This window comes from Mus musculus, chromosome 1 (genome assembly GCF_000001635.26).
Source record: "Mus musculus strain C57BL/6J chromosome 1, GRCm38.p6 C57BL/6J".
Classification (NCBI taxonomy): domain Eukaryota; kingdom Metazoa; phylum Chordata; class Mammalia; order Rodentia; family Muridae; genus Mus; species Mus musculus.
Window position 1 is genome coordinate 46,065,315 of NC_000067.6, and position 1,153,433 is coordinate 47,218,747.

General features: G+C 39.7%; 3 protein-coding genes, 1 long non-coding RNA gene, 1 other non-coding gene and 1 pseudogene across 41 annotated transcripts; 4 read left to right on the plus strand and 2 right to left on the minus strand.

Moving 5' to 3' along the window:
* The first annotated feature begins 756 nt into the window (after nt 1-756).
* On the plus strand, nt 757-308,237 carry Dnah7b (dynein, axonemal, heavy chain 7B). Of its 30 annotated transcripts, none has more exons than XM_011238490.3 (66): nt 757-774; nt 1,482-1,690; nt 13,209-13,271; nt 16,121-16,183; nt 18,391-18,499; nt 20,241-20,388; nt 32,684-32,771; nt 34,104-34,284; nt 43,951-44,026; nt 50,855-50,980; nt 53,946-54,065; nt 58,303-58,486; nt 59,029-59,208; nt 61,348-61,620; nt 62,794-62,921; nt 65,992-66,070; nt 69,188-69,412; nt 72,098-72,244; nt 74,192-74,877; nt 76,664-76,850; nt 109,973-110,166; nt 111,916-112,114; nt 117,027-117,167; nt 121,841-122,053; nt 123,262-123,371; nt 126,337-126,505; nt 129,721-129,823; nt 129,935-130,062; nt 135,878-136,090; nt 138,904-139,002; nt 142,131-142,379; nt 145,935-146,084; nt 148,024-148,206; nt 148,984-149,160; nt 151,763-151,894; nt 154,007-154,231; nt 156,265-156,462; nt 157,758-157,913; nt 159,295-159,463; nt 160,452-160,578; nt 161,504-161,723; nt 168,165-169,037; nt 171,279-171,508; nt 175,467-175,797; nt 176,666-177,012; nt 177,941-178,121; nt 184,459-184,644; nt 188,056-188,219; nt 203,291-203,445; nt 211,647-211,837; nt 224,219-224,352; nt 225,241-225,576; nt 232,934-233,060; nt 234,500-234,694; nt 238,232-238,324; nt 256,936-257,112; nt 259,393-259,554; nt 260,394-260,594; nt 272,116-272,277; nt 274,804-274,989; nt 278,420-278,557; nt 287,501-287,731; nt 291,191-291,343; nt 292,815-292,992; nt 297,589-297,692; nt 307,919-308,237. In XM_011238490.3, exons 2-66 carry the CDS (start codon nt 1,676-1,678, stop codon nt 308,123-308,125), a joined length of 12,075 nt encoding a protein of 4,024 aa, XP_011236792.1. In that variant the 5' UTR covers nt 757-774; nt 1,482-1,675; the 3' UTR covers nt 308,126-308,237. The 30 variants fall into 30 exon arrangements, 27 of the variants coding, with proteins under 27 accessions (XP_011236792.1, XP_011236790.1, XP_006495992.1 ...); XM_011238488.3 differs by lacking the exon at nt 757-774 and adding an exon at nt 944-1,046; XM_011238487.3 differs by lacking the exon at nt 757-774 and adding an exon at nt 1,259-1,362.
* On the minus strand, nt 156,673-167,385 carry Gm31046. Of its 2 annotated transcripts, XR_373392.3 has the most exons (4): nt 167,206-167,385; nt 166,836-166,989; nt 157,581-157,702; nt 156,673-156,934 (listed from the first exon to the last, which is right to left on the minus strand). It is a non-coding gene; the product is annotated as a predicted gene, 31046 (long non-coding RNA). The 2 variants fall into 2 exon arrangements; XR_865413.2 differs by lacking the exon at nt 156,673-156,934 and having other exon boundaries at nt 157,294-157,702.
* Nucleotides 308,238-308,882: 645 nt separating the features above from the next.
* n-R5s211 lies at nt 308,883-309,001 on the plus strand. Its single transcript, XR_003949163.1, has one exon. It is a non-coding gene; the product is annotated as a 5S ribosomal RNA (ribosomal RNA).
* Nucleotides 349,104-351,709, plus strand: Gm8326 (predicted gene 8326; annotated as a pseudogene).
* Nucleotides 360,114-742,163, plus strand: Dnah7c (dynein, axonemal, heavy chain 7C). 3 transcript variants are annotated; one of them, XM_011238631.3, is made up of 66 exons: nt 360,114-360,313; nt 365,458-365,520; nt 375,159-375,221; nt 390,441-390,549; nt 391,893-392,040; nt 400,530-400,617; nt 401,937-402,117; nt 416,667-416,742; nt 429,286-429,411; nt 438,719-438,838; nt 449,239-449,422; nt 449,966-450,145; nt 453,775-454,047; nt 455,199-455,326; nt 458,732-458,810; nt 462,150-462,374; nt 465,185-465,331; nt 467,260-467,945; nt 469,744-469,930; nt 529,627-529,820; nt 531,577-531,775; nt 537,363-537,503; nt 542,099-542,311; nt 543,572-543,681; nt 544,025-544,096; nt 547,250-547,418; nt 549,741-549,843; nt 549,955-550,082; nt 560,621-560,833; nt 563,569-563,667; nt 566,786-567,034; nt 571,134-571,283; nt 573,251-573,433; nt 574,213-574,389; nt 581,680-581,811; nt 583,896-584,120; nt 588,672-588,869; nt 590,163-590,318; nt 591,763-591,931; nt 592,899-593,025; nt 594,009-594,228; nt 600,148-601,020; nt 602,846-603,075; nt 607,037-607,367; nt 615,144-615,490; nt 616,418-616,598; nt 620,090-620,275; nt 623,611-623,774; nt 659,712-659,866; nt 665,504-665,694; nt 674,229-674,362; nt 675,251-675,586; nt 683,236-683,362; nt 684,793-684,987; nt 694,951-695,043; nt 701,255-701,431; nt 703,710-703,871; nt 704,725-704,925; nt 709,792-709,953; nt 712,419-712,604; nt 715,342-715,479; nt 719,091-719,321; nt 726,452-726,604; nt 728,102-728,279; nt 732,879-732,982; nt 741,845-742,152. In XM_011238631.3, the coding sequence occupies exons 1-66, from the start codon at nt 360,299-360,301 to the stop codon at nt 742,049-742,051; spliced, it is 12,147 nt and encodes a 4,048-aa protein (XP_011236933.1). In that variant the 5' UTR covers nt 360,114-360,298; the 3' UTR covers nt 742,052-742,152. The 3 variants fall into 3 exon arrangements, with proteins under 3 accessions (XP_011236933.1, NP_001297264.1, XP_006496450.1); NM_001310335.1 differs by lacking the exon at nt 544,025-544,096 and having other exon boundaries at nt 360,204-360,313; nt 741,845-742,163; XM_006496387.4 differs by lacking the exons at nt 360,114-360,313; nt 365,458-365,520; nt 375,159-375,221; ... (25 more) ...; nt 560,621-560,833; nt 563,569-563,667 and adding an exon at nt 564,231-564,805.
* Nucleotides 742,164-742,229: 66 nt separating this feature from the next.
* Nucleotides 742,230-860,462, minus strand: Slc39a10 (solute carrier family 39 (zinc transporter), member 10). 5 transcript variants are annotated; one of them, NM_001356417.1, is made up of 11 exons: nt 860,388-860,462; nt 827,486-827,586; nt 769,813-770,837; nt 767,242-767,449; nt 762,029-762,198; nt 760,779-760,967; nt 755,209-755,329; nt 753,751-754,119; nt 752,749-752,829; nt 746,672-746,862; nt 742,230-744,797 (listed from the first exon to the last, which is right to left on the minus strand). In NM_001356417.1, exons 3-11 carry the CDS (start codon nt 770,824-770,826, stop codon nt 744,639-744,641), a joined length of 2,502 nt encoding a protein of 833 aa, NP_001343346.1. In that variant the 5' UTR covers nt 770,827-770,837; nt 827,486-827,586; nt 860,388-860,462; the 3' UTR covers nt 742,230-744,638. The 5 variants fall into 5 exon arrangements, with proteins under 5 accessions (NP_001343346.1, NP_001343345.1, XP_006495996.1 ...); NM_001356416.1 differs by lacking the exons at nt 827,486-827,586; nt 860,388-860,462 and adding exons at nt 776,434-776,567; nt 788,157-788,304; XM_006495933.4 differs by lacking the exons at nt 827,486-827,586; nt 860,388-860,462 and adding exons at nt 776,434-776,567; nt 776,969-781,097.
* Between the last annotated feature and the right edge of the window lie 292,971 nt (nt 860,463-1,153,433).

Sequence of the window (1,153,433 nt, forward strand, 5' to 3'; positions counted from 1 at the left end):
CTAACTCAACCCTATTCAAAGGCAAATCCTTTGTGCAACTAAACTATCTATCTATCTATCTATCTATCTATCTATCTATCTATCTATCTAACTAACTAAACTAACTAAACTATAACTATCAGACTAAAATGGCAATATGTGGAAAAAAACAATTCTTTACAAATGTTATACTGGATAAGAGATTTATACTCAGAATATTAACAAGTACTCGCAAGGATGCAGAAGAGCCAGACACCTTGCACTACAGGGCAGTGTAAACTGGTATCCCTACTAAGGAAAAACAGCCTAATGGTAACTCAGAAAACTAGAATCACCCCATGCCCCAAACATCAAATCCTTAAGCTCCAATTAAAAAGTTCACAAAGTATGTAAAACAAGAACAAATGGAAATCTGTTTTTAAAACAACCTAAATACTAAATACCAATAGCTTAAAAACTGAACAGAAGGGGGAACCCTAAAAAAGAGCTCAGAAAAAGTGAGGAGGTAAAAAGAAAATAGAATAATAAGACAACCGAGGCAAAAGGTGTTTTAAGGGATGTGATAAGTGATATCAAAGGCTTCTGAAAGAGAGTAAACTAATGATTTCAGGTCGTCAGGGGTGAGCATACCATGGAGCTTTGGAGTGGTGCATTGTGATACAGCAGCACTGGGAGGGGCCAGAAGAGAACCAATTGTAAGCATAATGTTATTGCGCACTGTGTAAAGATTATCCTTGGATTATTCAAATGTTGATCTCTCTGCCCCCATATCTGGTTGCAACTTGAACATGCCATGTAATGGTTATTCTATGTGCCTTCTGCCTGAATATTGTGTAAACATTGCTTCCCATGTAGTCTCTGATTTGCTAATAAAAGCTGATCAGCCAATCAGAAAAGAGAATAGGGCTGGACTTCTGATCTCAGACAGGGGACGGGGAGAGAGAGAAGCAAAGTGTCACCAGGAGAAGAGTGTGGAAAAGACACCATGGGAACCCACACTTGGAGCAGAAAGAGAAAGAGCTAAATCAATACCATACTGCAAGTATCTCAGGGATTTGGGCTAGGAGGTAGGCAGATAGTTTAAAGGAATAGAATCAATTAATAATGGCTCAGCTACTATGCTCTAAAGCAGCTTGATTAATAAATCTTATAGTCTGTTTCTCATTTATTTGAGAGCTAGCTAGGATAGAGAAGAATTATCACTTTTAAAATTGCACTAGCAACCAACAGTGAACAATATCCAGCAATATTCTGTAGAGGGAGCTATTGATTCCCTAACTGTTTCTTGATTGTGTTAATAAAGAGGGCAGAAGCTAACTGCTGGAGAAGAGGAAAAGATGGGATTTCCCGGTCCCATGAAGAAGAGAAGGGGCCAGGCCTTGGGTACAGGAGCACAGTTGCCACCCACCCTTAAGGAGGGTGAGGGCTGGGTTGGAAGCTACCTATGCCTCAGAGAGCCACTCTGCTCGACCTCTCAGAAAGTTCTGCTCCAAATCTCGCAGATGCAGATGACCGGAAGTGGATTCCGCCAGTTTGTTGCTTAGCAACGAATCGACCTTGGCGGTTAAAGCTCTCAGCTCAGAAGAGTGTTGAGACCAAGCAAGCAGTCCAGCGGCGAACAACTCTGGTCTTCTGTTTCTGACTCCCGCAGCAACGATCCCGGCCGATCCTGCCTGGCCCGCAAGTCCTTGCCGCCATGAGCAGCAAGAAGGTGAGAGCTGGGCCGCCAGGGTCGATCCCGGGGGCCAGGCACACAGGAGCAGTACCGCCCCGGCGTTGAGCGTTTCCCTCCAGTTTCCTTCCCAACCGCTGGACCTGGTTGTTATTGTAACAACGGGACACAAAACTGGCTCCACAGCGACCCCAGCTGCACACTGGGAGTGTTTGGGTGGGAGAAGGGTGGGCGGGACGTCTCTGTTGGCATGGACTCCCCTCCCCAACCAGGGGACAGAGACTTGCTATTTACCAAGCCTTCCCACCCCAAGCTGGCCTGGGGTCCAGTATTTAGGCCAGGCTGGCTTTAAACTCGCAACACCCTCTCTCGCCCCCGCCAGTGCTGAGATTACAGGTCACCCCGGTTCTCACTTAGTCCAGTGGTATGCAATAAAAGATGCAATCTACAATAGATACTGCCTAAAATTAAAAATCTCTATTTGTTGAACTTGAGTAACTATAGCATGAAACATGGTCAATGGTTTTGATGCCAGCTCAACCCAAATAAAATGAAGTTGATTCTGAATCTGAAAATTGTACTCAGCTTTTAAGAGTTTTCATCCCTCCATAGTGGTTTCTCTTATAAATTCAGTTTGTTGTGAAAATGGCTGCAAAAGATGATGTGGGGGTTGGGGAGATGGCTTAGTGCTTAAGAGCTTGATATGAAGACATGAAGACATAGACTCAAATCCCCAGCACCCACTTCAAGGCCCAGTGTGACTGAGGTTGCCTGTAACCCAGCACTGTGAGGGGCAGAGACAGGAGGATTGCTGCAACTTCCCATCCAACCCCTTAGTATCTGGTCCAGTGAGAGACCTTGTCTCAAAGTAGTAAGTCAGTGAGTGATTCACTGGCTTCTGTGCAGAGGCAGGGGCACCCTTACACAAAACATGGACCTATCACACACGCACGCACACGCATAGTCACCGGCAAATACACTTCCTCACAGGGGAGGGTAGTTTACAATCTTGTGCTATTTAGGTTTTGTGACAAAACAGAGCAAGGCAACTCAGAGAGAAAATTCTTATTTTGTCTCATTGCTTGAGAGGTCGCTGGGTTCTGGGTGTTTCTGGGCGCTGGACTGAAGTCTATATCAAAGCAGGGAGGAGGGCATGGCAGAGAGCACTGGGGAAGAGGCTAGAGAAAGAGCAACAGGTTGAAAGCACACCCCCAATAGCCTACATTCTTCAGCAGGGCTTTACTCTCAATGGCCCATTCCCACAAACTTACATTAATTTATGGGTGAAAGTAGCATTTTCATCACCAACTGGTGTCACCCCTGGACACAAGAGCTCCTTGGAAAGACATGTCATATCTATCCTATTACAGCTATAGTTATAGATTATATAGGTTATAGAGTACTAGCAAAGGATGGCAAGCCTGCTAACCAAGTAAGCAGTAGTTATCTAAATGCTGGAAAAAGTTTTCAGTTTTTTTTTTTTTTTTTTTTTTTTTTTTGCAATCCACATATTAATTGAGAACTAAGAGACAGGTGTCTTGTTTCATATATCTAAGTACAATTAACAATGACCAGTACACGAACAAATGAGGAAAGAATCTCCCCAAATTACAGATACATGTAACAGGAAAAAACACAACAAAAACCACCCAAGCAATCACTAGACCTCCCCGTGTGATTCTTAACAAAATCACAGCTCGTTACCATCTATACTCGAGTTGCTCATTTGCTTGATGGCCAAGTAAGTCTTTGGCCCAATCATGCAACCACAATCTATACTGTCAAAATCTAAAATACTTCTTTTATTAACTGTACAGTGGTTTTCCTGGAAAGGTATTTTTATTAATTCCTTTCACCTATCCAGCTCTAGCTAGGAAGCAGCCACCAAACCGTCATTGGAAGTCAAGCTTGCTTCACTTTATAAGATGATACTGGGACCCAACCCCCCTGGTCTCCCGACAACCCCCAGACAGGCCATGGTTTATAGAAGAAATCTTGGAATCACCAAGAATGCTCATTATGAAGCCACCGGGGAGTCTTGCTAATTCCCAGGCACTGCTTTAAGCAGCAGAGGGCTCTCTCCTACTGCTTTGGTTGATTTTGCAATTTTAAAACTCATCTTGATCCTTCTATGCTAATTTAAGAGTACAGTTTTCCTTTTGAAAAGATGAAAGTTCTATACTTTAATCTAAAACAAATAAAATGGATTAAATTTTCAGAAATTCCATTTTCACGTGACATTTACTTATGTCGTCACTCCATTTGAAGCAGTGAGCTGGTGGCAGAACCATATTTACTGAGGGGGGTTAACATAGTCCTCTCATTAGTGGAAGGTTGAGAGGGACATGGCATTTTTCAGAGATAGCTGTCTGGGTTTTTCCTCTTAAATTCGGTATTTAAAGAGAAATGTAAGTCTTTTCCAGTTGCTCGTTTCATTTTTAATGCTAGGAAAAAACTTCAGACACTTAAAAGATTCAGTTGAAGAAGTTTCCAGAATTCTAAAGTGTCACTACTCAGCGACTAGGAAGCTGCTCACAAACGCAGGGGAGGCAAAACTGCTGCAGCCTTGCTATGCTCAGCACTCGTTAACCATACAGAGCCAAATGACCATCGTTTGTCTGCCACATTCAACTGCTTATTCGCTTAAGAGGATGACGATGATGATGATGACGATGGCGATGATGATGTTTTTTGAGATTAGGTTCCTTTGTATAGTCCTGGCTGTCCTGGGACTTGCTCTGTAGACCAAGCTGGCCCTGACCTCATAGAGATCTGCTCGCTTCTGCCTCCTGAGTGCTGGTGTTAAATGTGTGTGCCACCACTGCTGGCCAAAAATAAAAATAATAATAATAAAAAAATTATAGCTGTATGAGAGTTTTGCATGTATGTGTGGGCACCAGGTGAGCAGTGCCCACAAATGCCAGAAGAAGGCATTAGAACCCCGGGGTTCAAATCATAGACTGCTGCGAGTGGCCATGTGGATGTTAGAGCCCAGGCCCTCTGCAAAGGCAACAGGCTCTCTTAACCACTGAGCCATCTCTCCATTGAATTGCCAGTCTGTCATTAAAAAGAAACGGGGAGAAAGTTTTCTGTGAGACCAGTACTGTAGTAACAACTTTATCAACCATAACTCAAACATGTGTCACTCATATTTGGACTAAGCTGTTACAATTTATTTTTGAAACAAGGACTTAATACAGAGTTGAGACTAACTTTGAACTCATATAATCCTCCTATCTCAGCTTCCCAAGTGCTGGAATGCAGGTGTATGACATCATCTCCAACAACACTATTAAATTGTGAGAGGTTATTGGAAATTTAGCAGAAAAAAAAAAGTCAATTCAACAGAAAGCTTTAAGCATGGCTCATGCTTAGGTTATGGAAGTAACAGGTTTCACAATATCCCTTCCAAGTGTTGAGCAGATAAAAACCAAGAAAGAAAAATCTGAAGGATTAGACTGTTCAGCAATTTATTGTGGAGCATAAATTTATACTAAGTTCCTACAGAGAACAGATGTATACTCTAAAAGGTAATTAAAGAATAGTTGGACAGAGAGCTTCTGCAGAGGTGCGGGGGTCAGGGGATCAGGGAGCACACAGGAGTGTGAGGCAGGCTTTATTTTAGAGCTAATGCAAAACGTGGCAGAGAGAATCAAATTTAGCATTAATGAGGAAACAGGCAGCACACTGCCGTGTCTGAGGGGCCAGTGAACCCCGTGAGAGTCAGAAACAGAACCCTTGTCCCAGGAGCCGCGGTCGGGGACTGTTTAGTCCCACAGATCCGCAGTACTTGCTCCTGGTGCTCAGTATGTTGCGACGGCTCTTATTGGTTAGTTCTGACAGGAAGTTTGGAGATTAGGTGCTTAGAAGTTGCCCTTGCCCTTACAAAGAATCTATCATCCTCATCACAGAGTAGGACAAAATAGAGACTCAGGCAGGGGCAAACAACATAGCTGTCACAGAAATTACTGAAAATAGAGGAAGCCTTCATAGGAAGAAACTATTATGAGCAGATGCACTTTTCTGTCCACAAATCATCTGGGAGCCAGTGCCCAGTATGCACGAATGCTCCAGAGTGAATAGCAATTTTTTCCTTTTTTTAAAATTAGGTATTTTCCTCATTTACATTTTCAACGCTATCCCAAAAGTTCCCCATACCCTGCCCCCTGCCTACACCCCTACCCACCCACTCCCACTTTTTGTCCCTGGCATTCCCCTGTACTGGGGCATATAAAGTTTACAAGTCCAATGGGCCTCTCTTTCCAGTGATGGCCAAATAGGCCATCTTTTGATACATATGCAGCTAGAGTCAAGAGCTCCGGGGTACTGGTTAGTTCATAATGTTGTTCCACCTATAGGGTTGCAGATCCCTTTAGCTCCTTGGGTATTTTCTCTAGCTCCTCCATTGGGTACCCTGTGATCCATCCAATAGCTGACTGTGAGCATCCACTTCTGTGTTTGCTAGGCCCCATCTAGTGTCACAAGAGACAGCTATATCTGGGTCCTTTCAGCAAAATCTTGCTAGTGTATGCAATGGTGTCAGTGTTTGGAGGCTGATTATGGGATGGATCCCCGGATATGGTAATCTCTAGATGGTCCATCCTTTTGTCTCAGCTCCAAATTTTGTCTCTGTAACTTCTTCCATGGGTGTTTTGTTCCCAATTCTAAGAAGGGGCAGTGTCCACACTTTGGTCTTCGTTCTTTTTCAGTTTCATGTGTTTTGCAAATTGTAACTTATATCTTGGGTATTCTAAGTTTCTGGGCTTATCAGTGAGTACATATCATTTGAGTTCTTTTGTGATTGGGTTACCTCACTCAGGATGATGCCCTCCAGGTCCAACCATTTGCCTAGTAATTTCATAAATTCATTCTTTTTAATAGCTGAGTAGTACTCCATTGTGTAAATGTACCACATTTTTTGTATCCATTCCTCTGTTGAGGGGCATCTGGGTTCTTTCCAGCTTCTGGCTATTATAAATAAGGCTGCTATGAACATGTGGAGCATGTTATTTTCCTACTAGTTGGAACATCTTCTGGATATATGCTCAGGAGAGGTATTGCAAGATCCTCCAGTAGTACCATGTCCAATTTTCTAAGAAATGGCCAGACTGATTTACAGAGTGGTTGTACAAGCTTGCAATCCCACCAACCTTAGAGGAGTGTTCCTCTTTCTCCACATCCTCGCCAGTATCTGCTGTCACCTGAATTTTTGATCTTAGCCATTCTGACTGGTGTGAGATGGAATCTCAGGGTTGTTTTGATTTGCATTTCCCTGATGATTAAGGATGCTGAACAGTTTTTCAGGTGTTTCTCAGCCATTCGGTATTCCTCAGGTGAGAATTCTTTGTTCAGTTCTGAGCCCCATTTTTTAATGGGGTTATTTGATTTTCTGGAGTCCACCTTCTTGAGTTCTTTATATATATTGGATATTAGTCCTCTATCTGATTTAGGATAGGTAAAGATCCTTTCCCAATCTGTTGGTGGCGTTTTTGTCTTATTGACGGTGTCTTTTGCCTTACAGAAGCTTTGCAGTTTCATGACGTCCCATTTGTCAATTCTTGATCTTATAGCACAAGCCATTGCTGTTCTATTCAGGAATTTTTCCCCTGTGCCAATATCTTCAATGCTTTTCCCCATTTTCTCTTCTATAAGTTTCAGTGTCTCTGGTTTTATGTGGAGCTCCTTGATCCACTTAGATTTTACCTTAGTACAAGGAGATAGGAATGGATCAATTTGCACTCTTCTACATGATAACCACCAGTTGTGTCAGCACCATTTGTTGAACAATCTGTCTTTTACCCACTGGATGGTTTTAGCTCCCTTGTCGAAGATCAAGTGACATAGGTTTGTGGGTTCATTTCTGGGTCTTCAATTCTATTCCATTGTTCTACTTGTCTGTCCCTGTATCAGTACCATGCTTTTGTCACAATTTGTAGTTCAGCTTTAGGTCAGGGATGAAGATTCCACCAGAGGTTCTTTTATCCTTGAGAAGAGTTTTTGCTATCCTAGGTTTTTGTTATTCCAGATGAATTTGCAGATTGCTCTTTCTAATTCATTGAAGAATTGAGTTGGAATTTTGATGGGGATTGCATTGAATCTGTAGATTGCTTTTGGCAAGATAGCCATTTTTACAATGTTGATCCTGCCAATCCATGAGCATGAGAGATCTTTCCATCTTCTGAGATCTTCTATAATTTCTTTCTTCAGAGACTTGAAGTTTTTTCACTTCCTTAGTTAGAGTCACGCCAAGGTATTTTATATTATTTGTGACTATTGAGAAGGGTGTTGTTTCCCTAATTTCTTTCTCAGCCTGTTTATTCTTTGTGTAGAGAAAGGCCATTGACTTGTTTGAGTTAATTTTATATCCAGCTACTTCACCGAAGCTGTTTATCATGTCTAGGAGTTCTCTGGTGGAATTTTTAGGGTCACTTATATATACTATCATATCATCTGCAAAAAGTGATATGTTGACTTCCTCTTTTCCATTTTGTATCCCCTTGATCTCCTTTTGTTGTCGAATTGCTCTGGCTAATACTTCAAGTACTATGTTGAAAAGGTAGGGAGAAAGTGGGCAGCCTTGTCTAGTCCCTGATTTTAGTGGGATTGCTTCCAGCTTCTCTCCATTTACTTTGATGTTGGCTACTGGTTTGCTGTAGATTGCTTTTATCATGTTTAGATATGGGCCTTGAATTCCTGATCTTTCCAAGACTTTTATCATGAACGGGTGTTGGATTTTGTCAAATGCTTTCTCCGCATCTAACGAGATGATCATGTGGTTTTTGTCTTTGAGTTTGTTTATATAATGGATTACATTGTTGGATTTCCGTATATTAAACTATCCCTGCATCCCTGGAATAAAACCTACTTCGTCAGGATGGATGATAGATTTAATGTGTTCTTGGATTTGGATAGTGAGAATTTTATTGTGTGTTTTTGCATTGATATTCATAAGGGAAATTGGTCTGAAGTTCTCTATCTTTGTTGGATATTTCTGTGGTTTAGGTATCAGAGTAATTGTGGCTTCATAGAATGAGTTGGGTAGAGTACCTTCTACTTCTATTTTGTGGAATAGTTTGTGCAGAACTGGAATTAGATCTTCTTTGAAGGTCCGATAGAACTCTGCACTAAACTAATCTGGTCCTGGGCTTTTTTTTGATTGGGACACTATTAATGACTGCTTCTATATCTTTAGGCAATATAGGGCTGTTAAGATCGTTAACTTGATCCTGATTTAACTTTGGTATCTGGTATCTGTCTAGAAATTTGTCCATTTCATCCAGGTTCTCCAGTTTTATTGATATAGCCTTTTGTAGAAGGATCTGATGCTGTTTTGGATTTCTTCAGGATCTGTTGTTATCTCTCCCTTTTCATTTTCGATTTTTTAATTAGGATGCTGTCCTTGTGCCCTCTAGTGAGTCTGGCTAAGGGTTTATCTGTCTTGTTGATTTTCTTAAAGTACCAGCTCCTTGTTTGGTTGATTCTTTGAATAGTTCTTCTTGTTTTCACTGGTTGATTTCGCTCCTGAGTTTGATTATTTCCTGCAGTCTACTCCTCTTGGGTGAATTTGCTTCTTTTTTTTCTAGAGCTTTTAGGTGTGTCGTCAAGCTGCTAGTGTGTGCTCTCTCTAGTTTTTTTTTTTTTTTTTTGGAGGCACTCAAAGCTATGATTTTCCCTCTTAGAAATGCTTTCATAGTGTCCCATAAGTTTGGGTATGTTGTGGTTTAATTTTCATTAAACTCTAAAAAGTCTTTAATTTCTTTCTTTATTCCTTCCTTGACCAAGATATCATTGAGAAGAGTGTTGTTCATTTTCCACGTGAATGTTGGCTTTCCATTATTTATGTTGTTATTGAAGATCAGCCTTAGTCCATGGTGGTCTGATAGGATGCATGGGACGATTTCAATATTTTTCTATCTGTTGAGGCCTGTTTTGTTACCAATTATTTGGTCAATTTCGGAGAAGGTACCATGAGGTGCTGAGAAGAAGGTATATCTTTTTGTTTTAGGATAAAATGTTCTGTAGATATCTGTTAAGTCCACTTGTTTCATCACTTCTGTTAGTTTCACTGTGTCCCTATTTAGTTTCTGTTTCCACCATCTGTCCATTGATGAAAGTGGTGTGTTGAAGTCTCCCACTATTATTGTGTGAGGTGCAATATGTGCTTTGAGCTTTACCAAAGTTTCTTTAATGAATGTTGCTGCCCTTGAATTTGGAGCATAGATATTCAGAATTGAGAGTTCCTCTTGGAGGATTTTTATCTTTGATGAGTATGAAGTGTCCCTCCTTGTCTTTTTTGATAACTTTGGGTTGGAAGTCGATTTTATTCGATATTAGAATGGCTACTCCAGCATGTTTCTTCAGACCATTTGCTTGGAAAATTGTGTTCCAGCCTTTCATTCTGAGGTAGTGTCTGTCTTTTTCCCTGAGATGGGTTTCCTGTAACCAGCAAAATGTTGGGTCTTGTTTGTGTAACCAGTCTGTTAGTCTATGTCTTTTTATTGGGGGAATTGAGTCCATTGATATTAAGAGATATTAAGGAAAAGTAATTGTTGCTTCCTATTATTTTTGTTTTTAGAGTTGGCATTCTGTTCTTTTGGCTGTCTTCTTTTTGGTTTGTTGAGGGATTACTTTCTTGTTTTTTCTAGGGCGTGGTTTCCGTCCTTTTTTTTGTTGTTGTTGTTGTTATTATCCTTTGAAGCACTGGATTAGTGGAAAGATAATGTATGAATTTGGTTTTGTCGTGGAATACTTTGGTTTCTCCATCTATGATAGTTGAGGGTTTTGCTGGGTATAGTAGCCTGGGCTGGCATTTGTGTTCTCTTGGGGTCTGTATAACATCTGTCCAGGATCTTCTGGATTTCATAGTCTCTGGTGAACAGTCTGGTGTAATTCTGATAGGCCTGCCTTTATATGTTACTTCACCTTTTTCCCTTATTGCTTTTAATATTATATCTTTATTTAATATAGACTAGTGCCAGACTAGAGTCAAGCTCAACAGGGTCTTCTTTCCCCGCTGATTCAGCTAAGCTCGTTCCCTTGGCTGTGGTTTTGCTGGATAGTAGGTAGGGACAGTGGGAATCTTGTTCATCCATTCATGCACGTCACTAATTAGATGACGAGGCATTTGGCTACCTTAAGAGAGTCATAGTTACTCCCGCCGTTTACCCGCGCTTCATTGAATTTCTTCACTTTGACATTCAGAGCACTGGGCAGAAATTTTAATATTCTATCTTTATTTAGTGCATTTGTTGTTCTGGTTATTATGTGTCGGGAGGAATTTCTTTTCTGGTCCAGTCTATTTGGATTTCTGTAGGCTTCTTGTATGTTCATGGGAATCTCTTTTTTTAGATTTGGGAAGTTTTCTTCAATAATTTTGTTGAAGATGTTTGCTGGCCCTTTAAGCTGAAAATCTTCATTCTCATCTACTCCTATTATCCGTAGGTTTTGTTTTCTCATTGTGTCCTGGATTTCCTGGATGTTTTGAGTTAGGATCTTTTTGCATTTTGTATTTTCTTTGATTGTTGTGCCGATGTTCTCTATGGAATCTTCTGCACCTGAGATTCTCTCTTCCATCTCTTGTATTCTGTTGCTGATGCTTGCATCTATGGTTCCAGATTTCTTTCCTAGGTTTTCTATCTCCAGTGTTGCCTCACTTTGGGTTTTATTTATTGTGTCTACTTCCCTTTTTAAGTCTTGGATGGTTTTTTTCAATTCCATCACCTGTTTGGTCATGTTTTCCTGCAATTCTTTAATGGATTTTTGTGATTCCTCTTTAAGGTCTTCTACCTGTTTAGCAGTGTTCTCCTGTATTTCTTTAAGTGAGTTATTAAAGTCCTTCTTGATGTCCTCTACCATCATCATGAGATATGCTTTTAAATCAGGGACTATCTTTTTGGGTGTGTTGGGGTGCCTAGGACTGGGTGGGGTGGGAGTGCTGCGTTCTGATCATGGTGATTGATCTTGGTTTCTGTTAATAAGATTCTTATGTTCGCCTTTCGCCATCTGGTCATCTCTGGAGTTAGTTGTTGTAATTGTCTCTGGTTAGATCTTGTTCCTCAGTTGTTTATGTTAACCTCTATCAGCAGACCTTGGAGACTAGTTCTCTCCTGAGTTTCAGTGTTCAGAGTACTCTCTGTAGGCAAGCTCTTCTCTTGCAAGGAAGGTGCCCAGATATATGGTGTTTGAACCTGCCTCCTGGCAATAGTTGTGATCCACTCACAGAGGTCTTAAGATCCCGTGGAGGGTCCTGTGTATACCTTGCAGGTGTCCACAGACTCCATGCCTAAGGTACCCTGGTGCTAGCGTGGATGGGAAGGGACATGTGCCCCTGATCAGGCCAGGTTTTCTGCTTCCCTAATTAATGCAGTCTCAGGTCCAGTGCGATTGGATTGGAGTAGCAGCTGTGTTCCACTAACGAGAGGTCTTAAGATCTGGTGGTGGGTCTTGTGGGTAGCTTGGGTGTGTCAACAGACTCTTCGCCCAAACTACCCAGGTGCTGGTGGGGACCGGAAGGGCCTGAATAGCATTTTTAATGCTATGGTATAGTTTAACTAAAACATCGAACATCTTTTACCCCCAAATTTATTCCTGAGTACAAAATTGGAGGGCAAAGGCTGTCTGTTCTTCCCTTCCATTGTGTGTTCCAGGCTATTGAACTCATGTGATCAGGCTTGGTGGCAAGTGCCTTAACTACAAGGCCATCTGTCCTGGTTAAGTGACTTATTTTATTTTAATTAATACCTAATTAATTAATTCTTTTAACAGGATACAAGTTAGACCTATCTGTAAAAAACAAAAAACAAAAATGGAACAACCTCAGTGGAGAAAGTATGCCTTTTCTTTTTTTTTTATTAGATATTTTCTTCATTTACATTTCAAATGCTATCCCCTTTCCTAGTTTCCTCTCCAAAAGTCCCCTTTACCCTCCCCCCAACCCTGCTCCCCAACCTACCTACGCCTTTTCTAATTGTGGCCTGCAGGCAAGTCTGTGGGGCATTTTCTCTGAGGACTGGTGTGGAAGAGCCCAGCTTTCTGAGGATGGTGCTGGACCTGGGCAAGTGGTCCTGAAGCATATAAAAAGGCAGGCTCAGCTTGCCAGTAAGCAGTGCTCCCCTGTGGTTTCAGTTTCAGTTCCTGTTTGGGGTTCCTGCCTTGGGTTCCCCTGATGTTGGAGTATAACCTGTAAATGTCCCGCAACCTAAGTGGCTTTGGTCATGGTGTTTTATCACAGCCATAGAGACCCTAACTGAGACACCATCTTACCAACTTTGAAATTGTTTCTTAATTTCAACTTTCAACTGCTTAGTACTAGTCTCTCCCTGCAGCCCCTACCCCTTCTCTGTGTGTGTATATGTGTGCTAATTTTGTATCTTGTAACCTCCTGAATGATCTAATTAGTTTCAATAATTCCTTGTTGTAGTATAAATTTTCCTGTATATAAGATTATCAGTAAAATTATGTTTTAGGATATTTTGGATGATATGCTTGTCTTTATAGCAAAAAATGTAAAACTTGGCTGAGTGAACTAAATTAAACTGGTTCTTTCCTCCCTACACAGGATAAGCTATCTACTAAAGGCACATCAAAGCCGCCAGCGAGATTCCTACCACAGTTGCCTATGGTAATTTGTTAATATATTATCATTCTTTATTCTATTATGCTTACTATTATCTGATTTCTAATTCTATTATGCTTACTATTATCTGATTTCTAATTCTGTGTTCTAGTTGAATCTATCCTGATGGGGAAATCCTGTCTGGTGCATATCTTAGAAAAACCACTACCTTGATAAACTCACCACATTAGTAATTCCTAGCATGGATGGATGGTTGGAGGAATCTGAGGCAAAGAAATCCCAGATGATCTCAAGGAGGGATGTCAGTGTTAGCATCAGGAAACAAGGGCTTGGTCATAGTGGTGTGTCTGGCACTGGGAACTTTGCCTGGGTCATTTATTTATCTGAACCTCCTTTGTGACATAAGAGGAGATGGCTCTTCTATTGTCAAAGGCTGTACTACAAAATATTTTGTAGACTTTGGCTTTTGTTTTCATTATTTCTCCATAAATTACCACTGTCTATGGAAAAGGCAGCTACTAGGCACTGTTAGTGGACAAAGCTTTGGAAAAGTTAGGTTCCACTGCAGTAAAACTTACAATCTACTAATTCTGTTGGATTTAATGATGTTGAATTACATCTTATTTCAAGCCAATAAGCCATATGGTTATTGAAAATGTGTTTTCTGCCCGACTGAAAACCTTACAATATGCTCATATTTGAGCACATCTTGTGGGTTTTCTTTTATATTCTTGAGCATTTGTGATTTAGGAGAAATCATACTTTTGGGACAGTTTAAAAGAATCTATTTCCTTGCTTGTATCTAAACATTAAGTTCATACTCGTGTGAAAGCACTCCAGCAGCCACAAGGCTAAGGGTGACTTTGCTCACGGGCACTCGGGCTTCTCTAAGTCTTAGAGGTCTGATCCAGCACAATTGCTCTATGCCTTCATGAACTGTGACGGGAGTGAGATAGCCCTCCTCAATCTTGTAGTCATGCCTCTGGGCACACGTGGCCTTTGTGCCTGTGGGTACAGGAATGAACGATGGAGGACACTTTTCCAGACCTTGACCATCTGCTACGTCTATGCAGTGCAGGCCACATGGCAACAAAAATTGAGGAGATAATTTGGAAGTGAGATGGTTTGGAGAGTAGGGATGAGACCTTTGAAAACCAAGATAAAGGTTTGTTTCTCATTTCCTGAGAGATAGTTTATGATTCTAAATAGAGCAGTCAGTAGGCTCCTAGGAAGGCTGAGGTAGGCTTGTCTTACAGCACTGCCTGTAAACCAAAACCCATATCTTCTGCTGCCTGCCTTATTTGAAACTACTGTCAGCCTAGTCCCACTACTGACCTTAGTCTCTTCATATGTACCATGTTTACTGTTTCTATAAACACGTATGGAATAACATTGGATATCTCTTTGTACAGTCAATAGGGTAACAGATTAATTTGTCATCCAAACAGACATACCATTGAAAGAGAAAGTGCTACCAACTGTGCTTGGAAAAGAGATGCAAACTGAAACGATGTTCTATAAATTGGGGTTAAAGCCACCATAAGAGGGACTGCAGTGACTTCTGATGCTAGCCAGAGCCCCAAACCCACATCTTCCATGATATAAGAGCGCCCGGCTATGCAGCCCTATCTCCTCTCCTCCTCACTGTTTTCAGGTTCTCACATAAACTTAATTTTGCAGAGTCACTTCTGATCCTGTCTCATCTAGCCTCTTCACTCTTTGATTTCCCCCTATATTATTGCTTCTTGATACTGTATGACACATCCATTCTGATACAGCTGTGTAGACTTCCACCTGATAGTATGCACCATGAGGGGAGGACCAGGTACTGTCCATAACTCTAGACTCACTGCCTTAAGTAAAACCAGCATATGACAGGGGCTCAGTAGTTCCTTGTTTAAAAGGAATGACTTGCCTTTGGACTGAGTTAACCTAAGTTCCCTGGCTGTTCACCCTAATATCTTCTCTCAACCTTGCTCCTGTCTTTTAGCCTCTAATTCCTGATGCCCTTACTGTCTTCAGTAAGTGCATTGATATCCTTCTGTATGGAGAACCAATTTGTATCAAGGTTTGGCTGCCATCAGTTTTTCTCTTGAAAATTTTAAAATGCTAAAAGAATTTTGGCTATTTTTTATATTCTGTCCTGGTTAGAAACACATCATAATATACATGTAAAACAGAAAACAGGACATTCCTTATCTGTATAAAAGGCATGACAGGGTTCCAACAGTATTTGTATCAAAAATTAATATTAAATTATAGTAAATATTATTTAAATAGTATTAAATATGCTACTTTATTTTAACTTTGTGGAAGATGCCAAATATGATGTATTCAATATAATCTATAATGTAATCAATTTGAAGAATTACATTACACCTTCTGTTTTGAATTATCTTCAAAATTCAGCACAAGTTTTACTTGTAATGCATTTCAGGTCAGAGCAGCCATACTTCAAGAGATTCAAAGCTACAGAGGACTATAGAGGTTACTTGGGCAGAATAGGTATGAAGAGCAGGCCAGACACTGGAACAACCACTCTCTGTAGATGTGAAGGAGAGTGCTCAAGATCCATTATTTCTCAGAAAGCTCAGCTTCAGACCTCAGTGGAGATTGTGTTGCTGAGGTGGTGCCATCTTTTGGGATACTGAAATCCTGAAAGGAAACCTGTCTCTCTAGCACTTGGCACTTGGTGACACTTGTGGAAAGCCACCATGGAACACCAGTTTAAGGTGCCAAAGGATCATCTCTGGTTAGCAACACAAAATGGGGGAGGGTGCGCCCCAGCCAGGTGCCAGATTGCTGGCTGCCTCATGAAGTGTGTATGAGAAAGTCCACTGCACAATATAAAATCTGTGTTAATACTTTTCTCTTCTTTCATGTATTTTATGCAGGATAAACTATCGAGCAGAGAAAAGGACAAGCTGCCAACAACAGTCCTACCACAGTTAACTTCGGTAATTTATCTATATAATTTCTAAAATGTTACCATTTGTAGGCTTAATTTTTTTAAAACCTACTTTTAATAAGGTTCTCAAATGCTTTGATTCTCCTTCCCGCCCACCGTCCAAAGGCATGGGAGAAAAGATGGTAAATAGGACAGGGGGATGTGGACCTGTTTAGACGTAGTTCTTTGGGGTTGTTCCAATCTCCATTTGTCAGGATACTGGCAGTCCAGTTCAGTAGTGACAGGGTACCAAACAGGAATCAGCAGCAATGGCATGATCCAAAGAAACTGCCAGATCTCTGTTGAATGGACACCAGTCAGCAGGATGACCAGAATCAGCCAGGAGGCCAGGAGAAGTTCTCAGCTGTGCCTCTCTCAATGAATGGAAGATCAATGAAGATGCAAGACCAAGGAAGTGGTGCAAAGCTAGCTATGCAAGCATCATTACCTGCCATTGAATCTAATTTATACTCTCTCCAAACATCACATGTCCTACCACAGGACTTGCCTCGCAAAACACCACATGAGTCTGTATCACCTGACATATCCAGAAATTTCCACTTCAGCAGTTTTCAAAGGTTTACTGGTTCCAAACTTAAAATAAAATACCAAATCTCTGGTTTTGTGATTTGACTGGATTCTTTTCTGATAGAGAAATTCATATATATATATCATTGTATCCATAATTTCTTATCATTTATAGAATATTTAATGGTAAACAAAGACATTTAGCAAGATGGATTAGCAGGAAGATCACTGTCAGGAAATAATGACTCAGAACAGAGTTCCATGATCTTTTGGAAGTCATTTCCTTCTCTGAGTCTCAGACTCTGAAAATGGGAGTATTGATTATCTCTGTGGTGATGAACCTTACAGTGCTAAAAGGCCATTCTACAAAGGATCTTGTGGGTCCTTGAATGATCAGTGTCCTATGGGAAAGACTGTGGGCATTTCAGTTACTGAAGCACTGGACTAGTTAATGTTGATTCTCTTTCATAGCTGTCCTGAATTCAAGACAATCAAATTACCTTCCTGTAGTTTCTGGGATTTAAATTAAACAGAGTTTCAGTAAAGACCAGTTTTTTTTAACATAAAGTTATGTGGAATATTTTTTTCTTGGCACGGTGAAACAGAACTGAAAAAAATCATAAGAAAATCTTAGCAAATTATACAAATCATTGTGACTAAACAAATGGCTTTTGAATTACAAATAAAGGAAAAGTTGAGAAGGAAATTTAAAAAGGAAATGAAATTGGGAAGATAATATTCCAGAATGTGCTGACTAAGTACTTGGAAAGGTCATAGAGCAGTCAATGACAAAGTAGAAAGAAGGCTGCGGTTAAACCCAACTGCATTTCAACAAGTAAGACCCCAAGGAGGCTAGGAAAGAAGAGAGAACAACCAAAGAACAACAACAAATGGTCACTGAAAAATCATCCCTGGTTGATCTGAGAAACAAACAAAAAAATCAACAAAAAAGAAACAAAACAACAACAACAAAACAAACCCCCAAAACAAAAGCAAAACTTAATAAAGCTAGGAAAAAGAAAAGATTCCAAATGAAAGAGGAGACGCCACAACGTAGCACCACAGGACTTAAAAGATGACTAGAGATCATCATGAATGACTGTGTGATGATGGGCTTGACAACTTAGAAGAAACAGATGAATTCCTGTTCCCTTTACTGAGGTTGCAGGGGATGGGGCACTAGGTTACAGCTGGGTAGGCGGAGGGATCCCAGCCTGCTCCTGTCAGTAGGGCAACCACAAAGAACAGGAATGCAATGCACATTTCAGAAAACTAGCAGAGATTTTAAAGCTTTCACCATAAACAAGACATTTTCAAGGAGATTTGTTTAGCCTAGATTAGATAATGCCAATGTATGCAAGTAGCCTATTGGTATGTATTGATACATGGAATGTCATGCTGCTATCCATCAGATAAAACAGGTTGAAAGAGATCTTGTAGACAGTGGCTGACATTGGAATGAGCAGCCAGTGTGGAATAGACTCTCCAGGTTTGGGTAATAGACACTCATAATCAAGTACCATCGGGGCTTTTGTGACGATTTCCTGATAATGTCCAGGCAAAGGAAGGTCTGCTGCTGATGGTTGTGTCTTCCCAGAGGTCCTAATGAGCCACCCTTATAAATACTCATGTAGTAAGTGGAGCATTTTCTATATTACTTACTAACATTACTTAAAATTTCTATTTTAGACAGGAGTCAAGCCCCAGTGGCAGCAGATAGCTCCATCATTCCATTTAAATATGAAACAGGAAAACCCAATTCTAGAACCCTATCCTGTTAAAAATGAGCAGTCGTTTGGTAAGAACTTTACTTATTTATTTATTTTTGCTAAAAACTTGGATAGTTAATAAAGCTATAAATTACAAAATCCAAGCAGGATACATCATATAGAAAATTTTCTTCTACCCAGATATAGCTGTCTCTTGTGAGACAATGCTGGGGCCTAGCAAACACAGAAGTGGATGCTCACAGTCAGCTATTGGATGGATCACAGGGTACCCAATGGAGGAGCTAGAGAAAGTACCCAAGGAGCTAAAGGGATCTGCAACCCTATAGGTGGAACAACATTATGAACTAACCAGTACCCCAGAGCTCTTGACTCTAGCTGCATATGTATCAAAAGATGGCCTATTTGGCCATCACTGGAAAGAGAGGCCCATTGGACTTGCAAACTTTATATGCCCCAGTACAGGGGAACGCCAGGGCCAAAAAGTGGGAGTGGGTGGGTAGGGGAATGTGTGTGTGGGATTGTATTGGGGACTTTTTGGATAGCATTGGAAATGTAAATGAGGAAAATACCTAATAAAAAAATTAATTCTAAAAAAAAAAAGAAAAAAAAAGAAAATTTTTTTCTATACGTTTCCTATCATTAAACAATTGTTTCCAGTTACTAGTTATTTGAGGCCAGTCAAGGCTTTTTATGAAAAAAAGCATTATGTTAACTCTAGTTTATTCTCTCATCATTTCACCTGTATGAGCACATACATAGACACACACACACATACAAATCACACACACACACACACACACACAAATTTCTTCTTCTTCTTCTTCTTCTTCTTCTTCTTCTTCTTCTTCTTCTTCTTCTTCTTCTTCTTCTTCTTCTTCTTCTTCTTCTTCTTCTTCTTCTCTTCCATTATCTTTTTGTTTCCCCTTCCCTCTCACAGGTCCCCAACCCCTTCCTCCTAGCAAGTTTCTTCTGCATTTATTTAGGGTTGCCTGCACAAACATGGGAAAGGTAACTTCTGGTGGCTACCACTGGGTGGGACCTTATGAGCCCACCCCTCTTCACAAAGTTGATGGACCTTCCCTTTTAAAACCTTTTTTTTCTAATAATGTCCTAAGTTGTGAATAATATTTCCAAATTAGTCATCTAAACAAGATCTTTATTCTTGGGCCTGAAAGGGTAATAACTCAGTCAGTAAACAAGAGGATATGGACCTGAGTTCCCTCTCCACATCCACAGAAGAGGCCAGCTGTGGTTGTGTGCCTTTACAGGCTCAGTGCTGAGATGAGATAGGGGGTTCCTGACGTTGGCTAGCTAGCCATCCAACCTGACCCAGGAGCTTCAGGTGACAGAGATCAGCTTCTGCACACGTGTGCACCCAGAGATGCATATGGACATCTTTAAACATTCTAACGTATAAGCCCTTATTAGATTGCTCACATTTAACATTTGCATGCCTTTGAATCCAGGGATCTTTTACATTTTTCTTGAATAGTGTAACTTTGTTTTTATCATAGTCTAAATTTTAATCCTTTTAAGAGACTCTAATGCAAATGTAACTGAAAATATTTATTATATTAATCAAAGCACCACACAGTGCAGCAATATTCTTAAAATAATTAGAGGATTCCATCAAGGTGACTTAAAGTTGGCATTTAATATTTTGTAGTAAAACAATATACATTAGGATTCTTTGAGATGTGAATGTAAAGTATGGAATATTTTTCTAGATGGTGCGGCAGCATCTTTCCTAAGGACGCACAAGCTTTAGCTTATCTTTTACACGAACAACTGTTGTTTTTTAAATTTAAGCTGACTACATGGAGTACTTCCAGCAAAAAGGCAAACAACTGTACCAAATCGATGATAAACGTTCTGGTCCATCAACTTCCAGATCAAAGGTCAAATCTCCACAAAAGGAGAGAGAGAATTTCAGAAGCACCCTCGTCAAACTCATTATGTGAGTGCTGCAAGCTAAACTGCATGTTACCTCAGTAACAACTGGGAAGTAATAACTGAAAATATAAGCACCCTGTACATCTCTAGGGCATGCCTCAAAGCCTTGTTTCGTGAACGTTAGTGTAAGAATAGAGAATGGGAGAGTTTGAGTCTACCCCGGTTAAGTATGTTTCACTTTTAAATAGTAAAAGGTGCCTGTGCTACTATGTGATGTCAGGCAAGTGAGCAGGGACTAGATGGGAGTGCTGGCTGTCATCATGGTGGCTTCGAGAGGATGTGGTTGCCTCCCACCCCCATGTTGTCTATTCAGGTGATATGATGACTTTTGTGATATTGAGGACCTCCTCATGTGGAAGGGTGAATATGCCTGGGTTTCAGAGCTCTCCATGGAGAGGAGTGGAGGCTCTGATGATCCCGTCTTTGCCCTGTTCTCACACAGGTTTGTGTAGGTTGTTTGGTGCCCCTCTCTTGCTTCATTCTGACTCTCAGGGTGCTAACAACTACCCATGGAACACATAGGATTTCATGACCCATTGTGGTAAGTGGCTCAGTCATAGAAGGCCACTTACTTCTTCCGTGGGCCATTTCTCTATCTGGACCTCTTGAGAGGAACCGTGGGTACTAAGAGCTTACAAAGAGCAAGTAGAGGTGTGTGTGTTCTCACAGGTGGATGTGAATGTGTTTTTTGTTTGCTTGTTTGTTTGTTTGTTTGATTGATTGACTGATTGATTTCATCCAGAATCTTACTATATAGTCCTGGATAGGGTCAAATTCACAGTCCTGCCTATGTCCCTCAAGTGCTGGAGGAAACACAGATGTGTGTGCCATTGCATCTAGTCTAGAGTGGTTTTGAGTTTGCTGTTGTCGATGCCATGAGAATATTAGCATCTTGGGGCACTTGCATCACTTTTGTTGTTTTCTTTGCATGAGCTCATTCAGATCAGCTGGTGTCAAATCAACAAATCAAGTACCAGATCCTTGGGAGAAAGAGCCCAGTGTTACACATTTGTGTAAGAAATGCTCCTCACCCCTATTTCTGGTCCAGGTTGAACCCAAGGCATCATGCTGTATTGCACTGTATTGTTGAAGCACGAACACAATCCTCTTTTACTTTTTATTTCAAGATAGTGTTTTATTATATAGCTTAGAACTTGGCATCATTTTTACATCAGCCTCAGTAATAGCTGGTACTGTCGACATGTGCCATAACACCTGGCAAGAAATAGGATCTTGTTTTGCTCCTTCCTACTCTTTGAGCCCTCCTCTTTCCTTCCTCTTTCTTCTTCCCCTTTACCTGGATGGATTACATATAACAATTTAAATGCATAAAAATGACAGCACTTAGTGAGTAGATGACTCAGTGTTATTGGCCAGCTTTTTGGAAAGTGATCCTCTTTGCTTATCTTGGATCCTCATGCCGTGCTGATTGGTCAGTCAGAAGGGCCCCAGTCAAACCCCACAGACACTGGAGCATGGGGCGACTTCCTTGATGCAACTTCTTTTAATTTCTAGGCCTCATTTAAAAAGGAAAGAAAGAAGAACGCATGTTGGGTTTCAGTTTGATATAGGGTCTTAGTCTGAGTTCCTCATTTCCTTCAGGCTTATAGAATTATCATCTTCCTCATTTGAGTGTGAAGACCTGAGGCCCCAGCCACTTAAGCACAGCTACAATCTCAGTATTTTTGCTAGCTCTGCCTTGACATATTTTCTTTTCAATTAAAAAAAATGCTAAATTTTCCCATTTATTAAAGGACAATTTGAAATTTATATTTATGTATAGAAAACTCAGTAGTGCACCTTTAACCTAGTTTGGTGGCAAGTTCCTTGGTCTGCTTTTTTCAGCTTGGCAGGGCAGGTCACACATTTGGACCATTGGTTCCCCACCATTTCTGTTGTAATTGGTTCCAGTAGCTTCCACCAGCCTATCCAGAGTTCTTTAGTCTTCCCAGTTAACAGGGGAAAGCAACAGTGTTCCTATATGTGTTCCTGAGGACCACCTGCCCTGCCTTTGATGTTGAAGTAGCCCCCTCCCCAGTAACATTGCAACACAGGTCAGGCAGGAAGGACAACAGCTGGCTAGGGCTACATTGTGTCCAACCAATACCAGCTGAGCCTTCCTATCCTCTTCCAAAGTCAGAGCAGTATTAATGCCTTCTTGAAGCACAGGTGATCTCTTCATGAGGATGGACTCTGCTTGTCTGCCTTTTTTATGGCTAAAGCAGTGGGGAACTACATACAGTCCGTGACTCAGGGAACTCGTTTATTCTCTGGTGATTACAGAACATACTGTCACTGCAGCAGGCAGATGCAGTTGGGATACGGAACAAAGTGAGGTGGGAGGGAGCATCATTTGCTCTGGACATCCTATCCAGCACCCTAGTTCCCAGGCCCTTGTTCATAGAGAGGATGTGTAACCCTTTGGGCGTTCAGCTTCTTCACAGCAGCAGGTCGCAGGCTCCGTCTTCCTCTCTTCTTCCTTTCCTTCTGGCATCTTGTTCTGCTGGAATAGAGAGAGATTTGCTGTTTTGTGATGATTTTTAAGCAAGGTGAAAAGTTTGGGCCTGCTGCATCATGTCTCTAGCTCTGTTATCCAGTCTCTACTAGCCTCATAAAATAAATTGGGACTGTGAGCTTTTTTTCTCTGTTTTCTGAAGACTTTTCTGTAGAGTTAATTGGATTTCTTCCCTGACTGAATCCATTAGTGAGGCTACCTGGACCTGAAATTTTCTCTCTTTGAAATTATTAGTTACTAATTTAATTAATTTGCTTGATATTGATCTAGTCATATTTTTATTTATTTATTTATTTATTTATTTATTTTTGATCCATGTTTGGAACATTTTTGCCTGTGGGGTGTGTGTCATTTCCTTTCAGCAGTCTAATTTTCTGTGTAATTAGCCATCAGGATAATCTCATTTTCTGCCGCCTTTGGTACCAGTTGACTCTGGGTGAGGGCCTTTCTGGAAGCACCAGGCCAGTTGCTTGCCATCCTCCTGTAACAGAGGGATAGAAGCATTTTAAGCTGTTGTCTGCCTTCTGTGACTGGTTTCTCAGTGGCTGAATTTTCTTCTTGTCTCCTCAGAATCATGGGAGGGGAGGGGAGGAGAAGGGAGAATGGGAGGGGAGAGAAGGGGAGCGGAGGGGAGAGGCGGGGCATGAGGCGCCAGGAGCGAGGGGCCGGGCGCGAGGCATGAGGCGGGGCGTGAGGTGCAAGGTGGGGGTCGAGGTGCGAGGGGTGGGGCACAAGGCGGGAGGCGCGAGGGGCCTGAGGCGGGAGGCGCGAGGCGGGAGGCGCGAGGGGCCTGAGGCGGGAGGCGCGAGGCGGGAGGCGCGAGGCGGGAGGCGCGAGGCGCGAGGCGGGAGGCGCGAGCGCGAGGCGGGAGGCGCGAGCGCGAGGCGGGAGGCGGGAGGCGCGAGGCGGGAGGCGCGAGGGGCCTGAGGCGGGAGGCGGGGGGCGGGGGGCGGGGGGCGGGGGGCGCGGGGCGCGGGGTGGGCTAGAGGCGAGGGGAGGGAGAGTTGAAGGCCTGGAGAAGCGAGGGGCGAGGGGCGGGAGAGGTGAGGGGTGAGGGGCGAGGAGGGAGGCAAGGCGAGTAGGGCTCTTTAGAAAGTGAACCCGCCTGCTTAGCTTAGATCCTCCCGCCATGGTTACTGGTCAGTCAGAAGGGCCCCAGTCAAACCCCACAGATAGCAGAGCATGGGGCGGCTGACAAGAGCTTCCTTGATGGAACTTCTTTTAATTTCTAGGCCTCATTTTAAAAGGAAAGAAAGAAGAACACATGTTGGGTTTCAGTTTGATGTAGGGTCTCAGTCTGAGTTCCTTATTTCATTCAGGCTTATAGAATTATCTTCTTCCTCACTTGAGTGTGAAGACCTGAGGCCCCAGCCACATAAGCACACATAGAGAGAGCAGGGTGGGAGAAGGGGAGAGAAGGAGAAAGGGGTCAGGGAGAGAGAGAGAGAGAGAGAGAGAGAGAGAGAGAGAGAGAGAGAGAGAGAGTCAGAGAGAGAGAGAGAGAGAGAGAGAGAGAGAGAGAGAGGCACAGAGCTACCCTATGTTTTTTTTTAACTAGGGAAAGCATCTCTTACTCTGAATGCTTTAGTTCTGAATGAATGCCATTCTTCTTGAAAGAGCATGGCTGCTCAGACTCACACAAGGATGCACAGATCCCTCTTTCCATATGTGATTAGCTGTGTGACCAAGGGGTGGGGTGGGGGTGGTGATGGCTATTTCTTCTCTCTGACATTTAATTTCTTCTTCTGTGAAGTGGGGATAATTATGACTTTCTTTTTTTTCCCATTTTTTATTAGGTATTTAGCTCATTTACATTTCCAATGCTATACCAAAAGTCCCCCATACCCACCCACCCCCAATCCCCTACCCACCCACTCCCCCTTTTTGGCCCTGGCGTTCCCCTGTACTGGGGCATATAAAGTTTGCAAGTCCAATGGGCCTCTCTTTCCAGTGATGGCCGACTAGGCCATCTTTTGATACATATGCAGCTAGAGTCAAGAGCTCTGGGGTACTGGTTAGTTCATAATGTTGTTCCGCCTATAGGGTTGCAGATCCCTTTAGCTCCTTGGCTACTTTCTCTAGCTCCTCCATTGGGAGCCCTGTGATCCATCCATTAGCTGACTGTGAGCATCTACTTCTGTGTTTGCTAGGCCCCGGCATAGTCTCACAAGAGACAGCTACATCTGGGTCCTTTCGATAAAACCTTGCTAGTGTATGCAATGGTGTCAGCGTTTGGATGCTGATTATGGGGTGGATCCCTGGATATGGAAGTCTCTACATGGTCCATCCTTTCATCTCAGCTCCAAACTTTGTCTCTGTAACTCCTTCCAAGGGTGTTTTGTTCCCACTTCTAAGGAGGGGCATAGTGTCCACACTTCAGTCTTCATTTTTCTTGAGTTTCATGTGTTTAGCAAATTGTATCTTATATCTTGGGTATCCTAGGTTTGGGGCTAATATCCACTTATCAGTGAATACATATTGTGTGAGTTTCTTTGTGAATGTGTTACCTCACTCAGGATGATGCCCTCCAGGTCCATCCATTTGGCTAGGAATTTCATAAATTCATTCTTTTTAATAGCTGAGTAGTACTCCATTGTGTAGATGTACCACATTTTCTGTATCCATTCCTCTGTTGAGGGGCATCTAGGTTCTTTCCAGCTTCTGGCTATTATAAATAAGGCTGCTATGAACATAGTGGAGCATGTGTCCTTCTTACCTGTTGGGGCATCTTCTGGATATATGCCCAGGAGAGGTATTGCTGGATCCTCCGGTAGTACTATGTCCAGTTTTCTGAGGAACCGCCAGACTGATTTCCAGAGTGGTTGTACAAGCCTGCACTCCCACCAACAATGGAGGAGTGTTCCTCTTTCTCCACATCCACGCCAGCATCTGCTGTCACCTGAATTTTTGATCTTAGCCATTCTGACTGGTGTGAGGTGGAATCTCAGTGTTGTTTTGATTTGCATTTCCCTGATGATTAAGGATGTTGAACATTTTTTCAAGTGCTTCTCTGCCATTCGGTATTCCTCAGGTGAGAATTCTTTGTTCAGTTCTGAGCCCCATTTTTTAATGGGGTTATTTGATTTTCTGAAGTCCACCTTCTTGAGTTCTTTATATATGTTGGATATTAGTCCCCTATCTGATTTAGGATAGGTAAAGATCCTTTCCCAATCTGTTGGTGGTCTTTTTGTCTTATTGACGGTGTCTTTTGCCTTGCAGAAACTTTGGAGTTTCATTAGGTCCCATTTGTCAATTCTCGATCTTACAGCACAAGCCATTGCTGTTCTGTTCAGGAATTTTTCCCCTGTGCCCATATCTTCAAGGCTTTTCCCCACTTTCTCCTCTATAAGTTTCAGTGTCTCTGGTTTTATGTGAAGTTCCTTGATCCACTTAGATTTGACCTTAGTACAAGGAGATAAGTATGGATCGATTCGCATTCTTCTACATGATAACAACCAGTTGTGCCAGCACCAATTGTTGAAAATGCTGTCTTTCTTCCACTGGATGGTTTTAGCTCCCTTGTCGAAGATCAAGTGACCATAGGTGTGTGGGTTCATTTCTGGGTCTTCAATTCTATTCCATTGGTCTACTGGTCTGTCTCTATACCAGTACCATGCAGTTTTTATCACAGTTGCTCTGTAGTAAAGCTTTAGGTCAGGCATGGTGATTCCACCAGAGGTTCTTTTATCCTTGAGAAGACTTTTTGCTATCCTAGGTTTTTTGTTATTCCAGATGAATTTGCAAATTTCTCCTTCTAACTCGTTGAAGAATTGAGTTGGAATTTTGATGGGGATTGCATTGAATCTGTAGATTGCTTTTGGCAAGATAGCCATTTTTACAATGTTGATCCTGCCAATCCATGAGCATGGGAGATCCTTCCATCTTCTGAGATCTTCTTTAATTTCTTTCTTCAGAGACTTGAAGTTTTTATCATACAGATCTTTCACTTCCTTACTTAGAGTCATGCCAAGATATTTTATATTATTTGTGACTATTGAGAAGGGTGTTATTTCCCTAATTTCTTTCTCAGCCTGTTTATTCTTTGTATAGAGAAAGGCCATTGACTTGTTTGAGTTTATTTTATATCCAGCTACTTCACCGAAGCTGTTTATCAGGTTTAGGAGTTCTCTGGTAGAATTTTTAGGGTCACTTATATATACTATCATATCATCTGCAAAAAGTGATATTTTGACTTCCTCTTTTCCAATTTGTATCCCCTTGATCTCCTTTTGTTGTCGAATTGCTCTGGCTAATACTTCAAGTACTATGTTGAAAAGGTAGGGAGAAAGTGGGCAGCCTTGTCTAGTCCCTGATTTTAGTGGGATTGCTTCCAGCTTCTCTCCATTTACTTTGATGTTGGCTACTGGTTTGCTGTAGATTGCTTTTATCATGTTTAGATATGGGCCTTGAATTCCTGATCTTTCCAAGACTTTTATCATGAACGGGTGTTGGATTTTGTCAAATGCTTTTTCTGCATCTAACGAGATGATCATGTGGTTTTTGTCTTTGAGTTTGTTTATATAATGGATTACATTGATGGATTTCCGTATATTAAACTATCCCCGCATCCCTGGAATAAAACCTACTTGGTTAGGATGGACGATTGCTTTAATGTGTTCTTGGATTCGGTTAGCGAGAATTTTATTGAGGATTTTTGCATCGATATTCATAAGAGAAATTGGTCTGAAGTTCTCTATCTTTGTTGTGTCTTTCTGTGGTTTAGGTATCAGAGTAATAGTGGCTTCATAAAATGAGTTGGGTAGAGTACCTTCTACTTCTAATTATGACTTTCAACAGTACATGTGAGACTTAGAAATAATGCTTGCAAAACCACTAAGGGCTTGACTGGTGGTGAATAGCTCTTATAGTTTCTGGTGAGCAGAGTGTAGACTTGTGGGTCCATAGAGCTGAGGGGATGGGATGTTGACACTCTCTCAGAGAGTCCATAGTGGTTTCTACAAGCCTAGTGGTCTTCTTCCCTTCCAGCCTTAGTGACTACACCTTTCTAGGCATTATTCACACACAGGATGAAAAGTGGATGCTGGTGATGTTGGAAGGCTGGCAGGATGGGGTTTCTGCACTAAAAACAACCACAAATGCCACTTACTGAAGTCATGCATTTAGAGTGGTGCAATGTGAACCCCGACTTGATGATCTGAAAACACAGTATTATTTTTATTAGTTCCTTTATGGGCAAGCAACAGCATAATGAGATTACATTTGTGGTTAGAATAATCAATTCTTGTCTTCTTATTTACTTAATATTTTGAGGATCCCCCACTACTTTTGTATTCATATTCTTCTGTTTGGTAAAGATTTATTGATTATCTCTTAAATTAAATGGACTTTTCTTTTTTTTTTTTTCCATTTTTTATTAGGTATTTAACTCATTTACATTTCCAATGCTATACCAAAAGTCCCCCATATCCACCCACCCCCACTCCCCTGCCCACCCACTCCCCCTTTTTGGCCCTGGTATTCCCCTGTACTGGGGCATATAAAGTTTGCAAGTCCAATGGGCCTCTCTTTCCAGTGATGGCCGACTGGGCCATCTTTTGATATATATGCAGCTAGAGTCAAGAGCTCCGGGGTACTGGTTAGCTCATAATGTTGTTCCACCTATAGGGTTGCAGATCCCTTTAGCTCCTTGGCTACTTTCTCTAGCTCCTCCATTGGGAGCCCTATGATCCATCCATTAGCTGACTGTGAGCATCCACTTCTGTGTTTGCTGGGCCCCGGCATAGTCTCACAAGAGACAGCTACATCTGCGTCCTTTCAATAAAATCTTGCTAGTGTATGCAATGGTGTCAGCGTTTGGATGCTGATTATGGGGTGGATCCCTGGCTATGGCAGTCTCTACATGGTCCATCCTTTCATCTCAGCTCCAAACTCCGTCTCTGTAACTCCTTCCATGGGTGTTTTGTTCCCAAATCTAAGGAGGGGCATAGTGTCCACACTTCAGTCTTCATTCTCTTTGAGTTTCATGTGTTTAGCAAATTATATCTTATATCTTGGGTATCCTAGGTTTGGGGCTAATATCCACTTATCAGTGAATACATATTGTGTGAGTTTCTTTGTGAATGTGTTACCTCACTCAGGATGATGCCCTCCAGGTCCATCCATTTGGCTAGGAATTTCATAAATTCATTCTTTTTAATAGCTGAGTAGTACTCCATTGTGTAGATGTACCACATTTTCTGTATCCATTCCTCTGTTGAGGGGCATCTAGGTTCTTTCCAGCTTCTGGCTATTATAAATAAGGCTGCTATGAACATAGTGGAGCATGTGTCCTTCTTACCTGTTGGGGCATCTTCTGGATATATGCCCAGGAGAGGTATTGCTGGATCCTCCGGTAGTACTATGTCCAGTTTTCTGAGGAACCGCCAGACTGATTTCCAGAGTGGTTGTACAAGCCTGCACTCCCACCAACAATGGAGGAGTGTTCCTCTTTCTCCACATCCACGCCAGCATCTGCTGTCACCTGAATTTTTGATCTTAGCCATTCTGACTGGTGTGAGGTGGAATCTCAGTGTTGTTTTGATTTGCATTTCCCTGATGATTAAGGATGTTGAACATTTTTTCAAGTGCTTCTCTGCCATTCGGTATTCCTCAGGTGAGAATTCTTTGTTCAGTTCTGAGCCCCATTTTTTAATGGGGTTATTTGATTTTCTGAAGTCCACCTTCTTGAGTTCTTTATATATGTTGGATATTAGTCCCCTATCTGATTTAGGATAGGTAAAGATCCTTTCCCAATCTGTTGGTGGTCTTTTTGTCTTATTGACGGTGTCTTTTGCCTTGCAGAAACTTTGGAGTTTCATTAGGTCCCATTTGTCAATTCTCGATCTTACAGCACAAGCCATTGCTGTTCTGTTCAGGAATTTTTCCCCTGTGCCCATATCTTCAAGGCTTTTCCCCACTTTCTCCTCTATAAGTTTCAGTGTCTCTGGTTTTATGTGAAGTTCCTTGATCCACTTAGATTTGACCTTAGTACAAGGAGATAAGTATGGATCGATTCGCATTCTTCTACATGATAACAACCAGTTGTGCCAGCACCAATTGTTGAAAATGCTGTCTTTCTTCCACTGGATGGTTTTAGCTCCCTTGTCGAAGATCAAGTGACCATAGGTGTGTGGGTTCATTTCTGGGTCTTCAATTCTATTCCATTGGTCTACTGGTCTGTCTCTATACCAGTACCATGCAGTTTTTATCACAGTTGCTCTGTAGTAAAGCTTTAGGTCAGGCATGGTGATTCCACCAGAGGTTCTTTTATCCTTGAGAAGACTTTTTGCTATCCTAGGTTTTTTGTTATTCCAGATGAATTTGCAAATTTCTCCTTCTAACTCGTTGAAGAATTGAGTTGGAATTTTGATGGGGATTGCATTGAATCTGTAGATTGCTTTTGGCAAGATAGCCATTTTTACAATGTTGATCCTGCCAATCCATGAGCATGGGAGATCCTTCCATCTTCTGAGATCTTCTTTAATTTCTTTCTTCAGAGACTTGAAGTTTTTATCATACAGATCTTTCACTTCCTTACTTAGAGTCATGCCAAGATATTTTATATTATTTGTGACTATTGAGAAGGGTGTTATTTCCCTAATTTCTTTCTCAGCCTGTTTATTCTTTGTATAGAGAAAGGCCATTGACTTGTTTGAGTTTATTTTATATCCAGCTACTTCACCGAAGCTGTTTATCAGGTTTAGGAGTTCTCTGGTAGAATTTTTAGGGTCACTTATATATACTATCATATCATCTGCAAAAAGTGATATTTTGACTTCCTCTTTTCCAATTTGTATCCCCTTGATCTCCTTTTGTTGTCGAATTGCTCTGGCTAATACTTCAAGTACTATGTTGAAAAGGTAGGGAGAAAGTGGGCAGCCTTGTCTAGTCCCTGATTTTAGTGGGATTGCTTCCAGCTTCTCTCCATTTACTTTGATGTTGGCTACTGGTTTGCTGTAGATTGCTTTTATCATGTTTAGGTATGGGCCTTGAATTCCTGATCTTTCCAAGACTTTTATCATGAACGGGTGTTGGATTTTGTCAAATGCTTTTTCTGCATCTAACGAGATGATCATGTGGTTTTTGTCTTTGAGTTTGTTTATATAATGGATTACATTGATGGATTTCCGTATATTAAACTATCCCCGCATCCCTGGAATAAAACCTACTTGGTTAGGATGGACGATTGCTTTAATGTGTTCTTGGATTCGGTTAGCGAGAATTTTATTGAGGATTTTTGCATCGATATTCATAAGAGAAATTGGTCTGAAGTTCTCTATCTTTGTTGTGTCTTTCTGTGGTTTAGGTATCAGAGTAATAGTGGCTTCATAAAATGAGTTGGGTAGAGTACCTTCTACTTCTAATTATGACTTTCAACAGTACATGTGAGACTTAGAAATAATGCTTGCAAAACCACTAAGGGCTTGACTGGTGGTGAATAGCTCTTATAGTTTCTGGTGAGCAGAGTGTAGACTTGTGGGTCCATAGAGCTGAGGGGATGGGATGTTGACACTCTCTCAGAGAGTCCATAGTGGTTTCTACAAGCCTAGTGGTCTTCTTCCCTTCCAGCCTTAGTGACTACACCTTTCTAGGCATTATTCACACACAGGATGAAAAGTGGATGCTGGTGATGTTGGAAGGCTGGCAGGATGGGGTTTCTGCACTAAAAACAACCACAAATGCCACTTACTGAAGTCATGCATTTAGAGTGGTGCAATGTGAACCCCGACTTGATGATCTGAAAACACAGTATTATTTTTATTAGTTCCTTTATGGGCAAGCAACAGCATAATGAGATTACATTTGTGGTTAGAATAATCAATTCTTGTCTTCTTATTTACTTAATATTTTGAGGATCCCCCACTACTTTTGTATTCATATTCTTCTGTTTGGTAAAGATTTATTGATTATCTCTTAAATTAAATGGACTTTTCTTGCTTACTTTAAAACCACAACATGATGTTCATTGAATATTGGATTCTTGGAATTAGAAGAGACAAGTTGAGAGATCTATCCTGGGTTCCTACTTTAGTATGGTTTTTTAGAAACATTTTCAATAAATCTTCAGCATCTGCTACTCAATCAGTAAGGGGAACAGGTGTTTTTTATTCAGTACCACTGATTTGTATCAGTAGATGACACTGGGTTCTGGACCACAATACAGAAGTGAGACCTGGCCCAGCACAACCTGTCATTTGTGCTGGAGCTGTAAACTATGCCTTTCTGCACAGTAGAGCCCCAGGAAATGTCATCATGGTTCATATCTGGGACAGCTTTTGAACCGAATTACATCAATCACAGGAGTTTTATGCACATAAACTTAAAAAAGGCAAAGGAACAAATGAGTTTCTTTGTTGCTTGGAGTCAACGTGTATGTCCCTAGAGATCTGAGACAAGGTCTTCAGAGAGCGTGACTGTGTTTTCTGCAAAACAGCCCTTGAATTTCCTATCGTCATTTTATTTTAATCAGATTAATAAACAGCATATTTTAGGGATAATACAAGAATATGCTTTGCAACTTCAAAGTAGAGAGAAGTCAGTTTTTTAGTAGTGAAAGCAAATGAGCAAAGGCCACTGCAGGGGATGCTTCCCATGAAGCAGGTCTCAGAGAGCACATCCAGTCATCTCTGCACACATGGAGAGAAAGGGGCACGAAGCAAATATGTCCAACCGTTTATTTTTCTGGTGATTTAGTAGAGAATAGTCCTGATGTTTTTACACCCATGTTTTGTGTTTGAACTGCCTTTGTACCTTTCTGACTCATCTTTGTTTATCACTGTCTTAGGCAACAAGATGGTGATTTAGAGTCCGATGTCATTGATGAGAGCGGTATTCCAAAAGCAACCACTACTGCAAGAGAGAAAGACATCTCGGTAACAACTCACTTCTGTCAGTAAAACTACAAATAGAAGGAAGACCTCAAAATACTGCGTGTCCTTGAGATTATTCTGTCCTTTCTTGTGTATCTTTGTGAGTGCAGGAATGAACAGAGAGTTGCATCAGATTATTCTATTAGACAAGCATTTTCTCTCTTGCCACCTAAGGTCCCAGTTAAGCAATTCCAAACCTGCCTGATCCCTTCCTAAAGTTTGTCTCAGTCATATACATCCTTACCCAACATTATTCTTTTATGATAATTTTTCAGAGTTATGATAATTGATATTCTAAAAAGCACATTAACTTATTTTAGAAGCAATAATTCTGGTGTTTCAAACGAATAAACATTTTTTTTAAATGTATGCATTAAGAATTATAACATCATAGGCTAGAGAGATGGTTTAGAGAACTGGCTGTTGTACTGGACCTGGGTTTAATCCGATGCCCTCACATGGCACTTTATAACCATCTCCAATCTCATGGAGTCTAACACCCTTTTTTGGATTCTGTGGACAACATGCATGCATGTTGTGAACAGTCATACATGCAGACAAAACACCTAAACACATACAAATAAATAAAAGCATTGTGAATTTGAAAACATTTTGAACTTTAATTTTTGTCCCAAGTACTGTGTAAATAATTATGAAGAATGGAGAATTATCATATTTTAAAGTGAGAATTAACATGTATAATATTTATAATACAATAAAGGATAGAAATGGGCTATCTTAATCAGTGTTTTACTTCTGGGCCTGACATGGTTTTTGAAACCTCAAAGACCACATTAGTGACATACTTCCTCCAACAAGGCCACATCTCTTAATCAGTCCTTCTGAACAGTTCACCAACTAGGGACTAAACACACAAATATATGAGCCTATGCCTTTCCTATTCAAACCAGCACAATTCAGTTCTGTTGTATGCTTCTAGAGTTAGTGTAAAAGAATACTGACTTGAATGCAGCTTTTATGATTGACCTCTGATCATCAAACATAAAAATGCAGACCTAATAATATGTTCCAAAAGTTTACAAACATCAACCTGCAATTGAGCATGTACTCTATTCCATACCTCATCTATTTGATGATGTAACTTTGACGCTTATGGTATAGATGTGAACTAAGAAAAATTGCTTTGGCTTCCAGGAAATAGCATTTAAAAAACTTAAGAGATCTTAAATAATGCTTATGTGACTTTCACAAAAGTGCTTTGTATTATTTATAAATACTTTGTTCTCCCCAGATGCATTTTCCCCTGTGGTTTTGTGTTCTGACCCCACTCTCCTTTACTGCAGTACTAAATCTCTGCCTCCTCACTTATCACAGAGGTATTACTACTACATTCGCCATGGACTTGATACTGATCACGTGGCCCCAATGGAAGACTCTTGGTTGGAGCACGTATTACAATTGGTTCCGCAGCATCTGAAAATCCTGAATAATAGCATCATGGTCTTGTCCGATGAGATAAGAGAAGATTATCTTCTTAGTGTAAAGAAATCCATAGGTAAGTTGCTGTGTTTTCTACTTTGAGTATGTGTTGCCTTAAAGGCAAGTTTTGAGTTGAAAGTTAACACCTAATTTTGACACATTCCCTTGGCTGATTTTGCTCTTTCCCACCTCATTGCTGCATTAAGACCTCACCAACATTCTTTAATTTACTTAAGACTTCAGCCAACTTTCTTTAATTAGGTATAAATTATTTTTTACATCAACTTTGCTGTTTTTAAAGATATTGTGTCTCATTAAAGGATAACACCAAGGAAAGTAATAAAACATTATCTTTAGCTCTTTGAAACTTCTATTGTGTTTTAGTCAAGAGAAAGCATTAGGCACTTAGGAAGCCATCTCTTCCTGCAAGATTGTCCTTTATTTAAAACTTCCTTGGTATAGGTGGGATAGACAAGACAAGCCCATGTGTGTGTTTTTATCTGTGTGCTTGTGCATTTTATATGTGTATGGTGCATGCATATGTGTGAGCATGTGCATACTGTGTGTGTGTGTGTAGGTGAATAATTACCAAACATTTTAACCATTACCAACTATCATTAACATTATTCATTTGAAATTCAAATATAGTTCATGACATTTTTGCTCTAGACAAAAAAGTGGCCACCTATGGCTCAGAAGCCAGTCCTGACCACTGCCTATTCTGCAATTGAGGTTTCAATAGCACACAGACATTCTAATATTTTTTTAACACATTGTGTATGGCTGCTTTTGAGTTATAACATCAGAGCTGAGCAGCTGAACAGAGACCTTGTGGCTCCCAAAGCGGAATTATTTACCATATGGTCTTTTGTGTAAGAGGTTTGTTGAACCATGGTATGGACTTAACAGGTTGATTTCTAAGTACGAGTAGGTAATAAGAATATTTATTTATTTACATCCCAAACACTGCTCTTCCCCCTGTTCCTTCCATCTCAGATTCCTGCTTCCATCCCCCCTTCTCGTCTGAGAAGGTGCTCCCCTCCCCATCCCCCCATGTACTCCTTCCACCCTGGCACATCTCTGTCTCTGCCAGATTAGGCACATTCTCTTCCACTGAGGTCATACAAGGCAGTTGTGGAGAATGAGCCTGAGCTTCATGTCTGCTACATATGTGCTGGGGGCCTCATTCCAAGCCTGTGTGTGCTCTGTGGTTGCTGGCTCAGTCGCTGAGAGCTCCTAGAGGTGCAGGTTAGTTGACTCTGTTGGTCTTCCTGTTGGGCTTCCTCCCCCTTTAGGGCCTCCACTCCTTCCCCTACTCTTCCACAAGTGTCCCTGACTTCTGTTCAGTGTTTCACTGTGGGTATCTGCATGTGTTTCAGTCTTCTTCTGTTGGGTCCTCTCAGAGGACAGTTATGCTAAGCTCCTGTCTACAAGCATAACAGAGTATCATCAATATCAGGGATTAGTGCTTGCCTATGGGATGGGTTTTGAGTTGGGCTTGTTTTTGGTTGGCTTTTCCTTCAGTCTCTGCTCCATCCCTGCATTGTTCTTAGACAGGACAAATTTTTGGGTTGAAAGTTTTGTGGGTGGGTTAGTGTCCTTATCCCTCCAATGGGGTCCTCCCAAGCTACAAGAGGTGGCCTCTTCAAGTTGCATGTCTACCACTGTTAGGCATCTTGGCTAAGGTCACCTGCATAGACTCCTGGGAGTCTACCCTACCCTAGGTCTCTGGGACTTCCTTCAGATTCTGGACTCCACCACCCAGCTGCAGATTTCCATTCATTGTCCTGGCACTCTGGGCCTCTTTCTTGTCTCTCCCCACACCTTATTCTGCCTCCCCATTTCCCTCCCCACCCCTGACCTGTTCCCTCCTTCCCTCTGCCTATGACTATTTCATTTCCCCTTCTAAGTGCAATTCAAGCGTCCTCACTTGTGCCTTCCTCCTTGTTTAACTTTTTTGGGTCTATGGTCTGTATCATGGGTATTCTGTACTTTATGGCTAATTTCCACTTATCAGGACATATGATGTATGTCCTTTTAGGTCTGGGTTGCCTTACTCAGGATGATATTTTCTAGTTCCATCCATTTGCCTGCAAAATTCATGATATCTTTGCTTTTAATTGCTGAATAGTATTCCATTGCGTAAATTTTACATTTTCTGTAATCACTCTTTGGTTGAGGGACATGTGGGTTGTTTTCAGTTTCTGGCTATTATGAATAAAGCTGCTATGAACATAGTGGAGCACATGTCCTTGGGGTTCAGTGTGGCATCTTTCGGATATATGCCTAGAAGTGATATATTTGGGTCTTCAGGTAGAACTATTTCCAATTTTCTGAGAAACCACCAGATTGATTTCCAGAGTGGCTGTACAAATCCCATTGATGAAATCCCACCATCAGTGGAGGAGTGTTCCTCCTCCTCCACAGCATGGGCTGCCCCTTGAGTTTTTGATCTTATCCATTTCGATTGGTGTAAGGTGTTATCTCAGAGTTGTTTTGATTTTCCATTTCGCTGATGACTATGGGTATTTAGCATTTCTTTAAGTGCTTCTTGGGCATTTGAGATTCCTCTGCTGAGAATTCTTTGTTTAGCTCTGTACCTCATTTCTTAATTGGGTTATTTGTTTTGTTAGAGTTTAACTTCTTGAGTTCTTTATATATTTGGTTATTAGCCCTCTATCAGATATAGGGTTAGTGAAGATCTTTTCCCTATCTGGAGGTTGCTGTTTTGTTCTATTAATAGTGTCCTTTGCCTTAAAGGAGCTTTTCAGTTTCATGAGGTCCCATTTATCAATTATTGATCTTAGAGCCTGAGCCATTATTGTTTTGTTCAAGAAATTCTCTCCTGTAGCTAAGTGTTCAAGACAATTTCCCACTTTCTCTTCTATTAGATTCAGTCTATCCTGTTTTATGTTGATGTCCTTGATCCGCTTGGACTTGAGTTTTGTGCAGTGTGATAAATATGAATGTATTTGCATTCCTCTACATGCAGACATCCAGGTCTTTGATTCTATTCTATTGATCAACCTGTCTGTTTCTGTACCAGTACCATGCCTTTAAAAAAATCATTATTGCTCTGTAGTAGAGCTTGAGGTTTGGAATAGTGATTCTTCCAGAAGTGCTTTTATTTTTCAGGATTGTTTTGGCTATCCTGTGTTTTCTGTTTTTCCATATGAAATTGAAAATTGCTCTGTCAAGGTCTGTAAAAAATTGTGCTGGAATTTGGTGGGGATTGCATTGAGAATTGCTCTTTGAATGTCTGTAAAAAATTGTGTTGGAATATTGATGTGGATTGCACTGAATCTGTAGATAGACATTTTCACTATGTTAATCCTACTGGATCCATGAGCATGGGGGATCTTTCTAACTTCTGATAACTTCTTCAATATCTTTCTTCAGAGACTTGAAGTTCTTGTCATAAAGATCTTTTCCTTACTTGGTTAGAGTTGCACCAAGGTATTTTATGTTATTTGAGGCTACTGTGAAGGGTTTTGTTTCCCCAATTGCTTTCTCTGCCCATTTATCATTTGTATAAAGAAGGGCAATTTGCTCAAGTTGTTTATCAGCTGTAGTTCTCTGGTAGAATTTTGGGGATTGCTTATGTATATATACTATTATCTAATCCAAGAATTGTGATACCTTCCTTCTTCCTTTTCAGTTTGTATGCCCTTGATATCCTTTTTTTGTCTTTTTGCTTTAGCTAGAACTTCAAGTGTACATTAAATAGATAGGAAGAGAATGGTCAGCCTTGTCTTTTTGTTTTTTCAAAAAAATTTTTTATTAGATATTTTCTTCATTTACATTTCAAGTGCTATACCGAAAGTCCCCTATACCCTCCCCCCAACCTTTGCTCCGCAACCCACCCACTCCTGCTTCCTTGCCCTGGCATTCTCCTGTACTGGGGCATATAATCTTCACAAAACCAAGGGCCTCTCCTCCCATTGATGGCTGACTAGGACATCCTTTGCTACAGAGGGCAGCCTAGGCTTGTTCCTGATTTTTAATGGGATTTCTTCAAGTTTCTCTCCATTTAATTTAATGTTTACTATTGGCTTGCTTTATATATTTAGGCATGAACCTTGAATTCCTGATCTCTCCAAGACTTTTAACATGAAGAGCTGTTGAATTTTATCAAAAGCTTTTTTAAATATCTAATGAAATGATGATGTGATCTTTCTTCTTTCAGTTTGTTTATGTAGTGGATTATATTCATGAATTTTCATAAACTGAACCATCCCTTTATCCCTGGAATGAAGTCTACTTGATTGTAGTGAAAAATTTTTTCAATGTGTTTGTGAGAGTTTTATTGAGTATTGAGTAGTTTTGCATCAATATTCATAGATGAAATTGGTCTGAAGTTCTCTTTCTTTGTTGAGTCTTTGTGTGGCTTAGGTATCAGGATATTTTTGGCTTCATAGAATGAATTAGGTAGTTTTCCTTCTGTTTCCTTTTTTGTGGAATAGTTTGAGGAGTATTGATATTAGCTCTTCTTTGAATGTCTGGTAGAATTCTGCACTAAAACCATCTGACTTGGGGTTTTTTGGTTGGAAAGTTCTTAATGACTGCATCCATTTCCTTAGGAGTTATGGGACTGTTTAAATGGTTTACCTGATCTTGATTTAACTTTGGTTTGTGGTATCTGTCTAGGAAACCATTCATTTCTTTAAGATTTTCCACTTTTGTTGAGTATAGGTTTGTGAAGTAATGATTTTGTGAATTTCCTCAGTTTCTGTTTTTATCTATATCTTTTCTGATTTTGTTAATTTGGATACCGTCTCTGTATCTTTTAGTTAGTTTAGCTAAGGGTTTATCTATTCTATTGATTTTTTCAAAATCCAGCTCTTAGTTTTGTTGATTCTTTATATTGTTCTCTTTGTTTCTAATTGGATTGATTTCAGCCCTGAGTTTGGCTATTTCCTGTCCTCTACTCTTGAGTGGCTTTGCTTCTTTTTGTCCTAGAGCGTTCTTGTGTGCTGTTAAGTTGCTTGTATGAGCTCTCTCCAACTTAGTGATATGGATTTTCCTCTTAGCAGTACTTTCATCATTTACTGGAAGTCTGGGTATGTTGTGCCGTCATTTTCATTGAATTATAGAAGGACTTCAATTTCCTTCTTTATTTCTTACCTGTCGAAGTGATCATTGAGTAAAGAATTGTTCAGTTTCCACGAGTATGTGTGCTTTCTGTTGTTTAAGTACATCACTAATCTGTGATTATCTGATAGAATACAGTGGGTTATTTCAATCTTCTTGTACCTTTTGAGGCTTGTGCCTGATTGTGTGGTCCATTTTGGAGAAGGTTCTGTGAGGTGCTGAGAAGAAGGTATATTATTTTACTCATTATGTGAAAGATTCTGTAGATATCTATTAAATTCATTTGGTTTACAACATGTTAGTTTCATTGTTCTATTGTTCAATTTCTGTTTTAATGACCTGTCTGTTGGTCAAAGTAGGGAGTTGAAGTCTGTCACCATTATTGTATGGGATTCTATGTGTGATTTGCACTTTAATAATGTTTCTTTTACGAATATGGGTGCCTTTGCATTTGGGGCATAGGTCTTCATAATGGAGATGTTATCTTGGTGGATTTATCCTTCGATGAGTATGAAATGACCTTCCCCTTCTCTTCTTAACTTTCGGTAAAAAGTCTATTTCATTAGGTACTAGAATGGCTACTCTAACTTGTTTGCTTGGAAAATCTTTTCCCAGCCTTTTACTCTGAGGTAGTGGCTATCTTTTTGTCGGGGTGTGTTTCTTGTATGCAACAAAATGATGGATCCTGCTTATGTATCCAGTCTGTTAGCCTGTGATATTTTTGGCGATTTGAGTCCATTGATATTGAGAGATATTAATGATCAATGATTGTTAGTTCCTTTTATTTTGTTATTAGAGGTATTACTGTGTGTCTGTGGTTCTCTTCTTTTGGTTTTACTTGAGATGATTAATTGCTTGTGTTTTCTTGGGTGTACTTCTCGCCTTGTTTTAGAGTTTTCCTTCTAGTATTCTGTGTAGTGCTGGATTAGTAGAAAGGTATTGCTTAACCATGATTTTGTCATGGAATATTTTAGTTTCTCAATTTATAGTGATCAAGTGATTTGCTGTTTATAGTAAGTAGTCTAGGTTGACATCTGTGGTCTCATAGGGTTTGCAAGACATCTGTCCAGGAACTTCTGGCTTTTAGAGTCTCTGTTGAGAAGTCAGGTGTAATTCTGATAGGTCTGCCTTTACATGTTACTTGACTTTTTCCCTTGTAGCTTTTAATATTCTTTCTTTGTTCCGTGCATTTAGTATTTTGAGTATTGTATGGTGGTAAGATTTCCCTTTTCAGTCCAATCTATATGGTGTTTTGTAAGTTTCTTGTATGTTTATAGCTATTTCTTTCTTTAGGTTTGGGAAGTTTTACTGTATGATTTTTGTTGAGGATGTTTTCTAGCCCTTTGAACTGGGACTCTTTATCATTTTCTATTCCTTTTATTCTTAGGTTTGGTCTTTTCATAGTGACCCAAATTTCGTGGATGCTTTTGAGTTAGGAACTTTTTACAGTTGGCATTTTCTTTGATTGATCTGTCCATTCCTTCTATGGTTTCTTCTACACCTGAAATTTTCTCTTCTATCTCTCTTTACTCTGTTAGTAATGTTTTTATCTCTATTGTTCCTGTTCTCTTTCCTAGGTTTTCCAACTCCAGGTTTGCCTCCGTTTGTGTTTTCTTCACTGCTTCTATTTCAATTTTTAGTTCTTGGACCACTTTATTCATTTCCTGTTTGTTTGATTGTTCCCCCCCACCACCCCTGTATTTCTTTAAGGGACTTATTTGTTCACTCTTTAAGGACTTCTACCTGTTTGATTGTGTTTTGCTGTATTACTTTAAGGGAATTATCTATATCCTTCTTAAAGACCTCTGTCATCTTCATGAGATGGGATTTAAGGTCACAGCCCTGCTGCTCTTCAGGTGTGTTAAGATATCCATGGCTTGCTGTAGTAGAAGAGCTGGGATTTCTGATGGTGCCATGCTGTATTGGCTTCTGTTGATTATATTTTTGTGCTTTCCTTCACCATCTGGTTGTTTCTGGTGCTGGCTGTCCTGGGTGTGCCAGGTTAAAGCAGATCTCCTAGGAGGTAGGCAGAGCTGTGGGGTGAGGCATGGTGTGCTGATTCACAACTGTTGCCAGTATATGTGCAGACCAGAAGCAATAATAATTTTTAAAATAGTCATTTCTGGCCCAATCTAGACTAAAGTCCCTGAAGCTACTTAGAATATGTATCCTCCTCCTCCTCCTCCTCTTCCTTCTTCTTCCTCCTCCTCCTCCTCCTCCTACTCCTCCTTCTCCTCCTCCTTCTCCTCTTCCTTTTTTTTTTTCCCCAGACAGGGTTTATCTGTATATCTCTGGTTGTCCTAGAACTCACTCTGTAGACCAGGCTGACCTCGAACTCAGAAATCTGCCTTCCTCTGCCTCCCAAATGCTGGGATTAAAGGCATGAGCCACCACTGCCTGGCTTAGAATATGTACTTTTAAGAAAGGGTTTCTAGTTGTTTGTGTTAGTTGTGTTAGAGCATTCATGATGAGTGCCCCACTAAAGGCTGGTGAAATCAGAATGCATTGAGTGATTTAGCCTTCCAGAGAACAGGCAGTTAAAGTATCAAAGAAAACACCAAATGCAGTGAAGAGGAGACCAAAGGAAGAGAAACTCATCTTGACTTAGGGTGCACTCTAGAACCTTCTTAACTAACTCTGCAGTTGTAGCATGGGAGGTGGGAGTGAAACAGGGTCTCCCTAAGTAGCCAAGACTGATCTTAACTTGCTATCTAGCTTAGTGTGGTTTTGAACTTGTGATCCTCTGGCCTCTGCCTACCTTAATCCTTTGAATCCAAGTGTATAACATTCCCAACTCCTGAATGGAGTCTTGGAACTTGAGAAATGTCTGCTAGCTAATATGTTTAGTCCAGGCAATGACACAAGCAACGGCAGACAAAGGCTGTTCTAGACTTGAGAGCCACTATGATGGCCAAAGCCTAAGGTGCATTTGGGGAAAGGGAAAGTATCTGAAAAGGGCTTGAGTGCCTCTTTTTAAAGCATTTGAATGTAACAGGAAAGTCTGAAGAATTTTAAGCAGGGGGCAGCAGCACATTTTTGCATTGTAGAAAGTGCATCTTGAAAGACAGGCAGGAAAATGGAGCTGCTTGTGATTGAAGACACAGCAGACAGGAGCAGAGGGAGCTTGCTCTGCTGATTTTATAATGCCTGTGTGACACTCTTCTGCAATTTCAAATGCAAAAAGGCAATGTGTGCTTTTCCAAGGGAAGAAATTCTCCTCTTTTTGCTGACCTATAATTCAACAAGAGTGCTTTATATTATAAAGCATATATTATATATATGACCTATAATTCAACAAGAGTGCAATATTATAAAGGAAATTATAATATTAAAGTCAGTTATCACTTCCAAATGAAGCAATAGGAACACATTGTTAAGAAAGAGAGAAATCTGGATATAGTACTACCGGAGGATCCAGCAATACCTCTCCTGGGCATATATCCAGAAGATGCCCCAACTGGTAAGAAGGACACATGCTCCACTATGTTCATAGCAGCCTTATTTATAATAGCCAGAAGCTGGAAGGAACCCAGATGCCCCTCAACAGAGGAATGGATACAGAAAATGTGGTACATCTACACAATGGAGTACTACTCAGCTATTAAAAAGAATGAATTTATGAAATTCCTAGCCAAATGGATGGACCTGGAGAGCATCATCCTGAGTGAGGTAACACATTCACAAAGGAACTCACACAATATATACTCACTGATAAGTGGATATTAGCCCAAAACCTAGGATATCTAAGATATAAGATACAATTTCCTAAACACATGAAACTCAAGAAAAATGAAGACTGAAGTGTGGACACTATGCCCCTCCTTAGAAGTGGGAACAAAACACCCTTGGAAGGAGGTACAGAGACAAAGTTTGGAGCTGAGATAAAAAGATGGACCATGTAGAGACTGCCATATCCGGGGATCCATCCCATAATCAGCTTCCAAATGCTGACACCATTGCATACACTAGCAAGATTATGCTGAAAGGACCCTGATATAGCTGTCTCTTGTCAGAGTATGCCTGGGCCTAGCAAACATAGAAGTGGATGCTCACAGTCGGCTATTGGATGGATCACATGGCCCCCAATGAAGGAGCTAGAGAAAGTACCCAAGAAGCTAAAGGGATCTGCAACCCTATAGGTGGAACAACATTATGAACTAACCAGTACCCCGGAGCTCTTGACTCTAGCTGCATATGTATCAAAAGATGGCCTAGGCGGCCATCACTGGAAAGAGAGGCCCATTGGACACGCAAACTTTATATGCCCCAGTACAGGGGAACACCAGGGCCAAAAAAGGGGAGTGGGTGGGTAGGGGAGTGGGGGTGGGTGGCTATGGGGGACTTTTGGTATAGCATTGGAAATGTAAATGAGCTAAATACCTAATAAAAAATGGAAAAAAAAGAGAAGTGAATGCTACTACAAAAAAAAAAAAAAAAAAAAAAAAAAAAAAAAAAAAAAGAAAGAGAACACAGACACGGACTTGACTGATTTTTTTTTTCCCTTACAAAATTTTCTCATAAATGTACAAATTTCTTTTAATTACAAAACTAACATAGTTTAAGTGATTAATTTTAATAGAATTATTTTTCTCAGAAATATGCTGTAATTAATTTAAGGTTATTTATCCCAACTTTTCAATTTTTTTCTTAGTTGACTTTGTTTTAAAAGATCCCAGAAAAAAAGACGATGATGGCAAGATAACTGAACTCCCACCTCACCGTGCTGAGTAAGTGAGCATGTGTACTAATGGCATTCACTCTTTATGACCAATGATATATAACTACTGCCAGATTTAAAAAAGATCCCCTCATGTTTGCATTTCCTCATATGTTCATGTATTTCTCATATATGTGTTTTGATTTATATATTTCTATATTACATATTTATAAATATATTACCTATATTTTTATTTATTTTATTTAAATATATATTTCCTCATAAATGCATAAATTGCTCTTTATTACAGAACTAACAGAGTTTAAGTGATTAATTTTGAAGGAATTACTTTTCTCATATATATATAAGTATATACACACACACTTACACATGGTATATATAGAGTTTTCTCATAAGTGAATCTGAGAGTCCCTGTCTCAAAACAAAACTATACCAACTAACCAAACAACCAAATTAAAAATCTTGTTTTGAGCCAGGCAGTGGTGGCATACACCTTTAGTCATGGGACTCAGGAGGCAGAGGCAGGCAGATCTCTGTGAGTTCAAGACTAGCTTGGTCTACAGAGCAAGTTCCAGGAAAGTTGGGGCTACACAGAGAAACCCTGTCTCAGGAAAACACCAAAAGTCAAACAAACAAAAACTTACTCAACAAATGCACAAGACGCAACTCTTGTGGAAATGATTTGCTATGGCCTTGTATCTCCTTAGCATGTAGATCAGGCTTCAGATAGTGAAATATGAACATTTGGTGACAGTTTGTAAAAAATAAATATTTCCGCAACATTGAAAAAGACCAAATATATCCATAGAATATTTCAATTTATTTATGGACTCAGAACATATGGTAAAACACAGCACTTATTGTACGTTTTCCTTAAAAAGTAGTATTTAGGAATACAGCACTTAAATATTTGAAAAGTAAAACATAGATTAAAATAATTTTAATTTCTTGACAATAGCACAGGCTTTATATGGTAAAATTCCTAGTTAAGCATGAGACGCTGTCATCATGCTGAGGCTGGGCTGCTTATGGAGTAGAGATGGAAGCAGGGAAAGCGATAGAAACATTTCCTTCTGTTTAACTGAGGTCTGCTGTTCTGAGAGCTGATACCATGGAAAGGGAAAAAACTTAGGATGGGCAAACTGTAACTGTCAATAGAGGAGGAAAGTGAAAAAAAAGTAATATATATATATATATATATATATATATATATATATATATATATATATATGTATGTGTGTGTGTGTATGTATTCTATACACACACAGACACACACACACACACACACACACACACACACACACACACGCACGCATGCAAGCACCCCCCACACACACACGCGCGCGCGTGTGTGTGTGTGTGTGTGTGTGTGTGTGTGTGTGTGTATCATGTCCTTCAATTTGGTGTGGAGGTGCATTAGGAAGAGAGTGAGAAAGCCAGAGTTCCTGAGGCAGCACATGGAAAAAGAGGCAGACCCTGGAAAATGTCAGGGCAGCTTTAGGGATTCTGCTAAGGTAAAAACTACGAGAAGGAAAATATACTACCTCATTGTCTTAGGGTTGCCTTTGCTGTGAAGAGACATCATGACCAAGACATACCTTATAAAGGCAACATTTAATTGGGGCTGGCTTATGGGTTCAGAGGTTCAGAGTCCATTATCATCATGGTGGAAGCATGGCAGTGCCCAGACAGGCATGGTGAAGGACAACCTGAGAGTTCTACATATCCATCCAAAGAAAACTAGGAGCAGACTGTTTCTAGGCGGCTAGGAAAAAAGGTCTCAACGTCCGTGTCCACAATGACACACTTACTCCAAAAGGGCTACACTTAGTCCAACAAGGCCATACTTCCCAATAGTGCCACTCCCTGGGCCAAGCATTTTCAAACCACCGTACTCACCAAAGGGCTAATTACTTTCCCCCCTTTTTAGTATGGTTTAAGGTGAGCCTGCCTTCCTAGAGGAAATTCCACTTTCTTGTGGAGTGGTTCTTTGGTGGAGTGATTGACTGTCCAATTGTGGCTCAGTCTGAACTCAATCACCCATAGTATGTTGTTGTCAGATTAAGGAAATAAACAAACACATTTCTCCTTAGTCTCATTTAATCAAGAGGGAGCCCAGATTTGAATTTTCTATTCTACTCTTCCTTTGTATTTTTTTCTGTTGTTGTTGTTCTGTCTTTCTACTATATGAGTGTGAACCTGTGTCTGTCTGAATATTGTCTTATGATTCTGAGTGTCCCTGTCTCTTTGTCTCTGTGTGTATCCCTGTGAGCTTGTCCCTAATAAAGGGCTTCCTGAATGTTGTCTTGTGAATCTCTCTCCCTCTCCATCCCCTCTCTCATTGCTGTGTGTGTCCCAAATAAAGGGCTTTTTCCCTTTTCTTTTATTAAACCATACAGAAACCATCTCATGGGGAAAGAATGAGGGATATTTACAGGAACCTTTGTAAGGCTACTTTTTCCTCCTATTTTTACTAAATTATCATCATAATGCAAATACAAGCATGTGCATTACTCCCAGAAGAGTATGTGATTTAAGATTACATCTATGTATTAATTTAGATTGTAAAAGTTAATTACATAAGAAATCTAAGGTTTGTTTTTACATTGTGTACTTAAAAGCATTTTAAACAAATAGATTGAGCACACAGTAGGATAGCAGTCTTAAATTTAAGTGACCTTAAGGTGCATTATTATTAAGGTGCATTATTATTTCTGACTGTGAGGCCCCGCAAATGTAAGAGTTTTTGTTTTGTTTTGTTGTTTTTTTTCTTAGTCAAAATGTGTTGCCACACAACTGAATTGACCCATTTATGCTTTTGTAACTTGGTTGTCAGCTTGGCATACTCACCCAGAGAAGTGACCCCACCTAACAGGCAGTACAGAGCCCTGTCAAGGCCACTGTACTATTCTCCCATTTGAATAGGTGGTCATAAACTCATTGAGGAACCAGATGAAGGATCACACACTGCCTCAAGTTTTTAGCATTTCTCACCTCTAACCATGGACTTTATTTATTTATTTATTTATTTATTTATTTATTCAATTTATTTATTTATTTAATTTATTTATTTATGTTTAAGGCCAAAGACTATAATAAAATCCAGTCATTAAACTGCCTGTCTCATTTCTGTCTCCTGTCCTCATCTTCTTTCTGCTCCAGAGGTAACACTAACTGCCAGTTAGGGAGCTGGACAATGGAATCTGATTTCTCTTTGTTACGTGGGGTCATCATGTGTGGCACTTGGGCTACCAGTGGGCCTATCTAGGAGACTTGGGTATTATATTAGTGGTTATATTTATGCAACAACCAGATGTAGGGGAAAGAGGAAGTCTTGACTGCCTAAATCAAGTGTTAAATAAAATTGATGATAAAATTATGGCCATAAAGTGAACATATTCAAGTATACAGAAGCTTGAAAATACTATAAATCAAACATGAATTTGATATATCTGACCATGGAGTACCACAGCTTAGTGGCACAGTGTGCTACAGATTAATTCATGGGTATCTTGCCAACTGCACAGTGGGCTACCCCACAGTGCACTGCCTAGCATCTTCAAAGCCAGCTCAGGATAAAATCAAAATCCAAATGTGTTGCTTTTCTAGGATCATAGAGCCAGAAATCTCAGAAGTCCTAATAAAGATATACCACAGAGGATATCTTACATATTTGAAAACATGTAAATATATTTGAAAATATGTTTTCAAATAAGAATGGTTTTGTGTGTTTGTGTGTGTGCACACGCTTGCACTGCGTGATTTGTAAATGATTTGGCTTTAACTGTCAATTTGAAAATTTAGAATCACCAAGATGAGAGTTCTAATAAAGAACTATCTATATAAGGTTGTATTATAAGTATATCAGTGGAGAATTGTCTTGGTTGTTCATGTATAGAAGAAAACTTAGCCCATTTTTGGTGACACCATTCTCTACATTGGGTTCTAAACTATTCAGCATGCATATATTAGCTCTTTGCTCTTGACTGTATATGATGAAATAGCTGTTCTGAGCTTTTTCCTTTGTGACTTTTCTTCTACAGTGGGCTACAATTTGGAATTATAAACTGAAAACTTCTCTTTCCCTTACATTGCCTTTTGTCAGAGTATTATATCAAAGCAACTGAAGTGAAGCTGTAGCCTCCATTTAGAAAAGCTAGCTTGCCATTGTTTGCAGTTTATCATTGTACATTATTTACACATTCAAAGGTATTTAGAGACAAGAATGCCTTGTTTTTAAATATGTTAAACGTCATGATTATTGTCAAGATTAAGTTAAGCTAACCACAGAGTATATATTGTAGAATATAATTACATATTTTGCAATTTCTACTACTTTTTTTCATTCATTAATTTATTAACTTTACATCCTGATCACAGCCCCACCCCCATATCCTCCCCTGAGGCACATCTCTGCAAGGCTAGGTGCATTCTCTCCCACTGAGGCCAGACAAAGCAAACCAGTTAGGGGAATGGGATCCATAGGCAGGCGACAGATTCAGAGACAGCCCCTGCTACAGTTGTTGGGGGACCTACATGAAGACCAAGCTGCATATCTGGTATATATGTGTAGGGGCATATTTTGTAATTTCATATATTTTTGGTTGTGAGCCTAGCCTTTAATGGTTGATCCATCTCTCCAGCCCTGTAATTTCTTGTCTTTTTTTTGAATTTTTATTAGGTATTTACTTCATTTACATTTCCAATGCTATCCCAAAAGTCTCGCATACCCTCCCTCCCACTCCCCTACCCACCCACTTCTTGGCCCTGGCGTTCCCCTGTACTGAGGCATATACAGTTTGCAAGACCAATGGGCCTCTCTTTCCAATGATGGCCAACTAGGCCATCCTCTGATACATATGCAGCTAGAGACATGAGCTCTGGGAGGTACTGGTTATTTCATATTGTTGTTCCACCTATAGGGTTGCAGACCCCTTTAGCTCCTTGTGTACTTTCTCTAGCTCCTCCTTTGGTGGCCCTACGATCCATCAATAGCTGGCTGTGAGCATCCACTTCAGTGTTTGTTAGGCCACGGCATAGTCTCACAAGAGACAGCCATACCTGGGTCCTTTCAGCAAAATCTTGGTAGTGTATGCAATGGTGTCAGTGTTTGGAGGCTGATTATGGGATGGATCCCTGGGTATGGCAGTCTCTTGATGGTCCATCTTTTTGTCTCAGCTCCAAACTTTGTCTCTGTAACTCCTTCCATGGGTGATTTGTTCCCAATTCTAAGAAGGGTCAAAGGGTCCACACTTTGGTCTTCGTTCTTCTTGAGTTTCATGTGTTTTGCAGATTATATCTTGTATCTTGAGTATCCTAAGTTTCTGGGCTAATATCCACTTATCAGTGAGTACATATCATGTGAGTTCTTTTGTGATTGAGTTGCCTGACTCAGAATGATGTCCTCCAGGTCCATCCATTTGCCTAGGAATTTTATAAATTCATTCTTTTTAATAGCTGAGTAGTACTCCATTGTGTAAATGTACCACATTTTCTGTATCCATTCCTCTGTTGAGGGACATCTGGGTTCTTTCCAGCTTCTGGCTATCATAAATAAGGCTGCTATGAACATAGTAGAGCATGTGTCCTTCTTACCAGTTGGAACATCTTCAGGATATATACCCAGGAGAGGTATTGAGGCATCCTCCGGTAGTACTATGTCCAATTTTCTGAGGAACTGCCAGACTGATTTCCAGAGTGGTTGTACAAACTTGCAATCCCACCAACAATGGAGGAGTGTTCCTCTTTCTCCACATCCTCGCCAGAATCTGTTGTCACCTGAGTTTTTGATCTTAGCCATTCTGACTGGTGTGAGGTGGAAACTCAGGGTTGTTTTGATTTGCATTTCCCTGATGATTAAGGATGCTAAACAATTTTTCAGGTGCTTCTCAGCCATTCGGTATTCTTCAGGTGAGAATTCTTTGTTTAGCTCTGAGCCCCATTTTTTAATGGGGTTAGTTGATTTTCTGGAGTACACCTTCTTAAGTTCTTTATATATATTAGATATTAGTCCCCTATCTGATTTAGGACAGGTAAAGATCCTTTCCCCATCTGTTGGTGGCCTTTTTGTCTTATTGACGGTGTCTTTTGCCTTACATGAGGTCCCATTTGTAGATTCTCGATCTTATGGCACAAGCCATTGCTGTTCTATTCAGGAATTTTCCCCCTGTGCCCATATCTTCGAGGCTTTTCCCCACTTTCTCCTCTATAAGTTTCACTGTCTCTGGTTTTATGTGGAATTCCTTGATCCACTTAGATTTGATCTTAGTACAAGGAGATAGGAATGGATCAATTCGCATTCTTCTACATGTTAACCGCCAGTTGAGCCAGCACCATTTGTTGAAAATGCTGTCTTTTTTTCACTGGATATTTTTAGCTCCCTTGTCAAAGATCAAGTGACCATAAATATGTGGGTTCATTTCTGGGTCTTCAATTCTATTCCATTGGTCTACTTGTCTGTATACCAGTACCATGCAGTTTTTATCACAATTGCTCTGTAGTACAGCTTTAGGTCGTCCAGCCCTGTAATTTCTAAGAGATGATATTAGAACAAAAATGATTATTACTTAAAATATATCTCTATTATAAAAAATACTTCTTGTAGGGCTTAGGACTAGACACAGGACCTTGGGTGATCTAGGCAAGTGCTCTACTACTGAGCCAAATGCCCAAACCAATGCTGCTTTTGATTTTTAGGGAAGATAACTCAGTTTTCCTTCTTTCTCTCTCTCTTTCTTTCTTTCTTTCTTTCTTTCTTTCTTTCTTTCTTTCTTTCTTTCTTTCTTTCTCTTTCTTTCTTCCTTCCTTTCTTTTCTTTTCTTTTCTTTTCTTTTCTTTTCTTTTCTTTTCTTTTCTTTTCTTTTCTTTTTTTTTTCAGAATGGAAGTCTTGCCAAAGCCATGGAGGAGGTCTTTTCTATCTGCATGCAGTTACATTAGGGATCACTTGAATGCAATGAACCCTATGATGCTGGCTGTGCTGGATCTGTGGCATAGCACTTTTAAGTGAGTATTTCTGGGCTTTTTGAAACTAAGAAAAGTTTATTTGTTTAATGTCTGTGAGTGCTTTGACTACAGGTATGTGTGTATACTATATGCTGGGTACCTGGGGAGGTCACTGGATTTCCCCAGGTCTGGAGTTAGGGTTGACTGTAAGCCTGCAGTGTTAGTTCTAGGAGATGACCTGGGTTTGTGCAATAATAGGTGCTTTTAACCAATAAGCCATCATCTATGCCCTCTTACTAAACTTCTTTTTAAAAAGGTATACTTTTGGTCATATCTGGTTTATTTCTTTTATTATTTTAATTATAAATTAAAAATATAATGCAAATATGAAAATGTGGTTTTAGTAAATAATATGTAACATATAGAATATTAAGTGAACACTGTCTTTTACATCTAACTCATCATACATGTCTTCTGTGTCTAATCACCGTGGGTGGTTTAAGGATACTCCTAGCTAGGGGACTTAGTGTCCATTCCTTGTTTTCAGTGACCCATAACATTAGCTGCTGCAGTGCTCAGAATAGTTCAAAAACATTATAAACATTGCTCAAATTAACTGCATGCACTGAAGTCCCCTGACAGCTGATGGAGAGTGTAGCCTGCCTCCCAGGAGTTTCTAGTGGGGCCTGAGCAGCTGTGGATGTGAAGGGCTTAGCAGAGGTGGATATAAAGGTTTCTTGGTGCACCTGGAAAAACAAGCTTTGCCCCTTCAGCAGAAGAGGAACTGCCATGTGTCCTGGGGACTCTAGCTTAACATGCTCTCTCTCAGAGGCCTGTTACAAACTCACAGAAGTACTCCTCTCCAGCAATATGCTGACATGGAGACATGGTTTAAACTTTACCGAAGTAATGCAAATTTAAATTTCTTAAAGACAACCTTCCTTTAGACGCCCTAAAACCTGGGGGCATCCCTGCACCTATGAGAACTGTGACGCCATCCTTTGTGTTTCCTCCTCACAAACCAAAGAAGTGACACACTGAACAGTTGCAGTGCTGAGGACATTTTCTACATTGTTCTGTGGTCATTTAATCATATGCCTGTGGATGCCCCCTGTGGTGGTTTGAATATGCTTGGCCCAGGGAGTGGCACTATCAGGAAGTGTGGCTTTGTTGAAGGAAGTGCATCACCATGGGGGTGGGGTTTGCAGCTCTGCTCAGTGCAGAAAATCCAGTCTTCTCCTAGCAGCCTTCAGATCAAGATGTAAAACTCTCAGCTCCCCCCACACCATGCCTGAGTACATGCTTCATTCCTCCTGCCTTGCTGATGATGGAGTAAATCTCTGAACCACTGAACCTGTAAGCCAGCCCCAATTAAATGTTGTCCTTTATAAGAGTTCTTGGTCATGGCATTTCTTCACAAAACCCAAACTAAGACACCCTCATATATACATCCATCCCACAGACACACTCTATAATGAGTGATTTGTTGCAACATCTTAAAGTGTAAATGTTTAACAAATGTTTTACATATAAATGAAGATATGTTGTATTATTTCCCCCAAAAGTATTTTACAAGCACCCCTGTGACTGATCTGGGATTCAGCAAGACCTGTGTCTTTAGAAATTCACACAGGTGTAGGATTTGGGGGTTCTGGGGCCTCCTTGGCAGAGACCTTCCCCTCCCCATGTGCCCTGCTCCTCAGGGCTTCCTTTTGAAGAAGTTTTATACTTGGTATTAGAAGCCAGCATATGCCAGCAAGATTTTGCTGACAGGACCCTGCTGTAGCTCTCTCTTGTGAGGTGACGCCAGTGCCTGGCGAATACAGAAGTGGATGCTCACAGTCATCTATTGGATGGAACACAGGACCCCCAATGGATGAGCTAGAGAAAGTACCCAAGGAGCTGAAGGGATCTGCAACCCTATAGGAGGAACAACAATATGAATTATCCAGTACCCCCAGAGCTGTGTCTCTAGTTGTATATGTAGCAGAAGATGGCCTAGTTGGCTATCATTGGGAGGAGTGGCCCTTGGTCTTTCAAAGATTATATGCCCCAGTACAGGGGAGTGCTAGGGCCACGAAGCAGGAGTGGGTGGGTTGGGGAGCAGGGTATGGGGAGGGTATAGGGGACTTTCAGGATAACATTTGAAATGTAAATGAAGAATATCTAATAAAAAAAAGAAGCCAGCTCTGAATGCATCAAGCTTTATCACCCTTTCGGTTCTAAGCCTTATGGTTTCTGTGAAAGTCCAGTTTAATTTCTCACCAAATTTCATTTACTATACTCTTCCACTTAGCAGTGATGGTCCACAAGATATATATGTCTTACTTTAAAATTTCAGTTACTGTTATGGTTTGAGTCTGGAAGGTCACCTTGAGACTCATATGTTTCAACTTCAGGCTTGTTCTCAGTTCCTCGGTATTCAGAGGTAAGGCTGTAGGGAGAGAGTGGATGGAGAGGGCTCTGGCCTCAGTAGATTAATCAGTTTGTGAGCTCACTATCCATAGGCCTGTTGGGAAAGGAAGGAAACTCAGGAACTAAGGAGGTGGGTCTTAGCTGAAGAGTGGGTCCTGGAGGCCTGCCCTCAGAGACTGTATCTTGTCCTCAGATCCTCACTTTCAAAAGCTCTTTGCCTTTCTCCCTTTTTCCCAGCTGCCTTGGCCTCCGTCCTCCCAGCTGCCACAAGCTGAACATTTCTGTGTCATCATTATCACTCCACCATGAAGCTCTGCTTCACCACAGACCCTGAAGCAAGAGAGCCAAGTAACAGACCACAAACTGAAACTTTGAAAATCAGGAACCAAAACAAAGCTTTCTGCCCTTGTCTTTGTCTGGCATTTTGTCACAGCAACAGAAAGCTGACCACCACAGAAAATCTCATGTTCTTGACAGTTGAGTTTTATAGAGTACAGATTTTGATGATAAATCTAGGAATATGGTATTTTTCAGAACAGATAATTTAGCAAAATCATAAATACCACAAAATCTTTATCTTAAATTGCTGTTTATTTTTTATCTCTTTCAGGAAATTACGTCTAGTTGACATAGAAGAATTTCACAACCGCCAGGATTCATTAGAGCTGTCAGAATTTCAGAACATTGTCATTAAACACATGGAATCTGCCAAGGAGATGCTACTTAAAACGTAATGTTTTGGACTATCAGTAGGAATGTTTAAGTTTAGAGATGTGATTGGTGAAGTGTTTCATTTTTAACAACTTCTAGAAAATCCACTTCAACAGTTTTTTTGTTTTGTTTTGTTTTGTTTTGTTTTGTTTTTTTGTTGGTTTTTTTAAACACATTTCTGTCTCAGAGTTAAATTTGTCCTTAATTATCTTGGTCTGTAACGTGTCCGGATGATGCAGACAGCAATGAGTAGAAAGAAGTTGAGATGCTTGTCACTAATAGTGGCCTTCTTATAAATGTGTTGCTATGGCCAGTGTACTGTGAGCTGATGGACACCAGGCAGAAATGATCATGGCCTAGTCACCACCAGGCTTTGTATGACATCTACATGCTAGGCACAGGCTGTGCTCTCTCATGGCTTTGGGTGAGGACCATAGAAACATTTAGAGGATGACCCAGAAGGGAATGAATATGGCTTAGAAAAAGTTTGTGACCTCAGTGTTATTAGATCTATTAAAAACAATTAAATATCTCCTTGGAATGGTCCTTCAGAATGGAGTAGACACATATGATAATTAATTACATAGGAGCCAGAAATTACTAGGGGCCACATAGGACAATTGTCTTTAGCTTGGTCATTAATTTATTAAATATAGGACATTAAAATTAGGTCAAATTAAAATTAACAAAAGACACAAAAGCTTTGACCACCTCATGATTTCTAAAAGTTAAGTAGAAATGTATGTTGATTATTTAAGATTAAATATATTTTTATCTTTTTCTCCAATAAATTAAAATAATAATACTTTTTAAAAGTTAACCTTTTAATTTGATTATATATTAAGTTATATACCGTTGACAGAAAAATAAAAGTAGAGAGCAGATAAAGAATGGAGCTGTATAACAGTGCAGAGCAGAGGATGACATCTTCAGGATAGGACATGGATGGATTACCTCAGCCTATAGCTCTGAGGACAAACCCCACCTCAAACTTGAATGAGATGGTGTCACAGAATAGAGTAGAGCTCAAAACTTCATTGACTTCTTTTCTGATAAGAATGTAGATTGGTTATCATTGTGTGTTCACACTCCTGGTGCATTCACACTGACTTGAAGCACTGTTTGGTGAGCCAGGATGTGTGCATTTCTAAACGGCAGAAACCAGCTCACATCAGACAAACTAGTGAAGTGAACTAGTGCCCTGCAGGTCCCCCTGGCCCTCAGCAGCTGCTGTGCTCTGTCCACTTTCTAGACCTGCATCTCTCTGCACCTCTGCTTTTCTAGCTCTTCATTCATACCTCTGCAGTTTTTCTGACTCTCTTCACCTCATTGTCTCCTAAAAGGGGGACTCCCAGAGGTTTTTTCATCTTTACATCTACATCAATTCCATCATTCCATTGGGCTGACCCACTGCAGCATCACATCTGTCCTCTGAGCTCTAGGCCCTTGCCAAGCATACAGAGCACATCCACCCATGTTCAAGTCACATCATAACAATTACGTGCTCTCTTCTAAGTCTGAGGTTCTTGGTCTGGACCATTGCCAGAGCACCCTAAAATTTGTGGCTTTTAAAAATCTCTATTGTTCATCTACAGTTTCTCATTCCCTCCACACTGATCATAGCAGAGTACTATTTTTTGAGATATTATTTACTTACCATGACATTCACTTTTGTCTAGGTGTAGAACTGTGGCTTATATAGCATTCATACAACTGGGCAGTCATCACCACTAAGTTCTAGAATGTTTTCTTTGCCCAAAAGCAACATTTTCTCTCTTGGCAGGCACTCCCCTTGTTCTCCATCCCACAAGCCCCTGCTGATCACTGATTCTAGTTTTGACTCTGTCAATTTTCTATTTGGGAAATTACATTTCAGCTGTATGTGGCCATTTCTTTTAGGTTTCCTATGGGAAGCATGTTTTTAAGCTTGTTTATGGTGTAGCACTGTGCTGGTTAGTTTTTGTCAACTTGATACAAACTAAAGACACCTGTGAAGAGGGAACCTCAAATGAGGACTTGCTTCCATCACATGACCATGGGCATGTTGACTTGTTATGTTCTTTATTTTGTTTCTACTGTTTCCTCCCTTCTTGTCTTGAGTTTAGTTTGCCCTTTTTTTTTTTTTTTTTGAAACATCTAGTGGAATTTGCTTGTATTTTAATATAGATGTTTAGAACTAAAAATCCCCACTCTTCATTGACGTTTGTTTATTTCTCAGTTTAATATATAATAATGTTATACTCACTCAAATTATTTTCTAATTGGTCTTGTGATTTTTATCTGTTTATGTCTGTGTATAGCTTATCTCCACACACTTGTGACTCTCCAGTCATCATGTTTTGATTTCTAATTTTGAAGCTCAATCTTTTTGTATCTATTAAGACCTATTTTCTGACTACCATTCATTGAGATGCCTTCTGTGTCCCTTTCATCTTAATTCCCATTGCTTCTGCCATGGGCAGACCCATTTTTACTGTGTGCATGCTTGCATACACATGCACATATGTACATTCAAGCAATCATATATGTTGAGATGCACACACATGTGCATGTGATGTTGTCCTTAGATGTCTCCAGCTTGTTTTTAGAGACAGGTTTTCTGATTGGCTGAGGTTTGTGGGTTTGACTTTACTGGCTCTCTGGAAAGCCCAGAGATCCTCTAGTCTTTGTCCAACCAACACTGGAGTCTGGAGTGCACTGCTTTATTGGTGTTTTAATGTGTGTTCTAGGGACTGAACTCAGGTCCTCATGCTTACACGGAAAGGACTTTACCAGCTGAGCTATCTTCCTAGCTGGCGGTTACCCAATATTTAGATAGCTCAGTGGTTCTCAACTTCCTCATGCTGTGACCCTTCAGGCTGCGGTGACCCCCTACCATAAAATTATTTTGTTTCTACTTCATAACTGTAATTTTGCTACTGTTATGAATAATAATAATATACATATGCATATGTGATATGCAGGATATCTGACATATGACCTCTGTGAAAGAGTCATTTGACTCTCAAAGGGGTCACAACCCACAGGTTGAGAATCATTGAGATAGACCCTTGCAAATTATAAATGACTTCTCCATTCCTGTGTTTCTGTAAATGTTCCCCTTCATTTTACTATCTCTCATTTGTTGACAAAATAACTAATATGGCTTCGTAATTTGTTTTGAAAACTTGCAACGTGACTCTTATCTCTCTTGTCCTCCCCTCTGAGCATCCTTTGACCTTGGGCTTATGGAAACATAGCATGAGTTCTTTTAGTTTTTACCCTATTTCTACCTCAGATGCTTCTGCTAGGACTTTGGCAGTTACTATTTTCATTGTAAAGCCCTTCTCCAAGATTTAAATGTAGTGTCTCTCTGTCTTTTGACTTCTAGCTATTTCCCATGATGCTCCCACTGCTTTCATCATTATGGGAGAAAAGATGATGTAATATCTTTTTATACCTTCTGAAACACAGTGCTTAGGGCATAAGTGGACTTGCAGTACACGTAGAGCAAAAGTTTATATTTAAAACTTAGATTTCTTCTGTTAGGACACTCTGGTCATTTCTATCAACTATTGTTTAAAAGTTCATTATCCCTTAATGTAGAAAGTATCAGTGTTCTTTAATCTTGCAGTACCAACAAGGATTTTATAAGCTGAAACGTCAGTGATTTTTTTCAGCATGAGGTACCTACATACGAAATTGCACCATTATTCTTTTATTACAAGGACACATGCACCTTTGAAACTTCATTTTAAATCAGTCATTCTTTCAGTATTTCACATTAAGGAAAATTGGGAAAATAAAATCCATGATGTTTTTGATTTGTGCCTTGTTTTTAAGCTATTGGGAAATGGTAGCATGGCATACCATGTGAGTTTAACTAGGTATAAGCTAGCTCTTTGATCAAATACTCACTCTATGACTTTAAACTAACAGATATTCCATGGGGACCATTTAAGAGCCTGGAGAGAAGTGTCCAGTAAGGTTATTGCTCATATTTCTTCAAAACCTGCAGGAACTATAATTGCAAAGGTAGATTTATGTCTTACAGCACCCCATTATTGAGTCATTTTCTATTAGTTATGATTTAAAATTTCTTTTCCTTAGAGAAGTGAAATACTCTAGCACTTAGGGCTCAGAGAGGGGATAATGTCACTTAGCAATATACCCATTTATGAAGACCTTTGGATGTCTAGAATTTACTGTTAATGCTTAATGTAAGTGGAATAATACACTGAGAGTATTGACTTCTAAATGTCTTTTGTTCTTTCAAGGTGGTTTCCAGAAGTGCAGAATATTTATTACAAAGGCAATAAAAAAAAGCAATTGCCAACTGGCAAGAGCAGTGCCAAATTGGACTCTTTTTTCAACTGCGCTGCTACACTCATGACCTTACAGCTGCAGGACCTCATTCTTGTCTCCATGCAAGACTTCACAGACCTCATCGCCCAACCTCCGGTAAGTCCAGCTCAGCTAGCAGGTGTGCCTTTGAAAGGCGTGCCCTTTCAGAAAGGAAACTGGCAAGGTAGCTTTTCTGATGAGATAGCAGGATGCAATAGAATCTTCAGATCTATTACACTTGCATGCTAAAAGGTCAACTTTCACAGTTTGGATAAGATTATCATCGCAATGGTGAGGATTTGGGTAAATCCTTGGAGAAAGATTGAGTTTTGAAGGCTTGGGTATAGCTTGCTTTGAGGAGTTCCTTTTATCTCAGGAAGGAGACTGTTTCCTACAGCATAAACAGTGCCTTGGGATCAATGTGCTTGACCCACTAGTTAATCCCTAGGTCAAGTAAGACAGTACCAAGCAGTACCAAGGATGTCAATCACTCCTGCAGTTTTTTCAGTAGGATCTACTCTTGTTTAGGTGTCTCAGGTAAAAGAGAAAGTCCGTTCTGTGTATTTAATTGGGGCTGGCGTAATTTTCATTCACAACAATTGATCTCCACATCTCTATATCTCTATGTATACCTATGGTTATTTTATTTAATCTTACAGGAATCAACTAGAGCTTTTGAACATCCAGGTTTCATTATGAGGTTGATTCTTGATAAAAAGACCATTAAGTTTGCACCTGACTTTAATGACTACATTGATATCCTTATCAATGTCTATGAAATCATGATTAAGATGGTCAGCTTTGTACCAAGAGTTGAGACAAAATTGTATTCCCAATGGGTAAGTAACAAGGATATTCTGATTTCTGCCCTGGAAGCAATCAGACCTGCTCCCATCTTGGCTCCATAGACTCCCCCCACCCCCTTTACTTTGATTCCTTCCCATACATTAGAAGAACCAAATTTAGTAATTTTCTTACATATTCATGTATTCTGTAATAGTTGTTTTCTGCTTATGGGTTCTTCATATCAACACATTTCAAAGTCTGTAAAAATTCACTGCTTCCTTTGCCTTTGCATAACTCCAACTCATTTATTGCATTTATTTCTAATATTTTATCTTTTTTCAAGAAAAAAAATGTCAAGGTAGCTTATGAAGCACACTGATATAGCAAGTTAATAAGACAAGAATTACCAAACTCTAAGTACTGATTATAATTATCCAAAATCCAAATGAACTCTATTGCTATGATTTTATGGTTAGAAAAGATGACTTTTATGACTTTCCAGTAGAGAGTGTATGCGATGAGTTTAAATTAGTATGAAAATACGTAACTTAGACTTTTGAGAAGAGAATATTTGTTTTGTGTCAGATTTTTAGAGCTAGGACTTGCATGGGGCATTGTATGTGGGGTGATAGTTTTGTCAGTCTTACTTGGTCACATTTTAAAAAATAAAAATTATGGAATTCTCTATGATCACTACCCCTAGATGTCTCTAGGTGATTTGAGGTTCAGCGAGATTTTGAAATAAATTATAAGAATAGTTTGAATAAAATAATTACACGGTGTCTCAGTGACCTTTGGCAGTAGATGCAGAAGCAGATTCATATTTCTGTTCATTAATATATTTGATAGGAATGGAAAATAGATTAAAATAAAACTTTTAAAACTTTTCTTTCCCTTGGAAGGCAATCTGGTAAGGGCTGAGGCACCATGAGTCTAAACTCACAACTGTCTCATGATCTAATATGATATTCTTTGAACACCTTGAGTTATCACATGAAATATCATTTTTCTTAACTCTCAATGGGCACTAATTAAATTTAATATTAGAAACTTTCTAAGGTGATTCTCAGTCTGAAAATCTAATTATGTCTAGAAAAATAGCCCTATTTTAGAAATTAGACAAGCTGCTAAAAATGTAAAAAACAGTCTAAGATGAGTATTAATGACCTTCACAGGAGAACCCATAAATCCACCTTATACACAGCCCATTGTGTGGGATGAAGTTCTCTAAACTGTATTGTAGAAGAGACAATACCAAGTGCATCCTGAGCCCAAGACTGAGGGACTGATCAAGGTGCTAACATCCAGGAGTGTTCCTATAAACAATGTAGCTTTCAGACAGCTGATCTTCTGAAGTGCCCAGTAGGAGGCATAGCAGGCAGGCACCCACTGGATACCTAAAGTGGTGAGATCACTTTCAGTGTCATAGAAAACCCACCATAGACTGATTTCTACTCATTACATATTTAAAAATGCCTTTTTCTAGATGGCACAACACAGATGTTTCTAGGAGTTACCATGTAGATTATAAACTACGCCAACACATGTATTGATCCTCTTATTTACAAGGGGAAGGAGTTGAATGTTGACATTCATGTGCTAATTTAAAATTGTCCTCTTGTGCATTCTTGCTCACCATTATTCCAACCATGGTTGCAGAATAGGAATTTGGCAACTAGGGATCAACTTCAAAGGCCACCTAGTGAGTTGCAATCTTTCTTTGGTTTGACCTCACTTGTCTGCTTCCTGAACACAGGTTCAGTGTTTGAGGAGGGTGGTGATGGGGCTCTGCATGAGCATCTTCTTTTTAAGAGTTCAGGCCAAAACCAGCCTTGGAAAGCTAGCACAGCAATGTTTGGGCTTTTCTGTTTTGCATCCTAGGTTTTATTTTTGCATATATTTTCAAATGACCACTTGCCCAACTGTACTGAAAAACAAAAACAAAACAAACAAAAATAAAACATCAGATAGCCCTTATGGAAAACAAAAATTTCACAAAACCTACAGTTTACAAAACTCCTCAGGTTGGATTAAAACATATTTCTATAGATTAGAGATTAGTAAATTACAACAGCCTTTTATTGTGTATAGAAAAGGCAATATAGTAAGATTGACACTTTCCAGGAGATAATATAGTAGGGTTAAGTTAGCTAAAGGTACGTGAAATAACATCATTTTCCTTCTCTGCTCAGGAAAGCAAATCTAAGCCAACAACTTTGAAGCCCATAATTCTGAATGAAATCATAGACACTCATAAGGAAAAGATTAGAGAGGTGGTGTTGCGAGAGAGCGTGGCACCAACCGAGCACCTCAAAATGTATGACAAGTATCAGTTCTTGATTACTGGAAAAGCTGAGCGTGATATTGATGAGTTCCTGTTTCAAAGTCAGAACTATGAGAGACTAATAGAGGAAATTCGCAAATACCAAAAGCTAGAAGAAGAAATACAGTACACATCTCGAAAGGTAATTGCCCGTTTCTCTCTGACTCTTGATGGAAGAGAATGGTCTGTCTCAGGTGTAGTAACATCTACTGTTAGAGCCCACAGTGATAAAACCAGGAGTGCTGTCAATAGGAGCATGTGCCCAGAAGTGGTGACACTTGCCTAGCATGGCGTGTGTCTCAGTGTGGGGCAGCTAGGGCACATACCGTCCTTGTGCTCACATGCATGAGATGCCAGTGTAAGGTGAAAAGGGATGTAAGAAACATGAATAGAAAGAAGCATAAGTATGGAATCTCCTCCCAGTTCCAAGAACCTGACTTTTAAATTTCATGTTGACAAATCTTTTGGAAATGACAGCAATGACACCACAATGTATATCCTTCAATTACTAAAGATACAAAGATTACTAAACATCCTCTCTTGGCCCCTTTATCAAAACCATTCTTCAGATTCCCTAATATGCTCAAGTATTACTTTTTAAATACGAAACAAATAAAATATGTGAAACTCACTGCTGGATGGGGTTGTAAACACCTGTAGTGCCAGCATTCAGGAAGCAGGCAGACCACAAGTTCATTGTCAACAGTCTGGACTATAAAGCAAGACAATGTCTAAAAGCAAACAAAACTAATCAAAATTAAAAAAAAATAAAGGAAGTTAATTTTCATTCAGTTACCAATAACCTAATTTCTTAAACTTTAAAAAGCCATTATGATGATGATGGTGATGGTGATGGTGGTGGTGATGGTGATGGTGTTGGTGTTGGTGATGATGATGATATTTACTCATAGATGGTTGTAAAATACAAAGTATTTGTTGCCGGAAGTGGGGGACAGGTGGGTGGGTGAGATATTAGAAACTCCCGCAGCCCCACATGTGAATTTGTTATTACCTTCTGTTTGTTTTTGATACAGGATCTTGGCCTTTAGCCCAGGTTGCCCTGGAACTCACTATGTAGTCAAGGCTGGCCTCAAACTTATCCATTCTTCCTGGTCTTGTTGTCCAAGTTCAGGAGTTATACACCTGAACCATTATGCCTGGTTCAACAATTTAAAACCAAAAACCAAGAACCCAAAATCTCAAAACCTGACCTTATTACATTGCACACACAAATTGGTAGCGAGAAGAATAGAAAAACAAAGAGAGCCTCTTACTTACTCCAATTCGTGCTTAGTAAATCTTTTTCACTCTGCAGGCTGTTCGTTTGGGAATGTTTGAAATGCACTGTGAGGAACTGATCAAATCATTGGTGAAGAGAGCAGATGTCATCTGTGGGAAACTGATAGCCAAGATGTTCCGTGATCACCAGGAAGTAAACACAATGTACGGGAGTACTGGGGTGGCTATGTTTGCATTCTAGGAGTGGTCTTTGAGTCACTTGGCAATGGAAGCAGGTTGAGCAGTGTCACAGGGATTTCAAAGAAAGGATTATGCTAAATGTGTTCTACAGGGAGTGACATTTCCTGATGCAGTTGTCAGTATGCTTTTTTCTGTTGTTGTTTTTACACATATGCCTTCCCAAACATCTAAATTAATTATTGTGCTTCCATTCTTTTGCACAAGTCAGGTGGACATTCACTTCATACTTTAAAATTTGTGTAATCCATACATAAATTAGTTTGCAGAATCGATCTGTATAGGAGCTGTGAGTGGACTCTAAGGAGTTGTGCTGTCAAATTCAAACTTTGTCATACTATCATTATTTAGTGAAAGGGCTTAGTCCAGGGGCTGGGTCCTCAATGAAGCAGCTTAGGGGAAGATCCTCCTTGGGGCAAGATTTGGTCTTGTGAGAGAGTAGAGTTAGTCTCTATAATTTCATATGCCTATCTTGAGTTCAAGTTACTGATTCTAGAAACTGCAGATCTGTTAACACTTGTTGCTAACAGCATGGAGATTGGGTAAAGGATTTATTGCTAGCATTTCCCTTCTCTGTACAGGAGGCCAGAGCCCTTCACTGGCCTGACTGGTTAACTCTTTGTTAGCCATAGAGGAAGGAAGAGAAAAAAATCAAAATGCTTTATACAGGCAAATATGCACAGACATATATACATTCATACATCCATACTTTGGTCAGGCCCAACCATCTGTCTAAATCAACTCCATAAGTATTCATGTATGCTTATATACATACACATTTACCTATACACATGCATACAGACAAAATATACATTTGGATATCTATCAGATAGATGGATGGGTGGGTGGGTACCAAGAGCTCCCCAAGACAAACCATTCAACCAACAACTTTATTTCTTTTCTCTGGCCTTTTTGTTTTAACATTCTTAGACAAAAGATTCTTTAGAAATTTCCTCATAGATAAAATGGGAGTTACAGAAAGATGTTGATAGTAAGTTCAAAGTGGGATTTCATTCTAACATGCTCGGTACAAGTTCAAAGTAACAGCTTTTACATGGCCTTGCCTTATCATAGTGCACACCTGTGGTTATCCTTAGACCTAAATGTTTTTCCCTGAACACAAATTTGTCCCAAGCCTATTTCACTTTTTTGTGTAATTATGAAAGCTCATTGTGTTTCTTACTATGCAGCCTTTACTTACTATATGAGGAGTGGGCACATTCTAGTCTTGATTCTAACTTTATTACATCTGTCTAGCAAAGTAACTAAAACCATTACTTAAAACCTTCTTCGTGAAATTATTTGAACCAAATCAGGAATTCTATAGAGTCATTAATTCATCTAAACAGCATTAATTCTTGAAAGTTTATCTTTATGGTGATCTGCAGGAAATCCGATCAATAGGGTGGGCTAATGCTCAGGTATCGTTATATTAATTTAATAAGGACAGGAAAGGCTTATTAGCTGCAAGAGGCAATCCTGAGCTGAAGTCTCTTTGGGTCCTTGCCGTTGAGCTCACTCATCACAGACCATGCAAAAGTGGTGGGCCACCCCCAGGAAGGTCACCTGTTAGCCTTAGCCTGTCCTAGATGCCTCCTGATACTTTAAGGCCTTGGCAAGTTGGTATTTTTATAAAGATTTTAAACTTATTTTAAAAGATGTACTTACTTATGTATATGAGTGCTCTATTTGCATGTATGCCTCCATATCAGAAGAGGGCATCAGATTCCCTTATAGATAATTGTGAGGCACTGTGTGGTTTCTGGGATTTGAGCTCAGGGCCTCTGGAAGAGCGGCCAAGTGCCCTTAACCACTGAGCTACATCTCTATCAACCAAGTTGTTCTCTTAACTGAAGAACTGTTGACTAAACAGGGTGTGGGGGTAGGATAGCTGGCTATTCTAAACTCAGAGAATACCAGTGAGTGCAGCTGAATGTCTACTTATCTAAGTCAAGAAGCACAATTAGTATAACTGGCCCTTCAACCTCTTTTCTAATGTTACAAGGTAGAAACACAGAAATAACTAGAATATTCCTTGTATAGTTTTTGAGGGCAGGGTCTCACTAAGTCCCAGGGCTATCTTGGAAAACATGATACTCCAAGTAGTCACCTCTCAATATCCTAGTACGATTACAGATGCGAATCACTACGCCTGCTCACAGAATGTTTCTATTCCAGGCCTTTGTACTGGGTGAAACATTTGCTATAATTTTATCACAGCCCCACCTCTTCTCACCACGCTCTGAGCTCCTGGCAGCTGGGCTTTCTTCCTCCATTGTTTTTAATTATGTCAGACTCACTGGCCTACAGAAGGTGCAGCAAAACTGTTGTAGGAGCTCTGGACAGGGATGGCCCAGTTGCTTTTTCCATGTCTCTACCTCACCAGGAAGCCTATAAAGCAGTGTTACCTATTCTCACTTTTATCTGCATGACAGCTCCACTCCATGGCCTCTTATCTGCATCCTTTATGGTACACCTACCCTTCTCTGTTGATTCTGCCACTGAGATTTGAAAACATGTTCAAAATGCATATCCATCTTCCAGCCCCACCTTCAGCTCAGCATGGTCCACGTGCTCTTTGCCAGACAATTTTTGTAAAGATTTCCCCCCCTTGAAGTCCCTTACCTCTGAACTTTCTTTCTTCCAACCCTAAGTTTGTTCATTATTTTTATTGTTTACAAGGCAGACCAGTAGGAAGTATTGGCATGTGCCAGACATTTCTGAGCTACAGACCTGTTTTTAATCTCTCCCTGCAAATAGAGTTAGTACCATCTTTTATACCATCTCTCGGGACTGGCACAGGAACTGCCCCTTGAAGGAACTGTGAACAGTCTCTGCCGTCTGACTGTGAGCTGCTCAGGGGTCATTTAATGCTGTAGCTTGGAGTATGACAGGTGATCATTAAGTTTATATTGGGTAAATAAATAAATTAAAACACATTTGTATTCATTAGATATCACATAGATGGATCATAATCATGCAATGGAACATTAAATAATAAATACTGTTTGTACTATTGGTTTTTCTGCTGTTTCAGGCTATGTGATGAGTTTGAGAAGATAGCTGAAAAGGCTCTGAGTATGCCTCTAAACACAGCCGAGCTCATGGAGATGAAGGTACTGTTGAAGAGCCATATCACAATAGGGATTGAACTGTCCCAAGAGTGCAGAGAAATAGACCACTCTGAAGGTTAAGGCAGAGGCTTCCAGTTATCAGTGTTTCAAATGTTTCATTCACAAGCCTGCAGTCTGGTGCTTCAGGCTTGCCTCTCCCCGGTGCTCCTTCAGGCCTCTGTGTGGTCACTTGACTAGATCACCTGTTATAATACACTGTTCGTTCAGCTTGTGCTCAGTGGAGTTGACAGGTGCAAATATTCTTTGGCAATTGACTCTGCTCCGTTTGTCTCCAAGCTCCAGCAGGCTCCTTGTGGAGGTTCCCCTAGCAGAGTAGATGCTTAAGTGTCCTATTGTATATGTGCTTTTCTGCTGGTGTCACATTAGCTAATATCTCACTGACCAAATCAGGTCAGAGTGAGAGGGCACAACAGGCCATGGACACTGGAAAGCATCAGAACAACAAATGTAGTCATCTAACCAGATGCTCTTGAGAACGGTGCTCACAATACTGACCGGCGAGCTAGCATATGTTGGCCAGAACAGGTCAGGGTACCTGAGATGTACATTTACTCCCCATTTTAATCAACAGATATTCAGTCCTTGAGCAGTGCTTTCTTCTGTGTCTGAAAAAGACTGTGTTATGCACTAACACCTTCTATGACAGTTGGCTGAAATGTTTCCCTCATCAAACCCTTCCATTTTCACATTGGTTATTTTTCTAGTTACTTCTATTATTTTTTTAACTCTATCTAAAAGCAGACAAAGTAATATAAAATAACTAATAGCAGTTTCATTTTATGCTCCTTTTGTTCCTATAACAGTATCTTTTATGGGATATGAGATTTTTTTAAAAATAGAATTCCTCAAATCTAAATTAGAAAAAACCCTTTACATTTAGTTTAAGATATTTAAGACATTTAAGATATTTAACTGAACCTGTAAACATGTAAGCTCATTCAAAATTCTGTATGTATGAAAATGATAAAAATGAATTTAAATGTTTACATGTACATTTTCTTCAAATTATTGCTTATACAAAATTTATTAAAATTACTGAAACTAATTTTACATTTATTTTTAATTTTACTTAGAGAGTCTTGCTTTAGTTAAAGTCTTTCTTTTCTTTGAAGTTGCCTGTGTTTGGGCTGGAGTTCTGAGTGTGTGATCAATTTTACATACTCATACAGACTTCAAGAAGCATATTTATATTTTAACTCTTATTGGCCATCAAGTAGTTCTGTGGCTGGTAATAGGTATAAATAATTGCTGTGCCTTCCTCTTTGTTAGAAAAGAACTCATGTGGAAAGAGGAGTTGTACACATTACCATCTGCTTATTTTCCTGGATGTTACTGGCTTAAACAATTTGGGGTTATTCAAACTGAGTTTCTATTGAATATAATAATCTTTAACAAAATTAGCAAATAAGATTTATTGTTTGTTGCTTAAAATATCTCTGTGTTTTAAAGTTTATTCCAATAAAGGTGAAGCAGATGGTCAATGTAGTCACTACAAAAATCACTCATTTATTATAGATAGGGAGAAACGTAAACCCAGTCTCTGGGCTCTATAGGAAACTGATTAGCTAAATTCAAAAATACATAGTTTGACTAGACATTTATTACTTATTACTTGTGAAGATTATAGTTTGTAAATCAATCCATTGCTTATGCATAGGGACATGATTGGTCGTGTATTTTTGTCTTATAGCCACACATTGTAGACTTATTCTGAATTCTCTGCTATACTTAATCAGTGTTTTCTCCCATGCAAGTGAGGTAGTTTGGTGACAAAGTTCGACCAGGTACAGTCTTTCTTCCTTCAGTTGATTTGGCCAGTTGACTAGAGCCCAGAAAGTACCAGTGGGATCCAGGTTCAATTTAAAACCATTCTTCTGGAATTAGGGAGATGGCTCAGCTCTTAAAAGGACCCAAGATGCTTGGGCTGCTGGCAACCCCTGGTGACTCCAACTCCAGAGGATCAGAGTCCCTTTTCTGGCCTCTATGGGCAGTTGAACTCATGTGACTTTAATCTTCCTCCAACACCATGCACATACTTAGAAATAAGAATACCTTTAAAAATGAGCATCCTCCATTAGCGCTCTGCTGCAGCCCTGGCATCTGTTCAGACCCTCACCTGTGTTCCTTCTGCCTGCCCCTTTCTACATGCCACACCTCATGTGTTTGTGGGAAGCTTCTGTTCATGTCTGGCTGCCTTGGAAGTCTGTGACATGCTGCAAGCAGCAGCAGCAGCAGGCCTCTTGGTACAGCGCTGTCCATGTCAAAAGTTTTCATTTGCAGTTATTTGACTAATGACCATCTCTGTAATTAGATGGCAAATGTCATGATGGTAAAAGCTGAGTCTGCCCCATGATCACTTTATTGACAGCACTTGGCAAATGTGCCAGGTACATCTGGTGGCCCAAAGCATAATACTTAAAAAAGTGAAGTCACTCAGGTGGTATCTGATTTTTTTAAAACATAGACTAGAGAAAATGCTGGAAAATGTTGCATTATTATTATTATTAAAAATTAATAAGACAGTTTATGGTACTAAGTTCAGGGTTTTTTCCCTTGTTTGCTTTGATTTTGGTTTATTTTGTATTTATTGTTCCAACATCAAGATCTCCTGCCGATATCACTCAGGTGGTATCTGCTTTTATCATCCAGGGATACACAGCATCCTCCTGGTCTTCCATTGCTGTGTGTGTATAAAAGATAGAGTATGAGTGCGTGTGAGGGTGTACATGTGTGTGCATGTGTGTGAGTGTGTACATGTGTGTGCATGTGTGTGTGTATGTATATGTGCATCTGCATGTGAGTATGCATGAGTGAATGTGTATGTGCACAATCGTGTGCATGTTTGTGTATGTGTGCATGTGTATGTGCATGTGTGTATGTGTGTGCATGTGTGTATTGTTAAGTATCTTTTCACTTTTTTCTTCCTCTTATTTTAGTGAAGTGGGTGGGGTAATTGAGAAGTAAATTGTGTGGAGGTCCCCAGTTCTGAGCCATACTTTTCTCATGTGTCTGTGTGTATTTATGCAGTGTATTACCACAGGGCATGTTTGGTAAGAGTTCCCTCTTACAATGCTGTCTGTAACCTTTGCTTTCCTTCAGGCTCACGTTCAGAAATTGGAGACAACTGACATGTTGGAGCTGAGACAGAGACTTGTGGATTCTAAAAACTGCCTGGCCTTCCTCATCGAGTGTGTCAACTTTTCTCCTGCAGACATCAGACTAAATAACAGTGTTTTCCAGTGGTATGGCAGAATGGGGGAGATTTTTGATGAGCACAGGAAAATCATTAAAGATAAAACAGAACAATATCAAGAAGCCCTTAAGGTTGGCATTATAGATTTTTCAAATTGTTCCTTTTTTGGGCAAATGTTTGGATTTTTAACTCTATGTATAGTTATACAGGCTTCTTTGTTACATGGGCCCTGCATTGTAGCTTTCTCCCCCTGTAATCTCAGAAGGTGTACACATGCTGGGTCTCTCCTAATGGAGGACTAAGGAGTGATTCAAGTGCCTTGATTGATGTGGCATCGTTTCTTGATTTTTTTTAAAAGGTAGAATAGAGAAAATGCTGGAAAACATTGCACACAAGTGGCCATTAATCAGACAGTTTGTGGTACTAAGTTCAGGGTTTTTTCCCTTGTTTGCTTTGATTTTGGTTTATTTTGTATTTATTGTTCCAACATCAAGATCTCCTGTTGACATGCTTTTTATGTCTCACGGTCACTCTGGCTTTTTTTTTTTTTTTTTTTTTTTTTTGGTTTTTCGAGACAGGGTTTCTCTGTATAGCCCTGGCTGTCCTGGAACTCACTCTGTAGACCAGGCTGTCCTTGAACTCAGAAATCCTCCTGCCTCTGCCTCCTGAGTGTTGGGATTAAAGGCGTGTACCACCACGCCCAGTACACTCTGGCTTTCTTGAACACAATGCATACCTACCTTTTTTTTTTTTTTTTCTGGTTGGTCTGCAGCTTACCTCTGCCTACCTTCTAGGCCAGTTTCCCACTTTTAGCGCACTCCTGACTTGTGAACTCCAAGCATTCTCTAGTTCTCTGCTCTGTGCATCTCTCACATCCACCTTGCATGTTGTCTCTGCACTTCGCAGCGCTCTGCCCTGACACATGCCAGTCACACTCAGTTGCTTTTTCCAAGATGCCCTCTATACTTCAGGTAGCTTCTCAATTGCTCAGATTAGACCCTTTAACACATCTCTACTATATTAAAGACCCAATCGCTACTATTACTGTCAGGTCTATCTGCCTCTAGATGGCCAGCTCCTGGGAGCTTTGTCTCTAGTTCTATCCCACTGGCTAGTGCAGTCACTGGCTCACAGTGTCTCAGCCCATTTTGTGCTGTTATAACACAAGACTTGTGGCTCGGTAGTTGATAAAGAGCATAAATTTGCTACTTACATTTCTGCAAGGTGAGAAGTCCAAATTCAAGAGACCGACATCGGCCGAAGGCCTCATTATATCATCTCTTGGCTGAAAACGGAAGGCAAGGGATTAGGAGGGCACATTTACAAGAAAGCGAATAACAGAGAGGAAAGGAGGGAGAGAAAGTGATCAAATCCACCTTTTCCCTATGAGCCCACTCCTGTTAATCTGCTTCCATGGCAACAGACTTACTGCATACATGAGACCAGCACCTTTAGACCCTGTCCACTCTTGGTGTTCCATTTCTTTCTATGTTTATTTCTGATGCATGACCATGGAACACATTCAAACATGTCTTTCAGAGAGCCGTCAGCACTCTATAGAACATAAAACACTTTAGTTGTGAATAAATCAACTAAAAATTTCAGTTTTATACTTTTCAGGATTATTTTATAGAGATACCTAAAATTCTTAAGATTGACTCAGGTTAGCCAAGTTAAGATATTCTTTGACCACAAGCCAACTGTTTTTCTACTACAACAAAGAAGATTCAGTTTATAAATTATGTTATTTGGAGACTAGTTCATAGCCTTAATATTGTTTTTTTTAAAACTATGGCTAATAGTTCTACTTTACAACCTATTTCCAATATTTTAAATAGGAAAAAACATGAACAATGAATATAAAATACTTAAACCATACAATAATTGACTCTTAGAAAATTCCTAACTGGTCTGTACTTCATTATACAGTATCCTACTTCAAAAATCTACACACAATATTGGTGCAGTTTTCCTTTTATTTTCCTTCACTCATCAAGTGGGAACAATGAATTTCCTGGGAAACAAGAGAAAAGAGGACAGAAACCAACCTAGGATTCATGACATAGAAAAAGATCCTATTTTTGAATAATCTAGATTTGATTTTTTAATATTTCATTAATAGATATTACTAGACTCATTTAATTTGGAATAGTTTACCAATGACAGTTTTATAATAAGTATTTTGCACCAAGCACACACATCTGTTTTATGTTAGAATATTAAAATTTTAATATTTCACACCTGGGTTTATTAGCTGTGTACATCTCATGTCATGCATGTTCGTGGAAGAATGACAAGAAATTTCACACATCTTGGTTCTGTGTTGCTAATCCAAGACCTGTTTGGGCAACAGATAAATAAAGCTGTTCAATTTTTCACAAATGCTATGAAAATAATGCAGCTAGATATCTAGCCCTTAAATGAATAGATGTTCCTTCTAACCCTATCCTAGTTATCATGAATTTTTCAAATGCTCAGTCATTTTTTGCAACAATTTTTCAAAATGCTAAAGAATATAATTTTAACACATTTTTAATTGATTGAGTCAGATTTTCTTACATTGTGTAGGGCCAACTTATTACCTAGGAAACTAGAGGAATTTTGAAGTGTGTTAATTTTAAATTTTAGGGTTTTTTTTTTCTTTTGTATTTTAGATCCAAGTAATTTTTTAGGTTATCTTCTTTTATATTTTGTCTTGAAAAAAAAAACATACTAATAATTTTGATGAGCCTTTCAAGTACTTAAATTTTTTTTCTTGGTAGCCAGAAAAATTCTTATTTTATAAGAATAATAAGCACATGTGTTCTATTGATTAGTTTCGATGTGAGCGGTTTGTGGAGGAATTGGAGAGTTATGCTAAACAAGTAGAAGAATTTCATACATTTGGAGACCTGTTGGATGTGCAGAGGTACTTGAAAAAGGCTCAGGTGCTGAATGGCAAGTTGGATGCAGCAGCAGACAAGGTACAATTAAAATCTTTAAAGAATGAAGTGATAAAATAAAAAAGACAATGTGTTTGTATTGAGTATTCACGTTTAAGAAATAGATTCATCCAGGCATGCTGGTACATGCTTGCTCCCATCACTTGAGTGGCTGAGGCCGCAGGATTTTAAGCTGAAGCCAGTCTAGGTAACATAGTAAGACTTTCTTTCTTTCTTTTTTTTTAAATGGATAAAACAGTTAAGTTGCATTAAGCAAGAGAAGAATAGAAGCAATTCACATTTCTAGTCATGCTACAAGGAGAAGCAGTAGTGTGGTTCTCTGTGGGTGGTAATATGTTTTTGTGGTCCTTGGCTTCTATTTTAAAGATGGAGATGTTATCTCTGCCAGGTTGTCACCCATTGCACCATTCAGTCATCTGCATCGTAGCTCTCCTGTAATCACTGAGAGAAGCACACACGTAATAGCATTTCATTGCTGTTTAGTTTAGTTTTTGTGTATTCATACATGAGCAGCTGTTTTAAAATTGGACCCATTATTGTCTCTCACTGAGCCACTGTGTTCCCACACTGCTGCGTCAGAGTCAGCTTGCTTATTAGAAAATCTGGAAAAGGAAAGCTATATCCTTTACCACATGTAATGCAATTTTCATTATAGCTTACGGTGTAAACAAACTGTATTTTCCTTACATTAAGAGTCCTGGTTTTTTGTTTGTTTGTTTGTTTTTTTCTTTTTTGGAGACAGGATTTCTCTGTATAGCCCTGGGAGTCCTGAATGTCCACTTAGATAATTAAATAGTTTATAAGTATCTCAAATTGGCCAAAACATAAAAATGGTAGAAATAAACTTTCATGTTGGCTTATAAGAGGGGCCACTGAATTCAAAGTCTCTTGATTAATTGATATATCTAGCTGCAACTTTTTAGTTGTATAGATTGTACAGACTACTTCTTCACTGAGTTTACAACGTAGAGAAAATGTTTCCTGTTCCTTCCCATTTATCCTGTGCTGTGGTCTGCTTGCTTCTTCTCTGTGACAGAGCTGTGACTGCTTTGCTTCAGTACACTTCTGAGGCACAGCACATATGTATGCATACATGACATTTCACGTGTTAGTATCTACTAGTATGCAGTATTACTCCTGTCTACTTTCAATTATTATTGAATGACTTCTCTTCGTATTCCACCTATTTAAGTCATCTTTGCTGAGCTGCATCAATAACTCTTAGGAATTGGACCCTTTTTTTCTGTTTTCCAAAGTATGTATCTATGCTTCTTATTCAAAGCACTTAAGTTCTTTCAATGAACGAAGCTAGATTTTTGATATGTCTTAGTGGGTAAAACTTCCTTCTATTTGCAAATTTATTTGACTAATGTTAAGCCAATGCAACAAAACATTGCCCAAAACATATATACACAAAAATAGGGAAATGCTATTTAGTCTTTAAAAATATAAATCATTTGTGACAACCTAGCTGAGTCCAGAGGGAATATGTTAAGTTAATAAACCAGATACAGCAAGGCTCACACTGCGTGATGGGATAGAGAAGAGTCAGGTCTGTAGGAGTATGCATCAAATAGTGGTTACTGGTGCGTAGGCATTGGGAGATGTTGATTAAAACATGAAATTCTTCAACTTCAGTTAAATAGGAGAAAAAGTTGAGTAGATTTACTACATAATATTGTGGTCATATTTGACTATGATCACAATTGAAAATTGTCAGGAGAGTAGCTTTTCAGGGTGAGGTAATACAATACTTATTAGCTGCTGTTAATCATTTCAGAATGTATACATATGAACACCATAAATACCCAAATCACATTAATTTGAAAGAGAAAATAAAGAGGAAATAGATTAATCCTAAGTCTTTACTCTTATTGAATTTACTGTTAAAGCTCAGGGAAAGCTGGTGTTTAACATTTTAAACATCAGTCACCTTCAGAATCACTTATTCAACACCCATCTTTTCAGATTGAGCAGTTCAATGCAGAAGAGGAGGCATATGGCTGGGTCCCATCAGTATATCCTCAACGTAAAAAGATCCAAGATGGTTTGAACCCTTATCTCCGTCTCTATGAAACTGCTGTGGAGTTTAGTACCAAACACAGAGGGTGGACTGAAGGACCATACCACAAGGTGAACCCAGATCAAGTAGAAGCAGATGTTGGGAATTACTGGAGAGGGCTGTATAAGCTAGAGAAGGTCTTCCATGATTCTCCAAATGCGCTGGCAATGACCAAGAAAGTGCAATCAATGGTGGAGGAGTTCAAGCAGTACATCCCTCTCATCCAAGTGATCTGTAATCCTGGTCTGCGCCCCAGGCACTGGGAGGCCATGTCCACCATCGTTGGCTTCCCTCTGCTGCCCTCGGATGACTCTACAGTCTTCTCTTTCATAGACATGAACCTGGAGCCGTTTTTAGACAGATTTGAAGGCATTAGTGAAGCAGCTAGCAAAGAATATTCTCTTGAAAAGGCCATGGATAAGATGATGACTGAATGGGACTCCATGGAGTTTGTCATTCTTCCCTACAGAGAAAGTGGGACATACATTTTGTCCTCAGTTGATGACATTCAGATGTTGCTGGATGACCACATTATCAAAACGCAAACTATGCGAGGATCTCCTTTCATCAAGCCTTATGAAAAGCAGATGAGGTAAAATAATATGTAATGTTTATACTTTTACCCAAGCCCCTTGCATTCAACTCAAAGTTCTTCTGGGGATTGACTGTGCATTTCACATTTACTATTTTCAAGTTTATTATTTCACTCCTCAATGTGTCATGTGTGTGCACCTGTGTATGTGTGTGTGTGTGTGCGTGTACATGTGTATGCATATGTCTAGGTACCTATAGAGACCAGAAGAGAGTGTACCATCCTGTCGAATTCATTATGAGGAATGGGTAGCCTTTATTAGTTTTGCAAAAGTATGGATCCCTTTGCTCTGTTTATGACAAAGGCATCAGACAACATTGAGGTGCTCATTTTGATTGTCATCAAACTGATCTTACTTTATTTTTTAACTTTAAGAAGTTTGTGACTAAACATAGTTTAAGAAGATTAAAGTATAAAGCTGCAAATATTAGTGCTATTCCCCAAGTTTGGAAACAAGGGTCAGAGACAACCCCTGGACATCTATTGTAGCTTCAATTCTATGCATACTAGCTGGCAAATGGGAGCAAATGATAAAAACAAACAAACTGATTTTAATCAAAACTTCTTAAAAGAAGGCTGCTAAATACATGCAACTCTCATTCTGTTCTTCACTGTTTTAGTTTTTCTTCTTTGGATTGTCTTTGTAGTGTGTATTAAACGGTTTATATTTCACCTTAAGAGGCAGACAACCAAATCTGACTTTCATCTTCAGTATGCATTTGACTGGCAAGGGAAACAACTTGGAGGTTTCTGTCTCTGGTCATCCTGCACCTAAGATGATCAGAGACTCTCAGATGGGTGAGATTCCTTCTCTGAGATTGGCTATTCTACTTCCAGGTCCCACAGAGAGTAAACTCATCTGAAAGTGGGATAGCTAGACTCTTGTGAAGGGCTGGGCACAATATCATTAGCTAGTAGGAAAAGTTCTGCATCATAAAGGGACTAGAGAAAAGGAAAAAAATGCCAGCAGAAATGCCAGTTGGAGGCATTCTTGACTCCATACAAAAAACAGCTACCCAATTCCCAGATAAATGCTGGGGAAAAATCATTTTGAAAGACATTTGAAATCATCTTTTAATTGTGAGAATTATTTATATGTCTTTGTTTTAAGAATTGAAAATTACAAATTATTTCTTATAAATGAGTAAGGCATTAATATATAACAAAGTTATCTCCTTCCAAATTTCATTGATTAATAAAGCATTCTTCCTTGTGTTATGGTTTCTTTGACAGTTATAGCCATGGGTTTAAGTCTCAGCTTGTCCTTGTTAGCTGGGAGAACTTGCACCTGCTACTTAACTTTGGTTGCCATAGCCTCATTTGTTAAGTAAATGTTGTGCACAGGGTTATTGCAAAGATGGATGAAATGCAGAGAGATTTTTAAATTGCAATTGAAAACTGCTAATTTTGGAGTAATTATGATGTTTAAACATAGAGGAACTTTCATTAGGTTTTCCATATTTAGAGATGAACCGATAACGTACTGTAATTCAAATATTGCCTCTTCTTCTTGTGTGTCACATTGTATTTAAGGGAATGTGAATTTTGTGAATACATGTTCTATCTTAGTTATTGGTTACAAGTCTAAATGTTGATGTAATTATTCTTAAAACAGGTTTTACTTAAGACAATTTTATTGATTTACCTTTGAGTGCAAGCAGAGAAGTAAAAATAGGAGTAGCAACATCACACGGGGTTGGCAGGCAGCTGTAGGTTGGGATGTTGCTGTCTGAGACACTGCCTGCTTTGCTGTCCTGAGAATGGATTCTCTGTGCTTGTCTCTCAGGGAATGGGAGGGCAAGCTGCTGCTGCTGCAGGAGATCCTGGATGAGTGGCTCAAGGTACAAGCCACCTGGCTCTATCTGGAGCCCATTTTCAGCTCTCCGGACATTATGTCTCAAATGCCAGAAGAAGGCAGACGATTCAAAGCTGTGGATAAAACCTGGAGGGATGTGATGAAAACAGTTGTACAAGTAGGTAAAAAATCTCTGGTAATGAATGTATAGGAGTGATAACAACTTTGCTTCTTAAACATCCATGTAAGCAGTTACTGTTTCTAGTAAGCCATCACTTCCCTGCAACATGCATTCCCCTTTTGGTTATTATTTTAGAATTCCAAGAGAAAAAATGTTAAAAAAAAGTGGACATTTTTGCCCTGATTCCCCCAAGGCTCACAGTGCATTAAGTTTACTCAGTGTGACTTTCGGTGGCTGGCATAATTTTTATCAGGGGCTCTGCTAGGAAGTCAGCTCCATCTCTGGACACTGTTTCTCTCATAGTGCTGTCTCTGTGTTGTGGCTGCACGGCTGCTGAAATTTGCTGTGACAGGCAACAGCCAGGAAGAATACACACTGAGGAATGTCTCTCCTAGGGAACTTACAAAAATAAAAAGTTCAAGAGAAATCTATCCTGTGAGTTCAAAAATTCTATCAAAATGAATGTAAATCATAAGATACTAGATCCTAGGGAGGAGAGTTCCAGCTAAGGAGGAATTTAATAAAGTCTGGTCCCACTAAAGGACAGCACACAAGTTCTTTTTATTATTATTATTCTTAGGTATTTATTTCATTTACATTTCCAATGCTATCCCAAAAGTCCCACACACCTTCCCACACCCATCCACTCCCACCTTGGCCCTGGCATTCCCGTGAACTGAGGCATATAAAGTCTGCACGACCAATGGCCCTCTCTTTCCACTGATGGCCGACTAGACCATCTTCTGATACATATGCAGCTAGAGATATGAGCTCGGCGGGGTACTGGTTAGTTCATATTGTTGTTCCACCTATAGGGTTGCAGATCCCTTTAGCTCCTTGGGTATTTTCTCTAGCTCCTCCATTGGGGGCCCTCTGATCCATCCAATAGCTGACTGTGAGCATCCACTTCTGTATTTGCCAGGCACTGGCATAGCCTCACAAGAGACAGCTATATCAGGGTCCTTCCAGCAAAATCATGCTAGTGTATGCAATGGTGTCAGCATTTGGAGGCTGATTATGGGATGGATCCCCAGATATGACAGTCTCTAGATGGTCCATCCTTTCATCTCAGCTCCAAACTTTGTGTCTGTAACTCCTTCCATGGGTGTTTTGTTCCCAATTCTAAGAAAGGGCAAAGTATCCACACTTTGGTCTTCATTCTTGAGTTTCATGTGTTTCACAAATTGTATCTTATATCTTGGATATTCTAAGTTTCTGGGCTAATATCCACTTATCAGTGAGTACATATCATTTCAGTTCTTTTGTGATTAAGTTACCTCACTCAGGATGATGCCCTCCAGGTCCATCCATTTGCCCAGGAATTTCATAAATTCATTCTTTTTAATAGCTGAGTAGTACTCCATTGTGTAAATGTACCACATTTTCTGTATCCATTCCTCTGTTGAGGGGCATCTGGGTTCTTTCCAGCTTCAGGCTATTATAAATAAGGCTGCTATGAACATATTGGAGCATGTGTCCTTCTTACCGGTTGGGACATCTTCTGGATATATGCCCAGGAGAGGTATTGCGGGATCCTCTGGTTAGTACTATGTCCAATTTTCTGAGGAACCACCAGACTGATTTCCAGAGTGGTTGTACAAGCTTGCAATTCCACCAACAATGGAGGAGTGTTCCTCTTTCTCCACATCCTCGCCAGAATCTGATGTCACCTGAATTTTTGATCTTAGCCATTCTGACTGGTATGAGGTGGAATCTCAGGGTTGTTTTGATTTGCATTTCCCTGATGATTAAGGATGTTGAACATTTTTTCAGGTGCTTGTCTGCCTTTCAGTATTCCTCAGGTGAGAATTCTTTGTTCATCTCTGAGCCCCATTTTTAATGGGGTTATTTGATTTTCTGGAGTCCACGTTCTTGATATATATTGGATATTAGTCCCCTATCTAATTTAGGATAGGTAAAGATCCTTTCCCAATCTGTTGGTGGCCTTTTTGTCTTATTGACGGTGTCTTTTGCCTCACAGGAGCTTTGCAATTTTATGAGGTGCCATTTGTTGATTCTCGATCTTACAGCACAAGCCATTGCTGTTCTATTCAGGAATTGTCCCCCAGTGCCCATATTCTAGAGGCTTTTCCCCACTTTCTCCTCTATAAGTTTCAGTATCTCTGGTTTTATGTGGGAACCTTGATCCACTTAGACTTGACCTTAGTACAAGGAGATAAGAATAGATCAATTCAAATTCCTTTACATGATAACTGACAGTTGTGCCAGCACCATTTGTTGAAAATGCTGTCTTTTTTCCACTGGATGGTTATAGCTCCCTTGTTGAAGATCAAGTGACCATAGGTGTGTGGGTTCATTTTTGGGTCTTCAATTCTATTCCATTCGTCTACTTGTCTGTTGCTATACCAGTACCATGCCATTTTTATCACAATTGCTCTGTAGTACAGCTTTAGGTCAGGCATGGTGATTCCACGAGAGGTTCTTTTATCCTTGAGAAGAATTTTTGCTATCCAAGGTTTTTTGTTTTTCCAGATGAATTTGCAGATTGCCCTTTCCAATTCGTTGAAGAATTGAGTTGGAATTTTGATGGGGATTGCTTTTGGTAAGATAGTGGTTTTTATTATATTAATCCTGCCAATCCATGAGCATGGGAGATTTTTCCATCTTCTGAGATCTTCTTTAATTTCTGTCTTTAGAAACTTGTAGTTCTTATCATACAGATATTTCACTTCCTTAGTTAGAGTCATGCCAATGTATTTTATATTATTTGTGACTATTGAGAAGGGTGTTGTTTCCCTAATTTCTTTCTCAACCTGTTTATCCTTTGTGTAGAGAAAGGCCATTGACTTTTTTTGGTTATTTTTATATCCAGGTACTTCACCAAAGGTTTTTATCAGGTTTAGGAGTTCTCTGGTGGATTTTTTAGGGTCACTTATATATACTATCATATCATCTGCAAAAAGTGATGTTTTGACTTCTTCCTTTCTAATTTGTATCCCCTTGATCTCCTTTTGTTGTCGAATTGCTCTGGCTAGGACTTCAAGTACTATGTTGAATAGGTAGGGAGAGAGTGGGCAACCTTGTCTAGTCCCTGATTTTAGTGGGATTGCTTCAAGCTTCTCACCATTTACTTTGATGTTGGCTACTGGTTTGCTGTAGATTGCTTTCATCATGTTTAGGTATGGGCCTTGAATTCCTGATCTTTCCAAGACTTTTATCATGAATGGATGTTGGATTTGGTCAAATGCTTTCTCAGCATCTAAGGAGATTATCATGTGGTTTTTGTCTTTGAGTTTGTTTATATAGTGGATTACGTTGATGGATTTCTGCATATTAAACCATCCCTGCATCCCTGGAATGAAACCTACTTGGTCAGGATTGATGATTGTTTTGAAGTGTTCTTGGATTCGGTAAGCGAGAGTTTTATTGTGCATTTTTGCATCGATATTCATAAGGGATATTGGTCTGAAGTTCTCTATCTTTGTTGGATCTTTCTGTGGTTTAGGTATCAGAGTAATTGTGGCTTCATAGAATGAGTTGAGTAGAGTACCTTCTGCTTCTATTAGTGGAATAGTTTGTGCAGAACCAGAGTTAGGTCTTCTTTGAAGGTCTGATAGAACTCTGCACTAAACCCATCTGGTCCTGGGCTTTTTTTGGTTGGGAGACTATTAATGACTGATTCTATTTCTTTAGGGGATATAGGACTGTTTAGATCATTAACCTGATCCTGATTTAACTTTGGTATCTGGTATCTGTCTAGAAATTTGTCCATTTCATCCAGGTTCTCCAGTTTTGTTGATATAGCCTTTTGTAGAAGGATCTGATGGTGTTTTGGATTTCTTCAGGATCTGTTGTTATGTCTCCATTTTTATTTCTGATTTTGTTAATTAGAATGCTTTCCCTGTGCCCTCTAGGAGTCTGGCTAAGGGTTTGTCTATCTTGTTGATTTTCTCAAAGAACCAGCTCCTCATTTGTTTGATTCTTTGAATAGTTCTTCTTGTTTTCACTTGGTTGATTTCGCCCCTGAGTTTGATTATTTCCTGCTGTCTACTCCTCTTGAGTGAATTTGCTTCCTTTTATTCTAGAGCTTTTAGGTGTGTTGTCAAGCTGCTAGTGTGTGCGGTGCTCTCTATAGTTTCTTTTTGGAGGCACTCAGAAGTATGAGTTTTCCTCTTAGAAATGCTTTCATTGTGTCCCATAAGTTTGGGTATGTTGTGGCTTCATTTTCATTAAACTCTAAAAAGTTCTTAATTTCTTTCTTTATTCCTTCCTTGACCAAGTTATCATTGAGAAGAGTGTTGTTCAGTTTCCATGTAAATATTGGCTTTCTATTATTTATGTTGTTATTGAAGATCAGCCTTAGTCCATGGTGATCTAGTAGGATGCATGGGACAATTTCAATATTTTTGTATCTGCTGAGGCCTGTTTTGTGACCAATTATATTGTCAATTTTTGAGAAGGTTCCATGAGGTGCTGAGAAGAAGGTATATCCTTTTGCTTTAGGATAAAATGTTCTGTATATATCTGTTAGATCTATTTGTTTCATTATGCTAGTTTCACTGTGTCCCTGTTTATTTTCTGTTTCCGTGATCTGTCCATTGGTGATAGTGGTGTGTTAAAGTCTCCCACTATTATTGTGTGAGGTGCAATGTGTGCTTTGAGCTTTACTAAAGTTTCTTTAATGAATGTGGCTGCCCTTGTATTTGGAGCATAGATATTCAGAATTGAGAGTTCCTCTTGGAAGATTTTACCTTTGATGAGTATGAAGTGCCCCTCCTTGTCTTTTTTGATAACTTTGGGTTGGAAGTCGATTTTATTAGATATTAGAATGGCTACTCCAGCTTGTTTCTTCAGACCATTTGCTTGCAAAATTGTTTTCCAGCCTTTCATTCTGAGGTAGTGTCTGTCTTTTTTCCTGAGATGGGTTTCCTGTTAGCATCAGAATGTTGGGTCCTGTTTGTGTAGCCAGTCTGTTAGTCTATGTCTTTTTATTGGGGAGTTGAGTCCATTGATATTAAGAGATATTAAGGAAAAGTAATTGTTGCTTCCTATTATTTTTGTTGTTAAAGTTGGCATTCTGTTCTTGTGGATGTCTTTTGTTACGTTTGCTGAAGGATTACTTTCTTGCCTTTTCCAGGACATGGTTTCTGTCCTTGTATTTTTTTTCTCTTTCTGTTATTATCCTTTGAAGGGCTGGATTCATGGAAAGATAATGTGTGAATTTGGTTTTGTTGTGGAATAGTTCGGTTTCTCCATCTAAGGTAATTGAAAGTTTGGCTGGGTATAGTAGCCTGGGCTGGCATTTGTGTTCTCTTAGTGTCTGTATAACATCTGTCCAGGCTCTTCTGGCTTTCACAGTCTCTGATGAAAAATCTGGTGTAATTCTGATAGGCCTTCCATTCTGTTTTACTTGACCTTTTTCCCTTACTGCTTTTAGTATTTTATCTTTATTTAGTGCATTTGTTGTTCTGATTATTATGTGTAGGGAGGCATTTCTTTTCTGGTCCAGTCTATTTGGAATTCTGTAGGCTTCTTGTATGTTCATGGGCATCTCTTTCTTTAGGTTAGGTAAGTTTTCTTTTATAATTTTGTTGAAGATATTTGCTGGCCCTTTAAGTTGAAAATCTTCATTCTCATCTGCTCCTATTATCCATAGTTTTGGTCTTCTCATTGTGTCTTGGATTTACTGGATGTTTTGATTTAGAATCTTTTTGCATTTTGCATTTTTTTTGATTGTTTTGCTGATGTTATCTATGGAATGTTTTGCACCTGAGATTCTCTCTTTCATCTCTTGCATTCTGTTGCTGATGCTTGAATCTATGGTTCCAGATATCTTTCCTAGGGTTTCTATCTCCAGTGTTGCCTCACTTTGGGTTTTCTTTATTGTGTCTACTTCCCTTTTTAGGTCTAGTATGGTTTTGTTCATTTCCCTCACCTGTTTGGATGTGTTTTCCTGTTTTTCTTTAAGGACTTGTAAGTCTTTAGCAGTGTTCTTCTGTATTTCTTTAAGTTAGTTATTAAAGTCCTTCTTTATGTCCTCTACCATTATCATGAGATATGTCTTTAAATATGGGTCTAGCTTTTTGGTGTGCTGGGGTACCCAGTACTGGCTGAGGTGGGAGTGCTGGGTTCTGATGATGGTGAATGGTCTTGGTTTCTGTTAGTAAGATTCTTACATCTGCCTTTCACCATCTGGTAATCTCTGGAGTCAGTTGTTATAGTTGTCTCTGGTTAGAGCTTGTTCCTTCCATGATTCTGTTAGCCTCTATCAGCAGACCTGGGAGACTAGCTCTCTCCTGATGTTCAGTGGTTAGAGCACTCTCTGCAGGCAAGCTCTCCTCTTGCAGAGAAGGTGAACAGATATCTGTTGTTTAAACTCGCCTCCTGGCAGAGGATGAAGGCCCTAAACAGGGCCTGTCTCAGAACCTGTTAGCTTCTGTTATCCACACTTTCACCTTTGCAGACTAGTCTTGGTAGCATCCAGGAACGAAGATGGCTCCTTCAAATGCTCCAGCAAAGGCCTCCCAGGCGGGGTGGACACCTCTCCTCTGGCAGGGAATGTGCCCGTATGTCTGGAGCCTGAAATGGGGTCTGCCACAGAAGCTCTGTGGCTCCTCCCTGTCCCAGAAGCTGTTAGCTTCTGTAGTCCACACTCTCACCTGTGTAGACTAGTTTTGGCAGGATCCTAGAACCAAGATGTCTCCAGCAGATGCTCCACACACAAGCTCTGAAAGTGCTGATCATGTTAGGACATGAACATAAGCTCTTCCATTGATATTTTAATCAAATACACTGTAAGCTAGAGGAATTGCATCTAAAAATGTCTTTTTTTTTTTTATTATTTTGTTCTTTCGAGACAGGGTTTCTCTGTGTAGTCATGACTGTCTTGGAACTCACTCTGTAGACTCGGCTGGACTCGAACTCAGAAATCTGACTGCCTCTGCCTCCCAAGTGCTGGGATTAAAGGCATGTGCCTCCACGCCTGGCTAAAATGTCTTAACTTGGTAACAATATACACATATTCATTACCTAAACAAAGCTGTGCCTATATTCCTCAATACTGATCATAGTTCATCAATGGCAACTATATTATTTGACAGTATAATACCAGAAAGATGGACATGGGTTTGTTCAGTTGGCTTACTTTGGTTTTGTAATAATATCATTAAATATGTACAAACCAAGCCATAAAATTAATCACATATAGTCAAGTACACACTTAGCAGAACTATTAGTGAGTTGCTGTTAACACTGAACCATTTCTAATGTAATTTGCGAATACAGGCTGCCATATAGTTTTGTTATTACAATGCCTTTACAATCCCTTATAATGTGTATTAATTTCATTAAGAAAGAGATCAAGAGCCAGGCAGTGGTTGGTGCATGCCTTTAATCCCAGAACTTTGGAGGCAGAAAGGAGGGGCAGAGGGGCAGAGGGGCAGAGGGGCAGAGGGGCAGAGGGGCAGAGGGGCAGAGGGGCAGAGGCAGGCATATCTCAGAGTTTGAGGCCAACTTGGTCTACAGAACGAGTTTCAGGACAGCCAGAGCTACACATGGAAACCCTATCTCAAAAAACCTGAAATAAATAAATAACAAAAGGTTTAAGCAGAGTTTTTGTTGTTTCTCTCAAAAGTAGATACAAAGGTAGATATATTATTCTTATTGATATATGTGCTATGTGTGTGAATATATTTTGTGTTCTATGTTCTATATTCTCTATATATTATATTATATATAATATAACACACATGCATATGTATAATTTTAGAATCTCACTTTGTAGTCATGGTTGACCTGGAACTCGCTGCCAGGCTAACCTCAGTGAACTCACCTGTCAGTTTGTCATTCGAATTAGCCATCATGCTTCTGCAGTGTTCTGTGAAGAGAACCTATGCTTTTCCCTTTCCCAATAAGGTAGCTGTTCAGGATAAAGCCATATGCCAATAAGTAGATCCTTTTCATCTTACCTAGATATGATTATGTCTGGTTTTAAGACACTATGAGGCATTTATTAAGTTCTTTCATCCAAATTTCAAAATTCTTAAAATAAAAGTATGATTTAATAATGTGCACGGGGATATATTTAATAATGTGCACAGGGATACAATTTCCCCCTTTCTTTGTTTTTTTTTAAGAAGAGTTTTTAAAGTTCCACAATACCCTGTCTTTGAGAATTATTAATTTTTTGACAAAACATCTCAAATACTTGATTGTTATAGTCAGTTTTAATATAACAATGGCAGTGACTAATTACACTTTCAATTGTTTCTCTTGAGCGGTTGTAACTAGAAAGCTTGAAAAGTTATTAATAGTCACATGTGCATAATTTATTTATTAACCAGAAATAATAGTATTCATTTGCAGCAATTGATTAAGTATAGGTCATCAAGAATTAACACCATTATGTGGAAACAGGTAGGAACTGAGGACACCAAGAGCAAATTTTTTACAATTTGAAATGCACATTCTCCAAAAATACAAAATATTATCTTAAACCATTACTGTTGTGAATATATAAAGAACGAGATTATATAGCCAATTTTTTAAAGTGCAATGAGCACGTTCAACTATTCCTTGTCCCATGGGGTTATAAGGAATTCCAGTTTGATGCCAAATTCTTTACAAAATGAAAAAAAAATTGCTAGAATAGGATGGCCCATTATCTGTCTTAATAAGTTTAGGCAATCCCATAGCATTAAAGGTTTGTAGGCAATGATGAATTACATTTTTAGAGGCAGAGAAGCAAAAGGAAATCTTGAACAAGTGTCAATACAAACATGTATATATTTTAATTTTCCAAATTCTGCATAATGAGTTACATCCATTTGCCAAATATGATTAGGCATAAGACCTCATGGATTAACTCCTAAATGTGGCACTGGAAATAATGTAATACATTTAGGACATTGTTTTACAATCATTCTTGCCTGCTCCTTAGTGATCTTATGTCGGAGCCTTAAGGTATGTCTATAGAGATGAAAATTTTCATGATCACGTTTGGCCAAAGCAACAGCATCTGTAATTAAGGCCTCTCCTATTAGAGCTTTGTCGATGTGAACATTGCCTGCTGCTAAAGGTTCAGGAAGATCAGAATGAGATCATATGTGGCCAATATACAATGGATGTTTTCGGGCAAGAACGATGTTTTGCAATTGTGAAAACAGGGATCCTGTTGGCATATTAAAGTTAAATGTACCACAAGTCTCCAATAAGGGTACCAATTGTGCAACATATAAACTATCAGTAAAAATATTAAAAGCATCATTCACAGACTGAAAGACATTCAGTACTGCTGTTAATTCTGGTAAGAGAATCCTGCTGTTAATTCAGCTATTGAGCTGAGAGGCCAGGAGTCTTTATGATTACCTGTTGATTATTTATAAGATATCCAGCTAGCCCTTTAGAGGAGCCATCAGTAAACACCAGAACAGCATTGTGTAAGGGTTGTAAAGAGGTCATATTAGGAAATATCACCTCATGTACATTTAAAATTTTTATCAACCTATATTGAGGGTAGTGGCTGTCTATAGTTCCTTTAAGCCCTATTTGAGCAAGCAACCAATCTGTACTGTGCTGTTTCAGCCAAGTGTCTTGACCTACTCTGTAAGGCTGAACAATAATATCTGGTTCTTTGCCAAAATAAGTTAGTGCTTGGTTCCTTCCAATGATAATCATCTGAGCTACTGCTTCATAATATGGCAAGATATTACATTTAGGAGAAATCCTCAAATATATCCACATTAGAGGAGACTTTTGCCGTAACAATCCTGTAGGCATCTGAATTGTACTAAAAATTGACAGATGTAAAGGCAAAGAGTAATCTATATAAGTGACAAATTGTTCTTCAATAGCTTTTTCCACTTATTGTAAGGCCAGCAATCCTTCTGAGGTTAAAGATCTGGGGGGTGGGGGGTAGGATCAGAACTCCCTTTAAGAATATCAAATAAAGGTTTCAGCTCCCCTCTAGTAAGCTTTAAATAGGGGCGAAGCCAATTAATCACCTAACAATTTTGAAAATCATTCAAAGTCCTTAAGTTGTCTTTGCGAATAACTATCTTCTGAGGAAAAACAGCTTGATTAATAAGTCTAAAATCCAAATAATTATAAGGATCCTGAGTTTGTATCTTTTCAGTAGCAATATGTAATCCTTTATCAGCTAAAGCTTTATGTAAATCTCTATAACACAAAAGCAAATCCTGGGAGTCTTTTCCAGACAACCCAGGACAATTCTTAGTTGTCCAAAAACATTCTTAAAGGAACAGCATTTTTTCTTATGAGTTGTATATGCATAAACAATTGCAAACTTGAGAATTTATAATATCTGAGGAATGAACAATTTTAAGCAATTGTAAGCTCTGAGATATATATTGATAAATATACAAATTAAAGCTTGATTATTCAACATTTTAAAACACCTTCAACAGCTCACAATTTAATTATCTGTGCTGAAGCAGGAAGAAACTCAAAAGAAAAATAAGCAAGTGATCCAATCACATATACTTTTCTCCCATAGAAGAGCTGTTTTTAAACACAGTAAATGGGATGCATGCATGCATGCATGAATTTATAGAAGGTACAAAAACATGCATAAAAACATTTTTTAACTTATCTTTAGGATAATGATTATCAATTTTATTTAAAATGATGGTATGCAATAGACCAAATATCAATATTCTGTAATAACCAAATAAATTGATGTTTGGAACAAGGAACAGACACTTAGTCAGGTTTTTAAGACACAATTTTTGTTATAGGTTTTCTAAAATATACAAATTTGTCTTACAATTCTTTATTAGCACCACAGCAGCCTTAATAGGATGTTAAAATTGTGCTTTGAGGTCAAAGTCTGGATCAGCCTGCTTCAAGGCTGGAGGAAGTTACATGCCTCTGTCATTCAAAGGCATTTGATCTAACATCAGGACAAGGACAAGGTGAAGGGACAGAGAGCAGAGAACCGTAGGGATTAAGAGGAGTGGGGTATGCAGAGAAAGAGCACCCCTGGGGTGGCTCACTGCCAAACTGACTGTTCCTTTTGCAGGTGGGTCATAAGACAAACAACCTTTTATCAAGGACGTTGAGGGATTTCCATCTCCTTAAGTACCCATTAATCCTTTATGGGGAAGCTTTCTAAGAGATTTCTTCTGACTATTTGAAGTATTACAGTTTATTATTATCATGTTACTACTGTTCAGTAGCACACTCCTGCCTTCCTGCAATGCACTATATATCAAACTTTCCTACACCTCCCTCCTCCTCTGGTTTACTCAGCTTCTGGTAGTCACCAGTCTAATGACTTCTATGAAGCCAACTGTTTTAAGATTCCATACATGCTGTGTTCCTGGGCCTGGTGTGTTGTCACAAACAACCAGGTCTTGGTTCAGCCATGTATGTGTCTGGTTGTTTGCCTTTCTTGGCTATGTAATGTGCGTTGGAGTGGAGATGTCTGTTCAACAGGCCGATTTCAGTGTTGGATGTGTACTTAGTGAGGTGGCTGAATCACATGTTTCTTCTATTTTGAACACTTCCCAGGGACCTCCTGACTGTTTTCCATAATGGGAGTATGAATTTACATTCTCAGTGTGCAAGAGACCTCTGGATTTTTCTCTGTGATTACTCTTACCTGTTACTTGTATACTTTCCTGCTTTCTCACTGTGTGTTACTGTATCTTCAAGTTTCCGGTAGGAAATGTCTAGTGAAGACCTATTTGTTTGTCTGGGGATGGCTTTATCCCTCCTTCTTTCTGAAGGGAGAGTTTCTCTTGGCAGTTCTTTGCTTTAGTGTTTGAGACTCTTACTCCACTCTCTCTTGACTGCCTGAATTTGCTGAGAAGCCAGCATCTGGGGAATCAGGCTCCTGATTTCCTCTCCTCCCCTGCCCCGAGAATGTGTTTTATTATTGCTTTTTCAGAGCTTGACCTGAGGTGTGGGGTACACTTAACTTCAACCAACCTGGTGTCTTCTTTATGTGTCTACTCTTAATAAACTTTGTATTCCACTGTAAATATCAAGTTTTCCTTTAAACCCCAGTAGCCCAAACATTTGCTCTTTTCACATAGGCCCACAGTTCTTGTAAATTTTCCTCATTCTTCTTCATTCTTTTTGCTTTCCCTCCTGCTGTAGTTTGAAATAACTTTCCTTCCCACTATCTAATGTTTTTCTAGGGAGGACTAGCTGCTCTTGATACCTTTTAACACATATTAAATTTGGCCAGTTCTATTTTTCAACTAGATTTTAGTTTGAGTTTTTTTTAATTAGATATTTTCTTCATTTACATTTAAAATGCTATCCTGAAAGTCCCCAATACCCTCCCACCTGTCTGCTCCCCAACCCACTCACTCCCACTTCCTGGCCCTGGCATTCCCCTGGTCTGGGGCATATAATCTTCACAAGACCAAGGGGCCTCTCCTCCCAGTGATGGCTGACTAGGCCATACTCTCCTACATATGCAACTAAAGACACAAACTCTGGGGGGGGGGGGGGTACTGGTTAGTTCATATTGTTCCTCCTTATGGCTGCAGACTCTCAGCTGCTTGGCTACTTTCTCTAGCTCCTTCATTGGGGGCCCTGTATTCCATCCAATAAATGACTGTGAGCATCCACTTCTGTATTTGCCAGGCACTGGCATAGCCTCACAAGAGACAGCTATATCATGGTCCTGTCAGCAAAATCTTGCTGGCATATACAACAGTGTCTGGGTTTGGTGGTTGTTTAAGGGATGGATTCCTGGGTGGGTCAGTCTCTGGATGGTCCTTTCTTCCATCTCAGCTCTGAACTTTGTCTCTGTAACTCCTTCCGTGGGTATTTTGTTCTACTTTCTAAGAAGGAACGAAGTAGCCAAACTTTGGTCTTCCTTCTTCTTGAGTTTCATGTGTTTTGCAAATTGTACCTTGGGTATTCTAAGTTTCTGGGCTAATATCCACTTATCAGAGAGTGAATATCATGTGAGTTATTTTGTGATTGGATTACCTCACTCAAGATGATATCCTCCAGATCCATCCATTTGCCTAAGAATTTCATAAATTCATTGTTCTTAATTGCTGAGTAGTCCTCCATTGTGTAAATGTACCATATTTTCTGTATCCATTCTGCTGTTGAGGGACATCTGGGTTCTTTCCAGCTTCTTGCTATTATAAATAAGGCTGCTATGAGTATAGCGGAACATGTGTACTTATTACAAGTTGGAACATCTTCTGGGTATTTGCCCAGGAGAGGTATTGCTGGATCTTCTGGTAGTACTATATCCAATTTTCTGAGAAACTGCCAGACTGATTTCCAGAGTTGTTGTACCAGCTTGCAATCCCACCAGCAATGGAGGCCTGTTCTTCTTTCTCCATATCCTTGCCAGCATCTTCTGTCACCTGAATTTTTGAACTTAGCCATTCTGACTGGTGTGAGTTGGAATCTTAGGTTTGTTTTGATTTGCAGTGCCATGATGATTAAGGATGTTGAACATTTTTTAGGCGCTTCTCAGCCACTTGGTATTCCTCAGTTGACAATTCTTTGTTTAGCTTTGTACCCCATTTTTAAATAGGGTTATTTGCATTTCTGGAGTCCAGCTTCTTGAGTTCTTTGTATATATTGGATATTAGTCCCCTATCTGAATTAGGATTGTTAAAGATCCTTTCCCAATCTCTTGGTGGCCTTTTTGTCTTATTAACAATGTCTTTTGCCTTACAGAAGCTTTGCTATTTTATGAGGTCCCATTTGTTGATTCTCCACCTTACAGCACCAGGCATTGGTGTTCTATTTAGGGATTTTTCCCCTTGGCCCATATCTTCAAGGCTTTTCCCCACTTTTTCCTCTATAAGTTTCAGTGTCTCTGGTTTTGTCTGGAGTTCCTTAATCCACTTAGATTTGACCTTAGTACAAGGAGATAGGAGTGGATCAATTTGCATTCTTCTACATGATAACTGCCAGTTGTGCCAGCACCATTTGTTGAAAATGCTGTTCCTTGACACACTTAGACTTGAGCTTTGTACAAGGCAATAAGGATGGATCAGTTTGCATTCTTCCACATGATAACCGCCAGTTGAGCCAGCACCTAGTTTGAGTCTTATAAATTGTGTTCATTTCTTTTTGAAGCTTCTTTATAATAGTCCTGAATTGCTCCTGTATTTTCCTGAATCTCATTGAGTTTTCTTAAAGCAGAATTTAAAAGCTCTCCATTAGCACACCAGTCAGCCACAGCAATGGTTGTCTGATCAGTGCCTGGCATCTCATGTTGACTGTTATGTGAGAATGCAATTTCCTGAAAGTGTTTGTACCTGTTGGTGTGTAATGTCACCTGGGCATTGGAGAAAAAGAGGTCTACTTCATCTTCCTGACCTGGCTTTGCATCTTTCATTCCACAACCTCTGAACTGACTGGCAGCTTCCCTGCTTCTGAGACATTATTCATATCTCTTGCTAGTGCTGAGTGACACCTGAGTCCAGATTGTTCAGACATCTGTTGCTGGTATGTAGTCACTGTCTGAGTACTGGAGAGTGATCCAAAGTTGGATGTGTATCAATTGTGTGTTGTTCTGATGAACTAGTTGAACAGGTAGTCTGTTCTTACAAGATCTATCCCAGTGGTATAAAACCTCAAGCCTACATTCTTATCTATGACCCAGTCTGTTATCAGAAACTCTAGACTGACTTCACACAGAATGACCATGGATGAACCAGCCTCAGGCTTCCATGTCACATCCATAGCCATCAATAATATCAAACTTGGTCACACACAGAACCAACATAGCCCTAGTTTAGGACCAAAGCCCAGAGTGCTATGGACTGCTTACTGCTAAGGTAGAATCATGAATGACTCTCAAGCTGTTCTGGAAACAAGTCCCTGAACAGCATCAGGAAGCAGGGGGGCTGGAACAACAGGTCATTTCAGTGATCCAGCATAACTCTTGTCAGACCTATACATTCTGCAATATATGACTCTCACAACCAAAATTTTAGTACTATTAAGATATTTGTATGGGTTGTGTGAAGTTCACAGAGCAGTTAAAGATGAAATTTTTGCTCCTCCTTTGAACAGGTGAAAGATAACCATCCTTTTTATGAATTAATTTGATCAATAACCAACTGTGATAAATCTTCATTCATGCCATATGAAGGGAGACATGAAGAATCTTAAGGAATCCATAACCAACAAGACTTATTGTCTAATTTTAGCTGAAGTTCTGCCTAGAGACATGTTTATGTTTATGCCAGTTACTGGGCTCTTCCTATGTGGAGGAATCAGCATATCAATTTACCTGTCCTGTTTGATTTTTCTCAAACTTTCTTTTCTATAACCAAGATCTTCAGGATCTTCCCTGTCATATCTGATCTATATTACTGTGAAAGTAGTCCAAAGCCTTCTCTTCTTTCCTATTAACATAAATGCAGAGCCTCTTTCCCAAAATACCATGTCCTTGGTCCAGTAACCTGAAATCATCAAAGGTATAGACTGATTCAATTTAGCAACCTCCTTTCTCTTCGGGCCTGCTCTATTTTGACCTCTTTCCCAGAGGATTTTTAATATCATAGCCACCAAACTTAAAACCACACACATTTTGATAATGAAAACAATTCAAAACCATCAAAGTAATCTAAACTATTGCTATTATCCATTGTGACAGTGTTCCTCCATTATCCCTCTCTTATTCTTATACGATTAATTTTTTAACAGTGAGAACAAGGCCTAAATTTATTTATTCATCTATGTATACTTAAAATCTCTCTTCTATGGAGATTAATATTAATATTATATTATATTAATATACACACATATACATATATATTCCCCTTTCTCTTTATATAACTTGAATTTACATCCTTTTCTGTGTATTTAAATTCAATTAAATTTGTTCCTATATCTCTTTATGAGCCTATTACCGGACATAACTTTCTATCCATAAAACAATATAGCATTCTCTAAATCCTATCATATTTAGGCCTATTCTCTTCAACTTGTCTTATCTCAGTAGGAGCTCTCAGCATCTGTGTCTTAAGCTCTTCACAGTAGCCCAGAACAAAATAGAGCATCTGGCTGAATGTTTAGCCCATTGCCCACATCCTTTGGTTGACCTGGGTGTGTCCTAGTCTCAAGCCACAAACTCCAGAATTATGTGTGGCAACTTAGCATGCCTTTTGTCCTAGCACCAAACCTATGTGGCTTGGGGAGGAGTCATGTGGTTCTGGCAATACCCAATTCTCCTCACCTCCTAATCTAGCATCATGGCATATTTGAGAATCTCTAATTAATTTTTAATAATGAGTTCAAGTCCCACTTTGGTCTCCATATGTTGCTGTAGTTGGTTAATCTGCCTTAATCTCTCCGATGGTGGTGGTGGTGATGGCAGTAGTGGCAGCGTTGGCAGCATGAGTTCCTTACCAAAAGACCCTGAGCCACCAACCAGGCAGCATACACCAGCTGATTTGAGGCCCCCAATACATACACAGCAGAGGACAGATTCAGTGAGAGAAAGTAAACCTCACCCCCAAGAGACTTGAGGCTCCAGAGAGTGCGGAGGTATGGTGGGATAGGAGTGGGGACATCCTCTTTGAGACAGGGTGTAGTGGTGGGGTGGGAGGAAGAGTAGGTATGGGATGATGAACAGTCAGAGGGACTGGGAGGAGGATAAAGACTGAACTATAAAGAATTAAAAAAGAAAAGACACACACACAGACAGAGACACTCAGACACACACACAGAGACACACACACAGACACACACACAGACACACACACACACACACACACACACACTCACTCAACCGTATACTTAATATGCCTTAAATATGCACAGTGGATGAACCACTCCCAAACTTCTACATTCCTAACACCTCCTCTCCAATATTCCTGAACTATTACTAAAATCTATATTCCATCTTTGTCACCCTAGACCCTGGGTCCACTCTTCTTTCCTGGCTCTTGCATGATTGTATTCTCTCTCTCTCTCTCTCTCTCTCTCTCTCTCTCTCCTGTAGCTTTCAAGCCTGATCCTTTTGCTTCCCTGACATGGTGGTACTAAATCCTACTTCTCTGGGTTGCCTTTCCTAGAATAGCTTAAGTCCTACCTCTCTCCTTGCCCAACCATTTGGCTGTCCACAACTTTATTTACCAATTAGAACCAACTGGGGACAGAGACCCACAATGTCTTACATATGGGATTCTCATGCAATTTGGGAGGGAACCCGTAATATAAACATTAAACCAAATCCACAACAGGAATGATTTTTTTAGGCACCAGAGATGTAATGAAATAGCATAACTTAATGTTTTAAATTCTCTGCTTTCGATGCTTTCAAGGACAAAGAACATCTGTAATTGCTTTTCTTAGAGATGAGGCTTGACATATCCCAAAATATAGAGTCAAATCCAGTGACTTGCTGACTTTGATTATAGTTATATGGTCTTGCTGGAATTGTTCTGGGAAATGCAGTTATTCATTGAGAAAAAGGGAGGGTGGTAAGAGATGAAAGTGGGGGATATTTGAGTGTGTTTGACTGACTCACGGTACTCAGCACCTCAAATTCTTCTGACTCTTTCTAGAAGTCTTGGCAGAACCCTGTAGAAAATATGGGTAACAATGTATTGCAATAATGCTTGTCTGAGGAGTAAAGACCCTCTTAGATATGGTCAAATGTGTTGATGTGAATGCAGTTATCAGAGACTTCAAGAGGTATGTGTGGTTCTGTTAACCAAACAACCACTATGTCTTATTTCAGTGAGATGAAACCAAAGTAAAATCTTTGATATGACCTAAGGGAAATTAGACCCCAATTTATGGACATTTAAGTAAAATATGCTGGTACCTTTCAGAAGTAGACATTTAATTGTAGCCTTCCAGAAGAGTAGGAAGGAGACCTTCCCAGTACACCCAGTTGAGCTAATTAGTGATTTACTTTAAAGCCTTATTTAGAAGACAGATGGTCCAAAAGCATGAGAGTGTGGTCTTGCATTGATCATTATAACGGGACTTTCTTGGACCTACCAGTTATATAAATAATGACTCAGAGGCTTTTAATACTTTAAAGCTTAGGCCTTTCAGCTAGGGAAGTCTCCCAGCTACTCTACCTACCAATCTTGGCACTGTGTCCTGCCACATGGCCAGATGTCCCTCTCGGCTCTGCTCTGGTCCATCTATTCTGTCTGCTAGATGAACCTCCCACCTCTCAGTTCTTCTCCCAGAGTCCCTATCTCTGCCTAGAAGTTCCACCTTCCACTTCCTGCCCACCTATTGCTCTTCAAGTCTTTATTAACGCCGAAGAGATACAATTCTAGATTGCCTTAGGTAGGTGAGGAAGGAACAAATATTTATAAAACATGAGACTGGTAATGGCCATAGCAATAACATTACCAAGATCTGGCTAGTATTTAGTTCTTTGCTGGTGCAAAATTAACAATTAAATATACAGAGACACCTCCACACAGTGTATCCCAAAAGATCATGGTCAGTAGCATACTTGTTTAGAAGAAAAAAGATTGAAAGGATTTATATCAAGGAACATTGATGAAGAGGTATCTAAGGGCTCATGGACCAGACTATGATTTGAGCATACTTACATTCTAAATGAACGCTTAGTAGAAGGCACAACTACAAAAGGATGTACATAATTATCCAGTTGACCAGTTGAAGTATTTTCAATTATCTAGTTGACCAGTTGACATATTTTCTGAATGCTAGCTAGCATAATCCAGTTTGTGCACAGTGAGGTATGAAATAAAGTGACTGTGTAATATATTATCCAGCCTGGAGAACCTTTGAAGGTCAAGGGAACTTATAATCAAGGCAAGATAAGCAAAATCTAAAACTCTTCTCATGGAGCATATATGTGGTTAATCCAGACAAAGAGCAAAGAAATCTCAGTGGCAGCATTAGGGACTGTGTAAAGAATTACCACTACGGAGCCCACTAGCCATCATGACTACCCCACTTTCCAATAGGAGATGTTAGCATAATGATTCAGAGAGACCACCCCACCTGTAGGAGCCATGCAGCCCTGAAGAAGGAGGTGAACATACTGACTTTTTTCAGCATGGAGAACAGTGATTGTCTGCAGCAGACAGCTCTTTCCTTTTTTGCATGCCAAGCATCTTGGAGCACTGTCACTCATTGACTTCCTGCCTGACTTATTTCTTTTTGCTGCTTCCACACAACATTGCTTCTCCCAAGGAACTCACATTACAAGGGAAATGAGGCAATTGACTGACACTCATGATATTTATAGGTCCAACTATGAGCATTGACCTCATAAAAAGCAGAATGGCTCACAGAAATAGAAACACTCATTTATTTGCTGTGCTGACGGAAGATGACAGTCTTTGTGTATGGATGTGTTTTGAGGATTATGGTTCTTATTAATGCCAAATATATGTTTGATGACACAGACAGTGTGAGTCTGGGGGTTGAGGCACTAAAACAGGGTATTTTACCAATTCATTCAATAAGGTACTCAGAACAAGTCAGCTTCTAAACCTTTGGCCTGTGTGGTTGAAATGTAGCACTGTCTTACTAGATTAGCTATCTTCAGTGTCAGAGAGAAACACAGTCTGCCTACAGACATGTCAGGGGTTCTTGCATTGAATTAGAAATCTGGATAGGCTGTGCCATCCCTTTTGGTAAGGTCAGAGAACCCCTACTTTGCCTGTTCTCTTCCAGCTTCATTGGCTCCCTCCCCCTCCTTTTTCCTCTCCTCCCCTCCCCTTCCTTTCCCTTTCTTTCCCTCCTCCCCCCTCTTCACCCTTCCTCCCCCCTTTTCCCTCCCCTTTTCTCTTGTGCCTCTCTTCTTCCTCATTCTCCCCTTTCTTCCCTCCTCCTCCCCTTTCCTCCTGTGCCTCTCTTTTCTTCACCACTCTCTTCTCCCTCTTCCCCTTCCTCTTTCTATCCCTCCTAGAATTCTTCCTTTGAGCTGTTAAGTTGGAAAAACTCTTTTCCTGAAACATTTTTTATAAATATCTCCAGCGAAACATCTTGCATCCTTGCAGTCAACTCACCTATCGCCTTCCTGAAGAGGCACATGAAGCACTTTATTTTAAATGGAATTGCCTTTTGGTTTTGATACCTCATGTTGCTTTTCTTCTTTTGTGGTGTCTGTCTTCTAACTTGCTTCATGCATGCCTCAGATATATCTTGGGCTCTGTTCTAGACTACTGCACACAAAAATTATGATAAGTCAGGCTACAAATATCAGAAGTTGTATTAGTATATATTAATTATATATAATGAATTTCATTATAAGATCACAATACATATGTTTAATGTGCTTTGGTTGTAATTTTCATTAACCTCTCATGCCCTTCCCATTTCTGTTGATGCCTTTTTGTCTTCTCAACAAGTCCCACTTATATTTTCGTGTTTTTGAGGGGACCATAACATTTTTAGCCTCCTAGTACAAGAAAGTCATGTGCCCGTCTGTGCTCTATTGGTGAGGCAGAACAGTCTGAAGAACAGAAGAGCAATGTTTGTCTTAGGGACATTACTAGGCACAATGGAATTTTACTCAAGTATGAAGAAAAATTAAATCATGACATTTTTCCGGAAAAAGTTGGGATAGAAACTGGAAATCATTGTGTTAAGCAAAATAAGCCATGTTCAGGAGGACAGTTACTTGTGCTTTGTCCTGTATGCGAAATGTGTATTTTGTGTGTGTGTACATGTGAGTGTGTGTGTGTGTGCATGCAGAGATTATGAGAGGAGAAGATAGGATAATAAAATATTTATGGCATGGGAGCAGGAGGGAGGACTATCTAAGGAAGAAAGAGACCAGGAAGAAGTGGTAGGAGGCATGGAAGAGGGTGGGGAATTAGAAAAAGAACAATGACTTATATGTATGAAAATGTCACAGTGAAACCTATTACTTTATAAACTAACTTAAAAGTTAATTTAAAGAGGACTACAAATTTAAAAAGAATGTGTTGCAATTCATGAAAAAGAAGAAGTTAAAAGAAAGGTATCAGGACAGAAATGTGTTAAAAACAAAAACAAATGAAACAAACAAAAAAAATTACTTTTGCTGCCACGCATGATAAAGACCTTCCTGGTCTCTCTTTTTTGCTGGTGAAGGCTCTCCACATTGATGGTACCTGCTGACCAGTGGCTAGGTGTCTGGTGTAGGCTGTGGTCCCTGAGGGAATTCTTTACAATGCAGCAGCAATGAAGGAGCAATTCACAAGAGATCCCTCTTCAGCATGTAGTACTGCTTGGCTTGGTGGCATGGCAGTTTGCTTTTTACCCACAGAAGAGTTTTTTAAATTGGAGTTAGTCATGTCAAATGTGCCACCGCTTCTCCTGCGAATCTTACGTAATAGTGGAAACACCCTGTCTTTGGTTAGTGGTTACAGCATCTTCACAGGGAGCAGGTTACCCCTCAGGAAGCTATGTTGTTGCTCACCCTAATATGTTAAAGCATCTGATGTCAAGCCATTGGTACCATCCTGCCACATCTTGAAGTTCTAAGTCTCTCACTATCCCTCCTGCATCTGCTACTACCCCATTCAAGTTTGCAAATCATTCAAAGTCATCCACCTGGGTTGGAAACATTTCTCTGAAGCACTTGATAATGTTCATGTTTTGATCTCTTCTTGTGAGTGACAAATGTCTTTTAGTGACACCTAGAATGGTAATTCCTTCCCAGGTTTCTGGTTTATTTGGCTCTGAGTTATCAGAGGAATCACCATCACCATCTCTGGTAGCTTTGTTTGCATGTTTATTTCTTTTAAATTGTTGTATATGTTCACATGTACACGAGTGCACATGTGTGCATGTGGATATGGAGGCCAAAGGTCAACTTTTCATGTCACTCTTTAAATATTTTAGTTTTTATGACACCATCTCCTGTTGTTGTAACCAAATACAATGGATTTGAATCTTGGTCCATGAGGAGCTAAAGTAAACACAGGAAAGACATGAGATAATAGAGATAGATTTATTACCTACAGCAGGTAAGGTGAATCATTTCTGGAATAGTGCTTTTCTCAATCAAACAAACATGGGGATTTTAATCAGGGCACTACATGTATTCATAGTCTTGGGCTGATTTCTTCCTAAGCATGCTCATTTTAGGGGTGCATTCCTGAGCATGCTGATCGCATTGTGAAGTTGCAGCTAAAAACAAAGGAAATGATGTTTTGAAGGTGGAATTAGTATAAGAATCTGTCCCTGAAGTTCCCTACTTTGCTTAGTTTTTAATGCTAGCTGGCCAGTGAATTCCAGGGATCCTCTTGTCTTTGCCACCCCAGGGTTGGAATAAAAGTGCTTGTCACTCATGCCTGTCATGTTACATGGGTTCTAGAGGCAGAACTCAGGGCTCCATGCTTACATGTTGAGTTGCTAGAAGCTTTACAGAATGTTTTGAAATAGTGACTTACCTGCCAAAATTGTATTTGGGATGCAATATGCATGCTATGCTAGGAGGCAGGAACACATTAATTTTATTGTACATTTCTTGAATGAACAGATGTATTGTCAAGGAAAATAAGATTTTGAAAGGAATCTTTTGTTTTTTCTTTCAAGCTGTTATTCTTATAAGTGGGCTTAAGTATTAAGTAACCCATGCTGTAAGAGTGCCATCACTGAGATATTGTTGTCCCATTCAGAGAGCACAGGCTAAAAAGTTTTAAAAGAAACCTCAGGGTCCTAAGGTTTTCTGGAACAGTAAATTGTAGAGGAATTTTAATCCTGCAGCATGGCTGCTCTGGCAAGGAATCAGATCCAAAGACCTTCTAGGTCTATGTGGTCTGACTGGAATGCAAACTCGCCATACACCTGTAAACACTTCGGCTAGAAAACAAACGTGCCCTTAGTACATAGATTTAATCCCAGACAATGACAGAAGGTTAGTTTATAGAAGGAAGCACCCATGTTCGAAAGTGATGTCTTGTTGAGGGGCAAACAAAATGATGAGTTAGAGAAAGATTTGACAGAATGAGTCAGAGTTAGGATATGTCTAATTCTCACAGGGACAGCACAGGTAGGAGAGGACTTAAGAGAGCAACATACACAGAGAGAGAAGGGGAGAGAGAGAGAGAGAGAGAGAGAGAGAGAGAGAGAGAGAGAGAGAGAGAGAGAGAGAGAGAACACAAATAGAAAACAGGAGGGATCAGGAGGAGTTTTATCGTCACAGTTTTACAAGCCAGACACAGGGGAAGCCAGAGAATGAGGAGCCAGAAGATTACAACAGATTATCAGAGTTGGTTTGATGTCAAGCAGAGCAATTCCATCAGAAACAGAGAAAAGCCAGTTTGAATCAGTCAGCTTGGAGAGGATTTTGTGCCAGAACAGCTGAGTCAAACCAGGTAGCCAGAGTTCAGAAATAGCTAGTAAGGGTGAGCTTATTCAGCAGCGAGCCTCTGAGACAACTACATCTGATGAATAAAAGCTACTTTTACAGTAAATAAGTACTAGTTTCAACTTAGAGTCAGTCTCTGACAGAGGAAGTCAGCCTGCTCTTTGTCAGTTAATCTTGGCACTGGGTTTTTCTTTATAGCTGTGAAAGTCTTAGAAGACAAAAGACTATTTTTCTTCTATTCAAAATTTGGCATTTCAGTGTGGCCACCTTCACCAGTTCCTCTACTATAGCTGTAACTTCTTCATAGCAGTGACTGTTCCAGTGTGTGCTTCAGATCCCAGTGTCTTTCCTTAAACATTGTAGCTCAACCTCTACAAGCTTAATTTTTTTTTTCTGCAGCTTCCTCAGTGCTCCTGTTTTAAAAGAAGTCTGTGGTCGTAGATATCTTTCTTTCCAGAGCATTGGAACATTCTCCATTTGAGTATAAAGCTGTTATATTCCTGTTTATGTGTCCACTGTGGTGGTATTTTTAATTTCCCTCCAGAACTTGCATTCACAGCATTATTAACTGTTTGTCACAGTAATCTTGGCTCTGAGCCTGTCCTGGCTTTCAGCAGACCTTCCTTGCATCCCTGGTTTTTGATTCAAAGTGGGAGACATTGACTTAATTTCTCTTAAACAGTTGGACACCATTGTAAGGTTATTAATTGGCCTTGTTTCAACACTGCTGTGTGTGAGGGGCAGGGGAGCCAGATTGATTAAATTTCAGTTTTATGTGGTGTGAGTCTTGCTGCTCACCACGTCAGGATAGTAACACCAGAGATCAATGATCTCAGATCTCCACAGAAGGGGTCATAATAAAGGCTTGACACATTGTGAGAACTACCAAAACATGACACCGGTTCCATAAGCGAGCTCATGCTACTGGAAAATGGCAGGGATGGAGCTGCTTGGCACAGGTCACCTCAGACCATTCATTCCCCGCATCTTCCAGTGTAAGAAGGATGTGAGAGAATGTGATGACTGTGTAGCTCATCAATCATTTCCTCTGTTATCTGTTTTGTGCTTCTTACTGTTCATGGAGTCTGGGATCTTTGTTATGTTCACTGCTGTTACCAAGCCCCAAGAACCAGCTGATACAGAGCTGGGCCTTTGAGAGATAGCTGTTGAATAATCAGGACTGATTCTGGAATTATTACTAGTTCTAAAGATTTCTGAGTTTATTCTGAAAAATCTCTGAAAATTCAATTTCAGGTAAATGGTGCCTGGGATCTATATTAATATTCTGGATCTTAAAGATTTCCAATTCCTGACAGAACCATTGTCTGAGTCAGGATAGCCTTATGGGTCTGTAGTCAGCCTGCCTTACTACTCTGAGTGCTAGAGGTTTAATGAGGTCCTTACCAGTTCTCTGCTGTCTGGGGATTTAAGATGAGGAAGGTAATTCCTCCAGAAGCTTACTCAATGGTTGGAGCTTAATTCCATTAAGCATATACATGTTATCTTTCCTCTAAATCTCCTGGCAGTGGGGTAAGAAATCTTTCTCCATTAGCCAAAATGAAAGCTTCAGGTTCTGTAGGTCATTTAGTCTGGACATGTCAATCAATTTTATCAGTCCTCTCTTGGGCTTCCCAGAGTAGTGATGGTTATGAACAACACACACACACACACACACACACACACACACACACACACACACACACACACTATAAAAGCATTTCCTTAATCAAAAATTATAATATACATAAAGGATCCCAGGAAACCACACTAAATTTTAAATTTCTAGTAGCGTCTATTAAAGCACCTTGCAATCATATCTAAGCTAATCATTGGCAGCCAGGCAGAGTGTAGAGGGTCCAATGTTCTTTCATTTCTGTCTTTACACCAACTTTGAGAAAGAGCTGTGTTCCCCATTTTAGAGAATAGAGATTAAACACATGATATATAATAGACGGGTACAAGGGAATAGAGGGCAGGATAGAAGTCAGCATGTCTCACCAGTGACCTTTGCTTTGTCAAAGCCATCCTTCACTGAGTCTGTCTCTGTGTGAGTTATCTTCCAGGCATGTAAGGATACCTTTCTGTGGTTTTAGTCCATATGCAAATGTGCGCAGACCATTTGGAAGTTTGTATTTGAATCAGAGCCATTGCACTAACCTGGCTAAGTAGAATTGACCTTAAAAACTTAAAACAGCTTTAGCATATCTAATTAAAAACATGCGATGCCTCAAATACTGAACCTTTTATTTTGGATTTTTGACTTTCAAATTTAAGATGTTTAACCAGTAAAGTGTTTACAAATATTTCACAACCCACACAGCTTTGAAATATAAAGCATATCTGTTCTAAGCATTTCAGATGGGAGATGGTCAACTTATTGGCTGTACCTAAATGGTTTTTTTGTTTTGTTTTGTTTTTTTGTTTTTGTTTTTGGAGGGGGAGCTTATTTTTTGTTAATCAGAGACTATATTTACTGAACAAAACCTAGTTATTCTAAAAATTGAACATCATAACTTTCTTTTTTTTTTAGGAACATTTCCTTTTTTATTAGATATTTTCTTTATATACATTTTGAATTTCAAATGCTACCCCGAAAGTTCCCTATACCCTATCCCCCCACCCCTGCTCCCCTACCCACCCACTCCTGCTTCTTGGCCCTGGCATTCCCCTGTACTGGGGCGTATAAAGTTTGCAATACCAAGGGGCCTCTCTTCCCAGTGATGGCCGACTAGGCCATCTTCTGCTACATACGCAGCTAGAGACACGAGCTCTGGGGGTACTGGTTAGTTCATATTGTTGTTCCACCTATAGGTTGCAGACCCCTTCAGCTCCTTGGATGCTTTCTCTAGCTTCTCCACTGGGGGCCCTGTGTTCCATCTTATAGATGACTGTAAGCATCTACTTCTGTATTTGCCAGACACTGGCATATACTCATATGAGACAGCTATACCAGGGTCCCTTCATCAAAATATTTCACATAAAAGTTCTTTCACATAAAAGTTATGTTAGGAACACCTCAAGCCACAGTGTTCCCAACTTCCCACTGTAACCAGGAATGTAATAGGACATTCTAGGAAGGTTATATGAAATTCAAGCAAGAAATGCCAATTTAAGAGTAAACACTGAATTTTAAGATTAACTAAAAACTTATTTTTTCAATTGTACTCAACCATGACTGAAAGTTATACCAAAATATCAGTTGAAAATTGTTTCACATGTGGATTTTATTCTAGGACTAGAGATAGGGCTGAATCACCCTTCAGCACATGCAGGGCCCTGGTTTCCATTGCCAGCTCCAGCACAAAGAAAATGCTTTCTTTGCTTTTCTCTTTTTCTAGTGGGGCTCAGAAAGTTAAATCTCTCTTTTTTATTTCAATCTTATCCCTTTTCCTGGTTTCCACTCTGGAAACCCTCTATCCCATTCTCTCCTTCCCTGCTCCTCATAGATGAGGGTGCACCCCCATTCACCCCACATACACACACTCCTATCTCCCCAACCTGGCATTCCCCTACACTCAGGCATCAAGCCTTCACAGGACCAAGGACCTCTCTCCTCTCCTTGATGTCCAACAAGGCCATCCTCTGCTACATATGCAGTTGGAGTTATAGGTCCCTGTCTATAAACTCTTTTGTTGGTTGACATTGTTCTTCCTATGTGGTTGTAAACCCCTTCAGCTCCTTCCGTCCTATCTCTAAATCCTCCATTGGGGATCCCGTGCTCAGTCCAATATTGACTGTTAGCATCCACCTCTGTATTTATCAAGATTTTGCAGAGCCGCTCAGAAGAAAATTATATTAGGCCCCTGCCAGCATGAACTTGGCATTTGCAAGGGTGTCTGGATTTGGTGTCTATATATAGGATGGGTGCCTAGGCAAGGCAGTCTCTGGATGGCCTTTCCTTCAGTCTCTGCTCTACACTTTGTCTCTGTATTTCCTCCTTGAGTATTTTGTTCCCTCTTCTAAGAAGGACTGAAGCACCCACACTTTGGTCTTCTTTCTTCTTGAGCTTCATGTAGCCTGTGAATTGTATCTTGGGTATTCTGAACTTTTGGGCTAATATCCACTTATCACTGACTGCATACCATATGGGTTCTTTTGAGACTAAGTTACCTCACTGAGGATGGTATTTTCTAATTCCATCCATTTGCCTACGAATTTCATGCAGTCATTGTTTTTTATAGCTGAGTGGTGCTCCATTGTATGAATATACCACATTTTCTGTATTCATTCCAGTGTTGAAAGACATTTGGGTTCTTTCAAGCTTCTGTCTATTATAAATAAGGCTGCTATGAATTTATTGGAGCATGTGTTTTTATTACATGTTGGAGCATCGTTTGGGTATATGCCCAGGAGTAGTATTGATGGGTTGTCAGGTAGAACTATGTCATTAATAGTCTCCCAACCAAAAAAAGCCCAGGACCAGATGGGTTTAGTGCAGAGTACTATCAGACATTCAAAGAAGACCTAATCCAAACTCAAACTATTCCACAAAATAGAAACAGAATGTACTCTACCCAATTCATTCTATGAAGCCAAAATTACTCTGATACCTACGCCACACAAAGATCCAACAAAGAAAGAGTACAGACCAATTTCCCTTATGAATTTCGATGCAAAAAATACTCAATAAAATCCTTGCAAACAGATTCCAAGAACACATCAAAATGATCATCCATCATGACCAAGTAGTCTTGATGGATGCAGGGATGCAGAAATGGTTTAATATACGGAAATCTATCAATGTAATACATTATATAAACAAACTCAAAGACAAAAATCACATGATCATTTCATTAGATGGTGGAAAAGCATTTGGCAATATCCAACACCCCTTCATGATAAAAGTCATGGAAAGATCAGGAATTCAAGACCCATACCTAAACATAATAAAAGCAATATACAGCTAACCAGTAGCCAACATCAAACTAAATGCAGAGAAACTGGAAGCATTTCCACTAAAATCGGGGACTAGAAAAGGCTGCCCACTTTCTCCCTTCCTATTCAATATAGTACTTGAAGTACTATCCAGAGCAATTCAACTAGAAAAGTATATCAAGGGGATACAAATTGGAAAGGAAGAAGTCAAAAATATCACTTTTTGCAGATGATATGATAGTATATATAACTGACCCTAAAAATTCCACCAGAGAACTCCTAAATCTGATAAACAACTTCAGTGCAGTAGCTGGATATAAAATTAACTCAAACAAATCAGTGGCCTTTCTCTACACAAAGGATAAACAAACAGGATGAAAAAGAAATTAGGGAAACAACAACCTTCACAATAGTTACAAGCAATATAAAATACCTTGGTGTGACTCTAACTAAGGAAGTGAAAGATCTGTATGATAAGAACTTCAAGTCTCTGAAGAAAGAAATCAAAGAAGATCTCAGAAGATGGAAAAATCTCCCATGCTCATGGATTGGCAGGATCAATATAGTGAAAATGGCTATCTTGCTGAAAGCAATCTGCAGATTCAATGTAATTCTCATCAAAATTCCAACTCAATTCTTCAACGAATTAGAAAGGGCAATCAGCAGATTCATCTGGAATAACAAAAAACCTGGGATAGCAAAAACTCTTCTCAAGGATAAAAGAACCTCTGGTGGAATCACCATGCCTGACCTAAAGCTGTACTACAGAGCAATTGTGATAAAAATTGCATGGTACTGGTATAGCGACAAACAAGTAGACCAATGGAACAGAATTGAAGACGCAGAGATGAACCCACACACCTATGGTCACTTGTTCTTAGACAAGGGAGCTAAAACCATCCAGTGGAAAAAAAGACAGCATTTTCAACAAATGGTGCTGGCATAACTGGCGGTTATCATGTAGAAGAATGCAAATTGATCCATTCCTATCTCCTTGTACTAAGGTCAAATCTAAGTGGATTAAGGAACTCCACATAAAACCAGAGACACTGAAACTTATAGAGGAGAAAGTAGGGAAAAGCCTGGAAGATATGGGTACAGGCTAAAAAATTCCTGAATAGAACAGCAATGGCTTGTGCTGTAAGATCGAGAATTGATAAATGGGAACTTGTTGTGCTTGTCCGGCAAGGAAAAACTCAATATGGTCGGATTCTTCTCAACAGCTTTATTGCAGGAACTCCTCCATGCTACGGGAACCCCAGGAACCCAGGGAGCACTGCTTATAGACACCCCAGCACTGGGGAGGGCTATATGTCCTCCTGGGATTGGTCAGTCTGCAGGTACTTTAATTTGCATGCACCCGCTCGGGAGGGGTTGGCGCCAGATTCGGGCTAGCGCCTGCGCAGTGGCAAAGGTGTACTGGAGACCAGCGCCATCTTTTAGGAGCCAGCTTCCTACAGGACCTCATAAAGTTGCAAAGCTTCTACAAGGCAAAAGACACTGTCAATAAGACAAAAAGGCCACCAACAGATTGGGAAAAGATCTTTACCTATCCTAAATCAGATAGGGGGACTAATATCCAATAAATAAATACATAAATAATAATAATAATAATAATAATAATAATAATAAAATAATAATAAATAAAATAAAATAAATAATAAATAAAGAACTCAAGAAGGTGGACTCCAGAAAAACAAATAACCCCATTAAAAAATGGGGCTCAGAGCTGAAGAAAGAATTCTCAACTGAGGAATACCAAATGGCAGACAAGCACCTGAAAAAAAGTTCAACATCCTTAATCATCAGGGAAATGCAAATCAAATTAACCCTGACATTCCACCTCATACCAGTCAGAATGGCTAAGATCAAAAATTCAGGTGACAGCAGATGCTGGCGAGGAGGTGGAGAAAGAGGAACACTCCTCCATTGTTGGTGGGATTGCAACTTGTACAACCACTCTGGAAATCAGTCTGGTGGTTCCTCAGAAAATTGGACATAGTACTACCGGAGGATCCAGCAATACCTCTCCTGGGCATATATCCAGAAGATGTCCCAACCAGTAAGAAGGACACATGCTCCACTATGTTCATAGCAGCCTTATTTATAATAGCCAGAAGCTGGAAAGAACCCAGATGCCTCTCAACAGAGAAATGGATACAGAAAATGTGGTACATTTACACAATGGAGTACTACTCAGCTATTAAAAAGAATGAATTTATGAAATTTCTGGGCAAATGGATGGACCTGGAGGGCATTGTCCTGAGTGAGGTAACCCAATCACAAAGGTACTCACACAATATGTACTCACCGATAAGTGGATATTAGCCCAGAAACTTAGGATACCCAAGATATAAGATACAATTTGCTAAACGCATGAAACTCAAGAAGAACAAAGCCCAAAGTGTGGACACTTTGCACCTTCTTAGAATTGGAAACAAAACAGCCATGGAAGGGGTTACAGATACAAAGTTTGGAGCTGAGATGAAAGGATGGACCATCTAGAGACTGCCATATCCAGGGATCCATCCCATAATCAGCTTCCAAATGCTGACATCATTGCATACACTAACAAGATTTTGCTGAAAGGACCCTGATATAGCTGTCTCTTGTGAGACTATGCCGGGGCCTAGCAAACACAGAAGTGGATGCTCACAGTCAGCTATTGGATGGATCACAGGGCCCCCAATGGAGGAGCTAGAGAAAGTACCCAATGAGCTAAAGGGATCTGCAACCCTATAGGTGGAACAACAATATGAACTAACCAGTACCCCAGAGCTCTTGACTCTAGCTGCGTATGTATCAAAAGATTGCCTAGTAGGCCATCAATGGAAAGAGAAGCCCATTCGACTGCAAACTTTATATGCCCCAGTACAGGGGAACGCCAGGGCCAAAAAGGGGGAGTGCGTGCGTAGGGGAGTGGGGGGAAGGGTATGGGGGACTTTTAGGATAGCATTGGAAATGTAAATGAGGAAAATACCTAATAAAAATATATAAAAAATGGGGTACAGAGCTAAAGAAAGAATTCTCAACTGAGGAATACCAAATGGTTAGGAGCACCTAAAAAATGTTCAACATCCATAATCATCAAGGAAATGCAAATCAAAACAACCCTGAGATTCCAACTCATACCAGTCAGAATGGCTAAGATAAAAAATTCAGGTGACAGTAGATGCTGGCGAGGATGTGGAGAAAGAGGAACACTCCTCCATTGTTGGTGGGATTGCAAGCTGGTACAACAACTCTGGAAATCAGTCTAGAGGTTCCTCAGAAAATTGGACATAGTACTACTGGAAGATCCAGCAATACCTCTCCTTGATATACCTAGAAGGTTTTCCAACTTGTAATAAGGACACATGCTCCACTATTTTCATAGCAGCCTTATTTATAATTGCCAGAAGCTAGAACTAACCCAGATTTCTCCCAACATAGGAATAGATACAGATAATGTGTTACATTTACACAATGGAGTACAACTCATCAGTTAATATCAATGAATTTATAGAATTCTTAGGGAAATGGATGAATCTGGAAGATTTCCTCCTGAGTGAGGTAACCCAATCACAAAAGAACACACAGGATATGCACTCACTGATAAGTGGATATTAACCCATAAACTTAGACTACCCAAGATACAATTTGCAAAACACATGAAACTCAAGAAAAAGGAAGGCCAAAATATGGATACTTCCTTCCTAGAATGGGGATTAAAATACACATGGAAGGAGTTATGGAGACAAAGTTTATTGCTGAGACAGAAGAAAGGACCATCCAGAGACTGCTCCACCTGGGAATCCGTCCCATAAACAAACAACAAACCCAGACAGTATTTCATATGCCAGCAAGATTTTGCTGACAGGACCTGATATAGCTATCTCTTGTGAGGCTATGCCAGTGCCTGGCAAATACAGAAGTGGATGCTCATAGTCATCTATTGGATATAACACAGGGCCCCTAAAGAAGGAGCTAGAGAAAGTACCCAAGGAGTTAAAGAGGTCAGCAACCCTATAGGAATATCAACAATATGAACTAACCAGTACCCCCTGAGCTCATATCTCTAGTTGCATATATAGCAGAGGATGGCCTAATTGGCCATCAGTGGGAGGAATGGCCCTTGGTCTTGGGAAAATCATATGCCCCAGTCCAGGGGAATGCCAAGGCCATGAAGTGGGAGTGGGTGGGTTGGGGAGCAGGAGTTCAGTGTATAGGGGACTTTGGGGATAGCATTTGAAATGTAAATGAAGAAAATATCTAATAAAAATGGAAAAAAAAAACCCTGCTTTCTGCTGTGTAGTGAAGCATGCCCATAATCCCAGCAGTAGGGAAGAAGAAGGAGGAGGACTGCTTCTAAGGTAGAAACCAACTTGGTCTACATAGTGAGTCCCAGGCCAACATAGAGAAACCCTTTCTAAAAAACCCATCAAAACCAAATAAAATCATAAAGATCTAATATAATGAACCTGTTCTCCACAATACCTGTTTCTTTCTAAATATTGAATGTCCTTCAAAAATATAAATAAAAATTAATAACTACTATTTTGAACTGCATGCTGAACTGGGTAGTTTTTTCTCAACTTTATACAAACTAAAGGCTCCTGGGAAGAGGGAACCTCCACTGAGCAATTGCCTTTATCAGACTGGCCTATGTGCATGATTGTGGGGTATTTTCTTGAGTAATGATTGATGTGGGAGGGTCCAGCCCACTGTGGGCAATCACACACACACACACACACACACACACACACACACACACACACACACACACAGTAACTTGGTCCTGAGTTGTATAAAATCCAGACTCTGCAAGCCTTGAGGAATAGCTCTCTTCCGTGGTCTCAGGTTCAGTTCCTGTGTTCAGGTTTCAGCTTGGGCTCCTTCCTTGGTTTCCTCAGTGATGGGCTGTGACCTGGAGACGTTAGATGAACAACACCCTTTCCTCCATGAATTGCTTTTGATCATAGTGTTTATCCCAGCGACAGAAATCAAACTGAGACAAGTGCTGTTTGCTTACTGTTTTTAGGATAAGCGAGTCCTGGCAGTCGTGACTATCGAGCGGATGCTGGAGAGGCTGAAAAAGTCCAACGAACTCTTGGAGCTCATTCTTAAAGGGTTGAATGAGTACTTGGAAAAGAAGCGCCTCTTCTTCCCCAGGTTCTTCTTCCTGTCCAACGATGAGCTCCTCGAGATCCTGTCTGAGACCAAGGATCCCACCCGGTGAGTGCGTCCATACCCAGATGCTCGGCTGCACTCATCTGGTCACATTTCATGTTTCGGAATAAGATAGAACATAAGTAATAATGGATAGCTAGCTACATTTATATGAACAAGAATATTCTAAGATTATTTGCAATTATAGGTTATCAGTTATTGAAAATATACATTGTGTTTCTGAATAATTATTTCGGGAGGGCATGGACCTTGGAGTGGAATTTTTATTTTACTGCATATTTTTTAAAGATTTTGAGGTCCACCTCTCCTCTTCACCATATTGATCTTTTCATCCGTATTCAAAGTACATCAATAAAAGCCAGGCATTGTGGTGCTTTATGGCTTCTATGGTCTCAGTGGTGGGCCATTCTCAAATATGTCACAAATAGGAATGAGGTTGACAGCTAGCCTGTTTAGGTGGGTGTTGTTTACTTCTTATTTTTATAACAAGCACATGCTGACAGTTGTAGCTTTTGAGAGAAAGCTGGAGAGCCTGAAGGTTGGCTTTAGTGGCCTTTTCACTCTGCTTTGCCCCACCTGCTTCCTTGCAGCTGGTCTGTAACTGGAGCTGCCTTCCCCTTCATGTTCCATGGGTCTCAGCTCAGTGCTTCTCAACCTGTGAGTCAGGACTCTTTTGGGGTATTTATATTTTTAAAGTTTTATATTTTTATCACTTAAGTACTTTAGAAATTATTTTGCAACATATTATATATTAATATAATAAAATAATTAGATATTTAGTTTATGATTCATAGTGTTAGCAAAGTAAGAATTATGAAGTAACAAAAGAAATAATTTTATGGTTGGAGTCACCACAGCACCAGGAACTGTATTAAGGGTAGCAGCATTAGGAAGCTTAAGAACCACTGGCTTTAGCACATCCCTTCAGCATCCACTAACCTGTTCATCTGTATCCTGGAGGTCCTGGAGCCGACATCTGCCACTCCAGGAGACCACTCACATCCACTCAACTGAAAATGGTATACTTCCGACAGCCAGCCTGCTCTGGCCACTTCTCCCTGAGGCTTTTCTCTGTCTTGTTTTCCTTCTTCATATTTGCTGTCACAGGCATGGGCTCTAATACGTGTGCTGACTGCTTCTCCTCCTCCTTAGTAGAACAAGCTCCCACAGGTGCAAAGGATTTCACTAGGTTTTGTTGTTGTTTTTAAATTGCACATTCCTCAATCCTTGGGAAGAGATCTGACCTAAAACAGGCAGTGAATGAATATTTTATTGAACAAATTAGTTTATTGTATATCTTGTACACACAGGAAAAGTCACAGAGTCCAGACAGATAAGTTCAGGCTCATATTTCCATGTGTTTTATTCACTACTTCTCTTTGCTCATTTAAAGATGGATGAAGCTGAAAATGTGCCCAAGTGAGGTGTTACTCACAGTCTGTGTTACAGTGGCCAGAAAGATGGAGGGTATGCCAGATCTGTTGACTCACTAAGCTGTAAAGTACTTAGATACTAAAGCCTAGCCTGTGAGTTTCAACACTGTTGAAGATCCCACTTGAAATGGCTATGCGCATTGGAAGACTGGCTCACAGTGCTGGAAGACCTGCTAGAGTGCTGTACCTAAAACTGCTTGGTTCTTTGTGCTCCTATTTAGCATCTCTCAGCTCATTGAATTGACAACAAAGATGCCTACTGCTTTGTACCCATTTAAATGTTAAAGGAAGATTAGTATACAAAGAACCCTGACATGTGAGGAACTGTATAACTTTGATTGTTTAATTTTTTTTCCAACAGAGTGCAGCCTCACCTCAAGAAATGCTTTGAAGGAATTGCAAAGGTCGAATTTACAGAAACTTTGGATATTACACATATGAAGAGTAGTGAGGGAGAAGTCGTGGAGCTTGTAGATACCATTTCAACAGCCAAAGCCAGGGGCCAGGTGGAGAAGTGGTTGGTTGAGTTAGAGAGGACTATGATTAAGTCCATTCACAAGGTAATTGGTTATATTTATTATTTTTAGGAAAAAATAATGCATTATTAATGTTGCTCCAAATATTGATAAGTAGACTAATAATTAGGTAGTGATTTATAAGACATAAATTACTATTCAAAGTCTAATTGGTAATTGATGTATTAGTTCCTTCTTGCTGTGACAAAATGTTTGACAAAGGCAGTTTAAAGGCTTTGTTTTGGGCTTGCAGTTGAAAGGGACACAGTCTGTCAAAACATGGGAGACAAAGAGGTGAGTGCTGGTACTCACCTTACTTTCTCATTTTTATTTATAATTTACTTATGATTACAATTTTGTGGGACAGTGCTGCCCACATTCAGGGTGGGTCTTCCCTCCTCAGTTAGACTTGTCTGGAAATACTGACAGACATGAGCAGAGAGGATTCTAAATTGAATCAAATTCATTTAGTTATTAGAAACAACCATTGCAGATAACTTAGAGGAAATGAGTGGTTTAATCTGAAATTGATATTTTGCAATGACTCATTTAAGGTGGAACAAAATGGCATCTCTCCCAGTGGCACTCAGGCTGTAGCAGCATGTGTCTGATTGTGTGCAGCTGCACGCGGATGCTTTCATTGTGATGAGACAAGCTGTTGCTCATGTAATTTTAGTCCCACCTTGGAAGCATCTTTGTGTAGTTCACATACTTGGTACATGTAAATCTTAATGCTGTGTGTGTATATGCAGTTCCCACCAGGACACCAGAAAATCACACATACTTTCTCCAGTCTATAACAACCTCACTTTTTCCACACCTCACAAAGCACTGTTATCACAATCATTGATAATTATTTTTTGTGTTATGCCAATAAGTAGAAAATGAGTACTTAAATTCATTTTACTATTGTATGGGCTTAGTAATCAAGTATTTTAGTATAACAATGAAAACTATTAATTATCAGAGAACATGCAGGGAATATAACTAGCTAATGTCAGCATTAACTTTTCATTTCCTCCTATACACTGTTGGGGAAGTTAACTCAAACCCAGCTGTTTCATGTCACTATGTGGTATAATGTTATAATCCTAAAAAAATCTTTTAGTAAATGTATGCAAGTTTGTTGCAGGATATAGGGTCACACTGTGAACCCTGAGATTGTGTTATTTACTGGAAAAAGCTGATTTTAGTTGTGTTGTAGCTCAGCCTTAGCACACACATTTAATCCAAGAGCTTTCTGCTTGAATATTGTAAATAGGCTTAAGTAAAGTCAACCATAGGTCAAGAGGCAGAGCAAGCAACCAGTTGACTGGAATTAAACATAAATTATTAAGAAAAAAAAAACAGAGTAAGAGAGAGCCGGAGAATAATAGAGAGATGCGCACAGCAAGTAGAAGAGAAGGACATTCAATTTGAAGGGTTGTTTTGTTTTCGAGATGGTTTTGGAGAGGAGCATTTGTGCTGTGACTCAGGAGCACTGTTGAGGAGAAAGGTCAGCTGGGTGCTTTCTCTGCCTCTCTAAGCTAACAGACTTTCACCTCAGCATCTGAATCCTGAGTCTTCATTGGTTAAACCAACAATTGATATTTTGTTTAAAAAGAACAAAGAAATCATTTAGACTTGGGCCAGTCCCCCTTCATCCTTTTTTCTGAGTTAAAATTCAGTGAATGTCCCTTTGGGTATGACTGGCTTCACTGATTGAGTCATTTATTTTTTTCTGATAAGTTTTTTTTTATTAGACATTTTCTTTATTTACATTTCAAATGTTATCCCCTTTTCTAGTTTCACCTCCAAAAGTCCCCTATTCCCTCCCTCCTCTCCCTGTTCACCAACCCACTCACTCCCATTTTGTGGAGCTGGCATTTTCTTATACTGGGGCATAGAAACTTTACAGGACCAAGGGCCTCTCCTCCCATTGATGATAGATTAGGCCATACTCATCTACATATGCAGCTAGAGCCATGAGTCCCACCATGTGTTTTCTTTGACTGGTGGTTTAGTCCTAGGGAGCTCTGGGTGTACTGCTTAGTTCATATTGCTGTTCCTCCTATGGGGCTGCACACCCCTTCAGCTCCTTGGGTACTTCATTGGGTCCCTGTGCTTTGTCCGATGGATGGCTGTGAGCATCTACTTCTGTATTTGTCAGGCACTGGCAGAGCCTCTCAGGGGACAGCTATCGCAGGCTCCTGTCAGCAAGTTCTTCTTGTTGGCATCCACAATAGTGTCTGGTTTGGGTGGTTGTTTATGGGATGGATCCCCAAGTGGGGCAGTCTCTGGATGGTTGTTCAGTCTCTGCTCTGAACTTTGTCTCTGTAACTCTTTCCATGGGAGTTTTGTTCTCTCTTCTAAGAAGGATAGACGTGTCAACACTACGTGTGACCACCAGGCCAGAGAGTATGAGTTTTACTTGGGAAGTATTGATTTTACACACACACACACACACACACACACACACACACACACACACACACACACACGACTTAAATAAGCATAGTAGAGCTTGAGTACTGTAGAAAATATATATAACTGTGTTTCTCTTCACCAAACTGTGCAGCATCTGTATAACTTAAATTTTTGTTTTATTCTTTCGGTCCCCACAGTGTCCTCTAGAACACAACCTAACTACCTCTACTGTGCTTTTCTAGCTTTGTTTCTTTCATTATTTTAAAAATTTTTTTTTAATTTTGAAGTTATAATTTTCCTTCCCCCCCTTTTTCCTCCAGGGTCTCTCATTTACCCCCTTATATACCTTGTTCTCTTCCAAACCTAATATGCTTAAAATTTTTTTTCAACTCTTTAATTTTTCTTAATTGCTGTGGTGGGTGTGTGCACACATGCCTAAATACATGAATAAAGTCTACTCAGTCTGTGTGATGTTTCTCATTCATTTGGCATTGGATAGCCAATTAATGTGCACTTTCCTCAGGAAGACTGCGGGTCCTGCTCTCAATTGTTCTTTGCTGCCTGTAGTCCTTTGTATAGTGTTGAGGCTTTTCTCCCTTACACATTAGCATCTCTGTTGGCTTCATTCTTGTTCGGGTTCTATTTAGGTAGCTGTACAGGTAGACTTCACGTTTGGGAAACAGCCTCACAGCAAACTTCCTGTTCTCCCGGCCTTACATTCATTCATTCTGCCACCGCTTCCACAGTAATCTCTGAGCTTTAAGTGCAGACGTTGGGCTACAGATGCATTAGCTGGGACTGGGCTCCACATCTCTGAATTTTGGTCATTGGTGGTTCTCTGCCCCCATTTATTGAGGGGTAAGAACTACACTTTATACTTATCCATAAGTACAAGGATAAACATTGAGAGTGTAGTTGTGGATTATGCTGGTTTAATAAAGTGGTAGTTTTAGATTCACCTCCTCTGTGATTAGGTTTACAGTACCAGGGATGGTTTCTTTCATGTTGAGAGGGTCTTATGTCAAATTAGAGAGCTGTTGGTTACTGCCAATGTGTATACGCCACTACTGCACCCTTAGGGATATTGCCATGTGTGGGAAGCCGCCCCCACATTCGCCGTCACAAGATGGCGCTGACATCCTGTGTTCTAAGTTGGTAAACAAATAATCTGCGCATGAGCCAAGGGTATTTACGACTACTTGTACTCTGTTTTTCCCGTGAACGTCAGCTCGGCCATGGGCTGCAGCCAATCAGGGAGTGATGCGTCCGAGGCAATTGTTGTTCTCTTTAAAGAGGAAAGGGGTTTCGTTTTTCTCTCTCTCTTGCTTTTCGCTCTCTCTTGCTTCTTACACTCTGGCCCCATAAGATGTAAGCAATAAAGCTTTGCCGTAGAAGATTCTGGGTGTTGTGTTCTTCCTGGCCGGTCGTGAGAACGCGTCGAATAACAGCCATGCTGGTCATTGTGATTTATTGGCCTAATGCTGGGTAGGGCTGCTGGTTGCTTCCCTCCTTTGGAAGCTTGCATGGCAATTTCTGGTCCTTGGGGGAGGAGGCTTTCAGGTTCGATTCGGCTTGGGTCCTCTGGGCTCCGAGTCTGAAGCGCCTGATGTCCTCATTGTTTCTTCCACTCTTTAGCCATTTGCTTTCTTTTCTAGTCTGTCCTGCCTGTGCTTTTTATGGTTTGTTTAAAATGTTACCATTGGCAGTTACCTCTTGGCATTGTCTTTGTCCTATGAGACTCTGGCTAAACCAGAAGTCTAGAAAGTTTTAACTGTTCTTATCTATTTCTCTGAAAACTCTAATTTTGACAGCCCCTTCTGAAATTTAAACTCTGAAATCAACATCACTTCTCAGAGGATGTTACTATTTTTAATTGGTATATAAGACAGACTAGAGTGTTTCCCATTGATATCTTGTAGAAAAAGTAGATATATCAGCCCACTGAAAATTTGTAACAAAGAACATAAGTTAGACTTGTGGATTTGTAGCCTTCACTTTACCATGAGAGGTCTGTCCATCTGTCCCATATGACCATCATTACTGTCTTGTGCATTGGATCTATGTCCAGAAAAGGGAGTAACACAGGTTGAGAAGTTCGGTAACATGGGTAGCAGTTAGAGAACTGTGTGTTCTGTCTGTGTGTACATGAGATTGTGTGGAGAGCTGATTTAACCAAACAAAAATCATATGCTACAAATTTGATAGCTGTCATTTTGAAATTACTTGAATTTATACTTTGCACTAAAATTGTGTACAGACTTATCTAACACAAATGTGTCTATGTTATCTTTGGCTAAAACTGGTCATATAATAATTTGATAAGTGAAGTTTATACAAATTGATAATGCTTGTCATAATATATGTAATATGTGTGATCATATGAATTAACTTGTATGTAAGGATTTTAATTATATTCTTTATGTGAATCTATCAGCTGGATAAGCATGTTTTAAAAGTTAAGTGGTATGAGTTGATTTAGTTTAATAGTTTAGCTCTCCAATGGTTTTCTTGTTCTAGAATGTTCATTTTTACCATTTTTTTTTAAAATTAGGTGATTGGAGATGCAATTGCTGCCTATACCAAAAATTCACGAATTAGTTGGGTAAGAGATTGGCCTGGACAGACTGTTCTCTGTGTATCTCAAACCTTTTGGACAGTAGAAGTCCAAACTGCTATACCTAAGGGGCATAGGGTAAGCTTTTATTACTTATGTTTTTCAGAACTTAGAAAATAGTTATATCAAGAACACACATGCCCTAACATATTAAATGAAGATTGTCCATCAAAAATATACCTTTTGCTACAGGCCAAGTTATAGGTTTTAAAAGTAAAATGCAGAGAAAAAGCTACATTATTATTCAAGATTTCCATCCGAACGATTTCTTAATTCACATCATGTCAGAACCAAGGGTGCCTGCTTCTCGGTCTTGTTGTTTGCACACTGTTATCCTTTACAAATAAAACCAAGAAAGTTATGATGTTCAGAAACACCAGGAGGATATGGGATAATGGAACCCCTTTCTGTGCCCTGAGTAAAACTACCCTGTGCAGAAAAAGCATCCATTCACTTATTTTGACTATTTTTATTTTTTAATGTACTGATTTTGAATAAATGAACACTTTGAGTTCTGCTTAATATCAAATATTCAAACGTTTTTGAGTATATGGGTTTAACAATATTATTTGGATGGCTGCTATTAATTAAAAAAAATCAAAATAGTACTTAATTACACCTTCTGAGTGACGCTCCGTTTTTGAGTGAAGGGATATTTAGCATTTCTTCATTCATCACAGATGCTCTGAGTGTCCACATCATCCAAGACTTTGTGTTGGACACTGACTCAACTAGGGGAGAGGTGGAATGCAACATTTTCAGTTCCCCCGAAAATTCTCTTTCTGAGCTTTCATTTGTCTTTGAGCCTTGGGAACTGTCAGAGAAACCTAAAGAAAGACACTGTGGCATGTTTTAGTCTGTAGACACTACTTGAGAATTTGACACATGCTGCAAGTGAGAATTCACATCTTTTGTTAGAACCTTTAATTTAAAGAGCCATGTTATCATTTATTTTTCCCCTACCAATAGTATAGTAATATATGTATTAGAGCTCCTTCTGATTCTTGTAAGTTAAGTGGTCAGACATTTTTTTTTTAACCTACCAAGTCCAGTTCATATCACCTGACTACTTCTGGGATTGAGGCTTGTCCTGGAGTGTGGTCGGCATACCAGTGTATTGAGGAAGGTGACTCTCCCTCTGCAAGCACTAGACAAATGGCAATACCTTCCCAGCTAGGGGACGACTCTGTGGCCACTTCCCTTTATCCATGCAGGGATTTTGTGTGCCCCCTCATCCATATAGATCCTTGAGCTATACGTGTGTGTGTGTGTGTGTGTGTGTGTGTGTGTGTGTGTGTGTGTGTGTGTTCTTGCGATCTAGCCCTCCCATTTAAGGTTGAACACTCTGTAGTCTCTTATTCTGTGCATGGTGAGCAGTTGTGGGCTCTGTGTCAACTGCTGACTACCACAAGAAGAAGCTACACTGATGTAGGCTGAGAAATGCACTGATCTATGGGTATAGCTATAAGTCATTAGAAATCATTTTAATTCTCTGTCCATTTAGCAGAATAATAGTAGTAGGTTTTTTGTAAAGGGCCTGTGATCTCCCTAGCCACAAGCCATGGCTTCATTAACAGTATAAGGACAGGCCTTAATCAATAAGACACTCTTTTTATACTTGAAGGAGTTCAAGTGAGTCAACTTGTAATTGACCAGTGAATCAACTGGAACCTAGTAGTTACTGATCCTTAGTTTAAAGTGAGTTTTAAATATATTTCTGATGAGGAATTTGACATGACTTTAATGTGCTGCTGAAAACTAAGTGTTGGAGTTTGAGAGGGCTTCTTGTTCTCTTAGGCAAGCAGATTCCAGTGGGGAAGGACTGAGTTGCACATGTGTAAGTCACTCCACCTCATCAATATGTCACTTAATTTTCTGCAGGAGGGAGAAAGTGGTAATAGGTCAAGAATTTTCAGGTAGCAGAATATCAGGGCATAGAGTTCCCATGACAGCGGTAAGCATGTGTGGTCCCTGGATGTCTCTACCCCACGCATTTAATATTCTCTGTGCTGATTATTCTCTTCTAACAAATGAGTGGTTTACATTGGAAAACTGATGATTTGGTTGAGTGACTGAAGACTCTGCAAGCACCTAGAGTTTCCTCAAGCTTAAAACCATGACTGTTTACTACACTAAAGCACTCAGAGAGCATGCTCACCTCAGAATCCGTGTTTTCATTTCCTTATTCTATAAGTGCTGGTTGTGAAATGAGACTGTGGGAGACATCACAGGGTCTATAAAATAAATGGAAGAAATGTCAGAATATTGAAAGTATGAATGTGATTTTGAGTTAGTTTATTGGGGCAGGAAGGTAGGAGGGTCTAGGCATGACAAGAATAATTAATTCCAGGTAACACACTGTGGTAGCTACCTTTAGCTTCACTGGCTCACAATAAGAATGTTGACAAGGTATAAAATGAGATGAAAACATTATCATATCTTTCTCAAATCTAGTTAATTAAATTCTCACTGATTCATATGAGATCATTCCAGAAGAGCTTAGTTTTTGATATTTTGGAGCCAAATTTCAGTTCTAACATTATTGTTCTATCACAGGAAAATGCAGTATTCTAGTGCAGATAAACGTCTAAGGGCATGTAGTTAGTATGTGCACCCAATATGTCCAAATGTTATTTTTTTATTTGTGTCATGATAGAATGTGAAGACCGGTGGGGATCCCGGAAGGTGCTGGACTGTCCTGGCGAGAGGACAAGGATGGACCTTATGTGACTCTAGGATCCCAAGCTGTCTTTACTAGGGTGGCTTCTAAATACACTGAAGTTCACTGATTGCTGCAAGGATTTAAACACTTATGGGGCTAAACATGGATGGAACAGAAGTTAATTTTTCATTACTTAAGAAGGAAATTAGTAGAAAATCATTCAAGTAAATAATAGCAATGAAATGATGTTTAAGCATCTAGGGGCCTAAATAAAGAACTTTCGAAAAAGTAAAAATTAAGGAGATAAAATCTTCAAGGAAGAAATGTCTTGTCCCAGCTTGGTTCTCTAAACTTCACATCCTTGGAAGCTGTTATGTCTTTACTCATTTATTTATCTTGGTTTTATTGCTGCTTCTTAACAGCAGGACTGAAATAAACTCCTTGGCATAAAGGACTTATTAAAATGTATGGGTGTGGAGAAACTGGCCACCAGTCTTAAACACAATACTTTTCATTGATTGTAATTTACTTTCATCTTAAATGCTCTTTCAGTTGTAAATTTTCTTATCTACTGGAAGACAGACTCCAGAGACCTTTCCTTAGAACTTGCCTTAGTTCAATATAAACCAAACAGCCTGGCATTATTTATTAGTATTACCATTATTATTATCACCTTGGTACTTTCTGTAGCTATAAGAAAATATGAGAAGGTAGATACTTCATACTGAGAACAGCTTTACTTGTTTTACATCTATAGGCTGCAAGTCCAAGATTTAGGTAGCCCTATCTGGTTTTGGACTCCAGTGAGGGCCTTCTGGTTATATCACTATATGGTGGATGATGCCAAGGCTAGATAGTGCACAAGACACATAGTATGAGAGAAACAACAGAAATTGACAAGAGGCTAGGCTCTCTTTAAATAAAAACCCAAGTTAACATTCCATCACTATAACAAAACTCCTGAGACAGCCAGCTTAGAGGAAGATAGAAGGATTTTGGCTTATGGGAAATAGGAAAGAAAGGAAGACAGACTGAAAGACAGAAAGAAAGGAAAAAACAGAGAGATGGGGAGAAGGGGAGAGAGAGAAAAAAACAGAGAGAGAAGAAGAAGAAAGAAAGAAGAAGGAGGAGGAGGAGGATGAGGAGGAGGCAAACAATGATTGGGTCCATCATGCCTTCATCCATTCCTTTCAGGAAGCCCCACATCTTCAAGTTTCCAGCACCTCCCAACAAATACCATCACCAACAATCAAGCCCTTTAGAGGACACTTCACAGCCAAAGCAGAGTATAATCCATTCTCCTGGGAATAGTCTAGCTCCATGAGACTCAATTAATGCCTGCCCTACACCTAAGGGTGATATTCACTACCTGATGATAGTTTACCAAGTCCTGTCCCTTACAGCTTCTACCAGTTCAATACTGCCACACTGGAGATCAAACCTCTGGCACATGAATTATCAAGGGACAGATGAAAATCATATTTAAACCTTAATGGTACTAGTATTTCAAACCTCATATAGTAGTCTTATGGAAAAAGTGCTTTGAGGACCCATGACAGCAAAGGGAGAAAGAAGTGGCCCAAGTGTCTCAGGGCTTGATCCCTTCCTCGCCAACTTTCCCTGCTGCCTCTCCTCTCTACAAGTCTTTGTTGAAAGGATAATATTTTCAGTAGCTCAGAGTCACAGACTCACAAACAACTAAGTCTAGGGAAAAACACTTGGTTGTGTCCTTGGAGAGAGCTATGGTTGACTCTGAATTGGTCTCTTCCCCTCCTTCATGTCCCATGAGATGGGGCAGTAAGATTGACAGCTATAAAATAACCACAGAGAATAGAAAGGGGTAGAAAAAGAAGAGGCTGACATAAACCATGTATGCCCACTGTGTCTGCAAGGTGGGTTTGTTTACTTAAAACTATGTAGTAGGCAAAATAGATGATTTTTAAATTACATAGAAACTATGCAGAGGATATCATTCATATATATATAATATATAATATGTAGTATATATTAATAAATATATACTAGTTCAAAATGTTTTTGTTCATAATGATACTGATCACATTGGGAAATTCTACCTTATTTTTCTCAGGCCCTTGAAGGCTACTTGGCAAAATGCAACCATCAAATTGATGATATTGTCACATTGGTTCGTGGCAAATTGTCCAAGCAGAACCGTGTTACTCTGGGAGCCCTTGTGGTACTGGATGTTCACGCTAGAGATGTGCTTGCCAGCCTTGTAGATAAAAAGATCAGTGATGACTCGGACTTCCAGTGGTTAAGTCAGCTTAGATACTACTGGCAAGTAAGTGGTCTCACACTGCAGTTTCTGCCCATAGCTTCTTAAGTCATACTCACTGGCTCAGCTGTGTAACAGGATTGGTAAAAGGGAACTTTTTGCTGATGAATTTTTATATATGATTTTCCAGATTGAAAATTAAGGGAGCCAATAATTATATGTATTATCATCAGTATCTATATTTATGTACCTATATTTGTATCAAATGTCTTATAATATATTAACATACACGTACGTGTGAAGGTACCAAAAGGAACAGAAATTAGCTACTTTTTAATGTATTACTATGTTTGTTATTTACAAAATATTGGTGTTAGTTAGCTTAAATTTTGATTTTTAGATCCCTGATGCAATTAAGTGAGGTATAAGTCACTTTTCTAGTCTGGTTTAGTCATTAAAGAAGCCAGACATGGTCCATAAGGAAAGAACTTTTCAGGCTGTCTGGGTGGATAATAATGCTTATCTCGGCTGGAAGGAATGGGGGCAGGGACAGTTACAGCAGCCTGCTGGGTGTGGGAGAGTTGGGGCTCAGCAGCTCTCAGGATTGCATCTAAGTCTTAGGAGATATGGGAAGGAGGAGACAGGTATGGACCAGAACCTTGTAGGCCTTTTCAGAGCCTTGCTATTTGGTGGTAGGAAGATGGGTATGGGATGCTTATTTCAGAAGCCATATCATTCTTTCTTAGACTATGGACAAGGTGCTCATCTCTGTAAGCAATGGGCTCCTCAGCTGTAAAACTGTGACAGTGCTTGCCTTGTTGGAGGACATGTGTCACTGGGGATGGGCTTTGAGGTCTCAGGTGCCAGGCCCAGGGTTGCTTCTTTTCCTGCTGCCTGTTGGTTCAGATATAGAACTCTCCACTATCACTCACTCCAGCACACGTCTACCTGTGTGCTTCCTGCCATGACTATAATGGGCTAAATCTGGGAACTGTAAGCCAGCCCCAGTTACATGTTTTCCTTTATAAGAGTCACTGTGGTCACATGGGCCCTCCACAGCAATAAAACCCTAACTAAGGCAGTGGCAGAAAGCCATTGCCTTCCATTATTCATTCAGAAAAGTAGCTATTGAATTCTTGTAGTCAGTGAACTGATGTCTGAGCGGACAGTCTAAACAGGTCTGCACTGTGCTTATTCCTTATTAAAGATCTTGTGATTTCCCATTGTTTGAAATTTTGCTTCCTAACCAACTGCATTTTTTTTATTGATCCTAGGAAAATAATTTAGAAACAAAGATGATCAATGCTGGTTTGCGATATGGCTATGAATATCTGGGAAATTCCCCTAGACTAGTCATAACCCCACTCACAGACCGCTGTTACAGGTAAACCCTGCCAAAGACATGGGAGCAGTAACTTACACACACACACACACACACACACACACACACACACACCCTAGGCCAGTGATTGAGTTACAGGTAAGTATTTTTACCTTACATTCTATAAATGGATCCTGTGTCCTTTCCCCAGTCCCTAAGCCTCCTCTCTGCTGCTTTCCTGTTTTCATCTCTGGGGATAAGGGTGTTCTTCGCCTTGGCAGTTGTTGGCACTTTCTGTCCCCCTCCCACCTTTTCCTTCTTTTTCCTTCCAACTCTGGCTTCATTTTGGATCATTTGAGTTATACTATTTTTTCTTCCGCTGAGGTGCTGAATTTGCTAGAGTTCTGTTTCTGTGTTCCATGATTTCCAGACTGTTTACTTCCAGGCTCTAACTACCCATGTTCAAAAGAACCATGTCTGCATCTCTCTCCTGTTCACAGTGCATGTGCCTGGTGGGTATCTCTTTTGAGAGATCATATTTACATTTTATTCCCAGTGGAAATTAACCACTTTCTGCATTAAGTTAGCTTTGCTTCCACGATTGTGCTTCTCAGAAGATTGAAATAAACATACATTATATTTTGATTATTATTATTCTCCGCATAAAGGAGACATTAAATAAAGTATGCCAAACTGCAGTTTTAAATTATACTCTTAGAGAATACTCAGAATTGTGAATGCTTTTGTTGAACATTATGACAAATCACGTTTGACTACAAATTACGATGACTTTCAGGTATAGTGTTAATATCTGTAGACACAAGCTATAAACTCTGGTAGCACAGAGCAAAGATGGAATATATAAGCCTTTTCTGTTTTATATCAAAATGAATATGACTAGGAAACAATATAACACACCATTTCATTATCTGGTAATAACCTTGGAAGAACATAGGCTAAATAAAAACATGCTCTTGTTTTCAGTTTTATAAAATAAAAGACACAGATTGTGTCTTGTCACTCACATGTTTTTCTGTCAGTTGGGAAAGCTAGATTAAAAAACAATTGTAATAGTGTGTACTGAGTGAGATACTAGAGGGAAGCATTAGGTGGCATAGGTGTGTAACCCAGATGGGAACTAAGTTTGCAGGAAAATCACTGAAGAAGCAGTGTGCTAAGGAGGGTCTGAATGGAGACAATGTATTAATTACATGGTAAATGGATTGGATCACAGGGTATGTCAAAGGCTCTCTGTACTTCAGTAGCAAATTTAATCCACTTACATTTAATGTCATTAGCAAAGTACTTGGGCCCATTAAGATAATTGTACTGTATTTTTATTTTCCCAGAGCCTTAGTTTTGATCTTAATTCACTTATTTTAATAGTATTCACTATGGTTAAACATTATTTGAATCATTCTCTTTATCTCTCTTATGTTCTTAAAGGATTTATCTCCTGGTTATTACTGTTCACTATAATGTTATTAGAAGTTACTTATTTATTTATGTTACTTGGGATTTTCTTCTGTTCATGTCTTTCTTCCATTCTGGAAAGTTCTCAGATTTTGCCATTTAAATTTTGGCTCTTCATAATTTTACCTTTCTTTATTTTTTGTCCTTTATCTTTTTAAATGTATATTTGATTTCCATCTCTCTAAGTAATTCCCTTAAATTTACCTCCTAACAAATAATCTTATTTCTTTATGTTTATTCTGATATTTAACCCTTTATTGAGTTTTCAAGAGTGTAAGTTTATTATAGAATTTCAAGTTGCCTCTTTTATAAAAATGGCCTCTTTCTCAGTCAGACACACACACACACACACACACACACACACACACACACATTGAGGGAGAGAGAGAGAGAGAGAGAGAGAGAGAGAGAGAGAGAGAGAGAGAGAGATATTGGTTGGTTGGTTGGTTGATTCTGACTGCTAGGAACCAAATATGGAAGACAGTATGCTGTGGATATAGTGACACTCACTGCTGCTGTACTATGTGTCTGACTCAATAGTGATCTTAATGTCCAGTTTTCACTGTGAGCATAATTTGGTAAGGATGGCTTCCCCATGCTGCCTTTACTGATTTCTGTTGTGGACACAGCCACAGTTTTAGACCAATCTTTAAAGAGGGCTTGAGAGTTTTCTTCAGTTCAGAAAACAAAACAAAACAAAACAAAAAAAAAAAAGGTTGTTTTTTTTTTTTTTCTGTGTTTTGGCTCATATGCAATGAGAAATGGAAATTTAACTCATCCTCTTCTTGAGGAGCAATGCAGGCTTGTTCCACAGACTGCCAAGAGTGGTGAGCTTGTGAGCTTCCTGTCCCTTCTCTGATTAACCTCCTTGACTCTCTGGTGTGTGCTGGAGGAAACGTGATGTCCATTAGAGACAAGGCAGCATTTCAAGCTTCCATAATAGGTCCAAAGAGGTAAATTTATCCCACTTCCCCTTCTTGCTCAATTCTAATGGTTTCATATCTGTGCTGCCAAAAGTATATTTGTGTTTATTTGTATTCAACCAAATAATGTATATCTCTGCAGATTTGCACATAACCATTCCTCAACCATTGAATCCCCCTATTGGTAGCATCTTGCATTCTTTAAATTATGGCTGTGGATTTCAAAATTATTTTCTTCTATGTAATATTCCTATAATCTTATAGTAAGGGTAGGTCTCCATAGAGTCAGCTGGATTCTCCACATTGACCAGAAGTCAGGATTGAATTCCAAAAGTTCTAAATTTGCCATGTATATAAATATGCACATGAATTCTATCTGCCTGCCTGACCATCCGTCTATGCGTTCATCTATGCATCTGCCTATCTACTCATCATCCATCCATCCATCATCCATATTCCATCTGTCTACTTTTAGAAGAAAAATTAATAAAAAATAAATGTGCTGTTAGAGATTTTCTGAGGTGAGCAGTGTGTGTGGGGACACATTATAAAAGTGGGGCTGAGAGTCAGGATTCAATTTACCTTTTCTTTGGCCTACATGTTAATTATTCTGTCCATTCCTTTTACTCTAGGACCTTATTTGGAGCACTTCACCTGCACCTTGGAGGAGCACCTGAGGGCCCAGCTGGCACTGGAAAGACAGAAACAACCAAGGATTTAGCAAAAGCAGTTGCCAAACAGTGTGTCGTTTTCAACTGCTCTGATGGGCTGGATTATTTGGCCTTAGGAAAATTCTTTAAGGTATGGATCAAATAACTCCTCATTTATTTGCATTAAGGTAGCTATCAATGGTGGAAGGGGGTTACAAAGAGAAACAATTGGATGCAAACAGAAGCTTTACTGTGCCTTGTATAGTCTCAACAAGTTCCAAGCACAAGTGAGCTCTGCCATGTTCCAGTCCCTGCTATGGAGGACACAGTATCTGACTACTCCTGATTAGGTCATAAACTTAGAAATATTAGGCTTTTGCCTCAGGATCAGTGGGAGCCATCTTGGTTCCAGGACTCTGCTGAAAGTAGTCTGCACAGGTGAGAGTGTGCACTACAGAAGCTAACAGCTTCTGTGACAGGCTAAAGCAACACAGCTTCTGGGAAAGGTTCTGTTTTGGGCCTTCATCTTCGGCCGGGAGGAGGTCCAAACGCCAGATATCTGTGCACCTTCCCTGTAAGAGGAGAGCTTGCCTGCAGAGAGTGCTCTGACCAGTGAAACTCAGAGGAGAGAGCTAGTCTCCCAGGTCTGCTGATAGAGGGTAACAGAATCACCAGAGGAACAATCTCTAAACAGAGACAACTATAACAACTAACTCCAGAGATTACCAGATGGCGAAAGGTAAACATAAGAATCTTACTAATAGAAACCAAGACCATTCACCATCATCAGAAACCAGCACTCCCACTTCGCCCAGTCCAGGGCACCCCAACACACCCAAAAAGCTAGATCCGGATTTAAAAGCATATCTCATGATAATGGTAGAAGACATCAAGAAGGACTTTAATAACTCACTTAAAGAAATACAGGAGAACACTGCTAAACAGGTAGAATACATTAAAGAGGAAGCACAAAAATCCCTTAAAGAATTGCAGGAAAACACAACCAAACAGGTGATGGAATTGAAAAAAAAAATCCAAGATCTAAAACAATAATAAAAAAAAGAACACAAAGAGAGACAGCTCTGGAGATAGAAACCCTAGGAAAGAAATCAGGAACCATAGATGCGAGCATCAGCAACAGAATACAAGAGATGGAAGAGAGAATCTCAGGTGCAGAAGATTCCATAGAGAACATCGGCACAACAAAGAAAATGGAAAATAAAAAAGATCCTAACTCAAAACATCCAGGAAATCCAGGACACAATGAGAAGACCAAACCTACAATTAATAGTAGATGAGCTTGAAGATTTTCAACTCAAAGGACCGGCAAATATCTTTAATAAAATTATAGAAGAAAGCTTCCCAACCTAAAGAAAGAGATGCCTATGAACATACAAGAAGCCTACAGAACTCCAAATAGACTGGACCAGAAAAGAAATTCCTCCCCACACATAATAATCAGAACAACAAATGCACTAAATAAAGATAGAATACTAAAAGCAGTAAGGGAAAAAGGTCAAGTAACATATAAAGGCAAGCCTATCAGAATTACACCAGATTTTTCACCAGAGACTATGAAAGCCAGAAGAGCCTGGACAGATGTTATACAGACACTAAGAGAACACAAATTCCAGCCCAGGCTACTATACCCAGCCAAACTCTCAATTACCATAGATGGAGAAACCAAAGTATTCCACGACAAAACCAAATTCACACATTATCTTTCCATGAATCCAGCCCTTCAAAGGATAATAACAGAAAAAAAAACCCAATACAAGCACGAAAACCACATCCTAGAAAAAGCAAGAAGGTAATCCCTCAACAAACCAAAAAGAAGACAGCCACAAGAACAGAATGCCAACTTTAACAACAAAAATAACAGGAAGCAACAATTACTTTTCCATAATATCTCTTAATATCAATGGTCTCAACTCCCCAATAAAAAGACATAGACTAACAGACTGGCTACACAAACAGGGCCCAACATTTTGCTGCTTACAGAAAACTCATCTCAGAGAAAAAGATAGAAACTACCTCAGAATGAAAGGCTGGAAAACAATTTTCCAAGCAAATGGTATGAAGAAACAAGCTGGAGTAGCCATTCTAATATCTAAAAAAATCGACATCCAACCCAAAGTCATCAAAAAAGACAAGGAGGGGCACTTCATACTCATCAAAGGTAAAATCCTCCAAGAGGAACTCTCAGTTCTGAATATCTACGCTCCAAATGCAAGGGCAGCCACATTCATTAAAGACACTTTAGTAAAGCTCAAAGCACACATTGCACCTCACACAATAATAGTGGGAGACTTCAACACACCACTTTCACCAATTAACAGATCATGGAAACAAAAACTAAACAGGGACACAGTGAAACTAACAGAAGTGATGGAAGAAATGGACCTGACAGATATCTACAGAATATTTTGTCCTAAAACAAAGGGATTTACCTTCTCAGCACCTCATGGTACCTTCTCCAAAATTGACCACATAATTTGTCACAAAACAAGCCTCAACATATACAAAAATATTGAAATTGTCCCATGCATCCTATCAGATCACCATGGACTAAGGCTGATCTTCAATAACAACATAAATAGTGGAAAGCCAACATTCACGTGTAAAATGAACAACACTCTTCTGAATGATACCTTGGTCAAGGAAGGAATAAAGAAAGAAATTAAAGACTTTTTAGAGTTTAATGAAAATGAAGCCACAACATACCCAAACCTATGGGACACAATGAAAGCATTCCTAAGAGGGAAACTCATAGCTCTGAGTGCCTCCAAGAAGAAACGGGAGAGAGCACATACTAGCAGCTTGACAACACATCTAAAAGCTCTAGAAAAAAAGGAAGAAAATTCACCCAAGAGGAGTAGACAGCAGGAAATAATCAAACTCAGGGGTGAAATCAACCAAGTGGAAACAAGAAGAACTATTCAAAGAATTAACCAAATGAGGAGTTGGTTCTTTGAGAAAATCAACAAGATAGATAAACAAAGCAGTATCTCTGACAAGGGAAGTCGTGTTGCATAGATGGTTATTACAATCCATTATTTTAAAAAATGAAATGAAGTCCACTATAAAGAGTAAGCGCTTGGAAATTGTAGATATACCCCTAGATACCTAAAGACATTCTCAGAGCAAAGGCAATAAATTGGGCAGTTTCCCAGTTGATCCAACTCTTTATTCACCTAGAATAATGAATTGGTTAAAAAAAAAAAAAGAGCTGTCTTTAAAGAAAAAGGTAAATAAGCAATTTCCTTGATGGGAATTAAATCCCTGAGAAGATCAGGTGAAATGCATCATTTCATTGTAATACTCAATCAGATAGAGTTGAAAATGTTTATTATTCTTTCCTCCCAGGGACTGTTATCCTGTGGAGCCTGGGCTTGCTTTGATGAGTTTAACAGAATTGATTTGGAAGTACTTTCTGTGGTTGCTCAACAAATCCTTACCATCCAGAGAGGTAATGAGCTTGTCTGTCTATGGAGCAAGTGAAAACAAAGGAGATGGGGGACAGGCAGCAAGTGGCACAAGCTGAAGCACAGCTAACTCATTGCACTTGTGGTTCCCACAGGTATTAATGCAGGTACAGAGCTCCTAGTGTTTGAAGGAACAGAACTAAAACTTGACCCCACATGTGCTGTCTTCATAACAATGAACCCTGGGTATGCTGGGCGGTCAGAGCTGCCAGACAATCTGAAGGTATGGAGGCTGTAATCATAACATGTTTCTTTTTCACCATTTATGAATGCAAAGGGAAAATGTGATCCCAGGATTGTACATTTAAAAATATGCTTTTAGGCACACCACTTTGGGAAATTATTCTAGAAGATCATGTTTAACGCTTCAAATAGTTCTACAAAATAATACAGGTACAACTCCAAAATTTTATAGTTTTACAATGGTAATGATTATCACAAATAAGAAAAGACAGAAAAATACCCAATATTATTATTGTATTCTGTGTTTTCAGTTTTATATGTAGTTTAAAGGGCTCAAATCTGACCATTGTATATGGGTGGTAGGCTTTTTTTTTTTTTAAGTTAATTCAAAGCCAGGGTGAACATTTTCCCATCTTTGTAAATATGATCTGGACTGTAAGTAGGATCACTGAGTTGTCTTTCTGATGGGAATTTAAGTTGCTTTTAGTTCCTCCATTATAATTAGCACCACTGAAGGCTATTGGTGCTGAAGGCCTTTCTCCATTGGAATAAGTCCCTTAGCTGAATTGCCTTCAACACAGAGTGAAGCCATTGACTTGTCATATAGAGTCTCTCAGTTCCTGTTAACACATGATACTTTTTCTTTTCATTTATAAGGGATAAAACACTGTCCTAGCTGAATAGAGTAAAACTTTCACTTTAAGGGGGTAGCATTTGATATGTAAATGAAGAAAGTATCTAATAAAAATTGAAAAAAAAGTAACTTTTCATAGATTAAATAAAAAGATTTTTTTCTCTGTATATTTGCCCTCTTTATTATATACTTTCAGGGTGGATTGCATGTTTATGGACTGTGTATAAGGAACAATATTCATTGGTGAATAGTACATTAAAAATTATAGATCCAAACTCAAGATTTGCCTTCTACTGGTCACATGTGTGTCACAACAGCAACTCAGGGTCATTCTAACTGCTACCCAATTGCTTTGTACTTCTAAACTTCCCCTTTATGTGCTTATGTGATGAAGCACTTTGCTTTAGCGAAGGAAGGGATGGTTTAAAAATGAGAAGTGAGGGATGAAGAGATTGTTCAGTGGGTAAATGTTCCTGCCTCTGAGCCCAAGCACCTGAGACCAGGACCTGCATGGGAGAAGAGAACTGACTCCCTCACATTGAACTCTGACCTTCACACTCTGACCTCTACATGTGGGCTGTAGCATGCATAACCCTCCCCAATAAGTAAATATAATACATTTTAAAAGAGGGAAGTGCTAAATTCTTTATCTAAAAGGCTCTTTGTGACATCTTGCAGCTTTGTTCTGGAAAGCTCTCTCTGCAGCTATTCCTTCTGTTCTACACTTAGACTAGTCTGCTATTCAGTGGGATCAACCTGAGTACAAAAGAGTCACAAAAGCAGAAGGCAAACCTGTGCGTAGCTGGTCATAAAAAGCTGGAAGACATGATTAGCTGAATCTGTTAATGCCTTGGGTAGACTGTCCTACACTGTGTGTGTGTGTGTGTGTGTGTGTGTGTGTTTGTGTGTGTGTGTGTTTGTGTGTGTGTGTGTGTGTGTGTGTGTGTGTGTGTGTGTGTGGTGTAGTAATAGACAGATATTTGCCCTGCAGCCCGTGGCATGCTGGGTGTTCTCTCTACATTAAGCTAAAAGCCCCTGTGAAGCTCCCCTGACTTTTCGGTTGCTACCATTCCCTCTTTGTGGCTGGAGTTGCTATAGAAACCTGCTTGCACATGAACATGGAAATTCCTAGCTGGGTGTGGTGGCCCCCAGCCTGTAGTCCAGTTTTTGGGAGGCAGTGACAGGAGGACCAAGAATTCAGGGTAATCCTTGGCTACAAACTAGCAGGAGCAAGAAACAAAAGAAATTCTAACAAAAGGAAATGAGCTTTGAATTCTGAAAAAGGAAAAGGAAAGGAGGGAGGGAGGGAGGGAAAGAGGGAGGGAGGGAGAGAGGGAGGGAGGGAGGGAGGGAGGGAGGGAGGGAGGAAGGAAGGAAGGAAGGAAGGAAGGAAGGAAGGAAGGAAGGAAGGAAGGAAGGAAGGAAGGCAGGAAGGCAAGCAAGCATTGGCCCCAGAAATGGTTATTATCCTCACTATTATCCCTGAACCCTCTCCACTCACGCCTAACCCTCCACCTTGACTGCTCTTTTGGTTTATGCTGACTCTGCACTATACCATTGGCATATCATCTTCCCAGACCTCTTCACTTTTGGCCGAGCTGTTGTGACAGCTCCCTTGGCACAGATGTTTCCTGCTCTGGATACTACTATTGCAATACTACCAATGTCCTCTATCAAAAGAAATCCTACTATGTAATTCCAGATGTAAAATCTACTGGGGAGCTGGAGAGGTGGCTTAGGGGTGAAGAAAGCATCCTGCTCTTGAAGAGGACTAGAGTTTGCTTCCTGACACTCTGACTGAGAGCTCATAAGCAATGTGCTATAGCTCCAGGAGACCCAGGACTTTCTTCTGGGGTCAGCAGGCACATGCATTCACATCTGCACTGACTCAGATACAGGCACACACTACATATAATTAAGGCATAAAACAAACCTTTAAGACTATTAAGGCTCTTATTTTTTTCCACAAAATAAAGTGTTAAGAGCTAATGCTTGTATAGTGTTGTTCCTTGTCTATCACAGAGGCCTATGTATCTGTCACAGTGATCTTTAAGCCTCTGCATGCCCCATGCCTTTCTACATGCTGTTTTCTCTCTCTGGAGTGCTCACCTTAGCAATGACTTTCCTCCCTGACAAATGAATCCAGCGTTTGAACAAAGAACCACTGAGCATACAAACAGTTCAGAAATGGACATAGGCTATGTCCTGGGCTGGGCATTTGTCTGAAGGTTCTGTGGAGACTCCCCTCCTGGGTCTCTCTTCTTCCTGGGTTGCTGGAGGCCAGCTTCACACCAACTTCTAAATTGGTGAGCTCTCAGTCTGCATGGAGTGGTGGACTGGCTGGCTGCTTCTTTTATCAGGTGCATTTACCACACCCTCTTTTCAGCAACCTCTGGGCACTGAGTCTGGGACCAGAGGCCACTTCTGTTTTCTCAAATGCAGAGAGCCCTCCCAACTGTTCATTGTACTTGGGGATAGTATGGAGAATTTAGGGATCATCTCTGACCAGCTGCTCCCATCGAAGAGAGTATCTGCACACATCCCCTCTTCCTAATTCCAAATACTTAATGATAAGAAGGTTTCAAGGTTATTACACTTCTTTTGTAAATTTGGCACACACTATAGCTTACATATATTGTGATAACTGATAAGCATTATTTTGTGTGGAAAGAATCCCCCTTTTAACATTTGGTCATGACTGGATAAAACCTGAAATTTCTTGAACACATCTCTACTTCAGAGGAGCTATATTTTAGATTGTAACCACTCCAAAGAATTGTTACGCAAGATTGTTTCAGAGTAGTTTTTAAAATGGGCATATTCCAGATCTATTGGCATTACAAAGGAATAGCTTGACACATACACAGCTTTCCACAGAGAGCGTAGTATGAAATTCTCTTGCAGCATCTGAGGAAGAAAGGAAAGTAGACTGTTAAACTCAACTAACATGAAGTTCATTCGTTGAATAAGACAACATGTTAATGGCATGTCTTTCCAGATCCTTGGAAATAGTAGAGAAAGAATACTGTTGAATGTGGGAACAGGAACAAGAATGGGGTGAGATGTGATGGAGTCACGTGAAGAATCCCAGGAATCAGACTCTGGGACCAGCATCAGGGTGCAGATCTGAGTTTATTGTGCAAAGCATAAGCTTTTCTACAGTGTTGTGTCAATCCCCAGCCCCTAAATCCTCCACCAATCCTTACTTGCCACAAAGTCACCATGCTCCAAATGAAAGCCCCTTCTGATGAGGTAACTCAGTAGAAGTAGGGGGAATATTGTAACCTCTTAGGACTTCTGTCAAGACAGGCAGTGGGGTGGGGGTGGGGTCTGGGGAGGGCTCAGCCACCACTCTGGTCTCGGTTTCCTTTTGCTGTCTCACTAGATCCTGGAGCCAATTTTAATTTAATGCCATGTATGGCAGATTAGGATTCTTTGAAGAGTCACAGAAGACTGTGGCACCCTCCTTTCCATCAACTTTTTCTGTCACAAGGTTGACTTGCACATCCCAAAACTTGAGGGTTTCCTTGTTTTCAGTTGCATCGATATGCAGGCCTTTGGATCAAACTGCAGAAGGTACAGTTCTTCTTCATGCAGCACCCTTCTACAAATGGAGTAGACCCTGTAGAAACTTATCTCATGTATTTCTGCTGAAATAAACACAGAGGATTGCACTCACATTCACAGTGACTACATATGGTAAAACACTCACACTGATGTTTACTGAGATCTTTGCCTCACCCCTGCCCTGTTTCTCTTTCTGGTACTGAAGAAGACCTGCTACCAGTTAAGTTAGAATCCAATTTACTTTTGTTTCAAAATCATTGAATTATCCTCAGACTTACTGCAATGCTCAGAAACATACTGGTACTCCAAAATCGTGTGTGTGTGTGCATGCGCTAGTATGGGTGCTGGAATACCACAGCATGTGTGTAGAAGTGAAAGAACAACTTCTTATAGTTAATTCTCTTCTTCTATTATGGGTTCTGGGATCCAAGTTCTGGTGATAGGCTTGTATAACATGAATCTTTACCTACTGAGAAATCTTATTGGCCCATGAAAAATACTTCATTTTGGACAATTTCAATGTCAACTTTTGTCTTTAGAAAAGGATTTCTAATAAGTGAAACACCACAGTGATATGGTTTGGTAAATCCTTTATGTGTTCTAACTGTTGGCCCTTCTGTATAAGTATGTTCACAGTGTTCCAGAGCCGAGTTATGACAAGTGAGAGATAGGGAGATAGGAATCTGGGAAGCACATGGAAGGTGAGAGTTCAGCCTGCCACATAAGGCATTGGAAATAAGCTACTACTACGTTGTACTGTTGTCGAACTAGACCACATAACTCACAACTAGACAGAAGCTTCTGATTAAATTGTAGATTCAGTCTCTCTGACTCTGTCTCTGTCTCTGTCTTTCTCTCCCCTTCTCTCTCATGAATTAAAAAAGTAGCAGAATTATATGTATGTTCATGTGTGCGCAAGGAGCAATGTTTTAATACAAAACATATTAAAGTGAACCCTGATGCACACTAATATTCTAAACATAAATATCATATTTATTCTTTAAAAATCTATTTAATATTATATTTGCTTACCATCACATTGCATTTCGTTGTTTTATAGCATTTATAATTTTATTATTATAAATGATCTTTATAGCTTGCTAAATTGTTGTTTAATAGTGACCATCTATGGTTTTTCAGTGTTCTTTCTGTTTGCAGACGGACTAGTCATGTTTCTACAGACTCAAAAGATTCTGAGAATCTCAAAATATTTCCTTTACTGAACACAGTCTTGTCACTGGGAGGGCAGATTCCCCCCAGGTTATAAGTTAATTGGATCCTGCAAGTGCCTGTCTAAAACCAGGCTCCCAAAAACAGGGTCTTTATCACTATCCTGGGTGAGAGGCCCAATTTGCTTGCATCCTAGCTGTCTGGTGTACACATGTTGCTTTCCACAAAGAGCTGTGCAAAACTGATTCTGGACATTTAGAAAGAACCTAAAGCTAGTGATATGTTTATTACATATGCTTAATGGAAAACCAAGTTTAATTCCTTTATCTATATGATGTGCATTTGTAACTAGTGTATATTAAATAGCAAACATTATGGTAGGTATGAGATTACTGTAGAAAAGCAATTAAAACCATAGTGCTTGATGAAACAAGAGCAAGATTGCCTTTCTACACCATTTAACTACCTCCTTTGTGCACTGCAGGCTCTGTTCCGGACAGTGGCCATGATGGTGCCTGACTACGCCATGATTGCCGAGATCGTGCTGTACTCTTGTGGCTTTGTCACTGCGAGGCCGCTGTCCATAAAGATTGTGGCGACATACCGCTTGTGCTCAGAGCAACTGTCCTCCCAGCATCACTATAACTATGGGATGCGAGCTGTGAAGTCTGTGCTCACAGCTGCTGGCAATCTGAAGGTAGAACTGAGAGCTGTGACTCACTTCATTTCTATTCTTAAATCTCAGGAGCAAGTGTGTTCATAAGAGTTCCAGCATCTGGTTGCATTCATCAACTAGCTGAAAAAAAATCCTTTGCTGACAATGAAAATAAAATGTTAAAATCTTTGTAAGACAGTATACAGGTAATGCTTATTGGTTGCATTTAAATATATGAAGTTAGGTAGAGCCGAAGAATACAGTCACATACATTCAATAAGTCTTTTGAAGGCTTTCTATTTATATAATATGCAGCATTTTGTGGGGAATAATGAAATTAATACATAGAAACCCCTGAACATCATCACTATGTCTTACAGAAACTTTTATTCTCCCTCTATTTGTCATCCCCGAGGCTCACTGCCTTAATCTGCTAACCTAGGCCTGGAAGCTTTAAGCCTCTGTACAGTCTTATCTAGGCCTAGTATGTTTTCTGCCTATGAGACTTACTGCTGAATAAGCTCACCCTTTCTTGTGTTTTCTGAACTCTTGCTGGCTGGTTCAACTCAGCAGTTCTGGTTCAAAACTCCTCTCCAAGCTGACTGATTCAACCTGACTCCTCTCAGTTTCTTACGAATTGCTCTGCTTAGTCTCATACTAATGTTGACAGTATGTTCTAGTCTCTGGCTCCTTCTCATTCTCTGGGTCATTCTGTCTTCACCTGTGTCTAGCTTGTTATCCCTTCAACCGGTCTCTGCAAAAACTCTCCTAGTAAAACTGCTTCCTCTCCCCAATTTTTTCTGCATTGCTCCCTCTTATAGCTTCCCTTCCCCCTCTCTTCTTATAAGAGTTGAGCATATCCTATTCTATCCTCTTATTTGTCTCTTTGTCTGCCACTCAGTAGGTAATACTTTCAAACATGGGTGCTGCCTTCTACACACTCTCTATCTTCATTGTTTGGGATTAAAAGTATGTGCTAAGGCTCTCCACACACACCACAACTAGAAACAGGTTTTTTATTTTTTATTTTCAGTAAACACAATCTCAGGGTTCACAATGCGATCAAATATCCTGCAACACTTATGTAATTGACAGTTGTGGTCATGTGTGGCCTAGTTATAATAGTGATCAGATGTTTGCATTTTAAAATCATAACTAAATACATGAAAACAATAGATAATTCAGGACATGGCTGAATTCTTTCCGGAAGTAGAACCATAAAATAGAGCTATATGTTAGTTATTTATGAAGGCAAGATAAGTTATTGCTAAAAGCAAGCTTCAGAAATGTGACCTTGGAGTTTATGAAATGCTCACATTGACAATTTGTAGAAGATATAGATTTTAAAATACATCTGATAAACAATGGTTTGCATTTTTATCCTCTATCATAACACTGTTAAGAACTCTGATATATGGTGGCTATATACTCTTTCATTTTAGCCTAACATAACTTCAACCCCCACCCCTCCTTTTTGCAATAAACACAAGTGCCTAGAAGCAACAATTTATTCTACCCTGGCATGTCAGGATTACTATGTGGCCAGATAATGGGAGAGATAATACATTGTCCTGGTGCAAATCAGAGCTGGAATCTTGACTGGCATTGAGCTATAAAAGTTAGGCTGCAAATGAATCCTGAAAATGAATTCTATCACTCTTTGTTACAAGCTAATTTAGATTGTTGAATTCTTTGGCTTGAATATTTTCAAGTTTGTTTTTGTTCTACCAAGAGACAATTTAAGCATTCGCTTACAAATAATAGACTCTCAAATAATAAACATAAATTTTGATACTTCAAAATTCATTTTATGTTACATTGATCAAAAACAAAGACTAGATGAGCAGGGCTAATTTTGACCTCTGGGAGCTCTGGAGAGTTAGAGATGTGCTGACAGCCTGTGGCTGCTTATTAAAGAAAAAGAATCTCTCCTCTCCTCTCCTCTCCTCTCCTCTCCTCTCCTCTCCTCTCCTCTCCTCTCCTCCCCTCCCCTCCCCTCCCCTCCCCTCCCCTCCCCTCCCCTCCCCCCTCCCCCCTCCCCCCTCTCCCCTCTCCCCTCTCCCCTCTCTCTTCCCCTTTTCCCTCACCACCCCTTCTCTCTCTCTCTCTCTCTCTCTCTCTCTCTCTCTCTCTCTCTCTCTCTCCTTTTTGGTAGATATGTTTTTGTAAGACAAGAGAAAATTCTAGGAAACAACCAAATAAACAAACCAAATGGTAAGGGAACTTTTGAATGACATATTGAGTAAGAAATTTGGGAGAAATAGTTCTAAGGTTAGATTTGGGAGGCACTAATGATGTGAATGTTGATATAGGCATAAGCAACAAGTTCTAAGTTCCATCAGATTTTTAGTAAATACTGGACATGCAACAGACATTTAGAGTTTAAGATTTCTTATGTACTGTTTCCTGGACTGAATTAACCCTCTCCACCTTCTCTCTGGAGCTTGATGATTACATGGCATGTGAACAGGCAGTCAGCAGGTAGCCAGCAGGCACCATGGTGCTCTGTGCATCCACTCCAATTCACAATATTCCTCACTCAGAGTTTTATAGAACTAACCCATCAGGGGTCTTGAGTAAGCAAGCACTACCCAATAAGCAGGCAGTGACAACTCTCAATGTACTGAATTCCTGGTCACTAATCCTGTATCAAAATATCCATGGAAATTTAGTCACTTCTGCCTGTGTTCATGTTATAAGGGATTCTCTGAGGTTAGACATCAGTTTCTATAATGAAATACAGTGAAAACATGAGCAATATTTTGTTTAGATTGTTAGGTGCTGTATATTTGTATAAGTATAGACCTAAAAAATGTGTCCATGACAGAAATCCTCATGACTGTATTTTCTTTTAGCTGAAATATCCAAATGAAAATGAAGAAATTTTGCTACTTAGATCTATTATTGATGTAAATCTGCCAAAGTTTTTATCCCATGATTTGCCACTCTTTGAGGTAAGAGCACTTATTCTTTCCATGTGTCAGCACTCCTACAGTAGTGCAGGAGGCAGCCATGTCTGCAGAGCTCTCTGTAGGAACTTGCACTGTGGAAAGCAGTGGCATGTTCAGAGGGATACAAGCCAGTCCTGCTTTTGTGTGAAATATGTTTTCTGGGATTGTTGCTTCTGAAACTTATCACAGCTTAATATTTTATGTGGTTTTACTGCATAATAATAATTAACAAAGTTATAAAATATTTTCTATAAATTCCATGAGAATGTAGACTCTGTGTTGAAAAGTAGTTAGGTTATCACACCATTGAATCTTTAGCATTTGATAAAATAAGAATTATATTTCTTTAAAAGAATGCAGTGACTTTAATGAAATTGTTTGTTCAGGATAATTTTATATAAGAACCAAATTTGAAATCTTGTTATATTTTAAAATTAGATTATGAATAGCTGGAGGAAGAAGGATTAGAATAATAGTTTCTATAATAAATCTCTTATTCTTCTCTTTGTCTACCATAAAAAGTCATAGGTCATTGACTCTTACTAAATGGTAGTGGTGTGGTTTTGGACCATAGCTGCCCTGGGAGGAAGATAAGAAATGCTTCCACGAGTGTCCTCCTATAGCAACCATCTTTCATCATTTTGAAAGGAATTCTTCCTGGATCTAGACTTGGCAGGGCACACATCTTCATGGAACAAACCAACAGGGAAAGATTTCAAGTGTTCTGCCTAAAGTTTTCCTTCCATACCCTTGGTGCTGAAACACAGAAAAAATTTTGCAGAAACAAAAGCTGCATTTCCTTCCAGAGGGTGGGAGTGTGTGTCAGTGGACATGTTCATGTGTAGTAGTGCTTCTGTGTTTAGTGATGTCTCTCTCAAGTGGAGTGTGCTTTACATTTCCAGTCAGGAAAATTTCCTGTGTAAGTCAACGTCATGTACTGCAGGTCACCTCCAACCCCAGTGAGATGTCTACACACAGCTCTCACAGCAGCAATCAGAAAGATGAGTATGTCTAGTCTTTACCTGACAGGAGAGTCAAGGAATATTCATTGGTCTTGGTTGAGAAGCACTGAATGACAAATTACCACATTGTCTTCTTCTTTCAGGACTATCTTCAAAGTACTTGAATGCTATTGTGTGAAAGGTACTTTTATTTAGAAACCATTACATTTCACTATGGATGGAATACTGTGAGTGTGTATAAGTGTGTCTGTCTGTGTGTGTACACTGGAGATCAAGTTATCAAGTAAGGGCCTTGCTTGTGTTAAGCACATACCTACACATATCTGTTATGTCCCCAGCTTGGATCAAATAATGTTGGCAGGAATATCTTGCCTGTGATGCCAGCCTGTGCCACATGGCAAACTACAGACCAACCTGATACATGCACAAAACCTTGCCTGCCTACATTTCATGTCCCCAATAGCAAAGGGGAGCAAGTGGCATCATCGTCTCCATTTTATGTCAGTGCAAGTGCAACAAAAAGATGACGAAAAGCTTGTATCTGTGGCATGTGCATGAGGGCAGGGATCTTGGCCAGCCAGGCTACAGTGCCCCAAGGGAGCTTACTGATTTAGTTGAGGGAGTGATTAAATTGGTAGCTCACATTTTTAAAATACAACTCAGGCATATGCATTCTCATTAACTACCTCTGAAATTTCACTTTTATCTTCAGAGTGAAAAAAATAGTAAACTCATATAAGTTGTAATGAAATTTATAAAATAGGCTTAACAATTTATAAAGATTGTTCTTTAGATCTTGGAATTAACTTTATGTTCATAAGCATTACAAGTAGAGGCTCAGCTTTTACAAATGTGCATTATATGATTGTGTTAGCGTCCTTGAGGCTGTCATGATGATGTCCTGCAAACTTGCAGTACAACATAACACTTACTCTCTTCTTGTTCTGAGTAAAGAAGTATTACGTGAGAGTGCCAGAGACCAAAACATAGGTTGTCAGTTAGGGTTGTACTGCTGTGAAGAGACACCATGACAGACCAAGGCAACTCTTCTAATGGAAAACATTTCATTGGAGCTGGTTTAGTCCATTATCATCATGGCAGGAAGCATGGTGGCATGCAGGTAGACTTAGTTCTGGAGAAGGAGCTGAGAGCTCTACACCTGGATCTTCAGGAAGCAGGAAAAGAGAGTGACACTGGACCTGGCTTGAGCATATCTGAGTCCTAAAAGTATACTCTCAATGGCACACTTCCTCTGACAAGGCCATTTCCCCTAACTGTGCCCTAGTAGGCTGTGGGGAACATTTTCTTTCAAACCACCACAGGCATTTTTAGGGAATTTTCTATCAGTTTCTTCCAAGTTCCTGGTAGCTCCCTGCAATCCTAGATGTTTTCTATCTTGTGGTTGTTTTATACTAATCTCATAGAAACATATTAATCTCTGTTGCCACATGGCCTTTTTCCCTGTATCCACATATCTACACACCCTCTCCTCTCTCTCTCTTAGGTAGATTGCATCATCCTTATCTAGTGTGACAACCTAACCTTCTCCATAGGGAAACCAAAGTTTTCATAAAAGTCTTGTTCTGATGTTCTGGGTTACCCCGAAATACTCAACCTACATAATACATGCTCATACTGAAATTACTTCTGAACTTGTTCTTGTCTATGTAAATGGCCAGAATCAAAGTCAACCATTAGGCATAGCTAGTTATTCTAGAACCATTTCTGTGTAAATCACTTTTCTTCACTAACTTGCCTTTAGTTTGTGTCTCTGACAATCTATTGCTGGGCCTGGCTTGAGCATTTGAAACCTCAAAACCCACCTGTAATGGCACACTTCTTTCAACAAGGCCATACCTGCTCCAGCATGTGAGTCGGTAAATTCCCAGCTTCCTTCTTGTGATGTATGTGTTACCTCACACCAATGCAACAGTTCATAATAGTTTATCAGCCACATCATATCCAACTTCCAATTTTTAAATTAGTTTGCCAGACTTTAGGGTATGAGTTTTTCTACCAGAAGAAAGACAAAGACTCAAACTGTTATAATAGCACTATTCTCATTTATATGAAATGCAATTTTATTTGATACATTGGCTAATAGAAAATTGTTTGCTTATGTCTTTTGGTTATAAATATAATCAATATAAAATCCGCACCTTTTATCAGGGAATTACCTCAGATTTGTTTCCTGGGGTGAAATTACCAAAGCCAGATTACAATGAACTGCTGGCCGCCATCAGAGAAAACTGCCACACCATGAATTTGCAAATGACCGACTTCTTCTCTGAGAAGATCCTTCAGATCTACGAGATGATGATTGTGCGTCATGGTTTCATGATTGTTGGAGAACCATTTGGAGGGAAGACCAGTGCATATCGTGTTCTAGCTGGAGCATTAAATGACATTTGTGAAAAGGTCTGTGTGCTATTAATACATTAGCTTGTTGATAATTAGCTTTGTATCAGAAAGGTTACAGGTGTTTCTGAATATTCTTTCCATGCAGAGTGTAAAATCATTAAAAACAAAATGAGTTATATATAATATAATTAGAATGGCAAAATCAAACAAGCAATGAGTCCAACACACATTGAATAGCCTACTAATTTGCCTTTCAGTCTTTAATTTCTTCTCTTTTAGTTAAAGGTAGTACATAGGTTTTTTGTTTGTTTGTTTGTTTTTTAAAAATAAATGAATATACAGAGGAAATTGAAGGTTTATTTTAATATTTTTAGGAGAGTGGTTTTTGTTGTTATTGTTGAGAAATTGTAATGTAAGTTTCTGTTAAGAGATGGCAGTGAATTTAGTTTTAAGACATGTGTGTGCATAAGTATGTATATATACTATACATATGTGGGTATATGACTACTATTCAAATTTCTTCAAGTTGTATTAATTATTTATGTGCATGCATGTGTTTATGTGTATGTATGTGTGTACATGTGCTTGTGTGTTTGTATGTGTTTGTGTGTGTGTGTGTGTGTGTATGTGTGTGTGTGTGTGTGCGCATGTGTGTGGGTACCCTTAGAGGTGAAAAGAGAGTGGCTGATTCCCTGGAGCTGGATTTAAAGGTAGATGTGAGCTACTAGACATAGGAACTGACCCCAGTGAGAATAGCAAGTGCTCCTAACTTCTGGCTCATGTCTAGAGCTCCCAGCTACTTAAAGTTCCTAGGCAAGACACACTGAGACCTAATTTGATGTGCTAAACCGATGAACTTCTGCAGCTGATACTGCTCTTCTGCTCACATCTCTTGTGCCTTGGATAGCTTTTCCCTCCTATTTCAGTGCCTGGGGCCTGTAATGGGGTCTCTGATCATTATATCTTCATTGTGAAGTTTCTCTTTCAATGAATACAAAAATATTCACCTGTTTTGTTTACCTTGGATCTGCTATGTTTTGTTTCACTAATAATATTCCTGTATTTCCTTGTGTATCTGTTTACCTTCAGGTATGGCTTCAAATCTATTCTTATTATCATTGTGACTTACCTTATTATAATAATAAACAATTTGAATTTTCATTTCTTCAGGTTGATGGTGTCTATATTAATTTTTATTTATAATTTTATACAATACATTTTGATCTTTTTCCCTCCTTCAATTCTTCCCCATTTCTTCCCATTTTCCTATCCATCCAACTTCATGTTCTTTATCTCTCAAAAGAAAAAGAAATCTGCAACCCTATAGGTGGATCAACATTATGAACTAACCAGTACCCCGGAGCTCTTGACTCTAGCTGCATATGTATCAAAAGATGGCCTAGTCGGCCATCACTGGAAAGAGAGGCCCATTGGACAGGCAAACTTTATATGCCCCAGTACAGGGGAACGCCAGGGCCAAAAAGGGGGAGTGGGCGGGTAGGGGAGTGGGGGTGGGTGGGTATGGGGGACTTTTGGTATAGCATTGGAAATGTAAATGAGCTAAATACCTAATAAAAAATGGAAAAAATATTAAAAAAAAAAGAAAAAAGAAAGAAAAGAAAATTAAAAACAAACAAGAACCCAGTGAGACAAAAAAAAAAAAAAAAAAAAAAAACCAAAGCCCAAACAGAACAAAATAAAACAAAACAAAAAAGCCCACAAAAGGACAACAACGACGAATTGGAAAAACAGTGTGGAGTTCATTTTGTGTTGGCCCACTACTCCTGCGCATGGGGCTGGCTCTAGAGTAGTTCATATGCCCAGTGACATGCCATTGTTAGGAACCAATTTTCCCTTTGCTTCTGGGTATCAATTACAAATAACGGTGTAGTCAGGGGTGGGAGCCGCTGTTCACCCATGTCCACATGTGGTCTTTCTATTTTATAGGGAAATTTATGAAGATTTATGTCTACTGTCATAAACTGACACACTACTTTTTCCACCTCTTTTCTTTTCATGCCATTGCCTCTCTTCCTTCTTTTTCCTTTCCCTCTTGTTCTTAACCCTCAGCTTGTCTTTTTATCTTCCTGTGTTTAATTTGTATGTATCTTTGACAGTGCTACTGTATCACTGTTATGACATAATTGATTATGCCACACACAAAAATAAAGTCTATAAAAGGAGAAGGCACCGCACTGCTGAGAGAGGGGCAGGAGTCAAGATGCGTGTTTTCTGATGTCCCTTAAAGCCCAACCGGCAAATGGTTTGTTCACTCTCTGGAAATTTTAAGAATAACATTGCTATTCCCTTAGCTATCATACTCTACCTACAGCTTCTTGCTGGTCTTTGGAATAAAAGCTGTCTTTAAGGGCAGCAACTTTATCCTGATTAAAAACAGGTACAGTTTCCCTATTCTTCTACACTGGGGAAGTTTCAAGGTAAAGCTCTTCCAGGCAAAGAGAAGAGAGCAAAGACTTTGAGCTTTGCCTTGTAACTTCAGAAAATTATTTACACATCTGCCCTCTGATTTGCTGGTTTGTGCTGCTTCAAAACTTGGGCAGAACTGGTAAGAACTGGACTTGCTATGCTGTTGCACATAAAATAAATGACTAAGGAAAGTTTGAGCACAGGGGCTTTTAAAGGAACTTGTTCTGCACAGTGCTATAGTGACTGCCACATATCATGGTGTATTTAGCAAACCCCACAGAGTGAAACACCGAGTCAACACTAATATAAGTTATGCACTATGCTCAGCCATAGTGCATCTCCACACAATCATCAGTAATGCCCTGTGCCTCCCAGTGTGTGTTAGTGCTGCTGTGGGGGAGGGGCGTTGTCAGGGAGGCAGGGGGAGGGCTCCAGAGGCTTTGCACTTTCTATTCAACTTTCCATAAATTTGAGTCTGCTCTAACAGTTAATTCTGTTGATTTAAAAGTAAGACTTATGTGCCCCAGGGGTGCCAACATGTCTCATAATAATGCCATAGAACCAGGGTTGTGGCCAAAATAGGCAATTTACTAATATTAAGTTTTTGACTCCATGGGAAGTCTCTATCATTACAACTCTTTATTTTCTCTCAGAGAACATTTTGTAGGAAGGGTCAGCAATTTACAGCCCATAGGCCAAATCTAGCCTAAGATTATTTTTGTAATGCCGATGAACTCAGAATGGTGTCAACAGTTTTTACAATGTTTTTGTTTGTTTGTTTGTTTGTTTGTTTGTTTTAACAGAAAGAGAACAAGAACACCAGATGCCTACATCTCTTGCTCTGTGGGCCTTCACCAAGCAGTTGTCAATTCTTTCTCTATGATTTCAGATTATGAGACTGAACACAATTTACTAATTTATTCCTATGTATTTAATTACTTTAAAATACTTTTATAAACAACATGTCAAAGCTTGACTCTCAGTTGTTCATTGGCATTACAGAGAGCATAGAAAGGACTTCTTTCCAAACCCTGTGCTTTGGAACCTTGTTAAACTCATTCCTTACTGCTGGCAGCTTCTTTGTAGGCTTCTTAAGATATTTTTATATGCACAATCATGTTTTCAATGAGGAAAGATAGTATCCTTCGAAATAAATAATGCTGTTTTTTTTTCTTTTTCATTAAGGGACTAATGGAAGAAAACAAGGTTCAAATAACTGTTTTAAATCCCAAGTCTGTCACCATGGGCCAGCTTTATGGGCAGTTTGACTTGGTTTCCCACGAGTGGTCTGATGGGATCCTGGCTGTCAGCTTTAGAGCGTTCGCAGCTTCCTCGGTAAGAGTCTGTCTTCTTACATGTAGATTTTAAAAGGGTTATGTGTCCTGTGACCAGTATCTGATTCTTTCCCAGTTATTTACGTCTTAAGATATTTACTGAAAGCATGTTACTGGAGGCTTTGGTGGTATTTCTTTAAGGAATGATGGCAGCCCATACAAGGACAGCACAGACCATGTCCCTGGGCACCTCTGTCCTGGGGGTCCTTCACAGAACTCTTGGAAGTCAGGAGAGTGGATGATTCCAGTGATGTGGCACACAGTCTCTTCTCTGACATCATTTCTGCCTGTAGTTTGAGCTGCTGCCCTTGTTGTATCCTTGTTAGAAATACTTCAGAACAAAAATGTCCAGTGTTCCAGAACTTTCCATGTAGTATGGTTGGAAGAGAAGAGGCTGGACTTGACAGTTATTGAGGGACTGGGATCTCTTCTGTGCCTTGTTCTGTGCAGGTGACTGTCACAGTCATAAGCAGGGTCCAAAGTGCATGTGCTCAGGCCAGAATAATGTAAAATGAAGCTTCTAGACATGTAAACAGGCACATCATTTACATAGAAAGAGCCATGGGGTACCTCTGTGCAATGTGTCCTTACATAGCTTACATTACACTGTGTAGAAAGCTATGCCCTATGTACACTAAATCTCAGTGAGGTGCAGTACTCAAAACCAGTAGAGCAGGGTGAAAAAAGAAGTCCTTCAGACGATGAAGCTCAAGGTCACAGCAATGTCCCCAGAATGACAGTTGACAGGCACTGGCAGTGGAGAGTTCAAGGGAGTCATGGTCTCAGTGATCACCCAGAGCATAATGTAATCAGTACTCTTCCGTGCTGTCCTCCTGAGTTCCAAGCACACAAGTACCAGTTTCGGTGTGAACATAGGGTGCTGACCCTGGGGCAGCTCACAGTCCTATGGAGTTAACCATGGGGTCTGAGACTGTGGTAAGAAGGACTTAGTTCCATCACCACTGGAACTCAAGTAAGGTGACAGTGAACCAAACATAATTTGCATACATGACCAGGTAGAATTATAGGAACCAGAAAGGTGGTTATTTTCTGGACAATATGTAAGTATTTTTATATTTCATAATATTTGTCAGGCCATTATACTGACTTTGTATTATCGATACATCACTAGTACATATTATTACTGGTGTACAGAACTTTATGTGAATGTTATATTGATTTTCGCATCCTGCACAAGTGGTTCTCAACCTGTGGGTCACAATGTGTTTGTGAAGAAAATGACTTTTTCATAAGGATTGCCTAAAGCCATTGAAAAACACAGATATCTACATTATAACTCAAAACAGTAGCAAAATGACAGTTATGAAGTAGCAATGAAAGTCATTTTATGTTTGGAGTCACCACAACATGAGAAGCTATATTGAAGGGTCACAGTATTAGCAAGGTTGAAAAACATTGTCCTACACTAGTGTGTGTGTGTGAATTTATTTTGTGGAAGAAAACCAAAGTTTTAGCATAGTGCATAGAAGCCATTAACCTTATAAAAAACGTTAGGTAGAATTCATAAGAGTGATCTATTAGAGAATACTAAGAACAGGCATATTTAAATGAACATTTTGTTTTCCCTATCAATAGTATTTTCAGTTCTAATATTTTAAAAGCAGTTTACATGTATTTAGCATTGGAAACATTGAAAAGATTGAATCAAGTGAGGTATTAGAGTTTTGTATTGTCCATGGCATATGTAGACTTCTTCATCTACGCTTATGTATTTGTGTGTATGAGTGTGTATGTGTGTATGAGTGTGTGTGTGTGCTAATGTGCCTGCATGGATGGATACATGCACCTGCCTGTTTATAGTTCATTTTAAAGAGTACTGTTTTATCTTTTCATGGTAAAATAAATTATATTTCTAAATTTTGAAATATTATTGATCTGTTTCCTCCACTGCATTTGCCCTTTATCCACTCTGCATGTAGACTCCAGACAGGAAGTGGTTAATCTTTGATGGGCCAGTTGATGCCGTGTGGATTGAGAACATGAACACTGTGCTGGATGACAACAAGAAGCTGTGTCTGATGAGTGGGGAGATTATTCAAATGTCACCACAAATGAACCTGATTTTTGAACCGATGGATCTGGAAGTCGCCTCTCCTGCCACTGTAAGGTCTCAAGTTTGGCGTCTACCTATGAATTGCACAATTTCTGCAAATGTTTATTTTTACTTGGGAGCTTTACTCTAAAATGAATGTACTTATACATTCCACTGTGAAAGCAATCTGTGGTCCTGAACGAGCAGGCACTATCTGCTCACATACCATGGCAGATTTAGTAATTTGTTTATTTTTCTTTTATTTTGGATCATTTTACAAAATCACACACATAAGCTAAGGTCAAGGAATGATATAAAATTAAGTTTTTGTCCCTATAGGGTTGTAAGAAACAGATGTCCCAACTCATCTTAATGCCCAGTAGGAAACCAGATCTTGTGCACAGGACTCCCTGCTTAACCCCACCTGATTCTGTCCCAGTGATTAACTGAAGTAGATTTTCTGTCATTATGGGAAATCTGATGGTCAACAGGAGGCTTCTTAGAGCTGCTCGATGTAGTCAGTCCCCTGTGCCAGGCACTGCATATGGCCAAACTGAATCAGTGGTGAGGCTAGCAAAGGACTTGGTGATCTTTGTTCTTGAGAGACATAAAACAGAAAAGCATCCATGACTAGGTGCCTGGGAACAGATATACATCACGTGACCTCCAACCTTCATCTGTTAGAAGGTATGTACCCATTTACAATCACACATCGTTTCTGGAAAATGTCCTTAAATCCACCTCAAGTGATGACTGCCCCCTTCCTGTCATGTGAGCAGACTGAGCCTGTGAAGCAATGGAACGTTTTGAGCAGTACTTGGATGCTAACCGACACGTGTCCTTCCAGGTTTCCCGGTGTGGCATGATCTACATGGAGCCTCACATGCTAGGCTGGAGACCACTGATGGTGTCCTGGATAAACACGTTACCACAGTCAGTCAGTATCATTCAGAAGGAATTTATAGAAGGCTTGTTTGATAGAATGGTCCCTCTCTCTGTTGAATTCATCAGAAGGCATACAAAGGTAAGACAAACTGGAACTTTAAGATTTAAAAAGTGGGAAACTTGAATTAAATGTATTAATCTCAACATGTTTTTTAAAGCTATTGGAAAACATACTTTTTGTTAGGTATGATTGGATTTTTTTTCCATTTTATTCTTTTTTATTTCTTTTCCTTGGTACAAATCTTCTCAGGCCTGGAGTCCAGGCTGGCCTGTACCTGGAGTCTGGCTGCCTCTGCCTACCAAGTGCTATGATTACAGGCATATGTCAGCACTGCCTGCTAGAACCTCAGCTCAGACCAAAATAAAAAGGCTTGAATTCATAATAACTATTATCCAAAAACAGGCAAAGTGTAGCATCTTAGAAATGGAGACAGTGTTATCAGTATAATTATTCTTTCTTAAAACTGAAGACACCTGAAAAGCCTGCCTAGCTTTGTGCATTACAATATCTAGATGTTATTGTTTTCTTTTTTAAATCTCTCCCTGAGTGTCACAGATGTAGGCCAGATTGGAGCAGATTAAAAGCAGGTAAAGGCAGGTTTATTAGGAGGCAGCTCTCAGGTGGGTCTACTAATCTCCAAGGTGGAGGTAAGTGAAGTCACACATCCAGGCTAAAGCGGGGGAGGGGGTAATAGAGCTTAGATGAGGAGAGGGTGTCAGCTAACACCTGGCATTGTATCCACACACAGTCAAAAGCTTAGCCCCTGGGCGGGCACTCTTGGGTGGGTTGCTAGAAACTTGGAGATGTATTGACATGTTAGCCTGGAGTTCTCTCCATGTGGATGGAGAAGATTTTTCTGTGTGGGCAGGTTTAGAGGAAGAAGAGCAGACTGGGTTTCCCAACTTGTGCATGGATGAGCAGAGGCTGCAGCCTAGCAGTTTTCTCTTATTTCAGGTGAGCAGTTGTATATTTTCATGTGCCTGTAGTGTTTATGTTTATGTATGTTTCAAATTTTCTAAAACAAATGCTTGATAGAAAGATAAGAAGGAAAATATGGGCTTCCAGGCAAATACATGTGAGGATAGAGACCTGCGTATCTGGGGCAGTGGCTGAGGAATGTGCAAGATGTTGATGAGAAAATGGGTATCATTGTTCTTTCAGTCATTGACTGGCACCTAAGTGTGTTATAAACAGGAAGTAACCATGCTCCGAACCATCTAAACATACATGCTCTGAGAGTCAGAAGAAAACAAGATATAGAATTCGTGTTTCTTCTTCCCTAGCACTGTCAGAGAATTTAAGTCCTACAAAGAAATGAACTGTCTATGTCATGGACATGTGCTTTGGATAGATGGCAAAACCAAACTTTTTTATGTACACTTTCTAACATAGTAGGACTTCTGTTCAGTCTTACAGAAGTTATGGATAGCCATTATAACCATAGGAGTCTGCCTAGGAGGAACCATTTCTATTGGCCCATCCCATCAGTTTCAGTCCCAAGTTAGCCAGAAGCTCAGTCCTAGTGTCTACAACTCTTATGAGGACACGATGGCTGACTAGGAATCCTACCACTTCTGGTCCTCAGAGATAACTTCACTGGGTGAATTTTCACATGATAACCACAAAGGACTGCACCCTTGAAGGCTGGGAGAGCCACTAGATGGGAAGATGGCAGGTGCACAGAGAGAACATGGCCCTGGGAAACATGTGTATTTCCTGGTTCACTTTATATAACTGTAACAGTGGAATGCCGAAAACATAAAGTGAATAATGTGTGTAACTACCGACATTGAGTGAACTCAGACATCTATCATGGAGTTGAGTTTACTGTATGGATTGTAAACAAATCTTTAAGTGGGTTTTATTCTTTTTGTTTGTTTATTTGTTTGTATTAAGTGCAAAGGTAAGCTAAAACAGAGTGTAACTCAAATGGAACATTGAGACTAATTCAGAAAGGAATATAAACGTACAGAAAGTAATTTTATCACACAGAAAAGTCTGAAAATACTAATTAAAAAGTGTGTGTGTGTTCCTGGGAATTGAACCCAGGACTTTGTGCATGCTAGGCAAAAGCTATTTCTTCAATAGATCCTAAACCTTTTGAAGGAATGTGTTGTGTTTATCTTAATCAAAATTTAATAAAGGATACAATCTATGCCTTAGATTAAGATAAACACATACCTTTTAACAGGAGAAGTTTTATAGAATATACATACCACCAGGTGCTGCGATGGCTCAGTGGATAAGAACATCTGCCAGGCAAACCAGAGTTCTACTTGCAGAACTCACAAAAAGCCAGGTGTGACAGGTGCCTCTGAAATGTCAATGTCAGGATGGGAAGAAGAGGCAAGACAATCACTCAGAATCTCACAGACCAGCTAGTTGTGGCAAGAAAGAAGTGCCCCTGCCTCAACATGGTGGAAAAAGACTTAGCCACTGAAAGACTTCCATGCAGGCCACACATACATATTATAAAAAGAGAACATGTTATTGATGCGTGGTAATCACTGTATAGAAGACATGAAAGTAGACCTCAGTTTTCCTTCATAAATGAGAATCACAAGAGTACCTTTTCATAGATTCTGTGCCTGATAGGATGAGACAGGCACCATACAGGAGATGTGGGAACATGGTTGCCTGGCATCCTTTGTTTGACAGACCCTTCCTTTTGATTTTCCAGGAGCTCTCTCCTACTTCAGATACAAACTTGGTCCAATCCTTAATGAATCTCATAGACTGTTTTATGGATGACTTTGCTGATGAAAACAAACAAAAGGAAAGAAATGACCGAGAAAGTTTCTCTTTGCTGGAGGTAAGGCCATACATTGTTTTCAGGGTCTTGCAGTAGAAAAACAAATATCTTTTGCTTTCACCAAAGCCTTCCAATCAATGAGACCCACTTTGCACCTGAAATGGGACTCAGGGATGAGGTATGCATTTTGGGGGTCCACCTGTGGTTCCGAGTTCTCTGTTTCCTCCCATTCAGGATGTCTAGATGCTTCTGCACACTGAGCTAGAAGGATGAAGGGCAGTTCTGGATGGGTGAGAGAAGGCCTTCTCTGAGGATCTTAGTGTTACAGCTCTTGCAGGCAAAGGCCTTCTCTGATGATCATCAATGAGACAGCTCTATGAGAAGATCTTAGCTTGCATGTGTATACTTTATTCTGAGAGAAACAGGGGCATATGTGGACTTTGGAGAGTGGGAAGAAGTTTCAGAGTAAATAAAAATTATTGGCTGGAGTTTAAAGTTCTATGAATGTCTCCTTTGCATGGAGAGGCTTTCCAGGAACCCAGGTACTTGCTGGTTGGTTCTTATCAGGAAAAGAGGAAGGGGAAAAGAGGAAGTTGAACAGGTAAAGAGAGGCTGCCCAGACAAGGTCAGAGAAAGGGAAACCCTGCTGGTAAAGGGAGTCTTCCTCCGTTTTGTCCAGTTCAGAGAGCCATCTGGACTATGGTAGACTTCGACCTTAATTAACAGGGTCCAACAAAGGGAAGTTGTAGGAGCCTAAAAGGGAGGAAGAGGCTGAGCCCCAAATGCAGAGTGCTGTTAGGAAAACTACACTGGAAGAGATAGGGGGATGTAAGCTTTTGAGCAGTGAATGACAGTGCAGATCAGTGAGGGTCCACCACTGAAACCAGGTCCTGACCAGCCTCAAAAGTAGTCTCTGTCACAAAGGTTTCCACCAAGCCATGATTTATTATTTTCTACTTTGACACTGTCCTTTTTGTATGAGAACAAGTTTATGTTTTGGGAGGATAGGTGTGTGCAAGTGTAGAAGTGCGTTTGAGATTGAAGAAAGTAGGAAAAATAGACAATCCACAAATAAATCAATAAATAAATGTTATTTATTTATGTAGTTATTAATTCATTTTTCAGTATTGGAAACTGACAGCTTCAGGACCTCAGGCATGCTAGGCTAGTGATTCCCCACTAACCTATATTGTAAGCTAACAGATTTGAAAAATAATAATATAGGGCTGGAGAGATGGTGCCATGGTTAAGAGAGCTTGCTGCTCTTGCATGGGACCAGAGTTCAGTTCATGGCACTCAATCCAGGTGACTCAAAGAAGCTATTTGCAGGGACATCTGTCAATACGTATGCTCATGTGCACATATCCCACACAGGCACACAATTTAAAAATAATATAAATTTGTAAAGAGCATTAATATCAATAGACCTTGATAGAAATTTTAGATAAAAATACTAATATACTGTTCATAGCATAATTTGGCCAATGTGTAATTCTTACAACTCATATTTTATGAAAAAAATAATTTAGCATTTAATTTAGGGACAACTATTTTTGAGAAAGTATTTACATAAACTGATGTTACACAAATAGGATTAAAAGGAAAAGCCTTTTTTCATTGTTGTGATTGTTTGTTTCAACATTTTAAAGAAGGCAGACTTTTGCCATCCAGTTAATTGGTGGGTCTAGTCTTCCATGCATTTGTTTTGGAAGAAGCAGGATGCTTTTGGAAAGGCCAATCTAGTTTGTATAGTTAATTCTGATATAGCATTTCAAATAAAAAAGTAGAGACTTGTTTTATTTAAATCCAGTGCACTTGCATCAATATTGAAATGAAATGTGTCTGAATTTTCTCCCCCCAAAGTTACTTCAATGCTCTTTCAGAGAACAAGCTCTAGCATGCATCTGAAACACACAATTTATTAGAATCATGGTTGCAAGGTTTGCCTTGACTTGAATTTATGCTGCATTGCATCACTTTAAAGATATTATGAGACATAATTTGGGGGTAAAGTAATCCTTATAGACTCCTTAGATTCTATAAGACCTGCTATTACACTGTAGCTCACCTATTACTACTCGGAGATATCAATCTGGCTGGTGACGTAAGTCATCAGGAGAGAGTGAAGCATCTGTTTTAATTGCACCCTATCTTCTCATCTCTCCAACGCAGGGCATTTTTATGTTTTCATTGGCCTGGTCTGTTGGTGCAACTTGTACAGATGATGATCGTCTGAAATTCGATAAGATCCTCCGAGAGCTAATGGAAGGTCCAATTTCAGACCTAACTCGAAATAAGTTTAAGTTACTGAGTGGTACTGAGCAAACATCCTCAAAGGTGTTTATAGTGCCATTTCCTGAGAAGGGAACAATCTACGAATATCAGTTTATCCCGGAGGTGAGTTCTGAAGCAGGATATGTAACTGCCCGCCTGGCAGAGTCCCTGGTGAGATGTGGTGGCATGTGGTAGCTCTGGGGTTGTTTGCCCCTCCTGGCTCACATGAGCAGATGGTATGAACTAGAGGAAGGCATGCCAGCTTTGCTGCCAGAGACCCTGAGTTTTAGTCCTGGAGAAGTTATTTTCTCCCTGCACAGTCGTGGATGGGATAATTTTCATAAATGTAGTTTTCCTCAGTGGTAAAGGGAACTAATAACCAATGGACCATAAAATTACATGTTATGATACCGAGCCAAGCACCGGGCACATGCTATTCAAGGCCATATCTTGGAGATTCATTTGTATGTATATCACAGGCACAGAGTCCAGTAGAAGTAAATCTATGTTCCTATGAACAGTGTTTTGATGGATTGGTCTACAAGTCTTGAATTCTGTTTGTTGGTTTTGTTATAACTTCCACAAAATTGAAGCATATATAAACATAGTAGAATTGAGATCATGCCATGTAATCAATAGGGAGTTTTTTTTCCCCTACTTAATAAAGAGAAAACTTTCCATATCACTAGTGTTTCTTCAGTAGAATTATTTCCAAGGGCCTCCCTAAATCTACCAGGACACTTTTCAAATCTTCAGTCTTTCACTTTTATAAATCCTTAGAAGACTAGTTATGGTATGATCATCGATTATTTCCTTAAGATAAAATGTTAGGATTTTCTAATTATTATAGCTCTAGAGCTGTACTACCAATTTCATCTGAAAAAGGACTTTTCCATCCTGTCCAACATATATTTGCTAATTTTATTTCAATTTATTCATACACTTGAAATTTCCAGAGAGAGGAAAGATAGAGAAGGTGAGATGTTCCCTATGGAGGGACCTGGGACGTGGAGCTCTTCAGTGGTTTCTCTAAGGTCACAGCCTTTAATTGACTGTACACTCCAGCTTACTGATTTTTAATGTCTCCTTTCCTACATGAGGTCAAAGATACATGTTTGAATAGATTATTAAGACCATGAAAAGAAGCTGCTTTTTCTCAACAGTTATAGAAAAATCTGCAAAATTGTTTTTAGACTGAATATAAATTCAGTGCCCTTATTAAACTTAGTGTCTACGCCAAATGTGTAGCTAGTTGCCAGAACACACAAAATGAATAAAATACAGCTGGGTTCAGTGAGTCCATATGTTTTTCAGAAGAGCATCATGCCATGGTCCAGGCCTAGGGAATGTGGTGCAAAGGCCAAGTGAAGGAGACATCTGTTGTCTAGGATAGCCACCAGTGAGAACTAGTTGTGGGTATTTGGCAATGCCAAGGAAAGATAGGTCTGCATCTGATGTGTTTTGAATCACTAGTTTATCTCTAAGTTGGTATTAAGGAAGAATAAGGCAATATTATTTTTCTAGAGTGGAATGATTTTGAAACTTTATCATAAAAAACAAACATATAATTTACAAACTAATTGGGTGCAAATAGGTAGAATATTTTCACAATAATCGCAAAGTAGAAATCTCACTACATTATAATTCATTGTGAATATAGTTAATATATTGTTACATTATTTGTATATATTAATTAGTGATTTTAAATTATATTAAATTTTCATAAAATGAATCTTGCCTGATATAAGCATTAAAGTCAAGTGCTGTACAGTTAACTTCTAGGGAAATTATTACATGTTTTTGCAACATATTAATTAAAATTCTTTACTCTTTAACGGTTGTCTCATCAAATTTTGTCAATGTGATTAAAGAATCCAATGTTGATGACAGAGCTGTCATAGCTATAGTTTCAGAATATCTGAGATGTCCAAGCACTACCAGTGTAGTTATAGTCACATGGGAGCGGAGTTTCTCCTCCATTTTCATAGAAAATTCAACTCTCAGACTGAGAGGATAATTAATTGTGCTAAAAGCACAAAACAAATGAATAAGCATCAGAATTTTATTTGTCTTGATGTCGTCTACAATTGCACAGAAGTACAGAGCTTTTGAACATATTTAACACCTTTGTCTGTTTGGTTGTTTACTGTAAACAGGGCTTAGGAAGATGGGATAAATGGATAAAGAAATTGGCAGATACTCCTCCAATTCCCAAAGATGTACAGTTTATTGAGATCATTGTGCCAACTCTCGACACAATCCGTTACTCTGCTCTAATGCATTTACTGACCACTCATCAAAAGCCTTCAATATTTGTAGGACCAACAGGAACTGGAAAGAGTGTTTATATCATTGTGAGTACTGTAGAAATGTAAATGAATTTGGTTAAAGCGTTCATGGGGTCTTAAGTATGATCATGTTTAAGGTTGGCTTAATTTACAAATATACTCAACTATTTTGTTGTTTAAATTGCAAGGAATTTGGGATCTATTGTCTTTTATTTTTAGAAAACTCTTTAAAGATGTACCTTTTAAAAAAGAGAAAGAAAGCTCTTAGCAGTTTTGTCTCTGGTGGGCTGCATATGTTAGGTGATAATGATGTTACTGAATCACTGTCCCACTCATTTTGATATAAGAATAATTTATTTAGGGTGAGGATTATGCCTCTTGAAAACTGTAGCCAGACTTGATGGTTACTTATCTGAATTACTTTCCAGCTGATGGTTACTTTGTAGTAAGAGGATGGACTTCCCACAGTGGGTCTGGAACCATCCAGCTGTTAGCTGTGTGGTGGCGGCCGCCATGACAGATATGGCCCACATCTCAGCTAGAGGAGGGGAAGGAAGGTGCTATTGCCAGACTGTCTTCCATCCAAAGTTTCCAATTATTCCACATTCCTCCAGTTTTTGACAGTTTGTTTCTGATTCTTCAGTTATCTTAATTTAATGGTTAAATTATTTAACCATTCTGAAAGGTATTTGGGTGTATGCTAGTTGTCTTAGAATCATTAATTTACTGAGGCAGAATCTGAGGAAAACACAACTTTTTGCCATTTATACCCAAGCAATAGGTCTCACTAGTATCAAAAATCAAATTCAAATTCAACCCAGCCCATAGATTGTACTGGTATTAAAATCATTACCTTTTGTGAAATTATATGTAGCTTATTATTTGTCCCTGTCACACATATTGATGAAGAGTCACACTGCTAACTAACACTTGCCTTCCACTGAATTCTGCTTGAAATGAAATGTTGTTACTTAAGTTTAGCTGACAGAATGATGATGGGGCTTGAAAGAACAAAGGCAGTAATGAGCACCTAAAAGAATTGTGTCTATTCAGAGACAAAAGCAGGCTAAATTCTTGTCCTTCCTCTAAGGCTGGAGGTAATTTTCCTAACCTCTCAGTCCTTGCTGGTTCCTGTTGAGTAATGTGTACTATTGTGAAGATCAGAGAAGATACATGCAAAACACCTGGGCAGATAGAGACAGGCTGTTGCCGTGGTAACTGTTGCTCATATTCATTCCTTCTTTGCATTGTTCTGATATGTCAAGTTCAACTCACGTTTATCAACAAGTGATGCTTCATGTTTATTCTGAAATGACAAAACAAGTTTCAACTGTGGCTCACTCTTATTTTCTGTTGTGTAGAATTTTCTTTTAAATCAACTCAATAAGGACATCTACAAACCTCTTATAGTAAACTTCTCAGCCCAAACTACAGCAGCCCAAACTCAGAATATCATCATGTCGAAACTGGACAAAAGAAGAAAAGGAGTTTTTGGCCCTCCTTTAGGCAAGAGAATGGTAAGGGTTTCTCCACACTGTTCTATCTCTAGTATAATCCTGGGCCCATTCATGTCCCCACTGCCACAATCAGAACAAGGAAACCTGGCAAGCTAAAGATTAGCATCTTTGGTTTATTTTTTTTTGTTTTAAATGTTTTGATGTTCGTGTGTGGGTGTGTGTGTGGCAAAAAGACAACTTTTGGAAACAATTCTCTCCCTCAACCATGTATTCTGGGATCAAACCCAGGCCATTAGTCCTGACAGTGGGCACACTTAGCCTCTGAGATATCTTTCTATCTCATTGGTCCTTTTCTTTTAAATGAACTCTTTTTCATTTTAAACTTCCCTAGGCTGGGAATGTAATATAACAAGTAGAGTATTTTGCTAGCTTGCACAGAGCCCTGGGTTTGATTACAGCAAACTGTGTAATAGCAAAAGCCTGTGAGGGCAGGTGTCAAGAGATGGAGAGAGAGCTTCCAGAAATTCAAGGTCATTCTTTGATACATATTGAGTTCAAGGCCAGCCTTGGATACATAAGACCTTGCTTCAAAACAGAAAAAAAAAAAAAAAAAAGAAAAAAAAAGAAAAAAAAGAAAAATACAAAAGAAAGAAAAGAAAAAAACTTTTCTTAAAACATGTCATATTTGTCTTTAAAAGGATCCTATAACTGGTCATATTTGTATGACTATGAACATCTTAATGTTATTTTTAAGTGCCAGCCCTTTGATACTTTTAGGCTGCTGCTTTATAAATAGAAAACAAAATATTGAAATGAAAACTTAAACTTTAATTCCTATACTAACACTCTTAGCATGTTCAATGCTGTCTTTTCTTTAAGAGCTCTCTCTACAAGATGACTTATTTATGCTTCTCTATGAGGAACTCCCTTCTCAACTGAGCCTTCACCACTTAAAGGCTCTACTCACCTAACAGTTGCACCTTTCTTTGTGAGCTAATAATTCAGAGTGCTTCACAAGGGAGAAAAGTACAGTGAGCCACAAATGGCCTAAGAGGATTTGTAAGCCTTGGACCACCAACCTATACATATTAGCAGTGAGGAGGGCTCCTTATTTCTGTAGGAACCTAAAGATGGCATTTTTGTTTTAAAAAGAAACAAAGTCACCTCTCAGGTATACATACTATAGCTGTAAGAATACAGACTAACACTTTGTCTGCATCACTTATGTAGTAGGGTTCTATGTCAAGTGCTAATATTTTCTATTCTATTCCTTTATTTTATGTTTTTCTTTTGGAGACAGTGTCTCACTAATGTAGCCCTAGGTAGGCTGGCCTCAAACTCAGAGATCTCCTGGCTCTGCCTCCCATGTGCAGGGATTAGAGGCATGTGCCACAACAAGAGGCTTGAATGTTAATATTCCCTAATCTCTTTTCTTTCTTAGATAGTCTTTGTAGATGATGTGAATATGCCTGCCCGAGAGGTCTATGGGGCTCAGCCTCCCATTGAATTACTTAGACAGTGGTTAGATCATTGGAATTGGTACGACCTCAAAGATTGCTCTGTGATTAAACTAGTGGACATCCAGATCATGTGCGCTATGGGTCCTCCAGGTAGGCATACATTCTGAGTTTGTGACTACTAAGAGAGAAAATCCCTTTGGTAGCATCTACAGAGATGACTGGAGAGCAGAATTTACATCCAGATAACAATCATTCCACACTATTGCATAGCCTGTCTTGCTAGTTCCTGCGTTAAAATTTGCTAAGAGTAATTAAAATAGTGAGAACCTAGAGGAATGGACTCTTCTGTTCCCTTTCCTTTTTCAAAGAGGAGTTTGTAAACTGAGCTAATCATGCCATGCCTAAAATGGCTCAATTCTGCTAACTGGAGACCTCTCACTATCTTCTTTCTGCCTTCAACCTGACATTCAACTGAAAAAAGACCTCTGAATATACTCCTTCAGAGACTATGTTTATGCACAGTAGGTGCTAACATTATTATATACTTTTAAAAATTACTTCTTTACCGAGAATATATGAGAAAATTTCTTTTTAAATTAACTGTTATTTGTCTGTGTGTTTTATTTGTTGAGCCTGGAGTGTGGCAAGCCTCTGTCCCTCCCCTGAGCTTTGTCCCCAGACCTATATACTTTAAATAGGATACAGTTTTAAATATCCTCTAAGTATGATGCAGTTCTGTGAAGTGGCATGTTAAATGTTGTCACTTACAAAACTCATGTGTTTGAAAATGTGCTCATTATTCTATGGAAGGTCAATATTTTTCAGGTCTTATAAGTACCCAGTGAAATGGATGTATGTACTTATAGATTAGTCTTACATGATATTGGTCAAGGTGTGGGGGAGGCGTAAGAATAGAATAACCAAATGGAATTTACTAAAATAATTTGATTAGAAAAACCTCATCTTGAGTGGAAATTAAATTGTGATATTAGTGTCCCAAACAGGTAATTACTTTTAAATCTTTTGGCATACCATGAATTGATCATCTTCTAGGTTACTTTAAACTGCCAAATACTGAAGAGAATACTTTGGCATTATTCTAGCAATATTATTAATAACCATGCTTTCTAATCTTTAGGTGGTGGCCGAAATCCAATAACTCCTCGTTACATGAGACATTTCAATATTGTAACCATCAATGAATTTAGTGACAAGTCTATGTTCACAATCTTCTCCAGAATCCTGGCCTGGCATCTAAGAACCTGGTAGGTAATTTAAGAGTGCTTATCTTTTCTTTCTCATTAAAGAATATAAAGTCTTATAGCAACATATCAAATAAGTAATAGTTATTACATGTTCCTATGAAAGCATCCCTAGACAGGGAAAGGTAACAGCTGACGTCACCCTCTCACAAATGGGCCACTGCACTCTGTTCTGCAGTAAGTCCATGTGTGGGTGCTTGCCTTGAGGTTTCATAACTGAGTACAATTAAGGCTGAAAAGAAGTATCCAGTTTATGTTATGAGTTTGATATCCTCTTGTAGAAACCTGCAGAGGTGTTTCCATGCCCAAATTTCAGAACATAGACTTGAGCCTCTTCCCTGGGGAAATGTTCCCCAGCTCTGGGGATTCAACTTTAACCCAGAAGATGAGTGGGTATCCTGGAGCCATTCTTACCTAGTTGTCAGCAATCTTGGCTCTCTGGTGCCTATTCTTGGGAAATTGTTATTTTGTTGCCAAGACCAATGAGCAGACTCTTGGCTTCTCCTTAACCAAGAGTTGAATGCAGCCAATCTTTCCAAATGATATATATATATAATTTTTATTTTCCCTTTCTTTCTTTGAAATGCCTATTTTTTATGGATCTTATAGATATAAAATTGGAAATACCAAAGAGTCAGAATTGGGAAGCACTTGGTTTGAGCATAGTGGCTTTTGTCTGGTTCTTATGCTTTTGTACACACTTGAAATCCGCTATACCTGTTGATCCTGCTGAATTCCAAAGGTTTCTTTGGACACCTCATAAATACTAAATGGAAAACATCTTGAAAATAAGTTAAAAATCGAGTATTATAATTAGAAGTGGGAATGTTATAAGCCAAATTAATTGAATCACAACCAAAAATGTTACATTAGTCACATGAAGTATTCCTCTGTTTGCTAACTTTTTTTCTTACATTTTCCCCCTAAGTTATAAGTTTCCAGATGATTTTCTAGACTTGACTACACAAATAGTGAATGGTACAATGGCCCTGTACAAAGATGCCATGAAGAATCTCTTACCTACTCCAGCTAAATCTCACTATTTGTTCAACCTTCGAGATTTCTCCCGAGTCATACAAGGTGTTTGTTTGTCAAGACCAGAAACAGCAGAAAACAAAGAGGCCATTAAACGCCTGTGGGTTCATGAGGTAAAATTCTGAATTATTCAAATGTGAGTACAGAAGAGCAAGGACTACTGTGGCAGTGACTGAGTCAAAGACTTAGGGATGCTTGCTGTGAAGCCCATTAGGTACTTGGCACTAATTAGGCCACTGTCAAAGTACATTTTAAAGTATTTAATACCATAAATTTTAAAGTACTTAATGTCTAATCTTGCCTTTTGGCATACAGAGTATCCTGAAGTATGAATCCATTTCAGCCCATTTCCTTTAAGCATTGTAGCCCTCCCTAGGTCCTTGTTAAACAGGTTTTGTTTGTTTATGGTAAGAAATGTTAAACAGGTAGTTTTATAAACAGTGACTGTATCAGTTAATTTTGTTATTTATTTGAAGATGGCCTAAAGAAAATAAAACTATGAAGCTAACCAGTGTTAGGATCCCTAGTTCGAGAACCCAAAAGATATCTCTAAGTTCTCTGGGGGATAAGGCAAGGATGTTCTTCTGTCTATGTGCATTTTCTTTTAAAGACTTGGTAGAAAGAGGGAGGGAGAGAAAACAAAAAAAGTGACACATAGAAAATAATAGTTTGTTATTTTAAATGACCACAGAGACTACAGAAAGGTGGAAACACCCAGCCCTATCCCATGTTCCATATGCGAATAATATAGTTGTTTTAATTTTTACTAACCTAGCAATTGGAATATGCTGCTACACTAAACCCATGTGCTACAGTCAGCAAAATTTAAAATATCCCAACAAATCATTTTCTCAAGGGACTTAGATACAATACTTGAATCCCTAAATCCTTACAAATGCAAATCTGAATTCTAGTGGCCATCTATACTTGGAAGTTGCAGCCTCAGCAAGGCAAATGTTACTCTTTGGAATGGATGACCTCCCTCTCATTCTTGAGTTAGCAGCTAACTGGCTGAGTATGGGTCATAGCTGGGGACAGGGACAGAGGCTCCATGTTTAGTGGGCAAATGAATCATAGAAATATCCTAGAAGTCAGAGAGAGGGCCAAGGATGAAGCATTAGGGTCATTGGTAGAGTGTGTCTCCTGTTATTATGTGGCCTGTCGATAAAAGACAGTGGTCACTTCTAAAAGTCCAGATCCCACACCATTAAGAGCATGCCTCCCTGCAGCTGGCTGTGGAGCAGAGTTAAGAAAAGTCTTGAAAGCTCTGTGTATGGGACCTAACTTTTCTATCCTCTTCATCACAAACACAGCAGTGCACTAAATCATGTGAAGTTAAAGTTCCCTCCAGTCCCTCAGACTTACAAATGTCTGATATTCTATCTGTTCCTGGGATTTGCTCAGGGAAGTGTTCTGAAGACTGCTCTCCAAGGAGACTCCTCTCTACCCCACCCACTACTAGTCTCTCCTCTCTTCTTCATGAAGTAACTCTCCAGGCTTTAAAGGGAAGAGCTTCCTTCTCCGTGAGGCCTCATTATGTCTACATTTACATTTATTGTATTGTTTCTGTCTAAGTCTGTTCCTCCCACCTAGAGGCCTGAGCACAGCCTTGAGTCCTTTTGTCCTACTAAACCAGATCTTCTAAAGTGAATTACCCACTGGCTCGATTCCCAACCAACTGCTATAGTTTTCATCATTACCTTAATATGACTACTATATTTAATACTTTCTTTAACCAAGAACCATTAGGTCAAGTGGCTTTAAATCAATAGCAGGAATTTTATCTCAAAAAGTTCTAGAGACCAAGTCGGGTAGTGGCAGTATGGGTATCTGTGGAGAGTGCTTGTTTGTCGACACAGCTTTCTCTCTGTGTTCACAAGATCAAGGATTCTGCAGTTTTGCTTATAAAACATTAATCTATTTATGAGTACTCTGCCCCATAACTTGATTACCTCCCCAAAGCTCCACCTATTAATACCATCATCTTGGAGGGTGGATGCAAACACATAAACTCTGGAATTACACAAAGATTTAGAACAAGGAAGCATTTCATCATGAGACAATCTTACTCTAGGAAACATCTAGAATTTTCCATCTAAGGAGCTTTGCCCTTGATCACTCTTCTGTCTGCAGTATTTTCTTCTCAGTATATGGAATATCTGTGGTCATTACTTAGAGATCCTTTTATTATAGTACAGTTGTACAAGCCACCCCAAACCATGTCATTGGCCATTACTTTGATGTATTCTTTGTAACATAGATTAGAACCTGGCACATTCTGAATTTTGTTTGCTTGTTTGCTTGCTGTCTCTGCTACTGTATCAGCCTTTGCTTGTGTTCCCCAGTGTGAAGTATGTAACAAGCACTCAGTAAATAGTGGTGCATGAGTACATGAAGGGAGGAGGCAGGCAACGTGGATATTACAAAATAGACTTCATCACTTGGGATTATAAATGCTGTTGCTTCTTTCTATCCTGTGAGTGGTTTATAAATGCCGTTGTGTATGTGTGACACACTCAGATTCTTTTGAACCCTTTGCAAATTCTATCAGATTATTTAACTTTAACTGGCTAATAGATCTTTGGATATTCAACAATATCCATAGCAAAATAACTTGTAATTTTTATGACTATTTTACATTCTCAGATATACGCATGCTGGCATATAAATACATTCAGAATTTTAATCCAGTGGTTCACAGACACTGGTTTGGGTACCTATGCCACTTCCCCTCAGGGTGTGTGGAAGGCTTATCTGCCTGATGTTGAGTATCTGAACCTAACCTCCTCCCTTCCTCACTGAGGTCTGCACTGACCATGCTGTTTAATACTACAGCCCACTCCCACCCAGCAGTTTTTCTCTTCTCCACTTTCCATAGTATATGACAACTCCTGCTTTGTTGGTGTTTATTTGTTAGGTATATTGTCCATCTCCTTTAGCATGTCACAAGGACAATTTCTTTTTTTTTTTTCCTTTCTATCTCTGATTTATCCTTCATTCCAAGAACAGCATTTGACATATTGTCTTTAATATTTCAAAAAATGTGAAGTATTGAACTCAATCTGTGGCTTATTTCCTGCTCACGTAAGAAAGCTTCCTCAGGGCTTGATATATGTAGAAGACTAAAATGGTGCCTTTTTTCCTTTCTAGCAGTATCTGCAAAGGACTTCATATCATTTCATAAAAGGCTTTTGAAGAAATCTGTTTTCCTCTCATCCCCTGTGGTTTCTACATGACGTCCAAATCTTAGCAAGCATATTACCTGGTTTACTTGTTAAATATGGGTATTCTATAAAAACAAGGTGTGATGGTTTGTATATTCTTGCATCAGGGAGTGGCACCATTTGGAGGTGTGACCTGGTTGGAGTGGGTATGTCACTGTGCGTGTGGGCTTAATACTTTCACCCTAGTTACCTGGAAGTCAGTCTTCCACTAGCTGCCTTTGGATGAAGATGTAGAACTCTCAGCTCTGCCTGTGCCATGCCTGCCTAGATACTGCAATGCTCCCAACTTCATGATAATGGACTGAACCACTGAACCTGCAAGCCAGCCCCAATTAAATGTTGTTTTTATAAGACTTCCTTTGGTCATAGTGTCTATTCACAGCAGTAAAACCCTAACTGAGACAGATGTTGGTACCAGGGACTGGGGTATTGTCAGTGATAGGCCTGACCAGGCTTTTATTTGAAAGAATGTTAATTTTGGAACTTTGGATTTGGAAAGCAGTGGAATGCTTTAAGTGGGGCTTAATGGATCATCCTAGTAGGAATATGGAAGATTTTGTTGCTGGGAGTGATTTGAACTGTGTTGACCTAGCCCAAGAGATTTCAAAGGAGAAGAATTTCAGAATGTGGCATAAAGACTGTGTTTGAGGTAATTTGGTGAAGAATGTGGCTACTTTTTGCCCTTGTCAGATGTATTTGTTTCAGTCAACAAAGATGAAAAAGGAGTGGAGATCTGAAGACTGCTTTGCCATTAGCCATGGAGATGCAGAGTTTGGAATTTGCCCAGCTGGTTTCATGTCTGTCTTTGGGGATTACAGTTAAGTGATTGGATGAATCTCAGAAGAGGCCTTGAACTTTGGATTTTTAACATTGTTGAGACTGCTATAGATTATGAGGACTTTGAAAGTTGGACTAAATGCATTTTGAATTATGCTATGTTTAAGTATGAGTAGACTCGTGTGTTTGAATAAGTCTATGGGGGCCAGGAAGTGGAATGTGATGGTTTGTATACTCTTGCACCAGGGAGTGGCACCATTTGGAGGTGTGACCTGGTTGGAGTGGGTGTGTCACTGTGCGTGTGGGCTTAATACTTTCACCCTAGTTACCTGGAAGTCAGTCTTCCACTAGCTGCCTTTGGATGAAGATGTAGAACTCTCAGCTCTGCCTGTGCCATGCCTACCTAGATACTGCAATGCTCCCAACTTCATGATAATGGACTGAACCACTGAACCTGCAAGCCAGCCCCAATTAAATGTTGTTTTTATAAGACTTCCTTTGGTCATGGTATCTGTTCACAGCAGTAAAATCCTAACTAAGACACAAGGCAAAACAACAACCCCAAGGAGAGAAAGAGATGGATGAATTTCACCAAAATTAAATTGTTTTCATGCTGGAAAGGAAACTAAGAAAGTGAAAAGACAATACGTAGGACAGAGACAGTGTTTGTAAACCACATATTAGATAAGTGTAAATTACCTGTCATACATCAGAAAAAATTACAACTAATCTCACATATTAAAACCAAATACTTGGCATGCTAATTTTCAAAAGCTTGTCCTCAGAATCAGTTAGAGAAAGAAAGGGTCAGGCAGGAAAGTAAGAGAGAGAGCATCCTCTTCCCATAAATATATCTCCCGTTTTGTCAGATTAGGGGCCATTTTGATATCATTTAGGTGTAATTGTCTCTTGAAGGCCCAGTCTCCAAATGCAGGGCTGTGTAATTCCATCCAAAATGAACTATAATCTCAGGACAGTAATAGTCAGCATGAAGCAGTACTCATTGAAGGCAGAAAACATGCTTACTTGTTGTGGCCCCGGAGAATATGCATATAATCAGATTTATTTTAAATATGCTTTCTCTGTAATAACTTATACCTGGACTACTACAGGCATCTACCATATATCTAAAACAACTGTTGCTTTATCTAAGACAATTGTCTAAAACATGTACTTAAAAACACAACAAATAACTTTTGTCAATAACCTTTAAAAAGTCCCTACCCTTGGAAAAGAAAGGAAACATCCTGGAAAGGGAGGTATTGATCCCTGGCTTCCAGTGACCACATCCTATGGCCTGGGTCTCGGTGATCAGCTCAGGTAGTCAGACACCTTCTCAGAGCCTCAGTTCCTTTGCATGTACACAGTCCATCAGATTCTGCAAGTTACATTAACATTTTACTTATTTATTTATTTTGAGATTATAATATAATTACAAACAACATTTCTCCCTTCTCTTTCTTCCCTCCAAACCCTCCACATGCCCTTTCCCTCTCTTCCTTCCTATCCAAGGCTTCTTCTTTTACTAGTTGTTATTGTATGCATATATGTATACATACATATTCCTAAATATAACAACCCATTCAGTACTTACACTCAGGTGTTCTCAGGGATAACTATTTGACACTGAACCAATTGTCTTGTCGTCCCCTGGGAAAGATCACCTCTCATACTCCCATCTTTTCTCAGTTGCCTATAGTTCTTTGTGTAAAGTTGCAGCCTTTGGGCTTTTCCTCATCCAGCTTGGCATGTTTATTAGTGTCATCCTCGTTCAGCTTGTATGTGGGCAGTTATGCTGGTGAGACTTTGTAGGTACAGTTTCCGATGTTACTAGGAGACATGATATCAGCAACCTTCCGGATCCTCTGGCTTTTATGATCTTTCTGCCCTGTCTTCCACATTGTTCCCTGAGACTTAGATGTGGGGATGTTTTAAAGATGTATCCATTAGGTCAGTGCTCCACAATTCTGCATTTTTATTGATTGTGGTTTTTTTTGTAGTGGTCTCCATCTGTTGCAAAGATAAGGTTCCTTCATGAGGGCTGAAGACTGAAGTTATCTTGAGAATAAGGATTAATGTTTTAGATTGCTGATACGGAGTAGGTTGGTTTAGTACAGTACTGGTTACAGGTTTCCCTGCAATAACCATGACTTTACCAGCATTTAATAGTTATCTACATTTCAAGTACCAGAAATAATTTCCCTCTTGAAGTAGTCTTAAGTCCAATTAGAGAGCTGTTGGTTACCAACAAGGTGTGTGTGCCATTACTGCACACTTAGGATTGTCATGCCACACTAGTCATAGGCATCATCCTGGATGCAAATTACTTTTCATGTATTGATCACTGAAGCAAACTATTGTATCAAACAGACATTGTTAAAGTTAATATTTAAACTTTATTATGAGATAATCTTAAGTATTAACGTATGCTTCTAATACAACTTATAGCTTATGATGGTATTTTGTACTACCTATTTTATGTTTTTATAATTTATACAAAATAAATGAGCAAATATAAAAAATATTCTTAATGCCACTTTTAAAATTATTCAGGTCCTCAGAGTATATTATGATCGCCTTGTGGATAATGCTGACAGAAGCTGGCTTATTCACTACATACAAGAAATTCTGAAAAATTACATGCAGGAAGATTTCCATGACCTATTTAAAAACTTGGATTTTAATCAGGATGGCACTGTTGAAGAAGACGATTTAAGAAGTTTAATGTTTTGTGATTTCCATGATCCTAAGAGGGAAGATTTTGGCTACAGAGAAATTGCAAATGTGGATGCTCTCAGGATGATTGTCGAAGGCCATCTAGATGAATATAACAACATGAGCAAAAAGCCCATGAATCTCGTCTTGTTCAGATTTGCCATAGAACACATAAGCAGAATTTCTCGAATCTTGAAGCAGCCACGGAGCCACGCCCTCCTGGTGGGGGTGGGCGGGAGCGGAAGGCAGTCAGTCACCAGACTTGCTGCACACATGGCTGATTATTCACTATTTCAGGTGGAAATCTCCAAGGGCTACGGTAGCCATGAGTGGCATGAAGATCTGAAAGTGATCTTAAGAAAATGTGCAGAGAATGACATGCAGGGGGTCTTCCTGTTCACAGATACACAAATAAAAAGAGAGTCATTTCTAGAAGATGTCAACAATCTCCTAAACGCCGGGGAGGTTCCAAACCTCTTTGCTTTAGATGAAAAGCAAGAAATATGTGAAAAGATGCGTCAGTTAGATCGCCAGCGGGATAAAACTAGACAGACAGATGGGAGCCCCATAGCTCTTTTCAACATGTTTATTGACCGCTGCCGCAACCAGCTGCATGTGGTCTTGGCCATGAGCCCCATCGGAGACGCATTTCGGATTCGTCTTCGGAAATTCCCTGCTCTTGTTAACTGCTGTACCATTGACTGGTTTCAGGTATTTCCGTGTAAAATTTACATAGAGTTCTCAAAATGTTGAATCTCCATCATCACCGTGAAATATTATATAGACTCCACCTCAAAATGATGTACACTAGCAAAATCTTTGATTTTTATCATAATGTATCATATGCAGTTATACCAGCATAAATCATTATAGGATATTATCCATTAATATCAATATATCCCAGAACAGAATTTTAGGATTATTCTGTCCTTATATCAGGATCCTAATAGGAAGCACCGTACTCGAAGTCCTAGCTGAGAAGAACTTGGGAGGGACTGGTCACAGAAGCACTGTGTGGGGAAGAGAGTCAAGAGGGCAGGATGGGATGACATGTAGAAGTCAGACAGACCCCCACCCTCTGGCTTATTCCACCCTCTTCCCTATTTACCAAACCCAACAAAAATTCAAGGAAAATCACTGTGGGAATTTTTGTAGTAGAGTTTTGTCTCAGGAAGCACAGGCTGAGACCAGAGAAGCTATGACAAAGATGGTGGGGTTGGGGGAGAGAAAAGCAGTAAATGTGTGAGAAGTTAGACTTCCCCAGGCTTTCTGTGGTACCACGGAGCAGCCTCCACACTTGCAGCGGGCCTGTGGCTATAGTAGAAATCCTGTATGTAGATCTGACACAACCACTTAAGATGCTGGAAATTTACATAGGCTCTATACCTCTATGGCCTCACAATTTACTTCAGGTGAGCATCCTTTGTTCTCTTCTTCCTTGCTTTGTACCTAAGAGGTAATATTGTATCAAGGAGAGATGAGGAGGTACATCTAGGGAGCCAAGGCTTTCTACAGACAGCCTTTAAAAGAAAAACAGAACAGAACAGAACAGAACAGAACAGAACAGAACAGAACAAACAGAACAAACTCACAAAACTGACCAGGACCAAGATCTTGGGAAAGATGTGAACTAGAGAGAATGGGGCTGGATGGAAGTGAAGGGATTGGGATACTGGGAGTAGAGGAACTCAGAGGGAGGTGGCATGGTTGAGATCAGAAAGAGAGGAAGGGCCAAATCAGATACAAATTTGCAAGTTGGTAGGGATCTTTTCAAATGCACACACACTGAGGACTTCCTGAGTTGTACTGGGAAGTGTGCTATGGGTGGTTTCTACTTTGTAAAGACATTTTGTGTCTTTCTGAAGAACAAAGGCAGCAAGGGTAACAGTGGAACTTATTGGCTAAAGCTAACAAACACGTGAGTGAGGATGGCTGTGGTGTGGAAAGAAGGGAGTTTGGACATGATGAGGAGAAGGGAGAGTTAGGCATGCAATGCTGTAGAACTTTCTCATGCAACACATAGAGGTCTGAGGAAGTGGAGCAGAGGAAGGATGACCCTGTGTTTTGACAACTTGGTGACTGATGGGGAAGTTTGCTGAGTTGAGGAAGAATACAGCTCTGATGGGGAAGGAGATATTGTGGTACAGGCTTGTTGACATTGAGGTGCCTGAGTTATCCAAGAGATAGGTTGTAGTCATTTATGTGATTCTGTCCTTTAACGGGAAGTTATAAAAGAAGAGAGGAGGATTAAATTAAATAATACATAGCATACACAGGGAAACACACATTGAGTTTAGATCCCTGTCTTAGTCAGGGTTTCTATTCCTGCACAAACATCATGACCAAGAAGCAAGTTGGGGAGGAAAGGGTTTATTCAGCTTACAATTCCATACTGCTGTTTATCACCAAGGAAGTCAGGACTAGAACTCAAACAGGTCAGGAAGCAGGAGCTGGTGCAGAGGTCATGAAGGGATGTTCTTTACTGGCTTGCTTCCCCTGACTTGCTCAGCCTGCTCTCTTACAGAACCAAGACTACCAGCCCAGAGATGGTCCTACCCACAAGGGGCCTTTCCCCCTTGATCAGTAATTGAGAAAATGCCTTACAGTTGTATCTTATGGAGGCATTTCCTCAACTGAAGCTCCTTTCTCTGTGATAACTCCATCTGTGTCAAGTTGACACAAAACTTGCCAGTACAACCCCCTTTCCCTTTCTTTGTCCTGTTAACACTTGTTAACTATGTCTGTAAACCCAGAGTAAACTGGAGAGAGTTGCTACCAGCCCTGGCCACCACTGTCTCAAGCAGGCAAGGGCAGGAAGAAGGCTCTTCATGAGCATGTCTATCCCAAACTATTCCTCTCTGTTTCCAGCCCACATATTGAAAAAGGCTGCAGCTGTGACAGTATCATATTACTGACCTTGATGAATTGCTAAAATATTCATTTTAAATTTAGTCATGGCCAGAAGATGCTCTGGAAGCAGTTGCTTCAAGGTTCCTGGAAGACATTGAGATGTCAGAGGAAATCCAAGAAGGCTGTATTGACATGTGTAAAAGGTTCCACACGTCTACTATCAACTTATCAACGTCCTTCCACAATGAACTTCAAAGATATAATTATGTGACTCCCACCTCCTACCTGGAATTGATCTCTACCTTCAAACTGTTGTTAGAAAAGAAAAGAAAGTAAGGATGAAATGTTCTGTCTTTAAGTAAGCAATGAAAGTTTTAAAATGTTTGTACAAAAAATGACATAGCAATGGTGCAAACAAATGTTATGAATATAATGTTTTACTAAAATGGGAGTCAGTGCTTGCAGAGTCATGGTAGGAAGCAGTCTATTCTTGGGTGTAATGATGTTGCCTCGTACACTATAAATTAATCATTGCGTTTACTGCAAGAATCAAGGTATCACTGGGGAGATGGCTGTATAATCATGAGGACCTTAATTGTAATCCCCAGGACCCCAGCAGGGAGCAGACGCTGGGTGGGCATGACAGCGTGTGTTTATAATCCCAGTGCTGGAAGATAGAGCCAGGCCAACCCCTGAGGCTTGCTGCCCAGCCAGCTTTATCAAAGTAGATGGTGTTGGAGGAATGAAACCCCAAGTTGACCACTGGCTGCAAAACACTAATACACATGTGCACCTTCAAGAACATGTTTCCCCCACACATAGAAGAATGAGGTGTTCCCTTAGGGCAGACGGTAAATGCCTAGGATTCCTTGACAATGATGTTGAATAAGGATCATTTAAGAGTGGTGGTTTTCCCCTTTTCTTAGGAATAAGCTGATGAATAAGCCTTCTCTTTAGGATCTCTACAGCCACAATCCCAGAGACCGCCATTCAGTTTTTAGAGCTGGCTTTTCTTCTCCACTAACCTTTCATTTGAAAAATGTCAGTACAGAGCACAAGAGGTGCTATAGCCGGTGTCAACATGAGTTTTTCAGAGAAACTGATCTCAAACTTCCTTTGGTTACACTCGAAGTGCATTTGAATTTAAAACTTACTAACATTAAGATCAGAAGCTAAAAGTTTAGAAAATGTTAGTAAACTACACCACAGCAAGTGTCAACTTGAGTTTTTAGAAAAGTTGACCCTAGACTTTGTTTCTGTCTAAAACTTAATAGTTGGAATGCATATTCTAAAAGCTAAAATTCATTAGTATTAAACTTGAAAGTTGAAAATTTAGAAAATTTTAGTGGTGTCCCCTAAGAAAACCTTCGGTTAGTACTCGGTCTCAAATACTCACTAAAATGAATTCTATATAGTATTTCTACATTTTTGCAAAGGGAAAACAAGTAAGACTTAGAAAGAGTTTAGAGAGGCACAGTAACATTCCCTGCAGCAGGGAGCCTGATAGCTTTGCATTTTTACACTTGAGGTATTTTTATCTTAGGTTTAACAAATCAAGTTTAGTTACTTAAATGATTTATGAATGTAGTTAATCAAACTTATCTGTACTGTGAACCATAAATTATACATTATAAAAGTCTAAAGATTTTTTTTAAAAACCTAAAACAGAGATCATAATCTATGGTTCAATTACATTATATTTACAATGGATTCAAGACTATTAACCTAACAGAACAAATTCTTTTAAATATTAAAAAATACTTAAAACAGATTCCTTAAAATGAACTATTTGTACCTATTTCCATAATTAAATTCACAACCTCCCAGTAGCCAGCTCAGGAGCATAAGTATTTTGAAGTCTTGTATCTCATATTGAACAAGATGGTACCAAGACATTTGTAGGACATTCCTTATGCTACCCTCTCCCAGCTGGGCTGTCCTGTTCCCTTTGAACCATACCGTAGTGAGTCTTACCATTAGTAAACTTTCCATCTGTCTAATGAAATCTGCAATTCCCACCCAAGGCTGCTACTTGAATTTGGCTCTCAAGATTCTTTACCTAAAGCGATCTTGCTTGTTCTTTTTGATTTGTCTATGAAGGAGGACCATAAGTTCTCAGAGATTAAATTTTGGATATCATTCATGAGCAAGACTCTTGCTTGTACACTCATGGTATTTGAGATTATCCCAATTGAAAGCAAGGTAAAGCTAACAAGACATGAACTGATGGTAAGGTTGAAGAGTCATGGCTTTCTGGGCATCTCAGATACTCTCATTACCCTTTCAAGTTTTTAATCCTTCAGTTTCCCTTCACAGTTTTCTGCAAATTAATTTTTAATATTTATTTTTACATTTTGATTAAAATATTATCTTTTCTCCTTTCCCATTTCTTCCTTCTTTCAATCCCTCCCACATCCCCTTCTCAAATTGATAGCCTCTTTTTCCTAAATTATTGTTTTATACACACACATATACACATGCAAACATACACACAGAGATATATAAGTACAACCTGCAGAGTCTATTTTTGTTGTTTGTATGTATGATTGCAGGGCTGACCACTTTGCGGTTGACAAACAGTCAGGAACTCATCCCTGGGAAAGACTAATTCTCCCTCTCTTGGCAGTCACTGGTTGCCTGTGTTCCTTGTCTCTGGTGGGACTTTGTGAGATTTCCCCATCCATGTTAACATTTCTATTCATGTTGCTTTTGTTCCAGTCTTGGTTTATGTACCCCTTTCTAAGAAAGATGACCTCAAAACAGACTTCCTCGTAACCTGGATGTTAGACTCTTTCTGCCCCCCTTTCTCTGATGTCCCTGAGCCATAGGTGCAGGGGCTGTATCACAGATGCATGTGTCCAGCAGGGATAAGCTCTCTCCAACACAGCGTTCTTTGCATCATGTCCAGTTGTGGGTCTCTGTAATCGGCTCGCTTTGCTGTACAGAGAAGCTTCTTTGATGAACAATTTCAAATGTTCTTGCGAATTAAAAATTTAAAGTTCTCTTTTAATTTCAACTAGAATTCTTACCTTGTGTTTGTGGTCATTTCAGTTGCTTAAAACCCAGATCTCTCAATAGCCAGTTATAACTGGAAAACCAAGTCATCGTGTCACCTGACCAAAAGTCAGTACTTAAAATGTCACCTGGATGAGTGCTGTTACTATCTCATGCTGACAGGAGCAAAACCTTTGTAGAGCTCCAAGCTTTGACAGAGACCAAACTCACACATAATACAGGATTAAACATATATCTGGTGCCTCTGTTCCTATTTTTGTCAAATATTTTACTTTGTCAGGAGGAATGCAACACACATGATAGAAATGTATGTTTCCGACTTTCTTTTCCTCCCCTGTCACAGCCTTTCCTGTGGTTGGTTTTGCTTTTCCTCATTTGGGTTACTTTGTATATAATAAGCTAGGTTTTTTTGGAATGTCTCAAGCTGGGCTCCTTTGTATACCTCAAGTTAGTGTCTTACTCCAGCTACTTCTTGACTTTTGAAATATAGCACCTTTGAATAAATGTAATATTTTAAAATGAATTGTTATAGATAAGGAGATTTTTCTTAGTAGAGAACATATATGAACAAGCATTTCAAAGAATATTTTAAAAATTTTAAATGACTAAAATTATTTCTAATCAGTTACCATTCCTTCAAAAATCACTTTGCATAGAAAGTGTTGAGTTTCACTATCTCCTTTTGTCTTAATAAAAAAAAAATTCTTATTTCAAGGTGTAATTTAAATACATTTTAAATACAGGTCTCACTGTGTACCCTAAGCTGATATAGCCCAGCCTGGATAGCCTCAACTTCCTAACAGGTGGGAAGATGTAATAACTTTTGAATACATTTTCATCTATGGCAATATTCAAAATAACCTATTTTGGGCATCTCATTGAAGTAAGTGACTATTGCAAGAACTATAGTATTGTTGGAAAGTGCTCACAGTGGAGACTAACGTTATAGGGAGCCTTCTTATTTTTGGTACAGGAGGCTTTTTGCCTTGTTACTAGTGGTTTTATTTATTCTTGGGAGCTTTTGTTATGTACCCAGAGGTACTGAAAACACAGAAAGGACTGAAAGTTATGACTGGTTGGTCATAACTGTGTACAATCCAGTATTGTTTTGTTCATAATTTTGTATTTTTTTCCACACCTAGTACCTGTGAAGGACTTTTAGACCACACCTTTAGTTACTTCAAAAGGGGTAAAAGACTCAAGAGCTTGCAGGATGTCCCTTGATGCGATAAACAGATCTGCGTATCTCACCTCATTTCATCTGTTTGCTTCCAGTGAAGTGATGAAAATGAAAAGGAGATACGAGGTGGGTTTAGATAAACTGGATTCAGCTTCGTCCCAGGTGGCAACCATGCAGAGTGAGCTGGAGGCACTGCATCCGCAGTTAAAAGTTGCCAGCAGAGAGGTTGACGAAATGATGATAATAATTGAGAGAGAGTCCATGGAGGTAGCCAAAACTGAGAAAATCGTGAAAGCTGATGAAACAGTAGCGAACGATCAAGCCATGGCAGCCAAAGCCATCAAAGATGAATGCGATGCCGACTTGGCTGAAGCCCTACCCATCCTGGAATCTGCACTGGCTGCCCTTGATACCCTGACCGCGCAGGTGAAAGCTGTGTCCTGGGTTGAGCTTTGCCACAGGGTGGGAGTGGGGGACCACAGTTTAGCTTCTCTCAAATTAGCATCCATATTTTGCAAACATTTTTTTTAATTGGCAAGAGAATCCCCTAGTTTACCTGAAAAGAAATGTGTTTTCACGACAAAGGCATTTTTGAAAAGGATCAAAGCTGCCAGTTGACACCACTACTACAACTTTTACCACCACCACCACCATCAACACAGGAGCAGCTGCCACTGCCCCCACGACCGCTCCCAGCACCCATGCTAGTTCTACCTCCTCTTCTTCCTGCTCAGCCTTTCTCTATCATGGTGGTTCCTTCAAGAGTCTTGTGCCACTCCCCACTGCCCCCACTGTAAGTTCCCACGACTATCCTTTTGTTGTTTTAAGATTCCCTCCCTCTAGATAGGCCATTGGTCTTACGAAAATCATATAACCCACAACAGGGGAATCCGAGATTCAGGAAGTGGGAATGGGTGGGTTTTTGATTAGGGTGTGGGGAGCGAATAGGTGACTTTTGTGATAGCATTTGAAATGTAAATGAAGACAATATAAAAAAAAAAAGAAAAGAAAAGAAAAGAAGGAAGGAAGACAGACAGACAGACAGACAGAAAGAAAGAAAGAAAGAAAGAAAGAAAGAAAGAAAGAAAGAGAAAAGAAAAGATTCCCTCCCAATTAACTTGTCAAAATTCTTGCCGTGATTCTACCATTGCTGCCATTTCTGCCCAACATAGAAAATGTCCATTCCTTAGGGTACCTTAAAACCTAGTTTGAAAGATTGGTCTCAGCAATATGACTTCAATGGGTGTACAAGCAGATATTTATTTCTATTAATAATAAAACCTTGCTTTTCAAGGATATCACAGTTGTGAAGTCCATGAAGAGTCCTCCTGCTGGCGTCAAGCTTGTCATGGAAGCTATCTGCATATTGAAAGGTATCAAAGCCGACAAAATCCCTGACCCAACAGGTTCAGGGAAGAAAATTGAGGATTTCTGGGGCCCTGCTAAGAGACTTCTTGGTGACATAAGGTTTCTGCAGTCACTTCATGAGTATGACAAGGACAATATTCCTCCTGCTTATATGAATATCATAAGGAAGAGTTATATCCCCAACCCAGACTTTGTTCCAGAGAAGATCCGGAATGCTTCAACAGCTGCTGAGGGTCTGTGCAAGTGGGTCATCGCAATGGACTCCTATGACAAGTGAGTGTGGAGAAGAAACCTGTCGGGTATGCTGGGTTTGCCCTCCCATTCCTATAGACAAGAGAAAGCTAGGAGCCCATGTGAGAAAAAGGGTGGTCAGAAAACACGCGTTTCAATTGCTGCTTTTAATTTTACTAGAGCCCAAACTGTAGCAGTTAAAAGTAATACGTAATTTAATGATCATTAAAGTTTTGGGAGTTAGGAATACTCTTTACTAAAATATTTCTAAAGTCTCCCCAAAGCTTTTATTTATTTACTATGTTGAAAAAATTAAATTGAAGAAGTACTAAACTTGTACTAAGTCACTTAAAAATTAACAAAATTATGGCATGGTAGTAAAGATTGACTTTTTTGTATCTTAAAAATGTAAATTTTATTTAAAATAGGGAAGATGTTGGGGTACAGCTGAGTGGTAGAGAACTTGCCTAGCATGTACGAGGACACAGATTCTATCACCAGCACTAGGACATAGGACTATTTGGGCTGGAGAGACAGCTCAGTCTGTAAAGTACTTGTCTTACTGCATAAGAACCCATGTTCAACCCACTGAACACATAAGAGAAGCCAATCATAGTAGCACTAACTTAGAATCTCAGCACTGGGTAGGCAGCAGTGCAATAGGTGTGGCCTTAGAACTTAAAATAGGTGTAGGCTATCTTAGCCTACCCTGCAAGTTCCAGGCCAGCTTGAGAGACTCTGAGGGGTGACAGGTCCTTACCTGCTCTCTTACCCCACAAGTCTTAACCATCAGTTTTCATACTTTGTATCAGATTTGACTCTTAGATGAAATATGGACTCTACAACTAGGTGTAAATTCTGCATAAAGAAGTGTCTTAAGTCCTTGCAAAGAATATTCAGAAGGTAAATTGACATTACAAAGCTCCATATGTTCAGGGGGATTTAATTTCCCAACTTGATTGTTTTGTAGAGTGGCAAAAATTGTAGCTCCCAAAAAGATAAAGCTGGCTGCAGCCGAAGGGAAGCTGAGGATTGCTATGGAAGGCCTTAGAAAGAAGCAGGCTGCCCTGTATGAGGTTCAGGACAAGTTGGCCAAACTCCAAGACACACTTGAGTTGAATAAGCAGAAGAAAGCAGACTTGGAAAACCAGGTAGGTGCTGACAATTGCAAATGTGAACTGGGATCACCTTGGAAATAAGAAAGACTTTGTGGCCAGCACAAAATTCACCAGTTCTGTTTTTTTCCTGGTCATGATTAGTGAGTTATGGTTCCAAGGCCAGACCTACCCAATACCTGGTTGTGCATGGCCCTGGAACTTGGAGGGGTTCTGGCATTGAAACATGACCACGTGACGTGACATGAAAGCCCCAACAGCCATGTAGTATAACACCAGTGTGGCCCCTTGGTCCATAAAACATCAGTCATTCACTTGTCATCCTTAGAAAATGAAAGCTGGGCTATTTCCATCTCTTCTCATTTCACAAGGAGGATTGAGAGAACTCACACAACAGCCCTGGGAGAGCTGTGATGAGCATTCTCAAAGCCATTACTAAAAACACTCTTACTACCAAAGTCATTGTCTTAATTTATATAGAGAGCCCATTCATACAAAGTAACTGCTAAGTCTGATTCTGTAACTGAAATATATAGCAATATTTTATAGCAGTCAACACTTATCAAGAGCTTGTTATGTATAAGATACCTTTATTTTTTAGGAAAAAAATTCAAATTTTTACTATGTGTTTATGATGTGTGTGCCTGTGTATATAGAAGATTGGTCTTTTGTTTATATTATTATGCTAAATACTGGCTCCCAAAGTATGATTGCCTCCAGGAATGAGAGAGTCTGCTTATACCTAAGTGACTTACCTAAGTGACATACCCAAGTGACACTTTGTAAACTTGTTCCAAGTTATCCCTGATTGGTGAATAAAGATGCCTACAGCCAGTAGCTGGGCAGAAGAAAAAGTAGGCAGGATTCTTGAGTCTGATGTCTGAGGAGAACCACAAGGAAGGATAAGGTGGAGAGATGAGGAAGCCACCATGGGGTAGATGAATCATGAAAGCATAGACATGAGGACTGGCCAATTGGAGTTAAGAGCTGCCCAGATGAAACATATCATATTATAACTAGGAATTATGGGTGGGAAAATAGATTCTAATAGCATAAAAGGTAGATAAATATCTTCCCAGCTTTAATACTGACTAAGGCTTATAATAAATATAAAGATTGTGTGTCTTTCATCTGGGAACTGAATGGTCAAAGGTAGGGTAGAAACTCCAGATTGAGATTAAATAATTTCGACAGCAGGTACACACACGTTTATGCCCATGCATGCATGCCACAGTACATGTGTGGAAGTCACAAGATAACTTTTGTGCAGTTGGTTCTCTCCTGCTACCTATATACCTAATATGCAGTCTAGGGATCAAACTCAGTGTTTCTTTGTGCAGCGGGCACTTTTATACGCAGAGCCACCTTGCTGGTCCTTGTTTTTTGTTTTTTTGGTTTTTTTTTGGTTTGTTTGTTTGTTTTATATTTTTGATCATTCTTTGACAAAGTAAAAATGATATTAACATTCCTCAGAGTTTGGAAGATTCCTTCTCCTCCCTTTCCTGCACTTCCCCCAAGGACAGACATATTAACAGAGGCACTCCTGGCTTGCTGGCCATAGACTTCTGAGATTACCAATTTTCTTTGGTTATTTTTAGGATGCCAAAACACAGAAAGGTTAAGCCATTTATTCATGGACGACCCAGCTTCTAGTCATTGTCTACGGCCTGATCCAGTAACACACTGCTTTTCCTCTAAGATCTGCCGTGTAATCTATATTTGAACATACATAGGGCATTGAGTCAGTCTTTAACCTGTTACTGGCCATGACTACATGTCTTAGTCAGGGTTTCTATTCCTGCACAAACATTATGACCAAGAAGCAAGTTGGGGAGGAAAGGGCTGTTCATCATGAGAGGACTGGAACTCAAGCAGGTCAGGAAGCAGGTGCTTGGAGGGATGTTACTTACTGGTTTGCTTTTCCTGGGTTGCTCAGTTTGCTTTCTTATAGAGCCCAAGACTACCAGCCCAGGGATGTTACCACCCACAAGGGGCCCTCCCCCTCGATCACTAGTTGAGAACTGCCTGAGAGCTGGATCTCATGGAAGCATTTCCTCACCTAAAGTTCCTTTCTCTGTGATAACTCCAGCATGTGTCAAGTTGACACAAAACCAGACAGTATACTACATTTAATTTTAACAATATAACCACTAGGTGAGTATATACATGCTCACTGGAAACATTTATGAACTTTGTTATGTATTTGAAATTTTCAAGTTTTTGTAAAAGAATGTTGGAAAATATAAAATCAACATATGCATATATTTATAGTAAAGGTCTTTTTTATTTTGATTAAAAAGGGTCACAAGAGTATTTTCTTTAGGGTTTTCCAGTGGCAGCATTGTTGTAGTCTGAGATCTGATCCACTTTCTTTTGAGCAATGTTGAAGGCAAAACAGATAAGGAAGCCTGGAAGGGAGAGACCCTTTAAGGTGGGAAAACTGAATAACAAAGGTTTAGTTTTGGAAACATCAAAATTATCACCCATTACAAACCTTGTGCTTGTTCAAGCCTATCTGTAGGTGAACTGGTATTTTACATCTTTTAGTTTAAAGGCATTTAGTTAAATGTGGGGCTGTAGGTATAGGTGAAGAGGGGGGAGGGAGAGAGAGCCAGCGTCCAGCTTGAGTTCTATGCTCTGGGCAGGCAGATGGGGGAGGACTGCCTAATGCTTTCCACTGGGCCCCGGGTGGACATCTATCTGTGTGAAATCACTGACCCCACTCAGCGGGGGGGGGGGGGGGGGGGGAGGGGTGGACAAGGGGCAGTCCCCATACCAGGTTCTCAGTCTCAGGCATCCCACGCTGGGTACAGCAGAGGAGATGAAAACAGAATAGGGGCCCCAGGGCGATACTCTCAGTCCCAGGGATACTGAAAGAGAGCAGAGGGAGAGAGATTCCCATGAAGGTGAGAGTCTTTAGTCTGCTGATGGAGCATAGGAAGGCCTTCTGAAGGGAGATTAGGCATGGCTCTTTAGGAGAAAGCCTATCCCATATTCCAAGCACAGAGGGCCTTGATGAACAGACAGTCTATGGTTTTAGAGCTTTATTGTAGAAAGGCAGGGGGGGAGAGAGAATGTAGGAGAGAGAGAGAGAGAGAGAGAGAGAGAGAGAGAGAGAGAGAGAGACCAGCCATGGCCAAGAGGAGAGAAGGGGGAAAGAGAAAGAAAGAGGAAAAGCTAGAGAGTAAGAGGTTAGAAAGAGGAAGAGATTAGAGAGTAAGGGAGAAAGAAAGGTTAGAGAGCAAGGAGAGAGAGTAAGAGTGAGGAGGGGTCAAGCAGGCCCTCTTATAGTGGGCTGTTATCTGGCTGTTGCTAGGTAACTGGGAGGAGTCTAGCCTGAAGGTCAGAAGCTTGGGACATTGTTTCCATGATTGTTAGCCACACGCTTCTCCTGTGGGGGCTGTGGGGGTGGTAACTTCGACAGGAGTCAGAGTTCAGGAGACATGAGCGAATTCCTTCTGTCCCATGTAGGTGGGAATTACCACCACCGGGATTCTATCTCACCTCGACTGGGGACCAGACTGTCTGTACATAGCCCTTTGCCGCACAAATCCTCCTTTTTATAAGGGGGGTGGGGTCACTGTGTGACTGTATCATTTGTGATGAAATTTAGGGTGAGTGGAAGTATCAGAAGAAATCATATAGCCTAGAGAAGTAGCACAACAAAGCCAGAGTAGTAAGGAGGGTTAAGGGTAAGCATTGGGAAGGCAAGAGATTGTACAGTCAATTAATTGTTCCATGGGTAGTACAATTTGAGGGTAATAACATCAATTTTGAACAGCAATTAATTAATCTAGATAGACATTATGTTTTCCTCACTATCATATAACTTCCCCAAGTTCAGCAGCCATTTGGCTTTGGCAAGAGAATTCATCTGTAGCTGGATGGTCCCAAGTCTGTCTTCTGTGGGGTTCAGTGCATGCCTCAGGAGTCTTCAGTCAGATGAGGTTTTTGGAGGAAGGCAGCTTTGTTTTTTCTGTAGGTCTCTGGAGATGTTTCTGCTTCAGGTGGAGCTGTGGCAGCAGGCACTATGTGGAGATAGACCTGTAGAGTAATTGTAACAAAGGAGCAAAACTCCAGCAAGGTATGTCTGTGTAGAGTAGATAGCAAACTTTATGCCTGTAGTGGTTTGCTTAGGAACACATCACAGTCTGCTTTGGATGGCTGAGGAAGAAAATATCATGTAAATTGTGTATCTGGGGTAGGCAGTAACAGTTTGTCTGTAAAGGGAAACTGGTTGTTAATTAAGGATTGGATGATTTTTGAACCTTAAAGGAAATCTTAAACAAGTTGAGAGATGTTTTGGACATATATCATGAATGGTAGAGAGAAAATAAGCATTTAAATAAAGAAAATTTTGGTTTGAAACTCTAAATTTAGGTGTTCCTGTACGGGAAAAAGCTTAAGAGAGTGAGGAGGGGCTAAGCAGCCCCTCTTATAGTGGGCTATGTTATATTGCTGTTGCTAGGTAACTTGGAGGAGTCTAGCCTGAAGGTCAGAAGCTTGGGACATTGTCTACATGACTGTTAGCCACATGCTTCTGCTGTGCGGGCTGTGGGGACAGTAACTTTGACAGGAGCCAGGGGTCCAGGAGACAAGAGAGAATGCCTTCCCATGTAGGTGGGAATTACACCACCAGGTTTCTACCTCAGCTCCACTGGAGACCAGACTGTCTGTGCATAGCCCATTACCCCACAGTTAAATAATGATTACTAGTATTGGGAAAATGCTCAAGACAAATTCTTACTCCGAAATAATGTAAATGTCTCTTTCTGATCTTGGAGTTCTGCATTATAAAACCTCACAGTTTGATCCCTAAATAAACTTTACTCAGCTTCTTTTATGAGTAAGGTTGTTGCCTTTCTGGGTCTGAGCTATGTTCAGTGTAATCTTTCCAGGTCCATCATTTACCTGAAAGTTTCTTAACTTCTCTTTTCTTTACATCTGAGTAGTATCCATTGTGAATATGTGCCACGTTTTCTTTATCAATTTACCCACTGAAAGACATTTAGGTTGTTCCCCTTTCCTGACTGTTGTGAGTGGAGCAGCAGTGAACATGACTGAGTGGGTGAGCCAGAATACCAGGGAGTCTGCTGTGAAACTGTCTCTCCTAGGAATGGCTGCATGAACAAGGCTGGAACATTGGCAGTATCAGTGGACATGCTAATGTGGAAGGGGTGATGAGGTTCCACTCTTAGACAGAGAACCACAGACAGAAAGGGGGGATTAGCCTCTCCCAGGAATGAGACCCCTTATTGGTTGTATAATGCAGAGTAGACAGCCTAGAAACTGTGTACACACCAACAAGAAGTATGGACTCAGCCATGTGTATTGTGCGTACACATATCTTAAAAGATAGATAGATAGATAGATAGATAGATAGATAGATAGATAGATAGATAGATAGATAGATAGTCAGAGATAGATAAATAGAAAGAGAGAAGAGTGCTATCAACGTTAGGGGATATAGGAGAAGCTAAGAGAAGAAAATGAGGGTGTGATACAATTCTACTACTATTAAAGTACTTTTTTAAAAAGCAAAATGAATGTTGATTTTATTTAAAAAATAGTGATGCTATCACTTAAAAATTAAATTGCAGTGACTCCATCTAAGTATCCTGTGGAACACTGATCTTACATAGGTTTGGGTGCCTTTCCCCAAGTCTGGCCACCTTGATAAACATCTGCCCCTTTCCCTTTCTATTGAATTGTTTAATGGTGTAAAATAAGCTTTGGACTGATTGTCCAATGCAGAAAGGAGGCTTTTAGCTAGTGACTGGTGGGTGTTCCCTGTGAAGCTTAATTGCAAGTGTCTGGGGGGACAGTGATGCCATTTAACAACTTAAAAGATTGTGTGCTGTAAATAAGTGTAAATTGCTAAAAGTTTTAACCTTTAAAAGCAACCTTAAATGCACTAAGTTAAGTGAGGAGACACACATAAAATTTTTAAAATATAGTGCAAATTCTGGAACCCGGGCCCTTGGCATGCTATGCAAATACTCTACTAACCTGCTTCATCCAGAGTACTCCCCCATTTTTGTTATATATTTTTAAAATCTGTATTTGCAGTAGAGTGCTGGTTACTAGATTAATCTCAGTCCCTTGTGTTGAAGGTCATTTCCTTAGAGTGGCCGCACTGTTAAATGTTAGCTGCTCTGTAGGAGTCCTTAGAAGCTTCTTGATGTCGCTTGTTTGTTATAGTCACAATGTCACCAACTTTCTGTATCTCAGCTAGATTCACCGTGCTTCTCTTTTTCAAAGTGCTTTTTAGAAACTGTCTAGTTTGTAATTGAGAAAGCTTATCTCTTGAGTTGGGAAATCTGCAGCCCATTTCATTTGTAGATATTGATAAAAGCTCACCTTTATTTTTGAGGTTGACTTGTGCAGCAAAAAGCTAGAACGCGCAGAGCAGCTGATCGGGGGCCTGGGAGGTGAGAAAACCCGATGGAGCAACTCCGCGCTGGAGCTTGGGCATCTGTACATCAACCTGACGGGAGATATCCTCATCTCCTCAGGGGTTGTCGCCTACCTGGGAGCCTTTACATCTAACTACAGACAGGTGAGGGATGCCTTTGGGGCTTTTCTTTGCTTCCCCCCATCATTGCAACATTAACCTCTGGTCTGTTTGTTGCTTCTGCTGGTGGTGGTGTTGGTGGGGAACTTGAGGGATTTTTTTTCCATCTGTGTTATTTTGATTTTGTGTTAATTTTTGGTTACTGCAAGGAAAAGCAGAATAGTTTTAAATTATTTGTGCTCAAAAATTTTAGACATCATGTAAATTGCTTGTTAGCCAAAAGATCTGTGTGAAATATTGTTTTAAAATCTAAATTTAAACTGACTGACTTTAAATGAATTTTTAATTTTCCTAACTAAGGGTAAAGGAATCAGGAGTATGTGTGTGTGAGTACGTGTGTGTGCGTGTGTGTGTGCCTGCCTGCCTGAACACACGCGTGTATGAGAGCTCCATGCCTTAACTACTCTACATGGATCTTAATAAGTCATTCTAAAGCCACATTAGAGGCTGAAACTTTAGCGGGTTGTCTTTAGAGACAAGACAACCTTCACTGACCTTAATCAAGGGCTTCTTGGTTTCCCTTAACATACTTGCATATTTTGTCCACCGAGCCTCACTGAGGACTTTTCTGTAAGCAGAACTGAGCCCTCCATTTCCATTAAGGTTTCTTTGACTATTGAGGTTTTAAAAACAAACTTTTAAAAATCCTCATATAGATGGAGCTTCTATTTTAGCCTTTTCACGTTGGAGGCCTCTGTTTACCTTGTTAAGGTCATAGAAGTGCAATGACTCCAATTTTCAGCTCTGCCTGTTCTTTTGAGTTTTGTTCAGTAGGGGTATTAACATCATATATCTAGCTCAGGAGGTTAACATTTAACTTATCTGGTTAGTGATGGGTTAGTTCAATTGACAACTTTAAACAAGGAAACTTACAAAGCTTGAGACAATTCCCCAGGCAGAGCCATCAAGCCAGTCAGAAAGAGAGAGGGAGTAGGAACAAGAAACATGGTCACTTCACTCTGTCTTCCCACAGGGTCTTGGAACGATGGAAATACTAGCAGGCACTCACTCCCATCTCTGTTAGATTTAATCATACCCCTGGGCATCCCAGTGACCCCCATTGGGTACTTACCTGCTGTTTAGGCAGCTAGAAGTGCCAAACCACACCGCACCGCACCGCACCGCACCGCACCGCACCGCACCGCACCGCACCGCACCGTACCACATTACACCACACCTGATGCTTGGTTATTTTATGTTACTGAAACAGCCTCAAATATATCTTTAGAGAAAACACCAGGAAATGCTCAGAGGAAGATGGGAACGTGGGGAGCGGGGTTACAGATTAAAAATTCAGGGTAGAGTACTGCCAAATTGTGGGCAATTTCAACATCCCCCCAAATCATAGTAATATAACTTAGAGGATAAAATATGAAAAGATGAATTTATGACATGAACTAATACAAATGAGTATTTGACAAAAATCAGAGGCATTTCCCTCATCACCAGGGGTCTTCCACAAAGGACTGAAATGTTAACTACAAATGGACAGGATCAAGGAGCAAACTTTATTTCACAACTGCTGTCTTCAGTGTTCTCAATTATGGGTAAAGCATCCATGTTTTCCTGTGCAGTTTGCTGAGTCCTGAGCCAAGTCATTTCCCTTTTAGGCTCAAACACTCCTGCAGGACAATAGTCCTCGAATTATTCAGGTTTCCAAGGGAAACCTCTTGTTATCTCCATATGAATTATTCAGATGTGCAATTCCCAGGAAGTACCTGAAATTTAGTTCATAGCATCCCACTTATTGTATTATAAACTGTTGCTCCAACTGCAGCAACTCCTCCCAGTGAAAATCCTGTCACACACTCACAGCAATAAGGAAGTATGCTTCTCACTCACCCAGGTATATTTCTGTAACAGTCTGAGATCCAAAGGACCAATAATCACACATAATTATAATCCTATAACTATTAAACAGAAGCCTGGCTTTAATGAAGTGATTGAAAACTAGCATCGTCAGTAGATGAATAATTTGAAATTATGTACTACTGATGGGATGCAATGAGAAAAAGAGTGTCACCTGTAATTTTACTGCTAATAGAGATACTGGACATTCTAAATAATATTAACAACTTTTAAGGTCATGAAGTGGCCACTCACCCAAATCTGCCCTGGCCTTTTTGTATAAAACTAGCATACTGACACAACCTACTTAGCAGGAACCCAACGGAGAAGGTAGTGACAACCAAACCCTTCTCAGTACCATCTACACATAATGCATGCATGTGCACGTGCACACACATTCACACACACACACGCACATGCACACACACACATGCACATATACAGACACCCCACATGCACACACACAGGACATCTTCATTAGCCCAGAACAGGTACAATCATCATGCCCTTTGCTTATGGACACCCTCTCTTTGCCTGTCTCTATTTCCCTCACAGCCATGTCTTTGACTATTTCTGAAGGTTTAGGTGTGTAGCCTGAACATGAACGTTAGTATAAACTTTAGTATTGAGTAAACAATTTAGTATGGGTTTTGGCCACCATAACAGAGCAAGTCTCTGGTAGATAGGACAGAATTCAAAATGTGTCCTGATCCTTGATACAACTCAATATACTTCAGGTGATCATTCCTATAGAGCATATGGGAGCCAGAAATAAATGTTATCTGTGTCCTCTACCTATTCCACAGGTTTTGTTTTGTATTATAAATCATATAGTGTTTTTCTGTATATTTATAATTTAAATATACATGCATGGAAAATACGATGGTTTTAACTGTCAACTTGACATAATCTATAATCACTTACAAAGGGCATCTCACTTAGGGGTTGTCTATATCAGGGTGGCCCATGAGGATGCCTGTGAGGGATTTTCCTAACTGGATTAGTTGAGGTAGGATGATTCACCAGGAATGTGGGGAGCACCATTGCCTACCGTAGGTTCTGCAGGAGAGTGAGGCAAGCAGTAGAGGCAGGCATACATCCATCCTCACTCTGCTCTTGCCTGTGACTGTGACCAGTTGCTTTAAGTTCCTTCCACCTTGAATTGAATTGGGAGAAAAATTTATCCATTTTCCCCCTAACTTAATTTTTGCTTGGTTATTTTATCATAGCAACAGAAATGAAACTAAGCCAGAGAATGTCAACTACTCTGTAAGTTTTAACTTTAGAAAAATACACAGTAATTGTTCTTCCCAGATATAAAATTCTAACTTTGTCATGTGGTTCATCTGGGCTTTGCCTCATTGCTTATTACAGTACATAGCTTATTTTCTTTTTTATAATTTTATTTGAAAAAGGTTTGGTGCACAAATCATGTTCAAGGTGAAGCTTCAACAGCAGTTGATTTTCTCAGTAAATATCGTTTAGGTAGTATCCCTTTGGCTACTGTCCAACAACTCATGTCTCTATTTTTCTGTGAATATTTTGAAGAATCAAACCCAGGAGTGGTCACAGTCGTGTAAAGAAAGAGACATCCCCTGCTCTGATGACTACTCTCTTATGGGCACACTGGGAGAGGCCGTGACGATTCGAGCTTGGAATATCGCTGGGTTACCCTCTGACTCTTTCTCCATTGATAATGGGATCATTATAATGTAAGGAAATATCTTTTCTCACAAATGATCTTTATTATCTAATTAGTAGATACATTTATTTGCAAACATTTAAAAATGGTTTTATCTAGTAAACATTTATTGAAATGTTTGATAATTAGCTGTTTAATTAAGCATAAATAATTTTTAGGTTTTTTTTTCCTTTTTTATTAGAAATTTTCTTCATTTACATTTAAAATGCTATCCCCAAAGCCCTCTATACCCTCTTCCCAACCCTGCTTCCCAACCCATCCACTCCAGCTTCCTGGCCCTGGCATTCCCCTGTATTAGGGATTATGATCTTCACTATACCAAGGGACTCTTCTCCCATTGATGACCAAATTGGCCATCCTCTGCTACGTATGCAACTAGAGACACAGCTTTGGGCCGTTCTGGTTAGTTTATATCATTGTTCCTCCTATAGGGTTGCAGACACCTTTAGCTCCTTGGGTACTTTCTCTAGATCCTTCACTAGGGGCCCTGTGTTCTATCCAATAGATGACTGAGAGCATCCACTTCTGTATTTGCCAGGCATTGACATAAACTTACAAGAGAGAGCTATGTCAGGGTCCTGTCATCAAAACCTTTATGGCATATGCAATAGTGTCTGGGTTTGGTGGTTGTATATGGAATGGATCCCTGGGTGAGACAGTCTCTGGATGCTCTTTCCTTCCATCTTAGCTCCAAACTTTATCTCTGTAACTCCTTCCATTAGTATTTTGTTCCCCATTCTAAGAAGGAGCCCAGTATCCACAATTTGGTCTTCCTTCTTCTTGAGTTTCATGTGTTTTTCAAATTGTATCTTGGATATTCTAAGTTTTGGGACTAATATCTGCTTATCAATGAGTGCATTCCATGAGTGTTCTTTTGTGATTGGGTTACCTCACTCAGGATGATATCCTCTAGATGCATCCATTTGCCTAAGAATGTAATGAATTCATTGATTTTAATTGCTGAGTAGTACTCCATTGTGTAAATGTACCACATTTTCTGTATCTATTCCTCTTTTGGGCATCTGGGTTCTTTCCAGCTTCTGGCTATTATAAATAAGGCTGCTGTGAACATAGTGGAGCATGTGTCCTTATTAAAAGTTGGAACATCGTCTGGGTATATGCCCAAGAGAGGAATTACTGGATCTTCCAGTAGTACTATGTATAATTTTCTGAATTGCCAGACTTATTTCCACAGTGGTTGTACCAGCTTGCAATCCCACCAAAAATGGAGGAGTGTTTCTATTTCTCCACATTCTCGTCAGCATCTGCTATCACCTGAATGTTTGATCTTAGCCATTCTGAATGATATGAGGTAGAATCTCAGGGTTGTTTTGATTCATATTTCCCTGATGATTAAGGATGTTGAACATTTTTTTAAAGGGGCTTCTCAGCCATTTTGTATTCCTCAGTTGAGAATTCTTTGTTTAGCTCTATACCCCATTTTTTAGTGGAGTTATTTGATTTTTCTGGAGTCTGTCTTCTTTAGTTCTTTATATATAGTGGATATTAGTCCCCTATCTGATTTAGGATTGGTAAAGATCCTTTCCCAATCTATTGGTGGCCTTTTTTCTTAGTGACTGTTGTGTCTGATCAGCGGCTCACATGTCTGGGTTCTAGTCTGGAAAGGCATCTTGGAAACCTGGAAGAGAAGAGGGGGGCTAGGCAGCGCGCGAGAGAGAGGAAACCAAGACAGTCAGTCTGATCAACACTCCATTTTACTATTTCTGACACTCAGTTATGAAGCAGGGGAAGGGGCCCGATTCCTGCCAAATCATTTTGGAGTAAAGTTGCAGGTGAACAAGTGATAGCTCAGAATAGCTAGTTGGCAAGCAGTGGCAGTGGGAGTGGCAGGACAATAGGGCAGCAAGCTCCACCCTGATGCTCTCTAACACTGAAACCTGAGCAAACAGGTTTCAGGCTGGGGAGGGGAGGTTACATCTCCTCCCTGTTGTTAATATAAAAAAGAATAGGCTGGGCTGAGGCATAAAATTTATTTATGCCCTTTAGTTCTGCCTGAATTCTTAGGGCTAAATGAAGAAACCCATCTCTCTGGGATTTCCTAACTTTTCTTATGGTGAACCGTATCTGGATAAGACTGTCCTTTATGTCCTAGTAAACAACTAGCAGACTAGCCCTGAGCTGTAGGCTCTGACTTTTATAATGCTAATTAGTACTGAATAGATAACTTCCTTGTTGAAATTTTTACTGAATACCAAGTAGTCAGCTACACAGTCTTTCTAAGGCATTGGAACCCTGGCGAAGACTGAATGTACAAATTTGAAAGGCATTTTATTATGAATAACACTGAAGGAGAGTACGTGGATATTCCTCCACATTCTTGGATGACCGGAGGGGAACAGGGAGGAGGGGGTGATGACCAGCTCCGTAGTCCAAGGCCAATTGGCCTTTTAGGATGGGAGGCTGTGAAGGGCTTGTCTTTCTAATGGTATGGTCTCCAACCTCCACCCCCCCCCCCCCATTAATTAAGTTTAATAAGGCCATGCTTAACTGAGGTGATCAAATGATTTTCTCATCCTTAGATGAGTGGGCTTTAACCATGGCTTGGGGGGATATTGACCTGATTCTTCCCGTGGGTGCTGTCATGACCTACACTTGTGGCTCTTGGTATCTTTTGGGGAGGGGAGGCAGAGCCTTAGAAAGATATTTTTGGTTGTAACTGGAACTAGATACCAACCTCCATCCAAACCGGGTGTATCTCACAGGGAACCCAGAAATGGTCAAGTTGGACCTTCCCCTGCAGTAAATTTCTGCACCCAAGCGGTACCCGTACTATATTCATATGATCACGAATCAGTATGCACAGTTCTGAGTACTGTGCAGCTCCTAAAGGAGAATTGTCAACCTCAGATTTAGCAAGGCCTTAACAAGAATTACATCACTAGTAACACCATAATTTGTGGCTCTTAGGCTATATTAGGATCTGGAGGTCACACTCCTCATCTCTGTTATTCCCACAGCCTGAGGAACTAAGGGGACCTTGCAATAACAGCAAGGGTGGAAAACCAGAGACCAGCTAAGGGACTAAGCCCATCTATCAGAATAAAAACCAATCTCTTCTAATATTTGAAATTTCTGCCTTTCTAGCCCTCATAGTAAACCTAAATCTCAAATCAGACCTAAAGCCACAATACAAGCTGGAATGTCTTTAGAATGAAAATAGCAGTTGCCACCTGTACGCTCTTGGGGCCAGGGATGCATGCCCACTGCAGTCAGGCTGAAGGTGTTGATTGACCTGCTTGGAAAAAAAACAAAAACAAAAACAAAACAAAAAAAAAAAAAAAACAAAAAAAAAAAACGAGATCCAGACAATGAGAAAATAGCAATGCAAAGCTTCTTTTGGGGAAATGCAGGTACTTTATTCAGTTGCAAATTAGCAAGGCTCAAGCTCAGTCTCTGGGCTGGTTTTAGAATTAGTAAAAAGGCCAGGGATTCTCTGGAAGTGGGGGATGTGCTCTGAATTAACTTTGTTTGGTAATTAAGAATATTAGTTATCTACAATAGGAATCTCTAATATTGGACTAAATATTAGACCAGTCTAAGATTGAGTTAGAATGACTGGTCACACTGAAGAAAAGAGAAAAATCAGTATGACTCTATTAAATGACTAATCTTACTAAGTCAGAATATACAGTCTCTGATGTATTATTGCCATAAAGTTAAAAGGCTAGAAGCTAGTCTAAATTGGAAAAAATGGCAAGCATGGATGGATCTAAAACATGAATCTAATTTAGTTTCCTAGTCATTTTAATGAGGGCACTGTGTCAACTTACCTGCCAGCTTGTCACATGAATTAACCATCATGCTTCTGAAGCATTCTGTGGAAAGAACCTGTTTTTCCCTTCCTTAATAATGTAGCTGTTTAAGATCAATCTATAAGCCAATAAGTAGATCCTTTTAAGATACTATAAAGCATTTATTAAATTCTTTGACACCTAAATTTCAAAATTTGAAAATAAAGGTATGATTTAAATAGTGTGCATGGGAATGCACTAAATAGTATGTACGGGGATACAATTTCCCCTTTTTTTGTCTTTTAAGAAGTTAAAGTTTTAAAGTTTCACAATATCTAATCTTTGAATTAATAACTTGTTGACAAAACATTTTAAATACTTGGCTCTAAAGGGGCAGTGACTAATTGCACTTTCAATCATTTCTCTTAAAGAGTGGTTGTAACTAGAAAGCTTGAAAAGTTATTAAGAGTCACATGTGCATAATTTATTTATTTATTAACTAGAAATAAGAGCATTCATTTGTAGCAAATTATTAAGTAAAAGTCCTCAAGAATTAACACTATTATGTCGAAACAAGTAGTAACTGAGGACACTAAAAGGAAAGAATTATACATGCACAATTTTTAAGAATATTAAAATATTATTTTAAACCATAGCTGTTATGAATATACAAAGAACGAGGTTATATATCTAATCTACCTTATATGTACGACCTATAGACTGTCTGAGATATAAATTTAGCCTGGCATTGTTTTAAAATGTCCAGGCAATTTAGATCAATTTAATAAACGTCTAAAAACCACCTTCTTAAAAGGACAGCATTTTTTCTATGAGTTGTATACGCATAAGCAATTGCAAATTTGAGAATTAATAGCATCTGAAGGACGAACAATCTTAAGCAATTGTGAGCTCTGAGATATAGCATTGACTGTTAATATACAAATTAAGGTTTGATTGTTCAGCATTTTAAAACTCCATCTACAGCACACAACTAGATTATTTGTGCTGAAACAGGGGGAAACTTAAGAGACTAAGCATGTGATCTAATTTACATTTACTTATGTCTCATATAGGGGTTGTTATTAAACACAATAATTGGGATGTATGCATGCATGAATTCATAGAAGATATAAAAGCATGCATAAAACAATTTTTAACTTATATTTGGGATATTGATTGTTAATCTATTTAAAATGATGGTATGTAATAGGTCAATTATTAATATTTTATAATAACCAAATAAATTGCTGTATTGAACATACACTAATCAGGTTTTTAAGACACAATTTTTGTTATAGGTTTTTAAAAAATATACGAATATACTTTACAATTTTTATTAGTACCACAGTTGAAACTGTGTTTTGAGGTGAAAACCACTTTGACCTTGGCCATCCGCCCTTGGCCTTTCTCTCAGGCAGAAGAAGCTGAAGGCAGCCCAATTTGTTGTAGGCCAGAAAATTTACTCCGGGTCTTACTGAGAACAATATGGCTACTCTGGTCGGGACATGTGGAGGCTCAGGGCAAATGTGAACTCGGCCCTCTTCTGAGTTCACTGTAGGGCTGACCGCCTTATGGAGGCCTCTCGCATCACTATAGCTCTGGGATACTGTGTGTCTCAAGGTCCTGCCCCACAGCAGCCAGCAGCTAGTTGGGCCCACGTGGGCCAATGATCAGCTGGGAGGATGAGAAAAATGACTTTATAATAATGGGTTTTTTTGGCTAAAGAATTGTTTTGGGCACAGCTAATATTTAATTACCAATGAATATAATTAATAACAATTATAAAAGCTTTCTTATTTTTTGCAAAACCTTTTGTAGTAAACTAAAACCCTAAGTAATAAAAAGATATTGTCTCTGAATCTTTTGGGTGAGAGAAAGGATTTAAGGTAAACTTCCCTTGAGAAGCATTAGTTAATAAAACATTTTCCACTTAGGAAACAATATACACTGAAAGATTAAAACTCTTGGCTTCTTGTATAGAAGCAGAAATGATAAATTTTTTTTACATAATGTAGATCAATATTTAGCCATATTAGAGGCAAAATATTCTAGTTATTATAAACTCACTAGAAGCAAAACCTTTGCAATCATTAAGATGCAAAGGAGAGAGAAAACGAAACAATCCTTCGGATCTATAATAACTATATAAAAGGTAGGCAAACCAGATTGTAATGCCTTGATAAATTTTATGGTCTGATTGACTCATTATAAATTATGAATTTGAACTTCATTAAAACAGCATCTGGCTAGATCTGTAAAGAATTATTAAGTTCCTTTTGCAACATTAACTTTGGGAAAGTAAAACCCAATCTCAAAACTATTTATTACTTATAGAATTAATATTAGAAGTATTACTATCATATTACAAAGTTTGACTACCAATTAATACCTATGAATACATGTAAGCTTTAATAAAGAGATATTGTTTTAAATCTTATCTTTAATTTTACTTTTTAGGATAGGAACCACATTAATTATTATCTCAACTAGAAATGTCCTTAGAGACCCAGCCTCTTGGCCTGACTTATGCCACGCATTGGAAGGACTCTAAACTTGAGTTATCAATTTTAAGAATAACCATCTGGTACCAATGTAGCAATTATTAATCTTAACCAACAACTTATGAACTGATAGTGAAAACACGCAGAGCACATTACCAATAAAAAAAATGAAGCAGTTACATTTAGACCAATCAGAGAATATTAATTTTTCTACCTATAATCATGGAATAAAAAGCACTTTATCTTTGCCAAACACATTAATCACGTTGTAGAGAACCCTCCAGGAAAAAAATCATTTATCAGCTTTTTTACCTTGAAACTAAAAGGCCGTAGACTCTCCTTCTTTCCTATAACGAACAGTTTTTCTAGCAGGGGCCCTCCTGCCATGTGTCTGTTTCCTGGTTGAAGCACGTGGCAGCTCTCGGCTTTGCAGATAAAGGTTTTTTTTTTTAGCCATCTTTATTATTCAACATAAAACATAGAACATTCATTCATACAGACTGGACACGAACATACATGAATTGAAAACGTGAACAGATTGGTGCACCAGACAGTAGACAAAGACACAAAAGGGGCAGAGTACTTCTGCTGTAAAGCCCAGAGAAAACAAAGCATGGCACTCCTGAAATTTCTCTCTGCTTTTTGGGACAATTTCCTCCCGCAAGATGTAGGTTTTAACTGCGGCCATCTGCCTGATTATTAATTTCCTTTTAATAAACCCTTTCTTTTCTCACACCTAAAAATGTAGCTTCTGGGAGCTACAGCTAGCCACCTGTTAAGTTCCTAGCTTCTGATAAGCCTCACTGCTGAACCTAAGTGAATTAGCACTCAGGTTTAATGCTGTTTCAACTTAGCCCATACCGACCTTCTCCAGTATGAATTGCCTTTAATTATTTTCTTCTTCTATGGAGCTCCAAATCAGCAGTGCTTCTTCCAAATGTCCTCTGCCGTTTCACAGTCCCATGTGGGCGCCAGATCTGTTGTGTCTGACCAGCGGCTCACATGTCTGGGTTCTAGTCTGGAAAGACATCTTGGAAACCTGGAAGAGAAGAGGGGGGGTAGGCGGTGAGAGAGAGAGAGAGAGAGAGAGAGAGAGAGAGAGAGAGAGAGAGAGAGAGAGAGGAGAGGGGAAACCAACAGAGTCAGTCTGATCAAGGTTCCATTTTACTATTTCTGACACTCAGTTATGAAACAGGGGAAGGGGCCCGATTCCCGCCAAATCATCTTGGAGTAAAGTTGCAGGTGAACACGTGATAGCTCAGAATAGCTAGTTGGCAGGCAGTTGCAGTGGGAGTGGCAGGACGATAGGGCAGCAAGCTCCACCCTGATGCTCTCTAACACTGAAATCTTAGCAAACAGGTTTCAGGCTGGGGAGGGGAGGTTACAAGTGACAGTGTCTTTTGCCTTACAGAAGCTTTACAATTTTATGAACTCCTATTTGTCAATTCTTGATCTTACAGCAAAGGCCATTGCTGTTCTGTTCAGGAATTTTTCACCTGTGCCCATATCATCAGGGCTTTTCCACACTTTCTCCTCTATGAGTTTCAGTGTCTCTGGTTTTATGTGTGGCTCTTATCCACTTGGATTTGACCTTAGTACAAAGAGATAAGAATGGATCAATTCCCATTCATCTAAATGATAGGCGCCAGTTGTACCAGCACCATTTGTTGAAAATGCTGTCTTCTTTCCACTGGATGGTTTTAGCTCCCTTTTCAAAGATGAAGTGACCCTAGGTGTGTGGGTTCATTTCTGGGTCTTCAATTCTATTCCATTGATCTACCTGTCTGTCATTGTACCAGTACCATGCAGTTTTGATCACCATTGCTCTGTAGTACAGCTTTAGGTCAAGCATGGTGATTCCACCAGAGGTTCTTTTATCATTGAGAAGAGTTTTTGCTATCCTAGGTTATTTTGTTATTACAGATGAATTGCCCTTTCTAATTCGTTGAAGAATTGAGTTGGAATTTTGATGGGGATTGCATTGAATCTGTAGATTGCTTTTGGCAAGACAGCCATTTTTACTATATTGATCATGCCAATCCATGAGCATGGGAGATATTTCTATCTTCTAAGATCTCTTTGATTTCTTTCTTCTGAGATTTGAAGTTCTTGTCATACAGATTTTTCACTTCCTTAGTTAGAGTCATACCAAGTCATATTTTTTCTGATTATTGTGAAGGGTGTTGTTTCACTAATTTCTTTCTCGGCCTGTTTATTCTTTGTGTAGGGAAAGGCCACCAAATGCACAAAAAAAGGAAAGAATATTAAAAGCAACAAGAGAAAATGGTCAAATAACATATAAAGGCAGAACTATCAGAATTACACCTGACTTCTCCCCAGAGACTATGAAAGCCAGAAGATCCTGGGCAGATGTCACACAGACTCTAAGAGATCACAAATGCCAGCCCAGGATACTATACCCAACAAAACTCTCAATTACCATAGGTGGAAAAACCAATCAATGTATTCCATGACAAAACCAAATTAACACAATATATTTTCACAAATCCAGGCCATTAAAGAATAATAAAGGGAAAACTTCAACACAAAGAGGAAAACTAAGTTTGAGAAAAAGCAAAAAAATAATCTTTCAACAAACCTAATGAAAATAGCCACATGAACAGAATTCCAACTCTAGGAACAAAAATAACAGGAAATAACAATGACTTTTCCTTACTATCTCTTAATATCAATAGACTCAATTCCCGAATAAAACGACATAGACTAACAGACTGGTTATGGAAACAGGACCCAACTTTTTGCTGCATACAGGAAACCCACCTCAGGGACAAAAATAGACACTACCTTAGAGTAAAGGGCTGGAAAACAATTTTCCAAGCAAATGATCCCAAGAAAAAAGCTGGAGTAGCTTTTCTAATATTGAATAAAATCGATGTTCAACCTTAAGTTCTCAGAAAAGATAAGGAGGGACACTTCTTACTCATCAAAGGTAAAATTTACCAAGTTGAACTCTTAATTCTGAACATCTATACTTCAAATGCGAGGGCATCCACATTCATTAAAGAAAATTTGCTAGAACTAAAAGCACACATTACACCTCACACAATAACAGTGGGAGAATTCAACACTTCACTCTCATCAATGGACAGATTATGGAAACAGAAATTAAACATAGACACTGTGAAACTAAGAGAAGTTATGAACCAAATAGATTTAATTGATATCTATAAAATATTTCATCCTAAGACAAAAAAGAATATACCTTCTTCTCAGCACCTCATGGTAGCTTCTCCAAAATTGACCATATAATTGGTCACCAAACAGGCCTCATCAGATACAAAAATACTGAAAGAATCCCATGTGTCCTATTAGATCACCACGGACTAAGGCTGATCTTCAATAACAGCATAAATCATAGAAAGCCAACGTTGAAGTGGAAGCTGAACAACACTCTTCTCAATGATAACTTGGTCAAGGAAGAAATAAAGAATAAAATTAAATAATTTTTAGAGTTTAAAGAAAATGAAGCTACAACATACCAAAATCTATGAGACACAATGCAAGCATTCCTTGGAGGAAAACTGATAGCTCTGAGTGCCTCCAAAAAGAAGCTGGATCGAGCATACACTAGCAGCTTGAAAGCACACCTAAACGCTCTAGAACAAAAGGTAGCAAATTCACCAAAGAGGAATAGAAGGCAGGACATAATCAAACTCAGGGCTGAAATCAACCAAGTAGAAACAAAAAGAACTATCTAAAGAATCAACCAAACCAGGAGTTGTTTCTTTGAGAAAAATCAACAAGATAGATATACCCCTAGCCAGACTAACTAGAAGGTACAGGGACAGTATCCTAATTAACAAAATCAGAAATGAAAAGTGAGATATAACAAAAGAATCTGAGGAAATCCAAAACATCATCAGATCCTACTACAGAAAGCCTACACTCAACAAAGCTGGAAAACGTGGATGAAATGGACAATTTTCTAGACAGATACCAGGTACCAAAGTTAAATCAGGATCAGGTTAAAGATCTAAACAGTTTCATATCCCCTAAAGAAATAGAAACGACTGTTTCTGTTAATAGTTTCCATGCAAAAAAGCCCAGGATCAGATGGGTTTAGTGCAAAGTTCTATCAGACCTTCAAGGAGGACCTAGTTCCAGTACTCCTCAAACTCTTCCATAAAATAGAAACAAAAGGTACTCTACCCAATTCATTCTATGAAGCCACAATTATTCTGATACATAAACCACCCAAATACTCAACAAGGAAAGAGAACTTTAGACAAATTTCCCTTATGAATATCGATTTCAAAAATACTCAATAAAATTATCACAAACTGAATCCAAGAACACATCAAAACAAACATACATCATAATCAACTTGGGTTCATCCCAGGAATGCAAGGATGTTTCAAAATATGGAAATCCATCAATGTAATTCACTATATAAACAAATTCAAAGACAAAAACCACATGATCATCTCATTAGATGCTGAGAAACCATTTGCCAAAGTCCAACACCACTTCACAATAAAAGTCTTGGAAAGATCAGGAATTCAAGGCCCATACCTAAACATAATAAAAGCAATCTACAGCAAACCAGTAGTCAACATCAAACTAAATGGTGAGAAACTGGAAGCAATCCCACTAAAATCAGGGACTACACAAGGCTACCCATTCTCTCCCTACCTATTTAATATAGTAATTAAAGTCCTAGCCAGAGCAATTAGACAACAAAAGGAGATCAAGGGGATACAAATTGGAAAGGAAGAAGTCAAAATATCACTATTTGCAGATGATAATACACTTAAGTGATGCCAAAATTCCATCAAAGAACTCCTAAACCTGATAAACAGCATCAGTGAAGTAGCTGGATATAAAATTAACTCAAACAAATCAGTGGCCTTTCTCTACACAAAGGATACACAGGATGAAAAAGAAATTATGGAAACAACACCCTTCACAATAGTCACAAATAATATAAAATACCTTGGTGTGAATCTAACAAAGGAAGTGAAAGATCTGTATGATAAGAACTTCAAGTCTCTGAAGAAAGAAATTGAAGATCTCAGAAGATGGAAAGATCTCCCATGCTCATGGATTGGCAGGATTAATATAGTAAATATGGCTATCTTGCTGAAAGCAATCTACTAATTCAATGCAACCCCCATCAAAATTCCAACTAATTTCTTCATAGAGTTGCAAGGGGCAATTTGCAAATTCATCTGGATTAACAAAAATCCTACGATAGCAAAAACTATTCTCAACAATAAAAGAACCTCTGGTGGAATGACCATCCTTGACCTCAAGCTGTACTACAGAGCAATTGTGATAACAGCATGGTACTGATACACTGACAGACAGGTAGATCAGTGGAACAGAACTGAAGACCCAGAAATGAAGCCACACACCTATGGCCACTTGATCTTTGACAAAGGAGCTAAAACCATCCAGTGGAAAGAAGACAGCATCTTCAACATATGGTTCTGGCTCAACTGGAGGTTAATGAGTAGAAGAATTTGAATTGATCCATTCTTATCTACTTGTACAAAGCTTAAATCTAAGTGGATCAAAGAACTCCACATAAAACCAGAGAGAGTGAAACTTATAGAGGAGAAACTGAGGAAGAGCCTCGAAGATATGGGCACAGGGAAAAGATTTCTGTACAGAACAGCAAAGGCTTGTGTTATATCAAGAATCAACAAATGGGAGTTCATAAAATTGCAAAGCTTCTGTAAGCAAAGGTCACTGTCAATAAGACCAAAAGGGAAGCATCACATTGGGAAAAAATCTTTACTAATCCTAAATCAGATAGGGGGCTAATATCCAATATATATAAAGAACTCAGAAGTTGGACTCCAGAAAACCAAATAACCCTATTAAAAAATGGGGTATAGAGCTAAACAGAGAATTCTCAAACTGAAAAATACCAAGTGGCTGAGAAGCACCTAAAAGAAATGTTCAACATCCTTAATCATCAGGGAAATACAAATCAAAACAACCCTGAGATTCTACCTCACACCATTCAGAATGGCTAAGATTTAAAATTTAGGTGACAGCAGATACTGGTAAGGACGTGGAGAAAGAGAAACACCCCTCCATTTTTTGGTGAGACTGCAAGCTGGTACAACCACTCTGGAAATCAGTTTGCTGGTTCCTCAGAATACTGGACATAGTTCTACTAGAAGATCCAGGAATACCACTCCTGGGCATATACCCAGATGATGCTCCAACTTGTAATAAGGACACATGCTCCTCTATGTTCACAGCAGCCTTATTTATAATAGAAAGAAGCTGGAAAGAACCCAGATGACTCAACAGAGGAATGGATACAGAAAATGTGGTACATTTACACAGTGGAGTACTACTCAGCTATTAAAAACAATGAATTCATAAATTTCTTAGACAAATGGATGGATTTGGCGGATATTATCTTGAATGAGGTAACCCATTCGCAAAAGAACACATATGATATGCACTCACTGATAAGTGAATACTAGCCCAGAAGCTCAGAATCCTTCCTAGTATTGGGAACAAAATACCCATGGAAGGAGTTACACAGACTAAGTTCAGAGCAGAGAGTGGAGGAATGACTATCCAGAGACTGCCCCACTTGGGGATCCATCCCATAAACAACCACAAAAACCAGAAACTATGGCAGATGCCAACAAGAGCCTGCCAACATGAGCCTGATATAGCTGTCTCCTGAGGGCCTCTGCCAGTACCTGGCAAATATAGAAGTGGATGTTTACAATCATCCATTGGATGGAGCACAAGGTCCCCAATGAAGGAGCTAGAGAAAGTACCCAAAGAGCTGAAGGGGTCTGAAGCCCCATAGGAGGAACATCAATATGAACTAGCCAGTACCCCCTGAACTCCTTGGAAATAAACCACTAATCAAGGAAAACACATGGTGGAACTTGTGGTTACAACTGTATATGTAGATGAGAATGGCCTAGTCTGTCATCAATGGGAGGAGAGGCCCTTGGTCCTGTGAAGGTTCTATGCCCCAGTATAGGGGAATGCCAGGACTGGGGATAACAGTGGGTGGGTTGGGGAGCAGGGAGAGGTGGGAGGGGATAGCAGATATTCAGAGGGGAAACTAGGAAAGGGGATAACATTTGAAATGTAAATAAAGAAAATATCCAATTACAAAAAAAAAAAAGAAATCATAGAAGTTCTGTAATAGTATATCACCATTCTGTAAGTGTATCATAAATGTAATGAGGATGAACTGTTAGAGAGATTCCAAGAGATAAGAGGTCTGGAAAGGCTCTGTGGTCTATATGGCCTTTGAGCTGACCTTGAAACATGAGTAGAACTTAGACATGAAAAGATTGGGAAGAAGTACATTTTGGACAAAGAAACAGGATGAACCTGGTTATCATGGCTAAAATAACTGGAGAGGGTACAGCCGAACAATGAGGAAGTTGCTCAGCTTCTCTGGAGAAGTCTAAATGCCACTTAACACACATTTCTCCAAACTTAAAAATATTTCCAAAATGTGACAGTCTGAAAACCTTTACATAGTTATAATCTTATTTCTTTATAATTTACTTTCATATCCATTCATTTTCTGAAGCATACAGTTCTCTTCTTATTACTTTTATCTAAGATATCATACTATTCTTTGGTCTGATTACATTCAATTTTGGGAAATAAATTATCCAATGACATTCTAGATTCATATTATTATAGGAGTCAATTTAATACTGTCCTATTCCATTCCTATTTTCTTCCCCCCAATCCTTTCCCATTTTCCCCTACTGCCCTTCCCGTTCTGCATGAATTTTCTGTGCTTTCTCTTAAAAGACATTGGCCACAGTTCTGGCCAGTGTTTATTGAAACACTAAGCACTGATTACATTCACACAAAACAGAAAGCTACATGACTACATCTCTCAAAAATGTATCAGATACTGGATAACTTCTGATTCCCCATTTCTACACATAAGGTGAGTCCTGATTGTTGTTGCTCTTGCTTTTGACATTTTTCAGTGGGGATAAATCAGTAGGTAGAGTTTTCTCATGGAATGAATCTTGACCTTCAGCAAGTTCATTTCTGCACTTAGGAAGCTCACAATCACAAGGCAAGTATACAATGAGTTACATAGATGACATTAAATGTTTAAGTGTTTGAAACAAAGATGGGTCCATGGTTATAATCTACAGTGTTGACAACTACTATAGAAGTTTGATGATAGAAAGCTATGCTGTTCATTTTTCTTAGATCATTATAACTCTACTAAAGAGGGAGAGGGAAAGAAATAGATGAAGGATAAGATGGGAGGAGAGAGAGGAAGATGAAGGGGAGAGAGAGGGAGATGAAAAGAGAGGGGATGGAGAGGGAGATGACAGGGGAAATGGATATGGGAGGAGGGAAACTTGAGGGGGAAGAGGGAGATGTGGCAGGGAGAGAGAGAGAGAGAGAGAGAGAGACGAGGAATGAATCAATTTTTTTCTCTTGTACAAACATCAACACACAGAAACACACAGACCTAAGGAAATGAACTAAGCTGGTTAGGTCAAAGGATTAATTGATAACAAATCTATGTAGAAAGTAGAGTCTCATTGGAGCATATTTTACAATAACTGAATGTATTATATAGCATGTAATTTAAAATTTAGAGATTGTAATATTCCAAAAGGAGTTAAATGATTCATTTCAACTTTGTGAAATGGCCTTGGCAGTTTTTCTATTAGTTTGCTCAGACTAAATATGCCTATGTCAAGAAAATCATTTTTCATCACTGGAGGAGTAAAATATTCCTAACAAAGGCTAAACTTAGAGTCATCTGAGACCGACTAGTGCAGTCATGTTAGACTAATTATGGTCCAACCAGAATTATCTCTTCTCTGTTTCAGGAATGCAAGAAGGTGGCCTCTGATGATAGACCCTCAAGGTCAGGCTAATAAGTGGATCAAGAACATGGAGAAAACCAATAGCCTTCAGCTCATTAAACTAAGTGACCCTGACTATGTCAGAACTCTGGAAAACTGTATCCAGTTTGGAACTCCTGGTATGTAAGATGAGTAACAAGTGCAGGTGTGGAAATGCCCAGATAGAGCACAATAAGCACACACTTTGTAACTGTGATTTGAAAGCATCTGTGTCAGGCTTGCTGTTTTGTTTTTTGGGTATTTTTCGTGGCTTTTTCAAGACAGGGTTTCTCTGTGTAGCTCTGAATGTCCTAGAACTCTTGTCCTAGAACTGTAGAGCAGGATGTCCTTGAACTCAAAGATCTACCCTCTTCTGCCTCCTGAGTGTTGGGGTTAAAGGTGTGCCCCGCCTCCACCTGGTTTATTAAGTGATGACCTGGCTGAACTCTCATTACTTATTAATAATCAAATGAGGACCTTCCAGACAGTAAACCTCTAGAAGACAGGGAGTTACAAAGTACAGTTGTGGGGCTGCCTCTAAGTTGGCTGTTTTAATTTGTATCTACCTGCTTTTCTTCAGTTTTCATTATTAATCTTCTACAGTTAAAGTGTCTACTTAATAATGCTATGCCAAGCATAGTTGAATACAACAGTTAGTTTCATTTTCTGTTTCTTCTTGAATTATGCTACAAAAGTGCCAGGGAACTTGAGCAGATTTTGCATGTCTAACTATCATCTGGCATTTGCAATGGAGAGATTAGAAAAATGACAAGAATTGTCTTAAATTAAGGTCTTGAGCAGGTGGCACACTTGCCAAAACAAAATGCATTGTGTTTGTAGTCTGCACTAATTGGGTCCTATTTTAAATCTGTGTGGCTTATCAAACTTAGCCAAATAAAGACAAGCACTTATGAAACTATAGCATATGTGGCTCCAGAAGAAGTTCCTCAGGTCCCTCTTGCTGTAAGAGCTGTATAGCTCCAAAGGACATAACAAGCATGCTGGCAGTCCCATAACATCTATGTTTATTTGTTAGTAATAAGTTTGGTTTCAAGTTTTAATTATAATTTTAGGATTTTAGTGTAAGCGTGAAATGAAAATAACTCTAAATTTCTTTTTAAGACTTTGTCCACAGACATGCAAACACACATGTGATATTTCTTTCTATGCTATTTTTGAATTTTAAACTTTTAAATTCACATTAAATTGACACATAAATGTACACAATTATGCTATGCCATGCAATTTTCATACACATACATTCTTTCAAACCTTGGAAAACATATTTATATCCTCAAACATCATTTTATATGGTAAAAAATTCAAAGTCCTTCTAACTTTTTACAACAGTGTACAGTACATTATTTATAGTTACTTCAGTATGACATAGAATAACTTGTATTGTGGTGATGTAGGAGCTACACAAAAAGGGAGCCATAATCTCTACTCTTCAAATATATTGCTTGTGTGATTTCAGAATCATTCATGTATTAACATAATAAAGACAGAAAGTGAGAATCTCTCACAGGAGGACCAGTGAACTGATTGTCTCTTACATAAGGACCAGAGTGGTATTCCTGGTTGGCCCCTTAGTTCTGGATCCAGAGTCTCTGCCTTTGCCATTCAGTGTTTAGTTCAATGACTCAGTTTCCTCACCTACACATTAGCTGTGTAATGTGAGGGAGAAATCACTTATTATTTATTGTATAATTAGTGTCAGATGGCTGCTCAGTCCATAGGGTTTGTCAGTGGTATAGCTTGTGTTGGCTTTTTTAATTACTGAGGATCTTTCAGAATGTGATAAGTGGCTCACTTATAATATCTTAAAACATAATGAAAAAGCCATAGGTGATGCTCTGTGTGAATTCAGAAATACCAGAGAGAATTTCTAGACAGAATTGTCACTTTAAGTTCTTCAAGCAATTGAAATTAATTAATTAATTAATTAATTAAAATATTAAAATGTTTGGTATGATGAAAGTAAAATGGTCCATCTGCTTGTCATTCTTGACATTTTTTTTGAATCTTGGTTATAGATTTTGATTTTTAAATTTCATAATTGTAGGGCAGGTAATAGAGGTGAACTATCTAATGCTTTTGAAATTATGCATCCTAATCATGGGAGAGAAAGACTACTTTGGGTATCTTAAACATCCATCAGTGAGATGCAACAGGAGAGAACAGAGGACTACAGGTCACAATGTACAGGGTGGGGTGAGCAACATTGCACAAACCCTTAAAGATGTTTCTTATATGCTGTGCACCGGACTTAAATAAGGTTCTGTGTTTTATCAACAAAAGTTGGAATCCCACTGTAGCTCTTACCATGTCATTTATTAAGAAGGCATGTGAAGCCAGGCGGTGGCGGCTCACACCTTTAATCCCAGCACTTGGGAGGGATAGGCAGGCAGATTTCTGAGTTCAAGGCCATCCTGGTTTACAAAGTGAGTTTGAGGCCAGCAAGGGCTATACAGAGAAACCCTGTCTTGAAAAAACCAAACCAAAAAAGAAGGAGGAGGAGGAGGAGGAGGGGGAGAAGAAGCAGGGGAAGGAGAAGGAGAAGAGGAGGAGGAGAAGGGGAAGGAAGAAGAAGAAGAAGAAGAAGAAGAAGAAGAAGAAGAAGAAGAAGAAGAAGAAGAAGAAGAAGAAGAAGAAGAAGAGGAGGAGGAGGAGGAGGAGGAGGAGGAGGAGGAGGAGGAGGAGGAGGAGGAGGAGGAGGAGAAGGAGGGGAAGGGGGAAAGAAAGAGGGGAATGGGGCAAGGGAAAAGTGGAAAGGGGAAGAAGGGGAAGGGGAAGGAAGGGGAAGGAGAAGGAAGGGGAAGAGGAAGGGGAAGGAAGGGGAAGGAGAAGGAAGGGGAAGAAGGAGGAGAGGGAGAGGGGGAGAGGAGGAGGGAGAGGGGCAGAGGGAGAGGAGACAGGAAGAGGGAGAGGGAGGGGGAGGGGGAGAAGGAGAGGGAGAGAGGGAGAGGGAGAGGAAGGAGAAGAAGAGAGGGAGAGGGAGAAGAAGAGAAGAGAGGGAGAAGAAGAGAAGAGAGGGAGAAGAAGAGAAGAGAGGGAGAAGAAAGAAGAGAAGGAGAAGAAGAGGAGAAGAGAAGGAGAAGAAGAGAAGGAGAAGAAGAAAAAGAAGAAGAGAAGGAAAGGAAGAAAAAGAAGAGAAGGAAAAGAAGAAAAAGAAGGAGGAGGAGGAGGAGGAGAAAGAAGAGAAAGAAGAAAAAAAAGAGGGTTCCGAGATCCTGGGTTCGAGTCACACCTCGTGCCTTGGTTTACATCTGGCAGAGTGAGGAATGAGTGTGCTTAGATACTGGTGGTTTTTCTTTTCTGTTGCTGTCTTGTTTGTGTTTGTGATTTCGTCATGGGACAGACTGTGTGTATGGTGCCGACTGTGGACTTGGACTGATGTTAGGACAGAATTTGTCAGTGATAGTTAAGAAAAACAACTTGGCATGCATCCCTGGCCGCACACAGCAGCAGGGCCAGACTGAGAACTTCCGGCTTCGGCAGCAGCAGCCAAGGCAGAGATGAGGTGCCACGTGGGAAAACATGGCCCAGGGGGGAACACTGATGCGGAGGTTTCCTTGGGATGCCCTCCCCACCACTACCACCACAGATTTCACCGCCTGCGGGACGGGCAAGAAAAGAAAGAGAGGCGGCCCCACCTGGCTTCCTAGAGCTGCCATGATGCCTGCTGGGTAAAGGCCGACTAGAGTCGCCACCTCCTCTGCCTCCCCCCCCCCCCCTCCCCGAGTTGGTCCAGTGCAGCCAGCTGTGAGAGCTGCCTTCCTTTCCCTGCCCCATGTGTTTTCTCTTCTAGGACAGCACAGCCCTAAGCTGCTAACCAGTGAGGAAGACATCTGCCCCACTTAAAATTTCTGTCCCAGGTAAGGAGCACCTACGAGTCTAATCACCAGGCTCTGACAAATGTGTATAGAGGTCTAGAAAAAGGTGAGCTTAGACTGTAAGGAAGAGCAAACCTCCAGCAGACTCAGGAGAGATAGATACTAGTGAAAATAGAGATAAAAGAGATTAGAGAGGTCCGAGATGAGAGAGATACCCCAAATGAGAAATATTTAGAGTAGAACCAGTAAGTAAGAGGCAGAGAAGGCGTATTACGAGAGAGAGAGAGAGAGAGAGAGAGAGAGAGAGAGAGAGAGAAGAGGCAGAAGAAAGAGAAGACAAGAGGGATCATAGACAAGAGAGAAATTTGACTAGAAACTTGGACACAGTGGTAGGAGAGAAAGAAAAGACAGGATCTAGATAGGAAACCTGGGCAACAGAAGACCGAGCCTCAGCTAAAAAGGCTCAGCTGTGTCAGACTCAAGTTATCTATTTGAGATACACCCTTCGAGGTGGAAAACAGTGGCTAAAGGCCAGAAAAAGACTGTAACTACACCAAGGCAAGTAAGAGAATTCTTGGGTACCCTTGGTTTCTGCAGGCTCTGGATACCTGGGTTGGCAACTTTAGCTGCCTGTTATACACCCTAACCAAGGAAGGGGAAGTGTTTTTGTGGACCCCAGATCACCAGAAAGCCTTTAGAGAATTGAAAATGGCCCTACTGATGGCCAGCCTTTGCCTGACCTAACCAAGCCTTTCACTCTTTATGTGGAAGAGAGATCAGGGGTTGCCAGAGGAGTCCTTACTCAGACTTTGGGACTTTGAAAAAGGCCAGTGGCTTACCTATCCAAGAAGTTAGACCCTGTTGCCAGCGGGTGGTTTTCTTGCCTGAAAGCTATTGCTACCATAGCTCTGCTTGTCAAGGATGCTGATAAGCTCACTCTGGCACAGCAAATAACTGTAGTGGCACCCACACTCTTGAAAGCATTATCCGAAAGCCCCCTGACTGATGGATGACGACCAACGCTCCTGTGACACATTATCAGAGCTTTCTTGTTGACTGAACGAGTGACTTTCGCTCCACCTGCTGTCCTCAATCTCTCTACCCTACTACCCAAGACTTCACCTACTCATCACTGCACTGACATTCTGGCAGAAGAAACTGGAACTTGAAATGATCTGAAGGATCAGATCAGCCTTAGCCTGAGAGTTCGAGCTGGTACACCGATGGCAGTAGCCTTGAGGTTGAAGGTAAGCAGAAGGCGGGGACAGCAGTGCGGTGGTGGACAGAAAGTGATCTAGGCCAGCAGCCTCCCTGAAGGGACGTCGGCCCAAAAAGCTGAACTTGTGACTTTGATACAAAGAGGTCTGACATCTGCAGAGAACGACCTAAGATGCTGTGGCTAAAGGAAATCAGATGGCAAATCTAACCGCCAAACAAGCGGCCCAAAGAACAATGATCCTGGCAGTCAAGGAGCCTAAAGATTATTATGTCAGAGAGACCAGCTTTAGATACACCCCTGAGCACTATCAAGTTATGGACATTATTTGACCCACGTGGGGGCCAAGAAATTAAAAGGTCCTTTGACTACTATGTTACAGGACTCACTGACTTGGCAGAAGAAATAGTCAAAAGCTGCAAGGCCTCTGCTATGACGAGGTAGAATTTACAGAAATTAAGCCAGCTAGATATGGCAACAAGTACTTATTAGTGTTTATAGACACCTTTTCAAGGTGGATAGAAGCTTTTCCTACCAGAACTGAGATGGCGAATGTGATAGCCAAGGAGATCCTAGAAGAAATCTTCCCGAGGTAATGGACCTGCCTTTGTTGCCCAGGTAAATCAGGGACTGGCCAAGATATTAGAGATTAGTTAGAAGTTACATTGTGCATACAGGCTCCAAAGCTCAGGACAGGTAGAAAAGATTAATAGAATTCTAAAAGAGACTGGTGCAGACTTGGTGCTCCTTCCCCATGCCCATCACTGTCTTAAATGATGTGTTTAAACCTACATGTTGTTGTAATAATTATCTGAATGCTAAGTTAAAAGGATTGCAGGTGGTGCAGAAAAAAGTCTGGTCACAATTGGCTACAGCGAATGAGCCGGGTACCACAAAAGACATCTCACCAGTTCCATCCAGAAATCTGATCCACATACACCTACATCATGCCCAGACCCTCAAGCCTCACTAGAAGGGTCCCTGCCTAGTTCTGTTTTTGTTCTTAACCTTTGGCCCATGTTAAAGATAAAGTAAATACAGTACAGCTGGGGGCTCGTATCCAGCGTCAACACCAACCTATAGTTAAGATAGAAGAAGAGAATGATTTCTATTCTCCACATAGAGATATAGACTTCTAAAATTCTAAGATTAGCATTACTTAGTAGAAGAAGAGGGGAATGAAAGGAAATAAAACTTGAGACCTGTGATTCATTTAATTTATGTCAAATAGCCCAAAAAGAAGAAGGAGGAGGAGGAGGAGGAGGAAGAGGAGGAGGAGGAGAAGGAGGAGGAGGAGGAGGAAGAGGAGGAGGAGGAGGAGGAGGAGGAGGAGGAGGAGGAGGAGGAGGAAGAAGAAGAAGAAGAAGAAGAAGAAGAAGAAGAAGAAGAAGAAGAAGAAGAAGAAGAAGAAGAAGTTTGAAAACATAAATAGTTAAAGCTCCTTCTGCTTGAGAAGTTATCTTTCGGTACTGGCCTATTCAGGGTATTTAAAAAGTATTCAGGACTTTAAATTCCTTATTCTTCACATGTAGCCTGGGTGGAGACAGAAAGTTTTGCCAACCTCATCCCCCTGCCTCTGCTTCAATGAGAGCCATGTCTCCCTCTTCTTTTGTTGTATTGAGTTTTAAAATAAGACTCACTTTAAGAAAAAAAATTAAAGAGTCTGTTATTTAAAAAGTTTGACAACTGATGATGTGGAAAGTCTAGGTGTACCTGCATTTACTGTATCAATCAATAAAGTATATATAGTATGATAATTAAACATGGCTGAGATGAAGTTAATCTACACAGATCATTGACACTCTCCATTGAAATCGGAGAGATAGCATCTTATCTAGACCTTCCTGGGTTTTCCTGTCTTAACTGTCAGCATCCCCCTCCCTTGCTTTGTATCAAGCATTTTACAGATAGGCCTATCAGCAGTGAAGTGAGTGTCCTCCTGAAGCTCTGTCTCACAGCTTTTCAGGAAAGTAGTTTGTAATGTGACTTAAAGTGTCTCAAAAAATTGGCTGTGCATTCACTTCTAGGACCGGCATGAACAGAATCAGGAACAGACTTTTAGGAAAAACAATATTCACAGAGTCATCAATAATAGTGGGAAAAGAATAACTTAGTCAGTGGAAAATTAGCATAGTTATTCATTATGGTGTATTAATTTTTTTAACTATAAAAGTAACTGAGAAGAAAGTGAAAATGAGTTCTTAAAAGTTACCTTCTGTGTTTCTGTTGGCCAAGATCCCGGCAGTGGAGGAATGGGTAGGGAGGTAGTTGTAGAAATTCATTCAGCCATGAGTAACCAGGGAAGGGAAGAATATGTCTGCAGGTGTAGTGCAAACATCTACCAGTCCCTCAGTCCTGAGGCCACTCTTTCCAGCTGGGATTATCCTCATTCCTTCAAGTGACACTTACCAGGTACGTGAATTGAGAATTGCCTGTGTCAGAGATTTAAGCCCCATTGTTTAACACTTTAACTTAGCAAATGCACTAGGAGTTTAACACTGTTACGGATCATTTGTCTCTGGTCCTTTCGAGAATGACATCAAAAGAAAATATTCTGAAATGCTAAGTTTTGTTTAGAGTGATACTTATGTCTTAGAATAGAAAAATATCCAAATATAATACTATTAAATCACACCACTGTTTAAAAGATAACAGTAATATGTTTGTTAATTTTAATAACATAGGATAATTGTGTTATAATGTCATGCAAAATAACTAGGACAGAAATTGATATGTGTTTCATCTTAAGCAAGTATAGAGAAATTGATAGAAAATTTAAACTGAGAATTATTCATTAGGTAATTATGTTATATGAAGTTTTGTATCATTTTCAATCAATTTACATATGTCAACCTAAGCTATTTAACAGAGGAGAGAAAGATAAAGAAAATCTGATTAGAGGTAGTTGCCCAATTTCTTCTTATAATTCCCTGTGTTTCCAGATATGAGTTATTTTTGTAATAAAAATTCAGTGAACACTGAAATAGTTCCAAAAAATGTGTTTTCTCAGCCATCATGCCTAGACACAGTGAGTCCCAGGTGGAGACCATCAAGCCAGGCTGTTTGGCTAACAGGTATAGAAGTAGAAGCAAGTGGAGAGGCCATGTAGATCTACTCATGATCCTTCCCACAGCAGGCAATGTTTTTATGACATCATCTCTCTGTACTCATTGAAGATGCAAATAGGTAGCTACTGGAACAGAAACAATCTGGAGAGTTGAAAGAACTGGAGCACTGGATGTTTTAGTTAATATTTTAAGTATGATGGAATATTTTTTTCTGCCTTTAGTGTTGCTAGAAAATGTGGGAGAAGAACTGGACCCAATTCTAGAGCCTCTTTTGTTGAAGCAGACCTTCAAGCAGGGTGGGAGCACATGCATTCGGCTTGGAGACTCCACAATTGAGTATGCTCCCGACTTCCGCTTCTACATCACAACCAAGCTGAGGAACCCGCACTATCTCCCAGAGACGTCAGTGAAGGCCAGTACCTAAGTTTCCTTGTCACATCTCCTGATCTCTGATCATATTTCCCTACTCAGACATAAGAGGACCAGGTCTTCCTAAGACAGCTGAAATTTGATCTCTCTTCTTCCTGAAATTATGTGCTGGGAAGAATGGCCACCAGAATTTAATCTGGACGATCATCCTTGGATGATTTCACAGGTGTCATGTGCCAACATTCTAGCTTTGTAGTAGATGATAATATGCTCCTTATTGGGGTGGACACTTAGGAACAGGACTCCATCCTTTCTCAGAGGAAGGCTGCTGCTGCTTTCTGATTTTGCAGAATTATTTAAAAGAATGATGAATTTTGTTTTCTTTTTTTTAATACCACAAATTCCTTTAAAGGATAAAGTTAACCATGTTATGCAAAAATTAAAATGACTGTAACATTGATCTAAGGCTAGGCTCCTGGAGTTAGGGGCTTTACCATAGTCTATTTTAATTCCCTTATTCTCCTGCCTGGTTGTCACTCAACATTTGAGAGTGAGTATAACATTTATTTACTAGATCATTCTGATCTGTTAAACTACATATAGAAAAAAAATCTGTCCAGTGTGCTTAGATCTTTTTATTGAGAACACTTAACACGGGCACTACCCCTGAATTGCAGATGGCAGATAATGTTGGGACAATCATTCCATCCATGATAGGTGAGCATGATACCTGTTCTAAAGGGCTTCACACTGTGCACACAGCAGTGTGTGCAGAGGGATTGTAATGTGTGGGCCATGAAAAGTAGGCATGGTGGTGGCCACAGTGTGTCCTGGAACCTCAGAGAATACACATGGACTAATGAACACAGCTATGGGGTCTAGATGCTTGTATGTGACAGTCCAGTTTGGTTTTGAAAACATAATGGAAAAGCTGTGGCCACTGTTTTTAATTAGCTAAACATACTGTTATATAAGCACTCAAAAGAAAAACCCAAACAAACAAAAAAGAAAACAAACAAACAAACCAAACCAAACCAAACCCACCTGGTATCTCTCTCCTCATTAGGAAGGAGATTAACACAGTTAAGGGTGTGGATATGAACACTGCTCTATCACAGACGTGGCCATGCTGTTCCATGTCCCTGTGCATCAGTCCCCTCATGTGTAAATGATCATTATAAAAGTTACTATGTCATTGAGTGAAGTAAAAATCTGAAGAAGTGAGTCTCCAAAAAGTGCTCTGGATGGGTCCTAGTGGACTGAGTTTATATGAATGTTAACATTAGCATGACTTTTCAACATAAGGAGTAAAATAATAAAACATAAAGAAATAAAATCCCAAGACTGTGTTAAGAAAAAGATTAATAAGCAGTATGGAAAAACCCCCTTTCTACTTTCCAGGAGAGCACAGGGCAGTCTCACAGAGAGCACAAACAGCCCTTGGTTGGATAATAACTGCCTATGACAGAAGTTGTAAGCTGCAGCAGGGAGGATGCAGAAGTGTGTATGGTTCAGCACTGAAATCCCTAAGATCCCAGAGTGTTTTATTGCTCCATTATTTTTAATTGCTGGAATTGATTAAATGGGGATTAGGAAGCTTGGTGAGGTAGTTACTAACTTTCATTTATGTATTTAAATGTGTCTTCTCGCCCCCACATTTTGGGTCTTTCCTGTATCTTTTGCTTTCAAAAGCACCCAAGGGAGGGTTCCATGCTGCTCACATTCTTTTGGGTCTAAATGAAAATGAAATCTTGCTGCTGTGTCTGTAGGATTTCAAATGCTTTGTGAGTGTGTAGCTACATTTGCAAAAATCTTTGTTTCAAAGATCTGACATCATTAGGCTTGCAATGAGTAGGTTTAAACAAAAGTTATAAACCAGGCATACTGCTAATACTGTTTTTGCATGAAAATGAGTATACCCTGTATAGCTGGCTCCTCATTCAGGATTAATCTATTAATAGGATCAGTTTTGACTTTTTTTCATGATTATTACCTCATCCTAACCTGTGACTGCATCCATAATAAACTGTACAAAGTGGCACGGGATGTAGTAAAAAATATTAAAATCCCAGCCTATGGTTTCTTCCCCACCTTAGACCATTCATGTTCCTGGATGCAAAACACACACACAGCCTTTATATTTTTAATATGCCTTAGGCAGCACAATAACTGGGTGACTAGCTACTCTCCATGCTGTTAGAATCTTGGTTCCTATCAAGAATACCAAATTATCACTTACTACTTAATGGGTTCCATCTGGACTGCTCCAATTGGCCAGCCCACATGGCCACACTTTTTCTGGCTCAGCTTTCCCATGGTAGCACTCCTCCCCCATCCTGAACATTATTCTTTTATTCCATGGCAGCTTCTTCTTTCTCCTCCCTCCTCATGGTCCTCTCTCCTGCAAGCCAGCAAAACCTGACCCCCATCTATATCTCTTCTACCCAGCTATTGCCTGTCGGCATCTTTATTCACCAATCATAATTAACTTGGGGACAGCATCCCAGGGGCTACGTGCAGACTCCAGGCCTTGGGGCCAGCACTTAGCCCCCAGTGTCTATTACAATAGACAGTAAAAGAAAAAAACCTTAATAACTGGAGGCTGAGCACCGAGAAGATGGGGTAAGAGAACAATGGGGTGCTATTAATACAAAGCAGGCAACAGGTTTGGGTGGGAGAAGTGAGTCATCTTTCTAAGGGGTACCAGAGGAAGCTGATTTGCACTTGATACCTGCCCTAGTTATCCACACAAAAACAAAAGGGCAGGTCCCTACAGAGGGAATAGTCTCTTGCCAGCAAAAGCAGGGGAATGTGATGTCCCCTGCACAGCAGCCAAATCTCAAACACTGCTGAAAAGACAAAGATGAAATAAGGTTCACAGCATCAGTCACAGCACTACATACTTGCATTTGGAAGAAGAGGAAACCTGTGTGCCTGGGAAGTGGCAAGTTTACAAGCCAGGCAGAACCACCAAAGGTTCTATAGATTAAAAAGAATAACGTTGACCCTCATCCATAGGGGAAAGAGTGGTGGCTCATGCTGTGACCTAGTGGTCACCTAAATTGTACCTAATATAAGACTGAGCTCAACAGGACTGTATGTCAGACCTTCAGTTTCTGTATTGGGACTTGGCATGGTTGGAGCGGACAAGGCAAGCAGAATGCAGCAACTGATTCTCTTCCCTTTCTTTCCTTCCCCCTCCTCCCCTCCTGCTTCTCACCCTTTCTCCCTTTTCTTTCCTCCTTCTACTCTTCCTCTTCCTCCTTGCCTTGCTTTTCTTCCTTTTCTCTTTTATTCTTATGGTTGAAAAAAATACCGTTACATATATACATGACATTTTCTTGATCTATCCTCTGTGTTTGGATACCTATACTTGTTCCACATTTTCCTATTCTGCACAGTGCTGTATGAAGCATCAATGTACACAGTTCTCTGTAATCAGCTGACCAGGAGTCCTTTGAGTAAATAAATACCCAGGAGTGGTATAGCCAGGTCATATGGAAGTTCTTTTTATAGTTGTTTTCTTTGCTTTTGTTTTTTTTTTTTTAGGAAATCTCCATACTGGTTTCTTTGGGGATAGTTTAGATCCCCACCATCATCTGAACTCTCTTTCTCTGTATTTTTGGCTGCACGGATTGTTTGTTATAATACTTGCCATTTGACTGGAGTAATATGGAATCTCAATATAATTTTGATTTTCTTCTCTGATGGCTTAGAGAGCTTAAGCTTTTTTTTCATGTTTTATGGCCATTTGTATTTCACTTTGGGTAACTTCTGTTCAGCTCATTTACCCGGTTACCTGATTGTATGGTTTGGTTACTTGTTGCTTTGTTTGTTTGTTTGTTTGTTTGCTTTGGAATGGGGCAGAAGTCAGAAGAAATATTCTAGCTTTTAATCCTCTATCAGATATATAATTGGCAAAGGTTTTCTCCCCTTCTATAGGTCATCTCTTCATTCAATCAGCTGTTTCAATTGATGAAGAAGAATTTTGAATTTTATAAAGCTACATGCATTACTTATTGGTCTTATTTCCTGGGGTCTTATTGATAAAGTTGTTGCCTCTGACTAAAACCTTATGTCTTTCTCCTTCTTTTCCTCTGATGATATCAGAGTTTTGACTCTGACCATAAAGTCTTTGATCCATTTAATGTTTTTGTGCAGGGTGAAAGATAGTATCTAGTTCATGCTTCTCCAAGTGGGCACCCAGTTTTTTGAGTAACACATGTCATAGAGACACTGTTTTCAACAATGTTTATTTTTGTTTTGTTTTGTTTTGTGGTTGAAAATTTATTGGTTTTAGCTGCTGGGGGTGGGGCTGGAGTGCACTGGGGAGGTATCTGTGAGGAGGTAAATCTGCAGTGTAGAAAATGGAGAGTTGGTATGGCATATCCCAGGGCTCAAGGTGTGCAGTAGAGCAAGCACTGAGCTCACAGTGTCAGTGGAGTAAAAAACACAAACAGAAGTAGAGGAGCTGGGTCTTCAGAGTCTTCTGGGGTTGCAGACCCTAAGGCATGTGGGCAACTGTTGCAGGATAGTCCATCACACTGAGATTGTATTATTTACTGGAAAATCCTGCTTTAGCTGTGGTGTGGCTCAGCCTTAGGGCACACCTTTTAATCCAAGAGCTTTCTGCTTGAATATTGTAGACAGAATTAAATAAAGTCAACCACAGGTCAAGAAGCAGAGCGGACAAACAGTTGACTGCAAGTGAACATAAGATTATTAAGAAAAAACCTTAGAGAGTAAGAGGGAGTCAGGAGGATGCACAGAAAGACATGCAGGAAGTAAAAGGGAGGAACATTTAGTTTGATGGAATCTTTGTGAGACTGCATAAGAGAGGGGGTTCATTCTGGGATGTTGGCTAAGGAGAAAGCTCACCTGGGTGCTTTCTTTGCCTCTCGGAGTTAGTAGGGTTTTACCCCAACATCTGGCTCTGGAGTCTTCATTGGTAAAATTGAACAATTGAGATTTTATTTTAAAATAACAAGCAGCACACTGGCAAATATACAAAAACCAATAACTGAGAATTTCAAAGGAAATGAAGCTCAAGTCGGTATTTATTGGCTTCTAGATTATTTGGTGGCCAGAACTAGACAGCTGCTGTTTTATTGTCAGGTATACTGGTGGGTATAGAAGGGCAGGAAGAGAGCAGGCTGCACAGGACTGAGGTAACACTGAGATGGGAAACAGATAGTATTTTCAAAAAGTGTAATTGTGACAAGTAGAGATCATTCTAAAGCTGCAGGGACTATGAATAGTTTTCCAGAGAACATTAAATTAACTCATTTATTGGGAAGTACCAGAAAGGAATGATTTTAAAGATATGTCCTATGTGTGGGCATGCACAACTACACCAGCCTCTCCACTAATTAAGTACTTGGATAGAGTGGATATCAGTAGATAGCCCTTGATGGGCACTATAAACAGGTAAATTTCCTAATGTTTCTTCTTGCAGGATAGTGGCTCATTAACACAAAAATACTTCATTCATAGTATACGAGAGCAGTGCTCTCTCTTAAGATTGTTTCATATAACATCTCTAATGAACCTTAAAAAGAGATTCAGTCCAGTTTGTAGTAAGGGTGGTTTCCAACCTCATTCTAATTGATTTCACTGTTAAAGGATCATCAGTAATTGGACCAGTTGGAATTGGGAATAAATAAATTGTTATAAGTATTTGATTTTGACTGTCACAAGCTTTAATGAGTTTTTTTTCCTTTTTATTTATTTATTTTTTTAATTCTTTTTTATTGTATTATTAGGTATTTTCCTCATTTACATTTTCAATGCTATCCCAAAGGTCCCCCATACCCACCCACCCCCAATCCCCTACCCACCCACTCCCCCTTTTTGGCCCTGGCGTTCCCCTGTACTGGGGCATATAAAGTTTGCAAGTCCAATGGGCCTCTCTTTGCAGTGATGGCCGACTAGGCCATCTTTTGATACATATGCAGCTAAAGACAAGAGCTCCCGGGTACTGGTTAGTTCATGTTGTTGTTCCACCTATAGGGTTGCAGTTCCCTTTAGCTCCTTGGGTAATTTCTCTAGCTCCTCCATTGGGGGCCGTGTGACCCATCCAATAGCTGACTGTGATCATCCACTTCTGTGTTTGCTAGGCCCCAGCATAGTCTCACAGGAGAGAGCTATATGTGGGTCCTTTCAGCAAAATCTTGCTAGTGTAAGCAATGGTGTCAGCATTTGGAAGCTGATTATGGGATGGAGCCCTGCATATGGCAATCACTAGATGGTCCATCCTTTCGTCACAGCTCCAAATTTTGTCTTTGTAACTCCTTCCATGGGTGTTTTGTTCCCATTTCTAAGAAAGGGTAAAGTGTACACACTTTGGTCTTCGTTCTTCTTGAATTTCATGCATTTGACAAGTTGTATCTTATATCTTGGGTATCCTAAGTTTCTGGGCTAATATCCACTTATCAGTGAGTACATATTGTACGAGTTCCTTTGTGATTGGGTTACTTCACTAAGGATGATACCCTCCAGGTCCATCCATTTGCCTAGGAATTTCATAAATTCATTTTTTTAAATAGCTGAGTAGTATTCCATTGTGTAAATGTACCACAATTTCTGTATCCATTCCTCTGTTGAGGGGCATCTGGGTTCTTTCCTTCTTCTGGCTATTATAAACAAGGCTGCTATGAACATAGTGGAGCATGTGTCCTTCTTACCGGTTGGGACATCTTCTGGATATATGCCCAGGAGAGGTATTGCGGGATCCTCCGGTAGTACTATGTCCAATTTTCTGAGGAACTGCCAGACTGATTTCCAAAGTGGTTGTACAAACTTGCAATCCCACCAACAATGGATGAGTGTTCCCCTTTCTCCACATCCTCACCAGCATCTGCTGTCACCTGAGTTTTTGATCTTAGCCATTCTGACTGGAGTGAAGTGGAATCTCAGTGTTGTTTTGATTTGCATTTCTCTGATGATTAAGGATGTTGAACATTTTTTCAGGTGCTTCTCTGCCATTCGGTATTCCTCAGGTGAGAATTCTTTGTTCTGAGCCCCATTTTTTAATGGGGTTATTTGATTTTCTGGAGTCCACCTTCTTGAGTGCTTTATATATATTGGATATTAGTCCCCTATCCGATTTGGGATAGGTAAAGATCCTTCCCCAATCTGTTGGTGGCCTTTTTGTCTTATTGACGGTGTCTTTTGCCTTGCAGAAGCTTTGCAATTTTATGAGGTCCCATTTATCGATTCTTGATCTTACAGCACAAGCCATTGCTGTTCTATTCAGGAATTTTTCCCCTGTGCCCATATCTTCAAGGCTTTTCCCTGCTTTCTCCTCTATGTTTCAGTGTCTCTGGTTTTATGTGGAGTTTCTTTTTTTTTTTTTTTTTTTTTTTTTTTTTTGGTTTTTCGAGACAGGGTTTCTCTGTATAGCTCTGGCTGTCCTGGACCTCACTTTGTAGACCAGGCTGGCCTCGAACTCAGAAATCCGCCTGCCTCTGCCTCCCGAGTGCTGGGATTAAAGGCGTGCGCCACCACGCCCGGCTTATGTGGAGTTTCTTAATCCACTTAGATTTGACCTTAGTACAAGGAGATAGAGATGGATCAGTTCACATTTTTCTACATGATAATGGCCAGTTGTTGCAGCACCATTTGTTGAAATTGCTGTCTTTTTTCCACTGGATGGTTTTAGCTCCCTGGTCAAAGATCAAGTGACCATAGGTGTGTGGATTCATCTCTGGGACTTCAAGTCTGTTCCATTGGTCTACTTGTCTGTCACTATACCAGTACCATGCAGTTTTGATCACAATTGCTCTGTAGTACAGTTTTAGGTCAGGCATGGTGATTCCATCAGAGGTTCTTTTATCCTTGAGAAGAGTTTTTGCTATCCTCGTTTTTTTTGTTATTCCAGATGAATCTGCCGATTTCCCTTTCTAATTCGTTGAAGAATTGAGTTGGAATTTTGATGGGGATTGCATTGAATCTGTAGATTGCTTTTGGCAAGATAGCCATTTTTACAATGTTGATCCTGCCAATCCATGAGAATGGGAGACCTTTCCATCTTCTGAGATCTTCTTTAATTTCTTTCTTTAGAGACTTGAAGTTCTTATCATACAGATCTTTCACTTCCTTAGTTAGAGTCACGCCAAGGTATTTTATATTATTTGTGACTATTGAGAAGGGTGTTGTTTCCCTAATTTCTTTCTCAGCCTGTTTATCTTTTGTGTACAGAAAGGCCATTGACTTCTTTGAGTTAATTTTATATCCAGCTACTTCATTGAAGCTGTTTATCAGGCTTAGGAGTTCTCTGATGGAATTTTTAGGGTCACTTATATATACTATCATATCATCTGCAAAAAGTGATATTTTGACTTCTTCCTTTCCAATTTGTATACCCATGATCTCCTTTTGTTGTCTAATTGCTCTGGCTAGGACTTCAAGTACAATGTTGAATAGGTAGGGCGAGAGTGGACAGCCTTGTCTAGTCCCTGATTTTAGTGGGATTGTTTCCAGCTTCTCACCATTTACTTTGGTGTTGGCTATTGGTTTGCTGTAGATTGCTTTTTATCATGTTTAGGTATGGGCCTTGAATTCCTGATCTTTCTAAGACTTTTATCATAAGTGGGTGTTGGATTTTGTCAAATGCTTTCTCAGCATCTAACGAGATGATCATGTGGTTTTTGTCTTTGAGTTTGTTTATATAGTGGATTACATTGATGGATTTCCGTATATTGAACCATCCCTGCATCACTGGGATGAAACCTACTTGGTCAGGATGGACGATTGTTTTGATGTGTTCTTGGATTCGGTTAGCAAGAAATTTATTGAGGATTTTTGCATCGATATTCTTAAGGGAAATTGGTCTCAAGTTCTCTATCTTTGTTGGGTCTTTATGTGGTTTAGGTATCAGAGTAATTGTGTCTTCATAGAATGAGTTGAGTAGAGTACTTTCTACTTCTATTTTGTAGAATAGTTTGTGAAGAACTGGAATTAGGTCTTCTTTGAAGGTCTGATAGAACTCTGCACTAAACCCATCTGGTCCTGGGCTTTTTTTTGGCTGGGAGACTATTAATGACTACTTCTATTTCTTTAGGGGATATAGGACTGTTGAGATCATTAACCTGATCTTGATTTAGCTTTGGTACCTGGTATCTGTCTAGAAACTTGTCCATTTCATCCAGGTTTTCCAGTTTTGTTGAGTATAGCCTTTTGTAGAAGGATCTGATGGTGTTTTGGATTTCTTCATTATCTGTTGCTATGTCTCCCTTTTCTTTTCTGATTTTCTCAATTATTATGCTTTCCCTGTGCCCTCTAGTGAGTCTGGCTAAGGGTTTATCTATCTTGTTGATTTTCTCAAAGTACCAGCTCCTTGATTGGTTGATTCTTTGAATAGTTCTTCTTGTTTCCACTTGGTTGATTTCACCCCTGAGTTTGATTATTTCCTGCCTTCTACTCCTCTTGGGTGAATTTGCTTCCTTTTCTTCTAGACCTTTCAAGTGTGTTGTCAAGCTGCTAAGATGTGCCCTCTCTAGTTTCTTTTTGGAGGCACTCAGAGCTATGAGTTTTCCTCTTAGGAATGCTTTCATTGTGTCCCATAGGTTTGGGTATGTTGTGGCTTCATTTTCATTAAACTCCAAAAAGTCCTTAATTTCTTTCTTTATTCCTTCCTTGACCAAGGTATCATTGAGAAGAGTGTTGTTCAGTTTCCACGTGAATGTTGGCTTTCTATTATTTATTTTGTTATTGAAGATCATTCTTAGTCCATGGTGATCTGATAGGATGCATGGGAAATTTTCAATATTTTTGTATCTGTTGAGGCTTGTTTTGTGACCAATTATGTGGTCAATTTTAGAGAAGGTACCATGAGGTGCTGAGAAGAAGGTATATCCTTTTGTTTTAGGATAAAATGTTCTGTAGATATCTGTTAAGTCCATTTGTTTCATCACTTCTGTTAGTTTCACTGTGTCCCTGTTTAGTTTCTGTTTCCACGATCTGTCCATTGAAGAAAGTGGTGTGTTGAAGTCTCCCACTATTATTGTGTGAGGTGCAATGTGTGCTTTGAGCTTTACTAAAGTTTCTTTAATGAATATGGCTGCACTTGTATTTGGAGCATAGATATTCAGAATTGATAGTTCCTCTTGGAGGATTTTACCTTTGATGAGAATGAAGTGCCCCTCCTTGTCTTTTTTGATGACTTTGGGTTGGAAGTCAATTTTATTAGATATTGGAATGGCTACTCCAGCTTGTTTCTTCAGACCATTTGCTTGGAAAATTGTTTTCTAGCCTTTACTCTGAGGTAGTGTCTGTCTATTTCTCTGAGATGAGTTTCCTGTAAGCAGCAAAATGTTGGGTCTTGTTTGTGTAGCCAGTTTGTTAGTCTATTTCTTTTTATTGGGGAGTTGAGACCATTGATATTAAGAGATATTAAGGAGAAGTAATTGTTGCTTCCTGTTATTTTTGTTGTTAAAGTTGGCATTCTGTTCTTGTTGCTGTCTTCTTTTAGTTTTGTTGAGGGATTATCTTCTTGTTTTTTCTAGGGCGTGGTTCCCGTCCTTGTATTGTTTTTTTTCTGTTATTATCCTTTGAAGGGCTGGATTCGTGGAGAGATAATAGGTGAATTTGGTTTTGTCATGGAATACTTTGGTTTCTCCATCTATAATAATTGAGAGTTTGGCTGGGTATAGTAGCCTGGGCTAGCATTTGTGTTCTCTTAGTGTCTGTATAACATCTCCAGGCTCTTCTGGCTTTCATAGTCTCTGGTGAAAAATCTGGTGTAATTCTGATAGGCTTGCCTTTATATGTTACTTGACCTTTTTCCCTTACTGCTTTTAGTATTCTATCTTTATTTAGTGCATTTGTTGTTCTGATTATTATGTGTGGGGAGGAATTTCTTTTCTGGTCCAGTCTATTTGGAGTTCTGTAGGCTTCTTGTATGTTCATAGGCATCTCTTTCTTTAGGTTTGGGAAGCTTTCTTCTATAATTTTATTAAAGATATTTGCCGGTCCTTTGAGTTGAAAATCTTCAAGCTCATCTACTATTAATTGTAGGTTTGGTCTTCTCATTGTGTCCTGGATTTCCTGGATGTTTTGAGTTAGGATCTTTTTTATTTTCCATTTTCTTTGTTGTGCCGATGTTCTCTATGGAATCTTCTGCACCTGAGATTCTCTCTTCCATCTCTTGTATTCTGTTGCTGATGCTCGCATCTATGGTTCCAGATTTCTTTCCTAGGGTTTCTATCTCCAGCGTTGCCTCACTTTGGGTTTTCTTTATTGTGTCTACTTCCCTTTTTAGGTCTAGTATGGTTTTTTTCATTTCCATCACCTGTTTGGATGTGTTTTCCTGTTTTTCTATAAGGACTTCTACCTGTTTGGTTTTTTTTTCCTGTTTTTCTTTAAGGACTTGTAACTCTTTAGCAGTGTTCTCCTGTGTTTCTTTAAGTGAGTTATTAAATTCCTTCTTTATGTCCTCTACCATCATCATGAGATATGCTTTTAAATCCAGGTCTACCTTTTCAGGTGTTTTAGGGTGCCCTGGACTGGGCAAAGTGGGCGTTCTGGGTTCTGATGATGGTTAGTGGTCCTGGTTTCTGTTAGTAGGATTCTTACGTTTACCTTTCGCCATCTGGCAATCTCTGGAGTTAGTTGTTATAGTTGTCTTTGTTTAGAGATTGTTCCTCTGGTGATTTTGTTACCCTCTATCAGCAGACGTGGGAGACTAGCTCTCTCCTCTGAGTTTCAGTGGTCAGAGCAGTCTCTGCAGGCAAGCTCTCCTCTTTCAGGGAAGGTGCACAGTTATCTGGTGTTTGGACCTCCTCCTGGCTGAAGATGAAGGCCCAAAACAGGATCTTTCCCAGAAGCTGTATTGCTTTTGCCAGGAAGGTGGCCGGTTGTTTGGAGCTGAAGATGGCGCCGCCTCAGAAGCTCTGTGGCTCTCGCCTGTCCCAGACACTGCTGGCCTCTGTATTCCACACCTTCACCCGTGCAGCCTGCCCTCCGTGGAGTCCCGGAACCAAGGTGGCTCCCGCTGGAGCCTGAGGCAGAAACCTCTCGGGCTGGGCGGACCCCTGTGCTCTCATCAGGAAGGTGGCCGGTTGTCTGGAGCTGAAGATGGCGCCGCCTCAGAAGCTTTGTGGCTCTCGCCTGACCCAGAAATGGCTGACCTCTGTATTCCACACCCTCACCCGTGCAGCCTCGCTTTCATGAGTTTTTAATCCAACAATCAGGCTTGCCTATATCATTGATGACTATCATTAACAGTCAGGCTTGTCTGCATCATTGCTGGCTATCATTAACAGTCAGGCTTACCTGTAGTATTGCTCTCATCTTTGTGAATTCTATTTTCATTGATAAGACTTCCACAATATGTGTTCAATGAATGGAATCTTGAATCACACACAGAGAAGGTTTCTTAGTGGAAAAAACAATGCATTTTCAAAATATATTCTTTTACTTATAGGTCACATTGTTAAACTTCATGATAACTCCTGAGGGAATGCAGGATCAACTTTTGGGAATCGTAGTGGCAAGGGAAAGGCCAGACCTCGAAGAAGAAAAGCAATCCTTGATAGTACAAGGAGCTGACAACAAAAGGTTTGAACTGCAGAATGAAGATTTCTTTTGTGGTTATAGTAAAGCATATTTAGCATCTATTTAGTTAAATTGTGAGTGTGTGTGTTATGTGTTTATATCTCAAATGGAAATTTGGTTGAAAATTAAATTTTTGTATTGATTTACATGTGTGTGTGTGTGTGTGTGTGTGTGTGTGTGTGTGTAGAGGCCAGAAAAGCATGAGGATGGCAGAGGAACCACTGGAAATGGAGTTGCAGACAGTTGTGAACTGCCTGGTATGGGTGCTGGGATTCGAACCCAAGTCCTGGAAGAGCAATGTACTCTTAACTGCTGAGCTATCTCTCCAGTTCCTCCCCCAAATGGAAAAGTTTTTAATGCAGGGCCTATAGAGCCTCTGCATTAACTCAGAAAACTACATTGCTGAGTCTTTTTCTCAGACTCGGCAAGAACATGGAAGCTTGCCACAGACATGGGCATGGGTCTTCCGTTCTTCCACAAAGGTGCTGCATGGAAGTGTCTTGGTTCACTGTGCGACGAAAGTGACTTGTTTTCTTTGGGGCATAATATCTATGTAGCATTAAATTCTCTAAATCGTAAAAATTCTGGAAGTAAATGGAGTGGTAACTTGAGTTCCGTCTGAGCCAAGGTACTGTTTGGCACAGGAGACTGGCTTGCTCCATTTCTCGGGGTGTCACACGAGTGATCATTAAAGGGAGCTGAGCAGGAAGTCCATGTCTCAGTGACATTTCACAAGATAAGAAATTAATCTCACAGCATTCATTTTTCAGATAATTGTCATGGCATGACATATTTCTTTAGGTTACAAGGTCTTTGTTTCTTAGAAAAGATTGCATATTTCAAGTGATTTTTAAACCATTTCTTTTCTGAGAAAGCTGTACTTCATTCTAGGCAGTTAAAGGAAATAGAAGACAAGATTTTAGAAGTTCTCTCACTATCAGAAGGCAATATATTAGAAGATGAGACTGCGATTAAAATATTATCTTCCTCCAAGTCTTTGGCTAATGAGATTTCTCAGAAGCAGGAAGTGGCTGAGGAGACAGAGAAAAAGATTGACAATACCCGCATGGGCTATCGGATCATCGCTATTCATTCTTCCATCCTGTTCTTCTCCATCGCTGATCTAGCCAACATCGAGCCCATGTACCAGTATTCTCTGACCTGGTTTATTAACCTGTTCATTCTGTCCATTGAAAATTCAGAGAAATCAGACATCTTATCAAAAAGGTATGTAAAGGGAACGCTAATCTTACACTAGGGAAAATGACCGTTTTGATTATGATTTCGGAATGGCATGAATGTCACAGCCATGAACCTTAAGGGAGCTTGATTCATCATTTTCCCAGAAATAGAACAGAAGTGTGTAGCTTTAGCTGGGAAATAATGGTTTACAGAGCTGTAGGTGAAGAGACTCTAGCCAGCTCAAACATGGCAGACGTGGCTCTGGCAGGCCTTGCCCTTCTCTCCCATCCCCTCTCTGCCTTGCTAAAATCCCTTAGATTACATTCCTAAAGCTAGCCACCAGAGGTCGATTCCCTTACTTGGCCACTTCCTCTTCCTGAGGCTGACTATCAAGGTCCAGCTGTCAAAATATTGAAGTCCAGCAATCAAAAGCCCACTTTAGCTCACCTAATTAAATGCCCAATTAAAATTAGACCAAACACTGGGTTTTCCCCGTTATCTTTATAAATCAACATTTTCCTATGTGCTGCTTCTGTATCCTCTTTGTCTGGAGGCAGTCCTTTGCCCTCCCCATCTCTTGTAGGACAAATAGCCCTTCCCCCTCTCTTTTATTTTCCCTTTCCCCCTCTCTTCTATTGCTTCTGTTTGTCCCTTATTCCTTGCTAATTGTCTCTCTGGGGCAAATCTCCTTTGTGCTGACAACTTGTTCTTGGGATATCCTGAACCAACACTGAACCTTTCAGTAGGACTGTCTTATAATTCTAGAAGAAGGAAGCAGTTAGCTTTGTTTCCCATTTGCAGAATCTCTTATTGACTGCAGGGATGGAGAGAAAATTTTGTCCTCCAATGATAAGCAGAAACTCTCTCAGTCAACTCTGAAACTATAGTTTTACATTTGGGTTTACCACATTGGAACTCTGCCAGATACCAGGGCAAAACCAAAAAATCTGATATTGATTATTTTTTGATAATCACACAACTTATTTTTATGATTATCTATAGAAAACATATTATTTACTATTGAATAGTATATAAAAAGCAAAAGCATTAAGTGATGTTATTTCTCAGCCACGAGTGAAATGAGTCAATTCAAGCCAGATTATGTTATATTAAAAGCAGGTTTATTGGGAAGCTGCTCTCTGGTGGTGAGTTCCCTGGCCCCAAGGACCAAGGCCCAGGAAGCCGGGAAGGGGGAGTGGGTAGGAGAGGGAGAAAGAGAGAAAGGGGCACTTGTGCAGAGAAAGAAGAGGAAAGGAAGAGCAAGAAAACAAAATGTCTGGATTATAAAGAAGATTTTCTGGGGGAAGGACAGCTCAGCCCATGGGCTGGAAAGTTCAAGGTTGGAGGCAAGTTATGCCAGGTAGTGACTGAGGGATGCAGGGAGAACCTGGAGGCCAGATCTGTTTAGATATGTAAAATAGGCACTTCAGTTGCTTGTCATGGGGTCAGAAACCAAGCACTAAGATCTTGTTTAAGCTTAAGCCAACTAGAGGATAGAATTCATTTGACTTGTTAGTGAGAGAAATTTTCAGTTTGGCCTTTGTTTCTAATTTTTAGTGTTTGTTTCTAGTCCTTGAAGTTTTCAAGTTAGTGAGGATTACCGAAGAAAAACAAAATTGTAGGTGATCTCTTAAATAAAACATCCATGTTTCCAGTTAATTAGGCACACACATTGTTTTCTGCAGTGGATTTGAAGTTCTGGGACAGGATCTTTATTTATTATTGACCACCGTTGGGTGTGCATGTGTGAATGCATGTGTGTGTCCTGCACACTAGCCTGTAAGGGCATGTCACAGCACACACATCGGGATTAAGGGAAAACCTCAGGAGCTGGTTCTTGTTCAAGGCCAGGACTCGCTGGTGTTCAGGACTGTGTACTCCAGGGTAGCTGATCTGGGGTAGCAGAGGGCTTTCCCTGTCTCAGCCTCCCGTTTTATAATCATTCACCACCACACCCAGCTCTCTGTGGCCTCTAGGGATTTGAACTCAGGTCCTCAGGCTTGTGTGGCAAGGGTATTTTACCTGCTGAGTCATCTCTCTGTCTCACCATGTTTTTTTTCGTACAGTTCTTAATCTCAACCTTGTTCATCACAGAGGCCAAATGGACAGTGGCTACACAGAGCAGAGGCAGATAGAGCTCTGTGAATTTGAGGATAGCCTGGTCTACACAGCATAGTTTCAGGACAGCCAGGGTACACAGTGAAAAAAAAAAAAAGAAAGAAAAAAGATAAGAGAGGGGAATGGAAAGGGAAAGGGGGAAAGGGGGAAAAGGGAAAAAAAGGAAAAAGGGAAAAAGGGAAAAAACGGGTGAAAAAGGAAAAAAAGGGGGAAAAAGGAGGTGAAAAAGGAAAAAAAGGGGAAAAGGGGGAAAAAGGGAAAAAGGGGAAAAGTGAAAAAAGGGAAAAAGGGAAAAAGGGAAAGGGAAAAAGAAAAAGGGAAAGGAAAAAGGAAAAGGGAAGGGAAAAAAGGGATAGGGAAGGGAAAAGGAAAAGGGAAGGGAAAAAAGGGATAGAGAAGGGAAAAAGGGAAAGGGAAGGGGAAAGGGAAGGGGAAAGGGAAAGGGAAAGGGAAAGGGAAGGGGAAAGGAAAGGGGAAAGGGAAAGGAAAAGGGGAAAGGGAAGGGGGAAAAGGGGAAAAAGGGAAAAAGGGAAAAGGGGGAAAAGGGGAAAAGAAGGGAAAAAAGGAAAAAAGAAGGGAAAAATGGGAAAAAGAAGGAAAAAAGAAGGGAAAATGGGAAAAAGAAGGGAAAAAGAAGGGAAAAGAAGGGAAAAAGAAGGGGAAAAGGGAAAAGGGGAAAGGAAAAAGAAAGGGAAAGGGAAGGGAAAGAAAAGAGAAGAGAAGAGAAGAGAAGAGAAGAGAAGAGAAGAGAAGAGAAGAGAAGAGAAGAGAAGAGAAAAAACAAACTAAGCCAAACAAAACATACCAAAAATCCCAATAGCCACCACAATGTTATCTTCTATGCAGATTTAAAATCTAGCTGTTCTCTGGAGACTATGAGAAGAGAATTGCTCTGACCACCCCTGTAGTACAGGTTTTTTGGTTCAGGATTGAAAAGTTACAATGACTCCATTCTTCAAATGGATTTTTTTTTGTACCAAATTAGACTCATCCAAGCTGTTTTGTTTATTTTGTTTTGTTTTTCAAACCAGTAACAAAGCCCTTGAAATTAAACAAAAGCAAATCCCTTTTACCTTAATATACGATTTGGATAAAAAATGTAGAAAACAAACTCAGCTTTTTAATTGTAGTTAAAATCCTTTGTCTGTAAGCACTGAAAACCATACGTGTGACTACTGTAAATGTGAACTACAAAAACACTAATAGAGAAGATGAAATTAAAAATTTCCTTGAAGATAGCATTGTTCTAACAGAAATGTGCAGAAATAAGTTTTTACAAGGAAGCATGCCTGTATAGCTAGCACCCAGGTCCAGAAGGACAGCATCATCAGCCAGTGCCCTTTGCAGCCCCTCCCTCCAGCAAGGCAGCCACTGTCCACCTTGCAGCTCCAGGAGCAGATTTGCCTATTTTAGAGGCTTGTCTAAATAGACCCAGTGAATGTGTTCTCTGGGGCTGGCATTTTGTACTCAACCCCTTATCCATGGAACTCATGAGGATCATTGTGTGTAGTGCAGCTTTTATTTTTAAATGTGCACTTATTGTTAGGGAAGACTAATTAAAATCTAAATCTTCTCCTAACCCAGGCATCCTCTCCAGAAAGGCATTAGAGGGAGAAAGCAATTTGAAAACTGAATAAGCATTAAACCAGAGTGTGGTCTGCATCAAAGGCAATTTGCAGGGAGATTGCAAGGAACATAGTGGTCTCACCCCTTATAGTAAGCAAGCATAGAGTCACGAGTAGTTCATTCTCGCTCTGCCTGCTAATGGAGGGGACCATCTGTGTTAGCAAATTAAGCTTAGTAAGAGGAAACACAAACTTTTCACACTTCCATAGGAGGAGATGACTTTGAACCATAAAGCAAGGAGCCTGGTGAAGTCAGGGTAACTGTTCTTCTACAGGCACTGGGTTTATGCTTCAAAGCAATGGCTTCCAGGACATTGGCAGACATTTGAGATATTCCTGGGTCTTAAAGCAGGTCCTGACTTTGTTTTGAAGTGATTTATTTTTTTAGAATATACATTTCTAAATATTATATATTCTAAGTAATATAGATTTCTCTATAATATACATTCATTAGGTAACAACACTTGCCTTGCAATCCTGGCATGAGTTCCATCCCTAGACTCATGGTGAAAGGAGAAGCGACTCCTTAAAGTCATCCTCTGTCCTCCACAGGTGCACTGTGGCATGTGTGCACCCACACCTAACACACACACACACATCAATAAATAAGAGTTTAAAAGCATCAGAGAGTAGAAAATACTTAGAAAATTTTAAGTTCCTTAATTTGAGGTTCTAAGAAAAGAGAGGTAAGGAGTGGACTATCCCTTTATTTTCAACAGGAGAAAGAAGCCCTTCCACTTACTTTTTAAACGTTTGTTTGGCCTGACATGGAACCTAAAACAATTGTTCCTTTCTGCTGTTGGGAATATGGGCTTCCAGTCTAGGGCCACAGTGGATGTGTGTTGCCTATGAGCATCTCCATGCATGGCTATTGGTGCCAATACACACACACTTGTGGTGGATTGAATGGGATGCAACTGATGGGGCAAGCATTCCTGTGTATGCTCTTGTTATACCAAGACAGTTCTAGACAGCCCTTTTCTTCATTCCCTCCTCCCCCAGCAGAATAAGAGTTCCAATTGAAAAGCTAACTGCTGACCAAAGATTAAAGAGAGAACAAATTCTCATAGAAATGATTTGTGATCTCCCAGTTATTGATAAACATGGTATCAGTAGGAGTTTAGCAGCTATTAGACTCAGCTATCCTCCAAAGTACAGGAAGCACGGGACTGTTCACACAAGCCTGCCTACTAAAGATGGCTATTACTCTAGTATTCCTTCTTGTTCCTCTTACTCAAGTATACAGATGGACTTCATACTTGCCTTTTGATAGATAGCTGTGCTTCATTTAAGTGTGACACCAAGAATAATATATCATGAACATTGTGGCAGACACTGTGAAATTGCCATAATAAAGTGTTATTTATTGAAGTTGATGAAGTAGTGTTTATGTAGGGAAATACTAAACTAACTGTAGTAAAATCCAGAAACAAACAAAAGCAGGAAATGCAGAAAAAAAGATCTAAGTAGTGTATTATTTTATTAAAGGGGTCAAACTGCAACTTTTTAAAAATAAAGTGTGCATATGTAAATGTATACACATGTGCAAGCATATGTGTACACAGAGTATTTTTGTGTCCCTGTTATTTCCATCAATATTCTTTGTGGATATAATTTGGTAAGACTTGTAAGTATTATAAATACTGTTAAAAATAAATACAAATATCTGCACTGTTAACTGTCTTCCTCATTTAAGTCCCTTTTCTGTAAGTTTATTTAAATATAAAACTCCACTAGAGAAACCTGCATTATCTCATATCATTATACCACTTACCAACATTTGTAGCTGCTTATATTACAAATGCTAATTATGCCCCCCCCCCAAGAAAAAAACTGTTTACACAAGAAGGTCTACATGTAACTTCTGGAACCTGCTCCCAGTTGGCTCTGATCAGTAAATAAAAATGCCAACAGCCAATAGCTGGGGAGCAGAGACAGGATCTTAGGATTTCCTGGGCTTGGGACCAGGAGGAAATCCACCATGTGGGAAGGGTGTGGAGGAGAGGAGAGATGCAGTGTCCGAGAAGAATGCAGAACAGATAGGCATAGCCGCCATGTGAAGGATCCGGAGAGCCTGGCCCAGAGGCCTGCTCAATTGGGCTCAGAGCAGCCAAGATAGAACATAGAAATAGTAAGTAATAACTCGGGATTAACCCCGTGGAGGTTTGGCAATGGCCCAGCTATTGAGCTGTTTAAGGCCTGTAAAGTGAAGGCTGTGAGTCTGTCTTTCAATTGAGAACGGAAAGCACTGGGGTGAGTAATGAACCATGTCCCCGGGATTTATTAATTTTTTTCTATAAACACTGAATAATTTTGAGTCTTTTACTCCCACTGAAGTATATCATTAAAATATAGTATTTTAATCTTTATCACTAGTGACAGTGATTTGAGCTTGGAAGGATAAGGATAGGGAAAGCTGGGGGGTGGGATGGGTGGGTATTTGGAAGGACAGCAGAGGGACAGGAATGGCAGCACAGCCAATGGCTGCCTAAGACCCTTTCCCCTCCCAGCTACAACCTGCATTTTCTAGAATTTCACTAGAAACCCTGTTTACAAAGACGTGTGCTAAACTATGTGTATACCAGCAGCGGTGCCTGGATTTACCTTGTCAGATTATCTCGTTCATGGCGTGTTTTGAGCCACCTCAAGGATCTCTCATAGTAAGAGAAAGAGAAAGAGACAAAAACAACAACAAATATTTTTAGTAATTGTGCTGGCTAGTCTTAGGTCAATTTGACACACAAACTGAGCTCTCTGAAATGAGAGAACCTCAATTGAGAAAAAGCCTTCATTAGATCTGGCTGTAAGGCATTTTCTTAATTAGTTATTGGGAGGGATAGAATGCTTATTTTAAATCTAAACCTCAGCTCTATTTCAAGGACTTCTGTCTCACTACATTGTTTCTCAGGTAAAAATAAGATGTGTCCTTTTGCTGTCATTCTCTGATAACAGTGCTGGTGTGGGAGAAAATAGTTAAGGAAATAAACAAGAGGAAAAATGAAAAGCAAAACAAAACACCAATTACAATGAGTCCATTATATTATATTATTATTATATTATTGTCCATTATATTAAAATGAATGAAGTATCGTATTGACATTGGGAATTATTGTGGATATAGCTCACATGCATTACCACAGTTATTCATCTGTCCTTGTTTTCTCTCTGTGAAATGTAGTTTCATAAAGAGAAATGTAGTTTAATCAAATCTACTAGTTTTTTTTTCCACTCCGATAGATTCATGCTCAGTGTAGCATAGCACTAGGCTTTGCCATTAATTTAATACAAGCTATTAGTTTTATTCATTTAATATAGTATAAAATATTTGTAAGTATTTACTTTGTAAAGAGGTCAAATTTTGCCCACTAATGCAATACTTCATAGTTAAAAACTTTGTAATTTTTGTAATGGATTGGTTTTCTGTAAATGAAAATTATAAAGAAAAACATCAGTCAACAGGAAAACACAATTCTATTCAAACACTTCTACCTTGTCTAGCTCTCAAACTGGCAACTCAAGGAGTAAAGATCTTTGATTGTTTGGGTGAGAACTGAAAGAAATAGTTTGAATGCAGGTCTAGCAGTCTGTGGGGCAATCTTAGCATTCCCTTCTATTAATCCAGTTTGTGTTTGTCTATCTCTCCCTGTGATGGCCCTTAGGCTTCAGATTCTCAGAGATCACTTCACCTACTCACTCTATGTCAACATCTGCCGCTCGCTCTTCGAAAAGGACAAGTTGCTGTTTTCATTTTGTCTCACTGTGAATCTGCTGATACATGAGAACGCGGTCAGTAAGGGTTCAGTCTGTAGGAATACAGATGCTGTAGCTACTGGGAGAGGATCTGGGGTATATACCAAGATACTATACCAGTGTCAAAGATTCTCCGTGTCTAGATAACTCAACTCAAAATTTAACTAGAATAGGATCACAGCTCTAGGCCCAGTTGTATTACCAGTTAGAGGAGGAGGTAATAGTAAGTCATTTTCTAATCTTTCCGGCAGATTAGAATATCATGTCTCTCCCTGGTCAGAGGTAGAAATAGGATTCTTATAATCAGGAGGAGTAGCTTTCCCAGAGTATGCCCCAGCAAAGCACCAAAACCTCCACAATTTTATGGGGTAAAATTGGAGGTGGGATCTGAAGCTTGCCATGTGTGTGGAGCCCCTGTTCAGTATCCTCCTAGCCTAATGATGCTTGTCTAGATCAGTAACACTATCATGATGTCATGGATTTATTTACTATTCCACATGGGAACATATACATATACTTATTAAAACCAGACAATGAAATTAATTAAGGCAATGCCAGACAAGACAGAATTTCAGAGAAGTTAATATAAATTAAGAAGACTTTGTTACTTAAACTTTTGTATATTTTAGTTTAAAAGTCTGTTTCTAGAGCCTTGTGTGGTGGCACCTATAATCCCTGCACTTAGGAAGCTAGGGCAAGAGGATTATGAGCCTGAGCAGAGCTCAGTCTGAACAGTGAGTTTGAGGATAAACTCAATACAATGCCCCATTCTTAAAACAAACAAACAAACAAACAAATAATAATAAAACAAAAATACTCATTTTGTTTCTATTAAAATTTATATGACCATGCATCTAACTTTACTAAATAATTTATTATCATCTTTGAGAACTTTGCAAATTACTGAGGTCTAACCATTTGGATTTAACTATCTTACTCAAATGTAAGCTAGCAAGTAATTCTTTTTATCTAAAAGATAGGAAGCACTTACAAATGAAAGAGAAGCATCATAGTCTTCTTATACATCTCTGTATTTAAGACTTGTAAAATCTCATATGTTAATATCTTCATGGAATTAGGAAAAATACTTCTTGTATTTCATGCAAACACTTCATAGCAACTCATTATATTTTATAAAGAATAAATGAAAGCATGGTGGATTGTTGATTTTCTACCTTTCTATGACTTTTCAGAGCCAATATTTGGGACTGAAAACATCCATGTTGAGGAACATATATTATTCAAGTAGAATATATTCAGGCCTCATGTTTAAGCTATTAATTCAAAAGTAGCTATTCATGGACCTTAAAAATAAATTTGCCATGTTTGGTAGTTGGATTTTTTCCAACTAAGTAGAAGGTCATATCAGCTGAGTACTTTCATAAGAATCTGAAAGGACTGCTACTCTTCTACAATGGCTGTAACTAACTAGGAACACTTTCTGTATGACTCCCTATGATGTTTGTTTACCACAGATTAACAAAACAGAGTGGAGATTTCTACTCACTGGTGGCATTGGGCTGGATAATCCTTATACCAACCCTTGCACATGGCTTCCTCAAAAGTCCTGGGATGAGATTTGCCGACTAGATGACTTACCTGCCTTTAAGACCATTCGCAGGGAATTTATGCGCTTAAAGGATGGATGGAAAAAAGTATATGATAGTATGGTATGTCTTCACCCTTTTCCTTATTTCAAAGATTTTCAGTGGAGAAGATGTTAAATATGTATAATGTTACCTTTGTATAAAAGCAAGATTCCATAAATGAATGAAAAAAAAAAGAAGTGAAAAAAAAAGTTGTGGCTGCTCCTAGGTGTGGGGGAGGAGAAAGTTTATTATAGATGTGGTGGTTTGAATATGCTTGGCCAAGGGAGTGGTACTTGTTGAAGGAAGTCTATCATTATGGCGGTGGGCTTTGAGACCCTTTTCCAAGTTCCCTGAAAGTCAGACTTTGGATGAAGATGTAGAACTCTCGGCTCCTCCAGCCCCACATCTGTCTGAGAGCTGCCATGCTTCCTGCTATGATGATGATGGACCAAAGCTCTGAAACTGTAAACCAGCCCCAAATAAATGTTGGCTTTTATAAGAATTTCCTTGGTCATAGTGTTTCATCACAGCAATAACTAACAGTAACATTTTAGTACCCAAACAAAGACAGAAGTTGGTACCAGGGACTGGGGTATTGCTGTGATAGGCCTGACTATATTTTTGTTTGGGGGAATGTGGATTTGGGGCCTTGGGATTTGGAAAGCAGTGGAATGCTTTAAGTAGTGTTTAATAGACCATCCTAATAGAAATTTGGAAGACATTGGTACTGAGGGCAATTTGAACTGTAGGATCCTGGCTCTAGAGGTTTCAAAAAAAAAAAAAGTAATTTTGGTATGTTGCCTGGAGATCATTCTTATGATTTGGTGAAGAATGTGGATGCTTTTTGGCCTTTTCTGAAGAGTTTGCCCAAGGCTAAGGCAAAGAGATTCATATTAATTGCATTGACAAAGGAAGTCTCAGAAAACCCAGCATAGACTTCATCCTCTAGTTTACTCTCATGAAGAGCATTTTGATTAAGCTTAATCACGTTTAGAAAGGAAAAATACAAAATGTATGGTTCAAGTAATAAAGGGATGCCAAGAAGTACAATGTAGCTAAATCCTGTGTTAGAGGAGATTAATGGAGTGGTGACTTTGGGGCAATAAGCTAAGCTTATTGCTTATACATTTGTCATTGAACAAGGAAAAGTTATTTGGTTATTGTTTTTCTATCATTTGGACTTTTAATCTGGAGTGACCTACAAATCAGAAATGCAGAAGACAAGTTTTTGATCCAATATTGAGGAATAGTGGCCATGAAAAGCTTGAGTCCAGGCATGGTAAGTAGTACATACCTTTAATACCAGGACACAGAGACAACCAGATCTCTGAGTTCAAGGCCAGACTGGTATAGTTCTACGTAGAGAAAAGCTTAAATCCAGGTGTGGTGATACATGCCTTTAATCTCAGCATTCAAGAGACAGAGCCATGCAGATCTCTGAGTTCATGGTCATGTACAGAGCAAATTCTAGGACAGCCAAGCTTCATCCATAAAGGAATTGAAAAACATTAAGCTGGTGATGATGTAACAGAACAAGAGGGACATGTTCAGCCCCAACAAGCAGCAGAACTCAGCAGCTTCAGCCCTGTGGCTCTGGACTTAGAGTGAAGAACAGAAAGAACTACTGGGAGAATTGTTGCTGGTTAGCTGGAACAAAGAAATTAACAGTGATTAAGAAGAGACCATAATCACTGAGGTGAAATCTTCTGGGAAGTGTTTTCTGAGAGCACAAAGAAGCTCTGTTCTAGAGATAGACAAGGTTATATCTCATGCTGCAGCTGGACTTGGTAATATGTAAGAATCACCCAGGGGGTGCTGGTTTTGAAGGCATGAAGGGGTCATAGAGATCAGCTGAGGCTTGGTATTGTGAGAGGCCAGGAAAGGCCACTAATGAAGATGCAGCCTCAATTGCAGTTGATGTCCCATTACTGAAGGGGTCATGTAAAGAAGTTGAGGCTTGGCATTATAGAGAGGGCCTATGAGAGGCTGTTGGTGGAGCCTAGTTGCAGTGGAGACCCCAGTGTTTTGGATATGCCAGTGCCATGGAATGGTCACCAAGAACAGCAGCAGCAGTGGAGTGGAGTTGAGCAGAGCCTAGAGTGCTACAGAAGGCAGAGCTGGAGAAATGATACAAGCGCTTTAGAGGAACCTAGAAGATCATGTGTGGATCCCAGATATTGGATCAAGAAAGTGAAAACTTAAAGTTGCTATAAATACCCTAAGATGTTAAAAATGTCAGAGCTGTGGGATACCTGCTGAGGAAAGCTGCTAACAGTGATTGGAAACAGCCCAAAAGATAGATATTTGTTGCAGTCAACAAAGATGAAAGGAATTGGAGGTATGAAGAACACTTTTACATACATCAGACATGGAGATGCAGGGTTTGGACTTTGCCCAGCTGATTTTTGGTCCTGCTTTGGTACAGTATTTCCTCACTATGACATTTGGAATTGTAATATATATCCTGTGATATTGGAGATTTGTGGTCTGCTTTTTTATTTTGATTTTATAGGGGATTACAGTTAAGTGATTGGATGAATTTCAGAAGAGACTTTGAACTTTGGACTTATATCAATGTTGAGACTGCTATAGACTATGGGGACTTTGGAAGTTGGACTCAATGTATTTTATATTATGCTATGGCTAGGTTGGCCCTCATAGACTTATATGCCTGAACAAGCCTATGAGGGCCAGGGAGTAGAATGTGGTGGTTTGAATATGCTTGGCCAAGAAAGTGGCACTATTAGAAAGCATGGCCGTGTTGAAGTAAGTGTGGCCCTGGAGAAAGTATGTCACTGTGGAGATTGGCTGTGAGACCCTCCTCTTGGCTGACTAGAAGTCAGTCTTTTCCTGGCTACCTTTTAATCAAGATGTAGAACTTTAGGCTCCTCAAGCTCCATATCTGCCTAGATGCTGCCATGCTTCCTGCAGTGATAATAATGCACTAAACCTCTAAAACAATGAACCAGCACTAATTAAATGTTTGCCTTTATAAGTGTTGCCTTGGTCATAAGATGACTTCACAGCAATAAAACCCTAAGTAAGACCTTTTTCAGCTTTAGTATGTCATAAGGTTAAGAATTTTCCACTTCCCAGTTATTTTCTACTCTGTTTCTGCTCTTATGATTTTTACTATTCTTGAACATGATAGATAGCTGCTCTGTATAGAGACAACTAGATCTAACCAGAGAGAGTTAGGTAGGTGGTAACCCCTGGGTGCTGAAACCTGGCCTTACTTGGGTACCTGTGATATATGATAAATAGAATGGGTTCAATCATTTGGAATGGGTACTTTGGGTTTCTTCATGTTGCTAATGGAAATGTTTCCTAGAAATATTTTCTAGTTTTTTTGTGAGTATTTCTTTTTAGTTTAAAATTGCAATTGTATTCACTATGTGGTACCGGGAGAGGAAGCCAGGTAACTTGTTTGGAAACTTCAAATACTTACATGAAACATTGTAATGTTGGCATTAATTTCCCCCAGAGCTTACATAAAATAAAATTTACACAAATGTTCTGATTTCAGGAATTATGTCTTCTCTAAGTATATGCTTATTTGTAAAATATTATTACTTTTAGAAATAACCTCTAACATTGACTTATGTACTATAATTTTAGGAGCCACACCATGAGATGTTTCCAGAAGACTGGGAAAATAAAGCAAACGACTTTCAGAGGATGCTTATTATCCGTTGCTTGAGGCCAGACAAGGCAAGTGCAGGCTTTGTTGAGCAGCTCTCACCCCACCCACTCTATGCACAACCCACACAAACTCCATTTCTTCATAGACTCAGGGTGGATGGAGGAATCTACAGAAGTAACCCAACGTCCTTCTAATGGATCTCCTAACTGTGTCTGCATCTGGGTTAATAGCTAATAGAATGTATTTTTAGTGATACGCTTTTATGATTACTCTTTATGATTTTTGGTTTCTCTCTGTCAAAGAATTCTCTCTTTGCCTGCTATAATCATTTTCATTTTATTTTATTACTTTGGTAAAACCAGTCAATGGCATTAACGTCAAGTTTATATATTAGAATATCTAGAATATCTTCTCTAAATGTGTGTCTATATTTATAAACACCACACTACAACATTTAGTAAATATATGGAATATTTTAAAGCTTTAGTCTCTGTTGAAATAAAAGGCAATGTTAGTAATGTTATTTTAACTTCTTTAAATAACAAATATACAGCCACTAAAGCATGTCCTTTCAATACTTATTAGTGTCCTCATTTGTATTATAGTCTATAGAAAATGAATTTGCCTACATTTGTTGACCTATATCCTCGGAGATGCCAGTATAATGTGAGCAGGAGGTTATTGGGGAACTATGGTAACTGCCATTGTTACAAACAAATTAAAGTTTCACATAGTTACTTCAAAATTCACAGTGTCTACAATTTGAATTTGTTTTCAAAGGAATTGCTTACATTCCAACTCTTCCCCCTTATAAAATCCGAATTTAAATGGTGGAAGTAATATATAATAGACTTTTTTTTTATAGATGTCATGGATAATCTGAGGTAAAGGTGTTCCTTTCTCAGAGCCATAGTTTCTTCCAGCTCTCAGGACCTAGCCAGGGCCCAAGCATCGACATAGAAGTCTGTCCACATGTTTTAAGCTTTTAGTCAGAATACAGTCCAGCCTTTATTAGATTTATCTTTATATAAAACAATGGTAGAATATATATTTAAGTTTCTTAAATAGAGAAAGTAGCCTACAAAGTATCCATGGCCTATGAAAGTCACAGTTCTGCCCTGGCCTCTGTTGCTGTGGTAAATGAACACTGGTTTGATGTTTGTGAACTGATCAAATGCACCCTTTGATAACATTGAAAAGAATGGCTTTTCATAGAGGCTTCAGTGGGAAGCTTCAGATGTTCACTTTCTATTTTAAGGTGGAGAAAATGAAATGCTCACAAGGTTTTGTCGACCTTTATCTTAGCTGTGACAACTTCATCTGGATATATCCTTCCGCAGGTTTATGTTTTTGAAACTTGACATTTTAATCTGAAAATATGTTAAACTATTAAATAGATCAAATATAACTTTTCATATTATGTTTTTGAAAGTGGGACTTACATAGGCTGAGGTGTTTTTATGTGTAGAGGTCTTTTTTTCTGTTGACTGATGTTATTCTGTTTGTTTGAAATCACAATTAACCTTCTGTTTCATCCTGAACTGTCCTATACAACAACATTTGCTAGTGTTTTCTTTTTTTTTTAAATGTTTGACACCACATTTTATTGAACATTGACTATACCCTAAAATCTTTTCATAGATCATGTCCTTCAAACTTCAAGCAAGTCTTACATGGCAACTGTTTATACTCTATTTAGCAGATGAATAAATCAAGAAAGAGAGTCCAAGGGGTACACAACTGGTAGCACCTATGCCTTCCTGTCAGCACTATGCTGCTAAAACTTCACATGGACAGAATGTCGGTTTAAAAGTACTGTCAAATGAGGTTATTTACTAATACCCTTACAGTCATTTCTGATATTATCATCACTGAAAGACCTCAAAACGTCAATACTTCAAATGAACAACTACATAAATTAGCAGAGATAAAGAAAACAAGGCAGAGAGATTTTTCCTAATGGAAAATTTATAGTTTTTCTGAAGATTTAGAGTTTACTTATTTTAGAAAGAATCAATGTTGTAAACTTTTTTTTAATTAGGTATTTTCCTCATTTACATTTCCAATGATATCCCAAAAGTCCCCCATACCCAACCCCCCACTCCCCTACCCACCCACTCCCCCTTTTTGGCCCTGGCGTTCCCCTGTACTGGGGCATATAAAGTTTGCAAGTCCAATGGGCCTCCCTTTCCAGTGATGGCCGACTAGGCCATCTTTTGATACATATGCAGCTAGAGTCAAGAGCTCCAAGGTACTGGTTAGTTCATATTGTTGTTCCACCTATAGGGTTGCTGTTCCCTTTAGTTCCTTGGATGCTTTCTCTAGCTCCACCATTGGGGGCCCTGTGATCCATTCAATAGCTGACTATGAGCATCCAATTCTGTGTTTGCTAGGCCCCAGCGTAGTCTCACAAGAGACAGCTATATCTGGGTCCTTTCAGAAAATCTTGCTAGTGTATGCAATGGTGTCAGCATTTGGAACCTGATTATGGGATGGATCCCTGAATATGGCAATTACTAGATGGTCCATCCTTTCATCTCAGCTCCAAATTTTATCTCTGTAACTCCTTCCATGGGTGTTTTGTTCCCAATTCTAAGAAAGGGCAAAGTGTCCACACTTTGGTCTTCGTTCTTCTTGAGTTTCATGCGTTTAGCAAACTGTATCTTATATCTTGGGTATTCTAAGTTTCTAGGCTAATATCCACTTATCAGTGAGTACATATTGTGTGAGTTCCTTTGTGATTGGGTTACCTCACTCAGGATGATACCCTCCAGGTCCATCCATTTGCCTAGGAATTTCATAAATTCATTCTTTTTAATAGCTGAGTAGTACTCCATTGTGTAGATGTACCACATTTTCTGTATCCATTCCTCTGTTGAGGGGCATCTGGGTTCTTTCCAGCTTCTGGCTATTATAAATAAGGCTGCTATGAATATAGTGGAGCATGTGTTCTTCTTACCGGTTGGGACATCTTCTGGATCTATGCCCAGGAGAGGTATTGCGGTATCCTCCGGTAGTACTATGTCCAATTTTCTGAGGAACCACCAGACTGATTTCCAGAGTGGTTGTACAAGCTTGCAATCCCACCAACAATGGAGGAGTGTTCCTCTTTCTCCACATCCTCGCCAGCATCTGCTGTCACCTGAATTTTTTATCTTAGTTAGCCATTCTGACTGGTGTGAGGTGGAATCTCAGGGTTGTTTTGATTTGCATTTCCCTGATGATTAAGGATGTTGAACATTTTTTCAGGTGCTTCTCTGCCATTCGGTATTCCTCAGGTGAGAATTCTTTGTTCAGCTCTAAGCCCCAATTTTAATGGGGTTATTCGATTTTCTGGAGCCCACCTTTTTGAGTTCTTTATATATATTGGATATTAGTCCCCTATCCGATTTGGAATAGGTAAAGATCATTTCCCAATCTGTTGGTGGTCTTTTTATCTTATTGATGGTGTCTTTTGCCTTGCAGAAGCTTTGCAATTTTATGAGGTCACATTTGTCTATTCTCGATCTTACAGCACAAGCCATTGCTGTTCTATTTAGGAATTTTTCCCCTGTACCCATATCTTCACGACTTTTCCCTGCTTTCTCCTCTATGAGTTTCAGTGTCTCTGGTTTTATGTGGAGTTCCTTAATCCACTTAGATTTGACCTTAGTACAAGGAGATAGAAATAGATCAATTCGCAATCTTCTACATGATAACAGCCAGTTATGCCAGCACTATTTGTTGAAAATGCTCTCTTTTTTTCACTAGATGGTTTTAGCTCCCTAGTCGAAGATCAAGTGACCATAGGTGTGTGGGTTCATCGCTGGGTCTTCAATTCTGTTCCATTGGTCTACTTGTCTGTCACAATACCAATACCATGCAGTTTTTATCACAATTGCTCTGTAGTATAGCTTTAGGTTAGGCATGGTGATTCCAACAGAGGTTCTTTTATCCTTGAGAAGAGTTTTTGCTATCCTCGGTTTTTTGTTATTCCAGATGAATCTGCCGATTGCCCTTTCTAATTCGATGAAGAATTGAGTTGGAATTTTGATGGGGATTGCATTGAATCTGTAGATTGCTTTTGGCAAGATAGCCATTTTTACTATATTGATCCTGCCAATCCATGAGAATGGGAGATCTTTTCATCTTCTGAGATCTTCTTTAATTTCTTTCTTCAGAGACCTGAAGTTCTTATCATACAGATCTTTCACTTCCTTAGGTAGAGTCATGCCAAGGTATTTTATATTATTCGTGACTATTGAGAAGGGTGTTGATTCCCTAATTTCTTTCTCAGCCTGTTTATCCTTTGTGTACAGAAATGCCATTGGCTTGTTTGAGTAATTTTATATCCAGTTTCTTCATTGAAGCTGTTTATCAGGTTTAGGAGTTCTCTGGTGAAATTTTTAGGGTGAGTTATATATACTATTATATCACCTGCAAAAAGTGATATTTTGACTTCTTCCTTTCCAATTTGTATCCCCTTGATCTCCTTCTGTTGTCTAATTGCTCTGGCTAAAACTTCAAGTACAATGTTGAATAGGTAGGGAAAGAGTAGACAGCCTTGTCTAGTACCTGATTTTAGTGGGATTGCTTCCAGCTTCTCACCATTTACTTTGATGTTGGCTACTGGTTTGCTGTAGATTGCTTCTATCATGTTTAGGTATGGGCCTTGAATTCCTGATCTTTCCAAGACTTTTATCATGAATGGGTGTTGGATTTTGTCGAAAGCTTTCTCAGCATCTAACGAGATGATCATGTGGTTTTTGTCTTTGAGTTTGTTTATATAATGGATTACATTGATGGATTTCCATATATTGAACCATCCCTGCATCCCTGGAATGAAACCTACTTGGTCAGGATGGATGATTGTTTTGATGTGTTCTTGGATTCGGTTAGCAATAAATTTATTGATGATTTTTGCATCAATATTCATAAGGGAAATTGGTCTGAACTTCTCTATCTTTGTTGGGTCTTTTTGTGGTTTAGGTATCAGAGTAATTGTGGCTTCATAGAATGAGTTGGGTAGAGTACCTTCTGTTTCTATTTTGTGGAATAGTTTGTGAAGAACTGGAATTAGGTCTTCTTTGAAGGTCTGATAGAACTCTGCACTTAACCCATCTGGTCCTGGGCTTTTTTTGGTTAGGAGATTATTAATGACTACTTCTATTTCTTTGGGGGATATAGGGCTGTTTAGATCATTAACCTGATCTTGATTCAACTTTGGTACCTGGTATCTGTCTAGAAACTTCTCCATTTCATCCAGGTTCTCTAGTTTTGTGGAGTATAGCCTTTAGAAGGATCTGATGGTGTTTTGGATTTTTTCAGGATATGTTGTTATGTCTCCCTTTTCATTTCTGATTTTGTTAATTAGGATGCTTCCCTGTGCCCTCTAGTGAGTCTGGCTAAGGGTTTGTCTATATTGTTGATTTTCTCAAAGAACCAGCTCCTTGTTTGGTTGATTCTTTGAATAGTTCTTCTTGTTTATACTTGGTTGATTTCACCCCTGAGTTTGATTATTTCATTCTGTCTACTCCTCTTGGATGAATTTGCTTCCTTTTGTTCTAGAGCTTTTAGGTGTTTAGTCAAGCTGCTAATGTGTGCTCTCTCTAGTTTCTTTTTGGCGGCACTCAGAGCTATGAGTTTTCCTCTTAGAAATGCTTTCATTGTGTCCCATAAGTTTGGGTATGTTGTGGCTTCATTTTCATTAAACTCCAAAAAGTCCTTAATTATTTTCTTTATTCCTTCCTTGACCAAGGTATCATTGAAAAGAGTGTTGTTCAGTTTCCACGTGAATGTTGGCTTTCCATTATTTATTTTGTTATTGAAGGTCAGCCTTAGTCCATGGTGATCTGATAGGATGCATGGGACAATTTCAATATTTTTGTATCTGTTGAGGCCTGTTTTGTGACCAATTATGTGGTCAATTTTGGAGAAGGTACCATGAGGTGCTGAGAAGAAGGTATATCCTTTTGTTTTAGGATAAAATGTTCTGTATATATCTGTCAGATCCATTTGTTTCATAACTTCTGTTAGTTTCACTATGTCCCTGTTTAGTTTCTGTTTCCATGATCTGTCCATTGATGAAAGTGGTGTGTTGAAGTCTCCCACTATTATTGTGTGAGATGCAATGTGTGCTTTGAGCTTTACTAAAGTTTCTTTAATGAATGTGGCTGCCCTTGTATCTGGAGCATAGATATTTAGAATTGATAGTTCCTCTTGGAGGATTTTACCTTTGATGAGTATGAAGTGTCCCTCCTTGTCTTTTTTGATGACTTTGTGTTGGAAGTCAATTTTATTAGATATTGGAATGGCTACTCCAGCTTGTTTCTTCAGACCATTTGCTTGGAAAATTGTTTTCTAGCCTTTACTCTGAGGTAGTGTCTGTCTTTTTCTCTGAGATGAGTTTCCTGTAAGCAGCAAAATGTTGGGGCTTGTTTGTGTAGCCAGTCTGTTAGTCTATTTTTTTTTATTGGGGAGTTGAGTCCATTGATATTAAGAAATACTAAGGAAAAGTAATTGTTGCTTCCTGTTATTTTTGTTGTTAGATTTGGCATTTTGTTCTTGTGGCTGTCTTCTTTTAGGTTTGTTGAGGGATTACCTTCTTGCTTTATCTAGGGCGTGGTTCCCGTCCTTGTATTGGTTTTTTTCTGTTATTATCCTTTGAAGGGCTGGATTCGTGGAAAGATAATGCATGAATTTGGTTTTGTCGTGGAATACTTTGGTTTCTCCATCTATGATAATTGAGAGTTTGGCTGGGTATAGTAGCCTGGTCTAGCATTTGTGTTCTCTTAGTGTCTGTATAACATCTGTCCGGGCTCTTCTGGCTTTCATAGTCTCTGGTGAAAAGTCTGGTGTAATTCTGATAGGCTTGCCTTTATATGTTACTTGACCTTTTTCCCTTACTGCTTTTAGTATTCTATCTTTATTTAGTGCATTTGTTGTTCTGATTATTATGTGTCGGGAGGAATTTCTTTTCTGGTCCAGTCTATTTGGAGTTCTGTAGGCTTCTTGTATGTTCATGGGCGTCTCTTTCTTTAGATTTGGGAACCCTAACCCTACAGTGTTTTCTAATCTATTCCTATATTTCCCTTTTTTGGATAGAAACATTACAAAATGATGTTTAGTAATATTTCAAGTTTTCTTCTCCTTTAATTGCATCTTAAGTGATGATGATGGGTACAGACCTGCCTTGGCTAGTTGATATTATGTAGCTGCCAAGCGAGATTTTCCAAGACACTTCTCCCATCAAACCTGTACATGTCTGTGTTGATCTTTAAGTGCCATAAGACTTGATCATTTTCCACCCCTGAAGAGTGCCTGGATCACTCATAAGTGCAGATTTGAGAGATGCTCATATGTGTTAAGACACTGAAGTTTAGAAATCATTTATAACTATAGATATTTTCCATCAATCTTAAATGAAGAAATTAATTAGTCACAATTTTCTATACCAACATACCCATGTATGTTTTCAATATAAAAATAATTATTAGAATGCCAATATGTTATCCAGAAACTTTGCTTTTTACACTTAGTGTTCCCAGATACTCCAAGTTTTAGTGGTGAATTAATTATTTTGGAAGCTATATGCTATATGGTGATATATGCCTACTCTGCCTTTAAAAGGGTGTTTTCCCAGAGTAGAATGGTATTAGCCTAGGGAGGAGAACAGCACTATAAGAGACTAACATTTGAGATAGTAGTATATACTCTTTTTATTTCTTCACTGTCTGTTTTCTACCAAGAAAATTAACACAATTCTTTTGGGGGAGTTTTTAGAGGTAGGTCTCCTTTCCATTTTGTCCTCTTAAAACCCTACCCTAACACTTGAATGGTCAGAACAGCAGTTCTCAATCTGTGGATTGTGACTCCTTGAAGTGGGGTGTCATATGTCTCTTTCACAGGGGCTGTATATCCATTTTGCTGTATATGAGATATTTATATTATAATTCACAACAGTAGCAAAGTTGCAATTATGAAGTAGCAACGAAATAATCTTATGGTTGGGGGTCACCACAACATGAGAAACTGAATTAAAGGGCTACAGCACTAGGAAGGTTGAGAACCACTGAGTCAGAAATTGGAGTTTGCCAAGCTTTCCAATGCTATAGTTTAGAGAAATTGGAAAGATTCTTGCTAAGTCACCAGTAGGAAAATTAGATTAGATGGGCTCATAGTTTCCCTTAAAATGTAATAGTTATAGTATCTTACTGATGGAAGAAACATGTGGAGTAGAAAGTACTAAGGTATGCAGTGTTCAGAGTCATTTGTAAAATAAAGAGCTTCTGGCCACAGTTCTATCATTCTGAATGGTAAACAATGGGAAAATCCATCAGCTCTCAATAAGAAACTTGTCAGATGCCAGTTAATGAGCGTCTCTGAGCTCAGATAAATGTTGTGGGAATTTGCACTGATCAGAAAAGCATGCATAGGAGAAAACAGGCTTTTCTCCTGCCTTTGAGAAGATGGCTGCCATAATGAGTCTGAAATCTTTGCTACTGACAGATCTCATTTTACAAACCTAATGCTGAAACCATCAGATTGCTAGTGCAAACGAGTCTATCATCTGGTGAGCCTGATTGCTGGCACAGTCTGCCTTTACCTTGGGAGTTCTAGTCTTCTGTTGGGAAGCAAGCAAGTTTTGCTCTGTTATAGTCTGAAAAGTGAAATTGTGGAATCTATCTCCTCTTCTCTTCAGGAGAGATGCTCATATTCCTAACTGGACCGTCTAGTGCTAACAGACAGCCATGTTTACCTGTACAGGTAAACCAGCAGGTCCCTCTTCCAAAAACTGGGCCATTCCTATCACAAACTAGCTTTTAGGAAACTTCAAGTCTCTAAATCTGTCATTTTGTTTGCAAGACTATAATTTTGTGATGGAGGTTAAAGCTAACTTGGGGAGGAAAGGTGCTGTTGAATAAGTGTTGTGTTTTGCTGTTATTTTAATCTGATGAGGGAAGAAAATCCCTTTGTGCAAAGAATGGTAATGAGAAAGACAATGATGTGGCCTAGGGTAGGAAATTAAGATATTTTTAATATTTCCTCAGTGAGTTTGCCGTTTGTGATTATTCAAAAGAGCTGAAGCATGAAGAAATTATCTAGACATCAACTGGATGTGTGTACATGTGTGCATGTGTATACATATGAATGTATGTATATGTGTTTGCATGTGTGTGAATTCATCCTTTGATGGTTTGTTGTTGTCATTTAGAATTTCTGGAATTTGACTCTATCAAATTTTAATCTTGAGACTTTGTATTTATGCATTCAATAGATGAAAAAAAAAAAAAGAAAAGAAAAGAAAAGAAAAGAAAAGAAAAGAAAAGAAAAGAAATCTAGTTCTGACCAGCAAGATGACTCAGTGGGTAAAGGTGCCTCCTTAAGCCTAGTGACTTGAGTTAGAGCCCCTGAACCCACAAGGGAGGAAAAGTGTAGTCCAGCAAGCTGACCTTTAACTTCCACTCTCTCGGTAGTCATGTTCACTCACCGCCTTGCAACACACAACAAATAAACAAACAAACAGACAAATATATAAATAAAAGTCTAACTTGAATCTGGATATTTCTCCATTGGTTCAGCATTCCTAGCCACACACATGTGCAGGAGAACACATGTGCCTGACTTTAAAAAGCATTATGATATGGTCATGGTTTTATTCACAAATCTTGTTTAAATACATGTTACTGAGAACATATAACTCGTGTTTGGAGGCACTTGTAACTGTTTCCAGAGGATACTATCTTTTTTAGATACTAGGCACTTGTAAATTGCTCCTGCAGCTTAAGAATGTTCCAGGCGCCCTTCCGCTCCACTCGAGCCCCGGGCTACCTTGCCAGCAGAGTCGCCTGACACCCAAAAGGGCCCACACAGGATTCCCCACGGGATCCTAAGACCTCTGGTGAGTGGAACACAGCACCTGCCCCAATCCAATCACGCTGAACCTGAGACTGCAGTACATAGGGAAGCAGGCTACCCGGGCCTGATCTGGGGCACAAGCCCCTTCCGCTCCACTCGAGCCCCGGGCTACCTTGCCAGCAGAGTCTTGCCCAACACCCGCAAGGGCCCACACGGGACTCCCCACGGGATCCTAAGACCTCTGGTGAGTGGAACACAGCGCCTGCCCCAATCCAATCACGCAGAAACTGAGACTACTGTACATAGGGAAGCAGGCTACCCGGGCTTGATCTGGGGCACAAACCCCTTCTGCTCCACTCGAGCCCCGGGCTACCTTGCCAGCGGAGTCGCCTGACACCCGCAAGGGCCCACACAGGATTCCACACGGGATCCTAAGACCTCTAGTGAGTGGAACACAACTTCTGCCAGGAGTCTGGTTCGAACACCAGATATCTGGGTACCTTCCCTGCAAGAAGAGAGCTTGCCTGCAGAGAATAGTCTGCCCACTGAAACTAAGGAGAGTGCTACCCTCCAGGTCTGCTTATAGAGGCTAACAGAGTCACCTGAAGAACAAGCTCTTAACAGTGACAACTAAAACAGCTAGCTTCAGAGATTACCAGATGGCGAAAGGCAAACGTAAGAATCCTACTAACAGAAATCAAGACCACTCACCATCATCAGAACGCAGCACTCCCACCCCACCTAGTCCTGGGCACCCCAACACAACCGAAAATCTAGACCCAGATTTAAAAACATTTCTCATGATGATGATAGAGGACATCAAGAAGAACTTTCATAAGTCACTTAAAGAATTACAGGAGAGCACTGCTAAAGAGTTACAGGCCGTTAAAGAAAAGCAGGAAAACACAGCGAAACAGGTAGAAATCATTAAAGAAAAACAGGAAAACACATCCAAACAGGTAATGGAAATGAACAATAACATACTAGAACTAAAAAGGGAAGTAGACACAATAAAGAAAACCCAAAGTGAAGCAACGCTGGAGATAGAAACCCTAGGAAAGGGATCTGGAACCATAGATGCGAGCATCAGCAACAGAATACAAGAAATGGAAGAGAGAATCTCAGGTGCAGAAGATTCCATAGAGAACATCGACACAACAGTCAAAGAAAATACAAAATGCAAAAGGATCCTAACTCAAAACATCTAGGAAATCCAGGACACAATGAGAAGACCAAACCTACAGATAATAGGAATTGATGAGAATGAAGATTTTCAACTTAAAGGGCCAGCTAATATCTTCAACAAAATAATAGAAGAAAACTTCCCAAACATAAAGAAAGAGATGCCCATGATCATACAAGAAGCCTAGAGAACTCCAAATAGACTGGACCAGAAAAGAAATTCCTCCCGACACATAATAATCAGAACAACAAATGCACTAAATAAAGATAGAATATTAAAAGCAGTAAGGGAGAAAGGTCAAGTAACATATAAAACAAGGCCTATCAGAATTACACCAGACTTTTCACCAGAGACTATGAAAGCCAGAAGAGCCTGGACAGATGTTATATAGACACTAAGAGAACACAAATGCCAGCCCAAGCTACTATACCCGGCCAAACTCTTAATTACCATAGATGGAGAAACCAAAGTATTCCACGACAAAACCAAATTCACACAATATCTTTCCACGAATCCAGCCCTTCAAAGGATAATAACAGAAAAGAAGCAATACAAGGACGGAAATCACTCCCTAGAACAAGCAAGAAAGTAATCACTAAACAAACCAAAAAGAAGACAGCCACAAGAACAGAATGCCAACTCTAACAACAAAAATAAAAGGAAGCAACAATTACTTTTCCTTAATATCTCTTAATATCAATGGACTCAATTCCCCAATAAAAAGACATAGACTAACAGACTGGCTACACAAACAGGACCCAACATTCTGCTGCTTACAGGAAACCCATCTCAGGGAAAAAGACAGACACTACTTCAGAGTGAAAAGATGGAAAACAATTTTCCAAGCAAATGGACTGAAGAAACAAATTGGAGTAGCCATTTTAATATCGGATATAATTGACTTTCAACCCAAAGTTATCAAAAAAGACAAGGAGGGACACTTCATACTCATCAAAGGTAAAATCCTCCAAGAGGAACTCTCAATTGTGAATATCTACGCACCAAATGCAAGGGCAGCCACATTCATTAAAGACACTTTACTAAAGCTCAAAGCACACATTGCACCTCACACAATAATAGTGGGAGACTTCAACACACCACTTTCTTCAATGGACAGATCGTGGAAACAGAAACAAAACAGGGACACAGTGAAACTAACAGAAGTTATGAAACAAATGGACCTGACAGATATCTACAGAACATTTTATCCTAAAACAAAAGGATATACCTTCTTCTTAGCACCTCACAGGACCTTCTCCAAAATTGACCATATAATTGGTCACAAAACAGGCCTCAACAGATACAAAAATATTGAAATTGTCCCATGTACCCTATCAGACCACCATGGCCTAAGACTGATCTTCAATAACAACATAAATAATGGAAAGCCAACATTCACGTGGAAACTGAATAACACTCTTCTCAATGATACCTTGGTCAAGGAAGGAATAAAGAAAGAAATTAAAGACTTTTTAGAGTTTAATGAAAATAACGCCACAACGTACCCAAACCTATGGGACACAATGAAAGCATTTCTAAGAGGGAAACTCATAGCTCTGAGTGCCTCCAAGAAGAAACGGGAGAGAGCACATACTAGCAGCTTGACAACACATCTAAAAGCCCTAGAAAAAAAGGAAGCAAATTCACCCAAGGGGAGTAGACGGCAGGAAATAATCAAACTCAGAGGTGAAATCAACCAAGTGGAAACAAGAAGAACTATTCAAAGAATTAACCAAACGAGGAATTGGTTCTTTGAGAAAATCAACAAGATAGATAAACCCCTAGCCAGATTCAGTAAAGGGCACAGGGACAAAATCCTAATTAACAAAATCAGAAATGAAAAGGGAGACATAACAACAGATCCTGAAGAAATCCAAAACACCATCAGATCCTTCTACAAAAGGCTATACTCAACAGAACTGGAAAACCTGGACGAAATGGACAAATTTCTGGACAGATACCAGGTACCAAAGTTGAATCAGGATCAAGTTGACCATCTAAACATTCCCATATCACCTAAAGAAATAGAAGCAGTTATTAATAGTCTCCCAGCCAAAAAAAGCCCAGGACCAGACAAGTTTAGTGCAGAGTTCTATCAGACCTACAAAGAAGATCTAATTCCAGTTCTGCACAAACTATTTCACAAAATAGAAGTAGAAGGTACTCTACCCAACTCATTTTATGAAGCCACTATCTCATACCTAAACCACAGAAAGACCCAACAAAGATAGAGAACTTCAGATCAATTTCTCTTATGAATATCGATGCAAAAATCCTCAATAAAATTCTCGCTAACCGAATCAAAGAACACATTAAAGCAATCATCCATCCTGACCAAGTAGGTTTTATTCCAGGGATGCAGGGATGGTTTAATAAACGAAAATCCATTAATGTAATCCATTATATAAACAAACTCAAAGACAAAAACCACATGATCATCTCGTTAGATGCTGAAAAAGCATTTGACAAGATCCAACACCTATTCATGATAAAAGTCTTGGAAGATCAGGAATTCAAGGCCCATACCTAAACATGATAAAAGCAATCTACAGCAAACCAGTAGCCAACATCAAAGTAAATGGAGAGAAGCTAGAAGCAATCCCACTAAAATCAGGGACTAGACAAGGCTGCCCACTTTCTCCCTACCTTTTCAACATAGTACTTGAAGTATTAGCCAGAGCAATTCGACAACAAAAGGAGATCAAGGGGATACAAATTGGAAAAGAGGAAGTCAAAATATCACTTTTTGCAGATGATATGATAGTATATATAAGTGACCCTAAAAATTCTACCAGAGAACTCCTAAACCTGATAAACAGCTTCGGTGAAGTAGCTGGATATAAAATAAACTCAAACAAGTCAATGGCCTTTCTCTATACAAAGAATAAACAGGCTGAGAAAGAAATTAGGGAAACAACACCCTTCTCAATAGTCACAAATAATATAAAATATCTTGGTGTGACTCTAAGGAAGTGAAAGATCTGTATGATAAAAACTTCAAATCTCTGAAGAAAGAAATTAAAGAAGATCTCAGAAGATGGAAAGATCTCCCATGCTCATGGATTGGCAGGATCAACATTGTAAAAATGGCTGTCTTGCCAAAAGCAATCTACAGATTCAATGCAATCCTCATCAAAATTCCAACTCAATTCTTCAACGAATTGGAAGGAGCAATTTGCAAATTCGTCTGGAATAACATAAAACCTAGGATAGCAAAAAGTCTTCTCAAGGATAAAAGAACTTCTGGTGGAATCACCATGCCAGACCTAAAGCTTTACTACAGAGCAATTGTAATAAAAACTGCATGGTACTGGTATAGAGACAGACAAGTAGACCAATGGAATAGAATTGAAGACCCAGAAATGAACCCAAACACCTATGGCCACTTGATCTTTGACAAGGGAGCTAAAACCATCCAGTGGAAGAAAGACAGCATTTTCAACAATTGGTGCTGGCACAACTGGTTGTTATCATGTAGAAGAATGTGAATCGATCCATACTTATCTCCTTGTACTAAGGTCAAATCTAAGTGGATCAAGGAACTTCACATAAAACCAGAGACACTGAAACTTATAGAGGAGAAATTGGGGAAAAGCCTTGAAGATATGGGCACAGGGGAAAAATTCCTGAACAGAACAGCAATGGCTTGTGCTGTAAGATCGAGAATTGACAAATGGGACCTAATGAAACTCCAAAGTTTCTGCAAGGCAAAAGACACCGTCAATAAGACAAAAAGACCACCAACAGATTTGGAAAGGATCTTTACCTATCCTAAATCAGATAGGGGACTAATATCCAACATATATAAAGAACTCAAGAAGGTGGACTTTAGAAAATCAAATAACCCCATTAAAAAATGGGGCTCAGAACAAAGAATTCTCACCTGAAGAATACCGAATGGCAGAGAAGCACCTGAAAAATGTTCAACATCCTTAATCATCAGGGAAATGCAAATCAAAACAACCCTGAGATTCCACCTCACACCAGTCAGAATAGCTAAGATCAAAAATTCAGGTGACAGCAGATGCTGGCGTGGATGTGGAGAAAGAGGAACACTCCTCCATTTTTGGTGGCCTTGCAGGCTTGTACAACCACTCTGGAAATCAGTCTGGCGGTTCCTCAGAAAATTGGACATAGTACTACAGGAGGATCCAGCAATACCTCTCCTGGGCATATATCCAGAAGATGCCCCAACTGGTAAGAAGGACACATACTCCACTATGTTCATAGCAGCCTTATTTATAATAGCCAGAAGCTGGAAAGAACCCAGATGCCCCTCAACAGAGGAATGGATACAGAAATTGTGGTACATCTACACAATGGGAGTACTACTCAGCTATTTTAAAAAATGAATTTATGAAATTCCTAGGCAAATGGATGGACCTGGAGGGTATCATCCTTAGTGAAGTAACCCAATCACAAAGGAACTCGTACAATATGTACTCACTGATAAGTGGATATTAGCCCCAAACCTAGGATACCCAAGATATAAGATACAATTTGCTAAACACATGAAACTCAAGAAGAATGAAGACTGAAGTGTGGACACTTTGCCCCTCCTTAGAATTGGGAACAAAACACCCATGGAAGGAGTTACAAAGACAAAGTTTGGAGCTGAGATGAAAGGATGGATCATGTAGAGACTGCCATATCCAGGGATCCACCCCATAATCAGCATCCAAACGCTGACACCACTGCATATTACTAGCAAGATTTTATCGAAAGGACCCAGATGTAGCTGTCTCTTGTGAGACTATGTCGGGGCCTAGCAAACACAGAAGTGGATGCTCACAGTCCGCTAATGGATGGATCACAGGGCTCCCAATGGAGGAGCTAGAGAAAGTAGCCAAGGAGCTAAAGGGATCTGCAACCCTATAGGTGGAACAACATTATGAACTAACCAGTACCCCGGAGCTCTTGACTCTAGCTGCATATGTATCAAAAGATGGCCTAGTTGGCCATCACTGGAAAGAGAGGCCCATTGGACACGCAAATTTTATATGCCCCAGTACAGGGGAACGCCAGGGCCAAAAAGGGGGAGTGGGTCGGTAGGGGAGTTGGGGTGGGTGGGTATGGGGGACTTTTGGTATAGCATTGGAAATGTAAATGAGCTAAATACCTAATAAAAATGGAAAAATGGAAAAAAAAATTAAAAAAAAAAAGAATGTTACAGGCATGTGGAATTGTTACCCTGGGCTGGGGGCGGGGAGTGTGATATATTTGTACAGTCCCATCCTTCTATAATGACAGCCATTCTGCTGATAACTGTGAGGGTCTCACGAACGCTTTCCATTACTCCTTCCTCTGAGGTAGCCTGTGTTCTCTCCTACAGCAGGCATGTTTGACTCACACCTTCCTTCTATGCTAACTAAGCTCTTATGGAGATGCCCACAGCATTCTGTGTGGCAGGACTGATTAGTTTGTGAGAACAAGATAAAGAAACAGAGAGCTACTATTTGTGCCTTCAAAATTTGAGCAGAAATCTGTGTTTCAGAGCAGGGTTAAAAGTGCATTTGGTCGTTACTTCTTAAGACATAAGCTGAAGTTAGGTAATTAAATAGATTATATGTATGATGTTAGTCATATGACCATCTGTAGCTGTAACTTGTTATCAAAGGGAATGTGAGTTTCAAAAACTGCAAGTGTGTGTGAAATAAAAATATGAATCTTTAAAGAAGCTGTGTTAATGGAGGCTTTGAAGGAGTCTATTGGCATTTCAGTACTGCAGTGGGCCAGTCCTTATTCTGCTTGGTGTTCCTATATTCAAAGGAGATAATTGTCTCTGTAACTCCTTACATCCGTATTTTGTTCAGCAAACTTTGGAGATGAGAGGGAAGGAACGACCATAGAGAGACTGCCCCATCCAAGGATCCATACCATAATCAACCACCAAATGCAGACACAATTGCATATGCCAGCAAGATTTTGCTGACATGACCCCGATATAGCTGACTCTTGTGAGGCTATGCCAGTGCCTGGAAAAGACAGAAGTGGATGCTCAGAGTCATCTATTGGATGGAACACACAGCCCCCAATGGAGGAGCTAGAGAAAGTACCCAAGGAGCTAAAGGTGTCTATAACCCTATAGGAGGAACAACAATATGAATTAACCAGTACCCCCTGAGTTTGTGTCTCTAGCTGCATATGTATCAGAAGATGGCCTAATTGGCCATCCTTGAGAGGAGTGGCCATTGGTCTTGCAAAGATTATATGCCCCAATACAGGGGAATACCAGGGCCAAGAAGTGGGAGTGGGTGGGTTTGACAGCAGGGTGGGGGGAGGGTATAAGAGACATTTGGGATACCATTTGAATTGTAAATTAAGAAAATAATAAAAAATTGAAAAAAGAGCTTTAAAAGTACTGAAAAAAAAAACAAAGGAGATAATCGAATATTTAGCAAAGTAAGGCAAGCAAAACAAATAAAAAATGCCGTCAGGGGATCTGGTGCTGTATTAGCCCAGTGTTGGACTTGTCACATTCAGTTTCAAGTGTATGCATGCAGTTCTTATGAAGTCAAAGGGGAGACATTGTCCTTGATCCTATGCCCACACTTGTCATGGAATACCGGATTTATCTCCTTCATTGGTGTGACATAAATCTGAAGAATATTGTCATAAATTTAACCCAGCATAAAACTTGCTTTTACTTACCTAGAAAAATGATTTGGTAGCTTTGTTCTCACCTGTTGAAAAAAATCATCTTAAGTGAGCATCACAAATGGATCTCTGCATAACGACGGAGGAAGACCTGTCAGGAAATGAGTACACTAGTATCTGCTGAACTGTTTGCCTCGTTTTTCCTTCTTCAGATCTAAGCTTTGTAATGATGCCTTTCTTCTCCAATGTTTTATTAAGAGGAAACTATCAGCACTGACAAAGTGCAAGCAAGAAGATGGAGTGTTTGTAGTTGAAGGGAGTGTCTGTAGTTTGTTGAGATTGGAACAAGAGTCATGTCATGCATCCTGTTTAGGTCACACCTGGGTCACAATTAACTGGCATGACAACCGAGAAATGCCAGGTATAGCTTCTCACTGGGAAACAGGGGATGGAACAGATAAGGCTGACTGTGTCCCTACTATCAACACATATCCACTCCTGCAGAGACCCCAAGCCATAGAGTTTGCCTTTTTCAAACAGGCCCCAAGAAAATTGTCCTGATAGACAATCTGCCAATACAGAGTGGCTTGTTTCTTAGTAAATAGCTTGTGATTTTTTTTACAGAGCTCTGCTTCCCCCAAACCTTGATGGGAATATAATCAGTGTTTTAATACCAAAAGGCCTCAACCCTACATCAATAACTACAGACACATAAGGAATCATAAGAGTGGGAGAAATGGTCTTTGAATTTGTTGTCTCCTACAAGTCATCACTTATTATTGGAATCATCTGTAATTGTTTTTTTGAAAGGCATTCATGGACAGAATAACACCCTGGAACTCCCACTGTTTGCACCTAATCTATACAGGGGAGTCCAGTTCACTTTATTTTGAGACAGGGTCTTGTGATGCAGTGCAGCCTGACTGTGAACTGGTTAATTGGTAGACTCTCAGTGCTGAGGTCACATGCATATGCTAGCACACTCACTGACGGTTTTATTTTAAAACTCCTGGAAGTTGTAACTATTTTGACTATTCTTTCAAATATTCTTGTCCCTTTTAGGTTATTCCGATGCTGCAGGAATTCATAATCAAGAAGTTGGGGCGCCCTTTCATTGAGCCTCCCCCCTTTGACTTGGCCAAGGCATTTGGGGACAGTAACTGTTGTGCACCGTTGATCTTTGTGCTCTCCCCTGGAGCAGATCCCATGAATGCTCTTCTGAAATTCGCTGATGACCAGGTACTTCACAGCAGATTATATTATCTGACACTGTCACGTTCCTTTATAATAATTTTTGCTCTAACCAATGTCTTAAAAGATGAGAGAAAACTAAAACTTGTCACTCAGCTGTAAGAAGGGCTTGGAATTCTGAAACATGACAGAGTCCCAAGAAAATGATACTCAGTGGCAGCACTTACATTAAAGTGGCTCCTTGCACAACTTGTGAAAGTAGAATTGGGTATCTTTGGTTGTGGTGGCATGTGCCATTAGGATTTGCTGAAGGAGGAAGAGGCAGGAAGATCATGAATTTGAGACCAACCTGTAGTAAAATTGGGGGTTGAGGAACATTTGCTTCTTTCAACATTTACAGCATCTACGCCAGTACATGGACTTGGTTGATTTAGTTCAGGCAATAGCTCCAGCGTGAAGCTTCTAGTCACACCCCTCTTCCTAGCCTCTAAAGGACGGCAGCCCTCTTTGACTCTCAGAGCAGCTATACATTATAACCTCACTGCCAGGAGAGTATGCTCAATTGTCTATACTTGTAAGAGAATTTAAAACATTCAAATTAATTTGCTGTAAGTGTTCTTATGCTACTCTGTCTAGAAGAAGAAAGTAATGAACAGGGTTTTGGATGGTTCTGAGTTGATGTTCCTCATTTTGGTATAATCTAAGCAATTTCTGGCAGTTTCAAAAAACTGACAGGAACATTTGCATGGAGGTTATGACCAATAATGAACTTTGGTGGACTGAGGTCATGGCCTACAGTAAACTTTGGTGGTAAATGTTATTATTTTTTTCTCTTTGAAATTATAAAGAAGACAGAAGACTTTAAAGTAAATGGTTACATCTCCATTTCATAGTGAGGGATATTAAAGCAAACAGAGGATAGCTTCCTGAAAGCTACATGACTTTAAAGTAAATTTAGTTTTTATTGGGTTACTTGGCACTTGAATAGCCTGGATTTTGTATGAGTGCTGACTGTCTGATATAACATTCTGATTGTTTCAGAAGTGTTGAGATATGGATGCCATGATTAAAGATAGATATACTTCATGTAGCATGGCCATTCATTTGTAAGGTCATTCCAATTGGACTGTAGAGGATTGACTTGAGTATTGCAAAATGGAAGCTGGCCACTAGTTGGGGAAGGGATATTGGAAATGAGATAAGAGATGTAGTGGCATATCTAGAGTGGAGGTAGCTCCAAGTGTCTATTATACATGGGGCTTATCTCTACGAATCAACATTGCTTCAACACCCTTTTGATCTCTGTTTCCTCTGTGTATCTCTTTGGTGTTAGGCAATGTTGCCATTCTCCTGCCCTGTCTGTCATCCTTCTGCATTGTCTCCAGTTTCTACCTCTACATTTTTCCCCACCAAGGTGCCTTTTTTTTCCCAACAGAGTTAGTGACTGTGAAAGTTTGAATATGCTTGGCCCAAGGACTATTTGGAGGTACGGCCTTGTTGGGCCTTGTTGGAGTAGGTGTGGCCTTCTTGGAGGAGGTATGCCACTATGAGTGTGGGCTTAAGACCCTCATCCTAGATGCCTAGAAGCCAGTCTTCTTCTAGCAGCCTTCAGATGATGATGTAGAGCTCTTAGCTCCTCTTGCACCATGCCTGCCCGGACAATGCCATGCTCCCACCTTGATGATAATAGACTTATTAACCTTTTAACCTATAAGCCAGACCCAACTAAATGTTCTTATAAGAGCTGCCTTGGTCATGGTGTCTGTTCACAGCAGTAAAATCCTAAAACAGTGACTATATGCAATGAGGTTGGAGGGGGACCAAGACCCATTCTTCCACTGCCTCTGTCACCGGGGGTCTCTTCTAGGAATCTGGGGACCACTACCCCTAAAATGAGGAAATCCAAAAGCCACAGGTAAGCTGGGGAAACATCCCCACAGCATTGCTGAAGGAAGTTGCTGACTGGCAGGCAGTGGTTAAAGCTTTTGTGCTTCTAATTTTATGAGTATCTAAAGTAACTGACACTTGCTCAAGGTGACTGGGCAAGTTCATCTTCTAGCTCATGTTTTCTTTCTTAGCTTCATGTTTTCAGGGTTGATAAATGACAACTGTGTCCTCTAATTTTCACCTTTATTAGAAAGGCTTTTTAAATATTTTTTATTTTCTATATCTTATATCAACATCCAAAGAGCCTTCAGAATTTTCCTCTTATCATGGTGATCATTTCTATACTATTTCATCTAAGTTTTGATTAGTAAATGCTTAGGCTATGTCTCTTTGGACCAATGTATGATGCTAAAATGACATCTTTGTTGTTCTTGTACACAGGGATATGGGGGCTCAAAACTTAGCTCTCTATCTCTGGGCCAAGGCCAAGGGCCCATAGCTATGAAGATGTTAGAGAAAGCTGTCAAGGATGGGACCTGGGTTGTTCTTCAAAACTGTCACCTTGCCACCTCTTGGATGCCAACTCTTGAGAAAGTTTGTGAGGTAAAAATGCAGATATATATTTATTAGTGTGTTACCTCCCAGTCTCATTTTCATATACATCTCACCCAAGTGTCTCATTTTTGTTCTTTCATTTGGCAGGCTTCAGATTAAGGTTGTAACTGGGTCACTATAAACATGGGTTCATATTAAACAATTTACCTAAAAAAAAAATGCAGACATACAATCTGCCCATAACCAATACACCTTCACACCGAGGAGTGCTTGTATTATATTTCAGAATGTCCGTGTCTCAGAGGAAAAGACCTAAGTAGCTATTCCTAGGCCTTAACATCACAGTGCTAATGGAGGGCTCTGTGACCTCTAGGGTTCACTATAGAGGTAGTATTGATAAATACTAAGGCTTCAGCATACATTAGTTCTTACCCATTAAAACACCCTTCTCTCTTAAACAAATAATTCCAGCTTGGAGTAGTATTGGTTTGTCTTCACTGGCCGCTTAACTCCCAAATCTGGCTGCAGCAAGAGGAGGGGGTTAGTCTTAATCTAGCTGTGGTTGAATATTTTTGAAATATTTAAGAAACATCAGTGCAGGCATGAACCCATTAAGAAGGGTTTAATCTTTGAGCCAATGCTGAACTACATAGCACTTGTGTAAGCTGTATAGTCATGTGACTTAATTTTGTCAGTGGAGTGACAACACTCTGGGCCTTCTCAGTGAAGCGTGGTGACTCAGCAATGAATGTTGGGCTTCTGCTTAAGTTGCAACAATTCCATCTCTGTTTAGAGATGTTTCTTTCCCTTTCCAGACTGTTCCTTACAGACATGGAGATGATTCCTTGCATCTTACTCACACTTGTTTGTGATTTGTTTTCTCACAGGAATTAAGCGCAGAATCAACACACCCTGATTTCCGAATCTGGCTGACGAGTTACCCATCTCCAAATTTCCCTGTGTCGGTCCTGCAGAATGGAGTAAAAATGACCAATGAAGCACCGAAAGGATTGCGGGCTAATATCATCCGATCATACCTCATGGACCCCATCTCTGACCCTGAATTCTTTGGCAGCTGCAAAAAGCCTGTTAGTGATGGCTAAGTCCTGTCATCCCAGCCCTGTAAAGCAATTCAAGTGGCCCCTTGTGATCAAGGATGTGGGCATAGAGTAAAACTACAAATTAAATAGACCCCCTGCTCTGCAGCACAGTTGGTTTTGGTTACTGGTTATTGACTGTGCTGAAGTCAATTTTATTAATATTTTATTTTAATTTTACCACCAGCCCCAATCCTGCTCAGCTGAGATATTATGGAGTATCATTAATAATGTAGGCTTCTGTTGAGAGAATCAGCTGTAAGTCATTCCCAGTGCAAATCTGCAAGGCTGGAGAACCTGTTCCAGGATATGAACTGAGCCCTTTGCTATCTGGAAACATCCCTCTAAATTAAAACATAAAAACATTTCCTTCATATAACCATAATGAGAGCCAAAATGGTTTTCCTCCTCAATTGATGGAACTCATAAGGGTCTTTTCTGGAGCTACCAGGCAAGCAGGGAAAATACCCACTGTTTTCATGATTAGAAATCTGTCTGAGTGTCTGTGACCTAAAATTGTTTCATGGTGTTTTGCTGTAATTAAAAATCGAAGGGCTCTATTATATGAAGGGTTATGAACCTTGATAAGTTTTGCCTTTCGAAAGCTCATAGTCGTGAGGTCTGAACATTACTTAAGTGCACAACATGAGAAAACACTAAAGTACTTTCTTTTTTTTTTTTTTACCAAAAGTCCCCCATACCCACCCACCCCCACTCCCCTACTCACCCACTCCCCCTTTTTGGCCCTGGCGTTCCCCTGTACTGGGGCATATAAAGTTTGCCTGTCCAATGGGCCTCTCTTTCCAGTGATGGCCAACTAGGCCATCTTTTGATACATATGCAGCTAGAGTCAAGAGCTCCGGGGTACTGGTTAGTTCATAATGTTGTTCCGCCTATAGGGTTGCAGATCCCTTTAGCTCCTTGGCTACTTTCTCTAGCTCCTCCATTGGGAGCCCTGTGATCCATCCATTAGCTGACTGTGAGCATCCACTTCTGTGTTTGCTAGGCCCCGACATAGTCTCACAAGAGACAGCTACATCTGGGTCCTTTCGATAAAATCTTGCTAGTATATGCAGTGGTGTCAGCGTTTGGATGCTGATTATGGGGTGGATCCCTGGATATGGCAGTCTCTACATGGTCCATCCTTTCATCTCAGCTCCAAACTTTGTCTTTGTAACTCCTTCCATGGGTGTTTTGTTCCCAATTCTAAGGAGGGGCATAGTGTCCACACTTCAGTCTTCATTCTTCTTGAGTTTCATGTGTTTAGCAAATTGTATCTTATATCTTGGGTATCCTAGGTTTGGGGCTAATATCCACTTATCAGTGAGTACATATTGTGTGAGTTCCTTTGTGAATGTGTTACCTCACTCAGGATGATGCCCTCCAGGTCCATCCATTTGCCTAGGAATTTCATAAATTCATTCTTTTTAATAGCTGAGTAGTACTCCATTGTGTAGATGTACCACATTGAGAAAACACTAAAGTACTTTCATTAAGCAAAAATTTGTATGTGCACATGCACACACACACAAAGAAAAAAAGAAAAGAAAAAAGAAAGAAATCAACACAAATTCATTCAGAACTAAGTCAACCTTGTCCTAAGCCTCTAGGACCTGTGTGTATGGCTGGCTTTTGTATTGATAAGACTTGGTGAAAGCTGGTGATTCCCAGAGTTAGTCTATCATATGGAGTTATCTCTCCATATGGGAGACTGAATAGAGCCCCCTTTGTAAGTGTAACCTACCTTCTCTTTCATTTAGATTAAAGGGTCTCTCCCATAGTAAAAACATTTTAGAAGTAGAGATGTTTATGAAACAGTTCCAACCCAAAATAAAATCTCATTAAATTCCATAAAACTTTATATTTTAACTTTTTATTTGAGAATGATTTTTATACTTATAGGAAAATTGAAAATATAAAAATAGTATAAGGAACAATCTATGTCCTTCTTCATTTCACCTGCTATTAATTTTTATACCAGTTGGTTTGTTGTTTTTTCTATGTACCCACATGCATTAATATCGATTCATATACACATTAGTCTCTCCGTGCCTCTGTGTTTCTTTGTCTTTGTGTCTATGTCTCTCTCTCTCTTTTTCCCTGTCTCTCCCGCCTCTGTGTGTGTGTGTGTGTGTGTGTGTGTGTGTGTGTGTGTGTGTAGACCCCTTATCCTTGAATACTTTCGGAAATTTCTAATCCTTTAACATAGAGACACGATGCTGATACCTACAAAGTTCATACCTGCAAGCCTTGTAGTCAAGTTACCCAAAACTCTCAGAATGTTTAAAATTTTGTTTTAGGTCATGTTCATAGGTATTTTGGGGTACATGGGACCTGCAGGTCCCACATTAGATGTATTTATGTATGTTTTATGAATAGGGACATTGACTTACCTTGGTATTGTTCTTACTCATTGTAAATGTAACTGTCACTCTCTCATGTGGTTCAGTGTTGTCAGCTACTAGCATCATTTCGTCATCTGTGTGAGAATTGGTGTAAGGTTCAGTGTCATGATTATTTCTTATGTCTGTTTTACCTTCTTCATGCTGTTTATGCTTCATCCCTGTGGTGCTGGAGCCCAAACCCAGGCCTGGGCAGGCTTGGCAAGGGCTGTGCCTCTGAGCTTGCTTCCAGGAGTCTGCTTCTTTAACTTGAAGCATTCCCTCAGCCCTTCTTGCCTACAACACTGTCCTTTCTGAAGAACGTACTTCATGATACTGTGTTAACATGGGATTTTCCTCATTCAGAAGCTGTGTGACATTCTCCTAACAGTTGGATTCAGGCTTTTCTTTTCTTTTCTTTTCTTTTCTTTTCTTTTCTTTTCTTTTCTTTTCTTTTCTTTCCTTTCCTTTCCTTTCCTTTTCTTTTCTTTTCTTTTCTTTTCTTTTCTTTTCTTTTCTTTTAATTCTTAGCCAAATTTTTAGGTAGGTGATGCTGTGTCTTAGTGGATGAAACTAATTTTGATTAACTAAAGAGACACTGATTAATTTCTCCACTGCTTAATTACTGGTTTTCTCTTTCATGTTGGGGAGGAGGGGTGTTCCATCTTCCATTCATATTTAGTATCTATTGAGCATTCTCACCTCATTGAGTTGGTCCTTAAGTGGTTATTCCCCAGTTGCAGCACTTGGAACCTTCAACGCTTGGCTTTACTACTCTAAGCAGTGGCTTCTTCCGATATGGGTGTGGACATAGGGTTTACTGATTCCCCCCAATGATTTGCAATTGATTGATCAAAAATTTTATACTCACATTATTCCAATTTAGTCAAAAGATCTCCATTAACCTGTTTTCTGTGTGTATTTCAGCTTTAGGAATTCTATGTTGTTAGCAGCTCTTACTTTCTAATGTAAGATAATCCAGACTCATCATGGAATCTTTATGATTCTGTCACAGAGCCAGACATTTTTCCAAAGAGCTCTGCTTCTTCTGAATGGTTAATGGTGTTGGAGAACTCAATGGATATTAGATGACTTCCTTGGTACTTAAATATAGAAACAGCCAGGAATGATGATACACACCTTTAATCCCAGCACTGTGTAGAGGCACATAGATCTTTGTCAGTTTGAGGTCAGCCTGGTCTGTGTATTGAGTTCTAGGACAGACAGGGCTAAATGGAGAGACCCTATGTAAAAACAACAACAGCAACAACAAAAATTAAGGAAAGAAAATCTATAGGCATGCAAACATACAAATATACGTATATGTCCTCTAGGCATGAAAACTACACGCCAGAATTTTCAGTTTTACAGCATCTTCCAAATTCATTCTTTTCTGTCTTCACTTCATGTTTGTCTTTTCTTTTACATTAAGACATCTGGATTCCAACAATTAACTATTGACTTAATCAATGATTCAATATGTGCAAAATAATTCAGAGTAATATTGGCATGTTTAGTCAATGTCTTTAGTCATTTACCTTTCTTTTGGTCTGTACCTCTCTTTTGTCAGACCTGTTTCATTTTATCTCATTTCTTTTTTTGGTTGATTTTATATCTCCCTGTTTTCTATTTTCTTTTTCAATTGTATTCTGTGAAGGGACCTTATGCTGTGAGATAAAATTTAGTCCTTTCTGTGATGTTTCTGGGTTTTGTTTTGTTTTTTGTTTTTTTGGGTTTTTTTGTTTGTTTTGCTTTTATAATATTTCATTTTTTAATATTTTTATTACATATTTTCCTCAATTACATTTCCAATGCTATCCCAAAAGTCCCCCATAGCCTCCACACCACTCCCCTACCTACCCATTCCCAATTTTTTGGCCCTGGCATTCTCCTGTACTGGGGCATATAAAGTTTGCATGTCAAATGGGCCTCTCTTTCCAGTGATGGCCGACTAGGCCATCTTTTGATACATATGCAGCTAGAGTCAAGAGCTCCGGGGTACTGGTTGGTTCATAATGTTGTTGCACTTACAGGGTTGCAGATCATTTAGCTCCTTGGTTGCTTTCTCTCACTCCTCCATTGGGGGTCCTGTGATCCATCCATTAGCTGACTGTGAGCATCCACTTCTGTGTTTGCTAGGCCCCAGCCTAGTCTCACAAGGGGCAGCTATATCACGGTCCTTGCAACAAACGCTTGCTAGTGTATGCAATGGTGTCATTGTTTGGAGGTTAATTATGGGATGGATCCCTGGATATGGCAGTCTCTAGATGGTCCATCCTTTTGTCTCAGCTCCAAACTTTGTCTCTGTAACTACTTCCATGGGTGATTGTTTCCAATTCTAAGAAGGGGCAAAGTGTCCACACTTTGGTCTTCATTCTTCTTCAGTTTCATGTGTTGTACAAATTGTCTCTTATATCTCGGGTATACTAAATTTCTGGGCTAATATCCACTTATCAGTGAGTACATATCATTTGAGTTCTTTTGTGATTGTGTTACCTCACTCAGGATGATGCCCTCCAGGTCCAACCATTTGCCTAGAAATATCATAAATTCATTCTTTTTAATAGCTGAGTAGTAATCCATTGTGTAAATGTACCACATTTTTTGTATCCATTCCTCTGTTAAGGGGCATCTGGGTTCTTTCCAGCTTCTGTCTATTTTAAATAAGGCTGCTATGAAAATAATGGAGCATGTGTCCTTCTTACCAGTTGGAATATCTTCTGGATATACGCCCAGGAGAGGTATTGCGGTATCCTCTGGTAGTACTATGTCCAATTTTCTGAGGAACCACCAGACTGATTTCCAGAGTGATTGTACAAGCTTGCAGTCCCATCAACAATGAAGGGGTGTTCCTCTTTCTCCACATCCTAGCCAGCATCTGCTGTCACCTGAATTTTTTATCTTAGCCATTCTGACTGGTGTGAGATGGAATCTCAGGGTTGTTTTGATTTGCATTTCTCTGATGTTTAAGGATGCTGAGCATTTTTTTCAGGTGCTTCTCAGCCATTCGGTATTCCTCAGGTGAGAATTCTTTCTTTAGCTCTGAGCCCCATTTTTAATGGGGTTATTTGATTTTCTGGAGTCCACCTTCTTGAGTTCTTTATATAAAATTGAATATTAGTCCCCTATCTGGTTTAGGATAGGTAAAGATCCTTTCCCAATGTGTTGGTGGCCTTTTTGTCTTATTGACGGTGTCTTTTGCCTTGCAGAAGCTTTGCAGTTTCATGAGGTCCCATTTGTCTATTCTCGATCTTACAGCACAAGCCATTGCTGTTCTATTCAGGAATTTTCCCCCTGTGCCCATATCTTCGAGGCTTTTCCCCACTTTCTCCTCTATAAGTTTCAGTGTCTCTGAATTTATGTGGAGTCCCTTGATCCACTTAGATTTGACCTTAGTATAAGGAGATAAGAATGGATCAATTCGCATTCTTCTACATGATAACCACCAGTTGTGTCAGAACCATTTGTTGAAAATGCTGTCTTTCTTCCACTGGATGGTTTTAGCTCCCTTGTCGAAGATCAAGTGACCATAGGTGTGTGGGTTCATTTCTAGGTCTTCAATTCTATTCCATTGGTCTACTTGTCTGTCACTATACCAATACCATGCAGTTTTTATCACAATTGCTCTGTAGTAAAGCTTTAGGTCAGGCATGGTCATTCCACCAGAGGTTCTTTTTTATCCTTGAGAAGAGTTTTTGCTATCCTAGGTTTTTTGTTATTCCAGATGAATTTGCAGATTGCTCTTTCTAATTCGTTGAAGAATTGAGTTGGAATTTTGATGGGGATTGCATTGAATCTGTAGATTGCTTTTGGCAGGATAGCCATTTTTATAATGTTGATCCTACCAATCCATGAGCATGGGAGATCTTTCCATCTTCTGAGATCTTCTTTAATTTCTTTCTTCAGAGACATGAAGTTTTTATAATACAAATCTTTCACTTCCTTAGCTAGCTATAGTCACGCCAAGATATTTTATATTATTTGTGACTATTGAGAAGAGTGTTGTTTCCCTAATTTTTTTTTTCAGCCTATTTATTCTTTGTGTAGAGAAAGGCCATTGACTTGTTTGAGTTAATTTTATATCCAACTACTTCACTGAAGCTGTTTATCAGGTTTAGGAGTTCTCTGGTGGAATTTTTAGGGTCACTTATATATACTATCATATCATCTGCAAAAAGTGATATTTTGACTTCATCTTTTCCCATTTGTATCACCTTGATCTCCTTTTGTTGTCGAATTGCTCTGGCTAGGACTTCAAGTACAATGTTGAATAGGTAGGGCCAGAGTGGACAGCCTTGTCTAGTACCTGATTTTAGTGGGATTGCTTCCAGCTTCTCACCATTTACTTTGATGTTGGCTATTGGTTTGCTGTAGATTGCTTTTATCATGTTTAGGTATGGGCCTTGAATTCCTGATCTTTCCAACACTTTTATCATGAATGGGTGGGTGTTGGATTTTGTCAAATGCTTTCTCAGCATCGAATGAGATGATCATGTGGTTTTTGTCTTTGAGTTTGTTTATATAGTGGATTACATTGATGGATTTCCGTATATTGAACCATCCCTACTCCCTGGAATAAAACCTACTTGGTCAGGATGGATGATTGCTTTAATATGTGCTTGGATTCAGTTAGCGAGAATTCTATTGAGTATTTTTGCATCGATATTTATAAGGGAAACTGGTCTGAAGTTCTCTATCTTTGTTGGATCTTTCTGTGGTTTAGGTATCAGAGTAATTGTGGCTTCATAGAATGAGTTGGATAGAGTACCTTCTACTTCTATTTTGTGGAATAGTTTGTTCAGACCTGGAATTAGATCTTCTTTGAAGGTCTGATAGAACTCTGCACTTAACCCATCTGGTCCTGGGCTTTTTTTGGCTGGGATATTATTAATGACTGCTTCTATTTCTTTAGGGGATTTGGGACTGTTTAGATTGTTAACTTGATCCTGATTTAACTTTGGTACCTGGTATCTGTCTAGAAATTTGTCCATTTCGTCCAGGTTTTCCAGTTTTGTTGAGTATAGCCTTTTGTAGAAGGATCTGATGGTGTTTTGGATTTCTTCAGGATCTGTTGTTATGTCTCCCTTTTCATTTCTGATTTCGTTAATTAGGATTTTGTCCCTATGCCCTTTAGTGTGTCTAGCTAAGTGTTTATCCATCTTGTTGATTTTCTCCAAGAACCAACTCCTCGTTTGGTTAATTCATTGAATAGTTCTTCTCGTTTCCTCTTGGTTGATTTCGCCCCTGAGTTTGATTCTTTCTTGCTGTCTACTCCTCTTGGGTGAATTTGCTTCCTTTTTTTCTAGAGTATTTAGATGTGTTGTCAAGCTGCTAGTGTGTTCTCTCTCTAGTTTCTTTTTGGAGGCACTCAGAGCTATGAGTTTCCCTCTTAGAAATGCTTTCAATGTGTCCCATAGGTTTGGGTATGTTGTGGCTTCATTTTCATTAAACTCTAAAAAGTCTTTAATTTCTTTCTTTATTCCTTCCTTGACCAAGTTATCATTGAGAAGAGTATTGTTCAGTTTCCACGTGAATATTGGCTTTCCATTATTTATGTTGTTGTTGAAGATCAGCCTTAGTCCATGGTGATCTGATAGGATACATGGGACAATTTCAATATTTTTGTATCTGTTGAGGCCTGTTTTGTGACCAATTATATGGTCAATTTTGGAGAAGGTCCCTTGAGGTGCTGAGAAGAAGGTATATCCTTTTGTTTTAGGATAAAATGTTCTATAGATATCTGTTAAGTCCATTTGTTCCATAACTTCTGTTAGTTTCACTGTATCCCTGTTTAGTTTCTGTTTCCACGATCTGTCCATTGATGAAAGTGGTGTGTTGAAGTCTCCCACTATTATTGTGTGAGGTGCAATATGTGCTTTGAGCTTTACTAAAGTGTCTTTAATGAATGTGGCTGCCCTTGCATTTGGAGCGTAGATATTCAGAATTGAGAGTTCCTCTTGGAGGATTTTACCTTTGATGAGTATGAAGTGTCCCTTCTTGTCTTTTTTGATAACTTTGGGTTGGAAGTCGATTTTATCCGATATTAGAATGGCTACTCCAGCTTGTTTCTTCAGACCATTTGCTTGGAAAATTGTTTTCCAGCCTTTCACTCTGAGGTAGTGTCTGTCTTTTTCCCTGATATGGGTTTCCTGTAACCAGCAGAATGTTGGGTCCTGTTTGTGTAGCCAGTCTGTTAGTCTATGTCTTTTTATTGGTGAATTGAGTACATTGATATTAAGAGATATTAAGGAAAAGTAATTGTTGTTTCCTTTTATTTTTGTTCTTAGAGTTGGCATTCTGTTCTTGTGGCTGTCTTCTTTTTGGTATGTTGAGGGATTACTTTCTTGCTTTTTCTAGAGAGTGATTTCCATCCTTGCATTGGTTTTTTTCTGTTATTATCCTTTGAAGGGCTGGATTCGTGGAAAGATAATGTGTGCATTTGGTTTTGTCGTGGAATACTTTGGTTTCTCCATCTATGGTAATTGAGACTTTGGCTGGGTATAGTAGCCTGGGCTGGCATTTGTTTTCTCTTAGTGTCTGTATAACATCTGTCCAGGCTCTTCTGGCTTTCATAGTCTCTGGTGAAAAGTCTGGTGTATTTCTGATAGGCCTGCCTTTATATGTTACTTGACCTTTCTCCCTTACTGCTTTTAATATTCTCTCTTTATTTAGTGCATTTTTTGTTCTGATTATTATGTGTTGGGAGGAATTTCTTTTCTGGTCCAGTCTATTTGGACTTCTGTAGGCTTCTTGTATGTTCATGGGCATGTCATTCTTTAGGTTTGGGAAGTTTTCTTCTATAATTTTGTTGAATATATTTGTTGGCCCTTTAAGTTGAAAGTCTTCATTCTCATCAACTCCTATTATCCGTAGGTTTGGTCTTCTCATTGTGTCCTGGATTTTCTGGATGTTTTGAGTTAGGATCTTTTTGCATTTTGTATTTTCTTTGATTGTTGTGCAGATGTTTTCTATGGAATATTCTGTACCTGAGATTCTCTCTTCCATCTCTTGTATTCTGTTGCTTATGCTCGCATCTATGGTTCCAGATTTCTTTCCTAAGGTTTCTATCTCCAGTGTTGCCTCACTTTGGGTTTTCTTTATTGTGTCTACTTCCCTTTTTATGTCTTGGATGTTTTTATTCAATTCCATCACCTGTTTGGTCGTGTTTTCCTGCAATTCTTTAAGGAATTTTTGTGATTCCTCTTTAAGGTCTTCTAACTGTTTAGCTGTGTTCTCCTGTATTTCTTTAAGTGAATTATTAAAGTCCTTCTTGATGTCCTCTACCATCATCATGAGATATGCTTTTAAATCTGGGTCTTGCTTTTCGGGTGTGTTGGGGTGCCCAGGACTAGGTGGGGTGGGAGTGCAGCGTTCTGATGATGGTGAGTGGTCTTGATTTCTGTTAGTATGATTCTTAAGTTTGCCTTTTGCCATCTTGTAATCTCTGAAGCTAGTTGTTATAGTGGTCTCTGGTTAGAGATTGTTCCTCAGGTGACTCTGTCAGCCTCTATCAGCCGATATGGGAGACTAGCTCTCACCTTAGCTTTAGTGGTCAGAGTATTCTCTGCAGGCAAGCTCTCTTCTTGCAGGGAAGGTGCCCAGATATCTGGTGATCAAACCTGCCTCCTGGCAGAGGTTGTGTTCCACTCACCAGAGGTCTTAAGATCCCATGGAGGGTCTTGTGAGGACCTTGGGGGTGTCCGGAAACTCCGTGCACAAGGAACCCTGGTGCTGGAATAGACCAGAAGGGACTTGTGCCCCTGATCAGGCCAGGTTAACTGCTTCCCTAGTTAATGCAGTCTCAAGTCCCGCGCGATTGGATTGGAGCAGATGCTGTGTTCCACTCACCAGAGGTCTTAGGATCCTGTGGGTGATCCTGTGTGGGTCCTTGAGGGTATCCGGAGACTCCATGGGCAAAGCATCCCGGTGCTGGAGTGGGGTTTTGTTAAATAATAAAGTGTCCTATAGTTACTTCCAGTTGCAAGAAGATCTTGAGTCAGAAATTGGGAGGTATGACACAATATGTTAATTACTACTTCGTTGTTATTACAAATGCAGGCTATGGATTCTCCACACTCTCACCCAATGTGACTGGCTGGCAGGTAGCATCCTATCAGGGGAAGAGAATGAGCTGCCATCCTCCTTCTCATGACCTGTGACACAGCTCGCAGCTGTTGGTACCATTCACTTCAGAGTGGTTTTGAAACAGAAAGGGGCAAATATTCCTGATCTTAGCTGGGAATTTTTTGATCTGGGCATGGGTTTGAGGTAATACTCCCCCTCACCCCCAACCCACCACACTTCTGATCTAGTCTGTTCCAGGCTCTCCAGTGTACCCTTCAGACTGGCTCTGACTGGGAGGCTTCCTCAATCAATGGTACATGTTGTCTTTACCAGCATCCCTTCCTCCTCTGGATTCCCACTAGGAGGGCCCACTGCTTGGCTGAGTACCTGGTCTTTCCCTCTGATATTCTAACCTCTGCTCCTTTTTCACATCTGAGTTTTGCATTTTCCCACAGTTTTCAGCTGTTATGAGTGTCAACTCTGATGGCCCATTGATCTCTTCTTAGTGAGGATGACTGCCTCCCATAGCCTTCACCAGGGAGGAGGGGAGCAAGTTGACTACTAGCATAGCAGTTTCAATGTCTGAAGAAGTCATTATGCAGTCCTACCTCCATCTCTGCTGTTAGCATTCTGTATTCTTGAAGTTAGGGACCTGCCAATTTAGGTCATATTACCTCCTTTGAAATTCTTCCACAGTAGTCTGGGACTATATATAGAGTTCATAATTTTTGTGTTGTGTTGCTTCAGTTAGAATACGCCACTCTCAAAAAAAAAAATCCTGTAAAATTTAAATTAGATGGGCTTGCTCTGTTTCCTACAAACTTAGTATACACAGCCATGTGTTCCAATTGGACTTGAGGGTGATTGACCAGATTTTTGTCCAAGAGACCTGCAGAAAAACACTTGTGTATTAGGGTTTTGGGGGGATGGAAGGGAGAGGAATGGAGAAAAGAGCCTCATATCATTTATAAGCAAAGGAATATGACTATAGTAATTAAAAAACTTCGTAAGTTGGATGCAATGTTCACAGAAAAATAATGCCATGGGACAATTTCTTCTCATTACAGGAGGAATTCAAGAAATTGCTTTATGGCCTCTGTTTCTTTCATGCTTTGGTACAAGAGAGACGAAAATTCGGACCCCTAGGGTGGAATATTCCTTACGAATTCAATGAGACAGATCTAAGAATCAGTGTGCAGCAACTCCACATGTTCCTGGACCAGTATGAGGTACTACAGACATCACAGCAAGGGCCTTACCTGTTATGCTCTTTATCATGTTCTAAGTATTGGTGCAGTGAGCAGGGACTTATGACTAATTCTGTTCTTATGGAATAAATTGCAAGGCAGTTCCCAATAGCCTATTAAATAGTAAGTTATTATAACAGGAAATTATAACTGCTTTAGGAGCTAGTTAGGATGTCAGTTCCTCTCTTAGGAGCCTGTGTTTTATCATGTATTTTGGCACATAGCCATCTGTGGATGTTTAAACAGTAATGATGTTATATTTATCACGAAAATAGTATAAATCAGCTGGGTTAGTAAGTGGGGTGGGGCATAAAGATTACCAGTTTTCTCTTCTGGAGCGTGAATTCATTTTTTGAGAAGTGGAATCTTTAATTTTGAGCCTGGAAACAAACTATCTAAAACTATTTAAAAAGACAACTAGATCCTGGAAGGAGGCCTGGGAGCCCAATGTCACCCGTGCTTTCTTCATTCTGAGGCTGATTCTCTCTGGGGCTTATATTGCTTGGTTTCCGTTTTGAGATAGGGTCTCTCTCTATACCCCTGGCTGGCCTGGAACTCACAGAAATTCTTCTGCCTCAGAATACTGGAATTGAGGCCATGCATCACCATCCCAATGCTTGGTTTTTGTTTTTTGTTTTTTGTTTTTTGTTTTTTGTTTTTTGTTTTTTGTTTTTTTCTTTTCCCGTGAGGCACCATTTGATTTCCTCACCCAGGCTAGCCTTGAACTTACTCTGTAGGCCAGGTAGGCCTGGAACTTGAGATGTTCCACCTCAACCTCTAGGGTACTTTTCACAGTACCTCTTCCCCTTTCTTCTCTCCCTCCCAGCCTTTCCCCTCCCCTCCATTCTACTGGAATTCCCCCTTACTCTCCCTCTTTCTCTGCCTTGCCTTCCCACTCTCTTGGGAACATAACACATTGAGCATGATTGCATGTCCTATTTACTCTTTGCTAACTGGGTACAAACAAGTTTGAAACTTGGAAAACCTGTTCTGTAAATCACTGCAAGTGCCCAGGAGAGTAGGGAGCTCTACCTCTTCCCACCCCGGAAAGCAAGTTGTCTAAAATTTGGCAGAATCTTATTCAAATTCAGCTGGTATCTTTAATTAAATCTATCACTGGACTATCAAACTTGCAACTTAGGCTTCTATATCCATAAAAGCAAACGAGAAACCACTAAAGATGGAGAGTTCAAGTGGCAGAAACATTCAAATAAATCATGAGTGGGACTCATTGTTTCCTTGTAGTCAGACCTCCAGGAAGGAAAGGAACTAATAATAAGGCAAAATAGATACCAGAGGGGGATGTATCTGAGCTAAGATAATTATGCAGAATCAGTGAGGAATATTGGTAGTTAGCAATTTGAATATCTGGAAAATATATTTTACCTTACAATATAATCTATAATGAGGAGTTAATTAAAATGCATTTAAGTATGCAAGTTTTGTTTATCACTTAAAAATTAAACCGTTTGTATCAACAGGCTAAAGAGAATTTAAAACACAAGATCCTATCAGTAGTAACAGAAAAAAATTTTTTGACAAAATCCCATATTCATTAGTGATAAAAATACTCTCAGTAAAGTAGGCATCAAGAGGCACTTGGTCACCATGAAAAGGAATATTCTCTTAGTCAGTGTTCCATTGCTATAGAAAGACACAATGACCAGGGCAATTCTTATATAAGAAAACATTTAATGGGGGCTTGCTTACAGTTTCAGAGGCTTAGTCCATTGTCATTATGATAGAGAACATGGATGGTAGTGGAGCAGAAGCTGAAAGCTACATCCTGATCTGCAGGCCAAGACACACACACACACACACACACACACACACACACACACAGACACTTGGAAAACAGATCTGATAAGTAGGAAGTGTGATGAAATTACACTGTCATGAGGCAACAAACGCCTGGAGTCACCAAAAGCCCGAGTGCCTGTAGCATCCTCCCAGGTAGACAGTAGCAAATCTGCTCCCAGCCTTGGCTTCAGGTTGTGCTACAACTCTTCTGATTTTAGTCCCTGTATTACAGCCACAGAAAAGTAATCTAGAAGACCAGGCAAGCAACTCTAAGAATTGAACCTCAGTAGGGAACAAGGCAGAGGTGTAATACCTCTGGAAGAGAAAGGAGTGAGATGATTTAGATATTAAACAGAGAATAGAGAAGGGAAATCTTGACTTATGTTAGAACAAATGTTGATGAAATATGCACAACTAAGACCCTCAATAGTAGTTTTAAAATGTTACAAATTCAAATTATATGGTTGATCATTAAACAAGTCACAGCAGAATAACAGGAGTTTTGGTCTGAGCATTGGCTGAGAGGAAACGAAATAAAATAAGAGAAAGATCATAGGGACATCAGCAATAATTAGCAGGAAGGTATATAAAAGGAGGTCCTGTAGTTGCCAACTTTGAGGAAGACGTTTAGTTTAACGGTGGTAGCCAAATGGGGACACTCTTCCATGCCCTGTGCTACTAGTATCTCACTGTAGTTCTCAATTTTAGGAACTTCCTTACGATGCTCTCCGCTACATGACTGGGGAATGTAATTATGGAGGCCGGGTGACAGACGACTGGGATCGGCGCACACTGCGCAGCATTCTCAACAAATTCTTCTGCACAGAATTAGTTGAAAATCCACAATACAAATTTGACTCTAGTGGCATCTATTTCGTCCCTCCCTCTGGTGATGTAAGTCCCCTTTAAGAGCAGAAAAACATGACACTCCTAGGAACTGACAACATGGTTTTTAATGGTGATTTCCCATGCTTTTCTAATCTGTAGATGAACAGACCATACTCAGAGAGCAAAGGGGGTTAGAGTTTCCTACTTACTGTGATGGGAGATAATTTTCTTGATGACCTGAGATGTTATCACTGTGAACTTGGTGTTTGCATAAAAATACCTTGTCACAATTAAAATGAGTATGCACACTATGGGGATCATAAAATGTTAGAAGTAATAAATAACATTCATATCACAGTTATTTTTAGTTAGTCCTAAGTAATCTCACAGCAGCATCAAATTAACATTGTATCATTCTTTACAAACAAGGAGGCAGATCCACTAAGGTTGATGGGCCTGACAAAGGCAGCCAAAGCAGAAGGCAGAGAAGCAGTGTGGCCCAAGGCCTGATCTCTTTTGCTTTTCCTTCCAGCCCCAGGTACTGCCTTCAGAATAATACACATAGTTGCTTTCAAAGGCTTTCCATTGTGCTCCAGTCATTTCCCATTTGATTTCCAGAGTCAAATAACATGTGTTAAGGATGAACATGAGAATGCATGCACAAGCTTTATGCAAAATAACTTGATAACCCAAACCCATCATCTAGGGCTGATGCTGGGGTAACAAGAACAATAATGAGTTGTTGGGAGTTAAAAAAAAAAAAAAAAGAAGTGAAGGGACATGTATGTGACATGACCTACATCATAAAACTATTAGTGTATGATTATATGAGAATCAGTGAAAACATGTTCTAAGAGTAAGTTCTTAGCTGGGCGTGGTGGTGTACGCCTTTAATTCCAGCACTTGGGAGGCAGAGGCAGGGGGATTTCTGAGGTCAAGGCCAGCCTGGTCTACAAAGAGAGTTCCAGGACAGCCAGGGCTCCACAGAGAAACCCTATCTCTAAAAAACAAAAAACAAACAAACAAAAAAGAAGAGTAAGTTCTTTATTTTAAGATTTATTCATTTTTATGTGTATGAGTGTTTTACCTATATATGTAAGTCTTCATGTGTGTGCAATACTAGAAGTGGCCAGAATTGATTCCCCTGGAACTGGAGTTTTAGGTTGTTGTGAGTTACCTGCTGTGGCTCCTGGGAACTGAACCCTGGTCATCTGCAAGAGTAACACATGCTCTTAACTATTGGACCATCTATTCAGATTCAGTAAATATAAATTTTGATACATGTTCATATAAATATATATTAATGATGGGTATCTCAGGATAACAAACTTTAGGTAACCTTTATGTCTAAATTTAGGTCTATTTTCCATGATGAGTGTAAACTGGAATAAACAGAAAAGATTATTTTAGTTATGATAAACTTAGAATAGACATCAGGAAGATAAGTGTAGAAGGTACACCTAGGATCCTAGCACTGAGGGGGCGAAAGCAAGAATTAAACAGTTCTAGGTGTGCATGTTTAGTCTCAGAACTGTGGAGGCAGAGGCAGGCAGATCTCTGAGTTTGAATCCAGCCAGGTCTACAGAGGGAGTTTCAGGACTCCAGGGCTACACAGAGAAACTCTGTCTTAAAAACAAAACAAAACAAATACAAAACACCAAAAAAAAAAAAAAAAAAAGAAAGAAAGAAAAGAAAAGAAACAAACAACAAGCAAAAACCCATGCAACAACAACAAAAAAGAACAACCAACCTAAAAATAAACAAAAACCTTAAAAAAACAAAAACACCTCAGCACACACATCAAAAAGAAAAAAAAAAAAATCACCAAAACCATGTAATACGAAATTTGTCCAGCAATACAGAAATGTCGGGTGTCTTGGAGAGTGATAGACCTTTCTCAGTTCTCAGTAAGCTTGTCATGGGAGACCAGTGCCCTGGAGACCTGGCAGCCACCAAAACTGCTCAGTCACTGGTTTTCCAGGTGGAGAATGAAATCCACACACGGCCTACAGGGGGCGTTTTAGAGAGGTGGTTTTTTTGTTTGTTTTTTTTGTGTTTTTTTTTTTTTTTTTTTTTTTTTTTTTTTATAGCCTTATAGATGGGGGCTTCGGAGAGATTGTAGATGGTGAGAGAGGAGAGACGGGGAGGAGACAAAGGATGGAGCAGAGTAGAGGCCCGGGGAATACAGACCAATGAGCTTTTAGCTGGGGACTTACACAAACTAGGTAAAATGTCCTTGGACAGTAAATAAAGATGAATCATAAAATAAACTGAAAGACCCACAACGTGAGGACTCCCCCACGTTCTGACTCAGGTGAGGCGACACCCCAAAATCACCAACGAGAAAACGGTCTTGTTGCAAATTGCAAGAGGATTTTTATTCAAGAGCGCTCTCGGGACCATGGTCATACACCACGCAGGGGTAGAGGACTGTGGCGCCCCGAGTAGCTGAGAAAGGGGGTATTTAAAGGAAAAAAACACAACTCAAGGAGGTGGGAAGGGCGTTGTTGGAAAATACCAAAAATACCAGATAAGAGTCACAAGGAAGTACAAAGTCACAGGTGTCACAAGGAATACCTGGTAATTGTTAACTCTCAAGACAGTTTCTAAGAGCCCCTAACAATAGCACATTTGCATTGCAGCTTCCGGTAATGATCAGGGTGACTTTCTTTGAATTAACACTCTTTGAACACAGGAAGCGGGTGGGTGGAGGAATGTCACTATCTGTTTTATGATTAGCATACCTTGGAGCACTGAGTTTACTACTCTTTCAAAACAAATGCTGTTAAATCAGCAGGAACCTAGAAAATAAAACAGGTAAAGTTCTGCACAGATCCTCCCCAGACTGCTTCTCAGGTATCTTTAAAATGATGGTTCCCACCTAAGAGAAAGGAAAGGAAGAAGACATTTGCTGTTTTGGAGGCAAGGCTTAGGCTTGCAAGCAAAACAAAATGGAATCCCTTTAAGTACTTAAAGGACTTATGTAGAAATGGAGTTTAGGCTTAGGAAAGGAAGTGAGCTGTTGATTCCTGGTGCTTCCTGGGGGATTTGTCAGCTCCCCACACAGCCTCTAGGTACTTTCTGGAGGTCTAATCAACTCTAGGCAGAGCTGCTCAGTTCTAAGCACAAGGAAATGGAGGCAGACCTCTGTTCTGGAGTTCTGGCTTCAGCAAAGAAGTCCTCGGAACAGACTTCATGCTGTCCACCTGATGATCAGTTTCTATCTCCTGCTGACATCTTCCTCCATATTACCTATATTCCTAGACATCTCTTTTCTTGTTAAAAATATTATAATAGTTAGACATTAAACTTTCCTCTCTAAATTTACCCATGGTTGTTTAATCATTGTCCCTGCTGAAAGGAAGGGAAAGCATGCAGTTTTCAGTCTTGTAGGCTCATCCACTCCACCACTGAGGACTGAAAAGCATTGTATCCAAGCCAAGCTCGACCTCACAGATGTGTCTAACCTCCCAACTTCTTCCACTCATCTTTGCAGCACAAAAGCTACATCAACTACACAAAGACTTTGCCACTGATCCCAGCACCAGAAGTCTTTGGGATGAATGCCAATGCCGACATCACTAAGGACCAGTCGGAGACGCAGCTGCTGTTTGATAACATTCTCCTTACCCAGGTGTGTATTGTGTGAGGCTTGTGTGGCTCCTGAGCCAAGGCAGCATAGATGTGTCTGCCCCACCATCCAGCAGAGGCTTCTTCAAAACTGCCAGAGTGAAGAAGCTCACAAAGCAAAAGAAAGAAAATCCACATAATCCCTTATTACAGACTCAGCACAGAGAATGTGGGCATCGGCCATTTTCTTTTCATCAGTCTTGTTTTGGAACAAAGGCTTTGAGTGTCTTGTGTCTTGGGATTCCATTTTGTTTTCCTTTCATGCCTAAGCTTTCCCCCTCAAACAGCATATGTTCTCTTTCTTTCCTTTCTCTTAGGTGGAAACCATTAAAAAAAAAAGATTTATTTATTTTATTGTATGGGAGTACACTGTCATTCTCTTTAATTGGATCCCACTACAGATGGTTGTGAGCCACCATGTGGTTGCTGGGAATTGAACTCAGCACCTCTGAAAGAGCAGTCAGTGGTCTTAACTGCTGAGCCATCTCTCTAGCCGGAAACCATCATTTTAAAGATACTTGAGAAGCAGTCTGGGGAGGATCTGTGCAGAACTTTACCTGTTTTACTTTCTAGTCTCCTGCTGACTTAACAGCAGTTTCTTGTTTTATGATTTGTCTTTATTTATTGTCCAAGGACATTTTACCTACTTTGCATAAAAAGTTCCCTTTTCACTAGATTTTGTAACATTTAAGTATAAGATAGCAATATTACAAAATGCTTTAAAAGAAAGTGTTTATGAGTAGAAGGCACAGGAAGGCACAGAGAGCCCTGCTGATGGACCAAATGTGCCCATGTGGGTAGAAGTGTAAAATCTTAAATGTGGGCAGCAGTTGGTGAGTTAAACAGATGTTAATCCTCTCTCTCTGTTTAGAGGGTAACCTCACTTTTTCTTTCCTTTTTGTAATGTTTTGGTAGCAAATTAATCTAGATGCCACGAGTTCCCATGGAGGTTAAATAAACTAAGGACACCTAACTGTTCAGTCTGGAAGATGCAGGTAAAGCAGTGATGGTTCATGTTGCCACAGTGCTGGCCCCTCAATAGCACGATGTAGAGATTTGTCTTTGTGGTAATAGAGCAACCCAAGGAATGAGGGGCCTTTAAAATTCCTGTTTTATAGATAGGACACTGAGGCACAAGAGAATTAAGTAGTTTGACCAAAGCTGGGGAGTCCAGTTTCAGGTCTACACTCAAACCAAGCCATGTGACCCTCACCAGTTTGGCTCCAGAACCTGTGTTCTGAGTTGCTGTCCCGCACTCTTCTTCTAGATTCTGTGGATGGGTCAGACCTAAGATGCTGAGAAGGATAAGAATCAGGAGGATATGTGGTGTGTTATAAATGTGTATGTCTACAAAGCCTGTATGTCTAGCTTCTTTTTGTATGCCCATCAAAGCCTATTTTAATGTTCATTTCATACACTTATGACATGAAAACCTGTTATTGTCAGAGTACGCACAGGGGACATGAACAAACATGAATAAGTCAGTCCTGAGGAGTATTGGCTACTTGTCCTGTGTGATAGCCTGACAGCAGGCTTAGTTCATTGTCTTTGGCTTTATTTAATCTCACTGGTGTGTGCCACATTGCAGAACCCATAAAACAGTGAGCTTATTCCAACAGAAAATGACTCAGAACCAAACTAATAAGTTGGAATGCACGAGTATGTGATGAAACCACCTGTTTCATAATCCTTGGACTCAGATTGGCAAGTGTGACTCTCAGAATTGGGTAGTCAGTGGCTCTTGGGTCACAACTCAAAGGCAGAGACCAAAACAGCAGAGCTCCGTGAACTAATGATGACAAAACTTTTTTTTTTTTTTTTTTAGTTACACCTTTATTATTTAACAATTTGATTTTAATTACCATTTTATTTATTTATTTTTTACATTTTTTATTAGGTATTTAGCTCATTTACATTTCCAATGCTATACCAAAAGTCCCCCATATCCACCCACCCCCACTCCCCTGCCCACCCACTCCCCCTTTTTGGCCCTGGTGTTTCCCTGTACTGGGGCATATAAAGTTTGCAAGTCCAATGGGCCTCTCTTTCCAGTGATGGCCGACTAGGCCATCTTTTGATATATATGCAGCTAGAGTCAAGAGCTCCGGGGTACTGGTTAGTTCATAATGTTGTTCCACCTATAGGGTTGCAGATCCCTTTAGCTCCTTGGCTACTTTCTCTAGCTCCTCCATTGGGAGCCCTATGATCCATCCATTAGCTGACTGTGAGCATCCACTTCTGTGTTTGCTAGGCCACGGCATAGTCTCACAAGAGACAGCTATATCTGGGTCCTTTCAATAAAATCTTGCTAGTGTATGCAATGGTGTCAGCGTTTGGATGCTGATTATGGGGTGGATCCCTGGATATGGCAGTCTCTACATGGTCCATCCTTTCATCTCAGCTCCAAACTTTGTCTCTGTAACTCCTTCCAAGGGTGTTTTGTTCCCACTTCTAAGGAGGGGCATAGTGTCCACACTTCAGTCTTCATTCTTCTTGAGTTTCATGTGTTTAGCAAATTATATCTTATATCTTGAGTATCCTAGTTTTGGGGCTAATATCCACTTATCAGTGAGTACATATTGTGTGAGTTTCTTTGTGAATGTGTTACCTCACTCAGGATGATGCCTTCCAGGTCCATCCATTTGGCTAGGAATTTCATAAATTCATTCTTTTTAATAGCTGAGTAGTACTCCATTGTGTAGATGTACCACATTTTCTGTATCCATTCCTCTGTTGAGGGGCATCTAGGTTCTTTCCAGCTTCTGGCTATTATAAATAAGGCTGCTATGAACATAGTGGAGCATGTGTCCTTCTTACAGTTGGGGCATCTTCTGGATATATGCCCAGGAGACTTATTGCTGGATCCTCCGGTAGTACTATATCCAATTTTCTGAGGAACCGCCAGACTGATTTCCAGAGTGGTTGTACAAGCCTGCACACCCACCAACAATGGAGGAGTGTTCCTCTTTCTCCACATCCACGCCAGCATCTGCTGTCACCTGAATTTTTGATCTTAGCCATTCTGACTGGTGTGAGGTGGAAACTCAGGGTTGTTTTCATTTGCATTTCCCTGATGATTAAGGATGTTGAACATTTTTTCAGGTGCTTCTCTGCCATTCGGTATTCCTCAGGTGAGAAATCTTTGTTCAGTTCTGAGCCCCACTTTTTAATGGAGTTATTTGATTTTCTGAAGTCCACCTTCTTGAGTTCTTTATATATGTTGGATATTAGTCCCCTATCTGATTTAGGATAGGTAAAGATCCTTTCCAAATCTGTTGGTGGTCTTTTTGTCTTATTGACTGTGTCTTTTGCCTTGCAGAAACTTTGGAGTTTCATTAGGTCCCATTTGTCAATTCTCGATCTTACAGCACAAGCCATTGCTGTTCTGTTCAGGAATTTTTCCCCTGTGCCCATATATTCAAGGCTTTTCCCCACTTTCTCCTCTATAAGTTTCAGTGTCTCTGGTTTTATGTGAAGTTCCTTGATCCACTTAGATTTGACCTTAGTACAAGGAGATAAGTATGGATCGATTCGAATTCTTCTACACGATAACAACCAGTTGTGCCAGCACCATTTGTTGAAAATGCTGTCTTTCTTCCACTGGATGGTTTTAGCACCCTTGTCGAAGATCAAGTGACCATAGGTGTGTGGGTTCATTTCTGGGTCTTCAATTCTATTCCATTGGTCTACTTGTCTGTCTCTATACCAGTACCATGCAGTTTTTATCACAATTGCTCTGTAGTAAAGCTTTAGGTCTGGCATGGTGATTCCACCAGAAGTTCTTTTATCCTTGAGAAGACTTTTTGCTATCCTAGGTTTTTTGTTATTCCAGACAAATTTGTAAATTGCTCCTTCCAATTCGTTGAAGAATTGAATTGGAATTTTGATGGGGATTGCATTGAATCTGTAGATTGCTTTTGGCAAGATAGCCATTTTTACAATGTTGATCCTGCCAATCCATGAGCATGGGAGATCTTTCCAACTTCTGAGATCTTCCTTAATTTCTTTCTTCAGAGATTTGAAGTTTTATCATACAGATCTTTCACTTCCTTAGTTAGAGTCACGCCAAGATATTTTATATTATTTGTGACTATTGAGAAGGGTGTTGTTTCCCTAATTTCTTTCTCAGCCTGTTTATTCTTTGTATAGAGAAAGGCCATTGACTTGTTTGAGTTTATTTTATATCCAGCTACTTCACCGAAGCTGTTTATCAGGTTTAGGAGTTCTCTGGTAGAATTTTTAGGGTCACTTATATATACTATCATATCATCTGCAAAAAGTGATATTTTGACTTCCTCTTTTCCAATTTGTATCCCCTTGATCTCCTTTTGTTGTCGAATTGCTCTGGCTAATACTTCAAGTACTATGTTGAAAAGTTAGGGAGAAAGTGGGCAGCCTTGTCTAGTCCCTGATTTTAGTGGGATTGCTTCCAGCTTCTCTCCATTTACTTTGATGTTGGCTACTGGTTTGCTGTAGATTGCTTTTATCATGTTTAGGTATGGGCCTTGAATTCCTGATCTTTCCAACACTTTTATCATGAATGGGTGTTGGATCTTGTCAAATGCTTTTTCTGCCTCTAACGAGATGATCATGTGGTTTTTGTCTTTGAGTTTGTTTATATAATGGATTACATTAATGGATTTTCGTATATTAAACCATCCCTGCATCCCTGGAATAAAACCTACTTGGTCAGGATGGATGATTGCTTTAATGTGTTCTTGGATTCGGTTAGCGAGAATTTTATTGAGGATTTTTGCATCGATATTCATAAGAGAAATTGGTCTGAAGTTCTCTATCTTTGTTGGGTCTTTCTGTGGTTTAGGTATCAGAGTAATAGTGGCTTCATAAAATGAGTTGGGTAGAGTACCTTCTACTTCTATTTCGTGAAATAGTTTGTGCAGAACTGGAATTAGATCTTCTTTGAAGGTCTGATAGAACTCTGCACTAAACCCATCTGGTCCTGGGCTTTTTTTGGTTGGGAGACTATTAATAACTGCTTCTATTTCTTTAGGTGATATGGGACTGTTTAGATGGTCAACTTGATCCTGATTCAACTTTGGTACCTGGTATCTGTCCAGAAATTTGTCCATTTCGTCCAGGTTTTCCAGTTTTGTTGAGTATAGCCTTTTGTAGAAGGATCTGATGGTGTTTTGGATTTCTTCAGGATCTGTTGTTATGTCTCCCTTTTCATTTCTGATTTTGTTAATTAGGATTTTGTCCCTGTGCCCTTTAGTGAGTCTAGCTAAGGGTTTATCTATCTTGTTGATTTTCTCAAAGAACCAACTCCTTGTTTGGTTAATTCTTTGAATAGTTCTTCTTGTTTCCACTTGGTTGATTTCACCCCTGAGTTTGATTATTTCCTGCCGTCTACTCCTCTTGGGTGAATTTGATTCCTTTTCTTCTAGGGCTTTTAGATGTGTTGTCAAGATGCTAGTATGTGCTCTCTCCCGTTTCTTCTTGGAGGCACTCAGAGCTATGAGTTTCCCTCTTAGAAATGCTTTCATTGTGTCCCATAGGTTTGGGTACGTTGTGGCTTCATTTTCATTAAACTCTAAAAAGTCTTTAATTTCTTTCTTTATTCCTTCCTTGACCAAGGTATCATTGAGAAGAGTGTTATTCAGTTTCCACGTGAATGTTGGCTTTCCATTATTTATGTTGTTATTGAAGATCAGTCTTAGGCCATGGTGGTCTGATAAGATACATGGGACAATTTCAATATTTTTGTATCTATTGAGGCCTGTTTTGTGACCAATTATATGGTCAATTTTGGAGAAGGTCCCGTGAGGTGCTGAGAAGAAGGTATATCCTTTTGTTTTAGGATAAAATGTTCTGTAGATATCTGTCAGGTCCATTTGTTTCATAACTTCTGTTAATTTCACTGTGTCCCTGTTTAGTTTCTGTTTCCACGATCTGTCCTTTGAAGAAAGTGGTGTGTTGAAGTCTCCCACTATTATTGTGTGATGTGCAATGTATGCTTTGAGCTTTACTAAAGTGTCTCTAATGAATGTGGCTGCCCTTGCATTTGGTGCGTAGATATTCAGAATTGAGAGTTCCTCTTGGAGGATTTTACCTTTGATGAGTATGAAGTGTCCCTCCTTGTCTTGTTTGATAACTTTGGGTTGGAAGTCGATTTTATCCGATATTAAAATGGCTACTCCAGCTTGTTTCTTCAGTCCATTTGCTTGGAAAATTGTTTTCTAGCCTTTCACTCTGAGGTAGTGTCTGTCTTTTTCCCTGAGATGGGTTTCCTGTAAGCAGCAGAATGTTGGGTCTTGTTTGTGTAGCAGTCTGTTAGTCTATGTCTTTTTATTGGGGAATTGAGTCCATTGATATTAAGAGATATTAAGGAAAAGTAATTGTTGCTTCCTTTTATTTTTGTTGTTAGAGTTGGCATTCTGTTCTTGTGGCTGTCTTCTTTTTGGTTTGTTGAATGATTACTTTCTTGGTTGTTCTAGGGCGTGATTTCCGTCCTTGTATTGCTTCTTTTCTGTTATGATCCTTTGAAGGGCTGGATTCGTGGAAAGATATTGTGTGAATTTGTTTTTGTCCTGGAATACTTTGGTTTCTCCATCTATGGTAATTGAGAGTTTGGCCGTGTATAGTAGCCTGGGCTGGCATTTGTGTTCTCTTAGTGTCTGTATAACATCTGTCCAGGCTCTTCTAGCTTTCATAGTCTCTGGTGAAAAGTCTGGTGTAATTCTGATAGGCCTTCCTTTATATGTTACTTGACCTTTCTCCCTTACTGCTTTTAATATTCTATCTTTATTTAGTGCATTTGTTGTTCTGATTATTATGTGTCGGGAGGAATTTCTTTTCTGGTCCAGTCTATTTGGAGTTCTGTAGGCTTCTTGTATGATCATGGGCATCTCTTTTTTTATGTTTGGGAAGTTTTCTTCTATTATTTTGTTGAAGATATTAGCTGGCCCTTTAAGTTGAAAATCTTCATTCTCATCAATTCCTATTATCCGTAGGTTTGGTCTTCTCATTGTTTCCTGGATTACCTGGATGTTTTGAGTTAGGATCCTTTTGCATTTTGTATTTTCTTTGACTGTTGTGTCGATGTTCTCTATGGAATCTTCTGCACCTGAGATTCTCTCTTCCATTTCTTGTATTCTGTTGCTGATGCTCGCATCTATGGTTCCAGATCTCTTTCCTAGGGTTTCTATCTCCAGCGTTGCCTCGCTTTGGGTTTTCTTTATTGTGTCTACTTCCCCTTTTAGTTCTAGTATGGTTTTGTTCATTTCCATCACCTGTTTGGATGTGTTTTCCTGTTTTTCTTTAATGATTTCTACCTGTTTGGCTGTGTTTTCCTGCTTTTCTTTAAGGGCCTGTAACTCTTTAGCAGTGCTCTCCTGTAATTCTTTAAGTGACTTATGAAAGTCCTTCTTGATGTCCTCTATCATCATCATGAGAAATGTTTTCAAATCTGGGTCTAGATTTTCGGATGTGTTGGGGTGCCCAGGACTAGGTGGGGTGGGAGTGCTGCGTTCTGATGATGGTGAGTGGTCTTGATTTCTGTTAGTAGGATTCTTACGTTTGCCTTTCGCCATCTGGTAATCTCTGAAGCTAGCTGTTTTAGTTGTCACTGTTAAGAGCTTGTTCTTCAGGTGACTCTGTTAGCCTCTATAAGCAGACCTGGAGGGTAGCACTCTCCTTAGTTTCAGTGGGCAGAGTATTTTCTGCAGGCAAGCTCTCTTCTTGCAGGGCAGGTACCCAGATATCTGGTGTTCGAACCAGACTCCTGGCAGAAGTTGTGTTCCACTCACTAGAGGTCTTAGGATCTCGTGTGGAATCCTGTGTGGGCCCTTGCGGGTGTCAGGCGACTCTGCTGGCAAGGTAGCCTGGGGCTCAAGTTGAGCGGAAGGGACTTGTGCCCCAGATCAGGCCCGGGTAGCCTGCTTCCCTATGTACTGCAGTCTCAGGTTCCGCGCGATTGGATTGGGGCAGGCGCTGTGTTCCACTCAGCAGAGGTCTTAGGATCCCGTGGGGAGTCCCGTGTGGGCCCTTGCGGGTGTTGGGCAAGCCTCTGCTGGCAAGGTAGCCCGGGGCTCGAGTCGACAAAACTTTTATACTAATGTCCTTAGTCAAAACACATCTTAGAGAAGAGTCGAGAGTGTAATTTTTATAAGTAATCTTCTGCTTATGCTTAATGGTCACACATTATCTTAAGAAGGGAAATTATACACCCAATTATTGGACTGAAGCCAGGGACCCCTGTAGTTGAATTAGGGCAAGGCTGGAAGAAGCTGAGAAAGAGGATGGCCCCATAGGAAGACCAGCAGACTCAACTAACCTGAACCCCTGAGAGCTCTCAGACACTGAGCCACCAACCAGGAAACATACACAAGCTTGTCTAAGCCTCATAGACAACAGAGGACTGCCTGGTCTGTCCTCAGTGGGAGAATACTCACCGAACCCTCCAGAGACTTGAGTCCCTAGGGAGTGGGGAGGTGTGGCAGATGAGGTAAGAAGGACAACTGAGATGAAATATTTTTCTAACATTTTTGGTTGGTAGCTTGTCTCATGTGTGTGTTTGTGTGTGAGTGTGATTTTTATAGGTTTTGTGTTTTCTGTGTTTTAGTGGGAAGGTATAGCTCTTAATAAAAAACTGATAGAATGATTTCTCTTGCATTTATGCAAATTATTTGTAAATTCAGCAAAAAGAAAGAGATATTTCATTTAGTCTGGGCCCAACACTCAGTATCTTTTTTTTCCTTCTATTATTTGTTTTATATATTAATTGTAAACTAAGTACCATAGAACTGTAAGAAATAATCATTTTATGGCAATAGTTCTCCTCCTCCTCCTTCTTACAATCCTTTTGATAAAGTGAAGAATTACTATCAGTCTGACAGATAGATTAGTTCTTAGATCTGCCCAACAGTTTTTCCCTCTAAGCTGCCCTCTGACCTTTATGAGGATGTTTGTAATTGTTTGAATTCTTCAGTCTCAGTCATCAGGTTCTGGAACAAAGTCATCAGATGAAGTAGTAAATGAGGTTGCTGGAGATATCCTGAGTAAACTTCCAAACAACTTTGATGTTGAAGCTGCCATGAGGAGATACCCAACAACTTACACTCAGAGCATGAACACTGTCCTTGTCCAAGAGATGGGACGTTTCAATAAGTTGCTGATAACCATAAGAGAATCATGCATTAATATTCAAAAAGCAATCAAGGTAAGGTGAACTGAGTAAAAAAAAAATCTCTAAGTTAAACCTTGCACTTTCATCAATTTAGCAAATATTTACTAGTCTCAGGTACTGGAAAGTACTATTCTTGATCTAAAGTATAGGAAACAAGTCCCTGAACTTTATTAGCTTATAGGATTCTGAGGATAACAGTTAATAAAGAGATATATAAGTACAGAGGGTATGCTAGACAACACTGTGTACTGGGAAGAGTGCATGCTAAGGAGACATTGTGCCTTAAAGAGAACAAGCTTACATGTTAGCCATGTAGATAAGCAAAGCATTAAACAAATATATACAGGACAGTCAAAGATTTATTTTATTTTCATTTGTCTGTGTATGTGTTTGTGTGTATGTACTCGTGTGTGTGTGCTCATGTGCTGGTGTGTGTGCATGTGTGTGTGTGTGTGTGTGTGTGTGTGTGTGTGTAACCAGGTGCATACTGGCCTTCTCAGCCATGGCTAGAATCTTGAATTTTATTTTAAAATACAAAGGCATTGGGAGTTTTCAGGCAATAGTGATATTTCACATATTTGAAACTCACTCCTACTGTGGCCTGGGAGGATTGTAAGGAAGCAGAATGATAGAGAACATAGGTGAGGTGTCAGAGCTGAGCGTGGCAGGAACACTGAGGGGAAGAGTAATGGCTGTCTATATGCCATTAGGACAACTGAAAATTGATGTAGGCATGAGCAAGAGAAGATCCAGAGACAACCCCCAAGTGTTTAGCCTGAGCAAGTAGAAGGTCTAGGAACGGGGCTGTTTGAGGGAGAAAGTTAAGAAATACAATCAGGTTACCTTTGAAGTGTTTCCTAGAGTCAATGGAGAGATTGCTATTAATTGCATGCATTAGAGTCCAAGGGGGAAGTCAGGGTGGGTATAACTTCCAGTCTGTAATATTGTAGTCAGAAATAAAATTCACAGATGACCTCAGGTACTTTGGTAGCCCTGATGAGCATAGGCTATTTTGAAATCAATCTCCCCTGTTCACTACGTCCCCCAACTGCTGCGAATGTGCAGCAGTTTCCATTCTTGGAGGCATCTCTAACCTTTCTCTAAATATTTCCCTAATGTGGTAAAATGATTCAAATTGTAATGCTAACTTACAATGGCCTCTCTGTCTGAGATAGCAATGTAGCCACATTTTACACTTTTACCTCTTTGTCTTGGTGAAATATTCCCACCAATATAATTGGGTAAAGTTATACATCAAAGTTGATACTATGTATATGTTTTCTTTAAGATTGTTGTCAGATAAGGATAATTCCCAACTTATAAATTACTGATACTTCCTCAAAGGAGGCAAACACATACAGAAACACACACACACATAAATTTTTTCAAAAAAAATTAAAATTGTAAAAAAAAGCCAACAAAAATTAAACACGTAGAAGAGGACTATATTTTGCTTGAGGTACACCAGCAAACGATGCGTAGTCTGTGAACACTTCATGCTCACTGTTAATAGAACATCAGTCATCAGAATTCTCACATCTCTGAAATATAAACTGGTATAGCCTCTCTGAGGCACAGCTTGGCAATATCAGTTAAAAGTGAACTATCCTTCATCCTGATGTGTATTTATACATGCACTGAGCGAGCGGGCACAACACAGGAGTGCCAAACCCTGCATTATTTTAATAGCAAACCATGGAAATCAAGTAATATCCAATAGTGTTATAAGATGCACAGGGAGATGTCCACTGAATGAGGAAGACAGACAGAGCTGCTGACAGCGACAGGTGCCAGGATACACTAGTAAATAATGCTGAATAACTATGTATGTCATTACTCACTTGGTATTATGCTCAGTAAGGTTGTATTTGCCTAAAGTTGACACAGTCTCCCTCTCCCACTCCCTCCTTACGTTGGCTCTCTTCCTTTTCTCTTTCATAGACCTGTACATATAAATACTTAATAAATTATTTGAAATTAACTTGCTTGCATTCTATTGCTTTTCTCTTAACAAGTCATGACACACTTCCTAAACAACAAATATGTGATTTTACAAAGTGCAGTATAATTACCTCATTTACCATTGTAAAGAATGAGCAGGCAAAGTCCCAGCACTGTCAGTGGTCCCTACAATATGATTTTTAGGTCCAGGTCGCAGCACGATCAAATTTCCACCTGTGTTCAGGGTTCTCTCCTCAGCAACAGTTCTCAGTGTTCTCTCACTTTAGTGGCATTTAGTGACTCTCTTTTAAGAATCCAGTCCCTTTTTTTTAAAAATGAGAAGTCATATTACAGTATTTTCAAAGGTTGAGTATTAAGTGGGGTAATTATACTGCACTTTGTAAAATCACATATTTGAAAGAATATTTTTGTCTGAATTTATAGAATGCAGTTAGCAGTATACCCAAGGAAAATCATTTCTACTTTTCTTAGGTTATTTTGAAATCTTTAAATGAGGTAGATTAAAAATAAGTAAATTATTTCTCCTAAACAAGGAAAAGGATGCCTTACACATTCAGTGCCAGAAGAAAAAAATTTAAAACCTAGGGCTGAAGAGGAGAAGAGGCAGCAGGAAGGGAAAGGATGGGGCATGAGAGAACTGAACAACCCATTTATAAAATGACACAGTGGTGTTCTGAACACTGAGTCTGATGAGAGTGCCATATATTATCCAAGTCCATATGGAGGATCTGGAAGCATTTACTATGGAAAAATGGCATAGCTCTATAAGAGAGAAAAAATAGGTATTATCGGGGTACATTCTGTGATCATAGTGTAATTAACTTAGAAATGAATAACAAAAAGCTAATGTGCAATTTCCATATATTTATAAGTTCAGTGCAACATACTGCCTAAAGAAAAAAAATTAGTGAAAATTTAAATGCAAAGAGCCCATTAATTGGTTATTCAATACCAAATGGTCACCCTAAAAATCACACACACAAGTAACATCATGCAGACATGCTGTTTTTAGGAATATATATGTATATAAATATAAGTACATACTTGTAACTGCATATAATAAAAATGAGGCTATGAATTTGAAAGAGTGAGGAGAAATGTATAGGACAGTTTTGAGAGAAGAAAGAGAAGGGAGAAATTATATCTTAAATTAAAAAGCAAATATGAAAAAATTAAACATAATTTCCATTAAATCATAATAAACCAATAACAGAACACATCTATCTATCTATCTATCTATCTATCTATCTATCTATCTATCTATCTATCTATCTATCTACCTATCTATCTATCTGAAAAGCAAAAAAACTACATGAATTTAGTGAAATACAAAGTTAATATCTAATTTTTAGATTAGAAGTAGCCATGTATTGGTTAAGATTTTCCACTAAAATTTGGCTAGAGAAACCATTACTATTTTTCTAAGGAAGGTTTGAAAAGCTCCATGCCTTCCTCACAAATTCAAACAAACCTTCCTTTTGTTAGCAAAGACAATGTTCACCATCTGTCATGTTTTCTGTTGTGTGTCAGGGACTTGTCGTGATGTCTACAGAGCTGGAGGAAGTGGTGAGCAGCATCCTGAATGTCAAAATCCCAGTGATGTGGATGGGTAAATCCTACCCCAGCCTGAAGCCACTAGGCAGCTATGTGAATGACTTCCTCGAAAGACTAAAATTCCTGCAGGTGATTTTATCCATATGCACACTGGTGTCTAACTAACTTCCTCTGGCTTCACTTTCCTCATCAGAATGCTGAGTGTGCAGGGAATGGCACTGCACGGTCCTGTGTATTTAAGGTGCAAATGACCTCTATTCAATAACATAGCATATACATATGTGTGTGTGTGTGTGTGTGTGTGTGTGTGTGTGTGTGTGTATTATATTCTGCATCTTAAGTAGGAAATTTTGTGAAGTTTGATATTCAAGTAAATGACAGCCTTTGGAGAGAGAAACTTCTAGCATGTTGACTCTCAATAGCATTAAGTAGAACCCAGTAGCAGAGCATCTTAGAAAGCCAGATAAGCTTCTAAAGAGAGGAACTCTTTCTTCACTGCCCAGAAACCTTCTAGCTCTGCCATCTCAGTCCAAAACAGCAGTTATTTTTCTTGGGTATATTGAGTGGGTAGAATCCTCACTCCTGGTCATCTGCCAATTGACACTTCACTGTACAGAAAAAGCAGTTAATTACATAGATACTGTGTATATGACATGAACCTATGGGGAAGTCTGACATGGTGGCTCATATGTGAAATCTTACCACCTGAGGCAGGAAAATCACCCTCAAGTTAAAGACCAACCTATGTTACTATCTGGGCTATACAATGAATTTCAGAACAGGTATAATCTTTAAACAAATAAAAAGATTGAGGAATTTCCTGAAGGAATAAGATGAGCTGCTCCCCTTTCATAGTACAGTCCCTCTGGTGTACCACCAGAGTCAGATACTAAAGGACTCGGATGGCTCTTGGAAACTAAGGTTGAACTGTGAGCTCTTCTCGAATAAAGGATTTTAATTCATTTCTTTAGAAAGGCTTCTATAATTTGCTATTCAGTCACTTTTTATTTAACCACTCATCATCAAAACCTATGAAATAAATACAGAATTAAAGGGTCATTAAATTTCTAAATGCCATAAGCATTTACCACCCTGCTTTTTTGTGTTCTTTATAGTATGGCGCTTCTGTAATAGTATGTTGGATTTCATGGTATTTTAGTAAAGTAGGAAGAAAAACTTCAAGAAAATATTATTCTTGGCAGTAATGGCTAATTAATTAGAAAAATGCTATGAAAATTACCATGTGACCAGACTTTGTAGAGATCTATTCATCAATATGACATGACATGCTTTCAAACAAGTTTATAGTATGTTCACAGAGATACATTGGATTTCTGGAGAAACCACTGGATGTGAATAAAACAGACATCTATATTTCACATATTTCATGCATTGTAATTCCCAAACTAGTGTAACAGAGATAATGCTGAGTCAGAACCAAATACTATTTTCAAACTTGATGTGTGCCTTGATGTTCCTTAAATCTCATTTGCTAGTTTGCTTTAAAAGTAATAATCATGTTTGGAGATACATTTCATTGAAATAGCATTGGAAATTTTTAACTATTGCTATATCATTTTTTTTTCTGGATCCACTATAGCAATGGTATGAGGTTGGTCCCCCTCCAGTCTTCTGGCTTTCTGGCTTCTTCTTCACACAAGCCTTCCTGACTGGTGCGCAGCAGAACTTTGCGAGAAAATTCACAATCCCAATTGATCTCCTTGGGTTTGACTATGAAGTGATGGATGACAAGGAATATAAAAATGCTCCAGAGGATGGTAAGTGCAGCAGCAGAGTGGGCTGGGTCCTGTCTGTTCACTGAACAAAAGCAGAGCACTTTTGCTTATCTTCTTAGCTGTCAAAAGCAATCATGTACATAATACCCTGAAACACAGCATGAAGCAAATAGAGAAGAACATGCATAGATGAATTTGGATAAAAGATACACTTCTCTGAACCTCCAAAACTGAGTAAATTAGAAATCATGTGTCCTTAGTTAAAAGAATTATCATATATCAAATTAGTAGTACACAGGCTAATCATCTATGACCTTGTGTTGGCCTTGGGCAACCAAGAGGAAAGAATCTCCTTAAAGATCAAATCCTTGATATCTGTATCCTGTACTGTTATATATTTTACTCTTATACATACAGCTATTAATAATGTGTGTGTGAAAGAGAGAAACAGAGAAACACACACACACACAGAGAAACAGACAGAGATAGACAGAGAAAGAGACAGACAGAGAGACAAAGACAGAGAGAGGGGGGTATGTGAGATTGTGGTATAAACACATATCTGTATGAAAATACCTCTGAAGGCCAGAGGATGATGGATGTCCTAATTTCATTCTCTACCTTATTTCTTTGAGACAGGTTCTCTCACTGAACCTCCAGTGAACCCTAGGGATCTTCTTGCCTCCACCTACCACAGTGCTAAAGTTATTGGGTGTGCACGGGAGCCATGCCCAGCTTTTTCATGGATGCTGGCATCTGAACAGAATTCTAGGTTTAAGCAGCAATCACTCTTGCCTAGGAACTGAGGCCCTAGAAATGCTTGAGTATTAGATGGGTGGTTATAAAGAAACATTCCGGTTCCTGATTGGTTGAGTTTTAACTACTTTGTGGCATCTGCGATGTTTTATTTTAAATTTAGTGGGAGCCAGCAAGATGACTCCTTGAATAAGGAGACTTTCTGCCAAGCCTGAGAACTTAACTTCTATTCCCAGGATCCTCATGGTGGAAAAAGAGAACTGAATCCCCACAAGCTCTCCTCTGACCTCCACACATGCCTTAGCATGCACACACGTGCTCATGTACATAGGGAAAATAAAATGTAATAAACATAAACAAAGTCAGAGTAAATAAACTGTAAATGCAGTAGACAAGGTTACTACTTTAAATAAACATTACTTTACTTTTTTTTAAAGCAAAAAAGCTAAAATGTACTAAATTTTACCAGAAGAGTGATGGCTTTGAATGAATGGCATCTGTCTTTCGGTGACTGTTAATATATGCCATGTCACAGGCAGCTTTCCTACCTTAGTTATCACTGGCCCACCCTGGTAGGCATTGAAGACAATGAAGCAACATCTTAGGCTCTTGCTTCTTCTACCAGTTTATGCCCAAGTGAGAGACACAACAGAGTCTGATCATTGCCTTACCTTATTGTGGCAATTATCAACTGGGTGTCACATACCTGAAGACTGGTGATATGAAGCCATCTGGCTGTGTTCCTGGGAAAGTTGCCTAAATGACCACTGTGCTTTTGGCACCTCATGTCTTCCTCTCTTACCTCATCCTTGTGAAAATAGGAGCTAAGAAGACAGTTGCTAGCACCACCAAATCTGGGGGCCTGTGCACAGATTCACCTCTTGGGAATCCAGACTAGCTTTCTTTCCTGCTCTACAGCTTTGTTACTTTAATGGTACCTCCTCTTAGCAGAATCTTTGAACTCAGAAACGGACAATCCCTAGCCACACACAGCATGCTCTGGCATCTCACATCTTAAAAGCAATCAATGAACTTTTCTGTCATCTTGATATCCACTGCTGTCCTGTACTCCTGCTTCCTAATTGCTCAATATCTCAGAAGACTGTCTTTACAAGCAACCTGAGTTCTCAGCTGTTTTCCTTCTACCTTGCATCCTCAGCACCCCATAGAAGCCTTTCTCAGCAGAGTTACTGACAGTTTCCCTGTTGATGGATCTCCTCTGGCCTTCATCTTAACTTCTTGGCAATTTCTCCTGATGTGTTTATCTTCCTAGACACAGTTTCCTCCCTTTGTCTTGAGGACATTGTCTCCTGGTTTTGGTTGTTTTTTATTTCCTTATTTTCCAGATTTATGCTTCTTGTTGACTTATTCTTTCAGCTATTGGAGTCTCCAAGGACAAAGTCCTTGAACAATTTCTGTTTACTGTATTCATCCTCTCCCTAGGTGAACTCATCCATTTTTATATCTTTGAACACCTTGTTAGATGCTTCCTCTGTGACCCAGAAGGCTGTGTCCAGAACTGCCAACATGTTATCTCTACGTTAATATCTCTAGATATGTAGAACTTATAATTTATTTCAGTAAAAAACTACCAGCTGCCAGCAAGAATCCTATGACTTTTTCCTTCTCCGCCTCTTCCTCCTCCTCCTCCGTCACCACCGAGATTTGTCAGGCCTCTGTGCCAGGCCAGCTTGTTATCTTGCCTTTCTACTTTCATCCAGTCTTCTTATGAAATTGGCAATATTAGTCTACTCAACAGTGAGTCACGTGTTTTCTTTGGTTGTCTCTCTTCTGTGACAATACAGATGCAAAACTATCATCTTGCCTGACTTCATTCTTCCCTACTCAGTCTCTAGCAGCACCTGGTCCTCAACTGCTGTAGTGGAAGTGCACCACAGAACTGAAATTCACTACAGGTTTATGGAAGTTGGCCTAAGATTTCATATCACCTTTATACCTCTACTTAACTGCAGAAACATATTTAGGGACAGTAAGCCCACAGAGAGGCAGAGACTCTGGAACACATGCCATATTACAACTAATTGTACTTTCCCCAACACCAGATGCCTAAGGCATCATTCTCTGACCATTTACTCAGAGTTCCTGTTATCAATGCATTTGGAATGTGCACACTGATAAAACTCAAGCTTAACAACCCTCAGCTACCTTGTTTATTATTCCCTTTATTATGTACACCTATAAAATCCCTTTTTCACATAGGTTACTACCACAGAAAACTATCTGAGCACCTGTTCTCATGAAATCCAACATAGCTAGCCGGATTGAAGAACATGTCAAGAAGGGTAAATATTTATTCCAAACAAAGTATACAGGAAGGGAGCTAAAGAGCTTTTAGTACAGGAAAGTCTAGAGAAGAGCCTAAAGCCCAGTGTGGTAGTGTTCTCTTGCACATCTGTGCCACAGAAACTGCCCAGCCCTTTATGTCTAATCCTCATAGTAAGAGGCACAACAGTCTTTATTACATAGAGGCAGACACTTGGGCTCAGGGAGGCTAAACACCTCCCCCAAGGGCTCACAGTCGCATTGGATAGAGACAAGTAGGTGCAGGCCCTCTGGCCACATGCACAACTATTTCCTTACCAGCCTACCATGCTCAAGACTTCATGAAGGAGTTTGAAAACAATGCATTCTCATGAAAAGTGTCTTGATGAAACTATGGTTACTTCCGTATTCAGGACTTTATCCCTCCTAACTTTTCTCAGTGTCCTTCTGACATAGGAAAAAAATCGGCATTCCTGTTGACATCCGAGTGGAAGTGATGACCCTATACAATTTTTGGACCCAGCTAAAATGTTTAAGTTATGAAAGCATTGCATAACGTTTTTAAAGTGGTTAATTGCCCATACTCAATCTGTGGAATTGTATGCACCAAGCATAGAGATTAGACAGACTTCCTTGTTTTCCTTTTTACCAGTCTGCATCTACCTGTTACCTCAGGAAACAGGTTTTCAGCTGTTACTAATACTAAAATTCCAGCGTTATCTTGAGAGTGGTGGAGTAGCATCTAAAACAGGATATATCGACTGATTCGTATAGATGACTTGGTATACCAAAATTGCTCAGTAATGAGCTTAGCTGAGTGGCCTTCAAATAAGCAAACCACTTTACTGAATATCAGTGTGTCCACTCAGAGTAATATCATTTAGGACAGATGTTTGTTAAATTATTAATTTTATTTTATATGCACAAAAACATACTTGTACATTTTTTGCCAAAAAAAAGCTTATTCCATCTTACTTCATCAATTACTTGAACAAAATTGAGAAAGTTAGTATTTTTCTAAAGAAATTCCTTTCTCAATGGAACCCTTGGAGAGGGGGCTCACAGACGCCATCTGAGTTTCCCCACAACCTCCACCTTTCTCATTTTATATACTTTAATGTGTGTCTGCTTCCAGTTCTCTGGCCTTACAGGTCAGGCTTGCCCTGTTTACTAAGAGCGAAGTGGTGTCCAATGTGTTCATAGACATGAAACACTAGCACTTAGGAATCTGAGACAAGGGTATTGAACGCTTACAGCCTGTGAGGCTCCCTTGAAACCTTGTCTCCACAGATAAATAAGTAAATTGATAACTAAATGTCACAGGGAACTGAGGAAGCCACTGGCAGTTTATTTACTGTTTAGTGTCGGTGATTCCAAGGGTATTACCCACAGTTCTTAATATCTGAATTGCTAGTTACATCTAGGAGGACTCAGTAATTTATTGAATGCACTGAATAGTGGGAAGGGAGGTAGAGAGGAAGAGAACCTGAGAAGCTATGGCTGGCACTATGTCAGCCTGCTCTCCCCAGACAGGAATCTCAGATGCTGGGCTCAGTCACCTATCATTTTTGAATGCTAACTTCTTTCTTTGTTATTTAGGAGTTTACATTCATGGATTGTTTTTGGATGGAGCTTCCTGGAACAGGAAGACCAAGAAACTTGCAGAATCACATCCTAAAGTTCTGTATGACACAGTCCCCGTGGTTAGTATTTACTAAGGGTTACATGCACGTGTGCGCGGATATGGATATATGCACATTCAATCTGTTCTTGTTGTTCATGGTAACTTTGCTCTAAAAAGCTGTTCCCAATGCTGCACTACTGGATTTATTTGCTCTTAATGAGCTTATGAATTTAGTTTCTATGGTATCTGCATTTCTGTTAGTTGATTGTTACATACCGATGTACTGTTTCTGTTTAAAGAAAACTTGTTTAGTATACATTATCTCACAGTCAGTAGCACTGTGACTCTCGCTGGATTAAGCTCATCCCTCGGCCTTCTTGCACATAGGAACACTGGCCTGTGCTGCAGCCTTTGGCCAGTAAGTTATGTTAAACAATGGAATTCCAACAAAGCAAGGAATGTTAACAACTGAGCACAAAATAGACCATGAAAAGTACAGTTGTTTATAGTTAAAAGAGCTGAAAATACGGAAGTAGGATTTCCCATGGTCCAGCTATAGACATGTGGTTGTGGGATAAAGACAACTCAAATTCCATGTTAGTTAATAACTGTAAACACAGTGCCAGGGTTGATTATAGAATGAGGAATTAATTTTGATGTTTCATGAAATGAAGAATTAATGAATGGTGAGGAGCAATGCCATATAATTGTTTCTGTGTGTAACTACATCATGACAAAATGTATTTTTATATAATCCGAAGGGCACATCCAGGATGGTAAGATAAAACAAAGACTATTAGAGTCACATGGATTATAGAATTCTGTGAGAAGCTTAAAGACAGGTGAAAACTCATCATAGCAGCCATAAAGGGAGGGGCTAGTCCAAACCTAGAAAGATCCTCTTTTCTACATACCATGATGCTCTGGGCAGAGAAGGCTTAGGATAGGAGACCCCAATAGTGAAACAAACATTTGCCATTTCAGGAGCTGGCTCGGTTACAATTCCTTTCCTTTCTGAGGACATCCTCAATTAGCTTGCAGGGAACAGAAGGCGGGAGTACATCTACAAAGGGATAATTATTCTTCAACAAAGAAGTCAGTGAGGAATAGAAATTCTAATGAGTGAAATCCATTCTTTGCTTAAAGTGAAGTGCATTGTTCATTTAAGTTTAAGTTGAAAGTGTTTTTGAGAGTTATGTTGCTGTTAAGCTATAGCTTGTCCATCCCCCACAACAAGGGTCCTACAGTGATCTGGGAGGAATGGATACCCCTGGATCTTAGTCACTGGCTCCTTCATGTGGTTGTGTTTGACCTAAGAACCCTAAAGGACTACTCATTACTATGAGATAAATTAATTTGGTCAAACCCTAAAAGATGCTTGTTGTTTTAGTTTGCTCTTTGCCTTCATAAGTCAAAGGCCAGCTGGCTTTTAAATCTTATTCTAAAGACTGGCCATATTCTACAATAAATTACATGGATAATATTCTAGAAACTTGCTTAAATGACTAAAAAGAATGTGGTGTATTGTAGCTAAAAGAGGAATGCAACTATGTTATATATTTAATCTAAGTTGGAAAATTATGTGTTACACAACCGCTTTAATAATTTGGCTGGGGGAAATTATAATTAATAGCACACATCATGCAGATAATAGGATTCACTGTGATGTGTCCATACATCTATACATTGTGCTTTGACGTGTCCATCTGCTTCTCTTCTACTCTGGTTCCCTTTCCCAGTGGCACTCTCTCTGATCTCTATTCAACTCTTCTACTGTCTGTCATTCAGTTTCCTTTCTGTTTCTTAAGCTTCTGCATACGATAGCGACTCACTCTCTCCTCTCCTCTCCCCTCCCCTCCCCTCCCCTCCCCTCCCCTCCCTCCCCCCCCCCTCCTCCTCCTCCTCCTCCTCCTCCTCCTCTTCTTCTTCTTCTTCTTCTTCTTCTTCCTCTTCTTCCTCTTCTTCCTCTTCTTCCTCCTCTCTCTCTCTCCCCCTCTCTCTCTGTCTCTGTCCACATCTTGCTGATTTTATTTAAATTGATATTCTCTGGTTCTAGCAATTACCTTGATGTGAATGATTTTGTAATTCTTTATGGCATCTATGTATGTATTTATGTATGTATGTATGTATGTATGTATGTACATACGTATATGTATGGATATCTATCAATCATCTATCAACATAGTGTTGCAACAAACTTAGGTATTCAATTTTTTTTCATGTTGACTTGATTTACTTTGGATATATACCTAAGAATAGTGGTCTAGCTGGATCATATGTTAGCCTATTTTACTTCTTTTGTGAAACCTCTACTATTTTATAGAGACTGCACTAACTTTTGTTAAGAAAATGGTGTTTCTAAAGAAGCCATCTTTCTTTGAGATATAGTTTGATGCTATGGTCAGGTTAGTTGTCAGCACAGGAATGGGTGCCTCTATGGGTTTTCCATTCTGTTTTCATGTGCTGTGCCATCCGTATGTAAACACCATGATGCTTTCCTTACCATGCTTTTGGAGCATTCCTCCCAAATGAGAATTGGGAGACTGCAGACTGCTGCTTTTGCTTCAGGTTTCATTGGCTATTCTGGGTCATCTGGGCTCCCACAGGAATAGGATGTTTCTAGTTCCAGAAGAATTAACATCAGTACATCAGTGAACTTTATGTTTGATTGACAGATCCTATTTCAGAAAATTAACTGAAAGTGTAATTGAGATTCCAGACATTAACCTCAGGCATACACACACACATAGACACATGTATCCCTGTACATACATGTATACCCACACATACGTGAATAAGTATTGGACAAATATATAACACGCATGAAAAGAAGAGAGAAGAAAGCACTCCCTAACAATATACAAAAATGAAGAAAAATTTTAAATTAGAATTCCTGATCACTTGGGCTTAGGTACTTGAGACAGCAATAAATGGCTCAGAGAGAGTCTTTCTTTTCAGTGGTGTAGCCACTGATAAGTTGTCCCTTTTTCAGTAAGTGATTTACTACTCATGCTCATATAAGCCATCACAAACTCAGTGGGTGGAAAAGTATGAACATATAGGAAGAGGGGCTGGTTGGAAAGAAAGGCTTCACCAGAGAAAAGTGCAGAGAGATGAGAAGGGGCACTGGAGGGGAGTGGAGGAGCATAAATAACAAACTCAGTATACAGTGTATTAAATCACCAAGGACTTTAAAAATAGAGAAGAAACATAAAGAGGAAATGAAAGAACAAAGACCAAGGTGTAATTAAAGCTAGGGGGAACAGGGGTAAGGTGAGAAAATAGATTGTTGTGCACTAAATTAAATGGGAGCAAAAAAGCTGTGTAGTAACACTGTGCAGATGCACATCACATGGCCTTTCATATTTCTAGAGTGTTTGGGTACAATGTACTGTAAGTAAAGAATCCATTTACCTACCGTGTGGATTAACTTTGATCTTTCTGTGTAGATGCATCATTTGGATGACAGTTCATTGGTGGGCATGAGGTACTGACATCCCCTGCTATTATGTTGGAGCCCATTCTCCATTTTTATCTAGTAGTATTGTTTTATAAAATTGATAACTGATATCACATGAATAACTATTTACAAACAATATATCTTCTTGATGAATTGATTCCTTGATTGTTATGTAGTGATCTTTGACTCTTATTTTCTTAGTCTTAAAGTATACTTTGTTATATGTAACTACTCATTCTGGGGTTTGGATTACATTTGTTTGGGATATCATTTTCTACTCTTTCATGCCAGTCTGTGTGTCTTTGTGGTTGAACTAAGTTTCTTGTGGGCAGTGTACTTTGGGTCTGTTTTTTTGTTTTGTTTTGTTTTGTTTTGTGTTGTGTTTTTAGGTATTTTCTTCATTTACATTTCCAGTGCTATACCAAAAGTCCCCCATGCCCTCCTACTCCTCCCCCGACTCACACTTCTTGGCCCTTGTGTTCCCCTGTACTTAGGCATATAAAGTTTGCAAAACCAATGGGCCTCTCTTTCCACTGATGGCAGACTAGGCCATCTTCTGATACATATGCAGCTAGAGACAAGAGCTCCGGGGGGTACTGGTTAGTTCATATTGTTTTTCCACCTATAGGGTTGCAGATCCCTTTAGCTCCTTGGGTACTTTCTCTAGCTCCTCTGTTGGAGGCCCTGTGTTCCATCCAAGAGCTGACTGTGAGCATCCACTTCTGTGTTTGCCAGGCACCAGCATAGCCTCACAAGAGACAGCTATATCTGGGTCCTTTCAGCAAAATCTTGCTAGTGTATACAATGGTGTCAGCGTTTGGAAGCTGATTATGGGATGGATTCCCGGGTATGGCAGTCTGTAGATGGTCCATCCTTTTGTCTCAGCTCCAAACTTTATCTCTGTAACTCCGTCTATGGGTGTTTTGTTCCCAATTCTAAGGGGCAAAGTGTCCACACTTTTGTCTTCGTTCTTCTTGAGTTTCATGTGTTTTACAAATTGTATCTTATATCTTGGGTATCCTAAGTTTCTGGACTAATATCCACTTATCAGTGAGTACATATTGTGTGAGTTCCTTTGTGATTGGGTTACCTCACTCAGGATGATGCCCTCCAGGTCCATCCATTTGCCTAGGAATTTCATAAATTCATTCTTTTTAATAGCTGAGTAGTACTCCATTGTGTAGATGTACCACAATTTCTGTATCCATTCCTCTGTTGAGGGGCATCTGGGTTCTTTCCAGCTTCTGGCTATTATAAATAAGGCTGCTATGAACATAGTGGAGTATGTGTCCTTCTTACTGGTTGGAACATCTTCTGGATATATGCCCAGGAGAGGTATTGCGGTATCCTCAGGTAGTACTATGTCCAATTTTCTGAGGAACCGCCAGACTGATTTCCAGAGTGGTTGCACAAGCTTGCAATCCCACGAACAATGGAGGAGTGTTCCTCTTTCCCCACATCCTCGCCAGCATCTGCTGTCACCTGAATTTTTGATCTTAGCCATTCTGACTAGTGTGAGGTACAATCTCAGGGTTGTTTTGATTTGCATTTCCCTGATGGTTAAGGATGCTGAACATTGTTCCAGGTACTTTTCAGCCATTCGGTATTTCTCAGGTGAGAATTCTTTGTTCAGCTCTGAGCCCCATTTTTTAGTGGGGTTATTTGATTTTCTGGAGTCCACCTTCTTGAGTTCTTTATATATATTGGATATTAGTCTTTTATCTGATTTAGGATATGTAAAGATCCTTTCCCAATATGTCAGTGTTTTTTTGTCTTATTGACGGTGTCTTTTGCCTTGCAGAAGCTTTGCAATTTTATGAGGTCCCATTTGTCAAGTCTCAATCTTACAGCACAAGCCATAGCTGTTCTATTCAGGAATTTTCCCCCTGTGCCCATATCTTTGAGGCTTTTCCCCACTTTCTCCTCTATAATTTTCACTGTCTTTAAGATGAATGGTGAATGGTTTTATGTGGAGTTCCTTGATCCACTTAGATTTGACCTTAGTACAAGGAGATAGGAGTGGATCGATTCGCATTCTTCTACATGATAACCACCAGTTGTGCCAGTACCATTTGTTGAAAATGCTGTCTTTTAAATTCATCTAAAATTTTTTATCAGTTAACTAAAGAATTAAGGGCATGGTCATTCCAAGTTATGAAAGGTATGGTATGCCTGTTTTCTTCAGTTTAGGGCATTGATTAATTCTTGCTGCCTAATTTGTATTTATCTCAATTGCTTGATGATTTATTGTATCAATACTTTGATGTTTTAGCTTTCTCACTGTGTGCCTACTCTTTCTGTGGAACTTACACTTTATGTGCTCATGATGATAGTTTCTGTTTGTTTACTTCTGGATATGGAGTTCTCTTAAAAGCATCTTTAGTAAGGTTGGTTTTGTGGTTATAAATGGTGTGTATTTTTTATTTATTTTGGAAGATCTTTTTGGACTATTTTCACTTTTGTTTAGTGCTCTAATGAAAGTGGGACCAGGGAGAATATAGCTGATAAATGAGGTGAACTAAAATCTTATGCAAAAGGCAACTTTATTCAGAGCAATTTATACTCTGAGGGTTAAGAAGAGTCACACTAGTAAAATTTACAATCACAAGGGCAAGCCCCACATGGCAAAAAACATGTTTACCTATAGAGGCATACAAACAAATAACAATTCTTGTCTGATTTTCTTGGAGTTTTTTCACAAACACTCAGAATTCTTCTTACAGGACTCCATTCTTGGACCATGTTCTGATAATTCTACAGGACAGCTTTGCTGGATATAGGTAGCTTGAGTAGCAGTCATTTTCTTTCCAAACTCAAATATGTTATCCCATGTCCTGGTCTGAAGGGTTTCTGCTGAGAACTTTTAGATGTTCACCAGGGCTGCCCTTCAGTGTGATTTTGTGATTTCCCGCTTGAAAGTTTTAAAACTATTTCTGGGAGATGACACAGCTTCATGGGTAAGCTGTAATAGCAAGAAAACCAAAGTTCACATATGATTACCTATGTAAAACCACAGGCACATCACACACCTGCAACCATGTTAGGAAATGGAGACAGACAGATCCTGGAACTTGCTGGCCAGCCATCACTGAGCTTCAAAGTCAAACAAAGTCAAACAGACTCTGTTTCAAAACCATGGTAGAACATGATAGAGGAAGATGTCTCACATTTTTTGACACCTCTGGGCATGCATAGATGAATACATGACGTGCATAACACATGCCCTGCCTCCGTACCTAGTTTGTACTGTACTTTTGCATGTTGACTGTAATGTGTAGTGTGCAATGTCAGAATCTAAGACCTCCCACCTATACACACATCTGCTCTTATTCTATGGAACAGATTTTTCTCTGTCCTTAGTCTTTTTTTTTTCCCTTCAACTATAACAATTTTGCAGACATTTGATCTTTTACTAGTGCAACAAAAATCTGTAGTCTTTTCATTCTGCCTTGATCTCTCTTTTCTCTCTCTCTCTCTTTTTTTCCATTTTTCCCTCTTCCCTTTCTCCCACTCTTTCTGGGGCTCTGCTCGCTCTGGCCCATAGGTTTTTATTTGTTTCTCATTAAGGATGGTTGTGAGCCACCATGTGGTTGCTGGGATTTGAATTCATGACCTCCGGAAGAACAGTCAGTGCTCTTAACAGATGAGCCATTTCACCAGCCCAAAAATCAATATTCTCTCTCTCTCTCTCTCTCTCTCTCTCTCTCTCTCTCTCTCTCTCTCTCTCTCTCTCTCTCTGTTTTGTTTTTTGAGACTGGGTTTCTCTGTATAGCTCTGGCTGTCCTGGAACTCACTGCAGACCAGGCTGGCCTCAAACTCAGAAATCCGCCTGTGTCTGCCTCCCAAGTGCTGGGATTAAAGGCGTGTGCCACCACACCCGGCTCAATATTCTTAATATAACTGCTTAAGCTAGTCTGATTTGGAGACTTACATTTTAACTTTCGAGAGAGACTCTTACTGTGTAGCCCAGACTGGCCTTGAACTCACAGCAATCTTTCTTTCTGTGTTTGATAAGTTCCTCATTCATATCTGTATTGTCTTCCTAATTTGTTTGTTTGTTTGTGTGTGTGTGTATCTTCTTGAATCTCATTTGTTATTGAGATTTTCTTTGTGTGATACAGGGTTTCATAAAGCTCAAAGTGAACATGAACTCCATATTGAGGGTGACCTTGAATTCCTGAGCCTCCTACATTCATTTTCCAAATGTTAGAGTTACAGGTCTATTGCCACCATGCCTGGATCTGTGTAGTATTGAGAATTGAACCCAGGGCTTTATGCATGCTAAGAAAACACTGTAGCAACTCTCCTAAACCCCACCTCCAGCCCCCAGACAAATTACTAAACTTTTCCACAATCATTCTTTAGAATCTATCAGGTATTTCATCAACCTCAGTATCTTTGGTATCTGTCACTAGGGAGTTATTTTTTAGGATAATATTATTTTAAAATATTTGAAACTTCTTGTGTATATGTTGAAATCTGTGCATCTAGTGAAGTGGATTGTCTCTTATATGAGATAGACTTCTTAGAATATGACTTTCTTTTAAAGATGTGTATCAGGGTGTTAGTTCACTTTGCTATGCTGAATTCACTTTCCGCTGTGTATTACAGTACAATGTTACAATGTCCTTGTAGCTTCTTTGATTCTAGTTAAGTTTTGGCAGAGCACATACTTTCAAGAGTGTCAGACCTTCTGTCTATGGATTGCCCATGAGAGGGACATTAACAGTTTGGCATTAATGCAGTAGGTAGCAGAGTGATAGAGTGCTCCCTATATAGCTCCTCTGGTAATGGGAATACTGGTTTTCATCCATTGGTGGGGCTTTTCAAGTACTGTTGATACTGGCTGTTATTTGAATGGGCTCTAGTCTTGGCTGCTCAACAACAGTGAAGGGTCTATGCACTCTTTTGATTAGACACACTCTACAAGTACAGTTGCTTCACAGGGAGCAACAGGAGTCAGAATTCCTCCCACCCCCTGTAATACTCACCTTTCTTTGTGAGCAGTTTGTGACCACATAAATGTGAGGCAACTGATGCAGGGGCCCAGGACAGGTGCAGTAGGGTAGTTTATTTTTTTGCTACTACTTTGGGTATGTCTACCCAGTAGCTATCTACTACTACAGGTAGGTCCCTTGCCTGTGCATTCCTGGGGACAGATGATGTATTTCTATGGCTCCTGGAGCTTTTCTTCCAGATTGTTCTAGCAACAGTAATATGTAATACTATTATGTATATATGTAATAGATAAAATGTGTGATGGCAATAGCAGCAATAATTGAGTGTCAGTGGGTCATGGCCAAGGTCAGGCAAAACCGCTCTCCCAGGGCTCTCCCTGGAAGAAGAGCAGGAATATGTGTCTGACAGTTCTTAGCTATACTGTTGGCTGTGTACACTGAGGGCTGCTGTAGGTACATTATTCTCTCCATTTCATTTGAACTGCCATTGTAGCACTGACTTGTTTGTTGAGACTTGCCAGGACAGTGCCTCTGGGGCAGTGATGCAGCCAGAGGATTGTGGATTGGCAGACACAATATAGGCTGGAGGCGGTGGAATATTTCTTACCCTTGCTTTGAGGAATCATGTGACACCAGGGATCCTATCACAGGCAGGCTCATTTATACCCAGGTTCTTGTGGAGGGCACCTTTGGCTCCCTCTACATTGCACCTGTTCATCACCATGTAGTAGTAATCTCAGCCTGTTGAGCACATCTCCTGCTAAGCCAGGATGGTAGAGAACAGCTGCAAGGTTTGCGATGAGACTGTGTGAAGGTGTTTGACCCTTAGTAAAAATCCAGTCAGTAAGGCCTCTTCTTAGGGTGACTACTGACTATAGTGCCTTAGAGATCTTCTGGAGGGGTTAAGCCAACCTATATGGACTGAATTCAGGCAGGCCTTACCTCTTAGGCTGTATACTTGGAAGTACCTGGTAACTTAACAGGGTACGTGCGGGACATTTGCTGGAAGTGAGCCCTTCCCAAAGCTATGAAACTGGGTGGCAGGTGGGCAGCTTCTCTTGACTTGCTGCTATCCCAGGTCTTCATTCTACAATGTTTTTGTATTCTGATAACTAAATTCCAGTGTTTCCCAAAGTCATTCAACTCTACAGGCTTGGTTTAGTTCTTGTAGAGGAGCAGGTAAATTGCTAGGTGCCTCTATTGAACCCCCTTGTCTGGCCGACAGCTGTTAAACACAGCACATATGCATATTATCCATCCACAATGGGGAGGTGATTCAAGTAACATAACTGTTGCCAGAATGTATTGGTTTTAAATAAATAAGTCATATGATTCTGAGTATAAATAGTAGCATCTCTCTTTGGTAAATATATAGAATTTTGTTTTGTTACTAAAAGCACCAGAAATCACCCCCATGGAAGAGGTGATGAACAGTTGGGTAATATGTTTTTAAGCAACTAGTCTTTATTATGGCACAATGCAGTATTGTATAAAGTAACTGTTTACTGTAAAAACATTTTGCATACAACCTGTTAAGAAACCACAACTAAGTATGTGTTATAATTAAGTTCATTAAGAATACTTTCTTTGTAGAAAAAGAGTAAAAATGGTAACATTTCCAAGGCTAGTCCAATTAAACCAAATAATATCGAAAGCATACAGGAGTGGGCACTATGTTTCTAACAGAGGCAAACTGTTTTCTCTTTGTATACTGGTTCTGAGATTGTTGGGCATCTTTATATTCAAACAATCATTTCACTGTTGACAAAAAATACAATCTATGTAGGGCATAGGTTTTAGACATAACCTTACTCTGGAACTATCACAGTAGCTAAAGTACATGACGGTTAATGGCTCTGACTTAGAGGTGTTTGTGCTTTCTTCCAGATGTGGCTAAAGCCATGCAAAAAGTCAGACATACCCAAACGACCAAGTTATGTTGCTCCACTGTATAAGACAAGCGAGAGGAGGGGTACACTCTCCACCACTGGCCACTCCACAAATTTCGTGATTGCCATGATTCTTCCCTCTGACCAACCCAAGGAACACTGGATTGGACGGGGTGTGGCACTGCTGTGTCAACTAAACTCATAATCTGAATGTGGCATCATCTCTTGCAACTTCTTGTTAGATTGAATAAAACACATTTTACCGTTTAAATTTTGCTTTGGCTTAAATAAACTTAATGTTCTTAATTATGACTTTATTCTGGCCTCTTTAAAGTACCAATGAAGATTCAGTGTTATGAGACAGACAATGAAAACACACCACACACTTTCTGAATAACTTGATTTTGGGAGAGTTCCGTGAGCATTAGGAACATATATAAAATGACACACCATTGTTGACAATGGAAACAACAGCACTTCATCACTTCCAGCTTAATAAATTAAAAAAAATGATTCAGATACAACAACAAAATATTTAGATATTTTAGTAAGTATCACCTTGCAGGACCATAATCACATTGAAGCCACTGACTTACTGTTAATGGAAAATGTTCACACTACATCTCGTTACTATAGTATTTCTAAGCACAATCACAGCTGATTGAATGCAGTGTGGTATACACCAAAATCCTTATGGTGACAGCATTGTACAAGTAACATTGGTGACCTCCAACAAGCATGTTAAAATTTGGCTAGTTAAGTGGTATGTTGGAGCCAAACAGAAATGTAGTAGAATTAGGATTGTCTAGTGAGACCTGAAACTATATGCTAGTATGATGTAAAAATTACATAATGGTAGAACACTATCAAAATACTAGCAGCAACTTTAAAAGCCCCCCAAAATGACTAAGAAAATCTAGCAAATAAAGATAATGCCATTTGTTTGAGAATATAAAACTTTGGTCTATGGCCATACCACCCTGAATGCACCCGATCTCATCTGATCTCTGAAGCTAAGCAGGGTCGGGCCTGGTTAGGACTTGGATGGGAGACCGCCTGGGAATACCAAGTGCTGTAGGCTTTTCCTTATTTATAATAGCCAGAAGCTGGAAAGAATCCAGATACCCCTCAACAGAGGAATGGATACAAATACAAAAAAAATGTGGTACATTTACACAATGGAGTAGTACTCAGCTATTAAAAAGAATGAATTTATGAAATTACTAGGCAAATGGTTGGACCTGGAGGGCATTATCCTGAATGAGGTAACCCAATCACAAAAGAGCTCAAATGATATGTACTCACTGATAAGTGGATATTAGCCCAGAAACTTAGAATACCCAAGATATAAGTTACAATTTGCAAAACACACTCTCTCTCTCTCTCTCTCTCTCTCTCTCTCTCTCTCTCTCTCTCTCTCTCTCTCTCTCTCTCTCTCCCTCCCTCCCTCCCTCTCTCTCCCACCTCCCCCCACACACATGCACACACACACACACACACAAACATGGAGGGGAAGTGTGGTGAGGATGGTAAGGGTACCCACACGTAGTACCCATGTGTTTCATAGTGCATATGCCACCAATAAGTCTACTGAGGACAGATGATAGAGCTATGAAATATAGACCTCTACCTGGACTTAGATAAGTTTCAGCAATACAGCTGGATTTTTGTAGATTCCAACTTGTGCTGAGTCCACTGATAGTCAGAAGAGATAACTCCTAACTTTGGATCACCACTTATCACAGGATTGCTCTCGTTTAGTCCACCTTTCTTTCCCTGACATCATCCCTACTCTACACCAGTGCATCTTGTCTGGTTTTAATTTTCAGTTTCATTGAGGCAGTGTCTCCTGCCAGTATCACAGGTTGGTAAATAGAATGTGGATGGTTCAGAAAAGTGTGGGATTCTTAAACTTTTATTCCACAGCTGACATCATAAGGAAATATTTTAGTGCTCTAATGGAGCGTTTTCCTATGATCATATGCTTAATGCTGACTTCAATGAGAAATTTTTTTTTTTTTTACTTTTTTTTTAAATGTCAGTTATTTTATTATATGTTTTATTGTCTTTCTTTTTTTTTTCCATTTTTATTAGGTATTTAACTCATTTACATTTCCAATGCTATACCAAAAGTCCCCCATATCCACCCACCCCCACTCCCCTGCCCACCCACTCCCCCTTTTTGGCCCTGGTATTCCCCTGTACTGGGGCATATAAAGTTTGCAAGTCCAATGGGCCTCTCTTTCCAGTGATGGCCGACTAGGCCATCTTTTGATATATATGCAGCTAGAGTCAAGAGCTCCGGGGTACTGGTTAGCTCATAATGTTGTTCCACCTATAGGGTTGCAGATCCCTTTAGCTCCTTGGCTACTTTCTCTAGCTCCTCCATTGGGAGCCCTATGATCCATCCATTAGCTGACTGTGAGCATCCACTTCTGTGTTTGCTGGGCCCCGGCATAGTCTCACAAGAGACAGCTACATCTGCGTCCTTTCAATAAAATCTTGCTAGTGTATGCAATGGTGTCAGCGTTTGGATGCTGATTATGGGGTGGATCCCTGGCTATGGCAGTCTCTACATGGTCCATCCTTTCATCTCAGCTCCAAACTCCGTCTCTGTAACTCCTTCCATGGGTGTTTTGTTCCCAAATCTAAGGAGGGGCATAGTGTCCACACTTCAATGAGAAATTTATACTTACACGTTTAAAATTTTTTTTTGAAAAAAAAAACCTTTAAATATTTGTGTATATATTTACTAGTTGAAACTATAATTGTTTTTAATAAACTATAAATGTTTTATATAAAATATATAAGGAAAAGAAAATGATACTGATTATTCATTTTCCATACATTAGTGGAAATTATTTTTAAAAAGATTCTGCATGGTATAATTAAAATATTTATTTTTACACTTGTAAAGCATATAATACAAATGGCCATTTGAGGTATACTGGTTGTGTTTTAATTAAAATGCTCAAATACAAGCTCATTTTCACCATAAAAAAATGACAGGCTGTTCTGTTGTTTCAAAGTGTAATTCCAAAAAACACTACCAGAGAAGTATCCAGACTAATTGATTGAGCAATGGACAAGAGCCTCAGCCCAGGGAACCCGAGTTCAGTTTCAGGCACCCACATGGAGATTCTCAACCCACTGCAGCTACAGCTAACAGGGGATCTATCTGAAGCCTCTGGTCTACACCCGAACATGTGTGTGTACATAATCTCTCTCTCTCTCTCTCTCTCTCTCTCTCTCTCTCTCTCTCTCTCTCTCTCTCTCTCTCTCTCACACACACACACACACACACACCATTTCATTACAATAAAATAAAGGAATTGCCAAGCAATATCCTTTTCAATATTGAGTAAGTATGTGATTATTTATTTATTTACTTACTTAGTTACTTAGACAAGGTCTCTACTCTGAGACCCAATCTGGTCTAGATCTCATTGCAGTTCTCCTGCCTCAGACTTCCATGTGCTAGAGTTGTAGGCATGGCTTACCATGCTGGCTTTGTGAAAATTATCTTGGTTGCCATAGATAAATGTTGTAGTGAGTTATACATTCGTTTGATCCAGGATTCAGAAGGAGGCAGGAAGATCATGAGTTTGAGGCTAGTCTAAAGTACACAGTACGATCCCATTTCAAAGGGTGAAAGATAAAGGAGGGTGAGAGAGAGCATTCTGTTAGATTGCCATACACATTTTTGTTTTGGTTTGTTGTTTCCAGGTGGTAGTTACAAGGACAGCTGCTGCTGACTTTAGCACTCAGTATGTTTTAGATGTCAGTGGCCATATACTTTCTCAGAAGCCTTCACATCTTGGTCAAAGTAAGTGTACTCACTGTGTGTGTGTAAAATTGTTGTCACACACATCATTAAAAAAATCATTCTGCCTTGAATTTGAATAGCATTTTGGGTTTAGTCTTGATAAATGCAGGTAAAGGCTGGTAAAGGCTGGTAGAGCCTGGTAAAGGCTGGTTATCTTTCAAGGAAGCATTCGGCTTTTCTCCATGAACCTCTTAAATGCAGAGTCATCCTGCAGAGGAGCACAGTGAGACAGGGTGACTCAAGGTGACTACTTGTAACAGCAAGTGTTTTCATGTTTGTTGGGTCACTACTATCATCGTCACAGATGAGGGAGAGCATTTTACTGAAGCACCTAAAACATAATTGATTTGTCATACACTGTGGCCCTGAGATGACTTAAAAGTATTTATTGATTAAAAAAAGTTCATACAGAGGGATAATATTATAGGTAGAAAGGTGTGATGATTGCTCGGCTCCTAGAGTTTACCAATTTACAGCTGATGTCTTACCTGACACTTTTTCCACTTCCCCACTCTCTCATTCCGAGATAAATAAATATAAATCAACTATTTATTAGTTTTTATTGTTTTATGAACATCTTTGTAATTTTATTTTGTCTATTTTTAAGTTCTTCTAAAAACTTAATTCTAAGGTAGAAACAGACTCTTTAGTCTAAGTTCACAATATCCCCTCATCATTTTCCCAGCAGTGGGTGGTTATAGTGGGGCCAATATCAAAGGTGGCTCCTCTTCAGAATCTGCAAGGGATATTTGTTATTCGCCTTCTCATACCTAGAATTGTAGCCACCTGCGGCCACACGAACCAGGTTCCTGAGTGGGAGGCTGGAGCTGTAAGCGAGGAAACAGTGAGAGAAGAAACGAGACCAAGACAGAATTCTGATCAAGGCCCAATGTTTACTAGCAGTCTGTGCTTATAAATGGGGAAATCTCATCTCCCATTGATCTACTCTTGATGCCTGTTGCCAGCCTGTAAGCAATTAGACTGACAGCACTAGTTTGGCAGTAAGGTGTCAGTTGCCAGTTGCTCGCTGTCCCAGGAATTTCTCAGGAAGGCAGGTTCAGCCTCTTAGCAGGTAGCAGCATCTTGGAGAAGAGCAGTATCAGGTAACAGAACAATAAAGCCATCTAGGTCAGAAGGCTCCACCCCAGGTTGTCTTCTTCTCAGTGGCAGCAAGGTCTGAACCAGCCTGCTGAAGGCTGGAGGAGGCTACAAAGAATGTTAATTTTAATTTAATTTATGCTCCTTGTTATAGTTGATGAACATAATTCACGGTTTGTAGTTTCACTGCTCCCATTTTAATGTGAAAATACTGTATTTACTTTTTAAAATGACTTCGGTCTTTATGAAATTTGTCTTCTTAATTCTGATAAATCCTCTCACTCTGCCTATAATTTTGGAAATTGTCAGCATCGTTAGAGCATTAGGGATTACTTTTGCTCATCAGGAATTTACATTTTTGTATTCACAGACAAAAAAGAATTAATAGGAAACCCTAAGAAAACATACTCATTTACATCTGATGTATTCATAAGTCAATAAAAGTGAGCTCATCTATAATCACTACTTAATTACATATGTAATAAATATTATATACTTCAGTTAAAGTAGTACACATTATCCATTCAATATGTGTTGTGTTGAACAGAGAAGTCTTTATTTTATTTTTTGTTTAATTGTGTTCCCCGTTACGATGGCCTCTGAATCTTAAAAGTTCAAGTTAGGAAAGCACCAGAGGTACTGAGTGCCCCTAGAAGAGTACTTTGAAGTAGCCCAGTCACCTTATAAAACTTAAAAGTATTTTTATCCCAGTGTTTGCCAGTCTTATCTGGGTGGCCAGTGGCTCTGTATCACTCATTCTTCTCATGCTTTTCTGTATTCATCTCCATGGGAACTATGAAATAACAATACTTACAGAAGGACTCCATCTGATCCTTGCCCTTTTACAGGCTGATTTCTCTTTTTCTACTGACGTCAGTCTTTTCCCTTTTGTAAGTAAAATTTGGTATTCATGTTAAGGAAGTTTTGTAGTCAGTAGAAGCATCTTATTTTCATTAGCTTATTTCATAACTCAGGGAACAACACACTTGAAAGTTCAATAGTTACAAAACCAACATGACTTTTTGTAACTCACTTTTCCACCTAACTATATTTGATTGCTTAGGTAACAGCAACAAAAAAATCCCAGAGTCTTAATTTCAGATTGTTCTAGATAGGCGAAGTATACAGCTCTGTGCACACTAAAAGTGATCTTGCAGTTACATTGCTTCATGTAGATGGTTTGTGAATGACTGAATTGCAGACTCACATTTCACCAGCTGTCATTAGCTTCCATTTAAATGTTTTCTATGTAAGATAAAACTACAGTTTAACCATCCTAATTTACACCTGTGCATTTAAGGTGCTTGTCGATTAACCTCTGCTGTGGTATGAACATCCTTAGTTTTGTCGTTTCTTTGGTTTCTCCATCTATGGTAATTGAAAGTTTGGCTGGGTATAGGAGCCTGGGCTGGCATTTGAGTTCTCTTAGTGTCTGTATAATATCTTTCCAGAATCTTCTGGCTTTCATAGTCTCTGGTGAAAAGTCTGGTGTAATTCTGATAGACCTGACTTTATATGTTACTTGATCTTTTTCCCTTACTGCTTTTAATATTCTATCTTTATTTAGTGCATTTGTTGTTCTGATTATTATGTGTTGGGAGGAATTTCTTTTCTGGTCCAGTCTATTTGGAGTTCTGTAGGCTTCTTGTATGTTCATAAGCATCTCTTTCTTTAGGTTAGGGAAGTTTTCTTCTATCATTTTGTTGAAGATATTTACTGGCCCTTTAAGTTGTAAATCTTCATTCTCATCTCTACCTATTATTTTTAGGTTTGGTCTTCTCATTGTGTCCTGGATTTCCTGGATGTTTTGAGTTAGGTTCTTTTTGCATTTTGCATTTTCTTTGATTGTTGTGACCAAGTTCTTTATGGAATCTTCTGCACCTGAGATTTTCTGTTCCATCTCTTGTATTCTGTTGTTGCTGCTCACATCTATGTTTCCTGATTCCTTTCCTAGTGTTTCTTTTTTTCTTTTTTTGTTGTTGTTGGTTTTTTGTTTTGGTTTTGGTTTTTTTCGAGACAGGGTTTCTCTGTATAGCCCTGGCTGTCCTGGAGCTCACTTTGTAGACCAGGCTGGCCTCGAACTCAGAAATCCTCCTGCCTCTGCCTCCAGAGTGCTGGGATTAAAGGCGTGTGCCACCACACCCGTCTTTCCTAGTGTTTCTATCTCCAGAGTTGTCTCCCTTTGGGTTTTCTTCATTGTTTCTACTTTCATTTTTAGATCTTGGATGGTTTTGTTCAATTCCATCACCTGTTTGGTTGTGTTTTCCTGTAATTCTTTAAGGGATTTTTGTGTTTCCTCTTTTAGGGCTTCTACCTGTTTAGCAGTGTTCTCCTGTATTTCTTTAAGTGAGTTATTAATTTCCTTCTTAAAATTATCTACCAACATCATGAGATCTGATTTTTAGATCTGAATCTTGCTTTTTGGGTGTGTTGGGATATCTAGGACTCACTGTGTGGGCCTACTGGCTTCTGATGATGCCCAGTGGTCCTGGTTTCTGTTAGTAATATTCTTACATTTGCCTTTCACCATCTGTTAATTTCTGGTGTTAATGTTCAAGCTGTTTCTGGCTGGAGCTTGTTCCTCCTGTGATTCTTTAGCCTCTGTCAGCACTCCTGGGAGACCAACTCTTTCCGATGTCTCAGTGGTCAGAACATTCTCTGCAGGCAAGCTCTCCTCTTGCAGGGCAGGTGTCCAGAAGTCTGGAGCTCAGCTCCACCTTTTGATTACTGGGGTTAGAGCCCTCCCTGGAGGCTGACTCTCCTCTGGCAGGGATGGTGTCCAGGGGTCTGGATCTCAGCTCTGTCTCCTGACGGAGGATGATGGCCTGAAGGGACCTTGTCCATGAAGCTCTTTGCTTTTGCTGACCACGTGCTCTCCTGTGTGATCCCAAGATTCTGGGTGTGCTTGTGTCTGCTTTTGTCCTTTGACCCTGTTGCTGCTAGGACAAGACCCTCTGGGTTTTTTGAAACTGATGTTGAATTCCACTCACCAGTGATGTCAAGGACCTGGCTGTGCTAGGGTGCCTGCATCGTGTAGAGTCCTCTTAATTTTTTTTTTTTTATATTTAGCTCACTTCCTCTGCCAGTCACTCCCTCCCACAATCCTTACCCCATGTTCCCCCCAACTTCTCCTCTGAGAGGGTGGGGCCCTTCATGGGTATCCTCCCACCCTGGCACTTTAAGTCTTTTCAAGGCAAGGTGCTTCCTCTCCCACTGAGGCCAGACAAGGCAGCCCAGCTAGAAAAACATATCCCACAGACAGGCAACAGCTTTTGGAACAGCCCCTGTTCCAGTTGTTTGGGACCCACATGACGATCAAGTTGCTCATCTCCTCCATATATTCGGGGAGGCCTAGGTGCAGCCTGTGTGTGTTCTTAGGTTGGTAAAAACAAAACCTTTAGCATTCATTTATCAGCACTGAAAAAAATAAGACCAGTTTTCTCCTCAGTAAATATGCAGCAAAATCCGAGTAAAGCCAGTTTTATTTTATGTATAAGAAAGGACGCTTTCATTCTGACACACAGAGAGCTGTCCTTCCCATGTAGGAGCAACATGGGCAGAGGCCGAGGAACTGGATGCATGGGACAGTCCTTCAGGCCAACTAAAGAGGAAGGAGCCTCTAGGACAGGAACTCAGCTTCCATCTGTTTTGGTCACTGATAGTATTCTGCAAATGTTCAGTAAGCACCAGGAGTGTCACAGTGGAAGAAACAAATGTAAACAAGTCGAAGAATACTGAGGTCAACTGTACATGGTAAACTACAAAGTGTGAAGAAAAAGTAATATGTGAAACTGCGCAATTCAGTCTGTAGTGAGGAAAAATGCCTGTATGGGGAGACTTTGAAATGGCATGCCTTGCCTTGCACAGTCCAGGCTTTATTGTCTTGTTCTGGCACATAAGCCGTTCCAGAATTTTCTTTTTAGCTCAGAATTTCCTCCTGGGCGTTAAGTCAGGTAGCATTTCTATTGGGTATAATCTAAGCATCCCCAAACATGGCATATCCCGAAGAAAAGCACATCACCCCTCTCCTTCCATCCCCTCCACATCTAGACCCTTGCCTCTGTACCATCCCTTGCTTGAGATAGTGTCACTTACATGTTTATCATACCTGAGAACTCTAGGTATCATTTCAATTTTTGTAGTTCCTTACTGCACCCCTTTTAGCTTATAATTCATATCTCCTTACTGCATCTTGTAACCATCTCTTGATGCTACCACTCGGTTTTCAGTCTAGATCTAGATTGTCTAGACCATGTATATTGGAATCAGCAAAGTTTTTCTCTAAAATGGCAGTTATGGGACTGGAGAGATGACTCAGTGGTTAAGTGTGTTTATTTGCTGTTCTTGCCCACCTGAGTCTGGTTTCCAGCACTCACATCAGGTAGCTCACAACTAACTCCAGCTCCAGGGGATCCAACATAGTCTTGTGACCTCCATAGGCACCTGCACACAGGTGTGCATTCTAGCACATAGACACACTCACAAATTGACATAATTGAAATAAAAAAAAATTGTTTAAAGGCTAGTTGTTAAAGGTTGCAAATTTAGTAAGCTAAACAGTTTCTACTTTAACTACTAAACTATCATCACAAAGGCAACTGTCAACAATGTGAATTATTAAGTCTCCAATAAAAGTGTATTAAGATAGGAGAAGGAACATTTAGTGAATCCCAATCTATATGTTAGTTACAATGATGTTTTACTTGTTCTCCTGGCCCTAATGTGATTAAGATAGAGGAGAGGCCAAAAAGAGAAAGGCCTTTGGCTGAAGAGATGACTCAGAAGTTAAGAGCAGTTATTGCTCTCACAGAGGACCAGAGCCCACATCAAGTTGCTTGTAGAGTCTTCTAACTCCAGTTTCAAAGGATCCAATGCCCTCTGGCTTCTACAGACACTTATAAGCATGTGGTACACATAAATTCACACAGGCATACATAAATACACACTAAGGCGGCGCCATCTTCAGCTCCAGACAGCCGGCCACCTTCCTGGTGAGAGCACGGGGGTCTGCCCAACCTGAGAGGTTTGTGGCACAGGCGCCGGCAGGAGCCTTCTTGGCTCCGGGACTCCGCGGAGGGCAGGCTGCACGGGTGACCGTGTGGAATACAGAGTGCCAGCCGTTTCTGGGACGGGCGAGAGTTGCAGAGCTTCTGGGCGGCGCCATCTTCAGCTCCAGACAACCAGCCACCTTCCCGGCAAGAGCCACAGAGCTTCTGAGGCAGCGCCATCCTCAGCTCCAGACGGCCGGCCTCCTTCCGGACAAGAGCCACAGAGCTTCTCAGGCGGCGACATCTTCGACTCCAGACAACTGGCCACCTTCCTGGCCAAAGCAACACAGCTTCTGGGAAAGATCCTGTTTTGGGCCTTCACCTTCAGCCAGGAGGAGGTCCAAACACCAGATAACTGTACATCTTCCCTGAAAGAGGAGAGCTTGCCTACAGAGACTGCTCTGACCACTGAAACTCAGAGAAGAGAGCTTGTCTCCCACGCCTGCTGATAGAGGGTAACAAAATCAACAGAGGAACAATCTCTTAACAAAGATAACTATAACAACTAACTCCAGAGATTGCCAGATGGCGAAAGGTAAACGTAAGAATCCTACTAACAGAAGCCAGGACCACTCACCATCATCAGAACCCAGAACGCCCACTTCGCCCAATCCAGGACACCCTAACACACCTGAAAAGGTAGACCTGGATTTAAAAGCATATCTCATGATGATGGTAGAGGACATAAAGAAGGAATTCAATAACTCACTTAAAGAAATACAGGAGAACACTGCTAAAGAGTTACAAGTCCTTAAAGAAAAACAGGAAAACACTGCTAAAGAGTTACAAGTCCTTAAAGAAAAACAGGAAAACACAACCAAACAGGTAGAAGTCCTTATAGAAAAACAGGAAAACACATCCAAACAGGTGATGGAAATGAACAAAACCATACTAGACCTAAAAAGGGAAGTAGACACAATAAAGAAAACCCAAAGTGAGGCGACGCTGGAGATAGAAACCCTAGGAAAGAAATCTGGAACCATAGATGCCAGCATCAGCAACAGAATACAAGAGATGGAAGAGAGAATCTCAGGTGCAGAAGACTCCATAGAGAACATCGGCACAACAATCAAAGAAAATGGAAAATGCAAAAAGATCCTAACTCAAAACATCCAGGAAATCCAGGACACAATGAGAAGACCAAACCTACGGATAATAGGAGTGGATGAGAATGAAGATTTTCAACTCAAAGGACCAGCAAACATCTTCAACAAAATTATTGAAGAAAACTTCCCAAATCTAAAGAAAGAGATGCCCATGAACATACAAGAAGCCTACAGAACTCCAAATAGACTGGACCAGAAAAGAAATTCCTCCCGACACATAATAATCAGAACACCAAATGCACTAAATAAAGATAGAATACTAAAAGCAGTAAGGGAAAAAGGTCAAGTAACATATAAAGGCAAGCCTATCAGAATTACACCAGATTTTTTCACCAGAGACTATGAAAGCCAGAAGAGCCTGGACAGATGTTATACAGACACTAAGAGAACACAAATGCCAGCCCAGGCTACTATACCCAGCCAAACTCTCAATTACCATAGATGGAGAAACCAAAGTATTCCACGACAAAACTAAATTCACCCATTATCTCTCCACGAATCCAGCCCTTCAAAGGATAATAACAGAAAAAAACCAATACAAGGACGGGAACCACGCCCTAGAAAAAACAAGAAGATAATCCCTCAACAAACCTAAAAGAAGACAGCCACAAGAACAGAATGCCAACTTTAACAACAAAAATAACAGGAAGCAACAATTACCTTTCCTTAATATCTCTTAATATCAATGGACTCAATTCCCCAATAAAAAGACATAGACTAACAGACTGGCTACACAAACAGGACCCAACATTCTGCTGCTTACAGGAAACCCATCTCAGGGAAAAAGACAGACACTACCTCAGAGTGAAAGGCTGGAAAACAATTTTCCAAGCAAATGGTCTGAAGAAACAGGCTGGAGTAGCCATTCTAATATCGGATAAAATCGACTTCCAACCCAAAGTTATCAAAAAAGACAAGGAGGGACACTTCATACTCATCAAAGGTAAAATCCTCCAAGAGGAACTCTCAATTCTGAATATCTACGCTCCAAATGCAAGGGCAGCCACATTCATTAAAGACACTTTAGTAAAGCTCAAAGCACACATTGCACCTCACACAATAATAGTGGGAGACCTCAACACACCACTTTCATCAATGGACAGATCGTGGAAACAGAAACTAAACAGGGACACAGTGAAACTAACAGAAGTTATGAAACAAATGGACCTGACAGATATCTACAGAACATTTTATCCTAAAACAAAAGGATATACCTTCTTCTCAGCACCTCACGGGACCTTCTCTATGAGTGCCTTCAAGAAAAAACGGGAGAGAGCACATACTAGCAGCTTGACAACACATCTAAAAGCTCTAGAAAAAAAGGAAGCAAATTCACCCAAGAGGAGTAGACGGCAGGAAATAATCAAACTCAGGGGTGAAATCAACCAAGTGGAAACAAGAAGAACTATTCAAAGAATTAACCAAACGAGGAGTTGGTTCTTTGAGAAAATCAACAAGATAGATAAGCCCTTAGCTAGACTCACTAGAGGGCAAAGGGACAAAATCCTAATCAACAAAATCAGAAATGAAAAGGGAGACATAACAACAGATCCTGAAGAAATCCAAAACACCATCAGATCCTTCTACAAAAGCTTATACTCAACAAAACTGGAAAACCTGGACGAAATGGACAAATTTCTGGACAGATACCAGGTACCAAAGTTGAATCAGGATCAAGTTGACCTTCTAAACAGTCCCATATCCCCTAAAGAAATAGAAGCAGTTATTAATAGTCTCCCAGCCAAAAAAAGCCCAGGACCAGATGGGTTTAGTGCAGAGTTCTATCAGACCTTCAAAGAAGATCTAATTCCAGTTCTGCACAAACTATTTCACAAGATAGAAGTAGAAGGTACTCTACCCAACTCATTTTATGAAGCCACTATTACTCTGATACCTAAACCACAGAAAGATCCAACAAAGATAGAGAACTTCAGACCAATTTCTCTTATGAATATCGATGCAAAAATCCTTAATAAAATTCTCGCTAACCGAATCCAAGAACACATTAAAGAAATCATCCATCCTGACCAAGTAGGTTTTATTCCAGGGATGCAGGGATGGTTTAATATACGAAAATCCATCAATGTAATCCATTATATAAACAAACTCAAAGACAAAAACCACATGATCATCTCGTTAGATGCAGAAAAAGCATTTGACAAGATCCAACACCCATTCATGATAAAAGTTTTGGAAAGATCAGGAATTCAAGGCCCATACCTAAACATAATAAAAGCAATCTACAGCAAACCAGTAGCCAACATCAAAGTAAATGGAGAGAAGCTGGAAGCAATCCCACTAAAATCAGGGACTAGACAAGGTTGCCCACTTTCTCCCTACCTTTTCAACATAGTACTTGAAGTATTAGCCAGAGCAATTCGACAACAAAAGGAGATCAAGGGGATACAAATTGGAAAAGAGGAAGTCAAAATATCACTTTTTGCAGATGATATGATAGTATATATAAGTGACCCTAAAAATTCCACCAGAGAACTCCTAAACCTGATAAACAGCTTTGGTGAAGTAGCTGGATATAAAATTAACTCAAACAAGTCAATGGCCTTTCTCTACACAAAGAATAAACAGGCTGAGAAAGAAATTAGGGAAACAACACCCTTCTCAATAGTCACAAATAATATAAAATATCTCGGCGTGACTCTAACTAAGGAAGTAAAAGATCTGTATGATAAAAACTTCAAGTCTCTGAAGAAAGAAATTAAAGAAGATCTCAGAAGATGGAAAGATCTCCCATGCTCATGGATTGGCAGGATCAACATTGTAAAAATGGCTATCTTGCCAAAAGCAATCTACAGATTCAATGCAATCCCCATCAAAATTCCAACTCAATTCTTCAACGAATTAGAAGGAGCAATTTGCAAATTCATCTGGAATAACAAAAAACCTAGGATAGCAAAAACTCTTCTCAAGGATAAAAGAACCTCTGGTGGAATCACCATGCCTGACCTAAAGCTTTACTACAGGGCAATTGTGATCAAAACTGCATGGTACTGGTATAGAGACAGACAAGTAGACCAATGGAATAGAATTGAAGACCCAGAGATGAACCCACACACCTATGGTCACTTGATCTTCGACATGGGAGCTAAAACCATCCAGTGGAAGAAAGACAGCATTTTCAACAATTGGTGCTGGCACAACTGGTTGTTATCATGTAGAAGAATGCGAATCGATCCATACTTATCTCCTTGTACTAAGGTCAAACCTAAGTGGATCAAGGAACTTCACATAAAACCAGAGACACTGAAACTTATAGAGGAGAAAGTGGGGAAAAGCCTTGAAGATATGGGTACAGGGGAAAAATTCCTGAACAGAACAGCAATGGCTTGCTCTGTAAGATCGAGAATTGACAAATGGGACCTAATGAAACTCCAAAGTTTCTGCAAGGCAAAAGAGACCGTCAATAAGACAAAAAGACCACCAACAGATTGGGAAAGGATCTTTACCTATCCTAAATCAGATAGGGGACTAATATCCAACATATATAAAGAACTCAAGAAGGCGGACTTCAGAAAATCAAATAACCCCATTAAAAAATGGGGCTCAGAACTGAACAAAGAATTCTCACCTGAGGAATACCGAATGGCAGAGAAGCACCTGAAAAAATGCTCAACATCCTTAATCATCAGGGAAATGCAAATCAAAACAACCCTGAGATTCCACCTCACACCAGTCAGAATGGCTAAGATCAAAAATTCAGGTGACAGCAGATGCTGGCGTGGATGTGGAGAAAGAGGAACACTCCTCCATTGTTGGTGGGATTGCAGGCTTGTACAACCACTATGGAAATCAGTCTGGTGGTTCCTCAGAAAACTGGATATAGTACTACCGGAGGATCCAGCAATACCTCTCCTGGGCATATATCCAGAAGATGCCCCAACTGGTAAGAAGGACACATGATCCACTATGTTCATAGCAGCCTTATTTATAATAGCCAGAAGCTATTATATGCCCCTCAACAGAGGAATGGATACAGAAAATGTGGTACATCTATACAATGGAGTACTACTCAGCTATTAAAAAGAATGAATTTATGAAATTCCTAGCCAAATGGATGGACCTGGAGGGCATCATCCTGAGTGAGGTAACACATTCACAAAGGAACTCACACAATATGTACTCACTGATAAGTGGATATTAGCCCAAAACCTAAGATACCCAAGATATAAGATACAATTTCCTAAACACATGAAACTCAAGAAAAATGAAGACTGAAGTGTGAACACTATGCCCCTCCTTAGAAGTGGGAACAAAACACCCTTGGAAGGAGTTACAGAGACAAAGTTTGGAGCTGAAATAAAAGGATGGACCATGTAGACACTAGCATATCCGGGGATCCGGGGATCCATCCCATAATCAGCTTCCAAATGCTGACACCATTGCATACACTAGCAAGATTGTGCTGAAAGGACCCTGATATAGCTGTCTCTTGTCAGAGTATGCCTGGGCCTAGCAAACATAGAAGTGGATGCTCACAGTCGCTATTGGATGGATCACATGGCCCCCAATGAAGGAGCTAGAGAAAGTACCAAAGAAGCTAAAGGGATCTGCAAACCTATAGGTGGAACAACATTATGAACTAACCAGTACCCCGGAGCTCTTGACTCTAGCTGCATATGCATCAAAAGATGGCCTAGTCGGCCATCACTGGAAAGAGAGGCCCATTGGACACGCAAACTTTATATGCCCCAGTACAGGGGAACGCCAGGGCCATAAAAGGGGAGTGGGTGGGTAGGGGAGAGGGGGTGGGTGGCTATGGGGGACTTTTGGTATAGCATTGCAAATGTAAATGAGCGAAATACCTAATAAAAAATGGAAAAAAAATACACACTAAAAAAAACTTTAAAAGGGCAGTGTACAGTCAACAGTTAAGGGAGAAATGATCCATCTGTGTTTACTTTGCCCAACAACAGGCCCTCTAGGAAGATTAGAATACACTCATCAGGCCTATCAATTTCAATACAATGGAGAGTTTACAAGTAATTAACCCAAGAGGGAGAAAGCAATGGTCATAGGTAGAGATACATTTTATTCCCAAGAAATCTGGAGGAAGAGAATAAAAGTTGGAAGCATTTAAGCCATGATACTAGGATGGACAGGGCTTGCAGGATAGTTGTGGTTGGAGGAAGTCAACTTGGTGTAAGTAGCCAATACCTGTCAGAGACCATCCCGTGAGAAAGTGAGCCCTTCACAATCTCCCTAACAGGCCAAATGGCCTTGTACTAGGAGCTGGTTATCACCCCCCTTCCTCCCTATTCCTTTCTTGGCACCTGAGGCTGTAAAGCTGAATTATAGTCCCCTCTTCCCTATCTCTTCCTGAGTTCCCATGCCATCCAAGGACATGAGTTATGCGTGAGCCCAGCCTGACCCCCAAGGCTGTCAAGGAGGATCGATGTTCCAGAGATAAGATCCAGAGTGCCCGCTGCCTGGCACCCCCATGTCAGCAGATGCCCACTTCTTTGTTCTTTGTATAATTCTCCCTCAACCCCTCCCATATTCCCCGAGATGTATGCTTTAAAAAGAAGGCACCTCAGCCTAATAAATGAGACCTTGATAGGTTCAATCTACTTGGTCCTCCAACTCTCTTTCTTTTCCTCCCATTTCCTTCCACGTTCAAGGTCCCCCTCACACCCATGAATAACTGAATTCTGCAGGACGGGATAAATACCTAGGTTTTCAAGGGGCTTGGTGAGGAAAACATGCCAGCAAGAGAGGTGACACCATGGTCACAAGTAGAGGGGTCAAGCTTTCTAGAAGAAGGTTTTTTCATAGATGAAAACAGACTGAAGGAAGTGGAGAGGGTTGTAACTAGAAGAGTGCATCTTTATCAAAATGGGCAACAGAAGGGGGTCTTCCTTTTTATTTTATTTTTATTTTATATTACATATTTTCTTTATTTACATTTGAAATATTATCCCCTTTCCTAGTTTTCCCTCCACCCTCCCCCTCTCCTCATCCCACCCATTGCCATTCCTGATCCTGGCATTCCCCTATACTGGGACATAGAACCTTCACAGGACCTAGGACCTCTCCTCCCACTGATGACTGACTAGGCCATCCTCTGCTACACATATAGCTAGAGCCACAAGTTCCACCATGTGTTTTCTTTGATTGGTGGGTTAGTTCCAAGGAGCTCTGTGGGTACTGGTTAGTTCACATTGATGTTCCTCCTATGGAGTTTCAAATCCCTTCAGCTCCTTGAATGCTTTCTCTAGCTCCTTCATTAGGGACCTTGTACTCTGTCTAATAGATGATTGTGAGCATCCACTTCTGTATTTGCCAGGCACTGACAGCCCCTCAGGAGATAGCTATATCAGGCTCCTGTCAGCAGGCTCTTGTTGGCATCTGCCATAGTGTCTGGGTTTGGTGGTTGTTTATGGGATAGATCCCCAAGTGGGGCAGTCTCTGGATGGTCATTCCTTCAGTCTCTGCTCCGAACTTTGTCTTTGAAACTTCTTCCATGGGTATTTTGTTCCACAGAAGGGGTCTTTCTTAAAAATTAATTTTGTTACTTCAAACTATTTTATAATTTGAATATAATTTGATCATATTCTTCCTTTTCTCCAAGTCCTTCCAGATCCTCTCCTCTCTTTATCCACCCAACCTTCAATTCTTTCTCAAAAAAAAACCCACAACATACCCCCAAAACTAAAAACACAAAATAAATTCACACCCCAAAATTTGAAATAACAAAACAATCCCCCCATTAATCTATGACAAAATAAAATCACACACATACACACACACACACACACACACACACACACACACACACACACACACACACACATCTCACACACAGACCAAAAAAACCTGTCGAGTGCCTTATATATTGGTCAACTACTCCTGAATAGTTCATACACCCAGTGTCAGTCTACTGGGGAAAACTGATTTTTCCTCTTCTAGCAGACATAAGTGACAGTTCAATTGTTGACCTTTCAGTTTGTATGTATTCATTCACTTTTAAAAGTATAACAATAAAATATAATAAGATAACATGAAAATTATCACAGGACAAACCAACAAAAGAAGAAGAGTCCAAGAATTCTTGAGTCAATTATGGTCTATCACCAATACTGAACATCCTGGTCTGTGATTGAATAGTTGAATAGAGTGTGGCTAAGCAAACTTCATAATGCAAATTTATGATGTCAACAAGTATTTTTCCCTCTCATATTAAAAAATGACTTCTGCATTCTAGAGGGGAGGTCACTGCTGTCTTCCATTGGAACTTTTATTTGCAAATATCCGAGCATGTTGTGGGAAGGGACTTTTAGGAGAGAGATATTTACTGGTTAGAGTGAGCCCTTGCCTAGTTCCCTAATTTAAGTAGAAAAACCTCAGGATCTTATAGACAGTGATCCATTGTGAGCTTCCAGGGCTAAAACAGGACCCAAAGGGTTAGGTGGGGTAGCTCTGATTTTTTTGTTGTTGTTGTTAATATTATTTTTATATTTACTGAAAAATATGATTGGCTGGGACCTGACAGATGAAACTTCTCTATAAATCCCAAAAATAAACATAGTGAGGCTAAGTAAGTAAAAAAAAAAAAAAAATCCCCAGGAGCTGATCTGTCCAATATTACTTCTGGAATGATCTGTCTATCCTTTTTTATCATTATTATTTTTATTAGATATTTTCTTTATATACATTTAAAATTTCAAATGCTATCCTGAAAGATTCCCATACCCTCTCCCCGCCCAACTCCCCTACCCACCCACTCCTACTTCTTGGCCCTGGTGTTCCCCTGTACTGAGACCTATAAAGTTTTAATTGAGGAATACACGGCAGAAAGGACAGGGGAGAGACCACTGATCTAACAGGAGTCATTGGGCCATGTTGTGCATTCCCTCTAATGTGGAAAGACCTCATGAACAGAAATGTTGCTAATATAGAAAAATAGATTTCATATAACCAGGTCTAACAACATGGGAGCCACTAATATAAGATCTCAGTGCAAGTTCTTAAAGGTAATACTATCCATTGGCTGCTGTGTCAGCCATAGCCAAGCCCTGCTCCCTTTTCTGCCTCCAACACAGTGGCTACTCCAGCTCACTGGGAATTGAAGATGAACCGGATGTCAGTTGGGTGGTCTCTGGTTTTTTGAGAAAAGTCAGAAATGGTGTTAAGGGCTCCCAACATCTTATGTGTTGACTACTTCCATCACCTTGTAACATTGAAAGGAAGAATGAAGAAGTCTGGGAGGTGCTGGTGCTTCCATGGTTGACCCACTGACGTCACTGAAGTGCCAGAAGCTGCCATCTCCTTGTCTTGCCAGTATGCAATAGAAATAAAGTTCTATTTAGTTAAACTGCTTTTTTTGAGGCTTTTTGACACTAGCAATTGAGAGAATTTTAATTTACACAATTATGTTTGTTTCCCGAATTCTTATTCTGGCCGAAGTGTGTGACACAGCATTCTGCTCCCACGTACATTGTGCAAGCACACACTGTCATGATTTCTACAGCCATCTTTCTCAGCAACTTTAATTTGCCCTGGGGGATCCCCAAATGAGATATCTAACATAAACTACATTTCATAATCACTTTGACAAAGCTAACAGCTCTTTGGACATTATCTATGGACACTTGTAACAGTGCTAGATGGAAAAGCAATGTGGTTCAGTGGCATTCAAAATTTTGCTTATACAAGGATGGAACACAAATTATTTTGTGAGACTGAAATCATTTTTGTGCACACACAGTTACTTGTTGCTGTGACAAAAATACCAGACAAGAAGCAACTTAGGAGAGGAAGGGTTTGGATAGCCTTTATATCACACCAAGGCAGGGAAGGCCTTGTGATGGGGAGTATGAGCCAGCTGATCATGTGTCAGCCTTAAAAAGAAAGCAGAGAAGCAGAAATAGACAGGAAGTGTGCACAGGCTAAGAGCTTCAAGGACTACCTCCAGGAGTTCACTTCTTACAACAACCTTCCAGGACGGCTGCTATCATAGGACCAAGTGTCCAAACAGGTGAGTCTGTGGGGAGTCATCCAACCACATTTTAGAAAAAGGATTGGGAAGGCAGGCCTTGGACCTGAGAAGACCACTTTCACCTCTCTGCCAGTCTGCTCTGTATGTTTTACATCCATGTCAGGAATCAGGAGCAGATTCTGGTACAACATGCGCTGGCTCTCGTGGTCCCAAGATATCCCAAAGACCTTCTCTAGAGAGAAAGTCATTGACATGGTGTTTTGCTCAAGACTCAGCTTGGCCATGCCTGCGCTTCCAGAACTTTCACTCTCTTGGCTTCTTCTCCATTAGCATGTTACCTCTTTGTGATATTTCCTATAACTCAAAGTTAAGGTCTCTTTATATCTTTGCGTTCTTACCAAGTATAGTTTGTGACAACAAAAAAATCTCTAATGTTTATAGTTTTCTTACAGTCAATTACACATGCGTGCATACCTACGATCATACATTTCTATGTTCATACATGGGAATGCAAAAGGTTTTCTTATAGGAAGTAAATCAATCTTCCAACTTGATGAAGTATACAGCTTCTTCTCCTTAGAATGTATTACTAAGGACACTTTTAAAACCCTTCCAATGGGGACAACAAGCATAAATGTGACCAGAATCAAATGAAGAATCCTATGCCAACCTACACTGTAGTCCACCCTTAGAATAAGAGGAAAAAGGGGATTATTTTATAATTAGTTCAGAGGATTCCACCCTCACTCTCTGTGGTTCATCACAGGAATTTAAATTTAGCAATTATAATACCCCTTTGAAAGACCAAAGGAACATCTGACGGTGATGGTGGTGCATGCATTTAATCCCAGCATTTGGGAGGCAGAGGCAGGTGGATTTCTGAGTTCAAGGCCAGCCTGATCTACAAAGTGAATTCCAGGACGGACAGAGCTATACAGAGAAACCCTGTCTTGGGGGAAAAAAAAAGAAAGAAAGAAAGGAAAAAAAGAAAGAAAGAAAGACCAAAGGAAAGATATATTCTAATTATCTTGATATTTCTAGTCAGATTGTAAAATGCAACTGGGTCTCCAGTTACACAGTTGCAAGTGTACAATCAGCCTAGTTATGCAGAATGACAAATACAAACTATATTGGTGGAAATTTTAAGGCAGACTTACTGAACAAATGAGACAATAGCTTCTGTTGTATAATGTATACCCTAACCCCTTCAGTCTGTAAATCAATAATCACACATGAGCCTATAAGATTCTTTGTTTTTCTCTGGTTTCACCCTGGAAACCTTGGTTATTTCACACCTAAATTTAATAATTTGTATTAATTAACTGTTTGTATTGTCTTGTTCAAAGTCAAATTTTCTGGATGAAATATGCTTATTTCTTCCTTTGAAGTTAGTTGTTAGCCCAATTGAATAGGAACATGATTAGGTTCTAACTGAGAGGTGCACAAAAAGGCCTCTGGAGTAAATGAATATTTAAGTAATCACGGACTAAAGACCATTGAAAACAAGTTTAAAGGTAGAGAAAGCGCCTGGCTATTTACTGAGAGGCCTTTTTGGCTGTTGTAACCTGTGTGAACACCAACTGCTTCTTTCTCTTCCAGAAACAGCAGCCATCAGCTGTTTGCTTCTTTGATTCGTTCTGGTCCTAATTCATTTAACACTAATGGTTAAGCATGAGACACTGCAAATGACCCTGTCTCCTTTCTTCCCAGAAGTTGAGTGATTACTCTGGCCAATAGCTGGGACTTTTATATTACTAAATTTGTTAGAGATTTAATTACTTTGGCTTTGCTCCAGTATTCCTGAACAAACATGACAAACAACCCCACAATATTGGATGTAAATAGTCAGCCTCATTCTGAACTCTGTTTACAGCATGTGTTGTTATTGAATGGGTGTTTGTATGTCTATGTGAAAAGTATTGCCTGTGCTATGTCTGCGTTCTGAGATATGTAATGCATAAAGAGAAGAATACTAAAGTATGCCATGAGTCAGGAGTTAGATGTTGCTCTTGTAGTTGTGCTGTTTCATGAACTTTACATGTCTAATCTGCAAATGAAATGCCACTCTCCTTGGGAAGGTGAGGGAGCAGAGACTCAGTTGGGTGACCTTCCAAGGTTATCTATGAGCAGATCCTAGGATTCACCAGCACCCAGATTTTCCTGACTACTAATGCACATCTTCCTGCCATCCTCCCACCTCCTAGACTTTCTTTCTTCCTGCCTTGTAAGGATACGAAACAATGCATTTAAAAAAGACGTTTGTTGTATGCTCTTTGCCCTTTGATCATACTAAACTGGAACTAAATTTTCCAGGAATCATTTTAAAACTATAGAAAGTGTGGAGCCTGATCATTCTTTGAAGATAGATAAATTTTAAATTTTTGCATGATTGAAAACTGAAAACATTCACAAAGTCAATAAAATCTGTAGCATAATATTCTAATTGCAACATGTGTTGTAGTACACACTGTGGTAAGTGTTAGAGATGTGCACATGTCTCTATATTAGCCGTCTTTACTGTACACAAATAGGTATTGTACTGGCTGCTTCTATCTACATGTGACTTGCTACGCTTGAATCAGAGATTGATTAGTGTTGGTCTTTTTTAATCACAATGTGTGAAAAGTATCTGATAAGCATGGTTCTCATTGGAAGAAGTCCTCCAGGAGGGGCGAACAGCATTTGCTCTGAGGCAAGGAATGCCCGACTCATCTGAGGAACTGAGAGGTGGTAAGGGGAGAAGAGAGTGGTGTGGGCAGGAATCAACTCAAGCTTAGTTTTTCCCTCAGGGGCAAGGAGCTCTTCTTTCTAGAGTTTTAAGTTTGGTTTTGACATAATCATATTTCATGTTTTAGAGATCTTCTTATGGGTGTATTGTGGAGGACTTGATAAGGATCAGATCTAAGAAATGCCATGTAGGAACATCATTCCGATCCTGGCAAGAAGATGGGGATGTGGGGCTGAGAGAAAATGATGGATTCCAACAAAATTTGATAGACTGAACTGATAAAGTCTCCTAGTTATTTGGATGTGCCCTATGGAGGAAACATGTTCAGAATCATGTTCAGCATTTCTTTTTAAAGTGAGTTTGTATGGTTGTCAATTTAGTAACACAGAGTACAAAAATGGAGGAGCAGGTTATGGACAAGGCAGTTCAATTTGTCTTATGTTATTGGAATGCTGGATTTTAAAAACATGGTTTAGAAAGCACAAATAGATAAATATAGGTGTTGTCTGCAGGAGAACAAGATGATGAGCTCAGATTAAGGAAGAATTGAGCAGGAAAGAGTTCAGGCCTGAATTTTAGTCGTATACTCTTCAATAGGATTCCACAAGGAAGGAAACAAGATGGAAGGTAGTGATTGGAGGAACTGTGAGAAGCTATAGAATCCATTCTCATGGAACATCTGCCATTCCCATCCTGAGAAGAAAGGCCATTCACTGGGCGTGTGGGGTGTGTGCTGACATGGAAGGGCTGCTGGTACATGAAGTGTCTTTCTCTGTTTCTCTCCAAGCAACCTTATCTATCCATGAAGTGTTAGCAGCCAGTTCATTCCTTGTTAGGAAAATACTTTGATAGACTAAGGTATATTCATATGACTAAGTGTAAACTATCCCCAGAAACAGGTGACCTTTCTCCAAACTTGGCCACAGAAGCATTGGAGATCTCGCACTCTCACACAGCCTTACCACTCTCTCTGCAACCCTCTCCCCATCTCTGTTATGTCACTGCACAATATGTGTGAGCTGTCAAAATACATGTGGAAAGTTAAAGATTGCTCTAGCTTGTTGGCTATTTTCATGCCCATATAGAGGACTGGGGAGCATCTTGAGACCCTCTCCTTACCACCTGTTATATACCAGGCTGGGTTAATTACATTGACATTGGAGGGGCTAGACTTCATAAGACTATGGCAGGAGCTCTATGTAGTTGTCCATGGAAAAGTTACCAGTGCTGGTAAAGACTTTGTACTGTGGCTTTTTTTGTGGGGAGCATCTGAAGGGACTCTAGCCAGCCTGAACATGGTAAACATGGTTCTGGTGGCTCTTGCCTTTCTCCCCTATTCCATCTGCCTTGCTACAACTCTTAGATTACAGTCCTAAAGCTGCCACCAAGGTCTATTCCCTTATTTGGCCACTTCCTCCCACTGAGGCTGATTACCAAGGTCCAGCTATCAAAGTATCAAGTCCAGCAATCAAAAGCTCCCTTTTGGATGCCTCAATTAACATGCCCAATCCTAACATCCTAACACGAGGGTCCCCCTTTTACCTTTATAAACTGCCATTTGCCTATGAGCTGTGTCTGTTTCATCTCTGTCCAGAGGCAGTCCTTTGTTCCTCTAGGACAAATAACCCTTCCCTTGTTGTCTTCCTCTTCTCCCCCCTTTTATTTTAATCTCCTGTCTTTGTCTCTTATTCCCTGCCCTTTGTCCCTCATTTGGTAGAAATGTGTCTTACCTTATCTTTCAAACCTTAGGAGGAGGGGTAGATGTTCTTTATGTCACTCCCTGGGAACTCACTAATACTTATAGAAGGCACTTCACTATCTTCTCAGCCCACGATGACAGTCTTATGAAGGTATAATTCACACGTAATAAAAGTAGATCCACTTGAAGATTTAAAATATATGTCAATATTTTTGTTTCCTCACAGGCTTATGTAACCAACAACACTAATTCCAGAACATAACATCCTCCCCAATGAGAAATCCAGCATTTGCCACTAAACACGTTTACTGTAAGTCTTCTTAGCCTGTGATAGTCACTAATCTATTGTCTGTCTATTAATGCCTTTCAGATACAGTTTGTTCATAGTTTAGCAGAAAAATCTACTCATCACTTGCAAACACAAGGCAACTTAAAAATGTGAAACGACACAAAATATATAGCCCATTCGGCAAATTCTGACATATTCTTTCAATAAAGTACTTTTGTCTTCAGAATGGACACGGTGTATGCTCTCCTCAGCCTTGGGTTATCAGCATCAGTGGGACAAGCTCCATATGTATAATACAGTTTCACCTGCATCTACAAACACATACAGCAAAGTATGAAAAGATGTGTTCATTCTGTGCTTGAGGAGTGTCCCCACAATCCCGTTAAAGGCTTGATCACCAGCCTGTGACACTATCAGGAGGTGGCAGAATAGTGGAAAGCAGTTGGGCCACTGGGGACATGAGGCCTGGCCCTTTCCTCAGTCCTTACCACTTTCTGTCATAAGGCAACAGGCCTGCTCAGCAACATGTCATCTGATACCCCAAGTACAGAGATAAGTGACAGTACACTGAAGCTCTGAATTATATACAAATATACCTTCCCTAATTATAAGCGGACTATCTCAGGGCTTTGCCTACAGGAGCAGAAAGCTGACTGTCTGATCCAGTTTTCTGTTTCTGTGACAAATAATTGGGAGAAACAATTTCAGCAGTGTGTGTGTGTGTGGGTGGGGGGTGGCTTATTTTGTGTGTGGTTTCAGCCCATGGAGAGCTGGCTAGGTGGCTTTAGGTCTGAGGCAAGATAGTATGATGGTAACAAGAATGTACAGGACATTGGCTCCACTCATGATACGCAGAAAACAGAAAGAGGGAACAAAGGATGAATCTAGGGACAGGATATGACTCTCAAATGCACATTTCCTAAGGCATACTTCCTCCAATGAGGCCTACTTCTGAAGTCTACTTCCCAATAATGCCACTGAATTATGAATCTCGCAGTGGACTAATTCACTGAAGATAGAACTCTTGTAACCCATCAGTTTCTGAAAGCCCCACATACGAACACTGCTGCATTACAGACTGTGATGTGCCCTTCTCCTGGAGAGACAATTTTTCCCCTAGATAGAGCTTCAACCCAGACCAAAGAAACCATTGCACCCAACTTGAGGAGAGTAAAACAACGATTTTAACTGGGGTTTCTTTCAGGTGCAATGAGTGTGAAATTATTTATAGGAACATGAGCAACGTTCAGCAGGCTGTACCACTGAAGGAAATGTACAAGTTTACGTACAGGTCTCATGGGGCATTTCACATGCAGACCAGAACAGAGAAAAGCCCAGGGAACTACTTCAGGCATATAACCTGCATTCCACTGTGAGGACATTTTTTTCAGGCTTTACAATTATCTATGATGAACAAGATTTTCTTTTATAACCAAGCATTTTACTAGAGAGGTGGAAAATCATCTCAGCAGGGGCATAAGAATTGTAAAATTAAAATAATAGATTATCTTTAAACATCTGCGATGGTTTGGGAAGTCTGAGATGGTGTTTCATGACACTATATTATATCTCTTAAAATAAAGTCAGGAAATTAAAGTCATCTTTCCTCCGTAGCCATTTATCTTGGACTGCATTTCTTCAAGTGTTTAAGCTGCTTCTTGGGGGGCAGCTTGGAAAACTGAGGTACATTTCCTTGTTCAAAAACAACACTTTGTGGAGTTGGAACACCCCATCCATTTTCCAAGATCTGGAAAATCCTGATCAAAGACCAGTTTTGTTTTCTTACTGTTTTTCTTGCTTCACGTATCTTTGAAAGAGAGGCTCATAAGTCCTTGAAAATATTTTTTTGTGCCATAAAATTTCCTGCACCATGTTTTCCTGAGGCTGAGGCTATTCTCATGAAGCAGGCAAGCAGTGGATCTTTGGCCACAGTTCTTGCAATTGCTGTCATTTCAAGACAAACCACTAATTTCGGAGGAATTCACTCAGAGCTAAAAAGGATGTCTTTGCTGGAGACTCCTTGAGTTTTCTCCCAGATTTCCCTTGTTCCGAGCGCTCCTCAGACACTGTAGTCCTCACTGCTAGCATCTCTGTGGGAATGTGTTTTGAGACAAAGCTACTTCTGAAAAACGGAATGTTCTGGTGGGTTTGGCTCCACAGCACCACAGAGATGCTAGCACTGGGCTGCAGACACACGTCCAGAAGTGCTGTTTGCAATTGTGATAGCAATCTTACTAAAAATAAGGGCTTTTTCCCCCAGTTCAGAGAGGTGTGGGTAGAAGACAGGCTGCCGCTGTCCTCCAGTCTCCTGAAGGCCATTCATTTCCTGTAGGATGCTGATGTTTCAAAACCTCCACATGAATTATGGGAATTTCCATAAATATTTTTTCACTTCAGCTTTTGTTCTTAGTGGAGAGTGTTGTCTGTAGTTATCATTTTTCTAAACAGTATCTTTTAAAAATCTGAAACATGAAGCTTTGTGGGTTTTTCTGTTTTGTTTTGTTTTGTTTTGTTTTCGTGTTTTGTTTTTTGTTTTTTTGTTTTTTGAATCAAATCTTTTTTTCCTGCTTTGTTCAAGGCCTAGGAACTTTGTTGTGGGGGTCATGTAGCTATGCACCTAGGTGTAGTTCTTAATGGCTAGCTCTATTGTAAGGTGACCTGACCCTAGGGGGTTTTCCTTTTGAATAAATGTATTTTTTCTGCAGGTAGTCATTGTTTTAGCTGGTGGATTATTTTACCACTTAGAAGGATAACTGTTCCCTTTGCATGGTGCAAAGAGCTTGTCTAAGTTGTCCCTTGTGTCAAGACAACTTATCTCTGGGCTGCAGCAATGCTTACGAATCTGGGTGGAGGTTTTCATTCCTCTTTTGAAGACCATGTTAACATTTGCATAGTTTTAAGGATAAGAAAAGCATCATGCTATTTGAAGTGGTTCGCCTGTTGCCCAACCCTTGCTGGATTCTGTCCTCTCCAAGGCTTTATGGAGTCAAGTAAAACTTTCATACTTGTCAGTTGACTCTGTTACAAGACAATGTCACAAACTGAGTGACTTAAATGCTAAACATTGACTTTCCTCAATTCTGGAGGATGAATGTCCAAGACCAAAGCCAACTCAGTTCCTGATTTTTAGACAGATTGTCTTTGTGTTTTATCTTTACATGGTAGAGAGCCAGGTGTCTTTCTCATCCTATGGAGGTTTTGTCATTATTACCTGCAAAGACCCACAATTCCAAACGCCATCACCAGACACTTCAACCCACGAATTCTGAAACATACAAAAAATTCAGTCCATAGCAATAGCCACCACAGAGCAGATGTACTGCCAGGCTCCCTGGATACCAGAGCTACTGTCATGTCCTTTTAATGACTCCTTCACCCATATCCATCTGCAGTTCTTGACCTTTTTGCCATCTTTCCCTGGAGCAAGCTTAACATTTAGCCATCTTCCTTTGTGTGACCCCTACTTGTGAATTATACAAACTGTCTATAGAGAAGCAGTGGGAGCCTCTGCTTTCACAGTACCTTCAACAAACACTGCATTTGATGTGGCAATTATATTGATAAAAACTAAAAGAATGTCTTCTTTAACCACAATATTCTATTAATGGTAAGGTGAATTTTCATATTTGTTTAACAGCAGTTAGGAGTTTATATTTAAGAAACATGTTTTACAGATTTCTTACTGAGAACATTCTATTTCACTTTATTATTTTTAATTAAAGTAGAAAATTCACTTATCATAGAAAGTACAAGAAAATAAACTCAATTAAAACCTCTATAAGGTATCCATAACGTTTTAGTTAGCACATTGCAAGGATATTTTTGCCACAGAGAGTCCTAATATGCATTATTTTCAATAATTCCATCACCTAGTATTTTGTGAGTAGCTCATCTTTTATTAAGCCAGTCCTCTCACTTTTGGATGTTTCATCTTAAAACTATTCCTTACTGATGACAAGGCAGCTATTATCATTAAAGGTGGATCTTTTCATATATTCACAATTATTTCCTTAAGATAATTTCTTGAATGTAGAAGGTCAAGGTTAAAGAATTTGCAATTTTTTCTTTTAGAAAAAAATCTGTGATATTTTAAGGTACATCAGATGAGTTCCCATTTTTATTTTATATTTATAGAAAAATAGTACTTTTTAAATGTTACCTTTTAGTTGTTTGTGTGTCTTTCATTTTTCTCTTTTTATTACATGTTAAGAAAAGATTTTAAAATAATTGTGGCTCAGTTTAAATAGTGCCATATCCCAATAACAGATTGAAAACTGAGTTTTAGACCTTTTTTCCTGTATTCTTTTTCTTAATTTAGACATAAAGGCCAAGGCCTTTGGAAATAGTCTGGTGCCTTCATCAGTGTGTGGGCTGTCTGCCGTGAATGGACACACAAGTCTGTCACTGGACGAACTTATGAAGAACTGGGCAGAGGATAAAGACTATGACACACAGTAGGCCTTTACTCACTTAACTCCAAACCTTAGCACCTAGTAGTCACATTGTCTGTGGCTACAAGGCTATTATTGGCAGGTAGTTTAGCGCTATCAAATTCAGCTCCTTCTGTAACTGAATCAGAGGCCCGCATTCTCTTCTCCTAGGGGACTGATGCCCAAGCTTATCTTTGACAGTGATTAAAGTTTCTTTTTATGAAAATGCCAATGATGATAAGCATGAAAGAAGCAATAATATATTTATATTCTATCTAACTTAATAATCAAACATGAAAGTAAGAAAATTTCTGCCAAAAACTGTTTAGGAGAAATACTCTGGACTGAGCAGCTGAAGTGAGGTCTGTGGAATTTTCAGTGAGTTAAAATAAACACAAGCCAAATTTTTATGATGAAGACAACTGAAGTTAGGAAAACCTAGTGGAAATATGTATATGTCTCGGTCAAAAGGAGAGGGATGTGTTACTGGATAATTAAGGTTAATGCCAGTTCTTTTCTGTTTGGGGTTGGTGGATGTTTCAAAGTTTGAAAGTTGTCATTTACAATTGAGATAGCCACTTCTTTGTCTTGTCTCTATCTAAGGATCACCACACCAAACTACACCCACATTGATTCTCTACATTACACGTGCACTTGTCTAGGGCTTCAGGTCCCTCTTCTGTACATTACTCAAGAGACACTGTATGTTCATCTTCCGGCTAATAGTGCAGAGTAGGTACCCATTAAACACACATGTGGGCCATATGATGGCAGAACAGAGTCACTGGGGAGTTCCAGGATAGAGCATTGAGGGGCCAGGGCTACTGCTGTCACCTCTGTCAGGTCAGAGACTGGGTCTCATAGAGCTGAGACTTATTTGGGAGAATTGGCGATGGAGATCACACATTTCTAGAAATATACTCCATCAACTATAAAAGAAAAGCTTTGTGCCATTTTGACTATTCAATAACATTAAAATGATTCAAATATTACTCTAAAGATCATTTTCTATTCTATATTTGTTTATATCTTGTCTCAGTTACCAATTAATCCTGAAAAAGTCTATGGACTGTCTAATGAGGCAGATGAGGTATGGCAAGAAAAAAGAGGAGCAGGGAGAATAAAGTCATAAAAAAATACATGCTAGAATTACAACTGCTGGCACTGAATGGCAGCTGTGCATCAGACATTGCTCCAAGTGTCCCACAGATGGGAATCTAATTGATGTACAGAATATTTGTCATCCCAGTATCAAGGCAATGAGAATGGAAATCCAGGGATCTAGGCCTCAGAGCTCATGGGATGGAAGCCAGAATAGAAACCTAATCAGCTCCAAGCACTGGACTGTTTTGCCTCCTTGTTTCTTTGGCATCTGTTTACCTCTAACCTCTGTCTGGATGCCACTATACAGCTGATCACCCATACTTGTGGTTTTATCTGTGCTAAACAATCATTACTGGGGATCTTAGACAAGGAATCACTCTTTGTTCTCAACTTTCTTATCTGTCAAGTTATAACAATACCAGAAACTGTCCTATATTCACTGTAAACATTAAATCTGACCATGGACAGAAAATACTAAGCCTGAGACTTGATATAATGTAATTTTAATTAATTGCTAAATTGATGTTAGTAGTAATATAACACTTTGAGATTGTTATAGGACCCAGGTTGATCAGATTCTCAGAGAGGCATGCATATTATCAGGACTAAGAATCAAAGCCAAGCCTGGACAATATAACCATGCATTGTTTGAATCTCCATGTTAATTAAACCATAACTTTTGGTTTAGGTCTCTGTCCTAAATTGGTAAACCTAGCTTCTTTAGATACAGGTATTCCTATCTCCTGAATTTTTAGAAATCTAGATGTTTCTTATTTTTATATCTGAAAAATGTAGTGTTAACTATAGAATTTAGAAATCATGGAAGTATATAAAACAAGGCCACTCATCTCATGATTTAACAAGAGGAATGGATATAGAATATGCTATACATTTACACAATGGAGTACTACTCAGCTTTTAAAAACAAAGACTTCATGAAATTTGCAGGCAAATAGATAGAATTTGAAAATATCATCCTGAGGGAGGTAACCCAATCACACACACACACACACACACACACACACACACACACACACACACGGAATGTACTCACTGATAAGTGGATATTAGCCAAAGAGAAGCTCAGAATACCCATGACACAACTCACAGACTATATGAAACCCAAGAAGAAAGAAGAACACAACAAAGTGTGGATGCTACAGTCCTACTCAGAAGGGGGAAGAAAATAATCTCAGAAGTAGAGGGAGAGAGAGAGAGATGGGAAGGAGAGAGGAGGGGGAGGGAAAAGGGGGGCCGGTTCAGATACAGGAGAAGATGGGGGGAGAAGTACAGAGAGTCAGGAATTTGAAAGGAGGAGAGTAGCAGTGGGGGAGGGGGACCTGCTGATAGCCACTAGAAACTGCCAGGTGCCAGAGACTAAAGAGGTTCCCAGGACCCAACAGGGATGACATTAGCTGAAATAAACAACAAAGGGGAGAGAGAACCTGTAGAGACTATATCCAGAGATTAAGGATGGCCCCCTAGTTGAGGTATAGGGCTACCCACCCACCTCAAAAATACTAATCCGGAATTCCTCCTATCAAAAGGGAAGTGCAGGGATAAAGAATAGAGCAGAGACTGACCCACCTAGGGATCCATCCCATCTCCAAACATCAAACCCAGACACTATTGCTGATGCCAAGAAGTGCTTACTGACAGGAGCCTGGCATAGCTGCTCACTGAGAGGCTCTGCCAGAACCTGGCCAATAAAGATGCCAATGCAAACAGCCAAACATTGGGCTGAGCTCAGAGACCCCAATGGAGAAGTTAGGTCAAGGACTGAAGGATCTGAAGGGGTTTGCAGACCCATAGGAAGAACAACAAATATCAACCAGATACCCTAAAGCTCCCAGGGACTAAACCACCAACCAAACAGTACAAGTGGAGGGGACCCATGGCTCCAGCTGGATATGCTAGCAGAGAATTGCTTTATTGGGCATCACTGGGAGTAGAGCCCCTTTATGCGGTGGAGGCTCAATGACCCAGGGTAGAAAATGCTAGGGTGCTGAGTCAGGAGTGAGTGGATGGACTAGTGCGGGAGCACCCACATAGACACAGGGGGAAGAGGGAAGGGATAGGGGATTTTTGGAGGGGAAACTGAGAAGGAGAATAACCTTTGAAATGTCAATAATTAAAATAACCAATAAAAAAGTACTCATACCAGTAGCCAACATCAAAGTAAATGGAGAGAAACTTGAAGCAATCGCACTAAAATTAGGGACTAGAAAAGGCTGCCCACTCTCTCCCTACCTATTCAATACAGTCCTTGAAGTCCTAGATAGAGCAATTAGACAACAAAAGGAGATCAAAAGCATACAAATTGGAAAGGAAGAAGTCAAAATATCACTATTTGCAGACGATATGATACTATATATGTGACCTCAAAAATTCCACCAAAGAACTCCTAAACCTGATAAACAACTTCAGTGCAGTAGCTAGATACAAAATTAACTCAAACAAATCTCTACACAAAGGATAAACAGGCTGAGAAGGAAATTAAGGAAATAAACCCTTCACAATAGTCACAAATAATATAAAATATCTTGGTGTGACCCTAACTAACAAGTGAAAGATCTGTATGATAAGAACTTCAAGTCTCTGAAGAAAGAAATCAAAGAAGACCTCAGAAGATGGAAAGATCTCCCATGATCATGGATTGGCAGGATTAATATAGTAAAAATTGCTATCATGCTGAAAGCAATCTAAAGATTCAGTGCAATCCCCATCAAAATTCCAACTCAAATTCTTCACAGAGATAGAAAGAGCAATTTGCAAATTCATCTGGAATAACAAAAAACCTAGGATAGTAAAAACTATTCTCAACAATAAACAAACCTCTGATGGAATCACCATCCCCGAACTCAAGTTGTACTACAGAGCAATTGTGATAAAAACTGCATGGTACAGGTACAGCAACAGACAGGTAGACCAATGGAATAGAATTGAAGACCCAGAAATGAACCCACACACCACACCTATGGTCACTTGATCTTTGATAAGGGAGCTAAAACCATCCAGTGGGAAAAAGTCTGCATTTTCAACAAATGGTGCTGGCACAACTGGCGGTTATCATGTAGAAGAATGAGAATTGATTCATTCTTATCTCCTTGTACAAAGCTTAAGTCTAAGTGGATCAAGGGACACCACATAAAACCAGAGACTCTGAAACGTATAGAGGAGAAAGTGGGGGAAAGCCTCGAGGATATGGGCACAGGTGAAAGATTCCTGGACAGAATAGCAATGGCTTGTGCTGTAAGATCAAGAATTGACAAATGGGACTTCTTAAAATTGCAAAGCTTCTGTAAGACAAAGGACACTGTCAATAAGACAAAATGGTAACCAACAGATTGGGAAAAGATCTTTACCAAACCTAAATCTGATAGGGGGATTATATATATGTGGAACTCAAGAAGTTGGACTGCAAAAAACCAAATAACCTTACTAAAAATGGGGTACAGAGCTAAACAAAAAATTCTCAACTGAGGAACACCGAATGGCTGAGAAGCACCTAAAAAAATGTTCAACATCCTTAATCATCAGGGAAATGTAAATCAAAACAACCCTGAGATTCCACCTCACACCAGTCAGATTGGCTAAGATCAAAAATGCGGGTGACAGCAGATGCTGGCAAGGATGTGGAGAAAGAGGAACACTCCTCCATTGTTGGTGGGACTACAATCACTCTGGAAATCAGTTTGGCAGTTCCTTAGAAAATTGGACATAGTTTTACCAGAAGATCCAGCAATACCACTCCTGGGCATATACCCAGAAGTTGCTTTAACTTGTAATAAGGAAACATGTTCCATTATGTTCATAGCAGCCTTTTTTATGATAGCCAGAAGCTGGAAAGAACCCAGATGCCCCTCAACAGAGTGATGGACCCAGAAAATGTGGTACATTTACACAGTGAATTACTACTCAGGTATTAAAAACAATGAATTCATGAAATTATTAGATAAATGGATGGATTTGGAGGATATCATCCTAAGTGAGGTAACCCAATCACAAAAGAACACACATGATATGCACTCTCTGATAAGTGGATATTATACCAGAAGCTCAGAATACCCAAGATACAATTTGCAAAACACATGAAATTCAAGAAGATAGAAGACCAATGTGTGGATACTTCGTTCCTTCTTAGAATGGGGTACAAAATACCCAGGGAAGGAGTTACAGAGACAAAGTTCAAAGCAGAGTCTGAAGGCATAACCATCCAGAAACTGCCCAGCTGGGGAATTCATCCCACAACCACCAAATCCAGACACTCTTGCAGATGCCAACAAGAACTTGCTGACAGGAGACGGATATAGCTGTCTCCTGAGAGGCTCTGCCAGTGCCTGACAAATACAGAAGTGGATGCTTACAGTCATCCATTAGACCGAGCACAGGGTCCCTAATGAAGGAGCTATCAAAATTACCCAAGGAGCTGAAGAGGTTTGCAGCCCCATAGGAGGAGGAACAATATGAACTAATCAGTAGCCCTAGAGCTGCCTGGGACTAAACCACCAATCAAAGAAAACACATAGTACTTTGAGTAAAGCTTATCTCAACAAAATCACCAAAAATTTTAATGGTCTATATGACATACAATATGAAAAATGGATAAGTCTTCCTAACGTTAGAGAAACAGCTTAGCCTGGGGCTCCTGGTTTTCACAAGACCTACTGAGGCTTAGCTCACCTGTCACCCATACCATGTGCACTTACACAATGTTTGGGCAAGCTGTCAGCCAGCTCTACCCTAAAACATCTGCCACCAATGTGTACTTTTGAGACAACTGTAAATGTTTCCCTATTAATATGTTAATTTATGGTTTCTTTCCACCAACCATGACACTAAGTATGCATAGCAAAGTGCAAAATGATCAGTCTCACAAAATTATCCTCACTTCAGACACTGGTTGTAAGGTCTGACAGTCATGTGTGTTCTAATTGCCTGTAAACCTGGGGATTCCCATGGTTTCCCTGCAACTGTAAAATAATGATTTGCAAAGATGACTCAACCCCTGGGAAGGCTGTAGAGTTATAATCATAGTTTTATAAGGATTGCAACAAGGGTCAGCCTAGTGAAAGAAATGTGTAACAGAGAAATGGATTGTTTTGAGAAGAATAAAATAGTTCTATAACTGGAAAATACAACCCAGAAAACGAAACTTTTACAAGGTAAGCTTAAAGTTAAAGAAGAAAAATCTTAAAGATGGGTCACAGAAACTAATAAAACTTGAGGGCAAAACTAAAACAACAACAAAAACAAGAAAGCACCCCTCCCCCAACACACACAAGAAGTGGCAACCAGGCAGGGCGATACATACTTGAACTGCCAGCAGTGTAAGAGCTTGAGGTGTAAGGGTTGCAATCTTAAGCCAGTGAGACTATGACTCACAAGAAAAAGAAAAGCAAATAGAATCTTGGTGACCTGCCACACCTACTCCAGTAGTGACTCACATGTCAGGCCTAAAAATTTGGACGCAGTCCCGAGGTGAAAAGTTCACTGAAATGTAGTCTCCTGGAACCATGGCATCCTGTTAAACGCATGCTCCAAATCTGTCCTTGCTTTAGTTGGTGAACGGATCTGTGTGTTTTTCTTCAATATTGTTTTATTATAAGTGCCTCTAAGGATTGATTATGACATATAGCTAAGTTAGATTAGCCTTCACCAGTGTTCCAATGTCCTAGGTAGTCCTTGAACCGATCCTGGCTTGGAATTCAGTAAGAATGTTACCTATTCAGTAACGTTCAGAATTACCTTTAATATTGTAAGAGAGATAGTAAAAGAAATCAGGCATTACTATCTACTACATAGAGTTAGAAATTTCAGGGCAAGCTTAGCAAAGTAAGTTTAGAATTCTTATTATATAGTTATGTATAGCAGACTACATTACTTATTAGTAGGAAGTCCCCACACACAATCACTTAGAATAAAAGCCGTGTCACTCCCATATACAGGAATTTACAATGGTTTAGGAAGTAGATCGGACTATGGTTTAAGGAAGAACTAGAGTGTTGCATTATTCATGAGAAGGTTAGCTACAGAGGAACTCACTAATTAGAACCATGACTTGGGTGTGAAAGCCCTTGCCCTAGGAGTGTAAAGACCTCACACCTGGCTTCTAAAAATATAGCTGACCTTAGATAGAGCTAACTTTTTCTCAGTTGTTTTATTGCCCAGTTCCTGCCAGTCTTTATATTTGCATTCCTCCATTTTATGTAAGAGTCATTAAGCATCAGGTAACCTCATTCTACCTTGACTGATGTGTTACCTAACTTCCCTATTTTCGTCTGTATTAAAAGTCTGGTGCTTGCTTTGAAAAATTACATTCAGATTCCACATTCCCTTTTGTCTGTGTCTGTTTGTCACCCTTTTTGCTGAGTCCTGTCCACCTGTAACAGGACCCTGAGTTTTCCTGTGGATCAAGGGCCCAACTGAGGTCTGTCCATAGCAGTGACCTGTGAGACACAAGCATTCAAACGATCTTAAATAGTGGGAACATTGGATCAGACAAAGATTCAAGGAAATACTGGTCAAAGGCTTTCAAAGATCATGTGACAATCTTAATAGATGAAGAAAAAAAAACCCTTTGGCAAATTCCAACCTACCTTCATGATAAAAGTCCTATAGAATATAGGTTTAAAGTGAACATGCCCAAACATAATAAAATCTCTATATGAGAAATCCACAGCCAACAACATCCCAAATTCGGAAAAAAGTCTTGGAGCTATCTCACTGAAGCCAGGAATGAGTCAGGACTATCTGCTATGAGACAGTGGGGACTCCTTCTCAACATTGTGCTGGAAGCACTAGCTTGCAGAGTAAAACAAGAGAAGGAAATTTAAAGGGATACAGATAGGAAAATAAGTTAAAAAATTCCTTATTGGTGGATGGCATGGTATTGCTCGTTAAATATCCCCCAAATCTGTCAGAATTCTAGAAACAATAAATTCAGTAATATGGCAGGATGCAGAATCAATGCCCACATTTCAATAGATTTCTATACACCACCAACAAAGATTCAGAGAAAGAGATTTTAGATGCAATCCCATTCCCAATACCTTTCAGATTGGAGGATGTATATCACCCAAGAAGACTGATCACTATAAAGCCAGATGATATTACACAAACTCATATCAGACCCTGTCATAATAAAATTAGTACAAATCAACAAAAAGGAGAAAACCAAAAAGAATTCATAGGAAAAGCACTGCACATATAGGTGGAAGGTGTTAAAAATGATGTAGGACTTCCAATAATAATGCAGGTCAGAATCACTGGAGAGTTTGGCCCCTCACTTGACCCAATTTAATCCACAGGTACCAATTCTTTGACAAGGTAGTTTTCAAGGTGTAACTTCTTTCCTCCTCCCCTTCTTTCTCCTTTTCACCTTCCTCATCTTTCTTCTTCTTTTTCTGGCAGTAAGGATTGAATACAGGGGTTCTTATATAAGCAATTCTCTACCAGTGATTTAATTTCCCAAGTAATTTTTTTTTTTATTTTTTAAGTTTGAGAGAATGTCTTAAGTTGCCCAGGCTGACTTTGAACTCATTCTGTGCCCAGGCAGGCACTTGCAATCCTCCTGGCTCAGCCTCGCAAGTAGCTGGGATGAAATGCCTGAGACACTAGACCCAGCTTGCATGGTATCTCAGGCATTTCATCAGTTCATAAATCTGCATGGACACATATCATCCCAAACCCCTGAATGCTGTTATTTTTAATTTAAAAAGTTCTTAAATGTTATTTGCTCTTGCTAACTTCAGGTTTATAGAAAAATTACAATGGAAAAATAACAAAGTTTCCATAAACTAGTTTATTCTCCTGCACCATTAATGATACCAGTGTTCATATAGTAACATTTCTAACTGTAGTGAGCAAAGTCACAGGTTAATAATACTTAGATGAGGTCCTTAATTGATATTAAGATTCACTCTTTGTAGTCTATAATTCTCACAAATGTATATTGATGCTTATCTACAAGAGACAGATGAAATTAGGAAGTTATAAATTAATTATTTGTATGCATACCATTGATTAATATATATATGGAAATGGAACAATACTGAGAGAGAGAGTGCATTTCTATTTATTGCTTACACTAATAGCACTAATGGCTCAATCCTTCAAACAGAAGGCAATTAATTTCACTGAAGTTATTTTTCTTTAAAATACAGAAGTGGAATATTCAATACTTTATTGCTTCAATTAGATATGTGAAACTACATCTGGTAAATTTGTCAGTCACAAATGCCTTAAATGTTCAGGGGAAACTTTATAGAAGAGATAATCTTTCAACTGGGACCTAAAGAGCAAGTAAAAGTTGAAATTGTATTATATACATATGTATATATTCAAATATATGGAGAAGAGATTAGCATTCATATAAACTAGTACATAAATGAGAAGATTCTATTGCATGAAATCTTATTAAATAACCAGACCATTATGATTGGATGTTTGAGCAGTAATCTTAGTTGATGGAACATCACTGAAGCAGGTGTAATAAAGTTATAACAGATATAGACATAGACATTATATATATATATGTGTGTGTGTATATATATGTGTATATATATATATATATATATATAGAGAGAGAGAGAGAGAGAGAGAGGGAGAGGGAGAGGGAGAGGGAGAGGGAGAGGGAGAGGGAGAGGGAGAGGGAGAGGGAGAGGGAGAGGGAGAGGGAGAGGGAGAGGGAGAGGGAGAGGGAGAGGGAGAGGGAGAGGGAGAGGGAGAGGGAGAGATAACCTCTAACTAGAGGTTCCATGATGACCAGTACGGAGTCTGCACAGAGAAAGGGCTTATGGGAGCTATGGTTGGGTTGGTAAGGAGGAAGGACTGATGAATACTGTTCTGGATCATATTAGGTCAGGGACAGGGAAGGGCATTGAGGACTCATACAGTTACCTAGGTGTTCATCGCCCAGTAGGACTTAGCAGGAAGGGATGATCTGTATGATGCTTTCATGAAAGAGTCACAAGAGGAACTAATGTTGGATTAGGGTTCTGGGAAAGAGGAAATCTCAAGATACTACACTTAGAAAACCGATGAGGCAGTAAGGAAAAGATCAAAGAAAAAAAAAAAAGAAAAAAGGCCACTTTTGGACCTACAGTTTTGAAGTGTAAGCCAATGACAGGGCATAGAGACTGATGTTCAAAGCTGAGCCTGTACAGCATCTGGAGCCACAGCATGGAGGTGGCAAATGGAGCTTTAAAGTAGATGAGTCATCGGTGTGAGAGCAGAGGGAGAGGCTGTCAGCTGGGATGTTGGGAGTATTAGTGAATGGCCACGATGGAAGAAGTGAAAGGAAGTGTCAGAGTGGTAAGGGGACAAGGCAGAGTAGTCACTCAAGACCAAGAAGGAGGTAGTTTACAGATTAGACCTGACAGCAGTAATAAATTCTGAAGTAAGAGAAGAAAAACAAAAAATAAATGGTTCCAGATCGTTAGTGACACGGGCTGCTTGTGCAGATGGTAGAGATGGAAGTCAGGCTACAGAGGGTTTTCAAAGATACCGTGTAGTGGAAGGAGGTTTGGGATAAGGACCACCCATTTGGAGAATGGAGGAGACAAACCAAGGGGAATATGTATAGATTTGGGGGCTGCTACTTAAACTTGTTTTTTTGCAGCTGAGAAAGCCATCCATCCATCATTCTTTAGAAAGAGAGCAGGTATCCACCTCCACATTCTTTTATGCATGTACTTTTTTGGTATGTCCTTTTCTGGCTCTTTTTCCATCCTTGGCATGGGTACCAAAAGAAACCAGACAGAGAAGCCTGCCATTGTAAGGCCCCCTTTCGGGGACCCCCACTCTAGTCTCAGGAGTGAGAGAGCACCCAAAGAAACAGGAGAATCCATTGCTGTAATCACATGAGGCAGTTTAATGATGGAGCTCCGGACCAACATGCATCCCACACAGGAGATAACGGATGTCGGCCACGAGGCTCGAAAGCTAGGGGTTTTTCTGGGGTAAGGGGCTTAGGGGTGTGGAATTCAGCATAGAGACACACTATTGGCTTATTCAAACATCAGCAGAAAAATTACATGTACATGCAGGGTGTCAGAGTTCTGTGAGTTGTTGACTCAGTTTAGATAGCCCTGTTATGTCCTCACATTCCTCTTTCTCTTTAAGGTTAAGCTGTTCCCAGGAATGTTTTAACTATGGGGCATTGGAGATAGAAAAGATACCCTACCTTAAATGACCAGAAATGTCTCAATGTTTATAGAATTAATTTATAATCTTACTTACAAGGTCAAACAAAGCACTTGGCAGGCTGAGAATAGCTGGCTAGGATCACAGTCAACCATTGATCAAGAAAAGAAAGAGAATGTCTGCAGAATGTTCTTTGGAGAGATTACCTAAGTAAAGAGAAAGTTTTTTAGTTGCCCCAAGCAATTACGAAAACACTACATATCTATGTGATTACCAGGCAGAGTTGAAAAGCATTTTCTTGGGCTACTAAGGACCAGAATGATCTCTGTGCCAATGACCTTTAAGTCACCTGACAGGCAAGGCTATGGTGAAGTGAAAGCATTCAGGCATCCAGACACCAGTCTCTAGAAGCTTTTGATGATTTGACTTACAATGTACAAGTCTCAAGCTCCCAGAGAGGAAGAACTGATGCATATACAACCAATAACTGGCCAGTCTGTGTATTTCCTGCTTCATATTACTCAAGAGGAAAATGACTTAAGGTATGGCCCCCAAAATACAGAATACAATCACCAAATACAATGGAACCCATTCATAAAAATCTGACAAAGAAGTCAATTTGCTTTTCATGTGTGTCATTTACTTCAATCTTAACACATGTCTGTGCTTCTTGGTGACTGCAAAATGGTAAAATTTAAATAGTTCATTTTAAAAGTTTCATGTTAAAAGTGAAGTTCAATCTAAAAACAAGTTTCGCTCATTGAACTCGGAAGCAGCAGCAGCTGTCGTGCATTCGTGTGGTCTCATCATCAGCACAGCCGGGCCTACACACAAGCAACCATGTCTAAGGGACCTGCAGTTGGCATTGATCTTGGCACCACCTACTCCTGTGTGGGTGTCTTCCAGCATGGAAAGGTGGAAATTATTGCCAATGACCAGGGTAACTGCACCACGCTGAGCTATGTTGCTTTCATGGACACAGAGCGATTAACTGGGGACGGGGCCAAGAATCAGGTTGCAATGAACCTCACCAACAGTTTTTGATGCCAAACGTCTGATCGGGCGTAGGTTTGATGATGCTATTGTTCAGTCTGATATGAAGCACTGGCCCTTCATGGTGGTGAATGATGCAGGCAGACCCAATGACCCATCCAGCAGGTCCAGTTATTCGAGGGTCTCGAGGGGACCTTCTCCTAAGAACCAAATGGGGGGGGGGGGGTTGAGAGACAAGAACCTTGTGTAATGAATGACACACGGAAGCAGTCTGAGTAACATCAAGGTCCCAATGTATTGAGCAAGGCCCAAGGCTTAAATACGAAAGCAAAGGGGGAAGTGCCTTTCAGAAGGAGGGGTGGGGCAATAGAACTGCACAAGCAAAAGGGGAAGTACTTATCAGTGGGAGGGGTGGGGCAATAGAAATTTTTCTTTTGGCAGCTACACGGGGAAGCAGGAACTTAGTGGTATCAGGGTGTGGTCAGGACATCTGGCGCTGACTTAGGGCTGGAACATTCTGTGGTTGTTCTCGGAATGGTGTGTCGGTGGCCCACTTTTGACCCCCTTTTCTTCTTGGAGGGAGAGGCCCAATTCAGAGATCAGGAGAATAGTGTTGTCTTAATAGCTCCCAACAACCCAAGGTCCAAGTGGAATACAAATAGGAGACAAAATGTTTCTACCCAGAGGAAGTGTCCTCCATGGTTCTGACAAAGATGAGGGAAATTGCAGAAGCGTACCTCAGAAAGACTGTTACCAATGCTGTGGTCACAGTGCCCACTTACTTCAATGACTCCCAGCGACAGGCAACAAAAGATGCTGGAACTATTGCTGGCCTCAATGTACTTCGAATCATCAATGAACCAACTGCTGCTGCTATTGCTTATGGCTTAGATAAGGTCGGAGCTGAAAGGAACGTGCTCATTTTTGACTTGGGAGGTGGCACTTTTGATGTGTCAATCCTCACTATTGAGGATGGAATTTTTGAAGTCAAATCAACAGCTAGAGACACCCACTTGGGTGGAGAAGATTTTGACAACCGAATGGTCAATCATTTCATTGCTGGGTTTAAGCGAAAGCACAAGAAAGACATCAGAGAGAACAAGATAGCTGTCTGCTGTCTTCGCACTGCCTGCAAGCAGGCCAAGTGCATCCTCTCCTCCAGCACCCAGGCCAGTATTGAGGTTGATTCTCTCTATGAGGGAATTGACTTCTATACCTCCGTTACCAGGCTCGATTTGAGGAATTGAATGCTGACCTGTTCTGTGGCACACTGGACCCTGTAGAGAAGGCCCTTCGAGATGCCAAACTGAACAAGTCACAGATCCATGATATTGTTTTGGTGGGTGGTTCTACCAGAATCCCCAAGATTCAGAAACTTCTGCAAGACTTCTTCAATGGAAAAGAACTGAACAAGAGCACTAACCCCAATGAAGCTGTTGCCAGTGGTGCAGCTGTCCAGGCAGCCATTCATTCTATCTGGAGACAAGTCTGAGAACATTAAGGATTTGCTGCTCTTGGATGTCACTCCTCTTTCCCTTGGTATTGAAACTGCTGGCGGAGTCATGACTGTCCTCATCAAGTGCAATACCACCATCCCCACCAAGCAGACACAGACATTCACCACCGACTGTGATAACCAGTCTGGTGTACTCACTCAGGTGTATGAAGGTGAAAGGGCCATGACCAAGGACAACAACCTGCTTGGAAAGTTTGAGCTCACGGGCATCCCTCCAGGACCCCGTGGGGTTCCTCAGATTGAGGTTACTTTTGACATCGATGCCAAAGGCATCCTTAATGTTTCTGCTGTAGATAAGACCACAGGAAAGGAGATCAAGATCACCATCCCCAATGACAAAGGCCACTTGAGTAAGGAAGAAATTGAGCGCATGTACTTCTCCAAGAAGCTGAGAAGTACAAAGCTGAGGATGAGAAGCAGAGAGATAAGGTTTTCTTCAAGAATTCACTGGAGTCCTATGCCTTCGACATGAAAGCAACTGTTGAAGATGAGAAACTTCAAGGCAAGATCAAAGATGAAGACAAACAGAAGATTGACAAGTGCAATGAAATCATCCGCTGGCTGGATAAGAACCAGACTGCAGAGAAGGAAGAATTTGAGCATCAGCAGAAAGAACTGGAGAAAGTCTGCAACCCTATCATTACCAAGCTGTACCAGAGTGCTGGTGGCATGCCTGAGGGAATGCCTGGTGGCTTCCAAGGTGGAGGAGCTCCCCCATCTGGTGGTGCTTCTTCAGGCCCCACCATTGAAGAGGTGGATTAAATCAGTCCAAGAAGAGGATGTAGCATTGTTCCACAGGGACCCAAAACAAGTAACATGGAATAATAAAACTATTTAAATTGGCACCATAAAATAATAATAATAATAATAATAATAATAATAATAATAATAATAATAATAATAATATAATAATAATAAACAAAAACAAGTTTCTCTCACCAATTTGCAAGTGAATATATCTCCCTCTAGTGTTCAAAGAAAGTAACGCAGTCACTCTCGTTTGTCTGGTTGTGATTAGTTGAAGGTCAAAATGCAGTAAGAAAGCAGCATTGCTGTTTGTTTTCCTAGGAATTGTTCCACATATATTTCAGTGTTTTATTGAACAAATACCGCATGCATGAACTGCCAGCCTTATTTTGTGGGGTTCTTTCATATCTAATCTATCTGCTGTGACTTTGACTTTGAACTTGCATAACTTTGTTAAAAAGTTGGAAAATGTATGATATTTTTTAAAAGTGTCCTGAAAGAGAAATGGGAACCCCAGGGTCTGCTCCCCTCCACGATAAAACCATCTCAGCAGCAAAATGAAACAGTAACAACAAACCATCCAAACTGTGAGAGAGAGAGGTCCAGGGTAAATCCAGCTGAACTTGATAGTTAAGGAACCAAAGTATAAACACAATTTCTCTCCCTTCCTCTCTCTTCCCTCCTCTCTCTCCCTGCCTTTCTCCTAACTCCCCATCTCTACCTTACTTGATAGCATCATCTGTGGATGAACTTCAGATCTATACCCTGACTACTAATGCAGCCAGAGCTGTCTGGCTTATTTCCATCCCAACATCTTTCTTGGTTATCTAATAGTCACCTTAAACTTAAACATATTTAACCCCTAATTTCTAATTTCTTTCACCTTCCACCATCTACCAAGTGGCTTAGACCAAAAGGCCAGCCAGCCAGCCAAACCCTAGCTGACTTTTGACCTTAGCCTGGTTCCTCACATCTGCGTTTCCTCCAGAGCAATCTCTGATTTGTCCTCCCCCGACCCCCAACCTTCCCAGTCACCGTTACTCCCTCCCTGCCTTCTCCAGTCAGATTCCTAGTTGGCCTGCCTGATACAAAGAAGAATTAACACCACACATACTACTTCCTTCAACATGTCCACAGTTTCAAAAATGAGAGTCACGAAATAAACTAAGGAAGAAAATCACAAAACCCAGGACTTTGGGTGGCTTGAGCTTAGACAATGTGCTTTGTTTTTACATTTATCTGTGTTACTGTGTGTATGCCTGTGTGCAGTCTGTGTGTGGACTTCAGAGGACCAATTTTGAGAGTAGGCTCTTGCCTTCCACCATGTGCGGCCTGGGGATTGAACTCTGGCCATCAGGCTTGGTGGCAATTGCCTTTACCTACTAAGCCATCTCATTGTCCCTTATTTGTTTACTTATTTGGGACAAAATCATATGGCCTAAGAAGCTCACTGCAAATATCTACATAGCCAAAGTTGCCCTTCAACTACTAATTCTCCAGCATCTACCTCCTAAGTGCTAGTGCTAAGACAATATATTCTAAAGGAAAAAAAAAAAAAAGAAAAAAAAGTCTTCTTATAAAAAAGATTGTCCTAGAATCAGCATAAGAATTGGTGTATATGATCCTTAAACAAGCATTTGGTCTATATTCAATAAAAAAGTCATCTTACCAACAAAACAAAAATAACCCAGCACTGTAAACTGTGAAGAGAGCACAGGTCAGAAAATATCCAACTGGACACAGAGCTAGGGGAACTAAAATATGAAGCAAATTTCTGTTCTCCACTTAGCCTTTCATACTCAGTTAGCTGGGAACCCACTCTACTTACCTAAAATGCACTTCCACATTTATAGATTAGTAAATCTATACTGATAACTCTACCCAAGGGAAGCTCTACGTAGCTGACATAAACGCTACGGGAGACAGATAACAGGAGTGAAATAATGCCTCCCTGTCACTTGACGAACCTGGTAGCTTGGCATCTCTGATCTAAAACTCACTTTGAGGAATCCATTGATGCCTGTCAGGATCTTGAGCTGGGCTTAGTCTGAAAGGCAAGGAGAAGGGATTGCTTTTTTCTTTCATGTTTCAGTTTGTGGCATCCCAGACAATGAAGAGAATTACTGTGGGAACCCAGCCCCATGTGCCACATTCCTTCTGCCTGACAGAGTACAGGACAACCTACACACACAAAAGCACTGCTTTTGCCGAATTTCATTAAATGGGTTTCTTTCTAGAATTTTGGCAAGGTGCCTTGCTGCAGACAGATTTAGAAGCAGGATCCTGCAAGCGAGAAGTTGGCCAGGGAAGCAGTATGAATGGGAGGCTGCAGAAGCAACGCAGAAAGTCACAGTAATGGGATGTCTGCCATGACAACTATAGGCCTTTGAGACCGGGGCATGTGTCCAGAAGGCAAGGACTGAAGTATGCTTATTGATGGGAAATGGCTGGCCATCTCAGGCTTCTGTCTGTCTTGGGTGGTTGCTTTTAATCCCTAGATGCCCCCTGGCCTCCTCAGGTGGGATGTGACCCTTCACAAAGTTGTCTAGTTGACCTTGGGCTTCTAGCAAGCACCCTCTGTTCCTGGGAACTGCTTGGAGAAGGCCTTGTTAGTTGGTAGCCTGGCCACACCTTCCTTTCTCCCACTCATTGTCTGTGGGCCTTGAGGTCATTTTTTTCTCTTCTTATTTCTTACCTTCTAAATGTTTTTAATAATTCTACATGGGGTGACTCAAACTGGTATGCTCGACTGGCTTTCCAGTCTTCCCACTGTGCCTCTGGGGCACAGAGGACAACTACTGCATCTTCACTCCGGTCTCAGACCCATTTCCTTCCTCCAGGCCTCAGCTGACATTTCTCTCTTCCTGAAATCTGTTTCCAATCTCCAGATTTGGGGTCTGCAGCAGTTATGTGAGCCAGGTAGCTTTAGAGCCAAAATCCTATGTGAAGTCACTTTGGAGTTGTCTGTTTTGAATTTTTTTTTAAAACTAAAACTCCCGAGAAACAAGAAACAGGCAGAATAACTAAGCCACCCTGTTCTTTGTGTAAGGTTATGACAGGTAAACTTGGCTCATTAAAATGTTTGACTGGCTGAGTGTGGTAGTGAACACCTTTAATCCTAGCACTTGGGAATTAGATGCAGACGGATGGATCTCCGTGACTAGGAGGCTAGCCTGATGGACAAAACAAATTCCAGGCCAGCTAGGACTACACAGTGAGACCCTTATCTTAAAAGAAAAAAATTTTAGCAAGGATGTAGAGCCGTTATGTAGACTTGGTAGACATTTAAGTTATTGTGGTTCTGTGGAAATTGGCATTAGGTTAAAAGAGAGAAGGAAGAGAAGAAAGAGAGAAAGGAAGGAAGGAAGAGAAAAAGGAAGGAAGGAAGGAAGGAAGGGAAGAACCCTGAAGGTAGAACTGAAGTCACATGATCCGTCTGTATGACTACTGGGCATGTAGCCATGAAACCTACGTCATCATACAACACGGATACTTGTACATCCATGTTTACTGAGGCACTGATTACAACATCCCAGTTATGGGAGTCAACTTAGGTATAGCAGATGAGTGAATGAAGAAAATGGACACACGGAATATTATTGAGCCACAAGGAAGAATGAGATTGTGTCATTTGAAAAAAAATGCAACTAGAGATTGTCGAATAATATAAACAAGACTCAGAAACACAAAGATCACATGATTTCTCTCATGGGGAATATAGATTTAAAAGAAAAAACAAGGAATTAGAAGGAATATACAGTAGGGAAAGGAAAAGCAGGGAACTGTGGGTAAAATTCAATTAAAGTACAGGTATAAATGTATGAAATGTTATAATACAATTCATTATTTTATAGAATTAGTATACACGATTTCTTTGAAACAAACTGAAAATTCCCCAAAGCATGCTGTTCATCATCTTAATGCCCTGAGCCAAGAAAGCTCAGGTATGTGTTTACCCCCAAGTTCCTACCTATATAAAAAGATATATCACAAATAAAACCCCCAATTCTCCTTTGTTCAGGGATGCACTGCATTCAAAATGGTTCTAGAGTCTCCATACCCTTTGCAGGCAATATATGTTTCTAGAATGTTCTGCCTTCTGCTTGGTGCTGTTTGGCTTTGCATTCATGGGGATATGGACCTAGTTTCCTTAGTTGCAGACCATTTTCCGGTACCAAAATTCACCAACCGTGCCTACTATCTCCTGTTAAATTCACCAAAGACTTTCTCGGTTATCTGTTCCTCCTCAGCTTTTTACTATTCATAGAAATGGCTGTGGCTTTACATTTGAATTCCCATGGCCAACCTCAGATGTCTACTTCCAAGACCAAATGGAAATGTGGAACACTTCTGCAATTGAAGTCAGTGCTTGACTCATGTCCTTTTGAGAAGTCCTTCCACCCACGTCAGCCATCTTTGGTGAGGCTCCACCTACGCTGAGCTCCACCCCCGGCTGAGCCTCCACCTTCCCATTTAACATTGCTTCTGTGCACCCAACAACCCTTTCTTCCTTTGTTGATTTCAGGCTCAGAGACTCTCCAGCTCACCTTCCCTCACCAAACTCTTCCATGTTCTTCTCCATTGTCCTGCTGTGGTACCAGCCATCGCGGGATGTTTTGTCTCTAAATCCAAAGCCTATGTGCCCTTTGGAAAGCAGCACAGCTGTTAGGGGCTGCCGCCATCACTAATTGAGAGGTCTTGTCCATCTTGGGTTAAGCATTCATCTCCTCCTTTGATTTTCCTTTCCCATAAGCTACTTATTTCAAACTTTCCTTCTTTCTTCTACTTTTTAATCACAAACTATAAGATGTCTTCCCCAGAGTGTCTTTATTTGGGTCTAATATTACCTACTTTCATTTCTTTCTCTTGACTTACATGGCATGTGACATGTTTCCTTTTCATTTGTATTTAAACACAAGCAAAACTCTCCTGTTTAAAATAACATCATTCTTGTTTTGGGCAATGCTCCAGGCCCATGTTTTTACCTTTTAGTCATAAGATGTTTTGAATATTGTACCGTATAATTTTAAAAACAGACTTGCTTTTCTCGAGAGCTCTGCCCATGCTCCCGGTCAGACTCTGTGATCAGCAGCTGCCCGCCTCACTCAGCTCCACCAATAGCCAGCTGACGCTTTTCCCACGAATGATGGGAGCTTTGATCACTCTCCATTCCTCAGCCATCCCGCGGCTAGCTCCGCCAAGCTGTCAATGACCGCCCCAGCTGTGCCCTTTCTCTGCCCACCTTTGTTCTGTGGATGGAAAACACCACACAGTTTTAACACTTTAAAATCAGTCAGATAACACAACTGCTGGGCGCAGAATCTATTGCCCTAAACTCCTCAGTTGTCCTGTATCAGAATTCCTCTGGTGGTGAAGGCCACCACCAGTTCTAGCGGCTCCCAGGCCTTACATGGCTTTCGAGCTTCTCTACACAAAGCCTGGCAGAAAAGCCACCTCTCTCTATCTCATCCCCTTTCTCTCCCTAATGGAACCGGGAAATCCCATCTTTTCCTCTTCTCCAGCAGTTAGCTTCTGCCCTCTTTATTGACACAATCAAGAACCAGTTAGGGAATCAATAGCTCCCTCTACAGAATATTGTTGGATATTGTTCACTGTTGGTTGCTAGTGTAATTTAAAAAGTGATAATTCTTCTCTATCCTAGCTAGCTCTCAAATAAATGAGGCACAGACTATAAGATTTATTTAATCAAGCTGCTTTAGAGCATAGTAGCTGAGCTATTATTAATTGATTATTTTCCTTTAAACTATCTGGCTACCTCCTAGCCCAAATCCCTGAGATACTTGCATTTTGGTATTGATCTCGCTCTTTCTGCTCCAAGTGTGGGTTCCCATGGTGTCTTTTCAACTTTCTCCTCCTAGTGACTGTTTCCCATCTCTCTCCCCCTCCCCTGTCTGAGATCAGAAGTCCAGCCCTATTCTCTTTTCTGCTCAGCCATTGGCTGATCAGCTTTTATTGGCAAGTCAGAAAATAAATGGGGAGCAATGTTTACACAATATTCAGGCAGGAGACACACAGAATAACCATTACATGGCATGTTCAAGTTGCAACTAGATATGGAGGCAGAGAGATCAACATTTGAGTAATCCAAGGATAATCTTTACACAGTGCACCATAACATTATGCTTACAATTTGTTCTCTTCTGGCCCCTCCCAGTGCTGCTGTATCACAATGCACCACTCCAAAGCTCCATGGTATGCTCACCCCTGACGACCTGAAATCATTAGTTTACTCTCTTTCAGAAGCCTTTGGTATCACTTATCACATCCCTTAAAACACCTTTTGCCTCGGTTTCCTTATTATTCCATTTTCTTTTTAACTCTGGTCACTTTTTCTGAGCTCTTCTTTTAGGGTTCCCCTTCTGTTCAGTTTTTAAGCTATTGGTATTTAGTATTTAGGTTGTTTTTAAAATAGATTTCCATTTGTTCTTGCTTTACATACTTTGTGAACTCTTTAATTGGAGCTTAAAGATTTGATGTTTGGGCCATGAGACGATTCTGGTTTTCTGAGTTACCATTAGGCTGTTTTTCCTTAGTAGGTATACCAGTTTACACTGCCCTGTAGTGCAAGGTCTCTGGCTCTTCTGCATCCTTGCGAGTACTTGTTAATATTCTGAGTATAGATCTCTTTTCCAGTATAACATTTGTAAAGAATTGTTCTTATTCCACATATTGCCATTTTAGTCTGATAGTTTCTTTGTTGCACAAAGGATTTGCCTTTGAATAGGGTTGAGTTAGTTTGTCTTCTTCTGTTATTTTGGGGGTCAGATCTAATAAGTTAATGCAAAACCCAGTGCCATAGAGCCAGTGAAATAGCTCAGTGTGTAAGGACATTTGCTATCAAGTCTGCTACCCTGAGTTCAATCTTTGGAACATGCATGGTAGAAAGAGAGGAGGCTAATGCCCACAGGTTGCCCTCTGACCTCTACATGCCCCCCCACCCTACAGTAAATAAATGTATAAAACCAAAAGAAGGGGACTGGAGAAATGGCTCAGTGGTTATGGTTACGAACACTGTCTGCTTTCCCAGAGGTCCTGAGTTCAATTCCCAGCAAACACTTGGTGGGTCACAACCATCTGTAGCAGGGTCTGATGCCCTCTTCTGGCATCTGGGTACATGCAGATAGAACACTCATGTGTATAAAATAATTAAGATTTTACTAAAAAATAAAACCAAAAGAAAGTGAAGTGTCATGAAACCCTTTATTTTCATTAAAGGGTTTAACGTTTTAGTTCTTCCATGTAGGTAATCCAACTACAGGAGGTAATTTTTATATGTGACATTAAGTGTCTATGTCACATTTGTGCACGTGGATATCTACTTTCCTCATTATCATTTGTTGTGAAGACATTGTTTCATCACTGTAGCTTTGTAATAAATTTTGAAATAAAAAAATATGAGGCTTCCAAATATGTCACTTAAAAAACGTTGTTTTTGGCCATTCGAGATCCTTTAAGATGTCACATAAATTTTAGGTTAGGAACCTGCCATTTCTCAACAGAAAACTTTTACCATCAGGTGTGCTGGCATAAGCCTGTAATTCTAACACTTGGGAGGCTGCCACTGACAGATTAAGAGTCTGTGGCCTGTCTAGGCTATGAAATGAGACCATCTCAAAACCAAAACAAAATAAATAAATAAAATTAAACAAAAACTTTTCAGTAGGAGGCAGTTTACGTTGAAGTCTAAAGTCCTCACTCTATTTTACCAGATCTTTAAAACAGAGCACTTATTTATCTTCATCGTCATCACCGGACTCCAATGTGCTTTATCCCAACGACAGTCTGATAAATTTCGTTTTTGTTCTTCTAATTTTCTTCTGTTCTTCTAATTTTGTTCTTCTGATTTTCGTTTTGTTCTTCTAATAACATTGCAATGTCTCAGGCGTTTGCATCTGATCGCTCTGCCCGGAATATTCCTTGCACAGCATGTGTCCTCCTCGTTCAAATTTCAGCTTTCACATCTCTTCTGCATCTTCTAAGAGAAATGACTCACAGTAGTATTTCTAATAGTTATGAACACTTGCCTGACGGTCACTCAAGCCTATGCCTGAAGGACTGTCTTGGCACAGCTTCGTTCATGTAGTCAATCACATGTGGATTTAAATGAATTTCTGAATGCTCACTTTCTAGTGTGTTAGGGAAGTCAACAGAACTGAATGCTGAGACCCCTGGATATGGAGCACGTTTACGGGCTTCAGTCTTGAGTGTCTTGTCATTATTCTATTTGCTACATTAGCAATGAAATCTGCAGAAACAGCCGAATGAAGGCTTAAGGCAGAGAACCACGCCCACGCAGACTCAGTGAAAGGTGCAGTAATTTGAGGACCCACTTAGCCATCAAAAGGTCTTCACTCCTCAGAGTTGCCTTCCACCCTCTGTAAAGGGTGGTGAGGTCTGTGGTCTGTGTTGGAAGCCACCTAGGCCTCAGAAAGCCACCCTGCTCCACCTCTCAGAAAGTTCTGCTCCTGATCTCGCAGATGCAGACAACCGGAAGTGGAATCCTCCAGTTTGTTGCTTAGCAACGAATCGACCACAGCCGTTAAAGCTCTCAGCTCTGAGAGAGTCCCGACTGACCCACCGAGCTGTCAAGCGGCGAACAACTCTGGTCTCTGGGTCCTGAGTCCCTCAGTCGCGATTCCCGCCGGCCCTGCGGGGCCCGCAAGTCCTTGCCGCCATGAGCAGCAAGAAGGTGAGAGCTGGGCGGCCAGGGTTGGTCCCGGGGACCAGGCACGAAGGAGCAGTGCGGACTGCGCTCTCAGGGAACCTCGACTCCAGTACCACCCTGGCGTTGAGCATTTCCCTCCAGTTTCCTTCCCAACCACTGGACCTGGTTGTTATGGTAACAACTAGACACAAAACTCTCGGGATGCACCAGCTGTGGAAACTGGCTCCACAGCGACCCCAGCTGCACACTGGGAGTGTTTGGGTGGGAGGAGGGTGGGCGGGACGTCTCTGTTGGCATGGACTCCCCTCCCCACCCAGGGGATAGAGACTTGCTATTTACCAAGCCTTCCCACCCCAAGCTGGCCTGGGGTTCAGTATTTAGGACAGGCTGGCTTTGAACTCCCAGAGCCCTTTCTCGCCCCCACCAGTGCTGAGATTACAGGTCACCCCGGTTCTCACTTAGTCCTGTGGTATGCAATAAAAGATGCAATCTACAATAGATACTGCCTAAAATTAAAATCTCTATTTGTTGAACTTGAGTAACTATAGCATGATACATGGTCAATGGTTTTGATGCCAGCTCAACCCAAATAAAAAGTTGATTCACAATTTGAAAATTGTACTCAGCTTTTAAGATTTTTCATCCCTATATAGTGGTTTCTCTTATAAATTGAGTTTGTTGTGAAAATGGCTGCAAAAGATGATGTGGGGGTTGGGGGGAGATGGCTTAGTGCTTAAGAGCTTGATGTGAAGCCATGAAGACATAGACTCAAATCCCCAGCACCCACTTCAAGGCCCAGTGTGACTGAGCTTGCCTGTAACCCAGCACTGTGAGGGGCAGAGACAGGAGGATTGCTGCAACTTCCCATCCAACCCCTTAGTATCTGGCCCAGTGAGAGACCCTGTCTCAAAGTAGTAAGTCAGTGAGTGATTCACTGGCTTCTGGGCAGAGGCAGGGGCACCCTTATAGAAAACATGAACTATCACACACGCACGCACACACACAGTCACCGGCACATACACTCTCTCACACGGGAGGGTAGTTTACAATCTTGTGCTATTCAGGTTTTGTGACAAAACAGAGCAAGGCAACTCAGAGAGAAAATTCTTATTTTGTCTCATGGCTTGAGAGGTCGCTGGGTTCTGGGTGTTTCTGGGCGCTGGACTGAAGTCTATATCAAAGCAGGGAGGAGGGCATGGCAGAGAGCACTGGGGAAGAGGCTAGAGAAAGAGCAACAGGTTGAAAGCACACCCCCAATAGCCCACATTCTTCAGCGGGGCTTTACTCTCAATGGCCCATTCCCACAAACTTACATTAATTTATGGGTGAAAGTAGCATTTTCATCACCAACTGGTGTCACCCCTGGACACAAGAGCTCCTTGGAAAAGCATGTCATATCTATCCTATTACAGCTATAGTTATAGATTATATAGGTTATAGAGTACTAGCAGAGGATGTCAAGCCTGCTAACCAAGTAAGCAGTAGTTATCTAAATGCTGGAGAAGGTTTTCAGGGTTTTTTTTTTTTTTTTTTTTTTTTTTTTTTGCAATCCACATATTAATTGAGAACTAAGAGACAAGTGTTTTGTTTCATATATCTAAGTACAATTAACAATGACCAGTACACGAACAAATGAGGAAAGAATCTCCCCAAATTACAGATACATGTAACAGGAAAAAACACAACAAAAACCACCCAAGCAATCACTAGACCTCCCCGTGTGATTCTTAACAAAATCACAGCTCGTTACCATCTATACTCAAGTTGCTCATTTGCTTGATGGCCAAGTAAGTCTTTGGCCCAATCATGCAACCACAAGCTATACTGTCAAAATCTAAAATACTTCTTTTATTAACTGTACAGTGGTTTTCCTGGAAAGGTATTTTTATTAATTCCTTTCACCTATCCAGCTCTAGCTAGGAAGCAGCCACCAAATCATCATTGGAAGTCAAGTTTGCTTCACTTTATAAGATGATACTGGGACCCAACCCCCCTGGTCTCCCGACAACTCCCAGACAGGCCATGGTTTATAGAAGAAATCTTGGAATCACCAAGAACGCTCATTATGAAGCCACTGGGGAGTCTTGCTAATTCCCAGGCACTGCTTTAAGCAGCAGAGGGCTCTCTCCTACTGCTTTGGTTGATTTTGCAATTTTAAAACTCATCTTGATCCTTCTATGCTAATTTAAGAGTACAGTTTTCCTTTTGAAAAGATGAAAGTTCTATACTTTAATCTAAAACAAATAAAATGGATTAAATTTTCAGAAATTCCATTTTCACGTGACATTTACTTACATCGTCACTCCTTTTGAAGCAGTGAGCAGGTGGCAGAATAGTATTTACTGAGGGGGTTTAACATAGTCCTCTCATTAGTGGAAGGTTGAGAGGGATGTGGCATTTTTCAGAGATAGCTGTCTGGGTTTTTCTCTTAAGTTCGGTATTTAAAGAGAAATATAAGTCTTTTCCAGTTGCTCGTTTCATTTTTAATGCTAGGAAAAAAAATTCAGTCACTTAAAAGATTCAGTTGAAGAAGTTTCCAGAATTCTAAAGTGTCACTACTCAGCGACTAGGAAGGTTCTCACAAACGGACTGTTGCTTGTGGGCAGGGGAGGCAAAACTACTGCAGCCTCGCTTCACTCAGCACTCGTTAACGGTACAAAGCCAAGTGACCATCGTTTGTCTGCTATGTTTAACTGCTTATTCGCTTAAGAGGATGAGGATGACAATGATGTTGGCGATGATGTTTTTTGAGATTAGGTTCCTTTGTATAGTCCTGGCTGTCCTGGGATTGCTCTGTAGACCAAGCTGGCCCTGACCTCACAGAGATCTGCCAGCTTCTGCCTCCTGAGTGCTGGGGTTAAAGGTGTGTGCCACCACTGCTTGGCATATATATATATATATGAATGAGAATTTTGCCTGTATGTGTGTGTACCATGTGTGCAGTGCCCGCAAAGGCCAGATGAGGGCATTAGAACCCTGGAGTTTGAACTGTAGACTGCTGCAAGTTGCCATGTGGATGTTAGAGCCCTGGCCCTCTACAAAAGCAACAGGGTCTCTTAGACACTGAGCCATCTCTCCATCAAATTGCCTGTCTATCATTAAAAAGAAACGGGGAGAAAGTTTTCTGTGAGACCAGTACTGTAGTAACAACTTTATCAACCATAACTCAGACATGTGTCAACTCATATTTGGACTAAGCTGTTATAATTTATTTTTGAAACAAGGACTTAATACAGAGTTGAGACTAACTTTGAACTCATATAATCCTCCTATCTCAGCTTCCCAAGTGCTGGATTGCAGATGTATGACATCATCTCCAACAACACTATTAAATTGTGAGAGGTTATTGGAAATTTAGCAGAAAAAAAAAGTCAACTTTAAGCACGGCTCATGCTTGGGTTATGGAAGTAACAGGTTTCACAATATCCCTTCCAAGTGTTGAGTAGATAAAAACCAAGAAAGAAAAATCTGAAGGATTAGACTGTTCAGCAATTTATTGTGGAGTATAAATTTATACTAAGTTCCTACAGAAAACAGATGCATACTCTAAAAGGTAATTAAAGAATAGTTGGATAGAGAGCTTCTGCAGAGGTCCGGGGCTGGGGGGGGGGGGGGGTCAGGGAGCACACAGGAGTGTGAGGCAGGCTTTGTTTTAGAGCTAATGCAAAACGTGGCAGAGAGAATCAAATTTAGCATTAGTGAGGAAACAGGCAGCACACGGCCGTGGCTGAGGGGCCAGTGAACCCCGTGAGAGTCAGAAACAGAACCCTTGTCCCAGGAGCCGCAGTCGGGGACTGTTTAGTCCCACAGATCCGCAGTACTTGCTCCTGGTGCTCAGTATGTTGCAACGACTCTTATTGGTTAGTTCTGACAGGAAGTTTGATGGTTAGGTGCTTAGATGTTGCCCTTGCCTGTACATAGAATCTATCATCCTCATCACAGAGTAGGAGAAAATAGAGACTCAGGGAGGGGCAAACAACATAGCTGTCACAGAAATTACTAAAAATAGAGGAAGCCTTCATAGAAAGAAACTATTATGAGCAGATGCACTTTCCTGTCCACAAATCATCTGGGAGCCAGTGCCCAGTATGCACGAATGCTCCAGAGTCAAAAGCGTTTTTAATGCTATGGTGTAGTTTAACTAAAACATCGAACATCTTCCCCGCCCCCCCCCCAAATTTATTCCTGAGCACAAAATTAGAGGGTGAAGGCTGTCTGTTCTTCCCTTCCATTGTGTGTTCCAGGCTATGGAACTCATGTGGTCAGGCTTGGTGGCAAGTGCCTTAACTACAAGGCCATCTGTCCTGGTTAAGTGGCTTATTTTATTTTAATTAATACCTAATTAATTTATTTATTTATTAATTCTGTTAACATGATACAAGTTAGACCTATCTGTAAAAAACAAAAACAAAAATGGAACAACCTCATGGAGAAAGTATGCCTTTTCTTTTCTTTTATTAGATATTTTCTTCATTTCCATTTCAAATGCCATTCCCTTGCCTAGTTTCCTCTCCCCTATACCCTCCCCCCATCCTGCTCCCCAACCCACCCATGCCTTTTCTAATTGTGGCCTGCAGGCAAGTCTGTGGGGCATTTTCTCTGAGGACTGGTCTGGAAGGGCCCAGCTCTCTGTGGGTGGTGCTGGACCTGGGCAAGTGGTCCTGAAGCTTATAAGAAGGCAGGCTGAGCTTGTCAGTAAGCAGTGCTCTCCTGTGGTTTCAGCTTCAGTTCCTATTTGGGGTTCCTGCCTTGGGTTCCCCTGATGTTGGAGTATAACCAGTAAGCCAAATAAAAGTCCTGCAACCTAAGTGGCTTTGGTCATGGTGTTTTATCACAGCCATAGAAACCCTAACTGAGACACATCTTACCAACCCTGAAATGGTTTCTTAATTTCAACTTTCAACTGCTTAGTACTAGTCTCTTCCTGCAGCCCCCACCCCACTCTGTGTGTGTATATGTGTGCTAATTTTGTATCTTGTAACCTTGCTGAATGAACTAATTAGTTTCAATAATTCCCTGGTGTATTATAAATTTTCCTACATATAAGATTATACTATCAGTAAAATCAAGTTTTAGGATATTTTGGATGGTATGCTTGTCTTTATAGCAAACAATGTAAAACTTGGCTGAGTGAATTAAGTTAAACCGGTTCTTTCCTCTCTACACAGGATAAGCTATCCACTAAAGGCAAATCAAAGATGCCAGCGAGATTCCTACCGCAGTTGCCTATGGTAATTTGTTAATATATTATCATTCTTTATTCTATTATGATAGTGTTGCTTACTATTATCTGATTTCTAATTCTGTGTTCTAGTTGAATCTATCCTGATGGGGAAGTCCTGTCTGGTGCATATCTTAGAAAAACCACTACCTTGATAAAGTCACCACATTAGTAATTCCTAGCATGGATGGATGGTTGGAGGAATCTGAGGCAAAGAAATCCCAGATGATCTCAAGGAGGGATGTCAGTGTTAGCATCAGGAAACAAGGGCTTGGTCATAGTGGTGTGTCTGGCACTGTGAACTTTGCCTGGGTCATTTATTTCTCTGAACCTCCTTTATGACATAAGAGGAGATGGCTCTTCTAGTGTCAAAAGCTGTACTTCAAAATATTTTGTAGACTTTGGCTTTTGTTTTCATTATTTCTCCATAAATTACCACTGTCTATGGAAAAGGCAGCTACTAGGCACTGTTAGTGGACAAAGCATTGGAAAAGTTAGGTTCCACTGCAGTAAAACTTACAATCTACTAATTCTGTTGGATTTAATGACATTGAATTGCACTCTTATGACTTCTAAGACTTGAGTCTAAGTAGAGTTTCAGGACAGATATTATTTTGAAACATATTTTCAAGTCTTAGAATAAAATGTATGATGGAATCTGCATTGCTTTGTACAGGGAAGATTCCTAACAATTTTTTATTAAATAAATGCATCGAAACAAAAAATCAAAAACCAGAGACTTAAATGAAAACACCAAGGGAATAATCTTGAGCATTTCTAAGCACCTGTTTTAATTTTCAGTCTGTTTCCAATGTTTCAGCCAGGATTATTAGGAACCTTATAAGTAAAACCATAACTTTCTTATATCTATCAATGTTTTTATGTTTTCTAGTTCACAAATCAAAGTACTAAAATGAAAAACAATTTCTCTTTAAAACTTAACAAATTATAAAATTGAAAATGTTGCTGTTGGGGTGTTTGAGCCTGTTACACTTGTGTTCAGTCACTGCATAAGTATTCGGGGTCAGATGAATGAATTTTTTTCAAGCCAATAAGCCATATGGTTATTGAAAATGTGTTTTCTCGCAAACTTTATATGCCCCAGTACAGGGGAACGCCAGGGCCAAAAAGGGGGAGTGGGGGGGCTAGGGGAGTGGGGGTGGGTGGGTATGGGGGACTTTTGGTATAGCATTGGAAATGTAAATGAGCTAAATACCTAATAAAAATGGAAAAAAAAACAAAAACAAAACAAAAAAAAAACAACAAAAACAAACAAACAAAAAAAAAAGAAAATGTGTTTTCTGGCTGACTGAAAACCTTACAGTATGCTCATATTTAAGCACATCTTGTGGGTTTTCTTTTATATTCTTGAGCATTTGTGATCTAGGAGAAATCATACTTTTGAGACAGTTTAAAAGAATCTATTTCCTTGCTTGTATCTAAACATTAAATTCATACTCGTGTGAAAGCACTCCAGCAGCCACAAGACTAAGGGTGCTTTGCTCACGGGCACTTGGGCTTCACTAAGTCTTAGAGGTCTGATCCAGCACAATTGCTCTCTGCCTTCATGAACTGTGATGGGAGTGAGATAGCCCTCCTCAATCTTGTAGTCATGCCTCTGGGCACACGTGGCCTTTGTGCCTGTGGGTACAGGAATGAACGACGGAGGACACTTTTCCAGACCTTGACTGTCTGCTACGTCTATGCAGTGCAGGCCATATGGCAACAAAATGGAGGAGATAGTTCAAAAGTGAGATGGTTTGGAGAGTAGGGATGAGAGCTTTGAAAACCAAGATGAAGGTTTGTTTTTCTTTTTTGAGAGATAGTTTATGATTCTGAACAGAGCAGTCAGTAGGCTCCTAGGAAGGCTGAGGTAGGTTTGTCTTACAGCACTGCCTGTAAACCAAAACCCATATCTTCTGCTGCCTGCCTTATTTGAAACTGCTGTCAGACTAGTCTCACTACTGACCTTAGTCTCTTCATATGTACCATGTTTACTGTTTACGTATGGAATAACATTGGATATCTCTTTGTACAGTCAATAGGTTAACAAAATAATTTGTCATCCAAACAGACATATCATTGGAAGAGAAAGTGCTAACAACTGTGCTTGGACAAGAGGTGTAAACTAAGACTATGTTCTATAAATTGGGGTTAAAGCCATCATAAGAGGAACTGCAGTGACTTCTAATGCTAGCCAGAGCTCAAAACCCCCATCTTCCATGATATAAGAGCGCCCGGCTATGCAGCCCTATCTCCTCTCCTCCTCACTCTGTTTTCAGGTTCTCACATAAACCTAATTTTGCAGAGTCACTTCTGATCCTGTATCATCTACCACATCACTACCTCTTCACTCTTTGATTTCCCCCTATATTATTACTTCTTGATACTGTATGACACATCTATTCTGATAGAGCTGTTTAGACTTCTACCTGAATGTATGCACCATGAGGGGAGGACCAGGTACTGTCCCTAACTCTAGACTCACTGCCTTAGGTAAAACCAGCATATAACAGGGGCTCAATAGTTCTTTGTTTAAAAAGGAATGACTTGCCTTTGGACTGAGTTAATCAAAGTTCCCTGACTGCTCACCCCAAAATCTTCTCTCAAGCTAGCTCCTATCTTTTGGCCTCTAATGCCTTCCCTGTCTTCAGTAAGTGTGTTGATAACCTTCTCTATGGAGAACCAATTTATTTTAAGGTTTGGCTGCCATCAGTTTTTGTCTTGAAAATTTCAAAACGCTAAAAGAGGTTTTCTATTTATATTCTGTCCTGGTTAGAAGCACATCATATTTTATGTGTAAAACAGAAAACAGGACATTTCTTATCTGTATAAAAGGCATGTCAGTGTTCCAACAGTATTTGTCTCAAAAATTTAATATTAAATGATATTAAATATTAATTAAATAGTATTAAATATGCTACTTTACATTAACTTTGTGGAATAAGCCAAATATGATGTAGTCAATATAAAATATAAGGTAATCAGGCCATCTTGGGTCTTGGATTCCTCAGAGACTAGTCTGCCTGCATACGTGAGAGTGAGGACTACAGAAGCTACACAGCTTCTGGGACAGGCAGAAGCAACAAAGCTTCTGAGACAAACCCATTTTAGACTCCAGACATCAGGGCACCTTCCCCGACAGAGGAGAGGTATTTGCCCCACCTGGGAGGGCTCTGCCAGAGCACCTGGGGAGAGCCATCTTGGGTCCCGGATCCCTCAGAGACTAGTCTGCACATGTGAGAGTGCAGACTACAGAAGCTACATATGAGCCAGGTCCAAATGCCAGATATCTGTGCACCTTCCCTGCAAGAGGAGAGCTTGCCTGCAAAGAGTACTCTGACCTCTGAAACTCAGGAGAGAGCTAGACTCCCAGGTTTGTTGACAGATGCTAAAAGAATCACAGGAGGAACAAGCTCCAACCAGAGACAACTATAACAACTAACTCCATAGATTACCAGATGGCGAAAGGCAAATGTAAGAATCTTACTAATAGAAACCCAGCACTCCCACGTCAGCCAGTCCTGGATACCACAACACACCTGAAAAGCAAGACTCAGATTTAAAATCATATCTCATGATGCTGGTAGAGGACATCAAAAAGAACTTTAATAACTAAATTAAAGAAATACAGGAGAACACTGCTAAAGAGGTAGAAGTCCTTAAAGAAAAACAGGAAAACACAACCAAACAGATGATGGAATTGAACAAAACCATACAAGACCTAAAAAGGGAAGTAGAAACAATAGTAGAAAACACAAAGTGAGACAACGCTGGAGATAGAAACCCTAGGAAAGAAATCTGGAACCATAGATGCCAGCATCAGCAACAGAATACAAGAAATAGCAGAGAGAATCTCAGGTATAGAAGATTCCATAGAGAACATCTGCACAACAATCAAAGAAAATGCAAAATGCAAAATGCAAAAAGATCCTAACTCAAAACATCCAGGAAATCCAGTACACAATGTGAAGACCAAACCAACGGATAATAGGAGTAAATGAGAATGAAGATTTTCAACTTAAAGGGCCAGCAAATATCTTCAACAAAATTATAGAAAAAAACTTCCCATAACCTAAAGAAAGAGATGCCCATGAACATACAAGAAGCCTACAGAACTCCAAATAGACTGGACCAGAAAAGAAATTCCTCCTGACACATAATAATCAGAACAACAAATTCACTAAATAAAGATAGAATATTAAAAGCAGAACGGGAAAAAGGACAAGTAACATATAAAAGCAGGCCTATTAGAATTACACCAGATTTCTCACCAGAGAATATGAAAGCCAGAAGATCCTAGACAGATGTTATGCAGACCATAAGAGAACACAAAGGCCAACCCAAGCTACTATACCCAGCAAAACTCTCAATTACCATTGGTGGAGAAACCAAAGTATTGCATGATAAAACTAAATTCAAACAATATCTTTCCACGAATCCAGCCCTTCAAAAAATAATAAAGGGAAACCACCAACACAAGGACAGAAACTACACCTGAGAAGAAGCAAGAAAGTAATCCTACAACAAGCCCAAAAGAGGACAGCTGCAAGAACAGAATCCCAATATTAACAACAAAAATAACAGGAGACAACAATTACTTTTCTATAACTTCTCTTAACATCAATGTACTTAATTTCCCAATAAAAAGACATAGACTAATAAACTGGCTACACAAGCAGGACCCAACGTTTTGTTGCTTACAGGAAACCCACCTACAGACACTAACTCAGAGTGAAAGGCTGGAAATCAATTTTCCAAGCAAATGCTCTGAAGAAACAAGCTGGAGTAGCCATTGTTATATTGAATAAAATTGACTTCCAACCCAAAGTTATAAAAAGACAAGAAGGGGCACTTCATACATATAAAAGGTAAAATCTACCAAGATGAACTCTCAATTCTGAATATCTATGCTCCAGATACAAGGGCAGCCACATTCATTAAAGAAACTTTAGTAAAGCAAAAAGCACACATTGCATCTCACACAATAATAGTGGGAGACTTCAACACCCCACTCTCACTGATGGACAGATCCTGGAAACAGAAACTAAACAGAGACACATGGACACTAACAGAAGTTATGAAACAAATGGATTTAATTGATATCTACAGAACATGTTATCCTAACACAAAAGGATATACCTTCTTCTCAGCACCTCATGGTACCTCCTCCAAAATTGACTATATAATCGGTCACAAGACAGGCCTCAACAGATATAAAATATTGAAAATTTCCCATGCATCCTATCTGATCACCACGTACTAAGACTGATATTCAATAACAACATAAATAATAGAAAGACAACATTCAGGAGGAAACTGAACAACACTCTATTCAATGATTCCTTGGTCAAGGATGAAATAAAGAATGAAATTAAAGACTTTTTAGAGTTTAATGAAAATGAAGCCACAACATACCCAAACTTAGAGGACCCAGTGAAGGCAGTCCTAAGAGGAAAACTCATAGCTGTGAGTGCCTCCAAAAAGAAACTACAGCAAGCATACACTAGCAGCCTGACAGCACACCTAGAAGCTCTAGAACTAAAGGAAGCAAATTCACCCAAGAGGAGTAGACTGCAGGAAATAATCAAACTCAGAGCTGAAATCAACCAAGTGGAAACAAAAAGAACTATTTAAAGAATCAACCAAACCAGAAGCTGGTTCTTTGAGAAAATTAACAAGATAGATAAACCCTTAGCCAGAATAACTAGAGAGCACTGGGACAGTATCCTAATTAACAAAATCACAAATGAAAAAGGAGACATAACAACAGAACCTGAGGAAATCCAAAACATCATCAGATCCTACCACAAAAGGCTATATTCACCAAACTGGAAAATCTGGATGAAATGAACAAATTCCTAGACAGATACCAGGTACCAAAGTTAAATGAGGATCAGATTACTGATCTAATTAGTCCCATTTCCCCTAAAGAAATAGAAACAGTCATCAATAGTCTCCCCCGCACCCCCCCAAAAAATAGACCAGGACCAGATGGGTTTAGTGCAGAGTTCTTTCAGACCTTCAAAGAAGACCTAATTCCAACTCTCCTCAAACTATTCCACAAAATAGAAACAGAAGTACTCTACCCAATTCATTCTATGAAGCCACGGTTACTCTGATACCTAAACCACAGAAAGATCCAACAAAGAAAAAGAACTTCAGACCAATTTCTCTTATGAATATCAATGCAAAAATACTCAATGAAATCCTCGCAAACCGAATCCAAGAACACATCAAAACAATCATCCATCATGACCAAGTAGGCTTCATCCCAGGGACGCAGGGATGGTTTAATATAGGGAAACCCATCGATGTAATCCACTATATAAACAAATTCAAAGGCAAAAAACACATGATCATCTCTTTAGATGCTGAGAAAGCATTTGACATAATTCAAAACCCCTTCATGATAAAAGTTTTGGAAAGATCAGGAATTCAAGGCTCATACCTAAACATAATAAAATCAATCTACAGCAAACCAGTAGCCAACATCAAACTAAATGGAGAGAAACTCAAAACAATCCCACTAAAATTAGGGACTAGACACTTTCTCCCTATGTATTCAATATAGTACTTGAAGTTCTAACTAGAGCAATTCGACAACAAAAGGACATCAAGGGGATACAAATTGGAAAGGAAGAAGTCAAAATATCACTTTTTGCAGATGATATGATAGTATATATAAGTGCCCATAAAATTCCACCAGAGAACTCCTAAGCCTGATAAACAGCTTTAGTGCAGTAGCTGGATATAAACTTAACTCAAATAAATCAATTGCCTTTCTCTACACAAAGGATAAACGGACTGAGAAAGAAATTAGGGAAACAACACCCTTCACAATAGTCACAAATAGTATAAAATACATTGGTGTGACTCTAACTAAGGAAGTGAAACATCTTTATCATAAGAACTTCAAGTCTCTGAAGAAAGAAATTGAAGAAGATCTTTGGAAGATGGAAAGATCTCCTATGCTGATGGATTGGCAGGATTAATATAGTAAAAATGGCTATCCTTCCCAAAGCAATCTACAGATTCAATGCAATACCCATTAAAATTCCAACTCAATTTTTCACTGAGATAAAATGGGCAATTTGCAAATTCATCTGGAAAAATAAAAAACCTAGGATGGCAAAAACTATTCTCAACAATAAAATAACCTCTGGTAGAATCACCATGCCTGACCTCAAGCTGTACTACAGAGCAATTGTGATAAAAACTGCATGGTACAGGTACAGTGACAGACAGGTAGATCAATGGAATAGAATTGAAGACCCAGAAATGAATCCACATACCTATGGTCACTTGATCTTTGACAAAGGAGCTAAAACCATCCACTGGAAAAAGACATCATTTTCAACAAATGGTGCTGGCACAACTGGCAGTTATCATGTAGAAGAATGCTAATTTATCCATTCTTATCTCCTTGTACAAAGCTCAAGACTAAGTGAATCAAAGACCTCACATAAGACCAGAGACATTGAAATTAATAGAGGAGAAAGTAGGGAACAGCCTCGAAGATATGGGCACAGGGAAAAATTCCTGATCATAACAGCAATGGCTTGTGCTGTAAGATCAAGAATTGACAAATGGGACCTCATAAAATTGCAAAGCTTCTGTAAGGCAAAAGACATTGTCAATAAGACAAAAAGGCCACCAACCGATTGGGAAAGTACTTTTACCAATCTTAAATCTGATAGGGGACTAATATCCAATATATACAAAGAGTTCCAGAAGCTCGACTCCAGAAATTCAAATAACCCCATTAAAAAATTGGGTTCAGAGCTAAACAAAGAATTCTCAACTGAGGAATACCAAATTGCTAAGAAGCACCTGAAAAAATGTTCAACATCCTTAATCATCAGGGAAAGGCAAATCAAAACAAACCTGAGATTCTACCTCACACCAGTCAGAATGGCTAAGGTCAAAAATTCAGGTGACAGCAGATGCTGGCGAGGATTTGGAGAAAGAGGAACACTCATCCATTGCTGGTGGGATTGCAAGCTTGTACAACCACTCTGAAAGTCAGTCTGGAGGTTCCTCAGAAAATTGGACATAGTACTACTGGAAGATCCAGCAATACCTCTCCTGGGCATATACCCAGAAGATGTTCCAACTGATAATAAGGACACATGCTCCACTATGTTCATAGCAGCCTTATTTATAATAACCAGAAGGTGAAAAGAATACAGATGTCCCTCAACAGAAAGAATGGATACAGAAAATGTGGTACATTTACACAATGGAGTACTACTTAGCTAGTAAAAACAATGGCCAAATGGATGTATCTGGAGGATATCATCCTTAGTGAGGTAACCCAATCACAAATGAAGTCATTAGATATTCACTCACTGATAAGTGGATATTAGCCCAGAAACATAGAACACCCAAGATAGAATATGCAAAACACAAGAAAATCAAGAAGAGGGAAGACCAACGAGTGGATACTTCATTCCTCTTTAGAATAGGGAACAAAATACCCATGAAAGGAGTTACAGACACAAAGTTTGGAGCTAAGATGAAAGGATGGACTATCCAGATACTACCCCACCTAGGGATCCATCAATCAGCCACCAAACCCAGACTATTGCATATGCCAGAAAGATTTTGCTGAAGGGACCCTGTTATAGCTGTCTCGTATGAGGCTATACCAGTGTCTGGCATATACAGAAATTGATGCTCACAGTCATCTAGAAGGTGGACCACAGGGCCCCCAATGGAGAAGCTAGAGAAAGCAACCAAGGAGCTGAAGGGGTCTGCAACCCTATAGGTGGAACAACAATATGAACTAACCAGTACCCCCAGAGCTCATATCTCTAGCTGCATATGTAGCAGAAGATGGCATAGCCAGCCATCACTGGGAAGAGAGGCCCCTTGGTATTGCAAACTTTATATGCCCCAGTACAGAGGAATGCCAGGGCCAAGAATTGGGAGTGGGTGGGGAGAGGGAATGGTGGGGTAGGGTATAGGGAACTTTCGGGATAGCATTTGAAATGTATATAAATAAAATATCTAATAATAAATAAACAAATAAATAAATTTTAATGTAATCAATTTGAAGAATTACAGTGAGATAATTTACATAGTCTTCTGTTTTGAATTATCTTAAAAATCCAGCACAAGTTTTAGTTGAAATATGTTTCAGTTCAGAGCAGCCATACATCAAGTGATTCATAGCCACAGAGGACTAAAGAGGCTACTTGGGTGGAATAGGCAGGCCAGATATTGGAACAACCACTCTCTGTAGATCTGAAGGAGAGTGGTCAAGATCCATTATTTCCCAGAAAGCTCAGCCTCAGACCTCAGTGAAGATTGTGTTGCTGAGGTGGTGCCATCTTTTGGGATACTGAAATCCTGAAATCCAGCAATACCTCTCCTGGGCATATACCCAGAAGATGTTCCAACTGTTAATAAGGACACATGCTCCACTGTCTCACTTGGCACTTGGTGACACTTGTGGAAAGTCACCATGGGACACCAGTAAAAGGTGCCAAAGGATAATCTCTAGTTAGCAACACAAAAGGGGGGAGGGTGTGCCCCGGCCAGGTGCCAGGTTGCTGGCTGTCTCACCAGTGTGCATGAGAAAATCCACTGGACAATATAAAATTTGTGTTAATGCTTTCCTCTTCTTTCATGTATTTTATGCAGGATAAACTATCCAGCAAAGAAAAGGCCAAGCTGCCTACAACAGTCTTACCACAGTTAACTTTGGTAATTTATCTATATAATTTCAAAAATGTTATCATTTGTTGGCTTGATTTTTTTAAAACCTACTTTTAATAAGGGTTCTCAAATGCTTTGATTTTCCTTCCTGCCCATCGTCCAAAGGCAGGGGAGAAAAGACGGTTAATAGGACAGGGGAATGTGAACCTGTTTAGACGTAGTTCTTTGGGGTTGTTCCAATCTCCATTTGTCAGGGTACTAGCAGTCCAGTTCAGTAGTGACATGATACCAAACAGGAATCAGCAGCAATGGCATGATCCAAAGAAACTGCCAGACCTCTGTTGAATGGACACCAGTCAGCAGGAGTGACCAGAATCAGCCAGGAGGCCAGGAGAAGTTCTCAGCTGTGCCTCTCTCAATGAATGGAAGATCAGTGAAGATGTAAGACCAAGGAAGTGGTGCAAAGCTAGCAATGCAAGCATCATTACTTGCCATTGAATCCTATTTATACTCTCTCAAAACATCACATGTTCTACCACAGGACATGCTTCAGGAAACACCATGTGAGTCTATATCACCTGACATATCCAGACATTTCCACCTCAGCAGTTTTCAAAGGTTTCTTGGTTCCAAACATAAAACAAAATACCAAATCTCTGGTTTTGTGATCTGACTGGATTCTTTTCTGATAGAAAAATTCTTATATATATTATTGGACCCAAAATTTCTTATCATTTACAAACTATTCAGTGATAAATAAATGCATTTATAAGATGAATTAGCAGGAAGATCACTGTCAGAAAATAATGGCTCAGAACAGAGAGCTCCAAGATCTTTGGGAAGTCATTTCCTTCTCTGAGTCTCAGACTCTGAAAATGGGAGTATTTCATTATCTCTGTGGCAATGAACCTTACAGTGCTAAAAGGCCATTCTACAAAGGATCTTGTGGGTCCATTTCAAATGCTATCCCGAAAGTCCCCTATACCCTCCCTGTGCCCTGCTCCCCTACCCACCCCTACCAATTCTTGGCCCTGGAATTCCCCTGTACTGGGGCATATTAAGTTTGCAAGACCAATCACGACTCTACCCAATAATAGCTGACTAGGCCATCTTCTGCTACATATATAGCAAGAGATATGAGCTCTGGGGGTACTGGTTAGTTCATATTGTTGTTCCACCTATAGGGTTGCAGACCCCTTCAGCTCCTTGGGTGCTTTCTCTAGCTCCTCCATTGGGGGCCCTGTATTCCATCCAATAGATGACAGTGAGCATCCACTTCTGTATTTGCCAGGCACTGGAATAGCCTCACAAGAGACAGCTATATCAGGGCCCTTCAGCAAAATCTTGCTGGCATATGCAATAGTGTCTGTGTTTGGTGACTGATTATGGAATGGATTCCCTGGGTGGAGCAGTCTCTGGATGGTCCATCCTTTGGTCTCTGCTCCAAACTTTGCCTCTATAACTACTACCATGTGTATTTTGTTCCCTATTCTAAGCAAGAATGAAGTATCCACACGTTGGTCTTCCTTCTTGATTTTCTTTTTTTTTTTGCAAATTGTATCTTGGGTATTCTAAGTTTCTGGACTAATAGCCACTTATCAGTGAGTGCATATCAAGTGACTTCTTTTGTGATTGGGTTACCTCACTCAGGATGATAGCCTCCAGATCTATCCATTTGCCTAAGAATTTCATAAATTCATTGTTTTTACTAGCTGAGGAGTACTTCATTGTGCAAATGTACCACATTTTTGGTATCCATTCCTCTGTTGAGGGACATCTGGGTTCTTTCCAGCTTCTGGAAATAAGGCTGTTATGAACATAGTGGAGCATGTGTCCTTATTACCAGTTGGAACATCTTCTGGGTATATGCCCAGGAGAGGTATTGCTGGATCTTCTAGTAGTACTATGTCTGATTTTCTGAGGAACCTCCAGACTGACTTTCAGAGTGGTTGTACAAGCTTGCAATTCCACCAGCAATGGATGAGTGTTCCTCTTTCTCCAAATCCTCGCCAGCATCTGCTGTCACCTAAACTTTTGACCTTAGCCATTCTGACTGGTGTGAGGTGGAATCTCAGGTTTGTTTTGATTTGCCTTTCCCTTGTGATTAAGGATGTTGAACCTTTTTTTCAGGCGCTTCTCAGCCCTTTCATATTCCAGATTTCTTTGTTTAGCTCTGTACTCCATTTTTAATGGGGTTATTTGAATTTCTGGAGTCGAGCTTCTGGAACTCTTTGTATATATTGGATATTAGTCCCCCATCCAATTTAGGATTGGTAAAATCCCTTTCCCACTCTGTGGTGTCCTTTGGTCTTATTGATAGTATCTTTTGCCTTATAGAAGCTTTGCAATTTTATGAGGTCCCATTTGTCAATTCTTGATCTTACAGCACAAGCCATTGCTGTTATGATCAGGAATTTTTCCCCTGTGCCCATATCTTCAAGGCTTTTCTCCACTTTCTCCTCTATAAGTTTCAGTGTCTCTGGTTTTTTTTTTTTTTTTTTTTTTTTTTTTTTTTTTTTTTTCCATTTTTTATTAGGTATTTAGCTCATTTACATTTCCAATGCTATACCAAAAGTCCCCCTTACCCACCCACCCCCACTCCCCTACCCACCCACTCCCCCCCTTTGGCCCTGGCGTTCCCCTGTACCGGGGCACACAAAGTCTGCGTGTCCAATGGGCCTCTCTTTCCAGTGATGGCCGACTAGGCCATCTTTTGATACATATGCAGCTAGAGTCAAGAGCTCAGGGGTACTGGTTAGTTCATAATGTTGTTCCACCTATAGGGTTGAAGATCCCTTTAGCTCCTTGGGTACTTTCTCTAGCTCCTCCATTGGGAGCCCTGTGATCCATCCATTAGCTGACTGTGAGCATCCACTTCTGTGTTTGCTAGGCCCCGGCATAGTCTCACAAGAGACAGCTACATCTGGGTCCTTTCGATAAAATCTTGCTAGTATATGCAATGGTGTCAGCGTTTGGATGCTGATTATGGGGTGGATCCCTGGATATGGCAGTCTCTACATGGTCCATCCTTTCATCTCAGCTCCAAACTTTGTTTCTGTAACTCCTTCCATGGGTGTTTTGTTCCCACTTCTAAGGAGGGGCATAGTGTCCACACTTCAGTCTTCATTTTTCTTGAGTTTCATGTGTTTAGGAAATTGTATCTTATATCGTGGGTATCCTAGGTTTTGGGCTAGTATCCACTTATCAGTGAGTACATATTGTGTGAGTTCCTTTGTGATTGTGTTACCTCACTCAGGATGATGCTCTCCAGGTCCATCCATTTGGCTAGGAATTTCATAAATTCATTCTTTTTAATAGCTGAGTAGTACTCCATTGTGTAGATGTACCACAATTTCTGTATCCATTCCTCTGTTGAGGGGCATCTGGGTTCTTTCCAGTTTCTGGCTATTATAAATAAGGCTGCTATGAACATAGTGGAGCATGTGTCCTTCTTACCAGTTGGGGCTTCTTCTGGATATATGCCCAGGAGAGGTATTGCTGGATCCTCCGGTAGTACTATGTCCAATTTTCTGAGGAACCGCCAGACTGATTTCCAGAGTGGTTGTACAAGCCTGCAATTCCACCAACAATGGAGGAGTGTTCCTCTTTCTCCACATCCTCGCCAGCATCTGCTGTCACCTGAATTTTTGATCTTAGCCATTCTCACTGGTGTGAGGTGGAATCTCAGGGTTGTTTTGATTTGCATTTCCCTGATGATTAAGGATGTTGAACATTTTTTCAGGTGCTTCTCTGCCATTCGGTATTCCTCAGGTGAGAATTCTTTGTTCAGTTCTGAGCCCCATTTTTTAAGGGGGTTATTTGATTTTCTGAGGTCCACCTTCTTGAGTTCTTTATATATGTTGGATATTAGTCCCCTATCTGATTTAGGATAGGTAAAGATCCTTTCCCAGTCTGTTGGTGGTCTTTTTGTCTTATAGACAGTGTCTTTTGCCTTGCAGAAACTTTGGAGTTTCATTAGGTCCCATTTGTCAATTCTCGATCTTACAGCACAAGCCATTGCTGTTCTGTTCAGGAATTTTTCCCCTGTGCCCATATCATCAAGGCTTTTCCCCACTTTCTCCTCTATAAGTTTCAGTGTCTCTGGTTTTATGTGAAGTTCCTTGATCCACTTAGATTTGACCTTAGTACAAGGAGATAAGTATGGATCGATTCGCATTCTTCTACATGATAACAACCAGTTGTGCCAGCACCAATTGTTGAAAATGCTGTCTTTCTTCCACTGGATGGTTTTGGCTCCCTTGTCGAAGATCAAGTGACCATAGGTGTGTGGGTTCATTTCTGGGTCTTCAATTCTATTCCATTGGTCCACTTGTCTGTCTCTATACCAGTACCATGCAGTTTTTATCACAATTGCTCTGTAGTAAAGCTTTAGGTCAGGCATGGTGATTCCACCAGAGGTTCTTTTATCCTTGAGAAGAGTTTTTGCTATCCTCGGTTTTTTGTTATTCCAGATGAATTTGCAAATTGCTCCTTCTAATTCGTTGAAGAATTGAGTTGGAATTTTAATGGGGATTGCATTGAATCTGTAGATTGCTTTTGGCAAGATAGCCATTTTTACAATGTTGGTCCTGCCAATCCATGAGCATGGGAGATCTTTCCATCTTCTGAGATCTTCTTTAATTTCTTTCTTCAGGGACTTGAAGTTTTTATCATACAGATCTTTCACTTCCTTCGTTAGTCACGCCGAGATATTTTATATTATTTGTGGCTATTGAGAAGGGTGTTGTTTCCCTAATTTCTTTCTCAGCCTGTTTATTCTTTGTGTAGAGAAAGGCCATTGACTTGTTTGAGTTAATTTTATATCCAGCTACTTCACCGAAGCTGTTTATCAGGTTTAGGAGTTCTCTGTTGGAATTTTTAGGGTCACTTATATATACTATCATATCATCTGCAAAAAGTGATATTTTGACTTCCTCTTTTCCAATTTGTATCCCCTTGATCTCCTTTTGTTGTCGAATTGCTCTGGCTAATACTTCAAGTACTATGTTGAAAAGGTAGGGAGAAAGTGGGCAGCCTTGTCTAGTCCCTGATTTTAGTGGGATTGCTTCCAGCTTCTCTCCATTTACTTTGATGTTGGCTACTGGTTTGCTGTAGATTGCTTTTATCATGTTTAGGTATTGGCCTTGAATTCCTGATCTTTCCAGAACTTTTATCATGAATGGGTGTTGGATCTTGTCAAATGCTTTTTCTGCATCTAACGAGATGATCATGTGGTTTTTGTCTTTGAGTTTGTTTATATAATGGATTACATTGATGGATTTTCGTATATTAAACCATCCCTGCATCCCTGGAATAAAACCTACTTGGTCAGGATGGATGATTGCTTTAATGTGTTCTTGGATTCGGTTAGCGAGAATTTTATTAAGGATTTTTGCATCGATGTTCATAAGAGAAATTGGTCTGAAGTTCTCTATCTTTGTTGGATCTTTCTGTGGTTTAGGTATCAGAGTAATAGTGGCTTCATAAAATGAGTTGGGTAGAATACCTTCTACTTCTATCTTGTGAAAAAGTTTGTGCAGAACTGGAGTTAGATCTTCTTTGAAGGTCTGATAGAACTCTGCACTAAACCCGTCTGGTCCTGGGCTTTTTTTGGCTGGGAGACTATTAATAACTGCTTCTATTTCTTTAGGGGATATGGGACTGTTTAGAAGGTCAACTTGATCCTGATTCAACTTTGGTACCTGGTATCTGTCCAGAAATTTGTCCATTTCGTCCAGGTTTTCCAGTTTTGTTGAGTATAGCCTTTTGTAGAAGGATCTGATGGTGTTTTGGATTTCTTCAGGATCTGTTGTTATGTCTCCCTTTTCATTTCTGATTTTGTTAATTAGGATTTTGTCCCTGTGCCCTTTAGTGAGTCTAGCTAAGGGTTTATCTATCTTGTTGATTTTCTCAAAGAACCAACTCCTCGTTTGGTTAATTCTTTGAATAGTTCTTCTTGTTTCCACTTGGTTGATTTCACCCCTGAGTTTGATTATTTCCTGCCGTCTACTCCTCTTGGGTGAATTTGCTTCCTTTTTTTCTAGAGCTTTTAGATGTGTTGTCAAGCTGCTAGTATGTGCTCTCTCCCGTTTTTTTCTTGAAGGCACTCATAGCTATGAGTTTCCCTCTTAGAAATGCTTTCATTGTGTCCCAAAGGTTTGGGTACGTTGTGGCTTCATTTTCATTAAACTCTAAAAAGTCTTTAATTTCTTTCTTTATTCCTTCCTTGACCAAGGTATCATTGAGAAGAGTGTTGTTCAGTTTCCATGTGAATGTTGGCTTTCTGTTATTTATTTTGTTATTGAAGATCAGCCTTAGTGCATGGTGATCTGATAGGATACATGGGACAATTTCAATATTTTTGAATCTGTTGAGGCCTGATTTGTGACCTATTATGTGGTCAATTTTGGAGAAGGTACCATGAGGTGCTGAGAAGAAGGTATATCCTTTTGTTTTAGGGAAAAATGTTCTGTAGATATCTGTCAGATCCATTTGTTTCATCACTTCTGTTAGTTTCAGTGTGTCCCTGTTTAGTTTCTGTTTCCATGATCTGTCCATTGGTGAAAGTGGTGTGTTGAAGTCTCCCACTATTATTGTGTGAGGCGCAATGTGTGCTTTGAGCTTTACTAAAGTTTCTTTAGTGAATGTGGCTGCTCTTGTATTTGGAGCATAGATATTCAGAATTGAGAGTTCCTCTTGGAGGATTTTACCTTTGATGAGAATGAAGTGTCCCTCCTTGTCTTTTTTGATGACTTTGGGTTGGAAGTCAATCTTATCAGATATTAGGATGGCTACTCCTGCTTGTTTCTTCATACCATTTGCTTGGAAAATTGTTTTCCAGCCTTTCATTCTGAGGTAGTGTCTATCTTTTTCTCTGAGATGAGTTTCCTGTAAGCAGCAAAATGTTGGGTCTTGTTTGTGTAGCCAGTTTGTTAGTCTATGTCTTTTTATTGGCGAGTTGAGACCATTGATGTTAAGAGATATTAAGGAAAAGTAATTGTTGCTTCCTGTTATTTTAGTTGTTAAAGGTGGCATTCTGTTCTTGTGGCTGTCTTCTTTTAGGTTTGTTGAGGGATTACCTTCTTGTTTTTTCTAGGGCGTTGTTCCCGTTCTTGTATTGGTTTTTTTCTGTTATTATCCTTTGAAGGGCTGGATTCGTGGAGAGATAATGCGTGAATTTGGTTTTGTCGTGGAATACTTTGGTTTCTCCCTCTATGATAATTGAGAGTTTGGCTGGGTATAGTAGCCTGGGCTGCAGTTTGTGTTCTCTTAGTGTCTGTATAACATCTGTCCAGGCTCTTCTGGCTTTCATAGTCTCTGGTGAAAAATCTGGTGTAATTCTGATAGGCTTGCCTTTATATGTTACTTGACCTTTTTCCCTTACTGCTTTTAGTATTCTATCTTTATTTAGTGCATTTGATGTTCTGATTATTATGTGTCGGGAGGAATTTCTTTTCTGGTCCAGTCTATTTGGAGTTCTGTAGGCTTCTTGTATGTTCATATGCATCTCATTCTTTAGATTTGGGAAGTTTTCTTCAATAATTTTGTTGAAGATGTTTGCTGGACCTTTGAGTTGAAAATCTTCATTCTCATCCACTCCTATTATCCGTACGTTTGGTCTTCTTATTGTGTCCTGGATTTCCTGGATATTTTGAGTTAGGATCTTTTTGCATTTTCCATTTTCTTTGATTGTTGTGCCGATGTTCTCTATGGAATCTTCTGCACCTGAGATTCTCTCTTCCATCTCTTGTATTCTGTTGCTGATGCTCAAATCTATGGTTCCAGATTTCTTTCCTAGGGTTTCTATCTCTAGAGTTGCCTCGCTTTGAGTTTTCTTTATTGTGTCTACTTCCCTTTTTAGGTCTAGTATGGTTTTGTTCATTTCCATCACCTGTTTGTATGTTTTTTCCTCTTTTTCAGTAAGGACTTCTACCTGTTTGATTGTGTTTTCCTGTTTTTCTTTAAGGACTTGTAACTCTTTAGCAGTGTTCTCCTGTATTTCTTTAAGTGATTTATTAAAGTCCTTCTTGATGTCCTCTACCATCATCATGAGATATGCTTTTAAATCTAGGTCTAGGTTCTCAGGTGTGTTGGGGTTCCCTGGACTGGGCGAAGTGGGTGTGCTGGGTTCTGGTGATGGTGAGTGGTCTTGGTTCCTGTTAGTAAGATTCCTCCGTTTACCTTTCGCCATCTGGTAATCTCTGGAGTTAGTAGTTATAGTTGACTCTGTTTAGAGATTGTTCTTCTGGTGATTCTGTTACCGTCTATCAGCAGACCTGGGAGACAGATTCTCTCCTCTGAGTTTCAGTGCTCAGAGCACTCTCTGCTGGCAAGCTCTCTTACAGGGAAGGTGCGCAGATATCTTGTATTTGGACCTCCTCCTGGCCGAAGAAGAAGGCCCAAAACAGGACCTTTCTCAGACACTGTGTTGCTTTGGCAGTTCCCAGGTGGTACAGACTCTCACCTAAGCAGACTAAATTCCTAAGTTCCTTGGAGTCCCGGGACCAAGATGGCGACCGCTGCTGCTGTGGCTTAGGTCGCCTCCCCAGCCGGGCGGGCACCTGTCCTCTGGTCCGGAAGGTGGCCGGCTGTCCCCGGCCCACACAGGGTGCTGCCTCAGCGCCTCTGTGCTTCTGCCTGTTCCAGAAGCTGTCAGGTTCTCTGGCGCACCCTCTCACCTGTTCAGACTAATTTCCTAAGTTCGGCGGGTCCCGGACCAAGATGGCGACCGCTGCTGCTGTGGCTTAGGTCGCCTCCCCAGCCGGGCGGGCACCTGTCCTCTGGTCCGGAAGGTGGCCGGCTGTCCCCGGCCCACACAGGGTGCTGCCTCAGCGCCTCTGTGCTTCTGCCTGTTCCAGAAGCTGTCAGGTTCTCTGGCGCACCCTCTCACCTGTTCAGACTAATTTCCTAAGTTCGGCGGGTCCCGGACCAAGATGGCGACCGCTGCTGCTGTGGCTTAGGTCGCCTCCCCAGCCGGGCGGGCACCTGTCCTCTGGTCCGGAAGGTGGCCGGCTGTCCCCGGCCCACACAGGGTGCTGCCTCAGCGCCTCTGTGCTTCTGCCTGTTCCAGAAGCTGTCAGGTTCTCTGGCGCACCCTCTCACCTGTTCAGACTAATTTCCTAAGTTCGGCGGGTCCCGGACCAAGATGGCGACCGCTGCTGCTGTGGCTTAGGCCGCCTCCCCAGCCGGGTGGGCACCTGTCCTCTGGTCCGGAAGGTGGCCGGCTGTCCCCGGCCCACGAAGGGTGCTGCCTCAGCGCCTCTGTGCTTCCGCCTGTTCCAGAAGCTGTCAGGTTCTCTGGCGCACCCTCTCACCTGTTCAGACTAATTTCCTAAGTTCGGCGGGTCCCGGACCAAGATGGCGACCGCTGCTGCTGTGGCTTAGGCCGCCTCCCCAGCCGGGTGGGCACCTGTCCTCTGGTCCGGAAGGTGGCCGGCTGTCCCCGGCCCACGCAGGGTGCTGCCTCAGCGCCTCTGTGCTTCCGCCTGTTCCAGAAGCTGTCAGGTTCTCTGGCGCACCCTCTCACCTGTTCAGACTAATTTCCTAAGTTCGGCGGGTCCCGGACCAAGATCCAGTGTCTCTGGTTTTATGTGGAGTTCTTTGATACACTTAGACTTGAGCTTTGTACAAGGAGATAAGAATGGATCAATTCTCATTCTTCTACATGAAAATCTCCAGTTGTGCCAGCACAGTTTGTTGAAAATGATTTCCTTTTTCCATTGGATGGTTTTAAATCCCTTGTCAAAGATCAAGTGAGCATAGGTGTGTGGGTTCATTTCTGGGTCTTCAGTTCTATTCCATTGATCTACCTGTCTGTCACTGTACCAGTACCATGCAGGTGTTTTGTTTTGTTTTGTTTTGATCAGAATTGCTCTGTAGTACAGCTTGAGGTCAGGCATGGTGATTCCATCAGAGGTTTGTTTATTGTTGAGAATAGTTTTTGCTATAGGTTATTTGTTGTTCCAGATGAATTTGCAAATTGCCCTTTCTTACTCTGTAAAGAATTAAGTTGGAATTTTGATGGGGATTGTATTGAATTTGTAGATTGCTTTTGGCAGGATTGCCTTTTTGACTATTAATCCTGCCAATCCATGAGTGTGGGAGAGTTTTCCTTCTTCTGAGATCTTCTCTGTTTCTTTCTTCAGAGATTTCAAGCTCTCATATTACAGATCTTTCACTTCCTTAGTTAGAGTCACACCAAGATATTTTATATTATTTGTTACTATAGTGGAGGGTGTAATCTCCCTAATTTCTTTCTCATCCTGTTTACCCTTTGTATAGAGAAAGCCCACTGATTTGTTTGTGGTAATTTTATATCCAGCTACTGCACTAAAGCTGTTTATCAGGTTTAGGGGTTCTCTGGTGGAATTTTTGGGGTCCCATATATATATATATATATATATATATATACTATCATATCATCTGCAAATAGTGATATTTTGATTTCTTCCTTTCCATTTTGTATCCCCTTGATCTCCTTTTGTTGTGGAATTGCTCTATCTTGGACTTCAAGTCAAGTACTATATTGAGTAGGTAGGGAGAAAGTGGGCAGACTTGTCTAGTACCTGATTTTAGTGGGATTGCTTTCAGCTTCTCTCTATTTAGTTTGATGTTGGCTACTGGTTTGCTGTAGATTGCTTTTATTATGTTTAGGTATGGGTCTTGAATTCTTGATCTTTCCTTGACTTTTATCATGAAGAAGTATTGGATATTGTCAAATGCTTTCTCTAACGAGATGATCATGTGATTTATGTCTTTGAGTTTGTTTATATAGTGGATTACGTTGATGGATTTCTTTATATTAACCCATCCCTGCATCCCTGGGGTGAAGCCAACTTGATCAAGATGGATGTTCCTTTTGATGTATTCTTAAATTCGGTTTGCGGGGATTTTATTGAGTTTTTTTGCATCGATATTCATAAGGGAAATTGGTCTGAAGTTCTCTTTCTTTGTTGGATCTTTCTGTGGTTTAGGTATCAGAGGAATTGTGGCTTCATAGAATGAATTGGGTAGAGTACCTTCTGTTTCTATTTTGTGGAACAGTTTGAGGAGAGTTGGAATTAGGTTTTCTTTGAAGGTCTGAAAGAACTCTGCACTAAACGCATAAACGCATCTGTTTCTGGCCTTTTTTTTTTTCTTTTTTGGTTGGGAGAGTATTAATGACTGCTTCTATTTCTTTAGAGAAAATGGGACTTTTAAGATCATTAATCTGATCCTGATTTAACTTTGGTACCAGGTATCTCTCTAGGAAATTTCATTCATTCTTTCCAGTTTTGTGGAGTATAGCCTTTTGTGGTAGGATCTGATGATGTTTTGGATTTCCTCAGGTTCTATTGTTATGTCTCCTTTTTCATTTCTGATTTTGTTAATTAGGATACTGTTCCAGTGCCCTCCAGTTAGTCTGGCTAAGGGTTTATCTATCTTGTTGATTTTCTCAAAGAACCTGCTCCTGGTTTGGGTGAATCTTTGAATAGTTCTTTTTGTTTCCACTTGGTTGATTTCAGCCCTGAGTTTGACTTTTTCCCCTGCAATCTACTCCTCTGGGGTGAATTTGCTTCCTTTTGTTCTAGAGCTTTTAGGTGTGCTGTCAAGCTGCTAGTGTATGTTCTCTCTAGTTTCTTTTTGGAGGCACTCACGGCTATGAGTTTTCCTCTTAGGACTTCTTTCATTGTGTGCCATAAGTTTGGGTATATTTTGGCTTCATTTTCATTAAACTCTAAAAAGTCTTTAATTTCATTCTTTATTTCTTCCTTGACCAAGGAATCATTGAATAAAGAGTTGTTCAGTTTCCATGTGAATGTTGGCTTTGTATTATTTAAGTTGTTTTGCAGATCAGCCTTAGTCCATAGTGATCTGATAGGAGTATGATATCATTTCAATATCTTTGTATCTATTAAGGCCTGTTTTGTGACGGATTATATGGTCAATTTGGGGGGAGGTTCCATGAGGTGTTGATAAGAAGGTATATCCTTTTGTCTTATGATAAAATATTCTGTAGATATCTGTTAAATCCGTTTGTTTCATAACTTCTGTTTTTTTCCACGTGCCTCTGTTTAGTTTCTGATTCCAGGATCTGCCCATTGCTAAGAGTTTGGTGTTGAAGTCTCCCACTATTATTGTGTGTGGTGCAATGTGTGCTTTGAACTTTACTAAAGTTTTTTTAATGAGTGTGGCTGCCCTTGCATTTGGAGCATAGATATTCAGAATTGAGAATTCATCTTGGTTGATTTTACCTTTGATGAGTATGAAGTGCCCCTTCTTGTCTTTTTTGATAACTTTGGGTTGGAAGTCAATTTTATTCAAAATTAGAATGGCTATTTCAGCTTGTTTCTTCAGACCATATGCTTGGAAAATTGTTTTCCATCCTTTTTCTCTGAGGTAGTATCTGTCTTTTTCCCTGAGGTGGGTTTCCTGTAAGCAGCAAACTGTTTGTCCTGTTTGTGTAGCCAGTCTGTTAGTCTATGTCTTTTTATTTGGGAATTGAGTCCATTGATATTAAGAGATGGTAAAGAAATGTAATTGTTGCTTCCTATTATTTTTGTTGTTATAGTTGGGATTCTGTTCTTGAAGCTGTCTTCTTTTAGGTTTGTTAAAGGATTACTTTCTTGCTTTGTCTACAGTGTAGTTTCTGTCCTTGTGTTGGTATTTTCCCTTCCTATCCTTTGAAGAGCTGGATTCGTAGAAAAGATATTGTGTGAATTTGGTTTTGTCATGGCATTCTTTGGTTTTCCTTCTGTGGTAATTGAGAATTTTGCTGGTTATAGTTGCCTGGGCAGGTGTTAGTGTTCTCTTAGGGTCTGTATAACAGGATCTTCTGGCTTTCATAGTCTCTGCTGAGAATCTGTGTAATTCTAATAGGCTTGTTTATATGTCACTTGACCTTTTCCCTTTACTGCTTTAACATTCTGTCTTAGTGCATTTGTTGTTCTGATTATTATGTGTCAGGAGGAATTTCTTTTCTGGTCCAGTCTATTTGGAGTTCTGTAGGCTTCTTGTATGTTCACGGGCATCTCTTTCTTTAGGTTAGGGAAGTTTTCTTCTATAATTTTGTTGAAAATATTTGCTGGTCCTTTAAGTTGAAAACCTTCATTCTCATCTACTCCTATTATCCGTTGCTTTGACCTTCTCATTGTGTCCTATATTTCCTGGATTTTTTGAGTTAGAATCTTTTTGGATTTTGCATTTTCTTTGATTGTTGTGTCCTTATTCTCTATGAAAACTTCTGCACCTGAGATTCTCTCTTCTATCTCTTGTATTCTGTTGCTGATGCTTGCATCTATGGTTCCTGATTCCTTTCCTAGCGTTTCTATCTCCAGAATTGTCTCCCTTTGGGTTTTCTTTATTGTTTCTAGTTCCCTTTTTAGATCTTGGATGGTTTTGTTCAATTCCATCACCTATTTGGTTGTGTTTTCCTGTAATTCTCTAAGGGATTTTTGTGTTTCTTCTTTAAGGGCTTCTACTTTTTTAGCAGTGTTTTCTTGTAATTCTTTAAGGGATTTTTGTGCTTCCTCTTTTAAGGCCTTCTACCTGTTTAGCTGTGTTCTGTATTTCTTTATGTGAGTTATTAATTTCCTTCTTAAAATCCTCTACCAGCATCATGAGATACGATTTTAAATCAAAATCTTGCTTTTTGGGTCTGTTTAGGTATCCAGGAGTCGCTGAGGTGGGTGTGCTGTGTTCTGATGATGGTGAGCAGTATTTGTTTCTGTTAGTAATATTCTTAGGTTTGTCTTTCGCCATCTGGTAATCTCTGGCGTTAGTTGTTCTAGCTGTCTCTGGCTGGGGCTTGTTCCCCCTGTGATTCTTTAGCCTATGTTAGCATTCCTCAGAGTCCAACTTTCTCCTGAGTCTCAGTGGTCAGAGTATACTCTGCAGGCCACCTCTCCTCTGGAGGGGAAGGTGGGCAGATGTCAGGAGCTCAGATCTGCTTCCTGGCTGAAGATCTTTATTCTCTTTCATAACTATCCTGAATTCAATACCATCATATTACCTTCCTATAGTTTCTGGGATTTAATTTTAAATAGAGTTTCAGTAAAGACCAGTTTTGTTGTTTTTTAAAGATGAAGTTTTATGGAATATTTTTTCTTGCCACATTGAAACAGAAATGAATAAAATCATAAGAAAATCTTAGCAAATTATACAAAACATTGTTATTAATCAAAGAGCTTTTGAATTACAAAGGAATGAAAAGTTGAGAAAGAAATTTAAAAACGAAATGAAATTGGGAAGATAATAGTCCAGAATGTGCTGACTAAGTACTTGGAAAGGTCATAGAGCAGTCAATGACAAAGTAGAAAGAAGGCTGCGGTTAAACCCAACTGCATTTCAACAAGTAAGACCCCAAGGAGGCTAGGAAAGAAGAGAGAACAACCAAAGAACAACAACAAATGGTCACTGAAAAATCATCCCTGGTTGATCTGAGAAACAAACAAAAAAATCAACAAAAAAGAAACAAAACAACAACAACAAAACAAACCCCCAAAACAAAAGCAAAACTTAATAAAGCTAGGAAAAAGAAAAGATTCCAAATGAAAGAGGAGACGCCACAACGTAGCACCACAGGACTTAAAAGATGACTAGAGATCATCATGAATGACTGTGTGATGATGGGCTTGACAACTTAGAAGAAACAGATGAATTCCTGTTCCCTTTACTGAGGTTGCAGGGGATGGGGCACTAGGTTACAGCTGGGTAGCCAGAGGGATCCCAGCCTGTTCCTGTCAGTAGGGCAACCACAAAGAACAGGAATGCAATGCACATTTCAGAAAGCTAGCAAGGATTTTAAAGCTTTCACCATAAACGAGACAAGTTTTCAAGGAGATTTGTTTAGCCTAGATTAGATAATGCCAATGTATGCAAGTAGCCTATTGGTATGTATTGATATGTAGAATGTCATGCTGCTATCCATCAGATAAAAACAAGGTGAAAGAGATCTTGTAGACAGTGGCTGACATTGGAATGAGCAGCCAGTGTGGAATAGACTCTCTAGGTTTGGGTAATAGACACTCATAATCAAGTACCATCGGGGCTTTTGTGACGATTTCCTGATAATGTCCAGGCAAAGGAAGATCTGCTGCTGATGGTTGTGTCTTCCCAGAGGTCCTGATGTGCTTAGGAAGATGAGCCACCCTTATAAATACTCATGTGAAGCATTTTCTATATTATTTATATTATATATATATATATTATATATATATATACTTATAAATACTCATGTGAAGCATTTTCTATTTTATTTACTAACATTACTTAATTTTTCTATTTTAGACAGGAGTCAAGCACCAGTGGCAGCAGACTGCTCCATCATTCCATTTAAATATCAAACAGGAAAACCCAATTCTAGAACCCTATACTGTTAAAAATGAGCAGTCGTTTGGTAAGAACTTTATTTTTATTTATTTATTTATTTATTTTTATTAAAAGCATGATAGTTAATAAAACCATAAATTACAAAAACCAAGCAGGACACGTCATATAGAAAAATTTCTTCTATACATTTATTATCATAAAACAATTGTTTCTAGTTCCTAGTTACTTGAGGCCAGCCAATTCTGTTTGTGAAAAAAAAAGCACTTTTTCATTCTAGTTTATTCTCTCATCATTTCACCTGTACAAGCACATACATAGACAGACACATATACAACCCCCCCCCCACACACACACACTACTACTTCTTCTTCTTCTTCTTCTTCTTCTTCTTCTTCTTCTTCTTCTTCTTCTTCTTCTTCTTCTTCCTCTTCGTCTCTTCTATTATCTTTTCTCCCCCCCCCCTCTCTCACAGGTCCCCAACCCCTTCCTCCTAGCAAGTTTCTTCTGTATTTATTTAGGGTTGCCTGCACAAACTTGGGAAAGGTAACTTCTGGTGGCTACCACTGGGTGGGACCTTATGAGCCCACCCCTCTTCACAAAGTTGATGGACCTTCCCTTTCAAAACCTTTTTTTCTAAGTATGTCCTAAGTTGTTGATAATATTTCCAAATTAGTCATCTAAACAACAACTTTACTCTCGAGCCTGAAAGGGTAATAACTCAGTCAGTAAACATGAAGATATGGACCTGAGTTCCCTCTCCACATCCACAGAAGAGGCCAGCAGTGGCTGTGTGCCCTTACAGGCTCAGTGCTGAGATGAGATAGGGGGTTCCTGACGTTGACTAGCTAGCCATCCAGCCTGACCCAGGAGCTTCAGGTGACCGAGATCAGCTTCTGCACACGTGTGTACCCAGAGATGCATATGGACATCTTTAAACATTCTAAAGGTGACAGAGATCAGCTTCTGCACACGTGTGCACACAGAGATGCATATGGACATCTTTAAACATTCTAACGTACAAGCACTTATTAGATTGCTCACATTTAACATTCACATGCTTTTGAAACCAGGGATCTTTTACATGTTTCTTGAATAGTGTAACTTTGTTTTTATCATAGTCTAAATTTTAATCCTTTTAAAAGACTCTAATGCAAATGTAACTGAAAATATCTATTATATTAAAGCACCACACAGTTCAACAATATTCTTAAAATAATTAGAGGATTTCATCATGGTGACTTAAAGTAGGCATTTAATATTTTTGTAGTAAAACAATATACATTAGGATTCTTTGAGATGTGAATGTAAAGTATGGAATATTTTTCTAGATGGTGCGGCAGCATCTTTCCTAAGGGCGCACAAGCTTTAGCTTACCTTTTACATGTACAACTGTTGCCTTTTAAATTTAAGCTGAATACATGGAACACTACCGGAGAAAAGGGAAACTTCTGGACCAAATTGATGATGACCGTTCTGCACCATCAACTTCCAGATCAAAGGTCAAATCTCCACATAAGGAGAGAGAGAATCTCAGAAGCACCCTTGTCAAAGTCATTATGTGAGTGCTGCAAGCTACCTGCATGTTACCTCAGTAACAACTGGGAAGTAATAACTGAAAATATAAGCACCCTGTACATCTCTAGGGGATTCCTCCAAGCCTTGTTATGGGGAGGTTAGTCTAAGAATAGAGAAGGGGAGAGTTTGAGTCTACCCCGGTTAAGTATGTCTCACTTTTAAATAGTAAAAGGTGCCTGTGCTACTATGTGATGTCAGTCAAGTGAGCGAGGACTCGGTGGGAGTGCTGGCTGTCATCATGGTGGCTGCAAGAGGATGTGGTTGCCTCTCACCCCCATGTTGTCTGTTCAGGTGATATGATGACTTTCATATGATATGTTGAGGGCCTCCTCATGTGGAAGGGTGAACATGCCTGGGTTTCAGAGCTCTCCATGGAGAGGGGTGGAGGCTCTGATGATCCCGTCTTTGCCCTGTTCTCACACAGGTTTGTGTAGGTTGTTTGGTGCTCCTCTCTTGCTTCATTTTGACTCTCAGGGTGCTAACAACTACCCATGGAACACATAGGATTTCATGACCCATTGTGGTAAGTGGCTCAGTCATAGAAGGCCACTTACTTCTTCCGTGGGCCATTTCTCTATCTGGACCTCTTGAGGGGAACTGTGAGTACTAAGAGCTTACAAAGAGCAAGTAGAGGTGTGTGTGTTCTCACAGATGGATGTGAATGTGCTTTCTGTTTGCTTATTTGATTGATTGATTGATTGATTGAATGATTTCATCCAGGATCTTACTATATAGTCCTGGATAGAGTCAAATTCACAGTCCTGCCTGTGTCCCTCAAATGCTGGAGGAAACACAGGCATGTGCCATTGCATCTAGTCTAGAGTGGTTTTGAGTTTGCTGTTGTTGATGCCATAAGAATATTAGCATCTTGGGGGCACTTGCATCACTTTTGTTTTCTTTGCATGAGCTCACTCAGATCAGCTGGTGTCAAATCAACACCAGATTCTTAGGAGAAAGAGCCGGAATTACACATTTGTAGAAGAAATGTTCCTCACCCCTATTTCTGGTATTGTGGGTTGAACCCAAGGCATCATGCTGTATTACACTGTATTGTTGAAGCACAAACACAATTCTCTTTTAATTTTTATTTCAAGATAGTGTTTTATTATATAGCTTAGAACTTGGCATCATTTTTACATCAGCCTCAGTAATAGCTGGTACTGTCGGCATGTGCAATAACACCTGGCAAAAAATAGGATCTTGTTTTGTTCCTTCCTACTCTTCGAGCCCTCCTCTTTCCTTCTTCTTTCCTTTCCTCCTATACCTGGATGGATTAGATATAACAATTTTACATGCATAAAAATAGCACTTAGTGAGTAAATGACCAGCTCTTTGGAAAGTTACTGACCAGCTCTTTGGAAAGTGATTCTGTTTGCTTAGCTTGGTCCCCATGCAGTGCTGATTGGTCAGTCAGAAGGGCCCCAGTTAAACCCCACAGATACCAGAGCATGGGTTGGCTGACAAGAGCTTCCTTGATGCAACTTCTTTTAATTTCTAGGCCTCATTTTAAAAAGGAAAGAAAGAAGAACACATCTTGGGTTTCAGTTTGATGTAGGGTCTCAGTCTGAGTTCCTCATTTCATCAGGCTTATAGAATTATCATCTTCCTCACTTGAGTGGGAAGACCCAAGGCCCCAGCCACATAAGCACAGCTATAATCTCAGTATTTTTTGCTAGCTCTGCCTTGACATTTTCTTTTCAATTTAAAAAATGTGTAATTTTCCCATTTCCTCCCTTCACCCTCTCCCATTCCCATGACTTTTTTCTTCACCCCTTCCATGCTCCTACCCCGATTTCTTTCAAATTTGTGAAAGGCTTTTTTTTCTCTTGATTATTATTGTTTTACACACCCACACACACACCGAGTTAAATAGAACCTGCTGAGTCTGTTTACTGTGTGTGTGTGTGTGTGTGTATGTATATATATATATATACACACATATACATATACATATACATATATTCTGTATATATGATTTCAGGGCTGGCCAACAGATACTAGATAACCAACTGGGAGTTTACCCATAGGAAAGACAAATTCTCCCTTCTTGGTTGTTAGTTGCCTGTAGTTCTTTTTCTAAGGGTAGAGCTTTTATGAGATTTCTCTCTTCCATATTAGCATATCCATTGGTATTGTCATTGTTAAAATCTTGTTTAGGCAACAATGTTGTTGAGGTGTCATGGATATAACTTCCTGTCATCTCTAGGAGATACAGCCTCATAGCAGACTGCCTAGTCCTTTGGCTCATACAATCTTTCTTTCCCCCTTTTCTCAGTGTTCCTTAAGTTTTAGATGCATGGGTTGTTTTGTACATCTATTTATCAGTACTCTGTACTCCAGGATCAGTTGTTCTTCGCACTGTGACTAGTTATGGTTTTCTGTAATGATCTCCGTCCGTCTTACTCTGTCTGAGGAGTGAGAACTATAAGGCTAAGTGTTTAGAATGCAGTTAGGAATTATTCTGTTCTAGTACAGTGGCAGCAGTAGGTTCTTCTCTGAAATCCATGACGTCACTAGCCCTGGGCAGTTAAAGAGGTTTCTGGTACCAGACATGATTTCCCTATTGTTGAGCTGTCTTTAAATCCATTTAGGTATCTGTAGGTCACCACAGGCATGCAAGTGCCACTATTTCACCTTTAGGGCCATCTTGGCATGCTGGTTAGTGTTGTGGTTCACAGACATCACTACTAATGATTCCCCTTCCTTGGCAGCTTCTGTCACTATGAAAGCTGATTCACAAGGTGGAGACTTTCAGGTCAGGTCCAGCTGGGATCTCCGGAATCCTGTATCTGAAGTGGAGTTTTCAGTAATAGGGACTTACCTTTACTCTCTGAGAGGTAATCGATGACCGCATCCATAGTCTTTGTTGTTTATGGGAGTCTCTTAGACTCCCATGAGCAACAACTTGAAAGGTTTCTCATGCTTGATATTGGTGTTTTTGTTAGATGCCCTATGGCTCTTTTAGAGAGCATTGTCAGCCCAATGGCATTGCTTCATCTAAGATATATAGGTAATTTTAGCCAAATGTAAAAGAATATGATTCCTTAAAGCTTTTCCAAATATTCCTACTGTTGCTTGTTCCTTTACCCCATTTGTACTGACCTACTTTTCTCCTCCCCAGTTAAAAAGCTCTCCCCACTTTTCCACTGCCCCCTTTATTACACGTCTATCCTGCTATTTCCCTCTCTAGGTCTTCTTCTCCCAATGGTCCCTGTTTACTTAACTGGTGTCAGCAGTTTCTAACCTGGTTTCTCCAGGATACACACTCACAGCTGAAGATCTGTATCTGGGAGCCTCAGGTGAGGGAGGACAAGTAGGGTTTGTCTTTCTGGGTCTGGGTTACCTCAGTCAATATAATGGTGATTATCAAAGGTTGGAGAGAATTTAGGTGGATCATGAAAGGACATGAAACATCACATATACAGGAGGAATAAGAGGTATTTTTCCAGACAATCTTTGCAGAACAAGGGGAAGTAAAGCAAATAAAAACTATGTATATAAGATCACTGAGGTGAGTAAATTTAAAAAGTTTTCTTCTGGAAAAAAAAGTATTAGAGTAAAATACAGTAAAAGGCAGTCCATGTTACTAGACTTAATTGTACATTGTATTAATAAGTCACAGTATCACCCTTCACTTAATCATTATAACTTTGCTTATGACAAACTTATCACTAAATTAAAAGACATACAATTACAATTTATGAACTGAATATGTAAATGAAGATGTAAGCTGACTTTTTGGGTTGAGGGAGCCACCTTCTTTTCCTAGGTTTTATTATAACTAGGTGCTACATTTTTGACAAATGCTTTTTCTACTGAGATGACCATTGGCCTTTCTCCTTTATGCTCTCATAAATGATACATTTCACTAATGGCTTTCCTAAGTTTCACTCAGTTACTACATACCTTAGTTTATATAATATTGCTGGATTTTATTTGCTAAATTGTTGAATGACAATTTGAAATTTATATTTATGTACAGAAAGCTCAGTAGTGCACCTTTAACCTAGTTTCGTGGCAAGTTCCTTGGTCTTTGCTTTTTCCAGCTTGGCAGGGCAAGTCACCCATTTGGACTGTTGGCTCACCACCATTTCTGTGTAACTGGTTCTGGTAGGTTCCACCAGCCTATCCAGAGTTCTTTAGTCTTCCCAGTTAATAGGAAAGCAACAGTGTTCCTACATGTGTTCCTGAGGACCACCTGCCCAGCCTTTGATGATGCAGTAGTCCCCTCCCCAGTAACATTGCAACACAGGACAGGCAGGAAGGACAACAACCGGGTAAGGCATAAGGCTACATTGTGTTCAAACAATATCAGCTGAGCCTTCCTATCCTCTTCCAAAGTCAGAGCAGTATTAATGCCTTCTTGAAGCACAGGTGATCTCTTCATGAGGATGGACTCTGCATGTCTGCCTTTTTTATGGCTGAAGCAGTGGGGAACTATATACAGTCCATGGCTCAGGGAACTGGTTTATTCTCTGGTGATTACAGAACATACTGTTCCTGCAGCAGGCAGATGCAGTTGGGATACGGAACAAAGTGAGGTGGGAGGGAGCCTCATTTGCTCTGGACATCCTATCCAGCACCCTAGTTCCCAGGCCCTTGTTCATAGAGAGGATGTGTAACCCTTTGGGCGTTCAGCTTCTTCACAGCAGCAGGTCACAGGCTCCGTCTTCCTCTCTTCTTCCTTTCCTTCTGGACTTGTTCCACTGAAGGAGAGAGAGATTTGCTGTTTTGTGACGATTTTTAAAAAGGTGAAAAGTTTGGGCCTGCTGCATCATGTCTCTAGCTCTGTTATCCAGTCTCTACTAGCCACATAAAATAAATTGGGACTGTGAGCTTTTTCTCTGTTTTCTGAAGAAGTTTCTGTAGAATTAGTTGGATTTCTTCCCTGACAGAATCCATTAGTTAGACTACCTGGACCTGAAATTTTCTCACTTTGAAATTAATTACTAATTTAATTAATTTGCTTGATATTGACCTAGTCATATTTTATATTTTTTTCTGGAGCCCTGTTTGGAACATTTTTTTCCTTTGGGGTATGTGTTGCTCCCTTTCCGCTATCTAATTTTCTGTGTAACTAGCTATCAAGATAATCTCATTTTCTGCCACCTTTGGTACCAGTTGACTCTGGGTGAGGGCCTTTCTGGAGGCACCATGCCAGTTGCTTGCCATCCTCCTTTGACAGAGGGACAGAAGCATTTTAAGCTGTTGTCTGCCTTCTGTGATTGGTTCTCAGTGCCTGCCTTTTCTTCTTGTCTCCTCATAATCATGGGTTAAAATAATGTCACTTATGTTTTCACACTTGGAAAGAAAGGGATTGCTGGTGCTATTTTGAACTAAAAATGTCTTAATTTTATAAAGAGTAAAATATCAACATAATTATTTTTTTACTTTTGAAAAATAAAGTATATCCTATTTTTTTCTTTTATTTTCTTTTAGTATAGAATAGAGTTTGTTTGGGAGTCATGGAAAGAGAAGTTGAGAAGGGACTACAGGCAGAGAAAGATGAGTGGGGAGAGAGACAGACAGACAGACAGACAGACAGACAAAGAGAAGGAGGAAGAGGAGGAGGAAGAGGAAGAAGAAGAAGAGGAGGAGGAGGAAGAGGAGGAGGGGGAGGAGGAGGAGGAGGGGGAGGGGGTTAGGAGGGAGGGGAAGGGGAGGGGAGGGGGACTCTTTGGAAAGTGAACCCATCTGCTTAGCTTAGATCCTCATGCCATGGTTACTGGTCAGTCAGAAGGGCCCCAGTCAAACCCCACGGACACTGGAACATAGGGCAGGTGACAAGATGCAACTTCTTTTAATTTCTAGGCCTCATTTAAAAAGGAAAGAAAGAAGAACACATCTTGGGTTTCAGTTTGATATAGGGTCTCAGTCTGAGTTCCTCATTTCACTCAGGCCTATAGAATTATCATCTTCCTCACTTGAGTGGGAAAACCCGAGGTCCCAGCAACATAAGCACACACTGAGAGAGAGCAGGGAGGGAGAAGGGGAGAGATGGAGGAAGGTGTCAGGGAGAGAGGAGAGAGAGAGAGAGAGAGAGAGAGAGAGAGAGAGGAGAAGAGAGGAGAAGAAAGGAGGAGAGGAGAGGGGAGGGGAGGGGAGGAGGGGAGGGGAGAAGGAGGGGAAGGGAGGGGAGGGGACAAGGAGGAGATGGGGAGGAGATGGGGAAAGGGAGTGAGGAGATGAGAGAAGGAGAGAGGGAGAGAGAGGGGGAGAGAGGGGGAGAGAGTGGGAGAGAGGGGGAGAGGGAGAGAGTGGGGAGAGGGGGAGAGAGGGAGAGAGAGGGAGATCGGGGGAGAGAGGGAGAGAGAGGGAGAGAGACGAGGAGAGGGGGAGACGGGGAGGGAGAGAGGGAGAGAGAGAGGGAGAGAGGAGAAGGGGAGAGAGGGGCAGAGGGGGAGAGGGGAGAGAGGGAGAGAGGGAGAGAGGGAGAGAGGGAGAGAGGGAGAGGGGAGAGAGGGAGAGGGGAGAGAGGGAGAGAGGGAGAGAGGGAAAGAGGAGAAAGAGGAGAGAGGCGAAAGAGAAGAGAGGAGAAGAGGAAGAGGAAGAGAAGAGGAGAGGAGAGGAGAGGGAGAGGGGAGGAGAGGAGGAGGGGAGGAGGGGAGGAGGAGAGGAGGAGAGGAGGAGAGGAGGAGAGGGAGAGGGAGAAGGGGAGGGGGAGGTGGAGAGGGAGAGAGGGGGGAGAGGGAGAGAGAAAGAGAGAAGAGAATGAGAAGAGAAGAGAAGAGAAGAGAAGAGAAGAGAAGAGAAGAGAAGAGAGAAGGAGCAGAGAGCTACCCTATTTTTTTTTTTTAACTAGGGAAAGCATCTCCTACTCTGATTGCTTCAGTTCGGAATGAATGCCATTCTTGAAAGAGCATGGCTGCTCAGACTCACACAAGGATGCAGAGATACCTCTTTCCATATGTGATTAGCTGTGTGACCAAAGGAGGAGATATTTCTTTTCTCTGACATTTAATTTCTTCTTCTGTGAAGTGGGGATAATTATGACTTTGAACACTACATATGAGGCTTAGAAATAATGCTTGTAAACCCACTAAGGGCTTGACTGGTGGTGAATAACTCTTATAGTTTCTGGTGAGCAGAATGTAGACACATGGGTCTGTAGAGCTGAGGGGATGGGATGTTGACACTCTCTCAGAGAGTCCATAGTGGTTTCTACAAGCCTAGTGGTCTTCTTCCCTTCCGGCCTTAGTGACTACACCTTTCTAGGCATTATTCACACACAGGGTGAAAGGTGGATGCTGATGATGTAGGAAGGCTGGCAGGATGGGGTTTTATGCACTAAAAACAACCACAAATGCCACTGACTGAAGTCATGCATTTAGAGTGGTGCACTGTGAACCCCAACTTGATGATCTGAAAACACAGTATTATTTTTATTAGCTCCGTTTTGGGCAAGCAACAGCATAATGAGATTACATTTGTGGTTAGAATAATCAATTCTTGTCTTCTTACCTACTTAATATTTTGAGTATCCCCCACTACTTTCATATTCATATTCTTTTGTTTGGTAAAGATTTATTGATTACCTATCATGTATTAAATTAAATGGACTTTTCTTGCATACTTAAAAACTACAATATGATGTTCACTGAAAATAGGATTCTTGGAATTAGAAAAGACAAGTTGAGAGATCTATCCTGGGTTCCTACTTTAGTATGGTTTCTTAGAAACATTTTCAATAAATCTTCAGCATCTGCTACTCAATCAGTAAGGGGAACAGGTGTTTTTTATTCAGTACCACTGATTTGTATCAGCAGATGACACTGGGTTCTGGACCACAATGCAGAAGTGAAAGTTGGCCCAGGACAACCTGTTATTTGTGCTGGAGCTGTAAACTATGCCTTTCTGCACAGTGGAGCCCCAGAAAACTTCAGCATGGTTCATGTTTGGGACAGCTTTTGAACTGAATTATATTAATCACAGGAGTTTTATGCACATAAACTTAAAAAAGGCAAAGGAACAAATGAGTTTCTATGTTGCTTGGAGTCAACGTGTATGTCCCTAGAGATCTGAGACAAGGTCTTCAGAGAGTGACTGTGTTTTCTGCAAAACAGTTCTTGAATTTTCTATCATCATTTTATTTTAATCACATTAATAAACAACATATTTTAGGGATAATACAAGAATATGCTTTGCAAGTTCAAAGCAGAGAGAAATCAGTTTTGTAGTAGTGAAAGCAAATAAGCAAAGGCCACTGCAGGGGATGCTTCACATGAAGTAGGTCTCAGAGAGCATGTCTAGTCATCTCCGCACACATGGAGAGAAAGAGGTACCAAGCACACACATGGAGAGAAAGGGGCACCAAGCACACACGTGGAGAGAAAGGGGCACGAAGCAAATATGTCCAACCATTTATTTTTCTGGTGATTTAGTAGAGAATAGTCCTGATGTTTTTAAACCCATGTTTTGTGTTTGATCTGTCTTTGTACCGTTCTGACTCATCTTTGTTTATCACTGTCTTAGGCAACAAGATGGTGGTTTAGAGTCCGATGTCATTGATGAGAGCGGTATTCCAAAAGTGGCTACTTCTCCAAGAGAGAAAGACATCTTGGTAACAACTCACTTCTGTCAGTAGAACTGCAAATAGAAGGAAGAACTCAAAATACTGCATGTCCTTGAGAATTTTCTGTCCTTTCTTGTGTATCTTTGTGTGTGCAGGAATGAACAGAGAGTTTCATCAGATTATTCTATTAGATTGAGTGTTTTCTCTCTTGCCACCTAAGATCCCACTTAAGCAATTCCAAACCTCCGTGATCCCTTCCTAAAGTTTGTCTCAGTCATATACATCCTTATCCAACATTATTCTTTTATGATAATTTTTCTGAGTTATGATAATAGATATTCTAAAAAGCACATTAACTTATTTTACAAGCAATAATTCTGGTGTTTCAAATATATAAACATTTTTTGAATGTATGCATTAAGAATTATAACATCATAGACTAGAGAGATGGTTTAGAGAACTGGCTGTGGTACTGGACCCGGGTTTAATCCCAAGCCCTCACAAGGCAGTTTATAACCACAGGGAGTCTAACACCCTTTTTCAAATTCTATGGACAACATGCATGCATGTAGTGAACAGACATATATGCAGACCAAACACATAACATATACAAAAAATAAAAGCATTGTGAATTTGAAAATACTTTGAATTTTAATTTTTGCCCCAAGTGCTGTGTAAATAATTATGGAGAATGGAGAATTATCAGATTTTAAAATGAGAATTAACATGTATAATATTTATAGCACAATAAAGGATAGAAATGTGCTGTCTTAATCAGTGTTTTACTTCTGGGCCTGGCATGGTTTTTGAAACCTCAAAGCCCACTTTAGTGACATATCTCCTCCAACAAGGCCACATCTCTTAATCAGTCCTTCTGAACAGTTCACCAACTAGGGACTAAACACACAAATATATGAGCCTATGCCTTTCCTATTCAAACTAGCACAATTCAGTTCTGTTGTATGCTTCTAGAGTTAGTGTAAAAGAATACTGACTTGAATGCAGCTTTTATGATTGACCTCTGATCATCAAACATAAAAGTGCAGACCTAATAATATGTTCCAAAAGTTTGCAAACATCGACCTGCAATTGAGCATGTACTCTATTCCATACCTCGTCTATTTGATGATGTAACTTTGACGCTTATGGTATAGATGTAAACTAAGAAAAATTGCTTTTGCTTGCAGGAAATAGCATTTTAAAAACTTAAGAGATCTCAAACAATGCTTATGTGACTTTCACAAAAGTGCTTTGTATTATTTATAAATACTTTGTTCTCCCCAGATGAAATTTCCACTGTGGTTTTGTTTTCTGACCCTACTCTCCTTTACTGCAGTACTAAATCTCTGCCTCCTCACTTATCACAGAGGTATTACTACTACATTCGCCATGGAATTGATAGTGATCATGTGGCCCCATTGGAAGACTCTTGGCTGGAGCATGTATTACAATTGGTTCCACAGCATCTAAAAGTTATGACTAATAGCATCATGGTCTTGTCAGATGAGATAAGAGAAGATTATCTTCTTAGTGTAAAGAAATCCATAGGTAAGTTGCTGTGTTTTCTACTTTGAGTATGTGTTACCTTAAAGGCAAGTTTTTTGTTGTTGTTGTTGTTGTTGTTTGTTTTTTATATATATTTTTATTAGGTATTTTCCTCATTTACATTTCCAATGCTATCCCAAAAGTCCCCCATACCCTCCCCCCTACTCCCCTATCCACCCACTCCCACATTTTGGCCCTGGCATTCCATTGTACTGGGGCATATAAAGTTTGCAAGTCCAATGGGCCTCTCTTTCCAGTGATGGCCGACTAGGCCATCTTTTGATACATATGCAGCTAGAGTCAAGAGTTCAGGGGTACTGGTTAGTTCATAATGTTGTTCCACCTATAGGGTTGCAAATCCCTTTAGCTCCTTGGGTACTTTCTCTAGCTCCTCCATTGGGGGCCCTGTGATCCATCCAATAGCTGACTATGAGCATCTACTTCTGTGTTTGCTAGGCCCTGGCATAGTCTCACAAGCGAGAGCTCTATCTGGGTCCTATCAGCAAAATCGCACTAGCGTGTGCAATGGTGTCAGCGTTTGGAAGCTGATTATGGGATGGATCCCCGGATATGGCAGTCACTATATGGTCCATCCTTTTGTCACAGCTCCAAACATTGTCTCTGTAACTCCTTCCATGGGTGTTTTGTTCCCAATTCTAAGAAGGGGCAAAGTGTGCACTCTTTGGTCTTCATTCTTCTTGAGTTTCAGGCGTTTAGCAAATTATATCTTATATCTTGGTTATCCTAAGTTTCTGGGCTAATATCCACTTATCAGTGAGCACATAATGTGTGAGTTCCTTTGTGATTGGGTTACCTCACTCAGGATGATGCCCTCCAGGTCCATCCATTTGCCTAGGAATTTCATAAATTCATTCTTTTTAATAGCTGAGTAATACTCATTTGTGTAAATGTACCACATTTTCTGTATCCATTCCTCTGTTGAGGGGCATCTGGGTACTTTCCAGCTTCTGGCTATTATAAATAAGGCTGCTATGAACATAGTGGAGCATGTGTCCTTCTTGCCGGTTGGGACATCTTCTGGATATATGCCCAGGAGAGGTATTGCGGGATCCTCTGGTATTACTATGTCCAATTTTCTGAGGAACCACCAGACTGATTTCCAGAGTGGTTGTACAAGCTTGCAATTCCTCCAACAATGGAGGAGTGTTCCTCTTTCTCCACATCCTCACCAGCATATGCTGTAACCTGAAATTTTGATCTTAGCCATTCTGACTGGTGTGAGGTGGAATCTTAGGGTTGTTTTGATTTGCATTTCCCTGATGATTAAGGATGTTGAACATTTTTTCAGGTGCTTCTCTGCCATTCTGTATTCCTCGGGTGAGAAATCTTTGTTCAGCTCTGAGCCCATTTTTTAATGGGGTTATTTGATTTTCTAGAGCCCACCTTCTTGAGTTCTTTATATATATTGGATATTAGTCCCCTATCTGATTTAGGATAGGTAAAGATCCTTTCCCAATCTGTTGGTGATCTTTTTGTCTTGTTGATGGTATCTTTTGCCTTGCAGAAGCCTTGCAATTTTATGAGGTCCCATTTATCGATTCTCCATCTTACTGCATAAGCCATTGCTGTTCTATTCAGGAACTTTTCCCCTGTACCTATATCTTCCAGGCTTTAACCTATTTTCTCCTCACTAAATTTCAGTGTCTCTGGTTTTATGTGGCGTTCCTTAATCCACTTAGATTTAACCTTAGTACAAGGAGATAGGAATGGATCAATTCACATTCTTCTACATGATAACCCCCAGTTGTGCCAGCACCATTTGTTGAAAATGCTGTCTTTTTTCCACTGGATGGTTTTAGCTCCCTTGTCAAAGATCAAGTGACCATGGGTGTGTGGGTTCATCTCTGGGTCTTCAATTCTATTCAATTGGTCTACTTGTCTGTCGCTATACCAGTACTAATCAGTTTTTATCACAATTGCTTTGTAGTAAAGCTTTAGGTCAGGCATGGTGATTCCACCAAAGGTTCTTTTATCCTTGAGAAGAGTTTTTGCTATCCTAGGTCTTATTGTTATTCCAGATGAATTTGAAGATTACCCTTTCTAATTCATTGAAGAATTGATTTGGAATTTTGATGGGTATTGCATTGAATCTGTAGATTGCTTTTGGCAAGATAGCCATTTTTACAATGTTGATTCTGCCAATCCATGAGCATGGGAGATCTTTCCATCTTCTGAGATCTTCTTTAATTTCTTTCTTCAGAGACTTCAAGTTCTTATCGTACAGATCTTTCACTTCCTTAGTTAGAGTCATGCCAAGGTATTTTATATTATTTGTGACTATTGAGAAGGGTGTTGTTTCCCTAATTTCTTTCTCAGCCTGTTTATCCTTTGTGTACAGAAAGGCCATTGACTTGTTTGAGTTAATTTTATATCCAGCTACTTCATTGAAGCTGTTTATCAGGCTTGGGAGTTCTCTGGTGGAATTTTTAGGGTGAGTTATATATACTATCGTATCACCTGCAAAAAGTGATATTTTGACTTCTTCCTTTCCAATTTGTATCCCCTTGATCTCCTTTTGTTGTCTAATTGCTCTGGCTAGGACTTCAAGTACAATGTTGAATAGGTAGGGAGGGAGTGGACAGCCTTGTTTAGTCCCTGATTTTAGTGGGATTGCTTCCAGCTTCTCACCATTTACTTTGATGTTGGCTACTGGTTTGCTATAGATTGCTTTTATCATGGTTATGTATGGGCCTTGAACTCCTGATCTTTCCAAGACTTTTATCATGAATGGGTGTTAGATTTTGTCAAATGCTTTTTCCACATCTAACGAGATGATCATGTGGTTTTTGTCTTTGAGTTTATTTATATACTGGATTACGTTGATGGATTTCCATATATTGAACCATCCCTGCATCCTTGGGATAAAAACTACTTGGTCGGGCAGGATGATTGTTTTGATGTGTTCTTGGATTCGGTTAGCGAGAACTTTATTGAGGATTTTGCATCGATATTCATAAGGGAAATTGGTCTCAAGTTCTCTATCTTTGTTGGATCTTTCTGTGGTTTAGGTATCAGAGTAATTGTGGCTTCATAGAATGAGCTGGGTAGAACCTTCTGGTTCTATTTTGTGGAATAGTTTGTGAAGAACTGGGATTAAATCTTCTTTGAAGGTCTGATAGAACTCTGCACTAAACCCATCTGGTCCTGGGCTTTTTGGTTAGGAGAGTATTAATGACTGCTTTTATTTGTTTAGGGGATATAGGACTGTTTAGATTATTAACCTGATCTTGATTTAACTTTGGTACCTGGTATCTGACTAGAAACTTGTCCATTTCATCCAGGTTCTACAGTTTTGTTGAGTATAGCCTTTTGTAGAAGGATCTGATGGTGTTGTGGATTTCTTCAGGATCTGTTGTTATGTCTCCCTTCTCATTTCTGATTTTGTTAATTAGAATGCTTTCCCTGTGCCCTTTAGTGAGTCTGGCTAATGGTTTATCTATCTTGTTGATTTTCTCAAAGAACCAGCTCCTTGATTGATTGATTCTTTGAATAGTTCTTCTTGTTTCCACTTGGTTGATTTCGCCCCTGAGTTTGATTATTTCATGCCATCTAGTCCTCTTCGGTGAATTTGCTTCCTTTGTTCTAGAGCTTTTAGGTGTGTTGTCAAGCTACTAATGTGTGCTCTCTCTAGTTTCTTTTTGGAGGCACTCAGAGCTATGAGTTTTCCTCTTAGAAATGCTTTCATTGTGTCCCATAAGTTTGGGTATGTTGTGGTTTCATTTTCATTAAACTCCAAAAGGTCCTTAATTTCTTTCTTTATTCCTTCCTTGACCAAGGTATCATTGAGAAGAGTGTTGTTCAGTTTCCACCTGAATATTGGCTTTCTATTATTTATTTTGTTTTTGAAGATCAGTCTTAGTCCATGGTGATCTGATAGGATGCATGGGACAATTTCAATATTTTTGTATATGTTGAGGCTTGTTTTGTGACCTATGATGTGGTCAATTTTGGAGAAGGTACCATGAGGTGCTGAGAAGAAGGTATATTTTTTTGTTTTAGGATAAAATGTTGTGTAGATATCTGTCAGATCCATTTGTTTCATAACTTCTCTTAGTTTCACTATGTCCCTATTTAGTTTCTGTTTCCATGATCTGTCCATTGGTGAAAGTGGTGTTTTGAAGTCTCCCACTATTATTGTGTGAGGTGCAATGTGTGCTTTGATCTTTACTAAAGATACTTTAAGTAATGTGGCTGCCCTTGTATTTGGAGCATAGATATTAAGAATTAATAGTTAATCTTGGAGGATTTTACCTTTGATGAGTATGAAGTGCCCTCCTTTTATTTTTTGATGGCTTTGGGTTGGACGTCGATTTTATTAGATATTAGAATGGCTACTCCAGCTTGGTTCTTCATACCATTTGCTTGGAAAATTGTTTTCCAGCCTTTAATTCTGAGGTAATGTCTATCTTTTTCTCTGAGATGAGTTTCCTGTAAGCAGCAAAATGTTGGGTCCTGTTTGCTTAGCCAGTCTGTTAGTCTATGTCTTTTTATTGGGGAATTGAGACCATTGATATTAAGAGATATTAAGGAAAGATAATTGTTGCTTCCTGTTATTTTTGTTGTTAAAGTTGGCATTCTGTTCAGGTGGCTTTCTTCTTTTAAGTTTGTTGAGGGATTACCTTCTTGCTTTTTCTAGGATGTGGTTTCTGTCCTTGTATTAGTTTTTTTCTGTTATTATCTTTGAAGGGCTGGATTCGTGGAAAGATAATATGTGAATTTGGTTTTGTCATGGAATACTTTTGTTTCTCCATCTATGGTAAATGAGAGTTTGGCTGGGTATTATATCCTGGGCTGTAATTTGTGTTCTCTTAGTGTCTGTATAACATCTGTCCAGGCTCTTCTGGCTTTCATAGTCTCTGGTGAAAAATCTGGTGTAATTCTAATAGGCTTGCCTTTATATGTTACTTGACCTTTTTCCCTTACTGCTTTTAGTATTCTATCTTTATTTAGTGCATTTGTTGTTCTGATTATTATGTGTCGGGAGGAATTTCTTTTCTGGTCCAGTCTATTTGGAGTTCTCTAGGATTCTTGTATGTTCATGGGCATCTCTTTCTTTAAGTTTGGGAAGTTTTCTTCTATAATTTTGTTGAAGATATTTGCTGGTCCTTTAAGTTGTAAATCTTCATTCTCATCTCTACCTATTATTTTTAGGTTTGGTCTTCTCATTGTGTCCTGGATTTCCTGGATGTTTTGAGTTAGGATCTTTTTGCATTTTGCATTTTCTTTGATTATTGTGCCGATGTTCTCCATGGGATCTTCTGCACCTAAGATTCTCTTTTCCATCTCTTGTATTCTGTTGCTGATGCTCACATCTATGGTTCCAGATTTCTTTCCTAGGGTTTCTATCTCCAGCATTGCTTCACTTTGGGTTTTCTTTATTGTGTCTACTTCCCTTTTTAGGTCTTGGATGGTTTTATTCAATTCCATCACCTGTTTGGTTGTGTTTTCCTGCAATTCTTTAAGGGATTTTTGTGCTTCCTCTTTAATGTCTTCTACCTGTTTAGCAATGTTCTCCTGTATTTCTTTAAGTGAGTTATTAAGGTTCTTCTTAATGTCCTCTACCATCATCATGAGATATGCTTTTAAATCCAGGTCTAGCTTTTCGGGTGTGTTGGGGTGATCTGGACTGGGAAAAGTGGGAGTGCTGGGTTCTGATGATGGTGAGTGGTATTGGTTTCTGTTAGTAAGATTCTTACATTTACCTTTCGCCATCTGGTAGTCTCTGGTGTTAGTTGTTATAGTTGTCTCTGTTTAGAGATTGTTCCTCTGGTGATTCTGTTACCCTCTATCAGCAGACTTGGGAGACCAGCTCTCTCCTCTGATTTTCGTGGTCAGTGTGCTCTCTGCAGGCAAGATCTCCTCTTACAGGGAAGGTGCACTGATATCTGGCATTCGGAACTCCCTTCTGGCCGAAGATGAAGGCCCAAAATTGAACCTTTTCCCAGAAGCTGTGTTGCTTTGGCCTGTCACAGAAGCTGTTAGCTTCTGGGTGCACACTCTCACCTGTGCAGAATACTTTTTGGTGGAGTCCCGGAACCAAGAAGGCTCCCACCGTTCCTGAGGCAAAAGCCTCCGGTTCCGAGTAGATACCTGCCTTCTGGGCGGGAAGGTTTTCGGATGTCTGGAGACCGAAAAGGGCACTGCCTCAGAAGTTCTGTGGCTTCCGCCTGTCCCAGAAGCTGTCAGCTTCTGTGTGCACACTCTCACCTGTGCAGACTACTTTTTGGTGGAGTCCTGGAACCAAGATGGCTCCCCTAAAGGCAAGTTTTGAGTTGAAAGTTAACACCTAATTTTGACAAGTTCCCCCGACTGATTTTGCTCTTTCCCATCTCATTGCTGCATTAAGACCTCACAAACTTTCTTTAATTTACTTAAGATCTCAGCCAACTTTCTTTAATTAGGTATAAATTATTTTTTACATCAGCTTTGCTGTTTTTAAAGATATTGTCCCTCATTAAAGGATAACACCAAGGAAAGTAATAAAACATTATCTTTAGCTCCTTGAAACTTCTATTGTGTTTTAGTCAAGAGAAAGCATTAGGCACGTAGGAAGCCATCTTTTCCTGCAAGATTGTCCTTCATTTAAAACTTCATTGGTATGGGTGAGATAGACAAGACGAGCCCATGTGTGTGTTTTTACCTGTGTGCTTGTGCATTGTATATGTGTATGGTGCATGTATGTGTGTGAGCATGTGCACACTGTGTGTGTGTGTAGGTGAATAATTACCAAACATTTTAACCATTACCAACTATCATTAACATTATTCATATGAAATTCAAATATAGTTGATGATATTTTTGCTCCAGACAAAAAAGTGGCCACCTATGGCTCAGAAGCCATTCCTGGCCACTGCCTATTCTGTAATTGAGGGTTCAATAGCACACAAACAACCTAATTTTTTTTAACACATTGTGTATGGCTGCTTTTGAGTTATAACATCAGAGCTGAGCAGCTGAACAGAGACCTTGTGGCTCCCAAAGCGGAATTATTTACCATATGGTCTTTTGTGTAAGAGGTTTGTTGAACCATGGTATGGACTTAACAGGTTGATTTCTAAGTACAAGTAGGTAATAAGAATATTTATTTATTTATTTTTACATCCCAAACACTGCACTCCCCTCTGTTCCTTCCTTCTCAGATTCCTGCTTCCATCCCCCCTTCTCCTCTGAGAGGGTGCCCCCTGTCCCCCCGTGTACTCCTTATACTCTGGCACATCTCTGTCTCTGCCAGATTAGGCACATTCTCTTCCACTGGGGTCATACAAGGCAGCTGTGGAGACTGAGCCTGAGCTGCATGTCTGCTACATATGTGCTGGGGGCCTCATTCCAAGCCTGTGTGTGCTCTTTGTTGGCTGGCTCAGTCTCTGAGAGCTCCTAGAGGTGCAGGTTAGTTGACTCTGTTGGTCTTTCTGTTTGTTATCCACTGGAGGGATCCTTCCAAGCTACAAGTTGTGGCCTCTTCAGGTTGCATGTCTACCATTGTTAGGCATCTTGACTAAAGTCACCTGCATTGACCCCTGGGAGTCTACCCTATCTTAGGTCTCTGGAACTTCCTTCAGATTCTTGACCCCTCCACCCAGCTGCAGATTTCCATTCATTATCCTGGCACTCTGGGCCTCTTTCTTATCCCTCCCCACACCTTATTCTGCCTCCCCATTTCCCTCCCCACCTCTGACCTGTTCCCTCCTTCCCTCTGCCTATGACTATTTCATTTCCCCTTCTAAGTGCAATTCAAGCATCCTCATTTGTGCCTTCCTTCTTGTTTAAACTTTTTGAGTCTGTGGGCTGTATCATGGGTATTTGTACTTTATGGCTAATTTCCACTTATCAGGACATACAATACATGTCCATTTAGGTCTGGGTTGCCTTACTCAGGATGATATTTTCTAGTTCCATCCATTTCCCTGCAAAATTCATGATATCCTTGCTTTTAATAGCTGAATAGTATTCCATTGTGTAAATGAGCCACCTTTTCTGTATTCATTCTTCAGTTGAGTGACATGTTGGTTGTTTTCAGTTTCTGGCTATTATGAATTAAGCTGCTATGAACATAGTGGCACACATGTCCTTGGGGTACAGTGTGGCATCTTTCGGATATATGCCCAGGAATGATACATTTGGGTCTTCAGATAGAACTATTTCCAATTTTCTGAGAAACCACCAGATTGATTTCCAGAGTGGCTGTACAAATTTGAAATCCCACCAACAATGGAGGAGTGTTCCTCCTTCTCCACAGCATGGGCTGACTTTTTGATCTTAGCCATTATGATTGGTTTCAGGGTTTTTTGATTTTCCATTTCCCTGATGACTATGGATATTTAGCATTTCTTTAAGTGCTTCTTGGGCATTTGAGATTCCATTGCTGAGAATTCTTTGTTTAGCTCTGTACCTCATTTCTTAATTGAGTTATTTGTTTTGTTAGCGGTTAACTTCTTGAGTTCTTTATATATTTGGTTATTAGCCATCTGTCAGATATAGGGTTAGTGAAGATCTTTTCCCTATCTGTAGGTTGCTGTTTTGTTCTATTAATAGTGTCCTTTGCCTTAATGGAGCTTTTCAGTTTCATGAAAACTTTCAGTTTCATGAAATTCATCAATTATTCGTTGTAGAGCCTGAGCCATTATTGTTTTGTTCAAGAAATTCTCTCCTGTAGCAATGTGTTCAAGACAATTTCCCACTTTCTCTTCTATTAGATTCAGTCTATCCTGTTTTATGTTGATGCCCTTGATCCGCTTGGACTTTAGTTTTGTGCAGTGTGATAAATATGAATATATTTGCATTCTTCTACATGCAGACATCCAGGTCTTAGATTCGATTCTATTGACCAACCTGTCTGTTTCTGTACCAATACCATGCCTTTAAAAAAAATCATTATTGCTCTGTTGTATAGCTTGAGGTTTGGGATTGTGATTCTTACAGAAGTGCTTTTATTTTTCAGGATTGTTTTTGCTATCCTGAATTTTCTGTTTTTCTATATGAAATTGAAAATTGCTCTGTCAATGTCTGTAAAAAATTGTGTTGGAATTTGGTGGGGATTGCATTGAGAATTGCTCTTTGAAGGTCTGTAAAAATTGTGTTGGAATATTGATGTGGATTGCACTGAATCTGTAGATAGACATTTTCACAATGTTAATCCTACTAGATCCATGAGAATGGGAGATCTTTCTAACTTCTGATACCTTCTTCAATATCTTTCTTCAAAGACCTGAAGTTCTTGTCATAAAGATCTTTTCCTTACTTGGTTAGAGTTGCACCAAGATATTTTATGTTATTTGTGGCTACTGTGAAGGGTTTTGTTTCCCCAATTGCTTTCTCTGCCCATTTATCATGTGTATAAAGAAGGGCACTTTGCTCAAGTTGTTTATCATCTGTAGTTCTCTGGTAGAATTTCGGGGATTGCTTATGTATATATACTATCATATAATCCAAGAATTGTGATACCTTGCCTTCTTCCTTTTCAGTTTGTATCCCCTTGATCTCCTTTTGTTGTCTTATTGCTTTAGCTAGAACTTCAAGTGTATATTAAATAGATAGGGAGAAAATGGGCAGCCTTGTCTCTCTCTCTCTCTTTTTTTAAAAACATTTTTTATTAGATATTTTCTTTATTTACAATTCAAATGCTCTCCCAAAAGTCCCCTATACCTCCTCCCACTCTGATATCCAACCTACCCACTCCTGCTTACTGGGGCATATAATCTTCACAAGACCAAGGGCCTCTCCTCCCATTGATGGCCTACTAGGCCATCTTCTGCTACATTGGGCAGCCTAATCTTGTTCCTGATTTTAATGGGATTGCTACAAGTTTTTCTCCATTTAATTTAATGCTGAGTATTGGATTGCTATATATTTAGGTATGTACCTTGAATTCCTGATCTCTCCAAGACTTATAACATGAAGAGCTGTTGAATTTTGTCAAAAGCTTTTTCAATATCTAATAAAATGATCATGTGATCTTTCTTCTTTCAGTTTTTTTTTCTAATGTAGTGGATTACATTGATGAATTTTCATATATTGATACATCCCTTCATCCCTAGAATGAAGTCTACTTGATTGTAGTGAAATATTTTTCAATGTGTTTGTGAGAGTTTTATTGAGTATTGATTAGTTTTACATCAATGTTCATAGATGAAATTCTTCTGAATTTCTCTTTCTTTGTTGAGTCTTTGTGTGGTTTAGGTATCAGGATAATTTTTCCCTCATAGAATGAATTAGGTAGTTTTCCTTCTGTTTCTTTTTTGAGGAATATTTTGAGGAGTATTGGTATTAGCTCTTCTTTGAAAGCCTGGTAGAATTCTGCACTAAAACCATCTGACTTGGGGTTTTTTTTTTGTTGGAAAGTTCTTAATGACTGCATCCATTTCCTTAGAAGTTATGGGACTGTTTAAATGGTTTACCTGATCTTGATTTAACTTTGGTATGGTGTAACTGTCTAGAAAACTATTCATTTCTTTAAGATTTTCCACTTTTGTTGAGTATGGGTTTGTGAAGTAAGACCTAAAGATTTTGTGAATTTCTTCAGTTTCTGCTTTTATCTATCTTTTTTGATTTTGTTAATTTGGATACTGTCTCTGTGCCTTTTAGTGAGTTTAGCTAAGGGTTTGTCTATCCTGTTGATTTTCTCAAAAACCAGATCTTAGTTTTGTTGATTCTTTGTATTGTTCTCTTTATTTCTAATTGGATTGATTTCAGCCCTGAGTTTGGCTATTTCCTGCCCTCTACTCTTGAGTGGATTTGCTTCTTTTTTGTCCTAGAGCTTTCTGGTGTGCTGTTAAGTTGCTTGTATGAGCTCTTTCCAACTTCTTAATGAAGTCACTTAGTGGTATGGATTTTCCTCTTAGCACTACTTTCATTGTTTCCTGGAAGTCTGGGTACGTTGTGCCTTCAATTTCATTGAATTATAGAAAGACTTTAATTTCCTTCTTTATTTCTTCCCTTTCCAAGTGATCATTGAGTAAAGAATTTTTCAGTTTCTATGAGTATGTGTGCTTTCTGTGGTTTTTGTTGTTTAAGTCCATCACTAATCTGTGATTATCTGATAGAATACAGTGGGTTATTCCAATCTTCTTGTACCTTTTGAGGTTTGCTTTGTGTCTGATTATGTGGTCCATTTTGGAGAAGGTTCTGTGAGGTGTTGAGAAGAAGGTATATTATTTTGTTTATTGTGTGAAAGGTTCTGTAGATATCTATTAAATTCATTTGGTTTACAACATGTTATTTTCATTGTTCTTTTGTTCAATTTCTGTTTTAATGACCTGTCCATTGGCCAAAGTAGGGAGTTGAAGTCTCTCACCATTATTGTATGGAGTTCCATGTGTGATTTGCACTTTAATAATGTTTCTTTTCTGAATATGGTGCCTTTGCATTTGGGGCATAGGTTTTCATAATGGAGATGTCATCTTAGTGGATTTTTTTTCCTTTGATGAGTATGAAATGACCTTCCCCTTCTCTTTTGATAACTTTTGGTTGAAAGTCTATTTCATTACATATTAGTATGGCTACTTTAACTTGTTTGCTTGGAAAATCTTTTTCCAGCCCTTTATTCTGAGGTAGTGGCTATCTTTGTTGCTGGGGTATGTTTTTTGTATGCAACAAAATGATGGATCCTGTATGTATCCAGTCTGTTAGCCTGTGTCATTTTTGGCGAAATGAGTCCACTGATATTGAGAGATATTATTGACCAATACTTGTTAGTTCCTTTTATTTTGTTGTTAGAGTTATTACTGTGTGTCTGTGGTTCTCTTCTTTTGGTGTTGTCTGAGATGATAAATTTCTTGTGTTTTCTTGAGTGTACTTCTCTCCTTGTTTTAGAGTTTTTCTTCTAGTATTCTCTGTAGTGCTGGATTAGTAGAAAGGTATTGTTTGAATATAGTTTTGTCATGGAATATTTTAGTTTCTTCATTTATGGTGATCAAAAGCTATGCTGGTTATAGTAGTCTAGGTTGACATCTGTGATCTCTTAGGATCTGTAAGACATCTGCCCAGGATCTTCTGGATTTTAGAGTCTCTGTTGAGAAGTCAGGTGTAATTCTGATAGGTCTGCCTTTACATGTTACTTGGCTTTTTCCCTTGTAGCTTTTAACATTCTTTCTTTGTTCTATGCATTTAGTATTTTGAGTATTGTAAGGTATTCCTTTTCAGTCCAATCTATATGGTGTTTTGTAAGTTTCTTGGATGTTTATAGCTATCTCTTTCTTTAGGTTTGGGAAGTTTTATTCTATGATTTTTGTTGAGGATGTTTTCTAGCCCTTTGAACTGGGAATCTTCACCCTTTTTTATCCTTTTATTCTTAGGTTTGGTCTTTTCATAGTGACCCAAATTTCCTGGATGATTTTGAATTAGAAAATTTTTACATTTTGCATTTTCTTTGATTGATGTGTCCATTCCTTCTATGGTATCTTCTACACCTGAAATTCTATCTATCTCTCTTTACTCTATTAGTAATATTTGTATCATTATAGTTCCTATTTTCTTTCCTAGGTTTTCCATCTCCAGGTTTGCCTTCATTTGTGTTTTCATCATTGCTTCTATTTAATTTTTTAGTTCTTAGAGCACTTTATTCATTTTCTTTGTCTGTTTGACGGTATTTCTTTAAGGGATTTTTTTGTTGTTGTTCACTCTTTAAGGACTTCTACCTGTTTGATTGTGATTTACTGTACTTTAAGGGAATTATCTATATCCTTCTTAAAGGTCTCTGTCATCTTCATGAGATGGTATTTAAGGTCACAGCCCTGCTCTTCAGGTGTGTTAAGATATCCAGGGCTTGCTGTAATAGAAAAGCTGGGATTTCTGATGGTGCCATGCTGTATTAGCTTCTGTTGATTATATTTTTGTGCTTTCCTTTACCATCTGGTTGTTTCTGGTCCTGGCTGGCCTGGGTGTGCCAGATTAAAGCATATATCCTAGGAGGTAGGCAGAGCTGTGGGGTAAGGCATGGTGTGCTGATTCACAACTGTTGCTGGTGTATGTGAAGACCAGAAGCAAGAATAATTTTTAAGACAGCCATTTCTGGCCCAATCTAGACTAAAGTCCCTGAAGCCAGAACCTTACAATATGTACTTCCTCCTCCTCCTCCTCCTCCTCCTCCTCCTCCTCCTCCTCCTCCTCCTCCTCCTCCTCCTCCTTCTTCTTCTTCTTCTTCTTCTTCTTCTTCTTCTTCTTCTTCTTCTGTTTCTTTTCTTCTTTTCTTCTTTTCTCTTCTCTTCTCTTCTCTTCTCTTCTCTTCTCTTTCCTTTTCTTTTATTTTCTTTCTTTCTTTTTTTTTTCTTTTTCCAGTTAGGGTTTCTCTGTATAGCTCTGTCTGTCCTAGAACTTACTCTGTAGATCTGACTGGCCTCAAACTCAAAAAACTGCCTGCCTCTGCCTCCCAAATGCTGGGATTAAAGACATGTGCCACCAGTGCCCATCTTAGAATATGTACTTTTAAGAAAAGGTTTCCAGTTGTTTGTGATAGTTGTGATAGAGCATTCATGATGAGTACCCCACTAAAGGCTGGTGAAATCAGAATGCATTGAATGATTTAGGCTTCCAGAGAACAGGCAGTTAAAGTATGAAAGAGAACACTAAATGCAGTGAGGAAAAGACCAAAGGAAGAGAAGGTAATCTTGACTTCAGGTGCACTTTAGAATCTTCTTATCTAACTCTGCAGTTATAGTATGGGAGGTGGGAGTAAAATAGGATCTCCCTAAGTAGCCAAGACTGACCTTAACTTGCTATCTAGCTTAGTGTGGTTTTGAACTTGTGGTCCTCTGGCCGCTGCCTACATAGTCCTTGGAAGCCAAGTGTATAGCATTATCAGCTCCTGAATGGAGTCTTGAAAATTGAGAACTGTCTGCTAGCTAATGTGTTTAGTCCAGGCAATGACCCAAGCAACAGAAAACATGTTTCAAAGGCTGTTCTAGACTTGTGAGCCACTATGATGGCCAAAGCCTAAGGTGCATTTGGGGAAAGCGAAAGTATCTGAAAAGGGCTTGGGTACCTCTCTTTAAAGCATTTGAATGTAACAGAACAGTCTGAAGAATTTTAAGCAGGGGCCAACAGCACATTTTTGCATTATAGAAAGTGCATCTTGAAAGACAGGCAGGAAAATGGAGCTGCTTGTGATTGAAGACACAGCAGACAGGAGCAGAGGGAGCTTGCTCTGCTGATTTTATAATGCCTGTGTGACACTCTTCTGCAATTTCAAATGCAAAAAGGCAATGTGTGCTTTTCCAAGGGAAGAAATTCTCCTCTTTTTGCTGACCTACAATTCAACAAGAGTGCTTTTGATGGAATAACTATAAAGGAAAATATAATATTAAAGTCAGTTATCACTTCTAAATGAAGCAATAGGAACACATTGATAAGAAAGAGAACACAGCAATGGACTTGAGTGACTTTTTTCCTCACAAAATTTTCTTCATAAATGTACAAATTTCTCTTTATTACAGAACTAACACAGTTTAAGTGATTAATTTGAATAGAATTATTTTTCTCAGAAACATGCTGTAATTAATCTAAGGTTATTTATCCCAACTTTTCAATTTTTTTCTTAGTTGACTTTGTTTTAAAAGATCCCAGAGAAAAAGACGATGATGGCAAGATAACTGAACTCCCACCTCACCGTGCTGAGTAAGTGAGCATGTGTCCTAATGGCATTAACTCTGTATGACCAATGATATATAACTACTGCCAGATTTAAAAGAGATCCCCTCATGCTTGCATTTCCTCATATATGCATACATTTCTCATATATGTGCTTTAATTTATATATTTTGTTACATTTATAAATATATATCTATATCTTTATTTATCTAAATATATTTTCTTCATAAATGCATAAATTTTTCTTTATTACAGAACTAATACAGTTTAAATGATTAGTTTTAAAGGAATTACTATTCTCAGAAATATGTATATAAGTACACACACACACACACACACACACACACACACACACGGTATATGTACATGATTTTCTCATAAGTGAGTCTGAAAGTCCCTGTCTCAAAACAAAATTATACCAACTAAACAAATGACCAAATTAAAAATCCTGTTATGAGCCAGGCAGTGGTGGCACACACCTTTAGTCATGGGACTACGGAGGCAGAGGCAGGCAGATCTCTGGAAGTTCAAGACTAGCTTGGTCTACAGGGCAAGTTCCACAAAACCTGGGGATACACAGAGAAACCCTGTCTCAGGAAAACACCAAACACCAAACAAATGAAAAACTCACTCAACAAATGCACAAGACACAACTCTTGTGGAAAGGACTTGCTATGGCCTTGTGTCTTCTTAGCATGTAGATCAGGCTTCAGATATTGAAGCATGAACATTTTGTGACAGTTTGTAAAAAAAATATAATAATAAAATAAAAATACCCGCAACATTGAAAAAGACCAAATATATCCATAGAATATTTCAATTTATTTATGGATTCAGAACATATAGTAAAATAAAACACTTATTGTACATTTTCCTTAAAAAGTAGTATTTAGGAATACAGCTCTTAAATATTTGAAAAATAAAACACAGATTAAAATAATTTTAATTTCTTGACAATAGCACAGGCTTTATATGGTAAAATTCCTAGTTAAGCATGCATGAGACGCTGTCATCATGCTGAGGCTGGGCTGCTTATGGAGTAGAGATGGAAGCAGGGAAAGTGATAGAAACATTCCCTTCTGTTTAACTGAGGTCTGCTGTTCTGAGAGCTGATACCATGGAAAGAGAAAAAACATAAGTTGGGCAAACTGTAATCGTCAGTACAGGAGGAAGATGAAAAAAGAAAAAGAAGTAATATATGTGTGTGTGTGTGTGTGTATATATATATATATACACACACACACACACACACACACACACATACACACACACACACATATACAGTGTGTGTGTGTGTGTGTGTGTGTGTGTGTGTGTGTGTGTGTGTGATGTCCTTAAGTTTGGTATGGAAGTACATTAGGAAGAGAGTGACAAAGCCAGAGTTCCTCAGTTAGGACATGGAAAGATAGGCAGACCCAGGAGAATGTCAGGGCAGCTTTAGGGACTCTGCTAAGGTGAAAACTATGGAAAGGAAAATATACTACCTCATTGTCTTAGTTAGGGTTGTCATTGCTCTGAAGAGACATCATAACGAAGTCATATCTTATAAAGGCAATATTTAATTGAGGCTGGCTTATGGGGTTCAGAGGTTTAGAGTCCATTATCATTAAGGTAGGAAGCATGGCAGTGCCCAGACAGGCATGGTGAAGGACAACTTGAGAGTTCTACATATCCATCCAAAGAAAACTAGGAGCAGACTGTTTTCTAGGCAGCTAGGAAAAAGGTCTCAATGTCTGTGTACACAATGCCACACTTACTCCAAAAGGGCTACACTTAGTCCAACAAGGCCATACTTCCTAATAGTGCCACTCCCTTGGCCAAGTATTTTCAAACCACCGTACTCACCAAAAGGCTAATTACTTTCCCCCTCTTTTTAGTATGGTTTAAGGTGAGCCTGCCTTCCTAGAGGAAATTCCACTTTCTTGTGGAGTGGTTCTTTGGTGGAGTGATTGACTGTCCAGTTGTGGCTCAGTCTGAACATCTTGGTAAACTCAATCACCCATAGTATGTTGATGTCAGATTAAGGAAATAAACAAACACATTTCTCCTTAGTGTCATTTAATCAAGAGGGACCCCAGATTTGAATTCTCTACTCTACTCTTCCTTTGTATTTTTTGGGTTTTTTTTTTTCTGTTGTTGTTGCTCTGTCTTTCTGCTATATGAGTATGAACCTGTGCCTGTCTGAATATTATCTTATGATTCTGAGTGTCCCTGTCTCTTTGTCTCTGTGTGTATCCCTGTGAGCTTGTCCCTAATAAAGGGCTCCCTGAATATTGTCTTGTGACTCTCTCTCTTTCTCTCTCTCTCTCTCTCTCTCTCTCTCTCTCTCTCTCTCTCTCTCTCTCTCTCATTGCTGTGTGTCCCAAAAAAAGGGCTTTTTCCCTTCTCTTTTATTAAATAATACAATAACCATCTCATGGGGAAAGAATGAGGGATATTTACAGGAACCTTTGTAAGGCTACTATTTCCTCCTATTTTTATTAAATTATCATCATAATGCATATATAAGCATGTGCATTACTCCCGGGAAGAGTATATAATTTAAGATTACAGCTATGTATTAATTTAGATTGTAAAAGTTATTTACATGAGAAATCTAAGGTTTGTTTTTACATTGTTTACTTAAAAACAGATTAAACAAATAGATTGAGCACACAGTAGGATAGCAGTCAGTACTGGCTAGTTTTGTGTCAACTTGACACAGCTGGAGTTATCACAGAGAAAGGAGCTTCAGTTGAGGAAATGCCTCCATGAGATCCAACTGTAAGGCATTTTCTCAATTAGTGATCAAGGGGGAAAGGCCCCTTGTGGGTGGGACCATCTCAGGGCTGGTAGTCTTGGTTCTATAAGAAAGCAGGCTGAGCAAGCCAGGTGAGGCAATCCAGTAAAGAACATCCCTCCATGGCCTCTGCATCAGCTCCTGCTCCCTGACCTGCTTGAGTTCCAGTGATGAACAGCAGCATGGAAGTGTAAGCCGAATAAACCCTTTCCTCCCCAACTTGTTTCTTGGTCATGATGTTTGTGCAGGAATAGAAACCCTGACTAAGACAAATTGGTACCAGCAGAGTGGGGTATTCCTGTGACAACCTGACCATGTTTTGGGGAGGACTGTGGAAGGGCTTTGGAACTTTGGGCTTGAAGATCCATCCGTTGTTAAGAGCTCTGTCAGATGTTGTGTAGGAGCTTGGAAGATAATGTTGAGAACACTGCAGAAGATGGAGGTCTGGTTTGTGAAATTTCAGAGGGAAAATTAAAGACTCTTTTCAGGGTCATTGCTGTTTTGAATGTGAAGATTCTGTAGTTCTGGTTAGCTGGGGCTGAAGAATCAGCTGTGATTAACAAGATACCAGAACTACCAAAGCAAAAACTTTGCATTACTGGGACTATTGATGCTGGTTAGCTGGAGCTAAGAAATTAGCGGTGATTAAGAAGAGACCAGCATCATTGAGGTGACATCTTCTGGGAAGTGTTTTCTGAAAGCACAAAGAGGCTGTGTTCCAGAGATGGCCAAGGTTGTACTCCTGCTGCAGCAGGACTTGGTAATATGTAAGGGTCACCCAGGTGGTACTGGTTTTGAAGGCATGTAGGGGTCACGCAAAGCAGCTGAGGCTCGGCACTGTGAGAGGCCATGGAAGGCCATTGGTGAAGGTGCAGCCTCAGTTGCAATTGAAGGCCCAGGACTGAAAGGGTCATGCAGTGTTTTGGAGATGCCAGTACCATGAGATGACCACCAAGAGCAGCAGCAGCAGTGGAGTACAGGCATCTGGAGCCTAGAGGATGACGTGTGTGCTACAAAGGGCCTGGCTGGAGAAGTGACCCAAGCCCTTGGAGGAGCCCAGAAGATCGTGAGTTGGATCCCAGACATTGGACAGTTGGAGATTGACTTCTGCTTTTGATTGTGACTGTGCCCTGATATTTTCCCTCTTGAAGGAAGAAACTGTTTTAGTGGAGCCCACAGTTAAGCGACTTTTAATTGTAAAAAGACTTTGAATTTTAAAAGAGATGGATATTTTAAAGAGATTGAAATTTTAAGAATATGTAAAGACTGTGGGACTTTTAAAGTTATTTAGAATGGGGATGAATAAGAATGTAAGGGTTACAATGAGAAGACCAAACCTACGGATAATAGGAATTGATGAGAATGAAGATTTTCAACTTAAAGGGCCAGCTAATATCTTCAACAAAATAATAGAAGAAAACTTCCCAAACATAAAAAAAGAGATGCCCATGATCATACAAGAAGCATACAGAACTCCAAATAGACTGGACCAGAAAAGAAATTCCTCCCGACACATAATAATCAGAACAACAAATGCACTAAATAAAGATAGAATATTAAAAGCAGTAAGGGAGAAAGGTCAAGTAACATATAAAGGAAGGCCTATCAGAATTACACCAGACTTTTCACCAGAGACTATGAAAGCCAGAAGAGCCTGGACAGATGTTATACAGACACTAAGAGAACACAAATGCCAGCCCAGGCTACTATACCCGGCCAAACTCTCAATTACCATAGATGGAGAAACCAAAGTATTCCAGGACAAAACCAAGTTCACACAATATCTTTCCACGAATCCAGCCCTTCAAAGGATAATAACAGAAAAGAAGCAATACAAGGACGGAAATCACGCCCTAGAACAACCAAGAAAGTAATCATTCAACAAACCAAAAAGAAGACAGCCACAAGAACAGAATGCCAACTCTAACAACAAAAATAAAAGGGAGCAACAATTACTTTTCCTTAATATCTCTTAATATCAATGGACTCAATTCCCCAATAAAAAGACATAGACTAACAGACTGGCTACACAAACAGGACCCAACATTCTGCTGCTTACAGGAAACCCATCTCAGGGAAAAAGACAGACACTAACTCAGAGTGAAAGGCTGGAAAACAATTTTCCAAGCAAATGGACTGAAGAAACAAGCTGGAGTAGCCATTTTAATATCGGATAAAATCGACTTCCAACCCAAAGTTATCAAAAAAGACAAGGAGGGACACTTCATACTCATCAAAGGTAAAATCCTCCAAGAGGAACTCTCAATTCTGAATATCTACGCTCCAAATGCAAGGGCAGCCACATTCATTAGAGACACTTTAGTAAAGCTCAAAGCATACATTGCACCTCACACAATAATAGTGGGAGACTTCAACACACCACTTTCTTCAAAGGACAGATCGTGGAAACAGAAACTAAACAGGGACACAGTGAAACTAACAGAAGTTATGAAACAAATGGACCTGACAGATATCTACAGAACATTTTATCCTAAAACAAAAGGATATACCTTCTTCTCAGCACCTCACGGGACCTTCTCCAAAATTGACCATATAATTGGTCATAAACAGGCCTCAATAGATACAAAAATATTGAAATTGTCCCATGTATCCTATCAGACCACCATGGCCTAAGACTGATCTTCAATAACAACATAAATAATGGAAAGCCAACATTCACGTGGAAACTGAATAACACTCTTCTCAATGATACCTTGGTCAAGGAAGGAATAAAGAAAGAAATTAAAGACTTTTTAGAGTTTAATGAAAATGAAGCCACAACGTACCCAAACCTATGGGACACAATGAAAGCATTTCTAAGAGGGAAACTCATAGCGCTGAGTGCCTCCAAGAAGAAACGGGAGACAGCACATACTAGCAGCTTGACAACACATCTAAAAGCCCTAGAAAAAAAGGAAGCAAATTCACCCAAGAGGAGTAGACGGCAGGAAATAATCAAACTCAGGGGTGAAATCCACCAAGTGGAAACAAGAAGAACTATTCAAAGAATTAACCAAACGAGGAGTTGGTTCTTTGAGAAAATCAACAAGATAGATAAACCCTTAGCTAGACTCACTAAAGGGCACAGGGACAAAATCCTAATTAACAAAATCAGAAATGAAAAGGGAGACATAACAACAGATCCTGAAGAAATCCAAAACACCATCAGATCCTTCTACAAAAGGCTATACTCAACAAAACTGGAAAACCTGGACGAAATGGACAAATTTCTGGACAGATACCAGGTACCAAAGTTGAATCAGGATCAAGTTGACCATCTAAACAGTCCCATATCACCTAAAGAAATAGAAGCAGTTATTAAAAGTCTCCCAACCAAAAAAAGCCCAGGACCAGATGGGTTTAGTGCAGAGTTCTATCAGACCTTCAAAGAAGATCTAATTCCAATTCTGCACAAACTATTTCACAAAATAGAAGTAGAAGGTACTCTACCCAACTCATTTTATGAAGCCACTATCACTCTGATACCTAAACCACAGAAAGATCCAACAAAGATAGAGAACTTCAGACCAATTTCTCTTATGAATATCGATGCAAAAATCCTCAATAAAATTCTCGCTAACCGAATCCAAGAACACATTAAAGCAATCATCCATCCTGACCAAGTAGGTTTTATTCCAGGGATGCAGGGATGGTTTAATATACGAAAATCCATCAATGTAATCCATTATATAAACAAACTCAAAGACAAAAACCACATGATCATCTCGTTAGATGCAGAAAAAGCATTTGACAAGATCCAACACCCATTCATGATAAAAGTTTTGGAAAGATCAGGAATTCAAGGCCCATACCTAAACATGATAAAAGCAATCTACAGCAAACCAGTAGCCAACATCAAAGTAAATGGAGAGAAGCTGGAAGCAATCCCACTAAAATCAGGGACTAGACAAGGCTGCCCACTTTCTCCCTACCTTTTCAACATAGTACTTGAAGTATTAGCCAGAGCAATTCGACAACAAAAGGAGATCAAGGGGATACAAATTGGAAAAGAGGAAGTCAAAATATCACTTTTTGCAGATGATATGATAGTATATATAAGTGACCCTAAAAATTCTACCAGAGAACTCCTAAACCTGATAAACAGCTTCGGTGAAGTAGCTGGATATAAAATAAACTCAAACAAGTCAATGGCCTTTCTCTATACAAAGAATAAACAGGCTGAGAAAGAAATTAGGGAAACAACACCCTTCTCAATAGTCACAAATAATATAAAATATCTTGGCGTGACTCTAACTAAGGAGGTGAAAGATCTGTATGATAAAAACTTCAAATCTCTGAAGAAAGAAATTAAAGAAGATCTCAGAAGATGGAAAGATCTCCCATGCTCATGGATTGGCAGGATCAACATTGTAAAAATGGCTATCTTGCCAAAAGCAATCTACAGATTCAATGCAATCCCCATCAAAATTCCAACTCAATTCTTCAACGAATTGGAAGGAGCAATTTGCAAATTTGTCTGGAATAACAAAAAACCTAGGATAGCAAAAAGTCTTCTCAAGGATAAAAGAACTTCTGGCGGAATCACCATGCCAGACCTAAAGCTTTACTACAGAGCAATTGTAATAAAAACTGCATGGTACTGGTATAGAGACAGACAAGTAGACCAATGGAATAGAATTGAAGATCCAGAAATGAACCCACACACCTATGGTCACTTGATCTTCGACAAGGGAGCTAAAACCATCCAGTGGAAGAAAGACAGCATTTTCAACAATTGGTGCTGGCACAACTGGTTGTTATCGTGTAGAAGAATGTGAATCGATCCATACTTATCTCCTTGTACTAAGGTCAAATCTAAGTGGATCAAGGAACTTCACATAAAACCAGAGACACTGAAACTTATAGAGGAGAAAGTGGGGAAAAGCCTTGAAGATATGGGCACAGGGGAAAAATTCTTGAACAGAACAGCAATGGCTTGTGCTGTAAGATCGAGAATCGACAAATGGGACCTAATGAAACTCCAAAGTTTCTGCAAGGCAAAAGACACCGTCAATAAGACAAAAAGACCACCAACAGATTGGGAAAGGATCTTTACCTATCCTAAATCAGATAGGGGACTAATATCCAACATATATAAAGAACTCAAGAAGGTGGACTTCAGAAAATCAAATAACCCCCTTAAAAAATGGGGCTCAGAACTGAACAAAGAATTCTCACCTGAGGAATACCGAATGGCAGAGAAGCACTTGAAAAAATGTTCAACATCCTTAATCATCAGGGAAATGCAAATCAAAACAACCCTGAGATTCCACCTCACACCAGTCAGAATGGCTAAGATCAAAAATTCAGGTGACAGCAGATGCTGGCGAGGATGTGGAGAAAGAGGAACACTCCTCCATTGTTGGTGGGAGTGCAGGCTTGTACAACCACTCTGGAAATCAGTCTGGCGGTTCCTCAGAAAACTGGACATAGTACTACCGGAGGATCCAGCAATACCTCTCCTGGGCATATATCCAGAAGATGCCCCAACAGGTAAGAAGGACACATGCTCCACTATGTTCATAGCAGCCTTATTTATAATAGCCAGAAGCTGGAAAGAACCTAGATGCCCCTCAACAGAGGAATGGATACAGAAAATGTGGTACATCTACACAATGGAGTACTACTCAGCTATTAAAAAGAATGAATTTATGAAATTCCTAGCCAAATGGATGGACCTGGAGGGCATCATCCTGAGTGAGGTAACACATTCACAAAGAAACTCACACAATATGTATTCACTGATAAGTGGATATTAGCCCCAAACCTAGGATACCCAAGATATAAGATATAATTTGCTAAACACATGAAACTCAAGGAGAATGAAGACTGAAGTGTGGACACTATGCCCCTCCTTAGATTTGGGAACAAAACACCCATGGAAGGAGTTACAGAGACGGAGTTTGGAGCTGAGATGAAAGGATGGACCATGTAGAGACTGCCATAGCCAGGGATCCACCCCATAATCAGCATCCAAACGCTGACACCATTGCATACACTAGCAAGATTTTATTGAAAGGACGCAGATGTAGCTGTCTCTTGTGAGACTATGCCGGGGCCCAGCAAACACAGAAGTGGATGCTCACAGTCAGCTAATGGATGGATCATAGGGCTCCCAATGGAGGAGCTAGAGAAAGTAGCCAAGGAGCTAAAGGGATCTGCAACCCTATAGGTGGAACAACATTATGAGCTAACCAGTACCCTGGAGCTCTTGACTCTAGCTGCATATATATCAAAAGATGGCCTAGTCGGCCATCACTGGAAAGAGAGGCCCATTGGACTTGCAAACTTTATATGCCCCAGTACAGGGGAATACCAGGGCCAAAAAGGGGGAGTGGGTGGGCAGGGGAGTGGGGGTGGGTGGATATGGGGGACTTTTGGTATAGCATTGGAAATGTAAATGAGTTAAATACCTAATAAAAAATGGAAAAAAAAAAAAAAAGAATGTAAGGGTTGAGGCTTACTAGTGATGTTTTTGTGTGTCAAGTTGACAAGGCGTCAATTGTACTGGCTAGTTTTGTGTCAACTTGACACAGCTGGAGTTATCACAGAGAAAGGAGCTTCAGTTGAGGAAATGCCTCCATGAGATCCAACTGTAAGGCATTTTCTCAATTAGTGATCAAGGGGGAAAGGCCCCTTGTGGGTGGGACCATCTCAGGGCTGGTAGTCTTGGTTCTATAAGAAAGCAGGCTGAGCAAGCCAGGTGAGGCAATCCAGTAAAGAACATCCCTCCATGGCCTCTGCATCAGCTCCTGCTCCCTGACCTGCTTGAGTTCCAGTCCTGACTTCCTTTGGTGATGAACAGCAGCATGGAAGTGTAAGCCGAATAAACCCTTTCCTCCCCAACTTGTTTCTTGGTCATGATGTTTGTGCAGGAATAGAAACCCTGACTAAGACACAGTCTTAAACTTAAGCGACCTTAAGGTGCATTATTATTTCTGACTGTGAGTTTCATCAAACATTCCATTTCCTTTTGATGTAAGAGTTTTTGTTTCATTTTGTTGTTTTTTTCTTAATCAAACTGTGTTGCCACATGACTGAATCAACCCATTTATTCTTTTATAACTTGGGTTGTCAGCTTGGCATACTCAACCAGAGAAGTGATGCCACCTAACAGGCACTACAGAGCCCTGTCAAGGCCACTGTAGTATGCTCCCATTTGAATAGGTGGTCATAAACTCATTGAGGAACCAGATGAAGGATCACACACTGCCTCATGTTTCTAGCATTTCTCACCTCTAACCATAGACTTTCTTTTCTTTCTTTCTTTCTTTCTTTCTTTCTTTCTTTCTTTCTTTCTTTCTTTCTTTCTTTCTTTCTTTCTTTCTCTCTCTCTCTCTCTCTCTCTCTCTCTCTCTTTCTTTCTTTCTTTCTTTCTTTCTTTTTCTTCCTTTCTTTCTTTCTGTTTAAGGCCAAAGACTACAATAAAATCCAGTACCATAGACTTTATTTATTTATTTATTTATTTATTTATTTATTTATTTCTGTTTAAGGCCAAAGACTACAATAAAATCCAGTACCATAGACTTTATTTATTTATTTATTTATTTATTTATTTATTTATTTATTTCTGTTTAAGGCCAAAGACTACAATAAAATCCAGTACCATAGACTTTATTTATTTATTTATTTATTTATTTATTTATTTATTTATGTTTAAGGCCAAAGACTACAATAAAATCCAGTCATTAAACTGCCTGTCTCATTTCTGTCTCCTGTCCTCATCTTCTTTCTGCTACAGAAATAATACTAACTGCCAGTTAGGGAGCTGGACAATAGAATCTGATTTCTCTTTGTTATGTGGGATCATCATATGTGGCACTTGGGCCACCAATGGGCCTATCTAGGAGACTTGGAAATTATATTAGTGGCTATATTTATGCAACAACCAGATGTAGGGGAAAGAGGAAGTCTTGACTGCCTAAATCAAGTGTTAAATAAAATTGATGATAAAATTATGGCCACAGAGTAGACATATTCAAGTATACAGATGCTTGAAAATACTGTAAATCAAATGTGCATTTGATATACCTGACCATGGAGTATCATAGCTTAGTGATACAGTGTGCTACAGATTCATTCATGGGTAACTTGCCAGCTGCAGAGTGGGCTACCCCACAGTGCACTGCCTACCATCTTCAAAGTCAGCTCAGGATAAAATCAAATTCCAAAGATGTTGCTTTTCTAGAATCATAGAGCCAGAAATCTCAGAAGTCCAAATATGGTTCGGATATACCACAGAGGATATCTTACATATTTGAAAACATGTAAATATATTTGAAAATATGTTTTCAAATAATAATGGTTGTCTGTGTGTGTGCACATGTGTGCATGCATGATTTGTAAATGATTTGGCTTTAACTGTCAATTTGACAATTTAGAATCACCAGGAGGAGAGTTCTAATAAAAAACTATATCAGATAGCTGTCTCTTGTGAGACTATGCCGGGGCCTAGCAAACACAGAAGTGGATGCTCACAGTCAGCTATTGGATGGATCACAGGGCCCCCAATGGAAGAGCTAGAGAAAGTACCCAAGGAGCTAAAGGGATCTGCAACCCTATAGGTGGAACAACAATATGAACTAACCAGTACCCTGGAGCTCATGTCTCTAGCTGCATATGTATCAAAAGATGGCCTAGTCAGCCATCAGTGGAAAGAGAGGCCCATTGGTCATGCAAACTTTATATGCCTCAGTACAGGGGAATTCCAGTGCCAAAAAGTGGGAGTGGGTGGGTAGGGGAGTTGGGGGGAGGGAATGGGGGATTTTTGGGATAGCATTGGTAATGTAAATGAGGAAATACCTAATAAAAATATTTAAAAAGAAAAAAAAAGAACTATATCAGGTTGTATTATAAGCATAACAGTGGAGGATTGTCTTGGTTGTTCATGTATAGAAGAAAACTTAGCTCATTGTTGGTGACACCATTATCTACATTGGGCTCTGAACTACTCAGCATGCATATATTAGCTCTTTGCTCTTGACTGTATATTATGCAATAGCTGTTCTGAGCTTTTTCCTTTGTGACTTTCCTTCTACAATGGGATAAAATTTGGATTTTTAAATTTAAAACTTCTCTTTCCGTTACATTGTCTTTTTTCAGAGTATTATATCAAAGCAACTGAAGTGAAGCTGTAGCCTCCATTTAGAAAAGCTAGCTTGCCATTGTTTGCAGTTTATCATTGTACATTATTTACACATTCAAAAGTATTTAGAGACAAGAATGCCTTGTTTTTAAATATGTAAGACAAACTTCATGATTATTGTCAAGATTAAGTTAACCTAACCATAGAATATATATTGTAGAATATAATTACATATTTTTCAATTTCTACTACTTTTTTTCATTCATTAATTTATTAACTTTACATCCTGATCATAGCCCCACCCCCATGTCCTCCCCTGAGGCACATCTCTGCAAGGCTAGGTGCATTCTCTCCCACTGAAATCAGACAAAGCAGACCAGTTAGGGGAATGGGACCCATAGGCAGGCAACAGATTCCGAGACAGCCCCTGCTACAGTTGTTGAAGACCTACTTGAAGACCAAGCTGCATATCTGTTACGTATGTGTAGGTACATATTTTGTAATTTCTAAGAGATTATATTAGAACAAAAATGATTATTACTCAAAATATATCCTTATTATAAAAAATACTTTTTGTAGGGCTTAGGGCAAGACACAGGACCGTGGGTGATGTAGGCAAGTGCTCTACTACTGAGTCGAATGCCCAAACCAATCTCGCTTTTGATTTTTAGGGAAGATAATTCAGTTTTTCTTTTTTCTGTTTCAGAATAGAAGTCTTGCCAAAGCCATGGAGGAGGTCTTTCCTATCTGCATGCAGTTACATTAGGGATCACTTGAATGCAATGAACCCTATGATGCTGGCTGTGCTGGATCTGTGGCATAGCACTTTTAAGTGAGTATTTCTGGGCTTTTTGAAACTAAGCTTAGGTTTATTTATTTAATGTCTGTGAGTGCTTTGCCTACAGGTATGTGTGTATACTATATGTGTAGTATATGTGTGTATACTGTATGCTGGGTGCCTGGGGAGGTCGTTGGATTTCCCCAGGTCTGGAGTTAGGGTTGATTGTAAACCTGCAGTGTTGGTTCTAGGAGATGACCTGGGTTTGTGTAATAATAGGTGATTTTAACCACTAAGCCATCATCTATGCACTCTTACCAATTTTTCTTAAAAAAATACATTTTTAGTCATATCTGGTTGATTTCTTTTATTATTTTAATTGTAAATTAAAAATATACTACAAATATGAAAATGTGGTTTTAATAAATAATATGTAACATATAGAATAATAAGTTAACACTGTCTTTTACATCTATCTCATCGTGCATGTCTTCTCTGTCTAATCACCATGGGTGGTTTAAGGATACTCTCACCTAAGGGACTTAGTGTCCATTCCTTGTTTTCAGTGACCCATAACATTAGCTGCTGCAGTGCTCGAAACAGTTCACAAATGTGATAAACATTGCCCAAGTTAATAGCCTGCACTGAAGTCCCCTGACAGCTGATGGAGAGCATAGCCAGACTCCCAGGAGTTTCTAGTGGGGCCTGAGCAGCTGTGGACAGGAAGGGCTTAGCAGAGGTGGATATAAAGGTTTCTTGGTGCACCTGGAACAACAAGCTTTGCCCCTTCAGGAGAAGAGGACCTGCAATGCAGCCTGGGGACCCTAGCTTAACATGCTTTCTCTCAGAGGCCTGTTACAAACTCACAGAAGTACTCCTCTCCAGAAATATGCTGGCAAGGAGACATGATTTTTTTAATTAGGTATTTTCCTCATTTACATTTCCAATGCTATCCCAAAAGTCCCCCATTCCCTCCCCCCAACTCCTCTACCCATCCACTCCCACTTTTTGGCCCTGGCGTTCCCCTGTACTGGGGAATATAAACTTTGCATGTCCAATGGGCCTCTCTTACAGTGATATCCTACTAGGCCATCTTTTGATACATATGCAGCTAGAGTCAAGAGCTCTGGGGTACTGGATAGTTCATAATGTTGTTCTATCTATAGGGTTGCAGATCCCTTTAGCTCCTTCGGTACTTTCTTTAACTTCTCCATTGGGGGCCCTGTGATCCAACCAATAGCTGACTGTGAGAATCCACATATGTGTTTGCTAGGCGCCGGCATAGTCTCACAAGAGACAACTATATCAGGGTCCTTTCAGCAAAATCTTGCTAGTGTATGCAATGGTGTCAGGGTTTGGAAGCTGATTATGGGTTGGAACCCTGAATATGGCAGTCTCTAGATGGTCCATCCTTTTGTCTCAGCTCCAAACTTTGTCTCTGTAACTCCTTCCATGGGTGTTTTGTTTCCAATTCTAAGAAGGGGCAAAGTGTCCACACTTTGGTCTTCGTTCTTCTTCAGTTTCATGTGTTTTGCAAATTGTAACATATATCTTGGGTATTCTAAGTTTCTGGGCTAATATCCACTTATCAGTGAGTACATGTCATTTGAGTTCTTTTGTGATTGGGTTACCTCACTCAGGATGATGCCCTCCAGGTCCATCCATTTGCCTAGGAATTTCATAAATTCATTCTTTTTAATAGCTGAGTAGTAATCCATTGTGTAGATGTACCACATTTTCTGTATCCATTTCTCTGTTGAGGGACATCTGTGTTCTTTCCAGCTTCTGGCTATTATAAATAAGGCTGCTATGAACATAGTGGAGCATGTGTCTTTCTTACTGGTTGGGACATCTTCTGGATATATGCCCAGAAGAGGTATTGCAGGATCCTCCTGCAGTACAATGTCCAATTTTCTGAGGAACCACCAGACTGATTTCCAGAGTGGTTGTACAAGCTTGCAATCCCACCAACAATGGAGAAGTGTTCCTCTTTCTCCACATCCTCGCCAGCATCTGCTGTAACCTGAATTTTTGATCTTAGCCATTCTGACTGGTGTGAGATGAAATCTCAGAGTTGTTTTGATTTGCATTCCCTGATGATTAAGGATGCTAAACATTTTTTTCAGGTGTTTCTCAGCCATTCAGTATTCCTCATTTGAGAATTCTTTGTTCAGCTCTGAGCCCCATTATTTAATGGGGTTATTTGATTTTCTGGAGTCCACCTTCTTGAGTTCCTTATATATATTAGATATTAGTCCCCTATCTGATTTAGGATAGGTAAAGATCCTTTCCCAATCTGTTGGTGGCCTTTTTGTCTTATTGACAGTGTCTTTTGCCTTACAGAAACTTTGCAGTTTCATGAGTTCCCATTTGTTAATTCTCGATCTTACAGCACAAGCCATTGCTGTTCTATTTAGGAATTTTTCCCCTGTGCCAATATCTTCGAGGCTTTTCCCCACTTTCTCCTCTATAAGTTTCAGTGTCTCTGGTTTTATGTGGTGCTCCTTGATCCACTTAATTTGGCCTTAGTACAAGGAGATAGGAATGGATCAATTCACATTCTTCTACATGATAACCACCAGCTATACCAGCACCATTTGTTGAAAATGCTTTTTTACACTGGATGGTTTTAGCACGCTTGTTGAAGATCAAGTGACCATAGGTGTGTGGTTTCATTTCTGGGTCTTCAATTCTATTCCATTGTCTGTGGCTATACCAGTGCCATGCAGTTTTTATCACAATTGCTCTATAGTAAAGCTTTAGGTCAGGCATGGTGAATCCACCAGAGGTTCTTTTATCCTTGCTAAGATTTTTTGCTATCCTAGGTTTTTTATTATTCCAGATGAATTTGCAGATTGCTCTTTCTAATTCGTTGAAGAATTGAGTTGGAATTTTGATGGGGATTGCATTGAATTTGTAGATTGCTTTTGGCAAGATAGCCATTTTTACAATGATGATTCTGCCAGTCCATGAGCATGGAAGATCTTTCCATCTTCTGAGATCTTCTTTAATTTCTTTCTTTAGAGACTTGAAGTTCTTATCATACATATCTTTCACTTCCTTAGTTAGAGTCATGCCAAGGAATTTTATAATATTTGTGACTATTGAGAAGGGTGTTGTTTCCCTAATTTCTTTCTCAGCCTGTTTATCCTTTGTGTACAGAAAGGCCATTGACTTGTTTGAGTTAATTTTATATCCAGCTACTTCACTGAAGCTGTTTATCAGGTTTAGGAGTACTCTGGTGAAATTTTTAGGGTCACTTATATATTTTATCATATCATCTGCAAAAAGTGATATTTTGACTTCTTCTTTTCCAATTTGTATCCCCTTGATCTCCCTTTGTTTTCAAATTGCTCTGGCAAGGACTTCAAGTACAATGTTGAATAGGTAAGAAGAAAGTGGGCAGCCTTGTCTAGTCCCTGATTTTAGTGGGATTGCTTCCAGCTTCTCACCATTTACTTTGATGTGGGCTACTGGTTTTTTGTAGATTGCGTTTATCATGTTTAGGTATGGGCCTTGAATTCCTGATCTTTCCAAGACTTTTATCATGAATGGGTGTTGGATTTTGTCAAATGCTTTCTCCCCATGTAACGAGATGATCATGTGATTTTTGTCTTTGAATTTGTTTATATAATGGATTATGTTGATGGATTCCCTTATGTAAAACCATCCCTGCATCCCTGGAATAAAACCTACTCGGTCAGGATGGATGATTGCTCTAATGTGTTCTTGGATTCAGTTAGTGAGAATTTTATTTTGTATATTTGCATCAACATTCATAAGGGAAATTGGTCTGAAGTTCTCTATCTTTTTTGGATCTTTTTGTGGTTTAGGTATCAGAGAAATTGTGGCTTCATAGATTGAATTGGGTAGAGTACCGTGTGTTTCTATTTTGGGGAATAGTTTGTGCAGAACTGGAATTAGATCTTTTTTGAAGGTCTGATAGAAATCTGCACTAAACCCATCTGGTCCTGGCCTTTTTTTTTTTTTTTTTTTTTTTTTTTTTTTTTTGGTTGGGAGACTATTAATGACTGCTTCTATTTCTTTAGGGGATATAGGACTGTTTAGATCTTTAACTTGATCCTGATTTAACTTTGGTACCTGGTATCTGTCTAGAAATTTGTCCATTTCATCCAGGTTTTCCAGTTTTGTTGAGTATAGGCTTTTGTAGAAGGATCTGATGGTGTTGTGGATTTCTACAGGATCCGTTGGTATAACTCCCTTTTTATTTTTGGTTTTGGTGATTTGGATGCTGTCCCTGTGCCCTTTAGTGAGTCTGGCTAAGGGTGTATCTATCTTGTTGATTTTTTCAAAGAACCAGCTCCTCGATTGGTTGGTTCTTTGAATAGTTCTTCTTCTTTCCTCTTGGTTGATTTCACCCCTAAGTTTGATTATTTCCTGCTGTCTACTCCTCTTGGGTGAATTTGCATCCTTTTTTCTAGAGCTTTTAGGTGTTTTGTCAACCTGCTAGGGTGTTCTCTCTCTTGTTTCTTTTTGGAGGTACTCAGAGCTATGAATTTCCCTCTTAGAAATGCATTCACTGTGCCCCATATGTTTGGGTATGTTGTGGCTTCATTTTCATTAAACTCTAAAAAGTCTTTAATTTCTTTCTTTATTCCTTTTTTGGCCAAGGTAACATTGAGAAGATACATGAATGTTGGCTTTCCATTATTTATGTTGTTATTTAAGATCAATCTTAATCTATGGTTGTCTGATAGGATGCACGGGACAATTTCAATATTTTTGTATCTGTTGACTTGTGTTTTGTGACCAATTACGTGGTCAATTTTGGAGAATATACCATGAGGTGCTGAGAAAAAGTTATATCCTTTTGTTTTAGGATAAAATGTTCTGTAGATATCTGTTAAGTCCATTTGTTTCATAACTTCTGTTAGTTTCACTGTGTCCCTGTTTAGTTTCTATTTCCATGATCTGTCCATTGATGAAAGTGGTGTGTTGAAGTCTCCCATTATTAATTTGTGATGTGCAATATGTGCTTTGAGATTTGCTAAAGTTTCTTTAATTAATGTGGCTACCCTTGCATTTGGAGCATAGATATTTAAAATTGATAGTTCCTCTTGGAAGATTTTATCTTTGATGAGTATGATGTGTCCCTCTTTGTCTTTTTTGATAACTTTGGATTAGAAGTCGATTTTATTCGACATTAGAATGGCTACTCCAGCTTGTTTCTTCAGACCATTTGCTTGGAAAATTGTTTTCCAGGCTTTCACTCTGAGGTAGTATCTGATTTTTCCCTGAGATGGGTTACCTGTAAGCAGCAGAATGTTGGGTCCTATTTTGTAGCAAGTCTGTTAGTCTATCTCTTTTTATTGGGGAGTTGAGTCCATTGATATTAAGAGATATTAAGGAAAAGTAATTGTTGCTTCCTATTATTTTTGTTTTTATAGTTGGCATTCTGTTCTTGTGGCTGTCTTCTTTCTGGTTTGTTGAGGGATTACTTTCTTGCTTTTTCTAGGGCATGGTTTCTGTCCTTGTACTGGTTTTTTTCTGTTATTATCCTTTGAAGGTCTGGATTCATGGGAAGATAATGTGTGAATTTGGTTTTGTCATGGAATACTTTGGTTTCTCCATCTATGGTAATTGAGAGTTTGGCTGGGTATAGTATCCTGGGGTGGCTTTTGTGTTCTCTGAGTGTCTGTATAACATCTGTCCAGGATCTTCTAGCTTTCATAGTCTCTGGTGAAAAGTCTGGTGTAATTCTGTTAGGCTTGCCTTTATATGTTACTTGACCTTTTTCCCTTACTGCTTTTAGTATTCTATCTTTATTTAGTGCATTTGTTGTTCTGATTATTATGTGTCGGGAGGAGTTTCTTTTCTGGTCCTGTCTATTTGGAATTCTGTATGTTTCTTGTATATTCATGGGCATCTCTTTCTTTAGGTTTGGGAATTTTCTTCTATAATTTTGTTGAAGATATTTGCTTGCCCATTAAGTTGAAAATGTTCATTCTCATCTACTCCTATTATCCGTAGGTTCGGTCTTCTCATCGTGTCCTAGATTTCCTGGATGTTTTGAGTTAGGATCTTTTTGCATTTTGTATTTTTTTTGATTGTTGTGCCGATGTTCTCTATGGAATCTTCTGCAACCGAGATTCTCTTTTCCATCTCTTGTATTCTGTTCCTGATGCTTGCATCTATAGTTCCAGATTTTTTTCCTAGGTTTTCTATCTCCAGCGTTGCCTCACTTTGGGTTGCCTCACTTTGGGTTTTCTTTATTGTGTCTACTTCCCTTTTTAGTTCTTGGATGGTTTGATTCAATTCCGTCACCTCTTTAGTTGTGTTTTCCTGCAATTCTTAAAGGGATTTTTGTGCTTCCTCTTTAAGGTCTTCTACCTGTTTAGCAGTGTTCTCCTGCATTTCTTTAAGTGATTTATTAAAGTCCTTCTTGATGTCCTCTACCATCATCATGAGATATGCTTTTAAATCAGGAACTATCTTTTTGGTTGTGTTGGTGTGTCCAGGACTGGGTGGGGTGGGAGTGCTGCGTTTTGAATATGGTGAGTGGTCTTGGTTTCTGTTAGTAATATTCTTACGTTTGCCTTTCGCCATCTGGTAATCTCTGGAGTTAGTTGTTGTGGTTGTCTCTCGTTAGAGCTTGTTCCTCAGGTCGTTATGTTAGCCTCTATCAGCAGACCTGGGAGACTAGATCTCTTCTGAGTTTCAGTGTTCAGAGTTCTCTCTGCAGGCAAGCACTCCTCTTGCAGGGAAGATGCCCAGATATCTGGAGTTTGAACCTGCCTACTGGCAGAAGTTGTGATCTACTCACAGAGGTCTTAAGATCCCGTGGAGGATCTTGTGGGTACCTTCCGGGTATCCGCAGATTCCATGCCCAAAGTACCCTGGTGCTGCTGGGGACTGGAAGGGACTTGTACCCCTGATCAGGCCGGGCTTTCTGCTTCCCCAATTAATGCAGTCTCAGGTACCGCGTGATTGGATTGGAGCAGAAGCTGTGTTCCACTCACCAGAGGTCTTAAGATCCCATGTAGGGTCCTGTGGGTACCTTGCGGGTGCCTGCGGATTCCGCGCCCAAGGTACCCCAGTTGCTGGCGGAGACACAGTTTAAACTTTACCGAAGTAACACAAATTTAGATTTCTTAAAGACAACCTTCCTTTAGACGCCCTAAAACCTGGGGCATCCCTGCATCTATGAGAACTGTGATGCCACCCTTCGTGTTTCCTCCTCACAAGCCAAAGAAGTGACACACTGAACATTTGCAGTGCTGTGGACATTTTCTACATTGTCTGTGGTCATTTAACCATATACCTGTGGATGCCCCCTATGGTGGTTTGAATATGCTTTTCCTAGGGAGTGGCACTATCTTGAAGGAAGTGCATCACCATGGGGGTGGGGTTTGCAGCTCTGCTCAGTGCAGAAAAGCCAGTCTTCTCCTAGCAGCCTTCAGATCGAGATGTAGAACTCTCAGCTCCCCCCACGCCATGCCTGAGTACATGTTCATTGCTCCTGCCTTGATACTGATGGAGTAAATCTCTGAAGCACTGAACCTGTAAGCCAGCCCCAATTAAATGTTGTCCTTTATAAGAGTTCTTGGTCATGGCATCTCTTCACAGCAGTAAAACCCAAACTAAGACACCCTCATATATATATATCCATCCCACAGACACATTCTATAATGGGTGACTTGTTGCAACATCTTAAAGTGTAAGTGTTTAGCAAATTTTTTACAAATAAATGAAGATATGTTGTATTATTTTCCCCAAAAGTATCTTACAAGCATCCCCATGACTTATCTGGGATTCAGCAAGTCCTGTGTCTTTTGAAATTCACACAGGTGTGGGATTTGGGGATTCCGGGGCCTCCTTGGCAGAGACCTTCCCCTCCCCAGGCTCCCTGCTCCTCAGGGCTTCCTTTTGAAGAATTGTTTTACTTGGTATTAGAAGTCAGCATGTGCCAGCATGATTTTGCTGACAGGACCCTAATATAGCTGTTTCTTGTGAGGCTATGCCAGTGCCTGACAAATACAAAAGTGACTGATCACAGTCATCTATTTGATGGAGCACATGGCCCCCAATGGATGAGCTAGAGAAAGTACCCAAGGAGCTGAACGGGTCTGCAACCCTAAAGGAGGATCAACATTAAAAACTAACCTGTACCCCAAGAACTTGTATCTCTAACTGCATATGTAGCCGAGAATGGCCTAGTAGGCCATCAATGGGAGAAGAGGCCCTTGGTCTTGTGAAGATTAAATGCCCCAGTATAGGGGAATTCTAGGGCCAGGAAGCAGGAGTGGGTAGGTTGGGAAGCAGGGCAGGGGGAGGGTATTGGGGACTTTCAGGATACCATTTGAAATGTAAATGAAGAAATTATATAATTAAAAAAGAAGAAGAAGAAGAAGAAGAAGAAGAAGAAGAAGAAGAAGAAGAAGAAGAAGAAGAAGAAGAAGAAGAAGAAGAAGAAGAAAGAAGAAGAAGAAGCAGCCAGCTCTAAATGCATCAAGCTTTATCACCCTTTTGGTTCTAACCCTTCTGGTTTCTATGAAAGTCCAGTTTAAATTCTCACCAAGTTCCAGTTTCGATTGTTTTCCACTTAGCAGTGATGCTCCCCAATATATATATATCACTTTAAAATTTCAGTCACTGTTATGGTTTGGGTCTGAAAGGTCCCCTATGAAGCTCATATGTTTCAACTTCAGGCTTGTTATCAGTTCCTCGGTATTCAGAGGTAAGACTGCAGGAAAAGAGTGGATAGAGAGGGCTGTGGCCTCAGTAGATTAATCAGTTTGTGAGCTCACCATCCATAGGCCTTTTGGGAAAAGAAGGAGGAGCTAAGGAGGTGGGTCTTAGCTGAAGAGTGGATTCTGGAGGCCTGCCCTCAGAGACCGTATCTTGTCCTCAGGTCCTTCACTTTCAAAAGCTCTTTGCCTTTCTCCCTTTTTCCCAGCTGCCTTGTCCTTCCTCCTCTCAGCTGCCTTGGCCTCCCTCCTCCCAGCTGCCTTGGCCTCCCTCCTCCCAGCTGCCTTGGCCTCCCTCCTTCCAGCTGCCACATGCTAAACACTTCTGTGTCATCATTGTCACTCAACCATGAAGCTCTGCTTCACCTCAGACCCTGAAACAAGAGAGCCAAGTAGCAGACTACGAACTGAAACTTTGGAAATCAGGAGCCAAAACAAAGCTTTCTATCATTGTCTTTTTCTGGCATTTTGTCACAGCAACAGAAAGCTGATCACCACAGAAAATCTCATGTTCTTGAGAGTTGAGTTTTATAGAGTACAGATTTTGATGATGAATCTAGGAATATGGTATTTTTCAGAACAGATAATTTAGCAAAATCATAAACACCACAAAATCTTTATCTTAAATTGCTGTTTATTTTTATCTCTTCCAGGAAATTACGTCTAGTTGACATAGAAGAGTTTCACAAGCGCCAGGATGCATTAGAGCTATCAGAATTTCAGAACATTGTCATTAAACACATGGAATCTGCCAAGGAGACACTACTTAAAACGTAACATTTTTGGACTATCAGTAGGAATGTTTACGTTTAGAGATGTGATTGGTGAAGTGCTTCATTTAAACAATCCACTTCAACAGTTTTTTTTTTTTAAACATGTTTCTGTCTCAGAGTGAAATTTATCCTTAATTATCTTGGTCTGCAACATGTTCAGATGTTGCAAACAGCAACAAGTAGAAAGAAGTTGAAATGCTTGTCACTAACAATGGCCTTCTTATAAATGTGTTGTATGGCCTCTGCACTGTGAGTTGGTGGACACCAGGCAAAAACAATCATGCCTTAGTCACCACCAGGCTTTGTGTGACATCTACATGCCTGGCACAGGCTGTGCTCTCTCATGGCTTTGGGTGAGGAACATAAAATCATTTAGAGGATGACCCAGAAGGGAATGCTTATGGCTTAAAAAAGTTTGTGGATCTTGGTTCTTGGACTCCACAGAAAATAGTCTGCACAGGTGAGAGTGTGGGATACAGAAGATAACAGCTTCTGGGACAGGTGAGAGCCACACAGCTTCTGAGGCAGTGCCATTTTTGGGATCCAGACATCTGACCACCTTCCCGGACAGAGGACAGGTGTCCGCCTGGCCCAGGAGGCTTTTGCCTCAGGATCAGCAGGAACCATCTTGGTTCCAGGACTTCGAATAAAGTAGTCTGCACAGGTGAGAGTGTGGACTACAGAAGCTAACAGCTTCTGGGAGAGGCCAAAGCAACACAGATTCTGGGAAAGGTCCTGTTTTGGGCCTTCATCTTCGGCCAGGAGGAGGTACAAATGCCAGATATCTGTGCACCTTCCCTGTAAGAGGAGAGCTTGCCAGCAGAGACTGCTCTGAAGACCGAAACTCAGAGGAGAGACCTAGTCTCACAAGTCTGCTGATAGAGGGTAACATAATCACCAAAGGAACAATCTCTAAACAGAGACAACTATAACAACTAACTCCAAAGACTACCAGATGACAAAGGTAAACGTAAGAAATTTACTAACAGAAACTAAGACCACTCACCATCATCAGACCCAGCACTCCCACTTCGCCCAGTCCAGGGCACCCCAACACAACCGAAAAGCAAGACCCGGATTTAAAAGCATATCTCATGATGATGGTAGAGGACATCAAGAAGGACTTTAATAAATCACTTAAAGAAATGCAGGAGAACACTGCTAAACAGGTAGAAGACCTTAAAGAGGAAGCACAAAAATCCCTTTAAGAATTGCAGGAAAACACAACTAAAGAGGTGACGGAATTGAATCAAACCATCCAAGAACTAAAAAGGGAAGTAGACACAATAAAGAAAACCCAAAGTGAGGCAACCCAAAGTGAGGCAACGCTGGAGATAGAAAACCTAGGAAAGAAATCTGGAACTATAGATGCAAATATCAGGAACAGAATACAAGAGATGGAAAAGAGAATCTCGGTTGCAGAAGATTCCATAGAGAACATCGGCACAACAATCAAAGAAAATACAAAATGCAAAAAGATCCTAACTCAAAACATCCAGGAAATCCAGGACACGATGAGAAGACCAAACCTACGGATAATAGGAGTAGATGAGAATGAACATTTTCAACTTAATGGGCAAGCAAATATCTTCAACAAAATTATAGAAGAAAACTTGCCAAACCTAAAGAAAGAGATGCCCATGAACATACAAGAAACCTACAGAATTCCAAATAACAGGACCAGAAAAGAAACTCCTCCCAACACATAATAATCAGAACAACAAATGCACTAAATAAAGATAGAATACTAAATGCAGTAAGGGAAAAAGGTCAAGTAACATATAAATGCAAGCCTAACAGAATTACACCAGATTTTTCACCTGAGACTATGAAAGCCAGAAGATCCTGGACAGATGTTATACAGACACTAAGAGAACACAAATCCCAGCCCAAGGTACTATATCCAGCCAAACTCTCAATTACCATAGATGGAGAAACCAAAGTATTCCATGACAAAACCAAATTCACACATTATCTTTCCATGAATCGAGCCCTTCAAAGAATAATAACAGAAAAAAAAAACAAAAACAATACAAGGACAGAAACCACTACCTAGAAAATGCAAGAAGGTAATCACTCAACAAACCTAAAAGAAGACAGCCACAAGAACAGAATGCTAACTTTAACATTAAAAATAACAGGAAGCAACAGTTACTTCTTAATATCTCTTAATATCAATGGACTCAACTCCCCAATAAAAAGACATAGACTAACAAACTGGCTATACAAACAAGACCCAACATTTTGCTGCTTACAGGAAACTCATCTCAGAGAAAAAGATAGACACTACCTCAGGATGAAAGGATGAAAAACAAATTTCCAAGCAAATGGTATGAAGAAACAAGCTGGAGTAGCCATTCTAATATCTAATAAAATCGACTTCCAACCCAAAGTCATCAAAAAAGACAAGGAACGGCACTTCATACTCATCAAAGGTAAAATCCTCCAAGAGGAACTATCAATTATGAATAACTATGCTCCAAATACAAGCACAACCACATTCATTAAAGAAACTTTAGTAAAGCTCAAAGCACACATTGCACCTCACACAATAATAGTGGGAGACTTCAACACACCACTTTCACCAATGGACAGATCATGGAAACAGAAACTAAACAGGGACACAGTGAAACTAACAGAAGTGATGAAACAAATGGACTTAACAGATATCTACAAAACATTTTCTCCTAAAACAAAAGGATATACCTTCTTCTCAGCACCACATGGTACCTTCTCCAAAATTGACCATATAATTGGTCAGAAAACAAGCCTCAACAGGTACAAAAATATTGAAATTGTCCCATGCATTCTATCAGATACCATGGACTAAGGCTGATCTTCAATGACAACATAAATAATAGAAAGCCAACATTCACATGGAAACTGAACAACACTCTTCTCAATGATACCTTGGTCAAGGAAGGAATAAAGAAAAAAATTAAGGACTTCTTGGAGTTTAAAGATAATAAAGTCACAACATACCCAAACTTATGGGACACAATGAAAGCATTTCTAAGAGGAAATCTCATAACTCTGAGAGCCTCCAAAAAGAAACTAGAGAGACCACACACTAGCAGCTTGACAACACACCTGAAAGCTCTAGAACAAATGGAAGCAAATTCACAGAAGAGGAGTAAACAGCAGGAAATAATCAAACTCAGGGGCGAAATCAACCAAGTGGAAACAAGAAGAACTATTCAAAGAATCAACCAATCAAGGAGCTGGTTCTTGAGAAAATCAAAAAGATAAATAAACCCTTAGCCAGACTCACTAGAGGGCACAGGGAAAGCATCCTAATTAACAAAATTAGAAATGAAAAGGGAGACATAACTACAGATCCTAAAGAAATCCAAAACACCGTCAGATCCTTCTACAAAAGGCTATACTCAGCAAAACTGGAGAACCTGGATGAAATGGACAAGTTTCTAGACAGATGCCAGGTACCAAAGTCAAATCAAGATCAGGTTAATGATCTAAACAGTCCTATATTCCCTAAAGAAATAGAAGCAGTCATTAATAGTCTCCGAACCAAAAGAAGCCCAAAACCAGATGGGTTTAGTGCAGAGTTCTATGAGACCTTCAAAGACGATCTAATCCCAGTTCTTCACAAACTATTTTACAAAATAGAAACAGAATGTACTCTACCCAATTCATTCTATGAAGCCACAATTACTCTGATACCTAAACCACAAAAAGACCAAACAAAGATAGAGAACTGCAGACTAATCTGAATATCGATGCAAAATTCCTCAATAAAGTTCTTGCTAACCCAAACCAAGAACACATCAAAACAATCATCCATCCTGACCAAGTAGGTTTCATCCCAGAGATGCCGGGATGGTTCAATATATGGAAATCCATCAAGGTAATCCAGTATATAAAAAACTCAAAGACAAAAAGCACATGATCACCTCGTTAGATGCTGAGAAAGCTTTCGACAAAATCCAACACCCATTCATGATAAAAGTCTTGGAAAGATCAGGAATTCAAGGCCCATACCTAAAGATGATGAAAGCAATCTACAGCAAACCAGTAGCCAACATCAAAGTAAATGGTGAGAAGCTGGAAGCAATCCCACTAAAATCAGGGACTAGACAAGGCTGTCCACTCTCTCCCTACCTATTCAACATTGTACTTGAAGTCCTAGCCAGAGCAATTAGATAACAAAAGGAGATCAAGGGGATACAAATTGGAAAGGAAGAAGTCAAAATATCACTTTTTGCAGATGATATGATAGTATATATAAGTTACAATAAAATTCCACCAGAGAACTCCTAAGCCTGATAAACAGCTTCAATGAAGTAGCTGGATATAAAATTAACTCAAACAAGTCAATGGCCTTTCTGTACACAAAGGATAAACAGGCTGAGAAAGAAATTTGGGAAACAACACCCTTCTCAATAGTAACAAATAATATAAAATACCTTGTTGTGACTCTAACTAAAGAAGTGAAAGATCTGTATGATAAGAACTTCAAGTCTCTGAAGAAAGAGATTAAAGAAGATCACAGAAGATGGAAAGATCTCCCATGCTCATGGATTGGCAGAATAAACATTGTAAAAATGGCTATCTTGCCAAAAGCAATCTACAGATTCAATGCAATCCCCATCAAAATTCCAACTCAATTCTTCAACGAATTAGAAAGAGAAATATGCAAATTCATCTGGAATACCAAAAAACCTAGGATAGCAAAACCTCTTCTCAAGGATAAAAGAACCTCTGGTGGAATCACCATGCCTGAACTAAAGCTTTACTACAAAGCAATTGTGATAAAAACTGATTGGTAATGGTATAGCAACAGACAAGTAGACCAATTGAATAGAATTGAAGACCCAGAGATGAACCCACACACCTATGGTCACTTGATCTTTCACAAGAGACCTAAAACCATCCAGTGGAAAAAAGACAGTATTTTCAACAAATGGTGCTGGCACAACTGGAGGGTATCATGTAGAAGAATGAGAATTGATCCATTCTTATCTCCTTGTACTAAGGTCAAATCTAAGTGGATTAAGCAACTCCACATAAAACCAGAGACACTGAAACTTATAGAGGATAAAGAAGGGAAAAGCCTCGAAGATATGGGTACAGGGGAAAATTCCTGAATAGAACAGCAATGGCTTGTGCTGTAAGATGGAGAATCAATAAATGGGACCTCATAAAGTTGCAAAGGTTCTGCAAGGCAAAAGACACTGTCAATAAGGCAAAAAGACCACCAACAGATTGGGAAAGGATCTTTACCTATCCCAAATCGGACAAGGGACTAATATCCAATATATATAAAGAACTCAAGTAGGTGGACTCCAGAAAATCAAATAACCCCAATAAAAATGGGGCTCAGAGCTGAACAACGAATTCTCACCTGAGGAATATCGAATGGCAGAGAAGCACCTAAAAAAATGTTCAACATTCTTAATCATCAGGGAAATGCAAATCAAAACAACCCTGAGATTCCATCTCACACCAGTCAGAATGGCTAAGATCAAAAATTCAGGTGACAGCAGATGCTGGTGAGGATGTAGAGAAAGAGGAACACTCCTCCATTGTTGGTGGGATTGCAAGCTTGTACAACCACTCTGGAAATCAGTCTGTCCCTTCCTCGGAAAATTGGACATAGTACTACCGGAGGATCCCGCAATGCCTCTCCTGGGCATATATCCAGAAGATGTCCCAACCGGTTAGAAGGACACATGCTCCACTATGTTCATAGCAGCCTTATTCATAATAGACAGAAGCTGGAAAGAACCTAGATGCCCCTCAACAGAGGAATGGTTACAGGAAATGTGGTACATCTACACAATGGAGTACTACTCAGCTATTAAAAAGAATGAATTTATGAAATTTCTAGGCAAATGGATGGAACTGGAGGGCATCATCCTGAGTGAGGTAACCCAATCACAAAGGAACTCACACAATATGTACTCACTGATAAGTGGATATTAGCCCAGAAACTTAGGATACCCAAGATATACAATTTGCTAAATGCATGAAACTCAAGAAGAACGAAGACCAAAGTGTGGACACCTTGTTCTTCTTAAAATTGGGAACAAAACACCCATGGAAGGAGTTACCAAGACAAAGTTTGGACCTGAGACGAAAGGATGGACCATCTAGTGATTCCCATACCAGAGGATCTATCCCATAATCAGCTTCCAAACGCTGACACCATTGCATACACTAGCAAGATTTTGCTGAAAGTACCCAGATATAGCTGTCTCTTGTGAGATTATGCTGGGGCCTAACAAACACAGAAGTGGATGCTCACAGTCAGCTATTGGATGGATCACAGGGCCCCCAATGGAGGCGCTAGAAAATGTACCCAAGGAGCTAAAGGGATCTGCAACCCTATAGGTGGAACAACATTATGAACTAACCAGTACCCCGGAGCTCTTGACTCTAGCTGCATACGTATCAAAATATGGCCTACTCGGCCATCTTTGGAAAGAGAGACCCATTGGATGTGGAAACTTTATATGCCCCAGTACAGGGGAATGCCAGGGCCAAAAAGTGGGAGTGGGTTGGTAGGGAAGTTGGGAGGTTGGTATGGGGCCTTTTGGGATAGCATTGGAAATGTAAATGAGGAAAATACCTAATAAAAAATTTTTAAAAAAAGTTTGTGATTTCAGTGCTATTAGATCTATTAAAACACAATTAAGTATCTCCTTGGATTGGTTCTTCAGAATGGAATAGACACATATGATAATTAATTACATAGGTGTCAGACAATTAAATAGGGACACATAGGACAATTGTCTTTAGCTTTGTCATTAATTTATTAAATATAAGACATTAAAATTAGATCAAATTAAAATTAACAAAAGACACACAAGTTTTGACCACCTTATGATTTCTAAAAGTTAAGTAGAAATGTATTTTGATCATTTAAGATTAAATATATTTTTAACTTTTTCTCCAATAAATTAAAATAATATTACCTTTTAAAAGTTAACCTTTTATTTTATTATATATTAAGTTATATATAGTTGACAGAAAAATAAAAGTAGAGAGCAGATAAAGAATGGAATTGTATAACAGTGCACAGCAGATGATGCCATCTTCAGGACAGGCCATGGATGGATTACCTCAGCCTGTAGCTCTGGGGACAAACCCGACCTCAAACTTGAATGAGATGGTGTCACAGAATAGAGTAGAGCTCAAAACTTCATTGACTTCTTTTCTGATAAGAATGTAGATTGGTTATCATTGTGTGTTCACACTCCTGGTGCATTCACACTGACTTGAAGCACCATTTGGTGATCCAGGATGTGTTCATCATTTCTAAAAGGCAGAAACCAGTTCACAGCAGACAAACTAGTGAAGTGAACTAGTGCTCTGCAGGTCCCCCTGGCCCTCAGCAGCTGCTGTGCTCTGTCCACTTTCTAGACCTGCATCTCTCTGCACCTCTGCTTTTCTAGCTCTTCATTCATACCTCTGCAGTTTTTCTGACTCTCTTCACCTCATTTCTCCTAAAACTGGGACTCCCAGAGGCTTTTTCATCTTTACATCTACATCAATTCCATCATCCCATTGGGCTGACCCATTGCAGCATCACATCTGTCCTCTGAGCTCTAGGCCCTTGCCAAGCATACAGAGCATATCTACCCATGTTCAAATCACATCATGTCCATTAACAATTACGTACTCTCTTCTAAGTCTGAGGTTCTTGGTCTGCACCATTGCCAGAGCACCCTAAAAATTGTGGCTTTTAAAAATCTCTATTGTTCATCTACAGTTTCTCATTCCCTCCACACTGATCATAGCAGAGTACTATTTTTTGAGATATTATTTACTTACCATGACATTCACTTTTGTCCAGGTGTAGAGATGTGGCTTATATAGCATTCATACAACTGGGCAGTCATCACCACTAAGTTCCAGAAGGTTTGCTTTGCCCCATAGCAACACTTTCTCCATTGGCAGGCACTCCTCTTGTTCTCCATCCCACAGGCCCCTGCTGATCACTGATCCTAGTTTTGACTCTGTCAATTTTCTATTTGGGTATTTACATTTTAGCTGTGTGTGGCCATTTCTTTTGGGTTTCTTATGGGAAGCATGTTTTTAAGCTTGTTTATGGTGTAGCACTGTGCTGGTTAGTTTTTGTCAACTTGATACAAACTAAAGACACCTGTGAAGAGGGAACCTCAAATGAGGACTTGCTTCCATCACATGACCATGGGCATGTTGACTTGTTATGTTCTTTATTTTGTTTCTACTGTTTCCTCCCTTCTTGTCTTGAGTTTAGTTTGCCCTTTTTTTTTTTTTTTTGAAACGTCTAGTGGAATTTGCTTGTACTTTAATATAGATGCTTAGAACTAAAAATCCCCACTCTTCATTGACGTTGGTTTATTCCTCAGTTTAATATATAACAATGTTATACTCACTCAAATTATTTTCTAATTGGTCTTGTGATTTTTATCTGTTTATGCCTGTGTATAGCTTATCTCTACACACTTGTGACCCTCCAGTCATCATGTTTTGATTTCTAATTTTGAAGCTCAATCTTTTTGTATCTATTAAGACCTATTTTCTGACTACCATTCATTGAGATGCCTTCTGTGTCCCTTTCATCTTAATTCCCATTGCTTCTGCCATGGGCAGACCCATTTTTACTGTGTGCATGCTTGCATACACATGCACATATATACATTCAAGCAATCATGTGTGCTGAGATGCACACACATATGCATGTGATGTTGTCCTTAGATGTCTCCAGCTTCTTTTTAGAGACAGGTTTTCTGATTGGCTGAGGTTTGTGGGTTTGACTTTACTGGCTCTCTGGAAAGCCCAGAGATCCTCTAGTCTTTGTCCAACCAACACTGGAGTCTGGAGTGCACTGCTTTACTGGTGTTTTAATGTGTGTTCTAGGGACTGAACTCAGGTCCTCATGCTTACACGGAAAGGACTTTACCAGCTGAGCTATCTTCCTAGCTGGGTGTTACCCAATATTTAGATAGTGTAGTGGTTCTCAACTTCCTCATGCTGTGACCCTTCAATACAGTTCTTCAGGCTGTGGTGACCCCTACCATAAAATTATTTTGTTTCTACTTCATAACTGTAATTTTGCTACTGTTATAAATAATAATAATATACATATGCATATATGATATGCAGGATATCTGACATATGACCTCTGTGAAAGAGTCATTTGTCTCTCAAAGGGGTCACAACCCACAGGTTGAGAATCATTGAGATAGACCCTTGCAAATTATAAATGACTTCTCCATTCCTGTGTTTCTGTAAATGTTCCCCTTCATTTTAGTATCTCTCATTTGTTGACAAAATAATGAATACAATTTCTTAATTTGGTTTGAAAACTTGCATCGTGACTCTTATCTCTCTTGTCCTCCCCTCTGAGCATCTTTTGACCCTTATCTTGTAGAAACATAGCATGAGTTCTTTTAGTTTTCACCCTATTTCTACCTCTGATGCTTCTACTAGAGCTTTGGCAATTACTATTTTCATTGTAAAGCCCTTCTCCAAGATTTAAAAGTAAAGGGTCTCTCTGTCCTTTGACTTCTAGCTATTTCCCATGACACACCCACTGCTTTCATCATTATGAGAGAAAAGATGATGTAATATCTTTTTATACCTTCTGAAACACCGTGCCTAGGGCATAAGTGGACTTGCAGTACATGTAAAGCAAAAGTTTATATTTAAAACTTAGATTTCTTCTGTTAGGACATGCTGGTCATTTCTATCAACTATTGTTTAAAAGTTCATCATCCCTTATGGCAGAAAGTACCAGTGTTCTTTAATCTTGCAGTACCAACAAGGATCTTATAAGCTGAAAACATCAGTGATTTTCAGCATGAGGTAGCTACATATGAAATTGCACCATTATTCTTTTATTACAAGGACACATGCACCTTTGAAACTTCATTTTAAATCAGTCATTCTTTCAGTATTTCACATTAAGGGAAATTGGGAAAATAAAATCCATGTTGGTTTTTTATTTGTGCCTTGTTTTTAAGCTATTGAGAAATGGTAGCATGGCATACCATGTGATTTTAACTTGGTATAAGCTAGGCTTTGATCAGTTACTCACTCTATGTCTTTAAACTAACAGATATTCCATGGGGACCATTTAAGAGCCTGGAGAGAAGTGTCCAGTAAGGTGCTCATATTTCTTCAAAACCTGCAGGAACTATAATTGCAAGGGTAGATTTATGTCTTACAGCACACCATCATTGAGTCATTTTCTATTGGTTATGATTTAAAATTTCTTTTCCTTGGAGAAGTGAAATACTCTAGCACTTAGGGCTCAGAGAGGGGATCATGTCACTTAGCAATATACCCCTTTATGAAGACCTTTGGATGTCTAGAATTTACTGTTAATGCCTAATGCAAGTAAAATAATACACTGAGAGTATTGACTTCTAAATGTCTTTTGTTCTTTCAAGGTGGTTTCCAGAAGTGCAGAATATTTATTACAAAGGCAATAAAAAAAAGCAATTGCCAACTGGCAAGAGCAGCGCCAAATTGGACTCTTTTTTCAACTGCGCTGCTACACTCATGACCTTACAGCTGCAGGACCTCATTCTTGTCTCCATGCAAGACTTCACAGACCTCATCGCCCAACCTCCTGTAAGTCCAGCTCAGCTAGCAGGTGTGCCTTTGAAAGGTGTGCCCTTGCAGAAAGGAAACTGGCATGGTAGCTTTTCTGATGAGATAGCAGGATGCAATAGAATCTTCAGATCTATTACACTTGCATGCTAAAAGGTTAAGTTGACTTGCACAGTTTGACAAGATTATCATCACAATGGTAAAGATTTGGGTAAATCCTTGGAGAAAGATTGAGTTTTGAAGGCTTGGGTATAGCTTGCTTTGAGGAGTTCCTTTTATCTCAGGAAGGAGACTGTTTCCTACAGCATGAACAGTGCCTTGGGATCAATGTGCTTGACCCACTAGTTAATCCCTAGGTCAAGTAAGACAGTACCAAGCAGTACCAAGGATGTCAATCACTCCTGCAGTTTTTTCAGTAGGATCTGCTCTTGTTTAAGAGTCTCAGGTACAAGAGAAAGTCCATTCTGTATATTTAATTGGAGCTGGCATAATTTTCATTCACAATTGATCTCCACATCTCTATATCTCTATGTATACCTATGGTTATTTAATTTCATTTTACAGGAATCAACTAGAGCTTTTGAACATCCAGGTTTCATCATGAGGCTGGTTCTTGATAAAGATAACATTAGTTTTGAACCTGAGTTTAATGACTACATAGATATTCTTGTAAATATCTATGAAATCATGATTAAGGCTGTCAGCTTTGTGCCAAGAGTTGAGACAAAATTGTATTCCCAATGGGTAAGTAACAAGGATATTCTGATTGCTGCCCTGGAAGCTCACCCCCATCACACCTCACTTCCTTTTTTCCCTCTAGTAGAAGCATCACTAGCTGGGGTTTGGAGTGGTTATTCTTAATTTTTATATTAAAAAAAAGAGAGAGAATATGGTTTTTGTATATTTCTAAATGATTTCTTTTTATATGCAGTATGTGCTTATCTTATATGTAATTCATGACTTGGTTTTGTTTTAGCCAATTTTATGTTAACTTGACACAAGCTAGAGTCCTCTAAGAGGAGGGAGCCCCAACTGAGAAACTACCTCCCTAATATCAGTCTGTAAAGCATTTTCCTAATTAGTGATTGATAGACACATTTGGCCTGGTGGACCTGGAATCTAAAAGAAAGAAGACAGAGCAAGCCATGGGGAGCAAGCCAGTAAATAGCACCCCTCTATCACTTCTGCCTTCGCTCCTGCCTCTAATTTCCTGTTCTCTTCAGTTCTTGCACTCATGTCCTTTGATGATGGACCATGATGTGGAAGTATAAATAAAATAAACCCTTTGGTTCCCAAGTTGCTTCTGGTCATGATGTTACATCACAGCAATAGAAACCCCAACTGGACAGATTTAGATTACTTAATATTTTGATTATAAAATTATGCATGGCTATTCTTTTCTAATGAAAGACAGAAAGTAAGTGAATCTAGATGGGAAAAGAGGTGTGGAGGGACTGGGAGGAGTTGAGAAATGGGAAACTGTGTTCAAATTATACTGTATGAGAAAATAATCTGTGTTTAATAAAAGGGGAAAAAGAATAAAAAATAAATGATACATTGGGGAGAGAATATCCCCTTTAGCAGATTCAATTTTTTAATTTTATTTTCTAGAAATTTTATTATTCTTCATACAAACAGACTTGGACAATTTTAATGGCCTTTACTAATTATTAATTAATTTTTTGTCTTTAAATATACTAATTCTTTTCTATTCTAAATATAGAATTCACTAATTCTAAATTTCCATTAGAATACCACTGTCTTGGCCTGTGTGATTCTGCTGTTGGTAGAACTCTTCCCATGGTGGCTAATACCTCTGGGTTCTTTCCCTTTTTACTATGTGACAGACATAAGACCTCAGGACATCTCTGTGGCTGCTGCCCAAGTTGGCTTCTCTGGAATTTAGTAATCATTTGAAAGCCCTGGAAGGCTCAGCTTTGACTGAACAATTTTTGACTTAATGATACTTTAGACACACTGGTTCTATGCTTATCCAAGTCAGAGACTAGAATTCTGATAGTGGACTGCTACGGCTACTATTTATTTCTCTATCATAGGCAAATTCCTCATCCCTGCCCCCCACACACACCCCAACTCCCAATTAAAAGGTTCTGTGTCCTTTAAGTTTTGCCAAGATATGTCTCCTGAGAGTACTACTTTGCTCTACTCTGACACTTTGTCTTCTGACAGTTATACTCTGTCCCCATTCCCTCCTTGCTGGGGAATCAACATATCTTTGACCATAAAGATGGTTGAAGTCTTCAGGCTCATGCAAGCACACAATGACCTGCTCCCATCTTGGCTACATAGCTCCCCCAACCCCCTTTACTTTGATTCCTTGCCATACATTAGAAGAACCAAATTTAGTAATTTTCTTACATATTCATGTATTCTGAAATAGTTGTTTTCTGCTTATTGGTTCTTCATATCACCACATTTCAAAGTCTGCTAAAATCTACTGCTTGCTTTGCCTTTGCATAACTCCAACTCATTTATTGCATTTATTCCTAGTATTTTACCTTTTTTTCTAGAACAGAAATTATCAATGTAGCTTATGAAGCACACTGATATAGCAAGTTAATAAGATAAGAATTACCAAACTCTAAGTACTGATTACAATTATCTAAATAAACTCTGTTGCTATGATTTTATGGTTAGAAAAGATGACTTTTATAACCCTTCCTGGTACCTCCAGTAGAGAGTGTATGCAATGAGCTTAAATTAGTATGAAAATATGTAATTTAGACTTTCAAGAAGAGAATATTTGTTTTGTGTCAGATTTTTAGAGCTAGGACATGCATGGGGCATTGTATGTGGGGTGATGGTCTTGTCAGCCTTACTTGGTCACATTTTAAAAAATAAAAATTGCGGAATTCTCTATGATCACTACCCCTAGATGTCTCTAGGTGATTTGAGGTTCAGCGAGATTTTGAAATAAATTATAAGAATAGTTTGAATAAAATAATTACATGGTGTCTCAATGACTTTTGGCAGTAGATGCAGAAGCAGATTCATATTTCTGTTCATTAATATATTTTATAGGAATGGAAAATAGATTAAAATACACTTTTATTACCCATGGAAGGCAAACTGGTAAGGGCTGAGGCACCATGAGTCTAAACTCACAACTGTCTTATGATCTAATATGATATACTTTGAACACCTGAGGTATCACATGAAATATCATTTTTCTTAACTCTCAATGGGCACTAATTAAATTTAATATTAGAAACTTTCAGGTGATTCTCAGTCTGAAAATCTAATTATGTCTAAAAAAATAGCTCTATTTTAGAAATTAGACAAGCTGCTAAAAATGTAAGAAACAGTCTACGGTGAGTATTAATGACCTTCACAGGAGAACCCATAAATCCACCTTGCACACAGCCCATTGTGTGGGATGAAGTACTCTAAACTGTTTTGTAGAAGAGACAATACCAAGTGCATCCTGAGCCCAAGACTGAGGGACTGATCAAGGTGCTAACATTCAGTAGTGTTCCTATAAACAATGTAGCTTTCAGCCACTGATCTTCTGAAGTGCCCAGTAGTAGGCATAGCAGGCAGGCACCCACTGGATACCTAAGGTGGTGAGATCACTTTCAGTGTCATAGAAAACCCACCATAGACTGATTTCTACTCATTACAGATTTAAAAATGCCTTTTTCTGGATGGCACAACACAGATGTTTCTAGGAGTTACCATGTAGATTATAAACTATGCCAACACATGTATTGATCCTCTTATTTACAAGGGGAAGGAGTTGAATGTTGATATTCATGTGCTAATTAAATTGTCCTCTTGTGCATTCGTGCTCACCATTATTCCAACCATGGTTGCAGAATAGGAATTTGGCAACTAAGGATCAGCATCAAAGGTCACCTAGTGAGTCTCAATCTTTCTTTGGTTTGACCTCACTTGTCTGCTTCCTGAACACAGGTTCAGTGTTTGAGGAGGGTGGTGATGGGGCTCTGCATGAGCATCTTCTTTTTAAGAGTTCAGGCCAAAGCCAGCCTTGGAAAGCTAGCACAGCAATGTTTGGACTTTTCTGTTTTGCATCCTAGGTTTTATTTTTGCATGTATTTTCAAATGACCATTTGCCCAACTGTGCTGAAAAACAAAAACAAAAGCAAAACAAATAAAATAAAACGTCAGGTAGCCCTTATGAAAAACAAAAATTATACAAAATCTACAGTATACAACACTCTTCAGGTTGGACTGAACATATTTCTATGGATTAGGGAAAAGTAAATTACAACAGCCTTTTCTTATGTATAGAAAAGGCAATATAGTAAGATTGACACTTTCCGGGAGATAATATAGTAGGGTTAAGTTAGCTAAAAGTACGTGAAATAACATCATTTCCCTTCTCTGCTCAGGAAAGCAAATCTAAGCCAACAACTTTGAAGCCCATAATTCTGAATGAAATCATAGATGGTCATAAGGAAAAGATTAGAGAGGTGATTTTACGAGAGAGCGTGGCACCAACCGAGCACCTCAAAATGTATGACAAGTATCAGTTCTTGATTACTGGAAAAGCTGAGCGTGATATTGATGAGTTCCTGTTTCAAAGTCAGAACTATGAGAGACTAATAGAGGAAATTCGCAAATACCAAAAGCTAGAAGAAGAAATACAGTACACATCTCGAAAGGTAATTGCCCCTTTCTCTATGACTCTTGATGGAAGAGAATGGTCTGTCTCAGGTGTAGTAACATCTAGTGTTAGAGCCCACAGTGAAAAAACCAGGAGTGCTGTCAATAGGAGCAAGTGCCTAGAAGTGGTGACACTTGCCCAGCATGGCGCGTGTCTCAGTGTGGGGCAGCTAGGACACATACCGTCCTTGTGCTCACATGCATGAGATGCCAGTGCAAGGTGAAAAGGGATGTAAGAAACATGAATAGAAAGAAGCATAAGTATGGAATCTCCTCCCAGTTCCAAGAACCTGACTTTTAAATTTTACGTTGACAAATCTTTTGGAAACAACAGCAATGACACCACAATGTACATCCTTCAATTACTAAAGATACTAAAGATTACTAAACATCCTCTCTTGGCCCCTTTATCAAAACCATTTTTCAGATTCCCTAATATGCTCAAGTATTACTTTTTAAATACGAAACAAATAAAATATGTGAAACTCACTGCTGGATGGGGTTGTAAACACCTGTAGTGCCAGCATCAGAAAGCAGGCAGACTGCAAGTTCATGGTCAACAGTCTGGACTATAAAGAAAGATAATGTCTAAAAGCAAACAAAACTAATCAAAATTAAAAAAATAAAAAGTTAATTTTCATTCAGTTACCAATAACCTAATTTCCTAAATTTTAAAAAGCCATGATGATGATGATGATAATGATGATGATGGTGGTGATGATGATGATGATATTTTCTCATAGATAGATATAAAATACAAAGTATTTGTTGCTGGAAGTGGGGGAGAGGTGGGTGGATCAGATATTAGAAACTCCTGCAGCCCCACATGTGAATTTGTTATTACCTTCTGTTTGTTTTTGATACAGGATCTTGGCCTTTAGCCCAGGTTGCCCTGGAACTCACTATGTAGTCAAGGCTGGCCTCAAACTTATCCATTCTTCCTGGTCTTGTTGTCCAAGTTCAGGAGTTATACACCTGAACCATTATGCCTGGTTCAACAATTTAAAACCAAAAACCAAGAACCCAAAATCTCAAAACCTGACCTTATTACATTGCACACACAAATTGGTAGCGAGAATAGAAAAACGAAGAGAGCCTCTTACTTATGCTTATTCCAATTCATGTTTCATAAATCTTTTTTACTCTCCAGGCTGTTCGTTTGGGAATGTTTGAAATGCACTGTGAGGAACTGATCAAATCGTTGGTGAAGAGAGCAGATATCATCTGTGGGAAACTGATAGCCAAGATGTTCCGCAATCACCAGAAAGAAAGCACAATGTACGGGAGTACTGGGGTGGCTATGTTTGCGTTCTAGGAGTGGTCTTTGTGTCACTTGGCAATGGAAGTAGGTAGAGCAGTGTCACAGGGGTTTCAAAAAAAAGGATTATGCTAAATGTGTTCTACATGGAGTGACATTTCATGATGCAGTTGTCAGGATATTTTTTTTTTTACACAAATGCCTTCCCAATCATCTAAATTAATTATTGTGCTTCCATTCTTTTGCACAAGTTAGGTGGACTTTCACTTCATACTTTAAAACTTGTGTAATCCATACATAAATTAGTTTTCAGAGTTGATCTGTATAGGAGCTGTGGGTGGACTCTAACGAGTTGCGCTGTCAAATTCAAACTTTGTCATACTACCATTATTCTTTAGTGACAGGAGCTTAGCCCAGGAGCTGAGTCCTCAATGAAGCAGCTGAGGGGAAGATCATCCTTGGGGCAAGACTTGGTCTTGTGAGAGAGTAGGGTTGCTCTCTATAATTTCATATGCCTATCTTAACTTTAAGTTACTGAGGCCAGAAACTGCAGATCTGATAACACTTGTTGCTAACAGCATGGTTGATTAGGTAAGGAATTTATTACTAGCATTTCCCTTCTCTGTACAGGAGGCCAGAGCCCTTCACTGGCCTGACTGGTTAACTCTTTGTTAGCCATAGAGGAAGGAAAGGAAAGTAATCAAAATGCTTTATACAGGAAAATATGAACAGACATATATACATTCATACATCCACACTTTGGTCAGGCCAAACCATCTGTCTAAATCAACTCCATAAGTATTCATCTATTCTTATATACATACACATATACCTAAACACATACATACAGACAAAATATACATTTGGATGGATGGATAGATGGATGGGTGGGTGGGTAAGTGGGTGGCAAGAGCCCCCAAGTCAAACTATTCAACCAACAACTTTATTTCTTTTCTCTGGCCTTTTTGTTTTAACATTCTTAGAGAAAAGATTCTTTAGAGATTTCCTCATAGATAAAATGGGAGTTACAGAAAGAAGTTGATAGTAAGTTCAAAGTGAAATTTCATTCTAACATGCTCGGTACAAGTTCAAAGTAACAGTTTTTACATGGCCTTGCCTTATCATAGTGCACACCTGTGGTTATCCTTAGACCTAAATGTTTTTCCTTGAACACAAATTTGTCCCAAGCCTATTTCACTTTTTTGTGTAATTATGAAAGCTCATTGTGTTTCTTACTATGCAGCCTTTACTTACTATATGAGGAGTGGGCACATTCTAGTCTTGATTCTAACTTTATTACATCTGTCTAGCAAAGTAACTAAAACCATTACTTAAAACCTTCTTCCTGAAATTATTTGAACCAAATCAGGAATTCTATAGAGTCATTAATTCATATGAACAGCATTAATTCTTGAAAGTTTGTGGGAAGCCGTTGCAGAGTGGCAGTTGCAGAATGGCAGTTGGCTACTGCTGGCCACCACACATACATAGGCAGTAAAGGTTCTTTTGCCAAGGTGAGGTTTTGAGAATTGACAAAAGTTAACCAATCAGATGAGAGACAAGTTAACCAATCAGATGAGAGAGAACGCCTGTCCTAGGCCTATAAAAGCAGCACCAGTTCTGGGCTCGAGGTCTTTTCGCCTCTACAATCAAGCTCTCCCAATAAACGTGTGCAGAAGGATCCTGTTGCAGCGTCGTTCTTCCTGGCCAGTTGAGCGCGCGCAAGAAAAGTTTATCTTATGGTGATCTGCAGGAAATCTGATCAATAGGGTAGGCTAATGCTCAGGAATTGTTACATTACTTTAATAATGATAGGAAAGGCTTATTAGCTGCAAGAGGCAATCCTGAGCTGAAGTCTCTTTGGGTCCTTGTCGTTGAGCTCACTCATCACAGACCATGCAAAAGTGGTGGGCCACCCCCAGGAAGGTCACCTGTTAGCCTTAGCCTGTCCTAGATGCCTCCTGATACTTTAAGGCCTTGGCAAGTTGGTATTTTTATAAACATTTTAAACTTATTTTAAAAGATGTACTTACTTATGTATATGAGTGCTCTATTTGCATGTATGCCTCCATATCAGAAGAGGGCATCAGATTCCCTTATAGATAATTGTGAGGCACTGTGTGGTTTCTGGGATTTGAGCTCAGGGCCTCTGGAAGAGCGGCCAAGTGCCCTTAACCACTGAGCTACATCTCTATCAACCAAGTTGTTCTCTTAACTGAAGAACTGTTGACTAAACAGGGTGTGGGGGTAGGATAGCTGGCTATTCTAAACTCAGAGAATACCAGTGAGTGCAGCTGAATGTCTACTTATCTAAGTCAAGAAGCACAATTAGTATAACTGGTTCTTCAACCTCTTTAATAATGTTACAAGGTAGAAACACAGAAATAACTAGAATATTCCTTGTATAGTTTTTGAGGGCAGGGTCTCACTAAGTCCCAGGGCTATCTTGGAAAACATGATACTCCAAGTAGTCACCTCTCAATATCCTAGTACGATTACAGATGCGAATCACTACGCCTGCTCACAGAATGTTTCTATTCCAGGCCTTTGTACTGGGTGAAACATTTGCTATAATTTTATCACAGCCCCACCTCTTCTCACCACGCTCTGAGCTCCTGGCAGCTGGGCTTTCTTCCTCCATTGTTTTTAATTATGTCAGACTCACTGGCCTACAGAAGGTGCAGCAAAACTGTTGTAGGAGCTCTGGACAGGGATGGCCCAGTTGCTTTTTCCATGTCTCTACCTCACCAGGAAGCCTATAAAGCAGTGTTACCTATTCTCACTTTTATCTGCATGACAGCTCCACTCCATGGCCTTTTATCTGCATCCTTTATGGTACACCTACCCTTCTCTGTTGATTCTGCCACTGAGATTTGAAAACATGTTCAAAATGCATATCCATCTTCCAGCCCCACCTTCAGCTCAGCATGGTCCACGTGCTCTTTGCCAGACAATTTTTGTAGATTCCCCACCCCCTGCCCCGAAGTCCCTTACCTCTGAACTTTCTTTCTTCCAACCCTAAGTTTGTTCATTATTTTTATTACTTACAAGGCAGACCAGTAGGAAGTATTGACATGTGCCAGACATTTCTGAGCTACAGACCTGTTTTTAATCTCTCCCTGTAAATAGAGTTAGTTACTTCCCATCTTTGTACCATCTCCCGGGATTGGCACAGGAACTGCCCCTTGAAGGAATTGTCTCTGGCGTCTGACTGTGAGCTGATCAGGGGCCATTTAATGCTGTAGCTTAGAGTATGACAGGTGATCATTAAGTTTATATAGGGCAAATAAGTAAATTAACACAAATTTGTATTCATTAGACATCACATAGATGAACCATAATCATACAATGGAACATTAAGTAATAAATACTGTTGGTTAAAATTAAATAACAGATTTTTAAGATTGGTTTTTCTGCTGTTTCAGGCTATGTGATGAGTTTGAGAAGATAGCTGAAAAGGCTCTGAGTACGCCTCTAAACACAGCTGAGCTCATGGAGATGAAGGTACTGTTGAAGAGCCGTATCACAATAGGGATTGAACTGTCCCAAGAGTGCAGAGAAATAGACCACTCTGAAGGTTAAAGCAGAGGCTTCCAGTCATCAGTGCTTCAAATGTTTCATTCACAAGCCTGCAGTCTGGTGCTTCAGGCTTGCCTCTCCCCAGTGCTCCTTCTGGCCTCTGTGTGGTCACTTGACTAGACCACCTGTTATAATACACTCTGTTCATTCAGCTTGTGCTCAGTGAAGTTGACAGGTACAAATATTCTTTGGCAATTGACTCTGCTCCATTTGTCTCCAAGTTCCAGCAAGCTCCTTGTGGAGGTTCCCCTAGCAGAGTAGATGCTTAAGTGTCCTATTGTATATGTGCTTTTCTGCTGGTGTCACATTAGCTAATATCTCACTGACCAAATCAGGTCAGAGTGAGAGGGCACAACAGGCCATGGACACTGGAAAGCATCAGAACAACAAATGTAGTCATCTAACCAGATGTTCTTGAGAACGGTGCTCACAATACGGACCAGCGTGCTAGCATATGTTGGCCAGAACAGGTCAGGGTACCTGAGATGTACATTTATTCCCCATTTTAATCAACAGATATTCAGTCCTTGAGCAGTGCTTTCTTCTATGTCTGAAAAGACTGTGTTTTGTAATGCACTAACACCTTCTATGACAGTTGGCTGAAATGTTGCCCTCATCAAACCCTTCCATTTTCACATTGGTTATTTTTCTAGTTACTTCTACTATTTTTAACTCTATCTAAAAGCAGACAAAGTAATATAAAATAACTAATAGCAGTTCCATTTTATGCGCCTTTTGTTCCTATAACAGTATCTTTTATGGGATATGAGAATTTTTTTCAAAAATAGAATTCCTCAAATCTAAATTAGAACCCTTTACATTTAGTTTAAGATATTTAAGACATTTAAGATATTTAACTGAACCTGTAAACATGCAAACTCATTCAAAATTCTGTATGTATGAAAATGATAAAAATGAATTCAATTGGTTACATGTACATATTCTTCAAATTATTGCTTAAACAAAATTTATTAAAATTACTGAAACTAAATTTTACATTCATTTTTAGTTTTACTAAGAGAGTCTTGCTTTCTATTCTTTGAAGTTGTCTGTATTTGCACTGGAATTCTGAGTTTGTGATCAATTTTACATACTCATACAGACTTTAAGAGGCATATTTACGTTTTGTTAACTGTTATTGGCCATCAAGTAGTTCTGTGGCTGGTAATAGGTATAAATAATCACTATGCCTTCCTCTTTGTTCGAAAAGAACTCATGTGGAAAGAGGAGTTGTACACATTACCATCTGCTTATCTTCCTTGATATTACTGGCTTAAACAATTTGGGGTTATTCAAACTGAGTTTCTATTGCATATAATAATCTTTAACAAAATTAGCAAATACGATTCATGATTTGTTGCTTAAAATATCTCTGTGTTTTAAAAAGTTTATTCCAATAAGGATGAACCAGATGGTCAATGTAGTCACTACAAAAATCACTCATTTATTATAGATAGGGAGAAACATAAACCCAGTCTCTGGGCTCTGTAGGAAACTAATTAGCTAAATTCAAAAGTACATAGTTTGACTAGACATTTATTACTTGTGAAAATTAGTTTCTAAATCAATCCATTGCTTATGCATAGGGACATGGTAGGTCTTGAATTTTTGTCTTATAGCCACACATTGTAGACTTATTCTGAATTCTCTGCTATACTTAATCAGTGTTTTCCCCATGCAAGTGAGGTAGTTTGGTGACAAAGTTTGACCAGGCACAGTCTTTCTTCCTTCAGTTGATTTGGCCAGTTGACTAGAGCCCAGAAGGTCCCAGTGGGATCCAGGTTCAATTTAAAACTATTCTTCTGGGATTAGGGAGATGGCTCAGTTTTTAAAAGGACCCAAGGTGTTGAAGGAGTTTGCAGCCCCGTAGGAGGAACCACAATATGAACTAACCAGTAACCCCAGAGATCCCAGGGACTAAACCACCAACCAAAGAGAACATGTGGCAGGACTCATGGCTCCAGCTGCATATGTAGCGGAGGATGGCCTAGTCGGTCATCAATGGGGGGGGGGGGAGGCCCTTGGTCCTGTGAAGGCTCTATGCACCAGTGTAAGGGAATTCCAGGACCAGAAAGTGGGAGTGGGTGGGTTGGTGAGCAGGGGAAGAGGGGAGCAGATAGGGGGTTTTCAGTGGGGAAACCAGGAATGAGGACAACATTTGCAATGTAAATTAAGTATCTAATAAATGATTAAAAAAGAATGCATACTGCTCCTGGAGAGGACCTGAGTTTGGTTCCCAGCACTCACTTTGGGTTGCTGGCAACCCCTGGTGACTCCAACTCCAGAACATCTGAGTCCCCTTTCTGGTCTCTATGGGCAATTGAACTCATGTGACTTTAATCTTCCTCCAACACCATGCACATACTTAGAAATAAGAATAACTCCTTAAAAATGAGCATCCTCCATTAGCGCTCTGCTGCAGCCCTGGCATCTGTTCAGACCCTCACCTGTGTTCCCTCTGCCTGCCCCCTTTCCACATGCCACACCTCATGTGTTTGTGGGAAGCTTCTGTTCATGTCTGGCTGCCTTGGAAGTCTGTGACATGCTGCAAGCAGCAGCAGCAGCAGGCCTCTTGGTACAGCGCTGTCCATGTCAAAAGTTTTCATTTGTACTTATTTGACTAATGACCATCTGTTTCATTAGATGCCAAATGCCATGATGGTAAAATCTCTGTCTGCCCCGTGCTCACTTTATTGACAGCACTTGGCAAATGTGCCAGGTACATCTGGTGGCTCAAAGCATAATACTTAAAGAAATGAAGTCACTAAGATGGTAGCTGCTTTTATCATCCAGGGATACACAGAATCCTCCCTGGTCTTCCATTGCTGTGTGTGTTTAAAAGGTAGAGAGTATGAATGTGTGTGTGTGTGTGTGTGTGTGTGTGTGTGTACATGTGTGTGCATGAGTGTGTGTATGTGCATGTGCATATGCATGTGTGTATGTGTGAGTGAATGTGTGTGTGCACACTCATGTGCACATGTGTGTGCACATATGTGCATGTATATGTGTGTGCATGTGTATGTGTGTATGTGCATGTGTGTATGTGTGTGCATGTGTATATTGTTAAGTATCTTTTCACTTTTTTCTTCCTCTTATTTTAGTGAAGTGGGTGGGGTAATTGAGAAGTAAATTGTGTGGAGGTCCCCAGTTCTGAGCCATACTTTTCTCATGTGTCTGTGTGTATTTATGCAGTGTATTACCACAGGGCATGTTTGGTAAGAGTTCCCTCTTACAATGCTGTCTGTAACCTTTGCTTTCCTTCAGGCTGACATTCAGAAAGTGGAGACAACTGACATGTTGGAGCTGAGACAGAGACTTGTGGATTCTAAAAACTGCCTGGCCTTCCTCATCGAGTGTGTCAACTTTTCTCCTGCAGACATCAGACTAAATAACAGTGTTTTCCAGTGGTATGGCAGAATGGGGGAGATTTTTGATGAGCACAGGAAAATCATTAAAGATAAAACAGAACAATATCAAGAAGCCCTTAAGGTTGGCATTATAGATTTTTCAAATTGTTCCTTTTTTGGGCAAATGTTTGTATTTTTAACTCATGTATAATATTACAGACTTCTTTGTTACAGGGGCCCTGCATTGTAGCTTTCTTCCCCTGTAATCTCAGAAGGTGTACACATGCTGGGTCTCTCCTAATGGAGGACTAAGGAGTGATTCAAGTGCCCTGATTGATGTGGCATCGTTTCTTGATTTTGTTTTAAGGTAGAATAGAGAAAATGTTGGAAAACATTGCTCACAAGTGGCCATTAATAAGACAGTTTGTGGTACTAAGTTCAGGGTTTTTTGCCTTGTTTGCATTGATTTTGGTTTATTTTGTATTTATTGCTCCAAGATCAAGATCTCCTGCCGACATGCTTTTTATGTCTCACAGTGACTCTGGCTTTCTTGAACACAATGCATACCTACCATTTTTTTTTCTGGTAGGTTTTCAGCTTACCTCTACCTACCTTCTAGGCCAGTTTCCCACTTTTAGCACACTCCTGACATGTGAACTCCAAGCATCCTCTAGTTCTCTGCTCTGTGCATCTCTCACATCCACCTTGCATGTTATCTCTGCACTCTGCAGTGCTCTGCCCTGACACATGCCAGTCACACTCAGTTACTTTTTCCAAGATGCTCTCTAGACTTCAGGTAGCTTCTCCATTGCTCAGATTAGACCCTTTAACACATCTCTACTATATTAATGACCCAATCGCTACTATTACTGTCAGGTCTATCTGCCACTAGATGGCCAGCTCCTGGGAGCTTTGTTTCTATTTACTGTCTAGTTCTATCCCACTGGCTAGTGCAGTCACTGGCCCATGGTGTCTCAGCCCATTTTGTGCTGTTATAACACAAGACTTGTGGCTGGGTAATTGATAAAGAGCAAAAATTTGATACTTACATTTCTGCAAGGTGAGAAGTCCAAATTCAAGAGACCGACATCAGCCGAAGGCCTTATTATATCATCCCTTGGCTGAAAATGGATGGCAAGGGATTAGGAGGGCACATTTACAAGAAAGAGAATAACAGAGAAGAAAGGAGGGAAAGAAAACACTCAAAGCCACCCTTTTCCTATGGTCACACTCTCCTGTTAATCTGCTTCCATGGTAACAGAATTACTGCATAGCTAAGACCCTTAGACCCTGTCCACTCTTGGCGGTCCATTTTTTACTATGTTTATTTCTGATGCATGGAACACATTCAAACATGTCTTTCAGAGGGCCATCAGCACTCTACAAAACATAAAACACTTTAGTTGTGAATAAATCAACTAAAAATTTCAGTTTTATACTTTTCAGGTTTATTTTGTAGAGATACCTAAAATTCTTAAAAATGACTCAGGTCAGCCAAGTTAAGATATTCTTTGATCACAAGCCAACTGTTTTTCTACTATACCAAAGAAGATTCAGTTTATAAATTATGTTATTTGGATACTAGTTCATAGCCTTGAAATTGTTTTATTTTTAAATATGGCTAATATTTCTACTTTACCACCTGGCTATTTCCAACATTTTAAATGGCAAATCATGAACAATGAATATAAGATATTTAAACCATACAATAATTGACTCTTAGAAAATTTGTAACTAGTCCAGGACAATCTGTACTTCATTATACGGTATCCTACTTCAGAAGTCTACACACAATATTGGCGCAGTTTTCCTTTTATTTCCCTTCACTCATCAAGTGGGAGAAATGAATTTCCTGGGAAACAAGAGAAAACAGGACAGAAACCAACCATAGAAAAAAGATCCTATTTTTGAATAACCTAGATTTGACTTTTTAATATTCATTAACAGATATTTCTAGACTCATTTAATTTGGAATAGTTTACTGATGACAGTTTTATAATAAGTGTTTAGCACCCAGCACACACATCTGTTTTATGTTAGAATATTAAAATTTTAATATTTCACACCTGGGTTTATTACCTGTGTACATCTCATGTCATGAGTGCTCATGGGAGAATGACAATAACTTTCACACATTTTGGTTCTGTGTTGCTGATCCAAGACCTGTTTGGGCAACAGATAAGTAAAGGCATTCAATTTTTCACAAATGCTATGAAAATAATGCAGCTAGTTATCTAGCCCTTAAATAAATAGATCTTCCTTCTAACCCTATCCTGGTAATGACGTGTTTTTCAAATGCTCAGTCATTTTTTGCAACAATTTTTCAACATGCTAAAGAATATAATTTTAACACATTTTTTTTATCCAATGAGTCAGAATTCCTTACATTTTTATAGGACCAACTTATTAACTAGGGAACTAGAGGAATTTTTAAGTATGTTAATTTTAAATTTTAGGGTTTTGGTTTTTTGGGGTTTTTTTTTTGTTTGTTTTGTTTTGTTTTTTGTATTTTAGATCCCAGTCATTTTTTAGGTTATCTCCTTTTATATTTTTTCATAAAAAAACATACTAATAATTTTGGTAAGCCTTTCAAATACTTAAAAAAATTTTTGGATCTGCAACCCTATAGGTGGAACAACATTATGAACTAACCAGTACCCTGGAGCTCTTGACTCTAGCTGCATATGTATCAAAAGATGGCCTAGTCGGCCATCACTGGAAAGAGAGGCCCATTGGACTTGCAAACTTTATATGCCCCAGTACAGGGGAATGCCAGGGCCAAAAAGTGGGAATGGATGGGTAGGGGAGTGGGGGGGGGTATGGGGGACTTTTGGAATAGCATTGGAAATGTAAATGAGAAAAATACCTAATAAAAATATTTTAAAAAAATTTTTTGGTAGTCAGAGGTTTTTATTTTATAAGAATAATAAGCACATGTGTTGTTTTGATTAGTTTCGGTGTGAGCGATTTGTGGAGGAATTGGAGAGTTATGCTAAACAAGTAGAAGAATTTCATACATTTGGAGACCTGATGGATATGCAAAGGTACTTGCAAAAGGCCCAGGTGCTAAATAGCAAGTTGGATGCAGCAGCAGACAAGGTACAATTAAAATCTGTAAATAATGTAGTGATCCAATAAAAAAGAGTGTGTTTGTATTGAGTATTCATGTTTAAGAAATAGATTCATCCAGGCATGCTGGTACATGCTTGCTCCCATCACTTGAGTGGCTGAGGCAGCAGGATTTTAAGCCTGAAGCCAGTCTAGGTAACAAAGTGAGACTTTTTTTTTAATGGATAAAACAGTTGAGTTACATTAAGTAAAAGAATAATAGAAGCAATTCACAATTCTAGTCATGCTTCAAGGAGAAGCAGTAGGGTGGTTCTCTGTGGGTGGGGATATGTTCCTGTGGTCCTCAGCTTTTATTTTAAAGATGGAGTTGTTATCTCTGCCAATTTTTCACCCATTGCACCATTCAGTCATCTGCATGGTAGCTCTCCTGTAATCTCTGAGAGAAGCACACACTTAATAGCATTTCATTGCTGTTTAGTTTAGTTTTTGTGTATTCATACATGTGCAGCTGTTTTAAAATTGGATCCATTATTGTCTCTCACTGAGCCACTGTGTTCCCACACTGCTATGTCAGAGTCAGCTTGCTTATTAGAAAATCTGGAAGAGGAAAGTTATATTCTTTACCACATACAATGCAATTTTCATTATAGTTTACGGTGTAAACAAACTGTATTTTTCTTACATTAAGAGTCCTGGTTTTTTTGTTTGTTTGTTTGTTTGTTTTTCTTTTTTGGAGACAGGATTTCTCTGTATAGCCCTGGGAGTCCTGAATGTCCACTTAGATAATTAAATAGTTTATAAGTATCTCAAATAGGCCAAACACAAAAACAGTAGAAATAAACTTTCATGTTGGTTGATAAGAGGGGCCACTGAATTCAAAGTCACTTGATTAATTGATATATCTAGCTGCAACTTTTTAGTTGTATAGATTGTACAGACTAACTCTTTACTGAGTTTACAGCTTAGAGAAAATGTTTCCCGTTTCTTCCCATTTATCCTGTGCTGTGGTCTGCTTGCTTCTTCTCTGTGACAGACCTGCTTTGCTTCAGTACACTTCTGAGGCACAGCACATATGTATGCATACATGACATTACATGTGTTAGTAGCTACTGCTATGCAGTATTACTCCTGTCTACTTTCAATTATTATTGAATGACTTCTCTTCATGTTTCCACCTATTTAAGTCATCTTTCCTGAGCTGCATCAATAACTCTTAGGAATTGGACCCTTTTTTTTTTTCTGTTTTCCAAAGTATATATCTATGCTTCTTATTCAAAGCACTTAAGTTCTTTCAATAAACAAAGCCAGATTTTTGATGTCTTAGTGGGTAAAACTTCCTTCTATTTCCAAATTTATTTGACTAATGTTAAGCTAATGCAACAAAACATTGCCTAAAAAGTATGCACACAAAAAATTAGGGAAATGTTAGCCTTTAAATATATAAATCATTTGTGACAACCTAGCTGAGTCAAGAGGTAATATGTTGATAAACCAGATACAGCAAGGCTCACACTGCGTGATGGGATAGAGAAGAGTCAGGTCTGTAGGAGTATGCATCAAATAGTGGTTAGTGATGCGTAGGCATTGGGAGATGGTAATTAAAGCATGTGAAACCCTTCAACTTCAGTTATATAGGAGAAATAAGTTGAGTAGATTTATTACATAGTATTGTGGTCATATTTAACTATGAACACAATTGAAAATTGCCAGGAGAGTAGCTTTTCAGGGTGAGGTAATACAATATTCATTAGCTGCTGTTAATCATTTCAGAATGTATACATATGAACACCATAAATACCCAAATCCTATTAATTTGAAAGAGAAAATAAAAAGGAAATAGGTTAATGCTCAGTCTATACTCTTATTGAATTTACTGTTCGGGCTCAGAGAGAGCTGGTGTTTAACATTTTAAACATCAGTCACCTTCAGAATCACTTATTCAACACCCATCTTTTCAGATTGATCAGTTCAATGCAGAAGAGGAGGCGTATGGCTGGGTCCCATCAGTATATCCTCAACGTAAAAAGATCCAGGATGCTTTGAACCCTTATCTCCGTCTCTATGAAACTGCTGTGGAGTTTAGTGCCAAACACAAATGGTGGACTGAAGGACCATACCACAAGGTGAACCCAGATCAAGTAGAAACAGATGTTGGGAATTACTGGAGAGGGCTGTATAAGCTAGAGAAGGTCTTCCATGATTCTCCAAATGCGCTGGCAATGACCAAGAAAGTGCAATCAATGGTGGAGGAGTTCAAGCAGTACATCCCTCTCATCCAAGTGATCTGTAATCCTGGTCTGCACCCCAGGCACTGGGAGGCCATGTCCACCATCGTTGGCTACCCTCTGAAGCCCTCAGATGACTCTACAGTTTTATCATTCATAGACATGAACTTGGAGCCATTTTTAGACAGATTTGAAGGCATTAGTGAAGCAGCTAGCAAAGAATATTCTCTTGAAAAGGCCATGGATAAGATGATGACTGAATGGAACTCCATGGAGTTTGTCATTCATCCCTACAGAGAAAGTGGGACATACATTTTGTCCTCAGTCGATGACATTCAGATGTTGCTGGATGACCACATTATCAAAACGCAAACTATGCGAGGATCTCCTTTCATCAAGCCTTATGAAAAGCAGATGAGGTAAAATAATATGTAATGTTTATACTTTTACCCAAGCCCCTTGCATTCAATTCAAAGTTCTTCTGGGGATTGACTGTGCATTTCACGTTTACTATTTTCAAGTTTATTATTTCACTCCTCAATGTGTTATGTGTGTGCACCTGTGTATGTGTGTGTGTGTGTACGTGTGTGTGTGCATGTGTGTATGTGTGTGTGCATATGTCTAGGTACCTGTAGAGACCAGAAGAGAGTGTACCATCCTGTCAAATTCATTATGAGGAATGGGTAGCCTTTATTAGTTTTGCAAAAGTATGGATCCCTTTGCTCTGTTTATGACAAAGGCATCAGACAACATTGAGGTGCTCATTTTGATTGTCATCAAACTGATCTTACTTTATTTTTTAACTTTAAGAAGTTTGTACTAAACATAGTTTAAGAAGAGTAAAGTATAAAACTGCAAATATTAGTGCTATTCCCCAAGTTTGGAAACAGGGGGCAGAGACAACCCTGGACATCTATTGTAGCTTCAGCTCTATGCATAATAGCTGGCAAATGGGAGCAAATGATAAAAACAAACAAACTGATTTTAATCAAAACTTCTTGAATGAAGGCTGCTAAATACATGCAACTCTCATTCTGTTCTTCACTATTTTAGTTTTCTTCTTTGGTTTGTCTTTGTAATGTGTATTAAATGGTTTATATTTCACCTTAAGAGGCAGACAACCAAATCTGACTTTCATCTTCAGTATGCATTTGACTGGCAAGGGAAACAACTTGGAGGTTTCTGTCTCTGGTCATCCTGCACCTAAGATGATCAGAGACTCTCAGATGGGTGAGATTCCTTCTCTGAGATTGGCTGTTCTATTTCCAGGTTCCACTGAGAGTAAATTCATCTGAAAGTGGGATAGCTAGACTCTTGTGAAGGCCTGGGCACAATTTCATTAGCTAGTGGGAACAGTTCTGCATCATAAAGGGACTAGAGAAAAGGGAAAAAATGCCAGAAGAAATGCCAGTTGGAGGCATTCCTAAGTCCATACGAAAAACAGCTACCCATTTCCCAGATAAATGCTGGGGAAAAAAATCATTTTGAAAGACATTTGAAATCACCTTGTAATTATGAGAATTATTTATATGTCTTTGTTTTAAGAATTGAAAATTACAAATTATTTCTTATAAATGAGCAAGGCATTAATATATAACAGTTATCTCCTTCCAAATTTCATTGATTAATAAAGCATTCTTCCTTGTGTTATGGTTTCTTTAACAGTTATAGCTGTGGGTTTAAGTCTCAGCTTGTCCTTGTTAGCTGGGAGAACTTGCACCTGCTACTTAACTTTGGTTGCCGTAGCCTCATTTGTTAAGTAAATGTTGTGCACAGGGTTATTGCAAAGATGGATGAAATGCAGAGACATTTTAAAACTGCAATTGAAAACTGCTAATTTTGGAGTAATTATGATGTTTACACATAAAGGAATTTTAGTCCTTAGGTTTTCCATATTTAAAGATGAACAGATAGCCTATTGTAATTCAAATATTGCCTCTCCTTGTGTATCACATTGTATTTAGGGGAATGTGAATTTTGTGAATACATGTTCTATCTTAGTTATTGGTTACAAGTCTAAATGTTGATGCAATTCTTAAAACAGGTTTTATTTAAGACAATTTTATTGATTTACCTTTGAGTGCAAGCAGAGATGTAAAAATAGGAGTAGCAACATCACATAAGGGGTTGGCAGGCAGCTGTGGGTTGGGATGTTGCTGTCTGAGACACTGCCTGCTTTGCTCTCCTGAGAATGGATTCTCTGTGCTTGTTTCTCAGGGAATGGGAGGGCAAGCTGCTGCTGCTGCAGGAGATCCTGGATGAGTGGCTCAAGGTACAAGCCACCTGGCTCTATCTGGAGCCCATTTTCAGCTCTCCGGACATTATGTCCCAAATGCCAGAGGAAGGCAGACGATTCAAAGCTGTGGATAAAACCTGGAGGGATATGATGAAAACGGTTGTACAAGTAGGTAAAAATCTCTGGTAATGTATAGGAATGATAACAACATTGCTTCTTAAAAATCCATGTAAGCGGTTACTGTTTCTAGTAAGGCATCATTTCACTGCAACATACATTCCCCCTTTGGATATTATTTTAGAATTCTAAGAGAAAAATGTGAAAAAAAGGTGGACATTTTGTCCTGATTCCCCTAAAGCCCACAGTACATCAAGTTTACTCAGTGTGACCTTCGGTGGCTGGCATAGTTTTTACCAGGGGCCCTGCTAGGAAGCCAGCACCATCTCTGGATACTGCTTCTCTCATGGTGCTGTCTCCGTGTTGTGGCTACACGGCTGCTAAAATTTGTTGTGACAGGGAACAGCCAGCAAGCATACACAGTGAGAAATGTCTCTCCTAGTGAACTTACAAAAATAAAAAGTCCAAGAGAAATCTATCCAGTGAGTTCAAAAATTCTATCAAAATGAAAGTAAATCATAAGATACATAGATCTTAGGGAGGAGAGCTCGAGCTAAGGAGGAATTTAATTAAGTCTTGTCCCACTAAAGAATATCACACACAAGTTCTGAAGGTGCTGATCATGTTAGGACATGAACATAAGCTCCTCCATTGATATTTCAATCGAATACAATGTAAGATAGAGGAATTGCATCTAAAATGTCTTAACTTGGTAACAATATACACACATTCATTACCTAAACAAAGCTATACCTATAGTCCTAAATATTGATCATAGTTCATCAATGGCAACTATATGATTTGACAGTATGATACCAGAAAGATGGACATGGGTTTGTTCAGTAGGCTCAATTTGTTTTTGTAATAATATCATTAAATATGTACAAAGCAAGCCATAAAATTAATCACAATATAGTCAAGTAAACACTTAGCAGAACTATTAGTAAGTTGCTGTATAATACTAAACCATTTCTAATGTAATTTACAAATACAGGCTGCTATATAGTTTCCTTATTACAATGCCTTTACATTCTCCTATAATGTGTATTAATTTCATTAAGAAAGATATCAAGAGCCAGGCAGTGGTTGGCGCATGCCTTTAATCCCAGAACCCTGGAGGCAGAGAGGTAGAGGGGCAGAGAAGGGCAGAGGGGCAGAGGGGCAGAGGGGCAGAGGGGCAGAGGGGCAGAGGGGCAGAGGGGCAGAGGGGCAGAGGGGCAGAGGGGCAGAGGGGCAGAGGGGCAGAGGGGCAGAGGGGCAGAGGGGCAGAGGGGCAGAAGGGCAGAGGCAGGCATATCTCACAGTTTGAGGCCAAATTGGTCTACAGAATAAGTTTCAGGACAGTCAGAGCTACACAGGGAAACCCTATCTCAAAAAACCCAAAATAGAGGAACAGTGGGAGCCATCTTGGTTCTGGAACTCCACCAAAAATTAGTCTGCACAGGTGAGAATGTGCACACAGAAGCTGACAGCTTCTGGGACAGGCGGGAGCCACAGAGCTTCTGAGGCAGCACCCTTTTCAGGCTCCAGACATTCGACTACCTCCCCAGGCAGAGGACAGGTGTCCACCCGGCCCAGGAGGGTTTTGCATCAGGGAAGGCAGGAGCCATCTTGGTTCTGGGACTCCACCGAAAAGTAGTCTGCACAGGTGAGAGTATGCACACAGAAGCTAACAGCTTCTGTGACAGGCCAAAGCAACACAGCTTCTGGGAAAGGTTCTGTTTTGGGCCTTCATCTTCAGCCAGAAGGGAGGTCCGAACGCCAGATATCTGTGCACCTTCCCTGTAAGAGGAGAACTTGCCTGCAGAGAGTGCACTGAACACTGAAACCCAGAGGAGAGAGATAGTCTCCCAGGTCTGCTGATAGAGGGTAACAGAATCAACAGAGGAACAATCTCTAAACAGAGACAACTATAACAACTAACTCCAGAGATTACCAGATGGCAAAAGGTAAACATAAGATTCTTACTAACAGAAAACAAGACGAATCACCATCATCAGAACCCAGCACTCCCACTTTGCCCAGTCCAGGGCACCCCAACACACACGAAAACCTAGACCCGGATTTAAAAGCGTATCTCATGATGGTAGAGGACATCAAGAAGAACCTTAAAAACTCACTTAAAGAAATACAGGAGAACACTGCTAAACAGGTAGAAGACATTAAAGAGGAAGCACAAAAATCCCTTAAAGAATGGCAGGAAAACACAACCAAACAGGTGATAGAATTGAATAAAACCATCCAAGACCTAAAAAGGGAAGTAGACACAATAAAGAACACCCAAAGTGAGGCAATGCTGGAGATAGAAAACCTAGGAAAGAAATCTGGAAACATAGATGTGAGCATCAGCAACAGAATACAAGAGATGGAAGAGAGAATCTCAGGTGCAGAAGATTCCATAGAGAACATCGGCAAAACAATCAAAGAAAATGGAAAATGCAAAAAGATCCTAACTCAAAACATCCAGGAAATCCAGGACACAATGAGAAGACCAAACCTACGGATAATAGGAGTGGATGACAATGAAAATTTTCAACTCAAAGAACCAGCAAATATCTTCAACAAAATCATAGAAGAAAACTTCCCAAACCTAAAGAAAGAGATGCCCATGAAAATACAAGAAGCCTGCAGAACTCCAAATAGACTGGACCAGAAAAGAAATTCCTCCCGACACATAATAATCAGAACAACAAATGCACTAAATAAAGATAGAATACTAAAAGCAGTAAGGGAAAAAGGTCAAGTAACATATAAAGGCAACCCTATCAGAACTACACCATACTTTTCACCAGAGACTATGAAAGCCAGAAGAGCCTGGACAGAAGCTATACAGACACTAAGAGAACACAAATTCCAGCCTAGGCTACTATACCAAGCCAAACTCTCAATTACCATAGTTGGAGAAACCAAAGTATTCCACAACAAAACGAAATTCACACATTATCTTTCCATGAATCCAGCCCTCAAAGGATAACAGAAAAAAACCAATACAAGGATGGAAAACACATCCTAGAAAAAGCAAGAAGGTAATCCCTCAACAAACTTAAAAGAAGACAGTCACAAGAACAAAATGCCAACTTTAACAACAAAAATAACAGGAAGCAACAATTACTTTTCCTTAATATCTCTTAATATCTATGATCTCAATTCCCCAATAAAAAGACATAGACTAACAGACTGGCTAAGCAAACAGGACCCAACATTTTGCTGCTTACAGGAAACTCATCTCAGAGAAAAAGATAGACATTACCTCAGAATTAAAGCTGGAAAACAATTTTCCAAGCAAATGTATGAAGAAACAAGCTGGAGTAGCCATTCTAATATCTAATAAAATCGACTTCTAACCCAAAGTCATCAAAAAAGACAAGGAGGGGCAAAGGTAAAATCCTACACAGAAAAGGTAAAATCCTCCAAGATGAACTATCAATTCTGAATATCTATGCTCCGAATAAAGGGCAGTCACATTCATTAAAGAAACTTTAGTAAAGCTCAAAGCACACATTGCACCTCACACAATAATAGTGAGAGACTTCAACACACCACTTTCACCAATGGACAGATCATGGAAACAGAAGCAGAATAGGGACACAGTGAAACTAACAGAAGTTATGAAACAAATGGATCTGACAGATATCTACAGAACATTTTATCCTAAAACAAAAAAAAAATATACCTTCTTCTCAGCACCTCATGGCACCTTCTCCAAAACTGACCACATAATAGGTCAGAAAACAGGCCTCAACAGATACAAAAATATTGAAATTGTCCCATGCATCCTATCAGATCACCATGCACTAAGGCTGATCTTCAATAACAAAATAAATAACAGAAAGCCAACATTCACGTGGAAACTGAACAACACTCTTCTCAATGATACCTTGGTCAAGGAAGGAATAAAGAAAATAAGGACTTTTTGGAGTTTAATGAAAATGAAGCCACAACATACCCAAACATATGGGACACAATGAAAACATTTCTAAGAGGAAAACTCATAGCTCTGAGTGCCTCCAAAAAGAAACTAGAGAGAGCACACTTTTGCAGCGTGACAACACACCTAAAAGCTCTAGAACAAAACGAAGCAAATTTACCCAAGAGGAGTAAACAGCAGGAAATAATCAAACCTAGGGGCAAAATCAACGAAGTGGAAACAAGAAGAACTATTCAAAGAATCAACCAATCGAGGAGCTGGTTCTTTGAGAAAATCAACAAGATAAATAAACCCTTAGCCAGACTCACTAGAGGGCACAGCGAAAGCATGTTAATTAACAAAATCAGAAATGACAAGGGAGACATAACAACAGATCCTGAAAAAATCCAAAACACCATTAGATCCTTCTACAAAAGGCTATACTCAACAAAACTGGAGAACTTGGATGAAATGGACAAGTTTCTAGACAGATAGCAGGTACCAAAGTTCAATCAAGATCAGGTTAATAATCTAAACAGTCCTATATCCCCTAAAGAAATAGAAGCAGTCATTAATAGTCTCCCAACCAATAAAAGCCAGATGGGTTTATTGCAGAGTTCTATCAAACCTTCAAAGAAGATCTATTCCCAGTTCCTTACAAACTATTCCACAAAATAAAAAACAGAAGGTACTCTACCCAACTCATTCTATGAAGCCACAATTACTCTGATACCTAAACCACAAAAAGACCAAACAAAGATAGAGAACTGCAGACTAATCTGAATATTGATGCAAAATTCCTCAATAAAGTGCTTGCTAACCCAAACGAAGAACACATCAAAACAATCATCCATCCCGTCCAAGTAAGTTTCATCTGAGAGATGCCGGGATGGTTCAATATATGGAAATCCATCAACATAATCCAGTATGTAAACAAACTCAAAGACAAAAAGCACATGATCATCTCCTTAGATGCTGAGAAAGCTTTTGACAAAATCCAACACCCATTCATGATAAAAGTCTTGGAAAGATCAGGAATTCAAGGCCCATACCTAAAGATGATGAAAGCAATCTACAGCAAACCAGTAGCCAACATCAAAGTAAATGGTGAGAAGCTGGAAGCAATCCCACTAAAATCAGGGACTAGACAAGGCTGTCCACTCTCGCCCTACCTATTCAACATTGTACTTGAAGTCCTAGCCAGAGCAATTAGACAACAAAAGGAGATCAAGGGGATACAAATTGGAAAGGAAGAAGTCAAAATATCACTTTTTGCAGATGATATGATAGTATATATAAATGACCATAAAATTCCACCAGAGAACTCCTAAGCCTGATAAACAGCTTCAATGAAGTAGCTGGATATAAAATTAACTCAAACAAGTCATTGGCCTTTCTGCACACAAAGAATAAACCAGCTAAGAGAGAAATTAGGGAAACAACACCCTTCTCAATAGTCATGAATAATATAAAATACCTTGGCATGACTCTACCTAAGGAAGTGAAAGATCTGTATGATAAGAACTTCAGGTCTCTGAAGAAAGAAATTAAAGAAGATCTCAGAATATGGAAAGATCTCCCATGCTCATGGATTGGCAGAATCAACATTGTAAAAATGGCTGTCTTGCCAAAATCAATCTACAGATTCAATGCAATCCCCATCAAAATTCCAACTCAATTCTTCAACGAATTAGAAAGGGCAATCGGCAGTTCATCTGGAATAACAAAAAACGTAGGATAGCAAAAACTCTTCTCAAGGATAAAAGAACCTCTGGTGGAATCACCATGCCTGACCTAATGCTGTACTACAGAGCAATTGTGATAAAAACTGGATGGTACTGGTATAGTGACATGCAAGTAGACCAATGGAAAAGAATTGAAGACCCAGAGATGAACCCACACACCTATGGTCATTTGACCTTTGACAAGGGAGCTAAAACCATCCAGTGGAAAAAAGACAGCATTTTCAACATATGGTGCTGGCACAATTGGCTGTTATCATGTAGAAGAATGTGAATTGCTCCATTCCTATCTCCTTGTACTAATGTCAAATCTAAGTGGATTAAGGAACTCCACATAAAACCATAGACACTGAAACTTATAGAGGAGAAAATAGGGAAAAGCCTCGAACTCAATAAGGTGGACTCCAGAAAATCAAATAATCCCATTAAAAAAATGGGGCTCAGAGCTGAACAAAGAATTCTCACCTGAGGAATACCAAATGGCTGAGAAGCACCTGAAAAAATGTTCAACATCCTTAATCATCAGGGAAATGCAAATCAAAACAACCCTAAGATTCCAACTCACACCAGTCAGAATGGCTAAGATCAAAAATTCAGGTGACAGCAGATGCTGGTGAGGATGTGGAGAAAGGGGAACACTCCTCCATTGTTGGTGGGATTGCAAGCTTGTACAACCACTCTGGAAATCAGTCTGGCGGTTCCTCAGAAAATTGGACATAGTAATACCAGAGGATCCCACAATACCTCTCCTGGGCATATATCCAGAAGATGTTACTACCAGTAAGAAGGACACATGCTCCACTATGTTCATAGCAGCCTTATTTATAATAGAAGCTGGAAAGAACCCAGATGCCCCTCAACAGAGGAATGGATACAGAAAATGTGGTACATCTACACAATGGAGTACTACTCAGCTATTAAAAAGACTGAATTTATGAAATTCCTAGGCAAATGGATGGACCTGGAGGGCATTATCCTGAGTGAGGTAACCCAATCACAAAGTAACTCACACAATATGTGCTCACTGATAAGTGGATATTAGCCCAGAAACTTAGGATACCCGAGATTATAAGATACAATTTGTAAAACACATGAAACTCAAGAAGAACGAAGACCAAAGTGTGCACACTTTGCCCCTTCTTAGAATTGGGAACAAAACACCCATGGAAGGAGTTACAATGTTTGGAGCTGTGACGAAAAAATGGACCATATAGTGACTGCCATATCCAGGGATTCATCCCATAATCAGCTTCCAAACGCTGACACCATTGCACACACTAGCAAGATTTTGCTGAAAGGACCCAGATAGAGCTCTCTCTTGTGAGACTATGCCGGGGCCTAGCAAACACAGAAGTGGATGCTCACAGTCAGCTATGGATGGATCACAGGGTCCCCAATGGAGGATCTAGAGAAAGTACCCAAGGAGCTAAAGGGATCTGCAACCCTATAGGTAGAACAACATTATGAACTAACCAGTACCCCTGAGCTCTTAACTCTAGCTGCATATGTATCAAAAGATAACCTAGTCGGCCATCACTGGAAAGAGAGACCCATTGGACTTGCAAAGTTTATATGCCCCAGTACAGGGGAATGCCAGGGCCAAAAAGTGGGAGTGGGTTGGTAGTGGAGTGGGGGGTGGGTATGGGGGCTTTTGGGATAGCATTGGAAATGTAAATGAGGAGAATACCTAATAAAAATAAAAATAAATCCAAAATAAATAAATAAGAAAAGGTTTAAGCAGAATTTTTGCTGTTTCCCTCTAAAGTAGACACAAAAGTAGATATATTAATCTCATTGATATACTATATTTACACTATGTGTTTGAATATATTCTGTGTTCTATGTTCTATATTCTATATATATTACATTATATATAATATAACACATGCATATGTATAATTGCAGAATCTTACTTTGTAGCCCTGGTTGACCTGGAACTTGCTGCCAGGTTGACCTCAAACTTAAAGAGTTCCATTTGCTCCTGTCTCCAGAGTGCTGGCGTTAAAGGCATATATTATGTCTCCTGGGAAAAACAAAAAACAAAAAACAAAAACAAAAACAAAAAACCCTTGCATCTGATATTTGATGAAAATATTCTTAAAAGCCCCAGATTTTAATGAGTTTTACACATTGTTCAGTGTCTAGAAGGAGCCACTGTGCTGGCCTGAGTGAAGAGGAAGGGTTGGTGATGGCCACATGGTACTATGAGACTTAAAGTAAAAGCTCCCAAGAGAATGGGTTTGGGTTTTGTTGTTATTGCTCTTCCTTTTGGTGATAGTTCATTAATGATTGCTTTACAGCAAAATTGTCTTCCCTAACTGCTTTGTGTATTCTCACAGTGTTAGCATCCACAGAAGGTCTTGTGCACACTCTCCAATGCTTTGAAGATAAGTGTATGGCCATATTCTCTCAAGAACCCCAATGAGATGGTCTGTGTGGCAGAAGCCAGTGGATTGCCTGGTACAAGAGGTTTTCACTTTCATCTGAGGGGCCCTAAGAAAGGTTCTCTCTGAGGTGGACTCTTCCACAACAAAATTCCAGATGTTGAGAACAGAACATACTGCTACTCTGATAGGCTTGATTGACTGCTGGGTTCCTTATCCATATAATGGCCAGTGTGTATACATGAAGAAGTTTTATGTTTTTTTTTTTTCACTAAATACACTGACCCACCTCACTCAAAGATCTTTCACTGTAGAAATTTCCAGTTGGTTTTGGTTATTCATACAGTTTTGTCTGTGAAGGCTCATGTTCTGCTCAGACCTCTCCTCTGAACAGCATAGATCCCCACACTGCTTCTGTCATTCAAAGGCATATGATCTAGTGTGGGGACAAGGACAAGGCGAAGAAACAGAGTACAGAGGAGAACAGTAGGGATTGGGAGGAGTGGGGTATGAAGAGAAAGAGCACCCCTGTGGTGGCTCACTGCCAAACTGACTGTTCCCTTTGCAGCTGGGTCCTTGAACGTCCTTGATAAGAGGAACAACCTCTTATCAAGGACGTTCAGGGATTTCCATCTTCTTAAATACCCATTATTCCTTTTTGGGGAAGCTTTCCAAGCCACTTCTTCTGACTATTGGAAGTATTACAGTTTATTATTATCATGTTACTACTGTTCAGTAGCACACTCCTGCCTTACTGCAATGTACTATATGTCAAACCTTCCCTACACCTCCCTCCTCCTCTGGTTTACTCAGCTTCTGGTAGTCACCAGTCTAATCTCAACTTCTATGAGGCCAACCATTTTAAGATTACACACATGAATGAGGACATGCTGCGTTCCTGGGCCTGGTGTGTTGTCACAAACAACCAGGTCTTGGTTCAGCCATGTATGTATCTGGTTGTTTGCCTTTCTTGGCTATGTAATTTGTGTGGGAGTGGAGATGTCTGTTCAACAGGCCAATTTCAGTGTTGGATGTGTACTTAGTGAGGTGGCTGAATCACATGTTTCTTCTATTTTAAACACTTCCCAGGGACCTCCTGACTGTTTTCCATAATAGGAGTACAAATTTACATTCTCAGTGTGCAAGAGACACCTGGATTTTTCTCTGTGATTACTCTTGCCTGTTACTTGTACACTTTCCTGCTTTCTCACTGTGTGTTACTGTCTCTTGAAGTTTCCTGTAGGAAATGTCTAGTGAAGACCTGTGGGAACTAAAAGGCGGAGGGGAATGAGGGAGAGGGAGGATAGCCCATGTCTGGCCAGAGTTCCTGCTATGCTCTGGGCAGGCAGATGTAGAAGGGCTGCCAGACGCTTTCCACTGGGCCCCGGGTGGGCATCTAAGCCACTGACCCCACCCCACAGGGAGGTGGACAAGGGGAAGCTCCTGACTGGGGGCCTCCACACCGATACCCTGTAGCCTCTGGGGTTGTGGGAGAGAGGGTTGAGGGTGAGAGGTTCCCACACAGGTGAGAGTAAGCACAGTGGGCCTTAATCAACAGAAACCGTCTATGGTTTTAGAGCTTTATTGTAGAAAGGCAGGGGGAAAGAGCAAAGGTAAAAGAGAGAGAGACTGGCCATGGCCAAGAGGAGAGAAGGGGGAAAGGAGAGAGAGAGAGAGAGGAAAGGCTAGAGAGTAAGAGGGAGAGAAGGAGAGGAGAGGAGAGGAGAGGAGAGTGAGGGGGAGAGTAAGAGGAGTAAGAGTAGTAAGAGGAGTGAGAGCAAGAGAGTGAGGGGGGGCCAAGCAGCCCTTCTTATGGTATGCTGTTATCTTTACTGTTGCTAGGTAACTGAGGAGGAGTCTAGCCTGAAGGTCAGAAGCTTGAGACATTGCCTAAATGAATACTAGCCATGCTTCTCCTGTGGGGGCTATAGGGGCGGTAACTTCAACAGGAGCCAGGATTCCAGGAGACATGAAAGAACTCCTGTCCCATGTAGGTGAATTATTACCACCAGGTCCTGGGGTTCAGACCTCAGCTCCATTTGAAACCAGACTGTCTGTGTATAGCCCAATGCCCAACAAAGAGCTATTCTCACAGCTTCTGTTTGCCTGGGGATGGCTTTATCCCTCCTCCTTTCTGAAGGGAGAGTTTCTCTTGGCAGGATTTTGCTTTAGTGTTTGAGACGCTTATTCCACTGTCTCTTGACTCTGCCTGACTTTGCTGAGAAGCCAGCATCTGGTGCATCAGGCTCCTGATTTCCTCCCCTCCCCTGCCCCGAGAATGTATTTTATTATTGCTTTTTCAGAGTTTGACCTGAGGTGTGAGGTACACTTAACTTCAACCAACCTAGTGTCTTCTTTATGTGTGTCTACTCTTAATAAACTTTGTACTCCATCCACTGTCATTATCAAGTTTTCCTTTAAATCCCAGTAAACCAAACATTTGCACTTTTCACACTGGCCCACAGTTCTTGTAAATGTTCTTCATTCCTCTTCATCCTTTTTGCTTTCGCTGCAGCTGTAGTTTGAAATAACTTTACTTCTCACTATCTAATGTTTCTCTAGTGAGGAATAGCTACTCTTGATACCTTTTTACCACATTTAAAATTTGGCCAGAAATAAATAAATAAATAAATAAATAAATAAATAAATAAAAAAAATTTGGCCAGTTCTACTTTCAACTAAATTTTAGTGTGTGGTTTTTTGTTTGTTTGTTTACTTTTGTGATATTTTCTTCATTTACATTTCAAATGCTATCCTGAAAGTCTCCTATACCCTTGCCCTGCCCTGCTCCCAAACCCACCCACTCCTGCTTCCTGGCCTGCCATTCCCCTGTACTGGGGCATATAATCTTTGCAAGATCAAGGGGCCTCTCCACCCATTGATGGCCATCTAGGCCATCCTCTGCTACATATGCAACTAGAGACACAAACTCTGGTGGGGGGAAGGGGTAACTGGTTAGTTCATATTGTTGTTCTTTCTATAGGGCTGCAGACCCCTTTAGCTCCTTGGGTATTTTCTCTAGTTCCTTCATTGCGGGTCCTGTGTTCCATCCAATAGATGACTGTGATTAGCCACTTCTGTATTTGCCAGGCACTGGCATAGCCTCACAAGAGACAGCTATCTGAGGGTCCTGTCAGCAAAATCATGCTGGCATATGTAATAGTGTCTGGGTTTGGTGGTTGTTTATTGGATGGATCCCCCAAGTGGGGTAGTTTCTGGATGATCCTTCCTTCCATCTCAGCTCTGAACTTTGTCTCTGTAACTCTTTCCATGGGTATTTTGTTCCCCATTCTAATAAGAAATGAAGTATCCACACTTTGGTCTTCTTTCTTCTTGAGTTTCATGTGTTTTGCAAATTGTATCTTGGGTATTCTAAGTTTCTAGGCTAATATACACATATCAGTGAGTGCATATCATGTGTGTTCTTTTGTGATTGGGTTACCTCATTCAAGATGATATCCTCCAGATCCATCCATTTGCCTAAGAATTTCCTAAATTCATTGTTTTTAATAGCCCAGTAGTAGTCCATTGTGTAAATGTACCAAATTTTCTGTATCCATTCCTCTGTTGAGGGACATCTTTTTTTTTCCAGCTTCTGCCTATTATAAGTAAGGCTGCTATGAATATAGTGGAGCATGTGTCCTCATTACAAGTTGGAACGTCTTCTGGGTATATGCCTAGGAGAGATATTGCTGGATCTTCCGGTAGTACTATGTCCAATTTTCTGAGGAACTGCCAGAATGATTTCCAGAGTGGTTGTACAAGCTTGCAATCTCACCAGCAATGGAGGAGTGTTCCTCTTTCTCCACGTCCTCACCAGCATCAACTGTCCCCTGATTTTTTTTATCTTAGCCATTCTGACTCTTGTGAGGTAGAATCTTGTGTTTGTTTTAATTTGCATTTCCCTGATGATTAAGGCTGTTGAACATTTTTTTAGATGCTTCTCAGCCATTTGGTATTCCTCAGTTGAAAATTCTTTGTTTAGCTCTGTACCCCATTTTTAATGGGGTTATTTGTATTTCTGGAGTCCAGCTTCTTGAGCTCTTTGTATAAATTGGATATTAGTCCCCTCTCAGATTTAGGATTGGCAAAAATCCTTTCTGAGTCTGTTGGTGGCCCTTTTTTTCTGACAGTGTCTTTTGCCTTGCAGAAGCTTTGAAATTTTATGAGGTCCCATTTGTTGACTCTCAATCTTACAGCAGCAGCCATTGCTGTTCTCTTCATGAATGCTGTTCACTTTCTCCTCTATAAGTTTCAGAGTCTCTGCTTTTATGTGGAGTTCCTTGACACACTTAGACTTGAGCTTTGTACAAGGAGATAAAAATGAATCAATTCGAATTCTACATGATAACTTCCAGTTGAGCCATCACCTAGTTTGAGTCTTATAAATTGTTTTCTTATTTTTTTCCATTTTTTATTAGGTATTTAGCTCATTTACATTTCCAATGCTATACCAAAAGTCCCCCATACCCACCCACCCCCACTCCCCTACCCACCCACTCCCCCTTTTTGGCCCTGGCGTTCCCCTGTACTGGGGCATATAAACTTTGCGTGTCCAATGGGCCTCTCTTTCCAGTGATGGCCCACTAGGCCATCTTTTGATACATATGCAGCTAGAGTCAAGAGCTCCGGGGTACTGGTTAGTTCATAATGTTGATCCACCTATAGGGTTGCAGATCCCTTTAGCTCCTTGGCTACTTTCTCTAGCTCCTCCATTGGGAGCCCTGTGATCCATCCATTAGCTGACTGTGAGCATCCACTTCTGTGTTTGCTAAGCCCCGGCATAGTCTCACAAGAGACAGCTACATCTGGGTCCTTTCGATAAAATCTTGCTAGTATATGCAATGGTGTCAGCGTTTGGATGCTGATTATGGGGTGGATCCCTGGATATGGCAGTCTCTACATGGTCCATTCTTTCATCTCAGCTCCAAACTTTGTCTTTGTAACTCCTTCCATGGGTGTTTTGTTCCCAATTCTAAGGAGGGGCATAGTGTCCACACTTCAGTCTTCATTCTTCTTGAGTTTCATGTGTTTAGCAAATTATATCTTATATCTTGGGTATCCTAGGATTGGGGCTAATATCCACTTATCAGTGAGTACATATTGTGTGAGTTCCTTTGTGAATGTGTTACCTCACTCAGGATGATGCCCTCCAGGTCCATCCATTTGCCTAGGAATTTCATAAATTCATTCTTTTTAATAGCTGAGTAGTATTCCATTGTGTAGATGTACCACATTTTCTGTATCCATTCCTCTGTGGAGGGGCATCTGGGTTCTTTCCAGCTTCTGGCTATTATAAATAAGGCTGCTATGAACATAGTGGAGCATGTGTCCTTCTTACCAGTTGGGGCATCTTCTGGATATATGCCCAGGAGAGGTATTGCTGGATCCTCCGGTAGTACTATGTCCAATTTTCTGAGGAACCACCAGACTAATTTCCAGAGTGGTTGTACAAGCCTGCAATCCCACCAACAATGGAGGAGTGTTCCTCTTTCTCCACATCCACGCCAGCATCTGCTGTCACCTGAATTTTTGGTCTTAGCCATTCTGACTGGTGTGAGGTGGAATCTCAGGGTTGTTTTGATTTGCATTTCCCTGATGATTAAGGATGTTGAACATTTTTTCAGGTGCTTCTCTGCCATTCGGTATTCCTCAGGTGAGAATTCTTTGTTCAGTTCTGAGCCCCATTTTTAATGGGGTTATTTGATTTTCTGAAGTCCACCTTCTTGAGTTATTTATATATGTTGGATATTAGTCCCCTATCTGATTTAGGATAGGTAAAGATCCTTTCCCAATCTGTTGGTGGTCTTTTTGTCTTATTGACAGTGTCTTTTGCCTTGCAGAAACTTTGGAGTTTCATTAGGTCCCATTTGTCAATTCTCAATCTTACAGCACAAGCCATTGTTGTTCTGTTCAGGAATTTTACCCCTTTGCCCATATCTTCAAGGCTTTTCCCCACTTTCTCCTCTATAAGTTTCAGTGTCTCTGGTTTTATGTGAAGTTCCTTGATCCACTTAGATTTGACCTTAGTACAAGGAGATAAGTATGGATCAATGTGCATTCTTCTACATGATAACAACCAGTTGTGCCAGCACCAATTGCTGAAAATGCTGTCTTTTTTCCACTGGATGGTTTTAGCTCCCTTGTCGAAGATCAAGTGACCATAGGTGTGTGGGTTCATTTCTGGGTCTTCAATTCTATTCCATTGGTCTACTAGTCTGTCTCTATACCAGTACCATGCAGTTTTTATCACAATTGCTCTGTAGTAAAGCTTTAGGTCAGGTATGGTGATTCCACCAGAGGTTCTTTTATCCTTGAGAAGACTTTTTGCTATCCTAGGTTTTTTGTTATTCCAGATGAATTTGCAAATTGCTTCTTCTAATTCGTTGAAGAATTGAGTTGGAATTTTGATGGGGATTGCATTGAATCTGTAGATTGCTTTTGGCAAGATAGCCATTTTTACAATGTTGATCCTGCCAATCCATGAGCATGGGAGATCTTTCCATCTTCTGAGATCTTCTTTAATTTCTTTCTTCAGAGATTTGAAGTTTTTATCATACAGATCTTTCACTTCCTTAGGTAGAGTCACGCCAAGATATTTTATATTATTTGTGACTATTGAGAAGGGTGTTGTTTCCCTAATTTCTTTCTCAGCCTGTTTATTCTTTGTATAGAAAAAGGCCATTGACTTGTTTGAGTTTATTTTATATCCAGCTACTTCACCGAAACTGTTTTATCAGGTTTAGGAGTTCTCTGGTAGAATTTTTAGGGTCACTTATATATACTATCATATCATCTGCAAAAAGTGATATTTTGACTTCCTCTTTTCCAATTTGTATCCCCTTGATCTCCTTTTGTTTTCGAATTGCTCTGGCTAATACTTCAAGTACTATGTTGAAAAGGTAGGGAGAAAGTGGGCAGCCTTGTCTAGTCCCTGATTTTAGTGGGATTGCTTCCATCTTCTCTCCATTTACTTTGATGTTGGCTACTGGTTTGCTGTAGATTGCTTTTATCATGTTTAGGTATGGGCCTTGAATTCCTGATCTTTCCAACACTTTTATCATGAATGGGTGTTGGATCTTGTCAAATGCTTTTTCTGCATCTAATGAGATGATCATGTGGTTTTTGTCTTTGAGTTTGTTTATATGATGGATTACATTGATGGATTTTCGTATATTAAACCATCCCTGCATCCCTGGAATAAAACCTACTTGTTCAGGATGGATGATTGCTTTAATGTGTTCTTGGATTCGGTTAGCGAGAATTTTATTGAGGATTTTTGCATTGATATTCATAAGAGAAATTGGTCTGAAGTTCTCTATCTTTGTTGGGTCTTTCTGTGGTTTAGGTATCAGAGTAATAGTGGCTTCATAAAGTGAGTTGGGTAGAGTACCTTCTACTTTTATTTTGTGAAATAGTTTGTGCAGAACTGGAATTAGATCTTCTTTGAAGGTCTAATAGAACTCTGCACTAAACCCGTCTGGTCCTGGGCTTTTTTTGGCTGGGAGACTATTGATAACTGCTTCTATTTCTTTAGGTGATATGGGACTGTTTAGATGGTCAACTTGATCCTGATTCAACTTTGGTACCTGGTATCTGTCCAGAAATTTGTCCATTTCGTCCAGGTTTTCCAGTTTTGTTGAGTATGGCCTTTTGTAGAAGGATCTGATGGTGTTTTGGATTTCTTCAGGATCTGTTGTTATGTCTCACTTTTCATTTCTGATTTTGTTAATTAGGATTTTGTCCCTGTGCCCTTTAGTGAGTCTAGCTAAGGGTTTATCTATCTTGTTGATTTTCTCAAAGAACCAACTCCTCGTTTGGTTAATTCTTTGAATAGTTCTTCTTGTTTCCACTTGGTTGATTTCACCCCTGAGTTTGATTATTTCCTGCAGTCTACTCCTCTTGGGTGAATTTGCTTCCTTTTTTTCTAGAGCTTTTAGATGTGTTGTCAAGCTGCTAGTATGTGCTGTCTCCCGTTTCTTCTTGGAGGCACTCAGAGCTATGAGTTTCCCTCTTAGAAATGCTTTCATTGTGTCCCATAGGTTTGGGTACGTTGTGGCTTCATTTTCATTAAACTCTAAAAAGTCTTTAATTTCTTTCTTTATTCCTTCCTTGACCAAGGTATCATTGAGAAGAGTGTTGTTCAGTTCCACGTGAATGTTGGCTTTCCATTATTTATGTTGTTATTGAAGATCAGTCTTAGGCCATGGTGGTCTGATAGGATACATGGGACAATTTCAATATTTTTGTATCTGTTGAGGCCTGTTTTGTGACCAATTATATGGTCAATTTTGGAGAAGGTCCCGTGAGGTGCTGAGAAGAAGGTATATCCTTTTGTTTTAGGATAAAATGTTCTGTAGATATCTGTCAGGTCCATTTGTTTCATAACTTCTGTTAGTTTCACTGTGTCCCTGTTTAGTTTCTGTTTCCACGATCTGTCCATTGATGAAAGTGGTGTGTTGAAGTCTCCCAGTATTATTGTGTGAGGTGCAACGTGTGCTTTGAGCTTTACTAAAGTGTCTTTAATGAATGTGGCTGCCCTTGCATTTGGAGTGTAGATATTCAGAATTGAGAGTTCCTCTTGGAGGATTTTACCTTTGATGAGTATGAAGTGTCCCTCCTTGTCTTTTTTAATAACTTTGGGTTGGAAGTCGATTTTGTCTGATATTAAAATGGCTACTCCAGCTTGTTTCTTCAGACCACTTTGTTGGAAAATTGTTTTCCAGCCTTTCACTCTGAGGTAGTGTCTGTCATTTTCCCTGAGATGGGTTTCTTGTAAGCAGCAGAATGTTGGGTCCTGTTTGTGTAGCCAGTCTGTTAGTCTATGTCTTTTTATTGGGGAGTTGAGACCATTGATATTAAGAGATATTAAGGAAAAGTAATTGTTGCTTCCTGTTGTTTTTGTTGTTAAAGTTGGCATTCTGTTCTTGTGGCTGTCTTCTTTTAGTTTTGTTGAGGGATTATCTTCTTGTTTTTTCTAGGGCGTGGTTCCCGTCCTTGTATTGGTTTTTTTCTGTTATTATCCTTTGAAGGGCTGGATTCGTGGAGAGATAATGGGTGAATTTAGTTTTGTCGTGGAATACTTTGGTTTCTCCATCTATGGTAATTGAGAGTTTGGCTGGGTATAGTAGCCTGGGCTGGAATTTGTGTTCTCTTAGTGTCTGTATAACATCTGTCCAGGCTCTTCTGGCTTTCATAGTCTCTGGTGAAAAATCCGGTGTAATTCTGACAGGCTTGCCTTTATATGTTACTTGACCTTTTTCCCTTACTGCTTTTAGTATTCTATCTTTATTTAGTGCATTTGTTGTTCTGACTATTATGTGTCGGGAGGAATTTCTTTTCTGGTCCAGTCTATTTGGAGTTCTGTAGGCTTCTTGTATGTTCATGGGTATCTCTTTCTTTAGATTTGGGAAGTTTTCTTCAATAATCTTGTTGAAGATGTTTGCTGGTCCTTTGAGTTGAAAATCTTCATTCTCATCCACTCCTATTATCCGTAGGTTCGGTCTTCTCATTGTGTCCTGGATTTCCTGGATGTTTTGAGTTAGGATCTTTTTGCATTTTCCATTTTCTTTGATTGTTGTGCTGATGTTCTCTATGGAATCTTCTGCACCTGAGATTCTCTCTTCCATTTCTTGTATTCTGTTCTTGATGCTCGCATCTATGGTTCCAGATTTCTTTCCTAGTGTTTCTATCTCCACTGTTGCCTCACTTTGGGTTTTCTTTATTGTGTCTACTTCCCTTTTTAGGTCTTGGATGGTTTTATTCAATTCCATCACCTGTTTGGTTGTGTTTTCCTGCAATTCTTTAAGGGATTTTTGTGTTTCCTCTTTAATGCTTTCTACCTGTTTGGTTATGTTTTCCTGGCTATTCTTTAAGGGATTTTTGTGTTTCCTCTTTAATGTCTTCTACTTGTTTAGCAGTGTTCTCCTGTATTTCTTTAAGTGAGTTATTTAAGTCCTTCTTGATGTCCTCTACCATCATCATGAGATATGCTTTTAAATCCAGGTCTAGCTTTTCAGGTGTGTTGGGGTGCCCTGGACTGGGCGAAGTGGGAGTGCTGGGTTCTGATGATGGTGAGTAGTCCTGGTTTCTGTTAGTAAGATTCTTACGTTTACCTTTCGCCATCTGGTAATCTCTGGAGTTAGTTGTTATAGTTGTCTCTGTTTAGAGATTGTTCCTCTGGTGATTTTGTTACACTATATCTGCAGACCAGGGAGACTAGCTCTCTTCCCTGAGTTTCAGTGGTCAGAGCAGTCTCTGCAGGCAAGCTCTCCTCTTTCAGGGAGGTGCACAGTTATCTGGTGTTTGGACCTCCTCCTGGCCGAAGATGAAGGCCCAAAACAGGATTTTTCCCAGAACCTGTGTTGCTTTGGCCTGCAGACTGCCCGCTGCAGAGTCCCAGAATCAAGGTGGCCCCCGCAGAACGTGAGGCAGAAGCCTCATGGGCTGTGCGGACACCTGTGCTCTGACCAGGAAGGTAGCAGGTTGTCTGGAGCCGAAAATGGCGCCGCCTCAGAGGCTCTGTGGCTCTCGCCCGTTCCAGAAGCTGCTGGCCTCTGTGTTCCACACTCTCACCTGCAGACCGCCTGCCGCGGAGTCCCGGAACCAAGGTGGCCCCCACGGAACGTGAGGCTGAAGCCTACTTTTTCATTTCTGATTTTGTTAATTCGGATACTGTCCGTGTACCCTCTAGTTAGTCTGGCTAAAGGTTTATCTATCTTGTTGATTTTCTCAAAGAACCTGCTCCTGGTTTGGTTGATTCTTTGAATAGTTCTTTTTTTTCCACTTGGTTGATTTCTGCCCTGAGCTTGATTATTTCCTGCCATCTACTCCTCTTGGGTGAATTTGCATCCTTTAGTTCTATAGCTTCAATGTGTGTTGTCAGGCTGCTAGTTTATACTCTCTGTAGATTCTTTTTGAAGGCACTCAGGGCTATGATTTTTCCTCTTAGGACTGCCTTCATTGTGTCCCCTAAGTTTGGGTATGTTGTGGCTTCATTTTCATTAAACTCTAAAAAGTCTTTAATTTCTTTATTTCATCTTTGACCAAGGAATCATTGAGTAGAGTGTTGTTTAGTTTCCACGTGAATGTTGGCTTTCTATTATTTATGTTGTAATTGAAGATCAGCCTTAGTCCGTGGTGATCAGATAGGATGCATGGACAATTTCAATATTTTTGTATCTGTTGAGGCCTGTTTTGTGACCAATTTTATGGTCAATTTTGGAAGAGGTACCATGAGCTGTGGAGAAGAAGGCATATCATTTTCTTTTAGGATAAAATGTTCTGCAGATATCTGTTAAATCCATTTCCTTCATAACTTCTGTTAGTGTCCATGTGTCTCTGTTTATTTTCTGTTTCCTGGATGGGTCCATTGGTGAGAGTGGGTTGAAATCTCCCATTATTGTGTGAGGTGCAATGTATGCTTTGAGTTTTACTAAAGTCTCTTTAATGAATGTGGCTGCCCTTGCATTTGGAGAATAGATATTTAGAATTGAGAGTTCATCTTGGTAGATTTTACCTTTGATGAGTATGAAGTGACCCTTCTTGTCTTTTTTGAAAACTTTGGATTGAAAGTCAATTTTATTAGATATTAGAATGGATACTCCAACTTGTTTCTTCAGACCATATGCTTGGAAAATTGTTTTCCAGCCTTTTGCTCTGAGGTAGTGTTTGTCTTTATCCCTGAAGTGCGTTTCCTGCAAGCAACAAAATGTTGGGTCCTGTTTGTGTAGCCAGTCTATTAGTCTATGTCTTTTTATTGGGGAATTGAGTCCATTGTTGTTAAGAGAAGTTAAAGAGAAGTAATTGTTGCTTCCTATTATCTTTGTTGTTAAAGTGGGGATCCTGTTCTTGAGGCTGTCTTCTTTTAGGTTTGTTCAAAGATTACTTTCTTGCTTTTTCTAGGGTGTTGTTTCCATCTTTGTGTTGGTGTTTTCCCTTTATTATCCTTTGAAGGGCTGGATTCGTTGAAAGATATTGTTTGAATTTTGTTTTGTCATGGAATACTTTGGTTTCTCCATCTATGGTAATTGAGAGTTTTGCTCAGGTATAGTAGCCTGGGCTGACATTTGTCTTCTCTTAGTGTCCGAATAACATCTGTCCAGGATCTTCTGGCTTTCATAGTCTCTGCTGAGAAGTCTGGAGTAATTCTAATAGGCCTGCCTTTATATGCTACTTGACATTTTTCCCTTACTGCTTTTAATATTCTATCTTTATTTAGTGCATTTGTTGTTCTGATTATTATGTGTTGGGAGCAATTTCTTTTCTGGTCCAGTCTATTTGGAGTTCTGTAGGCTTCTTGTATGTTCATGGGCATCTCTTTTTTTAGGTTTGGGAAGTTTTCTCTATAATTTTGTTGAAGATATTTTCTGGCCCTTTAAGTTGAAAATTCTTCATTCTCATCTACTCCTATTATCGGTAGGTTTGGTCTTCTCATTGTGTCCTGGATTTCCTGGATGTTTTGAGTCAGGATCTTTTTGCATTTTGTATTTTCTTTGATTGCTGTGCCCATGTTCTCTGTGGAATCTTCTGTACCTGAGATTCTCTCTGCCATCTCTTGTATTCTCTTGCTGATGCTCACATCTATGGTTCCTGATTTCTTTCCTAGAGTTTCTATCTCCAGAGTTGTCTCCCTTTGGGTTTTCTTCATTGTTTCTACTTCCATTTTTAGATCTCAGATGGTTTTGTTCAATTCCATCACCTGTTTGGTTGTGTTTTCCTATAATTCTTTAAGAGATTTTTATGTTTCTTCTTTAAAGACTTCCACCTCTTTAGTGGTGTTTTCCTGCAGTGTTCTCCTTTATTTCTTTAAGGGAGTTATTAATGCCCTTCTTAAAATGTTCTACGACCATCATGAGATATGGTTTTAAATCCTAGTCTTACTTTTTGGGTATGTTGGGGTATCCAGGACTCATGGTGGGTGTACTGGGTTCTGATGATGCCCAGTGTTCTTGGTTTCTGTTAGTAAGATTCTTATGTTTGCCTTTCGCCATCTGGTAATCTCTTGTGTTAATGTTCTAGCTTTCTCTGGCTAGAGCCTGATCCTCCTGTGATTCTGTTACCCTCTGTCAGCACTCCTGCGAGTCCATCACTCTCCTGAGTCTTAGTGGTCAGAGCACTCTCTGCAGGAAAGCTCTCCTCTTGCAGAGCCAGTTTCCAGAAGTCTGGAGCTCTGATCCACCTCCTGAGTACTGGGGTCAGAGCCCTCCCTTTTGGCCGACTCTCCTCTGGCAAGGAAGGTGCCCAGGGGTCTGGGTCTCAGCTCTGCCTTCTGGCTGAAGATGAAGGCCAGAAGGGACCCTGTCCAAGAAGCTCTGTTGCTTCTGTTGCCCAAGTGCTCTCCAGCGACCATAAGGTCCTGGGTGTGCTAGGGGTCCTGTGGCATGGAGAGTCCTCTGAGACTCTCGATGCCCTTTGCTGGATTCACGCACAAGATGGTGGGGCTGGCCCTGACCAGAAAGAATCCCAGCCTCTGGTTGGGTGGGGTTCCTTCATCCCTGTTCCTGCTGGCACAAGACCCTCCATAAGTCTTTGGAGATGATGTTGTGTTCCACTCACCCATGATCCTGAGGTCCTATGGTGTGGAAAGTACTCTAGGGCCCTTGGGGGCCTCCGGCAGATTCAGGCAGAAGATGGTTGGGCTGGCCCAAACCTGACAGATCCCCCCTTGCATGTTCTTATATGATTAATTTTTAATGTTGAGATCAAGGCCTAAATTTATTTATTCATCTATGTATACTTAAAGTCTACCTTCTATGGAGATTAATATCTCTGTGGAGATATATATGTATATATACACATACATATCCCCTTTCTCTTTATATAACTTGAATTAACATCCTTTCCTATATACTTAAATTCAATTAAATTTGTTTCTATATTTCTGTATGAGCCTATTACGAGACATAACTTTCTATCCTTAAAACAATATAGTTTCTCTGATTCCTATTATATTTAGGCCTATTCTCTTCAACCTGTCTTATCTCGGTAGGAGCTATCAGTGTCTGTGGGTTAAGCTCCTCACAGTAGCCCAGAACAAAACAGAGCATCTGGCTGAATGCTTATTCCATTGCCCACATCCTTTGGTTGGCCTGGGTGTGTCCTAGTCTCAAGCCACAAACCTCAGAATTATGTGTGCCAACTTAGCATGCCTTTTGTCCTAGCACCAAACCTATGTGGCTTGGGGAGGAATCATGTGGTTCTGGCAATACCCAATTCTCCTCACCTCCTAATCTAGCATCATGGCATATTTGAGAATCTCTAATTAATTTTTAATAATGTGTTGAAGTCCCACTTTGGTTGCCATATGTTGCTGTAGTTGGTTAATCTCCTTTAATCTCCCTGATGGTGGTGGTAGTGGTGGCAGCAGTGGCAGTGGTGGCAGCATGAGTTCCTTACCAAACAACACTGAGCCACCAACCAGGCAGCATACACCAGCTGATATGAGGCCCCCAACACATACACAACAGAGGACTATCGGGTCCAGATTCAGTGAGAGAAGGTAAACCTCACCCCCAAGAGACTTGAGGCTCCAGAGAGTGGGAGGTATGGTGGGCTAGGAGTGGGGACATCCTCTTTGAGTCAGGGTTTGGAGGTGGAGTGGGGGGAAGAGTAGGTGTGGAATGATGAATAGTCAGAGGGCAGACTGGAAGGAGGATAAAGACTGAACTATAAAGAATTAAAAACATACACACACATATACACAGACACACACACACACAGACACACAAAACCGTATATTTAATATGCCTTAATAGGCACAATGGATGAGCCACTTCGAAACTTCCACATTGCTAAAGCCTCCCCTCCAATATTCCTGAACTATTACTAAAATCTATATTCCATCTTTGTCATCCTAGAACCAAAGTGGGAGAGAAGACCCTGAGGCGACTCTTTTCTGGCTCTTGTATGGTTGTATTCTCTCTCTCTCTCTCTCTCTCTCTCTCTCTCTCTCTCTCTCTCTCTCTCTCTCTCTCTCTCTCTCCTGTAGCTTTCAAGCCTGATCCTTCTGCTTCCCTGGCATGGTGGTACTAAATCCTACTTCCCTGGGTTGCCTTTCCTGTAATATATTAAGTCCTTCCTCTCTTCTTGCCCAACCATTGGCTGTCCACAACTTTATTTACCAATTAGAACCAATTGGAGACAGAGACCCACAATATCTTACATGTGGGATTCTCATGCAATTTGGGAACCTATAATATAAACATTAAACTAAATCCACAACAGGAATGACTTTTTAGGCACAAGAGATGTAATGAAATAGCATAACTTAATGTTTTAAATTCTCTGCTTAAGATATTTTCAAGGACAAAGAACATCTCTAATTGCTTTTCTTAGAGATGAGGCTTGACATATCCCAAAATATAGAGTCAAATCCAGTGACTTGCTGACTTCGATTATAGTTATATGGTCTTACTGGACTTGTTCTGGGAAATGCAGTTATTCATTGAGAAAAAGGAGGATGATGAGAGATTAAAGTGGGGGGATATTTGCATGTGTTTGACTGACTCAAGGTACTCAGCATCTCAAATTCTGCTGACTCTTACTAGAAGTCTTGGCAGAGTCCTGTAGAAAATATGGGTAACAATGTATTGCAATAATGCTTGTCTGGGGAGTAAAGACCCTCTTAGATATGGTCAAATGTGTTGATATGAATGCAGTTATCAGAGACTCCAAGAGGTATGTGTGGTTCTTTCTGTTAACCAAACAACCACTATGTCTTATTTCAGTGAGATGGAACCAAAGTAAAATCTTTGATATGACCTAAGGGAAATTAGACCCCATTTTATGGACATTAAAGTAAAATATGCTGGTACCTTTCATTTAAGACATTTAAGTGTAACCTTCCAGAAGAGTAGGAAGGGGACCCTCCCAATACACCCAGTTGAGCTAATTAGTGATTTACTTTAAAGCCTTATTTGGAAGACAGATGGTCCAAAAGCATGAGAGTGTGGTCTTGCATTGATCATTATAATGGGACTTTCTTGGACCTAGAGTTATATAAATAATGACTCAGAGGCTTTTAATACTTTAAAGCTTAGGCTTTTCAGCTAGGGCAGTCGCCCAGCTAGTCTAACCCTACCAATCTTGGCACTGTGTCCTGCCACATGGCAAGATGTTCCTCTCGGCTCTGCTCTGGTCCATCTATTCTGTCTGCTAGCAGAACCTCCCACCTCTCAGTTCTTCTCCCAGAGTCCCTATCTCTGCCTAGAAGTTCCACCTTCCACTTCCTGCCCACCTTTTGATCTTCAACTCTTTATTAAAGCTGATCAGATACAATTCTAGATTGCTTTAGGTAGGTGAGGAAGGAACAAATATTTATAAAATATGAGACTGGTGATGGACCATAGCAATAACAATACCAAGATCTGGCTAGTATTTAGCTCTTTGATGGTGCAAAATTAACAATTAAGTATGCACAGACACCTCCACATAGTGTATCCCAAAAGATTATGGTTGGTAGCATACTTGTTTAGAAGAAAAAAGATTGAAAGGATTTATATCAAGGAAGTTTGATGAGGAGGTATCTAAGGGGTCATGGACCAGACTATGATGTGAGCATACTTACATTCTAAATAAATGATTAGTTAAAGGTGCAATTACAAAAGGATATATGTAATTATCCAGTTGACCAGTTGACATATTTTCAATTATCTTTTTTTTTTTTTAAAGATTTATTTATTTATTTATTATATGTAAGTACACTGTAGCTGTCTTCAGACACACCAGAAGAGGGCATCAGATCCCATTACAGATGGTTGTGAGCCACCATGTGGTTGTTGGGATTTGAACTCAGGACCTTCGGAAGAGCAGTCGGGTGCTCTTACCCACTGAGCCATTTCACCAGCCCATTTTCAATTATCTTGTTGACCAGTTGACATATTTTCTGAATGCTAGCTAGCATAATCCAGTTTGTGCACAGTGAGGTATGAAATAAAGTGACTGTGTAATATATTATCCAGCCTGGAGAACCTTTGAGGGTCAAGGGAACTCATAATCAAGGCAGGATAAGCAAAATCTAAAACTCTTCTCATGGAGCATATATGTGGTTAATCCAGACAAAGAGCAAAGAAATCCCAGTGGCAGCATTAGAGACTGTGTAAAGGCTTACCACTATGGAGCCCACTAGCAGCATGACTACCCCAGCTTCCAATAGATGTTAGCATAATGATTCAAAGAGACCACCCCACCTGTAGGAGCCATGCAGCCCTGAAGAAGGAGGTGAACATACTGACTTTTTTCAGCGTGGAGAACAATGATTGTCTGCAGCAGATAGCTCTTTCCTTTTTTGCATGCCAAGCATCTTGGAGCACTGTCACTCATTGACTTCCTGCCTGGCTTACTTCTTTTTGCTCCTTCCACACAACATTGCTTCTCCCAAGGAACTCACATTACAAGGGAAATGAGGCAATTGACTGACACTCATGATATTTATAGGTCCAACTATGAGCATTGACCTCATAAAAAGCAGAATGGCTCACAGAAATAGAAATACTCATTTATTTGCCTTGCTAAGGGAAGATGACAGTTTGTGTGTATGGATGTGTTTTGAGGATTATGGTTCTTATTAATGCCAAATATATGGTTTATGACACAGACAGTGTGAGTCTGGGAAGACTCAATAAGTCATTGTTCTTTTTCTAATTCCCCACCCTCTTCCATGCCTCCTATCACTTCTTCCTGGCCCCTTTCTTCCTCAGATAGTCCTCCCTTCTAATCCCATGCCATAAAGATTTTATTATCCTTCTTCTCCTCTCATAATCTCCGCATGCACACACACATACACACTCACATGTACACACACACATAAAATACCACAGTTCACATACAGGGCAAAGCACAAGTAACTGTCTTTCTGAACATGGCTTATTTTGCTTACCACAATGATCCTATCTCCAGGTCCTATCCCAACATTTTCCTGAAAAATGTCATGATTTAATTTTTCTTCATACTTGAGTAAAATTCCATTGTGCATAGTAATGTCCCTAAGACAAACATTGCTCTTCTGTTCTTCAGACTGTTCTGCCTCACCAATAGAGTAAAACAGGGTTACCACATTTACCAATTCATTTAATAAGGTACTCAGAACAAGTCAGCTTCTAAACCTTTGGCCTGTGTTGTTGAAATGTAGCACTGTCTTACTAGATTAGCTATCTTCAGTGTCAGAGAGAAACACAGTCTGCCTACAGACATGTCAGGGGTTCTTGCATTGAATTAGAAATCTGGATAGGCTGTGCCATCCCTTTTGGTAAGGTCAGAGAACCCCTACTTTGCCTGTTCTCTTCCAGCTTCATTGGCTCCCTATCTCCTTTTTCCTCTCCTCCCCTCCCCTTCCTTTCCCTTTCTTTCCCTCCTCCCCCCTCTTCACCCTTCCTTCCCCCTTTTCCCTCCCCTTTTCTCTTGTGCCTCTCTTCTTCCTCATTCTCCCCTTTCTTCCCTCCTCCTCCCCTTTCCTCCTGTGCCTCTCTTTTCTTCACCACTCTCTTCTCCCTCTTCCCCTTCCTCTTTCTATCCCTCCTAGAATTCTTCCTTTGATCTGTTAAGTTGGAAAAACTCTTTTCCTGAAACATTTTTTTGTAAATATCTCCAGCGAAACATCTTGCATCCTTGGAGTCAACTCACCTATCGCCTTCCTGAAGAGGCACATGAAGCACTTTATTTTAAATGGAATTGCCTTTTGGTTTTGATACCTCATGTTGCTTTTCTTCTTTTGTGGTGTCTGTCTTCTAACTTGCTTCATGCATGCCTCAGATATATCTTGGGCTCTGTTCTAGACTACTGCACACAAAAATTATGATAAGTCAGGCTACAAATATCAGAAGTTGTATTAGTATATATTAATTATATATAATGAATTTCATTATAAGTCACAATACATATGTTTAGTGTGCTTTGGTTGTATTTTTCATTAACCTCTCATGCCCTTCCCATTTCTGTTGATGCCTTTTTGTCTTCTCAACAAGTCCCACTTATATTTTCGTGTTTTTGAGGGGACCATAACATTTTTAGCTTCCTAGTACAAGAAAGTCATGTGCCCGTCTGTGCTCTATTGGTGAGGCAGAACAGTCTGAAGAACAGAAGAGCAATGTTTGTCTTAGGGACATTACTATGCACAATGGAATTTTACTCAAGTATGAAGAAAAATTAAATCATGACATTTTTCAGGAAAAAGTTGGGATAGGACCTGGAGATAGGATCATTGTGGTAAGCAAAATAAGCCATGTTCAGAAAGACAGTTACTTGTGCTTTGCCCTGTATGTGAACTGTGTATTTTGGGTGTGTGTACATGTGAGTGTGTATGTGTGTGTGCATGCGGAGATTATGAGAGGAGAAGATAGGATAATAAAATCTTTATGGCATGGGAGCAGGAGGGAGGACTATCTGTGGAAGAAAGGGGCCAGGAAGATGTGATAGGAGGCATGGAAGAGGGTGGGGAATTAGAAAAAAGAACAATGACTTATATGTATGAAAATGTCACAGTGAAACCTATTACTTTGTAAACTAACTTAAAAGTTAATTTAAAGGGGACTACAAGTTTTAAAAGGATGTGTTGCAATTCATGAAAAAACAGAAGTTAAAAGAATGGTATCAGGGTCGACTCGAGACTCGAGCCCCGGGCTACCTTGCCAGCAGAGTCTTGCCCAACACCCGCAAGGGTCCACACGGGACTCCCCACGGGACCCTAAGACCTCTGGTGAGTGGATCACAGTGCCTGCCCCAATCCAATCGCGTGGAACTTGAGACTGCGGTACATAGGGAAGCAGGCTACCCGGGCCTGATCTGGGGCACAAGTCCCTTCCGCTCGACTCGTGACTCGAGCCCCGGGCTACCTTGCCAGCAGAGTCTTGCCCAACACCCACAAGGGTCCACACAGGACTCCCCACGGGACCCTAAGACCTCTGGTGAGTGGAACACAGCGCCTACCCCAATCCAATCGCGTGGAACTTGAGACTGCGGTACATAGGGAAGCAGGCTACCCGGGCTTGATCTGGGGCACAAACCCCTTCCACTCCACTCGAGCCCCGGCTACCTTGCCAGCTGAGTCGCCTGACACCCGCAAGGGCCCACACAGGATTCCACACGTGATCCTAAGACCTCTAGTGAGTGGAACACAACTTCTGCCAGGAGTCTGGTTCGAACACCTGATATCTGGGTACCTGCCTTGCAAGAAGAGAGCTTGCCTGCAGAGAATACTCTGCCCACTGAAACTAAGGAGAGTGCTACCCTCCAGGTCTGCTCATAGAGGCTAACAGAGTCACCTGAAGAACAAGCTCTTAACAGTGACAACTAAAACAGCTAGCTTCAGAAATTACCAGATGGCGAAAGGCAAACGTAAGAATCCTACTAACAGAAATCAAGACCACTCACCATCATCAGAATGCAGCACTCCCACCCCACCTAGTCCTGGGCACCCCAACACAACCGAAAATCTAGACCCAGATTTAAAAACATTTCTCATGATGATGATAGAGGACATCAAGAAGGACTTTCATAAGTCACTTAAAGATTTACAGGAGAGCACTGCTAAAGAGTTACAGGCTCTTAAAGAAAAGCAGGAAAACACAGCCAAACAGGTGATGGAAATGAACAAAACCATACTAGAACTAAAAGGGGAAGTAGACACAATAAAGAAAACTCAAAGCGAGGCAACGCTGGAGATAGAAACCCTAGGAAAGAGATCTGGAACCATAGATGCGAGCATCAGCAACAGAATACAAGAAATGGAAGAGAGAATCTCAGGTGCAGAAGATTCCATAGAGAACATCGACACAACAGTCAAAGAAAATACAAAATGCAAAAGGATCCTAACTCAAAACATCCAGGTAATCCAGGACACAATGAGAAGACCAAACCTACGGATAATAGGAATTGATGAGAATGAAGATTTTCAACTTAAAGGGCCAGCTAATATCTTCAACAAAATAATAGAAGAAAACTTCCCAAACATAAAAAAAAGAGATGCCCATGATCATACCAGAAGCATACAGAACTCCAAATAGACTGGACCATAAAAAGAAATTCCTCCCGACACATAATAATCAGAACAACAAATGCACTAAATAAAGATAGAATATTAAAAGCAGTAAGGGAGAAAGGTCAAGTAACATATGAAGGAAGGCCTATCAGAATTACACCAGACTTTTCACCAGAGACTATGAAAGCCAGAAGAGCCTGGACAGATGTTATACAGACACTAAGAGAACACAAATGCCAGCCCAGGCTACTATACCCGGCCAAACTCTCAATTACCATAGATGGAGAAACCAAAGTATTCCACGACAACTCCAAATTCACAAAATATCTTTCCATGAATCCAGCCCTTCAAAGGATAATAACAGAAAAGAAGCAATACAAGGACGGAAATCATGCCCTAGAACAACCAAGAAAGTAATCATTCAACAAACCAAAAAGAAGACAGCCACAAGAACAGAATGCCAACTCTAACAACAAAAATAAAAGGGAGCAACAATTACTTTTCCTTAATATCTCTTAATATCAATGGACTCAATTCCCCAATAAAAAGACATAGACTAACAGACTGGCTACACAAACAGGACCCAACATTCTGCTGCTTACAGGAAACCCATCTCAGGGAAAAAGACAGACACTACCTCAGAGTGAAAGGCTGGAAAACAATTTTCCAAGCAAATGGACTGAAGAAACAAGCTGGAGTAGCCATTTTAATATCGGATAAAATCGACTTCCAACCCAAAGTTATCAAAAAAGACAAGGAGGGACACTTCATACTCATCAAAGGTAAAATCCTCCAAGAGGAACTCTCAATTCTGAATATCTACGCACCAAATGCAAGGGCAGCCACATTCATTAGAGACACTTTAGTAAAGCTCAAAGCACACATTGCACCTCACACAATAATAGTGGGAGACTTCAACACACCACTTTCTTCAAAGGACAGATCGTGGAAACAGAAACTAAACAGGGACACAGTGAAACTAACAGAAGCTATGAAACAAATGGACCTGACAGATATCTACAGAACATTTTATCCTAAAACAAAAGGATATACCTTCTTCTCAGCACCTCACGGGACCTTCTCCAAAATTGACCATATAATTGGTCACAAAACAGGCCTCAATAGATACAAAAATATTGAAATTGTCCCATGTATCCTATCAGACCACCATGGCCTAAGACTGATCTTCAATAACAACATAAATAATGGAAAGCCAACATTCACGTGGAAACTGAACAACACTCTTCTCAATGATACCTTGGTCAAGGAAGGAATAAAGAAAGAAATTAAAGACTTTTTAGAGTTTAATGAAAATGAAGCCACAACGTACCCAAACCTATGGGACACAATGAAAGCATTTCTAAGAGGGAAACTCATAGCGCTGAGTGCCTCCAAGAAGAAACGGGAGACAGCACATACTAGCAGCTTGACAACACATCTAAAAGCCCTAGAAAAAAAGGAAGCAAATTCACCCAAGAGGAGTAGACGGCAGGAAATAATCAAACTCAGGGGTGAAATCCACCAAGTGGAAACAAGAAGAACTATTCAAAGAATTAACCAAACGAGGAGTTGGTTCTTTGAGAAAATCAACAAGATAGATAAACCCTTAGCTAGACTCACTAAAGGGCACAGGGACAAAATCCTAATTAACAAAATCAGAAATGAAAAGGGAGACATAACAACAGATCCTGAAGAAATCCAAAACACCATCAGATCCTTCTACAAAAGGCTATACTCAACAAAACTGGAAAACCTGGACGAAATGGACAAATTTCTGGACAGATACCAGGTACCAAAGTTGAATCAGGATCAAGTTGACCATCTAAACAGTCCCATATCACCTAAAGAAATAGAAGCAGTTATTAATAGTCTCCCAACCAAAAAAAGCCCAGGACCAGATGGGTTTAGTGCAGAGTTCTATCAGACCTTCAAAGAAGATCTAATTCCAATTCTGCACAAACTATTTCACAAAATAGAAGTAGAAGGTACTCTACCCAACTCATTTTATGAAGCCACTATTACTCTGATACCTAAACCACAGAAAGATCCAACAAAGATAGAGAACTTCAGACCAATTTCTCTTATGAATATCGATGCAAAAATCCTCAATAAAATTCTCGCTAACCGAATCCAAGAACACATTAAAGCAATCATCCATCCTGACCAAGTAGGTTTTATTCCAGGGATGCAGGGATGGTTTAATATACGAAAATCCATCAATGTAATCCATTATATAAACAAACTCAAAGACAAAAACCACATGATCATCTCATTAGATGCAGAAAAAGCATTTGACAAGATCCAACACCCATTCATGATAAAAGTTTTGGAAAGATCAGGAATTCAAGGCCCATACCTAAACATGATAAAAGCAATCTACAGCAAACCAGTAGCCAACATCAAAGTAAATGGAGAGAAGCTGGAAGCAATCCCACTAAAATCAGGGACTAGACAAGGCTGCCCACTTTCTCCCTACCTTTTCAACATAGTACTTGAAGTATTAGCCAGAGCAATTCGACAACAAAAGGAGATCAAGGGGATACAAATTGGAAAAGAGGAAGTCAAAATATCACTTTTTGCAGATGATATGATAGTATATATAAGTGACCCTAAAAATTCTACCAGAGAACTCCTAAACCTGATAAACAGCTTCGGTGAAGTAGCTGGATATAAAATAAACTCAAACAAGTCAATGGCCTTTCTCTATACAAAGAATAAACAGGCTGAGAAAGAAATTAGGGAAACAACACCCTTCTCAATAGTCACAAATAATATAAAATATCTTGGCGTGACTCTAACTAAGGAGGTGAAAGATCTGTATGATAAAAACTTCAAATCTCTGAAGAAAGAAATTAAAGAAGATCTCAGAAGATGGAAAGATCTCCCATGCTCATGGATTGGCAGGATCAACATTGTAAAAATGGCTATCTTGCCAAAAGCAATCTACAGATTCAATGCAATCCCCATCAAAATTCCAACTCAATTCTTCAACGAATTGGAAGGAGCAATTTGCAAATTTGTCTGGAATAACAAAAAACCTAGGATAGCAAAAAGTCTTCTCAAGGATAAAAGAACTTCTGGCGGAATCACCATGCCAGACCTAAAGCTTTACTACAGAGCAATTGTGATAAAAACTGCATGGTACTGGTATAGAGACAGACAAGTAGACCAATGGAATAGAATTGAAGATCCAGAAATGAACCCACACACCTATGGTCACTTGATCTTCGACAAGGGAGCTAAAACCATCCAGTGGAAGAAAGTCAGCATTTTCAACAATTGGTGCTGGCACAACTGGTTGTTATCGTGTAGAAGAATGCGAATCGATCCATACTTATCTCCTTGTACTAAGGTCAAATCTAAGTGGATCAAGGAACTTCACATAAAACCAGAGACACTGAAACTTATAGAGGAGAAATGGGGAAAAGCCTTGAAGATATGGGCACAGGGGAAAAATTCCTGAACAGAACAGCAATGGCTTGTGCTGTAAGATCGAGAATCGACAAATGGGACCTAATGAAACTCCAAAGTTTCTGCAAGGCAAAAGACACCGTCAATAAGACAAAAAGACCACCAACAGATTGGGAAAGGATCTTTACCTATCCTAAATCAGATAGGGGACTAATATCCAACATATATAAAGAACTCAAGAGGTGGACTTCAGAAAATCTAATAACCCCATTAAAAAATGGGGCTCAGAACTGAACAAAGAATTCTCACCTGAGGAATACCGAATGGCAGAGAAGCACTTGAAAAAATGTTCAACATCCTTAATCATCAGGGAAATGCAAATCAAAACAACCCTGAGATTCCACCTCACACCAGTCAGAATGGCTAAGATCAAAAATTCAGGTGACAGCAGATGCTGGCGAGGATGTGGAGAAAGAGGAACACTCCTCCATTGTTGGTGGGAGTGCAGGCTTGTACAACCACTCTGGAAATCAGTCTGGCGGTTCCTCAGAAAACTGGACATAGTACTACCGGAAGATCCAGCAATTCCTCTCCTGGGCATATATCCAGAAGATGCCCCAACAGGTAAGAAGGACACATGCTCCACTATGTTCATAGCAGCCTTATTTATAATAGCCAGAAGCTGGAAAGAACCTAGATGCCCCTCAACATAGGAATGGATACAGAAAATGTGGTACATCTACACAATGGAGTACTACTCAGCTATTAAAAAGAATGAATTTATGAAATTCCTAGCCAAATGGATGGACCTGGAGGGCATCATCCTGAGTGAGGTAACACATTCACAAAGAAACTCACACAATATGTATTCACTGATAAGTGGATATTAGCCCCAAACCTAGGATACCCAAGATATAAGATATAATTTGCTAAACACATGAAACTCAAGGAGAATGAAGACTGAAGTGTGGACACTATGCCCCTCCTTAGATTTGGGAACAAAACACCCATGGAAGGAGTTACAGAGATGGAGTTTGGAGCTGAGATGAAAGGATGGACCATGTAGAGACTGCCATAGCCAGGGATCCACCCCATAATCAGCATCCAAACGCTGACACCATTGCATACACTAGCAAGATTTTATTGAAAGGACGCAGATGTAGCTGTCTCTTGTGAGACTATGCCGGGGCCCAGCAAACACAGAAGTGGATGCTCACAGTCAGCTAATGGATGGATCATAGGGCTCCCAATGGAGGAGCTAGAGAAAGTAGCCAAGGAGCTAAAGGGATCTGCAACCCTATAGGTGGAACAACATTATGAGCTAACCAGTACCCCGGAGCTCTTGACTCTAGCTGCATATATATCAAAAGATGGCCTAGTCGGCCATCACTGGAAAGAGAGGCCCATTGGACTTGCAAACTTTATATGCCCCAGTACAGGGGAATACCAGGGCCAAAAAGGGGGAGTGGGTGGGCAGGGGAGTGGGGGTCGGTGGATATGGGGGACTTTTGGTATAGCATTGGAAATGTAAATGAGTTAAATACCTAATAAAAAATGGAAAAAAAAAAAAAAAAGAATGGTATCAGGACAGAAATGTGTTAAAAACAAAAACAAATGAAACCAAAAAATAAAAAAATATTCTTTTGATGCCAAGCATGCTAAAGACCTTCCTGGTTTCACTGTTACTATTTGTTTTTAGGTATTTATTTCATTTACATTTCCAGATCTCACTGTTATCTTTTTTGCTGGTGAAGGCTCTCCACATTGATGGTACCTGCTGACCAGTGGCTAGATGTCTGGTGTAGGCTGTGGTCCCTGAGGGAATTCTTTACAATGCAGCAGCAATGAAGGCACTATTTACAAGCGATCTCTCTACCGCATGCAGTATTGCTTGGCTTGGTGTCATGGCAGTTTGCTTTTTACCCACAGTAGAGCTTTTTGAATTGGAGTTAGTCATGTCAAACCTGCCACCGCTTCTCCTGTGAATCTTACGTAACAGTGTAAACACCCTGTCTTTGGTTAGTGGTTACAGCATCTTCACAGGGAGCAGGTTACTCCTCAGGAAGCTATGTTGTTCCTCACCCTAATTTGTTAAAGCATCTGATGTCAAGCCATTGGTACCATCCTGCCACAGCTTCAGGCTCTAAGTCTCTCACTATCCCTCCTGCATCTGCTATTACCCCATTCAAGTTTGCAACCCATTCAAAGTCATCCACCTGGGTTAGAAACATTTCTCTGAAGCACTTGATAATGTTCGTTTTGATCTCTTCTTGTGAGTCACAAATGTCTTTTAATGACACCTAGAATGGTAATTCCTTCCCAGGTTTCTGGTTTACTTGGCTCTGAGTTATCAGAGGAATCACCATCGTCATCTCTGGTAGCTTTGTGTGCATGTTTATTTTTTAAATTGTTGTGTATGTTCACATGCATACCAGTGCACATGTGTGCACGTGGATATGAAGGGTAAATACTTTAGTTTTTATGACACCATCTCCTGTTGTTGTAACCAAATACAGTGGATTTGAATCTTGGTCCATGCGGAGCTAAAATAAACACAGCAAAGACATGAGATAATAGAGAAAGATTTATTACCTACAGCAAGTAAGGTGATCATTTCCAAGGTGGTGCTTTTCCCAATCAAACAAGAATAGGGATTTTACTCAGGGAACTTCATGTATTCAAATAGTCTTGGGCTGATTTCTTCCTAGGCATGCTCATGTTAGGGATGCATTCCTGAGCATTCTTTTACATGCAATGTCAAGTTGCAGCTAAAAACAAAGGAAATGATGTTTTGAAGGTGGAATTAGTATAAGAATCTGTCCCTGAAGTTCCCTACTTTGCTTAGTCTTTAATGCTAGCTGACCAGTGAATCCCAGGGATCCTCTTGTCTTTGCCTCCCCAGGGTTGGAATAAAAGTGCTTGTCACTTATCCCTTTCATTGTCACATGAGTTATAGAGACAGAACTCAGGGCTCCATGCTTACACTTTGAGTTGCTAGAAGCTTTACAGAATGTTTTGAAATAGTGACTTACCTGCCAAAATTGTACTTGGGATGCAGTATGTATGCTATGCTAGGAGACAGGAACACATTAATTTTATTGTACATTTCTTGAATGAACAGATGTATTGTCAAGGAAAATAAGATTTTGAAAGGAATCTTTTGTTTTTTTCTTTCAAGCTGTTATTCTTGTATTAAGTAATCCATGCTGTAAGAGTGCTATCACTGAGACTTTGTTGCTCCATTCAGAGAGCACAGGCTAAAAAGTTTTAAAAGAAACCTCAGGGTCCTAAGGTTTTCTGGAACAGTAAATTGTAGAGGAATTTTAATCCTGCAGCATGGATGCTCAGGCAAGGACTCAGATCCAAAGACTTTCTAGGTCTATGTGATCTGACTGGAATGCAAACTCACCATACACCTGTAAACACTTTGGCTAGAAAACAAACATGCCCTTAGTACATAGATTTAATCCCAGACAATGAAAGAAGGTTAGTTTATAGAAGGAAGCACCCATGTTCGAAAGTGATGTCTTGTTGAGGGGCAAACAAAATGATGAGTTAGAGAAAGATTTGACAGAATGAGTCAGAGTTAGGATATGCCTAATTCTCACAGGGACAGCACAGGTAAGAGAGGACTTAAGAGAGCAACATACACAGAGAGAGAAGGGGAGAGAGAGAGAGAGAGAGAGAGAGAGAGAGAGAGAGAGAGAGAGGAGAAAGAGGACACAAATAGAAGACAGGAGGGATCAGGAGGAGTTTTATCGTCACAGTTTTACAAGCCAGACACAGGGGAAGCCATAGAATGAGGAGCCAGAAGATTCAGATTATGAGAGTTGGTTTGATGTCAAGCAGAGCAATTCCATCAGAAACAGAGAAAAGCCAGTTTGAATCAGTCAGCCTGGAGAGGATTTTGTACCAGAACAGCTGAGTCAAACCATCCAGCCAGAGTTCAGAAAGAGCTAGTAAGGGTGAGCTTATTCAGCAGCGAGCCTCTGAGACAACTACATCTGATGAATAAAAGTTACTTTTATAGTAAATAAGTACTAGTTTCAACTTAGAGTCAGTCTCTGACAGAGGAAGTCAGCCTGCTCTTTGTCGGTTAATCTTGGCACTAGTTTTTTCTTTATAGTTGTGAAAGTCTTAGAGGACAAAAGAATATTTTCTTATATTCAAATTTTTTCTTATATTCAAAATTTGGCCATTCAGTGTGGCCACCTTCACCAGTTCCTTTACTACAGCTTCTGGGTAGCTGTAAATTCTTAGCAGTGACTATTCCAGTGTGTGCTTCCGGTCCCAGTGTCTTTCCTTAAACATTGTAGCTCAACCTTTACAAGCTTAATTTTTTTCTCTGCAGCTTCCTCAGTGCCCCTGTTTTAAAAGAAGTCTGTGGTAATAGATATCTTTCTTTCCAGACCATTGGAACATTCTTCATTTGAGCTATAAAGCTGTTATTTTCCTGTTCATGAGTCCACTGTGGTGGTATTTTTAATTTCCCCCCAGAACTTTGCATTCACAGCATTATTAACTGTTTGTCACAGTGATCTTAGCTCTGAGCCTGTCCTGGCTTTCAGCCAACCTTCCTTACATCCCTGGTTTTTGATTCAAAGTGGGAGACATCAACTTAATTTCTCTTAAACAGTTGGACACCATGGTAAGGTTATTAATTGGCCTTGTTTCAACACTGCTGTGTGTATGGGGCAGGGGAGCCAGATTGATTAAGTTGTTTTATGTGGTGTGAGTCGTGCTGCTTACCACATCAGGATAGTAACACAAGAGATCAATGATCTCAGATCTCCACAGCAGGGGTCATAATAAAGGCTCGACATATTGTGAGAACTACCAAAACATGGCACCGGGACCATAAGCAAGCTCATGCTACTGGGAAAAATGACAGAGATGGAGCTTCTTGCCACAGGTCACCTCAGACCATCCATTCCCAGCATCTTCCAGTGTAAGAAAGATGTGAGAGAATGTGATGACTGTGTAGCTCATCAATCATTACCTCTGTTATCTGTTTTGTGCTCGTCACTGTTCATGGAGTCTGGGATCTTTGTTATGTTCACTGCTGTTACCAAGCCCCAAGAACTGGCTGACACAGAGCTGGGTGTTTGAGAGATAGCTGCTGAATAATCGGGACTGATCCTGGAATTATTACCAGTTCTAAAGATTTCTGAGTTTATTCTGAAAAATCTCTGAAAATTCAATTGCAGGTAAATGGTGCCTGGAATCTATATTAATATTCTGGGTCTTAAAATTTTCCAGTTCCTGACAGAACCGGAGTTTCAGAGTCAGAAGAGCCTATGGTCTGTAGTCAGCCTGCCTTACTACTCTGAGTGCTAGAGGTTTAATGAGGTCCTTACCAGTTCTCTTTTGTCTGGGGATTTAAGATGAGGAAGGTAATTCCTCCAGAAGCTTACTAAGTGTTGGAGCTTAATTCCATTACACATATACATGTTATATTTCCCCTAAATCTCCTGGCAGTGTGGATGAGAAATCTTTCTCCATTAGCCAAAATGAAAGCTTCAGGCTCTGTAGGTCATTTAGTCTGGACATGTCAATCAATTTTATCAGTCCTCACTTGGGCTTCCAAGACTAGTGATGGTTATGAACAACAACACACATACACTATAAAAGCATGTCCTTAACCAAAATTTATAATATACATAAAGGATCCCAGGAAGCCACACTAAATTTAAAATTTCTAGTGGTGTCTATTAAAGCACATAGCAATCATATCTAAGCTAATCATTGGCAGCCAGGCAAAGTGTAGAGGGTCCAGTGTTCTTTCATTTCTGTCTTTTTTTTTTCTTTTTTTAGGTATTTTCTTCATTTACATTTCCAGTTACTATCCCAAAAGTCCCCCATAACCCCCAATCCCCTACACACCCACTCCCACTTCTTGGCTCTGGCTTTCCCCTTTACTGAGGCGTATAAAGTTTGCATGACCAGTGGGCCTCTCTTTCCACTGATAGTTGACTAGGCCATCTTCCGATACATATGCAGCTAGAGACACAAGCTCCGGGGGAGGTACTGGTTAGTTCATATTGTTGTTCCACCTATAGGATTGCAGTTCCCTTTAGTTCCTTGGATACTTTCTCTAGCTCCTCCATTGGGGGCCCTGTGATCCATCCAATAGCTGACTGTGAGCATCCACTTCTGTGTATGCCAGGACCCATCATAGTGTCACAAGAGACAGCTATATCAGGGTCCTTTCAGCAAAATCTTGCTAGTGTATGCAATGGTGTCAGTATTTGGAGGCTGATTATGCGATGGATTCTCAGGTATGGCAGTCTCTAGATGGTCCATCATTTCATCTCAGCTCCAAACTTTGTCTCTGTAACTCCTTCCATGAGTGTTTTGTTCCCAATTCTAAGGAGGGGCAAAGTGTCCACACTTTGGTCTTCTTTCTTCTTGAGTTTCCTGTATTTTGCAAATTGTATCTTATATCTTGGGTGTTCTAAGTTTCTGGGCTAATATCCACTTATCAGTACGTACATATCATGTGAGTTCTTTTGTGATTAGATTACCTCACTCCAGGTCCAACCATTTGCCTAGGAATTTCATAAATTCATTGTTTTTAATACCTGAGTAGTACTCCATTGTGTAAATGTACCACATTTCCTATATGCATTCCTCTGTTGAAGGACATCTGTGTTTTTTTTTCCAGCTTTGGGCTATTATACATAAGGCTGGTATGGACATAGTGGAGCATGTGTCCTTCTTACCAGTTGGAACATCTTCTGGATATATGTCCAGGAGTGGTACTGCGGGATCCTCTGGTAGTACTATGTCCAATTTTCTGCAGAACTGCAAGACTGATTTTCAGAGTGGTTGTACAAGCCTGCAATCCCACCAACAATGGAGGAATGTTCCTCTTTCTCCACGTCCTCGACAGCATATGCTGTCACCTGAATTTTTATCTTAGGCATTCTGACTGGTGTGAGGTAGAATCTCAGGGTTGTTTTTATTTGCATTTCCCTGATGATTAAGGATGTTGAACATTTTTTCAGGTGCTTCTCAGCCATTGGGTATTCTTCAGGTGAGAATTATTTGTTTAGCTCTGAGCCCCATTTTCTAATGGGGTTATTTGATTTTCTGGAGTCCACCTTCTTGAGTTCTTTATATATATTAGATATTAGTGCCCTATCTGATATAGGATAGGTAAAACTCCTTTTGCAATCTGTTGGTGACCTTCTTGTCTTATTGACAGTGTCTTTTGCCTTACAGAAGCTTTGCAATTTTATGAGGTCCCATTTGTCCATACTTGATCTTACAGCACAAGCCATTGGTATTCTGTTCAAGAATTTTTCCCCTGTGCCCATATCTTCGAGGATTTTCCCCACTTTCTCCTCTAAGTTTCAGTGTCTCTGGTTTTATGTGGAGTTCCTAGATCCACTTAGATTTGACCTTAATACAAGGAGATAGGAATGGATCAATTTGCATTCTTCTACATGTTAACCTCCAGTTGTGCCAGCACCATTTGTTGAAAATGCTGTCTTTTTTCCACTGGATGGTTTTAGCTCCCTTGTCAAAGATCAAGTGACCATAGGTGTGTGGGTTCATTTCTGGGTCTTCAATTCTATTCCATTGGTCTAGTTGTATGTCACTATATCAGTACCATGCAGTTTTTATCACAATTGCTCCATAGTGCAGCTTTAGGTCAGGCATGGTGATTCCACCAGAGGTTCTTTTATCCTTGAGAAGAGTTTTTGTTATCCTAGGTTTTTTTGTTATTCCAGATGAATTTGCAGATTGCCCTTTCTTATTCGTTGAAGAATTGAGTTGGAATTTTGATGGGGATTGCATTGAATCTGTAGATTGCTTATGGCAGGATAGCCATTTTTACAATGTTGATCCTGCCAATCCATGAGCATTGGAGATCTTTCTGACTTCTTAGATCTTCTTTAATTTCTTTCTTCAGAGACTTGAAGTTCTTATCATACAGATCTTTCACTTCCTTAGTTAGAGTCATGCAAATGTATTTTATATTATCTGTGACTATTGTGATGGGTGTTGTTTCTCTAATTTCTTTCTCAGCCTGTTTATCCTTTGTGTAGAGAAAGGTCATTGCCTTGTTTGAGTTAATTTTATATCCAGATATTTCATTGAACCTGTTTATCAGGTTTAGGAGTTCTCTGGTGGAATTTTTAGGGTCACTTATATATACTATCATATCACCTGCAAAAAGTGATATTTTGACTTCTTCCTTTCCAATTTGTATCCACTTGATCTCCTTTTGTTGTCTAATTGCTCTGGCTAGGACTTCAAATACAATGTTGAATAGGTAGGGAGAAAGTGGGCAGCCTTGTCTAGTCCCCGATTTTAGTGGGAATGCTTCCAGCTCCTCACCATTTATTTTGATGTTGGCTACTGGTTTGCTGTAGATTGCTTTTATCATGGTTAGGTATGGGCCTTGAATTCCTGATATTTCCAAGATTTGGAAATTTGGATTTTGTCAAATGCTTTCTTCGCATCTAAGGAGATGATCCTGTGGATTTTGTCTTTGAGTTTGTTTATATAGTGGATTACTTTGATGGATTTCCATATATTAAACCGTCCCTGCATCCCTGGAATGAAACCTACTAGGACAGGATGGATGATTGTTTTAATGTGTTCTTGAATTCGGTTAGGGAGAATTTTATAGAGGATTTTTGTATAGATATTCATAAGGGAAATTGATCTGAAGTTGTCTATTTTTGTTAGGTCTTTTTGTGGTTTAGGTATCAGAATAATTGTGGCTTCATAGAATGAATTGGGTAGAGTACCTTCTCTTTCTATTTTGTGGAATAGTTTGAGAAGAGTTGGAATTAAGTCTTCTTTGAAGGTCTGATAGAACTCTGAACTAAACCCATCTGGTCCTGGGCTTTTTTTTGTTTGGGAGATGATTAATGACTGCTTCTATTTCTTTAGGGGATATAGGACTGTTTAGATTATTAACCTGATCTTGATTGAACTTTGGTACCTGATCTGACTAGAAACTTGTCCATTTCATCCAGGTTCTGCAGTTTTGTTGAGTATAGCCTTTTGTAGAAGGATCTGATGGTGTTTTGGATTTCTTCAGGATCTGTTATTATATCTCCCTTTTTATTTCTGGTTTTGTTGATTAGAATGCTGTCCCTGTGCCCTCTAGTGAGTCTGGCAAAGGGTTTATCTATCTTGTTGATTTTTTTTAAAGAATCAGCTCCTCATTTGGTTGATTCTTTGAATAGTTCTTCTTGTTTCCACCTGGCTGATTTTGCCCCTAAGTTTGATTATTTCCTGCTGTCTACTCCTCTTGGGTGAATTTGCTTCGTTTTGTTCTAGAGCTTTTAGGTGTGTTGTCAAGCTCCTAGTGTTTGTTCTCTCTAGTTTCTTTTTGGAGGCACCCAGAGCTATGAGTTTTCCTCTTAGAAATGCTTTCATTGTGTCCCATAAGTTTGGGTATGTTGTGGCTTCATTTTCATTAAACTCTAAAAAGTCTTTAATTTCTTTCTTTATTCCTTCCTTGACCAAGGTATCATTGAGAAGAGTGGTGTTCAGTTTCCACGTGAATGTTGGCTTTCCATTATTTATGTTGTTATTGAAGATCAGTCTTAGGCCATGGTGGTCTGATAGGATACATGGGACAATTTCAATATTTTTGTATCTGTTGAGGCCTGTTTTGTGACCAATTATATGGACAGTTTTGGAGAAGGTACCATGAGGTGCTGAGAAAAAGGTTTTGTTTAAGGATAAAATGTTCTGTAGATACCTGTTAAATCCATTTGTCTCATAACTTCTGTTAGTTTCACTGTGTCCCTGTTTAGTTTCTGTTTCCACGATCTGTCCATTGATGAAAGTGTTGTGTTAAAGTCTCCCAGTATTATTGTGTGAGGTGCAATGTGTGCTTTGAGCTTTACTAAAGTGTCTTTAATGAATGTGACGGCCCTTGCATTTGGAGCATAGATATTCAGAATTGAGAGTTCCTCTTAGAGGATTTTACCATTGATGAGTATGATGTGGCCCTCCTTGTCTTATTTGATAACTTTGGGTTGGAAGTCGATTTTATTCGATATTAGAATGGCTACTCCATCTTGTTTCTTCAGACCATTTGCTTGGAAAATTGTTTTCCAGCCTTTTATTCTGAGTTAGTGTCTGATTTTTTTTCCCTGAGATGGGTTTCCTGTAAGCAGCAAAATGTTGGGTCGTGTTTGTGTAGCCAGTCTGTTAGTCTATGTCTTTTTATTGGGGAATTGATTCCATTGATATTAAGAGATATTAAGGAAAAGTAATTGTTGCTTCCTATTATTTTTGTTGTTAGAGTTGGCATTCTGATCTTGTTTCTGTCTTGGGTTTGTTGATGTATTACTTTTTGCTTTTTCTAGGGTGTGGTTTCTGTCCTTATATTGTTTTTTTTTTTTTTTTTCTTATCATCCTTTGAAGGGCTTGATTTGTGGAAAGATAATGTGTGAATTTGGTTTTGTCATGGAATACTTTGGTTTCTCCATCTATGGTAATTGTGAGTTTGGCTGTGAATAGTAGCCTGGGCAGGCATTTTTGTTCTCTAAGTGTCTGTATAACATCTGTCCAGGATCTTCTGGCTTTCATAATCTCTGGTGAAAAGTCTGGTGTAATTCTGATAGTCCTGCCTTTATATGTTACTTGGCCATTTTCCCTTACTGCTTTTAATACTTTATCTTTATTTAGTGCATTTGTTGTTCTGATTATTATGTGTCGGGAGGAATTTCTTTTCTGGTCCAGTCTATTTGGAGTTCTCTAGGCTTCTTGTATGTTCATGGGCATCTCTTTCTTTAAGTTTGGGAAGTTTTCTTCTATAATTTTGTTGAAGATATTTGCTGGTCCTTTAAGTTGTAAATCTTCATTCTCATCTATACCTATTATTTTTAGGTTTGGTCTTCTCATTGTGTCCTGGATTTCCTGGATGTTTTGAGTTAGGATCTTTTTGCATTTTGCATTTTCTTTGATTATTGTGCCGATGTTCTCCATGGGATCTTCTGCACCTGAGATTCTCTTTTCCATCTCTTGTATTCTGTTGCTGATGCTCACATCTATGGTTCCAGATTTCTTTCCTAGGGTTTCTATCTCCAGCATTGCTTCACTTTGGGTTTTCTTTATTGTGTCTACTTCCCTTTTTAGGTCTTGGATGGTTTTATTCAATTCCATCACCTGTTTGGTTGTGTTTTCCTGCAATTCTTTAAGGGATTTTTGTGCTTCCTCTTTAATGTCTTCTACCTGTTTAGCAATGTTCTCCTGTATTTCTTTAAGTGAGTTATTAAGGTTCTTCTTAATGTCCTCTACCATCATCATGAGATATGCTTTTAAATCCAGGTCTAGCTTTTCGGGTGTGTTGGGGTGATCTGGACTGGGAAAAGTGGGAGTGCTGGGTTCTGATGATGGTGAGTGGTATTGGTTTCTGTTAGTAAGATTCTTACATTTACCTTTCGCCATCTGGTAGTCTCTGGTGTTAGTTGTTATAGTTGTCTCTGTTTAGAGATTGTTCCTCTGGTGATTCTGTTACCCTCTATCAGCAGACTTGGGAGACCAGCTCTCTCCTCTGATTTTTGTGGTCAGTGTGCTCTCTGCAGGCAAGATCTCCTCTTGCAGGGAAGGTGCACAGATATCTGGCATTCGGACCTGCCTCCTGGCAGAAGATGAAGCCCTGAAACAGGGCCTGTCCCAGAAGCTGTTAGCTTCTGTAGTCCATACTCTCACCTGCACAGACTAGTCTCGGAGGGATCCAGGAACCAAGATGGCTTCCCCAGGTGCTCTAGCAAAGCCCTCCTGGGTGGGGATGACACCTCTCCTCTGGCAGGGAAGATGCCCGGATGTTTGGAGCCCGAAACGGGGTCTGCCTCAGAAGCTGTCCTCTAGGAACCTTGGGGCTTGTCCACTGCCTCTGCACCCAAGGTGACCCAGTGCTGGAGCAGACTGGAAGGGACTTGTGACCCTAGTCAGGCCAGGTTTTCTGCTTCCCTAATGCTATTTCAGGTCCTGTGCGATTTGGAATGGAACAGAAGTTGTGTCCTACTCACAGGTGGTCCTAAGATCGCATGGAGAATCCTCTAGGGACCTTGGGGGGGGGGGAGGAGGGTGTCTGCCGACTCCACGCCCATGGTGACCCTGTGCTGACACCGACAGGAAGGGACCTCATTTCTGTCTTTAAGCCAACTTTGAGAAAGAGCTCTCTTCCCCATTTTAAAGAATAGAGATTAAACACATGATATATGATAGATGGGTAGAAGGGAGTAGAGGGCAGGATAGAAGTCAGCATGTCACACCAGGGGCCTTTGCTTTGTGCAAGCAATCTGTCACTGTGTCTTTTTATGTGTGAGTTATCTTCTAGGCATGTAAGGATACCTTTCTGTGGTTTTAGTCCATATGCAAATTCGTTCAGACCATTTGGAAGTTTGTATTTAAATCAGAGCCATTGTGCTAACCTGTCTAAGTAGAATTGACCTCAAAAAGTTAAAACAGCTTTATCATATCTAATTAAAAATGTGTATTGCCTCAAATACTGAAACTTTTAGTTTGTATTTTTTACTTTCAACTTTAATATGTTCCACCAGCAAGGTGTATACAAATATTTCACAATGCACACAGCTTTGCAATATAAAACATATCTGTTCTAAGCATTTCAGGTGGGAGATGGTCAGCTGATTGGCTGTACCTAAATGGTTTAGTTTTTGGGTTTTTGGGTTTTTTTTTTTTTTTGCTTTGGGTTTTTGGAGAGGGAGCTTATTTGTTGTTGATCAGACACTATATTTACTGAACCAAATCTAGTTATTCTAAAAGTTGAACATCATAACTTTCAAATATCAGACCTAAGTTAATCAAATTATAGTAAACTACCAGTGTTCAAACCAAACAATTATTGATAATTTGTGAAAGAAAAAATTCACTTTTATTAACAGTAATTTTTTTTCAAACACGACAAACATTTTCTTCCAGATGGTGGCGCTCAAAGAACACTATTTTCAATTTTTGATTTAGGATCATAACAGTACTAGTCCACACTGCATGACTTGCACATTTAAAAATTATGTCCTGAGTTTGTTAGTATTTGTGTGTGTGAGGGCGTGGGAGGAGAGGGAGACAGAGACAAAGGAGGGAGAGGGGGAGTATTAAATATCTATTTGAAACACAAAATCTTCTGAAACTTGCAATGAAATGCCTTTAAAAATTGGAGATTCCTTAATCTTTCATTGCACATGTGCTATACTTTTGTTTTATTGATGAAACAGGTATTAATGATAGTTATTTTTCTTTGCTAAATTATTGTGCTTCTGTAATATCATCACAATTCAACACAAAGCAAACCATGCTGTCTTTTCAGCAGTGTTCTAATTACTAAACAAAAGCCCTGAATGGTGGCATAAGAGATGCTGTATGATGGAACAGATGAGGCAGAAGTGCAAGGCCCATGAGGAGCTCCAGGATAGCTGCACAGTAAATTTGAGGCCAGAAATAAAAAAGAAAAAAAGCCAAAACCACACTAACAAAAAACAAGTGCTACTCTTGGAAAGAAAGAGAGGGCATAGGAACAGCTGAACAGGTGGGGACAGGATCCTTCTGGTCTCCATCTACTCCAGGAATTAAGGCTATCCTACAGCCCTCTGCACCCAAATTCTACCCAGGTCTCTCTAGGAGTGCTGAAACACTTAAGATCACAGGCTCACAGAACCACAGGAGGGACAAGCTTCAGTAAGAGACAGCAAGACCAACTAACACCAGAGGTAAGCAGATGGTAAGAGGCAAGTACAAGAACCTAAGCAACAGAAACCAAGGATATTTAGTATCATTAGAACCCAGTTCTTTCACCACAGCAAGTCCTGGATACAACAACACACAGGAAATGCAAGATACAAATTTGAAAGCACATCTCATCATGATGATAGAGGACTTTAAGAAAGACATAAATAACTCCCTTAAAGAAATACAGAAGAACACAGGTAAATAGGTAGAAGCCCTTAAAAAGGAAACATAAAAATCCCTTAAAGAATTATAGGAAAAAACAATCAAACAGATGATGGAATTGAACAAAATCACCCAGGATTTAGAAATGGAAATAAAAACAATTAAAAAATCACAAAGGGAGACAACTCTGGAGATCAGGAGTCATAGATGCAAGCATCACCAACAGAATACAAGAGATAGAAGAATTTCAGGTACAGAAGATACCTTAGAAAACATTGACAGAACAGTCAAAGAAAATGAAAAATGCAAAAAGCTCCTAATCCAAAACATCCAGGAAATCAGGACACAATGAGAAGACCAAACCTAAGGATAACAGGTAGAAAAGCGAGTGAAGATTCCCAACTTAAAGGGCCAGTAAATATCTTCATCAAAAGTATAGAAGAAATCTTCCCTAACCTAAAGAAAGAGATGCCCATAAACATACAAGAAGCCTACCAAACTCCAAATAAACTAGACCAGAAAAGAAATTTCTCTCATCACATAATAATCAAAACATCAAATGCACAAAACCAAGAGTATTAAAAGCAGTAAGAGAAAAGGTCAAATAACATATAAAGGCAGACCTATCAGAATTACACCAGACATCTCACCAAGAGACTCTAAAATCCAGAAGGTCCTGGGAAGATGTCACACAGACCATAAGAGAACACAAATACCAGCCCAGGCTACTATACCCAACAAAACTCTCAATTACCATAGATAGAGAAACCAAGATTTTCCATGACAAAACAAAACTTATACTATATCTTTTCACAAATTCTACCCTACAAAGGATAATAGATGAAAACTCCAACACAAGGAGTGAAACTACACCTTAGAAAAAACATGAAAGTAATCTTCTATCAACAAATCCAAAAGAAGATAGCCACATACACATAATTCTTTCTCTAACAACGAAAATAACAGGAAGCAACAGTCACTTGTCCTTAATATCTCTTAACATCAATGGACTCAATTCCCCAATAAAAAGACATAGACTAATAGACTAGATATGTAAACAGGACCCAGCATTTTGCTGCGTACAGGAAATGCACCTCAGTGACAAAGACAGACACTACCTCAGAGTAAAAGGCTGGAAAATAATTTTTCCAAGCAAATAGTCCCAAATAACAAGCTGGAGTAGCTATTCTAATATTGAATAAAATCAACTTCCAACCAAATATTACCAAAAAAAAAAAAAAAAAGTAAGAAAGGCCACTTTATACCCATCAAAAGAAAAATCTACCAATATGTACTCTCAATTCTGAACATCTATGCTCCAAATGAAAGGGCACCTGTGGGGAATTGCAGGCTGGTCTCCAGTTGAGCTGAGGTCTGAACCCTAGGAATGGTGATAATTCACCTTCATGACACGGTAGGTATTCCCTTATGCTCCTGGAACTCTGGCTCCTGCCTAAGTTACTGCCCCACACAGTCCCCCCACAAGAGAAGCATGGCTATAAGTCACAGAGGCAATGGCCCGAGCTTCTGACCTTCATGCTAAACTCCTCCCCAGTTACCTAGCAACAGTAAAGACCATAAAAAGGGCTGTTTAGTCTCTGTTTGCTCTCTTACTTGTCTCTCTCTTACTTCTTACCCCTCACTCTCACCCTCTCTTCCCTCTCTTTGTCTTCTCTCCTCTCTCCTTTCTCTTTGTCTTCTCCTCTCCCCTCCTTTCTCCCTCTTACTCTCTTTCTCTCTAGCCTCCCCCTTCTCTCTTTCTACCTTCTCTCTTTCTACCTTCTCTCTTTCTCCCTGCCTTTCTACAATAAAGCTCTAAAACCATAGAGAATCTCTGTTCAACAAGATCCCCTGCTCTCGACAGCAGCAGCGGTCGCCATCTTGGTCCGGGACCCGCCGAACTTAGGAAATTAGTCTGAACAGGTGAGAGGGTGCGCCAGAGAACCTGACAGCCTCTGGAACAGGCAGAAGCACAGAGGGGCTGAGGCAGCACCCTGTGTGGGCCGGGAACAGCCGGCCACCTTCCGGACCGGAGGGCAGGTGCCCGCCCGGCTGGGGAGGCGGCCTAAGCCACAGCAGCAGCGGTCGCCATCTTGGTCCCGGGACTCCAAGGAACTTATGAATTTAGTCTGCTTAGGTGAGAGTCTGTACCACCTGGGAACTGCAAAGCAACACAGTGTCTGAGAAAGGTCCTGTTTTGGGCCTTCTTCTTCGGCCAGGAGGAGATCCAAATACAAGATATCTGCGCACCTTCCCTGTAAGAGAGCTTGCCAGCAGAGAGTGCTCTGAGCACTGAAACTCAGAGGAGAGAATCTGTCTCCCAGGTCTGCTGATAGACGGTAACAGAATCACCAGAAGAACAATCTCTAAACAGAGTCAATTATAACTACTAACTCCAGAGATTACCAGATGGCGAAAGGTAAACGGAGGAATCTTACTAACAGGAACCAAGACCACTCACCATCACCAGACCCCAGCACACCCACTTCGCCCAGTCCAGGGAACCCCAACACACCTGAGAACCTAGACCTAGATTTAAAAGCATATCTCATGATGATGGTAGAGGACATCAAGAAGGACTTTAATAAATCACTTAAAGAAATACAGGAGAACACTGCTAAAGAGTTACAAGTCCTTAAAGAAAAACAGGAAAACACAATCAAACAGGTAGAAGTCCTTACTGAAAAAGAGGAAAAAACATACAAACAGGTGATGGAAATGAACAAAACCATACTAGACCTAAAAAGGGAAGTAGACACAATAAAGAAAACTCAAAGCGAGGCAACACTAGAGATAGAAACCCTAGGAAAGAAATCTGGAACCATAGATTTGAGCATCAGCAACAGAATACAAGAGATGGAAGAGAGAATCTCAGGTGCAGAAGATTCCATAGAGAACATCGGCACAACAATCAAAGAAAATGGAAAATGCAAAAAGATCCTAACTCAAAATATCCAGGAAATCCAGGACACAATAAGAAGACCAAACGTACGGATAATAGGAGTGGATGAGAATGAAGATTTTCAACTCAAAGGTCCAGCAAACATCTTCAACAAAATTATTGAAGAAAACTTCCCAAATCTAAAGAATGAGATGCATATGAACATACAAGAAGCCTACAGAACTCCAAATAGACTGGACCAGAAAAGAAATTCCTCCCGACACATAATAATCAGAACATCAAATGCACTAAATAAAGATAGAATACTAAAAGCAGTAAGGGAAAAAGGTCAAGTAACATATAAAGGCAAGCCTATCAGAATTACACCAGATTTTTCACCAGAGACTATGAAAGCCAGAAGAGCCTGGACAGATGTTATACAGACACTAAGAGAACACAAACTGCAGCCCAGGCTACTATACCCAGCCAAACTCTCAATTATCATAGAGGGAGAAACCAAAGTATTCCACGACAAAACCAAATTCACGCATTATCTCTCCACGAATCCAGCCCTTCAAAGGATAATAACAGAAAAAAACCAATACAAGAACGGGAACAACGCCCTAGAAAAAACAAGAAGGTAATCCCTCAACAAACCTAAAAGAAGACAGCCACAAGAACAGAATGCCACCTTTAACAACTAAAATAACAGGAAGCAACAATTACTTTTCCTTAATATCTCTTAACATCAATGGTCTCAACTCGCCAATAAAAAGACATAGACTAACAAACTGGCTACACAAACAAGACCCAACATTTTGCTGCTTACAGGAAACTCATCTCAGAGAAAAAGATAGACACTACCTCAGAATGAAAGGCTGGAAAACAATTTTCCAAGCAAATGGTATGAAGAAACAAGCAGGAGTAGCCATCCTAATATCTGATAAGATTGACTTCCAACCCAAAGTCATCAAAAAAGACAAGGAGGGACACTTCATTCTCATCAAAGGTAAAATCCTCCAAGAGGAACTCTCAATTCTGAATATCTATGCTCCAAATACAAGAGCAGCCACATTCACTAAAGAAACTTTAGTAAAGCTCAAAGCACACATTGCGCCTCACACAATAATAGTGGGAGACTTCAACACACCACTTTCACCAATGGACAGATCATGGAAACAGAAACTAAACAGGGACACACTGAAACTAACAGAAGTGATGAAACAAATGGATCTGACAGATATCTACAGAACATTTTTCCCTAAAACAAAAGGATATACCTTCTTCTCAGCACCTCATGGTACCTTCTCCAAAATTGACCACATAATAGGTCACAAATCAGGCCTCAACAGATTCAAAAATATTGAAATTGTCCCATGTATCCTATCAGATCACCATGCACTAAGGCTGATCTTCAATAACAAAATAAATAACAGAAAGCCAACATTCACATGGAAACTGAACAACACTCTTCTCAATGATACCTTGGTCAAGGAAGGAATAAAGAAAGAAATTAAAGACTTTTTAGAGTTTAATGAAAATGAAGCCACAACGTACCCAAACCTTTGGGACACAATGAAAGCATTTCTAAGAGGGAAACTCATAGCTATGAGTGCCTTCAAGAAAAAACGGGAGAGAGCACATACTAGCAGCTTGACAACACATCTAAAAGCTCTAGAAAAAAAGGAAGCAAATTCACCCAAGAGGAGTAGACGGCAGGAAATAATCAAACTCAGGGGTGAAATCAACCAAGTGGAAACAAGAAGAACTATTCAAAGAATTAACCAAACGAGGAGTTGGTTCTTTGAGAAAATCAACAAGATAGATAAACCCTTAGCTAGACTCACTAAAGGGCACAGGGACAAAATCCTAATTAACAAAATCAGAAATGAAAAGGGAGACATAACAACAGATCCTGAAGAAATCCAAAACACCATCAGATCCTTCTACAAAAGGTTATCCTCAACAAAACTGGAAAACCTGGACGAAATGGACAAATTTCTGGACAGATACCAGGTACCAAAGTTGAATCAGGATCAAGTTGACCTTCTAAACAGTCCCATATCCCCTAAAGAAATAGAAGCAGTTATTAATAGTCTCCCAGCCAAAAAAAGCCCAGGACCAGACGGGTTTAGTGCAGAGTTCTATCAGACCTTCAAAGAAGATCTAACTCCAGTTCTGCACAAACTTTTTCACAAGATAGAAGTAGAAGGTATTCTACCCAACTCATTTTATGAAGCCACTATTACTCTGATACCTAAACCACAGAAAGATCCAACAAAGATAGAGAACTTCAGACCAATTTCTCTTATGAACATCGATGCAAAAATCCTTAATAAAATTCTCGCTAACCGAATCCAAGAACACATTAAAGCAATCATCCATCCTGACCAAGTAGGTTTTATTCCAGGGATGCAGGGATGGTTTAATATACGAAAATCCATCAATGTAATCCATTATATAAACAAACTCAAAGACAAAAACCACATGATCATCTCGTTAGATGCAGAAAAAGCATTTGACAAGATCCAACACCCATTCATGATAAAAGTTCTGGAAAGATCAGGAATTCAAGGCCAATACCTAAACATGATAAAAGCAATCTACAGCAAACCAGTAGCCAACATCAAAGTAAATGGAGAGAAGCTGGAAGCAATCCCACTAAAATCAGGGACTAGACAAGGCTGCCCACTTTCTCCCTACCTTTTCAACATAGTACTTGAAGTATTAGCCAGAGCAATTCGACAACAAAAGGAGATCAAGGGGATACAAATTGGAAAAGAGGAAGTCAAAATATCACTTTTTGCAGATGATATGATAGTATATATAAGTGACCCTAAAAATTCCAACAGAGAACTCCTAAACCTGATAAACAGCTTCGGTGAAGTAGCTGGATATAAAATTAACTCAAACAAGTCAATGGCCTTTCTCTACACAAAGAATAAACAGGCTGAGAAAGAAATTAGGGAAACAACACCCTTCTCAATAGCCACAAATAATATAAAATATCTCGGCGTGACTCTAACGAAGGAAGTGAAAGATCTGTATGATAAAAACTTCAAGTCCCTGAAGAAAGAAATTAAAGAAGATCTCAGAAGATGGAAAGATCTCCCATGCTCATGGATTGGCAGGACCAACATTGTAAAAATGGCTATCTTGCCAAAAGCAATCTACAGATTCAATGCAATCCCCATTAAAATTCCAACTCAATTCTTCAACGAATTAGAAGGAGCAATTTGCAAATTCATCTGGAATAACAAAAAACCGAGGATAGCAAAAACTCTTCTCAAGGATAAAAGAACCTCTGGTGGAATCACCATGCCTGACCTAAAGCTTTACTACAGAGCAATTGTGATAAAAACTGCATGGTACTGGTATAGAGACAGACAAGTGGACCAATGGAATAGAATTGAAGACCCAGAAATGAACCCACACACCTATGGTCACTTGATCTTCGACAAGGGAGCCAAAACCATCCAGTGGAAGAAAGACAGCATTTTCAACAATTGGTGCTGGCACAACTGGTTGTTATCATGTAGAAGAATGCGAATCGATCCATACTTATCTCCTTGTACTAAGGTCAAATCTAAGTGGATCAAGGAACTTCACATAAAACCAGAGACACTGAAACTTTTAGAGGAGAAAGTGGGGAAAAGCCTTGAAGATATGGGCACAGGGGAAAAATTCCTGAACAGAACAGCAATGGCTTGTGCTGTAAGATCGAGAATTGACAAATGGGACCTAATGAAACTCCAAAGTTTCTGCAAGGCAAAAGACACTGTCTATAAGACAAAAAGACCACCAACAGACTGGGAAAGGATCTTTACCTATCCTAAATCAGATAGGGGACTAATATCCAACATATATAAAGAACTCAAGAAGGTGGACCTCAGAAAATCAAATAACCCCCTTAAAAAATGGGGCTCAGAACTGAACAAAGAATTCTCACCTGAGGAATACCGAATGGCAGAGAAGCACCTGAAAAAATGTTCAACATCCTTAATCATCAGGGAAATGCAAATCAAAACAACCCTGAGATTCCACCTCACACCAGTGAGAATGGCTAAGATCAAAAATTCAGGTGACAGCAGATGCTGGCGAGGATGTGGAGAAAGAGGAACACTCCTCCATTGTTGGTGGGATTGCAGGCTTGTACAACCACTCTGGAAATCAGTCTGGCGGTTCCTCAGAAAATTGGACATAGTACTACCGGAGGATCCAGCAATACCTCTCCTGGGCATATATCCAGAAGAAGCCCCAACTGGTAAGAAGGACACATGCTCCACTATGTTCATAGCAGCCTTATTTATAATAGCCAGAAACTGGAAAGAACCCAGATGCCCCTCAACAGAGGAATGGATACAGAAAATGTGGTACATCTACACAATGGAGTACTACTCAGCTATTAAAAAGAATGAATTTATGAAATTCCTAGCCAAATGGATGGACCTGGAGAGCATCATCCTGAGTGAGGTAACACAATCACAAAGGAACTCACACAATATGTACTCACTGATAAGTGGATACTAGCCCAAAACCTAGGATACCCACGATATAAGATACAATTTCCTAAACACATGAAACTCAAGAAAAATGAAGACTGAAGTGTGGACACTATGCCCCTCCTTAGAAGTGGGAACAAAACACCCATGGAAGGAGTTACAGAAACAAAGTATGGAGCTGAGATGAAAGGATGGACCATGTAGAGACTGCCATATCCAGGGATCCACCCCATAATCAGCTTCCAAATGCTGACACCATTGCATACACTAGCAAGATTTTACTGAAAGGACCCAGATGTAGCTGTCTCTTGTGAGACTATGCCGGGGCCTAGCAAACACAGAAGTGGATGCTCACAGTCAGCTAATGGATGGATCACAGGGCTCCCAATGGAGGAGCTAGAGAAAGTACCCAAGGAGCTAAAGGGATCTTCAACCCTATAGGTGGAACAACATTATGAACTAACCAGTACCCCTGAGCTCTTGACTCTAGCTGCATATGTATCAAAAGATGGCCTAGTCGGCCATCACTGGAAAGAGAGGCCCATTGGACACGCAGACTTTGTGTGCCCCGGTACAGGGGAACGCCAGGGCCAAAGGGGGGGAGTGGGTGGGTAGGGGAGTGGGGGTGGGTGGGTAAGGGGGACTTTTGGTATAGCATTGGAAATGTAAATGAGCTAAATACCTAATAAAAAATGGAAAAAAAAAAAAAAAAAAAAAAAGATCCCCTGCTCTCACTCTGGTCAGTGTTGGGAACCTCTTCCCTCATCTCTCTCCTATAACCCCAGGGCTTTAGCAAGGTAGCTCCAGGAATCCCAGGTAGGGCTGCCCCCTGGCCACCCCCTGAAGAGTGGGATAGAGGAATGCCCACCCAGGGATGAGTGGAAGGTAGTTAGCAACCCTCCCACGTCTGACAGACCAGAGGATAGGGAAAACTTTGGCAGGGTGTGGGCTTCTGCCCCCTTCCCCTGGGTCCCCCTTTTTTTTTGTTCCCAACAGGCACCCATATTCATGAAAGAAACTTTACTAAAGCTCAAAGCACACATTGCACCTCACATAATAATAGTGGTAGACTTCAACACCCCACTCTCATCAGTGGACAGACTATGGAAACAGAAACTAAACACAGTGAAACTAACAGAAGTTATGAACTAAATGGATTTAACTGATATCTATAGAACATTTCATCCTAAAACAAAAAAGAATATATCTTCTTCTCAGTACCTCATGGTACCTTCTCCAAAATTGATCTTATAATCAGTCACAAAACAGGCCTCAACAAATACAAGAAGATTGAAATAATCTCATGCACCCCATCAAATCACCAAGGACGAAGGCTGGTCTTCAATAACAAACAAACAAACAAACAAAAAAAACAAAATAATAAAAAAATACAGAAAGCCCACATACACATAGAAGCTGAACAATGCTCTATTCAATGATAACTGGGTCAAGGAAGAAATAAAGACTCGTTACAAGTTAATACATATGAAGACACAGCATACACAAACTTATAGCACACAATGAAAGCAGTGCTAAAAGGAAAACTCATAGCTCTGAGTGCCTCCAAAAAGAAACTGGACAGAGCATACACTAGCAGCTTGATTAGCAGCTGAAAGCTCTAGAACAAAAAGAAGCAAGTACAGCCAATAGGAGTAGACAGCAGAAAATAATCAAACTCAGAGCTTATTAAATCAAGTAGAAACAAAAAGAACTGTACAAAGAATCAACAAAACCAGGAGCTGGTTCTTTGAGAAAAATCAACAAGATAGATAAACCCTTAGCCAGACTAACCAGAAGGCACAGAGACAGTATCCAAATTAACAAAATCAGAAATGAAAAGGGAGACATAACAACAGAAACTGAGGAAATAAAAAAAAAAAAAATCAGATCCTACTACAAAAGCCTAAACTCAACAAAATGGAAAGTTTGAATGAAATGGACAATTTTGTAGCCAGATACCAAATACTAAAGTTAAATCAGGAACAGATATACCATATGAACTGTCCCATAACCCCTAAAAAATAGAGTCACTAAAAGTTTCCCAACCAAGGAAAGCCCAGGACCAGATGGGTTTAGTGTAGAATTCTATCAGATCTTCAAAGAAGACCTAATGCCAATATTCTTCAAACTATTCAACAAAATAGAAACAAAAGGAACACTACCCAATTTATTCTATGAAGCCACAACTACACTCATACCTAAAGCACAGAAAGACCCAACCAACAAAGAACTTCAGACCAATTTCCCTTATGAATATTGATTTCAAAAAGATTTAATAAAATGCTCACAAACTGAATCCAAGAACACATCGAAATATTATCCATCACAATCAAGTAGGCTTCATCCCAGGGATGCAGGGATGGGTCAACATATGGAAATCCATCAATGCAATCCACTATATAAACAAACTGAAAGGAAAAAAAACATATTATCATCTCAAGAGATGCTGAGAGCATTTGAAAAAAATCAACACCTCTTCATGATAAAAGTCTTGGATAGATCTGAAATTCAAGGCCCATACCTAAACATAGTAAAAAGCAATATACAGCAAACCAGTAGCCAACATCAAACTAAATGGAGAGGAACTTGAAGCAATCCCACTAAAATCAGGAACTAGACAAGGCTGCCCACCCTCTCCCTACCTATTCAATATAATATTCAAAGTCCTAGCCAGAGCAATTAGAAAACAAAGGGAGGTCTAAGGCATACAAATTGGGGAAAGGAAGAAGTCAAAAATATCACTATTTGCAGATGATATAATAGTATAGTTAATTGAACCCAAAAATTCCACCAGAGAACTCCTAAACCTGACAAACAACTTCAGGAAAGTGGCTGGATATAAAATTAACTCAAACCAAATGGTAGCCTTCCTATACTCAAAGGATAAAGAGACTAAGAAAGAAATTAGGGAAATTACATCTTTCACAATAGTCACAAATAATATAAAATACCTTGGTGTGACTCTAACCAAGCAAGTAAAAGTCCTTTATGACAAGAACCTCAAGTCTCTGAAGAAAGAAATCAAAGAAGATCTCAGAAGTTGGAAAAAATCTCCCATGATTATGGATTGGCAGGAGTAATGTAAAAATGGCTATCTTGCTAAAAGCAATCTAAAGATTCAGTGCAATCTCCATCAAAATTCCAACTCAGTTCTTCATAGAGTTAGAAAGAACAATTTGCAAATTCATTTGGAATAACAAAAAAACGATGATAGTGAAAACTTTTCTCAACAATAAAAGAACTTCTGAGGGAATCACCATTTCTGATAACAAGCAATACTGATAAAAAAAACCACACAGTATTGGTACAGAGACAAGCAGGTAGATCAATGGAATAGAATTGAAGACCCAGAAATGAACCCACACACCTATGGTCACTTGATCTTTGACAAAGGAGCTGAAACCATCCAGTGGAAAAATATGACAGCCTTTACTTTTTCTTTTTCTTTTTTTTTTCTTTTTTTTTTTTTTTTTTTTTTTTTTTGGTTTTTGGAAACAGGGTTTCTCTGTATAGCCCTGGCTGTCCTGGACCTCACTTTGTAGACCAGGCTGGCCTCGAACTCAGAAATCCGCCTGCTTCTGCCTCCCGAGTGCTGGGATTAAAGGTGTGCGCCACCACGCCCGGCAGACTTTTCAACAAATGGTACTGGTTCAACTGGAGGTTAGCATGTAGAAGAATGCACATCAATCCATTTTTATCTCCTGGTACAAAACACAAAATTCTAAACTGAGGAATTCTAAACTGAGGAGTACCAAATGGCTGGGAAGCACTTAAATAAGTGTTCAACATTCTTAGTCATCAGAGAAATGCAAATTAAAATGACCCTGAAATTTCACCTCACACCAGTCAGAATGTCTAAGATCAACAACTCAGATGGCAGCAGATGCTGGTGAGGATATGGAGAAAGAGGAACATTCCTCCATTGCTGGTGGGATTACCAGTTGGTACAACCCCTCTAGAAATCAGTCCAGCAATTCCTCAGAAAATTGAACATAGTTCTACCTGAAAACCCAAAAATACCACCCCTGGGCCTATACCCAAAAGATGCTCCAACAAGTAATAAGGACACATGCTCCACTATGTTCATAGCAGCCTTATTTATAATAGACAAAAGCTTGAAAGAACCCAGATGTCCTTCAACACAGGAATGGATACAGAAAATGTGGTACAATCACACAATGGTGTACTACTCAGCTGTAAAAAAAAAAAAAACAACTTCATGAAATTCTTAGGCAAATGGATGGAATTAGAAAATATCATCCTGTGTGCAGTAATCCAGTCACAAAAAAAAAAAAAAAACACATTGTATGCAGTCAATGATAAGTGGATATTAGCTCAAAAGCTCAGAATATTCAAGATACAATTCACAGGCTACATGAAGCTCAAGAAGAAGAAAGACCAAAGTGTGGGTGCTTCCATCCTTCTTAGAAGGGGGAACAAAATACTCAAAGGGGGAAATACTGAGACAAAGTTTAGAGCAGAGAATGAAGGAAAGGCCATCCAGAGACTGCCTCACCTGGGCACTCAATCTATATATAGACACCAAATCCAGACACCCTTGCAAATGCCAAGAAGTTCATACTGAAAGGAGCCTGATATAGTTGACCCCTGAGTGGCTCTGCGAAATCCTGATAAATATGGAGGTGGATGCTCACAGACAAGCATTGGACTGAGCACAAGATCCATAATGGAGGAGTTAGATATAGGACAGAAGGAGCTGAGGGGGTTTGCAACCGCCTTGGAAGAACAACAATATCAACCAACCAGAGTACACATGGAAGGACCTATGGCTCCAGCTGCATATGTAGCAGAGGATGGCCTGTCGGACATCAATGAGAGGAGAGAGGCCCTTGGTCCTGTGAAGGCTTGATGCCTCAGTGTAGGGGAATGCCAGGTTGGGGAGGCGGGAGTGGGTGGGTGGATGGGGGAGCACCCTCATCTATGAGGAGCAGGGAGAAGGAGGATGGGATGGGGGTTTCCAGAGTGAAAACCAGGAAAAGGGATAAGATTGAAATGTAAATAAATAAAATATCCAATAAAAAAGAGAAATTTAATTTTCTCAGCCCCACTAGAAAAAGAGAAAAGCAAAGAAAGCATTTTCTTTCTGCTGGAGCTGGCAATGGAAACCAGGGCCCTGCATGTGCCAAAGGATGATTCAGCCCTATCTCTAGTCCTAGAATAAAATTCACACGTGAAACAATTTTCAACTGATATTTTGGTATAACTTTCAGTCATGGTTGAGTACAATTGAAAAAATAAGTTTTTAGTTAATTTTAAAATTCAGTGTTTTTCTCTTAAATTGTCATCCTCTTGTTTGAATTTCATGTAACCTTCCTAGAATGTCCTATTACATTCCTGGTTACAGTGGGAAGTTGGGAACACTGGGGCTTGAGGTGTTCCCAACATGACTGTTATGTGAAAGATCATGGCAGGCATAGAATATTCAAGACTACCATTTTAAAAGTTCCCATAATCTTTGTTCTACTAAGTGAAAAATTTCAACTATCATGTAAATAGAAATAAAAATTAATAACTACTATTTTGAATTTCATGCTGAACTGGGTAGTTTTTTCTCAACTTTATACAAACTAAAGGCTCCTGGGAAGAGGGAACCTCCACTGAGCAATTGCCTTTCTCAGACTGGCCTGTGTGCATGATTGTGGGGTATTGAATAATGATTGATGTGGGAGGGTCCAGCCCACTGTGGGCAATGACACACACACACATACACACACACACACACACACACACACACACACACACACACACACACACACACACACACACGTACAGTCACACACAGTAACTTGGTCCTGAGTTGTATAAACTCCAGACTCCGCGAGCCTTGAGGAATAGCTCTCTTCCGTGGTCTCAGGTTCAGTTCCTGTGTTCAGGTTTCAGCTTGGGCTCCTTCCTTGGTTTCCTCAGTGATGGGCTGTGACCTGGAGACGTTAGATGAACAACACCCTTTCCTCCATGAATTGCTTTTGATCATAGTATTTATCCCAGCGACAGAAATCAAACTGAGACAAGTGCTGTTTGCTTACTGTTTTTAGGATAAGCAAGTCCTGGCAGTTGTGACTATCGAGCGAATGCTGGAGAGGCTGAAAAAGTCCAACGAACTCTTGGAGCTCATTCTTAAAGGGTTGAATGAGTACTTGGAAAAGAAGCGCCTCTTCTTCCCCAGGTTCTTCTTCCTGTCCAACGATGAGCTCCTCGAGATCCTGTCTGAGACCAAGGATCCCACCCGGTGAGTGCGTCCACACCCAGAGGCTCAGCTGCACTCATCTGGTCACATTTCATATTTTGGAATAAGATAGTACATAAGTAATAATGGATAGCTAGCTACATTTATATGAACAAGAATATTCTAAGATTATTTTCAATTATAGGTTATCAGTTATTGAAAATATACATTGTGTTTCTGAATAATTATTTCGGAAGGGCATGGACCTTGGAATGGAATTTTTATTTTACTGCATATTTTTTTAAGATTTTGAGGGTCCACCTCTCCTCTTCACCATATTGATCTTTTCATCCATATTCAAAGTACATCAATAAAAGCCAGGCATTGTGGTGCTTTATGGCTTCTATGGTCTCAGCGGTGGGCCATTCTCAAATATGTCACAAATAGGGATGAGGTTGACAGCTAGCCTGTTTAGGTGGGTGTTGTTTACTTCTTATTTTTGTAACAAGCACATGCTGACAGTTGTAGCTTTTGAGAGAAAGCTGGAGATCTTGAAGCTTGGCTTTAGTGGCCTTTTCACTCTGCTTTGCCCCACCCACTTCCTTGCATCTCTCCTGAAACTGGGACTGCCTTCCCCTTCATGGTCCATGGGTCTCTGCTCAGTGTTTCTCAACCTATGGGTCAGGACTCTTTTGGAATATTTATATTTTAAAAGTTTTATATTTTTATCACTCAAGTAGTTTATAAATTATTTTGTAATGTATTATATATATAAATATAATAAAAGTAATTAGATATTTAGATTATGATTCATAGTGGTAGCAAAGTGACAATTATGAAGTAACAAAAGAAATAATTTTATGGTTGTAGTCACCACAGCACCAGGAACTGTATTAAGGGTAGCAACATTAGGAAGCTTAAGAACCACTGGCTTTAGCACATCCCTTCAGCATCCACTAACCTGTTCATCTGTATCCTGGAGGTCCTGGAGCCGACATCTGCCACTCCAGGAGACCACTCACATCCACTCAACTGAAAATGGTATACTTCCGACAGCCAGCCTGCTCAGGCCACTTCTCCCTGAGGCTTGTCTCTGTCTTGTTTTCCTTCTTCATATTTGCTGTTACAGGCATGGGCTCTAATACGTGTGCTGACTGCTTCTCCTTAGCAGAACAAGCTCCCACAGCTGCAAAGGATTTCACTACGTTCTATTGTTGTTTTTTAAATTGCACATTCCTCAATCCTTAGGAAGAGATCTGACCTAAAACAAGGCAGTGAATAAATATTTTATTGAACAAATTAGTTTATTGTATATCTTGTACACACACAGGAAAAGTCACAGAGTCCAGACAGATAAGTTCAGGCTCATATTTCCATGTGAGTTTTATTCACTAATTCTCTTTGCTCATTTAAAGACAGATGAAGCTGAAAATGTGCCCAAGTGAGGTGTTAGTCATAGTCTGTATTACAGTAGCCAGAAAGATGGAGGGTATGCCAGATCTGTTGACTCACTAAGCTGTAAAGTACTTAGATACTAAAGCCTAGCCTGTGAGTTTCAACACTGTTGAAGATCCCACTTGAAATGGCTATGCGCATTGGAAGACTGGCTCACAGTGCTGGAAGACCTGCTAGAGTGCTGTACCTAAAACTGTTTGGTTCTTTGTGCTCCTATTTAGCATCTCTCAGCTCATTGAATTGACAACCCAGATATGCCTGCTGCTTTGTACCCATTTAAATGTTAAAGGAAGATTAGTATACAAAGAACCCTGACATGTGAGGAACTGTATTACTTTGATTGTTTAATTTTTTTTTCCAACAGAGTGCAGCCTCACCTCAAGAAATGCTTTGAAGGAATTGCAAAGGTCGAATTTACAGAAACATTGGATATTACACATATGAAGAGTAGTGAGGGAGAAGTCGTGGAGCTTGTAGATACCATTTCAACAGCCAAAGCCAGGGGCCAGGTGGAGAAGTGGTTGGTTGAGTTAGAGAGGACTATGATTAAGTCCATTCACAAGGTAATTGGTTATATTTATTATTTTTAGGAAAAAATAATGCACTATTAATGTTGCTACAAATATGTCATTGATAAGTAGACTAATAATTAGGTAGTGATTTATAAGACATAAGTTACTATTCAAAGTCTAATTGGTAATTGGTGTATTAGTTCCTTCTTGCTGTGACAAAATGTTTGACAAAGGCAGTTTAAAGGCTTTGTTTTGGGCTTGCAGTTGAAAGGGACACAGTCTGTCAATACATGGGAGCCAAAGAGGTGAGTGCTGGTACTCACCTTACTTTCTCATTTTTATTTATAATTTACTTATGATAACCTATTTTGTGGGACAGTGCTGCCCACATTCAGGGTGGGTCTTCCCTCCTCAGTTAGACTTGTCTGGAAACACTGACAGACATGAGCAGAGAAGATTCTAAACTGAGTCAAATTCATTTAGTTATTACCAATAACCATTGCAGATAACTTAGAGGAAATGAGTGATTTAATCTGAAATGGTTATTTTGCAATGACTCATTTAAGGTGGAACAAAATGATATCTCTGCCAGTGGTACTCAGGCTATAGCAGCATGTCTGCCTGATTGTGTGTAGCTGCATGCCGGAGCTTTCATCGTGATGAGACAAGCTGTTACTTATGTAATTTTAGTCCCACCTTGGAAGCATCTTTGTGTGGTTCACATACTTGGTGCATATGAATCTTTTTTTTTTTTTTTTTTTTGGTTTTTTTGAGACAGGGTTTCTCTGTATAGCCCTGGCTGTCCTGGAACTCACTTTGTAGACCAGGCTGGCCTTGAACTCAGAAATCTGCCGGCCTCTGCCTCCTGAGTGCTAGGATTAAAGGCATGCGCCACCGCGTCTGGCATGTATATGAATGTTAATGCTATGTGTGTATGTGGAATTCTCACCAGGACACCAGGAAATCACACATACTTTTCCCAGTCTATAACAACCTTACGTTTTCCACATCTCACAAAGCACTGTTATCACAATCATTGATAATTATTTTTTGTGTTATGCCAATAAGTAGAAAATGAGTACTTAAATTCATTTTACTATTGTATGGGCTTAGTAATTAAGTTTTTTAGTATAACAGTGAAAACTATTAATGATCAAAGAACATGCAGGGAATATAACTAGCTAATGTCAGCATTAATTTTTCATTTCCTCCTATACACTGTTGGAGAAGTTAACTCAAACGCAGGTGTTTCATGTCACTATGTGGTATAATGTTATAATCCTAAACAAATCTTTTAATAAATGTATGCAAGTTTGTTGCAGGATATAGGGTCACACTGTGAACCCTGAGATTGTGTTATTTACTGGAAAAAAGTTGATTTTAGTTGTGTTGAAGTTCAGCCTTAACACACACATTTAATCCAAGAGCTTTCTGCTTGAATATTGTAAACAGAATTAAGTAAAGTCAATCATAGGTCAAGAGTCAGAGCAAGCAAGCAGTTGACAGGAAGTAAACATAAATTATTAAGGAAAAAACCAGAGAGAGTAAGAGAGAGCTGGAGGATGATAGAGAGCTGCATAGGAAGTAGAAGAGAAAAACATTCAATTTGAAGGGTCGTTTTGTTTTGCTTTGCTTTGCTTTGCTTCTTTTCCTTTCCTTTTGTTTTGAGATGGTTTGGGAGAGCATTTGTGCTGTGACTCAGGAACACTGTTGAGGAAAAAGTTCAGCCGGGTGCTTTCTTTGCCTCTCTGAGCTAGCAGACTTTCACCTCAACATCTGGATCCTGAGTTAATCCTTCATTGGTTAAACCAACAATTGATATTTTGTTTAAAAATAACAAAAAAATCATTTAGACTGAGAACAGTCCCCCTTCATCCTTTTTCTGAGTAACAATTCAGTGAATGTCCCTCTGGATATGACTAGCTTTACTGATTGAGTTATTTATTTTTCCTGATAAGTTTTTTTATTAGACATTTTCTTTATTTACATTTCAAATGTTATCCCCTTTTCTAGTTTCACCCCCAAAAATCCCCTATTCCCTCCCTCCTGTCCCTGCTCACCAAACCACCAACTCCAGCTTCCTGGCTCTGGCATTCCCCTATACTGGGGCATAGAACCTTCACAGGACTAAGGGCCTTTCCTCCAATTGAGGATCGATTAGGCCATACTCATCTACATATGCAGATAGAGCCATGAGTCCCACCATGTGTTTTCTTTGATTGGTGGTTTAATCCCAGGGAGCTCTGGGTGTACTGGTTATTTCATATTGTTGTTCCTCTTATGGGGCTGCAAACCCCTTCAGCTCCTTGGGTACTTCATTGGGGACCCCGTGCTTCCTCCAATGGATGGTTGTGAACATCCACTTCTGTATTTGTCAGGCACTGGCAGAGCCTCTCAGGAGACAGTTATCTCAGGCTCCTGTCAGCAAGCTCTTGTTGGCATTCACAATAGTGTCTGGTTTGGGTGGTTGTTTATGGAATAGATTCCCAGGTGGGGCAGTCTCTGGATGATTATTCCTTCATTCTCTGCTCGGAAATTTGTCTCTGCAACTCCTTCCATAGGTGTCTTCCTCTCCCTTCTTTTTTTTTTTTCTTTTTCTTTTCTTAATCAGGTATTTTCTTCATTTACATTTCCAATCCCAAAAGTCCCCTATACCGTCCCCCCCCCCACTCCCCTAACCACCTACTCCCACTTCTTGGCCCTGGCGTTCCCCTGTACTGAGGCATATAAAATTTTCGAGACCAATAGGCCTCTCTTTCCACTGATGGCTGACGAGGCCATCTTCTGATACATATGCAGCTAGAGACACAAGCTCTAGGGGGGTACTGGTTAGTTCATATTGTTGTCCCACCTATAGGGTTGCAGATCCCTTTAACTCCTTGGGTAATTTCTCTAGCTCCTCCATTGGGGGCCCTGTGATCCATCCAATAGCTGACTGTGAGCATCCACTTCTGTGTTTGCTAGGTCCCAGCATAGCCTCATATGAGACAGCTATATCAGGGTCCTTTCAGCAAAATCTTGCTAGTGTATGCAATGGTGTCAGCGTTTGGAGGCTGATTATGGGATGGATCCCCGAGTATGGCAGTCTCTAGATGGTCCATCCTTTCATCTCAGCTCCAAACTCTGTAACTCCTTCCATGGGTGTATTGTTTCCAATTCTAAGAAGGGGCAAAGTGTACACACTTTGGTCTTCGTTCTTCTTGAGTTTCATGTGTTTTGCAAATTGTGTCTTATATCTTGGGTATTCTAAGTTTCTGGGCTAATGTCCACTTATCAGTGAGTACATATCATGTGAGTTCTTTTGTGATTGTTCTTCTCCCTTCTAAGAAGGATCAAAGTACCCATACTACATGTGACCACCAGGCCAGAGAGTATGAGTTTTACTTGGGAAGTATTGATTTACACACACACACACACACACACACACGCACACGCACACGCACACGCACACGCACATGCACACGCACACACACACACACACACTATATGACTTAAATGAGCTTAGTAGAGCTTAGTAGAGCTTAGTAGAGCTTGAGTACTGTAGAAAATTTATATAACTGTGTTTCTCTTCACCAAACTCTGCAGCATCTGTATAGCTTAAATTTTTGTTTCATTCTTTTGGTCCCCACAGTGTCCTTCTAGAACACATCCTAACTACCTCTACTGTGCATTTCTAGCCTTTGCTTCTTTAATTTTTTTTTATTTTTTTTTAATTTTGAAGTTATAATTTCCCTTCCCCCACCCCCTTTTCCTCCAAGGTCTCTCATTTACCCCCTTATATACCTTGTTCTCTTCCAAACCTAATATGCTTTTTAAATTTTTTTCAACTCTTTCATTTTCCTTAATTGCTGTGGTGGGTGTGTGCACACATGCCTAAATACATGAATACAGTCTGCTCAGTCTGTGTGATGTTTCTCATTCATTTGGCATTGGATAGCCAATTAATGTGCACTTTCCTCAGGAAGACTGCGGGTCCTGCTCTCAACTGTCCATTGCTGCATATAGTCCCTTGTATAGGGTTGAGGCTGTGGGCTTTTCTCCCTTACACATTAGCATCTCTGTTGGCTTCATTCTTGTTCGGGTTCTATTTAGGCAGTTGTACAGGTGAGACTTCACGTTTGGGAAACAGCCTCACAGCAAACTTCCTGTTCTCCCGGCCCTTACATTCATTCATTCTGCCACCGCTTCCACAGTAATCTCTGAGCTTTAAGTACAGAAGTTGGGCTACAGATGTATTAGCTGGGACTGGGCTCCACATCTCTGAATTGTGGTCATTGGTGGTTCTCTGCCCCCATTTATTGAGGGGTAAGAACTACACTTTATACTTATCCATAAGTACAAGGATAAACATTGAGAGTGTAGTTATGGATTATGCTGGTTTAATAAAGTGGTAGTTTTAGATTCATCTACTCCATGATTAGGTTTTCAGTACCAGGAATGTTTTCTTTCATGTTGAGAGGGTCTTATGTCAAATTAGAGAGCTGTTGGTTACTGCTGATGTGTATACGCCACTACTGCACCCTTAGGGATATTGCCATGCTGGTCATTGTGATTTATTGGCCTAATAGCTGGGTAGGGCTGCTGGTTGCTTCCCTCCTTTGGAAGCTTGCATGGCAATTTCTGGTCCTTGAGGGAGGAAGCTTTCGGATTAGATTCAGCTTGGGTCCTCTGGGCTCCGAGTCTGAAGTGCCTGATGTCCTCATTGTTTCTTCCATTCTTTAGCCATTTGCTTTCTTTTCTAGTCTGTCCTGCCTGTGCTTTTTATGGTTTGTTTAAAATGTTACCATTGGCAGTTACCTCTTGGCATTGTCTTTGTCCTATGAGACTCCAGCTAAACCAGAAGTCTAGAAAGTTTTAACTGTTCTCATCTATTTCTCAGGAAACTCTAATTTTGACAGCCCCTTCTGAAATTTAAACTCTGAAGTCAGCATCACTTCCCAGAGGATGTTACTATTTTTTAATTGTTATATAAGACAGACTAGAGTGTTTCCCATTGGTAACTTGTAGAAAAAGTAGATATATCAGCCCACTGAAAATTTGTAACAAAGAACATAAGTTAGACTTGTGGATTTGTAGCCTTCACTTTTTCATGAGACATCTGTCCATCTGTCTCATATGACCATAATTACTGTCTTGTACATTGGACCTATGACCAAAGAAGGGAGTAACATAGGTTGAGAAGGTCTGGAACACAGGTAGCAGTTAGAGAACTGTGTGTTCTGTCTGTGTGTACATGAGATTGTGTGGAGAGCTGATTTAAGCAAACAAAAATTGTATGGTACAAATTTGATAGGTGTCATTTTGAAATTACTTGAATGTATACTTTGCACTAAAATTGTGTACAGACTTATCTAACACAAATGTATCTATGGTATCTTTGGCTAAAACTGGTCATATAATAGTTTGATAAATGAGGTTTACACAAATTGATAATGCTTGTCAAAATAATATGTAATATGCCTGTTTATATGAATTAACTTATATGTAAGGATTTTAATCATGTTCTTTATGTGAATCTATCACCTGGATAAGCATGTTTTAAAAAGTTAAGTGGTATGAGTTGATTTAGTTTAATAGTTTAGCTCTCCAATGGTTTCTTGTTCTAGAATGTTCATTTTTACCATTTTTTTTAAATTAGGTGATTAGAGATGCAATTGCTGCCTATACAAAATATTCACGAATTAGTTGGGTAAGAGATTGGCCTGGACAGACTGTTCTCTGTGTATCTCAAACCTTTTGGACGGTAGAAGTCCAAACTGCTATACCTAAGGGGCATCAGGTAAGCTTTTATTACTTATGTTTTTCAGAACTTAGAAAATAGTTATATCAAGAACACACATGCCCTAACATGTAAAATGAAGATTGTCCATCCAAAAATATACCTTTTGCTACAAGCCAAGTTATAGGTCTTAAAAGTAAAATACAGAGAAAAGGCTACATTATTATTCAAGATTTCCATCTGAACGATTTCTTAATTCACATCATGTCAGAGCCAAGGGTGCCTGCTTCTCGGTCTTGTTGTTTGCACACTGTTATCCTTTACAAATAAAACCAGGAAAGTTATGATGTTCAGAAACACCAGGAGGATATGGGATAATGGAACCCCCTTCTGTGCCCCGAGTAAAACTACCCTGTGCAGAAAAAGCATCAATTCACTTATTTTGACTATTTTTATTTTTTAATGTACTGATTTTGAATAAATGAACATTTTGAGTTCTGCTTAATACCAAGTATTCAAACCTATTTGAGTATATGGGTTTAACAATATTATTTGGATGGCTGCTATTAATTTAAAAAAAAACAAAATAGTTCTTAATTGGACTCTCTGAGTGACGCTCCGTTTTTGAGTGAAGGGATATTTAGCATTTCTTCATTCATCACAGATGCTCTGAGTGTCCACATCATCCAAGACTTTGTGTTGGACACTGACTCAACTAGGGGAGAGGTGGAATGAAACATTTTCAGTTCCCACGTAAATTCTCTTTCTGAGCTTTCATTTGTCTTTGAGCCTTGGGAACTGTCAGAGAAACCTAAAGAAAGACACCTGTGGCATGTTTTAGTCTGTAAACACTACTTGAGAATTTGACACATGCTGCAAGTGAGAATTCACATCTTTTGTTAGAACCTTTAATTTAAAGAGTCATGTTATCATTTATTTTCCCTACCATTAATATAATAATATATGTATCAGAGCTCTTTCTGGTGCTTGTAAATTTAAGTGGTCAGGCATTTTTTTTTAACCTACCAAGTCCAATTCATATCACCTGACTACTTCTGAGTGAGGCTTGCCCTGGAGTGTGGTCTACATACCAGTGTCACTCTATCGAGGAAGCTGACTCTCACTTCTGCAAGCAGCAGTATAATGGCAATGCCTTACCAGGTAGGGTGCGACTCAGTGGCCACTTCCTTTTATCAATGTAGGTATTTTGTGTGTCCCCTCTTCCATATAGATCCTTGAGCCATACATGTGCGTGCATGCACTGTTTTTTGCGATCTAGCCCTCCCATTTAGGGTGGAACACTCTGTAGTCTCTTATTCTGTGCATGCTGACCAGTAGTGGGCTCTGTGTCAACTGCCGAAGAAGCTACACTGATGTAGGCTGAGAAATGCACTGATCTATGGGTATAGCTATAAGTCATTAGAAGTCATTTTATTTCTCTGTCCATTTAGCAAAATAATAGTAGTAGGTTTTCCGTAAAGTCCCTGTGACCTGCCTAGCCACAAGCCATGGTTTCATTAACAGTATAGGAGTTCTAGTTCATGGGCAGGCTTTAATCAATAGGACACTCTTTTTATACTTGAAGGAGTTCAACTGAGTGAACTTGTAATTGACCAATGAGTCAACTGGAACCTAGTAGTTACTGATCCTTAGTTTAAAATGAGTTTTAAATATATTTTTGATACGGAATTTGACGTCTTTAAGGTGCTGCTGAAAACTAAGTTAGTGTTGGAGTTTGAGAGGGCTTCTTATTCTCTTTAGGCAAGCAGATTCCAGTGGGGAAGGACTGAGTTGCATATGTGTAAGTCACTCCACCTCATCAATATGTCACTTAATTTTCTGCAGGAGAGAGAAAGTGGTAATAGGTCAAGAATTTTCAGGTAGCAGAATATCAGGGCATAGAGTTCCCATGACAGTGGTAAGCATGTGTGGTCCCTGGATGTCTCTACTCCACGCATTTAATATTCTCTGTGCTGATTATTCTCTCCTAACAAATGAGTGGTTTACATTGGAAAACTGATGATGTGGTTGAGTGACTGAAGACTCTGCAAGCACCTAGAGTTTCCTCAAGCTTAAAACCATGACTGTTTACTACACTAAAGCACTCAGAGAGCATGCTCAACTCAGAATCCGTGTTTTCATTTCCTTATTCTATAAGTGCTGGTTGTGAAATGAGACTGTGGGAGACATCACAGGGTCTATAAAATAAATGGAAGAAATGTCAGAATATTGAAAGTATGAATGTGATTTTAAGTTAGTTTATTGGGGCAGGAAGGTAGGAGGGTCTAGGCATGACAAGAATAATCAATTCCAGGTAACACACTGTGGTAGCTACCTTTAGCTTCACTGGCTCACAATAAGAATGTTGACAAGGTATAAACTGAGATGAAAACACTATCACATCTTTCTCAAATCTAGTTAATTAAATTGTCACTGATTCATACGAGATCATTCCAGAAGAGCTTAGTTTTTGGTATTTTGGAAAATGCAGTATTCTAGTGCAGATAAACGTCTAAGGGCATGTAGTTAGTATGTGCACCCAATATGTCCAAATGTTATTTTTTTATTTGTGTCATGATAGAATGTGAAGACCGGTGGGGATCCCAGAAGGTGCTGAACTGTCCTGGCAAGAGGACAAGGATGCACCTTATGTGACTCTAGGATCCCAAGCTGTCTTTACTAGGGTGGCTTCTAAGTACACTGAAGTTCACTGATTGCTGCAAGGATTTAAACACTTATGGGGCTAAACATGGATGGAACAGAAGTTAATTTTTCATTACTTAAGAAGGAAATTAGTAGAAAATCATTCATGTAAATAATAGAAATGGAATGGTGTTTAAGCATCTAAGGGCCTAAATAAAGAGCTTTCGCAAAAGTAAAAATTAAAGAGATAAAATCTTCAAGGAAGAAATGTCTTGTCCCAGCTTGGTTCTCTAAATTTCACATACTCGGAAGCTGTTATTTCTTTACTCGTTTACTTATTTTGGTTTTATTGCTGTCTCTGTTAAGAGTACTGAAATAAACTCCTTGGCATAAGGACCTATTAAAATGTATGGGTGTGGAGAAACTGGCCACCAGTCTTAAACACAATACTTTTCATTGACTGTAATTTACTTTCATCTTAAATCCTCTTTCAGTTGTAAATTTTCTTATCTACTGGAAGACAGCCTCCAGAGACCTTTCCTTAGAACTTGCCTTAGTTCAAGATAAACCAAACAACTTGCCATTATGTATCAGTATTATCATTATTATTATTTCTTAGCTACTTTATGTTGCTATAAGAAATTATGAGAAGGTAGATACTTCATACTGAGAACAACTTTACTTGTCTTACATCTATAGGCTGCAATTCCAAGATTTAGGCAGCCCTATCTGGTTTTAGACTCCAGTGAGGGCCTTCTGGTTATATCACAATATGGTGGATGATGCCAAGGCTAGATAGTGCACAAGGCACATAGTATGAGAGAAACAAGAGAAACTGACAAGAGGCTAGGCTCCCTTTAAATAACAACCCAAGTTAACATTTCATCACTGTAACAAAACTCCTGAGACAACTAGCTTAGAGGAAGATAGAAAGATTTTGGCTTGTGGGAAAAAAGAAAGGAAGAAAGACAGACTGAAAGACAGAAAGAAAAGAAAAAAACAGAGTAATGGGGGAGAAAGAGAGAGAGAGGAAGAGGAAGATGGAGAGGAGGAGGAGGAGAGAAAGAAGAGGCAAACAATGATTGGGTCTATTGTGCCTTCATCCAATCCTTCAAGAAGCCCCACATCTTGAAGTTCCCAGCACCTTCCAACAAATACCATCACTAACAACTAAGCCCTTTAGAGGACACTTCACAGCCAAATCAGAGTATAATCCATTCTCCTGGGAATAGTCTAGCTCCATGAGACTCAGTTAATGCCGGCCCTACACCTGAGGGTGATATTCACTACCTGGTGATAGTTCACCAGGTCCTGTCCCTTACAGCCTTTACCAGTTCAGTACTGCCACACTGGAGATCAAACCTCTGGCACATGAATTATCAAGGGACAGATGAAAATCACATTTAAACCTTAATGGTAAACATATTTCAAACCTCACATAGCAGTCTTATGGAAAAAAATGCTTTGAGGACCCATGACAGCAAAGGGAGAAAGAGGTGGCCCAAGTGTCTCAGGGTTTGGTCCCTTCCTAGCCCCACTTTCCGTGCTGCTTCTCCTCTCTACAAGTCTTTGAGAGAATAATGTTTTCAGTAGCTCAGAGTCACAGACTCACAATCAACTAAGTCTAGGAAAAAACACTTGGTTGTGTCCTTGGAGAGAGCTATGGTTGACTCTGAATTGGTCTCTTCCCCTCCTTAATGTCCCATGAGATGGGGCAGTAAGATTGACAGCTACAAGATAACCACAGAGAATAGAAAGGGGTAGAAAAAGAAGAGGCTGACATAAACTATGTTTGCCCACTGTGTCTGCAAGGTGGGTTTGTTTACTTAAAACTATATAGTAGGGAAAATAGATTATTTTTAAATTACATAGAACTATGCAGAGGATATCATATATATATATATATATATTTGAGAACAGCACACATATATTAATAAATATATACTAGTTCAAAATGTTTTTGTTCATAAAGATTCTGATCACATTGGGAAATTCTACCTTATTTTTCTCAGGCCCTTGAAGACTACTTGGCAAAATGCAACCAACAAATTGATGATATTGTCACATTGGTTCGTGGCAAATTGTCCAAGCAGAACCGTGTTACTCTGGGAGCCCTTGTGGTACTGGATGTTCACGCTAGAGATGTGCTTGCCAGCCTTGCAGATAAAAAAATCAGTGATGACTCAGACTTCCAGTGGTTAAGTCAGCTTAGATACTACTGGCAAGTAAGTGGTCTCACACTGCAGTTTCTGCCCATAGCTTCTTAAGTCATACTCACTGGCTCAGCTGTGTAACAGGATTGTTAAAAGGGAACTTTTTGCTGATGAATTTTTATATATGATTTTCCAGATTGAAAATTAAGGGAGCCAATAATTATATGTATTATCATCAGTATCTATATTTATGTACCTATATTTGTATCAAAATGTATTATCATATATTAACATACACGTACGCGTGAAGGTACCAAAAGGAACAGAAATTAGCTACTTTTTAATGTATTACTATGTTTGTTATTACAAAATATTGGTGTTAGTTAGCTTAAATTGTGATTTTTAGATTCCTGATGCACTTAAGTGAGGTATAAGTCACTTTTCTTGTCTGGTTTAGCCATTAAAGAAGCCAGAAACATGGTCCATAAGGAAAGAACTTTTCAGGCTGTCTGGGTGGATAATAATGCTTATCTCGGCTGGAAGGAATGGGGGCGGGACAGTTACAGCAGCCTGCTGGGTGTGGGAGAGTTGGGGCTCAGCAGCTCTCAGGATTGCATCTAAGTCTTAGGAGATATGGGAAGGAGGAGACAGGTATGGACCAGAACCTTGTAGGCCTTTTCAGAGCCTTGCTATTTGGTGGTAGGAAGATGGGTATGGGATGCTTGTTTCAGAAGCCATATCATTCTTTCTTAGGTTATGGACAAGGTGCTCATCTCTGTAAGCAATGGGCTCCTCAGCTGTAAAACTGTGACAGTGCTTGTGGTGGTTTGAGTGGAAAAGGCCTCCATGAGCTCACAGGGAAGCACCGTAAGGAGGTGTTGCCTTGTTGGAGGACGTGTGTCACCGCAGATGGGCTTTGCCAGGCCCAGGGTTGCTTCTTTTCCTGCTGCCTGTTGGTTCAGATGTAGAACTCTCCACTATCACTCACTCCAGCACACGTCTGCCTGTGCGCTTCCTGCCATGACTATAATGGGCTAAATCTGGGAACTGTAAGCCAGCCCCAGTTACATGTTTTCCTTTATAAGAGTCGCTGTGGTCACATGGGCCCTCCACAGCAATAAAACCCTAACTAAGGCAGTGGCAGAAAGCCATTGCCTTCCATTATTCATTCAGAAAAGTAGCTATTGAATTCTTGTAGTCAGTGAACTGATGTCTGAGCGGACAGTCTAAACAGGTCTGCACTGTGCTTATTCCTTATTAAAGATCTTGTGATTTCCCATTGTTTGAAATTTTGCTTCCTAACCAACTGCATTTTTTTCTGATTGATTCTAGGAAAATAATTTAGAAACAAAGATGATCAATGCTGGTTTGCGATATGGCTATGAATATCTGGGAAATTCCCCTAGACTAGTCATAACCCCACTCACAGACCGCTGTTACAGGTAAACCCTGCCAAAGACATGGGAGCAATAACTTACACATACACACACACACCCTAGGCCAGTGATTGAGTTACAGGTAAGTATTTTTACCTTACATTCTATAAATGGATCCTGTGTCCTTTCCCCAGTCCCTAAGCCTCCTCTCTGCTGCTTTCCTGTTTTCATCTTGGGGATAAGGGTGTTCTTAGCCTTGGCAGTTGTTGGCACTTTCTGTCCCCCTCCCACCTTTTCCTTCTTTTTCCTTCCAACTCTGGCTTCTTTTGGATCATTTGAGTTACACTGTTTTTCCTCCCTCTGAAGCTGAATTTTCTAGAGTTCTGTTTCTGTGTTCCTTGATTTCCAGACTATTTACTTCCAGACTCTACCTACCCATGTTCAAAAGAACCATGTCTTCTGTTCACAGTGCACGTGCCTGGTGGGTATCTCCTTTGAGAGATCATATTTACATTTTATTCCCAGTGGAAATTAACCACTTTCTGCATTAAGTTAGCTTTGCTTCCACGATTGTGCTTCTCAGAAGATTGATATAAACATACATTATATTTTGATTCCCATCCTATTCATTCCCATCCTTCATCTCTTACTAGACCACCCACCCTATCCCATTCCATACCCAACAAGTTTGTGTCCTCTTGTTTATTTATTTACTCTATTAATCCCAGTTAGTGCTGCCCATGTACTCTTAGATGTGTTGACATTCCCTGGAACATGTCTGATCCACCAGAGGTAACATCCTTAAAAACCCAAACAAACAAAAACAATAAACAATAAAAGGGAGCTCTCCCTCTCTTAATAGCTGCCAATTACCAACAGCTCCTCATCTAGAGATGGGGCTCCATGCCACTCCTCACTCCATGCTGAGATCTTACTTGACGTGAGCTTGTACAGGTCCTGTGCATGCTGTCATAATCACTGTTAGTTCATATGCGCAGCTTCCCTATTGCATTCCCTGTCACACCTGGTTTCTTCCTCTGTCGTATTGCTCATCACAATGGGTGGAGGCATGCTTGCTATATTTTACATTATTTATTGGATACTTTCATGGAGAATGACTGTGTGCTATTTTTTCCTTGTCTTCAATACCACCACATTCTCTGGCATAAAAGAGACATTAAATAAAATATGCCGAACTGCAGTTTTAAATTATATTCTTAGAGAATACTCAGAATTGTGAATGCTTTTGTTGAACATTATGACAAATCACGCTTGACTACAACTTATGATGACTTTCAGGTATAGTGTTAATATCTGTAGACACAAGCTATAAACTCTGGTAGCACAGAGCAAAGATGGAATATATAAGCCTTTTCTATTTTGTATCAAAACGAATATGACTAGGAAAAATATAACAGACCATTTCATTATCTGGTAATAACCTTAGCAGAACATAGGCCAAATAAAAACATGCTCTTGTTTTCAGTTTTAAAAATAAAAATGACACAGATTGCGTCATGTCACTCACATGTTTTTCCATCAGTTGGGAAAGCTGATTAAAAAGCAATTGGAATAGTGTGTACTGAGTGAGATATTAGAGGGAAGTATTAGGTAGCATAGGTGTGTAACCCAGATGGGAATTAAGTTTGTAGGAAAATCACTCGAGATGCAGTGTGCTAAGGAGGGTCTGAATGGAAACAATGTATTACATGGTAAATGGATTTGATCGCATGGAAAGGAAAAGGCTCTCTGTACTTCAGTAGCAAATTTAATCCACTTACATTTAATATCATTAGCAAACTACTTGGGCCTGTTAAGATAATTGTACTATATTTTTATATTCCCAGAGCCTTACTTTTGATCTTAATTCACTTATTTTAATAGTATTCACTATAATTAAATATTATTCTAATCATTCTCTTTATCTCTGTTATGTCCTTAAAGGATTTTTCTCCTGGGTATTAATGTTCACTATAATGTTACTAGAAGTTATTTATTTATTTATTTATTTATTTATTTATTTATGTTACTTGGAATTTCCTTCTGTTCATGTCTTTCTTCCATTCTGGAAAGTTCTCAGATTTTGCCATTTAAAATTTGGCTCTTCTTCATTTTACCCTTCTTTATTTTTTGTCCTTTATCTTTTATATATATATATAAAATGTCCAACTCTCTAAGCAATTCCCTAATATTTACCTCCTAACAAATAATTTTATTTCCTTATGTTTATTCTGATATTTAACTCTTTATTGAGTTTTCAAGAGTGTAAGTTTATTATAGAATTTCAAGTTGCCTCTTTTATAAAAATGGCCTCTGCCTCAGACAGACAGACACACACACACACACATATGAGAGAGAGAGAGAGAGAGAGAGAGAGACAGAGAGAGAGAGAGAGAGAGAGAGAGAGATTGGTTGGTTGTTTGTTTGATTGGTTGGTTGGTTGGTTGGTTGGTTGGTTGGTTGGTTGGTTGGTTGGTTTGTTGGTTGATTGATTCTGACTGCTAGGAACCAAATATGGAAGACAGTATGCTGTGGATATAGTGACACTCACTGCTGCTGTACTGTGTGTCTCACTCAATAGTGATCTTACTGTCCAGTTTTCACTCTAAGCATAATTTGGTAAGGGTGGCTTTCCCATGCTGCCTTTACTGATGTCTGTTGTGGACACAGTCACAGTTTCAGACCAATCTTTAAAGAGGGCTTTAGAGTTTTCTTCAGTTCAGAAAACAAAGCAAAACAAAACAAAAACAAAAACAAAAAAGCAAAAAAAAAAAAAAAAAGGTTTTTTTTCTGTGTTTTGGCTCATATGTAATGAGAAATGGAAATTTGACCCATCCTCGTATTGAGGAGCAATGCAGCCTTATTCCACTGACTGCCATGAGTGGTGAGCTTCTGAGCTTCCTTTTCCCTTCTCTGATTAACCTCCTTGACTCTCTGGTGTGTGCTGGAGGAAATGTGATGTCCACTAGAGACAAAGCAGCATTTCAAGCTTCCATAATAGGTTCAAAGAGGTAAATGTATCCCACTTCCCCTTCTTGCTCAATTCTAATGGTTTCATATCTGTGCTGCCAAAAGTATATTTTTTTTTATTTGTATTCAACAAAATAATATATATCTCTGCAGATTTGCACATAACCATTCCTCAAACAATGTATCCCCCTATTGGTAACACCATTTATTCTTTAAATGATGGCTGTGGATTTCAAAATTATTTTCTTCCATGTGATTTTCTATACTCTTCTAGTAAGGGTAGGTGTTCATAGAGTCAGCTGGATTCTCCATATTGACCAGAAATCAGGATAGAATTCCAAAAGTTCTAAATTTGTCATGTATATAAATATGCACATGCATTCTATCTGCTTGCCTGACCATCCATCCATGCATTCATTTATGCATCTGCCCACCTATTCATCCATCTACCCAACTAAATATCTATCCAACCATCCATCCATCCATCCTCCATCATCAGTCTATTTTTAGAAGAAAAATTAATAACAAAGACATGCTGTTAGAGAATTCTGAGGTTAGCAGTGTGTGGGGGGAGACATTATGAAAGTGGGGCTGAGAGTCAGGATTCAATTTACCTTTTCTTTTGCCTACATGTTAATTATTTTGTCCATTCCTTTTACTCTAGGACCTTATTTGGAGCCCTTCACCTGCACCTTGGAGGAGCACCTGAGGGCCCAGCTGGCACCGGAAAGACAGAAACAACCAAGGATTTAGCAAAAGCGGTTGCCAAACAGTGTGTCGTTTTCAACTGCTCCGATGGGCTGGATTATTTGGCCTTAGGAAAATTCTTTAAGGTTTGGATCAACTAACTCCTCATTTCTTTACAGTAGGGTAGCCATCAGTAATGGAAGGGGGTTACAAAGAGAGACAACTGGATGCAAACAGAAGCTTTACTGTGCCTGGTATAGTCTCAACAAGTTCCAAGCACAAGTGAGCTCTGCCACGATCCAGTCCCTGCTATGGAGGTCACTCTATCTGACTACTCCTGATTGGGTCATAGACTTAGAAATATTAGTTAGCTCTTTGGATATTCTGACCAGAAGGCAGTTTTTCTGGCCACACAAGTCAGGTCACATAGAGGGTTATTCTTTAAAAAAGCAAATAAACTTTGCTTTAAATGGGATCTTTAAATATATCAGGCAGATAGAAGTTTGAGAACCACCCACTGGGTAAAGGCTGTGGTGTGGGATTCCAAAGATTTCTTTAGTCTCTATGCTGTATCAATAAGTCTCAGAGTTTGTTAATTGACTATTATAGACACATCTTCGGTTTTCTGCATTGGAAATGTATAACTCTTCTTAATTTAATAGTGTGGATATTTGTCCATACATATGTTTGTGTGTTTGTGAGTGTGCATGAGCATGTGTGTCATATGCAAGGAAGTCAGGAGGTTGATACTGGACTCCTCAATTGCACTCCACTTTGTTTAGAGACAGGGTCTCTCATTGGCTTAGACCTTGCCAAATAGGCTAATGTGACTAGTCAAGGAGTCCCAGCGAGTTGCCTGGCTCTGCCTCCCCAGCACTGAGATGAGAGGCATGTATCACTATGCCGAATTTCTGTGTGTGTGTGTGTGTGTGTGTCCGTGTGTGCGTGTGCAGGTGCATGTGTGTGTGCTGGGAATTGTTCTTTGTGTGTCAAGCATTTTACCAACTGAGCCATCTTCCCACACCCAAAAGCCCTGGCCCCTGGCCAACTCACATACACCTTCTTGTCTACCATGTTTTATTGATCTAAATTTGTTAGAGTCTAGAGGTCTGTGAGATTGTGAAAAGGAGAATCAAGGTGGACTGTGCTTGTTTGGACTAGAGCGGCTTGGTTCTAGAGGCTATAACTCCTTCACACGTGAGGCAGGCAGGCAGGCAGGCAGGCAGGCAGGCAGGCAAACACAGTTATTTGTTTGGGATGGCTGAGCCTTTGCATTTACTTCCTTTTCTTTTTCTGTAATTTTCCAAATATATTTTATCTATTCTGTACTATTTACTTTAAAATATTTAAATTTTTCTTTAAATTAAACTAACAAAAATATACTATTTCTACCTAACACAGTGAACTGTTTTCCTTGAGTGATATGCACTGGTCATTTTAAACAACTTTATAATTGTATAATTCTTTATTTGTGATATGAAAACAGGGTAAGATTTTTTTTGAAGGAAGTCAAAATAATAAATAATATGATAGGAGACAGTGGAATGGTTTTTAATTTGTCTTCTATAGTGCCATATAAACTTGACACAATGACTAAGAAACAATTGGCAATTAGAAGAGCCTAGGTATGGCTTGAATAAATAGCACATTCCAATGTAGTCAAAGCAATGGCTGCTCTCTTTATCATAATATTCTTCATTCTTTGATTTAGATTGATAGATTTCAACAGAACTAAATTTGCTTATTGTTAAGTACTAATTGATGGTGCAGATACAGTTTTGGTGTGAAATTCACGTTGAAAAGTGGGATTACAAATAAAAGTATAGGTCTTACTATTTAGAACTTCATAATCTTTCAAGCATTATTTTTGAAAACTTCATCACAATCTGCATATTTGCATATCTGATGTTAAACAGCCTGTTCTCTGTGACAACTAAACCTTTTATTATATTATTCATTGGAAATCAAAGTAAGGGGTAGTGTGCTCTCGGGAGACTTACCAATCTTTGATATGCATGAAGTTCAGCACATATCTGTGAGGCAATCCTTTCTTAGGATTATAAATTGGGCTTTGAATGTTAGTTGGCTCTTCTGCTTACAAAGCAGTATCTCTGGCAAGGGAAGTCATGTTGCATAGATGGTTATTACAACCCATTATTTCAAAAAAGCAAATAAGGTCCACTTGTAAATAAAGAGTAAAGGCTTGGAAATTATAGATATCCCGCTAGATACCTAAAGACATACTCAGAGCAAAGGCAATAAATTGGGAAGTTTTCCAGTTGATCCAACTCTTTATTCACCTAGAATAATGAATTGGTAATAAAAAATGAGCTGTCTTTAAAGATAAAGGTAAATAAGCAATTTCCTTGATGGGAATTAAATCCCTGAGAAGATCAGGTGAAATGCATCATTTCAATGTAATACTCAATCAGATAGAGTTGAAAATGTTTATTATTCTTTCCTCCCAGGGACTGTTATCCTGTGGAGCCTGGGCTTGCTTTGATGAGTTTAACAGAATTGATTTGGAAGTACTTTCTGTGGTTGCTCAACAAATCCTTACCATCCAGAGAGGTAATGAGCTTGTCTGTCTATGCAGCAAGTGAAAACAAAGGAGATGGGGGACAGGCAGCAAGTGGCACAAGCTGAAGCACAGCTAACTCATCACACTTGTGGTTCCCACAGGCATTAATGCAGGTACCGATCTCCTAGTGTTTGAAGGAACAGAACTAAAACTTGACCCCACATGCGCTGTCTTCATAACAATGAACCCTGGGTATGCTGGGCGGTCAGAGCTGCCAGACAATCTGAAGGTATGGAGGCTGTAATCATAACATGTTTCTTTTTTACCATTTATGAATGCAAAGGGAAAATGTGATCCCAGGATTGTACATTTAAAAATATGCTTTTAGGCACACCACTTTGGGAAATTATTCTAGAAGATCATGCTTAAAGCTTCAAATAGTTTTACAAAATAATAAAGGTACAACTCCAAAATTTTATAGTTTTACAATGGTAATGATTATCACAAATGAGAAAAGACAGAAAAATACCCAATATTCTTATTGTATTCTATCTTTTCAGTTTTATATGCAGTTTAAAAGGCTCAAATATGACAATTGTATATGGGTGGTAGGCTTTTTTTTTTTAAGTTAATTTAAAGCCAGGGTGAACATTTTCCCATCTTTGTAAACATGATCTGGACTGTAAGTAGGATCACTGAGCTGTCTTTCTGATGGAAATTTAAGTTGCTTCCAGTTCCTCCACTATAAATAGCACCACTGAAGGCCATTGGTGCTGAAGGCCTCTCTCGATTGGAAGATGTCCCTTAGCCAAATTGCCTTCAACACATGGTGAAGCCATGGACTTGTCATATAGAGTCTCTCAGTTCCTGTTAACACATGATACTTTTTCTTTTTATTTATAAGGGAAAAAACACTGTCCTAGCTGAATAGAGTAAAACTTTCACTTTAAAAAAGTAACTTTTCATTGATTAAGTAAAAAAATGTTTTTTTCTCCATATATTTACCCTCTTTATTATATACTTTCAGGGCAGATTGCATGTTTATGGAGTATGTTTAGGAACAATATTCGTTGGTGAATAGTACATTAACAATTATAGACCCAAACCCAAGATTTGCTTTCTATTGGTCACATGTGTGTAGCAACAGCACCCCAGGGTCATTCTAACTGCTACCCAATAGCTTTGTACTTCTAAACTTCCTCTTTATGTGCTTATGTTATGAAGTACTTTGCTTTAATGAAGGAAGGGATGATTTAAAAATGAGAAGTGAGGGGTGAAGAGATTGTTCAGTGGGTAAATATTCCTGCCTCTAAGCCCAAGCACCTGAGACCAGGACCTGCACTGGGAGAAGAGAACTGACTCCCTCACGTTGAACTCTGACCTTCACACTCTGACCTCTACATGTGGGCTGTAGCATGTATAACCCTCCCCAATAAGTAAATATAATACATTTTAAAAGAGGGGAGTGGTAAATTCTTTATCTAAAAGGCTCTTTGTGACATCTTGCAGCTTTGTTCTGGAAAGCTCTCTCTGCAGCTATTCCTTCTGTTCTACACTTAGACTAGTCTGCTATTCAGTGGGATCAACCTGAGTACAAAAAGAACCACAAAAGCAGAAGGCAAACCTGTGAGTAGCTGGTCATAAAAAGTTGGAAGACATGATTACTTGAATCTGCTAATGCCTTGGGTAGACTGTCCCACACCGTGTGTGTTGTATAGTAATAGACAGATATTTGCCCTGCAGCCCCTGGCATGTTGGGTGTTCTTTCTACATTAAGCTAAAAGCCCCTGTGAAGCTCCCCCTGGCTTTTCTGTTGCTACCATTGCCTCTTTGTGGCTGGAGTTGCTATAGAAACCTGTTTGCAAAGTGAACATGGAAATTCCTAGCTGGGTGTCCTGGCCCCCAGCATGTAATCCATTTTTGTGGAGGCCTTAAAAGGAGGACCAAGAATGCAGGGTCATCCTTGGCTACAAACTAGCAGGAGCAAGAAACAAAAGGAATTCTAACAAAAGGAAATGAGCTTTGAATTCTGAAAAGGGAAAAAGAAAGAAGGAAGGAAGGAAGGAAGGAAGAAAGAAAGGGAGGGAGGGAGGGAGGGAGGGAGGGAGGGAGGGAGGGAAGCAAGCAAGCATTGGCCCCAGAAGTGGTTATTATCCTCACTATTATCCCTGAATCTTCTCCACCCACACCTAACCCTCCACCTTGACTGCTCTTTTGGTTTCTCTTGACTCTTCACTGTCCCATTGACATGCCATCTTCCCAGCCCTCTTCACTTTTGGCCGAGGTGGAGCTGTTGTGACAGCTTCCTTGGTACAGATCTTTCCTGCTATGGATACTACTATTTCAATACTACCAATGTCGTCTATCAAAAGAACTCCTACCATGTATTTCCAGATGTAAAAGCTACTGGGGATCTGGAGAGGTGGCTTAGGGGTGAAGAAAGCATCCTGTTCTTGCAGAGACTAGAGTTTGCTTCCCAGCACTCTCACTGAGAGATCATAAGCAGTGTGCTATAGCTCCAGGAGACCCAGGGCTTTCTTCTGGGGTCAGCAGGCACATGCATTTATATCTGCACTGACTCAGATACAAGTACACATATACATATACTTAAGGCATAAAACAAACCTTTAAGAATATTAAGGCTCTTATTTTTTTTTCCACAAAATAAAGTGTTAAGAGCTAATGCTTGTATACTGTTGTTCCTTGTCTATCACAGAGGCCTATGTATCTGTCACAGTGATCTTTAAGCCTCTGCATGCCCCATGCCTTTCTACATGCTGTTTTCTCTCTCTGGAGTGCTCACCTTAGCAATGACTTTCCTCCCTGACAAATGAATCCAGTGTTTGAACAAAGAACCACTGAGCATACAAACAGTTCAGAAATGGACATAGGCTATGTCCTGGGCTGGGCATTTGTCTGAAGTTTCTGTGGAGACTCCCCTCCTGGGTCTCTCTTCTTCCTGGGTTGCTGCAGGCCAGCTCCACACCAACTTCTAAATTGGTGAGCTCTCAGTCTTCCTGGAGTGGTGGACTGGCTGGCTGCTTCTTTTATCAGGTACATTTACCACACCCTCTTCTCAGCAAGCTCTGGGCATTGAGCCTGGGACCAGAGGCCACTTCTGTTTTCTCAAATGCAGAGAGCCCTCCCAACTGTTCATTGTATTTGGGGATAGTATGGAGAATTTAGGGATCATCTCTGACCAGCTGCTCCCATCAAAGAGAGTATCTGCACACATCCCCTCTTCCTAACTCCAAATGCTTCATGATAAGAAGGTTTCAAGGTTATTACACTTCTTTTGTAAATTTGGCACACACTATAGCTTACATATATTGTGATAACTGATAAGCATTATTTTGTGTGGAAAGAATCCCCCTTTTAATATTTGGTCATGTCTGGATAAAACCTGAAATTTCTTGAAGACATCTCTACTACAGAGGAGCTATATTTTAGATTGTAACCACTCCAAAGAATTGTTACTCAAGATTGTTTCAGAATAGTTTTTAAAATGGGCGTATTCTAGATCTATTGGCATTACAAAGCCAGTAACTTGACACATACACAGCTTTCCAGAGAGAGTGTAGTATGAAATTCTCTTGCCGCATCTGAGGAAGAAAGGAAAGTAGACTGTTACACTCAACTAACATCAAGCTCATTCCTTGAATAAGACAACATGTTAACGGCATGTCTTTCCAGATCCTTGGAAATAGTAGAGAAAAAATATTGCTTGAATGTGGGAACAGGAACAAGAATGGGGTGAGATGTGATGGAGTCATGTGAAGAATCCCAGGAATCAGACTCTGGGACCAGCATCAGGGTGAAGATCTGAGTTTATTGTGCAAAGCATAAGCTTTTCTACAGTGTTGTGTCAACCCCCAGCCCCTAAATCCTTCACCAATTGTTACTTGCCACAAAGTCACCATGCTCCAAATGAAAGCCCCTTCTGATGAAGTAACTCAGAAGAAGTAAGGGAAACATAGTCACCTCTTACGACTTCCATCAAGACAGTCAGTAGGGTGGGGGTAAGAGCTGGGGAGGGCTCAGCCACAACTCTGGCCTCGGTTTCTTTTTGCTGTCTCACTAGTTCCTGCAGCCAATTTCAATCTAATGCCATGTATGGCAGATTAGGATTCTTCGAAGAGTCACAGAAGCCTGTAGTACCTTCCTTTCTATCCACTTTTTCCATCACTAGGTTGACTTACACATCGCCAACACTCAAGGGTTTCCTTGTTTTCAGTTACATCAATATGCAGGCCTTTGGATCAAACTCCAGAAGGTACAGTTCTTCTTCATGCAGCACCCTTCTACAAATGAAGTAGACCCTGTAGAAACTTATCTCATGTATTTCTGCTGAAATAAACACAGAGGATTGCACTCACATTCACAGTGACTACATATGGAAAAACACTCACACTAATGTCTACTGAGATCTTTGCCTCACCCCTGCCCTGTTTCTCTTTCTGGTACTGAAGAAGACCTGCTACCAGTTAAGTTAGAATCCAATTTACTTTTGTTTCAAAAGTGTAGTTGTAAGCTGCCTGCGGCCTACCTGAACTGGGTACTCCTAATAGGCAGGCTGGGGCTGAAAAACAGACTAGATGGCAAGAAAAGAAGGAGCCAAGACAAATTTTCTCTGATCAAGGCCCCAAAGTTTACTAAGAGTCTGTGCTTATAAAGAGGGAAAGCCCATCCCCCGCCAATCCATTTTTGGTGCCTGTCACCAACCGGAAGACACAGCACAACGTGGATTGTCTCAAAGGTCTCTCAGCAGGCAGCAGGATCTTGGAGAAGAGCAGGGCAGTTGACACATCAAAGAAGCCAGCCAAGTTGGAAAGCTGCACCGCAGGTGGCCCACCTCAGTGGTGACAAGGTCTGCACCAGCCCACTTCAGGCTGGGGGATGCTACAATTCCTCCCTCGTTATATAATAAAAATAGCTGTACCAAGACATAAAATTTATTTATGCTCCATAGTCCTGCCTGGGAGTTATGGTGGCTGACAGCCATGCCTTGCTTGGGAAATCTCAGATTTTCCCGAACTATTCTTATCTGCCAAGAAGTATACATGCAGCTTGTTTGTGTTTATTTTACACAAACATGGCTCTGTGGTGTATTATTAACAAACCCCGGCCTCTTGACATATACCTTTGTCTTAGATTGATATAGTTCCGAAATCTGGTTGACCATCATTTGCTGACCGGCCCTCATAGCACACCTCATTCCCAAATCAGACCAAAGCCACAATATATACTCAATATGCTTCCTCATATTGATGAATTCTGCCACCTGTGCTTGTTGGAGGTGAGGCTGCAAGCTTGCTGAAATCGGGCTGTAAGGAGAGACTGACCTGCTTGAAAAACAAAGTGGAGACAGTTGAAAAACAACAGGAAAAAGCTTCTTTGGGGAAGTCCAGGTACTTTATTCAGTTGCAAATTAACAAAGATCAAGCTCAGACTCTGACCTCCCAGTGTGGGGAAGCTTGCTTTGAGAATTAACAGAAAAGCCAAAAATTCTCTGAGAGTGAAGACTGCTCCAAATTAACTTTTGTGGCTAAAAAAAAAATTTTTAGCCATCAACAAGTTTAAGATCATATTTACTAGAAGATTCAGGATCTGTGTCCACTTGATGAACCAGTCTTTCAGGCAGACATCGCGCTTTGTCTTCTTTTTGTGAAAAAACACAGACAGAACCTGTTCCCCAGATTAAAATGGGATCTGGACCATGCCACGCATTAATTAATGGGCCCTGCCATTTAACCATGGCATAAGAACTGGAAGTAACTGGATGCCAGGGTGATCTGCTGCAGACTGACCTTTAACATCAGTTTGCAAAAAAATTTAAAATGAACAAGACAAAATCAAGATGTGCTTTTGGTGACTTTGGGGGTATAACTGCCCCTGTTTTGTTTTTAAAAGCCAGTTTTTCAGAGTGCAATGAGCACATTCAACAATTCCTTGTCTCATGGGGTTATAAGGAATTCCAGTTTTATGTTTGATACCAAATTCCTTACAAAATGAAGTAAAATTGTTGCCCATTATCTGTCTTAATGAGTTTAGGCAATCCCAAAGCATTAAAGGCTTGTAATCTGCCGGAGATATAAATCTAGCATGGCATTGCCTTAAGGTCTTGTCCAGGCAATCTAGGCCAAATTCAAATGTCCAAAAAGAGTCCTCTAAAAAGAATAGCATTTTTTCTTATGAGTTGTATATGCATAAACCATTGCAAATTTGAAAATTTATAGTATCTGAGGGATGAACAATTTTAAGCAATTGTAAGCTCTGAGATATAATATTGTCTATTAATATACAAATTAAAGTTTAATTATTCAACATTTTAAAACACCATCTACAGCACACAATTATCTGTGCTGAAGCAGGAGGAAACTCAAAAGAATAAGCATGTGATCCAATTCAGATATACTTTTCTCCCATAGAAGGACTGTTTTTAAACACAGTAAATGGGATGCGTGCATGCATGCATGAATTTATAGAAGGTATGAAAGCATGCATAAAAACAATTTTTTAACCTATCTTGGGATATTGATTATGAATTTTATTTAAAACGATGGTATGCAATAGGCCAAATATCAATGTTCTGCAATAACCAATTTAATTGCTGTTTGGAACAAGGAACAGACACTTTGTCAGGTTTTTAAGACACAATTTTTTTGTTATAGGTTTTCTAAAATATATGAATTTATCTTACAATTCTTTATTAGCACCACAGCAGCCTTATAATAGGGTGTTAAAACTTTACTTTGAGGTGAAGAAAGATGATTTTACATTAATGTTTTCTCTTGCCAAAGAATTGCTGTGGGCACATTTAATAACCATAATTAAAATAAGCAGCTAATATTTAATTACCATTGATTATAATTGATAACAATTATAAAAGCTTCCTTTATTTTCTGGAAAGCCTTTTTTTTTAACTAGTTAATTTGTGTCTCTCAAGATAACATCCAACAAAGGTTTAAGTCACTTTAAGACCTTAAGGTGAGGTCTTAGCCAATTAACATCTCCTGGAAGCTTTTGAAAATAAAATTTTGAAACAAATCAATTTTTCATTCTTAGATTTTCTGTACCGCAATTTTCTAGTATAACTAAAACCCTAATTATTAAAAAGATATTGCCTCTGAATCTTATGGAGCAACAACTACTCCACAGAACTTTAAAGTTCATTGTGTGAGAGCAAAGATTTGAAGTAAACTTCCCTTGAGAGGCATTAGCTAATAAAATACTTTCCACTTAGGAAACAATATACATTGAAAGATTCAAACTCTTAGCTTCTTGTATAGAAGCAGAGACAATAAAATTTTTTCTTACATAATGTAAATCTATATTAGCCATACCTAGAGGCAAACTTTTCCAGTGATTACCAGTTCACTAGAAGCAAACACTTTACAATTATCAGGATGCAAAGGAAAAAAGCAAACTTTTCAATCTATAATAATTTTATATGAAGTAGGCAAGCCAGATTGTAATGCCTTTATAAGTTCTACAGTCTGATTGACCTTTTATAAATTCTGAATTTGAACTTTATTTAAAACAACATCTGGATAGATCTGCAACCAAGTAGTATAGCAAAAAAGGATTCCAGAAGGCACAGAGAAGCAAGTTTCAAGAACTTTCTCAGGCACGGTTTGCAAAACAAAAGAAAGTCACACAAGCTTCCCTGAGGCTGCTCTGAGCTTTGTTTCTCTTGCAGTGAGGACAGATTTTAGAATTTTTAAGTTTCTTTTGCAATATTAGACTATAACTACAACTTTGGGAAAGCAATTTATCATCTTTAAAATCAATATTGGAAACATCACTATCATGTTACAAAGTTTGACTGCCAATTTATACCTATGAATGCATGACAGTGCAAATTTTAATGCTTCATTAAAGAGACATTGTTTTAAATCTTCTCTTTATAAATATACTTCCTAGGATAAGAATCACATAAAATATTATCTCGATTAGAAGTATCATTAGAGGCCTAGTTTTTTGGCCTGCTTTATGCCATGTGTTTGAAAGACTCTAACCCTGAGTTACCAATTTAAAGCTGTCTTGCTACCAATGTTATACCTTTTAAATCATATCCAATAACTTATAAGCTAATACTCTATGATAAAGACATATAGAGCATATTATACCTTTAAGACCAGTAAAAAAACAAATTAAGTGGCTACACAAATCTTATAAATTTAGACCAATCAAAGAATTTTACCTTTTCTAGCTATAATTATAAGATAAAAAAGCACTTTGTCATTTGCTAAACACAATAATCACGATTGCAGAGAATTTTCTAGGAAAAAAACAACTATCAGCTTGTTTGCCTTAGAATTAAGAGGTTACAGACTCCTTTTCTTTAAAAACAGTTTTTCAGCAGTGGCTCCCCTGCTGTGCTTGATTCTTGGCTAAAGTGTGGGCCAAGCTCAGGCTTTGCAGATAAAGTTTTAGCCATTTTTATTTTCCGACAAGAAACACAGAACATTCAGTCACTCAGACAAAGAGACAAAAGCATACATGAATTAACGCATGGACAGATTGGTTCACCAAACATAGACAATACAAAGAGGGTAGAGAAATTCTCCTGTAGGGGCCAGAGAGAAGGCCAGATGGCTCTGGATTTCCGTATGTCCCTGGGAGATTTCTGAAATCTATTTTTCTCTATTTTATTTAATTTTATTATTTTAAGCCCCACTCCTCTCGCCTAATGCAGTTCTTGACTGTGGACAACCAACTGCCTGTTTTAAAGTTTCTAGTCCCATATTTCGCTGCCAAACCCTAAGTGGAATCAGCGCCGGGTCAGCACTGTTCCAACTTAGCCTGTATCCTATTGCACCTCCAGCAACACTTTAAAAAATGAAGTTTAAAACCAGTGCTAGCATAAATACCTGTTGCTCACTGTGCCCGATATGATCTTATTCTTCCCTTCTCGTGGATCTCCACATAAGACAGCAATCCTTCAGTGTATCCTGCCATTTTTGGGTCCCTGGTTCAGGCGCCAATCTGTAGTTGTAAACTGCCCGTGGCCTACAAGAACTGGGTACTCCTGAAAGGCAGGCTGGGGCTGAAAAACAGACTAGATGGCAAGAAAAGAAGGAGGCCAAGACAAATTTTCTCTGATCGAGGCCCCAAAGTTTACTAAGAGTCTGTGCTTATAAAGAGGGAAAGCCCATCCCCCGCCAATCCATTTTTGGTGCCTGTTGCCAGCCTGAAGACACAGCCCAGCATGGATTGTCTCAAAGGTGTCTCAGCAGGCAGCAGGAGCTCAGAGAAGAGCAGGGCAGTTGACACATCATAAGAAGCCAGCCAAGTCAGAAAGCTGTACCACAGGTGGCCCACCTCAGTGGTGACAAGGTCTGTACCAGCCCGCTTCAGGCTGGGGAAGACTACACAAAAGCACTGAATTTTCCTCAGACTTACTGCAATGCTCAGAAACATACTGGTACTCCAAAATCGTGTGTGTGTGTGTGTGTGTGTGTGTGTGTGTGTGTGTGTGTGTGTGTGCATGCATGCACAAGTATGGATGCTGGAATACGACAGCATGTGTGTAGAGGTGAGAGAACCACTTCTTATAATTAGTTCTCTTCTTCTATTATGGTTTCTGGGACCCAAGCTCTGGTGATAGGCTTGTATAACAGGAATCTTTACCTACTGAGAAATCTTATTGGCCCATGACAAATACTTCATTTTGGACAATTTCAATGTCAACTTTTGTCTTTAGAAAAGGATTTCTAATAAGTGAAACACCACAGTGATATGGTTTGGTAAATCCTTTATGTGTTCTAACTGTTGGCCCTTTTGTATAAGTATATTCACAGTGTTCCAGAGCCGAGTTATGACAAGTGTGAGATAGGGAGATAGGAATCTGGGAAGCACATGGAAGGTGAGAGTTCAGCCTGCCACATAGGGCATTGGAAATAAGCTACTATTACGTTGTACTGTTGTCGAACTAGACCACATAACTCACAACTAGACAGAAGCTTCTGATTAAATTGTAGATTCAGTCTCTCTGACTCTGTCTCTGTCTCTGTCTTTCTCTCCCCTTCTCTCTCATGAATTAAAAAAGTAGCAGAATTATATGTATGTTCATGTGTGTGCAAGGAGCAATGTTTTAATACAAAACATATTAAAGTGAACCCTGATGCACACTAATATTCTAAACATAAATATCATATTTATTCTTTAAAAATCTATTTAATTTTATATTTGCTTACCATCACATTGCATTTAGTTGTTTTATAACATTTATAATTTTATTATTATAAATGATCTTTATAGCTTGCTAAATTGTTGTTTAATAGTGACCATCTATGATTTTTCAGTGTTCTTTCTATTTGCAGATGGACTAGTCATGTTTCTACAGACTCAAAAGATTCTGAGAATCTCAAAATATTTCCTTTACTTAACACAGTCTTGTCATTGGGAGGGCAGATTCCCTCCAGGTTATAAGTTAATTGGATCCCGCGAGTGCCTGTCTAAAACCAGGCTCCCAACAGCAGGGTCTTTATCACTATCCTGGGTGAGAGGCCCAATTTGCTTGCATCCTGGCTGTCTGGTGTATACATGTTGCTTTCCACAAAGAGCTGTGCAAAACTGATTCTGGACATTTAGAAAGAACAGTTTACCTAAAGCTAGTGATATGTTTATTACATATGCCTTAATGGAAAACCAAGTTTAATTCCTTTATCTATATGATGTGCATATTGTAACTAGTGTATATTAAATAGCAAGCATGGTAGGTATGAGATTACTGTAGAAAAGCAATTACAACCATAGTGCTTGATGAAACAAGAGCAAGATTGCCTTTCTACACCATTTAACTACCTCCTTTGTGCACTGCAGGCTCTGTTCCGGACAGTGGCCATGATGGTGCCTGACTACGCCATGATTGCGGAGATAGTGCTGTACTCTTGTGGCTTTGTCACTGCGAGGCCACTGTCCATAAAGATTGTGGCAACATACCGCTTGTGCTCAGAGCAACTGTCCTCCCAGCATCACTATGACTATGGGATGCGAGCTGTGAAGTCTGTGCTCACAGCTGCTGGCAATCTGAAGGTAGAACTGAGAGCTGTGACTCACTTCATTTCTATTCTTAAATCTCAGGAGCAAGTGTGTTCATAAGAGTTCCAGCATCTGGTTGCATTCATCAACTAACTGGAAAAAATACTTTGCTGACAATGAAAATAAAATGTTATAATCTTTGTAAGACAGGATACAGGTAATGCTTATTGGTTACATTTAAATATATGAAGTTAGGTAGCACCGAAGAATACAGTCACATACTTTCAACAAATCTTTTGAAGGCTTTCTATTTATATAATATGCAGCACTTTGTGGAGAATAAAGAAATTAATACATAGAAACCCCTGAACATCATCACTACGTCTTACAGAAACGTTTATTCTCCCACTGTATTTGTCATCCCCGAGGCTCACTGCCTCAATCTGCTAACCTAGGCCTGGAAGCTTTAAGCCTCTGTACAGTCTTATCTAGGCCTAGTATGTTTTCTGCCTATGAGATTTATTGCTCAATAAGCTCACCCTTTCTTGTGTTTTCTGAACTCTTGCTGGCTGGTTCAACTCAGCAGTTCTGGTTCAAAACTCCTCTCCAAGCTGACTGATTCAACCTGACTCCTCTCAGTTTCTTACTGAATTGCTCTGCTTAGTCTCATACTAATGTTGACAATATGTTCTAGTCTCTGGCTCCTTCTCATTCTCTAGGTCATTCTGTCTTCACCTGTGTCTAGCTTGTTATCCCTTCAACCGATCTCTGCAAAAACTCTCCTGGTAAAACTTCTTCCTCACCCCATTTTTTTCTGCTTTGCTCCCTCTTATAGCTTCCCTTCCCCCTCTCTTCTTGTAAGAGTTGAGCATATCCTATTCTATCCTCTGATTTGTTTCTTTGTCTGCCACTCAATAGGTAGCACTTTCAAACGTGGGTGCTGCCTTCTACACACTCTTTATCTTCATTGTTTGGGATTAAAAGTATGTGCTAAGGCTCACCACAACTAGAAACAGTTTTTTTTTTCCCAGTAAACACAATCTCAGGGTTCACAATGTGATCAAATATCCTGCAACACTTATGTAATTGACAGTTGTGGTCACATCTGGACTAGTGGTAATAATGATCAGATGTTTGCATTTTAAAATCATAACTAAATACATAAAAACAATAGAAAATTCAGGACATGGCTGAATTCTCTCTGGAAGTAGAACCATAAAATAGAGCCATATATTAGTTATTTATGAAGCCAAGATAAGTTATTCTTAAGAGCAAGCTCCAGAAATGTGACCTTGGAGTTTTATGAAATGTTCACATTTACAATTTGTAGAAGATATAGATTTTAAAATACATCTCTTGTGATTAAAAATGGTTTGCATTTTACCCTCTATCATAACTCTATTAAGAACTCTGATATATGGTGGCTATATTCTATTTCATATTAGCCTAACATAACTTCAACCCCCACCCCTCTTTTTTGCAATAAACACAAGTGCCTAGAAGCAACAATTTATACTACCCTGGCATGTCAGGATTACTTTGTGGCCAGATAATGGGAGAGATAATACATTGTCCTAGTGCAAATCAGAGCTGGAATCTTGACTAGAATTGAGCTATAGAAGTTAGGCTGCAAATGAATCCTGAAAATGAATTCTATCACTCTTTGTTACAAGCTAATTTAGATTGTTGAATGCTTTGGCTTGAATATTTTCAAGTTTGTTTTGTTCTATCAAAAGAGACAATTTAAGCATTTGCTTACAAATAATAGACTCTCAAATAATAAACATGATGTTTCATACTTCAAAATTCATTTTATGTTACATTGATTAAAAACAAAGACTAGATGAGCAGGTTAATTTTGACCTCTGGGAGCTCTGGAGAGTTAGATATGTGCTGACAGCCTGAGGCTGCTTAATAAAGAACAAGAATCAATATCTCTCTCTCTCTCTCTCTCTCTCTCTCTCTCTCTCTCTCTCTCTCTCTCTCTCTCTCTCTCTCTCTTCTTCTTCTTCTTCTTCTTCTTCTTCTTCTTCTTCTTCTTCTTCTTCTTCTTCTTCTTCTTCTTCTTCTTCTTCTTTTTTGTAGATATGTTTTTGTAAGACAAGAAGACAAGAGAGAATTCTAGGAAACAGCCAAATAAACAAACCAAATGGTCAGGGAACTTTTGAATGACATATTGAGTAAGTTGAGTTTGGGAGAAATAGTTCTAAGGTTAGATTTTGGAGACACTAATTATGTAAATGTTGATATAGGTATAAGCAACAAGTTCCAAGTTCAGTCAGATTTTTAGTAAATACTGGACACTCAACAGACATTTAGAGTTTAAGATTTCTTATGTATGTTCATTGACTGAATTAACCCTCTCCACCTTCTCTCTGGAGCTTGTTGATTGCTTGGCATGTGAACAGGCAGTCAGCAGGTAGCCAGCACGCACTGTGGTGCTCTGTGCATCCACTCTAATTCACAATATTCCTCACTCAGAGTTTTACAGAACTAACCTATCAGGGGTCTTGAGTAAGCAAGCACTACCCAAAAAGCAGGCAGTGACAACTCTCAGTGTACTGAATTCCTGGTCACCAATCCTGTATCAAAATATCCATGGAAATGTAGTCAGTTCTGCCTATGTTCATGTTGCAAGGGCTTCTCTGAGGATAGACATCAGTTTCTATAATGAAATACAGTGAAAACATGAGCAATTGTTTAGATTGTTAGGTGCTGTGCATTTGTGTAAGTATAGACCTAAAAAAGGTATCCATGACAGAAATCCTCATGACTGTATTTTCTTTTAGCTGAAATATCCAAATGAAAATGAAGAAATTTTGCTACTTAGATCTATTATTGATGTAAATCTGCCGAAGTTTTTATCCCATGATTTGCCACTCTTTGAGGTAAGAGCACGTATTCTTTCCATGTGTCAGCACTCCTACCGTAGTGCAGGAGGCAGCCATGTCTGCAGAGCTCTCTGTAGGAACTTGCACTGTGGAAAGCAGTGGCATGTTCAGAGGGATACAAGCCAGTCCTGCTTTTGTGTGAAATATGTTTTCTGGGATTGTTGCTTCTGAAACTTATAACAGCTTAATATTTTATGTGTTTTTACTGCATCATAATAATTAACAAAGTTATAAAATATTTTCTATAAATTCTATGAGAATGTAAACTCTGTGTTGAAAAGTAGTTATGTTAGCACACCATTGAATCTTTAGCATTTGATAAAATAAGAATTATATTTCTTTAAAAGAATGTGGTGACTTTTATGAAATTGTTTATTCAGGATAATTTTATATAAGAGCCAAATTTGAAAATCCTGTTATATTTTAAGGTTAGATTATGAATAGCTGGAGTAAGAAGTATTAGGATAATTGTTTCTATAATAAATCTCTTATTCTTCTCTTTGTCTACCATAAAAAGTCATAGGTCATTGGCTCTTACTAAATGGTCGTGGTGTGGTTTTGAACCATAGCTGCCCTGGGAGGAAGATAAGAAATGCTTCCACGAGTGTCCTCCTGTAGCAACTGTCTTTCATCATTTTGAAAGGAATTCTCCCTGGGTCTAGACTTGGCAGGGCACATATCTTCATGGAAGAAATCAACAGGGAAAGACAAGTGTTCTGCCTAAAGTTTTCCTTCCATACCCTTGGTGCTGAAACACAGAACAAATTTTGCAGAAACGAAAGCTGCATTTCCTTCCAGAGGGTGGGAGTGTGTGTCAGTGGACATGTTCATGTGTAATAGTGCTTCTGTGTTTAGTGATGTCTCTCTCAAGTGGAGTGTGCTTTACATTTCCAGTCAGGAAAATTTCCTGTGTAAGTCAACGTCATGTACTGCAGGTCACCTCCAACCCGAGTGAGATGTCTACACACAACTCTCACAGCAGCAAGCAGAAAGATGAGTATGTCTAGTCTTTACCTGACAGGAGAGTCAAGGAATATTCATTGGTCTTGGTTGAGAAGCACCGGATGACAAATTTCCACATTGTCTTCTTCTTTCAGGGCTATCCTCAAAGTACTTGAATGCTATTGTGTGAAAGGTACTTTTATTTAGAAACCATTACATTTCACTATGGATGGCATACTGTGAGTGTGTGTATAAGTGTGTGTGTGTCTGTGTGAGTACACTGGAGATCAAGTGATCAAGTAAGGGCCTTGCTTATGTTAAGCATATACCTACACATATCAATTAACTGCCCAGCCTGGATCAAATAATATTGCCAAGAATATCATGCCTGTGATGCCAGCCTATACCACATGGCAAACTACAGACCAGCCTGATACATGCACAAAACCTTGCCTACCTACATTTCATGTCCCCAATAGCAAAGGGGAGCAAGTGGCATCACCGTCTTCATTTTATGTCAGTCCAAGTGCAACACAAAGATGACAAAAAACTTGTATCTGTGGCATGTGCATGAGCACCGGGATCCTGGCCAGCCAGGCTACAGTGCCCCAAGGGAGCTTACTGATTTAGTTGAGGGAGTGATTAAATTGGTAGCTCAAATTTTTAAAATACAACTCAGGCATATGCTTTCTCATTAACTACCTCTGAAATTTCACCTTTATCTTCAGAGTGAAAAAAAATAGTAAACTCTCATATAAGTTGTAATGAAATTTATAAAATAGGCTTAACAATTTTTAAAAGTTGTTCCTTAGATCTTGGAATTAACTCTATGTCCATAAGCATTCCATGTAGAGCCTCAGCTCTTACAAATGTACTTTATATGATTGTGTTAGCATCCTTAAGGTTGCCATGATGATGTCCTGCAAGTTTGCAGTACAACATAAGCTCTTACTCTCTTCTTGTTCTGAGTCAAGAAGTATTATGTGAGAGTGCCAGAGACCAAAACATAGGTTGTCAGTTAGGGTTGTACTGCTGTGAAGAGACACCATGACAGACCGAGGCAACTCTTCTAAAGGAAAAACATTTAATTGGAGCTGGTTTAGTCCATTATCATCATGGCAGTAAGCATGGTGGCATGCTGGTAGACTTAGTTCTGGAGAAGGAGCTGAGAGCTCTACACCTGGAAGCAGGGAGAGATAGTGACACTGGACCTGGCTTGAGCATATCTCAGTCCTCAAAGTACACCCTCAATGACACACATCCTTCAACAAAACCATTTCCCCTTATTGTGCCCTAGTAGACTGTGGGGAACATTTTCTTTCAAACCACCACCGGCATTTTTAGGGAATTTTTCTGTTTCTTCGTGCTCCTGGTAGCTCCCTGCAATCCTAGATGTTTTCTATCTTGTGGTTGTTTTATACTAATCTCATAGAAACATATTAATCTCTATCGCCACATGGCCTTCTTCCCTGTATCCACATATCTACACACCCTCTCCTCTCTCTCTCTTAGGTAGATAGCATTATCCTTATCTAGTGTGACAACCTAACCTTCTCCATAGGGAAACCAAAGTTTTCATAAAAGTCTTGTTCTGATGTTCTGGGTTAACCTGAAACACTCAACCTACATAATGCATGCTCATACTGAAATTACTTCTGAACTTGTTCTTGTCTATGTAAATGGCCAGAATCAAAGTCAACCATTAGGTATAGCTAGTTATTCTAGAACCAGTTCTGTGTAAGTCACTTTTCTTTACTAACTTGCCTTTAGTTTGTGTCTCTGAGCATCTATTGCTGGGCCTGACTTGAGCATTTGAAACCTCAAAACCCACCTGTAATGGCACACTTCTTTCAACAAGGCCATACCTGCTCCAGCATGTGAGTCGGTAAATTCCCGGCTCCCTTCTTGTGATGTATGTGTTACCTCACACCAATGCAACAGTTCATAATAGTTTATCAGCCATGTCATATCCAACTTCCAATTTTTAAATTAGTTTGCCAGACTTTAGGGTATGAGTTTTTCTACCAGAAGACAAAGACTCAAACTGGTATAATGGCACTATTCTCATTTATATGAAATGCAACTTTATTTGATACATTGGCTAGTAGAAAATCGTTTGGTTTTGTCTTTTGGTTATAAATATATTCAATATAAAATTTGCACCTTTTATCAGGGAATTACCTCAGATTTGTTTCCTGGGGTGAAATTACCAAAGCCAGATTACAATGATCTGCTGGCTGCCATCAGAGACAACTGCCACACCATGAATTTGCAAATGACCGACTTCTTCTCTGAGAAGATCCTTCAGATCTACGAGATGATGATTGTGCGCCATGGTTTCATGATTGTTGGAGAGCCATTTGGAGGGAAGACCAGTGCATATCGTGTTCTAGCTGGAGCATTAAATGACATTTGTGAAAAGGTCTGTGTGCTATTAATACATTAGCTTGTTGATAATTGGCTTTGTGTCAGAAAGGATACAGGGTGATTTTGAAATATTCTTTCCATGGCAGAGTGTAAAATCATTAAAAACAGAAATCGAGTTGTATATGATAAAATTAGAAGGGCAAAATGAAACAAGCAATGAGTCCAACACAGATGAATATCCTACAAATTTGCCTTTCAGTCTTTAATTTCTTCTCTTTTGGTTAAAGGTAATACATAGGTTTTTTGTTTGTTTGTTTTTAAAAAGAAATGAATATACAGAATAAATTGAAGGTTTTTTTTTCCAATTTTTATTAGTTATTTTCTTCATTGACATGTCAAATGCTATCCCAAAAGTCCCCCATTACCCTCCCCCCTGCTCCCCCACCCGCTCTCCTACACACCTACTCCTACTTCTTGGCCCTGGTTTTCCCCTGTACTGGGGCATATAGTTTGCAAGACTAAGGGGCTACTCTTCCCAGTGATGGCCGACTAGGCCATCTTCTGCTACATATGCAGCTAGAACACATGCTCTGGGGGTACTGGTTAGTTCATATTGTTGTTCCACCTATATGGTTGCAGACCTCTTTAGCTCCTTGGGTACTTTCTCTAGCTCCTCCATTGGGGGCCCTGTGTTCCATCCAATAGCTGACTGTGAGCATCCACTTCTGTGTTTGCCAGGCCCCGGCATGGCCTCACAAGAGACAGCTATATCAGGGTCCTTTCAGCAATATCTTGCTGGCGTATGCAATGGTGTTTGCATTTGGAGGTTTTAATACTTTTAGGAAAATATGTTTTTTCCTGAGAAGTTGTAATGTAAGTTTCTGTTAAGAGATGCCAGTGAATTTAGTTTTAAGACATATATGTGCATATGTGGATATATGACATGACTACTATTCAAATTTCTTCAAGTTGTATTATTTATTTATGTGCATGTGTGCATGAATGTGTTTGTGTGTATGTATGTGTGCATGTATGTGTTTGCATGTGCTCGTGTGTTTGTGAGTGTGTGTGTGTGTGTGTGTGTGTGTGTGTGTGTGTGTGTGTATGTGTGTGTGCCCTTAGAGGTAAAAAGAGAGTGGCTGATTCCCTGGAGCTGGATTCAGAGGTAGATATGAGCTACTAGACATAGAAACTGACCCCTGCGAGAATAACAAGTGCTCTTTACTTCTGGGTCATGTCTAGCTACAAAAGTTCCTAGGCAAGACACACTGAGACCTAATTTGATGTGCTAAACCGATGAACTTCTGCAGCTGATACTGCTCTTCTGCTCACACCTCTTGTGCCTTGGATAGCTTTTCCCTCCTATTTCAGTGCCTGGGGCCTGTAATGGGGTCTCTGATCATCATATCTTCACTGTGAAGTTTCTCTTTGAATGAATACAGAAATATTCACCTGTCTTGTTTACCTTGAATCTGCTATGTTTTGTTTCACTAATACTATATCTGTGTTTCCCTGTGTATCTGTTTACCTTTAGGTATGGCTTCATATCTATTCTTATTATCATTGTGACTTACCTTTTTAAAATAATAAGCAATTTGAATTTTCATTTCTTTAGGTTGATGGTCTTTATATTAATTTTTATTTTTACATTTTATATAATACATTTTGGTCATGTTTTCCCTCCTTCAATTCCTCCCCAATCCTTTCCATTTTCCTATCCATCCAACCTCATGTTCTTTATCTCTCAAAAGAAAGAGAAAGAAAAGAAAATCAAAACAGACAAGAACCAAGCAAGACAAAAAAAAGAAAGAAAGAAAGAGAAAAAGAAAAGAAAGAAAAGAAAAGCCAAAACAAAACAAAATAAAACAAAACAAAAAAGCCCACAAGAGAACAACGATGAAATGAAATAAAAAGCTTAGAGTTCATTTTGTGCTGGCCCACTACTCCTGGGCATGGAGCTGGCTCTAGAGTAGTTCATATGCCCAGTGACATGCCATTGTTCAGAACCAATTTTCCCTTTGCTCCTGGGTACCAGTTACAAATAGCTGTGTAGTCAGGGGTGGGAGCCTGTCTTCACCCATGTCCACATGTGGTCTTTCTATTTTATAGGGAAATTTCAGGAGATTTATGTCTACTGTCATAAACTGACACACTACTTTTTCCACCTCTTTTCATGCTACTTCCTCTATTCCTTCATTTTCCTATCCCTCTTGTTCTTAACCCTCAGCTTGCCTTCTTATCTTACCTTTCCTGTTTACTTGTCTATATCTTTGACACTGCTACTGTATCACTGTTATGACATAATTGGTTTTGCCACACACAAAAATAAGGTTTCTGAAAGGAGAAGGCACCACACTGCTGAGTGAGGGGCAGGAATCAAGAAGTTATATGCATGTTTTCTGGTGTCCCGAGAAGTCCAAATGATTTGTTCACTCTCTGGAAATTTTAAGAATAACATTGCTATTCCCTTAGCTATCATACTCTGCCTACAGCTTCTTGCTGGCCTTTGGAATAAAACCTGTCTTTAAATGCAGCAACTTCATCCTGATTAAAAATGGGTACAGTTTCCCTATTCTTCTACACTGGGGAAGTTTCCAGGTGTCTTAGTCAGGGTTTCTATTCCTGCACAAACATCATGACCAAGAAACAAGTTGGGGAGGAAAGGGTTTATTCGGCTTACACTTCCATACTGCTGTTCATCACCAAGGAAGCCAGGACTGGAACTCAAGCAGGTCAGGAATCAGGAGCTGATGCAGAGGCCATGGAGGGATGTTCTTTACTGGCTTGCCTCCCCTGGCTTGCTCAGCCTGCTCTCTTATAGAACCCAAGACTACCAGCCCAGAGATGGTCCCACCCACAAGGGGCCTTTCCCCCTTGATCACTAATTGAGAAAATGCCTTAGAGTTGGATCTCATAGAGGCTTTTCCTCAACTGAAGCTCCTTTCTCTGTGATAACCCCAGCTGTGTCAAGTTGACACAAAACTAGCCAGTACACCAGGTAAAGCTCTTCCAGACACAGGGAAGAAAGCAAAGACTTTGAGCTTTGTCTTGTAACTTAAGAAAATTATTTACACATCTGCCCTCTGATTTGCTGGTTTGTGCTGCTTCAAAGCTTGGGCAGAACTGGCATCAACTGGACTTGCTATGCTGTTGCATATAAAATAAATGACTAAGAAAAGTTTGATCACAAGGGATTTTTAAGGAACTTATATTATTCTGCACACTGCTATAGTGACTGCCACATATCATGGTGTATTTAGCAAACCCCACAGAGTGAAACACCGAGTCAACACTAATATAAGTTATGCACTATGCTCAGCCATAGTGCATCTCCACACAATCATCAGTAATTCCCTGTGCCTCCCAGTGTGTGTTAGTGCTGCTGTGGGGGAGGGGCGTTGTCAGGGAGGCAGGGGGACAGTTCCAGAGGCTTTGCACTTTCTATTCAACTTTCCATAAATTTGAGTCTGCTCTAACAGTTAATTGTGTTGATTTAAAAGTAAGACTTATGTGCCCCAGGGGTGCCAACATGTCTCATAATAATTCCATAGAACCAGGGTTCTGGCCAAAATGGGCAATTTACTAGTATTAAATTTTTGACTCCATGGGAAGTCTCTCATTACAACTCTTTATTTTCTCTCAGAGAACATTTTGTAGGAAGGGTCAGCAATTTAAAGCCAATAGGCCAAATCTAGCCAAAGCTTACTTTTGTAATGCCGATGAACTCAGAAGTGTGTCAACAGTTTTTACAATATTTTTTTTCCTTTAACTGAAAGAGAACAAGAACACCAGACACCTACATCTCTTGTTACGTGGGCCTTCACCAAGCAGTTGTCAATTCTTTCTCTGATTTCAGATTATGAGACCGAACACAATTTACTAATTTATCCCTATGTATTTAATTACTTTAAAGTACTTTTATAAACAATACGTCAAAGCTTGACTCTTCAGTTGTTCATTGGCATTACAGAGAGCATAGAAAGGACTTCTTTTCAAACCCTGTGCTTTGGAACCTTGTTAAACTCATTCCTTACTGCTGGCAGCTTCTTTGTAGGCTTCTTAAGATATTTTTATATGCACAATCATGTTTTCAATGAGGAAAGATAGTATCCTTTGAAATAAATAATGCTGGTTTTTTTTTCTTTTTCATTAAGGGACTAATGGAAGAAAACAAGGTTCAAATAACAGTTTTAAATCCCAAGTCTGTCACCATGGGCCAGCTTTATGGGCAGTTTGACTTGGTTTCCCACGAGTGGTCTGATGGGGTCCTTGCTGTCAGCTTTAGAGCATTTGCAGCTTCCTCGGTAAGAGTCTTTCTTCTTACATGTAGATTTCAAAAAGCTTATGTGTCCTGTGACCAGTATCTGATTCTTTCCCAGTTATTTACGTCTTAAGATATTTACTGAAAGCATGTTACTGGAGGCTTTGGTGGTATTTCTTTGAGGAATGATGGTAGCACATACAAGGACAGCACAGATCATGTCCCTGGGCACCTCTGTCCTGGAGGTTCTTTACAGAACTCTTGGAAGTCAGGAGAGTGGATGATTCAAGTGATGTGGCACACAGCCTCTTCTCTGACATCATTTCTGTCTGCAGTCTGAGCTGCTGCCCTTGTATCCTTGTTAGAAATACTTCAGAACAAAAAATGTCCAGTGTTCCAGAACTTTCCATGTAGTACGGTTGGAAGAAAAGAGGCTGGACTTAACAGATATTGCAGGACTGAGGTCTCTTCTGTGCCTTGTTCTGTGCAGGTGACTGTCACACTCATAAGCAGGGTCCAAAGTGTGTGTGCTCAGGCCAGAATAACGTAACATGAAGCTTCTAGACATGTAAACAGGCACATCATTTACATAGAAAGAGCCATGGGGTACCTCTGTGCAACGTGCCCTTACATAGCTTACATTACACTGTGTAGAAAGCTATGCCCTATGTACACTAAATCTCAGTAAGGTGCAGTAGTTTACTCAAAACCAGTAGAGCAGGGTGAAAAAAGAAGTCCTTCAGACGATGAAGCTCAAGGTCACAGCAGTGTCCCCAGAGTGACAGTTGACAGGCACTGGCAGTGGAGAGTTCAAGGGAGTGATGGTCTCAGTGATCATCCAGAGCATAATGTAATCAGTACTCTTCCGTGCTGTCCTCCTGAGTTCCGAGCACACAAGTACCAGTTTCGATGTGAACATAGGGTGCTGACCCTGGGGCAGCTCACGGTCCTATGGAGTTAACCATGGGGTCTGAGACTGTGGTAAGAAGAACTTAGTTTCATCACGACTGGAACTCAAGTAAGGTGACAGTGAACCAAACATAATTTGCATACATGACCAGGTAGAATTATAGGAACCAGAAAGGTGGTTATTTTCTGGACAATGTGTAAGTATTTTTATATTTCATAATATTTTCAGGACATTATACTGACTTTGTATTATCGATATATCACTAGTACATATTATTACTGGTGTACAGAACTTTATGTGAACGTTATATTGATTTTCGCATCCTATACAAGTGGTTCTCAACCTGTGGGTCACAAACTGTTTGGAAGGAAAATGACTTTTTCATAAGGATCACCTAAAGCCATTTAAAAACACAGATATCTACATTATAACTCAAAACAATAGCAAAATGACAGTTATGAAGTAGCAATGAAAGTCATTTTATGTTTGGAGTCACCACAACATGAGAAGCTATATTGAAGGGTCGCAGTATTAGGAAGGTTGAAAACCATTGTCCTACACTATTGTGTGTGTGAGAGAGAGAGAGAGAGAGAGAGAGAGAGAGAGAATTTATTTTGTAGAAGAAAACCAAAGTTTTAGCATAGTTCAGAGAAGTCATTAACATTATAAAAAATGTTAGGTAGAATTCATAAGAGTGATCTATTAGAGAATACTAAGAACACGCATATTTAAATGAACATTTTGTTTTCCCTATCAATAGTATTTTCAGTTCTAATATTTTAAAAGCAGTTTACATGTATTTAGCATTGGACACATTGAAAAGATTGAATCAAGTGAGGTGTTAGAGTTTTGTATTGTCCATGGCATATGTAGACTTCTTCATCTACGCTCATGTGTTTGTTTGTATGAGTGTGTATGTGTGTATGAGTGTGTGTGTGCTAATGTGCCTGCATGGATGTATACATGCACCTGCCTGTTTATAGTTCATTTTAAAGAGTACTGTTTTATCTTTTCATGGTAAAATAAATTATATTTTTAATTTTTTTAAAAAATTATCTGTTTCCTCCATTGCATTTGTCCTTTATCCACTCTGCATGTAGACTCCAGACAGGAAGTGGTTAATCTTTGATGGGCCAGTTGATGCCGTGTGGATTGAGAACATGAACACTGTGCTGGATGACAACAAGAAGCTGTGTCTGATGAGTGGGGAGATTATTCAAATGTCACCACAAATGAACCTGATTTTTGAACCGATGGATCTGGAAGTCGCCTCTCCAGCCACTGTAAGGTCTCAAGTTTGGCGTCTACCTATGAATTGCACAATTTCTGCAAATGTTTATTTTTACTTGGTAGCTTTACTCTAAATTGAATGTACTTATACATTCCATTGTGAAAGCAATCTGTGGTCCTGAACGAGCAGGCACTATCTGCTCACATATCATGGCAGATTTAGTAATTTGTTTATTTTTTTCTCCTATTTTGGATCATTTTACAAAATCACACACATAAGCTAGGATCAAGGAATGATATAAAATTAAGTCTTTATCCCTATAGGGTTGTAAGAAACAGATGTTCCAACTCATCTTAATACCCAGTAGGAAACCAGGTCTTGTGCACAGGACTCCCTGCTTAACCCCACCTGATTCTGTCCCAGTGATTAACTGAAGTAGATTTTCTTTCATTATGGGAAATCTGATGATCAACGGGAGGCTTCTAAGAGCTGCTTGCTGTAGTCAGTCCCCTGTGCCAGGCACTGCATGTGGCCAAACTGAATCAGTGGTGAGGCTAGCAAAGGACTTGGTGATCTTTGTTCTTGAGAGACATAAAACAGAAAAGCATCCATGACTAGGTGCCTGGGAACAGATATACATCATGAGACCTCCAACCTTCATCTGTAAGAAGGTATCTACCCATTTACAATCACACATCGTTTCTGGAAAATGTCCTTAAATCCACCTCAAGCGATGACTGCTCCCTTCCTGTCATGTGAGCAGACTGAGCCTGTGAAGCAATGGAACGTTTTGAGCAGTACTTGGATGCTAACCAACACGTGTCCTTCCAGGTTTCCCGGTGTGGCATGATCTACATGGAGCCTCACATGCTAGGCTGGAGACCACTGATGGTGTCCTGGATAAACACGTTACCACAGTCAGTCAGTATCATTCAGAAGGAATTTATAGAAGGCTTGTTTGATAGAATGGTCCCTCTCTCTGTTGAATTCATCAGAAGGCATACAAAGGTAAGACAAACTGGAACTTTAAGATTTAAAAAGTGGAAAACTTGAATTAAATGTATTAATCTCAACATGTTTTTTAAAGCTAATGGAAAACATACTTTTTGTTAGGTATGATTGGAATTTTTTCCATTTTTTTTTTTTTTTATTTCTTTTCCTTGGTGCAAATCTTCTCAGGCCTGGAGTCCAGGCTGGCCTGTACTTGGAGTCTGGCTGCCTCTGCTTACCAAGTGCTATGATTACAGGCATATGTCAGCACTGCCTGCTAAAACCTCAGCTCAGACCAAAATAAAAAGGCTTGAACTCATAATAACTATTATCCAAAAACAGGCAAAGTGTAGCATCTTAGAAATGGAGACAGTGTTATCAGTATAATTATTCTTTCTTAAAACTGAAGACACCTGAAAAGCCTGCCTAGCTTTGTGCATTACAGTATCTAGATATTATTGATTATTTTCTTTATCTCTCCCTGAGTGTCACAGATGTAGGCCAGATTGGAGCAGATTAAAAGCAGGTAAAAGCAGGTTTATTAGGAGGCAGCTCTCAGGTGGGTCCACTAATCTCCAAGGTGGAGGTAAGTGAAGTCACACATCCAGGCTAAAGCGGGGGAGGGGGTAATAGAGCTTAGATGAGGAGAGATGGTGTGTTAGCTAACACCTGGGATTGTATCCACACACTGTCAAAAGCTTAGCCCCCGGGCGGGCACTCTTGGGTGGGTTGCTAGAAACTTGGAGATGTATTGACATGTTAGCCTGGAGTTCTCTCCATATGGGTGGAGAAGATTTTTCTGTGTGGGCAGGTTTAGAGGAAGAAGAGCAGACTGGGTTTCCCAACTTGTGCATGGATGAGCAGAGGCTGCAACCTAGCAGTTTTCTCTTATTTCAGGTGAGCAGTTGTATATTTTCATGTGCCTGTAGTGTTTATGTTTATGTATGTTTCAAATTTTCTAAAACAAATGCTTGATAGAAAGATAAGAAGGAAAATATGGGCTTCCAGGCAAATACATGTGAGGATAGAGACCTGCGTATCTGGGGCAGTGGCTGAGGAATGTGCAAGATGCTGATGAGAAAATGGGTATCATTGTTCTTTCAGTCATTGACTGGCACCTAAGTGTGTTATAAACAGGAAGTAACCATGCTCCAAACCATCTAAACATACATGCTCTGAGAGTCAGAAGAAAACAAGATATAGAATTTGTGTTTCTTCTTCCCTAGCACTGTCAGAGAATTTAAGTTCTACAAAGAAATGAACTGTCTACATTATGGACATGTGCCTTGGATAGATGGCAAAACCAAACTTTTTTATGTACACTTTCTAACATAGTAGGACTTCTGTTCTGTCTTACAGAAGTTATGGATAGCCATTATAATCATAGGAGTCTGCCTAGGAGGAACCATCTGTATTGGCCCATCCCATCAGTTTCAGTCCCAAGTTAGCTAGAAGCTCAGTTCTGGGGTCTAGAACTTTTTTTCTTTTTTAACAATTTTTTTATTAGATGGCTTCTTCATTTACATTTCAAATGTTATCCCAAAACTCCTTATACACTTCCCCTGCCCTGCTCCCCAACCCACACACTCCCGGTTCCTGGTCCTGGAATTCCCCTGTACTGGGGCATATAAACTTTGAAAGACCTAGGGCCTCTCCTCCGGAAGATGACCCACTAGGCCATCTTCTGCCACATATGCAGCTAGAGACACAAGCTCAGGGCATACTTGTTAGTTCATATTGCTGTTCCTCCTATAGGATTACAGACCCCTTCAGCTCCTTGAGTACTTTTTGTAGCTCCTCAATTGGGGGCTCAGTGGTCCATGCAATAGATGACTCTGAGCATCCACTTCTGTATATGCCAGGCACTGATATAGCCTCACAAGAGACATCAGGGTCCTTTCAGCAAAACCTTGCTGGCATATGAAATAGTGTCTGCCTTTGATGGCTGATTGTGGGATGGACCCCCCTGGTGGGGCAGTCTCTGGAAGGAAGTCCTTCCTTCCATCTCAGCTCCGAACTTAGCCTCTTTAAATCCTTCCATGGGTATTTTGTTTCCCATTTTAAGGAGAGAAAAAGTATCCACACTTTGGTCTTCATCCTTCTTGAATTTAATGTGTTTTGCAAATTGTATCTTGCGTATTCTAAGTTTCTGGGCTAATATTAGCTTACCAGTGAGTGCATATCATTTGAGTTCTTTTGTGATTGGGTTACCTCACTCAGAAAGATATCCTCCACATCCATTCATTTGCCTAAGAATTTGATAAATTCATTGTTTTTAATAGCTGAGTATTACTCCATTGTGTAAATGTACCATATTTTCTGTATCCATTCATCTCTTGAGGGACATCTGGGTTCTTTTCAGCTTCTGGCTATTATAAATAAGGCTGCTATGAACATAGTGGAGCATGTGTTCTTATTACCAGTTGGAACATCTTCTGGGTATATGCCCAGGAGAGTTATTACTGGATCTTTCGGTAGTACTATGTCCAAATTTTTGAGGATTCGCCAGACTGATTTCTAGAGTGGTTGTACAAGCTTGCAATCCAACCAGCAATGGAGGAATGTCCCTCTTTTTCCACATCCTAGCCAGTATCTGCTGTCACCTGAATTTTTAATCTTAGCCATTCTGACTGGTATGAGGCGGAATCTCAGGGTTGTTTTAATTTGCATTTCCCTGATGATTAAGGATGTTGAACATTTTTTTCAGGTGCTTCTCAGCCATTTGGTATTCCTCAGTTGAGAATTTTGTTTTGCTCTGTGCCCCATTTTTAATGGGGGTATTTGATTTTCTGGAGTCCACCTTCTTGAGTTCTTTGTATATATTGGATATTAGTACCCTATCTGATTTAGGGGTGTTAAAAATTCTTTCCCAATCTGTTGGTGGCCTTTTTGTCTTACAGAAGCTTTGCAATTTTATGAGGTCCCATTTGTCAATTCTTGATCTTACAGCACAAGCCATTGGTGTTCTGTTCAAGAATTTTTCCCCTCTGCCCATATCTTCATGGCTTTTTCCAAATTTCTCCTCTGTAAGTTTTAGTGTCTCTGGTTTTATGTGGAGTTCCTTGATCCACTTATACTTGAGCTTTGTACAAGGAGATAAAAATGGATCAATTCACAATCTTCTACATGATAACCACCAGTTAAGCCAGCACAATATGTTCAAAATGTTGTCTTTTTCCCACTGAATGGTTTTAGATCCTTTGTCAAAGATCAAATGACCTTATGTGTGTGGGTTCATTTCTGGGTCTTCAATTCTATTCCATTGATCTACCTGTCTGTCACTGTACTAGTACCATGCAGTTTATACCACAATTGCTCTGTAGTACAGCTTGAGGTCAGGAATGGTGATTCCTCCAGAGGTTCTTTTATTGTTAAGAATAGTTTTTGCTATACTAGGTTTTTTTGTTATTCCAGATGAATTTGCAAATTGCCTTTTCTAATTTGGTGAAGAATTGAGTTGGAATTTTGATGGGGATTGCATTGAATTTATAGATTGCTTTTGGCAAGATAGCCATTTTTACTATATTAATCCTGCCAATCCATGAGCATGGGAGATCTTTCCATCTTCTGAGATCCTCTTCGATTTCTTTCTCCAGAGACTTGAAGTTCTTATCATACAGATAAGACTTCCTTAGTTAGAGTCACACCAAGATATTTTATATTATTTGTGACTATTGTGAAGGGTGGTGTTTCCCGAATTTCTTTCTCATCCTGTTTATCTTTTGTGTAGAGAAAGGCCACTGATTTGTTTGAGTTAGCTTTAATTATTTATCAGGTTTAGAAGTTCTTTGGTGGAATTTTTAGGGTCACTTATATATACTATCATATCATGTGCAAATAGTAGTATTTTGACTTCTTCCTTTCCAATTTATATCCCCTTGATTTTCTTCGGTCGTCTAAATGCTCTGGCTAGGATTTCAAGTACTATATTGAAGAGGTAGAGAGAAAATGGGCAGCCTTGTCTAGTCCCTGAATTTAGTGGGATTGCTTTGAGATTCTCTCCATTTAATTTGATGTTGGCTACTGGTTTGCTGTATATTGCTGTTATTATGTTTAGGTATGGGCCTTGAATTCCTCATCTTTCCAAAACTTTTATCATGAAGGGGTGTTGGATTTTATCAAATGCTTCCTCAGTATCTAACGAGATGATCATGTGGTTTTGTCTTTGAGTTTGTTTATATAGTGGATTATGTTGATGGATTTCCATATATTAAACAATTCCTGCATCCCTGGGATGAAGTCTACTTGATCATGATGGATGATTGTTTTGATGTATTCTTGGATTTGGTTTGCGAGAATTTTATTGAGTATTTTTGCATTGATATTCATAAGGAAAATTGGTCTGAAATCTTCTTTCTTTTTTGGGTCTTTATATCGTTTGGGTATCAGAATAATTGTGGCTTCATAGAATGTACTGGGTAGAGTACCTTCTGTTTCTCTTTTGTGGAATAGTTTGAATAGAACTGTAATCATGTCTTCTTTGAAGGTATGATAGAACTCTGCACTAAACCCATCTGACCCTGTGCTTTTTTGGTTGGGAGACTATTAATGGCTGCTTCTATTTCTTTAGGAGAAATGGAACCATTTAGATCATTAATCTGATCCTGATTTAACTTTGGTACCTGCTATCCGTCTAGGAAATTTTCCATTTTATTCATGTTTTCCGGTTTTGTCAAGTACAGCCTGTTGTAGAAGGATCTGATGGTGTTTTGGATTTCCTCAGGATCTGTTGTTATGTCTCCCTTTTCATTTCTGATTTTGTTAATTAGTATACTGTCCCTATGCTCTCTAGTTAATCTGGCTAAGGGTTTATCTATCTTGTTGTTTTTCTCAAAGAACCTGCTCCTGGTTTGGTTGATTCTTTGAATAGTTCTCTTTGTTTCCACTTGGTTGATTTCTGCCCTGAGTTTGATTATTTCCTGACATCTACTCCTCTTGGGTGAATTTGCTTCCTTTTGTTGTCGAGCTTTTAGGTGTGCTGTCAAGCTGCTAGTGTGTGCTCTCTCTAGTTTCTTTTGGAGGCACTCAGGACTATGAATTTTCCTCTTAGGAATGCTTTCATTGTGTCCCATAAGTTTGGGTATGTTGTGGCCTCATTTTCTTCAAACTCAAAAGTCTTTAATTTCTTTATTTCTTCCTTGACCAAGGTATCATTGAGAAGAGTGTTGTTCAGTTTCCACGTGAATGTTGGCTTTCTATTATTTATGCTGTTATTGAAGATCAGCCTTAGTCCGTGGTGATCGGATAGTATATATGGGATAATATCAATATTTTTGTATCTGTTTAGGCCTGTTTTTTGACCAATTATATTGTCAGTTTTGGAAACGGTACCATGAGGTACTGAGAAGAAGGTATATCCTTTTGTTTTAGGATAAACTGTTCTGTAGATATCTGTTAAATCCATTTCTTTCATAACTTCTGTTAGTTTCAATGTGTCTCTTTTTAGTTTCTGTTTCCAGGATCTGTCCAATGATGAGAGTATGGTGTTGAAGTCTCCCACTGTTATTGTGTGAGGTGCAGTGTGTACTTTGAACTTTAGTAAAGTTGCTTTCATGAATATTTATGCCCTTTCATTAGGAGCTTTTTCCTCCCCTGATTCTGTTAGCCTCTGTCAGCATGCCTGGGAGTCCAACTTTCTCCTGAGTCTTAGTGGTAAGGGCACTCTCTGCAGTCAAGCTCTCCTCTTGCCGGGAAGTTTCCCAGAATTCTGGAGCTCAGATCCACCTCCTGATTCCCAGTATCAGGATGACTCTCCTCTAGAAAGGAAGGTGCTCAGGTGTCTCAGTCTCAGCTCTGCCTCTTGGCTGAGGATGAAGACTGGAAGGGACCCTGTCTAAAAAGCTCTGTTGCTTCTGCTGCCCAAATGCTCTCCTGTGTAGACTGGTCTCAATGATCCCAAGATCCTGGGTGTACTATGGCCAGCCCAGTTCTCGCCCAAGATGGCACATCTGGAGCTACCAGATGGAATCCCAGCCTCTGGTTGGGCGGGGTTCCTTTGCCCCTGTTCATGTTGGCACAAGACCCTCCGGGATTCTTTGGAACAGATGTTGTGTTCCACTCACCAGTGATCCAAAGATCCTGGGTGTGCTAGAGCACCTGCAGCATGGAGAGTCCTCTGGGGACCTTGGGACCCTCCACCAGGTTCCTGCTGAAGATTGGGGTCTGCAACTCTTATGAGGATGAGATGGCTGACTAAGAATCCTGACACTTCTGGTCCTCAGAAATAACTTCACTGGGTAAATTTTCACCTGATAACTGCAAAGGACTGCAACAATGGAGGCTAGGAGAGAGCCACTAGACAGGAAAACGGCAGGTGCACAGTGAGAACATGGCCCTGGGAAATGTGTGTGTTTCCTGGTTCACTTTATATAATTGTAACAGTGGGATGCCGAAAACGTAAAGTGAACAATGTATGTTGCTACCAACATTGAGTGAACTCGGATATCTATCATGGAGTTGGGTTTACTGTATGGATTGTAAACAAATCTTTAAATGTGCTTTATTCTTTTTTTTTTTTAATGTGCAAAGTTAAGCTAAAACAGAGTGTAACTCAAATGGAAAATTTAGACTAATTCAGAAAGGAATATTAAAGTACAGAAAGTGATTTTATCACACAGAAAAGTCTGAAAATACAAATTTAAAAGTGTGTGTGTGTGTGTGTTCCTAGGAAATGAACCCAGAATTCTGTGCATGCTAGGCAAGAGCTGTTTCTTCAATATATCCTAAACCTTGCTAAGAAATGTGTTGTTTATCTTAATCAAAGATTAATAAAGGATAGAATCTATGCCTCTGATTAAAATAAACACATACCTTTTAACTGGAGAAGTTTTATAAAATATACATACTACCAGCTGCTGCGATGGCTCAGTGGGTAAGAACATCTGCCAGGCAAACCAGAGTTCTATTCTCAGAACTCACAAAAAGCCAGATGTGACAGGTGCCTCTGAAATGTCAATGTCAGGATGGAAAAAGAGGCAAGACAATCATTCAGAATCTCACAGACCAGCTAGTTGTGGCATAGAAAGAAGTGCCACTGCCTCAACACGGTGGAAAAAGACTCAGCCCCTGAAAGACCTCCATGTAGGTCACACATACGTATTATAAAAAGAGAGCATGTTACTGATGTGTGGTAGTCAGTGTACAGAAGACATGAATGTAGACCTCAGATTTCCTTCATAAATGAGAATCACAGAGTACCTTTTCATAGATTCTGTGCCTGCTAGAATGAGACAGGCTCCATACAGGAGATACGGGTACACAGGTACCGGGCGTCCTTGGTTTGACAGACCCTTCCTTCTGATTTTCCAGGAGCTCTCTCCTACTTCAGATACAAACTTGGTCCATTCCTTAATGAATCTCATAGACTGTTTTATGGATGACTTTGCTGATGAAAACAAACAAAAGGAAAGAAATGACCAAGAAAGTTTCTCTTTGCTGGAGGTAAGGCATTGTTTTTTCTGGGTCTTGCAGTAGAAAAAAAAAATGTCTTTTGCTTTCACCAAAGTCGTCCAATCAATGAGACCCACTTTGCTCCTGAAATGGGACTCAGGGATGAGGCATGCATTTTGGGGGTTCACTTGTGGTTCCGAGTTCTCTGTTTTCTCCCTCTCAGGGTGTCTAGATGCTTTTGCACACTGGGCTAAAAGGATGAAGGGCAGTTTTGGATGTGTGTGGTTCTACAGAATCTGGTTCAGCTAGATGTGAATACAGTGGGGTTCAGATTGAGTCGAGAGAGAGAAGGCCTTCTCTGAGGATCTTAGTGTTACAGCTCTTGTAGGCAAAGGCCTTCTCTGATGATCTTCAATGATACAGCTCTATGAGAAGATCTTAGCTTGTATGTGTATACATTATTCTGTGAGAAACAGGGTCATATGTAGACTTTGGAGAGTGGGAAGAAGTTTTAGAGTAAATGAAAATTATTGGATAGGGTTTAAAGTTCTATGAATGGCTCCTTTTGCATGGAGAGGCTTTCCAGGAACCCAGGTACTTGCTGGTTGGGTTCTTATCAGGAAAAGAGGAAGGGGAAAAGAGGAAGTTGAATAGGTAGAGAGAGTTGGGTTTCAGGCTGCCCAGACAAGGTCAGAGAAAGGGAAACTCTGCTGGTAAAGGGATTTGTCCCCCATATTGTCCAGCTCAGAGAGCTATCTGGACTATGGTAGACTTTGACCTTAATTAACAGGGCCCAAAAAAGGGAAGTTGTGGAAACCTAAGTGGGAGGAAGAGGCTAAGCCCCAAATGCAGAGTGCTGTTAGGAAAACTACACTGGAAGAGATAGCGGGATGTAAGCTTTTGAGCAGTGAATGACAGTGCAGATCAGTGAGGGTCCACCACTGAAACCAGGTTCTGACCAGCCTCAAAAGTAGTTTCTGTCACAAAGGTTTCCACCAAGCCATGACTTATTATTTTCTACTTTGACACTGTCCTTTTTGTATGAGAACAAGTTTATGATATTTATTTATGTAGATATTAATTCATTTTTCAGTATTAGAAACTGAGAGCTTCAGGACCTCAGGTGTGCTAGGCTAGGGATTCCCCACTAACCTATATTGTAAGCTAAAAGATTTGAAAAATAATAATATAGGGCTGGAGAGATGGTGCCATGGCTAAGAGAGCTTTCTGCTCTTGCATGGGATCAGAGTTCAGTTCATGGCACTCAATCCAGGTGACTCAAAGAAGCTATTTGCAAGGACATCTGTCAACATGTATGCTCATGTGCACATATCCTACACAGGCACACAATTTAAAGATAATATAAATTTGTAAAGAGCACTACTATCAATAGACCTTGATAGAAGTTTTAGATAAAAATACTAATATACTGCTCATAGAATAATTTGGCCAATGTATAATTCTTGCAACTTATATTTTATGAAAAAATAATTTAGCATTTAATTTAGGGACAAGTATTTTTGAGAAAGTTTTCATATAAACTAGACGTTACATAAACAGGATTAAGAGTAAATGCCTTTTTTCATGGTTGTGATTGTTTATTTCAACATTTTAAAGAAGGCAGACATTTGCCATCCAATTAATTGGTGAATCTAGTCTTCCATGCATTTGTTTTGGAAGAAGCAGGATGCTTTTGGAAGGGTAAATCTAGTTTGTATAATTAATTCTGAGATAACATTTCAAACAAAAAAGTAGAGTCATTTTATTTAAATCCAGTGCACTTGATTCAATATTGAAATGAAATGAGTCTGAACTTTTGCCCCCCTCCCCAAGTTACTTCAATGTTCTTTCAGAGAACAAGCTCTAGCATGCGTCTGAAACACACAATTTATTAGAATCATGGATGCAAGGTATGCCTTGACTTGAATTCATGCCATATTGCATCACTTTAAGGATATTATGAGACACGATTTGGGGGTAAAGTAATTCTTATAGAATCCTTAGATAACCTGCTGTTGCACCATAGCTCATGTATTTCATCTCAGAAATATCAATCTGGCTGGTGACTTAAGTCATCAGGAGAGACTGAAGCATCTGTTTTAATTGCACCCTATCTTCTCATCTCTCCAACACAGGGCATTTTTCTGTTTTCATTGATCTGGTCTGTTGGTGCAACTTGTACAGATGATGATCGTATGAAATTCGATAAGATCCTCCGAGAGCTAATGGAAGGTCCAATTTCAGACCAAACTCGAAATAAGTTTACGTTACTGAGTAGTACTGAACAAACATCCTCAAAGGCGTTTATAGTGCCATTTCCTGAAAAGGGAACAATCTATGATTATCAGTTTATCCTGGAGGTGAGTTCTGAAGCAGGATGTGTAACTGCCAGCCTGGCAGAGTCCCTGGTGAGACAGAGCATGTGGTGACTCTGGGGTTGTTTGCCCCTCCGGGCTCACGTGAGCAGATGGTGTGAACTAGAGGAAGGCATGCCAGCTTTGCAGCCAGACATACTTAGTTTTAGTTAGTCCTGGAGAAGTTATGTTCTTCCTTCATAGTCATGGATGGGATAATTTTCTTAAATGTAGTTTTCCTCAGTGGTAAAGGGAACTAATGGACCAGTTGTACCTATTAAATACAGTTACATGTTATACAAAGCCTAGCACAGGTGTTGTATGCGGTCCTGCGGCTTACAAGGACTGGGTACACCAGGGATGCTGGCTGGGGCTGAAAGAGACTTAGATGCTGAGAGGTTAATGGGGCCAAGACATGATTCTGTTCAAGGCCCTCCAGTTTACTACGAGAGTCTACTTATAAAAGGGGAAGGCCCATCCACCACCAGTCCATTCTTGGCGTCTGGAGCCAGCCTGTAGGTGATGTGCAGAATAGGATGTTCCTCTGGAATGTATCAGGTGCCTCTCAGCAGGTAGCAGTGTCTTGGAGAGAGCAGTGGCAGGTGGCAGAACAAAAGAGCCATCTAGGTCGGAAGGCTCCACCTTAGCTAATTTCCTTCACAGTGGCAGCAAGGTCAAAGTCTGGATCAGCCTACTTCAGGGCTGAGGGAGGCTACAGTTCCTTCCTGATTGTATAGTAAAAATAACCGGACCAAGGCATAAAATTTATTTATGCTCCATAGTCCTGCCTGGGAATTATGGTGGCTGGCGTCTGTGCCTGCCTTAAGATCTCAGATCTTCTCGAACCATACAATTCCATCATAGGAGGCTACGTGCAGCTAGTTTGTGTAATATTTTACACAAACACGGCTCTGTGGTATATTATCAACAGCCACGGCCTTTTGGCATGTACCCCTGTCTTAGATTGGTATGATTCCGGATCTGGTTGCCCGTCATTGACTAACCGGCCCTCATAGCACACCTTATTCCTAAATCAGACCAAAGCCACAATATGTACTTAGAATTCTTCTTGATGAAAATTAATAACTGCCACCTGCCTTGTTGGAGGCAAGGTTTTACATCTGCTGTAGTCAGGCTGAAGGGAGTTGCTGGCCTGCTTGAGAAACAAAGGTGGGACAGTGAAAAGCAACAGTATAAAAGCTTCTTTGTGGAGGCCCAGGTACTTTATTCAGTTGCAAACTAGCAACAATCAAGCTCAGGCTCTGGCCTCCAGGTGTGGGGGAGCTGGCTTTTAGAATTAGCAAAAAGGCCAGAGATTCTCTGGAAGTGGAGGTTGTGCTCCAAATTAACTTTGCTAGGTAATTAAGATTTTTAGCTATCTTCAATAGGAATCTCTAATACTGGACTTATTACTAGACCAGTCCAAGATTGATTTAGAATAACTGGTCACATTGAAGGAAAAAGAAGAATCATTATAATTCTTTCTTATGACTAATCTTTTTAAGTCAGATTCTACAGTCTTTGATGTTCTTTTTTACCATAAGGTTAAAAAGCTTGAATCAAGGCAGCTTCGCTTGTCCAAACTGGAAAAATGGCAAGCAAGGATGGGTCAAAAACATGTACCCAATTCAGCTTCCTAGTCACTACAGTCAGGGCACTGAGCGAACTCACCTGTCTTGTCACACGAATTAGCCATCATGCTTCTGCAGTGTTCTGTGCAGAGAACCTATGCTTTTCCCTTTCCTAATAAGGTAGCTATTCAGGATCAAACTATATGCCAATAAGTAGATCCTTTTAAGATACTGTAAAGTATTTATTAAGTTCTTTGACATCTAAATTTCAAAATTCTAAAATAAAAGTATGATTTAAATAATGTGCACGGGAATGCACTAGATAATATGCACGGGGATATAATTTTCCCTTCTTTGTCTTTTAAGAAGCTAAAGTTTTAAAGTTCCACAACACCTTGTCCTTTAGAATTAATAATTTGTTGACAAAATATCTCAAATACTTGACTGTTATAGTCAGTTTTAATGTAACATGGGCAGTGATTAATAGCACTTTCAATTGTTTCTCTTGAAGAGCGGTTTTAAGTAGAAAGCTTGAAAAGTTATTAATGGTCACATGTACATAATCTATTTATTAATCAGAAATAAGAGCATTCATTTGTAGCAATTTATCAAGTATAAGTCCTCAAGAATTAACACATTATGTGGAAACAAGTAGTAGTAACTGAGGACACTAATAGCAAAGAATTTTTTATATTTTGATATGCACAATTTCTAAGAATATTAAAATATTATCTTAAACCATAACTGTTTTGAATATATAAAAAACGGGATTATGAATCCAATCTATCTTATATATAGAACCTATAGTCTGCCTGAGATAAATCCAGCATGGCATTGCTTTAAGATGTCTAGTCAATCTAGGACAATTTATTAAATGTCTAAAATCAGCCTTCTTAAAAGGACCGCATTTTTTCTTATGTGTTGTATATGCATAAGTAATTGAAATTTGAGAATTAATAGCATCCGAGAGACGAACAATCTTAAGCAATTGTGAGCTCTGAGATATAATATTGACTATTAATATACAATTTAAAGCTTGATTATTCAACATTTTAAAACAACATCTACAGCACATGATTTAATTATCTGTGCTGAAGCAGGAGGAAACTCAAAAGAATAAGCATGAGATTCAATTCACATGTACTTTTTTCTGATAGAAGGGCTGTTTTTAAACACAGTAACTGGAATGCATGCATGCATGAATTTATAGAAGATACAAAAGCATACATAAAAATAATTTTTTAACTTATCTTTGAGATATCGATTGTCAATTTTATTTAAAATGATGGTATGTAATAGATCATTTATTAATATTCTGTAATAACCAATTTGATTGCTGTTTGGAACAAGGAACAGACACTTAATCAGGTTCTAAAGACACAATTTTTGTTATAGTTATCCCAAACTATATGAATTTATCTTATAATTCTTTGTTAGCACCACAGAAGCTTAATAGGATGCTGAAACTGTGCTTTGAGGTGAACGCCACCTTGGCCTCGCCCTTGAGAGGCATTAGCTAATAAAATATTTTTCGCTTAGGAAACAATATACACTGAAAGATTCAAACTCTTAGCTTCTTGTATAGAAGCAGAAATGATAAAATTTTTTTCTTATATAATATAAAGCTGTGTTAGCCATACCTATAGCAATATTTTCCAGTGACTACCAGTTCACTAGAAGCAAAACTATTTACAATTATCAGAATGTAAAGGAAAAAACAAACTCTTAAATCTATAATAACTTTACATGAAGTAGGCAAGTCAAATTGTAATGTCCTGATAAATTCTACAGCTTGATTGACCCTTTTTATAAACTTCGAATTTAAACTTTATTAGAACAACATCTGGGTAGATCTGTAATAGTGTTCTTTCAGCTAAAAGAAATTTCCCCTGGAGGCAAGTTTCCAGAGCTTCCCTAGGCATCGTTTGCAAGACAAAAGAAAGTCACACAAACCCTGCAGAAGCTGCTCTGAGCTTAGTTCCTCTTGCCATGAGGACAGATTTTAGAATTACTAAGTTTCTTTTACAATATTAGACCATAACTACAACTTTGGGAAAGCAAAACCCAATTTCAAAACAATTTATTACCTTAGAATCAACATTAAAACTTCACTACCACATTGCGAGATTTGGCAGCCAATTTATACCTATGAATGCATGACAGTGCAAGCTTTAATGCTTCTTTAAAGAGAAATTGGTTTAAATCTTATCTTCAAATTTACTTTCTAGGATAAGAATCACATTAAATATTATCTCATCTAGAAGTGTCTTAGGAGGCCCGGCTTTTTGGCCTGCTTTATGCCACGTGTTTGAAACACTCCAAACCTGAGTTACCAATTTAAAGCTACTTTCTAATAACCAGTGTTATACCTTTTTGATCATACCCAATAACATATAAGCTAATACTCTACGATGAAGGCATGCAAATACGTAGAATATTTTCACGATAATCACAAAGTAGAAATCTCACTATATTATAATTCATTGTGAATATAGTTAATATATTGTTATATTAGTTGTATATATTAGTTAATGATTTTAAATTATATTAAATTTTCATAAAATGAATCTTGCCTAATACAAGCATTAAAGACAAGTTCTGTACAGTTAACTTCTAGAGAAATTATTGCATGTTTCTGCAACATATTAATTAAAATTCTTTACTCTTTAACTGTTGTCTCATCAAATTTTGTCAATGTGATTAAAGAATCCAATATTGATGATGGAGCTGTCATATCTGTAGTTTCAAAATTTCTGAGATGCCCAAGCACTACCAGTGCAGTTATAGTCACATGGGAGTGGAGTTTCTCCTCCATTTTCATAGAAAATTCAACTTTCAGAGTGAGAAGATAATTGTGCTAAAGAACAAAACAAATGAATAAACATCAGAAATTTATTGGTCTTGATGTTATCTATAATTGCACAGAAGTACAGAGCTTTTGACAGTATTTAACACCTTTGACTGTTTGGTTGTTTACTGTAAACAGGACTTAGGAAGATGGGATAAATGGATAAAGAAATTGGCAGATACTCCTCCAATTCCCAAAGATGTACAGTTTAATGAGATCATTGTGCCAACTCTGGACACAGTCCGTTACTCTGCTCTAATGCATTTACTGACCACTCATCAAAAGCCTTCAATATTTGTAGGACCAACAGGAACTGGAAAGAGTGTTTATATCATTGTGAGTACTGTAGAAATGTAAATGAATTTGGTTAAAGCATTCATGGCCTCTTAAGAATGATCATGTTTAAGGTTGGCTTAATTTGCAAATATACTCAACTATTTTATTGTTTAAATTGCAAGGAATTTGGGCTCTATTGTCTTTTATTTTTAGAAACTCTTTAAAGATGTACCTTTTTAAAAAGAGAAAGAAAGCTCTTAGCAGTTTTGTCTCTGGTGGGCTGCATGTGTTAGATGATAATGATGTTACTGAATCACTGTCCCACTCATTTTTATATAAGAATAACTTATTTAGGGTGAGGATTATGCCTCTTAAAAACTGTAACCAGACTTGATGGTTACTTATCTGAATTACTTTCCAGCTGATGGTTACTTTGTAGTAAGAGGATGGACTTCCCACAGTGGGTCTGGAACCATCCCAGCTGTTAGCTGTGTGGTGGCGGCTGCCATGACAGATATGGCCCACATCTCAGCTAGAGGAGGGAAAGGAAGGTGCTATTGCCAGACTGTCTTCCATCCAAAGTTTCCAATTATTCCTCATTCCTCCAGTTTTTGACAGTTTGTTTCCTATTCTTCAGTTATCTTAATTTAAGGCAAATCCTTTAACCATTCTGAAATGTATTTGGGTATATGCTAGTTGTCTTAGAATCATTCATTTACTGAGGCAGAATCTGAGGAAAACACAACTTTTTGCCATTTATACAACAAGCAATAGGTCTCACTAGTATCAAAAACCAAATTCAAATTCAACCCAGCCCATAGATTGTACTGGTATTAAAATCATTACATTTTGTAAAATTATATATAGCTCATTATTTGTCCCTGCCACACAAATTGAGGAAGAGCCACACTGCTAACTAACACTTGCCTCCCACTAAATTCTGCTTTAAATGAAGTATTGTTACTTAAATTTAGCTGACAGAAAGATAACTGGGCATGAAAGAACAAAGGCAGTAATGAGCACCTAAAAGAATTGTGTCTATTTAGACACAAAAGCAGGCTAAATTCTTGTCCTTCCTCTAAGGCTGGAGGTAATTTTCCTAACCTCTCAGAACTTACTGGTTCCTGTTGAATAATGTATACTACTGTGAAGATCAGAGAAGATACATGCAAAACACCTGGGCAGGTAGAGATAGGCTGTTGCTGTGGTAACTGTTGTTCATATTCATTCCTTCTTTGCATTGTTCTGATATGTCAAGTTCAACTCAAGTTTATCAACAGTGATGCTTCATGTTTATTCTGAAATGACAAAACAAGTTTCAACTGTGGCTCACTCTTATTTTCTGTTGTGTAGAATTTTCTTTTAAATCAACTCAATAAGGACATCTACAAACCTCTTATAGTTAACTTCTCAGCCCAAACTACAGCAGCCCAAACTCAGAATATCATTATGTCGAAACTAGACAAAAGAAGAAAAGGAGTTTTTGGTCCTCCTTTAGGCAAGAGAATGGTAAGGGTTTCTCCACACTGTTCTATCTCTTGTATAATCCTGGGCCCATTCATGTCCCCACTGCCACAATCAGAACAAGGAAACCTGGCAAGCTAAAGATTGGCATGTTTGGTTTATTTTTGTTTTTGTTTTAAATGATTTGATGTGCGTGCGTGCATTTGTGTGTGTGTGTGTGTGTGTGAGTGTGTGTGTGTGTGTGTGTGTGTGTGTGTGTGTGTGTATGTGTGTGTGTGTGTGTGTGTGTGTGTGTGTGTGTGTGTGTGTGTATGTGTATGTGTGTGTGTGTGTGTATACCTCAACCATGTATTCTGGGATCAAACCTGACATTAGTCCTGACAGTGGGTACACTTACCTTCTGAGATGTTTTTCTATCTCATTAGTCCTTGTCTTTTAAATGAATTCTTTTTAATTTTAAACTTTCCTAGGCTGGGAATGTAACACAACACGTAGAGTACTTTGGTAGCTTGCACTGAGCCCTGGGTTTGATTACAGCAAAATCTGTGTAGTAGCAAAAGCCTGCGAGGCCAGTTGTCAAGAGATAGAGAGAGCTACCAGAAATTCAAGGTCATTCTTTGATAAATATTGAGTTCAAGGCCAGCCTTGAATACATAAGACCTTGCTTCAAAACAGAAAAAAGAAAAACACAAAAGAAAGAAAAGAAAAAAAACTTTTCTTAAAACATGTCATATTTGTCTTTAAAAGGATCCTATAACTGGTCATATTTGTATGACAATGAACATCTTAATGTTATTTTGAAGTGCCAGCCCTTTGATACTTTTAAGCTGCTGCTTTATAAATAGAAAACAAAATATTGAAATGAAAACTTAAACTTTAATTCCTATACTAACACTCTTAGTATGTTTAATGCTTTCTTTTCTTTAAGAACTCTCTTTACAAGACGACTTATTTATGCTTCTCTGTGAGGAACTCCCTTCTCAACTGAGCCTTCACCGCTCAAAGGCTCTAGTCACCTAACAGTTGCACCTTTCTTTGCGAGCTAATAATTCAGAGTGCTTCACAAGGGAGAAAAGTACAGTGAGCCACAATGGCCTAAGAGGATTTGTAAGCCTTGGAACACCAACCTATACATATTAGCAGTGAGGAGGGCTCCTTATTTCTGTAGGAACCTAAAGATAGCATTTTTGTTTGAAAAAGAAACAAAATCACCTCTCAGCTATACATCCTATATCTGTAAGAATACAGACTAACACTTTATCTGCATCACTTATGTAGTAGGGTTCTATGTCAAGTGCTAATATTTTCTATTCTATTCCTTTATTTTATGTTTTTCTTTTGGAGACAGTGTCTCAGTAATGTAGCCCTAGGTAGGCTGGCCTCAAACTCAGAGATCTCCTGCCTCTGCCTCCCAAGTGCAGGGATTAGAGGCGTGTGCCACAACAAGAGGCTTGAGTGCTAATATTCTCAAATCTCTTTTCTTTCTTAGATAGTCTTTGTAGATGATGTGAATATGCCTGCCCGTGAGGTCTATGGGGCTCAGCCTCCCATTGAATTACTTAGACAGTGGCTAGATCATTGGAATTGGTACGACCTCAAAGATTGCTCTGTGATTAAACTAGTGGACATCCAGATCATGTGCGCTATGGGCCCTCCAGGTAGGCATACATTCTGAGTTTGTGACTACTAAGAGAGAAAATCAGTCTGGTAGCATCTACAGAGATGACTGGAGAGCAGAATTTACATCCCAGATAACAATCATGCCACACTATTGCATAGCCTGTCTTGCTAGTTCCTACATTAAAATTTGCTAAGAGTAATTAAAATAGTGAAAACCCAGAGGAATGGACTCTTCTGTTCCCTTTCCTTTTTCAAACTTTTTGTAAACTGAGCTAATCCTGCCATGCTAACTGGAGACTACTCACTATCTTCTTTCTGCCTTCAACCTGACATTCAACTGAGAAAAGAACTCTGAATATACTGCTTCAGAGACTATGTTTATGCACAGTAGATGCTAAAATTATTATATACTTTTAAAATTACTTCTTTACTGAGAATATATGAGAAAATCCCTTTTTAAATTAACTGTTATTTGTCTGTGTATTTTATTTGTTGGGCCTGGAGTGTGGTAAGCCTCTTTCCTTCCCCTGAGTTTTGTCCCCAGACCTATATACTCTAAATAAGATACAGTTTTAAATATTCTTTAAGGATGATGCAGTTTTGTGAAGTGGCATGTTAAATGCTGTCACTTATAGAACTCATGTGTTTGAAAATGTGCTCGTTATTCTATGGGAGGTCGACATTTCTCAGGTCTTATAAGTACCCAGTGAAATGGATGTATGTAGTTATCAATTAGTCATACATGAAATTGGTCAAGATGTGGGGGAGGAGTGACAATAAAATAACCAAATGGAATTTACTCAAATAATTTGATTAGAAAAACCTCATCTTGAGTGGAAATAAGTTGTGATATTAGTGTCTCCCCAAACAGGTAATTACTTTTAAATCTTTTGGCATACCATAAATTGATCATCTTCCAGGTTACTTTAAACTGCCAAATAGTGAAGAGAATACTTTGGCATTATTCTAGCAATATTATTAAGAGCCATGCTTTCTAATCTTTAGGTGGTGGCCGAAATCCAATAACTCCTCGTTACATGAGACATTTCAATATTGTAACCATCAATGAATTTAGTGACAAGTCCATGTTCACAATCTTCTCCAGAATCCTGGCCTGGCATCTAAGAACCTGGTAGGTAATTTAAGAGTGCTTATCTTTTCTTTCTCATTAAAGAATATAAAGTCTTATAGCAACATATCAAATAAGTAATAGTTATTACATGTTCCTATAAAAGCATCCCTAGACAGGGAAAGGTAACAGCTGACGTCACTCTCTCACAAATGGGCCACTGCACTCTGTTCTGCAGTAAGTCCATGTGTGGCTGCTTACCTTAAGGTTTCATAACTGAGTACAATTAAAGCTGAAAAGAAGTATCCAGTTTATGTTATAAGTTTGATATCATCTTACAGAAACCTGCAGAGGTGTTCCCATGCTCAAATTTCAGAACAAAGTCTTGAGCCTCTTCCCTGGGGAAATGTTCCCCAGCTCTGGGGATTCAACTTTAACCCAGAAGATGAGTGGGTATCCTGGAGCCATTCTTCCTGGTTTTCAGCCATCTTGGCTCTCTGGTGCCTATTCTTGGGAAATTGTTATTTTGTTGCCAAGCCCAATGAGCAGACACTTAGCTTCTCCTTAACCAAGAGTTGAATGCAGCTAATCTTCCCAAATGAAATATATATAAATAAATTTTATAAAATTTTACCCTAATCATATATTTTGCCTCCTCTTCTTTTCCTTAATAATTTTAATTTTCCCTTTCTTTCTTTGAAATGCCTATTTTTTATGGATCTTGTAGATATAAAATTGGAAATACCAAAGAGTCAGAGTTGGAAAGCACTTGGTTTGAGCATAGTGGCTTTTGTCTGGTTCTTATGCTTTTGTACACACTTGAAATCCGCTATACCTGTTGATCCTGCTGAATTCCAAAGGTTTCTTTGGACACCTCATAAATACTAAATGGAAAACATCTTGAAAATAAGTTAAAAATCGAGTATTATAATTAGAAGTGGGAATGTTATAAGCCAAATTAATTGAATCACAACCAAAAATGTTACATTAGTCACATGAAGTATTCCTCTGTTTGCTAACTTTTTTTCTTACATTTTCCCCCTAAGTTATAAGTTTCCAGATGATTTTCTAGATATGACTACACAAATAGTGAATGGTACAATGGCCCTGTACAAAGATGCCATGAAGAATCTCTTACCTACTCCAGCTAAATCTCACTATTTGTTCAACCTTCGCGATTTCTCCCGAGTCATACAAGGTGTTTGTTTGTCAAGACCAGAAACAGCAGAAAACAAAGAGGCCATTAAACGCCTGTGGGTTCATGAGGTAAAATTCTGAATTATTCAAATGTGAGTCCAGAAGAGCAAGGACTACTGTGGCAGTGACTGAGTCAAAGACTTAGGGATGCTTGCTGCGAAGCCCATTAGGTACTTGGCACTAATTAGGCCACTGTCAAAGTACATTTTAAAGTATTTAATACCACAAATTTTTAAAGTACTTAATGTCTAATCTTGCATTTTAGCATACAGAGTATCCTGAAGTATGAATCCATTTCAGCCCATTTCCTTTAAGCATTGTAGCCCTCCCTAGGTCCTTGTTAAACAGGTTTTGTTTGTTTATGGTAAGAAATGTTAAACAGGTAGTTTTATAAACAGTGACTGTATCAGTTAATTTTGTTATTTATTTGAAGATGGCCTAAAGAAAATAAAACTTTGAAGCTAACCAGTGTTAGGATCCCTAGTTCGAGAACCCAAAAGATATCTCTAAGTTCTCTGGGGAATAAGGCAAGGATGTTCTTATGTCTATGTGCATTTTCTTTTAAAGACTTGGTAGAAAGAGGGAGGGAGAGAAAACACAAAAAGTGACACATAGAAAATAATAGTTTGTTATTTTAAATGACCACAGAGACTACAGAAATGTGGAAACACCCAGCCCTATCCCATGTTCCATATGCGAATAATATAGTTGTTTTCATTTTTACTAACCTAGCAATTGGAATATGCTGCTACACTAAACCCATGTGCTACAGTCAGCAAAATTTAAAAGATCCCAACAAATCAGCTTCCCAAGGGACTTTAGATACAATACTTGAATTCCTAAATCCTTACAAATACAAATCTGAATTCTCGTGGCCATCTGTACTTGGAAGTTGCAGCCTCAGCAAGGCAAATGTTTCTCATTGGAGTGGATGACCTCCCTGTCATTCTTGAGTTAGCTAACTAGCTGAGTATGGGTCATAGCTGGGGACAGGGACAGAGGCTCCATGTTTAGTGGGCAAATGAATCATAGAAATATCCTAGAAGTCAGAGAGGGCCAAGGATGAAGCATTAGGGTCATTGGTAGAGTGTGTCTCCTGTTATTATGTGGCCTGTCGCTAAAAGACAGTGGTCATTTCTAAAAGTCCAGATCCCACACCATTAAGAGCATGCCTCCCTGCAGCTGGCTTTGGAGCAGAGTTAAGAAAATCCTTGAAGGCTCTGCGTATGGGACCTAACTTTTCTATCCTCTTCATCACAAACACAGCGGTACACTAAATCATGTGAAGTTAAAGTTCCCTCCAGTCCCTCAGACTTACAAATGTCTGATATTCTATCTGTTCCTGGGATTTGCTCAGGGAAGTGTTCTGAAGACTGCTCTCCAAGGAGACTCTTCTCTACCCCACCCACTACTAGTCTCTCCTCTCTTCTACATGAAGCAACTCTCCAGGCTTTAAAGGGAAGAGCTTCCTTCTCCATGAGGCCTCATTATGTCTACATTTATATTTATTGTATTGTTTCTGTCTAAGGCTGTTCCTCCCAACTAGAGGCCTGAGCGCAGCCTTGAGTCCTTTTGTCCTAATAAACCAGATCTTCTAAAGTGAATTACGTACTGGCTCGCTTCCCAACCAACTGCTGTAGTTTTCATCATTACCTTAATATGACTACTATATTTAATTCTTTCCTGAGATGGTGGATACTTTAACCAAGAACCTTTAGATCAAGTGGCTTTAGATCAATAGCAGGAATTTTATCTCAAACAGTTCTAGAGACCAAGTCGGGGAGTGGCAGTGTGGGTAACTGTGGAGAGTCTGCTTGTTTGTCGACACAGCTTTCTCTCTGTGTTCTCTCTACCCCACCCACTACTAGTCTCTCCTCTCTTCTTTATGAAGCAACTCTCCAGGCTTTAATGGGTAGAGCTTCCTTCTCTGTGAGGCCTCATTTTGTTTACATTTACATTTATTATATTGTTTCTGTCTAAGGCTGTTCCTCCCAAAGATTTAGAACAAGGAAGCATTTCATCATGAGACAATCTTACTCTAAGAAACATCTAGAATTTTCCATCTAAGGAGCTTTGCCCTTGATCACTCTTCTATCTGCAGTATTTTCTTCTCATTATATGGAATACCTGTGGTCATTACTTAGAAATCACTTTATTATATAGCATATACTAAAATTGTACAAGCCACCCCAAACCCAGTCATTGGCCATTACTTTGATGTATTCTTTGTAACGTAGAATAGCACCTGGCACATTCTGAGTTTTGTTTGCTTGTTTGCTTGCTGTCTCTGCTACTGTATCAGCCTCTGCTTGTGTTCCCCAAAGTGTAGTATGTAACAAACACTCAGTAAATAGTGGCACATGGGTACATGAAGGGAGGAGGCAGGCAACATGGATATTACATAATAGACTTCATCACTTGAGATTACATGCTGTTGCTTCTTTCTAACCAATGAGTGGTTTATAAATGCCGTTGTGTATGTGTGACACACTCAGATTCTTTTGAGCCCTTTGCAGATTCTATCAGATTATTTAACTTTAACAGTGGCTAATAGATCTTTGGATATTCAATAATATCCATAGCAAAATAACTTGTAATTTTTATGACTATTTTATATTCTCAGATGTACACATGCTGACATATAAATACGTCCAGAATTTTAATCCAGTGGTTCATAGAGACTGGTTTCGGTACCTACACCCCTTCCCCTCAGGATGTGTGGAAGGCTTTTCTGCCTGATGTTGAGTATCTGAACCTAACCTCCTCCCTGCCTCATTGAGGTCTCCACTGACCATGCTGTTTAATACTACAGCCCAACAGCCCACTCTCACCCAGCAGTTTTTCTCTTCTCCACTTTCCATAGTATATGGCAGCTCCTGGTTTGTTGGGGTTTGTTTGTTAGGTTTATTGTCCATCTCCTTTAGCATGTCACAAGGACAATTTCTTTTTTTTTTCCTTTTTTCCTCTGATTTATCCTTCATTCCAAGAACAACATTTGACATATTGTCTTTAGTATTTCAAAAAAAAATGTGAAGTATTGAAATCAATCTGTGGCTTATTCCTGCTCACATAAGAAAGCTTCCTCAGGGCCTGATATATGTGGAAGACCAAAATGGTGCCTTTTTTCCTTTCTAGCAGTATCTGGAAAGGACTTGATATCATTTCATTAAAGGCTTTTGAAGAAAACTGGTTTCCTCTCATTCCCTGTGGTTTCTCCATGGTGTTCAAATGTTAGCAAGCATATTACCTAGTTTACTTGTTAAATATGGGTATTTTACAAAAATAAGGCAAAACAATAACAACAAGGAGAAAAAGAGATGAATGAATTTCACCAAAATTAAATTGTTTTCATGCTGGAAATGAAACTAAGAAAGTGAAAAGACAATACGTAGGACAGAGACAGTGTTTGTAAACCACATATTAGATAAGTGTAAAATACCTGTCATACATCAGAAAAAATTACAACTACTCTCACCATAATAAAACAACTAATCTCACCATAATAAAACCAAACACTTGGCATGCTAATTTTCAAAAGCTTGTCCTCAGAATTAGTTAGGGAAAGAAAGGGTCGGGCAGGAAAGTAAGAGAGCATCCTCTTCCCATAAATATATCTCCTGTTTTGTCATTATGGGTCATTTTGATATCAGTTAGCTGTAATTGTCTCTTGAAGGCCCAGTCTGCAAATGCAGGGCTGTGTAATTCCATCCAAAATGAACTATAATCTCAGGACAGTAGTAGTCAACACGAAGCAGTACTCATTGAAGGCAGAAAACGTGCTTACTTGTTGTGGCCTCAGAGAATATTCATATAATCAGATTTATTTTAAATATGCTGTCTCTGTAATAACTTATACCTGGACTACTTCAGGCATCTACCATATATCTAAAACAACGGTTGCTTTATCTAAGACAATTGTCTAAAACATGTACTTAAAAACACAACACATACTCTAAAAAATAGAGTCAATGCCAAGGTGGCATAGTCTAGACCTCTTGCCATATCTAGAACCATTTTGATACCATTATGTTAAGTCTGGGACAGGAATATTTGGAATATTTCAAAAGAAGAAGTGTAAGTGAGTAGAAAACGATAAGAAGCAACATTCATGGTATAACTGTAACACTCAATCTTAGAAAGAGTGGATGTCAGGTGATGCAAATACTTACAGCCAACCATCAGACTAAGCTCAGGAACCCCAGTGGAAAGCTAGGGTAAGGACGAAAGGAGCTGAAGGGGATTGCAACCCCATAAGAAGAAAAATCAACTAATTGAACCACCAAGAGCTTCTAGGGACTAAACCACCAACCAAAGAGTATACATGGAGGGATCCAGGACTCCAGATACATATGCAGCAAAGGATGGCCTTATCTGACATCAGTGGGAGGGGAGACAGGTTTGATGTCCCAGTATAAGGGGATGCTAGAGGGGTGAGGCAGGAGTAAGTGAATGGGTAGAGAAGCACCCTCATAGAACCGGGGGGAGGTGGTATTATGGGGTTGGTGGAAGGGTAAACAAGAAGGAGGATATCATTTGAAATGTAACTAAATAAAATGATTAATGAAATAAGAAAATAGAAAGAGTGGGTGTAGCTAGCAATAAAAAAAACACAACAAATAACTTTCGTCAATAACCTTTAAAAAGTCCCTACCCTTGGAAAAGAAAGGAAACATCCTGGAAAGGGAGGTATTGATCCCTGGCTTCCAGTGACCACGTCCTATGGCCTGGGTCTCGGTGATCAGCTCAGGTAGTCAGACACCTTCTCAGAGCCTCAGTTCCTTTGCATGTACACAGTCCATCAGGCTCTGCAAGTTACACTAAAATATTAGTATTTATTTATTTTGAGATTATAATATAATTACAAACAACATTTCCCCCTTCTCTTTCTTCCCTCCAAACCCTCCATATGCCCTTTCCCTCTCTTCCTTCCTATCCAAAGCTTCTTTTTTTTCTAGTTGTTATTGTATGCATATATGTATACATACATATTCCTAAATATAACCATTCAGTACTTACACTCTTACTTGCACAAGTGTTCTCAGAGATAACTATTTAACACTGAACCAATCGGTGTGTCATCCCCTGGGAAAATTCACCTCTCACACTACCATCTTTTCTTGGTTGCCTATAGTTCTTTGTGTAAAGTTGCAGCCTTTGGGCTTTTCCTCATCCAGCTTGGCATGTCTATTAGTGTCATCCTCGTTCAGCTTGTATGTGGGCACTTATGCTGGTGAGACTTTGTAGATACAGTTTCTGATATTACTAGGAGACATGATATCAGCAACCTTCCGGATCCTCTGGCTTTTATGGTCTTTCTGCCCATCTTCCACATTGTTCCCTGAGACTTAGATGTGGGGATGTTTTAAAGATGTATCCATTGGGTCAGTGCTTCACAATTATGCATTTTTATTGATTGTGGGTTTTTTTGTAGTGGTCTCCATCTGTTGCAAAGATAAGGTTCCTTCATGAGGGCTGAAGACTGAAGTTATCTTGAGAATAAGGATTAATGTTTTAGATTACTGTTAGGGAGTAGGCTGGTTTAGTACAGTTCTGGTTACAGGTTTCCCTGCAGTAACCATGACATTACCAGCATTTAGTAGTTATCTACATTTCAAGTACCAGACATAATTTCCCTCTTGAAGTGATCTTAAGTCCAATTAGAGAGCTGTTGGTTACCACCAAGATGTGTGTGCCACTACTGCACACTTAGGATTGTCATGCCACTGGTCATAGGCATCATACTGGATGCAAATTACTTTTCATGTATTGATCACTGAATCAAACTATTGTATCAAACAGACATTTTTAAAGTTAATATTTAAATTTTATTATGAGATAATCTTAAGTATTCGCGTATGCTTCTAATACAACTTTGTAGATAGTTTATGATGGTATTTAGTACTACCTATTTTATGTTTTTATAATTTATACAAAATGAATAAGCAAATATATAAAAGTATTCTTAATGCCACTTTTAAAATTATTCAGGTCCTCAGAGTATATTATGATCGCCTTGTGGATAATGCTGACAGAGGCTGGCTTATTAACTACATACAAGGAATTCTGAAAAATTACATGCAGGAAGATTTTCATGACCTATTTAAAAACTTGGATTTTAATCATGATGGCACTGTAGAAGAAGACGATTTAAGAAGTTTAATGTTTTGTGATTTCCATGATCCTAAGAGGGAAGATTTTGGCTATAGAGAAGTTGAAAATGTGGATGCTCTCAGGATGATTGTCGAAGGCCATCTGGATGAATATAACAACATGAGCAAAAAGCCCATGAACCTCGTCTTGTTCCGATTTGCCATAGAACACATAAGCAGAATTTCTCGAATCTTGAAGCAGCCACGGAGCCACGCCCTCCTGGTGGGGGTGGGTGGGAGCGGAAGGCAGTCAGTCACCAGACTTGCTGCACACATGGCTGATTATTCACTATTCCAGGTGGAAATCTCCAAGGGCTACGGTAGCCATGAGTGGCATGAAGATCTGAAAGTGATCTTAAGAAAATGTGCAGAGAATGACATGCAGGGGGTCTTCCTGTTCACAGATACACAAATAAAAAGAGAGTCGTTTCTAGAAGATGTCAACAATCTCCTAAACGCCGGGGAGGTTCCAAACCTCTTTGCTTTAGATGAAAAGCAAGAAATATGTGAAAAGATGCGTCAGTTAGATCGCCAGCGGGATAAAACCAAACAGACAGACGGGAGCCCCATAGCTCTTTTCAACATGTTTATTGACCGCTGCCGCAACCAGCTGCATGTGGTCCTGGCCATGAGTCCCATTGGAGACGCATTTCGGATTCGTCTTCGGAAATTCCCTGCTCTTGTTAACTGCTGTACCATTGACTGGTTTCAGGTATTTCCATGTAAAATTTACGTAGAGTCCTCAAAATGTTGAATCTCCATCATCACCATGAAATATTGTATAGACTCCACCTCAAAATGATGTACACTAGCAAAATCTTTGATTTTTATCATAATGTATCATATGCAGTTATACCAGCATAAATCATTATAGGATATCATCCATTAATATCAATATATCCCAGAACAGAATTTTAGGATTATTCTGTCCTTATATCAGGATCCTGATAGAAAGCACCAGTACTCAAGTCCTAGCTGAGAAGAACTTGGGAGGGACTAATTACAGAAGCACTGTATGGGGAAGAGAGCCAAGAGGGCAGGATGGGATGAAATGTAGAAGTCAGAAAGACCCCCACCCTCTGGCTTATTCCATCCTCTGCCCTATTTACCAAACCAACAAAAATTCAAGGAAAAACACTGTGGGAATTTTTGTAGTAGAGCTTTGTCTCAAAAAGCACAGGCTGAGGCCAGAGAAGCTATGACAAAGATGGTGAGGTTGTGGGGGCGAAAAGCAGTAAATGTGTGAGAAGTCGGATTCTCCTGGTTTTCCGTGGCACCACAGAGCAGCCTCCCCACATTCATGTGGTGCTGTAGTTGAAATTCTGTGTGTAGATCTGACACAACCACTTAAGATGCTGGAAATTTACATAGGCTCTATACCTCTATGACCTCACAATTTACTTCAGGTGAGCATCCTTTGTTCCCTTCTTCCTTGCTTTGTACCTAATAGGTAATATTGTATCAACGAGAGATGAGGAGGTACATCTAGGGAGCCAAGGCTTTCTACAGACAGCCTTTAAAAGAAAAACAGAACAGAACAGAACAGATCAGAACAAACACACAAAACTGACCAGGACCAAGATCTTGGGAAAGATGTGAATTAGAGAAAATGGGGCTGGATGGAAGAGAAAGGGTTGGGATACCGGGAGTAGAGGAACTCAGGGGGAGGTGTCATGGTTGAGGTCAGAAAGTTAGGAAGGGCCAAATCAGATACAAATTTGCAAGATGCTAGGGATCTTTTCAAATGCACACTGGGAGGACTTCCTGAGTTGTACTGGGAAGTGTGCTATGAGGGTGGTTTCTATTTTGTAAAGACATTTTGTGTCTTTCTGAAGAACAAAGGCAGCAAGGGTAACAGTGGAACATATTGGCTAAAGCTAACAAACACGTGAGTGAGGATGACTGTGGTGTGGAAAGAAGGGAGTTTGGACATGATGAGGAGAAGGGAGAGTTAGGCATGTGATGCTGTAGAACTTTCTCATGCAACACATAGAGGTCTGAGGAAGTGGAGCAAGGATGACCCTGTGTTTTGACAACTTGGTGACTGATGGGGAAGTTTGCTGAGTTGAGGAAGAATACAGCTCTGATGGGGAAGGAGATATTGTGGTACAGGCTTGTTGACATTGAGGTGCCTGAGTTATCCAAGAGATAGGTTGTAGTCATTTATGTGATTCTGTCCTTTAACGGGAAGTTATAAAAGAAGAGAGGAGGATTAAATGAAATAATACATAGCATACACAGGGAAACACACATTGAGTTTAGATCCCCTTCCCCTTTCTTTGTCCTGTTAACACTTGGTAACTATGTCTGTAAACCCAGAGTAAACTGGAAAGAGTTGCCACCAGCCTGGCCACCACTGTCATTTTGTCTCAAGCAGGCAAGGGCAGGAAAAAGGCTCTTCATGAGCATGTCTTTCCCACTGTGTGTCCCAAACTATTCCTCTCTATGTCCAGCCCACATATTGAAAAAGGCCACAGCAGTGACAGGATCATATTACCCACCTCGATGAATTGTTAAAATATTCATTTTAAATTTAGTCATGGCCAGAAGATGCTCTGGAAGCCGTTGCTTCACGGTTCCTGGAAGACATTGAGATGTCAGAGGAAACCCAAGAAGGCTGTATTGACATGTGTAAAAGGTTCCACACTTCTACTATCAACTTATCAACATCCTTCCACAACGAACTTCAAAGATATAATTACGTGACTCCCACCTCCTACCTGGAATTGATCTCTACCTTCAAACTGTTGTTAGAAAAGAAAAGAAAGTAAGGATGAAATGTTCTGTCTTTAAGTAAGCAATGAAAGTTTTAAAATGTTTGTACAAAAAATGACATAGCAATGGTGCAAACAAATGTTATGAATATAATGTTTTACTAAAACTGGGAGTCAGTGCTTGCAGAGTCATGGTAGGAAGCAGTCTATTCTTGGGTGTAATGATGTTGCCTAGTACACTATAAATTAATCATTGCATTTACTGCAAGAATCAAGGTATCACTGGGGAGATGGCTTATAATCATGAGGACCTTAATTGTAATCCCCAGAACCCCAGCAGGGAGCAGACGCTGGGTGGGCATGACAGCGTGTGTTTATAATCCCAGTGCTGAAAGATAGAGCCAGGCCAATCCCCTGAGGCTTGCTGCCCAGCCAGCTTTATCAAAGTAGATGGTGTTGGAGGAATGAAACCCCAAGTTGACCACTGGCTGAAAAACACTAATACACATGTGTACCTTCAAGGACATGTTTCCACCACACATAGAAGAATGAGGTGTTCCCTTAGGGCAGTGGGTAAATGCCTAGGATTCCTTGACAATGATGTTGAGTAAGGATCATTTAAGAGTGGTGGTTTTCCCCTTTTCTTAGGAATAAGCTGATGAATAAGCCTTCTCTTTGGGATCTCTACAGCCACAATCTCAGAGACCGCCATTCAGTTTTTAGAGCTGGCTTTTCTTCTCTACTAACCTTTCATTTGAAAAATGTCAGTACAGAGCACAAGAGGCATATGCTATAGCCGGTGTCAACATGAGCTTTTCAGAGAAACTGATCTCAAACTTCCTTTGGTTATACTTGACATACACTTGAATTTAAAATTTACTAACATTAAGATTAGAAGTTAAAAGTTTAGAAAATGTTAGTAAACTATGCCAGAAAGTGTCAACATGAGTTTTCAGAAAAGTTGACCCTAGACTTTCTTTCTGTCTAAAAACTTAATAATTGGAATGCATATTTTAAATTTTAAATTTATTAACTTTAAACTTGCAGCAAGTTGAAAATTTAGAAAATTTTAGTGGTGTCCCCTAAGAAAGCCTTCGGTTAGTACTGGGTCTCAAATGCTCACTAAAGTGAATTCTATATTATATTTATACATTTTTGCAAAGGGAAACAAGCAAGACTTAGACATTAGAGAGGCAGAGTAACATTCCCTGCAGCAGGGAGCCTGATAGGTTTGCATTTTTACACTTGAGGTATTTTTATCTTAGGTTTACCAAATCAAGTTTAGTTACTTAAATGATTTATGAATGTAGTTAATCAAACTTATCTGTACTGTGAACCATAAATTATACATTATAAAATTCTAAAGAATTTTTTAAAAACCTAAAACAGAGATCATAATCTATGGTTCAATTACATTATATTTACAATGGATTCAAGACTATTAACCTAACAGAACAAATTCTTTTAAATATTAAAAAATACTTAAAACAGATTCCTTAAAATGAACTATTAGTACTTATTTCCATAATTAAATTCACAACCTCCCAGTAGCCAGATCAAGAGCATAAGTATTTTGAAGTCTTGTATCTCATATTGAACAAGATGGTGCCAAGACACTTGTAGGACATTCCTTATGGTACCCTCTTCCAGCTGGGCTGTCCTGGTCCCTTTGAACCATACCCTAGTGAGTCTTACCATTAGTAAACTTTCCATCTGTCTAATGAAATCTGCAATTCCCACCCAAGGCTGCTACTTGAATTTGGCTCTCAAGATTCTTTACCTAAAACGATCTTGCTTGTTCTTTTTGATTTGCCTATGAAGGAGGACCATAAATTCTCAGAGATTAAATTTTGGATATCATTCATGAGCAAGACTCTTACTTGTACACTTACGGTATTTGAGGTTATCCCAACTGAAAGCAAGGTAAAGCTAACAAGACATGAACTAATGGTAAGGTGGAAGAGTCATGGCTTTCTGGGCATCTCAGATACTCTCATTACCCTTTCAAGTTTTTAATCCTTCAGTTTCCCTTCTCAGTTTTCTGCAAATTAATTTTTAATATTTATTTTTACATTTTGATTAAAATATTATCATTTCTCCTTTCCCATTCCTTTCTTCTTTCAATCCCTCCCACATCCCCTTCTCAAATTGATAGCCTCTTTTTCCTAAATTATTGTTTTATACACACACATATACACATGCAAACATACACACACAGATATATAAGTACAACCTGGGGAGTCTATTTTTGTTGTTTGTATGTATGATTGCAGGGCTGACCACTTTATGTTAGATAAAAAGTCAGGAACTCATCCCTGGGAAAGACTAATTCTCCCTGTTTGGCAGTCACTGGTTGCCTGTGTTCCTTGTCTCTGGTGGGACCTTGTGAGATTTCCCCGTACATGTTAACTTTTCTATTCATGTTGCTTTTGTTCCAGTCTTGGTTTATGTACCCCTTTCTAAGAAAGATGACCTCAAAACAGACTTCCTCGTAACCTGGATGTTAGAATCTTTCTGCCGCCCTTTTTCTGATGTCCCTGAGCCATAGGTGCAGGAGCTGTATCACAGATGCATGTGTCCAGCAGGGATAGGCTCTCTCCAACACAGCATTCTTTGCATCATGCCCAGTTGTGGGTCTCTGTAATCGGCTCGAGTTGCTGTACAGAGAAGCTTCTTTAATGAACAATTTCAAAGGTTCTTGCGAATTAAAAATTTAAAGTTCTTTTAATTTCAACTAGAATTCTTACCTTGTGTTTGTGGTCATTTCAGTTGCTTAAAAACCCCAGATCTCTCAATATAGCTAATTATAACTGGAAATCCAAGTCATCGTGTCACCTGACCAAAAGTCAGTACTTAAAATGTCACTTGGGATGAGGGCTGTCACTATCTCATGCTGACAGGAGCAAAACCTTTGTAGAGCTCCAGGCTTTGACGGAGACGAAACTCACACATAATACAGGACTGAACATAGATCTGGTGCCTCTGTTCCTAGTTTTGTCAAATGTTTTACTTTGTCAGGGGGAATTCAACACATGATAGAAATGTGTGTTTCCGACTTTCTTTTCCTCCCCTATCACAGCCTTTCCTGTGGTTGGTTTTGCTTTTCCTCCTTTGAGTTACCTTGTATATAATAAGCTGGGTTTTTTTGGAATGTCTCAAGCTTGGCTCCTTTGTATACCTCAAGTTAGTGTCTTACTCCAGCTACTTCTTGACTTTTGAAATATAGCACCTTTGAATAAATGTAATATTTTAAAATGAATTGTTATAGATAAGGAGATTTTTCTTAGTGGAGAACATACATGAAAAAGTATTTGAAAGAATATTTTAAAAAATTTTAAAGGACTAAAATTATTTCTAATCATTTACCATTCCTTCAAAACTCACTTTGCATAGAAAGTGTTGAGTTTCACTATCTCCTTTTGTCTTAATAAAAAAAATTCTTATTTCAAGGTGTAATTTAAATACATTTGAAATACAGGTCTCAGTGTGTACCCTAAGCTGATGTAGCCCAGCCTGGATAGCCTCAACTTCCTAACAGGTGGGAAGATGTAATAACTTTTGAATACATTTTCATCTATGGCAATATTCAAAATAACCTATTTTGGGCATCAATGTCTCTTTGAAGTAAGTGACTATTGCAAGAACTATAGTATTGTTGGAAAGTGCTCACAGTGGAGACTAACGTTATAGGGAGCCTTCTTATTTTTGGCACAGGAGGCTTTTTGCCTTGTTACTAGTGGTTTTATTTATTCTTGGAAGCTTTTGTTATGTACCCAGAGGCACTGAAAACACAGGAAGGACTGAAAGTTATGACTGGTTGGTCATAACTATGTACAATCCAGTGTTGTTTTGTTCATAATTTTGTATTTTTTTCACACCCAGTACCTGTGAAGGACTTTTAGACCACACCTTTAGTTACTTCAAAAGGGGTGAAAGACTCAGAGCTTGCAGGATGTCCCTTGATGAGAGAAATAGATCTGCACATCTCACCTCATTTCATCTATTTGCTTCCAGTGAAGTGATGAAAATGAAAAGGAGATACGAGGTGGGTTTAGATAAGCTGGACTCGGCTTCGTCCCAGGTGGCCACCATGCAGAGTGAGCTGGAGGCACTGCATCCGCAGTTAAAAGTTGCCAGCAGAGAGGTTGATGAAATGATGATAATAATTGAGAGAGAGTCCATGGAGGTGGCCAAAACTGAGAAGATTGTGAAAGCTGATGAAACAGTAGCGAACGATCAAGCCATGGCAGCCAAAGCCATCAAAGATGAATGTGATGCCGACTTGGCCGAAGCCTTACCCATCCTGGAGTCTGCACTGGCTGCCCTTGATACCCTGACCGCACAGGTGAGAGCTGTGCCCTGGGTTGAACTTTGCCATAGGGTGGAAGTGGGGGACCACAGTTTAGCTTCTCTCAAATTAGCATCCGTATTTTGCAAACATTTTTTTAATTGGCAAGAGAATCCCCTAGTTTACCTAAAAAGAAATGTGTTTTCATGACAAAGGCATTTTTGAAAAGGGTCAAAGCTGCCAGTTGACACCACTACCACCACTACTACAACTTTTACCACCACCACAGGAGCAGCTGCCACTGACTGCCACCACTGCTGCCCCCAGCACCCCTGCTAGTTCTACCTCCTCTTCTTCTTGCTCAGCCTTTCTCTATCATGATGGTTCCTTCAAAAGTCTCGTGCCACTCCCCACTGCCCCCACTGTAAGTTCCCACGATTATCCTTTTGTTGTTTCTAGATACCCTCCAGAGAGGCCCTTGGTCTTGCGAAGATCATATGCCCCAGTAAGCAGGAGTGGGTCGGTTTGGGATCAGGGCATGGGGGAGGGGGTATAGGGGACTTTCAGGATAGCATTTGAAATGTAAATGAAGAAAATATCTAAAAATAATTATAACAAATAAATAAATAAATAAATAATAAAATAAAAGATTCCCTCCCTGAGCAGGTAAGGGAGCAATCTTGTGTCCCTTGTCCCTCAGAAACCAGTCTGCGCAGGTGAGAGTGTGGACTGCAGAAGCAACACAGCTTCTGAGACAGGCCCCGTTCTGGACTCCAGACATCCTGGCACCTTCCCTGGCAGAGGAGAGGTGGCCACCTGGGAGGGCTCTGACTTCCAGAGCAGGTGAGAGAGACATCTTGTGTCCTGGGTCCCTCAGAGACCAGTCTGTGCAGGTGAATGTGCACACTGCAGAGGCAACACATCTTCTGGGACAGGCCCAGTTTTGGGCCTTCATCTTCAGCCAGGAAGCAGGTCTGAACGCCAGACCTCTGTGTACCTTCACTGCAAGAGGAGAGCTTGCCTGCAAAGAGTGCTCTGATCACTGAGACTCAGGAGAGAGCTGGACTCCCAGAACTGCTGAAAGAGGCTAACAGAATCACAGAAGGAACAAGATCCAGCAAGAGACAACTATAACAACTAACACCAGAGATTACCAGATGGCAAAAGGTAAACGTAAGAATCTTACTAACAGAAACCAAGATCGCCCACCATCATCAGAACCCAGAACTCCCACCTCAGCCAGTCCTGACATACCCTGACACACCCGAAAAGCAAAACTCAGAATTAAAATCATATCACATGATGCTGATAGAAGAATCTAAAAAGGGCATTAATAATTCACTTAAAGAAATAAAGGAGAACACTGCTAAACAGGTAGAAGTACTTAAAGAGGAAACACAAAAATCCCTTAAAGAATTACAGGAAAAGACAACCAAACAGGTGATGGAGTTGAACAAAACCATCCAAGACCTAAAAAGGAAAGTAGAAACAATAAAGAAAAGCGAAAGGGGGACAACACTGGAGATAGAAATCCTAGGAAAGAAATCAGGAAATATAGATGTGAGCATCAGCAACAGAATACAAGAGATGGAAGAGAGAATCTCAGGTACAAAAGATTCCATAGAGAACATGGGCACAGCAATCAAAGAAAATACAAAATGCAAAAAGATCCTGACTCAAAACATCCAGGAAATCCAGGACACAATGAGAAGACCAAACCTACAGATAATAGGAGTAGATGAGAATGAAGATTTTCAACTTAAAGTAGGGCCAGCAAATATCTTCAACAAAATTATAGAAGAAAACTTTCGTAACCTAAAGAAAGAAATGCCCATGAACATAGAAGAAGCCTTACAGAACTTCAAATAGACTGGATCAGGAATGAAATTCCTCCTGACACATAAATAATCAGAAAAACAAATGCACTAAATAACGATAGAATATGAAAAGCAGTAAGGGGAAAAGGTCAAGTAACATATAAAGGCAGGCCTATCAGGATTACACCAGACTTCTCACCAGAGACTATGAAAGCCAGAAGATCCTGGAGAGATATTATGCAGACACTAAGAGAACACAAATGCTAGCCCAGGCTACTCTACCCAGCAAAACTCTCAATTACCATAGATGGAGAAACAAAAGTATTCCATGATAAAACCAAATTCACACAATAACATTCCACGAATCCAGCCCTTCAAAGGATAATAAAGGGAAAACACCAACACAAGGATGGAAACTACTCACTAGAAAAAGCAAGAAAGTAATGCTTCATTAAACCTAAAAGAAGACACCTGCAAGAACAGAACCCCACCTTTAACAACAAAAATAACGGAAAGCAACAATTACTTTTCTTTAATTTTTCTTAACATCAATGGACTCAATGCCCCAATAAAAGACATAGACTAACAGACTGGCTACACAAACAGGACCCAACATTTTGCTGCTTACAGGAAACACATCTCGGGGAAAAAGACAGACACTAGCTCAAAGAGAAAGGCTGGAAAACAATTTTCCAAGCATATGGCCCAAAGAAACCAGCTGGAGTAGCCTCACTAATATCAAATAAAATTGACTTCCAACCCAAAGCTAGCAAAAAAGACAAGGAGGGGCACTTCATACTCAATCAAAGATAAAATCTGCCAAGATGAACTCTCAATTCTCAATATCTATGCTCCAAATACAAGAGCAGCCACATTAATTAAAGAGACTTTAGTGAAGCTCAAAGCACACATTGCACCTCACACAATAATAGTAGAAAACTTCAACACCCCACTCTCACCAATGGAAAGATCTTGGAAACAGAAAATAAACAGAGACACATGGACACTAACAGAAGTTATGAAACAAATGGATTTAATAAATATCTACAGAACATTTTATCCTAAAACAAAAGGACACAACTTCTTCTCAGCAAAACATGATCATATACTAGGTCACAAAACAAACTTCCACTGAAGCAAAATTATTGAAATTATCCCATGCAACTTATCAGATCAAAATGGACTAAGACTGATCGTCAATAACAGCATAAATAATAGTATGCCAACATTCACGTAGAAAATGAACAACACTCTACTCAATGATTCCTTGGTCAAAGATGGAATAAAGAAACAAATTAAAGACTTTTTAAAGTTTAATGAAAACGAAGCCACAACATACCCAAACTTATGGGACACAATGAAGGCAGTCCTAAGAGGAAAACTCATAGCCCTGAGTGCCTCCAAAAAGAAACTAGAGAGAACATACAGTAGTAGCCTGACATCACACCTTGAAGCTATAGAACTAAATGAAGCAAATAAACCAAAGAGGGGTAGACAGCAGGAAATAATCAAACTCAGTGCTGAAATCAACCAAGTGGAAACAAAAGAACTATTCAAAGAATCAACCAAACCAGGAGCAGGTTCTTTGAGAAAATCAACAAGATAAGATAAACCCTGAACCAGACTCACTAGAGGGCACAGGAACAGCATCCTAATTAACAAAATCAGAAATGAGAAAGGAGACATAACAAGAGAACCTGAGGAAATCCAAAACATCATCAAATCCTACTACAAAAGGCTATACTCAACAAAACTGGAAAACCTGGATGAAATGGACAACTTCCTAGACAGATACCAGGTAACAAAGTTTGTCACGAGCTCTGGTTGAGTTAGTTTGACAAGCCGAGAGACTTAAAAGCTATTCTCGAGGCAAAAGAGTGTCACGGAAACTTGCTCTGGGAGTCTGGCATTTTCTCTAACCCATACATTAATATTTTATTTTCACATTAGTCTAGTGGATGGATCCACGTGCTCTCTTTATTATAAGTGCCTTTTAAGATTGAATTCTGACATAGCTAAAGCCTTCCGCCAGTGTTCCAACAGTCCTAGAACGTTCTTGAGCAAAACCATGGGCTTGAAATTCAGTAAGAATGTTAAAGCTAAGTCATTCCCTTACACAGGAATTTACCATCACTAAGAAGGAAGTTTCAGACCAAAGGAGAAACCAGAATAGATACTTAGAACTATAGCGAAGTTACACCCATACACACGTATTTACAATGGCCTAAGGGAAAGGTAAACTATACAATAGACTAAAATAGGAACTATGGCAAGGAAGCGAAGCCCTTGACCCTGGCTTCTAAGATAGTGAATCTTAGGTGGAGCCCTTGTTGATCTCAGTTGTTATCAATGAATTCTATCCCAGGTGGTTCCCCTTAGAACTTTTGTGTTTTCATTCCTCTGTTTTATGTAAGATTCCAGTTACCTCATTTGTACCTTGCAAATATGTCACCCAACTTCCTTATTGTCTTCTGCATAAAAAGTATGATGCTCGACTTGAGAATACATTCAGATCCAACACAACCTCTCCTGTGTACATCTGTCTGTCATTAATTCATCTGACGCTTTGTCCACCCGCAACTAAAGACCCGTTCCACGCAGACAAAGAGGCCCAGAGGGTCTGCTGCAAAAGTTACATCAGGATCAGATTAATGATCTAAACAGTCCCATTCCCCCTAAATAAATAGAAGTCATCAATAGTCTCCCAATCAAAAAATGCACAGGACCAGATGGGTTTAGTGTAGAGGTCTATCAGACCTTCAAAGAAGACCTAATTCCAATTCTACTCAAACTATTCCACAAAATAGAAACAAAAGGTACTCTATCCAATTCATTCTATGAAGCCACAATTACTCTGATACCTAAACCACACAAAGACCCAACAAAGAAAAAGAACTTCAAACCAATTTCCCGTATGAATATTAATGCAAAAATACTCAATAAAATCCTCGAAAACCAAATCCAAGAATACATCAAAACAATCATCCATCTTGACCAAGTAGGGTTCATCCCATGAATGCAGAGATGGTTTAATATATGGAAGTACATCAATGTAATTCACTATATAAACAAACTCAAAGATAAAAACCACATGATCATCTCATTAGATGATGAGCAAGCATTTGACAAAATCCAACATGCCTTCATGATAAAAGTCTTGGAAAGTTCAGGATTTCAAGGACCATACCTAAACATAATAAAAGCAATCTACAGCAAACCAGTAGCCAACATCAAACTAAATGGGGAGAAACTCGAAGCAATCCAACTAAAATCAGGGACAAGACAAGGCTGCCCACTTTCTACTTACGTAGTCAATATAGTACCTGAAGTCCTAGCCAGAGCAATAAGACAACAAAGGGAGATCAAGGGGATACAAATTGGAAAGGAAGAAGTCAAAATATCACTTTTTGCAGATGATATGATAGTATATATGTGACCCTAAAAATTCCACCAGAGAACTCCTAAACCTGATAAACAGCTTCAGTGCAGTAGCTGGATATAAAATTAACTCAAACAAATCAATGGAATTTCTCTACACAAAGGATAAACAGGCTGAGAATGAAATTAGGGAAGCAACAACCTTCACAATAGTCACAAATAATATAGAATACCTTGGTGTTACTCTAACTAAGGAAGTGAAAGATCTGTATGATAAGAACTTCATGTCTCTGAAGAAAGAAATTGAAGAAGATCTCAGAAGATGGAAAGATCGCCCATGCTCCTGGATTGACAGGAATAATATAGTCGAAATGGTTATCCTGCTGAAAGCAATCTACAGATTCAATGCAATCCCCATCAAAATTCCATCTCAATTCTTTACTGAGTTAGAAAGGGCAATTTGGAAATTCATATGGAATAATAAATAACCTAGGATAGCAAAAACTATTCTCAACAATAAAAGAACCTCTGGGGGAATCACCATGCCTGTCCTCAAACTGTACTACAGAGCAATTGTGATAAAAAATAAAATAAAATAAAATAAATTTTTTAAAAAAAGCCTGCATGGTATTGGTACAACGAAAGACAGGTAGATCAATGGAATAGAATTGAAGAACCAGAAATGAATCCATACACCTATGGTCACTTGATTTTGACAAGGGAGCTAAAACCATCCAGTGGAAAAAAACCCCAGCATTTTCTACAAATGGTGCTGGCACAACTGGTGGTTATCATGTAGAAGAATGCGAATTGATCCATTCTTATCTCCTTGTACAAAGCTCAAGTCTAATTGGATCAAAGACCTCCACATAAAACCAGAGACATTGAAATTTATAGAGGAAAAAGTGGGGAAAAGCCTCAAAGATATGGGCACAGGGGAAAAATTCCTAAACATAACAGCAATAGCTTTTGCTGAAAGATCAAGAATTGACAAATGGGATCTCATAAAATTTCAGGGCTTTTATAAAGCAAAGGACACTGTCAATAAGACAAAAAGGCCACCAACAGATTGGGAAAGGATTTTTACGAATCCTAAATCTAATAGGGGCATAATATCCAATATATACAAAGAGCTCAAGAAACTGGACTCCAGAAATTCAAATAAAATTTTAATGGGGTACAGAGCTAAACCAAGAATTCCCGACTGAGGAATATTGAATGGATGAGAAGCACCTGAAAAAATGTTCAACATCCTTAATCATCAGGGAAATGCAAATCAAAACTACCCTGAGATTCTACCTTAAACCAGTCAGAATGTCTAAGATCAAAAATTCAGGTGACAGCAGATGCTGGCGAGGATGTGGATAAAGAGGAACACTCCTCCATTCCTGGTGGGATTGCAAGCTTGTACCACCAGTCTGGAAGTCAGTCTGGTGGTTCCTCAGAAAACTGGACATAGTACTACAGGAAGATCCAGCAATACTTCTCCTGGGCATGTACCCAGTAGATGTTCCAACTTGTAATAAGTACACATGCTACACTATGTTCATAGCAGCCTTATTTATAATAGCCAGAGCTGGAAAGAACTCAGATGTCCCTCAACAGAAGAATGGATACAGAAAATGTAATACATTTACACAATGAAGGAGTACTCAGCTATTAAAAACAATGAATTTATTAAATTCTTGTGCAAATGGATGGATCTGGAGGATATCTTACTAAGTGTGGTAACCCAATCACAAAAGAAGTCACTAGGCAGGCACTCACTGATGAGTGGATATTATCCCAGAAACTTAGAACACCCAAGATACAATTTGCAAAACAGAAGAAAATCAAGAAGAAGGAAAACCAACGTATGGATACTTCATTCCTCCTTAGAATAGGGAACAAAATATCCATGGAAGGAGTTACAGAGACAAAGTTTGGAGCTAAGACAAAAGGATGGACCATCCAGAGACTACCCCACGCAGGGATCCATCCCATAATCAGCCACCAAGCCCAGACACTATTGCATATGCCAGCAAGACTTTGCTGAAGGGACCCTGGTATAGCTGTCTTGTATGTGGCTATGCCAGTGTCTAGCAAATACAGAAGTGGATGCTCACAGTCATCTATAAGATGAAACACAGGGCCCCCAATGAAGAAGCTAGAGAAAGCACCCAAGGAGCTGAAGGTGTCTGCAACCCTATAGGTGGGATAACAGAATGAACTAACCAGTACGCCCAGAGCTCGTGTCGTTAGCTGCATATGTAGCAGAAGATGGCCTAGTCAGCCATCACTGGGAAGAGAGGCCCCTTGGTATTGCAAACTTTATATGCCCCAGTATAGGGGAATGCCAGGGCCATGAAGTTGGAGTGGGTGGGTAGGGGAGCAGGGCTGGGAGAGGGTACAAGGAACTTTCAGGGTAGCATTTAAAATGTAAATAAAGAAAATATCTGAAAAAAAAATCCCTCCCAATTGACTTGTCAAAATCCTTGCCATGATTCTACCATTGCTGTCATTTCTGCCCAAAACAGAAAATGTCCATTCCTTAGAAAACCTTAAAATCTAATTTGAAAGATTGGACTTGTCAATATGACTTCAATGGGTGTACAAGCAAAGATTTATTTCTATTAATAATAAAACCTTGCTTTACAAGGATATCACCGTTGTGAAGTCCATGAAGAGTCCCCCTGCTGGCGTCAAACTTGTCATGGAAGCTGTCTGCATATTGAAAGGGATCAAAGCTGACAAAATCCCTGACCCAACAGGTTCAGGGAAGAAAATTGAGGATTTCTGGGGCCCTGCTAAGAGACTTCTCGGTGACATAAGGTTTCTGCAGTCACTTCATGAGTACGACAAAGATAATATTCCTCCTGCTTATATGAATATCATAAGGAAGAGTTATATCCCCAACCCAGACTTTGTTCCAGAGAAGATCCGGAATGCTTCAACAGCTGCTGAGGGTCTGTGCAAGTGGGTTATCGCAATGGACTCCTATGACAAGTGAGTGTGGAGAAGAAACCTGTCTGGGCTGTTGGGTTTGCCCTCCCATTCATATACACAAGAGAAAGCTAGGAGCCCATGTGAAAAAAGGGTAGTCAGAAAACACATGTCTCAATTGCTGCTTTTAATTTTACTAGAGCCCAAACTGTAGCAGTTAAAAGTAATACATAATTTAATGATCATTAAAGTTTTGGGAGTTAGGAATACTCTTTACTAAAGTATTTCTAAAGTCTCCCCAAAGCTTTTATTTATTTACTATGTTGAAAAATTAAATTGAAGAAGTACTAAACTTCTACCAAGACACTTAAAAATAAACAAAATTATGGTATGGTAGTAAACATTGACTTTTTTGTATCTTACAAATGTAAATTTTATTTAAAATAGGGAAGATGTTGGGGTACAGCTGAGTGGTAGAGAACTTGCCTAGCATGTACGAGGACACAGATTCTATCACCAGCACTAGGACATAGGACTATTTGGGCTGGAGAGACGGCTCAGTCTGTAAAGTACTTGTCTTATTGCATAAGAACCCGTGTTCAACCCACTGAACACATAAGAGAAGCCAATCATAGTAGCACTAACTTAGAATCTCAGCACTGGGTAGGCAGCAGTGCAATAGGTGAGGTGTGGCCTTAGAACTTAAAATAGGTGTAGGCTATCTTAGCCTACCCTGCAAGTTCCAGGCCAGCTTGAGAGACTCTGAGGGGTGACAGGTCCTTACCTGCTCTCTTACCCCACAAGTCTTAACCATCAGTTTTCATACTTTGTATCAGATTTGATTCTTAGATGAAATATGGACTCTACAACTAGGTGTAAATTCTGCATAAAGAAGTGTCTTAAGTCCTTGCAAAGAGCAGAAGGTAAATTGACATTACAAAGCTCCATATGTTCAGGGGGATTTAATTTCCCAACTTGATTGTTTTGTAGAGTGGCAAAAATTGTAGCTCCCAAAAAGATAAAGCTAGCTGCAGCCGAAGGAAAGCTGAGGATTGCTATGGAAGGCCTTAGAAAGAAGCAGGCTGCCCTGTATGAGGTTCAGGACAAGTTGGCCAAACTCCAAGACACACTTGAGTTGAATAAGCAGAAGAAAGCAGACTTGGAAAACCAGGTAGGTGCTGACAATTGCAAATGTGAACTGGGATCACCTTGGAAATAAGAAAGACTTTGTGGCCAGCACAAAATTCACCAGTTCTGTTTTCTTCCTGGTCATGATTAGTGAGTTATGGTTCCAAGGCCAGACCTACCCAATACCTGGTTATGCATGGCCCTGGAACTTGGAGGGGTTCTGGCCTTGAAACATGACCACGTGACATGAGAGCCCCAACAGCCACGTAGTATAACACCAGTGAGGCCCCTTGGTCCACAAAACATCAGTCATTCACTTGTCATCCTTAGAAAATGAAAGCTGGGCCATTTCCATCTCTTCTCATTTCACAAGGAGGATTGAGAGAGCTCACACAACAGCCCTGGGAAAGCTGTGATGAGCATTCTCAAAACCATTACTGAAGACACTCTTAAGACCAAAGCCATTGTCATAATTTATATAGGGAGCCCATTCATACAAAATAAGTGCTGAAGTCTGATTTTATAACTGAAATATATATCAATATTTTATAGCAGTCAATACTTATCAAGAGCTTGTTATGTATAAGATACCTTTATTTTTTAGGAAAAATTTAATTTTTTGCTATGTGTTTATGATGTGTGTGCCTATGTATGTAGAGGTTTGGTCTTTTGTTTATATTATTATGCTAAGTACTGGCCGCCAAAGTATGGTTGCCTCCAGGAATGAGAGAGTCTGCTTATACCTATACCTAAGTGACTTACCTAAGGGACATACCCAAGTGACACTATGTAAACTTGCCCCAAGTTATCCCTGATTGGTGAATAAAGATGCCTACAGCCAGTAGCTGGATAGAAGAAAAAAAAAAGCAAGATTCTTGAGTCTGATGTCTGAGGAGAACTGCAAGGAGGGATAAGGTGGAGAGATGAGGAAGCCACCATGGGGTAGATGAATCATAAAAACATAGACATGAGGGCTGGCCAATTGGAGTTAACAGCTGCCCAGATGAAACATATCATATTATAACTAGGAATTATATTAACTATATTAATTATATTAATTATATTAACTAGGAGGGGGAGGGGAGGGGAGGGGAGAGAGGAGAGGAGGGGAGGGGAGGGGAGAAGGGGAGGGGAGGGGAGGGGGAGGGGGGAGGAGAGGATGGGAGGAGAGGAAATGGGAAGAGAGGAGATGGGAAGAGAGGAGAGGGGAAGAGAGGAGAGGGGAAGAGAGGAGAGGGGAAGAGAGGAGAGGGGGGAGGGGGAGGGGGAGAGGGGGAGAGAGAGGGAGAGGAAGAGAGGGAGAGGAGAGGGAAGAGAAAGAGAAGAAAAAGAGAAGAAGAGAAGAGAAAAAAGAGAAGCCTAGTTTTTGAACAAGGTCACTCATGGTCTTGGGCAATTTTGAGTACTGGTATAGGTCTCTGTGTGCATAGCATCTTTTTTAGCTGGTTCTGTCTTGCATGGATGGTAACCATCCTCTTGCTACTGTTTGTGGGGCTGTGGGTGTAGGGGAAAGGGGGGAGGGAGAGTAAGGAAAGTAAAAGCTTAAAAGAGTGAGGAGGGGCCAAGCAGCCCCTCTTATAGTGGGCTATGTTATCTTGCTGTTGCTAGGTAGCTGGGAGGAGTCTAAGCTGAAGGTCAGATGCTTGGGACATTGTCTACATGACTGTTAGCCACATGCTTCTGCTGTGTGGGCTGTGGGGACAGTAACTTTGACAGGAGCCAGGAGTCCAGGAGACAAGAGAGAACGCTTTCCCATGTAGGTGGGAATTACACCACCAGGTTTCTACCTCAGCTCGACTGGAGACCAGACTGTCTGTGCATAGCCCATTACCCCACAGTTAAATAATTATTACTAGTATTGGGAAAATGCTTAAGACAAATTCTTACTCCAAAATAATGTAAATGTCTCTTTCTGATCTTGGAGTTCTGTATTATAAAACCTCACAGTTTGATCCCTAAATAAACTTTACTCAGCTTCTTTTATGAGTAAAGATGTTGTCTTTCTGGGTCTGAGCTATGTTCAGTGTACTCTTTCCAGGTCCATCATTTACCTGAAAATTTCTTAATTTCTCTTTTCTTTACATCTGAGTAGTATCCATTGTGAATATGTGCCACGTTTTCCTTATCAATTTACCCACTGAAAGACATTTAGGTTGTTCCCCTTTCCTGACTGTTGTGAGTGGAGCAGCAGTGAACATGACTGAGTGGGTGAGCCGGAATACCAGGGAGTCTGCTGTGAAACTGTCTCTCCTAGGAATGCCTGCATAAACAAGGCTGGAACATTGGCAGTATCAATGGACATGCTAATGTGGAAGGGGTGATGAGGTTCCACTCTAAGAACCACAGACAGAAAGGGGGAATTAGCCTCTCCCAGGAATGAGACCCCTTATTGGTTGTATAATGCAGGGTAGACAGCCTAGAAACTGTGTACACACCAACAAGAAATATGAACTCAGCCATGTGTATTGTGCATACACATATCTTAAAAGATAGATAGATAGATAGATAGATAGATAGATAGATAGATAGATAGATGATAGATAGATAGATAGATAGATAGATAGATAGATAGATAGATAGATAGATAGTCAGAGATAGATAAATAGAAAGAGAGAGTGCTATCAACGTTAGAGGATATAGGAGAAGCTAAGAGAAGAAAATGAGGGTGTGATACAATTCTACTACTATTAAAGTACTTTTTTAAAAAGCAAAATGAATGTTGATTTTATTTAAAAAATAATGATGCTATCACTTTAAAAATTAAATTGCAGTGACTCCATCTAAGTATCCTGTGGAACACTGATCTTACATAGGTTTGGGTGCCTTTCCCCAAGTCTGGCCACCTTGATAAACATCTGCCCCTTTCCCTTTCTATTGAATTGTTTAATGGTGTAAAATAAGCTTTGGGCTGATTGTCCAATGCAGAAAGGAGGCTTTTAGCTAGTGACTGGTGTTCCCTGTGAAGCTTAATTGTAAGTGTCTGGGAGGACAGTAATGCCATTTAACAACTTAAAAGATGTGCTTTGTAAATAAGTGTAAATTGCTAAATGTTTTAACCTTTAAAAGCAACCTTAAACACACAAGTGAGGAGACACACTTATAAAATATTTAAATTATAGTGCCAACTCTGGAACCCGGGCCCTTGGCATGCTATGCAAACACTCTACTAACCTGCTTCATCCAGAGTCCTCCCCCATATTTGTTATATATTTTTAAATCTGTATTTGCAGTAGAGTGCTGGTTACTAGTATAATCTCAGTCCCTTGTGTTGAAGGTCATTTCCTTAGAGTGGCCGCACTGTTAAATGTTAGCTGCTCTGTAGGAGTCCTTAGAAGCTTATTGAAGTCACTTGTTTGTTAAAGTCACAATGTCACCAACTTTCTGTATCTCAGGGAGATGCACCGTGCTTCTCTTTTTCAAAGTGCTTTTTAGAATCTGTCTAGTTTGTAACTGAGAAAGCTTATCTCTTGAGTTAGGAAATCTGCAGCCCATTTCATTTGTAGATATTGATAAAAGCTCACCTTTATTTTTGAGGTTGACTTGTGCAGCAAAAAGCTAGAACGCGCAGAGCAGCTGATCGGGGGCCTGGGAGGTGAGAAAACCCGATGGAGCAACTCCGCGCTGGAGCTTGGGCATCTGTACATCAACCTGACGGGAGATATCCTCATCTCCTCAGGGGTTGTCGCCTACCTGGGAGCCTTTACATCTAACTACAGACAGGTGAGGGATGCCTTTGGGGCTCTTCTTTGCTTCCCCCCATCATTGCAACATTAACCTCTGGTCTGTTTGTTGCTGCTGCTGCTGGTGGTGGTGGTGGGGAACTTGAGGGAATTTTTTTCCCATCTGTGTTATTTTGATTTTGTGTTAGTTTTTCGTTACTGCAAAGAAACGGAGAATAGTTTTAAATTATTTGTACTCAAAAATTTTAGACATCATGTAAATTGCTTGGTTGCCAAAAGATTCTGTGTGAAATATTGTTTTAAAATCTAATTTTAAACTGACTGATTTTAAATGAATTTTTAGTTCCTAAGTGTAAAGGAATCAGGAGTATGGGTGTGTGTTTGTGTGTGGGTGTTTGTGCGCACACACACACCTGTGCATGAGGGATCGATCCATGCCTTAACTACTCTGCATGGATCTTAATAAGTCATTCTAAAGCCACGTCAGAGGCTGAAACTTTAGTGGATGGGGACAAAATGACCTTCACTGACCTTAATCAAGGGCTTCTTGGTTTCCCTTAACATACTTGCATATCGTGTCCACGGAGGCTCACTGAGGACTTTTTCATAAGCAGAACTGAGCCTCCATTTCCATTATGGTTTCTTTGACTATTGAATTTTTAAAAACAAACTTTTAAAAGTCCTCATATAGATGGAGTTTCTATTTTAGCCTTTTCACTTTGGGGGCCTCTGTTTACCTTGTTAAGGTCACAGTGGTTCAATGACTCTCTAATTTTCAGCTAGGCCTGTTCTTTTGAGTCTTGTTCAGTAGGGGCATTAGCATCATATATCTAGCTCAGGTCATTAACATTTAACTTATCTGGTTAGTGATGGGTTAGTTCCGTTAACAACTTTAGACAATGAAACTTCCCCAAGCAGATTCATCAAGCCAGTCAGAAAGAGAGAGAGAGAGAGAGAGAGAGAGAGAGAGAGAGAGAGAGAGAAGCAATAAGAAACATGTTCACTTGACTCTGTCCTCCGACAGGGACTTGGAACAATGGAAATGCTAGCAGGCACTCACTCCCATTGCTGTTAGATTAAATCATATCCCTAGGCATCTCAGTGGCCCCCATTGGGTATTACCTGCTGCTTGGGCAGCTAGAAGTGCCAAACCATACAACACCATAACACACCACACAACACCATACCATACCATACCATACCATACCATACCATACCATACCATACCACATCACACCACACCTGATGCTTGGTTATTTTGTGTTACTGAAAGAGCCTCGAATATATCTTAAAGAAAATAGCAGGAAATACTCGGAGGAGGATGGGAACATGGGGGGACAGATAAAAATTTCAGGATAGAATATTGCCAAATTGTGGGCAATTTCAACATCCCAAAAAATGATAGTAATATAACTTAGAGGATAAAATATGAAAAGATTAATTTATGACATGAATTAACACAAATGAGTATATGACGAAAATCAGAGGCATTTCCCTCATCACCAGGTGTCTTCCACAAAGGGCTGAAATGTTAACTACAAATGGACAGGATCAAGGAGCAAAATTTATCTCACAACTGCTGTCTTCGGTGTTCTCAATTATGGGTAAAGCATCCATGTTTTACTGTGCAGTTTGTTGGGCCCTGAGCCCAGCCATTTCCCTTTTAGGTTCGAACACTCCTGCAGGACAATGGCTCTCGAATTATTCAGGTTTCCAAGGGAAACATCTAGTTATCTCCATATGAATTACTCAGATGTGCAATCCCCAGGAAGTACCTGAAATCTAGCTCATGACATCCCACTTATTGCTCCAACTACAGCAGCTCCTCCCAGTGAAAATCCTGTCACACACTCACATCGATAAGAGAACTATGGTTCTCACTCACCACGGTATATTTGTGTAATAGTCTGAGATCCAAAGGACCAATAATCATACATAATTATAATCCTAGAATTATGAAACAGAAACCTGGCTTTAGTGAAGTGATTGAAAATTAGCATCGTCGGTAGATGACTAATTGAAAATTATGTACTACTGATGGGATGCAATGAGAAAAACAATGTCACCTGTAATTTTACTGCTAATAGAGGTATTGGACATTCTAAATAATATTAACAACTTTTAAGGTCATGAAGTGGCCACTCACCTAAATCTGCCCTGAACTTTTTGCATAAAAATATAATATTGACACAACCTACTCAGCAAGAACCTGAGGGAGAGGTTTAGTGACAACCAAACTCCTCTCAGCACCATCTACACATAAGACACACATGTGCATGCATGCCCACACACACACACACACACACACAAACACCCCACACGCACATACACAGGACATGCTTATGGACACCCTCTCCTTGCCTGTCTCTATTAACCTCACAGCCATGTCTTTGACTATTTCTGAAGATTTAGGTCTGTAACCTGAACTTTAACATTAGTATAAACTTTAGTATTGAGTAAACCATTTAGTATGGTTTTTGGCCACCATAACAGAGCAAGTCTCTGGTAGATAGGACAGAATTCAAAATGTGTCCTGACCCTTGTTACAACTCAATATACTTCAGGAGATCCTTCCTATAGAGCACTTGGGAGCCAAAAATAAATGTTTTCTGTGTCCTCTACCTATTCCACAGGTTTAGTTTTGTATTATAAATTATATAGTATTTTTCTGTATATTTATAATCTAAATATACATGCGTGGAAAATATGATGGTTTTAACTGTCAACTTGATACAATCTATAATCACTTACAAAGGGCATCTCAATTAGGGGTTGTCTATATCAAGGTGGCCCATGAGGATGCTTATGAGGGATTTTCTTAACTGGATTGGTTGAGGTGGGATGATTCACCAGGAATGTGGGGAGCACCATTGCATACCGTAGGTTCTGCAGGAGAGTGAGGCAAGCAGTAGATGCAGGCATCCATCCATTCTCACTCTGCTCTTGCTTGTGACTGTGAACAGTTGCTTTAAGTTCCTTCCACCTTGAATTGAATTGGGAGCAAAATTTATCCATTTTCCCCTTAACTTAATTTTTGCTTGGTTATTTTATCATAGCAACAGAAATGAAACTAAGCCAGAGAATGTCAACTACTCTGTAAGTTTTAACTTTAGAAAAATACACAGTAATTGTTCTCCACAGATATAAAATTCTAACTTTGTCATGTGGTCCATGTGGGCTCTGTCTCATTGCTTATTGCAGTACATAGCTTACTTTCTTTATTATAATTTTATTTGAAAAATGTTTGGTGCACAAATCATGTTTGAGGCAAAGCTTCAACAGCAGTTGGTTTTCTCAATAAATAGAGGTTAGGTAGTATCCCTTTGGCTACCGTCCAACAACTCATGTCTCTATTTTTCTGTGAATATTTTGAAGAATCAAACCAAGGAGTGGTCACAGTCATGTAAAGAGAGAGACATCCCCTGCTCTGATGACTACTCTCTTATGGGTACGCTCGGAGAAGCAGTGACGATTCGAGCTTGGAATATCGCTGGGTTGCCCTCTGACTCTTTCTCCATTGATAATGGGATCATTATAATGTAAGGAAAAATCTTTTCTCACAAATGATCTTTATTATCTAATTAGTAGATACATTTATTTGCAAACATTTAAAAATGTTTTTAGCTAGTAACTTTTATTGAAATGTTTGCTAATTAGCTGTATTAATTAAGCACAAATAATTTTTCTGTTAATATTATAACAATATTCAATTGTTAACAATAGTCAATTGTCAGAAGCTATGGTAAGCAAACAGAAATAACTAAAATGAGTTTTCATATGTCTTTTAGATTATAAGAAGAAAACTCTTTTTTGAGTAAAAAGCAAAAATTTTATTTCCATAAAACAGAAATCCTGTTATAAAATGTTAATAGATACACAGTGGTGAGTCTTTGATGGTAATTGTCCTCATTGTTCACAAGTCTGTCCGTATCCCTGTTTTGATACAAGTATGAGCTGACCATAAACCACCCATCACAGAATCTCCTGGCTGATGAAAAGACAAAGAGAAGCAGCCAGGAGGACATAGGCCTGTTCAACCACACCAGGTCACACAAGTCAACCAGTCTAACTGTGAGAACAAGTATCGCTTTCCGAGTTCACAGTCTTGTTTCTGACCTGGCCAAAGCATTTTAGAATTTAAGAGTGTTAGGAACAGCACAGTGTTTCTTAGCATCAGTAAGAAATACTCAGTTCTGCCATCAGTCAGAAACATTCTGGTCTGTGTTGCAGAGCCATTGAATTTGATTCATTTGTTTCCTGCAAACAACAACAAAAACCCACCTGAAATCGTATTAGTCCAAGTAAAAGTGGTTGGAATCTGAATATAAAGTCTTGAGACAGAAATAACCAATAGCATGGCAAGTGTGCAATGTTTATGAAAATAGTCATCTAAAGTAAAGCTTTGGTATTCCCTCATCACTGCTCAACAGGTTATCCTGATAGAAGTGCCCTGTGGCTATTGCATCCCTCTCAGAAAACACTTCCCTCTTCAAACATGTGTGTTTCTAGTTGATTGCCTCCTGGAGAATGATAGCCATGCCTTCTTTCTTTTATTTTGTAGTTTATGTCCTTGGTTCTATCTACCAAAAGGTGTTTGTAACCATTATATCCATTAGAGACCAAGCTAACTCGTATTCCTTACCAACTTGGGTCTTGTTATACTTCAATTCATATTTCATGTTCAACTGTTGGTTAATATATCTTATTATTAAGACTCTAAGATTTTAATGACCATTACTCAAGACAACACACACACATATTTCTAATACCCTCCCCTCTGCCTCTGCACCCTTCTCCTGGAGCAATGGAGGTTTATCAGTACCTAATAGTCCTACATCTTTATTATTAATTTATAGAAAAATTGAAGAATTTGTAAATCTTATGGTAACAACTTGACTGAGAAGAAAGCTCTAACATCACTTATTCTGTATTTTTTGGTCAGTGTACTTGGCAACCTTCCAGGGAGAAGTTTCAGGACAAAGGTTTAAAGGCATCGTTTGAAATCACTGGACAAGCATCTTGTTTAGTTGCACAATGCCTCCTTCTGTTTCCCAAAGATGCTTGCTTAGTAATCATAATCCCTAACACTAAGGACCTAACCTAACACGTTGAGTACTTAATACATATTACTTTAGTCAAGTGCCAGCAAACGGTTTCGCAAGTGTCGGTTAACTGTTTCACAAGGGACTACCAAAGAAAGAGAGATACTTGAGGATGTAATGAAGCCTTGGAGGAACAGGGAGGTCAGCATCAGTGGACTGAACCCCAAACTGCCTGGCAGAAGAATTTTTCTTAATTATTACACAAAAGGTATTTTTAGCAAGTCAATTTTTAAATACCATAATCTTTGATCTGACATAGGTGTTGTTTGAAGGAACACATTGCCCAAGCATTTCCCAGCCGTTACAAGACTACCTGGTTTGCCAGGAGTGTTTTGTGACTAAAGGCATTTATAGGTTCTGAAGCTCCTATAGGAAAGTCAACTCTATAAATCTCAGATAACAATCACTGATTACTTACAAAAGATCACTTCAAAGCTAGGTGCATGATCACTCCAGAGTTTATGCCAGGTACAATGGCTCTCCTAAATTTCCCACTACAGCTGAGTAAGGCATGATTATTTTGGAAAACTGTGAGAATCTATAAAATTTGGACAAGTTAGAATATAATTAAATTTGGGAGCTATTAATACCTAAAAGTCCTTGGCTTCAGAAGTCAGTGATAGTGGTGAGCATAATTGGATTATAGCTTTCACACATTCTCTTCTATTAGTTTCATCATATCTGGTTTTATGTGGAGGTCTTTGATCCACTTGGACTTGACCTTTGTACAAGGAAATAAGAATTGGTCAATTTTCATTCTTCTACATGCTGACTGCCAGTTGAACCAGCACCACTTGTTGAAAATGCTGTCTTTTTTCCACTGGATAGTTTTGTCTCCTTTTTCAAAGATCAAGTGATCATAGGTGTGTGAGTTTATTTCTGAGTCTTCAGTTCTATTCTATTGATCTACCTGTCTGCCTCTGTACCAATACTATGCAGTTTTTATCACTATTGCTCTGTAGTTTACCTTGAGGACAGGGATGGTAATTCCACCAGAGGTTCTTTTATTGTTGATAATGTTTTTTGATATCCTGGGCTTTTTGTTATTCCAGATATATTTCAGAATGGCTCTTTCTATCTCTAAAATAGATAACTTCATTTTTGAGAGGCAGGTTTTGATTTTCTGTAGGAAAGAGACATAGACTCCAAAGTTAGACCAAAATTAGACCAGCTCTGCCAAGTTATGTTCCCTTTTAGACAAGGAATGAGGTAAATTCCTTTCACTATGGCCTCAGGGAAAGCCCCAGACTTGCTTACCCTCAACAGTTAAATATTCTAATTCAGTGTCCTCTGCCAACTGCCAGGACCAACAGACATTATTATGATTAGAAATCTGCATTTTAAAAAATGGGCATTAAATACAAATTTGCTTTATACATCAACTAAAGAGCAAACTATCAAATCAGAAACAGTAAGTGCTAACAAATTCATTTTCCATTTGCTAACAGTTAATTTTAAACATCTATAAATTCAAGAGTGTTTGAGGGTCAGTGGGATAGCTTAGCAGGTAGTGGTGCCTGTTTCTAAGGGTGCCGACTGGAATCTGATCCCAAGGATTTACAATGTTGAATGACAAAATGGACTCCCACAGATTGCCCTCTGACCCTCACACAAACACATACAGATATACAAAGAACATTTGATGTAGGAAGTAAGAAAGGAAGACTGAAGAAAAACACATTGTATTCTTTTTTTCTTCTTCTTTTTAAATTTTTTATTAGGTATTTTCCTCATTTACATTTCCAATGCTATCCCAAAAGCCCCCATACCCAACCCCCACTCCCCTACCAACCCACTCCCCCTTTCTGGCCCTGGCGTTCCCCTGTACTGGGGCATATAAAGTTTGCAAGTCCAATGGGCCTCTCTTTGCAGTGTGGCCAACTAGGCCATCTTTTGATACATATGCGGCTAGAGACATGAGCTCTGGGAGGTACTGGTTAGTTCATATTGTTGTTCCACCTATAGGGTTGCAGTTCCCTTTAGCTCCTTGGGTAATTTCTCTAGCTCCTCCATTGGGGGCCCTGTGATCCATCCAATAGCTGACTGTGAGCATCCACTTCTGTGTTTGCTAGGCCCCGGGATAGTCTCACAAGAGATAGCTATATCTGGGTCCTTTCAGCAAAATCTTGCTAGTGTATGCAATGGTGTCAGTGTTTGGATTAAATTGTATCTTATATCTTGGGTATCCTAAGTTTCTGGGCTAATATCCACTTATCAGTGAGTACATATTGTGCGAGTTCTTTTGTGATTGGGTTACCTCACTCAGGATGATGCCCTCCAGGTCCATCCATTTGGCTAGGAATTTCATAAATTCATTCTTTTTAATAGCTGAGTAGTACTCCATTGTGTAAATGTACCACATTTTCTGTATCCATTCCTCTGTTGGGGGGCATCTGGTTTCTTTCCAGCTTCTGGCTATTATAAATAAGGCTGCTATGAACATAGTGGAGCAACACATTGTATTCTTATTTTTGTCAAAAATAATGTAAAATGATGGTGGCAATGTAAGTGAGTAAACAGAGTGCTTGTTCACTTTTATGTCAATGTTTTCATTTAAAATGTGAAATTATTTCCACTAAATTATGCTGTACAACACCTTCCACAATAAATTCTTCCATGAGTTATTCTAGAAACAAGCATTTACTTTTCCATCTACCTGCATTTTATTCATCTAATATTTTGTGGACCCCCTCCCGCCAAAAAAAAGCTGAATTTATGTTCTTCTGATCTTCAATGAAGAAATTGTCACATGAGGAACATTATTTGATAGGATAAAAGTTGGCTACAGCTGTTAACTAGGCATAGAACACCATTCATTTATTTGTAATTACAGAGGCTCATTCATATGCTTACATAAAGAGGGAGACAGAGTTACCCCAGCACAGCTTTTCTAAAATGTCATCGCTTCCCCATCAATTTCACTGCTGTCTTGTTATTGAAAATGTACTGTCCTTATACATATGAGTCTGCTGTGGGATTCTTTATTCTATACCTTGTGCTAACTGCCTACCATGATGCAAGTATTGTATCAGCTTGGTTCTGGAAACTTTGTGTAGTCTTGAGTTAAGTAATATGTCTTTATCACTTTTATTTCCTCAGATGAAGTGATGAGATGAGAGCCATACCAAAGCTGTGTGAATACAGGGCTTAGGCTGGGCCCAGATAATTTTCTTCTCTGTTCTAACTATCCCTAGATCTAGGCTTGGAAGCTTCTAGGTTTCTTACAATCTAATCTTCCAAGCCGACTGATTTAGTCCACTTGCTCTCTGCTTCTGACTCAATTGCTCTGCCTGGTCTCATATGCCACATTTGGCAATCTGTTCTAATCTTCTGACTCCTTCTCATTCTCTGGTTTGTTCTGTCTTCATCTGTGTCTAGGTTGTTCTCTCCACAACCTGTCTCTGTAAAACTCTGCTATACACACACATAACCCATCACACCATCCCTTCCCCCATCCCCCCCCAATGCTCTTAAGTAGTTGCTCTTCCTCTGCTGTTCTCATTTGAGTTGAGCATATTCTATTTCTAACTCATTCTGTCAAATCTTTTTTTGATGTGTCACTTTGTCTTCCCCTCCATTAGATATCACTTTCAAAGATGGCAACTTCCTTGTACAAATTAACCGTACCTACATTGAGAATAACGGTGTATATTAAGGGCATGTCTATATTCCAGGTGGATCATACTATAATCCAGGGCATATCATTTCAGCTACTTCTTATTTTTGGAAGTGATTCCATTCCTGAGTAGCCATGTTGCTATATAAAAATTCCTCTACATGTCTTTCATTTTTTGTCTTCTCTTAAAAAAAAAAAATTTGTTTAGTTGTTACCTCAATATAAATTTTAGAATAAAATATAAATATCTTAAAGAGATCTTCTTGAAATTTTCCTTTTGATTATATTGATATTCATCATCTATATTATAGATTGACAATTTAGGAGGTCTTCTAACAGGTGGATATATTTTTTCACTTGTTTTAGGTTTTCAAGTATATTGCTGGTTTATATATGAATAGTGTTTGCTCTTGAAAATTGCATTTTTTGGAAGATGGCCTAGTCGGCCATCATTGGGAAGAGAAGCCCCTTGGTATTGCAAACTTTATATGCTCCAGTACAGGGGAATGCCAGGGCCAAGAAGTGGGAGTGGGTGGGTAGGGGAGCAGGGTTGGGGGAGGGTATAGGGGACATTTGGGATAACATTTGAAATGTAAATGAAGAAAATATCTAATAAAAAATTTTTTAAAAAAGGAAATGCCACTCAAAAAAAGAAAAAAGAAGAAGTGGATTCCCCAGATTAAATATACAGGTAGCACTTTTGAAAGAAATTCTATTAAAAAAAAAAAAAAGAAAAGAAAAGAAAAGAAAAGAAAAGAAAAGAAAAGAAAAAAGAAAAGAAGAGGAGGGGAGGGGAGGAGAAAGGAAAGGAAAGGAGAGGAGAGGAGAAAGAAGAGGAAAGAGGAGAAAGGAGAGGAAAGAGGAGAAAGGAGAGGAAGGAGAGGAAAAAGGAAAAGAAAAAGGGAAAAGGAAAGAAAGGAAAAAGGGAAAAGGAAAGGAAAAGGGGAAAGAAAAAGGAAAAAAGGAAAGGAAAGGGGAAAGGGAAAAGGAAAAAAGGAAAAATAAAGGAAAGGAAAGGAAAGGAAAGGAAAGGAAAGGAAAGGAAAGGAAAGGAAAGGAGAAAGGGAAGGGAAGGAAAGGAAAGGAAAGGAAAAGGGAAGGGAAGGGAAAAAGGAAGGGAAAATGAAGAGAAAAAGGAAAGGAAAAGGAAAAGGAAAGGAAAGGAAAAAGAAAGGAAAAGGAAAGGAAAGGAAAGGAAAGGAAAAAGGAAAGGAAAGGAAAAAGAGGGAAAAGGAAAAAGAGGAAAAAGGAAAAGGAGAAAGGAGAAAAAGGAGAAAAAAAGAAAAAGGAGAAAAAAGGAGAAAAGGGAAAAAGAAAAAAGGGGAAAGGGCAAAGGGGAAAGGAAAAGGAAAAGGAAAAAGGAAAAGGGGAAAGGGGAAAGAGGAAAAAGGAAAAAGGAAAAAGGAAAAAGGAAAAAGGAAAAAGGAAAAAGGAAAAAGGAAAGGAAAACGAAAAGGAAAAGGGAAAGTTAAAAGGGAAAGGGAAAAGGGAAGGGGGAAAGGGAAAAGGGAAAAAGGGAAAGGGAAAAAGGGAAAGGGAAAAGGGAAAGGGAAAAGGGAAAGGGAAAACGTGAAAGGGAAAAAGGGGAAAGGGAAAAGGGAAAAGAGAAAGGGAAAAGGGGAAAGGGAAAAGGGGAAAGGGAAAGGGAAAAGAGGAAAGGGGAAAAGGGAAAGGGAAAAGGGAAAGGGAAAAAGGGAAAGGGGAAAGGGGAAAGGGGAAAGGGAAAAGGGAAAGGGAAAAAGGGAAAGGGGAAAGGGGAAAGGGGAAAGGGAAAAGGGAAAGGGAAAAAGGGAAAAGAAAAGGAAAAGGAAAAAGGAAAAAGGAAAAGGGAAAGGAAAGGATGAAAAGAAAAGGAAAAAAGAAAAAGAATGAGAAAGAAAGGGAAAAGCAGAAGAGAAGAGAAGAGAAGAGAAGAGAAGAGAAGAGAAGAGAGGAGGGGAGAGGGGAGAGGAGGGGAGAGGAGGGGAGAGGAGGGGAGAGGAGAGAGAAGGGGAAAGAGGAGGGGAGAGAGGAGGGGAGAGAGGAGGGGAGAGGAGGGGAGAGGGGAGAGGGGAGGGGGGAGAGGAGGGGAGAGAGAAGGGGAGAGGGGAGAGGGGAGAGGAGGGGAGAGAGGAGGGGAGAGAGGAGGGAGGAGGGGAGAGGGGAGAGGAGGGGAGAGGAGAGGAGAGAGGAGGGGAGAGGGGAGAGGAGGGGAGAGGGGAGAGGAGGGGAGAGGGGAGAGGAGGGAAGAGGGGGAGGGGAGAGGAGAGGGAAGAGGAGGGGAGAGGAGAGAGGAGGGGAGAAGAGAAGAGAGGAGGGGAGAGAGGAGCGGAGAGGGGAGAGGAGGGGAGAAGAGGGGAGAAGAAGAGGGGAGAAGAAGAGGGGAGAGAGAAGAGAAGAGAAGAGAAGAGAAGAGAAGAGAAGAGAAGAGAAGAGAAGAGAAGAGAAGAGAAGAGAAGAGAAGAGAGAAGAGAAGAGAAGAGAAGAGAAGAGAAGAGAAGAGAAGAGAAGAGAAGAGAAGAGAAGAGAAGAGAAGAAGAAAAAGTTGCAGTTTTGGGTTTGGTTGTTAACTCCTAGTGTTAAGATTTCCTATAGTCTAGAAAAGATTATCTGCACACTGACTTGGTACCTCGCAACTTTAGAAACTCATTTGGCATTTTATGTTGATTCATTAGGATATTGTATATTGGCAAACATGCTGTGCACATAGTGACACTTTAATTTCTTTCTAATCTGTGTGCCCTTCACCTCTTTTCCTTGGCTTATTGCAATATCAATGGCTTCCAGTATAATGATGCAAATGGATAATTAAGTTGAACACTGTTGTCCACCCAGTTGAAGGGGATGCAAACATACTGAGCATCACAATTGGTTTTGGCTGGTACATTGATTTCATTGGGTAAAAGAAAACCTCCTTCAGTCTGTATGCTGTCCAGTTTGACATAAGCTAGAATCACCAGAGAGATAGGAACCTTGATTGAGTAAAGGCCTCCATAAGATCTGGCTGTAAACATTTTCTTAGTTAAATGATGTGGGACAGCCCAACCCATTGTGGGCTGATTGAGTTTCTGCCCTTATTTCTTCACTGATGTTATCTGAAATTGTAAGTGAAATAAAGCCTTTGTTTCTCAAGTTACTTTTAGGGTGGTCTTTCATCGCAGCAATAGAAACCTTAATCAAGACAGAAATTGTTACCAGGATAATAAGTTATTGCTGTAACATGCCTGATCATGTGTTTTGGGGAGGATTGTGGAGGAACTTTGAAACTTTGGTCTAGAAAAGCCGTTGAATTATGAAAGGTTGGTGAGCCACTCTGTGAGATTTCCTTTGTCAATTCAATTAATCTAAACCTCTTTGCCTTAGCATCAGGCAGAATGTTCAGACAAGGGCAAAAAGCAGCTACAGTCTTCATCAAAATATCACAAGAATGATTCTAGGAAACATAGTAAAATTCTTCTCCGAAACCCTTTGAGCCAGGACTGAACAGTATACTTCACCAATGTTTTATATTTTTAGTAGTATAGCTCATTTAACCCTGCTTAAAGCATTCTATTGCTTTCATTATCCAAAGTTCCAAAATGCACATTCCTCCAAACAAAAGCATGGCCAGGCCCATCACACCAATACCCCAGTTCATGGTGCCAATTTCTGTTTTAGTTAAAGTTTTATTGTTGTGAAGAGACACCATGACCAAGGCCACATTTAATTAGCGCCGGCTTACAATTTCAGAAGTTTAGTGCATTATCATCCTGGGAGAAAACATGGCAGTGTACAGGCAGACATGGTGCAGGAAGAGCCAAAAGTTCTATATCTTGATCTAAAGACAACCAGGAGAGACTATTTTCTGCAGGCAGCCAGGAGGGGGACTCTTCTGTCCTGTGCAGAGTTTAAACATAAGACTGCAAAGCCCATCACCATAGTGACTCATTTTCTCCAAAAAGGCCACACCTCCTAATAGTGCCACTGCCCATGAGACAAGCACATTTAAACCACCACAGTCTTCTTTTCTAAAGTTTATAAATGCTTATAATTAATGCTAGATTAATTCCAGCAACTCATCCTGGTAGTAGGAGTCTTGGAGCTTTCCCTACCACTCAGTCTTGTAGAAATGGGCCTAGTACTGTGTTCTCAGTCTGAGGTCTGGACTTAATTCCTCTTCTTTATCTCTGGATGAAGCATCTCTCCACATACCTCCCAGGGTTTCAAAAGGAGGATGATACCACCTTTGATCCATTACAGGAAGAACAGGGTTTTTGGTCTCTTGCCTGATTTTCTTAGCTTTTGTGCTAGTGTAATTGTTAAACTTAAGCATGTCATGGGAGACTGCTGGATTGAATTCATAGTATGTTAATCTGTTCTAAACTCTCTGGAGGGTGTGCGCACACTCCTTGCTACCTAACCAAATGTTTTGGAATCACAAAGGAAACACACACACACACACATACACACACACACACACACACACGTAGCCTTATTTTTAATATATCCTAAGTTCAATGGCTGGGCCACTCCCAAAATTCCTCATTAATAATGCCTCCCCTCTGATATTCCTGAATTATTACTTACTAAACTCTATATTTCATATCTGCTACCCCAGACCCAATCATGCAGGGGAATGGGGTGGGCTGAGGCCACACTTTTCTAATTCTTACATATTTGTATGCTTTTTCTCTTGTAGCTCTCAGGCTTGATGTTTCTGCTTCCCAATCATGGTGATTCTAAAAAGTCTTTCTCTCTCATTTGTCTCTTGCCCAGGAAATCTAAGGTCCCACCTTTGTCTCCCTGCCCAGCCATTGGCCACTGGCATCTTTATTTACCAACTAGAGCCTATTGGGGACAGGGACCCTCAGCATCTTACAGGCAGACATGCAAGTTCCTGTGTGATTTCAGGAGTTGAATTAACAAAAATAGCACTAGAACAAATCCACAACACTGGAGGGTGTCTATAACTGTCTTAGTTAGGATTTTACTGCTGTGAACAGACACTATAGCCAAGGCATATCTTATAAGGACAACATTCAATTGGGGCTGCCTTACAGGTTTAGAGGTTCAGTTTATCATCATCAAGTTTATTATTATCAAGGTAGGAACATGGCAACATCCAGGCAGGCATGATACAGGAGGAACTGAGAGTTCTATATCTTCATCTGAAGGCTGCTAGCAGAATACTCTCTTACAAGCAGCTAGGATGAGTGTCTTTAGCCCACATCCACACTGACACACCTACTCCAACAAGAACAAACCTTCTAATAGTGCCATTCCCTTAGCCAAGCATATACAAACCATCACAGTAACCATACTTTTTGTCAACTTAATTGGGTTATTTTATCTATCAATCTTCTCCACCCCAATCCCTTCCAATCCACCAATACTAGGTAGGTGAGAAAGAATTTTTTATGGGAACGGGGGCATAGATCTCTTTAGACTACTTCCTGGAGATTAGGAATGTTAAATTCCTAGTGGCAAATCCAATCTTTGTTGTCAGGATATCTCCAACCAGAAATCCACCAGGAAGCAAAAGCAATCAGCAAAAAGCAACAGCAAACCAGCAAAAGCTGCAGCAGGAAGCAGCAGCAGCAGCAGCAGTGGGAGCAACAGGGCCTCTCTCAGTGCTGTGGCATTTATATACCCTCTCAGGAGTCCCCAGAATTCCAAACATAAATTATCTTCAGTTGGTAGAAATCATACCTCTGCCAGAACACGAGACAAATCATAGCTAGCTGCTGTGGGCAATCTGAAACTTCATATCCTGTGTCTGAAGATAGCTACAGTATACTTATAATAAATAAATAAATAAATAAATAAATAAATAAATAAATAAATAAATCTTTTTTTAGTATTTTTTTCCATTTTTTATTAGGTATTTAGCTCATTTACATTTCCAATGCTATACCAAAAGTCCCCCATACCCACCCACCCCCACTCCCCTACCCACCCACTCCCCCTTTTTGGCCCTGGCGTTCCCCTGTACTGGGGCATATAAAGTTTGCAAGTCCAATGGGCCTCTCTTTCCAGTGATGGCCGACTAGGCCATCTTTTGATACATATGCAGCTAGAGATAAGAGCTCCGGGGTACTGGTTAGTTCATAATGCTGTTCCACCTATAGGGTTGCAGATCCCTTTAGCTCCTTGGGTACTTTCTCTAGCTCCTCCATTGGGAGCCCTGTGATCCATCCATTAGCTGACTGTGAGCATCCACTTCTGTGTTTGCTAGGCCCCGGCATAGTCTCACAAGAGACAGCTACATCTGGGTCCTTTCGATAAAATCTTGCTAGTGTATGCAATGGTGTCAGCGTTTGGATGCTGATTATGGGGTGGATCCCTGGATATGGCAGTCTCTACATGGTCCATCCTTTCATCTCAGCTCCAAACTTTGTCTCTGTAACTCCTTCCAAGGGTGTTTTGTTCCCACTTCTAAGGAGGGGCATAGTGTCCACACTTCAGTCTTAATTTTTCTTGAGTTTCATGTGAATAGCAAATTGTATCTTATATCTTGGGTATCCTAGGTTTTGGGCTAATATCCACTTATCAGTGAGTACATATTGTGTGAGTTCCTTTGTGAATGTGTTACCTCACTCAGGATGATGCCCTCCAGGTCCATCCATTTGGCTAGGAATTTCATAAATTCATTCTTTTTAATAGCTGAGTAGTACTCCATTGTGTAGATGTACCACATTTTCTGTATCCATTCCTCTGTTGAGGGGCATCTGGGTTCTTTCCAGCTTCTGGCTATTATAAATAAGACTGCTATGAACATAGTGGAGCATGTGTCCTTCTTACCAGTTGGGGCATCTTCTGGATATATGCCCAGGAGAGGTATTGCTGGATCCTCTGGTAGTACTATGTCCAATTTTCTGAGGAACCACCAGACTGATTTCCAGAGTGGTTGTACAAGCCTGCAATCCCACCAACAATGGAGGAGTGTTCCTCTTTCTCCACATCCACGCCAGCATCTGCTGTCACCTGAATTTTTGATCTTAGCCATTCTGACAGGTGTGAGGTGGAATCTCAGGATTGTTTTGATTTGCATTTCCCTGATGATTAAGGATGTTGAACATTTTTTCAGGTGCTTCTCTGCCATTTGGTATTCCTCAAGTGAGAATTCTTTGTTCAGTTCCGAGCCCCATTTTTAATGGGGTTATTTGATTTTCTGAAGTCCACCTTCTTGAGCTCTTTATATATGTTGGATATTAGTCCCTATCTGATTTAGGATAGGTAAAGATCCTTTCCCAATCTGTTGGTGGTCTTTTTGTCTTATTGACGGTGTCTTTTGCCTTGCAGAAACTTTGGAGTTTCATTAGGTCCCATTTGTCAATTCTCGATCTTACAGCACAAGCCATTGCTGTTCTGTTCAGGAATTTTTCCCCTGTGCCCATATCTTCAAGGCTTTTCCCCACTTTCTCCTCTATAAGTTTCAGTGTCTCTGGTTTTTTGTTTTTTTTTTTTTTTTTTTTTATTTTTTTTTTATTTCCATTTTTTATTAGGTATTTAGCTCATTTACATTTCCAATGCTATACCAAAAGTCCCCCATACCCACCCACCCCCACTCCCCTACCCGCCCACTCCCCCTTTTTGGCCCTGGCGTTCCCCTGTTCTGGGGCATATAAAGTTTGTGTGTCCAATGGGCCTCTCTTTCCAGTGATGGCCGACTAGGCCATCTTTTGATACATATGCAGCTAGAGTCAAGAGCTCCGGGGTACTGGTTAGTTCATAATGTTGATCCACCTATAGGGTTGCAGATCCCTTTAGCTCCTTGGGTACTTTCTCTAGCTCCTCCATTGGGAGCCCTGTGATCCATCCATTAGCTGACTGTGGGCATCCACTTCTGTGTTTGCTAGGCCCCGGCATAGTCTCACAAGAGACAGCTACATCTGGGTCCTTTCGATAAAATCTTGCTAGTGTATGCAATGGTGTCAGCGTTTGGATGCTGATTATGGGGTGGATCCCTGGATAAGGCAGTCTCTACATGGTCCACCCTTTAATCTCAGCTCCAAACTTTGTCTCTGTAACTCCTTCCAAGGGTGTTTTGTTCCCACTTCTAAGGAGGGGCATAGTGTCCACACTTCAGTCTTCATTTTTCTTGAGTTTCATGTGTTTAGGAAATTGTATCTTATATCTTGGGTATCCTAGGTTTTGGGCTAATATCCACTTATCAGTGAGTACATATTGTGTGAGTTCCTTTGTGAATGTGTTACCTCACTCAGGATGATGCCCTCCAGGTCCATCCATTTGGCTAGGAATTTCATAAATTCATTCTTTTTAATAGCTGAGTAGTACTCCATTGTGTAGATGTACCACATTTTCTGTATCCATTCCTCTGTTGAGGGGCATCTGGGTTCTTTCCAGCTTCTGGCTATTATAAATAATGCTGCTATGAACATAGTGGAGCATGTGTCCTTCTTACCAGTTGGGGCATCTTCTGGATATATGCCCAGGAGAGGTATTGCTGGATCCTCCGGTAGTACTATGTCCAATTTTCTGAGGAACCGCCAGACGGATTTCCAGAGTGGTTGTACAAGCCTGCAATCCCACCAACAATGGAGGAGTGTTCCTCTTTCACCACATCCTCGCCAGCATCTGCTGTCACCTGAATTTTTGATCTTAGACATTCTGACTGGTGTGAGGTGGAATCTTAGGGTTGTTTTGATTTGCATTTCCCTGATGATTAAGGATGTTGAACATTTTTTCAGGTGCTTCTCTGCCATTCGGTATTCCTCAGGTGAGAATTCTTTGTTCAGTTCTGAGCCCCATTTTTTAATGGGGTTGTTTGATTTTCTGAAGTCCACCTTCTTGAGTTCTTTATATATGTTGGATATTAGTCCCCTATCTGATTTAGGATAGGTAAAGATCCTTTCCCAATCTGTTGGTGGTCTCTTTGTCTTATTGACGGTGTCTTTTGCCTTGCAGAAACTTTGGAGTTTCATTAGGTCCCATTTGTCAATTCTCGATCTTACAGCACAAGCCATTGCTGTTCTGTTCAGGAATTTTTCCCCTGTGCCCATATCTTCAAGGCTTTTCCCCACTTTCTCCTCTATAAGTTTCAGTGTCTCTGGTTTTATGTGAAGTTCTTTGATCCATTTAGATTTGACCTTAGTACAAGGAGATAAGTATGGATCGATTCGCATTCTTCTACATGATAACAACCAGTTGTGCCAGCACCATTTGTTGAAAATGCTGTCTTTCTTCCACTGGATGGTTTTAGCTCCCTTGTCGAAGATCAAGTGACCATAGGTGTGTGGGTTCATTTCTGGGTCTTCAATTCTATTCCATTGGTCTACTTGTCTGTCTCTATACCAGTACCATGCAGTTTTTACCACAATTGCTCTGTAGTAAAGCTTTAGGTCCGGCATGGTGATTCCACCAGAGGTTCTTTTATCCTTGAGAAGAGTTTTTGCTATCCTAGGTTTTTTGTTATTCCAGATGAATTTGCAAATTGCTCCTTCTAATTCGTTGAAGAATTGAGTTGGAATTTTGATGGGGATTGCATTGAATCTGTAGATTGCTTTTGGCAAGATAGCCATTTTTACAATATTGATCCTGCCAATCCATGAGCATGGGAGATCTTTCCATCTTCTGAGATCTTCTTTAATTTCTTTCTTCAGAGACTTGAAGTTATTATCATTTTTTTATATTATTTGTGACTATTAAGAAGGGTGTTGTTTCCCTAATTTCTTTCTCAGCCTGTTTATTCTTTGTGTAGAGAAAGGCCATTGACTTGTTTGAGTTAATTTTATATCCAGTTACTTCGCCGAAGCTGTTTATCAGGATTAAGATCTCTGGTGGAATTTTTAGGGTCACTTATATATACTATCATATTATCTGCAAAAAGTGATATTTTGACTTCCTCTTTTCCAATTTGTATCCCCTTGATCTCCTTTTGTTGTTGAATTGCTCTGGCTAATATTTCAAGTACTATGTTGAAAAGGTAGGGAGAAAGTGGGCAGCCTTGCCAATCCCTGATTTTAGTGGGATTGCTTCCAGCTTCTCTCCATTTACTTTGATGTTGGCTACTGGTTTGCTGTAGATTGCTTTTATCATGTTTAGGTATGGGCCTTGAATTCCTGATCTTTCCAAGCCTTTTATCATGAATGGGTGTTGGATCTTGTCAAATGCTTTTTCTGCATCTAACGAGATGATCAGGTGGTTTTTGTCTTTGAGTTTGTTTATATAATGGATTACATTGATGGATTTTCTTATATTAAACCATCCCTGCATCCCTGGAATAAAACCTACTTGGTCAGAATGGATGATTGCTTTAATGTGTTCTTGGATTCGGTTAGCGAGAATTTTATTAAGGATTTTTGCATCGATGTTCATAAGAGAAATTGGTCTGAAGTTCTCTATCTTTGTTGGATCTTTCTGTGGTTTAGGTATCAGAGTAATAGTGGCTTCATAAAATGAGTTGGGTAGAGTACCTTCTACTTCTATCTTGTGAAAAAGTTTGTGCAGAACTGGAATTAGATCTTCTTTGAAGGTCTGATAGAACTCTGCACTAAACCCGTCTGGTCCTGGGCTTTTTTTTGGCTGGGAGACTATTAATAACTGCTTCTATTTCTTTAGGTGATATGGGACTGTTTAGATGGTCAACTTGATCCTGACTCAACTTTGGTACCTGGTATCTGTCCAGAAATTTGTCCATTTCGTCCAGGTTTTCCAGTTTTGTTGAGGATAACCTTTTGTAGAAGGATCTGATGGTGTTTTGGATTTCTTCAGGATCTGTTGTTATGTCTCCCTTTTCATTTCTGATTTTGTTAATTAGGATTTTGTCCCTGTGCCCTTTAGTGAGTCTAGCTAAGGGTTTATCTATCTTGTTGATTTTCTCAAAGAACCAACTCCTCGTTTGGTTAATTCTTTGAATAGTTCTTCTTGTTTCCACTTGGTTGATTTCACCCCTGAGTTTGATTATTTCCTGCCGTCTACTCCTCTTGGGTGAATTTGCTTCCTTTTTTTCTAGAGCTTTTATACGTGTTGTCAAGCTGCTAGTATGTGCTCTCTCCCGTTTCTTCTTGGAGGCACTCAGAGCTATGAGTTTCCCTCTTAGAAATGCTTTCATTGTGTCCCAAAGGTTTGGGTACGTTGTGGCTTCATTTTCATTAAACTCTAAAAAGTCTTTAATTTCTTTCTTTATTCCTTCCTTGACCAAGGTATCATTGAGAAGAGTGTTGTTCAGTTTCCACGTGAATGTTGGCTTTCCATTATTTATGTTGTTATTGAAGATCAGTCTTAGGCCATGGTGGTCTGATAGGATACATGGGACAATTTCAATATTTTTGTATCTGTTGAGGCCTGTTTTGTGACCAATTATATGGTCAATTTGGAGAAGGTCCCGTGAGGTGCTGAGAAGAAGGTATATCCTTTTGTTTTAGGATAAAATGTCTGTAGATATCTGTCAGGTCCATTTGTTTCATAACTTCTGTTAGTTTCACTGTGTCCCTGTTTCGTTTCTGTTTCCACGATCTGTCCATTGATGAAAGTGGTGTGTTGAAGTCTCCCACTATTATTGTGTGAGGTGCAATGTGTGCTTTGAGCTTTACTAAAGTGTCTTTAATGAATGTGGCTGCCCTTGCATTTGGAGCGTAGATATTCAGAATTGAGAGTTCCTCTTGGAGGATTTTACCTTTGATGAGTATGAAGTGTCCCTCCTTGTCTTTTTTGATAACTTTGGGTTGGAAGTCGATTTTATCCGATATTAGAATGGCTACCCCAGCTTGTTTCTTCAGACCATTTGCTTGGAAAATTGTTTTCCAGCCTTTCACTCTGAGGTAGTGTCTGTCTTTTTCCCTGAGATGGGTTTCCTGTAAGCAGCAGAATGTTGGGTCCTGTTTGTGTAGCCAGTCTGTTAGTCTATGTCTTTTTATTGGGGAATTGAGTCCATTGATATTAAGAGATATTAAGGAAAAGTAATTGTTGCTTCTTTTTATTTTTGTTGTTAGAGTTGGCATTCTGTTCTTGTGGCTGTCTTCTTTTTGGTTTGTTGAGGGATTACTTTCTTGCTGGTTCTAGGGCGTGATTTCCGTCCTTGTATTGACTTTTTTGTGTTATTATCCTTTGAAGGGCTGGATTCGTGGAAAGATATTGTGTGAATTTGGTTTTGTCATGGAATACTTTGGTTTCTCCATCTATGGTAATTGAGAGTTTGGCCGGGTATATTAGCCTGGGCTGGCATTTGTGTTCTCTTAGTGTCTGTATAACATCTGTCCAGGCTCTTCTGGCTTTCATAGTCTCTGGTGAAAAGTCTGGTGTAATTCTGATAGGCCTTCCTTTATATGTTACTTGACCTTTCTCCCTTAATGCTTTTGATATTCTATCTTTATTTAGTGCATTTGTTGTTCTGATTATTATGTGTCGGGAGGAATTTCTTTTCTGGTCCAGTCTATTTGGAGTTCTGTAGGCTTCTTGTATGATCATGGGCATTTCTTTCTTTATGTTTGGGAAGTTTTCTTCTATTATTTTGTTGAAGATATTAGCTGGCCCTTTAAGTTGAAAATCTTCATTCTCATCAATTCCTATTATCCGTAGGTTTGGTCTTCTCATTGTGTCCTGGATTTCCTGGATGTTTTGAGTTAGGATCCTTTTGCATTTTGTATTTTCTTTGACTGTTGTGACGATGTTCTCTATGGAATCTTCTGCACCTGAGATTCTCTCTTCCATTTCTTGTATTCTGTTGCTGATGTTCGCATCTATGGTTCCAGATATCTTTCCTAGGGTTTCTATCTCCAGCATTGCCTCACTTTGGGTCTTCTTTATTGTGTCTACTTCTTTTAGTTCTAGTATGGTTTTGTTCATTTCCATCACCTGTTTGGATGTGTTTTCCTGTTTTTCTTTAAGGACTTCTACCTGTTTGGCTGTGTTTTCCTGCTTTTCTTTAAGGGCCTGTAACTCTTTAGCAGTGCTCTCCTGTAATTCTTTAAGTGACTTATGAAAGTCCTTCTTGATGACCTCTATCATCATCATGAGAAATGTTTTTAAATCTGGGTCTAGATTTTCGGTTGTGTTGGGGTGCCCAGGACTAGGTGGGGTGGGAGTGCTGCGTTCTGATGATAGTGAGTGGTCTTGATTTCTGTTACTAGGATTCTTACGTTTGCCTTTCGCCATCTGGTAATCTCTGAAGCTAGCTGTTATAGTTGTCACTGTTAAGAGCTTGCTCTTCAGGTGACTCTGTTAACCTCTATAAGCAGACCTGGGAGGGTAGCTCTCTCCTTAGTTTCAGTGGGCAGAGTATTCTCTGCAGGGAAGCTCTCTTCTTGCAGGGAAGGTACCCAGATATCTGGTGTTCGAACCAGACTCCTGGCAGAAGTTGTGTTCCACTCACTAGTGGTGGTAGGATCCCGTGGGGAATCCTGTGTGGGCCCTTGCGGGTGTCTGGGGAGTCTGCTGGCAAGGTACCCTGGGGCTCGAGTGGAGCGGAAGGGGCTTGTGCCCCAGGTCAGGCCTGGGTAGCCTGCTTCCCTATTTCCCGCGATAGCAGGTTCCAGGAGATTGGATTGGGGCAGGTGCTGTGTTCCACTCACCAGAGGTCTTAGGATCCCGTGGGGATTCCTGTGTGTGCCCTTGCAGGTGTTGGGCGAGACTCCGCTGGCCAGGAAGCCCTGGGCTCGAGTGGAGCGGAAGGGGCTTGTGCCCCAGGTCAGGCCCGGGTAGCCTGCTTCCCTATTTCCCGCAGTCTCAGGTTCCGCGCGATTGGATTGGGGCAGGCGCTGTGTTCCACTCACCAGAGGTCTTAGGATCCCGTGGGGATTCCTGTGTGTGCCCTTGCGGGTGTTGGGCGAGACTCCGCTGGCCAGGAAGCCCTGGGCTCGAGTGGAGCAGAAGGGGCTTGTGCCCCAGGTCAGGCCTGGGTAGCCTGCTTCCCTATTTCCCGCGATAGCAGGTTCCAGGAGATTGGATTGGGGCAGGCGCTGTGTTCCACTCACCAGAGGTCTTAGGATCCCGTGGGGAATCCTGTGTGGGCCCTTGCGGGTGTCGGGCGAGTCCACTGGCAAGGTACGCTGGGAATAAATCTTTTTTTAAAAAAGTATCTGCATGGGTCCCTGCTTAAAAAAAAGTACAAAAAAAAAAAAAAGTACAAAAAAAAAAAAAAAAACACGAACAAAAACAAAAAACAAAAAACAAAACAAAACAAAAAAACCAACCATATTCACATAATATTTTGGTGTTTTTAAAAGAAACCCAAATTCTCACTACAGGTATTACTCAACCATTGCCTAGGCCTTATATTCTTCTGAATCTAACAGTCTCTTCTCATTCCCCATTCCCTTCCTCTTGTAGTTATTGAGATGGCTGACTGTAAGTCTACCATCTGAATTGAACTAGTGAGAATACTGGAAAACCTCTGTGCCCCATTTTTAAAATTGGGTTATTTGATTTGTTGGAGTCTAACTTCTTGAGTTCTTTATATATTTTGGGTATTGGCCCTCTGTCAGATATAGGGTTAGTGAAGATCTTTTTCCAATCTACAGGTTGCCATTTTGTCCTATTGACAGTGTTCTTTGCCTTACATAATCTTTTCAGTTTCATGAGGTCCTATTTATCAAATTGTTGATCTTGGACCTGGAGCCATTGGTGTTCTGTTCAGGAAATTGTCTCCTATACCAATAAGTTCAAGGCATATCCCCACTTTTTCCTTACTAGATTTTGTATATACAGTTTTATGTTGAGGTCTTTGATCCATTTGGACTTGAGTTTTTTGCAGTGTGATAAATATGGATCTATTTGCATTCTTCTCCATGCAGACATCTAATTAGATCAGCACCACTTGTTGAAGATGCTTTCATTTTTCCATTGTATGGTTTTGGCTTCTTTATCAGAAATCAAGTGTCCAAAACTATGTGTGTGTGAGGAGGGAGTATTTCTGGGTTTTGTATTCAATTCCATTAATCAACCTGTCTGTTTCTGTACCAACACAATGCAGTTTTTATTATTATTGCTCTGCAGTACAGCTTGAGATCAGAGACAGCTTGAGATCAGAGACGGTTATTCTTGAGAAGTTCTTTTATTGTTCAGGATTGTCTTAAGAATCCTGGGTTTTTCGTTTTTTCATATGAAGTTGAGAATTGTTCTTTCAAGATCTGTGAAAAAATGTGTTGGAATTTTGATGGGAATTGCATTGAATCTGTAGATTGCTTTTGGTAAGAGGGCCATTTTCACTATGTTAATCTTACATATCCATGAGCATGGGAAATCTTTCTATTTTCTGAGGTCTTCTTTGATTTCTTTCTTTGGAGACTAGAAATTCTTGTCATACAGTTCTTTTACTTGCTTGATTAGAGTTACAAGATATTTTATATTTTTTGTGGCTATTGTGAAAGTTGTTGTTTCCTTAATTTCTTTCTCAGCCTATTTATCATTTGTATAAAGGAAATCTACTTTTTTTTTTTTAGTTAATTTTGTATCCAGCCGCTTTGGTGAAGGTGTTTATCAGCTGTAGGAGTTATCTGGTAAAATTTTGGTGGTTGCTGATATATACTATCATATCATCTGTAAACAGTGACACTTTGATTTCCTCCTTACCAGTTTATATCCCCTTGATCTTGTTTGTGATCTTATTTCTCTAGCTAGAACTTTAAGTATTATATTGTATAGATAGGGAGAGAGTGGGCAGCCTTGTCTTGTCCCTGATTTTAGTGGGATTGCTTTAAGTTTCTCTCCATTTAATTTGATATTGGATATTGGCTTGCTTCTATTGCTTTTATTATGTTTAGGTATATGCCTTGTACCCCTGATCTCTCCAAGATGTTTAACATGACGAGCTGTTGGAATTTTGTAAAGGCTTTTTCAGCATTGAATGAGATGATAAAGTGATTTTTCTTTCAGTTTGTTCATATTGTGGATTATGTTGATGGATTTTTGTATATTGAATTTTCTCTGCATTTCGGGCATGAAGCCTACTTGATCATGGTGAATGATGTTTTTGATGTGTTCTTGGATTCAGTTTACAAAAATGTTATTGATTATTTTTGCATCAATGTTCATAAGGGAAATTGTTATGAAATTCTTTGTTGTCTTTATGTGGTTTAGGTATCAGGCTGACTTTTATGGCCTCATAAAATTAATTTAGCAGTGTTCTTTCTGTTTCTTGTTTGTGGAATAGTTTGAGGAGTATTGGTATTAGCTCTTCTTTGAATACTGGTACAATTCTGTGTTAAAACCATCTGGCCCTGGGTTTCTTGTTGTTGTTCTTGTTCTTGTTCTTGTTCTTGTTGTTGAGGAACTGTTAATGAATGCTTCTATTTTCCTTAATGGTTATATGACTGTTTGGATAGTTTACCTGATCATGATTTAACATTGCTAAGTAGTATCTGTCTAGAAAATAATCATCCATTTCATTTCAATTATTAAATTTTGTGGGATACAGGCTTTCAAAGTAAAACCTAGTGATTTTTTTTCATTTCCTTAGTTTCTGTTATTATGTCTCCCTTTTTTCTCTGATTTTAATTTGGCCACTGTTCCTCTGCCTTTTAGTTAATTTGTTTAAGGTTTTCTCTATCTTGTTGATTTTCTCAAAGAACTGGTATTATTGATTCCTTGTATTATTCTCTTTGTTTCTAATACATCGATTTCAGTCCTAAGTTTGAGTATTTCCTGTCACGTTGTGTGTGTTTGGTCCTTTATGTTCTAGAGCTTTCAGGTATGTTGTTAGGTTGCTAGTAAGAGATGGCTCAAATTTCTTTAGGAAGGCACTTAATGCTATTAACTTTCCTCTTAGTGCTGCTTTTATTATAACCAATAAGTTTGGGTATGTTGTGCCTTCATTTTCATTGAGTTCTAGAAAGTCCTTGATTTATTTATTTTTTCCCTCACCAACTGATCAGTTTAGTTCAGTGTTATTTAGTTTCCATGAGTATGTGGGCTTTCTGGTTGTTGTTGTTGTTGTTGTTGTTCTGTTGTTTTTGAAGTCCAGCCTTAGTTGATGGTGATCTGATAAGATGCAATGTGTTATTTCCATCTTCTTGCATCTGTTGAGGTTTGCTTTATGCCCAATTGTATGGTCAATCTTGGAGAAGGTTCTGTGAGGTGCTGAGAAGACAGTATATTCGTATGTTTTGGAGTGTAAGGTTCTGTAGGTATCTGTTAGATCCATTTAGTTCATAACTTAATTTTGGTTTTATTGTTTATATGTTTAGTTTTTGTTTCGATGACAAAAGTGGGGTTTTGAAGTCCCCCACTATTATTGTGTGAGGTTGATGTATGATTTGAGCTTTAATAATGTCTCTTTTATCAATGTGGGTACCTCAGTAAGGAAAAGTCAATAATACCAAAACGCAACCAGCAGATTGGGAAAATATTTTACCAATCTTAAATCTGATAGGAGGCTAATATCCAATATATATAAAGAACTCAAGAAGTTGGAATCCGGATACTTCATTCCTCCTTAGAATAGGGAACAAAATACCCATGAAAGGACTTGCAGAGACAAAGTTTGGAGCTACGACAAAAGGATGGACTATCCAGAGACTACCGCACCCGGGGATCCATCCCATAATCAGCCACCAAACCCAGACACTATTGCATATGCCAACAAGATTTTGATGAAGGGACCCTGGTATAGCTGTCTCGTATGAGGATATGCCAGTCCCTGGCAAATACAGAAATGGATGCTCACAGTCATCTATAAGATGAAACACAGGGCCCCCAATGAAGAAGCTAGAGAAAGCACCCAAGGAGCTGAAGGTGTCTGCAACCCTATATTTGGAACAACAGTATGAACTAACCAGTACCCACAGAGCCCATGTCTCTAGCTGCATATGTAGCAGAAGATGGCCTAGTTGGCCATCACTGGGAAGAGAGGCGCCTTGGTATTTCAAACTTTATATGCCCCAGTACAGGGGAATGCCAGGGCCAAGAAGCAAGAGTGGTTGGGTAGGGGAACAGGGCAAGGGGAGGGTATAGGGAACTATTGGTATAGCATTTGAAATTTGAAATGTATATAAAGAAAATATCTAATAAAAAACACACATACAAAAAAATGGGGTACAGAGCTAAACAGAGAATTCTCAACTGAGGAATACCAAAGGGCTGAAAATCCCCTTAAAAAAAAGTTCAACATCCTTAACTCTCAGAGAAATGCAAATCAAAACAACTCTGAGATTCCAGCTCATAACAGTCAGAATGGCTAAGATCAAAAACTCAGATGACAGCAGATGCTGGCAAGGATGCGGAGAAAGAGAAATACTCCTCCATTGCTGTTGGAACTGCAAACTGGTACAACCACTCAGGAAATCAGTTTGGTGGTTCCTCAGAAAACTGGAAATAGTACTACCAGAAGATCCAGCAATACCACTCCTGGGCATATACCCAAAAGATGCTTCAACATGTAATATGGACACATGCTCCACTATGTTCTTAGCAGGCTTATTTATAATAGCCAGAAGCTAGAAAAAAATGTGGTACATTTATATAATGGAGTACTACTACTCAGCTATTAAAAACAATGAATTCATTAAATTCTTAGACAAAATGGATGGATCTGGAGGATATCATCTTAGTGAGGTAACCCAATTGCAAAAGAACACACATGATATGCATTCACTGATGAGTGGATATTAGCCCAGAAGCTCATAATCCTTCCTAGAATAGGGAACAAAATATCCATGGAAGGAGTTACAGAGACTAAGTTCAGAGCAGAGACTGAAGGAATGGCCGTCCAGAGACTGTCCCACTTGGGGATACATCCCATAAACAACTACCAAACCCAGACACTATGGCAGATGCCAACAAGAGCCTGCTGACAGGAGCCTAATATAGCTGTCTCCTGAGGGCCTCTGCCAGTGCCTGGCAAATACAGAAGTGGATCCTCACAATCATCCATTGGATAGAGCACAAGGTCCCCAATGAAAGAGCTAGAGAAAATACCCAAAGAGCTAAAGGGGTCTGAAGCCCCATAAGAGGATCATCAATATGAACTAACCAGTACCCCCAGAGTTTCCTTGGAACTAAACCACCAATCAAAGAAAACATATAGTGGAACTTATGGTTCTAGCTGTATATGTAGATGAGGATGGCATAGTTGGTCATCAATGGGAGAAGAGGTCCTTGGTCCTATGAAGGTTCTATGCCCCAGTATAGGGGAATGCCAGGACTGAGAATGGGAGTGGGTGATTGAGGACAGCGGAAGGGAGGAAGAGAATAGGCAATTTCCGGAGGGGAAACTAGGAAAGGGGGTAACATTTGAAATGTAAATAAAGAAAATATATAATTTTTTAAAAATTAAAAAAAATCATAGAACTGCCATAATAGCATATCACCATTCTGTAAGTGTATCATAAATGTAATGAGGATGAACTGCTAGAGAGATTCCAAGAGAAAAGAGATTTAGAAAGGCTTTGAGGTCTACATAGCTTTTGAGCTAACCTTGAAACATGAGTAGAATTTAGACATGAAAAGATTGGGAAGAAGTATATTTTGGACAAAGAAACAGCATGAACCTGGTTATCATGGCTAAAATAACTGGAGAGGGGACAGTCAAACAATGAGGAAGTTGTTCAACTTCTCTGGAGAAGTCTAAATGCCACTTAACACACATTTCTCCAAAGTTAAAAATATTTCCAAAATGTGACAAGCTGAAAAATTTTACATAGTTAGAAACTTATTTCTTTATAATTTACTTTCATATCCATTCATTTTCTGAAGCATACAGTTCTCTTCTTATTACTTGTATCTAAGATATCATACTAATCTTTGGTCTGATTACTTTCAATTTTGGGAGATAACTTATCCAATGACATTCTAGATTCATATTATTATAAGAGTAAATTTAATACTGTCCTGTTCCATTCCTATTTTCTCCCCCTCAATCCTCTTCCATTTTCCCCTACTGCCCTTCTACTGTTCTGCATGATTTTTCTGTGCTTCCTCATTAGCTACAGTTCTGGCCAGTGTTTATTAAAGTACTAAGAGCTTATTACATTTCACACAAAGCAGGAAACTACATGACTACATCTCAAGAATATCTCAGATGCTAGATAACATCTGATTCCCAGTTTCTACACATAAGCTGAGTCCTGATGGTTGTTGCTCTTGAATTTGGTATTTTTAGTGGAAATAAATCAGTAGGTAGAGTTTTTCCATGGAATGAACCTTGACCTTCAGTTAACTCATTTCTGCACTTAGGGAGCTCACAATCACAAGGCAAGTATACAGTGAGCTACATAGATGCCAATAAATGTTTAAGTGTTTGAAACAAAGATGGGTCTATGGTTATAACACTACAGTGTTCACAACTACTATGGAATTTTGATGATAGAAAGCTATGCTGTTCATTTTTCTTAAATCATTATAACTCTACTAAAGAGGGGGGAGGGAAAGAAAGGGATGAAGGATAAGTTGGGAAGAGAGAGAAGAAGATGAAGTGGAGAGAGAGGGAGATGGAAAGAGAGGGGACAGAGCAGGAGATGACAGGGGAGAGGGATATGGGAGGAGGGAGACTTGAGGGGGAAGAGATAGATGTGGCAGGAAGAGAGAGACAGACTAGGAATGAATGAATTTTTTTTCTCTTATACAAACATCAACACAGAGAAACACATAGAAGCTAAGTAAATGAACTAAGCTGCTCAGGTCACAGGATTAATTGGTAACGAAGCCTAGGTAGAAAGTAGAGTCTCAGGGTGCAACCTCAGCAGAGGGTCCCAAGGTCCCCAGAGGACTCTCTACACTTCAGGTACCCTAGCACACCCAAGATCTTGAGATCACTGGTGAGTTGAATGTAACATCTGCTCCAAAAAAAACCCCAGAGAGTCTTGTGCTAGCAGGAACAGGGACAAAGGGCACCTGCCCAACCAGTGGCAGGGGTTAAATCTTGTTGGAGCTACCCCTGCAGCATCTTGGGCCTGATCTCAGGAAAGGGTCCCAAGGTCCCCAGAGGATTCTCCACACTGCAGGCACTCTAGCACACTCAGGATCTTGAGATCACTGGTGAGTGGAACAAAACATCTGTTCCAAAAAACCCAGAGGGTCTTGTGCTAGCAGAAACAGGGTTATAGGACAAAGGCAGGCCCTAGCATACCCAGAATCTTGGGATCACTGAGACCAGTCTACACAAGAGAGCATGTGGGCAGCAGAAGCAACAGAGCTTCTTAGACAGGGTCCCTTTGGGCCTTCATTCTCAGCCAGGAGACTGAGCAGAGACCTAGACCCCTGGGCACCTTCCGTGCCAGAGGAGAACTTGCCTTCAGAGAGTGCTCTGACCACTGGAACTCAGGAGAGAGTTGGTCTTCCAGGAGTGCTGACAGAGGTTAAAGAATCAGAGGAGGAACAAGCTCCAGCCAGAGACAGCTAGAACATCTAACACCAGAGATTAACAGATGGCAAAAGGCAAATGAAAGAATCTTACTAAAAGAAACCAAAACCACTAAGCATCATCAGAACCCAATATGACCACTAGAGTGAGTCCTGAATACCCCAACTCATCCGAAAAGCAAGATTTGTAGTTTAAATCATATCTCATGATGCAGGTAGAGGATTTTAAGAAGGGCATTAATAAATCACTTAAAGAAATACAGAAGAGTTCTTCTGGGGCAGACTGCATTTTGGGCTCCAGACACCCTGGCACCTTCCGTGCCAGAGGAGAGGTGTCTGCCCTGACCATGAGTGCTTTGCCATAACATCTGGGGGAGCCATCTTGGTTCCGGGATTCTGCCGAGACTAGACTGCACAGGTGAGACTGTGGACTACAGAAGCTAACAGCTTCTGGGACATGCAGAAGCCACAGAGCTTCTGAGGGAGACCACGTTTCAGGCCCCGGACATCCAGGCACCACCCTGACAGAGGATAGGTGTCTGCCCCTCCCAGGAGGGCTTTGCAACAGCACCTGGGGGAGCCATCTTGGTTCCCGGATCCCACCGAGACTAGTCTGCGCAGGTGAGAGTGTGGACTACAGAACCTATGCAGATTCTAGGACAAGCCCTGTTTCAGGCCTTCATCTTCTGCCAGGAGGCAGGTCCGAACACCAGATAATCTGTCCACCTTCCCTGCAAAAGGAGAGCTTGCCTGCAGAGTGCTCTAACCCCTAAACTCAGGAGAGAGCTAGTCTTCCAGGTCTGCTGATAGAGGCTAATGGAATCATGAGAGGAACAAGCTCTAACCAGAGACAACTATAATAACTAACTCCAGAGATTACCAAATGGCGAAAAGTGAACGTAAGAATCTTACTAACAGAAACCAAGACCACTCACCATCATTAAGACCCAGCACTCCCACCTCAGCCAGTCCTGGGCACCCCAACACACCCTAAAAGCTAGACCCGGATTTAAAAGCATATCTCATGATGATGGGAGAGGACATCAAGAAGGACTTTAATAACTCACTTAAAGAAATACAGAAGAGCACTGCTAAAGAGTTAAAAGTCCTTAAAGAAAAAACACAACAAAAGAGATAGAAGAGATAATCTCAGGTGCAGAAGATTCCATAGAGAACATCGGTACAATAGCAAAGAAAATGCAAAATGCAAAAATATGCCAACTCAAAACATCCAGGAAATCCAGGACACAATGAGAAGAGCAAACTAGCAGATAATAGGAGAAAATGATAATGAAGATTTTCAACTTAAAGGGCCAGCAAATATCATCAATAAATTTATAGAAGAAAACTTCCCAAACCTAAAGAAAGAGATGCCCATGAACATACAAGAAGCCTACAAAACTCCAAATAGATTGGACCTGAAAAGAAATTCCCCTCGACACAAAATAATCAGAACAACAAATGCACTAAATAAAGATAGAATATGAAAAGCATTAAGGGAAAAAGGTCAAGTAACATATAAAGGCAGGTCTATCAAAATTACGACAAAATTTTCACCAGAGACTATGAAAGCCAGAAGATCCTGGACAGATGTTATACAGACACTAAGCGAACACAAATACCAGCCCAGGATACTATACCCAGCCAACCTTTCAATTACCATAGATGGAGAAACCAAAGTATTCCATGACAAAACTAAATTCACACATTATCTTTCCACAAATCAAGCCCTTCAAAGGATGATAAGAAAAAAAAAAATATATATATATATGTATATATGTATATGTATATGTATATGTATATGTATATATATATATATATATATATATATATATATATATATATGGACGGATACCACGCCCTAGAAAAACCAAGAAAGTAATACTTCAACAAACCTAAAAGAAGAGAGCCACAAGAACAGAATGCCAACTCTAACAACAGAAATAATAGGAAGCAACAATTACTTTTCCTTAATATCTCTTAATATCAATGGACTCAATTCCCAAATAAAAAGACATAGACTAATAGATTGGCTACACAAATGGGACACATTTTTCTGCTTATAGGAAATGAATCTGAGGAAAAAAGATAGACACTACCTCAGAGTGAAAGGCTGGAAAACAATTTTCCAAGCAAATGGTATGAAGAAACAAGCTGGAGTAGCCATTCTAAAATTGAATAAAATCTACTTCCAACCCAAAGTTATCAAAAAGACAAGTAGGGGCACTTCATTCTCATCAAAGGTAAAATCTTCCAAGAGGAACTCTCAATTCTGAATATCTATGCTCCAAATGCAAGGGCAGCCACATGCATTAAAGAAACTTTAGTAAAGCTCAAAGCACATATTGCACCTCACACAATAATAGGGGGAGACTTCAACACACCACTTTCATCAAAGGACAGATCATGGAAACATAAACTAAAGACAAACACAGTGAAACTAACAGAATTGATGAAACAAATGGACTTAACAGATATCTACAGAACATTTTATCCTAAAACAAAAGGATAGACCTTCTTCTCAGTATCTCATGGTACCTTCTCCAAAATTGAACATGATTGGTCACAAAAGAGGCCTCAACAGATACAAAAATATTGAAATTGTCCCATGCATCCTATCAGATCACCATGGACTAAAGCTGATCTTCAATAACATCATAAATAATAGAAAACCAACATTCACATGGAAACTAAACAACACTCTTCTCAATGATAATTTGGTCAAGGAAGGAATAAAGAATGAAATTAAAGACTTTTTAAACTTTAATGAAAATGAAGGCCTTCATACCCAAACTTATGGGACACAATGAAAGCATTTCTAAGAGAAAAACTCATAACTCTGAGTGCCTCCAGAAAGAAACTAGAGAGAACACACACTAACAGCTTGACAACACACCTAAAAGCTCTAGTACAAAAGAAAGCAAATTCACCCAAGAGGAGTAGACAGCAGGAAATAATCAAACTCAGGTAAAATCAACCAAAGGAAAACAAGAAGAAGTATTCAAAGAATCAACCAAATGAGGAGCTGGTTCTTTGAGAAAATCAACAAGATAGATAAACCCTTAGCCAGACTCACTAGAGACACAGGGACAGCATCCTATTTAACAAAGTCAGTAATGAAAAGGGAGATATAACAACAGATCCTGATGAAATCCGAAACACCATCAGATCCTTCTACAAAAGGCTATACTCAACAAAACTAGAAAACCTATATGGAATGGACCAATTTCTAGACAGATACCAGGTAACAAAGATAAATCAGGATCTGGTTAATGATCTAAACAGTCCTATATCCAGTAAAGAAATAGAATCAGTCATTAATAGTCTCCCAACCAAAAAAAGCCCAGGACCAGATGGGTTTACTGCAGAGTTCTATCAGACCTTCAAAGAAGATCTAATTCCAGTTCTTCACTAACTATTCCAAAAAATAGAAGCAGAAGGTACCCTACCCAATTCATTCTATGAAGCCACAATTATTCTGATACCTAAACCACAGAAAGACCCAACAAAAATAGAGAACTTCAGACCAATTTTCCTTATGAATATCAATGCAAAAATACTCAATAGAATCCTCGCAAACCAAATCCAAGAACACATCAAAACACTCATCCATTCTGACCAAGTAGGTTTCATTTCAGGGATGCAGGGATTGTTTAATATATGGAAATCCATCAATGTAATCCATTATATAAACAAGCAGAAAGAGAAAAACCATGTAGAAGAATGTGAATTGATCCATTCCTATCACCTTGTACTAAGGTCAAATCTAAGTGGATTAAGGAACTCCACATAAAACCAAAGACAGTGAAACTTATAGAGGAGAAAGTTGGGGAAAGCCATGAAGATAAGGGCACAGGAGAAAAATTCCTGAATAGAACAGCAATGGTTTGTATGTAAGTTCCAGAATCCACAAATGGGAGCTCATAAAATTGCAAAGCTTCTGTAAGGCAAAAGACACTATGAATAAGACAAAAAGGCCACCAACAGATTGGAAAAGGATCTTTACCTATCCTAAATCAGATAGTGGACTAATATCCAATATATAAAGAACTCAAGAAGGTAGACTTCAGAAAAACAAATAACCTCATTAAAATTGGGGCTCGGGTTCCAGGACTCCTTCGAACTTAGGAAATTAGTCTGAACAGGTGAGAGGGTGCACCGCAGAACCGGACAGCTTCTGGGACAGGCGGAGCCACAGAGCCACTGAGGCAGCATCCTTTTCGGGCCGCAGACAGCCGGCCACCATCCCGACCAGAGGACAGGTGTCCGCCTGGCTCGGAAGGCCTCAGCCTCAGGAGCAGCGGGCGCCACCTTGGTTCCGGACTCCGCTGAACTTAGGAACTTAGTCTGCACAGGTGAGAGTGTGCGCCACAGAAGGTGACAGCTTCTGGGACTTGCCAAAGCAACACAGCTTCTGGGAAAGGTCCTGTTTTGGGCCTTCTTCTTCAGCCAGGAGGAGGTCCAAACACAAGATATATGCGCACCTTCCCTGTAAGAGGAGAGCTTGCCAGCAGAGAGTGCTCTGAGCACTGAAACTCAGAGGAGAGAGTCTGTCTCCCAGGTCTGCTGATAGACAGTAACAGAATCACCAGAAGAACAATCTCTAAACAGAGTCAACTATAACAACTAACTCCAGAGATTACCAGATGGTGAAAGGTAAACGTAGGAATCTTACTAACAGGAAGCAAGACCACTCATAATCATCAGAACCCAGCACTCCCACTTCGCCCAGTCCAGGGCACCCCAACACACCCTAAAACCTAGACCCAGATTTAAAAGCATATCTCATGATGATGGTAGAGGACATCAAGAAGAACTTTAATAACTCACTTAAAGAAATACAGGAGAACACTGCTAAAGAGTTACAAGTCCTTAAAGAAAAACAGGAAAACACAATCAAACAGGTAGAAGTCCTTACAGAAAAAGAGGAAAACACATCCAAACAGGTGATGGAAATAAACAAAACCATACTAGACCTAAAAAGGGAAGTAGACACAATAAAGAAAAATCAAAGTGAGGCAACACTGGAGATAGAAACCCTAGGAAAGAAATCTGGAACCATAGACTGGAGCATCAGCAACAGAATACAAGAGATGGAAGAGAGAATATCAGGTGCAGAAGATTCCATAGACAACATCGGCACAACAATCAAAGGACATGGAAAATGCAAAAAGATCCTAACTCAAAATATCCAGGAAATCCAAGACACAATGAGAAGACCAAACATACAGATAATAGGGGTGGATGAGAATGAAGATTTTCAACTCAAAGGACCAGCAAATATCTTCAACAAAATTATAGAAGAAAACTTCCCAAATCTAAAGAAAGAGATGCCCATGAACATACAAGAAGCATACAGAACTCCAAATAGACTGGACCAGAAAAAAAATTCCTCCCGACACATAATAATCAGAATAACAAATGCACTAAATAAAGATAGAATACTAAAAGCAGTAAGGGAAAAAGGTCAAGTAACTTATAAAGGCAAGCCAATCAGAATTACACCACATTTTTCACCAGAGACTATGAAAGCCAGAAGAGCCCAGACAGATGTTATACAGACACTAAGAGAACACAAATGCCAGCCCAGGCTACTATACCCAGCCAAACTCTCAATTACCATAGATGGAGAAACCAAAGTATTCCATGACAAAACCAAATTCACACATTAGCTTTCCATGAATCCAGCCCTTCAAAGGATAATAACAGAAAAAAACCAATACAAGGACGGGAACCTCGCCCTAGAAAAAACAAGAAAGTAATCCCTCAACAAACCTAAAAGAAGACAGCCACAAAAACAGAATGCCAACTTTAAAAACAAAAATAAGAGGAACCAACAATTACTTTTCCTTAATATCTCTTAATATCAATGGTCTCAACTCCCCAATAAAAAGACATAGACTAACAAACTGGCTACACAAACAAGACCCAACATTTTGCTGCTTACAGGAAACTCATCTCAGAGAAAAAGATAGACACTACCTCAGAATGAAAGGCTGGAAAACAATTTTCCAAGCAAATGGTATGAAGAAACAAGCTGGAGTAGCCATCCTAATATCTGATAAGATTGACTTCCAACCCAAAGTCATCAAAAAAGACAAGGAGGGGCACTTCGTTCTCATCAAAGGTAAAATCCTCCAAGAGGAACTATCAATTCTGAATATCTATGCTCCAAATACAAGGGCAGTACATTCATTAAAGACACTTTAGTAAAGCTCAAAGCACACATTGCACCTCACACAATAATAGTGGGAGACTTCAACACACCACTTTCACCAATGGACAGATCATGGAAACAAACTAAACAGGGACACAGTGAAACTAACAGAAGTTATGAAACAAATGGATCTGACAGATATCTACAGAACATTTTATCCTACAACAAAAGGTTATACCTTCTTAGCATCTCATGGTACCTTCTCCAAAATTGACCACATAATAGGTCAGAAAACAGGCCTCAACAGATATAAAAATATTGAAATTGTCCCATGCATCCTATCAGATCACCATGCACTAAGGCTGATCTTCAATAACAAAATAGATAATAGAAAGCCAACATTCACGTGGAAACTGAACAACACTCTTCTCAATGATACCTTGGTCAAGGAAGGAATAAAGAAAGATATTAAGGACTTCTTAGAGTTTAATGAAAATGAAGCCCCTTCATACCCAAACTTATGGGACACAATGAAAGCATTTCTAAAAGGAAAACTCATAGCTCTGAGTGCCTCCAAAAAGAAACTAGAGAGAGCACACATTAGCAGCTTGACAACACACCTAAAAGCTCTAAAACAAAAGGAAGCAAATTCACCCAAGAGGAGTAGACGGCAGGAAATAATCAAACTCAGGGGCGAAATCAACGAAATGGAAACAAGAAGAACTATTCAGAGAATCAACCAATCGAGGAGCTGGTTCTTTGAGAAAATCAACAAGATAGACAATCCCTTAGCCAGACTCACTAGAGGGCACAGGGAAAGCATTCTAATTAACAAAATCAGAAATGAAAAGGGAGACATAACAACAGATCCTGAAGAAATCCAAAACACCATCAGATCCTTCTACAAAAGACTATACTCAACAAAACTGGAGAACCTGGATGAAATGGAGAAGTTTCTAGACAGATACCAGGTACCAAAGTTGAATCAAGATCAGGTTAATGATCTAAACAGCCTGATATCCCCCAAAGAAATAGAAGCAGTCATTAATAGTCTCCCAAGCAAAAAAAGCCCAGGACCAGATGGGTTTAGTGCAGAGTTCTATCAGACCTTCAAAGAAGATCTAATCCCAGTTCTTCACAAACTATTCCACAAAATAGAAACAGAAGGTACTCTACCCAACACATTCTATAAAGCCACAATTACTCTGATACCTAAACCACAAAAAGACCCCACAAAGATAGAGAACTTCAGACCAATATCCCTTATGAATATTGATGCAAAAATCCTCAATAAAGTTCTTGCTAACCGAATCCAAGAACACATCAAAACAATCATCCATCCTGACCAAGTAGGTTTCATCCCAGGGATGCAGGGATGGTTTAATATACGAAAATCCATCAATATAATCCATTATATAAACAAACTCAAAGACAAAAACCACATGATCATCTCGTTAGATGCAGAAAAAGCATTTGACAAGATCCAACACCCATTCATGATAAAAGTTTTGGAAAGATCGGGAATTCAAGGCCCATACCTAAACATGATAAAAGCAATATACAGCAAACCAGTAGCCAACATCAAAGTAAATGGAGAGAAGCTGGAAGCAATCCCACTAAAATCAGGGACTAGACAAGGCTGCCCACTTTCTCCCTACCTTTTCAACATAGTACTTGAAGTATTAGCCAGAGCAATTCGACAACAAAAGGAGATCAAGGGGATACAAATTGGAAAAGAGGAAGTCAAAATATCACTTTTTGCAGATGATATGATAGTAAATATAAGTGACCCTAAAAATTCCACCAGAGAACTCCTAAGCCTGATAAACAGCTTCAGTGAAGTAGCTGGATATAAAATTAACTCAAACAAGTCAATGGCCTTTCTTTACACAAAGGACAAACAGGCTGAGAAAGAAATTAGGGAAACAACACCCTTCTCAATAGTCACAAATAATATAAAATACCTTGCCATGACCCTAACTAAGGAAGTGAAAGATCTGTATGATAAGAACTTCAGTCTCTGAAGAAAGAAATTAAAGAAGATCTCAGAAGTTGGAAAGATCTCCCATGCTCATGGATTGGCAGGATAAACATTGTAAAAATGGCTATCTTGCCAAAAGCAATCTACAGATTCAATGCAATCCCCATCAAAATGCTCTACTATGTTCATAACAGCCTTATTTATAATAGCCAGAAGCTGTAAAGACACAGATTTCCCTCAATAGAAGAATGAATACAGAAAATATGGTACATTTACACAATGGAGTACTACTCAGCTATTAAAAAGAATGAATTTATGAAATTCTTCGGTAAATGGATGTATGTGGAGGATATCATCTTGAGTGAGGTAACCCAATCACAAAAGAACACACATGATATGCACTCACTGATAAGTGGATTTTAGCCCAGAATCTTGGAATACCCAAGATACAATTTGTAAAACATATGAAACTCAAGAAGAAGGAAGGTCAAAGTGTGGATACTTTGCTCCTTCTTAATGGGGAACAAAATACTCATGGAAGGAGTTACAGAGACAAAGTTTGGAGCTGAGACAAAAGAATGGACCATCCAGAGACTGCCCCACCCAGGGATCCATACCATATACAACCACCAAACCCAGACACTATTGCATATGCTAGCAAGATTTTTGCTGACAAGACCCTGACATAGCTCTCTCTTATGAGGCAATATCAATTCCTGGCAAATACAAAAGTAGATGCTCACAGTCATTTATTGGAAGGAACACAGGGCTCCTAATGATGAAGCTAGAGAAAGTACCCAAGGAGCTAAAGGGGTCTGCAACCCTATAGGAGGAACATCAATATGAACTAACCAGTACCCCCTAGAGCTGTGTCTCTAGTCACATATGTACCAATGTATGGCCTAGTTGGTCATCAGTGGGCAGAGAGGCCCTTGATATTGTGAAGATCATATGCCCCAGGACAGGGGAATGCCAGGGTCAGGAAGAGGGAGTGCGTGGGCTGGGGAGCAGGGCAAGTGGGGGGTGTTGGGGGCTTTGGGGATAGCATTTGAAATTTAAATGAAGAAAATATCTAATAAAAAATGCCTTAAAAAAAAAGAAAGTAGAGTCTCATTGGAACATCTTTTATAAGGACTGAATTTATAAAATAGCATGTAATTTATAATTTAGAGACTGTAGTATTCCAAAAGGAGTTAAAGAATTAATTTCAACTTTGTGAAATGGCCTTGGCAGTTTTTCTATCAGTTTGCTCAGACTAAATGTGCCTGCATCAAGAAAATCATTTTCCATCATGAGGAGTAAAACATTACTAACAAAGGCTAAACTTAGAGTCATCTGAGACCGACTAGTGCAGTCATGTGAGATTAATTATGGTCCAACCAGAATTATCTCTCTTCTCTGTTTCAGGAATGCAAGAAGGTGGCCTCTGATGATAGACCCTCAAGGTCAGGCTAATAAGTGGATCAAAAACATGGAGAAAACCAATAGCCTCCAGCTCATTAAACTAAGTGACCCTGACTATGTCAGAACTCTGGAAAACTGTATCCAGTTTGGAACTCCTGGTATGTAAGATGAGTAACAAGTGCAGGTGTGGAAATGCCCAGAGAGAGCACAATAAGCACACACTTTGTAACTCTGTTTTGAAAACATCTGTGTCAGGCTTGCTGTTTTGGTTTTGGGGGGGGGGGGTTTGTGGCTGTTTGAAGACAGGGTTTTTCTGTTTAGCTCTGGCTGTCCTAGAACTCTTGTCCTAAAACTGTAGAGCAGGCAGGCCTTGAACTCAAAGATCTACCCTCTTCTGCCTCCTGAGTGTTGAGATTAAAGGTGTGCCCCACCTCCACCTGGCTTGTCAGGTTTGTTATTAAGTGATGACCTGGCTGAACTCTCATTGCTTATTAATAATCACACGAGGACCTCCCAAACAGTAAACCTCTAGAAGACAGGGAGTTACAAAGTACAGAGTGGAGCTGCCTCTAAGTTGGCTGTTTTAATTTTTATCTATCTGCTTTTCTTCAGTTTTCATTATTAATCTTCTACAGTTAAAAAGCCTACTCGATATTGCTATGCCAAGCATACTTGAATACAACAGTTAGTTTCATTTTCTATTTCTTCTTGAATTATGCTACAAAAATGCCAGGGAACTTGAGCAGATTTTGAGTGTCTAACTATCATCTGGCATTTGCAATGGAGAGATTAGAAAAATGACAAGAATTGTCTTAAATCAAGGTCTTGAGCAGGTGGCACGCTTGCCAAAACAAAATGCATCGTGTTTGTAGTCTGCACTAATTGGGTCCTATTTTAAATCTGTGTGGCTTATCAAACTTAGCCAAATAAAGACAAGCACTTATGAAACCATAGCATATGTGGCTCCAGAAGAAGTTCCTCAGGTCTCTCTTGCTGTAAGAGCTGTATAGCTCCAAAGGACATAACAAGCATGCTGGCAGTCCTATAACATCTATGTTTATTTGTTAGTAATAAGCTTGCTTTCAAGTTTTAATTATAATTTTAGAATTTTAGTGTAAGCATGAAATGAAAAAAGTCTAAAATCTAAATTTATTTTTAAGACTTTGTCCACAGACATGTAAACACACATGTGGTATTTCTTTCTATGCTATTTTTGAATTTTAAACTTTTAAATTCACATTAAATTGACACATAAATGTACACATTTATGGTATGCCGTGCAATGTTCATACACATACGTTCTGTCAAATCTTAGAAAAACGTATTTATATCCTTAAACATCATTTTATATGGTAAAAAATTCAAAGTCCTTCTAACTTTTTACAACAGTGTACAGTACATTATTTACAGTTACTTCAATATGACATAGAACAACTTGTATCGTGGTGAGGTAGGAGCTACACAAAAAGGGAGCCATAATCTCTACTCTTCAAATATATTGCTTGTGTAATGTCAGAATCATTCATGTATTAACGTAATAAAGACAGAAAGTGAGAATCCCTCACAGGAGGACCAATGAACTGATTGTCTCTTACGTAAGGACCAGAGTGGTATTCTGGGTTGGCCCCTTAGTTCTGGATCCAGAGTCTCTGCCTTTGCCATTCAGTGTTTAGTTCAATAACTCAGTTTCCTCTCCTACACATTAGCTGTGTAATGTGAGGGAGAAATTACTTATTATTTATTGTATAATTAGTATCAGATGGCTGCTCAGTCCATAGGGTTTTGTCAGTGGTATAGCTTGTGTTGGCTTTTTCAATTACTGAGGATCTTTCAGAATGTGATAAGTGGCTCACTTTTAATATCTTAAAACATAGTGAGAAAGCCATAGGTGATGCTCTGTGTGAATTCAGAAATACCAGAGAGAATTTCTAGACAGTACTGTCACTTTAAGTTCTTCAAGCAATTGAAATTATTTAATTTAAATATTAAAATATTTGGTATGATAAAAGTAAAACGGAGAGTCTACCATCTGCTTGTCATTCTTGACATTTTTTGAATCTCAGTTATAGAATTTGATGTTTAAATTTCATAATTGTAGGGCAAGTAATAGAGGTGAACTATCTAATGCTTTTGAAATTATGCATCCTAATCATGGGAGATAAAGACTACTTTGTGTATCTTAAACATCCATCAGTGAGATGCAGCAGGAGAGAACAGAGGACTGCGGGTCACAGTGTACAGGATGGGGTAAGCAACAGTGCACAGACCTTTAAAGATGTTTCTTATATACTGTGAACCGGACATAAATAGGGTTCTGTGTTTTATCAACAAATGTTGGAATCCCACTGTAGCTCTTACCATGTCATTTATTAAGAAGGCAGGTGAAGCTGGGCACCTTTAATCCCAGCACTCGGGAGGCAGAGGCAGGTAGATTTCTGAGTTCGAGCCCATCCTGGTCTAAAAAGTAAGTTCAAGGCCAGTGAGGGCTATACAGAGAAACCCTGTTTCAAAAAAAAAAAAAAAAAAAGGCAGGTGAAATATTAGAGAAAGCTCAGTGGTTAAGCTAGGAGTGCATGTCCCATGAGGAGAATGCTGGCCAGAATTCCCAAGTCGTCTGCCTCTGAATAATGTTTTTCTTTCTTTCTTTCTTTCTTTCTTTCTTTCTTTCTTTCTTTCTTTCTTTCTTTCTTTCTTTCTTCCTTCCTTTCTTTTTTCTTTCTTTCTTTCTTTCTTTCCTTCTTTCTTCTCTTTTTTTTTCACCATGTATTCTAACATTGAACATCAGAAAGGAGTGAAATTCTTAAATTCTCATAGAAAGGTGTCAAGCTCTAATCTATATATTTAACCATCAAGTAAAAGTTTAAAAACATAAGTGGTTAAAGCTCCTTCTGCTTGAGAAGTTACTTTTAGATACTGGCCTATTCATGGTATTTAAAAAGTATCCAGGACTTTAAATCCCTTATTCTTCACATGTAGCCTGGGTGGAGAGGCAGAGGGTTTTGCCAACCTCATCCACCTGCCTCTGCTTCAACAAGAGCCATGTCTTCCTCTTCTCTTGTTGTATTGAGTTTTAAAATAAGACTCACTTTAAGAAAAAAAAAGTTTAAAGAGTCTGTTATTTAAAAAGTTTGACAACTGATGATGTGGAAAGTCTAGGTGTACCTGCATTTACTGTATCAATCAATAAAGTATATATAGTATGATAATTAAACACTGCTGAGACGAAGTTAATCTACACAGATAATTGACACTCTCCATTGAAATGGGGAGAGATGGCATCTTATCTAGACCTTCCTGAGTTTTCCTGTCTTGACTGTTGGCCTCCCCCTCCCTTGCTTTGTATCAAGCGTTTTACAGATAGGTCTATCAGCAGTGAAGTGAGTGTCCTCCTGCAGCTCTGTCTCACAGTTTTTCAGGAAAGTAGTTTGTAATGTGACTTAAAGTGTCTCAAAAAATTGGCTGTGCATTCACTTCTAGGACCAGCATGAACAGAATCAGGAACAGACTTTTAGGAAAAACAATATTCACAGAGTCATCAATAATGGTGGGAAAAGAATAACTTAGACAGTAGAAATTAGTATAGTTATTCATTATAGTATATTCATTTTTTAACTATAAAAATAACTGAGAAGAAAGTGAAAATTAGTTCTTTTTTCTTTTTTTTTACCTCATTATTTTTTTCCATTTTTATTAGGTATTTAGCTCATTTACATTTCCAATGCTATACCAAAAGTCCCCCATACCCACCCACCCCCACTCCCCTACCCACCCACTCCCCCTTTTTGGCCCTGGCGTTCCCCTGTACTGGGGCATATAAAGTTTGCGTGTCCAATGGGCCTCTCTTTCCAGTGATGGCCGACTAGGCCATCTTTTGATACATATGCAGCTAGAGTCAAGAGCTCTGGGATACTGGTTAGTTCATAATGTTGTTCCACCTATAGGGTTGCAGATCCCTTTAGCTCCTTGGGTACTTTCTCTAGCTCCTCCATTGGGAGCTCTGTGATCCATCCATTAGCTGACTGTGAGCATCCACTTCTGTGTTTGCTAGGCCCCGGCATAGTCTCACAAGAGACAGCTACATCTGGGTCCTTTCAATAAAATCTTGCTAGTGTATGCAATGGTGTCAGCGTTTGGATGCTGATTATGGGGTGGATCCCTGGATATGGCAGTCTCTACATGGTCCATCCTTTCATCTCAGCTCCAAACTTTGTCTCTGTAACTCCTTCCATGGGTGTTTTGTTCCCAATTCTAAGGAGGGGCATAGTGTCCACACTTCAGTCTTCATTCTTCTTGAGTTTCATGTGTTTAGGAAATTGTATCTTATATCTTGGGTATCCTAGGTTTGGGGCTAATATCCACTTATCAGTGAGTACATATTGTGTGAGTTCCTTTGTGAATGTGTTCCCTCACTCAGGATGATGCCCTCCAGGTCCATCCATTTGGCTAGGAATTTCATAAATTCATTCTTTTTAATAGCTGAGTAGTACTCCATTGTGTAGATGTACCACATTTTCTGTATCCATTCCTCTGTTGAGGGGCATCTGGGTTCTTTCCAGCTTCTGGCTATTATAAATAAGGCTGCTATGAAGATAGTGGAGCATGTGTCCTTCTTACCAGTTGGGGCATCTTCTGGATATATGCCCAGGAGAGGTATTGCTGGATCCTCTGGTAGTACTATGTCCAATTTTCTGAGGAAGAAAATTAGTTCTTAAAAGTTACCTTCTGTGTTTCTGTTGGCCAAGATCCCAGCAGTGGAGGAATGGGTAGGGAGGTAGTTGTAGAAATTCATTCAGCCATGAGTAACCAGGGAAGGGAAGAATATGTCTGCAGGTGTAGTGCAAACATCTATCAGTCCCTCAATCCTGAGGCCACTCTTTCCAGCTGGGATTATCCCCATTCCTTCAAGGGACACTTACCAGGTACGTGAATTGAGAATTGCCTGTGTCAGAGAATTAAGCCCCATTGTGTAACACTTTAACTTAGCAAATGCACTAGGAGTTTAACACTGTTACGGATCATTTGTTTCTGGCCCTTTAGAGAATGACATCGAAAGAAAATATTCTGAAATGCTAAGTTTTGCTTACAGTGATACTTATGTCTTAGAATAGAAAAATATCCAAATATAATACTATCAAAAGCTCACCACTGTTTAAAAGATAACAGTAATATGTTTGTTAATTTTAATAATGTAGGATAATTGTGTTATAATGTCGTGCAAAATAATTAGGGCAGAAATTGATATTTGTTTCATCTTAATCATGTATAGAGAAATTGATAGAAAATTTAAACTGAGAATTCTTCATTAGGTAATTATATGAAGTCTTGTATCATTTTCAATCAGTTTATATATGTCAACCTAAGCTATTTAATTTAACAGAGGAGAGAAATTATAATATTATAATATTATAATTCCCTGTGTTTCCAGGTATTCTATAATATATATGAGTCATTTTTGTAATAAAAATACAGTGAACACTGAAATAGTTCCAAGAAATGCATTTTATCAGCCATCATGCCTAGATACAGTGAGTCCCAGGTGGAGACCATCAAGCCAGGCTGGTTGGCTAACAGGTGTAGAAGTAGAAGCAAGTGGGAGACTGGGAGGCCATGTAGACCTACTCATGATCCTTCCCACAACAGGCAGTGTTTTTATGACATCACTTCTCTGTACTCATTGAAGATGCAAATAGGTAGCTACTGGCACAGAAACAATCTGGAGAGTTGAAAGAACTGGAACACTGGATGCTTTAGTCAATATTTTAAGTATGATGGAATATTTTTTTTTCTGCCTTTAGTGTTGCTAGAAAATGTGGGAGAAGAACTGGACCCGATTCTAGAGCCTCTTTTGTTGAAGCAGACCTTCAAGCAGGGTGGGAGCACATGCATTCGGCTTGGAGATTCCACAATTGAGTATGCTCCCGACTTCCGCTTCTATATCACAACAAAGCTGAGGAACCCGCACTATCTCCCAGAGACGTCAGTGAAGGCCAGTACCTAAGTTTCCTTATCACAGCTCCTGATCTCTGATCATATTTTCCTACTCAGACATAAGAGGACAAGTTCTTCCTAAGAGAGCTGAAATTTGTCTTCTCTACTTCCTGAAATTATGTGCTGTGAAGAATGGCCAGCAGAATGTTTTTGTCAAATTTTTATTAGGTATTTTCTTCATTTACATTTCAAATGCTATCCTGCAAGTCCCCTATACCCTCCCCCACTGCTCCCCTACCCACCCACTCCCACTTCTTGACCCTGGTGTTCCCCTGTACTAGGGCATATAAAGTTTGCAATACCAAGGGGCCTTTCTTCCCATTGATGGCCGACTAGGCCATACTCTGCTACATATGCAACTAGAGACACAGCTCTAGGGGATACTGGTTAGTTCATATTGTTATTCCTCCTATAGGGTTGCAGACCCCTTTAGCTCCATGAGTACTTTCTCTAGCTCCTCCATTGAGGGTCCTGTGTTCCATCCAATAGATGACTGTGCGCAACGACTTCTGTATTTGCCAGGCACTGGCATAGCCTCACAAGAGACAGCTATATCAGGGTCCTTTCAGCAAAATCATGCTAGCATATGCCATAGTGTCTGCATTTGGTGGCTGATTATGGGATGGATCCCCGGGTGGGGCCATCTCTGGATGGTCCATCCTTTTTTCTCAGCTCCAAACTTTGTCTCTGTAACTCCTTCTATGGGTATTTTGTTCCCTATTCTAAGGAGGAATGAAGTATCCACACGTTGGTCTTCCTTCTTCTTAATTTTCTTGTGTTTTGCAAATTGCATCTTGGGTATTCCAAGATTCTGGGCTAAAATCCACTTATCAGTGAGTGCATATTCTTTTGTGATTGGGTTACCTCACTCAGAAAGATATCCTCCAGACACATCCACTGGCCTAAGAATTTCATAAATTCATTGTTTTTAATAGCTGAGTAGTACTCCATTGTGTAAATGTACCACATTTTCTGTATCCATTCCTCTGTTGAGGGACATCTGGGATCTTTCCAGCTTCTGGCTATTATAAATAAGGCTGCTATGAACATAGTGGAGCATGTGTCCTTATTACCAGTTGGAACATCTTCTGGATATATCCCAGGAGAGGTATTGCTGGATATTCTGGTAGTACTATGTCTAATTTTCTGAGGAACCACCAGACTGATTTCCAGAGTGGTTGTAACAGCTTTCAGTCCCACCAGGAACGAAGGAATGTTCCTCTTTCTCCACATCCTCGCCAGCATCTGCTGTCACCTGAATTTTTTATCTTAGCCATTCTGACTGGTGTGAGGTGGAAACTCAGAGTTGTTTTGATTTGCATTTCCCTGATGATTAAGGATGTTGAACATTTTCTCAAGTGCTTCTCAGCCCTTCGGTATTCCTCAGTTGAGAATTCTTTGTTTAGCTCTGTACCCCACTTTTAATGGGGTTCTTTGAATTTCTGGAGTCCAGCTTCTTGATCTCTTTGTATATATTGGATATTAGTCCCCTATCAGATTTAGGATTAGTAAAAATCATTTCCCAATCTGTTGGGGCCACCTGAGCTGTGGGAAGTGCATCAAGGGTTAGGGTTAGGGTTAGGGTTAGGGTTAGGGTTAGGGTTAGGGTTAGGGTTAGGTGCACGATCATCCTTGGATGATTTCACATATGTCATGTGCCAACATTCTTGCTTTGTAGTAGATGATAATATGCACCTTATTGGAGTGGACACTTGGACCTTTCTCATAGGAAGGCTGCTGCTGCTTTCTGATTTTGCAGAATTATTTAAAAGAATGATCAGCTTTGTTTTCGTTTTTTTTAATACCACAAATTCCTTTAAAGGATAAAGTTAACATGTTATGCAAAGATTAAAATGGCAGTAACATTGATCTAAGGCTGGGCACCTGGAATTAGGGGCTTTACCATAATCTATTTTAATTCCCTTATTCTCATCCCTGGTTGTCACTCAATGTTTGAGAGTGAGTGTAACATTTATTTACCACATCATTCTGATCTGTTAAACTACATATAGGAAAAAAAATTTCTGTCCAGTATGCATAGATCTTTTTTATTGAGAATACTTAAAACAGGCACCTCCCCTGAAAGGCAGATCGCAGATGATATTGGGACAATCATTCCATCCATGATCGATGAGCATGATACCTGTTCTCAAGGGCTTCACACTGTGCACACAGCAGTGTGTGCAGAGGGAGTGAGTGTAATTTGTGGGCCATGAAAAGTAGGCATGGTGGTGGCCACAGTGTGTCCTGGAACCTCAGAGTACATACACATGGGCTGATGAATATAGCTACAGGGTCTAGATGCTTGTGTGTGACGGTCCAGCTTGGTTTTGAAAACATAATGGAAATGCTGTGGCTACTGTTTTTAATTAGCTAAACATACTGTTATTTAAGCACTCAAAAGAAAAACCCAAACAAACAAACAAAAAAGAAAACAAACAAACAAAACAAACCCACCTGGTATCCCTTTCCTCATTAGGAAAGAGACTAACATAGTTAAGGGTATGGATTTGAACCACTGCTCTATCACAGATGTGGCCTCGCTGTTCCATGTCCCTGTGAATCAGTCCCTTCATGTGTAAATGATCCTAATAAAAGTTACTATGTCACTGAGTGAAGTAAAAAACTGAATAAGTGAGTCTCCATAAAGTGCTCTGGATAGAGCCTAGTGGACTGAGTTTATATGAATGTTAACATTAGCATGACAATTTAACTTTTCAACATAAGGAGTAAAAGAATAAAACACAAGGAAATAAAATCCCAAAGCTGTGTTATAAGAAAAAGATTAATAAGCAGTATGGAAAAAAACCCCTTTCTACATTCCAGGAGAGCACAGGGCAATCTCACAGAGAGCACAAACAGCCCTTGGTTGGATAATAACTGCCTATGACAGAAGTTGTAAGCTGCAGCAGGGAGGATGCAGAAGTGTGTATGGTTCAGCACTGAAATCCCTAAGATCCCCAGAGTGTTTTATTGCTCCATTATTTTTAATTGCTAGAATTGATTAAATGGGGATTAGGAAGCTTGGTGAGGTAGTAACTAACTTTCATTTATGTATTTAAATGTGTCTTCTCGCCCCCACATTTTGGGTCTTTCCTGTACCTTTTGCTTTCAAAAGCACCCAAGGGAGGGTTCCATGCTGCTTACATTCTTTTGGGTCTAAATGAAAATGAAATCTTGCTGCTGTGTCTGTAGGATTTCAAACGCTTTGTGAGTGTGTAGCTACATTTGCAAAAATCTTTGTTTCAAAGATCTGACATCATTAGGCTTGCAATGAATAGGTTTCTATCTGTACGCAGCAAAACAAAAGTTATAAACCAGGCATACTGCTAATACTGTTTTTTGCATGAAAATGAGTATACCCTGTATAGCTGGCTCCTCATTCAGGATTAATCTGTTAATAGGATCAGTTTTGTCTTTTTTTCATGATTATTACCTCATCCTAACCTGTGACTGCATCCATATAAACTGTACAAAGTGGCACGGGATGTAGTAAAAAATATTAAAATCCCAGCCTGTGGTTTCTTCCCCACCTTAGACCATTTATGTTCCTGGATGCAAAACACACACACAGCCTTTATATTTTTACTATGCCTTAGGCAGCACAATAACTGGGTGACTGCCTACTCTCCATGCTGTTAGAATCTTGGTTCCTATCAAGAATACCAAATTATCACGTACTAATTACTGGGTTCCATCTGGACTGCTCTTAACCCCAATTGGCCAGCCCACATGGCCACACTTTTTCTGGCTCAGCTTTCCCATGGTAGCACTCCTCCTCCCTCCTGAACATTATTCTTTTATTCCATGGCAGCCTCTTCTTTCTCCTCTCTCTTCATGGTCCTCTCTCCTGCAAGCCAGCAAAACCTGACCACCATCTATGTCTCTTCTGCCCAGCTATTGCCTGTCAGCAACTTTATTCACCAATCATAATTAACTCAGGGACAGCATCCCAGGTGCTACGTGCAGACTCCTGGTCTTGGGGGCCCCCTAATGTCTATTACAAAAAACAGTAAAAGACAAAACCTTAACAACTGGAGGCTGAGCACTAAAAAAATGGGGTAAAAGAACAACAGGGTGTCACTAACACAAAGCAGGCATCAGGTTTGGGTGGGAGAAGTGAGTCATCTGTCTAGGGGTACCAGAGGAAGCTGCTTTGCACTTGATGCCTGCCCCAGTTAGCAAGTTTCCACACAAAAACAAAATGGCAGGTCCCTGCAGAGGGAATAGGCTCTTGCCAGCAAAAGCAGGGGAATGTGATGTCCCCTGCACAGCAGCCAAATCTCAAACACTGTGCTGAAAAGACAAAGATGAAATAAGGTTCACGGCATCAGCCACAGCACTACATACTTGCATTTGGAAGAAGAGGAAACCTGTGTGCCTGGGCAGTGGCAAGTTTACAAGCCAGGCAGAACCACCAAAGGTTCTATACAATTCAGATATTAAAAAGAATAGCGTTGACCCTCATCCATAGGTGAAAGAGTGGTGGCTCATGCTGTGACCTAGTGGTCACCTAAATTGTACCTAATATAAATACTGAGCTGAACAGGAATGTATGTTAGACCTTCCGTTTCTGTATTGGGACTTGGCATGGTTGGAGCGGACAAGGCAAGCAGAAAGCAACAGCTGATTCTCTTCCCTCTCTTTCCTTCCCCCTCCTCCCCTCCTGCTGCTTCTCACCCTTTCTCCCTTTTGTTTCCTCCTCCTTCTCTTCCTCTTCCTCCTTGCCTTGCCTTCCTTCACTTTCTTTTTTGTTCTTATGGTTGAAAAAAAATACTGTTACATATATGCATGACATTTTCCTGATATCCCTGTGTTTGGATACCTATATTTGTTACACATTTTCCTATTCTGCACAGTGCTGTATGAAGCATCAATGTGCACAGTTCTCTGTAATCAGCTGACCAGGAGTCCTTTGAGTAAATAAATACCCAGGAGTGGTATAGCCAGGTCATATGGAAGTTCTTTTTATAGTTTTTTTGCTTTGTTTTTTTGTTTTTTAGGAAATCTCTATGCTGATTTCCTTGGGGATAGTTTAGATCCCCACCATCATCTGAACTCTCTTTCCCTGTATTCTTGTCTGCACGGATTGTTTGTCATAATAGTTGCCATTTGACTTGAGAAGTATGGAATCTCAATATAATTTTGATTTTCTTCTCTGATGGCTTAGAGAGCTTAAGCATTTTTTCATGTTTTATGGCCATTTGTATTTCACTTTGGGTAACTTCCTGTTCAGCTCATTAACCCAGTTACCTGATTGTGTGGTTTGGTTACTTGTTGCTTTGTTTGTTTGTTTGTTTGCTTTGGAATGGGGCAGAAGTCAGAAGAAATATTCTAGCTATTAATCCTCTATCGGATGTATAGTTGACAAAGATTTTCTCCCCTTCTGCAGGTTATCTCTTCTTATCTCTTCATTCAATCAGCTGTTTCCATTGAATTTTATAAAGCTACATGCATTATTGGTCTTATTTCCTGGGGACTTATTGAGAAAGATGTTGCCTCTTACTATACCCTTATGTCTTTCCCCTTCTTTTCCTCTGATGATATCAGAGTTTTGACTCTGACCATGTGGTGTTTTTGTGCAGGGGAAAGATAGGATCTACTTCATGCTCCTCCAAGTGGGCACCCAGTTTTCTAAGTACCACATGTCATAAAGACAGTGTTTTCAACAATGTATATTTTTGTTTTGTTTTGTTTTGTTATTGAAAATTCAGTGATTATAACTGTCTTGGCTTATGTTTAGAACTCCACTCTATTACATTGAACTGTACTTCAGTTTCTGGAAACACACCCTGCTTTAAATCCATGTGATAAACACCCCCCCCCCTCTCGCTGCCACCTAGTATCAGAGCCTGGTGGGTAGAAACCAAAGCAACACCTCTTTACTATGCCAATAATCCTTCTAAGAAGCTGATTGCGTGTTTGGCTGTTTATGACATGTTCAGTGTTTGCTCACTGAGTTTTTCTATTTTGCTAATCTCTTGTCATAATATGAAAAACCCTCAGATTTAGGTATGATAAAACAGCAATTTTGGCTGCAATGATCTAGGCAAGTTGTGACATAAAACCTTTTGAACAGAATGGTCAACAGCATACAGTGTTGTGTGCTGTTCCTGAGTTTAGATGGGTTGTTCCTAGTCATATCCTTTGATTAAGGAACTAGTGAAAGCAGGAGCAAGCACTGAGCTGTCTCTGTTGGCTTCTGGCAGTTACTGAGATCATAAAGAATTTTCAAGGCTAAGGAGATCATTTTCGACATTGTGAACAATATAGAAAATGTTGGGTTCTTGGCCATGCATGTTAGAAACCTTCATTTATCAGTGGCCTAGAAATAGCTTCTACTCATATGTTCTCCATGTTGGGATGATGGAATTTCCTGCTCCTCCTTTTCTATGCTGTTTCCTCTGCCTGGAGTCTTTCTCAGCCGTGGTTGTACATTCAAGTCACCTACCAAAAACAACGGGTCCATTCCAGACCAATTAAAAAAAGAGACTCTGGAGATGAAATCCAGACACTACTCCTGGCTTCCAGTTCAGCAGGAGATTCCACCAAACTACAGTGCTGAAACTATCCAGCCTATAATGTTGTCCTGTCTTTCATTCAACTCTCTGTCAACCAGCTGCAAAGTCCACCTCTGCACCCTGTCTCTAGGGTAAAGCCCCATAGTCACTGTGGGTCAGGTTAGATCCCTTTTCTCTATGTCCTGAATATTTACTACTTTTAGATCCTTGTCCTACTGGATGTTGTTCCACCCCAGATCAGGTGACAAATAAATGCATGGCTGCATCTAGTCACAGGTGTGCTGTAAGAAGTTAGGAACCAATGAAGAAGCACAGGAAGCTGCTACGGGTGGGGCTGGAGTGCACTGGGGAAGTGTCTGTGAGGAGGTAAATCTGCAGCGTAGAAAATAGAGAGTTGGTGTGGCATATCCCAGGGCTCAAGGTGTGCAGTAGAGCAAGCCCTGAGCTCACATGTTAGTGGAGTAAAAGACACAAACAGAAGTAGAGGAGCTGGGTCTTCAGAGTCTTCTGGGTTTGCAGACCCTAAGGCACATGGGCAACTGTTGCAGGATAGTCCATCACACTAAGATTGTATTATTTACTGGAAAATCCTGCTTTAGCTGTGGTGTGGCTCAGCCTTAGGGCACACCTTTTAATCCAAGAGCTTTCTGCTTGAATATTGTAGACAGAATTAAATAAAGTCAACCACAGGTCAAGAAGCAGAGCGGACAAACAGTTGACTGCAAGTGAACATAAGATTATTAGGAAAAAAACCTTAGAGAGTAAGAGGGAGTCAGAAGGATGCACAGAAAGACATGCAGGAAGTAAAAGGGAGGAACATTTAGTTTGATGGAGTCTTTGTGAGACTGCATAAGAGAGGGGGTTAATTCTGGGATGTTGGCTAAGGAGGAAGCTCACCTGGGTGCTTTCTTTGCCTCTCAGAGCTAGCAGGGTTTAACCCTGGAGTCTTCATTGTTAAAATAGAAAAATTGAGATTTTATTTTAAAACAACAGGCAGCACACTGGCAAATATACAAAAACCAGTAAGTGAGAATTTCAAAGGAAATGAAGCTCAAGTCGGTATTTATCGGCTTCTAGATTATTTGATGGCCAGAACTAGACAGCTGCTGTTTTATTGTCGGGTATACTGGTGGGTATAGAAGGGCAGGAAGAGAGCAGGCTACACAGGACTGAGGTGTCACCGAGATGGGAAACAGATAGTATTTTCAACAAGTGTAATTGTGACAAGTAGAGATCATTCTAGAGCTGCGGGGACTATGAATAGTTTTCCAGAGAACATTAAATTAACACATTTATTGGGAAGTACCAGAAAGGGATGATTTTAAAGATGTGTCCTATGTGTGGGCATGCACAACTACACCAGCCTCTCCACTAATTAAGTACTTGGATAGAGTGGATATCAGTAGATAGCCCTTGATGGGCACTATAAACAGGTAAATTTCCTAATGTTTCTTCTTGCAGGATAGTGGCTCATTAACACAAAAATACTTCATTCATAGTATATGAGAGCAGTGCTCTCTCTTGTCTCTCTCTTAAGATTGTTTCATATAACATCTCTAATGAACCTTAAAAAGAGATTCAGTCCAGTTTGTAGTAAGGGTTGCTTCCAACCTCATTCTAATTGATTTCACTGTTAAAGGATCATCAGAAATTGGACCAGTTGGAATTGGGAATACATAAACTGTTATAAGTATTTGATTTTGACTGTCATAAGCTCTTATTCATCCAAAAATCAGGCTTGCCTGCATCATTGCTGGCTATCATTAACAGTCAGGCTTGCCTGTACCATTGCTGGCAATAATTAACAGTCAGGCTTGTCTGTACCCTTGCTGGCTATCATTAACAGTCAGGCTTACCTGTACCATTGCTAGCTATCATGTCTGTGAATTCTATTTTCATTCATATGACTGCCACAATATGTGTTCAATGAATGGAACCTTGAATCACACACAGAGAAGGTTTCTTAGTAGAAAAAACAATGCATTTTCAAAATACATTCTTTCACTTATAGGTCACATTGTTAAACTTCATGATAACTCCTGAGGGAATGCAGGATCAACTTTTGGGAATCGTAGTGGCACGGGAAAGGCCAGATCTTGAAGAAGAAAAGCAAGCCTTGATAGTACAAGGAGCTGACAACAAAAGGTTTGAACTGCAGAATGAAGATTTATTTTGTGGTTATAGTAAAGCATATTTAGCATCTATTTAGTTAAATTGTGAGTGTGTATGTTATGTGTGTGTATCTCAAATGGAAATTTGGTTTAAAGTTAAATTTTTGTATTGATTTACATATGTGTGTGTGTATGTGTGTGTGTGTGTGTGTGTGTAGAGGCCAGAAAAGCATGAGGATGGCAGAGGAACCACTGGAAATGGAGTTGCAGACAGTTGTGAACTGCCTGGTATGGGTGCTGGGATTCGAACCCAAGTCCTGGAAGAGCAATGTACTCTTAACTGCTGAGCTATCTCTCCAGTTCCTCCCCCAAATGGAAAAGTTTTTAATGCAGGGCCTACAGAGCCTCTGCATTAACTCAGAAAACTGCATTGCTGAGTCTTTTTCTCAGACTCGGGAAGAACACGGAGGCTTGCCACAGACATGGGCATGGGTCTTCCGTTCCTCAACAAAGGTGCTGAACAGAAGTGTCTTGGTTCACTGTGCGACCAAAGTGATCTGTTTTCTTTGGGGCATAATATCTATGTAGCATTAAACTCTCTAAATCATAAAAATTCTGGAAGTAAATGGAGTGGTACGTTGAGTTCCGTCTGAGCCAAGGTACTGTGTGGCAGAGGAGACTGGTTTGCTCCATTTCTCGGGGTGTCACACGAGTGATCATTAAAGGGAGCTGAGCAGGAAGTCCATGTCTCAGTGACATTTCACAAGATAAGAAATTAATCTCACAGCATTCATTTTTCAGATAATTGTCATGGCATGACATATTTCTTTAGGTTACAAGGTCTCTGTTTCTTAGAAAAGATTGCATATTTCAAGTGATTTTTAAACCATTTCTTTTCTGAGAAAGCTGTACTTCATTCTAGGCAGTTAAAGGAAATAGAAGACAAGATTTTAGAAGTTCTCTCACTATCAGAAGGCAATATATTAGAAGATGAGACTGCGATTAAAATATTATCTTCCTCCAAGTCTTTGGCTAATGAGATTTCTCAGAAGCAGGAAGTGGCTGAGGAGACAGAGAAAAAGATTGACAACACCCGCATGGGCTATCGGATCATCGCTATCCATTCTTCCATCCTGTTCTTCTCCATCGCTGATCTAGCCAACATCGAGCCCATGTACCAGTATTCTCTGACCTGGTTTATTAACCTGTTCATTCTGTCCATTGAAAATTCAGAGAAATCAGACATCTTATCAAAAAGGTATGTAAAGGGAACGCTAATCTTACACTAGGGAAAATGACCGTTTTGATTATGATTTCGGAATGGCATGAATGTCACAGCCATGAACCTTAAGGGAGCTTGACTCATCATTTTCCCAGAAATAGAACAGCAGTGTGTAGCTTTAGCTGGGAAATAATGGTTTACAGAGCTGTAGGTGAAGGGACTCTAGCCAGCTCAAACATGGCAGACATGGCTCTGGCAGGCCTTGCCCTTCTCTCCCATCCCCTCTCTGCCTTGCTAAAATCCCTTAGATTACATTCCTAAAGCTAGCCACCAGAGGTTGATTCCCTTACTTGGCCACTTCCTCTTCCTGAGGCTGACTATCAAGGTCCAGCTGTCAAAGTATTGAAGTCCAGCAATCAAAACCCACTTTGGCTCACCTAATTAAATGCCCAATTAAAATTAGATAGCAAACACTGGGTTTCTCCCTTTATCTTTATAAATCAACATTTTCCTATGTGCTGTTTCTGTCTCCTCTTTGTCTGGAGGCAGTCCTTTGCCCTCCCTCCTCTCTTGTAGGAGAAATAGCCCTTCCCCCTCTCGTTTATCCCCCCCCCCCCAACACACACACACACACACACACCCCGTCTTCTATTGCTTCTGTTTGTTCCTTATTCCCTGCTCATTGTCTCTCTGGGGCAAATCTCCTTTGTGCTGACAACTTGGTCTTGGGATATCCTGAACCAACACTGAACCTTTCAGTAGGACTGTAATATAATTCTAGAAGAAGGAAGCAATTAGCTTTGTTTCCCATTTGCAGAATCTCCAATGACTGCAGGGATGGAGAGAGGAGTTTTGTCCTCCAATGATAAACAGACACTCTCTCAGCCAACTCTGAAACTATAGTTTTACATTTGGGTTTACCACACTGAAACTCTGCCAGATACCAGGGCAAAACCAAAAATCTGATATTATTTTTTGATAATCACACAACTTATTTTTATGGTTATCTATAGAAAACATATTATTTACTACTGAATAGTATATAAAAAGCAAAAGATTAAGTGATAAGATATTTCTCAGCCATGAGTGAAATGAGCCAATTCAAGCCAGATTACATTATATTAAAGGCAGGTTTATTGGGAAGCTGCTCTCTGGTGGTGAGTTCCCTGGCCCAAGGACCAAGGCCCAGGAAGCCGGGAAGGGGGAGTGGGTAGGAGAGGGAGAAAGAGAGAAAGGGGCACTTGTGCAGGGAAGGAAGAGGAAAGGAAGAGCAAGAAAACAAAATGTCTGGATTATAAAGAATATTTTCTGGGGGAAGGGCAGCCCAGCCCCTGGGCTGGAAAGTTCAAGGTTGGAGGCAAGTTATGCCAGGTGGTGACTGAGGGATGCTGGGAGAACCTGGAGGCCAGATCTGCTTAGATATGTAAAATTGGTACCTCAGTCGCTTGTCATGAGGTCAGAAACCAAGCACTAAGATCTTGTTTAAGCTTAAGTCAACTAGAGGATAGAATTCATTTGACTTGTTAGTGAGAGAAGTTTTCAGTTTGGCCTTTGTTTCTAATTTTTAGTGTTTGTTTCTAATCCTTGAAGTTTTCAAGTTAGTGAGGATTACTGAAGAAAAACGAAATTGTAGATGATCTCTTTTTAAAAAAAAAAAATCCATATGTTTCCAGTTAATTAGGCACACACATCTGTTTTCTGCACTGGATTTGAAGTTCTGGGACAGGATCTTTATTTATTTTGACCACCGTTGAGTGTGCATGTGTGAATGCATGTGCGAGTGTGTGCTGCGCACTTGCCTGTAAGGGCATGTCACAGCACACACATCGGGATTACGGGACAACCTCAGGAGCTGGTTCTTGTTCAAGGCCAGGACTCACTGGTGTTCAGGGCTGTGTACTCCAGGGTAGCTGATCTGGGGTAGCAGAGGGCTTTCCCTGTCTCAGCCTCCTGTTTTATAATCATTCACCACCACACCCAGCTCTCTGTGGCCTCTAGGGATTTGAACTCAGGTCCTCAGGCTTGTGTGGCAAGGGTATTTTACCTGCTGAGTCATCTCTCTGTCTCACCATGTTCCTTTTCGGTACAGTTCTTAATCTCAATTTTGTTTAGCACAGTTGCCAAATGGGCAGTGGCTACACATTGCAGAGGCAGGTAGAGCTCTGTGAATTTGACTGGTCTACACAGCACAGTTCCAGGACAGCCAGGGCTACACAATGGGAAAAAGAAAGAAAGAAAGAAAGAAAGAAAGAAAGAAAGAAAGAAAGAAAGAAAGAAAGAAGGAAGGAAGGAAGGAAAGGAAAGGGAAGGGAAGGGAAGGGAAGGGAAGGGAAGGGAAGGGAAGGGAAGGAAAAGGAAAGGAAAAGGAAAGGAAAAGGAAAAGGAAAAGGAAAAGGAAAAGGAAAAGGAAAAGGAAAAGGAAAAGGAAAAGGAAAAAGGGAAAGGGGACAAGAAAAAAGGGAGAAGAAAAAAGGGAGAAGAAAAGGGGGGAAGAAAAGGGGGGAAAGGGTGGAAGGGGGAAAGGGGGGAGAAAGGGAAAAGGGGGAGAAAAAGGGGGAGAAAAAAGGGAGAAAAAAAGAGGGGAGGAAAAAAGGGGGGAGGGAAAAAAGGAAAAAAGGGGGAAAGGGGGAGAAAAAGGGGGAGAAAAAAGAGGGGAGAGAAAAGAGGGGAGGGGGGAAAAGAGGGGAGGGGAAAAAGAGGGGAGGGAAAGAAAGGGAAGGGAAAGAAAAAAGAGGGAAAGAAAGGGGAGGGAAAAGGGGAGGGAAGGGGGAAAGGGAGAGAAGAGAAGACAAGAGAAGAGAAGAACAAACAACAAACTAAAGTGAACAAAACATACCAAAAAAAAAAAAATTGGCCACCACAATACTATCATCTATGTAGATTTAAAGTCTAGCTGTTCTCTGGAGACTATGAGAAGAGAATTGCTCTGACCACCCCTGCAGTGCAGGGTTTTTGGTTCAGGATTGAAAAGTTACAATGACTCCATTCTTCAAATGGATTCTTTTTTTTTTTTTTTTTTTTTTTTTTCTGTACCAAATTAGACTCATCCAAGCTGCTGTTTTGGTTTGTTTTGTTTTTCATACCAGTAACAAAGCCCTTGAAATTAAAGAAAAGCAAATCCCTTTTACCTTAATATATGATTTGGATAAAAATGTAGAAAACAAACTCAGCTTTTTACTTGTAGTTAAAATCCTTTGTCTGTAAGCACTGAAAACCATACCTGTGACTACTGTAAATGTGAACTACAAAAAGGCTAATAGAGAAGATAAAATTGAAAATTTTCTTGAAGATAGCATTGTACCTACAGAAATGTACAGAAATGAGTTTTTACAAGGAATCATGCCTGTGTAGCTAGCACCCAGGTCCAGAAGGACAGCATCATCAGCCAGTACCCTTTGCAGCCCCTCCCTCCCGCAAGGCAGCCACTGTCCACCTTGCAGCTCCAGGAGCAGATTTGCCTGTTTTAGAGGCTTGTCTAAATAGACCCAGTGAATGTGTTCTCTGGGGCTGACATTTTGCACTCAACCCCTTATCCATGGAACTCATGAGGATCATTGTGTGTAGTGCAGCTTTCATTTTTAAATGTGCACTTATTGTTAGGGAAGACTAATTAAAATCTAAATCTTCTCCTAACCCAGGCATTCTCTCCAGAAAGGCATTAGAGGGAGAAAGCAATTTGAAAACTGAATAAGCATTAAACCAGAGTATGCTCTGCATCAAAGGCAATTTGCAGGGAGATTGCAAGGAACATAGTGGTCTCACCCCTTATAGTAAGCAAGCATAGAGTCACGAGTAGTTCATCCTCACTCTGCCTGCTAACGAAGGGGACCATCTGTGTTAGCAAATTAAGTTTAGTAAGAGGAAACACAAACTTTTCACACTTCCATAGGAGGAGATGACTTTGAACTATAAAGCAAGGAGCCTGGTGAAGTCAGGGTAACTGTTCTTCCACAGGCACTGGGTTTATGCTTCAAAGCAATGGCTTCCAGGACATTGGCAGACATTTGAGATATTCCTGGGTCTTAAAGCAGGTCCTGACTTTGTTTTGAAGTGATTTATTTTTTAGAATATACATTTCTAAATATTATATATTCTAAATAATATACATTTCTCTAATATACATTCATTAGGTAACAACACTTGCCTTGCAATCCTGGCATGAGTTCCATCCCCGGACCCATGGTGAAAGGAGAAGCGACTCCTGAAAGTCATCCTCTGTCCTCCACAGGTGCACTATGGCATGTGTGCACCCACACCTAACACACACACACACACACACACACACACACACACACACACACACACACATATCAATAAATAAGAGTTTAAAAGCATCAGAGAAAATTTTAAGTTCTTTAATTTGAGGCTCTAAGAAAAGAGAGGTAAGGGGTGAACTATCCCTTTATTTTCAACAGGAGAAAGAAGCCCTTCCACTTTTTAAACATTTGTTTGGCCTAACACTTAACCTAAAACAATTGTTCCCTTCTGCTGTTGGGAATATGGGCTTCCAGTCTAGGGCCACAGTGGATGTGTGCTGCCTGTGAGCATCTCCATGCATGGCTCTTGGTGCCAATTCACAAACACTTGTGGTGGATTGAATGGGATGCAACTGATGGGGCAAGCATTCATGTGTATGCTCTTGTTATACCAAGAACGATCTAGACAGCACTTTTCATCATTCCCCCCTCAGCAAAATAAGAGTTCCAATTGAAAAGCTAACTGCTGATCAAAGATTAAAGAGAGAACAAATTCTCATAGAAATGATTTGTGATCTCCCAGTTATTGATAAACATGGTATCAGTAGGAGTTTAGCAGCTATTAGACTCAGCTATCCTCCAAAGTACAGGAAGCATGGGACTGTTCACACAAGCCTGCCTACTAAAGATGGCTATTACTCTAGTATTCCTTCTTGTTCCTCTTACTCAAGTATACAGATGGACTTCATACTTGCCTTTTGATAGATAGCTGTGCTTCATTTAAGTGTGACACCAAGAGTAATATATCATGAACATTGTGGCAGACACTGTGAAATTGTCATAATAAAGTGTTATTTATTGAAGTTGATGAAGTAGTGTTTATGTAGGAAATACTAAAATAACTGTAGTAAAAAACAGAAACAAAAAAAACAGGAAATGCAGAAAAAAGATTTCAGTAGGGTATTTTATTAAAGGTGTCAAACTGCAACTTTTTCTAAATAAAGTATGCATATGTAAATGAACACATATGTGCAGTCATATGTGTACACAGAGTATTTTTGTGTCCCTGTTACTTCTATCAATATTCCTCTATAACACAATCTTTGGAAGCTGTTCAGTAGACCATATTGTGGATATAATTTGGTAAGACTTGTAAGTATTATAAATACTGTTAAAATGAATACAAATATCTGCACTGTTAACTCTCTTCCTCATTTAAGTCCCTTTCCTATAAGTTTATTTAAATATAAAACTCCACTAGAGAAACTTGAATTGTCTCATATCATTATACTACTTACCAATATTTGTAGCTGCTTATATTACAAATGCTAATTATGTACCCCAACCCACCCCAAACCCCCAAAAAAATGTTTACACAAGAAGGTCTACATGTAACTTCTGGGAACCTGCTCCATGTTGGCTCTGATCAGTAAATAAAAATGCCAACAGCCAATAGCTGGGGAGCACAGACAGACAAAGGCAGGATCTTAGGATTTCCTGGGCTGGGGACCAGGGGGAAATCCACCATGTGGGAAGGGTGTGGAGGAGAGGAGAGACGCGGTGCCCGAGAAGAATGCAGGACAGAGAGGCATAGCCGCCATGTGAAGGATCCAGAGAGCCTGGCCCAGAGGCCTGCTCAATTGGGCCCAGAGCAGCCAAGATAGAACATAGAAATAGTAAGTAATAACTCGGGATTAACCCCGTGGAGGTTCGGCAATCGCCCAGCTATTGAGCTGTTTAAGGCCTGTAAAGTGAAGGCTGTGAGTCTGTCTTTCAATTGAGAACGGAAAGCACTGGGGTGAGTAATGAACCATGTCCCCGGGATTTATTAATTTTTTTCTATAAACACTGAATAATTTTTAGTCTTTTACTCCCACTGAAGTATATCATTAAAATATAGTATTTTAATCTTTATCACTAGTGAGGGTGAATTTGAGCTTGGAAGGATAAGGATAGGGAAAGCTGGGGGGTGGGATGGGTGGGTATTTGGAAGGACAGGAACCAGCAGGACAGGAATGGCAGCACAGCCAATGGCTGCCTAAGACCCTTTCCCCTCCCAGCTACAACCTACATTTTCCAGAATTGCAATAGAAACCCTGTTTACAAAGACATGTGCTAAACTACGTGTATACCAACAGTGGTGCCTGGTTTTACCTTGTCAGATTATTCCATTCATGGCATCTTTTGAGCCACCTCAAGGATCTCTCATAGTAAGAGAAAGAGAAAGAGACAAAAACAACAACAAATCTTTTTAGTGACTGTGCTGGCTAGTCTTAGGTCAACTTGATACACAAACTGAGCTCTCTGAAATGAGAGAACCTCAATTGAGAAAAAGCCTTCATTAGATCTGGCTGTAAGGCATTTTCTTAATTAGTTATTGGGAGGGATGGAATGCTTATTTTAAATCTAAACCTCAGCTCTATTTCAAGGACTTCTGTCTCGCTACATTATTTCTCAGCTAAAATAAGATGTGTCCTTTTGCTGTCATTCTCTGATAGCCGTGCTAGTGTGGGAGAAAATAGTTAAGGAAATAAACAAGAGGAAAAATGAAAAGCAAAACAAAACATCAATTACAATGAGTCCAAGCCAAGGACAATAGTATGAAAATAGCTAAACTCTTGTCACAGATGGGTAGATATTTTTTCCCTTACTGCATGAAGAAACACCAGTATAAATTTGATCACTAATAAACTATGTTGCTTTTTCACTCAGATAATTGATCTGCTAAGAAGGTTTGAGGCATTAATCTGTGTCCCTACAAATGTTTATTTTTTTTTTTTTTAGCCCTCTACAAGTGTTTTTTGTTGACGAAGGTTAAAAATCACAGTTTTTGTGTCTATGTAATAACTAATTTAAAATTTTGATTTCAATGATTATTTCATGAAATACTTATATTAAAATGAATGAAGCATTGCATTGACATTGGGAATTATTGCGGATATAGCTCACATGCATTACCAGTTATTCATATGTCCATGTTTTGTCTCTGTGAAATGTAGTTTAATCAAATCTACCAGGTTTTCTTTGGTTTTTTTTTTTTTTTTTTTTTTTTTTTTTTGGCTCTGATAGATTCATGTTCAGTGTAGCATAGCATTAGGCTTTCCATTAACTTAATACAAGCTATTAGTTTTATTCATTCAATATAGTATAAAATATTTGTAAGTATTTACTTTGTAAAGAGGTCAAATTTTGCCCACTAATGCAATATTCATAGTTAAAAAGTTTGTAACTTTTATAATTGATTATTTTTCTGTAAATGAAAACTATAAAGAAAAACTTCAGTCAGCAGGGAAATACAATTCTATTCAAACACTTCTACCTTGTCTAGCTCTCAAACTGGCAACTCAAGGAGTAAAGATCTTTGATTGTTTGGGTGAGAACTGAAAGAAATAGTTTGAATGCAGATCTAGCAGTCTGTGGGGCAATCTTAGCATTCCCTCCTGTTAATCCAGTTTGTGTTTGTCTATCTCTCCCTCTGATGGCCCTTAGGCTTCAGATTCTCAGAGATCACTTCACCTACTCACTCTATGTCAACATCTGCCGCTCGCTCTTCGAAAAGGACAAGTTGCTATTTTCCTTTTGTCTCACTGTGAATCTGCTGATACATGACAACTTGGTCAGTAAGGGTTCAGTCTGTAGGAGCTTAGATGCTGTAGTTACTGGGAGAGGGTCTGGGGTATATACCAAGATACTATACCAGTGTCAAAGATTCTCCGTGTCTAGATAACTCAACTCAAAATTTAACTCGAGAGGATCACAGCTCTAGGCCCAGTTGTATTACCTGTAGAGGAGGAGGTAATAGTAAGTCATTTTCTAGTCTTTGCGGAAGATTAGACTATCATGTCTCTCCCTGGTCAGAGGTAGAAATAGGATTCTTATAATCAGGAGGAGTAGCTTTCCCAGAGTATGCCCCAGCAAAGCACCAAAACCTCCACAATTTTATGGGGTAAAATTGAAGGTAGGATCTGAAGCTTGCCATGTGTGTGGAGCCCCTGTTCAGTATCCTCCTAGCCTGATGATGCTTGTCTAGATCAGTAACACTATCATGATGTCATGGATTTATTTACTATTCTACATGGGAACATATACGTATACTCATTAAAACCAGACAGTGAAATTAATTAAGGCAAGGCAAGACAAGACAGAATTTCAGAGTAGTTAATATAAATTAAGAAGACTTTGTTACTTAAACTTTTATATATTTTAGTTTAAAAGTCTGTTTCTAGAGCCTTGTGTGGTGGCACCTATAATCCCTGCACTTAGGAAGCTAGGGCAAGAGGATTATGAGCCTGAGCAGAGCTCAGTCTGAACAGTGAGTTTGAGGATAACCTCAATACAATGCCCCATTCTTAAAACAAACAAACAAACAAACAATAAAACAAAAATACCCTATTTGTCTCTATTAAAATTTACATGACCATACAGCTAATTTTACTAAATAATTTATTATCACCTTTAAGAACTTTGCAAATTACTGAGGTCTAACCATTTGGATTTAACCATCTTACTCAAATGTAAGCTAACAAAGAATTCTTTTTATCTAAAAGATAGGAAGCACTTACAAATGAAAGAGAAGCATCATAGTCTTCTTATATATCTCTGTATTTAAGACTTGTAAAATCTCATATGTTAATATCTTCATGGAATTAGCAAAAATACTTCTTGTCTTTCATGCAAACACTTCATAGCGACTCATTATATTTTATAAAGAATAAATGAAAGCATGGTGGATTGTTGATTTTCTACCTTTCTATGACTTTTCAGAGCCAATATTTGGGACTGAAAATATCCATTTTGAGGAACATATATTATTCAAGTAGAATATATTCAGGCCTCATGTTTAAGCTAGTAATTCAAAAGTAGCTATTCATGGACCTCAAAAATAAATTTGCCATGTTTGGTAGTTGGATTTTTTCCAACTAAGTAGAAGGTCATATCAGCTGAGTACTTTTATAAGAATCTGAAAAGACTGCTACTCTTTTACAATGGCTGTAACTAACTAGAAACACTTTCTGTATGACTCCCTATGATGTTTGTTTACCACAGATTAACAAAACAGAGTGGAGATTTCTACTCACTGGTGGCATTGGGCTGGATAATCCTTATACCAACCCTTGCACATGGCTTCCTCAAAAGTCCTGGGATGAGATTTGCCGACTAGATGACTTACCTGCCTTTAAGACCATTCGCAGGGAATTTATGCGCTTAAAGGATGGATGGAAAAAAGTATATGATAGTATGGTATGTCTTCACCCTTTTCCTTATTTCAAAGATTTTCAGTGGAGAAGATGTTAAATATGTATAATGTTACCTTTGTATAAAAGCAAGATTCCATAAATGAGTGAAAAAAAGAAATGGAAAAAAAAAAAGATGTGGCTGCTCCTGGGTGTGGGGGAGGAGAAAGTTTATTATAGATGTGGTGGTTTGAATATGTTTGGCCAAGGGAGTGGTACTGTTAGGAGGTGTGGCCTTGTTGGAGGAAGTCTATCACTATGGCGGTGGGCTTTGAGATCTTCTTCCAAGTTCCCTGAAAGTCAGACTTTGGATGAAGATGTGGAACTCTCAGCTCCTCCAGCCCCACATCTGTCTGAGAGCTGCCATGCTTCCTGCTATGATGATGATGGACTAAACCTCTGAAACTGTAAGCCAGGCCCAAATAAATGTTGGCTTTTATAAGAATTTCCTTGGTCATAGTGTTTCATCACAGCAGTTACTAACAGTAACATTTTAGTACCCAAACAAAGACAGAAGTTGGTACCAGGGACTGGGGTATTGCTGTGATAGGCCTGACTATATTTTTGTTTGGGGGAAGGTGGATTTAGGGCCTTGGGATTTGGAAAGCAGTGGAATGCTTTAAGTAGTGCTTAATAGACCATCCTAATAGGAATTTGGAAGACATTGGTATTGAGGGCAATTTGAACTGTAGGATCCTGGCTCTAGAGGTTTCAAAAAAAAAAAAAGTAATTTTGGTATGTTACCTGGAGATCATTCTTATGGTTTGGTGAAGAATGTGGGTGCTTTTTGAACTTTTCTGAAGAGATTGCCCAAGGCTAAGGTAAAGAGATTCATATTAATTGCATTGACAAAGGAAGTCTCAGAAAAGCTCAGCATAGACTTCATCCTCTGATTTACTCTAAAGAGCATTTTGATTAAACTTATTCAGGTTTAGAAAGGAAAAATACAAAATGTATGGTTCAAGTAATAAAAGGGCACCAAGAATTACAATGTATCTCTAGCTGCATATGTAGCAGAAGATGGCCCATTGGTCTAGCAAACTTTATATGCCCCAGTACAGGGGAACGCCAGGGCCAAGAAGTGGGAGTGTGGGGGGCATGGGGGACTTTTGGGATAGCATTGGAAATGTAAATGAAGAAAATACCTGCCCTTCCACTCCACTCGAGCCCCGGGCTATCTTGCCAGCGGAGTTGCCTGACACCCGCAAGAGCCCACACAGGATTCCCCACAGGATCCTAAGACCTCTGGTGAGTGGAACACAGCGCTGGCCCCAATCCAATCTCACGGAACCTGAGACTGCGGTACATAGGGAAGCAGACTACCCCGGCCTGACCTGGGGCACAAGCCCCTTCCGCTCCACTCGAGCCCCGGGCTACCTTGCCAGCTGAGTCGCCTGACATCTGCAAGGGCCTACACAGGATTCCACAAGGGATCCTAAGACCTCTAGTGAGTGGAATAAAACTTCTGCCAGGAGTCCGGTTCAAACACCAGATATCTAGGTACCTTCCCTGCAAGAAGAGAGCTTTCCTGCAGAGAATACTCAACCCACTGAAACCAAGGAGAGTGCTACCCTCCCAGGTCTGCTTATAGAGGCTAACAGAGTCACCTGAAGAACAAGCTCTTAACAGAGACAACTATAACAGCTAGCTTCAGAGATTACCAGATGGCGAAAGGCAAACGTAAGAATCCTACTAACAGAAATCAAGACCACTCACCATCATCAGAACGCAGCACTCCCACCCCACCTAGTCCTGGGCACCCCAACACAACCGAAAATCTAGACCCAGATTTAAAAACATTTCTCATGATGATGATAGAGGTCATCAAGAAGGACTTTCATAAGTCACTTAAGGAATTACAGGAGAGCACTGCTAAAGAGTTACAGGCCCTTAAAGAAAAGCAGGAAAACACAGCCAAACAGGTAGAACTCCTTAAAGAAAAACAGGAAAACACATCCAAACAGGTAATGGAAATGAACAAAACCATACTAGAACTAAAAAGGGAAGTAGACACAGTAAAGAAAACCCAAAGCAAGGCAACGCTGGAGATAGAAACCCTAGGAAAGAGATCTGGAACCATAGATGTGAGCATCAGCAACAGAATACAAGAAATGGAAGAGAGAATCTCAGGTGCAGAAGATTCCATAGAGAACATAGACACAACAGTCAAAGAAAATACAAAATGCAAAAGGATCCTAACTCAAAGCATCCAGGAAATCCAGGACACAATGAGAAGACCAAACCTACGGATAATAGGAATTGATGAGAATGAAGATTTTCAACCTAAAGGGCCAGCTAATATCTTCAACAAAATAATAGAAGAAAACTTCCCAAACATAAAGAAAGAGATGCCCATGATCATACAAGAAGCCTACAGAACTCCAAATAGACTGGACCAGAAAAGAAATTCCTCCCGACACATAATAATCAGAACAACAAATGCACTAAATAAAGATAGAGTATTAAAAGCAGTAAGGGAGAAAGGTCAAGTAACATATAAAGGAAGGCCTATCAGAATTACACCAGACTTTTCACCAGAGACTATGAAAGCCATAGAGCCTGGACAGATGTTATACAAACACTAAGAGAACACAAATGCCAGCCCAGGCTAATATACCCGGCCAAACTCTCAATTACCATAGATGGAGAAACCAAAGTATTCCACGACAACTCCAAATTCACAAAATATCTTTCCACGAATCCAGCCCTTCAAAGGATAATAACAGAAAAGAAGCAATACAAGGACGGAAATCACGTCCTAGAACAAGCAAGAAAGTAATCCCTCAACAAACCAAAAAGAAGACAGCCACAAGAACAGAATGCCAACTCTAACAAAAAAATAAAAGGAAGCAACAATTACTTTTCCTTAATATCTCTTAATATCAATGAACTCAATTCCCCAATAAAAAGACATAGACTAACAGACTGGCTACACAAACAGGACCCAACATTCTGCTGCTTACAGGAAACCCATCTCAGGGAAAAAGACAGACACTACCTCAGAGTGAAAGGCTGGAAAACAATTTTCCAAGCAAATGGTCTGAAGAAACAAGCTGGGGTAGCCATTCTAATATCGGATAAAATCGACTTCCAACCCAAAGTTATCAAAAAAGAGAAGGAGGGACACTTCATACTCATCAAAGGTAAAATCCTCCAAGAGGAACTCTCAATTATGAATATCTATGATCCAAATCCAAGGGCAGCCACATTCATGAAAGACACTTTAGTAAAGCTCAAAGCACATATTGCACCTCACACAATAATAGTGGGAGACTTCAACACACCACTTTCATCAATGGACAGATCGTGGAAACAGAAACGAAACAGGGACACAGTGAAACTAACAGAAGTTATGAAACAAATGGACCTGACAGATATCTACAGAACATTTTATCCTAAAACAAAAGGATATACCTTCTTCTCAGCACCTCACAGGAACCTCTCCAAAATTGATCATATAATTGGTCACAAAACAGGCCTCAACAGATACAAAAATATTGAAATTGTCCCATGTATCCTATCAGACCACCATGGCCTAAGACTGATCTTTAATAACAACATAAATAATGGAAAGCCAACATTCACGTGGAAACTGAACACCACTCTTCTCAATGATACCTTGGTCAAGGAAGGAATAAAGAAAGAAATTAAAGACTTTTTAGAGTTTAATGAAAATGAAGCCACAACGTACCCAAACCTTTGGGAAACAATGAAAGCATTTCTAAGAGGGAAACTCATAGCTCTGAGTGCCTCCAAGAAGAAACGGGAGAGAGCACATACTAGCAGCTTGACAACACGTCTAAAAGCTCTAGAAAAAAAGGAAGCAAATTCACCCAAGAGGAGTAGACGGCAGGAAATAATCAAACTCAGGGGTGAAATCAACCAAGTGGAAACAAGAAGAACTATTCAAAGAATTAACCAAACGAGGAGTTGGTTCTTTGAGAAAATCAACAAGATAGATAAACCCTTAGCTAGACTCACTAAAGGGCACAGGGACAAAATCCTAATTAACAAAATCAGAAATGAAAAGGGAGACATAACAACAGATCCTGAAGAAATCCAAAACACCATCAGATCCTTCTACAAAAGGTTATCCTCAACAAAACTGGAAAACCTGGACGAAATGGACAAATTTCTGGACAGATACCAGGTACCAAAGTTGAGTCAGGATCAAGTTGACCATCTAAACAGTCCCATATCACCTAAAGAAATAGAAGCAGTTATTAATAGTCTCCCAGCCAAAAAAAGCCCAGGACCAGACGGGTTTAGTGCAGAGTTCTATCAGACCTTCAAAGAAGATCTAATTCCAGTTCTGCACAAACTGTTTCACAAAATAGAAGTAGAAGGTACTCTACCCAACTCATTTTTTATGAAGACACTATTACTCTGATACCTAAACCACAGAAAGACCCAACAAAGATAGAGAACTTCAGACCAATTTCTCTTATGAATATCGATGCAAAAATCCTCAATAAAATTCTTGCTAACTGAATCCAAGAACACATTAAAGCAATCATCCATCCTGACCAAGTAGGTTTTATTCCAGGGATGCAGGGATAGTTTAATATACGAAAATCCATCAATGTAATCCATTATATAAACAAACTCAAAGACAAAAACCACATGATCATCTTGTTAGATGCAGAAAAAGCATTTGACAAGATTCAACACCCATTCACGATAAAAGTTTTGGAAAGATCAGGAATTCAAGGCCCATACCTAAACATGATAAAAGCAATCTACAGCAAACCAGTAGCCAACATCAAAGTAAATGGAGAGAAGCTGGAAGCAATCCCACTAAAATCAGGGACTAGACAAGGCTGCCCACTTTCTCCCTACCTTTTCAACATAGTACTTGAAGTATTAGCCAGAGCAATTTGACAACAAAAGGAGATCAAGGGGATACAAATTGGAAAAGAGGAAGTCAAAATATCACTTTTTGCAGATGATATGATAGTATATATAAATGACCCTAAAAATTCTACCAGAGAACTCCTAAACCTGATAAACAGCTTCAGTGAAGTAGCTGGATATAAAATAAACTCAAACAAGTCAATGGCCTTTCTCTATACAAAGAATAAACAGACTGAGAAAGAAATTAGGGAAACAACACCCTTCTCAATAGTCACAAATAATATAAAATATCTTGGCGTGACTCTAACTAAGGAGGTGAAAGATCAGTATGATAAAAACTTCAAATCTCTGAAGAAAGAAATTAAAGAAGATCTCAGAAGATGGAAAGATCTCCCATGCTCATGGATTGGCAGGATAAACATTGTAAAAATGGCTATCTTGCCAAAAGCAATCTACAGATTCAATGCAATCCCCATCAAAATTCCAACTCAATTCTTCAACGAATTAGAAGGAGCAAGTTGCAAATTCATCTGGAATAACAAAAAACCTAGGATTGCAAAAAGTCTTCTCAAGGATAAAAGAACCTCTGGTGGAATCACCATGCCTGACCTAAAGCTTTACTACAGAGCAATTGTGATAAAAACTGCATGGTACTGGTATAGAGACAGACAAGTAGACCAATGGAATAGAATTGAAGACCCAGAAATGAACCCACACACCTATGGTCACTTGATCTTCGACAAGGGAGCTAAAACCATCCAGTGGAAGAAAGACAGCATTTTCAACAATTGGTGCTGGCACAACTGGTTGTTATCATGTAGAAGAATGCGAATAGATCCATACTTATCTTCTTGTACTAAGGTCAAATCTAAGTGGATCAAGGAACTTCACATAAAACCAGAGACACTGAAACTTATAGAGGAGAAAGTGGGGAAAAGCCTTGATGATATGGGCACAGGGGAAAAATTCCTGAACAGAACAGCAATGGCTTGTGCTGTAAGATCGAGAATTGACAAATGGGACCTAATGAAACTCCAAAGTTTCTGCAAGGCAAAAGACACCGTCAATAAGACAAAAAGACCACCAACAGATTGGGAAAGGATCTTTACCTATCCTAAATCAGATAGGGGACTAATATCCAACATATATAAAGAACTCAAGAAGGTGGACTTCAGAAAATCAAATAACCCCATTAAAAAATGGGGCTCAGAACTGAACAAAGAATTCTCACCTGAGGAATACCGAATGGCAGAGAAGCACCTGAAAAAATGTTCAACATTCTTAATAATCAGGGAAAGGCAAATCAAAACAACCCTGAGATTCCACCTCACACCAGTCAGAATGGCTAAGATCAAAAATTCAGGTGACAGCAGATGCTGGCGTGGATGTGGAGAAAGAGGAACACTCCTCCATTGTTGGTGGGATTGCAGGTTTGTACAACCACTCTGGAAATCAGTCTGGCGGTTCCTCAGAAAATTGGGCATAGTACTGCAGGAGGATCCTGCAATACCTCTCCTGGGCATATATCCAGAAGATGCCCCAACTGGTAAGAAGGACACATGCTCCACTATCTTCATCGCAGCCTTATTTATAATAGCCAGAAGCTGGAAAGAACCCAGATGCCCCTCAACAGAGGAATGGATACAGAAAATGTGGTACATTTACACAATGGAGAACTACTCAGCTATTAAAAAGAATGAATTTATGAAATTCCTAGCCAAATGGATGGACCTGGAGGGCATCATCCTGAGTGAGGGAACACATTCACAAAGGAACTCACACAATATGTACTCACTGATAAGTGGATATTAGCCCCAAACCTAGGATTCCCAAGATATAAGATACAATTTGCTAAACACATGAAACTCAAGAAGAATGAAGACTGAAGTGTGGACACTATGCCCCTCCTTAGAATTGGGAACAAAACACCCTTGGAAGGAGTTACAGAGACAAAGTTTGGAGCTGAGATGAAAGGATGGACCATGTAGAGACTGCCATATCCAGGGATCCACCCCATAATCAGCATCCAAACGCTGACACCATTGCATACACTAGCAAGATTTTATTGAAAGGACCCAGATGTAGCTGTCTCTTGTGAGACTGTGCTGGGGCCTAGCAAACACAGAAGTGGATGCTCACAGTCAGCTAATGGATGGATCACAGGGCTCCCAATGGAGGAGCTAGAGAAAGAACCCAAGGAGCTAAAGGGATCTGCAACCCTATAGGTGGAACAACATTATGAACTAACCAGTACCCCGGAGCTCTTGACTCTAGCTGCATATGTATCAAAAGATGGCCTAGTCGGCCATCACTGGAAAGAGAGGCCCATTGGACTTGCAAACTTTATATGCCCCAGTACAGGGGAACGCCAGGGCCAAAAAGGGGGAGTGGGTAGGTAGGGGAGTGGGGGTGGGTGGGTATGGGGGACTCTTGGTATAGCATTGGAAATGTAAATGAGCTAAATACCTAATAAAAAATGGGAAAAAAAAGAAAATACCTAATTAAAAATAAATAATTAAATAAAATGGAAAAAAAAGAAGTACAATATAGCTAAATCCTGTGTTAGAGGAGATTAAGGGAGTAGTGACTTTGGGGCAATAAGCTAAGCTTATTGTTTATATGTTTGTCATTGTACAAGGAAAAGTTATTTGGCTGTTGTTTTCATTTGGACTTTTAATCTGGAATGACCTAGAAATCAGAAATGCAGGAGACATTTTGATCCAATATTGAGGAATAGTGGCCATGAAAAGCTTAAATCCAGGTATGGTAAGTAGTACATACCTTTAATCCCAGGAGACAGAAGCAAGCAGATCCCTGAGTTCAAGGCCAGCCTGGTATAGAGCAAGTTCTAAGTAGAGAAAAGCTAAGATCCAGGTGTGGTGATGCATGTCTTTAATCTCAGCATTCAAGAGACAGAGCCATGCAGATCTCTGAGTTCATGGTCATGTACAGAGCAAATTCCAGGACAGCCAAGCTTCATCCATAAAGGAATTGAAAAACATTAAGCTGGTGATGATGTAATAGAACAAGAGGGACATGTTCAGCCCCAACAAGCAGCAGAACTCAGCAGCTTCAGCCCTGTGGCTCTGGACTTAGAGTGAAGAACAGAAAGGACTACTGGGAGAATTGTTGCAGGTTAGCTGGAACAAAGAAATTAACAGTGATTAAGAAGAGACCATAATCACTGAGGTGAAATATTTGGGAAGTGTTCTCTGAGAGCACAAAGAACCTCTGTTCCAGAGATAGACAAGGTTATATCTCAAGCAGCAGCTGGACTTGGTAATATGTAAGAATCACCCAGGTGGTGCTGGTTTTGAAGGCATGAAGGGGTCATAGAGACCAGCTGAGGCTTGGTATTGTGAGAGGCCAGGAAAGCCCACTACTGAAGATGCAGCCTCAATTGCAATTGATGGCCCAGGACTGAAGGGTCATGCAAAGAAGTTGAGGCTTGGCATTATAGAGAGGGCCTATGAGAGGCTGTTGGTGGAGCCTAGTTGCAGTAGAAGACACCAGTGTTTTGGATATGCCAGTGCCATGGAATGGTTACCAACAACAACAGCAGCAGTGGAGTGGAGTTGAGCAGAGCCTAGAGTGCTACAGAAGGCAGAGCTGGAGAAATGATACAAGCCCTTTAGAGGAGCCTAGAAGATCATGTGTGGATCTCAGATAAGTGAAAAGTTGAAGTTGCTATAAATATCCTAAGATGTTAGAGATGCCAGAGCTGTGGGATACCTGCTGAGGAAAGCTGTTAACAGTGATTGGAAACAGCCCAAGAGAAAGATATTTGTTGCAGTCAACAAAGATGAAAGGAATTGGAGATATGAAGAACACTTTTACATACATCAGACATAGAGATGCAGAGTTTGGAGTTTGCTCAGCTGACTTTTGGTCCTGCTTCCGTACAGTATTTCCTCGCTATGACATTTGGAATAGTAATGTATATCCTGTGATATTGGAGATTTGTGGTCTGCTTTTTAATTTTGACTTTATAGGGGAATTACAGTTAAATTATTGGATGAATCTCAGAAGAGACTTTGAACTTTGGACTTTTATCAGTGTTGAGACTGCTATAGACTATGGTGAATTTGGAAGTTGGACTCAATGTATTTTTTATTATGCTATGGCTAGGTTGGCCCTCATAGACTCATATGCCTGAACAAGCCTATGAGGGCCAGGGAGCAGATTGTGGTGGTTTGAATATGCTTGGCCCAGAAAGTGGCACTATTAGAAAGCGTGGCCTTATTGGAGTAAGTGTGGCCCTGGAGAAAGTGTGTCACTGTGAAGATCAGTTGTGAGACCCTCCTCCTGGCTGACTAGAAGTCCGTCTTTTCCTGGCTACCTTTGAATCACAATGTAGAACTTTAGGCTCCTCAAGCCCCACATCTGCCTAGATGCTGCCGTGCTTCCTGCAGAGATAATAATGCACTAAACATCTCAAACTGTGAGCCAGCACCAATTAAATGTTTGCCTTTATAAGTGTTGCCTTGGTTATGGGGTCACTTCACAGCAATAAAACCCTAAGTAAGACAGTAGTCCTTTTTCAGCTTTACTTTGACATAAAGGTTAAGAATTCTCCAGTTCCCAGTTATTTTCTACTCTGTTTCTGCTCGTGATTTTTACTATTCTTGAACATGATAGGTAGCTGCTCTGTATAGAGAGAGCTAGGTCTAACCAGAGAGAGTTAGGTAGGTGGTAACCCCTGGGTGCTGACACCTGGCCTTACTTGGGTACCTGTGATATATGATAAGTAGAATGGGTTCAAACATTTGGAATGGGTACTTTGGGTTTCTTCATGTTACTAATGGAAATGTTTCCCATAAACATTTTCTAGGGTTTTTTTTTTTTTGTGTGAGTATTTCTTTTTAGTTTAAAATTGCAATTGCATCCACTATGTGGAACCAAGAAAGAGAAGCCAGGTAACTTGTTTGGAAACTTCAAATGCTTACAGAAAACATTGTAATGTTGACATTAATTTCCCCCACAGAGTAAATAAAATAAAATTTACACAAATGTTCTGATTTCAGGAATTATGTCTTCTCTAAGTATATGCTTATTTGTAAAATATTATTACTTTTAGAAATAACCTCTAACATTGACTTATGTACTATAATTTTAGGAGCCACACCATGAGATGTTTCCCGAAGATTGGGAAAATAAAGCAAACGACTTTCAGAGGATGCTTATTATCCGCTGCTTGAGGCCAGACAAGGCAAGTGCAGGCTTTGTTGAGCAGCTCTCATCCCACCCACTCTATGCACAACCCACACAAACTCCATTTCTTCATAGACTCAGGGTGGATGGAGGAATCTACAGAAGTAACCCAACGTCCTTCTAATGGATCTCCTAACTGTGTCTGCATCTGGGTTAATAGCTAATAGAATGTATTTTTGGTGATACGCTTTTATGATTAATCTTTATGATTTTTGGTTTTTCTGTGTCAAAGACTTCTCTCTTTGCCTGCTATAATCTCATTTTCATTTTATTTTATTTTATTACTTTGATGAAACTAGTCAATGGCATTAACGTCAAGTTTATATATTAGAATATCTAGAATGTCTTCTCTAAATGTGGGTCTATATTTAAACACACCACACCACAGCATTTAATAAATATGTAGAATATTTTAAAGCTTTAGTCAGTGTTGACATAAAAGGCAATGTTAGTAATGTTATTTTAACTTCTTTAAATAATAAATATATAGTCAGCAAAGCAGTACACATGTCCTTTCAATATTTATTAGTGTCCTCATTTGTATTATAGTCTATAGAAAATGAATTTGCCTGCATTTGTTGACCTATATCCTCAGAGATGCCAGTATAATGTGAGCAGGAGGTTATTGGGGAACTATGGTAACTGCCATTGTTACAAACAAATTAAAGTTTCACATAGTTACTTCAAAACTCATAGTATCTACAATTTGAATTTGTTTTCAAAGGAATTGCTTACATTCCAACTCTTCTCCCTTATAAAAGCATAATTTAAATGGTGAAAGTAATATATAATAGACTTTTTTATAGATGTCATGGATGATCTGAGGTAGAGGTGTTCCTTTCTCAGAGCTCTCAGTTGCTTTCCAAGCTTTGGCTTAGAAGTCTGCCCACACGTTTTAAGCTTTTAGTCAGAATATAGTCCAGCCTTTATTAGATTTATCTTTATATAAAACAATTGTAGAATATATATTTAAGTTTTTTTAAATAGAGGAAGTAGACCACAAAGTATCTATGGCCTATGAAAGTCACAGTTCTGCCCTGGCAGAACTGAGGTTGCTGAGGTAAACGAACACTTGTTTGATGTTTGTGAATCAAATGCACCCTTCGATAACATTGAAAAGAATGGCTTTTCATAGACGCTTCAGTGGGAAGCTTCAGATGTTCACTTTCTATTTTAAGGTGGAGAAAATGAAATGCTCACAAGGTTTTGTGGGCCTTTATCTTAGGCGAATGAACCATTTCTTAGCTGTCACAACTTTATCAGCATATATCCTTCTGCAGGTTTATATTTTTGAAACTTGACATTTTAATCTGAAAATATATTAAACTTTTAAATAAATCAAATATAACTTTCCATATTCATTATGTTTTTGAAAGTGGGAGTTACATAGGCTGAGGTGTTTTTATCTGTAGGGCTCTTTTTTTCTGTTGACTGATGTTATTCTGTTTGTTTGAAATCACAATTAACCTTCTGTTTCATATTGAACTGTCCCATACAACAACATTTCCTACAATGTTTTCTAATCTATTCCTATGTTTCCCTTTTTAGGATAGAAAAATTGCAAAATGATGTTTAGCAATATTTCAATTTTTCTTCTCCTTTAATTGCATCTAAAGTGATGATGATGGGTACAGACCTGCCTTGGCTAGTTGATATTATGTAGCTGCCAAGCAAGATTTTCCAAGACACTTCTCCCATCAAACCTGTACATGTCTGTGTTGATCTTTAAGTGCCATAAGACTTGATCATTGTCCACCCCTGAAGAGTGCCTGGATCACACATAAGTGCAGATTTGACAGATGCTCATATGTGTTAAGCCACTGTAGTTTATAAATCATTTATAACTACAGATATTTTCTATCTATCCTAAATGAAGGAATTAATTGGTCACAATTTTTATACCACCATACCCATGTATGTTTTCAATATAAAAATAATTATTAGAATGCCAATATGTTATCCAGAAACTTTGCTTTTTACACTTAGTGTTTCCAGATACTCCAAGTTTTAGTGGTCAATTGATTATTTTGAAAGCTATATGCTCTATGGTGATATATGCCTACTCTGCCTTTAAAAGGGTGGTTTCCCAGAGTAGAAAGGTATTAGCCTAGGGAGGAGAACAGCACTATAAGAGACTAACATTTGAGATAGTAGTATATACATTTTATTTCTTCACTGTTTCTAGGTTATAAGAATATATATGTATAGATAGATAGATAGATAGATAGATAGATAGATAGATAGATAGAGATACAGAGATAGATAGATAGATAGATAGATAGATAGATAGATAGATAGATAGATAGATAGACAGACCAGGAAAATTAACAAAATTCTTTTGGGGGAGTTTTGAGAGGTAGGTCTCCTTTCCATTTCCTCTTGAAACCCTTCCCTAACACTTGAATGGTTAGAACAGCAGTTCTCAACCTGTGGATAGTGACTCCTTGAAGTAGGGTGTCAAATGACTCTTTCACAGGGGCAACATATCCATTTTGCTGTATATCAGATATTTATATTATAATTCACAATAGTAGCAAAGTTACAGTTATAAAGTAACAACGAAATAATGTTATGGTTGGGGGTCACCACAACATGAGAAACTGAATTAAAGGGCTGCAGCACTAGGAAGGTTGAGAACCACTGAGTCAGAAATTGGAGTTTGCCAAGCTTTCCAATGCTATAGTTTAGAGAAATTGGAAAGATTCTTGCTAAGTCACCAGTAGGAAAATGAGATGGGCTCATAGTTTCCCTTAAAATGTAATAGTTATAGTATCTTATTGATGGAAGAAACATGTAGGGTAGAAAGTACTAAGGTATGCAGTGTTCAGAGTCATTTGTAAAATAAAGAGCTTCTGGCCACAGTTCTATCATTCTGAACTGTAAACAAAGGGCAAATCCATCAGCTCTCAATAAGAAACTTGTCAGATGCGAATTAATAAGCGTCTCTGAGCTCAGATAAATGTTGTGGGAATTTGCACTGATCAGAAAAGCATGCATAGGAGAAAACACGGGCTTTTCTCCTGCCTTTGAGAAGATGGCTGCCATAATGAGTCTGAAATCTTTGTTACTGACAGATCTCATTTTACAAACCTAATGCTGGAACCATCAGATTGCTAGTGCAGATGAGTCTATCATCTGGTGAGCCTGATTGCTGGCACAGTCTGCCTTTACCTTGGGAGTTCTAGTCTCCTGTTGGGAAGCAAGCAAGTTTTGCTCTGTTATAGTCTGAAAAGTGAAATTGTGGAATCTATCTCCTCTTCTCTTCAGGAGAGATGCTCATATTCCTAACTGGACCATCCAGTGCTAACAGACAGCCATGTTTACCTGTACAGGTAAACCAGCAGGTCCCTCTTCCAAAAACTGGGCCATTCCTATCACAAACTAGCTTTTAGGAAACTTCAAGTCTCTAAATCTGTCATTTTATTTGCAGGACTATAATTTTGTGATGAGGTTAAAGCTAACTTGGGGAGGAAAGGGGCTGTTGAATAAGTGTTGTGTTTTGCTGTTATTTTAATCTGATGAGGGAAGAAAGTCCCTTTGTGCAAAGAATGGTAATGAGAAAGACAATGATGAGGCCTAGGGTAGGAAATTAAGATGTTTTTAATATTTCTGCAGTGAGTTTGCCGTTTGTGATTATTCAAAGGAACTGAAGCATGAAGAAATTATCTAGAAATCAACTGAGTGTACATGTGAGCATGTGTATACATATGAATGCGTGTGTGTGTGTGTGTGTGTGTGTGTGTGTGTGTGTGAATTCTTCCTTTGATGGTTTGTTGTCATTTAGAATTTCTGGAATTAGACTCTATCAAATTTTAATCTTGAGACTTTGTATTTATGCATTCAGTAGATGCTAAAAGAAAGAAAAAGAAAAGAGAGAAAAGAAAAAAAAAGAAATCTAGTTCTGACCAGCAAGATGACTCAGTGACTAGTGACTTGAGTTAGAGCCCCTGAACCCACAAGGGAGGAGGAGTGTAGTCCAGCAAGCTGACCTTTAACTTCCACTCTCTCGGTAGTCATGTTCACTCACTACCTTGCAACACACACCAAATAAACAAACAAACAGACAAATATATAAATAAAAGTCTAACTTGAATCTGGATATTTCTCCATTGGTTCAGCATTCCTAGCCACACACGTGCAGGAGAACATATGTGCCTGACTTTAAAATGCATTATGATGGGGTGATGGTTTTATTCACAAAATGTGTTCAACTAGATGTTGCAGAGAACATATAACTGGTGTTTGGAAGAACTTGTAACTGTTTCCAGAGGATACTATCTTTTTTAGATACTGGGCACTTGTAAATTGCTCCTGCAGCTGAAGAATGTTCCAGGCATGTGGAATTGCTACCCTGGGTTGGGGGCGGGGAGTGTGATATATTTGTATAGTCCCATCCTTCTATAATGACAGCCATTCTGCTGATGACTGTGAGGTTCTCACGAGCGCTTTCCATTACTCCTTCCTCTGAGGTAGCCTGTGTTCTGTCCTACAGCTGGCATGTTTGACTCACACCTTCCTTCTATGCTAACTAAGCTGTTATGGAGATGCCCACAGCATTCTGTGTGGCAGGACTGATTAGCTTGTGAGAACAAGATAAAGAAACAGAGAGCTACTATTTGTGCCTTCAAAATTTGAGCAGTAATGTGTGTTTCAGAGCAGGGTTAAAAGTGCATTTGGTCGTTACTTCTTAAGACATAAGCTGAAGTTAGGTAATTAGATAGATTATATGTATGATGTTAGTCATATGAACATCTGTAGCTGTAACTTGTTATCAAAGGGAATGTGACTTTCAAAAACTGCAAGTGTGTGTGAAATAAACATATGATCTTTAAAGAAGCTGTGTTAATGGAGGCTCTGAAGGAGTCTTGGCATTTCAGTACTGCAGTGTGCCAGTCCTTATTCTGCTTGGTATTCCTATATTCAAAGGAGATAATTGAATATTTAGCAGAGTAAGGCAAGCAAAACAAATCAAAAAATGCCCTCAGGGGATCTGGTGCTGTATTAGCCCAGTGTTGGGACTTGTCACATTCAGTTTCAAGTGTATGCATGCAGTTCCTATGAAGTCAAAGGGGAGACATTGTCCTTGATCCTATGCCCACGCTTGACATGGAATACCAAATTTATCTCCTTCATTAGTGTGACATAAATCTGAAGAATATTGTCATAAATTTAACCCAGCATAAAACTTGCTTTTACTTACCTAGAAAAATGATTTGGTAGCTTTGTTCTCACCTGTTGAAAAAAATCATCTCAAGTGAGCATCACAAACGGATCTCTGCACAACGACGGAGGAAGGCCTGTCGGGAAATGAGTACACTGGTATCTGCTGAACTGTTTGCCTCGTTTTTCCTTCTTCAGATCTAAGCTTTGTAATGATGCCTTTCTTCTCCAATGTTTTATTAAGAGGAAACCATCAGCACTGACAAAGTGCAAGCAAGAAGATGGAGTGTTTGTAGTTGAAGGGAGCGTCTGTAGTTTGTTGAGATTGGAACAAGAGTCATGTCATGCATCCTGTTTAGGTCACACCTGGGTCACAATTAACTGGCATGACAACCGAGAAATGCCTGGTGTAGCTTCTCACTGGGAAACAGGGGATGGAACAGATAAGGCTGACTGTGTCCCTACTATCAACACATATCCACTCCTGCAGAGACCCCAAGCCATAGAGTTTGCCTTTTTCAAACAGGCCCCAAGAAAATTGTCCTGATAGACAATCTGCCAATACAGAGTGGCTTGTTTCTTAGTAAATAGCTTGTGATGTTTTTTTACAGAGCTCTGCTTCCCCCAAACATTGATGGGAATATAATTAGTGTTTTAATACCAAAAGGCCTCAACCCTACATCAAGAACTATAGACAAATAAGGAATCATAAGAGTGGGAGAAATGGTCTTTGAATTTGTTGTCTCCTACAAGTCATCACTTATTATTGGAATCATCTGTAATTGTTTTTTTGAAAGGCATTCATGGACAGAGTAACACCCTGGAACTCCCACTGTTTGCACCTAATCTATACAGGGGAGTCCAGTTCACTTTATTTTGAGTCAGGGTCTTGTGATGCAGTGCAGCCCGACTGTGAACTGGTTAATTGGTAGACTCTCAGTGCTGAGGTCACATGGATATGCTAGCACACTCACTGACGGTTTTATTTTAAAACTCCTGGAAGTTGTAACTATTTTGACTATTCTTTCAAATATTCTTGTCCCTTTTAGGTTATTCCAATGCTGCAGGAATTCATAATCAAGAAGTTGGGACGCCCTTTCATTGAGCCTCCCCCCTTTGACTTGGCCAAGGCATTTGGGGACAGTAACTGTTGTGCACCGTTGATCTTTGTGCTCTCCCCTGGAGCAGATCCCATGAATGCTCTTCTGAAATTCGCTGATGACCAGGTACTTCACAGCAGATTATATTATCTGACACTGTCACGTTCCTTTATAAAAATTTTTGCTCTAACCAATGTCTTAAAAGATGAGAGAAAACTAAACCTTGTCACTCAGCCACAGGAAGGGCTTGGAATTCTGAAACATGACAGAGTCCCAAGAAAATGATACTCAGTGGCAGCACTTACATTAAAGTGGCTCCTTGCACAACTTGTGAAAGTAGAATTGGGTATCTTTGGTTGTGGTGGCATGTGCCGTTAGGATTTGCTGAAGGAGGAAGAGGCAGGGAATCATGAGTTTGAGACCAACCTGTAGTAAAATTGGGGGTTGAGGAACATTTGCTTCTTTCAACATTTACAGCATCTACGCCAGTACATGGACTTGGTTGATTTAGTTCAGGCAATAGCTCCAGCATGAACCTTCTAGTCACACCCCTCTTCCTAGTCTCTAAAGGACGGCAGCCCTCTTTGACTCTCAGAGCAGCTATACATTATAACCTCACTGCCAGGAGAGTATGTTCAATTGTCTATACTTATAAGAGATTTTAAAACATGAAAATTAATTTGCTGTAAGTGTTCTTATGCTACTCTGTCTAGAAGAAGAAAGTAATGAACAGGGTTTTGGATGGTTCTGAGTTGATGTTCCTAATTTGGGTATAATCTAAGCAATTTCTGACAGTTTCTAAAACTGACAGGAACATTTGCATGGAGGTTATGACCTATAATGAACTTTGGTGGACTGAGGTCATGGTCTACAGTAAACTTTGGTGGTAAATGTTATTATTTTTTTCTCTTTGAAATTATACAGAAGACAGAAGACTTTAAAGTAAATGGTTACACCTCCACTTCATAGTGAGGGATATTAAAGCAAAGAGAGAATAGCTTCCTGAAAGCTACATGACTTTAAAATAAATTTAGTTTTTATTGGGTCACTTGGCACTTGAATAGCCTGGATTTTGTATGAGTGCTGACTATCTGATATAGCATTCTGATTGTTTCAGAAATGTTGAGATATGGATGCCATGATTAAAGATAGACATACTTCATGTAGCATGACCATTCATTTGTAAGGTCACCCCAATTGGACTGTAGAGGATTGACTTGAGTATTGCAAAATGGAAGCAGGCGACTAGTTGGAGCAGGGATATTGGAAATGAGATAAGAAATGTAGTGACATATCTAGAGTGGAGGTAGCTCAAAGTGTCTATTATGCATGGGGCTTATCTCTACAAATCAACATTGCTTCAACACCCTTTTGATCTCTGTTTCCTCTGTGTATCTCTTTGGTGTTAGGCAATGTTGCCATTCTCCTGCCCTGTCTGTCATCCTTCTGCATTGTCTCCAGTTTCTACCTCTACATTTTTCCCCACCAAGGTGCCTTTTTTTTCCCAACAGAGTTAGTGACTGTGAAAGTTTGAATATGCTTGGCCCAAGGACTATTTGGAGGTACGGCCTTGTTGGGCCTTGTTGGAGTAGGTGTGGCCTTCTTGGAGGAGGTATGCCACTATGAGTGTGGGCTTAAGACCCTCATCCTAGATGCCTAGAAGCCAGTCTTCTTCTAGCAGCCTTCAGATGATGATGTAGAGCTCTTAGCTCCTCTTGCACCATGCCTGCCTGGACAATGCCATGCTCCCACCTTGATGATAATAGACTTATTAACCTTTTAACCTATAAGCCAGACCCAACTAAATGTTCTTATAAGAGCTGCCTTGGTCATGGTGTCTGTTCACAGCAGTAAAATCCTAAAACAGTGACTATATGCAATGAGGTTGGAGGGGGACCAAGACCCATTCTTCCACTGCCTCTGTCACCGGGGGTCTCTTCTAGGAATCTGGGGACCACTACCCCTAAAATGAGGAAATCCAAAAGCCACAGGTAAGCTGGGGAAACATCCCCACAGCATTGCTGAAGGAAGTTGCTGACTGGCAGGCAGTGGTTAAAGCTTTTGTGCTTCTAATTTTATGAGTATCTAAAGTAACTGACACTTGCTCAAGGTGACTGGGCAAGTTCATCTTCTAGCTCATGTTTTCCTTCTTAGCTTCATGTTTTCAGGGTTGATAAATGACAACTGTGTCCTCTAATTTTCACCTTTATTAGAAAGGCTTTTTAAATATTTTTTATTTTCTATATCTTATATCAACATCCAAAGAGCCTTCAGAATTTTCCTCTTATCATGGTGATCATTTCTATACTATTTCATCTAAGTTTTGATTAGCACGTGTTTAGGTTATGTCTGTTTGGACCAATGTATGATGCTAAAATGACATCTTTGTTGTTCTTGTACACAGGGATATGGGGGCTCAAAACTTAGCTCTCTATCTCTGGGCCAAGGTCAAGGGCCCATCGCTATGAAGATGTTAGAGAAAGCTGTCAAGGATGGGACCTGGGTTGTTCTTCAAAACTGTCACCTTGCCACCTCTTGGATGCCAACTCTTGAGAAAGTTTGTGAGGTAAAAATGCAGATATATATTTATTAGTGTGTTACCTCCCCGGTCTCATTTTCATATACATCTCACCCAAGTGCCTCATTTTTGTTCTTTCATTTGGCAGGCTTCAGATTAAGGTTGTAACTGGGTCGCTATAAACATGGGTTCATATTAAACACTTTACCAAAAAAAAAAAAAAAAAAAAAAAAAAAAACAGGCAGACACACAGTCAGGCCATAGCTGATACCCCTTCACCCCATGAAGTGCTTATTTCAGAATGTCTGAGTCTCAGAGGAACAGGCCTCAGTAGCTATTCCTGGACCTTAACATCACAGTGCTAATGGAGGGCTCTGTGACCTCTAGGGGTCACTATAGAGGTAGTAGTGATAAATACTGAGGCTTCAGGATACACTAGCTCTTGCCCTTTAAAACACCCTTCTCTCTTAAACAAATAATTCCAGCTTGGAGTGATATTGATTTGTCTTCAGTGGCCACTTAACTCCCAAATCTGGCTGCAGCAAGAGGAGGGGGTTAGTCTTAATCTAGCTGTGGTTGAATATTTTTGAAATATTTAAGAAACATCAGTGCAGGCATGAACCCATTAAGAAGGGTTTAATCTTTGAGCCAATGCTGAACTACATAGCACTTGTTTAAGCTGTATAGTCATGTGACTTAATTTTGTCAGTGGAGTGACAACACTCTGGGCCTTCTCAGTGAAGCGTGGTGACTCAGCAATGAATGTTGGGCTTCTGCTTAAGTTGCAACAATTCCATCTCTGTTTAGAAATGTTTCTTTTCCTTTCCAGACTGTTTCTTACAGACATGGAGATGATTCCTTGAATCTTACTCACACTTGTTTGTGATTTATTTTCTCACAGGAGTTAAACCCAGAATCAACACACCCTGATTTCCGAATCTGGCTGACGAGTTACCCATCTCCAAATTTCCCTGTGTCGGTCCTGCAGAATGGAGTAAAAATGACCAACGAAGCACCGAAAGGATTGCGAGCTAATATCATCCGATCATACCTCATGGACCCCATCTCTGACCCTGAATTCTTTGACAGCTGCAAAAAGCCTGTTAGTGATAGCTAAGTCCTGTCACCCCAGCCCTGTAAAGCAATTCAAGTGGCCCCTAGTGATCAGGGATGTGTGCATAGAGTAAAACTACAAATTAAATAGACCCCCTGCTCTGCAGCACAGTTGGTTTTCATTACTGATTATTGACTATGCTGAAGTCAATATTATTAATATTTTATTTTAATTTTACCACCAGCCCCAATCCTGCTCAGCTGAGATATTATGGAGTATCATTAATAATGTAGGCTTCTGTTGAGAGAGTCAGCTGTAAGTCATTCCCAGTGCAAATCTGCAAGGCTGGAGAACCTGTTCCAGGATATGAACTGAGCCCTTTGCTATCTGGAAACATCCTTCTAAATTAAAACATAAAAACATTTCCTCCATATAACCATAATGAGAGCCAAAATGGTTTTCCTCCTCGATTGATGGGACTCATAAGGGTCTTTTCTGGAGCCACCAGGCAAGCAGAGAAAACACCCACTGTTTTCATGATTAGAAATCTGTCTGAGTGTCTGTGACCTAAAATTGTTTCATGGTGTTTTGCTGTAATTAAAAATGGAAGGGTTCTTTTATGTGAAGGGTTATGAACCTTGATAAGTTTTGCCATTTGAAAGCTCATAGTCATGAGGTCTGAACATCACTTAAGTGCACAACATGAGAAAACACTAAAGTACTTTCATTAAGCAAAAATTTGCCCATGTGCGCGCGCACATGCCTGTGTGCGCACACACACACACACACACAGAGAGAGAGAGAGAGAGAGAGAGAGAGAGAGAGAGAGAGAGAGAGGAAAAGAAAAAAGAAAGAAATACACACACGTACATTCAAAATCAAGTCAACCTTGTCCTGAACTTCCAGGACCTATGTGTATGGCTGGCTTTTCTATTGATAAGGCTTGGTGAAAGCTGGTGATTCCCAGAGTTAGTCTATCATATGGAGTTATCTCTCCATATGGGAGACTGAACAGAGCCCCCTTTGTAAGTGTAACCTACCTTCTCTTTCTTTTAGATTAAAGGGTCTCTCCCATAGTAATAACATTTTAGAGTTAGAGGTGTTTATGAAACAGTTCCAACCCAAGATAAAATCTCATTAAATTCCATAACACTTTACAACTTTACATTTTAACTTTGTATTTGCGATTGATTTTTATACTTATAGGAAAATTGAAAATATAAAAATAGTATAAGGAACAATCTATGTCCTTCATAGTCACCTGCTATTAATTTTTATACCACTTGGTTTGTTGTTTTGTGTTCCTCTCTATGTACACAAATACATTAATATCTGTGTGTATACACATTAGTCTCTCTGTGTCTCTGCATTTCTTTGTCTTTGTGTCTATGTCTCTCTCTTTCCCTGTATCTCCCCCCTCTGTGTGTGTGTGTGTGTGTGTGTGTGTGTGTGTTCTCAGTCATCTCTTTGCAGCTATAGAGGCTTCGTTATAGTCTAGAGCTTTTCTCAGATACTCAAACACATATATGCTTCAGCCTCATATAAAATGGTATGGCATTATTTGCCTATAACTTAGACATATCCTCCTATATGCTAATTTAAATAATGTATAGGTCACTTATATCATAGAATGTTAATAGTATATAAATATTTGTCAATTTTCTTGTGCAAAGAGTAAGAAATCTATATTCAACACCAGCACAATCAGAAAAATTCAATCTAAGGTTGATTAAAATCATCAATGTAGAACAAGCAAAAGACAGAAGGCTTTACTCTGTGTGTGTGTGAGTGTGTGTGTGTGTGTGTGTGTGTGTGTGTGTGTGTGTGTGTAACACCAGTTGAAAGCAAACTAGATCTATCATGACCCCTTACCCTTGAATAATTTCAGAAATTTCTAAGCCTTTAACATAGAGACATGATGTTGATACCTACAAAATTCATACTTGCAAGCCATGTAGTGAAGTTACCCAAAACTCTCAGAATGTTTAAACTTTTGTTTTAGGTCACATTCATAGGTATTTTGGGGTACATGGGACCTGCAGGTCCCACGTTAGATGTATTTATGTATGTTCTATGAATAGGGACATTGACTTACCTTGGTATTGTTCTTACTCATTGTAAATGTAACTGTCACTCTCTCATGTGGTTCAGTGTTGTCAGCTACTAGCATCATTTCGTTGTCTATGTGAGAATTGGTGTAAGGTTCAGTGTCAAGCTTATTTCTTATGTCTGTTTTACCTTCTTCATGCTGGTTATGCTTCATCCCTGTGGTGCTGGAGCCCAAACCCAGGCCTGGGCAGGCTTGGCAAGGGTTGTGCCTCTGAGCTTGCTTCCAGGAGTCTGCTTCTTTAACTTGAAGCATTCCCTCGGCCCTTCTTGCCTGCAACACTGTTCTTTCTGAAGAACGTACTTCATGATACTGTGTTAACATGGGATTTTCCTCATTCAGAAGCTGTGTGACATTCTCCTAACAGTTGGATTCAGGCTTTTCTTTTCTTTTCTTTTCTTTTCTTTCTTTTTTTTTTTTTTAATTCTTAGCCAAATTTTTAGGTAGGTGATGCTGTGTCTCAGTGGATGAAACTAATTTTGATTAACTAAAGAGACACTGATTAATTTCTCCACTGCTTAATAACTGGTTTTTCTCTTTCATGTTGGGGAGGAGGGGTGTTCCACCTTCCATTCATATTTAGTATCTATTGAGCATTCTCACCTCATTGAGTTGGTCCTTAAGTGGTTATTCCCCAGTTGCAGCACTTGGAACCTTCAACACTTGGCACTTACTCCTCTAAGCAGTGATTCCTTCTGATATGGTTATGGACATAGGGTTTACTGATTCCCCTCCTCCCTTCAGTGATTTGCAATTGATTGATCAAAAATTTTATACTCACATTATTCCAATTTAGTCAAAAGATCTCCATTAACCTGTTTTCTGTGTGTATTTCAGCTTTAGGAATTCTATGTTGTTAGCAGCTCTCACTTTCTAATGTAAGATATTCCAGACTCATCATGGAATCTTCATGATTCTGTCACAGAACTCTGCTTTTTCTGAGTGGTTAATGGTATTGGAGAACTAAATGGATATTAGATGACTTCCTCGGTACATAAATATAGACACAGCCAGGAATAGTGGTGCACACCTTGAATCCCAGCACTGTGTAAAGGGATTACAGCATGCAGATCTTTGTGAGTTTGAGGTCAACCTGGTTTGTGTATTGAGTTCTAGGACAGACAGAGCTAAATGGAGAGAACCTATGAAAAGCAAAAAAACAACAAAAGTTAAAGAAAGAAAATCTATAGGCATGCAAACATGCAAATATACGTGCATATCCTACAGGCACTCTAGACATGAAGACTACATGCCAGAATTTTCAGTTTCACAGCATCTTCCACATTCATTCTTGTCTGTCTTCACTTCATGTTTGTCTTTTCTTTTACATTAAGACATCTGGATTCCAACAATTAATTATTGACTTAATCAATGATTCAATATATGCAAAATAATTCAGAGTAATACTGGCATGTTTAGTCAATGTCTTTAGTCATTTATCTCTCTTTTAGTCTGTACCTCTCTTTTATCAGATCTGTTTTATTCTTTCTCATTTCTTTTTTGGTTGATTTTATATCTCCCTGTTTTCTATTTTCCTTTTCAATTTTATTCTGTGAAGGGACCTTATGCTGTGAAATAAAATTTAGTCCTTTCTGTGATGTTTCTGGGTTTTGTTAAATAATAAAGTATCCTATAGTTACTTCCAGTTGCAAGAAGAGATTGAGTCAGAAATTGGGAGGTATGACACAATATGTTAATTACTACGTCGCTGTTATTACAAATGCAGGCTTTGGATTCTCCACACTCTCACCAGTGTCCCTGGCTGGTGGGTGGCAGCCTATCAGGGGAAGAGAATGAGCTGCCATCCTCCTTCTCATGACCTGTGACACAGCTCGCAGCTGTTGGTACCATTCACTTCAGAGTGGTTTTGAAACAGGAAGGGGCAGATATTTCTGATCTTAGCTGGGAATTTTTTGATCTGGGCATTGGTTTGAGGTAATACTCCCCCTCGCCCCCTACCCACCGCACTTCTGATCTAGTCTGTTCCAGGCTCTCCAGTGCACCCTTCAGACTGGCTCTGACTGGGAGGCTTCCTCAATCAATGGTACACGTTGTCTTTACCAGCATCCCTTCCTCCTCTGGATTCCCACTAGGATGGCCCACTGCTTGGCTGAGTACCTGGTCTTTCCCTCTGATCTTCTAACCTCTGCTCCTTTTTCACATCTGAGTTTTGCAATTTTCCACAGTTTCCAGATGTTATGAGTGTCAACTCTGATGGCCCATTGATCTCTTCCTATGGAGGATGACTGCCTCCCATGCCCTTCACCAGGGAGGAGGGGAGCAAACTGACTTGTAGCACAGCAGTTTTGATGCCTGAAGAAGTCATTCTGCAGTCCTACCTCAAGCTCTGCTGTTAGCATTCTGTATTCTCGAAGTTAGGGACCTGCCAATTTAGGTCATATTACCTCCTTTGAAATTCCTCCACAGTAGTCTGGGACTATACATAGAGCTCATAATTCTTGTGTTGCGTTGCTTCAGTTAGAATTCCCGCCTCCCCCCAAATAAAATTCCTATAAAATTTAAATTAGATGGACTTGCTCTGTTTCCTACAAACTTAGTATATACACAGCCATGTGGTCTAATTGGACTTGAGGGTGATTGACCAGATTTTTGCCCGAAACACCTGTGGAAAAATACTTGTGTATTAGGTGAGGTTTTTTTTGGGGGGGGGGGAGTAGGAAGCAGCGAAAAGAGCCTCATATCATTTAAAAGCAAAGGAATATAACTATACTAATTCAAAAACATTGCAAGTTTGATGCAATGTTCACAGAAAAATAATGTCATGGGACAATTTCTTCTCATTACAGGAGGAATTCAAGAAATTGCTTTATGGCCTCTGTTTCTTTCATGCTTTGGTACAAGAGAGACGAAAATTCGGACCCCTAGGGTGGAATATTCCTTACGAATTCAATGAGACAGATCTAAGAATCAGTGTGCAGCAACTCCACATGTTCCTGGACCAGTATGAGGTACTACAGACATCACAGCAAGGGCCTCACCTGTTATGCTCTTTATCATGTTCTAAGTATTGGTGCAGTGAGCAGGGACTTATGACTTAATTCTGTTCTTATGGAATAAATTGCAAGGCAGTTCCCAATAGCCTATTAAATAGTACATTATTATAACAGGAAATTATAATTGCTTTAGGAGCTAGTTAGGATGTCAGTTTGTCTCTTAGGAACCTGTGTTTTATCATGTATTTTGGCACATAGCCACCTGTGGATGTTTAAACAGTAATGATGTTATATTTATCATGAAAATAGTATAAATCAGCTGGGTTAGGAAGTGGGGAGGGCATAAAGATTACCATTTTTCTCTTATGGAGCATGAATTCATTTTTTGAGAAGTGGAATCTTTGATTTTGAGCCTGGAAACAAACTATCTAAAACTATTTAAAAAGACAACTAGATCCTGGAAGGAGGCCCGAGAGCCCAATGTCACCCGTGCTCTCTTCATTCTGAGACTGATTCTCTCTGGGGCTTGTATTGCTTGGTTTCCGTTTTGAGATAGGGTCTCTCTCTATACCCCTGGCTGGCCTGGAACTCACAGAAATTCTTCTGCCTCAGAATACTGGAATTGAGGGCATGCATCACCACCCCAATGGTTTTTTTGTTTTGGTTTGGTTTTCCTTTTCTTTTCCCATGAGGCACCATTTGATTTCCTTACCCAGGCTAGCCTTGAATTTACTCTGTAGGTCAGGTAGGCCTTGAACTTGAGATGTTCCACCTCAACCTCTAGGTTACTTTTCACAGTACCTCTTCCCCTTTCTTCCCTCCCTCCCAGCCTTTCCCCTCTTCTCCATTCTACTGGAATTCCCCCTTACTCTCCCTCTTTCTCTGTCTTGCCTTCCCATTGTCTCGGGAACATCACACATTGAGCATGATTACATGTCCTCTTTACTCTTTGCTAACTGGGTACAAACAAGTTTGAAACTTGGAAAAACTGTTCTGTAAATCACTGCAAGTGCCCAGGAGAGTAGGGAGCTCTACCTCTTCCCACCCCGGAAAGCAAGTTGTCTAAATTTTGGCAGAATCTTATTCAAATTCAGCTGGATATCGTTAATTAAATCTATCACTGGACTATCAAACTTGCAACTTAGGCTTCTATGTCCATAAAAGCAAACAAGAAACCAATAAAGATGGAGAGGTCAAGTGGCAGAAACATTCAAATGAGTCACAAGTGGGACTCATTGTTTCCTTGTAGTCAGACCTCCAGGAAGGAAAGGAACTAATAATAAAGACAAAATAGATGCCAGAGGGGGAGGTATCTGAGCTAAGATAATTATACAGAACCAGTGAGGAATATTGATAGTTAGCAATTTGGACATCTGGAGAATATATTTTACCTTACAATATAATCTATGATGAGTTAATAAAAATACATTCAAGTATGCAAGTTTGGTTTATTACTTAAAAAATTAAATTCTTTGTATCAATAGGCTACAGAGAATTTAAAACACAAGATCCTATCAGTAGTTACAGAAAAAAAAATTGACAAAATCCCATATTTATTAGTGATAAAAATACTCTCAGTAAAGTAGGCATTAAGAGGCACTTGGTCACCATGAAAAGGAATGTTCCCTTAGTCAGTGTTCCATTGCTATAGAAAGACACAATGACCAGGGCAATTCTTATATAAGAAAACATTTAATTGGGGGCTTGCATACAGTTTCAGAGGCTTAGTCCGTTGTCATCATGATAGAGAGCATGGATGGAGCTGGAACAGAAGCTGAGAGCTACATCCTGATCTGCAGGCCAACACACACACACACATTTGGAAAACAGCTCTGATAAGTACAAAGTGTGATGAAATTACACTGTCATGAGGCAACAAACGCCTGGAGTCACCAAAAGCCTGAGTGCCTGTAGCATCCTCCCAGGTAGACAGTAGCAAATCTGCTCCCAGCATTGGCTTAAGGTTCTGCTACAACTCTTCTGATTTTAGGCACCGAATTGCAGCCACAGAAAAGTAATCTAGGAGACCAGGCAAGCAACTCTAAGAATTGAACCTCAGTAGGGAACAAGGCAGAGGTGTAATACCTCTGGAAGAGAAAGGAGTGAGATGATTTAGATATTAAACAGAGAATAGAGAAGGGAAATCTTGACTTATGTTAGAACAAATGTTAATGAAATATGCACAACTAAGACCCTTAATAGTAGTTTTAAAATGTTACAAATTCAAATTATATGGTTGATCATTAAACAAGTCACAGCAGAATAACAGGAGTTTTGGTCTGAGCATTGGCTGAGAGGAAACAAAATAAAATAAGAGAAAGATCATAGGGACATCAGCAATAATTAGCAGGAAGGTATATAAAAGGAGGTCATGTAGTTGCCAACTTTGAGGAAGATGTTTAGTTTAACGGTGGTAGCCAAATGGGGACACTCTTCCATGCCCTGTGCTACTAGTATCTCACTGCAGTTCTCAATTTTAGGAACTTCCTTACGATGCTCTCCGCTACATGACTGGGGAATGTAATTACGGAGGCCGGGTGACTGATGACTGGGACCGGCGCACACTGCGTAGCATTCTCAACAAATTCTTCTGCACAGAATTAGTTGAAAATCCACAATACAAATTTGACTCTAGTGGCATCTATTTCATTCCTCCCTCTGGTGATGTAAGTAAAGTCCCCTTTAAGAGCAGAAAAACATGACACTCCTAGGAACTGACAACATGGTTTTTAATGGTGATTTCCCATGCTTTTCTAAGCTGTAGATGAACAAACCACACACAGAGAATCAGAGAACAAAGGGGGTTAGAGTTTCCTACTCACTGTGATGGGAGATAATTTTCTTGGTGACCTGAGATGTTATCACTGTGAGCTTGGTGTTTGCATAAAAATACCTTGTCACAATTAAAATGAGTATGCACACAATAGGGATCATAAAATGTTGGAAGTAATAATTAACATTCATATCACAGTTATTTTTAGTTAGTCCTAAGTAATCTCACAGCAGCATCAAATTAACATTGTATCATTCTTTACAAACAAGGAGGCAGATCCACTAAGGTTGATGGGCCTGACAAAGGCAGCCAAAGCAGATGGCAGAGAAGTAGTGTGGCCCAAGGCCTGTTCTCTTTTGCTTTTCCTTCCAGCCCCACGTACTGCCTTCAGAATAATACACATAGTTGCTTTCAAAGGCTTTCCATTGTGCTCCAGTCATTTCCCATTTGATTTCCAGGGTCAAATAACACGTGTTAAGGATGAACATGAGACCACATGCACAAGCTCCATGCAAAATGACTTGATAACCCAAACCCATCATCTAGGGTTGATGCTGGGGTAACAAGACCAATAATGAGTTGTTGGATGTTAAAAAACAAACAAAAAAGTGAAGGGACATGTATGTGACATGACCTACATCATAAAATTATTATTTTTTTACATCATAAAATTATTAGTGTGTGATTATATAAGAATCAGTGAAAACGTTTTTTAAGAGTAAGTTCTTTAAGATTTATTCATTTTTATGTGTATGAGTGTTTTGCTTATATATGTACGTCTTCATGTGTGTGCAATACAAGAAGTGGCCAGAAGAGTACATTGGGTCCCCTGGAACTGGGTCCTGGAAACTGAACCCTGGTCCTCTGCAAAAGCAACACATGCTCTTAACTATTGGACCATCTTTTCAGATTCAGTAAATATAAATTTTGATACATGTTCATACAAATATATATTAATGATTGGTGTCTCAGGATAAAAAACTTTAGATAACCTTTATTTCTAAATTTAGGTCTATTTTCCATGATGAGAGTAAACTGGAATAAACAGAAAAGATTATTTTAGTTATGATAAACTTAGAATAGTCATCAGGAAGATAAGTGTAGAAGGTACACCTAGGTTCTTAGCACTGAGGAGGCTAAAGCAAGAATTAAAGAGTACAAGGTGCACACATTTAGTCCCAGCACTGTGGAGGCAGAGGCAGGCAGATCTCTGAGTTTGAAGCCAGCCAGGTCTAGAGAGTGAGTTTCAGGACATCAGGGCTACACAGAGAAAACCTGTCTTAAAAAACAAAACAAATATAAAACACCAAAAAAAAAAAAAAAAAAGAAACAAAAAACAAACAAAAACCCAAGCATCAACAACAAAAAGAAACCCTACCACTCTAACAAAAAATAAAAACAAAAACCTTAAAAACACACACTCACACACCTCAGCACATGCACAAAAAAAAAAAAAAAAAAAAAAAAAAAAAACATGTAATACAAAATTTGTCCAGCAATACAGAAATGTCGGGGTGTCTTGGAGAGCTTGGAGAGTGATAGAACCTTTCTGAGCTCTCAGTAAGCTTTTCATGGGGGACCAGTGCCCTGGAGAACTGGCAGCCACCAAAACTGCTCTGAGTCAGTGATTTTCCAGGTCTTGGCTTTCAAATTTGGAAAATGAAATCCACACACGGCCTACAGGGGGCGTTTTAGAGAGGTTTTTGTTGTTTTTGTTTTTGTTTTTGTTTTATATAGCCTTATAGATGGGGGCTTCGGAGAGATTGTAGATGGTGAGAGAGGAGAGATGGGGAGGAGACAAAGGATGGAGCAGTGTAGAGGCCCAGGGAATACAGACCAATGAGCTTTTAGCTGGGGACTTATGCAAACTAGGTAAAATGTCCTTGGATATAAATAAAGATGAATCATAAAATAAACAAATGCTGTTAAATCAGCAGGAACATAGAAAATAAAACAGGTAAAGTTCTGCACAGATCCTCCCCAGACTGCTTCTCAGGTATCTTTAAAATGATGGTTCCCACCTAAGAGAAAGGAAAGAAAGAAGACATTTGCTGTTTTAGAGGCAAGGCTTAGGCTTGCAAGCAAAACAAAATGGAATCCCTTTAAGTACTTAAAGGACTTATGTAGATAGGGAGTTTAGGCTTAGGAAAGGAAGTGAGCTGTTGATTCCTGGTGCTTCCTGGGGGTTTAGTCAGCTCCCACACAGCCTCTAGGTACTTTCTGGGGGTGTAGTCAACTCTAGGCAGAGCTGCTCAGTTCTAAGCACAAGGAAATGGAGGCAGACCTCTATTCTGGAGTTCTGGCTTCAGCAAAGAAGTCCTCAGAACAGACTTCATCCCTGTCCACCTGATGATCAGTTTCTATCTCCCGCTGTCATCTTCCTCCATATTACCTATATTCCTAGACATCTCTTTCTTGTTAAAAATATTATATATAATAATTACACATTAAACTTTCCTCTCTAAATTTACCCATGGTTGTTTAATCATTGTCTCTGCTGAAAGGAAGGGAAAGCATGCAGTTTTCAGTCTCATAGGCTCACCACTGAGGACTGAAAATCATTGTATCCAAACCAAGCTCGACCTCACAGATGTGTCTAACCTCCCAACTTCTTCCACTCATCTTTGCAGCACAAAAGCTACATCGACTACACAAAGACTTTGCCACTGATCCCAGCACCAGAAGTCTTTGGGATGAATGCCAATGCCGACATCACTAAGGACCAGTCGGAGACGCAGCTGCTGTTTGATAACATTCTCCTTACCCAGGTATGTATTGTGTGAGGCTTGTGTGGCTCCTGAGCCAAGGCAGCATAGATGTGTCTGCCCCACCATACAGCAGAGGCTTCTTCAAAACTGCCAGAGTGAAGAAGCTCACAAAGCAAAAGGAAGAAAATCCACATAATCCCTTAATTACAGACTCAGCACAGAGAATGTGGGCATCGGCCATTTTCTTTTCATCAGTCTTGTTTTGGAACGAAGGCATCTCTTTGAGTCTCTTGCTTCTTGGGATTCCATTTTGTTTTGCTTTCATGCCTAAGCCTTGCCCACAAAATAGCATATGTTCTTTCTTTCCTTTCTTTTAGGTGGAAACCATCTTTTTTAAAAAAAAAGATTTATTTATTTTATGTATGGGAGTACACTGTCACTCTCTTTAATTGGATCCCATTAGACATGGTTGTGAGCCACCATGTGGTTGCTGAGAATTGAACTCAGCACCTCTGGAAGAGCAGTCAATGGTCTTAACTGCTGAGCCATCTCTCTAGCCCGAAACCATCATTTTAAAGATACCTGAGAAGCAGTCTGGGGAGGATCTGTGCAGAACTTTACCTGTTTTATTTTCTCGGCTCCTGCTGACTTAACAGCAGTTTCTTGTTTTATGATTTGTCTTTATTTATTGTCCAAGGACATTTTACCTACTTTGCATAAAAAGTTCCCTTTTCACTAGATTTTGTAACATTTAAGAATAAGATAGCAATATTACAAAATGCTTTAAAAGAAAGGGTTTATGAGTAGAAGGCACAGGAAGGCACAGAGCCCTGCTGATGGACCAAAAATGCCCAGAAGTGTAAAATCTTAAATGTGGGCAGCAGTTGGTGAGTTAAACAGTTGTTAATCCTCTCTCTCTGTTTAGAGGGTAACTTTACTTTTTTTTTTTTAATGTTTTGGAAGCAAATTAATCTAGATGCCACGAGTTCCCATGGAGGTTAAATAAACTAAGGACACCTAACTGTTCAGTCTGGAAGACGCAGGTGAAGCAGTAATGGTTCATGTTGCCACAGTGCTGGCCCCTCAATAGCATGACATAGAGATCTGTCTTTGTGTAATAGAGCAACCCAAGGAATGAGGGGCCTTGAAAAAATTCCTGGTTAAAAATAAGAAACTGAGGCGCAAGAGGATTAAGTAGCTTGACCAAAGTTGGGGAGTCCAGTTTCAAGTCTACACTCAAACCAAGCCATGTGACCTTCACCAGTTTGGAACCTGCATTCTGAGCTGCTGTCCTGCACTCTTCTTCTAGATTCTGTGGATGGGTCAGACCTAAGATGCTGAGAAGGATAAGAGTCAGGAGGATATGTGGTGTGTTATAAATGTGTATGTCTACAAAGCCTGTATGTCTAGCTTCTGTTTGTATGCCCATCAAAGCCTATTTTAATGTTCATTTCACACACCGATGACATGAAACCCTGTTATTGTCAGAGTACGCACAGGGGACATGGACAAACATGAAGAAGTCAGTCCTGAGGAGTATTGGCTACTTGTCCTGTGTGATAGCCTGACAGCAGGCTTACTTCATTGTCTTTGTCTTTATTTAAACTCAGTGGTGTGTGCCACATTGCAGAACCCATGAAACAGTGGGCTCATTCCAACAGAAAATGACTCAGAACCAAACCAATAAGCTGGAATGCACGGGTATGTGATGTAACCACCTGTTTCATAATCCTTGGACTCAGATTGGCAAGTGTGACTCTCAGAATTGGGTAGTCAGTGCCTCTTGAATCACAACTCAAAGGCAGAGACCAAAACAGCAGAGCTCCGTGAACTAATGATGACAAAATTTTTATACTAATATTCTTAGTCAAAACACGTCTCGGAGAAAAACAGAAGAGGCAGATAGCAGAGCCAAGAGTGTAATTTTTATCAGTAATCTTTTGCTTATGCTTAATGGTCGCACCTTATCTTAAGAAGGGAAATTATACACCCAAACATTGGACTGAAGCCTGGGACCTCTGTAGTTGAATTGGGGAAAGGCTGGAAGAAGCTGAGAAAGAGTCTGGCCCCATAGGAACACCAGCAGTCTCAACTAACCTGGACCCCTGAAGGCTGTCAGACACTGAGCCCCACCAATCAGGCAGCATACATAGACAGCAGAGAACTGCCTGGTCTGGCCACAGTGGGAGAATACTCACCTAACTCTCCAGAGACTTGAGGCCCTAGGGAGTGGGGAGGTGTGGCAGGTGAGGTAAGAAGGACAACTGAGATGAAATATTTTTCTAACATTTTTGGTTGGTTAGCTTGTCTCATGTGTGTGTGTGTGTGTGTGTGTGTGTGTGTGTGTATCTGTGTGTGTGTGTGTGTATCTGTGTGTGTGTGTGGTTTTGTGTTTCCTGTGTTTTAGTGAGAAGGTACAGCTCTTAATAGAAAATGATAGAGAGAATGATTCCTATTGCATTTATGCAAATTATTTGTAAACACAATAAAAAGAAATAGATATTTTATTTAGTCTGGGACCAACACTCAGTATCTTTTTTCTCCTTCTATTATTTGTTTTAAATATTAATTGTAAACTAAGTACCATAGGGCTGTGAGAAATAATTATTTTATGGCATTAGTTCTTCTTCTTCTTCTTCTTCTTCTTCTTCTTCTTCTTCTTCTTCTTCTTCTTCTTCTTCTTCTTCTCCTTCTCCTCCTTCTCCTCCTCCTCCTCCTCCTCCTCCTCCTCCTCCTCCTCCTCCTCCTTCTTCTTCTTCCTTTTCTTCTTCTCCTCTTCCCCCTTCTCCTCCTCCTTCTTCTTTTTACTAGGAGGCATTTAAAACTTTCTAGCATTTAATTACTTTATTGTCAAATTTTAAAAACTCCTCTAGTGGTTCGTGACAGGTAGGTAGAAATTTAAGTTAAAATGATAATGTTCACAGAATAGAATGTTTAATATTAATCATAAAGATACCAAGAAATGTAAAACAGGAAGGAGACTGAAGTCAGTTTTCTTGGACTGGAAAAATGTGAGCTAATCAACTATATTCCAATAGTGCTTATTCTCCCCCAGGAGGTACACCTCCCCCCCACCCTCCTGAGTGTATTTGTTCTTTGACTTGTTTAAAAAAGTCATTCCAGAAAATATAAATGCATTTATGAGATGTCACTATAAGTATGTGAAACACAAATTACATCAGATGCTCCTTCCTGGCTTCTGAGGGGTGTCACTAATGCCCTCCTTCTCCCTGTAACTCCTAGCCACCTTGAGGGAGTGAGCTTATTTTCTTTGCTCAAGGACAATGCTGCATCTCTGCTCCTGGCAACGGGTGTGCATCAATTATTGGCAAATAGATTTTGTGGCAAGCTTTCTCAAGACACACCCACATTCCCTCCTTGTGGGTGTTGATGTTTGTCATTGCCCAGCTGCTCAGGCGAGGGCACCAGGCATTGGGATGTACAAATGTTCCCTAAGGTCCTGCTTCTCTGGATACATTCCATGTTCTCCCTCCTCCTGTCTCACAATCATCTCTCAAAACTCCGTTCCCCGAGGCTCTTACAATCCTTTTGTGTGAAGAATTACTATCAATCTAACAGATAGATTAGTTCTTAGATTTACCCAACAGTTTTTCCCTCTAAGCTACCCTTTGACTTTTATGAAGATGTTTGTAATTGTTTGAATTCTTCAGTCTCAGTCATCAGGTTCTGGAACAAAGTCATCAGATGAAGTAGTAAATGAGGTTGCTGGAGATATCCTGAGTAAACTTCCAAACAACTTTGATATTGAGGCTGCCATGCGGAGATACCCAACAACCTACACTCAGAGCATGAACACTGTCCTTGTCCAAGAGATGGGACGTTTCAATAAGTTGCTGATAACCATAAGAGAATCATGCATTAATATTCAAAAAGCAATCAAGGTAAGGTGAACTGAGTAAAAAAAAAATCTCTAAGTTAAACTGTGCACTTTCATCAATTTAGCAAATACTGACAAGTACTATTCTTGATCCAAAGTATAGAAAACAAGTCCCTGAACTTTATTAGCTTACAGGATTCTGAGGATAACAGTTAATAAAGAGATATATAAGTACAGAGGGTATGCTAGACAACACTGTGTACTGGGAAGAGTGCATGCTAAGGAGACATTGTGCCTTAAAGAGAACAAGCTTACATGTTAGCCATGTAGATAAGCAAAACATTAAACAAATATATACAGGACAGTCAAAGATTTATTTTATTTGCATTTGTTTGTATATGTGTTTGTGTGAATGTACTCGCATGTGTGTGCTCATGTGCATGTGTGCTTGTGTGCTGATGTGCTTATGTGTGTGTGTGTGTGTTTGTGTGTGTGTGTGTGTGTGTGTGTGTATTCAAGATGCCCATGAAGGCCCGCAGTGGGTATAGGATTTTTCAAAGTTGAAGTTACAGATGTTTATGAGCCACCCTGTGTGGATGTGGGAGTCTAAACTCCTGTCCTTTGCCACAGCAGTAAGCACTCGTAACCACCAGCCATCTCTCTCTAGGCCTGGATATAATTTCTAAGTGGTAAGTTCCTTAGAAAAGATGACAGGATAGTGAGTACAGCAGTGAGTGTGGAGCAGGCCGCGGCAGACACTTCCAAGGACAGAGGCCTAAAGGATACCAAAGAAGAAGCTTGGGACTGTTAAGAGAAGATCATTAGGGAGATGACTGCACAATGGTAAAAGCCAACAGCAGTACCAATATGGCTTGGACCAGATGCACCAAGGCTGATGGGGCTAGAAACGGTGTGTGTGTGTGTGTGTGTGTGTGTGGTGTGTGTGTGTGTGTGTGTGTGTGTGTGTGTGTGTGTGTGTGTGTGTGAGACCAGGTGCATACTGGCCTTGTCAGCCATGGTTAGAATCTTGAATTTTATTTTAAAATACAAAGGCATTGGGAGTTTTCAGGCAATAGTGATATCTCACATATTTGAAACTCGCTCCTACTGTGGCCAGGGAGGATTGTAAGGAAGCAGAACGATAGAGAACATAGGTGAGGTGTCCCAGCTGAGCGTGGCAGGAGCACTGAGGGGAAGAGTAATGGCTGTCTATATGCCATTAAGACAACTGAAAATTGATGTAGGCATGAGCAAGAGAGGATCCAGAGACAACCCCCAAGTTTAGCCTGAGCAAGTAGAAGGTCTAGGAACGGGGCTGTTTGAGGGAGAAAGTTAAGAAATACAATCAGGGGGGCTGGTGAGATGGCTCAGTGGGTAAGAGCACCCGACTGCTTTTCCGAAGGTCCGGAGTTCAAATCCCAGCAACCACATGGTGGCTCACAACCATCCGTAACGAGATCTGACGCCCTCTTCTGGAGTGTCTTCAGACAGCTACAGTGTACTTACATATAATGAATAAATAAATCTTAAAAAAAAAAAAAAAAAAAAAAAAAAAAAAAAAAAAAAAGAAATACAATCAGGTTACCTTTGAAGTGTTTCCTAGAGTCAATGGAGAGATTGCTATTAATTGCATGCATTAGAGTCCAAGGGGGAAGTCAGGGTGGGTATAACTTCCAGTCTGTAATATTGTAGTCAGAAATAAAATTCACAGATGACCTCAGGTACTTTGGTAGCCCTGATAAGCATAGGCTATTTTGAAATCATCTCCTCTGTTCACTCCATCCCCCTTCTGCTGCAAATGTGCAGCAGTTTCCTTTCTTGGAGGCATCTCTAACCTTTCTCTAAAGATTTCCTTAATGTGGTAAAATGATTCAAATTGTAATGCTAACTTACAATGGCCTCTCTGTCTGAGGTAGCAATGTAGCCACATTTTACACTTTTACCTCTTTGTCTTGGCGAAATATTCCAACCAATATAATTGGGTAAAGTTATACATCAAAGTTGATACTATGTATATGTTTTCTTTAAGATTGTTGTCAGAAAAGGATAATGCTGAACTTATAAATCACTGATACTTCCTCATAGAAGGCAAACACATACAGAAACACACACACACATATAACTTTTTTCAAAAAAATTAAAATTGTAAAAAAAAAACTAACAAAAATTAAACACGTAGAAGAGGACTATATTTTGCTTGAGGTACACCAGCAAACGATGCGTAGTCTGTGAACACTATTCATGCTCACTGTTAATAGAACGTCAGTCATCAGAATTCTCACATCTCTGAAATATAAACTGGTACAGCCTCTCTGAGGCACAGCTTGAGGAATACCGAATGGCAAAAAAGCACCTGAAAAAATGTTCAACATCCTTAATCATCAGGGAAATGCAAATCAAAACAACCCTGAGATTCCACCTCACACCAGTCAGAATGGCTAAGATCAAAAATTCAGGTGACAGCAGATGCTGGCGAGGATGTGGAGAAAGAGGAACACTCCTCCATTGTTGGTGGGATTGCAGGCTTGTACAACCACTCTGGAAATCAGTCTGGCGGTTCCTCAGAAAATTGGACATAGTACTACCGGAGGATCCAGCAATACCTCTCCTGGGCATATATCCAGAAGATGTCCCAACCGGTAAGAAGGACACATGCTCCACTATGTTCATAGCAGCCTTATTTATAATATCCAGAAGCTGGAAAGAACCCAGATGCCCCTCAACAGAGGAATGGATGCAGAAAATGTGGTACATTTACACAATGGAGTACTACTCAGCTATTAAAAAGAATGAATTTATGAAATTCCTAGCCAAATGGATGGACCTGGAGGGCATCATCCTGAGTGAGGTAACACATTCACAAAGGAACTCACACAATATGTACTCACTGATAAGTGGATATTAGCCCAGAACCTAGGATACCCAAGATATAAGATACAATTTGCTAAACACATGAAACTCAAGAAGAATGAAGACTGAAGTGTGGACACTATGCCCCTCCTTAGAATTGGGAACAAAACACCCATGGAAGGAGTTACAGAGACAAAGTTTGGAGCTGAGACAAAAGGATGGACCATCTAGAGACTGCCATATCCAGAGATCCACCCCATAATCAGCTTCCAAACGCTGACACCATTGCATACACTAGCAAGATTTTATCGAAAGGACCCAGATGTAGCTGTCTCTTGTGAGACTATACCGGGGCCTAGCAAACACAGAAGTGGATGCTCACAGTCAGCTATTGGATGGATCACAGGGCTCCCAATGCAGGAGCTAGAGAAAGTACCCAAGGAGCTAAAGGGATCTGCAACCCTATAGGTGGAACAACATTATGAACTAACCAGTACCCCAGAGCTCTAGCTGCATATGTATCAAAAGATGGCCTAGTCGGCCATCACTGGAAAGAGAGGTCCATTGGACAGGCAAACTGTATTTGCCCCAGTACAGGGCCAAAAAAAAAAAAAAAAATGAGAATGAGTGGGTAGGGAAGTGGGTCGGAGGGTATAGGCGACTTTTGGGATAGCATTGGAAATGTAATTGAGGAAAATATGTAATAAAAAATATTAATTAAAAAAAAGCAAATATCTAATAAAAAAAAAGAAAAAAAAAGTGAACTCTCCTTCATCCTGATGTGTATTTATACATGCACTGAGCGAGCGGGCACAGCACAGGAGTGCCAAACCCTGCATTATTTTAATAGCAAACCATGGAAATCAAGTAATATCCAATAGTGTTATAATATGCACAGGGAGATGTCCACTGAATGAGGAAGACAGACAGAGCTGCTGACAGCGACAGGTGCCAGGATACACTAGTAAATAACGCTGAATAACTATGTATGTCATTACTCACTTGGTATTATGCTCGGTAAGGTTGTATTTGCCTGAAGTTGACACAGTCTCCCTCTCCCACGCCCTCCTTATGTTGGCTCTCTCCCTTTTCTCTTTCATAGACCTGTACATATAAATACTTAATAAATGATTTGAAATTAACTTGCTTGCATTCTATCGCTTTTCTCTTAACTCATGACACACTTCCTAAACAACAAATATGTGATTTTACAAAGTGCAGTATAATTACCTCATTTACCATTGTAAAGAATGAGCAGGCAAAGTCCCAGCACTGTCAGTGGCCCCCACAATGTGATTTTTAGGTCCAGGTCGCAGCACGATCAAATTTCCACCTGTGTTCAGGGTTCTCTCCTCAGCAACAGTTCTCAGCGTTCTCTCACTTTAGTGACTCTCTTTTAAGAATCCCATCCCTTTTTAAAAATGAGATGTCATATTATAGTATTTTCAAGGGCTGAGTATTAAATGAAAGATTTTTTTTTTTGTCTGAATTACAGAATGCAGTTAACAGTATACTCAAGGAAAAATCATACTACTTTTCTTAGGTTTGATTTGAAATCATTAAATGAGATAGATTAAAAATAAGTAAATTATTTCTCCTAAACAAGGAAAAGGATGCCTTACACATTCAGTGCCAGAAGAAAAAAATTTAAAACCTAGGGCTGAAGAGGAGAAGAGGCAGCAGGAAGGGAAAGGATGGGGCATGAGAGAACTGAACAACCCATTTATAAAATGACACAGTGGTGTTCTGAACACTGAGACTGATGAGAGTGCCGTATATTATCCAAATCCATATGGAGGATCTGGAAGCATTTACCATGGAAAAATGGCATAGCTCTATGAGAGAGAAAAAAAGGTATTATCGGGGTACATTCTGTGATCATATTGTAATTAACTTAGAAACGAATAACAAAAAGCTAATGTGCAATTTCCATATATTTATAAGTTCAATGCAACATACTGCCTAGAGAAAAAAAATAGTGAAAATTTAAATGCAAAGAGCCCATCAATTGGTTATTCAATATCAAATGGTCACCCTAAAATGACACACACAAGTAACATCATGCAGACATGCTGTTTTTATTAATATATATGTATATAAATATAAGGATATACTTGTAACCGCATATAATAAAAATGAGGCTATGAATTTGAAAGAGTGAGGAGGAATGTATAGGAGGGTTTTGAGAGAGGAAAGAGAAGGGAAAAATTATATCTTAAATTAAAAAACAAATATGGAAAAATTAAACATAATTTCCATTAAATCATGATGAACCAACAACAACACATCTATCTATCTATCTATCTATCTATCTATCTATCTATCTACCTACCTACCTATCTATCTATCTGTCTATCTACCTATCTATCTGAAAAGCAAAAAACTACATGAATTTAGCGAAATACAAAATAAATATCTAATTTTTAGAAGTACTAAAAGCCACAGTCATTATTTTGAAGATTCAACAGAAATGACCAAGAAAATGGGAAAAAGAACAAGACTCTTAAGTTACTGTTCTTATAGATTGAGAATATCTGATCTGAAGTGTTCCAAACTTCCAAGTTCTAGGGCAGATGTGGCCCTACACATGGAAAATTACATATTAGCCCTTACAGTCAAAATGTAGGAACACTGAAAAAGTTATGTAAAAGTATCTCAGCTATTATATAAAGCATATATTGAATATAAATAGTATTTTGTTTAGACTTGAGCCTTAGCCATAACATCTTATTAGATATGTACAAAAATCCCCAAATCTGAAGTATTTTTAAAAAAAAAATGTAGGTAAGGAAATCTTTACTTGTAGTGGGTGGTCAGGAAAGCACAATAGGTCTAAGGTCTGTATCATGAATAGTTTATCTCAATGAGTTAACAGGAGAGGTTACCAAAATGACACAAGGAATACATATCTGTAACCCTCTTTGTGTTTAAAAACTGAGTGCCGAGTTGAAGACCACTGTTGGGAGCCTCCTGCGGCATGTTTATATACAGTGTGTAATTGTGAGCTCTCCATTGGGAATAGGACATGTGCAGAGGATAGTGTGATGGCACTGATGACGGTTGATGATGGTCTCACTGCAGTGTGCCCTTGGCTGGAGCTACATCTCCTTGATGTAGCTCTTTCTACTTCTTGCCTAGAAGATCAAAACTTGCTTCGAGTATTGGGGAAAGGAAAAGGAAAAAGAGTCCTAGGGAAGGGAGGGTCTCTGCTACCAAGCATCAGCGTTTGTTTCCAGTGTGACAAATGACCTCAACTACACATGCTCTCCCCGTTTTGGGGCTAGTTGGCATTTGCTTTTTGTTTTGTTATTATTGTTGTTGTTATTGTTGTTGTTATTTATTTGTAGGGATTTCCAGGTTACATTCAAGGCTGAGGGTATGCAACCTTGAGGAAGACCCCAAAGAATTTACTTGTAAACTAGGTTTTAAATTTCTTTTCTTTTAGCACAGCCATCTTCCCTGACTTTTAGAAGCACCTAGAGTGGTGGAGGACATATAGAGTTGCATAGCACTTGCTTAGCATATTTAAACCTGAGGTTTGAGTTAAAGTACTACAAAACCCCAAACGCTGTATTGGCTATTAGGGGTTGCTTTTGATCTCCCATGCTCTGTGGTCATGACTCCGTTCTTCATTTCTGACTTTCTGGGCTTATGCCTTAAAACAGGCAGAGTCCTGAATCTCTGCTCTTTTGGGGGTTATGGGGAAGACATCATAGAGGCAAGTGAAATATGGTTGTTTAGTCCAGTGAATTCACTCTAAAAACTTCAAGTTAGTCCAATTTATTTATTTATTTATTTTTACCAAAATGACAGACAAAATGTCCAAATTCAAGATCAAACAAATAAATAAATATTAATTTGAAAATTAACTTTATTGGTAACAAAAAAATGGACTGATTCTTTCCAATTCTTGTTAAGTTTTCTAAGGCAAGAATTTGAAGAGCCTCTGGGCTTCAGCATCCACACAAGGGGGTATTCAAAGCATAAAAAGGGCAACTGGACTCAGGTTGAATTTCAGACTGCTTTGAGTTTCTAGAGTACTTCATGATATGCTTTCTAGTTTTATATCTGTCACTGTGACTTTAAGAAGCTAGGCTAGAAGACCTACACCAACTTGCCTTTAATGGGCAGGTAAGTTGAATGAGAAGTAGACTGTGATCCAGTAGCTTCTAAGTAGCCATGTATTGGTTAAGATTTTCCACTAAATTTTGGCTAGAGAAACCATTACTATTTTTCTAAGGAAGATTTGAAAAGCTCTATGTCTTCCTCACAAATTCAAACAAACCTTCCTTTTGTTAACAAAGACAATGTTCACCGTCTCTCATGTTTTCTGTTGTGTTCCAGGGACTTGTTGTGATGTCTACAGAGCTGGAGGAAGTGGTGAGCAGCATCCTGAATGTCAAAATCCCAGCAATGTGGATGGGCAAATCCTACCCAAGCCTGAAGCCACTAGGCAGCTATGTGAATGACTTCCTCGAAAGACTAAAATTCCTGCAGGTGATTTTATCCACATGCACACTGATGTCTAACTAACTTCCTCTGGCTTCACTTTCCACATCAGAATGCTGAGTGTGCAGGAAATGGCACTACACAGTCCTGTGTATTCAAGGCACAAATGACCTCTATTCAATAACATATCATATACATATATATATATATATATATATATATATATATATATATATATGAATTAGATATATAGACAACATATTCTATATTCTGCATCTTAAGTAGGTAATTTTGTGAAGTTTGACATTCAAGTAAATGACAACCTTTGGAGAAAGAAACTTCTAGCATGTTGAATCTCAATAGCATTACATAGAATCCAGTAGCAGGGCATCTTAGAAAGCCAGACAAGCTTCTAAAGAGAGAAACTCTTTCTTCACTTCCCAGAAACCTTCTAGCTCTGCCATCTTAGTCCAAAACAGCAATGACCTACCTCAATGGTTATTTTCCTTGGGTATGTTGAGTGGGTAGAATCCTCGCTCCTGGTCATCTGCCAATTGACACTATACAGAAAAAGCAATTAATTACATAGATACTGTGTATATGGAATGTATCTATGGGGAAGTCTGACATGGTAGCTCATATGTGAAATCTTACCACCTGAGGCAGGAAGATCACCGTCAAATTAAAGACCAACCTATGTTACTATCTGGGCTATACAATGAATTTCAAGCCAGGTATAATCTTTAAACAAACAAAACAAAAACATTGAGGAATTTCCTGTAGGAATAAGATGAGCCACTCCCTTTTCATAGTACAGTCTGATGTACCACCAGAGTCAGATACTAAAGGACCAGGATGGCTCTTGGAAACTAAAGTTGAACTGTGAGCTTTCTTGAATAAAGGATTTTAATTCATTTCTTCAGAAAGGCTTCTATAGTTTGCTATTTGGTCACTTGTTATTCAACAGCTCATCATCAAAACCTATAAAATAAATACAGAATTAAAGGGTCATCAAATTTCTAAATGCCATAGGCATTCACCACTCTGATTTTTTGTGTTCTTGATAGTATAGAACTTCTGTAATAGTATTTTGGAATCCATGGTATTTTAGTAAAGTAGAAAGAAAAACTTCAAAGAAAATATTCTACTTGGTAGTAATGGCTAATTAATTAGAAAAAAAATAGTGTGAATATTACCATGTGACAAGACTTTGTAGAGATCTAACATGACCTGCTTTCAAACAACGAGTTTGTAGTATGTTCACAGTGATATGTAGGATTTCTGGAGAAACCACTGGATGTGTATAAAACAGACATCTATATTTCATGTATTTCGTGCATTATAATTCCAAAGCTAGTGTAACAGTGATAATGTTGAGTCAGAACCAAATACTATTTTCAAGCTTGATGTGTGCCTTGATGTTCTTTGAATCTCATTTGCTAGTTTGCTTTAAAAGTAATAATCATGTTTGGAGATACATTTCATTGATATTGCATTGGAAATTTGTAACTATTGCTATATCATTTTTGTCTGGATCCACTATAGCAATGGTATGAGGTTGGTCCCCCTCCAGTCTTCTGGCTTTCTGGCTTCTTCTTCACACAAGCTTTCCTGACTGGTGCGCAGCAGAACTATGCGAGAAAATTCACAATTCCAATTGATCTTCTTGCGTTTGACTATGAAGTGATGGATGACAAGGAATATAAAAATGCTCCAGAGGATGGTAAGTGCAGCAGCAGAGTGGGCTGGGTCCTGTCTGTTCACTGAACAAAAGCTAAGCACTTTTGCTTATCTTCTTAGCTGTCAAAAAGCAATCATGTACATAATACCCTGAAACACAGCATGAAGCAAATAGAGAACAACATGCATAGATGAATTTGGATAAAAGGTACACTTCTCTGAACCTCCAAAACTGAGTAAATTAGAAATTATGTGTAGTTAGTTAAAAGAATTATCATATGTCAAATTAGTAGTACATAGGCTAATCATCTATAACCATGTGTTGACCTTGGGCAACCAGGAGGAAAGAATCTCCTTAAAGATCATACCTTTTCAAATCCTTGATATCTGTATCCTGTACTGTTATATATTTTACTCTTATACTTACAGCTATTAATAATGTGTGTGTGAAAGAGAGAAACAGGGAAACACATACAGAGAGAGAGAAACAGACAGAGAGACAAAGACAGAGAGACAAAGAGAGAGGAGGAGGGTATGTGAGATTGTGGTATAAGCACGTATCTGTGTGAAAATACCTCTGGAGACCAGAGGATGATGGGTGTCCTAATTTCATTCTCTGCCTCAATTTCTTTGAGACAGGTTCTCTCACTGAACCTCCAGTGAACTCTAGGGATCTGTTTGCCTCCACCCACCACAGTGCTAAAGTTATTGGGTGTGCACAGGAGCCATGCCCAGCTTTTTGCATGGATGCTGGCATCTGAACATAATTCTAGGCTTAAGCAGCAGTCACTCTTGCCTGCAAAATGAGGCCCTAGAAATGCTTGAGGATTTGGCGGGTGGTTATAAAGAAACATTCTGGTTCCTGATTGGTTGTATTTTAAATACTTTGTGGCATCTGCAATGTTTTATTTTAAATTTAGTGGGAGCCAGCAAGATGAATCCATGAAAAAGGAGACTTTCTGCCAAGCCTGAGAACTTAACTTCTATTCCCAGGATCCTCATGGTGGAAAAAGAGAACTGAATCCCCACAAGCTCTCCTCTGACCTCCACACATGTCTCAGCATGCACCCACATGCTCATGTACATAAGAAAAATAAAATGCAATAAACATTAACAAAGGCAGCATAAATAAACTGTAAATGCAGTAGACAAGGTTACTACTTTAAATAAATATTACTTTTCTTTTTTAAAGCAAAAAAGCTAAAATGTGCTAAACTTTACCAGAAGAGTGATGACTTTGAATGAATGGCATCTGTCTTTCGCTGACTGTTAATATATGCCATGTCGTAGGCAGCTCTCCTACCTTAGTTATCACTGGCCCATCCTGGTAGGCATTGAAGATGATGAAGCAACATCTTAGGCTGTTGCTTCTTCTACCAGGTTATGCCCAAGTGAGAGACACAACAGAGTCTGATCATTGCCTTACCTTATTGTGGATACTATCAACTGGGTGTCGCACAACTCAAGACTTTAGTGATATGAAACTATCCAGCTGTGTCCCTGGGAAAGTTGCCTAAATGACCACTGTGCTCTTGGCACCTCATGTCTTCCTCTCTTACCTCATCCTTGTAAAAGTAGGAGCTAGACAGTTGCTAGCACCACCAAATCTGGGGGCCTATGCACTGATTCACCCCTTGGGAATCCAGACTACCTTTCTTTCCTCCTATACAGCTTTGTTACTTTAATGGTACCTCCTCTTTGCAGAATCTTTGAACTCAGAAATGGACAATCCCTAGCCACACACAGCATGCTCTGGCATCTCACATCTTAGAAGCAATCAATGAACTTTTCTGTCATCTTGATATCCACTGCTGTCCTTTATCCCTGCTTCCTAATTGCACAATAACTCAGAAGACTGTCTTTACAAGCAACCTGAGTTCTCAGCTGTTTTCCTTCTACCTTGCATCCTCACCACCCCATAGAAGCCTTTCTCATCAGAGTTAGTGACAGTTTCCCTGTTGATGGATCTCATCTGGCCTTCATCTTAACTTCTTAGCAATTTAGATGTATTTATCTTCCTAGACACAGTTTCTTCCCTTTGTCTTGAGGACATTGTCTCCTGGTTTTGGTTGTTTTTTATTTCCTTATTTTCCAGATTTATGCTGCTTGTTGACTTATTCTTTCAGCTATTGGAGTCTCCAAGGACAAAGTCCTTGAACAATTTCTGTTTACTGTATTCATCCTCTCCCTAGGTGAACTCATCCATTTTTATATCTTTGAAGACCTCCTTGTTAGATGCTTCCTCTGTGACCCAGAAGGCTGTGTCCAGAACTGCCAACATGTTATCTCTACGTTAGTTTCTCTAGATATGTAGAACTTATAATTTATTTCAGTAAAAAACTACCAGCTGCCAGCCAGAATCCTATGACTTTTTCCTCCTCTTCCTCTTCCTCCTCCTCCTCCTCCTCCTCCTCCTCCTCCTCCTCCTCCTCCACCACCACCACCACCACCACCACTACAACCTCCCCCATTTGTCAGGCTTCTGTGCTGGGCCAGCTTGTTATCTTGCCTTCCTGTATGAAGTTCGCAACATTAGTCCACTAAACGGTGAGTCACGTATTTCCTTTGGTTGTCTCTTTTCTGTGACAACACTGATGTAAAACTGTCCATCTTGCCTGACTTCATCCTTCCCTACTCAGTCTCTAGCAGCACCTGGACCTCAACTGCTGTAGTGGAAGTGCACACAGAACTGAAATTCACTACAGGTTTATGGAAGTTAGCCCAAGATTTCACACCACCTTTATTCCTATACTTAACTGCAGAAACATATTTAAGGACAATAAACACACAGGGAGGCAGAGACTCTGGGACACATGCCGTGTTACAACTAATTGTACTTTCCCCAACAGCAGATGGCATCATTCTCTGACCATTTACTCAGAGTCCCTGTTATCAATGCATTTGGAATGTGCACACTGCTGAATCTCAAGCTTAACAACCCTTGGCTACCTTATTTATTATTCCCTTTATTATGTACACCCATAAAATCCCTTCTTCACATAGGTTGCTATCACAGAAAACTATCTGAGCACCTGTTCTCATGAAATCCAACATAGCTAGCCGGATTGACGAACATGTCAAGAAGGGTAAATATTTATTCCAAACAAAGTATACAGGAAGGGAGCTAAAGGGCTTTGAGTACAGGAAAGTCTAGAGAAGAGCCTGAAGCCCAGTGTGGTAGTGTTCTCTTGCACATCTGTGCCACAGAAACTGCCCAGCCCTTTATGTCTAATCCTCATAGTAACAGGCACCACAGTCTTTATTACATAGGCAGACACTTGGGCTCAGGGAGGCTAAACACCTCCCCCAAGGGCTCACAGTAGCATTAGGAGCAGGCCCTCTGGCCACATGCACAACTGTTTCCTTCCCAGCCTACCATGCTCAAGACTTCATGAAGGAGTTTGAAAACAATGCATTCTCATGAAAAGTGTCTTGATGAAACTATGGTTACTTCCATATTCAGGACTTTATCCCTCCTAACTTTGCTCAGTGTCCTTCTGACATAGGAAAAAAAAATCAGCATTCCCGTTGACATCCCAGTGGAAGTGATGACCCTATACAATTTTTAGACCCAGCTAAAATGTTTAAGTTATGAAAGCATTGCATAAAGTTTTTAAAGTAGTTAAATTGCCCATACTCAACCTGTGAAATTGTATGCATCGAGCATAGAGATTAGACAGACTTCTTTGTTTTCCTTTTTACCAGTCTGCATCTATGTGTTACCTCAGGAAGCAGGTTTTCAGGCACTAAAACTCCAGCATTATTTTGAGAGTGGTTGAGTAGCACATGAAACAGGATTTATCGAATGATTAGTATAGATGACTTGGTATATCAAAATTGCTCAGTAATGAGCTTAGCTGAGTGGCCTTCAGCTAAGCAAACCACTTTACTAAATTTCAGTGTGTCCACCCGGAGTAGTATCATTGAGGACAGATGTTTGTTAAATTATTAATTTTATTTTATATGCACACAAACATACTTGTACATTTTTTTGCCAGGAAAAAAATGCTTATTTCATCTTACTTCATCAATTACTTGAACAAAAATGAGAAAGTTAGGATTTTCCTAAAGAAATTCCTTTCTCAATGGGACCCTTGGAGAGAGGGGTCACAGACACCATCTGAGTTTCCCCACAACCTCCACCTTTCTCTTTTTGTATACTTTAATGTGTGTCTGCTTCCAGTTCTCTGGCCTTACAAGTCAGGCTTGCCCTGTTTTCTAAGAGCTAAGTGGTGTCCAGTGTGTTGAAAGACATGAAACACTAGCACTTAGGAATCTGAGACAGGGGTATTGAACGCTTACAGCCTGTGAGACTCCCTTGAAACCTTGTCTCCACAGATAAATAAGTAAATTGATAACTAAATGTCACAGGGAATTGAGGAAGCCACTGGCAGTTTATTTACTGTTTAGTGTCGGTGATTCCAAGGGTATTACCCACAGTTCTTATTATCTGAATTGCTAGTTACATCTAGGAGGACTCAGTAATTTACTGTATGGATTGTGGAAGGGGAGGTAGAGAGGAAGAGAACCTGAGAAGCTACAGCTGGCACTATGTCAGCCTGCTCTCCCCAGACAGGAATCTCAGATGCTGGGCTCAGTCACCTATCATTTTTGAATGCTAACTTCTTTCTTTGTTATTTAGGTGTTTACATTCATGGATTGTTTTTGGATGGAGCTTCCTGGGACAGGAAGACCAAGAAACTTGCAGAATCACATCCTAAAGTTCTGTATGACACAGTCCCCGTGGTTAGTATTTACTAAGGGTTACATGCACGTGTGCACGGATATGGATATATGCACATTCAATCTGTTCTTGTTGTTCATGGTAACTTTGCTCTATAAAGCTGTTCCCAATGCTGCACTACTGGATTTATTTGCTCTTAATGAGCTTATGAATTTAGTTTCTATGGTATCTGCATTTCTGTTAGTTGATTGTTACATACCGATGTACTGTTTCTGTTTAAAGAAAACTTATTTAGTATACATTATCTCACAGTCAGTAGCACTGTGACTCTCGCTGGATTAAGCTCATCCCTCAGCCTTCTTGCACATAGCAACACTGGCCTGTGCTGCAGCCTCTGGCCTGTAAGTTATTTTAAACAATGGAATGCCAACAAAGCAAGGAATGTTAACAACTGAGCACAAAATAGACCATGAAAAGTATAGTTGTTTATAGTTAAAAGAGCTGAAAATACGGAAGTAGGATTTCCCATGGTCCAGCTATAGACATGTGGTTGTGGGATAAAGACAACTCAAATTCCATGTTAGTTAATAACTGTAAACACAGTGCCAGGGTTGATTATAGAATGAGGAATTAATTTTGATGTTTCATGAAATGAAGAATTAATGAATGGTGAGGAGCAATGCCATATAATTGTTTCTGTGTGTAACTACATCATGACAAAATATATTTTTATATAATCCGAAGGGCACATCCAGGATGGTAAGATAAAACAAAGACTATTAGAGTCACATGGATTATAGAATTCTGTGAGAAGCTTAAAGACAGGTGAAAACTCATCATAGCAGCCATAAAGGGAGGGGCTAGTCCAAACCTAGAAAGATCCTCTTTTCTACATACCATGATGCTCTGGGCAGAGAAGGCTTAGGATAGGAGACCCCAAAAGTGAAACAAACATTTGCCATTTCAGGAGCTGGCTGGGTTACAATTCCTTTCCTTTCTGAGGACATCCTCAATTAGCTTGCAGGGAACAGAAGGCGGGAGTACATCTACAAAGGGATAATTCTTCTTCAACAAAGAAGTCAGTGAGGAATAGAAATTCTAATGAGTGAAATCCATTCTTTGCTTAAAGTGAAGTGCATTGTTCATTTAAGTTTAAGTTGAAAGTGTTTTTGAGAGTTATATTGCTGTTAAGCTACAGCTTGTCCATCCCCCACAACAAGGGTCCTACAGTGACCTGGGAGGAATGGATACCCCTGGGTCTTAGTCACTGGCTCCTTCATGTGGTTGTGTTTGACCTAAGAACCCCAAAGGACTACTCATTACTATGAGATAAATTAATTTTGTCAAACCCTAAAAGATGCTTATGGTTTTAGTTTGCTCTTTGCCTTCATAAGTCAAAGGCCAGCTGGCTTTTAAATCTTGTTCTAAAGACTGGCCATATTCTACAATAAATTATATGGGTAATATTCTAGAAACTTGCTTAAATGACTAAAAAAATGTGGTGTATTGTAACTAAAAGAAGAATGGAACTATGTTATATTTTTATGTAAGTTAGAAAATTATGTGTTACACACTGCTTTAATAACTTGGCTGGGGGAAAATTGTAATCAATAGCACACATCATGCAGAAAATAGGATTCACTATGATATGTCCATACATCTATACGTTGTGCTTTGACATGTCCATCTGCTTCTCTTCTGCTCTGGTTCCCTTTCCCCGGCATAGCCTCACAAGAATCAGCTATATCAGGGTCCTTTCAGCAAAATCTTGCTGGCATTCACAATGGTGTCAGCGTTTGGAGGCTGATTATGAGATGGATCCCCGGGTATGGTATCCCATAATCAGCCTATTTTACTTCTTTTGTGAAACCTCTACTATTTTATAGAGACTGCACTAACTTATGTTAAGAAAATGCTCTTTCTACTTAGAATACCCAAGATATAAGATACAATTTGCAAAACACATGAAACTCAAGAAGAACGAAGACCAAAGTGTGGACACTTTGCCCCTTCTTAGAGTTAGGAATAAAACACCCATGGAAGGAGTTACCAAGACAAAGTTTGGACCTGAGACGAAAGGATGGACCATCTAGAGACTGCCATACCCGGGGATCCATCCCATAATCAGCCTCCAAACGCTGACACCATTGCGTATGCCAGCAAGATTTTCCTGAAAGGACCATGATATAGCTGACTCTTGTGAGACTATGCCGGGGCCTAGCAAACACAGAAGTGGATGCTCACAGTCAGCTATTGGATGGATCACAGGGCCCCCAATGGAGGAGTTAGAGAAAGTACCCAAGGAGCTAAAGGGATCTGCAACCCTATAGGTGGAACATCAGTATGAACTAACCAGTACCTCCCGGAGTTCGTGTCTCTAGCTGCATATGTGTCAGAAGATGGCCTAGTCGGCCATCACTGGGAAGAGAGGCCCATTGGTCTTGCAAACTTTATATGCCTCAGTACAGGGGAATGCCAGGGTCAAGAAATGGGAGTGGGTGAGTTGGGGAGTGGGTGGGGGGAGGGTATGGGGAACTTTCGGGACAGCATTTGAAATTTGAAATGTATATAAAGAAAAATATCTAATAAAAAATAATACAATAATAATATAAAAAATGGTCTTTCTGAAGAAGCTGTCTTTCTTTGAGATACAGTTTGATACTTTGGTCAGGTTAGTTGGCAGCACAGGAATGGGTACCTCTTTGGGTTTTCCATTCTGTTTTCATGGGCTGTGCCATCTGTATGTAAACACCATGATGCTTTCCTTAGCGTGCTTTTGGAGCATTCCTCCCAAATGTGAATTGGGAGACTGCAGACTTGCTCCTTTTGCTTCAGGTTTCATTGGCTATTCTGGGTCATCTGGGCTCCCAAGGGAATAGGATGTTTCTAGTTCCATGAAGAATTAACAGCAGTATATCAGTAAACTCTGTGTTTGACTGGCAGATCCCATCTCAGAAAATAAACTGAAGTTGTAATTGAGATTCTAGACATTAATCTCAGGCATAAACACACACAGAGACACATATGTCCCTGTACATACATGTGTACCCACACATATGTGAATAATTATTGGACAAATATATAACACACATGAAAAGAAGAGAGAAGAAAGCACTCCCTAACAATATACAAAAGTGAAGAAAAATTTTAAGTTAGAATTCCTGATCACTTGAGCTCAGGTACTTGAGACAGCAATAAATGGCTCAGGGAGAGTCTTTCTTTTCAGTGGTGTAGCCACTGATAAGTTGCCCCTTTCTCAGTGATTTCCTACTCATGCTCATATAATCAACTACAAACTCAGTAGGTTGCAAAGTATGAACATATAGGAGGAGGGGCTGGTTGGAAAGAAAAGCTTCACCAGAGGAAAGTGCAGAGAGATGAGAAGGGGCACTGGAGGGGAGTGGAGGGGCATAAATACCAAACTCAGTATACAGTGTATTAAATCATCAAGGACTTTAAAAATAGAAAAGAAACATAAAGAGGAAATGAAAGAACAAAGACGAAGGTGTAATTAAAAGCTAGGGGGAACAGGAGTAAGTGTCTTAGTCAGGGTTCCCATTCCTGCACAAACATCATGACCGAGAAGCAAGTTGGGGAGGAAAGGATTTATTTAGCTTATTCTTCCACATTGCTGTTCATCAGCAAAAGAAGTCAGGACTGGAACTCAGACAGGTCAGGAAGCAGGAGCTGGTGAAGAGGCCATGAGGGATGTTCTTTACTGGCTTGCTTCCCCTGGCTTGCTCAGCCTGCTCTCTTATAGAACCCTTGTGGGTGGGACCAGCCCAGAGATGATCCCACCCACAAGGGGCCTTTCCCCCTTGATCACTAATTGAGAAAATGCCTTACAGTTGGATCTCATGGAGGCATTTCCTCAACTGAAGCTCCTTTCTCTGTGATAACTCCAGCTGTGTCAAGTTGACACAAAACTAGCCAGTACAGGTAAAGTGATGACATAATTGATTGCTGTGCACTAAATTTGATGGGAGCAAAAAAGCTGAGTAGTAGCACTACACAGATGCACATCGCGTGGCCTTTCATATCTCTAGAGTGTTTGGGTGCAATGTACTGTAAGTAAAGAATCCATTTACCTACCATGTGGATTAACTTTGATCTTTCTGTGTAGATGCATCTTTTGGATGACTATTCATTGGTGGGCATGAGGTACTGACATCCCCTGCTATTGTTATATTGGAGCCCATTCTCCATTTTTATCTAGAAGCATTGTTTTATAAAATTGATAACTGATATCACATGCATAAATATTTATAAACAATATATCTTCTTGATGAATTGTTTCTTTGATTGTTATGCAGTGATCTTTGTCTCTTCTTATTTTCTTAGACTTAAAGTCTACTTTGTTATATGTAACTACTCATTCTTGGATTTGGATTCCATTTGTTTGGGATATCATGTTCCACTCTTTCATTCCAGTCTGTGTGTCTTTGTGGTTGAGCTGAGTTTCTTGTGGGCAGTGTACTTTGGGTCTGCTTTTTAATCCATCTAAAATTTTGTATCAATTAACTGAAGAATTAAGGGCATGGTCATTCCAAGTTATGTAAGGTATGGTATGCCTTTCATGTTTTCTGTTTTCTTCTGTTTAGAGCATTAATTCGTGTTGCCTAATTTATATTTATCTCTGTGGTTTGATTGTATCCATAACTTTGTTGTTTTAGCTTTCTCACTGTGTACCTACTCTTTCTGTGGAACTTATACTTAATGTGCTCATGATGATAGTTTCTGTTTGTTTACTTCTGGATATGGAGTTCTCTTAAAAGCATCTTTAGTAAGGTTGGTTTTGTGGTTATAAATGGTGTTTAGTTTTTATTTATCTTGGAAGATCTTTTTGGAAGATCTTCATTCTTGTTTACTGCTCTAGTGGTAGTGGGACCAGGAGGAGAATGGAGCTGATAAATGAGGTGGACTAAAATCTTATGCAACAGACAACTTTATTCAGAGCATCAGACAATTTATACTCTGAGGGTTAAGAAGAGTCACACTAGTAAAGTTTACAATCACAAGGGCAAGCCCAACATGGCAAAAACATGTTTACCTGTAGAGGCATATAAACAAATAACAATTCTTGTCTTATTTACTTGGAGTTTTTTTTCACAAGGCCTCAGAATTCTTCTTACAGGACTCCACCCTTGGACTGTGTTCTGATAATTCTACAGGAGAGCTTTGCTGGATATAGGTAGCTTGAGTAGCAATCATTTTCTTTCCAAACTCAAATATGTTATCCCATGTCCTGGTCTGTAGGGTTTCTGCTGAGAACTTGTAGGTGTCCACCAGGGCTGCCCTTCAGTGTGATTTGGTGCTTTCCCTCTTGAAAGTTTTAAAACTATCTCTGGGAGATGAGATGGCTTCATGGGTAAGCTGTGATAGCAAGAAAACCCAAGTTCACATAGCCACAGGCACAGCACACACCTGCAACCATGTTAGGAGATGGAGACAGACAGATCCTAGAGCTTGCTGGTCAGCCATCACTGAGCTTCAAAGTCAAACGACAGATTTTGTTTCAAAAGCCAGGGTAGAACATGAGAGAGGAAGATGTCTCACATCCTTTGACACCTCTGGGCATGCATATATGAATACATAACACATGCCCTGCCCCATACCTACTTTGTACTGTACTTTTGCATGTTGACTGTAATGTGTAATGTGCAATGTCAGAATCTAAGACCTCCCATCTGTAAATACATCTGCTCTTATTCTATGAAACTGATTTTTCTCTGTCTTTAGTCTTTTTTTCCTTCAAGTATGTCAATTATGCAGACATTTGACATTTTACTAGTGCTACAAAGAGCAGTAGTCTTTTCATTCTGCCATGATCTCTCTTTTTTCTTTTTCTTTTTTTTTTTTCCATTTTTCTCTCTTCCCTTTCTCCCACTAGCTCTGGGTCTCTGCTCGCTCTGGCCCATAGTTTTTCTTGTTGTTGTTGTTGTTTTTGTTTCTCATTACGGATAGTTGTGAGCCACCATGTGGTTGCTGGGATTTGAACTCATGACCTCCGGGAGATTTGGAGACTTGCACCTACATTTTCTTTGACTTTCAAGAGAGACTCTCACTATGTAGCCCAGGCTGGCCTTGAACTCACAGCAATCTTTCTTTCTGTGTTTGATAGTTCCTCATTCATATCTGTATTGTCTTCCTAATTTGTGTGTGTGTGTCTGTGTGTCTTCTTGAATCTCATTTGTCATTGAGATTTTCTTTGCATGATACAGGGTTCCATACAGCTCAAGCTGAATTTGAACTCCATGCTGAGGGTGACCTTGAATTCCTGAGCATCCTACCTCCATCGTCCAAATGTTACAGGTCTATTGCCACCATGCCTGGCTTTGTGTGGTATTGAGAATTGAACCCAGGGCTTTGTGCATGCTAAGAAAACACTATACCAATTTTCCTAAACCCCACCCCTAGCCCCAGACTTATCACTAAGCTTTCCCACAACCATTCTTTAGAATCTATCAGGTATTTCATCAACCTCAGTATCTTTGGAATCTGTCACTAGGGAGTTATTTTTTAGGAGATTATTATTTTAAACTATTTGAAGTTTCTTGTGTATATGTTGAAATCTGTGCATCTAGTGAGGTGGATTGTCTCTTATATGAGATAGACTTCTTAGAATATGACTTTCTTTTAAAGATGTGTATCAGGGTGTTAGTTCACTATGCTTTGCTGAATTCACTTTCCACTGTGTATTGCAGTTCAATGTTACAATGTCCTTGTAGCTTTTTTGACTGTAGTTATTAAGTTTTGGCAGAGCACATACTTTCAAGAGAGACAGATCATCTGTCTATGGATAACCCATGAGAGGGACACTAACAGTTTAGGCATTAATGAAGTAGGTAGGAGAGTGCTCCTATATAGCTCCTCTGGTAATGGGAATACTGGTTTTCATCCAGTGGTGGGGCTTCTCAGGTACTGTTGATACTGGCTGCTTTTTGAATGGGCTCTAGTCTTGGCTGCTCAACAACAGTGAAGGGTCTAAGCACTCTTGATTTGACACTCTACAAGTACAGTTGCTTCACAGGGAGCAACACGAGTCAGAATTCCTCCCACCCCCTGTAGTACTCACCTTTCCTTGTGAGCAGTGTGTGACCAAGTAAGTGAGGCAACTGATGCAGGGGCCCAGGACAGGTGCAGTGGGGTAGTTTATTTTTTTGCTACTACTTTGGGTATGTCTACCCAGTAGCTATCTACTACTACAGGTAGGTCCCTGCCTGTGCATTCCTGGGGACTGATGAAGTATTTCTGTGGCTCCTGGAGCTTTTCTTCCAGATTGTTCTAGCAACAGTAATATGAAATACTATTATGTATATATGTAATAGATATAATGTGTGATGGCAATAGCACCAATAATTGAGTGTCAGTAGGTCATGGCCAAGGTCAGGCAAAACCCCTCTCCCAGGGCTCTCCCCGGAAGGACAGCAGGGATATGTGTTTGACAGTTCTTAGCTATACTCTTGGCTATGTACACTGAGGGCTGCTGTAGGTACATTATTCTCTCCATTTCATTTGAACTGCCATTGTAGCTCTGACTTGTTTGTTGAGACTTGCCAGGACAATGCTTCTGGGGCAGGCCTACAGCCAGGGAGGGGGGGTGTTGGCAGACACAATATAGGCTGGAGGCGGTGGAATATTTCTTACCCTTGCTTTGAGGAATCATGTGACACCAGGGATCCTATCACAGGCAGGCTCATTTATACCCAGGTTCTTGTGGAGGGCACCTTTGGCTCCCTCTACATTGCACCTGTTCATCACCATGTAGTAGTAATCTCAGCCTGTTGAGCACATCTCTGCTAAGCCAGGATGGTAGAGAAAGGCTGCAAAGTTTAAGATGAGACTGTGTGAAGGTGTCTGACCCTTAGAACAATCCAGTCAGTCAGGCCTCTTCTTAGGGTGACTACTGACTATAGTACCTTAGAGATCTGCTGGAGGGGTGAAGTCAACCTATATGGACTGAATTCAGGCAGGCCTTATCTCTTAGGCTGTACACTTGGAAGTACTGGGTAACTTCACAGTGTATGTACAGGACATTTGCTGGAAGTGAGCCCCTCCCAAAGCTATGAAACTGGGTGGCAGGTGGGCAGTTTCTCTTGACTTGCTGCTGTCCCAGGTCTGCATTCTACAATGTTTTTGTATCCTGATAACTGAATACAAGTGTTTTCCCAAAGTCATTCAACTATTCAGGCTTGGTTTAGTTCTTGTAGAGGAGCAGGTAAATTGCTAGGTGCCTCTATTGAACCCCCTTGCCTGGTTCACAGTTGTTAAACACAGCACATATGCATATTATCCATCCACAATGGGGAGGTGATTCAAATAAAATAACTGTTGCCAGAATGTATTGGTTTTAAATAAATAAGTCATATGATTCTGAGTATAAATAGTAGCATCTCTCTTTGGTAAATATATAGAATTTTGTTGTTACTAAAAGCACCAGAAATAACCCCCAGGGAAGAGGTGATGAACAGTTGGGTAATATGCTTTTAAGCAATTAGTCTTTATTATGGCACAATGCAGTATTGTATAAAGTAACTGTTCACTGTAAAAACATTTTGCATACAACCTGTTAAGAAACCACTACTAAGTATGGGTTATAATTAAGTTTACTAAGAATACTTTCTTTGTAGAAAAAGAGTAAAAATGGTAACATTTCCAAGGCTAGTCCAATTAAACCAAATAATATCGAAAGCATACACGAGTGGGCACTATACTTCTAACAGAGGCAAACTGTTTTCTCTTTGTATACTGGTTCTGAGATAGTTAGGCATCTTTATATTCGAACAATCATTTCACTGTTGACAAAAAATACAATCTATGTAGGGCATAGGTTTTAGACATAACCTTACTCTGGAACTATCACAGTAGCTAAAGTACATGATGGTTAATGGCTCTGACTTAGAGGTGTTTGTGCTTTCTTCCAGATGTGGCTAAAGCCATGCAAAAAGTCAGACATATCCAAACGACCAAGTTATGTTGCTCCACTGTATAAGACAAGCGAGAGGAGGGGCACACTCTCCACCACTGGCCACTCTACAAATTTCGTGATTGCCATGATTCTTCCCTCTGACCAACCCAAGGAACACTGGATTGGACGGGGTGTGGCACTGCTGTGTCAACTAAACTCATAATCTGAAGGTGGCATCATCTCTTGCAACTTCTTGTTAGACTGAATAAAACACATTTTACCGTTTAAATTTTGCTTTGGCTTAAATAAACTTAATGTTCTTAATTATGACTTTATTCTGGCCTCTTTAAAGTACCAATGAAGATTCAGTGTTATGAGACAGACAATGAAAACACACCACACACTTTCTGAATAACTTTATTTTGGGAGAGTTCCGTAAGCATTAGGAACATATATAAAATGACACACCACTGTTGACAATGAAAAAACAGCATTTCATCACTTCCAGCTTTATAAATTTAAAAAAAAATGATTCAGTCACAACAACAAAAATGTTTAGATATTTTAGCAAGTATCACCTTGCAGGACCATAATCACATTGAAGCCACTGACTTACTGTTAATGGAAAAGGTTCACACTGCATCTAGTTACTATAGTATTTCTAAGCATAATCACAGCTGGTTGAATGCAATGTGGTATACACCAAAATCTTTATGGATGTCACATGGTGACAGCATCATACAAGTAATATTGGTGACCTCCAACAAGCATGTTAAAATTAGGCTAGTCAAGCTAAGTGGAATGTTGGAGTCAAACAGAAATGTAGTGGAATTAGGATTGTCTAATGAGACCTGAAACTATACACTAGAATGATGTAAAAACTAAATACTGGTGGAACACTATCAAAATACTAGCAGCAACTGTTAAAGCCCCCTGAAATGACTAAGAAAATCTAGCAAATAAAGATAATACCATTTGTTTGAGAATATAAAACTTTGTATATTGTAGGCATAACAGCTTTGTGAAGCATTTTAGAGTGGGAGTATATTCCCGCAGTTGTTTGAAATGAAGGAGATGTAATGCTGGAATGCACAACCCTCCTTGAAAATCAAACTCAAAACTGAAGGATAAGTGTATCTTGGTTTTGAAAGCAAAATATCCCAGTCACTTGAAGTTGACAGCACTGAGCACACCAGCACCTTTTAGCAAGGTTGCTCAAAGGGCCAAGCAATGAGGTGAAGTAATGACTGTCATAGGCATGCCCAGTGCTGAAAACTTGTGTGCAAAACCACTTACTGCAAGGAGGGCTGAGAAAGAGACAACTGCTGTAAGACCAAATAACCCTTGCTTATAACATATCAAAGAAATATTGGAGATTGACCTCTGACACCTGGTCGCATGTGTTGCCCTCAAATTTTTGTTTTTGTCTTAAAAGGAAAATCAGAGTAAGAGGAAAAGAACCAGAGAAGGGACTGAATAAAAATATTTAAAATGGAAAGGCCAGGGTTTGGCTCTTATGTGGTTTTTCCCAAGGGATATCCTGGCTGCCAAGCAGTTAAAATAGAGCTAGCTGCACACGGTTCAGACATTTGCCTGTATAAATGAAGAGTGGGTGGCATGGGATGTAAACAGCTGTATGCACATGACTAGTCTACAAGTTATGAGTCACAATCAGACGAAACGTGACTTAGACTTCTCACACATCACTGCCCCAGTGGTGTAAGAGCAGGCACCCAAACACTGACCGCTCCATTTCAGGCACCAGCAGTGTATCTTGGCACAAAATGATAGAAGTGATTTTGGCTTAGTCATATACTTGGTACCAAAGTAGCTATGGTACCAGTGCAGTAAGCATTTAGCTGACATTCTATATACAGACTATAGGCATGGCAAACTTGGCTTTTACTACCAGCCACAGCATGTGCTCCGAGTTCCAAATGCCAAACTGGTAAAATAACATGAACACCCAGAACTTAAAATTTCCAATTAACCTAGTTAGTACTAGGGAAATGGAATGCCATTTGTTTGATATTTTTCTAGAGCAGTAATGTTAAGAAAAAGGTATCTGACTACATCCTCTGACTCACCCCCCCCATAAAAACAAAGTTAAAAAGAAAAATCCAACACCAAGTATAGTATGCAAAGAACCATTATGAATCTTTCATTAAACTGAAGTTCACACAAACATACAATCACAAATTTCAGTAGTTTAGGCTGCAAGTTTGAACACTATGCAAATATATACAAAAATAGTAACTCTAGATTCAAGAATAAGGGCTTTCCCCAATGCTAAATCCATACTCTAGTGCAGCCTGGGCTTCCCTCTAGTTCCTAAAATCAACTTTATACAGTTTCAAAGTTGTGTCAAGTTGATCCCTATTAATCCCATATGTATGTATTTAGCTGAATAGAGGGCACTAAAATCATTCATAGCACACACGCAAAAATGTCTGCTCAATGTCCATTTAAAATATTTTTAAAGTTTAAATGATTTTTTTGGTTTAATTTCTATTTCTGCATAGCAACAGAAGTTTCTACTAATAAAAAGACTAGTGTTTTATATGATTCTCTTAAACTTCTATCAATATTGGTACACGGAGTTCCATGTTCTGACTTTATCGCAAACTTTTAAAAGACCCATTCATGCAGAGAAAACAGTACTGAACACCAGTCTTTCGTGGTTAGGCTCAAATCTACAGAACCTGTAAATAGTGCAGGCCACTGGATTCTCTGAGCGACGTGCATACAGTACAAGGAACAGAGGCAAGCTGCACGAGCATTCTCGCAATCAACAGAGATGCTGGGAATGGTCAGAACTGGATGTCAAACACAATTTTGTCTTCATAGAGGGCAATAACCAGCATGATGGCGAATCCAAACAGCAGTCCTAAATTCTGAAGAATGAACTGCCCAACTGGACAGAAGCCATGCTCCTCATGGTCACCATCTCCATGCAGCATTTCTGGAAGCTGAAAGGAGAAACACACCTTAACAAAGACACTTAAAATCTAAAAGGCTTACAGACTGGCAACTTCAGATATCCAGTCCTAGTAAGCCTATTATTATTATTGCACTGCTTTTTCTTCCTTTCCCTAGGTTTTTACTGTAACAAAAACTTTTCCTTCTGACTCCCCGTAATATTGAAGCATAAACAACATACATGTTTCACAAACATGCCCTCTGGATTCCTGTTGGCAGCAAGACTGAAACAATGCTGGGTCTCTGCCATTTAAAAGTTTTACCTGAATGTCACCTCAACGGTCATAACCCAGCAAAGAGCTGATCAGGGGCTCCTGGTACACAGCACTATGACTGTTTACAAAGATGGGCTCCAGGATACAGCCTGACTGGTATTCCTAAGGACCTCTGTTTGGTATGGCTATCTGTAACACACACATGCACACACTCACACTCATACACACACACAAAGAAGGAAAGAGAATTATTTCCATAGTGGTTGCTAAATAGCACTACCCAAAGTTCCCCAAACAGGCATTTCCACAGAGGCTCCTTTAGGAACGTGAAGTAAAGCCAATACCTGTGTATTGCCAATACCTACCTGAATGCCTTCTACTGGCTTTGGGTAAGTAATCTTTCTTATAGTCAAGGCAGTGTAGCTAAAATAAAGATGTGGTCATGCTTTCTACTCTGTAGCCCTGTCAAGGTTTTCTATAATTCACAGTTTACGTACTGTACCTGACAGTGTGTACATAAACTCTTCCACAGTCTTTAAAACAAAGCCCAGAGTTCCTATTATTAAAAAACAAAACAAAACAAGTTCCCTAATTCTCTTTTCAGTCAGCTTTTTTAGCAGTTGCAAATGTAATGTAGACCTTGACCTAAGTTGGGGAAGGGTCTTGGTGGAGCTAGGGAAGGAGTTCAGAATATATTGCATAAAATTATCAAGGAATAAATAAAAATGGTGGTTAAAAAAAAAAAAAAAACCACAAATTCTTACTGTAAAATATTTCTTCTGATCGCTAGCATCCTAGTGGCTGTGAACTGCATTTCCAGTGGCAGATGACAACTAATAATGATGACAATAATGTCTGTCCCACTAGAACCATCTCTTTGTGGGAGAAGCACTAAACTTGAGAAATAAAGTCAAACAGTTGGTAAGTTATCAATAGATCAAGACACAAGTGCCAAGGACAGAAAGCTCAGCAGGAATTAGTGGGTTCCACACCCGAGGAGTGCAGATGTGCTGCCTAAGAAATGAGGAGGCAAAGCATGAAGGGTCTGCAAGAAGCAGGAGTTTCTCCCCTCAAGAAAGGTGATCTGTGACACAGAGAGGAAGTGACAGAGCACAGAGTCGACAAGATGGTGAAAGCCTGGCAAGTCAATGTAGGAACTTAGGGATGCTGTTCTTGGACCTGAAAGTTTTGCCAGGGAGAAAGGTAAAAGTATTATCTACTTAAAATGTAAAAATGAAACCTACAGAAACTGGCAGCCCCACAGAAACACTGTCTACCATGTGAAGTACTGGTGTAAAATGGAAACGACCAACTGCTGCTGTTAGTAACTTTACAGACTAGAATGCACATAGGAGGTCTGCTTTCTTCTTGGCAATAAAGCAATGAGTCTAATTATTCTGTAATTGTATCTCTAAATCCTACTATTAGTTGACTTGTGACACAATCGGTTAGAAATTTTCAGCTGCTCCAGGAAATTCTAAGGTAAATGGTTTTTCTAATTGTTATTTAGATGTCAGTCTTTAAAATTGGCCATATTCCTTAAAAATACACTGCAGTTTCCAACCACTTCCAAATATGTCTTCCATTTTTGAAGGCTGTATTCTATTTGCAAGTTCAGTACAACAGAGAAGTCATCTAAAGCATCTTACCATATCCACCAAGGCCACATAGAGGAACATGCCGGCAGTGATTGCGAAGATCCAGAGTGTGATGTTGTTGGCATACTGACCGACTGCCGTGCCTATGAGCATTCCTATGTAAGCCATCATGGCAGAGAGCAGATTGTACACAATTGCTTGCTTTACGGTCATGCCTGCTTTTAGAAGAACTGCAAAATCACCTGCAATTCAGATATCATGGGAGAAGTTATTTTTAAAAGCACAGGATTTGAAAGCATAACTTTGAGTGGACAAAAACTTTTTTAAAAATTAAGAATGCATTATAAAGACACAGCATTAACAGTAGAGCAAAAGCTATAGGGGTGATAGAATTGTTCTACATCCTGTATGTGGTACAATTACATAACATGGAGAGCCAAGCAATTGTACATACCAAGCCAATTAAGCCAGGTGTAGTGTCACACATTTTTAATCTTGACACTACACCTGGCTTAATTGTGTTTGAGGCCACCTGGTCGATAGACTGAATTCCAACACTGCTAGGGCTACAAAGAGAAAGCCTGTCTTAAAAAAGCAAAAAACAAACTAAAACCAAGACAAAATGGAAGGAGAGAATAAATATACCTATGCCCTTTTAAAAGTAACAACTCAAAGTTCATTTCTGCTCTTCAGTAGGAAATGAGCAAAGTTAGAAGAGTAGTAATAGTTTCTTATATATATTTTATGCTACATATGCACTAGTTTTTTTCCCCAAGAAATAACAATAAAACCTTAATTAGAAAAAAAAAAACAAAAAACAAAAAAACAAAATGTAAGGAGAGAAAAGAGCTTTCCCCTTCCTCTTCATCATGTTTATGGGACTGCTCCACCCAGCTGTGCAGAGCAGCACACTGCTGGAAGGGGAGCAGACCCGAGGGCACAGGAGGAGGAACCCTGGGGCTGTTTAACAGACAGCAACAAGAAGAAAGAAACCAAAAAGAAAGCCATTTTCTCTTCATCTAACAGAACACTGGGAAAAGCAGTTACTCAGAGGGATACAAATGCTGCTGGACAGAGTCTTCAAGCTGAGAGACCCAAGGTCTACCTTCACTTACTGTAACAGTGTTCTTTGTTCTAGTTATTGAATATCCAAGCCTCCAACCAAACAATAAACGGTATATGCAAGTGTTATGTAGATGACTGATAGGGCTCTGTTCTTAAAGAAACTCTCACGGCTACAAAGTTTTCATTTACAGCAAGTAAGAAGTTAACAACAGTAAAACTGTTTCAAAGTATTACTTCTCCATATTCCAATAAACTGCTATCAGCTACAAACAGCACTATCTTTCAATTATTATATTTATTTGAAAATTAGAAGCTCTTCCAAAGTCTTCAACATTGCCATTCTCTAGTTTCTATTTAATACTCGTCCCCTTATTCCTTTCCCTCCTTTCTCCTAGGGTTCCTGCTGCTGTAACTTAGGGTAACATGACCAAAAGCAACTTGGGAAGGAAAGGGTGTCTGGCTTACACATGAGAGTCACAGTCTACAGAGAGAAGCCAAGGTGGGAACTCAAAATAGGGAGGTGGGTATAACCTGCAGGCAAGAGCTGACTCAGAGAAGAGTGCTGCTTACTGTACCTTGCTGCGTGTGGCATGCGTGGAAGTTAGGGACTACATGCCCAGGGTTGGTACCACCCACAATGGACAGGGTCCTCCTATATCTGAGGGGAGCAGATCTCTGAGTTTGAGGCCAGCCTGTTCTACAGAGCTAGTTTCAGGACAGGACTAACCAGGGAAATCCTGTCTTTAAAAAAGACAAGAAACTTAAGAAAGAAAATGCCCAGTTTCCAGTTCTCTTGGAGGCATTTTCTCAGTCCTAGTTCTCTCTGGACCACAGCTTGTATCAAGGTGACATAAAATTCGCTAGGACAACTGCTTCCCAATCCTCTTGCAGAGCCCTGTGCAGGCTGTTTCTCTCCATTCTTCCCTGGAGTCTGCTTTATTTGTCCAGCCTTCTCTAGGTTCCTGTATGGAAGGAGCTACCTCACTGACTTCTCCATTCATTTCTCCTTTGTACTTGCAGTAATTCACGCTGAACCAATTGCGCTAAATTAAAGGGGGACCTTTTAGTAGGGAGCTGAGTAAAATGAAATTGCTGGCATCTCCTGTAGGTTGTTTTGAAGCACATTGTTTCCTTTATAGTTTCAGAAATGCGATTCTGAGGGAAAGGAGCACGATTGAATCCTTAATGAGCACTGGTGAAGGACAAACTGTGGAACTGCATCAAACGCCCAGTCTTTCCTGCTACGACAAGGAGGAGAGCGGGATGATCTACTTCATTCTTGAGAAAGTAGGAGGATGAATTAACCAATCAGAATCCCAAAGGTGTTTGCCAAGGCAGAACCTCGTGCAACCCAAGCTGGCCTTGAACTTTGGACCCTTCAGAAGGAATTATTATTTAGTTCCTACAAAAATAAGATATAGTGGCCTCTGTCCTTCCAGTGGTGGGTACAACTGTCATTTTCTTAAAGCATGCACACATGTGTTCTGTGTAGGTCTCTTGGGGTCTTTCTCTCAACGGAGCCTGTCCGTAATTTAATTAAAACTTTCTTTTTTTTTTTTTTTTTCCATTTTTTATTAGGTATTTAGCTCATTTACATTTCCAATGCTATACCAAAAGTCCCCCATACCCACCCACCCCCACTCCCCTACCTGCCCACTCCCCCTTTTTGGCCCTGGCGTTCCCCTGTTCTGGGGCATATAAAGTTTGTGTGTCCAATGGGCCTCTCTTTCCAGTGATGGCCGACTAGGCCATCTTTTGATACATATGCAGCTAGAGTCAAGAGCTCCGGGGTACTGGTTAGTTCATAATGTTGATCCACCTATAGGGTTGCAGATCCCTTTAGCTCCTTGGGTACTTTCTCTAGCTCCTCCATTATGAACTCTAGCTCTGCTTCATAAAAGTATGACTCGCAAAAGCTGCTCCTCTTTTCTTCTTAGACCCCTATAGATCTTTGCCAACACACATACCATGTAATCACAACTACTAAGAAACTCTACTACTTCACATGCTCTCCAATCCCCTGGGCCCTTTACCACTAACACAGCAAACAAATTGTTTTGTGTTGCTTTTTTGTGTGTTTTCCACAGAATTTTGTATGAATTTTCCAAAATTTTGTATGAAAAGTCAGACAATATGCATTGTTTGGGTCTTTTTTTTTTTTTAAAGATTTGTTTGTTTGTTTATTAATTAATTATATGTAAGTACACTGTAGCTGTCTTCAGACACCCCAGAAGAGGGCATCAGATCTCATTATGGATGCTTGTGAGCCCCCATGTGGTTGCTGGCATTTGTCTCAGGACCTTCATAAAGCAGTGAGGGCTCTTAACCACTGAGCCATCTCTCCAGCCCTTGTATCTGGATTTTTATCACTTACCATAATGCAAATAAGACTAACCCTCAGCACTCTATGTCAGGAAATTACATTGTATTACTCAGCACTCTTCAGCCCACAGATGTATCACACTTTATTTACCAGCTGAAGAACATTTAGCTTAAGTATCATTTGGGGCAATTATGAAATCACTGTATACAGTAAACAGGCTTTTGTATCAGCTCAACTTTTCCTTTCTCTTCAATAAAGCCAGTTTATTCATTATATTTCTATTTTGTAAGAAATTCCATTCCCATCAAATATAATAAGACTATAGTTGTTCACATCCTGGACAACATATAACAAACCCAGGAACTGAAATTTCACATTTAGATACCAAGTTTTATCTTCTTTAGTAAATGTCTATTCAAGGTTTTTGTGTGATTTTTTTTTTGGGGGGGGGGGTGTCTAGAGAGTTTCCTATCACTAACCTAAGAAGACTTAAATACTATGGTCCTAATGGCTTTTTATAAAAATTTTCCCCACTCTCTAAAACAATGTCTTGTTACATTGTAAATGTGTCTGGAGTCATCTATTTTATTTTCTTGATGGATTATATTTTTAGTAATGTGCCTAAGAAGACACAACTAGGAATTTACTATCCCAGACTGTGTGGATTAATGGTTTGTTTTGAGTTAATTTTGATTCATGGTGTGGGGTGTGAGTCACAGACTCTGACAGCTTCTACTTTTGAACATCCCACACTGAAGTACCATTTGCTGAAGCCTACCTGTGTGGAATTTTCTTTGTACCTCTGTTGAAAAATAAAATACATCATATATATATATATCAGTATTCTTTTCTTCTCACAACATTTCTTAGCACAACAAATGGAGAGTGCCTGCCAAAGCTGTTAATGAGTGTGATCCAATAATATGGTTACTAACAATAATTATTGTGATTTTTAAAAGAGTTAATTTTGATATTCTTTACCATTGTATATTTAAAAATTATACGGGTTAGTGAAAGAGCTTAGTAGTTAAGAAGACTGCATGCTCTTCCAGAGTACTTGGGTTTGATTCACAGAACTCACAAGGTGGTTCACAACCATCTGTACTTCTAGAGCCAGAGGATCTGAAAACGTCGTCTGACCTCCTTGGGGACTAGGTATGTGCATAGTGCACAGAAATGCATACAGCAAACCATCTACATGTCAAAAATGAATAAAGACTAAGATAAAACTCTGTATAGATCTAAATAGTGAATGGACAACTTTCCTTAGACAACTCCTTAGACAATTAAGCATGTTACAGAGAACTTAAGTTTAATCTCTGCTGTACTTGAGGGGGATTGGAAAATGCACAGCTTATCTGAGCTGAGTCCTAATAACATGATTCATTTATCAAATGTGATTGCTTTCCTGCTAAACACACTGCTTAGCATCAGAGGGCGTTTGGGTCAAGCATAGTGGTATACACCTCTAATCCCAACCCTTGGGAGGTCAAGGCAAAGCTGACTGCTGACACAGAGCAGCCTTGTCTCCCTAGCAAGTTCCAGAGCTGCAAGGGTTATATGGTAGATCCTATCTCACCAACACAAAACAAATCCCCAAACCTCTCACTGTAACATTTAATAACAATTATAAAATAAACAGAAGACATCATTATCAATAATGACAGGGAAATTGAAATGAGTAGGAAAATAAGAACCTGCACAAAACAGTTTGGATATTGAGATCATCATATATACAATCATGAGCAAGAAAATGTTAAAAAGAGAGAGAGAGAAAGACCCTGAAAGCATTTTGAGGGTCCTACTTTATTAAAATCATGTAAGACTCACACACACACACACAGGCACGCACCCGTGCCCACAAGATTGTGCAAACATCAAAGCTGATGGTTTAAAAAAAAGAAACGACTAGAAGTTAATGATTATTCCAAAACCTCAGTGGTCTTTAAAGAGTGACAGTCAGAAACTATTTTCCAGTTGCTATAATAACCATCCACACACCCAAGTCTCTTTAAACAACATTCTATTTAGTGTCTGGACAACAGTGTGATCTTTCCATCATCTGTGATGAAATAACTGTCTTAGGTTCCTCTGGTTCAATTTTCAATTATGTAATAGAAAACTTTACCCTGTTCCTTTAAGAAAATAAAACGTATATGGCACATGAAATAAAATAAAAAAGGGTTAACACCACAATCAGGCATTGGAGAAATATTTCCTTTTAATTTATGATTGCCAACCTAGTCATTATATATGATCCTTCTTTTTTTTTTTTTCTCCTTCTCACTCCGTCTACTCGCTCCGGCCCAATTTATTTATTTATAATTTATTTATTTATTATATGTAAGCACACTGTAGCTGTCTTCAGACACACCAGACCAGAAGAGGGCATCAGATCTCGTTACAGATGCTTGTGAGCCACCATGTGGTTGCTGAGATTTGAACTCAGGAACTTAGGAAGAGCAGCAGTCAGTGCTCTTAACCGCTGAGCTATCTCTCCAGCCCCTGTATGATCCTTTTTAACAGTACCACTGTTACAGCAGTAAAAAGCACACAGGCGCTGATACTTCCACACAAGAAGCAGTTACTTTTAGTCTTATATTGGGATATGCCTGGCCATAGATGGCACTCTGCACCTGTCAGCAGATTTTCTGTCTTAGCATCTCCGCAGTTTCATACATTTTACAACTGAAGGAAGCCTAGATTTGATGAAAGGCAGTAAGACTTTTGAGGCTCATACCTAATTCATGTGGCAGTTCATGACAGAAGACGGCTATGGATGTGCTGATGCCTCCAGTCAGCCCCGCGCTGAAAGCTGCCCCTGGAGAGGATGATGAACACAGGGCTCAGTGAGTGAGTGAGCCTCAGGCCTCCCGCTTCCTCCACTGTCAGTGAGATGCTCCTTCTATCTGCAGGAACTTCAACTGTACTTGACTCACCCCACTTATACATCATGGCTTCTCAACATACACTGGGGGTGTAAGGTCTCATCCCACTAGCAGATGTCAGTATGCTTTAGTATCAGTAACTACTATGATTATAAAAAAAAATACAGCCTTTGCTTTCTGAAGGAAACCAAAGCTTATTTCTGACTAATAAAATCTAGATTCCCAAAGCCGGGCAGTGGTGGTGCATGCCTCTGATCCCAGCACTTGGGAGGCGGAGGCAGGTGGATTTCTGAGTTCAAAGCCAGCCTGGTCTACAAAGTGAGCTACACAGAGAAATCCGGTCATGGGGGCAGGGGCCGGGGGGGGGGGGGGGCGGGGGGGAAAGATCCCAAAGAGAATCATGCCCTGGTGACAGTTAATGTTCTAAATTAGTCATTAGTTTATATTCCAGCAACGGCATGTATAGTTCATACATGTATGTCAATTTGTTATTGTGGGCTTTAATGTGAAACTTTTCAAAAGCTGTGAAAATTTTATTAAATTCAAGACTGAAATTATACTGGACTCTTATAGGGGTGTCTATGAGTTCGATTATGTTAAAATAGCAGTTTCAGTAATCTGACTTTGCTTCAATAGAACTAAAAAGTACTAAAATTTCATTTTTTTTTAAACTTTCAAATACCATATCTTTCAGAGAAAATAGAAATGGCAGTAATAATATACAGCTGGACATTCAAAACTTGTAGGTAAATTTTAACCGTATAGATTGTAGCTTGTAAGGTTAGTAGGAACTTAGTAGGAATGGGAAAATATGCTTAAAGGATACATTGTAACCCAAGCTCCAGGACACTTACCAATGGCGAGGCCGTCACTGAAGTTGTGGATGCCGTCACCCATGATCACCATCCAGGCTATATTGGCTATTCCTGTTTCCTTCAGGTCTGAGCCGGAGTGGCAGGGCCCGTGAGAATGATGGGCGTGTCTGTGGTGCCACTGGTGGCTGTGCTTCCTCAGCACTGCTTTATCCTCATCATGGTGGTTATGTGAGGTCACGTGGACCTCGTGCTCATGAATGGTGTGCAGTCCATCACTGTGAGAATGGTCCATGATTTTCTCTTCCTCCACACCCAGGTAATTTTTAGGAGGGGATTCTTGTTGGGCTTCTAAATCCGTCAGTTCAGTCTCATTAAGCCGGTCTTCAGAGACTACCGAGTCATCCGTTCCTACATCAGAATAAAGGATATGCTGATCTAGCAAGTGCTAATCTAACCCTGGGCAGGACAGCAGTGAGGTCAACACCGCTTAAATGAATATATTTCCCTTATGCATTTTAAAACTCAATCCATTAGAATAATTTTTCTAAAGCCCATCAGCTAAAATTTAAATTACTTGCCCAAGTCAGCTGATGGCAAAGTTCTCTACACATGTGCTCCACCAACAATATACTATTCAGAGGTCTTCATTGGAATGTTCTGGCCACAGCTGGTAAGTCATTTTAAAAAGATTATTTTCCAGAACTATTTGTTTTATGACAGAGACCGGGATAACTCCCAATTGTCTTTTGGGAGAGTTGGACAGCTAGGGAAGGCTGCCATCTATGCTGAGAACCACTGACACATGGAGGAGAAAGAGAAACTCAAATGCAAGCTGAAGGTATAGAGTAAGAAAATCTTAACTGTCTGAGCCACCTTGTTCTGTTAGATAACATGTGGATTGTAAATACAAGGGCAAGCTATTCTTCTTTAATTACAGAGGCAACTTTTCATTTTCCTTCTATACCCAATTACGGATAAAGGAAACTGCACCCTGTCAAGAAGAGTACCGCTCACTGAACGTGGTAATGCATACCTGCAATCCCAGTACTGGGAAAACTGAGGCAGAGGGCGGAGAGTTCTAACACTGACACAGAAGACTGCTGAATTCTGTGGGTTGGTCTAGTTTTGATACAGAGTGGCTTTGCATTTTATTTCTTCTTTTTGAGACACTGAAACAGAGGGCTCTTGCTAAGTAACTTAGGCAGGCCTTGAACTGAAGATCTTCCTGCCCTAGCCTTCCAGATGCTGAGATTACAGGTGAGCGCCACCAGGCCTGACCCTTGTTTCACTTCTCTCACGTATTTTTTCAAAAGGAAGCGGCAAGTTTGCCTTGCTCCTAATATACCTGGTTCCATTGCATGAACAGAATTGTAATTACAAGACACACTCACATTAAAGGAGGATCACAGTAGGAAAACCACAAAGAAAAGAAATTTCAAACACATTGTATAGGAACAACTTTTCAATTTTAGGTTTTTCATTGGAATAGTTTGATACCAGCAAGGGGCTTGAGTTGGAGCCAGTCAGCATCCGGTGTGCTGTTTAACTTATGATCTGAAAGCTTTCTTCCAATAGTGGATTCTTCTGTGCTCTGCTTCATAAACCATTTCTGTTTTCCCTGTGGGAATTTAAAACAAACAAACAAACAAATAAACAAACTGGTATTGGCATAAAATCTGCAGCAATAACTAGTAATGATATGCCTTTATTAACCCCCCTTTTAGGAGCAATTGATACTAACAATATACATCACTTATTTATCATCCCATTTTTATATAAGATGGATGCTGGGTATAGAAGTCAGGATTGGCTGCAAACTTCTTTACCCACTAAGCTATCTCACTGGCTCGGTTCATCTACTTTAATAGAGTGCAAAGTACCAAACTATTATGCAACCCAAATGAAATGTGTGAACTACTGCATCGAATTCCACTGCAATAGTATCAAGTGGCAGTGAGTCCCTAATCTTCACGCTCACTCTCACCTTACAATGTAATCTCTCACTTCTCTGGATGAGGCATGACCATGAAGGAGTCAAACCTAAGCCTGAACTCTCCGTCTGTAGCTGGCTTCTGAGATGTGCAAGGTTTACGCTTATTAACACAGAACATGTGACAACTCACCTGCCAAATGGAAGCAGTATGACAATCACCGATTCTTAACAGCTTAACAAAAAAATCATTAAGAATCCAAGTGGTCTTCCTTCTGACCTTGTAAGCAGACAACTGTATGATTCCATTCTCAACTGCTTAAGGTACTAACTGCTGCCCTGCATGGGTTAGGTTGAACTCTTCTCTCTGACTTAGCAATGTGGCTTTTTACTCCATAGTTTTGTCACTGTAACTACCAATACTAAGAACTCTTCCCATTAGAACTTCTGCTTTCCTCCCATCCTGATTTAAAGAAGCATGTATGGTACAGCAGTGAAAATGAGCTCATGCTCTCAGGGAGTGCTTCCTGCCTGGCCAAGTGCACTTTCAGGATGGTTTCTCAGATGTAAACTCCAAGGCAGGTGTGTGATCATTCTAACTGCTGTGTGTATGCTTGTTCGGCTACTTGGGCCTGAAGCAGTCTCCAAAAATAGGCACTACTTTTCTCCCCATGTAAGTCCCCTGCTGCATCTTATAAGGATATGGGTCTATCCTAGGGCCTAGAATTTTGGCTGGCCTTGACCAACACAATACAGCATACTCTGTAATATAGTTTTTACTATAGTCTTGTGGGTTTTTTCTCTTCTTTTGTGTATGTAGACATGCATGTGTGAGTGTGTATATGTGGGTGGACACATGGGTACCTATCTGCAGGAGGCCAGAGGTCCATCTCAGGTGTTGTTCCTCAGGAGTATCCACCCAATATTTTCCTGTTCTTCTGACACTTGGTCTCTCACTGGGCTGGAACTTCAGGCTAGCCTGATGTATTAAAGGTGTGCACCACCATGCCCAGCTTCTGTGGGGTATGGAGACTAAAGTTGCCTCCTGCTCGCATGGCAAGCACTTTACTGGCTATCGTATCTTCTTAGTGCTTTGTTCTACTTTACTTAAATATATGAGCATCCTTTCCTTTTAAAAGACAGTCACTATGCATATCAGTGGAGTTCAGTTTGATATTTGGTATGTACTGACCAAAGCAGGGTAATCAATATTCCCGCCTCTTTATCATTTATTATTGAAAGCCTTTGTGGTCCTCTCTTCAGGAGCTTCATCATCTACAGACTGCATCACTCTGAACGACAGTTACCACTAGGTTCCAAAAACACTGAAACTTATTCTTTCTGAGTTGTGGTTTCAGTTATTTTTTTCCATCTTCCCACTGGAAATCACTATTCTACATGCAAGCTGTCAGTGTCAATACACAAGAGTCTGCAGTATTTGTCTTTCTGGGCTTAGCTCATTTAGCATCCCGTATCTGCATGTCCCATGTATCTTGATAAAATTTCACTTTTCTTTGTGGTTGAAACATTCTTTTCTTTATCTATACCAGCTACTTCTCCATTCACAAGGGCTGATTCCTTATTATAGCTACTGTGAGTCGTGCAGCAATATATATGACAGGCAGGAACTGGTTTTTAGCTGGTTTCATTTCTTTTAGACATACTAAGAGGTGGGGCAGCTGGTTTACATAGTACATTTACTTTTAGTTTGTGGAGGGATCTTCTCTCCTTTCCACCATAACCATAGCACTTATACTGCCATCAACACTGGGGGAGTCCTTTTCACAGCACATTGTTACCACAAGATTACTATACTGACTAAAGCCACGTGACTGGGTGAGATGGTAACTCCACTAGTTTTTCCTTCCTGGTGGTTCTGAAGCTTAAGCCCAGGGCCTCACACACTGAGCATACATTTCATAAGGAACTATACTCGAAGGCTTAGGAAGTTGTTTGCTGTTTCATGTATTTCTTGGTAATTCATACATCTTGAGAATTTCTATTCATATCATTTGCCCATTCTAACATATAAATTAAAAAATAAAAACTACATATCCATGGGATATTACATTGTGTTTTCATCCAAGGATACACTGATTATCTAAAGCAGGTTAAGCCCATTTATCACCTCAAACCCTATCTCTTGTAGAAGGAATATGCAAGACCTCCTGAAGCTTTTAAAACTGTAAGGTGCATTACTCTTGCTTATTGTCAACCTACTATGCATTAACCTGAACAATTTCTAGGCCCATACACCTTGTTGCAAGTAGCATACACATGTTTATGTATAAATAGTATCCCATGGTGCATATATTCTATAATTTCGCTTTCCATTCATCATGGGACGCTTAGGCTATTCCTAGCTATTATGCTACAACACTGGACTGCAGGTGTTTCCTTAATACTAACTTCACTTCCTTTGGATATATATATCTAGTACTGGGATTGTGGGATCATGTGGTGGGTGTATTTTTAGTTTTCTGAGGAACCTTCAGACAGTTTGCATAATGGCTAGAGTATTTTGTGTGTCTTCCTCTGCCATGCAATGATTTTCTTTTGCCCACATCCTTGTCAGTATTTGTTATCTTTATATTGACTGTGTCTAATACACATGCCTATCTTGCTGTTTTCAACTGGATTGTTTGTGTTGCTAAGTGCTTTTGAGTTGCTTATTCTGGACATTAGTCCATTAAATGATCATTTTGAGTATTTTCTCACATCCTGCAGGTTGTTTTCTATGCTGTGCGGGAGGCTTTTACAATTCACCATGACACAGCTAATCAATTTTTGCTTTTATTTCCTATACTTTGGGCTTCATACTTAAAAATAAATAAATAAATTTTAAAAAAAATCACAGTTTAGACCAATAGCCCTTGTTTTCTCCTAGCAGTTTTATGCTCTCAGGTCTCTAGTTTCAACCTTTTGCCTGAGGATTTCCAGCACCGTTTACTGTTGTTTTGGTTATCATAGCTCTGGAGCCTGTCTTGAAGTCATAACTGTGAGCCCTCCAGCTTCTTTGTTCCTGTTGTTTCAGACTGTGTTGGCACTGGGGAGTCTGCTCCCACATGAATTCCACAAATGACTTCTCTAGATCTACAAGGATTGCCATTCCCCACAATGAGTGCTTCATGGAATCTGCAGATTGGTCTGGGTTTTATGAACATGGAAGCAATACTAATTCTTCTGAAAGCAGCTGTTTCCTAATTTCCCCCTCTCAACCTGGTAGCTGTTGTAACGGGATTTCTTGCATAGTGCCCTTCTCACAAGGCTCATGTAGTATTTTGTCAGCTGATTTTGAGCATGAAACCTAACTGAATGCATTTATCAGTTTTGCTAATCTTTTGGTAGAATTTCTAGGTTTTCTTGTGAACAGAATCTCATCTTCTACAAATTGGAATACTATGAATTCCTCCATCCTGCATGTATGCTTTCTGTTGTTACTGTCTCTTCTTGGACCACCATAACTAAGATTTCTAGTACCATACTGTTGGTCTGAATCAGGAAAGAAATACATTCTCAGCTTTCCCAACTCAGCATCATGTTGGCTGCGGGTTTATCACAAACACCTGCTGAAGTGCTGAGGTGCACTTGACTTCTGTACTCAAACGATGTCTTTTTGATCACACACACACACAAAAATAAAATGATAATAATAATGATGATGATTTTACCAGGTTTCTTTCCTGCATCTGCTGAGATAGTCAGATGCTTTTTAGGAGACATGGTCTTCAACTCTCCTTTACTTCATCTAATCACTTATCAAGCCTCACCAACTCTCTTACCAATACTACTTCAACAATTCCTATCAGCACCTTCTGGCCCAAGTTCCTATCACCTGCCTTCCACATTACTCTGCAGTGGTTCCATCAACAGCTCCTGTATCCCTCCAGCCAGCCCTGCTTTGGCATCCTCAGTACCAAATTACTGTCCATTCATCTCTTAGAAATAATTATTGTATCCTTCACATAGCCTTTCAGGCATAATATGCAATTAGATTACATTATTATATAATTAGATTCACTTCACTTTTCTCTTAACCCCTTCCTTTTTTAGCTTCTTCTACCAGGCCAAAGAAAATATTTTTTTCTGGGATCCTCATCTTAATCAGTACTCCTTTGGAGATAAGCAATCAAAATTAAGTACATGATTTAAAATGTGATAAGCTAAGGAATAAAATGTATCCCTGTTTAGATGGTAACTGGAGATCATGAAGATCAAAGACAGTCACATAGCTAATGTCTGCACAGACTAGAATCACTCTCCTGATCCCAGTTCACAGATCTTTGCCAAGTCACTTTTGTCTTAAATACATACAAAAATGTGGTTGTGCATGCAGAAATGCAAACAAGCAAAATTATGACTACCCAGAGAACTCGAAAAGAATATTTGGAATTAACAAGATAGAAATGTATAACTCTTGTCCATTTGTGGAAAGTTTTACTTAAATATAATCTAATATCCTCGAGCCATCTGTGTGTCACTACCTTGACCATGCCACTAGCATGGACTGTGATAGGCTGCTTATGCCAATGAACAAATGTGAACTCAGTTAAACCAGAGAACAGTAGGGGCTTTAAACCAATTTTCTGGGGGATGTTTTCATAGGTGAAACATCAAAGACAGCTGCATGAAAACCAGGGTTGCTGAGTCAAGTTCTCCCAAATGGTGGATCAATACTAAAGATTTAGTGCTTCCATTATTTCTCTCTGTCAGTGTCTCTACTGTTTCCTGAGTGTGCCCTATTATTCTGACCTCGTCTTCCCTCGGATACTTCTACTACAAGTGAAGTATTTCTGTTAAAGGAGGTGTTATGTAAAAAACTTCATTGTAAGATAGACTGATGAGACCAGTTTCTTTTTCATTTATATATGCTTATTTAAAAACAGGTCACCAGCTTTTCCCATTCTTCTTAACTTGTGAGGTATGATGAAACACAAGCTATCTCAGACACTGCTGTATCTTGATTATAAATGCCAAAGTAAACGCAATGGCACAAAGTGACAAAGATCAGAAACAGGAAAAATAAAGAATAGAGATACACTATACACCAACATCATAGTTAAGAAAATGTGTTCAGAAAGAGGTGCTTTTTCTTCAGATCTGTACCTAAGTAAACAACCTTGTGAGCAGCACTTACTCTTTGTTGCTTGTAGTGCTTAAACATTCGAATGCAGTGTTCTATGATGAACAGTAAGTAAATGCCTCCTAGCGCCACAAGTCCTTTCAACACAGCATCATATTCTTCCAAAAACTCCTTAGATTCATGCCCATGTGAATGACCATGTCCGTGCGTATGCTGATGACTGTGGTCATGTCCACCCTGAGACTATTAGATAATGAAGAAAATAACTCAAATTACTTCAGATTTTTGACTGCAACATCTTATTGACATAGAAAGATTATCCTCTAGATTTAAAATTTTTAATCTAATTTTAAGCTTCTGGTTGGTATATAAAAGTTATACAGACTTATCGGGTTTCATGAATATTTTGATACATGCATGTATTATACAATGTTTAAGTCATATTAAGTTTCTTTAAACATTTATCATTTCTTTACGGTGAAAAAACTTCTGGAGTCCTTTCACTAACACATACACACACACAAGCACGCACACACTATCCTTACCTATATTCCACCTGTCTTCACTTCATCCTTACCTACAGTCCCCTTATATGCAGAGCTTACATCTCCCACATAACATAACTTATGAACCACTGACAATACAACCCCCACCCAGCCCTTCCCTCGTCCTTCACGTTCCTCTAGTTTCACCTTCTATGAGCTCAAGGTTTCATAACTTTTTAAATCTCAAAGTGCTTCATTGACAGTATATAAAGTTGTCTTGCAGTTAATTTCCTTGGCTTATTACCTGGACATTATTATACTTCATTATAAACAAATGCCTCTAAGGGTTAGAAAAATACTAGTGAGTGAATGAACCCAAAATAACAAAAATTAATGAGTCCTTTGTAAACATAAATTAATACCACTTAATCACAAATACTTAGTAAAAATAAAACAAAATCGCCAGCTATTTCAAAGCAGTTCACCACTGTACCCTCCTGGCTATATATACCATCGTTACAACATACCATATGCACTTTTCTAACAGTTTTCTTAATGTATAGAAAGATCAGATGACCTTTCACTCTTGGTCCCATTTAAAACCCAATGATTCAATTTATTTAAAAATACTTCAATTAAAACTGCAAAAATGAGAAAAACAAACTTCAACCTATAAGAACATACAATTTAGCAAACTTGTGTACACTATTAGTGTATAAATACAGTGTACAAGTACAAGTACATAGCAACACTACCCAAGGACACTCAACACTAGTACCACAAATTTGTATCTTTTGGCAGATTAAAACAATTTCTTACATGGGGCAGTAGATGCAGAAGGGCGTCTCCACTCATTGTTCCTACTGCTAGTGCAACAAGGAACGTGAGAAGGAATTTGAAGCATCCTTGGTTGATGATGGGAACCAAAATCACACCCAGCAAGGAAAGCAGACTAATGACGGTGATAGATATGATGCCACAGATCCACGCTGTAGGGAAACAGTCAGCGTTAGTCAACAGCACAAAAGGAAAGCTCTAAAAAGCCAATAGGAAGGAGATAAGTGAGTCAAGGAGATACGCCATCTTGCCTAGCCCACATATGAGAAAGCTTATGACATCACTGTGCTCCAAAGCAGAACAAAACCATGATATACAGCCAACAATATATAAACAAAATGGAAATAAAGAGGCAGAAAACCTAAATAAAATACTAAAGGAGCCCTGAAGCCAGTGAAATATAATAATAATAAAGGAAGTAAAAACCGGCTACTAGGATCTAAAGGCAGGTTTGAGGAGGCAGAAGAAACAACAAACCTAGAACACAGGACAATGGTAACTGAGGTGGAGAGAGAGAAAGAAAACAGGCTGACAAAAGTGAGTACAACCTGCAAGGGACCTTTGGGTCACCATCACAATGACTGGCATGCACAATGGAGTTCCAGAAAGAAGCAACAAAAAAGAGTATGTGAAGAAGCAAGGCTAAACACGTCACAAAGTTGACGGACAACAAGCAGAAATATAAAAGTAGAGGGAAGACGGAAGATGAATTTTAGGAGGAAATCCACACTACGGCACAATATACGCAAACTCCCAAGAAACAAAGAGGAACTTTAAAAGTTACAAGATGAAACAACTCACCCATCACACAACAGGGCTCCCCAGTGGGGCTATCAGCAGATTTCTCATCAGAAACTTTGAAGGTTGATCTTTGGTATATTGTTGAGAAACTTTACATGTATGTTTGTAAGGAACACTGGGCTCTAATTTCCACATAGGGTCTTTGCCTGGCTTTGCTACTGGGTCATTATGCTGGCCTCATAGTATTTAGTGAATACAGATACAGTATTTCTAGAGGCTGCATGGTGGGAGTGATGAGAAACTATGGTTTAATGGGAATAAAGTTTCAGTTCTGCAATATGAAGAGTTGTAGAGATCGTTGTAGATGTATTGGTATGAGTCTATTTGACACCAGTGTATTGTACACTTAATAATAACTAAGATCAAATTGTTATATTTTAACACTAAAAAGGGAAGAAAAAAATTCCCATTTTATTGGCTTAACTTTTAAAAACTGTGGTAAAAAAAAAAAATCTAACATAAAATTAGCTATTTTAAAAAGTCAAAATTATGCATGGGACTAGGGATTTGCTCCAGAAGCATAAGATCCCAGAGGACAGACAGGGCTGGCCACAGCAGTCAAAGAAGGGATGGTAAGGACACCTGAGCCAGTTCTCTAATCCTACAGTTCTCATCAAATCATAGCACTGTCAGAGAACTCTTAGCCAAGAATTATATATATCCCCGATTTACTTACTAAAGGGAGCTTCATACACAAAAGATGATAGGTAAGAAAAATTAAGTATATTATGCCTGAAAGAAGAAATGTTAACTTAAATGACTGTCTTGCATATGTGAGCTAATTATGATAAAGATGAAGACAACATTACGTAACTTCATAAAATTATCAAAATTTACTGGCAGAGACAGGCAGATCTCTGAGTTCAAGGCCAGCCTGGTTTACAAAGTGAGTTCCAGGACAGCCAAGGCTACACAGAGAAACCCTGTCTCGAAAAAACAAAAAAAAACCAACCAAACAAAAAAAAAACAGGACTTACACTTTATTCAAGCCCACTAGACATGAGCAGTAAGGTTAGTAATTTATCAACTGTGAATTATCACCTGTTTCTGCTCGTCCTAAGATATAATAAAGTCAGGCAGCTGGAGAGATGGTTCAGTGGTTAAAGCTCTTGCTGCTCTTGAAGAGGATCTGGGTTCAATCCCAGCACCGACACAGTAATTCACAATCATTTGGACCTCTAATTGCAGGGGATTCCGTGTCTTCTCTGAGGGCACAGGGCATGCACATGGTACAGACATATATGCAGGCATACTGCATACACATTAAAGCAAACAAACAAACACTCAGAAACACCCGGACATCTTCTATAGTTGACAATACTCCATGACAACTGTTTCATGTTAGAACCAGCACAACCCACTCCTGTACACATGGTGCTAGTAGAAACTTCCTCCTTCAATTGTTTACTTTTAATTTTTCAAAGAAATAATCTGTTTTCTACTACTATAAATTTGAGCATACATTTTTCTAGCAACTTAATCTTTTTTTTAAGAAAAAAAAAAAACAAACAAGTCTTTTGACCTATATTTAGTTTTTAATATACTGTATTTAGAAATACCTTTCCAGGCAGTTTACTGATTTTTAGCTTACATAAGCTCCTAATTTTTTTAAATACACCAGAGGAAAAAAAGCAATGCAGAAATTTCCAATTTCTAATCAAATTACTGTCCTTTTCTAATCACAATTTATTTGGTATAAAACAAAGTATAACACAGCTGGAAAGGTATCTTTTAGAAAACTCATACCTAACAAGCAATATGCAAACTATTAAATACAACTAGCAAATGTTTTCTTTATTTGTACTCAAGATACCATATGTAATAAAAAGAGCTAAGTGTCTGAAGCAAGCTTCACTTAGTCCACAAATTAGGTTGCTAGAAACGTTAAAGGTCTTCAAGCTTAGTTATTCACCAACTCCTTTCCTCATTACCAGGAGAGAAAATGCATTCTTTTAAAAAGAAGCGCTCATCTGTGGAAACTTTCTAATTAACTTGGTGCAAAGCATGTGCAAGATGGCAGTTTTCTACACTGTTTCAGCATTTTAATTGGCAGAAAATGCTTAGCAGCCTATTCACAGCCCCCCTTGGTAATTAAGCTAGGGTCAACTCTATGACTAAATGAGCCAATCTTGTGAAACAAACGATTTCTACCATGCACACTATTCAGGGTATTTGGTTTACAGCAATCTTTGAATAAAGTTAATGAGGTAGTAGCTGAGTCACTATGGGAGATTTATATAAAACAAGTTAACCTTTCTTAATGGTGCAGCAGTCATTAAAAATAATTACTAGTGGGGCATTCTCTCTAACAATTATTAACATCTATCAGGACATAATTAATTCAAGCTGCATTTCTAACAATGCTAAAAACCACCTGCAAACAACCAATCAATATTCCCTATTTGTAACATACTTGCTTCCAAAACAATTTCCTCTAAGGATTTCAAATTGAATAAGCTGTAACTTCCTGTATTACTTGTTACATACCTGTCAACAGCTTTATTTCAATCTATACATTATGGCAACATTACAACATAGACAACACTAATTAAAAAGCCCTAATCCACTCCTGGCATGAAAACAATGAACTGAATTATTTTTTTAGGCTCCTTCAAAATAAAAACACTGTTGGTTTTAACTTCAAAGGAAACAAGCTTGTTACTTTCCATTTTTCCCTATAGAGAAAAAGTACATTTTATTCTCAATTAGGTTTAGTCTCTGACTCCCCTTTTGTGTTGGTGAGAAGGACAGTCTCTCATCTACAAGGAATAGTATGTGTGAGGTCAAGGAGGAGGACAGACTGTATTTTTTCCACAATGAACATTCAAATTCAACTGTGGACTCACTGTCTCTACTCTTCCAGCCTACAGGATGAAGGGTTTCCTTTCCTTCCCGCTCTTAGAGACAGTGTCTCACTATGTAGACCAGGCTGGCATTGGATTCAGAGCCACCTGTCTCTGATTTCTAAGTTCTTTTGACTGCAGGGCACGTAAGCCACATCCAGTTCTTATCATCATTCTTGAGTATATTTTCTTGACAACTAATCAACACTTAGAGCCATAGTTATACCAGTACGCTTTTACAACTTTCTTCTTAGGTCTACAAGTCTGTCAATGTGCTATTACATATAACTGTATCCACCTCCTCACTTTTTTGAGGAGTTAATAAATCAGAGTGAGGAACAGCAGTACCTATGGTCAACGCTACATAAGAGGCATTTCTATTACTTATGTAGGGATTCAGATGCAAAGGCAGAAAGTACGTGAGCGGTACAGAAAGCCTGAGCCCCAAGCAAAGCTAAGTTCTAACCTAGAGATCATATGGCACAGTACAGTTTACATGAGAAAAAGATAAAGTATCAGCTATGCAATGGAAAGTTACAGGACTGCTGGGAGAAGCACATTAACTGACTTTAGAAAGATGCCTAGAATACGTGTTTGTAATGTAAATAAACTAAAGTATTAATGTAACGCTAACCATCACAAGTAAACACAAACTTCTATGCTGGAGGAGCTCACTTAAGATTTTAGAATATAAATCTAGTTTAAGGGCAAGAGATGTCTTGAAAGGGGTAGGAACATAGGCAAAAAGTTAATGAAGCTTTCAACAATCAAAAAGCCAGATAAAAACAAGATAACTACAAGCAAAGTTTATAACAGAATGCATGGAGTTAGAAGATATGTATGATTAGACTCCTAACTACAGAAAAACAAAGAGGGAAAGAAGAAAATCAGAGGGAAACAAGAAGTTCTAGGTTCTATCAAAGAATGGCAGTGGTTCAGATCCAAGAGAGCTGCACATTTTCACATGGTGGAGTTTTAAAATGTCATGAGAGAAGCCGTGTGAATATCACAGTGGCGCTGTCTAGACAGTTACGTTGGGCAGCCAACCCAGCCTAGGCACAGTCTCAAAACAGTATTGGTGTCATCTAACTGGAACCAGGAAGAGTAACCAAGACTAAGTTCACGTGCCACCCGTGTGGCATGCCTGAGACACTCCCATCTGTTAGCCTCTAGTTCCCCATTTTACTTCTTTAAAATCCAATCATCTTTGCTTTTCATGAAGCCAGAACCTGCTAAAGAGTAAATAACATAATGGAAAATAACTTTAATCAGAGTTCCCATTTTATGGCTGATTGTCAAAAAGATTTCTATTTCCTTTTTAATCTTTTTCTCTGTTTTCAACAAAACACTCCTCTACAGGGCCAGAGGAAATAAAATAAAAATACTAATAAGCCTCTTGGCGTCTTCCAATATCTTATATAGATATCTAAATCTGATTGGATCATTAAAATCTGACACTGAAATGAAACTAACAATTTAGTCTTTCTTTTTAATAAATAATTTAAGGGACAGTATGAGTACTACCTTAAAGAGGAAAAAAGTCTTTCTTACCCGATGCCCCTATATTTGTCTTATCTTCAGGAACCAGAGTTTTATCCTTATTTAAATCTTCAACTAAAAGTTTGTCAAAATGTTCAATACAAAGTCTGCTGTCGATCTGATACAGCAATGCAGGGCAAAGGTACGTGAATAGATCCGGTGAGATGGGAGAGTTCGGACCAAGACCAAAGTGTTTTAACAACTGAGTGACGTTCAAACACTGCAAGGAAACGGATAAAACAAACTGAGTATAAGCAGGTTTTTAAGATTATGCAGAAAATATTATTGTACAATTAAAATACTCTAAATATCACTTGAAATACTGTAATACAAACACATAAGAGCCATGCTTTCCATAGGAATTTATGCAAAAAATTAAAATAGGGAGATATACTACTAGATTACTAGAGAATTTCTAGAGTTCTTTTTCCTATTCCAACACATGAAATATGACTCAACCATGTTCCCAAGATTCATACAGGATCAGAAGGGCTCTGCCTTACCAAACTGCAGTATCAGTGACTCAAAATCCATTAGCACATATATTTTTTCCTGCCAAAGGCATTGCAGAAGAAATGTTTTATTGAATGCTGGGGCACATTTAGTTCAATGAGTTTGATTATCATAAGAGCAAAATAGTAACAATCCATTAAACATGCACACATACACACACACACACACACAGAATCACACACACACACTCCAAAAGACAAAAAATAAATCAATAAATTCTAGCCTGATGTGAGCTGAGGGAAACCAAGATGAGAAAGACCATGAACTGAGGCTCTCCTCAATGCCAGGTCTTGGGTTTAATCCTGGCACAAAAAGAAAAAAAGAAAAAGGAAAAAAAAAAGATTTACCCACTGACATTTCAAAGACAAAGAAGAAAGAAATACCCAAGTTTGGATTTACCATGAAGTAAACACTAGATAAAAATTAAGATAAAGAACTGGTTGCTGGAGAGATGGCTCAGAGGTTAAGAGCACTGACTGCTCTTCAAGAGGTCTTGAGTTCAATTCCCAGCAACCACATGGTGGCTCACAACCATCTGTAATGGGATCCAATGCCCCTTTCTGGTGAGTCTGAAGACAGCTACAGTGTACTCATATGAATTAATTTAGAAGAAAGAAAGAAAGAAAGAAAGAAAGAAAGAAAGAAAGAAAGAGAGAGAGAGAGAGAGAGAGAGAGAGAGAGAGAGAGGAAGGAAGGAAGGAAGGAAGGAAGGAAGGAAGGAAGGAAGAGAGAGAGGGAGAGAGAGAGAGAACTGAACTCTTTTTTTTTTTCTCTTGTGTTTACCCAGTCTGGTTGCATGCTTCATTACTGACATAGTACCTCATTTTATCAATAACTCAAAAAATAACCATAAACACAAAATCAAAACCTACTCTCAGGTCTTAGTAATGGTGAGGTACCACCCTACTCAATGCCGAAGACATTTTCAAAGTCTCCTGGGTGTCAGGGCTTCAGAGCCATGAGGACGAGACCACGGACTGAGAATGCAGACCTCAGGCTCTGATACACACAGTAAATGTGCATACCATTTTCATCTAGGGAAGGTGCTACAATCTTACCTACAATGATAAAAGTACACTTTAAAAAACTCACTAAGATTTTTATATATTTTATTGTTAAAACCACTGTTTATAACTGCTGGAAACACATATCTGATGACATAGCCAAAGAAGAAATGGTCTGAATTTACTCAGATGCACACTAACCTAACTGCAAAGCAGTAACAAAAGCAATACATGTTTATTTCCCATGTTGGATGGTGCCACTTACTATTCATAGAAACATACATAAAACAAACATTTCTAAATTGTAATAAGATTGTTACAAAATCAGAATAAAAAATAGTATTGGTATACATATACCAAAAAGGAAATACACCTTTAAAGAACTGTGGACATAATTGAAGGTAGAAAAGTTTTCAAAAGTAAGAAGATTTAGGAGAAAAACAAGAGTGCGTCAGAAGGCCTGGGATTTCCAATCATTATATATTTTTGCATTCACCCAGGTCTGTGAAGGGCCTCAGTAAAGACTGACATCACAATAGGCCTTATCAAAAAGTAATACAGAAGAGAAGCCCAATGCATTCACAAAAACTCAGAAGCTAAAACAATGACTTGGAAGTGTAACTTCTTTTAATAAGTTAGTAATTATGCAAGAGAAGTTAGCTATTTCTAAAAAGATCATGTTGAACAAGAGCAAACATGTTTTAATTTTCTGGTATTTAGAAGCCAGCTACAATATTAGCAGTGAAGACTGCTACTGGAGAGTCAGAATTCATAAAACAAATAATAAAATGAATTAAAGGATATATTATCAAGCAACACTTAAATATTTAGACTAGGCTTGAGGAACCCAAATTTGAGAATAAATAAAAATAAAACCCTGATTAAAATTTTCCAACCTTGATTTTGATTCCTTAATTCTGCTAGCAGTGTTCCCCAAGTCTCCACATGGCTGAGTTGTGATGCGACTGCTCTATGGTTAACCTTCTCCTTATCTAACTGCTCCACACCTATAAGAACTACTGAGTAGCCACCACAGACACCACTGCACACCACCTTGTATACCTACTTCATGCTGGCGGTCGTCTTCACTCTGGTCTTTGTGGCTAGGGGTGGAATAAATTGCACTTTTTCTAACATGTGGTGCTTCTCGCTTTCTAGTATGTCGAAGTTCACCTTCATTATCAGGATCAAGTTCTTGGTGTCCATGGCCAAGCTCATGACCACTGTGCTCAGGAAGATGCGCATGAGGATGGCCAGGGCTATGTACACGGTCAAGTTTGTGAACCCGGTTATGCTCATATTGTTCACTGTGATCATGGTTGGGGAGGAAACCTGGTGTATTAACCTCCGAGTTTTCTTTCTTCCTCTTCCCTTTTTCTTTCCTCCTGACCTTCACTGACTTCACTTCAGACTGCTCTTGTGTTTTATTGGTCTCTGGTGAAGGGCTGTGACCGGGCTCCCCATGCTCACTGTGAGCAACGGAGTCATTATGAACGTGACGAGTAGTGTTGTGATCCAGGTGATGATGCAAACGATGGCGATGATGGAAGCGGTGATTGCGGTCATGCAGGTGTTTATCATCAGCTTTGATGGGCAGTTCAGCTGCCTCTTTCTCTGGATCACATTTGTGGTTTCTTTTTGATGTCACACTGGTTGTAGTATGATTTTCTGCATTTAAATGATTGTGAAAATGCTGGTGGGTATGCGAATGGAAATGCTTTCCCTCTTGCACTGCCAGAATGTCTAAGTGAGAAACATGATCATGGCCAAGGTCCTCGTGATTAATCTCAACGACTTTGATCTCTCCAAGGCCCAAGTTTGTTAAAAGTTTCTCCAGACCAAAAAATGATAATCTTCCATTTTCACCATAACGGTCAAAAAGTTTTTCAATATAGTACTTTTTTTCATTTTCAGCATCCTGCACTGAAAATTTGCTTGACTCTGACTCTGTCATCCCACGATGATGTCTGTGAAGCTCCTCAGGGCCATGGTCATGGTCTTCATGGCAGTGGTTGCAATGATGGAAAATAAATGTCAGTAAACAGATGAGGCAAAACTTTGTGTGTATATGCACCTTCATTTCTACTTTTCCTACAGGGATTGAAAAAGACAGCTGATTAGTGTATGCCAACATATACTCAAGATAAGAAAACTTATTTTGCAATTGCCAATCCATTAACCAAGTATTTTATCTCATTTCCTTTATGACTATAGTCATTCTTTCACCAATATCCTCTATGAAAAATAGCCCCTTTTATTTAATTGTATTAGTGTACAGTCCTTTTAATTAATACAAACTTCTCAGGACATAGGACTACTTTGACTACTTTTAAAACACTGAAGACTCCATATACATTTTTATTGTTTGCTTAAAATGAAGTTTGCTGGTTCTTGCACTTGAGGTTCTGGTTAGGGCAGCAATATGAGAACAAATAAGATAACTGAAATGGGGTTTAGAAAGATGGATCAACAGTTAGAACAAATATATACTCTTGTCTTTAGCTGCATATGTATCAAAAGATGGCCTAGTCGGCCATCACTGCAAAGAGAGGCCCACTGGACTTGCAAACTTTATATGCCCCAGTACAGGGGAACGCCAGGGCCAAAAAGGGGGAGTGGATGGGTAGGGGATTGGGGGGGTGGGTATGGGGGACCTTTGGGATAGCATTGAAAATGTAAATGAGGAAAATACCTAATTAAAAAAAAAGATTAAAAAATAATAATAATAAATAAATAAATATATACTCCTCTTGCAGAGGACTCAAATCAGTTACGAGCTGCAGTATTGCACAGCTTACAACCAGCTGAAACTTCAGCTCCAGGAGAATCTAGTATCTTCTTTCTTCCAGTCTCTATGGGTAAATGAACTCACACACATATATCCACACAAGTAATATTTTTTTTTAAAAATGAGTAAAATTGTTTTAAAAACCAGGAAAATTTTCTCAGTATTCACAAATGCTTAGAATTGAATACAATAAAAATCCAAGAGTAAGTTAATTTTCTATAGATTCTTGATATAAGAATAACTTAAAATCAAATATATTTCTATATACCAGAAGAACTAGAACATGAAACTAGTAATAAATTATTAATAGCAAACAAATATCTAGGCATAATCTAATAAAACATATGTAAGGCCCATAGAAAAAAGTCACACATTATTGAGCAAAATTAAATATGTAAGTAAAATATATAGCTATGTTATGCTTATGAATAGGTAAACTACAGATCCAATACAATCTCAATCAAAAGCCTGGAAAATTCTTTGTGAAAAGCAATGAAGTATATTTAATATTTATGTGAAAACAGTCAGGGGTAAGAATGGCCATGGCAAACTTGTGTGGCATGGGGGCAGGGAGCAGGTAAGAGTTTAAAATTAAAAATGTAAAAATAAAAAAGGAGACCACCAAAGGAACAAAGGGTAGTCTTAAATATTGTTTTCCTTGGTATTTGGCTGGCTCAACTTGCATATAGAAGAAAGAAATACCCTTGTTGACCTCTATCTAACACCATAGACAGAATCAACCACAGATAAAAATTGGAGGCTAAATTTCAGAAATGAATGCTTAAACAGGAGAGTGTCCAAAAGAGTCAATAGAGGAGCTATTAGAAGAATGTGGGTACTCAAATCTAAATGAGTTGAATTTAAATTTAAAATTAAGTTTCTCAGTTATCATAGCCACATTTAAAATGTCGTTCCTCCACATGCAGCTAAGGGTCCCCGTCTGGGACAGCACAGACAAAGAATACAATCAACACCACAGTAAGTTCTACTGAAAAGTATACTTCTAGAATCTAGAAATACAATGTGAGCTAGTTTTGTTATTTGGAGTTTTTCTAGAGTATACATATGAAACAAACTTGTTATGTAGCTACATTCTAGCTAACTAACATCTGAAACTTGTTAACTAGGTATTTTACATCCTGCATAATATGACATATAGCACATCTTAAAATTCAGACTAAGCATATTTCAATTGCCCAGCAGTCACATGTGACTACTGACCACTGTTACTATAAAGCGCAGACCTAAAAAAGTTACTTGAGAAACTGAGAACGTCAAGAAAGGAGACAGAAGTCACTGAAAAGCAAAACTGGTGTCACTGACTACATTAAAATTAAGGATTTCTATTCCAAGGGCATCTCTGAAAATAAAAAAACAAAAAAACAAAAAGCAAGTCGTAGGTGTGGAGGTTGGAATGATTCTTCGAGGAAGTGGGAAAGGAGGTGAATAAAATCAAAATGCATTGGATGAGTTTCTCAAAGAGTTAATAAAACTACTTTTTATTAGCATCTTTTAAAAAGCAAACCATGTAGTAGGAGATGATTACCATGAGCAGATGGGAGCAGAAAGATACATACTTATCACGTATATGTGATTTAAAACATGCCAAAATATGTGCTGGGTGGTGGTAGCCACAACTTTTATTCCAAGCACCCAGGAGGCAGAGGCTCTGAGATTTGAGGCCCTGCCTAGTCTACAGAGCTAGTTCCAGAACAACCAGCATTTCATAGAGAAACCCTGTCTTAGAAGGTTAAAAAAAATTGCTAAAACACAAAAGAAAAGAAAGCTTTCCCTTTTGAGATGAACATGTGCAGCTGGACAGTAGAGATTACACTCTGGAGCAGCTCACTTTGGAGGAAGGAAGGAAAGAAGAGAAGGAGCAACAGAAGCACGCACATTCCGTAGTTCATAGGACTTTTTCTTTCAAAAAAAGGAGAGAAGATGCTCTGAAGCACTCTGTGAAAACTGTTAACACCTAACAGGACGGATGTGTTCACTGTTTTCCTGTGCACTATATAGCCTGATCCAGTGTTAACAAGAGGTAACAATGGAATAGCATCAGTAACATCAAGATCATGTTGGAGTTACAAGTAGAAGTTATCACACCCTACTCAGACCTGGGACATAAACATCTTGGTTATGGGCAATGTTTTAGTCCAGTTTTTCTACTGAGTCTGATATAAACCAGTTAAAATTTGAGGCCTAACAATGTATACCAAAAAATTCTCAAACACTCCTAGATACTATAGTCAATCAAAAGTTATAATTATCTGAATATATCAGGTTGAATTATCTGTGACATGTAGCAGTTAAGAATTTTTACAATCTGCAAATTGCATTTCATTCCAAAACTACAGTGAGATTTGACTTTTAATCTAAACACTTCAATGTCTTAGTCTCATTGATAAAATCACTATTAAAAAATGTTTAATTTAGTGATGTGACTAGAAGTCACAGAGCTGGAAACCACCAGAAGCAAGGAAAGGGCAATGAGGCAACTGAGGATTCTCCCTTCGACATCTCTGAGAGCCTGTGTCTGGCACCTTATTTAGCCTCCAGGCATGTAGGACGGTAAAGCACTGTTGGTTAAATCATGAATCTGAGGTACTCTGTTACAGAAGCCTTAGGAAAGCAATAAAAGGACTCACTGAAAATTAGCAAGATCAGGATGTCAACTCTGGGTATCTGACTACATCTAAGCAGTAATAACCAGTTGTGGATTAAATAGAATGCCATACAATTTAGAATTAAAGTTAAATACTCCATGAAAAAGAAGGATAGAATGTCAAATTCTCAAACACAACAGGATGAGCAGCAGAGGTGTGTTGTGGTAGGGGGACATGCTAATCAAAGCAACAGGCTCCCTGGCCTGTGTGTCCTCTTTGCTAGCAAAGTCAAAACAAATCCTTCTATTTATTTCATTCAGCTTATCCCCCACCTAGACATTTTAATGTTTAAATGAGAAAGAATTCTGAGGCAACAGTCACCCATGGAGCCCAGTGAAGACACTTTTATAACCATATGGGTTTTGTCTTTATTTTATAAGCACTGAAATGTTCAAGAGAATAATTCAGAGATAAATTGTTTGACCTGGATAAAATCAAATTAATTTTACTTGTATATTAATGAAAATGAAAGGCCATGGATGATTTTAGTGATCATTATTAAAAAGATGATTCCCATTCCTCTCTGTCCATCACTCTCCCTGCAGGTATACCTCAGGTTTCCACTGAGATGCTAGGTAAGGTGATAGTCTGAGTTTATCCGTTACTCTGATGCACAAACTTCACAAGGTTTCTCTAATGTGTATTTTCTCACTGTTCTTCCATGACTAGAAAGCAATGATAGTAAGTGTATACTCAAAAGTACCAAATGAATATTCCTATGCATCATATACATGACTTATGTTGACACCTATCTCTATAGTTTACAATTGTGTAAAGAATTGAATGTATTGGGAAGATTCTAATCCTGAGTCTCTTAATTACTGCATTCAAAAGAGAGTAACAGGTATGTAAGTCCATAAGTGACTCAAGAGCAACTTCAGTACTATGGTTGCTGATGTGTTTGGAGCACTCATTTGACCAGGCTCAGAAGCTCTGCAGAGAGCTTTCCCAAAAGGAATCAGCAAGTTCTTTTCTGTCACCCAACAGTCTCTTACTATTCCAACTGTAAGAATTTCCCTGCTCTGGTTATTCAGACACATCAACCTTCCATGGATGGACGCCTGCTCAGATGATGGGAAGAAACAAAAAGAAAACAGCAGGTTGCGAAATCCACTCTCACAGCTGGGGAAATGGACGTTATACTTTTCTTCCTTTCAACCTGGAAGCAGCTACCAGCCTCAGCACAGAGGCTGGGAAATCTAGCTGCACCTCCAATTTGTGGAACTTCCTAAAAATTCCATGGAAGTTGAGAATTTTTTAACTCCCAAAGAGCATCTGTACGGTAGGAATATATAGCTGTCTCTTGTGAGACTATGCCGGGGCCTAGCAAACACAGAAGTGGATGATCACAGTCAGCTATTGGATGGATCACACGGCCCCCAATGGAGGAGCTACAGAAATTACCCAAGGAGCTAAAGGGAACTGCAACCCTATAGGTGGAACAACAATATGAACTAACCAGTACCCCGGAGCTCATGTCTCTAGCTGCATATGTATCAAAAGATGGCCTAGTCGGCCATCACTGCAAAGAGAGGCCCATTGGACTTGCAAACTTTATATGCCCCAGTACAGGGGAACTCCAGGGCCAAAAAGGGGAGTGGGTGGGTAGGGGATTGGGGGGGTGGGTACGGGGGACTTTTGGGATAGCATTGAAAATGTAAACGAGGAAAATACCTCATTAAAAATAAATAAATAAATAAAACATCAGGCAAGCTTATATACTACTCCACCTTAAATATACAAGTTCACCTTCAGAGGACTTGGCTGTACATTGAAAAAATATTCCACTATGTCTCAGTTTTTGAGTTCCTCAGGCTTGATATGCTGAGAGTATTAATTTTATAGTTAAGGATAGTTTTTAGCTGGCAAGACTTCTGCTAGCTCTGCAGGCATATATAATCCTACTTCACTCACCAGAAATGGAACGATGAGCTCTGGACAATAAATTACCTAGCAGTTGTCATCATAAACTTGTGTTCACACTTCGCTGTTGATATGGCATATAACATCACAGTCCAAAGCTTAAATATTCCATCCTTGTATAATTTCTAATTAAGAAGGTTCATTTATAATGAGGCAATGTCATCATTAAGCAATTACAGTATCCCAAAACAATTTCTTTGGATGAAAAGAAAAACACGAAGTTCCTTAATGTCCTGTATCCTCCCAGCACAGCTGTGCTCACACTCTGGCTATATCCTAACCCTGCGTCACTGTTCACTCATCTCTTTACCTGGGTGCTGGCCACGTGAGCAGTTGTCACTTCATGAGAACGGCTGACTTTTACACTTAGCCACTTCCCTACAAGGGTGTTGTCATTCAACCAATGCTTATTTTAAGACTGTCCAAAGAATATAAACTTCAACTCTGGATCAAAGGAACACAAAACACAAAAAAACAAAAGACCAAAAAATGAAACAAAACAAAAAATTAGAAACAGTTTACACAGGTGAATTTTTTTTTAATTTATCTTGAAATAGTTTAAAATTCAACAGTTCTAAAGACAGCTCCTCTATTCCCACAACACCTTCCAGTCAGCTTTCCCCAGTGTTCTTACATAATCTCAGGCCATGTTCAAAACCAAAAGACTGATATGAATAAATGTTAAAGCTATAAAAAAACACTTGACTGTCATCACATTTTATATGCAAAAAAGAAAAAAAAAAGAAAATAACCCAAAACACTTTTAGTCAGAGAAGGAAAAGATATTATCTGTCTTGCTTAACAGGACATGTTGTTGATAAAAGAAAATCTACCCAGATCCTTACATGAAATACAGCCAGGTGCTCAGGTCAACGCTTGCACTACAGCTGACAGGACACAGGTAGATTAGGCAGACCCTGTGCAAGACACACTTAAGTGCTTTGTGATTTCAGGTGTTCTTTCTCACTGTAGAGAACAATGTTAACTGGCCTGACTTACCCAGTTTACAATGCAAACATGAATCAAAATACATATACAATAAAGATGATTCATGTCAATTTACAGAAAGAGAAAGTTTGAGACATTTAATAGGATATTCTTCCATAAAGGCTTACAAAATTGTTCAATTAGTGATTCTATTGACGTTTTGCTTTTAAACTATATAATGTCAAGTTACACACTTCAATTTTTCAGGCAAATAGTGCACAGCACCTTATACACTAACTGCTATTATTACAAACTTTCTGATAGATATTTTACACATATCTGATAGATATTTTATTCTACACAAATACATGTAAATGTACAAAATTAAAGATGAAACACTCTGGAGAATCGTTAACCTTGAGGGTATACCCTCCAATTAAGATGAGATTTCAAGACTGCAGCACTGACCTCACGGGACAGTCAGGGCCTCTTTCTACCATATAATTGTATTTCACACACCATAACCAGAATGTAGATGGGACACTAGGAAAGTGACTCATCTAATACTATTACTATATCTAATACAAAACAAAAACTATTTTAAAGGGATAAGAAATCATCTAATAGCACTTAGCCAATATAAACAATATAAACCAAAGTCATTCAATTAGATACTAATTGTGACTGATATAGGAAAAAAGTACTAGTAAATACTAATGAATCCTATTTCCAGCACTAGGCTTCTAGAAAGGGCAATCAACTGGATATAAACTCCACATATCACCTAATTATTTCATTTTTAAAAATTAAAGAGGGTTACAAAAAGCATTTTAGAGTGTATTTTTGAAGAATACAGTTAATACCTCAGCCCAGTTCTCTCATAGACATGCATGCAATAAATACTAACAATAAAGTATTATAAGTTCATTATGCTAACCTTTTAAATGTTCTTCATTGTTATTTTGAAAGGCAAAGAGGTAGAAATTCAAAGAGAAACCATTAAACTGCTCAACTGGGATTTTATAAGTATATAACACTGTTAGTACACACGTGAAAATCCCTTCAGAAAATGAACCCACAGTTTAAAATGTTTTAAATGTCCATCTTAAAAGATTTCATCACAGCACTTGTTCAGGAAAACACAAGTAGGTTCTTTCTTTTGATCAAACAGTAGGAGCAGAAAAGGTGCGGTGTGGGAGTGAATCAGCTTGTGGGAGGATCAGCCAGAGTCAGGTCGGTTAGAAGGGCCAGCAAGACAGGAGAAAAGGCTTCTGCAAACGCCTGGTTACCCAGTTTCACTCTCAGAACCTGCAAGAGAGCTGGCTCTGCAAAGCTGTCCTGTGCCTTCTACACATGTACTATGCACCAATTACCTATACACACACACACACACACACACACACACACACATACATATAGACACACACATCTCCATGTACAGGCACATAGAAAAGTAAATATATAATTAAAATTTTTTAAAGATTTGTTCATGACTAGCTGCCTTATTAGTTATGAGTCCTTCAGTAAACAGTAACATCTTTTAATTCTTATCACTTATAACATGGGGCTACTGACCTTTGCTTGTTTTATAGTTAACCCAGAACAAAACAAAATAAAAATTCATACTACAGTTTTAAGTGGTAAAGGCTTTCGTTTTTATCTTCCTATGTTGCATCATTTACATGTTCCTTATGTGCAAGTATTACTTGGTGTTCATCCTCATTCCTCATGGACTCACTAGATGCATCATCTTATAGAAAGCATTGCAGACCAGAAATCAAAAATACTCACTTATTTACCATATCACTGCTACTGACTATCCTCAGCAAAATGAAGTCAATAACATCTATGCTCATCTACCAAGAGAACTAACATAATGCATACAAAACTGCTCTGGGAAACAATTAGGTCTACCAATGTAAGACATTACCATAATTAGATGTGATACGGCTAATGTTTGACTTAAAACTATATAAAGTACAAAACTAGTGAGAGAAGACCCTTAGTCATAGCTCAAAAGACTGTTATTAAAATGTTACAAGGGCATGAGTAGGACCAACTAGCACAGCCAAGAGGTATCAGGATCGTTCAATGTCAGCAGGAGTAGGAGGGACTCATCCAAGCATTACAAAGTTACTTAAGGACACAGCACTGCAGTATGGAGCTCTCAGAAAGAAACAGAACACTCCAGCAGTACAGTGGTTTGTGTCTGTAACCCATGTGACCAGCCATCTAACCTCCCAAAGCCATGTCCACAGTTTAGGATGCCAATAAAACTTTCAATAACTAAATTAAACATAATAAAGCAATCACTTAATCTTTCCACGAGGCTCATTCACATGACAATGGTAGATGTGTTCACTGAACATGAGTATAATTCAGTGTTTGACTTCCCTATAACTTAAAAAACAGACTATAAACATCTATGTCTTGATTTAAGATACCCCATTAAACAACATATCCAACAAAACTACAATAAACAGCATATTACCCCAATACTGTATTCCTGTATTCACTAATGTACATTTATTAAATATCTGTACATTACTTTTATTTCTGCACTTTCATCTTTTATTACAGGCATCCTTAAACATGCCGTCGGAAGATAACATTAATTTTTGCTAGTCTTTTCTACTTATGGATACAAGGAATACCTGAAATGAGCAAAAGCTCCCTAGCTGAGATGCCTTCCAGTCAGTAATTATTGAAATGCCTTAAAGCTTTTGAAATGTATGGCTTTTGTTACTCTTCAGTAAAGGCTTTGACTCCTTTTTGTTCCCTGTGCACACAGCCTTCCTTACAAAATGGCTGAGATGAGATGCCTTCCTTCATTCTTGGAACTACCAGGGTGGACGGTTTCACCATGTACCCATCTTTACCGCCCCCCTCTGTATTTTCCCTTTTCACCATGGTATCAGTTATATTTCCTTGATGTTACACCATCTTGCCATTCACAAGAACTGCCAGTTAAAATGATCCTTTTGAGCGTGGGAGTCAGAGCAATGACCACATGTCCCAGGGTAATGCTTTTCAAACACTGGCAGACGTTCTGACGCTGCTGGCAACACAGAGGCTACTTCTCCACCAGGAAACTTTGGGGCTAATTATCACTTTGAGCCACTAGGGCCTTCTAATTGTTGAACAAGTGAATTGACTCAGTTCAAGCATTTAGCAATCTCGTACAAAACTGCAATCTAACTTACCAGCCTTAATCATTTCTAACCTATAAGAAAACTGTACAAATCCCTGCACAAAGACTTAAATTCATTTCCCTCTGGTAACTACAATCCGAAGCACAGAGCAGATTTGGATTTTAATATCTAGGAGAAAAGAAGTGACAAGGATGCTATCTAAGGAAATATAAGGTCAGAAAAGAAAGTGCTGCAGGAAAAAATAATTGTTTCCTACGATGGATCAACTGTAGTAACATTGAAATCTTAAGAACATAACACTAAGTAAAGTTCTAAACCAAGACTACAAGTGACTTAGAAAATGCGAAGGTGGGAAGAGTGGGGGTACCCTAAGACACCCTGCATTACACAGGCAAGGCCTGCTGACTTCTGAACACAAGAATGTTAAAAAAGAATACAGGACACACCTTTTACCCTAAAAGCACTTCTTTAGACAACTTGATTTTTTAAAGAAAATCCTCAAAGTCAATGAAGTTTAAAAATATTTAGCTAATGAATATTTAGCCTAGCATGTGTAGAAGAAAATCACACCGGTCAAGAACTTCACAAGCTTTTGTGCAGTTTTAACCACAACATACACCTTAATTCTAATTTACACCATTAGTTCTAGATACTTGCCTGTAATTACCTCCAAGATGAGAAATGTTTACAAAATTTTATCACTGCTTACTCTTGCACTCAATATATTTAACAGAGAAATTCCAGATTCAGCTTTGTTGTATTGCCATCTAGAGTACAATTATGTCATTCTCATTAACAGTACTGCTACCTTTGGAATCAAAGAGCCTGCCTCATATTTTTATAATTATTCCTGCCTTGCCAATAGTTGTATCAACATGGATCAGTTTTTCTATAACTATGTCACATTTTCAGTTGTCATGGTGATTTTCAATGTCATTATTTAATTATCATTATTGATAATACCATATGTAAGCAACCATGCGTATGAAGATTTTGGAATTCCTTGCATGATTCTTAAATATAAGAAGCTTTCCCCCTCACCATAATTAATATATAATCTTATAAGCATAGTTAAAAACAGCAGTACCTCTAAAATACTAGGACCTCTTATATCCATTTCTGTTTTAGGGAAAAAAAACTTTCAGATCTGTAAATCCCAGCACTCAGGATGCCAAAATAAAAGGATTACGAGTTGAAAGTCAGCCTGGAATATCTACAAAATTCCAGGTCAGCCTAGACTACACAGTGAGACCCTATCTGGAGCAAGAATCTAGGAGTCTGGGGATGTAGCTCAGTGGTAGAGCACTTTCATAGTATGCCAAAGCTCTAGATTGGATCTCATCACAAAAAGCAAGCAAAAAGACAATCAAATTCTGTTCCAAAGAGGACAAAATGCAGGTAATGAACATGTTATGAAAAGGGATATAAAGCTAATTGTTTTACTTGTTTCAATTGTTATGAACTTTATGAAGTGTGTTAGGTAAGTGTGTAAAACTGTATCTGACAATAAAAGTACAAAATCCAATATGAAACTCTATAACTTCTGCTCCAAACGACTACTATAACTGTATAGAAACTTACTGAGATGTTTGTATTACACTGCTCAAGTACATTCAAATACTCACTTGAGAATATTCTAATTTAAAAAAATATTAAAAACAAAAATATTCCAAGCATTAAAAAAATATCAAAGTTTATAGGAAAAGAATACTCACATGTGTGAGTATAAAATATATCTTACATAATGTATATTATATGCATTATATATGCATACATATGTACTATATAAACTATAGTATATACTATTTATGTGTATGTACTTAACAGTATATATGTGTATATATGTGTGTATGTGTATATATATTTGTGTGTGTATACCCCCACTCACATATCACATACAATTAATGATGCTACATACTTTATATATACTGTTAAAATTAAACGAGGCTTTACATTTACATTGTGAAATACAATTGTATTATGTTGTTTTACTGATCTCATTGTATAACATAGGAAGAAATCACTAATGGCATCTACCTGATCTCTCACAGCTTCCTTGATAAAGAGCTTGTGTCTAACAGTATATAGTGCACAGTATGTCTTCACATGTAAGAGAATCTTCAGTAGGGAGTATTGAGAGCTAATAGATCCAAGTATGTGCTCACCAGCTTATAAGTATATAACTATGAGGTGCTTAATGAAGAGAGGAAAGGCAAAACAGGAAACAGGAAGAATGGAAACAGAGGCAAAAAGAAAGCATAAAAACAAAGATAATGTATTTTCTGCTCTAAAGAAGTTACAAGGAAGACACATTCAACTTCTGCATTACAGAAGCGAGACTAGGAGACATGGGGAATGTAGAAACCTATGGCAGTGGTAGGTGGGTCCCATTCCAGCCCTCCAGGGCATGCCAGCTCACCTTCCACCTCCAGACATAATAAAGGTGCTATTTCTCCTGTAGAAGATGCAAAAGGGGAGTCCTCAAAGCTTCTCAATTAGCTGTGAGTTATCGTCTGAACGAATGCATTACTAATCAAGTATTCTACCAGGAAATACTTAAGAGCAACAAGTAGAATACAATGAACTATTAAGAATGGGTCCGGGGTTGGAAGACTTACACTAGCCAGATAAAGCTGCAGAGTGGGTACCTGCTGTCCCCACATCCTACTCAGTGACACACCTTCTCATTTGCAGCCATGGATGAGACGTGAATGAGCAAGGCACATCCAAAGACAGCTCACCAAAGATTCGTCTCATTACTGCACCAATTTAGCCCACATAAAACACACCTCAGAAAATAAACTAGAAACTAATTCAGGAGAAACGACTATTTTAAAAGTCAAAGATCATAAAATACGTGACAGTGAATTCACAAATACTCTCGGTTTGTTAAACGTCTCACCTGAAATGTCTTAAGACATCAAACAGCACAGTAGGATACAGATCTTTATTACCTCACTGCAACTGAGATTTTCTAACTCCTATATTGAACGAAAATCAACTTGAATCCTAAACTGATCACTGAAAAGTCTCAGATGAATGAGAGGAATAAAGACTGGCCTCTGCTACAGTTCGCAGGAATTCTGGTATAACTCCGGTCAATAAGGATGCTCCCTACAACATTCTGAATTATGTCTCATCCCTAAAAGCTTTTTTGTAATGAACTGGCTCTAAAAGTTGAATATAAAGTAAGGACAAAATTATTGCTGTTGAAATGTTAATTCAAAAACTATTAGCTGATATTTCCCTTTCTTTCAATAGCAAAGTATCTTCTAAAAGAATTAAAAAGTGAACTTATATAGTGGGTAATTATAAAATCTTCTACTATTAACCACGAAAAAAAATAAAAAAAAATAGAAAAACCACCACCACCAAAAAGAAGAGGAAGAAGAGGAGAAAGAGAAGGAGGAGGAGGAAAAGGAAGAGGAGAAAGAGGAGAAGGAGGAAGAGGAGGAGGGAGAGAAAAAAAGAAAACCCTGACTGGAACAAGACGCTATCTATAATTTGAATAAACCTGTAGCTATTAGTATCCCATTAGAACATTTTTAACAATAAAAGTTCATTTGGTATCCAGTCCCTGAACCTGGATAGCCTACAATCCTGAATACGTTAAAAATAATTATGAAAATAACATTCTATTCTATACTGTTATGTGACAGAATAGAATACAACAATAACATTTCTAAGTACTACAGATGGCCTACAGTGAGCTGGTAATGATTTCAGTAACTGTGTTATTTAAAATTTCTCATTTCAGTTTTATATTGCTTTATACCTATTGAACACACTTCTAAATGTTTCAGTAAGTTTTAACCGAGAATTAAAATATTTTCTTATTTCAGAAAAATCTAAGCATGACTGTGGCCCAACCACAGATTTTATAAAAACAAATGTTTTGGAAACTGATAATTGGCAATATCTGAAACCATAAAAGATGAAGAAATCTAATGGTAATAACCTAGAGACTTTCTTTTTTTCAAAAATTAATTTTTAAAACAAAGTCACCATGTGATTTTGACGTTTTCAAACTTTATTATCAGCACAACACAGTTACATGGTTCAAAATAAGCCAGAAAGTTTACAACCCTTTTCAAGACAAGAAGCCCAGATTAAATAAAGAAAACTGTTCACATACAAAGCTAACTTCAAACATTTACCTCTCTAATTTTAACAAATTGCTTTTGCAATTAAAAACAAAAATAGCCCACATATTCTTTTGGAAGGTACCTTGATTCTCTGTCTATCCAGTTTTTTTTTCCCCCCACTTAGAAAACTCAGGGCTAAATGTAATCACAATCAGTTTAAAAAAAAATAGCTACACATTCTTATTGGCAGCAGTGAGCAGCTGGAAAGCCATAGGTGCATCCAAGGGAATGCAGTCTAAGGGCAGGTGCCAAGAAACTTCAAAGTAAATCAAACACTAGGGGGCAGCAAACTGTTGAGGATTGTATCAGGAAATCAACTCACAGACAAGACACAAAGACAGAGAAAGAGGATATGACACTGTATTCACTCATTTTGCTGTAGGGCTAGAGAAACCCAGCAAGTCACTATGGAAGTTAGTGGCTGCACTATGGAGACAGCTCATCTGCTAAGATACACCCCAGCCTTGTGTATAATTTTTAGTATGAGTTACACGATGAAAGATGGCTTAAAATTAAATCACTGTGATAAGAAGGTTCTTTGATTGCCTCCATTTCTCGTGCAATTTCAGTTGTCTCCTTTATCTAATGTTGGTTTAAAGTATTAGTGACTAAGTCCTTTTGATACAAAACTCAGCACTTCCACTCCTGAGGCAGGCACTACACTCATGACTAGTATTTTTATCCACATGATTTTAAGTCAATGCTGAGTTTGAAACCAACAGACAAGCTACCTACCTACACCCAGTCACTGAATGTGTCATAGCACAGGGATGCTTTGTGACAAAAAGCTGTGGGGTATAGGCTTCAGAAATCTGGCTTTGTAAAGAAACCAAAACATACACAGGTAAGTACAGAATAAAAGTGGTAAAAAGGCAAATGTACAGTTATCAGCTATTACATATGAGCTACAGATTTAAAAGATGTATTCTCTCAAAGGCCCAAGGAGTAGAAGCATTAAGTATCATCCTAGGGTAATCAATTATCAGGCAAAACAAAAGAGTAAATTCAATCATTACAGAAACGTTTGAATGTAGAAAGGGTTAGAACAACTATCTGGTTCATCATCATTAAAGGCCGTATTAAACTCCTGAATAGGTTTTATAATACTTCCAGGCTAAAGCAACCTGCAAAGGTAACCAAATTAGTTAATAGTATATCCAGTTTTTGAATCTTTAACCTCACTCCAAATCCCTAAATTCATCCCAATACTGCTCAATACCCAGGGTTCTGCAGAGCCAAGAGGAATGTAATATAAATTTCTTTAATTAAGAACAAATGTTCAGCTCAGCTATTGAACAATTTCCCTTGGGGAGGAAAAAATACACACACACACACACACACACACACACACACACACACACACACACACACACACCCCTATCTTCTCCATATATCGCTTAGGTTTCCTAGAGCAATGCTTGCATGCTAAACATTAGGCCTCCTCAAAGTAATTCAAACCAGGGTTGAAAATCTGGCAGAGCCAAAGGTGACTCCAAGGACTGAGGAAAGTGGATCCTGAGTTCCAGACACACAAGAGCTACATAGGGAAAGCATCAAGAAAAAACAAAAGTCTGGACAAAAAAGTGGGATGAGGGTGGTAGTTTACAAGCTATCTCAGGGGACTAGAGGCTGTAAAAGGAAGACCTAATCCAGGTAGCACCTTGTAATGAAATCTGAAATGCTACGGAATTTACAATGTTCTGGGAACTAACATGCTCCAACTTTGTCTGGACAGGTCTCAGGCAAACTCTAACTTTAGAAAAAAGGTTGTAAAATGTCCTTCAGTGTAAGTACCCTGGCTTATACAAAGTAAAAGTTCAATTTATGTTCAGAATTGGGCCCTAGCCCAAGAAACACTCCATTATTTAATATATCCAAATATCTCCTAATTCACAAACAAAAGCTGAAAACACTTCTGGTCCTGAACATTTCAGATAAAGGGTATTCACCTGCATAGCTCATGATACATATCCATACAGGCATACATTATTTGCAGTACTAACAATTAAGTGTAGATTTGTGCAAACCCTGGGCAAGTTTCCTACCACTCAGCTCTTTTACTTAACTTTTAAGACAAGCTCCAGGACTCTAACTTGCCAGCTTCCTTCCTCAGTCTCCTCCCACCCCTGCTCCCAAAGTAGCTGGGTTTATAGATCTGTGCCTTCAGGTATCACCTGAGAAATCGTCTTTGCCACCTCTTTTAAAGTAGCACCAAAACCATTCATTCTTGCGCATGGGTTCCTAACCACGCTTAGTTGATAGAATTCAGTTTTGTCAATTTGGGGAGAGATTAAAACCACTGAAATTCAGTTACTTTTCGGTGAGGATGTAACTTCCTGAATACAGGCCAAAATTACAGTAATACAAAACACTTAAATCCTTTAAGTATAATTTTTAGTTCTTGCTAGTTTGAAGTTAGTCATTATTAGGCAGGCCAGTACCGTTGATATTTAATGCTTTATTCAAGTATGGCTTACTCCATCAAAGCCAAATAGTTTCCCATTAACTCTTTCAATGTAACTTTATGTACCCTTAATAATCTATAGTCACAATCCAAGACCCTTATTCTAGAAAACACCAAATGCTAAAAATGCCCACCAGCACATTTTATTTCCTTCACAGCATTTATCACTTTATCACTGATGTGTCTTTCATCCTACTGTAATGTCCAATGCACATAGGAAGAGGGGTGTGTGGGATGGACTCCCAAGGTCCAGGAGAAATGACTCACAAGGTACTCAAATACTTGTAGATTACGGGAATCCTAACATTACTCTGTACACAGAAGTTCTGCTTTGTTTAGGCTTCCCAATAGCACTGTTAACAATTCTAAGCCTCCAGCTCTTGTATTACTTTTTCTTAATTACCATTAGATACACATCCAAAAAGAAAACATACAAGAAACCTGTCACCCGCTAGTTACCGCACTTAACGGAGACATAAATAAGTTTCTAGGAGACGGTGGGTTGTACTGTCTTTTAACTCATGCTTTGTGTCACTTGGAGCAGACACTGGGGTGAAGGACCCTTCCAAATCGGTGGCGGGGCGTCCTGCGGTGAGATTTCTTCCACGTGCCCAGCTCCTTAAACTCGGCCCATGTGGACAGGCTCCCACGTGAACGCGTCTTCTCAGAAGCCGCAGGAAGCCCTTCCACGTCACGCCACCCGACGCCTCGCCAGGCTGGAGAGTTCCGAAGACCCCCCCCCCCCCAAGGGAGGAGCGAAGCGTGGAGCGGATGCGGACCCCGCGGTGGGCCGGCCACTTCCCTCCGCTCCCAACCGCGCCCACGCCACCCTACACCCCGGTGGCCGGGAACAAAGCCCGCGGCCGCACCACGGTCGCCCCACAACCCGGCTCCGGGACCCGTGGGCTGCGCCACACGCAGTTCCCGCGCGCCCCACCGAGCCTTTTCGGTTGGCCCGGAGCTGAGCGGCCGCCGTCCGTTACCCCCCGCAGACGAGCCCCTGGGACCTGCCTCGGGTCCCGGGTCCCCCGTACGGCGGCCGCGGGAAGCCCGCGCAGCCCTCAACCGGCGCTGCCCGCTCCGCGGCCCCGCAGCAGGCCGTGGGGCGCGGGTCCCCCACCGCCGACGCGGCACACTCGGCTGGCCCCAGCCTCACGCGCCGCTCTCCTGCTCGCCGCCACCGCCTGCAGCAGCTGCGAACACACGCGTCCCAACCCAGAGGCCCCGGTGCCAGCCCCAACCCGGCCGCCCAGCCTCCCCAGCCGTCCCGGGACTCCCAGGCTCCGCCGCGCACGGGGCCGGTTCTGGGGGAGGGAATGTAAACAAATCGGGGTTTTATAGTTACCTCACACTCGAGTGCCGTGTGCATCTCCTCTCCGCTCGGTACCAAACCCCGGCTGCACCCAGTCGTGTATTCTCCAAAGCCGCCTGCGCTATCTGCGTCGCGGAGCCTAGCGCGAGAGCCGGCGCTCTACGCCGACGGCGCACTCAGCCTGCTCCGGCTCCCTGCGCAGCCGCACCCTGGCCGCCTCAGCGCTACGCCGGCGGCGCACCCGGCCCGCTCGGGCGCCCTGCGCAGCCGCACCTCGGCCTGATCGGCGCTACGCCGGCGGCGCACCGGCAGCGTTCAGCCATTCACTTCGCGGACGCGCCTGGCGTAGGAGAGCGGCGGCACCGGCGGGAGCTACACCGACTGGCGGCAACTGGAAGAAATTAGATCTACGCAAATTGCGGAGCTCTGTAGCTCCGCGCTAGTTTTGTTCTGAGAAAGGACTCCTCGGGGATTGGGGGGAGTTGGGGCGGCTTTTAACGCATGCGTGGAACGGCCTTGGTCGCCTCGCCTGGCCTCGCACGTCGGTTGCTGAGGCCTTGGGCTAGCGGATGAGACGTAGAAGCCTGGAGAACGAGCGTCCTAGGCCGAAGTTTCGGAGTGATCAATTAGGATTGCTGATCTGTACACGGGTTAGACATCTATATTAAATTAACTCCGCCCCCTCTGTCCCAGCGACCGTGCCAGTCTCTGGGCAAAACTAAACTTTAGTGCTATGTGCAAAGTGTTTTGCATAACTCCCCCCACCGCACCCCCATTTAAAGAGCACTTACAGTGGGACTTCCCAAACAGAAAGGAGTTGAGTTTAAAAATGTCACGTAGTTCTGGTAGCTTTGGGTACCCATCCAAGGACTTCCCACCACCTTCTCTTACTGGAACAGTTTTACACCCAAAGGCAAGCCCCCCCCCCCCCATCCGCCCAGCAACACCGGTGCATTCATGCTTATATCCTGCCTGTTCTTGGATCCCTTTGCTCACACCGCCATTCTCAATGGCCTCCTCCCCTCTTAAGCAACTAACAACCCACAATTTTCTTAAAAGGAGGCTCGGCAAACTCTTTGCTTCATTATTCATTACTCTGCTTCCTGACTCTTAATTCATGTCTAGGCTTATTTGTATTCTGCCCAGATGCCTGTGTTTCTGTATTCAAGCTGAGCGTATTTACTAGTGAAAGTGAATTCTGGCCTTGCTTTATGGATGAACAGAGTGCATATAACTCTGAGCAGTAGTAATTGCCAGCTTTATGTATCAGGTACCTCCAGCATGCTTTGCGTGTGTATTAATTTAATATTCCTAACAGACTGAAGAATGACTACCCAGGAAATAAAGTCATAGGAAATAAGTAACTTGCCTGAGAGAACCGAGGAGGGGCATAGAAAGCCAAACCTATTCGGTATGGCTACGTGGCCTGTCTCGCTGACTTGAACTCCATGAAAGAAGCTGTTTTGCCTTTTGTTTTCTACCTGTACACGGAACATCTTTCGAGTGCTTAATGAGTGGCTAAAACCACAGTGAGCTTCTTCTACTCCTCTTTCTCTGCTGTCAAAGGAAGACATTCTGATAAGTCCTCAGGCCTCAACATTAGTGGAAGAAGATAGCAGAGTGACCACAGTCCTCAGACCCATGAATTAAGCTGGGGATTACACAAAAAGTAATGACTTAAGTTGTATAGAGTTTACCAGTAGATCCTTTGGGTACAAAGCATTAAAATATCCAATTTGCCATGGTATTTTAAGGCTTCTAATTATTTGATTAAACACATTGTCAATATATATATATATATATATATATATATATATATATATATATATATATATATTTATAAACATTTTTCAAATAAGTTAGAGCCCTTGAGTCAAGTTTCGAGCAGTGATTTGGGGCTATTTGTTTACAAAACCAATGTTCACCTGGTTTGCACAGGTACATCTAAATACTTGGTTAAACACTGAAGTATGACCATGGAGAGCAGTTAGTAGCTACAGCTGTTAATGGGATTCCTCCATACTCCTCAATCTCTCACAGTCCTTTCAAGATTTTCGAGAATTTCAGATTGTGGCAACTAAAGTGCTAAAAGCTTCAGTCACGGTATTATTTCATGTATCTGTATCTGAAATTTAAAGGTAACCGTTTTACTTCTATGAGGCAATATAGTGAATCCAATGAATCTTTTAGTTCTTCCAAGGATTAGGAAAGAGCCAAATATAACAATGGGCATACAAATCACACCCCACCTTGAACTTTAACTGTCACTAAAGGAAGCCCAGGACAGAGGCCCAGCTTCCCTTCTAATTTTGAGAAAGTGCTCACCATCCACAACACAGTTATGGTGGTAATGAAATCTACAAAGGGCAGGAGAGATTCTAAGAAATCAGACCTTTCAAACCCAGTTGTTCTTTTCATGAATCAAGATTAGTAATAATAAATGATTTCTAAAAAAAAAAAATCTCCTTAATACACTTGAATCTAAACACGGATTCTCACATGACCAAATAGATTTGGATCATCCTAGAAAAGTCATTAAGAGAAGAAGGAAGATTAAATGGAGTGAAATACAAGGGACTGAGCACCAGAACAGGTATTTAAAACCTGGGAAAGGAAGGTGTCAGGCTCCTGTAAGCAAGGGTCTGAATGTAGGCTTTAAGTTGAACAGTTATCATTTCTAGAGACTCGGTGGTATTCCATACCTGGGAGTGAAAAACTTAGTTCAGCATCCTTTGTGAAGCTGACTCTTCCATTAAAATAGCTGCACCCTGGTCTAGGCACTGCTAGGAGAAGGGCTTTCCTCTGAGGGTTGCTGAGGCAGGTGCCAAAGCAGAGAAGATGTAGAGCTACCTCAGATTCACGTCAACATGCCCTTCAGAGTAAGATGATCCAATTCATGAGAAAGAGGAGGTTCACTCAGAAGAGTAAACTAAAGCCAAGACATTTACCCCTGTGGCATCAGGAAGCTTCCCTACCCCACCCTATTCTGCATACTCACTCACCCCTGCTAGCTCTTCAGTGCTGGGCCTTATTATTCTATTATTTATTTATGCTGCTCATGGAGTATATATAGTTTTTCAGGCGTTTTGTGAAAAAGACGTTCCAACAAAGCAGCAAATGTGCTTAGATTCTAAGGCTGGAAGGGTGGAAGGGTGCAGGACAAAGATAAACAAATAGCCCACTTCTCTTTCTTGCTCTCAGGCGGCATTTCCCACTCAAGAGTATTAAAATGAAGAAAAACAGGTCTGGTGACCCCCTGCAGAAGACACAGGACCCAGCTGCCACCAGGTGGCCAGTTTAGATCTTTTAAACTTCCAGCTGCACAAGCTAACTTGACTTTCAATAACTCAGCTCCTAGTCCAAAGGAATCAGAAACAAAAGCAGCAAAAATTATCATTAATATCGCAAATCTTAAATGTATTTATGATTATTACACTTCAGTTTAAGGGAAATTACCAACATGAGAACAATTAACCATGAGTTACCATTAAATATCTTAAAAGTTTATTGAGTTAGTTGAAACAAACACTTGTTAAAGATTCATTTTTTAAAATGTCATCACAGGAAAACAAGTTTCAGATCTTGCCCAAAGCTTTCTGGTAATAATGAGAACCATTTCATAACTAACATCTACAGAAACAAGCAAGTCTATCACTTGAGCCAAGATATACTTAGCAAATATTGCCTACTTTCATTTGTCAAAATACTCAACAACATTGTTCATTTTGGGGAAAGCGATAGATGAAGTGTTGAAATGACTAACATGAGTTAAAGTTCATTTGTTATTTGTTAAACTTCTAGAAGACCTTGTTCAGTTGTTAGCACCTATGCCTTCGGTCACAAACATCCAGAGCTGTAGTTCCAGGGAGCCAATGCCCTTTTCTGACCTCCACAGGAACCAAGCACACACACACACAGTACACATATGTGCATTCAGGCAAAACATTCATACACATGAAGTAAGCAAAGCAATTTTTTTTCAAAGTGACATAGTAATTTCTGAATTTCTCTTGCATTAGTTTTTCTTCTAAGTGAAGTAACATGCTTTATTTATTTAAGGCTGCTTTTTTTTTTCTTTATGGACATGCATAAATCAGCACTTCTTTTCATCACACAGGTTGGGAGAAGTTTTAGGTAATTTCCCATGATTATGGAGAACCCATCTGGCAATGCCCAGTAGTGGAGGACTCACAGTGCCTGGCTAGCTTGCTTGTTTGTGGATGATCTCACCCATGGCATCTGATGATTTCATACTCAAGTTTCATTCTAATTATAAGGATAAGGACATCATTTCTCCAAGCAGTCATATTTCATAGTCTGCCTTCCCACCCTAAGCACATGAATATGCGTGGTTTAAAAAGTGTCAGGTAACATTTCAATGTTTTAAATACAATTCATTCCTACTATAACCCTGTAGAGTGGATATCATGGTGCCTGTCCATTTCATTGAAATCCCAAGATGGCAGAACCAGGATCCCAGCCCTAGGTGTCTGACTCCTGAGATGGTACTCATACTTCTGCCTCTAATAGCAAGACTGTGCCAGAAGCTGGGGAGACAGCTTAGCCCAAAAGGTGCTTGCCACACACGCATGGAGGCCTGAGCTTGATCCTAGGAACCCAATGAAAAGCTCAGAATGTGTTGACAAGTATCTAGCCCTAGTGATGGGGTCCATGGGGCTTCCTGGCTAGCCACCTTAGCCTACTTGTCAAGCTAGAGGCAATAAGAGAAAGACTGTCTCAAAACACCAAGATGGCTGGCACCTGAGGAACAACAGTGGATGCTGTTCTCCAGCCTCCATGTATAGTCACGTCTGTACCACCCTAACACACATGCATGACTAGGCCAGGCCTGAGTTTTGTGAAGATATCTAGACACTTTCTCTGAAACAGTAGTATTTAAAAATGAAAGAAAAATGATCCATGAACTGGCTCTTGCTAGTCTGTAAATGCTGTGGGCCAATGAAAACTTTAGATGTAATGGTAAGTGAAATAAAGAATAAAAGCAAAACATATTGAGGTACTTGTAGTGTGCACTCTTGTTCTTTCCTTTTGCTTTATCTTCAACTTCTCTAGCTTAAAGCAGCTCTGCGGGTGATATTCACTTTAGTCTTTTGAATCAGAATTGTTGAGATTTTGTCTTACACTGTCTATTGTAATGCTAAGTGTGGACCCCCAAGACCTGGAGTCTACTCATAGCCCCTGTGACCCGGACCCAAGTTATTTCTAATTGGTGAATAAAGATGCAAACAGTCAGTAGCCGAGCAGAAGAGACATAGGTGGGGTTTAGGTTTCCCTGGCTTGGGGGAGGATGAGAGGAGGCAGTGGAAGAAGAGGAGGAGGAGGAAGAGGAAGAGAAAGTGCAAGAGGGAGAAGAGAAACCACCATGGGTTAGGTGAGCCATAAAAACAGGGCCCTGTGTGCTAGCCAGTTGTAGTTAAGAGCAGCTCCAGTGAAACATAGTAAATAGTAAGCAATAACTCGGGGTTATCCATGGGAAAGTAGATTCTGATAGCGTGGAGGCTAGGTATCTGCTCGGCTTTTATACGGATTAAGGCACATTGTAAATATAAAGTGAGTGTGTCTCTCACCCAGGAACTTAATTAAGGCAGGGTAGGAACCTTGGGCTGAGATTTAAATAATTTCTACAACACAGACTGTCATTAGCCAATCCACTTTTACCTTCCTTTGAAAGCCTTCCCCTGCATCATGACCATTTGATCTTGTTGTTCAAGCATATATTTATATCAGTAAAGTTATATTAAAAATTAAGGGGATCAGGTGTGTGTTAAGGAATTCCTTCCTGGAAATTAAATGTAAGCAACTAATATGGAATCAGGCAAGACTAGGTTGGGATTGAAAAAATATGCCCGAAAAGATTTAAAGCGAAATTCATTATTCTGCCTTAGAAAAACAGCCCAGCGTTGAGGGATAGATAAAATCTCAAGCAGGACTTTGAGTTTCTGTTATATGCAAGCGACTGCATTAAGTAGTTGGGATACCAGGGTGGACAAAATGATTTTCTGGCCCTTAAATAGCTTATGGTCTGGTGGAGGAGGTAATTAAGGAGGTAATTATAGCATACAGTGGCAAATGCTAGGCTAGAGAGAGGTATGGTTGCTATGGCAGCAGAGGTAAAAATGGGTTATACTCAGGCTTTAGCAACATCTGACATTTGACTTAAGGGTGAGTGAGGAGAGCCAGGTAAAAACACGGGGTCATGAGATGATGCACGCCGATGAGTGGTACGAGTGAAAGCATGGTTTTCAGTTAGGGAACTGGAAGGGAGCCAAACAATGCTCTCTGTCTCTCTGTCTTTCTGTGTCTCTATGTGAGTCTGTCGGTCTCTCTGTGTCTCTCTGTTTCTCTATGTGTCTATCTGTGTGTGTGTGTCTCTGTCTGTTTGGGTGGGGGCAGTATTTCATTTTGCATGAAGGATTAGGAGAGATGAGACAGGACTGGTAAGCAGGGCCTTTGTGTACCAGGTTAAGGCATCTGAATACCAGAGTATATTAGGAGCCGCAGGAGAATTTTAAGCAGGCAGGTGCTATGAGCACAGGCAGTAAGGAAGATTAGTGTGGTAGGCAGAAGCAATTTGTCTCCTCCCCAAAGATGCCCTTCTTGTAATCCACGGACCTGCATATATGTTAAGTCAAAAAGAAATAAAAGCTGATCATGGAATTAAGGGCCTAATTTAATTACACAAATCCCTAAACAAGGAAGAAAGAGGGAAAGGAAGAAAGTCTGCAGCAGACAAAAGTAAAGAGGAAGTAAGATGGCTCTGTGGGCAAAGGAGCTTGCTGTGGAGTCTGACTAGCTGACTCCAGAACCTGCCTGGTGGAAAGTAGGAACCTACTCCCACAGATTGTCCTTTGACCTCCACACGTGCACTCATGGGCTCTGCCCTACAAGTTATTTGAAAATAAGGCAGAAAAATTATGGTCAGTGGTGCAGAAACCTCTACAAATGGACCATGGGCAGCCTCAAGAAACTAGCAATGGCAAGAACTGGAACCTCTGGGGAAAAGGGGGCCTTACTGGTGTCTGGGGTTTTGTTCCAGAAGGGAAAAGCCAGGCTTCAGACCTACAGAAACCGTGAAAGAATTATTATTATTATTTATTAGGTTTTAAGATACCAAATCTAAGGAGATATGTTATAGCAGTACTAGAAAACTAAAGTTGGAAAGCTTTAAAAATGGGAAGTGTTAAAGAGATCCACATTGAACCTAAACTCTACCTGTGGCCTCTACCTTCATCTTCATTATCTATAAGAGGGGGCCATATTTCACAGTGCTTGGGTTTGTTTAATTTCTATTGGTTGGTATAAATGTAACAAACACATTAAGATTCGCAACCAAAATTCAAATAGAAATACCTATTCTAAGAAGAATGAGTCCTAAAACCACTCTGCTAAGTGAAATATGGCAGTCAAAGCATAACTATTACATGGCTGAACTTCCATTAGACACTTAGAACGGGCAATTCATAAAGATGAGAAGTAGAAGACAGGGGCTGCAGTAGGGAGGGGAAACAACGAGGGAATGGCTAGTTAATGTTTAGTGGGTACATAGTGTCTATTTGAGGTGATAAAAATATGATCAAAAATAAACTAAAATGTTGCAATAAATACAAAATAAACAAATATACTACCTAGTGTGTATGGTATTCGAGGAATTGGAATTTATTATACCATGTAAATGATTACATAGAGTTTTTGTTGGTTATTTGGTCTATTATTTGGTTGTTTTTCTGAGATAAGGTCTTACGTACCCTAAATGGGCCTGGAACTCACAATGTAGCCCAGCATGTTCTTTACATTGATCCTCCTTCCTCAGTGCTATAAACTGTTAAAATAAGACATGTATGGACACTGCCACATAGGCTCTAGGGAGCAGGACCCAATGCATGCTAAGGATACCTTTGACCAGAGCTATTCCAGGTAAGTAGGAGGGGGGGGGGTTGTTTGTTTGTTTGTTTTCTTGTTTGTTCATTTGTTTTCATTTTGTTGCCAGGAATACTGGTGCAACCTTTAATTTCAACACTAGATGGAAAAGAATTTTGATCTCTGTGAATTCAAGACCAATTGCTCAAAAGTGTGAGTTCCAGAACAGCCAGTGTTACATAGTGAGATCCTGTCTTGAAAACTGAAAGGAAGGGAGGAAGGAAGGAAGGAAGGAAGGAAGGGAGGGAGGGAGCGAGGGAGGGAGGGAGGGAGGGAGGGAGGAAGGAAGGAAGGAAGGAAGGGAGGAAGGAAGGAAGGAAGGAAAAAAGGAAGAAAAAAATGTCATTTTCTCCTTGGATTTTTATTAAGAACTTCATATATGAAAGAATAGCTTTGTCACTGGGAGCTTCTGAGACCACCAAATATTGGCAATTACCAGAGCCAGAATACTACTATGTTACTATTCTTCAGCCCAGTGACCTACCCCCAAGGTCTTTCCCTCTCCCTCTCTCCTTCCTTCTGTGTGTATATGTGTGTGTGTGTGTGTGTGTGTGTGTGTGTGTGTGTGTGTGTGTGTGTGTGTGTGTGTGTGTTGCTATGTGTGTGGAGGTCAAAAGACAATCACATGTGTCACATCCACCTTTATTTTGTGACAGGGTTTCTTTGGTCTAAGGCTTATCAGTTATGCTCCTGGCCAATGAGCCCCCCTGGTCTACCTGTCTCCATCCCCCCAGCCCTGGGATTATGATCACACATTATCTTTCCAGCCCTGGGATTACAAGCACAAATCATCTTTCCTGCCCTGGGATTACAAGGACAGATCATGACACCTGGCTTTTTCCTGTGGATGCTGGGGTTCAAACTCAGTACCCCTTGCTTGCAAAGGAAGCATTTTACCAAATGAGCTATTTTTAAAAATAAAGCAGTTAGATTGGTCATGGGTGGAGCTACCAGACACACCTTAAAGATGATGCAGATGCAGGTTTAAAATTAACTGGCTCAGAGTCAAAATAGACCCGCCCTCTTTGCTGTAAAGTTTAAAGTAACTAACTTGCATTTAACCTAATTAAACTTTCAGCTTTGTTTAGAAGGAAGGTTCTCGTGGTCCCAACGTGTACCTCATTTTACTTGAAATTCTGTTCTGAGAGCAAAGTTCATTTTTTAATTATTTACTGCATTTGTACAATATCTGAAATAATACTCAACAATGTTAAGTGACTAGTACAGTGGCTGATAATCTGACGTTTTACTTAAAGCAGGTAATTGAACAGTGTTGACACAGGGGAGAGAGTAAATAAAAGCTAATACAATTTTACTACAGTGGCCTCTCACTTATCAGAACTTTATAGCTGATTTGTAAGTTAACAAGAACTAAAATCTGACATTTTGGGTGGGACAAGTGAGTCCTGCCCATTAGAGATGATTGTTCAGGAAAGGAGGATGAGAAGGTGACTAAGAAATTCAGTTGCAAAGTTCTAGTTTTGTCTCCTTTATCATCCAATTCTACCATACTAGAGCTTAGCACTTCGTGCACACCATCAGTAATAAGGCAGCCATACTGCAGAATGGTTTATCCATTCCAAGAATTACTAAAAGAAGAGACAGTTTGGTGGGATGTCATTTGACTGGTTAAGATGTGTAAGTGGATTGTCATTAATATTATTTAATAACTGCATCTTATGAAGCAGGGGCAGATTCTATAATTTCACAGTATTGACTCTCAATACAAAGAAATGAAATCAGGAGGGCCTCCTCTATCCCTCAGCATTTTCCAAGCAAGCAGCCCTTCAAGTATTCTTCCTTCTCTTCCCTTTTTATAGCCATGGTTACCTAAAAAGACTTTTCTCTGTATTTGTTTGACCTTCCTCAAGTCACTCATTGATGTGGAGTGTCCATTCCACTACATCTCCCAGATTGTCGCTGCTGATCTCAGTCACCAGACCACTTTGTCACTTTTCAAATGCTATTCTATTGTATTTCTCTGCTACATTTGAAGCAGTTAACCATTTCCTTCAGATGCTCAGGAATTTGTTGAGTTTAACAGGATGAGAAGACATGCCTAGAACAGACACCTTAACTAGCAGGCCCTTACTGACGGTCCCCTGTAGAGGAGACTAGCCTCCTTCCCCAGCTGAGCTCACTTGCCACTTGGAAGAATTTGCCGTACTCTGCATGTTGGTAGCAGACAGCATTCTTCTGGTCTTTCCTCAACCTCTCTAGTGGTTCATTTCCTAGTTTAGTCAAGGGTTCTTACTCTCAGCTCTCTACACATAGCCACACTCTTCTGAATAGCTTTATTTGTTATGCTGTACTGGTGTTTGTAAAGGGCTGCTTTAAGGAGTACTTGCATCAACATCTGTAAGGACTCTCATTCAAAGTACAGAGTCCAACAGAGTACAGTGTCCTAGGGAACTAGGACACTGAAGGGTGAAAAACAAATTCTGCATTTTAAAATCAGTTTCTCAGACACTGTTTTTAGAAGATCAGATTGGAGGTGCTGAGCATGGAACTCAGAGACAGAGTGCTTGCCCAGCATGCTTAAGGAGTGGGTTCAGTTCAAAACAAATCAGACTGGAGAATCACAAAAATACACTCATTCTGAAATAATGTTATGTATCTCCGTTTGGTCTACATTCTTTAACTATTAGGAAATAACAGAGGAGTGCCTTGGGGGGAAAAAGGAAGATTTGTTTAGCTCAGTTTTAGAGGCTAAAAGTTCAATATCAGGTGGCTCAACTGCTTTGGTCTCTGGTGAGAGCCCCCTTGGAGAGCCATGACATGTCAGAGGGCATAATGGAAGCATATATATGCACTAGAGATGACATGGTGAAGTGGGTAGCCTGAATGTGTCGCACTAGGACCCGCCCCTTAAAAGTGTAAAACCCTCTCAATATTACCACTGTAGTAGCAAACCTTCTGACACATTTGATCTTAAGGACAAACCACATCCAGACTTCAGCTAGTCCCATGACCTCAGTTACTAATTATATGCCAGTGACATCTGACTCAGTTTTAGCTATGAACATTACAGTGGGCTGTCTCACCAGCAGCTCAAATGTCTACCCCTCATAGCTTGCTCTAGTTCTCAGAAAGGTTCTGTTGTACTTCCTGGAAGGGTGATGAAGGGGAAACAGAAGCCACATAATCGTTCTAGTGTCCTCTGGTTTACACCTATCAATACCTCTTCTTACAATTCCTCCCCCAAGACGAACCCCATGCCACAATCGATCTCCTGGGCTCAAGCCTGGGCTGCAAGTCCTGCCTCCTTGGCCTTGAAAGTCAATGGAATACCAGGCGCATGCCACCACTGCACCAGTTTATGCTCGTGATTTGACTCTTGCATGGCACTGTGCCCACATTGCTCCCTTACTAAAAGTTATTTATTATCTACAACTGGCTGGCTGCAGAAAAAGCCCACCTCTAATCCATCCTGCACAACTACTTCCCTGCATAAAACTTCCAGAACTTTCCATAGTCTCTGAGGTAAACACCTAAGCTGACAAACATTGGACCTACCCAGTTCCTATAGTATCTCTGCAATTTAGTCTCTCCTTACTCCACTCTAGAACTGGAAAGTCTGATATGGCAGCCATTAGTCTACCATGTTTGGCTCTGGAGCACTTGATATTCGGGTAGTCTAAACTGATATGTATACTGTGAAACATACTTGGATTTCTACATTTTAGTACAAAGCTGGAAACTGTCTCAATACTTTTTTCATATTGAATATATGTTGAGGTGACATTTTAAATATATGTGCTAAATAAAAATGTTAAAATTTGACTAGCTTCTTCATACTGTCTCAATTCTACCTGTGGTTTGCAGTGTGAACAGTGTATCTCTTGGACATGGAGCCAGCCACACTGAAGGACTTGTTCTGTCTACTGTAGTACTCTGCTTTTCTATGCTTAAAGAACCCCTTCTCCTCTGCACCTCCCTCCCATCATCTCTTACTTGTCCTGCAGGGCTCCATTGAAGTACAGCTCTAGCTTTCTTACTCCTTTCCCTATCCAAGCCTCTGGTTTAGGAGTCTTCCTTCACACTAGCAATTAGACTCCCCACCACAGCGCATAGCTTGCACTTGTGGCCTATTTGTCTACACTCTGTAAGCAAGGATGTGTCCTGTGCTCACCATCTCCTTGCTAGCAGGGCCTGTGCCTTGTTCAACATAGTGGTACCTCAATATCACTTACACTGCTTAGCACAAAGGAGGTACTTTCTGAACTCTACGAGAACAGATACTGCAAATGGCTTCCCTGGACCAAAAGCCAGCAAATATGGCTGATGGCATATGTACAGGATGGCTTATGCATAAATGTTCTTTCTTCATTCTTAACTTGTCTACATCCTATTCAACAATGCAACCTGCTCACTCTCATTTCTTTCTATCCCAGTAAAAGCTTAAAACTTTACCAATTCATATGACCGAGGAAAAGATAAGACAACAAAATGAACAAATGAACAAAATGTACACAGGTTTGTCTCCTAAATATTTCAAACTTGCTTTGATGCTAGAAGAATTTGCTAGAAGAGTACTAGTGAATAATGTGTGAGAAATCACCTATTCATTGCTGGAATACATTTTTATAGCATTTCCTAAGAGCAAGTCTTTGCAGGAATTTAAATGAGACCTAAAATCCAATCATTTTCTCTATAATCCTGAGAGGCTGGCATTCACAGAGAAGTTTCGAGCACATCAAAAATTCTGGCACACTCACTTTATAATTAAAGTTTACCACATTACTTGCTGTTTGAAAAAAAGCCAAATATAAAAGCAGTAAGAACAGACAGTAACCATCCACTTTCCTCAGCTTCATCAGAGAGAAATTTTAAGTGACACCCTCAGCATGTATTCAGTTTGACCACTCTGAGATTTCAAACAAAAACATGTTTTCAGTCTTTTCATGGCATAACTACGGCTTTCATCCCTTTCCATTTTTTATATGATTACAGCTTGTTGAGGATGATATTACACTTTTCCATGTTATTTAAGGGCCCTAATGCTTCACTGTTGGGACTTTGCACTGTGCGTTCATAATGCTGAGGGAGCTGCCTCACTAATTGATTGAGAGTATTTGAGAGGCATGGGTGCCTATGAAAAGAATTCCTAGGGATGAAATCTGAAAGGACTTAAGCAATAGAATCAAATTTTGTCTTGTGTTATTCTAGTTTAAAATAATTACACATTATTCTTTACTTATACAAACAAATAATTGAGTATACTGAAAAAGAAGACAGAAATATTTCATGTAGAATTTTTAAATTATGGTGTGGATGTTCACCGAAGAGGTTAGACCTAGTTTCCCAGTCATTAGATGTGGGCTGTGCTTGGTAACTTCCTTTCAAAAGTGTAAGGGCAGGAGAAGAAAGGACAGTTATTAAGTAGAGAAATTGACAGATGTTCTCAGTCTGGCTATCAGACTCAGCAGCAGTGATAAGTCAGGTTGCAGATGTGCCTGTGATATGATGTGGTGTAATGGAACTTCAGGGTTGACGGTGTACTGGGTGGTGATGTACATATGTGGAACAGCTGTTATGCATTGGATTTGACCCCCAGAAACTCAGCATTAACATACACATAAACACACACACAAACACACACACACACACACATACACACACACACACACACACACACACACACACACACACACACATACACACACACACACACACACACACACACACACACACACACACACAGAAATTATCCTCTTGTCCAGGATCTATAAGCATGACAAAGACATCAGGCCTATTATATAAAAGTAAAGACAAGATAACCAAAAAGTAAAACAAATTTATGTGATTCTGAAGCATGAACTAAAGAAATAAAATATTAATTTCAGTTGATAAAAGCACATCTGTCTAGAGACAGACAGATGGATCTCTATGAGTTCAAGTATAATCTGGTTTAACACAGCAAGTTCCAGGTCTGCCAGCAACACAGAGTGAAACTCTGTCTGAGGAAAAAAAGAGTAGTGTATCTTCATGAGCCAGGTACAGTGGTGTGTGCCTAGAATACGAAACACTCAGAAGGCTGGGACAGAAGGTCTGCTTGAGCTAAGGAATTAAAGGCCATCCTGGAAAACACAGAAAGAACTCTAGATTTCAGGGTCTCTAGATAGATAGAAATTAGATAAATGGATTGATGGATAGCTAGATAGATGGATCATAGATGATAGATAGATAGATAGATAGATAGATAGATAGATAGATAGATAGATGATAAAAATAAATCAATATTAGTAGCAAACATATATAAGTGTTAGAGGTTAGAAATAGGAGAAACTGACATGTAGGATTGCTCTATACTACATATATGTATATATATATATATGTATATATATATATATGTATATATATATATATATATATATATATATATGTTTGTTTGTTTGTTTGTTTTTCCAGACAGGGTTTCTCTGTATAGCCCTGGCTGTCCTGGAACTCACTTTGTAGACCAGGCTGGCCTTGAACTCAGAAATCTGCCTGCCTCTGCCTCCGGAGTGCTGGGATTAAAGGCATGTGCCACCACACCCCACTGTTCTATACTATATTTGTTATATTCTATGAAATATTCTGTAACTCTACAGCTAACATAGTTATTTCTAACATAGTTTATTTTTAAAAGTCATTGACTTATTATAAAATTTTATTGAATTTTATATTTCATCCTGAATTCTCAGCTAATGACCTCCTTTTAGAAACACTCCCTTTACCATCTTCAAACATGTTTTTAGCTGAGAACTCTCTTCCAACCCCTGTTTCTTAACTCTGAGTGCCGTATCACTTCATATTCTGTGTCAGGGGAAAAGAAATCAGCACCTCCCACAACGTCAACTGTGTCCTTTAGAGTAAGCATTCCAAAGTCTATATTCTGAGTCTAATCTCTCTTGGAAAGGTCAGCCTTTTCTTCCAAATACCAAGTGGACATCTTTATGCACAGGCCTTCAAGGATATTCAAGTCAGTGTGTCCTACGGAGAAAACTCCTTTTAAAACCCGAATCCTGTGGTTTCCCCAAGATGATTATTGGGTGGTCACTGCAGCTTTCCCAGTCAGTCTACAGGGTCCTTACATATCCTCATGGCTGCTTTAGTTCCTGATCTCATACCATTTTTTTTTAAATCTAATTCTATTTATTTCCTTTGCCCCCCCTCAATTAATTTCCTTGAATAATATCCACACCACCATTTAAAATATCCATGGCAGATTTGTGCAGTGAGGAGGTGCATCAAAGTACAGCTGAGACCTAAGAACAGGGTATGGGATAGCGGTAGGCCATGTTACTATTTTATATTCATTATGAAAGAAACAAGACTCACTCAATGTAGAGCAAAATCCATTATTACTGTTAGGAGCCAGACCATAGACGAAGGATAATCCTAATGGACGTAACAAGACCTTAACTCCTGTGTCTGTCCATTACTGATATGTAGTTTATCAAGTGAGTATCTCCTTAGATTTGGTAGCCTAGGACATTGCAGTGTGGGTTCTTTGTTGCTTTGTCAACATTTTGCATAAGCATTCACAGTGTGACAACTGCTGTATGATAAAAGAAAAATAATTCTCCTATGCTTTTACTTTGACAGGTGGTTATTGTGTCATCAAGACATTTCCTGAATTCCCCAGCTCTGTCCTCCTTGTTAACAGACTTTATTAAGACAACAGAAATCATGCTATCATGTGGGAGGTAGAGGCGAAGCTCTAAACGGTTTATCTTTAATTAGTCTAAATCAAGTGGTTTGCAAACATATCGATTTCAGGGTCCTTCTCCATTCTCTAAGTCAATTAAAGACTACAAAGTGTGTTTGGGTACATAGATTATTTTTATCAATATTTACAATAAAATGATAATTTCATGTTTGGGAAATAAACATAAACTTGGTATACAGAGGCTCATTTTATAATCCCAGATTTGAAATGCTAAGGCAGGAGATTGCCATCAATTTGGGCCTGGCATGAGACTACATGGTTCAAAATCAGTCCAGCCTAGACCACAAAGAGAAATCATGTCTACAAAAGACAGGAAAGAAGAAGAAAGAGAGAGAGAGAGAGAGAAAGGGAGAAAGAGAAAAAAGAGAGAAAACAAAGGAGAAAAGAAAGACATAAAAAATATATCATGTATTATTTTAGATAATACTTTGTAGAAAAAACAATTTTAATTTCATAATTCAGAAAACCATTCATCTTTCTAATTGATGGCATGACTTCTCATATCTAGTGTTGGATCCACTTTGCTGATTTGGTCTCAAGCTGATGCTATGGTTGCTTTCTATTCCCATGTAGGCATTTAACTTACAGAGGAAGGAGGATTATAACAGGATGTCCACATGCTTTTAGATATTTTTCTTTACTATGACAGTAATGTTAAAAAACCAGTAGTTTCTTGAAGGTTGATTGCAATATGGAATCAGGAAAAGCCTCAGTGAGCTTTTGCTCTCTGATATCCTTCAGATTTCCCTTCTTTTACTCAACTGTGATTTTGTAACCTGCATCAGTCATTGGAAAAATATTGGTTCACTGGGTCATGTGGATCTCTCTTATGTTGGCATATTTCATCACACTCTCTAAAATATCACTCTGGTTCATATTACCACCAATCTCATCAGCCTGTCAGAAAAATCTCTCTGTTCTGGAAAGCTGCCAAGCTCCCAGGGGGGTAAATTCAAGTTTTCCAACATTCTTATTTTCCTCTGAAAGCTGGGGTTTTATCATTGTAGCAAATACTGCTAGTTGTTTTCCTTGAACTGACAGGCCTATTTTATTCATATACAAGAAATGTCTGCAAAAGACTCAAGTCTGAGCAGCCACATTCTGCTTCTTAGTTTTTCAGAGGGAAAATGAATGTTATAAAACAGTGAATGTTTCACCTCAGAATTCAAAGGACTGCACAAGAGAGGGAGAGATGAGAGGGCATGCATGGGGGTGAAAATCTAACTAAAGGACTTGACATGAGCTCATGACTGTGACGGATTTGACCATGGGCACAATTTGGTGACTCTCCTTTAACTGACGTTAAACTGTGGGCAGAGGCTCACACTATGGCATTTTCAGTGAAGAAGAAAAAATAAGAATTTAGCTTCATTTGGAGAAATGTGTTTAACTTCATCAGCTTCTGGAAAGGGTTTCATGACTCCAGGTTTGGGGTCCACTGCTGACCTAAGCAATGAGATGCATTGCTTCATTTCTTCACTATGAATTCTGGAAGAGACACATGAGATATGCCTGTCCGATGAACTGAAGTGACCTCTGGAAAGGTACTTCCTCTGAACAAGATACATCTAACTGGATCTTCCCTTTCCTGACTGGGAATTTATAGACTACATGAGAACACTAGAAATCACTCACCTGATAGGACAAACAACATCTCTAATATGGGGAAATAGAAGAAACAATATCACGGCAAACTGATGTCAGTGTTGAATAAACAAATTAATTGTTCAACCCAGAACTACCTTCCCTTGAGAATTCTTGCTATATGACATAGTTCTTCACTGGTTAAAGGTATTCTGTTCCTTAGAGACAAACATATCTCTATTCAAATGGGTTCTCACACTTCCAATCAATCTACCATAATCCAAAAAGCCCCAAGAGCCTGATCCTCACTGTCAGATACACGTCTAACTCTGTGAGATGAGCAAGAAAAATAAAGTAAAATTATCACAAGCCGTTTAACAAGGAGCAGAAGCTGGAAAGAGGTACATCAAGTTGATCAACTAGAATTCTGGTTTCTATGGAGGCAAGTCTAATAAAAAAAGAAAAAGTTAAATTTTAATACAAGAACATTGAGAACTCTCAAGGAGATAAGAATATACCATGAGGCATTCAAGGATTAAAACACATTATGAATCGGGATCAGAAAGTAACCAGGTTTGCAGATGAAAAGCTGCCCAAGTAGCAAGGTAGCAAAACAAGCTGGGCCTAGTGGTACAGCATGCCATCTAAGTGATTCAGAGGCTGAGGTAGCAGCATGGACTGTTTGAAGACTGCATGGACTACAGAGTGATCTTAAGGCCAGTCTGCACATCTGAGTGGGACTCTACTTCAAATACAAAGCAAAAAGAGGTCTGGAGATACAGCTCTGTGGTGGATCCCTTGCCTAGCATTCAGAAAGCCCTGCTGACTGCAAACTAAAGAGATTATACAGTACACAAATACTTTTTGTGTATGTGTTAGCACAAGGAGAGTTTTGCTACCAAAGATGAAGATGTAGTCAAAATTAAGAGAAAGAGAGAAAAGGAAATCTGAGAATTGTCAAGTTACAGCAAAGAGATGTCTATAAAATAAGGATGTTATTTTGAAGTTGGATATAAGCCTGGAGCTTTGTAGTCTCTTTTCATCTTTAACAATCACTTTAATTTCCATGGGATTCAGAAATGCAATATTCAAATCAGAGAAATATGAGAAAGGAAAAGATTGGAGATACTGATCAAAAACAAACAAACAAAAACAAATGAACAAACAAAAATATTATTTTTCAGTTCCACATCCCTTTTGGATAATGAAAAAGTGAAAAAGCAGAAATGATCCCTATAGGAGGAGAGGCCCTTGGTCCTGTGAAGGTTCTATGCCCCAGAATAGGGGTCTGCCAGGGCCAGGAAGCAGAAATGGGTGGGTTGGTGAGCAGGGGGAGGGGTGAGGGATAGGGGGTTTTTGGAGGGGAATCAAAGAAAAGGGATAACATTTGAAATGTAAATAAAGAAAATATCTAATAAAAAAGAAAGAAATGATCCCTAGTTGTCTATTCTTTTCAAGACCTATGCTCCTATTTTTACAAAAAGAATTTAGTCTACTATAATTATAGAATAGTTCTGAGGGGGAAAAAAAAGCCTGTAAACATATAAACTTTGACTTGTCTAATGTATAGTGATTTTAAAACCAAAAGCTGATGTGTTTTAGGCTCACATGTAAAGGAGACTCATGCTACTTACTGAGGGATGAGTAAATGTGATCACATCAAAGATAATGAGAAGTTTCAAAATAAAACACACTCTCTCCATATCAGCAGATGAAGAGACCAAAGTTTCACTGAGATAGGGACCCAGACTCCAGGGAAAAAGATAAATCCAGGGAACCGAGCTGGTATTAGAAGATAAGATGTTAGAATTGGATAGAAGAAGAAGAGTAGCTTGGGACCACACTTTGCACTTGACCTTACACTCCAAGGAATTCCTGGAAAAAGCTTTGATAAGAACAGAAAGATGAACTTTGGAAGTAATTTTACTGCAAATGAAAAGCACAACTGAATTCTCTTTTGTAATATCAAAACCAACACACAAACTGGCCTCTGACATTCAGAGCCTCTGCAATGGAAAGTATATACCTACATTAGGAGATCCAGTAACCATGCTCTGTACAAACAGTAGGTGCTCATATACACTCGGTAGCTACGACCAGAAGCTGCGCATTTAGTGAAGTCATGAAGTGAAGTTATATTTAGTGAAGTTATAGCTTATTAATAATGATCAGTATATCCACAGATCTCTGCGTTCCTCACTGCGCTATGATGGAGTAAGATTGATAGTACAGTGAAGTCAATATTTTCCCTACAGGAGAAAGAGAAAGAGACATACAGACAGAAACACACACACACACACACACACACACACACACGGAGAGAGAGAGAGAGAGAGAGAGAGAGAGAGAGAGAGAGAGAGAGAGAGAAACACACACAACACATCACATAGACACATACGGAGACACAGAGAAAACCACAAACACAGAGAAACAAACAAATACATAGACACACACACAAACACACAGGCATACACAGACACACATAGACACACTCAAACAGACACACAGACACATACAGATACACACACAAACAAACATAAACACACACACAAACACACATAGACATACACACATTTCTCTAAACTTCAGGGAAGCATTTTGCTTTGAGGATAGTGAAGGAAAAAAGGCAGGGTTAGTAGTGTACATCTTGGAGCTAAGTTTTGTTGAAGGTTTTCTAGCTGGAGATTCACTTTGGCATTTGAAATATAGCTGTTGAATGAAATGACTACTTTCATTCTTCTATCAATAGTGTGGAAAATTTTCTTCTCCATGTTGTCCATTTCAGTTAGTTACCCCGGGAACAAATGAGTTTTTAATTATTGATTGTTTCACTAGCCCACCAAAAGGAACTGGTGTGAGTCCTGGTGTAAGTGGAGAGCCCTTAACCTATGACACACCCTGGCCAAATTTAGATGCTCTGCTCAGCCTGTAGCTATATACAAATACAGATCCGGGATTGTAGTTGCTGACAGGAATATGACAATGCAGAAGTAGTGGCAGGAGAAGATGGAAGAAGTTTGCCACAGACACTGAGTTCACCAGAGAGCTGGCTAGGCTTTATGAGTATGGGTACAGATTGTATGGGTGGCAAAAAGAGAGTGGAGTGAAGGCAAGTGAAGGTAAGGAAACAGAAGTAAGTAGAAGCAAGGGGTAGGTCCTTAATAATTTGCAAAATGTAAGCCACAGCTCACTGAGGGAGTAAGTCTGTATTAAAACCAATGACTTCACCATTAATGACTAAACACTGAGCTGATTTTAAGAGAGGGGAACTTGGTTTTGGCTCAGACTGTGAGGAAATGACAGGGTAGGCATGACAGCCGGGGCAACTCTGACACATTGAGGAAATAGAGATGGTACCAGAATCAAAGCAGAATTAAACCTGTACCCTGAACCCACCCCTGCCTGTCATGCCTTCTGTTCCCCAAATTCCACAAACTCTCAAAACAGCTGAAGACTGACGACCTAGCATTCCAACACGTGAGCCTGTTGAGGGATACTTCAGGTCAAACTGTAACAGTAACAGAGTACTCAGGTCAAGACCCAAAGATGCCAGTGAGCCAGGAAAAAAAGAAGATCCTCTCAGATGCATCCAGAGGACTCTTGGAAGCATCAGACTGGGTAGATGGAAGAGAGGGCCCAGGACTTCTAACTAGAAAACTTAAGAATCAACTTTGTTTTCCTTGGAGGACCAGCCCACATGATCTGAGATTTTGGCTTTTTTTTTTTTTTTTTTTTTTTTTTTACTTTTCTTGAAAGAGCTTTATTGATGCCTCCACCCAAGTCAGTGGCATCTGCCCCGTATGCCCTTATCCTTCAAAGAGTTTGTCAGAAGTTGTGGCTGACTGGTTTTGAGTGGTATGCTTTTGTCTACCCACTAGAAGGTGCATGCTATGAGGGAGAGGTTTTTTGTTCCAATCTGCATTCCTCATGCTTAGCATAGTACCAGCCACACAATACACATCATATGAATACCTAGCAATGAACTGAAGTGATGTTAGTCAATACCAGAGGGACCCACTAAGGTTGTAACAGAAATTTAACCATGATGAATCTGTGCAACAGTTTAAAATGCTAACCAGGTCTTATTTTGCCCTCTCCTAAAGAGAGACTAAATTAAGTAGCAAAGGATTAGATACATAGTATAGCACACATGTAGTATGCACCAGCCCGTGGGTTCAATACCCAGAATGAAAACACATACAAAAGAGCAAATAGCAAAGGCTGCAAGGGTTTTGGTACAATGTCTCCTTCCACAGAGGACCTGTGATGTAAGAATGCATATGAAGAATTTTCCATTTTTAAAGTACAGTTTATCAACCATCCACTATTCTCTCATAAGTCCCCAGAACGGAGGGAACATCTGTACCTCCTGATTCTCTTATATATAATGAATAGCCCATAAATGTTTACTGTTTCCATGTACACTTTAATTATAGCTTTTAATCATCCTCTTACGCTCTTTAATTATAGTTCTGGCAAATGAGTTAGAAATGACACTGATTTTTTCTGGCATATTGTTGGTCTTACTCAGATTGCCCATTTCTCTAAATGCTTTTTATACCAAAGGTCCTTTTCCAAAATGTGTTTCAGTCTCTCTTTGTGTAGTGCTTCCACTGAGGCCTTAGAATGTTGTTCACACAGCAAAAGCTACTAGAAGTATGAGGTCAGCTGCCTGACTTTGAAAGCCATCCACTCCCATCTATATAGTGCCTATTCCTTTCCAGTGAGTTTCTGCTGCCTTCTGCGCGTAGAGGTTCTCAGGACAGTGTCTGACCATTGATGCACTGTGTGCATCTTTCTTCCCTTCTGTTTACCTGTCTTCTTTCCAATTCCCTCTTTTCATGTTCTATCCTACAAGGCAATGTCTAGCTGTGAGTTAACGCACACAACATGTTGGAACAGGTAGGGCTTAGAAGAATCTCTTCCTCAATTTCCAGCTACTCTTGTGGGCATGTTAATTTGAATGATGTAATTGCCCTTACGGTGTGCTGCTAAAGGTGAGTAGCTGGTGCTGCCCAAATTCTGTCGCCAGTGTTCTGCTAACAGTGGTGTACTCAAAGCACTTAATTAAGTGAATACCTATATGCTTACTCTGCTTTCAGATGGAAAAATGGATAATTTTGAGACTATAGCTTTTCTGCTATGACAGATATGCATCATTGGAAATGGGCAAAAGGTGTTTCTTTCCAATGTCTATTTCCAAACCTACTATTTCAAAGTGGTTTAAGAAATGGCCCTTGACCAAACTCACCAAAATCATGAAGCAATTTGAAATCTATACAGATCACTGGTTGTAAAGAAGCACACAGCCCTCTCCTGATCTACATGACCCCTTAGGAAAGAGCAAACTCTTCATTTGATATAGAAAGGTGATATTTTAAAATATAATTTTAAGGCAAATCTTTGAGCTGTAGAAAATTTACTGATGCATCATCATGAATATACTTTCCCCCAGGAAACATAGATTAATGCTTTGAGATAAAAACAGCCAAGGGATGTGGGAAGACAGTTATGTGCAGAAAGAGAAACTGCATCTCCAGGCTACAACTATTTATCAGTTTTCCTGCCAATAAAACTTGCCAGCTGGTTTGTGGGGCTGGGGTACAGATGAGCAACTTTATACGAAAAAATCATGTCTTTGGGGGGAAATTTGCTCAGGGAAATTATTACCTGTCGGCAATATCTTACCTGGTGTCCCCTGTGCTCTTATCAGTACTGTGCACAGATATTCTCCAGTGGGGTCCAACTACATCTCTGCTCTGCAGGAAGAGTCACTAGAAAATCTTACAGGGTTTGGTTTTTGAAAGGAAGTCTTTTATATTTAATTTCCACATAATTTAAACGTTTTTTTAAACAAAAGTAATTATCTAGATGATTAGTAATACTTATCTTGCAACCAAGGGGAAAAAAAAGTACTTCTACTTTGCTTAGTTTAAAATTATGTTTATTTTATTGATTGATTGATTGATTGATTGATTGATACAAGGTCTCGCTACATAGCTCTGCCTCTCCTGGAACTCTCTATGTTGAGTAAGCTGTAATCAAACTCACAGAGATCTGCATACCTCTGCCTCCTGAGTACTGGGATTAAAGGTGTACCACACTACAACCCATTGTTTCCTATCTGTTTATCACAGAACCACAGGCACAGAGGCATCAGGAGGAAAGACAGAAAGCAGTATTCTTACTTCCTGCACTACAGCATGGAAACAGGACTGCATTCATTGCAATGCACCCTTGCACCTGAATCTCAGTGAGATCCTCTCAGCTTGAGAACAGTTTCTGATATAGGAGTGATGTATTCACAATGGGAAGAAAGAAAATGGAGCAGAGAAAAAAAAAATTAGACACTTTTAATTTCAAGTTTAAGAAGGCGAAGGAGCACCTAACTTAGAAAGGATTTAAAGTTCTGAGGAGATTGTAATTCCCCATATGTTGTTGAACTTAAGTCAGTATCAAGATATAAATTGCAAATTACATGCTGACTTAAATTGATAGCTTTTTCTAGCCTTTTTTTTTTTTTTTAAATGGGGTCAGTGTGAGGGGGAGTGTTTAGACTGGCAGGATGGTTCAGTGGGTGGTGATCTGAGTCCAGTTCCCCAAACTTACATGATAGAAGGACAGAACCAAGTCCTGTAAACTTGACCACAATGTGCACACATGCATGAATATCAAGCACCACGCGAGTGTGTGTGTGTGTGTGTGTGTGTGTGTGTGTGTGTGTGAGGCGGAGGTTAGGGGGAAGGGGAAATACTGAAGATCAAACTCAGGCCCTCACGCATGCTAGGCAAGCTTTCTATTACTGGAATACATCTCCAGCTCACTACAACTTTTTCCTTATAACAATTTAAGTTCATTCCCATTGGGCTTTCTTCCTCCTTGCTCTCAGTGCTCTGCCCATGTTGACTAAAAATCCAAAATGGACAACAACCTTATCTTAAACATATATTTCCTGGCTTGTCTTCTCATCAAGACTCATACAAGATGGGTGCTTACTGAGTGGATTTGGCATGGGGATGGAGAGTGGTGAAGATGTCCTCCCTACACAGCTGGCTAACTAGAATATGTTCTTAACAGAGTTTTATATCGTCGGCGCTTTACTGCACAATCTCCACTATTGTCAAACTTTAGTTCCTGTTCCAATTAACTTTTAAAGCTTGATCACTTATGGAAGAAGGGTCTACTTTCCCTTCTTCCCAAATAGACAGCTGGCACATTTTACATGCGAAAACCAGGCATTCTGTATCTTCAGCTGCAGGACTTCTCTCTTTGATTTTTCCCTGATCATAGACTTTCTGAAATAAGAATGACTTTATTTTACTTTGGTCCAGTGTTCTCAAATGTTTATACTCAAGGGTGTATGTGTGTATGCGTGTGTGTCAGGGCAAAAGTGTCTACAGTTCTTTACTTGACTTGGTTTTGATTTTTGTTTGGGTTTTTTTCTTTCTTCTCTCTTTCTTAATGAACAGAATGTCTTTACTATGATGGGATACTTTTGCATGGTAGATGCACATTCATAATGCATTGGGGAGTCTTCACTTGCAACCATTAAAAAAAAGCAACTTGTTGAGAAACAAAAGGACAATGTAAGTAAACACATATGAAACATTATAGATGTTTTTTCTCATTTAAAATTCAAGGATCTGGGAGGGAGTTAACTTAGTGGTTCAGTGCGCCTAGGATGTCTGAGCCACAGGGTCTGATACCTGGCACTGAAAACAAATGGCAATAACTAACTTTATAAAGTGAAAAGTTTTCTCTTTTTGGTAAAGATTTTGCTTGAGAGCTAAAGCATGATGTTCATGCATTGCCTCTGGCTTTAGCTACATCATCAAAGTAAAGGGAACTCTCCATAAAACAGTACGGAGAGGATACTGGTCACTTGTTCCATACTATTTGATTAAAGTGATCAGTTTCATTTAGGAACACACATAGAGGGCCTTTTTAGATAAGAATGTCTCATACCAACTTGAATTTTAGTTATGTAATACTGATCAGGGGAGGTGTGATAAATAAAGTATCTTGATTTGTATAAATATTAAGCCATAGGGCAATTCTAAATAAACTTTAAAATTCAGGCATTAATATTTAAATGATATTAACTTTAAATAATAGCAATTTGTGGGGAAATCCTGTTAACAGAATAACCTACTCAAAATCATCAAAGTCATGAGGAATGCATGCTCTGTGATAACTGGGCCCAGTAGCCCTGAACACAATGGCCCTCTCTTGTCAAGTTGCTCTTCACTTCAACTGCTTTAAGGGACATGACCCATCTATACACCAACTTTTACCCTTGCTTTTTTCACACTTCTTCCAATCATGACTGGAGGCCCAGGTCATGGCCACTTGGTGTCACTTGAACAAGGGCCCCTGCTGCTGCCCCTTTCATTCATTCCTCAAGCCCGGGCTCCAGTGGTATCCAAGCTTTCTTGATATTTATTTTCAAGTCAATCTGTCATATTGACCACGGTTTATTTTTAAAAAATTCTTGAGTTCTCACTAAATGTCTTGTCCTTAAGAGATTCCCTTTTCCTATGCCTGGATATGAGGTTGGCTAGTTACAGGTTGGGGAGTGTCGCCTATTCACCCTTGACCTCATAGCAAAGACATTCACCTAACCCAAAACATCCTGAGTATTTTAGAACACTTGATGTGGAAAGTGTAAATTCTAAATCACTTATTTCGCTAGAAATTGTAGTTATCATGAAATGAGGCACTGTGATAGAGGAATGCACTGAACACAGAAAGGAGGGTCCTGGCTGAGAACCAGGGAGATTTTGAATACAGCACTTCCATTTACTAAGCAAGGGAAATTATTTCCCTGTTTCAGCCATGGTGTTGCTACCTACAAAATGTCCTTTATTTTACAGGGTATTTATGATGATGTCATGGGAAAATATTTGGAAGGTTTTAGTCAATTGTTACGTGTTCTAAGAGGACCATGGGGCTTGTTATCAGAACAGGTGATGCTCATGAATTCAGCTCAGAGGCAGAGCACCTGCCTAGCTTGTGCAAGACCCCAGCTCCCTATCTAGCACTGGGAAAAGAAAAACAAAGTGCTTTACCCTGAAGTCATGTTGGCACATACTCTAATTACAGTACTCCAGAAGGCTGAGGCAGGAGGTATGCCACAAGTTAAAGGCTAGCCTGGGCTACATAACATGAACATCATCATCATCACAGAATGCTCTGGATTACCAGTCTGCTTGAAACCTCTTTTCAAAGTCATCAACATCAGTCTATTCATTTACAGTTCTAAGCATTTATCCTTTAATATTTATCTTTTCAAACTCAACTTTGTTCCAGTGTTTTAGGTACTTTATACCTAACTGTTACAGACTTATTCTGGCAGCCTTGTGCATCTACAATTTTATGAAAATGTTATCAATCAAATGGTCTTCTACAAGCATGCTGGTTTTGCATCTTTTCTCCTTACTCATACCTTTCACTACTACCAGCCTGATAAGGAAAACTGAATCAATTCTTATCAGAATGAGTCACAGAATCTGGAAGTGTGGATTACTGCTGGAGTCCATACCCAAAACCTCAAACATGCTAGAAAAGTGGTTTCCCACTGAGTTATTCTTCAGGCCCCTGCAAAGTATTCTGAGATAATAGCAAGAAGGAAATTATTTTCCAGCTTATAAGGAGCTTTCCAGTAGGCATAAACATCTACAAAGTTAGGAACGGCTCAAGCTTAGTCCTATGTTGAATTCAGTACCAAGGAAACTCCATCAAATATTACCTTCAAAAACCAAAACCAAACCAAAACAAACAAACAAACAAACAAACAAACATAGTACATATGACAATAGTTTCTATTGTGAAATATTAGCTTAAAATATACTCTTGTGTTGGTCTGTTTTCTGAGTTGTTTCATATTATTAAATACTTATGAATATATATGGTGTGGTTGTATTACATAAATGAACTACTTAAATGACACATATTCTAATATTGTCTGTCTAAGAAAATAAAATAGATCATGGTCTAAACAACAAATCCCTGTTAAACACTCTGTTGATTATTATGCTGTCTTATCCATGGTAACAGGGATTCAGAAGCAAATGGTCATCTGAGTAATTTCATTTTCAATGACTTTGATACAAATTAAAGCCACAAATAATCCACATGCTGTTTTTAAAATGTATGACCAAGACTCTTGGACTTTCTGCTTAGTTTCAGAGAAAAGATTCTCCAGTCTGATACACTAATCTCTGAGATACCAGAGCTAAAGAGGAATTAGACCAGGCACCCAGGAAGTAGGGAGGGTTGCAAGAGACAGGCTTTGAATAAGGTAAATACACATACATATACCTAAGAGGCAACAACATCTAATATTTACTGGTAAATTCATTACTGTGTAGGTCAGTGGAAAGGCCCATGCATAGCATGAGAAAAGCCCTGCATTCTTAATCCTCAAGAATCTTTAAACACACACAAACACACACACACACACACACACACACACACACACCCATTACTAATAAAGGACTGGTCCATGAAGGGACCCTCAGGTGTCTATCTAGAATGGATACGTTGTATTTTATGGCAGATATGGGCCCAAGATTTGTGGTGGGAAATTTCTGGAAGGATCAGAACCCCATGTCCGTAATTATAAAGTACTTGCTAACCACAGGGTTTTCTATACAGCTATCCATGCTTTACAGATTCACAGATAAAAGATTTCACAACCTATAGACAAGGAAAGCCACAAGTTCAGCTCCGATATTTAAGCTCCACCCCAGGAAGTCTTGTCCCACATCTTAGTTTACAACTTAATCCCTTCATCTGTGGGTCTGAACTCTAGAGACATAAATCCAGGGCATCTACCTGGTGTGAGTGAAGACAGCATTTGTTCTTTTCTTCAAGTCAACTCAAGCACATGTTCATATCTCCACAATTTTTCCTAATCCCATAATTATCTTTATTCAGCTTTGAACACTTTCCAAGATTTTAATATCTGAAGCTCTGAAACCTATTTATGAATATAATACGCTGGGACTGGCAAGTAGAGGCTATGCTAAATCGTTATGGTTACAACCCTTTAGACTTCTTCTTCCAGTTTATGTTGTTATACAATTCTCTCCCTCCCTATCTCCCTCCCTCCCTTTTTTCCTTCCACTTACAATTTCATCCCTTCTGATCATTCATGAGGCAATGACTTTTATATTGGAATTTCACAAATTTAATCAACTGAGTTTTCTCTTTATTTCCAAATGTTCATAGTATTAACCTAATGCTTGAAAAATGGATGCTATCCAAATGTGTCCTAATATTGAATCGACATCTGAAATCCAAAACCGAACTCTGTCTGTTATTACTGTCTAAGGTAGAGCTGTCAGTCTTTGTTAATTTTATCATCTCTCTTAGATTTATAACTAATTGGTTTCCAAGTTCTAGTGGGCTTCATTCAGACATACGCAGTTTAGTTTCCCTCTGGGTTTGGAATACCAGAGTAGTTCCTGTTTTCTTGTATTTAATCTTCACGATCCTTTCCTTTCTCTACACACATACCTTTTCACACCATTTTTTTTTTTACCTTTATGATAGAAATGTCATTGTCTCCATTGCTTGATGAGTATGTAAGACCCTGAGGTCACCTCCTTTCAACACCATGGCCTACTGCTTCTTCACAACCAAGTCTTTCACCAAGGCTTGTCAGTGTGACACTGTTGATTACTGAAAGTGGCTGCCTGAAAGCATATGGTTCAAGGTGCTATGAAAGACTGCAGGTGTCCACTAGGATAGGGAGTTGAGGCTAGAACCTATATGACACTGATTTCGCTGCTATCTTGCCACACTGATTTAATCTTTACATCTCCTGGTCTCTGTCCTTAGTTTGGTAGTACATAACTTTATTTTTCAAGAACTGATCTTCTATTTTCAAGTCTTGCTTTTCATTCTTCATGGTCTGTTAACTTTAAAAAATTCAAACAGTGATATTTTGATAGGAGATGGACATCCCCCACCCCACAAGCAAATCTAAGCACCTATGTCACATATCCAATATGTATGAAAGAAAGACCTAAGGGTTCAAAGCAAAAGGGTGGAATTTTAAGTGTCCTAGACATGAAAGAACTCACTTCTAATTATACAGTGGAGAAGGACCATGTAGCAATGATTCAAAATCTGGAGATTATAATAGAAAAAATAAGCTTAAGATCATGAAATGCGGGGGCTGGCGAGATGGCTCAGTGGTTAAGAGCGCCGACTGCTCTTCCGAAGGTCCCGAGTTCAAATCCCAGCAACCACATGGTGGCTCACAACCATCCATAACGAAATCTGATGCCCCCTTCTGGAGTATCTGAGGACAGCTACAGTGTACTTACATATAATAAATAAATAAATCTTTTAAAAAAAAAAAAAAAAAAAAGATCATGAAATGCTGCTTTTGTTTGGAATATTTTCTCTTGTCTTTCTTCCTTGTTTTCTTCCTTCCTCTCTTCCTCTTTCTTCTCCTTTCCTCTCCTCTCCCCTCCCCTCCCCTTCCCTCCCCTTCCCTCCCTTCCCCTCCCCTCCCCTTCCCTGCCTTTCTTTCCTTTATAACTTTTCAGCCCTGAGGAATGAGTACAAGGTCCTGAATGTGCTAGGCAAATGCTCCACTGTTGAGCTACATCCTTAGCCCTTTAAGTGATATTATCAAGACTTTGTCAGTAAAGCAAAGATGAATGGCCAAGTAAACACATTAACAAAAACCCTCCACACATTATAAGACAAGGTAAAAAAGAAATGGGGAGAATTATTAGCAGCTTACATTAAAAAAAAAAAAAAAACAGTGACAACTGTAAAATATGAAGAGCTTTTAGAACCAACATTGCCAATGTTCCTTATTCAATACTTTGAAACTTGACTCTACTTCAATCAACTAGAGAAATAATTTAGCTCCTACTTTTAAGAAACTGGGTAAACACTATGGAAACAGATAGTTCTCATTAAAAATACAATTGTTCCTTAAACAGAACAAAAGCTGTTCAACTTCACTCATAATAAAAGAGATCCAACTAAGATATTAAAAGATACCTTTTAACTTTTGAATCTAAAGATCATACTAAATGCACCATAGACATTGTTGGGTAAGAGGGAATGTTGCTGGTGATTTATAGAATTATATAATACTTTATAGATGGAGATTTAACAATATCACTCAAAATTACAGTGCATGACTTTAGGACTCAGCAATTCTCCTCTTGGTAAATTATCTTACTGATACATTTTGAAATGTGGAAAATGTGCAGAAGTATTTACTGTGATAGTGTTTGTAAAAACAGAATATTGGAGTCAACCCTAACTGATATATCTAATATATAATATAATGACATATAATAAAACAATATGGAGAAGTGATAAAACACAGTTTCCCCTAGTTAAAAAATAAGAATACAGAAGCTGGAGAGATGGCTCAGTAGTTAAGAACACTCGATGCTTTTCAAGAGGTCCTGAGTTCAATTCCCAACAAGCATATGGAGGCTCACAGCCATCTATAACGAGATCTGATGCTCTCTCTGGCATGCACCATATATACACAGAGAACACTCAAAACATAAAAATAAAAATATAAGACTACTACCTAATGAAATGAAAAGAAATATAGAGTGACTACTTAGGCAAGAGAACATGTTTTAGAGGTAAGGATACAATACTTAGAATCAGGGTTGGTGATACAAAATTGCAAACCTAACCATTTGGGACTTTGTCAAAAGTATGGTAAGTTCATGACTGCCAAAGCCTACATAGTAACTTCCAGGTCAACCTAGAGAAGTTAGTGAGGCCTCATTCTAAGATAAAATGAAAAGTCAAGAAGTGGAGCATTGGTCAAGGCCATGGGGTCAATCTCCAGTACTGATTACACACACACACACACACACACACACACACACACACACGATTGAGTTAAGCGAAATAAATAAGAATACTTAGCATGCATTAATTTGAACACACTTAAAGTATATAAAACTGCTAAGCGTTGTCACCTGTCTGGATACTTGAGTCACTGGGAGATTGGTATACGAAGAATATTTTTTAGTGAAAAAAATCATTTCTAATTTCTAATCTTTCCTTTTTCCCCCTTCAGTGCCAGTGGCTAATGCAGCACCTTGACTCAGCCTGACTCAAGTCCCTGAACTCTACCACGGAGTTACTCACCCAAACCCTTCAGCTCTTTACAATGTATCACTACTGAAAAACTTAAACATTTATTTATTTTTATGTTGCCAGGGATTATAACACCTGAACATTCAACGTTTAGGGTCACTCATATTTTTAGATTGTAATGAGACAGCTAGTCCTATTGGGAATACCAAATATCAAGACGATATATCTGGAGTCTGTAGCCCCCTAGAGATTGAAACTTTCTGCTTCAGTCATGGTATTAGCAAATAACTTAATTTACCATATGCTCATTAGCTCGGAGACATGTCATTTTTCTGTCATTAATATTTGCTAAGTTTTTTATACTTTCCTTACGTACTTGGAAACATCTTTCATCCTGAGCTCTCTTGAATAAGCTCAGTCATCAGGCCCTTTGCCACTTCAAAACTATGTTGCTTCCCTACCAAGGGGTTTACAGAGACCTTTGTCCTCCTTCCCTACCTCCAACCAGCTGCCTGTTTGGTCTCTACAGTTCCCTAAGTTCACATTCCTTCCTGTCTCGGTGAACTCTTAGAAGTATTTTGGCAGATCCTTGTGAGTAGTTGGTTTTCTTAGTATTGGAAGCTGCTAAATGCTGGCAGGGAAGGCATCTGGTTTCACAAGTTTCACCAGCACCTGACTGTGATTGGTACAGGGAACCTAAGTGCATGCTTGCATGGAATCTCTGTTGAATAAACAAAAGCATACTCAGTTCGTGGTGGGGGGCAATGAGTTGAAGCCACAGGAAAAGATAAAAGAGTTGAGACAATCTGGCCTGCAGGCAGTTTATCAGCGAGGGAGGGTGAGATAAATACACATAATTACAGTGTGGTCATTGCCTTAGGAATTGCAAATTATGTTGTGTGAGTCACAGCAAGGTGACTGCCAGAAGGGCATTTATTTACTTATTTATTTTTTCATTATTTATTGAGCTAGGATCCCAAGTCGGAGCCATGCAGCTGAGGATGGCTTTGTACTTCGGATCCTCCAGCGTCTACCTTCTGAGGGCTGTGATTTCAAGCTTGTACCATCATGCCTGTCTTAACTCAGTGCTAGGGATTGAATTCAGGGCTTTTGCATACTAGGCAAGCACTCTGCCAACCAAGCTACAAGTAAGTAAGAGGATTTTAAAAATATTTTATATATCTGGAAAAAAAGCAGTAATATTTAAAAATAGTTTTTCAAGGACTGGCGTTGATTCTCTCAAGGAAGACGAAGATGATTAATCCAGAATATCACAAACCTATAGGGGCCAGAGAAGGAATATGTGGGAAATGAATGAATTGAATGGGGCGGGGAGGAGGGGATAAAAGAGGTCTAGAAGTTTTTAAACCAGGCGGAGTCTTATCTAGGAGATTTTATCCTGCTCAGGACAGAACATTCATTACCCAGGGCATCTGTCCGGTGGTTCCACGGGGACGAAACCCTGTGATCGTAAATGCTCTAATTGTTCCCATAACAGTACAGAGTTGAAACCAGCTGCAAACGGTCAACATGTGACCGTGCTTCCCACTCTACTGGAGAGCGGATGATAGATGAATGTGTTCAGCTGAGGCTGTCTTCAGGCAGGGGGCAATGTGGATTTTTCTAGTATTTACCTAAGAGTTTCTCTGAGCCACTAAAGCAACTTAGTAGCAAATACTTCACAATAGAGAGTCACAAGTGACAATGCTCTCATTTCAGTGGGTAGGGGTGGGTACAGCAACTCAACTTTGAGATTTCACTGTAAAGTCACTTCAAAACAAAGAAAGAAAGAAAGAAAGAAAGAAAGAAAGAAAGAAAGAAAGAAAGAAAGAAAGAAAGAAAGAAAGCAAGCAAGCAAGCAAGCTTTCTCCCTCGTGATCTAGCTGGGAACATATTTGGTGTAAAAGAAATCACTGAAGACTTTCAGGCACCAAACACTTATCAAGCCCCTACTATGTATCAAATGATACATAGTACCAAGTCCTCTTCTGTGAAGCTGCCTACTATGTATCAGATGCTAACCAAGTCTCTTCTGTGGTCAGGTACTTCACTTCATATGTATCCCCAGCCAGCCAGCCTCCTGGGGGGGGGGGGGGGGTCAATGTTATTATTCCTCAAGTCCATGATTTCAGGAGGTAAAAGTGTGGGTGAGAGCAGTCCCTTCCAGAGACAGACAGACAGACAGACAGACAGACTGTGGACAGGTAAGTGGCTTTGTCTGTGAGTATTAGGACCAGGGAAATCCAGCACAGGATAAAGGGAGAGACTGAGCACATGAGAACACACCACTGGTTTCTTTCTACATCATTAAAGAGTTTAACAACAGCTACAAAATTTAAACAAACCAGCTCTCTTTAAACAAACCAGGACTAAAGCCAGCAAGCACTTTCACTTCTGCCTAGAATCCCTTTAAAAGATCTCTCTCTCTCTCTCTCTCTCTCTCTCTCTCTCTCTCTCTCTGTGTGTGTGTGTGTGTGTGTGTGTGTGTGTGTGTTTTTCATGTGTGTGGTGTGCTGGGCAACTATTCAGGAGGTGGTATCTCTCATGCTATATAATCTTTATTAAGTTTAATTGTTATACTGGGTAATGTCTGTATGTAACTCTGCTGAAGTATATTCAATCAGTACTGTAGCTAAACATTACTGACTAATTAGAAACAAAACATCATTCAACAGCTTTAATCTGTTGAATTTCCACTTAACTAAAATGCACATACTATTTTTGAAGCACATTGAGTATTTTTATACATAATCCAGAAGAACACAAATAAAATAACCACAGAAAACGAGTTTCTATACCAAGTTGGGTAGTAATTAAAAAAAAAAAATGTAACTACTGCCAGAATTTTAAACACTAAGAATGTAGCCACCGGGACCAGCCTTATCCATGGTTTTTATAAAGTATGCATTCAATTTGTTTTGCTACAAAGCTTACATTTGTTTTTCAGTTGTGCTCAAGCACTAGGAACAAAAGAAAAGAGAAACAATGAATGTATTAGATAGTCAAGGTAGTCAGACTTCAACAAAGAAAGAAAGCAACAATCTTGTTGGAGCTAAAAAGAAAAGGAGGGTCATTATTATCTTTCAGGAGGAAGAAAGGCGGCCCTGAACCAGAAAGGCTTTCCCATCTGTGAGCTTAGGAGGTGCCGGGTTGGGGAAGAGGAGAGGAGGGTAGGGGGGAGAGGGGGTGGGGAGAGAACATAGCTTACAGACCTTACCATCAGAACCTTGAATCATAAAACAAGTCAATCCACGTTCGGGACCTGCTTAACTTCATCTGTTGAGAGGTACGTTGAGTGAGTCTCTTTCCCCTTCTTGGAATGAATGGGGAAAGCTAGCTGCAGCGCTCTACCTCTTACCAGAGGAATGTATGTTATCTGGAGTTGTTTGGAAACCACAGTCTTTAAAGGAGCTGTATCAACAGGTTTTCCCTTCAGCAGAACACTGAGCCAATTGTAAATGTTGAATGAAAATCCTCAACAAGTAAATACGACCTTAGGAATTCAAAACCTGCCCCAGGTAGGATTTTCTTTTCTTTGTTTTTAAATAGCCTCTCAGCCTCTATCTTTATCACTTCTGTCTATTTGAACCCAGAGGCACCAAGCAGGCAGGGGCTTTTTCCTAGCAACATAAGGAGAGCACATTCTGAGGAAGGTGTGAATGATAGATAGCTTGGAAGTTTGGTCTGGATAAAACTGAGATGTGTTCCATATGGAGCTGTTCCTGTGTCAAGAAAACGAGGCAGGAGAAAGCATGTCCAACCTCCAGCCTTTTATGTCTATATTGTCTATTTGCAGTTCTAATAGCCACCTCCCTTCAATACAAATATTTATCTTTCTCTTTCAACTTTTGCCTGTACAGCCTTAAAATAAGGCTCTTTCTAGAACACCGGTGATGAGATAAGGATGCTTTACCCATCAGCCCTTAATGTTTAGGAGCAATTACCATTGCCTGTGAGCCGGGGCTGTGAATCACTCACAAAATGTACCTGTGATTGTTAAAACCTGGAGACCAAGAAGCGTTGTGTATAGATGGTGTGTGTGTGTGTGTGTGTGTGTGTGTGTGTGTGTGTGTGTATGTGTGTGTTGTTGTTGTTGCTCATGCCAGTGTTTGCACTTACGGAGATCAGAGGTCAACATATGGTGTCTCCCTCCCCTGCTCTGTGCCTTATTGTTTGAAACAGGGCCTCCCACTGAAATCGGAGCTCACTGGTTCAGTTACACTGGCTGTACAGCAATCTCCAGGAACCCTTATAGGATCTGCTGGTCCCCCCTCCCAGCACTACTGTCACAGGCATGTTGTGCCCTGATGGCTTTTTATATGAGTGCTGGGGGTTTGAACTGATGTCCTCATCCTTGCACAGCAAGCATTTGACCCACTATGCCACTTTCCCAACCTATCTTCCCCTTTAAAAATATTGTTTAAAAAAAACTGATATTCAGATTGGACTTAAGGGTATTTGTGAAGCCACTTTCTCCACTGTTTTTGTAAGTTTTGCAGCTCATTCTGCTATACCAAAGGACTTTTATTTATTTTGAAAGCTTCTGCCCAACAAATAGGAAACAACTAGCATAATGAAGACTGTCTATAGGATGGAGAAAATCTTTGGCAACTTTATTTATCAAGATAGGATTTTACTATGTAATCCAGGTTGGTCTTAAATTTAAAATCCTCCTGCCTCAGGATCAATCTACTGTTGTACACATATCTGCCTGTTAATGAGCTACGGGAAGCTAAAGTTTAGCATCTTCATTTTCCACTGGAAACTCTGGGTTTTCAGGAAAACACTAATGTTAACCAAAGATGAGCCGTAATGGCTGGCTTGAATGGAGGCTTCATTCAATGGAGGCTGTTCAATGGGGCTTTTTGAAGAGGCCTCATGTTCTTTTGTGAATGGGTTAGCTCACTCAGGATGATACACTCCAGATCCATCCATTTGCCTATGAATTTAATAAATTCATTGTTTTTAATAGCTGAGTAGTACTCCATTGTGTAAATGTATCACATTTTCTGTATCCATTCCTCTGTTGAGGGACATCTGGGTTCTTTCCAGCTTCTGGCTATTATATATAAGGCTGTTATGAACATAGTGGAGCATGTGTCCTTATTACATGTTGGAGCATCATTTGGGTATATGCCCAGTAGTGGTAGAGCTGGGTTTTCAAGTAGAGCAGGGGGATGGGGGAGGATATAATGTGAGGGTGTTTTTCGGAGGGGAAACCAGGAAAGAGGATAACATTTGAAATGTAAATAAAGAAAATATACAATAATTTTTTTATATAAAAAAGAAGGGGCCTCATGGTAGTGTTTAGACTTTCAGGAGGGATGGAGAGCAGTACCCAGAAGTAGTACAATATTTGGCAACCTAAACAAGATGGCTCCTTAAAGGAAGGAGAACTTTCCCATTAAAGCCCGGAGCAGACGAAGGTATGTTCAGAGAGATCCATTAGGGCAACACAGACCAACTCCTGGGTAAAGGATAGGTCAGACTTTTTAGAACCCTTTAGAGCCAGGGGGAAGTGTTGCATCATGTGATTTAGTCCAGCAGGGAGTATTTGAGTGGAGGGGCCAGGTACCATAAACTGAGAGCTGCTGAATCATCATACAAAGTGCTAAGTGCCCCAGAGAGAGCCACAGAGGGGGATGGTGGCCTGATTCAGGCTATGACATCTGACCTGAAGATGCAGGTCCAGGTTCCAACAGTGTGCAGAAAGGAACCAAACTCAGGTTCATCTGACTATAAAGCCATTTTCCTCACTGCTACGCTGAGAAAACTCAGAGGGCATGGTGGGGCAGTCCTATGATTTCAGTACTTCAGAAGCTAAGACAAGTAGATCTCTAGGAGGTCAAAGATAGCCTGGTCTACCTGGGGCATTCTAGGCTAGCCAAGGCTACATAGCTACTCCCAGTCTCAAAAATAAGAAGCAAAACCAAAAAAAAAAAAAAAAAAAAAAACTTCAGAAACCAAAACCAAAACAATAGCAACAACAAATCACTGACCCAAAATGCTCAAAGCTAAACTGTTCTTTTATATGATGAAGGAGAGATAATGCCCTTGAGGCCAAAGGCTGCTGACTCTTTGTTTTCAATGTAACTTAAGACTATAGGTATTGAGAGCATCATTTCCCAAGAGCTAATCATGAGATTAATATTGCGTATACAATAGTGTGTGTGTGTGTGTGTGTGTGTGTGTGTGTGTGTGTACATACATATAAGAGTTCCTGGAAGTTTATGGAATCATCAAAGTCGTTGCCATTGTTGCTTTCAATTCAAGCATCTGGAGAAAATTTTTACTAATTTTGCCAACCAGTGGTGGTGTATACCACCTTTAATTCCTGACTAGGGAGACAGAGACAGGTAGATCTCTTAAGTTTGAGGCCAGCCTGATCAACAGAGTAAGTTACAGGACAGCCAGGGCTACACAGAAAAACCCTGTCTTGAAAAACCAAAAACAACTATAACAACAAAATTTACTCACTTAAGACAATACAGTTAAAAGGTAAAACCAGGAAAGCGTATAACATCGAATACAGTAGCTTTTTGGCAGCTTAGCTAATAATTCTGTTATTCTAGCAATAACAAAGAAAAAACTGACAACTGACTCAAACTATTAAAAACAAAACCCCACAATATATAAACACGAGTTCTTTTGTTTACACGAAATGAAGCCTACAACTAAAATTAACTTATATTATTAAAAGTATGCTCTGATGACCAGTTTGTTGGACCTAAAAATACCTAAAACCTAAAAAAAAAAAAAAATCCCGAAAACAAATCGTATTGAGTTGTCTCTCCTTGCATTTAATTTCTCATGCAGAAGAAAAGCCTTGAACAAGATTTAAATTCCTCATACCCTATAACTGAAGAAACAAACAAACAAACAAACCCACCCTGATTTCACTTTCTTTTCTTTTGCATTGGGGTCATGGTTTGCTTTGTTACTGAGAGGTCCTGGCCTGGGCCTTTCTTGCTGATGAGTCTGCACAGTTAAAGTGACTCTGAATTCCAAGGTAATGCACATCAATATTCTCTCTCTGTTATAATTGAGATACTGAGTTTGACAGATGGGGACCATTCATAATTCAAAGTTCTATCACAGAATAGAAGTCTTCTTGCAGTAACAAAGGCTTTAGTTTTCAGATAGAAGTATCCAGATTTTCAAGATTGAGGTTGTATTTCTGCATCAGAACTGTGTGGAATGAATTGTTTGTGTTTCTGAACCCATTTGTGGGTAAATCAGCTAGTCACCACTAACTGCAAAATTACCAGTTGGGTTCAGGGATGAGGTTAGGAGGAGACAAACCACATTAGTATATCTGTCAATATTTGTCTTCCTTACTTTTGCTCATGATGCTGATGACATAGATGCTCTTGACAGCTTCTTAATGCCTTTCTCTGAACTCTAAACCTCCCTCCTTCCTCTCCATCCCCCCTACAGTTCACTCTTGGGATCTCCTTTACCTTGGGTATCATTAAAAGTAATGATTTCATGACTAAAGGAACATACATGTTGGATGATTTTTAAGGCAATCCTTTTCAATAATTTTGAATTATTTTAAAGAACAGTGTTCTACTGACTCTTGTAGGCAATCCATTGCCCACATTTTGGTTTATGAATCACAGACTTTGCACACAGTTTTCCTTCCTGTTTACATTGTCTCAGCTCCTACCAACTCTAATTCTCATTTTGAGAATATATGTTTCTGTATGAACTGATTTTGTGTGAATCTGTTTGTGTGTGATTGGTAACTACTTCTATTTTAAAGTCATTAAGGTTTTCTTCTTGGTACTCATCCTGTGGTGATGCCAATACATTAATACACCCCAAGTTTGCTTGCTGCTACTCTAGAGTATGACACTTCTGGGGTATGTAAGGGGAGGAACTTGTCTATCATTTGTATTAATCTATGTATGACTAAAGGCACTGTTACTCAGAAGTAAAATAGTAAAATGTTCAACTGCTTAAACCACAGCATATGCTTTGCTAAACTACTTAACTGCACAACAAATGAAAAACAAGGAAAACTTACCCTTTTTAAAGAAAGTCTCAGTAGATGCTCTAGGCTGTTTGCCCCTATTTCAGCTCACTCCAGCTCAGGTGTCAGTTACAGAAGTCTCTTGGACCTGGGGACTAGACAGACACAAGTAGAAGATTAAAGCAAATCCCTCCACCTAAATTTGCACCGCTTTCAACCAGCCAGTTGCCAGGGTTTGCATAAGGTTCTTCTCTTGACCAATGCTTAGTAACCTTACCCACGAAGCAAGCATCCTAGGGTCTCTTCTTTTTAAACCTCCAAGTTGTTCTTACTGTTCTTTTTATGCTGGATAATTTTCAGGCTTTATTTCCGACTTCCATATTTAATGTATTTTAATTCAGCCTAGTAATGATCTATATATACATGCATCCATGAGCTCATCTTTCCCTTAGGACTTATACAGGTAGTAAGGACCAAGTTGGCATTTGTTATTACTTTCTGGCAATTACAAGTCTGACTTCATAAATACCTTTATTTCTGCACTTGCATCCAAAAGTTTCAGGAGAGAGTGTAGTTAAATAAATAAAACAAGGACTCCTGGACTTGTCCTTTTACAGTGCCCTGATTGTTGTAAACTAGAAGCACCCACATTCTGACCTTCCCTCTTTTATGGCCCTTCTCCAGCGGTTCCTTTTAAATTGTGAATTATGCTTTTAAAATCTTGCAAGTTTTATATAGTTTCCAACAGAGTGACTTATGCTTTCAATTTGAAAATAATATTTTGTATGATTTGCAGAGTTGGGTAAAAATAGTTTACATTTAAAAACAAAGGATTTGACCATTTATCAGTTTCTTCTTTTTAAGAAGAAGGAATAATAAAAGAGATGGAATAGAATTAATCCCCTGGCCCCAGAGGGCTTAATTGTAAAAGCCTCTTTCGTGGCCATAGCCCTTGAAGAATCTTGAGTAAAATGCTAATAGATCGCACCTTCTAATTCTAACGACTCAGAGGAATGATCTAATCTGATGCAAAGTTAAAAGACTTTAACAGACATTTCTCAAAATAATATCCATATCTAGTAACAGGTATGTGTGAAAAGTATTGTTTAGTATTAGTCTTCAGGAAACTATAAATTGAAACCATAGACACTAAAAACTAAAACCAGTTGGAATGAATAGATAGTATTAAAAAGATGAGAGGAGACCAACACTTCATCTTTAGTGGCAAGAGGAAGAAATGAAAACTCCTGCACAGATGGTGGGAGTGTCAATTAGTCCCTCCATGATGGAGAGCAGTGTGGGGATTCAAACAAAAGAAAACAGAGAACGAGAGAAGAGAGAGAGAAAACAGCCAGAGACATCTAGAAGAGTCAAAACTTAACTGGGCTATGAGAGGAAAGAGAGGTGGAGAGAGAGAGCAAGAGAGGAAAAGAAGAGGAGAGGAGAGGAGAGGAGAGGAGGGTATGAAGAGAAGGAGGGGGAGGGGGAGAGGGAGGAGAGGGAGGAGAGAACCAAGAGAGTTCAGTGAGGCCAAAATAGCTGGTTTATGTAGGCATGAGAAGCGGAGGGAAGGGATCCAAAGTCTCTTGGGCTGGACAAATTTAGGGAGAGGGTGGGGGAGGGGTGGGGGTGGGGTGGAGGTGCGGAGGGGTAGGTGGAGGTGGGGGAAGGTGAGAAGTGCTGATTGGAGAAACAGATACCGAGTGAACCTGGAGGCCAAGCAGGCACTTCTGGTATGCTAATAGCCACCTTTGTCACAGGTTTCTTTGGGAAGTGACAGAGCCTAGCTGGAAAAAGCACTTCTCTGCTGGTTGGCTTTGAGAGTTTATAGCCTCACCCTACTTCCTGTTGGTTCTTTCTTCTTGTATTTGACTCTGAGGCTTGATCTCTCAACTTCCTCTTCATCTACATGCTGTTGTGCCTCCCCCACAATCATCGGAAGCCAAAATAACCTGTTCTGTGAGTCGCTTCTGATCGTGGTCTGTAGTGAGAATTTTGGCTTCCTTAAAAACCCAGTTATGTTATGTGAATGTGCTTTTGTTTTATTCCCAGGTGTGGGATGTGGGGCTGCTTCCGGTTATCCACAGCCACTAACTGATTGTTTCATGCTCCAGGAGGGGTGTGATTTTTGCCAGCTGCAGATGTTTATGTTTGGAATTCTGGGGACCCTTGAGAGGGTATAAATTGGAGACCCTTAGAGTGCCTGTGATGGCTGCTGCTGTCCCTGCTGCTGCTGTCCCTGCTGCTGCTCATTCTGATGCTGCGTTCGCTATGTTTGCTGGTTGGTGATATTCTCAAAACAAAACAAAACTGGATGCTACTAGTCAGCAAGAAGTAGTCTAAAGAGACTTCTAGTCATCTTTTTCTCTTTTCTAGTGTTGGGGATTAGAAGGGATTAGGGTAGAATAAGTGTTAGAAGTGTGGTAGATATAAGAACCCAATAAAGTAGACCGCCTCTTCCCCTCCTCCAAAAATAGCACCTACAATAGTATTTCAACACAATTACAGAAAAGTGACTTGACACATTTGCAAAAGCCAAAACATGGGTGGAGCCAAGCTAAGTATTCACCTGAGATGAATAAATAAAGGAAATGTCACAATGTCATAATAGTATTTACATTGGAAAATTATCCAGCTTAAAAATGGGAATCTTATCATCTATGACAACATGCATGAACCCGGAGAACACTATGCGAAGTAAAATAAGCCAAGTACAGAACAACAAATGCTATGGAGCCTACTTCCATATGGAGCCGAGGAGACTCATTGCTAACAGTAGAATGACAGTGAGCAGATGCTAAGGAAGGAGTTATTGGGAGAAGTATAGCTGTTCATCAGGTCATACAGTTGTAACCAGGCATGGTAGGCATGACTTTAATCGCAGCTCAAGGAGGTAGATAGCTCAAGGCTGGCCTGGTCTACAGAGAAAGTTCCAGAATAGCCAGGGCAACCTAGAAAGACTGTCTCAAATACACTGGAGTAATACACTTTACTAATCTCCTGGAATGTATAGTAACTATAATAAATAATAATCTGTTGCATACTTCAAAGTTGCTCCCAGGTATAGTTAACAGACTTCCTGTACAAAACCCAAATATTAAAACAGTGAATTAATTAGCTTGATTTAATTACTTCATAATATGTACATGTCAAAATATGATTTATTCCATATATTTACTATTTGTGAATTTTAAATATTATTAAATTTTTTTTACAGGGCAGTGGTGGCACACACCTTTAATCCCAGCACTCGGGACGCAGAGGCAGGCAGATCTCTTAGTTCAAGGCCAACCTGGTCTACAGAGTGAGTTCCAGGACAGCCAGGGCTACACAGAGAAACCCTGTCTCAATAAAGCAAACAAACAAACAAACAAACAAACAAAAGGTCCTATCCTACAACAGCTACTCACATATCTTTTCTACCAGCTATAAAGTCTTCCTTCATTTAAATAATCATCAAACACTTCATTCGTAGGGATTTTTTATTTTGTCATATTTTCTCATTAGGATTCTGCTTCTTTGGGGGACGACAGGTACTTCCCAGTTAAGGGAGTGTGGCTTGGCCGCCACCAGAGAGGCTCTGGAGCCCGCTTGCCTTTATTACCCCAACAACATCCACAACTGCACTTGGCTTCAGCACAACCAGACTGACGAAGGCTGCTCACCACGGATGAAGACAAGGTAAGGCCGGCACCACAGAAGTGGGGTCACGCAGACCTACTTGCACATGCCATGAGAGGAAGGAAGGTCCACACTGGTCCAGTGTGAGCTGCCTGACTCCATCCTAGCCAGTCCCTTGTACTGCTGCTGCTGCAGGAGGTGGGGGAGCCGGCACTGCTAGAAAGTCCTGTATGTGAGGAACTCTTTCATCTTCTTGGCGATTGGCAGTGCTAGGACTTGATACGTTGTCAGGAAACTTCGGAGGGCTTTCCTGAATAAGTGCTTCAGTGAGGACAGGACCCGGGGAGCTGTCCAGAACTAGACATGGCCATCTCTCGTCCCCTTGGCAATAATTCCACCGTGTGGGAAGAACTTGCAGCAAAGACCATTGATTATCGGAGCAAAGGCAACCAGAGCCTTCAGTTCCAGAGCCCAGATCCTGAGCAGCCTGTCATCTGCCACTGTAGCGAGATAATTAGACATAGTACTACCGGAGGATCCAGCAATACCTCTCCTGGGCATATATCCAGAAGATGCCCCAACTGGTAAGAAGGACACATGCTCCACTATGTTCATAGCAGCCTTATTTATAATAGCCAGAAGCTGGAAAGAACCCAGATGCCCCTCAACAGAGGAATGGATACAGAAAATGTGGTACATTTACACAATGGAGTACTACTCAGCTATTAAAAAGAATGAATTTATGAAATTCCTAGCCAAATGGATGGACCTGGAGGGCATCATCTTGAGTGAGGTAACCCAATCACAAAAGAACTCACATAATATGTACTCACTGATAAGTGGATATTAGCACAGAAACTTAGAATACCCAAGGTATAAGATACAATTTGCAAAACACATGAAACTCAAAGAAGAACGAAGACCAAAGTGTGGTCACTTTGCCCCTTCTTAGAATTGGGAACAAAACACCCATGGAAGGAGTTACAGAGACAAAGTTTGGAGCTGAGACGAAAGGATGGACCATCTAGAGACTGCCATATCCAGGGATCCATCCCATAATCAGCTTCCAAACGCTGACACCATTGCATACACTAGCAAGATTTTGCTGAAAGGACCCAGATATAGCTGTCTCTTGTGAGACTATGCTGGGATCTAGCAAACACAGAAGTGGATGCTCACAGTCAGCTATTGGATGGATTACAGGGCCCCCAATGGAGGAGCTAGAGAAAGTAACCAAGGAGCTAAAGGGATCTGCAACCCTATAGGTGGAACAACAATATGAACTAACCAGTAACCCCTGGAGCTCGTGTCTTTAGCTGAATATGTATCAGAAGATGGCCTAGTCGGCCATCAGTGGAAAGAGAGGCCCTTTGGTCGTGCAAACTTTATATGCCTCAGTACAGGGGAACGCCAGGGCCAAGAAGTGGGAGTGGGAGTGTGGGGGAGTGGGTGGGGGAGCGTGTGGGGGACTTTTGGGATAGCATTGAAAATGTAACTGAAATAAATACCTAATTTAAAAAAAAAAAGATTCTGCTTCATTTTCTTCTACTGAAAGAACCTAGCTCAGTCCTTTTTAAAAAAAAAAATTTATTAGGTATTTTCCTCATTTACATTTCCAATGCTATCCCAAAAGTCCCCCATGAATTCAGGGTCAACCTTTGATATAGAAGAAGCTAGCCTGACCCCGTCTGGAGAAACACACACACACACACACACACACACACACACACAACCAAACTTCAAAAACAAAACAAAAAGACAACAAGAGGAAAGAACGACTCAAAATGAGCAGAACTTAGAGCTGAATGGGAAGGAACTTCCACAAGGGGCAGACATATTTGTGTGATGTAAATTCTTCCTGGTGAGTATAGGTAATTATAAACAAGTAATTAAAATGCATTAAGTTCAACATAGTTCGCACCTAAGTTTGTTTTCAGTTTTGTCTACATGATTCCCCAGTGCAGAAGATCATTGAATCCCTGGGCTGCACATCTTCCTTGCTACCTCACAGTCAGGTGTGGAAGTCGGGTTAGGCTGCCTCCATATTTTCACCTGTACAATTGGGCTGGGACAAGGAAGGGAGAAATGAAACGGGTGAGTATGTCATTCTACTGTGCCCTCTGTATCTCATTCTCTGTTCTCTTGGGTGCAAGGTGAGCTACCAAACATCACCAGAAGTTGGGAGGATGGTATATAAGTTTGGTTAAGAAAGAAGCAATATCAACAAGTACTTACTGACAGGAGACTGATATAGTGATCTCCTGAGAGGCTCTGCCAGTGCCTGGCAAATACTGAAGTGGATGCTCACAGTCATCCATTGGACAAAGCACAGGGTCCACAATGAAGATGCCAGAGAAATACCCAGGGAGCTGAAGGGGACTGAAACCCTCAAGGAGATACATCAATATGAACTAACCAGTACCCCCAGAGCTCCTTGGAAGTATACCACCAATCAAAACAAAAAAACAAAAAAAAAAAACAAAAAAAAAAAGTCACATAGTGGAACTTGTGGCTCTAAGCTATATATGTGCCAGAGGATGGCCTAGTCGAACATCAGTGGGAGGAGAGGCCCTTGGTCCTGTGAAGGTTCTATACCCCAGTGTATGGCAGGGCCAGAAAGCAGGATTGGGTGGGTTGGTGAGCAGGGTAGGGGATAGGGGGAGGGAGCTTTCAGAGGGGAAACCAGGAATGGGGATAACATTTGAAATGTAAATAAGGAAAATATCCAAGAAAAAAAAAAAAAGAGGCACTATATTGGTATTTGTCTTACGCTAAACTGAAAAGACCTTGTTATATCGTGATCTTGTTATGAACAATTTCAACTAGATCCTGAACCTCCCAGAGTTAGTCAATTTGTTTATCCTGATTTGTTCTATGTCATCAGGGTCCTCAGCATTTATGTTTAAAGATAGAATGACTAAGTTAGGAGCTGAGGATACAGTTTGATAATGAAGAGTTGCCTGGCATTCTCAAAACCCTGGGCTTGGGGCTTGAGTTCTATTTCTAGCACCAAACAAACAAAACAAAATGACCATGAACCAAATGAGCAAACAAACTAATAAACAATAAAACAAAACAAACCTTTAACTTACAATAAAATTTGCTATGTTAAAATGATATGACTTCTGCAACTACAATAACATTCACCTTAGTGAATGAGTATATAGTACAATTCATTCTCTCTCTCTCTCTCTCTCTCTCTCTCTCTCTCTCTCTCTTTCTCTCTCTCTCAGGTAGCACAATTCAGTGAGCATTAACAGTATTTTGGTTGGAAGAGGAGTTGCCTGTGTTTCTTCCTGGCGTTGGCTAGCATTCTCAAACTGCCTGTTCAGCTATGCATCCAGCAGTTACAAAGAAATAAATATATATTTAAAAAAAAAACAAAAACCCAAAAAACAAAATGCAAAAGAGATATGAATTATTAGAAACTGATAAAATTGAGGAGTAAAACCAATTTCACTTCAATCATTTTTCACCAGTTAAATTCTAAGTACAAATAAAAAATGCCCTGGCCTGGAAGACAGAGCACAGCTCCCCACTGAAGTCTATGACTAGATCCTGGTGTGCCTTGTGGAGGGTGAGGCATAGCCTACCTCTGGCCCAGGACCGAATTCAGCATGGACAGGTAGTTCCCTGTCAATGTTATAGACTCTAGAATATGGCAGAAAAGGAGTGAAGGTAATGAGAAGGAAATTTACTAGGTTAGGGCACAAGCAGAGATGGACTCCTCTACTGCTGGTAAAGACCTAAAGTAGATTGAGTCAAGAGGCTAAACAAGAAGGCCCATTTGCATGTTGCCCTCTTGCCCACTCTACTGTGCCCAAAGTAAAGCAATTTGTTTTATAGTGCATTTGGGAGACGGGGCATAGGGACCATGAGGTAAGTCTTGATATTGTCATTTTGTTCATAATGTAGCTTATATACACCCATATCCTCCAAGGCTAGGTTTCTTTCTACATAAAATAGAAGTATGCCTATTTCATGGGTACTTGTTGTGCAGGTTAGATGACACCGTGGGCAGCATTCTCTGAGGAATATTAGCTAATCACAATAATACTTTATCTGCTCAGCCTCCATCTGGAAGGAGAAAGCATGAGGAAAGGCCATGTAGCATGGGAAGCTAGATGGACCGTGTTTCTCCAGAGCAAGGATATCTGGTGTTCATCCTCTGTCTTCTCTTGTTTCAGACTTAATTCTGTTTCCTCATGGTCAGAGGCTGCTTCATTCAACATAAGCTCAATAAATGTGGCTTCTGTGCCAAGTGGATTGCATGTGTGTTGAGAGTACACTGATGAACACATACAGGGATAGTTGAACAGAAAGCAAGATCCAGAGCCAGGCACAGTGATTGTAACCCAGCATTATGGAGGTTGTCAGAGGATGATTATTGATTTTCATCAAGTTATATATGAGTTCCAGACTAGCCTGTATGTGTGTGTGTGCAGGTATTCTCCTCTTAGTCAAGATAGCTAAACTAATCCCCATCAAATTTGTACACAGTCAAGGTTCAGCTCAGCTCTGTCATTTCAATTCTCTAAAAGACGAATACCTTTCCTTTCCTTTCTTATTTTCTTTGTTAATTTCCTCTAAGAAAACCTTGATAGAAGTCAAGTCTGGAACTCATCAAGTTACATATGAATTCCAGGCTACCCTGGGCTATAGCATGAAACTTTGTCTTTGAAACAAGATATAAGATCAGGCCCATTGGATACACTCCTATGGGCCCAGCTTTTAGGAGGGAGGCACAGGCAAAAGGATCATGGCAAATTCAGGGCCAGCCTAGTCTACCTCACACAAAAGAAATAAGTAACAATTGTTATATGTGATAATTATTTGTTCTATGAAGAAAAAAAAAAAAGCTCCAGTATTCCAAATGGGGTGGTCTGTCAAGAAAAGACCTGATTGAAAGGGAAATTTAAGCCAAGACACCAAAGAGCAGATTTTCTGTTTTATATCCTCTCTCTGCTGAACTTGTGATAACCAGTCTTCACCTGCAACTCCTCAGAGGTTACAGATACTGGAATGCTCCTAAGACAGACCATGTTCTCATCTAGAGGAACCCTAGAACCATGGCTGTTGTGTGTCAGCACAGGACTCCAAACAAGCCAAAGGGTGTGTGGGAAGCTGAGGTTGCTTGCCTAGGAGGAAGAGAATAAACAGCAGATCTGGGCACACTCTGGAACTACTGAAAGTCTGGGTATACTGGTGTGAGGAACTTAAGGAGGCCACCTCAGAACACCTAATTGGATTCTTAAAACAGGACAAGAAGGAACCCATTATTTCTTACTATGGACCTGCACCCCTATATAGCTTTATTACCAGGAAATCTGTGATTGCCTCCTGGCATCTAAGGGAGGCAGGGTGTGCTGGCTTGCTCAGTGAGTTCACAGTTGAGCCCTCACCCACCCAGCTTGAGTAGCAACTTCTCCTTTCCTAGCAAGAGCCTTTGCTAGGGGACTCAATATGGTAGTGCTATCCCCAAATTGTGGCTCCTCTTGTGGTCCTCAACATGAGTAGTTTTGTGGATTTGAAACAATTCTTGTTCACCCTGGAGCAGTACCATTCTTACTGTTGGCAAAAGCCAAGTGCTGAGAACTCCTTTTGGGTGTAGTAATATGTAGGCGGAATCAAAGAAGGAAGGAATGAGATATGAGTTAAAACAAGAGAATGTAAAGGTAATGTTTGCATACCTGCTGTAGTGTGTAATTAAAAGATTTCAGGAGGTAGGGAGATGGTTTTTACAGGGATTGCATTAAGTTAGTTTCAATCTGTTTAACAACAACAAAAAAAAATCACAAGTAATATTCTCTTGGCTAGCTTTCTTACATATTAAAGCCTAGAATTATGCAGATAAATTCTCAGGCTAAGACATGCCTTACCTAATTGAAAACAGACTAGCAAGCAAGTCTCTGTGATTGCAAAGATAATAGTCAGACTTAATGTAAGAACTAGATGAGCCGGCCAGACTTGATTTCTATCAAGGTTTTCTTAGAGGGAATTAACAAAGAAAGAAAAAAAAAAAAAAGACGGGAAAGGTATTAATCTTTTAAGGAATTGAAATGACAGAGAGCTGAGCTGAACCTGATTGTGTACACATTTGATGGGGATTAGCTTAGCTGTACTGACTAAGAGCAGAATACTACCCCCTACACACAGGAGGCTGCATGGATGATAACTCTATTTAACAGGTTTCACAACTACAAACTGGTCACAAGCCCAGTCCAGAAACCCTGACTTTCCAACATGCCAGAGTATTTATAGAACTTTCAGGGACTGTTGTAAAAGTCTCAAGATAAAATTAATATTGATTTGCCTGAATCTTAAAATGATATAAATGTGAAATATAACTTTGGGGGAAATATGGAGAGCTCTCTGAAAAGACTGATGTCTCTGTACCAGGCGCTGAGATTTTTATTATGAGCCACAAACACAACTGATACCTCTTTTAAAAAGAGTTATGCAAAGAACCAAAAGCCTTGTAAAGACAGAGTAAAATAATAATAAAGAAAATTGAAGAATATCCTTCTACAATAATAAAGAAAGTAAAAGAAAGTCAGTTGTCACAACATCCCTTCCTTTTAGTTCCCTCCATTCCCCATCTTTAGCTGTTTGCTGGAAAATGAGATTTGTCATATTTGTGTTTCAGTGCTTGGGGTGGATTTACACACACACACACACACACACACACACACACACACACCTTTTTCAGTACTGGACATGAACCCAGGGCTTTGTGTAAACTAGACAAGTGCTACACTGATAACCAAGCCCCAGCCCCAGCCCCAGCCACAGCCACAGCCACAGCCACAGCCACAGCCACAGCCACAGCCACAGCCACAGCCACAGCCACAGCCACAGCCACAGCCACAGCCGTGTAACATTAAGGTCTTTTTATCTGGGTGTTTTTTGTTTGTTTGTTTGTTTTCCTTTCAATAAATTATTGAAAGGCAGCAATTACCAGACTCTAAATAACTGAGAATACTGTGCACACAAGGGATATATTTACAAAAGGACAGCCTTCCATTTGTGGTTGTTTATAACATATTAAGACAAATTTGGGTAGGTTTGACATTATTCTTCAGCAAGTCCAGTGTTTAGAATTCTGAAGTTGGGGAATGTGACAGTGCTAGAACCTGAGTTTGCTCTTGAAGGGTGGCACGTAAGGAGGTGGGAAGGAGGCAGAGAGGGAGAATAGATTCTCATTAAGGATAAAAATGATACTAATACTCATCAATAAATGATGTATTCATTCACTCATTCATCCATTCTCTTAACCATACAACTCATTTATAAAGAACCCACACGTCTTGACACCTGGGGTAATGCATCAAACAAAAACCTATCAATACTGCCAGACAACCTCACCTAATTAACACACATGGAGCACTGTATCCAGAAGCAATAGAGCCTATATTTTCTTCAATGTACATGGAGCATTCAAGAATACATAGCATAGCCTTGCATAGTCATCCACTCCAGGAATCCCAGGATCTAGGAAAGGTTAGACAGGAAGAGGAGGAGTTTGAAACCTGTGCAAGCAGCATAGTGGAACCTTATCTCCAGTAAACAGAGGATAATGGGAAGAAATGATACATAAGGATTTGAAAAGAAAGAAAACACGTCCATGGTCATAACAGAAAACAATGATAAGGTTCAGGGTAATGACAGGCTTACTTCGAAGTTGAGAGGACTGCAAGCAGGGAGCTATCTGACCTTCCTATAGCTCTTCTTCTGTGAATCGGACGTAGGAGGTCCCCAAGAATCTCATTCTAAGCAGCCACCTTTACTAAGTGCCTCTCAAATCATTTATATCTGACCATAACCTTTCCTCTTACTTTCTATGGCTTTTCACTATTTCCCAAATCTAAGCATAAAATTATACAACAGGTCCCCTGTTTCTCTGGGTGTGCATTTCTTGCAGTCTCCAAACTCATAAAAGTTACGGTAAGTTGGTTGCTTTCTATTGAGGATTGGTCTGCTGCTATGTATTGTAATGCTCAATTCTGTACCAGAAGGTCTAGGCCTAGGAGTGAATTCTCTCATTTAGAAGCTTTGGTTGTACAAACCCTGCTCCTTGATTTAAAACTAGTGGTTAAATAAAATTGGCTAAAGCCAGTTACTGGAGGGATTAGAGGTAGGTGGCTATTGAGTTACCTGGTTGGAGGTAGAGAAGAAAGAGAAGTGAGGAGAAACCAGGGGAAAAGGAAGAATGAGAGGAGAAGAGGAGGAAGCCGCCATGAGTGGAGATGGACCATGAGCACGGTGGCCAGGAGAAACAGCAAGCATCTGGGGTTCGCCGCTGGGGGTGGGGTGGGGGGATGTAGCCAGGACAGCGGTTAGAAGAGTAGATTAAAGATTATGCTGGCTCCCGTAATTGTCAAAGTCAAATAAAATAACGACAGTTTGAGTCCCATTTATTTGAAAGCTTAAAGTGGTTGTATTACAGCTTTCATCTGGAGGAAAAAAAATCTGTCTTTTGTTTTAGAGATTTAGAGAATGACCCAATAAGCTTTACCTGTGACAGTCAAGGCCTTCCTTGTTCTTCCCTCAAACAAATCCCTAAGGTTTACGATTCACACGTTCGCATTCACTGCAGAAGCAAGCCCACTTCTCTCTTCCAGTTTTGAGTACTTTTCTCTTCACTGTTACCAAATATCTGCGAAAGGCACTTAAAGGAGGAAGGATTTATTTTGGCGCACCATTTGGGGAGACACAGCCCGTCAGGGCAGGAAGGACAGGGTGTCAGGAACCACGAGGCTGTGGTTGTTTTAGTTGGGATGCTTGACCTCTTAGCAGAATTCGAAGCAGGAGGAGTGGGGGTGGTGGGGAAGCGCTAAACTTCAAGGCCCGCCCTCCAGAGACCCACTTCCTGCGGCTAGGTCCACCTCCCAAAGCTCGGGCAACCCGTGAGAACAGCGCCTGTATATAGAGACCAAGTGTTCCAACACACGATTCTGTGTGGAGAATTTCACATGTGAACCACAGCCATGAGAATTGGATGCCCTGTAACGTGGACGATAGGCAGGGAGACGTGATGCTGGCTTGTAATATCTGTACTCCCAGCGTTAGGAGGGCTGAGGCAGGAGGATCACTTTGACTGGGAGAAGGAGACCGGCCTGAAAAAACTCAAGGGAGGCTTGTCTTAGAAAGGAAAAAATAAAGTAAGAAGAATTTTTTTAAGGTGCAAAAATAAATATCAATTGATAGAAAGTATATGGTCCAAAAGTCAGAAAGAAAGACTTAAAAAAAAAAAAAAAAAAAACCTCAAAAAACTAAAGTAACAGACGCTTAATCTCCAAATCAGAACTCAGAAATAGAGAAAAACCTCCAGCCAGATGGACAGGGCTTTGTGCAAAGCTGGAGTGCTGATTTGTGGCAGCCAAGCCGTGTAAGTCATTTCCAGAAATTCGGATCTATATTACGTACACTTTTTTTTTTTTTTTATCTAGAGATCTGACATTAATTAAATCTCGGTTTTTGCAACAAGCCTCACTTTCAGGGTATACTCCCTAGCTTCCGCAGAACACACTTCCTGCCAAGGCATCCTCCTTCCACTTCAGGCCAAGAGTTGCCTTCCTCTTTTTGGCAGTCAGACTTTTAGCTCTATAAGAAATGAAGAGTCCCTGTAGATTTGCAGCAGTGATCTTGACTGGCCCTGCAGTTGCTTATTTATGAACCACTGTAAACTAAAGCCCAAGAAATCTAAAAGTCCAGTGTATTGAATTAAGAAATCCCATTTTTCTCTGAAAAGCAAATGGTTTACTATTGTGGTGATGGCCAACCATGACCAAGAACAACCTGGAGAGGAAACGGTTTATTTAGCTTAGGTATTCTAAATTGCAGTCGATTGAGGGAAGCCAAGGCAGGAACTTAAACAAGGTGGGAAACCTGGAGGCAGGAGCTGAGGCAGGAGCTGATGCAGAGGCCATGGGGAAGTGCTACTTATTGGCTTGCTCTTGGGTTGCTCAGCCTGTTTTCTTATAGAACCAGGACCACAATCACAGGGGTGTCCCCACTCACAATGGGCTGGGACCACTCCGCTATCAGCCACTAATTAAGAAATTTTTCTACAGGCTTGCCTATAGCTCCATCTTATAGAGGCATTTTTTTCAAGTGAGGTTTGCCCCTCTGAGGACACCAGATTATATTCAGTTGATATAAGGCTGGCCAGCATATCAAACATCCTTTTTACCTTCGTATCGAACCACTACTATCACTTCAATTTACTGAAATTGTTTAAAAGACATGCTAGAACATTTTGTACCAAATGATTTTGACAGGTGCTCATTCTGGAAGAAACTGCTGTGTTAAATGCTTAAGGACAGAGCTACTGGGAAAGTATGGCCTTCAGAGAGTATGTTTCAGCCTCAATAAGAATAATCAAATTCCTGAAAAGGCTGCAGAACATGCAAGGAAATGATTGATCCTGGAAGAGCAGAATCTTTCCCCCAGCACATTGGGAGGTTTGGGGGCTGTGAGATTTCTGCCAAGTCTTGATGGCCTGTGAGGAATAGGAGAAGGATCAGAGTGGAACCCTTACCTGTGCCTGACCCCACCGTGCTGACAGGCAATGATCTCCGAATGAGCTCTTATGTGTCAGGTGTAGGGCTGTAAGAATCTGTGAACTCAGCTTTCTGAGTCTCCTCTCACAGAATAGCTGTGGTGCTGATGCTGAGGCTGTCTGTTAAGGCTGATGCCCAGCTACACTATGTTTTAAGGACACTATTCTGCCTCTCATCTGCTACGACTATAGTGCACACCCAGTTTTTTGTGGAGCTGGGATTTGAATCCATGACCTCTTGCAAGGCAGGCAGACACTGTGTTAACTGAGCTATGTCCCCTCACCCAAAATCTTAAATCAAATTTGTTGTTATCTTTACATCTGTCGAAAATGCAAGCATATAACTTTTTTTCCTACACAGAAGCAGTGCTCAGTCTCTCTTGGCATGATTTCCAGTTCTCTGCTTCCTCCCAGTTCCTAGGGTAGCTGGATCCAGTTATCTACTGTACACAATGGACTCCTTACTACCTCCCTCTGGATAGTCTAGATGACTCTCCCACTGATCCCCATACTCTGTATGAATGGGGCCAATATCCCATACTGGCCACCCCTAATCACATCCTGATTGCACTGAACTTGGGCCAACTTGCCATAATGCCCTGGGTCCCAGTCAAAGCTTTGGTCCATTGATGGCTTGCTTTCTCTTGTTTCTTAACTAGTAACTGAGCATGCATGACCCAGATGACATTGCCCCTGACCCTGCGAAGCATTATTTCTGGAACCTATGATTTCCATTGCATTTGCTGTTTCATTTATTATTGTCAAGTTGCTTCCTCTGTGAACCTGACCAACGTACCTCAGTAGTTTTATTGGCAGAAATAAATAGGTCAAAAGTCAGGTGACAGCCTCCTAGTGTATGTAAATATAAACAAGTGTCCTGTAACAGGGATGTCTAGTCAGATAAGGCTCTAAGGCATTCCACTATCCATCAAGACAAAGAACTAGTTCGTGAAAAGCACTCTGGTTATCTACAGACTTCTTCTTTCCAGCACTCCTGCTAAGCCCAACTACAACTCACAGCCACCCTGCAGAGAGATGATCCAGTCCAAACCGGAAGAAAATGCAACCTGAGTGTTACACCTTACTGTTGGCTTTGGGTGCTAATACTGGCTTATGTATTGCCGTTTACTTAAAACACACAGGAGTGGACTCATACTTTCCTTTGTATTCTACCTGCCTGAGTGTAGAATGAGTAGTTACATGGCAGCCAGGGGATCTTAGAACTATGTAGAATCTTGGGCAGTTCCAAGGAGTATTTCCCTCAGAAAAATATTAATCACAATTTAAAACAGCAGAAGAACTGAGGCACACCCTAGCCTAATAAAGTGTTATACAACTGGAAATTCAATTGTATATTAAAATGAACCACCACCAAGCACTCAGAAAACATATTAATGTTTTCCTGATTTTAATAGCGAGACAGAAACTAGGCTAAATGAGAATCACAAATCGACTTCTAATTCCAAAGAATTCCTTTCCTGGGCTAAAGGAAGCTGCTTATCTTTTGTCCAGAAAAGTGCTGTGGTGGTTCCTGGATTTAATAAAGGATGAAGGAAGTCTCAGGGGACATTTCTGCAGGCCCCTTTCCTTTGTACTTTTCCAGAACATTCGACTTCAGTTTGACAAACAAGGCTAGAAATTGCACTTTCATATACTAGCAACTAATTCTGGAAAAAGAATCATGAAATGCTGGTATCTTTATAGTCTCCACTTGGTTGAAAACACTACATTTTAGTTTCCTGTGTGAAAAAGGAAACATCTGCAAATTCCCCCAAAAGCTTCTTGTTTTCTGTCAGAGAAATTACTTAAAAGCCTAGTAACTCTTGTTCTCTTTTTTCTGAATTGTACCTTTTTCATGGTTAATCCTAGGAGTGTGGACTCTGTTTTTTGTTTTCTGTATCAGGACAGAGAGCGTTTATTGAAACAATTCATTTTAGTGGAGTATTGATGTAATCTGATTAGTGACATTGTTAGATAATTCAGCTTGTACTCTGGCAAGAGTGGAGATCATGATTTCTGTCAGAGGCCAGCTAGCTTTCTCTGCAAACGTCCGAATGGCAAGTATTGGGTTTTGCTTGACAGGTGGTCTGTGGGCAACTGCTTAGAAGCAGTTGCAGACAGTCAGTATGTAAACAAGAGTGGCTGCCTTGCAATCAAACTGTGTGTGTGAGGTGTGGGGGTAAAATTCATCTTTCATATCATTTCCATGGGTTGAAAAATACTCTTTTGTATTATTTTCAACCATTAAAAAGTTAAGAAAGAAAAAAAACCCCACCCACTCTCACCTTATAAACTGTAGAAAAATAAATAAGGAAAGACCTAATATAAAGTGAAGGTGTTCACATTAATCCATGTCATAGTATGTAATCGCCGTAGAAAGGTCTAAACTAAATGGAAGTCAGTACACAGGGATTTGTTTGAATAGTCAGGAATCTATAGGTTGCTTGAATCTTGATTTCTCTTTTTGTATTTTAGGTTAGCATACAAAATAACTTATGCATGTATATATGTCATTGCATGTTACTATCATCTACACCCCTGCTCTCCCCATTGGCGTTCTTTCTTCGGTAGTGCATCAGATAGCCGGAGCTTGGCCTCAGTCTCCTGTCTAGCATGAGCTGGAATTCTCAGTCTTCTAGTCTCTTGTTTGAAGTGCTGAGATCACAGGCTTGTATCTTCACAGTGTGCTAACCTCTTGCTTCCTGTCACATTTGCTCTGTTTCCCAGGTTTTCCATCCTTTGCAGCCTCTTCTTCCCATCTCATGATGTCATTTCTGTTCTCACATCGCACACTCATAACTACAAACACGCAGAATTCAAACCCAGGGTTCTATATGTCAGAGAGACTCTGCAGCATTCATCTCTCTGAGCCTGGCTTATTGCATTTAACATCGTAATTTCCAGCTTTACCCATTTTCTTCTAAAATTGATTCTCTCTCCTTTAAAGCTGCATAAACGTCTGTAACTTACACGGTGTACATATGCCACATTTTCTTTCTCCATTAACCTATCAGTAGTTAGCTGGGCAGGTTCTAAGTAGCTGTAGCATCAATGCAGATATATAAACATTTCTGTGATTATTTTGATTCAGAATCCCTTCATGATATATCCAAGAGTGTTATAATTTTGCTCTGTGGTAGTTCTAAGTTTCTGGGGGTTGCCCGTTTTGTTTTTTTTTGTTTTGTTTAGTTGTTTTTAAAGATTTATTTTACTTTATGTGTATGAGTGCTTTGACTGCATGCACACATGCATGTATACCGTGTGGGTGCCGAGTGCCTGCAAAGGTCAGAAGAAGGCATTTGATTCCCTAGAACTGCAGTTACAGACGGCTTTGAGTCCCTATGTGGATGCTAGGTAACTGAACATGGGTTCTCTACAAAAGGAGCAAGTGCTTTAAACTGCTGAGTCATCTCTTCACACCCAACCCTGTTTTTGTTTTTGTTGTTGCTGTTATTATTGTTGCATTTTTGAGGCAAAGTTTAATGAAGTTCAAGTTAACCTCTCACTGCATTTGTAGCTGAGGATAACCTTGAATGTCTGACCCTCCTGCTTCTACTTACAAGCAAAAGAATTACAGGCCTGCACCACAATAATTAGTTTTTTGAGGCATTGTGGATTGGACCTAAAACATGTGAGGAAAAGTTCTGTGAAAGTTTACACTTCCAAAGGCAACGAGTCTGGCTTGACCTTACTCTCGAAGGTCCTGTCATTCCGTTTGTTTTCTTGACGATGAGCATTTTGATAGGCTTTGCCGAGCGTGCTCACTGTTTTAGGAGTTTCTGCGAAGTCCTGTGGCTCTTTTAACTATAGGATCAGGCCATCTAAAAATAGAGAGTTTGATTCCTTCCTTTCCTTATCTGTATCCCTTTTATTTCTTTGTCTGCCTTATTGCTCTAGCTGTGATTTCTAGCACTACTCAATAGGAGTAAAAAGAATGGGCACCCTTGTCTTGTTCCAGAATTTAGAGGAAATAATACTAGCTATAGGACTGTCATAGTTAATGTCATGCAATGCTTATATTGAGGGATGGGTTTGTTGTTGTTGTTGTTGTTGTTGGTTTGTTGGTTAGTTAGGGTTTTGGGGGGGTTGTTTTTGTTTTTTTTGAGGGGGGGAGTTCAAGGCAGACTTTCTCTGTGTAGCCCTGGCTGTCCTGGAAGTTGATCTGCTGTAGACCACTCTGGCCTTGAACTCAGAGATCCATCTTCCTTTGCCTCTAGAGTGTTGGAATTAAAGGCCTGTACCACCACTACTGGCCTTTTCTTCAGAGATTTTTTTTACCGTGGATCAATATTGACTTTTGTCAAAGATGTTTCAGTCTTGGTTTTTTAAAGTTGTTACAAGGTACTAAACAGGGGGACCCCTCAGGGACTCTTGATGAACATGCCTGACAAGAAGCTGTGTCATTCCTTTAGGTTCTGTGTTTTGTCATAAATGTTGCTTTGTATTTAGCTTCTAGTTCCCAATTAGCCTGTACATTTCCCACTTCTAAGAAGCCTTCTTTGTTGATTCAGATCCCAGAAGGCCTGATTGCGCCTTCAGATCTATTTCTGCAAGAGCGTGGTCCACTGTTCTGAAAAGTCCAAGTGGCAAAGTCAGATACCACCACAAGCAACAAGTCAGATAAGGGAGATGTAGTGGTACAGCCTTGAGTCTCAGCTACTTAGGAGCCGGAGACAGGATGATCCCATGTTTAAGTCCATCCCAGGCTACAGAGTGATTATAAGCCAACATGGGAGGGGGAAATGACTCAGGAGTTAGCAGAACTTAATGACCATCCAGAGAACCTAAGTTCCGTTCTAGCACCTAAGGAGGGTACAGCATAACTGCCTGTGACTCCCATTCCAGAGCATCTGATACCCTCCTCTGGCCTCCAAGGGCACTGAGGGTGCTTTCACAGACCCACACCCAGATACACATTTAGTAACATTAAAAATTCCATTATTAAAGTAAAATAAAAAATTAATTAAGAAAAAAACAAAACCTGGGTTGCAACTCTGGTTCAGTGGTATAGCTCTTGCCTGATATGTACAAGGTCCCAGGTTTAACTCCAGGACTTCAAAAAGCAAACACACACATGAGCTGGTCACATCACAGTCATCAACTTCCACTAGGAATAATTGTTCTAATTGTAAGTTTCTGCAACAAGAATGTTTTCATTTATGCTTTCCTGTGAAGAAAATTAAGAAGGGTTTCATGTATGGCCAGAGTAACTGGGGGGCTTGGGGGGGGGATAAAAAACTATAAATGGCCTTAATCCACTGAAATGGAGTCTTCTGTAAGTAAAGCCAAGAGATAAATGAAACAAGCAGGAAAAAAATATTATCTTGCACCTTAGATTCCTATAGAAAAGTGCACCTGCCAATTATTTCAGAGTCCTGATTGGTTAGCCTTGATAACTAAGCGAGTTCTCTCTTTCAGGTTTAGCCAGATTCACTAGCTGATGTATCTCTTTTGTTTTCCTCCCAAGGCACTGTTTCAAAAGTTCAAACCAATATCATCAGCCAGCTTTGATTTACTTCCAAAAGATTCCTTTCACACTCTTTTAATACAAGTATTTGATATCCTCTTCTAAGAATGCAATAAAAAAAAATGTATCCTAAAAGTTACAATAGTTTCTTAGCCTGGTAAGTTACCATGGCAACCTTTAGCTTACTGGAAAAATAAGTAGCAAGGGTTTCTATCCTGTTTCCATGATGGTGCTACACAGTCTCATTCTGTCCTTTGGATCCTAAGGTGAGATCAGTGCTAATTCTTCTGCTGCAGATTGTTCTTTTCCTTCAAGGGCTGAAACTGGAAAAAGCTCACTCACCCTCTCCTCCCCTCCCTCCCTTCCTCCCTCTCATCCTCTGGCTCCCTCTTATTCTTCTCTGAAATGGAAATGATTGCAATCAAAGGACTTTTTATTGTAGAAAGTAGTTTTGCTTTGACTTTTGAATTTTTTTATACACCTCCATTGTTTTCTTACATGATAGACAAGTAGGTTAAATTTAAATTCAGGTGTCACAATAGTGGGTGCATTACCATCATGCCTACATAAAGGCCAGTGACTCATTTAGAAAGGATGCCACTGTACCCAGAAAGGAATCTAGACTCCGACTGCATAAAATGTTTTCCCATTGCCTTTGATACTTTTGGCCAGCAAAAGGCAGAGGCATAGCAAAAACAGCTAAAGTCTGTCCTTGAGAGTCCATTAGAGAGCTTGCAGCATTGCAGATGTTGAAAGTTGGGTACTTCTGGCTTAATCTTTCCATTTCCTTAAATTCAAGAATCTGTGGGGGAATGGATGAGCCATTTAGTATCTGAAATCTGAGAAGATCATGGAGAAATATCTCTGTATTAGAAGGTCTCCAAACTTTCCTTTATTTTGAGCTGCTTTTGCGGGCATAATCTTACACACCAGGGGTTCTAATTTAGAGCCTTCTTTGACATAGGTAAAGGCTTTAAATTTCTCCTATAATATTCTAAAGTGTTTTGATAGGTTTTTTTGTTTTGGTTTGGTTTGGTTTTGTTTTTTTGTTTGTTTGTTTGTTTGTTTTTTCTAGACAGGATTTCTCTGTGTAGCCCTGGCTGTCTTGTAACTCTCTTTGTAGACCAGGCTGGACTCGAACTCAGAAATCCGCCTGCCTCTGCCTCCCAAGTGCTGGGACTAAAGGCGTGCGCAACCACGCCCGGCGTTTTGATAGTTTTAATTCTTATCTTGACACAACCTAAACTCACCCGTGAAGAGATCTTCGATGAGGGACTGTCTAAATTGTAGTCAAGTCTGTGGGGATTGTCTTGGGTATACTAATAGATGTGGGAAGACCCATCTTTCACTGTGGCTGGAACTTTCCTTGAATTTGGATTCTAGTCTGTACAAGAGTAGTAATTATGCCTGCCTTCATTTCCTGTGCTCTCAACTGAGCATGTGGTGTGATTATCTGTGACAAGTCGTCTTCCCCGAATTCCGCTGTAATGGCTTTTGTGGAGGTTTTCCTATCACTACATCAGGACTGAAATTAGGGCAAGTGTAACTGTATATGAACACTCCTTCCTTTTGGTTTTTTATTTGTACATAAGCCAGATTCTAGATAAAAACAAATGATATTATTCACTTTCTTTCCCTCTCTTCACTTAGCACACCTAAAAAAATCAGGTGTTTAGCCTTGTCAAGAAATGTGGACAAAGCCGGGCGTTGTGGCACACGCCTTTAATCCCCGCACTTTGGAGGCAGAGGCAGGCGGATTTCTGAGTTCAAGGCCAGCCTGGTCTACAGAGTGAGTTCCAGGACAGCCAGGACTACACAGAGAAACCCTGTCTCGTAAAACCAAAAAAAAAAAAAAAAAAAAAAAAAAAACAAACAAAAAGAAGAAATGTGGACAAAAAAAAAGGTGAGTCAAAAAGTTCCATCTCTCCTGTAATGGATAGGTGGCCCAGCACTTAAGAATATTGTCATCTTTTCTAGGGCATCCAGGTTTGATTCTCAGCACATATATGGTAGCTAACAACTGTCTGTACCTCCAGTTCCAAGGGATCCAGTGCCCTCTTCAGGCCTCCATGAGCATTACACTCATGCAGCTTGCAGTACTCATGCAATACATGCAGACAAAACACCCATTCCAAAAAGTGGAAGAGGAGCTGGAGAGATGACTCAAAGATTAGGAACACTGGTTGCTCTTCCAGAGTACTGAGTTCAGTCCTCAGCAGCCACATGGTGGCTCACAACCATCTACAGTGGGATCTGGTGCCCTCTTCTGGTCTGTAGGCATATATGCAGGCAGAAAGCTGTCTATATAATAAATCTTTTTTAAAAAAACGAATTTTAAAAAGGATAAAATTGAGTAAAAATTTTAAAATGTCCATCTTGGTACTTTTGTTGTGCCTTCATTTATTATCATAAGAAAAAATGAAATATAAGCACTGCCTACTTCAAAAAACTTTTCGAATCAACTATTAAACATGGCAGTATCTGGAAAAAAAATCTGTAAATATTTCATTTTAGGGGTAGATATAGCATATATTGAGGAATGCAAACAATTCAAAATACTTCTTCTTTTGTAACCAGGAGTCTGCTGACAATAGACTGAACATGGCAGCTCATTGCCATACTCTAGGTCCCCATAATGAGCATAACATTTGTAGCTCACCCTTACACAGCTCACTTACTCTCAAGGCCCCCACAGCCAATTGCAAAGCTTTAGTACAGACAATGAATAAAGTAATGTTTCTCCCACACAGGGTATCCTTGTGAGAAGTTCTATTGTACCAACCTTGTCCCTATGTGAAAAAACATTCCTTCCTTCCTTCCTTCCCTCCTTCCTTCCTTCCTTCCTTCCTCCCTCCCTACCTCCCTCCCTCCCCCTCTCTTTCTTTCTTTCTTTCTTTCTTTCTTTCTTTCTTTCTTTCTTTCTTTCTTTCTTTCAAGATTGATTTAGTATATGTAAGTACACTGTAGCTGTCTTCAGACACACCAGAAGAGGGCATCAGATCTCATTATGGATGGTTGTGAGCCACCGTGTGGTTGCTGGGATTTGAACTCAGGACCTTAGGAAGAGCAGCCAGTACTCTTAACCACTGAGCCATCTCTCTAGCCCCCAAGAAAGACATTTCATAATTAAACCATTACATTACACTCCCTGCTCCTTAGCAGGTACATGAGCATTTCATGATACACAATGCATTCAGCTCAACTTAAAAAGTCCCCATACTTTTTATCAGTGCCACATTGTTCAAAAGTCCCAAGGTCTTTAACTATGTATGACCCACTGTAAAATCAAAAGGAAAATCACATACTTCTTCATATATATATATGTATGCATAGATATATAGACACACATATATACATATACATATATACATATATATACATACATATATACATATATATACATACATATATATGCAGATAATAATATATATTCTCATTCTGAAAGGGAGAAACAGAGGCATAGTGGGACAATATTGAATTAAATAAAGATGGACTCAACAGCAAATACCAAATCTTTTAATTCTGTGTCTAGTGTCTGGAACGTTAATTGTAAAGGGAGTAGATAACTCTGTTCTTCCAGATTTATTGCCTACAATATACATATCCTCCTTGGATATGTATATTCCTATACATATATGTTCTACTCCCTGTGTGTAGCTCTCTTTGCTAGATGTTACATGGCTCTAGCATCTCCAGCATCCTGGGGTCTCCACCAGGACCCAGGCTCTAGGTTTCACTTTCACAGCTTCACACAATGATCACTCAGGGCCTTTTCTTTCAGTGACTTCATCACTGTGTCACCTTGCCTGGCCTCAGTGGTTATCTGAAACCCTGGAGAAAAAAAATCCATGACCCCATCAGTCCTGGCTTTAGAAATTTAGGATGGATCCTGGCCCTTTGACTCCATGAGCAGCAACTTTTATTTGTAGGAACAATTGTTTTCTAAGAGAAAGTGACCATCAAGATTCTCCTTTGGCAACCTGGGCTCCATCTCACCCTGAGGGCAGCCTTCCCATTGCTCCACTGCAGAGCAGAAAGTGTCTCCTTATCAATTTACAGCCTCCCTCTGAGCTCAGGCTTTGTTCTTTTTGTCTCCACTTTGTACATTTTGCATTTCTGTCTGCACCTCTTGCTCTTTCCTTTGTAGATTTGTATAACAATAGGCAGTATTGACAGTGCCACAGACTCAAAGTTATGTTGTCTTTTTTTCTTTTTTCATTTCTTTTTACATTTCAAATTTTTTCTTTTTCTTTTTATCCATTTGAAATGTAAATAAAGAAAATATCCACTAAAAAAAAAAAGAAAAGGAAAAAATATTTGAAATGTTATGCTGTCTTGAAATTTCCTTTAAGAAAGAAGTTAGTCCATTACTTTTTAGCTTTGCCTCTGGAAAGTTCTTGAGACACAGGTTGGAGGTAGTCAGGTTTTTGCCAAAGTCTCCCACAAATGGACTCTAACCAGTTGCTAGTAGAGACCTTATTCCCCTATGAGACCACATAAGCTGGGCCTCCACCTTCTGTATTAATTTTAGCAATACTGTTTCCAAGCTCCTGCTAGAATGTCTTATTAAGCTCTGCCTTGCAATACTCAACTGTTTTTCTAGACTCAAGTTCTCAAGTCTTCCACATTTGAAAAACAAAACAAAAAAAGCAACATAACAACAAAACCCAACCAAACCAACCAGAAACCAATCCAACAGCATGGCCCATGTCTTCACAGCAGCAGTCCACGCTCTCACATTGACCACTGTATTAGTTACAATTTTGTTGCTGAGGCACCAATAACATGACCAAAAGCAATGTATGGAAGAAAGAGCAGCTGGTTCCAGAAGGGGAATCCCTATATGATGAGGAAGGCATGGAAGCAACAGACAGGTCAGAAAGCTGAAAGATCATGTTTTCACCCATACACTGAAGGTAGAAAGAGAGAATTGAGGGTGGACAAGGCTGTAGACTCAAAGCTCACACCCAGCGACATACTTTGTCCAGCTGGGCTTTACACCCTAAACATTCTGAAGCCTCTGAAAACAGTGCCACCAACCAGCCCCCAAGTGTTTAAATAACATGAGTGTGTGGGGGCGGGGGAAACTTTTTCACTCAGCTCACTACAGGTGCTATCAACATTCTTTTGTTCAGATAGTCTTTCACTGACTTAGAACTTGACAAGAAGGCTGGACTGGCTGGCCTCCCTGCTCCAGGCCTCATCTGTCTCTGTTTTGTCAGTGTGATTATTTTTTTTTTTACATGATCTTTGAAGATCAAAATCAAACTCAGTTCCTTATGCTTGCAAAGCAAGTCTTCACTGACAGAGTCGTCTCCCTAGCTAGACAACCCCCTCAACCCTCCACTGTTTTTTGAGACAGAGTCTTACTGTGTAGCCTAGAGGCTGGCCTTGAACTCACAACACTCCAACCCCTCGGCTTTCCTAATTTTGGCATCTCCACTTTTTTGAGACAAGATCTCTCAATAGCTCAGATTATTTATTTATTTATTTATTTATTTATTTATTTTGGTTTTTCATGGCAGGGTTTCTCTGTGTAGCCCTGGCTGTCCTGGAACTCACTTTTTAGACCAGTCTGGCCTCGAACTCAGAAATCTGCCAGCCTCTGCCTCCCGAGTGCTGGGATTAAAGATGTGCGCCACTACGCCCGGCAAGGATATTCTTAAACTAACTATTTAGCTCATTTAGTATGAAGCTGGCTTCATACTCAGGATTCTGCTACACCAATTTCAACAAACATAAAACAAAGACTCTGAGCTCACATTACTGGGGTTAAAGTTGTAGCTCAGGTTAGTGTTAGCCCAACAAGTACAAGGCCCTGGATTTGATCCTTTTGATGTTTCCCCTACACACACACACACACACACACACACACACACACACACACACACACACAGGGAAGGGGGGATAGATTAAATAGAGGAGAGAGAGAGAATGAAAGAGAGAGAACCAAGACCATGCCTAGCTTAGCACATTAAGTATAGTAAGGAAAACCAACTTTGATGGTACCTATGACTCCTGATGAGGCCCTGGTCCTAATTTTACTGTCATCACATGCCTGCCCTGTTTTAATGAATGACAAACATTCATGAGGATCCACATGACTACTCCTGCCTGACTTTCCTGATTCTTTCTCCTGAAGTTTCTTCTCAATCACATAGCCTCTGAATGAAGAGTTTAGAAATCTGAGCTCCTAGAGACTGCCATATCCAGAGATCCATCCCATAATCAGCCTCCAAACGCTGACACCATTGCATACACTAGCAAGATTTTGCTGAAAGGACCCAGATGTAGCTGTCTCTTGTGAGACTACGCCAGGGCCTAGCAAACACATAAGTGGATGCTCACAGTCAGCTATTGAACGGATCACAGGGCCCCCAAGCTAGAGAAAATACCCAAGGAGCTAAAGGGATCTGCAACCCTATAGGTGGAACAACATTATGAACTAACCAGTATCCCGGAGCTCTTGACTCTAGCTGCATATGTATCAAAAGATGGCCTAGCCAGTCATCACTGGAAAGAGAGGCCCATTGGACTTGCAAACTTTATATGCCCCAGTACAGGGGAACACCAGGGCCAAAAAGTGGAAGTGGGTGGGTGGGGGGGGGGTATGGGGGACTTTTGAGATAGCATTGGAAATGTAAATGAGGAAAATACCTAATTTAAAAAAAAAAAGAGCTACTAAAAAAAAAGAAAGAAAGAAAGAAAGAAAGAAAGAAAGAAAGAAAGAAATCGGATCTCGAAATGCACCTCCTACATTGGGCAGCCAGGAGCGTCTGAAGTTGGAAGACGGTTGTAATCAACAATTAATTCACACTTCAGGTTTCCAATAGTTGGAGTTGCAGTTTCTACACAGGGATGTGGACCCCCCTGTGTGCTTCAGAGTTGGCACTGACCTGGAATGCCTACCCATCTGCCTGGGCCTGTAAGTAATTTTCTTTTATCTCTAAAATTGGACCTTTGTTATAGCTAATCTCAAGGTGCAACACAGAGAGAGAGGGAGAGAGAGAGAACACATAGTGCAATGCCAAGGGAGATGAAGAAGGCAGGATTTAAAGTTTGTACCTCGTTTTTGTTGTTCTTGTTGTTTAATAGTATGTCCTCAGGAAATGTGAAATACTAAGGCAGGACCATAGCTTTGGATTTGTCAATCTTTGACTCTTCTATATGTAATTCCAATAGCATGACTACTACACATGTTTTTAAGCATGTCTTAATGTGTATACTTTCTTTTTGTGTGTGAGTGGTGTGTGTGTGTGTGTGTGTGTGTGTGTGTGTGTGTTATACTTATGTATGTATGGATGGATGCACATCTGTTCATGCATGTGAAGACCAGGGGTCAGCCTCTGGTGTCTTTCCTCTTGGTATCTTTTGCACTTTTGACTTTAGACAGGACTCTCATAGGCCAATTAGAGTAGGTTGGCAGGAAGGCCCCAGGGGTCCTCCTGTCACTGCCTCCCCAACACTGGAGTGACAATTACTGCTGCCAGCCTGGGTTTGTTTTTGACCTTCTTCCTTTTTATGTGAGTGCTGGGGTAGAACTTAGAAGTGGAGGTGAGATTTGTAAGAACATAGGGTTGAACTCAGGGTGCCAGGCTTGGACAGCAAGCACTTTGCCCACTGAGGAGAATTTCTTTTTAAAAGACTTATTTATTTATTTTATGTATGTGAGTACAATGTCACTATCTTCACACACACCAGAAGAGGACATCTGATCCTATTACAGATGGATGTGAGTCACCATGTAGTTGATGGGAATTGAACCCGGGACCTCTGGAAGAGCAGTTGGTGCTCTTAACCGCTGAGCCATCTCTCCAGTCCAAAGATAATTTTTGATGGTCAGTTTGTCTGGCCTTTTTGAGTATAATCTATAATGTAAACCAGCCATTTAGGGATTAGTGAAAAATTGCCAGAGATAAGCTCATGCTAGCAACATTATTGCCTTTCATCACTGCTCTGCATATATTGTTTATCTAATAATTTTAATAATCTTCTAGCTTTTCCCACTGATCTGTGTGGACATTTTCCTAAGTTGCTAACCACTTTGATGAGTATTTATTGGTCAAATTACTGTGATGTGGAGAAACATCAGTACATAAATGGGCCACTATCCTGGATAGAAAATTATATGTCACAGTAGGAGTGAAAATGTTTGGTTGCTGTCTCCTCTGATCCGACTTTATTTTATTTTTTCCAGGAATTAACAGCCACAGAAGGAGGATATTACTTTAGACCCTCACTCATTGTTCTATCAGATACTTACATTTTTAGGACTACTAATCAAAAATCTTAATCATGATTGTGTCAGAAAGACGTCAGCACCTAAAGCTTATTCCATCCCAGAATGCATTCTGCTAAAAGCCCTCTTTCCTGATTGTTTTTGGTTCTTGACGTTCTCCTACTGATATCCTCAAACATCTGCTTATTCTGTTGCGAGATTCTAGTCTTACAAGTTGCTATTAGGTGCGTGGCTCCAGAGATCCTGTGCTTTTTGGGTGTTTGGCTCATCTTCTGTTGTAGTGATGTTCTGTCCTTTAATATCATTTGGCCTGGATAACAATTTGGAATGTACATCTAAAACAAATGGGCTTTACATTTTTAAAGTAAGTCTCACATATGCAATTAGTAACAACAATAATTATAACACGTAAAGGATTTTGCTTTTATTGTATTTATCCCAATTACTGAAATAGTTTAAATGAAGCAGCCATATGAAACATTTATACCTGTGTAGACTTATTTTAAATTAAATACATTTCTAATAATATGTGCATTTATATTTAAGAAGAAAACTTTATGACTTTTGACAGGAAAGTTAAATTATTTTCCTATTGATTCTAATAACTAGGTTATAAATTTTTTAATGGAAGTTCTTTTCATTCATTTTTCTATTATTTTTTCCTTCTTTCTTCCTTCTCCTCTAGCCTAACTTTTGATTATATATATATATATAATTTATTTATTTTTTAACAGAACATAGTTAGCAGGGCCTATTGGCATATATAGAGGAGGGATGTTGAGGCCAGCATCAACTAAGAAAACTTTATTTAAAAACATATATAAATGACTACAATGAAAGGAAAAAGAAGAGAAAAGGAAGAATTTACACAGAAGGGAGGAATCACTGAGTCTTAATGCACTGAGGATGTTAAAGCTCTAATAAAACATGGGGCATGGAGAACAGCAAGGAACCTCAAACCACCACAGAGTGGTACATTCTATTGGCATCCATGCCAGAGGCTAGGTTAGCATAAATAATTGAACCTTTTGTGAGATTTCAGTAGGTTAATTTACATGTCCTTGGGAAAACCCACTGCAGTAGGCCATCTCTATTTGAACTCTATACACACAAAGAGGGAAATGGTTTACTGTGTAAAAAGCAGAAGTCCATAGACTGCTTCCTGGGCAGCCTCAGTATAGCTAGAGGTCAAAACAGGAAGTGCCATTGTTACTGTGCAGGGACATGAAAGCTCCTTTCTTTAGAACACCTGGAAGCTTCTTCCCCAGGAGGCCATTTTGCCTGCAGGAACTTTGGGTGGGACCTTAAAGCTTCCTGCAGTTTCTTCAAAGGGGTAAAGTTTGTTTTTGTTTTAAAGTACAGCTTAAAGGAAATACACTTAGCCATTTTAGAAGAGAAGAACATTTAGCTGATTTTAGATAGTTGAGCATCTGTGATCATAAAAGATGACCAAGCCCGATGAAATGTCACCTTATCTTTAGAGAGAAGACTCAGTACATTTTTTCCTCAAATAATTTCTGTTCAAATCTCTACCTGTTTGGGGGAAGTTCTGTCTGTCCCCTGCTGAGAGTGGACAATCTGCTTTCACGGTGCACATCACCCTGAAAAGTTCAGGTGGTATGGCGATTGAACTTCCTGAAGCATAATTTCATTTCCTTGGCTTCTTTGAGCAAGCTCTCACAAATCATTTTTATAATTCTGTTGCCTTGGAAGGGCATTTAAAAAAAAAGAAAAAAGTCTTCAGACTGAAAAATGAAGGTAAATTCAAGAAAGAAATAATACACTAAACATTGTTTTGACCTTTTCTCCTATTCTTCCAAGGTTTCCTTAGCACATGTTTGATGGCAAATATTATAGAATGACTCCTCATTTAAAATAAGTTTAGGCAGCTTTTTGCAAGTAGAATGAATTTAATCTTCTCATCTCTTGCTGGAATATACTGTTTCAGGTCGAACTATATCAATATACTGAGGGACAATATAGATTGACAGTTGGTAGTTGTTTTTACCCTAAAGTGTGAGCATACTACAAACACAATGTAGTAATACAGTGGAAGGCAAAGTCCCCACAAAATAGACAGCAAGGTAAGATGCTGCTCTGCATACACTCAGCTCCAGCTGAGGGCTTGTTCCAGAGAAACTTTTGTGGATCTTCTTTGTGATCCTTTAAACTCAACACATCCTGCTAACTGTTCCCTATAAAGATTTCTGTTCCAGTCTGTGGAAGAGAGAATAACTCCTTGCTGATCTTTGCAGCTTTTGATATGACTGGCCTTAAGGGAAAATGGGCGTTTCATAGAAACATTGAACCAGTAAAACAAAATTTGCTTGAAATTGTGTTTTTTAATTATAGAAAGAAACAAACCGAGAAAAACTCCAGTGGGAATTAACAGAGCAGAAGAGGGAGTGGTCACAGTCTATATCTGAAACTGATGCAATTATAGGGCTTCTACGTTAGCTACCACTGCCTCTTTCTAAGAACAGGGTGCACCTGCCCACTTCCTGTTTGACAAGGTATGCTGAAATTTTATTTATTTATTTTCAAGACAGGGTTTCTCTGTGTAGCCCTGGCTGTCCTGGAACTCACTTTGTAGACCACGCTGGCCTCGAACTCAGAAATCTGCCTGGCTCTGCCTCCCGAGTGCTAGGATTAAAGGAGTGCGCCACCACTGGCAGGTGAAAATTTATTTGTTTTATTCATACTGTTGGAATTTTGAAATAAAAAATTTAAAGAAACACATGGTTATAGAGTCAAATTTCTATTTAGACAGACAATGATATTCTCACAGGAAACATTTATAAGATTAAAAAAAACATTTAAAAAGTATTTTACCTCTTATGCTCTTGTTTTCTCTTATATCCCCTCTCTTCCCATTCCTTTCCCCCCTCTCTCCACGTGGTCATGGCAGGCCTCTACTTCTCTATTCTCCCCTTCTCTCTGCCTTTCTCTCTGCCGCTATTACTCTCTTAACTCCCCTCGCCATGCTCTAAATAAACTCTATTCTATTAAAAAAAAAGTATTTTACAGTTTAAAAATCTCTTTCACATAAAATCACTTTTATCCAGTTTTATATAAGGGTACAATGATGGCCTGAGACTGCCAGAGGGAGAGACCCTAAGCCATGCAGCTTGTATCACCATCTACTACTGAAGTTCATCTCTCTCCTATCTTTGCCCTTCCTCCCCCTCCTCTCTGTGGCTGTGAAATGCACTTCAAAAATGTTGAAAAAATATAGATTAACAGTTTTCTGGGCACAAATTTAGTATGCTATTTGTCTTGCATTTCCAGTACTGAATTCCCAGTAAATCAATTAATGCTTGTAAGAGTAGATGAATGAACATAGCAGAAATTGAAAGGCAAATTAAAACATCTCTTCAGATATTACATGAAAATTGATTGATATCATAGTTTAAAATTTTTAATTTAATTTAAAGTAGCACTGAGGGTTGAAACCATGCCTCTACAAATGGTAAACAGCCATTCTACTATTGAACTACATGCCCAGCCCTAATATTAAAAATTTTAGGTAACTATTTAGTATGGAATACTTTATTAGATGTTATCCATAATCCAGCTATCAATTTATGTGTATCGTTGTCTATATACCTGTCTTTAATTTTGTTAACCTCACTTCATATAGTACATTTTAATCAGTTATTAACTACAGATTTTCAGGTCTTAAGTTCTAATTATGATTTTCAAAGGCTTCTGCCATATTGATAATACAGATATTAGAGTATAATATTTAGTATTATAAACTTAATATTATAAAGGCTAAGGGAATACAACAAATTAAAATGGCCAAACTAATGTCATATCTGCAAGAAAATAAAACTTTTCATAAATATACATTTACATTAGTTTTATTTATAACTGTCATATTCCTTAATAAAGTTCATGTTTATGAAAACATTAGTTGATCATTTTTATACTATTACATGCACATGGCCTATCCATGTTTATATGTATGTGTATGTTTGTATACCTGCATTTGAATATATGTGCATATACTTGCTTATCATATGGACATCCTAGATGTATTGAGCTTTATTTCTCAGAGTCAGAAGCATTGATTCAATGTGTTCACAATTCTCAGTGTTACCACCACCACCACCTCCCCTGCGCCACACACACAGTCTGTAAGGTCTCTAAGTAAATGTTTGTATTCAAGACTTGGACAATAAAACTTAAATGAAGAATCAATTAATTGTTGAATTATGGTCTAGGAAAATACATTGAGGAGAAAAATCTCAAACAAGAAACAAATTTCACAGAGCCAAACCTATAAATTCCATAAAAAAGAAATTCCATAAAAAAGAATTATTTATTGATATGTGCGTGTGTGTGTGTGTGTGTGTGTGTGTGTGTGTGTGTGTGTGTGTGCTGCTAGAGACTGAACCCAGAGTCCAGAGTCTTCTACTAAGCTATGTTCTGAGTCTCAGGGTCAGATTTAGATTCTTGCAATTCTATAAAAAAAAATGCTGAAAAATAATTCAGATCTGTTATTCTGCCAATTTAGTTACTGCTGTCAAGGAACACTGCACAATGCCCTCTAGTGATGAGTGGCCATGGATGACTATTTGCATAGAAATGACTGGGTGACAATGGGAAATGATTCCCAGAGTATTATGCATAAGACAGAAAATCTTTCTGAGAGGACTAAGGTTAACAGAGATAAGTTGATTGACAGAGAGGTGTTAAATTGATAGTGTTGAGATATATTAATAGATAAATCTTATCCATAGGGATGTGTTATATTGATGCAGATGAGCAGTATCAAGAGAGAGAATTAGTATTGATAGACATGAGTTATGTTGATAGAGATGATCTGTACTTATAATAATGAATCACAGAGAGAGATGAATGCTACTGATAAAGATTAGTACAATTGATAGAGATGAGTTGTATTGATGAAGATGAACTGTATTGATAAATATGAGATGTTCTGATAGAATTAAATTATATTAAATAGTATTGATAGAGAGAGCTGTGTGCGCCCAGCATACGAAACTCCATCTCTGGCTTGCATCTAGCGGTGGTGTTTATGTTGAGATACTGTTGTACCTACCTTAGATCTCCATGTCCTGCTACTGTGTCCTCACATCCAGGCTGCAGCTGGGGTCAGAACTGATGATGCTCTCTAGGCTGCATCCTTCAATAAATGATGGCTTAGAGGTGGAACACATTAAAAACTATAGTCAACAAGCCTTTTTTTTTTCTAAGAAAAAGACTTCAAAAACGGGAACCAAGATAATTTTTGAAAGAATCTGTGCCAAACCAAGAGTAATAACAATAACAATAAACTGTTGGGAGTTCAAAGAGTAAACTAAAATAGGGACCAGAGGAAACTGTCTTTGTTTTGTCCAACTAATAGCTGTGAAGAGCTGGCTCCTTGTACCAAAGCCTCTTCAAAAGTGCCTAGACTTCTCTCTGGTTGGCTGCAGGGCTATTTCCCAAGGGAAAGATTTTCCACAGCATCAGTCATCTGGTTTATAAACAGATGGCACAGGTCTTTTACTTTTTAGAGAAAGATCAATAATCTGTCAACTGTAAGATTCTACAGCCCAATGTATTTTTATTGATAAGCATTCACAATGACTCAGTCTTCCCGCTCTAGATCCATTTAAGACAAGGAGACACCTCAGTGTATTCACATCCACCTGTTTAAACTCAGTGAGAAAGTTTCAGTTGTCTTAGAAAAACACCAAGTCAAAAATCTTTGTATGAAGTGCAAAGAAACTCTTATCAAAGTCTCCAGCTTTGAGTTCGTGCAGTTGTTTGTTTCCTTGTGATTGCAGCCTGCACGCTGTGACAGATACACATGTGACAGGGACAGGGACACAATGAGATAACCATTTCCACAAAACAAAGCTATAGAGAAATGGGAAGGCCATGTGGAGTTGATGCACTAACTATAGATTCAAATAGCCTCCTCCTCCACCAATGCCTTTAACATTTTCTTTCTTTTATGCCTCAATCATCTCTAACTTTGGCCAACTCTGAAATTTCTTTTATATACTGGCACTGCTTGGTGTGGAACCCAGAGCCTTCTGCATGCATGAAAGTGATACTTTCCCAGCTCTTTGTATTTCTTTGTTGTTTTAACTTTATTTTTAAAATAATTTATCTAAAAATACAGTTGTGTAGTATTAAGTATTTAAGTATTGAGACCATCCAGAAAACAATCAGTATAATTTCTGTGACTGAAGAAAAAAAAATCTGTTACCCTCAATCCATCTATTCTCAGGGTTATAGAGACAGGGTAAATCCTTTCTTTATTTACCTCTCATTTAAATAGTATTCAGTCAGATGGCTGGATACCTGTATGCATCATATGAGCAGGAATTCAAAGACCTGCCTGTCCAGTTTTCTTCAGAGGTTTGGTTGGACTTCTGTAAAAAACACACAACATTTCTTTTCCTAATGGAAAAGCAACTGTTGAGAATTGAAAACTTCTCTCCAGTAAATACCCTAACAGTCTAGAGGGTGGAGGGGTTCCCTACATTCTGTTAGACATCAGAAGAAGATGGATCATGTGAAGTGAAATTCTTCTGTGGTGTTCTGTTACTTCCTTCAAAATGTTGTTGTTTTGTTTTTGGCTTTGCTTTTTGACACAAATGTCTCATAAAGCCCTGGGTTGGAATGCAGCTAAGAATGATCTGAAACTCAAAATCCTTCTGCCTTAGGCTTCCTTTCAGTTCTTGAAAGATTTTGAGGAAGTGATAATATATGCTTTGGCACTTTACCCCTTGGGTTAGAAGAAGCTTAATTAATCTTTTTAGGTATCTAGGCTTATGATAAAAGCTTTGTTTTCTTCTATAATGTTTCTCCCCAAAGAGGTGTTTTGGTGTTCCATAAAATGAAGTTCAGAGATTATAAGGTTAACATAATTAGCAAAGCATAAATCTGACCAGTCAGTTAACCATGATGACTTTCAAAAAAAGTCTTTAATTTTGCTCAGATTTCTTCCTATCATTTTCATCCCTGGGACTGTGCTAAAGCTATGTGCCTTTCTGGCATCTCCTAAATGGAGCTACTTTTCTCCTGAACAAATGTGCTCAGTGTCTAGGTTTGTAGATAACCCACTTGCTTAGTTACTGCCTTTAAAGACCACTTCTGGGAGTCTGTCACCAGGTGAGACCAAACCAGTTAGAGGATGTTTGGGATGTTTCACTAGCCACAGAAATAATTGGTCGTGGAAAGGAGGGGCTGGGGTTTTATGATTAGAGCTATGAAAACTCTCCATGTCAAGTCTTGGTCAGGTGCATATCAGATTCCAAGGAAAGCTGGAATGAAACCTTGCACATGGAGCCAGCACAAGAGCACAGCATGGAAGCTGTGTGCAGAAGAAGTGGGGTCTCTAGCTGATATTTGAGAAACCCCTTCTTACTATAAACATTTTTTCTACTCCTCATTAAGTATTGCATTTTTCAGTGAGATCAGGCTGCACTGTCTACTTCCAGGGAACAGCTTTGACTATCTTGATGTAATGAGCAACACTGCATTCCACCCTTAATGGGATTGACTCAGGGTTAAGCATGGGAACCAATTATGGACAATGAAATTAAAAAGACAAATGCTCAAGTTTTAGAAGAGAAAATTTCTCACTAATCCACAGGACCTACTTCAAGATCCTCTGTTCTTTGTCAGATTATAATTCAGGAAGCTGAGGCTGCTTCTAACTTCTGTTAGGGGAAATGTTCCAGGAGTGAACAATATCATGTACCAGTGGAAAGAAAGAAGTGGTGATACTCCAGAGCCAACATCCTGAGACACATAGACCTGGAAATTAATCATTTAAACTATTTGGTTAGATTTTCTTTCACATGTAGCTAAAAACCTTACATTTGAATGAGTTAATGATATCTACCAAAAAACAAAAACAAAAACAAAACAAAACAACAAAAAAACCCCACCGCACTAGGAATTCATCAGCTCTAAGTAAATCTAATTTTAGCTTTATTTCCATTGTGTTGCTTGACATATATATTATTTATATCAACAAAATTTCTGATGTGATAAACATCACTTATTTTCTCAATGACATTGTATCACTTTTCTGTTTCTGTGTGAAAGTACCATCACCAAGTCAACTTATAGAATGTGTTTAATTGGGAGAGGGATAGGTGTCTGTAAGGCAGGATCCATGGCAGCAAAATGTGAGTTAGCATCTTGAGCCAGAAAGCCAAAAGAGAGAAATAGGAATGTTGCTTCAAACTCTCTAAACTCTCAAAGTTTGCATAAAGGGAAGTACTTTCTTCAACAAGGCCATATCTAAGCCTACCCAGCCAGAGCCACCAACTGTGGACCAAGTATTCTAAAGCCCAAGACTATGGAGGACACTGATCATCCAAACCACACAAATATTACCTGTATAAAATCTTTGAAAGTAGCATATTGTAGAGAGACATTTTGTCTTTTAGGTTGTAATCATTTTGTCTTCAGGAAGACGCATAGTAATATTAATGATGTGTTATAAAGCTGAATGAGGAAGAAGGCAATTAGCTTAATCAAAGTGGTGGAATAAGGAAGAAGGCAATTAACTGAATCAAAGTTGTGGAGAGTAAAGAGACAAGACAGCACATATTTATTATATAGATTTTACAGACACCTTTATTTATGTATTATTTACTTTTCTGGGTTGTGATAAAATAATATGACCATAGAAGTAAGAAGAGTTTATTTGGACTTATGGTGCAGAGAGATTCCATAATGGCAGGGAATTCTGGCAGCAGGCAACTGGCTCAGGAAGCTGTAACTGTGGGCTTTTTCACCCATGCTCAAGTTCCCTGTAATAACAACTCTGAGACTGAATTATGAGTAAATGTCTAGGCCAAAAACTTTGACTCATTCCTTTTAGCTTGTAACTCAGTTATCCCATTTATTCTAATCGTTGTCTTGCCACATGGCTAGTTATCTCTCCTCAGGTTCATGCATCTGTCCACAGCAACATTCAGGGCAAATCTCCAGTGCCTGACTATTTCTCAGAATCTGATCTCTCATCTTTCAATCCTGCCTCAGCTCATTGGTCATAAGCTTTTCATTGACAGGTTATGCTTGCACATAAAGATTCTATCTACATTTTCCTCTTCTAGTCCAGTAAAAGACTCTCTCACAATAATAAAATATATATAATAACAACAATTATGAAAACTATCAAGTACGATTACATTTACAATGTCCAGTCCATATGCATTTGGCAACCTTACATTTGGAAAGCTCTACTATCTATCTATTCTTAGTGAGTTCAGAGTTCTTTACCTAAACAAATTTATATCATAATTTGCATTACCAACCTAAAACAACTTTGTAAAAATTAAAAACATGGTCTTAAATCCTAACCAACTGAAACTTATATGTGAGATTGTAACTATCTAGTCTTTAACTCTATCAGAGACTTTTGAAGGAATAAATAATACCTAAATATGCAGGAAGTGTAGGCAAGCAGCTTCTAAAACTATAAGAATGACAGAGAAAGCTGGCTTCCTGGATACGCCCCCCAAATTTCTCTGTGTTGTTGGAGTATCATCTTCAGCCTTCTGGCCTACTTATCTGACAGACCTTTTTATGAAGCAGGAATTATTAAGGACATGCTTACTTTGTCTTGGCAAAGCTCAGTAGTTCCCTCCATTTTGCTTGTCCATAGCTTGGACAGCATATTTTCAGCAGTTGAAGCAAGGGCAGTTTCTTATTCAGTGGATAGCTTGCCATTTTGAAGCAAAGTCCAAATGAAGGTTTTTTTGATGCTCATTATCTTCTTTGAAGTAGAATGGGGTAGTGACAGAAGCTGACATGTCTCACTGTCAAAAGCTTTTTATTTACAAACATTTTTAAAATCTCATATGCTGTAGATCTCTGAGGCTTCAGAAGACCATCTATCTATCTATCTATCTATCTATCTATCTATCTATCTATCTATCTATGACTAAAAATCATTCACCCTGCCTTTTAGGAATCTTGTTCTCTTAAAATTGCTTCCTCCTGTTTTGAGGCATTATTTTTTTTTTTGCACTCCCCCCAAATTAAGATATTGGTTAGCTTTAAGACAGCTAGTTGTATCATTTGCTCCTAATTGTGTCCTTTTTTCCTTGAATAGGCTGAATAAACCCAGGATGGTTTTTACAACCTAGCTGGAGTCATCTGGTCTCATCACATTTATAATTTTTTATAGGAGCTTTGAGGAGTTGACTGCCCATTGAGCTTGTTTTGTAACTCAATCTAGGTGAAACAAAAGATGTGGTCTGTGGGCTTTTTCTGTGTATAAACAGAGTGCTAAAAATTAAACTTTGAGCCTTGATTAGAAACTTTGTCTTGGCTTCAACTTTCTCTCACACCCGGTCCTTTTCATTTTCAGTCTCCCTTTCAGATATACCCAGTTCATCCATGGCTGCTAGACAGCTATACTCCTGTGCCCACTAATCCTTCAATCTCAATTTCATCTAACTGTAATTTTAACTTTTGTCTCTTATCATTTACAGTAGTTTACCAAAATATCTGTCTTTTGGCATCTTTAGAATCTCTTGTTTTATCCACAGGAGAGGCTCTATCTCTGTCAAATGGTTTCTCTATGTTTTGAGCAGCTCTGTTTGTCCTATAATGCTGGTCATTATGCATTACTGAGGTTGGGGGTAGGGCAACTGTAGAGGCCTGGACTTACATAGTCAGCCTCTGCAGTTTCTCACTCCTTGGCTAGGAAATCATCCTCCACCTGTGAGTATTTCCCCAGGCTCTAAGCTTAGAATTTTAGCTAAATTTGGATTACATGCTTATCATGATTGGTACCATTTGTAACCCCTAGCTTTCTACCTGTACCCAAGTTCCCCAAAATAATGACTCTGAAACTGAGTTATTTATGAATTATTGCTTAGGCCAAAAACTGTGGCTTATTCCTGTTAGCTTGTAACTCAGTTACCCCATTTATTCTATTCTAAGTATTGTCATGTATGGCAAATCTCCCATACCTGACTATATCCTAGAATCCTATCTCTTTTTCCTGGTTGTTCCACCTTCTAGTCCTGCCTGAGCTCATTGGCCATAGGCGTTTTATTGAGAAATGCTGCTTCCACACAGTACATACAGATTCTATCTACAGGAAGCTGAAATAACACAGATTCAGCTGTAAACATGAAGTAGAGAAAATGACCTAGACATATGGTTAGGATAAAAACTCTTAACGTGATCTCTAATGACATACTTCCTTCAGCAAGGCTCTACCTCTTTAAGTCTTCCCAAATAGCTTCATCATTGATTGTTGATGTATTACCTCATGTAATTCTGACAATCCCACCTGGAAGGTCCAATTATTTCCATCAAATAAATGGAGAAATTTAGGAATACATTAATTAACTTGCCTAGATAACTAACTTTGGAGCTAAGGATGTAACTCACTTGGTAGAGTGCTAGTCTCAGGTAAAAGACCCTGAGTTCCACTCCCAGCACTGCATAATCAGGAACACTAACATACACTTTCAATTCCACCACCGTAAACCTATGTAGCGGCAAAAGGATCAGAACTTTAAGGTCATTTTCCATTACATAGTCAGCTGTGCAACTTAAGATGTTGTTTTTTGTTGTTTTAACTCACTAGTTAGATAATTAGAAAATGTAATAATTCATGACCTCTTGGACATTATCATGTTTAAGTTTTGACTAGAAGGATGTCAAAGGATGTTTTGAATATCTCTGGAAGAACTTAAAACAGTGGTTTCCTTCAGGGATGCTAACTGCATGGCAGGAAGTAGAGATTTATTGCTCACTGTTCAGGATTGTGTGCCTTTTCAAGTTTTGACCATATGCTTCCATTATTTTATCCAAAAAGGATGACATATTTAGAAAACTATCATATGGAACAAATTCATCCCATAGCACTAGAGACCTATCACATACAACATGGCAATCTCTTTTATATCTAAAATGATTTCATCGTATGAGTCTTTGAAAGGCTCCCATCTTAGAGAATTCAAAGACTTCTACATCGATAGTCTCCTAAACCACTGAATTGAAAATGATAACAACTAAAAAGGTCCCTTGTATTTTTAGCAGTTCCGATGGCATGTAAAGTGATCAAATGAATTAAATTAAATTTTGGAAGCAAACCTTCAGATTCAGATTAGTGCAAATGTCTCTGGGGTCCAGTAAAACTATAAAGGATCTAAAAAGACTTTAAAGAATAAGGTTTTTGTGATTAACACTAAATTACCTAAGGGTTGGAGAGAATAACAGTTTATAGTCTAACAACAAATCAGGATATCCCATGTGTATGAATAAGCTGGAGGTGGGGTGGGTCTGTGGGGCAGGCTTTGCTCATTTTTATTTTCTCAAGAGCACAGTAGACAACCTGTGAGATCATTAGGTGACACCCCACAACTGGAATCAAAGGAAGATAAAGAAAATTTATGTGCATCAGTACTGACAATTTGTCTCATTTTTCTAATGACAAGCCTTACAGGAAACAGAACCTCTGATGTCTGGCCTTGTCTGAAGGCATCTTAGTGTGTGTATGTGTGCTTAACATAAGGACTCTACTTTGACTGTGTCTCTCCAATGTCAGAGATACTTATTGTATGCTACCATGAGAAGCCTTTTTGTTAAGCACACTACAGCTTTTTAGTACACCTGTTTGAGTGTTCATACTTTTGGACAGCTTGAAATAGTAACAATGAGAAGCCTTGCGATACAGGAACATGATGTATATAGCCAAAAATCACTGCTTTTAGTATGGAAGAAATTTCGTTGTTACAGAAAACAAATCAGTTTTTGTAGCTAAAGCTTATGACTGCTTGCACATTATTTTCCTGATTTCCTTCTATTCTTGTATTTGAAATGGAAAATAAAGTCTACCCTAGTATATTTTCTAGAAAGTCTATGTATTGTTATTTGATCTCTGCTACTTATTCATAAGTCACTCTTGCCTGAAGTGACAATGGAATTTTGTAATTTTTCTCTATTCCTCATACTGACTACCCCCATTGAAGCCACAGCCCTCTGCTTTAAATTATAACAAGAGGAAGCAATGGTGCCTGCTGTTAAGGCCTCTGAGCTACAGGAAGAGAATCCTTGGGTCCTGTCTGTGTGAGATTCATCCCACACTCTGTGTATCCATGCAATCTCAGCTTTTATGAGAGAAGGATAGAAATGAGATGTGGTTGGGACCCACTGTATATCTGTAGCTAGCCACACAATAAGTCTGAAGAAAAGTCCACAGAGCTGTTCTTGTGTCTCTCTTTGCTACCTGGACCTTTCTATAGATAGCCTTCCTTATGTTGGGTCAGAATTCCAAGCACCTGCACTGGAGTTCACAGTGGTGGTGCCACATGGGCTTTGGTACTTGGCAGTGTTGTCAGACATCAGACATCACTTGGCAACAGAACCAAGGAGGTCCATCCGAATTGCCTCCATGTTTACACTAGTCCCTATGAATTCCAGCATAGCTTTTATTTTACTCCCCCTCCATTCCAGTGTGATTAAGCCTTGAGGATGCCTCATAAAATTTCATAGTTTATTTGTCTCTTTTAAACCACCTCTGAATCTTAAGATTAATAAACTTTAATCTACAGTGTGGTTTTCTCCTTATCTGTGGCCTAACTTCGATTCTTCTTGTAATTGTTTAATGGAAGAAGGTAAAATCCTTTGAGACTAAGAGTTTACAACCTCTCTCGTCTCATTCTGGAGACCTCTGCCCCATTTTGCTTGTTAGAGTTTTATAAAAGTATCAAGACTTCTCTTAATGAAGACAACTTAGAGACCCTCTGTCGTGAACTTTGCTCAACTCAAATCAGAGAGCTGGCAAACAAAACCCCATTAATTCATGTAAACCCTTAAGGAGCATCCTTAACACTCTGGCTCTGACTCTATATTACTCTGAAATACAGCTGAAAACGCCTTCCTTAAAGGGATGTTTTATGATTAAGGAGACAATGTTCTTAATGTGTTTTGTTAATTAATAGTAACATCCAGATGCAGGAACTATAGATATCCCAAGGAAAAAATGAAATACAAGAGGGTTGTAAAATTTCTGTTATCAGCAAACTCAAAGGAAAATTGCATATGGTAGATATTCTTAAACAAATATGTTAAATATATACATATATATTAAACTAGCTCTCGTGATATGACAAGTGCCTTTGAGAATTGTCATCCAGTGAATATCCTGGTATACTGATAAGTAAAGGAGAATTCTACAGAAGGATGGTGAATATTGTCAAACATTCTCTGAGCAAGGAGTAATTATCCTTTAAAAAAAAACTTTTTATTGACTTTTTTTGTGAACTTCACAGCATGCTCCCCAAACAACAAATGTGGATAAATAAAAAAGAAAAAGAAAAAAGAAATCATCTCTCTGTGGAAGGTATAGTGTGTCATGGTGTGTCCCACAATTCCTTTTGCCCAAACAGCTTCTCCTGCAAATGTTCATTGTAGCAAGTCATTGGTCTGGTTTAAGGCCTCTGACTTCTGCTGCATTATCAATACTGGATCCTTATCAGAACTCCTTTCAGATATCCTATAGCTTCCCTGCATCATAGAGGTACCTCAGCTTTGGTTCTGCAGGACTGGTCCTTACACATGCTCCACCAGTTCATAGACGGGGTAGATGTTAGGGTCCTGGATCTGTGTCTGGATCATAACTGAGTTGGTCGGCCCACCTCCCTTCCTGCACCCACACAACCAGGGTGTACTCTCCTGCTTTGCCCTGGGTGGGCCAGTTCTCCATCTCTCATGTCCTCTGACACCTGCACCCCTGCCAACGGGACTAGCTTTACTTGCTGCCTGGATAAGGTGTGAGACCCATTTTTTTGGGTGCTGTAGCCAGTGAGGGGCAGGGCCAGCTCTGCATAGCCCTTGGACATCACACGGCTCCTGGTGGCAGCTCATAACAGCAGTGGGCCATGGATATTGACCCAGACACGGTCCTCATCTTCAGTAGGGACTAGGACCTCATCCCAACCTCAGGTGGCAGTGCAGACTACTCATATCCAGCTGTTCCTCACTACTTTCTTATTTCTGGTTCTGTTTCTCATCGTGGTACATACAGTGTTTTGCTTCTTCTTCTTCTTCTTTTTTTTTTTCCTCCCATCTTTCCACCACTTACTTGCTCATCTTAGTGGCACCAGGGCCTCTAGGTGTTTTTTTGCTCTATCATACCATGTGGTGGCACGTGGTGGTCCTCTTGAAATTACATCTTAATTTCAACAAGCATAGGGGAAAAAAAAAGAGAGCGGGGTTGTTGACTTGACATCCCTCAGAGAAAGAGAGCATGGGAAGGCTCATGGAACCTCATCTTACCTCAGGCTTTGTAATTTTGCCCTAGTTGTGAGTGTGTTTCCAGAGGTGCTACAGCACTTAGGAAGATGAACTGAAAGGGACCCGATCTATGCATCTATGCATTGTCCATGCCTAGAGAAGATTGCCTGGGGTTCTCCTGGGGTCACCCATGCTCCGTTAATTCATCCTCTGTATCACAATAAACTTGTTGGCTCTCCAGGGTGAACTTGGTGAAATTATACTTTGGTTTGTGTGTGTCCTCAGGACATGAGGAGGAGGTAAATGTTTCTGTCTCCCAGGGAAGGAATTCTCAGAGCAGGTTCGTGCGTGTGTGTTTGAAACAAGCACCTTTACTCAAGCACAGGTAGAAAGAGGTGTTGATAGAAGAAACTTTGCTAGTGCAGCTTTTAGCTCTGGCATGTGGGGGCGATGATACCTGACAGTGTGTTTGAGGGCACTTTGGCAGTGTGTATCAAGATGGCAAATCTGAGCACACTTTGACCCAGCAACTTAATAACGAGTACTTTATATGTGCACATCCATTGCAGCAATGTTAGCAAGTGTTAGAACCACCTGAGTGTTTGTCAATATGAGACTAGCTTCCTAACTTGTACATTCAGCTGTATATTTTGTAATTAAGGAAGACTGAGGCAGATTTGCATCTGCAGTTTTGAAAAGATCTTAAAGACATGTCTTTCAACAAGATAAAAAGCAGTATGCCTGGCATGATTGCAAGTAAAACAAAGAAAGTGTGCAAAATCTGGACTGTAATACACAAAATAGTTTTGTATTTTATATGTACCAAACAGTTAGTAACTGGTTAATTTGTTGGAAGAGAGAGTGGAGAGAGTGTTCGAACAGCAACAACAACAATCTATTTTTATTTAATACTTAAAAAACTCCACAAGTATATATAAACTTTTTTTTTTTTCGAGACAGGGTTTCTCTGTGTAGCCCTGGCTGTCCAGGAACTCACTCTGTAGACCAGGCTGGCCTCGAACTCAGAAATCCGCCTGCCTCTGCCTCTCAAGTGCTGGGATTAAAGGCGTGCGCCATCACAGCCCGGCCAAAATTTTTTTTTTTTTTTTTTTTTTTGAGAGAGAAAACAGCGAAATATTTAGCAGCTAGGTTTTCAGGCAGATATCATACTCTGGGAACACAGGACACTCAGAATCTCATTGTTACCCTAAAGTAGTTGCATAAGACCCACCTGCAGTGGATCTATAGCACCCTTGAGACCAAAACTTCTATCTTCTAATCCAGGACTAGAAGCTAGAAGATGGAGATGAGATAGTGTTTATTGGGCCATGGATGTAATTCAGTAGTACAGTAACTCCTTAGTATCTGTGAGTGGTTTGGTCTAGTATGCTGTTGTCAGTGTGGGGGGAAAACATTTATTTTTTAATCTTACACACTGAACTTTTTAACCAGTTAATTGATTTTAGAGATGGGGATTGAATTGAGGCCTTACACATGGCCTGCTTCCCTCAACCCTCAAATGTGTCTTTATTTTAAAATATTTATCTGCCTCAAATTAACATGAATAGACTTATGACTATGTAAATATTAATCATAAAACTTTATTTCTATCATAAATTTATTAAAGACTATTTCTCTCATGAAATACCTATTTCAATAATATTTAAGCTTGAGCATGAACATTTAAAATATTACTCTGCTAACTTTTGAAAAGTGAACAGGTATTATTTTCTTTGATAAACTTTTTTTGTTTGACAATTAACATCCAAAGTATAGTTGTGGGAAAAAAAACTTACATACTAAAGAGTATATTTGGGATAGCAATTACTTATCTAGTATGCACTAGGTCTTAGGTTTGTGAGAAAGAATAAGTTATGCAAGCTTGAAATTACAGAGAAGTCCTGTACTTCAGTTTGTTCCAGTAAATACATCCTACACAAGCTATTTCAGGCTTCTCATTTTAAAGGAATTTAAAAGTAGCTGCTAAAAGGACTCATGGTCACGATGAACGCATGCTGTGCAGAAATGCACTTATGAATCATAGAAAGGAAGTCATGTTCAACAACAGTAAGTAGGTTTTTAACACTAACTTCATCTTCATTTGGATTCTTGTACATCCCAAGCATCAGAAGGAAAAATTAAGTCACAGATCATTTCTCAGTTGAAGTTAGCTAAGTTGAAAACACGTTTTTTGATAAGAGATAAACTTAATACTTTTTGAGTGTTGTTTTAAAACTCCCAAGATAGTTTTGGGATGAATGAGATTTAACAGAGGAAGCAAAATATTGCTTATCTTTACTTTGACCCACCTGAACTGGCTGAAACTGCATAGTCTTAAAGATGTGTAGACCATTCTATTAATTTACTTTAAAAGACTATGTGGGTAATTGCCCCCATGACCAGAAATTTGTGTGTGTGTGTGTCTGTCTGTCTGTGTATCTCTGTGTGTCTGTTTGTGTGTCTACATGTATGTTTGTCTATCTGTGTGTGTTTGTCTGTGTGTGTCTGTCTCTCTGTCTGTGTATCTCTGTTTGTCTCTGCGTGTGTGTATCTGTGTGTGTCTACATGCATGCATGCATGCATGTGTGTGTGTGTGTGTGTGTATGTGCTGAGGGTTAAATTCCAGCTTTCAGATATGTGAAAGCACTCTATCACCAAGCCACTTTCCTACTCCTTGTGCTTTAAATGACATCCCTCACCCCTGACATCACTTCTTGATGAAGAACAAAATAACATAATTTTATACCTGGAGTTTTCCACCTATGGGAATCATTAGTTTTGTGTAACTAATTAAAATACCTGTGGAAGTTAATTTACACAGAGAAAAGTTTACTCTAGTCTGCAACTTTTGATATTCTAGCTCATGATTGGCCCTTTTGCTTTGAGGCAGTGGTGAGGAAGTACTTTTCATGGTGAGAGTGCTTAGTGAAAACAACCATTGATGTAATGGTTGGGATGGGAAAGAAATGAGGAATAACCAAGGTACCATGGTTATTTTAGGGGTACATACCTAATGACTTAAGGATCTCCCCCTGGTTCAACATCTTACACTAGCACTATCCCTGGGAATAAGACTATTAAATGTCTGTTGTGCAGAGGGACCGTTTATGACGTGAATCATCTATGAGAGCTTGGACCAATATTACCAACTGTTCCATGTAATTCTTGGACCTAACTGGGTGCTGGATCCAGCAACCTGTCTATTTTTCCTCCTTCTCCCTCTTGTTTTTTCTTCCTCCTCTTTTCCCCCTTCACTTCTTTCTCTTCCTCCCTCCTCTTCTTCTTCCTACTCTTCTTCCTGTTCTTTTTCTTCTTCTTCTCTTTTGTAAAGAAGAATTGTCATTCTTTGCAGCTGACATAGTTACATATACAAAGTCAGATAGAATCCACACAAAGGTTTTAAAAATTAGTGGATTTAAGGATATTACAAGATCGACACATGAAAATAAACACTGCCTCTGTAACTAAGAATGGACACAAAATGAAAATTAAAAACAAAGGTCAAGGACTGGAGAGATGGCTCAGAGGTTAAGAGCACTGTTTGCTCTTCCAGAGGTTTTGAGTTCAAATCCCAGCAACCACATGGTGGCTCACAACCATCTATAACAAGATCTAGTGCCCTCTTCTGGCCTGCAGACAAACATGCAGGCAGAATGCTGTATGGATAATAAACAAACCTTAAAAAAAAAGAAAAAAGAAAAAACCCAAAGGTCAAAACATTAATATTTTAGGGGTTAGCGGGTTACTGAGTAATTAAACATATGCTTGCTGCTGATTCTGACTACCTGAGTCTGATCCCCTATACCCACAAAGTGGTGAAGCATACCAACTCCCACAATTGTCCTCAGACTTCCACATGTGGACTTGGAATGTGCATGCCTCTCCCATAAATAAATAAATAAATAAATAAATAAATAAATAAATAAAATGCATATAAAACATACAGATGTACATTGTAAGCTATAATATTTTCCCCAAAATAATGAAAGCAGAGTCAGTGCAGGTCAGTGGTGCTGTGATGTCAGTTTGCCCATATTGCTATGAAAATGTAAAACAATCTTCAGCAAATATTTATTTATTTTGTGTGCCTGGGTGGTTTGCCTGCATGTGCATTTACTATGCATGTAGAGCTTGAAGAGGCCAGAAGATGGCATCTGTTATCCCCTGGCACTTGAGTTTCATATGGTTTTTAGAGACTGTGTAGGTGTTGGGAATTGACCATGCAAGAGCAACACGTGCTCTTAACTGCTGAGCCATCTCTCCTAACCCAATGCCACACCATTTTTTGAAGAAATATTTAAGCTAGTAGTTTGTATTTTATCAGTCTCTAACATATGAGAACTACTTCTGAATGGAACTATTTTTAGTGTGGGAGGAAGTACTACAAGATATCTTGTCTGATGCTTTCTGGATACCACTTTACTTTGAAGTGTGAACTCATAGCAGCTATGGTTACCTGCATGATCTGCACAAGATTGAGTCAGATAAAATTCCAGCATGAATGGGAGAGGAGCTGCCACAAACTTCAATCCCCAGTCAAGGAGCTATTGTAGTTGATGCCTTCTGGGGGGAAGGAGAGTAATTTTTCCTTGGGGATGTGATACCTAGTAGATTGCCCACACTCCAGTGGATGGCCCTGTGCCCTTGTGCATAGTGGGTTATTTAAAGAAAGAAGAGAACATGAAATTAGATAGAGATGGGTGTCGTCTGTGTCCTGAACTACTAGCCACCTGACCCTACCTGCCCGTGGGGGCTGGGGGTGAGATGATGCAGAGTCAATGGCACAGACTTTGGGAGCAAGTGAGAAACACCACAGCAAGCTCCCTGTACACTGCTGCAAGCTCCTTTAATACCTTCCACCTGCGCCCTCACTGGTCCCAAGAAAGCATCTCTTCTAAACAGCAGTTCCTGATTGGCTGGCATTGTCTGCACCAGCAATCCTCTCAGGCAGTCCTCAATTAGATCCTCCTGCAAGAGATGCATTTGAAGCTGTGTGGACCCCTGCATTTACATAGAGAAGGTCCTGCCTTTTTCTGCTACAGATGGGTTAAGGGGTAACTGAGAAATTGTCAGGGAGTTTTAGGAGTTGGACATTATCAAAATACATTGTATAGGTATTGCATTCTGAAAGAATTAAATATAATAAAATACACTTTTTGGCTTATTTTCATTATCATATTAAAATTTCATACCCGGGGAAATTTGTGCAGACACCAGCAACTTGACAAAATCAGAAGAAATGCTCAATTATCAGGTTATACCCCCATGCCAAGGAAACATCTATGCTTCCAGAAAGCTGGTGAGGAGGTTGTCTATCTGCCTTCTGCTTTGCTTGCCTCACTTCACTGCCTGAGAACACCCCACAGACCTGAGTACCAGGCTGGAAAATTGTTCACCCATCTTTTTTTTTTTTCCTTTGGATTTCTCTGAAGATTCAGCCTTTGCCTGAACATGCCATCCTGATATTCCAATAGTCCTTGCTGCTTCCTAGTCTATCACACTGTCAGTGCCTTCCTATATATTTTCATTTCTTTCATTATTTCTGCCACTCACATGTCATTTTTTATTAGCGTTCTTTCCTTGGTTGTGGAGGAATTTAATCCAGCAGCATGGCTGTTTTGACAAGGGATCACCTTCTAGGTTTGTGTGATCCAGCTGGAATGACACACTTGGAATCTCTCTGGCTGGAATTCAGACACACTTTTAGTACACACATATAATCCCAAGCAATATAGGCAAGGTTAGTTTGTAGAAGAAAGCAGTCATGTTTGGAAGTGATATCTAACTGACAGGCAGACAAAATGATGAATCAGAGAAAGATTTGACTGAATAAGAGATAGAATATGCCCAACTCAAGTGATAACAGCACAGGAAAGAGAGGTGACTTAAGAGATCAGTGGAGGACAGCATCTGGGGGAGCCATCTTGGTTCTCGGATTCTGCCGAGACTATTCTGCGAAGGTGAGAGTGTGGACTACAGAAGCTAACAGCTTCTGGGACAGGTCAAAGCCACAGAGCTTCTGAGGCAGACCCCATTTTGGGTTCCAGACATCTGGGCACCTTCCCTTTTAGAGGAGAGGTGTATGCCCCACCCAGGAGGGCTTTGCCACAGCATCTGGGGAAGCCATCTTGGTTCTGGGATCCCACCGAGATTAGTCTACACAGGTGAGAGTGGGGACTACAGAAGCTACACAGATTCTGGGACAAGCCCTGTTTCGGGCCTTCATCTTCTACCAGGAGGCAGGTCCAAACACCAGTATCTATCCACCTTCTCTTCAAGAGGAGAGCTTGCCTGCAAAGAGTGCTCTAACCACTGAAACTCAGGAGAGAGCTAGTCTCCCAGGTCTGCTGATAGAGGCTAACAGAATCATGAGAGGAACAAGCTCTAACCAGAGACAACTATAACAACTAACTCCAGAGATTACCAGATGGCAAAAGGCAAACGTAAGAATCTTACTAACAGAAACCAAGACCACTCACCACCATCAGAACCCAGCACTCCCACCTCAGCCAGTCCTGGGCACCCCAACACACCTGAAAAGCTGGATTTAAAAGCATATCTCATGATGATGGTGAAGGACATCAAGAAGGATTTTAATAACTCACTTAAAGAAATACAGGAGAACACTGCTAAAGAGTTACAAGTCCTTAAAGAAAAACAGGAAAACACAGGCAAACAGGTAGAAGTCCTTAAAGAAAAACAGGAAAACACAACCAAACAGGTGATGGAATTGAACAAAACCATACTAGACCTAAAAAGGGAAGTAGACACAATAAAGAAAACCCAAAGTGAGGCAATGCTGCAGATAGAAACCCTAGGAAAGAAATCTGGAACCATAGATGCAAGCATCAGCAACAGAATACACGAGATGGAAGAGAGAATCTCAGGTCCAGAAGATTCCATAGAGAACATGGGCACAACAATCAAAGAAAGTGCAAAATGCAAAAAGATCCTAACTCAAAACATCCAGGAAATACAGAACACAATGAGAAGACCAAACCTACGGATAATAGGAGTAGATGAGAATGAAGATTTTCAACTCAAAGGGCTAGCAAATATCTTCAACAAAATTATACCAGAAAACTTCCCAAACCTAAAGAAAGAGATGCCCATGAACATACAAGAAGCCTACAGAACTCCAAATAGACTGGACCAGAAAAGAAATTCCTCCCGACACATAATAATCAGAACAACAAATGCAGTAAATAAAGAAAGAATATTAAAAGCAGTAAGGGAAAAAGGTCAAGTAACATATAAAGGCAGGCCTATCAGAATTACACCAGATTTTTCACTAGAGACTATGAAAGGCAGAAGAGCCTGGACAGATGTTATACAGACACTAAGAGAACACAAATGCCAGCCCAGGCTACTATACCCAGCCAAACTTTCAATTACAATAGATGGAAAAACCAAAGTATTCCACGACAAAACCAAATTCACATATTATCTTTCCATAAGTCAAGCCCTTCAAAGGATAATAACAGAAAAAAAATACAAGGACAGAAACCACATCATAGAAAAACCAAGAAAGTAATCCTTCAGCAAACCTAAAAGAAGACAGCCACAAGAACAGAATGCCAACTCTAACAACAAAAATAATAGGAAGCAACAATTACTTTTCCTTAATATCTCTTAATATCAATGGACTCAATTCCCCAATAAAAAGACATAGACTAATAGACTGGCTACACAAACAGGACACAACATTTTGCTGCTTACAGGAAACCCATCTCAGGAAAAAAGACTGACACTACCTCAGAGTGAAAGGCTGGAAAACAATTTTCCAAGCAAATGGTCGGAAGAAACAAGCTGGAGTAGCCATTCTAATATCGAATAAAATCGACTTCCAACCCAAAGTTATCAAAAAAGACAAGGAGGAGAACTTCATACTCATCAAAGGTAAAATCTTCCAAGAGGAACTCTCAATGCTGAATATCAATGCTCCAAATGCAAGGGCAGTCACATTCATTAAAGAAACTTTAGTAAAGCTCAAAGCACACATTGCACCTCACACAATAATACTGGGAGACTTCACCACCACACTATCATCAATGGACAGATCATGGAAACATAAACTAAACTGGGACATAGTGAAACTAACAGAAGTTATGAAACAAATGTTTTTAACAGATATCTACAGAACATTTTATCCTAAAACAAAAGGATATACCTTCTTCTCAGCACCTCATGGTACCTTCTCCAAAATGGACCACATAATTCGTCAAAAAACAGGCCTCAACAGATACAAAAATATTGAAATTGTCCCATGCATCCTATCAGATCACCATGGACTAAGGCTGATCTTCAATAACAACATAAATAATAGAAAGCCAACATTCACGTGGAAACTGAACAACACTCTTCTCAATGATACCTTTGTCAAGGAAGGAATAAAGAAAGAAATTAAAGACTTTTTAGAGTTTAATGAAAATGAAGCCACAACATATCCAAACTTATGGGACACAATGAAAGCATTTCTAAGAGAAAAACTCATAGTCCTGAATGCCTCCAAAAAGAAACTAGAGAGAGCACACACTAGCAGCTTGACAACACACCCAAAAGCTCAAGAACAAAAGGAATCAAATTCACCCAAGAGGAGTAGACAGCAGGAAATAAACTCAGGGGTGAAAGAAACCAAGGGGAAACATGAAGAACTATTCAAAATAATCAACCAAACGAAGTGCTGGTTCTTTGAGAAAATCAACAAGATAGATAAACCCTTCGCCAGACTCACTAGAAGGCACAGGGACAGCATCCTAATTAACAAAATCAGAAATGAAAAGGGAGACATAACAACAGATCCTGAAGAAATCCAAAACACCATCAGATCCTTCTACAAAAGGCTATACTCAGCAAAACGGAAAAACCTGGATGAATTGAACAAATTTCTAGACAGATCCCAGGTAGCAAAGTTAAATCAGGACCAGGTTAATGATCTAAACAGTCCTATATCCCCTAAAGAAATAGAAGCAGTCATTAATAGTCTCCCAACCTGCCATGGCATTCCAGTCGAGTCAGTTTGTCAGGCAGGGGTGCCTAAAAGGTGCTCATGAAGCAAAAAGAGTTTCACAGAAACTCGCTCCTGGAGTCTGGCGTGCTTTCTTAATTCTCCATTCCTGCGTTAGTCTAGTGTATGGATCCACGTGCTCTCTTTCAGTATCATCCTATTATAAGTGCCCTTTAAGATTGAATTCTGACATAGCTAAAGCCTCAGTGTTCCAACAGTTCTAGAACATCCTTGAGCTAGACAGTGACATCAGAATAGCCTCTGGTATTACAATATCAATAAAAGCCAAGTCGCTCCCATATACAGGAATTTACAATGGTATAGGAAGTAGATTGGGCTGTGGTTTTAGAGTATTGCATTATTCATGAGATGGTTAGCTATAACGGAACTCCCTAGTTAGAACCATGTCTTGGGTGTGAAAGCCCTTGCCCTAGGAGAGTAAAGACCTCACACCTGGCTTCTAAGACTATAGCTGAGTTACACCCATACACAAGTATTTACAATGGCCTAAGGGGAAGGTGGACTATACAATAGACTAAAATAGGAACTATGGCAAGCCCTTGACCCTATACCTATAGAAGCCCTTGACCCTGGCTTCTAAGATTAAGTGAATCTTAAGTGGAGCCCTTTTTGATTCCAGTTGTTAACAATGAATTCTATCCCAGGTGGTTCCTGTTAGACCTTCTATGTTTGGATTCCTCTGTTTTATGTAAGAATCCAGTAACCTCTTTGTACTTTGCTGGTGTGTCACCCAACTTCCTTATTGTCTTATGCATAAAAAGTCTGATGCTCAATTTTACAAAATACATTCAGATTCCACACGACCTCTCCTGTGTGCGTCTGTCACTCATCTGATGCTTCCACGCAGACAAAGGGGCCCAGTGGGTCAGCGGCACCAACCAAAAAAAAAAGCCCAGGACCAGATGGGTTTAGTGCAGAGTTCTATCAGACCTTCAAAGAAGATCTAATTCCAGTTCTTCACTATTTCACAAAATAGAAGCAGAAGGTACTCTACCCAATTCATTCTATGAAGCCACAATTACTCTGATACCTAAACCACAGAAAGACCCAACAAAGATAGAGAACTTCAGACCAATTTCCCTTATGAATATCGATGCAAAATTTTCAATAAAATTCTTGCTAACCGAATCCAAGAACACATCAAAACATTCATCCATCCTGACCAAGTAGGTTTCATTCCAGGGATGCAGGGATGGTTTAATATACGGAAATCCATCAATGTAATCCATCATATAAACAAACTCAAAGACAAAAAACACATGATCATCTCGTTAGATGCAGAGAAAACATTTGACAAAATCCAACACCCATTCATGATAAAAGTCTTGGCAAGATCAGGAATTCAATGCCCATACCTAAACATGATAAGAGCAATCTACAGCAAACCAGTAGCCAACATGTGTTCTTCTTTTCCACATTCCTAGCCAACATGTGTTTTGATCTTTGCCACTCTGATTGGTGTAAGGTGGAATCTCAGGGTCATTTTGATTTATTTTTCTCTGATTTCTATGGACTTTGAACATTTCTTTGGGTGCTTCTCCGACATTCAAGATTCCTCAGTTGTGAAATCTTGATTTAGTTCTATACTCCATTTTTTGATTGGGTTGTTCAGTTTTTTTTTTTTGTTTTGTTTTGTTTTTGTGATTAGCTTCTTGAGTTCTTTATATATTTTGGATATTAGCCCTCTATCGGATGTGGGGTTAGTGAATATTTTTCCCAATCTGTAGGTTGCCGGTTTGTCTTATTGATTATGTCTTTTTCCTTACAAAAGCTTTCTAGTTCCATGAGGTCCCATTTATCAATTCTTGATATTAAAGCATGAGCCATCGGAGTTCTGTTTAGGAAATTTCTCCCTGTCTCAATGAGATCAAGGCTCTTCCCCACTTTCTCTTCTATTAGATTCAGTGTATCTGGTTTTATGTTGAGGTCCTTGATCCGCTTGGACATGAGCTTTTTGCAAGGTGACAAATATGGGTCTATTTTCATTTTTCTACATACAAGCATCCAGTTAGATCAGAATCATTTATCTTTTTTTCCTTTTCTTGCTTTCTTTTTTATTTTTCCATTGTGTATTTTTGGCTTCTTTGTAACAGATCATGTGTCCATAAGTGCACAGGTTTATGATGTCTGGGTCTTAAATTCTATTCCATTGATCCATGTGTGTGTCTCTGTACCAATACCATGCAGTTTTTATGGCTATTGCTCTGTAGTAAAGCTTGAGGTCAGGGATGGTGATTCCCACAACCATTCTTTTATTGTTAAGAATTGTTTTCGCTATTCTGGGTTTTTTGCTTTTCCAGATGAATTTGAAAATTGCTCTTTCCATGTCTTTGAAGAATTATGTTGGGATTTTGATGGGGATTGTGTTGAATCTATAGATTGCTTTTGGCAGGATGGCCATTTTTACTATATTGATCCTGCCACGATCATAGGAGATCTCTCCATTTTCTGAGATCTTCTTCAATTTCTTTCTTGAGAAACTTGAAGTTATTGTCATACAGGTCTTTCACTTGTTTGGATAGAGTTACCCAAGATATATTATTTGTGGCTATTGTGAAGGGAGTTTTTCCCCTAACTTCTTTCAAATAAATATTTGATTTATTTGAGTTAATTTTATATCTAGCCACTTGGCTGAAGTTGTTTATCAGCTGGAGAGGTTTTCTGGTAGAATTTTTGTGGTCGCTTATGTATACTATCATATTATCTGCAAATAGTGAGACCTTTATTTCTTCTTTGCCAATTTGTATCCTCTTGATCTCTTTTTTTATTGTCTTATTGTTCTAGCCAGCACTTTGAGTGCTATATTGAATGGATATGGGGAGAGCGGGCATGCTTGTCTTGTCCCCAATTTCAGTGGGATTGCTTCATGCATGTCTCCATTTAATTTGATATTGTCTGTTGGTTTGCAGTAAATGGCTTTTATTATGTTTAGGTTTTGGGCCTTGAATTCCTGATCGCTCCAATACTTTTAACATGTAGGGGTGCTACATTTTGTCAAATGTTTTTTCTGCATCTAAGGAGATGATCATGTGACTTTTTTCTTTGAGTTTGTTTATATAGTGGATTACATTAATGGGTTTTCATATATTAAACCAACTTTGCATCTCTGGAATGAAGCCTACTTGATTGTGATGAATGGTGGTTTTGATGTCTTCTTGGATTCAGTTTGCAAGAATTTTATTGAGTATTTTTGCATTGATATTCATAAGCGAGATTGATCTGAAGTTCTTTCTTGGTTGGATCCTTGTGTGATTTAGGTATCAGACTAATTGTGGCTTCATAGAATGAGTTAGGTAGTGTTATTTTTCTTTCTATTTTAGAGAATTGTATGAGGAAAATTGGTATCAGGTCTTCTTTGAAGATCTGGTAGAATTCTGCACTAAATCTATCTGGCCTTGGGCTTTTTTTGGTCGGTAGGTTTTTAATGACTTCTTCTATTTCCTTGTGCAATATGGGCCTGTTTAGATAGTTTACTTGCTCTTGATTTAACTTTGGTATGTGGTATCTCTCTAGAAAACCATCCATTTCATCTAGATTATCCAGTTTTTTTGAGCATAGATTTTTATAGTAGGATCCAATGATTTTTTTTTTTTTGAATTTCCTCTATTTCTGTTGTTTCTGGTTTTGTTAATTTGGATACTGCCTCTAGGCCCTTTAGCTAGTTTGGCTAGGGCTTTATCTATCTTGTTGATTCTCTCAAAGAACCAGCTTCTGGTTTTGTTGATTTTTTTTTTTTTGGTATTATTTTCTTTGTTTCTATTTGGTTGCTTTCAGCTCTGAGTTTGACTATTTCCTGACTTCTACTCCTCTTGGATGAGTTTGCTTTTTTGTTGTTGTTGTTCTAGAGCTCTCAGGTGTTCAGCTAAGTTGTTAGTGTAAGTTCTTTCTTTACCAGGGCACTTAGTGCTATGAACTTTCCTTTTAGTACTGCTCCCTTTGTGTCCCATAAGTTTGGGAATGATGTGTCAACATTTTCATTAAATACTAGGAAGTCTTTAATTTCTTTCTTTACTTTTTCCCTGACCAAGTTATCATTGAGTAAAGAGTTGTTCAGTTTCCACATGTATGTGAGCTTTCTGTAGTTTTTGCTGTTCTTGAAGACCAGCCTTAGGCCATGGTGATCTGATGGGATGCATGGTATTATTTCAATCTTCTTGTTTTGGTTGAGCGTTGTTTTATGACCAATTATGTGTTTGATTTTGTAGAAGGTAACATGAGGTGCTTAGAAAACGGTGTGTTGTTTTGTTTTAGGGTGCCATGTTCGGTAGATATCTGTTAAATCCATTTGGTTCATAACCTCTATTAGTTTCACTGTGTTTCTGTTTAGTTTTTGTTTCAATGACCTGTCCATTGATTAGAGTGGAGTGTTAAAGTGTCCCACTATTATTGTGTGGGGCTCAATGTGTGTTTTGAGCTTTAGTAAAGTTTCTTTTATGAATGTGGGTGCTCTTGCACTGGGGCATAAATGTTCAGAATTGAGCCTTTCTCTTGGTGGATTTTCCCTTTGATGAATATGAAGTGTCCTTCTTCATCATGCTTGATAACTTTGGGTTGAAAGTCTACTTTATTGGCTATTAGGGTGGCAATTCCTGTTTTTTTCCTGGAACCATTTGCTTGGAAGACCTTTTTCCATCCCTTTTACTCTGAGACAGTATCTGTCTTTATTATTGAGGTGTGTTTCTTGTACTGCAGCAAAATGTTGGTTCTTGTTTGTGTATCCAGTCTGTTAGCTTGTGTCTTTTTACAGATGAGTTGAGTCCATTAATATTGAGAGATATTAAAGAGAGATGACTGTTGGTTCCTGATATGTTTGTTTTTGTAGGTGGCCTGGCTACTAAAGATCATCCTCCTGATCAAGCATATCATGTGTGTCTACTACACCCTAGTAAATTTGTTAACATCTAGTTAATTATTTTTTCTAGTCTAATAGTGCATTCATGTTATTTATATGTGGATCTGTTCTTACAGATTGCTTCATGATCTTATTTAAATGAGGGAAAATTTACTTGCAAACTAAATCTATGTGTATACTGTAGATGAGTAGAAATAACAATATATATTATTGTCTAAAGTAGAGCTTCTTAAGGACAAAAGGATATATATTTATATAATTTAAAAATTTTTCATTAATATCAAAAGATGGCCTAGTTGGCCATCAGTGGAAAGAGTGGCCCATTTGTCATGCAAACTTTATATGCCTCAGTACAGAGAAATGCCAGGGCCAAGAAGTGGGAGTGGGTGGGTAGGGGAGGGGTGTGGGCGACTTTTGGGATAGCATTGGAAATGTAAGTGAAATAAATACCTAATAAAAATTATAAAAAAAAGAAAAAAATTGTTCATTAAAATATTTTTAAATTAAAAAAAATTTAAAGTAGTTTAGGCCAACACAGGTTTTGAGCAGAATGTTGCAAGATATAGCTATTAATGCCTGTGATGGTGAGGAGGGAGGCTTCTGATTTCTCTGCACATTGTTCCTAAATATCCTCAACACAGATTTCAAACTGTTTATGTTATATAATCTGATGAACCCCAAATGAAGCTTTATTTTTTTATAATTATTTTCTGGGAAATTCAGTGGTTCCTTTGAGTCTCAAAGAAAGACATTCATAACTGAGAGTAATTTAAAAATTAAACAAATATTTAATTTTGTCATGTTTAAGCATTCTACAACATGGGGCAAATTAGTGTCTTACTTAAGGTTTAAATTGCTGTGATGAAACACCCGATAAAGTTAACTCTGGGAGAAAAGGGTTTATTTCAGCTTTTACTTCAAGGTGGCAATCTATTACTGAGGGAAGTCAAGGCAGAAACTCAAACTCCAGTAAGGAATCTGAAGGCAAGAATTGATGCAGGGAACATGTAGGGGTGCTACATACCAATTTGCTCCCCATGGCTTGCTCACTCTGCTTTCTTAAGGAACCCAGTGCCATCAGCTCAGTGATGACACCATTCACAATGGTCTAAGCCTTTCTTCATTAACCACTAATAAAGAAAATGTCCTATGGGCTTGCCTACAGTCTAATCTTTGGAGGCATTTTCTTTTCTTTTCTTTTATTAGATATTTGCTTCATTTACATTTCAAATGCTATCCCGAAAGTCCCCTATACCCTTCCCCCACCCTGCTCCCCAACCCACCCACTCCTGCTTCCTGGACCTGGCATTCCCCTGTACTGGGGCATATGATCTTTGCAAGACCAAAGGCCTTTCTGGAGGCATTTTCTTAATTGACGCTCCTTCTCTCTTGGATGACTTTTTTTTTTTTTTTCCATTTTTTATTAGGTATTTAGCTCATTTACATTTCCAATGCTATACCAAAAGTCCCCCTTACCCACCCACCCCCACTCCCCTACCCACCCACTCCCCCCCTTTGGCCCTGGCGTTCCCCTGTACCGGGGCACACAAAGTCTGCGTGTCCAATGGGCCTCTCTTTCCAGTGATGGCCGACTAGGCCATCTTTTGATACATATGCAGCTAGAGTCAAGAGCTCAGGGGTACTGGTTAGTTCATAATGTTGTTCCACCTATAGGGTTGAAGATCCCTTTAGCTCCTTGGATACTTTCTCTAGCTCCTCCATTGGGAGCCCTGTGATCCATCCATTAGCTGACTGTGAGCATCCACTTCTGTGTTTGCTAGGCCCCGGCATAGTCTCACAAGAGACAGCTACATCTGGGTCCTTTCGATAAAATCTTGCTAGTATATGCAATGGTGTCAGCGTTTGGATGCTGATTATGGGGTGGATCCCTGGATATGGCAGTCTCTACATGGTCCATCCTTTCATCTCAGCTCCAAACTTTGTTTCTGTAACTCCTTCCATGGGTGTTTTGTTCCCACTTCTAAGGAGGGGCATAGTGTCCACACTTCAGTCTTCATTTTTCTTGAGTTTCATGTGTTTAGGAAATTGTATCTTATATCGTGGGTATCCTAGGTTTTGGGCTAGTATCCACTTATCAGTGAGTACATATTGTGTGAGTTCCTTTGTGATTGTGTTACCTCACTCAGGATGATGCTCTCCAGGTCCATCCATTTGGCTAGGAATTTCATAAATTCATTCTTTTTAATAGCTGAGTAGTACTCCATTGTGTAGATGTACCACATTTTCTGTATCCATTCCTCTGTTGAGGGGCATCTGGGTTCTTTCCAGTTTCTGGCTATTATAAATAAGGCTGCTATGAACATAGTGGAGCATGTGTCCTTCTTACCAGTTGGGGCTTCTTCTGGATATATGCCCAGGAGAGGTATTGCTGGATCCTCCGGTAGTACTATGTCCAATTTTCTGAGGAACCGCCAGACTGATTTCCAGAGTGGTTGTACAAGCCTGCAATCCCACCAACAATGGAGGAGTGTTCCTCTTTCTCCACATCCTCGCCAGCATCTGCTGTCACCTGAATTTTTGATCTTAGCCATTCTGACTGGTGTGAGGTGGAATCTCAGGGTTGTTTTGATTTGCATTTCCCTGATGATTAAGGATGTTGAACATTTTTCCAGGTGCTTCTCTGCCATTCGGTATTCCTCAGGTGAGAATTCTTTGTTCAGTTCTGAGCCCCATTTTTTAAGGGGGTTATTTGATTTTCTGAGGTCCACCTTCTTGAGTTCTTTATATATGTTGGATATTAGTCCCCTATCTGATTTAGGATAGGTAAAGATCCTTTCCCAGTCTGTTGGTGGTCTTTTTGTCTTATAGACAGTGTCTTTTGCCTTGCAGAAACTTTGGAGTTTCATTAGGTCCCATTTGTCAATTCTCGATCTTACAGCACAAGCCATTGCTGTTCTGTTCAGGAATTTTTCCCCTGTGCCCATATCTTCAAGGCTTTTCCCCACTTTCTCCTCTATAAGTTTCAGTGTCTCTGGTTTTATGTGAAGTTCCTTGATCCACTTAGATTTGACCTTAGTACAAGGAGATAAGTATGGATCGATTCGCATTCTTCTACATGATAACAACCAGTTGTGCCAGCACCAATTGTTGAAAATGCTGTCTTTCTTCCACTGGATGGTTTTGGCTCCCTTGTCGAAGATCAAGTGACCATAGGTGTGTGGGTTCATTTCTGGGTCTTCAATTCTATTCCATTGGTCCACTTGTCTGTCTCTATACCAGTACCATGCAGTTTTTATCACAATTGCTCTGTAGTAAAGCTTTAGGTCAGGCATGGTGATTCCACCAGAGGTTCTTTTATCCTTGAGAAGAGTTTTTGCTATCCTAGGTTTTTTGTTATTCCAGATGAATTTGCAAATTGCTCCTTCTAATTCGTTGAAGAATTGAGTTGGAATTTTAATGGGGATTGCATTGAATCTGTAGATTGCTTTTGGCAAGATAGCCATTTTTACAATGTTGGTCCTGCCAATCCATGAGCATGGGAGATCTTTCCATCTTCTGAGATCTTCTTTAATTTCTTTCTTCAGGGACTTGAAGTTTTTATCATACAGATCTTTCACTTCCTTCGTTAGAGTCACGCCGAGATATTTTATATTATTTGTGGCTATTGAGAAGGGTGTTGTTTCCCTAATTTCTTTCTCAGCCTGTTTATTCTTTGTGTAGAGAAAGGCCATTGACTTGTTTGAGTTAATTTTATATCCAGCTACTTCACCGAAGCTGTTTATCAGGTTTAGGAGTTCTCTGTTGGAATTTTTAGGGTCACTTATATATACTATCATATCATCTGCAAAGAGTGATATTTTGACTTCCTCTTTTCCAATTTGTATCCCCTTGATCTCCTTTTGTTGTCGAATTGCTCTGGCTAATACTTCAAGTACTGTGTTGAAAAGGTAGGGAGAAAGTGGGCAGCCTTGTCTAGTCCCTGATTTTAGTGGGATAGCTTCCAGCTTCTCTCCATTTACTTTGATGTTGGCTACTGGTTTGCTGTAGATTGCTTTTATCATGTTTAGGTATTGGCCTTGAATTCCTGATCTTTCCAGAACTTTTATCATGAATGGGTGTTGGATCTTGTCAAATGCTTTTTCTGCATCTAACGAGATGATCATGTGGTTTTTGTCTTTGAGTTTGTTTATATAATGGATTACATTGATGGATTTTCGTATATTAAACCATCCCTGCATCCCTGGAATAAAACCTACTTGGTCAGGATGGATGATTGCTTTAATGTGTTCTTGGATTCGGTTAGCGAGAATTTTATTAAGGATTTTTGCATCGATGTTCATAAGAGAAATTGGTCTGAAGTTCTCTATCTTTGTTGGATCTTTCTGTGGTTTAGGTATCAGAGTAATAGTGGCTTCATAAAATGAGTTGGGTAGAATACCTTCTACTTCTATCTTGTGAAAAAGTTTGTGCAGAACTGGAGTTAGATCTTCTTTGAAGGTCTGATAGAACTCTGCACTAAACCCGTCTGGTCCTGGGCTTTTTTTGGCTGGGAGACTATTAATAACTGCTTCTATTTCTTTAGGGGATATGGGACTGTTTAGAAGGTCAACTTGATCCTGATTCAACTTTGGTACCTGGTATCTGTCCAGAAATTTGTCCATTTCGTCCAGGTTTTCCAGTTTTGTTGAGTATAGCCTTCTGTAGAAGGATCTGATGGTGTTTTGGATTTCTTCAGGATCTGTTGTTATGTCTCCCTTTTCATTTCTGATTTTGTTAATTAGGATTTTGTCCCTGTGCCCTTTAGTGAGTCTAGCTAAGGGTTTATCTATCTTGTTGATTTTCTCAAAGAACCAACTCCTCGTTTGGTTAATTCTTTGAATAGTTCTTCTTGTTTCCACTTGGTTGATTTCACCCCTGAGTTTGATTATTTCCTGCCGTCTACTCCTCTTGGGTGAATTTGCTTCCTTTTTTTCTAGAGCTTTTAGATGTGTTGTCAAGCTGCTAGTATGTGCTCTCTCCCGTTTTTTCTTGAAGGCACTCATAGCTATGAGTTTCCCTCTTAGAAATGCTTTCATTGTGTCCCAAAGGTTTGGGTACGTTGTGGCTTCATTTTCATTAAACTCTAAAAAGTCTTTAATTTCTTTCTTTATTCCTTCCTTGACCAAGGTATCATTGAGAAGAGTGTTGTTCAGTTTCCATGTGAATGTTGGCTTTCTGTTATTTATTTTGTTATTGAAGATCAGCCTTAGTGCATGGTGATCTGATAGGATACATGGGACAATTTCAATATTTTTGAATCTGTTGAGGCCTGATTTGTGACCTATTATGTGGTCAATTTTGGAGAAGGTACCATGAGGTGCTGAGAAGAAGGTATATCCTTTTGTTTTAGGGTAAAATGTTCTGTAGATATCTGTCAGATCCATTTGTTTCATCACTTCTGTTAGTTTCAGTGTGTCCCTGTTTAGTTTCTGTTTCCATGATCTGTCCATTGGTGAAAGTGGTGTGTTGAAGTCTCCCACTATTATTGTATGAGGCGCAATGTGTGCTTTGAGCTTTACTAAAGTTTCTTTAGTGAATGTGGCTGCTCTTGTATTTGGAGCATAGATATTCAGAATTGAGAGTTCCTCTTGGAGGATTTTACCTTTGATGAGAACGAAGTGTCCCTCCTTGTCTTTTTTGATGACTTTGGGTTGGAAGTCAATCTTATCAGATATTAGGATGGCTACTCCTGCTTGTTTCTTCATACCATTTGCTTGGAAAATTGTTTTCCAGCCTTTCATTCTGAGGTAGTGTCTATCTTTTTCTCTGAGATGAGTTTCCTGTAAGCAGCAAAATGTTGGGTCTTGTTTGTGTAGCCAGTTTGTTAGTCTATGTCTTTTTATTGGCGAGTTGAGACCATTGATGTTAAGAGATATTAAGGAAAAGTAATTGTTGCTTCCTGTTATTTTAGTTGTTAAAGGTGGCATTCTGTTCTTGTGGCTGTCTTCTTTTAGGTTTGTTGAGGGATTACCTTCTTGTTTTTTCTAGGGCGTTGTTCCCGTTCTTGTATTGTTTTTTTTCTGTTATTATCCTTTGAAGGGCTGGATTCGTGGAGAGATAATGCGTGAATTTGGTTTTGTCGTGGAATACTTTGGTTTCTCCCTCTATGATAATTGAGAGTTTGGCTGGGTATAGTAGCCTGGGCTGCAGTTTGTGTTCTCTTAGTGTCTGTATAACATGTGTCCAGGCTCTTCTGGCTTTCATAGTCTCTGGTGAAAAATCTGGTGTAATTCTGATAGGCTTGCCTTTATATGTTACTTGACCTTTTTCCCTTACTGCTTTTAGTATTCTATCTTTATTTAGTGCATTTGATGTTCTGATTATTATGTGTCGGGAGGAATTTCTTTTCTGGTCCAGTCTATTTGGAGTTCTGTAGGCTTCTTGTATGTTCATATGCATCTCATTCTTTAGATTTGGGAAGTTTTCTTCAATAATTTTGTTGAAGATGTTTGCTGGACCTTTGAGTTGAAAATCTTCATTCTCATCCACTCCTATTATCCGTACGTTTGGTCTTCTTATTGTGTCCTGGATTTCCTGGATATTTTGAGTTAGGATCTTTTTGCATTTTCCATTTTCTTTGATTGTTGTGCCGATGTTCTCTATGGAATCTTCTGCACCTGAGATTCTCTCTTCCATCTCTTGTATTCTGTTGCTGATGCTCAAATCTATGGTTCCAGATTTCTTTCCTAGGGTTTCTATCTCTAGTGTTGCCTCGCTTTGAGTTTTCTTTATTGTGTCTACTTCCCTTTTTAGGTCTAGTATGGTTTTGTTCATTTCCATCACCTGTTTGTATGTTTTTTCCTCTTTTTCTGTAAGGACTTCTACCTGTTTGATTGTGTTTTCCTGTTTTTCTTTAAGGACTTGTAACTCTTTAGCAGTGTTCTCCTGTATTTCTTTAAGTGATTTATTAAAGTCCTTCTTGATGTCCTCTACCATCATCATGAGATATGCTTTTAAATCTAGGTCTAGGTTCTCAGGTGTGTTGGGGTTCCCTGGACTGGGCGAAGTGGGTGTGCTGGGTTCTGGTGATGGTGAGTGGTCTTGGTTCCTGTTAGTAAGATTCCTCCGTTTACCTTTCACCATCTGGTAATCTCTGGAGTTAGTAGTTATAGTTGACTCTGTTTAGAGATTGTTCTTCTGGTGATTCTGTTACCGTCTATCAGCAGACCTGGGAGACAGATTCTCTCCTCTGAGTTTCAGTGCTCAGAGCACTCTCTGCTGGCAAGCTCTCTTACAGGGAAGGTGCGCAGATATCTTGTATTTGGACCTCCTCCTGGCCGAAGAAGAAGGCCCAAAACAGGACCTTTCTCAGACACTGTGTTGCTTTGGCAGTTCCCAGGTGGTACAGACTCTCACCTAAGCAGACTAAATTCCTAAGTTCCTTGGAGTCCCGGGACCAAGATGGCGACCGCTGCTGCTGTGGCTTAGGCCGCCTCCCCAGCCGGGTGGGCACCTGTCCTCTGGTCCGGAAGGTGGCCGGCTGTCCCCGGCCCACACAGGGTGCTGCCTCAGCGCCTCTGTGCTTCCGCCTGTTCCAGAAGCTGTCAGGTTCTCTGGCGCACCCTCTCACCTGTTCAGACTAATTTCCTAAGTTCGGCGGGTCCCGGACCAAGATTGGATGACTTTTAATTGTGTCAAGCTGACACAAAAATATCTTACACAGATAGTGAAGAAAATCAACAAAAACCTTTATGTTCTTCTTCTTCTTCTTTTTTTTAAAGATGTATTTACTTTTATTTATATGAGTACACTGTAGCTGTCTTCAGACACACCAGAAGAGGGCATCGGATCCCACTACAGATGGTTGTGAGCCACCATGTGGTTGCTGGGATTTGAACTCAGGACCTCTAGAAGAGCAGTCAGTGCTCTCAACCACTGAGCCATCTCTCCAGTCCAAACCTTTATGTTCTTGAGGTTTGTATTCTAATAATAAAACAAAAGTGAGCTTGTTGATAGAGACAATTAATGAAGTTAGGATTTTTCAATGCTTTTACTTTTAGTGAAGTTGTTAAAAAGTAAAGGCCTCCCTCAGACTTGACCCTGATTCCAAAGTGTCCTATCTGTGTGCATTAAGGCAGTGGATTGCTCTTTAAGCTCTCACCTTTCTTACTCTCATCTCTAGTCCTCCTTTTCTCTCTCCCTTCCTCCCTCTCTATGTGGCCATGGCTGGCCTCTTTCTTTCTACCTTCTCCTCTTCCCCCTGCCTTTCTAGAATAAAGCTCTAAGACCGGAAAAAAAAAAAAGGCAGTGAGTTGAGATGTGGTCACTGACACAATGAATGTGATAGTTCACATGGGTTTGTATCTGAAAGTATCTGACTTTGATTTGCACTATTCCTGTGCATTTGAACTCTCTAGGCTTGTAGTCTGCACATTTGTGCAGGAGGATATAGAAGAATTTTTAATTGCATTTTTCTTATTAAGGTCGAATCTCCTCATAGGCCCTCTCCAGGCAAGAATGCACTGTGAGTAGCTTTTGTCTATACAAAGTGTCTTTCAGACACATGATGAGATTCCAGAAAAGAGGAAGTAGACATGTTAATTTTCATTTTTCTGTGTTTAAAGGAAAAAAATTCTCTTACCTAAATTATGGAGGAATATGTCCAATTACAAAGTTATTATGATCATAACAGCTTCCTTCCACACAGGAATATAAAGTCCCTACCTGCATACATGTCTGTGTCCCATACATGTCTGTTCATCTATGTGCATCCATGTCTGTGCCTCACCATGTATATATATCTATATACCTGCATACATGTCTATACCCTGACCTGTTTTATGTCTGTGCCTTCATCTGCATAGATGGCTGTACCTCCATATATATTTGTGCCATTTATAGAGATGGGTGAAAGACACAAACCAAACATTCTGAAATATTCTAATTCTAGTGGAGGGAAGATGAGAATATTTTTCAAATTCTCTTGTATCTTATAATAATGAAGTATAATACTTTTCTTCCTACTACTCATTGTAAAAATTTCTGTCTAAAAGACAAGCTTAGAAGCTTAGAATGACAGAGCTTTGGTGTTTAGTTTCTTTTTATTTTTCTTTTGAATCTCACTATGTATGCCAGCCTGGCTTCAGACCTGCATTACCTGTTGTCAGTATCCCTAGTTCTGGGTCCACAGGCATATGTCACTATGTCTGGCATAAATCATGACTTCTAAAGAGAAAGTCTTCAGTGAAGGTTTTCCTTAGATCATATGCCCAGTCAGAATAATCATGTGTGAGCACGATGTCTCAGACAACATAAAAACTCTCCAAATACTACAGAAAACTTATACAGCATAGTTTATTTTATATATAACTTATATACATGAAAGAAATAATCACATGGAGGGGTCACATTCTTTAACAATTTTTCTAAAGAGAAATTAACAGTGTTCAGCTGAAATCATGTTAGCCCTGACATCCATCCTTACTCATAAGTCTCACTGAATCTACCCAAGAAATGGCTAGAATTATACTTCTGGGAGTTAAACATGTCTGTAGGAAAGTTCATTTTGGAGAGTGTTAATTTGGATCGAAAAGATTAAAGGAGATGCACTTCTGACATGCGCCTTTTGTAGGGGCAGATTAGCAGCTTGTCTGCCTCTCTGAAGACCCCAGACTCTGAAGGCCTCCTAGCAGATCCTACCACAGCAAGTCCTGGATACACCAACACACCTGAAAACCAGGATGCTGACCTAAAATCCTATCTCATGAAGATAATAGAGCTCTTTAAGGAAGGTATAAATAGCTCACAGAAAGAAATACAGGAAAACACAGGTAAACAGGTAGATTCCCTAAAGAGGAAACAAATAAATCCCTTAAAGAAATACAGAAAAATGCCATAAAACAGGTGAAGGAATAGAACAAAGTGGTCCACGACATAAAATGGAAGTTAAAAACAATAAAGAAATCATGGATGGATGCAACACTGGAAATGGAAAATGTGGGGAATTGTAGGCTGGTATCCAGTCGAGCTGAGGTCTGAACCCCGACGGTCATAATTCACCTACATGACACGGTAGGCGTTCCCTCATGATCCTGGAACTCTGGCCCCTGCCTAAGTTACTCCCTCCCACAGCCCTCACAAGAGAAGCATGGTCAGTAGTCACATAGACAATTGCCCAAGCTTCTGACCTTCAGGCTAAACTACTCCCCAGTTACCTAGCAACAGTGAAGTCCATAAAAAGGGATGTTCAGCCCCCACCTTGCTCTCTTACTCTTTCACTCTTACTTCTTACCCTTCACTCTCACCCTCTCTCTCCCCTCTCTTTGTCTTCTCCTCTCCTCTCTCCTCTCCTCTCCTTCCCCCACCCTTTTCTCTTTTTCCATGCATTTGTATAATAAAGCTCTTAAAACATAGTCTCTGCTCCATCAATATACGCTGCGCACTCTGGTCAGTGTTGGGAACCTCTTCCCTCATCCCTCTCTCCTATAACCTACAGGGTGTCGCCTTGGGGTCCCCGGTCAGCGGCTGCCCCTTGTCCACCTGCCCCACCCCCCGCTGAGTGGGGTCAGAAGCTTAGATGTCCACCTGGGGCTGAGTGGAAAGTGCCTGGCAGCCCTCCAACACCTATATCTGCCTGCCCAGAGCACAGGAACTCTGGCTGGACATTGGGCCCCTCTTTCCTTACCCCTCTTCCCCAGAGCCTTCCCCCGGGATCCCTTCTTTTGTTCCCAACAGGAAAACCTAGGAAAGAGGTCAGAAGCTACAGATGCAAACATCAACAACAGAATACAAGAGATAGAAGAGAGAATCAAAGGCATAGAAGATACCTTAGAAGATATTGAAGCAACAGTCAGAGAAAATACAAAACATAAAAACCTCCTAAACTAAAACATCCAGGCAATCCAGGACACAATGAAAAGACCAAACCTAAGAATAATAGGAACAGGAGAGAGCAAAGATTCCAAACTCATAGGAAAATGTCTTCAAAATTATTTTATTTTTTATTTATTTTTCTCTCATATACCACATCTGATAGCAGTTGCCCCTCCATCCTGTCCTCCTAGATAATGCACCTTCTCCCCCATTCATGCCTTCCTCCTTTCCCTTCATAAAAGGGCAACTGTCCTAGGGATATTAACTGAACATGACATATCAAGTTGCAATAAGACTAGGTGCCTTTCTTCATCTTAAAGCTGTATGAAGTGACCCAGTAGGGAAAAAAGTGTCAGGGTTCAGTTAAGCAGCACAGGGATAACCAGTGGCAGGCAGTGAGGATGGCATTGGTGAAGGAGGCCAAATGATGATGACTTTTGGTGATTAACTCTTTCTTATTCTGTAGCTAAAAGCCGAGAGTTTCTGGCAGTTTCACTCCTCCTGACAGCAGCAGTGAATTAAGATAAAAGGTTAGTTGCTTGGTCTCTTTTCTCTCTGGCTTAAGGACACTTTACTGGCCAGGTGAGAGAATCAGAGTTCACTAACTCTTCATGAACCAGAAAGAACAGAAAAGAGAAGAAAAGAAAGGAAAAGAAAAGAAAGGGAAAGAAAAGAAAAAAAGCAAAAAGAAGAAGGAAGGAAGGAGAGAAAGTTCAGACATAAATCACCTCTTGATTATTGTTCTTAGTATTTATTTCTCAGGATCACATAGTTTTCTAAGAACTTTTACATTCCATAAGTTCATAGTAAGTTTAAAGCAATAGTTCATGTCATAGATTAATAAGGAGTTACAGCAGAATTGTTTACATGCCTTTCCATTAATACCTGACTAAACATTCACTATCTGTTACTAGCTCCATAAGTTCATTATAAGTTTAAAGCACTCCGCTCCACTTCTACGAGACACATAAACCAGGAAATTAATACAGATGGAAAACAGAACAGTGGTACAGGAGTTGGAAGGAAGAGGAAGTCAGCTGGTTTCTTGATAATGTAGTCTTTCTAATGGCTTTAACCTTTCTTAGTTATGCTTTAAACATTTTATTATTCAGTTTCTAGAAACTGCCTTTCCATTTAGCATCACATTTGCTGATACTTGCTTGCCTTGATCAGAGTAAGGGACACTGTTCCTTTGATAATCTTTCATGAAAAACTGGACCAAGGTTGTGTTATTGTTTAACATCAATCATAGAGTCTCAACCCTTTCAGCCCTGGTTCCCTTACTGTATTGTCAAGGGCTCACCTTCACAAAAGCTCCATACATTGCATTTCAGAACCTAAACATTACTAACCTCAGTGTTCCCAGAGAACCTGCTGCCTCCTCCTCACAAGGGATTGTCTTTGGTAATTCAGAGAAGCCAATGAGATGTTTTGATGCTCCCCAGAGAATAGAGAAAAGCTCACATACATTGTGTTCTCTGCTTTTCTTAGTGCTGTGCCAAAACATCTGACAGAAGCAGCTTAAGGGAGAAGGTTTACTTGGCCCCTAGCTCAAGATTACAGTCCGTCTTGGCCGGAAGAGAATATCAGTAAGAGCCTGGAGCAGATGGCCATATTGTATCAACAGACAGAGAGCAGAGAGTTAAATGCGGGCGTTCATCTAGCTCTTTACTTTTTGGTCACTCCAGCACCCCTGCCTGTGGAATGACCCTGCCCACTTTTAAGGATAGCCTTCTCACTTCAATTAACCCAAGCTGGAAACTCTCTCACAGATACCATTAGAGTCTCTCTCTTAAATGATCTAAACCCAGTCAAGCGACAATCAGTGTTAACCACCTATAGTAGGGTATACTAAGTCAAATTTGGAAAAAGATAACTTTTTTTTCTTTTTTGCTTGAAAATTGGTCTACATCTTCAAATACCATGAAAGAAGAGGTATTTGGGCTAGAGAGATGCTTCAATGCTTTCTTCTCTTTCAGAGAACTCAAAATACAGTTTCTAGCATCCATTTGGGGCAGTTTGTAACTACCTGTAACTCTAGCTCTAGTGTATCTGACATTCTTGTCTTTTGGCTTCTGTACACAGAGCACATGGATTTCTCACAATTTTAGAGGCTGGGAAGGCTATGATCAAGGAACTAGAAGACAGGGAGTTTGCTGAGGTCTTTCCCAAGATCTTTACAATGCCATCTGCTAGTATTGACCCACCCATCTCTTATACATGAGGGCTCCACAGTAGCACAGAACTTCTTCCTAAGGCTCCACCATCCAATATCTTCATATTGGGGTGTATGAATTCCCAGTGTATAAATTTTTGAAGGTAAACAAGCACTCACTTTTATAACTCGTTCATCAAACACACTGCTTTAGGTATCAGAATCAAAGCCAAATTAATAATGATAATAGAAATAATTAAAGAACAATTATAGTGAATCTTAAACTGAAAGTTCACTACATTCTGGTAAAAGCAAATGCATAATCCACTTGTTTCTCATTACAATTATGTAAATAGAGAAGCATTCTTCCTATTCTATGTATTAAAAAAAACTACTTGCCTAGAAAAATTTAGCTTGGTAGCTAACTAATGTATTAAGTGTTAAAAAGAAGATGGTGGCAGGTGATTACCCTCCTGGCCAAGCCAACTCATTTTAGCAAATGTTTATAGACTGCCTACCATGCCTAGGCACTGAACTAGGCAAGGAAGCTTCAAAGAAAAGGTTAGTAATGAGTTTTGCCAAAGATCTCATAGTCTGATGGAGGAGCCAGACATGATGGAACATGTCTCATGAGGCTGAGGCTGGAGGATCATTTATGGACAGCATTTTGAGTGAGCAAAAAACTCTTTCCTGCCTCTCCTTCCCTCTTCCTTCCCTCCTTCTCTCTTTCTTTCTCTCCCTCTGAAAATAAAGTCAATAAAACCAGTAATAATGACTCAGGATTGTTAGCTGTTTAGGGAATGAGGTGATTCATATTTTGAAAACTTGTTTTTAATCTCTGAAGAAAACTATTGTCCAGGAAAGCACACTTTTAACTGGGAGGCTGAGGTAGGACACAGCCTGGATATATATATGAGCTGGAGAACAGCCTGGGCATATATAGAGTCAGCCTTTCTCAAAAAGAAAAATACAAGGAAGAGGAGGAGGAGGAGTAAGGAGAAGAGGAAGAGGAAGAGGAAGAGGAAGAGGAAGAGGAGGAGAACAACACTAAGATATGTTTAGAAGACATCTTTAATTATTTATTTTTTTGTATATGGGTTTCTGTATTTGATCTGAGTTGTAAAAAAGTGGTAACAAGTATTATTTTATTTTTCCCTACAGTTTTATTTTTCCCCAGTAGTTTTAAAAACTGCTTGATATATATATTTTTTTAGCCTGTCTTTTGTCTCTACCTCTGAAAAATCTAACACTGCAATTGAGCCTGAAACCACTCAGTTCTCAGCCAGTCTAGGAACTAAAGCAGATCAGCTAGCAGATCTCAGTCTGTATTGATAATGACACCTTTGGTTCACTGCAGTTCTTGAGTGTCCCTGTAGAAAAGCTTAGATGCCTTTCTCCATTCTCTGACTCAGTGCTTACAGGCTTCCTTGCTGTGGGCAGTCTATAAATTACATAACAAAGAGAAAGCTATACTCCCCAATTCATGGAATGACTCATTATCATCCAAATCCCAGCCATGGTTCTTTTTAAAAAATAAATCTGCAGAAGGAAATGCTAAACACTCCGGATTCTCAAAAAAAAAAAAAAAAAAAAAAAATCAGTTATGCAACCTCAATTTACATAATCAGTTCTTTTAAACAGCTTTTCTCGATTTTCATTTTACGTGTCTGAGTTTTTTGGTTGTATGTATGTATATGTACCATGCATATGCTTAGTGCCAGTAGAGGCAAGAAGTACTGGATTCCCTGGAACTGGAGTTACAGATGGTTAGGTGGCACCATGTGATTTCTGGGAACAGAACCCAGGTTCTCTACACAGCAGCAAGTGCTGTTTTCTGTGGAGTCATGTATCCAACCCTTAGTTACTTACGTTTTAGGAATTAGCAATGCCCTTTGCTACCAGATAGTCCTTTGTATGTGAACATGACCTCGAGGTTTTATTGTCTTCTGGGTATAGTGGCTCATCTGTGCAATCCCCCACACAGGGAGGCTGAGACAGGAGGACTGTTGCTAATTTCAATCCAGTCCTGACACATAGTCAGTTGTAGGCCAGCCTGTGTTGCAAAGGGATATCTTGACTTAAGAGAAAAAGAAACAAAAAGAATAACGTGATTTTACTGTCTTAATAATAAAACCAAAGATGAAATGAAAGACAGGTTCACTGGACCCTGTTCCTTCCAACCTCATAGTTCACAATGCTCCTGTTTCCTAGCACGTAGCATTCTCCACGATAGGCACATGGGCTCATCACACTCAGGCTTGTAAAACACTCTGTGCTATTTTACTCCTTTTCTAGAAAATCAATGGAGTCTGACTAACACAGAGACTCTTCCTATCACAACGCCATTTCCCTCAGCACTGAGACCTGCCTTTGAATTCTGTCACTTTGTGGGCTTGGTGTTGGCGGAACTTCTTTCAGAGGGTTTTCGAAATATCCACTGTGTTCACTGAAGTGGTTTTGGCTAAAGCTACCAGTGTTTACTTACAATAAACATGATTTTATTTACTCATTAGCGATTCTCCTGGCCACATGTATTTCCTCAAAGACCCACAGAGAATAATTAACACAGCCCTATAGATCTGCTGTGTTCCATGGCTGCTGAGCCTCTCTCCTCTCTGCACCTCTGCTCAGCAGCTCCCAGCTGCTGTGGATTTCCTTGGGCACCTAGATCTGTGTACTCGGCTCTAGCATTCCCCTAGGTGTTGTCTGGACATTTTCTCTTAGAGCAGGAAGCTGAAGCATGCCAGGGGCTCCTGATATTTGTTTGCCATCACTTTGGGGTCACTTTGTATTATTGGTTAATGTTCAATTTCTTGAAAACTATTGCTCAGTATATTTAATCTGAGCTGTGCAGGGTAGTTTATGCCTGTAATCTTAGGATTTGGGAGAGTGGGGCAGGAGGATTGTTAAGAATTTGAAGTTAACCTGAGTTATACAGTGAGCTACAGACCATTATGTGCTACAGAGACTTTCCATTTCAAAAAGCAAAACAAATTGGTGCACACACACACACACACACACACACACTGTTTCTCTTATAATTTCAGCCAATAGAATGTGTTTGTTTCCAATTTTGTTTGAAGTAAGAGAAGTTTCCAGAATAAAGCCTTAAAATAAGAAGTGTGAGCATGAAGAGTCTTGTGTACTGGTCATGCCAGCCTGATAGAAATACTTGCTTGTGGTTAAAATGGCTATAAAAAGGTATGTTTGCCCATTGTAAACAGACTAATAGAATGAAGAAAGCCATGCCTTGGAATAGGAAATTTTAATGCTGGGTGGGTCAGCATTAAAACTAGGGTTTTTGAGTGAGTTCATCTTTTTGTGCCCTGGTTTCTTTATCTGATACATTAAAAAGAAAAAGCCTGCACATGATATCATCTTAAATATTAGATGAGGTGGTATGTGAAAACTGGGACAGGGTGGTCCCTAAACAGAAGTCATTCTTATCCTTGTCACCCCCCACGCCATCTGCCAGTGTTGCTATTCTCTACAGTCAGGGTGTGTTTTCTATTGTGGCTTTATAAAATCCCTACAGCAAAAAGCCTCATTATAAATGTCTCTGAGAGACAGGACATAGAGTTTTTGTTCCTTTCCTCTTTTATTTCTTCACACATCAAACACCTGCTATATGAAAGAGAATATGCTGCAAACTGTGGAATACAAATATGCATGATCAGGTTCTAGCTGTTCAAGAGCTCACAGACCAAGAGAGATGAGCAAGAAGCACAGGATGTGATAAGACACCACCTTACAAACGCCAATGTGTAAAAAGCATTGGCGGCTTGCTGGCTGACAGATAAAAGCCTCTGTCTGTAACCAATGTGTCTTCAGCTTCTGCTTTGTTTACTTCTTCAGTATCTGATTTATTTCCAGGCTCAAGCTCTGATCCAGTTGACCTTGTCACTACAGAAACCATTTGATTCTTCCTACTTAGTGTGTTCAAAAGTCACTTTGTGGCAGACCATATCCTTAATGAGCTGACAAAACATGGGCCAGAGTTCTCCGAGTCACAGACCCTCTTCTGGGGGACTCATTGCCTCTGGACACAAACTGATTACCTAAGGCCCTGATTTAGGAACAGATGAAAGGCGTCTCTTTATAAGCTTTCCTTGATCTTGACATTGAAGGCCTAGACAGTGGCTTTCTCATCAAGCTCTTCCTAACTCATCACCAACTGATCAATAAGAGTTTGGCAGAGAGGAAGAAAAAAGGGCAAGATTCCTCTCCTTCTGGCAGGGAATTAAAGCTAGCATAAAGAAGGGTAAATTTACAGAAGAAAGACTGCAGGACAGAGCAAGGAGACAGCTTTCTGTCTTATCCTTTTATGTAAAACAGCCTCACACGACTGCCATACAGTTTTCAAATCCTAGGCTCTGCCTGTGGAAGCAATTAAGTACTGTGGAGCTATGCGCATCACGGGGATTGGGGAGAGCAAGCATGATTTGCTAGCTTTTATGTTATTTTAAAATGTATTATTTTGGCAGAGATAGTTTTAAATTTATTTCAGTCCAAATAAAATACAATTTTCCTTCTGATCAAAGGAAAGTTAAGTATTTCTTTCTTTAAATGTTACTTTAGTAGAAATTGAAGGGAAGGACTTACAAAGAGGAAAACCTTAAATGCCACGGCCTGTGTGGCTGTGAAGACCGACAAAGGCTCTCTTCACGTGGTGCTGGCACTCCCATCACAGATATGGCTGCATCATATCAGAGGAAAGCGCCTCACTGCCTAATGCCCAGAGTTCATTAAAATCTCCTGGGGTTGATGCCAGTGGCAATTTGACCTTGCACATCTCTAAGCTGGTTTTGGGATTATAACTTGCTAGACTCTCAGACCTCAAGAGAAGAAGCTCTGTGCTTGATAAAAAACATGTTTAATGAGTTCCAGGCACTCAAAACCCATTTCCTGCTCTTCCCTCCTGCTTGACAATTCTCGTCCCCTCCTTCCTCATCTTCCTCCTCCTCATTCTCATCCTGGGTTGTATAGAACAAAAAGCTAAGCAAGCCAGGGACAGAAAGCTAGTAAGCAGCATTGCTCCTTGATCTTAGCTTCAGTTCCTGAATCCAGATTCCTGTCTTGAGTTCCTGTTCTGTCTTCTCTCAATGATTAGAACATATAAGTGAAAATATACCCTTTTTCCCAAGTTGTTTTTGGTCATGGTTTTATCACAGCAGCAGAAACCTAACTAGGATATCCTGTAAAACTGATAACCCAAGTTCAAGCTCTTGAAACCATGGTGGAAGGAGAAAAGTAACTTCCCCATCTGTCCTCTGACATCTACACATGACCTATGGTTTTTTCATGCTAGTACACAAATATACCCACTCTCACACACACATATACACACACACTTACATGCAAAGACAACAATAATAGTAATAGTAATAATAAAATAATTTTAAAAATTAACTTGAAATTGTTACTTTGTGTCTTAAAGCCTGGTCATGGAGTTTCACTAATCTCATTATGCTTTATATTAGGTTATTTAAAAAATAGTCATAATTTACATTAAGTTTACCAAATAAAATAAATCTTGTTCCCTAACATATCTGTAAGATTTAATGCTTATTTTGTGAAGTTTGAAAGGTGGATGAATAAAAAATAATTCAGAGTGAAGAATGGCCTTCATGGTCTGTACAAATGGTTTGAAAAGAACAAGAGAGGCCTTGTGTTTCATTAGGATAACACACTGAGGATGCAATCTCGATTTCTAAGACAAAACCAGATAGGATAACTTTTAGATAGTCTTGTGAAGAAATTCAAGGCCAAAGCCCAGACAGCTAAACACCCCCTGAAGGTCAGATTAAGACCACAAGACGATTTTGTCCACTTGGGAACAAAAAACAAGCTCAAAGCTTGTCTGTGGGCAATGCTGACTCAATCTCTGTTGGCAGTCAAGTAACTGTAGAGAGGAACCAGTCCAGTGTAAAGCCACCTCTGAGGCCCCATTCGGATCTCACCCTTGTAATCTGAGAATTCATTCCTGCCACAGATCTTGGAATGGCTCAGTACTCCTAAGGAAATGGAGAGGAGGAGATTCATAGAGGTGCCTTCAAGGACCCCTTTCATGTGATTATTTATTTATTTATTTATTTATTTATTTATTTGGCAAGGCCTGTGCCTTTCTGCCTGGAATGAACTGCAGAGCTTAACCTGAGCCTTGCCTGACAATTCACCTGTACCCAGCTGCTGCTGGGCTTAGAAGCCCACTGCCAATCACTCACTAGAAACCACAGTGCTCCCTTAAAGCTCAATGAGGTTCCTGCTGGAGTCCAAGGCCTAGGCACAGTTGTTGTTCATGTAGTGTTCTTTATGCAGTAGACCGGAAATCTTGGTGAGCTGGAACAAATATGACACTGGAGTCAGAAAAAGGGTTCTCCTCTGAGTCAAAGTTCAGTACCTGGGTTTTTATTCTTTCTTAGGGGTTTCACAGTCCTTTCTGTAAACAGTCCTCTGGTAAATCACACTGTCCACCTAGTAGATACAGCTGTACCTATTGAACTTTGGTAATATTGACTCTAGGTCACAATCTAGATTACAAGAGAATCCTAATATACAAGTTAATGGTGGAACACCAGTTTTACCCATCTTTGCCCTTGAGTCAATCCGGTGTAAATAATCATCTAGTTCATAGAATTGACAACAATCAGGGGAGATTATATTGCCCTTGAGTCAATCCAGTGTAAATAATAATAGTCCTTAGACTTGACTTCAATCAGAGGACCTTCAAGACTGTGTAACTATGACATGATATGGAGTCTCAAAATACCAGTTCAGACAGAACCATGTGGATAATATGGGAGGAGTGATGGACAGTACGGAAAAATACTGAATGTATAATCCATTAAAAGAATTTTAGGTTTACCAAAAAAAAATCTCATTTTTTTTGCAAAATTTTCATACAGTGATATACTTGTTTTTTGGTATATAAATATAACTTTAAGTTTAGAAAGATCCATGTGAACAAGTAAAAAGACAAGCTTCAGCCTTTTACCCCCCCCAAAGAAAACTGGGGAATGCAGATGAGGGAGCTTAATCCTATCAGTCTCTTCCAACTTTCACATCCAAGGTTATCATCCTTCAGTGAAGATAAACACTACTAAAAGCTTGTCAGTCCTTTTGGAGACAGGAAAAAGGATTTCTTTCTCTGCCTGTCTCAAGGAGATAGATGTGGGCGTCGGTGTCCTTCTGCAAAGCAGTCCGTGATGCTAAACAACATGAAGTGGCAGGCAGCATGCTGATGGAGTACATTCAGAGGTGACAAGCAGCCTTTGTACACAGCCGTGTTTTCTACATTAGTCTACAGACAAGACTTCAGAGGGTTTTCACAACAGGAAAAGGGGGAGGAAAAAGGGTCCCTGCCAAGGTTAGAAGTTAGGAATTCTTTGTGTTTCAAAGAAGACCTGCCAGCTCATGAAGATATAGAATTTTCTTCTGCCTCAAGGATATGGTCACATTTTTTTAAAAAAGAGAAAGAAAAGAAAGAGAGAGAGAGAGAGAGAGAGAGAGAACGAGGAGGAGGAAGAAGAAGAAGGAGGAGGAGGAAGATGAGGAGGAAGGATGATGATGATAAAATATCTTAAATATTTATTGAAAAGAATGAAATGGCTTTAGAGAGTTTTTGATGTTAGATTCAGATTTCTTTTACAAGAGATGCCACAATAGAGCTGGTAGGTCTTCAAGCACTAGAGATAGGTTGTGACAGTTGTAAAATATCTTTTATCTGCCTCTTTAAAGATACAGCAAAGCCGAGGCTGAGCAGTAATTAACCTAATCAGCTAGTTGAGGCAGAGAGCAGGCACAGAAACAAAGCTGGCTCTGGCTCTGGCTCTGGCTCTGGCTCTGTGCTCCCTGTCTTCGTCTTTATCCTCTTAGTCCATGGAGTGCTGAATATATACTGTTCTGCCGAATAACAAAGCTCATGTTTGCAGAACTTCTGCTGGCTAGTATGTTATCAGTACTGTCACCATTTTAGAATTTTGCTTGGGCTCCCCCTGCTGGCTGGTATTTTGGTGGGACATTTTTTTTTTTCATTTATTCTTTTTAGTTTGTCTTTTAACTCCTTAATTTTTTTGTGATTATAACATACTTACACTATTTCTCTCTTCCTTTTATTTTTCTCAGACCTTCCCATGTATCATTCTGGTTCTCTTTCAAATTCATGAAGTTTTTCTTCAACTGTTGAAATAATTCCTAAATACAGTGTGTGTGTGTGTGTGTGTGTGTGTGTGTGTGTCTGGCTCAGTCTATATAATGTTACTTGTATGTTTATTTTCAGATCTGACCATTTGGTATTGAATAACCAATTGTTGAGTTTTTCCCTGGAAAGACTCTTTCTCCTGTTCTCCGCATTCCTTCGTAGCCTGTAGTTCTTTGGGTAGGGTTGAGGCTTCCTGGGCTCCCCTCCCCCATCCACAGTAGCACATCTATCAGTGATGTCTTTGTAGAGGTCATAGTTGGTAGTTATGGGTGTGGCTTCTGGCATTTCTCAGTGGTACAACCTCATAGCAAACTCCCTGTTTCTCTCAAATACTCTTTCCACTCCCTCTTCTGTAATGATACCTGAGCCTTAGGTGCAGGAGTTATGGTAAAGATGTACCAGTTGGAACTGGGCTCTGCAATCCTACATTTTGATTTGCTATACTTTTCGGTAGTGGTCTCCGTCATTTGCATCAACAAGTTTCCTTGATGAAGGATGAGAACTACACTTATCTGTGGGCATATGGACAGATATTGAGAGTGCAGTTAGAGATCATGCTGATTTAGTAAAGTGGTGGTAGGTTCTCCTCCAAGGTCCATGACTTCACTAGCCTTGGGTAGTTGGCTAGGTTTCCAGTGCCAGGCAGCTTCCACAATGAGTGGATGTGGGACATTCTTCCTAGAGAATCATTGTAAACCTGAGTAAGACAGGTGTAAGTCCTAACAATCCCTCTGCCGCTTGCCTCCTTGTGGTAGAGTTACAGGAGATTGTGTGTGTGGGGGTGGCCAGCTTGTTACATGTGTGCTAGGATTTGAACGCCGGTACTCATGATTGTTCATGAGCTCTTAAACTGAGCCATTGCTTGAAAGACTTCAAGTTTTTATTGAAATACAGTTTTAAGTATTCAAGGCTGGCCTTAAATTCGCTATGTAACTAAAGAGTACAGTGAATTCCTGACCCTTTGGCCTTTATCACTAGAGTACAATGATACAGGTAGATGCTATTATACCCAGTTTTTGGGATGCTAGAGATTATATAAGCTAAGCAAAGATTGCACTGACTGAACTATATCCCAAGCCTTCAGACTTTTAGGAAAACAGCAGTAAGGTGCCAGTAGTATTTTAAGTCATGTGAAGAGGTCCAGTTTCACTTTGGTACTGTTTGATTGGTTGTGGTTAGTGTGTTTTGGGTTCTGGTACATTGCTTTGACTTGGCATCTGTTTTTAGGTAAGAAGTGAATCCCTTGCTATTTTTGGCTCTACTTTACCAGAAACTTACCAACTATGGATTTTCCCTTTTGGGAGAATTTGGAGTCTTTTTCAATATCTGAACAATCATGAAATGTTGAATGGAGAGGTTTTTTGTGTGTGAGAGAAGAATATATGAGAACTTGGGAACCTGGAGATTTAGAGTGGGATGGGCATCCATTTCCAGTTGCCTGGCATCAGTCCAGCCTTTGGCTTTACAAGATTTATTTATCTTGTGAAGTAGTAGCTATACATTTTGAAAGATCAAAGAAAGGAAGTGTGTGATTGGAGTTAAACCAACCAGGGGATTTGTTATGTAAATATGAAAACTGAATAGATTATCAACAAGAGTGCAGCAGGCTTAAGAGCAGATCCAAGATGGAGCACCCTGGTCACATCCAGGCCTCCTTGGGTTCAGACAGTTCAGCATTCCTGTCAACTATTTGAATTCTTGTAAATCTGTCTAATGTCTTTCTTCTTACCTATACAAGACTGAACAAGGAAAACAGTTACAAGCCTTATTTTAAAAAGCTAGCAATTCTGTTTTAAAATATAAACAGAAATAGAGGATAAATTTGTGTTTTGGACACTCTGCTTTGGATTTTGGTTTCCTAAAAGCTTGTGTTCATCATTTGTAAGCAGAGGCATGCAAGAGTACGTGCATGGCATACAGGTTGAATCTGAAGATAGCAAGATGACTTTGAGTGTCAGAATATAGTGTTGCCCTTCCTATGTGTGTACAGTTTGAGCCAAGAGATGTAGCTTGGAAAACAGAGCTTTTGAGAATATGATTTACAGATTTGTGGGAATATAATTGTATTATAAAAGTCCTGAAACTTCTTTAGATAAAGAAACTCAGGAGCGAAATCAACCAAGTGGAAACAAGAAGAACTATTCAAAGAATCAACCAATCGAGGAGCTGGTTCTTTGAGAAAATCAACAAGATAGATAAACCCTTCGACAGACTCACTAGAGGGCAAAGGGAAAGCATCCTAATTAACAAAATCAGAAATGAAAAGGGAGATATAACAACATATCCTGAAGAAATCCAAAACATCATCAGATCCTTCTACAAAAGGCTATACTCAACAAAACTGGAGAACCTGGATGAAATGGACAAGTTTCTAGACAGATACCAGGTTCAAAAGTTAAATTAAGACCAGGTTAATGATCTAAACAGTCCTATATCCCCTAAAGAAATAGAAGCAGTCATTAATAGTCTCCCAACCAAAAAAAGCCCAGGACCAGATGGGTTTAGTGCAGAGTTCTATCAGACCTTCAAAGAAGATCTAATTCCAGTTCTTCACTATTTCACAAAATAGAAGCAGAAGGTACTCTACCCAATTCATTCTATGAAACCACAATTACTCTGATACCTAAACCACAAAAAGACCCAACAAAGATAGAGAACTTCAGATCAATTTCCCTTATGAATATCGATGCAAAAATCCTCAATGAAGTTCTCGCTAACCGAATCCAAGAACACATCAAAACAATCATCCATCCTGACCAAGTAGGTTTCATCCCAGGGATGCAGGGATGGTTCAATATATGGAAATCCATCAACGTAATCCAGTATATAAACAAACTCAAAGACAAAAACCACATGATCATCTCGTTAGATGCGGAGAAAGCATTTGACAAAATCCAACACCGATTTATGATAAAAGTCTTAAAAAGATCAGGAATTCAAGGCCCATACCTAAAAATGATAAAAGCAATCTACAGCAAACCAGTAGCCAACATCAAAGTAAATGGTGAGAAGCTGGAAGCAATCCCAATAAATCAGGGACTAGACAAGGCTGCCCACTTTCTCCCTACCTATTCAACATTGTACTTGAAGTCCTAGCCAGAGCAATTCGACAACAAAAGGAGATCAAGGGAATACAAACTGGAAAGGAAGAAGTCAAAATATCACTTTTTGCAGACGATATGATAGTATATATAAGCGACCCTAAAAATTCCACCAGAGAACTCCTAAGCCTGATAAACAGCTTCAGTGAAGTAGCTGGATATAAAATTAACTCAAACAAGGCAATGGCTTTCCTGTACACAAAGGATAAACAGGCTGAGAAAGAAGTTAGGCAAACAACACCCTTCTCAATAGTCACAAATAATATAAAATATCTTGGTGTGACTCTAACTAAGGAAGTGAAAGATCTGTATGATAAGAACTTCAAGTCTCTGAAGAAAGAAATTAAAGAAGATCTCAGAAGATGGAAAGATCTCCCATGATCATGGATTGGCAGGATCAATATAGTAAAAATGGCTATCTTGCCAAAAGCAATCTACAGATTCAATGCAATCCCCATCAAAATTCCAACTCAATTCTTCAATTGAATTGAATTGAAGACCCTGCACGATAACAACCAGTTGTGCCAGCACCATTTGTTGAAAATGCTGTCTTTCTTCCACTGGATGGTTTTAGCTCCCTTGTAGAAGATCAAGTGACCATAGGTATGTGGGTTCATTTCTGGGTCTTCAATTCTATTCCATTGGTCTACTTGTCTGTCTCTATACCAGTACCATGCAGTTTTTATCACAATTGCTCTGTAGTAAAGCTTTAGGTCAGGCATGGTGATTCCACCAGAGGTTCTTTTATCCTTGAGAAGAGTTTTTGCTATCCTAGGTTTTTTGTTATTCCAGATGAATTTGCAAATTGCTCTTTCTAATTCGTTGAAGAATTGAGTTGGAATTTTGATGGGGATTGCATTGAATCTGTAGATTGCTTTTGGCAAGATAGCCATTTTTACAATGTTGATCCTGCCAATCCATGAGCATGGGAGATCTTTCCATCTTCTGAGATCTTCTTTAATTTCTTTCTTCAGAGACTTGAAGTTTTTATCATACAGATCTTTCACTTCCTTAGTTAGAGTCACGCCAAGATATTTTATATTATTTGTGACTATTGAAAAGGGTGTTGTTTCGCTAATTTCTTTCTCAGCCTGTTTATTCTTTGTGTAGAGAAAGGCCATTGACTTGTTTGAGTTAATTTTATATCCAGCTACTTCACCGAAGCTGTTTATCAGGTTTAGGAGTTCTCTGGTGGAATTTTTAGGGTCACTTATATATACTATCATATCATCTGCAAAAAGTGATATTTTGACTTCCTCTTTTCCAATTTGTATCCCCTTGATCTCCTTTTGTTGTCGAATTGCTCTGGCTAATACTTCAAGTACTATGTTGAAAAGGTAGGGAGAAAGTGGGCAGCCTTGTCTAGTCCCTGATTTTAGTGGGATTGCTTCCAGCTTCTCTCCATTTACTTTGATGTTGGCTACTGGTTTGCTGTAGATTGCTTTTATCATGTTTAGGTATGGGCCTTGAATTCCTGATCTTTCCAACACTTTTATCATGAATGGGTGTTGGATCTTGTCAAATGCTTTTTCTGCATCTAACGAGATGATCATGTGGTTTTTGTCTTTGAGTTTGTTTATATGATGGATTACATTGATGGATTTTCGTATATTATACCATCCCTGCATCCCTGGAATAAAACCTACTTGGTCAGGATGGATGATTGCTTTAATGTGTTCTTGGATTCGGTTAGCGAGAATTTTATTAAGGATTTTTGCATCGATATTCATAAGAGAAATTGGTCTGAAGTTCTCTATCTTTGTTGGATCTTTCTGTGGTTTAGGTATCAGAGTAATAGTGGCTTCATAAAATGAGTTGGGTAGAGTACCTTCTACTTCTATCTTGTGAAATAGTATGTGCAGAACTGGAATTAGATCTTCTTTGAAGGTCTGATAGAACTCTGCACTAAACCCGTCTGGTCCTGGGCTTTTTTTGACTGGGAGACTATTAATAACTGCTTCTATTTCTTTAGGGGATATGGGACTGTTTAGAAGGTCAACTTGATCCTGATTCAACTTTGGTACGTGGTATCTTTCCAGAAATTTGTCCATTTCGTCCAGGTTTTCCAGTTTTGTTGAGTATAACCTTTTGTAGAAGGATCTGATGGTGTTTTGGATTTCTTCAGGATCTGTTGTTATGTCTCCCTTTTCATTTCTGATTTTGTTGATTAGGATTTTGTCCCTTTGCCCTCTAGTGAGTCTGGCTAAGGGTTTATCTATCTTGTTGATTTTTCTCAAAGAACCAACTCCTCATTTGGTTAATTCTTTGAATAGTTCTTCTTGTTTCCATTTGGTTAATTTCACCTCTGAGTTTGATTATTTCCTGCCGTCTACTCCTCTTGGGTGAATTTGCTTCCTTTTTTTCTAGAGCTTTTAGATGTGTTGTCAAGCTGCTAGTATGTGCTCTCTCCCGTTTCTTCTTGGAGGTACTCAGAGCTATGAGTTTCCCTCTTAGAAATGCTTTCATTGTGTCCCAAAGGTTTGGGTACGTTGTGGCTTCATTTTCATTAAACTCTAAAAAGTCTTTAATTTCTTTCTTTATTCCTTCCTTGACCAAGGTATCATTGAGAAGAGTGTTGTTCAGTTTCCACGTGAATGTTGGCTTTCCATTATTTATGTTGTTATTGAAGATCAGTCTTAGGCCATGGTGGTCTGATAGGATACATGGGAGAATTTCAATATTTTTGTATCTGTTGAGGCCTGTTTTGTGACCAATTATATGGTCAATTTTGGAGAAGGTACCGTGAGGTGCTGAGAAGAAGGTATATCCTTTTGTTTTAGGATAAAATATTCTGTAGATATCTGTCAGGTCGATTTGTTTCATAACTTCTGTTAGTTTCACTGTGTCCCTGTTTAGTTTCTTTTTCCACGATCTGTCCATTGATGAAAGTGGTGTGTTGAAGTCTCCCACTATTATTGTGTGAGGTGCAATGTGTGCTTTGAGCTTTACTAAAGTGTCTTTAATGAATGTGGCTGCCCTTGCATTTGGAGCGTAGATATTCAGAATTGAGAGTTCGTCTTGGAGGATTTTACCTTTGATGAGTATGAAGTGTCCCTCCTTGTCTTTTTTGATAACTTTGGGTTGGAAGTCGATTTTATCCGATATTAGAATGGCTACTCCAGCCTGTTTCTTCAGACCATTTGCTTGGAAAATTGTTTTCCAGCCTTTCACTCTGAGGTAGTGTCTGTCTTTTTCCCTGAGATGGGTTTCCTTTAAGCAGCAGAATGTTGGGTCCTGTTTGTGTAGCCAGTCTGTTAGTCTATGTCTTTTTATTGGGGAATTGAGTCCATTGATATTAAGAGATATTAAGGTCAGGTAATTGTTGCTTCCTGTTATTTTTGTTGTTAAAGTTGGCATTCTGTTCTTGTGGCTGTCTTCTTTTAGTTTTGTTGAGGGATTATCTTCTTGTTTTTTCTAGGGCGTGGTTCCCGTCCTTGTATTGGTTTTTTTCTGTTATTATCCTTTGAAGGGCTGGATTCGTGGAGAGATATTGGGTGAATTTAGTTTGTCGTGGAATACTTTGATTTCTCCATCTATGGTAATTGAGAGTTTGGCTGGGTATAGTAGCCTGGGCTGGCATTTGTGTTCTCTTAGTGTGTGTATAACATCTGTCCAGGCTCTTCTGGCTTTCATAGTCTCTGGTGAAAAATCTGGTGTAATTCTGATAGGCTTGCCTTTATATGTTACTTGACCTTTTTCCCTTACTGCTTTTAGTATTCTATCTTTATTTAGTGCATTTGATGTTCTGATTATTATGTGTTGGGAGGAATTTCTTTTCTGGTCCAGTCTATTTGGAGTTCTGTAGGCTTCTTGTATGTTCATGGGCATCTCTTTCTTTAGATTTGGGAAGTTTTCTTCAATAATTTTGTTGAAGATGTTTGCTGGTTCTTTGCGTTGAAAATCTTCATTCTCATCCACTCCTATTATCCGTAGGTTTGGTCTTCTCATTGTGTCCTGGATTTCCTGGATGTTTTGAGTTAGGATCTTTTTGCATTTTCCATTTTATTTGATTGTTGTGCCGATGTTCTCTATGGAGTCTTCTGCACCTGAGATTCTCTCTTCCATCTCTTGTATTCTGTTGCTGATGCTGACATCTATGGTTCCAGATTTCTTTCCTAGGGTTTCTATCTCCAGCGTTGCCTCACTTTGTGTTTTCTTTATTGTGTCTACTTCCCTTTTTAGGTCTACTAGTTTTGTTCATTTCCATACCTGTTTGGATGTGTTTTCCTGTTTTTCTATAAGGACTTTTACCTGTTTGGTTGTGTTTTCTTGTTTTTCTTTAAGGACTTGTAACTCTTTAGCAGTGTTTTCCTGTTTTTCTTTAAGGACTTGTAACTCTTTAGCAGTGTTCTCCTGTATTTCCTTAAGTGAGTTATTGAATTCCTTCTTTATGTCCTCTACCATCATCATGAAATATGCTTTTAAATCCAGGTCTACCTTTTCAGGTGTGTTAGGGTGTCCTGGACTGGGCAAAGTGGGCGTTCTGGGTTCTGATGATGGTGAGTGGTCCTGGTTTCTGTTAGTAGGATTCTTACGTTTACCTTTCACCATCTGGCAATCTCTGGAATTAGTTGTTATAGTTGTCTTTGTTAAGAGATTGTTCCTCTGTTGATTTTGTTATCCTCTATCAGCAGGCGTGGGAGACAAGCTCTCTCCTCTGAGTTTCAGTGGTCAGAGCAGTCTCTGCAGGCAAGCTCTCCTCTTTCAGGGAAGGTGTACAGTTATCTGGTGTTTGGACCTCCTCCTGGCTGAAGGTGAAGGCCCAAAACAGGATCTTTCCCAGAAGCTGTGTTGCTTTGGCCAGGAAGGTGGCCAGTTGTCTGGAGTCGAAGATGTTGCCGCCTCAGAAGCTCTGTGGCTCTCGCCAGGAAGGTGGCCGGCCATCTGGAGCCGAAGATGGCGCCGCCTCAGAAGCTCTGTGGCTCTCGCCAGGAAGGTGGCCGGTTGTCTGGAGCCGAAGATGGCGCCGCCCCAGAAGCTCTGCGACTCTCGCCCGTCCCAGAAACGGCTGGTCTCTGTATTCCACACGGTCACCCGTGCAGCCTGTCCTCCGCGGAGTCCCGGAGCCAAGAAGGCTCCTGCCGGCGCCTGTGACACAAACCTCTCAGGCCAGGCAGACCCCCGTGCTCTCACCAGGAAGGTGGCCGGCTGTCTGGAGCTGAAGATGGCGCCGCCCCAGAGGCTCTGCGACTCTCGCCCGTCCCAGAAACGGCTGGCCTCTGTATTCCACACGGTCACCCGTGCAGCCTGCCCTCCACGGAGTCCCGGAGCCAAGAAGGCTCCCGCCGGCGCCTGTGACACAAACCTCTCAGGCCGGGGCATTTTTCTTTTTAAGAGTAGCATACTTCAATTATGCAGGATAAAAACTCTGCACTATTACGATGGGTTAATGAATGAGAGCTGTCAATGTATTTGTGATGAGCTGATATTCTAGGTTGTGTACTGCATTCAGATTTAAGCCAAGAGCTACATCTCCACTACTTGCAAAATCCCTGGCTTAAATCAGATTCTACAAAGTGTTAGCTAAATAAACAGTTGTTATCCTAACTTGTTTTTAGCTGAGGTCCTCCAGCCAAACAGCCCTCCCTGGGCTTGAGAGTCAGATTAGGTTTAAGGATATAACAGGGGGTTCAATTTTTTTGAATTAAAGAAAAGAATAATCATACTTTGGGGCTAAGGATGTAGTTAACTTGAAACAGAGCTTGCCTAGCATGCACACAGCTGTGGATTTCATCCTTAGCACAACAAAAACTATCTGTGGGAACGCATACTTATAGGCTCAGTACAGAAGAGGTAGAAGCAGATGATCAAGAGTTCAAATTCATTGTTGTCTATATTGAGTGTGAAGCTAGTCTGGGCTACAAGAAACCGCCTCCAAAAAAAAAATCCTACTTTCTTTCTCCTCTTCCTCACTTCTGGCTCATCTGTCCCTCTTACACACTGTTTATAGCTAGTTGAAAGTCTTTATTCCTTCCAGTTGGGACTATACTCAGGTATTTGGATTCCTAAGCATTTAGACTAAGGGATTTTTAAAGGTAAAAATCACATCCAGGTATATCATTCTGCAGGTATCAAGAAGCTTCATGCAAGCAAGCATTTTAACAGAAGCTAAAATAAGCAGTTAACTGGAGATGATGTGAGCGGGTGAGAGGGATGGGGGGTGGGGTGGGGGTGGGAGAGTGGGTTCTGCACAAGAAGTGAAGTTAGGTAGGGCATCTTGACCTTGGCTTCCTAGAATAGAGGTGGGCAATTTTCATGGGCTTCTCTGAAGTAGAAACCTCTAGTTCTATGGAAAATTAATTATGTCAAATGATGTTTCACTGGGGCACACAAGTGAAAGGGTGTCTTGCTAAAGTAAACACACACAAGAAAATGTTTTCCTGAGGCAGACAAAGGTGAAAGGATGTTTTGATATAGCAAACACATGAAATGACACTTGAAGAAGGAATATAAATATAACCCTATAGACAATGGGAGGCGAGCACTGAGTTTTGGTTTGGTTTGTTTTTCCTCACTTTTCTTTGCTAATGACGTACATGTATTGGTTCCTTTTACATAGTGTTGTTCAACTTGTGGTTCATCATTGAGAGAAACTCACCCAAGAACTGCTTGTGAGGTTCCTGCAGCAGCTTGCTGCTTCAACAGCCTAGCCTCAGGCTAGTTGATGAGCCTGGTGGTTTCTTCAGGATTGAACTACAGCTGCCTGGTGTCTGCCCACTGAAAGGACTGGACTGTAGCTGCTGGTTCCTGCTTGGTTTCTACCTGTTGAAAGGACTGGTCTGGGCTGTAGCTGCTGGTTTGTGTTGGTGTCTGCCTGCCAAGATGACTGGTCTACACTGAGTCATATTTGGTGTTGCTACAGGAATGAACTGCACAGAAAGAAGATCAAGCTTGCCCTCAAAGAACAATTGCTGAATAGGTCCACTTCCCCTATATCCTAATAACTTTTCTCTTTCACTACCTCTGCTGGGTGGTGGGCTAGAGAAGAGGTTGAACACTTATTAAAAGTAGGTTCCAAAAAATTTATGCCTACACTTCTTCATCAAGGAGACTAAATTTTAGTTAAACTTAAAATGGCTTTATCAAGAATACAAGGTGAGGAAACTGCACTGTCTTGTCTTGTTACAATGTCTAAGGAGAAGTAAAAATCTGTGTGCAGATACAGATACAGACAAACCATAAACATTCTTATTAAGTTTTTACTTATGAGAAGAACAGCTAATATGTGAACTTAGTTTTTTATTACTCTAAACTTTTATTTGTGCACAGGGACCACCTATGTGCCACTGTATCTGTGTGAAGGTCAAAGTACAGTTTTTGGAAGCTGGTTATCTTCTTTCTTTGTGTGGATATTTGTGACTGAATTCAGATCATCAGGCTTGGTGACAAGTGCTTTACCTGCTGAGCATCTTGCCAACCCAATTTTATTTATGTATTGTTTTGAGACAGAGTCTCTCTACATAGTGCTGGGTGTCCTGGAACTAGCTTTGTAGGCTAGGTAGGCTGGCCTCAAACTCACAGAGATCATATTACTTCTGCTCTCTGAGTGCTGGATTAAGTGTTTACACAACTAACAGAGGCTTCAGTAGCACTTAACCATGCTCAGCCTCAGATTTTAGTGTTTTGAAATTAACTTTTAGGTTAGTAGGCAAAATGATGGGTTTCATTATGTCATTTTGCACATATTGTTACTATCCTTTGTTCTCATCCATTCTCCTTCTCCAGTGCCCTTCCTGAGTCTGTGCCACACCTCCAGCTGGGTCCCCTCCTTCTTACAGCAAGTTCACCCTTCTGCTTTTTAACCACATATATTTCAGTTCTCTCTCTCTCTCTCTCTCTCTCTCTCTCTCTCTCTCTCTCTCTCACACACACACACACACACACACACACACACACACACACACATACACACATCTATGTTCTGTATATTAGAGAAAACATTGTATCTGTATTTCTGAGTGATATTTTTTTAAACTTTTGTAATAATATGATTTTCAGGTCCACCTATGTTCCTGTAAATGTCACAATTTAATTTTTGTCTATGGCTGCACAAAATGTCATTGTGCATATGCACCCTATTTTTTGCATTCTTGTGTTGATGGACATCTAGGTTGATTACATTTCCTGGTTGCTATGAATAATGAATTAATAAGCATGGGTTTTATTGAAGATTTTAAATAAATATGTAAGAATATATACTCATTTTGTGAAAGTGTGGGTGGCACACTCATATAGGGTTCTTAGGACTATGTTTAGTTGTTGCTCCTTGCCTTCCCAACTTATCTGAGATAGGGCCTGTGAAATCTGGGCTACCTAGACAATGAGTTTCTTGGGAGCTTCCTGTTTGAGACTCTCATCTCCCTGTATGTATAGTCTAGGAAATCAGATGCTTGGGTTTTGCTTATGTTGTCAGCTTGTGCATGGAGTGCATTTACATCCCTCTCTCTCAGACATCCCTAGACCTGTGCTTTCATTGTGTGGCTTTAAATGTACTCCCTGCTCAGTTTATGTAATAACTAGATAGCCTTCTCAATGCCTCCTTTTTCTTTATAGTGACATTAAAGTGATAGATACTGTTACTTTGTGAATTTAAAAAAAATATAGATAACAGCCAGCATTGCTGCAAGAGAAGGCATGTCTAATTTTATCAGGTTCAGTTAGTTACTTTAATCTTTTTCAGTATCCTACAGTTTCAATAAGAGAAACAAATGGATAATTTTTAATAAGTTATTAAAAGACATTTGAGAAGTTGATAGTACTATATAGGTCAAGACATAACAGAAAGACAAAAAATGGGAAAAGCACTATAGGGAAAAGCTGAGGTAGTCAGTAACGTCTGTGGTATTTCCCATGGACAGATGCTGGGTTCAAAGATGATTACAGTGCTCTGTCAGGGGGCTCTTTAGGCCACTTGATTTCAGCAGGGGCATTATTTTGATGGACAGGAACAAAGCATACAGATTGTGGTTATGCCATCCTTTAGGAGAAAGAGGCATATTTTCAATTTCTCATTTTTGTGACAGAATACTGCACATGTGATTAACATAACCACCCGAATTGTAATTATTTGTGGAATTTTCCCCTCTGGGAACCCCATTGTCTTTGTATTACTTGTTCCAACACTTTTTAAGCACCCCACCTTTCCTGATAATATGTTGACTTCAGTTTTGGAATAAATTTAGATTTTTCTGAAGCAGCTTTACTTGATGTTTAACTTCTGTGGGAGTCTGGCACTAAGTTTAACATTTGCAAGAACTTTCCAGATGTTATTTTAGGAGTATTGGGAAGAGCTTTTCCTTTTGTGCTCCATCCTACACCAACCCACTTATCTTTGACTTGATCGCTAAAGTCTGAAATTTGGTTGCTAATGTTCTGAATTTCTTCCTTTGATTCCAAAATACTGGACCCAGCTGGGAAGAACTAGTCACTCACACTTTATTGTGAATGAGGCTCAAGGGTGAGCTTACTTCTTGCTGTGTTGGCTGTTGAAGCAAGGGCTTATACATGGCTCAAGTTTTCCTTGAGTTTGATATTCCTCTTTCTTACTTCCAGAGTGCTGGGATTACAGACACTGGTACCCTAACATTCTGCACAGGAGCTAGCTTTTGATAATAGTGTATAGATTAAGAACACTTACTAGGCATGTGGGTGTATGCCTTCTGTATAAGTACCTTGAAGGCAGAGACAGGCAAATCTCTATGAGTTTCCAGACAGCCTGGTCTACATATTTTTGTTCAATAATTTATTTATTTTTTATTCACTTTACATTCTGATCACAGTTTCCCCCTTCCCAATCCAGTCTTATAAATCCTCCCCACCCCAGTACCTCCCCTCTTTCTCTTAAGAGAAAGGGAAGCCCCTTTGGGTACCACCCCACCCCTGAGACATCTTCTCTCAGAAGGACAAGGCCTAACAAGGAAGTCCAGGTAGAAGAAGGGGATCCAGTGGCAGGGAGCAAAGTCAGAGACAGGCCCCATTCCAATTGTTAGGGGATCCACATGAAGACCAAGTTACACAATTGTGTATGAGACCTAGGCCCAACTCCTGCATGCTGCCTGTATGGTGGTTCAGTCTCTATGAACACCCCTGGGTCCAGGTTAATTGACTCTGTAGGCTGTCTTGTGGTATCCTTTTGCAGAAGTTTTTAATTGCAATATGGGGTTTCTACACCAACTTTGACCATTTAGTTCTCAGAATACACAACTTTTCTGCCCAGGTATTAGCTGTTGATATCTTTATTCACCAATCAGAAATAACTTGTAGGCAAGGTCACATAGTGTCACTTGGGTTTATGTGCAGACTCTCTCATCTCTGGGGCAACCAGGTCTTGGGGGCTTACAGTTAACATTACAATAGACAGCAAAAGACTAAACCTCAATAGTGTCCTTGACCCTTCTACCCAGCTCAATTTTATCACCTGCTCTTCCACAAGACTTCCCACTCCCGGTGTTTGGCTGTGGGTCTCTGCATCTGTTTTCATCTGCTGATAGATGAAGTCTCTCAGGAGACAGTTATGCTAGGTTCCTGTCTGGAAGCATATCAGAGCATTCATAATGTTAGGGGTTAGCTCTCTCACATGGGATGACTAAAGTTGGGGCAGTCATTGGTTGGTTGTTCCCTCAGTCAAGCCTCAGCCTCTCCACAAGTTACAAGGAGGGACCAGGGACAAAAGGAATGCCAGGAAAAGTTCTGAACTGTGCCTCTCTCTCAGTGAAGCAAAGATCAGCAAAGGCGAGAGGCCAACAAGCATTGCACAGCTAGCTCTATAACCAAGCCAAGCTCAGGCTCCATCACTGTCCATTGAATTCTATTTATACTCCCTCCAAACATCATGTGTCTTCCATGGGTCTTTTCTCAGCATGTGAGCTTGACTTAGCAAAACTTCATATGAGTCTGTCTCAGCTGACATCACTCTGCCAATCAGTTTAAGTCTGAAGAAGTGGCAAGAAGCCACAGCACACCACCAGAAGTTTTTTGGTGCATTTCTTTCTATGGAGTCCTGAAAAATGGAGCTTAACTATGCAATGTAAGGTGGATCAATAGATATGTATCATTAACCATGACTCCTTCATCATGTGTCCTTTTACATGCTTCTTTAGAAAAACCTCCTTTCACCTATGTCTGCCTCAGCAAAACACTATCAAACACAACTGTTTTTCCAAAGAGCCTTTAAGTTTTCACTTCAGTCTTTGCTCTATATTTATCCCTGTGCATCTTCTAGGCAGAACAAATTTTTGATTGAAGGTTTTGTGGATGGGTTGATGTCCCCTCCCTCTACTTGTCTGACTACAGAAGGTGGCTACTTCAGTCTCTGTATTTACCACTGTTAGGAATCTCGACTAGGGTCACCTCTAGAGCCTAGACTCTCAGAGGCTTCCCCTGTCCCAGGCATCCAGTTAGTCCTAGAGAGGTCCCCCACTGATTTCCGTTCTTAATTCCAGCTCTATAGCCAGGGATACATAATGAGATCCAACAAACACAAAAAGAAACAAACCTGTACTGCCAACTAAACAACAACAGCAACAACAAAACTGAGAAGGCATGTAGTTTAGTGCTAGAGTTTTTTGTCTTATATGCAGAAGACCTTGGATTTGATCCTGAGCCCTTCAAAAAATAAAGCTAAATAAGAAAACAAAATCCTGAACAAACAATCAGAAAAGTCAAGGCGTTCTGGCATCTAGTGCAGAGTTGTGGTTGGTAGTTTTGGAAAGGCTCCTGGATTTATAGTCCAGTCTGCCACTGATTAGGGGTAAATGTAGAATCACTTAAGTTCCCTGAACCTCAGTTTATCCCAATGCATTGTAGGATCACCTACTCAAGAATATTGAAGACTCATAATCTATGATATGGTACATCAATAGAGACAGACATGTATGGTTAATAATATTTACATAAAGAAGCACATTAGGCACTTTAGTGAAAGTTTCCCTCCTGCTGCAGATCTATAATATATCACTAAGGCTGAAAGTCCTGGAACAGAATGACAAGTTGGCAAAAGTGCCATCACAGTGGACAAGTGTCCTGAGTTGGATGAGGGGTAAACTATGGCTAGGGAATCTAAGCAAGTGCATTTGGGAGAAGATACAAGCAGATTACTATTTGGTAAGGTCATAATTTATTCTGACAGTCTGCTTAACCATATGCACAGATTCCTGAATGTGATTTAAATGTTAAGTCCTAATTATAAAACTCAGATTCAAAACAATCTTGAGTAAGCCTGCTGAGAATGAACGAGAATGCAAAGCATGCAGTCACTGCCTTTGGGGAAATAAATGCATGTAAATTTTAATTTGGGCCAGGTGTAAGCCCCTGTGAGCTATTATCAGGTAGTCTTGCATTGAAAATAAACAATAAATGTGATTAAAACTTTAAAAAGATTACATTCTGCCAACTTGAGTTATCCAGGAATATGTCAGAGCTACCTAATCTGTTTATGAACAATTTTGAGATCATTAAAAAACCTAGGACTTTCAAACTTTCAGGATTGATTTTTGCTAGCTTCATTAGCACCTTTCTTGTTTCAACAGAATTTCTTTGTACATATTGAATTATTGGAGTCAAATGACTTGGGCAGTGTGCTGTGTGGGTCACCACACATGCCCTTTTGCTTAAATTAATCAGCCTCTGGAAAGGAGAACGACGATTCAATTCTGCCAACCAAATCCAGGAGAAAAATGAATATGTCAAAGCAGGTATGACATTCTTTCCAGTTGGCATGCCCAGTGAGTGGAGCTAATAATAACCCCTTGAATTTTCTGCCAAGCAGATCTATAAATCTCTTTATTCGTTGTGGTCTATATTGTAGCATTCATCCATTTCATTATTTATCCACTTACCATTTATCGAAAACTTAAAATTGGTTTAGTCACTGAACTATGAATCCCCATAGAGGTCTAACTAAGAACCAGCCCATAGCCCAGTAGGAGAGATTGACATCACAAAGTACAAATGGCCTATGTATTCCAGAAGCTAGCTGTTCTTGGGGGAGACCTGGAACCAGCCAGCTAACCTGAGGCAAGAAAAGTAGGTCAATAAACCACCAATAACATTGAGATTTATTTCAAGAGGCCATAGAGTAGTTAGGGTGGTAACAGGGCAGAAATGGGAAGCAACCTTATTCTATATATTTCTTTTCTTTTCTTTTCTTTTCTTTTCTTTTCTTTTCTTTTCTTTTCTTTTCTTTTCTTTTCTTTTCTTTTCTTTTCTTTTCTTTTCTTTTCCTCTCCTTTCCTCTCCTTTCCTCTCCTTTCCTCTCCTTTCCTCTCCTTTCCTCTCCTTTCCTCTCCTTTCCTCTCCTTTCCTCTCCTTTCCTCTCCTTTCCTCTCCTTTCCTCTCCTTTCCTCTCCTTTCCTCTCCTTTCCTCTCCTCTCCTCTCCTCTCCTCTCCTCTCCTCTCCTCTCCTCTCCTCTCCTCTCCTCTCCTCTCCTGTCCTCCCCTCCCCTCCCCTCCCCTCCCCTCCCCTCCCCTCCCCTCCCCTCCCCTCCCCTCCTCTCCTCTCCTCTCCTTTTCTTTTCTTTCCCTTCCTTTTCTTTTTTTTGGTTTTTCAAGACAGGGTTTCTCTGTATAGCCCTGACTGTTCTGGAACTCACTTTGTAATCCAGGCTGGCCTCGAACTCAGAAATCTGCCTGCCTTTGCCTCCCAAGTCCTGGGATTAAAGGTGTGCTATTTCTTAAAAATATATTTTAAAGTAGCATTGGCAGATTTTATGTCACAGATTTGAAGGGATTACTTCAGATTGACTTTAAAGATTTTGATAAGAGTGAGAGTTGTAGTATAGTCTCATCAAGTTTACAGTTTGAGAAGACTGGGGAAATTAGAAGAGAAATAATGTTGTGTTTTTATTGTGAAAAGTGTTAAATAATAATATATTCAAGTGACAATGGAAATGGATAGCTGAGATGATAAACTTGGAATACTGAGTGTATCAAGCAAATGTAGTATTTAATGACAGAAAACCTGGATAGTTCCCCAAGAACAACATATGGCAAAGATAAAAGATGGGCCCATCAGTGAAGTAATGTGAAGAGTTTGAGAAGGTGACAAGAATCAGTGAAGATGATAGTGACCTCCAGATTAGGCAAAGAGTCTTTGCTCTCCAGAGTTCCAGACTTGAGATAGGGTCTTGAGATAGACGTGGTGGGCTTCTCCTTCTGAGGATGCTTCCTGATGGTCCTTCCTGAGGGCAGAGAGTCAATACAAATTCCGCTGAGGTCTTGCTATGAGTAGCTTTGATTAAAAGTTTGGAATAAAGTTTGGAATAATCTTATTAGAGAAGATTCACAGGGAAGTAGTGGGTGAGAAAGTAGTAAGAGGATGCATCATGGATCCTTCAAGTGTGTTAAAGGACCTGAAAACATGGTACAGAAAAATGATTCAGGAGCCGGAAGGCTAAAAGTAGTTGGGGGAGCAGCAATGGTGAGATTTGGTGGTGGGGTGGATAAACATGGGATGCTTTTTTGCATGGTTTACTCATGAAATACTGTAGTTGGAAAAGAAAATGCCAATATTGCAGGCCAGGTGTAAGTGCCTTCAAGAGAGGAGACGAAGAGTGTCTAGTCCTACACCTTGGTCGGCTGCACACATCGTTTACTTGGTGCAGTAGGAGCCATGCTGCATGTGAGCAGCATGGTTGACAGGGCAGAAGGTGGGATCATATCTTAGCATGTATAAGGCCAGGCACACACAGCAGAACCCTTCCGTCGGCTTTATTTAATTGTACAGTCTTCTTCAAAGTCTAGAGTACTAAGTCTTCTAAACTTTGGTTGCACTTGAGACTCCTGTGGAAAGCTTTTGAAAAGTCTGATTTCTTGGATCTAGTACTAGAGTGAGTTGATCTGTGCTGTGGGTTGGATGTGGAGGCCTAATACAGGGTCTTGTGTTTGAACTCTTTTGTTTACAGTTTTTTTTTTAATTAAAATGTAATTACATCATCCTCCCTCCCTGTTAGCTTTCTTTCTCCAGTCATTCCCATATACTTTGCTTTGTTCTCTCAAACTGTTTCCTCCATTTCTTCAATATTCCTAAATACATGAGTACAACCTGCTTAGACTGTATGTTGTTTGTATGTATATGACTTCAGGGCTGACAACTTGGTATTAGATAACCAATTGGGGGCTCTTCCCTGGTGGATATAATTTCTTTTGCTCCCAGCATTCCTCAGTTGCCTGTAGATCATTGTCTAGGGATGCGGACTCTTGAGATTTCTGCCTTCCACATTAGCATGTAGATTGATGTTGTCCTTGTTAGGTCTTTTTTATGTCACCATGTTGATGAGACTTCATGTATTTAAACTGGGGACATGGGAGATTTGTTGCACCTTTAGAAAATGCAACTTTGCTGGGAGAAGTTGACCACTGGAGGCCTGGCCTTTAGGTTTTATAGGCTGGCAGACTCAACTTTCTGTTTTATCTCTGCTTCTTAACTATGAACTCAGTGTGATTAGCCATTGCCTGTGGCCAAGCCTTCTCCACTATGACAGATTGTTTGTCCTCAAAATGTAAGCCAAAATAGAACTTCCTCCCTTAACAGTTTTTGTCAGGTATTTGGTCCCTGCAAAAAGAAAAGTAGCCAGGCGTGGTGGTGCACGCCTTTAATCCCAGAACTTGGGAGGCAGAGACAGGCAGATTTCTGAGTTCGAGGCCAGCCTGGTCTACAAAGTGAGGTCCAGGACAGCCAGGGCTATACAGAGAAACCCTGTCTCAAAAAACAAAAACAAAAAAACAACAGAAAAGAAAAGTAATTAATAAAATCTTGATACTTATATCTGAGTAATGTAGGACATTGAAAATGGCAGCTCTAGATGTTATAATGTATCATATACTATAAGTGGCTAGACAGACATTTATTGTTACCAGGCTGAGTTATACCAGAGTTATAAGAAATAGCTCTCTAATGTTTCAGGAAGAGGAGATTTGCTCTTGAGTGCAACTTGAGTTTTAACTTTTCCTGGAAGCCACAAGCTTTGTGTCTGGAATTTCACTGTGGAAGGAAAGGATGCAGGATTGAGTCAAGGAAGAGGTTGAGTACCAATGCAGGTGTGTGGAAACCTCTCCCAGCTTCATGGAGAACTAGTGTTGCTCTGCATGGAGTTGCAGTGACCACCTATCTGCCCAACAGTTATGGGATGTGAGTCTCCTTGAGATGTGCACAGCTGTGGGGAAGGGAGCTTTTATTGTTCTTGGCTCTGAAGCAGGTGACACTGGAAGACAGGTAGTGGTAAAGGTCCTGGGGGGGGGGGGGTGGTGGTTCTCAATATCTACCACAAGTATTAGTATTCAGGTGGACATAGTTGAAGACTATGGCTTGAGAGGACATATGAGTTTGCTCTGTGAGTTCTAGAAGGTTCATGTGTGCTTTTTAGACAAATGTGTTCACTAATTTATGAATAACTACCATCCCTCTTACATTCCTGCTAAACATAAACAAACATAATAGTTTCACATATATAGTCAGTTTTCTTCTACAGCTCCAGTCAAACAAAAGCTAGTTTATAAGTGCAGAGCTACCTTCTGCCTTGAGCTCCCTTCCCTCCTGTGTGTTCTCTGATAACACGGTAGTAGAAACTCTATAGAACGTAGGGATGATTGCTTTTCTACCAACAGTCCATTAACATATTGAAAGTATTACAATTTAAAATTACACAGACTATTAGGTATATGAGTCACCGGATAAAACAATGGGTGTTTGAAGCCAAGTGCCAATAGTTATGGTAATGTGCAGGTTTGAGCTACCTGACCCACTGCACAGGCCCTTGGAGCAAAGAAGACAAGAACACCACAGCAACCATCTAACAAAGTGCACAGAGAAGCTAAAATAAAGAGCTAGATAGAGATAAAGGAAAATGCTCATATAAAATACAACATCTCTGATCAAGAATATCCCATCTACCTTTTCATATATGTCGTATGCTTGCTTTCAGCATCTTTCTCAAGTATAAGCATACGTAGAGCCATGGTCACAATGAAGTTAAAATGATATTACATGATATTGTGCATATTTTAAAGAGGGGAATCATAAGAATCTTATTGCTATCTAGAAGTGATGTGGAAATATTAGTTCCCTAACAAATGAGGTCTTGATTGATAGTCCCAAGATTAGGAGGACTAGTGACTCTGTTCGTTGGTAGACAGCTTTCCAAAACTTAACTTGGAATGCAGATGCCATGACAGGAAAAGAGTAAGTAGAGCAAAAAAAAAGAAAACCACACAGGAAGGTACAGTTTGAATTGACTGTAATTGAATAAAAGAGTTTTCTTTCTGTTTAGTTTTGGTTTTTCTTTTTTTTTTTTTTTCCATTTTTTATTAGGTATTTCGCTCATTTACATTTGCAATGCTATACCAAAAGTCCCCCATAGCCACCCACCCCCTCTCCCCTACCCACCCACTCCCCTTTTATGGCCCTGGCGTTCCCCTGTACTGGGGCATATAAAGTTTGCGTGTCCAATGGGCCTCTCTTTCCAGTGATGGCCGACTAGGCCATCTTTTGATGCATATGCAGCTAGAGTCAAGAGCTCCGGGGTACTGGTTAGGTCATAATGTTGTTCCACCTATAGTGTTGCAGATCCCTTTAGCTTCTTTGGTACTTTCTCTAGCTCCTTCATTGGGGGCCATGTGATCCATCCAATAGCCGACTGTGAGCATCCACTTCTATGCTTGCTAGGCCCAGGCATACTCTGACAAGAGACAGCTATATCAGGGTCCTTTCAGCATAATCTTGCTAGTGTATGCAATGGTGTCAGCATTTGGAAGCTGATTATGGGATGGATCCCCGGATATGGTAGTGTCTACATGGTCCATCCTTTTATCTCAGCTCCAAACTTTGTCTCTGTAACTCCTTCCAAGGGTGTTTTGCTCCCACTTCTAAGGAGGGGCATAGTGTTCACACTTCAGTCTTCATTTTTCTTGAGTTTCATGTGTTTAGGAAATTGTATCTTATATCTTGGGTATCTTAGGTTTTGGGCTAATATCCACTTATCAGTGAGTACATATTGTGTGAGTTCCTTTGTGAATGTGTTACCTCACTCAGGATGATGCCCTCCAGGTCCATCCATTTGGCCAGGAATTTCATAAATTCATTCTTTTTAATAGCTGAGTAGTACTCCATTGTGTAGATGTACCACATCTTCTGTATCCATTCCTCTGTTGAGGGGCATCTGGGTTCCTTCCAGCTTCTGGCTATTATAAATAAGGCTGCTATGAACATAGTGGAGCATGTGTCCTTCTTACCAGTTGGGGCATCTTCTGGATATATGCCCAGGAGAGGTATTGCTGGATCCTCCGGTAGTACTATATCCAGTTTTCTGAGGAACCGCCAGACTGATCTCCAGAGTGGTTGTACAAGCCTGCAATCCCACCAACAATGGAGGAGTGTTCCTCTTTCTCCACATCCACGCCAGCATCTGCTGTCACCTGAATTTTTGATCTTAGCCATTCTGACTGGTGTGAGGTGGAATCTCAGGGTTGTTTTGATTTGCATTTCCCTGATGATTAAGGATGTTGAGCATTTTTTCAGGTGCTTCTCTGCCATTCGGTATTCCTCAGGTGAGAATTCTTTGTTCAGTTCTGAGCCCCATTTTTTAATGGGGTTATTTGATTTTCTGAAGTCCACCTTCTTGAGTTCTTTATATATGTTGGATATTAGTCCCCTATCTGATTTAGGATAGGTAAAGATCCTTTCCCAATCTGTTGGTGGTCTTTTTGTCCTATTGACGGTGTCTTTTGCCTTGCAGAAACTTTGGAGTTTCATTAGGTCCCATTTGTCAATTCTCGATCTTACAGAGCAAGCCATTGCTGTTCTGTTCAGGAATCTTTCCCCTGTACCCATATCTTCAAGGCTTTTCCCCACTTTCTCCTCTATAAGTTTCAGTGTCTCTGGTTTTATGTGAAGTTCCTTGATCCACTTAGATTTGACCTTAGTACAAGGAGATAAGTATGGATCGATTCGCATTCTTCTACATGATAACAACCAGTTGTGCCAGCACCAATTGTTGAAAATGCTGTCTTTCTTCCACTGGATGGTTTTAGCTCCCTTGTCGAAGATCAAGTGACCATAGGTGTGTGGGTTCATTTCTGGGTCTTCAATTCTATTCCATTGGTCTACTTGTCTGTCTCTATACCAGTACCATGCAGTTTTTATCACAATTGCCCTGTAGTAAAGCTTTAGGTCAGGCATGGTGATTCCACCAGAGGTTCTTTTATCCTTGAGAAGAGTTTTTGCTATCCTAGGTTTTTTGTTATTCCAGATGAATTTGCAAATTGCTCCTTCTAATTCGTTGAAGAATTGAGTTGGAATTTTGATGGGGATTGCATTGAATCTGTAGATTGCTTTTGGCAAGATAGCCATTTTTACAATGTTGATCCTGCCAATCCATGAGCATGGGAGATCTTTCCATCTTCTGAGATCTTCTTTAATTTCTTTCTTCAGAGACTTGAAGTTTTTATCATACAGATCTTTTACTTCCTTAGTTAGAGTCACGCCGAGATATTTTATATTATTTGTGACTATTGAGAAGGGTGTTGTTTCCCTAATTTCTTTCTCAGCCTGTTTATTCTTTGTGTAGAGAAAGGCCATTGACTTGTTTGAGTTAATTTTATATCCAGCTACTTCACCAAAGCTGTTTATCAGGTTTAGGAGTTCTCTGGTGGAATTTTTAGGGTCACTTATATATACTATCATATCATCTGCAAAAAGTGATATTTTGACTTCCTCTTTTCCAATTTGTATCCCCTTGATCTCCTTTTGTTGTCGAATTGCTCTGGCTAATACTTCAAGTACTATGTTGAAAAGGTAGGGAGAAAGTGGGCAGCCTTGTCTAGTCCCTGATTTTAGTGGGATTGCTTCCAGCTTCTCTCCATTTACTTTGATGTTGGCTACTGGTTTGCTGTAGATTGCTTTTATTATGTTTAGGTATGGGCCTTGAATTCCTGATCTTTCCAAAACTTTTATCATGAATGGGTGTTGGATCTTGTCAAATGCTTTCTCTGCATCTAACGAGATGATCATGTGGTTTTTGTCTTTGAGTTTGTTTATATAATGGATTACATTGATGGATTTTCGTATATTAAACCATCCCTGCATCCCTGGAATAAAACCTACTTGGTCAGGATGGATGATTTCTTTAATGTGTTCTTGGATTCGGTTAGCGAGAATTTTATTAAGGATTTTTGCATCGATATTCATAAGAGAAATTGGTCTGAAGTTCTCTATCTTTGTTGGATCTTTCTGTGGTTTAGGTATCAGAGTAATAGTGGCTTCATAAAATGAGTTGGGTAGAGTACCTTCTACTTCTATCTTGTGAAATAGTTTGTGCAGAACTGGAATTAGATCTTCTTTGAAGGTCTGATAGAACTCTGCACTAAACCCATCTGGTCCTGGGCTTTTTTTGGTTGGGAGACTATTAATAACTGCTTCTATTTCTTTAGGGGATATGGGACTGTTTAGAAGGTCAACTTGATCCTGATTCAACTTTGGTACCTGGTATCTGTCCAGAAATTTGTCCATTTCGTCCAGGTTTTCCAGTTTTGTTGAGTATAAGCTTTTGTAGAAGGATCTGATGGTGTTTTGGATTTCTTCAGGATCTGTTGTTATGTCTCCCTTTTCATTTCTGATTTTGTTGATTAGGATTTTGTCCCTTTGCCCTCTAGTGAGTCTAGCTAAGGGTTTATCTATCTTGTTGATTTTCTCAAAGAACCAACTCCTCGTTTGGTTAATTCTTTGAATAGTTCTTCTTGTTTCCACTTGGTTAATTTCACCCCTGAGTTTGATTATTTCCTGCCGTCTACTCCTCTTGGGTGAATTTGCTTCCTTTTTTTCTAGAGCTTTTAGATGTGTTGTCAAGCTGCTAGTATGTGCTCTCTCCCGTTTCTTCTTGGAGGTACTCAGAGCTATGAGTTTCCCTCTTAGAAATGCTTTCATTGTGTCCCAAAGGTTTGGGTACGTTGTGGCTTCATTTTCATTAAACTCTAAAAAGTCTTTAATTTCTTTCTTTATTCCTTCCTTGACCAAGGTATCATTGAGAAGAGTGTTGTTCAGTTTCCACGTGAATGTTGGCTTTCCATTCTTAATGTTGTTATTGAAGATCAGTCTTAGGCCATGGTGGTCTGATAGGATACATGGGACAATTTCAATATTTTTGTATCTGTTGAGGCTTATTTTGTGACCAATTATATGGTCAATTTTGGAGCAGGTCCCGTGAGGTGCTGAGAAGAAGGTATATCCTTTTGTTTTAGGATTAAATATTCTGTAGATATCTGTCAGGTCCATTTGTTTCATAACTTCTGTTAGTTTCACTGTGTCCCTGTTTAGTTTCTGTTTCCACGATCTGTCCATTGATGAAAGTGGTGTGTTGAGGTCTCCCACTATTATTGTGTGAGGTGCAATGTGTGCTTTGAGCTTTACTAAAGTGTCCTTAATGAATGTGGCTGCCCTTGCATTTGGAGCGTAGATATTCAGAATTGAGAGTTCCTCTTGGAGGATTTTACCTTTGATGAGTATGAAGTGTCCCTCCTTGTCTTTTTTGATAACTTTGGGTTGGAAGTCGATTTTATCCGATATTAGAATGGCTACTCCAGCCTGTTTCTTCAGACCATTTGCTTGGAAAATTGTTTTCCAGCCTTTCACTCTGAGGTAGTGTCTGTCTTTTTCCCTGAGATGGGTTTCCTGTAAGCAGCAGAATGTTGGGTCCTGTTTGTGTAGCCAGTCTGTTAGTCTATGTCTTTTTATTGGGGAATTGAGTCCATTGATATTAAGAGATATTAAGGAAAGGTAATTGTTGCTTCCTGTTATTTTTGTTGTTAAAGTTGGCATTCTGTTCTTGTGGTTGTCTTCTTTTAGGTTTGTTGAGGGATTATCTTCTTGTTTTTTCTAGGGCGTGGTTCCCGTCCTTGTATTGGTTTTTTTCTGTTATTATCCTTTGAAGGGCTGGATTCGTGGAGAGATAATGGGTGAATTTAGTTTTGTCGTGGAATACTTTGGTTTCTCCATCTATGGTAATTGAGAGTTTGGCTGGGTATAGTAGCCTGGGCTGGCATTTGTGTTCTCTTAGTGTCTGTATAACATCTGTCCAGGCTCTTCTGGCTTTCATAGTCTCTGGTGAAAAATCTGGTGTAATTCTGATAGGCTTGCCTTTATATGTTACTTGACCTTTTTCCCTTACTGCTTTTAGTATTCTATCTTTATTTAGTGCATTTGGTGTTCTGATTATTATGTGTCGGGAGGAATTTCTTTTCTGGTCCAGTCTATTTGGAGTTCTGTAGGCTTCTTGTATGTTCATGGGCATCTCTTTCTTTAGATTTGGGAAGTTTTCTTCAATAATTTTGTTGAAGATGTTTGCTGGTCCTTTGAGTTGAAAATCTTCATTCTCATCCACTCCTATTATCCGTAGGTTTGGTCTTCTCATTGTGTCCTGGATTTCCTGGATGTTTTGAGTTAGGATCTTTTTGCATTTTCCATTTTCTTTGATTGTTGTGCCGATGTTCTCTATGGAGTCTTCTGCACCTGAGATTCTCTCTTCCATCTCTTGTATTCTGTTGCTGATGCTGGCATCTATGGTTCCAGATTTCTTTCCTAGGGTTTCTATCTCCAGCGTCGCCTCACTTTGGGTTTTCTTTATTGTGTCTACTTCCCTTTTTAGGTCTAGTATGGTTTTGTTCATTTCCATCACCTGTTTGGATGTGTTTTCCTGTTTTTCTATAAGGACTTCTACCTGTTTGGTTGTGTTTTCCTGTTTTTCTTTAAGGACTTGTAACTCTTTAGCAGTGTTTTCCTGTTTTTCTTTAAGGACTTGTAACTCTTTAGCAGTGTTCTCCTGTATTTCTTTAAGTGAGTTATTGAATTCCTTCTTTATGTCCTCTACCATCATCATGAGATATGCTTTTAAATCCAGGTCTACCTTTTCAGGTGTGTTAGGGTGTCCTGGATTGGGCGAAGTGGGCGTTCTGGGTTCTGATGATGGTGAGTGGTCCTGGCTTCTGTTAGTAGGATTCTTACGTTTACCTTTCGCCATCTGGCAATCTCTGGAGTTAGTTGTTATAGTTGTCTTTGTTAAAAGATTGTTCCTCTGTTGATTTTGTTACCCTCTATCAGCAGGCGTGGGAGACAAGCTCTCTTCTCTGAGTTTCAGTGGTCAGAGCAGTCTCTGTAGGCAAGCTCTCCTCTCTCAGGGAAGGTGTACAGTTATCTGGTGTTTGGACCTCCTCCTGGCTGAAGGTGAAGGCCCAAAACAGGATCTTTCCCAGAAGCTGTGTTGCTTTGGCCAGGAAGGTGGCCAGTTGTCTGGAGTCGAAGATGTTGCCGCCTCAGAAGCTCTGTGGCTCTTGCCGGGAAGGTGGCTGGTTGTCTGGAGCTGAAGATGGTGCCGCCCCAGAATCTCTGTGACTCTCTCGCCCGTCCCAGAAACGGCTGGCACTCTGTATTCCACACGGTCACCCGTGCAGCCTGCCCTCCGCGGAGTCCCGGAGCCAAGAAGGCTCCCGCCGGCGCCTGTGCCACAAACCTCTCAGGCCAGGCAGACCCCCGTGCTCTCACCAGGAAGGTGGCCGGCTGTCTGGAGCTGAAGGTGGCGCCGCCCAGAAGCTCTGCGACTCTCTCGCCCGTCCCAGAAACGGCTGGCACTCTGTATTCCACACGGTCACCCGTGCAGCCTGCCCTCCGCGGAGTCCCGGAGCCAAGAAGGCTCCCGCCGGCGCCTGTGCCACAAACCTCTCAGGCCAGGCAGACCCCCGTGCTCTCACCAGGAAGGTGGCCGGCTGTCTGGAGCTGAAGATGGCGCCGCCCAGAAGCTCTGCGACTCTCTCGCCCGTCCCAGAAACGGCTGGCACTCTGTATTCCACACGGTCACCCGTGCAGCCTGCCCTCCGCGGAGTCCCGGAGCCAAGAAGGCTCCCGCCGGCGCCTGTGCCACAAACCTCTCAGGCCAGGCAGACCCCCGTGCTCTCACCAGGAAGGTGGCCGGCTGTCTGGAGCTGAAGATGGCGCCGCCCAGAAGCTCTGCGACTCTCTCGCCCGTCCCAGAAACGGCTGGCACTCTGTATTCCACACGGTCACCCGTGCAGCCTGCCCTCCGCGGAGTCCCGGAGCCAAGAAGGCCAGTTTTGGTTTTTCAAGACAAGTTTTCTCTGTGTAACCCTGGGTGTCCTGGAGCTCACTCTGTAGAACATGCTGGCTTCTATCTCAGAGATCCTTCTGGAATGCTGGAACTAAAGTTGTGCTTCACTCCTGGTGTGCTCCACCGCTGGCCAGCTGAATGAAAGAGTTTTAAAGAAGAAGATGCAAGTTAGCTTTTATGCAGGTTGGTGCAATGCTTGCAGCTAAGGATTGGACAGTGGGCCTCATCGGTGCATGCTAAGCAGGCACTCTACCACTTGCCACCCTCTCATCTTTGACCTCACACATTCACTTTAATCAGCAAACTTAAATGCACCTTTCCCCACACCAGTGGGACTGGCCTCAAGCAGGGCTCATCTCCAGTAACTGCTTTAAGTCAGTCACAGCAAATAACACTTTAAGTAGGAGAAAAGGAAATGAAGACCATAGTTTTCTTTTACTCCAGTGGCTTTTTTTTTCTTGGTTTCAATGACTCGGTCTCTGCTTGGTGGTCATTGGAGGGCCTTGAGAAGGATGTGGTTTTAAGCTAGTATACATTTTTAAAAACGATGTTGGAAGATAGCGATTCTGAAAGTGAGTTTGTATGTATTTTTATATGATAAGATGGAAATATTTACAGTAAAATACAACGTGTCATCATCAGTTGTCCTTGTACACTGGAAAATGGTCTAATGAGTTTGTTCCTTGGATGGTAAACAGCATTGTACCATTGGCCGTATGACATTAGGGATTTGACATCTCAGCAAAGTGCTACACTGTGAATATCTACCCACATGTACCTAAAATTATGTTTCATCCACCACTGCTTTGGCAATGTCCTAGCAATCATTTTCTGGGTACAGCTCATAAGCCCACTGGTAAGCAGTTGCTATTTGTACTGTACACTTAATAGGATTCGCAACTAATTTAATGACACTCATTTTAGAAAAGCAACTGACTGGGTGTCAGATCTGCTTAGTGCCTCGACAGCAGCCTTTGATGCAACTGCTTTTTCTCAAATTGTTAATCATTAACTTAGTGATAACATTAATGAAATAGACTCTTGTTGGCTAGTCAGTGAAGGAGCTTGAACATCTCTTTTATACTTGAGAACAAACATCTTGTCAAGGATGGAGATATTTATATACATTTTAAAGGTGAAAATAACACTCCAAATTAATCTTTAACTTCCCCAGCCTTGTATCAGAATAAACTCTTGGTTCTAGAAATAAGTACTCTCTAACTTTTACGGGTAGAAGGATTTTGAGAAATGGGTTTGAGAAACACTGATGTAAGGTAGACACAAATTTTACTACTATCCCCCAGGGTTTTTTGGCTGGGCCTGACAAGTTTATATTGGCAGACAAATAATTCACAGACTAGAAGCAAAAACGGTTTATGTATTCTATAGGGTTAAAAAGTCCAAGCTCACTTTCATGTTTTGAAGACTTGCCAGTCCTTGAGCTCACCCTATGCTCATGACTTGAAATTCCTCCAAACTCCACTCTGGAAATCATCACCCTGGAAAACTCTGCCCCCATGAAATCTTGTATAAACCTGCCTCTCAAGCAATTCTCTTGTTTCTGGCCCACGTAGAGATAACCATCCTCTTGTGTCTTTCCCAGTACCTCTCTTGTGTGAGGTTTGTTATGTGGAATGACTTTTTGGTGTTCCTGGGATCCTGATGAGCAGAATACCTTCCCCTCAGAGATGTAACACTGTTGGCAGCATGAGGCTGCTCAGAATGGAACCCCCCAAAAGGCAGGTCTAATCTTACATAGCAGGAAGAATAAAGAAGCAACTTCAAAGAAACAAAACTATTGCAGGACGGAGGAAAGAAGATAACCTTTCAGCACTGTGTGGATGTCCAGAGCTCTCTTGCCTTATGTGCCTCATTCTTGATGGGAACATTTTATTTTTCTTGCTGGGGGATTGCATGAGTGTGTGTGTGTGTGTGTGTGTGTGTGTGTGTGTGTACCACATGAAAACTTCCTTTGCTTCTAAAAGAAAGAAGGAGGAATTGAATGTTTCTCTTGCATCTGTTAATTTTCAAGTGCCGTAAACTCAAAATAATCCTCACATGAATGTTGTATATTTGAGGATGCTGCCTTCTGCCACTCTGCATTTACAAATAGGATCTAGGAGGAAAATTTCACCTGGGAGTAGAAGTATCGTTGTTTTAAAGGATATCGTCTTGGTTATGTAAAATGCTATACTATAAAATCTGCTAGCAACTATCTCCTGTGGTTATGTGCATTAAGCTAATTAAAATTAAATTAGTTGATCATTCTAGTTACATTTTATGGATTTGATAGGTTACTGGCTACATGTGGTTGTGAATTAGGCAGTGGAGATTCAGCACATTTCCTTCTTGTCAGGTAGGGATTCTTTTATACTATGGTAGAATAGAGTATGGGAAGCAGACATAGAGAGTTGGAAAATAACTTTTTTAGGCATTGAGTAAGTAGAGTACTATGTAAAAACAAGGCAAACATTTACACATCCTAAGTGTTTCTTTTATACACTAACTTGAGCATTTGTTCTCATTAGCAATAAGAAATAAGCCATGACAAGGAAGAGGCAATATATAACAAAACAGAACTGTAGTTAGTCTGTGGAAAGAATGTTCTTACAATCACAGAAGTTGTTGTTAGACATGACCTTTTATGTTCTCTTGTAGAACCACCATTTGACTGAATCCACTTTAATTGGCCATTTAGCTGATGTTTGGATTCCTCCAGGAGCCTAGCACACATCAGTCTCCTGAGATGGAACATTTCACCTTGGTGGTTGTCTAGGTGCAGTCAGCCTTGCAAGGATTGGTACAACCTCCCAGAAAGCACATTGTGTGGGGGGGGAAATGGCAGAGAGTTCTTATTAGCAGCAGGAAAGCAGCTGAGCCACAGTCAATAGCACTTGCCTTGTGGCATGAACTCCATCGCAGGAACATGGACAGCCTCTCCTCTTTGCTATCACCTTCATTTTTAAATAAGGAAAAAAAATAGCAAAAAATCATCCACAATGAGTCACAGAGTAAAACTATATGGGTTAATATGTTTTGCAAAGTTTAAAGTGCTGTCCACAAAGGAGTTTTTGTCATTCCAAAGCCTTGTGGTGACACAATAAAATTCAGCAAAGCTGATATTATGGCTGAGAAAACCCTTTGGGAGCTTGGAGTTATTGCCTCAACAAGTCTGGCTTACAAAGATTTGTTAAAGAATAAGATATATAAAGTAATACAAGGTTGGCAGAATGTGTGTACATAAAGATCACTACAGTCCTGGTCTAGGGGCACAGGAAGGAACTTTCCTAAACATAGTTCTTGTGCTTGGCTCAGGGGAAAACTTGAAAATCGAGGTCTCAGTAGTATGAAAATAGTAAGACTTGTAGACTTGAAGAAGCAAAACGCTGCTCTAAGTTGAAACCTTAAACTTGGATTCAGAAAGATTTTTACAAAAATTTAAGAAGGCTATAAGAATGTCCTGATACTCCCAAGGAAGACTGTTAATTTTAACATCTGATCAGCTTCTATAAGGGAAAAAGACCCCAGAGCTCATTTTTTCAAGGTAAAAGCAATGAGGTAGAAATGGGGAATTAATGAATTTAAATTTGCCAGAGGGGCTTGAACTCTTACCACCAAAGAACATGCAGGAGTAAATATCGGCACATCATCTAACTGGATTTTGTTTGTAGAGATGGTAGGAAGACAAGCTATCCTGGTTTTCAAACTGAAGCTAAAAGTAGGGCAAAATATTATATATGTTATAAATGTATATTGTTACATCTTTGGTTTCAAAACAGCAGAGATACTAAAAAAAGAAATAGAATATGAAGTAATTACCTCTAAATATCTAAAGTCTGTCTAAAATGGAACTGGTCTCTTAATGTCCCTCCCCTTTCCTGACAGGCTTGTCTCTGATACTCTGTACAACTTTCTACTATGTCAGATTTCTATAATGTTCAGTATTTGGCTAGGTAATCTCTGAGGTTATATGTCAGTTTAAAATCAGTACTTGTTTAATTCTTTTTTATTTATTTATTTTTTTAGTATTCCTTCTTTTTTTTTAATTGGATATTTTCTTTATTTATATTTTAAATGTTATGACCCTTCCAGGTCTCCCCTCTGGAAACCTCCTCCTGTCTCCCCTTTGACCTGCCTCTATGAGGATAATCACCCACCACCCACCCACTCCTGCCTTTCCGTCCTACACTGGGGTATCAAATCCCCACAGGTCCAAGGGCCGCTCCTCCCACTGATGCTCATCCAGCCTGTCCTCTGCCACATACACGGCCAGAGCCATGGGTCCTCCATGTGTACTCTTTGGTCCAGTCCCCGGGAGCTTGGGGGAATCTAGCCGGTTAACACTGTTGCTTCACCCACGGGACTGCAAACCCCTCAGCTCCTTTAGTCCCTTCTCTAACTCCTCCATCTGGGACTCTGTGCTTAGTTCAATGGTTGGCTGTGAGCATCCGATTCTGTATCTGTCAGGCTCTGGCAGAGCCTCTCAGGAGATAGCCATATCAGGCTCCTGTTAGCAAGCACTTCTTGGCATCTGTAATAGTGTCCAGGTTTGATGACTATATATGGGATGGATTCCCAGGTGTGGCAGCCTCTGGATTCTTTACTATGACCATTAAGAATGAAGAGGTCAGTTCAAGGCATTTGGAGAATTCTACAAGACCCCAGAGCATAAGGAACCCTCCCTTCCTGGAAAGGAGAGGACATCGATGGAGCATATAGGCACCTCTCCCTGGATTACACAGGATTTCCTTAGGAAAATCACAGAGTGGACCAACCATTGGGCAGCTACAGACAAAGGAAGTCCTTGTTACCTTATTCCCTATGGATCAATCTGTTTAAAAGTCACACTGTTCTGCAAATCACATTATGCCTAGTGGCTGTTGCTCTATTCTACCCGTGAAAACTGTATAAAAACTGGCCGAATGGGCTGCCTGAGGTGACCACCTCTCCTTTGGATACAGGACAACCCCAACACAGTGGAACAACAAATTCCTCTTGCTTTTGCATCGATCCCAGGCTCTGCATTGTTCACTCAGGGATCCCCAGTAGTTAGGGTTCATCTGAGTCTTACAAGAAGACTTATGTCAGCCAGATGTGCTGGCACGCCCTTATAATTCCAGCACTAGGGATGCAGACATAGGTGTATCTCTGAGTTTGAGACTACTCTGCTCTACAGTGTGAGCTTCAGGACAGCCAGGGCTACAGAGAGAAACTGTGTCCTGAAAAACAAACAAGATTCAAGGCAACACAAGTAGCATTTTCACACATTTACACTGCTAGACTTATGCCTTTTTCTCCCTACTCTCCTCTTATTATTTAGTCCCTTTCCACCAATGGTCCTCACTTCTGCTTCAACAATATGGGCTTTTCATACCTCTTTTTCTACTCTTGCTCTTCCTTCTGGTGCCTTTCTCCTCTGCCCTATTACTCCTTTCCCTCCCTTTCCCTCTCCTCCCTGAGCCTTTTTCTCTCATGTAACTCTATAGTCTGCATATTAGAGAAAGCATGTGTGAGCGCTTCTGAATCTGGCTTATTTTGACTGACATAATGACCTACAGTTAAATCCGTTTTCCTGCAAATGTCAGGATGTCATTTTTATTCATGTCTATATACAATTTCAGTGAATATTTGTACCACATTCTCTTCATCTATTCATCGGTCGAGGGTATCTAGGTTACTTCCATTTCCTCACTATTGTGCAGCAATATACATGGATGTGCATCTCCAGTGTATGCTGACTTAGATTCTACTGAGTATATACCTAGGGGTGATACAGCTAGGCCATATGGTAATTCTGTTTTTAGTTTTATGAGCCACCTCCACATTGATTTCCATAGTGACTGCAGCAGTTTGCAACCCAACCAGCAGAGTACAAAGCTTCCTTCCCCGACCAGTGTTTATTGTCCTTTGTTTCTTCATGATGGCCATTCTGATTAGGCAGCCTTAATTTGCGTTTCCTGATGCTAAGGCATTTGCTTACGAATTTCTATCACTCTTAAAAAGTTTTCCCCATGAAATTATACTATTTTAGAACTCTGACTTGGAGAACATGTAAATCCCCTGTTCTCCAGCTCATAGTGCTGAGGCAGGCTTAGATTAGTTTTCATGTTTCTACAGTTTGGTGACGGCTCCTCTACGCCAAGTTCTTGTCTAAAGGCTTGCTCTCTAGAGTGGTGCTGTTAGGTCATGACACTTTTAAGGGACAGAACTTGGAAGGGGGGGTGGGGTGGGGGAACTTAGGTCTTTTAAGATTTGACCTGAAAAGGATTGTGGAACTCTGCTTTTCCCTCCTCCTCCTTGCATCCTGGTTCACCGTTAAAGCTTTATTTTGCCTTTGTACTCCTGCTGCCAGGAGCTGTTCTTACTAGATGCTCAAAGAAATGAGTCAATCTAACCATAGACTGGACTGCCTTTTTGTTGTTGCTTTTGTTTTGTTTTTTGGTTGGTATAGTGATGGAAAGCTACTAGTACATCTGCCTGTAACACTGTAGATTGTGCACTTCATACATTCCTGAACTACCTGTGTGGTTAGATTTACAGTTAACAAAAACTAACCTCCTAGCCCCTGATTCATTATGAGGCACAACTGGTGAAAATAGCTGTCACATATGACTTCTAGTGTCTTTGACCTTGTAACAGGACAAAGTAGTGTGAAAGGAAGAAACTATCTGGGAATGTGGCACTGGAGTAGAGCATTTGCTTAGCCAAGTGCTGAATTCAGTGTTCGGCTCTGTTTTGAAAAAAAGGAAACGATTTGGTTTAAATGGTTAGCAATAATCATTCAACTCTGTGATATTAATTCACTTTTATTAAGTAATTTTAAATTTTTTTGTTACATTTATTGATTCACAAGTAGTTGTGAAAGCAACATAGGACAATACCTAATGTCCTTTACCCAGTTCTCCCAGAAAAATCCACTTTGCTGTAGTACAACATAAGCAGGAAGTTGCCACAAATACAATCTCTTAACCTTATACACATTTCACCAGTTTTATAAGCATTAGCGTAAATAGTTTATCCTTTATAGTTTATTACTTAGACAAGTTCATGTGACACATAGGATAGCAAGGATCCTTCAGGCTAGCCTTGCATCACCATAGCCACCTAGGAACAGACATTTTTATTCCTCTGCAGTAAATGTCACGCCGAGGGTTGAACGGTAAGTACATGTTTAGTTTCATGAGAAATCAACCTCTATAGTACTCTGTCTGGGGTACAGCTTGTATTTTACAGGGCAGGGCCTAGTTAGAAAAATAGAACCCTAACCTGGAATTCAGTTTCTTCAAAATCAGTCAGTCTGTGTGTGTGTGTGTGTGTGTGTGTGTGTGTGTGTGTGTGTGTGTGTTGGAGTACTGGTGACCTCCATCTCCTGGAGAGGCAACAGATTTCTTCAGGTAAGCTGCTAGGAGAGAGAGACTTCTGTGTTTTTGGCTGCACCTGCTCAGAATGGAATGTCTGTTATCCTGAGATTAGAGAGAGAAAGCCAGAGAAGGTCACAGTTCAAATGACAAAAGCCCCTGCTATTCTTGCTGAGTCTTGAAAGATGCTGCTCCAGTTAGCCAGGTGAAAGGACAGGGGAAGACTGACTTTTGAGGCCTAGAAGGATTTCAAAACACTCAGCTCAAAATTGAGAAAATAATTCAGAGTAGTGTTTCTGCACATGGAATAGGAGTTACAGGATATGTAGGTGTTGGCCGCTGAAGATTCTGGCAGGTCTAAAGGAGCTGTCCATTATGCTGGTTATGGTGGAATCCACTGGAATTTCAGAACTTGGGAAGCTGAGGCAGGAGTTTGAGGTCTGCCTGGGCTTCATAGCTGGATCTTGTTGAAGTTAACACATGAAAAGGAAAATTAGGGCATATGATACAAATTTATCATTAGAAATGAACAAAATAGGAGACATGGCAAATGATACTTTCTAAACAAAATCTGTTTAAGAAAAATGATTAATAAAATCATGATGGCTTGTTAGCAACCTTTTTGTCTGGACCTTGATTTCCTCAAGAATATACTTAGGGGATTGGTTAAATCGTTTTTCTGCTGTGTCAGCTGTAACATCCTATCTTCCATGATTGGTCATTCCTGTATCCCCACAAGCATGATGCTTCTCACAGCTGTTTGGAATGCTTGGCCCCAGGCAAGCATATTTGAGACACTATCTTTGGACACAGTACAGGACTACACAATGTGGGTAACATCCAAGGGTAAAGACAGGGCTATTATGAGGAGACTTAGAGTCAGAGCACAAGGTGATAAGACAGAAGTTTCCCTAAATTGATATTTAAAATATCTGGTTGTTACTTTTTTCCAGACTGTTTCATTCAAAGGTGTACTTTGTATGTCCTCGTATGTTTGGTTATTATCACCTGGCTAGCTTCCTTTTTTCTGACATTGGCTGGTACAGGAAGGTGGTAGAAGTTGATTATGTAGGTTGTGATTTGTGAACAATTCTCCTTGAGAACACAGCTGTCACCATTTTCTTAACAAATGTGTATGGGCTGTGTACTCTGCGCCCTGCACTGTCAGGGTGGACTGTGGCTAATGAAATGAATTCCCTGGTCTAATGGAGTTTTCGTTATACATAGGTAGATAATAAATATGTAATGCTCTTTGGAGCATTAAAAAAATTAAGCAGGGCAACTGATTGAAGACAATGAAGCTCTATGCCATGGTCATCAGACATCAGGAGACAAATGAAGTGCTATGTCATGGTCATCAGACACCAGGAGAGACTTCCCTGAGATGGTGACATTAGGGCCCAACTTAAGTGAGGAAGCAAATGCTTCTCTGACAGAGCTTGGGTTCCAGGAGGAGAGATCCTCAAGTGCTGAGGCTTAAAGTGGGACCAAATAAGATAGGGAGCATCCCTTATAGCTAGGCAGCCAAAGTGTCTATAGTAGATTGAGTGGAAGTGCAGGTGGGTGGGGACAGTAAGGAAATGAGATCAGAGAAGCTGCCAGAGGCCAAATCATGCAGGTCAGCAGGACTTAAAGATTTAGAAAGCCCCCCCCCACCCCCCAAGATGTAATAAGAAACCTTGGAGAGCTTTGAGATTTCTCAAATAGACCTAATTTGCATTGTAAAGGGATTCTGCTCAGAGAGTCTGACCCTGGGAATGAAGAGGGGGGAAAGAGCTGGAGAAGGTCTCCCTTGAAGCTGCCTTTTTCTTACTGTGGGAGCAGAAGGTCACCTGGGCTCTGTAAGAAAGTTCAATACATTTATTTGTCCCACGGAGTGAACTTTGGTGGAATTGTGCCTAGGTTTGTGCTTGAGACCTTGGAAAGAGGAGTGTATGTTGTCTCATGTCTCCCCCAGTATAGGAATTTAAGCAACAATTACTCAGAGCTATGTTACTATAATGGAACATTTGGGGTCAGGTAACTTACAAAGAGGTTTATTTACTTCCAGTTTTGGAGGTTCAAGGACATGGTGTTGGCATTATTTTGGTGAAAGCATGAAGGTATTCATGGTCAATAGCATCCTGGACATGATATATGTAGAAGAGGGAGAATCCTATAGCCAGATGGAAAGTGAAAAAGGGACAGTCTCATCAGGGAATTTATCCCTTTAAAGATGTTATCTCCTCAGTGACCTAAGGACCTCCTGCCAGATTTTACCAGATCTGCACTGCCTCTTAACATTGCTGCACCAGGAATCAATCTCTCCATACATGACTCTTTGAGAGACCTACTCAAGCCAGATATGAAGCACACCAGCTAGTCTGTTTTGAATCACCTCTGTAGCTCTCAACTGGTACTGCTAAATGAATACTGTGTGACATTACACTCGCTCAGCCTTGAACATCTTGCTAGTGGGATTTCTGTGTTGGGATTTGCCTTGCATTCTCCATTGCTTCATGATCAGATGCAGTCAGGTGTGCTCTTGCTGTTTTTCCAGTGCTGCCCAAGAAACTGAAACCATGAAGATACCTAGTAGTGTTTCTATGTGCACCATTTGGAAAATGCTTCAGTGGTAATTATCCTCGAATGTTTTAACAATTACAAATAGAATGTCTTAGTATCATTTACATCTGGACAAACTGTTACAAAATGATACCTGATGTAGCTATTGATGCAGCATTGAATACAAGTTTCCTAATTGTTCGAATCTTTCACAGCTATGTACTTGTGGGAAAAATTTCCCAGTGGATTACAATATGCTTCTTATTGAATCTTGTAGATGACTGAGCCAGGTGCTTCTTACGTGGATCAAGATAAACAAATGGTAGTACCTATGCATATTTGAAAAATATCTCTGGCTATTGGATTTCCTAGGGAAATCTTGGTTTTGTTTTGTTATTGAAAGAACCTAGTGGGGAAACCCCCACTCAACTCCCAATTCGGCGTACACCCAAGAATCATGAATAGAACACAACACCTTTATGTAACAACATGAGGTATTTTAATGGCGGAGCTCCAGGTCGAAACGTATCTCACACAGGAGACAGTGGATTTGACCATGAGGCTTGGAAGCTAGGGGTTTTTATAGAAAATGAGTGGGGCTGGGGAAGGAATTGGCACGGTTTCACATGATTGGTCCATTTAAACATCAGCAGCCTGTTAACATTTAACTTAGGTCAGAGGGGTGGGAGATAGGGAGGCGATGGGGCTGCCCGGGCTTGACCTGGTCTGTTCTGCTATGTTCTCAGCCCCAGGTTTCAAAGCTCACAAACAACTCTTTGGGCTATTTGACATACATTACATGAATCACAGGTCTCAAGTTTTATTTCCTTTCATTATGTTTTTGAACTAGATAAGGGGCCTTCATGATCTAATTTCAGCTTCCACATTGTATTAAAAAAATAACAGTTAAGTCGAACCTTCATGATGTATCTATGTATATGATTATTTAAAAGGAGAGCACAACTTGTTTATTTCAGAAAACAAAGCCCTAAGAATGGCACTGTGACATAGTATTACTTTGTCAAGTCACCTTGCACCCTGCAACTTTCACTTGGTTTTCGAGACTGAACCTTAGAATCAACTATGGATTCAACATCCCTCTGACTGTAGCTGCAACCGGCCATGGTTCCTGGGTTCCTGGAAGGAAAGCTGGGGATGGATGGGAAGGACAGCAAGAGAAATAAAGATCCAAAACAAAGTTCTCTGATCAAGGTTCAACTTTAATTCTAGGGTTTGATTTTTAAAGGGGTGGGGGGGGGGAACCCATCCCGCTATGCCAGGATCTCATTGCTTTGTCAGAATCTCATCAGGAAAACAAGTTCAGCTGCTCAGAATGGAGTGGCTTCTTGCAGGAAGTTGCATATGGCAGGACAATAGACTTTACCTAGGTCAGAAGACTCACCCTAGTTGGGCTAGCTGACGGTGGCAGACAAAATCAGATTCAGCCAGCTCAAGTCTCCAGGGAGGGCACATCTGCCTTTCCCTTGTTTTCCAGCCCCAGCAAGAGGCTTCCTGGAATTTTTTTTTCTCTACTTGACTAGAGATACCAAACAGGACTATTGCCTCAAGTAGTCTTTTCAGTAGCAGTGGTAGAAACACATCAAGATCTATCACTGGGTGTGCACCTGAGACATTCCTTTCAGATCCTCTACGCAGGTGAAGCTGGGAGACTGACACCCCAGGAGAAGATTTCATGGTGAGAGACTGGGGGGCTAAAAGTCCTTGCTGTTTAAGCCTGGTAGATGAGTTCAGGCTCCAAAGCCAATGTGACTATGGGAGGAAAACAGACTCAACAAAGTTGTACTCTGCCCCCTGCATCACGAATGACTCCCTGCCTGCCCCTTTCTGGCTCTCTGGCTCTCTGTTTTTGTCTGTCTCTCTCTAACACACACACACACACACACACACACACACACACACACACACACACACATTTAAAATGTTTTTAGGAGTTACAGGATGAACAAGTCAAGCAAAGTTAGTGTTTGTTGGTTTGTTAAATAACATGTAAGGTTTATTAAGAAAACAATACACACTTAGACGTAAAAGTGGGTGAGAAAAGAAAACAAAGAAAAGGGCATTTGTATTCAACAAAGTGGGCACAAACTTCTCGGGAGAGTTGCATCATGGAAGTTTGGAGAGGCTATTCTATGGACAAATTTTAATGGAGGGAAGGATTATTCTTGAGTTATGGTGAGAAGTTCCAACAATGGGACATACTTTTTTTTTTTAGCTATGCTAACCATGCCTGTTGTGTGTGGTCATGTTTAACTATTGTTTAAATGTTACATGGTGTCCACCATAGGAACTCTGCAGCTACATTAGCCTTGAGCCACTGTGTCATATACCTCCTTTTCCATCTAAATTTATCTCAGTTAATTATCATTTATGTAGAAGGCACACCATTATTCTTTATTTTGGATCCATAAAGATCAGTTATTTATATAATCTATTGTCTATTCTTTGGGCCCAATGGACTCTGACTCTGTCCCAGGCCATCAAATGCTCTTCAAGTCTGCTGAGGTCTTCCAAGATCATTCGATATTTCTAGGACATTTCCTATTATCCCCTTCTTTACACAGAATGGGGTGTATTCATTTTGAATTACATTAAACCAATAGGTATCCACATTCTTAGGCCTTTGTTTATGTTATTGTTTCATGTATTGTAAATTTGTGTAAAGTCCAGTGTGGTGGTGCACACCTGTAATCTCTACACTTGGGTTACAAGTTCTGTGGTGAATAAGAAAAACTCTATATTGCACTAGACATCCATTATAAAGTCAAAGATAAGCTTCTGGCAACTCTAATTCCTTGTCCCCTCCTAGAATTATAAAAGTGAGACAATTAAATACTTGCTCTGGCTTTTGTAAACCTGCTTATTGCTGTGTAACTGGGAATGAGACCACTTCTTTATTGCTGTATGGAGGGGGGGGGGAATGGAGCTCCTCACTAGCTCAGGTGAGTGCAGTGGTCTCTCCCTCAGCTGCACATTCTGCAGAAAGGAGCTAATTGAGGCCTCTACTTTTAAATACCCTTCCCTTAGTTCTGCAAGGCACACTGTCATTTGGCTTTAAGGCTGTGGTTTTGCTAGCAGTAATTAATAAATTCATTTAATTAACATTTTAATTGAGTCTGTGGTCTTTACTGGTGTTATTGAACTCTATCACAGTTTAAGACCAGCATAGCAAGATTCTACCAAAACCAGAAACCAACAAAACAAAACAACAACAAAACCAACCAACCCTCACCCAAAAAAAAAAAAAATCCCCCAAACAAACAAAAACATTCTTATGCTTTTCATCTTATTTAAAATACCTATCTATCTATCTATCTATCTATCTATCTATCTATCTATCTATCTATCTATCTATCTATCTATTTTCTTCATTTAAATTTCCAACGCTATCCCAAAAGTCCCCCATACCCTCCCCCCACTCCCCTACCCACCCACTCCCTCTTCTTTATTTAAAATATCTTTATCATTTATTCCAGTGACTCTTCAGAGAATGGAGGAGAAGTTTCATCTTTTTATTCAGTGGAGATTGAAAACATATGATTCCACTTCTTATTTCAAGTAAAATGTCTATGTGTGCATGCACACAAATCACCCATCTTTCCCAGGTTCTTTTTTACTATAAGGAAACAGTGGCATTTGACTGAGTTCCATCAATTAAAATGATGCCTGTGAGCATGGACTGAAGCTGTCTAAAGTCAGAGGAGAAATCCCGGTATTAAGTCTCAAGGCTTTCTGAATTGACAAAAAACAGACATACTGTTCCCATATAAAATGACCCCTTCCTTTAATTTCCCAGCAGAGTTATTCATCAGGGCAGAAAACTCTGATCTGCTTGGGAAATCTATCATGTCTGCCTACTTACTTATTTTGTTAGCACTTGGCTGCACCAGGGTCTAGGAAACTGACCTGATACTGAAGGCATGGTGTACATTATGCAATCTATTTTTTGGTTCACATAGCTAAATCTTCTGTGATGGAGAACGAGACAAAAGTCTCATTCTAGGGTTAAATTCACTTAGAACAACAATCGTGATACTTGCAAAGTTTACCTCTCTGTGATTGGAAGTACTAGAGGATGTCTTTTATCATTTTGGTTCTTTTTTCCTTGGAAAGTGCTTGGCTAAAATCTTGGTAGCCCTGTTGAAAAATAGCACCCAATGTTCCAAATCTTTACTGCTTACTTTGGCATAAGAAAGACACTCCTACTTTAAGATGAGACTTGGCCATGGCCCATCATCCTGAGATACTGAGATGGAGATAAAGTTCACACCTGGGCTAGTGTGTCTTTCTCTCTGTGTGGTCCTTTCCCACAGATAGGTGCTCTTCATCACTTAGGCTCTTTCTTAGTGCTATTTAATCGTTTAAGTTTTAGGCTATGTAGTTTTCCTGTATGGTGGAGATACTTACTCAGTCTACCTTTCAATCTACCCTGGGTGTGGGCAGGAGACAAAGTCAAGGCTTGTGCATCATGAAGGCACTACTTCATCTCCAGGATGGGAAGATGTTTGGCTTCATAAAATTGATTGCATCACAGGGAACTTTGAGTTCAGAGTAATGCAGCTTCCTTTGCTCTAAAACAGCCTGGCAGCACAAATTTAGAGGCATGATTTTGAAGATAGACCACAGGCCTTGTTCGGAAGCTTTTATCAGGTATTTAAACAGTTATTAAACATGGATAAATTGCTTACACTGTCTAAGCCTTAGCCAAAATAACAATGAGTATAGTGTTATGTCATAATCAATGGCATGATTAACAAAAGCTTCTACTGCCATCTCTGGGACACAGTAGGTTGACAGTTTCTTGCTAAAAGATTATACTTCCTGCTGCTGGAGAGATGGCTCAGTGGTTAGGAGCACTGGCTACCTTTCCAGAAGTCCTGAGTTCAAGTCCCAGCAACCACATGGTAACTCATAGCTATCTATAAGAGGATCTAATGCCCTCTTCTGGCATGCATGCATACATACATGCAAACAAAGCATTCATACATAAAAAAGATGAGTAAATAAACAAAAAACAAAAGACAAAAATAAAACAAGAAAAAAAAAAAAAAACAAACAACTTGCCCCCTTCCAAAAAAAAAAAAAACCTTAACTCTTACACTTCCCAGTTTCCCCCGTCGACAAGCAAGGCAACTATAAAGTCATTTCCTCCCCTATAAAGGGTAGCCATCTTAAAGTCCATGATTCGTTATCATCCTTGTTCTGATTATTACCAACTTTACTTCAGAGTTGAAATACTGAATTATAGCATATATAAGCTACTATCTCTACGAACTTTACATTTTGATATTTCACTGACCCAAGCAAGGTATTAAAGTCTAATAATACTAGACTTCATGGTTTATTTCTATCTGAGTACCTACAATACTGTGGCCAGTTGTTTTTGTCAGAGGCAAATTCATGGCATGTCACCACTGTAGAGTGACAAGTCCAAGCTCACTTCTGGGTTTTGAAAATCCACTAATCCTTGAGCTTGAAAACCTACCCATCCCTGAGTTTGAAAAACCCCAGCAATCCCTGAGCTTGAAAATCCACCAATCTCTTAACCTGAAATCCCACCAATTGTTAGGCTGGCCCCAAGATCAGGACTTGAAATCCCCTCCCCTCCCCCCCGAAAACTCCACCCCCAAGAAGTCCTATATGAAACATGCCTTCCACTTAGTTCTTTGTTGTTTCTTTGCTGTTTCTTACAGGCACCCTCTTGTTTTTTTTCCCCAATGAATCTGTATGTGAGGTTTGCAGTGTGACTTTACAGTATTCTTTGGCTCCCACTGCCAAGTTGGAAATCTTTCCTCTTAGAGCTGCAGCACTTGCATTGGGGAAATTTTCTCCTTAAAGCTGTAACATGCCCACAGAGAATGGCTACTGAGAACAGCAGAAGGGCAGGGCTATAGAGTTTATTGGGAGCATGGGAAACATCTCTTTATATCTCCCTTTAGTAACAGCAGTGGAGTAGAGCTGGGGATGTAGTGCTGTGGTCTAGTACTTTTCTAGTGCCATCCATGGTTCACTTTATTCACTGCAGCAGACATCTTTAAAGTTTGCAGCTCTTACACTTAAGTCTTTCACAAGGACTTGTTACTGATATGGAATAGGAACAAGGCAGCCCCATTCTCTAGGCAGATCACAAGCCAAGGGTCAGAGGTGCTGTCTGTATGTTCTGGTGAAACTGGTCATCAGCTCCAAGACCACAGAAGTTTCACAATAAACTGAGCTGGTGGGCTATAATTCACAAAGCCTTAATTCCTCAAGATGTTGGCTATACAGCAGCCTTTTTTCTTTTACTTCCTTGTTCATCCTCCCCCTTTGAATTTTTGGCCAGGTATCTTGCCCAAGCCTGGACTCTTTCACTTGAGTCATCAACTAAACTTGCTAATTTGCTTCCGTTCAAATTACCCACCAGATTTATTCCACCTCAATGTCTAATTTACATATGCACCAACAAACAGGTGAATCCCAAGACACAGAAATCCCTAGTTTAAAAACAATACAACTTTTACTCCCAGCCATGGGCATTTTCCAGAGCTTTATAGTCTCTCTGACTTTCTACTGGGATGATTGTTTTGACCTCAGTGTCAAATGTTTAAGCCTTCCCCTTTAAAACTATTGTAAGACCCCAACTCAATGTGTTTTTTAAGCCCCTAGAAATGAAGCCCAGCATGGAGTTCTTTGTTCTTTCACCTTCAGCCTGAGAGAACAATGACCACTGGGTGACCCACCTAATTCCAGGAACTGGCTCACCACAATCTTGACCCACCCAGGCACCTGACTCAGTGTAAAGGACCAAGAATGTTTGCCAAAGATAGCCTGTAACCTTTCCGTGTGAGATGAGCTGTACTTCACCATTCCCACTCTTATGATGTTTACTCAGCTTCCCCATTCTTTGTGGTCTTATCCTCCCCTCACTTTGCGGTTTATTCTTTAAAAACCCTAGACTGCAACTGTTGGGGGTCGATCTCCTCTGCCCCTGTGTGGGTTACGAGCTCGGCCTCAGCATGCTGATTCCTGAATAAACCTCATACGATATTGGATCAAGAACGGTTTCTCTCTAGTTATTGGGGCATCGGCTCATCTTGGGACTTGAGCGAGGGTCTCTCCGAAATGGGGGTCTTTCAGTATGAATATGTAAAAGGCCTTTTTTACTTTTTAATTTCACAGTTTAGGGTAGTTGCTTACAATTCCTGTACTTACATTTAGAGTATATATTTTTTTAAAAAATAGAAAAGAAACAGTGCATGAATCTTGACCAAATTTACAAATTATATAGGTTTAAGAGCCTTACAACTGTACCAAAACCTTGCAAGGGTCTTGTTAGATATATAATACATGATGCTAAAGTGTGTAGGGAGGAAACTGAGAACTATCCTGTAGAAGAGTGTTTTTAGCAGAGGTTTCTTTTTAGAAGAGTTTTGGGGTGACAGCCACGGACAGCCATGATGGACTTTGAATGGAAAAAGCAAGCATTCAGATCTCAAGAGGAGCTTCATTAAGAGAGACACTTGTCATGGGTAGCATAGCAATGGTCCTGAAGAGAGAAATACTTTCATTCCAAAGGACACAGGAATTCCTTGTATTTACATTGTTTTTCTTCACGCTGGGGGGAAATGTTCCACATCACATGTCCCAGCCTCTGTGCCAGAGTCATAGGTAGAAGGGCAATAGATAAAAGTTAGGATTTGGGGGGAACAATAAAGCAAAATAAAATAAAACAAAATAGTAAGAGAAAACAGAAAGTGGGTCCTGCCAGCCAAGACAGTCTGAAGAAACACACCCAAGTGCTCACCCTGACCATGCCTGTCTAGGGAGGCTGGAAGAAAGATATGAAAGCACCTACTTCAGGCTCTACTATTATTGGCTTACTGTGTGATGGAGAGATTAGGGAGATGGAATACGGTTTGAAAGGGGAGAGATGATTTGTACACTGTGGAGAAAGTTGGAACTGGAGACAGTGGTGAGGAAGAGGCAGATATGAGGAGGCCATGGTGAGGTTCTGACTGGATTGCTGCAAAGGGCCATGTCTTGGTCCATGGTTCTGCCTCAGCTGAGGTTCTGTGGACAGAGTTACTACCAAAGAGCAAGCAGCCATCTGTGGTCTGGGCTGTCACCAGAGACTCTGTGGATATCTGAGGGTCATGCTCTCATGGGTGAACAAGCTGACCTGAGTGACTTTGATGTTACCAGAGGCCATGGGATATTCAGGTCTGTGCTGCTATCAGAGGCCATATCTGAATTAATGGTCTTATGGCATCTGGTGTCTGCATTGATGTCTGAGGCTCATAAGAGCTGGCACTGAGCCTACCTGGACAGCACAATAGAGCTGACCCTGATGGTGAGGTAGCATATGAGCCATCTAGAGGGCATGAGTTTGAAAGAACTAGCCTGTCCATAGTCTGCCTTGGGGAGTATCATAGTCTATGAAAAGATGCTCCCCTATGGAGAGCTGCTTCCACATAACCCTTTGCTGCCTATAGCAGACATGTGAGATGGACCCTAGGTCATGAGAGTGGGAGAGCTGGCCCTGCCCCTTGCTGGCTGCTGCATTGGGTGACCTAGTCAGGGCAGTGTAGGAGAGCTTACCCTTCACAATTGTCACAAAGAATATAAAATATCTTGGTGTGACTCTAACCAGACAAGTGAAAGCTCTGTATGACAATAGCTTCAAGTCTCTCAAGAAAGAAGTCAAAGAAGAACTGGGAAGATGGAAAGATGTCCCATGCTCATGGATTGACAGGATTAATATAGTAAAAATGGCCATCTTTGTGAAAGAAATCTACAGATTCAATGCAATCCTCATCAAAATTCCAACTTAATTTTTCATAGTGTTAGAAAGAGAAATTCTGAAATTCATCTGGAATAACAAAAAACCCAGGATAGAGCAAACTATTCTCAACAATAAAAAAGCATCTGGGGGAATCACCATCCCTGACCCTTAAGCTGTACTACAGAGCAATAGTGATAAAAACTGCATGGTACTGGTACAGAGACAGTCATGTAGATCAATGGAACAGAATTGAAGACCCAGAAATAAAACCACACACCTATGGTCATTGACAAAGTAGCTAAAACCATCCAGTTGACAGCATTTTCAACAAACAGTACTGGTTCAACTGGCAGTCAACATGTAGAAAAGTGGAAATAGATCCATTCTTATCTCCTTGTACAAAGCTCAAGTTCAAGTGGATCAAGGTCCGCCACATAAAACCAGATACACTGAATCTAATAAAAGAGAAAGTGGGGAAAAGGTCTCTAACACATGGGCACTGGGAAGAAATTCCTGAACAGAAAACCAATGGCTTATGCTCTAAGATCGAGAATTGACAAATGGGACTTCATAAAATTACAAAGCTTCTGTAAGGCAAAGGACACTGTCAATTGGACAAAACTGCAGCCAATAGATTGGGAAAAGATCTTTACCAATCCTATATCTGATAGAGGGCTAATATCCAATATATACAAAGAACTCAAGAAGGTAGACTCCAGAGAACCAAATAACCCCATTAGAAATGGGGAACATTACTAAACAGAGAATTCTCAACTGAGGAAACATGAATGGCCGAGAAGCAGGTAAAGAAATGTTTAATATTCTTAGTTATTAGGAAAATGCAAGTCAAAATGACTCCGAGATTCCACCTCACACCAGTAAGAATGGCTAAGATCAAAAACTCACGTGAGAGCAGATTCTGGTGAGGATGTGGTTCCTCCATTGCTGGTGGAATTGCAAGCTGGTACAACTACTCTGGAAATTAGTCTGGTGATTCCTCAGAAAATTGGACATAGTACTACCTGAGGACCCAGCTATATCACTCCTGGGCATATACCCAGAAGATGCTCGAATATGTAATATGGACACATGCTCCACTATGTTCATAGCAGCCATATTTATAATATCCAGAAGCTGGAAACAACCCAGATATTCCTCAACAGAGGAATGGATACAGCAAATGTAGTACATTTACACAATGGAATACTACTCAGCTATTAAAAACAATGACTTCATGAAATTCACAGGCAAATGAATGGTAGAAAATATCATCCTGAGTGAGGTAACTCAGTCACAAAAGAACACACATGGTATGTACTCACTGATAAGTGGATACTAGGCAAAGAGCATGGAATATGCACCATACAACTCACAGACCACATGATGCTCAAGAGGCAGGATGACCAAAGAGTGAATGTTTCAGTCCAACTTAGGAGGAACAATATAATCAAGGGTGGGATGGACTTGGAAGGAAGAGGGGGAGGGGAAAAGAGGGGCACAATCAGATATGGGAGGAGATGTAGGAGGTGTACAGAGGGTCAGGAAATTAACCAGAGGTGTTTTGCAATGGGAGATGGGGAACTGTGTGTAGCAACCAGAAAGTCCCAGATGCCAAGAAACCAAGAGTCTCAGGACTCCACAGGGATGACATTAGCTGAAATACCCCTCAAAGGGGAGGGCGATCCTGTGGAGACCATATCCAAAGGTTAGGCATGGCCCTCCTCCCACCCCTTCCACCCACCAAGGTTGAGGGATGTGGTCACCCATCCATCTCCAAAATTTTAACCCAGAATTGCTCCTGTGTAAAGGAAATACAGGGACAAAGAGTAGAGCAGAGACTTAAGGAAAGGCCATCCAGAGACTGTCCCATCTGGGGATCCATCCCACATGCAGACATCAAACCCAGACACTTTTGCTGATGACAAGAAGTTCTTGCTGACAGGAGCTTGATACATTTGTCTCCAGAGAGGCTCTGCTAAATCCTGACCAATACAGATGTGGATGCTCACAGCCAACCTTTGGACTGAGCACAGGGACCCCAATGGAGGAGCTAGGGAAAGGACTGAAGGAGCTGAATGGGCCTTATGTGGCATCAATGGAAGGGGAGGCCATTGGTCCTGTGAAAGCTTGATGCCCCAGTGTAGGGGAATGCTAGGGCGGTGAGGAGAGTGGGTAGGTGTGGGGGGAGCACCCTCATAGAAGCAGGTTAAGGGCAGATGGGATAGGACATTTGCAGAGGGGAAACTGGGAAAGGAAATAACATTCGAAATGTACATAAATAAAATATCCAATTAAAAAAATTGGAAAATCAAACAGAAGGAAAAGAGCCCAAGAGAAGGAATAAGAAATGCAGATTCTCTCGCTCACACACTCAGCAATTCCATAAAAACTTTATCTGGAAGCCATAATATATATGTAAAGGACTTGTAGGATAAAAAGAAAACAAATGATAAGTTAAATAAAAATTTAAAAAGGTAAAATTTAAAAAGAAAGAAGTAAAAGAAGAAAAGAAAGAAAGGAAAAGCCCCGAGACAAGGAGCCTCCAAAGGTGCTGTTTTGGTGGTGAGGCAAACTCCATCTTGTGTTAGACACTCGTTCTAAACTCCTAAAAGATAAGCTCCTTGCAGCTCTGCCTTCATACCTCTCCCCAGAGCTGTAAACCTGCTGTGAGCTAATTAACCACTTGCTCTGGTTTTTGTAAACCCCCTTATCTCTGTGTTCAGGGAGACAGATTCTATATGGCTGTAAGCCTGAGAAAGAGACAGCTCCTCACTAACTGGTGTATGTGTGTGTGTGTGTGTGTGTGTGTGTGTGTGTGTGTGTGTGTGTGAAAGTTTCTCTCTCAGCTGCACATTCTACAGGAATGAGATAAGTGTAGTCTCCACCTTTAAAAAAAACCTCCCCTCAGACCATCTGCATGGCACACTTTCAATTTGGCTGTCAGGCTGTGGTCCTGTCAGCAGTGATTAATAAATTCATTTAGTTATAATTTGAATGGAGTCTGTGGTCTTTTCCTGGTGGTAGATTTGAACCCCATTTATTGTTCTGAACCTACTCTTTGTTCCATTGATTCTTTGTAGTGCTTCCCCTGGCCCTACCCACTTATTTTTATTGGTTTTAGTCCTAAGTTTGATTATTTCTTGCTATCGACTTCTTTTGAGTGTGCTTTATTTTTGTTCTAGAGGTTTTGGATGTGCTGTTAAGTTGTCCTAGTTTTTAGATGCAGGCACTTAGTGCTATTAACTTGTCTCTTAGATCCACCTTTATTGTGTTCCATACTTTTGTCTATGTTATATATTCATTTTCGTTCCATTCTAGAAAGTCTTTCATTTCTAAGTGAGTGGCTCAGTTGTTTGTTGCTTCACTCTGTGGTACTCAGATAGGATGCAGAGTGTTATTTCAATGTTCTTGAACCTGTTCAGACTTGCTTTTTGTTCAGATTACTTGGTCAATTTTAGAGAATATTCTATGAGGTGCTAAGCAGGTATATATTCTTTTGGATTTAGGTGAAATGTTCTATAAATATCTGTTAAGTCCATTTGGTTTATAACTTTAGTCAGCTCCAGAATTTCTGTTTAATTTTTGTCTGGATGACCTGTCTTTTGGTAAGAGTTGGATATTGATGTCTCCCATTATCAGTGGGTGAGGGTCTGTCTTAGGGATTCTATTGCTATTATGAAACACCACGACCAAAAGCAAGTTGGGGAGGAAAGGGTTTAATCGCCTTTTACTTGCACATCACTCAGTGTTTTTCAAAGGAAGTCAGGACACAATTTTGAACAGGGCTGAAACCTACAGGCAGGAGCTGATACAGAAGCCATAGAGGGGTGCTGCTTACTGGCTCGCTCAGCTTGCTTTCTCATAAAACCCAGGCAACCAGCCCAGGCATTGTTCCACTTCACAATAAACTGGGCCCTTCCCCATCAATCACTAATTAAGAAAATGCCCCCCAGGCTTGCCTACAGTCCCATCTAATGGAAGCATATTCTTTTCTGAAGCTCTCCCCTCTTAGATGACTTTAGTTTATGTCAAGTTGATTTTAAACTGCATCGTAATTGACACCTTGTCAATTTGACACACAAACACACCACTGTTAAGCCACACCTTTCCTTTCTTGTTTATCCCCAAGATGATACATCAATATCAAAATATAAAACATTTTAAACCTTAAAAAGTACCCCAGTTATTACAAATTCTAACACTTTAAAATTTCAGTCTTTTTTTTTTCTTAATTCAAAGTCTTTTTTAAAACCTAAAATCTCTTTAAAAATTCTGTCTCCTGACTGTGGGCACCTGTCCAATAAAGAAATAAATTAAATCCATTCTTACTTCAAGAGGGAAGGACCAGGGCACAGTCATGATCTGAACAAAGCAAAAACAAACTATTAGTTGAAATAACTCAATGTCCAATATCTGGGATTCACTCATGATTTTCTGGGTTCCTCCAGGGAGCTTGGGTCACTTCTCTGGCTCTGCTCTCTGCAACACACGTACAAATTGTCTTCTTGGCTCTGACTGGCTCCACACCGTTGCTGCTGCTGTTCTTGGCGGTCATCCCATGGATAACCATGGAAATACTTTGGCATTTCCAAAACTACTGGAGTCCCTTGCTGCACCTGGGCTACATTGTCACCAAAAGCCTCTCCTGGGTTCTTCTCAGGTACTCCAGCCCTGACATACAGTGTCAAGCCTCAGCTGCACTTCATGACCCCTTTATAACTTAAAAACTAGTACCACCACCTAGGTGACTCTTACACTACAAAGCTCAGCTGACATCATAAAGTACAACCACAACTTCTGTGTGCTGATCGTGAGGAAACACTTTCCAGACTTCCTGTTAGCATTTCTCCTAGGCTCTGCCCCACAGTTACCTGCAACAGCCATGTATACCTGACTCACTACAAAAGGGGCTGCTTGCCCCCTCCTCACTCTCTTTTCTTGCTCTCTCCCCCCGCTTCCTCTTTGTCTGTTCCCTTCCTATTCCCCTCCCCCTCTCTCCATGTGCTCATGGCCACTCCCCCCTCCTTTTCTCTGTGTCTACTACCCCCTCAATTCCCTTCTCCATGCGCTAAATAAACTCTATTCTATACTATACTGTCATATGGCTGGTACTTCAGGGGGAAGGGATGCCTCAGCATGGGCCTGTAGAGGTACCCACTTCTTCACACCGTACTGTATCTCCACCAAACATATCTCCACCAAACATATCCCTGGCTGCTGCTTCTTCTTTTTCTTTTTCTTTTTCTTTTTCTTTTTCTTTTTCTTTTTCTTTTTCTTTTTCTTTTTCTTTTTCTTTTTCTTTTTCTTCTTTTTCTTCTTCTTCTTCTTCTTCTTCTTCTTCTTCTTCTTCTTCTTCTTCTTCTTCTTCTTCTTCTTCTTCTTCTTCTTCTTCTTCTTCTTCTTCTTCTTTTTCTTCTCCTCCTCCTCCTCCTCCTCCTCCTCCTCCTCCTCCTCCTCCTCCTTCTTCTTCAATATTTTTTATTAGGTATTTTCCTCAATTACATTTCAAATGCTATCCCAAAAGTCCTTCATACCCTTCCCCCCAATCCCCTACCCACCCACTCCCACTTTTTGGCCCTGGCGTTCCCCTGTACTGGGGCATATAAAGTTTGCATATCCAATGGGCCTCTCTTTCCAGTGATGGCCAACTAGGCCATCTTTTGATACATATGCAGCTAGAGTCAAGAGCTCCAGGGTACTGGTTAGTTCATAATGTTGTTGCACCTATAGGGTTGCAGAACCCTTTAACTCCTTGGATACTTTCTCTAGCTCCTCCATTGGGGGCTGTGTGACCCATCCAATAGCTGACTGTGAGCATTCACTTCTGTGTTTGCTAGGCCCCACATAGTCTCACAAGAGACAGCTATATCAGGGTCCTTTAAGCAAAATCTTGCTAGTGTATGCAATGGTGTCAGCGTTTGGAGGCTGATTATGGGATGGATTCCTGGATATGGCTTTCTTCTTCTTCTTCTTCTTCTTCTTCTTCTTCTTCTTCTTCTTCTTCTTCTTCTTCTTCTTCTTCTTCTTCTTCTTCTTCTTCTTCTTCTTCTTCTTCCCTCTCCCTCTCCCTCTCCCTCTCCCTCTCCCTCTCCCTCTCCCTCTCCCTCTCCCTCTCCCTCTCCCTCTCCCTCTCCCTCTCCCTCTCCCTCTCCCTCTCCCTCTCCCTCTCCCTCTCCCTCTCCCTCTCCCTCTCCCTCTCCCTCTCCCTCCTTCCTTTCAGCAATACTGGCCTCTTTTTAACCACTGCTAATTTCTTAACTCCAGGTAACCAACATAAATTGTCCCAGTAATGAAAAAGTTTCACTTCAGTGTTTCTGGTCTCTTGTTAATCTTGGCTGAATCTTCAGCTCCCATTGGCTAGAATGACAGAATCTTAATTTAAAAAAAGCAAATGGTTTTGATGGAGCCTTTAAACTTCCCTTTGAAACTTCACAAGCCTGGCCTCCATCTTCTGCACAGCTCTCAAATCCTTAACTTTTCAGCTTCTATAGAACATTTCACTGAGCTCTCAACACTCAAAGGATTTTCTAGCCCAAAGTTCTAAAGTCCTTCCACGATCTTCCCTAAACCAGGGTCAGGTACCTCACTACCTGGTACCAACTTGGTTCAAAAAGTAAGTTGGGGAGAAAAGGGCTTGTGTTTGACTTATACTCCCATATACAGGATCTCAAACAGGGCAGGAACATGGAGGCGGGAGCTGATGCAGAGGCCATGAATGGGTGCTGTTTACTGGCTTGCCCATCAAGTCTTATTCAGTCTGCTTTCATATAGAACCCAGGACCATCAGCCCAGGGACAACACCATCCATAGGAGGTCCTTCTCTATCAATCACTAATTAAGAAAAAGACCTCAGCCTTACTCAAGCCTGATCTTGTGGCAGCATTTTCTTAATTGATGTTCCATTCTCTCAAGTGACTTTAGTTTGTGTCAAGTTGAAATAAAACTATTCAGCATAGGGTCAATATGTGATTTAAACTATAGAAGTGTTTCTTTTGGAAACTTGGGTGCCCTTTATTTTTGAGCATATGGTACATAGATGTTTAAAATTATAATGTACTCTTGGGAGATTTTTCCCCCCTTTGATGGGTATGTAGTGTTTTTCTATCTCTTCTGATAAGTTTTGGTTTGAAATCTATTTTGGTAGATATTTAAATAGCTACATAAGTTTGCTTCTTAGGTCTGCTTGCTTGGAATATCTTTTCCTAACTTTTGCCCTGAGTTGATGTTTACTTTTGATGTTAAGGTATATTTTTGGATTCTGCAGAAAGATAGATTCTGTTTTTGTACCCGTTCTGTTAGTCTGTATCTTTTTTTTTTCCAGTCAGAGCAAACTGTTTTTATTTTGTGCCACTCTGCCACTCTCTGAGTGCTTGTGTGTGTGTGTGTATAATATTTTTTCTTTGGAGAGATTTTTTAAAACAATTTTTTGCTAAATATTTTCTTCATTTACATTTCAAAGGCTATCCCGAAAGTCCCTATATCCCCCCCCCCCCCCCCGTGTTAGTCTGTATCTTAAAAGCACTAGAGCTGGGCAGATATCAACCCTTGATGCTATTTTGTCTACTTCTCTGTCAATAACCCCAAGTTATAGCTTGCCATGTTAAGCACGGGCTGGTCTTACTCCAACTGGTCAGCCCTCATGGCCATGTTCTCACAATTCAACTACCCCATGACATTTTCTCCTCTCTTTACTTCTCTCCTCTCTTTCTTGTGGTCTCTGCTTCAGACCTCAAGCCCGGGAACTGAAGCCCCATCTACCTCTCTTCTGCCCAGCTACAGACTCTAGGCATCTTTATTCAACCATTAGTTTTAAATTAAGGATCAACATTACACAGCATCACTTGGTGTACATGAGAATTTCCTCATCCCTAGGGGTAACCACACCTTGGGGGCCAGTATTTAGCATTACAATACATAGCAACAGATCAAATCTCAACAGTTAAAATCTTTGGTCAGAGTTTTCCTGATAGCACCTTTTGTAGGGCTGGATTTATAAATAGATATTGCTTAAATTTGGTTTTATCATGAAATGTGTTATGTTCTCTGTCTATTGTGATTAAAAGTTTTTCTGAGTATAGCAGTATCATAGGGTTTTACTGCTGTGAACAGATACCATGACCAAGGCAAGTCTTATAAAAAAACATTTAATTGGGGCTGGCTTACAGGTTCAGAGGTTCAGTCCATTATCATCAAGCATGGGAGCATGGCAGTATCCAGGCAGGCATGGCGCAGGAGGAGCTGAGAGTTCTATGTCTTCATCCAAAGGCTGCTAGTGGAAGACTGAATTCCAGGCAAGTAGGGTGAGGATCTTATGCCCACACCCACAGTGACACACCCATTCCAACCAGGTCACACCTATTCTGACAAGGCCACACCTCCAGATGGTGCCACTCCCTGGTCCAAGGACATACAAACCATCACAAGCAGTTTGGGCTGTCATCTGTGGTTTCTTAGAGATGGTACCACATTTCTCCAGACTCTTTTGATTTTTAGAGTCTCCACTGAGAAGTGTGTTGTAATTCTAATAGGTCTCTTTTTATATGTTACTTGTTCCTTTTTTCCATTGTAGCTTTCAATATTCTTTCTGTGCTTTGTACATTTAGTGTTCTGATTATTATGTTTTGATGGGACTTTCTTTTTTTTAGTCAAGTCTATTTGATATTCTGTAAGCTTCTTGTACTTTGATAGGCATCTCCTTCTTTAGAGGAGGAAAATTTTCTTCTATTATTTTGTTGAAAGTATTATTTTTTTTTTTTGACCTGGGCTGCTTCTTCTCATATTTCTATTCTTAGATGTGGTCTTTTCATACTGTCCCAGATTTCCTGGATGTTTTGTTCCAGTATATATTTAGATTTAACATTTTCTTTGACTGAGGTATCCATTTCTCCTATTGTGTCTTCAATGCCTGAGCTTCTATCTTCTATCTCTTGTACTCTGTTGGTGAGGCTTGTCTCTGAGGTTCCTGTTTGTGTTTCTGAAGCTTTCATTCTCATATTTTCCTAGCTTGGGTTTTCCGTATTGATTCTATTTCCACTTTCATGTCTTGAACTGTTCCTTTTCTTCTGCTGTTTGCATTTTTATAGATTCTTAAAAGAATTTATTTGTTTCCTCTTTAAGAACTTGTATTATCTTCATAGAATCTATTTTAAGGCATTTTACTTGTGCTGCAGCTGTGTGGGAACATCAGGGCTTGCTGTGGTAGTGTTTCTGGGCTCTAGGGGAGACATATCGTCTTGTCTCTTACTGATAGTTTTTTTTTCTTTTAAAAATTTATTTATTATATGTAAGTACACTGTAGTTGTCTTCAGGCACACCCGAAGAGGGCCTCAGATCTCATTACGGATGGTTGTGAGCCACCATGTGGTTGCTGGGATTTGAACTCAGGACCTTTGGAAGAGCAGTCAGTGCTCCTAACAGCTGAGCTGTCTCACCAGCCCCATTGATAGTGTTTTTACAATAGTATCTAGGCATTCAGTTTGGGAAGATGCTGATATCTGGTCTTGTCTTTGTTGGGTGGGTTTTTTGTTTCTTGATTTTTTTATTTTTTGTTTTTTGTTTTTTGTTTTTTGTTTTTTGTTTTTTGTTTTTTGTTTGTTTGTTTGTTTTATTGTTGCCTTCTCTGTTCCTTAGGAGAATATGGTGGCTGTGTGTTGCCTGGTAGGAAATTCTTCTGGGTCCTGATGGGTGTGGCCATTGGTAGTTCAGGTAAAATGTGCTTTTAGGTATTGGGAGCTGATAGTTAGGAATGGGAATGGGCTTGTTAACCTTTTCACTTCCTTGGCAGGAATGGACTGTCATAATTTTCTACTTTAAAGCCATTGTGAGCCTAGGAATCAGGGTACTGGGCTTCCAGCTGCAAAGGGGAGAGAAATTACAAGGCCAAAACAAGTTGCTTGTCACATCTGAGAGAGAGAGACTGCAGGGGTGTGTGGCCTGAATTTTAGGATAGCGAGGGAAGATAGCTGAAGTATCTGTGATCTAATAGGCTCTATTTCCAACAGGCACCCTTTGTAGTAGAAGCTGGAGTGTGCTGCACACAGCTCTTTTCAGAACTTTTGTTGTATTTCTTATAAGGATTTATTCCTGTAGCTGCAGAGAGAATTGATTGCTGATAATACACAGCTGAGCCTCTGCCTAGGAACTGCCCTTGGCTGAAGTGACCATTTTTAGCCTTTGTTTCACTCTCATTGCTAATTATGTGGATTTAAATACTTGTGACCCTGCCTCAACTGAGCTAATCCTAGAGGACCTGCTCAGTCCCAGAGGTCTCACACAGTCTGTCTGAAGCCCCTTGGTAAAATAGAAATTCTGGCATGTCGTAAATTTAACTATAAAGGGCTAGGGGAGTAGGAAAGTTACGATCTAAAATGAACAGAAGAGACATCTCAGTGGTTAAAAGCAATAGTTGCTTGTCCAGAGGACCTAGGCTCAGATCCAAGCAAATATGTGTCAGCTCACAACAATCTGTGACCCCAGTTCCAGGAGCTCTGATACCCTTTTTTGGCTTCCACATGTACCATGACATGCCCAGGATACATAGGCATACATGCAAGTTATAATAATTTTAAAAAGATATATATATATATTTAAAATAATTTACCAACATATTTAATTAATATATTTAAAGTAATTTTCAAACTTTAAAAAATAAATTTAAAAAGATACTTAATTTTAAAAAGAACATAGGACTATTTAGCATTTTTCAGTGTATGTTAAAATCTTTGCCCAAATCCTGCTGTGGTAACCACTAGGGTCATGCTGCCTTGTTGATGTATTAGAAAGTCCACATACTTTCTAGACTGTCAACTTCAAGTAATTTAAAGGTAAAATCTATTTCCTTTGAGCTGCTGCGCCTCTCCTCAGATTCTCCCTATTCTAAGCAGAGTAAATTCAATATGAACAGAACTTTTTTCTTAGGTCAAGAGGGCATTTTCAAGGGAACTAGCTCTGTGCATGGTAGTTAGAGAAGCTTGTTCCAGGCTGTGGTCCTGCTTTTTTTTCTGGCCAACATCCACAGAAGCTCAATAAAACCTTTGTGTTTCAGGTAAGGCTTTATCATCGAGGTTTATTTAACACTCTGTTCCTAGGCTTTTTCTGTTTAAACTCTTCCTCTGGCCAGCCAGTTTTCCTTTAGGACCCCCACAGTTATTCTCAAGAAATATTATCCATTAACCTTCTGTAGCAAACATTGGAGCCATAGAAACCATTTTCACAGATGAAACTGGCGAAATCTGTTGTTGACGAAAGAAAATATCTCTCATCTCAAAGGAACAAAAGAGATAGTTTATTTTAGAACCACAGCCCAGGATCATAGATTCAGGTTTTCCCCAAATTCCATATTTCAATGAGGTAGAATTGCATGAAGTTAACAGAACAAAGAAATCAGACATTATCATAATTTCAAATACATTGGTAAGTATATGACGCAAGTAAGAAGGTCAGAGGCCTCAGATAAATCTCAGTCAGATCACATTCTTAGTTGTTTGGTTGGTGAAAACTAGAGTTGTTTAGTTGGTGAAAACATTCTAGAACATTTACATAATGGACACAAAGATGGTAGGTCATATAGAGGGAGGGTTAGTAAGTGATTACTAAAGGGGCTAAAGAGGTCCTCAAATGTTTTTGTTTACCACAGTCCAATCTCACCACATCATGGAAGTTTTAATCAGTCAACCAGTCTTGCTCACACTGTTATACTTAGTAGCAAGAAAAAGGGGACCCTAAAGAAGCATACTATGAGCTAGGATGAAGCATTGGTTTACCATCCTCATGAATAGATGAGACATTGATGGGGCCTAGCCTCGGTTGCATTATAGTTGTTAAAGCTTTCGGTAGTGGTGAGCTATGACGGGGCACTTACCAGAGGAAGCACAGTGAAAGCTGGGATACAGCAGGCTTTTAAGGGACTGAGGCAAATGGTGCTTTAAGTAATGTGGCTGTTCCTAGATGGATCAAAGTATAGAGAAAGACTGATAAAGGATGAGAATGATTCATGACCATTCAGAAGGTCAAGGGTGAAAGTCAGAGTCTCTCCTTGGAAGCAAGACAAAGGAGACTTTCTGACAAAGGGCAAAATAGTTTTGTACCATATCCCAAACATTTTCTTTTATAGGACTTCAGTGAAATTAGTGTTTACAGGGCACCCGGTAGGAGTTCCAGGTTCCTGTGGCCTGAACAATGAACTGAGGGGAGACACACAATACAAGAGAAGCAGAGGTTATCTCCTAGAGAAAGTTACCCATTCAAGTGAGGAGGTGGGAAGGTGCAAAGAAGTTTTAGCAGCTCAAACATCCCTGAGCTCAAAAGACCAGGAGTTTTCAGACCACATTCATGGGGTTTTAGGGACATATGCATAGTGCAGTCTTTCTGGATCATGGTCTACCTGTTCTGCGTACAACTTCACCCATCACATGCCTTATTAGCATCTTAAATCTCCACAGAAAGTGGGGTGAGTTTAGGATTATAATGAGGCACAGGCCGTCTGTGGGCACTCTGTTGAATCTCTGTCTATGAAGTTTCACCTCATGGTGTGAGGTTTGGGAAGGTTTCTAACCTTACACCTTGCTTCCTCCTCCTCCTCTTCCACTTTCTCCTCCTCCTCCTCCATTTTCTCCTCCTCTTCCTGTTCCTTCTCTTTCTACTCTTCCATCTCCTCTTCTCCCTTCTCTCCCCTTTCTCCTCTTTATTCTCACATTCTAGTTTGTAAAGCTTTGTGTAAAGTCTCTCAGTCCTCACTTCCCTAGTCTCCTGCCTCCTTACAGCTCAAAAAAAGTTGTCTTCTCAACCCTATCAAGATTGTAAAATCCAGAGTCCTGTTTGTGAAGACTGGGATTATGGGTAGGGACATCAAGATCAAAGTGCTTGACAACTTCAAATCTAGTTGTTCCTTTCTCCTGACTTTTACAGTCTTACTTTACATAACATGACAGTGTAATCTCTTTATAGATAAATGTAGATGCAGCAAAACAGCACAGCTTCTTTTCCACCTCTACATCCTAACCTTACCTTCTTGCATCTTAACCAGTAACATGGGGGAAATTGTATCATAAATTACTAGAGATATCATGATGATCCAGTAAAAAAGAGGGGATTTGAACCATTTAGCCAATGTATGCCAGCAGGAACCCAGAGTGTATCTATGGAGCTGGATCCTAAAGGTGCTGATTCAAGAGGCTGAGAAAATAAAGATCATTAAGAGATACTTTTGACATCCCTAGAGACACAGTCTCAGAGAAAACTCAGTTCCTCTTGGATCTTCCTCTCCCTCTTTTGAAAGGATCTTTGCATTTTTTTATTGCTTAGACTTTCCCATAGACATGCTAATATAGACAGGAGAAGGCCCACAAGGTCTTAAACCCTATACAATGAACTACAGGCCTCTAAGGAGTGTTGAGAGCAGGAGAAATAATAGTCTTTCCTTGAGAGGAGCCCATCCATTGATTATCCAATACCAAATGGTCAGACATGAAAACAAACATATGAGTAACATTTTATAGACTGAACAGGTTATATTTATGTAGTTAGAAGTGTGTGTGTGGTCATCTATTGGATGGAACATAGGGCCCCTAATGAAGGAACTAGGGAAAGTACCCAAGGAGCTAAAGGGGTCTGCAACCCTATAGGAGGAACCTCAATATGAACTAACCAGTACCCCCCCCCCCCAGCTGTGTCTCTAGTTGCATATGTAGCAGAGGATGGCCTAGTCGGCCATCAATGGAAGGAGAGGCCCTTGGTCTTGTGAAGATCATATGCCCCAGTACAGGGGAACACCAGGGCCAGGAAGCAGGGCAGGGAGAGGGTATAGGGGGCTTTGGGAATAGCATTTGAAATGTAAATGAAGAAAATATCTAATAAAAAAAAACCCCAACTCTCTAAAAAAAAGTATGTGTGTGTGCGTGTACAATAATTAATGAAAACGAAGATAAATTTGAAAGAAAATAAGAGGTCTGTGACAGGATTTAGAGGGAGGAAAGGAAATGGAGAAATAATGTTATTATATTATACTATCAAAAAGAAAATAATAACTTTAAAAACTGAGAGTTTACTGACATGAGGTCCTTTGAATTGACACAGGAAGTCAAGAGACAAAATAGCTAATATGATATCAACACATAGGGAACTAGTTATTTTCTTCATATTTTTTGCCTTTCTTGAAAGGCACAAAAGGAAAGTGGCACTTTCTTGGAAATCATACTGGAGATGTGAATGAGACTTTGGGGCAACTGGACACCTGGAATGGGAAGGAGACTAGCCAGCTCATTCTGACTGCTACTTCCTCCATCCAGTAATACCTATTGGCCCCAAGGCAGAGAGACTCCACAGTGCGTTGTTTCCTGGGACCCTATGTAGAACATCCCCCTCTCTCCTGTTCACTCTCTTCCTCTCCTTATCTCTCTATATCTTTCGTCTTGCTACCTGCCTAAGTTTCCATCTATGAATCTATAATAAACTTCTTTCTAAAACTCACATTCCATGATCTGTGAATTCATTCTTTGAATGTGTAAGATAAAAACTTGAAAGTCATTGGCTCAGGGAAGCTTTGTTGGCCATTAAGTTTTTGAGATTCTAAATCTCTGACACGCCAATATTAATGTGTCATTCTCAAAATTAACAATTTCTTTTGAACCTTTGAGAACTGAGGTTATAGAGCCTAAGAAAGATATGAATTAAGATGCTATGCTTATAGAGTACAAAGTGCCAAACAGACAAATAACAAGCCCAAAATACAGCCCAAATTCTGGTCAGATTGACTAAATCCCTAATCATAAATTCTCTTAGAAGGAACAGTTTCTTTATTTTCTGGTATAAGGATACTTTTACCTTCATTTTCAAGTAAAATTGTAAAGGATACAAAATCAGAAGGAAATACAATATCAAGAGCCAAACCAATGAACAGAACCAGACTCAGAAAAGTGAGCAGGACACTCTCCAATTATAATTACTGTGTTTTAGGCTCAACTAGAAATGGTAAACATCGTGTAGGATCAGATGAAAATTGTGAGAAATATCCAACAAAAATGATAAAAGCAAACAAACCCAGCACAGTAGCAGAGATAATAGGTTAATCATAAAATAAGACAGAAGTTCTGAGACTTGAGGACAGTAAGAATTTACCAAGAATTTATCATGGGAATCTCTGAGGAGAGGGATGCATAAAGCATTTGAGAAAATAATAGCTGAGGGCTGGTGAGATGGCTTAGAGGGCAAAGGTGCTTTTGGCCAAGCCTGATAAAGTCACTTCTATTCTGGGGAACCACATGTAGAAAAAGAGATCTGACTACTGTAAATTATCCTCTGACCTCCATATGTGGGCAGTTGTGTGTCTCTTCTTATAACACAAATAAATGTAATAAAACATAAAAATGGCTTATTTTTAAAAGATTAATGACAGGACACCAAACTAAAGTGTCATTTAGATCCCCAAACCAAAGAACATAAAATAAGCTAATACACAAAAACTTGTCAAAAAGAAAATCTTGAAGGTAGATAGAGAAAAAGGACCTAGTGTATCCAGAACCACAAACACAATAATGTGTAATACATGAACCATCATACAGTGGTGTGACATTGTTGAAGTGCTGGAGAAAACTTGTTTGCTACTATTATGGTAGTGGGTGACACAGTGCCGCTAGAATTGCTGTGTGTTCAGTGGAGGCACTAGAAAGTGCTGTTTGAGCTCTGTTCTCCTTACCTTGGCCTTGAATCAGACACAAGCTCTCAGCTACTGCTTCTGGGCCATGCTTCCTGTTGTCATGCTTCCCGTCATCATGCTCATGGAAAATTTCCTGGACCATGAGTCCTCAAATTAAAATTATATCTATCACCTGTCATCTTATCTATCTATCTATCTATCTATCTATCTATCTATCTATCTATCTATCTATCATATATAAGTGATATCTATTTACATATCTATCTATCTATCATCTATCTATCTATCTATCTATCTATCTATCTATCTATCTATCTATCTATCTATAAGCTATCTATCTATAAGCTATCTATCATCTATCTATCATCTATCTATCATCTATCTATCTATCTATCATCTATCTATCTATCTATCTATCTATCTATCTATCTATCTATATCTATCTGTCATTGTCTATCATTATCTGTCTGTCTATCTATCTATCTATCTATCTATCTATCTATCTATCTATCTATCTTCATCATCTACCACCTACCATCTATCATCTATAAATGAATACATGCATATATGTGTGAAAGGCAGTATAATGGACCCATAAAGATGTTTTATCCTCTAGAACCTATGAAGATATTTAGTCCATGGCAAAGAGAGATTAAGATTTATTGTTCTAAAAGGATTATGTCCAAGAAGAGGAAAGGAGGATTTTCAGGCTGCATGTCTGTCCATCAAAAAGAGCTTTATTCCAGGCTTCCTGGTGACAGCCTAGCACTAATTCTTTTAAAGTTGCCTCCTATTGGAATTGGCTTAGATCAGAAATACCCCCTTGGGAAGGTCACATAAGCAGGACTTCCTAAAGGATTTCTTGGTGTATTTTGTTTTATCAACCATTTGGCAATAATATCTGAGGACCCTGGGATTCTTCATAGCTCAGTAGATATGACTATTCGAAAGAAACAGACAGAATTGCATTAAGGAAGACGGTTTTTTGATACCTATATTGAACATACATTTAAAAAACATTTTATTTTATGTGCATGTGGTGTTTTGCTTGCATGTATGTCTGTGCACAACTTCCATGAGGAATTTAGAAGAGGGTGTCAGATCCTCTAGAACTGGAATTATAGATGGTTGTGAGCCACCATGTGCATGCTGAGAATTGAACCCAGGACTTCTGGAATAACATCATCGTTCCCCACTTTATTGAAAATAAATTCTTTTATCATATGATATAAACTTATTACAGTTTCCCCTCCCTCTACTCCCTCCAATTTCTCCACACCTCTATCCAGATCCATTCCTTTTCTGTCACTGGAAAATAAATCAGGTTCCTAGGAGATAACAACAAAATGTAACAAAATAAAATATAATAAGATAAAACAAAACCCATCACATTCTGGAATTGGATAATGCAAACCAACAGAAGGAAAAGAGCTCCACTAGAAGGCCATAGAATTAGAGATCCACTTATTCACACATTCAGGAGTCCCATAAAAACACTCAGCTGAACACTATAATATGTACACAGAAGATCTGGTGCAGACCATGTAGACCCTATGAATCCTGGTGCTTCTTTCTCTGTGAGATCATGTGCACCTTGCTTAGTTGATTCAGTGTGCTCTTGGTGTCCTCCATACCCTCTGGCTTAGACGCTTTCTGCCTTCTCTTCCAAGGGGTTCCTTCAACTCCGATGGGAAGGATTTGATGAAGATATCCCATTTAAAACTGTATGTTCCAAGGTCTCTCTCTCTGCATCATGTCTGACTGTGTGACTCTGTATTTGTTTCTGTCTACTGCAGGAAGAAGCTTCCTTGATCATGGCTGGATAAGACACTGATCTATGAGCATAGGATAGTATCATTAGGAGCCATTTTATTACTACATACATTTTTTTTTTTTATACCAGTGCTATTTGGTTTTACGCTAGGTCTCTAGGCTATCTAGTCTCTGGCTGTTGGTCACACAAGCAGTGTGAGGTATGGGTTATACTTCTTAAAGTGGGCCTTAAGTCAAATCAGATATTGGTTGGTTACTCCCACAAGCATTGTGCTACCATTGCTCTAGCATATTTTGTAGGCAGGATAGCATTGCAGATCAAAGGTTTTGTTGCTGGTTTGGTATCTACATTTCTTTTTTGGTACCTTGCAGAGTACCTTTCCACACCAAATAGACTAGAATATAGGTGAAAGTTCTATGTAGGTACCAGCTTAACTTCTCGATGTTTAATGAGTTGTGTGGATGTGGTCTTCAGCAATGGGTCCTTGCTATCAATTTGTGGGGAGCAACCTGTATTGTCTTGGCAACAGCCTGGATTGTTTGGGGGTTTCCATGGGAAACCTTTGACCAACAACTCAATGGTATGTAGCTCAGTCCTGGAACTGGAAACTTTCTTTGGTGACAAGAGATGGCTTCATCTTTCTCATTTCATTAGGCTCAGCTTCATGTATTTTAGAGTGTTTTTTCTGCACTAGGTTTCCATACCACCCCCTGAGTACCCCTCAATTCCAGCTATCTCTCCCCACACTCCCTTCCACAACCTCATCTCTCTCACTCACTTGATTATTCCATTCCTGTATCCTGTTGCCCCCAGTCCGTCTGTGAAATCTATTCTCTTTTTCTCTCCTAGGGAGCTCCATGTGTCCCATCTAGTCCCTTCCTCTATACCTAACCTCTCTGGCTATATGGATTGTAGCTTAGTTATCAATTAGTCAATAGATAGTATCCACATATAAATGAATACATACCATATTTGTCTTTCTGGGTTACTTCACTCAGAATGATTTTTTTCTGGTTCTATTCATTTGCCTGCAAATTTCATGATGCCATTATTTCTTTAAAATGGAGTAATACACCATTGTGTAAATGTACCATATTTTCTTTATCTATGTTTCTGTTGAGGAATATCTAGGTTGTTTTGAATTTTTTTGCTACTATGAATAAAGTAAAAATGAACATGATTTTTCATTTCTGTAGTGGGATAAATTATACTTTGGCTATAGGCCCAAGGATGTCATGAGGTCCCATTTATTAATTATTGATTATAGTACCTATGCTAACAGTGTTTGTTCAGAAATTTCTCTCTTGTACCAATCACTTTAAGGCTATTCCCTACTTTCTCTTCTATCAGGTTCCGTATATGTGGTTCTATGTAGAAGTTTTGAAGCCATTTGGACTTGAATTTTGTGTATAGTGATAAATATAGATCTATTTGGATTTTTCTACATGCAGACATCCAGTTTGACCAGCACCATTTATTGAAGATACTATATCTTTTTCCAGTGTGTATTTCTGGCATCTTTATAAAAGAAGTCATGTGTACAGAGGTGTGGATTTATGTCTGGTGCTTCAATTTTATTTAGTTGATCAACATATCTACACCAATACAATGTGTTTAAAAAAATAACTATAGCTCTGTAGTACAACTTGAAATGAGGGTTGGTGATACCTCCAGCAGTTCTTTTATTATTCAGGATTTAGCTATCCCAGTTTATTTTTTCCATATGAAGCTAAGAACTGCTTTTCAACATCTGTGAACAATTATGTTGGAATTTTGACAGGGATTGCATTAGATCTGTAGATTGCCCTTGGTAGGATGACTGTGAGCATGGGAGATCTTTCCATCTTCTGATATCTTCTTTAATTTATTTCCTCAAAGACTTGAAGTTTTTATTAGATGAGTCTTTCAGTCTTCTTTTAGTCACCAAGCCATTGCTCCAGACACTATACTGAACCTTTATTGACTTTATTTTCTTCTCTTTTATATTGCCTAGATTGTCTAGTGAAAGTGTCAATCAGTATAGAGATAATATGCTATTAAATTTGGCAGCATTAGAGACAATTGACTATGAAAACGGGAGATTTAAAGAAAATAAAGCTAAGGAATTCAGTTAGTTACAGTAGCTACATTTCATGTGTCAGTAAGCCACATGTATGAGGAATAGACTGTTTCTGTCACTGGAAAAAGCACCATGGGACAACACTGTCAAGTAACTTAGGACTTCTCTTGTAAAGATCTAGTAGCATAGTAGATATTTTCTGCCTCCCATCCCAAATGTCAAAGTATTATATAGAAATTGAGCTTCAATAGTCACTCTCATTCCTGAGCATTTCTGAAGACTGGCTTTAGTCATTGTGCTGAGCTATCAATTCAAGGTACACAATGCATGTACAATCATTATACCATGACACCCACTGGAAATTAATTGTTTGCACTCATTGTTCACGTATTGTATTCCTGGTACTTGATATACATTGTACCTTACTCAACTCCAGTAGCAGCATGGTAAATAGAACATTATCCACATTTTTCTAATAAGGCACCTAGCTCAGTAAGTATGAACACCATGCCTCAGGTCTTACAGGAAATTGTGCATTGACTGTGAAATGATTCATGCTGACTCTGAAGGACATGGTTTGTGTCACTGCTGTAAGAGTTCAGTAGAAAAGCAGCAGACAATAAGCAAATACAAGTTTATTCACATAATCTGAAGTTCAGTTGATGACATTTCTACTTCTCTCTAGTAGCTAGACTCTATAGTTCCTCCATCACTGTCTTGGGAATTACCTTCCAGCAGGCAAGGTTGATTCAGATTTTCATCTTTCTAAGATGAAATACTCATTTGTGTCTTTCTTATTCTTTATATCATTTGTGTTTTCCCCCTTTCATTTAAAGTGCAGACACGAAGTATTTCTGTCTAATAATGAGCTGTGGGCAGGGCTGGATCTCCACAGATCTGAGAAGCACAGGGTTCCAAAATACAGCTGAGTTGCGACAGCTTGTGATAATCAGGCAGTTTCTCTCTCAGAGGAATCACTGTCTCCCTTTGTTGCTCTAAGCTTTGTTTTCCAGCTTCCTTAATGATCCTGGCAATCTGTCTTTTAACTGCTTTTGGATGCCAGAGAACTATTTAAAAATAAGATAGATTTTTCTCCTTCTAACAGTCATTTTTTAAAGGTGCCTTAGTGACAAGGCTCTTGTCTCTCATCTGCTCTCCCACCGGAACGTGAAGTCACCTTCTTGCCGTATGGTTGAAGCTGTTGGGATCCAATTTTCTACAGCAAATGTGAAGGAAAAAGAATTTAAAACAGAAATTTTTATTGAGGCACACACAGCTTCAGCAGCTGCTGCTGTGAAGGTATCATCAAATATCAACACTGCCCCAAACCCTTGGGGTCTATTTCTAGTTCAGTCTTGAAGGGAATTTGCAGTAGCGAGTGTCTACAGCAGTTGAGTCTGGCTAAGATTTAGATGACCCATTTCCCTTATCTAATGAATTCAGGCCCTGGAAACTTTGCAAAAGCTTTCAGCTGACAAAACACCAAGAGAGTTGATGAGAAATTGAAAGACAGCTGGCATGGACTTTCAGCCTCTGGAGTTTAGCTCAGGAAGCTGCAAAATTGCACAGCTGCATGACTGTCAAAATGAAGATTCTGGCGTAAAGATAGTCAAAATATTGCTAATAGAAGAAGAAGCCTTTGCTCTGCAGAGAAGGTGATTCAGTTTCAATAATGAATGCACATGACACTTTAACATCTATCTCCACTTTGCCCAGATGAAATATGCGAGACTGTTTCTATATCCATCAACACAGATTAAATGAAGTTCAATTTAGTTGGAAGAATATTTAATATATCATATATGATATATCATATATTATATACTAGTTATATATCATATATTCTATATAATATGTATATAACATATAACATGCACCATGTAGTATTATATATTATATAATATTTTATATTATGCATTAATATATATTAAATTTTATTCTTGAAAACTCAACTGCTTCAACATGGTTTTTATTTTCAAGTTATCTCTTTATAAGTCTCTGGCCTTGAGAAGCTATGAGGACTGTTCAGCACATTAGTATGTAGTGAGAAATTTGCTTGTAAGAGTACACTTAACAAATTATTGGGTGGAGAAGTAAGCTGGCTAGCCATGGTGTTTCCAGGCAATAAATGATATCACCAATTATACATTTATGAATCTCTTTTAAGTAACATGAAACCCAAACCAAGTGTATTTATAACACAACTGAAGATTTAACAATGAGGAGGTCCAGTGTATTAAAGATACAGTTTTCTGAGCTATAATTACAAGGCCGATTTTCTTTATGAAAACTTACCATTTTGCCTATGTTTTCAAAGGATCCAGTCATGGTCACTCATAATGTCCATCAAAGCTTTTCTGAAACAAAATAAATGATGGTAGGAATAGGGGTTTAGGTCGTGAGAGAGTGATGCTTAGCAGGTATGAAACCTTGGCTCAATTGCTTACAAAGGAGTCACAGTACAACACAAACCATATTAATTTGTGCTTAATTCATAGAAACTTCTGAGATGCTTGTCAGCACTTACATTTTTAAAAAATATTTTACTTTTTATAATTATAAGACTTTTTATAATTATAAGGTTATAAGATGAAACACTCAGTAAATGTCAGTATAGTACAACAAAATGCATTTATAGACTAGCCATGGAACCTTCTCCAGTTTGAAAACTAAGGAAGAGACTCTGTGGCTCTCTCTGGGTTTTACTGAGCACAACCTCCTCTTTGTTTCTCATATCTACAATCATCTCTACTAAGATGTTTTTAATTACCTATGGAAATTTCTACCTGTGTGCTTTCTTGCCTGAGAGATGATGAATTCCTAGGCACCATGAATTAGGTCTCACTCTTCAGCATTGGGTAATCCAGGATTTCAACGATGGCATTGAAGATTACAATTGCCTGTCCCCTCCTGCTTATTTACCACCTAGCTTTAATATATCACCCTTCGGTTAGTTCTTCTTGTAGGATCATTAATTTTGACCTATTAATAAGCTGTATTTGTTCTCAAGTTCCAGGAGAGAAGTAGAGAAAAACAGTGTGTTTCTTCACTTTGGTGTCATTATTTAGGTCCAGCTTTGGACCACTAACTACGACTAGGGCAGTGCCATGCATTATTTGACCATGGTCAAAGGTAAAAAGGTCAATGTTTCTACTCACACATAGCACATGTCATACAATGTTGCTTTCTTTTCTCTCTCTCTCTCTCTCTCTCTCTCTCTCTCTCTCTCTCTCTCTCTCTCTCTCTCTCTGACTTAGATGGGCTCTCTACTGGAGATGAAATAATTTCTTAAAAATGCAGTGTAACTTAAATTTCTACTTTTGGCACTGAGAATGAATTTTAAGGACTTGTGTTTACTTAGTAAATGCTTCACAAGTGAGCTAAGTCCCTAGCTCTGAAACTGTTGAGGTCATTATGAAATGAATGCCAGTTGCCCATTGATAAGGATGTGATGAAATGGATGGTGGTCCTACATACAGACTCACTGCATTTCTCAGGGTTTTTGACTGGGAGCTCTTGGTTCTTAGGATGGAGAGGTGGAGAAATGATGCTGATCTGTAATTTTGAGTTTATTTTTTCCTATTATGTTTTTCTTTTTCAGTGTTTGCTTTTTCAAAAAATAAAGATGGAGTCTTTTTATGTTCTGTAGTCTGGTTTCAATTACATAGCTATTTTGCCATGTCAGCTTCCTGGAGAGAGGAATTTGTACCATGCTTCGTTTATGTCCTGCAAAGTTGTAGCTCTAGCCACTAGTTATGTAGCCAGATCTAAGTTATGACAGGCTGGCAATAATACGTTTCTTGCTTTCCTTTTGTCTTTCCATGTTTCTTAATATTTCAAATCCTCATGGTAAAAGAGGTATATGTGCTGGGTAGACATTCAGTTTTTGAGATAATGAAAGCCATTTGCCTCTGCTTTCTATTTGAAAAACTAGAGGGTTTATTTATTTATTTACTTATTTATTTATTTATTTTTCTGGCTAGCAAATTTTTGTCCTCCAAGTCACTTTTAGTTCTTCAAAGTCAAATCTTTGAAAGCCGTCTCTTTCCAGGTCTGTCTCCCATTTCTGCATCTTGTACACAATTCTGTCATTGCATCCCCATGTGCCATCATAGTCATTTATTACCAGGTTTCTAGATTTGGAAAGAATCTAGGTGGAGGTTATGTCTCATTTAGTTTTGTAGTCCCAGGATTTAGAAGAGAGATAGTTTCAAATATCTATTGAACTTATTTGTTTATTTAGTACACTTTTAGAATCAAAATCACTATATTCTATGGTTTAGTTTTCATAAATATCAAATGTTTCAGTATTAATTATAAACTTTTCCCCAGAATTTATTTTTTTAATGAAATAGAATTACATCACTTTCTGTCCTTCCTTCAGATCCTCTCAGCTACCCTCCTTAGAACTACCTCCTTGTCCTTAGATTTTTCAAAACCCACTTTTACCAGGAGTTTTCAAATGCTTTGACCCCCAACCCCCACCTCTTTTAGCCTACTGTCCAAAGGTAGGGGAGAAAAGATGGTAAATAGGACAAGAGGTTGTGGAAATAGTCATTGAGGCAACTCCAATCTGTTTGTCAGGATACCATCAGTCCAGTTCAATATTGTCAGGATACCAAACTGCAGCAGTGGCACAATCTAGCAGAAACCTCCAGACCTTAATCGTCACAAGTCAGCGGGAGCAACAAGAACCTGCCAGGATGCCAGGAGAAGTTCTCTGCCATGCCTCTCGCTATGAAGAGAAGATCTTGAAGATGTGAGACCAATGAAGTGTTGCAAGCACCCATCATTGTCTATTGAGTCCTATTTATACTTCTCCAAACATCCTGTGTCTTCCCATGTGACTCTGTATCAGCAAAATATCTGACATATCCAGAAGCTTCTACTTCATTGCCCCAAAACTCAAGTTGATAGCCTCTTTTTCTTTTATTCTTGATGTGCACACAAATATGTACTTATATATGCACAAATGAATGTCAGAATATCAGAAAGTCTGCTGTGAAATAGTCCTTCCTAGGGGATTAAAAACACACTAAAATATAGTTTTTTATTTTATTTTGTGTGTACAAATGTTTTGCTTGTCTATATGCATGTGTAAGATGTGTGTGCCTGGTGTCTCTGGAGGTCAAGAGCGGTTCTGGGCATCTTAACTGGAGTCACAGACAGTTGAGAGCTGCTATGTGGGAGCTGAGAACTGAACTTTGGTTCTTTCAAATGCAGTCAATGTTTTTATTTATTGATCCATCTCTCTGAATCTGTTATTTATGTATTTTTCTGTGTATGTAAGTTCCTGGGCCATGACACATAGAAGACAACCCAAGGGAGTCAGCTTGTTCCTTCTACCACATGGGATTCAGAGCCCAGGTTAATAATAAGAGCCTTTACAGGATGAGTTCTCTTGATGGCCCTGAAGTATCATTCTTAAAGTCCATGTATACATATCTGCTTTTTATCTTGTTTTTAGAGAATAAATCTTCTAAAGTATTTATAGACAGTTTTTAATATGTTCATGATAATTTGTAACTGTAGAGTTCAGCAGATAGCTGTGTTTTGAGTATGTCAAAAGGTTAAAATAACTGGAGGTTTAACAAGCAATATTTAAGTCACATTTTAAAATTGAGAGATGAAAAATAGAACATTGCATTTATTTGTGTAGAATTGTTATATTTGTCTATGTGGATCTGTTGTATGATATATAGATCAGGTTAAAAATATCTCCTTCCTCTATTATTCATATTTCAAGAGAACATGTTAGTTATGGCTTTTGATCTGAAATAGCCCCGAATGCTCATGTGGTGAAAAGTTTGATCTTCAATGCACAGTGTTCAGAGATGATTGGGATTCTAACTTCAGCCAGGGATTGATCCACTGATGGCATCAGTGCTTTATGGCCATGGGGAGATGGTAGAAACTTCTGCTGGGAGAAAGAACATTTTATTCCCTGCCTCTGTCTCCTCTTTTCTGCTTCTTAGCCCCGTGAGCTGATAGTGCACTGGTCTGTATATTGTCTCCCAGGCTCAGAAACAATAGAGCCAAATGCCAAGGACTAAAATCTCTGAAACTACCGTCCAAACTAATCTGTTCGTGTGTGGTGTGTGTGTGTGTGTATGTGTGTGTGTGTGTGGTGTGTGTGTGTGTGTGTGTGTGTGAGAGAGAGAGAGAGAGAGAGAGAGAGAGAGAGAGAGAGAGAGAGAATGTGTTGGTGAACGCGTGTCTGTGTATGTGTGGGGCTGAGGCTGAATCCAAGGCCTTGCATGTGCTAGGCAGTGCTCTCTGATGAGCTGCAGTTCCAGCTCTTTCCTCCTTTCAGTTGTTCTCTTTCACATATTTTGCTACCATATTCCATCAAAACCCGAATACACCTTCTAGTTTAATGAAATATATGTTAAATTATCATTTTGTGTAGTTGTGTTGGGCAATAACACAACAACTTTCAACTCCTATCTAATTGTAGCTCAGTTTTCCTTGATCAATCTTCTGCCGCCTCTCCCTTCTGCAACTCCCCAGCTTCTCAGGACAGCTGTTGTGCTTGTTCCTACACATGAGTGAGATTATGTGGTACTTCTCTGTCCAGATCTGACTTATTTCATGTAACATATTGCTTTTCACAAAGCACTGAATTTCATTCTGGCTAATCTTCTATAATGTATTTGTATCAAGTTTTCTTTGTTTCTTTGTCACTAGTTGGGCTTTTAAAAGTTCACTATGTCTTTCACGTAAAGTCTTAGGTGAAATGTGAATTTTGCACTCCGTCTTCTCTCTTTTCCTCTCCTCCTTCCCCTTCTTCCCCTTCTCCTCCTCCACCCCCTCTCCCTCCTTCTTCTTTCTTCTTCTTTGAGATAAGATTTCTCATTGTGGCCTTGGCTGTCCTGGAACTCAATTTGTAGACCGGGCTGTCTCCAAACTCAAAGAGATCCACCTGCCTCTGCCTCCTAACTGCCCATTTTACCTTTGAAAATACACGTGGTCTTTACTCTTTCCTGTTCTATGTGCTTACTTATAGAGGATGGTTACATGTTTATTCTTCTAGTTTACTTTATGAAGCTGTGCGTTCATTGCAGAAGTTTCTTCTCTTAATACCTCTCAGCTTTTCTAGGGAATATTATCTCTTCCATTGTGAGCAGGCTTGAGTGAGGATGGGTGGCAGTTGGAGTTGGGGTGGTTCATGCAGTGGTGATGCCCAGATAAGTAACCCCTTCCTTCTTGCTGCTTGGACTGCTGGAGGGTCTCTATTCTTCCTCCTGGCTGTTTCCTGGTTTTGTTCTGCATAGTCTTGCTGTTTATTCCCTTTCAGTTAGGTATGCAATCAGTTTCTATTTCATACCAAGAATCTTACCTCCGAGAACACTCATGGCCATTCCACCCTTTATTTGTTCTCAACCACATTATAAAATGCCATCTTCATCAACCTCAGGCCTTATTCATATGGATCTCGCTGTTTCTCATGTGAGAACAATTCCATGAATGGAGTGAGCATAACTCTGTGTTACTTTGCCAGATGGAGTCAGTTTGAAGTTGTTCCTTTGAATCATGATTCAATGGTCTTTTTCACCCACAAGAAAGAATAGCTATCAGCTCTACAAACATTATAAGTAGTTTTCAAAAGGAGAGTTCCTATCTTCTGCACAGAGACAATCTCCTCACCTGGTGTTTTTATGGCACTGGTTTTCTAAATGAGGGAGTCTGCGTCATGTGGTTCAAAAAATCCTCATGGTAAAAGAGGTGTATGTGTTGGGTAGACATTCAGTTTCTGAAAGAATGAAAGCCATTTGCCTCTGCTTTCTATTTGGAAAAAGAGAGGATTTATTTATTTATTTATTTATTTATTTATTTATTTATTTATTTATTTATGGGTGCAATATTTAAAACCTCAAAACAGAGAAAAAGAAACACAACTCTATGTCTTCTGCCACTTTAAAATTCCTGCTCTGAGTGTGTGTGTGTGTGTGTGTGTGTGTGTGTGTGTGTGCATAAACATGTGCATACTGCTGCCCATGTGTTGTAATGCACAGGTGGAGGTCAGAGACCAACTTTTGGAAGTTGGTTCTCCCTTCACTGTGGGTTTCTGGAATCGAACTCACGTTGTAAGGCTTGCACAGCAAGCACTTTTACCCGCTGGGCCACCTCTTCAGTGCCTTTCAGTTTATTCACAAGCATATTTCAAGGGCTTGACTCCATCACAGGGAGAAAGAAATGGACATTATTTAGATGAAGGTTAAAAGGTAGAAATGCTATTCTGAGCAGAATGCCTGTCATAACTGAACTTTTGAGCCACAGGGGTAAGTCAGGACTTTGCCAGGTACTCTCCAAAAGTCTTTTTGCAGGCTTTAAACAGGAATGCCTTTAGAATGTCAAATTCATGTTTCTTCAAAGGGAAGAAAATCCTTCTGGAATATTAAATGGATTTACGAAGGGAAGACTTTTGGCTAAAAGGAGATCAAATATTTTCTTTTATCAAAAGTTCAGTTCATCACTGTGAGTGAAAAGATTGTGGAATAGCTGCTAAGATTACAAAGGAGCCTGAGCTGCTTCAGCTAATGATAGCGAGCCGCCAATTCTGTCTTCGGCTTTTGTGCTTGCTTTATAAGAGGGCTCAGCATTGGTTTTCTTTTGTACTTCTCTTTTCTGTGTGTGATTATAGAACTTGATTATTATGGGATTGAAAATTGTAGAGGTTTTTCCTACATTACATCTAACCTTGGGAGATAAAATTACCCACTGATGTTAAAAGAAGGCAAATGAAATGAAACTCTAAGATGTGTAATATACATATGTGAAATACATTTCCTTTTGGGGGGACTGGCAGAAGAGGAAAGACGAAGAGGGTCTTAAGGAAATCCTTAAGTTGATACCATGAATTTCCTGAAGAAAAGAAGTACCACAAATGAGTGCCCAAATGTACTGTTTGAGCTCTGCAGGCTGGAGTGTTAAAATGGAACTGTCTTATGGTTGCTTTCAAGGACTTTGATAAAAGGATTTAGCTCAGGCTACTACCACTGGCCTTCAGATGTCCAGTTTCTCCAACATCTTCATGTGGCCTTCTCTAAGAAGGATACAAAACATATTAACCCACCCTAATATCCCCACTTCAACGTATCTGTCTAGAGACTGTCTTTCCAAATAAAGCTTCTCTCTGAGACAGAACTTGACCATGTGAAGTACAAAGAAAACAATTCAATCACAACAAGATGCAGTTGTATTGTTATGGGGAGCCCAGCAGAGATGACTACTCAGACACAGTTTATAGCCAAGGGAAAGTCTTTATTCCAGCTGGCTGGGACTACATTCAGGCAATCAGGTTCCAAGTTTAACCCTGAGCAGTTAGACCAAGGGATTTTTGAAGACAAAAACACATCCTGGTATCTTGCTCTGTAGCTCTGATGCTCTGTCGCTGTAGGGAGAAGTGTCACAGAAGCAAACAGTTTAATAGAAGCTAAGATAAGCTGTTAACTGGAGGGGGTTCTGCACAAGAAGGTAAGATAAGTTAGCCAGGGCATCTTGACCTTGGGTTCCTAGAATAAATTTGAGTAATTTTCCATGGATTTCTTCATTAAGGAGATCAAATTCTAGTTAAACTTGAAATGGCCTCAGAAAGAAGATGGAGGGAACTTTGCCCTGTCTTGCTCTGTCATAGTATGCCCAAAGGGAAGAGCTAAAAATAGATTCTTACACCTGTCAGAGAAGAGGAAAGCACCTGGACCTAGCTTTCCTGTTCACAAAGTGAGGACCAGCTCTAGCCTTTGTTCTATTTCTTGGTCCTGATTTCTCTAGAATGATAACCACAATAATACATGACTAGGTCGCATCCACCTCTCTTGCCCAATTTGTGCACTGTGTACCTTTCTTTGGAGCTTCTGGGTGATTGTGAAGGGCTTTCTTCCTTTTCTGGTTTTTGTCACACATTTGTACCTTTGCTCAGACTATTTTCTATTTGGGATGTTCTCCTTCATTCATTTTTTTGTTTTTGTTTTTATTATTAATGTCAGACTTTTACTTGGTCTTTAGATCTGTTCCTATAAGCCCTATCTTTGAGATCTTCGGCTTAAGTACAAATTATTATTATGGTATTATTATTATTGCCATTTCTGAAGAGCTGACTAGGCTATCGATGGTACTCAACTGATGGGCAGTCCTCTTTGTCTTCCCAGTGACAACCCAAATGCCTTGCCTAGAGGAAACATTTAGAAAATGAAGGAAGAAATGAATTCACCCAAGAGACCAGGACAAAGCCTGGGGGCAGCAGGAACTTTCAAGCTACCTCTCTTTACTTCCTTTCAAATGAATGAAAAGTTTCCAAAGAGAGAGTTAGGATGGAGCCTGACCTGTCATCTATATAGAGATAAGTAACTGAGAGAGATCAGGTACCTGGGGATAGCACAACAGGTTACTGAAATGCAGATATTCATGGCTCTAAAACACAGTCCAGAGCAACATGTACCAGAAGTATGTGGCTTGGAAATACAGTCATCAAAGAGAAACTGTGCTATCTGGACACTGTTCTTGTTAAGCTCATCTTTTCTCAGCCATACCTCTACTACAAAGAAAAGAGGACTCCTTTTGCTATAGAAGAAGAGGAATGGAGAAGTAGAATAAAATTCATACAGGACCTATTTTTACTTTCTTCTTCTTCTTTTACTTCTAGGAGGGTTTATTAAAGGCATCACTGGCAAGGGAGAATGTTTTAAATAGAAAACAATTTATTGTTTTCTTAAAATTGATACTCTACCTTATTATTATAGTAATTCCTTCTAAGGTAATGGTTGAATCCCTTTTATCTCTACGGAAGGACATGACAAGGCATAGGAAGGACCACTGAACAAAATCATCATGGCTAAATTAATTAAAGCAAACAATTAACTAAAGCAAGCCTTTTAATTTGTGTCCATGGGCTGTCTCCCCTTAAGGGGTTTGAGAGGTCAGCATTGGACATGAGGAACACATGGCTTTTATAGCTCAGGGGTAGGGAGTTTCCAAATGTAGGATTTGGTGGCAAAATAGGTGGAATTGAAGGAACAGAACAGAACCATAGTCACAATGACCTTCTGTAATAAAGACATGATTGCAAGGTGGTCATAAGATAGTCATCACAACAGGTAGTCATAACAACCTTTTCAAACAAAGGAAAGGTTTCAATACAGTTATAACTTTCTGAAACAAAGACATGATTGTCATTTCCCAGAATAGCCAGTACAGAACATTTGTAGTTAAGGTGGGCATTGCCCAATCCTTGAGAAAGAGAGGTTTAATCATAAATGGGAGTGGACCTAGTCTGTCTTTTCTGTAAGATGGTTTTTAAAGCCTAAGATGGTGGGAGGCTGGTTCATCAGTTGTAAGTTAATAACCTTGAGATTGGAATAGGAAGAAGGAAAGGAAAGTGAGGAAGTCAGGGAGGTTAGGAATCTGCTCCTGTGCTCACCCGCCAGTACTTCTGGTGAAAGGTCATTGAGCTGGCTGGTGTGGTGTGAGGGTGCTGATGGGAGGTAGCAGATGATGCTGAAGGCAGTTGCTGCTCAGCAGTTTCCTCCAGATGGAAACACTCCATAGCGCAGGGAAGCTGCTAAGACGCAGGGAATAAAGCAAAAGTCATCAGGTACATGAAGGTCCACAGTGCCCCTCCCCCAGCTCTACATACAGTCACTGCAAGTTCTATAAGCAGTAACAGTTGCTGAGTGAGGAGAGCTGACCTGCTGAGCTACCAACAGTGTTGAGGGAGTTGTGGTGGTATAATGTTCATGTTTCCATCCATGTTCACTAAGCAGACCTGGAGGGACTCACGGATGTGGCTTCAGTGACCTTTTTGAGGTGAAAAGGTGTTTAATCAGATTTTCCAAGACTAGGTCATAAAACATTCGTGTTGGGCCCTGAGACATAATACTCCAAAAATATGATCTCCTTTGCTCTGACCAATTTTGTCTCAAAGAAATGTACAGCCTTTCTAATCAATCGAAACTTCCTCTACCTTTGTTTTGCTTCTTGTTCTCCACCTAAGCTCGAGGCGAGGCTCTGTGAATTTACTCACCTGTCTCAGTGAAGAAGACATGGCACGACTCCTCCTCATCCCTTCCATGAGCTTTCCTTACCTTCCCAACACAGGAGAAAGAGTGAAATGTGTCAGGGCACCTCACAGACATTTGTCACACCACTGTCCTCTATTTCAGTCCCCTAGAAACTCACTTAGAATTATTGTGGGTTGGGTGTCACACTCAACAGACTTTGTTCTAGGCCATTGTGTATTTCTAAGCCTACTGAGTTTCATAAAAAAACAAAACAAAACAAAGAATCAGCCATGATTCCTCAGTCCCCAACACAGTGAATAATATGCATGACTTTTAAAGTCATATTAAGCTAGTGTGTACTAGTGTTCTGTGACTGTGTGCATGAGTGTAATAAGCATGTACAATTTCTCTCCAACTGATTTGTCGATTTCACTTGATTTCAGTACACCTTCAGAGAATGAAGACTCTTCACCCCTACTTCACCCAGAGAAAGGACTTCAGTGTCCAACAGTGGCACAGGGAAGGAGGGAGGGAGGGAGGGAGGGAGGAGGAGGAGGAGGAGGAGGAGGAGGAGGAGGAGGAGGAGGAGGGAGAAGAGAGAGAGAGATGAGAGAGAGAGAGAGAGAGAGAGAGAGAGAGGAGAGAGAGGAGAGAGAGAGAGAGAGAGAGAGAGAGGAGAGAGAGAGAGAGAGAGAGAGAGAGAGAGAGAGAGAGAGAGAGAGAGAGAGAGAGAGAGCGCTAGCTAGCTACGTGGATTTTATGTGGGCACAGACTATAGCCATCTGGGTTGACTCCATTGGCGTCTAAGAAACTGGCTGCTGCTTTGCAAAACCTGGAAAAGCTTTGGAAAGAAATGGAACAATTTATGGGGGAGACAACACAAAGATTAAATCTTTTAGGTGGTATGGTCATGCAGTCTTGCAGTCCTGGCTCTTAGGAAGTAGAGGAAGGAGGATTGGAAATTCAAAGGTAGCTTTAGGTATAGAGCTAATTTGAAGCCAACCTGGGCTAAATGAAACTTTCTCTCAAAACAGCAAACAAACAAACAAAGAAACAAAAAACAGGAAAATAAGATAAAAAAGTGAAACCCAAACAGTTTTCTCCTTTTAAATGACATTTTTAAAGAATAGGTATCTCAGATTCAAAAAATAAATGTACTTATAAAAACTTGAATAAAATTTCTAGCCCACTGAAATATCTCATGTTATCTAGAATTTTGAAATGTAATAATAGTTGGCGAAATCCTGGCTCACAGAGACCAATTGCTAAGTTTCCAGATATTTTATTAGGTGGGTATTGAACTCAGAAATTATGAAAAATTAAATGATATCATTTTGTGATTTAATACATTGCATTAAAAACAAAGTAAGCTGAGCATGGTGGCACACACCTTTAATCCCAGCACTCGGGAGGCAGAGGCAGGGGGATTTCTGAGTTGGAGGCCAGCCTGGTCTACAAAGTGAGTTCCAGGACAGCCAGGGCTATACAGAGAAACCCTGTCTCGACCCCCCCCCCCAAAAAAAAAAAACCCCAAAACAAAAAACAAACAAAACAAACAAACAAAAAACAAAAAACAAAATAACAAGCACTTCACATGGAATCATACTTATTTCTGTACATTTTATTATCTTTATTGTAGAAATTTCGTGGATATTTATGCTATGTGGATACCCTATAAATTAGTATTTTATGTCACATCTCTTTCTATTTTCATGACACTATGAATGTAGCTTGAGATTCACCATGGATGGGATATTTAGACAACAAGATTAGCAGATATTCCCAATTGGGAAATTTATTACTTTTTATTTTTTTTCTCCTTTTCTCTTCCTGCCCCACCGTTTCCAGTACATTTGTTTCTTGAATGCTTGTTAAGCACTTACCATCAGAACAAGAAGCACGAGGCAAAATAACAATGATAAAAGTAGTCAGAAATCCCAACCTGGAGCCAAGCAGATTGATGCTGTAAACACAGTGAACTAGGAACATAGATGGAAGTGATTTTGTCTTCCCATATCAGAACTTTTGAATAACATGTCAATCTTGTTACATATAGTTCAACAGGTCCTGTTGATTTCGTATGACCATTTCTAATCGCAGGTTTTCATTCCAATCTTAATTGCCAATGTTAGCTCTCACATACCATGCCACTCTATCTATCTATCTATCTATCTATCTATCTATCTATCTATCTATCTATCTCCCAGCCAGCCAGCCAGCCAGCCAGCCAGCCAGCCAGCCAGCCAGCCAGCTAGTCAGCCAGTCAGCAACACACATGTACATGTTACTGAATTGCTAAGAAAAGGTTAAAGAGACTTTTGCATGATAGAAGCTGTTCTGAATGTGGGAGGAGATGGCTCATACAGGCACAAGGGGGAAGTTCTGTAGGAGTTTTGATGAGAAGTTTTATAAGCTGTAGGCAAGGAGTTGTTTGGAATACAAAGCAGAGATATGTAGCTCAGTCTGGGTGGAAAAGCTTTTTTGAGGTGTCTTGAAGTGGACTGAATGTCATGAGTGGAAGAAACTTCACATGAAACAAGGGACACAGGTAAATGTTCTTCGTGGAAATAGCTTTCCAAAAGAGGCTCATGGCAACTAACCTAGAGACAGATCTGCATGCCTGTCATGTGTCTTTCTTTTCCAGTCTCAGATGGGAGAGTGTTATCCAAGTCATGATTGATAAGATCAAGTGTCTGATGTTTCTAATTTGATTTGATATCCATGATATAGATATTTATTGGCATTAAAGGATTATTTATCAATTTGTAACTCATAGAGTGTTGACCAATGGGACTTGCATAAGTTATTCAGTCATTCCTCTGTTCAAAGTAGAGTGAGTCAGGTCAAAACTGTTGTTCTATAATAAAAAGGAGCAATCCCTGGCATCACAGAGTAACTCAGAGCAGGTTCAGGTTACCATAGCAGGCCTGATTGCCAGTTAGGAACAAGAAGGGAATATGTTCAAAGAAATGACTGAGGAGTATGAGTTCAACAAGAGTAATTAACATCCACCCACATTCTCAAGGCTTTATTTTAGACAGCCCACACTAGAAGCAGGATGACTAAGTACACCAGTTATGTGCAGTTGATTTAATCCACTGTGGTGAAGCAGAAGGTTCCCTGTCTATCTAATGAGCACTTAGATTTGGGTTAGGAACCATGTGTGGACAGTCCTCACTCTACAAAGGCTGCCTGGGGTCTTATTGCTTCTGCAGCTTCCTTTACCCTCTTGGCGTTTTGCTCGGTGTCTGATAGTTTCAGGTTAGGGCTTTGCTCTCTCTCGTTACCAGCTGTTCTTTTAACTACTTTCTTATCCTTCTATTCTCTTTTCCTTATTGTATATCTTACTATTCTGAAAGTTTTCTTCTCTTAAAAATCTTTTCCAGCTTTTCTGTGATTTTTCTCTGTGCAGACTTTTCTAATCACCTAGATGTTGTTATCCAATCTGTTTTTACCATCTGGCATCCTTAAGGACTGTGAATCCCTGATCAAATTGTCATTCTTCATTAAGTTAACTTTTTGGGGTCTCCTTTGTCTCTTTAGTAAAACAGGAGAAATTTACTCCCTTCATGAAGATCTTGTAATGATGTTTTGTCCAGAATGTACTTTGAAAATTTTTCTATACCTAAAATAATCAATAGGTGGTTCTATAGTTTTACTATGTTAATCTAACCTGAACTTGTTACTCAGTTGCATTTCCCTCAGATCATCCACCATGTCTCACGATGAATGAATGTGAAAAAAGTGGGAGGGGCCAGGAAGCAGCAAAGAAGTCAGTTTGAAGAGTTCTCAGGCATGGAGTCACTTCTTAGTTCTCCCCAGTCACTGCCATCTGCAAATGTGAGTTTAGTGTTCTAATCCTGTCCTTTCTAATCCTGTCCTTTCAATTTTTGGATGTGGGGCAATAATTATTAGTGTTTTTGTAAGTAGTTTTTGAAATTAAAAACAGATACTTGCTGAATACTGGAAAATATTACTTAAAATAGGATTATTGGATGTATTTGGCCTACTGTCTATGACTATGAAATCTCTATAGTAAAGGAATATTTATTGAGCTGCTTTTGAGCACTGGTCTTGTCTTTATCAACAAAAAATATTAATCACATAGGATATGATGGATATTCTTGTATGTTTACAAGGAAATTCAAACAAAGCATTTAAAAGCAACCTTGATGTAAGGAAGCCCCCAATAGAGGAACAGAGTTAATTGTGTGTTTTACTCTTCTACAAGTTAACAGAGGACATCGGAAAGGAAAAACCAGCACGTGAAACATGACTTTTGTTTAATACTGTGAGATTAAACAAAACAAATGGGTATGGATACTATACTATGTCTATTAAATTTGTTTCTCACAGAGTATGAATACTGGAAACAATTTAATGGGGTTTTTAGAAAGTAATATTAAGTAATAATCACATAGAATGAGAGCGAGGCTTTACATAGTCAGAGAAAGAAGCAGAAATAGGGGACAGAGATTAGGATTAGCGCTGAGATGTAGAATTATAATCAGAGATACAAGTGTTCTGAGCAGAATGATGCACATACATGGTCTAACCTCAGGAGCTTGAGTATGCAAAGTTAATGTCAAGAAGAAATTTCAGATGCATTCAGGTTTCTTATCACTTGACCCTAGGATACCGAGCTTATCTAAATTATCTGTGTAGGTCCAATGTATTCATGAGCCTTATTATGAATGCACAGGTATGATGGAATCAGAGTCAGGATGATGCATTTTGCAAAGAACTTAATCAGGTTTTGCTGGCGTTGAAAAAGAAGAGAATTATGAACCAAATTTAAGGATGTCCAAAATCAAAGGCTGCGACTAGAATAATTTGAACAACAACATAACCTGTTGTGCCTAGAAGCATTCATGAACCCCAAAAGAATACCAAGGAGCCAATTATGATACAATCACATTAGTGTCTCTTTATTTAAGCTCAAGGTTGGGCCACAACACCATGCCTAATGCAGCAGAATGGGAGAGGGCAGTTTCAGGCAAGCATTCATAGAGGCAAGAAGGGGGTATCTAGCTTGGCACACATTTGATATGGCCTTTACTATTACTGGCTGGTGCTAGAAGCCAAACCATAAACTTCACTTTTGTTTTTCTCCTGATTGGTGGAGGTTAGGAAGTGAAGTGTCAGGGGCAGGCTTATAACCTGGAGGTGCAGATTTGTTGGGGAATAACCTGGAAACTGGTTCTAGACACAGGATTTGTTGCAGGGTAACCTGGAAACTGGTGTTAGATATTGGCCTGTTAGTTAACTTGAGTTCAAGCTTAGATCAGGTTCTCTAAGATGGAATTTGAACTCAAGATTTGGTCTCTCAAAATAAACATAGTATTGGATTATAACTAAAAAACCAAGAACTTAAACCAGATGTTTACATAATAATGGAGAAGAACCATCAGATATTTCTTTAGTAGAAGACATTTAATAAATGTTTTTAAAAAGAGAAAAGTAGAAGACCCATCATTATGTAGATATTCGGTAATAATTTTTTCAAGATTTATATATTGATGCTAAATCATAGACAAAGTATGATTAGCAAATTTTTGCATAATTTAAAAGTATTACTCTCATCCTAGTGGTGGTGGTTGTGCATACCTTTAATCCCAGCACTAGGGAGACAGAGTCAGGTTTAATCTCTGAGTTTGAAGCTAGCCTGGTCTACAGAGTGAATTCCAGGGCAGCTGGAACTACACAGAAAAGCCCTGTGTACATAAATATTCTCTAGATATTTATTAACTCTAAAGGGAAAAGAGTAACTTTATAGTGAAGAAAACTGTCAGACATCACCTTAACTTACACCCAAGGTGATATCCCATAAAACAGCACATTGTTGCCTGGTTCTTATCATCTTGATGCACTGAGAAGAGTCCAACCTTTCTTTTGAATACTGTTGTCAGGAACATGAGGCTTGACTGAATCAGGAGAAAACACCGTGGAAACCAAACTTGAATGACATTTTATATATAATTGTTTTATATACCTTTTAAAAAGCAAAAAGACCATGATGAGTAAATAAAAAAGCAGGAATGTCATAAAGTGGGCGGTTCCAAGGAGACAAAGCTACCAAACAAGATGTGAGATTCTGTATTACACTGGACCAGAATAGGACATTTGAGAAAAACTGTTGAGATTAGCAACTATTTTTTATTCACGTTCCATTTCAATCACAGCCCTCACTGCCCCCATTGCCCCTCCCCTTCTTCTCAGAGAAGAGGGAGCCCCCTTTGTGTAGCACCCCATCCTGGGACATCTAGCTCCAGCAGAACTAAGTATATTCTCTCCCACTGAGGTCCAACCAGACAGTACAGGTAGAGGGAAGGAAACCCAGTGGCAGGGAGTAGAGACTGAGAAAGCCCCCGCTCCACTTGTTAGGGATCCCACATGAAGACCAAAGCTTCACATTTGATACAATGTGCATGGGCCTAGGTCTTGCCCCTGCATGCTCCTGGTTGGTGGCACAGTCTCTGTGAACCCCCATGGCTCAGGTTAGTTGATTCTGTATGTCTTTTTGTGGTGACCCTTCTAACTTGCTCAATTCTATCCTCAATTCTTTAATAAGACTCCCCAAGCTCCACCTGATGTTTGACTGTGTGTCTCTGCCTCTACCTCCATCTGTACCTAGATGAAATATCTTAAGAAATAGTTGTGGTGGGTTCCTGTCTGAAAGTATAGCAGAGTATCATTAATTATGGCAGGGGTTGGCTCTCACACATGGGATGGGTCTCAAGTTGGGGAAGTCACTGGTTGGCTGTTAAGTCTTTGCTCCATTTTTATCCCTGCACATGTTGTAGGCAAGACAAATTTTTGATTGAAGGTTTTGTGGGTAGAGATTAGTAGCTATTCTACCAGAATTCATTCCCATGTTACAGAATGGATTATGAGTTAAGAGATGGTGAGGAAATATCCCCCAAACTCTATACCATTACTGAAACACATTAGCAATTCTAAAATTATTTAAAAACAAAAAATCTTTTAAAATAAGGCATAGATTGAACATTCTTTAGTTAAAAAAATCTAAATATGGGGGCTGGACAGGTGGTTTAGTGGTTAAGAGCACTTACTCTCTTATAGAGGACCATGGATTTTGTCTCATAGTCCAGTCCAGTTTATAACCTTTACCTCTGGTTCCAGGAGTTTGACATACTCTTCTGGCCTCCATTGGCTGTGTTCACAAATTATGCACACAGATAAATGCAGGCAAATGCTAACACAGGTAAAATAAAAATAAAATAGTCTTTAAAAGATGTGAACTGCTTTGAGTATAAGTATGATATCACATCTAAAACTTAGGTGCATTAAAATGCTTTCAGCTTCATATGTAAAGAAGGTATAAAATTTGAATAGGATTCAGGTTTAGACTAGGGGAGATATATTTATTAAACATTTCAAAATTTGAAAATAAATGAGTACTTGACCCCAGTTTATTAGATACCTCAATCTGTGGCATAGCAGTAAAGCATGAAGGACTCCGTATAGGCAACAGACATTCCAAAAGTTTTCCTAGGAGTGATGGTGTATGAGTTTGCCCTGGATACCCTAAGAGAAATTCACAGGCTGAGTATCTAAACAACATAAATTCCTTTCTCAAAGTTCTGAAGCTTGATGTCTAAAGACCTAGGTGCCAGTATCCTCACTTGCTTATGGATTTCCTGGTCATGGATAGCTTGCTTCCTTGCTAAGGCATTGCATACTGTCCTTCTGTATCCACAGACTTCTGATTCTTTTCTTCTTTATGTAGGGAATTCATTCTGTTGGGTTAGGGATCAGCCTTTATGTCTCTCTTTAACCTCAATTTATTCTTTAAGTCTCTGTCTCAAAATACATTGGAGGTTAAAACCTCAGTGTCAGAATTTGTTGAGTCTGGAGAAAAGATTCAGCCCATAACATGCAGCCAATTTTGAAAGGTCTTGAAGATAGACACCAACAATGTCAGAGGGGAACAAAATGTAGCAGTAACTTAATGGCTAATAAGGACTGAATTTGAAGGACATAAAATTACAGGTGTGGTAAGGAAAAGGGAGTCATGTTCTTTGGGTTTATAATGCATCAGGCTGTCAAAAAGAAGCTGCTAACATTTAGGTAGCTATGAGCCCACTGTGGCAAATAACAAAAACCACAATGAAGACAATGTGCAATAGCAAGAAATAACAAGAAGCAGAAAGATCTGACTGCAATGGACACTACACAAAGTGTTAACACTAAGCATAGTAATTGATAGGACTGATGGGTGGTTCTAACTCAGGGTGGTGTGAGATGGACTGAGCTGATGAGTCCATCAGTGAAAGCTTTCAGAAATGTAAATTTAAAGAATGGTTCTTTTTAAATACCCAAGGAGCTGAAGGGGTTTGCAGCCCCATAGGAGGAACAACAATATGAACTAACTAGTACCCCCAGAGCTCCCTGGGACTCAACCACCAATCAAAGAAAACACATGGTGGGACTCGTGGCTCTAGCTGCATATGTAGCAGAGGATGGCCTAGTTGGTCATCAATGGGAGGAGAGGCCCTGGGTCCTGTAAAGGCTCTATGCCTAAGTATAGGGGAATGCCAGGGCCAGAAAGTGGGTGGGTTGATAAGCAGAGGAGGGGGTAGGGGATTTTGGAGGGGAAACCGGGAAAGGGATAACTTTTGAAATGTAAATAAAGAAAATAGCTAATAGTGGAGAAATGACAGTAGAAATGAAGTACAGGCCTTAGATGACTAGCTCATGGAAGAGGAAGGGAATCTCTGTGGCTACTGGCAAAGACTAACTAGTATTATCTTGCCTGGACAGCTGCAAGGTGAATTTTAGGCATTAAAGCAGATGAGGTTTAAAGAACGAATTTGGCAAACTGTAATCAACTATTGGAGAAGAAAAAGCAAATATGAGCTATCCTGAATCTGAGCACCTTCATTTTCAGCACACACGGGGTGATGGATAGGTAGGCAGAGACCTGCTCCTTTTTAAATGCCAGTTCTGTTCATAACGCCAGTCTCCATCTGACAGTGGTCAGCTATTTCATTTCAAACACCGACACTGGCATTTTACAGTGGCCCACAGCATCCCTGAATTCATTTGATTCCTGCAGCTTGTACGATAATTGCCCAGAGAAGAAGCAATCTGAGGCAGTCGGTTGTGTAAGGGCAGTATGTTTTATGACTTTTTCATCTCATAAAACAAGGCTAAATTTTTTCCCTTACAGTTGGAAAAAGCCTTAGATGGAGATAAACGTGACCTGAGGCCCCAAGTTTATGGGTCCAATTTATTCCCTCTGTAAATTCCTGAGACAGCTCTATGCCAGTTCTCCCACAGGGTGTGAAATCTTATTTTAGTCAGGTATTCATGTCTTTTCATGTAATTAAGCAATTATTTTCAAATGGATTAACTTTTTGGTAGGCTTTGAAAGGCATTAGGAAACACTGCATTCTGCTATATTTATGTGACATCTTAATCCTCACTTAAGGAGTGTTTATCTGTTGATGATACAGCAAATATTAGAATCTCTACTTTGAAGACAAATTGTGTGATGTGGTTGACTGAAAGTCAAACGTGGGGACTCTTTGGACCAGAGAATTTACTAATCTGTTCTCTATTAGTACCCCATTCTCTTTTATGTCTCCCCTAAAACTGAATTTATATAAATTTTTTTTTTTTTTGAGGAACAAGAGGAAAAACTCATGGGTAAATTCCTAATTTTTTTTTTCCACAAATACTGTTCAGGAGAGGGAGTTGTTATTATGAGTTACAAGTTTGCTTTGCTATCAGCAAGTTCCAGGTTCTTTGTCTAATACATACTGTATCTTACAGCCATAATCTATGTATGTATTTTCAGCCTTCATCAAAGGAACAGATTGTTCATTGTGTCAAATAAAGGACAATTCAAACTTCTGAGTTTCTTAGTGTGCCCATTAAAAATAGTTCCCCAGCTATGAAGAAATCTTTCTTCATTGCTGGGGACATGTCACTTTCTCTCATTGGTTCAGTGGATTTAAGTAGGTAGGAAACATCAGTGATGTCATTAGTCTGTTACCATGGAGAACAATGCACGTCTTCACACTACTCACTGGGATCAAAGCCTCTGTAGATATAAATCAGAGTCATGGTTATTCTCCTCTGATGAACAGCATTATGACTGTGGCATCAAGGAACTCAGACCTCATATTTTAATGTCCCCAAGCTAGAGCATCAGAGGCAGAGGGAATGTTTCTGGGAAAAGGAGCTAGCTGCTTTTCTCAAGGACAACTAGAAGTTAAACCACAATGGGGAAGGATTGACCTGGGCACTATTTCCCTCAAGGACAGCTATAGAAACTTTTACATGACAGGCAACAAACAGAGGAGAATCCTAAAGGGCTATGCATAACTGTGATCAAGAAAATTTACATTTAATTTTAGAGCAAAAGACCTATCTTGAAAGCATTAATGGGTGCCTGGCTTTTTATAAGGGGTGATAAAGATCCAATCTGGGTACCTATTACTGTGCAGAAAGCATTTTACACACTACACACAATCGGAAAGGAAAAAAAATCCACGAAGTTGGAAGATAATTTTAAGAAATTTACTCTGAGCACTATGTAAAACACACACTGATAATTAAAGTTATAAGATAAATTAAGGAAAAGAGACAAGAATGCTGTGTTGTACTTTACATTTAATGGTCATATGGTCTATTAGTTACATTTCTTATTGCGGTGACAAAATAGCTGAAGAAGTGACTTCAGGGAGGGAAGGCTTATACCGGTTCACAGTTCATGGGATAGAGTGTCTTTCAGCAGTAAACTGACAGTGGTGGGCAGCTCCATCTATGGCGGCAGGAGTCTGTTGTATGGCTTATTCTTCACACTGAGATCTTGTTCCTTAGATAAGGAAGCAGAGCTGGAGCCAGGACTAGACATGAATATTGTCCTCAAAGCATGCCCTTAGCAACAGGCTACCTCTAGCTCTATCAATTTTTTAATAATTCCACAACCTTCAAAAATTTGCATCAACATTTGGGGACCAAGGAGTCCAACATATGAGCCTAAGTGGAACAGTCTAGGTTCAACCCGAAACACATGGGAAATTTTAAAATGTTGAATTTAAAGAGGTAATAGAAAATGTCCTATAATTGCAGATTATGCTGGCTGTTCCAACAGTGGGACCGAGGACTATTAATTTAGATAGATAGAATATATTTTGAGCTGCTCAATTAAAAAAGTGCACTTGTATCATGATATGGATAAACAACAGTGTAGTTATAGTTAGACATGTATAGTAAAATTCTGAAATATAAACAGGGAGGAAAAAAACATGTTACTGCCAAACGAGTGTCAGTTAAAGTGACATTTGACTTCTGTTAATAGATGCCACACAACACCAGAGAGAGAATACTCTTAAAGTACTAAGGGATAAGCATTATCCAAAATCAAGGACAAAATAAGTCAGGCTTCAAAAACCAGATCATATCCCTTTATGGTTCACAGATTTTTCTGAAGGAGCTACTAACGAGTGTGTTTCAGTAAGAGCATAAGTAAACTTTGAAAGATGGAGAGAATCAGATAAAAACTCAAAGCACACTCTCTGTTCTGGTGTTGTGAAATATGTTAATATATCATGTCACATGTAACATGTGAATATGAAACTTGTAAATATGTTAATGTCAAAATTATACGATATGAGTGAGTTTTGTTCAGGCTTGGTTCCTACTGAGCTTCATTCAGTTATATATAAGCTATCCAAGAAGTCTCCTCACTACTTGCCTCACTACTTACTCCGGATGTTTATCAGAAAACGTTCAAAGGCTCCTGCACTAACTCATCAAATTCCAACAATTTTCTATTCCTGAAAGGGACAGAGAAATATCCACTCACTGTCACCCCGGTTGTTGATTCTTACTGCCATTATCTGTTCCATTGGTAGATTTTTAATTATCATTGAAATATCTCTGAAAATATCAGATGTTTGAAAACAGGAGGACACACACACATACATCCATACATTTACTCTACAGAACAATAAATAGGCTAAGGATTATTTCAGGAAAGAGCTGATAGTTGTTTGAAGTTAGGAGAAGTTTGCCAAGACGGAGAAAAGGAAAAGACATTGCTTTAGAGTTAGTTAGCTCTAGAGCACTCATCCCCAAAGTAATTTTAATCAGTTGGGAAATAAAGGTATTGACTTTTGGCATCATGGTGTACAGACACCCAGCAGCCTTAGGAGAAAGAGAAAAGAGGCTATTAAACCAAGATGAGCAAACAGCTGGTGGATTCTTCCAGGGTTTGACACTTGTGTTGTTGTAAAGGAGAAATTCAGAAACAAAGAAAATTCCTTTTTCAGAGGGAACTGGTGTAGTGGGGAGACAGGCGTATAAAACCATGTAAAAAGACATATGCCATTTCGATTGTGAGTGGCTCTAAAAAAAAAAAAAGAGGAGTAGAATTTAATTCAAATTAGGAGTAGTTAAGAAAGTGTTTTATAACATTAGTTTAAATTTGATCATGAAAGATAAATGAAGCTCTTGTATCAAGCCACAGCCTGGGTGTTCTGAGCAAGGATATAAAGGTTGAGATGCACAAGAAAGAACAGAGCTGAAAGCCAAGTTCAACGATCTGTCAGATGGGCCTTCCTGTTTATTTCTCCAAGGGAGGAATTCATCTTTCAGAAGAACTTCACTACATTCCAGACTAGAGAAAAATATGTACATCTTAACAAAGAGGACAGTGCAACGAAGGAGAATGACATTATCACACTGCATAGGTTAAGTCTAGCTTTGTGTGTATGGTCTTTTATGAGGTTTATTTCTTTTCCTCCTTCCCATACTCCCTTCTTCTGGCACTCCCTAGCTAATTTTACCAACTAATTTTCAAGGTAAGAAGAAAAACTCTTAGAAGCAAGGGTAATAAAAGCTGAAATGACACAATGGCCCTCAGGAGGCAGAGGCAGGGGGATAGATCTCTGAATGTTTGATGTCAGTCCCATCTACACAGCAAGTTCCAGGTCAGCCAAGGATATATAGTGAAATATGATGAGAAGAAGCAAAGCAAAACAAAATAACAAAACAGAACATGAGGGAGAACTGACATCAGCTAATGCCCAGCATCTGACAGCTTGCAGGGCCATGAACATGTCAGGGAACAGATTGTGAATTCTTTTTTTTTTTTTAATTTTTTATTAGGTATTTAGCTCATTTACATTTCCAATGCTATACCAAAAGTCCCCCATACCCACCCACCCCCACTCCCCTACCCACCCACCCCCACTCCCCTACCCACCCACCCCCACTCCCCTACCCACCCACTCCCCCTTTTTGGCCCTGGCGTTCCCCTGTACTGGGCATATAAAGTTTGTGTGTCCAATGGGCCTCTCTTTCCAGTGATGGCCGACTAGGCCATCTTTTGATACATATGCAGCTACAATGGAGGAGCTAGAGAAAGTACCCAAGGAGCTAAAGGGATCTGCAACCCTATAGGTGGAACATATTGTGAATTCTTGCATGGTGAATCTTTCTGAAAGGTGGAAGAATACCTTCCTTCTAGGGGCTGGTGAGTATAATTTGTTAGTCAACTCTATGTGATCATGAGAAGTTAAATCTGGGGTAGTCTCTTCTTTTTTTATTGATTATTTTATTTATTTACATTTCAAATATAGTTCCCCTTCCTGGTCTATCTTCTGCAACCCCTCATCCTATTCCCTCTCTCCTTTGCCTCTTAGAGGGTGCTCCCCCACCTACCCTCCCACTCCAGACTCATCTCTCTAGAAACTCCCCTTCACTGGGGCAATAAGCCTCCACAGAACCAAGTTCTTCTCCTCCCATTGATGCCAGATAAGGCAATCCTCTGGTATATATAATAGGAGCCATCCGGTTATTGTTCTTCCTATAGGGTTGCAATCCCCTTCAGCTCCTTCAGTCCATCCCTATCTCTTCCATTAGGGTCCCTGGGCTCAGTTCAATGGTTGGCTGTGAGTGTCTTAGTCAGGTGCTGGCAGAGCATCTCAGAGAACATTCCTACTGGGCTCCTGTCTGCAAGCAGTTCTTGTCATTAGCGAAAGCACCTGGGTTGTTATCTGTGGATGGGATGGATCCCTATGTGGGGCAGTCTCTGAATGGCCTTTCCTTTAGTCTCTGCTCCATTTTTTTTTTTTTTTTTGGATGCTGTATTTCCTTTAAACAGGAACAATTCTGGGTTAAAATACTGAGGTGGGTGATTGGCCCTTTCCTCAACTGGGGGCCATGTCTATCAGATGTGGGGTTGGTAAAGATTTTTTTTTCCAATCTGTAGATTGCCGATCTGTCCTATTGACGGTGTCTTTTGCCTTATAGAAGCTTTTCAGTTTCACAAAGTCTCATTCATTAATTGTTGATCTTAGAGCCTGAGTCATTGAAGTTCTGTTTAGGGAATTTCTTCCTGTGCCAATGAGTTCAAGGTCTTCCGTACTTTCTCTTCTATTCAATTCAGTACATCTGGTTTTATTGTGAGGTCCTTGATCTACTTCGACTTAAGCTTTGTGCAAGGTGACAAATATGGATCTATTTCGTTTTTCTACATTCAGACAGCCTGTTAGACCAGCACCATTAATTGAAGATGTTTTCTCTTTTCCATTCAATGTTTTTGGCTTCATTGTCAAAGATCAAGTAACTATAGGTGTGTGAGTTTATTTCTATTCCATTCAATTCTATTTCATTGATCAGCCTGTCTGTCTCTGTACCAATACCTTGTAGTTTTTAATCACTACTGCTCTGTAGTAGAGTTTGAGGTTAGGGGTGTTGATTGCCTCAGAAGTTCTTTTATTGTTAAGAATTGTTTTTGCTATTCTGGGTTTTTTTGTTTTTCCATATGAAATTGAGAATTTCTCTTTCCTTGTCTGTGAAGAACTGTGTCAGAATCTACCAGTTCATGAGCATAGGAGATCTTTCCATCTTCTGGGGTCTTATTTGATTTCTTTTCTCAGGGATTTGAAGTTCTTGACGTACAGATCTTTCACTTGCTTGGCAAGAGTTACACCAAGATATTTTATACTATTTGTGGCTGTTGTAAAGGGTGTTGTTTTCCTAATTTCTTTCTCAGCTTTTTTTTAAAATCATTTTTATAAAGGAAGGCGACTGATTTGTTTGAGCTAATTTTATATTCAGCTACTTTGCTGAATTTGTTTATCAGCTCTGGAAGTTCTCTGGTAGATTTTTTTTTTTTTTTTGGCGTCTCTTATGTATGGTATCATATCATTTGCAAATAGTGACACCTTGACTTCTTCTTTTCCAATTTGTATCCCCTTGATCTCCTTTCGTTGTCTTATTGATCTAGCTAGAATTTTGAGTATTATATTGAATATATAAGAAAGAAGAGTGAGAAGTCTTGTCCCTGATTTTAGTGGGATACTTCAAGTAATTGTGCCTTTAATTTGATATTGGCTGATGGCTTGGTGTATATTGCTTTTATTATTTTTAGGTATGAGCTTTAAATTCCTGATCTCTCCAATACTTTTAACAAAAGGGGTGTTGTATTTTGTCAAATGCTCTTTCAGCATCTAATGAGATCATGCGATTATTTTCTTTGAGTTTGTTTATATAGTATATTATGTTGATGGAATTTTCTATGTTGAACTATCCCTGCATCTTTGGGATGAGGCCTATTTGATCATTGTGAATGATGGTTTTGTTGTGTTCTTAGATTCACATTGCCAGAAAATTTTGAGTATTTTTGCATTGATATTCATTACCAAAATTGGTCTGAAGTCCTCTTTTGTTGTTGTTGTTGTGTCTGTGTGGTTTAGGTGTCAGAGTAACTGTGGCTTCATGGAATGAATTATGTAGTGCTTTTATGTTCTCTTATATGGAATATTTTGAGGGGTGTTGGTATTAGGTCTTCTTTGAAGGTCTGATAGAATTCTGCACTAAAGCCATTTGGCCCTGGTTTTTTTTTTTTTTTTTTTTTTGGTTGGAAGTTTTAAAATGATTTCTTCTACTTCCTTTGGGGATAGGACTGTTTAGATAGTTTACCCGCTCTTAACTTTTGTACATGGTATCTGCCTAAAAAGCATCCATTTCAGCTATTTCATCTAGAATTTCCAGTGCTGTTGAGTAAAGGGTTTTGTAATAAGTTCTGCTGTTTATTTTTTATTATTATTTTTATTTCCCCAGTTTCTGTTATGTCTCCCTTTTCATTTTTAATTTTGTTAATTTGGATTCTGACTCTGAGACCTTTAGTTGGTTTGGCTAAGGATTTGTCTATCTTGTTGATTTTCTCAAAGAACCACCTTTTGTTTTTTGTGGGGCACCCGACTTGCCAGCAAGTAAGATGCCACAACAGGATCCTTCTGTAACACGTTTATTGGGAGAGCATGGACTGTGTAGGTGAAAGACCCCAGCCCCAGAAATGGCGCTGCTTATATAGGCCTAGGAGTGACGTGTCCATACTTGATTGGTTATGCTACCAGTATCTCATTAATATGCCTCGGTCCAGGCCGTCACTCGGCAAAATAACTCTTATGCACATGCACACATTGGTTGTTTACCCATATTCATGGGTGTAGGCTTATAGAAACCAGTGCCATCTTGTAATGGCATTTGCGGCTTCCCACATCTCCCCCTTTTTATTTTAATAAAATGATGCTGGACTAGGCCTATGCAATTATGTCCATCTGTCACAGCTCCTGTTTTAGGTCATTCCTCTGTGTCACAGCCTTACCCGTCAAAGGGTAACCCTATCGCCACCAGGCCCCAAGTCTTAGGTTGGTCTGTGCATGAGGAAAGTTGCCCGTCTTTGGATACCGCGATGCTGTGTGACAGTAATTGCTAAATGACCTAGGGCGAACTCTACAAAAGAGGCCAGCCAAGTTTTTTAAGGAATGAATTAGTGGAGAAATCATGATCACCCTACCGCGTGTAATGAGGAAACCTCAGTGATGTGCAAGGGCTGATCAATGATCCTTGAGTCTCTCTCATCCCAGTGCAATGGATCCATAAATCCGTGGGGTTCAAGAGCAGAGAACTCAGATGCCGACTAATTCTTGAGCATAGATAATCAAACTTCAGGGGAGGCGCCGTTTTCAATGGCTAAAAGTGCCTGAGTTATAATCACCTTGTCACGTTTTTGTTGAGTTCTGAATTTGCAAACCAACCAAAGCATGAACACCAGTCCACAGCATATGGCAGCACAAAACAAAATCACTCCCACCCATTCCTTAAAGTAAGAAAATGCAGATATAAGCCAAGAGGTAAAGTCTCCAAGGGTCACTGTTTCCACTCTGGTTCCATTAAGGTTCAGGATCTGTATCTGCAGCTTCAACTGCAACCTTTCCAGCTCCTGCGACCAGTTCCCCTTCAGATAATTCGATAAATCTGTACTTTTAATGAAAGAATTGTTAATATACCTAACGGGAGTAAATGCACACATTCGGAGTTGATGCCACACAACTCATTTGTATGACATCCATCATCCGTTCCATGTTATGTTGTAAATATCTACTCTGATTCACTAATATTAGTCCTGAGGCGATATGAGAATCCACCCTTTGCAGGGTAAGCAATGCCTCAGACGTTTTTTCTGTTATCTGACTTATGGTGTCAGCAGTATTAACTTGATTGGCCATAACAATTCCTGCGGTAACCGCTGACGCTGTGGACCCCACAATGACAGTAACAATGGCGGCTGTGATTCCAAAATCTCTCTTCCGCCGAACAAGACTCATGATTGGGAACTTCTCTGGATCTGCCTCAACAGGCACAGGGACAAAGTTTGGTAAATGTACCACTAAGGCTAAGAAATTAGTCCCATTCCAGCACTGTATCAAAAAACAAGTGACATTTGTACAATCTAACCATTCTGTATTATTTTGAAATCAGCCTATATAAAGAAAAATGGAGGATTGACACAGACTTCTACTGGAGAAGTAGTCATATTTCTGATAACTCTATTAGATGTCACATCATGTGCAAAGGCTGACAAACTGGTACTAGCACCTGCCTCATTACTTAAAATCCATTGGTAATATGGCCAAATATATTCTTTCCCTGTACCATCTCCTTTATCATTCATTATGGCAAAATCCAATGGAGGTGACAAAACAAAACCCTTTGCTATTTCTTTCCGAGGAAAAATTTTTGACTGACAAGGTGAAAAAAACTATAGGAAATGCAAGGTCCGGATAACATGCTGCGTTTAGCAGTAGCATTACCAACAGGCCATCGTGATCGTTTGGGAATAGTCACATTTCCCTTTATCATAATAGTGGTGATGTTTATAGGTGAAGTTACATTATTTCCAACATGAGCCTGATTGTGCTCCTTGAACAACTTTCGTTAAAGCATTAAGTAACACTCCAGAGCTTACTTTATTTTGGATAATGGGATCTGCCCAATTAGAGATAATCTTTTTCTTTAAAAATATACAGGGTATAAAAGGTTTATCCACATTATGCACAAAGCATAGTGTATAATTTAAATGAAAACTTGTACTATTATACACCCATGGCTCTCGAGGAGTTTTTCGTGCACAAGGCACATCCAAAAAACATTCAGTTGCAAAATACAAAGGCAAGGTAGAAGAATTGGAATGTAGCGGTAAAGGTACTGGCCATGATCACACTACGGCCCACAAAGGTATACTTATCCCTGTCTCAATCATCAGGAGTAAGAATAACAGGATCATCTTGGGGTTCATCTTGATCTTTCACGGTTCTTGTCAGTCATGTCAGAACCCAAAGTGGATTATCTTCACCCTGTGAAAAAACACAAATAGCTCCCCTGGAGCTGATTAATATGGGATCTGGGCCATACCATTTATTATCAAGGGCATTTTTCCATTTGACCATTTCATTGGGTGGTTGAGGCCATTGTCCGTGCCTTTCAGCTGGTGATATCCCAGCATCATCCAATTTTAAGAAATTAAAAGTAAATATTGCAAGGGATAGAACCATCTTTGGCGTCATAGCCTCTATTCCCCCTCTTTGTTTTTGCTAGTATTGTTTCAAAGTACGACGAGCTCTTTCAATAATGCCTTGGCCCTGTGGATTATAGGGCAATCCAGTAATATGTTTCACTTGCATTTGTTTGCAAAATTGACTAAATTTAGAAGAAATATATACAGGACCATTATCTGTTTTTAGCACCAGGGGCTTGTGCCATGCAGCCCATGTCTCTAAGCAGTGGGATATGACATGAACTGCTGTTTCCCCTGTCAAGGGAGAAGCATGTAGGACACCAGAACTGATATCAATGGACACATGTACATATTGTAATTTCCCAAAAGCTGGGAAATTCATGATGTCCATTTGCCAAACACCTAGGGGTCGCAATCCACGAGGATTAATGCCCACGGAAGGTGCATCAATAACTTCTACACATTTACCACACTGTAGGACAATATCTTGAGCTTCTGTTTGTGTGAGCTTAAATTTCTGTCACAGTGTAGAAGCAGGGACATGATAAAGTTGATGAAAATTCTTAGCACCTTCTATAGAACTTTGTGATAGGAAAACCATATCTCTGGTGGCTGAATCAGCAATTGCATTTCCCTTAACCATAGGTACAGGTAATCAACTCAGAACGAAAAGCCAGTAGCTATTAACAAGGCAGAGGTGCCACTGCTAACCCTGTGGCCACAGCACCCTTACCGCAGCTCTCAAGTGAGATTGAACACCTCATGAGTCAGGGCTATTCCTACCAGGACATTCAGAAAGCTTTGGTCATTGCCCACAACAACATTGAGATGGCTAAAAACATCCTCCGGGAATTTGTTTCTATTTCTTCTCCTGCCCACGTAGCCACCTAGCACATCTCTCCCTGCCATGGCTTCAGAGGACCCATGAGCCAGGCTCTTACTCAAGGACCACTTAGGAAAGCAGTGGTTTCTTTTGGACTGAAACCAAGCAGCTTATAGGATGGTCTTTCTAATGTGTGATGGTGTTGGTTTGTTTGGTAGACTAAGTGGGAAGGAAAGTACTGTTCTATGGTTAATTGATGCTAGCACCTAATGCTGTTTCTATAGGAATGTTGAATTTGTTTTTGTTTTTAAAAGAAGTTTTAATTCTCCTAGTTACCTAATGACCCGTTTGAGATAGAGGCCTTCATATACATACCGTGTCCTCCCCAGGACATAGCCTATGGGAGTCGGTTGCCTTGATGCCAGGTGTAGGTCATGAATGTCCTGGGTGGCTTTCCAGCCCAAAACCATAGAGCTTTTAGGAAGTGTCAATCATATATACTATTTAGATTTACAAAATAAACAGCTAGGACTTATTTGTTTAGTCTTTCTTGCCAGTGGCTAACTTTAGCTTAGGAATTTCTCCCTTGAATAGGAGCCAGGTAATGATGTATGTGCTCTAATATGTCTAGGGAAAAACAGCTTGAGTAGTAAGTCTAAAATCCAAATAAATATAAGGATCCTGAGTCTGTATCCTTTTAGGAGCTATCTGTAATCTTTATCAGTTAAAGCTTTATGTAAACCTCTATAACACAAAAGCAAATCCCAGGGGTCTTTTCTAGGCAACCCAGGACAATTTCTTAACTGCCCAAAAACAATCTTCCTAAAGGAACAGTATTTTTTCTTATAAGTTGCATAAGCAATTGCAAGTTCTGAGATATAATATTAACTATTAATATACAACTTAAAGTTTGATTGTTCAACATTTTTAAACACCATCGTCAGCACACGATTTAATTATCTGTGCTGAAACAGGAGGAAACTCAAAAGAATAAGCATGCGATTCAATTTACATACACTTTTCTCCCATATAAAAGCTATTTTTTAAACCCAGTAAATGGGATGCATGCATGCATGAATTTACAAGCATGCATAAAAATTATTTTTTAACTATCTTAGGATAATGATTATCAATTATACTTAATACGATGGTATGCAATAGATCAAACATCAATATTCTGCAACCAAATTAATGGCTGTTTGGAACAAGGAAAAGACACATACATATAAGCAAACTCTGTACACTATAACTTTATATAAAGTAGGCAAGCCAAATCGCAATGTCTTGATAAATTTCACAGCCTGATTGACCTTTTATAAACGTTGAATTTAAATTTTATTTAGAACAACATCTGTCTAGGTCTGTAACAAGGTTCTTTCAGCTAAAAGAAAGGGAGGGAGAGATGAAGTTCCAGGTTTCCCTAGTCCTGGTTTGCAAAACAAAAGAAGTGCCACACAAGCTGCTTTGAGGCTGCTCCCCTCCGAGCTCAGCCTCAACCCAAATGCAAACTTTTCTCAATCTGAACATTCTGCCAGAGTCCTGGCCCAAAGATTATCCCTATTTTGAAGTATCCTTAAAGACCTGTTTTCTTGTGTTTGTTCATGTTGTTTAAAATGACTCCAACCCTGAGTTCCCAATTTTAAGCTAACTTTCTGTTACAAGCAAAAGGCTGCCTGCCCCTTTAAGAGCTCCATTTGCAATCGGCCCTCAGCAGGGCTTTTTCAGCTGTACTTGACTCCCAGCCACAGTGCTTATCACTTTCTGCTGTGCAAATTGAGACTGCTTTTTAAACAAGTTAAAGGATGGACAGCCAGCAAATAAAGTTTTAACCAATTATATTTTTCAACATGAAACACAGAACAACAATCATTCAAACAACAAAACAAAAACAAACATGAATTGACAGACATATGGACAATTTGGTGCACCAAAAACAGATAATAGACAGACAGGGAATAGAACTTGGTGTCTCAAAGGGACCCAGATATCCTAACCAGAGCTAAGAATATCATCATAGGAGCCAGAGAGGAAGCAGGACGTCTCCTGTTTTCCTTCTGTCCCTAGGAGAGCTCTGAAATAGGTTATTTTCATTTTTTCTCTTTTATATTTCTTATTTTACTTATTTTTCTGTGTGCGCCTTCTTTTTCATTTCTCTCTGTTTCTGATATGTTTCCCTGGTGCTCCTGCAAAAGTCGCTGCCCTCCTTTAACAGCTGGCTCACATTTCTTGTCCTGGATAGACTGGCCTTAATTAGCTTCCATAACAGCCTTGTTCCTGCTTTCACTTTTCCTTCTGCCTCCTCTCTCGCTATATCTCTCCCTAACTTTTCCCAACTAGGTAGCGTCAGCGACCCAGTAGGGAAAAACCAAGGAGCGAGTCTGTATTTCTTTTAAGAACCCTCTCACTGTGCTTTCAGAAATCTTTAAACCTCATTCTTTGAGCAAGGCTTGCACCGGCCCCACTAACGGCATAGACTGGCCAGTACCCATACTCGTCCTGGACTGAAGTGTCCTTGAGATACTCACTTATCTACATGAGGTTCTTAGCCTCAAGGTCGATCCACAAGTTTATCTACACTCGCTTTATGATCTTATGTGTCTGCCGAGCTACTCCCAGCAGATACACTAGTGTCCAGGGCGATGAAAATTAAGACAATAGCATATCAAGGCAAGAAAGAAAGCAAGCAACACAACCTTAGCAACAATTACCAGACCTACTGCATAGGAAAGCATACCTCTCAGAGACTTACATTAATTTCTTTTTACTTACTGGTACCACTGTTCCCCAGCTGAAGAGTTCTGAATCCACGCAGTTGAATCCTTCTCAACAGGTTGCTTTACGGGAACACTTCATCAATCGCTCAATCCTCGTGATGCAGTTCTGAATCCTCCCTGTAACAGGGGGTCTTCGCTCGTGCCTGAAGATGTTACTTCCCAGGTTTCGGCACCATTTTGTGGAACTCCCGACTCGCGAGCAAGTAAGATGCCACAACAGGATCCTTCTGCAACACGTTTATTGGGAGAGCATGGACTGCGTAGGTGAAAGACCCTGAGCCTCAGAAATGGCGCTGCTTATATAGGCCTAGGAGTGACGTGTCCATACCTGATTGGTTATGCTACCAGTACCTCATTAATATGCCTCGGGCCAGGCAGTGACTCAGCATAAAACTCTTATGCACATGCGCACATTGGTTGTCTACCCATATTCATGGGCGTCAGCTTATAGAAACCAGCGCCATCTTGTAATGGCGTTTGAGGCTTCCCACAGGTTTTGTTGATTCTTTGTATTGTTCTCTGTTTCTAATTGGATGATATCTGCTCCAAGTTTGATTCTTAGGTGTGTTTGCTTCTTTTTCTTCTAGGGCTTTCAGGTGTGCTGTTAAGTTGCTATTGTAGGACCTCTCCAGAGGTCCTCTTCTTTAAGAGGGCACTTAGTGCTATGAATTTCCCTCTTAGCACTGCTTTCATTTTGTCCCATAAGTTTGGGTATGCTGTGTATTTTCATTGAATTTTAGAAATTCCTTAAATTCTTTCTTTTCTCCCTGACCAAGTTATCATTGATTAGAGAGTTGTTCAGTTTCCTTGGGTATGTGGGCTTCCTGTTTTTGTTGCTATTGTAGTCTAGTTTTAGTCTGTGGTGATCTATTAGGATACATGGGGTTATTTAAATCTTGTATCTGTTGAGGTTTGTTTAGTGAATGCTTATAGAGTCAGTTTTGGAGAAGGTACTGTGGGGTGCTGAAACAGTATATTCTTTTGTTTCAGGGTGAAATGTTCTGTATATATCTGTTAAACCCATTTGATTTATAACTTCTATTAGCTTCACAGTGTCACTGTTTAGTTTCTGCTTCAATGACCTGTCCGTTGTTGAGAGTAGGGTGTTGAATTCTCCCCCTATTATTGTGTGAGGTTCGATGTGTGTTTTGAATTAAGGTTTTTGTTGTTGTTGTTGTTTGTTTGTTTGTTTGTTTTGTTTTTTTGTGAATGTGGTTTCCTGTGCATTTGGAGCATAGATGTTCAGAACTGAGTCTTTCTCTTGGTGGATTTTTCCTTTGATGAATATGAACTTCTTCCCCATCTTGTTTGATAAGTTTTGTTTGAAAGTCCATTTTATTGGGTCTATTTTATTGGATATTAGAATGGCAACTCTAGCTTGTTTTTTTTTTTTTTTCATGCATTTGGTTAGAAAACTTTTTTCCAACCTTTTACCCTGAGGTTGTGTCTTTCTTTGAAATTGAGGTGTGTTTTTTGTATGGAGCAAGCAAAACGCTGGAACCTACTTGGGTATCCACTCTGTTAGCTTACATCTTTTTATTGGGGAATTGAATTCATTGATGTTGAGGGATATTAAAGACATATGATTGTCAGTTCCTGTCATGTTTGTTGTTAGAGGTGGAATTATTGGTGTGTGATTGTCTCCTTTTGGGTTTGTTATAAGATGATTAATTTCTTGTTTTTTCTTTGGTGTAGATACTCTCCTTATGTTGGAATTTTCCTTCTACAATCCTTTGTTGGGCTGTATATATATTGGTTACCTTTGGTTTTGTTATGTGCTGGCATTTGTATTCTCTTAGGGTCTGCATGACATCTGTCCAAGATCTTCTGCCTTTTAGAGTCACTGTTGAGAAGACTGGTGTAATTCTGATAGGTCTGAGTTTATATGTTACTTGGCTTTTTTTCCCCTTACAGATTTTATTATCATTTCATTGTTCTGTACATTTAGTGTTTTGATTATTATGTGATGAGAGGATTTTCTTTTCTGGTTCAATCTATTTGGGTGTTTGTATGTTTCTTTTTACATTTATGGCCATAGCTTTCTTTAGGTTGGAGAAGTTTTTTTTCTACAACTTTGTTGAAGATGTTTTCTGGCCTTTTGAGCTGGGAATCTTCACTCTCTTCTATTTCTATCATTCTTATGTTTAGTATTTTCATTGTGTTCTGGATTTCCTGGGTGTTTTGGGTTAGGAGGTTTTTATGTTTTTTATTTTCTTTGGCCATTGTGTAACTATCTTCTATTGCATCTTCTACACCTTTGATTCTCTCTTCTACTTCTCATATTCTGTTGTTGATACTTGCATCTGTAGCTCCTGTCCTCTTTACTAGGTTTTCCATTTTCAGGGTTGCCTCTATTTTTAATTTTTTAAATTTTTTTAATTGCTTCTACTTCCATTTTTAGGTCCCCTTTGTTCAATTCCTTCACCTGTCTGGTTGTGTTTTCCCATATTTCTTTAAGGGATTTACTTGTTTCTTTTTTAAGGGCTTCTACCTGTTGACCTATCTTTTCCTGTGTTTCTTTAAGTGAATTATTTATATCCTCCTTAATGGTCTCTATCATCTTCATGAAATAGGATTTTAGGTCAGCATCATGCTTTTTGTGTGTATTAGGGTGTTTGTGGCTTGCTGTGGTGTGAATGCTGGGTTCTGATGTTGTCAAAGTATATTGGCTTTTGTTGCTTATGATCTTGCACTTGTCTCTCACCATCTTGTTTCTATTAGCTGGCCTGGCTGACTCTCTGTGTAGCCTGTGGGTTGCTGCAGATCTGCTTGGGGATCTGTGGCCCTAGCTGCAGCAAATCTCCTGGGAACCCTGAAGATTGTGTGGTATTGAGAGAGAGGGGGAGACAGGCTGATCTGCCCCCATGATGGTGCAGAGTAGAAGGGAAAGGGCTTTCAAGCATAGTAGGGAGGAGTTCCCTGTCTGCTGGGTACCTGGTGGGTCCTGGCTTCTATGGTCATTTGGGCAGCCATTCTACCTGTTGCCCTGCTGCAGCAGGTCTCATGAGAGCACTGCAGACTGTGAGGTGTTGAGACAAAGGGAGAAGCAGGCTGATTTGCCCCAAGCAGATGCAGACTAGAAGTAGTTATTCTTTTCTTAATGTCTGGAAATTTCAATCTTCAGCTTACAAAAATTGAGATGCCCCCAAAAGAGAAAGAAATCAGTGTTGGGCTGGAGAGATGGCTCCGTGGTTAAGAACACTGACTGCTTTTCCATAGGTCCTGAGTTCAATTCCCAGCAACCACATGGTGGCTCACACCCATCTGTAATGCCCTCTTCTGGTGTGTCTGAAGACAGCTACAGTATACTCATCATAAAATAAGTCTTTAAAAAAAAAAAGAAATCAAAGTGTTAATCCCTTTATGAACAATGAAGATTAGACAACAACAACAATAACAATAACAACAACAACAACAACAGCAACAGCAAGCTTGTTGGAAAGTGTTTCATGTGTGTTATAACTATTCACACGTGTCTTTATTCCTATTCCATTTTTTTTTCTGTTAATATCTCAGTTTCTGCTTCATGAAACTGTTTTTTTGTTGTTGTTTTGTTTTGTTTTTGTTTTTGTTTTGTTTTGTTTTGTTTTGTTTTTTTCCTGTCAGGCTGCTGGTCCACTCAACAGTGTTTACATCTAGCTGAAACCATTCCTTGCTGGGAAATAATGACTAATGACTATATCCTAGCATTTTAGTGACTATATAAAAGGAGCTAGTAGGGCCACTTTTTGATTTGGGCTATTGTTATCACATACAATTCTTCTTTCTATCAATAGCTACTCTTAGCATTGATTCAAATTGGACTTAAAAAAAAAGTCTGCTAACATTTACAACTGTTGTTGACACATTTTGTTGCCAAGCAAAGACTTTCTCTACCTAAAATTAGTTCTTTCTTTATATGTCCAACTGCAGTACTTACCCTTACTTCCACTAAACCTTACACAATTTGGCCTTTCTTGAATTCTTTCTTTTGTCCTCCATGGTGATCCACACAAGTACTATGTCACTGAGATATATCATAAGCACACCTTTCTTAAATTCACTATTCTTATGATTCTTCTCTTCTAAAATAAACCCCTGTGCTCTATGCCCTAGCTGCCTTTGCATTACTCTGACAAACCTAGCTATAATAGCTAACTCTTAAAGAAGAAAGAGTTATATATCTTATAGCACCAGTGGCTCCAGGTTCAAGATTTGGTAACTGACTTTGTTTGGTTTTGATGAGGACAACAGACAGTGGTACATCATGATGGCAAGTATAGACTTCTATCTTAAACTTAAGTGAAGGGATAAGCAGAAAGCCAGACTTGTATAAAATGCACCAAATATTCACAGACATACCACCTCGTGTTCCTAGTTACTCCTACTCACCTTAGAGAATTTCTTTCAGGTTTTTCTCTCCTTGAAGTGCTTTTCTCAAATGTCAGTATAGCTGAAACTCATTTTTGTGTGTTGATTACCTCATAGAGGAGACTTACCTTGACCACGCTGATTAATATTACAGCCCCTATTCTCTCTGCCAATAATTTTTCCTTCACTCACCTATCTGTCTATCATCTATCTATCTATCTATCTATCTATCTATCTATCTATCTATCATCTATCTATTATAACATGTAAATATATTTTATATATAATGTGATTATAATTTTAATGACCATATCTCTATTCATTTGCTCCTTGTAAGCAGGGATTTGCTTTAATCTTCGTACATACCCTGTGACCCTAACACAGCCTTAAGTGTATTATACATGATCAACAAATAACACATAGATAGAATGAACATGTATCAGGCTTGTGTGGACTGTGAGACATCAGCATATGAGCTGCTTAATTCATATTGCTCCTGAGACTTGTATTGAATACTCACAACAGCAGCTGTTCCAGTTTTTGGTATATTGATAATGTGTTGCTTTTCCACAGACATTTTAGTAAGAAGCTGAGAAAGGCTGAAGGAAGCAATATAAGATGGCATTTTATACTAGGTATGTCAGACTGTGTTTGAATGTGATAAATCACCAACCAACCCATTGATAAAAATAGTTGGTCAAAGAGATCTAAAATATTGCTCCTGAAAACCCCCTCAATTGTTTCCTGTTCTCTTTTTTGTAGTCTCTTATGCATCAGTTCTGATAGGGCCATGTTCATCCATGTTTTTTTTTGCTTCAAGCCACAAAGACATAGTGAGTAGAGTTGGGAGATACTTTGCCAGATTCCAGACTACTATTACTACTGCTGCTGCTGCTGAGTGATAAGTGCTACTGTGTCATGCTGTTTGTTGTATGTCATGTTTTGTTTAGCGGCTTCACATGACCCATTTCTACATTTCATCATAAGCGAGGTCATAGAACTAACTAACTAACTAACTAACAATATCTGCTCTCAGAGAGCATGGCACTGAGGTTTAATTACCAATTTCATTTCTCTGGTTTTCTGAGTCCTGGGAAGGAAGGGGAAAACATGACTATGCCTTGCAGCCCTCACTCTGAAGAAGAATTTGGATCTTCTTTTCTTAAGAATATTTACTTATAGAGTTATGGGATGTCTGAGGGGGTGAAGATTATAATCATAAAGAACAATACATGAATCCTGTTTCTATAGTTATTTTTCTTTCTTTTTAGATAATCCAGTGATATCTTTCCTTTTATGCCAGTGCTGCTTGATTCTAAAAACCTCTTGGTGGCCAGTAAGCTAAAGCACAGGGTAAATACAATTCTCCCTAGAGTTACAAGGAATGGACAAAGAAGTCATGTTCCTGGCGTGGTAGCTTCTTTAATACTCCACAGGTGTAACCTCCCGCTAACCTGAAGCTGGCGACTTTGCTGCTACTAAGGAGATTACCTAGGGTGGAGCCTGCCTCCCTAGATCACTCTATTGTTCAGCCACTGTACAGTATTGTTCAGCTGCTGCTACCTGCTGGGAGTTGGCCTAGCTATTCCGAGGCTACATCCTATCCTGCAGGTGGTCACCTGCAGCTGGGCTCCAAGGATGAACTGGTGGGAATGGGCCTCCCCTCTCCTTTATAAAGCGTGTCCGCCATTAAACATTTGAACCTTGAGCAGACAAGCATGTCTTGGTTCCGTTATTTTTCCGTTATTTTTCGACCTGCCTAGGTCCCCTCTTCTCTTTCAGCTCCAGGCTGCCTCCCAGGCTCGAACCTGGACATGAGAGCCGCAGGCCTGCCCCAACACACAGGTAATGCCAGTTGTTTGAAGGGTTGGAGTAGGTATACATAGCAGACACCTCTGACCTTCGGCCAATGTGCTGTATTTGATCTTGAGAGTCTTTTACTGAGTTCTCATGTGATCTCATCTCATTGCCCCTTCACTGAAAGTAATTTTCATGTTTTATATTTAATCCTTCTGAGGCGCTAAGCCAGGTGGTGAATTAATTACTTTTGTAGGTTGAGAAAAGATCTCAACTCAGTAGTTATATTCAGCTAAAGTTAGAAATTTTTCTTTGAAGACTGTCTGAATACCACTTGGGGTTTTATTTCATTAAAAATAAGTATAAGACATAGAACATTCTGCTTTAGTTGTCGATTCTGAATGTACTTTGGTACGGAGAGCCTTCATTACTACTAAAAGCCAGAAGGACCTGTTTGTTTGTAAACCAGCTTCTTTCTAGTCAATGACAAATTTCCCTGGAGGTGATATTGTGATAAGGTCTGTGTGATTAGAAGTGGGAAAGAAAGGTCTGGCTTGAAATTTCTAGAATTTTCTAACATTTACTTTGATAGTTACAACATATGCAGGGCCATTTAGAGAGAGTAATGTAGACTTTTTCTGAGAGGCAGAGGTGGAAAGAGTTGAGAGAACTCAGAATTTAAAAATCAGGAAATATAATTCTAATTTTTTTTAAGCACCAACTTGAAATATTACATTGGGTAAGCTCCATAAATGTCATTTAATCTCTCACATGAAGATACCAGAGGTATTGTTCTTCAGGTTATGTCCATCTTGTCTTTGGAAACAGGGCCTCTCACTTGGCCTGAACCTTGCCAAAGAGTGTGCTGGCTTGCCAGGATTTGCAGGAATCAGTTTGCCTCTGCTTCCCCAGTACTGGGGTCACAAGCTCACCCCTTGACCATCTATTTGACATGGGTGCTAGGAATTGAACTGAAGTTCCCATTTTTGCACAGCAGGTACTCTCCTGACTGACTAATCCCTTAATCTCTGCCATTTTGTATATTAAAAGAGAATAATTACACATGGTCAAAGAGTAAATCCATATCCACTGTAACAGAATTAATTGTCTGGAATGGAGGTGACACCAAAAAGGATGTTACTCATGTCTGAGTCCAAATACTTGAAATACATTTGCAAGTCATTGTGGGCCTGGTGTTCTAAGGATATTCCTCTCAGAGAAGATATGAACTTACCTAGTCCCCCTTTTGAATGCAGAAGGAAATTGGCTTCTAAATGTTTCAAACCTCATCATTTGCAAAGATTCAGACAGCACTGTTATTGACAAATACCTTCCTCACGAGCTCCTGCTCTAAACCAAGCAAAATAATGATAGAAAGGCTTGTCTTAAATCAAGTGGATGCATCTCTGCAGTGATTGAATGCAAACCTTGGCTATGTAAGCATTTTCAGAAGAAGGTCATTGTCTATGGAATTAATTTTCATTCTTGGCTCAACAATGGCTGTTGGCTGTCAGAGCTTGGTAAAAATCCCATCAGTTTAGTTAGGGACTGGCCTGATTGATAGTGAAGGACTGATAGGAGTTAAAGATAAACTTCTGTACCCAGAAATAAATTATTTAAGTGTCCTTAGTTCTGGATAGGAATTAAACTTATGCCTTGACATGCAATATAGAATAGAAAGTGAAATTTCTCACCTCAATATGGTTAAATAAGAAAAGCTCTCATGTATTTAATGCACAAGAGGATACTCACATTGAACTTTGTTAACTTTATGGCTCTTGAATTATCCAGATTATTCTTACTAGACACAGGCCCAGGACACGTTAAGTATTAAAACTTAGTTCTGTGACCATTGTGTTTTAGTATTTTATATTCAAGGATTTCTATTTTCTGGGATTATAGAAGTATTAGTCCAAAAAGTATTAGTTCAGTCTTATTTTGTGTAGTTTTTATTTTCAAAAGACATTCAAATTATGTAGCTCCCATTTAATTTTGCAAACTATTTAAATTAAGGTAGTAAAACAAATGCCTTTCCTCTCATCCTTAACAGTGTTGGCAGTGTCTGTCTGGGTTCATCTTCCTCCATATTTGAAGCATATCTTATCTTACTTTGCCAATGTACTCAACAAGTCTTTTAGGAATTTCTGCTAGGAAGTGATTTCAGGATGCAGTATCAGTACTTCAGAGCAAATCTGAGGATACATTTCCAAGGAAATTGAGTTCAACTAAAATCTGGCATGAAAGCAAGTCCTTTTTTTAAATTATAAATACTCAAAGATATATATCAAACATCAAAACTCATTTAAAAAATGTATTAAAAACTATTTGACTTTAAGTAGAATCTGAAATATATAAGCATGACATTTGGAGGTTCATTTCCACCCCAAATCTATGAACTGACCAGAGCAAACAATGATATATTTGATCTTTTCAATATGTCCACATCAAGTACAGAGCACTGCTTAGCTTAGTATATATAACATTTATCACTCACCTATAAGGATCCTGAAAGCACTGAGAAAAAAAGGAAATGTGAAGATAGTTAAATGTAAACTAAAAGTTAATAATTTCAATATACAAACAGCTGAAGAAGGGGAGGCCAATATACTTGATGATGTAGATGTAGCTTTTTGTGCTGGCCTATCAGGTCTCAAACAGCAGAGCAGGAGCAGGTATCAAGCCTCAGGCAGCAGAACAGGATTGGGTATCAAGCCTCTTTCCTTGGTATGTTGGTTAACCTGGCTTTCAGTTAAAAACAGCTCTGCCCTTTTCCCTTAAAAAAAAAGTTCCTTAGATTCCCTCACACCCACCATGTTCTGTCACACTGGTGTGCAACAGGCTTCCTTCTTCTATCCTCGTTCCTCCCGAACATTTCTTGTGAACTTTGACCTTCAAGATTGTCTAGGGACTTATTCTGACTCCTTGTCTCCTGCCAAAGCTTGGCCACTGCTATATTTATACATTTATGCCTTCTTTAAATAGCATAACTCGGTTTTGACATCAATTTGTTCAAGGCTGTGAGAAGTTTTTTAAAATGAAATATTTAGATTACTTCTTATCATAATGCTTGGAATTGAGAAACTAAAGTTTGAACTGAATTGAAATGAATAAGAAAACGAGCAAGGCACATTACATGTGTAATTTCATTATGGTTGAATGTAAACAGTTTAATCATTGTTATGCATATATGTCTCCGGATGCAAGTAAGTGCACATAGCTGTGGAGTGCGGGGATGAATGAAGGACAGAGGACAAACTTGGATGTTGTTTTTTAGTGGCTGCTCACCCTTGGTTGTTCATACAAAGCTGTCACTGGCCTGGAACTCACCAGCTAGGTAGATAGATGGCCAGTGAGTTCCAGTGATCCATCTGTCTCCATTTCTAGTGCTGAGATTGCAAGCACTTGCCACCGCAAGTATCTGGATTTTTATATATGTGTTCTGGGATTCAAATCAAGAACTTGTGCTTGCCAGGGAAGTGCTTTACAAACAGAGCTGTCCCCCCAGCCACCGTTAATTTTTAAAATATGTTTTTAGGGGCTGAAGAGAACACTGTCTCCTTTTGTAGAGGATCTGGGTTTAGTTTCTAGCACATACAGTGGATGGTTTATAACTACCTTTAGCGCTCTCTCTCTCTCTCTCTCTCTCTCTCTCTCTCTCTCTCTCTCTTTGAGACAGGGTTTCTCTGTATAGCCCTGGCTGTCCTGGAACTCACTTTGTAGATCAGGCTGGCCTGGAATTTAGAAATCCGCCTGCCTCTGCCTCCCAAGTGCTGGGATTAAAGGCTTGTGCCACCACCGCCAGGCTGCCTTTAACTCTTTTTTTTTTTTTTTTCTATTTTTTTTTTCCATTTTTTATTAGGTATTTAGCTCATTTACATTTCCAATGCTATACCAAAAGTCCCCCTTACCCACCCACCCCCACTCCCCTACCCACCCACTCCCCCCCTTTGGCCCTGGCGTTCCCCTGTACCGGGGCACACAAAGTTTGCGTGTTCAATGGGCCTCTCTTTCCAGTGATGGCCGACTAGGCCATCTTTTGATACATATGCAGCTAGAGTCAAGAGCTCAGGGGTACTGGTTAGTTCATAATGTTGATCCACCTATAGGGTTGAAGATCCCTTTAGCTCCTTGGGTACTTTCTCTAGGTCCTCCATTGGGAGCCCTGTGATCCATCCATTAGCTGACTGTGAGCATCCACTTCTGTGTTTGCTAGGCCCCGGCATAGTCTCACAAGAGACAGCTACATCTGGGTCCTTTCAGTAAAATCTTGCTAGTGTATGCAATGGTGTCAGCATTTGGAAGCTGATTATGGGGTGGATCCCTGGATATGGCAGTCTCTACATGGTCCATCCTTTCATCTCAGCTCCATACTTTGTTTCTGTAACTCCTTCCATGGGTGTTTTGTTCCCACTTCTAAGGAGGGGCATAGTGTCCACACTTCAGTCTTCATTTTTCTTGAGTTTCATGTGTTTAGGAAATTGTATCTTATATCGTGGGTATCCTAGGTTTTGGGCTAGTATCCACTTATCAGTGAGTACATATTGTGTGAGTTCCTTTGTGATTGTGTTACCTCACTCAGGATGATGCTCTCCAGGTCCATCCATTTGGCTAGGAATTTCATAAATTCATTCTTTTTAATAGCTGAGTAGTACTCCATTGTGTAGATGTACCACATTTTCTGTATCCATTCCTCTGTTGAGGGGCATCTGGGTTCTTTCCAGTTTCTGGCTATTATAAATAAGGCTGCTATGAACATAGTGGAGCATGTGTCCTTCTTACCAGTTGGGGCTTCTTCTGGATATATGCCCAGGAGAGGTATTGCTGGATCCTCCGGTAGTACTATGTCCAATTTTCTGAGGAACCGCCAGACTGATTTCCAGAGTGGTTGTACAAGCCTGCAATCCCACCAACAATGGAGGAGTGTTCCTCTTTCTCCACATCCTCGCCAGCATCTGCTGTCACCTGAATTTTTGATCTTAGCCATTCTCACTGGTGTGAGGTGGAATCTCAGGGTTGTTTTGATTTGCATTTCCCTGATGATTAAGGATGTTGAACATTTTTTCAGGTGCTTCTCTGCCATTCGGTATTCCTCAGGTGAGAATTCTTTGTTCAGTTCTGAGCCCCATTTTTTAAGGGGGTTATTTGATTTTCTGAGGTCCACCTTCTTGAGTTCTTTATATATGTTGGATATTAGTCCCCTATCTGATTTAGGATAGGTAAAGATCCTTTCCCAGTCTGTTGGTGGTCTTTTTGTCTTATAGACAGTGTCTTTTGCCTTGCAGAAACTTTGGAGTTTCATTAGGTCCCATTTGTCAATTCTCGATTTTACAGCACAAGCCATTGCTGTTCTGTTCAGGAATTTTTCCCCTGTGCCCATATCTTCAAGGCTTTTCCCCACTTTCTCCTCTATAAGTTTCAGTGTCTCTGGTTTTATGTGAAGTTCCTTGATCCACTTAGATTTGACCTTAGTACAAGGAGATAAGTATGGATCTATTCGCATTCTTCTACATGATAACAACCAGTTGTGCCAGCACCAATTGTTGAAAATGCTGTCTTTCTTCCACTGGATGGTTTTGGCTCCCTTGTCGAAGATCAAGTGACCATAGGTGTGTGGGTTCATTTCTGGGTCTTCAATTCTATTCCATTGGTCCACTTGTCTGTCTCTATACCAGTACCATGCAGTTTTTATCACAATTGCTCTGTAGTAAAGCTTTAGGTCAGGCATGGTGATTCCACCAGAGGTTCTTTTATCCTTGAGAAGAGTTTTTGCTATCCTCGGTTTTTTGTTATTCCAGATGAATTTGCAAATTGCTCCTTCTAATTCGTTGAAGAATTGAGTTGGAATTTTAATGGGGATTGCATTGAATCTGTAGATTGCTTTTGGCAAGATAGCCATTTTTACAATGTTGGTCCTGCCAATCCATGAGCATGGGAGATCTTTCCATCTTCTGAGATCTTCTTTAATTTCTTTCTTCAGGGACTTGAAGTTTTTATCATACAGATCTTTCACTTCCTTCGTTAGAGTCACGCCGAGATATTTTATATTATTTGTGGCTATTGAGAAGGGTGTTGTTTCCCTAATTTCTTTCTCAGCCTGTTTATTCTTTGTGTAGAGAAAGGCCATTGACTTGTTTGAGTTAATTTTATATCCAGCTACTTCACCGAAGCTGTTTATCAGGTTTAGGAGTTCTCTGTTGGAATTTTTAGGGTCACTTATATATACTATCATATCATCTGCAAAAAGTGATATTTTGACTTCCTCTTTTCCAATTTGTATCCCCTTGATCTCCTTTTGTTGTCGAATTGCTCTGGCTAATACTTCAAGTACTATGTTGAAAAGGTAGGGAGAAAGTGGGCAGCCTTGTCTAGTCCCTGATTTTAGTGGGATTGCTTCCAGCTTCTCTCCATTTACTTTGATGTTGGGTACTGGTTTGCTGTAGATTGCTTTTATCATGTTTAGGTATTGGCCTTGAATTCCTGATCTTTCCAGAACTTTTATCATGAATGGGTGTTGGATCTTGTCAAATGCTTTTTCTGCATCTAACGAGATGATCATGTGGTTTTTGTCTTTGAGTTTGTTTATATAATGGATTACATTGATGGATTTTCGTATATTAAACCATCCCTGCATCCCTGGAATAAAACCTACTTGGTCAGGATGGATGATTGCTTTAATGTGTTCTTGGATTCGGTTAGCGAGAATTTTATTAAGGATTTTTGCATCGATATTCATAAGAGAAATTGGTCTGAAGTTCTCTATCTTTGTTGGATCTTTCTGTGGTTTAGGTATCAGAGTAATAGTGGCTTCATAAAATGAGTTGGGTAGAATACCTTCTACTTCTATCTTGTGAAAAAGTTTGTGCAGAACTGGAGTTAGATCTTCTTTGAAGGTCTGATAGAACTCTGCACTAAACCCGTCTGGTCCTGGGCTTTTTTTGGCTGGGAGACTATTAATAACTGCTTCTATTTCTTTAGGGGATATGGGACTGTTTAGAAGGTCAACTTGATCCTGATTCAACTTTGGTACCTGGTATCTGTCCAGAAATTTGTCCATTTCGTCCAGGTTTTCCAGTTTTGTTGAGTATAGCCTTTTGTAGAAGGATCTGATGGTGTTTTGGATTTCTTCAGGATCTGTTGTTATGTCTCCCTTTTCATTTCTGATTTTGTTAATTAGGATTTTGTCCCTGTGCCCTTTAGTGAGTCTAGCTAAGGGTTTATCTATCTTGTTGATTTTCTCAAAGAACCAACTCCTCGTTTGGTTAATTCTTTGAATAGTTCTTCTTGTTTCCACTTGGTTGATTTCACCCCTGAGTTTGATTATTTCCTGCCGTCTACTCCTCTTGGGTGAATTTGCTTCCTTTTTTTCTAGAGCTTTTAGATGTGTTGTCAAGTTGCTAGTATGTGCTCTCTCCCGTTTTTTCTTGAAGGCACTCATAGCTATGAGTTTCCCTCTTAGAAATGCTTTCATTGTGTCCCAAAGGTTTGGGTACGTTGTGGCTTCATTTTCATTAAACTCTAAAAAGTCTTTAATTTCTTTCTTTATTCCTTCCTTGACCAAGGTATCATTGAGAAGAGTGTTGTTCAGTTTCCATGTGAATGTTGGCTTTCTGTTATTTATTTTGTTATTGAAGATCAGCCTTAGTGCATGGTGATCTGATAGGATACATGGGACAATTTCAATATTTTTGAATCTGTTGAGGCCTGATTTGTGACCTATTATGTGGTCAATTTTGGAGAAGGTACCATGAGGTGCTGAGAAGAAGGTATATCCTTTTGTTTTAGGATAAAATGTTCTGTAGATATCTGTCAGATCCATTTGTTTCATCACTTCTGTTAGTTTCAGTGTGTCCCTGTTTAGTTTCTGTTTCCATGATCTGTCCATTGGTGAAAGTGGTGTGTTGAAGTCTCCCACTATTATTGTGTGAGGCGCAATGTGTGCTTTGAGCTTTACTAAAGTTTCTTTAGTGAATGTGGCTGCTCTTGTATTTGGAGCATAGATATTCAGAATTGAGAGTTCCTCTTGGAGGATTTTACCTTTGATGAGAATGAAGTGTCCCTCCTTGTCTTTTTTGATGACTTTGGGTTGGAAGTCAATCTTATCAGATATTAGGATGGCTACTCCTGCTTGTTTCTTCATACCATTTGCTTGGAAAATTGTTTTCCAGCCTTTCATTCTGAGGTAGTGTCTATCTTTTTCTCTGAGATGAGTTTCCTGTAAGCAGCAAAATGTTGGGTCTTGTTTGTGTAGCCAGTTTGTTAGTCTATGTCTTTTTATTGGCGAGTTGAGACCATTGATGTTAAGAGATATTAAGGAAAAGTAATTGTTGCTTCCTGTTATTTTAGTTGTTAAAGGTGGCATTCTGTTCTTGTGGCTGTCTTCTTTTAGGTTTGTTGAGGGATTATCTTCTTGTTTTTTCTAGGGCGTGGTTCCTTGTATTGGTTTTTTTCTGTTATTATCCTTTGAAGGGCTGGATTCGTGGAGAGATAATGCGTGAATTTGGTTTTGTCGTGGAATACTTTGGTTTCTCCCTCTATGATAATTGAGAGTTTGGCTGGGTATAGTAGCCTGGGCTGCAGTTTGTGTTCTCTTAGTGTCTGTATAACATCTGTCCAGGCTCTTCTGGCTTTCATAGTCTCTGGTGAAAAATCTGGTGTAATTCTGATAGGCTTGCCTTTATATGTTACTTGACCTTTTTCCCTTACTGCTTTTAGTATTCTATCTTTATTTAGTGCATTTGATGTTCTGATTATTATGTGTCGGGAGGAATTTCTTTTCTGGTCCAGTCTATTTGGAGTTCTGTAGGCTTCTTGTATGTTCATATGCATCTCATTCTTTAGATTTGGGAAGTTTTCTTCAATAATTTTGTTGAAGATGTTTGCTGGACCTTTGAGTTGAAAATCTTCATTCTCATCCACTCCTATTATCCGTACGTTTGGTCTTCTTATTGTGTCCTGGATTTCCTGGATATTTTGAGTTAGGATCTTTTTGCATTTTCCATTTTCTTTGATTGTTGTGCCGATGTTCTCTATGGAATCTTCTGCACCTGAGATTCTCTCTTCCATCTCTTGTATTCTGTTGCTGATGCTCAAATCTATGGTTCCAGATTTCTTTCCTAGGGTTTCTATCTCTAGTGTTGCCTCGCTTTGAGTTTTCTTTATTGTGTCTACTTCCCTTTTTAGGTCTAGTATGGTTTTGTTCATTTCCATCACCTGTTTGTATGTTTTTTCCTCTTTTTCTGTAAGGACTTCTACCTGTTTGATTGTGTTTTCCTGTTTTTCTTTAAGGACTTGTAACTCTTTAGCAGTGTTCTCCTGTATTTCTTTAAGTGATTTATTAAAGTCCTTCTTGATGTCCTCTACCATCATCATGAGATATGCTTTTAAATCTAGGTCTAGGTTCTCAGGTGTGTTGGGGTTCCCTGGACTGGGCGAAGTGGGTGTGCTGGGTTCTGGTGATGGTGAGTGGTCTTGGTTCCTGTTAGTAAGATTCCTCCGTTTACCTTTCGCCATCTGGTAATCTCTGGAGTTAGTAGTTATAGTTGACTCTGTTTAGAGATTGTTCTTCTGGTGATTCTGTTACCGTCTATCAGCAGACCTGGGAGACAGATTCTCTCCTCTGAGTTTCAGTGCTCAGAGCACTCTCTGCTGGCAAGCTCTCTTACAGGGAAGGTGCGCAGATATCTTGTATTTGGACCTCCTCCTGGCCGAAGAAGAAGGCCCAAAACAGGACCTTTCTCAGACAGTGTGTTGCTTTGGCAGTTCCCAGGTGGTACAGACTCTCACCTAAGCAGACTAAATTCCTAAGTTCCTTGGAGTCCCGGGACCAAGATGGCGACCGCTGCTGCTGTGGCTTAGGCCGCCTCCCCAGCCGGGTGGGCACCTGTCCTCCGGTCCGGACGGTGGCTGGCTGTCCCCGGCCCACAAAGGGTGCTGCCTCAGTGCCCTGCCTTTAACTCTTAATTTCAGGAAATCCAAAGCCCCTTTTGCATGCAAATATTCCACATACAGACAGCAGGCATATGAACTGCATATAAATTAAAATCAATTATTTACAATATATTTTTAATTTTAATTGGCACTTAGTAGTTGTATGTATTTACTGACAGTCAGTACATGCCTGTACACAATGGATAGTAGTCATATTATGGCAGCTGCAATATCTGTCACCTTTGACAGTTGTCATTTCTTTCTCTTTTTTCTCTAAAACTTCTTTTGGTTCTTTGTAAATTTCACATCATGCATCTCAATGATATTCATTTCCCTTTTCCCTCCCCTCCTACCTGCCCTCCACTCTTATAACATAGGCCACAACAGAGAAAAGAAATCTCATTTTGGAAGCTATAGTGTGTCACAGTTTGCTTCACAGTATACCCTTTTGTTCACACTTTGCCTGCAAATGCTCACTGCAATCACTTGTTGGTCTGGTGTGAGGCTTCTGCTACTCTAGCTATACTGGAACCTCCCTGGAACTTTTCTTGGGTATCCCGTTGTTGCCCTGTATCACAGAGATCCTATAGCTTTGGATCTGTAGAACCAGTTCCTTCATTCAGTCCAGCAGTTCATTGATGAGGTAGATGTTGAGGTGGACCAATCAGTTACCATTTCTTTATGTGTATATATTTGGTATATATGTGTATCAATTTGAAGATGATAACCATATGTGTTCCCATTCTAGCTCCTACACAATTGATATAAAGACCTATTAAGTTTATTAATAATGTTTAAGCACTATGACTGGGCAAATATTTATCTCTTCTAACCCTCTAATCTATCTACTTACCAGCCACAAGACCCATATTACTTGCACTTTGAGTCTTTCCCTGGCTTATTCTGCTTCTTCTTCTTTTTTTTTTTTTTAACTTTTATTTTATTTTAATTTTTGTATTTTGTTTTTTTAATTAGGTATTTATTTATTTCATTTACATTTCCAATGCTATCCCAAAAGTCCCCCACCCGCTCCCCCACCCACTCTCCCACCCACCCACTCCCACTTTTTGGCCCTGGTGTTCCCCTGTACTGAGGCAGATAAAGTTTGCATGACCAATGGGCCTCACTTTCCACTGATGACCAACTAGGCCATCTTCTGATACATATGCAGCTAGAGACACAAGCTCTGCGGGGTACTGGGTAGTTCATACTGTTGTTCCACCTATAGGGTTGCAGATCCCTTTAGCTCCTTGGTTACTTTCTCTAACTCCTACATTTTATTCTGCTTCTTGTGTGTACTCATGGAGAATTTCTTGGTGATCTGCTCAACATGGCCCCTCCTGGACCCTCTGCCTTATGGCCACCTACTTCCCACCTCCCCTTCTTGAGTCCTCCTTTGGGATCAGAAGTCCTACATTCTCTGTCCAGTCATATTTTGATCAGTTTTTTTTTTAAAACTAATCAGAGATAGTTGAATAACATTCTTTACACAAGATAGATGTAGGAGATTGTTCAATAATCATGACAATTCTGGCATCTAGACTTTAACCAGATATCTGGGCACAGAAGTTAGTATCTGAATATACAGTACACAAAACCATCCCCCCGACATTGAAACATTCAAAGTCCTACTAGTTATTGCGCAGCATTCTGTTACTTGTCAATCATAGTTAGCCTAGAGTGCTACATGACATCAGTACACAAAATTTTAAGTTAAAAACAATAACTATATATTTATTTAGTACAGTTTGATATACATTTCTTTAAGTTGCACTTTCCTGTTGACTAATAATGTTGAGCCACTGCAACTGACATAAACAAAAACTAACTAAGTGGGCAAAATTTTAAGACCTTTCATCAAGAAATGTATATAAATAACCATATTAAAAGTTACTCAAGGGGTTGGAGAGATGGCTCAGCTTTCAAGAGTGTTTGTTGCTCAATGTACTCTCTTGACCTTGCACTTACATCTTATACACTCATACATGCAAGCAAAATAGTTTCACACCAAAATAAAAATAAATCTTTTAAAAAGAAGTTTAAACAACAAACAAAACAACATCATCAACAACAACTTAAAGAAAGAAAGCAGTAAAAGAAAAGAAAACAAAGGAACAACAGACAGGCACATAGAAATATGATCTTCCCCCAAATTTTTAACTGGGTTGCAAGGATGCTTTATAGTTTGCAGTTTCTTGAGACTTCAGTTTAATTCTGGTTTAATTGGATTAGATCCACATTTAGTTTTCTACATTCAAGAGATGATTGACAGTCAATTACGGCCAAGCAGTTCTCCACCTTAAGTGGGAGAAGTAATACTACTACTCACCCAGGGAGAAAGGTTTTATATGTCTCTCTCTGAGCTGGTTGTGATCTGCTTTAGTCAGTATAAAACAGCAAAAGTGACATTGTGTGACTTTGGCATCAAGGCATTGAGTCCCCCCACCCCTGGCCCCACACAGATTTCATTCTCACACTCCAGCTGCCCTGGGTGTGGGGTATACCCATTGAGAAAGCCTTGTTCTGGTTAGTAGAAAGAGGGGGACATGAATTCATCCCAGTGGAGACATTTAGGAAGCCTTCCTAGTCAATGCTTGGTTATTGTTTCAAGTGTCAAGTGTCTCTTGATTACTCACAAAGCAACAGGTAAGTTACAGAGTAGAAACGAAGCTTCTCAAGAGTGGTGTACAAACTGGATTTTGGCCAGGAAAAAGCTAAGGTGCTCAGTGCTTTAAAGAAACAGGCTGAATTTGGTGTTGAAATACTTGCTTGTAATCCCAGCATTTCAGGAAGCAAAGGAGGAAGATTTTGAGTTTAAGGCCAACTGAGTTTCCATAGTGAGACCCTGTCTCAAATATCCAACTAACCGTGGATCTAGAAAAGATCATATTGAGTGAAGAAACCCAGACCCAGAAAGACAAACATTGCAGGGTCTCCCTCATCTAAGGCTCCTAGCTCCAAATCTTCAGATGTGAGTACATAACCTGGAGTAACTGCAGAAAGCAGCAAAGTAAAAGGGGGACTATTTCTGTGGAGGATGGGGGGAGTGCAATAGAGGTGTGAATAGCAGAGTACTTGTGATCTGATCAGGGAAATGAAAAAGGGGGGCTCCTAAGGGAAGGGGGTAAATACAGAAGGAGTGAGGAGGACGAAGGATGTGGTAGTTTGAATAGGAGTGGCATCCATAGACTCATGTGCTAGAGTACTTGGTACACAGGGAGTGGCACTATTAGGAGGTTTGACCTTGTTGCAATAGCTATGACTTTGTTGGAGGAAGCATGTTATTAGGGGTGTGGGACCATGAAAGGCAGCTTGTTTTCTGGTTGAGCTAGGTTTAAACCCTGGAGACCCAGCAGGTATTTCTGCAAGGTACAGAAGGTGTTTGCCTGCCATGTTTCTAAAATCCAGGCTCCTGACACGAGGCCTCAGCTCTCCATAATTCTGTGGCCATCAGTCATGTAGGGTAACGCTCCAAACCCCTGGTGTTCTGTCTGGACTCCACCTCCACAGCAATAGCCGGGTATGTTCCTCCCACAGTTACCTGACAACATCCAGGTAGTCCTGGCCCAGTATAAAAGGGGCTGCTTGCCCCCTCCTCCCTCTTTTTACTTTTTCTTGCCTCTCTCTCTTGTCCTCTTGCTCCTTCTCTCTCTCATATTCCCTTATCCCCTCTCTCCATGTGGTCATGGCCAACCTTCTCTACTTCTCTATTCTCCCCCGTCTCTGCCTTTCTCTGCCTCTACTTCCCTCTTAGCCCTTCTTCCCAGACACTCCTCCCTGCAAAAGGTATTTAATCTCAGGCCTGCCCTGAGAAAGTGAGGCATGGTTTCACTCATCACAACTCTCTGCCATGAAAATAAACACCTTAAAACCATGGACTATCTCTTCTCATCAGGACCCACTGTGGGGAACAATTCAGCAGGTCTTTCTCTAAAGAGCTGTGCCTTATCTCACACAGGAGACCTCTCAGCATTCTCAGCCACAGTTACCACCCAGCCACCTGCCTGAGCAAGCCAGAGACACTCTCCTTCCCACGGGAACCCCACACTCTGATCTCAGCTCATCCATGGCATCCAGCAGTGTCTGCGGTGCCCAAGAGTGAGAACCTGCTATTCCAGGCCCCATGTGCAGCCTGGGGACCCACAAGCTGTACTCCAGCAGGTCCCCAGGGACCTCAGACTGCACCTCCCCACTCCTGGAGTGCAGTCCTGCTGTTTCTTACAGGCTGACACCCTGGCAGTGGTGGTGTGGAGTGTGTGCAGTCAAAACCATGCATCCCACCTTGCCCAGTGGCCTGAGCCTTGGGCTGGACAACCCACATGGGGGGTGGGCTTTGAGGTCTACAGAAGCTGAAGCCAGTTCACTTCCTGCCGCCTGTGGATCCAGATGTAGAACTCTCAGGTTCATTTCCAGCAGCATATCTGTCTGAACGCTGCTGTGCTTTCTGCTGTGATGATAATGAACTAAACCTCTGAAACTATAAGCCAGCCTCATTTAAATGTTTTCCTTTATAAGAGTTGCCGTAGTAATTGTATCTCTTCACAGCAATAGAACCCATAACTAAGACTGTGGGTAAAATAATATGTCTAAAAAAGTTACAAGGAATTATATTATTAACTATTTATCTTTAAAAACTATAATACACATAGTTCTGTATATAAATATACATATATAATTTTAATGAACTTTTATCATCTTTGCTGACAATGTTCCCTCCAAGACTTAGACACTACCTAATAATCCATCTGTAGGTATGAGAAACCCTCCTTTGAGTTGTTAAAGAGACTTCCAGAACATACAACCTATTGCCTTTGATTGTCTTCTGGACATTGAAGGTAAATTTCCATTGCTAAAGACACCATGAACTTTTGACATAGGGGCTGAGGCCTGTAAGCTGGTAACAACATGAATGATACTGACCTGAGGACTAGCTTTCATGGTACCACAAAGCACCAGGCAGGCTTCCAAGAGACAGAAGTGATCAAGAGTCTGACAAATGACTAGTATGGCACGACAACCCTAAGGGTGCAGTATTGGTACACATGCCTTGGTGGTAACCAATGCTCTCCAATTGGACTTAAGACCACTCCAAGAGGGAAATTATGTCTAGTACTGGAAACCTTGCCAGCTGCACAGGGATAATAAATTTACAGATTTTGAAGGATAGCCTACAACTTCCACTTTATTAAACCAGTGTAATCTCTAATTACTCTCTAAACATTTGTTCTTATACCCACAGATAAGTGTGGTCTTTACTCCTTGTCAAGGACTCTCATCTTGGTATTAGACAGAGGCTGCTACAGAAAACCCAATCAAAATGCAGAGTTTTCATGCCTAGTTCCAATGGATACAACTATAAAACAACTTCAGCATCTATGGCTCAGGGAACCGTACAGAACTGTGTGTGGAATACAGTAAGATGCAGAGGATCACGAAGTTAGTTGTGAGACTGTCTCCTAGTAATATAATGAACTACACTCATGAAGACTCACCAGCATGATGTTTTAAACATGAGCTGATCAAGACAAATAATAGACATGCCAAAGTGCAGGAGGAAAAGCCTACAAAGCCATAAGCCTACCCAAAGAACTAGAGGTAATAAAGGAATGCTGCAAGTGGGAGAAATAGCCTTTCCCAAGGAAGAGCGTACCAACTGGCTATCCAATACAAATAAATGGTCAACCCTGAAAATATACATACCAGTAACATTATATAGGCATAGGATGTTACATTTACTTATATATATGTGTACACACATACATACAAAAATAAGTACTGAAAAAAAGAGAAATTTGAAAGAGCAAGAAAGGGTAAAGAGAAAGTTTAAAACAAATAAATAAACGAAATACAGAACTCCAACATTAGGCATAAGAAAACCTTTTGGAGTTGTTTGTCAGGGTTGTCCAAGAGATTTCCTAAACATACAGCCTGTTGTATTTGCCCTTGTCTGTCCCTTTAGTGGTAGTAGCTTTCTCCATTCCCTGACTACCTAAGGGAACCTTTCAAATGTAGTGTTTTGTGACTAACATGGGTTATATATAGCATGAAATACACCTGAACAGGAAAAGTTGCAAGATTTGTTACTTTAAACAATCCAGGGACAGTTCTCAGGATCTTGTTCTAACCACAGGAGAAAATGGATCTGTGACATGCTGTGAAAAGACTGAAAGACTTAGATTGTACCAAATAAACAACAGTACAAAGAACATATTTTAAAAAGTCCTAAATTTTACCTCCCCAAATAATTTCATTTATGTAAATATTAAAATACTGGATGTTCTAAAGCCCATTGTGTAGTATAGAGAATTTATTGCATGTATTTTACATTATAGAAATGAGCATACTGTTTCTTTTGGGGAGGTTGCAAACCTCTCTCAGAGTTGATCCATAAATACTTGTTAATTGAATAAACTTGACTCTTTTGCCTTCTTTCACTTGCTAAGCTCTCCGACATATTTCATTCTGTACATTAAACATAGATGTCATTAATGATATTTTAAAAACAAATACTGTGAACTCTGTAGTCACCGTACATTTAAAACCTTTATACAGGTCCATTGTGAATTAGTGACTAGATTTTTATAGGGAATCCAAATAGCATCAGCAGAAAGTCATTTAGCATAAAATTATATTTTCCACCCACTAGATAATTAGAGCGTGGTGCATGCAGGGAGGAGAGGGAGAGGAAATTATCTGTCAAGAATATCTCAAGGCATTTGGCAAAGGTCCAGTTTGGGATGAACCTAGGTAGCATCTTGTTATAAGCATTGAAAAAGTAATTTTCTTTCTGAAATTGAAAAGGAATGTAATGTTCCTGAAGGGAAACATTTAGTAATAATCAAGTCAAAGCGCAAGGATCTTGATTCCCTTCTGTGACCTTAGCTGCAATATGTTAATAACCCTGCTTCCCCACTCCTAGCCAGAGCTTAGTTCAGAGCTCAGATTACTGGAGACCGTAGTTCCCAGGCTATCATTTCATGGTAGTCAGGGTTGAGCTGATGGACACTGCTAAACTCCTTTTGTTTCAGAAATGTACAACGGACACTTAGTCTAACCAAGCCCTCTATAATAAAAGAAAGAAATCACTTTAGTGTCAAGCATGGTGGCACATGCCTGTAATTTCAGCACATGGGAGGCTGTCGTAGGAAAATTGAAATTTCAAAGCCAGCTTGGCCTATAATGAGTCTTTGTATGGAAAAAGTAAAATAAACAAATGATATCTCAAATAAACAGCAGAAAGAAAATATTTTAATGGGCTATGTTAATGTCAAATTCTGGCTGATATACTTTTATTGACTTACTATAATTATTTAGACATTTGAACCAAAACAGAAAATATGTAATAACATTTGCTACACTATTGTTTTGCAAAAGTGGGCAATGCCAATAGTGAATGATTATAATTCTAAAATGAGTATGTTAGATATCCAGAAAATTCAGTCCTATTATAAGCCCTTTAAATAAACATAGTTGTTGGCAATTTTATTAAAACCTTATAGTTTCCTGCTGATAAAAACTCTACACCACCCCAAATCACTATCTATTGTCTTACATACTTTTTAAGAAGAAAGGTGGTGTGCTTAAACAAGGGCTGGCTTAACAGTCATCACAAACTCTCTTTTCTTTATTGGTTGCATCTTGAGTACCCTGGTTCTGTTCTGGGCAGTCCCATACTGGCAGCAAGAGATTCCTTTTTCCATCTTTCTTTCTGTGAAAGGATCTCTCACATAGCCTTCTTGACAAGTAGTCTTCCAGCTGAGATTATTTTCATAGACAGAGAAGCAAAAGAAGGAATTAATTCCTCACAGGACGAGACATGTCACTGTTTGACAAGTTTAATTTGCACTGGGTTTTCTCACCAGGAGTCCTGGCTCTGCCTGACCGGGCAAGCTCTTCTTCTCTGATGCAGCCCTTCAAACGTATCAGTGCTACAGCATAAGAAGTGTCTGCTCTCAGAGAGATCACTGGCTTCAGTTGTAGCTGAAAGAGGGCAGAGATGAGGAAATTGGGAAGGGAATCTGACAGGAAAGAAAGAAAACAAGCAACTGCTTCTGCTTTCCCTTTCTCAGGTGACAAATTTATTCCCTTTGAGAGTTGTGTATGTGGCAAAGATGATAATTAAGCTGGTCAACCATTTGAGAAATAATTTCTAAATTGTATTCCTACTACACATACTACCCAAATTGGCTGGAGGTGAATAAAATGTTTAAGAAGAAGACTATTAAAGTACTAGAAGACTTATAGGATACACATAAATAAATTATATATATATATATATATATATATATATATATATATATATATGGATAATACAGCATAGTATGTAGCACAGATATGTATATACCAAGTAATATACAAATGTACGTTTTCATTCTTAGGGAGGCCAAGTCTATTTTTGTGTGTGTGTTAAAAATTGTTAAATGTAATCATTTAAAAATATGAGAGTCTCTTTCCAAACTCAAGGAAGATAAGACTTTATTTCTGTGAAATTACCCAAATTCCAGGCTTATAAATACTTGTCTCTTCCCTTCATTGGAACTAGAATGGATAATGACAGTTAGACAATGAGACAGGCTGGGGTGGAGTATGAGAGATGAAGGGATGCAAACGTCCTGTCTTTAATTTCCTGGAACTTTCTCACATGGCCACTCCTAAGGTCTAAAGCCACGGATGGTCTTTGCAGTGAAGTAGCTCTTAGAGGTATCTCTATGAGTGAGTGTCATGCAGATTTAGGGAACCAGGCTTCATTACCTGGGTGTACAGTGTAATCTGTCTCCTTTGGGATGCTGCCCTTCTCTTTGCCAGATTGCTGCCCTAGACAGCTCTGAACTTGCCTCCACTGAAAAGCCCTGCCCACAGTGGAAGGGACAACTCGCATTTCTGACACTTTCCCCATTGTCTTTTCTTCTCTCTCCTGTCCTCTACTCTTTCCTGCCATAAGATGTAAGATGGAGAGTGATGAGGAAGATTCTCAACACGTACACTGAAAGTCTTCTCATGCATGTGTACACATACTAGCACATATGTAGGTATGTAACAAAAGAAGGTAGTAACAAAGACTTTGTGTTTATCTTCAATATACATCTTTCCAAATGAAGATATAGAAAGGGAACTCCAATGTGTTCACTATTGCTGTTCCTGGGAAGATAGAGAGAACTCTGGGTCATTTTTTTTCCATTTTGTAACTGGTGGCTTTAAATATATGTATATGTATTCTGAAGGTCATTTCCAAGTTGGCATGAAATGGAAAACTCAGGAAAGAGACATGCCAGCAAAACAATACCCAGAACAGCAAAATCCTCAGCCACAATAAGACACCCAATTCTACTTCCTCTTCATAAGTAGAAGATGACATATAAGGAACTCTAATAGGGACCTGTGAAAAGTTCAGTTCCCAGGGCATTCCTTAAGTTCCTTTCCTCATAGGTAGATAATCTCTGCTTTTCACTTTCATTTACCCCTGAATGCTGCAGTTATGGGATCTCAATTCTAACCTAAAGGGAATCTCTTGTGATGAAAAGATTATATATTTATAATTAGGTCTCTGACAACTCTGAATCTTCGAACCATAATTGAGAACAGGAAAGAAAATAAGTCAAAAGCATGTACTGGGTCCTTGAGCAAAGTTTCAAGTCTTGGAAGGCTGACAGGAGAACACAGACCTCTGCCAGATTGTGTACTGACAGGATAATTAAGGTGTATGTGACTGAGGTGGGAGATGGAGATCAGTGGCCACGTTCAAGGGCACAAGTGGAAGTAAGAATGTTGAAAGCCGCCCCTCACCCCCCACTCCCGCCACAAAACAAAAACAAAAACAAAAAAACAAACCAAAAACCAAAACTGAAAAGCAAGAGGATCGAAAAACACACAAAGGATGTTGCAAAATGTAACTTAAATGGGAAGAGTTGAGGAGACAAGGAAAGAAAAAAAAAATGAGGAGCTTCTATGAAGCAAGCTTGGAGAAAGAGATTTATATGTTACAATAAAAATAAATAGCGAAGACAAAATAATCGTGAGCTGTGAAGAATTGACTAGGACTTAAACAAACTTTGTGTGTGTGTGTGTGTGTGTGTGTGTGTGTGTGTGTGTGTGTGTGTGTAACTCACTGTGGGAACTTTCTAACTTTCTGAATGCAGAGCCTTAGACCGCTCAGCCATCTTGTCTTGCTCACCTTGGGATCTTTCACACAGTTTTTAATAGGCAGGGGAGCATGGGTCCTAAGCTTCTACATCCGGAGCAAGCTCTAGTTAAGGGATGCTGAGGTTTCAGCTCTTCTCTGTGGGCTTGGAGAAGCAAGGGTCAAGGAGACAAGTGAGCTTTGGAAGCAAAGAACTTGAGAGAATATTTCAGTTTCGGTATGTGCCGGCATGGAAGCCAAAACAGGCTGAGAGAGTTTGTGCTAACTGGCTTTCAGCTGCCCTAAGTAGGAGTGAGCTCATCTTTTGAGAACGAGATCCTGAAGGACTCCAGGCATGAAAGAAGTAGGGAAGTCTTGGATAACTGTCATGAGACGCTTATTAGGAGATCAAGAAGAGATGAGCTGCTTTTTTGGTGAGGTGCATTAATTAAGCCATGGGACGAAGTGTGGGCTTTTAGGAAAAGGAAGTAAAGATGATTTTCCCCAATTAAAATTAATGAGATAACTTTTACCTGCAGTAGCCACAATGTGCTTGCTAATGACTGCTTCAGAAGGCCCAGGAATGCAGCTCACCCCCATCACCTACATATTTCCAGCAGCCACATCTTGGATTTAATTCAGTTTTCTAAACCTTTTCTATTTGCCCAGTGTAATGAAAGTGAATTAAAAAAATACAACTGCTAGCTGTAATGAGGCTGCCCAGAAACAGAAAAACAAAAAACAAACAAAAAATACAGAAAAAGTGAAAGCTCTTGGATTGTCTAATATATGGGCGGTTTCCAATTTACCTAAGTTAATATTTTCACAAGTAATTATTCTAGTTGGCATCCACCCAGGATTGGGGGCAGCCATTAATCCTTTCACAGCAAATGTCGTGGGAACTCCTAAAGACCTGAAGACCTCCTGAAGGTGGTGTGGGTTTGTCCCCTCTGAAAACTGCTTCCCCTCTGATCCTTTGTCATGTGTCATGTGACTTATTGGTGGCTGGTACATTGGATTTTTATTTTAAGTGTGAAATAAAAATATATTTTAAAAGCAAAGCTCTTGTATGTGTTAGTGTGTATAAGTAGAATACAAAAAGGAGAAAAGAAATCTCAGAGATTTGTTCAATGAGGAGTCCTTCAGTAGTAGCTTGTAGTATTCATAGAGTACTGCAATAATAGAGCGGGCCGATGGACTGCCTGATAACTGGCAGGCCTGAGACATGTCTCTTGCCTGCCCAGATCTGTTCCAGCTGTAACTGTAGCTTCCCAAGCCTGATACAGATTTTGGTCTTCCCATCCCTCCTACTAGTAGCGGTGTTAAAGACTTTGAATACCCTTGACTTCTTATTTTTCCTAGGTTAATTCCTAAAACTGCAGTCTTCTCTGAAGTTGCTTCCCTCTTCACTAAATGACCCAGTCCTTCATCTCTTTCCTTTATGCCTATTTACATATCAAATCTCCTGTATTAAACCATTAGTTTCTTAAAGATGAAACTCAGCTAACTTCATCAATACCCTTCACAGCATCTAATTTTGTCTTTAAGGAGTTATTTGCATGACTGTTGTTTTAAAAACAAAACACAATTGCAATGAGATACTTAGATGGAGCTCAAAGCAATGGTGTTCCTGATGTCTCCTTTCCAGTTCTGGAGCCCAGCAAGCACTGTGCCAGCTCAGGTTTCTCCACATTCATCACACCGTAGCTTCTAACTGTATGTGGGTATGAGATAAAGGATTGAAAAGGATCTTTGCAGGATGGCCAATCAGGGCAGTCTTGATGAGTTAGACCTTGTGCTCACAAGCAGGAATGAAATGCATTAAACTTTATAGAGATAGTTCCCATATTATTGAATCACAGAGGCTAGAGAAAAAGGCGAGAGTTATAAATTTAAGGTTAATAGCATACAGAAAAAAATAATTCAGGCCTTTAATGTCCTATCTCTATGCACCTAAATCAGTCAATGCATTTTAACAGATGAGATGAATTTTACATACATATAACCTATGGGAAAGAGACTTTTTTTTTTGGTAGAACATGATTTTAATATTTTCACCTGTTAATATCAACAAAAATAATTATTTTAAGATATATTTCATTGTTATGTCTCCCCTTTGATATCTGATTTTATTAATTTGGATACTGTCTAGGTGCCCTCTGCTTAGTCTGGCTAAGGGTTTATCTATCTTGTTGATTTTCTCAAAGAACCAGCTCCTGGTTTGGTTGATTCTTTGTATAGTTCTTTTTGGTTTCCATTTGGTTGATTTCAGCCCTGAGTTTGATTATTTTCTGCTGTCTACTCCTCTTGGGTGTATTTTCTTCTTTCTGTTCTAGACCTTTCAGGTGAGCTCTCAAGCTGCTAGTGTGAGCTCTCTTCAGTTTCTTTTTGGAGGCACTTAGAGCTATGTGTTTTCTTCTTACTGCTACTTTCATAATTTTTGGTATCATGTGTCTTCATTTTTATTAAATTCTAAAATGCTTTTAATTTCTGACTTTATTTTCTTTCTTGACCAAGTTATCATTGAGTAGAGCATTGTTTAGCTCCCATGTGTATGTTGTGCTTTCCACTGTATTTTTTTTTTTTTTTTTTTTTTTTTTTTGGTTTTTAAGACCAGTCTTAGTCTGTGGTGACCTGATAGGATGCATGGGATTATTTCAATCTTCTTATATCTGTTGAGGCCTGTTTTGTAGCCATGTATATAGTCAGTTTTGGAGAAGGTGCTGAGAAGAAGGTATATTCTTTTGCTTTAGAATAAAATGTTCTAGAAATATCTGTTAGATCCATTTGGTTCATAACTTCTGTTAGTTTCACTATGTCTCTGTTTAATTTATGTTTTCATGGTCTGTCCATTGATGAGAGTGGGGTGTTGAAGTTTTCCACTATTATTGTGTTTTTATGTATCCAGTCTGTTAGTCTATGTCTTTTTTGGGGGGAATTGAGTACATTGATGTTAAGAGATATTAAGGAAAAGTTATTGTTATTTCTTGCTATTTTTGTTCTTGGAGGTGGAATTATGTTTGTGTAGCTATCTTCTTTTGTGTTTGTTGAAAGAAGATTACTTTCTTGCTTTTTCTAGGGTATAGTTTCCCTCCTTGTATTGGTGTTTTCCATCTATTATCCTTTGTAGGGCTGGATTTGTGGAAAGATATTGTATAGATTTGGTTTTGTCATGGAATATCTTAGTTTCTCCGCCTATGGTAATTGAGAGTTTTGCTGGGTGTAGTAGTTGGAGTTGGCATTTGTGTTCTCTTAGGGTCTGTATGATATCTGCCCAGGATCTTTTAGCTTTCTTTTTTTTTTTTTTAAAGATTTATTTATTATTATAGCTGTCTTCAGACACACCAGAAGAGGGAGTCAGATCTTGTTACGGATGGTTGTGAGCCACCATGTGGTTGCTGGGATTTGAACTCTGAACCTTCGGAAGAGCAATCGGGTGCTCTTACCCACTGAGCCATCTCACCAGCCCCTATAGCTTTCATAGTCTCTGGTGAGAAGTCTGGTGTAATTCTGATAAGTCTGCCTTTATATATTACTTGACCTTTTCCCCTTGCTGCTTTAAATATTCTTTCTTTGTTTAGTGCATTTGGTGTCTTGATTATTATGTGATGGGAGGACTTTCTTTTCTGGTCCAGTTTATTTGAAGTTCTGTAAGCTTCTTGTATGTTCATTGGCATCTCTTTCTTTAGGTTAGGGAAGTTTTCCTCTATAATTTGTTGAAGATAACTTACTAACCCTTTAAGTTGGGAATCTTCACTCTCTTCTATAGCTATTATTCATAGGTTTGGTCTTTTCATTGTGTCCTGCATTTTCTGGATGTTTTGGGTTAGGGGCTTTTTGCATTTTGCATTTTCTTTAACTGTTGTGTCAATGTTTTCTATGGTAACTTCTGCACTCTCTCTCTCTTCTCTCTTCTATCTCTTGTATTCTGTTGATGATGCTTGTATTTGTGACTCCTGATCTCTTTCCTAGGTTTTCTATCTCCAGGGTTGCCTCCCTTTGTGATTTCTCTATTGTTTCTCTTTCCATTTTTAGATTCTGGATGGTTTTGTTCAATTCCTTCACTTGTTTGTTTTTTTTCTTACTGTACTTCTTTAAGGGATTTTTTTTTTCTTTCCTTTTTAAGAGCTTCTAGCTGTTTACCAGTGTTCTCCTATATTTCTTTAAGGGAGTTATTTATGTCCTTCTTAAAGTTTTCTATCCCCATCATGAGAAGGGATTTTAGATGCGAACCTTGCTTTTCCGGTGTGATGGTATATCCTGGACTTGGTATGGTAGAAGTATTGGGTTCTGATGATGCCATGTAACCTTGGTTTTTGTTGCTTATGATTTTACACGTTCCTCCCGCCATCTGATTTTATCTAGTGCTACCTTTTCTTGCTATATCTGACTGAGGCCTGTCCTTCCTGCGATCCTGGTTGTGTCAGAACTCCTCAGAGTTCAGCTATCTCTGTGATCCTGTAATCCTGAGATCCTGGATGTGTCAGAGATCCTGGGAGTCAAGCTGCCACTGGGACCCTGAGATCCTGGTGTGACCAAGCTCCTAGGATCTTGTGATCCTGTGATCCTGGGCATGTTAGAGTGCCTGGGAGTGGAGCTTCCTTTGGGTGTTGTGGGACTGGCTGTGAAGTTTGTACCCAAGGTCTACCGAAAGAGACTTTTGTTTTTGTTTTTGTTTTTTTTTTTTTGTTTTTTTGTTTTTTTGTTTTTTTTTTTTTGTTTTTTTTTTTTTTTTGAGACAGGGTTTCTCTGTGTAGCCCTGCCTGTTTTGGAACTTACTCTGTAGATCAGGCTGGCCTCAAACTCAGAAATCCACCTGCCTCTACCTCCCAAGTGCTGAGATTAAAGGCACGTGCCACCACTGCCCAGCCGAAAGAGCTTTTTTAAATGTGGAATTGACAGCCAAGCTTGGGTTGCTAGATGATAACAGAGTCATGTGGTGGGAAGTTTTAGAATAATTCTCAGAACTTATTTCCAGAAGTTTTCTTGTCTAACAGATTCAATAAAAAAAATTCCAGCTGACTTCAGGCTTTAATGTACCACACTGCTGCATCTTTGTGACCTACCATGCTGCTACATCTCTATGACCTACCATGGGGCTGTGTCAGTCTTCAGCACAGTGCGTAAAATATTGATGTCTAATAAAACAAAAAACAAAAAACACAGAAAACAAAAAACAAAAAAATCAAAGACCAAAAATAAAAATCTTGGTCTGCCTTACTTTAAGGACAAGGGTTCTTTATGTATTCCAGGCTGGACTTGAATTCACTATGTAGATCACACTGGCCTTGAATATACAGTCTTCTTAAATTAGCCACCTGCATGCTCAGGTTACAGGCTTGAGAAACCATGTCTGACTCTCGGCCTTCCTCTTTTTCAGCCAGCTCTGCTTTCTTGTACATAGCAATCAGTGTTTTTCTCATGGTATTAAAAGGCAAATTAAAAAAGATATATAATAGAGAACATTTAAATTAAACCAAAATGCCAAGATATAATTGGCAAGATATGCTCCAAATATAACTTAGTAATTAAGGTTCACAGCATGCACTTTTAAGCACATGGCACGTGTTTTCCCCCTATTGTGAAAATAATGTATTTGACATGAATAGAAAAATCTAGCAATTATCTGCTAAATGCCAAAAATTTACAATATTTATCTTATATGCTGTGGTGAAGAGGCTCCATCTGGGTTTACTGATGTCAAAACCAAAGCCATAATCAGAGAATTTGAAAAGCAGTCTTTTTTTCAAGCAGAAAACAGTAGGATTCTGCTTCTTCTGTGAACCGTATGTATTTTCTGTGCTAAGGAGGTGCCTGCCTCTGTCCCGAGCAAAGGGGTTCCTATGGACATATTTCCTCATCTCACTCATACTGTGATGTGACCTTTGGTTAACTGAAAAACAAGATGCAGTAAAAAGGCCAAAGTATTCTCACTGCTACTTTTTCTCTGTTGTTTTCAGACATTTAGCTTAAATTAAATTAGCATGACAAGGGCAGTTAAAGATTGTATTAAGAAAAAAAATAGCTATGACCCAAATATAACAGAAAGACTCTAATTATTTGAATAGAATCAACATGTAAGTTTTTTTGTTTGTTTGTTTGCTTGTTTGTTTTCTGTAATCTTAACTATTTTAGCATTGAACATACAGGGACTGAATTTGTTCTTTCGAATTACTTTCTGATCTATGAGCATGGATATTTTGAACCAAGCAGAGAGTAATGAGATCTTTGCCTTGGTGAGAATGCGACTTCAACCTGTCTATTGTTATGCACGAATGCTACCCTTTACACCTTATAATGATGGGAGACAGTTATTCTCAGAAGCAACTGTAAATACCAAGTTAAGAAGCCATATGGCTCTGACCCATTCCCCCCACCCCCTTCCTTTGCTTTGGTCATCCCCAAACATATCTGGGAAGGAAATTTCAAAGTGGAAATGCTATTTTTGCTTGCTTGCATAGCCCACGCTAACATTTGTTCCCACAGCTGTTCTATACTCACACACAGGGAGGGAAGATGGCTGAAACCCACTCCCACCACTTTTGATGACAATGTATAAAACTGTCTTCACTCCCTGTAACACTTTTATCAGATGGGTCCAGATAACCATCCCATGACCACTGGGAACATGTGGCTGGACACTGTCTTTTAATGAGCTTTCTCAAAAGTTGCTTCACTCTCTAATCCTCCAGGACAAAGAGGGTGGGTGTCAGGAAAATGCTAATTATATAAAGATATTTTCTGGCTAACCATTAAAGGAGTCTCGTTAATGATGGCCTCAAAGAAGTATAAGCATCAATTAAAAGGCAAATGCAATTATTTTACTGACAACTTAGGGAGCCAAAAATGACGCCCTTTGTGAAGCTGTAATGTTTGGACATGAATAAATCATTTCAAACTGCACATTCATTTTATCGTTTAGTACTTACCGGAGGATAAATGTTAATGGGAATATGAAAAATGTGGAGAAAAGAATTACAGTAATTTACCAAGTAGTGTTGACTTCAGTCAGTTTTATAACTAGAATTTGCCGAAACAGCTTGCAATTATTTATACATTGCAAATACTTGTTGGGGGTGGTAATCAATTAAACATTCCCTCTCCTGGAAGCATTTAAACACTACCAAGCAAAAATTGAAACCCAACTCCTTTAATGAATGAAACCTCACTGAATTTTATTTCTACTGAATGCATAATTTCCCTCAAGCGGTTAACTTTCAACATTTATTCACTGTAATATTGTTGTTTAAATCAGTGTTTTTCTACATATGTGACCTGGTACGGGGAAAGCCTGCATGCTTGCATGGGAGTGTATGCATGCCTTGCTGTGGTGGTTTAAATGTTACCAAGTTAATTAACGTGCATACCAACTGAGTTGGAATTAAGTGAGCAATGAATTGAAACCATACTTTATAACAGCACGACAGAAGAACACTAAAGAATTCTGTAGGTATCCTGGCCAGGATAATTAAGTTTTACTACAATTATTTTTCAGTAAAGAAAAATTGTAGAAATTTTGAAAAATAGAGAGAAAGCTATTGAGGAAAATCTAAGGATCTCTCTCTTTTTTTAGAATTTTTTTTCTTAGATATTGTCTTCATTTACATCTCAAATGCTATCCCAAAAGCCCCCTATGCCCTCCCCCCGCCCTGCTCCCCTACTCACTCACTCCCACTTCTTGGCCCTAGTGTTTCCCTGTACTGGGGCATATAAAGTTTGCAAAACCAAGGGGCCTATCTTCCCAATGATGGCCGACTAGGCCATCTTCTGCTACATATGCAGCTAGAGACATGAGCTCTGAGGGTACTGGTTAGTTCATATTGTTGTTCCACCTATAGGGTTGCAGACCCTTTCAGCTCCTTGGGTACTTTTTTCTAGCTCCTTAAGATCTCTTTATTTGTAGCTTTTCAATGATTGTTTTTTTCCTCACTTGATAGATAACATTTGATAGATCCCTGAGAGCTTTTATTTAAAAGAAATAAATTACTTTCTATTGGTTACCTACAGAATTTAATTAGGATTTCTTACACGGGCACTACTCAGTTCTCTACTGAAACAAGGGCTACCAGAGGCAATACAACTAAAGAAAAGGACTCTCCCTTTACCTGAGTGACTTCCAATTTGTACATGCCTGTGTGGATAGAGGTCAGCTGTTATCCTTTGTTGTTTTCCTACCTAATTTTTTGAGGTAGGCTCTCTCACTGAACTTGGAGCTCACTGGTTTGCTTAGACTGGCTGGCCAGCAAGCCCCAGGGATCCTCTGTCTCTGTACTGGGATTATAGATAGGCACCACCATATTCAGCTATTTTTACATGGCTTCTGGGGTTTGAACTTAAGTCCTTATGTCTGCATGACCACTACATTACTTGTGGAACAACCTCATCAGCACCTTCAACTATTAGTTTTAAATTCCCTTTGGAAAGCACAACTTGCTACATACCAAAAAATGAAGGCTGTGAGTATTTATATGTTTTATAAAGAATGAGCTTGTGCCCAATAACTTAAGCAAATAATCATAATAATTTTCATTAAAATGTTTTCTCTTGTTATTCCTCCTCTTAGCTGCCTAACTCCTTGTCTGTGTTTATAACTAGAAGATATTCTGGTTGCTGGTTTTGCTATTTCTTTTCTCCCCTGTACCAATGTCGTATTAGCTCATCCTGAATGTTCTCAAACATACCTGAAAATTTTCCAGGATTTATCTCTCCTTGTCTAAATGCTATAAGAACTACCAAATCTTTCTTTATAATACAGTTTCCATGGGTCTTCCCAAATGTGGCATCAAGTTAAGAAAATGTGCACTTTATTCCACCAAGAATAACACATAGTCTTGACACCAAAAATTTCCAGTATCTTTATAAGGATAACATACTTGATTTATTATTGTTTTAAAACATTTTGTCGACAGCAGCAGCGGTCGCCATCTTGGTCCGGGACCCGCCGAACTTAGGAAATTAGTCTGAACAGGTGAGAGGGTGCGCCAGAGAACCTGACAGCTTCTGGAACAGGCGGAAGCACAGAGGCGCTGAGGCAGCACCCTTTGTGGGCCGGGGACAGCCAGCCACCGTCCGGACCGGAGGACAGGTGCCCGCCCGGCTGGGGAGGCGGCCTAAGCCACAGCAGCAGCGGTCGCCATCTTGGTCCGAGACCCGCCGAACTTAGGAAATTAGTCTGAACAGGTGAGAGGGTGCGCCAGAGAACCTGACAGCTTCTGGAACAGGCAGAAGCACAGAGGCGCTGAGGCAGCACCCTGTGTGGGCCGGGGACAGCCGGCCACCTTCCGGACCGGAGGACAGGTGCCCACCCGGCTGGGGAGGCGGCCTAAGCCACAGCAGCAGCGGTCGCCATCTTGGTCCCGGGACTCCAAGGAACTTAGGAATTTAGTCTGCTTAGGTGAGAGTCTGTACCACCTGGGAACTGCCAAAGCAACACACTGTCTGAGAAAGGTCCTGTTTTGGGCCTTCTTCTTCGGCCAGGAGGAGGTCCAAATACAAGATATCTGCGCACCTTCCCTGTAAGAGAGCTTGCCAGCAGAGAGTGCTCTGAGCACTGAAACTCAGAGGAGAGAATCTGTCTCCCAGGTCTGCTGATAGACGGTAACAGAATCACCAGAAGAACAATCTCTAAACAGAGTCAACTATAACTACTAACTCCAGAGATTACCAGATGGCGAAAGGTAAACGGAGGAATCTTACTAACAGGAACCAAGACCACTCACCATCACCAGAACCCAGCACACCCACTTCGCCCAGTCCAGGGAACCCCAACACACCTGAGAACCTAGACCTAGATTTAAAAGCATATCTCATGATGATGGTAGAGGACATCAAGAAGGACTTTAATAAATCACTTAAAGAAATACAGGAGAACACTGCTAAAGAGTTACAAGTCCTTAAAGAAAAACAGGAAAACACAATCAAACAGGTAGAAGTCCTTACAGAAAAAGAGGAAAAAACATACAAACAGGTGATGGAAATGAACAAAACCATACTAGACCTAAAAAGGGAAGTAGACACAATAAAGAAAACTCAAAGCGAGGCAACACTAGAGATAGAAACCCTAGGAAAGAAATCTGGAACCATAGATTTGAGCATCAGCAACAGAATACAAGAGATGGAAGAGAGAATCTCAGGTGCAGAAGATTCCATAGAGAACATCGGCACAACAATCAAAGAAAATGGAAAATGCAAAAAGATCCTAACTCAAAATATCCAGGAAATCCAGGACACAATAAGAAGACCAAACGTACGGATAATAGGAGTGGATGAGAATGAAGATTTTCAACTCAAAGGTCCAGCAAACATCTTCAACAAAATTATTGAAGAAAACTTCCCAAATCTAAAGAATGAGATGCATATGAACATACAAGAAGCCTACAGAACTCCAAATAGACTGGACCAGAAAAGAAATTCCTCCCGACACATAATAATCAGAACATCAAATGCACTAAATAAAGATAGAATACTAAAAGCAGTAAGGGAAAAAGGTCAAGTAACATATAAAGGCAAGCCTATCAGAATTACACCAGATTTTTCACCAGAGACTATGAAAGCCAGAAGAGCCTGGACAGATGTTATACAGACACTAAGAGAACACAAACTGCAGCCCAGGCTACTATACCCAGCCAAACTCTCAATTATCATAGAGGGAGAAACCAAAGTATTCCACGACAAAACCAAATTCACGCATTATCTCTCCACGAATCCAGCCCTTCAAAGGATAATAACAGAAAAAAACCAATACAAGAACGGGAACAACGCCCTAGAAAAAACAAGAAGGTAATCCCTCAACAAACCTAAAAGAAGACAGCCACAAGAACAGAATGCCACCTTTAACAACTAAAATAACAGGAAGCAACAATTACTTTTCCTTAATATCTCTTAACATCAATGGTCTCAACTCGCCAATAAAAAGACATAGACTAACAAACTGGCTACACAAACAAGACCCAACATTTTGCTGCCTACAGGAAACTCATCTCAGAGAAAAAGATAGACACTACCTCAGAATGAAAGGCTGGAAAACAATTTTCCAAGCAAATGGTATGAAGAAACAAGCAGGAGTAGCCATCCTAATATCTGATAAGATTGACTTCCAACCCAAAGTCATCAAAAAAGACAAGGAGGGACACTTCATTCTCATCAAAGGTAAAATCCTCCAAGAGGAACTCTCAATTCTGAATATCTATGCTCCAAATACAAGAGCAGCCACATTCACTAAAGAAACTTTAGTAAAGCTCAAAGCACACATTGCGCCTCACACAATAATAGTGGGAGACTTCAACACACCACTTTCACCAATGGACAGATCATGGAAACAGAAACTAAACAGGGACACACTGAAACTAACAGAAGTGATGAAACAAATGGATCTGACAGATATCTACAGAACATTTTATCCTAAAACAAAAGGATATACCTTCTTCTCAGCACCTCATGGTACCTTCTCCAAAATTGACCACATAATAGGTCACAAATCAGGCCTCAACAGATTCAAAAATATTGAAATTGTCCCATGTATCCTATCAGATCACCATGCACTAAGGCTGATCTTCAATAACAAAATAAATAACAGAAAGCCAACATTCACATGGAAACTGAACAACACTCTTCTCAATGATACCTTGGTCAAGGAAGGAATAAAGAAAGAAATTAAAGACTTTTTAGAGTTTAATGAAAATGAAGCCACAACGTACCCAAACCTTTGGGACACAATGAAAGCATTTCTAAGAGGGAAACTCATAGCTATGAGTGCCTTCAAGAAAAAACGGGAGAGAGCACATACTAGCAACTTGACAACACATCTAAAAGCTCTAGAAAAAAAGGAAGCAAATTCACCCAAGAGGAGTAGACGGCAGGAAATAATCAAACTCAGGGGTGAAATCAACCAAGTGGAAACAAGAAGAACTATTCAAAGAATTAACCAAACGAGGAGTTGGTTCTTTGAGAAAATCAACAAGATAGATAAACCCTTAGCTAGACTCACTAAAGGGCACAGGGACAAAATCCTAATTAACAAAATCAGAAATGAAAAGGGAGACATAACAACAGATCCTGAAGAAATCCAAAACACCATCAGATCCTTCTACAAAAGGCTATACTCAACAAAACTGGAAAACCTGGACGAAATGGACAAATTTCTGGACAGATACCAGGTACCAAAGTTGAATCAGGATCAAGTTGACCTTCTAAACAGTCCCATATCCCCTAAAGAAATAGAAGCAGTTATTAATAGTCTCCCAGCCAAAAAAAGCCCAGGACCAGACGGGTTTAGTGCAGAGTTCTATCAGACCTTCAAAGAAGATCTAACTCCAGTTCTGCACAAACTTTTTCACAAGATAGAAGTAGAAGGTATTCTACCCAACTCATTTTATGAAGCCACTATTACTCTGATACCTAAACCACAGAAAGATCCAACAAAGATAGAGAACTTTAGACCAATTTCTCTTATGAACATCGATGCAAAAATTCTTAATAAAATTCTCGCTAACCGAATCCAAGAACACATTAAAGCAATCATCCATCCTGACCAAGTAGGTTTTATTCCAGGGATGCAGGGATGGTTTAATATACGAAAATCCATCAATGTAATCCATTATATAAACAAACTCAAAGACAAAAACCACATGATCATCTCGTTAGATGCAGAAAAAGCATTTGACAAGATCCAACACCCATTCATGATAAAAGTTCTGGAAAGATCAGGAATTCAAGGCCAATACCTAAACATGATAAAAGCAATCTACAGCAAACCAGTAGCCAACATCAAAGTAAATGGAGAGAAGCTGGAAGCAATCCCACTAAAATCAGGGACTAGACAAGGCTGCCCACTTTCTCCCTACCTTTTCAACATAGTACTTGAAGTATTAGCCAGAGCAATTCGACAACAAAAGGAGATCAAGGGGATACAAATTGGAAAAGAGGAAGTCAAAATATCACTTTTTGCAGATGATATGATAGTATATATAAGTGACCCTAAAAATTCCAACAGAGAACTCCTAAACCTGATAAACAGCTTCGGTGAAGTAGCTGGATATAAAATTAACTCAAACAAGTCAATGGCCTTTCTCTACACAAAGAATAAACAGGCTGAGAAAGAAATTAGGGAAACAACACCCTTCTCAATAGCCACAAATAATATAAAATATCTCGGCGTGACTCTAACGAAGGAAGTGAAAGATCTGTATGATAAAAACTTCAAGTCCCTGAAGAAAGAAATTAAAGAAGATCTCAGAAGATGGAAAGATCTCCCATGCTCATGGATTGGCAGGACCAACATTGTAAAAATGGCTATCTTGCCAAAAGCAATCTACAGATTCAATGCAATCCCCATTAAAATTCCAACTCAATTCTTCAACGAATTAGAAGGAGCAATTTGCAAATTCATATGGAATAACAAAAAACCGAGGATAGCAAAAACTCTTCTCAAGGATAAAAGAACCTCTGGTGGAATCACCATGCCTGACCTAAAGCTTTACTACAGAGCAATTGTGATAAAAACTGCATGGTACTGGTATAGAGACAGACAAGTGGACCAATGGAATAGAATTGAAGACCCAGAAATGAACCCACACACCTATGGTCACTTGATCTTCGACAAGGGAGCCAAAACCATCCAGTGGAAGAAAGACAGCATTTTCAACAATTGGTGCTGGCACAACTGGTTGTTATCATGTAGAAGAATGCGAATCGATCCATACTTATCTCCTTGTACTAAGGTCAAATCTAAGTGGATCAAGGAACTTCACATAAAACCAGAGACACTGAAACTTATAGAGGAGAAAGTGGGGAAAAGCCTTGAAGATATGGGCACAGGGGAAAAATTCCTGAACAGAACAGCAATGGCTTGTGCTGTAAGATCGAGAATTGACAAATGGGACCTAATGAAGCTCCAAAGTTTCTGCAAGGCAAAAGACACTGTCTATAAGACAAAAAGACCACCAACAGACTGGGAAAGGATCTTTACCTATCCTAAATCAGATAGGGGACTAATATCCAACATATATAAAGAACTCAAGAAGGTGGACCTCAGAAAATCAAATAACCCCCTTAAAAAATGGGGCTCAGAACTGAACAAAGAATTCTCACCTGAGGAATACCGAATGGCAGAGAAGCACCTGAAAAAATGTTCAACATCCTTAATCATCAGGGAAATGCAAATCAAAACAACCCTGAGATTCCACCTCACACCAGTGAGAATGGCTAAGATCAAAAATTCAGGTGACAGCAGATGCTGGCGAGGATGTGGAGAAAGAGGAACACTCCTCCATTGTTGGTGGGATTGCAGGCTTGTACAACCACTCTGGAAATCAGTCTGGCGGTTCCTCAGAAAATTGGACATAGTACTACCGGAGGATCCAGCAATACCTCTCCTGGGCATATATCCAGAAGAAGCCCCAACTGGTAAGAAGGACACATGCTCCACTATGTTCATAGCAGCCTTATTTATAATAGCCAGAAACTGGAAAGAACCCAGATGCCCCTCAACAGAGGAATGGATACAGAAAATGTGGTACATCTACACAATGGAGTACTACTCAGCTATTAAAAAGAATGAATTTATGAAATTCCTAGCCAAATGGATGGACCTGGAGAGCATCATCCTGAGTGAGGTAACACAATCACAAAGGAACTCACACAATATGTACTCACTGATAAGTGGATACTAGCCCAAAACCTAGGATACCCACGATATAAGATACAATTTCCTAAACACATGAAACTCAAGAAAAATGAAGACTGAAGTGTGGACACTATGCCCCTCCTTAGAAGTGGGAACAAAACACCCATGGAAGGAGTTACAGAAACAAAGTATGGAGCTGAGATGAAAGGATGGACCATGTAGAGACTGCCATATCCAGGGATCCACCCCATAATCAGCTTCCAAATGCTGACACCATTGCATACACTAGCAAGATTTTACTGAAAGGACCCAGATGTAGCTGTCTCTTGTGAGACTATGCCGGGGCCTAGCAAACACAGAAGTGGATGCTCACAGTCAGCTAATGGATGGATCACAGGGCTCCCAATGGAGGAGCTAGAGAAAGTACCCAAGGAGCTAAAGGGATCTTCAACCCTATAGGTGGAACAACATTATGAACTAACCAGTACCCCTGAGCTCTTGACTCTAGCTGCATATGTATCAAAAGATGGCCTAGTCGGCCATCACTGGAAAGAGAGGCCCATTGGACACGCAGACTTTGTGTGCCCCGGTACAGGGGAACGCCAGGGCCAAACGGGGGGAGTGGGTGGGTAGGGGAGTGGGGGTGGGTGGGTAAGGGGGACTTTTGGTATAGCATTGGAAATGTAAATGAGCTAAATACCTAAAAAAAAAAAAAACATTTTGTCGTGGGAAGAAAGAATCTGAGAGTGATTATAGAGAAACAAGTTGATAAAAATTTTGGGAACCTAAAGACAAGGAAAATATGAGATTGACTCTACATCAAATTGTTGGAGTTCTTTACCTGTATGTAAATAAAGGAAGAAAGTAGGGGGATGTGTGGGAAGATGGAAATGGGAAAGAGGTAAGTGTGAACAAAGAACTGAGAAAAGAGTGAGGACATTTGCTTCTACCCAAGGCTACTCCTAAGAGGCACATGGAGGAAAGCAGGACAGAGAGGCTGCCCAATGCTGAGCTCTGTCTTGGAGACACAGACCTCTTCGATATCAGATACTAGCTATCCCACCATGGTAAAGGAACTTGGAAGGAGTCATAAATTTTCTGTGTGTTTCATCTCTGTTACACTTTTTCTTGTTTTTGTAGAAACCTATTTTAGGATCTGAGCTTTTCAAGGACAAGAAACACATCTGTTATGCTTTCTTGGCATGAAACCTAACACAGTAAATGAGGGTGTTAAATAAATATTACAGGAAAAGAATAAAATGGAAGATGAATTGCAAAGATAATTTCACCTTTGTACCATTTATGCTGTCAAATTTAAAATTTCTTTATGATACTAGTTAGGAAATACTAGTTTATTTTCTATAAATTCCTGGAACAGATTCAATAGTCACAGATATATTTTGTTTTCCTTTTCCTTACTCCAGCCTAGCTGATGCATGTTGAACTTGAAGGGCAGTTATTTTAAGTGAATTCTTCACTTTGTATGAAGATTTCTGACTGACTTTGACAAGCTGAAATAATAAATCCCTGGGGATAAAGAAAGGATAATTTGTTTTGTGAAGGAAAACTATTCAAAGGATAATGCAAAAAAAAAAAGTTAGCTATACAGAAATATCTTCTAAAATATATTGTTTTGCCTCAGGAAGTTATAAAACTATACCACCTGTAGATAGCAAACACAGTCTAGGGCAATCTCTGGAATCCACCTTCAAACAACCCAAGACAAAGACAGGTAAGAAGAGTTATCTAAAAGGAGTAGGTAAAAAGTTAGACAGACATGAGTTCCTTCTAAGTCATTTGCCTCCCAAACCAGTACTCACAGAATGCATGGTGTAAAGAGATTTATATTTTAATGGAAAATTATATATGCCCTACTTTGATCTCAGTGATTATAAGAGAGATGAAAAAATGAAGAGAATTTGACTACGATCCATAAAAAAGCAGCAGGTTAAAAGTTTAGGCATTGGAATTTAGAGGGGAGTTTCAAGGATCATAATTATTAAGTTTTCAGGGGAAACATAACTCCTAGCTTCAGGCAAAAATGGTTTACAATGGAATGATAAACACATATACTCTACTCTCCAGAGTCAGAGTAGAGATCCTAACAGTTGTGATACCTACTGGTTACGAGGAAATTTCTCTCTAGGTAGGTAAGAACTGATTGGAGACATAAAATTCTGTGACTTATATTTAATATAAAAATATTTAAATATTTAGATCATGAATGACATCAAAATTTTTGTTCAATATTGTTGGGCTTTCAAACTTAATCTTTGATGGGTCTGTTTGAAATATAAGATGAACTTTGTTATGTGTTTAGTCTTTATTTAGGCTATAGTCCCATATCTTACAATTTCACAAATAAGAAGTAACATTTCTTTAGGTGCTTCTCAGGCATTTGGTATTTCTCAGTTGTGAATTCTTTGTTTGGCTCTGTATCCCTTTTTAAATAAGAGTTATTTAGTTCTCTGGAGTCTAACTTCTTGAATTCTTTGTATATAGTGCATATTGGCCCTCTATTAGATGTAGGATTGGTAAAAATCTTTTCCCAATCTCTTGGCTGCTGTTTTGTCGTATTGACAATGTCCTTTGCCTTACAGAAGCTTTGCAATTTTACGTGGTCCCATTTGCCAATTCTTGATCTTAGAGCACAAACTATTGGTGTTCTGTTCAGGAAAATATTCCCTGTGCCCATATGCTTGAGGCTTTTCCCCACTTTCATTTCTATTAGTTTCAATGTATCTGGTTTTATTTGGAGGCCCTTGATCCACTTGGACTTGAGCTTTGTACAGGAGATAAGAATAGATCAATTTACATGCTGTTATTTTTTTTCCCCCACAGGATGGTTTTAGCTCTTTTGTTAAAGATCAAGTGACCATAGATGTGTGGGTTCATTTCTGGGATTTCAATTCTATTCCATTGATCTACCTGCCTGTTACTGTACCAATAGCATGCAGTTTTTATCACAGCTGCTCTGTAGTACAGCTTGAGGTCAGGCATGGTGATTCCACCAGAAGCTCTTTTATGGTTGAGAATAGATTTCTCTATCCTAGGTTTTTGCTTTGTTTTTATTCCAGATTGTGGGGGCTGGCCAGCGGCTCACAAGTGTGGGTTCGAGCCTGAAAGGCATCTTGGAACTGAAAGAAAAGAGGGTGCCTAGGTGGGTTGAGAACAACTAGTCTGCTCAAGGTTCAAGTTTTTTTTTCCATTTTTTATTAGGTATTTAGCTCATTTACATTTCCAATGCTATACCAAAAGTCCCCCATACCCACCCACCCCCACTCCCCTACCCACCCACTCGCCCTTTTTGGCCCTGGCGTTCCCCTGTACTGGGGCATATAAAGTTTGCGTGTCCAATGAGCCTCTCTTTCCAGTGATGGCCGACTAGGCCATCTTTTGATACATATGCAGCTAGAGTCAAGAGCTCCGGGATACTGGTTAGGTCATAATGTTGTTCCACCTATAGGGTTGCAGATCCCTTTAGCTCCTTGGGTACTTTCTCTAGCTCCTCCATTGGGAGCCCTGTGATCCATCCATTAGCTGACTGTGAGCATCCACTTCTGTGTTTGCTAGGCCCCAGCATAGTCTCACAAGAGACAGCTACATCTGGGTCCTTTCGAGAAAATCTTGCTAGGGTATGCAATGGTGTCAGCGTTTGGATGCTGATTATGGGGTGGATCCCTGGATATGGCAGTCTCTACATGGTCCATCCTTTCATCTCAGCTCCAAACTATGTCTCTGTAACTCCTTCCATGGGTGTTTTGTTCCCACTTCTAAGGAGGGGCATAGTGTCCACACTTCAGTCTTCATTTTTCTTGAGTTTCATGTGTTTAGGAAATTGTATCTTATATCTTGGGTATCCTAGGTTTTGGGCTAATATCCACTTATCAGTGAGTACATATTGTGTGAGTTCCTTTGTGAATGTGTTACCTCACTCAGGATGATGCCCTCCAGGTCCATCCATTTGGCTAGGAATTTCATAAATTCATTTTTTTTAATAGCTGAGTAGTACTCCATTGTGTAGATGTACCACATTTTCTGTATCCATTCCTCTGTTGAGGGGCATCTGGGTTCTTTCCAGCTTCTGGCTATTATAAATAAGGCTCCTATGACCATAGTGGAACATGTGTCCTTCTTACCCGTTGGGGCATCTTCTGGATATATGCCCAGGAGAGGTATTGCTGGATCCTCTGGTAGTACTATGTCCAATTTTCTGAGGAACCGCCAGACTGATTTCCAGAGTGGTTGTACAAGCCTGCAATCCCACCAACAATGGAGGAGTGTTCCTCTTTCTCCACATCCACACCAGCATCTGCTGTCACCTGAATTTTTGATCTTAGCCATTCTGACTGGTATGAGGTGGAATCTCAGGGTTGTTTTGATTTGCATTTCCCTGATGATTAAGGATGTTGAACATTTTTTCAGGTGCTTCTCTGCCATTCCATATTCCTCAGGTGAGAATTCTTTGTTCAGTTCTGAGCCCCATTTTTAAGGGGGTTATTTGATTTTCTGAAGTCCACCTTCTTGAGTTCTTTATATATGTTGGATATTAGTCCCCTATCTGATTTAGGATAGGTAAAGATCCTTTCCCAATCTGTTGGTGGTCTTTTTGTCTTATTGACGGTGTCTTTTGCCTTGCAGAAACTTTGGAGTTTTATTAGGTCCCATTTGTCAATTCTCGATCTTACAGCACAAGCCATTGCTGTTCTGTTCAGGAATTTTTCCCCTGTGCCCATATCTTCAAGGCTTTTCCCCACTTTCTCCTCTATAAGTTTCAGTGTCTCTGGTTTTATGTGAAGTTCCTTGATCCACTTAGATTTGACCTTAGTACAAGGAGATAAGTATGGATCGATTCACATTCTTCTACATGATAACAACCAGTTGTGCAAGCACCAATTGTTGAAAATGCTGTCTTTCTTCCACTGGATGGTTTTAGCTCCCTTGTCGAAGATCAAGTGACCATAGGTGTGTGGGTTCATTTCTGGGTCTTCAATTCTGTTCCATTGGTCTACTTGTCTGTCTCTATACCAGTACCATGCAGTTTTTATCACAATTGCTCAGTAGTAAAGCTTTAGGTCAGGCATGGTGATTCCACCAGAGGTTCTTTTATCCTTGAGAAGAGTTTTTGCTATCCTTGATTTTTTGTTATTCCAGATGAATTTGCAAATTGCTCCTTCTAATTAAGGTTCAAATTTTTAATGGCGGACGCGCTTTATAAAAGAGGGGGGAAAGTCCATTCCCGCCATTTCATCCTTGGATCCTGGAACCAGCTGCAGGTGATGATGTGCAGGATAGGGTATAGTCTCTGGAATAGCTCTGGGGCTTCTCAGCAGGTAGCAGTATCTTGAAGAGGAACAGCAGACAGTGGGTTAACAATAGAGTGATCAAGGGAGGAAGGCTCCACCCTAGATAATCTCCTTAGTGGCAGCAAGGTCAAGTTCTGGCTCAGCCTGCTTCAGGCTTATGGGAGGCTACACCAGATAAAATTGCAAATTGCTCTTTCTAACTTTATGAAGAATTTAGTTGGAATTTTGATGGAGATTGTATTGAATCTGTAGATTGCTTTCAGCAAGATGGCCATTTTTACTATATTAGTATTGTCAATCCATGAGCATGAGAGATCTTTCCATCTTCTGAGAACTTCTTCAATTTCTTTCTTAAGAGACTTGAAGTTCTTGTCATACAGATCTTTCACTTGCTTAGTTAGAGTCACACCAAGGTATTTTGTATTCTTGTGACTATTGTGAAGGGTGTTGTTTCCCTAATTTATTGCTCAGCCTGTTTATCCTTTGTGTAGAGGAAGGCCACTGACTTATTTGAGTTAATTTTATATCCAGCCACTTTGCTGAAGTTTTTTTAAACAGGTTCATCAGGTCCGTGGTGGAATTTTTGTATATTAATTTTTGTACACTTAAGTATATTATCATATCATCTGCAAAAGTGATATTTTGACTTCTTCTTTTCCAATTTGCATCCCTTTGACTTCCTTTTGTTTTCTGATTGCTCTGGTTAGGACTTCAAGTACAATATGGAATAGGTTGAGAGAGAATGTGCAGTCTTGTCTAGTCCCTGATTTTAGTGGGATTGCTTCAAGTTTCCATTTAGTTTGATGTTGGCTATGGTTTGCTGTTTATTGCTTTTACTATGTTTGCCTTGAATTGCTGATATTTCCAAGATTTTTAACATGAAAGGGTGTTGGATTTTGTCAAATGCTTTCTTAGCATCTAATGAAATGATCATATGTGTTTTTGAGTTTGTTTATATAGTGGATTCTGTTGAAGGGTTTCTGTATATTGAACCATCCCTTCATCCCTGGGATGCAGCCTATTTGATCATGATAGATGATCATTTTAATGTGTTCTTGGATTCAGTTTTTGAAACTTTTATTGAGTATTTTTGTATTGATATTCATAAGAGAAATTGATCTGAAGTTCTCTTTCTTTGCTGGGTCATTGTGTGATTTAGTTATCGGTGTAATTGTGGTTTTATAGAAAGAATTGGGTATACTACCTTCTGTTTCTATTTGTGGAATAGTTTGAGGAGTATTGGTACTATGTCTTCTTTGAAGGTCTGATAGAACTCTGCACTAAACCCAATTAGTCCTGGGCTTTTATTGGTTGGTAGACTATTATGACCATTTCTATTTCTTAGAAGATATGGGACTGCTTAGATAGTATATCTAATCCTGACTTAACTTTGGTACCTGTTACCTGTCTAGAAAAATTGTTCATTTCATCCCCATTTTCCAGATTTGTTGAGCATAGGCTTTTGTAGTAGGATCTGATGATTTTTTAGATTTCTTGGGTTTTTGTACTTATGTCTCCATTTTTTTTTTTGTGGCTATCTTCTTTTTTGATTTATTAAAAGAAGATATATACATATATATATATATATATATATATATATATATATATATATATTTTTTTTTTTTTTTTGCTTATTCTAGGGTGTAGTTTCCCTCCTTGTGTTGGAATTTTCCTTTTATTATCCTTTGAAGAACAAGATTTGTGGAGAGTTATTTTGTAAATTTGTTTTTGTCAAGGAATATCTTGGTTTCTCCATCCACGGTAATTGAGAGTTTTCCTGGGTATAGTAGCCTGGGCTTGCATTTGTGTTCCCTTAGGGTCTGTATGACATCTAGCCAGGATCCTTTGGCTTTCATAGTCTCTGGTGAGAAGTCTGGTATAATTCTGATAGTTCTGCTTTTATATGTTACTCAACCTTTTTCCCTTACTGCTTTTAATATTCTTTCTTTGTTTAGTGCTTTTGGTGTTTTGTTTATTATGAGATGGGAAGACTTTCTTTTCTGGTCCAATCAATTTGGAGTTCTGTAGGTTTTCTTGTGTATTTACAGGAATTTCTTTTTTTTTTTAGGTTAGGGAAGTTTTCTTCTATATTTTTGTTGAAGATATTTAAGGGCCCTTTAATTTGGTATTCTTTACTCCCTTTTATACTTACTATCCTTAGGTTTGGTTTTCTCATTATTGCCTGTATTTCCTGGAAGTATTAAGTTAGGAGCTTTTGTGTTTTGCATTTTCTTTGATTGTGTGTCAATGTTTTCTATGGTATCTTCTCTGCCTGAGATTCTCTCTTCTATTCTTTGTATTCTATTGGTGAGGCTTGCTTCTATGGTTCCTGATCTATATCCTAGGTTTTCTATCTCCAGAGTTGTCACTCTTTGTGATTTCTTTATTCTTTCTACTTCCATTTTTAGATCCACGATGGTTTTGTTCAATTCCTTCACCTGTTTGGTTGTGTTTCCCTGTAATTCCTTAAGGAATTTTTCTGTTTCCTGTTTAAGAGTTTCTACCTGTTCACCTATGTTATTCTGTATTTAAAGGAGTTATTTATGTCCTTCATAAAAACTTCTAAAAGCATCATGAGATGTGATTTTTAAATACACATCTTGCTTTTCTAGTGTTTTGCGGTATCCAGGGCTTGCTGTGGTGAGAGAACTAGGTTATGATGCCAAGTAGCCTTGGTTTCTATTGGTAAGATTTTGCATTTGCCTTTTGCCATCTGGTTATCTCTGGTGTTAGATGGTCTTGCTGTCTCTGGCTGGAGAGTATCTCTCCTGTGGGTCTGTAAGCCTGTGTTAGCACTCCTGGGAGAACAGCTCTCTCCTGGCAGAACTTGTGTACAGAGGCCTCTGGAATAGCCCAAGCTGTGGGTACAGATGGTGACCGGAAGGATCCTGTCACAGCTGCTCCACTGTTTCTGTGCCCATGTGTTCCTCAACAACCTGCTCCAAACAGTTACTGGAGAGAAAGTGGCTATCTTAACTCTGAGCCCAGGAGTGAAAGCACTCTTGGGAGAACAGCTCTCTCCTGTAGGGACCCATGCACAGTGTGCTGTGGAACAGCCTCAGCTTCCTTGTGCAGATGGCAGACCAGAAGGATCCTGTCCCCACTCCTCCACTGTTCCTGTGTTCCACATGCCCTGCTCCAAACAGTTATTGGAGAGAAAGTGGAGATTTTACCTCTTGGCCCTAGAGTACGAGTACTCCTGGGAGACCAGCTCTCCTGGTAGGGACCCGTGCACAGTGGGCTGTGGAACAGCATCAGCTCCAGGGTGCAGATGGTGGACTAGTGTGTGGTGTGTGTGGTGTGTGGTGTGTGTGTGTGTGTGTGTGTGGACCAGTGTGTGGTGTGTGTGGTGTGTGGTGTGTGGTGTGTGTGTGTGTGTGTGTGTGTGTGTGTGTGTGTGTGTATATAATGTTTTTCAAAGAAATTTAAAACATTATTGTCAGTAACAAAATGTACTTAATTATGACTGATTATAAATGGGTATCCAGGTTATATATTTGTGTTTTATTAAACAGTATTCCATCTCTGTACAAAGTATTATAAATAAATCAGCTTACAGAAAAAGGGATTAAAGTTGTAGTCCCTAGGTGGTTGTCTCTGTTGGGATTTGGTTTGTGGCAGCTATGGTTTAGAGAATAGAAGAGGAGAATATCCTACCCCATGGCAACTGAGAAGCAAAGCAGAGATGCTGAGATAATGCCCCATAACCTCTTTTTGGGTTATGCTGCTGAGGACCTAAAATCTACTTGGTGGATCTGTTTCCTAAAGGCTCCACTTCCCTGCAGTGTCACATGCTGGGGACCTAAATGTGGGCCTCTTCAGGATCGTTTATCTGAAGCACAGAGATGCATATGAATAATAGAGATTAACTGTGAGACAACCTTTAGTCTTTACTTTGTGCTCTGTGATATTTTCTCTCTCATTAAAGTGAAAGTGATGCTGAACTCAAGTTTTAATAAACACGGCTCCAATTCATGAAAATTTGTATGGGATTTCTTCAGATGGTGAACCAGAGGTAACAGCTGCAGGAATAAATGCTTTCTCAAAGTAAAGGGGACAATTTCACAAGATAGTTAATAAATGTTAAGCTCGGGAACCGATGGCTAGAGCATGTCATGGACAGTTTTAGAGAAATAATTGGTAACTATTTTTCTAGGATTATGTTTAATTTTCAGCTTATCAAAACTTAGTTGATAGACCAGATTGACCTAACTAATTGTTTTCCATTACAATACACTCTGGAACTTCCATTTTGTAGGACTTTAGATGAATAGATAAGTCTGTTTTGTAAATTATCTCCTAGTGATATCCTTAGCTGTTTGTTTGCTTGCTTCAGGATTCTGTGATTAGATGTATTTATTTCTTCTTGGTATAATATAATGTGATAAAATTGTCATTATGCAAATATTTACTTAAATTTTAAAATATTTTATTTAAAGAGTCTATTATAGCATCAAACACAAATATATTGGTCATTTAAAATTTTTTAAAAAAATTTTAAATTAAAAAGGGTCAAACAATATGGTAATTTTATTTAATAGTTTGTTTAATAACTGATACTGTTTCAGAAGGAAAAGTCTGAGTTATTAATGCTTATAGACATTTTGATCATATTCTACATTTATGTCTCTTTTGCTGTTTCTGTTTTAATGTTGTTGTACTTTATTTTAGTGTTGCTGTTTTTCAATACATTATAGGATAGGATGCCTGGGAACTCTGAATAGTCAATTTCACATTCTAAACCATCCCTGCAGTAAAATACTGTTTACTAAGGTCTCTTTTTTCCCAATAGTAAATTATTATCTTTTGATATACCAATTTTTCAGCAGATAAATATCCCTGACTTGTTACCTATTTGAACATAAATTGTTATTAGAAAATAATAGTCTTTTTGGTCCAATGCTAATAGTTATTGATAATAATTTCATGAATCAAAACATGTGTAGTAAATTTGATAACTGTTCTATTTGTTGTAAAATTGATAAGGATTAAATACAAGGGCATTCCCCCCCAAAATAATTCAGAGAGTATGTCTAGCCTTCAAATTACTAATGTAGGGTAAGATGGTGATATTTATGGTGTCCTGTGAATGTTTTAAAGGTAACTCCAGGATTCTAGGCTGCAGTCTATATTATTATTTTGCTACATGTTAGTACCTGTGAAAAATATTAGCTTATGGTTTTTATTCATTATCATTTTCTTTCTTTTCTTTATTTTTTATTTTTTCGGTTTTTTTCGAGACAAGGTTTCTCTGTGTAGCCCTGGCTGTCCTGGAACTCACTTTGTAGACCAGGCTGGCCTCGAACTCAGAAATCTGCCTGCCTCTGCCTCCCAAATGCTGGGATTAAAGGCGTGTGCCACCCGGCTATCATTTTCTTTTAAATAGAACTTTTCTATGTAGCTCAAGCTGGACTCATATTCATGAACCTTCAATTTGTCTCCTGAGTGCTGTGATTCCAGGTGTATACCATCATAGTAAGTAAGTATCCTTCATACTTAAAGAAAATATAATGGATGAATAAATATTTTTTAAATTAAATAACCCCAATTATTTTTTTTTCCATTTTTTATTAGGTATTTAGCTCATTTACATTTCCAATGCTATACCAAAAGTCCCCCGTACCCACCCACCCCCACTCCCCTACCCACCCACTCCCCCTTTTTGGCCCTGGCGTTCCCCTGTACTGGGGCATATAAAGTTTGCGTGTCCTATGAATAACCCCAATTCTTAGTCTAACCTCACGATAGAAATAGTTGAATATTCAATTGCTTTGACAAAACACTATGACCAAAGCAACTTACAAAAGAAAGATTTTATTGAGCCTTACAGTTTCAGATGGTGAGATTCTATGATCATCTTAGTGAAAGGAATGGCAATAGGCAGGTAGGCATGGTGCTAGAGCGGTAAATGTGAGCTTACATCTGATCTACAGACAGGAGACAGGGAAAGAGACTTAACTGGGAATGGCATGGGCTCTTGAAACCTCAAACCACTCCATCTTTGCCACACCTCTTTCAATAAAGCCACACCTCCTAAATAGAGCCATTCTTTCCCAAACATTTTCACCAACTGATGATCAAGCTTTCAAACATATGAGCCTATGGAGGCCATTCTTATTCGAACAACAGATTAAGAAAAAGCTGATCTAAAGACCACTGTAGAAGTTAGTTTGATTATCTGCATGTTTTAGAAAATGAGCTGAGCTAAACGTGGTGGCTCATACCTGTCTGCACCTATAGTTCAAGCATGTAGGTAGCTGAGACAGGAGGATTGTACCAATTGAGAGCAACCCCTCTTGTCAAAGTAAAGGTTCTTAAGATGTTTTAAAACACAAATGCTGAGAGATTCCTCACAAAAGAAGATAAATATGGCAAAAAATTGAAAGAGGCTTTATATTGATGTAATGGCAAGTGAATGAAATACTAACATGCCTGTTAAAACAGCTGAAACCTAGGCACTGCTGGCAAGGATGTGGGGCAGAAGGACCTGTAATGCACTTACTGTGAGAATACAAAATATTGTGGCAATCTGTGAAGATAATTTAACAGTTTCTTACTAATCCAAACATATTCTTGCCATATAATCTGGAAATTGTCTTCCTTGATATTTAAACTTAACTAAGTTGGTTAAAACTTATGTTTATACCAAAACTCATATATGGACATTTATATCAAAATTATCCATAATTGGCAAAATGCAGCAACAACTGAAATGTTCCTCAATAAACCAATGAATAAATTATACTACACAAGACAATGGAACTTACAGGGCTAATAGAAATAAGCTACAAAGTCACACAAAGATGTAAGAAACTTAAATGCTCATTATTAAGTGGACAATGCTGATTTGAAATGGCTATGTATTCTATGAGCCTAATTACACAGAATTATGAAAAAACCCAAAAACATAAAGATTAGAGGTTACTGGGTGCCAGGGAGGAGGGAGTGGTTAAAAGCAAGAGTACAGAGGATTTTTAGGATGCTGAATTTGTTCTGAATGATGCTGTAATGGTGGATATCTCTGACACGAGACAGCTCGACTGTCATTAAATAGCTGTTTTTTCACCAGTTTACATATACCTGCTCAAGAACACTTACCTAATAAACATATGCTACGCTAGTGCCAGGCTCTGAAGAGTTAATCAGGAACACACCTCAGGGAATTCTTAAGAACCACAGTCAATATTGAACTCAGTTTATGCCTGGCCTGTTTCCCCTTGCTATCCTGATAGGCTTTCATCATCACAACCATTAATAAGAATTCCCATAATAGGAACTATCTGTATATAGTGCTTTCTTCAGACACTTAAAGAAAACCAGTTACATAAAGGTAAAATACTAACAAACCTACTTAAAAGTGAGTTAAAGGATGCTATTTATTGGTAGAAATAGGAAACTCTTTAGCACACTACTAATGGATGGTCAATAAAATTATCTTGAGACAATAGAGTGACTTGTTTACATTCATGGGTACACATTCTGAAACTCTATCACAGGAACATAGAGTATCTGCTGTGGAAATATGTTGCTAATTCTGGTGTAAAATGAATAAGCTACTATTCTATAACTAAGTTTATATAGTATAATAAATATATGATATGTGGCCAATATATTTTTATCTTTATTTTATAGATATCCAAAACTGGTTTTTGATAGAGGGAGAAAAATAAACAGGGCCTTGTAAAATAAATGTAGGTCCAGATATAATCTCCTGTACTTAGTAGTGTCTCAGTGAACTTATGCAATGGTCAATCCAAATTTTATAGTGGGGCTGTTTCTCTACTCTATTCAGGTGTCTCTTCTTATGAAAGCTGTGCAGTGAGAAATTAATGTTCCTAGAAGGCTTGGCAGGTGGTTTGGCTTAGATGATCTTTGCATCTTTCATTTTACAGTGACACACTCTTTATCAGTCTCCTGTGTAGGCCGTACTGAAGGCCATGATTGGTGACATTCACTTTAACTAGTTATGGAGTTGTGTATTCTGTAGTCACTTCTACTGGTCTCTAGTTTAAGAACACCTCATTGATCTTTGTGGATATTCCCAAGGCTCCTCTATGACATGCTCATGTACTGTTGCTCAGGGAACATTAGCTCACATATTATTTTTAATTAGGTATTTTCCTCATTTATATTTTCAATGCTATCCCAAAGGTCCCCCATACCCACCCCCCCAATCCCCTACCCACCCACTCCCCCTTTTTGGCCCTGGCGTTCCCCTGTACTGGGGCATATAAAGTTTGCAAGTCCAATGGGCCTCTCTTTGCAGTGATGGCCGACTAGGCCATCTTTTGATACATATGCAGCTAAAGACAAGAGCTCCCGGGTACTGGTTAGTTCATATTGTTGTTCCACCTATAGGGTTGCAGTTCCCTATAGCTCCTTGGGTAATTTCTCTAGCTCCTCCATTAGGGGCCATGTGACCCATCCAATAGCTGACTGTGATCATCCACTTCTGTGTTTGCTAGGCCCTGGCATAGTCTCACAAGAGAGAGCTATAACTGGGTCCTTTCAGCGAAATCTTGCTAGTGTATGCAATGGTGTCAGCATTTGGAAGCTGATTATGGGATGGATCCCTGCATATGGCAGTCACTAGATGGTCCATCCTTTCGTCACAGCTCCAAATTTTGTCTCTGTAACTCCTTTTATGGGTGTTTTGTTCCCATTTCTAAGAAAGGGTAAAGTGTCCACACTTTGGTCTTCGTTCTTCTTGAATTTCATGCGTTTGGCAAGTTGTATCTTATATCTTGGGTATCCTAAGTTTCTGGGCTATTATCCACTTATCAGTGAGTACATATTGTGCGAGTTCCTTTGTGATTGGGTTACTTCACTCAGGATGATACCCTCCAGGTCCATCCATTTGCCTAGGAATTTCATAAATTCATTTTTTTTAATAGCTGAGTAGTATTCCATTGTGTAAATGTACCACATTTTCTGTATCCATTCCTCTGTTGAGGGGCATCTGGGTTCTTTCCAGCTTCTGGCTATTATAAATAAGGCTGCTATGAACATAGTGGAGCATGTGTTCTTCTTACCGGTTGGGTCATCTTCTGGATATATGCCCAGGAGAGGTATTGCGGGATCCTCCGGTAGTACTATGTCCAATTTTCTGAGGAACCGCCAGACTGATTTCCAGAGTGGTTGTACAAGCTTGCAATCCCACCAACAATGGAGGAGTGTTCCCCTTTCTCCACATCCCTCGAAGATATGGGTACAGGGGAAAAATTCCTGAATAGAACAGCAATGGCTTGTGCCGTAAGATCAAGAATCGATAAATGGGACCTCATAAAATTGCAAAGCTTCTGCAAAGCAAAAGACACCGTCAATAAGACAAAAAGGCCACCAACAGATTGGGAAAGGATCTTTACCTATCCCAAATCGGATAGGGGACTAATATCCAATATATATAAAGAACTCAAGAAGGTGGACTCCAGAAAATCAAATAACCCCATTAAAAAATGGGGCTCAGAGCTGAACAAAGAATTCTCACCTGAGGAATACCGAATGGCAGAGAAACACCTGAAAAAATGTTCAACATCCTTAATCATCAGGGAAATGCAAATCAAAACAACACTGAGATTCCACTTCACTCCAGTCAGAATGGCTAAAATCAAAAACTCAGGTGATAGCAGATGTAGCTCACATATTTTATGGGAGTTGAAAACTATGAAATTGATTTGGTGTGCTGGCAGGCTGGAAACAGGAAAGAGCTGCTGTTCAAGTCCAGAGTCTCAAGACAGCTGGAAACAAAGAATCTTCTTCCTTGGGGAACAATGGTGTTTCCTATTAAGGCTTCTAGTTTAATGGATGATGCTGGCCTAGGCAATCACAAGGTAATCTGGTTTACTCAAAGCACTGATTTAAATGCTAAGCTTCCAAACAAAGAAAATACCTTCATAGTAATATGTACACTCATGTTTCCCCCAAACAACTGGGAACTGCTGCTTAGTGAGCATTTTTCTTAAGACCAGATACATCTTTCACTGGGCCTTGCGCACCTACCATTGCTTTGCTGTTCTGGTCACAGTAAATATACCGGAAGTTTGATTCCTTTGTATTTTCGCTAAAGCTATCTGATCATCTTATATTGGGATGTGTGAACTTTTGTACACTTCTCACACTTTGGATCATGGAAATTAAATGGATATATCCCTCTCCAAGTACCTGGATTGAATTTACTGTATCTTCTCATCTCCAAATGCTGCCTTTGTCGTTCCAGCAGGCTTTGTACTTTCTCCTCACAAGGCACACTGCTTTCACTTGGGTTCCTGTTAGGTTAACATCATGAGTCCTTGACCCAGTCAGTCAGGCTCAGCTTTTCATATGCAAGGGAGAACTTCTGGGATGAAGAATATTTGATTTTCTTAATAAAGATAAGTTAAGATACATATAAATTTTTTTCTTTTTAGTTTTTCAGCTTCAGGAATAAAGAGCGGAATATATTGAGTCTGTATTATGGTTAAAATATCATTGGCCTTTGACAGAGAATTAAATAAAAGAAATATCATATATAGTAAGATTATATATAATAATTATAACAAAATACCCCTACCACACATGCATACTGTATGTACCCACAACATGTAATTTGATCATTATCAATTGGTTCTGAAATTACTGTATTGGCATCTTGTAAATTGAGAATTTATTGATACATAAATATGAATGGTTAATTAGAAGCTTCTAGAGTTTTGTTTCTACTGGGTAAATGGGTATTGTCGTGGCTGACTATGTGTGGATGGTCATTGCGTGGGATTGGCATGGCAATGATCCACCAAGGGACTCAGGAGCTGAGTTGAGATCACCTTCCTGGAGCCATGTGGTCCACTGGTTGCCAGTGGTAGTCATTCCTTTTTCTTTTTCTTTCTTTCTTTTTTTTTTTTTTTTTTTTTTTTATATTTCCTGCAACAGTATGTAGGCATGTAGATGGTATTCAATCAAACTTTTCCTGGAATGCCTTATGTAGAAAAAAATAGTACTTATTGTCGTGAGAAAATAATTATTTTTTCTGTAACTGAATACTCTTAATATGGTTTATCTTGTTGAGACTGATTAGATGGTAAGCAATGTTAATGTGTGTGTCTCTGTGTGTGTGTCTCTCTCTGTGTGTGTAACATCTTTCAGTTCATAGAAATTTGTGTGATTATGATCTAGCATTTTTAAATAATGGCAAAGGCCCACTTTATGGTCAAAATTTGACAATTAAGGACTTATCATTTCAATAACAAACTAAGAGAACTGAGAATACAAAAACAAATTTTACTGCCAAATAGAAGCAAATAAATAGAAGTTCTGTTATTAAATAATGAAGCTATTCTAACATTAATCCACTTTTATATAACAACATTGGGTCATCAGTTACATATTCAATAATTCTAGGTAATTAATAAACAAACCCATTATAAGAGTTTCTAACCAGACACAATAAACATATTTGAACAGAGGTAGTAAAACACACACACACACACACACACACACACACACATTGGCTGTACAAAGAATGAATGCAGAAGCCTGTAAGAATCCCTGCCCCTGCCCCAATACTGGAATAATCTTCCCAAGGCTTTTAGTCTTTTCTCATTCTGTCCTGTGATTGGCCAGATAGTTAATCAGCTTCCTTGCATGATTTCCTAGCCCGGGATAGTAGGGTCAGCTCTCCTTCCCTAAGGTCGGTGGCTCTTCTTGAACACACCTGTAACCCCATGTAAGCCACAAACTCAGAGCAGGAGAGGCAGAGCTAGCTGCTGGTCACACTGGTGCTGCTCAGTCGGCCTGATATCTAACAGTATTTCGTCCCCAACACTGCTCATCTCCCTTCATCTCCTACCAGTGCTGTTTTTGCTACAAAACTTCCCTTCAATATTATGCTCCTTCTTTTCCTAAATGAATAATCTCAATACTCGCTGTTCCCACCAGTGCATTTAGATAAGAATCTTTGTGTGAATCACAAGGAAAGGGAACGAATGACATTTTTATGTTGCCACAGATTTCTATTCACTTTTGGAATCAGACCAAGAGTGTGTATGAGGCCTTATGTTAAAGACCTGCTTGGAGTGTGATTTCTGAAAATAACCATTCTTCTCACTTATTTCCACAAAAACAGAAAATGACATTTGGGACAAATTAGCTCCCTCTTGACTTTTTTTTTTTTTCTAACCACCCCTCTGACTTCCAGAAAGTACTCTTTCAGGAGACGATGGAATGATCAAAACATCACACAGAAAATGAGGTTAATGGTTTTCCTACCTCAGCAAATTTCAGATTATACACTAACCTGACCTTGTTTCCAAAGCAGATCTTACGAGCTTCTTGGCTCCTCCTGGACAATCTATAATTTTATAGGCCCGGAGTCTCTATGCTAGGCCAGTTTTAAATGGATTTACTTAAGACAATCTTATTTCACTTCGATCCTTTCCTGGGGATATCTCCTCCTGGTTACACATCCATCAGATTTTGACTGAAATACTTCCTCCAAAATTACAGCCTTCAGCGCACACAGCTTCAGGTTGGCTGTGATCTGAGCACTGAGATTGTAAGAAAGAAAATGCATAGAGTTCACAGTCTTCCTTTCATATAAACATAATAGGATGAAATTCCCTGCAGGGCCATTTTTATCCTCTATTCTCCCACTGTGTCAAATTCAGCTATATTGGACATGGAAGGCTAAAGACATGAAGTGGTGACCATTTTTCTAAAAGCCATTTCTCTGGGTGTCTCAGCAGCAATCTCCTAGGTATATAGCAATCCTTTTCTCTTGAAAGGTCATTTCTCTTTCCCTTTTCATCTAATGTCCCAACTTCTCATTCATTTGTTTGACAATTGGTGAGGGTAGGTCTGAAAAGGTCACATGCTGCACTCTAGTATTCTATGTCTTTCTATGTAGCCAACTAGACTTCTAATATGCTTATTAAAAGTTTCAAGGTGCCTTTGCTTATCTTTCTTCACAGTCATCACAACATGGAAACCCTATTTGTAACTGCTAAAAATGAGACTTGAGAAGGTTGGAGAACATAGCATTGTGGAATTAGGTCTTCTGGCCCCGTGTTTAACATGATTTTCTTTCTTTCTTTTTTTTAAACATGGATATTTTTTGTTTACATTTCAAATGTTATCCCCTTTCCCAGTTTTCCCTCTGCAAGTCCCCTATCCTTATCCCCCCTTAGCTTGGTTCTATGAGGGTGTTTCCCCCTCCCCCAACTCCCATCTCACCACCCTAGCATTCCCCTACACCAGGGCATCAAGCCTTTATAGGACCAAGGGCCTCCTGTCCCATTGATGTCACATAAGGCCCTTTCAGCTCCTTCAGTCCTTCCCCTAACTCCTCCATTCAGGTCCTTGTGCTCAGTCTGATGGTTGGTTGCACAAGCATCCACATTTGTATTAGTCAGAATCTGGCAGAGCTTCTCAGGAGACAGCTGTATCAGGCTCCTGTCAGCAAGCACTTCTTGGCATCAGCAATAGTGTCTGGATTTGGTGTTTGCATGTAGGATGGATCCCCAGGTGGGGCAGGCTCTGGATGGCCTTTTCTTCAGTCTCTGCTCCATTTTTGTCCCTGTATGCCCTTTAGACAGGAGCAATTTTAGGTAAAAATTTTGGAGATGGGTAGGTGGCCCCATCCCACAATCAGGGGGTCATGCCTAATCTCTAGATATGGTCTTGACAGGTTCTCCCTCCCCTATGTTTGGTATTTCAGCAAATGTTATCCCTGTGAGGTCCTGGGAGGCTCTTGTTTTCCTGGCATCTGAGACTTTCTGGTTGCTACCTCAAGTTCCCCATCCCCCATTCCTACACACCTCTGGTCAAATTCCCGACCCTCTACATCTCCTCTATCTCCTCCCATACCTGATTCTGCCCTTCTTTTACCCATCCCCCTCTTCTCTTTCTCCCAAGTCCCTCCCACCCTCTACTTTTCTTGAATAAATTGTTCCCCCTTCAAAGTAGGACTGAAACATCCACTCTTTGGTTTTCCTTCCTCTTGAGCTTCATGTGGTCTGTGAGTTGTATCATGTGTATTCCATGCTCTTTGTCTAATATCCACTTATCAGTGAGTATATACCATTTGTGTTCTTTTGTGACTGAATTACCTCACTCAGGATGATATTTTCAATTTCCATCCTTTTGCCTGTGAATTTCATGAAGTCATTGTTTTTAATAGCTGAGTAGTATTCGATTGTGCAAATGCACCACATTTTCTGTATCCATTCCTCTGTTGAGGAACATCTGGGTTGTTTCTAGCTTCTGGATATTATAAATATGGCTACTATGAACATAGTAAAAAATGTGTCCTTATTACATGTTAGAGCATCTTCTGAGTATATGCCCAGGAGTGGTATAGCTGGGTCCTCAGATAGTACTATGTCAAATTTTCTGAGGAACCACCAGACTGATTTCCAGAGCAGTTGTACCAGCATGCATTCCCACCAGCAGTGAAGGAGTGTTCCTTTTTCTCCACATTCTCTCCAGAATCTGCTGTCACCTGAGTTTTTGATGTTATCCATTCTGACTGGTGTGAGGTAGAATCTCAGGGTCGTTTTGATTTGCATTTCTCTGATGACTAAGAATGTTGAATATTTCTTTAGGTGCTTCTTGACCATTTGAGTTTCCTCAGTTGAGAATTCTGTTTAGCTCTGTGCCCAATTTTTGATAGAGTTATTTGGTTCTCTGGAGTATCCAGACTGTTAGTCTATGTCTTTTTATTGGGGAATTGAGTCCATTGATGTTAAGAGCTATTGAGGTAAAGTGATTGTGGCTTCCTTTTATTTTTGTTGCTGGAGACAGAATTATGTTTGTGTAGGCATTTTCTTTTGGGTTTGTTGAAAGAAGATTACTTTCTTGCTTTTTTTTTTTTAATGTGTAGTTTCCCTCCTTGTGTTAGAGTTTTCCATCTACTATCCTTTGTAGGGCTGGTTTTGTGGAAATTTGGTTTTGTCATGGAATATCTTGGTTTCTCCATCTATGGTAATTGAGAGTTTTTCTGGGTGTAGTAGTCTGGGCTGGCATTTGTATTCTCTTTGGGTCTATATGACAGATGTCCCAGGATCTTCTAGCTTTCGTAGTCTGTGGTGAGAAGTCTGGTGTAATTCTGATAGGTCTGCCTCTATATGTTACTTGACCTTTTTTCCTTACTGCTTTTAATATTCTTTCTTTGTTTTGTGCATTTTGTGTTTTGGCTATTATGTGACAAGAGGAATTTATTTTCTTGTCCTATCTATTTGGAATTCTGTAGGCTTTCTTGTGTATTTATGGGCATTTCTTTTTTTAGGTTAGGGAAGTTTTCTTCTATAATTTCATTGAAGATATTTACTGGCTCTTTGAGTTGGGAATCTTCACTGTCCTCTATACCTATTATCCTTAGGTTTGGTCTTGTCATTTTGTCCTGCATTTCCTGGATGTTTTGGGTTGGGGCTTTTTGCATTTTGCATTTTCTTTCACTGTTGTGTCAGTGTTTTCTATGGTAACGACTGTACCTGGGATTCTCTCTTCTATCTCTTGTATTTTATTGGTGATGCCTGTGTCTATGAATCCTGATCTCTTTCCTAGGTTTTCTATCTCCAGGGTTGTCTCCCTTTGTGATTCTTTATTGTTTCTTTTTCCATTTTTAGATCCTGGATGGTTTTGTTCACCTGTTTTTGTTTTCCTGTACTTCTTTAAGGGATTTTTCTGTCTCCTCTTTAAGGGTTTCTACCTGTTTACACGTGTTCTTCTATATTTCCTTAAGGGAATTATTTATGTCCTTCTTAAAGTCCTCTATCATCATCATGAGATGTGATTTTTAAATGATACTCTTGCTTTTCTGGTGATTTTAGGTATCCAGGTCTTGCTGTGGCGGGGAAACTGGGTTCTAATGATGCCAAGTAGCCTTGTTTTCTGTTGCTTATGAACTTGCACTTGCCTCTCTCCATCTGGTTATCTCTGGTGTTAGCTTTCTTGCTGTCTCTGACTGTGGCTTCTCCTACCTGTAAGCCTGTGTGTCAGCACTCCTGGGAGACCAGTTCTCTCTGGGAGGAATTTGTGTACAGAGAACTGTGGCACAATGTCAGCTCTAGGGTGCAGATAGACTCCAGACGGATCTTGTCCCAGGCTTCTCCTCAGTTCTTCCATCCTGAGGGCTCCAATTGGGTCCCTCTTGAGGCATAAATTTGAGCAGAAGTGGTGGTCTCACCTGTGCTCTCAGTACCCCTGGGAAACTAGCTCTCTCTGCAGGATTTGGGTATGGAGAGCTGTGACACAGGGTTATCTCCAGGTGCAGATGTAACTGGAAGGACCCTCAACACTATACTTTTTACAACACTCTAGGAAGAGATATGTTTTTCATTTTGCTCATCTTCTAAATTCTTTCTACTACAGAATAAGGACAACTGAGTTAGCAAAATGCTCTCTCATCCAGCCCATGACTTGTTTATGAGGAAGGGGTTCTGAAAGGAGCATCCTTTGCCAGCTTGCCTGGGAATTCACTAGATATCTGGCATGCTTTTCTTTATAAAAGTACTTCAGTCTTACCTGTGACTCATTAAATTGGGTATATAGAACCTTAAAAGGCCATCTCACATAGCCAGATAGAAACCCCAGTGGAGCAATAGAGACACCAACTCACCCACAAAACTTTCAACCCCAAATTTATCCTGACTACAAGAAATGCAGGCATGGGGGGTGGAGATGATTGAGGAAATGACCAACCTATAACTGGCCCATCTTGAGACTCGTCCCATGGGTAACACCAATCTCTAACACAATTAATGGTATTCTTTTATGCTTGTAGACAGGAGCATGTTGTCCTCTGAGAGGTTCCACACAGCATGTGGCTCAGACAAATACAGACACTGTACTGGCTAGTTTTGTGTCAACTTGACACAGCTGGAGTTACCACAGAGAAAGGAGCTTCAGTTGAGGAAATGCCTCCATGAGATCCAACTGTAAGGCATTTTCTCAATTAGTGATCAAGGGGGAAAGGCCCCTTGTGGGTGGGACTATTTCTGGGCTGGTAGTCTTGGGTTCTATAAGAGAGCAGGCTGAGCAAGCCAGGGGAGGCAAGCCAGTAAAGAACATCCCTCCATGGCCTCTGCATCAGCTCCTGCTTCCTAACCTGCTTGAGTTCCAGTCCTGACTTCCTTGGTGATGAACAGCAGCATGGAAGTGTAAGCCGAATAAACCCATTCCTCCCCAACTTGCTTCTTGGTCATGATGTTTGTGCAGGAATAGAAACTCTGACTAAGACAAATTGGTACCAGCAGAGTGGGGGTATTCCTGTGACAACCTGACCATGTTTTGGGGAGGTCTGTGGAAGGACTTTGGAACTTTGGGCTTGAAGATCCATTCGTTGTTAAGAGCTCTGTCAGATGTTTTGTAGGAGCTTGGAAGATAATGTTGAGAACAGTGCAGAAGATGGAGGCCTGGCTTGTGAAATTTCAGAGGGAAAATTAAAGACTCTTTTCAGGGCCATTGCTGTTTTGATTGTGAAGATTCTGTAGTTCTGGTTAGCTGGGGCTGAAGAATCAGCTGTGATTAACAAGATACCAGAACTACTAAAGCAAAAACTTTGCATTACTGGGACTATTGATGCTGGTTAGCTGGAGCTAAGAAATTAGCGGTGATTAAGAAGAGACCAGCATCATTGAGGTGAGAGCACAGTGGCTGTGTTCCAGATATAGCCAAAGTTGTACCTTGTGCTGTGGCTGGACTTGGTAATGTGTAAGGGTCACCCAGGTGGTACTGGTTTTGAAGGCATGAAGGAGTTGAGCAGAGCAGCTGAGGCTTGGCACTGTGAGAGGCCATGGAAGGCCATTGGTGAAAGTGCAGCCTCAGTTGAAATTGATGGCCCAGGACTGAAGGGGTCATGCAGTGTTTTGGAGATGCCAGTACCATGAGATGACCACCAAGAGCAGCAGCAGCAGTGGAGTACAGGCATCTGGAGCCTAGAGGATGATGTGTGTGCTACAAAGGTCATGGCTGGAGAAGTGACCCAAGCCCTTGGAGGAGCCCAGAAGATCGTGAGTTGGATCCCAGACAGTGGACAGTTGGAGACTGACTTTTGCTTTTGATTGTGACTGTGCCCTGATATTTTCCCTCTTGAAGGAAGAAACTGTTTTAGTGGAGCCCACAGTTAAGAGACTTTTAATTGTAAAAAGACTTTGGATTTTAAAAGAGATGGATATTTTGAAGAGATTGAAATTTTAAGAATATGTAAAGACTGTGGGACTTTTAAAGTTATTTAGATCTTGGGGATGAATAAGATTGTAAGGGTTGAGGCTTACTAGTGATGTTTTTGTGTGTCAAGTTGACAAGGGGTCAATTGTACTGGCTAGTTTTGTGTCAACTTGACACAGCTGGAGTTACCACAGAGAAAGGAGCTCCAGTTGAGGAAATGCCTCCATGAGATCCAGCTGTCAGGCATTTTTTCAATTAGTGATCAAGGGGGAAAGGCCCCTTGTGGGTGGGACTATTTCTGGGCTGGTAGTCTTGGGTTCTATAAGAGAGCAGGCTGAGCAAGCCAGGGGAGGCAAGCCAGTAAAGAACATCCCTCCATGGCCTCTGCATCAGCTCCTGCTTCCTAACCTGCTTGAGTTCCAGTCCTGACTTCCTTGGTGATGAACAGCAGTATGGAAGTGTAAGCCGAATAAACCCATTCCTCCCCAACTTGCTTCTTGGTCATGATGTTTGTGCAGGAATAGAAACCCTGACTAAGACAGACACCCACAGCCAAACAGTGGATAGAACATGGAGACTCGTATGGAAGAATAGGAGTAAGGATTGTGACCCCAAAGGGGAGAGGAACTCCACAGGAAGCCCTTGTGTCTGAACCACCTATCAAAGAACATAGAGGGGCTGGACGTAGGCTTCCTTGATTATATGTAGCAGATGTGCAGCTTAGCCTTCATGTGGGTTCTGAAAAACTGGAACTGGGGCTATCCTAAAAGCTATGCCTATACATGGGATGTATTCTATTACCTGGGTGGCCTTGCCTGGCCTCAGTGGCAGAGAAAGCACCTATCCTCGCAGAGGAAGTGCAAGGATGGGGAGAATACCCAGGAACCCCCGCCTTCGAAGAGGAGAAGAGAAGAGGAGGATGGGCAAAGAATTGTGGGAGTGGTGACTGGGAGGAGGAAGTGAGTGGAATGTAAAGTAAATAAGTAAAAAGATAATAATAATAGAGTTTAATTAAAAAAAAAACAACCCAACCCAACCAACCAAACAATAAACCAAACAGACAAAAAACCAAAAGCACTTCAGTTCTTCACATGAAGATAACCTATTCAAAAGTAGAAGGACTAACTAATAATTACGCCAATTTCTGTATGCACATCGAAGGGAACTTACATCAGTTATAAGTATTTGTAATCAAACCTGTGCTAAAATTTGAGTTTAAAGGAAATGGTCACTCTTGTGGAGTAGATGAGGTCTGGGAGCTTTGTACTATGTAGTCTTGGGATAGAGTGTCATCTAGAGAAGGGGCAGAATCAATGTAGACAACATTATTCAGGCATGCTAAGAAAAGATGCTGCAGAGTGAGAGATGTCCCAGGAGACACATTTCTTTCCTGTCTTTCCTCAGTGAGATTAGGTCCTTTTCTTTGCTAATATAGACATGATTTTAATGACTTTTTCCCAAAATTAGTATTAATGTTTACAGTTTATAATGCTATACACATTATATACTAATAATCTAAAAACAAGCAAGTGCGTATTGTACTTTGAAACATTGTTATTGAGATTAATTTTCATTAGAAAGAGAGTGTTCCAAAATAGAATTTATTTATTAACAGTCAACAATGATTTATAATAAGTATTTGCCATTTTATATTAACATTATAAAGATAGATTCTGACAAATAAACCATCCTCTCTATTGGCCATACAGATGGCAAGCATCTGTGATTTTAGTGGCTTAGGATACTACTGAGAGCACAGAATTTGTTTGTGATGATTCCTTGCAGAGGGAATTGACTTAATTTCTATACAGACTTTCCAATATTAGTTCTTATGGCTTTGTATTAACTTTTTGGAATGGCTATTCTCAGTTGTCAACTTGACTATATCTGGAATGAATTACAATGCAGATATGGAGGGCACACCTATGACCCTGGTTTTGAAGTTTTAATCCAGATCCCTTTAATCTGGGCCATACCTTCTGCTGGAGCCAATATAAGGACAATGGAAGAAGGAAGGCATTCTTCCTTCATACACACACACACACACACACACACACACACACACACACCCCATGATATCACAAATTATATATATATCTCACAAATTCTGTGACTCTAGAGAACTCCGACTAGTACACTATTGATGATTACAATCCTAGAGAAAAATCCAATAATTACAAATTAGTTTTCAAGGGTTTAATGCAGTGTTTTGGGCCACTAGGCCATGCTGCTGCTCACTTCTGTTTTCTTTTAAGTGAGACGTGACCAACACCTTCTGTGAGAAGCTGGTCTTCAGAAAAAGAATGAACTAGAAATGCTCATGTTTATTCTTTTAAATATTTGACTAGAATAATCATTATGTCAGAAAAGTAAAAGAACTATATTAGGTATAAAAGAAACTGGAGTTGTCTCTTAAGTAGGAAGATAGACATCCTTGGGTAGGCAGAAATATCACAGATATTTTAGAGGTTAAGCTGCAGATTGGAAAGTTGACATAGTGTCACTGTAATTAGAAGCAGGTGCACATAAATTAGCGAAGAGAGAAGACTAATTGTTACTAATGAACCTTTTAAAGTAAAATCTTAATGAAATGCATAATTAAACGCTAATGGCCAAAAGATAGGCAATTTTCTTCCATTTCATTTATGTTATATTTTGGTTTAAGATGAGTTAATTTTTTTACTAGTGCAAAAAAGTGTCACTGCTCCGACATCATACAAGCAACACAATAGATATTGTTTTAAAATGCCAATTTTTATATGCATCAAGCCAAGGTGATAAAAGGTTGTGATAAAAGGAAATACTAAGATCATACCTAGAATACAGAGTCAGCGTTTTTTGTAGGCCAAGATGTCCCTTCATCTCTGTCATCTATCTTGCATAGAGTCCTGTCTTGATTAATTTCAAGTCTTTTGGAAGAGTCACAGTATCATTGATCTGAGTGGTGTGCATGTGTGTGTTCTTGTGTATGAGTATGAATCTGCAATAGCATACATGTTGAGGTCAGAGTATAGCCTCAGTTATGAGTCCTTGACTTCCACCTTGTTTCAACTAGGATCTCTCTTTAGTTGTTCACCTGGAGTTCACCAAGACAGCTGGCTTGTTAGCTTCAGGGATTTTCTTGGTTTTGCCTCCAATCTTTAGTGACATGGAGAAAGTAGGGAGAGGTGGTGATGGAGACAGAAACTCTGTCTTAGTGTTTTGTTTTCTGATTTCACCCTGGAAGCCATGTATATACTAAAAAATAATAACTAAAAACAAAACCATAAAAACAACCTGTTAAATATGTAATAAATGTAAACAAAACCAAACTATGAACTAGTGAGAAGCATGTTGAAAAAAAAATTTCAGTAATTTTGTAAGACAGCATTTTTAAAATTTTCAATTAATTAATTAATTATTTTTACAATCCAGATTTTATCCCTCTCCTGGTCCAACCTCCGACTGTTCCACATCCTATACCTCACCTTCCCCATCTCTATGATGATGTCCCCACCACCCTTCACTCCACCATACCTCCCCACTCTCTGGGGCCTCCAGTCTCTTGAGGGTTAGGTGCATCTTTCCTGACTAAGTCCAGATCTGGCAGTTTTCTGCTGTATATTTGTTGGGGGGCCTTATATCAACTAAAGTTTGCTGGCTGGTTGGTGGTCCAGTGTCTAAGAGATCTTGGGGATCCAGGTTAGTTGAGGCTGCTGGTTGTCTTACAGGGTCACCATCCTTCTCAGTTTCCTCCAGCTTTCCCCTAATTCAACCACAGGGGCCGTCAGCTTCTGTCCATTGGTTGGGTGTAAATATCTGCATCTGACTCTTTCAGCTGCTTGTTGGGTCTTTTGTATAGCAGTCATCCTAGGCCCCTTTCTGTGAATGCTCCATAGCCTCAGTGACCAATACCTTCTGTGAGAAGCTGGTCTTGAGAAAAAGAATGAACTAGAAATGCTCATGTTTATTCTTTTAAATATTTGACTGGAATAATCATTATACCAGAAAAGTAAAAGAACTACATTAGGTATAAAAGAAACTGGAGTTGTCTCTTAAGTGGGAAGACAGACATCCTTGGGTAGGCAGGCCTTGGGGCCTACCCTTGACCTAGATCCTAATGTAGTCTGTTGCTAAACTTCCTTTTCCTCAGGCCCTTCTCCATTTTTGTCCCTCCAATTCTTTCAGACAGGAACAATTATGGGTCAGAGCTTTTGGCTGTGAGATGGCAACCCCATCCTTCACTTGATGCCCTGTTTTCCTGCTGGAGGTGGGCTCTACAGATTCCCTCTCCCTACTGTAGGGCATTTTCATCTAAGGTCCTTCCCATTGAGTCCTGAGAGTCTCTCACCATCCAGGCCTCTGGTATATTCTGGAGGGTACCCCCACCTCCTAGATCCCGAGGTTGCCTGCTGGCATTCAGGGCTTCAGTCCTGTTCCCCCCACCTAATACCTGATCACGGTTCCTCTCTTCCCCTACCTGTCTCCTTTTCCACACAGAACCCTCCCTCCCCCTCCTGAGATTGCTTTTTTCTCCCTCCCAAGTGGGATTGAGACATCCTCACTTGGGTCCATCAACTTGTTAACCTTTTTGGTTCTGTGGATTGTATCCTGGGTATTCTGTACTTTTTTTTCTTTTCTAATATCCACTTATTAATGAGTACATACCATGCATGCCTTTTTGGGGGCTGAGTTACCTAACTCAGGATGATATTTTCTAGTTCCATCCATTTGCTTGCAAAACTCAGTATGTACTCATTCTTCTTCTTTTTAAAAATTAGATATTTTCTTTATTTACATTTCAAATGCTATCCCGAAAGTTCCCTATACCCTCCCCCTGCCCTCCTCCCCTAACTCCACTCTCACTTCTTGGCTCTGGCATTCCCCTGTACTGGGGCATATAAAGTTTTCAAGACCAAGGGGCCTCTCTTCCCAATGATGGCCGATTAGGTCATCCTTGGGTACTTTCTCTAGCTCCTCCATTGGGGGCCCTGTGTTCCATCCTACAGATGACTGTGAGCATCCACATCTGTATTTGCCAGGCACTAGCATAACCTCACATGAGACAGATATATTAGGGTCCTTTCAGCAAAATCTTGCTAGCATATGCAATAGTGTCTGGGTTTGGTGGCTGATTATGGGGTGGATGCTCCAGTGGGGTAGTTTCTGGATGGTCCATTCTTTCATCTTAGCTCCAAAGCTAAGTAGTATTCCATTGTGTAAATGAACCACATTTTCTGTATTCATTCTTCTTTTGTGGTACATCTGAATTGTTTCCAGTTTCTTGCTATCACAAACAAGGCCACTAAGAACATAGTGGAATATGGTGTATGGTGGGGCATCTTTTGGGTATATGCCCAAGAGTTGTATAACTGGGTCTTCAGGTAGATCTAGTTCCATTTTCTGAGGAATCTCCAGATTGATTTCTGGAGTGGTTGTACTATTTGCAATCCCACTAACAATGGAGGAGCATTTCTCTTTCTCCACATCCTCACCAACTGTCACTGTGTGTCAACTGTGCTCTCACCTGAAGTTTTGATCTTAACCATTGATTGGTGTAAACTGGAAGGGTTGTTTTGATTTTTTTCCCTGATCACTAAGGATTTTGAACATTTCTTTAAGTTCTTCTCTGCCATTTGTGATTTCTTTGTTGTGAAATCTCTGTTTAGCACTATACCCCATTTTTTTATTGGACTGTTTGGTTTTTGTGGTGGTTAGCTTCTTGAGTTCTTTATATATTTTGGATATTAGCCCTCTATCAGATATGGGGTTAGTGAAGCCTTCCCCCCCCCCAAATCTGTAGGTTGCCAATTTGTCCAATTGACCATTTCCTTTGCCTTACAGAAAGTTTCCAGTTTCATGAGATCCCATTTATCAATTATTGACTTTAGAGTGTGAGCCATTGTAGTTCTGTTTAGGAAATTTACCCCTGTGCCAATGAGTTCAAGGCTCCTTCCCACTTTCTCTTACATTAGATTCAGTGTATCTGGTTTTATGTTTTTGATTTAAAACCTTGCCTGATATATTATAAAGAAGAAAGAAAACACAAAGAAATGCTGGGCTGCATTCAGAGGCTTAGGGCTGGTAAGTATATTTAATAACTACTGGTAGTCATCCAGTATGATATCAGATAACATAAACATTCACATATCTCTATATGTGTGAGAAATTCAGGAATAAAATATGGTGCAATTGTATGGGATTTGCCAAGCTATTGCTAATTTCTTCTGTTGCATGTTGTTTTCTACCAGAGCTTGTAAGACATTTGTTGTGTATCTCCTTAGTTTGAAAGAATATTAAAAATAATATAAAATCTTTTTAAAATCCCTAGAAGAGTTACAGATAAATATATCAAAGCAGGTGAGCATGAAAGAATAAATATTAGGAATCAGAGCTCTTAAAATAAGAGGAAAAAAATAACGTTAAAGAAGTTGAGAAAAAATCTGTTAATTATTCACTCCAATTAAAGCTATATGAACTATGTCTTCTTGCATTGAATGTTTCAGAGCCCTGGAGACAATGAACTCATGGTCAGTGTTCTGAGTCTCCAGAGCTCAGTTGAAGATATCTACATAGTACTTTCTATTCACTGGAGCACAGATTTTTTGAAGACATCAGTGCTTGCAGTTCAAGTCAAAGAGAACTTATATAAAAAGAAGCCAAAGACATCTAGGCAGATCAGATAAGAGAAAGCTTACCCATGGTGTCATCGTATTACTATCTTTAAATGATGCAGGAGCTGAGTGGAAGGGCTTACACTGGTCTCTAAAGAAGGGACAGTCCAATAAAGTTTGCCTTGAAAGCAGCAAAATATGCAGTAAGTGACATCAAAAAGGAAGCAAAGAGGCTTAAAAAAATCATAAAATGTCACAAGAGCTTGAGATAGCTTGGAATTTTCTGAACCTGGTAAAAGGATTCAATTACTTCTGCTTTTTTATACAGATTGCACTTCAGCATGGCTAATTGTTGGTGAGACATTTCTCATTTCAAGAAACATCTTTGCTGTGAAATGCAGGGATGCTAAGCTCCTATGAAGTAGGGGAAGAAGATGATAGTCACAAGTGGCTGCTAGGATTAGCAAGTGTGACAGAGGTCTTGATAATGAGTGGATTGATTTAAGAAATTGGAGACTCTTGATGTACTTTAAAAACCTAAGAACTCAATTTCTTGATGATGGAAGACATGATAGATTTTTGTTACTATTAAGGAGTTACTGTAAATTTTGTTGAGCGTAGTAATGATATTTAAGTCATTTTAGAAATATCTGTTTTTAGAAATTTCTGCAAAGGTATTTGTGGGTTAACATTTTCTCCAATTTTCTTTGTAATGCCATGAGAAAAAAGGCAAAGGGATAAATAAAGTCAGAACAGTAGAAAGAAGATAATTGCTAGAGGTGCTGGGATGCTATACACAGAGGAGGTCCTCAGACAATCCTCTCTATTCTCACTGTCATTTTCTATATCCAGGGCTGAACAGCGAGTCAGAACATGCTCAGTTCTTACAGATGACTTGAGTTTGGGTCACAGCACCCAAGTTAGGCAGCTCATATCTGTAACTCCAGCTGTTGGAGCTCCAATGCCCTTTTTGTCTTAGAGAAACATACATATATACATAAATAAAACAAATCTTAAAACTTCTTATATTAAAAACTAAAATGAATATCATTGAGCATGATCAATTTTTATATTATATACATTTGAAATATATTTTAGACAAAAATGAGGAATGAGCAATATAATATCTTCTGTTTTCTATTTTGACTTATATCACATCCAAACTATTTTCATTTTTCTGAGGTTTTCATTGAAGAATTATTATGTAATTATTTTATTAACTTAAACTGATAAGAAAAATGTTGTATTGAATATTTAAAAATGAATTTAACCTCAGACCATCATTTAAAGGTGCCACGTTTAACAAACCTAGATAAACTAATTGTAGATTGATGTCTGATATTAAGATCAGCAATGAGACTTTGTTTTTTTTTTTTTTAAATTAAAAAAACTTTAATGAACACATTAACAAACATTGAACAAGCATATAAGTTACTGGAATAGAGAAATCCCATGCAAAATGGAACAGTCTAAGACTTGCTGAGTAGTTATAAAGAAATCAACACAATCTACAAGATTCTAGCATTTGAGATATTTATATTTCTGAATGCATACTGTTCTAAGATCATTTTAATTCTTCCATGTGATCATGACTGATTTCTCAATAAATTCCAGTACTCTGATCTTTTCAGCCTTTGTCTTGTCTACTTTTTTTTTCTTTCCATTTTTTATTAGGTATTTAGCTCATTTACATTTCCAATGCTATACCAAAAGTCCCCCATAGCCACCCACCCCCACTCCCCTACCCGCCCACTCCCCCTTTTTGGCCCTGGCGTTCCCCTGTTCTGGGGCATATAAAGTTTGCGTGTCCAATGGGCCTCTCTTTCCAGTGATGGCTGACTAGGCCATCTTTTGATACATATGCAGCTAGAGTAAAGAGCTCCGGGGTACTAGTTAGTTCATAATGTTGATCCACCTATAGGGTTGCAGATCCCTTTAGCTCCTTGGGTACTTTCTCTAGCTCCTCCATTGGGAGCCCTGTGATCCATCCATTAGCTGACTGTGAGCATAAACTTCTGTGTTTGCTAGGCCCCTGCATAGTCTCACAAGAGACAGCTACATCTGGGTCCTTTCGATAAAATCTTGCTAGTGTATGCAATGGTGTCAGCGTTTGGATGCTGATTATAGGGTGGATCCCTGGATATGGCAGTCTCTACATGGTCCATCCTTTCATCTCAGCTCCAAACTTTGTCTCTGTAACTCCTTCCAAGGGTGTTTTGTTCCCACTTCTAAGGAGGGGCATAGTGTCCACACTTCAGTCTTCATTTTTCTTGAGTTTCATGTGTTTAGGAAATTGTATCTTATATCTTGGGTATCCTAGGTTTTGGGCTAATATCCACTTATCAGTGAGTACATATTGTGTGAGTTCCTTTGTGATTGTGTTACCTCACTCAGGATGATGCCCTCCAGGTCCATCCATTTGGCTAGGAATTTCATAAATTCATTCTTTTTAATAGCTGAGTAGTACTCCATTGTGTAGATGTACCACATTTTCTGTATCCATTCCTCTGTTGAGGGGCATCTGGGTTCTTTCCAGCTTCTGGCTATTATAAATAAGGCTGCTATGAACATAGTGGAGCATGTGTCCTTCTTACCAGTTGGGGCATCTTCTGGATATATGCCCAGGAGAGGTATTGCTGGATCCTCCGGTAGTACTATGTCCAATTTTCTGAGGAACCGCCAGACGGATTTCCAGAGTGGTTGTACAAGCCTGCAATCCCACCAACAATGGAGGAGTGTTCCTCTTTCTCCACATCCACGCCAGCATCTGCTGTCACCTGAATTTTTGATCTTAGCCATTCTGACTGGTGTGAGGTGGAATCTCAGAGTTGTTTTGATTTGCATTTCCCTGATGATTAAGGATGTTGAACATTTTTTCAGGTGCTTCTCTGCCATTCGGTATTCCTCAGGTGAGAATTCTTTGTTCAGTTCTGAGCCCCATTTTTTAATGGGGTTATTTGCTTTTCTGAAGTCCACCTTCTTGAGTTCTTTATATATGTTGGATATTAGTCCCCTATCTGATTTAGGATAGGTAAAGATCCTTTTCCAATCTGTTGGTGGTCTCATTGTCTTATTGACGGTGTCTTTTGCCTTGCAGAAACTTTGGAGTTTCATTAGGTCCCATTTGTCAATTCTCGATCTTACAGCACAAGCCATTGCTGTTCTGTTCAGGAATTTTTCCCCTGTGCCCATATCTTCAAGGCTTTTCCCCACTTTCTCCTCTATAAGTTTCAGTGTCTCTGGTTTTATGTGAAGTTCCTTGATCCACTTAGATTTGACCTTAGTACAAGGAGATAAGTATGGATCTATTCGCATTCTTCTACATGATAACAACCAGTTGTGCCAGCACCAATTGTTGAAAATGCTGTCTTTCTTCCACTGGATGGTTTTAGCTCCCTTGTCGAAGATCAAGTGACCATAGGTGTGTGGGTTCATTTCTGGGTCTTCAATTCTGTTCCATTGGTCTACTTGTCTGTCTCTATACCAGTACCATGCAGTTTTTATTACAATTGCTCTGTAGTAAAGCTTTAGGTCAGGCATGGTGATTCCACCAGAGGTTCTTTTATCCTTGAGAAGAGTTTTTGCTATCCTAGGTTTTTTGTTATTCCAGATGAATTTGCAAATTGCTCCTTCTAATTCGTTGAAGAATTGAGTTGGAATTTTGATGGGGATTACATTGAATCTGTAGATTGCTTTTGGCAAGATAGCCATTTTTACAATGTTGATCCTTCCAATCCATGAGCATGGGAGATCTTTCCATCTTCTGAGATCTTCTTTAATTTCTTTCTTCAGAGACTTGAAGTTTTTATCATACAGATCTTTCACTTCCTTAGTTAGAGTCACACCTAGATATTTTATATTATTTGTGACTATTGAGAAGGGTGTTGTTTCCCTAATTTCTTTCTCAGCCTGTTTATTCTTTGTGTAGGGAAAGGCCATTGACTTGTTTGAGTTAATTTTATATCCAGCTACTTCACCGAAGCTGTTTATCAGGTTTAGGAGTTCTCTGGTGGAATTTTTAGGGTCACTTATATATACTATCATATCATCTGCAAAAAGTGATATTTTGACTTCCTCCTTTCCAATTTGTATCCCCTTGATCTCCTTTTGTTGTCGAATTGCTCTGCTAATACTTCAAGTACTATGTTGAAAAAGGTAGGGAGAAAGTGGGCAGCCTTGTCTAGTCCCTGATTTTAGTGGGATTGCTTCCAGCTTCTCTCCATTTACTTTGATGTTGGCTACTGGTTTGCTGTAGATTGCTTTTATCATGTTTAGGTATGGGCCTTGAATTCCTGATCTTTCCAGAACTTTTATCATGAATGTGTGTTGGATCTTGTCAAATGCTTTTTCTGCATCTAAGGAGATGATCATGTGGTTTCTGTCTTTGAGTTTGTTTATATAATGGATTACATTGATGGATTTTCGTATATTTAACCATCCCTGCATTCCTGGAATAAAACCTACTTGGTCAGGATGGATGATTGCTTTAGTATGTTCTTGGATTCGGTTAGCAAGAATTTTATTGAGGATTTTTGCATCGATATTCATAAGAGAAATTGGTCTGAAGTTCTCTATCTTTGTTGAATCTTTCTGTGGTTTAGGTATCAGAGTAGTAGTGGCTTCTAAAATGAGTTGGGTAGAGTACCTTCTACTTCTATCTTGTGAAAAAGTTTGTGCAGAACTGGAATTAGATCTTCTTTGAAGGTCTGATAGAACTCTGCACTAAACCCGTCTGGTCCTGGGCTTTTTTTGGCTGGGAGCCTATTTATAACTGCTTCTATTTCTTTAGGTGATATGGGACTGTTTAGAAGGTCAACTTGACCCTGATTCAACTTTGGTACCTGGTATCTGTCCAGAAATTTGTCCATTTCGTCCAGGTTTTCCAGTTTTGTTGAGTATAGCCTTTTGTAGAAGGATCTGATGGTGTTTTGGATTTCTTCAGGATCTGTTGTTATGTCTCCCTTTTCAGTTCTGATTTTGTTAATTAGGATTTTGTCTCTGTGCCCTCTAGTGAGTCTAGCTAAGGGTTTATCTATCTTGTTGATTTTCTCAAAGAACCAACTCCTCGTTTGGTTGATTCTTTGAATAGTTCTTCTTGTTTCCAGTTGGTTGATTTCACCCCTGAGTTTGATTATTTCCTGCCGTCTACTCCTCTTGGGTGAATTTGCTTCCTTTTTTTCTAGAGCTTTTAGATGTGTTGTCAAGCTGCTAGTATGTGCTCTCTCCCGTTTCTTCTTGGAGGCACTCAGAGCTATGAGTTTCCCTCTTAGAAATGCTTTCATTGTGTCCCAAAGGTTTGGGTACGTTGTGGCTTCATTTTCATTAAACTCTAAGAAGTCCTTAATTTCTTTCTTTATTCCTTCCTTGACCAAGGTATCATTGAGAAGAGTGTTGTTCAGTTTCCACGTGAGTGTTGGCTTTCTGTTATTTTTTTTTGTTATTGAAGATCAGCCTTAGTGCATGGTGATCTGATAGGATACATGGGACAATTTCAATATTTTTGAATCTGTTGAGGCCTGTTTTGTGACCTATTATGTGGTCAGTTTTGGAGAAGGTACCATGAGGTGCTGAGAAGAAGGTATATCCTTTTGTTTTAGGATAAAATGTTCTGTAGATATCTGTCAGATCCATTTGTTTCATCACTTCTGTTAGTTTCACTGTGTCCCGGTTTAGTTTCTGTTTCCATGATCTGTCCATTGGTGAAAGTGGTGTGTTGAAGTCTCCCACTATTATTGTGTGAGGTACAATTTGTGCTTTGAGCTTTACTAAAGTTTCTTTAATGAATGTGGCTGCCCTTGTATTTGGATATTCAGAATTGAGAGTTCCTCTTGGAGGATTTTACCTTTGATGAGAACGAAGTGCCCCTCCTTGTCTTTTTTGATGACTTTGGGTTGGAAGTCAATCTTATCAGATATTAGGATGGCTACTCCAGCTTGTTTCTTCATACCATTTGCTTCGAAAATTGTTTTCCAGCCTTTTATTCTGAGGTAGTGTCTATCTTTTTCTCTGAGATGTGTCTCCTGTAAACAGCAAAATGTTGGGTCTTGTTTGTGTAGCCAGTTTTTTAGTCTATGTCTTTTTATTGGGGAGTTGAGACCATTGATGTTAAGAGATATTAAGGAAAAGTAATTGTTGCTTCCTGTTATTTTTGTTGTTAGAGTTGGCATTCTGTTCTTGTGGCTGTCTTCTTTTAGGTTTGTTGAGGGATTACCTTCTTGTTTTTTCTAGGGCATTGTTCCCGTTCTTGTATTGGTTTTTTTCTGTTATTAACCTTTGGAGGGCTGGATTCGTGGAGAGATAATGTGTGAATTTGGTTTTGTCGTGGAATACTTTGGTTTCTCCATCTATGGTAATTGAGAGTTTGGCTGGGTATAGTAGCCTGGGCTGGAATTTGTGTTCTCTTAGTGTCTGTATAACATCTGTCCAGGCTCTTCTGGCATTCATAGTCTCTGGTGAAAAATCTGGTGTAATTCTGATAGGATTGCCTTTGTATATTACTTGACCTTTTTCCCTTACTGCTTTTAGTATTCTATCTTTATTTAGTGCATTTGTTGTTCTGATTATTATGTGTCGGGAGGAATTTCTTTTCTGGTCCAGTCTATTTGGAGTTCTGTAGGCTTCTTGTATGTTCATAGGCATCTCTTTCTTTAGATTTGGGAAGTTTTCTTCAATAATTTTGTTGAAGATGTTTGCTGGTCCTTTGAGTTGAAAATCTTCATTCTCATCCACTCCTATTATGCGTAGGTTTGGTCTTCTCATTGTGTCCTGGATTTTCTGTATATTTTGAGTTAGGATCTTTTTGCATTTTCCATTTTCTTTGATTGTTGTGCCGATGTTCTCTATGGAATCTTCTGCACCTGAGATTCTCTCTTCCATCTCTTGTATTCTGTTGCTGATGCTCAAATCTATGGTTCCAGATTTCTTTCCTAGGGTTTCTATCTCCAGTGTTGCCTCACTTTGAGTTTTCTTTATTGTGTCTACTTCCCTTTTTAGGTCTAGTATGGTTTTGTTCATTTCCATCACCTGTTTGTATGTTTTTTCCTCTTTTTCTGTAAGGACTTCTACCTGTTTGATTGTGTTTTCCTGTTTTTCTTTAAGGACTTGTAACTCTTTAGCAGTGTTCTCTTGTATTTCTTTAAGTGATTTATTAAAGTCCTTCTTGATGTCCTCTACCATCATCATGAGATATGCTTTTAAATCTAGGTCTAGGTTTTCGGGTGTGTTGGGGTGCCCTGGACTGGGCGAAGTGGGAGTGCTGGGTTCTGATGATTGTGAGTGGTCTTGGTTCCTGTTAGTAGGATTCCTACGTTTACCTTTCGCCATCTGGTAATCTCTGGAGTTAGTAGTTATAGTTGACTCTGTTTAGAGATTGTTCTTCTGGTGATTCTGTTACCGTCTCTCAGCAGACCTGGGAGACAGACTCTCTCCTCTGAGTTTCAGTGCTCAGAGCACTCTCTGCTGGCAAGCTCTCTTACAGGGAAGGTGCGCAGATATCTTGTTTTTGGACCTCCTCCTGGTCGAAGAAGAAGGCCCAAAACAGGGCCTCTCTCAGAAGCTGTGTTGCTTTGGCAGTTTCTTAGATGCTGTCAGCTTCTGTGGTGCAGACTCTCACCTGTGCAGACTAAATTCCTAAGTTCCAGGGAGTCCTGGAACCAAGATGGCGACCGATGCTCCTGAGGCTGAGGCCGCCTCCCGAGCCAGGCGGACACCTGTCCTCTGGTCCGGACGGTGGCCGGCTGTCTGCAGCCTGCAAAGGGTACTGCCTCAGTGGCTCTGTGCTTCTGCCTGTCCCAGAAGCTGTCCGGTTCTCTGGCGCACCCTCTAACCTGTTCAGACTAATTTCCTAGGTCCCGCGGAGTCCCGGAACCAAGATGGCGACCGCTGCTGCTGAGGCTGAGGCCGCCTCCCAAGCCACGAGTACACCTGTCCTCTGGTCCGGACGGTGGCCGGCTGTCTGCGGCCCGCCAAGGGTGCTGCCTCAGCAGCTCTGTGCTTCCGCCTGTCCCAGAAGCTGTCCGGTTCTCTGGCGCACCCTCTAACCTGTTCAGACTAATTTCCTAAGTTCTGCTGAGTCCTGGAACCAAGATGGCGACCGTTGCTGCTGAGACTTTGTTTTAAGAGAGCCACAGATAATTGGCACTGTGCTAGAACTTAATTACTTTTATTTACTTTTTTCCCCCCTATTCATGTCATTCTTCAAAACAGGATGTTTTTCTGTCTCATACATCTTTTTGTGCACGTGTGTATGTGTGTGTGTGTGCCTATTCCTGAGCACACATGTGCGGAGAAGAGAGGACAATGACAGACCCTCCTTCAGGCATTGTTCACCTTGGGTTTTGGGGCATGGTCTTGTTCTGGCGTGGGTTTTTCTGGTGGATGATCCACCAGGTTCTACTGTATTAGTACTGGGATTATAAGCACACATTGGAGCACCACTTTAAGCTTCCAAAGCTGGATCCTGGGGATCAAGTAGATCATCATGCTTTTAGAACAAGCATTTTAGTAAGCATTTTACTGACTGAACCATCTTTTCAGCTCACAATTTCTCTGATATTTAAATATGCACTCTTTGGAAAAATGGACTAGAACACTTAAATGCTGGCTGATGGTTATTCATTTCTTGACAAACAGCAAAACTTTTACTCTCTCAGTACATAAAATTTTAAACCTCTTACTTTAGAAGAAAAATAGGAGTTAGAAGCTACACATTTCATCATTTTAATGTCTCTGTTCAGCTCTTGATCAGCACAGTGTCATTTCCATGCTGCTCGTGAGATGGCCTGATCTAGGCAACTATAATCTATACTGTTAATAATCGTTTTAGCAAACCCTGGTTGCCCAGAAATAAATAATATCATCTAACGAGTGTTGTTGCTGCAAGCACAGTAGTCTCCGTGTTGTTGGCTCATTGGTCCTAGTATGTCATTTCTTCATCTCACATTTTCAGGGAGGAGGGCCTAAGATTAGTGGAGATAAAAATCTTAGAAGTGTTCGAGCTGATCCTGTGCCACAGTGTTCGATACTTAAATACCACCAGGAGACAGCTGGTCTTCCAATAGTACAGACAGCTTGTGAGCACAGGTATGACCACCACTTCTGCTCAGAGGGACCACCCGGAAACCTCAGGAACATTATCCTATTTGTTCTATGAAGCCACACATAATGCCTCACAGAGACCCAACAAAGAAAGAGAACTTCAGACCAATTTCCCTTATGAATTTCAATGCCAAAATATTCAATAAAATTTTTGCAAACTGAATGCAAGAACACATCAAAACAATCATTTACCATGATCAAGTAGGATTCATTCCAGGAATGCAGAGATGGTTCAATATATGGAAATCCATCAATGTAATCCACTACATAAACAAATTAAAAGAAAAAAAAAACCCATATGATAACTTCATTAGCATTTCACAAAATTCAACATTCCTTCATGTTCAAAGTCTTGGAAAGATCAGGAATTCAAGGCCCATACCTAAACATAGTAAAAGCAATATATGGCAAACCAGTAGCCAATATCAAACTAAATGGAGAGAAACTTGAAGCAAACCCACCAAAATCAGGGACTAGACAAGGCTGCCCACTCTCTCCCCACCTATTCAATATAGTACTTGAAATTCAAGCTAGAGCAATTAGACAGTAAAAGGAGGTCAAAGGGATAAAAATTGAAAAGGAAGAAGTCAAAATATCACTATTTGCAGGTGATATGATAGTATACTTAAGTGACCCAAAAACTCCATCAGAGAACTCCTACAGCTGATGAACAATTTCAGCAAAGTGACTGGATATAAAATTAACTCAAACAAATCAGTAGCCTTCCTATACTCAAAGGATAAACGGGCTGAGAAGAAATTAGGGAAAGGATACCCTTCACAATAGTTACAAATAATATAAAATACCTTGGTGTGACTCTAAGTAAGTAAGTGAAAGATCTGTATGAGAAGAACTTCAAGTCTCTAAAGAAAGAAATTGAAGAAGACTTATGAAGATGGAAAGTTCTTCTATGTTCAAGGGGCAGGATTAATATAGTAAAAATGGCTATCTTACAGAAAACTCTCAACAGATTCAATGTAATTTCCATCAAAATTCCAACTCAATTCTTCATGGAGTTAGAAAGAAATTCTCAAATTCATTTGGAATAACAATAAAGCCAGGATAGCAAAAACTATTGTCCACAATAAAAGAACATCTGGGGGAATTAACTTTCCCTAACCTCAAGCTGTACTACAGAGTAATAGTGATAAAACTGTATGGTATTGGTGCAGTGATAGGCAGGTAGATCAATGGAATAGAATTGACCCCAAAATGAACCCACACATCTATGGTCACTTGAACTTTGACACAGAAACTAACACCATCCAGTGGAAAAAAGACAGCATTTTCAACAAATGGTGGTTTGCTCAACTGGTGGTCAACATGAAGAAGAATGAAAATTGATCCATTCTTATCTCCCTGTATAAAGCTCAAGTCCAAGTGGATCAGGGATCTCCACATAAAACCAGATACACTGAATCTAATAGAGGAGGAAAAGTCTCTAACACATGGGCACAGGGGAGAATTTCCTGAACAGAAAACCAATGAGTTATGCTCTAAGATTAGGAATTGATTAATGGGACCTCATAAAATTGCAAGGCAAAGGACACTGTCAATAAAACAAAGCAGCAACCAACAGATTGGGAAAGGATCTTTATGAATCTCACATGTAGAGGGCTAATATCCAATATACAGGAAGAGCTCAAGAAGTTAGACTCCAGAAAACCAAATAACTCTCTTAAAAAATGGGGAACAGAGCTAAATAGAATTCTCAAATGAGGAAACTCAAATGGCTGAAAAACACCTAAAAAAATGTTCAACGTCCTTAGTCATCAGGGAAATGTAAGTCAAAACGAACCTAAGATTCCATCTCACATCAGTCAGAATGGCTAAGATCACAAACTCAGATGACAACAGCTGCTGGAGAGGATGTGGAGAAAAAGGAACACTCCTCCATTGCTGGTGGGATTGCAAACTGGTACAACAACTCTGGAAATCAGTCTGGTGGTTCCTCAGAAAATTCAACATAGTACTATCTGAGGACCCAGCTATACCACTCAGAAGATGCTCTAACATGTAATAAGGACACATGTTCCACTATGTTCATAGTATCCATATTTATAATATCCAGAAGCTGGAAACAACCCAGATCTTCCTCAACAGAGGAATTGATACAGAAAATGTCATACATCTTCACAATGGAGTACTACTCAGCTATTAAAACAGTGACTTCATGAAATTCACAGGCAAATGTATGGAACTTGAAAATATCATCTTGAGTTACTCAAGTTGGTCATAAAAGAACACACATGGTATGTATTCACTGATAAGTGGATATTAGCTCAAAAGTTCAGAATAACCAAGATTCAATTCACAGACCACATGAAGCCTAAGTAGTAAGACCAAATGTAGATGCTTCAGTCCTTCTTAGAAGGGTGAATAAATTACTCACAAGAGGAAATATGGAAATAAAGTGTGGAGCACAGACTGAAGGAAAGGCTTTCCAGATACTGCCTGTAGTGGCTATTCCTGGTTGTCAACTTGACAATATTTGGAATGAACTACAATCCGGAATTGGAAGGCTCACCAGTGACCCTTATCTGGAGGCTTGGAGATCCTTATCTGGATCTTGGTATGGAGATCTTGAGCCATAGTGGCTATGGATTCCAGAAGATTGAATCTCCGAGTTTAAGGAACACACCTTTAATCTGGGCTACACCTTTCATCTGGGATTAAAGGTGTGGTGGAACACACCTTTAATCTGGGCTCCACCTTCTGCTGGAGACAATATAAGGACATTGGAAGAAGGGAGTCTAGCTCTTGCTCCTGCTCCTTCGCCTGCTTGCTACATGAGACTGAGTAACTGCTAGATCCTTGGACTTCCATTCACAGCTGCGACTGAATCATTGTTGGGAATTGGGCTGCCGACTGTAAGTCATCAATAAATTCCTTTTACTATCTAGAGACTATTCATAAGTTCTGTGACTCTAGAGAACCCTGACTAATACACTGCCCCATCCGGGGATTCATCCCATATATAGCCACCCAACCCAGAAGCTATTATGGATGCCTGGAAGTACTTGCTGATGGAAGTCTGATATTGGTGTCTCCTGAAAGGCCCTGTCAGAGCCTGACAAATACAGAGGCAGATGCTCACAGCCAACCAGTGGACTGAGCATGGGGATCCTTGATGGAGGAGTTGGAGAAGGAACTGAAGTAGCTGAGTGGATTTACAACCCCATGGAGGGAGCAACAGTGTTAACAGGCCAGACCATCCAGAGCTCCTGGGAACTGGACCACCAACCAAAGAATACACAGGGAGGGACCTGTGGTGCTGGCCGCATATGTGGGAGATGATGGCCTTCTTAGACATCAGTGGGAAGAGAGGCCCTTGGACCTGAAGGTGTTCAATGCCCCAATATAGGGTAATGCCAGGTGAAGACAAGAGTGGGTGGGTAGGAAGGAGAGAACCCTCATAGAGGCAGGGAGATGGGATAGGTGGTTTCTGAAGGGGAGACCTGGAAAAAGAAAAACATTTGAAATGTAAATAAAAAGTCCAATAATAATAAAAAACAGGATCTTAGCCATTTTCACTGTCCATTTACTGTGGACATTCTGCTCTGTTATCTTACAAAACCGATTCTGATGGAAGCCATTTTTTGAGAAGAAATGCTTAGGTTTCATAAATAAAAGTGAGATATTAGTGTATGCTCTGAGTGTGGAAGGATGATAGCACATTTAGTTCATTTTGTCTATCTGGTGTTATAACTCTGCTTCCAGAGTGTTCAGTACTCTCTTGATCTCAGGATAGCTAAGAAGATCTGGAGCTAGGGATCAATGGGCTTGAATTGTGACAACAAATAAGCATCTGGACACTAAGAATCCATAATGTCAACTCTACATCTTCTTTATAGTATTAGTCACATTGTTCACTGGGTAATGCATATCTGAGAAATCTTGTTCTGGGAATATTTTCAGCCATTTTCAACTCAATGATTTTTTTTTTTTTTTGGTTTGTTTCATGTATACAACAAAATCCCATTTATGCAGTTCATTATTGGGAATGGTGATGGTGAAGCTAATTGAAAACAATGGGATTGAGAGGCCATTTTTGTGTTGATCATTCAACACCCTCAAATTTATAGTTATAGAATTTAAGAAGTTTCAAAATATGGATACAAATTTCTGCAACCATCAGACTAATTAAAGGGCAGTTATACTTTAATACTCTTAACATCTTAAAACCAACACCTGAAGTTTAAAAAACAACTTCATCATTGTTGGGAGGGAAAAGACCATGCCCCAAAACCCAAGGTGAACAAAAGACTTGTTGAGACTATATACTCATTTTGACTGACATAAATTACAACTATTTGGAAGAATGGAATCTTTATATTTTCTTTTATTGGGTATTTTCTTTATTTATATTTCAAATGTTATCCCGTTTCCTGGCCCTCTGGAAACTCCCTATCCCATTCCTCCTACCTCTGATTTTATGAGGGTGCTACCCCACCCACCCCACTAACACCTGCCTCCCCTCCTTGGTATTCCCCTACACTGGGGCATCGAGCCTTCACAGGACCAAGGGCTTCTCCTCCCATTGACGCCCGACAAGGACATTCTCTGCTACATGTGTGGGTGGAGCCATGGGTCACTCCATGTGTACTCTTTGGTTGGTGGTTTAGTCCCTGGGAGCTCTGGGGGGTCTTGTTGATTGATGTTGTTGTTCTTTCTATGGAGTAGCAAACCCCTTCAGCTCCTTCAGTCCTTTCTCTTACTCTTCCATTGGGGACCCTGTGCTCAGTCCAATGTTTGGCTGCAAGCACCCACTTCTGAATTTGTCAGGCACTGGCAGAGCCTCTCAGGAGACAGCCATATCAGGCTCCTGTCAGAAAGCACTTTTTGCCATCCACAATGTGTCTGGGTTTGATGACTGTATATGGGATGGATCCCCAGGTGTGCTAGTCTTTGGATGACCTTTCCTTCAGTCTCTGCTCCACGTCTTGTCTCCATATTTGCTTCCATGAGTATTTTGTTCCCCATTCTAAGAAGGACTGAAGCATCCACACTTTGGTCTTCCGTCTTGAGCTTCATGTGGTCTGTGAATTGTATCTTGGGTATACCAAGCTTTTGATAACCCAGACAAGAGCCTCACCAAAACAAATAGGTCTAAGCTGTCAGGTCTGGATGCTAGTCTAAAGAGCAGAGCAAAGAGAAAGGAAAGAACAGCACATACATTACAGGATGAAACCATGTGCTTTGGAAGAGATAGAAAATGCTTATCATAGTAAAACTTCTGTGTGTCTGTTTTGAGCTAGAGGTTATTATGTGAAAACAAGCTGGTCATAGAAAGGCAAGTGTCACCTGATCTCTCTAATATGTGGAATCTAAAACTTTGATCCCATATTGAAAGTTAAGAGTAGTCATTCAATATAAGAGACTAGATAGGTTAGTGGTGAGAATGGATGGAGAGAGATGGGTCAGTAGCTGCTCAGTTATGGATAGCGTAAGACCCTCAAAACTGGGCCTCCGCTCAAGTCCCGGGATTAGCTGGCCAGCTCCCCAATGACTCGAGAGAAAACCATACCTGATGCAAACTGCAAGAGGTTTTATTATCAGTTTGCTGAGGATGAACTCCTCAGGGCAGGGGAGTTCGACCCCCTGCGGCAACAGTAGGGGGCTTTAAACAGCTAGCTGAGGAATTGGGAGGAGTTAGGAGGAGAGTCAGGCTATAGCTCCTTTCTGGCGAGGGGGGGTGGAGTGAACTGCAGCTCCTCTCTGGCAGTGTCTATCTCCATGTCCTTTAATTATCACATCTCTGGCTGTAAGGCACAGAAACAAAAAAGGCTTTTTGCTGACTATAGAGAACAAAGAGCCTCTTTCTGGCTGTATTTTTAGAGATCAGGGAAAACAAGCTTGGGGAAAGTCCAGGGGCTTTACCTTCCAGGGAGAAACGTTCTAAGTTGGGGTCTCACAATAGATTGGAGAAGATGTTCTGGTGTGCTATCACACACTGGGTGACTATTAGCAGCAGTTCTGTACTGTATATCTCAAAAGCCTGAAAGGACTTGAGTGTTTCATCAGAAATGCTAGAGATTTGAGGAGCTACATATACCTACTCTCATCTAAATGTTGTATAATATGAACATATTTAATGCATTTGTATGAAAACATCACATGGCACAACATTAATATTAATATGTATAAATTTTATGTTTTTGTGTGTCAGTTAAAAAAGTATAGTTATGAATGCATAGCAAATAGTATAAAAAATACCCACGAAAAGCCCAAAATAAAAGAATGTATAGAAAACGGGTAAAAAAATAGAGCATATATGGCATTTGAATAAAACAACCTCTCAAAATTCTAATGTGAACAAATTTTTGTTCAACTCTTACCCCCAAGAACGTCTTTTCAGCTGAGTATGCTTTGGGAAATGATACTTCATTAAGTACCTATCCATCCAAAACTGATTATGTCATTTAATCATTTTCTATTTATAATATCAATTTGTTCACACTGCATGCTAAATATATTTATATTTGTAAATAACATTCCTTTAAATCGGTACATAGTTTGATATATGAAGCTTTAGACTTAAAATGCAGTAACTTATTTTTCTAGAGTTTCTTTATAAAGGCTTTCAGATTAAAAAATGCATGACAGAAGTTCTTTCTATTGGTTTCGTTCATTGAAGTGTGGTTTGAATGATTGCTTTCTTTCCAAATTTGGAGAAGTACTATGGGATTTTCATATCCAGGGTCATTGATGCTGTTATAACAGGAGGAATAATAAAATGATAATGATTACATTTTCAAAGGAGATATGAAGAGTAAAATGATGCTTAACATTCAGGAGTTATTCAACAAATGGAATTACTTTAAAAAATATAGCTCTTAGCTTGGTTTTCACACATGGCCATTTTGCTTGTTGTGCTTTCTTGAGGTCTTGTATTAATTAGTTCCTAACTACTGTGAAAAAAAAAAAAACCCTGACAAAAGCAGTTTTAAGGGAAGAAAGGGTTTGTTTTGGATTGCAGTTCTAGAGGGACACAGGCCATTCTCTGCTGCATATGTATGTGGAGCCATGGATCCCTCTCTGTAAACCCTTCGGTTGGTGGTTTAGTCTCTGAGGGCTTTGGGTGGTCTGGTTAGTTGATATTGTTCTTCCTATGGGATTTGCAATCCCCTTCAGCTTCTTCAGTCCTTCCCTAACTTCTTCCATTGTAAGACTCTGGAGAGCCTTAACTTACTTGAAGCCCCTCCCCCCCCCCCCCCAGTAAACAATGTGGATATGGGAATCTTCCCTTTGTTGGGTATTTCAGCTAAAGTCATCCCTACTGGGTCCAGGGAGCCTCTTGCTTTCCTGGAGTCTAGGACTTTCTAGTGGCTCATCCTTCACTGCTACATATTTCTACTCCATTTCCTGACCCTCTGTACTTCTCTCCTGTTCCTTCCAATACCTGGTCCTGTCCCCCCTTTCTATCCACATCCTCTCTCCCTCCAAGGTCCCTTCCTCCCTCTACCTCCAGTGATTATTTTATTCCCCATTGTATATAGGATTGAAGTATCCATACTGATCTTCCTACTTCTTAATCTCCATGCGGTTATGGGTTGTATACTGGGCATTCAGAGCTTTTGGGCTAATATCCACTTATCAGTGAAACATACCATGTGTGTTCTTTTGTGTCTGGGTTACCTCACTCAGGATGATATTTTCTAGTTCCATCCATTGACCTGAGAATTTCATGAAGTCATTGTTTTTAATAGCTGAGTAGTACTCCATTGTGTAAATGTACCACATTTTCTGTATCCATTCTTCTGTTGAGGCACATCTGGGTTGTTTCAAGCTTCTGGTTATTATAAACAAGGTTGCTATGAACATAGTGAAGCATGTGTCGTTGTTATATGTCAGAGCATCATTTGGCTATATGACCAGTGGGTGGTAAAGCTGGGTTTTCAAGTAGAACTATTTCCAGTTTTATGAGGAACCACCAGATTGATTTCCAGTGTGGTTGTACCAGCTTGCAATCCCACCGGCAATGGAAGAGTGTTCCTTTTTCTCCACATCCTTACCAGCATCTGTTGTCACCTGAGTTTTTGATCTGAACCATTCTGATTGGTGTGAGTTAGAATCTTAGGGTCATTTTGACTTGCATTTCCTTGATGTCTAAGGATGTTGAACATTTCTTTAAGTGCTTCTCAGCCATTTGAGATTTCCTCAGTTGAGAGTTGTTAGTTTAGCTCTCTATTCCATTTTAAATAGGATTATTTGGTTCTCTGGAGTTTAACTTTTTGAGTTCTTTGTCTATTTTGGATATTAGCCCTCTACTTGGTGTAGGGTTGGTAAAGATAGTTTCCCAACTGGTAGGTTGTTATTTTGTCCTATTTAGAGTGTCCTTTGCCTTGCAGAAGCTTTTCAATATTATGAGAATATATATTTGTCGATTGTTGATACTAGAGCACAAACCATTGGTGTTCTGTTTAGGAAATTTTCCCCTGAGCTGATGTGCTCAAGGCTCTTCTCGAACATCTCTTCTATTAGCTTAAGCATATATGGTTTTTACGTGGAGGTCCTTGATTCCTTAGACTTGAGCTTTGTGCAAGGAGATAAGAATAGATCAATTTTCATTTCTCTACATGCTGGCAACCAGTTGAAACAGCACCATTTGTTGAAAATGTCTTTTTTCTACTGGATGGTTTTGGCTTCTTTATCAAAGATCAAGTGACCATAGGTATATGGGTTTATTTCTGGGTCTTCAATTCTATTCCATTAATCTACCTTCTTGTCTCTACCAATACTATGCGGTTTTTATCACTGTTGCTCTGTAGTACAGTCTACAGACATCCCTCAGATGTTCTTTTATTGTTGAGAATAGATTTCGCTTTTCTGGGTTTTTGTTATTCCAGATGAATTTGAGAATTGCTCAATTCTGTGTTGGAATTTTGATGGGGATTGCATTGAATCTGTTGATGGCTTTTGGTAAGATGACCATTTTTACTAAGTTAATCCTACTGGTTCATGAGCATGGGAGATCTCTCCATCTTGTGAGGTCTTCTTTGATTTCTTTCTCCAGAGATGTGAAGTTCTTGTCATATAGATCTCTCACTTGTTTTGTTAGAGTCACACCAAGATATTTTATATTATTTGTGACTGTTGGGAAGGGTGTCATTTGCCTAAATTCTTTTTCAGCCTGTTTATTCCTTGAGTACAGGAAGGCTACTGATTTGTTAGAGTTAATTTTGTAACCAGCCACTTTGCTGAAGTGTATCAGATGTAGGAGTTCTCTGGTAGAATTTTTGGGATCACTTATGTATACTGTCATATCATCTGCAAATAGTGATATCTTGACTTCCTCTTTCCCAATTTGCATCCCATTGATCTCCTTTTGTTGTCTAATTGCTTTGACTAGAACTTTGAGTACTATACTGAATAGATGGGGGAGAGTAGGCAGTCTTGTGCTGTCCCTGATTTTAGTTGGATTGCTTCAAGTTTCTCCCCATTTAGTTTGATGTTGGCTATTGGTTTGCTGTATATTGTTTTTATTATGTTAGGTATGGTCCTTGATTTCCTGATCTCTCTAACACTTTTAACATAAAGGGTCATTGTATTTTGTCAAAAGCTTTTTCAGCATCCAATTAAATGGTCATGCAGTTTTTTTTTTTCCTTTGAGTTTGTTTATATAGTGGATCACATTGATGGATTTCTGTATATTGAGCCATCCCTGAATTCATGGGATGAAGCCCTGCTTGATCACATTGAACTATTATTGTGATATATTCTTGGATTCTGTCTGCTGGAATTTTATTAAGTATTTTTGCATTGATATTCATAAGGGAAATTGGTCTGAAGTTGTCTTTCTTTGTTGGGTCTTTGTGAGGTTTATGTGTCAATATAATTGTGGTTTCACAGAACAAATTAGACAGTGTTCCTTCTGTTTTCATTCTGATAGGACTCTGCACTAAAGTCATCTGACTCTGGGCTTTTATTGGTTGGGAGACTTTTAATGACTACTATTTCTTTAGGGGTTATGGGGCTGTTTACATGGTTTATCTGATCCTGATTTAAGTTTGGTACCTGGTATCTGTCTAGAAAATTATCCATTTCATCTAGATTTTTCCAATTTTGTTGATTATAAGCTTTGTAATAGGATCTGATGGTTTTTTTGAATTTCTTAAGTTTCTGTTGTTATGTATCCTTTTTCATTTTTAGTTTTGTTAATTTTGTCTTTGTGCCCTCTAAGTAGATTGGCTGATGGTTTATCTATCTTGTTGATTTTTTCAAAGAACCACCTCCTGGTTTGGTTGATTCTTTGTATAGTTCTCTTTGTTTCCACTTGGTTGATTTCAGTCCTGTATTTGATTATTTCTAGCCATCTACTCCTCATGGGTATATTTGCTTGTTTTTGTTCTAGAGCGTTCAGATGTATTGTTAAGCTGCTAGTGTATGATCTCTCCAACTTCTTTTTGGAGACACTCAGAGCTATGAGTTTTCCTCTTAATCCTGCTTTCATTGTGTCCCATAACTTTGAGTATGTTGTGCCTTCATTTTCTGTTTAATTCTACAAAGTCTTTAATTTCTTTCTTTTTTTCTTTCCTGACCAAGTTATTATTGAGTCAAGAATTATTCAGCTTCCACGTATATGTGGGCTTTCTGTTGTTTTTGCTGTTATTGAAGAGCAGTCTTAGTCCATGATGTCCTGATAGAATATGTGTGATTAATTCAATTTTCTTGTATCTGTTGAGGCTTGTTTTGTTTCTGATTATATGGCCAGTTTTTGAGGTGGTATCATGAGGTGCTGAGAATGTATATATATTTAGGATGAAATGTTCTGTAGCTATCTGCTAAATCCATTTGTTTCATAACTTCTGTTAGTTTCACTGTGTCTCTGTTTAGTTTGTTTCTGTGATCTGCCCATTGGTAAGAGTGGGGTGTTGAAGTCTACCACTATTATTGTGTAAATTTCAATGTATGCTTTGAGCTTTAATAACATCTCTTTTAAAAATGTGGGTACCCTTGTATTTGGGGCATAGATGTTCAGAATTGAGAGTTTATCTTAGTTTATTTTTCCTTTGATGGATGTAAAGTGTCCTTCTCCATCTTTTTTGATAACTTAGGTTGAAAGTTTAATTATTGGACATTAGAACAGCTACTCTTGCTTGTGTTTTGTGACCATTTGCTTGGAAAAAATTTTTCAGCCTATTACTCTGAGTTGGTGTATATCTTTGTCACTGAGTTGTGTTTCTTGTATGCAACAAAATGCAGGCTCCTCTTTAAGTATTTAGTCTATTTGCTTATGTTTTTTTTTAAATTGGGTAGTTGAATACATTGATGTAGAGAGATACTGAGGACCAATAATTGTTGTTTCCTGTTATTTTTGTTGTTAGAGCTGGAATTATATATGTGTGACTCTCTTCTTTTAAATTTGTTGTCAGAAGATTAATTTCTTGCTTTTTCTTGGGTGTAGTTTCCCTCCTTGTATTAGCATTTTCCTTCTATTATCCTCTTTCTGGCTGGATTAGTAGAAAGATATCATTTAAACTTGGTTTTATCATGGAGTGTCTTGGTTTCTCTAACTATGATAACTGAGAGTTTTGCTGGGTATAGAAGCCTGGCTGGTATTTTTGCTCTTATAGTGTCTATAGGACATCTGCCCAAGATCTTCTCTCTTTTAGAGTCTTTGTTGATAAGTTTTGTGTAATTCTGATAGGTCTCCCTTTATATGTTACTTGATTTTTTTTTACCACTTTTAATATTCTTTCTTTGATGTGTGTATTTGGTGTTTTGAATATTATGTGATGGTAGGAATTTCTTTTCTGGTTCAATGTATTTGGCGTTCTGTAGGCTTCCTGTAAGTTTATCAGCATCTCTTTCTGTAAGTTAGGGAGTTTTCTTCTATAGTTTTGTTGAAGATGTTAGCCAGCCCTTTGAGTTGGTGATCTTTGCTGTCTTCTATACCATGTATTCTTAGGTTTGATCTTTTCATTTTGTCCTGGATATCTTGAATATTTTGAGTTAGGAGCCTTTTGGTATTTGTATTTTCTTGGACTGTTGTGTCAATACCTTCTATGGTGTCTTCTATTCCTGAGATTCTGTCTTCTATCTCTTGTATTCTGTTGGTGATGTTTGCATCTGTGACTCCTGATTTCCTTCCTAGGTTTTTTCCTAGATGAAAAATCTTCAGGGTTGCTTCCCTTTGTGTTTTATTTAATGTTTCTATTTCCATTTTTAGATCTTGGGCAGCAGTTTTTTAACTCCTTCACCTGTTTGATTGTGGTTTTGATTTTTTTTTTTTTGTATGTCTTTGATAGATTTGTGTTTCCTCTTTAAGGACTTCTACTTGTTTACTTGTGTTCCCTTGTATTTCTTTAAGGGAGTTATTTATGTCCTTCTAATAGTCCTCTTTCATCTTCATGAGATGGGATTTTAGATCTGAGTTTTGCTTTTTAGGTATGTTGGCATATCTGGGGCTTGCTGTGGTGGGAGAACTGGGTTCTGATGTTGCCAAGTAGCATTGGTTTCTATTGCTTATGTTCTTTTGCTTGCCTCTTGTCATCTGGTTATCTCTGGTGTTAATTGACCTTGCTGTCTCTTACTGGAGCCGGTCCTTTCTGTGATCCTGTGATCCTGTGTGTCAGAACTCCTTGTGGTCAAGCTGCCTTTGGGTGTGGGCTGAGTGGGTTAGGATGCACAGCACAGGCTCCATTCCCAGGTGCAGTTGCAATCCACCTGGTGTATTTTCTAATTGATGTCTTGCTATATTTTTCACTCAAATCAAATTACTTTTTATTTATCCTTGATATTCTTACTTACTTTCTTCCTCCAAACTCCTGGAATGCTCAAATTCTTCTCTTAACTTTTATGAACTTCCTGAACTTGTTCAAAGGCAAACTCACATTCTATCTTCAAAAAGATAGTGCTTTATAGTGGAGACTCTAACTTCTCATGTGAGGGCTGGCTTTGAACATTTACCCAGAGGCTTGGACCTATTACCTTGAATATGTCATATGCTCATCATTCATCCATCTCTGAAATGGGAATAAGAAACATGTTCCTGAAAATCCTTCAATTATACCCTTTCTCTTGCTGAATCTCCTTTGTCTACACATAACAAATGCCTTTATGCTTGCTTTTTCTTTTCTGTATTTATCCTCATTGTGTGTCACAGAAAACTATAGCTCTGCAAATTTAGCAAGACTAATAGTAACAATTGTACGTAGCAGCAACCAGGTGACTGTTGTTTTGCTATTTGTGTAATTAAATTGGTTGACTTGCAGCCAATATGTAAGCAATCCCACTCTGTGATCAGGTATCCTTTGTGTAGTGTGCCAGTCCCAGAAAGCCTCCATTCTGCTTCACAGGAAGTCTGCCTAGATGACTGGCATGATCTTTTCTTTGAGTTCAGTTTGAGGAAAATACTTGGAATAAAGAGAACAAAGGGGCCTTTGCTTTTGCTCTTTGAGCATGAATTATTTTCTAGGACAATTATGGTCTGAATGCTGCTCTTACAGAGATTAAAGCTTGCAGTAGCCCTTCTGGTTAATGCATCAGCTATCTTAGGGTGTAGGGAGGCAAGCTGCTAAAGCTGTATAGCAGCAGGCCTCTAAGTGCCTTCCAAGAAAGGGTTGGATACAGCAGCTTGATTTAAGTCAGAGCAACTGAAACAGAGACCATTTAGGCTGCAGGGAACACCATAAAAACACATGCATTATTATGGGTGTAAAATTTTTATCTTTATCAGTGTTGTTCTATAACAGTTAATGGTTCTTTCATAGAAATAATTTTTTTTCTTCTTATAGTTGGCTGAGTGGAATATTGATTGTCCTATATCCCATTTCCTTAAAGACATTCCAGCAGCTTTTAATATATGTCTCCTAATAAAAACTTTACCATCTACCAGGGTCTGCTTTATGTTTCGTCCAGGTGTCTCAGAGGGGTGACTAAGCACTTACTTTATCGCTTGCCTCTGGCTACCTCCCCTCTTTAGTAGCCATTTATGAAAGGCAGAAGGGCACAGTATTAGTGTCCTCCAGAGGAATGGAGCCAATGGAAAATATATCATCATAAGAGAGGGCTTATTAGATTGGTTCACAGACTTTGGGGCTGCAGCGTCCTGCAGCTGCTGTGTGCAGGCTGGAAGGCTGGGAAATCAGTGGCTGCTGAGTCTAAGAAGCTGAGTCTCAAATGAGTGGCCAGGTCCTACTTAGGCACTAAAGCTTCCAGGAACCTTTCTGGTGCAAGTCTAGATCTAAATCCAAATAACATTAAAGTTGAAGTCCACAGGAGATAGCAATAGAAAAACATACCTGTTCTACAAAAGTCATTCAGAGGTGACAGCTAGTTTCCCACTTTGTCCCTTTTTATTCCATCCTGGTCCCTCAGGCTTATGCTACCCACATTTATAGTACACCTGCTACACTCATTTTATGACGCATACTCTCCACTTCTTTGCAAACAAATTCACAGACCACACCTAAAGTGTATGCTTCTTTAAATCCATGGGGTCCCTCAATTCCATTAAGTTGAAAAAAAATGCTTATCAAACCTAAGCAATACATTTTCTTAGTATTTCGATGTCTATAGACTACACATGTGTGATGTTCAAGCTCTGACACTAGAGGAGGGTGACCCACCAGTCTGTGTAGCTGAGGACACTGTGGGGAGTTACATGCAGAAGGGACATGCTTCACTCACTAGCATACAGGCTGCTGTGCTTCCTGACTGCAGACATGTGAACAGCTGCCTCAAGCCCCTGCTTCCTGGTCATCCCTGCTGTGTGGACTGTATCCCTTTAAACTGTGAGTGGAAAGCCCTTTCTTCTCTAAGTTGCTTTTCTTGGAGTACCTTACCACAGCAGTGAAGAAAATAGCTAAGAGTTTTCTTAAATTCTACTGCTGACTACAAATTTTGTTATAATTTTTGTGTGTTTGTTTGTTTGTTTGTTTGGTTTTTTTGAGACAAGTTTTTTCTGTGTAGCTCTGGCTGTCCTAGAACTCACTCTGTAGACCAGGCTGGCCTTGAACTCAGAAATCCATTTGCCTCTGCCTCCCAAGTGCTGGGATTAAAGGCATGCACCACCACTGCCTGGCTGTTATAATTTGTTTTAAGAGAAGATAAAATTTTAACTTTTAAGTTAAAAAGTTGGCCCTAACACTGATTTTATTTTCTTAATTATGTGCTTATGGATTAGAGCCAGGAAAAAATACTTGCATTCCTGTTACCATATACTGAAAGTCTAAATATTTTCTCTAGATCAAATCATTTGTTGTAATTTCCATGACATAATCTTTCTAAATTATTTTCTTTGAATCACTGTTGAGAATATGCCTTTGAATAAATGAATTCATTGGAGTTTAATTTTTTTTGAGCATTTAACAAACTATCATTCCAAAGAATTTCAGAAACCACTCATATGTTCCAAAGATAAACTTTCATAATTAGAAAAGTAAAAGCATTGTTATTCAATTGACAGCCTGGTTCTCACTTGAAATTATTTCCTTGTGTCATTGACCAGGTTAAATCCGATAATGATTCAAAGGCTACAGCCTCCATCAAAGCTATTCAGGAGCTCTGGAGGTCAGTGGCTCATGAATTTACTTTTGCCACAGAAGGAAGGATACTGTAAGCCCCTGGCATACTCAGTTGTTAACAATACTCAGGGGCAGTTAGACCATAAATCCTTGTGTATTCTGGAGTTCAGAATTCAAAATATTTATCTTTAGGGAGCTTATAATTTTTGCTCTACTAAATATGAAGGGCCAATAATTTCAGACTTTTGCCTTTTCACAATGACATCGAAAAGATGTCATGGTCAAATGAGAATTTGAGTTCTGGCTGTATTGTTTTCTCACTTTGTCTTTGTGTCTCTGTCTCTGTTTTGCTAAGCTAGAGTCTTCATATCTATTTGCTTTCACAATCCTGCTTCCCTGGGAGTTCTTATATGAATAAAAGCCTGGTGTATCTCTTCTAATAAGCATCCCAAAGAATCTAATAAAAACAGTTCACTCTCTTGGCCTAGATAACTTTATAAAGGTTAGCAAATCAAGAGACTCAGACATTTATAGTCAGTTCAAGAACACCCAAAAATCTTTTCAGACCATCAAGGATGTGCATAACTAAAATGTTACTTTAAAAGGGGCAGGGGTGGTGGTAGTGCTGGAGGAGTGGGTCAGACAGAGGTCAAGAGCACCTATTGTTCCTACAGAGAACCTAGCTTTGATTCTTAGCACACACATAGCAGACCACAGGAACCTATAGCTCCAGGGGTCTCTGACACAATCACATCCAAACACCCACACACATGTATTCATAATTTAATTTTTTTCTTTTAAGAAGCTGCATGTGCCATTTAGGGAGAGTCAGTAGATGTTCAAAGGACAAACAGAGGGTTGAACACAGGTTTCTGGCCCAAAGAAAGTTGTTAAATTTATACTGCACGTTTAAAATGCAGAGAGCAGTGTTGGACTTTAGACATAGACTCTGTGGTCATCTGGTGAACACAGCATTCAGGTTGCACCATGGCCTTTCAGAGTTCAATATCAGACTTGCCCACACCTGAGCTTGCCCTGCTGCTTGGAGGCTAGCCTTGTCAAAGAAACAACCAGAGCAGAAGTGTTCCCAGAGGACAGTTGTTTTTTAAAAACAAAACAAAACAAAAAAATCCCAACTATTCGATTTTATTGAATGAAGGCTCAGAAGCCAGATGCTGTTTGTTAGCTGAGACAGCAGAGGAAGCACCCAGCTGACCTTCCTATTCTACTGACATCCCTGGTCTTTCACTTCTCTACCTTGTCTTAAATACCCTTCTCCTCAGAGACCCTCTTTTCCCTTTGCTTACATTCACTCTCTATAGCTGGTTGCTTGCACTGCCTCTAGACCTGGGGTTGACTTTATTTAGCACCTCGATTTAAGCTGTGTGCTATGGCTGAGCCACACTACAACTGCTTATTTATGTAAACAAGCTCTGGGATCCAAGGCTGATCTACAATTAGAAACAGATTCTTACAATTCAGAACCTTGGGGTTCATAATGGAATCAAATATCCTGCAACAAGTGATTCTGTAAGACACTGAAGGAGCAATCTCTTATGAAATAGCAATATATCAAGCTCAAAATACATGTAAATAAAAGTAATAATAAGATAAGCTAAATCTCCATGCCATTTTGTTAGAAACCAGAAGCCACAAGGGCCAGTTTATCTTGGGAAACATGGTACTGATATCCAGTGTGAGTTAGGTGAAATTTAGCAGACACGAGACATGGAAACTATGAGTCTGTATAAAATGGCTGACTCAGGATGTCTAGTATCCAAAAGTAAACAGTGATGTTATCTCTTATATACCTCTTTCTGGCATAGTATTTTCGAGGTGCTTCCTTCACTACTTTCACTGACTTATTGAAAATATTTATTAAATAACAATTACAGTGTGTTCTGTGGACACACGTAAGACTTGGGTTAGATTTGGTGCAACTGTGGGAAACAGATGTGCACATTTTCACTGGTCAGCTTCTGACTGGTCATTCATCATGCTATGGGCAGCTTAGCATGTATGTCATAGTAGTACTAGAGAGTTTCTTGTTAAATAAATCATTAATTTTGTATTATGTGTATAAATGCTCATAGGTGTGCATGTGCTTATGTGAAGATGACAAGCTCCTGTGTTGTTTCTTTTTTTTTCCTTTCTTTTTTTTTTTAGATTTATTTATTTATTTACTATATGTAAGTACACTATAGCTGTCTTCAGACACTCCAGAAGAGGGCGTCAGATCTTGTTACAGATGGTTGTGAGCCACCATGTGGTTGCTGGGATTTGAACTCCAGACCTTCGGAAGAGCAGTCGGGTGCTCTTACCCACTGAGCCATCTCACCAGCCCTCCTGTGTTGTTTCTTAAGCACTGTCCACTTTTCCCTTGAGACACGATGCCTCACTGCCCTGGAGCTCTCCAAGCAGGCTAGGCTGGCTGGTTAGTGAGTCCCAGGAAACATGACTTTCCCTCCTCCCTAGAACTGGGATGACAAGTATGTGCCATCTTGTAAAAACTGGATTCTAAAGCTCGAACTCAAGTCCTCATGGGAATGTTCCAAGCACTTTACTTAGCCATTTTTCTTGTCCTGTTTTTTTTTTTTTTTTTTTTTTTTAATTGTTGAGTGATTAAGCAGATGGACATTATTGTACTTGGTGCTAACTAAAATGCTTTGCTACCATCTATTTACGAACTAAGTAGAAATCCTTTCTGACTTTACTGGGCATTCTTAAGTCTGCAATCAATGGTCTAAAGCTTATCAAGGCAAAGAAACAATTTGGATTGTGCATGTTTTAGGGAAATAGTTTCATGGTACCTTCAAATCACAGTGGCCCAGGCCTGTGAAGTGTAGCTCAGTCACAGCAGAATGGTTTTGTTTCCATGTCAGCCTTTTCTATTATTCTTTGCTTAGGACGTCCCCTTCCATTCTTTTGTTTCACAGCCTTGAACATTTTCTGGTGGATGCCTGGGATAAACTCCAGCCTGTACATTCTTATGTTGTGTTCCATTGTTTATCTTCTTTTATTGTAGAAACCACATTCTGTATCTCTTGTCTAGTTCAGCAGTGAACAGGTCATGGTCTGATGCTTTCTACAGCTGGAAGAAATGTGACTGCACGTGAAATACATTACAGATGCTATCAGCTTTTCTTCCATCCATCTATTGCTAATTAAAAATGTAGTTCTATCTACCACTTTTAAGAATAATAAGATTAAGATATGTTTTTATTTTAGGAGTTGTTCTGTATAATAGTCCAAGTGCCCTTAATAATTTTATTAAAAGTTGTAGCTATCTCTCTGATTCAGGTGTTGATCATTTTACCCCTTCAAAAGAAGCCCTCATGGCTATTTTAGTTCCCTTCTCTTTCTATGTTCATCCTAGACAATCATCAATTCATTTTGTTTTTATAAGTGTTCTCAGAGTAAATATCTATATACATGGGACCATTCCACATGTTCTGCTTTACAACTAATTTTTTTTCTCCTGTGCAGTGACTTCTGTCCACACATGATATAGCCTGTGACAACAGTTCATTCTTAGAAATGACTGACAGCATGTATATCCCATCATGCTATTCTAATCTATTGGATGATCTTGTTGTATTAGTATTACTATTTGTGCAAAGTACAAACAAGTATCTATCTTTCCCCTAATGAATTGTCTTGCACCTTTGTAAAAAGCCACTTGATTGTGAATATGATTTTTTTGTGTGTATTTATATATGAATATCTATCAATCTACCTGATCAATCTTGCTTCAGTGATCTATGCTTAGCTTTCCTACTCTGCACCCACCCTGATGATTGGAAATATATAGTAAGTTTGAAATTGGAAGCAAAAGGGTCCTATCCTTATCTTTTCCAGCATCCATTAAGTTGTTCTAGTTTTGCCTTATCATGTAAGGCTTAGCAGCTGTTGAAATGGCTGCCAGGAAAAAAAAAAGCTATTTGAATTTTTATAGAGTTGCTTCAAAGTTCTATTTAATCTCTAGCTCATGTGGGGAGTGAGTGACAGCCCCTGAGCATGAAGGGTCTCTGTTTCTATCTTTATTATCTCACTGTAAAGTTTTATAACTTTCTGGGTACAAATATTGTACTTCTTAAATTTATTTCTTTGATTTTGTTTGATGCTATTGTAAACAGGACCATGTTCTAAATTTCAACTTCAGACAGATTACTCTTCATATGTGGAGTTCAATAGAACTCATTTATTCTGATGACTACTAAAGAAATTTATGTCCTAACAAGGCTCTGGCTGATTTAAAGTGGTGCTATAAATTCTGAAGGGGAATATAAACCTCTCATGAATAAAACCACATCTTATTTTTCAGAGTACACCTGAAATCCTTCAGCTATGGTTTGCATACAATGGGAGCTTATCATATTACTATTGAATAAGCACATGGATTGTGAAACATTATCTTTTTAGTTTAAAATAATTGTTCCACATTTGTCAGTTGCCTTGATGCAATCTAGATTTACATAAGTGACATGAGTTAAAAATTCTACATACATTCTTTTACATTGGAAATTCATATTTTAATACTAAGCTGAATGGTCCATATTTATAATTCCAATACTCTGGAGGCTGATGTAGGAGGATTGATGCAAATTCAAGGCTAATCACATGTTCACAGTGAATTCCAGGGTAGCTAGATCTAAATAATGGTATAAATAAATAAATAAATGAATGAATAAATATTATTATTGTTTTAATTATTTACTATTATTTCAAACAAATAAAACAAAAGGAATAAAACAGTTTTATTATTGATAAGAATAAAAATTTATGCAATGACATTTTGTGTTAGCATTTTGGTTTTCTCATAAATGTCTTTACTAACACACATAATTTTTACTTGGTGGATGATAATTTTTAAGCATGAGTGTATTTGTTTCTTCAAAATATTTGAGAAATCTCTTCTGGATAATACACTTAAAAGTATTGCTAGGAGAATACTGATGCCACAGGCAGTCAGCACCCTGCATTGGTCCTGAGTGCCCATCTCCTCCCCATTACACAGTTTGAGCACATTTATTACATTTAAAAACAGAATAAATAAGGTTCTCATGTTGTCCTTGTACCAGTGCTACCTTTCCTGACAAGAGGCTTTTGCCTTATAAAGTGGAGAACTAACATTTGTAGAATGCATGAGAAAACTTCTCCCACAGACAGAATGATTGACATTATGAATGATGTGTCACTGAGAGAATACCCACTTGGATGGGAGGACAATGTGCCACTTCCATGTTTTGTCTGATTATCTGCTCATCCCAGGTTTTAATTTTTTAATGAAGTAGTACATTATCAATATTTATTTTAAAATAGCCTAGGGCAGGTTTTATATTCTTCAGTCACTTTCAGCTCTTTGTGGTATTCTGCAGATACTTGAACAATCACAGGAACCATCACTAATATATATTATAGTAGAGTCTAAAAGTTAAACATCAATAGTTTGCTCCATTTTGGAAATAATGTGTTGTAGTAAATATTTAATCTCAATTGGGGGGGAGGTTCTACTCCAACTTTGATCATTCAATTTCTAGATAAGTGACACAAAACCTTTATATCTATGATAAGCCTTAAAAGTACTAGAGCTGGGCCAATATCTACCCTCTATGTTATTATGTCTGCTTCCCTGGCAACACGCTGAGATACATTCCTGATGTTCTGCCTGGTCACTCTTACTCCAACTGGCCAGGCCCCATAGTCAGTTCTCACCATCTCATAACCCATGGCACCTTATCCTCCCTTCTCCCTTGTGGTCCTACCTCTGACGCCAAGCCCAGGAACAGAAACCTTGTCTACTTCTCTTCTGCCCTGCTATAGACTGTAGGCATCTTTATTGGACCAATAGGAGCAAGATTACATAGCACCACCACCACCATTACCATCAACAACAACAAAAAACAAACAAACAAACAAACAAACAAAAAACCACCACCTAACCCCTCCCCTCCAAATTGTAATGAGATGATCAAAGTAGTGAATATATATTTCTCAAGAATAACTCTTACAAACTATTCATGGATATTTAGTAAGGGGTTCACACACAGAGTAATGTAACTGAATAGACAACCAAAGGTATAAAAATGAAGAAATAGCATGAACATAAAAATTAGTAGTTCTCCTAAGAACAATGTACCTGTAGTGCACAACTACACAGGGGAGTTTACACAATGTATCTTTCTATAACATTTCAGATATATTTTGTGTAAAATAACTCCTCTTCTAAACTAGCTTTACCCCTTTTGATACAGTTTTCTTTCAACAATACCTATGCAACAATACTTATTATTGTCAGGCCTATGTGCTGAAACTTTCAATCATTAAATGACACCAGTCTTTTCATATCTGGCCATAGAAATGGCTTGCTTATTTTATAAAGACTTGATACTATCAGACCATTTATAGAAGTTAAGGAAGGCTTAGGGAGTCTACTCCACAGTGGAAACTGCTGACATTTCTTTGAACGCTATTGAACACTTAGCTAGAACATTCAATACTGCTGATATTGCTGATATCACTTGTTTCCCATTGTAATAGACTTACATATTTTAGGGAACACAGAATGTTTTTTTTTTTTTTTTTTTTTTTTTTTTTTTTTTTTTTTTTTGAGACAGGGTTTCTCTGTGTGTGGTCCTGGCTGTCCTGGAACTCACTCTGTAGACCAGGCTGGCCTCAAACTCAAAAATCTGCCTGCTTCTGCCTCCCAAGTCCTGGGATTAAAGGGGTGCACCACCACTGCCCTGCGGGAACACAGGATGATTTTTATTAGATATATATTATAATTTTATTAGATAATATTTCAAATGCTATACCCAAAGCCCCCTATACCCTCCCCCCCACCCTGCTCCCCAACCCACCCACTCTTGCTTCCTGGCCCTGGCATTCCCCTGTACTGGGGCATATAATTTTCTCAAGACCAAGGGCCTCTTCTTCCAATGATGGCTGACTAGGCCATCTTCTGCTACATATACAGCTAGGGACATGAGTTCTGGGGGTACTGGTTAGTTCATATTGCTGGGGAACACAGGATCTTAATACAAGCATTGTTCTTACTAAAGTAAAATGTGTACTCTGAAATTGATTATGGAATGATTTTCCATTAAAAAGAACCTGAATTCTGATTAAGGAAGCAGAAGAGATGGTTACAAAAATGTACTAATATTTTGATATATACACAGAGATCTGCAGAATTTAGTGACATAGCTAAATTTTAGTTTTAAGCAACACTACAACCTGATAGCTTATATTTGTTTTCTTTTCCTTGCTTTACTATTTTCTATTTTCTCCCTTTTCTTCCTTCTCTCCCTCTTCCCCCCTCTCTTCCTCTTTCCCCCTCTCTCCCCCACCCCTCTCCCTCTCCTATTTTGAAACAATATCTAATTTTATAGTCTGGGCTAATCTTGAACTTGCCATGTATCCCAGGCTGGCCATGGACGTCTTCATCTTTCTTCCTTTGACTTCTATGTGCTGAGATTATAGATATATACCACCATAGCTAGCCTGTAGTTTGTCTTTGTGCTACCTGTCATCAGGTGGATTTTAGTAATGCTTAAACTGTTTTTCTTCTCTATTTCTTCATTTTTTTGTGCATTTGTTGAAAATAGATTCTCTTGAAAATATTTTCTGGAACTTTGAGCTGGAAAGAATCTTTCCTCTATTTCTATTCTTATATTTATTCTTTTCATAGTGTCCCAGTTTTTATATATCTTTTTATCAGGAATATTTTAGAGTTAACATTTTGTTTGACCAATGTTCCCATTTATTCTATTGTACTTTCAATGCCTGAGATTTTTAAATTACATCTCTTGTATATTGTTAGTGAAGCTTACCTCTCTAGTTCCTGTTGGAATTCTTAAAGTTTAAATTCTAGAATTCCCTCAGTTTGTTTTCTTTATTAATTTTTTACTTTATTATTTTTACCTTAGTCATTGTTCTACTACTGTGAAGAGATACCATGATCACAGAAACTCTTATAATGGAAACCATTTAATTGGGTTTTCTTACATTTTCAGAAGTCTAGGTCATTATCAGTTTGGTGGGAACATGGTGGCATGTACGTAGATGAAATGCTAAAGAGGACCTGAAAATTATACATCTGGATCCCTAGGCAGCAGGGAGGGAGGAAGGGAGGGAGGGAGAGAGAGAGAGAGAGAGAGAGAGAGAGGGAGGGAGAGAGAGAGAGAGAGAGAGAGAGAGAGAGAGAGAGAGAGAGAGAGAGAGAGAGAGGAAGAGAGAGATTGGGACTGGTTTGGGCTTTTGAAACCTCAAAGCTCATTCTCAGTGACACACTTCCTCCAGTAATGCCCCATGTCCTTCAACAAGGCCTCACCTCCTTCAACAAGGTCACAACTCCTCCAATAAGGCCATGCTTCCTTCAACAGCATTACACATCCTATAGCACCACTCTCTGGTGACCAAGCATTCAAATCTGTGAATCCATCTTTTTTCCCATTAATTTATTCACTTTATATCCCAATCACAGGCCCACTCCTTCCTCTTCTCTCAGTCCCAGACTCCTTCCCACTCCCCTTCTATCATTCCTGTTCTCTCCCACTTTATTCTCAGAGAGTGGGACCCCCCTGACAACCCCCCCCCCCCACTGGCACTGGCACATCATCTGGACTAATCGTATCCTCTCCCATTTGAGGCCAGACAAGGTAGCCCAGCTAGGGGAAAGGATACTATGAAACCGTTATTACTCAAACTACCACAGCTTCTATTTCTATTTCTCTTTTCCTTCAACTGTTTGTGTTTTCCTGGGTTTCTTTAAGGAATGTACCCATTTTCTTTCTTTTTTGTTTTTGTTTGTTTTTGTTATTTTTATTAGATATTTTCTTTATTTACATTTTATTTTATTTATTTTTTTTTATTTTTATTTTTTTTTTTTTACCCAGAATAGTGCAAGCTTCTTTATTTATCAAGTTAGTATATGGAAAGATAATTTGCTTTAGTACTCAGCTGAGCAGAGCCCAAGCTTTGCTCTAGTTTTTTTTTTTTTTTTCCATTTTTTATTAGGTATTTCGCTCATTTACATTTGCAATGCTATACCAAAAGTCCCCCATAGCCACCCACCCCCTCTCCCCTACCCACCCACTCCCCTTTTATGGCCCTGGCGTTCCCCTGTACTGGGGCATATAAAGTTTGCGTGTCCAATGGGCCTCTCTTTCTAGTGATGGCCGACTAGGCCATCTTTTGATGCATATGCAGCTAGAGTCAAGAGCTCCGGGGTACTGGTTAGTTCATAATGTTGTTCCACCTATAGGGTTGCAGATCCCTTTAGCTTCTTTGGTACTTTCTCTAGCTCCTTCATGGGGGGCCATGTGATCCATCCAATAGCCGACTGTGAGCATCCACTTCTATGTTTGCTAGGCCCAGGCATACTCTGACAAGAGACAGCTATATCAGGGTCCTTTCAGCATAATCTTGCTAGTGTATGCAATGGTGTCAGCATTTGGAAGCTGATTATGGGATGGATCCCCGGATATGCTAGTGTCTACATGGTCCATCCTTTTATCTCAGCTCTAAACTTTGTCTCTGTAACTCCTTCCAAGGGTGTTTTGTTCCCACTTCTAAGGAGGGGCATAGTGTTCACACTTCAGTCTTCATTTTTCTTGAGTTTCATGTTTTTAGGAAATTGTATCTTATATCTTGGGTATCTTAGGTTTTGGGCTAATATCCACTTATCAGTGAGTACATATTGTGTGAGTTCCTTTGTGAATGTGTTACCTCACTCAGGATGATGCCCTCCAAGTCCATCCATTTGGCTAGGAATTTCATAAATTCATTCTTTTTAATAGCTGAGTAGTACTCCATTGTGTAGATGTACCACATTTTCTGTATCCATTCCTCTGTTGAGGGGTATCTGGGTTCCTTCCAGCTTCTGGCTATTATAAATAAGGCTGCTATGAACATAGTGGAGCATGTGTCCTTCTTACCATTTGGGGCATCTTCTGGATATATGCCCAGGAGAGGTATTGCTGGATCCTCCGGTAGTACTATATCCAGTTTTCTGAGGAACCGCCAGACTGATTTCCATAGTGGTTGTACAAGCCTGCAATCCCACCAACAATGGAGGAGTGTTCCTCTTTCTCCACATCCACGCCAGCATCTGCTGTCACCTGAATTTTTGATCTTAGCCATTCTGACTGGTGTGAGGTGGAATCTCAGGGTTGTTTTGATTTGCATTTCCCTGATGATTAAGGATGTTGAGCATTTTTTCAGGTGCTTCCCTGCCATTCGGTATTCCTCAGGTGAGAATTCTTTGTTCAGTTCTGAGCCCCATTTTTTAATGGGGTTATTTGATTTTCTGAAGTCCACCTTCTTGAGTTCTTTATATATGTTGGATATTAGTCCCCTATCTGATTTAGGATAGGTAAAGATCCTTTCCCAATCTGTTGGTGGTCTTTTTGTCTTATTGACGGTGTCTTTTGCCTTGCAGAAACTTTGGAGTTTCATTAGGTCCCATTTGTCAATTCTCGATCTTACAGAGCAAGCCATTGCTGTTCTGTTCAGGAATTTTTCCCCTGTACCCATATCTTCAAGGCTTTTCCCCACTTTCTCCTCTATAAGTTTCAGTGTCTCTGGTTTTATGTGAAGTTCCTTGATCCACTTAGATTTGACCTTAGTACAAGGAGATAAGTATGGATCGATTCGCATTCTTCTACATGATAACAACCAGTTGTGCCAGCACCAATTGTTGAAAATGCTGTCTTTCTTCCACTGGATGGTTTTAGCTCCCTTGTCGAAGATCAAGTGACCATAGGTGTGTGGGTTCATTTCTGGGTCTTCAATTCTATTCCATTGGTCTACTTGTCTGTCTCTATACCAGTACCATGCAGTTTTTATCACAATTGTCCTGTAGTAAAGCTTTAGGTCAGGCATGGTGATTCCACCAGAGGTTCTTTTATCCTTGAGAAGAGTTTTTGCTATCCTAGGTTTTTTGTTATTCCAGATGAATTTGCAAATTGCTCCTTCTAATTCGTTGAAGAATTGAGTTGGAATTTTGATGGGGATTGCATTGAATCTGTAGATTGCTTTTGGCAAGATAGCCATTTTTACAATGTTGATCCTGCCAATCCATGAGCATGGGAGATCTTTCCATCTTCTGAGATCTTCTTTAATTTCTTTCTTCAGAGACTTGAAGTTTTTATCATACAGATCTTTTACTTCCTTAGTTAGAGTCACGCCGATTTTTTATATTATTTGTGACTATTGAGAAGGGTGTTGTTTCCCTAATTTCTTTCTCAGCCTGTTTATTCTTTGTGTAGAGAAAGGCCATTGACTTGTTTGAGTTAATTTTATATCCAGCTACTTCACCAAAGCTGTTTATCAGGTTTAGGAGTTCTCTGGTGGAATTTTTAGGGTCACTTATATATACTATCATATCATCTGCAAAAAGTGATATTTTGACTTCCTCTTTTCCAATTTGTATCCCCTTGATCTCCTTTTGTTGTCGAATTGCTCTGGCTAAATACTTCAAGTACTATGTTGAAAAGGTAGGGAGAAAGTGGGCAGCCTTGTCTAGTCCCTGATTTTAGTGGGATTGCTTCCAGCTTCTCTCCATATACTTTGATGTTGGCTACTGGTTTGCTGTAGATTGCTTTTATCATGTTTAGGTATGGGCCTTGAATTCCTGATCTTTCCAAAACTTTTATCATGAATGGGTGTTGGACCTTGTCAAATGCTTTTTCTGCATCTAACGAGATGATCATGTGGTTTTTGTCTTTGAGTTTGTTTATATAATGGATTACATTGATGGATTTTCGTATATTAAACCATCCCTGCATCCCTGGAATAAAACCTACTTGGTCAGGATGGATGATTGCTTTAATGTGTTCTTGGATTCGGTTAGCGAGAATTTTATTGAGGATTTTTGCATCGATATTCATAAGAGAAATTGGTCTGAAGTTCTCTATCTTTGTTGGATCTTTCTGTGGTTTAGGTATCAGAGTAATAGTGGCTTCATAAAATGAGTTGGGTAGAGTACCTTCTACTTCTATCTTGTGAAATAGTTTGTGCAGAACTGGAATTAGATCTTCTTTGAAGGTCTGATAGAACTCTGCACTAAACCCATCTGGTCCTGGGCTTTTTTTGGCTGGGAGACTATTAATAACTGCTTCTATTTCTTTAGGGGATATGGGACTGTTTAGAAGGTCAACTTGATCCTGATTCAACTTTGGTACCTGGTATCTGTCCAGAAATTTGTCCATTTCGTCCAGGTTTTCCAGTTTTGTTGAGTATAAGCTTTTGTAGAAGGATCTGATGGTGTTTTGGATTTCTTCAGGATCTGTTGTTATGTCTCCCTTTTCATTTCTGATTTTGTTGATTAGGATTTTGTCCCTTTGCCCTCTAGTGAGTCTAGCTAAGGGCTTATCTATCTTGTTGATTTTCTCAAAGAACCAACTCCTCGTTTGGTTAATTCTTTGAATAGTTCTTCTTGTTTCCACTTGGTTAATTTCACCCCTGAGTTTGATTATTTCCTGCCGTCTACTCCTCTTGGGTGAATTTGCTTCCTTTTTTTCTAGAGCTTTTAGATGTGTTGTCAAGCTGCTAGTATGTGCTCTCTCCCGTTTCTTCTTGGAGGTACTCAGAGCTATGAGCTTCCCTCTTAGAAATGCTTTCATTGTGTCCCAAAGGTTTGGGTACGTTGTGGCTTCATTTTCATTAAACTCTAAAAAGTCTTTAATTTCTTTCTTTATTCCTTCCTTGACCAAGGTATCATTGAGAAGAGTGTTGTTCAGTTTCCACGTGAATGTTGGCTTTCCATTCTTAATGTTGTTATTGAAGATCAGTCTTAGGCCATGGTGGTCTGATAGGATACATGGGACAATTTCAATATTTTTGTATCTGTTGAGGCCTATTTTGTGACCAATTATATGGTCAATTTTGGAGAAGGTCCCGTGAGGTGCTGAGAAGAAGGTATATCCTTTTGTTTTAGGATTAAATATTCTGTAGATATCTGTCAGGTCCATTTGTTTCATAACTTCTGTTAGTTTCACTGTGTCCCTGTTTAGTTTCTTTTTCCACGATCTGTCCATTGATGAAAGTGGTGTGTTGAAGTCTCCCACTATTATTGTGTGAGGTGCAATGTGTGCTTTGAGCTTTACTAAGGTGTCTTTAATGAATGTGGCTGCCCTTGCATTTGGAGCGTAGATATTCAGAATTGTGAGTTCCTCCTGGAGGATTTTACCTTTGATGAGTATGAAGTGTCCCTCCTTGTCTTTTTTGATAACTTTGGGTTGGAAGTCGATTTTATCCGATATTAGAATGGCTACTCCAGCCTGTTTCTTCAGACCATTTGCTTGGAAAATTGTTTTCCAGCCTTTCACTCTGAGGTAGTGTCTGTCTTTTTCCCTGAGATGGGTTTCCTGTAAGCAGCAGAATGTTGGGTCCTGTTTGTGTAGCCAGTCTGTTAGTCTATGTCTTTTTATTGGGGAATTGAGTCCATTGATATTAAGAGATATTAAGGAAAGGTAATTGTTGCTTCCTGTTATTTTTGTTGTTAAAGTTGGCATTCTGTTCTTGTGGCTGTCTTCTTTTAGGTTTGTTGAGGGATTATCTTCTTGTTTTTTCTAGGGCGTGGTTCCCGTCCTTGTATTGGTTTTTTTCTGTTATTATCCTTTGAAGGGCTGGATTCGTGGAGAGATAATGGGTGAATTTAGTTTTGTCGTGGAATACTTTGGTTTCTCCATCTATGGTAATTGAGAGTTTGGCTGGGTATAGTAGCCTGGGCTGGCATTTGTGTTCTCTTAGTGTCTGTATAACATCTGTCCAGGCTCTTCTGGCTTTCATAGTCTCTGGTGAAAAATTTGGTGTAATTCTGATAGGCTTGCCTTTATATGTTACTTGACCTTTTTCCCTTACTGCTTTTAGTATTCTATCTTTATTTAGTGCATTTGATGTTCTGATTATTATGTGTCGGGAGGAATTTCTTTTCTGGTCCAGTCTATTTGGAGTTCTGTAGGCTTCTTGTATGTTCATATGCATCTCATTCTTTAGATTTGGGAAGTTTTCTTCAATAATTTTGTTGAAGATGTTTGCTGGTCCTTTGAGTTGAAAATCTTCATTCTCATCCACTCCTATTATCCGTAGGTTTGGTCTTCTCATTGTGTCTTGGATTTCCTGGATGTTTTGAGTTAGGATCTTTTTGCATTTTCCATTTTCTTTGATTGTTGTGCCGATGTTCTCTATGGAGTCTTCTGCACCTGAGATTCTCTCTTCCATCTCTTGTATTCTGTTGCTGATGCTGGCATCTATGGTTCCAGATTTCTTTCCTAGGGTTTCTATCTCCAGCGTCGCCTCACTTTGGGTTTTCTTTATTGTGTCTACTTCCCTTTTTAGGTCTAGTATGGTTTTGTTCATTTCCATCACCTGTTTGGATGTGTTTTCCTGTTTTTCTATAAGGACTTCTACCTGTTTGGTTGTGTTTTCCTGTTTTTCTTTAAGGACTTGTAAGTCTTTAGCAGTGTTTTCCTGTTTTTCTTTAAGGACTTGTAACTCTTTAGCAGTGTTCTCCTGTATTTCTTTAAGTGAGTTATTGAATTCCTTCTTTATGTCCTCTACCATCATCATGAGATATGCTTTTAAATCCAGGTCTACCTTTTCAGGTGTGTTAGGGTGTCCTGGATTGGGCGAAGTGGGCGTTCTGGGTTCTGATGATGGTGAGTGGTCCTGGCTTCTGTTAGTAGGATTCTTACGTTTACCTTTCGCCATCTGGCAATCTCTGGAGTTAGTTGTTATAGTTGTCTTTGTTAAGAGATTGTTCCTCTGTTGATTTTGTTACCCTCTATCAGCAGGCGTGGGAGACAAGCTCTCTTCTCTGAGTTTCAGTGGTCAGAGCAGTCTCTGTAGGCAAGCTTTCCTCTTTCAGGGAAGGTGTACAGTTATCTGGTGTTTGGACCTCCTCCTGGCTGAAGGTGAAGGCCCAAAACAGGATCTTTCCCAGAAGCTGTGTTGCTTTGGCCAGGAAGGTGGCCAGTTGTCTGGAGCTGAGGATGGCGCTGCCTCAGAAGCTCTGTGGCTCTTGCCGGGAAGGTGGCTGGTTGTCTGGAGCTGAAGATGGCGCCGCCCAGAAGCTCTGCGACTCTCGCCCGTCCCAGAAACGGCTGGCACTCTGTATCCCACACGGTCCCCCGTGCAGCCTGCCCTCCGCGGAGACCCGGAGCCAAGAAGGCTCCCGCCGGCGCCTGTGCCACAAACCTCTCAGGCCTGGCACACCCCCGTGCTCTCACCAGGAAGGTGGCCGGCTGTCTGGAGCTGAAGATGGCGCCGCCCAGAAGCTCTGCGACTCTCGCCCGTCCCAGAAACGGCTGGCACTCTGTATTCCACACGGTCACCCGTGCAGCTTGCCCTCCGCGGAGTCCCGGAGCCAAGAAGGCTCCCGCCGGCGCCTGTGCCACAAACCTCTCAGGCCTGGCAGACCCCCGTGCTCTCACCAGGAAGGTGGCCGGCTATCTGGACTTATTTACATTTTAAATGCTATCCTAAAAGTTCCCTATACCCTCCCCTCGCCCTGCTTCCCTACCCACCCACTCCCACTTCTTGGCCCTGGCATTCCGCAGTACTGGGGCATATAAATACCAAGGGGCCTCTCTTCCCAGTGATGGCTGACTAGGCCATCTTCTGCTACATATGCAGCTAGAGACATGCGCTCTGGGGGTACTGGTTAGTTCATATTGTTGTTCTACCTATAAGGTTGCAGACCCCTTCAGCTCCTTGAGTGCTTTCTCTAGCTTCTCCATTGGAGGCCCTGTGTTCCATCTTATAGATGACTGTAAGCATCCACTTCTGTATTTCCCAGGCACTGGCATAGCCTCATATGAGACAGCTATACCAGGGTCCCTTCAGCAAAATCTTTCTGGCATATGCAATAATGTCTGGGTTTGGTGGCTGATTATGGGATGGATGCCCGGGTGGTGTAGTCTCTGGATAGTCCATCCTTTCGTCTTAGCTCCAAACTTTGTCTCTGTAACTCCTTTCATGGGTATTTTGTTCCCTATTCTAAGGAGGAATGAAGTATCCACATGTTGGTCTTCCCTCTTCTTGATTTTCTTATGTTCATAGCAACTTTATTTATAACAGCCAGAAGCTGGAAAGAACCCAGATGTCCCTCAACAGAGGAATGGATAAAAAAAATATGGTACATGTACACAATGGAGTACTACTCAGCTATTAAAAATAATAAATTTATGAAATTCTTGGACAAATGGATGTATCTGGAGGATATTATCCTTAGTGAGGTAACCCAATCACAAAAGAAGTCATTAGATATGCACTCACTGATAAGTGGATATTAGCTCAGAAACTTAGAATACCCGATACAATTTGCAAAACCCTTTTTCTTTTTAAGTACCACTATGATTTTCATATAGTGGTTTTAAAGATTTTTTCTTGTTTGTCACCTATGTTGGAATATTCAGAGGCTGCTGTGGTAGGATAACTGAGCTCTAGTGGAGACATATTGCCTAGGCTGTTATTTATTGTGTTTTATGCTGGTATCTAGGCATCTGAGTTTGGGATGATGATAGGTCTAGATGCTGATTTCTAGATTTGACTTTGATAGGTGGGTATTGTTTTCCTTGGTTCCTGTTTCCTCTATGAATCTTTGGACAGTGTGATGGCTGTGTTACTTCTTTCACTGGCCTCTTCAACTAGTGTGTTAACAGGTAATGTCTTCTGGTGTTGGAAACTGGGATACTGGGATGAATTAGGGGAGGGAAAGTTGGGGGACAAGATGATGAAGATGAAGAAGGTGATCCGTCCATCTTTCTGATCCAGTGGGGATAGGGTGAACGATGAAAGAGAGACTGCAATGGTTTTTGTGCTACCGAGTTGGGGATGAGACTTGGGAAATTAGATCTCAGTCTGCTTTCATCCTACTTGTTGCCCTAGGAGGAGCAGCCTTTGGGGTGCCTGCTAGGTTTGGGGGCTGGGATAAAGTGCCTGAGTGTAAGGTTAGGAGGGGATGGACTGTGGGATCTACAGCAGATGAGGGCAGGGAAGAGGGAAGAATGTAGCTGGTGCTCTGTTGAAGTGGTGTTGATGAGACTGGGAGATTGGGTTAGGAGGGAATCAGGGAGTGGTGAGGTTCTTCTGTTAGCTTTCCTGTTTCCCTGTTCTGGGTAGCTGGTGAGTTCCCATTGAATACATGCTGGTGTTCCAGACTGTGATAATGGGATGAGTTGGGGGAAGCAAATTTGGGTCTTAGGAGCAGTATGAGAGGTGTGGATCTTACTTTAGCCTTCTTGTTGCCTTTGGTTGCTGAAAATTTTACAAAAGCTTTGTCAATCAACTTGCATAAATGAAATAATTAGAAACCTCACTGAACCAAGATTTTACATTTTGATTTAATTCTTTTTCAAAATAATCTGAAAAAAATTTAATCAATATAGTAATAAGCACAGCTCCTGACATGTTAGCACATTTGGGACTTTTAGCTAATTGTAGAGAGTGTAAATGCGTATGACATTATGACATTGTCACTTTCTTCCGTGACAGCATGTAACACATTGATTTGTAATCTCAAATGGAGTGTATGATTTAAATTCAAATTTCTGTAACTGCATATTGAAATTTCTTGACTTGTGAGAAGAATCTTTTGATGGTGTTTCTATTTTTAATTAAATAAATTTATATCCTGTGCCAGAACAGAATAAAACTGAGAGCTATGATTTAACAGCCTTCAACTTTGGCAAAGCATAAAAAAAATCATAAAAGGAAATGACTTATTTGATTAGGTTTGTCTTGTAAAATTTTTTTTAAGCAAAGTGATTTGAAAAGTACTTTTCAAGCTTAAAAGACTATACCTGTGAAAATATTTGTGTTGAAGCATTCACACATTTCAGTAAAGGGATTCCCACTGATATGTCCTATTAGACAGGAATTATAATGACTTCCCCAAGACTTTCAGTGCCAATAGAGAGATTTCTTAAAACATTATGGATTTCAGAGAAAAAATTATTGTAGATGTCAGTAATATCAAAATATTGAAGATAAATGAAGACAACTACATGAAAACAATTATAACATAATAAGATTATACATATGAGTTCTTCAGAAAAATACTAAAACAGAATTACAGACAAATTGCATTGAAAAGTAGATTTGTATGAGCATAATTTTCATTTGTTATTTTTAATTTTATATACTCAATGTGAAAATTTTAAGTTTTGTTTAATGAACATGTCTGTGTTATTTTAGCTTCTAAGAAAATTTTATTTTCAAAAATAATGTTAGTGTTAAATATTAATTAGTCTAGCAGCATAATACAACTAGCTTATAGGTGATTAATAGTTTTAGAATGTGATTTAAATTATATTAATGCCTTGATTTACTCAAGGAATTCTAGCTTCTTGTGATTGCTTGTGTGATCTGCATAGACATGATAGGTAGAGAATGTCCTCAGTCTTGAGACCCATCCTTGACCACTTAAGTCCTAAGTGTGCCAGTTCTCTACCCAATCTGGTATTTTGTTTGCTTCCATCTCTTTCTTGTTTTATCCACACCCTTGACTTTTGAGTGTGAGTAGTACAATCACAGTTACATTTTATAATTAATAACTAGGTCATATAATATGGCTGTTTTGTTTTGACCTTGGGAGCCTTCTTTGATAAGTGGTTTTCAGTAGTTCACGCTTGGTTCCTGATTTATCGACTTCCATACTGATTTTCCTGACCCATTTATTTTTTCTTTTTAAAATTACACTAAAAGTGTGTGTGTGTGTGTGTGTGTGTGTAAGAGAGAGAGAGAGAGAGAGAGAGAGAGAGAGAGAGAGAGAGAGAGAGAGAGAAGTAGGGTGGGGTGGGGTGGGGGGAGTATTTGTTGGCACATATGCCATAATATGTGTGTGGAAGTCAAAGGACAGTTTTCAAGAGTCAGTTCTCCCCTCCCATCATGTGGGCCTAATCCCATCATCAGAGTTGGCCGCACATCAGACCAATTTTCATCATTATTACTTTAAAAATCATTTATTGTGTATTTGTCTCCAATTGAATGTTTAAAATATTTAATATTTTCTTTCTTAGTAATAAGATGAACTTAGTTGTACTCCATTCTTAATATAAAAGAGATAGATCAATACCTGTTTGCATTTTATCTTATATAATTCTTTTTTTAGCTCAGACTTGTCGCTAATTATCTCCCTTCCTCAGCCTCTGGAGTGCAAGGATTACCTCTGTGCATCATCATACCTAACTACTAACTATTTTTAAACATTAAACTTCTGCATTTTTTTTCTTATCATCTTAATTTTAAGTAAAAATCTTTTGGTAGGCAACTATGCATTGAATTTGTCAAGGCCACAGTTGTATCATAAAATTTAATTAGCACTACTTTGGTATCCTTCTGGCACAACAGGGAAGTTTATACCTACTAGGATATTACATCAAAAGATTATAGATACAGTACTGATGAGATTCATCTATGAAAATGAGTTTCTGTTTTTGTTTATCCCACAATTAGTAAACTTAGCTATATATATTATTGTTCCCATCTTGGTAAACTTTAACTACTAGTAAAATAAAGAGAGAAAACTACCTATAATAATAAAAATGAGATAAATTTCTAGGAGAGATATGGGATATGTTAATGCTTGTAAATGTAGCATGTATTCCTTCTGTGGAAGATCAAAACTTATATGAGGAAAAAAAAATCCTGCTGATGGCATCACACTACAGGAAACAGCTACAGGAAACACTACAGGAAACAGCTACAGGAAACACTACAGGAAACAGTTTCATTTAACAGATTTATCAGGACAGTTGTTTTTTACACTACTTCATATTTAACTAAGCTTCTTTTATAATGAAATGTTTAAGTATGCTGATTGGATTTAATCATTATTACAAGCTGTATGCTTCTAGCTTGGTAAGCTTATCTCATTATGCCTTCCCTCATTGAGAGGGTCTTGGGAAGGCCCACAGGTAAAGGCTTTAGTCCATGCTGGGTTTGGTATTTAAGTATTGGTGGTATGTATGAATTAATCTTCTTTCTCTAGCTGCTTATTCACATAAACACAGCTATGAAGGTTAGAACTATTGGTGCTCACACAAGTTTTGCCCCGGGTTAGATCTGCCAATATACTTCTCTAAAACTGTCCGTATAGTGCTACGGATAACAAAACAAAAACAAAAACAAAAACAAAACAAAACAAAAGCTTTTAAGCCATGTATGCTTTATCAACTGACCCAAACGAGATTTAACCTGCTGTTTACAGACATACTAGATGATAGACCACTTTGGTCATCTCATTCATAGCGTGAGAAAGATTTTGTGTGCTTTAACATCTCAAATCATCTTCTAGTCCTTAAGCACAATGCAGGAACAGACCAGTTAAAGACTCACAGGAGAAAAGTAGTATTGGATATTTCACTAATTTTCATTTGTTTAAATACAAACTACTGAAAATATTTCAGCCACAATTGTTATAGGGTGTGAAACTGCAGACGTCAGATATATGTTGATAAGCCTATATTTGGAGAACTTATCAGGATGTAGCTACAGAGATGGTCTTCTTCATTGACATAAAACTCAAGTAACTTCAATTTGCATTAAGAGAGGTTAGTGAGGATAACCCTCAATACAGTGCGGGGTGTTGGCTCTGAGGACTGACGATCTACCCATCATTTATGTGGTTGTCTTGTTATTCAGGGTGAATAAGGACCAAGAAGAGGAAATGGAGAAGAACTTTTTAATTTAATAGTTATGAGAGCTCATACAGGTTTTCGGATTTTTGTGAAGATAAACTATTTTAATGTGTTTAAAGCACCCAGTTAGAGCCGGGAATCTGTTGGGAATTCAGTAAATAACTACTCTCCTGTATCAATAACATTCGTTTTGGCTGTTTTCATAGGCTTGAAGCATATGCTTCATCTTGAAAGTCAATGAATGCAGAGGAAGTCATCTAGAAAAAAGCAAACCAAACAGCAAACGAGGTTCTTTGGTAAGGAACTTATTTCAGATCTCTAGCCATGAAAGATAGACATGAGAGAGAACTCATGTCCCCAATGACATGAGAGAGATAAAGCTTATAACTGGCCTGGAATTTGGATTGTCTTCAGTACCCTGGACCCCCTCCTACACCAAAATTTTACATTTTATTTTATAAATACTAACATGCCAGAACTGTTTTGCTGAGTGTTTATGAGTCTCAGGTCCTCCATAGACTCACATAACCACCAATCTCCTCCCACCTTCTTATTTATTTTCCCTTTTGGTTTATGAGACAAAGTTTTGAAATAAAACAACTCTTGGAACTTGCTTTGAGTAGGCTGGCCTGTAACTCACAGAGATCCCCCTGCCTTTGCTTCTGTTTCCCAAGTGCTGGGATTAAAGGTCACCATTAAATCTGGCTTTCTTCCTGTGCTTTTGTAGCCAATTATTTCTCTGGTTTTGAACCTCAGAGAATACAGTTTTTAGTTTCTGTACTGGCTGGTTTTGTGTCAACTTGACACAAGCTGGAGTTATCACAGAGAAAGAAGCTTCAGTTGAGGAAATGCCTCCATGAGATCCAACTGTAAAGCATTTTCTCAATTAGTGATCAAGGGGGAAGGTCCCACCCTTGTGGGTGGGACCATCTCTGGGCTGGTAGTCTTGCGATCTATAAGAGAGCAGGCTGAGCAAGACAGGGAAAGCAAGCCAGTAAAGAATATCCCTCCATGGCCTCTGCATCAGTTTTTGCTTCCTGACCTGCTTGAGTTCCAGTCCTGACTTCCTTTAGTGATGGACAGCAGTTTGGAAGTGTAAGCTAAATAAACCCTTTCCTCCCCAACTTGCTTCTTGGTCTTGATGTTTGTGCAGGAATAGAAACCCTGACTAAGATAGTTTCTATACATTTTCACTTTTTCAAGGATGTCATAGTCATGGAATAAAATGCATTGTAGCCTCTGAAGACAATTCCTTTTTCTTATCATGTGTCATTGAGACTCATTCATGAGGTTGCATGTATCATAATATAGTAGCTTTTCCATTTAGTTGCTGAAGAACAGTGACCCACTAGCTGTTAAATAACTACACATTTCCCTATAGAAATATATTGACTCCTTAGTTTTTGGAAGCTGCCTCCAGCATTACTTTGAATGTGTTTATATGAATTAGTTTTTTACATTTTATGTGAATAAAGGAGATTTTTAGATCATGCAATAGGTATATATATATTTTGAATGAAAATTGGCAAACTGTTTTTAAATGCTTCTGGGACACTTTATATCCACAGACCCCATAAAGCATGAATGTCCCCAGAGTCCTCTGTCCTTGTGACTACTTTGTGTCATTTTGTTTTAGGATTTTCATTATTTCTGTGTTTGAAGTAATGTCTCATATCTCACATTAGCATTCCTCCAAAGACCAGCCATGCTGGGCATATTTGCTTATTTGTTACCTATGTAAGTTCTCCAGTAAAGTATTGATTTAAATCTCTTATCCATTAATGACAAAATTGGCATATTTCTGATAGAGTTTAGAGAGGCTTTTAGAAAATATAAATTTTAGATATAAGTACTTTTTGGGACCTGGTCTATAAAACATCATTTATAGGCAACACATGTGTACTTTATTCTCTCAAGAAAGGTAACTAGCAGAAGATCTCATGATTGTCTTCTTTTCACAAATTGTAGGGACCTCAAAGTCAGCTCAAGACACCTCAATATCAAGTTTTCAGCACAAAGATTTGTCGGGCATGGTGGTGCATGCCTTTAATCCCAGTACTTGGGAGGCAGAGGCAGATGGATCTCTGAGTTCGAGGCCAGCCTGGTCTACAGAGTGAGTTCCAGGTCAGCCAAGGCTACACAGAGAAACCCTGTCTCAAAAAAACAAAACAAAACAAAACAAAACAAAACAAAACAAAACAAAACGAAGCTTTATCTGCCCCAGAAGAACAGAGACAAGAATAAGGGACAAAGACAGGAGCTAGAGGAAGAGAACAAAGGAGACAAGGGACAAGGGAGAGGAGGGAAGTACATTTGTGTGTGTGGGGTGGAGGGAGGATGATGACAAAGGACTGTCTCTGGATGGGGAGGACAAACAGTCCCATGTGCAAGTGTTTTTTTATGATGGTAAAGTGGAAGTCCTTAGGATGAGGTGATTAATTTTGATTGGGCATGTTAATTACAACTAACGGGCACTTTTGATAGCTGTACTTCAATATTTCAAGAGCTGGACCATTGTAGTCAGCCTCAGAAGGAGGAATTAGTTAAAGAAGAGAATGGACTTTGGGAGTGAGCTTCAGGAGTGTATTCTAATGGGTTTTAGCAAGGTGGATGGAGTGGGAGAGAAGGGCAAGGCCTGCCAGAGCTATGTTCACCATGCTCTGTCTGGCTATAGTCTCCCTTTCTCTCTCATTCTCTCTCTCTCTCTCTCTCTGTCAATTAAGTTATTTACTTTACACTCCAATTAAAGCTTCCTTGCCCTCCTCTCTTTTCACTCCATCCCTCTTACCTTCTTTCCTCACCTCCACCTCCTCCCTTTCTTCTCAGAAAAGGGAAGGCTTACACTGGATATCAACCAGCTTTGGAATATCAAGTAAAACTAGGTACATCCTCTTCTACTGAGGATAGAGAAGGCAGCTAGGTTACGGGAAAGGAATCCAAAGGCAGGCAATATAGTCAAACATTCCAGACTTCTGCTTTAGGAATCACACATGAAGACTCAGCTGCACATGTGTTACATAAGGCAATTCCCATTAAAATTCCAATGTGATTTTTTTTACAGACTTTGAAAAAAAATACTTAATATGGAGAACCAAAAAAACACAAATTAGTTAAAACAATCATGTACAATAAGAGAACTTCCGAAGTCATCACTGCCTCTTATTTCAAGCTCTACTACACATAGAGCAATAGTAATAAAATCTGCATTATACTATCATAAAAACAGATAGGGTAATCAATGGAATCACATTGAAGAACCAGAAGTAAATCCACATAGTTATGGACACTTGATTTTTGACAAAGAAGCCAAAAGTATACAGTGGGAAAAAGAAAACATCTTCAACAAATTGTGATGGTCTAACTGGGTGTCAGCATGTAAAAGAATACAAATATATCGATATCTATCCCTGCACAAAACTTAAATTCAAGTGGATCACCCATAAGCCAATTTAAACAGGAGGTATAGATTTAAACCGAGAATTCTTAATAGGTGAATTTCTAATGACCGAGAAGCACTTAAGGAAATATTCAATATCCTTAGTCATCAGCTGAGATGATGATCTCACATTGGTCAGAATGACTAAACAAAAACTTGAGTGACAGCTTATGCTGGTGAAAATGTGGAGCAAGGGGAATATGCCTTCATTGCTGGTGGGAGTATAGACTTGTGCAACTACTATAAAGTCTCTTCACTAAGGAAATTTTCTTTCCTTCCCAACTCAATAAAAATATCTTCATTGGTTTCATGTCTCTTCTCTGTTAATAGATTAATAACAACAGAGAAAATAGGATTACCATATTAATTTTCAAATAGTGAGAATCTTGACTGGCACCTTCTGGCCAGTCTTCCATGTTACTCAACCTCATGGGGTTTCTGTTGACATCAATGTGAAATAGAACACTGTTTTATAATTTTTTGTGAAGACTAAGTTAATGTCTATAAAGTGGTCAATTAGAGCAGAATAGTTGTTGTAAATTCAACAAACAGCCCTCCATTCTATGTTAATAACATTTATTTTGGCTACTTTTATAGACCTGAAGCATGTGCTTCACCTTGTAAGATGATGAATGCAGGGGGACCAGTTGAGAAAATAGCAAACCCAACAGAAAGAAAAAACAAGATTTTTAATAATGCATGTGCTTCCAATGTCTAGAATTCTCTGCCAGATACTGTAGTCTGCTGACTAGCTGCTTAGGAAGTCTGAAAATTGGTCTGTCAACCTGTGATGGACAACTGTATAATGTACTTCCTGGGCAAACTCAATTAGAGATACAGCTTTGGGTGGGAAGAGGCCAGAGGAAGTGATTAGTGCTCATAAAGGCATTATCACTCCAATAATTGTGTAATGAAGAGCCAGCGAGTGCTTGCATAACTGTGGAACAAGCAGAAAGTGCTTATTAAACAATTTCTTTGGTGTTAATCAAAGACTGCTTTTCTCACAGTAGATCATTAGTTGTGATTTTATTTATTCCAAGTATCAATATTATCTTAGATTTCTCTACTGTAACTCTAAAGACTTTAAACGATGATTTTTTTTTTGGTTGTTCTTTAATAGTTTTGTTTTTACAATTATCTAAGCAGATCATTTTAACCTTGGGAGATCACAAAAATGTTAACTCAGAAAAAGTTAATCTGTGTACAGAAGAAAGCCTCTCAAAGCCAGAGCTAAGACTCATTATTGCTGCATGTGATTGTTTGGGTAGTCAGTGCTGGGCAACAGCACTCACCTCTAGGCTGGGCTGCTCATTGTGCCCCTTACCTAGACACAGGACCTCTTAAAAGTTTTTCGACGATGGAACCTAGATTATATTTCTCAACACTCTCCCTTAGTGTTATGGGGTTTGAACTTGATACTGGGAATTTAAAATGTCCTTGAGATAGAATTTTGGATCTGCTAAGTCATATATAAATGAAAAAATCATGTTAAAGCTCACTCTCGACTGACAGCTGTGTAGGAAGGAGTGTCCCATAACAGGATTTAATTAAACTCTATAAGAAATTTGCTTAAGCACTTTGCCAGAAATGTTAATTTTTTCCCCAAAGGAAAAAAATTGGCTTTTATATTGCGCTTAAGTCAGTTTATTTTTCCTGCAGAGGGTCTTGCAGTGGAGAAGAATTTAAGAAACCTGATTCTTGCCCTGTTTCATCTGACTCACTGGATGAGTTGTCAAAGACTTCTTATTCACACTTGCCTTGGACTTACACAGTAAAAGTAGACACAGACTAGATAAGTTTTAAGCTATTTTATATCTCCAAAATTCTGTAATCCTATACATTAAAACTAGTGACCACTGTTACTAAATTAACAGTAAACAATAGAAAAATTAAAATTATAAATTTAATAAAAAACAGTCTATTAATATTTGAAACCTGAATAAGCTGCTCCACATTGAGGTGGATAGTGAAATGGCTCAGTATTTAAACAAACTACACTTGTATATCAGTGTAAGTTACAAGTATGCCACCTATGAAGGTTAATTGCCAACTAGACAGGATATAGGATCACTAACAAGAAAAGCCTTTGGCATGTCTGTGAGGGCATGCATTATTTTTATTTTCTCTACTGTGTTAATTCTCAGAAGTTCAAAGGATATTGATTTAAAAACAGACAGGCCATCACAGACAAAGCTTAGAGAGGAGCTTTAGTTCTTTATTGTTATTTTCATTCTCCACATTCTAACAGATAAAGAAGTCTGAGCACAAGGCCCCTGCTTTTCCCACATTTCCCTGAAACCATGGAGAGACATATGTATCCTTTTTGCATTCTGATATATTTAGTAAAGTGCTGAGTTTAAAACATAAAGACAGGTAAGGTAAGCCATGTTAAATATCTGAAACAATGGGAAGGTGATTTTAAGTTCAGCATACATTAATGGATCAAGGGAAGCCGAGAAGAGTTCATGGAGTTGGACTACGAAGTTTCAGTTCTCATGCTGAGTGTTTGGATAAGGGTAATTGAGGTGGGACGGCTCACCCTTAGTGTGGTGTGGTGGCATGACTGTCCAAAGGATGCCCTGGACTGAATAAAAGGAGAAAGCAATCTGAACTCTACCATTCATAAATCTGGGCTTCCTGATTGTGGATTCAATGTGAGCAGAGGTCTCAAGTGACGGTGCAATGACTTCCCTTTAAACTGTGAGCCAAATGTCTTTCCCACATGTTGTCTTTTATCAGGATATTTTATCACAGCAAGAAGGAAACTAAGACATCATCGTATCCACAGTCATACACAAGCACATTCACTGACTGCAACTTTGTAACTCTTTAAATGAGAGAAGACTAACAATGGATTTTCTTTCCCCAATACAGTTAAAGAGAAACTAAAAATACTGTCTGATCATTACTCCTCTATAGCACAGAGCATCTGTTTCCACTAACCACCCACTCTGGTGTTCTTTTCTAGGTCTTCATCCAAACACCAGCTTGCTGTTTACGCCTCTGCAGCAGTCGGGACCTTTCCCCACTGAGACTGACTCACCAAGCCCTGCCAGTGTTAATTTTGTTAAATTCAGATTCAGGAGAAGTTGGAATCTTTATTTCAAGGCAGAGATGCAAAGAGTCAATCAGAATCGTGTTCTTTTTCATCCAGAAATTTTTTTTTTATTGCAGAGAGGGAGTATGCAATGTTCTTTGAAGATGTTTGTCTTCTGCCTACAGTTGTCTCCATACAGTTTATTATGTCATGTTATAAGAAGAGTAATTCCTTGTACATTTCTGACGTTCTGGGCATTTGGGTGCTAATATGGATTTTTATCCTGCAATGGAAGAAAACCCAAAGAACCAAACAGTTAGTGCTTGCTGACAGTTCTGTTGATAAGTCTGCTTCAGTGGAAATAATCAAGGAAAACATTGGTATTATTAGGACCTTAGTCCTGGGCTTCTTTCACCAAGGTTACCCAAGTTCTCCCAGTTGAAGGGAAGGAAGAAGCCTTTCCTAGTAACAAGAATTGTGTTGCTGAGAATCTGATACCATGTACAATGCCATTCTAATGACCTAGCCCTACCTGGTACCTGCATTATGGGAGGGAAATCTGATCTTGAGGTTGGCCATGATAGAAGCTTTCCTTATTAAACTAGGGTAATTCAAGTCTATGGAAAATCTTAACCTACCTAAGCGTATATCTGTGTCCAGATTCACATTCTTGTGCTTCTGGTTTAGTGAGGCCTACAAGCAGGTCTTCTTTACTGTGGCTCCCCAGTGTCCCTAGTAGTGACTTTCAGGCAACCATTGTTGGCTGGAGGGATGAAGCAGGGCTCTGAATTCCTCCCATCTTCTCTATCCATATCATCCTGCCTTCTTTCAAAAAGGATTCAATCTTACACGCGTTCTCGCGACCGGCCAGGAAGAACGCAACAAGCCGGAATCTTCTGCGGCAAAGCTTTATTGCTTACATCTTCAGGAGCCAGAGAGCAAGAGAGCAAGAGAGCTCTATTGCTTACATCTTTAGGAGCCAGAGCGCTAGAGCGCAAGAGAGCAAGAGAGAGAATGGCGAAACCCCATCCCTTTTAAGGAGAATTATCCTCCGCCTAGGACGTGTCACTCCCTGATTGGCTGCAGCCCATCGGCCGAGTTGTCGTCACGGGGAAGGCAGAGCACATGGAGTGGAGAATTACCCTTGGCACATGCACAGATTATTTGTTTACCACTTAGAACACAGGATGTCAGCGCCATCTTGCAACGGCGAATGTGAGGGCGGCTCCCCACAATTCAACAACAAAGAAATTGTGTGCCTGCTTAGACTGACTTCTAGCCCAGAATGTCATATGAGGATTTTTAAATGCTACATTCTTGTAGGGAACTCCCAGTCTTGTGTGCTTATAAACCCATCAGTCAGTAAATCTGCAGCACAACAGGTGATCAGGACTAAGGTCCATGCCTGAGGCCTGCTGCTGTCAGATGTCTATTTCCCTTGGAATGTGCAAATGCTAAGGCAGATGTGCAATTATGCCATGCAGTATTTTGGGCCTGTCCCTTGTGAATAAAGTTGCTTTCATCACTTCAGAATGGATCTTTTGTTAATCTCTTTGGCCAGCCAGTTCCTCTCAAGACAGATGTTGGTATACTCCATGTATGTCTCTGCACATATTTATGTATCTATGTGCACATTATTTTGTAAATAAATGAAAAATATGTGGACCTATGTGGGCACATTTAATTTATTTAATCTTGGAATAAAATTAGGTAAATTAATTTAGATTAAACTGAGGTACATAAATCGGTATGAAAACAAAAGAAAAAGTTGTTCTAATTTTGATTTTTAAAAATCTAGTGTGAAGATTTGCCTTTTTGCTTATGACTGTAATTGATGTTTTCACTGTTGTTGTTTTTTTTCCTTTTTATTATTATTATTTTTTTGAGAGCTTCCTTTTCTCCAAGCGTTTACTGTGAACACATCCCTGCAACTTCCTGACAGTCATGCTATGAGAAGTTAGAGTTATTTAAGGAAGGACATGTATAATGTTGTGTAAAGTTGGGTTTAGGTCTAATCGTATGATCTGATTTTGAGTTTAGCTTAGTGAAGATTCCCTTTTAAAGCATGATCTTATTAATTAGCAATCAGGAGGCCTGGGCTTTATTATAAATGTTTGAGAAGCCACATTGCGTGGCCCATACCTAAGGCAATACCTTCAGTTCAACCCCCGGGAAGCTTAGGCAGGAGGATGCTAAGGTTTATACCAGCTTTAGCTACACTGCTAAACCTTGCTTCAACCCAGCAAAACATAAGTGTGCTTGTTGCTTTTTCATCCTTTCTAAAATCGCTTACTATTTCGATATCATCTTCACTCTTTTCATATTTTATCATATATAAACATCAATAATGTATACACTTAAAATTTATTTGATTTATATACTGGGAATCCAAGTAAGTTTTCATTTTTATTTTTGAAATGCATATATTTAATTTTTAAATGGTTTTATTACACCTTATCATCGAGGGTGTGTATGCACGTGTGTGTGTGTGTGTGTGTGTATGTGTGTGTGTGAGAGAGAGAGAGAGAGAGAGAGAGAGAGAGAGAGAGAGAGAGGAAAATGTGGGCACTGATTTTCTCCTTCTACCATGTAGACTCTAAGGATGGAACTCAGTTCATCAGAGTTGGTGTCAGGTGCCTTACCTGCTGAGACATCACACCAGCCCTCTATGCATAGTTTTAAATGTAGTAATTTTCAATCAAAAGTGTTTCACAGTATTACAGTGAAATTCTATGCCATAATTGACTCATTATTTGTTCTATGGATAGATGTTTGAAGTTTCTCTGTGGATTTACAGCTACAAAGCACCAACACTTGTGAGTCTATTGAAGTTGTACATCCTTCAGAGCTTATCAAGTGAATGTCACTATTTCACTATGATGGCCTTTCCTGCCTAATTCCTGCACAGCTTTCTTCCTTCCTCTCTTCCTTGGTTCTTGTTCTTTCCCCTGGGTTACTTCATACTGAAGAGTTCTCTTGCTTTCTAATTTTGTGTACAGTCCTTTTATAGAAGGAGTTGTGAGACATCAAAGATGTCTCCAAGAGCCTGCTTATAGTAACAGGAATTTTGGTTTCTTTAAAAAACACAGAAATATTATAAAAGTATGTTTTCGTTTTAATCCCAGGTTTATTTCCAAGATATGGGGCTGCTTTGGACTGTCCACAGAAGGTGAAAATGATTTGCCACTTGCTCTACTAGAGGCATGGTTTTGCCAGCTGCAGATAGTTTCTGTAATTGACATTTGACATTTGGAATTGACATTTGACATTCTGGGAATTTTCAAAGGGTATATAAATGCAAGAGCCCTGAGAAGATGGGTTGGTGGCTGTTGGTCATTCATTGGGATTGGACGGGGTTTGTTTGTAGTCGTGCTCAAAGATGAAACAAAAGGAAAGAATTTAGATTCTGGGATCTCTGTATCCCTTCCATTCTTCTGTCTCTCTTATTGGTGACAGGAGATTAAACCGGGGTATATATATATATATATATGATGTACAGATCTATTTATAGTTCTCCCTTTTACTGAAAATAGTCTGTCTGTATCTAAGTTGCCTGTGAGTGTGTGTGTGTGCATGAAAACATGTATGTATGTCTGAGGTGTGTAACTGAGTTAGGAATGAAGCCCTACTTCTAACTTCTGTGCTGTCATACAGATCAAGGAAAGGGTGCACAGCAATAGAAAAACTCCCTAGGCAGCCACACCGACAGCTCATGCAAGGTGTTTCTAGCTTTCAGCTTTCCTTTCATCCCCAGCCTTGAGGGTCTGACTGTCTCCTTGTGAGAATGTCTGTTCATTTCAAGTGTGTTTGTGACACCTCACCAGCCTTTCTTACTGCTGTGCTGACTGTTTTTCTGGTAGTTACGTATGCTCATCTTCAGTTTTATGAGATTTTAACAAAATAGTTCTGCATAAAGTGCTGTAAGAAGCACTCCCACTAGTAGAGCTTGTTATTCAGTTTATCAGTACTTGGTAATGAAAACACGGTATAAAAATAACCAGATGGTCAGATAGAAACAAATTTCACCAAGTAAGTAAGTAAGTAAAGAGTGTTTGTTAACTTGCATTTTCCACATTACAAGTGACATGTACCTCTACATATCCACATATAATAAATATATATTTTGGTCTTCTGTTTAGGGAAGTATTTTTACATATTTTCTACTCTTCCTGTTCCTTTCACATTAAGGTTCTGTTTGATTGTCTTCTCATTATGCCATTTTGCCTTGTACATTATCTATAGCTAAATATAGGCATTAGTAGTACATTAACAGTACAAACGTAGGTCCCCAAAAAGGTTTTATCTGTGGAAAGTTTGAAAATAGCAAACACCGGCTTGAGTTAGTCCACTCTGAAAGACAACGTGGATATTAAAGGTTGTAAAGTTGTTGGTTCTTATTAGTTGTGACAAAATATCTAATTAAATCCCACTGGTAATTCCATGGTGGATGGCCTTTGCTACTGCACTGGAAGTAGAAGGAAGACAAATCCAGGAGGCTGGCATTTGCTGGCTGTTTCTAACTGTAAAGTACCACAAGAAAGGGGCCAACAAAGACTGAGCCTGTGCAAGCTCATTCACAGAAGTAATATAAAGGGCATCAGCCAGGCCAAGGATGCTGTCTGTGTTCCTAAGCCTTATTATAGCTCCCTCGGGAGTTCTGCATCAGAAAGCCAGGTGACTAGAAAAGGGAAGTTATCAATTTTGCACTCCCACTTAAGCTTCCTATTTCCTATGGGTTTAGGTCCCAAATGTAACCCCCCATTCCAGTCCCTCCTTCATTGAGTCTCTACCCCTTCCCCTTCTCCTCTGAGAGGGTGGGACCCCCCACCCCCCACATCGTACTTCCCTTCCTGACACATCAAATCTCTGCCAGATTAGGCTCATCCTCTCGCACTGATGCCAGAGACGGCAGCCATGAAGACTGGGCTGCCTGTCTGCTATGTATGTGCCTGGTGGGTAGTGGCGTCATTCCAGCCTGTATATATTCTTTGGTTGGTGGCTCAGATTTTGAGAGCTCCCAGGGGTCCATGTTTGTTGACTCTATTGGTTTTCCTGTGAAGTTCCCATCTACTTGTGGGACTTCAATCTTTCCCCTAATTCTTCCATAGGTATCCCCAATCTACACCTAATGTTTGGTTGTGTGTATCTGTTTCTGTTTACATCTAATGCTAGGTATAGCCACTCAGAGAACATTTATGCTAGGCTCCTGTCTACAAGCATAGCAGAGTATCATTAATAATGTCAGGGATTGCTATTTATCCATTGGACTGCTTTCAAGTTGAGCCAGCTATTGGGTGAACTTTCCTTCAGACTCTGCTCCATCCCTGCTTTCTTTTAGACAGGCCAAATTTTGGGTCTAAAGTTTAGTGGGTGGGTTGATGTCCCTGTCCTTCCACTGGGTGGGGGGTCCTGTCTGGCTACAGGAGGTGGCCCCTACATATCCCACTGTTTCTTGTATGCAGCAAAATGATGGCTCTTGTTTATATATCCAGTCTGCTAGCCTGTGTCTTTTTATTAGTGAATTGAGCCTGTTGATGTTGAGAGATATTAATGACCAATAATTGTTAGTTCCTGTTGTTTTAATGTTGGAGTTGTTACTGAGTATGTGTGATTCTCTTCTTTTGGTTTTGCTGTGAGTTGATTATTTCTTGTGTTTTCCTGGGTGTAGTTACTCTCTTTGTATTGGAGTTTTATTTCTATTATGCTCTGTAGGGGTGGATTAGATGAAAGATATTGTTTAATTTGGTTTTGTCATGAAATATCTTTGTTTCTATATCTATGGTGATTGAGAGGTTTGCTGGGTATAGTAGTATGAGGGCGCCATCTGTGGTCTCATAGGGTCTGCAAGGGGGAGGATCTTCTGGCTTTTAGTGTCTCTGTTAAGAATTCATGTGTAATTCTGATAGGTCTGCCTTTGTATGTTACTTGCCTTTTCCCTTACAGCTTTTAATATTCTTTCTTCGTTCTGTATATTTAATGTTTTGATTATTATATGGCAGAAGGATTTTTTTTCTTCTTGTAAAATCTATTTAGATTTGTTTAAGCTTGTGGTATGTTTATAACTATCCTTCCTTTACATTAGAGAAGTTTACTTTTACTTTGTTGAAGATGTTTTCTGGCCTTTTGAGCTGAGAATCTTCATCCTCTTCTAGTCCTATTATTTTTAGGTTTGTTCTTTTCCATGTGTCTTAAATTTCCTAGATGTTTTGAGTTAGGAACTTTTTATACTTGGCATTTTCTTTGACCAATGTATCAACTTCTTCTATGGTATTTTCTATGCTTGAGATTCTCTCTTCCATCTCTTCTATTCTGTTGATGATGTTGGTGTCTGTAATTTGTGTTCTCTTTCCTAGGTTTTCAATCATCAGGGCTGCCTCTATTTGTGTTTCTTTATTGTTTCTTTTTCTATTTTAAGGTCTTGGGCCATTTTATTCAGTTCCTTTACCTTTGATTGTACTTTCCTGTATTTCTTTGAGGAACTTATTCATTTCTTCTTTAAGAGTTTGTACTTGTTTGATTGTGTTTTCCTGTATTTCATTAAGGGATTTTTTTTTATAACCTCTTGTGATGGTTTGCATATGCTTGACCCATGGAGTAGTATTATTAGGAGGTATGGCCTTGTTGGAGTAGATGTGTCACTGTGGGTGTGGGTTTAAGATCCTCATCCTAGGTGCCTGGAAGTCAATCTTCCATTAGCAAGCTTCAGATGAAGATATGGAACTCTCAGCCCTGTCTGCTCCATAGAGATGCTGCCATGCTCCCACCTTGATGATAAAGGACTGAACCTCTGAACCTGTAAGGCAGCCCCAATTCAATGTTGTCCTTTATAAGACTTGCCATGGTCAATGATGTCTTTTCACAGCAGTAAAACACCAACTAAGACAGAAATTGGTACCAGGGGCTGGGGTATTGTGGTAGGCCTGACCACACTCTTGTTTGGAAGAATGTAAATTTGGGGACTTTGGATTTGGAAAATGGTGGATGCTTTAAATGGGACTCAATGGGACATTCTAGTAGGAATATGTAAGACTTGGTTGCTGAGAGTAATTTGAACTATGCAGACCTCGCCCAGGAGGTTTCCCAGGAGAAGAATTTCAGTATGTGGCATAGAGACAGCTTTTGTGGTATTTTAGTGTAGAATGTGGCTGCTTTTGCCCTTGTCTGAAGAATCTACCTGAGGCTAAGGTAAAGAGATTTATATTAATTGCATCAACAAAGGAAATCTCAAAAAAGCCCAGCAGAGACTTTGTTCTCTGGTTAAATCTCATGAAGAGCATTTTAAACAAGTATAGCAAGCTTAGAAAAGAAAAATATAAAATAGATGGTTCGAGTATTAAAGGGGAACCAGGAAGTGAAATGGGGCTGAATCCTGTGTCATATGAGATAGCAGATTAAGGAGTAGGACTTTGGGGCAAGATCCTACCCAGCTAAATTTAGATGCAGGTTTGGTGGATCTAATCTTAGGAGACAAAGCCAAACAGATCACTGAATTTAAGGCTAGCCTGGGACAAAGCAAGTTCTAGGTGAAGAAAAGCTTAAATCTAGGAATGGTGTCATGTCTTTAATTCCAGAGACAGTCATGCACGTCTCTGAAATTAAGGTTCATCTACAGAGCAAGATCCAGAACAGCCAAGCTTAGGCAGTGAAGGAGTTGAAAAACAGAAAGCTAGGGCTAATGTAATAGAAAAAGAAGGCTGTGTTCCAGCTCCCACAAGCTGCAGAACTTCGCAGCTTTGGCCATATGACTCTGGCTTTAGAATGAAAAATAGAAGGGACTACTGGGACAATTGATGCTGGTTAGCTTGAGATAAGAAATTAGCAGTGATTAAAAAGAGACCTACATCACTGAGGTGAAATCTGGGAAGTGTTTTCTGAGAGCACAAAGAAGCTGTGTTCCAGAGATAGTCAAAGTTGTACCTCATGCTGCAGCTGTACCTAGTACTGTGTAAGAGTTACCCATTGGAGAAGGTGTGTCATTGTGGGCATGAGTTTAAGATACTCATTCTAGCTGCCTAGAAGTCAGTCTTCCACTAGCAATCTTCAGATGAAGATATAGAACTCTCAGCTCTGTCTGCTCCATGCCTACCTAGATGCTGCCATGCTCCCATTTTGATGATAATGGAGTGAACCTCTGAACCTGTAAGGCAGCCCCAATTCAATGTTGTCCTTTATAAGACTGGCCTTGTTCATGGTGTCTGTTCACAGGAGTAAAACCATAACAAAGACACCTCTTCAAAAGCCTGTATCATCTTCATGAGAAGGGATTTAAGGTCACAGTCTTGCTCTTCAAGAGTGTTAGGATATCCAGGGCTTACTGTAGTAGGAGAGCTGGGTTCTGATGGTGCCATATTATATTGGCTTCTGTTGATTGTATTCTTGAGCTTGCCTTTGGCCATCTAGCTGTCTCTGGTGTTGGTTGGAGTGAGTGTTCTGCAATGGAGTAGTCCTCCCCAGAGACAGATAGAGCTGTATGTCTCAGATTTGAGCAGGTCTCCTAGAAGGCAGGTAGAGCTCTGGGATGGGATGCAGTGTGCTGCTCTGTGACTTCTATGTTTGTCAGTATAGAGCTCGTCTCTTTGGAGGCAGGCAGAACTGTGGGGTGGGTGTGGCGCACTGCTCTAAGACTGCTACTGGTGCAGATACAGACCAGAAGGAAGACAGAACACAGGCTGGATGGGGCAGAACCCACTGCTGTGTTGCTTGCTGGGGTCATCTCAGATAGGTTTATTGGGGCTGGGAGGTAGGGGTGTTCTCACCTGTGGGTTTGTTAGAGCCTGCCTCTTGGGAAGCAGGTATAGCTGTACGTGGAGACTTGGTGTGCTGCTCTGCATCTGCCACTGTGTGGGTGCAGACTGGAAGGCAGGTTCTGAATGAGGTTTTTAATGTGTGTAATATACATAGGAAATTGGCTGTAAGACATACAGACACAATGGTGGTGAGGGACTTGTGGGAATGGCCAACCAATGTTTGGCTTAATTTGAGGTCCACTCCAGGAGAGTGAGCCCATACCCTACAATGGCGTTATGGGCAGGAACTGGAGACTGGATATCCCAGAGACCTAGGGTAGAATCAAACACAACAAGCAAACAAACAAACAAACAAACAGAATCAATGAAATGATTCCTAATGTTATTCTCTATCTGCTATACTCATAGACTGGTGCCTTGCCCAGTTGTCATCAGAAAGGCTTCCTCCTGCAGCTGATGGGAGCAGATACAGAGGCCCACAGCCAGACATTATGTGGAGAGAGAGAGAGAGAGGAAGAGAGAGAGAGACAGAGACAGAGACAGAGAGAGACTGACTCTATGGGATGTCTCCCACCCTTTGGAGATTGGGAACCCAGGAGAAGCAGGAGAGTAAAAACTCTGAGTCAGAGGAGATGGAGGACACTTGAAAAACATGGATCACTTATTGAACTAAGCTGAGATCATATAGGTTCACAGGAACTGCAACTGCTAGCATGAGCCTGCATACAGCTTCCCCACATCCTCCGTGTATATATCATGGCCGTGAGCTTGGTGTTTTTGTAAGACTCCTAACAAAAGCTTGTAATTCCCAAAATACAATTCGCAGACCACATGAAGCTCAAGAAGAAGGAAGAACAGATGCTTTGGTCTTTCTTAGAAGGAGGAACAAAATACTCATGGGAGGAAATACAGAGACAAAGTGTGGAGCAGAGACTAAAGGAAAGGCCATCCAGAGATTGCCCCACCTGGGGATCCATCCCATATACAGTCACCAAACCTAGACACTATTGTGGATGCAAAGAAGTGCTTTCTGACAGGAGGCTGATATAGCTGTCTCCTGAGAGGCTCTAACAGAGCCTGACAAGTACAGAGCTGGATGTTTGCAGCCAACCATTGGACTGAGCATGAAGTTCCCAATGGAGGAGTTAGAGAAAGGACTGAAGGAGCTGAAGATGTTTACAATCCCAAAGGAAGAACAACAATATCAATCAACCAGACACCCCCCCCCCCCCCGCCCCAAGCTCAGGATGGCCTTGTCAGACATCCGCTGGAGGAGAGGCTTTTGGTCCTGTGAAGGCTTGATGCCCCAGTGTATGGGAATGTCAGGACAGGGAGGTCAGAGTGGGTGGGTGGGTAGGGGAACACCCTCATAGAAGCGGGGTGGAGAGGAGCAATGGGATAGAGGATTTGGGGGGAGAGGACTTGGAAAGGGGATAACATTTGAAATGTAAATAAAGAAAATATCCAATTAAAAAAAGAAATATAAATAAAGAAAATATCCAATTAAAAAATATGAGAGTGAATGTGTCCTTGACTCTTTTGCATGTTTTTGGGACTCTTTTTCTCCTATTGGATTGCCTTGTCCAGGCTTATTGTATCTTGTTTTGTTTTATATGGTCATTGTCTCTTGAAAATCTGCTCTTTTATAGAGGGAAAGAAAGGAGGAGTGGACCTGGGTTGCGGGGAGGGAAGGTAGGGGGAAACTGGGAGGAGTTGAGGGAGGGGAAACCATGGTCAGGATGTATTGTAAAGGAGAAGAACTTATTTTCAATAATCATACAAAAGAAAATATGAGGGGATTCTATTGAAACAAGAAAATAAATTACTTGTTTAATGTAGAGTTATGAGCTGGTTGCTGTCAAAGTTCTAGCAGCCTTAGGTGGACCTTTTCCCCTGACAAGAACAGAAACTCAACAGTCAGCAGCAAGTGTGTGCAGCTTCATAGATCTCTTAATAAAGTTGAGCTTTCAGCTAGACAGCATGATACATGCTAATCATTTGGGGACCTATTATAACAGTATTAGTTTCTGCATTGTGCCTAGAGAAATTCTCATAGAATTAGTTTGGGGTAAGGCTTAAAAGTGAGTATTTAAAAACAGTTGCTCAGAGACTCCAATCTGTAGCTAGTATGAAAACCCACACAGTATGAAGGGGAACTGATATTAATGTCCTGCTTATAGCAATATAAAACAGAATCCACATGAACCTGACCAAAGGGACCTCCCTGCTCTGTGCACGTTTTTTGTATATATGTATGTATATGTATATATGATGCATACTTATGTGTGCATGCACATGTATGTGGTTTTACTTACTGCTTAAATTTGGATGCTTCATTCTTGGGGTAAGAGCTTTAATTCACTTATCAGAAAGAAAATGACAATGTGGCTTTCAAGCTGTACTTGACCTTGGGTTGGTCCATTTCACAGAATAGAATTTGGCTCCATTTTGAGAGCTGTACAATTAGCCCCCATGGTCTTGAACCTCTACAGCTTAACTGAACCCCGAGATTCTGTGAATCAGCTTTGATTCTCCATCAGTGTTGTGTGCCTCCAGCAGCTTTGCATAGATTTATTTTACATCTATACCCATTCTACCAGTGCCTCCAGTAAGGCCTTGAGTTCAGATCTTTGAACTCTGTGGCATCTTTAATCATTTGAAGTCATTTTGTAATACACACATGTAATCATGCACAAACACACACACTTCAATTAGTTGCCTGTGGGCAAATTTGTGAGTGTTCATGTTCATCATTGTTCTGGGGAGCTGATTTAGGTACCTAAATTCACACATGCACACATACACAAACACACATGCACTTTTCTTTTGCTTTCTATTATCTTACAGATCTTCAGCTCTTAAATATCAACTCGGTGAATGGTTTTATTCTCAAATAAAAACTAGTAAGAGCTATAATTGTAATTCACAAAGAACATTCAAATGGTCCATAGAGGTTTCAGAATACTGAATCTTAATTTTTAAGATATTCCTTATAGAACTGATTTCTAAGCATACAAAGACATCATACAGAAATCAAAAGACTTGGCAAATACTATCATGTAGAACATGGTAAGAGAATTTCAGAAGTCCTATTACTAAGGACTATCTCATGGAAAGGAAATGAGTTATCAAGGGCAGTCTGTTTTGATGCCTTTCATCTTACAGGTCCATAGTGTTATTAGGTCAGCACTGAGTGTGGGTGCAGTGGTTGGTATTATAGGTTTTTATGCTATAACCAGTAGTTTTTCATTTTATGAAATAGTCATGTTAAACACAATTAGTTATTGACATCGGATTTTTAAAGTCCATTTTAGCAAAGTAGAATAATTTATTGTTTTCAATTAAGTTGTCTATGGGCAAATTCATGAATGTTTATCTACACCATGATGCTGGCAGATGGTGCTTTTATGGTATTCTAGAACAGATACCTAAATTCACATGGCGTGTACCCACTAGGTTCAATCTGATAAAATATAGGTACTAATGAGTTCAATTTAATGGCATTCATTTAATATTGACAGACTTCCTGTGGTTTTGACAGCTGAGATGTAATTTGCTCAGCAAAAGGATCAGTGTGAATATCTGGTGCTATGACAAAGGGAGAGGTGAGATCTGGGGACAAAACACATCAATTTGGCACTTCTCAGCACATGATTCCAGTGACGGACAAAAATGTTCAAGGGAATCTCAACAATTTTTGGTGTTTCTCAATTCCTTTGAGCCCTGCCTCCCTCCCTTCCTCTCTCCTTTCCTTTCCTTCCTTCTTACTTGTTTGCATGTCTTCACTCAGAATATTAATTTGTCAACTTTATGTTGATAATTCTTAAATATTGCTTTGTACTTCATTCTTGTTAGGCTATTGTTGCTTTATCTAGGGTAGATTCTGCTTCTGGATGTGTACCTGGAAGCAGGCTGTTTTTTCATTCAACAGAATGTTTCTTTAACCTCACTTCTATTTGTTACATGAAGACAAGAATTAAGTTGGGTACAAGGGAGATAGTTTGCACCATAGATGTGAATGATGTCCCCGGTATTGTTTGCTGTTGCCTGAAGATGGGGAGAGAAACAAGAATACTTTGAGGATGTGTAGAGTCTCAAAAACATCAGTCTAACATTTGTTTTGTCAGAAAATATCTAGGCAGATGAGTCCATGGATGTGTCGTGGCCGGCTGGCTACAATCCTGACTGGTATGGTTAGTGACAGCTTTTAGGCTCTAGGATAACTAGGCCACTCTTGTTAAAGAACTGAGATGTGTAATCTCAGGGAAGTTCTTCCAGAACTCAGTCTGCTCAGCAAAATAAAGCCATGATTTTTAAATAAAAAGAACACTAGCTAGCCTTAAAACAATACACACTTGCACTTCAACTATATAGCAGACATTTGACTGAAACTGCTGTGTTTAATCAAGCAACATTAATTTATTTTCCAGTACACAGATATATCTAGTGGCTAGCAATCACTTGGGAAAAGCCTTTGTTGAGAAATCACTTTATTTAAAATGGAGATTCTTTTTGTAATTCTTGAGGGAATGAAGGTTCAGTTGCATTCACATATATATAGTTATGTATGTAATTTGAGACCAGGAAAATGAATGCTATTACAACTCGTCAACTCAATGAGGTTACAACTCAGAGAACATTTCATCCCACTTGTCCTAAGTCACCAATGTGATATGTGTAACAATACTACTTTAATATGAGTATCATCAGAGGTAGATGATGTTTCTGTTATAGTTACTTCAAGAGATTCTATTCTTTAGAAATGAAGTTTGTTTATTCTGTGGAGTGCTCTCTAAAAGTACTATTAAATGATTATTCATGTGCCTTTCATGAATAAATAAAATATTTTCATTTTGCATTATTCAAATGATATATAAAATACATAATATATCTTTTGTAATTACAAAGTGGAATAAAATATCAGTAATTTTAGAGAAGATTCATATTCTTTAAAATTATTATATAGATTAAAATTATCTTAATTATAATTGGAAAATATCTTAAAAATTGTCTTAGTTACTTTTCTATTGCTGTGACAAGCACCCACACCCACACGCATGACCAAGGCAACTAATGAAAGAAAGCACTTAATTTAGGGGTTCTCTGTCCAAGACAGTTAAGTCCATGATTCTCACAATGGAGAGCACAGCACCAGCAGGCAGACATGGCGATATAACAGTAGCTGAGAGCTTACTTCTGATACATACAATATAGAAAGAGAAGAGGTGAGGAGAGATCTAACTAAGAATGGTATGGAATTTTGAAACCCCAAACCTATTGCCAGTGATATTTGTCTTCCAACAAGGCTACACCTTCCAATCCTTCCCCTTTAGTTCCACCAAGCATTCAAACATATGAGCTTATGGGGCCCATTCTCATTCAAATTAACTCATCTGTTTACAATGTATATTGATAATCACTCCTCAGATGCGCTTTCAGGCACTCCATCACACCTCCTTTCCAATCTGATCTCTTTCTTGTAGCCTCCCTCAGTCCTGAAGCAGGCTGATCCAGACTTTGACCTTGCTGCTTCTAAGAAGGAGATTACCTAGGGTAGAGCCTTCTGACCTTGATGGCTCTATTTGCTCTTCTCCAAGACTGCTTCCTGCTGAAAGGTCCTCGAGAAGGGAGACACACCCTGTAGATCGCCTATGGGCTGGCTCCAGGCACCAAGAATGGGCTGCGGGGGATGGGCCTACCCTCTTTATAAGCATGGACTCTCAGTAAACTTCCGGGGGCCTTGAACAGAAACGTCTTGGCCTCTATTATTTCTCTCGTCGTTCTCTCCCATACAGCTCCGGCCTCCCACTCAGGACCCAGTTAGTGTGGCCAAAGGCGGCTTACACTTTCTTCTGAAAAGTATTTATTTATTTACTGATTTGTTTTGAATTACTGTGGCCAATTAGTGCTGCTCATACATGCACAGGTTTGAGATTATCAAATGTGGCATGGGGAATCTACCAGTGTCCCCAGCCCCAAGGAAATGTGATTTTTCTCTTCTTTATACTGCCATCAATGAAATAGAAATCTAAGGGTTCTTTGGAAAGTCAATTGTGTTGGGTGGTGTTTTCCTGAAGCAGACACAAGTGAAAAGATGTTTTGCTAAATCAGACATATGAAGGAACATTTTGCTGAAGCAGACACAGATGAAAGGCTGAGGCAGACTTGTGAAGGGATATTTTGCAGAAGCAGACACAGGTGAAAGGATGTTCTGCTAAAGCAAGCACATGAAAGGATGTGTGATGAAAGATTCATTGCTAACAAGATGCATGTATTGATTTGCTTCACATTGAGTAATTGATCTTTCTTTGTTGGGACTCCATAAAAAGAACAACATCAAAAATAGAGTCTGGTGGTATGCTGCAGCTTCTTGCTGCTTCTGTGGACTTGGGCCAAATGACCGAGGGATGTCAGCTGAGACAGACTCATGTGGAGTTTTGCTAAGTCAGACTCGTGATGAGGCAAGACCCATGGCAAGGCAAGACCCATGGAGGACACCTGATGTTTGGAGACAGTATACATAGGATTCAGTGGACTGTGAGAGAAAATTGATTTACTTGCATAGCTAAATGATTCTTTTTCTTTGCTTTGTTGAGATAGGCACTTCTCTTGGCATTCTTGTTGGCTCTGGTCTCTCCTGCTGACTCTTGCTGATTTAGCTGAGGCCTGACACCACTGCTGCTATCCTGACACTCCTGAACTGGATTGCTGGTATATCTGTGAAGTGTTTGCAAGTGGGTTGAGCTGCTGCTGCTGACCTGTGAACTGAACTGCTCATTTCCTGACAATGCAGATGGGGTTTTCTCTAAAGAACAATTTCTAATCAGGTCCACTTGCCCCATATCCTTTCTTTTCCTCTACCTCTGGTGGATGGTGGCCTAGAAGGGACATTGAAGCATTTAAGAACCACCATTAAAAGTCGGCCTTGAACAAATTAAGCTACACATCATCTCTGAGCTAGGAGTAGACTCAGGAGTACCTTTCCACTCCATTTGACATTACTGTTGGTTTGATCTTGCTCAGGTCTTGTGTAGGTACCTGCAGTTACTGTGAGATCATATGTGCCAGAGTCATATTATATCCCGATAATAGCATTTTATAGCAACCCTTCCTATTTTCTAGCTCTTATGTTCTTTCCACTCCATCTTCCACGATGTTCCCTGAGACTTAGGTGGGGACTGGAAGTTGATATAGATGTCAGCCTTTAACTGATCACCCATACTCGCTTATCCTTAACACTTTGAAAAATACAGGGAAACAGGGGGAAAAGATCTCTTTTCGGTTCTAACAAAATGGGCATATTGATAGAAATCACATTCCCCAACATAGGAAAAACATGGACTTTAAGTAAAGCCCATGCTTTCTCAGTTCCTTTAGTGCTCACCATGGAGATATGATAGCAGTCACTGATGAAACCCTGTGTGGAAACTATTGAATAAGAAAATATGAAGTTTAACCCATGCCATCAACACTCCAGTGAGTCCTGGAACTCCTATCTAGAAAAAGGAAGGAAATAGGTTTTAATAGTTTCTGACATTTATTGCTGAATCAAATTCTAACAAGTCCCATTAATCTCTTGGTTATGAATTAGCAATGAGTAAAATTATGGCATTACCCTAGAGGTTCACCAACAGATTGGCAAATAAAGAAAGACTTGGTAGATACATACAAGAGATCTTTTTCAATTATTAAAATGAAATGACAATGTGATAGTTGCAAGAAAAGGGATTGAATTGTGCTCTACATGGAACAAGACTCAGAAAGACAAATATTTCATGTCTTTTCATATTCAGAAACTAGATTTAAATTTATCTACATGTATATATGTATATATGTAAGAGAACTGTGAGAGCAGAGGAAGAGGAAACTGAGAAGAAGACAGGAAAAAGAAATGTCTGCAATATGAAAGCAAAGGAAGGAATTTTTCCCCTGTACCCATATCTTCAAGGCTTTTCCCCACTTTCTCCTCTATAAGTTTCAGTGTCTCTGGTTTTATGTGAAGTTCCTTGATCCACTTAGATTTGACCTTAGTACAAGGAGATAAGTATGGATCGATTCGCATTCTTCTACATGATAACAACCAGTTGTGCCAGCACCAATTGTTGAAAATGCTGTCTTTCTTCCACTGGATGGTTTTAGCTCCCTTGTCGAAGATCAACAGAACAGCAATGGCTTGCTCTGTAAGATCGAGAATTGACAAATGGGACCTAATGAAACTCCAAAGTTTCTGCAAGGCAAAAGACACCGTCAATAAGACAAAAAGACCACCAACAGATTGGGAAAGGATCTTTACCTATCCTAAATCAGATAGGGGACTAATATCCAACATATATAAAGAACTCAAGAAGGTGGACTTCAGAAAATCAAATAACCCCATTAAAAAATGGGGCTCAGAACTGAACAAAGAATTCTCACCTGAGGAATACCGAATGGCAGAGAAGCACCTGAAAAAATGCTCAACATCCTTAATCATCAGGGAAATGCAAATCAAAACAACCCTGAGATTCCACCTCACACCAGTCAGAATGGCTAAGATCAAAAATTCAGGTGACAGCAGATGCTGGCGTGGATGTGGAGAAAGAGGAACACTCCTCCATTGTTGGTGGGATTGCAGGCTTGTACAACCACTATGGAAATCAGTCTGGCGGTTCCTCAGAAAACTGGATATAGTACTACCGGAGGATCCAGCAATACCTCTCCTGGGCATATATCCAGAAGATGCCCCAACTGGTAAGAAGGACACATGCTCCACTATGTTCATAGCAGCCTTATTTATAATAGCCAGAAGCTGGAAGGAACCCAGATGCCCCTCAACAGAGGAATGGATACAGAAAATGTGGTACATCTACACAATGGAGTACTACTCAGCTATTAAAAAGAATGAATTTATGAAATTCCTAGCCAAATGGATGGACCTGGAGGGCATCATCCTGAGTGAGGTAACACATTCACAAAGGAACTCACACAATATGTACTCACTGATAAGTGGATATTAGCCCAAAACCTAAGATACCCAAGATATAAGATACAATTTCCTAAACACATGAAACTCAAGAAAAATGAAGACTGAAGTGTGAACACTATGCCCCTCCTTAGAAGTGGGAACAAAACACCCTTGGAAGGAGTTACAGAGACAAAGTTTAGAGCTGAGATAAAAGGATGGACCATGTAGACACTAGCATATCCGGGGATCCATCCCATAATCAGCTTCCAAATGCTGACACCATTGCATACACTAGCAAGATTATGCTGAAAGGACCCTGATATAGCTGTCTCTTGTCAGAGTATGCCTGGGCCTAGCAAACATAGAAGTGGATGCTCACAGTGGGCTATTGGATGGATCACATGGCCCCCAATGAAGGAGCTAGAGAAAGTACCAAAGAAGCTAAAGGGATCTGCAACCCTATAGGTGGAACAACATTATGAACTAACCAGTACCCCGGAGCTCTTGACTCTAGCTGCATATGCATCAAAAGATGGCCTAGTCGGCCATCACTGGAAAGAGAGGCCCATTGGACACGCAAACTTTATATGCCCCAGTACAGGGGAACGCCAGGGCCATAAAAGGGGAGTGGGTGGGTAGGGGAGAGGGGGTGGGTGGCTATGGGGGACTTTTGGTATAGCATTGCAAATGTAAATGAGCGAAATACCTAATAAAAAATGGAAAAAAAAAAGAAAGCAAAGGAAGGATTGGCAGGAGAGGGGATGAAAAGAATGAAGTGTAATGATAAACATGTGTGAAATTGTCACAATGAAACCTATCACTTTGTATGTTAAAATTTAGAAACAATAAACTAAAAGGAAAAGAAGCACTGTTAGTGCCTCCCTAACACCAATGTTCTTTCAGTCTTTTTCTAAATGAAAAATTTCATTTGGGGCAGTATTGGAATTTAAATGTAGAACTTTGGGATTGTGGAATAGCTTTATAGTGGAAAACGTTTAGGGCTCTCAATGTATAGGGAAATTTCAGTTTAATTTGAATATTTTACACTCTCTACTTTCAGTAATGTTTCTTAGGAGCTGGGATCCCACTGAGTTTCTCTTGTATTTGCTCTTAGATTGCAATGGTGGCTTGAACTGAAAGCAATCAGCAAAGTGAGGTAGTCAGGAGCCTTGGCAGATTGAGAGTCATACTCTGTAACTCTTCCAAATTGTGAACTAAATAAAATATCTCTGAATACCATGCTTCAGGCAAAACAGTTAATGCCTCTTTCAGAGATCAACTGGCAGATGGATGTGGTGCTGTGAGGCAGTGCATTGATAATACAATCTGAACCATTAACTTTTTGTTAGGGGTTCAGTATAGGGAGAAGGAAAATGTTTGATGTTAGATATCACTGTGCTGGCTAGAGTTCACTGTGAGATTCCAGTCTAGAAGGCAGCTAGAAAGTTAGAAAAGGCTATGGAACTATTTTTTTAAGTTTCAATTTTTATTTTTCTGTAGTAGGTAGCATTTCTTCTTACTTATAAAACTAGATATATGAAGGATCATTTAATTTTTTCCACCATTAAGTGGGACCAAGTGTTTAGAACCTAATTCAGTTTAGGCTACAGCTCTGTTAACACACAGAAAGTACCTACTATATTTTCTAAAATGGAGTTGGGAAAGGTATGACAAAAAGTCCATCATCTACTTCACATTTTCAGACTGCAAAGACTACAGAGTCCACATTTAAACGGTGGCTTTAGAGAGGTAGACCACAGGTAGCTTAAGAGGCCACAGTAAGGAAATGGTTGGTCTCATTCAAACCATAAAAATACTATTAAAATAGGCATTGTGAATAGTCATAGAAACACATTTAGTATTCAGAATTCTTCCCTTGTTTTTATTTTATTTATTGAAATTTTCTTACATTTCAATGTCAGATTATATAAGACAAAGAAATAAAAGTTTTCTTTGATTGCAAATTAGTCCATAGGCTATGATGAAACTACCACCCACAATTCTGTTATGATGATTCATCCCCAAAGCACTAGTCACCCTTCTTCAAAGGATGTCTTTGCAAACAGAAGCTCACTTTAGTATCATTAGCTTTTTTATTCTTACTTTCTTGGAATGCTCAAGGCTTTCTTCAGCAATTAAAAATAAAACACAAAAGCTACCTATGCCTAATGGTTTTGAAAAAGGAAACTTATCCAAGATATTCAACTGTGTGATCCAAAAGACATTAGCAACAAATCTTTTTCTGAAGTGCCCTAAGATTCATTTGATGCCACCATTAGGTCCCGTGATATTCACAATAACTTTTAACTTGGGCTTCTTCAAGTTTAAAGGAGAACCAGAAACATATCTAATTTATTCAGTTCTTTTGTCAAGTGCCAAGACACATCTTGAAATTTCAGGAAGCTGGGCTAAGTGAATAAAAAGAAAAGATCAAAGACTATGCTTTGAATTTTGGTAGAAAAATTAAACTGATGAAATTTAAATAATATTCAAAATAAGCAAGTGGGAATTTTTGTATAGGCATAACACAAGCAGTGAATACTGAACACTGCTGGAACTGAGAGTATATAGTGTTCAAACATGAGTTGGCTTATACTTATATTTGGAGGATTAAGTGGGACCATTGGTACTGAATATATACACTATGAGAACTGGTTGTAGCCAACTTCACAAATGGAAAAAGCCAGAAGTGTTGTAATGGACGTGCAGCCTCGCTCTTAGCATCAGAAGCACTTGCCACTACTTGTCCAGCGCTCAGTGTGCTGCAATGTTTGGAGTTTATCCCTGTGGCTAGAAACTTATATAACAATTGCTTCATGACAGTCTTAGCATAGCCTGAGATCAATAGGAGCAGCTGTTTACCGACGAGGCAGCCTAGTTCACAGGATACCACTTTACTATAGGGCTTAGAAACATGATTCTATCTTCCTTTGGGACAGCCAACTGACATAAGCAAATTAGGCGCACATCAACTAAGTTGTGCTTATGTAATTATATGCCAACATCAGGTGGATTTTCCAGGAATATTGAGCATATTTGGTCATGTGTATATCTGAACTCTCAAATAATTCTATGAAGCGGTTTGCATCATATATTCTTTGTTTTATATTTATATTTATTATTTACTTGTATAATATGTCCAACTTGATATGAAAGTAAGTAGATGAGAATTCTGCATAATTCATAATTACAATTTCCATAGTATGGTTCTTTTAGCTTTTCAGGCACTGAAATTGGCATGGGGATACATTGCAAAGGCTGAGCTTGTAGGTACCAGCAATGTTCAAAACTTGCTCTTTGGAAGAGAGGGCATTGAGGAAAAATGACTACCTATGATCAAATTAATACTAAGTATGAGACTCCAGGCTGAAGCAAGAAATATGGAGGGAGAATGATGTCGTAAGAACAAATATGAGATTAGAAACCAATGATCAAAATTGCAAAGAAAAGAGAAATTGATTGAGAAATTTTTGGCAATGAGATAAAATGAAGTAATCTACTTAAAAATTCAGGGTTTGGACAGCCTAAGATAGCTTATGATTTCTTGTGAGAAAATAATAGGTTTCTTTGGAATGAATCAAAGCACTTAGTGGCATATTATATAGACAGCAATGTGAGTAAGTCTAAATGTCAACTGTGTACTCTGAATAAAGTGGAGCAATTGTGCATGTTGGTTTTTTTTATCATCAGGGAGGGCTTTTGAGTAATTTTTTACTTAGAAATTGCTCATATTTTACTGTAAGTCAAATTCATAAAACTTCTCCTAGTAGAGATATTTGGCAAGTACAGCTTTAGTAGAAAAACTTTAACAGAACTTCATTTGTAAGAGAACTATTTCTGAAGTTCCTTACTTGTGTCCAGCCACACAAATAATGTTTGTTTTCTTCACAGTTACCTCCTTAATACACCTCATCTTCTATGCAGTTTCCACATTGTGAGGTTAGTAATCATCTTAGCAGTGTGTAAGGTCCATGTCTCCTTTCTTTGACTTGAGAAGGTCTTGTAGATGTTATAATGCAGATAGGGATGCACTTGTTTCTTCACAGATATGACCATCAAAATGGCATGAACATTATTGTATTCTTTAGGCACTGAAGTTCAGAATTTGACCCTCATGCTTCGAGGGACATGAGTAGCTTCATGAATATTTACAGAAAGGTGTTCTGGCTAGTAGCCACAACCAGGGTTGTATGTATTAAAAAGCCATCCTTGTTCCCTGAATATGTGGGTGGGTTTTGCAAATGATTCTACTCTATCGAGTCAATCCTAGCCTTTTTGTCAATCCAGCTGACATGAGGCTGAGATAGGTGCTGCCGTGACTCACACTCATGTGTCATGCTTGGGAGCAAAAAAATCCCCCAAGACCCAAAAAACAAAAAGTGACTTTTGTTGTTTTGAGATACTGTATTTGAAGTAGCTATTCAGCAACCGATCACTGCAATAAATCACAAACAGAAACCAAAGAGTTCAGTACTTTTTTGTTTTTAGTTGAGGTTGATTTCAGACTCTATCAGAAATGAATTTATGTGTATAATGGAAAACATACACGTGTCTAAATTTCTACTAAATAGTAAAATAATTTTCTTCTGAAGATTATTGAACATATTGCATTTATGGTAAAATGATATCTTAGCCAGCAGTCTTATGGACATTAATAAAATTCCCTTCTTAAGCATCATTTTTCTGAGAAATACATTTGTTAATGTAGAAGTGCCAGAATACAGTGATGATCAGGAATGACAGCTTATAATTCAATACAGTACTAATTTGAGTGTTAAAAAAGTTATTCATGCAAAAGAAATCTCTAGTTTCTACAAATGTCTTCTATATCAAAAAAAGTTAACCTTTCATTATAATATCTTAGGTGAAAAAAGAAACCCTTGGCATTTATATTTTAATTGAGTTAAATGATTAGGCCTTCAGTGATATGCAAGTAATTTTTCAGAGAAAATAAAAAGTCTTCAGATGAAAGAAGTGCTAATACAGTTTGCTTTAAATATTACTGAAGTAACTAGGTATTATTGCACACTTCATAAATTATTCTTCAGAAATACAAAAGACTGTCCAATTCAAGTCGACTGAAATGATGACTAAAAATAACAGAAGCTTCCAAAAATGTGCAGGAGAATCAAAGGACCCTGGAGAAAGATGATTAATAGTGCTGTCCTCATGAGACAGACTTTGATTTTCAAGAACCTTTCTGGGACTGGCAGGTGGTCGCAGGAATTGCAGGACAGTGGTGCTTCCCTACTCAATGGGAGCATTTATCTTCCTCCATCTCTCCTTCCCTTCTTCTTTTCTTCCCCGCACAGCTCCTCAGCTTCACAGGGACAACCAACAGAACATTGAGAAATGCTGGGAATAAGGTTGGGCCTTGTGTTGAAAAAATAAATGTGGTGAAAACCAGTGGTGGACAGTACTTTGTGTTTAGATGAGACAACCACAGCAAGAATTCAGGCTAAGACTGTAAAAGAAGTAGTGACAGAAAGAGCATAGGCTGTAAAAGTGAGAGAAGTGCAAAATCAATAGTGAAAGCTTTATTCTTAAAAAATAAAATAAAATAAATGAGCGCTTGGTATCCAAGCCATGGATTGCTCAAGCTTCAAGCAGTGTTTTGTGAATTGCAGTTGATACCTCCCCACCCCCTGCACCACCCTCCTCTCCCAGCTTTGTTGAAATGTGGTTAATCTTTACACAGAGAGAAGCTCAATATAAATTTTATACCGACTTTTATGTTGATTTAACCTATTGAAATATGATGAAAGAGCCATTTTCCATTGAGATATGAAATGTTAGTTTGAGGCACATGAAATAATATTTTAGATGTTGCTAATTCATTACTGGCAATGACCTCCTTAGTGAGCTCAGCAGGTTTTACAATACAAGCATTCTTTCCTCCTGAAAAGCCTCCATGAGAGGGATGAGTGTCTCTTGGGAAATAGCTATTGTGGATCTGCCACTTGCTCAAGTACCTCTTTGCCACCCATCTAGCCTTTGCCTTGCTCTTTTATTGTGCTTTCAAAGATTAATTTTGTTGTTTGATAATTTCATATATGTATATAATGCAACCTGATTTGTGTCTCCTGCACCTTCTTTTTATCTTCTTCTCATGCCTACCAAGCCACCCCAAGCCCTGCAGTGCACAATTTTTAATTTTGTTTTGTGAGCCATTTAGTTTAACAAAAGCCATCCATATAACTGTAGGTTGTTGGCTCGAGTTTGCTCCTTCACTGGGCTTGCTGTGCTTATCTGACACTGCCAAAGAGTGGGTGTAAGGAAGCACTGAGACACAGCTCAGGGGGTGGGAAAGTGCAGTCTGAGATGTGGGAAATATCAACACTGAGACACAGCTCAGGGGGTGGGAAAGCCTGTGCTGATTCAGGGCCTTGAGGTTCCCGGACTTTGACATCCAGGTACTGCTGGGAGTGGCAGAAGAACAGAGAACTGAGTTGGGGTGTGGGTGGGAATAAGCTCTGGCTAGTTCCAGCATGGATGATTGTCCTTGGCTTGACTGCAGCAGGCTTGGTGGCAGTTGTGGTTGGGACTGCAGAGAGGCCTTCTATAGGAGATTACGCTACAGCTCTGTAAGCAAAGAAGGCTTTCTTCGAGGCTTCCCATGGTGGATCTTGACAAAAAAGTCAGACAATGGTTCTAAACAATTTATTGTCATGGGGGAAAATCATACTCACTTCTTTTGCGGGCAGGAATGTCTGGGAAGGGAAGCTTATTGGCAATACCCTCCAGGCCTCTAGGTACCTCATTTATCATGGAGAACTGTTTTGAACCTACTTGACTATGCTATTGTCTTGGTCTGAGATGTTAGGAATGCCTCATCTACATGTGGAAGGGCTTGGGGCATTGCCCTTATGTGACTGATGGCCACAAATCTAGGGGGGGCGGGGGGGCTGTGGCTAAATGACAGGGGACTAGTGCCAGGAGCAGGCGAAGCTCCTACTGTCCCTTCAGGGTTTCCAGGGCTATTACCAGGCTTCCTCTTATGGTCTACCACCCCACATATAACCATTAGATTGGTAGCATCCATTGTCCTTGTTGGAATCATTAGCTGGTACATTAACAGAAATCAATACTTTCCTTGCTCACTGAATCTATCAGTGGTCAAACTGTTCAGTATCAAGAGGCAGTAGGAAAACAGTTCAATACACCGAGTCCTTTCTCCAATCATAACCTGCTTGGTTATTCTAGTTTCTATCTCCTTCCCCACAAATGATCCGGACTGGTTTCCTCATTTTTCTCTTTCTTCTTCAGTCTGTTCTCTTGTACCTGTAATTCCTGACAAGGGGCACATAGCCACATTGTATACTGGCTTGCCTAGGGTCTCTTTCTACTACCCTTTCTTCTAGTATAGATTAGCCTTCCCTGTTAACCCTGTGAACCCCAGTTATGAACCATGTTTCTAGTTGGCATTTGGATTGATGTTCAGAATGACTCTGGCAACCGGTCAAAGAGACAATCTCAGGCATTGCAGCAAATAATATAAAAAAGCTTTGTGAGTTTTGAGTCTTTTAAAACCTCACATCTAGAGAGGGGACGATGCAGGTTAGATTCTCTACCATTGGCTCCAATCAATGTCTCAGGATTAAGGAAGTCTGCCCCCCAATGAAGTGCTGAATCTCTAAATGTCAATGCTCTCTATTTTTTTAGAGAGCAGTTTCTTTGGTGTACAAAGGTCTTCCTGCAATACACTCAGTGCATTCTCCTTAGCATTAAAAAATAAACAGAAGCGACATATCCTTAAAATAACTACCTGAACTTAAGTCACCTGTGCT

Bases quoted from the DNA above. Each gene is read 5' to 3' on its own strand.
- Dnah7b (XM_011238490.3), top strand. The intron at 76,851-109,972 runs GTAGGTAAAAAA...TACTGTTTTTAG, and splicing joins TGATGAAAACAGTTGTACAA to GATAAGCGAGTCCTGGCAGT. The intron at 287,732-291,190 runs GTAAGGTGAACT...GTTGTGTGTCAG, and splicing joins ATATTCAAAAAGCAATCAAG to GGACTTGTCGTGATGTCTAC.
- Dnah7c (XM_011238631.3), top strand. The intron at 529,821-531,576 runs GTGAGTGCGTCC...TTTTTCCAACAG, and splicing joins GAGACCAAGGATCCCACCCG to AGTGCAGCCTCACCTCAAGA. The intron at 715,480-719,090 runs GTATGTATTGTG...TGAATTCTTCAG, and splicing joins ATAACATTCTCCTTACCCAG to TCTCAGTCATCAGGTTCTGG.
- Slc39a10 (XM_006495932.3), bottom strand. The intron at 767,450-769,812 runs GTAGGTATACAA...GTTTCCTTGCAG, and splicing joins AAGACGACCGCCAGCATGAA to TGTTTGAACGTCACTCAGTT. The intron at 752,830-753,750 runs GTAAGTGTCCTG...CATCCTCTCCAG, and splicing joins CAGTGACGGCCTCGCCATTG to GGGCAGCTTTCAGCGCGGGG.